The sequence below is a fragment of the Mustela lutreola genome, chromosome 16, assembly GCF_030435805.1.
Source record: "Mustela lutreola isolate mMusLut2 chromosome 16, mMusLut2.pri, whole genome shotgun sequence".
Classification (NCBI taxonomy): domain Eukaryota; kingdom Metazoa; phylum Chordata; class Mammalia; order Carnivora; family Mustelidae; genus Mustela; species Mustela lutreola.
The window spans coordinates 34,481,337-35,614,683 of NC_081305.1; the positions used below are offsets into that span (position 1 = coordinate 34,481,337).

Genomic DNA, 1,133,347 nt, shown 5'->3' on the forward strand with positions numbered 1-1,133,347 from the left:
TCTTGGTCACATACACCTCCCTATCCTTTTAACCATGTCTGGCAACATGAGCACTCAAGAATAAGTGGCATGAGTGTGTGAGATTAATAACAGATGCACAGGAAGGAGAGACAGAGAGAGCATTTGAACCCTAACCAGGCTGACCTTAGGAGCCCTGCTCCTAACCCCTCTGCAACGGCCACTCGTGTCTCTTCCCCTTGGCCTGTAGCAGGGACAGTGATGACTATAAGCACTGCATATTGGGAAGAGTGACTTCTGGAAGAATGGCTCTTGTTTTCATGTATAATGACACAGAACAGTCTTAGTGAGCCCCCTACCACCCACACCTTACTGTTGCTGAAAAGTCCCCAGGGAAAGACTATGCTGAATAATAGTAACCAACATTTATCCAGTAGTCCTCAAACCACAGGCTTAGTTATTGAATACTCACCATATTCCCAGGGAGAGGCACCAGTGTTATATTACAGATGAAGAAACTGAGGGTCAGAGAGCAATGTGACCCATGTCACACAGTTAGTGAAATCTTAACCCAGGCAGGCCAACTCTAAAATGTGTGTTTTTCAGTCCATTTAATACAGCTGGGAACCTGAGATTCTCCAGGTGAGAAGGAGCCCATTGTTAAGTGTTGTAAAGCCTACGTATTTGTCAGCTATGCTGTGGTAACAAACAGCCCCTGATCTCAGGGGTATATTCCGTATGTTTGTGACCTGTCCATCATGGGTCAGTTGTGCCTGTACTTTTTATCCTCTTCACTCTGTGGTGCAGGCTGGCAGAGCAACCTCTGCCTAGCACATCACTAATCTTGTGGCAGGGCAGACACACGTGAAGATCAGAAGTGACATGTGCCATGTTCCATGGGCAAAGCAAGTCCTTCGGCCACTCCTGAGCTCAACAGTAGGGAGGGGCACCACAAACACATAGTGGAATTTGTCCCTTCAGGGAGTTGTATAATCCACCTCTTGGAGGGGCAGCATGTATTCTGAATAACACTACAACCTACCACAGCTTGAATTTGGGTCTTGGTTTTGCCACTGAGTAGCTGTGTGATCTGGGGAAATTAGCTTGCCCTCTCTGAGCCTCCATTCCCTCATCTGTAAAATTTGGGGTTTGGACTGAGTGTTCTTTCCAGTCCTGACTTAACTATGAGAGGAGAAAAAAAGGAGGATTTGAAAGCACTTTCCAAAGAGTAAAATCTAGACTTTTAGGAGAATTACAATGAACCCTAACTGTAATAAAAAAAAAATTTTGGTAAAGATTATATTTTTAAAATAAGTTGAACAAAGTTTAACCAAGTTCTAAATCTTCATGCCTCCTTTGATGCTCTTTGCACGTAAGAACATCTTTGAAATTTTAGTCTCACTTTATTTTGGTGGCCCAGTTCTACTGTGCTCTGTTAATCTTCCTACCCATGGAGTGATCTTCTGTGAATTAGAACCTCTTGAATATCCTTTCTTGGGTGCAGAGAATAAACCACTTACAAAAACTACTATTATAAATTATTAACAAATTGCCTGTGATATGTTTCCCTATTAGTTGGGTCCTGAAGCTAATTGTGAAATGGCTGATCTGGAATAGGGTGGGCAAACCATAGCCTGTAGGTCAAAACCAGCCTGCCACCTGTCTTTATAAATAAAGTTTTATTGGAACATGGCCATTCTCATTTGTTAAAGCATTACTATGGCTGTTTTCACATTCCAATGGCAGAGCTCAGTTTTTGCAACCAAATGCATGTCTTCTAAGCCAACAATATTTATTAACCTGGCCCTTTATGGAAAATTCTGATCACCCCTGGTTTAGGCATTTGTACGTGATACAATTCAGGTTAATGAGATGTGAGGGGGAAGTCAACTGGGTTTTGGGGGGCAGGTTCTGGAAAGCATTCTCTCCCATTGCCTCGTGTGTTTATGGTGTCTGAAGCTGTGGCAGCTCTCTTATGACCACAGAGGGTGGAGAGATGAACAGAGCACAGGTCCTTGTTTACGACTTTGATCCGCTGGCTTACCAACTCTACCTTCATTTTACCTCTTATTGTGCCAGAAGATGCCTTTTCTTTATTATTCAATCCAGCTTGATTTGGCTTGTTGTTACTTGCAACCCACAACATCATAAACAATGCAGAGGACAGTGATGTTTTCCTTCCTGGGACATTGCTGATTCTGACTCAAGGGAAAGAGAATCTGGGTCCCTGTCTTGGGATTCATGCCTGTCTTCCTTTAGATGTGGCCCAAATGAGCATTAGGTCATATCTAAGCCAGGAGGAGTTTCCAATTCACATCTCCCCCTGAAAATTCATGCCATTTATGAATATTGCCCTCAACTTTCCTCCCTGCTGCTTAAGATCAGAAAGACTCAGGAAGAACTCACAGAGTTTGTTCTTGCTATTCGAGTGAACAGATCTGAAATTGGCCCAGAATTGCTGGTAAAAATGTGAAATATTCTCTGCTAAGAGTTGGAATCGCTTTGGCCAGAACAGCATGATTTAAAATGAATTGAAAAGCACAGGAGGTCAGTTTGGGGTCAAATGGACGATCAAAGAAATCACTTTTCTTTTGGCCCTGTGTAGAAGGTCACCTCTGGGTGAGGCTAAATCGGGCACTAAAGCCTTCAAATAAATGCTGATTTCCATAGAGAAGGTCTGCCTGACTTCACAATGTGCCTGTTCATAGCTCCTACTGAAAAGCTTTCTCTCTGGTAGGACCAGCATTAAAGGGCCAGGCTGAGTCTGTTTTTAGGGTTTCAGCACAAAGCATGGCAGCATGATCTGTACCCTCAACTCCGGGAGCCCCTGGAGCTCTGTGCCTCCATCACCTGGCAAAAAAATTACACCCAAAGGAAATTAATTTTGGTTTTACACTTCTTTAAAACATTGTTTTATTATGTTAAAATACATATAAAATATACTATTTTAACTATTTTCAAGTGTGGGACTCAGTGACATTTAAGTACACTCACATTGTTGTGCAAACATCCCCACCACCCATCTCCAAAACTTTCTCATCTCCCCAAACTGAGAATTTACCTATTGAACAATAACTTCCCATTCCACCCTCCCCCAACTCTCTGGTAGCCACCATTTTACTTACCATCTCTGTGAATTTGACTACTCTAGGTGCATCATAAAAGTGGAATCATACAATGTCTTCTTGTGACTGGAAGAATTCTTTTAGCATAATGTCCTCAAGGTACATGTCCGACACCATTCCTTTTTAAGACTATTCTAGTAAGTGTGAAGTGGTGTCTCTTTGTGGTTTTGATTTGTCCCTAATATTTAGTGATACAGAACATCTTTTCGTGTGCTTATTGGCCTTGCATTTCTTTAAAGGAAATTTACATGACATGTAAAAATCTTAACAGAAGAGACAGTGTTCTACCATTTTGCAAAGTTACTTTGATACAGAATGTTGTGTGGATGGTCTGAGTCATAATCTGGACAGGAATTTAGAGAATACAATTATTAACTATGAGCTAAGCACCTGATATACTTCATATCATTAAGTCTTTAAAACAGCACGGGGTAGAAATGATTCTTCCTCTTTGCTTGGGGAAATTATGCAATTTGCCCAAGGTTACCTAGATGGTAAGTAAGGGAAAGCCCAGAGCCTACTCTTTCAGCCCAATCCCTTCACCTCACAGATTAGAAAACTAAGGCAAACAAAGCCTAAAACTGGTCTAACTCATCTAGAGAGTCACGGGAGAGAATTAATATCCTGAACTTCAACTAGTGTTATACCCATGACTTCACATTGATTGATGCATAGACTGTTTTCCAAAAGGTCAGTGGTGGCCCAGTTCTGTAATTTGAGTCATAAAATAAGTAAAAGACAATAGTACTTTCTTCCAGGTAGCTTATAGTATTACTGGAGATATGACTTAAAAGTGCCAAAGAGAATACCATTACATGATGGAGGAGAGAGTGTAAGGTTAGATGTGAGCTCATTCATTCATCCTTTCACTCATTCATTCACTCATTCATTTATCTGATTCTTCACTCTTATGATCCATCCTTCCATTTAAAAGAGGGAGAGATGAACGAAGATTGGCACAGATGAAGATGATTCTGGAAACCACCAATGGCTCTTATAGGACAAGAAGGGTCCGTGAATATGATCCTGTTTGAGGAAATCATCTAGAGACCCAGAGTTAAGGATTAGCTTGGTTGAGGGAGACAGCAGGCAACTGTCTAACTAGGGCTGACAACTGTTTGGAAAATCGTCAGGTACTTCACTGTCTGCATTTCCAAACACAGTTGGAGACCACCAATGGCTTGGATACAATTGGTGATGGGAGAACAGTTTGTTGTAGAAACAATTAGGGCAGCACTGGGAAGAACCATTAGCAGTCATGGGAGTCTGGCCAAGGAAAAGCAGGGCTTCTGATAATCCCACTGCAGCAGAGCCAATAAGCTATGGGGGACAGAAACTGGTTGGTTCCAACGCATCACCCCCTTCCCCAGGGCAGGTTGGGCATCCTGAGGAGAAACTGCCAGTGTGGCACACAAGGGCCACATTTGCTGGTCCATAACATACACTCTGCCCCCACCAACAGGAAGCTCTGTCTCAGGCATGCAGTAGAAAGCCAAGTTCCTTCTGCTGCATCCATTTCAATTGTGTGCCTCTTTGCATCTTCAACTGGTAAATCAGAGATCATCTGCACAGCAGGATCATTTCGGAAATGATGAGGCCACTCTGCAGAGAGCACATTTGGCTTGGCAGCCAAAGGGGTTCTTTGGGAAGTGGTCATAATGGTGCTACCACACTAATCAAATTCCTCCATTTTCTCCGACAAGGGGATTTTAGAGCCAAGTCTCACTCTAAGCAAACACAACATGTTAATATCTGAATTGACCAACTGAGGACAGGGACATGTGGTATAGAGAAGCCTAAGCTTTAGGATTCTAGGAAGGGTAGTTAGTACTCTGCCCAGGTCCCTCTTGTTTGTTTCAGCGTGATTTGGTCAGTGCCTTTAACTCTTCTTCCCAGGATTGTCTTGGACTACTGGAGCCCTCATGAGGAAAACCAGAAAAGCCTAGAATCAAATCCATCATTTCAAGTCTCTAGCACCTGTTGGGAGACCACCACCCACTCTATTCTTAGTCCAGGATCTAGGCAGTTCAGGCTGACCCCAGCAATTGCTCTGGGGTTAGTCTGGGAACCCAGGCCAGGCTGATATGAGTCACATCTCCATGGTGCTCTGAGAGATTTGAGTTGGGCACATGACCCAAGTTGGGCCAGTCAAGGTCAAACCCCGAAACTAAAGGGTAAACAGGGAGTTCTCCTTCTTAGATGGTGAGGTCCATAGATCTCTTTAGCTTAAAGATTCCAAATGCCATTTTCAATATTGCAAGGACAGTGTCTTCCCGAGAGTGAAGCCAGTATAGAAGAAAGCAGAGCCCAGATAAGGAGAAAATGTTACTGTGGGCCCTGGGTATTACTTATCTGCTCTGAGGTAGCACAGTCCCTATTGGTGGACTGGCTGCTGATGGCCTACCTAGGTTGCTGACTTCTGCTATCCTCAGAGCTTCCTAACCCCCTAAAGACCTAAATGCCCCCACTGTGTCAGAGCTGTGCTGTTTCATGCCCTAAGTGGGAAGAAGGCCCTCACCAGATGGCCCCACTCCAGTCCATGGGGAAAGACTAGGAGCTAGTTGCTCTTCCAGATGCAGGCCTTCCTTGCATAGACCACCTCCTGCAATCAGTCTTTGAATCTGGGAGGTCCCTCTGCTACCCTGTCCTATAAGCATCTTGAAACATATAAATAATAAAACACTTATTTAATGCTTGCCATGTGCCAGACGCTGTTTCACAAGTTTTGCCTGACAACCTCATTTACTTCTCACAAGAGCTCGATGAGCACATGTGGTTGTTATCCACATTTTACTGAAGCATAGGCAGGCTGAGTTACTTGCCCAAGGATCTTGCATTTTTAAAGTATCTTTAAGTTCTTAAAATGATTTCACATCTTTAACCTACTTTATTATCACAATAGTCTCCAGAACTGGGATTTTTATCCCTCATTTAGATTTTTTTTTAAAAAAGCATAAAAAGTTGAGATAAATTGCCAATGGTCAAGCTACGACTCTTAAGTTAGCATTCATTCACAAAACCACAGAAGCTCATACTTGGGAGGGACTACTAAAGACACCCAATTCTGACTGTCCCATCTAATGGGAGGGGAAAGAAAGGCTCGAAGGACAGAGAGGTTTGCCTAAATGCAGGTTGGTGTCTGGAGTCTAATCTCCCAGTTCTCTCTCTCTTTTTTTTTTTTTTTTAAATATATTTATTTATTTATTTGACAGAGATCACAAGTAGGCAGAGAAGCAGGCAGAGAGAGAAGGGGAAGCAGACTCCCTGCTGAGCAGAGAGCCTGATGTGGGGCTTGATCCCAGGACCCTGAGATCATGACCTGAGCCGAAGGCAGAGGCTTTAACCCACTGAGCCACCCAGGTGCCCCTCTCCCAGTTCTTTTATTATACCATGCTCCTTGGAGAATGTGTGACTCTCTCTCTCTCTCTGCCTTTGTCTCTCTCTCTCTTTCTCTCTCTCTCTCTCACACACACACACACACACACATGCACTGACACACTGCCCCTACCCACCTTCTAAGAAACGACTCCTTTTTACCCTCACCGCATCTCCCTACCCAGAATGGCCACCCTCTACATTCAGAAGGAAGAGAGGGTCTGTGCTAGTCCCAGTCCCTCTGATGAGCTAGACCCAAATAGCTTTATTTCCCTCAGGAAGTGTCCTCAGTGTTCAAGGAACTTCCAAATTTCCCTCAATTTTTAGGGAAAGACAAGCTGAAGGGGGAAGCAAGTACATGATTAAGGGACCCCCACGGACTGAGAGAGCCAAGCAGGAGGAGGATGGGAGTGAATCAGCCAGACAAGCAGGCCAGTGAGCAGCCACAGCCAGCCAGCCCCGTATCACAGTGCAAAGAAGACATGAGGGAGACAGCCAGGGAGGGTTCATAGTCAAAAGGAAAAACCCAAACAAATGAGAACTATCAAGTGCCCTTGAGGGGTAATGAAGAAAGTGGATCAGTAGAGGCAAGGCAAACTCCCAGTGCTAGCCAAGCTCTTTCCTTTCCCTTCCAAAAAGCTAACATGTGTGGATTGATGGATATCTCCCGAGTCGGAGTCAGCAGCACAAGTAGAATTAATGAGGGCAATAGCATGGAAATGCATTGTATTAATAGACCCAAGCAGAAAACAGATTCAAATGACTTTCATAAATGAGTTCAGCTCACAACAGAAAGAAGATGCAGAGCACAATAAAAGGTGGGGGAAGGGCTACAGGAGAGGTGGGAAGACTTTGAAAATGATTACCAAAAGTTATTTACTTGAAGCCCTTGGTGACAGCAACTCAAGAGATGAGCTATCTGATTAAACGTCAATATGAGAACATGGCAGTACTCAAGGTTTGGCACCAGGGAGGAGATTGAGGATGAGCAGAGGAAAATTTGAAAATCAAGAAAGTGGAGAGCATGATTCTACAAAATTGCATTTGCAACTGTGTGCAAAGTGGGGTCTATGGGGGCAGAGTTTCACTGGACATTGACGGATGCAGTGACAGAGAAGCACTGCTCATTGGGCTTCTGGCAGCTGCATGAAGTTGGAGCTCTTCTGATGGGAATGGTGACTGTACTGGAGAAGGCCAGGGACCAGTCAGATCTGAGCAGTAGCTAGCATTTCCAAGGAAAGATGAATATAACATGAGTGTTTCAAAACAAAAACAAAAACAAAAATATCCTCCCCAAACATAAGTGTTTCCTAAGGCTTCAGTCTTCACAAGTTCTCTGTGAATTAATTGGAGCCAGGAATGGGAATTCAGACTACACCGTGTGGGTTGGTGACTTTCCCCCAGTGGCTCCTCACCTACTGAAAAAAAGGTGTCGGGGATTTTAGTTTCCACCTGTAGCAGAGTTAGTGGTCTCACCAAACATTCCATCTATGCCTCCCTAACCCTCCATTCCTGGTTCCCTTGGTATCAGGGAGAGATTTTTGCAATTCTTTCACAATTTTGGTTAATAGGCTTAAATGGAAGTACACATGTCAAAATAAACTGACCCATGGAAGAGCTAGGGAAAACCCTCTAGAAAGCTCTTCCATTGTTTTGGCCACATTCCAAGTGGTGAAGCCTCCACCATCCTGGGTCCCTGAGTAAGTAGATAAATAATTTCTCTTCATCTTTAGGGAGGACCCTTTCTTACCACAGGCAGACCTGAATAAATCAGGTGGTATAAGTGAGAATTAAATTTCTGCCATATTAAGTATAAGATAAACCTTTGTTGGGTAGAGATCTTACTACAGTTATCATGCCCTAGCATAATTGGCACCAACCACTATCCAAATGGATACGTGCAAAAGCTCTATGACATCAGTAAACTGTCTTAAGATTTGATTATTTCAATTCAACTAGCACTTATTGAGTATGTACTAGGTTCCAGATATTTTCCTAAGCCCTGTGGCTACTGAGATGAACAAGACCTATGGACTTTGCATTTGTCTGGGGAGATAGATTCATGGGTATATTATAATGATGTAGTAGGAGAAGTTTTATTGCATTGTATTCCAAAGTACCACAAGGAAATCAGAGTGCTGAGTACCAGAAGCTGAGGTAGGGTAAGGGGGTCAGGAAGACTGTACAGAGGTGATGTCTGAGCTGGGCTTTGGAAGAAGTATATGGATGTATCAGGTAAAGAAGGCTCAAAGAACATGCACATCAGAGAACTCAGGAAGATTAGAACACTTCCTTTTTGCTTCTTTATTGGGCTATCTTGCCTGCTATCTATCCTTTAAGATCTTCCCAGACATTGTTCCTTCCTGAAAGCCTTTCTCACCTCAACCCCTATCTCCCTCATCACCCACCACTGCATACAGAACCCCAACCCCAGGCCAGGTTGTGTGGCTCTTCTCTTTGCTTCTGCAACATGCCAGCCCCACCAAAATAGCATTTCATAATTCTCCACCATCTTGTTTGTCTTCCCAAGTGTGTTGGAACCTTGATGTCAGGGTCTGTCACTATATTCCAAGAGTCCAGCAGAGGGCTTACTCATCATACTAAAAAAATTTTTTTTGAAAAGCAAATAAAACTGGGAAAAATGAATAATCCAATCAGAAACAACTCAAGATTTCATAGCAGACCTAAGGAAATTTGGCCTCTGTCTGGCTCCAAGTTCTAGGTGTAATGCAAAGGAGGAGATCAGAGGGGAGGGATGACACAAGGAAGGTCTAGGGACCCAGAGAAGGGGCAGTCCAGCTGGGAAAAATCAGCTGAACCAGGAAAGGACCAATCTTTAAAAGTGAGATAAGGGGCAGTAATTTAGTGAGGTAAGGTCATGGAGATGTCACGAGCTATTAACTTTGTTCAGTCATTAATGCACTGACTGTTGACCAGAAAAGAGCATCTCTCTTTCCTACAATTTCTGATTTCCCCAGGAACCTCTCTGGCATTCTGGAATTTCTGTTAACACACGTAAACATCTCAATGGTAAATTCAAAGTGTCACAGCTGTTATTGGCATTTTCCCTGGGCTGAGATCTAAAGATCATCCTGCGTCTGGGAATCAACAGCTACTTGATAAGCCTTTGCTCTAGACAAGGTGCAGGGATAGGAGTGGGGAGGACACCATGATAGAGCAGACCTATCTGGGATCTTGAAGAGTAGTTACAGTAGATTACAATAGCTAATCTTTACAAGGTGCTGGGAAAACAGCCATGTTCTACACTATCTAATAATCCCTCAAGGCCAAAGTGGGGTATGGAGCAAACCCAGCTAATACCAGGTGTCATAGTGGCCCAGGGACTGGAGTCAGGCTGGGTTGGTGCTCACACTAGAGGCTTAGGATAAGACAGAGCCAGAAAGGCAAAAAAGCTGTTTCCTATGGACAGGAAGGATCAAAACCAGGGAAGTCAACTTCTGTGCCCAAGTTCAAAAAGGAAGGGCAGGGCTAAAATGGGAGAATTGTTGAAAGTCAGAAGTCAAGAAAAGACTAAACAGGAAAAGACTAGAGGGATCGGATGGGAGGAGAGAGAAGATTCAAGACACTTAAGTTGTAAACTAGGCTGGAGGTCCCAATATCTGTTTTTATTGGTTGTTAGCCGAAGCTTTTGTAGGTGGGTGGGTTTATTTATAGGCTCAGGGTTTGGGTATACATCTGTGTAGTTCTTTAAGACACGACTCACAAAATCCAGTGCCAGGATGGGTTAGAGGACCAGAGAAACACAATCAAGAGAAATTTCAAAGCTAGCACGCTTATCCCTGATTTAGATTTTTCAGATGTCAAGGAGGGCACGTGTTTGACCTCAGTCATTCTTAACACATTTTTGTTTTTTCTCTCATCTACTTTGCCCATGTGCTATAGCACTCCAGACTTATTATTTTCCAAGCCACCCTGAAAGTCTTCAGTCTCTCAGCCCTGACTCCCCAAGACCCCTTGTATTTTCCTCCCTCTCCCTTTTTCCAGATTCTGCACTACTGAGTCTCCAGAGCAGGCCTGCTGAGCAGTGCCCTTCTTAAAGGGTGGGGAGCAGGCTCAGCCAGAATGCTCATTAGTGGGTAAATGGTCAGGGAAGACTGGGAACTTTAATCTTTTAAATGTTATATTCCATCACATATGGGATGGATCACCAAATGCCCAATGAGAAGCCAATATTCGGTGGAGGTCTAAGGACTTGTGTGGGCTCAGACAGCACTCCTGAGTCATGGAGATTTCTTGGGAGAGTGGTGTAAAGTGTCCCAAAAAGAACATTCCAGTCCTTCTAGGCCAAAATTAAGGCTCCCACTTCAGGTCAAAATCTAGAAGATGACTCCCTGTGCCCCTGTGATGGTTCAGACTCCAGATGTAGGTTTGACCAAGTGTTTCATGGTTGATTTCCCCCTTCACTGCTTCCACATTCTCAAGCGGCATTATTAAATGCCTGTGCTTTGATGGTAGGGCACACCTTAGATTTCCCAACTATAAAATGATCCTATTTTATAGCACGGCAGGCACCGTATTGCTTGACTGCTTCTCAGTACTGGAATCAATCCTGCTCAAGCCAAGTTGTTGAAAAAAACTCCCCAGCCATTTTCCATTCATCTCAAATGTTGAATTTCCTGACATAATTGCCCAATCCTGGGGTGTCTCTGCCTCTTCGTCTCGCAGCTGGAGGAGATTGGTACCATTTCCTTACAGATAGAAGCAGAGCAGGAGGTTAGTTCCTTCACAGAAAGTGAAAATATAATTTTTTTTCACAAAGTGTGAATTTTCTAGGAATTACCCTAGTCCACACCCTGCACTTTAAGCATGAGAACAGTAATTCCAAACAGGTCTTATAACAACAGATGAACCTATTTAAGAACCACGTTGGCCACCTTTTGGCAGACTGGGCTCTGTCCCTGAGGAGTCCTAATCCCAGGCATTTTTAGGTGGCTGAACATTCCCTAGTCAGCATCATTCCTGTCCTATGCAACCATCCTCAACTTCTTTCCTCTCAACAACAGGTGACAGGTGTGTGCTACCTAGGAATTAGAACAAAGCTTCCCAAAGAAGATTGTTCTCTGGAACCCTGGTCCCTAAGGTGAACTGTGGGAAAAGAGTTCATCGATTAAACACATTTGGGAAAGGCCTCAGACTATGGAGATTTACAGCGCAAGTTGGCTGTGTTTTAACTTGGGCTCCCCAAGAGCATTTACTGCGATAGACTCCTGATTCCTGGAAGATGCAGAATGAGAGTGGGGAAGTGAGTCAGGAAAGAGAAAGCAGCCCATAAAGGATGAGTTAGAGGACCAGTTACCATTGTGAACTGAAGTTTAATCCCATTGCAGACCAGTAGACCACAGGCTTGTCATCCCATCTGAGGCTGGTGCAGGAGAGCTGGGGTAGCTCTACACCAACTCCATCTCTCTTTGTTTGAGGGCTCCTCCTCACGAGGGTTCATTCCTCAGCACCTCTTACTTTCTTTGGCTGAGCAAAGTGGGTTCCAAGGATCAAACAAGACCCTCAGGGATAGAAATGTGTGCATTGACCATGGAAGTAGGGCTGGTGTGCCCTGAAGGAGGGCGAGGGAGGGATATGGGTGGATGCTGACGGTATCTGCCAAAGATCATCAATTCATACACTGTGACAAATTTTGGATAAAACTGACTCAAACACTTAATAGGTAGACATAAAATCAGAGCTGAATATAGTGCTTCACAGGCTTTTCAGCCAGGAGAATAGAAGATACTGGGGAGGTGGGGGTAGGCCTTTGAGATGTTTCCAGGCAGGGAAGCCAAACGAGCCCTTCTTTTCTGGAACGCAGTGAGCAGATTTGGCTCAGTGAATGGAATAAGTGTAGTGGCTGGACCCACCACCAAAAGGATGGAGGAAAGTGACCTTCCCAGTGCTGGACAAATTCTAGCAGCATCAGGATTCTGTTTGTGTGGGGGATTGGGTTGGGGTAGTGGGGTTGGGAGAGGGAATATTTAGGGAGGGGATATTTGTTGGATGGCCAGACATTAGGGCTCTGAGTTTGTGGTTTTTAAGTTTTGTTTATTTTATTTTTAGAGAGAGAGGGAGGGGAGGGGCAGAGGGCAAAGGAGAGAGAGAATCTTAAGCAGGTTCCACATCCAGCAGGAGCCTGATGTAGGGCTCAATCTCACAAACCTAAGAATCATGACCTGAGCTGAAACGGAGAGTCAGTTGCTTACCTGACTGAGCCACCCAGGTGCCCTGAGTTTGTATTATTTTGAAGTCTTCATTTGCATTCTTCTTCTAGGATTGAAGGGCAGGAAGATTAAAAAAGCCAGGACATTTATATCTAGTTTCTCCATTTACTTAGCATCTCTAGCACTAGCTGTATCTCTCAGTACCCTCTGGACAGAGTCAGCCGTGATTTGTTTTTTGCTGGAAGGCTCTGGCTTCTGAACTTCAGACAAAAGATGGAAGACTCATTTCTCCTCCCCATTACAGATTTATCCATTCTCTTAGAACTAGGATGGGAGAAGGGCAAGGAAGTGTAATGGTCTGAGGTGCTAATGGCCAGAGGTCATTAGCTGCTGTGGCAAAGGCCATTCTCTCTCATCTCTTATCACCAAGTTAGCAGTCCCACAAGAAACTCAGGCTGTGCTGAGATCTTTAACCATGTCTCAAGCCTCCAGACTCCTGAGAAGGCGGGGAACTTCTTGCACTCTTAACTCAGAAAGTTGTGCTTTTCTGTTGATAAGAAATAATAGTTGCCTTTTGTCCAAAGAGTCAGAAAAATGGATTAGCCTCTTGGGAACCTACAGATTTGGTTTAAATTAATCTTCCAAAGACGTATGGAGAACATGAAAGAAAAATCTCAGATTAATAATAAAAAAGAACGGAGGTACTTGTCAGAAAAATAAATTAAAGAAAACAAGCAAATCTAATTCCCCAAACCCCAGCAGGGCTTGCCTTTCTGCTCTCTGTAGTATTCTGTATTCTAACAGAGCAGCCCTGGGTATGCAGTGTTTCCAGGACCCTTGTAATTCAGTTTGCCCGGTGCCTTCTGACACTTCCCAGGTGAGAGATGGCCTTTTGTATTTTCTTTTTTTTCTTTTTTTTTTTTTTTAATTTTAGACGGCCTTTTGTATTTTCACTCATCCAATGAGACAAAGTTCTGTGCTGGCTCCAGGGGAAACAAATCCAATGGGAAGTGTGGAAGGAGGCTATGCTCCTCAGTTGCCTGTTTGCTTCCAAAACCTTTCCCTACCTTCCCTATCTCATATGGTGTCATTGGAAACCACATTTCCCAGACTCTCTTGCTCTCTGGAGGATGAGAGAAGAAGAAAAGTCAAGGTATTTCTTCTCACCACCCTCTGCCTGTTGAGGTGTCTTTAGTAGTGTCTGTGTCTCCTCTGCTGTTTCAGCTTCCACCAGGCAATCCCTTTATCCATTGTCCCAGATACTTCCCAGAAGCTACTGCCATGGTTTTAGCTCCTACCAGGAGGCCTGGCTTCTGCACTCTGTAGACCCATCTCTTCCTATTGTCCTTCTAGCCCTCTGGTGATGGTGACCTGCCATTGTTGCTAATTGCTGGTTCTCTGCATTGTCCTCTGCATTTGTCTTGTTTTTTTGCATTATCTGTGTTGCAGTTTCCCCATATCAAATTGCTTCTGCTTGGACCTGGACTGACTTTTACTTTTCTGACTAGATCCTAATTACAATAGTGATCTGTTCGGGGGTTGAGGACAAAAGAGTCCCTATTACCCTCCACTGACTAATGAGATGAGAAGCTGATTCTTCTAACTCAGGAATGTGCTAAACAGAAGCCAGGCCACAGGGAACAAGGATTTGGGTCAATGTTATTATCACACAGTAGTCATAGAGGCCCCTCAGTGCCATAGTTCCCAAAATTATTTCCTTCTGTCCTGACCTAGAACATTCTAGGTTTGTTACTATTACTTACTATTTTTATCCTATTTTGCAAATATGGAAATTAAAATCTAACATGAAATCAGTTGCCAAAGGTCAGTGTGACTCCAGAGCTTGTACTCCTGACCCCTATACTATTCCAATCCCCTGACATGTTCTTCACATGGTCCCCAAAATAAGTATTGCCCAAGATCCTCTGTTTCTGATCTACTCAGACCAGTCCTGCTTTCTTCTGGCTTTTAATGGGAGTTGGGCTGCAGAAGAAATAAAAACATGTCCAATTTTTGCATCTTAGATCTCATTTGACTTGTACCAAGGTAAGTCCCTAATCAGCTCTGTCATAAAATGGCAGAAACAGCCCACAGGTCCTGATGCTTAGGCTGTAACTATGGGGTCTACTTCATAGATACACATATGTTTTCTAATCCAGCAGTAACCAGCCATCCTCCACGCTCTCTTACCATCTATAGGAACATCTGAGGGTATTTGCAAAATGCTGAGTGAGATCAGGGGTGGGCTCCACTCATGAAATGGACAAAGCTCATTACCTTATGAGGGGTTGGAGCCATGACATCAGCCTCATTAGCAAACGTCTCTAAACAACTGACAACAGCCATTGATGCAAACTCCTTTCCTTCCAAGAATGTTTTAGGCCATAGACTAAAAAGCTATGCCCATACCCATTCCCAGGGAGCCAGGCCTCATTAAGAAAATAACTTAGATGGGTCCAAAAGTTCCTCAGAATGACAAATTAACTAAGCTTTTTATAAACTGTAGCCTTGGGGATGAAGAGGAACTGGGTTATTCCCAGCGAGTCTGCCCCACTGATGCAGGAAGGCTGTTGTATTGCAAAGAGCCCTGAAAGGATTGAATGAGAAGGCAACAGGCACCTATTAGGGAAGAAAAGAACTTGCAGAGACTGAACTGGGGCTGACCTGATTTCTTGTTGGGGAACTGTTGCCTGGTGCTGCAAGTAGAACACAGAGGGAATTTGTTTCAGATTTGTATCATCATGACTATCATCATCGTCCTCATCAATGCCATTATCACCCTCAACCCCAAACAATATTTATAGGTTATTTATATTATAGGTTACTATGGCAGCCAAATAAATTGGGGGTAATTAACTATGAAATTTAGGTCCATATCTAGACTCGAGCCAATCAATCAAATATCCACCAACATTTTCTGAGTGTCTCTGACATGCTGGACCACTAGTTCCCCAGACTGGTTGTGTGTTAGAATCACCAGGACCTGAGCCTCACATCAGACCAATTCAATCTAAATCTCTGGTTGTGGGACATGGCATTTGTATTTTTTTTAAAAAAAAGTCCACTGGAGACTCTGGTGTGCAACTGAAATTGGGAAGAAATGTTCTAGGAACTGGGGAAAGGCAAACAAAACAAGTTAACAAAATCAAACACCTGACCTCTGGGTACTGCCTAGTTAGGGAAATGCATGTAGTTAGATAACAGCACATGTGTTAACTAAAGAAGTAAGACAACAACTTCAAGGGACAAAAAAGTTAGGAAGGTGTGAAGGGAAGAGTAGTTTGAAGACTTTGTGAGAGCTTTCTGGAAGAATTGGAAGCTGAGAAGGGACTTAAGGACAGTCAGATAGCAGTTGGATTATTCAAAGCTGGAGTTGCCAAACAGTGCTAGAAAAGGAGATTAATCTTGTTCTATTCTGGAAGCAGTGGCTAGACCAAGAATATATTTAGTGGGTCACTACAAGAGAAGATTAAAAAGGTCGATCATAGACTAGATTGAAGTCAGCCTTGACTATGTTGCCCAGCAAATTTCTAGAACTTCTTCATCATGTATAACTGACATTTTACACAAATTGAACATAGTGCCTAGTTAACAATACTGTATTGTGTACTTAAAAATGTGAAATTTGTTAAGTGGGTAGAGCTTATGTTATATACTTTTACCACATATACAGAAAAGACACAAGGGAACATTAAGAAGTAATGGGTAGGTCTGTTACCATAATTGTGATGGTTTCTTGTTTGTATGCATGAGTCCAAACTCCTCAGATTGTACACATTAAATATGTACATTTTTATATATTACACCTCAATAAAGCTGTTTTTAAAAAGGAAGAAAGGAGGGGCTCCTGGGTGGCTCAGTTGGGGAAATGCCTGACTCTTGATTTAGGCTCAGGTCATAATTTCAGGGTTGTAAGATTGAGCCCTACATCGGGCTCTATGCTAGGCATGAAACCTGCTTGAGATTTTCTCTCTCTCTCTCCCTTTTCCCCTCCCCCACCTCTAAAAAGAAAAAAGAAAAAGGATGAAAGGAGCCTTTACTGCAAAATAAGGTACTTGGGTGGTGGAGGAACTGTTCTGTTGATTTCTGAGAAGGGGAGTTCAGAATGCAGAGATTTTTTATTTTTGGACTGGAGTGGAATGGAAGGGCCTGGGGAAAGGAAGGCATTTGGAAAGTTATTGTATCATCTCAGGAATGAGAACTTCGACCAAGACAAAGGCTATATATAAAGAAGAAGCTAAAGAAGAAGAGTCACTGGGTCCTAGTGACCAGTGGGATATCGAAGTTACTGGCTTGGATGTTTGATTGGGTGCTGGTATTATTAACCAAATAGGATGGCTGCCAGACTGGCATAGTGGAAGATCAAGGTTTGGAACAGCTGGACTGAGTTCAGCTGCAGGTCCGCCACTCACCGAACAAATGAGATTAGACTCTGAGATCTAGTTTTCTTATCTGTGTAGAGGAGCTTACAATATCTGCCTTGCATGCTAGCTGGGAAGATTAAAAATAATGTATATGTAATGCTACTTCAGGGCCTTGCATAGTATAGTTACCCAGTTGGTGTTATTATTTTTAGTATTATTAAAAACCATAGGGGAAGATGTTAGGATGAATGGAGATTTCACTTAATTGAGCTGTAGATATGTTATACTTTCAGGATATCTCAACAGAAATGTCTAATCAGCAGTAGGTAGTATGGGCCCAGTACTGAAGTCAGGGCCCAAAATAAAGATAGGAGGATCAACTACTTAGAGGTGACAGCAGAAATTCATGGGGTGGATGAGATTTCCTAGGGAAAGTATACAGAGTAAGCAGAAAGGAGGTTCAAGAGTGGTTTTTGTATCCATCCAGACTCTGGTAACAAATGGTAGAACTCTAACTCAAGTGGCTTAAGAACAAAAATGCAGAAAGGAAGGACTTTTATTGACTCTAGTAACTGAAGTTACAGGGGAGGTTCACACGTGACTTCACACATGGTTGCATGTCAAAGATGTCATGGATGTCAGGAGGATTCTTCTTTCTGCTGTCCTTCTGGATGGCTTCATTCTCAAGCATGTTCTTCCCGTGTAGGGCAAAAATGGCCCTGAGGCTTTATTCTATAACTTATACATACCAACAGAAAAAGGTCATGTCTTTCATTGGAGTTCTAACAAAGGAAGCAAGACTGATTCCCATCAAGTCATTGCTCTCATGCCCGTCCCTGAGACAATACCCAGGACTTGGAGCCTGGATTATGTGACCACCCTTAGGCCTGAGGAGTGGGCTCAGGGCTACCAAATTAATATGAACTGGGGTAGAGAAGGTATGTCTGCACAAAGGAAAATTGGAGGTACTGTCAGTCCACTAAACTGGGGTCCACAGGCCAAATCCTCCTACCTACAATGCATTTTTATAAATATAGTTTATAGTTCCAAAGTTTATTTGGAACACAGCTAAAGCTACATGTTTATGTATTGTCTACAATAGATTTGAGCTACAGCAACAGAGCTGTGTCATTACTACAGAGACCACCTGGCCTGCAAAGTCTGTAATATATAATATCCTACTATTATGTCCTCTTACAAACTAACTGACATTTTCCTTCAATACCTAGAGCTTCTCTCTGTGGGTTTAACATCTTCTGGATCTCTGTAATAAGCCCTGGGGGAATTGTCCTGTATACATTGTTAAAATTTAAAGACTATATTGGTTCTTTACAGAAAAATTTGCCAACCCCTGCACTAGGACCTAAGCCCATAAGAACAGAACTTTGTCTGTTATATGTGCTGCTATATGCCCCATGCTGGCAGAAGTTCTGATAGATGGTAAGTACACAATAAGTATTTGTGGCATGAATAGGGAAGTGGATACTGGGTTTGTATAAAGATTGGATGAGAGAGCATCAGAGAGCATTAACATTGAACAGAGGTCAGCTTTAGGGTCAGGAGGGAAGACAGAGGAGGGAATGGCACCTGAGCAGGACCCATGTCTCCAGAGCTTCATGAGGAGAGCAGATCAGAGAAGCAGCAAAGGCAGGAAAGGGAGAGGAGGCTCATGGGTCTGGATGGTAAGAAGGCACTCAACATACTAATCTTCCCCAAAGCCAAGCCAGTGGATGCAGCCTGATGAAGAGTGGGTTGAAGAGGTAGAAACAGCTCAGGCTTAGGGACTTGGGAGGAACAAATACTGGGCAATGAAGTGTCATGTGGGAAGGGGACAATCTTTCACATTCAGGTTGATAGGAGGGGCAGGCCATAATGAGGAGGATGCCTGGGTCCCTTGGAGGTCTTCTCTCCTCGTCGTGGCTTGGAAGTGCACTCCTGAGAACCCAACCAGCCTGTTCTGACATCCATCCTCCAAACAGCTGGGAATCATGCAGCTCCGAGAGCATTATCACACATGGTCAAAATGATCTACTGTTTCCTTACTAACTCACATTTTCCTCCAACATCCAGAGCTCTTGGATTTTCCCTGTGGGTTTAACATCTTCTGAGTCTTTGTAATAAGCCCTGAGGGAATTTCCGTGTATACACTGTTAAAATTTAAAGCAGGAAGTATAAAGGCTGGTCTTTTCTTCTTTTTTTTTCTTGAACTTAATTCAAAGACCCCCTCTGCTAACTTTATTGGAGTATATTAATCAATGTAGAAATCACCCATCGCAGAGGTACAAACTTCCAGTTATAGAATAAATAAGTCATAAAGATAAAAAAAATACAGCAAGGGAATATTGTCAATAATATTAAAATAATGTTGCACGGTGACAGATGGTGACTACATTAATGTTGGTGAGCAATGAGTAATGTGTAGAATTGTTGAACTACGTTGCACATCTGAAACTAATATAACATTGCATGTCAACTATACTTTGATAATAAATTAAAAAAAAAAAAACACCAACTCACAGTCAGCTGAATTTAAATCAATTCAAATATATGTAGATCCCATTGAAGGCAGGATTCGTTCCTCCGAGTGTCAATTTCCTCCCAGAGGAACTCCTCACATTCTGGTTTCCTCCGTGTGAATCTTAAGTGAGCTATGGTTTTTTTTTTGTTTGTTTGTTTTTTATTAACATATAATGTATTATTTGTTTCAGGGGTACAGGTCTATGATTCATCAGTCTTACACAATTCACGGCACATACCCTCCCCAATGTCTATCCCTCAGCCACCCCTTCCTCCCTCCCTACCTCCCCTCCAGCAACCCTCAGTTTGTTTCCTGAGATTTAAGAGTCTCTCACGGTTTGTCTCCCTTTCTGGTTTTTGTCCTATTTAATTTTCCCTCCCTTGCCCTATGGTCCTTTGTCTTGTTTCTCAGATTCCTCATATCAGTGAGATCATATGATACTTGTCTTTTTCTGGTTGAATTATTTCGCTCAGCATAATACCCTCTAGGTCCATCCACGTCACTGCAAATGGTAAGATTTTGGGGATTTTGATGGCTGCATAATATTCCATTGTGTATATATACCACATCTTCTTTATCCATTCATCTGTTGATAGACATCTAGGCTCTTTCCATAGTTTGGCGATTGTGCACATTGCTGCTATAAACATTGGGGTGCCTGTACCCCTTCGGGTCACTACGTTTATGTCTTTGGCGTAAATACTCAGTAGTGTAATTGCTGGGCTGTAGGGTAGCTGAAGTGAGCTAAAGTTTAAAGAAAGAAGCCTCTAGCAGTGTCTCCGGACTCAGTAGGCACCCACAAATCCATTTCCCCTTTCTTTCCAGCCCTTCCAAAATGGACCTGGTCAGAAGCTGGTTCTTCCCACTGGCCTTCGATCCTAGGAAGGGGAATTTCAGAAGGCTTTGACTCTTTAGACTCCCTTCAGGGAAAGTGGCCTTTGCATCAACTCATTAACTGGGGTTAGGCATCCAAGGACACCCTTAGTATGCTGTTTCAGATAAGCTTTTGCATTTAGGTTTTCGTTAAGAAAAGGTGAGTAAGCTGTCATCCAGGGTAGAACTTTCAGGTTTTGTTAAGTCATTCCCTGGGAAGACAGAAGATACTCTGCTGCTAATACAAGCCCCTCTCTCAAGGGTGCCATTAGGCTTTTCTCACCCTGGCTGGTGGCAGCTGCTGGTGGGGATGTGAGGATAAAAGCAGAGATTAGGAGCCCTTGGGTGAGGCCGGGCCTGTCTACCCCCTCATTCTCTGACAGCTAATTCTCTGGACAAAAAATCAAGTCAGAGCTGGGCCCCAGATTCACAAGATACACTGGGCCAGTGAACATGGGACTTTGCTGAAACTCACTCCCTGTTCTCACCAATCTCCAGCTCGGTACTCCCACCCCAGGGGCCACTGACCCAGATGTTCCCCAAGGACCGCCCCCCCCCCACCCTAACAGTGTCAGTATGAGTCTAAAACTAACCTGGTCCCTAAGAAATAAAATTAGTGAAGGTGAGCAGGGAGTCGGGGGGAGGGGAGGATGTTTCAGGGTCCTACTAACATCTGGAGACGAATTTAGAACAACCTAAACTCTAAAGCCCTGTTATTTGGGATCCTTTTGCAGTCCTGTGTGTTGCAGTTTACTACCACTAGGGGCTGCTGTGGTCGGGGAGTAGAACCAAGAACCTAGAGCTGTTTACAAAATGAAAAAGAGAAAAAAGACAAAGCAATGATTATTTCAGTTCATGAATATTTTTGTGATTTGGGTAGTGTGCTTGCCCTCTGCCCCCATTTTGCAAGTATGTGACTCCTTTCTTACAGAGTGGCCCCTGCCAGGACGACCCCATTAGAAGGTCCCCTCCATTTGATCTGCAGACCTTGTGTTGACAGGTGCAGGCTGTTATGGCTGATACAGGCTGGGCTGGACTCCATGAGTCATCCAACCCAGTGCCTAGGGAGGAAAAGCACTTCTGAGGATACAGAGCGGAGTTGGATTTTCTCTTACAAGTCGGGTAATGAACATGGAAGAGAGCAAACTAGATTGGGGGACAAGGTGTGGTCAGTCCATCTCCCCAGATTCTGTAATTCTCTATAGGGCTAACACCAAGATTAGAAACTGTCAGTACTTCAGTTTAATCCCATGCAGCATTTACCAGGCACCTACTATGTGCAGGATACCTGATCTAGTTCAACAGTGTTTATACAAGACCTCTGAAGAGCCAAGTTAGAAATTTGTAAGGCAGGGTAGGGGAAGAGTTGAGAGGCTTTTGAAAACAGCTCACAGGAGCAAGGAAAGTAAGAAAAAACTGTAAATGCATTTATTTAATTTACCAGGAAGCAGAAACTGGAAGGGGAAAACAGTGAATTAAAGGATAGGGTTTATGCTTCCTTTATTTCTTATGACTAAAAAGCATGAAAGCTGGAAAAATGAATCCCTGCGGAAGAATGATTTTCTCCATATTGCTAAAAGGTCACGGTGGCATTGTTTTATTATTATTATTGTTGTTGCTGCTGCTGTTGTTGTCCTTATTGTGGACATTTTTTTTTTTTTTTTTTTTGCCAGTGTGAGCAATTGTCTGCAAAGGACATGCATTGTTACTTATCAATTTAGCCTCAAAACAAAACAAAAACCCATTCTTCCCCTACTGGAAATAGACCTGAAATTGGCAGCATTAATAATGGGATCGTCATGCTGCAGCATTACGGTCTGGGCTGGAGCACTGTTATGGTTTGGCACTTTAAGCCTCAGGAAAGATTTTTGTGAAGGTGAAATCTAGGCAGGACTTCCACCTTTGCTCTCTGCAGCCCTCCCCCAGGAGCAGACAATACTGGAGGGAAACAATGACAGCCTACAGTCAACCTTCACTAGATTCTCCTCAGGCAGCCACACGCAGCTGTGATCTGGGCACACTTTGGTGTTTGTCCTGACCCTCCAGACAAAGCGGGATATTTGGAAACACAGTCAAAGTCAGGACCTGTGTGTAGAGGCACAAAGGAGCAGTCTGGAAAGTGTGTGCTCACCCCCAAAGTTCATGCATATCTGGAAACTTCTTTACCCTCTATTGCCCTGTGACAATGTATAATGAGCAGAGGGTAAATGTGTGGAATGAGTCTGGTCCCTTGTCTGGCAGAGAGTAGGTGCTCAACATATGTGATTCCCTTCTCTTCTCCCTTCCTTGTTGACTTGTTCCCCTGTATCAACCAAAAGTTATCAATCTAGGGATTTTTGGTGAGGAAGAATGGGCCTTTTATCTGGTGTTTCGGGAATGGCCTGTGTGGTCAGTTCAAGAGGGGAGGGCAATTTACTCCTGCTCTTCGGGCCAAGTAGGGGAGGAGCATTGGGGTGGAAATCTGAATGGAAAACTGGTAACTCACAAACACACTTAATGGAGAGGCTCTTGGAGGGCGAGAGACCATTTTGCCGAGAGTAACAGCAAGGGGCTTTAAAGTGTCTACAGGTTCTGCATGAGTTATGTATTTTCTGCTTGTAAAGCATTTGACAGGTTTTTAAATGCATCAAACTGAGCAGATTTGTTGTGAAATGCAGCACACATATGCTGAGCGTTTTAGTAGAATCATAGCCACCAGGAATGCTTTTCTTCTGGTGTGAAAATACAAATACCCCCTCCTTCCTTTGATCACAGTTCCCAGCAGAGAGATCTCTGGATTTAAATAAATAGAAAGATTAATTTTTATGTCTGGAAATCACACCCTACCAGATTTCTCAACTTTGTCTTTTTCGTTGAAAGCTCAGCACTCAGGGACTCTTAGGAATGGAGGTGACATACAGTGTTACTGACACTAACCCGTCTGAGGAGTTTTATCTATATCCTCTCTGCCAAAGGGTGGTCTATGAGCAGCGAGCCCCAGCATCACCTGGAAACTCGCTGACAATGAAGAATCAGCTGCACCTCAGACCGAATGAACCAGAAGCTGCATTTTAACAAGACCTCCAGGTGATTCACGAACAACTGAAGTTTGAGAAGCGTTGTTCTCCTTCCGCTCTGACAGATGCCACCTTCTTCCCCTGAAGAGAGCGAGCTCTTCGAAACTTTTCTACTCATTAGCTATCATGAGCTTTCTGAAGCATGGGCTTTCTGAAGCAGCATGTAGTGTGTCAACCCTCCCCTCTCCAAGCAAAGCAATTAATTGACTCACCCAACAAATATTTATGCTCTGCTGACTCGGTGCTAAATGTTTGTGGGGGAGGACAGAAATGTATGTGAAGATAGCAGTTCTGCATCCCATCACCTTCCTTCTACGAACGCGCAGTGTATTCAGCTGGTTCTCAAATGACATGGCTTTCCAGCCCCGTTGTCACATTCTTTTAACATCAATTCACCCCCAAAATATTTATTGAATCCTCCTTAAAATCTGGCCCTTAGATAGGATCATGTAGTTCTTTTCTTCTTCTTTTTTTCACCAGATAATCCAGGATTCCCACTTCTGGGTATTTATCCAAAATAATTGAAATCAGGATCTTGAAACAATACCTGCACTTCCATGTTCATTGCAGCGTTAGTCACAATAGCCAAGATGTGGAAACAATCGGAATATCTATCAGCCGATGTGTGGATAAAGAAAATGTGGTGCATACATAAATGGAACCTTAGGGGCACTCGAGTGGCTCAGTTAGTTAACTGTCCGCCTTTGACTCAGGTCATGATCCTGGAGTCCTGGGATCAAATCCCACATAGGGCTCCCTGCTTGATGGGGAGCCTGCTTCTCCCTCTCCCTCTGCCTCTGCCCCTGCTTGTGTTCTCTCTCTCAAATAAATCAACAAAATTCTTTTAAAAAATAAATGAAACCTTAGAAAAGAGGGATGTTCTGCAATATTCAGTGACAGAGATGAACCGTGAGGACGTTATGCTGAGTGACATAAGACAGTCACGGAAGGACAGGCACTCCATGATTCCACTTACATGAAGTATCTCAAATAGTCAAATCTATAGATGCAAAAAGTGGCATGATGGTTCCCATGGTTGGGGGAAGAGGGAAATGGGAAATGACTAATCGACAGTTAGAAAGTTCCAGTTAAGAAAGATGAAGTTCTAGAGATCTGCTGTATCATGTTGTACCTGTCATTAACAATGCTGTATGTACCTTAAAGACTTGTTGAGTGTAGATCTCATGTTAAGTGTCCTTGCCACTATAAAATTAAATTTTAAAAATCTCATATTTCTTATATAACCTGAAAAATTAATAATTTACGGGGACTTCTTGTGGTCTGGACAGAATTGTCTGAAGTCTCTAGTGTGAGTCCCATAACTACCACTCATTAGCTGTGTGACTCAGGGGCAAATTCTTTCATTTCTCTGGATATCTTCAACCTAAAGTATGGCTATTGGAGTACATCACTGAGAAATGTTCACAAACTCTACATTTTATGAGAGATACTGTGAAAAAGAAGAAAAAGAGACACCCTCCCCCCCCCGCCCAGCCACATTGCACCACTTGGAGAACTCCACTTCCTTTCCACCATATTTCCTGAGCACACCCTTCCCTCAGTGCCAGGCACATTCCCACACTCTGGAGATGGGGCAGTGATTAGAGCAAACAGCCTCTGCCCTCATGGACCTTCCATTCTAGGAGAGAAAAACCAAAAACAGAGGACCCATAAATGAGCTTCTTGCCCAAGAGCTCTTGGCCTACATACTGCAGTTTGGGCGGAGTGTTGCTGGAAAGACAATGAGAGGAGAGGATTTGCTTCTTCTATTACTGTCACCCTCTCAGTTCTTCATCTCTGTTTTGCAAGCAGCGTTGAGACTGAGGGAATGAATAAAGTAAAATAAAACTCTTTGTTTCTTGCCAAACCAACTCTTTCCTTTAACACTGACTCCCACCAGGAGAACTATGTTGTCTTTCCTATTCAGCAAGAGGAGGGAAAGAGGAGAGAAGTAGAAACCTGCAGCATCAGAGAAACAGTCATCCTTCAGCCCTCAGGCAGCAGGAAAGAGCCCGTAAAGTGGGCTCCGAAGTATGATTTATGGAGGCCTGCTGGCTAGGCCACTCCACTGAGTGCTCTGGAAACAAAGCTCTGTCACAAAATGGAAAATGCGTGTTTACAGGTTGCCCCGGTACAGGTCCAGGGGTGCGTGCTTAAGAGCTGACTCACTGACATTTCCCAGGCAGGTTCTTTCAAGCATCTCTTCTGCAAACAGTGAGACTCAGAGGATGGCCTTTCTTCAGGATCCCTGCCATTCTGCTGCTGCAGGAAATCATTTGCAGGAGCAAACGCACCTTGAACAAGCTTGGTGATGGAGATGTATTGCTGCATTCCAGAAGAATGTCCCTGTACAAAGCCTGTGTCCCCTTCCACCAGACAACTCCAGCTTAAATGCAGACTTTAGTCCCAGAACCCCCCAGGAACTCCTCTGTTTGATCATGAATCCACCATTCTGGAGACTCCAGGTACCTCTCTCTGATTAGACAAGGTTTGCTGAACATGTGCCATACAGAATCTGTTCATCTATAGCTGCATGGTCCAAGAAAGACCTAGTCCTCTCTGCTACTTTCCCAATTCCTTGACTGGCCAAGTGGGGTGCTAGAGCTTTAACAAGATTTTAAGCCCCACCAACCCCTTTGTGTCAGTTAGGATTCTGGACTGCACCCAACAGAAGACACCTTTGGTCTCTTTATATAAATGGAGACTGCTGGGAAAGAAAAAACAAGTAGGAGTTGTTCTATCTCAAGTGTGGATGCCATGGCCACTACCACCTCCACCATTGTCGTGATGAATAGCCTCATCATGGGTCATTTACTTTTCAATGGTTTTCTTTTCAGCTGTCTTTCAAGATTCAATGTCTGGAGAGAGAGAATCTGCTCTAGTTATCCTGAAGTGACTCCCTTAGTTTTATAGTGAAAGATATTCATCTGGAATTATTTTTCACCAAGAGTATCCCCAATGGGGAGCACAGGAGGTAATTTCCCAATAGGAAAGTGGTGGGCATTTGATGTCTGTCCATGACATAGTTGGCCAACCTCCATCTTGCAAAGACGACCAAGAGAAAATCCAGGGGAAGGTATCTAAAGCTCTCCTGGTTTTATCCTCTTTGTCTTTTGACTGTATCAGAGACATCACACAGGAGCCCCTATTTGGATTAGAGTGTAGGGACCTAGTTCCAGCTCTGTCATATCCCAGCTTGGTGTCATCTGTAAAATGGGGCTAGCCAGTCCTGTCAACTTTTCAGTGTTGCTGTGAACTGAATGAGGAAATGAGTATAAACGTTTTTGAAGAGCAGAACTCATCAAGTAATTGAGAGATATTAAGCTTGCTCTGAATGGGCCAGCTGTGCCTGATCACCAGCTTTTCATTCCCTCCTGTCCTCACTGCCCCTGTTAATTTGCTTTTGCTTTGATTTATTTAGTTGGTTAGTTTTACTCCGCTTTATTCCTCAGAGGGTTTGGCTTTCAGGTGGCAGAATTTCCTCCTTCATTCCCTGGCAGGCTGGTTTTTGCTCACACCTCTGCTTCTGTGATTTCGTGAGGGCATTTTTCCTTCTTTGGGTTTCATGTGTAGATGATGGAAGAGTTGGAACAAGTGTGGGGCTCACCCTTTGATGGACAGCCTTTCCTGGGCACCCACAAAGGACCAGGGTACCTTTTTTTTCATCCAGGCTTCTGCAGAATTATTCCCACTCTCCTGTCCCAACACATTTCCCTTTTCTTCTTCTCCCCCACCCCCTCCTCCTCTGCTTCCTCCTCCTCCTCCTCTTCCTCTTCCTGCTGCTGCTGCTGCTGCTGCTTCCTTCTCCTTTTGTTTCTAAGTGTTACTGCATTGAGACCCCTGGGACCCAACAGGCTGAGTATAATACTCTCAGGATCTCTGCCCAGTGCTTTCAGGGTCTGGGTGTAACAGACCTTCCTAATCTAGTCTGCTCCAAAAAGGTGTCATTAGGCTGTAACAGTTGCAGACTGAGACTCACATTGGAAAGAACCACAGGAAAACAACACACTAGAGTCCTCTTGAAAAGGACATCCAATAACAACATATAGCCAACTAAGAGAGAAGTCAAAATAAAGAAGTAGGGGTGGAGAAGTCACGGAAAGGGGCAGTTCTGAACACTAGAGCCACTTAATTATGAACCAGAACTAAATAAGTTGGGAATTGTAATTATAGAATAGCTTGCAAATGTCATAAACCTTGAAAATTAAGAAAAAATAACCAATAAAAATGGGGGTAGGGCAGTGCTGATTTTCATATCTTCCATAGGATGGAGTAAGTAAATATTATTTGAAATTGGTATATATAAACAACACTTAGAAATTTATATGGATAGCTAAAATAACATTAGACACTTTCAAGTTTTAATTGTCATTATTACTTTAATCGCAGCTTTACTTTAAAATTACTTTAAACGCAGTTTACACGCATTACTAAAAAATTACTTTAAACGCAGCTTTTTAAGGAATTAATACCTTTGATGGTACAGTAACTTTTACTTGAAATTTATAAATTCTTTTAATTTAATGTTAATTTTTTCCTAATAGATTCAAGTAAAATAAATTTATTTTTAACGAAATAGCGTGTTTGGTATCTTCTACTTCACAGAAATGTATTTTACATGATTTATCTGTCCTCCCAACTATATACATGCAAAAGAAAAAGTGTTTGAAATGATATTCTGATAATTTTTTTAAAATTCACATTATTTTAATAATACCTATTTCTAGGGGTTAGATTGAGTACAAATCTTTTACTTCTTTGTAGATTTGGCACTGCTTGAATTCTTTAGAATAAACACAAAGCATTTTTTTTTTTTAAAGCCCAGTACATCATTACTCTCAAAAAAAGAATCTTAAAGTAAAGGACCTGGGTTCATTGAAAAATCTGATGTATCAATGAATAATTGAGTACAGATTCTTAGGATAACATACATGATTACTCATGTTGACGTGGACTATTTGAATTTATCTATAAATCCCCCGAATTTGTAACTCAGGTACGTATTTTTTGAGCTTAAAGTCTTCCAATTAGGAAATGTTTCTGTATGTTAATATATGGCTCTGCCACTGTTGAAGTGTGGTACACACGCTGTCTTAGTCCATGTTGGGGTGCACAGCCGGTGACAAAGTTGGGACAGAGGGTAAAGAACAAGCTCCTATTTTAAAGGCCAATGAATTTATTATGATCAGAACTACCAGAGCAAAGCAAAAAGGGAACATACAATGAATTAATGGTGTGAGGGAAGGGCCGAGAAGAAAGACTCCTGTCACAGTGACCGCAAGCTTAACATTGTGACTTACGGCCTCTCTTTTTATGCCTCCCTCTAGTTTGGGCTTGATGTAGAGACAGTCCCATGCTTTAAGACTCTCTCTTGTTCCAGTTATTTTTCCCTGGGTGGCAGTTTTTCTGCTCTCCATTCAGGGAGAGTGAGCTGAGAGCAGGTGAATTGGTGGGAGAAGCCTAGCCTGTAGAAATCAGGGTGGGGACAGGCTGTTTTTGCTAATCTCCAGCCCCTACTAAGGAAAAGCTCTTGGCGAGTCGATAATGTAGTGCCCTCTGTAAAAGTGGGTGGTTTTAAATTTAAATTCATCTGGGAAAATTGCATTTCAGCAAATTTATGCCAATATTCTGACCCAAGCTCTGACACTGATGTCACCCAAAGCACTGGTATTTAACCAGGGCCTTCAGAATTTTATCAAAAACAAGGAATAAATGACCCGAATACCTTCTTACTGAAACTGTGGGAAATATTTAGAATTGCTTGTTATAAAAAAATCAGCAAATACATTTTTACTTGACCAGAGTGATGTTTTTTCCTAAACGATCACCTCCTACTCACTTTCTACTTCCTGGCTCAAGGTCACTGCCCTCTCCCCCTACCCACAGGGTCTCTTTGTATTTTCGCAGATCTGGATGTGGAGAAAAACGAAGACCGAATGTGAAGCATAAAACCTTCATCCTGTCTTTCCATCACTAGCTGACTTCACCCCAGCCTATTGGGGAAAACAAAATCTTTTCTCCAAGCCCTAGAAGGCTTTTGGTGGGCATCTTGCCAGAGAACACCTCTTGGCTTACACAGCAAAGAATCTCTAGGGCCACAGCTTGAAAAGTGCAGTGTTATATGATGTCCTAGCCTCGTGGCTTTTCCAGGAGCCACTGGGCATCTTTACAAAGAGAATTCTAAGGCAGAGACTTTACCTAGAAATTAGTGACAGCAAGAAAAAATAGGTTTGGCTATTTCACACAACCACCTAAAGAGTGTAGACCAAGGCTTTGGGTGGAAAGAAGGAGAAAGAGAGAAAAAGTCCCCCTCCCTCCCCACTCCCACCTCACACAAAGGCTGGCAGTGATTGACTTTGGAAGTGCCATATATGCATCTCTGCTTAAAACACAGGCTGTCAAACTTGTTTTTCTGCTCCTTGAAAAATTCTGTCAAATGCCATAAGCCATTCTGTCAAGAAATCTCTTGTTTTTAACTGCCAGATTCTTTGCCTTGCCTCTTTTTTCTTCAAAGCATTAACCTTCTTCTTGGGCTGTTGGCCAAATATGATGCAGGAAATGAATGCTCTAGTTGGTTGTCCCGATGATGGAATGAGCTATTTGGCGATACGCTAAGCCACAGGCCTCAAACTCAAAGGCCTATAGGGGCCCAGCAGGTGACATAAATAAACAAAGCAGGCCTGATGGTGGCTTTGGAAAGTAGGCCATCCACAGCCCACCATAGAGGGGAACCTGGTCCTGAGCTCCAGCTAACTGTTGATCTGAAAATCTGGTGTTGCCAGATCTGCTTATCCATCTGTTTCAGGAACCATTATTTTACCCCTCCTATTTCTCTAATATTTATGTTTCTTTGGGGATGTTTTTTTGTGTTTCTTCCGGTGTTGTTCAGTTTATAGTAACTGCACCAGTGGCAAAGTTGGGTTACCTCCCTCCATTCCACCCTCATCTTTTAGGAAACTGTTTTGTTTTTCTCTTAGTCCGTGACTCTAAAATGTAACTTACCAGAAGCTACTTCTGGTAGCTGCACAATGACTGCACAATAACGACACAGTAACTTCTCCAAAACTTCTCCAAGAACAGGCACCTAGCCCAGGCTGAACTGATTCTAATGCCACACCTTCCTGGCCACAGTGATTAGTCCAGGGGCTGGTCTTGTGACCCAAGTTGCCCAATGAGCATCTTTTCCTCTTTTCTTTTCTCTTCTCTTTTCTTTTCTTTTCTTTTCTCTTTTCCTTTCCTTTTCTCTTTTCCTCTTTTTTTCTTTTTCTTTTTCTTTTCCTTTCCTTTCCTTTTTCTTTTCTTTCTTTTCCTTCCTTCCATCTGTCTTTCACTCTTTTTTTTTTTTTTTTCTTTTTTGAGTTGGAGCTTGGGGAAAAGAGCCTTCTTTTCCCTGTGAAGCTGGGAGGGTATCATCTAGGAAATAATTGGTGGCCCCTATTGCAGCTTTGTGGAAGAAGTTAGTCTGAGGGAAGTGTGCAAACACCAGAGATCAGAGATGGAGTCTCTGATGGCAGTCTCTGAGGGCAGCCATGTTTCCAGCCTCTGTTGCTTCTGAGAGCAGGGTTATTTTCAAGGATTAGTTTATGAAGAGATAAACTTTCCCTTTTTGCCTAGCCAGTTTGTGTTGAGCGTCTGTCACTTGTAACTCAAAGGACCCTGTCAATTATGTGGACTCAGCTGGACTGCGTGGGTTTGATCTACATGTGAGGCTTCTTAGCTCTGTGATCTTGAGAAAATTTATTGACTTCTTTGCCTCAGTTTCCACAGCTATAAAATGGTAACAAGAACAGAAACTATCTTGGTGTTACTGTGAGGATTAAAAGAGTTAATACATATAAAACACCCAGAACATAGGTGTCGTTATCCAAGTGTGATCAAGTGGCAAAAAAATTATTTGGAGAGACAGAAGGACTCTATCAGTCTGTCTGCAACTGGACCCAAACTGTTTGCACTTCCACTCAAAGAAAAATTTGAAATCTAAAAGTGCTTCCTCTTCTATTAGGTTCTTGCCCTTAGTCAAAGAAAATGCCTAAGAAAGATGTTTTCCTTCTTCTTTCCCAAAGAGAAGGAAAAAAGAAAGCTTTTATAAAATCACATTTATGTTATATCTAGAAATTAGAAGACGAAGTAGAGAGGAACTCTAGAACAAGGTGAAACTTATTAATATTCTGAGAGGGATGGAAAGTTGAAGAGAGAGTAGAGTCATTATAAGACATTTAAACACCCACTACAAAGAGAAGTTACTAATGGGTGAGTGTAGGTATAATTTAATGCTTGCATTTATGAGAAAATCCAGGAAATGACAGGCCTGTAATTTTGACTTCAGAGAAGAGGTAATGGAAATGCTGCTCAGGCTTAGAGCAGCAGAGTGCTGTGCAAGTTATTATTTAATTAGGAACTGTAAGCACAGATTCAAACAAGGGAAGAACTCATTTTGCATGCAAGTTCATTGGCATCCTGAAGAAACGAAGAGGCAGGAGAGAAGCAAGATACTAACATCTTTAAGAGCCTGTCTAAAATGTTGCCGAGGGTGATCATTTGGGGTCATGAGTCTCCAAGGGAACCTTCCTTGCAAGCTGCCTTTTCTCTCAAGGGCCCTTGGTGCCAGTCTCAACAGAAACAATGTCATCTTCAAGACAGGAAGGAGAAAAACGAAGTTGGGCAGTGATTTCTGTGCTTTAGGAATTGAACTGAGAAAGGAGGAGATTAAATGTCAAAAGAATTGCAGTTTTGATAGGAGAATCAACTTTGTGAAATCTAATGATGAAACTTTAGGTTGAGGCTATGGCATCCGGGTATGGCATCTCCCCTCTTGAAGATCTTTAGGAAGGGATGTGATAGTCATTCGAAGACAAGAAAAGTGAAGGAGACAGGTCCATTTAGGGTGATTTTATGGCTATTTTGCTCACTTCCACTGCCTGCCCAACACAACATATCACCATGAGTTATACTGACATTAACAGACTGTCATGGAAAGTTTCAGCACTAAATTGTTTTCAAAGACAAACAAAGCTTTCATGAAAATTTCATGTTACCTGGGAAGCCCTCACTGTTCAAATGGTGGGGCAAGGCAGGTTAGAGCACAAAGAAACTCACGGCTCTGTTTGACATCACTGTTTTTCCAAGGATGAACAGCAGCCTTCAAAAAAAACAATGGTTATTTCCACCGAAATGGCTATCGGTAGATAAAAAGATTTAAAAAAAGATGTGGTACATATACACTAGAATACTATTTAACGATATGAAAGAATATATCTTTCCATTTGTGACAACATGGATGACCCTTGAGCACCTTAAGTTAAGTGTGATAAGTCAAATAGAGAAAGGCAAGTACTGTATGATATCACTTATACATGGCATCTCAAAGTTATATTCATTTTAAAAAAACAGTAAAATTGTGGTTAGCGGGGGATGGAAAGGAGGATAAGAGTGATGTTGCTTAAGGGTACAAACTTGCAATGAATAGTAAAGAAGCCATAGAGATCCGATGCACAGTATAATGAATATAGATAATACTATATTATAAGTATGTAATGTGACTGATATTGCTACAATGGCAATCACATTACAATATATAAATGTATCAAAGAAATGCATAATGTTATTGTCAAAATTATCCAATAGTTTTATTCAATATGTCAAATTTTTCCAATAAAAAAAGGTGGTTATTTCTGGGTGAGACATTTCCTCTCGGAGGATCAGAAAAAGGATGGATCATCAGCCCCAACCTTTGTTTCATTCATTCTTATTTAAAAAGGTTGAAAAAAGAAAGTGAATCAGAGCCAATTTGGAAAATACATGGAAAATGCATTTTATGAGTCAGTCTAATTGGTCCCGCAACAACTTACCTGGTCACAAAGTCAAGGGCCCCATTACTAAAAGTATTTCTAAATTGTCTTAGGGGATAACAATCTTAATTCAGAAAACAGTTGGTGTGTTTAGGGTCTGAAGGCTCATACCATTGTATATCTGTCAGTTCAGTCTCTAGGTTATGCCCACAGGAGGTGGCCAGGGGCAAAGAAGTGAAGTTATTTGAACCAGCTGACACAGTTTCTTGTCTCAACTCTGGCTCTGATTCTGGTGACCTTAGGCAAGTAAGTTTTCCTGTCTAAGCAATTTTCCTTTATTATAAACTTGAAGAAATGAAGAGTCCTTGGCTTCTAATTTCCCTTTCAGCATTTAAGCTCTGTGAAATAAGTCTTTTCTAGAAGAAGAGGCTATAGTGTGAATTCTATAAAAGTGTGTTTTGGGGGAGGCAAATGTGATAGTGAATGAAATGTTGACTGAGAAGGCAAGACAGAGCAAAGACGGCACCAGGATTGCTGCAGACCAGGAAGCAGGAGTAGAATGTATTATGGGGTGCATGGTAGCACGGAAAGGGAGTGAAGAGCTTTCAAAGTCAAAGGCAGAAGGAATAAGGAAAACATGGAGCAGAGTCAATGCATACAGCACTGGGTTCTACCTCAAACTCTGCTCTGAGGTTCATTCCTCAATGTCAAGTTTTAGATTCACCTTCTTGAAGCCTTTCCAGACCAGTCCCACCTATAGTACTCCGGACAGGTCAGGCTTCTCTCAGAAACCATCTGTGGCTCCTCATGGCATGGAGAATAAAATCTCAAATCCATATCCTGTCTTCAAAATTTGTCTTCTACCTATTTTTCTCGACCTCTCTTTAACCTGCCCCTGGAAAAGGCTAAATACTTGATCCTTTCCAGACTATTCCTGAATGTCCCCCCACTGCTTCCTTTTTCTGGAAAGCCTTTCAGTTCCCTCACTACTGTGAGTGGAAATATACTCATCTTCAAAGATTTATGACACTGTTCCTGACTTTGGGAGTATTTTACCTATTAGCCCTACAGAGTTTTCAGGAGCCTATGACCATGAGGCCTGCAGAGAAGGTGAAAAAGAATAATGGGCCTCAAAATATGAAAAACAGAAATCAAAAAAAAAATTTTTAAGATTTTATTTATGTATTTGACAGATAGAGATCACATGTAGGCAGAGAGGCAGGCAAACAGAGAGAAGAGGAAGCAGGCTCCCCACTGAGTAGAGAGCCCAATGAGGGGCTCCATCCCAGGACCCTGAGATCATGACCTGAGCCGAAGGCAGAGGCTTTAACCCACTGAGCCACCCAGGTGCCCCGAAATCAAAATATTTTTAAGACACATTTTTGACAACAAAATATATTTAATCTGAGAACCGGATGCATTTTAATATGATGACCATGTTTTGGGGTGAAGCCTTAAAAGGAAAAAGTGCTTAGGGCTTACAGATGCCTCACAAGAGAAGACCCCTGCTGAAACCCACACCGAGAGGGCTCTCTCCCCATCTTTCCTACTTCTCTAGTACTTGGAGATGCATGCATCACACCACTAATTCACTCTGCCCTGTGTCAAAGTGACCTGTGTTCACTACTGCCCATGCTTCTTGAAGGCAGGAATCCTGTCTCCAAATGGGGATCCCAATTAGTAGTCCATAGGTCAGTAGACAAGTTTTTCAAATCAGGAGATTTCACCAAATGCCCTAGTTTTTGGATTCTTTTATTTATTTTATTAAGGGATAGGGACTGGCGAGGGAAGAGGGAAAGGGAGAGAGAGAATCCCAAGAAGACTCCATGCCCAGCATGGAACCTGAGGCAAGGCTCAATCTCACGACCCCAAGATCACAACCTAAGTTGGTCATACTTAAGTTGGATACTTGACCAACTAAACCACCCAGGTGTTTGGTTTTTGGCTTCTTTTAAAAACTTAGATGCTGTGGTCATACCAGTCTTACCTTTGTGCCAGGTAGTAGGTGACTGGGTGCTGAGTAGGCAGAGCATATAGTCTCTTGTTTGCCATGCTCTCCTATGCCCCCTTCAGCAACTTATGTCAGCAGCCTGGCAAATATAAGCACTGAATCTGGGACCCTTTGTCTTATTCATTTCTGTGTAACTCCTCTTAACTCCTCTTCATACCCAGAACATTGTCTTGTATAGTTCAGCGACTACATGTATTTGTTGAGCAAATAAGTGATTACAGGGTTTGGGGCTTGATGTCCCCAGATTTCACTGTCAGAATCAGAGTTGGAGTTGCACAAACTTTAGCCATTTACTAATAACATGAAACTATTTTCCCTTTTCCAGCTGGTCGAGGGAGGGAAACTAATAACAAGCTATGTGGAGTATAATTGGATCATTTTACTGAAAATGATCACAGCAGTGGCAAATTATATCTGTATGATGGATCTCCAGCATTACTGAATTTTTTTGTCAAATTTGCAGGCAAATTATTGTCTTAATTCCAAAATGATGTATTCAAAGATTTGTTAATGCAAGACTGTCAGATGCAATGGAAATTTGTAATGAAACATCAACTGAAAGCAAGATAAATGTGTACCATCTAGTGCTTCTATTTTCCTTTTATTAAACAAAATTACCCTTTTCTCTTAAATTGAAAAATATCCTTTATGAAATGAAAAATTCAGCTGAAAAGAACGCTAGAGAAGTTTAAATATTGCTGACCAGAGATTCAAAACGATCATTTCAGAAACCCAAAATTTTTTCAAAAATTTAAATTTGCTTCTTAAATCCAAGGTACAGATATTAGGTTTGAGAAACATGATTAAAAAAAAAAAATGCTAGTCCATAGCCTCAGTTGTGGAATTTAGGATGATTATTTTCAGTGATGGTTTGACCTAAATCAAACGTACACTGTAGTACTGACATGCCTGGTCTATGTCAACATAGGAGAGCATCTCCATTTTCCAACCAGATGCTATGCTCCTTCAGGGTAGGTACTGTGTCTCACCACTCAGTCTGTCTTCATTTCCCTGCTACAATGCCCTGTGTATAACTGGTGCCTAAATACTTATGATTATTTGGCTAATAATGGGCCCAACCCATTTGCAATTAAATATAAGAAACCTTCATTCAACTCTCTTAGAAAATGCCAAGTTCTAAAATGTGGGAGGGCTATGGAAAAGTGAGTAGAACTATAAAGGGATCCTTTGTATTAATAACTCATGCAGGGAGAAAACTGTAATTGGAGAGCAGAACACTGCCAAAGCTTTGGGTAAGTTTCTATAGTTTTGCAGTGGAAAGGTTACCACTTTGGTAATGGGGAATGGGACTTATATATTGACCAGTTGCATCAAATCAGATGTAGTTGTTCAGTTTCAGAGATAGAATGTGACCTGTGAAATACTCCAGTCAAGGAAGTAACGAACTCTTCAAGAAATAGAAATATATTGTAGCATTATTTCACAAATCAAGAATATACATAGTATTACCATTCAAACATGATGTGTGTTTCTATTCCTTGACCAAATAATCATTGAAACCAATAGTACTTGAGGCCCAGATAGACAAAAGTATATGCTAGATTACACTACTCTTAAAAAAATTTTTCTTCCACCAACCTCATTCAATCCCCATAGGAAGATGCATCTTGACATTGAGCTGGGCCACGTGACTTGCTTTGGTCAATGAGGTGTTTGTAGATGAGAGTACAAGCAGAGACTTGAGGTATGCTTGACTGATTGGTTTACCTGCTTTTGCTTCTGACACATGAGAAGACCATGCCTGTGTGGCTAATGGCCCTTCCATCAGTCTGGGCTCTGAGCTGAGATCTGTGAAGCAAAAACACCCCCACAGATCTTCATACCTGTGAGTGATCTGCTATTTGGGGGCACTCTGTGGTGCAGTAATAACTGATTGATATAGGTGTTTGAACTCTCCAAGGTCAAACAGCCAGTGAGTATACCAGGAAACTTGAAGATTCACAGCACCTTAGCTCTCCCTCTGACAGAGAGAGAGAGAGAAGGGAAGCAAGGAGCTGGCAATATCATCCTTGAGGACTCAGAAAGCCAGTGGTGGGACCGAGAGAGAGAGAGAGGCAGATGTGGGTGTTGATTGTAGAATCCTGGATCTGGACTTCTGTCACACGGCTGGGCTCTGACAGAGAATGCACCTATAATGCTTTGAAAAATTCTATCATTGAAGAGTTACATGAGAAAAACAATGGATTGCAGACCCAAAACTATCTCCCCACTCCACATCTTTTTCTCTCTCTCTCTCTTTCTTTTTCTCCCTCTCTCCCTCTTTGTCAACTTGAGGATGGAGCCAGCGTGGTACACTTGACAGTACACTGGATGAAGAAGCAAGAAAATTATGTTTTGGGGCTCTCTCTGTCACTATATCTGAGACTCTGGCTAAGTTACTTCACCTTTTGGGGCTTCATTTTCCTCAGAAGTAAAGCAGAATTGGTAATACTACCTGCCTCTCAGAGGCATGGAAGGGATTTATGAAATAAGAATTCTAAAGTGCTCATGATGGCCTCTGGCTCAAGTTCTGCCTCTGGGGAGAGGCAGATAGCCCCTCCTTTTACAACCTCTTGCCACAGAAAAGGTTACATATTTCCCCCCTCTGTCAGGTAAAAATGTGCAGAGCCAGCAGATGCTAGCATCTTCCTGTCAAGAAAATTGGCACAGAACAACCTCCCTGATTCAGTTAAACAGGTCACCAGGGTCCTGTGCTTCTTCTCTAAGAGTCTTGTGTTCTTCTAAAACCCTCAAGTGAGTTATTCTTCATAGACAGGTAATGCCACTCATTCTCCAATCTGGTCTTTTGACTTTAATTCCTGATTCAGACATCATGCGCCACCAGGTTTCATTTCTAGAGCCTCAGTTAGATTTGGACCTTCTTAATTACCTTTATTCAACAAACGTATGCCAGAGGCAACTCTCACTTGTGAAGCAGACAGAAAAATTCCCGCCTTGTTCTCCAGGAGCTCGTGATGCCTCTGGGGAAAAGACTTTAAGTAGGAAGTGTTCATTTATTTAACAGTTATTTATTGAGCACTTACTACATGCCAGGCTCTGTGCCAGGCTATGTGCCAGGCCCTGGGAATGTTGTGGCAAATAAGACAATGTTTCTGGAGATATTTAGTCTGGAACAGCTTTGTCTGACATAAATATAATGTGAACCATATATATAATTTTAGGTTTTCTAGTATCTATATTAAAAATGTAAAAACACACAGGTGAAGTTAATTTTAATAATATATTTTATTTAACCCAATACACCCAAAATGTTACCATCTCAACATGTAATCAAGAATTGTACTGTTAGAATGTCTGGGTGGCTCAGTCAGTTAAGTGTCTGCCTTCGGCTCAGGTTATGATCCTAGGGTGTTGGAATCAGCCTATATTGGGCTCCCTGCTCAGCAGGAAGTCTGCTTCTCCCTCTACCTGCCACTCCTCTGTTTGTGTTCTCTGTCTTTGTCTCTCCCTCTTTCTGACCAAAAACAAACAAACAAACAAACAAAACAAAAACCTGTACCTTCTTACTGGATTATATGGTAATTCTGTTTTTTTATTTCCCCCTGAGGAAACCCTATACTGTTTGCCACCCAAAGAAGATGGAAACACTAATTTGAAAAGATGTATGCACCCCTGTGTTTGTTGTAGCATTATTTACAATAGGCAAGATATGGAAGTAACCTGAATGTCCATCCCTAGATGAATGGATAAAGAAGTAGAGGTACACACACACACACACACACACACACACACAGTGGAATATTATTCAACCATAACAAGAATGAAATCTTGCCATTTGCATCTATATGGGTGGAGAGTATAAGGCTAAGTGAAATAGGTCAGTCAGAGAAAGACAAATACCATATCATTTCACACCTATATGGAATTTAAGAAATGAAACAAATGAACAAATGAAGAAGAAGAGACAAAACCACCCTTAAATATAGAGAACGAACTGGTGGTTACCAGAAGGGAGGTTGGAGGATGAATGAAATGATACCAGGGATCAAGTGTATACGTATCTTGATGAGCACTGAGTAATATGAAGAGATATTAAATCATTGTGTTGTATACTTGAAACTAAAATAACACCCTAGGTTTATGACCCTTCAATAAAAAAATTAAAAAGTTTCAAAAAGATGTGTGCCTTCTTTTATGCATACTCTTTGAAACCTGGTGGGTGCTTTATAACACATCTGGATTGGGCCTGCCACGCTTTACATACTGGGTGGTCGTATGTGGCTAGTGGCTACTGGCAGTAAGAGTGTAGAGAAACAGACAAACAATGGGAGGCTTTGCTGGTCTGCAAAGAAGAGTGAAGAGGGCAGGAAGGGCACAGACAGTAGATGGACTTCTGAGGAGGCAGGTAGAGCGGAGCCTCAGGGGTGGAGGTGGAAATAGGTGGCCAAAGCTAGAGTAGATGAGACATCCCTGCTGTGCCAGGAGTCCGCTCAGCCAAAATGAAGGGGGAATATGGGAGGGGAGAGTGAATCGGAAGCGCTGGAGTAACTCCAGCTCTGGAATGGCACCAATAATCCCAACCACAAGAAGCATCCTGAAGGGAGTACCAAGAACCTGAACATATGTTTGGTCTCTGAACATCAATTATGTTTTTCATTCATCACAAATATTTGTTGAATTCCTACTATGTGCCAAGGACTGTGAATATCGTGGTGAATAAGAGGGTCCCTTCCCACATAGAAATCATGTTTAATTGGAGATCGGTAGATAACAAACAAATGATAAGTAAATACCATAGTTTCAGATAATGGCAAATGCATGAAAGGGAGGGGAAGAAGCAGGAGAAGTGACACCCTAGTGACAGCGGTGGTGAGCTGGGTATTCTCCATTTGTCTCTGAAGACCGAATCTTCACCTTCACTCAATCTCTGCCCTGCCCTGTGTCCTAGGAGGCCAGGCTCTGTGGAGTGTAGCAGCAGACTTGTTCCCTGGCTCCCTGGCCAATGGGGAACACTGATAGGAAATTGAAGAAGGAGAGGGAAAGGCTAATGCCCTCCCAGGACCCACCCCTGTTGCAGCTGGCCCCAGGGTTTGGGGAGTGGTTGCATGACTTTACCTATGGCCCCAGTTCTTGCCAGAGATACTTACACCTTTTTCTCCTCTCAATCTAAGCTAGGGATTGGTAATAGCTCCTGTCTGGCCCATTCCTGTGTGCTTCACTCTTCCATCTTTATCTCTGTAACCCATCTTCTCCTCTGTAAAATGCACCTTAGTTAAACTCCCTTCAATCCCAACTCTGAGTGCTCCTGCCACTTCAGGCTTGATCAGGGAGGCTTCTCAGAGCTTTGGCTGGAAGGATGAAGGTCAGCCAAGGTGATATCTGTGCAACGGAGCTCCAGGCAGAGGGGATGCAGGAGCAAAGGGCTTGCAGAGAACAAACTAGGTGTGTCATAGGAACAAAAAGAAAGTCAGAGGGACTGCAGCTCAGCAAGAGGAGAGAGAGGTAGGTGTGGGGGTGGCGGGTAAGGTCAGACGTGACGAGGGGCTCTTGTGGGGGGCAGAAGTGTGGGGAAGAACTCTGGGGCTTACTCTAAGTATGGTGGAAATGTGTGGGAGGGTTTTGAGCTGTAGAAGAACATGATCCAATTGATGCTTTAAAAAGACATGGCGGGGTGGGGGGCACCTGGGTGGCTCAGGGGGTTAAGCCACTGCCTTCGGCTTGGGTCATGATCTCAGGGTCCTTGGATGGAGCCCCACATCAGGCTTTCTGCTCAGCGGGGAGTCTGCTTCCCCCTGCCTCTCTGCCTACTTGTGATCTCTCTCTCTCTCTCTCTCTATCAAATAAATAAATAAAATCTAAAAAAAGAAAAAAGAAAAAAGATATGGCTGAGGAGCATGGGCGGTGCAGCTGGTTGAGTGGTCCACTCTTGGTTTTGGCTCAGGTCATGATCTCAGGGTTGTGAGATCATGACCTGAGGTAGTGTGTTGGGCTCTGTGTCTCTCTTCCTCTCCGCTTCCCCTCTCCCCTTCTCTCTCAAATAAATAAATAAATAAATCTAAAAAAAAAAAGAGAGAAAAGAAAAGAAAAAGAAAAAGACACGGCCTGTGCCAAACACGAGAGACCAAACCAAATAAAAAACAATCCCCAAAAAGGTTGGGGACACTTAAAAAGTCACATAAGCCCAGAAACCACCCTGAAAGATCTCCCAAGGGTCAAACTAGAACAAAGTAAATAATAATTGTGTTGGATTATCACCCAAAGAGGAAAATACTTATTCATAAGTCCATACTGACGTAAATAAGTAATTGAATAAGTAAATTAAGTAAATAAATGGAGGAGAAAAGCTGACTCTTCCTTACAGAAGAATTCCAACTAATAAATGGGACTGAATGAGGGGAAATAGAAAATCACCGTTAAGGCACCCGAGTAATCATTGCTGCAGGCAATATCCACCAATGAGTCCTAAAATTAGTGAGGTAAAGTTTAAGGAGAAGCAGGATATTTGTACAGCCTCAATGTATCTCCCTTCAGATATACATTAATTACTGTGGTGCATTTAACATATACCTACACATTCTTTGACACTCCTTCCTCCAGGAGACAGAGTTTAACTCCGTTCCTCTTGAATGTGGCCCGATTCCCTGACTCATTTCTAATATATAGCATACAGAAAGGAAAACTAGTAACTTTGGAATGGATACCACTTTAATCTAGTGATGGAAGTTAGCATCACCAACAATAAGACATGTGGCTTTCCTCTATCCCCCTCTACGACAGGATGAGAAGGGCTCCCTGTCTCTGTGGTATACCTTCCTGAGTCTGTAACTTCAGTCTGATCATGAGAAATCTTTAGGCAAATTAAAATTTATGGATGGCTTGCAAATTACCTGACCAGCCCTTGTCAAATGTTCCAAGGTTATACAGGATGAGGAAAGATTGAGGAACTGTCACAGATTAGAGGAGATTAAGGAGACATAATGACTAAATTCCATGTGGAATCCAGATTCAATCTGGTTTGGATCTAGGAACAGAAAAAGGAAATCTGAATAAAGTCTGTAGTTCAGTCAATATTATTGCATCAATATTAATTTCTTAGTTTTGATCATTGTACTATGCTCATGGAAGATACTAACATTTGAGAGACGGTGGATAAAAGGTATGTGAAAACTCTGCTCTCCCTGCAACCTTTCTATAGAAAAGGTCTAAACTTATTTCAAAATGAAAAGTTAAAAAAAAAATACATGGCTGTATTAGTTGTGGTTCTCCAGAGAAACAGAACCCCAGGATCTATGGCTGTGTCATTTATAACTATATCTGTATCTTTTTCATCTCTATCATCCTTAGATCTGTCATCTATGTTTATATGTCATTTATTTCATCTACATCTATATCTATACAGACAGAGGTATTGTGAGACACTGGCTCACACAATAGTGGAGGCTAAGCAGTTCTATGATCTGCTGTTTGGAAGCTGCAGAGGAAGAGCCATTGGTATCATTCAGTCTGAGTCAGGAGGTCCCAGAACCAGGGCAGCTGATGGTGTAATTCCTAGACCAAGAGCGAAGACCACTGTCTCAGCTCAATCAGGCAGAGAAGGGACATACCCTCCTTCAGTTCCCCTTTTGTTCTGTTCAGGCCCTTAATAAATCAGAGGATGCCCACCCACCCCATGGAGGGCAATGTACTTTATTGAATCCACTGATTCAAATGCTAATCTCAGCTGGAAGAGCTCTCACAGACACGCCCAGAAATAACGGTTAGCCAAATATCTAGATACTCTGTAATCCACTCAAGTAAGCACTGCAAAATGAACTGTGACAATGATCCAAGATGAAAATACATGTATCAGCAAGGAATTTATACTTAGGCATATCCACAAGAGGATGACCAGGAAGTTTTAGTAGCATCATTTTTACCCTGCAGAGTATGGTGCTTAAAACCCAACTGTCCCAGCAAGACTGCCTAAATTAAGGGACCAAATTAGCACATCCCCAGAGCTCTTTTTTAAAAAATTATCATTTATTTATTTCACAGAGAGAGCGAGATCACAAGTAGGCAGAGAGGCAGCCAGAGAAAGAGGGGAAGTAGGCTCCCCACTGAGCAGAGAGCCTCATCCCAAGACCGATCCCAGGACCCTGAGACCATGACCTGAACTGAAGGCAGAGGCTCAACCCATTGAGCCACCCAGGCACTCCCCACCCCCAGAGCTCTTTAATGCAGGGTGAGAGGAACACCCATCCTCATGCACCTTCCTTACTCTCTAGAGCCTCACTGAATTGCAGGAGCTCAGGTTTTGCCTCTCTGGGCCTTGGTGGTTCCATCCATAAAATGGGACTTTGGTCTATAGGACCCCTAAGGCTTTTGGGTTTTAGATGTCCAACTCTGAGGGCAGATTTACTGGATGGGAATTACATCCCAAGCCACTGGAGCCAAGTAAAAAGAGCCAGAAAACACGTGCTACTTTTTGCATGGTAGGCTCCCCACAGTAGGAGGCAGTTCTAACAACAGCTCTAAAGGTAATTAAAACCTGGCAGAACTCTTCCTGTGTGCTGAGTGGTACTCTAAGCTCTTTACAAGTATCTACTTAATAAATCCTTGGCCCAGCTATCATCATCATCGTCGTCGTCGTCATCATCATCATCATCATCTTCACTTTATAAGTAAGAAAGCACAGGGAGGTGAAGGGTGTTGCATAGGTTACACTGCTGATGAGTTGCACAGCTAGACTTGAACTCTGCATTATAATATAAGGGCAGGACTTGCTCTGTGCTGCACAGAGCAGGGATGATGACGTCCTGGTGAGGGCAGGGACAGAGCCTGCCTCCTATCCCAGAAAGGGAACAGCACCTGCCAGTTGGTATTTGCTTCACTGCACTCAGGACCCTGAGGAGCCACATTCTAAGGCCTGGCCGTGGTCCTGGCACAGAAACACTCAAGGGAATGATCACTTTAGCAACTTGCTCTCTCCAGAAACAGCTTCTTTTCAGCTGTTTCCGCGGGCACGTGGGGAGTATCTGTCTCTCCCCTGGACTCCCCCTACCTCCTCCTTATCTCTTCCCAGCTTGGCTTTTTATGGATGGTGTGTGCTCATGCGTGCCCACAGTTCATTTATTTTGTTCCCTCTGTTGGTTTTATAAAAATTACAAAGTGATAAATACTCATTGTGAAATATTCAAATAGCACAGACATGCATAATGGAAGAAGTAAAAACACCCTCCTCCTTCCTCATGCTTCCGTGCCCATCCCTGAGTTCCCTACTCTGGGGGTAGCTGGGTAGTTGCTATGAGCAGACATTTTCTGAGGCACACTCCACCCCCCCCCCCCCAAAAAAAAATAGGATCCATGAAGCCAGGGCTATATCTGTCTTGTTCGCTGTTGCAGTCCCAGGAGAGAGCCTAGGTAGGTGGTCACCCATGTGTGTTGAACTCTGGATGAATTAATGTTGTTCATCAACTTACTTTCTTTTTTTTTCTCCTCCAAGAAACAGAGCTATTGACCTACGTCCCTTTTTAGGGACTTTCAAGCCCTCCATAATCTAGATGTACCTTAACGTATCCAATGTTTATCCTTGGATTTATACAACATTTATACCAATAAACACTTGGATATTTTCAGGTATTTTGGTACAATGGGCCTTCTTTTATAGGTTTCTTGTTTGCATGAACGGATGTTTCAGTGAGGGAGAATCGCCGTAATGCATCTGCTGGGTCAGAGGGGGTATAGAGTTCAAATTCTGCTCCAGAGATGGGGCAGTGGAATGGAGGGCCCAAGGTGGCTGCAGGGTCTCGTGAGGCCATGGCTGCTTCCTGACAAAGGGTTCAATCAACATCTCTGCTCAGGCATGGATTGCAGCTTGTAAGAGAGCATATTCCTCCTTCAGGGCCATTGTCGAGAAACTGGAGACCCGCAGGTGACTCTGGGGGCAGACAACAGTCTCTCTTCCTGGACATTTAGGATTCTTTCTTATAACTCACAAGCTTTTATAAATGCTTGTGATTTTCAAAATACCGTCACTTGATTAGCTTCCCTGGAACTTATAATCCCTGTGATGCAGACAGGAAAGCCCACATCATCTCGCTTTATAGGAGAGGTAAATGGCAGCCCAAGGTCACACCCAGGTCAACAAGAACAAAAGCAACTGTGTGAAAGGCCTAGTAGGACCTTTGGAATGTGTTCTTTTCCTAGAGCAACTTTTCAAAGGTAAAAACATCCTCAGGTTACTTGAGAGGCACCTTTAAAGAGGAGGAAAAGAGAATGAAGTCTGTCTGATATTAAATCCACAGAAATTTCTGCTAGCCCCCAAATAGGGTCTGCACACAGCTACTCTGAAGGGACCCCACCACTGGAGAAGGAACTTCACAAAATAGAAACAAGATTGCAGAGAGTGTCCTTTGTGTGTTCTCAGCTTGGGTCTTAGGGAAGTTAAAGTATTACCTCATAGGAAGAAACCACTGATGGTTTAAAAATTATTTATTTTGGGGAGGCTGGTTCTCCATTCAGTTAAGCCAGTTTATTTAATTTCCTCATCAGAGGGTTTCATAACAAGATCAGTAGCAACAACAATAAAATGGACACCATTTTTGACTGTAATCGCGGGGGCACCCTTCTTTGTTTTTCATCCAAGAGAACCCCCAGTGCCAACCCCAGGGCTTTTGCAGGAGTAATCCGTAAATAGGTCAGCACCTCCTACTCAAGGTCTCCAAACCGGTAGTTGGTAAGTCTGGAGCTGCTACGGCCCTCTATTCAGCATGTGGGGACAGGCTCCCTGAGAATGAATATGGTGTGACAGGGAGCAGGCTGAGAGAAGAGACATACGTAGCCCCTGAATCCAGCCATTCCTGAAGCCAAACTACTCCTGGACTTTCCAGATAAGAGAGTCAATAAATCCCCTTTTTGTTTTTTGTGTTTTTTTTTTTTAAATGTATTTGACAGACAGAGATCACAAGTAGGCAGAGAAGCAGGCAGAGAGAGAGGAGGAAGCAGGCTCCCCGTCGAGCAGAGAGCCTGATGTGGGGCTTGATCCCAGGACCCCGGGATCATGACCTGAGCCGAAGGCAGAGGCTTTAACCCACTAAGCCACCCAGGTGCCCTCCCCTTTTTGTTTAATCAAGTTTCATCTCCACCATTGAAGGACTCCTCATTAAGATTTACAAAATGTTAAGCAAAACTGTGATTTTTACTGGTAATTCTTTGATGAAGATATAACATACACCGTAAAACCCAGATCTCAAGTATTCAGTTCTATGAGTTTTGACAAGTGCACGCACACCCCTATCAAGACACCAGACAATTCCATCACCCTTGGAAAAATCCCTTATGACCCTTCTTTCTGTCCCCAGCTCCCACCTTAAGGGCAACTACTGCTCTTATTTCTTTTCACCAGAGATTAGTTTTGCCTTTCGTAGAACTTTATCTCAATTAAATCATACAGTACGTGCTAACTTGTGTCTGGCTTCTTGAACTCAACAAAATGATTCAAGGCTCATCTACACTCCTGCAAATAACCTCTAATGTTTTTGAACGCTTCTGGGCTGTCAGGTGCTCTGTTCTGCACTTTACATTCTTCCAATTTTTATAATAATCCCACAGAGTGTTATTTTCCCTGTTTTGCAGTTGAGGAAACCAGGCTTAGGGAGGTTAAATAACCTGCTCAGGCACATTGCTGGTCAGTGGACCAGTCAGAATTTGGCCTCCTGTGTCTGACTCCACAGCCTGGCACTCTGTCCCTTGCACTGGGCAGGGTACAAAGGCCCAGGCTCTGTCCCCTGCACTGGGCAGGTCAAAGGCCCAGGCTCTGTCCCCTGCACTGGGCAGGTCAAAGGCCCAAGCTCTGTCCCCTGCACTGGGCAGGTCAAGGGCCCAGGCTCTGTCTCCCACATTGGGCAGATCAAAGGAGGCCTGGGCCCCGACCTGTGCTGGGCAGGTCACAAAAGATCAATAACCATCTGACACATGCCCCTCTCGGCCTCGGGACTGCTGCTTCCACCCTCCTCTCAGTCTCCTTGCTCCTGGGCTGGAATCTTCTATTCTATTCTACTCCAGAGGGGTCACCTTCACCACCCCTCCACAGGAGCGAGCTTCCGGGAGAGAGAGCCCGGTGTGGTGTGTGAAGGTGGCACGGCTGTTCCGGTGAGTTACTGCTCCATCACCGTCCTCTGAGTGATGATTGCGTGCGAAGCCTGGCCCATAAATACGGTTACATTTCTGGGCCTGTCTATGGAAAGAAAGATTATCTACAGCTATAAAAAGGGTAAGGTGCAGTTAGAAAAAACAACTGCCACCCAGATAACCCAAATTAAACAAAAGCCTTTCCTGTCTAAGGTGACACCTGATCAAAATGGAATTTTGGGGGGGAGGGTGGGAAGCTATTAGTTATGACTCACAGACACATCCTAACATTAGTCCAGCAGACCCAGTGGGCACATCCCAGCCCAGTGGCCAGGAGATGTTTGGGTGACTGGATATTACTCAGCACGATGAGGAGGGGAAACAGCCAGCCTGTTTAGGAAGCTCTCTGTTCAGAAGAGCAAAGCCCCTGCTCCTGACCCTGCAGACTTCCTGCCCACCCCTTCTAGACTTTTCTGCCTCACCTCGTTCAGATCAAGGCCAGAAAAAGATCATTTGGGTCCTCTGGGAGGGGAGTGGGGTAGCATGGAAAGTAGACCACTGTGGGCACACGAAATTGGGAGGAAACTGGGCCCATTATATTGAGAAAATGAAACAGGATGGGCAACAACCCGTCTTCCAGGCCTTGAAGGACATAGAATATTTCTTGGCTGTGTGATCTTAAGCAAGTTGCTTAACCTCTCTGTGTCACTGTTTCCTTAGGTGTGGCAGGGGGTTAATAGTCGTACATATGTTATCAGGTTGTTGTGGGGCACAACTGAGTTAATACATGTAACATACTTAACATGGTTTCTGGTAGAATAAAAGCACTCAATTCATGTGCATAGTATTGCTATTACTTTCGTTGTTGGGCCTGTAGAAAGAGCATTCTGAACTAGGAGTCGGTCAAGGCAGATTCTCCTCGTGGCTCTGTTCATAACATGCTGGATGGTCTTGAGCAAGTCACTTCCCCTTTCTGGGTCTCAATTTCGCTATCTGCAAAGTTAAAGGCCCATTATATCTCACGTATTCTAGAGTCTACACTCCTTGGAAAGACAGGTTTCAAGCAAAGCCCTCAAGCTCTCCTCCCTGTCCCTCCCCATTGGTCCATAACACCCGAACCTATCTGAAGATGTCAGCAGCCTCCCTGTGTTTCAAGATGGAGAGCTGAGACAGTCTCAAGCTTAGTTTGGAAGACTACCTTTTCCCAGATGGAAACTGCATCTGTTGGCCGCTTCCCTGAGGGTGATGCTTTCCAAGTCTTTGCTTGGCCACTGACCAGCTGCTTGACATCCCTAAGTCCCAGATTCCTCTTCTGTAAAGTAGGGGTGATAGTAACAGCTGTCTCATATGGCTATCATAAATGCGCCTCCGCAGTGGAAGAGCTTAGCACCATGCCTATTGCAAAATAAGTGCTCAGCAAATATCAGTCATTTTTTTGAGCACTATGTTCATCACCATTTCCTCTGTTCCTGTCCTGGCCCTCAAGGGCAAGCAACAAACAATCTGGGAACATAACCTCCCCCTTCGCTGCTCTTGGGAGCCATGTGTTTTGCTCCCTCCGTGTGGATGTGTGCCCACGTGTGTTCACACATGCTCTCTCACCCACATCCATCCATTCACCACGTGGCTTTCAGAGCACCTGGACTGGCTGTCCTGTTGGGCAAGGGGAAAGACAAGGAGTGAGCATGCAGCTTCTGGCCCGAACACAATGATTTGCAGGCCAAACTGGGCTATTTCTGCAGGTTCCCCAGCAATTTCGGCTGCTCAATGAACACAGCCCGCAAGTCAGGAGTCGGGTGAATTGTGTGCTCCGACCCATATTTAAGATCATCCTTGGATAGCAGTTGGCAGTCAGAAAACAAAGTGTGTAATTTTCGATTAGTGGCACTGCAAGCTTCTAGGTTTGCCTAGACTACAGCAGTCTCGTCTGGAATACGGTTTGTCACTGGCTGTAGCCTAAAAGCAAATGAGCCCAGGACTCTTGCAAGGAAGGGAAAATATTTTGTATGGGAGGATTTCTGAGCACCCCTTCTCTGTGCTCCTGACGTCCATAGCCTTGTTATGGGAATGGTGTCCCCTTCCAATCCACACTGGGGGTTCCCCACCACGCCCCCTTGACTCAAGTGCCCCCTCTTCTTCTTGCTTCAGTAGGGCGCATACTCCTCTTCTTCTGGGCCTGGCTTCAATTACAATGCTGTTTGATCTTGCTTTGAACTCCCAAATGACCATCCTTTTGTGTACATACCAATTTCTACATTTTTAAAAAAACGACAATCACTACAACAGCAACAGTAATAATGATGATACTTCTTAGTTATGGCCACTGTCTATACAGCAAGCACTGTGCTAGATGCCTTATGAGCATTAATTCACTTAATTGCAAAGCAGTCCTTGGGGGCCAGGTGCTACTAATATTCCCACCTTGCTACTAAGGAAATGAGGATGAGAGAAATGAACTAAATTGGCTGAAATCTCCAGTCATCTTAAACTTGAACCATACAAGTCTGATGCCAGAATCCAGGTTCCTAACTTCATGTGTCACTGTCTTAAAGAGTAACATGTGGTCTTTGATGATAATCTTCAAACCTTGGCTTGTGACCCATTAAGTCATCTTAGTGAATCACACACCCTTTAAAACAGATTAAATTAGGCGGGGAGTATCAAAATGCATCACCCACGTTAAAGACAAGTACTATTTCATGACACTTTTTATCTTAGTTTGACGTGTACATGTGAGCTTGTACCTGTTTACAAGGTAAAGTGTCTATCCTAAGTTTAGTCTCAACCAAAACCGGTTTGAAAATTTCTGGTCTGTGGAGTCCTTCTGGGAAAATGCTGGATGTTTTGAGTTGAGGTTCTGCCCTCTCTCTTTGCTACCTTTCCTGATTATAATAATATTAACAGCAATGCTTTTTCATAGCTCTGATGAATGTGAAATTAAGCAAATCATAAAATCATAAGAAAGTTCCAGATTGATTCTTACTTTTGCTGAGTGGTTTTGTTCACAAATCTGGGAGTGGATGGAGAGGGATAGGTGTCCTGGACTATTGTCAAGGGCTCCAAGGAATCTCCCGTCTTACTGTCCTGTGGTTGCTGCAGCCTGATGGCCCTTGGGGTACCATTTTTTCCAATTAGTAGCTCAATGCCTAGAGGTTAGCCCCTTAGGTGATGGGGATGGAAACGCTCTTAGTCCTTTGGGGAGTGTTTTCAGGAGGAATTAGCCTTGTCAGCCTTTTCCCAGGTTATTAGAAGTCTGGCCAGGTCCTAAATTCACCCATCCCAGCAGCTGGCTATCAGCTTCCTGGTGAGAGCTGGGACAGAAGTCTGCTGACCCCCCTCTCCCCCACAATGTCTTTGCTGGTCATCCTTTCACAGGTCAAAGAAGAACTTTGGGACTTGATTCCTAAGCAATCTCGGACTTCGCCATCAATGCCGAGAATGACAATTCTATGGGTTTACACAGGGCCTTTCTTCTAACAAGTTCCAAGTACTTTCTTGAATTTTAACCTCATTTTTTCCAAGGTCACTGTGGAAGGTGTGGTTTTGTTGCCAGTTCTTGATACTGGTTTGATAAAAGGTCTTGATGACCAGCAGATGGCACAGGTTGAGTTGGATTTGCCCGTAGCTTAGCTTCCCAAATCTTGCCATCTGATTTCTGCTTTCTCAACCTTGTTTTTATTATCACCTCCCTGAAGAGCCTTTTTAGACAATTATCTCTACTTGCCTTCCACCCTCCCTGACACCCATGAAATGTTAATACCATAGATACACTGAGCATCTATTTATGTACTGTGTATCTCTGTGCCCCAGGGGGTGATTTTGCGCTGTCAGGAATGCATGCTCTAAAGATAGAGTGTTGGTAGGACCTAGCCTCTTGAGGTGAAGTGTTGGCTCCTTGTCTGTATACTAGTGCAAGGTAACAAGTGTACCTCCTCACGGCATTACCGTAACCATAGATGGTCCTTAAGAAAGTGCTTAGCCCTATGCTTGGTACACAGTCAGCTCTCATAAGTGCTATCTCATTATTAGTAGCAGTAATTATAACAGTTAATGTATTAGGGAATTATTGTAAGATGGAATTTAGAGCTTTTCATAAATCCAGTGACTTAGTTCTCATCGCAACCCAGTGAAGTAGGGACTATTATTGTCAAATAAGAAAACTGAGGTCCAGATAAGTTGACTTATCCAAGGTCTCAGAGCCAGTAAGTGACTGTATTTGATTCTAGGGAGTCTGGTTCCTAAATTTATACTCTTTGTATAAATTGTATAAATTTTATACAAAGCCTTTGAGGCTCTGTATGTGAGTCATGTAAACATAATGTTAGTAGAAACGTCTGGATTAATCCTTTAACTTTTCCAACAATGGCAAGTGGCCCTATTGGTAGTATGGCTTCAAGTAGGGTCTGGCTCATGTTATCATCTCAGGACTTTGAAATACATTTTTCTGATTCTTGCATACCAGGCAGAGCTGGCTGAGTTACTGATAAGAATCAGTTATTTGAGCTCCCACTTCCCAGCCTAGGAAAACCACCCAGGTTTCCTCTACAATGATAACTCTCTCTTTGGAATCAAGATGGCACTGAGTACGGGCTGCTGCTGTGGAGATGCGTGTTGCTATGGCAATAGCTCCTGCCTCCTTCCTACCCTCTCAGAGGTGCTCTGACACAGGCAGGAGTTTCTATGGAAACAAGCTGAATGGAGGGTCCATGAAGAAAGGACTGTGTGGGTTCTGACATGGGGGAAATTGAAAATGAATCCTGGGCATTTGGAGGGTTATCCTGTCCCACGTCAAAGGCAAACAACATCATCCCTGCAGGAATGGTCCCAACAAGTAGAGTATTAGAGAGAGAGAGAGCGCCGAATCCTAACCACTAGACCACCAGGGAGGGTAGAGTATTAGAAATATCAGGGTTTCTTAGTTTATTCTCCTTACAACTTCACCTTTTGCCTTTCTTTCTAAGGACACTTTCAGACTTCAGAAAATAAGATGAAGAGGAAGAAATGGTAGCTGAGAGTGAATGCTCAGGGGTGCATCATTAAATTACTATGCAGGCAACAGTCCCACAGATAAACTTTTAAACATGGTTCCAAACCCTTCAGAGAAGTTTTAGAGGAGGAAAGGATCACTGGTCTGTCTTAGTTGAAGCTGTTCAATGCCCCGCTGCAGAAAACGCTGCCCACGGATTGACAGTCTCCACTCTGCAGGCTGCGGGAGCCTCTTCAGAGCCTCCACATTTCCTGCTGCCAATAAGTCAGGGCTGCTCCACTCCCCTCCCTGGGGCCCTGGCTAGCTGCACCTTGAGATCAGGCCACATATCAACACTCACTTTGTCCTTTGCCTGCGTTCAAGGTAACAGGAGGTGCGGGAGGAAAGCCAAATTTGTGTCAGCCTAGTATTCTAAGAGTGCACTCAGCATGGAGAGACCATTTGGCAGTGGCAACTGTTTTGCATCTCTTCCTGGTGCAGCATATAAAATAAGTGATGGGATATGCCCCTAAATGCTTATTAAGAACTTACTTTGTGTTAAGCACCATTCTAAGCAATTGACATCTATTGACTCATTTAATTTTCCCAACAACCTGATGAGATACATAACATTATTATCCCCATTTTACAGATGATGAGATAAGCACAGAGAGTTTGAAGAACTTACTCAAGTTCTCACGCTTAGGAAATAGCAGAGCTAGGAAGCAAAGCACACATTAGTACCCTGAATTTAGGTGGTAGTCATGGGAAGAAGCCAAATTAGTATATTCACAGAAACCTGGGCAGAAAGTGAGCTTGCTGCCAGAAGATGTGGGAACCAGAGTTGGGCTCCTTCAGTAACAGAAGTCTACTCAGGTAGTCTTAAGGAACAAAAGGATTTCAGATGGTCACAGTAGAAAGATGCTTGGCTTGCACCAACTTCAAGCCCAGGAAATCCAGCAGGTGCTCAGTCTCTCAGCCCAGGCCAGGCTCCTCTCTATTGGTTCATTCTCAGACTCTCCCCAGGTGGTGGCCAGGAATGCTCTTGTCTTAGACTTTAGACATCCTGCCAGCTTAGGAGCTCCTGGATAAAAAGGGGACCTATCCCCCATTATTCTGACCAAATCTTGGAATTGACTAGGTTAGCATGATTGGTCACAATGCAATCCCCAAACCAATCATTTGGTTGATGCTATATTCACATTGGTCGAACCTGATTCGTATGCCCAATCCTGTCATGACATAAAGGTAGGAAGAAGTGACGTGTTCCTAAGGGGAGTTCCCAGTTGAAAGTCAGGTTGCTATGAGCGGCAGAAGGGTGGATGGGTGAAGACTAACAGCAGCTGTTGTTAACCCTCACTCTCTGGTACATATAGAGAGACATGGTGACCAGACACTCAGCAGCCTGCATCCACTACTTCTGCCCACTCTGACTCCCCAGCTTTGCAAGGCAGATATGAGCCAACCTGTTCTTTCCCCAGGATGAGTAGCCAACCAGGGGCAGCTGTGCCAAGCTTGTCTCTGCCCATCATTCCCCCTCTGCACTTGAAAGGACACCCAGCTCTCTGATACCTGCTCTCCTTCTCCTGCACTTGCACTGCCTCATTACCTTTGCTCTCTGGGTCTCTCATCACCTCACTCGGACTCTTTCATCAGCAATGTTTCAACTCTTTCCACTTCCCCTTTCTGCCCATCCTTCACCCGGCATTTTCCCCACTGTCCTTAAAGAAACCAAAGCCTCGGCATCTCCTCCCTCTTCTGAGATTCCCCGAGCCTGGCATATAAGAGCCCAGGAGTTTTTCTTGGGGGCTCTCTGAGCTTTTGAACATGAGCTCCCCCGGGAGTGAGATTCTGGGGACTCAAGCATCTCTTGCTGGGGTTTCTGATGCTGAGGAAGGACATTTGGGGAGATGGTATTTTGGGAGGTCATTAGGTTTAAATGAGGTCACAAGGGTGGTACTCTCATGATTGGATTAGTGTCTCATAAAAAGAGGAAGAGACACAAGAGCTCTTTGTCTTTGCATGAGCGTGCACTGAGGAAAGGCCATGTGAACACACAGAGAAAGTGACCATCTACAAACCGGAATCTTGAATTTCCCAACCTCCAGACTGGAAGAAATAAGTTTCTGTTGTTTAACCTATCCATTGTGTTGTATTTTGTTGCAGTAGTCTGAGCAGATGAAGACAGGAGTGTCAGCAGCAGAAGCTAGCCTTGCTCCTCTGTTCAGAGAGCTCAGATAGATTACAACCAAACTTCTTGGAGCTCAGTGACAAACTTTCTGATTTCATGTACCAGCTAAGAGAGAAAGACAAATTCATTACTTTTCCCACATAAGGTAGTCATTAGTACTGTTTAATAGACATTTCTTATTCTCCTGATAAAATGTAGGAATTGCACTGTGTCACCTCTTTGGAGTTAGGTGTGCACATGTGACATTCTTTGGTCAATAAAATGTGTAGTGCCTCTTTCAGGTGAATGTTGTAAGAGCCAGTGTGTGACTGATCATGTTTTCTCTTCCTCTCTTTCTCTCTACCACAAGACCCAACATTAATATCCAGGCTGCTCCATCAGCCTGGGTCTTGGGATGAGGAGCCATGAAGCCAGATTTCCCTCCCTCCAATCTGCTGTGGACATGTGCCATGAATACCACGTAAGCCTATGTCATTATGCATCATTGAGATTGGGAGTCACTTACTATGGTAACAGAATCCAGTCTAATCTGACTGATGGTCAAATCCTATTACAAGAGGGCTATATGTGGATCAAGGCCTAAAGGCACGGTTGCTTAAGGGATATTCCCCAACTCCATTAGCCTAAAGTATCCTCTTCTCTACCCACTAACTCTTCATATGGCTTAGTTTTATCTTTCAGGTCTTAGTTCATAGGTCACCTTTTCAGGACAGCTTCCTTGCCCAGAATGTGTTAAGAGGTTCCTCCCAGTAACTTCATACCTTCATCCTTCAAAGGACTTGACAAACTGACAGTCTTGTTTATTTGCTTCTCCACCAGAATAAAAGTTCCTTGAAGGAAAAGACCTTATCTTGTGTGCCATTGCATCCTCAGTCCTTAGAATCATGTCTGGCATGGAACCTCCATAAAGTTTGTTGAATGAATGAATAAGTGTATGGAAAATAAAGTGACCAAGAAAAACCTTTATTTGTTAAGATGCATCTTAATGAATGGGGGCTTGGCAAAGTTTGAAATTCTTCTTTCTCCTTCAACCTCACTGTTTGTACTATGTTTATATCAGACCTCAGTAGAATTGGAATACCCCATGAAAATGTTTCAGCAGCAGTTAATTGCCCCAACTCCTCCCCAATGAACTCATCCCTCCCATGTTATCCTCTCTGAAAGGCTGCCTTGGCCTCCAGTGGGCTCATTACCTGCTTCATTGGGCTACCACAAATCTCCACTGTTAAAGCTTAACACACCTTATTGTGGTACATTATGAGCATATGGCCCTTAGTCCATCAGCTCCTTGAGCACAGGGACTGAATATTTGTACCTGCACTTCTGCGGGCTCCCACAACACTAGTCCTATACAAGAGGGTGAGGAGATGGTCACTGAAGGAATGAATTATCTTCCTTTGCCTACAGTTATTCCCCACATGTTAGTTTAGTCATTCTAGTGGGACTGGAGTAAAGTTGCTGGAGGATAATAATTTATTTTCTCCTTAGGTCTACTTTATATCAAACATGTAGTAAATGTTCAGTAAATATTGTCTGATTTTTTTTTCCTTTGTCAAAGGCCCACTGTTTTTGTTTTTGTTTTTTTTTTAATTTTTCCCATTGCACACAGAAACAGGTATTCACAGAAGGAGCTGATATGCTTCCTGTAAACTCCATGTGTGGGATGTCTGGGTTTTTTAGAGGAAAGATTAAGTTGGGGAAGGGAGGCAGATATCACAGGTGGGCAATAGAGTGTTTTTTTCCCAAAATTTCTAAATTGCACATTATAACACTGGATAAAAACTTTTATGTTATGATTAGGTGCATAAAGTAATTTTGGAGCTAAAGTTTAGATGCCCAATAAATATTAACCAAATGAGTAAATGAACAAATGGCAAATACTAAGATGACAATGCAGAATTAAAACTTTCTGTCTCATACAAAAATAGCACCAAGAAACTATACCCAGAAAGGAATATCTTCATTTTCTAAAACTCTTCTGTAACTTCAAAATAGTCTTTAAAATCTGAAATGAACTGGTTCTCTCCTTTGTTTTGAGATATTCTGAAGTCCTTAGAAGTTCTTATAAGAAGCCAGGATAATCCTGGTCACTTCTGTCATGATATTATAGTCAAACACTCAGTGCACTCAAATGGAGCCCCACAGATGGGTGACTGGGTCAGTACCCACCCAGTGTTAGTGTTTTCATCACAGATGAGTACCTTCATCTGCACATTGTAGACTTGTGGCCATACGATCATCTCTTGTCTGATATAATGCCTCTTCTAACTGAGCCAGTGGGGGACAGAAACAGGTAAGTGAATACTGGTAACAAGAACATCAAGCTTGCTGTTCTCCTCCTATCAGAAGAGGCTATGAGGTTTAGTGTGCACCAATGAGGAAATGGCTAATTGTCTGCTTACAGTCAAAGAAAGCTTTGAAAGATGCTTAAGCTGAACCTTGAATAACCAATAGGAGAGGACATTCTAGCTTGTAAAGACATGATTATAAAAAACAGAGGTGTGTGGAACAGCTTGGTGCCTTGGAGCCTTTCTGGGAACAGCAGGTAGTTCAACATTGCTGAAGAACAAGGCATCTCCATTCCTTCAAATCTGCTTTTCATCAAGTTTTTATAGTCTTGCTAGCATATAGCATCAAATGCACACACTCACATATGTGCACATACACACAATCATGTGCACACAAACACACTTGATGGGACTGACCTAAAATACACTTAGTGGGCTTCTTGTGGCCCAGGGAGTCTGTTTCAAAGGCTTAAGACTCACATATTAAGTGTGTGCACACATTTTAGCCTGGCATGTGCCCCTCTCAAGTGCCTAAATTGGTATCTCCATTCATTCTGTCTGGGTAACCCAAAGCAAAAAAATAAGAATAGATCTGGATTGTGGTCCAGAGAAATATTGGGGTATTATCTCAACAAATAAAGCAGTTATGGAATCTCCTGAATAATCCTTTGGGTCTGTGTTGTTAAACTTAACACTGCTCTCCTCCACATCTTCTTGTTCAATCAAGTAATGCAGCAATGTCAGCTGCCAGTATCAGACCTTTCTCAGCTACTTGAAGGCCAGAAAAAAGCTAACTCTACCATCCTCTTGACGATTGCAAGAGCTATCATAGTACACATTTTACCTGACCTACGATCAGCGTCATTTTGAACAACAGCTTTATGGTTTTTTGTATACACTCATACCCTATAAAAAGATGGCAACTGTCAGGGTCAGTGATACAGATATGCATGTTGTGTCAGCATCCAAATAATGGGTTCTGAACTCCTTTTTCTCAGCTTTGTTGTGGTAGGCTACTTCCATGAAAGTCTAGAGATGGCAAATCGGAAGATGACAGTGAGACCCTACAAGCTGGAAGCCATCTCGGTTGATGGGCAGGGTGTCCCTATTATGGTACTACCGTTTTTGTTAGAGGTAATAGTACTTACGTTGTTTAAATACCAGGTACTTAATTTTTTTTTTTTTTTTTTTTTAAGTAAACCCATGAGCAAGAAGTGGGCCAATATGGTCTGGAGAGAAGGAAGTTAGTCAAATATCAAGATTTAAACCTTGTTCAGGCAAGGGACAAAAAGAGTGCCATGGCATGAACAGCCTCCTAATATCCCTATCTCACTGGACACCTGCTGTGTCTTAACTACCCTCCAATATGACCAGTTGGACTACAAGGACTTGTTAAAAATGTATGCTCTAACTAAATTCCAGATTTCTTCTCTTGAAAGTTCACTGAGTAGGGGTCATAATCTGGTGACTTAATCATATCAGCTCTTATTCTCTAGAAAAGACAAGGATCTGAGGAATAGAATACACATCTGGGAGAATGTCCAATGCTCAGAGGGTGCCAGAAAGCATACCAGGGTGGTCATTGGAAGGCAAGGCCAAAGGGAGTTATGGGCTCGTGACTGAGACATGCCTTGTCTATTTCATAACTTTGTGCAAGTCCATTTCTAAGGATTTTGTAAAAAAGTAGAATACGTATTTCTATCAATTTTTCCATGCCTTTAAAAAACTTTTCCCAGCACGATTTGCCCTCTTGAAAAAGTGAATCACATCTTCCCAGAAGTGGTTACAGATGAAACCCAGTGTATGTTTATGTCCCTTGATAAGAAAGAAAGAAAGAAAGAAAGAAAGAAAGAAAGAAAAAGGAAAGCAAGGCCAGGGTAAAAGTTTGTCCAGACCTGTATGGCCCTGAGAGGAGTGCCCAGCAAGGTTGACATCAGTGGGACAGTTCCTTCCAGCAGGGAGAGCTGGCGGCTTTATTACAACACCCAGTCAGAGCACTCTAATTGTTTTTCACGCCATACAGTCTCACGAATCTCGCCTTCCCTCAAAGTCCGGCAGCCAGCATCCGCACGATGATGATTTATTTCAATTCCGCTTTTATTAATAGCTTCTCATATTTGGTAAAATCAAATCATTTTGCTGCCGTCCAGAATGTTAATGCACTGCACAGCCCGCAGAGCTAGCTTGTCAGGACATTCTCACAGATACACACATGCACATATTTAAAACCAAAGGATTTTATAAAATTTCACTTTGCACTTAAAAACACCTCTGCATTTAGCTCAGAAAAATAAATGTGTTTCTGTAGGCAGTTCTATTACCTGCCCCCTCTCACTGCTTCTTTCATGTCTTTCAAAACTCAAAATCACCTTTTTCACGGTATCTTATAATTTTTTTTTCTCTTTTCACCTCTTTGGGGGGATTTTCATCTCTACAAGTCAATTCCCTTTAAAGGACTTTTGAAGATTTTTATATTTTAATACTATACTTTGAAAAGAAAGGGAATTCTCAGTTTGTGGATAAGAATATTGGACAAACAAATACAAAATATTGGGGGATCTGGAGGATAAAGCTATGCATTTGTGTTTGATAGTTTGATAGGCTTTTTTTTTTTTTTTTCCTACATGGCAAAGGGAAATCGGCTCTTGAATTTTCTTATTGAAATCCTGTCTTTGTTGATTACTCTGCCACTGCCTGAGCCCTTGATGAAAAGCTCCCCAAGGCAGGAAGATGCATACCTCTATCTCCATTATCCTCCTCCTTCAGCCCGGTTTGTTCAGGAGGCTGCGGGCAAGAGAGTATGTTGGATGGGCTAGGGGCCAGGTTGTGTCCATTAGAAGGCACTCCCCCCAGGTTCAGCCCCACAAAGGGATTTTAAGATCAAGCTGTGATAAAAGCCTTGTTCTCTGGCTCTTCAAGAGACCCACATCCAGACTGAAGACTTCCTTCCCACACTGTGCATCTCTTCAGGCAACTCTTAGTTATCTGTGCTGATGGAGAGTGGCAGCTCGGCTAAGGGTTCCACATCATTTCTACAGGGCTTTGGAAGTAATTGAATGAGCTTGGTTTTGAGGAAGCCAATGTATTTTCTGGATTACTTGGCCCAGTAGACTCCATGTTATTAAAATGAGGTCACACAAAGCAGGGGTGGACAGTGATGGGATCTGGAAGGGGCAAAGAAGAGTCAGTCTGGGGCTAAAAGAATTTCAAGCTCAGTTGCAAAGCTGATATCAAGAAAATCATTGGCAGTCTGCATCTACAGCAGGGCTGACTCCTGAGTGAGATTTTGGGGAGGTGTATTTTTGTTTTGTACTTCTCAAGACCATTTTAAAAATTTGAGTTAAGATATATATAACAAAATTTACCTTTCTAAATTGTTTTAAGTATAGAGTTCAGTAATGTTAAGTACATTCATAATGTTATGCAACCAATTTTCAGAATTCTTTTCATCTTGCAAACGTGAAACTCTGTGCACATTGAACAACGACCCATTCCACAACCTCCAGGCATGGGCAATCCCTTTTCTACTTTCTGTCTTCTTGGGGCCATTTTAAGTGCCTATGCTATTAGGGCTCTTTTAGCCATAAGTAACAGAAGCTACTGGAAACTGCTAAAGCAATAAAAGAAATTTATACGCTCCAGAGAATTCAAGGAAAGGTTGGGCAGTCAACCACAGAAAGGGAGGGATGGGCTTTAGGAGCACATAGAATGCAGACCTCCAATGCCACCAAACTCCTGCATCCCTGCTTCTGACTACCCATCAGTTCCATCACCGTCTCTCTGCAAAAGGGCTTTCTCTTTTTCTCTCACATGGCAAAGAACATGGCTCCATGTTAACTTCATCTACCAGAGACACACTGGATTGAAAAGTTTTGTGTTTCCAATATAAATTTGTAGGAAAGAGGCTTATTGAAGCAAATGGATCAGAGGCCCATTCCTGGACTAATCAGGCATGGCCAGGATGACTGGCCTAGCTTAGGTCAGGTGCCCACCTCTGACCAATCAGCTATGGCTAGGGGAGGGGCACATAAGTTCACAACAGAACCCATGGGTAAAAGGAGGCTCTGAAGGACTTCCCAACAGGAAGTGCCAGTGGTGCTGGGCAGATACACAGGTGTCCACTAGCATGCCCTTCACTTCCTCTTTCTCCATATATTTCAAAGCCACTTATGCACTGTTCTCTCCCACTTATTATGACAAGTCTTTCCTAGGACATACCCCCTTTCTTAGTAGCAATAAGAGATAAGATAATGAGATAGTCACCTACATAGTCCTTGGAACACATGCAGAAATATTCTGTCTCAGGGAGCCTGAGTGGTTCAGTCAGTTAAGTCATTGCCTTTGGCGTAGGTCATGATCCCAGGGTCCTGGGATTGGGCCCACACTGGGTTCCTTGCTCAGCAGGGGAGCCTGCTTCACCCTCACCTTCCCATTCATGCTCTCTCTATCTCTCTTTCTCTCTCTCAAATAAATAAATAAAATCTTTTTTTTTTTTTTAAAGAAATATTATGTCTCTCTCTAACAAGAAATTTCCTGTTAGGATCTTAAAATATGATTCTTCCCAATACTGTTCTCATACTTATAAAAAAAAAAAAAAAGAAGTAAGGACCAAAATCTTCTAATGGCCCACTGCTCCAAATTCAAACCTCATCGTGGAATCAAGGCATCTGGTCACCTAATCTCTTTTCCCTGAGCCTGCCCAGTAGTACTTCCTTGTTGGAACAGCCACGAAGCTGCTGGCAAGAAGACAGAGGGAGGTTTTCTCCTCATTCTTGTTATTACACTAATTCCCTTGTTTTGTGACATTTAAGCAGGCAGGCTCCATCTGTGTCTTTATATTGGTCAGATTATCCTTGCCTTTAAAGAGTTGTCTCAGTATTCGCATTGAGCGGACTTACAGACAGACAAACACTTCCTCTTCACAGCTTATTAGCTGAAAAGCAAAGCCCACTGTGTTCTGGTAGGCCTCCATCCCAGGCTGATCTGGGCCATAAATTGGCCACAGCAGTGTCCCCAAAGGGATCCTCAGAGAAGCTGTTCACTGGTTTTCAAGAGGATCTCAAGGGAGATCACAGACCCTACCTAGTGCCCACATGGAGGCCTATTTAAAGTAACACTACTAAGCCTGGTCAGTCCCTCATGTGTTTAAAAGACCATTAGCCTCATCTGAGAGTTTCCAGAGACACTTTTGAGGTCTGATGCTCAGTCTGAGGCTGTTGATCACGGTTCACAAGTTTGAACAAAATCAGAGAAAGGTTTTTAAGAATGTTTATGTTATATTTTTGGCCACAAGTATTGCCCCAGGCTTTTCTGCCTAAAAAAGATAGAATTATAGCATTGAGAATCTAGGAGTTTTCAATGTGAATCAGGCTTGATGATTGCCAGGATAAAGGAAAAATTATTTATTGAACACACACAATGTGCACACAGTGCCCAAGATTATGCTCAGAAAAGCATGAGCTGTGATTTCTACCCTCAGGAGGACTACAGCCCATTTCCCTTTATGCCACTCAAGGAAATCTGACTTCCTTTGAGGAAGCATCCCTACTCCACTCTCAGATTGTGTGACGTATTAGCACTCCCCTTCTCAAATGTCATAGTCACATGACTCAGTGCTAAACAATAAGGCTTTTTCATCTCTCTGATTGATGCATAATGGAGCATATGGCCCAAGGCTGGCCTATCAGACTCATTTCTGAGACTTTTACTGGAATTATTGGGAAAGAGCCTTGAACTTTTTGTTTGTTATTTAGCTGATGAGGTGGTGGTCCAGAGTGTCTGGTCTGGTAGTTGTATCCTTCTTTGTTTTATGGATGAGAGAACTAAAATAAAGAAAAAGCATATAATTTGTCTAAGTTTATAAAGTCAGCTTGAGAAAATGCTGGGATTCAAATCCAGATAGACTGTTCTAGAATCCATGCTCTGTTAGGGTGTCTCTCCTGGAATCCATATACCTCTCATTACCCGCCAACAGAGATCTCTTCACACTCCCCATAGCTCTTTCTTCCAGGAAGAGGCCCTCTCTTGCACATTCTCCCAGGTCTGTCAGAAGCAATGATCTCTGGCGTTGGGGCATATCATGGGTAAGTAGGACTGATCTCTGGGTGAAGAAATTAAGGAACACAAATGTAGGAGACAGAAGACAAATAGCCCATTAGAAAGCCTAGAATGAGGACTCTCAATCTGCTAGGAGTTCCTGACCCCTCTGAGAATTGCATTTCCCAAAAGAATTTGTATGCCCTTGAAAGTTTATATATGACAAGGTTCTTCTGATTGCAAGTGACAGAAACCCAACTTGAATCAGCTCCATTAATAAGGTTCACATGACTACGGTAAGAGAAAATCTGCAGCCAGGCTTAAGGAAAAACTAGAACCAGCTACAAGAATTGTGGTTTGTTTTTTTGTTTGCTTGTTTCCTCTGCTTCTTTCTATGTGTTCGTTTATTTGCTCTGACCCATGGTAAGCAACATGGTTGAAGTTGAATCTCATTTCACATTGCTGAGCCACATCTTTGGCCCAACTCTAGTTCAAAAATACTCCAACTGGTCATAGGTTATGGACCTAACCCTATGGCTGTAGAAGCAGAGAACTGGGGTCACCAGCAATTATCACTCAAGGAAAAAAGGTAATATCTTCAGAAGATGCAAGGTTGTGGGACAGACAAAAAAAAAAAAAAAAAAGATGACCCCAGGAAAGCACCCAGGGGAACTTTGGACCTAGAGTCTAAAACTGTGTCTAAAAAAATAAAGTGGAGAACTAAAGATATTATATGAATAATTCAGGAAAACATCTCAATTATCTGAATAGTTCAAGAGAAATGTTTTGGCCAAGATTATCCAAAATGCGGCCTCCAAATTTTCCTTTTTTGGCAAAGAATTTATAACACAGCCCATTTACTGTGCCCCATGAAAGGGAAAATTACTTTACAAAACAGAAAGAAAATATTGATTTCTTATTGGGAAATACAGTGCTCTGTGAGCTCATCTTAGCATAAAGTTTCTTTTGTTTTCATATTTGAAAAGAAGAAGAGACATTAAATCAGATTGGTCCTACCCAGGTTGTTAGTTGTGCAAAATAGATAGGAAATGCTCAAGTAGGCTCTTAAAAGTCATCCTCCACTTCAATTTAAACCCCTTTCAGTCTATCTTCTGCACAGATCTGGGGTTAATTTGCCTAAAACACTAGTTTGTCATAATTCTCCCTAAATTCCTGGTGCTCAAAACTACACACAACAGTGATCCACTCTCCTAAACCAATCTCATCTACAACTACTCTGTCTGGGGTTGCCTTGTCATCCTCCAAAGCTTCATGCTTATTTTCACCTCTGACATCCTCGTCTTCTTTCAACTTATCCCCAATCTCATCCATTATGTAAAGCCTGGTTTGATTCCCACATTTGCAGAGGACTACCGAGAGTCATTTACCTTTTGTCCTTCAATTTCATTGCCACCTTTTGCCTGTTCTGTTCTGTATGTAGGGAACTGATCCCTGCAAACTCTGTTTCCCATGGTCCCTTGAAACTGTGCTAACTGGTTTCCAGGTATATTCATCCAATAGGAGGTAAGTAGGCAGAGGATATTTTTGAGGAGTGGCATCTCTGGTAGTGACTAGTCTCCTCCATGACCAACTCTATCCTCTGATGTTGCTAATCCATGGGCTGTCTCACTAACCCTGTTTGTCTTCTCACTTTATATTTTTGTGATGAGTCCTCCATATAAAATTCACTTTATATAGATACCTGGTGTAGATTCATTTTTCCTGACTAGACTTTTTTTTTCTTTTAAACAGGATCACTTCATAATCACTTTCTTCTCTGTTTTCCCATAATAGATTTTGTAATATCACTTTTTCAATCATATTTCTTAACTCTTAAAAAGTAATATAGTTTGAACTATTTCAAATAGTACAAAATAATAAATAATAAAGAGTTTCTCATTCTAGATGCCAAGTTTTTTTTTTTTAAGTATACAAGAGTTAGAGCATGATGGCAGACTAAGAAACTCCTGTTTCTCTTTCCCCCACAGAAACAGTGAATTAACGATACATGGACTGTAATATATGGACAGTTGAGTTGAGAAGCCATGGAACACAAGCTCATGAAAAATCAAGAAAGAATTCCAGAAAAAGAGGTGGAAAAATGTATGAAATCTTGCAAAACCATAACCTCCCTCTACCCAGCATAGCAAATCACAACACTTCCCCCATTCCAATACCAGAGATCTTTCCTGGGATCTGAAACAAAAAGGTGGACTGTGCATCCAACTTTCTGGGCTGCCTGGGGATTGTTCTTTTGTTTTTGTTTTTGTTTTTTTCTGGGAATTGTTTGTCTTTGGGGTTGCTATCTGAAGGATTGGTTTCTGTATTACCTGACTCAGAGCACTTACAGGACTGGTGCCAGAGTTTGCAAGCTGCTGAAAACAAAGGCAAGCATTACAGAATATTACAGCCACAGTTCTTCAGGCATACATCAAAGGGTACAAGAGATCAGAAAATGTTTGAAGAGTCCTAGACCTTTTTAAAAAGATTTTATTTATTTATTTATTTATTTATTTATTTGATTGTTTGCTTATTTATGTATTTTATGTGGAAAGCATCTTTTTAAAATTTAAGTTCAATTAGCAAGCATATGGTACATTTATTTATTTGAGAGAGAGAGAGTTAGTGAGAAAGAGAGAGAGAACATGAGAGAGAGAGAGAGAGAGAGAAGAGCAGAGGGAGAGGAAGAAACAGACTCTGTTGAGCAGGAAGCCCAACATGGGGGCTCAATCTTGGGACTCCAGGATCATGACCTGAGCTGAAGACAGACACTTAACTGACAGAGCCACCTAGGTGCCCCAGTCCTAGAACTTCTACTCAGGTTAATTATGAAGTTCTTCTCCTGTGTGAAGCCAGTATTTAAAGCCTAGGAGAGGTGGCTGCTTATTCAAATGCACAAATCTCAAGAAAAAATATCACAAGGCATACAAAGAAACAGGGAAACATGGCCCAAAGTAACATAATAAAACTTTAGAACCAGACCTTAAATAAATGCGGATCTCTAAGCTGCCTGACAAAGAACTTAATTGTCATAAAGATGCTCATGAGCTAAAAGAGAACACCGATAGAAAACTAAATGAAATCAGGAAAACAATGCATGAGCAAAATGAGAATATCAACAAAAAGATAGAAACTATCAAGAAGATGAAAAGAAGGGAGCTGGGGGAAATTGGAGGGGCAGATGAACCATGAGAGACTATGGACTCTGAAAAACAATCTGAGGGTTTTGAAGGGGCACGGGGTGGGAGGTTGGGGGAGCCTAATGGTGGGTATTATGGAGGGCACGTATTGCATGGAGCACTGGATGTAGTGCATAAACAATGAATTCTGTTACACTGAAAAGAAATTAAATTAAAAAAAAGCAGTAAAAAAAATAAAAATAAAAAAAGAAGAACCAAACAAATTTTGGAGTAGAAAATTACAAGAATTACAAAAACTAAATGGAAAATTTCTAGAGAGCTTCAGTACAAACTTGATCAGGCAGAAGAAAGAACCAGTGTGTGAAGCTAGGTCACTGGGAATCAGTTACAGGAGCAAAAAGAAAAAAAGAATGAAGAGAAGTGAAGAGAGCCCAAGAGACTTATAGGATACTAGACAGTAGATCAGCAGATGCATTATCAGAATCTCAGAAGAAAAAGAGAGAAAAGGGCAGGGAAATTTTATTTAAAGAAAGAATGGTTGAAAACTCCCAAATGTTGGGAAAGAAATGGGCATATATATATTCAAGAAGTTAAAAAACTCCAACTATGATAAATCCAAATAGACCATTTAATGATTATTATAATTAGTCACACTATAATCAATTTGTCAGAAGTCAACAACAAAAAGAGAATCTTGAAAGAAACAAGACAAAATTGACTCATCATGTACAGGGGAGCCTCTGTAGGATTATCAGCAAACTTATCAGCAGAAAACCTACCAGCCAGAAGGCATAATATATTCAGAGCATTGAAAGAAAGGAAGAAAGAAAGAAAGAAAGAAAGAAAGAAAGAAAGAAAGAACCCAAAAACCCATCAACAAAGGATGCTGTATCTGAAAAAAACTGACTTTCAAAATGAAGGAGAAGTGAAGATTTTCCCATAAAACAAAAGCTGAGAGAGTTCACTACCACTTGACATGTTCTATAAAAAATGTTAAAGGGAGTAAATTGAATTGAAACAAAAATATGGCAGACAGCAACATGAAACTGTACAAAATATAAGGCTCTCCAATAAAGGTAAATACATAGACAAGTATAGCAAACTGTATTATTGTAATTTTGGTGCATAGAATTAGAGATGAAAACTTAGCAAAAAATATAAATCTATGGTAATAGGTATACAACAAATAAAGACATAATTTGTGACATTAATAACATGAAGTGCAGGAGGAAAGAGCTGTAGAGGATAGAGTCGTTGTTGGTGGTTTTTTTTTTTTTTTAAGATTTTATTTATTTATTTGAAAGACAGAGATCACAAGTAGGCAGAGAGGCAGGCAGAGAGCAGGGAAGCAGGCTCCCTGCTGAGCAGAGAGCCCGATGCAGCGCTCGATCCCAGAACCCTGGGATCATGACTTGAGCTGAAGGCAGAGGCTTTAAGACACTGAGCTACCCAGGTGTCCCGAGGATAGAGTTTTTGTATGTGATTGAAGTTACCAGTTTAAAACAGAATGTTACAGCTTTAAGGTATTTTATGTCATTGTAATGGTAACAATGAAAATATCTATGGAATATAAACAAAAGAGATGAGAGGGAAATCAAAGCATGTCCCTACCAAAAAGATCAATAAAACACAAAGGAAGGTAGTAAAACAGGAAAGGAAGGACAAACAAGTTAAAAGATACATAAAAAATAGGTTAACAAAAGGGCAATAGACTATCAATAGTTACTTTAAATATAAATGGATTAAACTCACCAATGAAAAGACATAGATTGGCTAACTGGATTTAAAAATAATACCCAACAATATGTTGCCTCCAGGAGATTCACTTTATTTACTTTTTAAAAAATTTTATTTATTTGTCAGAGAGAGAGAGAGAGAGAGCATACACAAGCAGGGAGAGCAGCCGGCAGAGGAAGAAACAGCATCCCCACTGGGCAAGGAGCTCAATGTGGGACTCCTCCCCAGGTCCCTGGTATCATGATCTGAGCCGAAGGCAGACACTTAACTGACTGAGCCACCCAGGCATCCCAGGAGATTCACTTTAGATCTAAGGACACATAGGATGAAAAATCAAAACCTGAAAAAAGGTATTCCACAAATAGTAACTGAAAGAGAGCTAGAGTGGCTATACTAATATCAGACAAAATACACTTTAAGTAAAAAATTGTTACATGAGACAAAGAGGGATATTAAATAATGGTAAAGGGGTCAATTCACTAAGAAGATATAGCAGTTATAAACATTTATGCACTAAACCTCAGAGCTCCTAGTAATACTTAGAATTGTAGGGAGAAATAGCAACACAATAAAAGTACGAGACTTCAATATCCCACTTTCAATAACAGATAGGAAACAAGACAGAAATATCAGTAAAGAAAAGAAGATGTATACAACACTATAGATCAATTGGACCCAACAGATAGATCATGAGATTAATAATGTATTAATAACATGTATATGTAATCTGTGTATGTATTACTAATACATGTCTAATACATTACTAATACAGACATGTATTAGTAATACATATTAGTAATACATATACAGAACCCAACAGACATATACAGAACACTCCACCAAACAATAGCAGAATATACATTCTTTCCAAATGCACATGGACTCTTGCCCAGGATAGATCACCTATTAGACTGCATAACCATTCAAGAAGTTTGAAACCATACAAAGTATCTTTTTTGATCACAATGGAATAAAATAAGAAATCAATGGTAGAAAGAAAACTTGAAAATCCACAAATATGTAGAAATTAAGGAACACACTCTCAAACAACCAACCAACCAAAAAGTCAAAAAAAGAGGTAACAAGAGAAATTAGAAAACTTTTGAGAAAAATGAAAATAACAACACAACATACTAAAATTTATGGGATAAAATGAAAACATAGATAAATTTCATATTATGTGTATCCTTTTTGTGTTTTGTTTAATTGATCTGTCAAATTCCGAAAGATACTGATCTGTCTCCCAATACTAATATAGTTCTATGAAATTCTTCATTACATTTCTATATATATCTATTATATATATATTATTATATTTTTGTTGTATAAATATTATAAATTTTTGTTGTATATTTTGTTGTATAAAGATACATATCTTTTATCTTCTTCTTGTGTAATATAATTTTTGCTAACAAAAATTATTTTGTCCATTTTAATGTTTTTGGCCCACTGCATTCTCTCTAATGACTATGTTTTCATAACATGGGCTACTATATTGCTTAACCAATATTCTATAGATAAACATTTTAATTGTTTCCAGTAGTTACTATCTTCAGTAATGCTCTTCATTCCAAATTTGTTTAAGCATATTACTTTCCTGTTTTTTAGTATGTTATGTTAGTCACCAGTATGTCATTAGCTTTTGATACAGTGTTCCAAGATTCATTGTTACGTATAGCACCCAGTGCTCCATGCAATACTTGCAATACTTTGAACTCTGTTCTGTTGAAGGAGATTAAGAAAACACATAAATCAATATGTTTAAAGACATTATGAGATGTTTTTATTAGCCAGGACCTAAGGTATATGTGCGATGCTTTTTAAAACCAAGCTTTCTCCCCTGTTGATCTACTTCTATAGTTCTTGACACTTGGGAATCAATTCTACTAACATATTATTAAAACTAGAGGCAGCAAAATAAATTATGTTGAACAACTTCCTTTAAGGTAGGTATTTAATACTAGTGATAAATGTACAGAATGATTCACCAGATAAATGAGGGAAAACTAAGAGTAATCAAAATAGAAGAAATCTTGCAGATGGTACAAAGACAACTTTGACATTTAATTCAATAGCAGAAAACTGAATGAGATCAGAGGGACTTTGAAATCACAGTTCCATATGGCCGCTGTTATAGAAAATCACCAGGGAATGTTACCAAGTTTGTTGAACACTACTATAATAAAAAATTATTATCATCTCAGGAAGGAAGAAAAATCATTGATTACAAAGGTAGACACTGCATTGCTATAATTCCAATGAAATCACTGGAGTATTTGTCACATTGCAAAGAACACCACCTCCAGCCTTTTCCCATCGAATTATTAATGGAGAATTGGAAATTATTTGATAAAAGGCTGAGAGGGAGTTACATTCAGCAAAACAAGTGCCAGTGACACTCAGAGAAGCAGGTGTTGATGAATAAAACATTGAGGTTGTGGAATACAATGAGGTGTGTAGATGATTTGGACATATAGCTTGTGTGGACTGATTTGAGTGAAACAGTGCATTCTGGGTGAAGGAAAGTAACACAATCATGGGCTTCACAAAGGACATTTCCTGCCAGGGAATCTATAAATTAATTTTTTAAACACGGTATTTCTTTTATAGCGATTCCTGCCTTTGACATGCAACTTGGGTCAATGAAGGATTTCAGATGAGAGTAGAAATGATCCTGGAGAAAGTGTCTTCCATTCTTGCATTCTGCAATAAAATTCAGTTAGATCTTTCTCTTGGATCAGAGATCTCCATGGGTCTCCGTACTGAGAGGCTCCCATGCCTGTAGCACTCTATCAGGTGCAAAGAACAGTCTCAACTATTAGAAAAACACACTAAAACTCTCCTGTCAACCGAATTAATCAATGTTCAGTGACTTTGGTCTCTGGTCTAGTGAAATTCATGTCATTTTCTTCATTGTGTTAGCAGTAGTTTATTTGTAAGACTGATGTGGTTGTGATATACCTTTAAATTGTGGACTATTATAGTGTAGGTACAAGCTCAATGCTAACGCAGTCCCACTATACCCCAAGACCAAAGTTTCCCAAATACAAAGAATGGATGAGCTGGATGGACATTAAGGGCTCTTGAGGCTTTTACAGTCAACAAAAATAAGAGGGTCCACCCTGTATAAACATCCAATTCCTACCAAACTGAACATATGTATAACAGGCTCTTTCTCCTGTGTTTATTATTAATGTTGAAAAATCCTGAGATGCTTTGGTCAAAGGCTTTAGATTTAGTACCAAATGCCCAGTTAACTAGTTCTTTTTGGCAATGCTAGCACTGCAACATTTCTGAGAAGAAATGAAAACAATCTGGATAGTAGTCAACCACTCACTTTCCTATGTACAGTATCTCATTTAATCCTTTCCAACTTTTGTTACCCCCACTTTTTGCATTGAAAACTTAAAAACATTTACTTATTTGTTTATTGTGATATAAGAACTTTTTTATTATGTTATGTTAGTCACCATATAGTGCATCATTAGTTTTTGATGTAGTGTTCCATGATTCATTGTTTGCATGTAACACCCAGTGCTCCATGCAATACATACCCTCCTTAATACGCATCACAGGGATAACCCACCCTCCCACCTCCTACCACTCTGAAACCCTCAATTTCCCAGACCATAGATATCTATCTCTTAAAGATATTTTTAAGGATGCAATACAATATTGCTATATATGGGTACAATGTTTTAGAGCAATGATTTAGAACTTATAATCTTATATAAATTGTGTAGCCATTGATTAGCAATTCTCCTTTTCCCCCTTGCCACAGCCCCTGGCAACTACCATTTTGATCTTTGCTTTCATGAGTTTACCCTCACTTTATATATGAAGAAAGGCAAGTTCTAAATAATTGTCCAGACCATATAACTAATAAGTGGAGAAGCCACATTGACTCCAAAAACCAATATTTCCATGACACTTCACTATTTATGAAGGGAGGCAGACTATTTCTGTGTCAGAAATTGTGCTAAGAGCTGTAATACAAAAACTTGTTGAGAAAGTACTGTCATTGACAGACATCATTTTACAGAGGAGGGAGCACACTTGGAGAGCTAGAAACTCAGAGCTGGGGATCAAATCAAGGCAAGTTGTTCAGTTGTGAAATCACTGAGCATTCTGCCTCTTTTCTAAGGTGAAGAGAAAGGAGAGCCAAAGCCCCTGGAGGCATAATGTTTACATCAAACTATCCCCCAGAGAAAAGTGGTCTTGTTTTGACAGCATCCTAAAGCAATGTTACTTTGGTACTGACTCTACGAACACAAGAATCCACTGAGGCTCAAATGCCCACCTTAGAGCACCATGCCTGTAGCTCTCCTTCTGAATATAGATAATATACCTCAAGGGGAAAAAAACACAACAAGACTTTGAAAATTTGTAGGGAACATTAGAAATGGAAACCCGAATGATCACAGCTTATTGAAGAAGCCTGGTGTGTAAGAGGGCTATTCAGTCAGGAAAAATAAAGACTGAGCTGGATGGTGGAGGTTGCCTTGGTAACCAAATCCTCCTACAAGATTTAGGGTGTCCCCCAAAGCCTCAGAAGAAAGTCTCATTGTACAGTCTCTTCACTCTGAGGCATGTGCCTTCCAGTAGCAACACTCTCCATGTCAGTTTGCCACTCCCTCTATTTCTCAGTCATTTCCAGCCTCATTCATTGACGACTCTCATTGTTGGCTCAAATCAGCTATCCGTTTCCCATAAGCCACCCTATTAGATCAAAGGTTCAAAAAGCTCTCTTTCAGCCTATGAAATTCTATCACTTAAATTCGTTCACTGAATAACCCCCAACCAGACCAATTCTCCAACCTCATGGAAACATCTAAACTGACTCTTAATTTTTTTTTCCCTCTCCATGTGTCTCCTCCCTATGCCAGTGAGTCCCCAAGGATCATAACTAGTGCCTACACTTCCCTTCCTTTCTGTCCTTTTAAAGCACCTACCTTGGCTCCATCCTCCAATGAATCTGATTACTGCTTTCTCCATGGCTGCATCTGTACTGCTGGGCACTTGGAAAGAAAATTACACAAGTGGGTCACTGGTACCAATAGAAACTCACGCTCACCAATCTCAACAGGCCAGGAAGCCTACTATGTTTTCCTGGTTAGTTCATACTCCTATTACTTTCAAACTTTTTCATCTTCTTAAATCTCAGACTCCTTTACCTCTCACTTACTGTTTATTCTCAAAACCAAATATGCAAATGTTCCTGCACTAGCACTGCAGCATCTGTCCTTGGGGCCGCATTGAGATCTCCTTAAGAGGTTGGCACACTCATTGCCCAGTTGGTGTGGAAGTTGGCAGCTAATGGTTTGTGCCTGTGCCCTTCTCTGGAAGATTATTCAGACTACAGAAGCTGCCTCATCCAGAGATATCTGGGGGATTATGCACCCCACCCCACTTCTAAGAGAGCAGCCATTGGCTACCTGACAGACTGATGCAACCCTCTGGCCTCAAAGAGAAACTCAGTGGAAATGGTTCACATGCCAAAATTCCTTGAAGAATCATGCAGAGCCTGAATTTCTGAAACCATATTACCTTGCTTTTGCCCTACAAAATCCTGCTTCCTATACTCTTTTACACTGTTTTGTTTTGTTTTGTTTTTTTTTTTTTTTTTTTTTGAGAAAACTCCCTCAGTAAATCACTTGCACAGAAACCTCAAATCAGGCTCAGCTTCTGAGGAAATTGACTGCAGATAGCCATCAACATTTTCTTCCCCTTTCCTCCTACTGGAACTGAGTGATCCCTGCTCCTATTCAAGAACAATGCTTCCTCCTGTGTTCTGGACCCCGTGCTGTTCTGTCTTCCCAGGAACTTTGCACAATCAATAATCCTTTTTCTCTTTCTTGGCTTTTCCCCCATTAGGACTGAATGAGCTCAAGCCTCTCCCATCTTAAAAAAATAGACCTTCCTTCAACCCCATCTCCTTTCCAGCTATGGCCTCCCTCTCTTTTGTCTTTCATAGCCAAACTTCAGCATTAAGTTGTTGGAGATTTTAAATTATATTTTCATAGCTACATTTCTCCCTCATGTGTAGAAGATAAAGGGTCTCCATTACAGAAAGATTAGAGATTTTGGAGGACTCAAGATATGGCCGGAAGAAAGCACTTTAAGGATGTGCCCACCACTGTAATTGTTATTTTGAGCTTTTCTGGCATATGAGCTGGTGAATTCTGTCCCATAGTGCTGTTTACATATATCTCCTTCATTCCCTCACCTCCTACTCTTTTGCAACCCACTCCAATCTGGTTTCTTCCCCCTACCACTTTCCCTTTGACCCCCCTGTTGCTAAATCTAATGGACACCTTTCAGTTTCCATCCTACTTGATTTCTCTCCCTCATTCTTTTTCTCTCTTTGTATTGCTCCTGCCTGTCCATCTGCTCCTAGTTTGATTTGGTTCCTTTGCTCCTGCTTTGGTTCCTTTTCCAGTTCCTCTTTCTTTCAACACCCATTAAATAATCGTATCTCTCAGAAATCTGACTGGAAATTTTTTTCTTTTCTCACTCTGCATGTGCCCTAAGTAATTTTGTGCAGTACCAAGAATTTAACCACCATCTCCACACAATGCATCTCCAAATATCCAGCCCAGCCTGTTCTTCTGAACTCCGAACTTACATCTGCAACAAACTTTGCCACATCTCCATGTGAACACTTTAAATGTGTCTTAAACAGAATATGTCCAGAATTAAAGGCACAGTTTTTCTACCCAGACTGCCCCATTGCAATCTTGATAACATTAAGAAGTGGTACCAGTACCCACATAATTTTTCAAGTCAATAATTTATGAGTCAGTTGTTAGTCCTCTCCAACGTCATTTCAATTAGTGAAGTAAGTCCTCGTAGTTCAGTCCTGTTCTACACATTCTCCCATGACAGTAGGCTACTTTAGCTATCATTTCTTGTCTGAAGTATTGCAATAATCTCTGTATCAATACCTATAATCTCTGTGCCAACTGGGGGTTAATTGTAGGAAGTAGAAATTCTTTAAGCTTTTAGGTATACAGGGATTTAATGTAGAAAACAAGAAGCTTACACAATTCTAGGTAGACTAGAAGACTCTGAGATAGGCTTCCAGAAATAACCTCCATAACAATACAACGGAATGAACCCATCAGGGGAACTGCCTCCTTACCACAATCAGGAAGGTAGTCAGCACTGGCACTGTTGACCTTAGATGTTACCCAGGGATCACAAAGCCAGTGGAGCTGCCTCTTGCCACTATTTTGCTGGTATCTGACCCTGGACTTCTGCTTCAGAAAAGCCAATGTCTACAACCAGTCTTGTCAGCTGGAAGTACCTTCTGAATCTCCAAGATGTATGTAATTGATGGAATCTTACCTGTTCCAGAACCTGAGCTATAATCTGGTCTTCTGTAGGCTCTGCAGTGCAGGAAAGCATATTTGAGGAAAACTGAATTGGACACTGAGTCAGCCAACTCCCCCACCAGCTGCCATAATCTTCCCACCCCCCCAATATCTCACCTTCCCCTCCAGCCCCTTTTCCTCTTTGCTGCCATAACAATGCTTTTAGAGGCACAAGACAGATCATGAAATCCTTTTTAAAAACTCATTGATGTCCATTGGTGTCCATTGCTTGCAAAATATAATCCAAATTCCTTGTTGTGGCCGACAAGGCCATACATGGTGTTTATCATGTGCCTATTATGCCAAGGTACTCTACTAAGTGAATTTTGTGAATTATCTCATTTAATCTTCAAAATAAGTCTATGGCTCAGATACATTATTCTAGTGTCACAGTCTTAGAGAGGTTAAGTTCAATTCTCAAGGCCACCCATTTGGGAGTCATGGCAGTCAGAGTTTCTGTCCGACTCTCATGCACTTAGTTCCGTGCCATATTGTCTCCATCAACACAAGGACTGGCAATGTCTATAGTTTTGTTTCTTGCCACTGCCTTTCTTACTCCCTATGCTCAGCCCATGCTGGTTATCCTCAGTCCTGGAAGATATTGCATCCTACAATTTTGAACGTATTAGCTCTTTTTTTTTTTTTAATAAAGATTTTTTTTTTAAATTTATTTATTGACAGAGAGAAATCACATGTAGATGGAGAGGCAGGCAGAGAGAGAGAGAAAGGGAAGCAGGCTCCCTGCTGAGCAGAGAGCCCGATGCGGGACTCGATCCCAGGACCCCGAGATCATGACCTGAGCCGAAGGCAGCGGCTTAACCCACTGAGCCACCCAGGCGCCCTGTATTAGCTCTTTTTTTCTGGAATGTTCTTCCTCCCCTTTCTCTCTAGCTCATGCTTGCTGGACAACTCAGCCAAATACCCCTTCCTCTGAGATGCTCCTCCTGACCACTTGGTGGATGCTGACTCTCCTCATTACTCCCTCTTGGGGTACCCACCCACATCTCCTCGACTACAGCACTTCACACACATGGAATTACCCACTAAATAGTCCAATATGCCTTTATTTCATGTTTGGTTAATACTGCATGATGAGGGATGCCTGGGTGGCTCAGTGGGTTAAAGCCGCTGCCTTCAGCTCAGGTCATGATCCCAGGGCCCTGGGATTGAGCCCCACATCAGGCTCTCTGCTCAACAGGGAGCCTGCTTCCTCCTCTCTTTCTGCCTGCCTCTCTGCCTACTTGTGACCTCTGTCTGTCAAATTAAAAAAAAAACAAAAACAAAAACTGCATGATGAGGCATAAGCCTCTTATACTCCTCACTCTCTCCCAGGCATCTAGAACCTTGTCTACTATAAAATGGGTACTCAATACATATTTATAAACTGATTGACTTATTAGTAAAGAAAAAGATTTAAAAATATTTTTCATCTTGTAGAACATTTATTATTTTTTTTAATTTTTTATTTTTTATATACATATATTTTTATTATTTATGTATTTAGTTGTTATTTTTTTGGCAGTTTCAAGTTTTTATTTAAATGCCAGTTAGTTAACACATAATGTAACATTAGTTTGGGGGGTAGAATTTAGTTACTGTTCACTTACATACAACACCCAGTGCATCACCAAAAGTGTCACCTTAATACCCTTCAGCCATTTAACCCATCCCCTTGCCTACCTCCCTCCAGCAACTCTCAGTTCGTTCACTATAGTTAAGAGTCTGTTCTACGGTTTACCTCTCTCTCTTTTATCTCCACCGTGTTCATTTGCTTTATCTCTTAAATTACACATATGAGTGAAATCATATGGTATTTGTCTTTCTCTGACTGACATATTTAGCTCAGGACAATACACTCTAGCTCCATCCTCATCATTGCAAGTGGCAAGATTTCATTATCTAATGGTTAAGTAATATTATATCAGATATCTCGCAACTTCTTTATCCATTCACCAGTCTATGCATATTTGGGCTGTTTCCATAATTTGGCTATTGCTGATAATGCTGCTATAAACATCAGGGTGTATGTATCCCTTTGAATCAGTATTTTTGTATTCTTTGGGTAAATACTGAGCAGTGCAATTGCTGGGTCATAGGGTAGTTCTATTTTTAACTTTTTGAGGAACTTCCATACTGTTTTCCAGAGTGGTTGCACCAGTTTGCATTCCAGAAATTTTTAAATCTTTACACCTAATTATCTGAAATAGGGTGACAAAAATAAAACCAGCTCAACAAAAAGCATGGACAAACTCCCCATTAGAAAGTAGAGGAATGACTAAAGGATATGAGATATATTTCCAGACACTGTTGATTTCCTGAGTCCATCCATGTAGGTACAGAATGTAGGTACAGGAGAGATAGAAATGGGGCTACATTGTGATTGGATCCCTATGTGCAGCCCCAATTCTCACTCCATGCCCACCTTTAAGTCAGGGTCAACTGTCACACGTTCCAGAATAAGATCTCCATGAAAGAATGTTATGTTACCAAGAGGTTAAGGTGAGGGAAAAGAAGGTTAGATGTCATACCATGTAGCCAAACTTCATAAATATTTCCTTTAAACATCTCTGATCTATTCCCACAGTCCTCTCCAGCTACTAGCCAACCAATCTACCCTTTCTTCTCTAGAACAACCCTTCCCTAGCTTCCCCAGCCATGCTAGACCCTTCTTACCAGACACTACCCATATTTTGTGTGTTCTTGTCTTCCCTTCTTTGGGCAGGACAGTGAGAGTCACTCTCTCAGCTTCTCCTGGGAGCATCCTTACACTCAGCCCTTGCTCAATAACAAAGCCTCCTCCCTGAAATCACTTCCCCTAGAAGGCAAGGTGGATTATTGTAAATATAGTGAAGATATTTGGTGGGGCATCAAAACATTATAACTTTTGTCCCTGATAATCCTTTGTCCCTAGTCATGATGGGCACAAACATCAAGAACAATGCCTAAAAGACTCAAATCATAGTTTCTTTCATGGTGTAGCAAGGAGGCTCCCTCTTCTGCTTTTAAGTCTCAGCCATGAGACTCAGTACCATGGGGGAACAGGGTAAGTTCTTTCCAAAGAGAAAGTATGATAAAAAAAAACACCACTTCCACCATAGTGAAATGTAGAAACAACTAGGAAGAAGATGCTAGACACATGCTCCACTATTTTCCTCATTGGGTGGAAGCTTTGCTGGAGTTATGGAAATAATGAGATAGATATGGGGAAGACAATATCCTTATGGGGCTGTGGCTGAAAGGTAACATATTTCAGTGGGCATTGCTTGGAGGAAAACAATGTGACACAGGAGAATGTAGCACCTCAGTTTGAGGGGTCAGATAGAATAGTCTTTCTCAAGCTTGTACTTGGGCTGCAGAGGACCCAGATGTTCCTACATACACTTGTGAAGGAGACAAAGGGTACAGAGAAGACTACTGCTGTAGCAAAGTCTTCAGTGAGGAAAAGGAAGTTGTCAAGTGTGGAACCTCAATGACCAGGGGCAATGACAGTGGTACCTAAGCAAATACCAGGTCAGCCATCAGACCACCTCAGTCATGCTAAAGCAAAAATTGGAGAAAGAAGACAATTTGTGAACCGGGTGCCACAAGCTTTTTCATGCCAGGAGGACTCAAGCTGTCTCCATACTCAGAAGGAAGGAGAGAGGAAGAAGAAATGGCTTTGAATGGATCAAATATTTACCGAGTAGAGACTGTTCTAAACTAAAAGAGACTTTTTTAGATAACTCAAATTAGAGAAACTACTTGGCATGTTTCAAGTTTGTTACCTATCTTCTACTCCCTCTGTACTCTCTAACCTACCCTCAACAAAGAAGTCTAGAGACCTATGTGGTCTTGTAGCACCCAGGGAAGCTGACAATACTTAGAGGGACCTCATCCTTCAGGACTGAGACATATAAGACTTGGGGAAAAAATCCCAGCATCCTCATGGTCTCCACAGGGATTCTGAGGGAAGCCACGACAGAGCACACCTGACTTTACCTGAGTCGTCTGGATATTAATGAGACAGCATGCTCAGATCTTGCAATGTCATTGCTGCCTATAGCTGGCAGGTTGTAAGCAAACAAACAAACAAACAAACAAACAAAAAAACCCAGTTACATTTTGAAAACCATTTAATTGTTTCTCGCAGTGAGCTCTTGTCCAAGGACAGGATGAGGGAAGGGGCCAGCTGCTATTTCACAGGGAGAGCACCGCCTGCCAAAGACACCCAGCAGAAAACGACCAGCATTTTGAAAGGCTGCAGCCTGTCCGCCCAGAAATTAGAACATGGCATTGAATGAAGACAAGTAAAACGAGAATGAAGAACCCAGGAATGGGCACAGTTTGAATGTTATTGCCATGGTTTTTTGTTGTGGTCTTTAAAACATGGTCAGTGCCGATGGGGAAGGGAGAGGGTATGGTTAGGAAGGGCTGAGCTGTTTGTTGAAAGGACAAAACTGCCAGGAGCGGCAGCTTTGGAAATGCCACTTCAGCTGTTTAAATGCTATGGTTGGTTGTACAGAATGATTGTTATCTTGAGGCCTGAATTCTGCTGATTCAATTGCTCTTATTTGGATTTTCGAATTATTCCTGACAAGATAATAAGTCTCTTTCAAAACATTAAATCGGATAAATCTCCCGGCTGGAGGTCTCTAGTTCGATTTAATTTTCTGCAGATATTCTAAGGACCTAATGAGAAATCAAAACGAAAGGGCTTAATTGGAATTCCTCTAATTCCCCAACATGAGGTCCCAAGATAAAGAACTTGGAAGCAGCGGCCGTGCGGCTGTGTGTTTCCTTGCTCTCGCTCTGGGTCTAGCTGAGTAAGTCCTACTCCTGACCTTTAGACCGTCTTGTTAAACTTCACAGTCTATGGATGGTTGAACATTAATTACAGAGCTTGATTTTTGCTTGTTTTTGTGGCCAATTTTAATACACTCCCAGTTTTCTCTAGATCTATTTAAGGCTGCATGTTATGTCTTCTGCTGAGCTGCATGGACATAACAATCAGATGTGAATTTTCAGAGCTGCTATTCTACAGAACTTGGAGATCTGAGAACTGAGCCTGTAAAGTCTCCTAGAAAATGGTTTGCCAAATTTATGTCTTTGATTCTACGGAGCTTCCCTGGATAAGTGCCTTTGATGTCGTTACCCTCTATACTAGGTAATAACCATTGCCCTTTATTGAGGACTTGCTATGTGCCGGGCACTTTGCTAAGACTTGTACATATGTATTTCATTTACTACATCTCCACACAACATCCCCATGAGGTAGATGCTACGATTATCTTCATTTTATACATGAGCAAGTAGACTTAAAGAGAAGTCATTTATCCAAAACCACACATTTAGTTGGGAGAGGGTGTTTGGGGGGTGGGACACAGATCTGAGTCTAGATCTGTGTGTGCCCCAAATTTATGCTCTTGTTACCCCCAAGAACAGACCATCTAAGCTATACAAAAATCACTCTGAATGAGGTTTCAGGAGAGCATGGTATGGCTTTAGATAACAGAGCACAATCCTTGTCATCCATCCATCCACAGAGAAAAATTATTCAATTGCTTATGGGGGTCCCTTTACAGAGAGGGACAATGAGGCAAGAGGAAGGAGAATGGGGTATAATTTCCTCACCAAAAAGTTGCTGTCATCCAGATGGGAGAGAGATTGACCTGATGGTGCCTATCTTCATGTTCCTAGGATTGTGAGAGAAGACAGAGGAGTCACATTAGCTGCTCTTGGCAAAGCTCCTGCTTCATTAAAGATGATACTGGCCAATTTAATAGTCCTGGGCCAAATATTAAGAGTGCCTCACTACAGAATCAAGTCAACAGACAAAAGAACACCTACCCAACAGGTTTTATTTTCTCCCCTGCTGCCACCTGGGCTGACAACTACCCCCCACCGCCCTGCGCCAGTTGACAGATACTTCTGTATACTGATATTAATGGCCATCTAAGATTAATAGAACCAGGAGGGTAAAGACCAGCCAGGAACTGCTTTGAGTGGTAATTTTAAATGGGGAGCTTGTTCTTGCCCTATCACTTCTCAACTTTTATCACCAGCCATGAGGATACTGCAAACAAAGATGCTCTGGCCTGGACACTTCCAGGCTGGGTTTGCTCACAAGACTTCACTATAAATACAAAATAAAGAAACCAGTCAGCAAATTTCATTTTAGGGGACACTGGCTTCCTCGTAAACAGGTGACTAAGACCTTGGAAGTCTCAGCACCTGTGTCTGGAGCTCTCCAAGCTCTCCCCCAGTACCTCTATATATTTATGTGCCGTTCCCCTCCACTCCCCACCTTACAACAACCTAGTTTTCACCCTTCACTTGCTTTGAAGGCATTTGAGAGGCAAGTAAGTTAAGGGAAATCATCTTTGAAAAGTTTGACTGCAGGGCTTAGAATTTAAGCTCTTTGGCAGAAGGAATTGCCTCCCTTAGTCTTCTGTATCTATCCAAGGAGCAATCAGAAAATGGAAATACTTCAAATAATAACATCACAGCAAGCGAGCAAACAAGGAGCTCTGAGTGAAGGCACTGTCATTTACGGGGATGCTATGATGCTGCGGGGTGGGGTTTGATATTGTTGGCATTCGAATCATGGCTGGGTCAATCTCCTCATGAGCCATTTATTATTTATAACCCTGACTACTTTCCAAAAAAGGTAAGGTAGCTTATAGCAAAAGGCACATACTGTAAAAACAAGACTCAAAAAACAAGACATTGATAACTATTGAAAGAGACATAACAAAAAAACTTTATTGTACAAGCCTAAATTATGAAACGTTTAAAATGAGCTTCCTGACATCCAAGGTGAAAAGGGAGCCATGTTAAGTTGCATACTTTTCAACATCTTATTTTAAAAGCACATCACGTTAGGGTATGGGGACTACATAGTTTTACTCTGTTCCACGGCTGCCCATCATACCCCAAGCAAAAGCCAGACAAAACAAGCAGTCTCTACTTTAAATGAAACTTAGAGTGGCTACAGTATTATTATTTTTTTAAAGTGCAACATCCTCTCGTCATTGCTTGGTAAACTCTCAGTAGGATTCTAGATGAGAATTAATTTCATTAAACTACTCCTTGTAGGACTGGAGAACAGTTGTCTGGTAGCAATAGCTGAAAAGCACCTCTGAGCTTTGCTGGAAGGAGCAAGGAGATCACTTACTATTTGCAAAGATCTGTTTACAATAGAGCATGACCGTATTCCAGGGAACACTGACATGGGAATCAGGATCCCTGAGTTCTTGTCCCAACTGGACAAGTAAGATGACCACGACACTGGACAAGCTCCTTCCTTTTGAATTTCACTTTCCATTCTATACTATGAGAAGGTTGAAGTTGGTCAGTGGTTCTCCACTCTGGCTGCATATTAGAATCACCTGGGTGAGCTTTTAAACATGCATATGGATGGCCCCCTCCACGTGTAAATTAATAATTTTTAATTTCCTAGGGGTAAATACTTGCCAGGCACTGGTGTTAAAAACACCTCAGGATATTCCCGCGTGTAGCCTGGACTGAGATCCCTGGGTGGGATGATCTCTAAAAGACCCCTTCAGAGCTGTGCTTCCATGGAGACATTCCTATTTTGAGGAATACCTCAATTAATGATTCCCCTGGGCATGGAGCTCTTTCTTGCAGTCAGCTAGGTTAAAAAGAACAAACCAGAAAGGTCCTTATAAATCATGCAAAATGAGCTGCCTACTTATGCAGCTGCACGACAAAAATACCTCAGTGTACAATGTCTATTTCTCCCTTCTTGTTGATGATAAACAGCACCCCTCTAATGCAGAGCACGAGCTGCATCATCTATGACCTCAGTCTACCTTTCTGGGTTCCTCCTCTCCCCACTGGTCCCTCTTACCTCACTTCACATTCCAGATCCTTCCCCCCATATATATGGAGAAAGAGCTGATAGCAGGCCTTAACCCATAGGGTTGGCTGACTGAACACCAATAAAACATTAAATTTTACTTCAACTTGATTTAATTCAGCAAGTATTTGGCAAAGGCTGGGTTAAGCATGTTCCCTACTTTATTTTAAATATTTTATTGCCTTTCAAAGATGCCAAAAAGTAAACATTTTACTGGCATTTGTACAAAACAGGAGATATCACTATTTAAAAGGCAAGCGTCAGCCCAGCGATAGGTTTGGGAGGAGCCTAGGTATGATACCACAGGGGGCCGCCTTGACTAGCCTTAAAGGATAGCCTCTTCCAAGGAGCCTGGGGGAGGAGGTTGGGGATGGAGTCTAACAGATTGTCCTCTCCAGGGTGTTTGGTAATCAATGGCTTCTCCCAGGACCTGGATCCCTAATTGTCATAGCTATGGTTGACCAGTAGGCCTGTGCCTCAGCCCTTTGCTGGCTTTCCTCAAATAATTTGGTGAATTTACATCCTAACCTCCTGTCCATTGGCCCATGAATTTGTTCATATTTTGCATCTCTTGGATCACTTGAAAATAACACAATTAGTATGTATATCCTGATGCTCCCATTCCAAACTGACTTCCAGTGAAACATGATAAATATTATAAAATATAAAATATTCTGGTAGGGATAAAATAAACATTAAGTGACTGAGGAGATTATGGTTCTAGTATAGAATGCAAACATAGTAAACTAAAACCTAGTAAACTAAAAATAATATAACCAATAAAAATAAAATTGTTGTGAAGGGACCAAGCAGACAAAAGTACAAGCAGGGTAATCAGTTCATCTACCACAGCAAAGACCAAAATTCACTTCTAACAAAAGAATTAACAACAGGGTTAACTCTTGAAGTTTTATAATATATTTTCATGGCCATAGAGAATCCTTTGGGAATAAATGGTGTTTGTAATAAAAAAACAAAACAAAACAAAACAAAACAAAAACAGAAACAAAACGTTTAATAGAAGTTGGGAAATTCCTTCAGTCTTGCATCAGTTTCTTTCTATTGTGTTAAATTCATACAAAATGACATGAAAATATTTTTATTTTCTAAAAACCATGTATCCTCACAGATTTCTCTCTCTTGCTCCATATGTATATTCATACAGAGATGTCTGGAAACATGTTCACCAAGTGTTAATATTAGTCATTTCTAGGCAGTGGGAGTTTAGTTAATTTGTTGCTTCAATATTTGTTCTTTTCGATCTTATTTGCATTTTTTTTTCTTTTTACCTTTTGACCCCATTCATCCATTTATCCCATCCCCTATGCTTTACCTCTGGCACCATCAATCTGTTCTTTTTATCTATGAGCTTTAGTGGGTTTCTTTATTTGGTTTGGTTAGATTTTTTAGATTCCACATACAAGAGAGATCATATGGTATTTGTCTTTCTCTGTCAGACTATTTCACTTAGCATAATGTTTGCATTTTTTAACATGATCATGTATTATGTTTTAAAAAAATCATGACTTAAAAAAGTCAATGACTATGATGGGTCCACGAGTTCAAGGTAAGTTTGAAATTATATGCAATATTTTCTGTATGATATGTATTTGCATTTTTTTTCTGGAAAGTGTGCCATATTTTCCTTTGGTTACCAGAAGTGTTTATGACTCCAGAATGTAATTCTGTGCTTTCTGCATTTCTTATACTTTCAGTTCTTAAGCTTCTGGCTAATAATATAGCTTTCAACTATCAACTAAATGCCAGGCACTAAACCAAGTACTTTATATGTGTTGTCTAATTTTATATGGTAGGTGTTAACAATTCCATGTTATGGAGGAGAAATGAGGATCAGGGATGCTCAGTTACTTGCCCAAGGTCACACAGCAGTTAGGCGTGGAATTTGTAATCTGAACTGAGTTCTGTCTCGGTATGAAGTCTACACTTGCTCTATAGTATCCATCTACCTCATCACATAAGTCATCAGAAGTCATTCATCTGCTATTATTTGAAAACCTGCAGAGCTGGCAATGTCCCAGGTGCTGGGGACACAGCCGTGAACATTGAACAAAAATCTCTGCTTTCCTGGAGCTGATATATTTTTTTTAATTTTTAATTAATTTTTTAAGGAGCTGATATTTTATAAATAGCTCAACACAGTTTTGTTTATATTACTTCATTTGATCATTGTAAGAATCCTCCAAAGCAGGCAAAGTATTTCCAGTTTTATAGACAAGCTAACAAAATCTGAGAGAAATTAAAGAGTTATCCAAGTTAGGTAGCTACTGGGTAATGGATTCAGAGTATCAAATCTGACAGGATGCTGAGTCTCTAAGTTTAAAATACGTATCTATTTTATAACTTGATCATATCCTAGTAGCAAATAGTTGTAGTGATTGAATATAAAAGTTAAAAGTAAAGTTTGCCCACATTAGTAGCCAGTCTCACATGATAAAGATCATTGGAATTATGCAACAGATTAGGATTTCCCTACCACACTCCCATTTCCCCTTTCAGGGTCCTCCTCTTCACTTCCATGTTTTTTTGTTTTTTTTTCTTTTAATTTTTTCAATTTATTTATCTTCAGAAAAACAGTATTCATTATTTTTTCACCACACCCAGTGCTCCATGCAATCCGTGCCCTCTATAATACCCACCACCTGGTACCCCAACCTCCCACACCCCTGCCACTTCAAACCCCTCATATTGTTTTTCAGAGTCCATAGTCTCTCATGATTCACCTCCCCTTCCAATTTCCCAACTCCCTTCTCCTCTCTAACACCCTTTGTCCTCCATGATATTTGTTATGCTCCACAAATAAGTGAAACCATATGATAATTGACTCTCTCTGCTTGACTTATTTCACTCAGCATAATCTCTTCCAGTCCCGTCCATTCATGCTCTTAATTTTCACTCACGGTCCTCAGTTTATTCTCAATTGTTTAAGCACAGCTCAACTCCAACCCTGAAGTCAGGGGTCAGATGACAATAATTGGCATGTCTTCTATATGCAGTCATTGGTCACCGAATACCGAGAGGATGCTGAGCATAGTGTGGGGAAGTATGCATGCAAAGATATGGCCCAAGTCCTCTCCCAACAGGGGTCTGTATTTGCATCTTTATTTTTTTAAAGGATTTTATTTATTTAACAGACAGAGATCACAAGTAGGCAGAGAGGCAGGCTGAGAGAGAGGGGGAAGCAGGCTTCCTGTGGAGCAGAGAGCCCGATGCGGGTCTTGATCTCAGGACCCTGGGATCATGATCTGAGCCGAAGGCAGAGGCTTAATGCACTGAGCCACCCAGGCTCACCTGTATTTGAATCTTAATTTGGGATTTCTTAAGCCTAAAGGATGTTAAGACCTAAAAACAGGTCTCAGAGGGTGAATATTTAGGTATATTTATTTAGTTATTTAAATAGTTAATTAAGGTATAATTGACAATATACCAGTAGTATCATGTGTATCTCATACTGATTTGATTCATTTACACATTGCAAAAGGATCCCCACAATCATCTAGCCATCATCTGTCACCATTTAATGTTATTACATTATTGTTGAATATATTCTCTATGCTGTACATTACACCCCATGACTTCTTTTTTTATAACTGCAAGCTCATACTGTTTTATACCCGTCACACATTTCATCTGCTCCCAAACCCTCTCTGATAATCAACAATTTGTTTCCTGTATCTATGAGTCATATTTCCATTTTGTTTTATTTGTTTAGATTCCACATATAAGGGAAATCATATAGTGTTTTTCTTTCTCTAGGATTTATTTTATTTAGCATAATACCTACTAGGTCCATCCACATTGTCACATCATTCTTTTTGATAGCTGAGTGATAGTCCATATATATATATGTGTGTGTGTGTATGTATCCCACATCTTCTTTATCCATTCATCTAACAGTGGACTGTTGGGCTGCTTCCTTATCTTGGCTAGTGTAAATAATGCTGCAGTAAACATGGGGGGGGGCATACATCTCTTTTAATTGCTGTTTTTGTTTTCTTCAGATAAATACCCAGAAGTGGAATTTCTGGATCATATGATAGTTCTATTTTTAATTTGTCAAGGAAATTTTATACTGTTTGCCACAGGAGCTGTATCAATTTACATCCTCACCAACAGTGCACAAAGCTTCACTTTTTCCACATCTTCGCCAACACTTTTTCGTTGTTGTGTTTTTGATAATAGCCAATCTGACCAAGTGAGATGACATCTCACTGTGATCTTGATTTGCATTTCCTTGATGGTGTGGGATGTTGGCCATCTGGATGTATTTCTTGAGAAAATGTTTGTTCAAGTCCTCTGCCCATTGTTTAACTGGTTGTTTGTTTCTTTTATGTTTAGGCATTGGTAAGTTCTTTATATATTTTAGCTGTTAACATCTTATCAGACGTCTGATTTGCAAATATCTCCTCCTATGTAGTAGGTTGCTGTTCCATTTCATTGATGGTTTTCTTCACTGTGCAGAAGCTTTCCAGTTTGAGGTAGTCCCGTTGGTTTGTTCTTGCTTTTGTTGCCCTTGCTGAGAAGACTAGTCCAAAAAAAGATACAGCTAAGACCAATGTAATAGAGCTTACTGCCTATGTTTTCTTATAGGAGTTTTGTCGTTTTAGGTCTTAATTCAAGTACTTAATCACTTTTAATTTATTTTTGTATTTGGTGTAAGACAGTGGTCCTGTTTCATTCTTTTGCATGTAGATATCCAGTTTTCCTAACATGAATTATTGAACAGACTATCTTTTTCTCATTGTATATTCTTATCTCTTTCATCATAGAGTAGTTGACCATAAGCGGTATGTTTATCTCTCTCTAATCCATTCCATTGATCTATGTGTCTGTTTCATGACAGTACCACACTGTTTTGATTACTACACCTTTGTAGTACAGTTTTAAATTGGGAATTGGGATGCCTCCAGCTTTGTTGTTCTGTCCCAAAGTCGCTTTGGCTATTCAGGGTCTTGTGGTTTAATACAAATATTATGATTCTTTGTCCTGGTTCTTTGAAAAAATGACATTAGTATTTTGACGAGGATTGCCTTGAATCTGCAGGTTGCTTTCGACAATAGGGAAAATTCGACAATATTAATTCTCTTAATCATTGAGCACTGTATATCTTTCCATTTATTTGTGTCATCTTCAGTTTCTTTCACCAGTGTCTTATAGTTTTCAGAGTATAGGTTGCTCACCTCTTTGACTCAGTTTTTTTCTTAGGTATTTTATTCTTTTTGATGCAGTTGTAAGTAGGATTGCTTTCTTAGTTTCTCTTTTTGAGAATTCGTTATTAGTGTGTAGAAATGCCACTGACTTCTCTATGTAAAATTTGTGTCCTATTTTCAGATATATTTTAAACATATATTCCATTGGAATCATTTCTAAATTATCTGAGAGCTTGCTATAAATTGTCTATTCCCAGGTTCCACTTTGAGAACTCTATAGTTCTGGGGTTGTGACCAGAAATCTACACGTTCAGAAAGCTTCTCAGGGTTCATGCAGCACATTTTTTTTGAAAATCATTGGTGTGTGGGAAGAGAATGCACTGAGAACCGACTCCAGAAATCTTTGCATCATAGCTGCACCCACTGGATGTCTGTCAAATCACCTATCACACTCTATTATGCTTGTCTGTCTGTGTCTGCCACCAGAGTAGAGCCCATTTCTATTCAGTTTTGCATCCTGAGTTCCTGGCTCACAGTATCCTACCTAGAGACATTCGGTAAATATTTACCAAAATGTGGAGATAGGCCCAACTTCTAGCCCTGCACTGCTACAGTAACTGAGATGAACACCTGTTTTTGCAATATCTAAAAAGGAAGGTTTCATAAAGCCATAGTTGACCTATCAGCTGAAGAAAAGCAACAAGGTACATGATAAGGAGAAAGTTAATCTCTTGATACATTCCCACACCCATCTAACAAATAAAGGCATGAAACTTACAATAAAGAAATAGTGATCTTAGTGAAGATCACACAACAAGTTGCTTAGATTCAGGATGAGAACCATAATTTTTTTCATTCCATATCAAGTCCTTACTGAGCTGATCAAACCTAAGAAATCCAAACATTTTTGATCTTTTACCACTATCAGTAAAAACATAATGATACATGAATAAAACCCGATTTTTCATCTTATAGATATAATGAACAGAACTGGAATGTCCTCTTCTGCATGACAATGGATTCTCTTGCACTTGCTCCAGAACATCTTGACCGGATCAATTCTTTTAGTTAAAATAGAAAAATCTAGTTTGGAGGCCAAAGGGGAAGGAAGTCCAAAATAATAGGCAGAAAGAAAGAGAAAAGATAAGAAAGAGAGAGAGGGATGGGGGAGGGAGAAAGCTGAAGTAAGGGAGGATGAGTGGAGGAAAGGAAAGAGGGATGTAAGAGGAGAAAAGAGGAAGGAGTGGAATAGGGCAGAAGGGAGAGGATTCTGAAGCCACACACAGATTTTTTTTCTTTTTTTCTTTTTTCTTTTTTTTTTTTTTGGAGGCCAACTGCATTATACATGGGATCATTTTATGATATTGTTATTCTAACTCGCAAGCAACAAGCTTGGATTAGTCAGAGGAATAGCAGGCTATTCCCCACACTTTCCTCATTCCAATTTGCAATTTACTTTGGTAAGATGTCAAGTAAGAGTGTCGCTCGTTCATGGCTTCCCTGATGCTTGTGAGAGCCCACGAATGTGTTTATGGTCAATATCTCTCTATTCCGGAAAGCAGTCTCGCAGCACTGTTTATTTGTTTTTCCCCATTCATTTTCCAGGCCTTTGACTGAGACTCCAGCACAATGCAGCCATGATAATAGAACAGATAAGGTACTTATTATGTCTAAACTGAGACAATCCACTTGTGAACATGCCAGAATTTGTTTTAATAGAACCAAATAAAGTCAATGCTATTGTGAGCCCAGAGAATCCCTACAAGGGCTGAAACTCTAAAATATTTTCCTCTGTATTTCATATATTTGGAAAAAACTTTGAAGGTCATCTAGTCCATTCTCCAAACTATGAGTTAAGTACTAAAAAAAGAAAGTCACTTTATCTTTGGGGGGGGGGGGTCTTTGGTTTCTTCATCTGCAAAATGAGAGGACTGGGTAAGTTAAAGTCCAAGAGTCATTCTGGTTCTAACCTCTTGTAAATCAACAAAACTATCTAGGAGCAGTAAGCAGTCACAGATATCTTCAAACCCTGAATATGACAGATGACCAAGCATCATCAAACATATTGAATAAGAAATCAGAAGTATGGCTCTCTTCTTTGCTTCCAGATATCAACTTACAAATCCTAACCTTAAAGTGTTTAAAGGAAAAAAAAATCTAGATATTGAATTTGTACCACAATAAAATTTATGTTTAAATGTTTCTTAGGCACCTGGCTGGCTCAGTTGGTAGAGCATGGGATTCTTAATCTTAGGGTCATGAGTTCAAACCCCACCTTGAGCACAGAGCTTACTTAAAAAAAATTCAAAGTATTTAAAAGAAATGTGTTCTAGTCTGGAATATACATCTAGATACCTCTAGAAGTATAAATATTTTCACTTCTTTTAGTATGGTAAAGGGTTAATTATAAGCATCTTTTATTTCCATGATTTCATATCACCCCTTACCAAATGAGCAACCTCAAAAGTAGTGTCAAAAGGGTAGTAAAGTTTCCAAAGCTAAAAAAAAAAAAAAAAAGAAAAAAGAAGAAAGAAAAAAAGAAAAAAAAAAAAGGGCATGTCTTCTCAGACTTCCACAAATGCTAATTACTCATAATGACAAGTCATTACCCAAATCCATTTCTGGAAAGTCACAAGGACTCGACAGGTCAAAGCAAAAATGTCATTTCAGGCTCCAGCAAAAGACTCTGCCAAATTAACCCTCAATATACTTATAAATGTGCTATCCTCTTTCTTCCTAGGAGGAAGAAACAAATATAAAGGGAGGTCAGTACCTTGGAGAGAGGAAACCAATTCAAAATCTTCTACTGGGAAAGCAAAGGCAGCTATTGAGCGCCATGAGAAAGGAGCTTATGTCAAGGGTGTCCTGTAGCCCAACTTTTACTACAGGCACAACTACAGGCTTCTATAGGGGACAGAACTCAACAGGCATAAATTCAGCCATCTGGAATTTGGAACTGGGGATATGAGAAGGTCCAAGATCTTTGGACACAGACAGGGAGAAGATAAGACCTATGGCTATCTTTAGCAACGGATCTTGTAAACAAATTTTGGTTCCACCCAGATCCCTATTAATAAATGTATTTGTTATTTCATTTATGTATTCAAGCATGTATTTGATCACCAGATATTTCCTGGGGATCTACTTTTTGTCAATCACTGTTCCAGGTTCCAGGGATAGAGCGGTTATAAAGGTGGATAGTGTCTGACCTCCTTGAATTTCCAAAAATAAGATCAACAGTAACTAAATAAACACACAAATAAGTAAATATAAATAAGTTTCACACTTTATTGAGTACAACAAAGGGAAGGAGAGAGGGTAGAATGAACGGTTTGAACAGTATTACTTAATCTAGTCAGCAGAGGGTTATGGATAAGAAGACAGGGTCATCCTAGCAGATAGGAGCTAACAAAATCAAGAATAAAGAATAGTAGCATTCCAGGGCGCCTGGGTGGCTCAGTGGGTTAAGCCGCTGCCTTCGGCTCAGGTCGTGATCTCAGGGTCCTGGGATCAAGTCCCGCATCGGGCTCTTTGCTCAGCAGGGAGTCTGCTTCCTCCTCTCTCTCTCTCTCTGCCTGCCTCTCTGCCTACTTGTGATCTCTGTCTGTCAAATAAACAAATAAAATCTTTAAAAAGAAAAAGAAAAAAAAAAGAATAGTAGCATTCCAGCAAAACCTCTAAGATGGGGATATAGGAACTTGAAAGAAATTACAGTGTGGTTAGAACCTAAGATAAGTCTGAGAGTTGGGGGAGCAGAGACTGGAGAGGTGAGAGGGAGCCTCCGAATTATAGGTCAGTTGGGAACAGGAAAAAAGGTAGGAGATAGCATGTCCCAAAATTCACAGGTAAAAATAGGCCAAAACTGGCACAGAGAAGCAGTTCCCTAGAATAAAAGAGGCTGCCTGAGGACTGCAAATACCTGAGGAAATTATAGAGAACCTTGTCGTGCAGGTAAGGAATTTGGGGTTTACTCTAAGTTTAATGGGAAGCCACTAAAGTATTTTAGTTAAAGAGCAATATGATTTGACAATGTTTTTAAAGATCACAGTAGGTATATAGTGGTAAAAACAAAAGAACAAAAACTATACAACAACATGGAACATTTTTAGGAAGACGATGAATTTTTAAAAGCAGCCCTGGAAGACTACATACTGTGAGATATCCTCTTTATCAAGCTCAAAACAAGCAAAACTAAGAATGTATTGTTTGAGGATTCAGATGGGATGAAAGAATAGCTTTTAAAGGGAAGTATAAACATGACATTCGGGATGATGGTGACCTCTGGGAAGAGGAAAGAGGGTGGTGTAGGAGACAGATAGGGAGTTACCAAGTTTGTGTTCTAATCCTTAAGTTGCATGGTTGGTTTTGTGTGTTCATTTTATTATGCTTTATCATATGTTTTATTTAAGAGGAAAATGGGTTATTCTGGCTATTGCATGGAGAATGGATTTAAGGGAAACAGGATTGGAAACTGAGAGACTAGTTAGTGCCCGTTTCAGTCCCCAGACCAGATACTTACTGTCTTCCATTGTGCAAGTGACAATGGGAGGACCCATAGCCCACCAGTAACACCTGCCCAGCACTTAGCATTACTTCGTGTACATAGTAGAGAGTCAGTAAAATGTTCCTTAGTAAAATCATGAACAAGTACAAAGAGTGCCTAGATATATTGAAAATCAAGAAGCACATACAATGTTTATTGAACTATCAACTCTATGGTAATTACATGTTTAAAAATCACTTTCACATTCATTGTCCTTTTTCACCCAACTATGGGAGATTCATACATTCCATAAGAAGTAGCTGAGCACAGTGTCATGCCTGTAGTCCCAGCCACTCAGAAGGCTGTGGCAGGAGGATCACTTGAGCCCAGGAGTTCTGGGAGGTAGTGCACTATGTTGATTGGGCACCTGCACTAATTTGGGCATCAATATGGTGGACTTCCATAAGTGGGAACCACTAGGTTGCTTAAGGAGTGGTGAACTGGCCCAAGTTGGAAACAAAGCAAGTCAAAACTCCCATGCTGATCACATGAGAGGTAAAGTGACTAGTCCAAGTTCATACAGCGAGATAAGGGTTGAGATGAAACCATATCTTTCTAAGTTGACATACTCTTTCCACCATGTTTTGATGTGTCTCAAACACCAAATGTAAATAATCACTTTTAATACCATCCCACCTCATTCCCAAATCATTCTATTTAAGCTCTGTTACATTTTGTCAAGTATCTTTCAAACCCTGTAGCTTTTAGAGTTTGTTACACACATACATATATATATATATATACTGTATACATATTCTCTATTTGCCCATCCCCAATAATTTCATCAGCTTATTGACCAGGATATGTAAGCTTTCCCTTTTTCTGCAACCCATAAGGTACTGGGGTTGTGAGTGTGTTGAGGAACTACAACCTGTGATTCCCTGGGTCACCAAAATTGATCGAGCTATTCCAGTGGCTTCTCAGGTGTGTCCCCTTTCTCTCCTCACTACTCTAGGCTGAATGTCCTCTTAATGAACAAGACTATCCTTTGTGAGGAGCTGCCTGCTTCTCAGACAAAGTCATTCAAGATAGCTGTACACTCTTGCCAGAAGTTTCTCAAAGTCTAAGCCCTGACACCAGACACACAGTAGTTGATTAATAAAGTTTCCTCTGTATTCCAGGGTAGCAATTCCCTATTCATCCAGATGCTAAGACATCTGATATCTTCTTATAGGGGCTCTAGATCCTTTTCATAATCCTGTTAAATATAATCCAGGATACAGTATACCATCAAGAATATCAAAAATTCATGGCTGTGCTCTGGAGAAACTAAAATTTAGGATTTAGTCCTGGGTCCAGGATCAGAACCATAGAAATCAAGATGCAGAAGGTTGAAGTGGATGGATGCAAGGGTTAAGCATGGTCATAAGCTTGGTGCATCAAGCTAAGTTACCAAATAAAGGTAGAAGTCTGGCAGAGAAGTTGTAGGAAGATCTGAGAAATACCATAATCCAAAGTTCACATGCTGAAACCAACTAAGACATACAGAAAGAAACCACTCCCTAATGGAGAAAAGTCTTTCTGACAATCCAAAACACCTAATGGGCTCTTTTTTGCAAGAATAAAAATGATCATCTCTGCTAAGCATCATGTGCCTGGTACCACTGCAAATTCTGCATTCATACTTTCATTTAATCCACACAAAAATAATTTACCATTGTTTTCCCCTTTTGCAGATGAGGAAACTGAGGTTTAAGAAGATGAAGTGATTGCCCCAGTGTCACACAGCTATCAAGAAAGAAAATAATTAGAAGAGATAAAGACAGAGAGGTTGAACTGGATCACCTCTAGTCGGTGTTGCTCAAGAAACACCATCTTAGCGAAAAATCAATACTACTTTCAGATGAATCCGTGTCTTCAATTCCCTCTCACATTTCCTGACCACATATATACATACATTTATAAAAATTAGAAGTTTATATTTATTTGGTTTTGAATTGGGTTGAGCATTTTGGATGACCTTTGAGATGACTTGAAAGAACTCAGGATTGAGAACCACAGCTTTGGGCTTCAAAAGACCCCACGGAAGGGGATGTCAGGAGGCTGCACCCTTGAGTTCCCTCTGGAGTATTCAGTGTCTCCTTTATAGCTCTGCATGGGGTCTCCAGCATGCTGTCATGCCTTGGAGTGATCAAGGGAGGAGACTAGGGGCAAATTAGAAGATACACAAGGACAGGTCTGAGTGTTATAATTCTGATAAAAAAAAATCAAGGCACCATAAAAATTCTATTTCTGAAGATTTATACTCCACTTAATTCTATGAAGACTTGAGGTGGCTAAAAAAAATCTATTTGGAAAGCAAATAGAATTATTGGATTGTGAAATTGAGAGCTATAAAATTTAAAACAATTTTATATGAAACTTCAATATTTTTTGTATTTCAAAGTAAAAGAGTCAGAGACTATCAAGTAAATTTGAATCTCTTAGTTTTGAGGACACAAGGAAGAAGAGGAGCACAAGGTTTCCTTTTGCTGGGTAACAGAAAGGCTGCCATCAGCGGGAGGTACTTTGGGTTAAAGGCCAGCTTTGGGCTAAAGCCTGTGCTTGACTCTGATTCTTGCTGTACAAGCTCTCTCCTGCTGTCTGCCTGATCCTTCCTTTCCCCTAAAGAAATTCTGTTATGAGTTTTGTACCTACTTCAGCTTCTTGGTGAACACAGCACCTGAATTTCACATTTAATCACACCATGTAAGATATTACCTTCTATTCTTCTTCTTCTTCTTTTTTTTTCCTTTTCTGTTAAGTTCTTTTTTTCCAGTTGAAGAGTAAGCTCTTTTGGTTCAAGAACATTCCCTGATGCTTCTCTTGTTTTCCCCAGTCTCAAGTGAGTGACAGCTTAGTTCAGTGATTAAGATTTGAGTTTAAATTCTGACTCTGTGTGATATTGAATAGGTTACTTACTCTTTTCTTCCTCTGTAAAATAGGGATTAAGTGGGCATAAATGCTCAACCCAGCACCTAGCACATATTCATTACCCAGTAAGCTTTATTTATGATCATTATTCTTTATTGATTAGGAGAAGCAGCTTCAGGTCCTAAAACACAGCCGAGGCCCTCTTAGGCACGATCCCTGAGTTCTTAGATATCATTCCTCCCTTTTCAAGATTAGGAACTGAGCCCTCCTTTCACCATATAAGGAACCCCCACCACCTCTGCCACTACAGCTCCTCTCCATCTGATTTGAGTGTCTATTATCATTTCATTGAGATGCCACTTAGACATAGCCTTAAACTGTGGAGCTGTGGAGGGGGTCTGGGTGTAGTCTAGGATAGAGTCCTGCTCCATTAACATTCAATCCACAATAGAGACCATTATCTTGGCAGCAAAATACCCCAGCAGTAGTGATGTGAGGAAATGGGGGTGGGTTACCAAAGCAACAGAGAGACTGGAGCTGCACTGTTTCTATGGCAACAGAGAGCAGGCATGAGCACTTTCCTAGTCGGAATGATGGTTAGTTAGACTCTCACCAACGGTATGGGTGACTTATCAGATGAATTGCATTGCAAAGGGTGGATTAGTAAAAGGTTTCTCCTCAAATTTTGACCAGAATGAAACCCAGAGTAGAAATCCTAACCCTTCAAGGGGAGCTCAGACGTCTCTCTCCAGTGTCAGTGTTCTTTCTTTGGCTACTGACCCATTAATTACCTCCCCAATATCATCAATTCTTATTTATAACCTGCAATCTCCATGAGTGGCTCTCTTGAATGAAATCCATTTATGGAAATCCGACTCATCAGGTACATAAATTAAATAGTAGGCAACTAAATGCCCAAGCAGTTTTTCCTTTTTTTCTCAATTTTCATTTATAAAAGAAATACACTTACATCATTAAAAAGTAATTAGTGCTTAAAAGCTTATGAGAAAAAAATAGCATTCCCACATGTATAATACCTCCTCCCTCACCCCAGTTTATAGAGGCAACTACTTTCAGCAATTTTAGCTGTAAACCCTTTATTTACCTTAATATTCCCAAATATATCTATATTGAACACAATTTCCTTTTAAAGTAAATAGAGCTCTCTTACACCCTACCTCTCTTCAATTCCAACCTCCAATATGATATAACACAACTTTTGAATAAATCCATATGGAGTGTTTTCAACATCAAGGACTGCTGAGTCAGGTAACAACATGAGACATGGGTAAGGGGCTGGAGGTCTCCTCATTTAAGGTGCAGACATGTAGCCAATCCCCTGGGTTTGGTCTGCCCCATCTGCCCTCCCCTGCACCCACTGTACCTGAAGCTGGAGGCTCTCTGTTCAATTTCTCTAGGGAATTACTTCCTTGTTGTTTTGGGGTGATTATAATAGAAGAGGGTAGAAGCACCTTTTTGCCATTAGAGATTTTGAAGTTTTGTCGAGGTGCTTGGCTGCCTGGGAGGTAGACTTCATTGAAGTGATTTGAGGATGGGGCTGGATTTTATGAAATACCTTCTAAATCTTACAATACCATTATTTTAAATGTATGACTCTCTAAACCCATCCAGAGAATGATTTCGTTTGAAAAAAATTTGGTTTGAAAAAATTTTTTTTCCTGTTCTGGTATATTGTAATCAAGGCTAGGCAATTTTACTTTTGACTGATTGAGGCTCTATCCTAAGAAAATAATTTGAGACAAGTACTAAATGAAATTGATTATTGCTGTCTTAACTATAATTGTGAAAGATGGAAATTACCTAAATGTCCAATGAGAAGACGCCTGGGATATGTGACTGCAATGGAATAATATGTACAACATGAAAAATATGCCATTGTATCAAGCAGCTGACTTCTTGTTCTGGTTACAAATGTGTAATCTAGCCATTATAATCTCTCTGTTTTCAAATTCCCCATCTGTACAATGGGATAGTAAAGTAGTTACCTCACAAGGCTTTCATGAGGATGGAAGGAAAGAATGCCCCCAAATCTGAGCTCATGCCTGAGACCCGGTAAGCATGTAATAAACGTTACCTATAGCTATTGCTTGTTCCACAATATGATGGTGTGCATGTACAGGTTGTGAGATTTTTTTTTTAAGATTTTATTTATTTATTTGACAGACAGAGATCACAAGTAGGCAGAGAGGCAGGCAGAGAGAGGAGGAAGCAGGCTCCCTGCTGAGCAGAGAGCCCGATGCGGGGCTCGATCCCAGGACACCGAGATCATGACCTGAGCCGAAGGCAGCGGCTTAACCACTGAGCCACCCAGGTGCCCCGAGGTTGTGAGATTTTTTGTGTTCCATTTCCATTTTTCCTTTTTCTAGTATTCCTCGCCAAATCAAAAATCAAGACACACATTAATTTCCTCCATAACAATACAGAAACACTTATATTATAATAAAATTGTTGTAAGCAGAGATCCTTTAGCTAAAGGAGTGTGGTTTTGGGACCAGCAACATCAGGGTCACCTATAAAGTTGTTAGAAATGCAAATTATCAGTCTCCACCCTACACCTTCTGGATGAGAAACTCTGGGGTGAGGCTCAGCAATCTGTGTTTTAACAAGCTCTAGAGGAGATTCTGATGCATGTTAAAGGGTTCTCAACATGGGCTGCACACTAGAATCATTTTAGAAGCTTTAAAAATGAATGCCTGGCCCCACCCAGATCAATTAAATCAGATGCTCCACGGATGGTGTTCAAGCATCGGTAATTTTTAAAAGCTACCAGGTGATTCTGATACACAACCAAGACTGTGAACCACAGTTTTAGAGAGATTACTATACAGGCAGGTCAAGTTAGATGGGAGGAGCAGGTAGCCATACTCAAAACGTTTTATAATTATTCCACCATCCTTTGTTTCCGCAAGACCCTACTGTGCCTATTCTTAATGGATTCTAAGTCCAGAGAGACTGGGGTGATTAAGAAGGCTCTTCCAGGTCTTCCAGACACATTGTTAGATTTTGGAGATGAAGGAGAAATAGAGATGAGGAAAGTTTGATGTGGTAATGTGAGACACAAAAGAACATGATTCTTTTTACTTTTGAGAAAACTATCTCTTTATAAATTAAGATCTGGGTACGCCAGTCTCAAGGAAAACCTGATATTTTCTTAGGTGCCAGATGAGAGGCAGCCTCACATAGCCTGAGTTTTCCACGCCTACTTCCCCTTTGAGAGTCAAGCTTGTGTCCCATCAGAGTCAAACACCCTCTAGGAATGAACCCTAATTCTGGGCTCATTTTCTGTTTCATCTCAGAGATTTACTGACAAATTTCTGTCAAGAAATTACAAGGAAATAAACATTGCTGGTTATATTTTATTTTCCCTTTACTCCAATTTTCTTACTCATTTGCTTTTATCCTGTTGAATCTTTCATATTTTTATAATTCTCACCAAATTCTTTTTTAGAATTTGGTGGAGTAAAATAAATAGAAGCTATAAAAGCCAATCAATCGTATTCTGCATTTGCTTTTTTACTGAATCCTTTATTTAACCAACCAGTAAGCATTTATTTCTATGCATTTTAAGAAATTTCTATTGAGTACCTCTAGGTGCACTATGAAAGCTGCCAAAGAAACACAAGTTTTAACACCCTTCTTTTCTTCGAGAAATTTGCTTACTATTGTTACTGGATGAACAGAGAAACACCTGAAATAAATAAAGAACAGTATGGACAAATTGCTGAGCTAAATACAATAAAATGTGAGAGAATAAACATGCATTGAGTGCTTAATACAAACCAGGCATTGGGTTAGGTGTTTTCCATGTTACAAGTGCAACCCTGTGAGCTGGTAATTTGGGTTGTCCAGCCTCATGGATCAGGGTGTGAGCTCCAGAGTCTGCCAAAGCAATTTACTTACCCATTCTGTGCCTCCCAGGCAGAATGGGGGTAGACAACCCTAACTCAACGGGTTGTCATGTGTTTCAAATTCAGGTAAAACACATAGAGCAGTGTTGGATGAATGTGTCTTAATTCCTCAACACATTTCCATACCTGGCACATAAAAGCTATGTATTGTGGTTAGGTGGCGATCTAACCACATGGTTAATTCCATTTTAAAGATGATAAAACTGAGGTAGAAAAAAAAAAAGAAAAAATAAAAACAAGGTAGAGAGAGCATGGCATTATGTTATCACCACATATCTGGGCACCAAAACCTGTGTGCTTTCTTGCTTGCTGGTAAAATCAAGTGCTGACATATTTGCCATAGAATCCAAGCAATCTACTATTCTGTTTACATTATAAAAATATTTAGCAAGGGCATCTGTGTGGCTCAGTGGGTTAAAACCTCTGCCTTCGGCTCAGGTCATGATCCCAGAGTCCTGGGATCGAGCCCCACATTGGGCTCTCTGCTCAGCTGGGAGCCTGCTTCCTCCTCTCTCTCTGCCTGCCTCTCTGCCTACTTGTGATCTCTGTCTGTCAAATAAAGAAACAAAATCTTTAAAAAAATATTTAGCAAAGCCAAAGTCAAACTCTACTTGGTCATTTTTATTCATTTATTGCTTGATTTTTAATAAAGAGGTATGCTATAAAAAACACTAAGTGCTTCTGCTGGTAACAGACCTACCCAGGCCCATCACAGCATGACATCTAAGCCACTGTAAGTATGTTCAACTCCCACCTAAGGCAAGCTCACCATCTGCCTCCTTCCTCTTCTTCCTTTTCCTTTTCTTCCCTGTTTTGCATGTCCCCATATTCCAAAGCCTTGCCAAGGCCCTTTCCTCTGCAACCCCATCTCACCCCTGTTCCTTCTGTCCCCCTTCTCAGAACCCATGCAGACATGGTCAATATTTGTAATGACTACTACAAGTCTTTCCTCACAGCACAGAGCACCCCACCCGTAATATCTCACTGAATCTTCAACACTGCCTTGATTTTGTGACCCTCACTCTACTGATGAAGAAAACTGAACTTCAGGGGGTTGAGGGGCATGTTGGAGTTCCCACATCTAAAAACTGGAAGAGGTAATGCTAAATCCCTCACTTTATCCTGCAATACTCACATTTCATGTTTATTTACCCTGACCTTCCCAGCAGACTGAGCTCTTTGAATTCAGTGAGCACAGGAATGGAACACAGCAGAACTAGCCATTAGTAACTAATAGAGAAGTCCTTCAGATGGAATACTGTGCTCTAAAGAACTTTTCTTCCCATCACACTCCCAGTGCGTATCACTGAAGACGCCCCAGTGGGCACAGACTGACACTGAGGACACTACAAAAACCTTCATGATAGAGCCCAGAGACCACAGCATCCCCCAGCCCCAAGCCAGGCTTTGTGTAAGCTATTCCTTTTCACCTCTATTTCTATCTGAACTCTAAGGTCCCATGGAGGTTTATCTGATTTAACTCTTAAATAATATGAGTTTCTTCTGGACTTCCATTAGTCATTTATTCATTTGAAAATATTTATTGAGCTGCTACTATGTGTATGTTCACTGTACTAGGTGCTGCTATATAATGAGCAAAAAGAAATACGGTCCTTGCCTTCAAGAAATAGAGCCAAGTAATCAAAGAATCCCACAAATCCATTTGGTAACTACTGTGACCAAGAGGCATGAGCTGCTCTGAAAACACTCACTAGAGGGACTTAACCTGTCTGGGAGATAAGGAAAAGTCTTTCTTGAGAAAGTGATAATTGAGCAGAAATCTGAACAAGAGTAAAAGTTAACTAAAAATAGGGAAGGGGTACAGAATGCAGGGCAAACATTATATACAAAAGACTGACATGATGACCACATACACAGGCAAAAGGAAGACAAGGAAGGAGGTGTGAGTGGAAAGGAGTCAGACCAGGAATGGCCTTATGGACATATTAACAATTTAAGCTTTTGTCTTAAAATCAGTTGGAAAACCCTGAAGTTTTTTAAGCAGAAGGCAACATTATTTAATGTATGTTTTGGAAAGTTTACAACATGAAAGTCACATTGGAACCATGCACACTGTAGACAGTAGGCCAGAAAGATGATGTAGGACAGGGTGATTCTGGTGAGGTGAAAACAAGTGCACCAGTGTGAGGTAGTCAAAGGATAGAACTGTGGTGATTAATGATAGGAAAGAGTGGCAAAAAGCCATGTCAAGGAAGACACTTTGGTTTTTAGTTTGAAGATTGGTAGAGGGGGCCACCATTCATGAAGACGGGAATCTTGGAAGAGGACAAAGTTCTAAGGGGAAATAATGAGCTCAGATTTCAACAGGCTAAGTTTGAGGAGCCCTTAACACATTCACATGGAGATATCAGGAAGGTAGTTAGGCATATGGGTCTGAGATTCACAGGATTGGCTTAAGTTCTTCAAAGTGGAGTTTGTGAGTCATTAGCCCATAGGAGATAATTAAAGTCATGGGCAAAGACAAAATTTATAAGAAGAGATTAAAAAATGAGGGAGCCTCTTCAATATTTAATGAGCCGAGATACTTGTAAAAAGACAGACATATGTTCACAGTGATAGGAATAAAATCAGGATAAGGAAGGGTGAGTTTTAAGGATGGTTTCACAATGTGGAGGTCATTAGGGCCTTATCCTCAGCTTTGCAGTGCAGTGATACCAAGAGCAGTCGAAGTGGAGTCTGTTGTCATGAGTGATTTTCATGGATGTGAATGCCAGAAACCCCGTGTTACAGTCCCTGCCAAACACTAATAACCTTGGTCTTGGTATTTGAGTCCAAGCCAAGCTGTTTGAAAGAAAGCTGGTTTCATCCAACTATTTCTAGCATTCCAATCCAGCAGAAGAGAAAAAGACAGAAGAATTTGAATTTGCTGATAATCTTTGAACTAAAGGTCAAGACAAGAAAGGGAGTAATTATCTGCAGCTGAAATCAAATCTCTCAACCAAAGGTGCTGAATTCCCAGGTGGATGCAATGTGCACACCTAATGAAGAGTCCATCTGTTATAAGATGAATTGTGGCAAAGCTCTGGGAGCATCACAGTATCCTATGACAAGACCACTTTGTCCCTTCAAGCATGTTATAAAGACTTGGGAAAAGCTTCATTTTGCACTTGACATTAAAGCACCATTAAAGGATTGTGAATACAATCTCAAAGCCAGGCAATTCTGAAGATGGCAGGAGTCATGAACTCATCCTATTACTTTTAGAGGGACAGGAAACATTAAAAAAAAAAAAAAAAAGAAGAAGAAGATGAAGAAGAAGAACAAAGCTCTGTTTAAAGAACAGAAAAGCCTAAGAATAAAAGAGGAAAAATGTAAGTGCATGTGGAATCACAGCTTAAAATAACACACAGTGTGTCTGGTGTCTTGTGAAGGAGCAACGACCACAGAAGCTTCTGTGCTCAAACATGCTGTCACATGGGTGTGAGGCTTGATCCCTCCTTCCAAAATTCTGGATGCTGGCAATTACCACTATTCTGGGGTGTGCAGGGGGCTCTCTGTCAGCCATGCTCCCTTCCTAGTGTGTTCTGAAACTCCATAGTTCACACCCAATTCACACAATGATTAGTCTTTTTTTTTTTTAAAGATTTTATTTATTCATTTGACAGAGAGATATCACAAGCAGATGGAGAGGCAGGCAGAGAGAGAGAGAGAGAGAGAGGGAAGCAGGCTCCCTGCTGAGCAGAGAGCCCGATATGGGACTTGATCCCAGGACCCTGAGATCACGACCTGAGCCGAAGGCAGCGGCTTAACCCACTGAGCCACCCAGGCGCCCACACAATGATTAGTCTTAAGAGTGTCTCTTCCCTTTAGATACCTGGTGAGTTCATCACCCATCATGGAGGAAGAACAGAGGTCCCATGGAGGAGGTGGGAGGGAGAAAAAGTTTGTTACTGCTCCATCATGAAGAATGACACAATGGCTGCCATTTACTATTTATTATGACTGTGGTCCAGAAACCATGAAAAACACTTTATGTAGGCTTTCTCTCCAATCCTCACATGAACCTTGAAAATTAGGAACTATTCACCTTCATGTTAAAAATAAGAAAGTTCAGTCCAGGAAAGAGAAAATGATTTTCCATGTCAGACTCCAAAGTCCATCCTCCTTGGACTTCACCCTTGATTCTTATATGGTTGTAGATACAGTGTGAAAAATCAGGAAGTATTAGAAAGTAAACCCAGTGGCAGAGATAGCCACTACTGTCTGTTAATCCACCATCCATGGTCCCTTTTGAGATATTGCCTCTCCCCTACTGGGATGGAAATCTAGACACCCTCCACCCTATAGAAGCTATAGGAGTCCCCAGAAGCTACTTCTGCCAATTTTTTTCTCTGCTCCCCATAGATAAGGTTTGGCTCATGACCTAAGCTTGGCCAGCCAGGGTCTTTTCCGTGGATATTGACTCCTAAACTGAGGAGCAAGGACAGAATCAATCATAGAGTTTATCAGTCCAGCAAAAGAACTCAAGAGAGACTGCTGAGTACTTCCTTCCTCTTCCAATCTGGATTTCTTAACCACTTCTTGTTCAATAAATTCTCTAACTCCTTGCAACCAGTTTCTGTTCCTCATAGTCAAAGGACCCTAACTGAAAAAACTTAGCATATAAAGGAGTTCTAGTATTTTATAAAACAAGAAGGAGAAAAAATTTGGTAAATAATTTCAAAGAACATATTAAAGGAGCATGGAGGCATATGAGCCTTGGGTGGGAAGTGCTATAACCAATCAAGTATGGCAGAAGCGATGTTATGTTAATTCTTGGCACTGCCCTTAAGTGGCCTGGAATTTTCCATTTTTGCTTGTTGGAACACATACTCACATGACACTCCCTCTTGGAATCAAGCCATGATGCTATGAAAAGCCAATTCACATGAAGAGGTCATGTGAAATAGTCCAGTCAGTCGTCCCCTTGGAGCTCTCAGCTGCCAAGCAGCACCAACTGCCAGCCACGAAGTGTACCATCTTGGATGTCTCACCCAGTTAAACTTTCAGATGACCACAGTCTCAGTCTCCATCTGATCATAACCATATGAGAGACCCTAAGTGAGATTCAGCTGGTCAACATGCAGAAGTGTGAGCAATAATAATAAATTGTTTTAAGCCACTAAATGTTGGGTTGGTTTGTTATGCAGCAATAGATAACCAGAACAGAATGCTCATAATTAAGATTGCTGGATAGAAGGAAATGTGCTTTTATGATTTTGATAGATACTGTCAGATGTCCTCCCTGAAGGCTGTACCACTTAACACATCCACCAGGGGTAGATGATAATAAAGATGGGATTCTGTATCCCAGCTCCTTATATTTTTCATAGCTATGAGAAATCAAGAGCACTCATGTTATCACCTACTAGCACTCATTATTTGAAAATTCTTGTCAAGAAAAATGAATGGAAGAAAGGATATTTGAAAAGAAGGGCAGGCTGTTCCAAATTCCTTTCAACACCTTGCAATATATTTTTGGTCCATCACTCAATTTACCTTGGGTCCTGACAGTAAATCACACTATCATGTGTGAGTAGGGTAACTAAACAGTGGCATTTAATTAAATTTTATTTGATATGACAAATGCTTACTGAAGCACTACTCTGTGAGAAGCACTGAGGAACCATAGAGATGGCTGAGATAGGAATGGAGCTGAGTCTACAGTGCCTCACATAAATAAATCAGACCTGCTTCCTCTTTTCTGCAAAATTACAAGCCCAACATTGAGTCTGCACCGTAATCCTAAAGCTGGGTTGCTCCTAAATGTGGGTTTCTTTATTTACCAGCCTTTGTCTATTCCAGGAGGCAGCCTTCATTCCTGTTAGCATCAGTTCCTACCACTTTATGACTGTAGGAAATAGGATTTTTCCTCTTCCTTCTTTACATCTCAATGCATGTCCAAGATGGTTCCATTATCATAGTGTTCGTGTGTGTGTGTGTGTGTGTGTGTGTGTGTGAGAGAGAGAGAGAGAGAGAGAGAGAGAGATTTCCAGATGCTCAGATTCCTGGATCTCTAAAAGGACACTGGAAACTGAAGTAGTTGAGTAGTTGAGGCAAAGAAGAGGGTGATGTCAGATGTCAGTGGTGGGAATGAAGAGAAGAGAGCTGGTCCCCATATCAGAGAGCAAACTGTTCTTCACCCCTGGCTACTGAAAGGGACAGTGAAGGAGAGAAGTCTGTCTTACACATAATTAAACAATGTTACAGGACCAGCATTATGACAAAGACTCTCTCCTTGACCAAATTTTAAACAGACTCCTCTGAGCCCTCTTTTCCATGGGAACTTTACTGTGGCTACTGTCGCATCTTTGGCCTGCTCAGACCTGTCTAAACAAAGAATCCTGCTCAGTCATCCCTGACCTTTGATATCCAATCAGTCTTTCATCCTCCACCTTTGATGCCTGCTTTTAGCAAGAATTCTCAGAGGTCAGGTTAGCAAGAACAGCCATCCCTTGATGTCTTCTCTTATTAATTTTCCATCCAATGACCTCCTCACCCTGCTCCTTGGCTATAAATTCCCACTTGTCCTTGCAGTATTTGGAGTTGAGCCTGATCTCTCACCCCTACTGCAATAGTCTTATTTCAATAGTCTTGCAAAAGTCTTCCTTACCATTTTAACAAGTGTCAGAATAATTTTTTCTTTAACTATGCATCACGAATGTGGAAGATCCTATGTCCTCTTGTGCACTTGGTAAAGTTTCATTTATCCTTAAGTTCAATGTCACATTGTTTTCCATTTTTCCCTGAGGACCTCATACCTCCCTCAAAAGGATGAAAAGTTTCCTGTGATTTTAGCATGTATTACATGGCATTATGTGTTTTGTTTTTACTATTTGTCTTCTCTTATATGAGCATGTAGAGAGAAAACTGTGTCTCTGTGTCTTTGTGCCCCCAGAGCCCAGCACAGCCCTGGCATGGAGAGGAAGCTCAAGACTCTTAACTGAATTACTTCACTATAAAGTCAAGCTCTTAAGCTTTGTTATGGGCTGAAAGTTTGCATCCTCATAAATTTATATATGGAAACCTAATCCACAGTGTGATGGCATTTGCAGGTGGAACCACTGAAAGACAATTAGATCATGAGGGTGGAGACCTCATGAATGAGATTTATGCCATCATAAAAAGAGACAAAAGAGAAATGACCTTTCTCTCTTGTGAGGACACAGCCAGAAGGCAACCATTTTGCAAACCAGAAAGAGAGTGTTCACCAGGAACCAAATTGGCTAGCACCCTGGTCATGGACTTCCCAGCCTTCAGAACTTCAAGGAATGAATTTCTGCTGTTTAAGCCATGTAGTGTAGGGTGTTTGTGTTATAGTAGTCTGATATAAGACAGGCTCAAAGCACAAGGAGAATTTTTTGGACTGGGAAAGACACAAGTAGGGTTCAAGGAGGATGGAAAATGCTCAGTTAAGAAGAAAGCAGTTAGGAGGACACCACTGAATCAGGATCAGCATAATCAAGTGGGGGACAATGAGATAGTTACCATGTAGGGGGAAATAGCATAATTTGGTATATAGAAACAGCAACCCACTCAATATTTGAGCAGTTCCCTGTATATAAATTATAGCTCAATTAGAAAGCTTATAAGCTTATTATAAGCTTATCTCCTGATATACAAGTTGAACAAACATGGCTGGTTGTTAAGATGAACAGTAGTAAGGACCTGGAATGCTGGAAAGATCACAGACAAAATATATCTTATCTCTCCATCCCTAACTTTCCTTGGATCAGCTTTATTTATTCCACCTTCACATGGTCCAGCCTGGTCATCCCCAACTCACCTGCACAGTCACCTCTCCAAGTCCATAAAACCTTCCAGTCTAGCTCTACAACTAACTAGAGCCTCTATGAGAGTCCCTTGACCCTCTTGAGGTCCAGTCAGGTGTGGTATGGGAAGGGAGACACCTAGGGTTGCAGGGATCTGGTCCCACAATGGTAGAAGGGTAGTTTTTGGAAAAGAAGTCCTAGGAAAGACAGAAACTTCACAAGTATGTCAACTACAGGGCACATTAAGGAGATCAGCTGGATCAGAATAGAGACTTTGTGTTGAAAAGAATTGGAGATGGGGTTGGATCACAGAAGTTGACCAACAAAATGCCCAGAGGGTTATGTACAGTATCTTTTAGACAAGGACAAGCATATGTTGTAGAAATACTTTAATATTGAGTTCCAGGTTCCAAGGGATGGGGGAGGGTATGTATCCTAGAATGCCTTCCCAAGGAAGAAGACCAGAGAGCCTAAGCAATCCAGAGCTCAGTTTCAGATCCCTATTCTATGCAAAGAAGAGCTGTTGGGAACAGTTTAATGACCTGCCTCCTCTCATTATAGAGGTTGCCCTTCTTCACCAGCTGGAGAAGCAGGGACAGCCACATCTCCTGACTACAATGACAGGTACACATTGAGATTTGGGGCCTCCAGATGGGGCTGTGCCATCTGGCCCTAATTACCATTTTGAGGAGCAGAACAGTTCTGTCTCGTCTTGAAGGGCCCACACGGGGAGGTGGAATGTGTGCCCTAGGTGTCTTTCTTGGTAGTGGACTATTAAAGCAACACCCAAGGGAGGGCATGAAGGTGGTGCAAAGAGCTGGCAAAATGTGGTTTAGCAGTCACATCAATCTCAGAATACCTTTGTACAGCTTACAACTCTTCTGGTTACAATTACTGATCCTCCCCAGAGCTGGCATTGGCCAAATGGAGAAATAACAAGAATACAGAAAGAAGTGTCTTAAAAGAATCCGCTGGGTTTTAGGGACAGCATGGACTCAGGACTGGAGCCGTGTAGAGAGCTCAGGGGGGCCCAGGTATACTTTTTTTTGCATGCCTCCTTCATTCTTTTTCACCCAACAGAATAGCTAACTCCTCTTCCTTGTCCACAAGGCCGAATAGCAGTCACCAGCAGCTCCTGAATTCACATGACTTATTTTCAACAACAATCAACTGAACCTGCCATGCCTCAGTTTCAGTCTGTGTTTATTGGGGGGGACCTGACTGTCAGCTAGCGCTGGCCACCATGGATGAACCACCAACTGTGGCTGGAGGTGTGTGTCCATGCTATATGTACATGACTTCTCTCACTGGAAAAAAAGAAGCTGAGGGTCACGGGGAGAGGAGACTGTTATAAAAGCAAGGGTAATTACACCACAAACTACAAGACACTGCAAGGCTGTCTGCTGTGGCCTCCCTGTGTAGGGACCTAAAAAAAAATCCCATTTTTTTTTTAGTGTCACACAATGATTGTTCTGTTGGCCAAGTTTCAGTCACTCACAAACCATCTTGACAATCCTTGTTATCTCTAGTACCACCTTTCCTGTTATCTACATCATTTTTTAACATCAACTCTCTTGTTTTATTTACTTAAGTAAATTTTGGGCTTGACCTAACCAACGATAGTCATAAAACTGGGTTTGGTGTGTTTTTAAAATATTTTTGTCTCACACACATTATAATAGGTGCCTACCATTAAAATTAAAATGGTTCATCCATAAAATCTTGAAGTGGTTTCACATACCCCTAGTGATAAGAGAACCACACTTTGGGACTGATGCCCCTCAAAATGTCCCAGAAAAGAAAATAATAGCAGAGGATCATGGTTCTTGGAGCCAGGCAGGTCTGAGTTCAAATTCTAGGCTTTCTAAGCTATTCAATCTTTTGCAAGTCACACGAACTCTGCCAGCCTCAGCTTTTTCTTCTTTTTATGTAAAATGATTTTATTTATTTATTAGAGAGAGAGGGGGCATACAGAAGGAGAAATGGAGGGAGAAGAAGACCCCCCCATTCTGCTGAATAGAGAGCCCAATGTGGGACTTGATTCCAGGACCCTGAGAGTATGACCTGAGCCAAAGGCAGATGCTTAACCAATTAAGCCACCCAGGCACTCCAAGATTTCTCAATTTCAGTACTTTAAAAAGTAGAATTGTTTTGTTTAAGTGACATTACATTGTATTGAAATGATAGCTGTAAACGGTTGTTATGGGAAAGATACTATTTTGAAAATTTTCTAGAATAATTTTTATAACTCCAAGGTCTTTAAAAAACAGTAAATATTTTATATAAAGCATTTTAATATATCAAATAGTTTCATATCCATTATTCCTTAAAATGCTCTAACATAAATATTGCTATACCCATATACAAGATAAAATGGATTCCACTAGTTTAGGTGATATAATCAAGATCATTTGGTTTATACAGGACAAAACTGAGACTTGAACCCAAATCTCCAGACTCACATTCTGTGCGCTATGCCACCCTGCGGCTCTGAATAGACACTTTACACTTAGAAAAGAATGTGGAATGGTGTGTTGGATTTCTAAAAATGTGTATACTGTTGACTTATTGATACTATAGATGAGAAGCATGGGAGGCGTTGTTAACTCAATCGAGTGAAGAAAAGCTTCAGCTTTTGCATTTAAGCATTTCTTTCAGTTGATCTATTATTGGCATATAACATTGTGTAAGTTCAAGGTGTACAACCTGTGGATTTGCTAGCTCCCACTTCTATCACATCACATGATTGTCATTTACATGGTGAAAAAATTTAAGTTCTAGGCTCTTAGCAACTTTGAAGTACAATGGATGAACGGATAAAGAAGATGCAGTATACATATACAATAGAATGTTATTCAGCTATGAATAATTTGCCATTTGTGACAACATAGATGGCCCCTGAGGGTCTTATTTTGAGATATGTCAGGTAGAAAAAGAGAAGTACTATGTATTACTTATATGTGGAGCCTTAAAAATGCCAAACTCAGGGCACCTGGGTAGTGCAGTTTGTTAAACCTTGGAAGGATGCCTGCTCTGTGTTCTTGGTTTTGGCCCAGGTCATGATCTCAGGGTCTAGAGATCCAGCCCGCATCAGGATCTATGCTCAGTGCAGAGTCTGCTTGAGATTCTCTCTCCCTCTCCCTTTGCCTCTCCTACTCATGCTTTCTCTCTCTCTCTCTCTCTGAAATAAATAAAGAAATCTTTAAAAAGTATATAAAAAGCTAAAGTCGTAGAATCAAAGAGAAGAATGGTGGTTTCTTTAGGGGTGAGGAGGTTGTTTAAGGATGCAAACTTGTTATAGAAGATGTGCACATTTTAGAGATCTAATGCACAATGTAGTGATTATAGATTTTTGCATTTGTAAAGTGGGCATAAGCCATACCTGTCTCAAAGGAGTGCTGGACACTCTTTGCATGCTGCAGGGGCTCAAACCCACTGAGGTTTTCAAAGTTATGAGGGGCTCCTGAAAGACGACCATGGCTAGCTCGTCTTGGTTCCATCTTGTGCACACACCTCGGAAACTCTCTCTCATTCCTCAAGGTGAACCAGGCTCCCAGATGAATCCCCCCCCAAAAGAATACAAGAATGGAAGCACAGTATAGTGCTTAAAGTGCTAGAAGTTAGCTGGGCTGGATTTAAATACCAGTTCTGCCATTGATTAGCTGGGCAACCTTGGAAAAGTGGCTTCCCTTCTCTAAGCTCCTGTTTCTTCATCTATAAAAATGATTATAATAATACCTACTCCCAAAAGGTTTTTGTGAAGATCAAAAGAGAGAGAGTAAGCCTTCAAACCTTTCCATCTGCCTTTATTCTATACCAGTGGTGTAACCACAGCAGTCACCTGCTATTAGCCACCGTGACTGTGACATTCCTATACATGCCTTGACAAGAGCCACTGTTTCCGGGATGGGACAAGCTGAGCTGTCTGCTGGAGAGGGACTCCGTGGGAAAACAGGCCTGACCATCAGCTTCATGAGTTCTGACAGTAATGTGTCTAGCAATGAAAACAGTCATCATTTTCCACAGCAAAAAAAGGGAGGAAAAAAAAGCATCTCTCAAACCTTTGTAAATGAGAAATAATTCATGCATGAAGAAAGTCATTCCAGGGAGATATTATTAAAATTCTACCCTTTCTTGCTATTAAAAGAACAAAATAGGCAGAAAGAACTAGGGGAAGGGGGGGGCTGGATTCTTCTCCCACATCTGCAACTTCAAAATAAATATAAAATGTCTTCTCTTTCAATTTTGAAATTATGTCCCTTCTCACTTGGGACCAGATAGGAAGGGAAAGAGTTGGGAAGCCTCTGATGTACTCATGGGGACCCTTTTGAAAAATTTACTCTTTTTCATAAAGCCACAGGGGAGGTGGGATTTTTTTTTTCCATTCAAATGCAAAGCTGACCTTCACGGGTTTGCTTTGGTAAGGGCATGAAGGTAAGAAAATGCAATAAGAAGGGGCCACTGAGGGAGGGCCTTTGAAGAATTTAGGTTTGGGATCCCAATTTATTTATTTGTTTGTTTGTTTGTTTGTTTATTTGTTTAATTTATTTTCAGTGTAACAGAATTCATTGTTTATGCACCACACACAGTGCTCCATGCAATATGTGCACTCCATAATACCCACCACTAGGCTCCCCCAACCTCCCACCCCCTGCCCCTTCAAAACCCTCAGATTGTTTTTCAGAGTCCATAGTCTCTCAAGGTTCATCTCCCCATCCAATTTCCCTCAACTCCCTTCTCCTCTCCATCTCCCCATGAGGGACCCCAATTTAAATCAGGACTGCAAACGTTAATGCCAACAGGGCATTAATTTAGGCAGGTAATTTAGATAAATGAGGGAAGAACATAACCAACTGGAGAGTCCATTCTCCATCTAAATGGGGACAGCTGCTGTTTAATGCAGCCAACTCCTTGTGCTGGAAAACGGGCTCCAAATTGCCAGATCTTCCAGTCCTTCTAGAACAGCCAAAAATCTGGATTTTTATTTTCAATTTCTTTTTAGTTCACACTATTTAAATATTTTTTTTTTAAATAGTAAATCGGAAACAGCCCACACCACCGCCCTCCCCCCCAAACTCACAATGTTTATAGGCCACATTTGATCCAGGGGAAACTGGTCTGTGACCTCTGATTTAAACATTTTTTCCTTGGCCTACCTTCTTGTTCACTGGGGTGTTTTTAGACTGTTTTGCTAGTAAAGAGTCACAGGGTGTCTTTGGTCGTAAGACACGCAGAGCTTTGAAGGATGTCTGCTCTGTGTCATTAACATAGGAAAATTTGCATCCACACCTGCCTACCAATCCTCTTCAGAACATGTATTTGTTCCTCAAACTACTCCATTTTTTAAGGAGGTATATTTTTCAATCTCAGATGTGTTTTCAGCCAGGACGTTCTATTTGACACCAGCATAATCTACTGTGACATCGCCTGCTTGCTTGACAAATGACAAGACAGGGGCTTGACAATCAGGACAGATTCCCAGCCACAGGCCAGGCCTATTGCTACCTGCAGGTCCTCCAGGGAGCCCGGGGGATGCTGGCCACCACCTCCTACATGGGTTGCCTGATACACAGCTCTGCCAAGATGAAGCCTCTAGGCATTTTGTCATAAATACAAGAGCTATATTTTTCTGTTTTAGTCGTTTAAACATGCAATCTTGAGATGGCTGCAGCCTCCCCAGAGGGTGATGTGTTTTGACATCCATATTTAGGGCTGACATTAGAAGACTCCTGGAGGAATAGCCCTGATGTGCTATCCCTTCTGAATGGAAGGTACATGATGTGCAAACTGCTTCCTGGCTTGGCTTTTTATGAGGGGTATTCCACTGAGTGTGAGATGCAAGCATCATACAGAAGATAAGCTATTTGAAGGTCACAAATGCCCCCATAACTGTAACAGTAAAAGCGAGTAAGAATACTTATTCTCAGGGCCCTTCTTAGTATTAACTGAGAAAGTCCATGTAATACAGTTTTACAAAAGAAGATCAAACATTAGCTCCATTCAGCTTCTTAACTAGAAAATTGTATCCCCAAATTGTTGGACAAGTGGGGAGGGAAGAATTATGTTGATAACACTTTAAATTCTAAATATTTTGAACTTATACACTTTATAATTTATGTAAATATCTTCTCATGAAATCAGAACACCTTGGACTTATCTAGTATCCTTCTCCATTAGGAAGCTTTCATGCTCTTGTTTCATTTGTTCTCCCATAGTAACACCAGGCATATCTCTTGGGTGTGTCACTTATCTTTGGGTTTCAGTTTGCTTATCTGTGAAATGGGGTAATTTAATGCTCCAGTGCCTGGGATCTGCCTAGAAAAGAAACTGTGGTAAACTATGTGAAAGCACTTTCTAAAATATGGAAAGTAACATACACAGTGAAGTCACTGGTTAGTTTGACCCCCACAGTCCATCTGAGAGCCCCTGCGGTACCTTGTCCTCTTACATGGCTAGTGGGATTCCAGCCCCACTCATCAGAAGTGGACCTTGGCTCCTTCCTGGTAACAACACAGATGGTGGGGCAGAGGGTGTGAGCCCTGCACCTCAGGGCCATGCAGGGTTTTGCAAGTGTGAGCACTTATATGCCCTTCCCTTTCCTAACCCCCTCATGGGTCCTGCCGGTCACATCTCCATTCAATATCTCAGTGAACCCTCTTGACTTCACTTTCCAAATGGATCCCACCACATGGCTGTCTCTCTTGTCTGAGCCACTGCCATCCTTTGCAACAGCCATCTCACTGGTCCCTGCTTCCACCTTTGCCCTTACAGTCTGCTCCCCATGCAACCAACAAACACATTTTTCACAATATAAGTCAGACCAGGGTCCCCTCTGTGTTCTAGTCACAACCCTCCATGTGTCCTTTTCTTCCCTGAGGACACAGCTGATCCTTCTTTGGGCTTCACAGACTGGCCTGAGCTGACCTCTTGCTCCCTCTCCACTTCTCTCATGCCCCCTCTCCACTTCTCTCATGCCAACTGCATAGACCACCCAGCACCTTCCATTTCACCTTCCCACTAGCTATACGAGGAGTGGACTCTGATATCCTTTTATGGAAGAGGGAACTGTGGATCAGAAAGGCAGTCACTTGCCTAAGGTCATGCTAATCACCTTTGATTGGATGGAAGTTTGGATTGGAATTTGAGCACCACTTTATGCTGGCTTTATTTATTTTTACCCTTTTGTATAAACCACTTTGATCCATTTTGGAATAAACGGAAGGAAGAAAGAAAGGAAGGAAGGAAGGGAGATTTTGAAGTCTAGGACCAGCCATGTCTCTAGAACAAGAGCCTTTGGAGGCCAGAAAAACTATTAACCTGGTAAAAATCATTCCAGAAGGCATATTTCAACCACCAGAGAAGTCCTGACTAACCAGTCTAGCATTTGAGTTAACGGCACAGAAAATGTAGTTGAGCCATCAGAAAATTGTTTTAATGTCTGGAGTTTCTGCTATTGTGCTGCCGTTAACATGATGCTAATGAAATGTAATAAAATGTGGCTTGAAAAGGAAACCCATTTGCTCTGAAACTTCAATTAATATGATTAAGATACAGCTTTTACACAATAAACTTGCATCTGATGCACATTCTGGGCTTTATGGATTATTACAGCAGCACTATTGCAGTCATATAAAGTTAAGTTGTGCCCAATTAACATTTGCAGCCAGCTCTATTGCCCAGGGCCTCCTGGTAGGGGAGAGGGAGTAGTAGTGCCTCAGACCTGACCACTTCCCTGAATGGCACATCACCTCTGCTCTCAGTTCCTCCAGACAGAGCCGCACCTGCTCTCCACTTTTTCCTGCTTTTCTCCCTTCCGTGGTATGTGACAACACGGATCAAGCAGGGAAAGTGTCCATGATGACAGTCTTGTTCTAGGACTGAGAGAGGAATGTCTACTCTGCTCTGACTAGAAGGGGCTGGAAGTTCCTTGGTAGGAACTCACCCCCTTTACTTTCTTCTTTCGATATTCTACCATCAAACTCAACAAGTTTTTCTGAGCATCTACTATGTGTAAGTCACTGGAAGAGAGAAGATATACAAAGAAATAAATGGCAGCCCTGTTCCTTAGAACACATGGAGAGGCTTCAGGAAAAAAAAAAAAATGGGCCACTGTGTTCAATGATATGGATGGAGCCAAAGAATATAATGCTAAGTGAAATAAGTCAGTCAGAGAAAGACAAATACTGTATAGCTTCACCCATATAGGGAGTCTAAGAAACAGACCAAGTGAACAAAGAAAAAAAGAGACAAAAAAATGGGCTTTGGGGGTATCTGGGTGACTCAGTGGGTTAAGCGGCTAAGCCTCTGCCTTTGGCTCAGGTCATGATCTTGAGGTCCTGAGATTGAGTCCACATCGGGCTCCCTGTTCAACAGTGAGTCTGCTTCTCCCTTCTCCTTGCTTCTCCTACCTGCTCGTGTTCTCTCTCTCTTTCTCTCTCTCTTTCTCTCTCTCTCAAATAAATAAATAAATAATCTTAAAAGAATAGACTCTTAAATATGGAGAACAAACTGATGGTTACCAGAAGGGGGTAAAGGGGTGGATTAAATAGGTGATGGGGATTAAGGAGAGTACTTGTTATGATGAGCATGAAGTGTTGTACAGAAGTGTTGAATCACTACATTGTATACCTGAAACTAATGTAACACTGTATATTAACTATACTAGAATTAAAATTTCAAAAGAAATCACTGAGGGAAGAAAGCCTCTTCATGAAGAAGAAAACCCCTCAGAGAGGAAAAAGAATAACACAACCATAAAACAAGGATAGGATGTCATTAATAAAAAAATTAATAAAAGGAGTACTCAAAGGGAGAAAATAAATCTCTTGGGGGTGGAAGGCATTGAAAGACACAAATGTACAACTGTAAAATAAAAAAATCATCATGATGTAACACACAGCATGGTGACTGTAGTTAATAATACTGTATTACATATTTGAAAGTTGCTAGGAGAGTAAATCTTAGAAGTTCTCATCACACACAAAAATCCTGTAATTATGTATGGTGATGCATGGTAACTAGACTTATTGTGATCTTTTTGCAATGTATACAAATATTGAATCATTATGTTGTATCCCCAAAACTAATATACCTCAATTTTAAAAACACAGGGGAAAAAAGGGCCTCTGTGAAAAATCGTATATGGGTCCTCTGTTCACCTTCCTTCCTCCAAACTCCAGCAGACTTCAGATATAGGGAGTAGAGAGAAAAGTCCAGTCTTCCTTTTCCTTCAGTGGCAGGAAGGTACTCACCCCAAAGATAGAAGGGGCATCTGTCCCAGGTGGAGTCCCCACAGTTTGGACAGGGGTAACCCTACCCTGTACCCTGTTTCCAGGCATGGCTGATCAGGGCAGTCCAGGCATGGCTGATCAGGGCAGTCCATGCATCTGACCACAGTGATTGGCTCAGGAGTCTGCACTTGATCAAATCAAACCAATAAGAATCAGGCCTAGGACATTCTATGGGAGGACTGGGGAAGAAGTGCTCTCCTCCAGGTGATTGCAAAGCTAGGGAAAGTGGGCCAGGAGCTGCTTGGGGGTTATGTTTGCCATCAAGGGGAGTAGAGGAGCAAGAAGCCAACAGAAGAAGGCAAAGCCAAGCTGTAGGGAAAGACAGCCTTGATAACACAACTTGGGCATCTACAATCAGTTGTAGGGACCAGTTGACTGTTGCAGCTGAAGAAGTTCTGGCTGGTATGAAGGCATATGCCACAAAAGTACTAGAATTTCTAGGGACATGGTGCTGCTGGAGGGGTTTCTTCAGACCCCAGAGATGTTGCAGAAACTGAGCTGGGATGTCTCAGAGATCAGCTGACTTCTGTGATTATTGGGGTCTGCAGAGGCTGCAGACTCACAAAGCCCACCCTCTCCTTTATTCCCTCCACCACCACTTCTTCTTCCACGGTTATCTCATGGAAATACCCCATCAGCCTTCAAAACTGTTGTAGGGAACTTGCTCCAGTTGATCCACAGTTCGTGAACCATTGTGACCAGTGCTCTCTCACCTGTGTTACATTTTCAAGAAACTCATAGCCTGTGAACCCAAAGCAACATTGCTCGGGGAGATATTTCAAAGTAGGAGCATGAGGAAAGCACTACTCAGCCTATCAGAGGTGTTACTCTCTGAGTTAGTAGAGTTGGTGCCTGTGGAACCTTACTCTGATGGCTCTGTCCTGGATTCATGGTCCCTACAACTACCTTGATTTTACTTCCAAGCACACATTGAGAGGCTTCAAAGCTGAGGTGGACAGGAGGAAATAGAAACAAGATAGGGGGAGAGTGGATAGGATTTCTAATATTGAATAGACCTGGAAACATAACCCAGTTCTGCATCTTATATGAGTAGCCTCAAAAAGTTACCTAACTTCCAGATGCCTCAGTTTCTACTTTGGCAAAATGGTAATGCCTTCATGGGGTTGTTGTGAGGATGCTTTGAGCTAAGATTGCATATTGCTTCTCTTGGGGCTTGAAAATACTAAGCTTTTTGTAAACTTAGTTTTTATATTCCAGGCACCAAGCTAGAAGTGTTGGCATACTTTTTCATTTAATCATCACCAAATCCTTGTTAGGTAGATATCATTTTTCTTGTTTTACATGCAGAAGCTGTGCCAGTCAGATGCACAAACAAAACAAAACAAAAAACAGAAACAGACTGGCTTTCTTGGATAAAAAGGGAATTTAATGAAAGGATATTGGGGATTGGGGATTCAAAGAATCACTGAGAGGTCACAGGACCAGGCTGGGTGGGGGGTGGTGGCTGGGAACTAAGGTCATGCAACAGAACTTGTCTGGGCCACAGTTCCTAACAGTATGGGCAAGGATAAGACTTCCAGATGGTCCCTCCAATTTTTACCAATCGGCAAGGTCATAGAAGAGAGCAGCTGGCTGAGCTTACGTCAGCTATGTCCATTGGCTGGGACGGAAGGTAGAAGGATGGTAGAGAAAGGACTGGGCACCTCTGCTTCCATGGCAGAAGGTGGGCAGAGGAATGGCCCTTCATCAAAAGTACACAGTGGGATATTTCCCAAATGAAGATTAGAGTAACAGATTAGAGTAACAGATTAGAGTATTTGATTCAGGACAACTTACAATTCCAGAGGATCACTGGAGACAATAGTTTTGAGACTGTTAGTGGCTTGGTCAAGTTCTGTCTGTCTGTCTGTCTCTCCCTTTCCTTCCAACCCTCCCCTCCCTATTCATTTAGTAACGAATAAGGATATAAACCCATACCTTTTGACTCATGGACTTCTTTTTCTGCCCTTCTACACCTTCTGCAAGGTGAAGGGAGAAATGATGGACAGAGGCACCAAAAAGGAAGTGGATTTTGAATATGGTGCTTAGGTAAGCCTCATGATTGTACAGAGGGAGACACAGGGTTGGAAAAACTGGCCTAGTTGTGGGGAGGTAGGGAGGCTATGTGAGATGGGCTAGGAGGGGATGCTATCTCCCCCAGAGAGAGCAGGAAAAAGGAGAAATGCTGGGGAGTGAAGTGGGCTAGGAGTGAAAAGCAGAGCACTCTTGGGGTTCCAAGTCTGGATAGTAATACCTGTCACGTGCTCTTCAGAAGAAGCTAGAATGCCAGGACAGGCTGCCCTTGAGATGCTGAGTCAGCACAGCCTGGCCAAGAGTCTCCTCCAAACACAGGAGCTCATAAATCACAGCTGACAAGGTGGGGGTTGTCTGCTGTGCACACCTTTTGTTTCAGGGACAGATGGTCACTGGAGCATGTGTGTGGATTTTTTTGTAGTTAGGGAACTCCATGTGCATCCTGGAGTACTTATTAGTCTAGATAGCTAAAATAAGGAGATTGTTTCTGCCTGCACCCACCATGGACCACAGAAGGGTTTCCCAATCTAAAAATATTAGAATATAAATTGTTCTATAATTATAAAATGTTATCATTTTATTTGGACTCATTTTTAAAGTCCAAATAAATATATTTTTAAAGTAACTTTTAGACTTTCAGTTTCTGGTCTAGCTAGAGAGCTTGAATGCTGTTACTATGCTCCAATAACAAGTAAAAAACTAAACAAACTGAAAAAGCAATAATTCTTCTTAGATCTGTCAGAGATGTGAGGTCACATGGAAAACTGAAGTCTCTACAATTGGAGGGACAGACAATGAATATAAGAATCATAGCTTACTGGAGCAGAAACATTCTGGGGAACCAGTACCCAGTTAGGAAAACCTAAACTGTAACTGACATATTGCTGGGGGCTCACTGTGGACAGGTCTTAGAACTCCTGGGAGACCCACTCATGGGGGCCTGCACACTTTTGCAAATTTTACCTCTAGGAGCTCAACCAAGTTCTTACAGTAAATATCAAAGAAAAATGTCCTTGTGCTTTCAGCAGGGAAGGTGAAAAAGAACCATTCTGAAATATGCCAGAGGACTCTGTTCTTTTTAACAAGATCTACCCTCAAAAAAACCTATTATACCAAAGCCTGAACTATTAGAGTTTTATCAGAACCTAATCAACAAGAGGAAAGGAAATACTCAACTCTAGGCCACTCTAGTCATCTTGTCCATTTAAGGAGGAATAAGGGGACTGAGAAGCATTTGTAAAGTTTTAAGCCCAGAGGCACAAGCTCATCAATAGATTGAAACCAGGCCAGAAGAGTATAGAACACTTACTTCCTCTTCTCCTGCAATACCAAAGGCCTATTTATAATTGCACCTTTTATCCAGCACATCGTGTCTGGCTATTGAGAAAAAATTACAAGGCATCCTAAAAGGTTAAAAGCACAGTTTGAATGGACAGAACAACCACCAAAACCAGACTCAGGTATGGCAGGGATGTTGAAAACAGATCAGCAATTTAAAACAAATATGACTATTATGCTAAGGGTTCTAATGGAAAAAGTAGACAACATGCAAGAATTGATGGACAATATAAACAGAGAAATGGAAATTCTAAGAAAGAATAAAAAAGAAATGCTAAAATAAAAACATTGTCAAGCAGAGAGAGTCAATCATCATATCATTTCACTTACTTGTGGAGCGTAAGGAATAACATGGAGGACATTGGAAGATGGAGAGAAGTGACTTGGGAGAAATCAGAGGAGGGGACAAACCATGAGAGACTGTGGACTCTGAGAAACAAACTGAAGGTTTTGGAGGGGAGGTTGGTGGGGGGTTGGGTCAGCCTGGTGGTGGGTACTAAGGAGGGCAAGTATTGCATGGAGCACTGGGTGTTGCGCATAAACAATGAATTCTGGAACACTGAAAAAAATAAATTAAATTTTAAAAAATTGTAAAGAAATAAAAATTGCTTTGATGAGGTTATTAGTAGACTGAACAAAGAAGAGAAAAAAAATGTCTGAGCTTGAGGATATGTCCATGGAAACTTCTAAAACTAAAAGCTAAGAGAAAAAAGAAAAACTGAAGAAAACAAAAAACAACATCCAAGACCTGTGGAAAAATTGCAAAAGGTGTTAATATATACACAATAGGAATACCAGAGTGGAAAAAAGAAACAGAAAAAACATTTGAAATGACTGAGAATTTCCCCCAAATTAATGTCACACACAAAACCACAGACCAGACCTAGGAAGTTCAGAAAACACCAAGTAGGCTAAACGACCAACCCCCCACCCAAACAAAGACCAAAACCCACTATGCCTAGGCATATCATATTCAAACTACAAGCAAACAAAGAAAAAACAACAAAGATAAAGAAAAAAAAATTCAAAGAAGTCAGAGAAAACTTTTCAAAATTTACCTGGAGAGGAGCAAAAATGAGAATTATTATTGACTTCTCTTCAGAAATCATACAAGCAAGAATGGAATGAAATATTTAAAATGTTGAGAGATAAATATTTACCATGTGAGAGAAAACAACCACCAATCTAGAATTTTGTACCATGTGAAAGTGTACCTAAAAAGTGAGGAAGAAATGATGACTTTATCAGACATAGAAATTGAGAGAATTTGTTCCCAGTATCTCTGCCTCATAAGAAATGTTATAAAAAGCTCTGTAGAAAAAACAAAACTTATCTAAATTAGAGATTCAGATATACATAAAGAAAGGAGGAACACTAGAGAAGGAATAGTGAAGGTAAAGTAAAACTTTTTTTCCTAATTGATTTAACAGATAATGAAGTAACAGTTTGCTCAAAATAATAGCAACAATGTGTGTGTGTGTGTGTGTGTGTGTGTATTTGTATAAGCACTTAAATGAAATGAATGACAGCAATTGCACAAGAGATGAGAGGGGGGAATAAGTATTATTTTGTTATTATAAGTACTTGCACTACTCCCACAAACTGGCATAGTCTTATTTGAAAGTGCATTTGGATTAGTTGAAAATAAACATTGCAAAATCTAGGGAAGCCAAGTTTAAAAAAACGGGGGGGGGGGGAGCAAAACTAATATAGAGAAAGAAGAGAAAAGTGAATCATAAAATTCTAAATTAAAACCACATGATATACTGTATGATGACTAATTAAAATAATAAAAAAAAGAAAGTTTCAATATAACCCAAGCCTAACAAAAATAAATAAATAAATTAATTAATTAATTAAAAAAACCACAAGAGGCAGAAACAGCCGAAGACAGAAATAGGGATTGGGAATAAGGGTAATAAAAAGAAAAGGGTAACAAATATGGTAGATATTAATTCAACTATGTCAATTACCACATTAAATGTCAACAGTTTAAATACATCAATCAAAAGACAGAGATTGTCAGAGTGAACCAAAAAAACGAGACCCAATTATATGTTATCTATAAGAAACCCACTTTAAACATAAAGACACATATAAATTAAAAGTAAATGGAAAAAGATGTGCTGTGTAATGCAAACCAAGGCTGGAATAATTACATTAATTTCAGACAAAACAGACCTCACAATAAAGAAAGTTATCAGGCATAATGAGGGGTATTGCACAATGATAAAGGAGTCAATTCTCCACATAGACATAACAATTCTTAATGTGTATGCATCTAACAACAGAGCATCAAAATGCATGAAGCAAAAACTGATTGAACTGCAAACAGAAATAGATGAATCCATTATTAGAGATGGAGACATGAATACTCCTCTATCAGAAATGGACAGATCCAGAGAGTTGATAATCAGTGAGGACATAGTAGAACACAACAGCATCATCAATCAAGCAGATATAATTGACATCTATAGAATACTTCATTCAACAAGAGTAGATTATATATTCTTCTCAAGTTCAAATGGAACATTTACCAAACCAGACTACACTTTGGCCATAAAAAACAGCTTAGCAAATCTAAAAGAATATAAATTATACCATGTCTGTTCTCAGAACTCGATAGAATTAAACTAGAAATCAATAACAAAAAGATCCAGAAAAACAAAATGCACTTGTGGGTTAAGCAACAAACTTCTAAATGACATGTGTGTCAAAGAAGAAGAAGAAGAAGAAAAAAAAAAATATATATATATAACTACATGAAAATACAACTTATCAAATTCATGGAATGTAGCAAAAGCAGTGTTTGGAGGGAAATTATAGCATTGAATACATATATAAGAAAATAAGAGTAAATACCCAATAGTGCAATTGCTGGGTCATAGGGCAGTTCTATTTTCAACATTTTGAGGAACCTCCATGCTGTTTTCCAGAGTGGCTGCACCAGCTTGCATTCCCACCAACAGTGTAGGAGGGTTCCCCTTTCTCCGCATCCTCGCCAGCATCTGTCATTTCCTGACTTGTTGATTTTAGCCATTCTGACTGGTGTGAGGTGATATCTCATTGTGGTTTTGATTTGTATTTCCCTGATGCCAAGTGATATGGAGCACTTTTTCATGTGTCTGTTGGCCATCTGGATGTCTTCTTTGCAGAAATGTCTACCCTAAAGATACAAATGTAGTGATCCAAAGGGACACATGCACCCGAATGTTTATAGCAGCAATGTCCACAATAGCCAAACTATGGAAAGAACCTAGATGTCCATCAACAGATGAATGGATCAAGAAGATGTGGTATATATACACAATGGAATACTATGCAGCCATCAAAAGAAATGAAATCTTGCCATTTGCAACAACATGGATGGAACTAGAGCGTATCATGCTTAGCGAAATAAGTCAAGCAGAGAAAGACAACTATCATATGATCTCCCTGATATGAGGAAGTGGTGATGCAACATGGAGGCTTAAGTGGGTAGAAGAATAAATGAAACAAGATGGGATTGGGAGGGAGACAAACCATAAGTGACTCTTAATCTCACAAAACAAACTGAGGGTTGCCGGGGGGAGGGGGTTGGGGAGAAGGGGGTGGGATTATGGACATTGGGGAGGGTATGTGATTTGGTGAGTGCTGTGAAGTGTGTAAACCTGGTGATTCACAGACCTGGGGATAAAAATATATGTTTATAAAAAATATATGTTTATAAAAAATAAAAAATAAAAAAAAAAAAAAGAAAAAAATTAAAAAATAATATAAAAAAAAATGCTTTATGTATCGATATAAAACATCTGAGCTATATTAATGAATAAAGCAAGATGCAGAACAGTATAAAAAAAAAAGAAAATAAGAAATACCAAAAATCAATAACCTAAGTTTCTTTTTTAGGAAATTAGAAAAAAGAAGAGCAAATTAAGTCCAAAGTAAGAAGAATAAAAGAAATGATTTTAAAAAATACTAGAGCAGAAATCAATGAAATTGAAAATAAGAAATCAATAGAGAAAATCAACAAAACTAAAGTTGATTTTTAAATAAATCAGCTTTAGTTTTTATTAGTAAAATCAATAAGACTTTATTTAGGTTAACTAAAAATAAGAAAAAGATACAAGTTATGTATATCAAAAATGAAAGACGAGACATCACTACAGATCCCCTGGACATTAAAAAGGTAATAAAGGGGTTGCCTGGGTGGCTTAGTTGGTTAAGCCGCTGCCTTCGATTCAGATTATGATCCCAGGGTCCTGGGATCAAGTCTCACATTGAGCTCCTTGCTCAGCGGGGAGCCTGCTTGTCTGTGTCTCTGCCTGCCTCTCTGTCTCTGCCTGCCACTCTGCCGGCTTGTGTTCTTTCTCTCTCTGACAAGTAAGTAAATAAACTAACAAAATCTGTTTTTTTTTAAAATGGTAATAAAGGAAAAATTCTATGCCCCAAAATTTGATAACTTAGATGAAATGGACCAATTCCTTGAAAGACACAATCTTCCAAAACTCATATAAGAATAAATCACAGGGTGCCTGGGTGTCTTAGTGGGTTAGAGCCTCTGCCTTCAGCTCAGGTTGTGATCCCAGTGTCCTGGGATCAAGCCCCACATCAGGCTCTTTGCTTGGCAGGGAACCTGCTTCCCTTCCTATCTCTCTGTCTGCCTGTAATTTCTGCCTGTGAAATAAATAAATAAAATCTTAAAAAAAAAGATAGACAATCTGAATAAGCCTATATTTCTTAAGGAAGTCAAATCAATAATTATTAACATTCTAACACAGAATGCACCAGGCTCAGATGAATTTATTGGTGAATTCTATGAAAAATTTAAGGAAGAAATTATACCAGTTTTCTACAATCTCTTCCAGAAGATAGAAACAGAGGAAATACTTCCTAATTTATCCTGTGGAGCCAATATCAGTCTAATACCAAAACCAGACAAAGACATTACAAGAAAAAAAAATTAGAGACTAATATTGCCCATGAAGATAGATGCAAAAATCCTAGATAAAATATTAGCAAGTTGATCCAATAATTTTAGAAAGAATTACACACCACAACCAAGTAGGATTTATCCTGGGTATGAAAACTGGTTCAACATTGGAAATCAATTAACGTAATTCATCATATCAACAGCCTAAAGAAGAATAGCCCATTATATTATATAATTCTACCAACATATGTATAGAAAGCATTTGACAAAATCCAATACCATTCATGATAAAACAAAACAAAAATCCAAAAAACCTCTTTGTAAATTAGGAATGGAAAGGCACTTCCTCAACTTGATAAAGGACATCTATAAAAACCTACTGCTAACATTTTATTTAATGGCAGGAAATAGAAGCTTTCCCACCAAAATCAAGAAAAAGGCAAGGATATCTCATCTCACCACTTGTTTCAACTTCATATTGGAAGCCCTAGCTAATGCAAAAAGACAAGAAAAAAGATAAAATGTATGATGATTGGGAAGAAAGAAATAAAATTCTTTGTTCACAGATGACATGATAATCTATGTAGAAAAATCCAAAATAACTGATAAAAAAGAAACTCTACCAGAACTAATAAGTGATTATAGCAAGGTTGCAAGATACAAAGTTAATATTGAAAAATTATTCAAATATTGAAAAATGTTGAAAGTCAATTAGTCTCCTATGTACTAGTAATGAACAAAACAAATTTGAAGTTAAAACACATTACAATTTATTTTAATACTTCCTCAACATATTTAAAGATAAATCTAACAAACTATGAGCAAGACCTATACAAAGAAACTACAAAGTCTGATAGAAATAAGAGCATTAAATGAATGGAGAGATATTCCATGTTCATGGATAAGATGATAATATCAAGGTGTCAGTTCTTCCCAACTTGATCTATAGAGTCAATACAAACCCAATAAAAACTCCACCAGGTTTTTTGGATATCAACAAGCTGATTCTAAAAATTGTATGGAAAGTCAAAAACAAAAACAAAACAAAACAGAATAGCCAACCCAAAATTGAAGGAGAAGGACAAAGTTAGAGAACTGACACTACCTGACTTCAAGACTTACTGTAAGTCTACATAATCAAGACATATAAATGTAGTTAACTAGTCTTTGACAAAGGAGCAAAGACATTGGAGGAAAAAATGGTCTTTTCAGCAAATGGTGCTGGAACCAATTGGACCTTCATGAGCAAAGAAATTAATCTAAACACAGACTTTACATCCTCCACAAAAATTAAATCAAAATGAATCATAAACCTAAATGTAAAATTCAAAACTGTAAAACTCCTAAAGGATAACATAGTCTTCTTTTAAACTAGATGACTTTGGGTTTGGTGATGACATTTTAGATGCAACACCAAGGCACAATCTGTGAAAGAAATAATAAGCTGTATTTCATTATAATTAAAAACTGCTGCTCTGCAGAAGACAGTATCAGAGAATGAGAAGACAAACCACAGACTAGAAGAAAATATTTGCAAAAGACCCATCTGGTAAACTGTTAACCAAAATATAAAGAAGTCTTCAAATTTCATTGATAAGAAAATGAACAACCCAATTGAGAAATGGGCAGCAGACCCAAAGAAATATCTCACCAAAGAAAATACACAGATGGCAGATAAGCATATGAAAAGATGTCCTACATCGTATATCATTAGAGAAATGCAAATTAAAACAAAGAAATTCTACTATACACCTATTAGAATAGTCAAATCTAGAACGATGACAACTGGTGAGGATGTGGAGCAACAGGAACTTTCATTCATTGCTGGTAGAAATGCAAAATGGGTACAGTCAGTTTGGAAGACATTTTGGAAGTTTCTTATACCACCAAGCATACTCTTTCCATAGGATCCATCTCTCAAGCTCTTTGGTACTTACCTGAATGACTTGAAAATGTATATTTACACAACAGCCAGTACATGGATGTTTATAGCAGCTTTATTCATGATTGCCTAAATTTGGAAGAAACCAAGATGTTCTTCAGTGGGTGAATGGATAAATAAACTGTGATACATTCAAAGCATTTGAATGTTATTCAGTGATAAAAAGAAATGATCTTATGAAGCCACAAAAAAGATACTGAGGAAGCTTCACTTAATATTACTAAGTGAAAGAATTTAACCTGAAAGGCTACATATTGTGTGACTTTAACTATATGGTATTCTGAAAAAGGCAAAACTATAGAGACATTAAAAAGATCAGTGGCTGGGCACCTGGGTGGCTCAGTGGGTTAAGCCGCTGCCTTCGGCTCACGTCATGATCTCAGGGTCCTGGGATTGAGTCCCACGTCGGGCTCTCTGCCTGCCTCTCTGCCTACTTGTGACCTCTCTCTGTCAAATAAATAAATAAAATCTTTAAAAAAAAAAAAAGAGTGGTTGTCAGGGTTAGTTAAGAGCGAGGAAGGGTTGAACAAGTGGAACACAAAGGCTTTTTAGAGCAGCTAATTGTTCTGGATGATACTATACCAGTGAATACATGTCATTTGGCAAAACCCATGAAATGTACAACACCAAGAATAAATCCTAGCATAAACTCTGAACTTTGGGCAATAATCTGTCAATGTAGGTTCATTGATTGTAACAATTATACCATTACATTGATGGATTTTGATATTAAGGGAGGTTACACATATGTAGGGGGCAGGGTATGTATGGGAAATGTGTACATTCCACTTAATTTTCCTGTAAGCCCAAAACTGTTCTTAAGAAAGTCTGTTTAAAAAGACATTTTATTGTATACATTCTGTAAATGCAAAATCAATATCAGGTATGAAAAGAAAAATAGCTCTAGCTTCCTTCCTTCCTTCCTTTCCTGAAAAAAATCCAGTTCAAAAGCCATCAGGTGGTTCCAAGCAAAGTAATTCTTTGTGCCAATGTTGAGGAGCAGCCCAGTGTGAGGTGTCACAAGTGTCACAAGAGGATAATATCCTTGCAACCTGGGGACAAATGTCAGAGTCTGTGTATGGAGGTGGAGGCAGTAGTGGTGATGACCCAGTGCAATGTGTTGAAGCCTGGGAAGAATGAAGAATGTATCCACACATTGGAAAGAGGTCAGTAATAACAGGAACTGTAGGGTGCTGGGTGGCAAATGGGATGAAGAAGTTAACTGCGCAACCCAGTGTGGAGTTTTAGAATTCTAGCTGGGTAAAGAAGGTAAGTATGGGGTAAAGTGTCAGGCCCAGGAAAGATGAGGAAGGAAACTGTGTGTTGAGGGGTGATGGCAACAGCAGCCAGTGTAGGGTGGAACCTGAACCTGATGAACCTGAACAGGATGAAAATCACGCTTGCAATGGAGATAGAAGAGGTATGAGTCAGTATGAGATGTCAAAACTCAAGTAGGGTGAAAGGGTATCTGTGCATGGGATAATCATGATGATTGGAGACTGGCTATATAAAGGAGAGTTGTTCCAGGAGATTAAATAGATTGATGCTAATGAGAGCCAGTTTTCTCACTGTTGGAGAAGAAAGTTAGGAGTATAAAGAGGAAGAAAGTGGAATGAAACCTGTGGTTTGGGGTTGGATTTAGTATGAACTTATGATTGTAGTGAGATAAAGAGCTAGCAGAGTTAAAAATAAACAAGCAAACAAATAAATAAACTGAGAGGGCTTGGGAACAATGACATCCCAATGACAATGAGCACACATAGCACCCAGACCTTGGTTTCTAAATACCATTCTCCACTAAAGTAACCAGAATTTCTTAGAGAAATGGCTGATTCTAGAGCTGTGGCTGAAGATCCTGGAGAATTTTGTGACGGAAAACAAGGAAGTGCTTGTAGAATAACTGGACATGTCAAAAGAAGAAAGGACAGACTGCAGAGGCTCTTATTAACCAAACTTGGGACAATTTGAGTATCAAGATAAATGATAGTAAGAGATTAGAGACAAAAGAATAAGATAGGAATTTGTGAGTATCTACAGACATAAATAAATATATGGGGGGGGAAAGAATGCTATTTCTCTCAGCTGAAAGAAAAATAATAGAATGAGAAATACAGTGTTTGGTAACCATCAGAGTAATGATTAATTCATTCAAGAAACATCAATTGATGCTAAAAGTAGTCTTTAAAATTTAACGAGGAACAGGATATTTACTTGGTATCAATGTATCTCCCTAGAAAAGGTTTATAAATTACAAAAGGGAAAAGAACAGCTTTTTTTTTTTTACAGTGGAGAAACCTGGCAGGCATCACCTTAATCAAGTAATCAAAGTTAACATTAGCAGTAATGGGACAAATCAACACATGTGCCCTCTGAGAGGATGCAGAGAGGAAAGATACATCATCTCGGTGATATTTTGCCAAAGATGCATAATCTAGATCTAATCATGAAGAAATGTCACACAAATGCAAATTGAAGGACACTCTACAAAATATCTCACCTGGGATCTTTAAAAGTGTTGAGATCATGAAAGTCAAGGAAGGACTGAGAAACTGTTCCAGATTGAAAAAAACTAAAGAGAAATGACAACTAACTACAGTGATCCTGGATTGGATTATTTTGCTAGAAAAGACATTCTTGGTGTCTTATGGCTTATATGGTAGTTACAGATCAGCATTAACTTCCCAATTTTGAGGGTTATATTAGTGGTTATTAAGAGAAAGTCCTTGCTTGTAGAGCTTACAAATATTCAGGGGTTATGAGCATCATGTCAACAATTCACCCTCCAATAGTCCAGAAAAAATATTATATAAATTTCTTAAATTTGTCTCTAAATTTGAGATTGTTCAAAGTAAAGATTATCTTCATCTTAAAAAGAAGGTGACTATGAAATTAATACAATGAAAACAAAATGTTGTGAAATAGCTACATTGGGTTGCTATGAAGGGCTGGGAGCCTGAAGTCTTCTCTTTGTTTGAAATGAAGATTAACAAGAGTTTGGTGTTCAGGGCATGCTTATAAACAGAGGTTTTCTTCTGTCATAGAAGAGTGAGAGAAATTAGACAGGAAAATAACTTTCTCAAGACAGGTTTGCATGTTATATAACACTCTGTTTGTGTTTTCCTAAAATCATTCCCTATACCACTAGAAGTGTTTGGTCTGCACTTCAGGAAACACTGGAATACAATGACCCAAATATATACTTAACAAATGCTTAAGCCTGAGAAGATAAATGAGGGTAACCTGCTTTTTTTTTTTTTTTTTTTTTTAAGAAGCACTATTGCTTCAAAATAGAGGAATTTGGGCAGAAAGAATATTGTTAATAGAAAGTCCCAAATTACTTCTAGACTTCACCTTATTTGTCTCATATTCTTTCACACCCAACTGTTACAATGTTTAGTCTCCTCTTAATACTCGTCTCTGAGCTCCAGAGTGTGCATTTAATGTTTTCTGAGCCCCAGGCTCAGTATTCAGCAGCTTATTGACATGTTCACGTATACAACCTACCCCTATCACAATGCTTAAATATTCAAAACTGAACATATCCTTTCCCTACCCCTCTCCCAAATCTCAGATCTCTTCCCCCTCCCCTCATCTCTGCCTTAGTGATTAACACCCTCATCCACCAGTTTTTCAAAACAGAACAGAGGCATTTTTTTTCACACCTCTGTCTCCCTGAATCTGTGAGTCTACCCGAGACTATATCATAAGTGCATCCATATTTCCACATATTCTCTGCCTCCATTCAAACCCAAGCTCCCAACCGGCCATTCCACTTGCACTCCTGCCCTCTCCAATTCATTCTCCAAACTGCAGCCAGAGTGAGTTTTTTTTTTATTTTTTAAATTTTTTATTTTATTTATCTTTTTAAAGATTTTACTTATTTACTTAAAAGAGAGCAAGAATCAGAGCCAGAGAGCACAGAGGGTGATGGAAAAGCAGACCCCCTGCTGAGGAGGAAGCCCAATATGGGACTCGATCCTAGGACCTCAAGATTATGACCTGCGTGAAAGGCAGATGCTTAAAAAGTGAGCCACCCAGGCACCTCCAGAGTGAGTTTTTGTAAAGATAAATTTGATCTTATAATTCTCTTCCATAAAGTCTTTCAAAGCTGCACTAATATAATAGCCACTAGCTACATGTGGTTGTTAACTTTAAATTAATTGAAAGTAAACATTCAATGCAGTAAACAATCTTTGTCATACCAACCACATTTTGAGGGCTCAATAGCCACATGTGGCTAGTGACAGCCATACTGAATAGCATAGATTATAGAATATAGGAACATTCAATTGGATATGGCTGCTTCAAAGGTTTCCCACTGTTTTTGAATAAAGTTCAAATTTTTGTGGAGGCCTATAAGGCCCCTCTTGAGTGGATTTCAGCACCTTTCCAACCTTTTCACATGCTTCTCTCCCCACCAACCATGATACTCAAGCCACATGGGCCTTCTTCTCATTTCCTCAAATGGACCAAGCCATCTGGTCCTCAGGGCTTTACTGATGGTGTACCCCTGTCGGGAACATTCTCTCATTCTCTGTCTCACTAACTTCTACTCAACCTTGAGATTTTCTTAACTTTCCAACCTAAATCAGTAACCCCTATTTTACACTCTTTTCTGCACCCTTCTTAAAAAAAAAAAAAAAAAAAAAACTACCTATTTTTTATTAGATTTTATATTACCACAGGGCCTGTGAAATTGTGGACCATAAAGAAACATTTTTTTAGAACAGCTTTAGGCTTACAGTAAAAGATTTCCCCTGTGCTCTTGCCCCCACACTTGCACAGCCTTCCCCCATTCCTCACATCACTTGGTACAATTGTACCAAGGATAAAACTACAGTAAGGCATCATCATCACCCAAAGTATAGAGATACCTTAGGGTTTGCTCTTGGTGATGTACATTCTATGTGCTTAAACAAACATAAAATGTATAATGATAAATATCCACCATTATAATATCGTATAGAATGTTTTCACTGCCCTAGATACCCCATGTACCCCATCTATTCATGTAACTCCCACCTTCCCCCAGCTCTGATCTTTTTACTGTCTGCATAGTTTTACCTTTTCCAGAATGTTATATAATTGGAATCAAACAGCATGGAGCCTCTTCAGATTGGCTTCTTTCACTTAGTCAGATGCATTAAAGATTCCTTCGTGTCTTTTTATGGCTTGATAGCTCATTTCTTTCCAGTGCTGAATAATAATCAATGTTTGGATGTACCACAGCTTATGTATCCATTCACCTACCAAAGGACATCTTGGTTGCTTCTAAGTTTTGTCAAATACAAATAAAACTGCTACAAAACCACCCATATGCACATTTTTGTGTGGACATAAGTTTCCAACTCCTTTGGATAAATACCAAGCAGCATAATTTTGGATTATATGGCAAGAGTATATTTACTTTTGCAAGAAACTGCTAAACAGTCTTCTAAGGTGACTGTATATACCCTGCTTTTCTTGTTTCATCTCATTTGTCATATTCACAATGGTGATATGTTTAACTCTGTGTTTATTTAATATCTACCTCCCTAACTCAAAGGAAAGAAGCCCTAATTTTTTGCTCACGACTCTACTTCCATTGCATAACAGTGCCTGGTGCATAAAATTCACTCAAATTATTTGATGAAGAAGAAAAGAGTGATTTTATAGCAATGTAACACTAAAATCTATACACCTCTTTGGGAGTTAGGCTAGGTATGGAGTCAGTGGCAGAAATCAGGAAAACAATTTTCCACACGTTGTCCTACCTTACTGCTTCTTAACCATGGGTTCTTGTCTTTAAGACTTGTCTTTTCTACTGAGGCTATCCAAGAAAAGACACTTTCTCTAATCTTTTGTCTTCATAGTTCAGCATTAGTTCCTCATCTGTGAAATGGGAATACAATTTCTCTGCCTGATATCTAGAGCCACACTAGCAGATCTCTTAAGAGACTTTTCTGCCCAGACTATAATGTATAATTCTCTGTCCAGAAGGCTGGTTTCCCCTATAGGCAAATTTGTAACTAAGTAGCTTACTACAGAGGTTAATTGCACAGAAAATGTGGTTCGCGGACCATCAACTTTTTTCCCCTCCCATGTTTTTGCTATTAGGCTGCAATAAATGCTTGGCTTAAAACAAAACAAAACAAAACAAAACCCACCACACCTAAAAATACCAAGAAGGAAAAGAAAACAAGGAGAAATCTAATACCTGAAACACCCATAATCTGGACCATTTGCTGTGTGAAAGAGAGAGTTGATATTGCCCTAGAGAGAAAGCATGCACTAATTGGAGCCATTGCTGCACAGTGTGATGAGAGAAACAAACTGTCTCCCTTATAGAAGTACCCAGCCCATGGCAGGAGAGGGATGGGAGATACATCTCCTGCTTAACATCACAGAACAGCAGAGCTGGAGGGAATTTAGCAGACCTCAAACCCAAGCACAAATTCACATTTGCAGAAGCAAGCCCAAGCTCTAGGGACTGGAACTCAGGTGTCCATACCTGCAATCCAGAGTCCCTTTAAGTCAGCTTTGCCACACACCAGATAATAGGGGTTAAATCTGATTGTGCATAACGTTTCTTCACTGCCTCCCACACTAAGGTTTCTGCACTAGGAGTGACAGGCAAGGTGTGTGTGGTCATGACGCTGCATCAGGATATCAGGGGGAAAGCTTCAATCCACACCCACCTTGAGGGCTTACATTTGAATTTTGCTTTGCTTCAACTCAGAGTCAGTGGTGCTGCCTTTTTAAACTACACTCCTACACCATGTCCTAAATCAGCAAGACCTTTCCCTCTTACTCCATTCCAAATGAGTAAGGGGCTAGGATCCCCCATTTGGTCACAAATTCCCTCCTTTACATTTTTAATGCAAGGGCCAGTTCCTTCCTTCTATACCCACAAGACCCTGGCTTGATGCAGGGCCCATAGCAGGAAAGTGACTCTTTCCTATCACCACATCCTTCTGACAGGACGTTTGCAATTTAACTGCTTTCCCACTTAGAAACAGAGGATAGCTAAAGAAAAGACCTTTCCTTCTTTTCCCTTCTCCCCTGGGATAATCAAGTTAGTCATTGGTGCTGGGAAAAGAAGGGGGTGGGGCACGAGAAAATAAATACTGAAGTAACTTTTTTACTGAGATCTTATTCAGTCTGCAAATCATTCCAATATAAAGTGGAAAATTATTACAATTTCAAAAGTACAGTTTGTGAATCATGGTCAAAAATTCCCTGATAAAAGGACCACAGGTGAAAAGTCACTAATTAAGCTCATTCTCTCTCTCTCTCTCTCTCTCTCTCTCTCACACACACACACACACACACACACATTCTCTCCCTGAGTTATTCTCACAATACATTACAATCTAGGAAATGGCTTCCTCGCTGAAGAAATCTAATAATTTTCCTCAAAAGAAACATACTAGGATGCATGGTCCATTCTGAAGGAAAAAAAGGTATCCTAAATTAAGCACAGTGTGGTCAACATGAATTTAATTCTACCTGCCAGGGTCACTGGCTATAAACAGACAACTAGTATTCTTTATTTTGCTACATAAACAGTGGCTTCTCATCGGATTTCCTGCTGCTAGTCCCTGAAAGCCATTGCCTGAATCACCAGTAGGGCTGCTAATTGAAGAGCTGAGCAGGTTTTTCCCTAAAAGTCAGGATGACATGCTGAAACTGGGCACATTGCCCCTGCTCCCCATGCATCCTTTTGGAAAGTATGATCTTCTAAACAGAAATAAAACTTGCAAAGCACAGCAGACAGAAGGCTGAAGGTCAAGTGATAAATTTCAAGTGCTAAGACATGCTTTACTAACTAAACTCCTATGTTCCACTACGTCTCTGTGTATATGAGAAAAAGCTGCAGGAGTAAAGAACAGAGATTCACAGGCTCAGGAAGAGCTGAAGAATTTGGGTCAGACTGGAGGAAGGATGCTCCTTGGCTGGAAACTACTTACTATTTGTTGAACACTTACAATATAACAAGTAAATAGATAGATGATAGACAGTGACAGAGATTTTTAATTTCACAAAGTAATGTATTTTTATATATACATATGTGTATATATGTATATGTGTGTACATATTATACATGTACATATATATATACTTATTTATGTTACGCATATTTGTAAGAAAATCAGAGCTCAGAAAAGCTGAGTAAGTATATTGGCTTGTCGCCACATCAGAACTTGAGGAAAAAATTTAAGAGTAGTTGCTTTATTTCAAGGTGATCCCAGTAAACAGGAGTGAGGGAGTGGGAAGTGTGATACAAAGAAGGAAGAAAGAGCCAACATGAAGTGTTATTGAGCTGGTTCCTGCTGTGGCAACTGCGGTCAATTCCACTGGAGACTCTTTGAGGAACTGTGTAGAATGTGCCTCAGAACTGTCCTTTCAAAGGATAAAAGGATGGCATTAATCCTTGCACTTCTGGGATGTTTCACATGTGAGCTGAGAGAGGGTCCCTAGCTTTGGGGGATACCCTTGAGGCAGGAAAGCTGATGGGCTGATTCAGTTGGCCTTTGAGAGAAATGCTATCTCTGTGTATGGACCTGTATGTATGCTGATAACTGCAGCTGAAATCAAAGGTAGGATGAGTGGAAATGATGTCAGGCACAGAAGCATGTTAGAGCGACCAAGCTGCCTGACTTTAAGACCCATGAGCTTTGTATTCTATTATGTTATTTTTCTAGAACTGGGCATCAGCAGTGTCAGGACAACCTGTCCTTCCTAGGTATTCGTCCTGTAGCCCATTCCTACAGGTCCTTACTCTTAGGTGGATGCTAAGCCTTAGTTGAAGACAATGCAACATTTCCCCAGATCAGAGTTCTTAAGTTTTGAAAGCGGACTCTGCAACAGCTCTTTTGAAGTACACTAAATACACAGGTAATGAACTTTCCAACTGTAAGATGTTCCATAAGCCCACAGTGAACGGCAGAAAGTCATAATATGAATGTCTACACCAGATGGTGAATTCGACTTGGATGTTTAATGAAATTTCAGAATTAAATTCCAATTCCAGGATTCTACCCCACTTTTTCATGGGTAGATTCATGTTTATCCTTGTATATGCATATACGAATGCTGAGTTATAAGGGAGCAAATTTCAGTGTCCACTTCTTTTCTTTTTTTTACATCCAACAATGTACTTTACAGATTATTTTAGCCAGTTTGGACTGCTATAACAAAATACCATGGATGTTTAAATAACAAATATTTATTTCTCATAATTCTGGAGGTTGGGAAGTCCAAGAGCAAAGTGTCAGCAGATTTAGTGTCTGGTGAGAGCCCACCTCCTGGTTTGAATATGGCTGTCTTCTCATTGCATCTTCTCATGGTAGAGTGCAGAGAGAGAAGAACCAAACTCTCTTGTGTCTTCTCTTATCAGGTCATTAATCCCATCACATGGGCTCCATCCTTACTTACCACCTAATTATGTCCAAAAGGCTCTACTTCCAAATAATATCATATTGGGATTAGGCTCAATATATGAATTTTAGGGGGGCACAAATATTCAGTCCATAAGACAGCTTAATCATTTTATATCAGCATGTTTCTCCCTAATATTTAGATACTGGTTCACTATATAAATAGTGCATGAGTTATTTAACCAGGTCCTTCTTATATTTACATGGTTTCAAGTGTTTTGCTTCAATAAGCATCTTTACACATGTTATTTATGAAATATATCTTTAGGTTAAATTCCTAGTAATTGCTGGGAAAGTTGGTATGTGCATTTAAATTGATAGATTTTGCCAAAATTATCATCCGAAGATGTCACACCAATTGATAATTACCACATAAATGTATGAGCATTTTATCACCAACTCACTAAAAATATATCTCATCAATCCTTTGATCGTTAGGGAGACTTCCTTTTGTTCTACTACTTTTTATTAAGTGAAAAATGTTAGGAATTGGCATGAAAGCATCATTAGTCTTTGCACTGAAAATCATATCATATGAATATGACCTTCCCTTAGTGCCTTAACTACTGTATCAGTTTGTCTCTATATCTACCATTGTATCAGCTGGTTTTTGCTGTGTAACAAACCACTCTTAATTTAGTGGCTGAAAACTATAACTATAATTAAAAGCATCTTTTAAAGATCCTTCAAGACAAACAAGGCAGGTATTGAAATACTCTTCAATGAGCCAATTTGGGTCTTTCAAAATAGAAAAGGGACACAAGGGATGGCAATTTTCAGTAAAGCTGTCATTTTTCATTAATATACCAAGAAGAATGTGGCAGTTCATTGCATGCAATTCATCTTTATTCTTCTGTATACATTTTGAAGAGCTTTCTTAAATTCCCTTGGTAAATATCAGATATTATGGGCTTTTTATTAAAACTTGGGAGAAACTAAGCATAAAATGAAATATGACTGGTTTCCAACAAGCCCAACATTACCATTGTTAGAAACGTTTCACCAACTCAGGTTGCACTTATAGATTTTGCTGAGTTTTATTTTTATACTTTACAGTTCTGATTTGAGATTTAAAAAAACAAGCTATTCACTAGACAGAGTACATAATTCATAACAAGTAACAACAAAGATCTTTTATATTAGCTATTCTGCAGAAACTACAGCCTTCAGCCACTTTTGCACCTAACCTTAGGGTTGAAAAGGCGTGCGTGAGCAGTTTGCTATACATGTTTTACCTATTTTTAATTTAAAATTTTACCTAACACCCAAATTCTCATGATAAAAATTAATACAGCATAGAAGTGAGAATAAATATTGAAAGTGACCTTCACCTCTACATTTCTACCCCTATGCACTTCAAATACCGCTTACCTCCTAAAAGGCAACCACTATTTGCTATTTAATATATAACTTTCTAGATATTTTTCTATGCTTTCATGTTTGTAACATAAACATTTCTTTCTGTTTTACAGAACAACATTCTTCTCTACATTTTTTTTACTTAAATTCACCTTTTTACATTTAATCATATGTCCTACAGATCTTTTCATGCTGTTATATTTAGATGCACATTCCTTTTTTACTTCTACATGGTATCCATAGCATGACAGTATCATAATTTGACCATCCCCCTGCTGAGAAGTGTATGCATAATTTGTGATTATTTTTTACTACCATAAGTAGTGATACAGTGGATATTCATGTGTGTGCAGACATGTGCTAATGCTTAAGTGTTTTTGAAATATAATGTCTTCAAATGGGATTGCTAGGTAAAGGCAGTAGGCATGTTCAATTCAATAGATTTTTGTCAAATTGCATTCCAAAAAGGCTGTATAAATTCTGTTCTGAGTCCAGTGCAGACAAGATGGACTCAGAAAGCCCTGAAATCAGATAGGTAGGGCTCATATCCAGCCCCCACCATATCTTAGGTAGTGACTTGAGCAGTTACTCAGGTTTTTTGTGCTTCCATTTACCCACACACATAGGACTTATGCACATCTTTAAGGGGTATTTGAGAGTTTTAAAATCATAATGGATTGAAATGGAAGTTCCTGGTCTATGATGGGTATTCAGCTTTCCAAAATGTAGTAATCTAATTTTGAATCAAAGTGGTCCAGAAAGTCATACTTCATTGTAAGACTACCAGGAGATTTTGGAGTAGTTATTCTTTGGACTACACTATAAAAATCACCTCATTACTAGGTAAGTCCCATTTCTACTGATGATCTCTCTCTGATGAAAGGAATCCTATTTAATATATTTAAGAAGACAATTTCCCTTCCTTCTTCCCAGCTGTCTGTCTCTATGCTTTCCAGTAAGAGAGAATGAATAAGTCAGAAAGAGGGATGGGCATATCTGTCTACATAATTTGTTAACCAGGCCTTGGAACCCCCATAGACTTTGAGATATTTTTGTTTTGAGACAGAGAAAAATTCATATAATAAGTTTATAATAATGATAATTGGTCTTAGAGATAAACAGCTCTACATTCAGCTGCTGAAAATGTCATATTTAATCAAACCCAAGATGCTAAGAAAGAAAAATGTTGTCATTTATAATTTTAAGTTTTTTTAATTATAAATAGCATCCCAATGTTAAAATATGAGAAAAATCTCTGTCTTAGAATTGATGAAATATAGAGATTTGCATAGAACATTTTACAGGCAAGGAGAAAAACACCAAGTTATGCTCAATGGTAAAAGATGACCACTGGGCACCTGGGTGGCTCAGATGGTTAGGCATCTGCCTTCAGCTTAGGTCATGATCCGAACATAGGATCAAGCCCCACATCAGGCTCCCTGCTTGGTGGGGAGCCTGCTTCTCCCTTTCCCACCACTGTTCCCCCTGCTTGTGCTCTCTCATTCTCTCTGTCAAAGAAATAAATAAAATTAAAAAAAAAAAAAAAAGATAACCACTAAACCATCTCCTGAATGTGAGAGCCCATTGGAAGCCATTTGGCTTGTTTAGCCCCCTCATAAGTCTGGGTATACACATTGGAAAGGAGGCAGAATTGCTATGCTTGATGGAAGATAGAGAAGTATAAAATTCTTGGAGGAATACCAGAGAAAGAAAGAGAGGTGAATATTCTGGGCACTGTATGGGGAAGAACAAGAAGTTTTACACACAGACACATGCATAAACACACATTCACACACACACACCAGCATACACATATTCACACGTAGACATACACAGTCCCTTGGGAACATTCCTTAGGTGTGAGAGATGTAATGAAACCCCATTCTCATTCCCCTTACCAGATCTTCAGTAAAGTCGACATTGCTCATTTATACTCTTCAGTAAGTGGGTTCTTTCACAATATATAGATTTTGTTTCCCTTTTGTCAGTAAGCAAAGACAAAAACGTAGCTGCTAGCTGGTTATCAGCATTAAGTTTTACTTAATTCACAGGTGAAGAAACCTCATTGGAAGAGCTAAGTGGCTTGTCTGACATCATTTAATGTATTTGAACCCCAGTTAGATTGTGGGACCCCTTGAACCCTCTCAGCTTCCAGGTATCAGGCTCCTTCCTCTTCTGTAGGATATAGTCCTACAGAAGAGGACTATATCCTACAGAAGATCCTTCTGTAGACTATATATCTACTGTTTAGTTTATTAAAAGTAACTATGCAGCAGAAATTTCTGGGCTCCAAGAGAACCAGGACCTTCAGTAGGTTATTCTGCTGCTTTTTATTTTTTCCTGCTCAAATAATATTACACAACTTTTAGTGAGTGGCAGTGACTGCAGTCCTCTGAGATTTCTCCTTTTTCCCATATGTCTACACAGCTATGTTACCTGACCCTGACTTCAAGGCATGGGTAGTGATGGAAACAGAGTTTTGCTCACAATTGAGTACCTTCTCTGAAGAAGGAGCAGCATTTTCAGCTCTTTTATGACCACCTCCTCCCCCCACTAGAGGACAAATAACTAGCCCTGGTAAGGGTCAAGTGTTGTCTAGTCGTGACTTCTCTGGAATGGACATAGCACAGTAACTTGGGCTGCAACTTCTGGTGCTCTGGGTGCCCTCGGCTTAAGACTCAAACTGTCTCAATAGAGACCTGATCCATTGATGCTCGTATTAAGTGTAGTTCTCAGCATTCATCCCAAAAGAGCCAAGCCATAAAATTAAAAAAAAAAAAAAAATCCTGTTCTGCCTTTGCAAATTAAATGGAACGCCTAATAGTTCACATGAGGAAAATACAAAACTTGTAAACAGCTCTTTCAGGTTTAACAAGCGAAGACTTAGCTGAACGTTTTCTGCAGCTTGACAATCAGAAGTGACATCCACACAATAGAGTGTCACTCTTCTTAGCAGATCCTTTGTTTCTCTGCTAATAAATGCAAGTGTCACATGGAACCCACTTCTTGTTTCGTTTTCTGCAGCATAGTGTAGGACTAAATCACCAGCACCCTGGCAAACTGCTAACATGTTCCCACAGGATGAATAGCATCTCAACAAAAGGATGAATGGAGACCATTTTCTCACTAGGAAGATAGTAGAAGGAATGAGAAGAGTCACTTATCGACAGTCATCACCAGTAGGTCTGTGCCGGTTTGTTTTGATCAGCATTATCGAGGTATAATGTACATTGAAAGGATCACATCCATTTTAATTGTTCAGGTCAATAACTGACAAATGTATACCACATAACTACACAATCAAAATATAGGACATTAGCATAACCCCGGAATATTCCACTCTACCTCTTTGTCGCTAACCCTTTCACAAGACAGCCCCAGAAAATCACTGATCTGTTTCTGTTGCTGTAAATTAGATTTCCCTTTTTTATAGCTTCATATAAATGAAACCATGTCACACATATTTTGTTGTATCTGTGTTTTTCACTCAGCATAATGTCTGTGAAGTTTGTTCCTTTTATTGCTAGTAGTATCCCTGCTTTGCGTGGATTTATCACAATTTGTTTATCTGTTCAGTAGGTGATGGACATTCGGATTATTTCCAGCTTGAATTATTATTATTAAAGCTGCTATGAGAATCTGTGTACAACTCTTTGTGAGAAAGTATATTTTCATTTCTCTGGGATAGTTATCTCTGAGGAATTGTTGGGTAGCACTGTGAGGGCATGTTTAACGTCACAAAATATTACCCAAATTATTTCCAACATGTTTGCACTACTTTGTGGTTCTATATCTCCACTAACCCTTGGGATTTTCATTCTTTTTTTTTTTTTATTTTTTTATTTTTTATAAACATATATTTTTATCCCCAGGGGTACAGGTCTGTGAATCACCAGGTTTACACACTTCACAGCACTCACCAAATCACATACCCTCCCCAATGTCCATAATCCCACCCCCTTCTCCCAAACCCCCTCCCCCCGGCAACCCTCAGTTTGTTTTGTGAGATTAAGAGTCACTTATGGTTTGTCTCCCTCCCAATCCCATCTTGTTTCATTTATTCTTCTTCTACCCACTTAAGCCTCCATGTTGTATCACCACTTCCTCATATCAGGGAGATCATATGATAGTTGTCTTTCTCTGCTTGACTTATTTCGCTAAGCATGATACGCTCTAGTTCCATCCATGTTGTTGCAAATGGCAAGATTTCATTTCTTTTGATGGCTGCATAGTATTCCATTGTGTATATATACCACATCTTCTTGATCCATTCATCTGTTGATGGACATCTAGGTTCTTTCCATAGTTTGGCTATTGTGGACATTGCTGCTATAAACATTCGGGTGCATGTGCCCCTTTGGATCACTACATTTGTATCTTTAGGGTAAATACCCAATAGTGCAATTGCTGGGTCATAGGGCAGTTCTATTTTCAACATTTTGAGGAACCTCCATGCTGTTTTCCAGAGTGGCTGCACCAGCTTGCATTCCCACCAACAGTGGAGGAGGGTTCCCCTTTCTCCGCATCCTCGCCAGCATCTGTCATTTCCTGACTTGTTGATTTTAGCCATTCTGACTGGTGTGAGGTGATATCTCATTGTGGTTTTGATTTGTATTTCCCTGATGCCGAGTGATATGGAGCACTTTTTCATGTGTCTGTTGGCCATCTGGATGTCTTCTTTGCAGAAATGTCTGTTCATGTCCTCTGCCCATTTCTTGATTGGATTATTTGTTCTTTGGGTGTTGAGTTTGCTAAGTTCTTTATAGATTCTGGACACTAGTCCTTTATCTGATATGTCGTTTGCAAATATCTTCTCCCATTCTGTCAGTTGTCTTTTGATTTTGTTAACTGTTTCCTTTGCTGTGCAAAAGCTTTTGATCTTGATGAAATCCCAGTAGTTCATTTTTGCCCTTGCTTCCCTTGCCTTTGGCGTTGTTCCTAGGAAGATGTTGCTGCGGCAGAGGTCGAAGAGGTTGCTGCCCGTGTTCTCCTCAAGGATTTTGATGGATTCCTTTCGTACATTGAGGTCCTTCATCCATTTTGAGTCTATTTTTGTGTGTGGTGTAAGGGAATGGTCCAATTTCATTTTTCTGCATGTGGCTGTCCAATTTTCCCAGCACCATTTATTGAAAAGGCTGTCTTTTTTCCATTGGACATTCTTTCCTGCTTTGTCGAAGATTAGTTGACCATAGATTTGAGGGTCTATTTCTGGGCTCTCTATTCTGTTCCAAGTGGGATTTATTCCAGGGCTGCAAGGTTGGTTCAACATCCGCAAATCAGTCAATGTGATACAACACATCAATAAAAGAAAGAACAAGAACCATATGATACTCTCAATAGATGCTGAAAAAGCATTTGACAAAGTACAACATCCCTTCCTGATCAAAACTCTTCAAAGTGTAGGGATAGAGGGCACATACCTCAATATCATCAAAGCCATCTATGAAAAACCCACTGCAAATATCATTCTCAATGGAGAAAAACTGAAAGCTTTTCCGCTAAGGTCAGGAACACGGCAGGGATGTCCATTATCACCACTGCTTTTCAACATCGTACTAGAGGTCCTAGCCTCAGCAATCAGACAACAAAATGAAATTAAAGGCATCCAAATCGGCAAAGAAGAAGTCAAATTATCACTCTTCGCAGATGATATGATACTATATGTGGAAAACCCAAAAGACTCCACTCCAAAACTGCTAGAACTTATACAGGAATTCAGTAAAGTGTCAGGATATAAAATCAATGCACAGAAATCAGTTGCATTTCTCTACACCAACAGCAAGACAGAAGAAAGAGATATTAAGGAGTCAATCCCATTTACAATTGCATCCAAAACCATAAGATACCTAGGAATAAACCTAACCAAAGAGACACAGAATCTATACTCAGAAAACTATAAAGTACTCAGGAAAGAAATTGAGGAAGACACCAAGAAATGGGAAAATGTTCCATGCTCCTGGATTGGAAGAATAAATATTGTGAAAATGTCTATGCTACCTAAAGCAATCTACACATTTAATGCAATTCCTATCAAAGTACCATCCATCTTTTTCAAAGAAATGGAACAAATAATGCTAAAATTTATATGGAACCAGAAAAGACCTCGAATAGCCAAAGGGATATTGAAAAAGAAAGCCAACGTTGGTGGCATCACAGTTCCGGACTTCAGGCTCTATTACAAAGCTGTCATCCTCAAGACAGCATGGTACTGGCACAAAAACAGACACATAGATCAAGGGATTTTCATTCTTTTTAACACCTTCTAGAAGGTGTGAAGAGGTATATCACTGTAGATTTAATTTGCATTTCCCTGGAGACTAATGATATTGGGCATATTTTCATGTGCTTTTTGGCCATTCTTATATAGTATTCATTCAAATATTTTGCCTTTTCTTTTTTTTTTTTTTTTAGTTGTGTCTCCTTATTATTGAGTTGTAAGAATTCCTTATATATTCTGGATGCAACCACTTTGCCAAATACATTTTACATATATTTTATCCCAATCTGTGACTTGCCTTTTTAAATTCCTAAGGCTTTTTTTTTTAAGCACAGATTTTTAATTTTGATGAAATCCAAAGTTTTTTTTAATTTTTTTGTGTAAAAGCATAACATGCCTAAGAAATCTTTATCTACCCTGAGGTTGTGAAAACTTTCTCCTATTTTTTTAATAGAATTTTCATAGTTGTAGCTCTTATGATCCATTTGGAATACATTTTGGTAGTTTCTTATAAATCCAAATGTATACTTTCCATGCAACCCAGCAATTCCACTCCTATTATTCAAGAATAATAAAAATATATGCCAAAAAAGACTTGGATACAAATATTCACTGAAGTTTTATTCATAAGAGCCAAAAGCTACCAACAAATCAAATGTCCGGCAGTAAATGAATTGATAAACTATCTGTTATATCCTCATGTATATATTCAGCAGTATAAAGGAACACATTACTTATAAATATAATACTGAAGAATCTCATAGTTAGATTGGGTGAAAGAATCCAGTCACCAAAGAGTAAATACTGTATTATTTCATTTATGTGAAATTTTGAGAAGCTAAAAATAACCTGGGATTATGGACATTGGGGAGGGTATGTGCTTTGTTGAGTGCTGTGAAGTGTGTACTCCTGGTAATTCACAGACCTGTTCCCCTGGGGATAAAAATATATGTTTATAAAAAATAAAAAATTAAAATAGCAAAAAAAAAAAAATAACCTGTAGTGATAGAAATCAGATCAGCGGTGGTAAATAGGCAGATGGAATTTGGGCAGAGAAAGATTAGGCAGAGGTATGAGGAAATTTGGGGAAAGATAGAAATGTTCTATATTTTAATTAGGATGGTAGTTTCATGAATGGTTACATTTGTCAAGTAATTGACTTGTATATTTAAAATATGTGAATTTTATTATGCAAAATTGTATCTCAGTAACAGTGACTTAAATTTGACACTTACCAAATTTTTTGACACTTATTATATTTTGTAATTGTATTAGACAGTGTTCTCCAGAGAAACAGAACCAATAAGGTATATATATATATCTATACACACACACACACACACACACACACACACACACACACACACACGTGTATAGGGTATAAGGTGTATAGGGCATAGGGTTCTCCAGAGAAACAGAACCAATAAGACACATACAGATATTTAATACAGGAATTGTCTCATATGGTTATGGAGAATAACCAGTTCCATTATCTGCCATCTGCAAGCTGGAGAATAGGGAAAGCCAGAATCTGAAATCTTGAGAACTAGGGAACAGTTGGTTATAAGTCCCAATCTGAGTCTGAAAGCCCAAGAAAGATGTGTGCTGAAGACCAAGGGCAGGAGAAGAAAGATGTCTCAGCTCAGGCCAAAAGAGTGGATTCACCCCCTTCCACCTTTTTGTTCTATTCAGTCCATCAGTAGATAGGATAAGGCCCACCCTCACTGGGGAAGGTCTTCTGCTTTACCAAATCCACCACTTCAAAGGCTAATCTCTTTGGAAACACCCTTTCAGATGCACCCAAAATAATGTTTCACCAGCTGTATGGGAAACTTAGACTAATCAAATTAACACATAAAATTAGCCACCACATCTATTTATTAGGAGGAGTACTATGTAATACATCTTCCCTTTTAACCCTCAAGAACCCTGTGTGTTTTGCTCACCATTGAAACCCCAATACCAACAAAGCACAGTAACTAGCAAATGGAAGGTATTCAACAAATATTTGTTAAAAGAAGGAAAGCGGAGTACCTTACAGTCTTATTCATGAGAAACAATACAAGGAATTAAATAACTGAATGCAGGGTTGAATTCAAGTAAAAAGGCACAGAAGTTCAGGTAGAAGAGAATAAATCTGTGTGTTCTAATGCAGTTGAAGAAGACACTTAGAAATAAATGGGTTTTAAAAGGTAGAGGGAGGGCGCCTGGGTGGCTCAGTGGGTTAAGCCGCTGCCTTCGGCTCAGGTCATGGTCCCAGGGTCCTGGGATCGAGTCCCATATCTGGCTCTCTGCTCAGCAGGGAGCCTGCTTCCCTCTCTCCCTCTCTGCCTGCCTCTCTGTCTACTTGTGATCTCTGTCTGTCAAATAAATAAATAAAATCTTTAAAAAAAAATTAAAAAAATAAAAGGTAGAGGGATTTAAGAATGGGTGTATAGAAGAGATGGAATTCCTGGTGGAGAAGATTTCATGAATAAAGAAATGGAAGTAAATGAGTGAGAAATGAGGAAGAAGCAGAGCTTCGTGAATTCTTATCATACTCCCAGAGTTTGCAGAAGAGACCCATCTTACTACCTTAGCCCCATGCCCCAAATCCAGACCCTTATCCTCTGCCAACCTGTGCCATGCAACCCCCCAGGTGGCTGTGTGCAGAGCATCCCACCCATGCTGAGAGTGGGATGACTTTGAATCTTTGCACTGATGCTACTTGAGGTCCTGGTGCTTAATGGAAGTCCCAGGCCTGGGGCATGCAGCAAATGGGCTTTGGAGAGAGCGTCTCGGGTCTTCTCAGTACTGCACACACCGGAGACAGCAAATTACAAGCCGAAAATTCATTACATTTGTGAAAAACCTGAATTTATTTAGACAAAAGCAGATGGAGAGGATGGATAATCTCGTTACATTTCAGAACACTACACTTTATTCAGAAGAAATGAAACATAACGCATTATGCGTTCTTTTCTTTCCATCTGCTTTCCCTTCCCTAAGTTCAGGTTTATTATTAATATAATGAATTCATCTTGCCTCCCTCTCAATTCCATTAACCCGTACTCCTAATTAAGTTTTGTTCACATTGTCCTTTTCAACAGCTCAGAAATTCTCTTTCAATGTAGCTATTTTCCCCAGACCTCAAATCATTTCTACAGATGAACTGCTGCTACCAGGCATATGAAATGTCTTAATCAAATTATAATTTCTCTCAAATGTTAAGAAATTAGCTAGGCCTTCTGTTTCCCAAAGCAAATCTGACTGACTTGAAGGACAGATTCTTCAAAGAATTGGGACCTACTCTTGACTTAGGTTATTTGACTTGACCTGGGGAAGAGGAAGTGAGCATCCTCTTCCTCGAATTTCCAGGGTCTTGACCTTGGTCACTTGACCATGAGCCAGAGCATTAATTTTCCCATTCTTCTCCAACCAGTGCATTTTTTCCCCTCCAAAGCAAATGTAATTTCCCAGAAATTCTCTCAGGGAAAGTTCAAGCTTCAGAGAATAAATGACAGAGGAAAAGATGGCAAACCAGTGCTTAGAGGGATGTAGTGACTCAGAGACAAATCCCAGCTCAGCCCCAACTACTAGGGTGAACCTGGTCAAGCTACTTTATGCCTCAGTTTCCTCACCTGTACAACAGGGCTAGTGATTCAAAGATGCTTGATAGAATTATTGTGAAGAGATGATATGGGGTGCCTGGGTCACTCAATTGGTTACGCATCTGACTCTTGGTTTAAGCTCAGGTCATGATCTCAGGGTCTTGGAATCAAGCCCCATATCTGGCTCTGTGCTCAGTAAGGAGTATGCTTGAGATTCTCTCTCTCCTCTTCTCTCTCCCCTCCCCCAACTCTCTCAGGCTCTCTCTCTCTCTTAAATAACACTAAATGAATAAATAAATAAATAATTTTTTTTAAGTATATGTAAGAAAGTATGACAAGTACTCAGCACAGTGTCTGATACATGAATCCTCAATAAATATTGGCAGTTACAACGATGGCAGCCATTATGACTCTGCTACTATCCAAGGAAACCATCAGGTTCTGGAATTTGACCCCAGCTGGGCCTGCACACTCACTTTTGCACCCAAAGACTTAGAAAATCAACCTATAACTAAAGTCACAGCAACTTACACCAAACATTAAAAAGACCAACTTTTCTCTGTTGGGTCAGTGCCACAGTCCACCCAACTGAGGAGGTGTCCCTCTGATAGGGTTACTGAGGGAGAGTCAAGTGTTATGACGATTCTCCTCTCAGAAACCAAATCCTAAAAGAGGTTACTTTCTACTGTGTTATATCAACCTTCCTCCAAAACCTTATGGTTCTGCTCAGAATCTCTATCTTCGGGCATTGCATTTCTCAGGCTGAGTCTGGTGAGGCTGGTAATCCTGTTCTTTCTGTATCAAAGCTTTAAGCATGGGTCCAGGAAGTCTGCTACTGGCATTCTAAAAGTCGGCAAATAAGATCTGTTCACCTCTCTTTATGAACCAAGGACCTGGATCACAGGGAAGCCGACCCTGCCTCTGGCCTTTCGTTCTAATAGACTCTGAGAAACCCCATCACTGACCCCTGAAGAACCAAGCTGCAACATCCCCAATGCTGCAACCCTGATTAATGAGTTTTCCTGGAACTCTTTAGTCACTACCTGCCTTGTGCCTCAAGCAAGACACCTCTTTGACCAGGTCCAGTTCTTCCACAAAGCAGGGGTAGAGCAAGCTGCCCACTGACCTCAGAGGCCAGTCACACCTGCAGTCAGGGAAGAGCAGAGTCATTCTCAACTTTATTACTCCATCGAAAGCTTCCAGAATGAACTCACATAACTGCTTGTTGGTCTGGCGAGTGAGTTTTTTATGACTCTGTTCCTGGGCTCTAAGGAGAGAGCACATTTTCCCAAAGTTAAATCTTCTAAATTGGAGTTGCCACCTTTCAAGGGTGAGCTGATCCAATGTCATTGCTGGTCAAGGAAACTTCTAAATACAGAGGAAAAATTAACACCTTCCTTTTCACTTACCAGATGAAAGAGGCCATGATGCATAGGTCGGAACATTGGCTCAAATCAAATTGTTGAAGTTGCTTTATTTTTAGAGATAGAAAAATTGCAAAATGTCAGTCCTTCTACCTCCTTCCTCTGCTGAGGTCTCTCACCCATCCATCAGGTGACTCTGTTTTGGCCTCTGAATCCTCCAGGATGAGCCTGCCCTCACCACCCCCATCCAGGCATTGTCTGGGTGCACTGACCCAGCAAAGCCAGAAGCCTGCAAAAATGTCAACTCCAGAAGGCAGGGAGCAGCAACTGACTAGGACAAGACAAAATGTCACAGCCACCTCCCACTAGCACCTGTATCTCTCTGCCCCACAGATTGTGCCCTCAGGCTGGCCAACCCCAACTCTTAGCAATAGCAGAAGGAGGCAGACAAAAGATAAGGCCTTTGACCTGGAAGAGCATGCTGTCAGTTAGGAATCCAGAGCACAGTCCTATGGAAATGACTTGAGGCTGCAGAAAAAAAATACAGTATGAGATCTAGGGCTCTGGAGCCAGGCTTCCTGGGTTTGGATCATATACATGCATGATAATTGTGTGACCTTACAAAGTTGCTTATCTTCCCCAGCTAAAACCTCATGGGGTTCTAAGGACCAAGAATGAGAACATGTGGAATATTGGGTACTACTTGACCAAAAACCTCTTTTTGAAGAGCTTCATCATCTCACATCCTCTCCGCACCAGCTTCCTACCACACAGGGAACAAGATCCAGTTACGCTTCCCAACCACAAGCCCTGTACAACCTCACTCTGCTATCTCTCTAGCCTCAGGGTCCCCCACACTCCCCATTGCTCGCTCAGCCCCAGGCACACTGGCCTTCTTGTCATTCAAATCCAGAGACTTCCTCCCACCTCAGGGCTCTTGCTTGGCTGTTCTTCATCTAGATTGCTCTCACTAATCCCTCCCCTTCGACCCCATTCTCTAGGCTTGTTCCTTAACTACATTCAGTGCCATCTATTCCCTGATCACTTTATCTAAAATAAAAATATACCATCCCTGATATCCCCCTTACCCTGTTTTTTTTTTTCATTTTTCATAGCATAACTCAACCTGAAATTATATTGTTTATTTATTTTGTACTCTTCACTGTAGTACTTAGAGTCTAGAAGAGTATCTGACAAAACAGACTCTTGATAAGTGTTTGTTAAGGAGTGAGTAAAGTACTTGATGAAGGCTAACTTCTTTTATTACTCCTGCAGCAGGAGTCTTGGCTGTCCTGCTACACGTTGCCACCATCTCTGGTTTCAGCCACAGCTGTTGGATGGTCTTATGGCAGCCTGGACTTGTCACTTGCCGGCTCTCACCTCAAGTATTCACAGATTTTCATTCTGCCCCAGCGTCTTCTCTGATGTTCTGGGATTTCACTAGATCAGAACACACGTGCTGCCCCTGGTGTGAGATTAGTGCCCACAGGACCAATACACAATTGATAGAGATGGGGACTTCATTGTCCCTGTCACCCCACACTGACAGGGACAGACATCCCTGGAAGGTGTTCTGCAGGCTACTTGGGAGGTCCTGCTGGAATCCAGCCTTAGCACACATGACAATGACCTCAATAATACATCTTCATACTGGCTTTTCCTCACCTCTTGTCTTGCTGTCTTCAGCCCCTCACATCTACTCTTTTTTATCACATCCCAAATGAAGCACCTGCTCCTAGTACCTGTCTCAGACTCTTATTTGAGGAAAATAGCTCACATTGAGTCTTAAAGTGCCTTGAAGCACACAGAGCATGATCCCACTGTGGTAGATAAGCAAAGAGGACTTCCTGGAGGAAATGACCTCTCAGTTTCATTTCAGAGAAGAGAAGTGTGGATTTGGCAACCCTTTCAGGCTATAGGGATTCAGGTCCCAAAGACTTAACAGGAAAGAGCAGAGAAGTGAGTCCACATGGACCACAAGGTTTTTTAGTCTGGAAAGATGGTAACCAGGGCTGCCAGGTTTCATGCTTTTCCATCTTAACCCTTCTTCATTGAGATAGCATTTATAAGAATGCTTTTGCCTTCCTAATGAAAATTTAGCCTTTCAAGTCTTATTAACCATAATGGGAAAAAAATACCTCAATCTCTTTTCTGGAGGTAAAAGCAATGATATTAAATGATCCAATTTACACATTCCTAATATCACTCTGGTCACTAATGAAGATGCATCTGCAGTGTAATGTGTGGTTCACACACAGGGCATCACTGCTCTGACAGAGAGCATGAAGACTGCTCTGTGGAATAAGGAAATGTTGGATGCAAATTAAATTTTTATGAATCAAATATTGCTCTCCTCTTGCTTCACATGATTGTTTAGGAATCCTACTTTCTAGCAGGCGGGGCCTGAGAGGAGGGTCTCCCCCATGTTCCACTTCTCCTCATTGCCATGTGACTGATAACCATAAGGAAAAAAATGCACAAGGGGACAGCACCTTTGACAAGGTTGATAGAGTAATTAAAACAGTATGGCATTGGCATAAAAAGAGACACAATGATCAGTGGAACAGAAGGGAGAGTCCATAAATAAACTTACACATATACGGTCAATTCATTTATGACAAAGGAGGCAAGAATGTACAATGGGAAAAGAACAGTCTCTTCAATAATTGATGTTGGGAGATCTGGACAGCTACATGCAAAAGAATGAAACTGGAACACTATCTTACACCACATACAAAAATTAACTCAAACGTAGCAAAGATTTGTATGTAAGACTTGAAGCCATAAAACTCCTACAAAAACAAAGCAAAACAAACAAACAAAAAAACCCAAAAACATAGGGGGTAACCTCCTCATTGGTCTTAGTAGTACTTCTGATTTTTGGTTTTTGGCTTTTGTTTTTGTATTTGTTTTTGTTTGGGATCTGACTTCATAGGTAAGGGAAACAGAAGCAAAAATCAATAAAAAAAGTGGGAGTACCTCAAACTAAAAAGCTTCTGCACAGTGAAGGAAATCATCAACAAAATGAAAAGGCAACCTACTAAATGGGAGAAGATATTGTCAAATTATATCTCTGATATTGTCAAATTATATCTTTGGTTAACATCCAAAATATATTTTAAAAACTCATACAATTCAGTAACAAAAAACTATGACAATTCCATTTAAAAATGGGCACTGGATCTGAATGTGACATTTCCCCCAAAAAGACAAACAAAGGGCTGAAGGGCACATGAAAAGACACTCAACATCACTAATTTTCAGGGAAACGTAAAATACGAACCACAATGAGATATCACTTTACACATCTAAGAATAGCTATTTATCAAAAAGAAAGAAATAACAAGGGCTGGCAGGCATATGGAGAAAAGGAACCCTAGTGCACTGTTGGTGGGAATGTAAACAGTGGAGTCACTGTGGAAAACAGTATGGTGGTTCCTCAAAAAAATTAAAATAGAACTACCCTATCATCCAGCAGTTCCCACTGGGTATCTATCCAAAGAAAATAAAGCACTAAATTGAAAAGATACGTGCAGCTATATGCACCTTTATGCTCATTGCAACATTATTAATAATAGCCAAGATATAGAAACAATCCATGTCCATCCTTGAGTGAATAAATATTTCTTGAATAATTATGCAATGCCAGGTACTGGTATATAACTGTCATCTTTTACTAGTATTCTTTAGGTGACTTAAAAAAAAAAGAAAAGAAAAGCTTTTATTTATGTATTTGAGAGACAGAGCGAGTGCACACAAGCAGGGGGAAGGGCAGAAGGAGAGGGAGAAACAAATTCCCCAGTGAGCAGCGAGCCCAGTGCAGGACTCTATCTCAGAACCCTGGGATCATGACCTGAGCCAAAGGCAGAAGCTTAACTGACTAAACCATCCAGGCTTCCCTTTAGGTGACTCTTAGTGTCTCGTGCCCTATCTCTTGTAAGTCTCACAATAATTCTGACTCTTATCCCCACTTTAGAGTTGAGGAAACAGATAGAAAGATGTTAAGTTCACATAGCTAGTAGCTGAGGAGCTGGGATTCAAACTCAGACACAGCAGACCCCGAGCCACCTTCTCCGCCTAAACTCTAAACTCCCTTCCAAGGGGAGGAACTAAAATTCAGACCTGAGCCTTATGATTCTGAAGCTATGTTTTTGCTACTATGTTACATTGTGACAAAATTCATAAATGGTATTATATACTTAGATCTGTTTCTACTAAATATAAAGTTGTGGCTGCATTCGCAAGTGCTTAGAGCATACTAAAATGATGGCCACCATTTTTTAAAAAGATTTATTTATTTGAGAGAGAATTAGTGGAAAGGGCAGAGGGAGAGAAAATCTCAAGCCAATTCCATGTGAGCTCAGGGTCTCATGCCAGGCTGGATCTCAGAGCCCTGAGATCAAGGCCTGAGACTAAACCAAGGGTTAGATGTCTAAACCACTGCCTGACTGAGCCAGCCAGGTGCCCCACAGCCATCATGTTCACAACTGAAGTCATCTGTCCGGTCCAAGGTCCATCACAAATAAGAATTCTGATGCCATGTTGTTTATGCCTTTTTGTTCCACTCACTCTGGAGGCATACTGGATAAAAATGAAGGCAGAATTCTGGGAGAAAAGCCCAATACACCTGAGCTGAGGATGCGTACCAAAACTTTAACCTACAGGGGACACTGGCTTGCCAGACAGAATCCAGTATCATTTAAGAGCAAGGCATGAGATACGGGGTTTCTCATGACTTCTCAGACTTAGGCTGTAGGCACTTGTCCTTGCCTCAGACAAATCTTGCTCCCACGAGGCATCTAGCTGCCTTTGTGGTTCTGGTTTTGGTGGAAGCTCTGCACATATTCCTCTCAAAATGAGCATCTTTGTAACAAATCCCCAAATGAGTATCATTTCAAATGCTAATATGTGAGGTGAACAAAATAAAAGAGATGAAAAAAACCGTCTGAATATATTTATTTGTGATGATACATGAAGTCTGGTGTTTCAGGGAAACCATTTTCTAAAGTGAAAGCTACCCATCATAATGTGAGTTGTCGGACAGCTAACTCAAAAGCAGAAGAGGCATGGGCTTTTTCTGCATATTAAATGCACAATCAAAGAGCCATCTGCCCCAGATGATAGTGATAGAAATTGACAGACAATTCCATTAAGTATAATCTTCAAATTGAGACTTTCAGGAACAGCATGCAAGAAAAGGGTATGTTAAAGATTTATTATGCTTATGAACTATATTTTTGCACAATTATTCAAAACAGACTGCCAGGGTAAATTATTTCATAAAATGTACTTGAAATGAGTGTGTACATTTAGGTATTTAAAGTGTATGTATTTATTAAAGAGCTCTTAACATCCTGCTATTTTATTTGGCATGTGATTTTTGTTTTTAAACATCTGTTAAGTATTTCTTTGTTTAGGGATATTTTTCAAGCATTTCAATAGGAAATGGAAAACATATTATGGCTGCTAATTTAGTAAAATTACATCTGGAGGAGCGTTGAACTCTGGGTGTGTGCCCTACCTATTTTATAAACGGCACTATAGCAAACAGTGGAGGAGGAGGAGGTTGGTATATTTTAAATATGATGGGAAATAAGTAAGACAGGCACTAATATCTTTATATATTATTTATAATGCCCTAATCTCATGCTTTCAGGAACTTCTAGCCACACTCCTGTGCCATAATTCAAACTAAACTTCATTCACTTTCATATCAGCTTCCCCAGTGATCTATCTCATTCCTTTGTGTCTCCAGGCAGATTCTGACACCTCCCATTACCTCCTCCATTCCATCACTTTGATCTTGTAGGACTTGAGGGTAAAGGAGCCTATTCCTCCTTCCTCTGAAGAGCCAGCTCTGAAATATTTGGATTTGATATATACAATTATACTCTCGAATCCAGTCCATTGTGTGCTGAGAGGAGGTCCCTTTTCTTGGGGGGTGGGGAGGGCAGGACCAGTGCCATGGAAAGAGAAGGGCTATATGCTGTCTCTGCTCTCATGGCCAAGCAATACTTGAGAGACTCTTGTAACTGTCCCCATCCCCAGCTCCTGCATTCTTGAGGAAAGGGGCCACAGTTCTCATGAATGTACCCTCTGGTAAACGCCTTGAAGGCTTACCACTAGCTGTAAAATAAATGCTCTTAGTATCAAGTATCAGCTTAACTAAGAGAGAATGAAGAGCAAAAGTGAATTAAGGGTTGTTGTACCACCAGAAACAGACATGAAGAATGAGCCAGATTATTAATATTTTTGTTTAATATTTAACAAACCACAGCTCTCCACTTGCCAAAACAACTCCCCGGGTATAAATCTGGCCCAGATGGAATGAGAGGTTTCTTTTCCCTACTGCAAAATCTGATTTTTATTGTTCTCTTTGCAGTCTTAGAAATTGTCATACTCTCGAAATTTACTCTCTTCATCCCAGTATACCAAAACTCAACCTGTCCTTCACTTTGTCCTTGAGTTAAATACATTCCCAGTCATTTAAATAGTTTGGAGCATTTCCCACAGAGCTAGCAAGTCTCCTGCAGTTTTTTCCTCCTCTGTCTCATGGTGACTTCAGACACAAGGAAAGAACAGGGGCTTGTGAACAAATCAGAAAGTTGGAGCTGGGAGAAGCTTTGTAGAAATCAGCGAGGGAAATTGAAGCCCAAAGGGGAAGAAATTGAGCCAGAGTCACATGGCCAGCATGACTTGGGACAGACATGCCATCATGGGTGGGGCTGCATTAACTCTGGGATCTGGCTACCAGAGTTCCAAGGCCTGGTTTTACCATTTGTTAGCTGAGTGTCTTTTTAGAGGCTCCGTTTCTCCATCCATCAATGAGGGATAGTAACTAGTATGTACCTGCTGTGAGAGTTTCGTGATGTAACATAGGAAGAAACCCATGAGTGTCAATGATTATTATTGAATATAGAATGACTACCCATTTCATTGAAAAAACAAAAAAGAAAAAACCTCTTTACCCAAATGTTACTTCTACAGAACTCAATTTTTCTTTTTACTACCATGGGCTTTAACAGATTCACTTACTATTCTGCTTATAAAATTTGAGAATAAGTGCTAGAGCAGCAATCTGCCATTCCTTTTGCCCCAGGTATTTCCAAAGACATTAAATTAATGTACTCTCTTGCCCTTGGTGACTTGACAAACATGAAAAAAATATGGGATAAGGTCAAAGAAGAAAAGGAAAGGGGAATGAACTTCATAGAAGTACAGAGCAGAAAGACAAAAAGGGTTCCACGGGAACAGACAGAATTCCTTTCTGACTAGAACTTAAGAAATCATCTAATCCAACTGCTTACATTACATTTGGGGAAACTGAGGCACAGAGAGAGGTTAGGTCTCCATGGGGCAGAGATAGAATAAGAACCTAAGATCTAGTTTTCCAAATGCCCTTCCCTCCGCCTAGAATGATTTTCATCCTGCACCACTCTCCCCATACCACCTTTTTGCCTTTTTAATGTCTATTCATTTAAAAATCCCAGCACAAACTCCCTTCTAGAAGTTTCTTCTAGAAACGAGAAGCATGTTTCTTCCCCATTTTTCCATTCTCTACCCACCCTGCAGAGCTGGTAATCTGCAGTCTGCAAACACACACGTCCATTAGGGAACAAGAAACGTAGAGCATGTGCTCCACGTAGGATGCTTTTCACTACAGCAAAGAAACATCTCCATAAAATTCATTCATAAGGCAACAGACAGAAATAGTTTCCATTGATGCATCTTTCAATAGCAAAGTGAACGTAGGATTCATTAAAAGAGACTGTTAATTGTGATGTTCCCTCCTGAGAGTCAATGTGGCTCTTTCTCTCTACCCAGTTCCTCCTTTCAAGGCAAGCAGTGCTAAAGAGAACAAGAACTAATAAGCAAATTCCATCAATTGTTCTAGTGCTTTATTTTTTTCCCGAACACTTGCTCTTATCACCCCAGACATACTTTATGTGGAACAAATTGATTAAAACATAAAACGAGGATTCACTTTCTGTTAGGCTCTGCTATGTGTAGTTATTGGGATGTAAAAAGATCCAAGTAGCTTAACTAAATCCAAAAAAAAAAAATCCATTTCCTACTCTCTTATCTTCAGCTGTAAAGTTTAAGCTCCTTGCTGAGAAGGGCAGAGGAAGAGAACTGACATTTATTGAGTACCTACTACATTCCAAGCACTAGGTGAGACAGTGTTCATCATGATTAACAAGCATGAATGATTATTCAACAAATATTTGAGTCTAGACACTGTCCTAGAAACTGGGAATTGAGCAATGAAAAAACCAAAGTCCCTTTCACTTCTGAGATTCCAGTCTGGTAAGAGGAGACAGACAGTAAGCAAAGGAAAAGACCACATGATGTCAGATAGGAATTATTTCTATGTAGAGAAATAAAGCAAATTGGAGACATAAGAGTAATGGGAGATATTTTTAGTTGAGTGGTGAGGAAAGTCTTTCTGAGGAGGAAGCCCTGAAAGAGAGAAATGAGTGATGTGTGTACCAAAGCTCATGACTACTGGGACAAAGAGCATTCTAGTTAGAGGAAGGAGCAAGCACAGTGGTCCTGAGGTGATAATATGTTTGAGTAGCTGGAGGAAGGGAAAGGTGAGCCAACATATGGGGAGTCCAAGAAACGAGGCAATAAGGATCAGGAGATGTGGACAGAGGCCAAATCATGTGGCCACACTAAGGACTTGGAACTCTATCACAAACGTCACAACATGTTGGAGGGTTCTGAGTGAGGGTACGCCATGATCTGATTTACTTTTTACATGATTGTGTGTCATTTAATCCTCAAAATAACCTTAAGAAAGAAGTAGCATTAACCTCAGTTTATAGAGGTAAGATTGGGGAATGAGGAGATTAAATATCTTGCCCAAGTTGGTGCTGCTTGTAAATGGTAGATTTGCAATTCCAACTCAGGGTTCCCAAGCTAAGGCTTTTCACACCTTCCCATGCCACCTGTGTCCTGTGTGATTTTGAAACATGGTCACAGCAGCCAGTATGCAGCCACCACCTGGTGGGTATTCCCTAAATGAATGCAGGAGACTCAAACTGCCAAATTCCTGGGACAGCTGGGTGTTTGGGTCACTGAAGAGGTGGATACGGAGAATGAAGGGATTTTTACGATCAAAAAAGAGAATGAAAAAAATTAAGATATTTTGATCTGTGCTCTATTTCAGGTCCTATTGGTCCATGGAAAGCCACGATTTTTTTTTTTTTCAGTGCTTCAGTGTTTTACTTCATTTGGTATTTAAAATTCTGTCTTCTACATACAGTGCTGTGCATGCACACAAACATCAACTGTAAAAAGGATGATCTCTTGCTGTTCTATCCAAGTGTCTATGGAAATGATATCCATTGCAGTCTGAGTTTGCTCCTAAAGGCTATCATGTCAAGATGAAAAAACCATGACTGGATGGTGTGCCCTTTCTCTTTTTTTACATCCATATAACCCACCATAGAGTGGTTCCTTTTCCATCTTTTAACCAGGGTACCTGAAAGAGAAAAGACAATTTTCAGGTGAGAACACTTTATGTACCCCACCTCTGACTCAAACCCACCTTGAACACCTGAAGGCTAATCCCTCCTAGTTGTTCATGCAATGAAGACTAATAAGGAAAGGGACACATAGGGTTAGGAGCTGTCCTTGGTGCTGGAGTGCTAGTGAGCTTGTCTAGGGCATAAGGCCAAATACATTCTCACACAAATATTAAATGGAAATGTGGAAAGGCACCGAAAGAAACAAACCAGAAATTCTAAGAGCTTTCAGAAGGGCCCTCAACTATTCTGGGGTGGAGGCACAGAGGGTTCTCTGATGAGTGACTCACAGAGGATGGGTAGGAAGATGAAGAGGAGAAAGGAGGAGCAGTCAAGGCTAGGAGATTTCTTGGTGCTCTGAAAAGGGCAGAATCAAGGGATTCTTGAGGACATGAAGGGGCTATTGTGACTGGGGCCCAGAGAGAGCAAAAGAAGACTTTAAGAAGGAGGCAGAGACTTACAGGGTCTGATCTCTGCATTGCTTTTGCCCTTAATACTCACCATACTGATTGTTGATGTAGCCTCCAAGTGAGACAGCACAATAAACAAGCAAAAACAGGCTCAGGAAATCCTCAAAGCTCCTGGGTGTCTAGACATAGTGGTTCTTTAATCCTGTAGGAGACAGAGGGTGGAGAGGAATTTGCAAAGAAAGCCATTAACATCACCTCCCCAGGGAGAGGAACTCCAGGTGAGGCTCTCTGGGAACCTGGCCGTAGTGAATAGTCGTTTACTTCCTGGGGCTTCTGTATGAAATGAGAAGCAGTCATTAGCACAGCAAGCAGCCCTCATCCTTCCTTCTCCATAATAACTCTGTCACCAGAGGACGGAAAATTACCCTGACGTCTCTATATCTCTAAATTGCACTTTGGAGACAGACTGCATAAGGCAAACAGACCCCGAGTGAAAACCTCTTGGCTAGACTTCCAAGCCAAGGACTAATAAATAACCCTGAAATATACAATCTGACTGCAGCTTTGCTCTGTAGCTCGTGGCTTCTGCCCTAGGGAGGACCATGAATCGCAGGGTCTGACAGAAGGGTCAGAGCAGTGGTGTCTGCCTGGTGGGTTGAGGACCCACAAATTAACCCCATGGTGGTGCTTTCAGAGCAAGTTGGCCTGCTTAGGCAAAGACTAACCTCAACTAGAGGAGCAGGCTTGGAGGCAAGGCCTCCTGGGCATGAAAGGATCAACTCCAGCCCACAAAGAACAGGGATGAGACATCCTACTTGAATGAGAGAGCTCTATGAATCACAGAATGGAAGATTTTTAGCAGTGATTGAAAATGCTCATTAGGGGAGAGCCTGTGTAGCATTAAGTGAGCCCAATTGAAAGGTGCAAAATTTTCATAGTCTGTGTTTTTCTTTCTCAGTCAAAAACACTCTCAATTTGCCAAAGCACTTTTGCAATCATTTGTAAATTGGTCTGCCAGGGTCTCCATGAGAATGTTAAATGACAAGAAAAGAATCAATATCTCATCGCTGACTCGGGGGTAGGCATCCGTGTGAAAAACAAGATTCAAAGCACCATAGAACGATGCAAAGATGTCAGTCTCCTGGGATGAAAAATAGTTAAGCAAAAGGTGCCAAATGCCAAGCTAGAGAGAATGATCTAAATAACGAATGCAAGTAAATCTAACATAAGGCATCTATAAATGTTGAAGCTTTTTTTTTTTTTTAATTTGATTTTGTCAGGGACTACTGAGAAGAATTACATCAAATAAGATTATCAAGAATAAATTGACTCGCACTGAAGCAATGGCTGCAAAAATTGTGATGTGAATTATATAGAAAATAAATGAACAACTTTGGAAATAGGGAATTTACAGAGAGTTTAGCACACAGTCTGCATCCTGGAAGAGGCACTGCTTTGGGGGTGGAGGACTGCTGTTTGGGAGTCAATAATCGTTAGCGTTTGTCAGGTGTTTACTGCATACATACAGGTACCACTGTGAGGATTTTGTTTTTGTTTTTGAACATTCACATGCCCTATGAAGGATACAGATCATTGTCCCTGTTTTGTAGTGAGGAAACTGTGGCACAGAGAGGTCAACTATCTTATCCAAGGTCGCACAGCAAATCAGAGCTGAGATTCCTAATCTCAGTCCCAAAGCTGTTACTATTTGAGTCTACTTTTCATAATTTCCTATCCATTTGTCTCAGAAGAAAGGGAATATTGCAAGGACTAGCTGATATTCCCACCAGAACTAGGAAGGAATAGTTAGATAGCTTTAACCAAATAAACTCTTTTCTAGGGGAGAAAATGAAATGCCATTGGAAAGAGAGAAGACAGGCATTGTTTTGGGCATGGCCATCACCAAGGCTATTATTTTTCCCCTCAATGCCATTGCAGAAGCTTCAGCTTCTGCCTGCAACTTCAAAGAGAATCCTGGGTTTTTCTCTAAATACAGTTATATTTAGCAACATAAATATAAATTGGAAAGCAAGAGACAGAAGTATTACTTAATACATGTTTTCCCAAGCTCCTATAGGAAAAGGAAATTCAGCAAAGTAATCATTTGAAATATTTTTAAGTAATGGCACAACAAGGCAAAAAGCCAAAACATCCTCTTCTTTTTCAAGATATTCTGACTCCTTTTGCATTCCTACTTCTTGGAATAACAAACCATTGTCTCTTTTTATTTCTTTTCTATTTTAGAAAAGCTGCACAAATGCCTTTCAAGTTCATGTCACCCTCTTCTCAGCAAATTATCAGTGTCTCCTGAAATATTTATTCAAACATTGCAAGGCTGGTAATCAGATCCTTCAAGAATAAACAGAACTTTTTTTTCTTTCTTTCTTTTTCACTTGTGGTTTTATACCACCAATGTCTTCTTTTTCCTCCAAACAAATATATGAATAAAATTCTCCTCCTGGTAACACATGACCATTTTCATGTTTCACTTTAAAGGGAAGTTCTGGAGTGATTGTTGACACAGTCCAGGCCAACAGTTTCCACCAGTAGATGCCAATGATCCTATTTTCTGTGTACTTAGTAGCCACAGTCCTTTTTTTTTTTTTATGGTTCTTTTGTTCTGCAGACCTGCTTGGAAGTGAAGGAGGGCATTAAGTCAATTAATTATGTTTGGATGCAGTGGGTCTTATATTCTGTGAGCCAGCAGAGGATTGCAAGTTGGCTGGGAGAAAAGGGTCTCAGAGAGGGGGGAAAGAAGATTAGGTGATTTTGGGGGGAAGTCACTGAAAGGGAGCCCACTGCCCAAGTAGCCTGGGTATGAATTGAATGATGACAGGAACAAGGCAGGCCTGCCAGAATGAGCAGCCCTGGCTCAGGGGGGTTTTACTTCCTGCCAGCAACTCAGTGCTTCCTTCGTGAGATACATGCTCTCCTCTGGGTCTTTCTTTCTCCTTCTGTTTCCTCGGTGATTCAGAAAATCTTTTCCTTCACTCCCTCCTCCCTTTCTTCTCCTCTTCATACCTCCTTAATCTCTGTCTTCTTCTCTTTTACCTTTCTTCTGTCATTAATGTTCTATTGGATACACTCCATGTGGTTGGCATTCCCTCCCAGGGAACTGATGTGCAATCTTTTGTTCTTCCAAGCTGTTTTTGTTTCCAAGAGACAAAATACCTACTTTGTGTCATGCTCTCTTGTGTGTGACTAATGATAACAGAACAGTTATGAGCTATATATTTGTATTCTTAGAGAGCTTCAATTAGTGCCATTTTTAATATAACAATTATATTAACATAAATTGTTTGCCTCTAAAACAAAACATTTGAAAGCCAGTTAAATGATTTAAATTATAGATGTCCATTGACTACTAAAGCATTCAAAAATAAATGCTAGTAATTCTCAAACCAAACTTTGTCACTGTTTCTGTTAACTACATGTTTATAAGATGACTTCCTATACTTTCTAAAAACAAAAGAATATCTAGAGGGGAAGAAACAGCTATCAAGGCAAATCATGTGCACCTGTTCTCATTTCTGATATTTACTTTCTGTGTTGGTTCTCTCTCTTGACATTTTTTTTTAAAGATTTTATTTATTTATTTGACAGAGAGAGATCATAGTAGGAGAGAGGAAGGGAAGAGATCACAGAGAGAGGAAGGGAAGCAGGCCCCCTGCCGAGCAGAGAGCCCGATGCGGGACTCGATCCCAGGACCCTGAGATCATGACCTGAGCCGAAGGCAGCGGCTTAACCCACTGAGCCACCTAGGCGCCCCTCTCTTAACATTTTTGATACGAGTCATAAGGCTTTTATAACTTAAGTTCTTGCCAGGATTGAGCTAATTTTTAATAAACATTACTGAGTGGGTGAATGAATGGATGGATGAAGTTTGGGTAGATGCATGACGGTTGGACAGATGGATGTATGTTGAGTAGATGGTTGGCCATCTAGAGAGTAGAGGGATGGTTGAGGATGGTTAGGTGGATGGATGGAGTGGATGGATGGAAAGATGGATGGATGGTGGATGGAAGCTGACTCTTCTCATCAAATCAGATCGTTTGAGGAATATTACCATTGTTCATTGTCAGTCAAATGAGTCCTTGCCTTATGCAAGACATAAGGTGGGTGGATGTGTTGAAAAAATATGTAGGAGATATGGTCTCAGCCCTCAAAAAAAGCTGCAATCTAAATCAGAAAGAAGACAATATATAAATTACAATGCACTTTTAATTAAATGCAAAATTATGTAGTACAAACTGTTCAGAGAAAACTCAAGTGGAAAAGCAAAAAAAGAATTCCAAGTAGAGAATGGAGTATTCAGGGAAAGCCTTACAGAAGTGACCTAATCTGAGCAAGGGTTTATAGGAAAGATTAGGTTTGGAGAAGTGGGGAAGAAGAGCCACTTCAAGGAAGTAACAAATGAAATTTGGTGACACCAAGTCATTTCTCTTTTACTGATTGTTTTCCTCTGTTCAAGGGCTTTCAGTAGGAGGCATGGTAACCTTGTTTTTTCTTTAATTATACACTCAGTCCCAAAGCATAGTATCTTGCACAGTTTAGGATCTCAACTGATATGCAGTAAGTGGATGTTGAATGAAATGAATGAAGAGCTATACCGAAAGCCCCTATCCAGGCTCTGATTTCTTCTTGGGATTCTTGGCATAAAATGAAGTCCAGCTACACTCTGGCTAGTATGGATTATATTTGATTAAACTCTCCCTGTATTAAAGAGCTCTGATAGCAAGTTTACAATATGGATTGATGATAGATTGATTAAATAAAATTTGTTCTTTGGCAATAATGGAAGCAAAACTTCTAATATTTTTCGAGAAGGAATTCTTTCATTTGTGAAATAAATAGAAAAAGGCCAAAGGGAAAAATAGAGCCATGCTTTGACACAATCTTAATTAAATAACATAACTCCCAGCTTTTTAGAAAAATCAAATCTAGTCGTATTTTGCCCATGGATTGTTCTTCAAGAGGATAATAACAAATCACTCCACTAGCTTTAGCCTTGCAACCAGCAACATGCAGTAATTTAATTACCTGATGTGCCGTATCAGCAATTTAGAGACTGCAATTGACTACTCAGAACTAGACAGAAAACTTAACTGAGAAGGGGTAATTGCTTTTAAAGGTCCCGGGCAGGAAGTAACACAGGGAGTTTGTTAAAGACTTTAAGTATTCTTTAAGAAGCTGAGCCCTAGATTCCCTAAAGTCCATCTGTTCTTGAAGTCCCTTTAGGAAACTTTAGCTCCAAGCCTGGAGAGAAAATAATGGAGAAAAAGGCAGGAATATTATAGCCTCCAAGAAGATCCTGCCTGCCTCAGGGCCTTTGCATTGACCATTTCTTCTGTTTAGAAGGTTCTGCTCACAGCAGCCCAGACTTCCCTGACTTCTGCACTTCCTTCAGGCCTCTGTTCAAATGTCAACAGAAAGACTTTTCCAGGTCATCCTGCCTATTTTGACATCCCCCTCTCCTTCCTTTTCCCTCCTGACCTCCTTTACTCTCCAGACCCCTAGACTGCCTTATTATTTTTCCATAGTGCTTATTCACATGATAGAAATATTTGTTTGCTTGTAGTGAGTTGCCTCACATGAGAATAGATAGGATAAAAGCCCTATCACGTGACAAGTCATATTCAATACTTAACCTACACTCAAGGCTAGAAGGTGCTCGCCACACAGAAGGCACTAATAACTGTTAAGGGAATGAATTTATTGTATTTTTGCCTTACATAGTTAATCCCTTTAAAGAGCTAAGAAAGGAGAGTTCTAATAGGAGTTGTATAACATTTCTTGAATACCTAGTGTATGTGAGGCCCTGGGTTAGTCCCCATATGTTCATGGGCCCATCCAATCGTCACCACAACTTTATAAGTAGATTCTATTATACCTCTATTACAGGGTAGTGAGCTAAGGTAGCCACTGCCTGCCACACAGAAGAATTATGTTTAGGATCATCCCCTTAATAACCCATGTGTATTGAAAATAAAGAAACTACTTGAATGAGTGATGATAAGCTGACACATAAAACACTCACTATGTGTGGGGCACTTTCCTGAGCATACTATATTACATTGCACCTGATTAATTCATTTAATCATCCCACACCCTTATGAAATGACGCCTGATATGATCTCCATCTTACAAATCAGGAAAACGAGCCAGAGAGAAGAATTTGTTCAAGGTCACACATTCAAGCTAAATGTCAGAGTCTGGTTCCAGGGTCCTGCAGAAATGACATTAAAACAACAACGAAAAATAGAGCCCCAAAGAAGAGAGGCGCTCGGGACTGGAATCTGAGTCAGCTCCACAGATCCACAAGGACTCAGCGGGTACTATCAGAGAGGAGTTACAAAGACCCAGACACTAGAGCATTGTTTTTTCCTGAATAAGCTTATGCAATATTTACAGAAACTGTTCATTGAAAAGAATATTAGAGGTGGAATCTCTTACCAAAGGGGATTTTTATACCTAATAATCACTAGATAAGTGAAAAAATTCATGCTCCGTGGAGCTAAAAACTCTTTCCCAAGGGAAATGGAAGAAACAGTCCCCAAAATAAATTTTTAAAAAAGACGTGTAGGATAATCATTATGCTAAATAATGTACATGACAAAACAACAACAACAAAAATCATCCAGTCCCTTGCATTTAGCTGGAGAATTTTTTTTATTTTTTTTTTTTTTTATTTTTTTTTTTTTTTTATTTTTTATAAACATATATTTTTTATATACATATATTTTTATCCCCAGGTCTGTGAATCACCAGGTTTACACACTTCACAGCACTCACCAAATCACATACCCTCCCCAATGTCCATAATCCCACCCCCTTCTCCCCAACCCCCTCCCCCCGGCAACCCTCAGTTTGTTTTGTGAGATTAAGAGTCACTTATGGTTTGTCTCCCTCCCAATCCCATCTTGTTTCATTTATTCTTCTACCCACTTAAGCCTCCATGTTGCATCACCACTTCCTCATATCAGGGAGATCATATGATAGTTGTCTTTCTCTGCTTGACTTATTTCGCTAAGCATGATACGCTCTAGTTCCATCCATGTTGTTGCAAATGGCAAGATTTCATTTCTTTTGATGGCTGCATAGTATTCCATTGTGTATATATACCACATCTTCTTGATCCATTCATCTGTTGATGGACATCTAGGTTCTTTCCATAGTTTGGCTATTGTGGACATTGCTGCTATAAACATTCGGGTGCATGTGTCCCTTTGGATCACTACATTTGTATCTTTAGGGTAAATACCCAATAGTGCAATTGCTGGGTCATAGGGCAGTTCTATTTTCAACATTTTGAGGAACCTCCATGCTGTTTTCCAGAGTGGCTGCAAGCTGGAGAATTTTTTTAATGAGGTTCTTTTACTTGCATCTAAGAGATTTTTTTTTTTTTTTTTCTGCTTGAACTACTGCAAAAAGAGTGAGTCAAAAAGAAAACTTATTGGGAATGGAATTCAATAATATTTAGGGAGAAGTGGAATTAAATATTATTTGATGTCTCAATTCCTGGTTGGCCTCATACAAGTTCTTGGCTGGGAGCTTACTTAGCTAAGCCTCAGGAAGCATGTTCAATGGGTTGTAATTCCACACACACATACATATGCACAGACCTATATACAGGACAAGGGTGGGGAGATAGAAGGGAAAAAAAGAAAAAAGTCTGAATTCTCTAGTGGCACCCAGCATGCAACTCAGAGACTGTAGTTCAGACTTTGTGTCTGTATTCATGTCACTTTTTTCAGCCAACTAGAATCTTAATAACTTGCATATTAATAATTATTTGTTGAGCATTTTCAATGAGCTCAGAACTATGCTAAATGCTTTCTGATTATTAAATCATTTACATTCTCACAATCCCATGAAAGAGATGAAGAAGTAAGGATCCAGAAAGGTGACCAAGATTAACTCCACCTCACAGCTGGCAGCAGGTACAGCTGAAAGGTGCTCTATGGCAGGCCCCACTCAAGATTCTGAGTTGTCAGAATCTTTTTCTTTTTCAAAGATTTTATTTATTTATTTGACAGACAGGGATCACAAGTGGGCAGAGAGGCAGGCAGAGAGAGAGAGAGAGGAGAAAGCAGGCTCCTTGCTGAGCAGGGAGCCCAATTCAGGACTCGATCTCAGGACCCCAGGATCATGACCTGAGCTGAAGGCAGAGTCCCTAACCCACTGAGCCACCCAGGCGCCCCTCTGAGTTGTCAGAATCTTGTCAGCCATGCCACAGTAGTGGTCAAGAAGCCTTTGGGGGTAGCTTTAGTTCACTTCTAATCCCATTCCCAGACCTCACAGAATGAGGTCAGATGAGAAATGGCTCCTCAAAATGAATTTCTGGGCTCTTGTACCAGAATAGGCAATGCGGGGAGAAGTGACAGACTCATTCCTGTAGCTGTCATTTACATCTGTCATGGATTTGTTTAGTAGGTGACAGGCCCTGAAATGACTGAAGAATAGCCAAAGGATACCATCCAGATGGGATGACCCCCTGATAGTCCAGGGATGGGGGATCCATCTTTAAGGCACTACAACCTTAAAGACAAGCCCCAGGCTGCTCAGTGATGCCCAAGGCCACTTCTGCACTGGGAGGAATGGTTTGTCACCTGACTTTTTGAGAATCGCCAAGGTTGTGAGCTCAGAGGACACTGGAATAAGGAACATCAGGCAGGTCAGGGTCAACTACAGGGTACTCTTCCCATTTATCCCTTTGGGATAAAGTCAAGCATCTTGTCTCAGGTGGGGATTCCCCAGAAACAAATCCTGAGGTGATTAGTTAAAGACAAGTTGCTTATTTGGGACGTGATCTCAAGAACACCAGGAGGAACAGGAAGAAAAGGGAGCCAGTGCAGAGTGTTTACAAGCAGGTCCCACTGCGGTTCAATCCTGCTGAGGGCCTGAGGGATCATTTAGATTGTGCCTCAGATTCAGAGTATTTATCTGCCAACTCCCATCCATCATTTCTGAAGAGCAGCTCCCAGGGGAAGCTCGCTGACATTTCTGGCCTACCCTGGATATACTGCAAATATTCAGGTGGCCAAAGAAAGCCCCAAAGGAAAGAAGGACAGGTCAGAGCAGTCCAAAACAGTCTGGCTGGGGTGTGTGGGGATGAAGGAAGTGGGCCGGATGTCAACAATGCCCGCCACATGGACAGACTACTAGTTCTCTACTGTGGGGAAGGCAACAGCCTGCATGTCAACAAGAAACTGTAGCAGCTACTTCGCTCCAAACAATTTTTAGCCATGCAAGATGTGGACACAGTGTTTCAGAGAAACCACAAATCTAAGGTTTACTTGAAATCTCTTGATTTTCCAATGTGTTGCTAATTAATTCAGAAATTTAAAAAACACTACACAGGCTAAACAAAGCTCATCTGCTGGTCCCTGCTTATAGCTTCTGATACATTAGATACCTGTCACCTCACAAGGTCTTTCTCACATTCCAGGGACAAGCCCAGCTTCAGAGAGGTTCCTGCATAGAGCGCATTACAGAGTTGTCTGATCGGTTGATAAAATGTTCTCCCAGCTTTGGCTGTCTCTTCCCCCAAGCCAACCGTTTTGTGACTCTCCCGCATCCTGCCAAAGAGCCCTCATCAGGGGTGGCAGTCTTAGATCAGGAACTTCTGATGGATTGAAGTTTTCCTGTTCACTTTTCACCTATCACACAAAGGTGGGAATTCTCAAGGCCAGTGGCACCATCCATTGGTACCTCATCTAGCTTGCACGCCAGGAAATCTGCTTTCATATCCTTTCCAAACCATTCTACAAAGGGCCCAACAGTCACCACAGACAGTCGTGATATTTCCCACACCACTATGTACCTCTTTAAACTTCCAGAGAGGCCATGGTCAGAGAATGAGAGCCAGACTTATTTACTCATTCAACAGATAATTGCCAATGCCCACTGCGTGCTAGCACTGTTCCAAGTACAAGGCTGAACAAGATGGACGAGCTCTCTTCTCTCCTGGCACTTACACCCTATTCAGGGAAACTTCACATTGGAGAAGTTGGGAAAGCATCCCCATTAACTACCTATAGGACCTCCTTGACCAGAAAAGGGTAATACCACCTGGCCTGCCCACCCTACCTACCTATGTCCAGGTCAGGTGAAGCCATGGGTGTGGAAGGAGTTGGGAAGCTGAGGACAGTGAAAATATGTTCAGCACTCACCTGGTCCATCCCCCTAGGCTCTGCCTGGTGGAGAAGAGCTATACCTTCCAGTCACACAGGAAGAAGTATTTACTAACACTTCTTTTGTTTAGGTAACATCTCTAGTGTTTACCCAGAAATTATACCTGGATTGGACAACTGCTGTATCAACGTTTAGAATTCACAAGAGAATAGACTCACATCCATAAAGAGTCACTATTTCACAGCAAATTAAGGTATTTTACCCTAAAAAATAGTTTGGGGGTATCTCTACACCAAGGTTGTAGCTTTGTGTTTGGATATTCCTTATAAAAGTAGGTTTAGTGAATAGAAATGGTATTCAAAGATAGGAGAGTCTGGAAGTATCATCTTGGCCACTCTCCATTTTATAGCTTGGAGAATTGCGGTCTGGAGGGAGGACCTAACTTGTCAGAGGCTGCCCAGCTGGTGAGAGCAGAGCAGAACAGGACCAGGACTTAGTCCAAAGCCTTCTCCACAACAAATCACAAAAATGGCCTTCCGTGTGAATCTGACTCATTCAGTACATTCTTACTGAGCACTTTTCAAAGCAGGGTCCTCGGGTAAGCACTTGGGACAAGAATTTTCTTAAAATAAGTGTCCCAGATGCTTTTGCAGGAATTCTGATTCAGGAACTCCAAAGAGGACACCTGTATTTATAACAAGTGCCCTCAAGTTATCCTGAGAGCCAGACAAGTTGCAATAGCAGCCTGATTGGCTTGGGGTATTAGTCTTATCCATCTTAGAGCACACATCCCTGCGATCTGCTCCAGCGACAATTCATAGTCATCTAATATTCTTTCAACAGCTTTCCTGGGTAAACCTGATGCACACCATGTGCCTGGTACTCCTGACATCATAGGTAAGACCACTGCTACAAATGCCGCATGCAAGGATTTAAATCCTAGCTCCCTAGTCACCCGCTGTGTCACCTGGGGTAAAAACACTTCTCTGCAGCAAACCACAAGGAGAATGGCAATGGAACCTATCTCTGAGTGCTCTTATGAAGATCAAATTAGATGGTTCATGTTGAGTCCTTAGCATAGTGTCCAGCACATGGGTACACAAGGAATGTTAGCTGTTGTTTAATTTTATGTAGTCTGGCAAACCTACACTTACCCGATAGCCTAAAACTCCATGGGAAGCTACAGCTCATGGCGTAATGAAGATAAGTGATGTTGGAAGAGAGCGTGTAACCAAACATTTTGTACTAAGAAAACAAATGCTAAGAGCTCTATACATACAGACTTTCAGTACTGAACAAAGAGAATGCATTCCACACTGGGAAAACTGTCCCTCCTTTCTCCACATCTAACCAACAGCCTTCTTGTGTCCCCTTAACTTAGCGATGTTACCTAGCATAAGCATTCCAGCTTGTCCTTGGTAAGGACAGCCTTCTTATGTATTCCCCCAATTTAAGGATGTTATCTAGCACAAGCATACCAGGAAAGGAAGCATTTGGAGTTACCTTTACACACATGTGGACATCTCAGAAAATCCTCGAATCTTTCAAGGTTAGCCAAGAGCACAGTTGAACTGACACAGATGCTCTGAATCAGGCCACTTTTTTAGCGACTTCCCTGATGAGGGGTTACTTAGAGCCATCCATTTTGGTGTTCTGCAAAGAGATTGTCCCATTCCAGGGAATAAGACTATTTCAAAGGAGCTAAGAAAATAAACACACTTTTCCTGTATTAAAGCCTCTGCCTTCTTTGAACTTCTCATTTTTAGAATATCTCCACTGATAAGGACAAATGCAATTTTCACCATCAGTGAATCTGAACAGACAATTACATTAAGGCAAATAAGACAGGGTGAGGCCAATGATGTAAATCACATTGTGTGCATCTAATGTGCAAACAAACCCTCAGATAAAAATGAACCCTCAAAAAGCAGTCAACAATTATTACTCTTTTTTTTTTTTTTTTTCCATCTAATCAGAATGTAACTTGCATAAACATTCCTCTGTCTACAACCTCCACAAAATCATTTGCTGGCTTTGGAGGCCTGGGGAGAAGGTAGAATTCAGCCAATTTGCAAAAGATTTTTCCTTAGGAAACCACTCAACAACCTGAGGAAGGGCTTATGGGGGGGCTAACAGAAAGAATGTTTTCCCTATTACAGCATTTCAGGCCCATGAGTTTCTCTCATACCCAGTTCCCATTCAGTCCTCCCCACAAACCAGTGAGACTGACAAGAGAAATCCTCTCTTATCTTTATAATGGAGATAAACCCAAGGTTAGGAGTGGTCTCACAGTAAGTGTCAGGACCAGAATTGGAGTCTTACTTTCCCTCGGACCAGGGTAGGGTTGTCTCTAAAGTCTTTGCCCAGGTGATGAGTACTAGCCCCTCCAGTAGATTCCCCCAGGCCTGATGCTGCTCTGATTCCTCAGTACAGAATTGGACACTGCTATAGAGCAAAGCAAGGAACTTGGAAAAGCGCAGCAAAAACTGCACACAGCATAGCTCAGATTTACATTTTTTTGCAAGTGGCGTTTGAGCCAGCTAAGCGGGGGAAGCAAAAGGTCAAGCTCACAGAATAAACCCGTGTTGAGCTTTTGTGTTGCTGGAGGAAGGGAAAGAAATGATATTCAGGAAAAGAGTGTCAGAGAAACCACAGGGAGGGTAAGATGGAGCAAGGCCTGAATGCAGAGGCAGAGAAAGGCAGCAGCCTGCTCTTTAAAACCTCCCCAGCGCTTGGCATCCGAGAACAGAGACCAGGGCTGATATGCTTCTGAAAGGAAGCTGGCAGCTCATGGGGTATTATCTGCAGGCCTCGAAGGCATGGCAGTCCATGTTTGATGAAGACCTGAGGTGCCAGCCAATGTTGGGGTGCCAAAAGAATGTAGGCTCCCCACAGCCCACCCCACTGCTTGGCCTTTGATGTGCTTTTGCATCCCCCTGGCTGCTGACAGGACTGGTGGAGGACAGTTTTACTGCTTCTCTGTGGAAGAGGCAAGCATGGGACAGGGGGAGGAAGGAATTGGGGAAGAGGATTCCAGTCTCTGGGGAGACTTGGCTTTCCCAGAAAAACAAAGGAGAATCCATGAAAGGGTTCAGCCAGAGCAACCTTGCTTTACTGCTTTAGGTATCACCTCCAGCTAAGAAAATGAAGGGTACGAGATGACAAAATGCTGGGGGGAAACAACAGCTTGCAAACCACTGCCTATATACTTACTAAGGCTCTTTCCAGATCTGAGGTTCCAGATTCTCCCCTTTCCAGCAAAAATGGATCTTCTTCGTTCTTTAACCCCATGTTTTTCTGAATTGGGAATTCATGCATTACCAGGGGTTTTGCCTGGTATTTGGAAAGCATTGTTTAACAACTATGCATTTATTTTAAAGTGGCATCTTGTGTTTATAGCAAATGACACTGGGTTTGTATTTATGAAAATGATACGAAATGTCTTTTTAGATTTTTTTTAAAGATTTTTTAAATTTATTTGACAGAGAGAGATCACAAGTAGATGGAGAGGTAGGCAGAGAGAGACAGAGAGGGAAGCAGGCTCTCTGCTGAGCAGAGAGCCTGATGTGGGACTCGATCCCAGGACCCTGAGATCATGACCTGAGCCGAAGGCAGTGGCTTAACCCACTGAGCCACCCAGGCGCCCCCGAAATGTCTTTTTAAAGTCAATTTATTTACACTTTTAAAAAGTGAGTCACTTTCATTGTTCAGTAACTGTTAAGTAAGAGCGTGTGTTTGTTGGACGTGGAGTTGGCAAAAAGCATGCCGTCTGATTCCCGGCAACTGGGGACTTGCTGTGCTGATCCTATTGGCGGAGTCAGCTCACCATGGGCATGGACGCTAGTGGAGTGTCCATCAGGCACACAAACCCACTGAGAGTCCTAGACCAAGTCAGTGTGAAGCAGTGGCCACCGTGTGAGAATTCACAGCTGGCCATTGCACGCCTCCCATAGCGGAGGCAAGGACAAGCTAAAGACTCAAGTCACACCATAAGATAGGAAAGTCAAAATTCCTGCCCACAAAGGGTGGAGTAGGGGTACACAGTAAGGGAAAAGGATGGACACTGACTTTTTGTGCACTTGTGTCCAATAAAACTCTTCCCTCTAGTCAGGCTCGTCTAGGACTACTCCATAACTGTGCTATTAACTTTCATCCCCTTTTTGTTCTCCTGCCAGAAATGATCTCTGTTTTCCTCTCTGTCTTTCAGAGCTTGTGTTCTACCTTTTCCCTGAAGCCTTCTTTGATCATTCCAGTTTTATAAATGTTCTGTTGCCTCCCTTTACCATTTTCTACGCACTTACCCCTGTTGCTTCAACCCAACCTGCTTTCCCCCTAGCGGGAAATGCACACAATTGATGAGGTATGGGATGATTTAAGGGTAAACTGACTCATTGTTAAAAATAACATTAAATCACAGAGTGAGGAAGTCACTTTTTCTTTGCTTATGATTAAGTCAAAAAGAAAGTCTCGGTTTGGTGCTAATATATCTTTAACAATATTTGCTAACCTCCCTGTTTAATAGAGAGGGAGTTCTAGATGAGAACCTTCATCATGCATTAATATCCACCTAGAATTTAATGACATTATTTTGTTTTTCTTATACCTGTTTTTAATTAAAGCAAAGTTATTCTGTTTGTTTGTTTGTTTGTTGTTTGTTTATTTTTTGGCTTGGCATTCTGATTTTTTGAATCGATATATTTAAACAAAAATCTAATCAATTTAAAGAATATATTATGTGGTAGCACATAACAATGCATTTATACATAAGTGTATAAATGCCCTCTGCCTTCTGACTATGTGCTGTGGGTACTCCCTCCCCCTCTGACTTTGGGCTTGGCCACATGGCTTGGTTTGGCCAATGGAATGTGAGCAGACATGAGGAGGTAGAGGCATTAAACATGCTCATACTTCTTGGCTTGGCTTCTTGCACTTCTGCTGCCTGCAGTGATAAAGAGCATGTCCTAGAATAAGAGACATGAGGAATAGACCTTGCCAACTGTAGCCTGTAGCAAAACTGCCTCAGGTAACACCTCTACTCATGACCAAGGAAATTAAATATTATTGGGAGCTACTGAGATTTGGCAGTTTGTCACACAACCCTGTAGCAGAAAACTGGCTCTCTGTGAAATCACTGACCGAGTGGGAACAGAGAAGGAGGGACCCAACCTTACTGTGGTTGATCAGGGAAGAAAGTGTTGATAACTAAGATGAGCAAGTAAGAGCTTGTCAAGGTAAAGTGGAGTGGGGGTCGGGGGAGGGATTCCTGGTGGAGGCAGCAAATGCAGGGGGAATGCAGCAGGCTTGAAACACACCATTGTTTGCTTTAGCTGGACCATGGATTATAGGATCTTTTCATCCACTTCTCTGGGCAATCTCAGTCCTGTGACTTCCTTTATCATTTTTGTGTTCACTCTTCCTAAATACATCTCCAACTCAGACTTCTCTCAAGGTTCAGGATCCCTTCTCCAACTGTCATCTTAATGGAGCTTTCATAGACAACGTGTCCTAAGCTTTCTTTCTCAGTCCCCTTAAACCTGCTCCTACTGTGCTTCTGATCTCAACAATAACCACCCCTGCCAGGGGCCTAAGTCAGAAGGCTTAACCTCATCTCAGATACTTACCTCTCATTCAACTCACACCCAAGAGAGGATGAAGTTCTGTTAAGCACACATATTTACCTCCCAAATTTGCTCCTGACTTTCCATACCTCTTTCCACTGCAAATCATCATAGCATTGTTGGGCATTTTTACCTTGTTTCTAATTGTTAGAGGTTTCTGATGGCTACATTTTCTCAAATTGAGTAATTTTCCTTCTATTCCTGGCTTACTATGAGGTTTTTTTTTTTTTTTTTAAACACATGGGTGTTGATTTTATAATTTTTTTCCTGAATTGATTTAAGTGATCAAATAGTGCTTATTCTTATTCTTTAATCAATTACTGAGGTAGATGTCCTGAGGCACTCATCAAACATACTTGGTCATGATGTAACGTTCCTTTAACTGAAAGCTTAATTTCATGCAGGGGTGGGTTCTATTACCATTCCCACATTGATTTCTCCCAGCCAACATGTCCAACTCAGACTTTTTGCATCCATGGTCATGATTGATATTGACATATGTCATTCATTCTTTGTAAGATTATATAATATTACATGAAATATTTTAATAATACTACAATAATATCTATCTCATTAATAGAAATTAATTTTTACCAATTTTATTTAGGCTTTTGGCTTTATTGGTTTATTTGTTATTTTTTCTAGCTTCCTATGTTAAAAATTATTTCATTAAATTTCAGTATGTCTCAGTTTCTAATGTATGTTCTCAGAACTATACATTTTCCTGTAAGTACCATACTGACCATCTCTCATTGGTATTGATTTGTAGTCATTTTATTGTCATTCATTAGAAATGGCTTGTAAACAATCTGGCTATCTTCTATGGCAAACCATTTCTCATTGGTTTTTGGCTACTTTTGGATATGCAATAAACAAGACATTTTAAGTTTCCTGTTGTAATTTTAATTAGGATTTTATAATCGAGAATTTTTAGTTTAATTAGGAAGAATTCATATTAGATTTTCTAAGAACATGGTATGTATCTCCATTTGTCTAGATCTTCTTTTATGCCCATCAGTGAACTTTAGCATTTCTCTTACAGAAGTCTTGGGCATCTTTGGTATGTGTGTGTTGGGCTATCTTTGTGTATCTTTGCTAGGGTGAAGGGGATCCTTTCCCCTTTACGGTTTCTAATTGGTTATTAATGATACAAGGATAACTAACAATGCCTGTATTTGACCATACTACTAAGCAGTTTTGAGAATTAGTAGTTATTTGGGTTATCCTCTTGCATTTTCTGCCAGAGAAAAGGCAAAGTACCTGCAAACTATTCCTCAATAAATATTTGTTGAATGAATATTTGTTGACTTTCTGAGCTTGTCTTCCAGGAAGTATGGTCAATCTTACACAGTTTGGATGTCCTTTAAGAACCTTGCCGTATAGGAATCTTCCAACTTTTCTAAATACACTCTGAATTGTCTTCACAAATTCTTCGTACCTCTGTGATTTATTTTACCACATCACATAAGCTATTCTCTGGTCTTAAATAATTTAGAAGAATCAGAATGTAAAGAATTCATAGAGCAGTCTCACAAATACTAAGGCCTCAGTGATGAATGCTCTCATATTTCTGAAAGACCTTCTACATCATATCCAAACTTCAAAAGTGGGAGTATCTCTATTCTTCCTCATTGAAAAACAATATTATGGGGAAATGTCCTATCTCCTCTCAGAAAGCTCAGACTGACCTTTTGTCTCTACATGTTCTTTCACACAGAGATTCTTTCCACAGAAAAGGAGCAGAAAAAAGAAATGCTGAAACCTGTCTTTGTGGCAACACCAATCCAGGAAGACTTGAAAGAATTGAGAAATACAAACTGTCCTCCAAGAAACAAATTTGCTTTTTCTATATTTGATTTAAGAAATCCAAACTTTAAAAAAAAAAAAAAATCAATGATGGCTAAGGAGGAGAGAGGAGTCAGGAAAATGAGCCCTTTGAAAATTTCTCTGGAGAACCAACTGAAGCCTATTAATATTAACACAAGGGACCTCTACCCTTGGATGCATTTGGAGATTCATGGGCTGGATCTTGGGAACCCTGCTGTGCATGGTTCTTTTTGAATGTTAGGAATAAAACCCATGCTTCTGAGTGAGGCAGAAAAATGTCCATTTTCCTTTGTGTATACACTTTCATAGGAAACTGCCTGAGGCATAGAAAAGAAGGAAAAGAATGAGAATTTTTAACCACAGGTTGTTTCTTGGCAAGGAAAATCCTTATTTAAGAATCTTACAAGGTGAAGAATGAATAGGAGACAATGAAATCATGCTCAAATTCATCTCAGGAAATTATTTCTTCCGGAGATGGACTCAATTACTGATCCTGCTTGGTGACTTACAACCATTTGTATCCAAAGCAGTGCAGTGAAAGCAGCATGGAACATTGGGCTATAGACAGAAAATGGCTGGAGGGAAGGAAGACTTAAAAATTTGGAAGAAAGAAAAGTGCTTCGGCCATTCCTTAGATACATATGGTTGCTTGGTGGGAATCCAGACTTGTCCTAGAACACAAACAGATTCTTACCACTAGGCATCCAGACACTTGCCCACACTAGTCTATCCTTTTCTCTGGACAAGCCCACTTGTTTGCCTGTTTCCCATTGCCTCATAACCTGCCAAGTCTTACCAGTCTTTGAGGTCAGCTGAGATGTCACTTGCTCCAAGAATTCATCCCTAATATTCCAGATCTCATGACTACTTCTATTGTAACACCTATTACACATGGTTATAATTACCCACTTAGTCATCTCTCTTTTCCCCACAGACTCTATGTCCATGCCATTGAATATTGCTCACCTGACACAGTGCCTGGTCCATGCTAAGAGCTCAATAAATATTTTCTGAATGAATGGAAAAGGTGTAGACCAGTACAGCATTTCTGGAAGCAATAAGTCACCCTCGCACCCTAGGGCTGCATTTCTGTTTGAAATGAAAGCATTTGCAAGGTTGGATATATTCCTGGAGTCACATTTAATTGGCCAGCATCCCAAACACTAAATCATTTAGTTCCAGGAGGAAGATTTTTTCTTTCTCCCTCAGCAAACATTTCCTAAAGAAAAGCAGATGAGGTGACTGTTGGAAGAAAATGAAACATTACCATGGAGTGTGCAAAGACGTCCAAACACTGCCAAAGATGTCCCACGAGTTTGCCCACTCAGGGAATATCTATAAATATTTTCCTCAGTTAGGCTATTAAAACAAAATCATCTTGAAAACATCTTCTAAATGTTAAGTCACAAATTTTTTCTAATAGTTCATTTCCCTACTTTCCTCTCCTTTCAGCATAATTGGGTGTCCTTCATTTCTGGACTACATGGGAAATCTTTGGCCTGCCTTAACATTTTTTTGTGAGAAAAGGCAAACTTAAACAGTCAAGCTTTAGAGTTTGGTCAAAATAATCTTGACCCCTTAAATGAGGAATATTATTTTGCTAGGGCTGCTGTAACAAAGGGCCACAGACTGGGTGGCTTAAACAGAATAAAATGTATTTCCTCACAATCGTGGATACTAAAACCCTGAGACCAAGGTGTCAGCAGGCTGGTTTCTTCTGAAGCCTCTCTCCTTAGCTTGCAGGTGGCCACTTTTCCCTGTGTCTTCACAGGGTCTTCCCCCTGTGCATGTCTGCATCCAAATTTTCTCTTCTTATAGGGACATCAGTTATACTAGAATAGAAACCACCCTATGACCTAAACTTAAATAACCTTTTAAAGACTTTGTGTTCAAATATAGTCACTTTCTGAGATATTGGGGGTTAGAGTTTCAACATATGAATAGGAGAGGATGGGGAGACACCATTCAGCCCATAACATCAGGCTAAAAGTAGAAAACATAGGAACATGGACTCATTTCTTCAAGAGTGAAAAGGGAAATAGAACCTGTCCTCTCAACATATGATCTCTAGTGGGAAGTCCCAAGTTGGGAAAAAGCAGTGATTTGATGTTTCCATGATTTAAATATCCCCCTCCCCATCAGACTAGGAATAAGATAACTCAGACTTTGTCGAAATTCTATTTTGGATTCCCCTTTCCCTTCCATTCCCAAAGTACAGGAGGCTGAGGACAAGGGGTAAAGATGTCAGGGATGGGTGAGGGGTGACTCCTTCCAGTCTGTTCCCCATGGTGGAGATCCTTGATATCAGTACACCACTTTTCTCCAGGATTCAGGGTGAGAGTGAGGGGTTGTTTCTCTCTACGGGAGAGAAAGCAGAATGAAAAGTGACTTTTGGAGGTTGCAAATCACATCTGCCCTGACTTTGATTAAACACACTGCTGACTGTTTTTAGGAGATAAACAGTGTTTAATAAGATAGCCTAAACATGCCATCACTCTTCACCCAGACATGGAGATTTTTCCGAGCAGATGGGAAAGCAGGCTGTCAAGAACATCACTTAGCCTCATTTGACAATAGCAGAAGACTTGGAAAGAAATGTCAGCAATGCCCAGAACATGGCCCTGCAGCGGAGGCCTCTGCGTGTTCCTTGTGCCCTGTCTCATGTCCACCTTACATGTTCAGAACACTCTGATTTTCCTTTGGGGGAAATCCCCAGTGTTCCTGCGCCTGAGAAACTGCCACAATTCTTGTCTTTTCCAAATCTTTTTTCATAATTACCTTAGATTCTGTGAGCTATTTACATCTGCCACCCAGACTTCTCTCTCAAACTCCGTTCATACATCCAACACCGGCACACAAATAGCAGGCACCCCAAACTTCAATCCAACTCCTGATCTTCTCCCTAAATTTGCTTTAGCCACAGCCTTCCTCATCTCATTGGATAGCAACTTCATTCTTCCAGTTACCCAGGCCAGCAACCTTGGAGCCATCTCGGACTCCTGTCTTTCTCTCACGTTTCGCATGCAATGTAAGAGGACACCTTGAAGTATATTCAATGTATATTCAGAATCCAGCTCCTCACCACCACTTGGCCACCATCATGTCTTGGAAAATTCAGTGCAACTGCCCCATGATTGACCTTCCTGCTTCTACAGTCTATTCCACCAACGTATACCTTCCAAAATGAAATTCGAAGTATGTCACTCCTTTCTGCAGATCCTCCAGGCCCACCATTTAACTCAAAGTAAAATCCAAAGTCCCTGCCATGGCCAATAAGAGCCCACATAATTTGAGGCCCCTTTTTATCTCTTTAACTTACTCTATTACCACTCTCCTCCAATGCGTTCTTCTAGCACATGGTCCTATTTGCAGCTCTTGGAACACACGAGGCGTGTGTCTGCCTTTGAGATCTCTGACTGCCATGGCTGACCCCTCACCAACTTCAAGCTTCCCCTTCTCAATGTGGCCCACCTTAATCGCCCTGTTAAAAGCGCCACCTCTGGCACTCTTGCCTTGCTCTACTTGTATCTGTTTGGATAACTTACTGCTTCTCATATATCCTGTAGCTTACTTATTCTTCTTCATTGTTTACTGTCTGTCTGCCCAGCAGCCCTTTCCCTTTCCCAACAAGAGACTAAGGTCTACAAGGTCAGGGATCTTTGTCTGTTTTCCTTCTCTGAAAAATCCCAACCCCTAGAATAATACCTGGCACATATTAGGTGCTTATAGTTTTTTAATGAATAATAATAAAGCATATATCCTTCCAATGAATCCCTGTAAATTCAATCTAGCCCAAGTCTGTTACTGTTGCTTGCAAGCAAAGTAACACAGCGGGAGAGAATGTCCTGCTCTGAGCGCCATGGTCCCAAACGAAAACCTGTTATATTTTTCTGTGTCTAAGAAAAAGGATCAAAACCAGAAAGAAACAGAAAAGATACATAGTCTTCTGCTTGTCTCTATATTGAATTCAACTCTGACCTGAACAATTGGTCCTTTCTGTCTTCCATGTTAGTAAAAATCAGTGGAAAAGTCACTGGACTTGGAGCCAGGAGAGTGCCTTGACTCTGCTGTTTATGAATGATGCAATCTTGGGCGTCATTCAACCTCCTTGGACCTGTTTTGTTTTTCCTATATGGCATAGCTAATAATCCCTATGCCTTGGGGTTGTTGCAAAGATTAAATTAGATAATGAATGAGACTCACTCAGCCCAGGTGCTGGGACTGGGAGGAGGGGATCCCCCACCCGCTCCTTACAGTCAGAGCATCTCAGCATTGTGAGTAAGAGCATGAGCTCTGGGCCAAAAAAAACAAAAACAAAAACAAACGAACAAACAAAACAGTTCAAATCCCACCTCTACCACTTACTACAATGAACCCTGGGCACATCACCTGGCCTCTCTGAGCCTCCATTGCCTCACCCTTAAAATGGGATGATAAAAGTAGCCTGCCTCAGAGGATAAGCACAGGAGTCACTGATTCACGCCCATCAAGTGTTGAGCACAGCCCCTGACACATGCAAAACACTCAATAAATATTTGTTGTTGTTATTGCTGGGGCTTGGTAAAGGTTCATTTTCCCTCCTGTGATGAGAGCTTCAGCACATGAGCCAGACCGTTTATTTCTTTTTTCTCCTTTGATGCCAATGATGATACAAAACTTGCCCTCAACAACCTGGCTCCTCTGGAATATTTTGATGGGATAACAAAAAAAAAAAAAATGTGTTTGTCATGCTTTCTACAGCTACAGACCTGACTTCCGGCCTGGAACTGTCAAAATAACCCTAAAACGCAGGCTTTGTGCCAAGTCCTCTTTGAGAGGGAGAGAGTTAGCATGCAATCCTTCCTTTCTCCCTGCACTGCCCCCACTTCCACCCAACCCAATTCTTCTGCTGCAACGCACTGTGTCAGTTGTGCTTGGGAGGGCTGGTAAAACTTGGGTTTATTTTAGCTCGGTTCGCAGAGCACAGGGTAGTGTGTGGAGAAGGCGCATGGATAGAGGCAGGTGACAATAGTTAAGAAATGCCTGTGAGATGTCATTTGGCTGCACCAGGGCTCTGGAGCTAAAGGTTATGGGTGCTGTGCCCTTGAGGCTGACTTGAAGTCACAGCTTATGAAACTCTGCACGTTAATGAGGGATCAGAGCAGCTAAGGACAGACAAGGATCCCTGTCCACCTTGGAGTAGGTCTTCCAGGGTGTTAAGAGCTGCCAGGGGCAGCACTCGCTGCCAAACCTTGTTGTCACATCATCATAGCTTCTTTGTCACTTCAGATTGTGACATGAATCTTATAAAACAGACACCCTCCTGCTACCTAAGGTCTCAGAGTCAAGAATCTATAAAACTGACTTCACCTCAAGCTCATGTGAACACACCATTTCCATGGCCTCTGACCACCCCTGTTTTGACCAGGAAAGCTAGACGATCATAGGTTCACCCTCCACATGAACAAATTGGGTCCCTCTAAAAATCCACTGTATTCGATCCATAAATTATCAGATACACCAATGCAGACCTGTGGTTGACAAAGAAATCACTCATTCAAATCTCCAACAAGCACGTATGTTTAGAAATAACTCATTGTTGGACGGTATGTGCTATGGTGAGCGTTGTGAATTGGGTAAGACTGATGAATCACAGACCTGTACCCCTGAAACAAATAATACATTATATCTTAATTTTTTAAAAAATTATTTTTTAAAAAGAGAAAGAATGCATTGTCTTCCTGAGGTCCCCTTTCTCACTTGCACAGGTTTATATTGGTCAGGATTCTTGGATGCCGATGACAGAAACCCGACTGAAGTTGGGTGCAGCAAGGAAGGGGACATAGTAGTCCCTGTAACTGAGAAGCTTAGTGGTATTCCAGTTGGATCAAAACGTCCCCAAACCACTCCCAGACATTGGTTTCTCTATTTTTTCCATGTTACAAGGATGGATCCCAGAAGCTCCCCCTCCCAGGTTTGCATCTTACTGGTAGAGCCTCCCCCAGAGAGATGTTTTCTTTGCTAATATTTCCAGCAAAAGTCCCAGCAAGGGATGGGTGACATAATATTCTCACACAAACTCCATTTTAATAGCTGCTATTAATTGTCTACTGTGTGCCAGGACTTGAACCACACTAGCTCTTTATCAGTCTACTTTCAGATGATGGAACATAATTAAGGAGTTAAATAACTTGCCCCAAATCACATTCTGAAAATGGAGAAAACAAAATTTGGCCCAGTTCTTCTGAACTTCTTAGAGCACCAATCTCTTTGCTGCTATGAACAAGTGAACTTGTTCCTTGCAATTATTAGGTACCTTGTGTGTGCCAGGCACAGAAGTAAGATACCAGTTATGACTAGAAGATCACAAGGGCATTTCAGTACTCCACATACTCCTTTAACCTTTCATGGCCCTTTTCTGGGAAGTCAACTGGTAGTTCTAGGAAGAGACAAGGCTTATCAGGCACTCCTGGGTAGTACAACTTCCCCAAAGAAGACTAAGTTGCACTTTGCAACTACTGCTCTGCCTGTTTGAGTTACCCTCAAGGAACTCACCATCTTAGGGAAGATAGAAGTGAAAAAAGGGTCACAAACTGTTTGGTCCCAGAGATATTTTTCTCAACCTACATGGTATTATTTCTAAATTGGTTTCTTGCCAATATTAAGACAGACATCCTACGTTCAATGCCACATTTCTAGCTTCTAAACATATTAGACGTGGCGATAATGTGCCCACACTGTCACATGGTGACATTCAGTAGGAACTGACCAGAGCACTGAGTAATGCTTTTGGGTGGGGCACGTGCTCCCAGTTTGCTTTAGTTCCCTTCATTCCCAGGCTGCTTTACTCATTTCCCTGTTAAGTGAGCAGAATGAGTACAAACCAGAGGCTATAGCCATGCAGAGAAAGAAGCTGTGGATTCCCCTGGGTGGAAAAGGAGAAATCAAAAAGAATTTCCAGGAGGAGTCAAGTTCCATCCAAGCTTAAAGGATGGTAGGATTTTAAATATAAAAAGGCTTCTTATACAGAGACAGGTTGTTATCATGAGAGTGGAATGATGTGGTGGTGTGGGAGAGGGGTTGGCAGAGGTGAGTGAAGGGCATGGGGAAAGGTACAAGCAGAATGCCCAACTGAGGTCTGGGGAAGCCCTGTCTGCACAAACAGTATTTTAGGAGGTCAAACTACAGAGTGCAAGTAGGGTGAAGACCAACTGGACTGAATTCTGCAGCATACCTACCCAGACTCTCAGGAGCATCAGTAGAGGTGTGGGAGGAGACCCCTGGGTGGCTCAGTCAGTTAAGCATCCAGCTCTTTCTTTTGGCTTAGGTCATGACCTCAAGGTTGTGAGATTGAGCCCCACATTAGGTTCTGTGCTGGACAGAATCTCTCTCTACCTCTGCCCCTCCTCCCATTTTGCCCTCCACTTCTCCACTTGCACACTCTATCTCCCTCCCTCTCTCTAAAAACAAAACAAAAAAAAAAAAAAAAGAAAAAGAAAAAAAATAGTTTCTCATGGGTTCAGAGATGCAACTGAGTCCAGCTGGATAACCCACCCTGTAAGCCAGAGTAGGGAGCCGTGCTCTAAACTCCGCATCATCCCACTGATGTCTATAAATGTGACTGTTTCTTCAGCAGGCCTGATGAGTGTTTTGACCTGCATCTTGGTAGGATCAGGACCTCTTGCTTCTTCTCCCAACTTCTTTTCTGGCTGTTCTGGCTGCTTCTGAACCCCTAAGGCTCAGACACCTCCCCTCCAGCACAGCCTCCTATCAGAAAAGAAAGAAGTACCCCAGCTGAATATGGGCCCCCAGGGTTCTGCGTTGTTGGGTGGGGGACCAGGAACCCATGAGGTGGGTGAAGGGAGGGCAAGGTAACAGATGACAAGGTGCCCAGCATAGCTGGGTGCTTTCTTCCTTTGGAGGGTTGGTAGGATTATCCTAAGTTTACAAAGGAGGAAACTGGAGCTTGGAATGGTTCGTGACCATGACCCTAGGCAAAGCCTTTCAACTTCCCATTTCATCCTCCAGATAATGAGGATAATTTGCAAATCTAGGTTTTGTATTGTTGTTGTTGTTGTTTGGTATGTGAAATTTAGAAATAGTATGTAAAGTGCTGGCCTGATGCATTCATTTATTTTCAAATAATTAGGAAATATCTTATACCCCAGGCATTGTGCTGGGCACAGAATTACATACTCAATAAGATAAATACAGTTCCTGCCTATAGGGAGTTATAGTCAGTATATGTGAGTGTGTGTGTGAATGTGTTGGGGTAGGGAGAATGAATGACAACCTCCAATACAGTGCATAAGTGACCACTGAGAGGAGTGTCCGGAGATCATAATTTTAGGGTGGGGAGTTCAGGGAGAATGTGCCATTTCAACATCAGGTTTACAAAACAGAGAAAATCTGTGTGACTAGAGCAAAAATGTGCCTGGGAGAGAGGGAAGACAAAAGAATGTGAGGAGCATGGACCAAGGGAAGGTCAGGTGAGGCAGGACCTTAGACGTTGTGTTCAGGGAGTCGAACTTTATTCTAGGGGTCCTAGGGTGTTGTTTTAAGTGTGATGAAGGAGGAATGAGGAGACATGAAGTTTCCATGCAACAACTTTCCCACTGCTCCTTTGACCCACTGAAGTTCATCTCAACTCCACAGGCAAAGCAATCCCATGAAAACGCCAGTCAGATCATATCATGACTCTGCTTGTTACCCTTCAGTGCCTCCCCATTTTCCTCTGCATAAAAGCCAAAGTCCTCACAAGGGCCCCCCATGACCTGGGCTTTTACGTCCTTTCTCGCTTCAGATGACCTTCCCTATAGGATTTTCTCTCTGACTTTTGCCTCCACCTGGGATGCCCTCTCTCTTCTCATCCCCTTCACCTCTCTCCACAAATTTCACCTTCCCAGTGAAGTTCACCATGACCACCTATTTAATACTGAAGTTTGCCTCTAGGATCCCTCTAATATAGCCCCTTGATACCTTGCTTTGTTTTCTCTATAGCACTTCCCTCTTGTCAGTACCTTCTGGCCAAAGACCAGGAGGTTGCTGTGGGACATGCTCAGTTTATTACTGTTGCAGTGACAGACATGATATACCAGGAGAACCATGGGGAATCTCCTTCAGAGCAAAGAGCAATAAATTGAATGTGCTCAACTACACATTGGTTCCCAGTGACCTTTGTCTGGAGGTTGTTGACAATACTATAGGAATCACTTGATTGTTATATATATATTTTTGTCTCCTCTTCTAGTTTCATGAAGGTAAGGGTGTTCTGACTGTTCTGCTAACAGATCTGCCCAAGAGTCTAGAACAGTGTGTCATGTACAGTTGAAGCCACATTCATATTTGTTGAAGGAATTAACTAAGTAATCCAAGCACTGACAGGACTTGGTGATTGGTGATTGGAATGGGGTGGGTAAAAGCGTCTTTCACCAAGATGGAGAAGACTGGAAGACAGGCAGGTTTGGTGGGTGGGTGTGGAGGCAGGAGGAACTGACAAGCTTGAGCTATTTTCAGGCACAGAATCATTAGCTCATCTTCCTGTGTCAGCCTCACCCACCTGCTGGCTGGGTTGCAATCACAGCCTCCACTCTCACCCTACGTTACTCCCAGGCGTGCCTCAGTCCTCATTGAACTTCCCCAGCAGCATGAATAATAACACCGTTATAACATATGCCAGGCACTGCTCTAAACACTGGACACAACAGATCCATTATTTCGCCTAGTCAACATCTTTATGGTGTTACAGATAAGCAAACCGAGGCACAGGGAGAGTAGGTAAATTGTGATAGGCTAAACTGAGATTTGAACAACGTTGCTGCAAATTGAGGCTAAAACACTGTGGGACATTCAGAAACCCTGAATTCAGATGCCAGGTAACAAGATAGGGTACCAAGGAAAAGTTGACTTTGGAGTGTAGCAAAGGAGCCCATTTTCTCTTCTGTTAGGAGGAGGCAGTTTGCAACAAACACTGCTCTGTGTCCCACAGGGAACCCCAAAGGCTGCCCAGCACCCTCCCAGCTGCCGGGTCTCATTCAGGCCTATCCCGCCCAACTGACTGCGTCAGCCCTGCTGGTTATGTAACAGGAAGGGACCGGTGCCTCTCACATGACGCACCAACAGGGAAATTCATAAAAATTTAAAAAGGGGCCAAGCTTGGTCCTTCTCTCCCCACCAGAGGAGAGCAGCTGAGATCTGAAAAACAGGGTTATTAACTCCACCAGGCACCCGAGTTGCCATGGAAACCACCAGCCCAGCATGAGGCTTCTGCCCCTTGGTCCTGAAACTGCTTTGTGCTTCAGCCTTGACTCATGCTGGCAGAAAGAGGATTTTTCTCCCCTCCTTCCCCAAAACTGATCCCAAAAGTGTAAGAGGGATTTGACGACTCAGAGCTGGAAGAGCTCATTCTACTCCATGTCATCTTTTTAACCACCGACTTCTTTCAGACTCTGACGTACTTGATGTTCATTGTAGTCACATTAATATGAACTTGTGTATGTGGCTACAACTGCGCTCTTAGAAAGTATGTACCTATGTATTTCTACGTCATTGAGGATTAAATATCTTGGAGGTCTGAAGAGAGGGAACAAAGAAGCAAATTAACACCTTCGAATGTCTGTGTTTGTGCCTATTACGAAGATGGCCATTGGTGAACCTGAGGCGAAATTAAAATTACAGATATGAACACAACACAGTAAAATGAAGCCTCAGTTCGTCCTGACGGTGAAGCCTCCAAGTCCCTCCAACACAGGGACAGTGATTGATCTTTGTGTCCCCAAGACCTCACACAAAACTATGCTGACATTCTCAATAAACTATCACTGACATTCTCAATAAACATTGATCAAATAAGCACATTTGACTAATTTTAACTTTCCCAAAATTCCTTATCTCAATGGAGCCTCACAACTACATGAAGTCAGCATGAAGTATTATTGTCCAACCCAGGCCAAAATCTATAATATAAATGATAATGATCTAAAATGCCAGAATAGAAGTTTACTTGAAATATGCCAGTCCTAAGTGGCTTGATGGATGGACTGAGGAATGACAGAAAGAGATGTGAACAAGCAAATACAGCAGAATATCAATGGTAAAATGCCTGGACTGGACAAAGCTCAAAGCTCCTTTTGTTTCCCCAATTCGGTTTTTGTATTGATTTCCTAAGCAGCCATCAGATACATAGTATAAAATGAAGATAAATTGATGTTTGCCCGATAAGATCCACTTAAGATTAAGCTTTCCAGCTACTCAGAATAGAGCCCGAGTGTATCAGTCAGGGGCTAGCCTTTGCAGTGTTAGAGAACGCCCCGAAATCTCAGGGCTTAAAACTACAAAGGTTTATCTCTTGCTCACGCTGTGTGTTCACAGGAGGCTAGCCAGGGGCTTTGCTCCAGCATCACCATCAACACTGTCATTCTTGTTGCTCTCACTCAGGACCCAGTGGACAGAGCAACTCTGTACTTGCCTGAGGGAAAGAATAAAGGCCAGCAAAGCACCGGTGCCTCTTAGGCTTCTTCACACGTCATCAGCTAAAGCAAGTCGCACAGAGGCACGTGACTGGGGAGGGGAGCTGGTCCGCCACACTGTCACATGGTCCTTTCCCTTTCGGCAGAGTAATACACATGCTTTTTGTCCCTCCTCTCCTTTTAGATTGTAAGCCCCTTGAAGTCAGTCTCCATTGGGTTTTTTTTTCCCCTAATTATGCAAACTATGTCTAAAAAATGTCCACCTCCCTGACATACCCAGTGCACATTTGCCATCATTTGAGACTGAATTTCTAATAGGTTTACCCTCTGAGAAAAAAAGCTCTTCTGTATGTGTGAGATCCTTCTTTTGCCAGCTCCAGGATGAAATCCTCTGGACAGTGATCAAGGTGGGTCTTAGAACCCGCGGAACAAAGGCCTTGTGTGGCTTTCTTTGCCTGGCTGAGATGAGAGCCTCAGCAGCGGGACTGCCTCTCTTTCTGGAAGCTCTCAACCTCACACTCTGCTATTGTGCCATTGCAGCAGGGAGCAGGGAAAGAGGGAATCATTTCAGGGACCCCAGGGGCTCGTGTGGAATTTCCACAAGACAGAAGTGATAATAAAAACTCAGTGGAGTGGGACCATCGCGAGGGAGAATACGATTAGCAGTCGGAGTGGGAGGGGGACAAGGGATTAAAAGGAACCCCGAGGTTTGTTTCCAAGGCAAAGATCTCATCTCCCCACGGGTGCGGCTCCCTTACCCCCGGTGCCCTTTCCGTCTACTGATGTCTTTGAGTCTACTCATTGCAGTGCTGTCCAAGGCCAGGCCCCTCCCCAGAGGCCATCAAGCCAGATGATTCATGCTGTACAACCCAGTACATTCGGACACAGGCTTCTGTGAAAGCCAGCTTGGCTCTAAAGCAGTAAAGTACAAAGCCCTTCACAGCAAAAGCCAAACAGGTACAAAAATGAATCAATACTCCAAGCGCTCAGCACATTCACACATATTTACTACAGAAACATGCTGGCCCAGACCCAGTACCTAGGCCCCTAACTGTGCTAGTCAATATCACTCGTCAATTAAAAACTAAAGGAGTTTCATTCCCCCCCCCCGACACCCCAGACTCCTGGCTCATAAAATGGATTTCAAGTCAGTGTAAATAGCTTGCTGGCCCAGCAGCTGTGTTCCTGAAAAGTTTCTTGTAAATCAAATCCTCTTTTAAAATGCATGAAACTTTCTGTTTAAAAGGAACCCTGTGATTAATCCTTTTGTAAGGCAAAAAAATCTTTCTGTAATATAAGAACACCACTACCACCTGCCCCCCCATCTCGCTCTTTCTCTCCCTGCCACTCTACCCCTCCTGTGGCCACCTGCCCCCACCCATTCCCTTCTGTAAGGTCAGCTTTAGGCATAAATAACATTTTTAAAAGAGGACTTATGTCTTTATGACTTGGAAGCAAACCAAAGACCCATCTTTTTAACACGTATCTTACAAGCATCCTGATAGAGAGGGCTACAGAATATATATCACTTGTTTGCAGATACCACAATGCACAATCACCAGAAATGCTGATGAGCTTGGCTATGAAAGGAACTAGCTGATGTTCTCTGCAAGAATGCCTCATCATTCCTCACTGGGGATGAAACTGAAGACGGCATTGAGGAAGACAGGTGGAGACACGGTGAAGACACCCTTATGTCCCCTCCCCAGGTCCCCCCATCCCTGCTATAAAGACTGAAAAATACAATGACTCATGCAACATGCCATGCTCTGAATGTTGTTGGGAGCATGAGTCTGTAATTTTGCCTAAGTGTGAGGCCAAAGACTAGCCTGTGGTTTCTCAATCCTTAGCTATTTAGCTAAAATACTAGATATTTTAGTTAAATGACTCACTTCTTTTTACTTGGCCCCGTGGAAAGCAATGAGATTCATGAACGCACAGGTTTAAGATGTAATTATATTTTTTGGACGCATTAAAACAAATGAATATCTATTTTTAAAAAGTGTCTATCCATCTGTCACCAAAATAGTGTGGATCACTATTGATATATATGCCATGCTTTGCCAAGACTGGACTGGGTGGCCTCACCAAGTCTAATTGAGTCATGATAGTCTCAATGCCCTTACCATGGTTCGCATACCTGTGCCCATATTTGTGCAATAGGCATTACAGAGTATCTACCATACATGGGCTCTGTGCTAGGAACAGGTGACAAGAGGAAGAGCCATGTGCCTTTGGAAGCTTATGATTAGTGGAGGGAGCAGGCTGAGAAAGGTCATAACGTAGTGTGTTGTACAAAGAACTGGCGGAGCACAAATAAAAGGAGAAATGAACTCTCCCTGAGGAGCAGGAGCCTTGAAGACAACATTTTGAGTAGGCTTGGAACAATGGATGAGACTCCCTCTGATGGGAGAAGTGAAGGAAAAATATTCTAGGAGAGAGAAGAGACGTGTGCAAAGGCATGTGACAGGATGGTATATGGTTAGGAGGGGTGAGTGTTCCAGGTGCAGGAGAGTAGCCAGGTTCTAAGATCAAATCATAGAGGTCTTCTGTGGAGGATAGTAAATGATAATGTCCTCAAGGCTCACCCATGTGGTAGCATGTGCCAGGATCTCCTTCCTTTTTAAGGTTGCATAAAATTTCCTTGTGGGTTGTTATGAATTGAATTGGGTCTCCCCCAAATTTTTATGTGGAAGCTCTAGCTACCATGTGAGTATATTTGGATATAGGGCTTTAAAAGTAGTTAATGTTAAATGAGATCATGAGGGTGGAGCTCTGATCCAAGGGGACTGATGTCCTTAAAATAGAAGAGACACTAGGGAGGCACCAGCACAGAGGAAAAGTGTTGTGAAGACACAGCAAGGCTGCAGACATCTGCAAGTCAGAGAACACTCGAGAGAAGCCAACCTTGCTGCCACCTTCATCTGCGATTCCAGCCCCCAGAAGTGTGTGTGTCTGTTGTTGACGCCACCCTGATTTGTGGTATTTTGTTACGGCAGCCCAAGCCAATTGAAACATATGTATGTACCACATTTTGCTTATTCATTCATTCATCAGTGAACATTTGGGATATTTCCACCTTTTGGCTATCGAAAATAATGCTACTATGAACAGTGCAGTACAAATATCTCTTCAAGAGCTTGCTTTCGGTTCTATCAGATATGACCCAAAAGTGGAATTATTGAAACATTATGGTGATTCTATTTTTAATTTTTTGAGAAAATGCCATACTGTTTTCTATTGTGGCTGCACCATTTTATATTCCCACCAATAGTGTGCAAGGTTTCCAATGTTCTCACCAATACTTGTTATTTTCTGTTTTGTTTTATAGCCATACTAATGAATGTGACGTGATCTCTCATTGTTTTATGCCCCATTTCTCTAATGATTACTGGTGTTAAAAATCATGTTTTCATGTTTATTGACAATTTGTACATCAACTTTGGAAAAATGTCTATTCAAATCCTTGGCTTATTTTTAATCAGGTTACTTGTTATTGTTGAATTATAGCAATTCTTTATATATTCTGGATATTAACCTCTTATCAGATATATGATTTGCAAATATTTTTCCCCATTCTATATGTTGCCATTTCTCTGTTGATTGTGTCCTTTGATACAGATAAGTTTTTAAGTTTGATGTAGTTCCATTTGACTACTTTTCATTTCTTTCACCTATGCTTTTGATGTCATATTAAAAAAAATCATTGCTATGTTATGAAGATTTTCCTCTATGTTTTCTTCTGGGAATGTTATAGTTTGGGGTCTATAGTTAGGTCTTTAATCCATAGGAATTAATTATTTTATATGGTGTAAGGTAAGAATCCAATTTCATTCCATTGTATGTGCGTATCAGGTTTTTCTAACATCATTGGTCCTTTCCTTATTGAGTAGTCTTGGCACTTTTGTCAAAAATCATTTGAACTGTATACATAAAGGTGTACTTATGGGCTCTCTATTCTATTTCATTGGTCTATATGTCTTTTTTGTTGTTGTTGTTGTTGACAGAGATCACAAGTAGGCAGAGAGGCAGAGAGAGAAGAGGAATCAGGCTCCCCACAGAGCAGAAAGCCCCATGTGGAGCTCAATCCCAGGACTCTGGGATCATGACCTGAGCCGAAGGCAGAGGCTTTAACTCACTGAGCCACCCAGGTGCCCCTATGTCTGTCTTTTTAAAAAGATTTTATTTATTTATTTGAGAGAGGATATGTGTGTATGAGAGAGAGAGCATGAGCAGGGGGAAGGGCAAAAGGAGAGAGAGAAACAAACTCCCCACTGAGCAGGGAGCCTGACAAAGGGCTCAATCCCAGGACCCTGGAATAATGACCTGAACTGAAGGCAGATGCTTAACTGACTGAACTACCCAAGTGCCCCTATATGTGTGTCTTCATCCTAGTACTACATTGTTTTGGTTCCTGTAGTTTTGTAGCATGCTTAGAAATCAAGAAACGTGAGGCTTCCAAATATATTCTTCTTTCTCAAGACTGTCCTGGCTATTTGGGATCCTTCAATATTCCATATGAATTTTAGCATAGATTTTTCTATTTCTGTAGAAAATGCCATTAAGATTGTATAGGCATTGCATTGAATCTGTAGGTTGCTTTGGGAAGTATTAATATCTTAAAAAATATGAAGTCTTCCAGTCCATAAACAAAAGAAATCTTTCCATTTATTTGTGTTTTTTTGCATTACTTTCAGCAATGTTTTGTCGTTTTTAGTGTATAAGTCTATTATCTCCTTTGTTAAGTTTGGGTGTTTCCTTCTTTTTCGTTCTTCGTTTTTATGCTATTGTAAACAGAATTCATTTCTTAATTTCCTTTTCTGATTGTTCACTGTTAATGTGTTGAAGCACAACTGATTTTTATGGGTTGATTTTGTATCCTCCAACTTTGTCCAATTTATTTATTAGTTCTAACAAATTTTTGTGTGAAATCTTGAGAGTTTTCTGCATATAATATCATGTCATCTTCAAACAGACAATTTTATTTCTTCTTTTCCATTTTGGAAACATTTTATTTATTTATTAAATTGTTTGTTTGTTTGTTTTCATCAATTGCTGTAGCTAACAATAACAAATTCTACTTATTTAACTTTGTTGAATAAAAGTGGTGAGAGTAGGCACCCTTGTCTTATTCCTGATCTTAGAGGAAAACCTTTTCATCTTTCACCATTGAGGCTCATATTAGCTAATAGCTTTTCATATGTAGCCTTTATTACACTGGAGTTGTTTTGCTTTATTCCTAATTTGTTGATTATTTTTATCATTAAAGGATGTCAAATTTTGCTATTTTTTTTTGCACCAATTGAAATGATCATATAGCTTTTTCCTCTTTATTCTGTTAATGAGGTATATTAAACAGATTGATATTTTTGTTGCTGAACCATCCTTGAATTCCAGGAATAAATCCCACTTGGTCATTTTAATATGGTGTTGATTTAAGCTTGCTAATATTTTGTTGAGGATTTTTACATCAATATTCATCAAAGATATTTTTTGTAAGCTTTTTGGGTGTTTAAGGAAGTTTTCTATTTGTTTTGTTTGCTTTTTCTGTTTGTTTGTTTTTTCTTATAGTATCGTTGTCAGGCTTTGGCAGGAGGTTAATGCTAACCCCACAGAATGAGTTTGGAAGCTGCCATTCTCTTCAATTTTTGTAAGAGCTTAAGGACAATTAGTGTTCGTTCTTTAAATATTTGATGGAATTCTCCAGTGAAGTCTTTTTTGGATTTCTTTTTTGGGAGGTCTTTGATTACTGCTTTAATCTCACCAATTATAGTTGTGCACTGATTTGCTATTTATTTCTGATTCAGTCTTGATAGGTTATATTTTTCCAGTAATTTATCCATTTCTCCTATATTACCCAATTGGTTGCATTTAATTTTTCATATTAGTCTCTTTTAATTATTTTTATTTTTGTGGTAACGTTTGTAATGTTCTCTCTTTTATTATTGATTTTATTTATTTGTGTCTTCTCTCTCTTGTATTAAACTACCTAAGGGTTTGTTGATTTGTTGATTGTTTCAAAAAAATTCTTAGCTTCCTTGATTTTTTTTATTGTTTTTCTAGTCTTTATTTATCCCTGTTCTAACCTTTAATAATTTCTCTCTTCCACTAGATTTGGATTTGGTTTGTTCTTCTTTTTTTAATTCTTTGAAGTATAAGGTTAAGTTATTGATTTGAGATCCATTCCTCTTTTTTAATGTAAGCATTTATAGCTACAAACTTCTCTTTCAAAATTGCTTTCACAGAATCCATATTTTGTTATATTGTGCTTTCATTTTCATTTGTCTTGAAATTTTCTAAACTCCCCGTCATTTCTTCTGTGACTCATTCGTTGTTTAAGAGTGTGTTATTTAGTTTCCACATATTTTTGAATTTTCCAGCTTGCTTTCTGCTACTGATTTCTAATTTCATTCATTCATTGTGATTGAAAAGACACTCTGCATGGTTTCAGTTGTTTTAAAGAATTTAAGATATTACAATACTAATTAAAATGTGACAAGTTGTAGGGCACCTGGGTGGCTCAGGTTAAGTGCCTGACTCTTGATTTCAGCTCAGGTCATGATCTTATGGTCATGAGATTGAGCCCCAGGTTGGGCTCCTCACTGGGTGTGGAGCCTGCTTGGGATTCTCTCTCTCCCTCTGTCCCTCTCTGCCACCCCACCACCTCCCTATTCCCTGCTCACATGTGTATGGAACACTCTTCCTCTAAAAAAATTTTTTTTTCAAATGTTATTTTATGGCCTACCAGATTCTTAATCTGGAGAATGTTCCATGCCCACTTGAGAAAAATGTGTATTCTGCTGATTTAGGGTAGTGTTCTGTCTATCTGTTAGGTCTAATTGGTCCATAATGTTGTTCAAGCCTTCTGTTTCTTAATTGATCTTCTGTCAGTTTGTTATATTATTGAAAGTTTCTTATTATTATTGTAGAAATGTCTATTTCTCATTTCAGTTGTGCCAAGTTTGCTTCATATCTTTAGGAGCTCTGATGTTTGGTGCATATAGATTTATAATTGTTGTATCTTCCTGGTAAATTGACCCTTTTGTATTATCATATAACACCTTACTTGTCTCTTGTAACAGTTTTTGACTTGAAGTTCGATATTGGGAGAGCTACTCCTGCTCTCTTTTGGTTAATATTTGCAGGGAATATTTTTCTAACCTTTCACCTTCTGCTTCTGTGTATCCTTAGATCTAAAGTGAGTATCTTATAGGTGGTGTGTAGTTGGAGCCTGTTTTTCTATCAATTCAGCCTATTTATGTCTTTTGATTAGGAAATTTAATCCACATATGCTTAAAGTAATCACTGATAAAGAAGGACTTCTATTGCCATTTTAATTGCTTTCTGTTTATCTTCTAGATTTCCTGTCCTTTCTTTCCTCTCTTACTACCTTCTTTTGTGTTTTATTTATTTCTTGTGGTGACATATTTTGATTCCCTTCTCAGTTCCTTTTGTGTATATTTTATATTGTGGTTATTATTGTAATTACATAAAACATCTTAAAATTATAATAATCTATTTTAAACTAATAACTTAACTTCAAGGACATACAAAAACTGCTCTTTTGCAGGTCTACTCTTACCTCATTACACAGTATTAATGTCACAAATTACACCTTTATATATTATGTGCCCATTTATATTTTTTATGCTTATTAATTATTTTTATGCTTTTTAAAAACTATATATGATAGGGTGCCTGGGTGGCTCAGTGGGTTAAGCCACTGCCTTTGGCTCAGGTCATTATCTCAGGGTCCTGGGATCGAGTCCCACATCGGGCTCTCTGCTCAGCAGGGAGCCTGCTTCCCTCTCTCCCTCTGCCTACCTCTCTGTCTACTTGTGATCTTTCTCTGTCAGATAAATAAATAAAATCTTTAAAAAAAACCTATATATGATAATTAAATTTAGACTTATGCACCCAATTAAAATGCTGCAGTTTCTCTATTTTTCTGTAGATTTACGTTTACTAGAGAACTTCACAGTCTTATATAGCTTCATGTTAATGTCTAGTATCTTTTTATTTCAGCTTGAAGGATTCTTTTTAGCATTTCTTGTGGGACAGGTCTAGTAGTAATGAACTTCCTCAACTTTTGCTTATCTGGAAAAGTCTCAATTTCTTTTTCATTTTTGAAGGACAGTTTCTGGATATAGTATTCATGGTCGACAGGTGTTTTTTGTTTTTTTGTTTTTTTCAGCACTCTGAATATATTATCCCACTGCCTTCTGGCTTACAAAATTTCTGCTGAGAAATCCACTGATAATTTTGTGGAGGCTCTCTTATATACGATAAATCACTTTTCTCTTGCTGATTTCAAGATTCTCTCTTTGTTGTTGAATTGGGCAGTTCAATTATAATGTGTCTTGGTGTAGGAAACTTTGGGTTTATCTTACTTAAAATTCTTTGAAAATCTTGAATTTTTATGTCCATTTATTTCCTCAAACTAGGGCAGTTTTCAGGCAGTATATCTTCAAATAGACTTTCTGCCTCTTTCTTTCTCTCTTCTTTTTCTGGGACTCCCATATTTACCTGCTTCATGGTGTTCAGTAAATCCATTAGGCTCTCTCCACTTTTCTTCATTCTTTTCTTCTTTTGCTGCTGACTTGATAATTTCAAGTGACCTGTCCTCAAGTTTATTGATTCTTACTTTTGCCTAATCAAGTTGACTGTTGAACCCCCTCTAGTAATTTTTAAATTCAATTATTGTATTTTTCAGGTCCAGAAATTTTGTTTGATTCTCTTTCATAGTTTCTTTTTGTTGATATTCTCACTCTGTTCCTGCATCTTTATCCTGATTCTCTTTAGTTCTCATTTATCTCATGCAGCATTTTCCAGACAGTTTTTTTTCAAATTTTTTTGTCAGTGATTCAGAGATCTGTATATTTTTAGGGCCAATTTCTGATTCTTTTTTTTTTTTTTCCCATTGGGAAGAGTATCCCTGTTCTTTGCATGCCTTGTGATCTTTTGTTAATATTTGAGCATTTGACTCAACAGCCACTTTCTTAGTCTTTATAGACTGACTTGTGCAAGAGAAGACCTTTATTAATCAGCCTTCCTAGAGGTTCTGGGACCTCTCATAGCCTTTCTTAACATTCATATTCTCTGGGCTTTTGTGTGTGCTTTTATTTCAGTATATATGTCTGCTTTTATCTATCTTAATTTCTCTAAGAGGCTCACCCCTTTTTCTTCTCAGGAGTTTTTGTTTCTGCTTCTATTGTATTCTTCTGCCTATAATTTCTTGCTCGCCTGATGCATGCCTTTGGAACTTCTGACTTCCTGCTGCTCTAACATTCTGCAGTGCTTGCCAGCTATTTTCAGCATGGTCTACAATCTGGTATTTAAACAATGCCACTGTTGTCATCAGTGTCCCAAGTCATACAACAGTCTCTTAGGCAGCCACCAAACTGAAGTCAGAATGTTGAACACAAATTCTACTCTTTCCTTTCTCTCGCAAGGGAGGATCCAGGACTTCAGAGGTTTCTTCCTAATTGGATGCACTGCATTGGGTGGGGAAAGGGCTAAAGTGTGCAAAACATTACAAAATTTCCCAATATTTTCTGTCATTTTTTTCTTGTCTACATGTTCTACTGGGTTCCTCAGCTACCCAACTGATTTCTGGAATATTCATAATAATATTTGGGCCAATACATTGCTTTAATTTGGCATATCTGGTTGGGGGGGCATGTGAAGAATGATGGCCAGAATCTTCTTATTCTACCATCTTGCTGATGTCATCCTCAACTACTGTTTTTTGCCAAAGGTAAAAAGACAGTTCAATTAGAGAAATAATAGTCTTTTTATCAAATGGCTTGGGTTAATTGGATATATATATGCGATGAAATGAATCTTAACCCATTCTTCACACTGCATACATAAATTTACAAATTGAATTGCGGGCAAAATTGTAAAACCTGTAACTATAAAATTTCTAGAAGAAAGGAGAAAATCTTTGTGACCTTGGGTTAGACAAAGGTTTTTTGATATGATGCAAAAATCATGATCCATAAAGAAAAATCTGATATATTGAACTTCATCAGAATTTAAAACTTCTGCTCTTCAAAAGATTCTGTTAAAAAGTAAAAACACTTCAGATGGTAGGTTTTATGTAAATTAGAATGAGTAAATGAAACTGGTGTGAACTTAAGGTTTTAAATATATAGAAATAATATAGAAATAAATATAGATGTAAATGTGTAAATATAAATTCCCTAACTCATCACTCTGAAGGCCTTGGAGCAGTGACACCCTACATCAAAAGTCACACTAGATCTGGGTTTTTAAATACCATTCTTCTATTCATTCATTCAGGGATCCTTGAAGAAATTATTTATTTTAGGGCTGGGGTAGGATAAGAACAATATAAGTCTAAGTGTTCAAATTGATGGGGACATGCCAAAGGGACACAGAAGTCATCTTAAGGGGGCTTCTGTTATTCAAATCTAAGATAATTTGTGCAACAAAATGAGTGATACTAACAGGCTATTGCTAATTTGCTAAATAAGGAATTGATTAATGCATATCAATGGACATAATAAATTGAAAGTTTGGAGAAATAAAATATCAACATAGTCTCAAAGCATCTCCCTCCCAAGAAAAACTTGTAAGTTACACAAGAAAGAAGAATAACTTTATAAATCCTAATAGATAGCACTTTAGTAAATGATCAAAGTTAACGTCACCAGTAATGAGTAATGAGACAAGTCATTGTGTGCCATCTAATAAAACACAAAAAGAAGCACATTTTATCACTTCTGTCATATTCCTGCCAAAGATGTTTAACCTGTATAATCATGAGGAAACATCAAACAAATCAAAATCAAGGGATGTTTTACAAAATAAGTGGTCTATAATCTTCAAAAATGTCAAAGTCACAAAAATCAGGGAAAGACAGTCACTTTTACAATGTAGGAAGACTTAAATAGACAAAACAACTAAATACATGTAATCCTGAACTGCAACCTTTTACTGAAAAGGACATTAGAACAATTTGGAAAACTTGGAAAGTCTGAATGACATTACAATATGTATCAATTTTAATTTTCCAAGTTTGACGGTTGTATTACGGTTTTCACAGTTACCAAAATATTCAAAGATAATGCAGCATCATATTAGCAATGTGTTCTTAGATGGTTTATATTGTTTTTACTTCCTGTAAGTTTGAATTTGTTTAAAAAATGAAGACTGATTGTAACAGTTGTTCAACTAAGCCTCAATGAAAAATGAGCATAGAGTGATCAGAGCCCTTACCAGAGAGAGGACAAGACGAGAAGGGTGAAACTGGCAAGACCCAAAGACAGACGAGATGAAGGGGCAGCAATAGCAGGTGGAGACTAAGATGACTGTCATTTTGTAGGCCTGGAAGATTGAGAAGATATTGGAGCCCCATTAAAAAAAGTAAAAATGTGTAAGTCAGGCAGAAGATTAGGGTTGAGTGAGGACAAGAATGAGTTTGCATTTTGGATATTTTGGACATGTTTGAGTTGAAAGAGTAGTTCACAGCATGCTCAGACTCCAGGTTCCTCTGAGGATATGGATAAGAGCAGATGCTAAACACAATATGTGTGTGTTGGAGCAGGGCAGATCAATGCTGGACTTGGCTTGTGCTGGGTCCACCTCCAATAACTGTCTGAACGTGCTGCATTCCTACATAAGTTATCCTCTTTCCCAGGACCCTGATTGTCCACACCTGTGAGGAATGAGCCTAAATATATAACTGATTATTCTTGGAAGTTTGCCAAGAGTAAAAGCTAAAGCCAGAAACTCTCCAAGCTGTCTCCAGAGCATAATGTATTTTCAGCTCACACAAATCCCCTGTTGCCAAATGATCTGTCAATGGCCTGGATTGTTAAAGGGATGGAATGCATTTCAGATGCACAAATGTGTCCTTTGATAACCTTGTTATTTAGTTCTCTATATAAAGGCAATTTGTGGCCCCCGTACTTTATCTTGGCATCTGAGACTCTCTCTAAATATAATTCTGTAGCCCCATTTCCTTTCCTTTCCTATGTAAGACCCATTGTCCTTTATATTGTCAAAGTTTGTCTTGCTTTTTCCCACTTTTGAGACTTTCCTCATCTTGTGGGTTGAAATTCAACTCATCATGTCTGTAGAAAGCATTGTGCTAGGCACTCTAGAGGCACTTATTTGATTAAACCATGACCTGTGTCCTCAAGGAATTTGCAGTCGCAATAGAAATATATAAGGGAGCAGGGGATCTTTATGAAGGCAGATGTGGGAAAGGAGTGGGCATGTAGACTCAAGACTGGACAGATTCTTACTTTTAAAATTATGATGTGAAGACATCAAACCAATCTGTCCCCCAAATCTCCCATTTACAACTGGCTGCTCCCAATACCTGAAGAGTACATATTATGTATACCATCTTCACTATCCCTCATTCTTCATGCCTCAAATAAAAATAAACACTTCCCTCAGAGTGGCTTTTCCTGATCCACCCCTGCCACTAACTACAGTACAATAAATGAGAAGATCTATATGCACGCTTTTCTTTTTTCCTCAGGGAAAATGGCCGGGGTATTATAAAGAATTGGAAGTAAAAGATCAAGAAGTCTCAGAATCTCAAAGCTGGAATGGAGTTTCGCCAGGCCGGGCCCTTGCATGGCAGATGAAGAAACTGAGGTCCAGACAGGGAAAATAGCTTACCAAATACCACACAGCAGTTCAGATGACTTTGACTCGAAGAAATACAAATCTCCATCCAAACTGGCTTACACAAAAAGAGAAGTTATTGGTGCATATAATTGAATATTCCAAAGGTGTATATCTAACTTTAGATAAGACTTGATCTGGGACCCCAATGATGAGACTGGGATTGGGATTAAGGTCTCTTTCTCTTTCCCTCCCTCCCTCCCTTTTCTCCTCTTCCTCTATCCCTCCCTCTATGGCTTCCTATTGTGGCACCAAAGCAGGCCCTAAGACACCCAGAACTACAATTACATATTTCTCCACTGGACACCATTTCCCCAATAATCCAACCAATGCTCCGGAAGTTGGTTTTGTTGGCCTTAGCTTGGCCCTCACATGGCTTGGTGTGCAGTATACCTCTGAACTCATTATTGTGGTCACTGCAATGGGATATACAGACTTGTTTGAAGCAAACAGAGCTAGCCTGAGAGCTAGCCTTAGAGCTGGGAGTCAGATCAGTTCACCCAAACCTCATGGCTGAGAAATGTTGGATGCTATTGTGAAGAGGAGAGAAAATGGATACTGGGGATACAATCCATTGTTGTCCACCACAGAAAGTTACTGGCAAAGTCAGAGCTACAGGCCAAGTCTCCCAGATCTGTTTAATGGTGTCATCACATTCTGGAAAAGCCAGCTAAGTTTCTGTGGCACCAAGACTTAGCCACATGGCTGGTGGCACTTTGCATTCAAACAATTCTGTATTGACTCTGAAGTGGCAAAGCTAAATTCACCATTCCTCAGGCAAAGAGAAAGTAACCCCAGGACCTGAGTCCAGACAGAGATGAGGTACAAGAAGAAGAGAGGTGATCAAAATAAGCTACATATCTAAATCAGGAATGAGAAGTAGAGGACCTGGTAATAACTGTCCCACGTGTGCTGCCAGTGGAATTGAATCAGCATAATTGATTTAATCTACATGAAGTGAGACAGGTCTTCTGGAAAACTGCCCATGAGTAGATCAGCAAGACCCATAATAGGCATATCAAACGAAAATAAAGTGAGACTAAAGGTGGAGTTCTTCCAAACTGAAATACCCAGGGCAAACAGAGACTGGCTGGTTGGAAGAGAGCAGGGAGAAGGATGGCAGGTGTGATTTATTCCAAGGGGGCCATAGCTCAGAGCTGGCTACATTAGGAATCTTTATTTGTGTATTATATTAAAAATGAAGTACAGACAGAATGCATTTTATTCACAGTAACATACAATTTAAAAAGTGTTTACTTCTTGGTTTAATCACAAAAATATTATATCTGCTAATCCCCAAGAGGGATTTCCGGTCCTATAATGATAACTCCTTTGGGCACATAATTCTATCACCAAATAAGTAGAAATGACTCAAGTCCTTTGATAATATTCCTCTCCATCATTCCTAAATGTTCTCTTGGAGAGAAGGGCTAAAGAGTTATGGGATGATTCTACCTTATAAAGACCCTTTTCTGGCATATACTCAGTAAAAAGAAAACCTCCAAGTCTTTCGCAAGGCTATCCCTAGTCCTTGCCCACCTTTCAAACTCAATCTCTTTCATCCCTATTGCAACAAGCCCGAAGCAGCTTTTCTATACAGTTTCTATGCTTAGCCAATGTGGTTTCATGCAGGCTATCTTTTACCTTTCCCACATCTATGAGCTAGATTCAGATGTCGGTGTCTCTAGTTTGTGATCTCTAGATTAAAGTTCCACCTTTTTGATGAAGTCTTCTTTGGTTCCCAACAAGAAGACATGACCCCTATCTCCTCTGGGCACCTCATCATTTTGCTTCTCTTTCTCTTAGATTACTTGTTACGTGTCTTGCTTTGCGTTGTTGTGATTCATGCAGCCATCTTATCTTTCATTTTGATCTCTTGATTTCCAAGGCAGAAGTGACACATGATTCATCCCTGGAGTCCCTTGATGCCTCGCCTGGATGGATTTCTTGAAGATATTTTACAGGGCAGAAACTGTGAGTATTTTATTAACCAAGGTACCCTGAACAAGTATAGTCGGATACCATAGGAAGGTAGATAAATGAGTAAATAAATGGAGACCGACCCTGGGTTCATTCTCTGATGGCATTCCCTAAAACCTTATTTTCATTGCCCCAGCTCTGAGCCTTTCACTGTGAAAGCTATTTGTCATCCTCAACCCAGAAGAACCTTCACTTATTAAATTACCATGACCCTGGACAGTTACTAATCTGTGAGGCAATTTCAGGCCAACATTCTTGGTGGCACTAATCATCTGGAAAAGTTATTGTGAAGTGACATCCAGCTGGTAACATGCCTTGGAGTAGGATGGTCCCAAGAAAGTTGTCTAGATTTAAAAAATAGACTCTGAAGTCACCAGTTACAGAAATAGATTCTGGTACAAGAGACCATTTGGTGGGGGTTGTTTTGTTTTCACCTGTGCTCCTGCTGCCAACTTACCCATGGACTCCAGTTACCCAAACTGCCCTACCCCTGTCCAAGGTGATAGCGAATCTCCCAGGAGCAAATGGCATACACGAAGATATGAAGACAAAAGACTTGGCTTCAGGGAAAACTAATCAACAACCCATATGTGTCATTAAAACCAAAGTGGAATTCAGTGTTACATTAACCACTAAAAATATGCATTCTAGAATTAAAGTTTAAGGTTTGGAACTAGCTCCCTTCATTGAGGGACCTTGAGAAATTTATCTGACCTGAGCCTCAGTGAACTTATCTGTAAACTGATGACAGCAATAGTATCTACCACATAGAATTGTTTTAAAAATTAAGTAAATCATGCAAGGAAAGTCATTAGCAGAGTACCTGGCACATAATGGCATCGAAAATGTTAGCTATTATTTACCTCCTTTATGATCATTATTATTAAAGTTTTTGTGCTAAAATTCCTGGTTGATAGTTAAGAAGAGCCATAGGACAGGTTCTTAACCATCATCTTTCCTGAAACTGAAATATTCATGGGCCATCAAGACCCTTCTACTACCTGCAAGAATGCCTATTTTCACACATCTTTGAAAGAATGTCTCTCATCTTTTTGTCGGGTCCCTTGGATCTTTCATTTATAGATTCCAAGGAACAGAGCTAGAAACATAAGTTGGAAAAATATGCTGGGACTAGTTTCATCTCAATATAATGGAAGAATTTTCTTACAAATAGGACTGTCTAAATATGAGATGGATGGCCTCTGGAGGTAGTAAATTCCCCATCAAAGGAACTATTCAGGCAAAAAAAGCTCGGTGAACTTACTGGAAATACTGTGAAATAATTCTGATATCATATACAGAATTGAACTAAAAGACCTATGAGAACTTGACTAATCCTAGGATTCAATTCTATCTTTTTTTTTTTTTTTCACTCTTAACACTTCCTTACAGAAAAATAATTCAGTAACATTGAAAAGCATCTGAAACACATTCCAGCTAGGGACCTGCTTTGTGAAACAGAACGTTTTGCAAAGCAAAGATTCCCAAACTGTTATCTTTGGCTAATAGAAAAGAATTTCTAGTAAACACACTACCAACACCTACAAAATTCAAACTTGAGAGTCAAAGAAAATTCTGTTTACTAACTCTTATTTTTAAAAAGCTTTCACTGAATTGCTTAGCTATATGAACCTTAAGTTGAATTAAATTCAGGAGCAAGATATATTATTTAAAAATGCTTTCCTTCTATCTTTTAATATAGCATGCTTTCTGCCTTTGGAACGTGTCTTTCATCTTCTGGGGAGGATAGAATTTCTCAACCTAATCAAAGAGTACTTATTAGATGCTGTGGTATAAAAAAGAATTTGTGTGCTCTGTGTCCCAGGTTCCTGGCAGGGAGCTTCCAAAACCCCTGGAATTTCTTAAGTGACAGAAGTGTCTTTGTAATGCAAATAAAGTGACTAATCGTGCTTAAATAACTTTAGGGTGGAACTTAGCCATGATAAAGACCAACCAGGTGATTAAAGGATAGTGACCCTTGGGTCAGACCAATCTCTGTGGAGAAGCTGGGGGCTAGATCTTGAATTCAATTACATGGCCAAGATGTAATCAATCATGCCTATATAATGGAACACAATAAAAACTTCGTTACCAAAGCTCAATGGAGCTTCCTGATTGGTGAATATATTGGTGTTCTAGGAGGGTGACATGGCCTAACTCCATAGGAAGAGGGCATGGAAAGTCTTAATTCAGGATGCTGCCAGATCTCACCCTATATGTATCCTTTATAATAAGTTGTAAATATAAGTAAAGCAATTCCCTGCACTCCTCGAGTCATTTTAGGGAATCATCAAAACTGAGAGGGTCAGGGAAGCCCCTAAACTTATAACCATTTGGCCCTTAAACCCTTAACCAGTTGGTTATAAGTATAGCCTGGGGACATTTGAAGGGTGGTTAGAACCTCAAGTTCTGCTTTCCAAATTTTGCAGTGTTATTCAGATGCATTTTGTATGTGCTCCTTAGGGGTAGCTGGGGACCTGGATGGTCGTTCATCACCAAAGTTCATTTCTCAAAGTAGTCTGTATGTTGTTTAAAACCAAATCCACACATGTGCAGCTTGGAGGCTGAGATCCAGAGTTCACCCACAACAACTTCATGGGATCCCTTTGTCAAGCTTCCTCTCCACACTTCAACACTCTCTCCCAGGACCCCTTTCTATCTGGCTAGAAATCCAGTGTTTTGGTCTCCCTAGAGGACTGTGCATTTCTCACCATTGAGTGTGCTGCCAGGGACAAATGGTGGAGGATAGAGAGAAAGAGAGAGAAGCAATGGGAACTTCCCCTACTCCTCAGAAAATAGGATTGAAAGAAGGCTCCATCTTCCTCAGAATTTTAGATGCCTGCCTAGCTACTGATGCCACAATGCTTTCTATCCACATTACATGAGCAATATATTCTAGGATTCCGGTGCCTTGAAACTAAAGGCAAAAAAATCACCAACACATCAGTCTTTTTTTTTTTTTAAGCTTTTATATATATATATATATTTTTTATTATATATATTTTATTATAAAATATATTATAAAATTTATTATAAAATTTATTATATATATATATTATAAAATATATATATTTTATATTATTTTATTTTTATTTTATATATATTTTTTATTATATATATTTTTTATTTATATAATATATATTTTTTATTGACATATAATGTATTAATTGTTTCAGGGTACAGGTCTGTGATTCATCAGTCTTACACAATTCACAGCACTCACCATAGCACATACCGCCCCCAGTGTCCATCGCCCAGCCACCCACTTCCTCCTACCCCCTCCCTTCAGCAACCCTCAGTTTCTTTCCTGAGATTAAGAGTCTCTTACAGTTTGTCTCCCTCTCTGGTTTCATCTTGTTTCATTTTTCACTCCCTTTGTCTATGATCCTCTGTCTTATTTCTCAAATTCCTCCTATCAGTGAGATCATATAATTGTCTTTCTCTGATTGACTTATTTCGCTTAGCATAATGCCCTCTAGGTTCTATCCACGTCATTGCAAATGGCAAGATTTTGTGGGGGGCTTTGATGGCTGCATAATATTCATACACACACACACACACACACACACACATACACATCACATCTTTTTTATCCATTCATCTATTGATGGACACCTAGTTTCTTTCCATAGTCTGCCTATTGTGGACATTGCTGCTATAAACTTTCGGGTGCACGTGCCCCTTTGGATAGCTACATTTGTATCTTTAGGGTGAGTGCCCAGTAACCAACACATCAATCTTACTTCACATTTTCTTCCTCAGTCAGCCTGATATCATTTACTCTTTGGAGTCCTCAGATAGTCATTCCATCCATTCTGTCCAGAGCTTTTAGTTATACTCAATGAGAGAAACAGGATGCAACATGATTATCCCATCTTAACTGGAAATATTTTGTATATTTCTAAATTTTTGTATAAATAATCTCAGACTGTATCATTCACTTAAATTAATATTTTTTTAGTTTTATATTACCATATTATCTTATAAACACATGTCTTATTGCTATATGTAGTTCCTTACTAATACATGTTTAGTTTGTTTCTAACTTTTTACGATTATAAACAATAGTATAATGAACATCCTTAAAACATGCTTTAGCAAGACAGGAAACAACAAGCATTAGAGAGGATGTGGAGAAAGGGGAACCCTCGTACACTGTTGGTGGGAATTCAAGTTGGTGCAGCCACTTTGGAGAACAGTGTGGAGATTCCTCAAGAAATTAAAAATAGAGCTTCCCTATGACCCTGCAATTGCACTCCTGGGTATTTACCCCAAAGATATAGATGTCGTGAAAAGAAGGGCCATCTGTACCCCAATGTTTATAGCAGCAATGGCCACGGTCGCCAAACTGTGGAAAGAACCAAGGTGCTTTTCAGTGGACAAATGGATAAGGAAGATATGCTCCATACACACTATGGAGTATTATGCCTCCATCAGAAAGGATGAATACCCAACTTTTGTAGCAACATGGACGGGACTGGAAGAGATTATGCTGAGTGAAATAAGTCAAGCAGAAAGAGTCAATTATCATATGGTTTCACTTATTTGTGGAGCATAACAAATAACACAGAGGACATGAGGAGATGGAGAGAAGAAGGGAATTGAGGGAAATTGGAAGGGGAGATGAACCATGAGAGACTATAGATTCTGAAAAACAACCTGAGGGTTTTGAAGGGGCGGGGGGGTGGGAAGTTGGGAGACCCAGGTGGTGGGTATTATGGAGGGCATGTATTGCAGAGAGCACTGGGTGTGGTGCATAAACAATGAATTCTGTTACACTGAAAAGAAATAAAATAAAATTAAATTAATTTAAAAACGTGTTTTCTTGTGTCTGTTGTAAAAGTTTTTCTAGAACATATGCCTAGAAGTGTCACTGCTGAGTAAAAAGATATATCCTGTGTATTATAAAATGCTCTCTAAAGTAGTTGTACCAATAAAAACTCCTGCTGGCAATGGATAGATATTCTCTACTCCTCCCCATACCCTTGCAAACAAATTGTGTTGTTATATTTTTAAAATATTTTCCAGCCTCATGGGTGCAAAATGGTATCTTGCGATTATTTTAGTTTGTAGCTTTCATTTGTAGCTCTCTTTTAAATCATTTTATGACTGCAAAAACGTATATGTACACTATAAAAGTAGTATAGCTAACAAAGAAATATAGAAAACTTGACAGAAAATAGAAAAGTATAAAGAACATTTTAAAAAAATCCAATAGACCAAATTAATACAAGTGATTATCTCACAGAGGGAGGACAGGTAGTTAAGACTGTGCACCATGGTCAAAGGGGATTTAGCTTTGTTTTTTTTTTTTTTTTAATAAAAATATATTCATGCATTTTTTATAATCAAAAATTAATTTACTATGTGTGGTGATAGACGTTAACTAGATTTTGTAGCAATCATTTAGTAATATATACAAATAACAAATCATTATGTTGTATACCCAAAACGAATATAGTATTATGTGTGAACTATATCTCAATTTTTAAAATTAATTTAAAAATAAATTGTGATAATTTTGTTTGGCTATCTTTCCATTTGATATGTTATTAAAGGTTTATATGTTATTACATAGATACAAATAAACTATATTTGCAACCCAAATTTGGGTTTTGGTACTCAAACCATAATAATTTATTTTTTAAAACTTTGTAAAATTTTTTTAAGATTTTATTTATTTATTTGACAGAGAGAAAGATCACAAGTAGGCAGAGAGGCAGGCAGAGAAAGAGGGGGAAGCAGGCTCCCTGCTGAGCAGAGAGCCTGATGTGAGGCTCGATCCCAGGACCCTGAGATCATGACCTGAGCTGAAGGCATCAGCTTAACCCACTGAGCCACCCAGGTGTCCTGTAAATGTTTTTAAAACTCTCTCCATAGAGGCTTTATTTTTATGTTGAGACATAGTTGACATATAATATGGTGTGAGTTTTAAGTATGCGATATATTGATTTGCTACATTTATATATTGCTGTATGACTGCTACCTTTGTTAGCTAAACTTCAATCACATCACATAATCATCATTTCTTTTTTGTGGTGAGAACATTTAAGTCTACTCTTAGCAGTTTTAAAGAGCACAATATACTGTGGTTAACTGTAGTCACAATGCTGTGCAGTAGATCTCCAGAATTTACTCATCTTCTAACCCTTCTAACATCTCCCCAATTCTTCACCTCCATTCTCTGTTTCTATGACTCCCATGTAAGTGAAATCATACAGAATTTGTCTTTCTCTGCCTGACTTACCTCACTCAGCATAATGCCCTCAAGATCCATCTATGTTGTCCCAAATGGCAGAATTTCCTCCTGCCTTTTTTTTTTTTAAGGACTTATTTATTTTTGAGAAAGAGAGAGAGCACAAGCGAGGGGCAGGGGTAGAGGGAGAAGAAGGTCCCCTGGCTGAGCAGGGAGTCCAATGCCGAACTCCATCCTAGGACCATCATGACCTGAGCCGAAGGCAGATCCTTAAGCGACTGAGCACCCAGACATCTGAATTTCCCTCTTTCTCATGGTTGACTGCTATTCCCTGTGTCTGTGTCTGTGAGACATCTTCTCTATCTGCTCATCCATTGACAGACACTTAGGTTGTTTCCATATCTTGTCAAATTTGAATAATGATACAATAAACAAGGGAGTTCAGATATCTCTTTGAGATACTGAATTCATTTCCTTTGGATACATATTCAGAAGCTCGATCATATGGCAGTTCTATTTTAAATTTTTTGAGGAACCTCCATACTGCTTTCCTTAATGGCTGTAGCAACTTACATTCCCACCAAAAATGCACAAACTTTCCTTACTCTCCCCATCTTCACCAACTTTTATCTCCTGCTTTTTTGGTGCTAAGTATCTTAACAAGTGTGAGGTGATATCTCATTGTGGTTTTGACTGACATTTTTCCCGATAATTAGTGATGTTTAACATTTTTCTCATGAATCTTTTCATATATCTGTATCTTCTTTGGAAATATGTCTATTCGTTTTCTCTGCTCATTTTTGAATTGGATTGTTTGGGGCTCTTTATTGTTGTTATTGCACTGTATGCATTTTTTATATATTTTGATCTTAGCCATTTGTCCAATATGATTTCCAAGTATTTACTACCATTCCATAGCTTGTTTTTTCATATTGTTGTTTCTTTTGCTGTGTAAAATCTTTTTAGTTTGATATAGTCCCAGTTATTTATTGTTGCTTCTTTTTTTTCTTGTGGTTTTGGACTCCTATCCAAAAATTTGTTGCCAAAACCTGATGTTTTCTTCTAGAAGTTTTATGGTTTCGGATCTTATGTTCAGATCTTTAGTCCATTTGGGGTTAGCTTTTGTGAGTGATATAAGATTGGGGTCCAGTTTCATTCTTCTGCGTGTTGTCATTCAGTTTTCCCAACATCATTCATTGAAGAGACTATCCTTTCCCTATTGAATATTCTTTGCTCCTTGTCAAATAATAGTTGACCAAATATAGAAGTGTTTAATTCTGGGCTCTCTATTCTGTTCTTTGGTCTATGTTTCTATTTTTTATGTTAACACCATACTGTTTTAATTATTAAAGTTTTGAAATATAGTTTGAAATCAGAAATTATGGTACTTCTGGCTTTGTTCTTCTTTCTCAGGATTGCTATGGCTCTTCAGTCTTTCATGGTTCCATACAAATTGTAGAATTTTATTTTCTGTTTCTGGAAAAATGTCATTGGGATTTTGATAAGGATTACAATGAATTTATACATGGCTTTGGACAGGATAAACATTTTAACATTATTAAATCTTCTGACTCATGAAAACAGGACAGTTTTCCATTTGTTTGTGTCTTCTTCAATTTCTTTCATCAGTCCTGTAGTTTTCATTGTGTAGGTCTTTCGCTTCCTTGGTTAAATTTATTCCTAAGTATTTTATTGTTTTTGTAAACATCTTTAATGGTTGCACAAAGGCCCATTTGTATATGTGCATTATAATTTACTAACCATTCACCCCTGAAGGATGTTGGAGTTAGTTTCAGTTTTTTCTCCTTGGAGGAAAAAATAACACTTCAAAGGACATCTTTGTCAACATTCTGGATAATTTCCTTAAGTTAAATTCCCAGGAGAGGAATTAATGTATTGAAGTGTATAAACATTGCTAAGGCTCTTAATATATCCTGCCTTATTATTTTCAGAAAGATTGGGTCACTTCAACCAGCAGTACATTAGAGCAGCTTGCCAGGATTCAGAAGTTTTACTTTTTAACAATTCTCTATTTTTTTTTTTTTAGTTTCTCATAAAAGAAATCCATAAAATAGCTCTTCAATTTATCTAAGACATAGCTTCATTATAGAAAGAAGAAGAGTGTGTATGTGAGAGAGAGAGAGAGTGAGGGAGTGAGAGAGAAAGAGAGAGACAGAGACAGAGAGAGGCAGAGACAGAGACAAGAGAAATAGCTCTTCTCCCAGCTAAAATAGAGTAAAGGCAGTGGGCAAACACCGACCAAATCAGCTCCCAGGAAGGGCAAACAGAACAAAATTAACTTTCTTCTTGGTAGAAAGCTTTGTTTTTCAACTACGTATTACTTCAACTGTCACGTTACTTCTCTTAATCTAAGACCGCCCTCTAAGCCCCAGCCACAGGAGGGTCAGACAACAAACATCATTGGTAATAGCATCTAAACAAAGTCCACTTGCTCAATCCCGCAGGAGAGTGGAAGAAACTGGAACTCCAGTCCGGTATGGAAGAACTAAACTTTACCCCAAATAACACAGAATGCTCATTTATTTTACAACAAGACATTTTAAACTTCTTAGAAGTGCTTTTATCAAGTGGTTGAATTCAAAACGTCATTCCATATTATATAAACAAAAAAACAGCTTTTTGCACCCAAGAAATACACTCACAGTTGGTTTTGTGGTTGTTGTTGTTGTTGTTTGCACCTTGTTTTTTTCATGTAATAACATAAGTTAGCGATTACTCTATAGCAGTACAAAGAGGGAGTTATTAGTGTCTTATTTAGAAACAATTTTTTACATTGAGGTAAAACATAACATAAAATTAACCATCTTAACCATTTTAAATGTATAGAGCAGTATTGTTAACTATATATACATGGTTATACAATCAATCTCTAGAATTTATTTATCCTGAAAAACTGTATGCACTGAACAACTTCCCCTCTCCCGTCCCCTAACCCCCCAGCAACCACCATTCTTTTTCCCCGTAGGTTCTTTTTGGAACATTTGAAATATATGAAAATCAAACTTACATAAAATGTGTCACATAAAGCAATTCATAATTCTAGAAGCTAATATAAAACACTGAACATAGACCCACTTTGCAAAGATGAAAATAATCTGTGAGTTCACTATTGAAAATCCTGTTCACAATAATACTTCCAATTTTTCACTATGCATATTTTTCAGTTATTGGTATAATAACATTTAGACAATTTTTATCTTTCTTTTTTACTTAACTTTTTAATGTACGCATTTTACCTACCATTCATCACTCACCATAGCACTGTTTTTTAATACCTGCACATAGATTATAATACACATTATAATATACATTATAATTTGCTATTTGCCTTTAGTTATCTAGAGAGTTCCTATCAGGCAGGTACCATGATCATCTCCATTTTACAGATAAGACTGCTGCACAGAGTTTGGTATCCTACATTAGGCATGAAAAAAAAAAATCTAAATAGTGATCCTTAACTGCTAACTGTGATTTCCATAGAAACTGAGAGCCCAAATAATCACTGTTTTAAAACCTCAGTTACCTTGTTTTAGTTGAGCTGGTGTCCATTTCCATGGAAACAGAAGTGATAGCAGGAGAGGAGTGAGAACTGGCTTTGGTGAGCATCAGAAACAATTGTTGCCTGAGAGCAGGACTCTCGGTTCCTAAATTGCACCTGCCCAGCCCCCGGCATAAGCCACGCAGCTGGAGATTGTGGATTATTGATTTTGGAAAATAAAAAGAAGAGTTCTGCCATATTTGACACCCAACTCCCCAGCTGAGCCTTGCAAGTCAGTCTAAATAATTTAGACAAAATTAGATTTGTTTTTAACCCAGTTTGCAGAGAGAATATGTAGTTAGCATCAACATTTTTGAGATAATAATATCCTACTTCATTCATAGGAAAAAAAAGCTTACTTTCATCAAAATGTGATTATGATTAAGTGACCCGTGTTCTGTGCATAGCAACAGAGGGTAAGAATTTTATAACTATGGTTTCACACCTTAAGAAATTATCATCTCTAACTTCAGGCACATATATTTTAATGTTTTACTATGGAAAATTTAAAATGTCCATTAAACTAGACAGAATAAACCATGGAAAAGCAAACTTTACCCTATAGGCCAAAGCTGGACTGCCTCCTGTTTTTGTAAAGTCTTACTGGAACACAACAGCATTCATTCATTGACACATCGTCCGTGATTGCCTCTGTGTTACAACCTCACCACTGGGTAGTTGCAACCAAGAGTACACGGCCTGAAAGCCTGAAATATTTACGATCTGACCCTTTAAGAAAAAAAAAAAAGTGTACAGGCCCCGATCTAATGAACCCCGTCTATCTATCACTCAGCTTCAGCAAGTCCCAGCACATGAGATGCATATGCAAGCAGATAAGCTCTATTGTTTTGTCTCCCTTTGTGCCACTTAAAAACATTCAATGATTTATACAACATAAATATCAAGAGTCAAAAATAGTTGCAACTCCAGACATGATAACTAAATCAGCAAATGTTTGGATAGCAACGTGGTCTTGCTGTCATTCCTCCTGCCTTTCTTGACTGGTGTCCCTGTGGACTTAGCCCTGAGGAAAAGAGTGCCGGGCAGGTGGCATGGAGATGACCCAGGGCTGAGATGTAAAGATGCTTCAGAAGGCTGGGGGGCAGCTTGAAAGGGAAGGAAGAACCAAAAGCTGACTAGGAAATCTTCAGAATCTTCTCCCCGTCACTGCAAGCCCTGCCCAACACACACTGTTTTCAAGATTTCCTTATATCCAACATTAGTGTAGGCATGAGACTAGGGGTATGTGGATAGAACACAGAGCCAGCGGAGGAGGCTTCTGCTCTGATGCTAGCATGCTGTGCCATGCTGGGTATGTCATTCATCAGTTCTGGGCAAATCAGTCCATGGGAGACTTGGTTTGCCTGAAACAAAAGGACATCATCCCCACTCTCAAAATTTGGAGGATCAGATGGGAAGGATATGCATAAGTGTGCTTTTTAGAGACCTGTCATTCGCCTACATGGTAGATATGAGGGATAACTTGTTGAGACCATCTAAAAGACACTCAAGAATTTGGAATGAAATAAACTAACAACAAGACAAAGGGGAAAAAAGCCCTTCCTTTGTTTTCCTCCATGTCTTTTGACTTTTTTCAATGTGCTTTTAGTTTTATCCATTTATTTTACCCTCAGAACCTGCCTTTAAGGCATGTAGGCAATTTATCTAAACCCACATTTTATAGAGGAGAAATATGAAGCACTGAGGAGTAAACGCCATTTCTCAAGGCCACTTGAAGACATGATCTTGTTCACAGCACAGACGGAGGGAGCTTGCCAATCAGACCCAGATTTCTGGCTCTAACACATGCCATCTCTGTTTCCTGGAACAAATTTCTTAACCCCTCATTTGCCACTTTTCTCTCCTTCAGGAAATGTTGCTAACAGGTACTTAACAAATATATATTTTTTTCCCCATAATGTGTATCCTGGAGACAAAACACTCAACATGATTTTTGTTTATGCGTTTGGGGCTTTTTCTAGGAGAGGTGTGTGGTTGTGCCTTGAAAACAGAGTCCAGTCCTAACTCTGCATGTATAGTAAACTTAGACCACCACTTTGAATGACAGAGAAATATTCAGACTTTTAGACAATGCTCTGTTCTGTTCTTTTCAAAACAGGAGCTCTAAATGATTAGACTACTTAACCTGAGCTACTAGCCTTGACTTTTAGAAACTTAATCTTCACCCAGAACTGGAGCCTGGTGACTTTTGGGTTGGCTGAGTAAGGTGACAACTCCATCCAAAAGATACTGAGACATTAGGAATTCAAAGATATTCACGCTAACAGGTGTAGAGAATTGCACCTTTCCAGACAAAACCCTCCTTTTTGGAAGCAGATATTCTACGGGTTCTATTACGAAGACACCCAATGCAAACAGAGGCCAAGGTAGACCCACAACTGCTATACCATAAAACTAACAAGACTGCAGGCTGACACATAAATGGCCAAGCACACACACCACCAAAACCTTCCTCATCAGTCTTCTGAGTCACATCTCTGTATTCTGTTTGCACTGGTGAGATTTTCTCCTCTTCAGCCTATTATCCTAGCATTCATCTGTCCTGTCAACACATCATAAATTGTTTATAATGCATCGCACCAGAACAGCCCTGAAGTAATGAGAATAAATAGATCCTGATAGACATATTGCTACCCACCAAAATTGAACCGTTAAACAGCTTATGAATATTTAGAAAGCGTTGACTTGCTTCTCACCTCATAAGGCATTTGGGAAATTTTGCCACAAATGGGAATCTGCTGTTCGAGAGCCACGGAGAAGCAATGAATAGAAAGAGTTGGGAACAGGGCATGTTCTAAGCTCTGTCACTGACTGGAGCAACTGGCTTTGAGTTTATTTAGCAAGTCCCTTAAACTCTGTATTTTAACTAGTCAGAAAAGTATCCCTAAGGTTTCTTCTAGGTTTGAAATTCTGATTCTTGGGAAATAAAGGACCTCTGGACCTCGTATTCCACAGTGCCTTGAGCCGCTTGTTGTTACCCTAGACAATCAACACTGTGATGACCAGCTCAGCTGGATTCAGCCTCAGCCTCGCATGGATGTAGCCACAGGCCCGCTAACAGCCTCTTGTCCTGGAACTTCCCCACTGGACACGGAGGTAAGAACACTCATGCCAAAAATCTGAGGTCATTCAAGCCCTGTTGGTCAAACATTGGACTGATGGGAGATGGGATCTGGCAAAAAATCTCCCTTACTCACTCAACCAGATGGATTATCTTAAGAAGGATTTTGTGTGTGTGTGTGTGTGTGTGTGTGTGTGTGTAATTTGACATTGTAGAAGATGGTTCCATGAGCTAGAACAATGAGTTACATTTAGCAAGTGGTAGCCAGTTTATTAAAATCCCCTCATACTGCCTTTCCCTCCTTCTCTGCCTCATCCCCTTTGTTCCTCATGTCTGCCTCCTGGGATTTTACTCTCTAATAAAGAGATAACCCATGAGTTTGCCTCAGGCTTTGCTCAGGGGAAACTGAGCTAAGATACTGGATTCATGGATCAAATTAGTCAATGTGACATTTATGGTCCAATAGAAACACTCAATGTTCTCTAATTGATTTGTGACTATTTTAGAAAGTAGAGTATCATTGGGCAATTTTTTTTTGTTTACTTACCCAGAAAAAGAGAAAAAGTTCCTTTCAGAAATTTTCTTTAAGTGAAGCAAGAAAAGGTAAGACGTGAACTTCACCATAACTGAGACTTCGATCTGAGTAGGGGAAAATAATCAATATTCTTTCTTTCACTGCTGCCTTGCTTGGCTTGAACCCAGTAAAACAGTAACTCCTACCTCTGGCTCCCTGAGGCTTTACCTGTTCTCACCATTCACTGCCATCATATCTAGAATTTTGTTGTTAGCTCTGTTCTGAAAATAATTCTGCCTGAGTTCTTATGCATACCTATGTGGCCTCACTAGGGTCCAGGTCTTAAGTACAAGGTCAATTAGAAAACTGAATTCTACGATTGTACACAAAAATGACTTCACTTCATTATATTTTGGGTTATTACCTTGGACCCTGAAGATGCTCTCCTACTTTGCACAAATGCATATTTGAGCACTTTGGTGCTATTGTTGCATCTCCCTACCATGCTTTTTTCCTGTCCCAGCCCGCACCTTCTGGTTAGAAGCCTTGCTTCCGACACAGGGTTGGGTGTATGACTCAGACTGGGCCAGTCTCAGTGCCTTAACCTACTCCTCAAGCCAGAAACTGGTCCAGGGAGAGATACTTGACCCAATCTAAGCCAACCAGAATACTTCACTCTTGTTTTTCCTTAACAGGAGTAATGTGAAAGATTCCTTTTTTCCTTGGATGAAAGTTTCAGAAATATGATCCCAGAGTTTCCAGTAGCATGACCACTGCCAAATAGAGAAAACGTTTCTGATATGCAAAAGAAGGAAGCTAAGACAGAGAGAAAAACAGAGAGATGGATAGAGGAAGACAAAGTTTTGCTACCAAGTCCTCAGTTTCAGTCTAAGCTTTATGTATTCCTGTAGTGTTTTATTCTCCAAGATGCTCCAGTATCACGTTACTAAATCCCTTCTTTGCGTAAGCTGGCTGTGATTGGGTTTCTGTCACTTGCAGTCAAAAGAATACTGGTTAATTATAGATGTGTACAAAAAGCAAAGCCCTTTCTCTAGTTTAATACGCCTTGCTATTCTTTTCTTCTCTGTGCAAAAAAAAAAAAAAAAAAAATGGATTTGATGTAGAGATAGCAGGACCTTTTCAGCTACCCTGTGTATTAGATAGTTAAGTTGGATTTAGGGATCATCTTTGGAATTTGATCTATCATTCCTTTTTTCAGTGCCATAGAGAAGTTTTATTTAGATGTCTACACAAACCAGTACAGGGGACCATAACTTAAGATGACAAAGAAAAGTCAACCAAGCTAGTTCATTCTGCTTACTAGTCCAAAATTTTGTCCATGAGTAAAGCAGATGGAGGAAAAGCCAAATGTTTATTTATTTATTTTTTTTTTTCTGATTCTGACACATTGTCAGGTAGATAGAAAATCCAATTTTATTCTTTGGATGGAGGCTTTTCACTCTGGAGTTTCATGATCATTTACTTTCATAATTTCAGAGACACAGAGAGCTGAGTAATTATGCAGCATGGAATATCTAATTGTATTCAATAATTACATGGGAAGCTACAGTGTGGAAAATAAAGAGTTACCAAAATAACACACTTTTCTGACAAAATGAAAGGAATGTATAGTTCTGACTCCAGCAGGAACAGCTGCCTGTCACAAGACTAGTGTACTTTCTGCTCATCTGGGCAGCTCTGCCACCCATGTGCACAGATGTGAAACCACCCAAGACACTCTAAGAGCTGACTCTTGTGGCTGGACATGTCTTTCTCTGAAACAAATTATGTGGGCTCCTTTCATACTTGAAAGTTTGTGTTTCAAAAAATTGATTCTCAGGCATCTGTCATTCTAACTTCTGAAATGTTTTCTTCAAAGATATAAGCACTTCAGTAAGGGGTCTCACAGCTACATATCCTGATGTCTTAGTTATCCAGTTCTGGCGGACCTACTAACCATGTACTTTGGATCCCTCTGTGAGCCCTTTTGCTCTGATAAACAGCAGAAAATCAAAATCCTTTGCATTTGCATAACATTGTCTTCTTCTCAAACTTCTTCCATTTTAAATGTAATTTCCCTTCTTTGGTTTATAAGGCAGGGGTTATCACCACCATTTGAGGGAGAAGAAACCTGTGGACCATGAAAAGTTCCAGGATGAATTAGGATGGATCTTAGCTCACATAGAAAGTATGACCACCCTGTTGCTATACACATATATGCGCACACACACACACACACACACCAGTGAGAAGTATCAATTAGTAGTAATTATCTGCTGCCTGATTGTTTTCCCCTGGAGATATCAGATCCTTCCCAGCCTTTCTTTATCTTGACCGTGGTTAATCCACCGCTGAATAAAAAATTTAACTGCATTAATCAAGTATGAATCTGTGGTCTCCTTTCTGTAATGACCAGCCAGTTTAAAGTTGACTATAAATTTTGTCAATCTTCACATCTTTCTAAGAAGAAAAAATTCATAATGCTATGCTCTATCAATCAGTCTACTGTAAGGATTTCTAGCATTTGTGTGTTAATTCCACAAAACCTAAAATACCAACAAAGATCTTTAGAAAATTTGTCTAAATATGGTATAGAGATAAGCAAAGAAAATATAGACAAGGCAGTAAGTAGATGGTCACTGAAAAAAACCCTCCTCTTCAATTATTAAAAGAATACCAGCAAACTATTACCAAAAATTTTACAAAAAATATTACTCAAATATATTGCAAAGCCCCCTTTCATAGATGTTTAAAGTCATTATGGTAAAGTCTACTAAGGAGAGAACAAAGGCAGAGATGGTAGTGCAAGGCCAAGATCCAAAGTGAGGGGAGGAATAGACTCCTGAGAGATCTCGATATACATTTGTGGTTTGTGCAATGTGAAATGTCATCACACAATAAAAGTACTAGAGAGGTTGTGTTCAGAGACATCCCCACCTGCTCTGATGAAGTATGGTGTCCACTAAGGGCCCATGGTGGGACTACTGCTTAATGTCAGTGGGCTAAGGAAGCTGTGACAAACTGAAACCTGAATTCCTCAGACAGTGGGTCAACAGAGAGGAGCTGTCCCTGCTGCCTAGTGTTCTATGACTTTCTACTTGACTGGTTATATTGTTCTTCTGAGTGCTTAGAGACCATTTCTGAGAGGCACTTCGTAGCTCACTAACTTCAAAAGAAATGGGTAAGAGGCTCTGAGTAATGTTGTTAAGAAAATGGAAAAACAGTTTCCTGCTCAAAGAGGACAGTTTTAAAATGAGGGAACAGGGAGGGAGGGAGTGGAAAAGAGAGAAAGAAGGAGATGGAGAGGAGAGAGAAGCAGTTTTTATTTTCTTTATGTTTTGGTTATTGTACTGTATATATTCATATTGTTATTGTTGGTGTTTCAAGTCAACCCATATTGAGACAGAAGAGCTGGGACCATGCATAGATGAAGTAGGTGGATCTACACAGTGTGACTTAAGGGGTGGGCAAGATCCAGACCTGAAATAGTTCTTCCCCAGGCTTGACAGGGCACATTGAGTAGTGATTGCTTTGGGTTCCTCTCTATTTAAATGCAAATAAGTCTGGAAAAGATAATATATATCATGATAGTCATTAAGCAATAGTGTGATTAGCTTATCAGATCACTTCTCCATTTGATTCCCAAGAGATCCTAGTTCAAGATTCATCTTGACTTACATATGAGTTTGTGATCTTAGATAAGTCTGCTAGCCTCAATGTGCCTTGGTTTCATCATGGTTCTAGACACCATTGTTTACCCCATCTGCCTCTCAGGACACTTGTCAGAATTGAATGAGATAAAGGCACCTGGGTGTCTCAGTCAGTTAAGCATCTGCCTTCGGCTCAGACTATGTTTCCAGGGCCCTGGGATTGAGCTCCACATCAGGCTCTCTGCTCAGTGGGGAGTCTGCTTCTCTCTCTGCCCCTCTCCTCTTCTCAGGCTCCCTCTCTCTTAAAAATAAATAAATAGACATTTTAACAATGTTTATGCTTCCGATCCAAGAGCATTGGAATGGTCTTCCATCTTTTTGTGTCTTCTTCAATTTCTTTCATGAGTGTTCTGTAGTTTCTCGAGTACAGATCTTTACCTCTTTGGTTAGGTTTATTCCCAGGTATCTTATGGTTCTTGGTGCTATAGTAAATGGAATCGATTCTCTAATTTCCCTTTCTGTATTTTCATTGTTAATGTATAAGAAAGCACAGATTTCTGTACATTGACTTTGTAACCTGCTATAATACTTGCTCAATGAGTTCTAGTAGTTTGGGGTAGAGAGGATGTGGAGAAAGGGGAACCCTCTTACATTGTTGGTGGGAATGCAATTTGGTGCAGCCACTTTGGAGAACAGTGTGGAGATTCCTCAAGAAATTAAAAATAGAGCTTCCCTATAACCCTGCAATTGCACTCCTGGGTATTTACCCCAAAGATACAAATGTAGTGAAAGGAAGGGCCATCTGTATCCCAATGTTTATAGCAGCAATGGCCACGGTCGCCAAACTGTGGAAAGAACCAAGATGCCCTTCAACAGACGAATGGATAAGGAAGATGTGGTCCATATACACTATGGGGCATTATGCCTCCATCAGAAAGGATGAATACCCAACTTTTGTAGCAACATGGACAGGACTGGAAGAGATTATGCTGAGTGAAATAAGTCAAGCAGAGAGAGTCAATTATCATATGGTTTCACTTATTTGTGGAGAATAACAAATAACATGGAGGACATGAGGAGATAGAGAGGAGAAGTAAGTTGGAAATTGGAAGAGGAGGTGAACCATGAGAGACTATGGACTCTGAAAAACAATCTGAGGGTTTTGAAGGGGCAGGGGGTGGGAGGTCGGGGTACCAGGTGGTGGGTATTATAGAGGGCACAGATTGCACAGAGCACTGGGTGTGGTGCAAAAACAATGAATACTGTTATGCTGAAAATAAATTTAAAAAAATAAAAAATAAAATATTTGTTTTAAGAGACATCTGTCAAATGGGAGAAATTCTAATAAAAGTAGAGCTCTTATTTTTTTTTTCTAAAGTAAAGCTTTTTAGATTTGAGCCAAGGATTCCCAGTCTATAAAATTTGGAAAGAGAGAACCACCTTCCTTACAAAGTTTACAAAACTCTTAGAAGGAAAACTAAGATATGTGTGAAAAGAGTTTCAAAACTCATAAATCTCTCTGTAGCATCAGAATGGAAGATGGCAGAAACATTATTTCTTCTCAGTTGCCTGCTATAAGAAAAATTGTTTCAGAACCATGAACAGTGAAACTACTCAGTTATGTTGAAAAACTAGCCATACCAAAGCAAGTAAAGGAAATTTTAAACCAGCTTTTAAGTGCAGTTGTGTGTCATTTAATGCAAGAACTTATTTCATTAAAGTGGTTGCAGAGTGATTAGATTCAATCACTAAAATAACCCCTCTCTCCGTAAGCATCTGCTACTCCTACCTTTAGTGTGAATAGGTAACAGCTGGCAAGAAATCCTATTATGCAGGGCCTCTTGGAGAGCCTCACAAAATGAGAGGACAGGACACTCACAAGCAATTTGTTTCCCCAACAGCAACAACAACTACACTTCCTGTTTTTTTGAACTTCACCTCTTTGACAAAATTTAGTTCATTGTTTCACATGAACACAATGGGTCTAGAGTAAAATGCTGTTGCTCGTGTTATACACCACCACCCATCAAGAAGCTCCCAAACACCTTCAGGGAACAGCCATTTATCAGCTCTCAGATTCCAGCCACAGCTCCAGGTGAGCAAGGGATCTAGCACCAGAGCTAAGAAAGGGTCTGCACTTCAATTGCTGAGAGAGAGAGGCTGCCTTCAGAGATGTCCTCTGATTTCCAAATTCCTCCTCCCCTTTCCTGTTTCTACAAAGATCTGGACTTCACTTTTGAATACATTCATTCATTCATTTTACAGATACATAGTGAGCACTTACTATGGCAGGCAGTGTGGTGGGCATGGGAATTACCAGCAGTAAATAGGGAAGATAAGGTCCTTGCAGAGAGTTTTATATCCTGGTGGTAGTGACAGGCAGCACACAAATCAACAAGATAATGGTAAGTGTCACAAATAAATGAAAAGACGATCAGGGAATAGAGAATGACTGGGAATGGGAAGCAGTTTTGGATTAGGTAGAAAGGAAGGCTTCTCAAAGGAGACCTAAAAAATAGGAAGGAGGCAGCCCTGGAAAATATTTGAGGGAAAAACCATTCCAGGCAGAGGGAATGGTGCGTGTGAGGCTCTGAGTTGTGCATAAGTCCAGTGTGTTCAGGAAACCAAAGGGTTCTGTAATCAAGAAGACAGTGAAATGAGATGGAGTCAGGGAGGCTGGCAGAGACCAGATCATGTCAACCCTTGTAGGCCATGGTGTAGAAGTAGAATTGTATTCCCTTTTCCCATTCCCACTGCAGTCCAGGAAAGGTGAAAACACTGGATGTCTGAGGTTCTGAATTCAGGGAGGAGTGTTTCAAAAGGCAAAAACACACATGCACCTGAGACCAAACAAAACAGATTCTCTAGCATGGTGAGAGAGGAAGACATGGTAAACTTGGGAATCAAACAGTATTAAATTCAAAATCTAGTTCCTCAGTCCCCCTAGCTACTAACCTGGGACAAATTCCATCCTTAGAAAGTTCACTACAGAAGCACATAGAATGAGCATCACTAGGTGCTATAAACTGAATGTTTGTGTGTTCCTTTCAAAATTTATATCTTGAAAATCCCACCCTCAATAAGATGGTGTAAGAAGTGGGGCCTTTGGGAAGTAATCAGGATTAGATGACATCATGGGGGTGAGGCCCTCATAATGGGATTGGTGCCCTTATAAGAGTCACCAGGGAGCTTGCTTCCCCTCTCTGTTGTCTATCCCATGAGGATACAGTGAGAAGTTAGCAGCCTGCAACCCAGAAGAGAGCACTCACCAGAACCTGCCTGGGCTGGCACCCTGAGCTGGGACTTTCAGCCTCCATAGTGATAAGAAATACATTTTTGGGGGCACCTGGGTGGCTCAGTGGGTTAAAGCCTCTGCCTTCTGCTCAGGTCATGATCCCAGGGACCTGGGATCAAGCCCCACATCGGGCTCTCTGCTCAGCAGGAAGCCTGCTTCCTCCTCTCTCTCTTCTGGCCTGTCTGCCTACATGTGATCTCTATCTGTCAAATAAATAAATAAAATCTTAAAAAAAAAAAAAAAAAGAAATACATTTTTGTTGTTTATAAGCCAACCAGTCTGTGGTATTCTGTTATAGCAGCCTAAATGGATGAACACTTGGAAATGTACTGGAATTTATCTTGGTTATCCCTGTGAGCACTAGGGGAGCATTCTATGATTTAATTCAATATCATAACAACTGAGTGTTTACAAAATGCCCAGAACTATGCTAGGTGATGGGGTTTCAAAAATGAATGAAATAGCAATAATAGCCACATGCTTCCATGCACACTATTTTTCTCAGAAAGCGATGAAATTTTGGAAGCAGGCTTTGGCAAAGAAATCTTCTTAAGCTAAAAATAGCAAGGTGGATATTCCAAGCATTTTTAAATGTCTGTGTTACTCTCTACCAGTATGAAAAGAGTACTGCTTTTGGGGATATCTTCTTGTTCTGAATTAATTAGCAAGGTGAGTTGGAATCCACATCTAATTCTTAGGGCATTTGGCAAAATGGCAGGAGTTCTGCAGTGTAAATTGTTTACAACTGATGCTAATGCCTGCTCATTTGATTTAATGCGTGGTGTGCTATTCAGTTGCTCGAGGGGAGGTGGGAAGGGGGAGGATGTCTCCTAATAGTCAATCTTGTTCATAATTGCAATGTCTGTCTGCCAAATGAATTCACAAATATTAAAAAAAACAATCCTATGAAACAATGAATAGAGGAATTTGAAGAAAATTTGCCACAACATGAACAGAAATGTAGATGAAGAGACAGAAGCTATATGAGAAAGGACCCTGCTGGAGTTGAGGGTCAAAAGTGAGAACCAGGTCCCAGGAAGGATTAGAGACATAGAAAGTCATGCCAATTCTAAAGAAAAAATGAAGGGAAGGAAGAAGGGAAGGGTCTGTCCTAAAAAGAACTCTCCCATATACTCTACCTGCCTTTCAATGCCCCCCACTCCCCACCCGCACCCCTTAGCCCTCCACAACCTCAAAGCAAGGGAAATGTATTGTTGGGATAGAACACTCAAGTGCAAGCACCACAATGGTTGGATGTCTGACTAACTCCTCATTTGCTATTTCATATAAACAGTTGGCATCCTGGTCCACGTATTAAAAATTTTAAACATTCCACGTATTAAACATTTCAAACATAGTTTGACCCCCTTTCCTAAACCACAGCCTTATCCTCAGTGACTTTCACTGATCTGGAGTAAACAGACTCTTATCCCTCTACTCATCTAACTAGAACAAAAATACAGCTGGCCATAACTAATGAGAGGCTCTTGCTGGCACCTTGCACCCCCTCTCCACATGCTCCCCTCGGTAATATGTGTAACATTCCTCAGGCACCCATGACCACCATAAACAAGAAACAAATATTTAACTTGCAGAGATCACAATCCTGCAAGACAGGAATCTCCCAACTATCTTGATGTTAATGGCTTGCTAAAAGACAACATTGACCAAGCCAGGAGACCTCCAGTATCCTGGCACCTTGTAGGCCCTCTTTAGCATATGAAAGCTCTGTTGAAACCTCCCTTTCCCTCACATTCCCCCAACCTCAGGGTTACATAGCCTGCCATCCCTCACAACCTGGGGCAGCAGCTCCTTCTGCCCATGGGTTCTGTCCCCGTGCTTTAATAAACCACCATTTTGCACCAAAGATGTCTCAAAAATTCTTTCTTGGTCATAGGCTCCGGACCTCAACCTACCGAACCTCACCTAAGTTCTAGAACTTCATCATATGGCACCCAACGTGGGGCTGTGAGTCTTTACATTTGGACTCTGAGCTTTGGTGCAAAATTGGTGAGTACTTTCTCCATCCTTTTCCTTTAGTCTCATTTCAGGGGCTTTTCAAGGAGTATGGTCTTATTGGGACACTTGCATGTCAATTGCTCAGGCTGTAATCCTCTAGCCCGTGGCTGCTCTACTGGGAGGAGAGCATCTGCCTTTTGGCTGTAAGTTAGTACCCTGGTGGTAATGGCAATAAGACCCAGAAATTTGATGGCCTCTCTTTATTCCTGTTCTTATATAAAGTTGTCTCTCTTGGGCCTGGGACAGCCACCTAAGTTACCAGGACGGTTGCCAATCTTTAAACTCCCATGTGAGGTTTCCTCCTAATTGATGTAATGTGATCCCCTCCACATTCCTGATCTAGCCACTTCTGGCCAAGAGACCTCCACTGGGAGCTGGCTGAAACCAGTACCCGATTGAATTAAAATGCAACCAGGGGCCGGTTCCCGGGGAAGTTGGCTGTAAGGATCACATGTGTTGGAATGTCACATAGACCATGATGGATTTCAGTCTTTACTGTTTCTTGTCAGTGTCTTCTGCTAACTACTTAAAGATACAAAGTTGGGTAATTTCCCCTTGTAAAAACCTTCCTAGTATTTCCATGGGTTAAAATGGCAAAACAGTATGCAGTCTTCAGGATAGACGATGGCATGGCATGGCACAGTATTTTGGTCCATTCACCAGGCACCCATCAGCAGCCTAGGATGTGATGGGGAAGGGGAGGGATGCTGTCACTCCTCCAGGGCCTTTTACAGCAGGAATGCCTTCCCAGGGAAGGAGGATGGTGATCAATAGCGATTTTTGTTGAGGGACACCTTCGATCACTTTTGACATATGGGAACCTCTGACATATCCTGCTGGGATGCCAACCAGGAGTTGGGGGGGGGGTGGTAATGGACCTTCTTTACTTTTCTGGGAGCATGACCTCAGTAGGCTTCTTCAGTTCCCAAGGACTCTACCTTGGGGTGCGCTTTAACCCACTGGAAATAATTTGGATTGCAAGACTTGGAAAAGGACTGAGCTCCTGTAACACTTCATGGCCTCAGTGAGAACTATCAGTTAGATCTTCTCTGCAGGAAACAGGGCAAATGGACCTAGGATACCTTCATTGCTCATACCTAGGTCTTCATTGCTCTACACCAGGACCCCAATCTAAGGGGCTTTTGCAGAATGTGTTTGCCCAAATGAGTCAGCTAGTAAACCTCCTCCTGACATACTGGATGATAATTATGTTAACAAGCCGCCGTTGCTGGGCCATCACTAGCAAAGGGGACTCTGACTTTATATCTCTCTGTTTCTCCTAATACATGTGAGGGCTTCTCCTTTACTCATTTCCTGTGTTAATGGCTATAACTGGAGCCAACGGGGGTTAGTCTAACTCGAGATAGAGACCGTAAAGAATATTCCCAAGCAGCTGCCAAAATTCCCTTTGTTTCAGGGAAATCCCCTGTCTTCTCTGGCCCGACTTGGACTGCTTAACCCCTCCTCCCTTGTTGGTGGGAAAGCATGGCATCTGCTCCTTTGTAGAGCTTATGAGCTCTAAAACTGGGAATCATTTCTCTGCCTCCTCACAGCACTTTGTTTCTTCTGTCTCCCCCTTATCGTGTTTCTGCACCAACGTGTGTGCAGCCTGCATGACTAGCCTCTAGATCATGCATCATGGCTCCTTCTCTCTTCACTGTCAAGAAGCAAGAAGAGCACCTGCTGGACCTAACACCCCCCACTCCAGGTCTTCCCACCCATGTCTCAGTTAAACATTCAAAGTGGAGTAAGCCCAGGTGGAACGTAAATCAGTATTTGAACTAAGTTAAGTTTGTTGGTTTAATTAAGATAGACATGTCTTTGAAGTTACAGCAGTAAATGTGAAACTTCAATCAAAGTTTACTGAAGGTCAAATAAGCTCGAGTTATTTGTTAAAATCTGTTAGCAAAGAAATTACTAAACTGATGGTTAGTTTTCTGTATCAAAGTTTTAATGGGTAATTGCTGAGATAACTTTCAAAGTCTTTGGTAACCTGAAAGTTTAAAGTTTTGCTTGGATGACAAATGGAATTAAATTATGGTCTTAATCAAACAAGATAAAATGCTAAGTCATTAATTACTGGATGTAGGTTTGTGCTTTTGACTTCTTACTGCAAAGAAGCTAAGAGTATTTAAATCTGTTGGTAAACATGTTTTGCACTTAACTGATTCAATAAATTTGCCATTTGAAGAATTCTGTTGTAACAGTTCACAACTGGTTAATACATAGTCTTTACTAGAGATTAAGGTGTTTCTAAGAGTACAAAATTTTGCTCAGTGTAACTAAGACTGATGGAAATAAGGGAAACAACTCTGGAAAAGTAGATGATATGTAAGAAAGATTTAAGGAATGGAAATGCATTTTATTAAAGATAAAAGGTAATTTTGTCCTAAATGTGATGGTTGTTTGGAAGGAAATGACTTAGGACAAAACCTGAATGCAAATTTGTAGAAGGTTTGTGAAGGGAAATCTTCAGAAAAGGAATTTTAGCTATGGTCAGGATGGACTAAGATTGAAATGAATGGGTTTTAAAGGTACATTGGTATAAGACTGAAATTGTCTCTGTTCAAAAGGACAAAGTTTTCTTAGATTAATTGATCTGCTATTAAGAAAATGTAAATGGTTTTCTCTTTGCCTGCCCAGAAAACCCAGTTTCTCTGTTTTGTTTTATCTGGTGTTTAACATCCCTAATTGTATTTAGGCATGTGCTTCAAAACTTTATAAGATTTTAGCAAATGTTGACAAGATTTAAGTTGTAAATTTCTTTAACTCCGGCTTTTCCTTGGTATGCTAAGTTACTCATGAAGTACTGCTAAACCAATGCTAAACCTTGGGTTACATTTGGGAAAATGCTATAACTATTCTAGAGATTCTATGCATTTCCTAAAGTTTTAATGTTTTGAGAGATCATCACTTGATATTGTAATTATGGAAATGTTATGTGTCACAGAAATAACCTGATTTCCTTGCCAGCTAAATGTCTCATGAGCTCTAACCATATCCATTCTGAGTTTTTGTCATTTATAATTGTTTTATTTCTCTTGTAAAATGAGTTTTATCTTCAAGGAGATTCATATAAAGGACTTCCAGGACAAATACAGATATTTGATATACCTGAAAACCCTAAAACTGAAATTGGTAAGAATTTCCAGAACTAACTAAAGCTGCATTTGGACTAAACCAGAATTAGTAACATGGGACTAACTGAACTAAAAGATTATAGTGTTATGTCTCTTGTTTTAGACATTGCTGGTCTCTAATGTTTGCTCTTCCAGACTAGGGATACTTTCTTAAGATGTAAATTATGTAAAATTATTTATTTGCAAACAAATCAAAGCATTCAACTTTTCTCTGGATCTGAACCCTCTGAAAATCAAAAGGTCTCAGTAAGTATTCCTTCTTCCATGGCAATCAGTCATTTGCATAAGTTCAGTAAGAATCCGTTCTCCTTGTAACAAGACACCATTGGAAACATGGGTTATTTTACCAGCGCTTTGACTGGAATGTCATATTTGAAAAGACTCAGATATGACCAGACAGCTTAAAGGAACTAAGGTTGACTTTATGAAACCTGGAGCAATGAAGCCCCTTGGGACTGTTGGCCTGATACCTTGCTTACAGAGTTCCCAGCAACCTCACCAGCTAAGTAAAGAATGTCACTTCCTGGCAGGATACTTTGGGAACCTCAAGAAGAAGAATTCACCCAAATTGACAGGTATTGCAGACATGTCTGATGGCGAGTATGTGACTTGGCTTCTGGCCCGGAGTGGCTACTAAAAGTTCAACCTAGAGATACCTTATAAGAAGTTTCAGCAAAGAATATTCTAAAAGATCTATATGATCACACTCACTGTTCTTGCTGAGCTTATATAAATAATTAGGTCAAGTTTGTTAAAACTGGACTTGTTTTTCAAATGAATTAGTCCTAGTTTGGCTATCTCTAGAAATGAGGATTATTTTAGAGAGAAAAATTATGTTCAGTAACACACCTTTATGGATGTTAAATTCTAGATCTGATCGTCTTTAAATGTTTGTTTACCTAAGCTAGACAATTTGAGGTAAACTTCAGAAAAGTTGCACAATAGCTCATTTAGACAATCTTCTTGCTTTTTTATTTCGTGGGGATAATAACAAGACCCCATGGCACGTGATTAAACAACTAGAAAATGGGATTGATTCCCCTACAATTGTATAACTTAACTATCGCCTTGTGTGTGACTGGAATAATGAAATTGCCTAAAAGCCAGCATACCACACTCCATAGGATTAACTATGGACTTGTGGAGATAATGGATGACCCCACTTTCTTTATGAGTGGATTGGATGATGCATGGGGGACTCCCCTTATCTCTTGACAAGTTTTCTCCCACTTGCCAGTGATCCTCTGTAAGCAGGATATTGTTAAGGCTGGACCACTCAAAGGGCTTCTTAATGGTTTCATCCTTTAGTCGTATTTATCCTAGAAGCCATCTCTGTTGAGGTACAAGTCCTCCTCATAAAAGAGCCTCAAAGCTCACTATGGGACAGTCCCTGACTGTAATGACTTCACATCAGGTCCAGATTTGTCTTAGAAGCCAAAGACCACCAATGGATGATGGAGGCTGACTTATTAAATACTGGGCTACACTTACAGATATGCCAGAAATAATACTTAAAACTTGTCAAACTTTAAACCTAGTTAACTGTATGCCTGAACCTGACCACTGTACTTCTTTCTCTATAGAGAAAACTGTTCAGAGGTTATTGATCTTGCTTACTCTAGTTGGTCAGATTTAAGATGCTCCTGCTAAAAATACAAATGACAGTTGGTTTACTGATGACAATACTTTTCATAGAAAGAATAAGAAAAACTAGGTATGCCATAGTGCTCACTAGCACTTTGCAATTGCCAAAGCCTAGCAATAAACATTAACACTGACTCCAAATATGCCTTCCTGGCACTACATGTCCATGGAGCTATTTGGAAGGAAAGGGGATTGTTGTAAGCCATAACTCCCCAATCAAATATGGGCCTAAGTTACAAAACCCTCCTTATTGCTATACTAAGGATGGCATATATCAAATCTGGGATACATATTTGTGACTCACACCCACTATTGGACAGCTCAGTCTAAAGGCAGTTTAATGCCAGGAACAAAGAAATCATACGTATGATACTTGGGCAAATAACACACAACATCTAGGATGACTATCATTAGAAATGTGTTCCCAAATAATAGTACTCCAAGCTACTGACCGGTTTTCTACTGATTGGATAAGGCGACCTGGCATTAGATGGTCAGCTCCAAACAGAACCCACTGGATATGTGGAACTAACCTGTGCCCCTGGCTTCCTCCAGGATGGATAGGTCACCGTACTTTAGGATTTGCCTGGATTCATGGGTGCATTATTAAATGCACCACTCCAGCTAATCTCCCTACTTAATACCGAAGTCTCACAGTTACGCAAGGCAGTCCTACAAAATAGGATGGCCTTAGATGTCCTGACAGCAGCACAGGGTGGCACATGCGCAATTATCAAAGCAGAATGTTGTGTGTACATCCCAGACTATCACAAAAATGTCACAGGACTAATAAAAGATATGAATGCCCAGATTAGGGCTCTACAAGATCCTTCTCTCTCTCTCAGTGATTGGTTAAATTCCTGATTTAAAGGAGAACTATGGCCAACAATTAAAAATCTCCTTTTCGGGCTTCTCATTCTTATCACCTTATTAATCTTAATATGTTGCTTTGTTCAGTGTTTCTCTACTTGATGCCGAGACTCCATTGCTGCAATGACTTCACAGCGACAGATGATCCTTACCACACGCAAAGACACTTCTTCACTGTCAGTGCTGGATTCAGCTGCTTCCGCCTTTCATAACTCCCCTATATGTTCCTCAATTGATCAATGTTGACCCGAGTAGGCAGGGACAGCTCTACACCCCTATTCAGCAGGAAGAAGTTACAGAAGATTACAGAAGTTACAGAAGAGACCTTCAACCTTCAACTACCTTAAAGATTTAACAGTCAAAATTGTTCAGGGGGGAATGATGAGGGAGCAGGAGCCTGGCTGAGGACTAATCAAAAGCTGGCACCTTGCACCCCTTCTCCACCCGCTCCCCTCGGTAGTATGTGTAACATTCCTCAGGCACCCATGACCACCATAAACAAGAAACAAATAGTTAACTTGCAGAGATCACAATCCTGCAAGACAGGAATCTCCCAACTATCTTGATGTTAATGGCTTGCTAAAAGACAACATTGATCAAGCCAGGAAACCTCCAGTATCCTGGCACCTTGTAGGCCCTCTTTAGCATATGAAAGCTCTGTTGAAACCTACCTTTTTCTCACCTTCCCCCAACTGCAGGGTTACATAGCCTGCCATCCCTCACAACCTGGGGCAGCAGCTCCTTCTGCCCATGGGTCCTGTCCCCATGCTTTAATAAACCACCATTTTGCACCAAAGATGTCTCAAAAATTCTTTCTTGGTCATCAGCTCCAGACTTCAGCCCACTGAACCTCACCTAGGTTCTAAAACTTTATCAATAACCGTCTTTCCTTTAAAGGAATAAAGACTTTAAGTTTTCCTTTAAAAGTAGAGACTAATAGAGACAAAAATGTTAATGTTCTCTGTCTGCTCCTAGGTTATCACTAAATCTATTTTAATTTCAGAATTTTATATGACAAAATAAAATATGACTCCAATACCAAAAAAAATCAGTCAGGTTTTAGATGAAGGAGTGTGACTATTTGGCAGTGGCCTTGGGCCACTAATGGAATTCCAAAAATGACAAAAGAAACTTCAAGAATCTGTGGAGTTGATCTTGGCAGCTGTGTCCAAGGAAGTATCTTGCAAACTAGTGAAAACTCTATGATGGAAATGTTAAGCTTGGGAAGATTTGTCTTAGATCATTTCCCTGGGAAACAGACTCTGAGATGGAGATTTTCATGCTGGAAATGTATTTATTAGAAGGTGACTTAGGAATTGATACCTGTTTGGGAGTGAAGGAAGTGGGAATGAGTAAGAGAAGAAGCTGAATTCTGTTGTGAGTACCAAAAAAGCCCTCAGCTGGCCCCATGTGGAGCTCTGGTGCAGGGAGGGCCCTTTAGCATTGTCCAGTCTCAAAGTAAGTGGGCTGGACATTTATACTCCTTCATTGAACAGTCATTGGATGAGGGGTGCCCTTTGAAAGGGGCATGAACTTGGAATATGGCTTTCTTTGGCTGGGAGCAATTCCCAGAGAACGACCCAATTGAAAGCCAATAGCTGTGATACTCCCAACATATGGGGGAATGAATATCTCAGTCCTAAAGTGCAAATATGGTCTGTAAGCCATGGTATTCATTATATTACTAAGGGCCAGTGGCATGTCTGGTTAGTCCAGACTATAAATCTGTCCTCACAGATTGCCTTCAAACATTTGATTTCCACACTGCCTTCTTTCCTTGGATGAGATTATCTTCCAACAGTAGTCTCTAATTACTGACTCTATGTGTTATCCAAACTGCATTTCTTACAAACACTTCTGTCCTCACTTTCTCAAGTTTCCTTTGTAGGAGGAAAGTCTCATGATCCAGTGCATGTTGGCTCTCTTATCCTCATTCTTCCATTTTAACAGCACTGGAAGGGGTCCTGATGTTCTTGGCACTGCACTCAGTCAGGGATTTACAAAGATGAAAATGGCACCAGCCTTCTCCCTGAGGAGCCTGTGTTAGAAGGCTGTGTTAGAAGGCTCTGTTCTTCTAACAGCCTTCTGTTAGAAGAAACAGTGAAAAAAAAAAAAAAAGATTTCAGAACAATGTGGTAAGAGCAGTGATAAATGTCATGAAGAAAATTTTTTGAGAAGGAATGACCAACTTCTACTGAGAAAACATTTAGAAGAAGGTTTCCTCTGGAACAGATATTGGATCTTGACTTTGAAAAGTGAGTTGATCTACCAGATGGGGAGATGGAGGTAGACAAGCAAGGCAGGGCATGTACAGAGGTATGAGTAGGTTCTAGAGTCATTTGGGTTAGGGTTTGGGGACCTATAAAGTTCAGCATGGCTTGGGCATAGGGTGTGGAGGGCCCATTGTGTCAAGCTAATAAATTCAGATTTTATTCTGTAAGCAATGGGAAATTAATGTAATGGAGGTTTTCAAGTAGAGAATGACAAAATTAGATTTTCTTATTTCTAAAATATTTAGTGGAATTGTGAAGGAAGGATATGAATGCAGGGGAACTTCCAGAAAAGAGATGAGACAAGAGACTTGAAAAAAGTTTATTATTAAATATTCAAGATACAGAGAAAAACAGAGAATGTAATGAACATCTTGTCCATATCAGAGTCAATAAAACTTAACATTTGGGGATACTTTTTTCGGGTCTTCTAAAAAATAAGAAAAAACTTAGACACACTGTTGGAGCCTCGCTCATATCTCTCTCCTCAATATGGCCCTTCCCTCTTACTCAACATCCCCCCAGGTGAATGGCCTGTGCTAAGAGACTGGTAACAATTCAGAGTGAAAATGTAAGGGGTGGTTTAAAGCAATGACAACTAGAAAGAAGTTGAGAGAAATGGATTCAAGCAGCTTCTATATTGTATACCTGAAACTAATAAACACTGTATGTTCACTATACTGGAATTAAAATAAAATAGAATAATGAAAAAAAAATACAAAGAAGCTTCCTGCTATATAATTGACAAAATTTGAGGTCAATAGCTTAAATGAAGGCGAGGAGAGTTGTGTTAGCCCTTTCAAGCTCCTGTAACAGAATACTGCAGACTAGTGGCTTATAGATAATAGAATTCCTTTCTTGCAGTTCCAGAGACTGGAAGCCCAGGATGGCTGTGTCACCAGATTTGGTGCTTGGTAAGGGCTTATTTTCTGGTTCATAAAAAAAGCCTTCTCACCATGTCCTAAAATAGTGGAGAGGGCTAGGGATCTCTGTGGGGTCTCTTTCATAAGGTCCTAATCCCATTAATGAGGCCTCCACCCTTATGGTTTAAAAACTTTCCAAAGGCCTTACCTCCCAATACCATCATCTGTGAGAGTTAGGATTTCAACGTATGAATTTGGGGACACGGGGGACACACATATTTAGACTGTGGCAAGGAGGAAAGGGTAATTTCCAAATTTTTAGCTTGGATTACAATTTAGCCTGCAATACCATTAATGAAAGATGAAAACAGATGTGACAAATCAGATTTGGAGAAAACAATGAAGAGTTCAACTTAGGGTAGTTCTGGAACCCCAAAAAGAAGTCTGGGCCAAAGCAATGTTTCTGGGGTCCACGTGGAAATGATGTTCTCAACTTTGGTCATCTGTACCCTCTGCCTTCTTGATTCCAATATTTTTCTTTATTTCAAACAATAAATAAATGCAGCTTCAGAGAGAATTGATTGCCAGAACTGGAATTACGGAATTAGAAGGTAAGGAAAAGGAGCATTTGGCATCCAGGATTTGAATGTACTTATGTGCAGGAATTCCTCTTATAGCTCACTCTTGCCAGAATCAGCTATTATCATTTTGACAAACATTTACTAATCTGATAGGCAAAGAACGGTTCTCTTACTGTTGTTTAAATTTGCATGTCTTTGATTATACTGGAAGTTGCACATTTTTCCATATGTTTGTTTACTGCTTTGCATTTCTTATTTTGTGAATCATCTGTTCATGTCCTTAGCCCATTTATCTAGTTCAGTTTAAGTGTTTTCATAATCAGTTTTAGGAGTTCTTTATGTAACAAAGCTATTAACCCAATGTCGTATGGCTTGCAAATATTTTTTCTCAGTGTGTTTGCCTTTTCATTTGAGTTGTGGGTTTCATTTTTGTTTTATATACATATATTCTTTCATACTTACTCTTTTGTTTAAGATCTTTCTGCACTCAACTTCTGAGCATGATATGTAAGACCCTTAGGCGTTGGCTCCTTCCACTTGTCCCTTGATAATTCATCCCACAAAAATGCAAAGGTAGATGTCCTCAATGACTTCTCTCTATGTAAATGCAAAAAAGCTCTCTCATATGTCTAGGAGTTAACATATATGACCAGAACACCCTTCTCATCCTTCAGAAATTAGCTCCAACATCACCTCTAAGGCAGTGTCATGAGGGGGTGGGTGCATGGACTCCGGAATGAGAAGTCCTGTGCTGGATTCCTAGCTCTACAACTTCCTTACCTGTTAAGTGAGAATAAAAGTAGTGGTTCCTCAAAGTATTAAACATGGAGTTACTGTATGACCCAGAAATTCCACTCCTAGGCATAAATCAAAGAGAATTAAAAACACACTTAAAAAAAAAAAAAACTTGTACATGAACATTCATAGCAGCATTATTCACTATAGCCAAAAAGTGGAAACAACACTGATGCCCATCAACCAAAAAATGGATAACCAAAATATGGTATATCAACAAAATGGAATATTATTCATGTATAAAAAGAACCAAAGCACAGATATATGCTACAACATGGATGATCCTTAAAAACATTATGCTAAGTGAAAGAAGTCAGATATTAAAAGCCACATATTATATGACTGCACTTATATGAAATGTCAGAATATGCAATTTCATAGAGAGAGGAAATAGACATTACTGTTTGCCAGGGGATGGTGGTAGATGGAATGGAGAGCAACAGAGTTTGTTTTGGGAGCATAAAAATGTTTAGAACTTGATAGTGGTGGTTGTTGTACAATAAGTTTGGAAACTTCCTTTATGTCTATCCCCCAAGACATATGTTGGCAGGCATCCCCCAAGCATATGTATCACTAATATTCATCTAAAGGGTCTCATGCCCAAGATTTTATTAGGCAGTAATAAATGACTTTTTCACAAAAATAGCTAGTCCCTCGAGGTCCTAGAAACCTTGCTTCCAAATTCCTTAGAGGCTTATGCTATCCCTAACCCTCCCCCAACTTGAAAACATATAATGAGCCACCCTTTATAATCAAAATGCAGCTCTTTCTGCCCATAGGTCCTGTCCTTGTGCTTTAATAAAAATCACCTAAAAAAAAAAAAAATCACCTCTTAGCACCAAAAAAATGCTTAAAATAGTGAATTTCAGATTATACAAAATTCACCTCCATAAAAAAAGAGTACGTATACCATAGTGAGAACTATGCATATCTGGAGCACTGGGTATGGTTGGTCTCTGTGCCAAGCTAACAAGGCACTGGCACAGGGAATGGCATGAAGTGAGGCTACCTCCATCTCACTAAGAAGGGACTGTTCTTCTTGAAAGGCACTTTACTCTCCTCTAACCCAACACTTATATGTATAGCAGCCCTTGCTTTACTTGTATGGGGTTCCTTATGAGAGTGGCTGGGTTATGGTCAACTACATGTCCCTGGTGCCCAAAATAAGGTCTGGAGTATACATCTAATATTGTGTAAGCTTAGAGTACAGCTGGGAGTGAAGCTGGATATAAACCCTAGGAATATATGTGTCTAGTGAGTATGAGTCCAAAGCGTCAGCTTAAATCCCAGAATTATCACTTTGTAATTTCATCTTTTATTACAGAAGAATCCAAGACCTGAAATGCTGTATAATATACTCATGCAGGCCACATGGGGAATGAAAAGAGAAGATGGATTCAAGCCACCTTTCTAAGGACTAACACCGCCCCCCCAAAACACACATACACACACACACACACACACAAACACTCAGCATCAATGGGACCATGACTACTACAACTCTGCAAAATTCATGTATTGAAGCCCTAACCCATAATGTGACTGTATTTGGAGAGAGGGCCTTTAAAGAGGTCATTAAGAGGTCACTAAATAAGGTCATAGATGGGCCTTAATCCAATATAATTCAGGTCTTTATAAGAAGAGGAAGAGACACTGAATGCTGCTCACAGAGAATAGGCCAAGTGAGGACACAGTGAGAAGATGGCCATCTGCAAGCCACGGAAGAGGCCTCAAGAGAAATACACCTGCTAACACCCTGATCTTGGACTTACAGCCTCCAGGATTGTGAGAAATAAAATGTGTGATGTTTAAGCCACCCAGTCTGTAGCATTTGTTATGGCAGTCCAAGCAGGCAAATATGGTCACCCAGAAGCTGTTGGATGACTGCTCAGAAGTATGAATCATTGAACACTGCATCAGAAACTAATGAAGTGATTGGAGAGGAGGGACAAGATGGCAGAGAAGTAGGAGACCCTGTTTCAACTGGTCCCCTAAAGTGAGATAATTATCTACCAGAACACTGAATCAGCCTGAGATGTACGATTATATACTTCTGGATCCTTACCCACTGGAGAGGTAAAGCAGGGTAGGAATGATTGGACTGATATCGGAGGATAAACAGAACAGGGAGGGAGCCACCAGAAGTGACCCATTGGAAAGTAATACCCCAATATGGAAGTGCCCTTTTGTTGGGGACGAGCATTAACTTAGAGTCTGGTTAAAAGCACTCAAAAAGACCAAAAGATCTTAAGGGGCAACCGGTGGAATCAGGCAGTCATGGGCACAGGCCTAAGCCCATGGTCCCAGGAAGGCCACAGAGGGTGACCACCTGTGGCAGAGAGAGTGCGGTGGAGCCCCCAGGGTTGCACAGCTTTCATCACAGCTTGGCTGGGCTAACTCCTGTCCCCACATGAGGGAGTCTGGTGACAGCACCAACCTGTGCTCCCTAGAACTTTTGTGCACTGCGCGACAGGAGTCTGACACACTCCCTGCCCATGCCTGAGCAAGCTCTGTCCTGACACTAGCCAGTGGTCCCTAGGACTGGCGGAGGATCTGGACTTTCCCAAACCAGGCCTGAAGGAATTCAGCGTGATCCCTGGTTACAATCCCACAGTGACAACCTGAGGTCTGGACCTTAGACAGCAGTCTCGGCAAAGGCGGCCACCAAAAATGGGCTCCCTGGACCAATATCACTTGCAGTTTTAGTGGCACCAGGGTGCAGAGACAAGTGGGAGCTTCAGGCATCCCCTGAGACAGTGGCTGGGGATGTGCTCTACCTGTGGGAGATTGCATGGCTCAGCAGAGTTTGCAGAGGGGGAGTCTGTGTGTTCTGGACCACCCAGAGGGGAGCAGACTGAGGCTTCTCTCTGAGATGGAGGTCTGGGTGCAGTTTGCTTTCCACTAAACCTCTTAAAAGCCACAAAAAGCCTCCAGAGTGGGGGAGGAACCTCCAGAAACAGAACCCTGAAAAAACAATTTTGACAGAGCCCAGCCGCTTAATAGGAGGCAGGAGGACTCAACCCAAGCAAGACTGCCTGAAAGAAAATGTAGCAGGACCCTCCCCCAGAAGGCAAGCCAAAAGAACAAGGGGACAATAACCGTAGGGTCCCCATAAAACCGTAAAATACCAACATCAGGGGAAAGCAATATATTAAGCTCCCGGTATTGCCCTAAAACCTATATATTTCATAGATAGAACCTTTTTTTAAAATTCGTTCTCTTGATTCTTATTCTTTTTATTTTTTTTAACCTACTTACCATTATAACTAGAGGTTTAGTACAACATATTCCAAAATAACTGTTTAACTTGAACTTTTTTCATACATATACCTGTGTTTTTTTTTCTTTTCTATTTTTTTAGTATACATATAGATATAAGCTTCAAGGTAATCCTCTTTCCCTAATCAACACTACCCCTATATATAAACTAGTTTTAATGTCCCTTTATCTCTGGAAAGTTGAGTCTGTTAAGAAAGATATCAAGATACACCCAGAAAGAATCAAACTAAACTTCCTGGGCCACATCGAAGATCCATAACCACCCTCCCACCTTTTTCTTCTGTCAGTGTTTCTGTGTATTTGTTTTTGTTCTGGTATTATATAAATCTTATCCTTGGGGTTCATTTTGGCAGGGTTCTCTTCTTTTTTTTCTCTTGTCATTTACTTTTGTTGGTATTTTTGTTTGTATATCTTATAAATCTTACTTTTGGGGCTCATTCTGACTGAGTCTTCTCTTTCTCTCTTTTCATCTTTTTTCTTTCTTTTTGATGGTGACTTCCGATTGCTCCAAAGCGTTCCAGGGTGCACCTTGTCTGGATCATGTTTGATATGTTCAGCTATACATCCCCTCAAACACCTCTCACCAAAATGACTAGGAGGAGGAACCCCCAACAGAGGAAAAGTACAGAGACTGTGCCCTCTACAACAGAGCTGTTGGATATGGACATAAACCGTATGTCAGAAACGGAATTCAGGGTAGCAATTATACAGGCAATGGCTAGGTTGGAGGAAACATTAGTGACAACATGAAATTGCTAAAAGCAGAAGTAAAAGCTGCCCAGGAAGAAGTTAAAAATGCTATCAATGAGATCCAATCTAATCTAAATACCCTAACAGCTAGGGTAACTGAGGCTTAGAAGATAGAATTAGTGATCTAGAGGACAAACTGATAGAAAAAAAGGACCAGGAGAAGGCATGGAAGAAACAGCTTAGAAACCATGAAAACAGAATTAGGGAAATAAATGATGCCATGAAACGTTCCAACGTCAAAATTATTGGAATCCCAGAGGGGGAGGAGAAAGAAAGAAGAGTAGAAGATATAGTTGAACAAATTCTCCATGAAAATTTTCACAGTCAGGGGAATGGAACCAAGGTTTGTGTCCTAGAGGTAGAAAGAACACCCCCCAAGATCAATGAGGCACTTGACTGTGAGACTGATGAATCATAATTTGAGACAAGTGTTTTTGAGGGCAACTAGGGGGAAGAGATTCCCTATGTATAGAGGAAGGTCCATCAGAATAACATCAGACCTGTCCACAGAAACCTGACAAGCCAGAAAAGGCTGGCAAGACATATTCATGGCACTAAATGAGAAGAACATGCAGACAATACTTTATCCAGCAAGGTTGACATTCAAAATGGATGGAGAGATAAAGAGCTTCTAAGACCAGCAAGGTTTAAAAGAATATGCGACCACCAAGACACTACAAGAAATATTAAGGGGGTTCTATAAAAGAAGAAAGAACCCAAGAGTGACTAGAACAGAAATTTACAGAGACAATCTGTTAAGACTCTGCCTTCAGCTCAGGTCATGATCCCTAAGTCCTGGGATTGAGCCCCGAATCAGGCTCTATGTTCAGCAGGGAACCTGCTTCCGCCCTCTTTCTCTGCCTGCCTCTCTGCCTACATGTGATCTCTCTCTCTCTCTCTTTCTCTCTCTGTCAAATAAATAAATAAATAAATGATCTTTTTTTGAAAAGAGGGGGGCTCCTGGGTGGCTCAGTGGGTTAAGAAATTTACAGAGACAATCTATAGAAACAAGGACTTTACAGGCAACATGATGTCAATAAAAATGCATCTTTCCATAATCATTCTCAATATGAATGGCTCAATTGCTCCCATAAAACGGCATAGGGTTGCAGATTGGATTAAAAAAAAAAAAAAAAAAACAGGACCTGTCCATATGTTGTCTGCAAGAGACCCATTTGGAACCTAAGGATACATCCAGACTGAAAGTGAAGGGATAGAGAAGCATCTTTCATGCCAATGGGCCTCAAAAGAAAGCTGGTGTAACGATTCTCATATGAGGTAAATTAGATTTTAAGCTAAAGACTGTAGTCAGAGATACAAAAGGACACTACATCATTCTTAAAGGGTTTATCCACCAAGATCTAACAATTGTAATTATTTATGCCCCCAATATGGGAGCAGCCAACTACATAAGCCAAGTGTTAATCAAGATAGAGAGTCATATTGATATGAATACATTAATAGGGGATCTTAATACACCACTCTCAGTAATAGATCATCCAAGCAGAAAATCAATAAAGAAACAAGAGCATTGAATGACATATTGGACCAGATGGACTTCATAGATATATACAGAACATCCACCCTAAAACAACAGAATATTCTTCTCGAGCACACATGGAACTTCCTCCCAAATATATCACATACTGGGTCACAAATCAGGGCTTAACCGATACCAAAAGATTGTGATTATTCCCTGCATATTCTCAGACCACAATGCTTTGAAACTGGAACTCAACCACAAGAAAAAGTTTGGAAGGAATTCAAGCCCTTGGAAGCTAAAGACTAGCCCGCTTAAGAATGTTTGGATCAACCAGGAAATCAAAGAATTTAAGCAATTCATGGAAACCAATTAGAATGAAGACACTTTGGTCCAAAACCAATGAGATAGGGCAAAGGCAGTCCTAAGGTGGGAAATACATAGCCATCCAAGCCTCCCTAAAAAAATTGAAAAACCCAGAATACACCAGCTCTCTTTACACCTTAAAGAACTGGAGAATCAACAACTAATTAAGCCAACTCCACACACAAGAAGGGAAATAATCAAGATTAGAGCAGAGATCAGTGAGATAGAAACTAGAGATACAGTAGAACAGATTAGTGAAACTAGAAGGTGGTTTTTTGAAAGAATCAATAAGATTGATAAACCACTGCCCAAACTAATCCAAAAGAAAAGAAAGAGGACCCAAATTAATAAAAGTATGAGCAAAAGGGAAGAGATCACAACTAACACCAAGGAAATAGAAACAATCATGAGAAATTATTATCAACAGTTATATGCCAATAAGTTAAGCAATCTAGAAGATATGGATGCGTTCCTCGAAACCTATAAACTTCCAAAACTGAATCAGGAAGAAACTGAAAAGATTAATATCTGGTAACAAGATTGAAGCAGTGATCAAAAACCTCCCAAAAAACAAGAGCCCAGGACCTGACAGATTCCCTGGGGAATTCTACCAAACCTTCAAAGAAGAAATAATACCTATTCTCCTGAAGCTGTTTCAAAAAACAGAAGCAGAAGGAAAACTTCCAGAATCTTTCAATGAAACTAGCATTACCCCGATCCCCAAACCAGGCAAAGACCCCACCAATAAGGAGAATTTCAGACCAATATCCTTGATGAATATGGATGCCAAGATTCTCAACAAGATCCTAGCTAATAGGATCCAACAGCACATTGAAAAGATTATCCACCATGACCAGGTGGGATTTATCCCTGGGATGCAAGGGTGGTTCAACATTCACAAATCAGTCAGTGTGATAGAACAAATCAATAAGAGAAGAGAGAAGAACCACATGGTCCTCTCTATTGATGCAGAAAAAGCATTTGACAAGATACAGCATCCATTCCTGATTAAAATGATTCAAAGTATAGGGATAGAGGGAACATTCCTCAACTTCATCAAATCTGCCTAAAACCTACCTATGAAAAACCCACAGTGAATTATCATTCTCAATGGGGAAAAGCTGACAGCCTTTCCTTTGAGATCAGGAACCCGCCAAGGATGCCCACTCTTCACCACTCTTGTTCAACATAGTATTAGAAGTTTTAGCAACAGCAATCGGATGACAAAGAGAAATAAAAAGTATTCAAATTGGCAAAGAAGAAGTCAAACTCTGTCTCTTTGCAGATAACATGATATTTTATATGGAAAACCCAAAAGACTCCACCCCCAAACTACTAGAACTCATACAGCAATTCAGTAATGTGGCAGGATACAAAATCAATGTACAGAAATCAGTTGCTTTCTTATACACTAACAATGAAAATACAGAAAGGGAAATTAGAAAATCGATTCCATTTACTATAGCACCAAGAACCATAAGATACCTGGGAATAAACTAACCAAAGAGGTAAAGGATCTGTACTTGAGGAACTACAGAACATTCATGAAAGAAATTGAAGAAGACACAAAAAGATGGAAGACCATTCCATGCTCATGGATCAGAAGAATAAACATTGTTAAAGTGTCTATACTGCCTAGAGCAATCTATACTTTCAACACCATCCTGATCAAAATTCCACTGACATTTTTCAAAGTGCTGGAACAAACAATCCTAAAATTTGTATGGAATCAGAAGAGACCCTGAACTGCTAAGGAAATGTTGAAAAAGAAAAACAAAACTGGGGGCATCACATTGCCTGATTTCAAGCTGAACTACAAAGCTGTGATCAGCAAGACAGCATGGTACTGGCACAAAAACAGACACATATACCAGTGGACCAAAGTAGAGAGCCTGGATATGGACCCACAACTGTATGGTCAAATAATCTTTGACAAAGCAGGAAAAAATATACAGTGGGGAAAAAAGACAGTCTCTTCAATAAATGGTGCTAGGAAAATTAGACAGCTATGTGTAGAAGAATGAAACTTGACCATTCTCTTATACCATACGCAAAGATAAACTCCAAAAGGCCTCAATGTGAGGCAGGAATCTATCAAAATCCTAGAGGATTTTGACAGTAACCTCTTCAACATTGGCCACAGTAACTTCTTTCAAGATACGTCTCCAAAGGCAAAGGAAACAAAAGCAAAGATGAACTTTTGGGGCTTCATCAAGATCAAAAGCTTTTGCACAACAAAGGAAACAGTCAACAAAATAAAGAGGCAACCCACATAATGGGAAAAGGTATTCACAAATGACAATACAGATAAAGGGCTGATATCCAGGATCTATAAAGAACTCCTCAAACTCAACATCCACAAAATAGATAATCATGTCAAAAAATGGGCAGAGGACATGAATAGACACTTCTCCAAAGAAGACATACAAATGGCTAACAGACACATGAAAAAATGTTCATCATCATTACCATGAGGGAGATTCAAGTCAAAACCACATGAGATAGCACCCTTACTCCAATTAGAATGGCCAAAATTAACAAGCCAGTAAACAACAAGTGTTGGAGAGGATGTGGAGAAAGCGGAACCCTCTTACACTGTTGGTGCGAATGTAAGCAGGTGCAGCCACTTTGGAAAACAGTGTGGAGATTCCTTAAGAAATTAAAAATAGAGCTTCCCTATGACCCTTCAATTGCACTACTGGATATTTACCCCAAAGATACAAATGTAATGAAAAGAAGGGCCATCAGTACCCCAATGTTCATAGCAGCAATGGCACAGTCGCCAAACTGTGGAAAGAACCAAGATGCCCTTCAATGGACGAATGGATAAGGAAGATATGGTCCATATATACAATGGAGGTATTATGCCTCCATCAGAAAGGATGAATACCCAATTTTTGTATCAACATGGATGGGACTGGAAGAGATTGTGCTGAGTGAAATAAGTCAAGTGGAGAGAGTTAATTGTCATATGGTTTCACTTACTTATAGAGCATAAGGAATAACATAGAGTACATTGGGATATGGAGAAGAGAAGTGAGTTGGGGGAAATCAGAGGGGGAGACAGACCATGAGAGACTGTGGACTCTGAGAAACAAACTGAGGAGTTTTTAGGGGAGAGGGATTGGGGCTTGGGTGAGCCTGGTGCTGGGTATTATGGAGGGCATGTATTGCATGGAGCACTGGGTGTGATGCATAAACAATGAACTTTGGAACACTGAAAAAAAATTAAATTATAAAACTAATGATGTCCTGTATGGTGGCTAATATAACATTAAAATTAAAAAAAAAAAAAAAAAGAAGAAGAAGGAAGTGTGCTACTCCAAGAAGGAAGAAGCCCCAAATGATGAATCAAGGTGAAGGTGAATACAAAGGAAGTGGAGTCTCCAGATGTTCCTGTTCTCTTCCTTTCCTCTCACCTCCTGTCTTTGCCCACATCTGTGGCCTCTCTGGCTGCAAGAACATTTCTCTAGCATTTCTTAACAAAAAGACAGCTGGCTCTGTGAAGGGCCAGGGAGGAGCAAGATGGGGCATATCTGAAGGCCACAACCAATGTTCTGGTTTGCAATTCAGAGCAGCATCCTCCTCCCATCCCTAGGGTGACCTTCTCCCTGTGAATGGTTAATTAATCCTATGAATGGTTTAAGATACAGAGCACTAAATTAAACAGATCATTTTCTATTGCGAATTCTCCTACTGTCTTAGTTACTTCTTATGCCTGAAATTAGTTTATTTTTAGTTAACACATTTTTTAAAAAAACAGAATTAAATGCAAATCCTTACAGAGCTTGTCCGACTCCTGTAATGCTTAACTACATAAAAATTTCAATGTATTATTTATATCCAGATATGCTGCAGCTGAATTTTACACGTAAATGTTCAGAATTCCAAGTTCCTTAACTGGAAAAAAAAAAAAAAAAAAAAAAGAACGTCTTCACTGCCACTTGCTTTCTCTCATCTTTTATTAAAGAGTCTGTTAACACTTTAAAATATGGCCCTTATACACACCAGAGACTCCAAACCAAGTTAACATCTTGCTTTAATTCACAAAAGAATGAAAATCTAACATCTGAAAAATGTTCAACCTGTATATAAACGCTCTAAGCGGAGAAAAATCAGCAAGAAATGTCCCGAGTCCTGAATTAGTATTCTCTTGCATTTAGGGAGACAAGAAAAGCTTGGCTTCCTTAATATTATCTATAAACTGTGAATTTGTACACTTTAAATCAATTATTTAAGTCCTGAGCTTGTGGTGAGACTGAAAGAGAAATCAAACAGATAGACTGAAGTTCAAAATCACGGGGCCAATTATTATCATGGAAGCAGTGATGCCAATGGGAGGCTAACCTGCCTCGTAAAGAAACACCAGGATGCTGGGAATGGTACACACCATGCTGCAAGGAGAGGGCAGAGTCAGGTTTTAGCAGCCAGTGAGCAGGACTTGGTTGTGGGAGAGGAAGTCAAGAAATATTTCCCTCCCAATCCCACACCCATAATCTCTTCTAGGTCCCCTCCATCATCCTGTTAATGATCCAATTGCATATTACATATCGAAGAGACTGACCCTTGCTCTCACACAAAGAAAGAGAGAGGATGAAAGCCACACTGGTTTTGGAGAATGGGGTTGCTTGGGGAGAGAATGACTCTTCTAGCAATGCTTCTGACCAAGAGAAGGAAGACCCAATTCTAGGTCTTCTTTTGGCTCCAGCCATGTGGCCTCATGATAGCCACATGATCTCAACTATAATATGAGTCTGTCTTTAGTGAAGTAGGTGATTCTTTGATGTTCCTTGAAATTCTGAGTTCTAGGAGTCTATGAATTTGCATTCGAATCCTATAGCACTGCAGTAGAAAGCTGCTCAGGAGCTTCCTCCCTTTCCTCCTGACAGGTGGAGTAGGCTGCATCTCCGGGGAGAATCATCACTGTGCTGTCAGCTACTCAGAGAACATTTCCTGGAGGAGGTGGGTTGTAGGAGCAAGTACCTAGAGAAATTTAAGAGTGAATGAAAAAAACCAAGAAGTCACAGAGAAGCCTCTAAAGCTCCCAGGGGCTAAAGGGGTGTGACTTTCTCCACAGAAGTAGAGAGTCTAAGAGAACAGCTGTAGAGGGCAGCCCCTGAAGGTCAGCATGCCCTACACTCAGTGGAGGGTACTCAGAGGCACATGGGTTCACATAGGGAGGGTATGCGTGTGTGTTCATTTTGGGTGCACAGAGATGACACTCAGTGCAAGGGTGGAAGATTATTTCCAAAGGACGGGCAAAGACTTGAATGTTTTACTACAAAAAGTGAAGGAAGAAGGACGAAAGGGTACTTCCTGAATCATCAAAGTTCATGAGTGTGGGGGAATGAAAAGACCCTATAACTACAAACACTAATCTAATAATAATAACAATCTGATAGTCGTTCGTATTGGAGCACTTATATATAAGAGAATATACTAAGCATCTTATATTTATTATCTCATTTGACAGCCACAAAATTCCTGAGATACAGGTATTATTATTGTGTATTTCCAATGGGAACATGGGGGCATGGATGATTTAGTAACTTGCCCACAGCAACACAGTTGGGAAATTCCCAGACAGGGGTTTGATCCCACAGGATCAAAGAGAACTTGAGTTTTAATCCTTATAAAGATTCCTTAAGCTTATTATCATTGTTACCACCTGCTGAGTTCCTCCTAATAATAAAAATGTGTGGGTGTCTGTCTTAAGAAACCATAAGGTGGGAGTTAGGGAAGTACTGCCTTCAGGCAGCCAGTTTTGGGGAAAAGGGGCAGGAGAAATGGCTGCACTGTCTAGAAGCTGTGTTCATAGCCTCTTTTCCTAAGAATAAGCCTTCAGTAAAATGGCAGTGAAACTGTTTACTACTTAGCTAATTTGGGAGTTGGGTCAGTCTTGGTCTTCTTTGAACTGAATGTTTATGCCTCCCCCAAATTCTTATGGGGAAACCCTAACTTACTCCATCGTATGATGGTATTAGGAGGTGTGGTCTTTGGAGATAATTAGGTTTAGATAAGATCATGAGAATGGAGACCCCAGGATGGGGTTAGCACCCTCATAAGAAGAGAAAGAGACAAGAGAGCTCTTTCTCTCCACATGCACATAAAGAAAAGATCATGTGAGCACACAAGTAGACAGCCATCTGCAAGCCAGGAGGAGAGCTCTCACCAAGAACTGAAGCTGCCAGTGCCTTGACCTTGGACTTCCCAGCCTCCAGAACTGTGAGAAATAAATGTCTGTTGTTTAAGCTACCCTGTCTGTGGTATTTTATTATGGCAGCCCAAGCTGACTAAGACAGGGTTCTTGGCTGTGAGCAACAAAAACAGGGAATCTGCTGAGGATTTCAGGACACTTGTAGAATCTGTGGAACAGTGGACTTAGGAAGGACAGGAAACAAGAGGGTTACACAATGCTAGGAGATGGGCATCAGGAAGCACAGAATTTTCTCACATCTGAACTACCTACGTGGGACACCAGTCATCCTTTCTGTGTGTCATCTGCTCTGAGTCTTAGGACTCCCAGAATGTCATGATCCATTGGCCAAGCCCAGCAAACCATAGTGGGGAGAGAAAGACTCTGTCATCTGGAACAGACCTCCCCCTAAGGCAACAAATGTTGGAGAGAAGAAACTCCTCAGAGGAATCTGGATGCTGCTGGGCAGAGAGACAAATTCTAGGCAGGCAGAAGTTAAGAACACATACCTAGATGTAAAATATGAATGAACCTGAGCTAAGAAAGTCTGCGGTGAAGGCGAGCACAATCCTCCCTTGTCCATCCCACCAGTACTGCCCTCCCACTTCCAGATCCCAGAGACTCTGAGCTCCACAGGAAATCCCACCATCTAGGGACACCATTGTCTGTCGAGGTGGCAGAAGTCTGGAGGGCATGGAAATGAGGGCTAGGAAGATGAGTCTAAAGGAAGCAACAAGTAGAAGAGAAGAAACACCAAGGAAATTTAACCAAGACGGAGTGAATAAACCTATTCCAGGGAAACAGGGAGGTAAAAAGAAATCACAAAATTATCCATTAAAGCAAGTCCTTTTAGCTGAATCAGGCATTGGGCCAGGAACCCAATGGCATCAATAAAGAGAAGCAAGCAGCCCTCACCCCTCCCTCCTGAAGAGCCTCAGGAAGAGAAAATCCCATCTTCCTCTCTTTGCGTACCACTTCACCCTGCCTGTGTACGCGACTGATGTTTTTCTAAAGCCCATTATATTTGTTTTCACTTCCACTTGACCTCCCTTTGCAGATTTTTTTTTTCTTTCTCTCCCCAAGGCTATTGAATTTAGAAGGCAGGGTGAGAAGTTTATACCCAGAGACCAAGGATAACTGATGCTGGATAGGGACAGAGGGCATGGATAGTGGGTATGATAAAGGAACTGCAGGTCTACAGACCTGGCCTCTCTTCCCAGCAATACCACTGACATATCTCCCCATCTTGGGCAATAGGCTGCATCTAGACTTACATTTCTTAAAAAAAAAAAAAAAAAAAAAAAAAACACAGAAAAAGGTGCCACTTCTCCCAGGTACCTGCAGTCCATGGACAGCTTGGCTCTCTGGCATAGGTTATATTTCAGCTCTTGTTACCCCTCTGCTAAGTTCCTTATACAGTGAAAAACCTGCACAATTGGATGTAGCAACCCTATTCATTCAAATCATGTAACTTCTGTGCCTCTGTTTCCCTACCTGCAAAAAGGGAAGGATACCAGCTGCCCTGCTTGAATTGTAGATATGTATTCTTTTACCTTTTTGTGTGTGTGAAATGTAACATACAAACTAAAAAGTGGATGAAATAAATATGCAATGCCCCAGGGTCATTTCAGGAGAAAATGAAATAATGCCAGGGAAGAGATCTGGAGAGTTAAAAGTGCTAATTTAACTGTTTATTGAGTCAGAGCCAAGGATTTTCACACCTTCAGAGGGGGAGTCTAGATTGAGTGTCTGCTTCCCATTCTTAATCAAGTGCCTTTTGAGCTCTCCTAAGGGACTCCTATGACTACTGAGTTAGGCCTCAGTGGGGGGTTCAGGACTGATGCGATCAAGAAGGGTTGTCAAAGGGGAAGATTGGTAGTGGTGAGGGGACTGCCCCTTCCTCCTCCAAGCCTCGGTTGCTGTTTTGTGGTGCTGGGTTTGTGAGGAGATGTTGCAGGCATTGGGCGGCATCATAGCCTCCTCTCCTCCTTTCTCCACAACCAAGTATGACTCACTGTGTGATGGGGAGCCTGAGTCACTCGCCCACTCACATACCCAGCAACTCTCAGCATCACAGATAAGAACTCAGAGGACAGGGGTGCCTGGGTGGCTCAGTTGGTTGAAGAATCTGCCTTCGGCTCAGGTCATGATTCCAGGGTCCTGAGATGGAGACCTGCATCATGCTCCCTACTCAGCCAGGAGCCTGCTTCTTCCTCCCCCTCTGCCTGCTGCTCCCCCTGCTTGTGCTTTCTCTCTCTGTCAAATAAATAAATAAATAAAATTTAAAAATGAAAAAAAAAAGAACTCACAGGACAGAATCAGACTGGCCTGACCCATCACCACTGAACTGTGTGGCCAAATCACCTTACCTTTCTGAGCTTCAGTGCCCATATGTATAAAGCAGGAATCATAAAACCTATCTCATAGGCTTATGACTATTTTGCATCAGATAAGCGCTCGACAGATGCCAGCCATCCTTGTGATTGTAGAGAGCTAGAACAAACTTGCTGCTCTTCTTGACTCCATGTTGCTCACTATCTACCCTCATTGGAAGGTGGGGGGTGTTCCAGTAAAAGCTAGCTCTTCACCTTGCCCCTGAGAGGGAGCTGTTAGGGTCCGTTATCAAAGGAGCGAGACTGATACAAAGCGAAGGTCAAGCAAAGCTTTATTTCGCGCCAAGCATGGAGAATCAAACTGACCAGTCAGGGCCGTCTCTTGCAAAGAGGCGACACCTCCCAGCCTCACAAACTAACTTTTATAGAGGTAGTTTAGCCGGGCTATACACAGGTGGCCAATGAGATTGCAATATACAGAGAAAACTACACAGTCATGTTAAGTCTGCCACACACAGAAAAAAACTGCTAGGTAACACACGGGTGGCCAATTGAATTTCAATTTACCCTAGTAGATATATGCCTGCCCCACTGATTGGATGTCTTCACCTGGCCTGACCTGCCCTTGTATCTAGGCTTTGCAAGTAAGTTCCTCTGGGAGGGGCAGGGTCAATCTAAGTTTACGGCATAGGGTCAATCTAAGTTTACTGCAACAAAATGGCTCCCTCTGATTTAGTAGGCCCTTACAGGAGCCACCAAAAGAACTTCTTCCTCTGGTCACACGGTGATCTTTAATGAAAATAATCAACAGCTTGTAGGGGTAAGCAGCCATATGCTGATTCTGGCCTCTTAGAGAACCCTCTTCCCATTCTGACACTGCATGTTATTGAAAAGAGGCTTGTCCCTTAGGAAGTGTCTTCTTTCTTTACAAGCACAGGAAACAGTTCAATAGCAATGCCTGTGTTCAGTGTTCATCCAGGATCTGGCAGAAGTCCAGCCTTTCCTGAGTCTCTGGGAAGAAGCACCAGGACCTTCAACCCAACTCCCTGGATGCTTGTTCTGCATGGCTGTGACATCACAATAACTACCTGGGTAGTTGTCTGAGGACAACTGTGACTGAGTGTGTTGCACCCCAGAGAAGCAGAGGATTGTCAAGAATCTCCCAACCCCAGGCCACTAAGGGGCCTCTGAGATCATTTAAATGAAGGGGCTCATCCATGGATGGATCCAAAATGTTTTCTAAGTACCATGAAATTATGTACAAAATTTTATCTATGTGAGGTATGTGAGTCATTTTAGGAAGAGAATAGTTTTCACTGATTCTCAAGAATGAATGGATGAATGAAATGAATGAATGAATGAATGAAATGGATGAATGAATGAATGAAAAGGATACAGTGAGCTCAAAAGTATATATAGTACATAAGTATAAGTGTGTGTATATATATATACATATATGTATATATACACACACATGTACACACTTATGTGCACATTTATACTTTTTTATGGTCCTTATGGACCATATGGACCATATACACACACACACATATATACATATATATACACATATACACACTTATGTGTACATTTTATGGTCCTTATGGGTATGTGCTACAGCTCACTGTATCCTTTTTATATCTCCTTTTCGTATCTCCTTTCATATATCCTTTTCATATCTTCATCTGACCTGCTTCATACATTTATACTGTCTTCATGGTCCTTATGGGTATGTGCTTTTGAACCTTGATTTTTTTGGTCATTCATTCTTGGTATTTGGGGGGCTGTGGATCCACTTTTTAGGACAAAAAGAATATCTTGAGCCAGATCTCCTCCATTGGTCCAGTGTGCAGTCCCCACCAATCAATAAGAGAAAGGATTTATCTAAAGTCCCAGAACCATCTGGGCTTACACCACACCTGGACCCACCCACACCCAGGAGGGGATCTTTCTACAACACTGCTTCCACAGCATCACTCTCATGTTCAAAGAAGAGGAACAACAAAAGACTGGGCTTTGATGCACGCTGTCACTAGAAAAGAGTAGGAATTAAGATACCCAAGGAAGCCTGTCATCAAAATTGAGGCTGCAGCTAGCTTTTGAAGGATGGGGAAAAACTATGTTTGGGCAAGAAAATACAACCAAAACAAAAACCAGCAAGGAATTTGGCTGAAAGAGCTAAGAGTAAAGGTAAAAATTTCCATCAAAAGCTTTCACTGAAACCTGTTGTTGCCTAATTAACACAGAATGTTTTTAAGGAGACAGAGGCTTTTCAGGACATTAGTGGTCTCAAGGGCATTAAATAGAAGGTTTTCGGGCACATTTGGTTTGGAAAATCATTCCACCCAGTGATGTCAATGCCTGACTCACACCCTGTGCCAGACAGCATCCCAGCCAGAGTGTTAGTCCCTATGGTCTGAGTCAGGAAAATAAAGGTAGATTTTTATCAATCTCACTAGCTGCTTATATCCCACAGAGAATGAGAGGTCAGTTATATCCTCTGTTAAACAGGAAAATATGACCTTTCTGTGCCCCTCCAGGTGACTGGACTGGCTTGGGACAGAGGGAGGGATGACCAAGAAGCAGGTAGTAGGTAGCAAAGGAATGTCATGGAAAAGATAATATTCTACTTAACCCAGCTATTATGCAAGGGCATGGATAGTGCACTGATTCATGACTACAAGGAGTAGATCACAGGCCACTTTAGGTTTAGGAAAGCTTCCACCGCTTTCCTGCAGAAGTGATGAGACAGGAGGATAACATGAAGCTGCTCTATCAAACTACCAAACGGGAGGAAGCGATTGTGGGATCCATGCCATCCATGACTATTCTTTCCACAGGGCCCACAAGTAATGTTCTCCTTTCCTCTCCTCAGTCTCTATGGCCCGGATATTCTTTGGCCCCTTAGGTCTCATCCCCACACTGTGCTCTATGCTAGAGGCTGATCTGTATACCCTGAGAACTGGATTTGCAATATTTGGGAGGAGTTAGTTGACTTTGAATGTTCTAAACCCCTAAGCCATACTGATACCCCTTTTGCAGCAGAAACAGACCTTCAGCTCCATTTGAAGGTTGTGATGTCTCAGTTGAAGAGCCCATAATGACCTCATCTGAGGTGGTTACATTACAAGGCGATCTTAATTCTCCTCAAATCCCACACCCAGCACTTCCCATTGTATTTAGGCTGAACCCCAGACCTATCAGATCGAACTCAAAGTCAAATCCAGGAGAAGGCCAAAACACTACAATTTATTGCAGGATTTGCAAATTTATCAGCAAAAACCTGAAGGAAATGTACTAAGTAGATTCTGAATGTGTTAAGCACAGAAGGCAGAACAAGTTTAGTTCAGGCTTACCAGATTCTGGATTCAGTGTGTTAGCTACAGCTAATTGTGGTTGTTAAGTGTTGCATACTTGTTGAGTAAAACTGCATTGAATGGTGGGGTTTTTTTTCTTTCTTTTAACACTAAATACCTCACCCCACTCTCCTCTTGCCTGCGCAGCTTCTGAAGAGAAGTTCAATGTAATTCTTATTCCTCTGTCTCTATAGGTTAAGTATTTTTGTCTCGTAGCCTCTTTCAAGACTTTATCTTTGCCTTCATTTTTCTGTAGTTTCTATATGATACACATGGATGTTTTTTTTTTTTTTTTTTTTTTGGTATTTATCCTGCCTGAGCTTCCCAGATCTGTGGTTTAACATCTGTCATTAATTTTGGAAAATTCTCAATTGGAAAATTCTTATTGTTTCAAATATTTCTTCTGTTCCTTCTTTCTGTTCCTTCTTTCTGTTCCTTCTAGTATTCACAATACATATATGTTATATCATTTGTAAATGTCCCACAGTTCTTGAATAGTCTGCTCCATTTTACTTCTTTTTTCTCTTTACATCTCAGTTTTTGGAATGTCTATTAACATCTCTTTATGGCTTTTTAAATTTTTATTTAAATTCAACTTAGGTAACATATACTGTATTATTAGTTTCAGGAGTAGAGTCTAGTGATTCATCAGTTGCATATAACACTCAGTACTCGTTACATCAAGTGCTTTCTTTAATGCCCATCACACAATTACCCCATGCCAGCCTCCACCTCTCCCCAGAAACTCTCAATTTGTTTCCTACAGTTAAGAGTCTCTTATGGTTTGTCTCCCTCTCTGTTTTCATCTTATTTTATTTTTCCTTCCCTTCTCCTAGGTTCATCTGTTTTGTTTCTTAAATTCCACATATGAGTGAAATCATATGGTATTTGCTATTGACATATTTTTAATTTGTCCTCCCTTCTACCTGATTTGGGTTTATTTTTCTATTTTCTTATCTAGGCTCTTAAAGTGGGAGCTTAGAGTTAGAGATTTTTCCTCTTTTATAATGTATATATACACTGCTATAAATTTCCACTTCTGCACCTTTTTAACTGTGCCATACAAATTTTGATATATTTTCATCTTCAGTTCAATGTATTTTTTGATCTGCTTAAGAACTTTCTTCTAACAATAACCATTTGATGGCTTGGCAAATTGATTGTTTAGACGTACATTGTTAGTTGCCAAATATGGAGATTTTCCTGTTTGGGTTTTTTTTTTTTTCTAATTTTATTCTTTTGTGGTTATACCCACACTTCAATTTTTAAAAATTTTGTTGGAGTTTGTTTTATGGCTCAGGTTTGATCTATCTTGGTATATATTCTACAAGTACTTTGAAAGAATGTGAATTCTGATGTTGTGGGTAGAACCTTCTATAAATACCTATTTGTTCCTGGTGGTTGATGATGCTGTTCAGTTCTATATGCTGACATATCATCAGTCTAGTTGAGTTGTTCTAACACTTCTTGAGGAAACTGTATTAAATCTCTGACTATAACTGTGGATTTCTCCTTTCAGATCTATTAGTTTTTGCTTCACATACTTTGAAACTCTGTTGTTTGGTTCATACATAGGATTGCTATATTCTCTCAGTAAATTGACCCTTGTTTCATTATATAATATCCCTCTTTGTCTCTGGTAATTTTCTTTGCCCTGAAATCTACTTTATCTGGCATTAATATACACTTCAGCTTTCTTTTGATTAATTTTTACTTTATATATCTTTCTTTCTTTTGAAAGATTTTATTTATTTTTTTGACAGACTGAGAAGCAGGCAGAAAGAGAGAGGGAAGCAGGCTCCCTGCTGAGCAGAGAGCCCGATGTGGGGCTCAATCCTCTGACCCTGAGATCATGACTGGAGCCGAAGGCAGAGGCTTAACCCACTGAGTCACCCAGGTGCCCCGCATTATATATCTTTCTTTAGCTTTTTTCCTTCAACCTATCTGTATCATTTTATTAGAAGTGAGTTTCTAAAGAGAACCCACAAACACTGTTGGTTAGAATGTAAATTGGTGCAGCCACTGTGAAAAACAGTATGGAAGTGCCTCAAAAAGTTCTACTAAAAATAAAACTCTCATATGATCCAGCAATTCCACTTCTAGTAAATATCTGAAGGAAACAAAAACACTAACCTGCAAAGTTATCTGCACCCCCATGTTCATTACAGCATCATTTACATTAACCAAAATATAGAAACACACTAAGTGGCCATCAATAGACAGATTTTTAAAATATGGCCTATACCCATAAATATGTATAATTCAACCACAAAAAAGAAGGGAATTCTGCCATTTGCAACAACATAGGTGGACCTTGAGGACCTTATGCTGAATGGATGAAGTCAAAGACAAATGTTACAGGATTTTACATATATGTGCCATCTTAAAGAACAAAAAACAAAAATAAACAAACAAAAAACCCTGAATCCATAGATACAGAGAAAAGATTAGTGGTTAACAGAAGGGTGAGGAGTAGAGGGAATAAATTGAGTGAAAGTGGTCAAAAGGTATAAACTTCCAGCTATGAAATAAATAAGTTCTGGGATGTAATGTACAGCGTAGTGACTATAGTTAACATTGGTATATGCTATATTTAAAAGTTGCTGGGAGAATAAAACCTAACAGTTATCACCACAAGGAAAAACATTTTTTGCAACTATATAAGGTCATGCATGTTAACTTATTGTGATGATCATTTTGCAGTGTACATACATGTCAAGTCACTATGCTGCACCCCTTAAAATTATACAGTGTTGAATGTCAATCGCATCTTAATAAAAATAGGGAAAAATGTTTTAAAATAAGTGAGTTTCTAATAAGCATCATATGCTTAGGTCATGTTGTTTTATCTAGTCTGCCAATCTCTTTTTATTGGATCATTCAGAATATTTATATTTAATGTAATCATGGATGTGTTACAATTTAAGTGTTTTTTTTGTTTGTTTTCTATTTGTTCTTTCCATTTTTTGCTTCTCTGATTTCTTTCTTTTTTTTAATTAAATTGATTTATTTTGAGAATTATTTATTTTGAGAAAAATAGTATTCATTATTTTTTTCACCACAACCAGTGCTCCATGCAATCCGTACCCTCTATATTACCCATCACCTGGTTTCTTTTTCTCTTTTGTCCCATAGGTTACTTCATTTTTTTAAGAAATCTGCTTTGATGGATCTATAGTGATTTAAGCTTATAAGTGTATTAAATTCTTAGTGTACCTTCTTTAGTGGTTGCTCTAGAAATTTCATTTTATATACATCATTTGTTGCAGTCTACTGCTGTTATCACTTTACCAGTTTGAATGACATATGGAAACCTTACCCCCTTTTACTTCCTTTAACCCTTCCTATTTGTCATATAATTGTCTTACATATTTGTCATATGTGCTTATACAGTCACACCACAGAGTGCTATAATTCTGCTTCAAAAGATAAATATTTTGAAAACTCAAGAGGATAGGAAATTCTGTTTTTTCCACCCATATTTTTTCTTTCTGAAGTTCCTAGATTCCTGCTTTTATCATTGCCTTTATATTTAAAGAATTTCTTTCAGTCATTCTTTTAGAGTAAGTCTGCAGGCAACAAATTCTCTGAGATAGTTTATCTGAGAATATATTGATTTCCCCTTCATTCTTGAAAAATATTTTTACGGACTATAGGATTCTGGATTCATATTTCTTTCAGTTCTTGGAAAATATTTTGCCACTTTTTTCTGACCTTCATTATTTCTTTTAGAAATCTGCTGTCATTCTAATTTTTTTTTTCATTATGGTTAAGGTGTCATATTTTTCTCTGACTTTCAAGACTTTGTCTTTGTCTTTAGTTTTCAGTTAATTCTGGTGTGTCTTGGCACAGATTTCTTTGAGATTATCCCATCTGGAATTTGTTCAGCTTGTTGAATCTGTAGATTTACATCTTTTGCTAAATTTGGGGAGTTCTAGTTGTTATTTCTTTGGGCACTTTTTCAGTCATGCTCTCTTTCTCCCTCTTTCAGAGACTCTGATGACACAAATGTTAGATCTTTTGTTACAGTCCCATAGATCCCTGAAGCTCTATTCAATTATTTTCATTCTATTTTTCCCCAAAATAGAGAGAGATATAAATCTGTTGTTTAGATTGTGTACTCTGTATTGTTCCATCTTCACTTATTCTTTCCTTTGTTCTCTTCATTCTGCTGTTGATCTTATCCACTGATATTTCTTTCAATTATTGCATTTTTCAGTTCTAAAATGTGCATTTAGTTTTTTTCTATTTTCCATTTCTTTTCTGGTGCCGAACATTACAAACATGTTCATAATTACTCATTGAAGCATTTTTATCATGGCTGCTTTCAAATCTTTGTCAATCAATTTTAATATTTCTGTCATTTTGGTGTTGACATGTACTAATGGATTCCATTTGAAATCGTTCTATTCTTCCTGGTATGATGAGTGATTTTTTTCATTGAAAATTTAACATTTTCATATTGTGTTATGAAACAGGATATCATTTTAGATGTTTTTTGGTGGGTTTTTTTTTTTTTTTTGACATTGCTCTGGCAGGTGAAACAGATGCATTGCCTTGCTACTACCAGATGGGAGTAGAAGTCTAAGTTTCCCACACAGGTTCCATGACACCTGTGCATTGAGGGCTCCTCAGTAGTACTAAATAGCAGTGGGAGGTCCAGTTTCCCAACTCCACTGACACTGTGGCAGGGACAGCATCATTTCCACTGCACTAGAGTGAAAGTCCTAACTTTCCAACTAGTCTTGCTTTGACAACAATGGGTACCTTATAGCTGCTGGGTGGAGTGGATATGCAGGAGGTCTACTGATACCACAGGGGTTAGGCACCATTAGCTGCCAGCAGGTATAAAGTCCCACATTCCTACTTGGTCTTCCCTGACACCAGCTCATTGGGGATGGTGGGGGGGGTGCCTCTTTATAGATTCATGAGAGTGGAAGTCTAAGCTCCCCACCAGGCTCTCATAGGATTTAATGGAATGGGTGGGGATAAGAGCCATAATTTTTGCTATGGTATTTGGCTGGAATAGAGCCATATGTTTTCTATCTTGCTAGACTGCCCATTTCCTAGACCTTTGTTGGGACATTTTTTAATTTGCATCCCTTATTATTTCCAATTTTCTAGCTTCTTCAGCTCCAAGTCTGAGAAACCTGAGGCCAAAAAAAAAATTCAGGGAACTTATCATCGTGTTTTTCATTGGGTAAAGAGGTCTGCTTTCCTCTCTCCATGTCTGAGTCTTCTGTTTGCTTTATGTATGACCATTGATTTAGTTGTACTTTGAAAGGAGAAAGAGAAAAGTACATCCACTCCATCTTCTCCGAAGTTTTTAAAAATTGGTTTTGCAGTTAACAAAACCAATAGACAACTGACAGAATGGGAGAAAATATTTGCAAATGACATATCAGGTAAAGGACTAGTATCCAAGATCTCTAAAGAGCTTAGCAAACTCAACACCCAAAGAACAAATAACCCAATCAAGAAATAGGCAGAGGACATGAACAGATATTTCTGCAAACAAGACATCCAGATGGCCAACAGACACATGAAAAAGTGCTCCACATCACTCAGCATCAGGGAAATACAAATCAAAACCACAATGAGATATCACCTCACACCAGTCAGAATGGCTAAAATTAACAAGTCAGGAAATGACAGATGCTGGCGAGGATGCGGAGAAAGGGGAACCTTCCTACACTGTTGGTGGGAATGCAAGCTGGAGCAACCGCTCTGGAAAACAGCATGGAGGTTCCTCAAAAAGTTGAAAATACAGCTACCTTATGATCCAGCAATTGCACTACTGGGTATTTACCCTAAAGATACAAACGTAGTGATCCGAAGGGGCACGTGCACCCGAATGTTTATAGCAGCAATATCTACAATAGCCAAACTATGGAAAGAACCTAGATGTCCATCAACAGATGAATGGATAAAGAAGAGGTGGTGTATATATATAATGGAATACTATGCAGCCATCAAAAGAAATGAAATCTTGCTATTTGTGATGACATGGATGGAACTAGAGGGTATTATGCTTAGCAAAATAAGTCAATTGGAGAAAGACAACTATCATATGATCTCCCTGATATGAGGAAGTGGAGATGCAATGTGGGGGACTTGGGGGGTAGGAAAAGAATAAATGAAACAAGATGGGATCAGGAGGGAAACAAACCATAAGTGACTCTTAATGTCACAAAACAAACTGAGGGTGGCCGGGGGGAGCGGGGTCGGGAGAGGGTGTTGGGGTTATGGACATTGGGGAGGGTATGTGCTATGGTGAGTGCTGTGAAGTAAACCTGGCGATTCACAGACCTGTACCTCTGGGGCTAATAATATATTATATGTTTATAAAAATAAATAAATATTTTAAAAAATTAAAATTGGTTTTGTCTTTTTATTGAATTTTAAGAGTTCTTTTCATATTTTTTAAAAATATTTTGTTTATTTATTTGACAGAACTCACAAGTAGGCAGAGAGGCAGGCAGAGAGAGAGAGAAAGGGAAGCTCCCTGCTGAGCAGAAAGCCCAATGCAGGGCTCGATCCCAGAACACTGAGATCATGACCTGAGCCGAAAGCAGAGGCTTAACCCACTGAGCCACCTACGTGCCCCTCTTTTCATTTTTCTTGAAATTTTTTTCCTTTCAGTCTGTGACTTACCTTCTAAAGAGTTTTCTTAACAGTATCTTTTGAAAACAATTTATGACTTAGAGTGCTTTTTGTGTCATATTTAAGAAATTTTCCCAAGTACAGAGTAACTAAGATTTTTTAACCTTTTCTTCAGGAACTTTTATCATCGTAGGTTTTATATTTAGGTCTAAACTCTATTTTTTGTTATTATCTATATTTGTGTATTTATATGTGATTTGAGGTAAAGGTCAAGTGTTTCCTCTGCCCTATGAGGTTATCTAATTCTTCCAGCACCATTCGTGAGAAGTTGAATGGTCATGTATATGTGAGTCTATTTATGGACTCAATTCTGTTCCACTATCCTATTTATCTCTCTTTAGGTCACTACCATACCATTTTGATTTCCGAAACTTTATTGTAAATCTGGAAATCAGGTAATAAAGTCCTTTCTTTTTGTTCTTTTTCTTCAAAATAATTTTGGTTATTTCAGGTTCTTTGCATTTTACTGTAAAATTTTAAATAAGCTTGTCCATTTCTATAGACAATGCCTGTAGATTTTGATTGTGATTGAACTGAATCTAGAAATCAGTTTAGGAAAACTGGTATCCTAATAAATTGAGTCTTCCGATGTGTGAGCATGGTATATCATTCTATTAATTTCTGTCTACAGTGTTTTGTAGTTTTTGGTGCACATCTTACATATATTTTGTCAATTTTTTCCCTAAGACAGTTCATATATTTTGCTATTGTAAATGGTATCATTTTTTAAGTGGTATCGTTTTTTTTAAATTTCTAATTTGATTTTTATTATAAATATATAGAAATACAATTGATTTTTCTATATTGATCTTGTATCCTGCAATTTAACTAAACTCACTTATTTGTTCTTTTAGATTCATGAGATTATTTGCATGGATGATCATGCAATTTATCAATAAAGACAGTTTACCTTTTCTTTTTCAATCCAGATGCCTTTTCTTTTTCTTGACTTCTTGTTTTGGCTAAGACCTCCAACAAAATATTCAATAAAATTGATGAAATTTTAACAAGAAAGTATTTTGTTTCTCACCATTAACTATGACATTTATTATATGGGGGTTTTTGTAGCTGCCTTCTATCAGGTTAAGAAAATACTTTTTTTTACAAGTTTGCTGAAAGACTTTTCTTTCTTTCTTTCCTTTTCATCGTAACTAGATGATAAATTTTGTCAAATACTTTTTTATACATCTATTAAAATGTTTTTGTTTATTTGTTTTTTAGTCTGTTAATAAGTCGTACATTGTTTACTTTCAAATGTTCAATGAGCTTTGCATTTCTGGCGCAGGAATATATTTACTTTTGAAAAGGATATAAAAGCTATCTTTTGCAGGCAGTAGACTAAGATGGGAAAGGCCACACTTCAAAAAAGACACTCTTTCCAGGAGAATGATGCTATCCAGAAGTGAGAGAACAGAGTCAGCAGCAGTTAAATGTTGTTGTTAGCTGAGCATGGTAACAGGCAGCAGAGCCCAAGTAGTGATTAGAAATATATGAAATAGTATTTGATGGAGGACAATTTACCACTGGAGTCTCTAGGACCAAAACAGATGAACAGCTCTATGGTCTTACTTGTCCAAGGCAAGCAAGACTTACTTGAGTCACTATGAAAAGAATTGCAGTCTATTATTTAATTCCAAGGCCCAAATCAATTTATAGATCTAAAGCACCTGGAATAAAGGGGAAACCAGGAAACACTGAGTAAAAATATTGATATAACACAGTTGTGTTCTGGAAACCTCTCTCCTTGCCATAGCCAATAAAACTAGAGATCAGGGTAACTGATCAATAAAGAAATGAAATCCTGGGATCTTTCAGAATTTGCAGGACTCCAGCTGTGGGCCAGTACTATTTCCTGACGACCCAGAAGGTATTATGATTCATTGGGCAGATTTATAACATTTTCTTCCCAGCTCTGTAACTTTGGACTCTGTTCAAGTTAGAGGTTTTCAAATTTAAGAGAAAAAGTCTTCTGCCTGGAGATTGCAATAATGCTTATATTAATCTGAAAGTTGAAAACTGCACATGATTATTTTGAACTACTCACAACACCAGAAAAACAATGAAAAAGCTGTTGTATTGGTTGGGGTCATTGATCCTAACTGTCAAGAGGTAATAGTAGTGCTCTACACAATGGGAACAAGAAGGAAAATTTCAAGAACCAAGGGATCCTTGAAGGAAAATCCTAAGCAATACTGAATCGGAACAGTCTTGGTGGGCATATAATCCAGGTACACAGAGAGGTTCCATGAACTTTCCTCTTGCTTCCCCAGTAGCTATCAATGGGTACACTGTACACATTGTCTAAGACTAACTTATTAAAAATTTCTATCTACTCATTTTTTAGTGAAAAGATACTTGAATGAAAGAAAGAAGTTCCTGGAGCTCAGTTATTCCAACTATGCATCCCTACAGAGGAAACCAGTAGCTGTCAATTGATACCTATGTGACCACCTCCCATAGTAATGGAGTTGAATATGGGATATAGCAATCCAGCTAGGAACCAAATTTCCCAGTTCCCATGGTGCCAAGTGACGAAGTTCTCATAAATAGAATGAGAAGAACAATTCCTGCCTTACATATTGAAAAAAGTCCCCAACCCTGAACTATTCTCTCTTCCCTCCTGAGACTGAAATGGTAGTAGGCAGAGGGACCTTACAAACCATATGTTGAAAACAGAAGCACTATAATAAACCTGAACATTGTATAGAGCACAGAACAAAGCTTCACCAACATTGTACCACACATCTTAGACTGTTAGGGGAAAAAGAAATTTACTTGTTTTTACAGCTACTGAATTACAGGGTCTCTGTTTTAATCCTAATATATCTCTAATAGTCAATTAATACGCCTTGCTCTCGGGTCTGATGTTCAGTCTTTTTGTCAATTCTGGGATCTCTGTAATAATCTAGTAATTACCATTTTAAATATCCTCAGGAAAACAAATACCATAATCAATCTCCAACCATTGCATTAGGGAAAAAGAAATTATTTGACAGCACCCTGAAAACAACCCTCTGTTGAAGGGAATGCAAAATCTGGCAGAAAACACTGGTAACTGCCAATATGTGTTCTCCTCTTTTCCCCTAATAGTTCACACCCTTTTAGCTGATCATATAGCTATAGAACTATAGATACAACTCTAGGACTAATCTAGTTGTATAGATACAACTCTAGGATTTGTCAATAAAATGAAAACAGAAGTGATACGTACAGCTTTCAGATTGTGCTCTTAAAATGTGAAGGATTTCTCTCTCCTTCCTCTATCTGAAATGCAGAGCTGGTGTGTAATATGTTATGCTAACAGATATAGGTCAACTAGTAGAGAGAGCAGAAAGAGGACATAGAAACAACCAGGGTCCCTGGCCCAATAGTCTCTGACACCTGGGACTGAGTCCCTAACACCCGCTTTGAGAAAGAGAAAAACTTCTCTCCTGTTTAAAACTTTTATGTGAGAGGGAATCTCATTAGAGTGGCCAAAGCAATGTTGTAATTGGTGTATAAATTATGTACTCAAAGAGAAACTGAGAGTGAAAGGGAAACTAAACTGTGTAGGTTGGAAATCAGGAGAAGGGCTCTAGCTTCAACAGGTCTGTTAACAAGCAAGTCAGTTCCCTTCTCTGAGCCTCAACTTCTCCATCTGAAAATGCAACCTCTGCCAAGATGAACAGCCAGTGAATAAGCTGAGAACATGTTGTGCTAAGCACAATAATGAAAAAGAAATAGGCAAAATTGAGTCCTGCCAGAGGTGAACAAATCCTTGGAAAACATCAAAAACAAAAAACAAGTCATGCATATTATAGGGGCAAATCCATGTCTACCCCCCCTTTTTTTTGCCTTGATGTTATTCTCTAAGACATTTGTGTTTTTAAATAAATCTTACAGATTCAGTGCCAAAATTCCATCTGCCTCCTCCTGCTGAGAAGTCATAATGCCATGTTTATGACACCAGGCTCTGTTTCCATGGGGATGATTGTGTCAGTGTAATTCTAGCATTATGACTTCTGGGTATGTTTGAGAAGATGGTTGAAGGCAATGAAAAATCTTCGAATATACACGTTTGTTGTTATTCTGATAACTCACAGCTACATGAATGATGATGCTGAAAATAGAGAGTAGGAACTAGTCAGATGCCCACTGAAGGCGGAGATCATTTTTCTGACTGCTGAAAAGGTCGCTTAACCCCTCACCCCTCCCTTCTTGACATTTTTGTTCTGCTAATTTTTAATATTTTTGTTAAGTTCTTAATACAACATAATTTGCATGAGGCAACTGTCAGGCTTTTATGTGCTCCATTTCATTGCCTGAATCTTTCAGCTGGGTGGGAACTGCATTAAGCTCAACCTGAATAATGGCTTCTATTATTTAAATCTATTATTTAAATTCAATTTTGCCAAGAAGCTATCACTCCTACTCTATCTGCAAATAAGGAAACTTAAATGTAGAGGTTCCTCCTGAAATTTTCCACAGGGAAAAAAAAGTCATCCTTCTAAGTGCGCGCTTTGAGCTCATTTTGCAAATTCTTTGAGCAAACAACTTTAAACAACCTGTTTCTTTTTCATATCAAATTGGTATTTTTAAAAATTAAAAATTTTGCTGATTATAAAAGTAATTGTGCTTACTCTAAAAAAATCAATGAGGAATCTAAAATAGCAGTGTCTACCTCAAAATTGCTACCCCCCAGAGAAACATTGTTTTGTCTTTATATTTTTTCTAGATATTTTTAAATATAAAGAAATACCCATATTTACATATATCGAATCATATGATACTATTACAGACTGTATTTTTTAAAGACAGCTACAACAATATCCCCTTCCTGTATGCTTTACTGAAAGTGTCCTTGCTGCTCTGTCATCAAGAAATGCTATTTCTCCACCCCCCTGGAATCTAAGCAGGCTTTTGGACTATTGCCATCAATTGAATAAGACTACCATATGATGCCAGTTCTGTACATAGCCCTCAACTGGACTAGCAAATGACACTTTCTACTCCTTGGAAGTTGGTGGCTGTGTAAGAGCTAAGACTATCCTGAGACCACCGCCCTGTAAGTCCAAGGTGGCCTGGAAGATGAGATTCCATGTTGAGAGGTCAAGAAACCAAAGTTCACTAAGGCACCAGACATGTAGGTTAAGAAGCTGCTTTGCGGGGCACCTGGGTGTCTCAGCTGGTTAAATGTCTGCCTTGGGCTCAGGTCATAATCCCTGGATCCTGGGATGGAGCCCTGCTTCAGGCTCTCTGCTCAGCAGGGAGTCTGCTTCTCCCTCTCCCTCTGCCCCTCCCACCCACTTGTGCTCTCTCTCTCTCAAATAAATTAATAAAATCTTTAAAAAGAAAGAAAGGAAGGAAGGAAGGGAGAAAAAGAGAAAGAGAAGAGAAAGGAGGAAAAAAGAGAAAGAAAGAAGGAAAGAAAGAAAGAGAGAGAGAGAATAAGAAAGAAGGAGAGAGAGAAATAAACTGTCTTTAAAAGTGGAAACTTCCAGATTCTGAAAAACAATCTGAGGGGTTTGAAGTGGCAGCGGGGTGGGAGGTTGGGGTATCAGGTGGTGGGTATTATAGAGGGCACGGATTGCATGGAGCACTGGGTGTGGTGAAAAAATAATGATACTGTTATGCTGAAAATAAATAAATGAAAAAAAAAAGTGTGCTGAACACAACTGTTGCTGTAAGATAGGACTTTGTTCCCTTAGCATCAACAGTTTAGAACAGCTTTAAAAAAAAAAAAAAAAAAAGTGGAAACTTCCACCCCAGAGGATACAGTTGAATACTTACAGCAAACCAGCCTGTTAAGCCCTTCTTGATTCCAGGTACAAAATCATAAACAGAGTAAAATCATTGTTTTAAACCTGAGGTTTCAGGTTTAAAATTAGATATTAGATAACCAATTAGAGAACCAAAGCATATTCACTGAATATTTTTATGTTAAAAAAATTAAATTCACCTTGTCTCTTTTAGTGGTTCTCATAGTATTTAATTATATGCATTTACCATATGTTAGCTCATCCCTAATACATGTACTTTTAGACTGTTTTCCCTTTAGTAATCATAAATAATGCTTCAGTGAACATTTCTTTACTGATGCACCCATCTGATTGTTTTCAAGGGTAAATTTTCACAAGTTATATTAAAGATAATTCAAAGATTACATTTTGATATCCAGCCTGATGATATTTCAGAAATGTATAAAATTATTTTCACACCAGGTACATATGAGAACCTTTTTTCCCACACTGTCATCATCACTGGGCCTTATCATTCTTTATAATCTTAACTGATCTGCTAAAATATGTGTAATTTCATTTTTATTGACGATTTTTTTAAAAGATTTTATTTATTTGACAGACAGAGATCACAAGTAGGCAGAGAGGCAGGCAGAGAGAGAGAGAGAAGAGAAGCAGGGTCCCTGCCAAGCAGAGAGCCCGATGCGGGGCTCGATCCCAGGACCCTGAGATCATGACCCGAGCCGAAGGCAGAGGCCCAACCCACTGAGCCAACCAGGCGCCCCGACCATCTTTTATATTTTTTAAATTGCTTGTTTATAAAGTTATTTCAAAGACATCTTAAAACTTAAGTTTCTTAATATATAAACGATAATTTCATAAATGTATATATAGTGGATATTTCTGCTCACTAATATGTCCAATTCTCCTCCCCTTCCAAAGGAGGACAGGAATAATCGATTTTCTTAGCTCCATGAATTCATGTATGGCTATGTGCCTTGGCTTGGGAAAAAAAGAAGGAGGGGGAGGAGGAGAAGAGAGGGGAAGGGAGAGGGGGAAACAACACTCATCAAATCCAGGCAAAAACCTTTAATTACCAGTGCACAATACTCCATGTTTTTTCTTTCCCAGCTGCAGCAATAACAAAAACACAGGTTGATAGGAAGATTCCATAAAATCTAAATGTCCTGGAGGTCTAAGCTAACCTGTTGAGAAAATTGCTCTGGAGAATCTCCCAGACCCTCAGACTTGGTGTGAGCAAGAATTAAATGTTTGTTTGTTTGTTTGTTTGTTTGTTTTTATATTAACGCACTGAACTGTTAGTCTGTTTACCACTGAAGAATAACCTAACCTATTCTGGCTAATACAATACACGTCCGGTTATATAAAATGTTTTCCAAATGCAGACTTTGTTTTTTGGCTTCCTTGCTTGTTGCTTGGCCCTACACTTACCTTCATATATATCAGCCCACACAGCATAGGTCACCTCAGTGGAAGGATTTAAGAATCTAGTATGTGTCCTTCCATTGTTTTCCTTCATGCTCACAATACTATACAAATACACAAATATGCAAACATGGGAATGTATGTATGTAAAGTGAGATTTTAGTCTTTGTTTTACAGAAAAAGAAAGTGGGGTCGCCTGGGTGGCTCAGGGGGTTAAAGCCTCTGTCTTCAGCCCCGCATTGGCCCCTCTGCTCAGCGAGGAGCCTGCTTCCCCCTCTCTCTCTGCCTGCCTCTCTGCTTGCTCATGATCTCTGTCAAATAAATAAATAAATAAATTCTTAAGAAAGAAAGAAAGAAAGAAAGAAAGAAAGAAAGAAAGAAAGAAATCTGTATCTTGTATTCCTTACTCAACAAAAAGTGGTGAAATAAAGTCACCTACTATAGCTCTAATTCACTCATTTTACTGATTGTTCAACAGAATGTAGAACACATGCAGAAGGATTTATTCAACCAGTCCCTTCTTGACCGGCATCCACTTTAATCTAGTATTGTGCCGTTAGAAACAAGGCTGCAATAAACACTTTAGTGCCCATGTCTCTTAATACATCTGCTTTTATTTCTATTGGCATTCTTGGGAGAAGCCTACTCAGGTTAAATGATATATGTGTTTTTATTTTTAATAAATGCTGCTACTTGCTTCTGCCAAAGGCTATAACACTGCACATTTCCACCAGGAATATGAGAGTATTATTTTCTTTCAATCGCCAGGAGTATTAAGTGTGTAGTTCTTTCTAACAAATGTAAACTGCTATCTCGTTGCTTTTTAAATTTGCGTTCTCCTGGTTACCAGGGAATTCAAGCATCTTTTCATATGTCTGTGACCATTCACATTTGCTCCTCTATGACTTTTCCTTAGTCAATTATTTAACAGTGCTGTATTTTTCTTCTCATTTTGGATAAACGCTTTGAATAATATGGACAGTTTATACCTTGTTTGCATTTACATTACACTATTTTTTCCTGATCTATTTATTCATTGAATTTAATTGCCTCTTTAGCCACAGAAGGTTATTATCATCCCTTTTACAGCATCCAAGTTTCTGCTCTTAGTTAAGATGTTCTCTCTGATCTTTACATTGCAAGATTTTCTTGTAAGAGTTCCTTTTTTTTTTTTTTTTTTTTTTTTTTGGCTTTTTACACTTAGACATTAAAATCATGAGGAACCTATTTTTCCTTTTTTGATTTTTAAAAGTTAAGGTCTAATTTATATAAGATAAAATGCATTTATTTTAAGTGTATAATTTGATGAATTGTGGTTAATTATATGAGATAAAGTAGTCACAATCAAGATAGAGGCAGTTTCATCACCATAAAAGGCTTTCTTAGACCTCTCTATTTCCCCCACCGCAGTCCCAGGCAATCACTGGTGTTTTCTGTTTTGCCTTCTTCTAAAATCATGTATAAATGGAATCATCCGGTATAGACTTCTTGTTTGACGTCTCTCACTTAACCATAATGTTTCTGAGATTCAATGATGATGTTGAATACATTTTGTTACTTTTTATTGCAGTGCAGAATTTCATAGTACAGATAAGTCACAATTTATCCACGCCCCAGTTTTTGTCTCATATAGATTGTCCTGTTATAAACGTTTGCATACATGTCTCTGTGTATGTAAAATTTTCTTTCTCTTGGGTAAATATCTAGAAGTAGAACATCTGGGTCATATGATAAGTGTATGTCATAAAGTTAAGGATACTACCAGACTGTTTTTCAAAGTGACTATGCCATTTAGTATTTCAACCAGCAATGAATGAGACTCACAATTTTTCCATATCTTCACCAACATTTGCTCTTGTCTGTATTTTTCAGTTCAGCCATTCTGGTATACATGTCACTGTGGTTTTTAATTGACATTTTTGTGATAACTAGTGATGTGGAGAATTTTTTCATATTCCTATGGCTATTCATATATCTTCACTTATAAAATCTCTGTTCACAAATTTGGTCCTTGTTTTAGAAGTACCTTTTTTTAAATTGGGATATTTGACTTCTTATGTTTGAGTTGTAAGAGTTCCTTCTGTATTCTAGATAGAAGTCCTTTTCTGATGCATGTTTTGCAAAAAGAATTTCCCAGTCTTTGGTTTGCACTTTTATTTCCTTAACTGTGTCTCTTAGAATCCGAAAGCTTTTCATCTGAATGAAGTCTACTTTATCAAATTTTCATTTGTATTTTATGCTTTTTGATACTGTTTAAGAAACCTTAGTGTAACCAAAGGTCACAAAGATTTCTCCTATGTTTTCTTCCAGAAGTTTTATAGATTTAAACTTATAATTAGGTCTATAATCCATTGAAAATTAATTTTTTGGTTTAATGTTAGGTAAGGGTTTAAGTTCATTTTTTCTGTACATGAATATACAATTATTCCAGTGTGTTTGCTAAAAAGACTATCCTATGTCTATTGATTTGCCTTGGTACTCAAATGACCATATAATCGTGTGTCTAGTTCTGGGCTTTGTTCTGTTTTGCTGGTCTATATGACTATCCCTATGACAATTTTGATTCCTATAGATTTACAGTAAGTTTTGAAATCAGGTAGAGGTTAAGTCTTACAAATTGATTCTGATTTTAAGTCCACTGTCTTTCCATATAAACTTTTGAAACTGCTTTCAATTTCTTTTTTTTTTTTTTTTTTTTTTAAAGATTTTATTTATTTATTTGACAGAGAGAAATCACAAGTAGGCAGAGAGGCAGGCTCTTTGGTTTTCATCTTCTCAGATACTGGAGCATCCCAGATGTAGAGTCCAGAACTGGGAGGACGTGACTACTAAGGGGGCCCACCATAGGTGGAGTAACAAGAAACTGATTTGCTTTTCTGCCTGAAACAACTAACAAATTGGACAAAATATATGAAAGACGTTTTCTCGAGACATTGAACATCAAGTAAAGAAGGACACTGATCCCTGAAAGATGAGAAACCAATGAAAGAGTTGCTACAATTGCTTTAGCTAGAGCTGGGGGAGAATTTTCAGGCAGCAACACAGGAAGGGACAACCCACATGGAGCACAACCGTCTTCCTAAGTTGAAAAGGAGTGGGGATCCAGAGATGCTAAAGCAGCTACAATTAGCAGGGCAGAGTCTTGAAGATGAGAAAGCTACAAAGAAAGAGAATTCTAGAGATCTATGAGAGTCCCAATATTCTTCACACATGCATGTGAGAAAAGTACCAAAAGGATTGGGTGTGGGGGAGAGAGGGGTCCTTGAGGATTACCAAGGCCAGAATAGTTCCTCTTCAGACCATCTGGAGGGGAAAATCCTTATATTTTAGGATTGGTAGGATGAATGCGGAGAGTTTTATCTCGGTGGTGAAAATTTTACCCTAGGCTACACATTGCTCTATTCCTTCTTAACAAAGTTTAAAGTCAGACCTAAAAGGATCAAACTGTTTCTAAGTAACTTAACTGCATCCCAAAATGAAGCTCAAGTATATTCATAGGAATATAATAATGTACAGCATCCAACAAGGAAAATATCACAGTCTGGCATACATTCAAAAATTATGAAGCATGCAAAGAAGTGGAAAAAATGTAACTCATGAGGAGAAATGTCAATCAATCAAACTGACTGGAAGTGACATAGATGATAGATTTAGGAGACAAGGACATTGAAATAGTCAATATAACTATATTCATTCTGTATGTTCAAAAAGCTAGAGGAGATTGAACATGGTAAGTAGAGACAAGAAAGATATTTCAAAATAACAACACATCAAACTGATTTTTCTTCTCAATCATCTTTCTGTTCTTCTCCTTGTATAATATTTATCACTTTGTCTTCAAAGTCATCATTTCCTTCTGTCATATCCATTTGAATTTTAAGTCCATCCAGTAAATTTTTAACTTCAGAAATCGCATTTTTCATTTCTAGAATTTCTATTTGCTCACTTTTTACTGTTTTTTTTTTTTAAGATTTTATTTATTTATTTATTTGACAGAGAGAGACACAGCGAGAGAGGGAACACAAGCAGAGGGAGTGGGAGAGGGAGAAACGGGCTCCCCGCTGTGGGGGCTCGATCCCAGGACCCTGAGATCATGACCTGAACCGAAGGTAGACCCTTAACGACTGAGCCACCCAGGCATCCCTTACAATTTCTTTTTCCTCTGCTGAGATTTCCTTTTCTGTGTTAAAATTTTCATTGATTGAAAATATGTTTTACCTTACTTTGTTAAGACAGTAATAATAGTCACTTAAATTACCTTGTCTGTTAGTTGCAACATCTTTTTCATCTTGAGTGTCATACTTGATTTTTTGCTCTTGAGAATATGTTACATTTTTTAATTTTATAATTTTATAAATTTGATAATTTGGGATTATATCCTAGACATAATGAATGTTAAATTGTAAAAACTCTGGATTTTGTTATTTTCTTCTTGTGTTTTTAGCAGACGATATTCTTGCTTAGTTCTTAAGCTTCAAACTCTGTCTCTTGAGAAGTAGCTGTATTCTTAGTTCAGATTTTTTGCCTTCAGCTGAGCTGCTTTGAGTCTTATGCATATATGTAGTTTGAGAGTCAGAGAGTGGGTAAATCACCACTCCCAACTCTCTTCAGTTTTCACATGATTCCAGCTTCAGTCTTCTGGTTGAAAGAAAGCAAGTTTTCCCACATGTACCCCCACAGTTGCTGTGTGCACCATTGTGTGAAGCCACAGAGAAGACCATAGGGAGCTTCACATTTTCCCCATTCCAAGTAAATACACACGTCCCACTAGAATCTGTCAGCTTCTCTTCATCCTCCCATACTTTCAAGTAGTTGCTTTTTGTATTAATTCCATATTTCATAATTGTTTTCTGGAATGGAGGGTGGGCAGGTTACCCAGTATGGCCTTAGTCCATGATAACTGGAACCCTGACAGAGTCTATGAAAAACTTATCTTTGGATATGGTATCAAGTAAGAGTCAGTTTAGCTGGATGGCTCTCCTCCTGTAGAAGTTACCATTTTTGTCATATGTTAAATTCTCAAGCACCAGTATTTATTTTTAAATCTCTTCTCTATTTCTCTGATAGATAGATTAGATTAGATTAGAAAGATCTAGATAGATAGATTCCCATACAAGTATCACATTGATTTAAATACAGTGACTTTGTGACATAATATTAAAAAGCAAATTCTCCTTCATGATTGTCCTTCAGGGCTTTCTAGGTTATTCCAAGGCATTTATTCTTTAGATACTAGAATTATCCATCCATATTTTAAAAATTTTATTTGTATTACTAATTGAAATTGCACAGGGTTTATATATTCAATTGAAATGAACCAACACTAACAATAAGTCTTTATATTCAAGAACAAGTTTCTTGGGGAGACCTTTCTATTATCAGTAAGATTTTATAATTATCTCCAAATAGGTTCAATGCCTTTCTTTTAAATGTGTTCTAAATACTGTAAAACCTGTCTTTTATAAACAATGTTTTCATATTTCTTTGTACTGATTCCAAAAATAATGTAATTCATTTTTCATTATTTATGTGGGGCATATATCCATCTATGTACCTATCCATATAATGAAATATTACTCAGCCATAAGAAAGAATGACATCTTGCCATTTGCAATTATGTGAATGGAACCATAGAATATAATGTTAATTGAAAGACAAATACTCTATGATTTCAAAAACTCAGGTGTAAATTTAAGAAATGACACATGGTTATAGGGAAGAAAAAGAGGCAAACCAAGAAATAGACTCTCAACTATAGAAAACAAACTGATGATAATCTGAGAGGATGTGGGTGGGGAGATGGGTTAAATAGGAGGTAGGGATTAAGAATTGCACTATATTGTACACCTGAAACTAATATTGCACTGTATGTTAACTAGCTGGAATTTAAATAAAAAACAAAAAGAAAACAAAAGACAAATTCTGATACCTTCTTAGAAAGCAAACAAACAAAAGAAACCCACAAAAACCAACCTTTTTATTTTCCAAGTTTATAGATACCATTCACAAAAGCACTGTTGTTCTTTCCACCACTCACCTCAGTTTTATTTCATGCTTTATTTTGCTACAGGTTTTGGGAACTAATCATAGCAAGTATCCCTTATTTACTGCTAGATCAAATGAAATCAGTTTATTTGCTATTAAATTCATGTTTGTTGTTGGTATTTTTGAACAATGTTTTGTAGTCATAATTCAAGCAGTTTTCTTTTATTGCTATTTTATTCACAATTTTAATAGCTACTGAATTTTATCAAATGTCTTTTCTATGTCTACTGCTATAATATAGCTTTCTCTTTACTGTATTATTATAATGGACAACATTGATAGATTAGAATATTGACTTTCCATTTCTGGAGTAAATCATGCTTAGAGTTATTGTTGTGACCCAAAAAAAAATTCTTTAAAAAAATAGCAAATAGGGACGCCTGGGTGGCTCAGTTGGTTAAGCAGCTGCCTTCGGCTCAGGTCATGATCCCAGCGTCCTGGGATCGAGTCCCGCATCGGGCTCCTTGCTCCGCAGGGAGCCTGCTTCTCCCTCTGACTCTGCCTTCCACTCTGTCTGCCTGTGCTTGCTCTCACTCTCTCTCTCTCTCTTACAAATAAATAAATAAAATCTTTAAAAAAAAAAAAAAAAAAAAAAAAAATAGCAAATAGAGTCTAGCCTTGGCTGTATATTCATAAGCAATATTGGTTGTCAATATATTTTACATGAGAATTATCACAATCAGGTGTTAAAATTATGCTATTTTCGTAAAGTAAATATATAAGAGGTTCTCATTTTCCCTTGGCCTGAAATATGTAAATAATATTGGAATAATCTATTCTCCAAAGGTAAAACTTATCTTGATTGGTGCCCTTACTAGTGATAGAATGTGAACAAAAAAAGTTTAGCTTTTCCTATGGTCATTATTATATTCAAGTTTTCCAATTTCTGAGGAAAGTTTAATGATATCTACCTTGCTAGGAATGATCTATTTTTTTAGGTCTTAAATTTGAATATCATAGAGTTGCAGGCAATATTCTTCTGTGACTTTTAAATGGTTATAGTCCCCTCTCTCATTCCAAAACTTGGCTATTTTTGCTCTCTGTCTCATCTTATTGATGTTTGCAAATGTTTGTTTTGTTTTGTTTTCCCAAAGGAAACATTTTCTGTATTTCTCTTTTCTTTTTTCTGTTCCATTTTTTTCAACCTTTATCCTGATAATTCCCTCTTCTTAGTTACTTTGTTTTTTTATAACTTTTATGATAAATATTTTGTTCCCTTAAAAATTTGTTTTTCTTTTTTTTTTTCCTAATTGAGACATTTAAAGCTCTAGAGAATTCTGTTGTAGTGGGTCATTTTATTTTACTAACAATCTTTACATTTTTTTCTCTAATTCAGATGTTTTCTAAAAATGTGTTTCTTAATTTGCAAGTAATTAAAATTTTTTAAAATCACTATTTTATTATTTATTTCCATATCTATTGTGTTACAATCAGAGAATATACAGAAAAATTTAAGGTTTTCTTCATGGTCAAGTCCATTTTTTAAACATATGCATGAATATAGAAAAACCCCATTTTGTATTTGAAGGATATAAAGTTCTATCTATAGTTATCGAATCAAGTTTGAGTGTAATCTAATTCCACCTTATGATTTCTTTAAAAAATATTTCTCAAAAAACAAAATCTTTCTCAAAGGGAGACTGGGGTCAACTGAAATTACCTACTAGCCAAAGCTAGAACAAATTTAAACAACAAAATACATCATGAGAAATTATAACCTACAGAATAAAATAAATTTTAATGATTCATACAGATATAAATAAGCGATTGAATATATAGCAATTGGGGAAAGAATAGACAAATCTTCCATGCAGAACTCCAAACATTTATGTAAAATTCTACTCTCAAGAACATGGAGAATAGCTCCCACTTCTTAAGTGTGGGCTATGCATGATGACTTTCTTCCACAGAGCACAATATGGAAAGTAACCTTACCTATAAAGAAACATTTATCCAGGTAACCAAAGTTGATATCTGCATGCTATTCACTTGGACAACATGTTCCCTGGACATGATCTAATAGAAAACAGCATTTGCCTCTGATATTTCTCCAAAAAATAATAACTCCAGTCTAGTCATGAGAAAAAATCAGGCAAATCCCACTTAAAAGACAGTCTACAAAATATCTGACTGGTACTCAAAACTGTCAAGATTGAGATATCAAAAAAAAAAAAAAGGCAGAATAAGGACCTACATAAAAGCAATAGGGGAAAATGGCAAAAATAGTCTAATCAACTTTCTTGAAACTCTGGAAACTAAGTGAGTACTTGGTGTAAATTCAAGAGCATTTAGCCAAAAAAAAAAAAAAAAGAAAAGAAAAGAAAGAAAGAAAGAAACACAATCTCAGCAAGAGTAGGAAGTTTGTGACATTTTAACTTCCCATTTCCCACTCTTCAGCACTGTTAAGGCCTTGAAATATAGTAACCTGTATTCTTAGTACTAGAAGGAGCAAAATGGGGCTTGAGCTCTTCCTCAAGCCTCATGACAAAGGACAAGTCATTATTTGACCAACCTAGTGGTTCCTTGAAAGACTTGCCTCTATTTGATATCACTGAAATTAGCTCAGTGTTAACAGCTTCTCCATGAAAGACATTTGTCAGACATCTTAAAATGTTGGCTTCCTGGGTCAATGAATAGTACATGGGGCAAACTATAGACTAACCAAAAGCCTGAAAGGAAAAGCTTAGGAATAAGATGTTCATAGGGGCAGAAAGGTCATTCACATGTGCAGGGCTTTATGCATGCTCAGGAAACACCAGAAACTTAAGGAAAGTCCTAAGTTCTCACCAAAGATTGGCTTTGAAAATATGGGTAAGCAGCAAAAGTGACAAAGTTGTAACTCACCTGGTTGAGTGTTGAAGATATTCCCAAAAAGGCACACAGAACCCCTTGGTAAATATCCATAGATTATAAGTTCTAGGCATTTAAGAAATCAGGAGAACAGTGTGTCATCAAATAGAAAATACCAATAAAAAGATAGAAATTATAGAAAGGAACCAGTTAGAAAACCTGGATCAAAGAATATTAACTGAACTTAAAAATTCACTAGATAAACTCAATATAAGATGTAATGCAAATATAAGCAGGAAAAAGAATCAGCAAACCTGAGCATAGATCAATTGAGTTTATTCAGTCTGAAAAAAATTTAAAAGAAGGAAAATAAACAGAATATCAAGGACCTCTAAGGGTCTTTGTTGGCACCATTAGACATACCATCACAAGAATAATGAAAATCCCAGAAAGAGAGAAGAGAGATTGAGAAAAAAGGGTGGAAATAATGTTAAAAGAAATAATGGGTGGAAACTTACCAAATATTGGTGAAAGAAATGAATCTACACATCTAAGAGACTCAATAAATTCCAAGTAAAATAAATTCAGAAATCCTCTTAATCTTAAACATCATAATCAATGGTCAAAAGCTAAAGACAAAAAGAATATGTGAAACAACAAGTCACTGTTCATAAAAATGATTCTCAATAAGACGATTAGTGGATTTATCATCAGAAATCCTGGAGGCCAGGGACACCTGGCTGGCTCAGTTGGTAGAACGTGCAACTTTTGATCTCAAAGTTGTAACTTTGAGCCCTATGTTGTGTGTAGCGATTACCTAAAAGTAAAATATTTTTTAAAAAAAGAAAAGAAGAGAAACCTTGAAGGCCAGAATGCAATAGCATAACCTATTAAAAGTAAAACAACAACAACAAAAACTATCAACCAAGAATTCAGCAAAATTATTCTTCAAAAAATGAAAGGGAATTTTAGATATTCCCAGATAAGCAAAAATGGTAAGTTTATCACTTGCAAAATTTCTCTACAAGAAATACTGAAAAGAGTGCCTCAGGTTAAAATGAACAGACACTAGAGAGTAAATTGAGTCCATTTGGAGAAATAAAGAGCACCAATAAAGTTAATTAAATAGTTAAATATAAATGGTGTTACAAGTGTATTTTTTGTTTGTAACTCCTTTTTTTTTCTTGTCTGATTTAAAAAAAAAAAAACCAACTACATAAAACAAGAATTATGAATCTAGGTTGTAGGCAAACAATGTGCAAAGACGTACTTTGTGACAATAACAGCATAAAGGAGTGAGTGGAGGAATAGAACTTATAGAGAAGCCATGATTTATATACTATTTAAATTAAGTTGATCTTGATCAAAGTTAGATCATTATAAATTAAGACTATAAATGGTAATTTTCAGGTAAAATACTAAGAAAATAACTCAAAAATATATAATGGGGTGCTTGAGTGGAGGAACTCGTTAAGCATCTGACTCTTGGTTTAAGCTCAGATCATGATTTCAGGTCATGAATCAAGGTCCAAGTTGGGCTTTATGCTGGACAGGGAGCTTTTTTGGATTCTCCCCACACCCACCCCCTGACCTCCCAATCTCTCTTTCTCTAAAAAAGTAAATAAATAAAACTTTTAAAAAATACATAAAGAAATAAGGAAAGTTAAATGATACACTAAAAATCTATTTAACACAAAAGAAGACAGTAATAAAAAAAAAAAAAACAAAAAACAAAGAACAGGGTCCCCTGGGAGGCTCAGTCAGTTAAGTGTCTCCCTCAGGCTCAGGTCACTATCCCAGGGTCCTGAAATTGAGTCCCACATCACACTCTCTGCTCAGCCTCTGCAGGGAGCCTGGTTCTCCCTATTCTCCCTGCTTGTACTCTCTCTCATTCTTTCTCTATTTTTCTCTCTCTCAAATAAATAAAATTGATTTAAAAAAAAAAAGAAGAAAACAAAACAAAGGACAAAATAGACATGACAAAGAGATTACAAAAAGCAAAACGCTAGACATACATTTAGTAATTACATTAAATGTAAGTGAATCAAACTCTCCAATTAAAGGTAGAAAATGGCAGAATGGAATTAAAAATATGATCGAACTTTATGCTGCTTAAGAGACTCACTTTAGAAGCAAACAGGTCAAGAGTAAAGCACAGCTAAAGAAACAAATAGGTCAAAAATAAATCATGGCAAAAAACAAACCCTGTAAACAATAACAAAGAGAGTGACTACACATATATGAGATAAAATAGACTTTAGGACAAAAATTTTTACTGGGGACAAATAAGGATATTTCATAATGATAAAAAGATCAATCCACTTAGAAGATATAACAATTATAAACATGTAGTCAGAAAAACAAAGATGGTAGAGGAGTAAGACCTTAGTTTTGTCTGTTCCCAAGAATTCAGCTAGATAGCTATCAAATCATTCTGAACACCTGTGAACTCAAACAGAGATCTAGAAAAGAATTGTTGCAATTCTACAAATAGAAAACTGACCATTTTCTGCAAGAATGACAAGAGAGAAAAACTCACCTCAAAAAAGAGAAAAAGAGGTAGCACTAACTGCCAGGACACTAAATTCATATCCTTCAATAGTTACTCTGAACATAAATGGGCTAAATGCCACAATCAAAAGACACAGGATATCAGATTGGATTAAAAAAAAACCCAGACCCATCAATATCCTGTCTATAAGATACTCATTTTAGACACAATGACACCTCTATATTTAAACTGAGGGTGTGGAAAACCACTTATAAGGCTAATGGAACTCAAAAGAAAGCTGAGGTAGCAATCCTTTTATCAGACAAATTAGATTTTAAAACAACGACTATAATAAGAGATGAGGAAGGACACTATATCATAATTAAAGGGCCTGTCCAACAAGAAGATCTAACAATTGTAAATATTTATGCCCCTAACATGAGAGCAGCTAATTATGTAAATCAATTAATAACAAAATTAAAGAAACACATTGATAATAATACAGTAATAGTAGGGGACTTTAACACCCCACTCACTACAATGGACAGATCATTTACACAGAAGATCAACAAGGAAACAAAGGCTTTGAATGATGCACTGGACCAGATGGACTTCACAGACATATTCAGAGCATTCCATCCTAATGCAACAGAATACACACTCTTCTCCAATGCACATAGAACATTCTCCAGAATAGATTGCATACTAGGTCACAAATCTGGTCTCAACCAAAGGATTGGGATCATTTCCTGCATATTTTCTAACCATAATGCTTTGAAACTTGAGCACAATCACAAGAAGAAATTTGGAAAGAACTCAGATACATGGAGGTTAAAAAGCTTCCTACAAAAGAATGAATGACCAACCAGAAAATTAAAGAAGAATTTTAAAAATTCATGGGCACTAATGAAAATGAAAATGCAACTTTTCAAAACCTTTGGGATGCAACAAAGTAGGCCTAAAAGGAAAGTATATAGCAATACAAGCTTTTCTCAAGAAACAAGATAGGTCTCAAGTACACAACCTAACACTTAAACGAGCTGGAGAAAGAACAACAAATAAAGCCTAAACCCAGCAGAAGAAGAGAAATAATAAAGATCAGAGCATAAATCAATGAAATAGAAACCAGTAGAAAAATAGAATAGTAAAACAGATCAACGAAACTAGGAGCTGGTTCTTTGAAAGAATTAATAAGATTGATAAACCCCTGGCTAGTCTTACCAAAAAGAAAAGAGAAAGGACCCAAATTAATAGAGTCATGAATGAAAGGGGAGAGATCACAACAAACACTGAAGAAATACAAACAATTATAAAAACATATTATGAGCAATTACATTCTAATAAATTAGGCAATCTGGAAGAAATAGATGCATTCTTAGAGACGTATAAATTACCAAACCTGAACCTGGAAGAAATATAAAACCTGAACAGACCCATAACCAGTAAGGAAATTGAAGTAGTAATCAAAAATCTTCCAATAAACAAGAGTCTAGAGCCTGATGGCTTCCCAGGGAATTCTACCAAACATTTATTTAATTTAATTTTTTTAAATTTTTTATTTTTTATAAACATATATTTTTATCCCCAGGGGTACAGGTCCGTGAATCACCAGGTTTACTAAAAAACAACTAATACCTATTCTTCTGAAGCTGTTTCAAGAAGTAGAAATAGAGGGAAAACTTCCAAACTCATCTTATGAGGCCAGCATTACCTTGATTGCAAAATCAGACAAAGACTCCACCAAAAAGGAGAATCACAGGCCAATATCCTTGATGAACATAGATGGCAGAATTCTCACCAAGATACTAGACAATAGGATCCAGCAGTACATTAAAAGGATTATTTCCCATGACCAAGTGGGATTTATTCCTGGGCTGCAAGATTGGTTAAACATCTACAAATCAATGTGATATACTAATTAATAAAAGAAAGGACAAGAACAATATGATACTATCAATAGATGCTGAAAAATCATTTGACAAAATACAGCATACTTTCTTGATCAAAACTCTTCACGGTGTAGGGATGGAGGGCACATACCTCAATATCATAACAGCCATCTATGAAAAACCCACAGCGAATATCATTCTCAATGGGGAAAAACTGAGAATTTCCCCCCTAAGGTCAGGGACATGGCAGGGGGCTCCACTCTCACCACTTTTGGTCGACATAGTACTAGGAGTCCTAATTCAGCAATCAAACAACAAAAAGAAATAAAAGTCATCAAAATCAGCAAAGAAGACGTCAAACTCTCACTCTGCAAATGATATGATATTTTAAACAGAAAACCCCAAAACTCTACTCCAAAACTGCTAAAACTCATACAGGAATTCAGCAGTTTCAGGATATAAAATCAATGCACAGAAATCAGTTGTATTTCTACAGAACAACAACAAGACAGAAGAAAAAGAAATGAAGAAGTCCATCCCATTTATAACTGCATCCCAAACCATAAGATACCTAGGAATAAATCTAACCAAAGAGGCAAAGAATCTGTACTAAGAAAACTAAAGAATACTCATTAAAGAAACTGAGGAAAACACAAAGAAATGGAAAAACGGGGTGCCTGGGCAGCTCAGATGGTTTAGTGCCTGCCTTCGGCTCAGGTCATGACCTGGGGATCCTGGTATCGAATCCTGCATTGGGCTTTCTGCTCAGTGGGGAGCCTGCTTCCCACTCTGTGTCTCTCTTTCTGTCCCTCATGAATAAATAAATAAAATCTTTAAAAAAAGAAAGAAAGAAATGGAGAAATATTCCATGGTCATGAATTAGAAGAACAAATATTGTGAAAATGTCTATGCTACCTAGAGCAATCTACACATTCAATGCAATCCCTATCAAAATATCACCAACTTTTTTCAAAGAAATGGAACAAATAATCCTAAAATTTGTATGGAACCAGAAAAGACACCAAATAGCCAGAGAAGTATTGATAAAGAAAGCCAAACCTGGCGGCATCACAATTCCAGACTTTAAGATTTGTTACAAAGTTGTAATCACCAAGACAGCATGGTACTGGCACAAAAATGGACACATGGATCAATTAAACAGAATAGAGAACCCCAAAATGGACCCTCAACTCTATGCCCACTTAATCTTCGACAAAGCAGGAAAGAATGTCCAATGGAAAAAAGACAGTCTCTTCAACAAATGGTGTTAGGAAAATTGGACAGCCACATGCAGAAGAATGAAACTGCACCATTTCCTTATACCACACACAAAAACAGACTCAAAAATGGATGAAAGAATAAATGTAAGACAGGAATCCGTTAAAACACTAGAGGGGAACACAGGCCGCAACCCCTTTGACCTCAGCTGTAGCAACTTCTTCCTAGAAAGATCACCAAAGGCAAAAAAAAAAAGCAAGGGCAAAAATGAACTATTGGGACTTTATCAAGATACAAAGCTCATGACTTGAGCAGAAGGCAGTTGCTTACCCAGGTGCCTAGGGGTGGTTTCTACTTTATGATGATTATGAATACTACTACTAATTTCCTTCAATTTCATATAGTTTCCTATGTACAAGTCTTACATATTTTTTGTTAACTTATTTCTAAGTATCTTATTCTTTTTTATGCTATTGTAAATAGGTTTTTTTCTTAATTTTATGCTCAGATTGTTCATTGAAAATACAGTTGACTTTTGAATATGGGAGTTAGGTATGCTAAGCTTGTTGCCCACCCAGAAATCTATGTATAAGTTGGACTCCCCCAAAACTTAGCTGCTGATAGCTTACTGTTGACAGGAAGTGCTACCAATGACATAGAGTCAATTAGCTCAGGGTCCTGGGATGGAGTCCCAGATTGGTCTCCCTGCTCAATGGAAAGTCTGCTTCTCCCTCTCCCTGTGCCCCTTCTCCCTGCATATGTGTGCTCTCGCTCTGTCTCTCAAATAAATAAACTAAAATCTTAAAAAAAAAAAAAGAAAGAAAGAAAGAAAGAAAGAAAGAAAGAAAGAAAGAAAGAAAGAAAGAAAGAAACTACCCCAATATCCATCAACTGATGACTGAATAAACACACAGTGGTATATACATGCAATGGATTGTTATTTGGCCATAAAAAGGAATGAAGTGCTGATAGATGCTACAACATAAATGAATCTTTTTTTTTTTCTTTCTTTCTTTCTCAAAGATTTTATTAAAGGTCTTTGCGGATTGAAATCCATTCTCCAGATCCAGCTGCCGGAGAGACCCTGTTAGGTTGTGGGTACTGGCTGTGGCATAGCAGGAGGCTCGGGCTTCCCACCTTTCTGTTCCGAGATGGGGGTGGTGGGCAGTATCTCATCTTTGGGTTCCACAATGCTCACATAATCTGACAGGGGCTTCTTAGGGCCAATCTTACCACTTGGGTCGCAAGGAAGCATGATCTTCACTTTGATGCCAGGCACACCCTGTCTGAGCAGCACAGGGCGCACAGCCATGTCAACGTAGTAGTTAACAGGGTCCCCACTGTGAATCATCAGGCCATCCACAAACTTCATGGATTTAGCCCTCTGTCCTCGGAGTTTCCCAGATACCACAACCTCACAGCCTTTGGCCCCACTCTCCATGATGAACCTCAGCACACCATAGCAGGCCCTCCGCACAGCAAGGCCTCCTAGGAGTTTGTAACGCAGAGACTCTGCCTAGGCAATAGCACACCGACCTCTTGTAGCCACCTTTTCAGCATAAAGCTCTACACTGCCCTCGGGGAAACCAAACCTCTTCTGAACCACAGCAGTTAATTCTCAGATCCGGCGGCCCTTCTCACCAAGAACATTCTGTGTCCTGGTAGCCAAAATAATGATTTCTGTCCTGGTTGGTGTAACTCGGACCTCAACCCCGGAGTAGCCATCTTCAGCCAGCTCCCGAGTGAGAAACTCGTTCCGTTCAGCTTTGAAGATGCCATCAGCGACAAACTTCCTCTTCTTGGAAATCTGCACTACCATCTTGCCGCCGCGCGCCCTGGATAAATGAATCTTGAAAACACTTTGCTAAGTAAAAATAACCAACAACAAAGGCCATATATTATATTCTACCTATGTGAACTGTTCAGATAAGGCAAATCCATAGAAACAGAATGTAGATTAATGGTTGCATGGGCTGAAGGGATAGGAAGTTTGAGGGGGTAAAAAAAAATAGGGTTTCTTTTTGGGGTGATAAATGTGATGACTGATTATAGCAGTGGTTACACAGCTCTTTGGACATATTAAAAAAATACTGAGTTGTACACTTCAAATGGTATATAAATTGTATGGTATATAAATTATATCTCAGTAAGGCTGTTACCAAAAAATAAAACAGGTAAATGAACAATGGTCTAAGTTATCAAAAACAAGGAAATTCTGAGGAATGATTACAGTTAAGAGGAGCCTGAAGATACATGATGACTAAATATAATAAGGTATTCTGGATGGGATCTAGGTGGTGTTATACTCATATTTGACTTTAAAGCAAAAACTGTAATAAAAGACAAGGAAGGCCATTACTTAATGATAAAGAGATCAATCCAGCAAGAAGACATAACATTTATAAATATATAAGCACCAACAGAAGAGCACCAAAATACGTAATGTAGATATTTAAAGACTTAAAGGGAGAAATTGACAGTGATACAATAATAGTAGGGGACTTTAATATCCACTCACATCAATGGATAGACCATCTAGACAGAAAGTCAATAAGAAATATCCACCTTAAACAACACATTAGGGGATTCCTGGGTGGCTATATCAGTTAAGCATCTGCCTTGGGCTTAGGTCATGATCCCAGGGTTCTGGGATCAAGCCCCACATCAAGCTCTCTGCTCAGCGGGGAGCCTGCTTCTCCCTCTCCCTCTGCCCTTCCCCCTACTTGTGCACTCTCTGTCAGGTAAATAAATAAAATCTTTTTAAAAAGACGGACATAATTGAACTATACTAAACATTCCAACCCAAAACAGTAGAATACACATTCTTCTCAAGTGCATATGCAACATTCTCCAAGAATAGATCACATGTTAGACTGTAATACAAGTCTCAATTAATTCAGGAAGATTGAAATTATATATATATATATATATATATATATATATATATATATAAAATTTTATATATATATGTATATATAAAATTTTACTACAATGATATGAAACCAGAGATCAATTATAAGAAACCTGGAAAAACATTTAAAAAGTGGAGATTAAGTGACGTATTTCATTTTATCATTATGTAATATCCCTTTTTTCATCGTGTTTAGGGCTTTCAGCCTAAATCTCACTCTAATTTTAATTGAGTCATTGCAGCAGCCTCATGGCATGCGTGGTTGCTACATGACCACGATAAGGTGGGATCTTTGCTTTTACTTCTCACCATCATCTATTTCATAGACATCATTGCTTTTAAGGCCTCTAGAACTTTTTACCTCACCTGTGTCTCTGTCTCCCAGCTCATAAATTTACTGAGCATTTATTAGAATACCCCGTCTACCATACCCCTACTGCTCCCTCTTACCACACATCATCAATCCTTTCATATCTATTTATATTCTGTTCACCTAATTTTTCTAGTTTTTCTCTATTCTTTTTATGTGATTAGTCATTTCCTTGTTCTTTTCTTTAGATGAAGGATAAAAAGAAATATTTTTAGATCCATTTTTGAAAGCTTTCACTACTTCAGAAGTCACAAGGATCCTGAGTTTATGGACAATTTAAGAAATCATTATTGAAGAGAGTGATTCAAACTGTCTCTCCATCCATTGATTTCTTCAGAAGGGTACAAAGACCTAGTTCCTGCCAGGGGAAGGTGGAAGTTTTCTCTTCCATGAAAGACTCTTGAAAATCACCATGTGTAAAGGCAGAAGCTGGAGATTGCTGGGATTTACCTACTTGAAATAGCCGGAAAGTATGTGGAGCAAATGTTAGTGTAATCAGCATAAATGAAAGGGCAGTTTGGCCTGTTGGAGAGGGAGTGTTTAAGCCAAATAGAGCAGAGTCCTACGCACTGGCTAAGGGAAGAGAGCCAGCAAAGTCAGCCTAGATAATAAGAGGTAGGTAGCTCTTTTCCTGCTCTCATTTTGGAGACCTTACCAAGCAGGATTTAGCTGTCTGAATACACTTCCTTGTAGAAAGAAGCCATGCCTCAATGAAAATAAATTCTTCTTCTGGTACCACTCAGGTTTATTTTAATGCACTGTTACAGGGCCTAATTCTAAGTAAAGGAAGGGAAGGAAGGGGAGAAGAAGAAGAAAAAAAAAAAAAAAAAAAACGGAGCCAGGAGAAGTTTCCAGGCCTTTGTAGGGATTAAACTTAAATAGAGATTATTTGGGGAAAGGTTACCACTTTTAACTTTCCAGAGAGAATGGCCACTACCTATAGATTCAATACAGCCAAACACAAACAGATAGGCTTGAGGACCCCTGACAAGCTTAACTGAAGATTTTACCCTGGGACAAAAGGGATTTCATTTTTTCCTCCCTACATATTGATGTGCATTTTCTCAGCCTCGTAAGGCAACAGGCTGGGACCACTGGTCTGGGCCCAATGACTCATTACAATTATTAGTACAATCACATTTTTTCAGATCCCAAGAAAGAGCCTTAGGGTATATTTTTACTTATATGGTAGACTCAGTACTTGGTCTTAGGTATTATGAAACATCTTGATCAAAGTCAGACAGCTGAGTCCTAGGGCCAGGTGGGAGTATTCAGATAGTCTTATATTAGGCACTTTATTCCTCTAATCCTCAAATCTGCTCTCACCTAGTATTTGAATATACAACATCTGTGCCGTTGTTCTTAATTGCACTCTCTGATGGGAAGCTGTACGACTTGATCTCTTACACATTATAGGTGTTTCATTAGAATTATCATTTGAAATAAGGAAAAATGGCACACTCCAGGGTGCCACATATTAAACATTTTATCTTTTCTCTTTAAAACAATCAGAGTTAAATGTTTTTACAGATAATCCCAGATCTCATTATAGGAGAGTAAACGCACCCTCTTATGAGCCACTTTTCAGGTTCCTCAATAACCTGGCTTATTAACATTTTTCTTTTCTCTTCCCTTTTCACATTTCACCTAGTTTCCTCTCCTGAAATTCAGCAGGAGCATCTCCACCTTGTGTACTTTGGACTGGGCTCCCCTGATTTCCTTTCTGGAGATGATTTCTGGGAGTTATTTACTTAATGTCACCCACACTGTCACACTCATAACAGAAGTTGGCCTGTAGTGGGCTAGAAAGAGTTGACAACTTTATGTCATTTTCTTGCTTTGCAGTATGTTCTAGGGAGGGGAGAAATCAGTGGAGCTAGCTAAGTGCTGCCCTTACTTCCCCCTTAAACATTATTGTTATCCTTATAGTTGAGTCTGCAATGGGGTTTCTTTTTTATAAAGGACAAAGATAGCTCTTGAGAGAAGGAGTCCATAGACCTTCATGTCTATCCTCATGCCTCTGTCCCCCAGGACAGGTTGGGGTCACACTAGATTTCCAGAGCATTAGTTTTCCCTCTCTGCGTTGGGAGGGTTCAACTTCCTATTCAAATGCAGTAAGTTTCCTTAGAGAAGCAGAAGACTCTCTAGTCATCCTCCAGGCTGAACCAGTCATAATCCCTTCTTTGGGAAGATGGGTTGCAACTCATAGCAAGACCCCCAGCATGTCAACCCAGTTATTGCTGGTGGCCATGTCTCAGACCAGATGAATTATAGAACTGATGGAATGAGAAAGTTGTGAAGAGGGGAGCCAAGATGAGGGCAAAGAGTTCTGCCTTGGTGACATCCATGTCTTTAGGTTTATTCCTTTTATATATATTTTTTAAAGATTTTATTTATTTATCTGACACAGAGAGAGAGATCACAAATAGGCAGGCAGAGAGAAAGGGGGAAGCAGACCCCCTGCTGAGAAGAGAGCCCAATATGAGGCTCAATCCCAGGACCCCGAGATCATGACATGAGAGGAAGGCAGAGGCTTAACCCACTGAGCCACCCAGGTGCCCCTATTTTTTTCTGAAACCCAGCTGCATCGTGTATCCATGAGCTGGTAATTTATATAATAAATTACCCCCTCACTTATTTCCCACTGTAAATAGCTCCAAGTTGGCTTTTGAGGCAACCAATAGTGTCCTTACTAACAAACATTTCGAAGTCTTAAGGAATTATTCCTTTTCTCCTCTCCTTTCACCTTTTCCCATTTAATTGCTTGGTTTTGCTTTCATGGAGCATACACATGTGCACTTGTGTGTTGTATATCGTTCTGCCAGTCCATATGGGAAAAGACACTTTTATCCTATTCATAAACAAGCACAGAGCAAAGCACTTCAAAGCCTCCCTTGGTGAATCCCTTGCAAAGGCAGCTGCTCTTCAGTATTAGTCTGTGGAAATGCAGAGCTTGTGTTGTAAGAGCTTACACTTTTTTCATGAGAAATCAGAAATAAGAATTTTTATGAGAAATCTCTCATTTGACTCAATTTGTGTCTAACTATGCAATAGATGAACCAAAAAAACAAAACAAAACAAAAACCCCACAAAACTATCTGTGGGCTACTTGTGATCTTGACTTTAGATCTTCTTTGTTATTCATAGTATGGTCTGAAGACCAATGGGCATTGGCATCACTCAGTAACTCACTAAAAATGCAGAATCTCAGTCCCACCCTAGATCTGATGAATCTGAATTTGAATCTGAATCTGAATTTCCAGGTCATTTGTCCACATATCAAAGACTGAGACATCCTGGATTAATTCATTTGTTCATAAAGAGGGTTACACATTGAAATTACCTGAGGAGCTTTAAAAAATACAGGTATCTGTTTCCTACTCTCAGAGATTCTATTTTAATGAGTCTGGAAGGTAGCCTGGACACTTTTTTTCAAAGCTCCCCTGGTGATTTTACCATGAGGTAAATGTCAGGAACTGCTGGTCTGCCATAGGATTCCCCCACTCCCTCTTGGCTCTGAGAGAACACACCCAGGATTTCAGTCAGACTGTATCTGCCTTGGTCTGTGAGTTGGCAACCCCCGGCCTGCAGTCTCAAGGCACGCGATGTGGATGGAGCTAGAGTATAATGCGGAGTGAAATAAGTCAGCCAGAGAAAGACAAATACCATATGACTTCACGCATATGTAAAATTTAAGAAAAAAACACAAAGGAGTGAAGGGAAAAAAAGACAGAGAGAGAGGCAAACTAAGAAACAGACTCTTCTTAGAGGGGAGGAGGGTATGGGGGAAATAGGTAATGGGGATTAAGAATGAGAACGGGGCGTTGTATGGAAGTGTTGAATGACTGTATCGTACACTGAAACTAATATTACACTGCATCTTTACTGGAATTTAAATTAAATTAAATCAAATCGAATCAAAAAGACTTTCATAGAAGTTGCATATTGAAGGTTCACAAATATTGCCAGATTTTTTTTTTTCACCCAGAACAATGTTTCAAAAACATATTTAATTTGTTGGTACTAAATAAGAAGACAGGACCTTGTTAAATGGTGTAAAGAAACATTGAGTATAAACATCTTAGAAAAATAAACTATTATAGCCAAAAGTAATCAATTATACAGTACAAAGATTCTAAATACATATTTAAGACCGGCATCTTCAATGATCTCAGGCATCAGGAAAAAACCTGGTCCTTTGAAAATGCAGTCAAATGAGAAGAGAGAGCAACAACAACAAAATAACCAAGGTCAAATCCTGAGGAAATGGACACCTAAAATTAGAGTACAGGAAAAACATCTTCTTAAATTCTGACACCTAATTTTGTACTCTGATCACTGCCCCTACATTTCAGTAGCTAAAATAAGATTTTTTGTTTGTATCTGTGTATGTATAAATTCTCCCAATGTGATAAACTGCAAATGAAAACCAAACTAACAATTCATTACCCTCCCTGTATCCATGCTCTTTGCAACGTGACTTGTGGCTCCTACCTTCCAGAGTTAGAGTCTAATACATCGCCCTTCGAATCTGAGCTGGCCTGGTAAATCCCTTTGCCCAAATGGACAAAGTGACGGGCAAAGGGATGGGCAGAAGTGACACTGTACCAGTCTGAACCTAAGCATCAAGAGGCCTTGTGCACAGCTTCTCTGTCTTTGGATCCCTGTTACTGCAGTGGGAGCAAGTTGGATTATCTGAACTGTCAGACGACCCAAAGCCTTCTTAAATTAGCTGGTAGCCTGCTGACTCCCAACATTTGCAAAGTCCCAGCCCGTATCTGCAGTCAACTCTCTGACCCATAGTTGACCAAAGGAGCCAAAGGTGCATGAGCAAGCCCAGACCAGACTAAAGGAACTAACCAACCAACCCACAGAATCATGAGTTACATAAAGGACTAATTTGTTTGGGAGTGATTTGTTGCAAAGCAATATCTACCTGACATATCTAGCCCAGGGAATTTCAACATCGATGTTAAATTTCTAAAGAAATTGAGTCTATAGGAATTAGAAAATGGTTAAGCTAAACTAGAACGACTTTGTTCCCCCATTGGGCCATATTGGTGATATTGAATTACTTAGCTAGGTCAAAAAGCTGAGCAGAAACAGAGCCAGCTCTTTGGAGGTGGTGCATTTTCGGAGGCTGTCCCTAGCGATTGGTATCTGATACTGATTTCTATCTACTTCCTAATTGTATCACCACCACTTCTCATTTTATATTTCCATCACCATGTTATTGAACATCTTAATTTGGAAACTAAATTTAAATGTGAACAATGGCTCATGTTCTGAATAACACTAATATACTGAATAAGACTTAGATAACTTCCGGGACACGTGGGTGGCTCAGTTGGTTAAGCATCTGCCTTTGGCTCGGGTCATGATTCCTGGGTCCTGGGATTGAGGCTGGCATAGGGCTTCCTGCTCAGCTGAGAGCCTGTTTATCCCTCTGCCTGTTGTGCTATCTCTCTGTCAAATAAATAAATAAATTCTTAAAAAAAAAAAAAAGATTTAGATAACTTCTATGAATTAGTAAGAATTACCATCTGAACCATACCCCTTGGCAGTGCTGATCTACACATCATTATTCTTAGGTATGTCCATCTTGTAAAATTAGTATGATTTCCCAAATAATAGTAGCATTACATACCTTAAGGTTTTCTGCAAGCTTCCTAAGAAAGCTGAACTGTTTTCTTTCTTTCAGGAAAAAAAAAAAAACTGAATTGTTTTCTTTCTTTCAGAGAAGAACTACTTTCAATATTCTTTCAATATTCTTGCTAGTTCTGAAAACCAGTTTAAAATTGAGCTCAAATGGCAAAATAACAGAAAGAGTCAGCATTTAAAAGATTAGAAAATAGCACATGCACAACAGACTTGGTCCTCCCCCTCCTCTAACAAATTATGAGTGGTGTTCAATCTTTTTTTTTTTTTTTTAATCTATTTATTTGATAGACAGAGAGAGATCACAAGTAGGCAGAAGGTAGTCAGAGAGAGAGAGGGGGAAGCAGGCTCCCCGCTGAGCAGAGAGCCTGATGTGGGGCTCGATCCCAGGACCCTGAGATCATGACCTGAGCCGAAGGCAGAGGCTTAAACCACTGAGCCACCCAGGTGCCCCTGGTGTTCAATCTTTAAGAGCAGACAGCTTTGTAGAAAAGAAAATTATTTGCATGTAGCTCCCTGTCATACAGGATGAAAACCAGATTTCTGCAAACTCCTCCTAGCCTTTAGAGCTAACTTGAATTTGTTAAGGAATAAAACCAGCCACATAATCCCAATTTAAGGCCATCATAGCTTTTAAGGAAGGTTGGGGGCTGCTTATAATAAGAAGCAGCCCAAATATGAGCAAGATTCATATGGAGAACCAGATCTACATCAGCCTTACTTAGTAAGGTAAATAGAAGAAAAGGAAGTTGCTTTCTTTTCCCTCCTAATAATGAGGCCGGCAAGCTAAATACATGACATCTGTATGAATCTTTGTCCTAGGTATTATGAGAGGTAGAGAAGCCATTTCCTATGTAGTTACTGCTGTCAAGGAGCTAAGAGGCTAGCTAGGGAGACAAGATGGACATACTTGAGAAGAGTAGTGTGTAAATCTGAGGCTGAGAAGGCGTGGTTCAGAAGGAAAATGGTAACAGTTATCAGAGTTAGGGCTCAGCAGAGCCATTGTGAACTGGGAAGGCAGGGAAGGCAGGAGAAATCAAGTAGACCTCAAAAGACCCTGTTTGTTTATAACAGCATGACTGAGATATAATTAATAATACTATCTATTTAAGTGTGTAACTTGATTTTTTTTTAAGATTTTATTTATTTATTTGACAGACAGAGATCACAAGTAGGCAGAGAGGCAGGCAGAGAGAGAGAGAGAGAGGAGGAAGCAGGCTCCCTGCTGAGCAGAGAGCCGATGCTGGGCTCGATCCCAGGACCCTGGGATCATGACCTGAGCCGAAGGCAGCAGCTTAATCCACTGAGCCACCCAGGGGCCCCTGTAACTTGATGTTTTGATATATCCTCTGAATCTTATGAAATGATCACCACAATCAAAATCAACATCTATTACCACATAGTTACCTTTTCTTTTTTGTGTGTGGGAAGAACACTTAAGTCTTCTCTCACAGCAGATTTCAAGTGTACAATGCATTATCGTTAACTATAGTCACCATGCAGTACATTAGATCTCCAGATCTTATTCATCTTGCACCACTGAAAATCTGTACCCTTTGGTCAGCCTCTCCCCATTTCTTCCTCCCCCCAGACTCCTGGCGACCACCATTCTAGTCTTAAGTTTCTGTGAGTCATTTTAGACTCCCAATTACAAGTGCGATCACGAGGATTCTGTCTTCTAGGTCTGGCTTATTTCACTTATTTCATGTTCTCCAGGTTCATCCATCCTATCATTCACTGACATGTGGAAAGTAAGAAAATAAATGAACAAAGAGAAAAAGAGACCCCAAAGAATCAAATTCTTAAATATAAAGAACAAACTTGTGGTTTCCAGAAGGGATGGATGAAATAAGTGAAAGGGAACTGAATAACATATAGAATCATTGAATCATTCTATTATACACCTGAAACTAATATAACACTGTATGTTAATCCTACTTCAATTTAAAAAAAGCAAACAAACAAAAAACAGACTCGAAGATTTATTTACATGAGAGAGAGTGAGGATGCACAAACGCACAAGCAGAGGGAGGGGCAAAGGGCAAGGAAGAAGCAGAGTCTCTGCTGAACGTGGAGCCCAATGCTCCACACTGGGTTCCATTCGGGGCTCCAGGCAGGGCTCAGTACCAGGACCCTGAGATCATGACCTGAGCCAAAGTCAGACACTTAACTAACTGAAACACCAAGTGGCCCCCCCAAAACAGACTCTTAACAGAAAACATCTGGTAATTGCCAGAGACGAGGGGATGATGGGTGGGAGCAGGATATACAAAATAACTTAAGGGGATTAAGAGGTATAAACTTGCTGTTATAAATAAATCACAGAAGGGCGCCTGGGTGGCTCACTTTGTTAAGTGTTTGCCTTTGGCTCAGGTCATGATCTCAGGATCAAGCCCCGCATCGGGCTCCTTGCTCAGTGGGGAGCCTGCTTCTCCTTCTCTCTGTGTGTGTGCTCTCTCTGTCAAAGAAATAAATAAAATCTTTTAAAAAATAAGTCACAGAAATGAAAAGTACAGCATAGGAAATACAGTCACTAATATTGTAATAACATTGTATGGTGACTATACTTATGGCGAGCATTGAGGTAATCTATAGAATTGTTGAATCATTGTGTTGGTAATTCTGGGCTGTTGTCGTTGTTGTTGTTTCCAGAACCTCCATATTGTTTTCCACTGGACTGTACCAATATATATTCCCACTGGCAGAGTACAAAGGCTCTCTTTTTCTCCACATCCTCACCAACACTTGCTACCTTTTGTCTTTTTGGTAAGAGACATCCAAACATGTGTAATATCTCATCATGTTGAACATCTTTTCATGTATCTGTTGGCCACTTGTATGCAGGACCTTGTTTATTAAATACAACTTTAGAGGTATTTTTTCAAAACCTGTCTCTCTGTTTCACACACACACACACACACACGCACACATACATACACACACAAGGACAATGCTATATTTCTCTCAAGGAATCATCCCTGTCTCCTGAGAGATAGCTTGTAGTAGGTCACTGTTGTCATTTCTTTACATTATTCTGAGCTGACACAATCTGGGACAGGTGAGCTCCCAGAGAAAGAAATAGTCCCAAGTGTTACCAACAAGACAAGAGCAACCCAGACAAGTGAATCAGGAACACACAACAAAAGCATCCTTGATAAGTTCTCGTGAATAGCAATTCTTAGAAAGCTTTCTGTGGGATGCCATCTGGATGCATAAGTATCACCGTGATAAAATAGCACTTGCTTCCAGTCTAGCCATGCACATATCTTATAATTATCTATACTCCCAAGTTTTCTGAGCCTTTATTTTTAAGATTAAGGAAAACTTTATCTTTGCACATTTGGTTTTCAATACAATTGTAGCACATTTTCCAAAATGCCAAGTAATCTGAAAGTAATTTACATCTGAGCTAGGAATATGTTGAATTTTAAGGATACTTTCCTTCTTAACATCCTGAATTTTGCTCTTACTAATCTAGTAGTAAAATTAGTTAAATATTCAACTAGGCACAAACTACATGATTAGAGAGGACAGCTATGAGGGCTGGAAGGAAACCAGACTGATTTAAAATTTATCAGGAGATCATTTAATTCCATGCAATGAGCATTTCCCAACTACCAGGGAACCCATCATCATTATTCATTAAGACACGACCCACATGGGGCTAGATTAAGGGGTGATCGTTCAGAGGTCTCACTACTTTTTACATACAAATGTAACCCCATAGTTTTAATAGCACAGACCAACCTACAGATGGCAATTTCACCTTGCGGGCTATTAAAATAAGCCTCTCCAAGCTTTATCTAGCAGACAACCACCTAGCCTTACTGCAATCAACCTGAAATGTGCCGCACATTGCATCTCGCTGCCTTAATTAAAGTACACCAATCATCCAATTACACTGCATGATTTCTCAAGCCTCTCTTGAAACAAGCCCCAGGAAAACCAGGAGGAAAAATAAACTGAAGAAGGAAGCCCGAGGACTTGAACAGGTTCTAACCACAAAGGGTTCAATTTGTCCTAGGTGTATGAGGGGTAAAAGTGAAACGAGACTCTTCTCCTGCAGGGTCTTCACAAGCAGAGGATGTGGCTCGGCCCAAGAAGGTAAATGTGAATATGTTCAGGAATGTCTCATTGTGAAGTTACACGTGGCCTCTCATTGTTTCTCACCCTCTAGGCTGACCAAGCTGGGTGGGCTTGTCTTGGCTACTAAAACATAAATCTTTGAGAGGAAACAGCTTACCTCTTTGGCCATATCATTCACCAGCAGGACCATTCTTACTTTTGATAAAGTGACTTTCAAAAGGCATCTTTCACAGTATGTGAAATAAATAAATCACAGTACATCCAAATGTCTCTTTATAAATAAAAATCAAGGATCCATGTAGATTCCTCTTAAGAATGTAACAAGCATTTTCTGAATCTCTGCTCTGTGGCTGACACAACGTTGAAAAGGTGTTCAGTGCATGTGATACCTTTACTCTTAACCATCCATATGGGGACCTGACCTTGGAGTTCAGAGTGGGTGAACATTTGCGTATAGACAGGCAAGAGAGAAGATGCAGAATAAGAAAATGTCATTGGACAATTTGAGAATACAAGTCTTGGGTTCTGCTCTTCCCAGAGAACGGAGACATGGTTAGGAGCATGGATTCTGGAAGCAAACCCACTTGGGTTTGAATCCTGATGTTATGACTTTATAGCTGTATGACCTTGACAAAGCTGTTGAACCCCACTGAGACTTGGTTTCTTCATCATTAAGATGGGGATACTCCCCTCTACCTGATAAAGTTCCAATGAGGAATAAATTAAGTAATAATTCATGCAAAATACTTAGCATATTACTTGACCCGCAGCATGTTCAGTCAGTGATGGCTATTATTACTAATTACATTATCTTCCTTGGTTTAATTTCCTCTCAGCCCTTTATTGGAGAAGCTAAAGACGGGAGCTTTAGCTAAACCAACTTCCAGCAAATGGATGTGAGAAGCAACTGGAGATCATTTGCCACCATGGTGATAAAGCAGTAATTAAATGGGAATTACCACCCAAACTCAACCAGGCAGGAGGGATTGGGTAGGAAATCTGGTCTGATGGTTTTTGCCTTTTGTTGTTGTTGTTGTTGTTGTTGTTGTTGTTGCTGTTTTCTCAGAGGCAGAGCTGTGCTCACAGTGAGGCTGGGGCTGGAGGCAGAGGAACGTGGAGCTGGAGGAAATGGAAGCCCTCATCACCTATGGCTTTCACTTTGATTAAGATTCCATTCTTTGCACCGTACCCTTGAACAAGATGAACCTTGAACACAGGGTGTGCTGCAAGAGACTCCATTTGGATCCACTGGCTCCCAGGGCCGGCCATCTGCCACATCCAATTGGAGAGCAGAGATGAAATTAAATTGCTGCGGCATTACTCCCCACTCCCCCAAGAAACCCACTGAAGGATGGTAGGCTGGCCGCTGAGGCCATTCATTGGGCAGAGCATTCTGTGTTAATCGAGCAAAAGAAGCAGGACAGCAAAACTGGGAGAGATGCATTTTCTGATTTTTCACAGAGAGACCTCGAGGAAAGACAATGCAAAGTGAGCAAAAGACATCAGAATCATCTTAGTACGGTGCCATCTCTATCAGTTTAAGTTTTCCCAGACCAGAGGAGCACGGAAAACTTTGAAAAGAGTTACAAGAATAGCTGGAAATAAGAAAAAGGACTTATGCGTGAGACCACCGCTCAAAAGTAAAAAGCACCACAGTTCACCCACAGTGCGGAGATGGAAGGGTCAGGATGGGACACAGTGTCCATCCGATAAAGCATATCTGGGCTAGGAGCAAAGGAGCCTTCATTCCAGTACTACTCAGAAGCGTGAGGGCTGACGTGCTCACCAAGTGGCCCTTTCTCAATGGCTTTTTTGTCCACATTCTGTGTTCACATAGATGAAAGACACGGGGCCTGTCTCGGTGTGAGAGCAAGACCACAAGACGCCCAGAGAAAACAATCCAAAGCACTTGCTGCAGCTCCTTCCCCCAGGCCACGGTGCCATGCCAGCTCCGGTGGCTGCTGCCTGCTTACAGCCCGGGCGCTCCGACTACCACCCAGCCACAGAGTTGAGAGACTCAACTTCAGCCACCGGCTGGGGGTGCTGCTGCTCCTTCTGCCCCGGCAATGTCATGAAGCAGATTCAGTGAGAGCTTTATCAAAAAGGCTGTTGTCAGTGTGCTGGTCCTCTCTCATGAGGCACAGACAAGGAGACGGAAAAAAACCCCAGGTTTAGGAAATGGAGATTGGGGAGCGTTTCAACCCCTTCCTGCATCATTTTGTAAGTGAGCCAACCATGGCGTGGGAAGGCTGATTTCTGGAAGTTTACACACCAAGGTCAGAGGTGGAACTAGGGCGAGGGTGACAGCGTGTTTGAAGAAGAAACTCCTTTTTGTTAGGAAGTTGAAACCGAAGAGTGTGTGGATGAGCGGGAATCTCTTTACTGAAGGCATGGAAAATGGGGCTGATTTTCTTAAGGTCTCAACAGCTCATGAGAATCAAGTTTCTTCCCATGCTCAAGAGTCCACAAGCACATTCCTGCTCAGTGGGGAGCCTGCTTCTCCTCTCACTCTGCCCCTTCCCGCCACTCATTCTCTCTTTGGGGCGCCTGCGTGGCTCAGTGGGTTAAGACTCTGCCTTCAGCTCAGGTCATGATCTCAGGGTCCTTGGGATCGCGTCCCACACTGGGGCTCTGTGCTTGGCAGGGAGCCTGCTTCCCCTTCTCTCTGCCTGCCTCTCTGCCTCCTTGTGATCTCTGACTGTCAAATAAATAAATAAAATCTTTAAAAAAAAAAAAAAAAAAAGAGTCCACAAGCACAGAAAAACAAAATGAAGAAACAATGAAGGACAGAGACAGCCAGGTGTGCAGAACAAGACGGACCCCAGGCAGCCGAGCCAGTATGGCTGTACGACTGGAGGGGAGCTGGGCATGTTGCCGGAGAAGACGGTCCGGGGTTGAAATTTGACTGCAATTTGACCTCACGCAGAGAGCTGAGAACTTCCAATATACAAGGCACCCTTCTAGGCACTGCTGAGCTTACACAGCTGTAAGAGGGGTTGGGGAGGGAAATAAAATGAAATGTTGGGACCAGATACGACAGGGTGTCACTTTCATGTTATGAGCCACTGAGCTAAGTTTTGTTTTGCTTATTTCACAGACCGGAGCCTCAAACAGTGGCAGAAAACAACTCAGCATACTGTGTTTGTGCATTCTCTCCCTACATCCCTTTAGAATTTAGCTGGAAATGGGTAAACACCAAAGAGAAGCCCAGATGTGTTCGTGAAATTGACATTTCAACAAATCTGAAGACTGTAACATGGAAAAAGGAGATGCACATTCTCTGGCATCCGCACCCATAGCCATAGGCACAGGGATGGATGTCGTCTTGACAACCCCGCTTCTGAATTAAATGGGATGCATGACTCTCCCCTTAGCAGAGAGGTAGCCGGTTGCAGAGTACAGCTTTGGGGTTTTCCCCAATACACAGTTTCAGAAGTCTGAACCCTACTCTGTAAACAGTGGGGACTCAAGAAATGTTTCTGAACAAGAGGGGAACTGGTTGGATATGATGCTTGTAGGCAAGCCGGGCCTAAAGGACAAAACTCGGACTTGCAAAGCTGGTGGGAAAAGGTACTTGGAGGAGTGGAGAGGAGAGGTTACAAAGAGGAAATGAGAATGAAAGAGCAAATGGGTGGAAATTATCTCTCGGCCCTGCTGCCAGGCACCTTGTGTGATGAATCCATGTCGGTGCAGGTAACTGATGTGCTCCCAAGAGCCTAGAGCATGCATTTAGCAAGAATCTCCTGGAGAGGATGGCTTTCTACCTAAAGGGCTACTCGAGGTGGAAAATGAACCCAAGGGGGCAGCTGGATGAGAAAGTCCCTCTGGATAGAGGCAGGGAAGGTTCTAAAGCCCTCCTGGAGCATCTCTTGCTTTCCTTAGCTGGCTGCCCCCAGCAAGCACCTTTTCTACCCTCATCAAGCAAAGACTCCTGGGATATGCAGAGAGAGATGTTTTCTGCTGTTCTACCATCTGACTCCTTGTCCTTTCTTCTTGTGTCCATCTTCCAATGCAGTGATAGAGTTTACCCACCCAACCCTCCTTGCTGGTTCCCTGAAAAATAGGCAGAATCATGTCTTGCTTCTGAGGGACTATTATGAAAACAATTTGACGATTAATTTTTTTTAATGTGCGGAATAGATTTTAAAATTGTCAGACCTCTTAGCAGGCCCTGTCCCTGGGCTTCACTCAAAGCTAACCACGTGCTTTCTTCTCTCCATCTATCACAGACATAAAAGCTGGTTAAAGATCCATTTCCTCCTCCTGCCCCCCCATTATTATTACCTTAGTTCTGTCAAGAGACCTTGCTAAAGCAAAGAATGCTATAATTCAGTATTAGCTTACTAGAAAACACTAGTGGGAGTTGAAATCACAAGTAGGCAGAGAATAAAGTGGGACCAAAATTCATCACAAAGTCATTTTCACCTCCCACACTCCACTCTGACCCAGACACTACCCTTATTTGCGAAGAACATAAAGATTTGTTCCTGCATATCATAGGAAAAACATCATGATGGTTGGTTGCTGCTATTTTTCAAGTGTCAAGATTTGTATTCCTCCTCTGGAAAAGAGCAATATATTTTTAAATGCTCCTATCTCTTATCTACAATCAGCAAAAAATTTATAATTTAGTTCACTTTGAGGAAATGATGTTTGAACTGGATTCCAAAAGCAGCCTATGTGGCTAATTGGCAATTCTCTGCCTCTAAGAACCGTGACAAATGTCACAGAAGGGCCTTGTCCTGCACTTCAACAAGAGGTCCCTCGAAGCCCTTAGGTGCCTGCCTGATAGGGAGGCACGAGGAAAGCCGCTTTCAGAGGTGGACGGCTGGCTTCAGGCATTCAGCAATTTGGTGGCAGCAGTTTCGAAGGTAGAATGTTAACTCTGTAAATGTGGCCCAGTCATCTTAATTAAGGCCAGACCCTCTTCATTAAAAAGAAATAGCACTTGAGTTCGGGAATCCAATATAAGTTGCCACAACAAATTGGAAAGGATGGAGGGCACTGATTAAATATACAGCTAAAGGCACATTTGATTTTTAGTTGCCTTGTCTTAAAGCTAGTCTCAACTTATAGGCCGAGTGGCTAACCAGGGCCAAGGGGTTGGAGGGTGGTCTGGTGAATGCTAGTGTCTCTGTCTCTTGGCTTAGGTGCTGCACAATATCAACTGAGCTTGGCCTTACCAGAGGCTATCCCTGTGTCTGATCCAGCAATGAGTCCCCCAGATTCTTCTTCCCTCCAATGCATTCATGTCACCACCAACACTCACTGCTTAAAACCCTCCAATGTCTTCCCACTGCACTTAGAAAACCGATCCCCTAGCCAAAGCCTGCAGGTTGTACAACATCCAGCTCCAGCCCTGCCTCAACCTCACATCTACCTATTCCCCTTTGTTCATTCCAGTCCAGTAATCCTGGACTTCTTTCTGTTCTATGCATGCAACTAACTCACTCTTGCCCCAGGACATTGGCATTCACTCTCTAATCTTTACCTGGCTGGGTCCTTCCCGTCATTTGGTTCAAATGCTACCTGCTCATAGAAGACTTCCTGATATTCCCTAAAATATCCTTGCTCCCTCCAGAACTCTCCAATCACTGTCCTGGTTTTGTTTCTTTTTATCATCAATCTCAGACATTGCTATATTTCTTGCTTATTTTTCTGTTTCTCCACACTAGAATATAAGCTCCTTGAGGACAGAGACCTCAATTGTCTTATTTGTCTCTAGACCCCTAGTGCCTATAATGTGCTCAACCAATAATTCTGGATGAATGAATGGATAAATTTGTTAGGAGACTCAAAGATCTCAGCACCCAGGCGAGTACATGTGGAAAAACACCAACATGGCAAAGCTTTAGAGAGAATTCTGCACACGTCTTGGTAAGAGTCACTGCTGTGGCTCCCGCCACTGCTGTGCTCCTGGCTGGCATCTGATAGAAGACAGAAGTAATTTGTAGGAAGTTGCTTTATAGTAAAAACCAGAGGGGCACCTGGGTGGCTCAGAGGGTTGGGCCTCTGCCTTCGGCTCAGGTCATGGTTTCAGGGTTCTGGGATCAAGCCCCGTGTCAGGCTCTCTGCTCGGCAAAGAGCCTGCCTCCCCCTCTCTCTCTGCCTGCCTCTGTGCCTACTTGTGATCTTTCTCTCTGTGTCAAATAAATAAATAAAATCTTAAAAAAAAAAAAAAAAACACAGAAGTTCTAGTTTTCAGGCCCCAGAGCCATTACATTCATTGGTGGGAATTTTTACCCAGAAATGCATCCTGCAGTCAGCCCCATTAATATCTAACATAAACAAGCCACAAAGGGCTTTAGTTGGAAAGACTTTAAAATAGCAGCTCAAGCAGTCTGTGCGCAGACAAATTTCAAAGTTGGAGTGATGCACTGCTTGGGAAAGAGCCTGTGATGAAAAGAAAAATTGCAGTTGGAATCTCCTTCTGAAGTACATTTACCTACTTACTCTTCTTACACATCTATTTGGATGTTGTCCCAAGCTGCCACACGCACACCCGGGAAAGCCAAAGAAGGCAGTTTTTTCAGTTATGGTGCAGACCGTGGGCATGCTCCCTGGAGCATTTTTTGCTTCATCTCGAGTGGGTGATCCAGAAAGGAAAGGAGAACCAAATGGGGTCCGACTCATTGATTGTGTTTGATTCCCTTTAGAGGAATTCAAAAATAAATAAAGATTAATACTTTGTAGGAAGCAGGGTATACAGTCGATCTGAATTCTCTCCCATGGTTCCCTTCATGACTAACTGATTTTTATAACTTGTAGCATTTCTTCAGCGGGGACGTGAACGTGTGTGGTACCTCCACGGAGCCATGCCAAACAACAAAGAAACTATTCAGGAGATGTAAAACCATAATGATAATGGCAGTAATAATTCAGCTGTATTTCCCTGGGAATCGTAGGTGAGAACACTGCAGAGGACTGAGACCCTTGCCATCACCCGGCTGTGACTGCCGGTGGGGAGCTGGCCTGGTGCTGCCAGAGGCAGGCTTTCAGAGGAGAAACACAGAAACTCCCGGTTCTGATGGGCTTCGAACTTATAAGCTCAGGGTCACTTCTTCTTCCCCTTGTGATGTGACAGAGGTCTGAGGGCATTTTCATAAAAAGGGATTAAAACAATCAGGCTGGAATAGACCAAAACCAACCTTTCTTTCCCAAATCCAAAGAAAGAACAAAACATTTAGCAGTCCAGCCTGACTCAGGAGAGCAGCCCTGTTATGTACTCACACTCTTCACCATTGTTCAGTCAATAATTGGGCACATACTATGTGTGTGCAAGGCACAATGATAAACAAGAGAGACAAGTTCCCTGCTCCCTCTAGAGCTTCCATTCTCATGTAAGGCTTTCCTTTTTTTAAATTAGACATATATTTATTGAGATATAATGCATATACTGTACAATTCTTCCATTTCAGGTGTACAACTTAATGGCTTTTCATATATTCATAGAGTTCTTCAACCATCACCATGATTGATTTTTTTTTTAAGATAGTGTAAGGTGTTAAGGAGCTAATCCCTTCATCAATTAGGGCGTTGCAATTGTGATCATTGTTTCTCCCTCTTTGAAAGAATGAATCATGAAACATCAGGAACTTTCTGGTCTTGGGGCTCCAAAAAGACTTTCCGCAAAGTGACAACTGAATTGCAGGATGATGGATGACTAGGAGAGAGCCTGGCTAAAGAAGAAAAGTGAGGAGGCAGCCGAGAAAACAGGAGAAAGGCTTTGTGGTGAATCTGAGAAATGGAGACAAGAGTTTTTAATTTTATCTTAGAACGATTTTTTTTTAATTTTTTGAAGAGTTCAAGTCTCTCTGCTCTCCTCCTCAACACCCAAGTCCCCTGTAAGATTTTCATTCCAAAAGTACTTTGCTCGGAGTGCTTAAGTGGCTCAGTCATTAAGCATCTGCCTTCAGCTCAGGTCATGATCCCGGATCCCTGGGATGGAGCCCCGTTTTGGGCTGCCTCCTCAGCGGGAAGCCCGTTTCTCCCTTTCACACCACTCCTGCTTGTGTTCCTTTCTCTCTCTGTCAAATATATAAATAAAATCTTTGAAAATAAAACAACAACAACAAAACCCCACAAAAGTACTTTTCCTACTGATGACTGGAGAATAGATTGGAGGTAAACACGACACAAAGCAAAAAGACTAGTTAGGAGTCTATCTCAGAAGTTCAGCTCTGAGATGATGGTGGCCTAACCCAATGGAAATGAGAGCCGTGAGTCAACTCAAGGTCTCTTAGGACTTGAATTGAAAGACCTTAGTAATTGACTCACTGTGGTAGTGATAAACCCCAAATGTGATGCCTCCACACCTGGGTATATGGATTATGGAAGGACAACTGGAAGTAAAGTGGGATTTTAGGAGTTGGGAGAGAGATCATTATAGGTTCAATATTGGATGTACTCACGATGAAGTGTCTGTCCATAGACTATGCTGTCAACTAGGTAGTTGAATATGGGTCTGATGTCAGAGGTTTAAAGATAGAAACACAGAAGTCCCTGTTGTTTAGTCAGCTGTTGATCAATGACATCCCTATCCAGGGAGAGATGGTGGACTAGAGAAGGGGGTCTTGGGTGAAGCCAAGGGGAAATGCCAACATTTTAGTGGTGGGTAGAAGAGCATACTCTGGGTAAAGCCCCTGAGAGCTTCCGGGGAGGAAGAGGTAAACCAGGAGATTATAGAGGCCTGGAAACCAAGGGAAGATGGTGACTTAAGGTGAGAGAGGTTGTTGAAACACTGCTAAAGAGATGAAGCCTAAAGAAAATGTCCTTTGGACTTGGTGACATGAAAATTATTGATGACCTTACTAAGAGTCATTTCTGAGACAGACAGGAAAGTGAAAAAAATAGAACATGTGCAGACTGTTTTGAGAAATTTGTCTGTGGATGGGCGAAGAAGAGGATAAAGTTGGTCTGGATGAAGGACCATGGGGAGTGAGGGAGGAAGGTTGTTTTAAGATGGGAGAGATGAAAGCATATGTTAATGCTAAAAAGAAGGACTCAGTGAAGAGAGGAGAGAGCTGATGGGTCAAGTGCCCCGAGAAGCCCAGAGAGGGTGAGATACCAGCACAGCTGCAGGGGTTGGTCCTAGTTGGAAGAGAAATCTGCTTCTGTCCTGAGGAGCCCGAGGCAAACCCTGGTTTCTGCCATGGCCAGGGATGGAGCCATGTCACATTGGCAGCAAGAACAATATTCTAAAAGAGCCTCATTGGGTATCTCTTCACCAGGCACTGGGCTTATCTCCTTGCCTTCCTGGGCAACACACACACACACACACACACACACATGTATGTACACTCATTAAACATGTGTTTTGGAAACAGAAACCTCATAGAAGCCCCTACCCCTACTGCCTGCCCAAAGCCTTTTTCCTTGCACTCCTGAGACCTCAGTATGTACTTCACACAACAAAACACCCTTTTACCATTCCTCCACCTCTCAGAGGCGTCCACCTTCCACCTTCTCAGGATGATAACAAAGGGCCAATTCCCACAGACAGACCCACTGAGACCTAATAAACAGCAAAAGGAAGGTCAGGAGCATAATATCACTCCAGAGAGGTGGTGGTGTTTGGGTCACTGCAAGACATCATGTTCCCAAAGGCAACAACATGAAATCACTAAACGGACGGGTAACAGCAGAGGAGAACAGCTGCTACCTGACTCTCTGCCCCCCAAGTCTATAAAATTCATGAAACCTCAGGAACTAGGAAAGAGACAGCTGTTCTCTTTCTCTAGTCACAGAGTTCAGGGGGACTGGCCTTTGGCACGGCTCCAGCCTGGTCGTGTCAGGGGGACGATGGGGCTGTATGTGCGCCATCGCTTGTAGAGGAGGAGAACCACCCCCAGAGGGGAGGTCCAGTGACTCTGAGGGTGAAAGGGGATAATGGCTGGGAAAGGGCCTTGCACAGGCGGCTGATATTGTCATGAATCATTAATGGTGGAAGGATTTGGTAAAGATTCACATGGATCCCTGGCCTGCAGGGGAGCTTTGGGCCAAAGGCCCGTGTGGTCACTATTCTAGTACCGAATGGGCACATTGAAGTCAGTCTCTCATATGCACCACAATACAATGCCTGTACATAGTTGAGGCTTCATTTTATAAATTATGCAACAGAATAACTACTAGGCAGACCTGTTGTTTTATACCAAGCAAACTTCAATAATGATGTGGTATATACTACAGTGTTACCTTTTTCGGGGCACTTTCTCATTTATCACCCCACCTTTTCTTCACGATGACCCTCTGAGGTTTCCCTCATCCATCTGATGAAGAGTGGGAGCCAAGAGAGACCCACGGATGAGCATGCGTTTTCTCCATTTAATGGTAAAGCAAGGTGACCCAAGGCAAGTGTCTTCTCCAGTTACTACTATGTATTGCTGTCTTGGGTCTCTTCTTAAAGAACCTAAGGAAAAACTCACTGGCATAATGTATTTTAACCAAACCATTGCCAACTAAACTCCTGTCAAGGATACGGGGCACTGGGCCAAAAGTAGAAGGAATTGTGTTGGGATCATCCTCCACTCCACAACAGAGAAAATTAATGGCACTGCCCTTGATGCATTTGAGAGAACCACTTAACTAACTGCTGACTCTGCTAGTTCTAGTTATTTACTTCCCTGCTCAATAGAAGTTGAAAAATCACTTGTATTATTAATTTGCGTAAAATCTTCCAGTTTCAGAATGTGACTCCAAAGCTATTTTTAAATAAAGCAAAGTTGGAATTCTCAGCTTTTTGCTTTCAGATGACTATAGTTATTCATCAGCAGTTCTCAGAAACATGGAGCTTACAATTTTTTTACCTTTCCTTTTCCAGATGAGATAAACATGTACAGGTTAACTGAATTTCTCTCTCACCGCCGCACAACCATATATAAAACTACAAAAATAGTCCTTAGTCTCTATTTTCAGACAAGAGGACAGTAACATTGCCCTTTGGAAAAAATCCCATCTATAATAAATTTTTATTATCCACTCTCTTTTTCTGTCAATCAACAAGCATTTACTCAGCCTCTGCTACATGTTTAGCCCTGAGGTTGGTAGTGGGTGGAGGCACCCAATTTATTTAGTCTTTATTGAGTGCCAGGCCGCAGAAGGCTTATATTTCACCTAAAGAAAACACTGGCCTCATGGAATACTAAGTGCACCAGTAGAGAGTCTATATTCTGTATCTGCGTGGAATCCGTGGCATCCTTGGGCATGCTGAGCTAGAGACGACTAGGAGGAGGACGGGTCACGAGGACGGAAGAAGTAAATCAGAGAGAAGGACAGGAATACATTTCAGACAAGGACACCACATTTGTGTTTGTTTTGAAGACCGTAAGTAGCCTGGACTGACTCACAAAGCCCGACAATAGGGAGTCACTGAAGGTTTATTTACAAGATGAACAAAATGTTTACATTCAGTTTTGGAATGGCTGGAAAGGAATGGTAATTAGACTGGAGACCTCAAACTGGGTAAGTGGAGGATATAGTCGATTTGGCAGTGGTGTAGTTCCAGGGAAAGAAAACTGGGTTAAATGAGACAAACCATGCAAAGAGGGCTTGATGAAAAAATGGTAGGACAGATAAGTGGAAATTTCCAGTGGGCAAATGGAGATTTTATTTATTTATTTATTTGTTTGTTTGTTTGTTTGTTTATACACACATGTGTGTGTATGTTTATGTATATATATGTATATGTGTACATATATGAGAAAGAGTTATGAGGCTTGAGGTGATATTTGAGGCAAGAGAATAGGGTGCTCTTCGAAAAGTAGCACCTAGCTTCCGTTTAAAGGAAAAGGGATGCACACAGTTACATAAATGGATGATGATTTGATAAAATGGTAGAGTTGAAGGGACTTTGCAAAAATCTTGCCCAACTCAGTCACTTTAAGGATAAAGAAACTGCGGTTCGGAGAGCATCAGTGATCAGCCAGTGGTCCACAGCGTTCAGAAAATGAAAGATCTGTGGCAGGAGACCAAGTTCTCAGATTCTCGGTTTTTGTCCTTTCTCACAGTTCTAAACTGGAGACCAGGAAATGGCTGTGTGCAAGGTGAATGCTAATTAATATTGACCACCAGGATGAAATTGGCAATCGTGAGCTTCTAAATTGGGGTAAAATAAACAAGAGTCAAGGAATTCTTTATCTTCTAACATAGGTCAATAAGAAACACCAACAAAAGCAGAACCAGGGGGAAAAAAAGCGTTAAATGAAACAATCCTTTAAATGAGGGCAGATTAATGATTTCAAAGGCTGGAAAATCACCCCCCCCACCCCCCTTTTTTTTTTTTTCAGTATAAGCAGGTAGTAGAAAAAATCAGATTCAAACATTCCATTTCTGGTGGATTCATCCTGCTCCTTCTCAGTGCAGACTGGCACGTGAAGTGGACCAGAAGAAAAATTTGATTGCGCCGCCAAACTCCTGGGTCGTGAGCTGTGCTTCCGTAATTTGCAATATCTCCATCAAAAAACAATTGAATCTGAAGAGCTAGAAACGCGTGCTGCATGAAAGACTTCTGATTACAGCACCCACTCCCAGGCTCAGAAAACAAACACTTCTCTAAATGATCCAAACCCCTTATGAACTTATCATCTCTACTGGTGCCTCGGCCGGTGTTCGAACTGAAATTGCCACTTAAACCTGCCCCCGTAGTTCAACGTACTGAGCGCACGAGATGGGAGAATTAATTACCCACTCGAGCCGTGTTTCTCTACCAAACATGGGAATATGGCGGGGTGGGCACTTGATGGTGAGTGTCTGATAGTATTGAGTTTCTTCGTTCTCATTGGATTCCTGGCTCAGAAAGGAAGTGAAATACATGCGGTATTGGGAACTTTTGTCCTTATTTAGAACCCTTCAGTGCTTTCAGCAAGATGGAACTGGGACCTGCCTTTTCTGTCAGATGGATATGCCTCTGATGATCTCTCTGTGAGGAAGGAGGGTTAAGCCAGATTCCAGAGTAAATGTGTTTCTCTCAAGAGCTGCAAGGCTTCCAGCAGTTCAGGGAAACTGCTTCCCTATGTCCCCACATCACAGAGGCACCGATGCTGTTGTAAGATGGGCAGGGGCTAAGGGACCAAAATAGATGAGCTCGGTTCTTAATAAAGCATCTTTGAACGAGTCATGTTACAAATTTGAGACTTTTCTAATGACTATGTATCCTTAAAATTTTTCAAATTCCTCTGCATTTGAGAAATAATTATCTCAGTTCTAATTTTGTGATTGGAATCTCACTGTTCAGTCACGTACTATTTGTGGGACCTTGGATAAGAGGAAGAGGCTTAAACTCTGTTCCTCAGTTTCTTCATATGTAAAATGAGGATACTAATAGCTTCTACTCCACACTGTACATATGGCACTATGTGCCATATATACATAGAGCACTTCAATATAAAGAACTAAGCCCAATGCCTAGTATATTAAATGCTCAGTAAATGCAACTGATTATTAGCCCCTGTTCTTACTTGATTAGGCTAACTGGTGGTATAGCGACCTAATGGTTTCTTTAAAAACCAACAAACAGGGGCACCTGGGTGGCTCAGTGGGTTAAAGTCTCTGCCTTCAGCTCCAGTCATGATCCCAGGGTCCAGGGATTGAGCCCCGAATCGGGCTCTCTGCTCAGCAGGGAGCCTGCTTCCTCTTCTCTCTCTCTGCCTGCCTCTCTACCTACTTGTGATCTCCATCTGTCAAATAAATAAGTAGAATCTTTAAAAAGAAATTAAAACAAACAAACAAAAAAAAACAGCTCTTAGGGGCGCCTGGGTGGCTCAGTGGGTTAAGCCGCTGCCTTCGGCTCAGGTCATGATCTCGGGGTGCTGGGATCGAGTCCCGCATCGGGCTCTCTGCTCAGCAGGGAGCCTGCTTCCTCCTCTCTCTCTGCATGCCTCTCTGCCTACTTGTAATCTCTTTCTGTCAAATGAATGAATAAAATCTTTAAAAAAAAAAAAAGCTCTTAGATTTATTTTTTGTTTTGTTTTTGAATTAGTTTCACCTGATTATTTTCTTTCTTGCAATGAGTTTAATTTCCATTTGATCTTGTTTGGTACTATGTTTAGAACTATAATTTTTGTCTGAATATGGTCATAGTCATCTTTTATGTAGTAATTTGATCACAGTTTAGGTATTCTGAAATTTCAGTTTCGGTTTCAATAAAGAATTTCAAAATTATGAGAGGTTGGCTTTTTTTCTTTTCTATTTTGGTTATTAAACTAAAGCCTTTTTTGTTCTTTAATTGGACATAAGAGAATGCAGTCTTCACTTTTATTGGGCATGGAGCCCAATGTGGGGTCTGAACTCACAACCCTGAGATCAGACTCTGAGCCAAGATCAAGAGTCAGACGCTAACCGACTGAGACACCCAGGCACCCCTCCATTACTTCTAATTTTGAAATGCATGGAGATTCTCCCTGGCACCCAAATTAAGGACAGCTTCAAAATGTTTCAGGGGAACTAGAAGATATAATCTCTGTAGTTTGGATATAGAATTAAATATTTATGCTTTAGTGATTATTCCCATGGGGTCATTATTTGTTTGCAGATTTTATTCATCACAGGCAAGTTAGTGATTATATTTTTGTTTCTCTTTGCATTTTCAGACACTTGCTTTATGTATCTTGCTGCTGGCTAGAGGGAATTGCTCACATACACTCACTTTCAGTTTCATATTTTATATCTGGTTAAATAATTCTTTACATTACATTCTTTTTGTCTAAATAACTGGTAGTTTCTGTATCCCGACAGAATCCTAGCTCAGTGGTTAATGGCAGGTGATGCAGCAAGCAGAGTTGGGGCAAAGAGGGGGTACAGACCGTCTGCCTCACCATTGGTCAGGGACTGACACTGGGGCAGTTTGGCCATTGTCCACAAATGGCTAACACATTCACCTTGCTCATTGTCATCTCAGCCCACAGGAGTAGGGGAAGTGCACAGGGCAGGCAAGCACAGATGGTCTACAGGTATCATTCACTACTTCTGCTCACATCCCATTGGAGAGCATTCCACTGAAGTCACAAACCCATACTCTGTGAGAGATAATAGAATGTGTGATACATCTGAGTAGCCATATATGCCCAGCTATAATTCTGTTACTATGGAAGTGGAGAATGGATTTTGATGGACGTCTAGCAATTTCTGCCATGATGATGCTTTGTATCATTTGTATTCTAGTTACAGATTTTTTTTTTTTTTTTTTTTTTTTTTACTTTTAATTAAAGGTTGTCTGACAGTAAGTGGAGAGCACACAGTTATAAGGGATCTTGGACTGTCATTTTGTTTTCTGTCTTATGCTTTATGGTCAATTTTCTGAACATCACCTCTCCTACCTGGCACCTTGTGGTAATTTAAAATTACCTGCATTTCAAATTGTAAACTTTAAAAAAAAGCCCTTAATTTATTGATTTATTAACTTTAAAAAATGAAGTGAATAATATTCCTTGCTGTGGAAAACAAGGAAATTAGCTCATTAGTACTTCCTTCTCAGCCACTACTGAGTTTTGTCAGCCAGCTCTAGGCTTTTTGTCCCAGCCCATAATTACATCATTTTAAATTGCTAAGTTTTTCTTTCAAGTCACCTTTACATTCTTTTCTGTGACTGTAAATTGTATTGTTGTTACTATTGATACTTTAATGGATTAATCATTTATGAGTAGTTCTTACATATTTATTATGTTTTCTCCATTACTGCACTATTCACATTGATTCTCTTGGTTGACTGGATTTAGTCAAGTATTATTTTCAAGAAAGATTCACGGTGTTATGATTTCTGAGTTACTGTGTATTGAAGAATTCTTTGCCTTTACAACTGGCCAGGAAAAAAAGTCTTAGATCACACTTACTGAGTTGAGCCCTAGAAGATTATGGGTTTTGGGGTCTTAACTTCTCCAAGATGTTTCAATGTTGCTCACTTTGTATCAAATTTTTCTGGAACATGAAGTGTTCTCTTTACCTGCAGATTTAGTTCTTTATTTAGGGAAAACTTTATATCATTGAGTTTTTTTCTTCTGTGTCAATGTAGCCTTCTGTACTGATGGATACCAGTTTTATTTATGTTGGATCAACCTTGTCCACCTCCATCTCTATCCTATTCCATCAGCATTTACTCTGATTATCTCTCTTATGAAATACCACATCAGAGACCTCTCCATAACCACAGGAAAACTAATGATGTTTGTCACTCGTTCCCTCCCCGTCCTGTCTCATTTTTCTTCACAGCATTCATTACTATGTGTCACCCATGTTCCCAACACCAACTAGACTATAAACTCCATGAGAGGAAATTTGTCTTTTTTCCCCCAATTACCATGCCAGAACAGTGTCCAGCGTAGAGTTGATATTCAGCACTTGACTGAATTATCTTGTTTTCCTTGTCAGTCAGCAATTCAGTTTTTAGCTATGTCTATTTTGTTCTTTGCTGTTTCTAATTTGTGAAACCTGTTGCCTCAACTCTATTTTTCTTTCTTATTGTATTGCCTTGTCTTTGCTTTCTTCTTTCGCCAATTCCTTTTCTCTTTATTTTTGAGTATAGGGCATTTGTTGTGGAGGGAGTCTATTCAGAATGAGTTCTATATCTATTCTTTTATCCTGTAGTATTTTTACATCTTTTACAAGCAGCTTCTTTCCATCTTTCTTGAGATTGGCACAGCAATTTTGCGGGTACCCAGATGCAGTGTCGGTGGTCTTCTGAACTTCTTCCCAATCTGAACGCTTTCCTTTTGTTCTCTTCTAGCTATTTCCAGCTGAGTCCCTCCTTCTCTGGCAATAATACGTAAGCTCCAAAGTTTGCCCTGTTTAAAGGAACAGTCTCATACTACAAGCCACTGTCCTTGGAAACAGGATACTCTTGATTAGGAAGAGTGAATTCAGGTCTCATAGTGTTAAAACAAGACTTCAGAGAAAAAAAAAAAGATAGTCGTCAAATCCAATCACCACTGCCCATAAGCCCCTTCTCAGGCAACAGGACAAGGTCTGCAGTACCTATTGACAGACCATCTATTGTTAGTAGATAATTGTTTCTAGGGGATTGTGGTCACCCTTGCTCCTTATCTACCCCATCCCACATGAAAAATAAAAACAGCCACTCTCAATAGTAATTTCCTTCCTTGGAGAGCACAATTGTGGCAGTGCTCAGGTAAGGTGCCCAGTTAAGAGGGCAACCGGGGGCTGAAATCCAGCTTATTCTTGGCTCTCTGAGCCATGTGTCCTGCTATAGGATTGTATCTGTTCAGTAAAAGGACATTTTTCTTAGCACAAAGGTGCCTGACTCTGTGCCCACAGGGCTGAGTGTGCCCAGAAAGGCTGCCTTTTTCTAACTCACACAGATGTCATGTGGGCTGGCAGTGGCCTTGCTGGAGAATAGTGCCAATGGTGGTATATGTGGAGGGGGAAGGAATTCTACGCTGGAAGGACACTGTCTTTTTCCCCTAGACGCTGACTCAACACTCATCTGGTTCCCTCAAAATGCATTAGGTTTTTCATAATTTATCTACTGCCTTGTCCTCGCCCTGTACAGCTTCTGGGAGGCCAGAATATGAACAGGAGCCAAATATGAATCCAATGAGCCTTTTGTCTTCCTGTGCTTTATAGAGTTTTTGGTAGGGGATTGTATTGCTTCATCTGAATACTGCTGGTTTTGTTTTGCTGATCCTTCCTCCCTCGTTTTTCATTCATGTTTTTAGTTTCTGAAATAGAGTAGTTTTATGATCTGGCTGCATACTACCATGCTACTTCCAGCCTCTCCTTGATTTAAACATGGTCTCTCTGTGCTGCTATAACTGGGTAGTCAAACTGTGTTGACTTCTCTGCTTTTATACGCCATCTATTTAATATGCATGCTCATGAAGGGCAACAAGCACGTCTGAACCTACTCTTTATAGAGTTGTGGCAAAAAGCTAAATTTATTCAGGTGTCCTATAAATGTTATTTCGTGTCCATAAGGTACCGTAAGTTTATCACATATTGAAGATGACATCAAGATGATCCCACACTCTGATTTTTTTAGATTGAAATATGACTTTTTCAGACTTAAATAAAATATAAGGAAATCTGGAAAACACCATGTTTCTTAAAATGATAGCTCTGGAAATGTAGTTGAATTTGATATTTAGTCAGGAGTTTCCAACAGACGTTGCTTGTACAATAAACTTACACAGTGAATCTGCCATTGTGATAGAGGAAGTTTTAAATCAGATTTAAATCTTGTCATGCCTGGATAAATGTGCTAATATTTTCAGTCAGTCCCTAGTACAGCTGTTAAAATATTTTAGCTCTGTAGGCCAAATGGGACTTTTAAAATTCATATGAGTTCTGTGTTCTAATTCTTATTATGTTCTGCTTTCCTAGTTGGAAAACAGACATTGGCTTCTGTAGAGGTGTACATCAAGGTTTACACATCTTTCAGTACAATAAATTTTGAATCTCATCAAAACACAAAGTTGGTATGTATGTCACAGATCCTGAATGCCTTAGCAGCATGGGAAAACCAGAATCCTGCATATATAGCATTTAAGCAGCAAACTAAAACTCAGGCAGGAAATATATTGGCATTTGATGTTTGATTTCAATAAAGGCAGTGACAGGTTTCTGGCAATTTTGCCTAGCTTATCAGACTTCTTAAAAATTCTTAAAAATACAACATAGTTTACTTTCCTCTAGATTTCAGCAAATACTAAATATTTCAAGGGCTTTTTTTTCCTTTCTATTTCCAGTTTCTCCAGCTATGAAGCATCAGTCTTCAATTCTCCATGGGCTTCAAGTTTAAGTTTTTTTAATGCTTGTTTTGGAAACTAGGTTCATTACCATGTTTTCATAAACTCTCTTAATTTATCAAGTAATTGTCTTCTTTGTCATATCCCTCTCCTTAAGATGTTCTATAAGGTCAGATTTTTTACCTCATTCTTCCCATGTTTGCCAACCAGTTTGTGTATGATTTCTTATGTAAGATCCAGGCAGTACACCTCAAAGTTATGAGAAATGTGCTTCACTCTGCAGATTTTTCCATGCGCTCACAGAACCATGTATTTTTTTTTTTAATTTTTTATTTTTTATAAACATATATTTTTTATATACATATATTTTTAAAACCTGGTGATTCACAGAACCATGTATTTGATATCAATTTGACTTGTTACTAAAGCCACTTGTCCTATGTTTCTTAGATCCTTTCAAGACTATGGAATGGGCTGCCTCCTTTATGTAACAAGTTTGACTTCTTAGGTGAAACTCCATAATAAGTGGATATCTTCATATTATGGTGATACTCTATAATAAGACTGGTCAGAAAAATGACTCTCCTTTGGTCCATGGCTCAAACTAATGGGCTGTACTGTAACACTCAGTAAGGATTCATAAAACCTAAACATTTAATCCATTTTCTATTTTTCTTAAAGTCTGCTTAAGTGAATTTCATAGCAAAATATGTGTAAGAGTAGATACCACAGATTTTCTTCCACTCTATCTACAGATCAATTAAGCTGAAAATATTCAGGAGTAATAGACTTAATATTGTGAACAGGAGAATAAAAAGTGTGTCCAGATATACTCATTAATTCAGGTAAAAAACGTAATGATTTTCAATTTTTTTTTTTATTAGTACAAACTAGGTTAATAGTCCATACTTCTGAACAATCTTACACGTGCCATATTTTTAGTAAGAGCTCAAAGAAAATGTTTGATCAGGTATAGATTACACTGTATTTTAGCCCAACCCCTAAGGTCAGCAAAAATACAAAGCCACAGTCATGTTTACAAGGTAAAAATTGTACAACAGCTCTGTATACTAAAATATTACCAACAACACAGTATCTGAAAATCAAAACATTAGCTGGCAGATTTGTTTTTATGATTTTAATATTTTTTCTAGTATGACAATGCCACTAAGTTAAGTTCACCATTCTTTCTCTATCTTCTCATTTCCTGTATGCACTTCTAACTGGCAAATTCATTTTAATAGCAGTAAGTTGGGAATTTATTCCAAAGAACAAAGATTCATTTCGATGAGTTATTTGATCATAAAACATGCAATGGTGAACTTTTAATTCATTAGCCATTTCTATTGTTCAGTAAAGATTATTATAGTTGGCATAATAATCATGAGAAATTTTTTCCACCTAGTTAAAGCATTTCTTACCATTAGATTGACTATGGCATGCAAGAGGTCCAGTAACTGCCAAGGGTATGCCAACCACCTCAGCAACAAAATCAATCCATACATAAATGGCAGCCTGAACTAAGCTTCAACACAAAACTTAACACACTGCTAGAAAATGTGTCTCAATTGAGCCTCTCACACCTTCCTCACTAACTAACCAGACATGGGTCATCGTTGCTTGGTTTGACTTCTCCTTCTAGCAGCAAATTCATCACAACCTTTGTCAAATAGCTGCATGTTCCTCTTTTTCCCAGTGGGGGAGTGTTATAAAAGGAAGTCATGTCGTCCTACAAAGGAAAACAGTAAGCGAGTTGTTTGATTTTTGTTTGTAAAGAGTTGACAGGTAAAATCAGTGTCAGCCTAGGGGGAAAAATAAATTCGCAGAAAGATTTCCTCATGGAAAATAGAACCTTCTTGAGGTTTTCTTTCATTTTCCTAAGGCATCTTCTCAGCATATAAAACAAAGACAGACATTTTTAGTATTCTCCTCTTTGCTGATAATTTTTATTTACTTAGGGAACCTTTTTAAGATGAGCATAAAATATTAAACAGAGAGCCTGGAAGGGACTATATTAGATAGTATACACAGCACCAATGTAGCCTGTTATGTATTCCCATCCTCCCCAGAATTTAATTTTATAGCCTTCTGGAATCTATGGCTCCTCTCTGGTAAAACACATTTTAACTGCTAACTATGTAAAGGAAATTGATATCTTCCCAAGTTTTCTTTTTAGTCAGAGCTTCATAGCTGAACTGACTAGTAATTAACTAAAAAGCACCACTAATTTCTCGAGTAAGTCAGACTTCTCCCTGCTCCTCAAGTACTCCATTTTGCACTCTATAAATCTGTTTTGTAAGTTAAACGGTAAGAGATTAGGGATATTTTGAAGAGTTGAGACAATTAAAAAAAAAAAAGCTTTTTTCTCTACTTACTTGTTTTTCAACTTCCTTTAGTCGACTCTCATCTTTTTGAAATTCATGAAATGCTTCTTTTACCAGTTTGTCTAGATCTACTTTGTCTTGAAATTCTAGCTCAGGGTTTCTTTCCAGTACAATGGATACAACCATTAGTAACTAGAAGAGACAGACGTTGAAAGCCAATTATATGAACCATAAAAGCAACACAGTCTGGACATGCTTTCATTCTTTACTCAGATTGATGGATGACCCTTGAATTCTAAAGTGTGTTCTATACAATGATTGACTATGATCATTGTGAATGGAATCTTTCTAATCTTGCAAATTAGTAGGACAAGTTCTGTTTGGAAACCACACATTTTTTTCATTGTGTATATCTTTGTAGCTGTGCAGAAATGTTTTAGGTCACTTAAATGAAATAAGAAAAATGGTTTCCCAGTCCTGTCAACAGTACACTGTGCTCTCTTTGCCCAAGGTGTCTGAACTTTCTGGCCTTTGGGCATTAATCCTTGTTGGCAAGACACCAAAACCAGTGTCCAGTGGAGCATAGCCTGCCCTACGAGAGGTGGTAGGCAACAAAGCTAAAGAAGGCAGGTGAGTTCAGTGGAGACTCCGGATCTAGGCTCATGATCAAATGACTTGGAACCCAGGACTCCAAAATGAGTATAATTCTGCGACATTATAGTGTTTCTCAGGTAATGGTTATGTTTTAAAAAATACACCTAGCCCTGATCTCTTTACGGTCTGAGTACTACTTGGTCTGCATATCTTAGTTTAATGCATCATCCTATTGTTTGGCTATCTCATACATTTGACCTAGGTAGTAACTTCTACTTTAGATGACAAACTGCTATACACAAAGATTGTGTCTGAGTATACAATGCTTGGTAAGACTTAACCGACGATAATTAGGACTCCTTCTTTGTACATGAAACAGGAAAAAAGACTTCATAATTCCCAGTCTGGAAATCTTCCTGACTGTACTCTCTCTAAATGCTTCCAAAACAGAACATGAAAAAAAAACAAAGGAAACACTTCCAGAAAAAATACAGGTGTCACAACGTGGGAGACGTTGGAGATGGCTTTAGCCAGGAGAATTGAAGTTTTGCTCTAGTTCTAAGAAAATTTCTTCTGCAAGGGGACCCTCACTTGGTCAACAAGAAGGACCTCCATGTTCATTGTAGGTCCTAAATGATGGGCACTAGACACTGAATGGCTAACAGCTAAGAAAGGCATTCACCCTTCCAATAATCCCATCTCTTCCTAACCCCAGGCTGCCTCATTCCCACATGCTATGTAACTGGCTGATATTGTCTCTAAATCCTGGCACAGCTAAGGTACGACTGAATCTCACTCAACTCTGACTGGATTTCAGGTGCCAGATCCAGCACTTACTGAGAGCTTCTGCCTCACCCAAACATATTACCCATCTACAAGAAGCACAGTCTGATGGAGTCATCCCCAAGGAAAGAGAAAAAGTGAAGATGTACTACATGTTAAATCCATTCATTATGGGGATTCTCTCCATATTTGGCATAATGTTTTAAAATGGCAAAAGAGCACGGGTATACACCATGCATGTATGTGTATATTTTAGCATTTAACTTTATATAAAATGATACAGCACAAAATTACATGTCTTCTCTAGAGGTTCAGAGAGGTGTTTGGAATGATGCCCCTCAAAATATCAACACTGATGATCTATTGCTAGTGGGTATGGAGAAATTTTTCAGCTTTCTTTTCTATAATTTTCTAAACTATTAAAATTTTCTACAATAGTCATGTGTTATTTCTATAAATAGAAAAAAATGAAATTAAAACAAACAGGAAAAAGCCACTTGCTCTGTTTTTTAAGTTAATGCATGTTAATGCACTTGCCACTGAGGGGTAACTGAAAAAGCTGGGCAGTCTTTCCACCCTGAAGGATTTAAGATGTTTGAATTATTTATGCACCTTGGCTTGGGTCAAGGATGGCTATATTGTCTAAGACTCAACTAGAGGAGATCCAGGTTGGGTAAAGAGTGGAATTCCTGGTCTCCCTTGAGAAATGTGCTTTGTGTTAGTGTTCAGAGAACAGACAGAAAGCACTTTTGAAACAATCTGCATTTCTAGATACAAACCTCCACAACAATCTGTCTGTACTTTGGCTGGTCAATATTTCCCAACATGTCTTCAACAAGGAGAGAGAAATTCATCTCATACATGGTCATATCTGACAGGGTTGGTTGCTGAAAAAAATAACCCAATATTAACATGCTGCATTGTTATACTGTGGTTCCCACTTAATAGAGGAATTTCATTTTCTAATCAATAACCTTTTTCAGGTTTTATAAAACCTTAGGGAGCATTTTCAGCAATATGACTGGATTTTATATATGTCAAACTACTGAAGCCAACCAGCTGACTATTGTGATATATTAAACCTCCTGTTTTTAGTAGTTATCTTCACTATACAAATGTTAAGGAAAAGAGACTATATTGGAAATCCACTTCAACACACAAAAGGAACAGCGAAAAATTGAGACAACAAATAGAGTACATATTGCTTTCAGAATTAACACAAGAAGTTATGCTTGCTGTCAGATTTTAGCATGTAAGTCACTTGATATTGAATTTACATCATTTCTGTGGCAGGTCCTTTCTGAGCTGGCAGCATAAAAAATGCAGACAAATAAGCAAAAAGCAACAAAAAAAATACTGCATGTAGAAATGGCAAGAAAACACAGGAAAAAAAGCAAAACTAAAATAATTTACTCTACCTTTTCTACTTCATTTAAGACAAGAGTACTGCATAGTCTTTTCACAAACATTTTCACAAACCAAATGAAAGCAGCTAATAAACTCAAATTCAAATGCAAATGCAAATCTGGACATGATGGCTAAGCCTCAAAGGATTGAAGACTCTAAATCTTAGGTTTGAATGGTGGAAAGCAGATGGAGTCACCAGACTTATTACCAGAGATGCAGAAATGTGAGTCATATTTATTTGCTTCCACCTCAATGATGACTTACAGTGAACTTAATCATAGCCTTAGAACAATGTGTATCTACTTACTATTCTTAATGGGACCCAGCAGGAATGTCCCCTTGAAATCAAAAGACAGCAAACTAGTTCAACCTCTATAATTTGATATGGTCCAGCTATTGTATTCTATATTCAGTTCAATCTAACATATTATTAATGTTTACAGGCAGTACCTAGTTTGGGGAAAGTGAGCCCAGTTGCTAAACACAGTAATTATAATTCTTTAGATGTCTAGCAATGGGATTAGTAGGGCTACAGAAAGAAAGAAAAACCCTGTCATGGTTTCATATCAATCTCCTTTTAAGAGATCTCATTTGAAAAGTCAACCTGGCTATTGTGCAACTATGATAAACCTAGAGAAGGGACATCAAGCTTGCTATACTTCCCACTCTATGGAAGATTGTGGGGTAGGCCATATAGCAGAGAAGTTAAGACAAAAGACAAGTCAAATTACCAGGGATTGGGTAGGGGATATGTGTCACACTCAGGGTCAATTACTTCCTAGATGTATGACCTTGGGAAAATCACTTAGCTATGCCTCAGTTTCCTCATCTGTCAAGTGGGAATAATAAAGTACCCACCTCAAAAGAACATTTTATGAGGATTAAAGGAGCACTTAGAAAAGTGCCTGGCATGTAAGAATACTTAACATGCATCTACTGTTATTTTTGTTAGCAAAGAGAGGATACAAAATGTAAGTGGCCTGGGCAATCACACAATTAAATGAAAATCTGGTAGCTATTAGCAGGGCCTGGGGAAGAAGCTAACAAAAGGTTGCCATAGTCCACTGTGTGCAGACATGAGGCTTAGCATACGCAGAGTAGGAATAATGGAGGCCTGTACTATGCTCACAGGAGATAGTGCTGCCTCATACGAGGGTCACAGAGCATGTGGGAGAGGAAAGGAGCCCCTATATTCATAGCCAAATACAAGCACTCAACAATTTGTGACCAGTATAAAGAATAATTTTAACAGTTCTTATTCATTTTTAAAAATAAATAATAGATTTATCTAGTTCAATTTTGAATGGCTAAAAAAGGTTTTCAGTGAAAAGCCCACCCTGTGCCCTCAAACCACAGGTCTCTTCCCCAAGGCAAAAAAAAGAATGCTACCAGTGTCTTATGGGTCCTTCCAGAAATACTGTGTACATATAAACAAAATAGGTATGGGTATGTGTATTTAAGAATACTATATTCGAATAAGTAACTTCATCAAAAGTAATTTGGTTGACATTTCAACACAAAAAACAAATACAGTATTCCATTTCCAAAAGGCCTGGTTATTCTTGTTTGTGTATAAGCAGAATGAGTTAGATGTCAGTATTAAATAAAATAACCAAATCAAAGAAGCAAGCCAGTTTATATAACTTGGGAAGCCCTCTGAAGGAGGGAGCCCTAATTCATTTGGATCAAAGCTCAGTTTATATCTTGAGTAAATTAAGTGATTTTCTATGATCTAAAAAGTCATTACAATTTTTACATTCACCAAAATTCAGTCATTTTCCTTTCCACAGCATTACTAAGCCACTTTGTTTTGTTGTTGTTGTTGTTGTTGTTTTTTGGTCTAATTCGGTTCTGTCTTTTGAATGTATGTTTTATTCTTTGTGAGGTTCTCCAGCACTGGCTCACTACCACTTGGTGGTAGAGGAACCCCAGCACTCATAGTTATGCCAACATAAGAAAGCCTAACTTTCACTAATAAATAAACAAAAGAAGGACAGCTGCTTGGCAAAAGGTTTAGACATATGGTTCTTTTAAACACAGAGCTTCCCTGAAACATATGAAATATAATAATACAAAAAATATTTTTAAAATTTTTATTATGTTAGTCACCATACAGTACATCATTAGTTTTTTTTTTTTAATTAAATACAACTTTTAAGCAAAGTATCCATTTGCTTAATGGAAATGGAAAAAGCAAGGCTTTTGTATAGAGGGGCACTAAAATTAAAAAATTAAAATAATTCGGACTGGGGGGAAAATTTCTAGCCCAATTGATTAGGTATCTTATTTTTTAGTAGTTCTTCCCTTCAGGTATCTTGATACCCTTCCTCTAAATACTCTTAGAAAATGGAATAAAGAGAAAGGTTATTGGCAATGGAGAGGGGGAAAGAATTTCCTACTGCCTTAAGTATCCTTAAATGACACAAATACAGTGGGGCTATACCTGTGGCAAATGCTTCCCAGCTACAATGATACCATTGGGCGTGCGCTCCAGGATCTGCCATACTCGGTCATAGAACCCAGCAGGAGTTCTATTCAAAGACCCATCAATCTGACGCCTGTTCAGCCAACATCTGTAGACCAAAAGAAAATGCCTCAGAGCTGAAGAGCAAGGTTGTTCTCATAGAGAGTAGAACTTTCAATACAGATAAATTGTTTCAATAGGGTGAGCAACAAAAACCAAAGTCCATCAATGATGCATACCTACCATGTGTTACAGGGGTTACTAAATATTTCATAGTGAAAACAGAGCTTGCAGGAAAGGAGAAAATCCCCAAGATTTTAAAAATTCAATAGGCAAAACAATATTCTCTAGTAAGTTATAAGGTTGCTCACTATGTGATCAAAGGACTTCCTAATATGCAAAGAAGCTCCATTTAAAAACACAGAAGCAAAATAAATAAATAAATAAATAAACAAAAATAAAAATAAAAAATAAAAAAAAAAACACAGAAGCAGCCAATTTCAAAATAATTTCATGTGGTCCTTACATACAATAAAATATAAACTTCATGAAAGCATGGATATTGTAAGGTTTGATTACTCCTATACACTCTTCCAGAAAGATGCTTATAAGTAATGAAGGTTCAAAAAAGTATTATGTACCTAATGAAATGACCTTGTTTTAAACCTTATACCTAAAACCTTCGATTTATTTTTCTATTCAAATATGGCCAAAGTACTAGTGCTGAAAAATCATCTATATGATCTTACATGTTATAATAATCATACCATAGTGAGAAGTCAAAATTCTAGATCTTTTATTTTCATGGATTAAGTATTACATACATCTTAAAGATATAATACTCCTTCACAAACTGCTAAAGATGCAGAATTTGCATAATTTGAAAAGAATACACAAACAAAATAGCAGTATATTCTTCCAAAAGCTATAGATAGGAACAAATATGTATTTTTTATACTGGATATTGCAACAAGTACTGAATGAAATATGCCATCAACCACAAGGTAAGCATGTGACCAACAGTATTTCTAGGTAGGAAAATAGCTATGCAGGAGACAGTATAATGAAAAAAGACATTTTTGTTCCAATAAAAGAGGACCAATTAAGTTTTAAAACTGCATAAATGAGTGAGGTATCCTTTTTGGATGCTGGGTTTTAATTTGTTTTGTTTTTTTGGTTGTTGTTTTTGGTTTTGTTTGTTTTGGTTTTGTCGTTGTTGTAATTGTTTTTGGTAGACCCAGTCTTGTGTGGCTGGGTTCAGTGCTACACCAAAGAGAAGAAGGCCGAAGGGGTAGGGGTATTCTCAGTGATGTTTTACTTTGGATAATGAGGGTGTAAAACTGAATACCCAGTACTCTGTTTTTGACTTTTTTCCTATTCCCTTTGCTTGGCAATAAGAAAAAAAATATGTTTTCAGAGTTCTATAAAGTCATGGTTAGTATTATAAAAGGGAAAAGTTTGCTTAGAACAACAAAGAAAGTAGAAATACATGAAAACTCACAATGGAGATGCATTATTTTTGAGGACCTCTCTTTATTTTTTGGCTTTTTATTTTAAAAGATAGAAGAAAAAAAATATATATATATAATGAGATATTACCACATACTTTCGGAATGGCTTCAATCAATAGCACAAGGAACAACAGGTATTGGGAGAATGTGGAAGAAGGGGAACCCTAGTGCACTGTTGGTGGAAAAGGTACCTGGAGCAGCTGCTCTGGAAAACAATACGGAGGTTCTTCAAGACCTTAAAAATAGAGCTACCCTAGGATCCAGCAATCACACTGCTGGGTATTTACCCAAGAATAAAAAACAATAACTCAAAAGGAAAAAAAAAAAACTTTTAGACTTAGAAGTCAAAACAATAATTCATGAAGCTCCCATATACTCAGCTTCTCCTACTTCTGTTATCTTACATAAAAATACTCGAAACCAGGAGATGAATGCTGACACAATATTATTAGTTATGGACCTTATTCACATTATGTCATTTTACCACTAATGTCCTTGTTTGGGTTGTGGGTGCAATCCAGGACCCCACACTGCATCTGGTTTCCAAGACTCCTTAGGTAGGCTCTTCCAATCTGTGACCGTTCCTCAATCTTCTTTCATCTCCCATGAATTTAACATTTTGGACATGTCAGTTATTTTGCAGAATGCACCTCAGTTTGGCTTTATCTGATGTTTTCTCATGATTAGACTTAGATTGTGCATTTTTGGCAAGAATACCCAGAAGTGATTGTGCCTTTTGGTATATCATATTAGAGAGTACATGATACTGATGTGTCTGTCTTATTCCTGGGATGCTAACCTTGATCATTTGATTAAGGTGGAGTCTACTGGGTTCCCTCATTATAAAGTTACTATTTTTCCTTTTGCAATGAAAAAGTATCTTGAGTGAAATACTTTTGAATTAAGCAAATTTTTCATATCTCCTCATATTTCCATCCACTAAATTTAGCATCCATGATGGTTCTTGCCTGCAACAATTATTACTACTGTATTTCTCTAATGGTGACTTTCCTTTTCAATCATTCCATCTACACTTGCTAAATTGGAATTAATATTGTCTGTTTCCCTACAGCCCCAGCAAATGTTTGTCATACTGTCTAACTTTTGCCAGTCTGTCTGATAGATGAGAAATGGTATTCCAACATGTTTTAATTTACATTTCTCTAATTATGAGTTAGTTTAAGAATCTTTTCAATCTAAGGTCTGTTTTTTTATGCTTTAAATAAATAGATTAGTCATAATTTTCTCTTGGGTTTTTGGTTCTTTGTCTCTGAGTTTTTAAGAATTCTTGGATAGTAGCCCTTTATAACCTATGTTTTGTTCCAGTTTCTCAGCTGTCTTCTGAGATTATCTATTTTCTGCCATGCAAAATGATGTTTTAAATTTTTATATAGTCTTATTAATCTTTTAATACCCCTAGAGTTGAGCCCTAGTTAGAAAGCTTTTGTCATACTGACAAAAAACCATACTGCTGGTGTGGTTTCATTTTTTACATTTAGATAGCTAATCTATTTGTGGGGTTTATTCTTATGTACAGTATAAAGTATGGATTTGACTTTATCTTTTCCTAAATGGCTATCCAGTTGTCCCACCACTATTTATAAATAATCTTCACCCTTAACCCAGTGACATGAGATGTCACCTCTATCACACATTAACTTTCCATATGGGTTGAAGGTCTATTTCTGGACTTTCCATTCTGTTCAGCTGGCCTATTTATGTGTTCATGTGCATCACACTTTTTATCACAGAGGCTCTATAGTACATTTCATTGTCGGTTAGGGCAAGTCCTTCTTTTATGCTGTTCCAGTTATTCTTGCATGTTTGCTTCTCCATATGAAGTTTAGTATTAACTTGTCTAACTCCATAAACAACTTGTTGGAATTTTTTTGCTACTGTATTACATTTATAACTGATATCATTTTTTAAATTAATATATAATGTATTATTTATTTCAGGGATATGGGTCTATGATTCATTGGTCTTACACAATTCATGGCTGGCACTCACCATAGTACATACTCTCCCCGATGTCCATCACCCAGCCACCCCAATCCTCCCTTCCCCTTCCCTCCAGTAGCCCTCAGTTTGTTTACTGAGATTAAGGGTCTTTTATGGTTTGTCTCATTCTCTGCTTTTGTCTTGTTTCATTTTCCCCTCCCTTCCCCTATGATACTCTGTCTTGCTTTTAAAATTCCTCATATCAGTGAGATCATATGATAATTGTCTTTCTCTCATGGACTTACTTCATTTAGTATGACACCCTCTAGTTCAATCCACATTGTTGCAAAGGGCAAGAATTCATTTTTGATGGCTACATATTATTCCAGTGTGTGTGTGTATGCATCATATATTCTTCATCCATTCATCTGTTGATGGACATCTAGGCTCTTTCCATAGCTTGGCTATTGTAGACATTATTGCTATAAACATTGGGGTACATGTGCCTCTTTGGATCACTGTATTTGTATTTTCAGGGTAAATACCCAGTAGTGCAATTGCTGACTCATAGGGTAGCACTATTTTTAACTTTTTGAGGAACCTCCATACAGCTTTCCAAAGGGGCTGTACCAGCTTGCATTCCCACTGTGTAAGAGTGTTCCCCTTTCTCCGCATCTCGCCAACATCTGTCATATCCTGACTTGTTAATTTTAGCCATTCTGACTGGTGTGAGGTGGTATCTCATTGTGGTTTTGATTTGTATTTCCCTGATGCCTAGGAATGTTGAGCACTTTTTCATGTGTCTGTTGGCCTTTTAGATGTCTTCTTTGCAGAACTGTCTGTTCATGTCTTCTGCCCATTTTGTGTCTGGATTATTTATTCTTTGGGTGTTAAACAAATTCTTTTTAGATTCTGGATACTAGCCCTTTATCTCATATGTCATTTGCAAATATATTTAGATATTTTTTGTTAGCTGCTCTCAGTTTTGTTGACTGTTTCCTTTGCTGTGCAAAAGCTTTTTCTTTTTTCTTTTTTTTTTTTTTTTTTTATCATGATGAAGTCCCAATAGTGCTTTTTTTTGCCTTTTCTTCCCTTGCTTTTGGTGATGTTTCTACGAAGAAGTTGTTGCAACTGAGGTCAAAGAGGTTGCTGCCTGTGTTCTCCTCAAGGATGTGGACGGATTCCTGTCTCATATTGAGGTCTTTCTTTGTAAGGAAGTGGTCCAGTTCATTCTTCTGCATGTGGCTGTTCATTTTTTTTTCTTAATTTTTTATTTTTTATAAACATATATTTTTATCCCCAGGGGTACAGGTCTGTGAATCACCAGGTTTACACACTTCACAGCACTCACCAAAGCACATACCCTCCCCAATGTCCATAATCCCACCCCCTTCTCCCAGTGGCTGTTCATTTTTCCCCAACACCATTTGTTGAAGAGACTATCTTTTTTCCATTGGACATTCTTTCCTGCCTTGTCGAAGATTAATTGACCATAGAGTTGAGGGTCTATTTCTGGTCTCTCTATTCTTTTCCATTGCTCTATGTGTCTGTTTTTGTGCCATATTTGATGATTACAGCTTTGTAATAGAGCTTGAAGTCTGAATTGTAATGCCACTAACTTCGGCTTTCTTTTTCAAGCTATTTTTTTTTTTCTAGCTATTTGGGGTCTTTTCTGGTTCCAAATAAATTTTAGGATTATTTGTTCCATTTCTTTGAAAAATATTCTTGGTATTTTGGTAGAGATTGCATTAAATGTGTAGATTGCTTTAGGTAGAATAGACATTTTCACAGTATTTGTTCTTCTAATCCATGAGCATAGAATATTTTTCCATTTCTTTGTATCTTCCTCAATTTCTTTCATGAGTACTTTATAGTTTTCTGAGTACAGATTCTTTGCCTCTTTGGTTAGGTTTATTCCTAGGTACCTTACGGTTTTGGGTGCAATTGTAAATGGGATTGACTCTTTAATTACTCTTTCTTCTGTCATGCTGTTGGTGTATAAAATGCAACTGATTTCTGTGCATTGATTTTATATCCTGACACTTTACTGAATTCCTGTATGAGTTCTAGCATTTTTGGAGTGGAGTCTTTTAGGTTTTCCACATAAAGTATCATATCATCTGCAAAGCGTAAGAGCTTGACTTCTTCTTTGCCAACTGTGATGCCTTTAATTTCTATCCTATGTTGAATAGGAGTGGTGATAGTGGACATCCCTGCTGTGTTCCTGACCTTAGGGGAAAAACTCTCTGCTTTTCCCCATTGAGAATGATATTTACTGTGGGTTTTTCATAGATAGCTTTGATGACATTGAGGTATGTACCCTTATCCCTACACTTTGAAGAGTTTTGATCAAGAAAGGATGCTGTACTTTGTCAAATGCTTTTTCAGCATCTATTGAGAGTATCATATGGTTCTTGTTCTCTCTTTTACTAATGTATTGTATCACATTGATTGATTTGCAGATGTTGAACCAATCTTGCAGCCCAGGAATAAATACCACTTTGTCATGGTGAATAATACTTTTAATGTATGGTTGGGTCCTATTGGCTAGTATTTTGACAAGAATTTTTTTTATCTGTGTTCATCAAGGATATTGTTCTGTAATTCTCCTTTTAATTGGTGTCTTTGGTTTTGGGATCAAAGTAATGCTGGCCTCATAAAATGAGTTTGGATGTTTTCCTTCCATTTCTATTTTTTGGAACAGTTTCAAGAGAATGGGTAGATATTAATTCTTCTTTAAATGCTTGGTAGAATTCCCCTGAGAAGCCATTGGGCCCTGAGCTCTGGTTTGTTGGGAGATTTCTGATGACTGCTTCAATTTCCTTACTGGTTATGGGTCTGTTTAGGTTTTCTATTTCTTCCTAGTTCTGTTTCAGTAGTTTATACCTCTCTGTAATGCATTCACTTCTTCCAGATTGTCTAATTTGCTGGCATATACTTGCTCATAATGTGTTCTTATAATTGTTTGCATTTCTTTGGTGTTGGTTGTGATCTCTCCTCTTTCATTCATGACTTTATTAATTTGGGTCATTTCTCTTTTGTTTTCAATAAGTCTTGTCAGGGGTTTATCAATCTTACTAATGCTTTCAAAGAACCAGCTCCTAGTTTTGTTGATCTGCTCTTCTAATCTTTTGGTTTCTATTTCATTGATTTCTGCTCTGATCTTTATTATTTCTCTTCTCCTAATGGGTTTAGAATTTATTTGCTGTTCTTTTTCCAGCTCCTTTAGGTGTAGGGTTTATAACTGATATCTTTATAATGTTGTGTTTTCCTCTATAAGAACAAAGGTATCTTCCCATTTGCTCAGATCTTCTTTTGTTGAAGACTTCTTTTCTAAGGATATAAATACCACCTTAGAAAATATCAGGCATACAAATAGTGCTAATAAATGCTTGCCTAAATAATTATATTAAATCTCTTTCTATAATAAAATATTCTTCAATTTGATGCATTTGACAAGTATTTGTTTTGCTCTTATTCTAAGCTTAGCACAACTTATGGCTATGAAATGGTTTAGCCCTGAATAAGTTTTTAGTTTACTTAGGGAGACAGTCACAGGTAACTTATTCAAATAACATTACCAAACTCATATTTTTATCCCAAAATGTTGGGAGGAGATGGTAAGTACTACAAAGATTCAGAAAGAAAATTGATCAACACAGTATGAAGTTTTACATTCTATACAAAATAATAAAAATTAAGAAACACTGATAAACTATACCTGAAAAGAGTAAAAAATTAAAATCAACACAAAATCATAAGTGAAGATAGACATTTTGGTTAGTATCTTTGTATACACTATCTACCTCATAAGGTGACCTTTGATACTCTGCTGCATTTTATTTATTACCACCTTATTAATCTCTTATATATATATCAAAGTATAATGTTACTATAAATCCAGCGTGTCCTAGAGGTAACAACAGGTCTTCATTACCCTCCATTCTGTTGGGGCTGGAGAATATCCAACAGAAGTTGTTTAACTTCACTAGGTGACAGCTGATACAAGTCTCTGGCTGGCTTGTCTCCACCACGGATCTGTAATTCATACTCCATAGCATGGATGATCCACCTAAAACAAAACAGGAAAAGCATGAATCAATAGCTCTTGAAATAAAACCACCTGGTGCTTCTTACAGCAATACCCTTAACAGCACTGACCCATTGAAAGGTGAATGAAGAAAAAGCCATCTGAATTTTCTGAACCGTTGATATAATTACTTCCATCAAGATTATATGACATGATCAGATTCTTTAAAAAGACCCTTGCTCTTGCATGTGCAGTTAGGTAGTAAATCTGAAAACATGTAAGGACTTAGGTTCTTCTTAAATGAGATTCTACCAATTTGGTATGAAAGTATACAGTATATAATAGCTGCTACACTATTATTTTCCTAATACTAGAAATATGCAAAAAACAAGCAGGATAGAAATAATTCATTGGAATTGGAAATGGGCTGAGATATGCTATTACATAAATGTTCCTTTCCCAGGAATGGTAAGCACTTAACACCTATTTCTTTTACTTTGTAGTCATTCCCTTGCAATTGGAGGGGACAGAGGAGTATCTTCTTTTGAGATACAAGAACACAGTTAGTTATAACTCAATCATATGAGTATATTAGAGAATGTACTTTAACCAATATATTTCAGAAGAATCTCCTTTACAGATATATTTTTTAAAAAAAGATTTTATTTATTTATGTATTTATTTGACAGAGAGAGAGAGAGAGAGTGAGCACAAGCAGAGGGAGCAGCAGGCAGAGGGAGAGGGTGAAGCAGACTCCCCGCTGAGCAGGGAGCCCAATGCAGGACTCCATCCCAGGACCCTGGGATTGTGATCTGAGCAGAAGGCACACCCTTAACAAATGAGCCACCTAGGCATCCCTCCTTTACAGATATTTAAATGCTGTTCATGTACCTATTCTTAAAGAATCTATTCTTTAATAGATAAATGCTGTTCATAAAATAATTACTTTTATTGCAGAAGAAGCTTTAATGTCATTACTTAGGCAACTGGAGTACTACTTGTGTGCCTTGTATTTTCCAAGGTAAAATATTTAATTATCTTATATGTAAATTATTTCACTTTTTGATTTAAGAAGTTTTCAATAAGTATTTTTATACTTTCATCTCATTTCTTTCATTTACTGCATTCTGAGGAAAGAACTGAGATAAACCAGTTATGCAAACCAAAGAAAACCATGGAAATAATACTGTGCCTTAGGGGACCAGAACTCTACACACCATTAGGAAAAGCTAGGGAATTAGTTTTACACAGCAGATTCCCAGGCTTTATCCTTAAATCCTTCGGTGAACACTGAATAACAAACAGAGATAGTTCGGCTCAGCAACTAGAAGAATGTGCTTTCATTCACCCATGCTACTTTGTCTCCCAAAGGGAAGCTGTGTAGTCAAACCACTGGAAGAAACGTCTAGTTACAGCAGTGAAGATTTAAAGTGCCTAAGTGACTGCACTCAAATATGTCATTATCTTTGTCCTGATACACTTCGAAAGACAGCCCACAAGGCTATTGCAGGTACAGAGGATGAAAAAGTTGGGTGGAAATAGTCAAAAGATTAAAGTCCTTTCTGCCAAGGCTGCTTTGCAAAACAATACTGATGCATCCTCACAGGATACCTTTAATGTCTCTCAGAGGAAAAGAATAAGAAAACTGTGAAGCATTCCCAGTAGAGCCCAGGTGATATCAGCCTGGCATATGTCCCAGCCTGCTGGGCCAGCCCACAGGCCACAAAGCAAATGCCCCTATACTTTGACTGCTCGAATCTCACACCATCTGCTGAGGCAACTCTCAGTTCTTTTTCCTATCCTCTCACGTATTCTTTGTTGTTGTCATTTCTGGAAGATAGGAATTTAATTGAGATGCATGAGACATTTCTAAGGACAGAACATAATAATTTAAAATATATATTCTTACTAATATTTCTGTTGATAGTGCATAATAAATATTTAATAGTAGCTCACTGGTAAGAACAATAAAGATGACACAGCATTTGCAAACAAAAAAATAAACAAAACAACAGAACATGTGACTGAATTAAGAGTTACCATTTTTATTTCTCTAATAGGTTGAAAAGAAAAGCTGGACTAAAACTATGTTATCTTCATCCTCATTATTATGAACTGTATTTAGTCAAAATGTTATATCAGCTTAAAAGCCACAAGAATATAGTTACTTTGGATGCTGTGATGTTAAAGTTGCTTATGAAATTACCTGTTAAAATGACATTCAGTTATAATAAACTGCTCCATGGATCTCTCTTTAAATAAAATACTTTTTAATTTTACAAGTTATAATAGTCTTCTATTATTTTCTTTCTTTAATATTTCACATTTACATTTGAGGCAACTTTGTAAAAGAAAGAACATCAAATTAAAAATATGAAGACCTGCCTTTTGATCTGAACAAGTCAATGGCATGAAAAGAAAAGTCTGGGTTAAGGGATCCTATTCTAGATTAAAAGTGATTGAAGAGACATAATAACAAATGCCATGTGTGGGCCTTGTTTGGGATCCCAATTTCTTTTTTTAAGTTATTTTGAGGACAACCACAAAAATGTGTATAAGAACTGGGTATTAGGTGATATTAAGGAATTATTGCTAATTTTGTTGGATGTGATAATGGTATTGTGATTACTGAGAAAACTTCCTTTTTAAGATATATATATATACACCTACTTAAATATTGAGGATTAAAACAAAAAATGTCTGGAATTTGCTTTATAATCTATAGCCAAAAAAAAAAAGAAGAAGAAGAAGAAGAAGCAAGGCAAATGTAAATTGCTAACAATTGCCAATTGCCTATAGCCATTTAAATTATGGACATGTGGGGATTTTACTAAACATTTAGTCTATTTATGATGACAAGCAAAAATATAAGACAGGCTTAAATATCAATCCTGTCACTCACCAACTGTGTTCCACTGGCAAATTATTTTTCAAATGGGAATATTACTCGTTCTGCTCATTTTATGGAATTATTTTGAGGACTAAATAAGACAATATATGTTTAAAAGCTTTTGAAATTATAGAGTCATGAAAAATGTTAGCAAACTCCTTTTATTTGACCTCTGATATTCAGGTTGGAGAAAGGTAATACAATTTTACACTGACGTCTTGGAGTTACTTAAGCAAGGGCCATATCCACTTAAGTTCAGGACGTTATTTAAATAACTTTAAAATTAAAAAAAAATTAACCTTCTAAAGTGCTCTAAAACTTGAATTATCAAAACTGACCATTATTTATCATAGTTACCTTTTCAAATCTTTAGTACCATAAATAAAGATAGTTGGAGATCTAAAAACTTCCCCTAGGGTTTTTTCCTTCTGTTCATAAGATCTCAGCAATTCTGTGAGCCAAATTATAGAAAACATTATACTCAACAGTCACCAAAGAAAGAAGGTGACTGTTTTTCATTCACTCTAGCACAAATTAATATAACTTATCAGCCAAATTATTAAAATACATTTATTCATTCAAAAATACTGGCCAAACTAAACTATTTAGCTTGAAATTCTTCAAAGGACTAAACAACAGCAAAAGTCTTAGACATAAACTACTATACAACAGTCAGAGACAGAGAATGTAAATTACCAAGTGAGAAACAAAGTTAAAAAATTCAAAGACATTTAATCCATTTTTAGACATTTAATCCATATAAAAGGGCATTAATTCCTTTGCATGAGAACATCTCATTTCTTACCCTCATTCCCGCTGACAAAGTCATCAAATCTGATTTGACATTACAATGTAGAAGCAGTTAATGCAAAATAGGGAAAGAAAAAGCAAGCAAGCAAATGTGGAAGGTCAAAAGAATGAAGGTTATCGTTGGACCACATCCGTATAGATTCAGTCTGTCTAAAGAACCAAGGACATGCTCTACTTGCCAATAAGCAAATGAGAGAGTGGCATATACACACAACTGACCAGAACAACCTTCATGTGTGCCAAGATTTGACTTGGGGACAATGAATTCTTCAGCACTATTGGAGAAGTATGATAAGGTAGATAGTATCCCTATATAGTCCTAGGGATAACATCATCCTTCTAAAAACTCTCTTGTTGTGAGGTTAGTAAACATATTGTGTATATATTGGTATTTTTCTTTCTAACATGCCCCAATCAAGGAGTGAAATATACTACAAAGTACATGGAAATCTGACATCACTGGTAAATGAGGACAGCTGACATTTTCTGAAAACATGCCTCTGATTCATAGCAAGACACATCTTTAAAAATAACCATTTTGAGCCAATCTGAAGATACTAAGAAGTGTCTGCCAAGTTTGCTGTTAAACAAGTGAATGTATAACTCTCTGCAAGCATTTATTAAGCCATATGAGAGGAGACGGGAAAATTGGACAGGAAGGCACTTGACTGATATTAATACAGAGAGGGTGATAATTTGATAAGGCAAACTGAGCTTCCTGTCTGGTAATTGGAGAACAATGACTCATTCGCTCTACCCCTGAAATCATCAGAGCAGAGGTAGGAGAGTTCCATCATCTCACTTCCTCACTTCATATAAATATAAAATGTCAAAAACAGAGACCTCTGAATGAGTATCAAGCCATGCTAATGAACTCAGACCTCTAATTACCTCCTCTTTCCTTTACTGCATAAGCAATGTTACAGTCTAGTAGCTATGACATCAATGGCCTTCGCTAAGCATCAGATGTGTGATCCACAGACCCAGTTGTGGGCATCAGAAGACAAGACATGTCTGAAGCATAATTGCTTACAGAGGATGTCCTGGCAGTATGAAAAGTGGAGATGAAAAAGGCTTGATAACATATATCCTCAGGGGTTATCTCCCACTAAAGCCTGACTGACAGACCTAGAGCAGAAAGCAGTTGATTGGAGGTCTTTACAGTAATGGGCCTGTCAGGAACTTGATCTATTTCAACATGAAAGCTGGAGCACAAATCAATAATGAGACAGCAAATCAAATCATTATCAGACTAGAATACCATTCCTGTGAGCAGGTTAATTTTGTTCACAGGAGTACCTGATAGCAGTAATGTTGAGAAACTGCACTGGCAGAATTAACCTTGGAAAAAAGAGAAAAGAAACATGGTAGTACTGATTTAAAGCAATGAGACAATGGGTGATGTAAATAAATGAATTTTAAAAACCCCAAAACCTCAGCGAGAAAGGTTAAAACAGAGAGATAAAAGTACATGTAGTGCAGAGGAATTCTGGATAAATGTACCATGACTAAAATAAATGTTCCTATTTCTTATGGGCATGCAACCTAGTGAATGTTGGCATTTCAGGCGGAAGACGGTGTTAGAAGCTGACTGAACTCTCAATCTCTTTATTCATAATCAACAAGAGAAACAATAGCAAAAAGTTAGATATGAACGAGTCTGAAATGCTTTAACCTTTAAGGAAGTAAAAAAAAATGTATTTTCCATAACATTCCCCTTTTTAAAATCATGCTGGAATCACTATAATACAGAAAGGGGAGACTTAGAGAAGCAACAAGTTTAACAGTTTATAAGAAATTTGACATTCAAGGACCCTATGAATGAATAATTTACTTATCATTAAACAAACTAAAACCTTCTAGGAACTAACTTAAGGTAAATTGTTGTAAAGAAACATATAAGTGTGTTTCTGCAGCGGCAGTAAACTAACATGCGAGGAAACCATTGACTTAGGGAGCTGAGGTTTGAGTAAAATTGATTTAAGGATAAAGTACAATAAAAACATATTGAAAAATACAAAAATATCTTTTTCCTTTTCAGAAAAACACTATCACAAGCCCCATAGACACAATAATAGTACTTCTCTAAAGTTGTCTGATATCCCTAGAATAGAAACAAGGTTCCAAAATTTTTCTGTTAATGTGGCTAAAGAGCACTATGGGCACAGGTATAGGGTCTACCAAGTATTTCATGAGGGATGATCAATTGATGGAGGCGTGAGACCAAGTCACATGGCAACAAAGTATATCCAAAAGAGATTCTGAGTTAAGGTTTTTGTATGAAATGCTTGGGGATCACTGCATTGGGTTCTCAAGGAGAAACAACCATGGCAGAAAGGGATACCTCTATGGTGAACATATCTTATGGGAGCAGAGAGTCTTTGCAAGCCTAGGACTGGAATAGAGAGAGAGAGAGAGAGGGAAAGAGCGGAGGAGAGAAAGGGAGAGAGAGAATGGATGTTGGATGGGAGAGGTTCCTCCTTCTTGGGATTTCTGGCACGTAAAAGATATCCCTAGATATACCTGTACTCCAAAAGCCACATGATAGAGAACCTCAAATTACTGAATGTCAGGGCAATATTATAGAAGTTTTACAAAACATCTTCACATTCCTTATCCAGAATCTGCACAATCCAATGAGGAAGCCCAAGCAAGGATAGCTTCCCTATTTTATAGACGAATGAGCTGGAATAGGGGCTGGGGAAACATGAACACTAGAGACATTCACTCTAGGTTCAAATCCTGGTTTGTGGTCTTATGACCTTGGGAGAGTTACTCTGTTAAACTTTTACAGTATTTTATACATTTCTTGCAGTGTACAAGGAGCTAATTTAGAATCAGTTCCACATCATCTCCATTGGTTTAGTCTCGTGATGAATAAAGGGGCAAAATCTCATTTCTTAGGTTAACTTCTAACTATTCAGGCTTCTTGGTGTGCCCTGCACTGTATGTTAAACAGTACTGATGCCAGATTAGAGGAATGATAAACAAAAGATGAAAACTATCTGGGGCCAATGTACATCACAGTTGCTACATAAATACTTGAATACAAAATGGACCATAAGTTGAAATCATGTAGAAGAGACCATAAAGTCATAAGTTTTTAGGAAAACAGCAATGTCTGTTTCCCTGAGAAAACAGTAACAGTTTATGTAAGTGAAAACATTAGTACTTAGGATCAAAGAACAAGAATTTTGTAGTTAGGCAGATCTGGGTATGAATCCCACTTTGACAAACTGGTTTGACTAAGGTCATCTAAAATTTCTGAACCTCAGTTTGTTGATTTTAAAATGGAGGTACTAGTGCCTACCTCAAAGTTGTTGAATCAATTAAATCAGATAATATATGTGAAGTATTTTAGTATATTGCATGGTATATAATAGGCAATCAATAAATAATATTTGTTATGTTGGAAGAAGAGGAGGAAATAGTTTATCATAGTGAACTTCTGAGTACAATAACCACTTTATTCATATGCATATGCCCTTAAATCCTTATTAGGAATGCTATTTAGCGAGGTACCATGATAAGGCAACTTGAACCATACTGATGTGATTAGCTATGCCATTCCATTAACAAAAGAAGTGAGGAAAGTGCTATATCCTTCTACCTTCTACATGTATAAGTGGATTTTCATATAAACAAGACCCTATTTAACTTGGTAATTTCCTGAAGTACATGGCTTGTACAAATTAAGTACATTTATCAAAAGTAAAGAGTTCTTAATCATAGGAAACAAATGGAGGGTTGCTATTGGGGGGTGGTGGTAGAATGCGGTAACCGGTTGATGGATATTAAGGAGGGCATGTGATATAATGAGCACTGGGTGTTATGTGCAACTGATGAAGCACTAAACTCTACCTCTGAAACTAATAACACACTATATGTTAGTTAGTTTAATTTAAATTTAAAAATAGGGAAAAAAACTTGAAGTAATTAAAAAAAAAAAAAGTAGAAGTCCTTTATTTCTTTATCTAATGACCACAGAAACATGCTATCTTTTGTGTTTCCTAGATTCCCCCCACTGGCTCAAGCAAGCTATCTGAACCTGCTTATAACCTATATATTAAATAATCTGTCAAATTTTATTGAGCATCTCTTGTGAGCTAGACCCTGACAGAGACAGGAAGTTAAGATGCAGTCCCTATCCTTAGCAGAAGTAAATTTCTCAAATAAATTATACCTTATGAAGAAAAAATAGACTTCTCTCCAACTGAAAATGTACCAGTATTTAGAGCTAAACCTGTGAGTCCCACGTGAGAGGGAAATACACATTAATGAATCGGGCAGGGACATTGTTAATACACACAGTGGAAATATAATGCCCTGATTAATTCCAGGATGAATTTCAGGACAATGAATAATTAAAGTTGCATGGCAAATCTTCATTAGGAGGTTTTCTGCTATCGTTAAATACTAAGTCACATGCTGCTGTCCTGACATTTTTATTATGGGTGGCACAGTTTAAGGAAAAAAGAGTATATTGTTTCTCATGGAAGGCACTGAACATACAGAGTAGCAGATACAAAAACAGAAAGAAAACTATTTTTAAAATAAATTAAACATATTTCATTTCTGTGAAGAGAAATTTCAGGTCAGATCTGAATTCAAAAAAGAAAATTCCAATGGGTTTTTAGAAGAATATAAATTAGCCTAAAATGCTAAATAAGCAGTAAAGGAAAAACTACTAACAGGCTGAAAAACATAGTATTGGAAGTAAAATCCTGGGAAACTGTTAACTTTTACTCTCGGGCTTTGCTTGAACCTCTGCAAGGATGACTATCACTTAAAGAGGCTCTCCTGTATAGAACATTTATTAGAAAGAATGTGCTTTGGAAGTTATAACCTTTGCTTCTCAGTCAGATTCAGAGAAATGCCTGAGCCTGGGACAATAGAGTACTTTTAATACCTGGTATGGATACAGAGAATCACATTTCCTTTCATTTAGGGACAACTTACACGAAAGACCCATATCTGTATCTTTATATGTAGTCAAGAGGTTGGAGTTAAAAATATTAGAGCAAATAGACTGAACAAATCAGGGTATGATTCCAAGTTCTTATAGCTGATTTGGAACACCTCTAAATCTTTGAAAGGAACAATTTCAAGGGATAAAAATTAAGGTCAAGTTCTATGCTGAGTGAATTCATTTCTTGATCAAAAGAAAGGTGAGATAAAGATTGGGAAATTCACCTGAAATAAACTATAATTGAAATCAGGCCAACAGTTTAAAAATAATAACCTCAAATGAAAAAACTTTAAATAAAACTGAAAAATATAACTTAAGAGAAAATAACAGACACCGATTTTATTTTTCAGAGATTTCCCCATATATGCATTATACACATAATGTATAGTATTATTATTGCTCTTTTATTAAAAAACAGAATAATACATTTGCAACTTAGCTATTTTTTCACTTAATTTATCTTGGACATTTATAAATGTCAGTAAAGACTTTTTCTTGTTACTTGTAATGGCTGAACAGCATTTTACTCTCTGACTATAATAATTTAAACTATTTCCTACTGATGGATATCTAGGCTGTTCCCAAGGTTTCACTATTTCAAAGACTACTGAAATGAAGACTGCTATAAAATATGTCTAAATTCCTAGAATGAGAATTGTTGAAACATAAGGTATGCAGATACTGCCAAATAAGCACCTAGTTTTGTTATATGTAATTTTTGAAAGAAAAACTGTGCAATCGTTTTTTATCAAGTGCTTCATACTCATGTGCAAAATTAAAACTAAGAAATGAAAGGGAAATCCAGCACAAAGAAATAAGGAAAAAATAAGAAGAAAGCGCAGTAAACAGAAAACAAAATAATAGGAATTAATAAGTCAAAATAGAAAAGAAATGGCACAAATATGAAATACATATTTCTATGAAAAGATGTCAGATTGAATTAAAAATAAATACAGCATAGATGCTGAACATAATAGATATATCTATACTAAATGAAAAAAGAACATTAAAGGTAAAGAGAAGACAGTATATTAAACTAATAATGACAGTAGAAGAAAGCAGCCATGGGAATAATATCAGACAGAAAATAATTTGTTATATTTTATGCATTGTAATGGTATCATGGTTATGTTTTTAAAAAGTCCTTATCTTTTAGAGATACACACTCAAGTATTTACAGATGAGATGAAATGATGGATTTGCTTTAAACTTGGATGGGGTTTGGGTGGGGTGATTAATTGGGAGGTATGAGTGAAATAAGATTGGCCATATGATGATATTGTTGAAGCTGAGTGAAAGTATGAGCACAGAGGCTTTCTTGTATTAGTCTCTAATTTTGTAGATATTTGAAATTAAAAAAAAAATTTTTGTAGATATTTGTAGATATCTACAAATTTTGTAGATATTTGAAATTTAAAAAAATTTTTTTAAAGAATTCAAGTAGAAAATAAATGGCACAAAGGAAGATATATTGTTAAAATTATAAAGTAATATGGACAAAAAAATTTTAAATATACAAAATAAAACTGAAAGAAAACATGCAAGGAGGAGATAAATCCATAATTAAAATGAGCAATTTTTAAGATTTTTACCAAAAATTGAGAATCAAGCAGAACAGAAATAGTAAAGATACTAATAATCTAATTATATTACCAGCAAGCTATACACTTATTCATACTCACACATTCACATATATTTGTGCCTGACAAATTCTATATTCTTTTTAAACCCTAGAGGAACACCCCCACCCTAAAACTGGCCATAGATTAGATTACTCTATATGCTTCAGTATTGTTTGATTCTGACAATTAGGAGATAATCATGTATGTGATAAAAAATTAAAGAAAAGAAATATTTATGCTTTATTTGGCTGTGGTGGGTTTTTAAAACATATTCTCTCATTCTATCTCACATAAAACAATAAGCCTGGTATGAAAGTGAGGCTGGAGAGGCTCAATCATTTATCCCAGGTCACTAAATTGGTAAGTGGCAACCAGGACTCAGACCAGAACCACTCAGTTCTGCTGAATGCCAGAGCTGGGTCAGCCTGCCTGACCACGCTGCCTCACGAAAATCTTGATTAGGAAGATTCAAGTTCACCAGACCCTTATTTTTAATTTCTCCTCCAAACAGAACACTTAAGATTTTAATGAATAAAAATCAGATTCTGGTAGAAAATGGATGCAGTAGAATATTCTGAAAAGGGACAAAAATTTTTACTCCAGTATGTCTTCCTGACACCCCGTTTTACTGAAAATCATTCTTCTCTTAAGGTTTAACCATTTTTCTTACAGGAATTTTTATCAGTGTTACACTTAGTGGTGGTTTTTTGTTTTTTTGTTTGTTTGTTTTTTAAGCATGTTGCAGTTGTTTAAATCCCTGGAGTCTGATTTTACCAGAGAATAGTGTTACTTCATTATGTTTAACCTGGAAATTTAAAGAAATAGGAATATTCTTTCAGGCCACAGATATTTATTTCTTCATACCACCAGATGTTGCATCTACTCTGGGGAAAGATGTGCTTTTCCTAGATACCGATCAGGCCTGGGGCAGGCCACGTCTGTGGGAAGACAACTTGAACAATTCTCTTTAGGCAAATGCAAAGCACTTTACTCACCCAATTCGAATTTTCAGCATGCCGCTGAATAACTCAGGGTTATTGGAGATGATCCAGCCAATATGGATGACCAGTTCTTGCTGAATGACCGCCTCCCTCTCATCATGGGTATTACACTTGTAATAGATGATGTTCTTAATCACTCTCGGAGACAAAGGATTAGAGATAACCTCTTCTTCATGCCCAAAGGCACCCAGAGTTACCTATAAGTGGCAGATTTTTATTGCAAAAATTTCCTAGCTACTAAAAGATAAAAGAAAAAAATTCAAGGCTCAGGATGACTGGCAGGCTGAAATTACTCTACGTGAACTAGGGAATTAGGTAGAATAACTGTTCCTGCTATTTATTAAAATGGCTTTCAAAGCATGACTCCCACTGGAGTTCATGATGGTTCACAGTCTGGTCTAAAATATAAGGGCAGGTAAGGGTCCCAGTTAGGGGAGTGAAGGTGAGTGGATAAAAGCAGGGAAGGAATATAAATAACTATTAAGAGAAAATTATTCTGAATGACTTTAGTACTAGAAACTCCCCAGAGAAACCAAAATACATTGGGTAGTTTTACTTTACTGCGCAGTCTACACAATTTTGTAGTTGAGAGTATATTTTTCATTTCTTTTATGGTTTCTCATGTGGAACTTTTGCTCTTTAACAACACTATCACCTTTTGAAAGGCAGATGCAAGGTCATATAGTTCTAGTGTAGCCCCAACTTATCTCAGCATTGTGTTAGGCACCTAGTGAGTATTAAAATACTTGTTGATCTATCTCTCACCTGTGGAGGGGAATAAACGAGGCTGCCCACAGGCCTAGGAAATGAGAAAGCACAGAGGGAAATGACAACAAAAACCCAAAGCAGAGAGGGCTGCTGGAGCTCACAAGAGGAATACTCTGTGTCTCCTCTCTCCTTGGCATCTTGCCCCCCAGAAGAGACTGCAGCCTCTCCTTCCTCCTGATTACCCCTCTCCCTCTCTCTTCCATGGACAGTGCACAATTATGAGAGGCAGGAAAATGAAAAGCATATCAAAGGGTGCTTGTGTTTTCTGAGATGAGATGAGAGAGCAGAACACGGGATCTTTTGCCCCAACTTTATGAGGAAGTGAAAACTGAGAACTGCTGGTTTATTATATCACAAGTGGTACTAACCAGTTAGTCCAAGTGTGATTACTTTTATTAAAATGTCAGTGTGTAAAGAAGAAAACAAAGAGAAGGCACACCACTGCCTCTGGAAGCAGTGATGACTAAACCACTGTTTCATTCCAGAGAGCTTGAGGTGATTGGGAAGCACTTTGTAGGAACAGTATTAACTTCAGTTCTCAGGGCAGTATTTCATAAATGAGGGAATGCAAACTTTGAATGCTCGATCCTCATTTCTTTTTTGTAATGTGGTAAGATGCAGTCAGTAAAGGGACTTCATGCACCTGAAATGGGGCTGTCAGGCTTCCAGGCTTACTCGGCTCTATAAATGTTTCCATGAGAGATGTGCTGGTCTGGCAGGCAGCGGTCCAGCCACAGCCTCACGACAAGCCCCCTAGGATATGGAGGGCAGAGTCTCAGGATCACAGGCTGCAAGTCTCCTCCATATAATGCACAGAATGGACATGACTAACCCTAACCCACCCCTCTCCAAGGGGTCAGATGCCATGACCTCAAAGATCTCCAAAATCTTCTCATATACTCATATGTAGTAGAATTAACTATATTTTCAGATATACTATGGAAACCTAAAATCCAAGGAAAAATAGCTTCCCAAAGCCCATTTACTTTCTCTCAGAGGTAACCCAGTCCAGGGCAGCAATATGAGACTGTGGCTGGACGTAAGGACTGTGGAGAGTTAGAGCAATGGATAAGGTACTTCCTGTATCTTGGTCTATGTAGCTGATGAATGAAGATGAAAATTCTATTAATTCTACTATTAATTTGAAGAAAACAAAGAAAATAACATGTGTGAGAAATGATTTAACTTTTTCTCAGGAGTTTTTAATTAGTACAATCACTTTTTCATTGTTAATAAATATTACAAGATAAAAGAATTTACTATTCTAACATTTTAAGCTGGATGTCAAGATGAAATAATTTCAGTTTTAATGAATTAAGAGCCCTGAAATATGAGCAATGGGCTGATTCTATTAAGGAGGGTTAAAGTATTTCATATTATTAAAGCTTATTATATCCCTAGGCCAACTGTCAGGAAAGCATGATAAAGCGCACATAGTCCCAGAGAAGAGAAAGAAAGCAAACAGGTTTTCACTCCAACCAGTTATGATTCAGCCAGGTAATTAGAGCTAATGGTAAACAAAACAAAAATGAGCAGCCACATCCCACTCTGCATTCCCACATGCACCGGCTCAATTCAAGCCACATTTATCAAGCCAGACCCCATGCTGGAACAGGTCCTGGAAAAGATCTGGGCCCTGACTTCCAGGTGTTCACAGCCTACCTTGGGACACTTGGAAATGAACTGGGATCCAGGACAGATTGTGAGAAGTGTCACAGGTCTGTCATGAGAAGCCAGTGGAGAAAGGAACCACTGGTAACTGGAGAAGGCTCTGTGAGGAGGAGCTAACGAGAGCTGGCCCTTGTGGGAGGGGAGGAGCTATAGGAAGAGGTGGCCTAAAGGATTAAAGATCTGGGGAGTCAAAGCATTTCTCAGAGTGAGAAGAGTCTCATGTGGAGTAGAAGGGAAAATGTGCCCTTTGCTATTCACCTGTCTTGGCCCTGCCTATCCAAAACTTGTGTGGAGTACTTTAGTTGGCATTATTGCATGTTCTGGGTCAGCAGCCTCACTGATCTCAACACAGGAGTCGGAAACCACATCTCTAAGATACAGCAGGAGAAAGGGGTGGTCTACTTAGTGAATGTGCATCTTTAAGATTAGGTTTTGCTTCTGTAGGAGCCTTCTGTAGAAATGCCTGAGCCATTGTTAATGTGGCTGAGAGGCCTAGGATATTGAGGCTTGCCAGATTTAAAAGCAAGAGTCTTATCCAGAAGCTTTTGGGATGTAATTGAGTGAGAGTCTGAAAATCAGATACTTACCTGTTTGCCCTGCACTAAAACATTAGTAATGGATGGGGCCAGGCTGTCCACTACTTTACTTAAAAGACTTGCTGCACAGCGCACAACCGACCTGGGGGCAAAGAACAGAGCACGCCAGAGGTTGACAAATCTAAAAGATGGTGAATGAATGGGGGCCCTGATGTGGAAGATTGAAAAATGTGCACAACTAAGTCCTTAAATAATAATTTGAAGGAAATACTGAGCCCAAGACACTGGACCTCATATCTGAAGTCTCCCCAACTGTAGGACCATCCAGAATTAGGAAGGGAACCCCTCATCTTTATCTCTGCTACCAGCATGATTCATGCCATTATCAATTTAAAAAGAAAGAAAAGGAGCCTAACCATCCCTTTGAAGGGGAGTCGAGTTAGGAGGAGTTATTAAGTGACTATTCTGATTTTGCATTAAAAAATTCATTATTGGGGCACCTGGGTGGCTCAGTGGGTTAAGCCTCTGCCTTCGGCTCAGGTCATGATCTCAGGGTCCTGGGATCAAGTCTCGCATTGGGCTCTCTGCTCAGCAGGGAGCCTGCTCCACCCCCTCTCTCTCTGCCTGCTGCTCTGCCTACTTGTGATTTCTCTTTGTCAAATAAATAAATAAAATCTTTAATTAAAAAATTCATTATTAAGTCTGTCACTATATATGTCTTCTATTCCTATAACCACTTTAAATCATGTTTCTTTTAGTGCCTAGATAACCAAATTCCTGGATTTGGGGACTCGCTAAGTAGTCAATTTCAGGAAGTGATACAATGAAATACCAGCATCTTTTTTTTCTTGATAGAGCCAGAATGTTGGAGGAAGGAAGACACATTGCTATTTTTACATTTCCGAAAAAGTCTCAGATTCTAGAGAGAACAGATTTTTTTTAAAGCATGGCACATGCAATACATAAGACATTTTTCCCTCAAAAGTAAAATTCATGTGGAACTTTTAGAGGAAGAAAATAAAATGAAAATGTAGGTTTCAAACAGTTTCCTATATTTCAGGATATCCATGGAAGCTGACTTATAAAAAGTATCTATATTCCTTAATTCCAACATATACGGACTAGTAGAAAATTAAGTAAATAACGGGTAAAGTTAGTGAAACAAATGCTTCTTACTTTTAGAGAAGCTTTCATCCACACATTTTAAGACCAAAAGACATACTTAACCCTCAGAATGCAAATAAGCCCACACGTTTCAAGCAGCTTCAGTTTTGCCACATTTTGTGTATGTTACCTGTTTTCCGTGTACCAGAAAAGTAGTAATGTGTGGGGCTATAGAGGAAGAAAATTTCTGGGTAAAGGCAGCCCCGTAGCGTACCGCCAACCTAAGTGTGTCAGTGGAAAGCCATAAAAGGAAAAATACAGTAAATAAACTTCCAGGAGTTTGTTCTTTTCAACATGAGAGTCAGCACTCTAGATATCTGCTAGTTAATGCTTTATCTAAAATCCAAGAATAATAACATAAAGTAAAAACAAGTTCACTTAGCAAAAAATTAGACTATAGACCACATTTGAAATATACTGGCTGAAAAGCAACATCTATTGGCTTGTATGTCTTACTGTGCTGAGAATTTATAATGCAAATTTGAGATTTAGCCAGAGGATTAATTTAGTATTTCTTTTGGGTTGGAATGGTATATTTTCTATAAATCACGGAGTTGATATACTTGATATACATCTCTTAGATGGTCTTGTTAAATCCTCTTATTTTAGAGATTAGAAACTTGAGGCTCGTTGAGGTTAAGACAATTTCTTATGACATAGCTTGAGATGTTTTTTTCAAAATGAGATAATAATGGGTCATTTAAAAAATACATGTATTCTTACTTTCAAAATATTAGATTCTGCTGGTAAAATGACTAGAATTGCTTCAAAATACAGAGGGCTATGCATTTAGGCATACCTACTCCATTGTGAACTGAAATAATTTTATCTCATCTTGCCCTATTTTTTTTTTCCATTCCCTGAGAGACTACTTCTGCAGAACATATTAGTTATTTTACATGAAGCAACTATAATCACTGGGATTCATTCAACTTAAGTAGTGAGAGAACTGCCTTCTATTATTTTTGCTTATGATTAAATGAACCATTGGTCTTTTTTCATGGCCTTCTATGAAATACAAAGTAGAACTTAAAGCACCTTGCTGGGACAGAGGATACACAATGTAGGAAAAGAGTCATTAGCCTATCATTCCAGTGAATACTCTCTCCAGGTTCTGTTCCTGTGGAGGTCCTTATTCCCAGACATTATTTTTAATAACTTGGGAGAGCCACAATACAATGGAATGTAAGCAGGCCCTTAGAAAGTAGACAGAATCACAGCCATAACCTTGGAGTTTAAAAGTAAAAATTAGGATAAATAACCATCTTTAAGATTGCCCATTATCTTTATGCTTTTAAATATGACAACACAAAAAATAAAACATAATGACAAAGACACTAATACGAACCAAAGCTTTTTGCTGCCAGCTCTTCTATATACTCTCTCAATGTGATCAGAAATGGTACCTAGACATTGGATAATAGAGTCTTTGTTGAAGAAAAAAATCCTTTTAATTAAATACATAACATTTATTCTCTTTCAAAAAAACACTCTTGTATTTCATTTTGTTCCACTAGAGTTAATCCACATCCAATAGTCTTCTGAACTACCTGACATATTTAAACATGTAAACCAATATATTACGTGAATGTCCCAGCCATAATTAATATTTAGTTTGAGTATATGATTTTGGTGAGTACTTTATTTCTTGAAATTTATTACTTTCTTAATTAATATGCAATCTAAGTTTTTAACAAATAAAGATGTTATTTTAAGTTGTGCAGAAAATAAACAGAACACAGAAAATTGAACAAGTACTGCAGATTCTGAATATAAATATACATTTATTTGTCCTATGAAAGTTTACAGAGACTCTCTAATGTGCATGATCATTCCAATAAACATTGCTGTTTAGAATCCTGATCAATCTTTAATCCTAAACAAATCAACATGCCCCTCTAACAAAGGACAGAGTCAAAAACTTTGAGTATCTTGAAATGTATTCTGTATTATTCTATGTAATAAAACGCTAGAAGCAGACCATGATGGAGAATTCAAGAATTCCTTAGAGTGCCTCAACATATAAGTGTGGATTTCAGGGGTAATTGGGTCACATCCTTAATGCAGAGAGGACATGATTAGAAATGATTTATTTTTGTTGGGGCGCCTGGGTGGTTCAGTGCATTAAGCCCCTGTCTTCAGCTTAGGTCATGATCTCAGGGTCCTGGGATTGAGCCCCACATTGGGCTTTCTGCTCAGCGGGGAGCCTGCTTTCCCCACCCCCCATGCCTGCCTCTCTACCTACTTGTGATCTCTCTCTATATATCAAATAAATAAATAAAATCTTAAAAAAGAGAGAGAAATGATCAATTTTTGTTATCAATGTTATCAATTATAACAATTAAATTTTGTTATCAATGTTTTGTTATCAATTTTGTTGTCAATGTTTGTTATCAATTCTATTAAATGCCATATTCCATTGGCTGCTGAAGACCATGAGGGAGCTAATTTTTATAGCTATAATGATTTAATATTGTTCTTAGAAACATTCAGGAAATAAAACTGGAAACAGAAACTGTCAATAAAGAACTATGAAAGAGTCATCAGAGGTTAACAGTTACAGGCAGAATCTGGCTTTACCACCATTCAGACAATCAGAGAAACAATCAAACATCACTGCATGAAAGCAAATTAGGAGTTCATACATCAGTCTATACCACTCTAGGGGGTATGAATAAACATTTTCCATTTAAAGGTTAAAAAATGGTTTAATGGAGAATAAAATAGGTCTCATTATTCAAAAATGTTCTCTTAGACCTGTATACTTACCTTCCCTGGTGATGAAGTTGGGGCCTTCTCTTTTGAGCAGTATACCCAGCAGGATGACTTGGCTAGCCAGACAACTGCAGTCCTAAAAATACAAATCACAGTGAGTAACTGGAATAAAATGGATACAAAAGTTACCATAGAGAGTAACTAATCAGGCAACCACGTGATGCAGAGAGGAAATCTGCTATTTTAAAATGCAAATACTCGTAGGAAAGGTAAAGTATTAGGTTGTTCACATAATATTCATAGAATATGGTCATAGGATTGCTTTCCTCAATGACTGGAGAGACTTACAGCAAGCATTAAAACCTAAACACAGGGATAAGAGAGAAGATCTAAGTTGCGAAAAGGATGGAAGAGTGCCAAATGAGAAGTCTGGAGATCCCAAAGGCAACTATTCCTGACATAACTTCTTCAATGGCTCATATAATACCTTCATACCCAAGGCAACTCAAATCATCCACACTCCTTAAGCATCTTTAAAACATCAGTGCTAATGTTAGACCATGAAAACAACCTCTCATTACTGCCTCTACCATAGAGAGGTCATCTACCTCCAGGCACTTGCATCTACCTTCTTCGAGAGGACAAAAGAAATACGGCTTGGACCTGAGAATTCCTGCTCTGCCAACCTCACTCAGAGCCAGGTGGGAATTACATCTTCCTTACATTGAGTTTTTGAAGAATTTCATGGGTGGGCTTGTTCTTCCATTCAGTAATGGCAATATCTGGTTGCTGTTCTAGTTCAGGAGCACTAGGGGTACTGCTTTGTCGTTTGACTTTTGAATGTTTGGGAAGTTCTAGTTCCTCAAAACTCTTAAATTCTGGAAGCCTAGAAATTAAAGAAACAAACAAAAAAAAAAGGTTCAGATTTCCTACATTTCCAATTCTAGTTTCCTGCTTTTCTAATAATAACCCAAAGGGACTTACTCTTCTGTGTCACTGATTTGTAGGAAGTCAAGTTGTTCCACTACGGCTCCAGATATTAGTGTCTGAAATGTGATTGAGAAAAAATTCACAACTCTTAAATTCATGAAGCCATACCCTTATGATCTGTACATATACAATTCTGTAAGAATATAATACTCAAAAAAAGTTTACTTTAAAAAGTACACACAATTCTTAATTTCTTAAATGAGCATTCTAAAATCAGAGAGGTTTTCATATACAACAAAACCCTCTTTAAAAGAACAAGTAAATCATGCTACAAGTTCATGTGTCATAGTAAATAGGAAAGTCAACATGAGTCTCTCTGTTCTGAGAATTATATGCATTTATTTTTAAGCTAGAGTTAAAATTCAGTATCTACTAACATGTTAAAAATAGTTTGAAATTAAAAAAAACAAGAAATACTAAAATTGCTTTGAGAAAAGATGATAGGAAATTGCACTTTGGATTCTGTTACCGTATATATTTCAGGGCTATCTAATGATAGGATACTGCCAAGTCTCCATTTTTCAGGATTAGGAAGTTGTTGATTATTGAGGCCAATCCTTCTCTACATTCTGGCAACCCATATTTGGTCATTTCATTTTTCATTAGTTCCTGATTATAGGTTAGCAAACTAAATAAGGCCAAACTCAAACACAGTTTTTGTTTGTCAGGGGTTCATGTGAAGAACATAAATGAATGAAAACCCACAATGGTTTTTTAGCAATATGTGTCACTTCTAATTACCTGATGAATTGTCAGATAAAATTGAGAAACGTTATGCATAAAAAACAAGCCATAAATTATTTTTAAAATAAGCCAATTCTTCAATCAAAACTGTCTTACATGTATTACTTTCTCAATTTTCTCACTGTTCTTTTCAAATAGGAAGAAACATGACACAGGAAATGTTGCACTTATTGGCTAACCACCCAGAGCTATACTGTCTTCTCCTCTAGAGGAAACTCATAAACAAAGTGGATCATCAACAAATAACCTACTATAAATGTCAGGACATATTACCAGCAATCATACTAAAGCCTTCTTTCAGACTTTGAGTGAGGAAGGCCAAACATGGAACCAATCTGCACATTTTCATGTGGCAGCGATAGTCAGGGTCTGAGAGCAGTCTGTGCCTAAGTAGAGAGCAGTGTTGAGCATAATAAAAGTCCGTTGAGTGATATTTCCTAAGATTCAGGCTCATATCTACACATATTTCTCTCTGGTTGACTAATTTATTAGACAAATATTTATTGAACATCTACCATATTCCAGGCACTCCGCTAGGTATTAAGGATAAAGCACAAATAAAATACACAAAATCCTTGCTCTTTTGAAATTGACCTTAGCTGTGTAGGAAGAAGACAACACAAACAAACAAAAATCTAAATATGCTATGTCAGATGATGTTAAGTACAAAGTAGAAATAAGAAAGGTAGGGGATGAGAAGTGTAGGGGTAGGGTAGTAGGAGGAGGCAGGTTTGCCATTTTACACGGGTGATCAGAAAAGACTTCCTCTCATAGAGTGACATGTATGTGGAATATACAATATAGATCTTAAGGAAGAGTGTGCAGGGCTGAGTTCCTGAAGTGCAAAGTTCTTGAAGCAGAAGCATGCCTGGTGTGTTTTAGAATCAATAAGGAGAAGAATGGATATGGAACATGGCAGACAGGACAGAGTGGTAGGAGATGAGGTCAGAAAAAAAGGTTCAGATCATGGATAGTACAAAGACCATTGGAAGGACTTTGGTTTGTTTTCACTTTGTATGAGAAAGAAAGTCAGTAAAGGCTTATGATATGTCATATAATCTAACTGCCTTATGAGCAGGTAGAGGATAACTGTCTTATGGCCAGTAGGAATTAAGACTACTGTAAAAATCTAGGCGATGCATGCTGGTAACCTGAGCTGTGATGTTAATATTAGAAGTGATGGAAAGTAGTTAGATTCGCGATATAATCTGAGGGTAAAGAAAACCAGAATTGATAATGGATTGTAATAATGTGGGATATGAATGAAGGAGAAGAGGCAAGAATTATTTGATGCTCAAATCTAATAGTTAATACTGAAAACATAAGAAAAATAATTTTGACTTAGTATTTTCTGTTACTAGCCTACCCATGCTATATACTGATTAAGCTCATAAGGTAAATGTTAATAGGCAAATGCTAAATTCCACTAATACTCTCTATAGAGCTTTTGATAAAAAAAAAAAATTCAGTTGGTTAACAAAGTCTCCTAAATTAGTTTCATAAAAAAGATTACACTTATAATCATTTACTAGGCATTAATACTTTACTTCTGATGGTAATCAAATGACTTAACATTGTTATATATATGTCAAATGAAATATAGTATTCAAAAAGGTATCCTGCTCTGTGATACTTAATTATATCCCACCAAGGTCCTTTCCAGCAGAACATCCTACCTAAGACTGAACTCCATCCTACCATCCTGCATTGCTCCCTTGCTTTGTTTCTGGTTTGGCTCCCCCACTAGAATAAGTCTCATGAGATCAGGGACCTTGTATATTTTTTTCAGTGCCTAGAGACGGAGCTCAATCAATATATGTTGAATCAATGAACCAATATTCGTGTCTTTCCTAAAAGAGAATAGTAGTGGGCAGAGCACTCTGGGAATACAGAGATGACTCGGGCTTGGCCTGAGAAAGTTTTCCATCTACAGAGAGAAGCAGACACAAGAAACTAGCTACACTTAAATTAAGAGCAATAGCAAAGATTCAAGCAAAATGCCATAGAAACACAGGAGTGTGAAATTAATTCCAACCTTGGAGACGTCACTACAGAGGAGACATTGTCCTAAATTATAAAATTAAAATATTTAGAAGGAAAAAAGGAAAAAGGCAAGGATAGAAGAGAATAACAACATGAGCAGGAAAAAAATCCAATTACATTCAGGGATTTTGAAAGTACCCAGTATATTTAGGAGTGGAAAACAGGGCTGGGAATGAGCTGCATGGAAAGATCCTGGGTGATGAGGCAGGGAGGGAGGTTGGGGGTCCAGTGATGAGAGAGACCGTGGAACATGGGCTAACGAGATCTAAAAGGGCTTGAAATAAAAAGAAAAGCATATAGGTGTCATTTTCATTTACTATATTAAAGAGAAGACAAAGGCTAGGGTGTGGGGGATGAGGGGTTGCTGTTTAATAAGTACAAAGTTTCAGTTTTGCAAGATGAAAAGAAAGTTTATTCTCTGGTGAAAGACTCTACTCAAGGGAGAGACAGGGCACAGCAGAGAGCAGGAAACAGCAGGACGCCCTGGCTCCTTCTACAACCCTGTACTCAGGATATGAAAGCAAAATGTATCTTCTTTAGGCATGAGGTTATATGTTTATTTTGGAAACTGAAGGACCTAGGAGAAAAAAAAACTCCAGATATTGGCACCTGGTATTTCTCCCCAAAAAGAGCCCTTGCTATCAGACTACCTGATAAATGACATCATTGTGACAAAAATCCTTGTTCCCAAATATAGAGCTTCCAATAAGTTTATTCTTTCACTCTTAAAAATGAATGGATAGCGAAAGATTACCACACATCTCACAAATGCCCCCAACATGAAAGACTGAGCACAAAAAAACAAGAATTTTTTTTTAAAAGAAAGAGATCAGGCAGAGAAGAAAATTTCAAAAGTTCTCTAGTAAATAATCTCAGAAAGATAAAATATAATACCCAGAAAATATGAACATGATTTTATGAAAAGGGAAAATTAAAAACATGATAGCCAGAATATAAAACTTAACAAAGAAGCAGCATGATAAATACAAAAAAAATTTTTACAGAAAGCATAACAGAAAGACAATAGCAACAGGAAGCGATAGAAAATAAGGGGGAAAAGATAAAAAAAAAATTTTCAGGTAAAAACCAATAAAGTAAACAAAACAAGCACTAGTGGAATGAGTATGTAAACATGCCACTTATAGGTCCCTCTGTAAATTTTCCTCTTTCTTACTCATTATTGAGAACCTACTACACGAAAGACCCTATGAGATAATCACATTTTTGTGTGTGTGTGTAGAAAATAAGGCACTTAAGTCCATGACAGACTACAACCTGACTAGTTCATGTTTAAGGTCATAGAAGGATCTCCAGAAGAGTACTGTTATGTTTGACCTAGGTGAGTTTGCAGAACCAGTCTTAAAGTTTGGTAAGATTTTAAAGTGCAGACATCTTGAAAGAATAAAAGATATTCCAGATAGAGGAAATGGCATAAGCAGAGGGGCAGAACCTCACAAGGTCAGAACAGAGTAATCAACTTGAATTGGCAGAAGCACAGAGTGCTTAGTAGAAGATAACTGTGGGCAGGGAGGCTAACAGGGAATCACAAGGGGCTTTTCTCATTTGGGAATTATGAAGATAATGCTGTGAGGTCCTGAATCAAACGAGGATCCTCTCCAGGCTGGATGTTACTGTGAAGCATGGAAAAGAATACTGGACCAGGGAGTTAGGTAACTTGGACTAGGGTGTTAGGCAGGTCACTTCACCACTCTGGACGCCAGCTTCCTCAACTGCAAAACAGATGTTGGAGAGGAGCTATTAAAGTCTAAAATTCTGGTTGGGAAACCACTGTAATTGTTCAAGCACAAGACTGGAGAGATAAAATAAACAGGATGGTTACAATAGGAATAGGAAGGTAGGCACAGAATAACCTTAAGACAAAAACCTTAAACAGAACATATTAAGAAAAATGGCTCTGTGTATTAATTGTCCTGAAACAGAAACACACTGAAATTTAGAAGATTACCTGTAGACGATCGACATGTACTTTGACTCCTCCAACTATTCCCTTTTTAAAGGCTGCCAACATATCTAATATGGGGTTGAATCGACTACCTCTAAAAAATATAAACAGACAAACAAAAAGTACATTACTAATAACAGAATAAGAAATAAAAAATCTAACACTAATTATCCTTCACATATGCAAGTCTCTCTGCTACATGCTGACAGAGACATAAAAACAGTAGGAGGGCCTTCTCCTAAAGGGTTTACAGTGTTAAAGCAGGTGAGATGGGTGCACCTCACTTCTTTCGTCAACCTACCGTATATTGTCTTCCCGGATGAGAACAAGGAAAATTGGACGTCCATGCATTTTCCAGTATTGCTTAATGAACTGTAGTGCATTCTATCAAAACACAAGAATGAGGTAGCATGTAATAGCATTATATCTGAGCTGATCAGGATGTTTAACCATTTGTGGAAAATAGCCAACCAAATTCAGATATATCTAGATAATTCACAGTCAATTCCTGGATAATATAAACTACTAGGGGTAGAAATGTTCTGATACAAACATGTATACAAGTATGAATATATACAAATTTAAGTCTGAAACTTCATTGAATTTAAACTTTGTTCTTAAAAGGAGTCAGATTACATATATTTTAAGACTACTTCCATTTTGGTGGCCTAATCGAATGGCTGGAGGGAAAAAAAAATAAAAGAGAGAGAGAGGGAAAGAGAAGTCAAGAAACACTAACTATAAAAAACAAACTGATGGTTACCAGAGGCGTGGTGGGAGGATGAAATGGGGGATGGACATTAAGGAAGGCACTTGTGGTGAAGAACACAGGGTGATGTATGGAACCACTGAATCACTATATTGTACAGGTGAAACTAATATAACACTGTATGTTAACTCTAACTGGAATTAAAATAAATACTTGAAGAAGAAGAACAAAAAGGAATGGTCCCAGGGAGGAAAAATCGATCCAGGGTTGTCATCCAGAAGATTAATCCTCATCCCACATTACTGTGCATTTATTACAGCAAATGGGAGAAACAAGACTGAATCATAAATATGGAGGGTCCTTTTTTGACTCGATTTCTACTGTTGTCATCATCATTGTCATCATCACATCAAAGACTTACATAACACTTCACCATATGTCAGGCACTATTCTGAGCACCTTATATACATTAACTCATTTAATTCTCAGAATATTCCTATTATTATTCAGTTATACAGATGAGAAAAGAGAGACACAGAGAAGTCAAGTAACTCGCCCAAGATCATACAGCTGGTAAATAAACAGTAGAGCCAAGATTCTAACAAATGTAATCTGGGTCCAGACTTCATGCTCTAAACCATGACTCTAAGCTTCTCTACTCTGCAAATGGAAAAGGGATTGGAGGAAATTTTAGCTGACGAGATGTTATGAGTTGGTTGAGGTTTTACTTGACATTCTTCATAATATAAATAAAATTACTTTCCTAACTCAACTTTTGTTCAAAAAGAGATAAATTACTGCTGTCATATGAACATGGTTTCCAAATGGTTTCCCCTTTGCTTTATAAACTGTATCTTTTCATTCCATTTATAGAATGGTCTATCAAGCAACGTCACACAACTTTATATAAGACATACTCCATCTATTATTCTAATGCTGCAAGCAATTTAACTCTTTCTCTAAAGCCACGCAGACATTGTTTTACTTTCATATTTTACAGCGTGTTAACCCAGTGTCACAGACACCCAGAAGCACTCAATTTAATAACATATGATAAAAATCAGTAGAAACACAGTCATCCAATTTCAATAAAAAGGGGTTTTGAAGCTACCTTTATGTCATCTATCAGCAGTAGAACATCTTGAGACATGTAGAAATCACTTAGGTCAAAGATGATAGGGTAACAAACCACAGTCTTTCCTAGAATGCGATAAATCTGTAAGAGATAATTTTAAAAAGTACAAACCAGGACCAAAGGCAAAAGTACAGTAGTGTAAGTCCTAATAAAAATTAAAAGTGATAAAGACATTTCTAAGTTTCTTGATTGGATCAGTAAGATACTAAAGTGTAGTCCACCTCTACTGTGATAGAAAAAGCCTCTGAATAAATACTGTCAAAATCAGGTAACTTACAATGTTCATAAATAATATAGCAGTGAGATGCTTATTCTTTCCTAGAAGACTTCTGTGATATCACACAAAACAAACAGTAAGATTTACTTATAGAAAATAATAATTCAGACAATCAGCCCAAGTATATAATGAAATATGAGAATGGATACATAGCAGGTCAAACATCATTTTGTTCTGTGGTATTATGATCTGAACACTGCTCCACAAGGAGATTTTATGAGCACCTTTGATGTACCAAGGCAGCCAATGGGCCTATCTGGCCTTCCGGAGAGTCCTAATTTTTCATTGATACCCAGGTGGAAATAAGCCTGTAAGACATAAATGTGTAAATCAGTCAGGCAAGAAGAATCAATGCTTTCCTTTTTGGCCCCTTTCTTCCCCCTGACTAAAACCCTCCTAATTTCTGATCTTTCCAGAGGAAACGTGGCCAGGGAAACCTTACTCAACAGACCCGCAGGAAAACAATGAAGCCAATGAATTGGCTAGAAAAACTAGCCAATGATGACTTAGATTTGGGGGCACTGAGAGATTTGAGAGTAAATCTTTGGAGATCTGCTTAGCAACACTATAAAATTTGACATTGTTCTTGCGTTGTCAAATGTAAACTTGCATGCTCTTTCCAATTCATAAAAGAATACATAGAGAAAAATGCTTGCTGTGTGATATAAAAAACAACAACAACAACAAACTGGCTAAAATCTTAAAATTCAGGGTCTTGCCATTTGCGACAACATGGATGGAACTAGAGCGTATCATGCTTAGCGAAATAAGTCAAGCAGAGAAAGACAACTATCATATGATCTCCCTGATATGAGGAAGTGGTGATGCAACATGGGGGCTTAAGTGAGTACGAGAAGAATCAATGAAACAAGATGGGATTGGAAGGGAGACAAACCATAAGTGACTCTTAATCTCACAAAACAAACTGAGGGTTGCTGGGGGGAGGGGGTTTGGGAGAAGGGGGTGGGATTATGGACATTGGGGAGGGTATGTGCTTTGGTGAGTGCTGTGAAGTGTGTAAACCTGGCGATTCACAGACCTGTACCCCTGGGGATAAAAATATATGTTTATAAAAAATAAAAATGTATGCACACATGTACATAAAAAAAAAATTCAGGGTCTCACATCTCCTACTAGATTCCCACCTTCAAGTATTTCTCATCAAAATGGAAATGTTGGGAACACATCAAAATAAAAAGCCTCTGCAAAGCAATGAATCAATCAACAAAACTAAAATGCAACCTACTGAATGGGAGGAAATATATGTAAATTATATATTCAAAAAAGGGTTAGTATCCGAAATACATAGAGTTTATTTAAGTGGACACCAAAACCTACAAATAATCCAATTAAAAAATGAGCAGAAACATGAACAGTCATTTATTCAAAGACATACAAATAGATTCCAACAGACATATCAAAGGTTGTTCAATATCACTAATCATCAGAGAAATGAAAATCAAAACCACAATGATATATCACATGACTTTTTTAAAGATTTATTTATTTATTTTAGAGAGACAGAGAGAGCATGAGCCAAGGGAGGGGGAAAAGGGAGATGGAGAGAGAAGAAACCACAAGCAGAAGGAGAGTGGAGCCCCATGAGAGGCTTAATCCCTGGACCTTGAGATCATGACCTGAGCCCAAACCAAGAGTCGGCTGCTTAACCGACTAAGCCACCCTGGTGCCCTAAAATTGACTCTTAACTATAGCAGGTTACTAGAAGGTGGTAGGTGGGGGATATGGTTCAAATATATGACAGGGATTAAGAATACACTTATCTTGATGACCACTGAGTAATATATGGAATTGTTGATTAATGATATTGTATACCTAAGACTAATACAACACTATGTTAACTATAATGGAATTAAAATTTAAAAATTTTTAAAAATGGAAATGTCTTTATTGATTTTTCTGATTACCTAAATTTTATGAAAAATTTAAACCATATGCTCCAAGAAAATGGTCCTATTTATTCTCATTATCCAACTCTTGCACTTTGGTATATATTGAAGGATGTGTAATTTATTGTGTAAGCCCTAAAAAAACACCTGAAGTATAGGGTTACAGATTTTTCAAAAGTATATACATAAATATATACCCATATTACATACATATATCAATATGTACATATATTTACATAAATAAGTTCATAAACTATATCTATATATCTATATATATATCTGTATCTATTTGGTGTCCCACTTGTTAAAACTTAGTACTATTGTGTTCCAGTTTCAAGATGGTAAACTGGGGGCACCTGGATGGCTCAGTGGTTTGGGCCGCTGCCTTCGGCTCAGGTCATGATCTCGGGGTCCTGGGATCGGGTCCCGCATCGGGCTCTCTGCTCAGCAGGGAGCCTGCTTCCCTCTCTCTCTCTCTGCCTGCCTCTCTATCTACTTGTGATTTCTCTCTGTCAAGTGAATAAATAAAATCTTTAAAAAAAAAAAAAAACAAGATGGTAAACTGAGTCTATGCATATACTCCACATTTCAGTGTTTAAATGACCGAAGAAATATAAAAACCCCTAAAAATATCTGTAGCACTATTGGAAAACATAAAAAGGTGCCACAGTGGAACAGAAACTTCTAGAATTTCTACAAAGTAAAAACAGATGGATTTGGAATGAATTAGAAGGTTACCACTGCCAAAGCTGACCACTTCACCCAATAAGGTGCCTTCTTACCCTATTTAATACCTATCCCTTGATGAAGGTAGTTCCCAACTTTTTTTTATTTCAAAATCAATTCAGTAAACATCTCTGGACAGTGTACAATTATTTCAACAGAATAATTTCCTAGACTTGCTGGATCAAAGAGAATATGTTTTCTTTGAAACATAAAGCCAGGTTAGTCACCCTGCAGAAATAGTGGACCAAATTACTACCATTAATAGTGCGTAGGCCTTTTTAGTTACTCCCTTGAGTCAGAAAGTTCATCTTAAACTACTGTTTTCAAATATTTTATGGTTGAACTTTCCCATATATTTCATGGCTACTTGTATGTTCTATAAATTTTCCCACTTTTTTCCTTTTCTATTGGGTATTTTTCATTCTTTTTGATTTGTAAGAGAACTTGGTATATTAAGAATATTACCCTTTGTATAAATATTTTACCCAGTTTGCTCATCTTCAATGTTACAAAATGTGAGAATGACTGCAGAGTAGGTCAAACATCATTGCAGTATGCGGTATTTCAATCTAAACATTTCCCTACTAGGAAATTTCACAAGCACCTCCGATGTGCCAGGTTGTTATCCCGTCTTCAGCCCTATTTAGTTAAATTTGTCAATCATTTCCTTAAAGACTTTTTTAGTGCTGGCATTATTCTAAGAAGGGACTCTCACTCCAGTTGTAAACTGTTCTATTTGTTCTTCTAAAGATTTTGTTTATATCATTTTAAAAAGTTTAAATCTTAAATCCGTCTGGAATTTATTTTTCTATTTGATGAGAGGAGGAAATTTAACCTGTTTTCCCCTGAACTGCTTCAAATATGAACCTCACTGTACCTAAAATTAATGTCATCACCAGAAGTCTCTGGTCATTATGCTATTGTGTACACTCCCATGTCAGAGTTAGCTCGGTGTCTCCTTCTCCTTCTGCATTGCTATGTTCCTAGAGAACAGCTTCCTTGCAGCTGGTTGGCACTGTGCCTGGCACATAGCTGGTGCTCAGGAAATACCTGATAGAGGAATGAGGGAGCAACTGAATGTCCTCCTGAGCCACCCGGGCTCTGAATACTGACTCTGGAATAATGGCTCTCATTTTAAATAAAATCAACTGGCCAGAAAAAGTACCCTATAAGCATTAGGCTATATAGCTGCCCTGAAACTACAGCATTCTATGCTAGATGGAGTCCGCTTTCTCTCAAATATTTTCCAAATTTTCAGAAATGAATGTATGTCTAAGCTATTTTAGATTTCTTCTTTTGGACAGGTGATTAATTAACTATGTACAAGTTAAAATGTACTGACCTAGATTTCCTTTAAATACTACTGTGTTACAGTGATAGGTTTTTCCTTAATTTTCTGAACCAAGGTATAGTAGGTCTCTGACAATTGTGTAGAAAGACCTAGAATGCTCCCCACATTCCAGGGTGTGGATAAAACTGTCCCCACATTGTACACATCCACACCATTTAATCCACTGAAATAGCATATTGTAATGGCTAAACAACAGAACTTCATTCTAGATCACACTATATTCATCTCCCCATGAAGTGAATCACACCACAGTCGCCACATCATGAAACATTAACTACACACAGTATAAGCCCTGCTCTCAGCTGTCTGCTCTATCTCTTGAGTGAGCTGAAGGAAGGTACAACTCCTTAGAACAGAAAGATGAGCCACTGGCATAAGAACATGTGCATTAACTGAGATTGAAGGGCACACTTTTACTTCTAAAAGGTGGGCTTAGGGTGCCTGGGTGGCTCAGTTGGTTAAGCAACTGCCTTTGGCTCAGGTCATGATCCTGGAGTCCTGAGATCAAGTCCCGCTTTGGGCTCTCAGCTCTTTGGGGAGTCTGCTTCTCCTTCTGACCTTCTCCCCTCTCATGCTCTCTCTCACTCTCCCTCTTTCTCTCTTCCTCTCTCAAATAAATAAGTAAAATCTTTAAAAAAAAATAATAAAAGGTGGGTTTATCACTGAGTAATATATGGGACTATTGTAGACCTGAAACTAATACAATATTGTATGTTAACTACACGAGAATTAACTTTTTTTTAAAGATAAGCTTATAAGAAGCAATATACTAGGCAGTATATCTTAGAGGATGAATCCCAAAGAGCAGCTAGCTTGGAACATAAAGGCTGTAGCCACAGAGAATTTTCTATCTTGACACATGACTAGGGAAGTTGGACTCTTGGCCCCAAGTCTCATTTTACCCAAACCACATACCCATTTGTTCACACCATCTTTAAAACAACAAAACATAAAATAAGTCAGGTCCTTTTAGAACTCTTCACCTTACTCTTTCAATTTATTTTTTTATTTTTTTATTTTTTTTTGAGAGAGAGCACATTCGTGCGCACTAGTTGAGGGAAGGGGCAGATAGAGAGGGAGAGAGACAGAGAGAGAGAGATATTCTTAAGCAGTGTCCATGCCCAGTGCAGAGCCTGACTCGGGGCTCAATCCATGACCCTGAGATCATGACCTGAGCTGAAACAAAGAGCTGGACACTTAACCGGCTGAGCCACCCAGGTGCCCCAAGTCTTCACCTTAGTCTAAATTGAATGCTTCCTAGCACCTCCACAGCACCTTGTTAAACATCTATTATAGCATGAATCTAGGTGGATTGTAATTAACTATTTTTCCTGTCATACCAATAGACTCAGAGTTTACTGAGAACAGGGACAGAGCACAGAGCCATTTTATCTGAGTGTCCCACACAAAATTCTGCACATAGCAGGTGTTCACTAATCAATGGATGCATAAAATGTCACATTTAAGTCATTTAAAGCCATGTTTATCTTTAAAATATTGACTGCATATTGTCTGGTGGAGTACAGATTCACCGAAGATTTAAAAAAAAATTGCAATATAAATTAGGCTTGAAAAAAATGGAGTCAAGTTTATTTGCTTTGAGCACATGTTTATCAAAGAGTAATAATCTTTGTTACTATTCTCTGGAGCTTTCAGTGAAGAACCATAAAAAGTATATCAGCAAATGTAGCCAGTAATAATATAGTGTTAGAGACTTAGATTTTCCCCACTTCATGCTGCCTCCTCTCCTTGCCTTGTGAATCCTCTGGTCCCTCTCCTCTTCTACCACAAAGCCCATTTATTTACATGTTGGCATGATTTCAAAGTGTTACCTACTCTAGGGATCCTTGAATTGTCAGCCTTATCTCTTTAATCAGAGGGGATAAGAGCTCTAAATTTGTTAGAAGAGGTTTAAGAGCCCTCAAAGAGCTAGTACTCAGGGTGATCTGACACCCAGGTTCTGGTTTTGTTGCCCTTGGACAAAGTCCTGTCCAATCAGCAGTGACGCTCTAAGGCCCTGCCTTCTCCCATGCAAAGTACACTTCTCTTCTCTAAGCTTGAATTCCTTGTTGTAGCATTAAGGCTTTGACCACAAATGGTTATATCAACCTAACTGAGCTAACCTTGATTATTTGAGAGACGAAATTCTAAACACTTACATCAAACACTTCAGAGTTTGTTCCTGTATTGTTTTTAACAATTACTATGTAGAAGTGATGGCTTATAAATAACTAGTGGAATTGGGTTCCCTGCTCAGTGGGGAGTCTGTTTCTCCCTCCTTCTCTACCCTTCCCCCCCTGCTCATGCACACACACACTTTCTCTCTAGCTCTCTCTCAAATAAATAAAATCTTTAAAAATAAATAAGTAAGTAAATAAATAAATAACTGATGGAAGTCAACAATTTCCTGTCACTAATGGGCAGGAATATTCCTAAACAGGCATTTCTGAATTCTTCTGCAGAGTATTACATGCAAAAGGCCCCCAAAATCACCCTTTACTCCAATCTAAATAGGTACATAACAACATTAAGAATGAACTCAGCTGTTACTTTGACACCGAGCAAACCAGAAAGGTGAGAATTACTTCAGACCCCAAATAAGTAAGGCAAAAGAAAAATGGAAGTAGTTATTACCAATAAATATTTCAATGAGAAATTTTGTTTAATAGTTAATGTAAGGGAAAATTACCAAGTCCAGTATAAATGTTAATTTTAAACACAAGGCACTAAAATTCAGGTTAATTTGTTATTTAAATGTTCAGTCTAGTTCAGTAATCGATTTTAGAAGTAAGAATCAATAGACCTATGAATATAATGTATACACACAATGCAAGGGTTTTTTAGTAACAATGTCTGATAAGGTAGGTTTCTCAACTGAATGAGAAAGACTTCTGGATTAATGACTCTATTTCAGAATCAGATTTTAACTATGCTACCTGACTGTAAACTAAGTCTAATCTTCATGCTCTAGTACCTCTACAAAATTGACAGTAAAGAAGTAGAATCACTTACTTTCACCAGCTCCTGCTGAGCCCAAATCTGAATAGGTTCTACCTGTTGAGGAGTTTGAGTCTGAATACCATATGTGTTGAGGAAAACTTGAAGGCTAAAAAACACAGGGAAAAAGGGAAGAGACATTTTTAGGCAATGCACGTAGAGTGTAGAGAACGGTGGAGGAGGAGGTGGGGAGGAAGGAGACTATGCTAGCTTGGAGAACATTTTAATTTATTAATGTGAGCAATATGCCATCTGTGCTGGGATCCAGAGGCCCCCTGGAGTTCCTTACTAGGCATCAGGTGGGAGCTCTGGGGGCTGGCAGAAAGAGCAAGCACTGATTTGGGGAACTCCCAGTATCTGTGGCACTAACTCCTCTGAACTACACCCCAGGCAACACTGGCACAGGTCACACAGTCTTTAATATTCACATCAACTAAAACAAAATTATTTTAAACATGAAAGCAATGTTGTTCTGGCACTTAAAGTGACATTAATGACTCCTTGAAACCCTGTCAAGGGGTCTGTGAAATTCATCTCTACCACATACTCAATATTGTAACATAAAGCAATAAGCCCCCTCTCCTTCCTCCCAAAGGAACACACCACCCATCCGGATTTCATACCGTTGGCTTTCTGCTATGAGTGCTACATGAACAACCAAATCATTTTCCAGTGGGCCCTGTAATATAGAATAAGGGAGGGGGGAGAAAAATTTTAAAAGATCTGGCCATCATCAGCTACAATGAGAATCAAGGACAGTATTAACTATCTCTAATCAGTTCATTAAAATGATGGACACCTACTGGCTCCATGCAGTCACCTCTCTTTCCTTGCTCTCCACTGCCTACTAATCAATTTGATGGTGTAGACAGAGTAATGGAACACCAAGGAACAGAAAGCTATAAATCTCACCCTTACCAGAGGGGCTAGCCTGTCAGGCCTATTTTGAATGATGCATAAGAGTACTTTTGGGACTGAGAGTCATTTTCCATCATTTAACTCTGAAGGGAAGAGAACGAACTAAAAATAAAAACCCAACTTATGCATTCTCTGTAAAATAATGACTGTGAGTTAAAATTGTTCATTTGACATCTTAACCACATATAAGGCTATTCTCTTTCTTGTTAGCTAATTTTCCTTTGGCACCATATATATCAAAATAGCTTTATTCTAATATATAGTTCCTATAGTAGAGAATGAACTACCCAGTTGACTATGTAATTAACACTGTTCATTAAATACAAGCTGTTGGGCTTAATAGTTCTAATCAAAGATACTGTTGGATATTTGTTACTCTTTTTGTGCATGTGTGGAAACAATTCACTATAGCATATATTACACATTGTTAAAATGAACCCAATTTTGAGCCTGTATTAATTAACAGAGAACATTAAGAAGCATCAATAAATTACAGTATTAAGAAGCTCTGAAAATACTGATCAAATGTAATTTCTTCATAGTAATGAATCCAACATTCCATTCCCAATAGTAAGCTGTAAAATGTCTGATTTACCATCAGTCAGTTCCCCTCCATGGTATTCAATATGTCACTAGAATTTATGTATGATGGAAAGCAAGAAACACCAGAATACATATATCAGCAGTAAATATCATACATTCAAAAGGATGGTTCCCAGAATCATCGTGAAAATGCCATTTTGGGAAGACTTCCATGTGATTTAAATGAATATATAAGAGAAAATATGATACAACAACCCAACAAAAATAAATACACATTAAAAATGCCATAAATTCTATTTTTATTTGATAAAGACCTTAAAAGTTAATGTTACTTAGGAGGATGAGAAAAAAAATTAATATTCACAGTCTCATCAAGATCTCTAACACCAAATGAATACATTAAGCCTACTTCTCTCTGATGAAATCTAGTATTTACTTCATCAAAAGAAGTAACCTTAGAGTGGGCAAATTACTCATAATCTTCAGGACAATTAGGGATTATTAAATAAAAAGCAAGTGAATACATATACAAGAATGCAGATAACATTTCAATAACAATAAATAAGGTAGTTTATAGATTAGGATTGGCAAATTGGTATCTTTTTTTTTTGAATCACAGACCTTTTAGGATAATGTTGTTTCCATTGGTATGACAGAGTACTCAGATCTAAAATGCCCACAACACTAAGTATTTAGTTAGGGGACTATTAGTGGCTGAAGAATTTTTTCATTGTAAAAACTCAGCATTTCAGAAAGTTACAACTCAAAAACTTTCTGTGATGATCTTAGGCCTTTGCCATAGCCCAAGTGGGACACTGCACCCCACTTCTACCCCAGAAAGAATTCAGCATGGGTATTCTCACCCATATAATAATAACCACTGCCCTTATCTCGGAGAATTGCTGAGGATTTAGGGAGGGAACAAAGTGCTAGGCACAGTATTGACACCTAACAAAAATAAAGACACTAATACTTACTGCAGTTGCATTTACTGTTTTTACATCTATTCTAGAACACCTGTTCCTCTCTTCCTTGTTGAGGTTTGCTTTAATACCTAAGTCACCCTAGGCTTCTACCATTCTAAGACATGAAGACCATCTATTACTCCATTTTTATATGGCTAGTTCTTCCCCCAAAGAATTCCAAACATCTTTTAAAAGAAATCCTCAGGTAAGTTACCACTTTTTAATTTTCTCTCCTTCTATTCTCAAACACAGACTATAGCTATCTTCTTACTTTTTACCTTTCTTGCCTCTATAATTCTGTATTCTGCCATCTAACCTACTTTGCCTTTAGAGACTGAAAACCTCATACTTAAGTCCTTGGTTTCTACTCATTGGATTTCTTTCTCTTTCTTTGTCTCTCTCTCACCAAACTCAATTACTCTGGGAGTTAAAATTATGACCTCTAAGCAGATCATTTCATATTTATATTTCTAGTCCTGAACTTTCTCTTGAGTTCTAGTGCCCATATTTTTAACTTTCTGGACATTTTCTCCTGGCTATTTCCAAAGTTAAAAGTTCCAGAACTCAACTCCTCACTGACCCTACCTCCACCCTAAACAGGCTCACTCTAGCTCAAAATCACCTTTCACTCCTGTTTTTTACCCTCCAAATCCAATTTGTCACCAAAATCCTGTTAATCTTTCCCTCAAAAAGTATGAACCTTCTTTTCTTGAATCTTTTTTCATTTCTGTAGCAGTATTCAGGATTGGAAAGTACTAACCACAGCAACAAACACTTCAACAAAACACTCAACAGTCTATGTGCAAGGCACTGTTCTAACAAACCATTATTTCCATTTTCCAGATTAAAAAAAACTGAGGCAAAGAAAGCTTAAGTAACTTATCCAAGGATATGGAGCTAGCTAACAGAAGAGCTAGAATTCAGACACAGGCAATTTGACAGCAGCATCTTTGCTCATATTCAGTTATTCTGCCTCTCAGAGATGGAAAAGGGGCAGATGTTAAAAAGAAAAGATCCACATACAAATCCAATCTTATCACTTGATCCTGTATGATCCAGGTCATCTAATGGATGCCTTCAATTTGCCATGAACAAGACTGAACCACTGAATTCCATCCCTAAAACCACTCATCATCAAAGTATTTATTTCTTTAAGGTCCCACACTATGTGCTCATTTGATCTGGCCAAAACCATGTAAATCATTCTTGATTCCTTTTTCCTTCAAACCATCCAGACAACAACAATATCAAAAGATAAGTTATTAAGCACCATGTAACCACCATCATAACACCCATACTAGGTAGGTAACTATTATTCTTATTTACTAATGAGACAACTGAGGCATGGAGTTGTTTAAAAAAAAACTTAGCTAACATCACACAGATAATAAGTGGCAAAGGGGGAATCCAAATCTGGGCAGTCTCCTCTATCTCTTAAACACTATAGTATCTGCCTCTCAAAGGTGCTACTAATTCATCAGTCATATTGGTTCTACCTCTAAAGCATGTCTCAAACACGCCACCTCTGTCCACCTTCACTGCTGCGACCACCCTACTCAAAGTTGCCATGATCTTTCACTTGATCAGTTAACAGTTGTAACTACCTCAGTCTTACCCCACCATTCACAGCAGTCCATTCTGCCAACAGCAATGAGAATTTTTTTCTCAAAAAGTGTAAATCATACCATCTCACCACCAGCTCATTCCATCCTACTCCCATGCAAACATATATACATACCCTGTTTATAACTCTCCAGTGGTTTCCTTTTGCCCACAGAATATGAACCAAACTGCTTCCTATGTCCTACCATGGCTTGCATGATCTAGCTCTGGCCTACCTCTTCTTTCTCATTCTCCCTCCTTTCCTTTACCACGTTTTAGCCCCAATGGATTCTGTCTGTCCCTTGAACAAGCCAGCTGTGTTCCTATCACAGGGCCTTTACACTTGCAGAACTTCTGTCTGGAATGTTTTTCCTTCCCAATTGTTTTGTGAATGCCCTCTTGTTATGCAGGTCTCAACCATTATCCCTTCCTCAGAAAGGTCTTCTCTCTCTACCACAGCCCGCCCCTCTCTATCATTTTATCTTATTTTGTCTACTTCTTAGTATTTATCAGCTCCAGAAATTATATTGCATTATTTATTTAAATGTTCAATGTTATTCATTCCCACTAGAAAGCAACTCCCTGAGGACAGGAACTTTGATCTATTGTCTCCATTGCTATGTCCTCATTGCCTAAAACAGTACCTGAGCATATAGCTGGTGCCTACTACTTGATGAATGACTGCTCAGGAAAGTTTCTCAATTATGTGTTTATCTGTAAAGTGGGAATAATGATATGTAAGCTGCCTAACACGGAGGGGGGAAATCAAACAAAAGAGGGCATGTAATACATTTACAAACTGATCTGCTAAACACATGATATCTATACTATTTATTCTGCCATTCTCTGCTAAGCTTCCCTTGCTAAGCCTCCCTTTCTTCACTGGTAAACTGGAATAATAAAAGTATCTACTTCATAGGATTATGAGGATAATACAGAGCACATAGAAGCATTTAACACACTGTCTGACATATCCTCCTAAGTGTTCAAAAAACTTTAGCCTTCTCATCAACCCCAGAAATACAACCATAATTCTGAGTGATTGTAATATGCTTCCTCAACTTTCTGCTTCATACTTGCATCTGCCCATCTTCTGTATTTTATAGTCAGGTTAATTTTCTCATGTCAGTGATTTACATAACAGAAGTGGTCAAAAAATACTTGTTGAATGAATGAAGACAAGAAACGAAAGATGGGTGAGTAAACATATATTTATGTAATGTTTAGGTTATCACTTCTTACTCTAAAACCAGTGTTTCCCAAATAAAGGTCCAACTTCCAAAAGACCTTTACAATATAACCACTACCTATGGCTCCCTATTTATCTCCCATCTGTTTGCCTAAGAGCGTGCCACTAAAAACAGTCACTCCTATCCATCTCAAGTTTCTATCTACTGTCCTTCTATACTTCAACATTTTAATTGCTCCTTTGTTCCTGTCTATCCAGATCCTGACCCACTCTTTCAACATAGTCTCCTCCATAAACTTGCCAAACATCAGGGTGTCCAGATATCTTCTGTTCCCCATCAGCAAATGCAGGTAATGTTTGTATGAGTTACTTGATGATACTCATATTGTCTCATTGAAAGGCTTTTTGCATGCTTATAAGCAGTCTGTACAGAATGAACTACAGAGTGAACCCCTTGAGGGGCCCCTCATGCTCACTTTTCTTACCTCGCTTGTATACAATACCTTATATTAAAATAAAGACTGTTGGTGCTCATTTGGTGGTCTGAAAGAAGAATCTCGTTTTTAAAGTACTGTTGTTTATATTTATTAACAATATATAAATCATCCCTTAAATATACAAAACAGATGTTTGCAAATACAAACAGTATATTTTTAACAAAGGAAAATAATCATAATTTGGTGTACATGTATTTATATAAACTATCAAAGGATGTACACAGGTCATCTTAATCACATGACTGAAGACCAACAACCTGTGGTTAGAAATATTCTGATTTAAACTTCTGTTTTTACGGGGCGCCTGGGTGGCTCAGTGGGTTAAAGCCTCTGCCTTCGGCTCAGGTTATAATCCCAGGGTCCTGGGATCAAGCCCCGCATCGCACCGGGCTCTCTGCTCAGCAGGGAGCTTGCTTCCTCCTCTCTCTCTCTGCCTGCCTCTCTGTCTACTTGTCATCTCTGTCTGTCAAATAAATAAATAAATAATCTTAAAAAAAAAAAAAAAAACTTCCGTTTTTACAAATGAATCAAGTCAGGTTTAAAATTTTTTTTTTTACTCTGAAAAAAAACCACATAACACAAAATTTAGCATCTTCACCATGTTTAAGTGTACCGTAGTAGAAGAGGAATTTTTACACTGTAACTCATCTTGCTAAAAATTTAAAACTACGGTAATTAAAACACTGCAGGTACATCTGTCTAGATTCTAGTTTTTAAATTACCCAAATCAGGTCAAAGCAGCAAAGCTAGGAGATCTGCAGCTGGGAACTATAAATAAAACAGTGTAATACAACTTTCAAAGGTTATACAGAGAAACTTTAATGTGAAAGTGCCTTGATGGTTTCCTTCCCCTTTTCTTCTTTCAATTTAATTTTTTCAATAGGTAATTAATTCATATGGTTCAAAATTTCAAAATTATTCAAGTTTTCAATGAAGTGTCTCTCCTTCCTACCTGTGGCCCCAGCATCCAGCCAGTTCCCCACTGTCTACCAACCAGGTAATTGCTAGGATTATTTAATGCCCCTTGCCAGAGTTTACATAGAAAAGCAAACATTTACATTCTTATTTTCTCATACTTTTCAGATGAAAAACAGCATATTATCAGCTACTTTCCCACTAAGTAATTACATATCATGATGTACTTTTTATATATTAGTATATAGAACACAACCTCATTTTTTTGTTATAGCTCCTTGGTATTCCCTTTTATCAATGTACCTTCTTATTAATGTCATCTTTACACATCTTTTATCATTTAAGGCTAGTCAACATTTGCAACAAATCTCTGGACAGGGTTATGGTGGATTTTATATATGGAATCATTAAATATCAGGTTTCAATTTTGCTTATAAAAGCAGAACGCACTTAACCTAAATCATTCATAGGCATTCCTATCACTGGATTATTTGGGTCACTAGAAGACAGCTATCAGAAAAAATCAGTAGGATTCAATTTTGGGAGGGAAACAGTAAAAAGAGTTTGAATATTTTCTAGGAGAAAGCACAGAAAGATGCACAGATGTCCTTTTATAGGCATATCTCATTTTATTGCAGTTCCCTTTGCTGCATTTTGCAGATGATTAAGTTTTTTACGAATTGAAGGTTTGTGGCAACCCTATATAGAGTGAGACTATTGGCATCATTTTTTCAACAGCATTTGCTTACTTCATGTCTCTGTGTCACATTTTGGTAATTCTCACAATATTTTAAACTTTTTCATTTTTATCATACTTGTTATGCTGATCTGTGATCAGTGATCTTTGATGTTATGATTAAAATTGTTTTAGGGTGTCACAAACCTACCCATAAAAGCCAGCTAATGTAACTGACAAATGTTGTGTGCGTTCTCATTTACACCGACTGGCCCATTCTCTCTCTCTCTCCTCAGGCTTCCCTATTTCCCAAGACACAACAACGTTGAAATCCAGCCAATATATAACCCTATAATGGCCTCTAAGTGTGGAAGTGAAAAGAAGTCTCATGTTTCTCATTTAAAATCAAAAGCTAGAAGTGATTAAGTTCTGTGAGGAAGGCATATCAAAAACCAGGACAGGCTAAGAGCTAGGCTTCAGTTAGTCAAGTTGTGGAGGCAAAGGAAAAGTTCTTGAGGGCAATAAAAAGTGCTATGCCAGTGAACACACACATGATCTGAAAGTGAAACACCCTTATTGGTGATATGGAGAAAGTTTCAGTGGTTTAGATAGATCGAACCAGTCATAGCATTCCCTACACCAAAACTTAATTCAGAGCAAGGCCCTAACTCTCATCAATTCTATGAAGGCAGAGAAAGGTGAGGAAGCTGCAGGAGACATTTGAAGCTAGCCGAGATTGGTTTATGAGGTTTAGGGAAAGAAACCATCTTTATTACATCAAAGTGTAAAGTGAACAGCAAGTGCTGATATAGAAGTTGCAGCGAGTTTTCTGGAGGATCTAGCTAAGATAATTAATAAAGATGGCTACAACAAACAACAGATTTTCAATGTAGATAAAACAGCCTTCTATTGGAGGAAAATGCCATCTAGAACTTTCAAACCTAGAGAGAAGCCATTGCCTGGCTTCAAAGCTCCAAATGACAGGCTGACTCTTTTGTTAGAAGCTAATGCAACTGATGACTTTAAACTGAAGCCAATGTTCATTTACCATTCTGAAAATCTTAGGGTCCTTAAGAATTATACTAAGTCTACTCTGCCTGTGCTCTATAAATGGAACAACAAAAGCTTGATGACAGCCCATCTGTTTACAACATTGTTTATTGAATATTTTAAGCTCATCGTTGATATCTACAGCACAGAAGAAAAGATTCCTTTCAAAATATAACTGCTCATTGACTGTGTACCTAGTCATCCAAGATCTCTGATGAAGATGTACAATGAGATTAATGTTTCCATGTCTGCTAACTCAACATTCATTCTACAGCCCATCAAAGAGTAATTTCGACCTTCAAGTTTTACTTAAATACATTTGTTAAGATTCTAATAGAGGCCACAAATAGGGATTCTCTGATGGGTCTGGGCAAAGTAGATTGAAAACCTTCTGGAAAAGATCCACCATACTAGATGCCAACAAGAAAATTGATGATTCATGGGAAGAGGTCAAAATATCAACATCAACAGGAGTTTGGAAGAAGCTCATTCCAATTTTCAAAGATAACTTGGAGGGGTTTAAGACCTCAGTGGAGGAAGTATCTGCAGATGTGGTGGAAAGAGCAAGAAAAGTAGAATTAGAAGTGGAGCCTGGAGGTGTGACTAAATTGCTGTAATCTCAAGACAAAACTTTAATGGATAAGGAGTTGCTTCTTATGGATAAAAAGAAAGTGGTTTGTTTTTTTTTTTTAAGGATTTTATTTATTTATTTGACAGACAGATTACAAGTAGGCAGAGAGGCAGGCAGAGAGAGAGGAGGAAGCAGGTTCCCCGCCGAGCAGAGAGCCAGATGTGGGGCTCGATCCCAGGACCCCGGGACTGTGACCTGAGCCGAAGGCAGAGGCCTCAACCCACTGAGCCACCCAGGCGCCCCGAAAGTGGTTTTTTGAAATGAAATCTACTCCTGGTGAAGATACTATGAAGACTATTCAAATGACAACAAAGAATTTAGAATGTTACATAAACTTAATTGATAAAGCATCAGCAGGGTTTGAGAGGACTGACCCCAATTCTGAAAGAAGTTCTCTTATGAGTAAAATGCTACCAAATACATTACACAGAAATCATTTATGAAAGAGACAATGTGGCAAACCCCATTATTGTCTCAGTTTAAGAAATAGCTATACTCACCCCAACCTTCAGCAACCACCAGTTTATTTTTTTTTTATTTTTAATTTTTCAGCGTAACAGTATTCATTATTTTTGCACCACACCCAGTGCTCCATGCAATCTGTGCCCTCTCCGATACCCACCACCTGGTTCCCCCAACCTCCCACCGCCCTGCCCCTTCAAAACCCTCAGATTGTTTTTCAGAGTCCATAGTCTCTCATGGTTCACCTCCCCTTCCAATTTTCCCCAAATCCCTTCTCCTCTCTAACTCCCCATGTCCTCCATGCTATTTGTTATGCTCCACAAATAAGTGAAACCATAGGATAATTGACTCTCTCTGCTTGACTTATTTCACTCAGCATAATCTCTTCCAGTCCCGTCCATGTTGCTACAAAAGTTGGGTATTCATCCTTTCTGATGGAGGCATAATACTCCATAGTGTATATGGACCACATCTTCCTTATCCATTAGTCCGTTGAAGGGCATCTTGGTTCTTTCCATAGTTTGGCAACTGTGGCCATTGCTGCTATAAACATTGGGGTACAGATGGCCCTTCTTTTCACGACATCTGTATCTTTGGGGTAAATACCCAGTAGTGCAATTGCAGGGTCATAGGGAAGCTCTATTTTTAATTTCTTGAGGAATCTTCACACTATTCTCCAAAGTGGCTGCACCAACTTGCATTCCCACCAACAGTATAAGAGGGTTCCCCTTTCTCCACATCCTCTCCAACACATAGCAACCACCACTTTAATTAGGAAGCAGCCATCAAGATCAAGGCAAGACCTTCTATCAGTAAGAAGATTATGACTCGCTAAAAAGTTCAAATGCTGGTCATGGTTTTTTTAGCAATAAAGTATTTTTTTTATACCACATCTTCTTGATCCATTCATCTGTTGATGGACATCTAGGTTCTTTCCATAGTTTGGCTATTGTGGACATTGCTGCTATAAACATTCGGGTGCACGTGCCCCTTTGGATCACTACGTTTGTATCTTTAGGGTAAATACCCAATAGTGCAATTGCTGGGTCATAGGGCAGTTCTATTTTCAACATTTTGAGGAACCTCCATGCTGTTTTCCAGAGTGGCTGCACCAGCTTGCATTCCCACCAACAGTGGAGGAGGGTTCCCCTTTCTCCGCATCCTCGCCAGCATCTGTCATTTCCTGAGTTATTTTAGCCATTCTGACTGGTGTGAGGTGATATCTCATTGTGGTTATGATTTGTATTTCCCTGATGCCAAGTGATATGGAGCACTTTTTCATGTTCATTGTTTTAGACATATTGCTATTATACTATTAACAGACTATAGTATAGTATAAACATAACTTTTATATGCACTGGCAAACCAAAACTTCATTTGACTTGCTTTATTGAGATATTTGGTTTATTGCAATAGTCTGAAGTCAAAACCACAGTATTTCCAAGGTACGACTGCATAACTAATTAATGGAAATAACACAAGAGTTTATTAGTAAGATTTATATTATCATGTTATTGATTATATTTATTTTTCAGTATAGCTTAGAATGTCAAAAAATTAAAATATCTTGATAGCCTGCTGTTAAAGATGTATTATTTAAGGTCTATGTTATATAGTGTCACAAGAATTCCCATATTGTAAGATCAGAAAACCAATAAGGAAATAGGTGAAATAATTTGTCAAAAGTCATATGTATAGCCAGTGATAGAGCTTAAACCTGACTGCAGGTATGTGTAAGTCCAAAGTCACAAAGTCAGCAAGGCACATGTCATAGCATGTATTTCATAGATTATATACTGACTGCTGTTGTGGTTTGTATTAGGATTCTCCAGAGAAGGAGAACTGATAGGGTGTATATGTGTGAATAAAGGGCAGAAAAAGATTTACTATAAAGAATTGATTCAGGCAATTACAGTGTCTGCTAAGTTCCCAGACCCACAGGTTGAATCAGCAGGTAGAAGACCAAGGAGAGTTGATGGTATAGTTCATCTGAAGGCCAGGAGGCTCAATACCCATTTCAAATCCAGAAGCAGGAAAAAAGCTGATCTCCCAGTTTAAGGCCATCAGGCAGGGAAAATCCTCTCTTGCTCAGGGAAGAGTCACTTCTCTGTTCTACTCAGGCATTCATAGATAAAGCCCACCCAGATGAGGGAAAGCAATCTGACTTGCTCAGTCTATTGATTTAAATGTTAGTCTTCTCCCCAAATACCCTTACTCTCATCTAGAACATTTGATCAAATATTTGGCACTGTGTGTCCCAATAAAGTTGACACAAAAAAATAAAATCATGGGGGCAAAGTGGCATGCAAAAACCTTGCAACCCACCAACAGTCCATTTTCATCCACTTTAGATCACGTTTTTAAGAAAACTCAACTCTAAGTTTGTCTACAAAACCTATGTTCTTATTGCTTTTTGATAAAATATAATTCTGAAGTTCTTGGCAATTAAGTTAAAAAATTATCTCTTCTAATAAATAACATATACAATAACATATACATATATACAAGTATATAGAATTCATAATTGTTCCTTTTGGAACATCATATTGAACCCTAGTGCAGTAGTTTTATTTTTAAAATGCCCTATGTTGCTTAAAATAATCTATTGTGGCTGACTTGAATACGTCTTTTACTGAAAGAAGGGCAAGGGAGAAGAGAAAGAAGAAAAGAAAAAAGCAGCCAACAAATAAATGGGTCCTACCTCATCCAAAGCTAGTCTTGCCTCAAGGGTAGTACATTTGAAACATTCTATGCCTCTGTTTTTGGGGCCTTACAGAAACTCATTTATGCTCATTAGCCTTCATCAGTAGGTCCTGCCAACAGCCAGCATTTTTTCATTACACTCATTTTTCAGCAAAACCTCATTAGCTGAAGAAACCAAGCAGATGCTTTATACATCTCAATTCCAACTGGAGACACTGCACCCGCAGTATTTTTCCTGTAGGAGCCAAGTAACAGGATACAGCAGTTTGAACACAGGCACATCCTGACTGGAACACACTGGCATCTTGTTCTGACATTTCCAACCAAGCCAAAGCAGCAACATGGAGAAAATTAATAGGGAAGCAGAAAAAGGTAAGTAGAAATACCAGAGGAATAACAACATCAAGCATAGTTAAAGAGCTAAACTCAGCTCAAGAGGAGAGCTGGCCAGGGAAGAAACGGCCCTGTAGGATCCTGTATTTATACGCCCCATTAATGATAATATAAGCTTTCTACTTAAGAGGAAAACAAATGAATTTTTAAAAAGTATTCCCAGATCTCAGACACATAGGTTCAAATGCCGGAATGAATAAATCAGGCCATGTCTTTTGACAGCAGGCCTTTCAATGACTGCAATTATCTTGGAAGAGAATACTGATCATCACTTTGTCACAATGAATTGATTTGTAAAACTGTATTCCCTCCTTTCTAAGCACTTGCTGTAACTGGATGTTTCTATATTTTTATCTTAAAGAAATGGCAGTGCCAAAGATCTTGCTACTTCTTGGAAACAATGCTAAAATGCTACATGGGCCCAGATGGAGAAAGCCTGACTCATGGTGTCCACACAGCTTTAATCACAACCAGAGGGAGGAACAAATTATGGAAAACTTATAGCAACACATCAGGAATAACTGATAAAATGAGATGAGACAGCGGAGGCAGAGGCAAAAGAGGGAAGCAGAGTTTCCAAAACTCTGGTCATTTCCCTCTCAGGGTTTTTGTCATTTCAAAGGGCTTCTGTTCCTGGATTACCACCAATGAAAGGCCTCTAAAAGGTAGATGAAAGGAAACCATATTTTTAGAGTAATGGGGGCGGGATGGGGGTGGAGGAAGCAAGCAGAGCAAGCCAACTTGCTTTGGTTTTTCCCTTTTAGGTGCTTGTGCTGAGAAGATCAGTACCCTGATGTCTGAGCTGAAATGGTCAGAGATGGAAGAGGCCGTTTTTATCACCTGGAACTTGGGGAAAAGGGTAATGAAAAAAATGTGAAAGTATCTATGGGAGAGACTGGGCGGCAAGACTCCACTTAAGCCAGAGCAGCATAACTTTGTTGTATTTGTTGTTGCTGCTCTGTTTTTTTATTTTAATTCCGGGATAGTTAACATAGAGCAGCACAAGTTTGAACTATTGTATATGCTAAGATTCTGCCCAATATTTTGTGTGAAAAATAAGTTTCCTTGATAAAAAGTCAGTAATCCACTTGATGGGTAAGAAGACTGAGGCCCAGCCAGAGGAAATGGTCCAAATCCAGGCCTCGGGACTGATTTGGTCCAGAGCTCTCTCTAATATGTCAGACTGCTTCATCTTACTGGTTATATATCAACGGGTCAGTACACTAGAGAAATGTTAAGTACGTGACTCTACTTAAAAGCTGAAACGGACAGGCCACATATGCAGTCATTCCAATGTGACAGCCACCTAAGAAGGGTGGTCTTAAAGGAAGAGGAGTACAAAAACCTGTGCTGCTGTCTCTTTCAGTATTTTATGCACATCCCAAGGACAAGAAGCTTGGACTAGTAAGACAGTGCAAGGGAAAAACTGTGGCAAGATTTATGGCTGCTGGCTTAGAGATCAAACAGCTACAGAGGTATCCAGGAAGCTCTAGAATCCAGCAAGCCTTTAACCATATATTGCTATCTTCACTGGTTGAGGCCAAACTGTTTCTAGTGTGGATTCTCAGAAAGGACCTGACTGCAGAGGAGACACCAGACCATCACACTTAGCAGAGTAAACCTAAATGTCTTCCAGACCCTTGAGAGCACAATTCAACAATGTTGTGTACTAGAAATGTTCCCACCTTAGAGGGTTTGCTCATTCATTCATTAGTCCAGAAATCATGGCAGTTACTAGGAATGGCAGAAAGACAGATGAAACATTACCCCTATTATTCATGAACTCCCCATTTAACAGAGAAGACAAACTATTCTTGTAGTTCAGTAGGATACTAAATACAATGCTCTTAATGGTTGCTCTGAAGACAAAAGAGGAAGCATCTAATTTAAACTCAGAAAATTACGGAGAACTTTATAGAAAAGGTATCTTAGCTGTTGGTTCTTAAAGGATAAAAACTTGCCATTCGTAAATTTATTTAGTAAATATTTCTCTTCAGTTATGTGACAGACAAATAAGACAAAATCCTTCTCTCGTGAAACTTATATTTCAGTCTGGGAGAGATAGACAATTAATAAACAAAATGTACAGGTAACTAAATAATGAAAAACAATAATAAACTGGATACATGTAAAGGGTAATATAATAGAATGACTGAAGATATAGGAGCTAATTTAGATTGATGGCCAGAAAATAATTCTTTTTGGGGTGTCATTAAATTTGAGACTGAATTCAAAAACAAATGAGCACTTCATGCAGAAGGAATACCATGTGCAAAGGCCCAGAGATTGAAACCCTTGAAGGATTTGAGGAACTAAGAGGAGAGTGTCTGGAACATAACAGGCAAGCAAAAGAATGATAAGAGATGGGGGTGGAATTAAGGCCTAGCAGTGCTTACTAAGGCAACGAGGCATTTGGTTTTCAACCAAGTGAAATGAAAAGCTACTGAAAGGGTTTCAGGGGCACCTGGGTGGATCAATGGGTTAAAGCCTCTGCCTTCGGCTCAGGTCATGATCCCAGGATCCTGAGAGCGAGCCCTGCATCGGGCTCTCTGCTCAGAGCAGAGCCTGCTTCCCCTCTCTCTCTGCCTGTCTCTCTGCCTACTTGTTATCTCTGTCTGTCAAAAAAAAAAAAAAAAGTTTCAAAGAACAAATAATCCAATCAAGAAATAGGCAGAGGACATGAACAGACATTTCTGCAAAGAAGACATCCAGATGGCCAACCGACACATGAAAAAGTGCTCCATATCACTCGGCATCAGGGAAATACAAATCAAAACCACAATGAGATATCACCTCACACCAGTCAGAATGGCTAAAATCAACAAGTCAGGAAATGACAGATGCTGGCGAGGATGCGGAGAAAGGGGAACCCTCCTACACTGTTGGTGGGAATGCAAGCTGGTGCAACCACTCTAGAAAACAGCATGGAGGTTCCTCAAAATGTTGAAAATAGAACTGCCCTATGACCCAGCAATTGCACTACTGAGTATTTACCCTAAAGATACAAACGTGGTGCTCCGAAGGGGCACGTGCACCCGAATGTTTATAGCAGCAATGTCCACAATAGCCAAACTATGGAAAGAACCTAGATGTCCATCAACAGATGAATGGATCAAGAAGATGTGGTATATATACACAATGGAATACTATGCAGCCATCAAAAGAAATGAAATCTTGCCATTTGCGACAACATGGATGGAACTAGAGCATATCATGCTTAGTGAAATAAGTGAAGCAGAGAAAGACAACTGTCATATGATCTCCCTGATATGAGGAAGTGCTGATGCAACATGGGGGCTTAAGTGGGTAGGAGAAGAATAAATGAAACAAGATGGGATTGGAAGGGAGACAAACCATAAGTGACTCTTAATCTCACAAAACAAACTGAGGGTTGCTGGGGGGAGGAGGGTTGGGAGAAGAGGGGTGGGGTTATGGACATTGGGGAGGGTATGTGCTTTGGTGAGTGCTGTGAAGTGTGTAAACCTGGCGATTCACAGACCTGTACCCCTGGGAATAAAAATATATGTTTATAAAAAATAAAAAATTTTTTAAAAAGTAAATAAATAAGTGAATGAGTGAATAAAAGATAAAAAAAAAAGTTTCAAACACGAAAAAGACAATGTAAATTACATTTCTTAGAATAATAGTAATAAATATATATATTGAACATACTATATAGGCCAGGCCCCACCCAAGAATTATATTATGATGGCTACTATATAGACATGGGTTGCAGAGGGCAGAGTGGACACAAGGTGACGTGGGTTATAGCAGGGAGAATGAAGGAACAAGTGGAAAGATTTCATATTATTTAGGAAATAGAATTAGCAGGACTGGATTTGGAAGGGGAAAAGTAGTGACAGAAGAAGAGAGAAAAGAAAGATTACTTTTATATTTTAACAGAGATTAAAAGGAAGAGGGAATTTTCAATGGTGTTGAATATCTGGGAGGCCAAACAGACTTGAATCTGAAAAGAGATCACCGGATATATCAATTAGAAAATCATTAGAGGGGCACCTGGGTGGCTCAGTGGGTTAAGCCTCTGCCTTCAGCTCAGATCATGATCTCAGGGTCCTGGGATCGAGCCCCACATTGGGCTTTCTGCTCAGCGGGGAGCCTGTGTCCCTCCCTCTCTCTGCCTGCCTCTCTGCCTACTTGCGATCTCTCTCTCTCTGTGTCAAATAAATAAATAAAATCTTTAAAAAAAAAAAAAAAGAAAAGAAAAGAAAATCGTTAGAAACACTTTGCAAGTCGCTTTGGTGGAGTGATGACGGAAGCAGCTAAACTGTGTACAGTAAGCAGTGACTGGAAGTTGAGGAAATGGGAGATAGTGGCAAGTACTTTTCTACAATGTCTGAAAGAGAAGGAGACAATGGAAATTAAGATAAGTCCTTAAGAGAGACACAGTCAAGGAAATAGTTTTTTCAGTTTTTTTGGTCAGGAGACAAACGTGTTTATAGATTCAGGAGAAAAAATAAGTAGAGAGAAAAAGGCTGAAATATAGAAGAAAGAATGGGTATCAATATAGAACATGCAAAAGATTAAGGGGAAAAGTTGAGTAGGTTACTGCCTACCATTGGGGGCTTTCCTTGGACTTCTGGGATTCAGAAGAAAAAACAAGGATGACGCAAGGATGTCAGTATGTACTCGAATCCATTAATTTAGCTTTAATCTTTATGTTTCTGGACCCTTCTGAGAACTTAAAACTCTATCTTCCAGTTTTAACAATTTTGTCCTTGTACAACATGAAAGGCTCACGCTCTGCTACAGAGGATTATCCATTGTTCATTACCACATTGAACTCATATATTCTTGGGCTGATTTTACTAGTTTCTTCAGTCTGTAAATAATATTATTAGAAGAGTCATAATCAATGTCCACTTATCTGACCATGACACAGTGTCCCTTAAAATTCATCTTCATCACCCAGGAGCTCCTGGGTGGCCCAGTTGGCTAAGCATCTGCCTTTGGCTCGGATCATGATCCTGGAGTTCCAGGATCAAGTCCCGCATCAGGCTCCCTGATCAGTGGGAAGTCTGCTTCTCCCTCTGCCCCTTCTCATTCTCTCTCTCTCTCATTCTCTATTTCTCAAATAAATAAAATTGTTATTAAAAATAAATAATATGAAAACTATATGCATTAATGGAATATGGTCTTCTCCTAGCTTCTGAAAGTAATTTTTGAAAGATATATTTCTTAGACCTTATAGTCTGACATTTCTAATTCAATATTATTCTTAAGAAGTATGGTATACAACAGGATAATGCAATCTGACAAAAGGCAATGGACAATAAAGTTGTAACTATTCCAAATCAAAGTTCAATATATGGCCAATTTTCAAAATGGAACTATATTCCAAATTTTAAAAAAAGAAACTGTCTAAATTAAAACACTGGTTTGCATGTATATAGGGACAGGCTTAATCAGAGACATACACAGAGATAAAAGGAATTTAACACATCAAATATTCAAATTAATTTTTTCTAAGCTGAATATAATTTTAAAAATACATTTAAATGGCTCCTTAATGAGGCCAATGCTTCCTTTACATCCTTCCCAATTCTTCACAAATTCAAAATCTTATCTTCTACAAAGTAGCCCAACTATAATGCCTAATCAATAGAGACTATAGAAGTTTATACAAGAAGTATTTTATATATGATGGTCATCAACAAAGTCAAACTCTTTGACTACTTAAAAAGGAAAAATAAATGAAAAATGTTCCAACTTAGTAGAAAGCAAAGTCATGGCAGAAGCTACATAGTGGTTTCACATTCCTACTGGTAGGTAATTGGCTGATAAATGAATATTTATTTGTTGGCCTAGCTATATGCTAATTGTTGGTGCAGGAGAGATGCAATAATGTAAGTCGTGCTGCTTTCAACTAATCTAAGTCATAATTAAGGAATGATGAGAATATAAAAAATGGCATTAGTAATAAAAGCCCTATTAACAATGATTCTTTGCTTAACCAAACTTTAGGCAGGCTCCTGAAACTTCTCTTAGGCTCAGCTGTATGCTTTGTAAAATTCAGTTTTAGCAAGAATGCTGCTAATGATATCTGATTATCCTTGATTTCTCATCAGGCTCCTCATCTTCCACCATCCCTCAGCTGAGGATACATGATAACACTGGCCTATCTTCAACAAAGAACCCTGTTAGGTTGGTTTAGCCAGAATCCTCCTTCCCTGTGACATTTCCTCTTGGTAATTTTCCATCTACTGACTCCTACCCTGATCCTTAGCTATAAATTCCTACTTGCCCAAGCTGTATTTAGAATGATCCAAGTCTCTCTTCTCTTACTGTAAAATCCCATTGCAATGGTCCCTATACCTCCTATGATGGTCCTGAATAAAGTCTGCCTTATCATCTTTAACAAGTGTTACTGAAGTAGTTTTAGTCTTTAATCTCATGCAGTAAGTGTACATTTTTCACCACACTGTACCCACCATGTATACCACTATATAACTATGTACACCATCATGTAACTATGGTATACATGGCTCACCTGGCCACACTTCAGTACCCCTGGGTTCCAGCTTCAGATCTGTACCTGTGCGACCTTAGACATGCCACTCCTCTTTGAAACATTTCCTGCTCTACAAAATGAGGGAGTTAAAGAAAACACTCTTGACAATCTTAATATTCTCTTAATACTTCTCTCTTAATATTCTATCATGTATGTAAGGTATAGGCAATAAATATAAGTATACATATAATACATAAAACCATAAATTTTGAACTTTATCAGAAAAATAAGAAGAAATCAACTCCTCTCTGTTACAGTTGTGGATAGTTTCATGGCTTATACAGACACATTCAATTAATAAGAAAAAGACTCCTAAATCTGGGCAAAGGTCTAAAACAGTATGTTTAGATCAAGTACGTTTTAGGGAAGGAAAAATTGGGGGACGTGATTTTCATTTTTATTATTTTTATTTAAGTGTAAACTTAAATTGTTTTATCTTATAATCCCTTGCTTTATTTTCATTAGCTAATGAACACTATGGAATATAAAATATTTCATGTAGTAACAGAAAAGCATTAAGTAGAGACCTTTTAATGAAATAGCAATTTAGCCATACTAGTAGTCTTAAAAATGTTATAATGATGTATTAAACATCAAATCCCTTTTTTAAAAGATTTAGTTAATTTATTTATTTGAGAGAAAAAAAGCAAGCACAAGCGGGGTGAGGGGGTGTGCGGGAAGGCGGTAGACAGAGGGAAAAGGAGAAGCAGGCTCCCTGCTGAGCAAGGAACCAGAGGTGGGGCTCTATGCCAGGACCCTGAGATCATGACCTAAGTCAAAGGCAGACATTAAACCAACTGAGCCACCCAGGTGTCCCTAATCTTCAAATTTAATCATCTCTTATTAGGATAAACTTCTAGAATATAAATGATTAGGTGTTTGGTAAAGGAAAGCTTGATAGAGCCAAATGAAAAAAAACAATATATGAATATTTAAGATAATATTTTATAGAAATAGCGTGAAAAATAACTGATAGTATAAATAAGTGTTAGTAACTGCAGAACTGAATATCCAACAAGGCTGCAAACACACAATAAGGGAGCCTATGCATAGTAATAAGCCAAAGTGTTGAAAATATAATGTTTTTCTCCAGACTTCATAGAATTTTTTTCATTCTCTTTAAAGATAAAGTATACTACTTATAAAATAAACTATTTGGGATAAAAAGTATTTTTCTTTTATTGCTATTTTTCAATAATATTTATTTAGCTCTTATGTGTCAGACATTTTTAGAGCTTTACATATGTTATCATTTTATCATATATGACCACTGTGAGTTAGAAATGATTATCACTATTTAATAGATAAGGAAAGTAAGGCTTAGAAAGATCAATTAAATTGTCCAAGGTCACACAGTTAATCAGCAGGTGAGACTGGTTTAATAGCTGGTCCTGTATCATATAAAGCCACTATACTATGTCACCTTCATAAAAATAAAAATATATCACATATAAATGTGGTATTCTTTAATCTTCTGGAAAATAATTTGTGCAAAAATTTTATACACCTGTATTTTCAGAAAACAAAATATGAGCCCTTTTCTTCATTAATTTGAAAAATGAGAGGCCAACAAGTGTACATGTTTGTAACTGAGATCTGTATAAATATGTACATGATTTAGTAAGTACTGACTTTCATCCTAAATTTAGAACTTCTGTAGCTTAGAAAATAAGCTCTTATTATGACTAAAAAGCATTCCTTTCATATTGGCCTTTTCTCCAAAGACTGTCAAAGTAGATCAATCCATTTTAATTGGCATATTAAATGTGCTAGTCTACTTCTCAGATTCAAAGCTTGGGTGTCACGGAAAATGATAAAAGTGAAGCTGAATTTTCTCAAGGGTGCTTCAACACACATGATCTGGTCTATCATGATAATTATGACATAAATGTAAAATATTGCTTCAAGTAGCTGATCGAAAATACTCATATTTTATTCACCAGTACAATGGCAAAAATACCTGGAACTCTCTAAGGACCTCAAGAGAACATCACTCCTTGGGGAGGTAGGGGCTCCTAAACCCCAGTCCTCTGATTTAGAAGAGGGCATCTCCTTGTAAAATGGCTCATTAAATAAGAGCGGGCTAGAATAGGACTAAATGGTAAGGTTTTCTTCAAAGATCAACAGACATTTAAAAACTGTGAGTGGAGGGGTGCCTGGGTGGCTCAGTTGTTACGTGTCTGCCTTCGGCCAGGTCCTGAGATCAAGCCGCACATCAGGCTCTTTGCTTGGCAGGAAGCCTGCTTCTCCCTCTACCACTCCCTCTGCTTGTGTTCCCTCTCTTGCTGTGTCTCTGTCAAATAAATAAAATCTTTAAAAAAAAAAATAAAAAAGTAAAAACTGTGAGGTTCAAAGTTAGGAAAAAAGGGGGAAATAGGCAAGTCACAGCTAAGTTCATAAATCTATTTATATTTTTGAGAAAATATGATTTTTTTTTCCTCAGAGCAAAATGCCAGGAATATAAGTAGGCCCTTGGGTTGGACCAGAGCAGAAGCATAAACTGAGACCTGCAGTAGGTTCATTAAAATAACATTGGATCATAATATTCCTATACACCTTTGCTTTGGACTAAAAGCCTTGCTTTTTTACTCGGATCTATTTTTCTTCTTTTATATTTCAGACATAGCTAAAAGAAGTCTTCTTCTTGTTGATGAAATATTTCATATCTCATGCCTATTATTAGAACTTTTAATTTTAATAAGTTCAGTGGGTTAATTAGAATGATAATATTACATATGTTTAAGTTCAGTTTTTTATTTCCAATTTAACATTTTTCACAGTTCTGGATATTTTTGATTAAGGCATTAAATTTTCATTGCCCATGGTATAAATACTAGTTGATAGGAAACTCTTATTTCCCTTAAAGACTACAAACAGTATTACCTGAATAGAACCTCTGTGTAGCTATAGCATATGCAGGCTAGGCTTTCAGAAGCATTTTTGATGCCTTGACTATTTTATTCTGTTTTATTATGATAATCACTAGAACTTCTGTTGAGTACTCAAAAATTTATTCCCATGCTTGTAGATAAATTTGGCTTTTTAGTCCCACACAAACACTTTCTTTCCTTGCCAAGCTAATGAAGTGGAGCTTTTTTAATCCTTTAAGTAGAAATTATGTCTTAAACTGACTAAACTATTTGGGAGCATTAGAATGAACTGAACCAAATAAAACTGAGCCTCATGCAAAATTTCCTTAAATCACTGAAGATTAATAAACCTTTAAAAACTGTGAACAGATTTGAAACAAGAATAGAAAAGGGAAGCAGGTATAAGTCCATATTGTAGGAGTACTATATAATGAATCTACTAAATTAGGAGAAGCTTATAACCTTTCTTGGATTGGAGCAAACTCAGTTCCTGAACAGATGGTCTTCTACCATTTAATCACTCTTTAACTCCCTACAATCTGGCTTCTGGGCACACTATTCACTAAAATCACTCAAAGATTACCAATAACCTAGGATCATGGAAGCCAGCAACAGAAGTGCTAGAAGGAATTTTATGAATCATACCCAGACAAATAATTTTATAGATTAGAGAACTGTAACTGTATTAGAGACACACTAGGAGACCTTCCCCAGATTACCCCACAGGTGAACCATGCAAGGTCTGAAGACTCATACCTGGAATTCTGCCAGTGCTGTGCTATTCCGCCAAGTCAACTAGGTAGTTTGCCTTCTTGAACCATTGTCTAAGTCAAAATCCTCCATACTTTTTCACTCAGTGATGCTGTTTTACCTTCTTGCTAAATGCCTTTGTTCTGCCCTTCTTTTGCACATCCCTTTGTTTTCAACATCTGCACTCACCATACACTGGCAAAGAACTAAGCCTCAGGCCTGGCCTTCCAAAAATTGTCTGCTCTCATAGTTTCAGTTTCCACCATGAACCATGTTAATAACAACACAACCTTGTACCTTTTCTTTTGATTAAATACTGGGCACCTTGATTAACTACTATGTCTGAAGTGGAACTGTCAACATGCAAATAAAAATAACTAACATTTGGGGTACCTGGGTGGCTCAGTCATTAAGTGTCTGCCTTTGGCGCAGGTCATGATTCTAGGGTCCTGAGATTGAGCCCCTCATTGGGTTCCCTGCTCAGTGGAAAGCCTGCTTCTCCCTTTCCCAATCGCCCGCATGTATTCCCTTTCTTGCTATCTCTGTCAAATAAATAAATAAATAAAATCTTTTTTAAAAAAGAGCTAACATTTGTTGAGTACTTAACTATAAACCAGGAACTATTCTAAGCTCTTAAACTGTATTAACTCTTTGAGATAATATTCTGATTTTTGCATATAAGGAACCTAAGTTACACAGAGGTTAGTCAACTTGCCCAAGCTTGGACTCAAACCCATGGACTGTGTTTCCAGAAGCTGTGCTCTTAATTGTTTTGCTAGGCAGCAATAAAAATCTCCTCTTTGTACCCTTGAATATTAAAATAACATTTTAATATCAGAGTACTTTTTGTCTATGACTCTTTGTTTGATATTGGAATGGCTTATTTAAAAATTATGTTGCATTCTCCATTCCAGATTAAAATGCTTCAAAGTATAGGGATAGAGGGAACATTCCTCAACTTCATCAAATCTATCTATGAAAGACCCACAGCAAATATCATCCTCAATGGGAAAAAGCCTGCAGCCTTCCTGTTGAGATCAGGAATACGATAAGGATGCCCACTCTCACCACTCTTGTTCAACATAGTATTAGAAGTCCTAGCAACAGCAATCAGACAACAAAGAGAAATAAAGGTATCCAAATTGGCAATGAAGAAGTCATACTCTCTTTCTTCGCAGATGACATGATTCTTTATATGGAAAACCCAAAAGACTCCACCCCTAAACTACTAGAACTCATACAACAATTCAGCAATGTGGCAGGATACAAAGTCAATGTACAGAAATCAGTGGCTTTCTTATAGACTAACAATGAAAATACAGAAAGGGAAATTAGAGAATCGATTCCATTTACTATAGCACCAAGAACCATAAGATACCTGGGAATAAACCTAACCAAAGAGGTAAAGGATCTGTACTTGAGGAACTACAGAACACTCATGAAAGAAATTGAAGAAGACACAAAAAGATTGAAGACCATTCCATGCTCTTGGATCAGAAGAATAAACATTGTTAAGATGTCTATACTGCCTAGAGCAATCTATACTTTTAATGCCATTCCCATCAAAATTCCACCAGTATTCTTTAAAGAGCTGGAACAAATAATCCAAAAATTTGTATGGAATCAGAAGAGACCCTGAATCGCTAAGAAAATGTTGAAAAACAAAAATAAAACTGGGGGCATCACATTACCCGATTTCAAGCTTTACTACAAATCTGTGATCGCCAAGACAGCATGGTACTGGCATAAAAACAGACACATAGACCAGTGGAACAGAGTAGAGAGCCCAGTAGAGAATGTTCCCTCTACGGTCAAATAACCTTCAACAAAACAGGGAAAAATATACAGTGGAAAAAAGACAGTCTCTTCAATAAATGGTGCTGGGAAAACTGGACAACTATACGTAGAAGAATGAAACTCGACCATTCTCTTACACTGTACACAAAGATAAACTCAAAATGGATAAAAGACCTCAATGTGAGACAGGAATCCATCAGAATCCTAGAGGAGAATATAGGCAGTAACCTCTTCGATATCAGCCCCAGCAACTTCTTTCAAGATATGTCTCCAAAGGCAAAGGAAACAAAAGCGAAAATGAACTTTTGTGACTTCATCAAAATCAAAAGCTTCTGCACATCAAAGGAAACAGTCAACAAAACAAAGAGGCAACCCACGGAATGGAAGAAGATATTTGTAAATGACAGTACAGACAAAAGGTTGATATCCAGGATCTATAAAGAACTTCTCAAACTCAACACACACAAAACAGATAATCATATCCAAAAATGGGCAGAGGATATGAACAGACACTTCTCCAATGAAGACATACAAATGGCTATCAGACACATGATAAAATGTTCATCATCACTAGCCATCAGGGAGATTCAAATTAAAACCACATTGAGATACCACCTTACATGACTTAGAATGGCCAAAATTAGCAAGACAGGAAACAACATGTGTTGGAGGGGATGTGGAGAAAGGGGAATCCTCTTACACTGTTGGTGGGAATGCAAGTTGGTGCAGCCTCTTTGGAGAACAGTGTGGAGATTCCTTAAGAAATTAAAAATAGAGCTTCCCTATGACCCTGCAATTGCACTCCTGGGTATTTACCCCAAAGATACAGATGTCATGAAAAGAAGGGCCATCTGTACCCCAATGTTTATAGCAGCAATGGCCATGATCCCCAAACTGTGGAAAGAACCAAGATGCCCTTCAACGGACTAATGGATAAGGAAGATGTGGTCCATATACACTATGGAGTATTATGCCTCCATCAGAAAGGATGAATACCCAACTTTTGTAGCAACATGGACGGGATTGGAAGAGATTATGCTGAATGAAATAAGTCAAGCAGAGAGAGTCAATTATCCTATGGTTTCACTTATTTGTGGAGCATAACAAATAGCATGGAGGACAAGGGGAGATGGAGAGGAGAAGGGAGTTGCGGGAAATTGGAAGGGGAGGTGAACCATGAGAGACTATGGACTCTGGAAAACAATCTGAGGGTTTTGAAGGGGCGGGGGGTGAGAGGTTGGGGGAACCAGGTGGTGAGTATTGGAGAGGACACGGATTGCATGGAGCACTGGGTGTGGTGCAAAAACAATGAATACTGTTACTCTGAAAATAAATTAAAAAAAAATTCTGTTGCATTCAACATCTATGTCATGAAACAAGCTCAATTATTCTCAAATCAACTTAAAAATAAAGAAAAAAAAAAACAATTCCTGGCTGGTTATATGCTATAACCTGTTAAATATGTTAGTTTCAGACAGAATCCTGCAAATCCCGCCATAAAGAATTAAGTGTGTTTTCCTATTTACCAGAAATCCTCTGTGTTCTGATTAGTATGACACATATTTTAAAATAGTCAGTTTGCTACACAACCCCAGAAACCCACCACCTAGTTGCTATAAACGGATGTCTTCTACAGAGTTACCTTATTCCCAGTGGACAACTGTAGTGCAGAATACAATGAATCAGTGAAATATACACAGCCAGCTGCTTAGTTCCCACGGTAATTAGACTGCTTCCAAATATGAAGGAGCAGTAAAGGCTGGAAACAAACACCACCTTCAAGCAACCATTATCTCATATTAAAATAGCAGAGGTGCTATAGTGTGAACAATGAAAATTTCATTCACAGATAATCAGTAGGTTGCCAGCACCAGAATTACCTGCAACAGAAAATGATGGACCCCCAGTAGGAAACAAGCTAGGGAGAAAGGAGAGGGGACTAACCACTCAGAAAAGAAGCTTGCTAACCTCTTGAAAGTACTTTCCTTTGGATAAGGAAAAGGGAAATCCCTAGTTAAATTACTAATGGTTAGGCTTGTGTACTTGGTCTCATCCTAATGCTAATAAGGAAGAAGAAATTAACAATTAGACCCCCTTACTATGACCAGCCTACATTTTGTACTAATGTAACATCTTTGCACTTGGTTTTCAGATCATTTCCACAGGCCTCTCAGTGTTCTACAGGCACAGATGCATCTATTTTTCTGTGATGTGATACTAAGGCAGGCTGCTGAGGAAACAAGCTACTTCCTCTGTTAACTCCTTCACACCATTATGAAAATCACTGCTTCCAAATGTTTGACATCTTTTCCTTCTTTCCTTCTTCAGTTAACACCTTAATATTGGTTCTGTTACTTGAAAAAAGTGTGACCTTGGAAAAATACTAAACTTCTCTGAGAGGTTTATCTGTAAAATTAGTATAATAATATTTATTTCAGAAGATTGTTGAAATCACACACAATACTATAAAATACTTTGAACAGTGCCTATAAACAGGAGCACAATGAATACTGGTTATTTTGATCTCTCTCACTTCCCTTTTCTTATCCTAGAAGACAAGAATATGATGTATTCTCTGTGCTGAAGACCACTGTCCCAGAGGCAGGCTTATTAACTAACAGCTGCAGTAGTGTGGCAAGTGCTATAACATAGAGTATGAAGAAGACTATAGGAAGGCAGGCTTAACAGTGTAGTTTCCAAACCCACAAGACTTGCTTTCGGGGAGTAATCTATGGGATGACTGGATAATATGGTCTTTTGTATAATTTATCTTTTCCAAATCAAATGTGACATAAGAAAGCAGGGAAAGTGAAGCAGACACTATTACCCTACTTATAAGAACAAATGAAAGACTAACAGTTTGGGGTAAATTATTCTCTTTTAAATGTTTCTATACCAGGCAATTTGAATAATTTTCACACTTAATTTACTTGTTTTGCATCTACTTGTGGCCATCACAACTGCTTAATGAACACCTACTCTGCTCAAATCCCAGTGTTAAGGTCATCAACCAAGATCTGAAGCAGCACAGAATGTTGATGGAGAGAAGATACTTAACAACAATGAGATAAGACTCAAGCATAGGCGGTGAGGCGTAGGCTTTTGGTTCTAGACAGCAGAGTGCATATACTCAATTCTTATCTCTCTTTAGCCTTACAGAAATGACCACAAAGATATTTAGAATAAACACAGAAGACTAAAGTCATAGCAATGAATAGAAAGAGGGCCATCAAAGAAGTACATCAGTACATTTCCAGTACAAAAGATGGTAAATGGAAGTGCATTAATGAATAAAGCACAGTACCAGAAGGTTATAAAACCCAAACTATACCAACATACCAGAGTGTCACCAAAATGCTGCCACAGGTGTAGGAGGTGACCCACCAAAAAGAGGGGCTCCACAGAGGCACTTAGTTTGCAGTTAGTTACAATGGAGGGCAGATAGGAGAATTGGGGCAGAACGTAGAACTGATTAAAGGCCATAGGAGCCAGCTCCATGCCCCACATAGGGAACTACAGTCATCAATAAAACAGGGTTCTCTCTTAATATATTGAACAAATTGGCTGTGGTAAGTTAATGTTTCTAGTGTAGGCAATAGCTTCCTCAAAGTAAAGCCCTTCACATTTTGGCATTTGGTAAAGGCGGTGAGGGTCTAGTTTGCTTCCCACCAGATCCCTGAGAGACAAAGCTTCCAATCATATCCTCCTCATCTCTTGTTGAGGTGGAGGGTGGAGGAGACTACTTAATATATTGAGAATAACCAGACTGTCTATCACAGTAATGCATAATTGGGTAAATGAGGAATTAACCAGATATATGACAAAATAACCAGAAGGGTGAAAGAGAACCACCACATTAATGAAACATAAAAATTATCTTGGACTTTATGCTTCGTGAAATAAGCAAAAACATAAAGGCAAATATTCCATGACTTCACTTATTTGAGGTACCAAGAATAAGTAAATTCATAGAGACAGAAAGTAGAATAGAGGTTACGAGGGGCTAGAGGGAGAGGAGAAGGGGAACTCATTGTTTGATGGGTAAAGAGTTTTGTTGGGGATAATGAAAAGTTTTGAGTACAGATAGCAGTGATGGTTATGCAACACTGTAAATATATTTAATGCCAGCAAACTGTAGACTTATGAATGGTAAAATGAGAAATATTAGGTAATGTATGTTGTACCACAGTAATGAAAAAAGACAAAAATTAATTTGGAAACTCAACAAATGGTGCTGTGACAACTGAATAGTCACATGCAAAGAATGAAACTGAATGCCTACCTCACACCATATACAAAATTAATTCAAAACGGATCAGAGACCTAAATGTAAGAACTAAACCTCTAAAATTCTTAGAAGAAAACAGGCATAAATCTTCATGACCCTTGATTAGGCAACGGTTTCTTAGATATGATACCAAAAACACAAGAAATCAAAGAAAAAACAAATTAGACTTCATCAAAATGAAAAACTTCTATGCTTCAAATAATACAATCAAGAAATTAGACTGGTAGTCCACTGAATAGGAGAAGGTATTTGCAAATCATATAAGGGACTGATATCTAGGACATATATATAAAGAACACTTACAACACAATAATAAGAAGACAAGTGACCCAATTTAAAAATGACCATGGTACCTTAATAGGCATCTTTCCAAAGAACATATATATACAAATTGCCAATAAACACATGAAAAGATCCTCAACAACATTAGTAAGTAGGGAAATGCAAATCAAAACCACAATAATATACTACTTCTCATCCATTAAAATGACTATAATCAAAAAGATAATAACAAATGTTGACAAGAATATAGAGAAATTGGAAACGTCATACATTGCTGGTAGGAGTGCAAAATAGTGCAGTCATCACTTTGGAAAACAGCCCAGGCAGTTCCTCCAAATGTTAAACACAGAGTTAGCATATGACTTAGCAATTCCACGATATCCAAGAAAAATAAAAACATGCCACATGAAAACTTGTGCAAATTTCACAGCACCGTTACTCAGAATAGCCAAAAAGTGGAAGCAATCCAAATGTCCACCACCAGAAGAATGGATAAATAAGATGTGGTATATATATACATTGGAATGTTATTCAACCATAACAAGGAATGGCATACAAACACATGCTACTACATTGAAGGAGTTTGAAAACATTATGTGTAGTGAAAAAAGCCAGTCACAAAATAGCACATATTATATGAAACCTCTTATGTGATATCTCCAGAATAGAGAAAATCCATACAGAGAGAAAGGAGATTAGTAGTTGTCTAAGGCTGAGGTAAGGAGAAAGAGAAAAGTAGAGGAAAGTGGAGAGTGACTGTTAAAAGCCACAGAGTTTCTCTTGGGGGTGATGAAAATGTTCTAAAATTAATTGTGATGAATATTCTAAGAACTGCTGACTTATGCACTTTAAATTAGTGAACTGGGTAGGATTAATTATATCTCAATAAAGCTTTAATTAAGGAGAAAAAGATGATTCAAGAAACAGAAGAAATCTTAACTCTAATTTCTACTCACAGAAAGACATATGAAGATAAACTATCTAAAGAAAGGGAGGTGGAAATATGATGGCGTAAACTCAGTTTTCCCTACTGCTCTTAATACAATTGTTCACCCTGAAAATAATTCAATGGATAATAATGACTCTGGGATCTGCAAAGAAGTCAGCCTGGACTGGCTAAGCATGTCAGGACTTGATGCAATGTGGTCAGATTTCTGAGATAAACATATGGGCAGAACACCAGAGAAGCCTGTGGCCTAACACAATCAACAAGCATAAACTGAAAAAGAAAAACAATTAAAGTCTGTTCTCTCTGGCTAAAGGACTAGAAAACAGGAAGCACAACAGAGACTGAGTTGGGGGATCCAACCCTAGTGCCTCCGCTGAGCTCCCAACCAATTAGTTGTCCAATGTGCCTTCAGCAGAAATTTCAAAGCTGGAGTGGGCCCACCAACCTCTGCTTCACAAAGGCCACTGGTGGGTCAAAAGGACCATAGCATCAGCTAAGAAGCCCCAGTGAACTATCCTGATGTCTGCTCTGTAAATTGGGCTTCAGCGGGCAGTCCAATTCACATACAATAGCAGCAGCAAAGCTCTGAGAGCCATCTCAATCCCCATTCCACAACCAGTGCACCAGCAATCAGGCTGATCTGCCTTCAGCAGAGCTTCACAGCAGTGACAAATCTACCCAACCCCTGTTCTACACCTGGGGAACCAGTGAGTGGGCTGATCCACCCACGTCAGCTTAGCTTGGTGCCTCCTAGCCTTCTACTCAGAGGAGATGCTGGTCAGACAGAAATGGCATATTACCTATAAAACACAAATTTGAACTGACAAAGGGTTTATCATCTGAAACTAGGAGGCCAGAAAAAGTAGCATAATATCTCTCAGTGCTAAAAGAAAACAACTGTCAATCAAAAAATTCTGTGACTGGGACGCCTGGGTGGCTCAGTTGGTTAAGCAGCTGCCTTCGGCTCAGGTCATGATCCCAGCGTCCTGGGATCGAGTCCCACATCGGGCTCCTTGCTCCGCGGGGAGCCTGCTTCTCCCTCTGCCTCTGCCTGCCATTCTGTCTGCCTGTGCTCACTCTCTCCCCTTCTCTCTCTCTCTGATAAATAAATAAAAAAAAAAAAAATTTAAAAAAAAAAAAATTCTGTGACTAACAAAAGTACCTTTTGGAATGAAAGGGAAATAAGGACATTATCAGACAGAGGAAAACTAAGAATTATGTTCAGCTCTTAAAAAAGAGCATTAAACAGAAATAAAATGATAACAGAAAAAGGCTGGGATATTCAGAAAGAAAAGAACAAGGGGATGGTAAAAGTTGAGATAAGCACAATAGACTTTTATCGATTGAATGCCTCCAATAAAATTTTATGGTTGAAGCAAAACTTTTCACACAATCATATGCTACTCAATAAATGCAGAGGAAATACTTTTAAAAATATATTTAAAAAGTAAAAAAGGAACAAAAACTAAATGGAAGTAAGGTTTCTACACTTCACTCAAAGAAAAATACTGACACCAGGGGGACTTTAGATAACAATGTATGTGGTAATTCCTGGAGAAATCACTAAGAAAAATTTAAAAATCAATATACTAAATAACATTTTAAGTAAATCAAAATTGAATTCTAAAAAAATTTTAAGTAATCCACAAGATGTCCTTCAACAGATGAAAGGTTAAACAATGGTATGGTCATACTATGAAAAACTACTCGGCAATACAGGAGAACAAACTTGTTATATGCAGTAACTTGGATCTATCTCTTTGGAATTAGGCTGAGGGAAGAAAGCCAATTCAAAAGGTTATATACCATATAGTTCCATTTATATAACATTTGTGAAATGACAAAATTATAAAATGGAAAACAGATTAGTGGTTACCTAGGGTTGAGGAGAGCAGTGAAGGAGCAGTGGCTATAAAAGGGTAACACAAGGAAGTCTTAGGATAATATGGTGATGGTACATTGTAGTATATTGACTGTGGTGGTAGTTACACAAAGTTACACATGTAATCAAAATGGACAGAGCTATACACACACAAACACGAATGAGTATATGTATAACTGATAAAATGTGAATAAGCTCTATGAATTGTATCAACATCAGTTTTCTGTTTTTCAGGTTGTACTATAGTCACATAAGATGTTAACGTTGTGGAATGCTAGTGCAGAATTCAAAAGCTCTCTCTGGGTATTTCTTTGCAATTTCTTGTGGACCTATAATTATTCAAAATTAAAAGTTAAAAAACTTGGGGGGCACCTAGGTTGTTCAGTCATTTAAGCGGTCTGCCTTAGGCTCAGGTCATGATCCCAGGGCCCTGGGATCAAGCCCCACATCTGGGTCCTTGCTCTGCAGGGAACCTGCTTATCTTTCTCCGTCTGCCACTCCCCCTGCTTGTGTTCTCTCTCCCTCCCTCTTTCTCTCTCTCTGTCAAATAAATAAATAAAATCCTTTTATTTTAAGTTAAAAATTTTTTAATTCATTTTTTTACTATGTTCTCTTAGTCACCATACATTATTAGTTGTTGATATAGTGTTCCATGATTCATTGTTGGCATATAACATCCAGCGCTCCATGCAATATATACCCTCCTGAATACCCAACACTGGGCTAACCCATCCCCCCACCCGTCTCCCCTCTAAAACCCTCATTTTGTTTCCTGGAGTCCACAGTCTCCCGGGGTTTGTCTCCCCCTCTGATTTCCCCCACTTCATCTTCCCTTCCTTCTCCTAATGTCCTCCATGCTATTCCTTATGTTCCACAAATAAGTGAAACCATGTGATAATTGACTTTCTCTACTTGAATTATTTCACTTAGCCAAATCTCCACCTCCTTTTGTCCATGTTGATGCAAAAGTTGGGTATTCATCCTTTTTGATGGCTGAGTAATATTCTATTATAAATATATACCATATCGTCTATCCACTCATCCGTTGAAAGGCATCTTGGCTCTTTCCACAGTTTGGCTGTTGTGCACCTTGCTGCTATGAGTGTTGGGGTGCATGTGGCCCTTCTTTTTACTACATCTGTATCTTTGGGGTAAATACCTAATAGTGCAATTGCTGGTCATAGGGCAGCTCTTTTTTTTAACTTTTTGAGGAACCTCCACAGTTTTCCAAAGTGGCTGCACTGATTTGCATTCCCACCAACAGTGTAAGAGGGTTTCCCTTTCTCTACAACCTCTCCAACATTTGCGGTTTTTTGCTTTGTCGATTTTTGCCATTCTAACTGGTGTAAGGTGGTATCTCAATGTGGTTTTGATTTGAATTTCCCCAATGGCTAATGATGATGAACATTTTTTCATGTGTCTGTTAGCCATTGGTATGTCTTCTTTGAAGAAGTGCCTGTTCATGTCTTCTGACTATTTCTTGACTGGACTATTTGTTCTTTGGGTGTTGAGTTTGGATATCAGTCCTTTGTCTGTAGTGTCATTTGCGAACATCTTTTCCCATTCCATGGGTTGCCTCTTTGTTTTGTTGACTGTTTCTTTTGCTGTACAGAAGATTTTTATCTTGTTGAAGTTCCAAAAGTTCATTTTTGCTTTTGTTTCCCTTGCCTTTGGAGATGTGTCTTGAAAGAAGTTGCTGTGGCTGATGTCAAAGAGGTTACTGCCTATGTTCTCCTCTAGGACTTGATGGATTCCTGTCTCACATTGAGGCCTTTCATCCTTTTAGAGTTTATCTTTGTATGTGATTTACGTGAATGGTCAAGTTTCATTCTTCTTATATAGTTGTCCAATTTTCCCAGCACCATTTATTGAAGAGATTATCTTTTTCCCATTGGATATTTTTTCCTGCTTTATCGAAGATTAGTTGACCATAAAGTTCAGGGTTCATACCTGGGCTCCTTATTCTGTTCCATTGATCTATGTGTGTTTTTGTGCCAATACCATGCTGTCTTGGTGATCACACCTTGAAATCAGACAACGTGACAACCCCAGCTTTTTCTTTTTCAACATTTCCTTGACGATTCAGGGTCTTTCTGGTTCCATACAAATTTTAGGATTGTTTTTTCCAGCATTTTGAAAAATGCCATTGTTATTTTGATCGGGATGGCACTGAAAGTATAGGTTGCTCTGGGCAGCATAGACATTTAACAATGTTTATTCTTCCAACGCATGAGCATGAAATGTTTTTCCACCTTTTTTTGTCTTCCTTCATTTTTTTTTCGTAAGTATTCTGTAGTTTCTAGAGTATAGATCCTTCATGTCTTTGGTTGGGTTTATTCCAAGGTATCATATGGTATTGGGTGCTATTAAAAATGGAATCAATTTCCTAATTTCTTTTCTACAGTTACATTGTTAGTGATTAGGAGAGCAATTAATCTGTATCCTGCCACATTACTGAATCGCTGTACGAGTTCTAGTAATTTAGGGGTGGAGTCTTTTGGGTTTTCTATGTAAAGTATCATGTCATTTGCGAAGAGAGAGAATTTGACTTCTTCTTTGCCGATCTGAATACCTACCTTTTTCTTTCTTTTTGTTATCTGATTGCTGTTGCTAGGACTTGTAGTACTGTGCTGAACAACCATAGTGAGATTAAAATTTTTATTAAATTGACACCTCAAGATTTTTTGATTGTGTAATTTTGTCAACAATTGTGATAATAATTTTAAATAAAAAACCAGAAAGCTACAAAAGGAATAATTAGAGAACAAAGATGAACTATTAGAAATTAAAAATATGACTTTGAAAAAATTTCAGCAGAAGAGCTGGAACAAAAAGTTAAGGAAGAGTCTCTGAATATAGGAAAAAAAAAATCCAAAAAGCAAACCAACCAACCAACCAAACAAAAGAAACAGAAACCATCTAAAAAAAGAAAAAGGGAAGAGATTCAGGGGATCCTTCCTGGAGGACTAGGATCTGACTAATAAAGGAATCCTAACAGAAAGAATAGAAAAAGAAAGTAATAATTTAAGAAAATTTTCCATCACTGAAGAAAGTCACAAACTGAAAGGGCCCAAGTGCCAAGCAGAGAAAATGAAAACAAGATCCACACAAAAATAGAAATTTTAGGACACCAAAAATAAAGACAAGATCACATCACAAGGATGTGATCCCAAAAATATAGTTTCATTAAAATATATAGTTAGCAAAAGTGATAAATAAAAGAATTAAAAATTACTACTCCATATTAGGAGATTAAGATGGATGGGCGGTTGAGGTATACCCCTTACAAACAAACAACAGAAACTCTACAAAAGTAAAATATCAAGCAAAAAGAGTTACATCTACATTATTCAGAAATTTGGGAGAACACTCAGGGAGAGGGAGAGAGAATCTGAAGGAAAGTGCACACGTAGTCCATAGCCTGACATGGGGCTGTATCTCACAACCCTGAGATCATGACCTACGCCGAAACCAAGAGTCGGATGCTTGCCTGACTACACCACCCAGGTGCCCCACCATGGAAGCTTTTAAGCAGGAAATTCCACTAATGGACCCAACTTTATAAGATCATGTATTCTCAAGCACAGAGAAAAAACAGAGAGGCTGGAGTCAGAGAGAGAATATTAAAACCATGCCACTGAGTTGTAATGAAGTCGAAGTGGTACGTGGCAATGGGGCTAAATATGGAGAGACAAATATGAATGCTACTGTGAAGGCAGAGCCAATATGAGACCCATCTGAACAGAAGAGCTACTGGCATGAGAAGGGACCACTGAAAGCAATGTCCTTATCCAAAGACAAGCAATATGGGAAGAAGGGCAGATGTGAAGAGAGAAGATAACACATTTGGTATTAGAAATTTGTTTTTGCTCATCAGGGACATGCACATCAAAACTACAATGAGATATCACCTCACACCTGTCAGAATGGATAAAATAAAAAACACAATAAACAACAGGTGTTAGTGAAGATGTGGTGGGAAAGAAACACTCATGCACTGTTGGTGGGAATGCAAACTGGTGTAGCCACTCTGGAAAACAGTGTGGAGTGTCCTTAAAAAGTTAAAAACAGAACTACCTTATGATTCAGCAATTTCACTATTAGGTATTTACCCAAGGAATACAAAAACACTAATTCAAAGGGATACATGTCCCCCTATGTAATAGCACCATTATTTACAGCAGCCAAATTATGGAAGTAGTCCATGTGTCCATTGACTGATGAATGGAAAAATAGGATGTGGTGTATATACACAATTGAATACTATTCAGCCATAAAAAAGAATGAAATCTTGCCATTTGCACTGACATGGGTGGAGCTGGACAATAAAATGCTACATGAAATAAGTCAGAGAAAGACAAATACCATATGATTTCACCGATATGTAGAATTTAAGAAACAAAACACACAAGCAAAGGAAAAAAAATGAGAGCAAAAAAGAGAGTCAAAGCAAGAAACAGACTTTTAATTATAGAAAACAATCTGATGGTTACCAGAGTGGAGAGTGGGGGATGGGTTAAATTGGTGACAAAAATTAAGGAGGGCACCTGCTGTGATGAGCACTAGGTGATCTACAGAAATGCTGAATTACCATATTGCACACCTGAAACTAATATAACACCATATATTAACTAATTAGAGTTAAAATAAAATTTTTTAAAAATTTTGGAATTCATTTAAAAGAATATGTTTTAAAAAAAAGATATGGTTTATTTTTCAACAACTTTATGAGATATGATCGACATGCAAAACCTGTACATATTTAATGTCTACAACTAGATGAGCTGGAGATAAGTATATACTCAGAAATGTTGGATTTTAAATACTAGATCTGTGGAGACATGATCACCAAGTAGTTGGAAATTCAAGCTTAAATATTAGGAAAGATGTTAGGATGTAAATTTAGAGACATTTGCATGAGAAGTCCACTATTTCCCATGACATTCCTTCCTCCCACACATACCTTCAAGTATACTCAAACATTCAAGTTAAACACTGACTACCTTCTATATAATAGGTGTTATGATACTATCACAGGTACTAAAGCTACAAAAATAAATGAAACATGTTCTCTGGTCCCTAGGAACTTACATTTGAAGATCTCCAAAAGGTAGGTTTTGGAGGTTTTTCTGGGGGTAGGGTCAAAATCTCACAATACTATAAAGTATATCTGCTGTTGTTTACAATACTTTTCTTTCTACTCCTCTAAACTGACTTATAAAAGGGGATTTGTTTTATTCTCTAAGTAACATCAAAAGAAAACAGCAATTTCTGACTAGTGACAGAGTAGTGAGGAAGGTCATCCCAAGACAATACCACATTTTGCAAATAGCCTTATGTATACTTGAAGGAGTGGACAATTATACAGTTATGGCACTCTCCTTGCTTTCTAGAGTCTAGAAACTTCCTTCTGCCATACCTTTCTGTAGAGGAATACATTGATTCAGCACACCTGGGCTGTTCAAACTCTGAACAATCCCAAGAAAGGGATATTTGCAGGATGGAGCCTTGGCTGGCTTCTTGGAAGGATCTGTCAGGTATGTGTTTTTGCATGCTTAATTAAGGCCATGGACCATACGGTACCAGTTTGTCCAGGTTTATCACTAACAATGTGATTTATGGTGAACATCTGTGTGTGGTTTTTTTTTTTTTTTTTTTTTTTTTTATAGTTGTTGTTGTTGTTTTGTTTTGTTTTTACCTCTAAGGAGCTAGAGCTTGAATAACCAGGGTCAATCATGCAGGTGCTACATGCCTACATGACTGATTGTCAATAAAAACCTTGGACACTCAAGCTTGAGCAAGTATTGGTTGGCAACACTTTGCATGTGTTTTCACACATCGTTGCTGGTAATTGTATCTCACATGATTCCACTGGGAATGGACATTAGGAAGCTTATGCCTGGTTTCCTCAAGACTTGCCCTGAGTGCCTTTGCTGATTTTATCTTGCATCCTTTCCCTGTAATAAACCATAACTGTTAAGTATCAGGGCTTCTAAATCCTTTGAGTTCATGTACTCAATCACTGAGGCAAAGGATAAACGGGGACCTCTGACATATCTTCCTTTAAAGTCAGGGACTTTTCTCACTTCCAGAAATTATCTGAACTTTACTACTCTTCTCTATTTTTCCCACTGTTTAGTAGGGTTTAAAGCACCTGGTGAATCCCCACAGTAAGTTAATTGCAAAGTCTGACCTGGTCAATATAACCAAGAGAGAGGTTCCTGGGTGGCTCAGTTCGTTAAGTGTCTGCCTTTGGTTCAGGTCAGGATCCCAGGGTTCTGGGATCAAGCCCCATGCTGGGTTCCCTGCTCACTGGGGATCATGCTTCTTCCTCTCCCCTGCTCTCTCTCTCTCTCAAATAAATAAAGTCTTACATAATAATAATAATAATAATAATAATGACCAAGAGGTCTCTAACATCAATATTTTAAGGAGAGGTCTACGTCTGACTTCTGTATTTTATCAATCAATGCTACCCAGTCCCAGCAACAGACAAAGTCATATCTGGTCCTGGCTACTGCTTAAATGGCCAAGAAAGTGGCAAAGGCACCTCACTACTTTATATATCACTACAACCAAGCTGCAACAGGGTGGGGCATGATGGCTCCTAGCAATTTTCTGCTGCCAATCCTCCTATTATCTCTTTCTCAGAAACTGTACACAACTCTGCACAGATTTAATCCTCATGAAACTGAAAGAGAGAAGCCCTTGTCCTTAACCTATAGTAAGTCTCTGACGTAGGATGTGGCTCCACCTGGGGAGCAGGGCATAGATAATTTAGTAGCAGCATCAGAAAATGATTTCAAATAAAAAATAAACCTATAAAATTAACTCTCACTCACTTGTACTCTAATAAGCTTTCTTGAATGGGAGAGAAAGAGTTGGAAGCACTCTGCCTGTCAAATATTACACAGAGCCACAGCCTTCCTTATATAACTGTTTAAATTGTTGATTTTGTTAGTTATGTGCTTTGATGCTCTCTGGTTCCTATCCCCACAACTCAAATCTGTAATCTATTACTTTATTTTCTAGAAAAGTATTTGTGATTTCATTACCCTACAGAAGTGGGTAGCACATGTGAAATGCTATGTAAATGATACACACACTAGTCTAAAAATGGCTCAAGAGTCACAGCACTGGGTAATAGGAAGTTAAATGTATTCCTTATTTTACCGTTTCTTCAAGTAAAATTCATATCTCAGATTTGTACAGAATGTATCCTTGTACTGCACTGACACTAGTAGTAACTAAGATAAAGGCCAAATCCTCACCTTATACAGGAGTCAACAGGCCAGTGAAAAATTTCTAATACATATTAACATAGGGATTTCATGTTCTTGAGAAAATCTTAACTTTTATTTATAAGTCTCCCAAATAACTTCTCAATAACTTCTCGTCTATAAACCATTCAGAGTAATTACATGTTTTGTTGAAGACCAGCAAAATAAACAGAGAAATAGTGTCACAGAATCCAAAGGACCTAGTTGGCTCTCCTTTACTTTCATCAAAACAAGGATTTATTTGTGTATGTTTATGTGTGTGTGTGTATTATATATATGTATGTATGTATGTATGTGTGTGAGTGTGTGTGTGTGTATATATATATATATATTTTTTTTTTAATAAGAGGAGCATTTGGGGTTTTGTTTTATTTTGTTTTTTAAGTAGGTATGTTTTTGTTAAGACCAGCATGGAGCCCACTGCAGGGCTCAAACTCACAACCATGGTAAAGACTGAGCTGAGATCAAGAACTGGAAACTTAACCAACTGAGCCACCCAGCACCCCAAAAGAAGCATTTTGATTTTATAAGCATATCTTCTGGAAGTGCTGTGATTCTTATTAAATCAATGTAAACTGCTTGGAATCCCAGGCACACACTCAGGTTCATTCCCTTTCTCCTCAGGCAGTTTCCTGAATCCACAACATTCTCATTTTAACAGTCCTCATTACTGGTATCATTTAATACTTGAGGGTTTGCTCAAATCAACATCAATCTTGCTGATCCTGCAAACACTTATTTTGTTGACACAACACAGTCTGGATCCATAGCTACTAAGTGTAAAAAATTTTAAATTATTCCTTCACTCAACATGTCACCAAATACTAAGAAAACTCGGTCAGTCACTCAGTCCTGTCACAGAGACATAGAAATGGACAGACATTAAGCAAGGGCCTTTCATGGGAACCTACTTCCCCCACATATATCCTCTTGCCCACACATACATATTGTATCCTCCTGAAGGCATTTAACACCTTAAACTCAACCACTGTGAAGATGAAAATGCCTGCCTGGAAGACATCCTGTTGACATATCTGACTCATACTTCTTCATTAACAAGTAATCTTTTACCACAAGTAAATCTTAATTAACCAGAAAAGAGAAAAGCCTTGCCCTCAGAAAAAGAAACAAAAACCCATTAAGAATAAAATTTCTTTTAAAATTAATCTTTAAATGTCTCTAGATGAGTCTAAATTAAGAAAAAAAAATCTCTTTACTTGATTGGAAAACCTCATGCTCACGTTACGCTGATTCTGTAGTGGGACATAGCGCTGGACAGGATCAATGTCTTTAGGGCTGATTAATTCATCAGCTGAAAAAAAAAGAAGAGAAAGGACATTGTCAAAAATTCATCTTTACACTATAAACCAACTTGACCTAATAGCAACAGAATACTTCATCCAACAAGAGCACAATATATATCCTCCTCAATGTACACAGAGTATCTTCCATATGCTAGGCCATAGAACAATACTCAATAAATTTAAAGAGTTAAAGAGTTAAAATTATACAAAGTATGATTCTGACCACAATAGAATAAAATTAGAAATCAGTCAATAGGAAGAAATTTTAGAAATTCACAAATACATGGAAATTAACACACTTCTAAATAACCAATGGGTCAAAGAAGAAAACAAATGGGAAATTAGAAAATAGTTTCTAATACATGTTCTGATGAGATGATTGAAAATGAAGATACAATATACCAAAACTTGTGGATGTAGCTAAATCAATGCTCAGAGGAAAATCTGGAGCTATAAATGCCTATATTAAACAGAAGAAAAACTTCAAATCAGTAACTTATCTTTACATCTTAATTTTTAAAAAGTGGACAAAACTTTAGCTAGACTGAACAATAAAAAAAGAAGACTCAAATTATTAAATCAGGAATGGAAGTTACAAACATTATCACTGACCTTTAGGAGTATATGATAATACCATGAACAAATGTATGCCAATAATTTAGATAACCTAATATAAATTATATTTATTTATTTATTTTTAAAGATTTTAATTATGTATTTGAGAGAGAGCACACAGAGGGAGAGTGAGAATGAGAGGGAGAAGCAGACTCCCCACTAAGCAGAGAAACACAGGGCTCAATTCCAGGACCCTGAGATCATGACTTGAGCCAAAGGCAGATGTTTAACCAACCGAGCTACCCAGGCACCCCGATAAACAGATTTATAACAAGTGACTGAGACCCTGGAAAAACAAACAAAAAAACAAAAGCCCAGAACATGATGGCTTCATTAGGGAATTCTACCAAACAGTTAAAGAAGAAGTAAAATCAATCTTTCACACACTTTTCCAAAACAGTAGGGAAAATACTTTCAAACTCATTCAAGAAGGCCAAAACTACAAAATGAAAACATAAGTAACAAAGAAGAGATGAGATAAATTGAACTTTGTCAAATTATAACCTTGTGGACCTCAAAGGACACAATGAAAAGAGTAAAATAACAGCCCACAGAATGGGAGAAAATATCTACAAATCATGTACCTTGTAAAGGACTTCTGTCTTGAATATATATAAAAAATCTTGTGACTCAATAAAAAAGAGAATGCAATTTAAAAATGGCCACAGTACCCAAACTGACACTTCCCCCCAAAATACACAAATTACCAGTAAGCTCAGGAAAAGATGCTCAATAACATTAAGTCATTTGAGAAATGCTTATCAAAATCACAATGAGATACCACTTCATATTCATTAGGATGCTTATTATCAAAAAGCAGACAAGAACAATGGTTGGAGAGGATGCAGAGAAACTGGAATCCTCATACATTGTTAGATAGAATGCATTACGGTACAGTTACTTTAGAAAACACTCTGGAATTACTCAAAATGTTAAACACAGAGTTACCAAATGACTCAGCAATTCTACCCCTAGGTATATACCCAGGAGAAATTAAAACAAATGTCAAGCAATAACTTGTACATGAAAGTTCAAAGCAGCATTATTCATAAAAGCAAAGTAATAGAAACAATCCCAATGTCCATCACCAGATAAATGGAAAAATCAAATGTGGTATATACATACAATGCACTGTTTTTTGACCATAAAAAGAATTATGATACATCAGTGAACCTTGAAAACAGGGTGCAAAGGGCAGGTATTATATGATTCAAGGTATATGAAATGTCCAGAATAGGCAAATCTACAGGGATAGAAAGTAGATTAACAAGTATCCAGTGTTGTGGGAAAGGCTGAAGTGATTTGGGAGTAACTGGGCATGAGGTTTTTGAAGGGTGATGAAAATATTCTAAAATTGATTGTGGTGATGGTTATCCAAATCTGTGAATAAATTAGAAACCACTGCATTTAAACTTTGAATATGTTAAGATATAGCATGTAAATTATGTTCAATAAAGCTGGTCTCAAAATAATGTATTTACATTCTCTCAAGAAAGGCAACCAATTCATGAAGGGGAGACAAAGTGTTAAGTATCAAAGTGCTGATACTAAATTCTGATAGATTTCTGAGACAGAGCATTTTTCATGGGGTGCTAAGCAACATGAAAGCAATGGCTTCAACTGCTGTTATACTGTTGTACTGGAATCCCCTTCCACCTGGTAGCTCCTTGTGGCAACTATGGATAAAATCCAAGGGCGACAAAATCAGGACTTTTAAAAGTATGCTCCACAGAGGAACATCGCTCCAGAGGCTAAACCGCGGTGGGGGGGGGGGGGAGCCCACACGGGGTCAGCATAACATCAGGTCCCGCGGGGTCATAGAAGGATGGGGGTGTCTGAGTGTCACAGAGCTCGCAGGTGTTAGAGCAGGGAAGCCGGCTACAGCGACAAAGCTGGGGGTGAGCTCTCAGCTCGGGGTTACCTTGAACCGGTCACAGGCTGGGTGAGTGTGGAACATGGCCAGAGGCCATGCAGACGGAAGCAACCAGGCGCTTTTCTCCAAGTGCGACCGATTGAGCGATTTCCTCCAAGCGCGACAGGAGGCCAGGGAGACAGGGGCAGTTGGGCGCTTTTCTCTGAGGGTGCACTGAGGAGCGGGACACCGAGCTCTCGGCTCCTCCGGGCCAGAGACTGGGAGGCCACCATCTTCATTCCCGTCCTCCAGAACTCTACGGAAAGTGCTCAGGAAACAAAAGCTCCCGTAAGCAAACCCCAGCGGATTACGTAGCCTGGCTCCTGCTAAGGGTGGTGCAATTCTACCTGGGGCAAAGACACTTGAGAATCAACAACACGCCCCTCTCCAAGAAGATCAACAAGAAACCCAGCCAAGACCACCAAGGAAAACAGCAGAATTCCAGAGGAGGAGAAAGCAAATCTTATCTGGGCAAAATGATGACACGGAAAAACTCACCACAAAAAAAAAGAATTAAGAGTCAGTACCAAAGGCTGGGGACCTAATCAATACAGACATTGGTAATATGACAGACCTAGAGTTCAGAATGACAATTCTCAAGGTTCTAGCCAGGCTCAAAAAAGGCATAGAAGATATTAGAGAAACCCTCTCCAGAGAGATAAAAACCCTTTCTGGAGAAATAAAAGAACTAAAATCTAACCAATTTGAAATTTAAAAAGCTATTAATGAGGTGCAATCAAAAATGGAAGCTATTACTGCTAAGATAAATAAGGCAGAAGAAAGAATTAGTGACATAGAAGACCAAATGACAGAGAATAAAGAAGCTGAGCAAAAGAGAGACAAACAAATACTGGACCACAAGGACAGAATTCAAGAGATAAGTGATACCATAAGATGACACAACATTAGAATAATTGGGATTCCAGAAGAAGACGAAAGAGAGAGGGGAGAAGAAGGTATATTTGAGATAATTATTGTAGAGAATTTCCCTAATATGGCAAAGGGAACAAACCTTAAAATCCAGGAGATGCTAAGAACGCCCCTCAAAATCAATAAAAATAGGTCCACACCTCATCACCTGATAGTAAAATTTATAAGTCTTAGTGACAAAGAGAAAATCCAGAAAGCAGCCCAGGAAAAGAAGTCTGTAACATACAAGGGTAAAAACATTAGATTGGCAGCAGACCTACCCACAGAGATCTGGCAGGCCAGAAAGAACTGGCATGATATATTCAGAGCACTAAACGAGAAAAACATGCAGCCAAGAATACTATATCCAGCTAGGCTATCATTGAATATAGAAGGAGAGATAAAAAGCTTCCAGGACAAACAAAAACTGAAAGAATTTGAAAACACCAAACCAGCTCTATAAGAAATATTGAAAGGGGTCCTCTAGCAAAGAGAGACCCTAAAAGTAGTAGATCAGAAAGAAACAGAGACAATATACAGTAACAGTCACCTTACAGGAAATACAATGTCACTAAATTCATATCTCTCAATAGTTACCCTTAAAGTTAATGGGCTAACTGACCCAATCAAAAGACACAGGGTATCAGAATGGATTAAAAAACAAAACCCATCTATATGCTGCCTACAAGAGACTCATTTTAGACCTGAAGACACCTCCAAAATTAAAGTGAGGGGGTGGAAAACAATGTACCATGCTAATGGACATCAGAAGAAAGCTGGGGTAGCAATCCTTATATCAGATCAATTAGATTTTAAGCGAAAGACTATAATAAGAGATGAGGAAGGACACTATATCATACTCAAAGGTTCTGTCCAACAATAAGACCTAATAATTTTAAATACCTATGCCCCTAACATGGGAGCAGCCAACTATATAAACCAATTAATAACAAAATCAAAGAAATACATCGACAATAATACAATACTAGTAGGGGACTTTAACACTCCCCTCACTGAAATGAACAGATTATCTAAGCAAAAGATCAACAAGGAAATAAAGGCCTTAAATGACACACTGGGCCAGATGGACATCACAGATATATTCAGAACATTCCATCCCAAAGCAACAGAATATACATTCTTCTCTAGTGCACATGGAACATTCTCCAGAATAGATCACATCCTGGGTCATAAATCAGGTCTCAACCGGTATCAAAAGACTGGGATCATTCCCTGCATATTTTCAGACCACAATGCTCTGAAGCTAGAATTCAATCACAAGAGGAAATTTGGAAAGAACCCAAATACATGGAGACTAAACAGCATCCTTCTAAAGAATGAATGGGTCAACCAGGAAATTAAAGAGGAACTGAAAAAATTCATGGAAACAAATAATAATGAAAACACAACAGTTCAAAATCTGTGGGACACAACAAAGGCAGTCCTGAGAGGAAAATATATAGCAATACAAGCCTTTCTCAAGAAACAAGAAAGTTCTCCAATACACAACCTAACCCTACACCTAAAGGAGCTGGAGAAAGAACAACAAAGAAAGCCTAAACCCAGCAGGAGAAGAGAAATCCTAAAGATCAGAGCAGAAATCAATGAAATAGAAACTAAAAAAACAATAGAACAAATCAACAAAACTAGGAGCTGGTTCTTTAAAAGAATTAATAAGATTGATAAACCCTGGCCAGACTTATCAAAAAGAGAAAGGACCCAAATAAATAAAATCATGAATGAAAGAGGAGAGATCACACAAACACCAAAGAAATACAAACAATTATAAGAACATACTATGAGCAACTCTACGCCAACAAATTTGACAATCTGAAAGAAATGGATACATTTCTAGAGACATATAAACTACCACAACTGAACCAGGAAGAAATAGAAAACCTGAACAGACCCATAACCAGTAAGGAGATTGAAACAGTCATCAAAAATCTCCAAACAAACAAAAGCCCAGGGCCAGACGGCTTCCCAGGGGAATTCTACCAAACATTTAAAGAAGAACTAATTCCTATTCTCCTGAAACTGTTCCAAAAAATAGAAAAGGAAGGAAAACTTCCAAAATCATTTTATGAGGCCAGCATCACCTTGATCCCCAAACCAGACAAGGATCCCATCAAAAAAAAGAATTATAGATCAATATCCTTGGAACACAGATGCGAAAATTATCACCAAAATACTGGCCAATAGGATCCAACAGTACATTAAAAGAATTATTCACCACGACCAAGTGGGATTTATTCCAGGGCTGTAAGTTTGGTTCAACATCTGCAAATCAATCAATGTGATACTATACATTAATAAAAGGAAGAATAAGAACCATATGATACTCTCAATAGATGCTGAAAAAGCATTTGAAAAAGTGCATCATCCCTTCCTGATCAAAACTCTTCAAAGTATAGGGATAGAGGTCACATACCTCAATATTATCAAAGCCATCTATGAAAAACCCACTGCAAATATCATTCTCAATGGAGAAAAACTGAAAGCTTCTCCGCTAAGGTCAGGAACACGGCAAAGATGTCCGTTATCACCACTGAGGTTCAACATAGTACTAGAAGTCCTAGCCTCAGCAATCAGACAACAAAAAGAAATTAAAAGCATCCAAATTGGCAAAGAAGAAATCAAACTATCACTCTTCGCAGATGATATGATACTATATGTGGAAAACCCAAAAGACTCCACTCCAAAACTGCTAGAACTTGTACAGGAATTCAGTAAAGTGTCAGAATATAAAGTCAATGCCTAGAAATTAAATGGATTTCTTTACATTAACAACAAGACAGAAGAAAGAGAAATTAAGGAGTCAGTCCACCTTACAATTGCTCCCCAAACCATAAGATACCTAGGAATAAAACTAATCAAAGAGGCAAAGAATCTATACTCAGAAAGCTATAAAGTACTCATGAAAGAAATTGAGGAAGACACACAGAAATAAAATAATGTTCTATGCTCATGGATTGGAAGAACAAATATTGTGAAAATGTCTATTCTACCTAAAGCAATCACATTTAATGCAAAACACATTTAATGCAACCCCTATCAAAATCCCATCCATTTTTTTTTTCAAAGAAATAGAACAAACAATCCTAAAATTTATATGGAACCAGAAAAGACCTCGAATAGCCAAAGGGATATTGAAAAAGAAAGCCAACGTTGGTGGCATCACAATTCCACTCTTCAAGCTCTATTACAAAGCTATCATCATCAAGACAGTATGGTACTGGCACAAAAACAGACACATAGATCAATGGAACAGAATAGAGAGCCCAGAAATAGACACTCAACTCTATGGTCAACTAATCTTCGACAAAGCAGGAAAGAATGTCCAATGGAAAAAAGACAGCCTCTTCAACAAATGGTTCTGGGAAAAATGGACAGCCACATGCAGAAAAATGAAATTGGACCATTTCCTTACACCACACACAAAAATAGACTCAAAATGGATGAGGGACCTCAATGTGAGAAAGGAATCCATCAAAATCCTTGAGAAGAACACAGGCAGCAACCTCTTTGACCTCAACCACAGCAACCTCTTCCTAGGAACTTCGCCAAAGACAACCGAAGCAAGGGCAAAAATAAACTATTGGGATTTCATCAAGATCAAAAGCTTTTGCACAGCAAAGAAAACAGTGAAAAAAACCAAAAGACAACTGACAGAATGGGAGAAGATATTTGCAAACAACATATCAGATAAAGGGCTAGTATCCAAAATCTATAAAGAGCTTAGCAAACTCAACAGCCAAAGAACAAATAACCCAATCAAGAAATGGGCAGAGGACATGAACAGACACTTCTGCAAAGAAGACATCCAGATGGCCAACAGACACATGAAAAAATCATCCACATAACTTGGCATCAGGGAAATACAAATCAAAACCACAATGAGATACCACCTCACACCAGTCAGAATGGCTAAAATTAACAAGTCAAGAAATGACAGAAGCTGGCAAGGATGCGGAGAGAGGGGAACTCTCTTACAATGTTGGTGGGAATGCAAGCTGGTGCAACCACTCTGGAAAACAGTGTGGAGGTTTCTCAAAAAACTGAAAATAGAGCTACCCTATTACCCAGCAATTGCACTACTGGGTATATATGCTAAAGATACAAACGTGGTGCTCCAAAGGGGCACGTGCACCCGAATGTTTATAGCAGCAATGTCCACAATAGCCAAACCATGGAAAGAACCTAGATGTCCATCAATAGATGAATGGATAAAGAAGATGTGGTATATATACACAATGGAATACTATGCAGCCATCAAAAGAAATGAAATCTTGCCATTTGCAATGACATGGATGGAACTAGATGGTATTATGCTTAGTGAAATAAGTCAATCAGAGAAAGACAACTATCATACGATCTCCCTGATACGAGGAAGTGGAAATGCAATGTGGGGGGGTTGCGGGGTAGGAAAAGAAAAAATGAAAGAAGGTGGGATTGGGAGGGAGACAAACCATAAAAGACTCAATTTCAAAAAACAGACTGAGGGTTGCTGGGGGGGAGGGGGGATGGGAGAGGGTGGTGAGGATGGACATTGGGGAGTGCATGTGCTATGATGAGTGCTGTGAAATGTGTAAACCTGGCGATTCACAGACCTGTACCCCTGGGGATAAAAATACATTATATGTTTATTAAAAAAATTTTTTTTAAGTTAAAAAAGAATAAAAAAAAATCCAAGGCCATAATAATGAAGGTAATTTAGAGTTTGGAAGGAGAGGGTGAGGAGAAGGTATTAAGTCAGTGGTTCTCTGCTGTCTTCTATTGTAACACCTCTCAGAGAGAGTCAGAACCTAAGGCTTAACAGGAATTCTCTTTGGACATGGAGAGGACTATGCTAGCAAGGGGTGGTGAAAAGAAAACTTCAAAGTGTAATTCTGCATGACCTTGTTGGAGTGCAAGTTGGCAGTATCTATGCAAATTTACCACAGGCATACACTGTCCCAGCAACTGCACATGTATAATGTTATCTTAGTTATACTGAGACATGTAAAGGTAATCGAACAACATTTAAAAAAAAAAAAAGAATCTAACTTCTTCCAAAGTGAATCAGCACAATTTTTGCTACACTTATGCTATGAAAAGTCTTCATTTCATATTTGATCTTCAGTTCTTTACTGATTACATAAAAATGACACCATGCTGAATGTCATATAAATTTACCTGTGTATAATATTTAGTAAAAATCCAACCAACCAACCAAACAAACAAACAAAAACCAACAACCTAATTTTCCATAGTTTTTTAGGTACTTCTTTAAGTCAGTGAATAATTTGAAAAACGGAGCAGAAAGTCAACCACAGAAACAATTGTAAATTTCCTTGCAGCTAGGGTAATGTTTCTCATTATACAGGTATTTCTATTCTAGGGTTAACTTCAGGGCACGTATGCAATGTTATCCAAAAGACAGAATCACAGAAGGTGTTTTTAGTAACTCTTGAAAGATGTTTTTAGTAATAATAAAAGTGATATTAATGATAGCATGACAAGAGAAAGGAGGAACAGTGCAGGCACTGTTGCCTCTGTCACAGGAACCACAGAAACACCAGGTGCTCACTCTGTTCCTAGCCTCATTTGAGCAGTTCATTTATACTAATTCATTAATCCTCACCACAATCTTGTCATTTTATGGATGACAAAATGGAGGCACGGAGGGGCTCAGCAACTTGCACACAGAAAGTAAATGACAGAGCTTAGATTCAAACACAGTCTCTCTCTCGAGTTTGCACTCATAGCCTAGACTAATTTTACCCTTTAAGAACACTGACACTGTATACCACACAGATGGAAAATATACCAATAGGAGAAAACATTCCACAAATAACTTAGACCTTGATATGTTATATTTTTCCTATTCAAATCACAGAATATGCTTCTACCTCTGAAAAAAAATACACTTTTGTAAAATTTAAACCAAATCAATGTAGGCTTAATTATGGCTAATACCGCCATATAATTTCTATTTATTAATATCAGTTGAGCTCATGATGCAGGGTTGATTAGTACAATGATATTCTAAATAGCACCAAATTATTTCCCTATCTCATTTGTCTGATCATTGGATGTGAAAAAATTTCCACTATCAACAAGCATTTTACATAATTAATGTTTCACTGTCTTTCTACAGAAATAAAATTCTATCTTTATTATTATGTTATTTATAAATGACAGAAAAATTAGTAAATCTTAAATCCCTGGAAAGCATAAATGCTAATCTGTAAAATTGATATGGATCAGTTAACCAAGTCTCTTGAAAAAGCTTATTTCTTTGTATTTCCTTCTCATTTCTCTATTTGTGCTACATCTATATATCCAGCTTGACATCCGAACTTCCACCATGTGCTCATCTATAACCCACAGGCTGTATGCTTCTCATTCATGGCTAGTCCCCACTTTCTAGCACATCATCTTCCATATAGTAGGTGCTCAAGAGACTTATTAAACAAAATAATAAACTACTGGGTTAACAAATTTGGAAACATCAATTGCTGTAATCATTGCTTTACTTTTCATAATGGTAAAAGTGACTAATACCTCAAAAAGATCATATTATAAACGTATTTTTTTGAACTGCATTGATTTTGGACATTCAGGAGGCAAAACAGAATTCCTCACTGTGCCAGTTCCATGGTACTGGCTTTCTGGTGAAGAGTGAAAGCCTGAAGGAATGTGTGCCCAACCAACTACAGAATATTTAAAATGAAAATAACGGAACAAGGATATAAGACCAATGGCTTTCTACATTTCATAGTATGGTAACAAACTTCACAGATAAGCATTTCTATAAATAGGGACAGCTGTCTTTAAATCTTTAGACAACAGATTAGGTTCATTAATATTTTTATTTTTTGTGTGTAGATATTTTATGAAAAATACACCAGGTTTACTTCAATCATTATTGAGGGTAAAGAGAAAATATCAAGAAGAATTTTTGTTTCTTTAATAAAATGACAATTCAAAGGAAATTTAACAAAGCAAGTAATTTTTTATCATGACACCAAAATTATATAGGACACACTAAAATAGGCTCAGCAGATAATTTACAGGGTAAAATTATGTGCTTCTAAGCCTAACTGATTCTCAGCTGTAGTGCCACCTATTAGTAACACATGTATTAAGAAATAAGCGACAGAGAAAAAGAAAATGTAGATCCTCAACCTCAGATACCATACCAAAAAAATTCAAATTTATAAATGCTTTTAACTCAATTGACTAACAGGGATGGATTTCTTAGAATTAAATGTTAAATTCCGTGGCCAGAATTAAATTGAAAAATAATGATAGATCTAATTATATAATGACTTTAAATTTCATTCATCAAAAAGCAATGCAAAAAAAAAAAAATTCATAGGCAAACAAACTAGGAAAATACCAAAGAGGTCAATACACCTAATACATAAAACATTCATGCAGACTGATAAGAAAACCCATCAAAATCAAAGTTAAATGGGCAAAGAAAACTAGACAATTCATAGAGGACAAAAAATCACTAAGAAATCGTTTTTAAAAAATAAGCATGTAAATGAAAATAGGATACAAATTAATATCTTTTATTATAAGCAAGGTTTTTATTTTTAATGAGCGTATTTAGAAAGGTTAGAGGTGATACAATCACCCTGCAGATTCCAGAATAAATCAGTAAATCAGTCACGGGCTATGTAACCTTGGATGAGTTGCTAAACTCTTCTGAGCTTCAGTTATGACTCATATGAAGCTAGGAGGATTACCTAGGTTAAAACTTACAAAGGACAGAGCACAGAATCGGATACATTTTAAAGCAGGTATTATTAGTATTTCTGGGAAACAGTCTGATGTATGCAGTCTTCTCAGACTCTAGGCATTACTGCTTTTATATTCAATTTTACTAATATATTTAAGGGTGGGATCATAAATTTTTATACAAGTTTCCTAGCCTTAGTAGCAATTTAACTAAAAATTTTAGTTTTAAGAAAGCCAGAAGTTTATATAATAAGCTAAAGGAAGAAAATCTTCTTAGGTGAAGCTTTTAGAGTCATACTGTATTACATGTGCTTGCAAGATGTTTATAATGCCTACTGCCCAGAAATCTCACTTCAGGGCACTAGCAATCACACAGATACCATGAAAAAGATAACAAAAGTGCTTAGAAATCGATGTCTTTCCGCTTGAAGTTTCCTGAAGTGTAACAGCTGGGAAATCTCTTAGCAACCACAATGTAGAAATGTATCTGTATACTCTTTATCTGTTCGTTTTATCTTTAACTGATCAGTACCAAAACCTTGTCCTATACTGAGTAAGGAGTCAACTGCTTTTGAAGTCAAGAGACCAATGAAAATCAAGACCCGGGTGCCAAGGGTGGCTCACTCGTTAAGCAGCTGCCTTTTGCTCAGGTCATGATCCCAGGATCCTTGGATGGAGCCCCACATTGGGCTCCCTGCTAAGCTGGAAGCCTGCTTATCCCTCTCCCACTCCCCCTGCTTGTGTTCCCTACCTTGCTGTATCTCTCTTTGTCAAATAAATAAATAAAAATTAAAAAAAAAAAAAAGAAAGAAAGAAAATCAAGACCAATTTCTTTTGTCCTCGTGCACACTAGGGGGCACTTTATCACTAAATTTAACTTTTAAAAGCATTTAGGTTTCCAGGCTTAATCACTAGTTTTTATATCTGACGTCAATTGGGCAAAAAATACCATGAATGAAATCAAATGCAAATGAATTTACCTTAGCTACAAACATTAGAATTAGGAAGTAGTATATATTTCCTAGGTTGTCATTTTCTTGCTGTAGGGCTACTGGATATCAGTGACTAGCATACAGTAGGCCTCTGCATATAGCAGCTAAATCACAGAGAAGACAAAAGATTAAGTAGCAATTAGGGAAGCATTTTATTCTTGTGATGTTTTGTGACTATGGGGGTACATACAAGGAGGGCCCATGAGCATCCTAGATTGTCTGGTTAATAAGAACTATGAAATACATTTTAACAAATACTATCTCTTAAATAGTGGCTGAGAGAGGGAAGGCAGAAGGAAGTACAGGAAATAGAGCCATTTAAGTATGTATCTGTGCCACAGTAAATGTTTTATGTATATTTCTTCATCAGTTAATCCATCCATCAGTTTAAAAAAAAAAAAAAACTGATGATACAGAAGTTAAGAAAATTCTTCAAGTCATGTAAGTGATAAGTAGCAGAAACTTCACTGAAATCCTGAACTGTCCAGTTTCTTAAGTTCATGACTCTGAAACTCCTAATCTTTGCATCACAGTCCAAGAAAAACATGAAAAGAAAAATAGGAAGAGAAACAGGCAGAGAAGGAGGTGAAGGAAAAAGATGATTATATAAGAGAAATAATCTATATCAAATGGTTGGTTACAAGTGTGCTGGGTGTCAATAATCATTTAAAACACAGTTTCTACTGGAAAATAAATTGGATTCCAAAAAATGACTTACCAAAGAACATTAGAACCCAAAAAGTTAAGTTGGGAACTTTATAAGTATATAACATTTAGCATAATTTAATATACCCCTATATCTATCTTATCACTTTAGACATCTCTTATTAACACTCCTAGGAAATTCAATAACACCTCCCTCAAAAAGGAAAATAATCCTTTGTAAAATTCAAGAGAATTTTCATTCACCTGAATATTCTGGGAGTTTGTGTGTGTTGGAAAGAAAGTTGTAGTTAATTAAAATTGCTCAATATTTTAGGGCATATGGTTGGCACAGGTGGTCTAGCTTCTAACTCTTGGTTTAGGCTTGGGTCATGATTTCATGGATCATGAGATCAAGCCCCACATTGGGCTCTGTGCTTAGTGGGGAGTCTGCTTGAAGATACTCTCCCTCTCCCCCTCCCTCCACTCATGCATTTTTTGTCTCTAAAACAAATTAAATCTTTTAAAAAATTGCTCAATATTTTCAAATTTAATCAGAGAACATGCCTCATTTTAACTCTTGATATTTATTATTTTCAAAGTATCCATCCTAAAAACATTCTTCTATCTACCTATCTTAAGTTACACAGTATATAATGTTCTAATCTTTAATGATTTGGCATCTTATAATGGTGCCTAAATGAAGGTCATGTTCTTAATATCTGATGTACAGGATATAAGGGAAGTTAACTAAAAATATATTGAAAAGAAAAGCTAAAGTCTAGAAGTCAGATTTTTTTTAAGCTAAACTCAATATGCTATTTCCAGACCTAAGACCAGGGAACATGGTCTCTTAGTTTCTCTTTTTAAAAACACTGAATAAGAAATATATTAAAGTTAAGTAATGACTTTGGGGAAGTTTTAGAGTTAGTTATCATTAACCTTATGTTACATTTCTCTTGTATTCTTAACTTCAAAAAAAAATCCAATTCAAAGATCATGGTTTTTCAAGTGACTTTTATGTGATAAATACTTTTGAAGTTATTTTTGCAAAACACTTAAAAAGGTACACCCCAAAGATACAAATGTAGTGATCTGAAAGGGCATTTGCACCCCAATGTTTATAGTAGCAATGTCTAAAATAGCCAAACTATGGAAAGAGCCCAAATCTCCATCAACAGATGAATGGATAAACAAGATGTGGCATGTGTGTGTGTGTGTGTATATATATGGAATATTATATATGGAATATTATGGAATATTATATATATATGGAATATTATGGAATATTATGCAGCCACCAAAATAAATGAAATCTTGCCACTTGCAGTGACGTGGATGGAACTAGAGGGTATTACGCAAAGCGAAATAAGTCAATCACAGAAAAACAATTATCATATGATCTCACTGATATGTGGAATTTAAGAAACAAAACAAAAGATCACAGGGGAAGAGAGGAAAAAATAGAACAAGACTAAACCAGAGAGGGAGACAAACTAAAAGAGACTCTTAATCACAGGAAACAAACTGAGGGTTGGAGGAAGGATATTAAGGTGATGGACATTAAGGAGGACATGTAATATAATGAACAGTGGGTATTATATAAGACTGATGAATCATAGGCCTGTACCTCTGAAACCAATAATATATGTTAATTAATTAAATTTAAATTTAAAAATACGGGAAAAAAAGATACACTGTATTCTAGAGACTGATCATCTCTTCTATGGCAGGTTTCTAAACTTCCAAATTTAAATAATGATTAAAGGTATAGCTAATGATCATTTTATTCTAAGACAAGTCAAATATTATATTTTTTTTAAGATTTTTTTATTTATTTGACAGAGAGATCACAAGTAGGCAGAGAGGCGTTTTCATTTTGCACGGAGCCCCGCAAATTATTATTCTAGCAGCCACTTCTGCTGCTAGAATAAATGGCTGTCCAACCTCCATTGTTCTTTTTTTTTTTTTTTTTTAAGATTTTATTTATTTGACACAGAGAGAGATCACAAGTAGGCAGAGAGTCGGGCAGACAGAGAAGGTAAAGCAGGCTCCCTCCTGAGCAGAGAGCCCAATGCGGGGCTTGATCCCAAGACCCTGAGATCATGACCTGAGCCAAAGGCAGAGGCTTTAACCCACTGAGCCACCCAGGTGCCCCTCAAATGTTATATCTTAAAATATGTCTTATCTGGTTTAAATAAGCATGTTTATCATGGAACACTACATCAAAAACTAACATGTAATAAAAAAAAGTTATATAAAAAAAAAAGAACAAGGGATAGACAGCAAATACTAACAATCATCATGTTTTGCCTGAAGATCAGATGTAAACTTGATTTTATTTTTAATTATCTCTAATATTTTCTATAATATAATACTGTAAGAAAACATTAGAATATAGTATTCCAGTAATAGCAATTCTATGTCAGATATATATAAATAAATAAATAAATAAAATTAATATTTGTAACTTTTGACTTATTTTATAGCAACTACTGATTTTCTTAAAATCTGAATTTTCTAAAGAAAGAAGTACTGTAATAATTATTTTCTAAGAATACACTAGGTATTTCAGGTCTTAGGCCAGGAAAAGCATATTGAGTCTTTTTGCTCTAACAATGGGATGAAAGTCACATAGTTTTGTTGCATAATTATTCATTAGGGTGTGTGTGTATATATATATATATATATGTGTGTGTGTGTATATATATATGTATGTGTGTGTGTGTGTGTGTATATATATGTGTGTGTGTGTGTATATATATATATATATATATATATATATATATATATACGCAAAATATTCTTACTAGATTTCACTGGATGCAAACTGGCCTGAATTAGTAAACCATATATCATAGAATAATTTCAAAAATTTACTATTCTATTATTTTCAGTTAATTCCAATTAAATGGACCCACAAAATGCTGTTAAGCAAATATCCAACCATGCCCCTTTAATGAATAAATAAGAATTTGTTAGTAAATGTGGCACCTGGAATCTCAATAACATCCATAGAAGTTTAATGTTCTTAGGGGCAAGTATATAAGAGTTAAGAGTAACTAAATGATTCAGTCTTCTGAGATCTTATTCATCTTAACCAGTGAGTTTGTTAACCAGATGACACACAGCTAGGTTAGAGTGCTAATGAATATGTAGCATCTCTTTTTTCAGCAGCAGAGAAAGTTTGTGGTTTCATAGTTTGCAACACACCTTCTGTATGTTCTCAACTGCCTTTTTAGGATCTCAGCAGGGAAAAGAGAAATAGACTCTTTCTTTGAAGTTTTTCTTCTTTTTGGTCATGAAACAGAAATGAGAAGGTCTGGCCTGGACTATTTCTGTTCACACTCATCTTAACATAAGGAAATGCTATCTACAATCAAAATCTGTCTACATTCAATACATTTATTTTAGAGTAAGGAAGGTACAATGCTTTTCTCTGACTGATACTATTTTCAATTTCTTCCTTTTTAAAAACCCAAGTTGCTTATGTATAGTACAGTCAATTCTGCATTCCCAATTCATTAGCCTCCTCAATTTTATCCATAGACTTTGCTCAAATAGCACTCTTCCTAGCACTTAATCACAGTCCAGATACAGAGCAAAAAGCAGGATGATAAAGGTTTAGATCTCAAACTCAATATCCCAAGTTCTAGTTTTCAACCTCAGAATCAGAAAAATTTCATTAAGCTCAATTATAATTTCCAAGCTCCAATATATAGAAATTTATGATTCAGATGTTAAAATTTTTATCCTTAGATCAGTTAACTACTCCTTTACTACAACATGTTTTATTTAACTGTATCACCAGAAGACTCCTTTGTATTCATGCTAGTGAGATGGAAAATAACATTCTAGCCAGAGATAACCTTGCCAACTTGGCTTGATTCTAAGAAAACTACTTCAGGTGTATATATATTTTTTTCTTTTGGAAAATCTAAAAGCAATACCTGTATAAATAATATCAACTCCTTATCAAAAAGCTGTCCCCTTAAAGGAAGAAAATTTTTCTACAGGTTCTTAAATTAGCATTAAGTATATATGGAAATATATGCAGTTAGGAAACAAGCAAATTGAAAACAGCATTAACTTAATTTTCTCTTTTTTGGTTAGCTTCTGTGTGCTTTTATATGTCATTTGTGTAAAGCTTGAATTGGAAATCTGAAATATTCTTCCCTAATGGAATGTAAAAAAAAAGAAAGAAAGAAACCCAAGATGATTATTCTTACAACACAAACAAATTTAGCATTTATGCAGTAATACTGGGAACAGCAAAGACAATAACATACTTCACACGGTAAGCAGTTCTTTTAGTGCAGGTACATACAGTATCTACAATCAGCCTGTTTCATAATTTGTTTGCCATTAAGAAATTCTGACTCTAATTTGATAGCCTTTTTTTTTTTTGATAGCCTTTTTGATGGGAATGCTAATAATATTTGAAATTTAAGCAAGCAATGATGCAGAAAGATGCATAATAATGCTTTTGTGTGTGCGTTCCTTAAATTAGCCTTCATCTCAATATGTCCAAAGAGTGCTCATATTCGGCAGAAGTTTTGGGAGAAGTTGAAAAATCCTCAAAAAATTATGAATAATGGTCCCATTAAGCCTCTAAGGTAACTGAGTAAATTACCAATGCATATTTATGGGAAAGAAGAGAACTTTGAGTTAACCAATTCCTTTTGACAAGTGGTTTACTAAAGCTATGAGCAAGCATAAAATCAGAATTTTTGTTATGTTATATAAAAGTAACTCAAAGTTTCCACAGCCTCCTGCTAGAAACCTATCCACCAAGCTGAATGAAGCCCCTAAATGCTCATAATGGTACTCACACCTATTTGACATTCTTCCCAGAAACTGTCCATCATTACTAAGTGAAACAGACATATTAATATAGCTTTACATACTAAGAAACTTCCCCAAGACCTCTTAATAGTAGGAAACACCACCCAAATCCAAGAAAGATGAGAGCAAAGATATACTTATTTCTAACAGCGTGGTATCAAGGGAAAAAAATGTTCCCAAACTTCTCTACTTACCCAGGAGTTTTGCAATGATATAAAGGGCTTGTCCCCAAAGAAAGAGTTTTCCATCACGGCCACAGTTGCTAGGAAATCGCTTTTGACTACCAGGGTTTCTTTTCTCGTATTCTACAAAATCAGCTGGCACGTAATAGTACTTTGGTATGACAGGATAGCCTATGGAGTTTAAAAATACATATTTAAAATACAAAGACCAGTGTCCTCCCAAATTTTCCCCTCAAGAAACTGAAATGTTAGAAAACAGAGAGAGACGGGTTCTAAAGAAAGTAAGAGATTTGATCAGCTACAGGAAATTGGATATAATGGCCTCAGAAACTGCCAGTGAAAAACATGGAAAAAGCTCCTCGATTTTAACACTAATTTGACAGAATATGCTATGCTTTAGCCAATAATACGTACATAATCTCCTTTAACGACATTTAATTTTAACACCTTTAAATGAATCAACAAAAATACAGTATGCAAACATTTAGAGCCATACAAGTTTTCTTTAATAGGATTAGTCTGTAGAAGCATTACAAATGAGATACCGTGTAATCTCAAATGAAGAATTATAACCCTGAGCCATTGCTTAAAGCAAAGAAATCCTCATTTTAAACATCAAATCCAATATCTACCATTTAATATCATTGAAGAGGAAAAAAAAAAATCCATCCTCCTCTGTGAGCAACTTGTTTAAAACATTCCTTGAAGGGCATGTGTTGTAATGAGCATAGGGCATTATATGCAAGTAATAAATTACTAAATCTTTCTCCTGAAATCAATAATACTCTATATGTTAACTGAATTGAATTTAAATAAAATCCTGGAAATAAATAAATACATTCCTTGATAGAAACTAAAATTTCTCATTTAAAACCTAAAATCTTTGTGGGTAACATAAAGAAAAAAAACAACACTCTTGTAGAATGCTAAAGAAGACTTTTTGTACTATCAACCCTGGGTAAATTTATTTTTCCTAATAAAATGGCATAGATTTCCCCCCAATTTTTTTCCTTCATACATCTATCAATTGAGATATTTGGTTTGTTTTGTTTCCTTTTTTATTTATTTTAAATTCAATTATTCAACATATAGTACAAAACATTAGTTTCTGATATAATGTTCAGGGATTCATTCACTAGTTGTATACACCACCCAGTGCTCATCACATCATGTGCCCTCCTTAATGCCCATCACCCATTTACCCCATCCAACCTCCCACCTCCTCTTCTGCAACCCTCAGTTGGTTTCCCAGAGTCAAGAGTTTTATATGGTTTGTCTCTGTCTCTATCTCTTCCCATTCCGTTGCCCTCCCTTCCCCTATTGTCTCTGCACTATTCCTTATGTTCGACATAATGAGTGAAACCATATGATAATTGTCTTTCTCCAATTGACTTATTTCACTTAGCATAATCCCCTTCAGTTTCATCCATGTCAATGTAAATGTATTCCTCCTTTTGATGGTTGAGCAATATTCCATTGTATATATGAACCACATCTTTATCCATTCATCTGCTGAAGGATGTCTGGACTCCTTCCATAGTTTGGTTACTATGGACACTGATGCTATGAACACTGGGGTGCATGTGCCTCTTTCTTTCACTACACCTGTATCTTTGTGGTATATACCTAGTAGTGTAATTGCTGAGTTGTAGGATAGCTATATTTTTAGTGTCTTGAGGAACCTCCCTATTGTTTTCCAGAGTGGCTGTACTAGCTTGCACTCCCACCAACAGTGTAAGAGGGTTCCCTTGACTCCACATCTTCATCAACATTTGTTGTTTCGAGTCTTATTAATTTTTGCTGACCTAACTGGTGTAAGGTGGTATCTCATTGTGGTTTTGATTTGTATTTCCCTGCTGGCAAGTGCCATGGAGCATTTTTTTCATGTGTCTGTTAGCCATTGGTATGTCTTCCTTGGAGAAGTGTCTGTTCATGTCTTCCGCCCTTTTCTTGATGGGATTATTTGCTTTTCTGGGAGTTCAGCTGGAGTTCTTTATAGATCCTGGATACCCGCCCTTTATCTATAATAACATGTGCAAATATCTTCTTCCATTCCATACATTTCCTTTAGTTTTATTGGTTGTTTCCTTTGCTGGGAAGAAGCTTTCTATCTTGATTAAGTCCCAATAGTTCATTTTGGCTTTTGTTTCCCTTTTGAGACATGTTTTGAAAGAATTTGCTATGTCCAAGGTAGAAGAGGTTGCTGTCTATGTTCTCCTCAAAGATTTTGATGGATTCCTGTCTCACAGTGAGGTCTTTCATCATTTTGAGTTTATCTTTGTGTATGGTGTAAGAAAATGGTCCACTTTCATTCTTCTGCATGTGGCTGTCTAATTTTCCCAATACCATTTATTGAAGAGACTGTCTTTTTTCCATTAGATATTTTTTCCTGCTTTCTCAAAGATTAGTTAACCATTAGTTGAGGGTCCATTTCTGGACTCTCTAGTCTATTCCACTGATCTTTTTTTGTGTGCAGTACCATGCTGTCTTGATGAGCACAGCTTTGTAACATAGATTGAAGTCAGGCATTGTGATGCCCCCAGCTTTGGCTTTCTTTTTCAACATTCCCCTGGCGATTCAGGATCTTTTCTGGTTCCATTAAAATTTTAGGATTGTTTGTTCCAGCTCTGTGAAAAATGTCAATGGTCTTTTGACAGGGATTCCATTGAAAGTGTAGATGGTTCTGGGTAGCATAGACATTTCCACAATGTTTATCCTTCCAATCCATGAGCACGGAATGTTTTTCCATCTCTTTGTGTCTTCCTCAGTATCTTTTGTAAGTGTTCAGTGGTTTCTAGAGTGTAGATCCTTTAACTCTTTGGTTAGTTTTATTCCTAGGTATCTTGGTTTTTGGTGCAGTTGTAAGGAATTTATTCCTTAATTTCTCCTTCTTCAGTCACATTGTTAGTGTATAGAAAAGCGACTGATTTCTGTGCATTGATTTTGTATTCTGCCACATTGCTGATTTGCTTTATGAGTTCTAGTGATTTGGAGGTGGAGTCTTTTGGGTTTTCCACATAAAGTATTATGTCATCTATGAAGAGCGAGGGTTTGACTTCCTTGCCAAGTTGAATGCCTTTTCTTTTTGTTGTCTGATTGCTGAGGCTAGGACTTCTACTACTATGTTGAACAGTCGTGACAGTGAGCATTCCTGTCCTGTTCCTGACATTAAGGGAAAAGCTCCCAATTTTTCCCCAGTGAGAATGATATTTGCTGTGTGCTTTTCACAGATGGCTTTTATGAAATTGAGGTATGTTCCCTCTAACCCTCCACTGTGAAGAGTTTTAATCAAGAAAGGATGCTCTATTTTGTTAAGTGCATTTTCTGCATCAATTGAGAGGATCATATGGTTCTTGTCTCCTCTTTTGTTGATGTGATCTATCACGTTGATTGATCTGCGAATGTTAAACTGCCCTTGCATGCCAGAATAAATCTGACCTGGTGGTAGTGAATAATCCCTTTAATGTACTGTTGGATCCTATTGACTAGGATCTTGATGAGTATTTTGGCATCCATCCATATTCATCAGGGGTTTTTGTTGGCAATTCTCCTTTTTGTTGGGGTCTTTGCCTGGTTTGGGGATCAGGGTAATGCTGGCCTCATGGAAAGAGTTTGGAAGTTTTCTTCCATTTTTATTTTTTGAAACACCTTCAGTAGAATAGGTATTATCTCTTCTTTAAATGTTTGGTAGAATTACTCTGGGAAGTCACCTGGCCTTGGACTTTTGTTTTTGGGGAGGTTTTTGATAACTGTTTCAATTTCCTTGCTGGTTATTGGTCTGTTCCGATTGTCTATTTTTTCCTGTTTCAGTCATGATATATTATAAGTTTCCAGGAATATCCATTTCTTCCAAATTACCTAGTTTGTTGGCATATAACTGTTGGCATATAATAAGTGCTGGTCCCATGTTGGAGGCATAGATATTCAAAATTGTTAGATCTTCTTGTTCAATACACCCTTTAAGTATGATATAGTGTCCTCTATAACTCATGATTCTTTGTTTAAAATCAAGTTTGGCTGATATGAGGATTGCTACCCCAGCTTTTTTTTGTGGTCTTCTGGAGTGGTAAATTTTTCTCCATCCCCTCACTTTCAATATGGAGGTGTCTTTAGGTTCAAAATGAGTCTCCTGTAAAATGACAGATGCTGGCGAGGATGCGGAGAAAGGGGAACCCTCCTACACTGTTGGTGGGAATGCAAGCTGGTGCAGCCACTCTGGAAAACAGCATGGAGGTTCCTCAAAATGTTGAAAATAGAACTGCCCTATGACCCAGCAATTGCACTATTGGGTATTTACCCTAAAGATACAAATGTAGTGATCCAAAGGGACACATGCACCCGAATGTTTATAGCAGCAATGTCCACAATAGCCAAACTATGGAAAGAACCTAGATGTCCATCAACAGATGAATGGATCAAGAAGATGTGGTATATATACACAATGGAATACTATGCAGCCATCAAAAGAAATGAAATCTTGCCATTTGCAACAACATGGATGGAACTAGAGCGTATCATGCTTAGCGAAATAAGTCAAGCAGAGAAAGACAACTATCATATGATCTCCCTGATATGAGGAAGTGGTGATGCAACATGGAGGCTTAAGTGGGTAGAAGAAGAATAAATGAAACAAGATGGGATTGGGAGGGAGACAAACCATAAGTGACTCTTAATCTCACGAAACAAACTGAGGGTTGCCGGGGGGAGGGGGTTTGGGAGAAGGGGATGGGATTATGGACATTGGGGAGGGTATGTGATTTGGTGAGTGCTGTGAAGTGTGTAAACCTGGTGATTCACAGACCTGTACCCCTGGGGATAAAAATATATGTTTATAAAAAATAAAAAATTAAAAAAAAAAAAAAAGATCAGTTAAACAGGGAGTTGACCAAGATATTATTTTACATAACTGTTTTAAATACAATTGCACTATTGGGTATTTACCCTAAAGATACAAAAGTAGTGATCCAAAGGGGCACATGCACCCGAATGTTTATAGCAGCAATGTCCACAATAGCCAAACTATGGAAAGAACCTAGATGTCCATCAACAGATGAATGGATCAAGAAGATGTGGTGTATATACACAATGGAATACTATGCAGCCATCAAAAGAAATGAAATCTTGCCATTTGCGACAACATGGATGGAACTAGAGCGTATCATGCTTAGTGAAATAAGTCAAGCAGAGAAAAAGACAACTATCATATGATCTCCCTGCTATGAGGAAGTGGTGATGCAACATGGGGGCTTAAGTGGGTAGGAGAAGAATCAATGAAACAAGATGGGATTGAGAGGGAGACAAACCATAAATGACTCTTAATCTCACAAAACAAACTGAGGGTTGCTGTGGGGAGGGTGTTTGGGAGAAGGGGGTGGGAATATGGACATTGGGGAGGGTATGTGCTTTGGTGAGTGCTGTGAAGTGTGTAAACCTGGTGATTCACAGACCTGTACCCCTGGAGATAAAAATATATGTTTATAAAAAATAAAAAATTTATTAAAAAAAAAAATGAGTCTCCTGTAGACAGCATATGGATCGGTCCTGCTTTTTTATCTAATCTGAAACTCTGTGTCTTTTGATGGGACCATCAGCCCACTTACATTGAGTAAATATTGAAATATATGAACTTAGTGCCATTATATTGCCTGTGAAGTCCCTGTTCCTGTAGACTCTCTCTGTTATTTTTTGGTCTACATTACTCTTGGGGTCTCCTTTCAATTACAGAATCCCCCTTAATATTTCTTGGTGGTCACATATTCTTTCCATCTGTCCTGGGAACACTTTCTCTCTCCTTCCATTCTCAATGACAGCCTTGCTGGATAAAGTGTTCTTGGCTGCATGTTCTTCTCATTTAATATCCTGAATGTATCTTGCTGGCTTTTCATGCCCACCAGGATTCTGTGGATAGATTTCATGTTGTTCCGATGTTTCTCCTCCAAAATATGGAGTCTACTTTCCCTAGCTGCTCTCAGGATAGCTTCTTTGGCTCAAAGATTTGCAAGCTTTACTATTACACGTCAGGGTGTTGATCTATTTTTATTGATTTTGTGAGGAGTCCTCTCTGCCTCTTAGACATGAATGTTTGTTTCATTCCCCACATTAGGGAAGTTCTCAGCCATGATTTGCTCAAATATACTTTCTAGCCTTCTCTCTTTCCACTCTTTGGATCCCAATGATTCTGACATTGGTTCTTTTCAAGGCATCATTAAATTCTCTATGCCTTTCTTCATGGGCTATAATTTGTTTCTCTGTCTTTTCTTCAGCTTCCTTCCTTTCCATCAGCCTGTCCTCTGGATCACTTAATTTCTCTTCTGATTCACTGTCCCTAGCTTTAGAGCATCCAATTTAGACTGCATCCTATCAATAGCATTTTTAAGTTTTGTGTGGTTAGATCTCATTTCCACCCTCAGAGATTTTGTATTGTCATTTATGCTTTTTTCAAACCGAGCTATTAACTTTATAACTGCTCTCCTGAATTCTATCTCTGACATCTTGCTTATATCCATATAGATTAGCTCTGTGGCAGAGAACATTGCCTCTGGTTCCTTCCTTTGTTGTGAGTTCTAGTCATTCTGCCCAAGAAGGATGGATCAGCAAATGAATAGAGTCCAAAATATCAACCATGACCCAAGCAAAATGCACCACAGGAAAAAATCTAAAATTATCTGCAGCCACCACAGAAATGCGAACAAAGCCAAAATGAACAAAACAATAAAAATGGGGGGGTACAATGGGTTGGTGGAGAAAGACTATAATCTCTCAGGGTGGACAAGCAGGGTGATCTACTTATTCCTAACTGAATTTAGGTTTGTGTGTTAGAAGACACTACATCCCAAATATGCAAAGAAAACAAAGTTCATATATATATAAAATAAAATTTAGGGCACCTGGGTGGCTCAGTTGTTAAATGTCTGCCTTCGGCTCAGGTCATGATCCCAGGGTCCTGGGACTGAGTCCCGCATAGGGCTCCCTACTCTGCGGGAAGCCCACTTTTCCCTCTCCTTCTGCCCCTGCTTGTGTTCCCTCTCTTGCTATATCTCTCTCTGTCAAATAAATAAATTAAATAAAGTCTTTTTAAAATATATTTTTTAAATAAATAAAATAAAATTTAATAGCATGAAAAAAGGACTAGAATGAGGCATAAATCTATAAAATGTTGATGTGGAAAAAAAGGTTAAAAAGCCACTTAAAAACATAAATTGGTAAAATAAGGATCTAGTTATAATGGGAAAAATGTAAAAAAAAAAAAAAGTAAAACTGGAAAACTGTAAAAAATATCACAAACTTTCACTGAATGAAAAACAAGTTGTGAGGAAACACCTGGAGCTCAATATATTATTTTCCTATAGTGCTGGACTTTTACAGACCCTTGAGATCTATTAGCCTGTCATTCACCTATTCTTCCAGTCTGTCTTCTAGGGGAGGTACCTCCTGTTCTGCTTCTCGGGTTTCTTTGCCTGGGTGGAATTGCACCATCCCTTGTCAGGAGGATGGCCTCAAGGTGAGCTGGTCCTCTGTGTGGTTTTCGTTCCTTGCTGACTTTTCATGACTCTTCAGAGGGTCAGAGCAAAAATGGCCTTGACTGGATCCTTGGCCCAGAGCCACATGATCACAGACCCTTTCTTTAGTAAACTTTCTAAGTGCAACTGTCTTCACTTCTGTGTGCACCAAGCTCTACAGAAACCCCTGGGTGACAGAGACTGCAATTATCCTGGGAGCATTCCTAGAGACCCACAAGCATTTCTGCACTTTGTATCTTTGGGACTGGAAGTATCTGTGGGCTTACACAGATACACCCTCCTCCACTACTCCCACATGCCAGCTGGGTTCTGCTTTATTGTCCTTTCCAGAACTGCTGCCACCCTGAGAGCTGTTGCCTCTTTGGTGCAGCTCTTTGGACCCTCCCAGGGGTTGGTAACATGGCCCACATGTCCCAGTCTTTTTCTGGTGTGCAGGCAAAGAGTGCTCTCGCTACTGGCCTGGCTCATAGTTTATGGTGACCTTATCTGAGAGTGCCTCTTGGCACTCACGGACTATAACCATTTTCCCCAGTCCACTGCTTGGGCAACCTATTGGTTCAGGCACCCTGGTTGCTTCTGTGGGATCCTGAAACCACAGTGACTGACCTAGAATTCTGCCTTTTCCATTCCTTTAGCTCCTTTCAGAAAGGCAATCAATAGTGATATTTGTATCTAAACCAGTTAAAAGATCTTTGATACACAAAGAAGAGTTTGAACATCACTTTCTGAACATAACAAAGACTAAACTGTTGTACACTAAACTACCCCCTCAATGCATCAATGATCTACCACTGAATACTAACAGATATGATTCAAGGGATTGGATTTCAAACATTATATTCATTACAGCATGCATTACATTATTTTTCACATTGGATAAATTATTATTTGGAGCATAAAGATATTAATAACTGGTTTCAAAAATTAATATTTATTTGGAATTCAAGGTTTATTCACAAATACTTTGCTACTTCAACATTACAAGTATTTTAAAGGCTGAGCACACATTGTGAAGTTTTTATTTGAAAATACTTGTGGAAAACTGTAAAAAATATCACAAACTTCTCCTGAGGGAGGAATGAGGCCCAGTGCTGTAATTCCAAGTTTGTGGAAAGGGTCCATAGGACCACCCATTTTTTAGCCATACATCATGATTTTTCACTTTCAGATAAAGGTTTTCAAAGCTGTTTACTTAAGAGAATATGTTCTTATTTTACTAACACTAATCTCCAAAGAATCTGGAGCTCTAAAGAATCTAGAGAATCTAGAGTTTCTTTTTTGGAACTATTAGTTTTCTAGTCATACTGAAAATCAGTTATATTCTTTTATGGGCTCTGCTGGTATTTAACTAAAACCAATATACTATTTGTAAGAGTCTTTTAGCCACTTCTAAAGTATTAAACCCATCCTCAAAGGATGAATCATTAGCACTAGGCTGACATTCAAAATAATATGCTAAAGGTCCAAGAAGTAACTCCAAATATGAGGCCAATCTGTTTCTGGCAGTAGTAGTGCCTTTAGGCTATGGCAGAACCTCTTAAGGTAGCCCTCTGGACGGGGCAGCATTCACCTGAACATAGCATCTCTGATGATCGGGAGAGAAAACAGCTACCCTATATTATTGTCATACTTCACAGAGTGAAGGAGTTTCATAGTTTCATAGTTGCCCACCTGGAAAAGTATTTTGTAATTACTACAACCATAATCACCTAAATTTATTCTTCAACCTTGTCTTGCCCAATGAACTCCTTTTATAAAAACACACTTCTAATAACAAAATAATAGATTATTCCTTACAATTCATTCAAGGCTCCATTTTTTATAATTTAATATAAGTTGTTATATTTAAAAAGGAGTAATTTAGGGCGCCTGGGTGGCTCAGTGGGTTAAGCCGCTGCCTTCGGCTCAGGTCATGATCTCAGGGTCCTGGGATCGAGGCCCGCATCGGGCTCTCTGCTCAGCAGGGAGCCTGCTTCCATCTCTCTCTCTCTGCCTGCCTCTCTGTCTACTTGTGATCTCTCTCTGTCAAATAAATAAATAAAATTAAAAAAAAAAACTTTAAAAAAAGATAAAAAGGAGTAATTTATAGATTTCAAAGTAACATTTAGGAAATATTAGGAAGAATTTCTTGACAAACAATCCAACTATACCTTCTGTGGTCTGATGAAGTAATGGAGTCAGAAGATCCTGATACTCCTTTACTTGTTTGGGATTGCCTCTAAAAACTCCTAAAATTTAAAATATAAAAACCAATAGCATATGAGCTCAATAAGTACCACAGAAATTTTGCTTTAGAAAACTCGACTAGTCCATGGGGCACCTGGATAGATAAGTTGGTTAAGCGTTCGACTCTTGATTTAGGTTCAGGTCATGATCTCAGGGTTGTGAGATCGAGCCCCATGTTGGGCACCATGCTGGGCATGGAGCCTAGTTAAGATCTCCCTTCTCCCTGTGCCCCTCCCTCTCCACTCCCTCTCTCTCAAAAAAAAAAAAAAAAAAGAAAGAAAGGAAAAAATCTATTAGCCCAGTTAATAATTATTTTGTTAATTTTGTATGTAAATGATAAAAATAAAATTGGAAAAAAGTAATGCAAATATGTATATTATTCCATGAAATTGTTTTTAGGTCATGTTAACATTTAGAACTGATTATTGAATTTTAATGGAAATTTCTCTACTCTTAAGTGTAAATGTTATAGATATTCACAATGTCAAAGATTACAATATCTATTATTACTATCCATAAAAATTTCTCTTTGCAAATATGAAAATATATTTGTATAATTTCTTAAATACTTCAAAGTATTTTTGAACTCTTTAAATGATTTAATATACACCCAGAAAGTGGAAGAGTAGCATATAAAAATGCAGAGCAGTTAACATCACTGAAGTATAGCCTATTTTGCTAGCTGAAAGGGTCATATTTCATCTGCTTTTCTTTAAACCACTTATATCCCGTAGTTTAAATTTTAGAAAATCTCACTTACCATCAATCATCATGTAAAGGAAAAATATGGGAAATTCACATTCAATGCCATCAAATAGCTAAAACATAAAATAAAATATTAAAAATTTCACTGAAGTTAATTATATTAGTTAGAACAATTATATTAATTATATATGGAATAACTGTTAGAACAAAGATATATAGAATATATAGATTATACTGTATAGTATAATGAATTATAGCATATAGGATATACATAGAAGTATATAGTAATAACAAAATTAGACTGATATAAGTAGTTTAACTGCTTCTAAAAAAATTCTTGGAACTCTTGTTACTCAAAATCTCATTCATGTAATCCATCACACAGTAATCATTCATTCAACAAATATTTACTAAGTACTTAGTAATGCCTGGCACCAATTAGACAGAGGGCTATGAAGACAAATAAATAGAGAACCTGCCCTCAAGTGCTCCTAGCCTAGTGCGGAGTCAGTCAGGCATGTAAAGAAACTACGAAAGTATTATATGAAATGTTTATACATGGTACATCAGAAATACACAAAAGGAAACACCTGAGTCTGCCCAAGGGTTAGGAAGGGATAATAGTAACCGACGTAGTTCAATTAAGACTTGATGGATTTCTTTGGGGAAAGGAGCTAAGGGAACTCTGTGCAGAGAAAGCAAGAGTATAAACTACAGATGCATGGAAGGACAAAGTCTGCTAAAGAAATAACCAGCAATTCAGTATTTTTGGAACAAGCAATCAAGAAATTGAGAAAATTAATGCCCAAGAGGTGGCCTGGCCCAGGCCAGCCAGATCAGGAAAAACCTGGGAATCATGCTAAAAGACTGAGACTTGGATCTGGAAGTGACAGGGAAGCACTGATGAATACTGAGCAGAATCAGATTTACTCATCAGATTTACTTACTAGTTGGAAAGCTGGCAGTACTGAACAGAGTTTTGGGGCAAGAAAAAGGAAACCAGGTGGAAGGCTACTTGGAAGCAATCCAGAGAAAATATGATAGCCTAAACTGAGATTTCTCAATTTTAGCACTACTGACATTTTGGGCCAAATAATTCTTTGTTGTACAGGCTGTTCTATGCAGCGCAGAATCTTTATTAGCATCTCTGGCCTCTACCTTCCAGATGCCAGTAGCACCCACTAAGTTGTGACAATGAAAAACGTCTACTGATATTGTCAAATGTCTCCTGGGGCACAAAATCCTTTGCTTAAGAATCACTAGCCAAGGAGTTAATAGAGAGGAAGGGACAGACATTAAGATTTACAGGAAGTTAAATCTGCTAGGCCTGGGGAGTGATAAAGAGAGCTAAATGAGACAGAAAAGCCTAGAATGACTCTCAGGTTTGGGGCTTGGGCCAAAGAGTGGGACTTGTCCAAAAGGCAGCTGGATACACATAGTACACCCAAGGGGAGAAGGAGATCTGGGGTTAAGAGTGATAGCTGAAGCTATGATTGCATGGGTAGCATGAAAGAAGAATAGGACTAAGGATGAAACTTGGGAGAAGAGCAATGTTTAGGAGGTGGAAGAAAAAGAACCTGAAAGGACAAGGACAGAAGAGGATTAGGAAGAATGCGATCACAGAAAATGGAGAATATTCCAAGAAAGAAGACTCAATTAAAACATACAAATGCCAAGGAGATATTCAGTGAAAGAAGGTCATAAAATCCTCCACTACCCAGTGACCTAAACTGACTGAAGCCAACAGGGCTACTGGAAAGTGCTAAAGACAAAGAGGAGTAGAACATGAGGCAGTGAGTAGGAGGCAAACAAGGAGACACACCAAGAACAGACTATGCTTTTCAGAAGTGTGGCTAGAAGGAGAGAGAGAGAGAGGACTAAAGGAAGAGAGGAGTAAAGGTTTTGGTTTTGGTTTTAAATGAACACCACTGTGCTTATGCTGAGGGAAAAAAGCTGACTGGAGTTGGGGGAGAGCAAGACAGAAGGAAGGGAGAAGTGAGGAAGATGAGGAGGAAAAAAAGAAAGAGATAGAGACAGACATCCTTCCATCAGAGAAGAAAACAAATGAAAGAGTAAGAAACCCAAGAAGTAAAAGAGAAGAGGATGGGGTGTACATATGGAGGGTTAGCTCAAGGATGAAGAACAGACAGCACCTTCAGTGAGACAGAGATGGAGGCAGGACTGGATGACGGAGAGGTGCAGTGGAGGAGGGCAAACAGAAATGAAAGGCTACCCAGTAAGAATTAAAGTCTGGGAACTTGAATACAAATAGGGAAAAAGCTGGAAAAGCTTGTAAGGGAGTTCCTGGCAGAGTCACACAGCAGTACTGACAAGTGGTGAAATCAGCCGTGAGGACTGAACCAAGATGGGTGCTCTGAATCTGGGGCAGCATCTGACTATAGCTGTGGTTCTCCACGCTGGTGCTCACCAGCAGGTACACAGACACAGAACCTCTACTGGACTGATCCAAAGATGAAAATTTGCAGGGTGGTAGTTACAGCAGGTCCAATTCAAATGTAAGTGCTACAAATTAGCTCAGGAAATGTATTAAGTAGAGAAGAAATATCTGAAGATATTTGAGAAATAAATGGATCTTTTGACTCAACCTAATAGACTGATGTAAAGTTTCAAATATGTACACAGTAACATGGCTCCTAATGCTTCCAGATGATAGTCAGTTGTTAAACTAAATAAGATGATAAATAGTTTCTCTAATTATCCAGCAAATTTAAGTGTATACTAAATATTAAAAGAGTGGTATTTAACTGCCTAATGAATTATAAGGTACAATCTTGCCTAAACATTTTATATAGAGAGATTCATAAGTCCCTACATATCTTTAAAGTTATGACCATGCTAACAAAAATAATTGTCAATCTATACCATTAAAGGAAAACCTTCAGCAATGTGGATGGATGCTTACCCTTTTTTTGAATGTTACAGTTTTCTGGACAGCTTAAAAATTCCTAGAATAAACCTAGATAAAATGGTATGTATGTGCATTTGAAATAAATATTTTAAAACTGAAAATTTAGAGGACTATATTTCAAAGAGAAATGTCTACGTGAAATAGAAAAAAAGAGCATTTACTTAAGAGATTAAAAGTTGAATCACAAATTGATATATTCTATTATATAAGGCATACAGTATGCATACACTTAGCAGATAGGCTAAGTACTGAAAGTTCAGTCAAAAAATTACTCATCCAATGAATCACCACAACCCAATATGAGCAAATGGGCCTCACTGCCAGTAAGGCTAATGCTTATCACTTACTCTGCGTCAAGAACCATTTGAAGCACTTTTAGACATGTGTTAACTCATTGAATCCTCATAAGAACTTCAGTAACAGGACAAATAATAGTAGCTGTTATTATTTTACCAATGGAAAATATTAAACACACAGAGGTTTATTAACTTGCCCAAGGCCAAATAGCTAGTAACTGGCAGAGCCAGAGTTCAAACCCAAGAAGTCTGTTTCCCAAATCGGTGTTTTTGACTACTCTGTTATGATATGAAATATTTTTTGATACCTTAATTTCAGCTGGTTTGTAGTAGCGTCTGTTGGGATCTTCCAATGATGTTCTATATCCATCTCTCAAGAAACGCTTAAATCCATATTTACCTTTTAATTTTCTAACCACTTTATCAAGTGTCTGGCTAAATAAAGCTTCATCATCCAGGGCAAATGCAGGATAACTGATGCAGGGTAGTAGGGCAGCATCTGTGTTCTGGAGGCAATAAGAAAAAGAAGGGAATGTAAATACCCACAGTGATATGATCAACATAGCCAAAGGAGAATCAGGGAGATGAAAAGTCAATAAGGTTATCTAACTGACAGTGAGATTGCTGTGTTCCAAGGGACAGACAGACATTTATATGACATGGTTTGGTGAATCAATAAAACTTTATCCATTAATAAGTATTTTCAAGATTCAACACTGGATGCAAAGATATTAATTAAGGCAGTGTGTAAAAATTTAACACCGATAATTACTAATTATAACTTGGTCTGTCATAACAGTAGTTTATAATGGTAAAAAGCAGAAAATAATCTTGAATGTCCAGTTCAGAACTTCATGTCCAAAACTGAATGTTCTTCCACTTTTATAAAATAAGAATAATATTACATGTACATAAAAATGTACATAAAAATGTGTGGAAACATATAAACTCAAATGCTATCATCCTAAAACTGTAATTGAGTGGTGAAATAATGAGTGGATATTATATTATTACTGGCTTATTTTTGAGTTCTGTTTTATCATAATCTCATTGTACAATCTCAAGTACAATCAAAATTGTACTTCTTATTTTTTAACTTTTAAAAAATTTTTAAAGATTTTATTTATTTATTTGACAGAGATCGCAGGTAGGCAGAGAGGCAGGCAGAGAGAGAATGGGGGAAGCAGGCTCCCTGCCAAGCAGAAAGCTCAATGCGGGGCTTGATCCCAGGACCCTGAGATCATGACCTGTGCTGAAGGCAGAGGCTTAACCCACTGAGCCCCCAAATTGTACTTTTTAAATAATTATTTTATTTGGGGTGTTTTTTAAGAATAGAGCCACAAATAGCCCCTAGAAAAATCTGTAATCAGGTATTACAGGCATATAAAAGTTTGAAGATGAATCACATCAGAGAAAAGAAACAAAGCAGGTAATTTTGATATTCAAAAGAAATATAAATCATGAAAAACATTTTTCTAATACTTTATGACCAAAAAATTCATTTCGGTATAAGGTTGCTACTCCCTACACCCTGCCTCAAAAAATAGTTCCAGTTTTCTATAGTTCTACAGAAGAGCCAAGGACAAAGTAGGTTTGCCCACAGCTTTCCCCACTTCCTGAATGAGACCTCCACAAGACAGTGGACTGAAGGGCAACATTTCTCTCTCCTCATCTTTTCTAGCAACCTCTAACATTTTAAGCACTTTTTGAGGAAGCAATCATAAATAGTAGTTCATATTCGTTTATTATAAAAATATCTCACATGAGATCTTGATTCTCTGGGTAACAGTGAACACAAAGTTTGCCTATTACGATTGTGAGCATCGAGATCCACAAATATAACCGACCAAGAGCAGCCCTGGAACGAGAGAAAACAAAACAAAACAAAACATTTTCTCAATCAAGAAAAAGGAACATGTAGAATGCTAGACATTTTGGCTGTAAGAAATTTCACAAACATATTAACATTGGTTGCATTTGAGAGTGTCATTACAGAAGATTTTAACTTTATTTTTTATATTTTCAGTATTCCTCAAATTTCTTGCAATAAACATTAATGTTATAATCATAAAATACAAATGTTATTCTTACTTTTTCCCTATTTCTTCTTAGTCTTTTATAATTCAAAATGTAGTGATTACAAGACAACTAATCAATTAAGAATATTTGTTTTAATAAAGATAAAAATAGGTTAATTAGCATTTTTAGCAAGGAATAAAGCAAGAATTAATCAGGATGCACGAAATCTGAATTACACAGTCTTAAAAAGAACACTGATTGTATGATCAATCTATACAAACTTAGATACAATCTGGAATTAAAGCTGTAAAAACCATTTGATTGAAATATGAAGATAGGAACATCTCTAATAATAATAATTCATATAATGCTAGCTAATATTCATGATAAGCACTGTTCTTTATGCTTCACATGGATTATCTCACTTAATCCCCTATATGTAGATATTATTATCCCCATTTTAATGAAGAAGATGCTAACTCCTAGCTTAACAGAGCAGGGGTTCAAAAATCAGGTTTTGACAGAGTAGCTCATATCTTAACCACTGAGTTATACAATTCCCACATTAAAAAATATTTTTCATGTAAGAACCAAAAACTTAAACAAAAAAGATAGGTGTAACAAAAAAGTGGCAATTGGTCTGATAACTAAGTTTTTAAAAGTTTACTATTTAGCCATTAGTACTTTCCATATTCAAGGGCATAGTTATAAGTAAACATGGTTTTGTTCTTTTATTGGGGAGTTAAATATTTTGAAAACACAGGAAGTGAAATTGGAATACATAGACTAATTTTACTATAAGAGAATACTCAGAAAAATACATGGAGAAAGGAAGAAGAGAACTCATAACTTTCATGTAAATCTCGACCAAATTTACACCAACGTCAAAGATGTATTCACCCTGAAACTAAAATACCTCAAATCAATCACCTAGACTGACACCCCAAATCTAGGACTACTGGGCCCTACATCCAAATAGTAGATTCAATATATGTATATTTTTCCTGTTAACCTGTTCATACATGAATATTAGCTCATAAAATAGAATAATTTTTCATTCATAGTATTTCTTAAATCTCTCTTAATTCTGATAATTAATAAATGAACAATGAATGAGTGAAACTGATTCTCAACAATGAGATTAATGCTAAACTGTTCCTTTCTACAATTTGAAAGTCTTAACTACTCATCTCTACCCACAAAATTGAGCCCAACAAAAGCTTGATGCAGTAGCTACCATTGTCAGAGTCAAGTGCTCTCTCCTTCAAGAAAAACAAGAAAGATAGGACTTGATCTCTTCTCTCAAGGAACTGACCCTGGTGATACACAGTCCCTAAACAATACAAATAACAAGCAAAACAAAAAGATAGCATATGGCAATACACAACTTGTACCAAATCACTGGCTTAGATGAAAGACTACTAATGATAATAAACTTCTTAAATTAATAGGAGAAAAACAAAAGGGAACTTGAGAGACTTCCTGGAGAAGGTAACTAGAATGATGAATTTGGGGGGAAAGAGGAGCAAGGAGGGTAGTTAGAAAAAAGGAGCAGAGAAATAAATGGGTATGAGATGTTGGGAATCTGTGAGTATAGAAAATCAGATTTATGGTTTATCTTTAGGCTGATAATAAAGTTAATTGCATGCCAAATCAGTCTGCCTTGAATTGAATTTTCAAAAGATACAATCTAAGTAGGGAAACTTATAAATAACGAAGTGAAATGGCAAGTTTGGCAATTCCTGACATTATCTGATTAATACAAACTGCCAACTTCTATTTTCTGGCCAAAATCAATGGCTTATTAACCTAAATTCAAAGTATTTGTTTCAGGTCTCTTTCTCTGCCAGCTTCTAAGAAATATGCACAAAAGGAAAAAAATCTCATAATTTTACCATATTTTAACACTGAAATCAAGGTTAGTTAACTGTATTGTTTGGCTAACCTCTTAAAAAATACACCATGCTGTAGGTATATAACTCAGATTTACAGGAAAAAATTCATCCAAGGCCTTGGGTCACTATTCCTAATCAGAAGCAACTTTTTCTAAAACCCATCAAGGAAAACCTACATATGGAATTAATTATCACCTTCCTTAAATTATCAGACACATTAATTTTAGGACTGTAAACTTGAAAGGAAGCTACATATGTCTCCATTGCTTTGAACACTTTTCATAATATGAGCAATCTCTCCAGTCATCACCTTTTAGATTCTGGCCTCAGCTCATCTGTTAGTATCTTAATTTTGCCAGTTAAAGACACATTATATGAAAGGACGTTTTATATGTATATTTCACTGCAAAATACCTGATTAGCTTTGGATATTTTATTTTCATCTTCCATTTCCTGAAATCATCACAATTCTGCCATAATATCTTAATTCCAGCAAAAGAACATATTTTAAGACTGGTAGTTCAAACTTTAATCCCCAAATTGAGTTTCTGCAATTGTGTCCTAGTAAATACACTAGAATTTGTTTCAACCTGACTACCATCATGGGGACTTGAGTTACAGTGGTGGGTAAGAGCTGCACTGAACCATCTACCCCAGGCTTCACAACCACAACAAACATTTCTGAGGTGGTGCCAGGGGTGACATCTATGACTATAAGACACTACTGATCTCTTTAGTTTCAATTCAAAGTGAAATTTTTTGAAGGACTGTCTGGGTCTTTCTTTTCCTCATTAATCACTTCTTTGAACCTGAGCTAATGGGCTTGCTAGCTTCATCCAGCATCAAAGAGCCAAACAATGAAACTGGTTAGTATATCTACTATACATGAAATCATTTCTATTCTTCTGAAAACAAAACCAACAACACTCTGATGACCTCACAGTCTTCCCCAGTTCAGTATCAGGCTCTCTCTTAGCTTTGTGATAGATCCTGGAAATCTGTTTTCTTACAGAAACAATATTTGCTGATGGGCCTTACCCCTCTGTACCATGGCTATGGGTGGCCATGGGTGTATAAATAGCCAGCTTTTACATACTGACCAAACAGTAGCCTCTAATAGCCCTTCCCACAAGGCATGCTTCTTTTCTCTACAAAAGATCCTATTCACATTTTCAAAATACAGAAAGAGATGAACCTGAGAGTTAATTCTCAGGGTTTTAGAAGAGCAGAGCTGAGACTCAGACCCAGGAATCACGAAACTGTTGCTAACAATGCCAATGACATTTGCTGAGTATAAATTATGATTTATTTAAGTATTACATCTAATAATATTTCTGTATATTGTCATCATATTTATACAGGATATATTTTGAAATCATCATGAAATATGTAATTCTCACATTGAGGATTATATGAGTTTTATTTCTAAATGCTAGAAACTAGCCTTTATTATAAACTTTTCAGTAAAAAAATTAAGCCATTTTATTGTACATTTTTCTTAGGTATTCTCTCACAAAAGAAAATAAGTTTTGAAAATAGTTTCAGAGTAAACATTTTATTTTATTTTTTTTTAAGATTTTATTTATTTATTTGTCAGAAAGAGAGAGAGAGCACAAGAAGGGAGAGCAGTGAGCAGAGGGAGAAGCATACTCCCTGCTTAGCAGGGAGTCCAACGTAGGACTTGACTGCAGCACCTTGGGACCATGACCTGAGTCGAAGGCAGACGCTTAACCAATTGAACTACCCAGATGTCCCCCTTTCTCTCTTTCTTTTTTTTTTTTAAGATTTTATTCCTCGAGTAAATATTTAAATAATGGGTTTTTCCTTGAATAATAAAGCAAGTTTAATATTTAAAAAAATAAAGGAAGTAGAAACACAAGATAGTCATAATGAAAATGAAAAGCTTTTCCACCCAGTAATTCCCCTAAAAATAAAAATTAACATTCATCTTATACACTGAAGTACACAAAGGACAAAAGGCAAGCCTTTCACATTGTTCAATATATGAATTCCTCCTTCAAAAGTTCAATAATTAAGAAGACAATAGAGCGGTCAAAGGTACAAACTCTCAGTTATAAAATAAATCTTGGGGATGTAATGTACAGCATGGTGATTATAGTTAGTAATATTGTATTTGTATATTTGAGTGTTGCTAAGTAAATAGATCTTAAAATCTCCTATCACAAGAAAAAAAATTCTACCTATGTATGTTGGTGGATGATGTGGTGATCATTTTGCAGCATGTACAAATATCTAGTCATTGTCACAGACCTGAAATTAATGTTATATATCAATTCTATCTTAGTAAAAATCTTAATTAATTTAATTCAAAAAAAGAAAGAAAAGCCTTAAGAATTTTCCAAGAATTAGCATAGCTGACACCTCTAAAGGTGAAAAGCATTCAAGATCCATGATTTCCTGTACTAACAGCTGATTTTCCAGATTCATTAGCAAATGGCTTTGGTTTCATTCCTGGGTTTGCCTCTGTTTCATGACCTGCAAAAAGCCATCTCAACTCTCCGACCATTCATTTTGAGAGAAGGACTCTTCCAGCTCCAAAGATCTATGACTTGAAGAGGTTTCTTCGTTTGAGCAAAAACATTTCTTTGTTATATTAGTTCTTTTTCTAGCTACTGATTTTAGAGACCACAGCTCTTTTAAGCACATGAAGCAATATTATAAGATAATAAAACACTAAAAAGATCACTTAATTTTTAAATGTGGTACTGTTTAGCAGGTACCTTTTTAATTTCATTGCTATAGTGATAGGAATTTGCAAAACTAGCTCTGATTATCCAAAAAAAAAAAAAAAGGAAGACGAAGAGGGGTTCTACTTGCAATAGGTAACTTCTGTGTGGCTACAGGAATAAAGCATTATTTATCTAAATTTCTATCAGAAATAATCAAAGAATAGTCCAGTCAGTGAACATTTGGTGTATAACTCTGCCAGAAATACAAGCTAAACTAGGTCAAGAATGAATTCTGCTTTGGGACGCCTGGGTTGCTCAGTCAATTAAGTGTCTGCCTTCAGCTCAGGTCCTGATCCCAGGATTCTGGGATCAAGTCCCACATCGGGCTCCTTGCTCTGTGAGGAGCCTGCTTCTCCCTCTGCCTGCCACTCCCCCTGCTTGTGCACTCACGCTCTCTCTCTCTCGCTCTCGTTCTGGCAAATAAATAAATAAAATTTAAAAAAAAAAAAAAAGAATGAACTTGCTTAGAGCAGTTGTTCTCATCCTTGGCTGTGCATTAGAATTTCTGGGCAGTACAGGAAAACTTCAATACCCAGGCCTCCTCCAGACCAATTCAAATCTCTACAGCTAAAGCCCACACATCAGTATTGGTTAAGTTCCTCAGATAACTCCAATGCACAGTCAAGATTGAGAAATTATGGCTGGGTAACGATACCGGCAATATACTTAAAACTCAAAATCAGAATGCATAAAAAAGCAGGTCAGTGCTTTTAAAGTTATGGCTAAGAGATTTCTGAGAGCTTTCTGGGAAAAGCAGGCTGAAGGCAGAGCCCTGAGAGATAGGGAGTTGGGAAAGGTGCAATTATGTGTATGGGTATCTGGATAGGTGGAGGGGGTATATACAAGATACATAAGCTACATATGCTAAGATTCCAGTATACCAAAGGAGATGGCACAGCTGCAAAAAAAGAGCTGACCACTACTTCATAACATCGAACCATACAACTCTACTCAGCCACTATTTGGTAGGCTATGGAGAACAGAAAAGCAAGACCTGCATCTTTTCAGACTGTTGCTGTAACACTACTGGCTTAGTCCATGCGTCTTCTCCATCTCTTTGAGACACCCTCTAGAGGTTTTTCAGTCCAATCTCCTCATGTCCTTTCTTTAGAATTACCATTAATCCATTAATAGTAATGAGAGATAACACTTACTGAGGGTTTAATCTTTGTCAAGCACTAAACTAATTGTTTTTTTTTAATATAATTTTTTATTTTTTATAAACATATATTTTTATCCCCAGGGGTACAGGTCTGTGAATCACCAGGTTTACACACTTCACAGCACTCACCAAAACACATACCCTCCCCAATGTCCATAATACCACCCCCTTCTCCCAAACCCCCTCCCCCCCAGCAACCCTCAGTTTGTTTTGTGAGATTAAGAGTCACTTATGGTTTGTCTCCCTCCCAATCCCATCTTGTAATTAGAATAAATAAACTAATTGTTTTTTAATTGTATGAAAACCTTCTATGTTAGATCCTAGTATCAAAGTTATAGAGCTCACTGGTAGGGGTACAGAGCAGACAATGATCCTATTTCCTGACTCGAAAAACAATGTCACTCCTTTTTGCCATATGCCAACTTGAACCTTTATTAAATTCAAGACCTGTAATTAAATTACAACTGCCATAACAGAAACCATGTGACATTTTGCAGATCTGAGTAAGTTCCTAAAATGTATCTCCACTGACTTAGCATTTTAATAGCTTAGGGTTAATCATAGTATCAGCTGGAAACTTCCTTTACCCTCCCATCTTAAAAATCCAGAGATTGCTAAAGAAAATTAGCCTACTCCTTGATTGAGAAAAGTAACCTGTATTCCTACATATTATTGCCTTCCATTGACAAATCAGTCCATGGTCACTTGATTAGGTGTAGAAATTGGTTAAACATCTTATGAAAATTTAAGGCAACCCTCGGGATTTCCTTTTTATCCCAAAGAAAAAGAGAATTAAACATAAAATTACAGCTAGCTGAGGATTAAGCTAGGATTAAGTTTCCAATTCTTTGGCTGCACAAATTACGCAAATTCCCCTCTGAGTGAGATATACATTGATATATATCATACTGAAATCAACATGGGAACTGACACAGAAAATATATGATTTGTAATATCAAGAATATTTAAAAACGTGAAAACGAGGTGCTCGGCTGGCTCAGTCGGTAGAGCGTACAACACTTGATCTTGGGGTTCTGAGTTTGAGCCCCATGATGGACATAGAGCTTACTTAAAAGAGAGAGAGAGAGAGAGAGAGAAATAAAAAAATAAAAATGTGAAAGTGCAATAAGAGATTTGGGGGAAAAGTTACTGAACAAAGAAAATGAGAATTCTTTTTCAAAAGGTATTTTTAAATTAAGCAATGTTTTTTAGTTAGAAAAATATGATTTAACTGGAAAATCATATTCAAAGGAAAGGCTGATCAACCATGAGCTGCTACATAAATTTCAGACATTCTTTGATCATAAGGAATGACCTGATAAATGACCAAATTAATTAATCATGCAATTCAACAAAATAATCAATTTGTTGTTGATATTCCTGTTTTGTTTTGTTTTATTTTACCTGATTGCCAAAGAGGTTGAATCCATTAACTGCTTCTAGAGCTGCTTTTGCTAAGCCAACAGAGCTAAAAGAGAAAAGAGAATCCTTTAGAATTCTGATATCTGGCTACAAAATAAGAACGATTATCTAATGAATATTCACAAGTAAGTTTCTTTATTAACACTTATAATAACTTCCATGAGAAAAATAATGTCTAAGAGACTCTAATCTGACATTTCACTATTTCAATTTTTCTTTTTTATGGTTAGTGATCTTCTGGGGAAAATATTTCTAAGTTCACCTTGATCTAGACAAATAGTCATACTATTGATGGGAGTAGTTTTAATCCCAGTATCATTTATATTCACTAACACAAGGGAAAAAAAAAAGATGAACTTTAAAGGAAGGTGTATTATGATGACATGTACTCAATAATAACCAGGTTGGGCATCATTAGTTCAGATCAATTTAACAGAGCTTTCCTGCCATCAACACCGAGCCTTAAAAAAGATATTATATGTCATACACTTACCAGAGTTTAGTAAGAGCTTAATATACCCACTCAAACACTCTTAGCTTAGGGTACAATAAAATGGGCATTATTTTATACTCAAAGAACAACTTGATCACCACACCTCTCATTTTTTGCCATATTCTTCTCTTTGCATAAAATGTGTACTCCTTTGGCCTCTCAAATGCCATATACAATAGTGCTGAAAAATGGAAAAATCCCAATTATATTAAAAATGTGACACTGTTGGGATTCTGGATGTCTCAGTCAGTTAAGCATCTGCCTTTGGCTCAGGTTATGACCTCACAGTCCTGGGATGGAGTCCCACATTTGGCTCTTTGCTCAGTGGGGAGTCTGCTTCTCCCTCTGCCTGCTGCTCTCCCTGCTTGTAAGCTCTCTCTCTCTCTCTCTGACAAATAAATAAAGTCTTTAAAATAAAAGCAAAAAAAAGAAAAATTGAAGAAAAGGTGACAATGCCATCTCATAAATGTTAACCTTTAAATATTTTAGATCAAATATCTAGTTTATTGCACTTACTGTAATTTTGTTGTTTTTACTTAAAGCAATAACATATGCCATTAATATCTTTTGAAAATAATGGTCTATCATCATCTAAGCATTTCTTTAAAGCAGTTATTTCAAAAGTATGGTCCCCAAAGCAGTAGCATTCTCTGGGAACTTATTAGAAATGTCAGTTCTCACTCCTCTCTGGGAGTGGAATCCAACAATTAGTGTTTAAAAGCCCTCTAGGCGGGCGCCTGGGTGGCTCAGTGGGTTGGGCTGCTGCCTTCGGCTCGGGTCATGATCTCAGGGTCCTGGGATCGAGCCCCGCATCAGGCTCTCTGCTCCGCAGGGAGCCTGCTTCCCTCTCTCTCTCTGCCTGCCTCTCTGCCTACTTGTGATCTTTGTCAAATAAATAAATAAAATCTTAAAAAAAAAAAAAAGAAAAGTAAAGTAAAAAACATTAAAAAATAAAATTTTAAAAGCCCTCTAGGTGTGGGGCGCTTGGGTGGGTCAGTGGGTTAAGCCTCTGCCTTAGGCTCAGGTCATGATCCCATGGTCCTGGGATTGAGGCCTGCATTGGGGTCTCTGCTCAGTGGGAAGCCTGCTTCCCCCTCTCTCTGCCTGCCTCTCTGCCTGCTTGTGATCTCTCTCTCTGTCAAATAAATCAATAAAATCCTTTTAAAAAATAAAAATAAAAGACCTCTAGGTGCTTGGATGTGTTTGAAATTGAGAACCACTGTTCTAAGCTATTTATGTCACAATTATCCCCATTTTCTATGAGTTGTTTACATGAAATGTCCTCAAGTAAGCACTACTTTAATTACAGGATAGGGAAACTTATTTTGAAAGAATGGAAAAAAGGTGGAAAACTTATTTTGAAATATGTGGATGGAAAGGTGGAGTAGACATAACTTTCCCTAATTCCTCTCACTAAACACAACTAAAAACCTTGGAAACTTTTCAAGCAAACATAAAAAGGCTCAGAAAATGGAAATAAGGCAGAGGGCTAAGAACCTCAAGATTCTAGGAACAATACTTTTTTGTCTCATATATAATGGACTTAAAGAAGCCAACAACTAGGAATGCCATTAGGTGCATATACAAAAAGCCCCAACAAAAGCCTGTTCTCTTTAGCCAAAGAACCAGGAAAAGAGAAGCCTAGCAAAAACTTTTAGACAATAACCATTCAGAAAAAAATTGTAGACTTAGCCCCACCCAGTTCTATAAAGATTGAGTAGAAAACCTAGACTTTTACATTCTAAGTCTATAATGAAGAACCATACCCATTCACCAACCCTCCCAGCTCTGATGGTGTCACATAAGTCCAAGGAGGAAGCCAAGACTTTTCATTCCCAACAGGTAGTAAGAAGGCTCCCCCCCTCATACTGTGAAGATTATATAGAGAGTCTAGATTTCTACTCCTACCCATCAGTAATGAAATGAACCTCCTTGTCTTGCTTGGACGGCATCAGAGGAGGTCCACTGGAGAGTCACGACTTTCACTAATGTCCAGCTATAAGGAGACTACACCCTTTCGTATCCTTTCCAGCTAGACAGGTTATCAGTGGAAGCCTATCGGAGAACTATACATCCCATCCATACCCAGAAGTAACAAAGAATCTCCATCTTGGGTGTCAACAAAAAACCTGGCAATACATTCTCACCTGGCAATAATACAGTGATGTTCCTGTCCCCTGCCATTACCAGAGTGGTATCAATAAAATACAGTTAAAATAAAAAGTTAAAAAAACAAGATTCAGGGCCTTATAATACCCAAATGTATATGTCTCAATAAAAAAATTACTCATCATATCTAAAAACAGAAAGATCTCAAACTGAATAAAAAAGACAATCAATAAATCCTAACACTGAGATGAAAAAGATGTTAGAATTATGGGACAAAATTTTAAAGCAACCATGATAAAAAACGCTTCATTGAGCAATCATAAATATGAGTGAAACATATGAAAAGACAGAAAGCCCCAGCTAAGAAACAGATAGTCTCAGCAATTTCAATTCAATATTAGAATTGAAAAATAAAATAATCAAAGCAAAAAGCTCAATAGACAGGATTGATGGCAGGAAGGAAAAAAAAAGAAGAAAAAATAACTAAATTAAAAGATAAAACAAAGCAAAAGAGAGAAAACAGACTGTTAAAAAATAAAAAAAGAAAAAGAAAAATGAAGAGAGCCTCAGGGACCTGTGGGACATCTAACATTCATATCATTGAACTCCCCGAAGGAGAGAGGAAAAAGGACAGGGCTAAAAAAAGTACCTGAAATAATGGCCGAAAACTTCCCAATTAGCAAAAGACTAAAGCTACAGATTCAAGCAGCTAACTCAAACAGAATAAAATAAAAATGTCCATGCTAGGAAACACCATAAGTCTTGAAAACTAATACAAATTAAAAATATTAAAAAGGGGTGCCTGGTTGGCTCAGTGGGTGGAGTGAACAACTCTTGATCTCAGGGTTCTGAGTTCAAGTCCCAGGCTGGTTGTGGAGATTACTTAAAAATTAAAAATCTTATTAAAAAAAAAATCTTGAAAGTAGCCAGAGAAAAACACCTGACCTATAGGAGGAAAAACAACTGAGTAACAGTGACTCATTAGAAACCATGAAGGCTAAAAGGATGTGCCATGAAAGTTTTTAAACATTGAAAGAAATGAACTGTCAACTCGGGATCTTATATGGGTAAATACATTCGTTTACCTATCAATTTATCTATCTGAGCAAGACATTCTCAGAAAGAAGAAAAATAAGAGATATGTCACTAGCAGATCTACTCTAAAAGTGTGACTAAAATAAGTTATCAAAATAGAAAGGAAATGATAGAAAGAGGGAAAGAAAACAACAGCCTTGGAACAACCCAAAAGGAAGAAAGAATGTGGTAAGCAAAATATGGGTAAATATAACAGGCTTTTCTTATCCTCTTACATTTTATAAATTATGTGTAATAATTACAGCAAAAGTTGTGAAACTGTGGTTGTAAACATATTGGAGAGGAAATACTTAAGATATTACAGATGGGCAAAAGTAATTCTCTATTTCCCTCCAACTGGTACAATGATGATATCAGTAAGCTTGACCTGTTGTGTATAAATAATGTAATACCTACAGCAACCACTAAAAAGCTACACAAAAAGATACATTCAAATCCAATATACATAAATCAAAATGGAATTCTAAAAAATGTTCAAGAACTTACAGGAAGGTAGAAGAAAAACAGAAATGAAAAACAGAGAGAATAAACACAAAACAGAAATAAAATGGCAGATTTAACCCCAAACACATCAGTAAGATCTAACTATACCAATTAAAAGAAAGATTGGTAGAGTTGATTTAAAAATATGATCTGGGAGGCACCTCGGTGGCTCAGTGGGTTAAAGTCTCTGCCTTTAGCTCAGGTCATGATCCCCCCAAAAAAAACAATCAAAAATCTCAGAGTCCTGGGATCAAGGCCCACATCAGGCTCTCTGCTCAGCAGGGTGCCTACTTCCTCCTCTCTCTCTGCCTGCCTCTCTGCCTACTTGTGATCTCTATCTGTCAAATAAATAGATAAATAAAATCTTTTTAAAAAATATATGATCCGGGGTGCCTGGGTGGCTCAGTTGGTGAAGCATCTGCATTTAGTTCAGACCCCTGGGACTGAATCCCACTTTGGGCTCCCTGCTGAGCAGGAGGTCTGCTTCTCCCTCTTCTCCTGTCCCTCCCCCACCTCCACTTGTGCTTGCTTTTGCTCTCTCTCAAATAAATAAATAATATCTTTTAAAAAACAACAAAAAAATAAAAATAACCATGACCCAATGATATATCATCCATAAAAAACTCAACTGAATTCTAACAATATAGGCAGACTGAAAGTAAAAGGATTAAAAAGAGAAATATCACGCAAACAATAATTTAAAAAAAGCAAGAGTGACCAAAAGGAAAAAAAAAAGCAAGAGTGACTATTTAACATCAGATAAAGTTGACAGCAGAGCAAAGAAAATTACTGGAGACAGAGAGGGATATTATATAATAATTAAATGGTCAATTCAACAGGAGACATAGCAATCTTAAATGTGCATGCATCAAATAAATGAGCTGCACCATACATGAAGCAAAACTGACAGAACTAAAAGGACATATAGACAAACCCACATATATAGTTGGGGACTCAACACTCCTCTCTCAACAATTAGTAGAATGACTAGACATAAAATCAGCAAAGATAGAGAAGAACCTTTAGCCAGCAGAATCTAATCAATATTTTTCTAACCTTATTGCTATGGACCAAATTATGTCCCCCCAAAACACATACATTAAGGCCCCAATGTTCACTTTTATATATTTGAAGATGAGGCCTTTAGAAAATAATCTGGTTTAGATGAGGTCATGAGGATGTGGCCTTCATGATGGCATTAGTATCCCTATAAGAAGAGATACCAGAGATTTTCCTTTCTCTCTCTTTCTCTGCCATGAGAAAAATATAAAAGAACTGAAATCATAACATGTTCTCTGACTACAATGGCATCACACTAGGATCAACAATAGAAAGACAACAGGAAAATCTATCAACACTTGTAACAAAACAATATATGCCCATCTACACAATTCACATAGGTCAAAGAGGAAGTCTCAGGTAAAATTTTAAAAATTTTTCCGTGAAAAGGAAAATAGAACACCAAAGGTTGTGTGGCAAAGGTAAAGCAATGTTGAGAGAGAAATTTATAACACTAAATGCATATCCTAGAAAAAAGGGAAAAAAAGCCTCAAATTAATTATCTAAGCTCTAACATAAAAAACCTGGAAAAGAGCAAAATAAACCCAAAGCAAACCAAAAAATATAGAGAAATGAGAGCAGAAATCAATGACATTAAAAATAGAAAATAATAAAATTTATGAAACAACTGATTCTTTAAAAAGCTAATGAAAAGCTGATAAATCACTAGCAGGGCTGTCAGAGAAATAAAACAATAGAAATGACGAATATTAGGAATAAAAAAGGAAATATCATTACAGACATAGCAGAACATCAAAAGGGTAATAAGAAAACACTATAAATAATTCTACATACATAAAATTGACAGCTTACCAAAAAAAATCAATCAATTCCCAGAAAAGCATTAACTACTATTACTTCCCAATATGAAATAAATCATTTGAATATCCTCATAACTTTTAAGGATATTTAATCCATAATTTCAAAATGGCCAAAAAAATAATAAATGTCCAAGCCTAGCTGATTTGATTAGAGAATTTTATCAAACATTTAAAAAAAAAAGTTAAAACCAATTCTATACACTCTCTTCCAGAAAACAGGAAAGAAAGTACTTTGGGTTTTATTTTACGAAGCTAGCATTACTGTAATACTAAAACCAGACAAAGGCAATACACAAAAAAACAATTATACACCATCATCCCTCATATGTGTGTGTGTGGGGAGGTGTGTGTGTGTGTGTGTGTGTGTGTGTGTGTGTGTTACAAAAAAGAATTTAGCAACATATAAAATGAATTACCCTGACCATAACTAACCAAGTGGAGTTGATCCCAGGGACACAAGGCAGGTTCAACAATCAAAAATCAATCAATGTAATTCACCATAAAATTAACAGGCTAAAGAAGAAAAATCACAAGATCACATCAAGTCTTTGTAGTATTGGTGGCAGGATAAACACATAGAACCCAGGAAGAGACTGACACATATGCCCACTTTATTTTTAATAGGAGCACAAAGGCATTTCAATGGAGGAATGATGGTCTTTTTAAAAAAATTATTTTATTTTTTAAGATTTATTTATTTATTTATTTGACAGAGAGAGAGAGAGAAAGAGATCACAAGTAGGCAGAGAGGCAGGCAGAGAGAGAGGGGGAAGCAGTCTCTCTGCTGAGCTGAGGACCTGATGTGGGGCTCAATCCCAGGACCCTAAGATCACGACCTGGGCCGAAGGCAGGGGCTTAACCTACTAATCCACACAGGCATCCCGGAATGATAATCTTTTTAACAAAGGCAAATGATGCTGAACAATTGGACATTCTTAGGTAAAAAAGGAAAAAAGGATTAAGAACTTCAACCTTAGTCTCATCAAACAAGATTAACTCAAAATGGATCATAAACTTAAATATAAGACATAAAATTATACAACTTTTGGAAAACAAGTTGTTGAAGAAAATCTTAAGGATCTAGAGTCAGGCAAAAAGTTTTCTGACTTTATACAAAAGGTACAACCCAAAAAAGGAAAAATTGATAAATTCAATCTCATCAAAATTTGAAGTTTTTGCTCTGTTTAGACTCTGTTAAGAGGATACAAAGACAAGCTATAGTAGGGAGAATATATTTGCAAAATATATGTATCTGACAAAGGACTGCTATCTAGAATTAAAAACATCAAGAAATAACAATAAAGAAAAAACCCAAGTAAAAATGAGCAAAAAGCAAGAAGAGACATTTCACTGAAGAGGATTTACAGATAGCAACTTAAGCACATGAAGAGATTAAACATCATTCATTATCCACTAGGAAATGCAAATTAAAATCACAATGAAATACCAGTATAAACCAATCAGAGTGCCTAAAATAATAAAAAAAAATAATGGTAACACCAAATGCTGGCAAAGATGGAGACAAAATTGTATTACTCATACATTGCTGGTGGGAAAGTACAATGATACAGGGATCTGGCAAACAGTCTTGTAGTTTCTTTGAAATCTAAAAGGCAACTTCCTACGAACTGTACTACTTACTGGGCATTCATCCCAGATAAATGAAAACTTGTGTTCACACAAAAACCTGTAGAGAGTACATTTTGTTGTTGTTGGTTGCATGTGCTTTAGGTGTTACATCTAAAGTGTACTCTTGTCTAATCCAAGGTCACAATGATTTACAACTCTATTTTCTTCTAGGAGTTTTACAGTTTCAGCTCTTACATACAGGTCTTTGATCCATTTCCAATTAGTTTTTTTTATTAAAATATAACGTATTATTTGATTCAGGGGTACAGGTCTGTGAAATTAGTTTTTGTATATGGTGTGAAGTAGGGTTCCAAATTCATTCTTTCACATGTAGTTGTCCCAGCACCATTTGCTGAAAAAAAAAAAATTATCCTTTCTCCACTGAATTGTCTTTGCACCTTCACCAAAATCAACTACCATAAAGGTATGGACTTATTTCTGAATTGTCAATTCTATTCTATTAATTTCTGTATCTGTTCTTAAGCCAGTATCACAGTATTTAATTATTGTGGCAATTACTCTACATATAATAAGCATAGTACTGTAGTAAATTTTGAAATGGAAAGTGTGAACCAAACTTTGTTCTTTCTCAAAGCTGTTTTAGCTAGGCTGAATCCCTTGCATTTCCATATGAATTTTAGGATCAGCTTGTCAATTTCTGCAAAAAAACACTTGGATTTTTTATTAGATTACATTGATCACAGGATATCTTCACATTTTTGTATGTCTTCACTAAAATCGATGCTGACCATTTTACCTTAGTTTTCAAGAACAATTGAGCTAACAATCTGGGTTTAAGATATTGTCCACCTGACTCAAATCTACAGTCTAGCATTTCAACACCAGTAAAGGAAGTACTTGTTGCTTCCACCAGTTAAACAAATTCCATAATATTTCACATGGTATTGCTGGTATACTCAAGACAAGGGCAGTGGTCTCTTTTCATATCCAAAGACATTTTAGAGAAATGACAAAGCCTGGAACCTAAAGAAATTCTGTCCAAGTATATGTGGAATATGTGGTGGTTTAATGCACAAGCACTTACATGCATCTAACCTTGGTAATACCAGAAACTCCTCCTTACAGTGAGGTATATGTGTTATTAAGATTGTTTGCAGTATTTTGAGAAGTGAGAGAAAATAACTTATTCAAAAGGGTAATAAAAAGGAAACTCTGTACTAAAGGAAATGCATAATGTAGCCAGCCCAAGGTTCTGTCTTTAACAATTGTACATAAAAGCAGCTAAGAGATGAATTTGGAAATTATCTTAATAAATCATTACAAAAGAAAAAGACATTGTGCCTGGAATACAGTAAATGTTGACTTTTGTCCATTTTAACCTGCTTTCCTGATGCAATTGGTTAAATAATTCGACTTAATTGAAATTAACAAATACATTAATGTATCAACCACTGGTTATTTGAATCTCTGGCAAAAGCAAGTTATTTAGAAACACAAACATATTCCTAATGTGATTTACATTTTATTGGAAAATAGAATACATTATGTTGTAAGAATTAAAAATATTTTACTGGCACAAGATACTCTTTGAAAATTATTCTATGGTTAGCTAATGAATATATTAATATTAGGGGACTATTGCCAATAGAACATACATCAGTTTGTTCTTACAAGGTGTTACCTCAACATTCATTCAAAAGGGCTAAAAGCAACATTTCTTGGGATATTGTGATGCGATTTGTTATAGTAATGTGATTTGTTACATAAATCAAGTTTTACTAGAAAAAAGGATAGGTTTGGACTAAGTGATTTACAACCAACCATGGAATCCAAAAACTGAGGCTGTACTGGATGTTCATGAATTGTTTTGTACAGTAAAAATTCATAAAATGAAGCACAATGGATGGACAGTTGCTTCTTTCATAACTCAGTGACTGGAAAACCAAAAATGACTGAAAAAGGCTAACTTCGAATAACAAGAACTAAAAATGGACACTAAATGCATCTTAAACTAAGTGGTGTTACGATAATTACTTACCTGATATTTTAATGATCGCTTTCTTTATTGGAGAAGCCAAGAGATTAGAACTTAAAACCATTAAAAAAAAAAAAAACACCCTTGAAAAAAATGATTTAAATTTTTGCTTCTATGGTCTCCTTTATATCGCAAATACAAGATTTAACAAAATGAAAAAAAGGAAATTATGCTGTTAAATGTAAAGTTCTCTTTAGGAGTCAATGTTCAGAAACTTATCTTTCCATTAGGGTATATCTACATTACTAATTCATTAAATGCTTGCGTATTCCTTTGTGCTTCCCAATAACCAAAACAATTCAAGGTTAGGTTTGAGATTCAACCATATCTTACAGAGGACTCCTCTCATCTCCAAAACAGAGTTTTGGTTTAAAGAGTTTAAAGGTAGCCTGAGGAGTTGGAGTGTCCTTATATAAAGAGGGGAAATATTAAGAGGGGAAGATATTAAGAGGGGAAAGTATTAAGGGGGAAGAGGGGAAAATATTAAGATAAAAATACATAAATTAAACTTAAAAAGGTTGAGAAGACTACTTGGATATTTAACTTTGGGGGTTAAGAATTAGTGCTACAATAAATATGTACCAAAATTATATATGGAGGAAAATATAATTAAATCAAAGAAGAGGATTTTTAAATGTATAGGAACTTGCTCAAAGACTGAGACTGAACAGGAGAAAAGAGAATTATCTGGTATGGTTCCAGACACCTTAGCAGAAACTGAAAGGAACATATTGCTTGAGGAAAATAGGGTCAATAGAAAGACCAGAAAACTGGGAATGGTTACTTAGGAAATGTTTTAAAAAAGATTCATTGTAAGCTTAGAGCAATAGACCCTTTTATTAAAGCCCTCGAAAAAGGTGAGGTTGCTGCAAGAATGGGGTTCAGATAAATGTAATGAGATCACTTTTTACAAAATACTTTGGGGTTTATCTAAGAAATACTAAATAATTAAAGAATTTGAACTAAAATAGATACCAGCAAACCTGGAGCTGAAAAGGGCAGATCGGCAAGGGACTAACCAAAGCATTAAGCTGAATCAAACTTTAATGATTACTTAAAGATATCCTTAAAACTTTCCAAAATTTCACCAAGATTGCACACCCTGCTGTTACTTCAAACTTTAGGAAACTTTTTAAGACTTTAAATTACAACAAGATGTAGTTGAAACAACTTTCCATTTGGAGGCCAAACACCTGGAATCTAGTTCTAGCTCTACTGTGATTTGTATTATTTAAGGTGTGTGTAGGGGGAGAAGCACAAAACCTTCTAACCTTTAACTTTCTTCTGTATAAAAGGCAGTAATATGCTCCTGATGTGGCCTAAATAAAAAATATTCTGTAACTGTACAGTACCAGAGATTTCAATTATTGAGTAACAGCTGAGCTTGGATGCTGAAGAGGGAGCCTCTGACCTCAGAATACTACAGCATGCATATTGTGGGCCCAGAGGCAGAAATCTTCTTTGATCAAGGTGCAGCTTAGAAGGGATGTGTGCAATGAGGCAAGGAAAGAAGAAACACTTAATCAAGCCAGTCACTCTGGCCAAGACTTTAGTAAGCACCAAGGAACTAGTCAGATTGTGCTCTTTTACTGACTCCTGCTGAAAGACTGTATAGCACAGAGATGAAGAGAGGAAAAGTAAGTTAGAAGATAAAGGACAGTATGAATACTTACTTATGGGAGCAATTATCATATACTATTTAAGGGGTACAGAATTTCAGGATGTCTGAAACATCCTGAGAACAGCTTTGGATATAACAAAGATATTGTATTAAGCAGTAAAGGTCACATCCAACTAGAACAGATAGTTCTGGGATAGATGAAGTGTCCCTGTCTAGTAGCAGCTCTACATTCTACTACCCATGTGTAAGTGCAGGCTACCAGCCTCCTACCACCATTGCCATTACTGAGCCCATAAATGCCATGAGGCTCAGATCTCCTGCAGTTTCAAAACACCCTTTTGGCACCAGACATGACACATCCAAAACATGCTTGTAGAGATCGGAGTTCAGAAATGTTTGGGGGAAAAAATGCTTAAAGTTCTTTTGGGGAATTGTAAAGTAATACACCATAGAAAATTGGGAAATCAATGTTAAATGTGTAAAACCCACTATCCAAATCTAAAAGGCAAACTTCAATTTCCCATCCATTTGAGTAAAACTGACCTGCCACAAATTAAGACTGACTTTGCATGCATAGCAAAGAACATCACATAATAATCTTCTGAGTCTTGAAATAAAATCCTTAATGATTCAATTTAAAAGTCTGGCACCTCTGTTACATGCAAACTTGTTGGAGCCTCTCTGTTTTTTCACGGGGGACATTCCAATACCCTCATTTTTTGGGTTAATGGTAACCTTTACCCAAGGTTCGTCCTGAGTTTACTACAGTAAACAGAAAACAATAAACAGAAAAACCCTTACTCCAAATATTATATACTGAGAATGTCAGTGGGTTCACAATGGAATATACTAAATGGTTATTAAATAGCAGGGAAGGGCACTGACAAATCAGAAATACTGAAAAGAAAATAGATTTTTAAAAATCACCTTTTCTAATTAGATCTACTTTCTTGCAATTTGACTGATAATCTGGAATGTTAAGAACTTAATTTGAATGATAGCTGAAACAGAACTTTCTATTTATTTTCCTATTTTTAGTATTTTCCAGAATTTGCTTAATGCCTGAAATGAACTTCCCATAAATCATTTTTCTACTCCACTGACTTCTTTCCTGATTGCTACTATCCTGCTCTATATTTCAAAATGCCTCATATAAATCATTAACTTATAGAAAAATGTGTATAAAGTAGTTTCCTAAAGTTAATAGAAAAATCTTCTTTGTTTCAATATTTGTTATTAACATACTCTGAAATGTGTAAGTACTCTTGCATTCTAATGCTTACTTCTGCTTAGGTATTCAAATGATTTGTATATGTTAACTCGATCATTACAACAACTTTATAAAGTAGAAACTGTTGTTGGTTCATTTTGTAGATGAGGAAACTGAGGCATGAGGATATACAGCTAGTGATCTGGAGCCAATTTTTAGTTTACTAAGTATCTTAGATCAGCTTAATTTTTTTGTGTATGATTAGTCGTTCTATTCAAAAAAGTATATCTTCTTAACTAATGATTCCTAATCTGTTTCTACAGTTCATTTAAGTCCCAATGATCTAAACTATAGTTGATAACCTTTAAATCTTAAATCTTTTAGTGTGAAATTGAGAAGCCTAATTAATTGTATGATACTTTTTTTTTAAATTCAAGTATAATTAACGTATAGTGTTATTTTAGTTTCAGGTGTACAACACAATGACTCAACAATTCTATACATTACTAAATGCTCAAGACATGTATATTCTTGGGGCACCTGGGTGGCTCAGTCAGTTAAGTGTCTTGACTTTTGATTTCCACTTAAGTAGTGACCTCAGAGTTGTGAGATCCAACACTGCACTAAGCTCCATGCTGGGCATGAAGTCTGCTTAATAGTCTCTCCCTCTACTTCCTCACCTCCCACTCTCCCTCTTAAAAAAGAAAGAAAGAAACAAAGAAACAAACAAACATATACTCTTGGGACACCTAGCTGGCTCAGTCAGTAGAGCATGAGGCTCCTAAACTCAGGGGCATAAATTCAAGCCCCATATTGGATGTAGAGCCTACTTTAAAAAAAAAAAAAAATTAGAAGATATGTGAATTCTTAATCCCCTTTATTTGACCCATCCCCCAACCTTTCCTCTGGCAACCCCAAGTTCGTTCTCTGGTTTTTTTGGTCTCTTTTTGTCAATGTTTTGTTTTATAAATTACACATATGAGGGATATCATATTTGTCTTTGGTATCTGTCTTTCTCTGACTGACTTATTTCACTTAGAATTATACTTTCTAGGTCCATCCATACTGTTACAGATAGCAAGATCTCATTCTATTTTATGGCTGAGTAATATTCCATTATACAGATATAATGGAATATATATAGATATCACATCCTATGTGATATAATCTTTTTTATTCATACATCTATTTATGGGACACTTGGGTTGCTTCCATATCTTGGCTGTAGTACACACTGCGGCAGTAAACATAGGAGTGTACGTATCTTTTCAAATTAGTGTTTTTGCTTTCTTTGGGTAAATACCCAATAGCAGAATTACTAGATCATATAGTAATTCTATTTTTAATTTTTTGAGGAACCTCTATACTATAATTGTTGCATTCCCACCAACAGCACAGAAAGGTTCCTTTTTCTCTACATCCTCATTGACACTTATTTCTTGTGTTTATGATGTAGCCATTCTGACAGATGTGGGATTATATCTCATTGTGCTTTTAATTTGTATTTCCCTGATGACCACCTTTTCATGTTTCTGTTTGTCTCTGTGGGTTTTTTTTTTTTTTTTTGAGAAAATGTCTATTCTGGTACTCGGCCCATTTTTAAAATCACATTCTTTGTTTATTTGAAGTGGAACTGTATAAATTATTTATATATCTTGGATATTAACCCCTCAACAGATATGCCATTTGCAATACCTTCTCCCATTCAGTAGGTTGCCTTTTTTGTTGATGATTTTCTTCACTGTAAAAAGCTTTTTATTTTGGTGTAGTCCCAATAATTTGATTTTGGTTTTGGTTCCCTTACCTGAGGAGAAAAATATTTCTGTGACTAATGTCAAAATAATTCCTGTCTAGGTTTTCTTCTAGAGATGTCATGGTTTTAGGACTCACATTCAGGGCTTTAATCCAGTTTGAGTCTACTTTTGTGTAGAGTATAAGAAACTGGTCCAGTTTCATTCTTTCACATGTAGCTATTCAGTTTTCCCAATACTATTTGTTGAAGAGGCTATCTTTTCCCCATTGTATAATTTTGCCTCCTTTGTTGCAGGTTAACTAAACATATAAGTACGGGTTACTTCTGGGCCCTCTATTCTGTTCCATTGATCTATGTCTATTTTTGTGCCAGTTCTATACTGTTTTGATTACATAGCTTTGTAGTATATCTTGAAATATGCAATTGTGATATCACTAGCTTTGATCATATTTCTCAAGATTGCTTTGGCTATTGGGGGTCTTTTGTGGTTCCATACAGATTTTAGGATTAATGTTCTAGTTCTGTGAAAAGTTTCATTAGAATTTTGATAGGGATTGCATTAAATCTGTAGATTGCTTTGGATAGTATGAGCCGTATAATAATACTGGTTCTTTCAATCCACGAGCATAGAATATCTTTCCATTTGTTTGGGTCATTTTCACTTTCTTTCATCAATGTTTTATAGTTTTTGGAGTACAGCTCTTTAACTTCCTGGGTTAACTTTATTCCTAGATATTTTATTTTTGGTGCAGTAGAGCTAAACTTTTCAGTAAAAGGTGCAGTCAGTCACTAAAGCTATTTCCCTAACCTTAAAGAGTAAAGGAAATTCATACACCACTAACATCAGTCATAAGCTATTGTTGTTTATGAACCCCACTAAACCAGAATGCAAGATGTTGATCACATCTCCTACAGAAAACAGTAAACGTTAAGTTTTGTATGAAGGATGTGGGTATCTGGTTAGGCCAGCTCTACAATATGGAAGGAAATTTCATGTGCAATGAATATACATTTGGTATTTGGCAATTTTAATGTATTTGATCTTTCAAATGGTATCATTTCAAGAAGAAAAAAAGAAAAATAATTGGTTGAGCAGGAAGGCCAAGCCTTGGACTGGAGGCCAATATGCATGTACCGAAACAACGGGAAGTTGGGAAAGATATCCTGCTTTTTTTCTTCCATCTGTTTCTGGGCCCTGAGAGTAGTCTCTTGCTTTAATTTTAAGTGAATTTCATCTGCATCATATATAGGAAAAAAAGAGATGAAAGTTAACATAGAAACGATAGTTGCAATCTAATACTTTGATTTTTATTCAAATTCCACACATTTAAATTTTTTTAAAAAACGCAAGAATCACCAAGTTACCTTGAATGTAGCTCTGTGCTGCCATTGTTATATTTGCTTCCTCTTTCCCAGACACCAAAGTCAGGTACACGGTAAACTCTTTCTACACAAAATACAAGGTTTTGAATAAAAGAGACCTAAAAAATAAAAAATGAAACATAAGGACACATATAGTAGCAGGAACTTTAGATACTGATAAGAGCAATTAGATTATCATTTGAAATCCAATTATAACTTGTTACCAATACTTTCTTAGTATGTTTAAATTACTGTTTTTTATATTACTATGAGTACCCTGTTATACCTGGTTTTTCTAATATGAAGCCTCAACTGAGAACTTAATATACAGTACAGAAATGAAATTTAAACCCGGTCAATGCTCCAACTTATAATTTTTCAGCAATGTATCTATTACTATTCATAGACACTGGGTATCTTGAGAATTAAGAAAAATATAAAGCATCATTTTATAATAAATATTTGTTATCTAAAATGTTCATATAAAATGTTAAATAAATCTAAAACTTTAGAGATAAAAAGGTATTTCTCAGTTCTGAAATGAGTCAATCCATTAACTGACTCGTTAAGATTAACCTGGAGTCTTGAGTCTATTAATCCTGGAATCTAATATTCTTTTGGTCTTTTCTACAACTGTTGATACCCATTCTTAAGAAATCAAAGCTAATGGATAGAAATGAGCACCAACCAACAAGCCAAGAGTCACAGTTCCCTTGTAAAGATTTCAGACAAATAATGAAAGTTAAACTCTCAAAAGTAACTCTAGAAAGCAGAGATTACAGCCAGTTCTTATTTTAAAGAACTGTTCATTTTAGGGAAGACAGTATCTTAACTGAACAACTGGCCTTAATTACAATGCTTTAAATTTAGTTACCATGTTTGGTTCAATATCGCAAATTGAGTATGTGCACTTACCTAACTATCTCCATCTCGAGATCCCTTCTGAAGTGGCAATATGTATCTCCCACCTCTCCCCATACACATAATTAATATAATGTATGTACTTTTAAGAATGACACAGTGATGGATGGGAGAGATACACTAAATGGGTTATGGGCATTAAAGAGGGCACTTGTCAGGATGAGCACTGGTGTTATTTAAGTAATGAATCACTAAATTCTACTCTAGAAACCAATACCACACTATACGTTAGCTAATTTGAATCTAAGTAAAAAAAAAAAAAAAAAAAAAAAAAACCTCAACGCCATTGTAATTATTGTATTTTTAAAAATTATAGTTAATAAAGTATACACAAAATTTTTGAAATGACACATTAATTAAAAAGCCAAGGCAAGATTTCACCAGTATACCAGAAACTGTGCCAAATTATAGTAGAAGAAAGCAAAGAAAAGAGTTATTTGAGAAATCAGAGCAGAGAAAACCACAGCCTCTTAAAATGATTCTTCTTTGTTCTTTAGGATCTCTACAAAGTATTTAAGCCCAGAGTCAACAAAGGCATTGCCCAAGAGTTGATCACAAAGCAGTCTACCCAGATGCTTTCACAAAACATGAATGCTTCATCTTGTGTTTCATGTCAGAATTCCTGACATTTCCACCCTGTATCCCAACAGAGATGTTTGCCCTTAGGGTCAAAAACAGTTGACAAATTTCAGTGAAGAAAAAAGCAATAAGGGCGTTGGAGTCTCAAAGAAACAGAAGAGCATAAGATAATTCTATATTTCCACAAAACACACACCTGTCCCATAACTTCCCTACGCAAGAGTGAAGCATTACATACCTACAAAAAACTTTAGTTTAAATGTTATTATTTTTTTTAGTTTAAATATTATTGAGGGTCTCCCCAGCTTTCCCAGTTTCTTGCAATACACCGTAGGGAAACCTGCCTGTAGAAGAATCCTGGTCCATTGTCACAAAACCTGGTAACTTTAGCTCTTCTATGGTCTTTAGAATTATTTAGATTATATAATGCATGCAGAAAATACTTCAAGTTTAAAGATTTGAAAACATCTAAGTCCTCTTTCCTTTCATAAAAAACTTCTCAAGTATATAATCTATATTCCTGTTCCTTCCTTCTCTTAGGAGGGCTTTAGGACAGGACTAGGCCCAAGTAAGCAGTTTGCTCAGAATGCCTACATGGTATAAATGGCTGGAAAGGCATTTTTGGCTAACAAGCCCCGTGAGGAAAACTAAAATACCATTTACATTCTAGTTCCACAAGTAAAGAGACTGGGAATTGCCATTCCACTCTCTCCTAACAAGTAAAAAGCTGTGCAAACTGAAAAATTGACAACCCTCCTTATATCCATAAAGTGTGGGGGCGGGGTATGGAGACAGAACATACTGCTGCCCTAAGACAGAGGAAACCTACAAGTGAATATAGGCAGCCATGGCTTCCTGGGGTAGAGACTCATGAGCAGAAGTCACCTTGGGAACCAGAGCCAAGGTGGTAAAACCTGAACTGTAATTGCGCTGGTAGAGGCACAGTTAAAAATTGAGAGTTAAAGCTCTGAGAGTATACAGCTCCAGGAGGAAGTCATAAGTAGTTCCCCACTATATACTGAGATTTACCTGCAAAAACTCCACCAGGTTCCCTTAGAAAATGTCTGAGGAAAATCTATTTCTTCCAGAAGGGGGAGGGGAAAAGAAACCATTCTGAAATACAACTATCTGTGCTTTCTAAATGTTCTTAAGCTAGTTCACTTTTACAAAAGACCTACATTACTACCTGTTTTCACTAATTGAAAGAAATCCAATGAGGGTTTTCAATTTTACAAAAACAAACAAACAAACAAAAAACAGCCATTACTATACTAATGCAAGTCTTTTGTGAAAGCAAAGTGGTGTAATACAAACTTTGAGAAAGTGGGGGATAATCTTCACTTTACAGATTAAGGCTTACAAAAGGTTCCATAGGAACACTCTACTTCCAGACTGTGGGGGAAATCTCTACATTGGAACATTTTGTTTTTCATAACAAGGCCTCAAATTAGTTAACCAGACCTTGACTAACCAGACCTTGCCTATTAGGCCCTAACTGACCTGGGGAAAGGGAAATACCAACTCCAGTCAGCTCTACCCTTCCACATGAAGAAAAGAAATACTCAACTAGTGCCTACTATAGCCATCTTATTCTGCCCAAGGTGAGAGGGGAAAAAAAAATATGAGATATACTTGTGAAGTTCATAGTCCAGAGCCACAGGCTAACTAAAAGACTAGACCTGATTAGGATTACAGAATACTTTGCATCCTTTCCCCTCATATCTCACAACCACATTACTAAAGGCCTATTTACAATAGTTCTTTTTATAGTACATCATGTCCAGCTATCAAGAAAAAGTTATAGGGCATATCAAAAGGAAAAAAAAAGCTCACATAATCTGAAGAGACAAAGTAAACATCAGAACTATATATGACAGGAATATTGGAACTATCAGACAAAATTTAAAATAACTGACTAATTATGATATGGAATCTGTCGAATGAAGTAGTAGTAAACAAGAACACATGGGCAATGTAATCAGAGATGGACATTCGAAGAACAAACTCCTCAACAATGCTAGATATAAAAAAATGCTATAATAGAAATTAAAATGCCTTTGATGAACTTATCAGATATCAGCACAACTGAAGAAAGAATCTCAGCCAGAGGCTATATAAACAGAATTCTTGAAAACTGAAAAGCGAAGAGAACAAAGACTGAAAAACACAAAACAGAATATTCAAGGGCTGTGAGACAACTAAAAAAGGTGTAATATACATGTAATTGGCATAACAGGATGAGAATAAAGAAAAAAATAGAAGAAATATTTTAAATAATAACAACTAAGAATACCCCCATATTAAAAGTCAAATACCAAACCACATATAAAGGAAGTTCAGAGAAGATTAAGTATGAAAAATGTCCCCCAAAATGACACCTCAGCACATTATTTTCAAATAACAAAAAACTCAAAGTTAAATAAAAAAAAACCAGAAAAAAATAAAAGGAAACAATAATGTTACCTATAGTAGAAGAAGGCTAAGAATTACATTCGACTTTTTATCAGAACCATTCAAGCAAAATTGGAATGAAATACTAGAAGTGCTGGGGGGGGGGGGAACCCATCAACCTAGAATCCTATACCCTGTGAAATTATCCTTCAAGAGTGAAGGAGAAATAAAAACTTTTTCAGGTAAACATAAATTGAGGAAATTTATTGCCAGTAGGCCTGTCTTGCAAGAAATGTTAAAAGTTCTTTAGAGAGACAGAAAATAATAAACAGAAATTCAAATGTAAATAAGTGAAGGTGAGGGACACTTGGGTGGCTCAGTCATTGTCTGTCTTTGGCTCAGGTCATGATCCCAGGGTTCTGGGATGGAGCTCCACATTGGGCTCCCTGCTCAAAGGAAGCCTGCTTCTCCCTCTTCCATTTTCCCCTGCTTGTGTTCCCTCTCTCTCACTTGTCTTTCTCTGCCAAATAATTAAATAAAATCTTTTTAAAAATAAAATAAATAAATAAGTGAAGGTGAAATAAAATTCTTTATTTTTATTATTCTTAATGGATTTGACAGATAACAGTTCATTCAAAATAATAAATAGCAACAATGTAATTGATTATGTATTTTTATATCTAAATGTACCCTTATATATAAATAAAGTTAATGACAGCAAAGATACAAGGAAGGAATTAGGGTTATTTTGTTATTAAGAAATACCACACATGAAATGGTACAGTGTTAGTTGAAAGTGGACTTGGATTAGTTGTAAATGTATATTACAAACTCAAGGGTAACAAGTTAAAAAAGTAAAAAGAGGTATAATTGATATGCTAAGAGCGTAAGTATGTATCTGGAAGCTGAATTGCTTAATTATAGACTAAGTGCACTTTCGACTTTACTAGATGTTGTCAAAATGCCCTGCATGGTTTAAAAAAGAAAACTGGTGACCAATGAGGTCACAGCAGGTAAGGCTTCTAGGAACTGTTTTTAAATCCCCTTCTTCTTTCCCAATTCTTACTAGTGTAGACATGATAACTAGATGAACAGCACCTTTATTAACGATTATTTGGATAAATGTCCCATGTTAAAAACGGCAGAATAGGAGAAAAGCCAGTCTATTTCTTTGATGACACTGATCAGCTAATGTTAAAGCTCAGGACTTCCAACCACCAAAAATATTGGTACATGAAATAAAGCTTACATCTGTTGAAAGCACTCTTTGTTGGGTTTTCTATTACTTGTTGCCAAATGTAACTTAAATTATATATTATCCATGACTCATTTCACATTTTCATTTCTTCACCTTTCCTCTTTCTCTGCTTTTCCCTTGCCAGCTGGAGTTGGTCTGCAATTAAGGATCTGAAAACTTCCCTGCCCACTTAATCAAAAGTAGTATATTTAGGGGCGCCTGGGTGGCTCAGTGGGTTAAGCCACTGCCTTCGGCTCAGGTCATGATCTCAGGGTCCTGGGATCGAGTCCCGCATCGGGCTCTCTGCTCAGCGGGGAGCCTGCTTCCCTGTCTCTCTCTCTCTCTGCCTGCCTCTCCATCTACTTGTGATTTCTCTCTGTCAAATAAATAAATAAATCTTTAAAAAAAAAAAAAAGTAGTATATTTGTCATTCTCTATCAGGCCATGCTATTTGAATTTGCTACATTGAATCTTATCTTTCATTCTATTTTAGTAAGCTTCTGCCAATTTTCCCAACTAAAATGTAATTTCTACAAGGCAGGGAGGTGCCTTGTCTGTCTTCATCATTCTGTATCCCTAGTGCCTAGAATAGTAATTTCTACATGACAGCAACTCAATTTGTTGAAGAAATGGTTAATGACCTAAAACCATTTTAAAAAGAATTTGATTTTTCACATACTACCTCCGTCAACTTTTATAAAATTATAGCAACCTCATAAAACTTAATGGGAAGCTTCCCCTGTTTTATCAGAAATTACCCCTTCCTTTAAACTTTGGTGGGTTTCCCTACAGAACTAGCTGGAAGAGTTGTTTTTCTGGAGAGTTTGAGAGGGAAGGGGAAAGATTTCTTACCAATAATTTACTTTTCTCAAAGGCTGTAGATCATGCATTCCTCAGAGGGTAAAAATTGGTTTTCAGAAGCAAAAGGAAAAAATCTTACTTGTTAGAAGAGGGCGTGGCCCTGGAATACTCAACTCTACCTTGACAAAATCTTATTCCCTAATTTCTCACATTACAGAAAACTTACATAGTTTTCCCCACTCTGGAGGGCAACAACAACAAAAATGTTAAGAAATATCATAATATAATTCTATTTTATTTTTCTACTTCTTAAGTTAGTATTAGTAACTATATTAGTTACCATAGCAACATACTGAGAGAGGTATTTATTTTCTCATAGTTGTGGAGGCCATATACCAGGATCGAGATGCCAGCAGATTTGGTTTCTTCTAAGGCCTTTTTGACTTACAGGTAGGCCACACTCTTGCTACTTTGTCCTCACATGATTATTCCTCTAATCACATAGGTCCCTGGTTTCTCTTGTGTGTTCCAACTCCTTCCTCTTATTAGGACACCAGTCAGACTGTATTAAGTCTCACCCTGTGGGCCTGATTTAAACTTTCCTCTTTAAAGGCCTTATCTCCAAATACATTTGGAACAGCCATATTTTCAAACAAGACCCACATTTTGAGGTATGGGGCCTTTGGGTTTTAATATATAAATTTGTAGAAGCTGGAGGGGGGGAGGCACAAATCAACTTATAACAGTAACTTAGGGTTTTCCTAGAATACATTCCATTTGGAATCATTTTGATATTTATTGCCAAATAATTTCTTATGGTATAGTCTCTCTCTTTAAATGTCTACTTATTTGTAGTTATATTCTCCTTTCATTCCTAATATTATTCATATGTCCAAAAGTATTTCTTTTCTCCTGGGCAAATTTTGTTAAGAGGTTGGTTTAAATTATTAACCTTTAAAAAATCCAATTCTTGGCTTTGTTGGCAATCTCTATTCTAACTTCATATTTTATATAATCATTCCTATTTTTATCTTTATTACTTTCTTCCTTGTACTTGCTTCATGTTTATAGTATTCTTTTTATGAATTTAAAAATAGGATACTTAACTTGCTAGTTTTTCATTGTAACTCTTTTCTAATATGTGCATTCAAAGTTTAAAAATTGCCTACTAATAACTTCACAGCTACATTCCACAAGTTTTGGTGCATAGTGTTTCACTGTCATTCCACATTATTTCTCAATTTCCATTTTCATTACTTCTTCAAAATCATAAAACAGAAGTGTATATTTTGTTTCCAAAAACAGGATATTTAGTGGATATCTTTTACCTATTGACTTCTAAATTTAATGTGGTCAGAGAAAATATCCATTTGTTCTTTGTTACTCATTTATTCTTTGTCGAATTTTGTAGAGACCAATTGTGCTAGTCAAATAATATATATTATAACTTTGATTTTTCTTGTCTTCTCAGTTTATCATTTTCTAAGGGAAATGTGTTAAAAATCTCCCACCTGTTCCATTAAATTTTTGTTTTATGTACTTTGAGGATATACTGTTAGGTTTATACAACACTATTTCATCTTCACAGAGAAATGTTTCTTTAATCATTAAGCAATGTCCCTTTTTACACCTTTACCTTAAACATATGGGGTAAAAAAAAAAAAAAAAAAAAAAAAAAGACTGCTGTAAAAAGAAAACCCCCAAATACAATGTCATTTTAAGCTATAATTGATTTCTTATACCATACAGTTTGTCTATGTGTAATATAGTCTTGTTTACTTATTTGTTTTAAGCAGTCCTTTTCTCAGTTTTGAAGACCTGGATGAAGGAGGCTCTTCCTGTGTTAAGATAGAGGATTAAGTACTGATTATGTTCATATCTCAGCCACTTCCCTAACTGGGTTCTTACACTCCATGCATTTTGCACTCACCCTAATTACTTCAGGACTTAGATACCATAAAAATAGAGACAGACCCTGGGGCCCACAGGAGTACTAAATTAGCCAGTACAACAGAGACTACAAAACCTAGTTAACTCCACCCTCCTTGCTATACATAAGTTGTCTCCTATAGTTGCATCTTGTTACCCTGTCCTCAGTTACAAACCCCAATGTGGCCCTACATAGGGGCTTTCTCATTTAGAGCTATAAACAAAGAGTTGCACATTTCATCCATCTGAGTATCACTAAGTTGTTTTAAGCAATCAAAATAATTTTCTTAACTGAAAAAAACCATAAACCTTCTACAACACAGACTGGCATGGCAGCTTAGTTCCACAACATCATTTAGAGACCCAGGCTTCCTCTATTACTTGTTCTATAATTTACTAGGGGTTTTCTAGGTGGGGCAAGGAGGGCAGTGGGAGGGGAGATGCATTTTTATCTATTCTAAGACTCAAGCTTTCATCAATTCAGATATCAATCACCACTTTTTCAAATATTCTTCAAATATTGCCTTTCCCCAATTCTCTTTACTGGTTATTCTTATGATTCATAAGAATAACCTTCTTATGTGGTATATATATACAATGGAATACTATGCAGCCATCAAAAGAAATGAAATCTTGCCATTTGCAATGACGTGGATAGAACTAGACGGTATTATGCTTACCTAAATAAGTCAATCGGAGAAAGACAACTATCATATGATCTCCATGCAGCATGGGAGGTTTGGGGGGTAGGGAAAGAATAAATGAAACAAGATGGGATCAGGAGGAGACAAACCATAAGAGACTCTTAATGTCACAAAACAAACTAAGGGTGGCCAGGGAGAGGGGGGTGGGAAGAGGGTGGTGGAGTTTTGGACATTGGGGAGGGTATATGCTATGGTGAGTGCTGTGAAGTGTGTAAACCTAGCAATTCACAGATCTGTACCCCTGGAGCTAATAATACATTATATGTTTATAAACAAATAAAAACAAATAAAAATTAAAAATAAAATAAAAAAGCATTTATTTAAAAAAAGAATTACCTTCTTATTCTATCCTCAATTATCTTAAATCTGTTTTCATATTTTCTTTTTACCTCTCTGTTCTCCCAAAACCATCTTCCAGTTCATAAATTCCTTCTTCAACAATGTCCAATCTACTCTTTATTACTAACTTTTTAGTTGTTCTTTAATCTTTATTTCTAATAATCACTTTTGGTTTTTTTTCATATATTCTTTATTTTATCTAATATTAATATTTAACAATTTAAACATTTTTATTTTAGAGTCTCTTAAAAACAGTTCTGTTACCTAAAATTCTTGGCATGCAAGCTTTCCTATCTGCTGTATGTGGTTGTTTTGAATAATTTCCTCATGTAATTTGTAATCATTTGTAATTATTATTTGTATTATTTAACTTCTTTCAGTAAAGGTTTTAATTTGTGGATATGTACCTAAGAAGCAATTTTACCTTTGTATCAGACCACATATCCACATATGGCACAGGCTTAAAAGTTTCAATTTAGGGTCCTAGACAATAGTAGCTTCCTATTCTCTAGGCCAGTGACCTGAGGTTTTTTTTAAATTCTCCTTCTAGAGGACAGTTCTTTTTAAGTTCATACACAGAATTCACACGCAACATCTTGTCTTGAATGAGCCCAGGCAACAACTCTTGTTTCAATGTGACCTTTTAAAAACTCAAACTCTTGGCCCATAAGCTCTATGACACAGGGATTGCACAACTAAACATCCTTCTCTTCATCTAGACCCTTGAAATATGATTTAATAGTTCTTTCGAACAAGAGGTCAGACACATGATTTACTTCAGCCACCAGAATGTGACACAAGTGAGGGTGTGCCAAATTTGAGCCTCTGCTTCGAAAGGCCTTGCATGCATCTGCTCTCTCAGATCCTTAACTTTCCCTTAAGAATAATTCTAGCTCCTTTCTGGAGGTTGTTAGACCACACAGAGCAGAGATGGTTTATATCAGTTAATGTCATCTTTAATCAGCTGTCAGTCTATTAACTAGTCATAACATGCATCAGTGAGCTCAGGTGGCCAAGCAGAATTGGCAAATCAGCAGAACTGATCAGCTCTTCTATAGACCAGTAGGGAACAAAACTTGTAAATAAGACACTAAATTTGGCTGTACTTTGTTAAGAAACTGGAATAGCTAAGTGATACAATATATCTGAATCTATTAGGTTCCTGAGCTTACCCAAATCACCAAATCAAATACAAATCTGCTAATTTCCTTATCATTTCTGCATCTAGGAATTTCCTTCTCTTTCATTTATGCTTGGTCACATAGTTTTTTTTTTTAATAAATTTTGTTATAGTTTACCTAATAGTACATATTTTTGGAGTTAAATCTGCTTATTCAGTTGTATTATCACATTTACAGAAACATGACAAAAATTTCTCATGACAAGTACTCAACTACCTCTCTTGGGTTGTTCCCAAACACTTGGAAGTGAACCTTCTTCCAGTTCCTAGAATCATCTATGTTCTTTCCCAAGTTTGGTGATTTCTACATAGTATTTCTCCCTAATAGATTCTTTTCCTACTGCTTCGCCCACTTATAATTCCTACACTGCCTTCAGATATCAACCTGGATGAGGAAATTCCCTAAAAGAAAAACCTTCACTGATTTCTTAAGTTTGGATGAGCTGTCTTATTCACCATTATATCACATTACCTTCTTATACATGAAAGGTCCACAAGAAATATTTGTTGGAAAAAAAAAATCATATATTTACACCTCAGTAAACACCAACAGAAAAACCAATTATCCTTTCCATACTTCGGCATTGTTGAAGAAAAAGCCCTCCCTCCCCTAAAACAGGGATCATTTGTATGCATAAATTCCAGGAATATTAAAATTTAAAAATTAGTCTTTCCCAACAGAACTATACCCTGCACTCTTCTCCATATATTAAAATAGTTTGTCATTGATGAGGACTTACTCTTCTAACTCTGTTATACTGTTACTGGTGACAAGTGTAGGGGCATTCAATTCTAAAGAATCTTCATCCAGGGATTTCAGAAAACAAAATTTTTGTCATCCTAATAATAATTCTACTGAAGAAAACCCACATATCCTTTGCCAGATTCAGGACACTGCAACCAAATAATAACTGTAAAATAGCAAATAATATAATTTGACCTAAAATTCCCATAAAAAGCCTTTACAAATTTTTAAGTGAGATAAGCAGAATTTTGAAATTCTAAAAAGAAAAATACTGAAGTCTCGAGACTTACCAGTCAGGCATCATGGGATATCAAATAACAATAAAGGAATTTCATAGCTGGAAAACAATATCCTAAAGAGTATTATTCACAGATCAAATATTTAAATTCTAACTTTAGCACCTCATCTTACCATCAGTGACTTCATTACCAGGGCAGTGGAGAACCTGCAACTAATAGCAACAAAATCAAAATGCACTAACGTTGCAAAGGAAGAGTTAAGAAACAAATAAAAATAGGTAAGTCACTAAAAAGGTTTTTCCTGCCATACTACAGGATATTAATGACTTTTAATTCTTGACAAAAATTATAGGAAGATTATATATCCTAAATGCTACTTGATTACATGGAAAGAGAATTGTTCAAAATTTCAGTAACTTGCAGAAGATCTTGCCTTCCTCTCAGAGTAATTTGGAATAATTCTGAAAGTTCAATTTTATGCTGTAATTCAAGAATGGTTATTCAAAATTGCTTTGTAGGTAAACATGATATATTTTAGTTTGACCAATGCAAATGAATTCTAGTCATAAAAAGTCATTTCATTGTCAAGTAGAAATATTTGTCACAAATGATATTTAACCAGGGAACATATTTCTTCATACTATGTAACAGATTAAAAATTTTTAGACAAGTAATTCAGCCATTCACTAAACTAAAATATTAGCATTTCCTGAAGAAATAGAAATAAAGACTCTGACTATTTGTACATTTAACTTGTATATAATCTAAAGGTTATAACTCTTTGTTTATTAAACATAAACATTAGAAAAATAAATGCATTACTACTAACAATTACTAGTATTATATTATTTTCCTAAAATAGGTAATATAGAAAAGTGAATCCATATTAAACAATGACCATTTTATATAGTTAAGATAATTTGTATATACTTCTGCAGTAAGAGAAGTGGCTATTCCAGCTTACTGTGGCTCATGAAATTATTGGTATTTTTTAATCTATCAGTTTTATTTCAGTAATAACTAACATTTGAGAATACATCTTTTGGTGACACTATTCTTTTTAAAAATTTTTTATTAACATATAATGTATTATTAACACCAGGGGTACAGGTCTATCAATCGCTGGGTTTACACACTTCACAGCACTCACCATAGCACATACCTTCCCCAATGTCCATAACCCAACCACTCTTTCCCTACCACCTCTCCCCAGCAACCCTCTATTTCTTTTGTGAGATTTAGAGTCTCTTATGGTTTGTCTCCCTCTCAATCCCATCTTGTTTCATTTATTGTTTTTTCTTTTAAGATTTTATTTATTTATCTGACAGAGAAAGATCACAAGCAGGCAGAGAGGCAGGCAGAGAGAGAGGAGGAAGCAGGCTCCCTGCTGAGCAGAGAGCCTGATGCGGGGCTTGATCCCAGGACCCTGAGATCATGACCCGAGCCGAAGGCAGTGGCTTAACCCACTGAGCCACCCAGGCGCCCCTCATTTATTGTTTAATTAGGTAAAGAAATGTATGCCAACATACTGTAGGCCTAATTTTTTTTGAATTCCCCAAGTTATAATATTATCCTGAAATGGGAAGCTATTGTAACAATTAAAAATTCATTTCAATCCTATTGGAACATTATTTAAATTTCCCCATCTCTCTTAACTCCTAACAACACTACACAGACAATGAAACAAATGAACAAAATTCAATTCATAAATTTCTAAGCTTATATAGGGAACTAGGAACACATTTTTATATTTGGGAAATATTTTTATTTTGTTGGCAAAAATAGAATAAAACTGTTATTTTTAAATATTTGGAGACTGGATTGGAAAAGAGCTCAGGAAATCATCATACCAACCATATCTTTCTAGGTGTGTATGGTTCTAGCATCTATTCTAAAATATTTACAATGATGCAAGCATTACAAGGCCCTATCTTTCTAACAGTAACAAACCTGAACCTCCTCCAATGTCTGTAAATTCCCCATAGATTATAGCACCCCAACCTAGATGCAATATTGGAAAAATGATTTGTGTGATGGATGATGATAATTTGTGTTTAATTCTTTCTATAACACATCATAACCAAGATACCTCTTAAATAACGCTGTAATGCAGCATGAATATGTGTAAAGTATCATCACAAGGGAAGGGCAAATTGCCATTTAAGGTATGCAGAAAGGTTTCAGGAACATGAACATTTCAAGAGACAGAACATGGGACAGAGTAGGTATGGGGACACAGAGTGTTAGCAGTGGTTACACAATGACTCGGATGACTGGACTAGGGCTCGAAAGAACAAACTTTTTGCAACAAGTTGGCTTATGAGACACTAAATTTCTCAGGAGACCCCACAAGCAAAATACAAAAATGAGGTAAAGTAAGCTTTCTTTCATCAGGAAAAGCTGGGTTTTGAAATGAGGGAAAGGAGATGGGAGAATACCTAAAGGAAAATAAGTTCCTGATTCTTACACAAAATCATTTTATAACATTGTGAAAATTCAACATACTGTAAATGATAGGCAAAGATAGGAAACAACCATGTACAGTAACTAAGGTAGCCATTAGCCAGTGCTTATTGAGTATTTACTATGTACCTAGTCCAATTTAACTTTCAGTGCAAAATACATACCAATTTTGAAGACTTAGATAAAAATGTAAAATATCAACATAATAATTTCTATTTATTACATGTTGAAATAAAGATACTATCAGTATATTGCATTAAATAAATACATTATAAAAAGAAATTTCATCTGTTTTTAATGTAGCCACTGTAAATTTTAAACTATGTAAGTGGCTCACATTACATTTCTATTGAACAAACCAACTGTAGAGGCAGGAAAAAAAAAAAAAAAAAAAAAAAAGAACTTACTTTCCCAGCCTGCCTCCTTTGCTGGAAGTAAGGCATATATAAGGCATAAGCAGGAATTTGCAGAGGACTTTTGGGAAAGATTTTGAGATTTCTGATTTTTTTTTAAAGGCTATTTCTGAGAAAAACTAGCTAACGCACCACTTTTATCAACCTTCCCCCTTCTTTTTTGCCATGATGCTAGTAGAGCAGCCATTTGAGATAAAGAGAAACAGACCAAGCAGTCAAATATCTACAGGCATCATATTATATGAGAAAAAATAAGCAACTTTTCATTTAAGCTACTTTAGTAAATTCCAAAAGATACAGGATAAATTAGCCTATCCTTTCATAAAGAACTTTCAGAAAGCCAAGGATGAAAGATAAATTTCAAATATTCATAAAATAAGCTTTATTAAATACAAAAACCCTAAATTTATTCAGTAACAGTCATATATCCAACACAAATATAAAAAGCGGGTTTTTTTTATGTTCAATTAGCCAATACACAGCACATCATTAGTTTTTGATGTAGTGTTCACTGATTCATTAGTTGCATCTAATACCCAGTGCGCATAACAACATGTGCCCTCCCTTAATACCCATCACGTGGTTACCCTATCCATCCATCCCATCCCTCTTATAACCCCTCAGTTTGCCAGACGATGTCCAGAGTCTCTCATGGCATGACTCCCCCGGATTTCTTCACATTCAGTTTTCCCTCTCTTCCCCTATGGTCCTCCCAGCTATTCCTCCATCCCAGATGAGTGAAACCATACGAAAAGTCTTTCTCTGCTTCACTTATTTCACTTAGCTTAACTCCCTCCAGATCCACTCATGTTTATGAAAATGTTAGGTATTCATCCTTTCTGATGGCAAAAATATTCCATGGTATAAATGAACCACATCTTCTTTATCCATTTATCTATTGAAGGACATCATAGCTCCTTCCACAGTTTGGATATTGTGGACATTGCTCCTATGAACATTGGGGTGCATGTGGCCCTTCTTTTCACTACATCTGTATCTGTGAGGTAAATACCCAGCAGTACAATTGCTGGGTCAGAGAGAAGCTCTTTTTTTCCCATTTTTGAGGAATGCCAATACTGTTTTCCCAAAGTGACTGTTAACATCTTGCTTTCCCACCAAAAGTGTAAGAGGGTTTCCCATTCTCCACATCCTTGCCAACATTTGCTATTTCCTGATTTGTTAATATTTGCATTCTAACTGCAATATTGTATGGTGGTATCTCATTGTGGATTTGATTCGAATTTTCAAATGTTGAAAATTTTTTCATGTCTGTTAGCCTTTGGTATGTCTTCTTTGGAAAAGTGTCTATTCGTGTCTTCTGCCCATTTTTTGATGGTATTATTGGGTTTTGGGGTGTTGAGTTAGAAAAGGTCTTTATAGATCTTGGATACCAGCCCCGTTATCTGTAATGTCATTTGCAAATAACTTCTCCATTCCATGGGTTGCCTCTTAGTTTTATTGACTGTTTCCTTTGCTGTACAGAAGCTTTTTATCTTGATGGAAGTCCTAAAAGTTCATTTTTGTTTGTTTCTCTGGCCTTTGAAGATGTTCTTGAAAGAAGTTATGCGGCCAATGTCAAAGAGGTTACCACCTATGTTCTCCTCTAGGATTTTGATGGATTCCTGTCTAACACTGAGGTCTTTCATCCTTTTGAGTTTATATCTGTGGACGGTGTAACATAATGATCCAGTTTTATTCTTCTGTATGTAGCTGTCCAATTTTCTGAGGACCATTTATTGAAGAGATTGTCTTTTTTCCATTGGATATTCTTTCCTTGCCATTACTTAAGGGTTCGTTTCTGGGCTCTCTAGTCCATTCCACTGATCTATGTGGCTGTTTTTGTGCAGTACCTTGCTTTCTTGATGAGCACAGCTTTGTAGCATAGATTGAAGTCAAGCATTGTGATGCCCCCAGCTTTGGCTTTCTTTTTCAACATTCCCCTAGCAATTTGGGGTCTTTTCTGGCTCCATTCAAATTTTAGGATTGTTTGTTCCAGCTCTGTGAAAAATGTCAATGGTCTTTTGACAGGGATTCCATTGAAAGTGTAGATGGTTCTGGGCAGCATAGACATTTCCAAAATGTTTATTCTTTCAATCCATGGGCATGGAATGTTTTTCCATCTTTGTGTCTTCCTCAATTTCTTTCATAAGTGTTCAGTGGTTTCTAGAGTATAGATCTTTAAACTCTTTGGTTAGTTTTATTCCTAGGTATATTGGTTTTTGGTGCAGTTTTAAGTGGGATTTATTCCTTAATTTCTCTTTCTTCAGTCACATTGTTAGTGTATAGAAAAGTGACTGATTTCTGTGTACTAGTTTTGTATCCTGTCATATTGCTGATTTGCTTTACAAGTTCTAGTGATTTGGAGGTGGAGTCTTTTGAGTTTTCCACATCCAAGTTTCACGTCATCTATGAAGAGCAAGAGTTCAACACCCTTGCCAATTTGAACGCCTTTTATTTCTTTTTGTTGTCTGATTGTTGAGGCTAGAACTTCTACTACTACATTGAAAAACAGTGGTGAGACTGGGCATACCTGTCCTATTCCTGACATAAAGGGAAAAGCTCCCAGGTTTTCCCCAGTGAGAATGCTATTTGTTGTGTGCTCTTCATAGATGGCTTTTATGAGATTGAGGTATGTTCCCACTAACCCCCCGCTATGAAGAGTTTGAATCAAGAAAGGATGCTGTATTTTCTCAAATGCTTTTTCTGCATTGAGAGGATCATGTTTCTTGTCTCCTCTTTTGTTGATGTGATCTATCACATTGATTCATCTGCAAATGTTGAATCTCCCTTGCATGCCAGGAATAAATCCCACCTGGTGGTAGTGAATAATCCTTTTAATGTACTGTTCGATTGTATCGACTAGGAACTTGGAGAGTATTTTGGCATCTATCCATGTTGACCAGGGATTTTGGTCTGCAATTCTCCTTTTTGTTGGGGGTCTTTGCCTGGTTTGGGGATCAGAGTAATGCTGGCCTCACAGAAACAGTTTGGACTTTTTTCTTCCATTTCTATTTTTTGAAACACCTGCAGTAGAATAGGCATTATCTCTTTAAATGTTTGGTAGAGGGCTCCTGGGTGGCTCAGTGGGTTGAGCCGCTGCCTTTGGCTCAGGTCATGATCTCAGGGTCCTGGGATCGAGTCCCGCTTCGGGCTCTCTGCTCAGCAGGGAGCCTGCTTCCTCCTCTCACTCTCTGCCTACTTGTAATCTCTCTCTGTCAAATAAATAAATAAAATCTTTAAAAAAAAAATAAATGTTTGGTAGAATTGCCCTGGGAAGCCACCTGGCCCCAGACTCTTGTTTTTAGGGAGGCTTTTGATAACTGTTTTAATTTCCTTGCTGGTTATTGGTCTGTTCTGATTGTCTATTTTTTCCTGTTTCAGTCCTGATAGATTATAAGTTTCCAGGAATGCATCTATTTCTTCCAAATTACTTAGCTTGTTGGCATATAACTGCTAATAATAAGTGCTAATAACTGTCTCTGTTTTCTTGGTATTGGTCGTGATTTCTCCCCTTTTGTTCCTGATTTTATTGATTTGGGTCCTTTCCCTTTTCTTTTGATAAGTCTGGCCAGAGGTTTATGGACCTTATTAATTCTTTCAAAGAACTAGCTTCTAGTTTTATTGATCTGTTCTACTGTTTTTCTGGTTTCTATTTCATTGATCTCTGCTCTAATCTTTATTATTTCTCTTTTCCTGCTTGCTTTAGGTTTTATTTGATGCTCTTTGTACAGCTCCTTTAGGTCTAAGGTTAGCTTGTGCATTTGGGACTTTTCTACTTTTTTGAGAGAGGCTTGGATGGCTATGTATTTCCCCCTTAGGACTGCCTTTGCAGTATTCCGTGAGTTTTGGACCGATTTGTTTTCATTCTCATTAGTTTCCATGAATTGTTTAAGTTCTTCTTTAACTTCCTGCTTGACCTGTTCATTCTATAGCAGGAAGCTCTTTAACTTCCAGGTGTTTGAATTCCTTCCAAATTATTTCTTGTGATTGAGTTCCAGTTTCAAAACATTTTGGTCTGAAAATATGCAGGGAATAATCTCAGCCTTTTGGTATCAGTTGAGACCTAATTGTGACCCAGCATGGGGTCTACTCTGGAGAAAGTTCCATGTGCACTTGAGAAGAATACTTGAGTATTCTGCTGTGTCAGGGTGGAATGTTCTGTATATATCTAGGAAGTCCTCCTAGTCCAATGTGTCATTTAGAGCTCTTGTTTCTTTGTTAATCTTTGGTTTAGACCATCTGGCCATTGCTGAGAGTGGAGTGTTGAGATCTCCTACTAGTATTATCAATATGACTATTTGGGTGAAGAGTTGGTTTATGTAGTTGGCTGCTCCCATGTTGGGGGCATAGGTATTTACAACTGTTAGATTTTCCTGTTGGATAGGCCCTTTAAGTATGACATAGTGTCCTCTACATCTCTTACAACAGTCTTTGGTTTAAAATCCAATTTGTCTGATATGAGAATTGCACCCCAGCTTTCTTTTGACAGCCATTGGCATATAAATGGTTCTCCATCCCCTCACTTTCAATCTGGAGATGTCTTTAGTTTCAAAATGAGTCTCTTGTAGACAGCATGTGAGTGGGTTCTGTCTTTGTACCAGTGTGCAACCCTGTGCTGTTTCATGGAAGCATTGAGGCCCTTCACGTTGAGAGTAACTATTGAAAGGTATGAAATTAGTGCCATTGTACTGCCTGTAAAGTCCCTATTTCTATAGATCGTCTCTGTAGATTTCTAGTCTATAATACTCTTGGGGTCTTTCTTCTTTTATCGAATCCCCCTTAATATTTCTTTCATGGCTGGCTTGGTGGTCACATATTCTTTCAGTTTCTGCCAGTCCTGGAAGCTCTTTGTCTTGCCATCTGTTCTAAGTGACAGCCTTGCTGGATAAAGTATTCTTGGCTGCATTTTCTTCTCACTTAGCACCCTTAATATGTCTTGCCAGACCTTTCTCGCTTGCCAAGTTTCTGTGGATAAGGTCTGATGTTTTTCTGATATTCCTACCTCCATATGTAAGGAATCTTGTCTCTGTAGCTACTCTCAGGATAGTTTCTTCAGCTGTTTTATTTGCAAGCTTTACTATTACACGTCAGTGTATTGATCTATTTTTTACTGATTTTAGAAGGGGCCCAGTCTGCCTCTTGGACACAAATGCTTGTTTCCTTCCCCAGATTAGGGAAGTTCTCAGCTATGATTTGCTCAAATATACTCGCATACGCTCAAATATACTCTCTAGATGTCTCTCTTCCCTCATCCTCTCAGAGATCCCAATAGTCCTGACACTGAAATGTTTCAAGGCATCATTAATCTCTCTAAGCCTTTTCTTATGGGCTACTGCCTGCCTATCTCTCTTTTCCTCAACTTCCTTCCTTTCCATCAGCTTATCTTCTAGATCACTTATTCTCTCTTCTGCCTCATTTACCCTGGCTGTTAGAGTAGTCAGCTTAGACTGTATCTCATTCATAGCATTTTTAAGTTTGGCCTGATTAGATATTATTTAGATTAGAGATTCTATATTTTCACTGGTGCTTTTTTCAAGCCGAGCTATTGACTTTATGATTGCTATCCTGAAGTCTATCTCTGACATCTTTCTTATATCCGTATCAATTAGTTGGGGGACATGGTCTCTGATTCTTTTCTTTGTTGGGTGTTCCTCTTCCTAGTCATTCTGTTGAGGGATAGTTGAGTGAATGAATAGAGTCCAAAATATCAGCTACAACTCAAGCAAAATGCACCCTAAAAAAATCCAAAATGGTCAGAGACTACTACAGATATACAAACAAAGCCAAGAGGATGCAAAACAACCTTAAAAAAAAATGGGGGGGAGGGGAAATACTATAATCTCTCTGGGTGGACAAAGCAGGGTGATCTACTTTTTTTCTTCGTCAGTGTAGCTAAAAGATTTATTCTTTCTTTTCTAGTTTTCTTAAACACTGTTCCCTATTCAAAGGGACTCGTATTTCTCAACTTATGTTCTTAAGTTGCTTTTTAATTTCTATTTTTTCCACATCTACATTTTATAGATTTATGCCTCATACTAGTCCATTTTAACTCTACTCAATTTTATCTTGAATATATATATACAAACATATATATATATATATATATATATATATAGCATCAATAAAGAAACAAAAATTATTAAAAGGAACCAAAATGAAAAAAAAGACAAAAATGAGAGTAATGGTATTCAATAATTTTACTACAATCACTCCAAATTGTTCTGCAATTATGGAATAAAATTATAAACAAGTAACAGAGGGAAAAGGAAAATTGTTACATTCACAAATATGTGAAAATCAAATATTACACTACTAAATAATCAATGAACCAAAGAAGAAATCACAAGGGAAGTTAGAAAATACACAAAGATGAACAAATACAAACCAACAACATATCACAAATAATGAGATGCAGAAGAGCAGGCTGTAAAGGGAGATTTATACCTAAAAATGCCTATATTTGAAAAGGAAAACAATCTCAAATCAATAATCTAAACTTATAGAAGAGTAAGACCAAGTGAGCCCATACAAAACCAACAGAAGTAAATAATTAAAACTAGAGGAGAAATAAAAAGAGAATAGAAAAACAGTAGAGAAAAATCAATGAAACTAAAAAATGATTCTTTGAAAATACCAATAAAACCGATAATCTTTTAGCTACACTGATGAAGAAAAAGGAGATAGGATTCAAAATACTAAAATAAAGAATGAAAGAGGGAATATACCAAAATCAACTAAAGAAAAAACAAAATCTAAATAGACATATAATAAGTAGAGAGATTGAAATCATAATAAAAATAATCTTCCCATAAAGAAAAGCCCAGACTTACCTAGCTTCGTGGTGAATTCTGCCAAATGTTTAAAGAAGAATTAATATCTACCTTTCATAAACTCTTCAAAAAACAAAAGAAGAAATACTTAACCTATTCTATGAGGCCATTAGTTTACTAATACCAAACCCAGACAGAGATGTCACAAGAAAAGAGCAAATACAAAACAAACCATCACCACCAACAAAGGACACACCAATATTCATGAAGAGCATGGATGTAAAAAATACTCAATAAAAATACTAGAAAATGGAATACAACAACATATAGAAATGATTAGACACCATGAATAAGTAGTTTTTAATCCCAATTTTTGGTTTGAAATGAAATAATCAATCCCTACAATATACCACATCAATAGAATAAAACACACCATATGATCATCTTGACAGATGCACAAATGGCATTCAAAAAAATCCAACACCTTTTCATGAAGCACCCAGGAAACTAGGAAGACAAAAATTCCTCAACCTGATAAAGGGGATGTATTAAAAAAAAATCCACAGGTAACACCAGATGTAATGTTGAACAACTGAAAGTTTTCCCCCTAAAATCAAAAATAAAACAAGGATGTACACTCTTGCCACTTATATTCAACATTGTATTTGAGGGTCTAGCCAGAGAAATTAGGTAAGTTAAAGACTGAAGAGACATTTGTACTGAAAATTAAGAAGTAAACAATCACTATTTGCAAATGACATGGTATTCTATACAGAAAATCCTCAGGGATTCAATATACATTATTTTCAAGCATACATGAAACATTCTCCAGACTACATCACATATTAAATGACAAAACAGGCCTGAACAAATACAAAAAGACTGAAATCATAGCATCCACCTTTTCTGGTTTCTAGAAACCAACCACAAGAAAAAAATCAGGAAAGACCACAAATACATGGAGGTTAAGCAACATGTTACTAATCCACAAACGGGTCAACCAAGAAATCAAAGAAAAAATTTAAAAATACATGGAAAAAAATGAAAAAAGAACATGGAAAACTACATGGACATAACAGTCCAAAGTTTTGGGGATACAGCAAAAGCAATTCTAAGTGGGAAGTATATTGCAATACAGGTCTATCTCAAGGAGCAAGAAAAATCTCAAAGAACGTAACCTTACACTGAAAGGAGACAGAAAAACAACAACAAATGAAGCCTAGAGGCAGCAGAAGGAAAGAAATAATACAGATTAGAACAGAAAAAAATGATATAGAAACTAAAAGAACAGATCAATGAAACAAGGAGCTGGTTCTTTGAAAAAATTAGTACTATGATAAACCTCTTAGTCAGAATTATAAAACTATAAAACCAACACAAGCTCAGCAAGGTTGCAGGATAAAAGGTTAATATACAAAAATCAACTGTTTCTATAAAGACTAGGAATAAACACTATGAAAATGAAATTAAGAAATTCCATTTACAATAGCATACAAAATAAAATATTCCGGAAAAAATTTTAAAAAGAATGAAAACCACATATTGAAAACTACAAAACCTCATTGGGAGAAATTAAGAAAAATTAAGAAAGACTTATGAAACCTAAAGCACAAACAAGAAGAGGAAAACTAGATGAACTGAAGATGAACTGAACTTCATCAAAATTTTTAAAAACTTTATGTTTCAAAGGACATTATAAAGAAAATGAAAAGATAGCTCACAGAATAGAAGAAATGTTTATAAATTATATATCTGATAAGGATCTAGTATCCAGAATATATTTTTAAAATTCTTATAAGTCAACAATTAAGCAACTCAACTAAAAATGGGTAAATGATACAAATATGAACATCAGTAGTAATAAAGGAAATGCTGATCAAAACCACAATGAGATACTTCACACCCAATAGAGTGGCTATAATAAAAACAAAAACCAGGAAGAACAAACATGGACCCTATTACATTCCTGAAGGGAATGTAAAATGATGCAATCACTTTGGAAAGCAGTTTTGCAATTCCTCATAAAATTAAAACATTAGGTTCTATGATCTAGCAATTCTATTTCTGGGTATATACCTGAGAGTACACAAACACTGGCACATGAATGAATATTCACAGCAGCACTATTAGTAACAGTCAAAAAGTAGAAATCACCCAAATCTTTAGCAACTAATAAATGGATAAACAAAATGTGGAATATACAAACAATGCAACATATTTAGTTATTAAAATGAACAAAGTACTGATACATGCTATAACAAGGATATATCTTCAAAATATGCTAGATGAAAAAGCCATCCATACACAAAAATTTAGATGCTATATGATTACCTTAATTTCAAATGTGCAAATGAACAAATCCATAGAGAGAAAAGGATCAGTGGTTGTCAGGGGGAAGGGGGAGAGAGAAATGGGGAATGACTCGTAACCTGTCATTTTTCTTTTAAGGATGATGATGATGTTCTAAAAGTGAGAGTTTCACAACTCCATGAATAGTAAAACAAGAAATTTTAAAACAAACAAACAATTACAAGCCATAACAGACATGCAAGAAAAAAGACAAAATTACAAAACTGATGTAAGAAAATAGATCATAATAACAAAACCACAGGTAATCCATACAGTGCAGTTATCAAACATGGAAGTTAATACAACAATAATAATTAAGTTCAAAAGAGAAATTTTATTAAAAATGAGAATTTCAGAAGATACCAGTCTAAAAAAATCAAATGCAAATTCTGAATTAAAAAGTATAATACCTAAAATTTAAAGATAAACCAGCAAAAAAAAAAAAAAATTCCAAGTCAAAGTAGAAATAGTAAAAAGCATAGAGAGAAGGATAGAAAAAAAGAGGTGAAAAGATATGGGACAAGATGAAAAGATATGGAAGAAGGTGTAACACCTATGTATTTGGTGCTTCAAAAAAGGAAAATAGAAAAAAGGAATGTAACACAAACAATTATCTGAGTATAAACCAGCTGAAAATTTTCCAAATCTTATGAGAGACATTAAGTTCAGATATGAAAACTTCTACAAATACCAAGGATTATAAATACAAAGAACAGCACAGCTAGCACAACTTAGTAAAACTAATAAAAATGAAAGACAAGGAAAAACAGTTTAAGTTGCCCAACAAGAAAATGTTTTCCTAAAAGCAACAACAGAATTACACTGGATTCACACAACAAAAAAACAATGGAAGCCAGAAGATAATGTAATGATATATTTGAAGTATTCGAAAAAAATAACTCAACCTAAAATACACTTTAAAAATTAAATAAAAGTAAGACATTTTTAGAAAAATAGTAAGTCAGGAAGAGCCAATAATCCCACAGAACAACCTAGAAAAGAAAGATAATCATCATCATGGTACATGCGAAGGTTATATGTATATGAATGGATACACAGTTCTATATTGTTGAATACAGCAATAGTATTGTTTTGTGCAATTTAAAATACATGTAGATTTGGGGCACCTGGATAGCTCAGTCAGTTAAGTGTCTGACTTTTGATTTTGGCTCAGGTCGTGATCTCAGGATCATGAGATTGAGCCCCCCCATCAAGCTGTATGCTGGGTGTGGAGTCTGCTTAAGATTCTCTCTCTCTTTCTCTCTCCCTCTGCCCCTCCCTGCCCACTCACTCTCTCTTAAGAAAACAATTCTTAAAAACTTATGTAGAATTAAAATAAATGTCAATAATAGTATTTAAAGCTAAAATGTGCTAAGGGGTTTCAAAGGTCTGAAAAACAGTCAAAATATAAATATTGAGTAGATCCTAGTAAGTTGAGGATACTATGATTTCTACAATTACCACTAAAAGAATAATAAAATAAAGCTTAATGAACTTATGGAAGGAGGGATGCTACTGTAACAAATACTTACTGAATCCAAAATGATATAAGAAAGGAGAAAAAAAATACAAAGAACCGATGAAACCAACAACAAATAGAAATATGAAAGACTAAAACCAAGACAAAACTTTACATTAAATTGTAAATGAACTGAGTCCTCCAGTTAAAAAGAAAAGACTGCAGACTAGATTTTAAAAACAGCATTAACTGTATGATACAAAGGATACACTATAGAAATACTAATCAAAAGAAATTACTCTAGTTAAAAAAAGGTGATTTTAAGAAAGAAATTTTATGAGTTGAAATGGGACATTGTCAACTCAACAAAAAAGTATAACAACTTTTATGCTGAATGAAATAAGTCAAATAGAGCCAATTATCATATGGTTTCACTTACTTGTGGAGCATAAGGAATAACAAGGAAGACATTGGGAGATGGAGAGGAGAAGTGAGTGGTGGGAAATCAGAGGGAGAGACAAACCATGAGAGACTGTGGACTCTGAGAAACAAACTGAGGGTTTTGAAGGGGAGGCAGGAGGGAGTTGGGTGAGCCTGGAGGTCAGTATTATGGAGGGCATGTATTGCATGGAGCACTGGGTGTGGTGCATAAATAATGAATTTTGAAACACTGAAAAAAATTAAATTAAATTTTTTAAAAAGAGGCTATGGGTGTGTGAGGGCAAGAGTATATCAGAACTTTTTGTACTTTTTTCTCATTTTTGCTGTGAACCTAAAACTTCTCTAAAACACAGTCTGTTAATTGGGGAAAAAAGTATATTCATGTTCTCTGCTCCTTTTATTGTCTTCTTTAAATTCTTTTTAGATGCAAACAATTTCATTTCTTCAAAAAAAAAAGTATAACAACTTTAAATCATATGCATGTAGTTTTACGTATATACTTATGTGTGTATACATACACACATATATAATCAGAAAGTTACAGAAATGGAGAAAAAAATTCAATCATAGCTGGATACTGAATGAACATAACAGACAGAAAACTGCACAACACATAAAAAATATGAAGAGCCTGATTAACACAGTGTACTTAATTAAAATAAAGAACACTGAGCCCACTAGCATTTTTGTATTTCTATGAAATACTAACTAATAATGACCATATGCTGAGTCATAAGCAAATCTCAACAAATTTTTATGGATCAGAACTGTATAGAATATGTTCTCTGACTACTTAAGATTTAAACTATAAGTCATATCAAAGATAGAAAATAGCCAAATATTTAGAAATTAAGAAATATATTTTTAAATAACTCATTGGTAAAAGAAAATATCATAATGGTGATTGGAAAATATTTTTATTGAATGAAAATAAAATTAAAGCATAAACTTTTAGAATGAAGCTAAGCAGGGAATATTTAAAGCCCTAAGTATATACATAAGGCAGAAAAAAAAAGCAACAAAATCAATAATCTAATCTTCCATATAATGAAAAACCCTGAAAAGGGATAAATTAAAAAGAAAGTAGAAGAAAAGAAATAAAGATATCAGTAGAAATGAATGAAACAAAAAACATATAGTAGAGAAACTCAAAAAGGTAGAAAACTGGTTTTTTAAAAAGTCTAATAAAACTGAAAAACTTTAAGCAAGTCCAAGCAGAAAAGAGAGATGTCACAAATTATCAAATTGAGGAACTGAAAAATAGGACAACATTACAGAACCAACAGTTGTTAAAATAATAAAAGGATTATTATGAAAAAATATATGCCAATATATTTGAGGGTTTAAATTGAAAGAAAAATTAAAATACAATTCACTGCAACAAAGAAACCAAAGAGTACTTAACTATACTAGGATCTTTTTATTCCTTCAAACTGTTGTATGAATTAAGAACTATGATTTAATATTTATGTTTTCTTAAAACATATGCTTAATAAAGGTCAAAGAAACAAAGTAAAAAAAAGTTATACTTGATGATTTTAATAATGGGTTTTTAAATATTTTAAATTTCAATTCAATTAATTAACATACAGTATATTATTAGTTTGAGAGGTAGAATTTCAGTGATTCATCAGTTGCCTATAATACCCAGTGTTCATGACATCAGGTGCCTTCCTTAATGCCCATCACCCTACTACCCTTCCCCCATCCTCCTCTCCTCCAGTAATTCTGTTTGTTTCCTATGGTTAAAAGTCTTTTGGTTTATCTCCCTCTCTGATTATGTCTTTTTTTACTTTTCCCTTCCTTCCTCTATGCTTTCTGTGTTGTTTCTTAAATTTCACATATGAGTTAAATCATATAATAACTGTTATTCTCTGATTGATTTATGTGTAGTTAAGTAAACTGGCATCATTAAATTTTGGTTAATAACACCTATGAAGATCATTAAGATGCCAAGACACCTCAGAAAAAGAGTACCTAAGAAGAAATAAAAGAACCTGGAACGCTATGCTGCATCATAGAAAAGATGACATAGTTATATTTTCTCATTTGACATTCACAACTAAAGAATTCTGGAGTACTCACAAAGGTCTAACATTTCTCATACATAAGGGGCTATCAGGCTCAATTTTCACATATAATTTTCCTATCTGGGTTGAGATAAACAAAAAATGATAATATATACTCTGATTCGTTAGGAACAACTATGCTTGTTCATTTGTCTAATACAAAGAGCTCTAAATATTCTAACATTTAAATAGTTTTTATCATTTATATATAAGCTATAAATTCCTGTAATTAAGATGAATAATATATGATGAAGTATTCTTTTGTAGATAGGCATGATGAAGGAATAATTTATTAAGCCACAGTTGTGGTTTACTGTGCCTGAACTGTTAGTGCAAACAGTATTTTTGCCTAAACACATGCTGTGCTGAACACCTGCTTTCCTGAGAGTTAGAAATTTAGTAACTTTAGGAAGAGGGTGTATACGTGACCATACCCCAATAAACACCCTGGGCATTAACTCCCTAATGAGCTTGCATGGTAGAGACAACATTTTACACATGTCACAACTGAATGCTGGAGGAATTAAGCATGTTCTGTATGACTATATCAGGAAAGGACTAGGCAATTTGCACCTGGTTTATATACATAGCTATAAACTTGTTTTAAAATACATAACTTTAGGGGCGCCTGGGTGGCTCAGTGGGTTAAGCCGCTGCCTTCGGCTCAGGTCATGATCTCAGGGTCCTGGGATCGAGTCCCGCATCGGGCTCTCTGCTCAGCAGGGAGCCTGCTTCCTCCTCTCTCTCTGCCTGCCTCTCTGCCTACTTGTGATCTCTCTCTGTCAAATAAATAAATTAAAAAAAAAAAAATACATAACTTTAATATACATTATGGGTTTCTCTCCAGATGAAGAAGAGAATGCAAGTAAGAGTGCCAGGGAAGAACTGTGGAAGTATGCCTCTCCCACAGTTTTCATTTTTAATAAAAATCCAATATTCCAAATATGGACAGAATACTTCCATAGACACCAATTGAAACTAGATAACCACAGAACATGACATATATGTGGGCAATGAAAGACGCTAGAAAATGAGCATACCCTACTGTTCCCTGCCTTCAGCAAATATGTTCCCCAGCAAGGCTCACAAGCTCAAACACTGGCACTCAATATTTTCACAGCATGTTAGGAGGGGTACCCTTAAGCCTTCTCCCCTTTAAGCCTTTGTCTGTACAAAGTTTATAGAAACAAGAGAATTGGTAAAGATATGATGATAAGCTGTTAAGGAAAATGATTTATTAAAAAATAAACCAAAGTGTTGACAATATAATATGTATATTACATATATGTGTGTCATGTGTGCATGAGCTCTGTATTCTTCAATCCTAAAAAGATAAGGACTCAGGCAAATTAAAAATTTGACAGTAAAGAAAGAAATGAGTAGCATTCCCACTTCCTTCCCAGGTTCTTGGGTTGCCCTGAGATGTTATATGGTTGGGAATAATGAAAAGAGACAGGACTATGAACTTGCCAGTTAGGGTATAAGGCACGATTTGAAAAAACAAAATGGTCCCAAGTCATACCACCTTTCAAAAAATTTATTTCTCTGAAATACCTTGATAAAAGGAATTTCATTCCCTGAAAGATTCTATGCAGGCCCAATTACTGCTTCTCCATATAATTCTCGACATAGTATATTAAAAAATCAAAGAAAAAGATGGTGAGCCCCAAGAACACATTCTATTATTCTAGGATTTGAAGTGTACAAGTCAAAGGTCTATTGAAATTAGCTACATAAAAATTTTTTATCTGCCAAATAAAAAATGTAAGGGTAAGAAAAAAAATCAACAAGGAAAAAAAAATAGAAAATACAGTTTTTAAGAAGAGGATATCAAGGGGCACCTGGGTGGCTCAGTGGGTTAAAGCATCTGGATTCGGCTCGGGTCATGATCTCAGAGTCCTGGGATAGAGTCCCACATCGGGCTCTATGCTCGGCAGGGAGCCTGCTTCCTCCCTGTCTCTCTACCTGCCTCTCTGCCTACTTGTGATCTCTGTCTGTCAAATAAATAAATAAAAGCTTAAAAAAAAGAAGAAGAAGATATCAAACTTGCTTAAATATATTCAAATCATACAAAGAAAGAATAGAAAGGTTAAAGCAGAATCACATTTTTGAAAACTGTCAGTTGACATCTGAAGATTTAAAATGAACCATGGTATGGGGTGCCTGGGTGGCTTAGTCAGTTAAGCGTCTGTCTTCAGCTGGGGTCATGATCTCACGATCCTTGGATTGAGCCTCACACTAGGCTCCCTGTTCAGTGGGGAGTCTGCTTCTCCCTCTCCCTCTGCCTCTCTGTGCAGATTGTACTCATTCTCTCAAATAAATAAATAAAAATCTTTAAAAAATAAAACAAATAATAAAATGAACTAAGGTAGATACTGAGAAAGCAAGAAATAAAATGTTAAAAATTAAAAATGAAAATAAAATACCAAACAAAACAATGCTACCACTAACCAAGGCAATTTCACCACTTCCATCAGTAACATTAATGGGAAATTACTTGCAACTGTCAATGTTAGCTACTGCTTAATATAATGGTTATCAAACTATGTTGTGCTGGATACTTCTCCCAGTGCTTTGGAGTTTCTAAGAAAAGCTAAGGGGCTGGTTCTGGGAGCCTCCCTTTCCTTAGTCAGAGTTAAGTACTTGCATTTGTTTTGCGCTTTAGAATGCTGCTTAAATTGGTCTGAGATAGGCGTCTTCCATACCTCCCTTAACCAAAATCTTTGAATATTACTATTTCACAATATTATAAAAAAAAGAGGTATCTGGATGAAATAAAAACATGTAATTCTTTGATAAATCAAACAAAGGAAACCATAAGTGGGTATTCTTAGTTTCTTCTTTACTGTTTATTTGTACATCTAAATAGACTTTACATAGGTGCCTGAATGGCTCAATTGGTTAAGCATCTGCCTTCCGCTCAGGTTATGATCCCAGGGTCCTGGCATTAAGCCTCACATTGGGCTCCCTGTTCAGCAGGGAGTCTGCTTCTCCCTCTTGCTCTGCTCTTCCCCCTGCTTGTGCTCTCTCTAATAAATAAATAAAATCTTAAAATAAATGAATAGACTTTACTTACTATCAAAAAAGCACAACCAGAAGGATGTCAAAGACTATGAATACTAAAGGACAGGACTAAATTACAGCACCCTAATTGCAGTCCAATGATGATTTGGATGTAAATTACATGATGCATTTGTTCTCCCTACATGGATCACAGGAAAGAAATAATAACAAGCATATATAGCATACCTACTCTTTGATGGCTTCTCATTATATGTAACATTTCAATAATAGTAACTTTTTGCTCTCACTGTGGTATATTTGGAAACATGTCAGCATGTGTATATGTTCAAGCATTAGTGCTAAGAAAGGAATGCTTCTCATTTTGGGGATATAAATTCTTTTCAAATTTCCTAATAACATTGTATTTATGTTTTAAAAACATCAAGAACCTTACTGTGGTCTCATATAATAAAAATATATGAGGTCCATATAATAAAAATAACATGATAAAAGTATCTTTTTACTTGTAAAATGGGTTACAAAAATCAACAATATGCAAAAACAACATAATAACGCTAAGAAAATCTGCAAATGCTATTTCACTTTGTTACTAAAATTTTCTGAAAGTTACAAGTTTTTATTGCATTTGTATCACCTGAAGCAGAGCTTTCATAGGTGTAAAGTTTTACAACTGGTCATATATTTCATTCATTTTTAAAGTGCTTTGCTTTTTAATATAAAGATTCTTGATCCAACATCTAAAATCCAGTATCTGATTATACGAATAAGCCATTTTCATAAAACAAAAACTAAGTTTTAAAAAGTAAAAGAGGGCGCCTGGGTGGCTCAGTGGGTTAAAGCCTCTGCCTTCAGCTCAGGTCATGATCCCAGGGTCCTGGGATCGAGGCCCACATTGGGCTCTCTGCTCAGCAGGGAGCCTATTTCCTCCTCTCTCTCTGACTGCCTCTCTGCCTACTTGTGATCGCTCTCTCTGTCAAATAAATAAATAAATTTAAAAAATATATTAAAAAATAAAAAAATAAATAAAAAGTAAAAGAAAAAAATATTCTCAGAGATGAAATTTAGTACTAGAAAATTTGGGCAATTCATACCTCATCAGTGTTATAGATAATCTGGAGTCCTGAAGAAATCATTTCCACAAGGTAAAGGAGATAGAGTGACACCGTATTTATCTGAAAACAAACATTAAAAGGTTAAAGGAAAAAACAAAAAGACTATGTTATGAAATTATATGTAAGAGCTAAAATTACAAGTCATTTTCTCTAATAGTGGCAAATAAAAATATTGCCTTTCCTATTGTGAAATAAAGGAGCTGACTATTTAGCTCATCATAAAATCCCAGCTTTGAATATAAAACTCTAAAATCCTCAAATTTACTGTGGCGGTTAATACCTGATTAGAAAAATGGCTCCTAATAGAACTGTTTCTGTAACATTTGTTTTCAAAGATTTATTTTCAAATTCTGGGTCTAAAGCAGTCTACTTTGAAGTAGTTTTGCCTCACAGGCAGCTAAGTAATGTCAATTCATTTCAAATGTATGTAAATGAAAAACTTATTTGGCAAGTAAGACATTAGGACTTTGCCAGTACACCATAAACAATAGGCAGTGATCCAGAAAACAGTATTTTTCTCAGAGAATGCAGAATTTATGTAAGCAACTGCAGGGACATATTAATTTTAATCAATGATATAGCATATAAAATACATTTAAGAACAAATGAGTTTTATAAGCAAATGAGTCATTTTTCCTTTTAGTTCATCTATTAAAGATAGACATTATATGATATAAACGAAAAAAATGAAGATAATAATGTCTACTTTAACAAAAAAGATTCTCACAGAAGTCTGAATGGGATGCCAAGTAAATAAGTAGTCAAAGATAAATACTGTAACACAGACAAAACTTGAATATGCTAAATGAAAAAAGACAGTCACAAAAGACCATATATTATATGATTCCATGTCTATGAAATTTACAGAATAGGAATACGCATAAAGATAGGAAGTAGACTGGTGATCGCCGAGGGCAGGAGGCTTTCGAGAAGGTGGGGAATGACAGCTAATGAGCCCAAATTTCTTTATGGGGTAATGAAAATGTTCTCAAATTAACTGTGATAGTGGTTGCACAACTCTCTAACTGTAATAAAAACCCCTGAATTGTATACTTTAAATAGGTGAATTGTAAATTTTGTGAATTGTATCTCAATAAAGTTGCTATATAATAAATAAATACACAGGAAGCAGTAAAAAAGTTTTCATTTACCTAGGAAAATGATAACTTGAGTTAAAATCAACTAGAAAGCACAATGTAATTTTGTCCTGATATGATTCTAATCCAGAAGATCATTAATCTCTAACAGCCTTGGTCGCTCATGTCTTCCCTGACTCTCTTCCAATCCTTTCTAAGTAACTGACAGAAACTGGGGGCAGAAGATTATTTGTGTCCGAGAGGCCCGGGACAAAGCGGCCCTGTGCTACCAGGTGTGTTGGGTATTTTGCCTAATCATCTTTGCCTTAGACATCTTTGCCGCAAGCACTTAACCACAAATATTTTCAGTGGGTACATTTTTTCCACATCACCAATTGGCCATAAGGCAATTTTGCTGTAAAAGAAAAAAACAAAAACCTGGTAGACAGCCTGATTTGACAGTTTGGTTTCATTTCTGCATTTCTCCCACTTTTATATTATATAAATCTTGTATTTTTATAAGTATCTTTTTGTAATTCGTACTTTCTATATTAAATCTTAGTCCTCATAATGGTCTATACAATGATGCAGATAATTGAAACCACATTTACCGCAGAACTATGGAGTGTCTATGAAGAGAGATGTGACAGTATGGCAAGAACAAACAAACAAACAACAGTGTAGATGGCATTCAAAGGCAGTGCAAAGCTCAGTTACAATTATGCATCCTAGTATTTGGAAAGTAATACCCCTCTTAATGAAGGAAGAAATTTTGGTGAAAAAAAAAAAGCGTAACACAAATGAGGAGACAAAACAACAAGCAAAAAACAAAAAATTATTACTCTGAACCAAAGACTTTGAAAACAAATGCTTAGGTAAAATCCAAAAAATAAAATCAGTTATTTGCACAATACTGTCATGAATTTACACACATTTTAAATGAATTTAGTGTTTTGCATTTCACAATAAAGTCTTTACTTTTGTCATTCATTTTTCATGCTATATAATATCCCTTTTAATGTCCTTTTATTTTTTGTGATTTTATATTTCAAAGTAAAATTGCCTTAGAGCCAATTAGTTATGCAGTGAAAATACATGCAGTGAAAATTTTTGCAGCAAAAATGTATACTATAAAACTACATAACACCGCCACCAGGACCTGGCAGTGCTGATGCCTCTCTCAGGAAGCAGAGCTGTCTTGGACGCCTCCTGACTTTTCAGCAAAGTCCAGGGGGTGTCATGGTGCTGTCAAGGTCCAAGTGAGTCAGACCCAAAGATATAAATTCTTATTTTAGGGTTTTTTAGACTGACATACTTTTTTTTTAGACTGACATACTACTTTCGAGTGACCCTTCTCAGAACATGGTAGAGAAGAGCTTCAAACCTCTGCCAGGCTCACCCAAATATTTTCTTACAGCACTGACGTTGGGCTGTCAGAAATGATTTCAAAGAAATGTCACTGCTATGGTCGGGCATTTATAGCTACACCTCCAAAAGCCCTCTGCTTTGACTTGCAGGATGCTTCCATGAGAAAGTACAGTAAGTGGCAAATAGTACAGAAACAGCCAAAAAACAGGTTGACCAGCATTTATTTAAAATCTACTATGAGGCAGGCACTAAGCTTAAGTTCTAGGAAACAAAAATAAATGAGCCACTATCTTCTGAAAACCCTATTTCAGACAGTAAACATAAACCTAATTATGTCACAATTATAAGGAGAAGGTTGAGCAACTACATATTCATATAATACTAATTCTCCAAGGAACTGGTTACAAATAAGTGTAAGAGTTTCCGTTGCATAGAAATGGGGACACTGTACTTTCTATGACTGGAGGAGTCATACTAAAGTAAAACATTTCAGATCTCTAGAGAGAAAGGGACTATAAAAAAGACATACCCTTATTTTAGTAAAGAATATATGAATAATAAGCATTCTGTCCTAAAGACAGCAGAATCAAATGATGAGCAGGAAAAAAACTCATTATAGAGCATTTATAATATTTATATTCTAAAAATAAGGCAATAGGATGTGCAGCTAAAAGTAATACACAGATGTAAGAGAAAAAGAAGTGAAAACAAAACATAAAATCCTACAATGCATTCTTAGCCTTGGTATAAAATTTAATATAATATGTGAGACAAAATTTATAGACTCCAGAAATGCCTTTTGGAATATATTTTAATGATAGGCTGATAGCTTTGTTGAAGGTTGATATACCAAACCTGAGCTGTCACATAACAAAAATTTCTGACTTGTTGCTATATCACTGCCAACTGTCTTTTATTCCATAGTTCCTAAATGGTGAAATTCTTCTAAATTTGAGAGTAAGTACAAGCTTCATTGAGATAGGAATAATATTATAAGTTATCCAGTTGCTCTTTACTCCTTGCAGACCAAGACCTCAGTCTGAGTTGATGCTCAATCACAATTACTAACTCAGCCCTGGAACCTACCATTTCACTTCCTCATTTTGGAGTTGGTTTTCTACTTCTGTTGTGAAAAATTTATGAAATCTGCTTTCTAAAACTTGCAAATATCCCCAAACCTTCTATGATATAGACTATGAACAGAGAAGAAAACTTATAGACTTCTCCTTTTACCTGAAGATGACCATATTCCTCATAGGAGAAGACCTCATCTCCTGTGTGCACATTGAAAATAGAGTGAAGACAGGTTGCTGGGCGTGGGTCCTGCTTAAACTGCTGGACCTAGAAATCAAATACAAAATTCAAATAGTGCTACTAACTCACAATATCATCCAACTTTAGAGATTATAAATTATTTTTCACAAAACATTTTAAAAGAGAAAACCATAGCCTAAAGGCAGAATACAGAGTAAAGCAGATATATTACTTTTTCTAAAGAAACAACACACCAACAAAACTCACATAACTACTAACTAAACAGTTAACATGATTATTGAATAGCTGATATTTCAAAAATAGCAAGTCAAGTGTAATATGGAGCTTGTGAGTATGGTACCAACAGCTTTTACAATTGTTTTATATTCATTTTATTTTAGGGTCAAATAATAGTTTACTCTGTGGGACAGGATTTCAGGGATTACACCTCACTGTACTGTCACTTGGAAATGCTTCCATGGATTTAGACCTCATTCTAATTCTAATTCTAAGTAAGTGTTCAAAACTTCAAATGCTGTTTCTTTCTCTAAAGATGACAAATTTTAACCTATGTTCCTATCAACAGGTTTTCATTTCCTTTGCCACATATACTCTCCTTACTAAGTCATCAATTCCAAGAGAACATAACACACTTGGATTTATTAACTGCATATAAAGTTTAACCATTTTAGAATACTAAGTAAATACTAAGTGATCTAACAAACTCCAAGGACAAAAAAAGAAATCCATCTACTTTTTAAGGGCCTGTTCAATTCAATTTGGTGACTATATACTGATACCAATCATATGTCAAGTACTATTCTAGCTCCTAGAAGTATAAGGTGAATAAAAACAGACAATGAATAGAATAACACCTAGCTATATGTAAATGAAATATTTTTTTCTTCCTTTTAAAATATGTAAGTGATAATAATATCTACAATGTTATGACTTTGCATTGTTTCACTTGGCTAAGGAAGTACATAGAACGAAGTTCTTTTCTTCACCTTCAAATTTTCTCTCATCCTTAAAATTCTACCTCCAAAAAAAATCTTATTTTATAAAGTCCCTTCTGAAATGTTCCTTAAATTCCTTCCTCTGGACTCCACACAGGGTACTTATCCTTCAGTAACTTCTTCTCTCTTCTTTTTATTAGTTGTCTGTATCTCTATCTAATAGGTCTCTAGAAGTTATACTACCCAATATGGCAGCCACTAGCAATAAACAACTAACTAAATTACAACTAAACAAAGTTCAAAAATTCAGTACCTCAGTCACACTGACTGTATCAAACACTCAGTAACCATATGTGACTAGTAGCTTCTGCATTGTCCAACACATTAATGCAGAACATTTCTGTCATCACACAAAGTTTACTGGACAGTGCCATGCTAGAGGGTTAATACATCTTTGCATCCCCTCCCCACCCCCAAGAGCCTGTAAATACTCCACAGATAAATACACAGCCCTCCCTATCATTCAAGTCAACAAAATGAAAGCTAGGCCCTACCAGTAGATACTCAGGAATGAAAGGGTAAGGACAAAGGTAGGGATGTGTATCTTCTATGTGTACTATGTACAGTGACCAAGCCATTGAGTATTAACTCAGAGAAGGTGAGAAGGCTATTCCTTCTCAGTATCTGAAACTGCAGCCACAGTATTAGACTACACAAATAGAAATCAAATGTGGTCGTTTCACACTTGTATCTCAAGGTATTGAACATTATTAGTCTGGGCTCTTAGACAAAAATATGGTTAAGTTAAAATACATTCTGCCTACTCGGGGCACCTGGGTGGCTCATTGGGTTAAGCCACTGCCTTCGGCTCAGGTCATGATCTCAGAGTCCTGGGATCGAGTCCCACATCGGGCTCTCTGCTCAGCGGGGAGCCTGCTTCCTCCTCTCTCTCTCTGCCTGCCTCTCTGCCTACTTGTGATCTCTCTCTGTCAAATAAATAAATACATTCTTTAAAAAAAAAAAAATACATTCTGCCTACTTGATAGAGACCCAAAAGGATAAGGTCTTAACTGTTTAATAAAGTTATTGCTACAGTTGACAATGCAGTGTCTGTCATTTGTCTTCAAGACACACAAGTGCCCAGCATGAGAATTTATATTCAATCACTGTGTCAGGGGAAAAGCAACTATTAAATGATTAAATATACTCAAACGGAAAATTATGTAACCATGTTTTGAGTCTTGCAGCTGTTATAAGACAAACAACTTAAAATTTCAGAAAAAAATAAGACCCAAATTATACAAGCTTTGAAAATTAATGGGACATAGTGTTTGTGAATTATAGACAATAATTATCCTTGAAATCAGTCAATAATAAGGTGACATTAATCATTATTTTATATGTCTGGCATTTGGCAAGTAAAAATAAAGAATGATTAAAGCAAAATTTTCTAGGCCAAAAAATAACTAGAATAATGTTTTCGCTGTTTGTATTTTACTTAGATTTTTCCTGAAAACTTAAATCATTGTGAATAAAAGTTTATCATTTAGGAAAAGGTGGGTATTTTGTTATCCATTCTTAATTTATAAAATAACATAGCATTTAAGTGAGAAAAATCATCTCATAAGGGAATGCTGGAATGATAAATTTTATAAAATTTAATGATTTTTCATTAAAAATCATTAAATCTGAACTAGACACTACTCAATAACATTTTAGACAAATCTTTTATGTAGACAGCTAGGGACAGCAACATTCATAGTCCATTATAAATTATAGGAAATATGTGCCTTCCAAAATACTAAATGCAAATTGAATTTATTTTGAAAAATTCTGAATGCTTCTCCTTAGGGAGTATTAGAAAATAGAATAAATGAGAGAATAAGTATATGAACATCTAGAAGTTAAAAAAAGAAAAACACCTAAGATGAATAAGTAGGCATTTTAAGACAAGTAGCACGATAGTAATAGAAATCAGATCGCTCTACACTCTGCAAAACAAGGACAACTCTATTCATTCAAGTGCATAATGAAATAAAATATTTCTTTTACATAGTATTTTTAGAAAATATGTCAAGAAGTATATCATGATTTTACTTCAGAGGACAAAGAAGATGAATCTTAGTATCAAATAGCAAATGATTACTACAAATATGCTTCACATTAGTTTTCAGAAAGAGGCAAAAGATATGCATTTCACAACTTTAAAATTTGGTAACCTTCCCTACTACTACATAATCATGAAAGAAACTGTAAACATCAACAAGGTGAAGGTTTGGTAGGAAGCAGTGAGCTGGCTGTGTGTGGTTAAATCTAATCTCAGAGTCATTCCCTCAGAGTCATATGTGAATCATGATAATATCCTCCATTCTAACTATAAAAAGTTATGGGATCATGAAAGATTACAGGGGTGCCTGGGTGGTTAAGTGTCCGATGTTGATTTCAGCTCACATCATGATCTCAGGCTTGTGAAGTCGAGCTCTGTGTCAGGCTCCAAGCTAGGCAGTCTGCTTAAGACTCTCTCTCCCTCTCCTTCCCTCTCCACCATTCTCCACACACACATGTGCATGAGCTCTCTCTTAAAAAAAAAAAAAAAAAAAAATCATAACTATAAAAACTTCTTTAAAATCTGTAAAACCTTATATTTGGTGGTAAGTATAAATACCTAATCCTAATGTGCCCCATACCTTCTCTTAAAACTCACACTTACTTTTTAAGATTTTATTTATTTGTCAGAAAGAAAGAGAGCACAAACAGGGAGAGCAGCAGAGGCAGAGGGAGAAGCAGGCTTCCTGCTAAGCAGGGAGCCTGATGTAGGGCTCAATCCCAGGACCCTCAGATCATGACCTGAGCTGAAGGCAGACACTTAACTGCACCATACAGGCTCCCCCATACTTATTTTAATTGTCTAGCATCATAACTAAATAAAGGAAAGAAACGCTAATCCTTTATAATTTATGAAATTCAAGACATCTTAAGTCCGATTTAAGCTATATTCAAAAGAAAACGTAATTGTGAAGATTGGTCAGAGAAAGACAAATTTGATCTCAATCTTATGTGGAATTGAAGAAAAAAACAGATGAGCGTTATGGGAAGGGGAAAAAGAAAAAAGAGAGAGAGGGAAACAAGCTATAAGTGATAAAGAATAAACTGACGATTGATGGGGGAGGCTGGTGGGGGATCGGCTAGTTGGGTGACGGGTATTAAGGATGGCATGTGTTGCGATGAGCACTGCATATTACATGTAAGTGATGAATCACTCCAGAAACCAATACTGCACTATATGTTAACGAACAAAATTTAAATTAAAAAAAAAAAAAATTGTAGGGGCGCCTGGGTGGATCAATGGGTTGGGCCCTCTGCCTTTGGCTCAGGTCATGATCCCGGGTCCCTAGCATTGAGCCTCGCATCAGGCTCTCTGCTCGGCAGGGACCCTGCTTCCCTTCCTCTCTCTCTGCCTGCCTTTCTGCCTACTTGTGGTGTCTGTCTGTCAAATAAATAAAATAAAAATCTTAAAAAAAAATTGTGAAGACTGGTTAGTAAGCTTGAATGATATTTAGAAAGAGATATTAACAACTGGTTAAATAAGCCACTTAAGGAACTCTTTATTTCCTCCCTTTTGATAAACCATACTAATTTTAAGTCTGTCAGTTTGTTTAGTAAATATGAAATTCATGGCTTTCACAATGTTTCCTTAAGAGAAAAGTTAATTCACAGACATTAGCCATTCATGAAATAATAAATGTGAAATAAACAGTAAACTTCTCACAGTAATTTTCCCAGAAGAAAAAAAAATCTTTAATCACAGTTACTTCAAAATATATAACACACTAGTTTAATTCAAGTACACCAATAGGATATTATTTCATCAAATGAAAGATCTTTATAATAATGATTTATAAAATCAAATCTCAGCAGACAACTACAGGTTTATTACATATCATTATTATCAGCTGGTGAAAAAAATCGACTTTTTCTGCCAAATAACCTTTTCTTGTTGTCATATTCTGAGGGCAAAATATAATTTTTTGTCAGCTTTAACTTCAGATACGGATCTTAGGAAGAAAATGTGCGAACACAAAAAATCTAATAATCACAAGATAAAAATATACAAAATATTAAGTGATCAAAATTGCCTGTGTAATTACTGATGTGCATCTTTGCTCATGAACCATCGAACCTGGTAGTCTTGGGGGCCCAAGATATACTCACTGATATATGGACACGTAATATATTAGGACCTGGGGACAAAGGGATGTAGGTGAGTAGGAGAAATATTATATTATATTTACATAGTACCTTGCAGTTCTTATTATGTATATTACTTTAATAATAACAATAATAATTACCAATTATGTATTCCACAATAACCTGTAAAATTGGCTATTTTCTAAGCCAATCATTTCTGTCCTCTCTACATGTAAATTATTAAGTATTTTTAAGCTGAAGTTCGGGGATGCCTGGGAGGCTCAGCTGGTTAAGTATCTACCTGCCTTTGGCTCAGGTCATGATCCCAGGGCCCTGGGCCCAAGGCCCACATCAGGCTCCCTGCTCAGAGGGGACACTGCGTCTCCCTCTGCCTGTCACTCCCCGGTTTGTGCGCATGCATTCTCTCTGTCTCTGACAAATAAATAAATAGAATCTAAAAAACAAAAATAAACTGAAGTTCATTTAAGTCAGGGCAATCACATGTGCAAAAGGAATTTTGATAAGGATTTTCTTAAGCAATATAATATTCGTTAGACTTATGGATATTGTAAGGTTCCTGAGAAACTGAGTCTTTATCAAGCAAACACCAGATGTGAAATACAAACAAATTCAATCCTAAATAACAATTCTCCATCAACTCTCACTTAATCTGTTTCTTCAATTTCAGTATTTCAAACCCTGGGCTGGGAATGCAGAGGCTGTTTTAACCTATCTAGACAGCCCTAGGATGTGGCTTTACCTTTTGAAAGTACATTCTTCTTCAGAAGATGCTATTGCTATACTGGTTAAATTAATCCTTCAGAATGATGTGAGAATTCCAGTCCACACTACAGTGTTTTACCTTATCGGCCTGACGCATATAGCAGTAGAGAATTCCTCTCATACATTTTATAGCGGAGTGCTCCAGCTCATGGGTCCTTCCCTTGTCATCATCAATGCGCCTGGGTGAGAGAGATAACTCATGAAACAAATTGGAAATGCATTTGAAAAGGAAGCAGAGCTTTCGGTAATTAAGTATTTAACTATCTGACTAATCCTATGTTCTGGCGACATCTACTAATTCTGTAACAGTGAAACTCCATTTTCCCAGCAGATGTAGAAATGCTGCAAAAAAAAAAAAAAAAAAAAAAAAAAATCCCAAGATGAAACTTGTGTTGATTTCTCCTTTTTTTAAGGAAGTAAGCCAATTGCTTCAGAAATAGCATACAATATTTCTACATTGACTTGGCTGAAACTTTAAAGGATATGATATATTGGAAAAATCTACCAAGAGATTTTTTGAATTTGCTGTTATAGAGTAGAGGCAATTTTTAGTATCAATCCCTTTAGGTTATGCAATGGCCACTTAGATTCAAGGCAACGCAGATTAAGGTGGACACATGCCTTCTTTGCTCTACCATGTGTTTAATAATGTCAGGGTGGGCAGTTTAGTCAAGGATGTCTTCAAATAAACACATATCCAGTATGAAACATGATGTGTTTGGGCAGTTTTATACTCTTGGCTCATAGTTTAAAATCAATCAACCAATGTTTATATTGTTGGCTTTCAAAAAGAAAAAAAAAAACAGCTAAAATCTAACCATAAAGCAAGGTTAAGATGTCCTTCTGTCCTTAAGTTCCTTTTTCACCATGAATCAAAAAGTAATGAGAGTTACCCACTACTGTAAATGAAAGTAACTTATTCCTTGGTTCGCTAATTCTTAATGGAAATATCTGGCAATCATCCACACTTGATAAAAAGTGTCACTTGTCTCCTTAAAAAGTATACTACAATACCTCCGTTTCCAACTGCACACCTCATATACCAGTACTAGAAGGAATAATGATCATTTTAACATAGCATTGTCAATGTCAGGCAAAAGCAAGCTGTTATTAGAACATCATTCCTCCCTTCAGATGCAAGCACCATGATTTTGCTCTATGCTTTATTTTTCTGTCTAATGTGCTACACAAGTGTTTTAATAGAGACAAATTATGGCACAGGTAACAGTGGACCAGGTATTGATAGCTGAAGTTAACAGCACACTTTGGATAGATTAAGCTCAATGAAATTTGTTTCCAATTCCTACTTCATCTAAAAACAAAAACAAATCGAGTTTTTCCAAATTTGTCTTTTAAAGTAATTCTCTGCCCCTAATTTCAACAACCATTTAACCAAAACGAAAATATTCCGAATAAATCACCCATTATAGAGTTCTTATATTTCAATGAACTTCTATTTCTCTGTTCTTCTGCAAATAAAACAGAAACCAGAAGAATATTTTTCTTCTGACTGAGAAAGTAAATGAATAGTTTTATGTGAGTAAAAACATTTAGGCAACAAGTCTACATATATTACCTTTTCAAAGATTTAAAGTGAATCTGATGATCCAAAATAATTTCTCTATTTTCTGCCAGGATCTGGCAATATTCTACTCTCTTTAACAAGCCCTGTGGAGGGGATGAGATAGGGGATGGAGTAAGCCTGGTGGTGGGTATTATGGAGGGCACGTATTGCATGGAGCACTGGGTGTGGTGCATAAAGACCCTGAGATCATGATCCAAGCCAAAACCAAGAGTCAGATGTTTAATTATCTGTACCATCCAGGCGTTCCTATAAATGACATTTTACAAAGTCAAACATGCTAGTCAATTTTTCTTTCCTCAACAAAATTATAATGTGGACCTGTAATATTATATTACATTCAAAATATTATACTATATTCAAAAAATTAAAGTGTATTTTTACAAAGAAATCATCTTGTTGTCTCTAAAAACAAAATAATGACCATATCTGATTAATTAAATAACACCAATTATATTCTTACATGCATGTAAAATATAAATGTGCATAAAATCTTTTTAAGCACTCACTACACACACACACAAACACACACACAGAAACAAATCCAAACAGATACGAGGTTTCAAGAGATTGTTAATAAGACTGAAAACCAATGCAATGAGAAAAATCAAATTACTCACAATTTTAAAAAATTAATAATTTTATATTATGCATTCATTAATAAAAAAAGGTAAATAAAAGTTTCTGAAAAAAAATATTGACAGCTTAATTTTTTAAGAATTCTCCCTAATGTAATCTGTATGACTTCACTACCATTAACAAGGAGAATTAGAAACATCTAATAATTAAAAAAAAAAGTCTATTAATTTAACATGGAAATTCTCTAAACAAATCCTTTCATGATTTAATGTTGCAAAAGTAAAAAGGACTTAAATAATTCTGTGATAAGTACTCTTGCATTTCTCCAAAAGGGAAACAATTCCCTTGCTAGTAATTAAAAAAAAAAAAAAATGTAATGCTTTACATATATAAGAAGATAATTATCCAGGGAGTTAGTACATAGAGTATGCCCACAAAGAAAGGACTTGAAATTCTCTATCAAATATTTGAAGATTTCTGGGAAAAGGCCTATATATTATATTTTTTCAAGCAAAATTCCCCAAAAATTTTATTCAGAAATATTTCAGGTCCATAGAAAAATGAAAAGAATGTTATAATGAATAAACATTTTAATCTTCACCTGGATTCCCCAATTACTAAAATTAGCTTGCATTCTCTATAGTTTTTCTACTTTTTGAAACTACAAAAATCACCACCCTCAGACACTTCAAAAATTTGTCTTCAAAGACATTCACCTTTAGAACAATATTATCATTATATCCAAGGAATTAAATATTGCTAGTAAATTATCTAATATATATACTATAACAAATCTATCCAATTATACTCAAAATATACCTTCTAGGATTTATACTTTTGGTTGTTTTGTTTTTTAAGATTTTATTTATTTATTTGACAGACAGAGATCACAAATAGGCAGAGAGGTAGGCAGAGAGGGGCAGGAAGCAGTCTCTCCACTGAGCAGAAAGCCTGATGCAGGGCTCGATCCCAGGACCCTGGGATCATGACCTGAGCCGAAGGCAGAGGCTTTAACCCACTGAGCCACCCAGGCTCCCCTAGGATTTATTTCTAATGCATGATCCAATCAAGGATTGGATTTGAATTTCATGTTTATTTTTTGTTGACTAATATAACATTTTTTTCCTTTTTTTTCATTTTTTAAATGAAGTATAATTAACATATAGTGTTACATTAGTTTCAGGAATACAATATAATGATTTAACAACAAATGTTACCCAGTGCTCATCAAGATAAGTGTACTCTTGATCTCCTTTATCTATTCTACCCATCTGGCAACCACCAATTCGCTATCTGCATTTTAAAGTGTGGTTTTTGTTTTGTTTTGTTGTGGGTCTTTTTTGGCTTGCCTCTTTTCTTCTTTGTCCATTTGTTTTGTTTCTTAATTCCACATAAGTAAATCATATGGAACTTATCTTCCTCCAATTTATTTTACTTTGCATTATACCCTTTATATCCCTCCATGTTGTTGTAAATAGCAAAATTTCATTCTTTTTTGGGACTGGGTAATATTCCAGTGTGAGTTTCTGTGTGTGTGTATGTGTGTGTGTGTGTGTGTCACACACATAATATATCTTCTTTATCCATTCATCAATGAATGGACACTTGGGATGTTTCTAGGCATGGAAACAATGATATTGTTTGTATCTACGACATTGCAAATGTTACAATAAACATTGGGGTACATATCTTGTTGAACCAGTGTTGTCAATTTCTTTGGATAAATACCAAGTAGAGGAACTGCTGAATGATATGGTAATTCTAGTTAACATTTTTGAGGAACTTCCATGTTTTCCACAGAGGTTAAACCAATTTGCATTCATACCAACAGCACACAAGGGATTTTTTTTTTATGCACATCCTCCAATGCTTATAATTTCTTGTTTTTTATATTAGATTTTGAGAGGTGTAAAGTAATATCTCATTGTGGTTTTAATTTGCATTGCCCTAATGATTAGTGATGACGCCCTTCTTTTCATATACCTGTTAGCCAGTATGTCACTGGACATACTGATCCTCTGCCCACTTTTTAATTGAACTATTTGGGGTTTTTTGTGTTGAGTGTTTTAAGTTCTTTATATATTTTGGATATTAACTCCTTCTCAAATATATCACTTGCAAAGATGTTGTCCCAATCACTAGGTTGCCTTTTTGCATTGCTGCTGGTTTCCTTTGCTGTGCACATTCTTTTTATTTTGGTATAGTCCCAATAGTTTAATTTCGTTTTGGTTCTCCTGAGGAGATATAACTAGAAAAATGTTGCTATGGTCATTTTTAAAAAACTTGTTGCCTACGTTTTCTTCTAGAAATTTTATGGTTTCAGGTCTCACACTTAGGTCTTTAATCCATTTCTTGTGTGTGTGTGTGTGTGTGTATGGTGTAAGAAACTGGTACAGTTTTCATTCTTTTGCATGTAGCTGTCCAGTTTTCCCAGCACCATTTACTGAAAAGACTGTCTTTTCCCGACTGTACACTATTATCTCCTTTGTTGCAGAATTAATTGACCATACAAATGTGGGTTTATTTCTGGTCTTTCAATTCTGTTCCACTGATCTATGTGACTACTGTTGTGATAGTACCATACTGTTTTGATTATTCTGCTTTGTTCTCTATCTGGAACTCTGCTATAGTGATACTCTCAACTTGTTCTTCCTTCCCAAGATCGCTTGACTATTTGGGGTCTTTTGTGACTCCATACAAATTTCAGGATTATTTGTTCTAGTTCTGTGATAAATGTGGTTGGTACTCTAATAGTAATTGCATCAAATCTGTAGATGCTCTGGGTAGTATGAACATTTTAACAATATCAGTTCGCCTAATCCATGAGCATGGAATATTTTTTTATTCGTATCATCTTCACTTATGTTCAGAAGTTATAGTGTTTGGAGTATAGGTCATTCATCTCCTTGGTTATGTTTACTACTAGTAATTTTATTCTTCCCTGTGCAAATGTAATTGGGACAGGTCCTTAATTTCTCATGTGGTACTTCATTATTAGAGTATAGCAGCCAAAAGGTTTTTGTATATTAATTGTGTATTCTCAGACTTTACTGAATTCATTTATCAGTTCTAGGGGTTACTTGGTAAAGCTTTAATAGTTTCTGTTTCCTATATATAGCCTCTCATCTACAAATAGTTAAAGTATTACTTCTTTTTTTTCCAATTGGATACCTTTCATTCTTTTTCTTTCTTTTTTTTTTTTTAATTAATTTATTTATTTGACAGAGAGAGATCACAAGTAGGCAGAGAGGCAGGCAGAGAGAGAGGAGGAAGCAGGCTCCCTGCTGAGCAGAGAGCCCGATGCGGGACTCGATCCCAGGACCCTGGGATCATGACCTGAGCCGAAGGCAGTGGCTTAACCCACTGAGCCACTCAGGCGCCCATCATTCTTTTTCTTGACTAATTGCTGTGGCTAGGACTTCCAGTACTATATTGATTAAAGTAGTGAGAGTGGACATACATGTCTTGTTCATGATCTGAGAGAAAAAGCTCTGTTTTTCACCACTGAGTATAATATTAACTGCAGATTTTTCATATATGGCCTTTATTATACTGAAGTATGTTCCCTCTAAAACTACTTTGTTGAGAGCTTTTATCATGAATAGATAATGTACTTCATCAAATGCTTTTTCCACATCTATTGAGATGATCATGTTTTTATCCATTCTCTTGTTGATTATATCACATTCATTGATTTGCAAATATTGAACCACCCTTGTATCCCTGAAAAAAATCCCACTTGATCGTTAATTTATTTTAATATATAGTTGGATTCAGTTTACTAGTATTTTCTTAAGAATCCCTGCATCTGTGCTCATTAGAGATAGTGACCTGTAATTTTATTCCAGTGTCTTATATGGCTTGATATTAGGGTACTGCTGACCTCATAGAATGAATTTGGAAGCTTTCCTTCATTTTCTACTTTTTTGAATAGTTGAGAAGAATAAGTATTAACTCTTCTTTAAATATCTGGTAGAATTCATCCTTGGAAGTGCTCTGGTCCTGGACTTTTACTGTTGGGAGTTTTTTTTTTTTATTATTACTGAGTCCATTTCATTGCTAGTAATTGGTCTGTTCAAATTTTCTAATTCTTCCTGCTTCAGTTTTGTTAGGTTTTATGTTTTTAAGAATTTTCCACTTCTTCCAGGTTGTTCAATTTGTTGGCATATGGTTTTTCATAATATTCTTTTATAATCCACTGTATTTCTGTATTATTATTACTTCTACTTCATTTTTTATTTTGAGTCCTCTCCTTATTTATTTATTTATTTATTTATTGAAGTCTGGCTAAAGGCTTACCTACTTCATTGAGATTTATAAAGAACCACCTTTTGGTTTCATTAATATACTGTTTTTTAGTCTCTATTTCATTTATTTCTACTCTAATCTTTACTAACTTTGTTCTTCATTTTCTAGCTCCTTTAGCTGTTAAGATTAGGTTGTTTATTGGAAATTTTTCTTGAGGTTTTGCCCCTGTTAGAACAGATTTTGCTGTATCCCCCGAATTTTGGACTATTGTGTTTTCATTTTTTTTTTTTAAAGATTTATTTATTTGAGAGAGAGACATCATGAACAGGAGGGCAGAGGAAGGAGAGAGAATCAAATTCCACACAGAGTACAGAGGACTTGACCTCACAACCCTGAGATCACGACCTAAGTCAAAACCAAGAGTCAGATGCTTAACTGACTGACCCACCCAGACAACCTGTGTTTTCATTTTCATTTGCTTACATGTAGTTTTTTATTTCATTTGATGGATGAGCCATTCATTGTTTAGTACAATGTTATTTTGTCTTCATGTATTTGTGTCACCTCATGTTTTCATTTTCATTTGTTGCATGTAGTTTTTGATTTTGTCAGATGACCCATTCATTGTTTAGTAGACTGTTAGTTTATCTTCATGTATTTGTGTCCCTTACAGATTTTGTTTTTGTTATTACTTCCTGGTTTCATACTGTTTTGGTCATAAAAGATGCATAACATTATTTTAGTCTTTTTGAATTTATTGAGATTTCTTTGGTGATCTAACATCTGATATCACCTGGAGACTATGCCAGGCGCATTGGAAAAGAATGTGTATCCCACTTAATTTGGATGGAATGTTCTGAATATGTTAAGCCCATCTGATCCAATGTGTAATCCGAGGACACTCTTTCCTTGCTGATTTTCTGTCCAAATGATCTACATTGATGTAGCTAGTGTATTAATGTCACCCACTATTATTGTATTCCCATCAGTTTATCCATTTGTCTATATTATAGTTTATGTATTTAGGTGCTCCCATGTTGGGTATATAAATAGTTACAATTGTTATACCCTCTTGTTGGATTGTTCGCTTCATCATTATGATCTCTTTGTCTCTTATTATAGTCTTTGTTTTAAAGTCTATTTTGTCTGATACAAGTATTGCTAAACTAGCTTTCTTTTTGCTTGCATTTGCATGATAAATGTTTTTCTCTATCTACAAAATCAATTTACATGTGTCTTTAGGTCTGATGTGGGTCTCTTAGAGGTAGCATACAGATAATGGTCCTGCTTTTTTTATCCATTCAGTTGCACTATGTATTTTGATGGAAGCATTTAGTCCATTTACATTTAAAGTACTTTATGGACAGGTATATATTTATTGCCATTTTGTTACTTATATTATGCTTGTTTTTGTAGCTCTTCTCTTTTCCTTTCTTCTTCTCTTCCTCTTGAGTTTTATGCTTGGATTTCTTCCTCTTTATTTTCTGTGTATCTATTATAAGTTTTTGATTTGTGGTTACCATTAGGTTCACATATAACATCTAATGCATACAACAGTCTATATTAAGTTGATGGTCACTTACTTTTAAATCCATTCGAAAAGCACTGACTTTTAACTCCCTCCTCCCCATGTTTCATGTATATGATGTCATACATAACATCCTTTTATTTTGTGAATCTCTTGACTGATTTTTATAGATACAATTGACTTTATTGCTCTCTAACTTTAGCCTCTGTACTGGTTTAATAAGTGATTAATCTAGTTTCCTCATGTTTGCATTTGCCTGTGAATTTTTTTCCTTTCATAATTTTCTTACCTTTGAGTATGGCCTTTTCTTTCGACTCAAAGAATTCCTTTTAATGACTTCTAGAAGGCTGGTTTAGTGGGGATAAACTCCTTTAACTTTTTTTCTAGAAAACTCACTCTCCTCCAATACTGAATTATAACTTTATTAGGGAGCATATTCTTGCTTGCAGGTTTTTCCTTCCATGCCACTCTCCTCTGGCCTACAAAATTTCTGTTGAAAAAATCAGCTGATAGCCTTATGAGGTTTCCTTATTTATAACTGTTTTATTTTCTCTTACTGCCTTTTCTCTACTGACCAAATTCTTGGTCATTACTTTTTACCATTTTTATTATGTGGCTTGGTATGGACCTCCTTAGGTTAATTTCATTGTATTAGAAAAGCCAGCTACATCACCTGCTCTTGAAAGTAGTGGCCTTATGAAGACAAGGTCCTGTAGTGCCCTATAACACAATGCTCTCTATTCACCAAAACCAGACACATCATTTAGTGGTGTCTCCCATGTGAGTTGTATGCAACCTACTATTATGGCTGAGCTGTATTTGCCTTCAGTCCTATGAGTTGCAATGGCCTATTTTGCCTGTTGTTAATACACCAAGTAGGGTTTTGCCTCCGTATTGTTAAGGGGCCAGTTTGCAGTTGCATTTGGGGTTGTATTGCAATAGTGTCATCTATCAAACCAGATGGTTGCCCTCAGCCAACCTGCTGGGGCTGGTCACACTGACCTGTGTGAGGTCACACTGACCTACTTTTCTTGTCCCGACAGGTTTTTGTTAGTAGTTAGTGCTGACTGTAAAACCAGAATACCTGGCCCCAATCTGTTTGCCAAGACTGCAGTAACACTGATTGGCAAGGCACTATCTCTGAGCTGCTAGCTATAAAGTTCAGCTGCTGGAACTATGGACTTACTAGGGTATGTGATTATCTTTTCCCACTCCCCAGGGCAGGAGTCACTGTAAAATGGTAGGAGTCTCTCCCAGAAGTACTTGTAGAGTATTTTGTGGCAGGAGGTACTCTGGAGATATTCCTGACAAATGGACCTGGTTGGATGGAACAGATGTCCAGGAGAACACAAGGTCAGGGCACTTGGAGCTAGCAAGATAAGTGGAGAGTATTTTTGCTGGTTCTACAAGTGTCCCACGTTCTAAGCTGTGTAGGGGGGAAGAAATGGCACTTGCCACCTCTTTTGATCTTGGAGAAGTCTCCTAAAGATCCTGCACCTCTAGCACTTATTCTGATATTAATAAATAAATCTCCTTTATGGACATGCCAAAACTTTTTACAACTGTTCCTTCTTTGCTGTATCTCAACCATGTTACTTTTGCTGGCTCTTTCTTTTCTTTTTTTTTTTTTTTTTAAGATTTTGTTTATTTATTTGACAGACAGAGATCACAAGTAGGCAGAGAGGCAGGCAGAGAGAGAGGAGGAAGCAGGCTCGCTGCTGAGCAGAGAGCTCAATGAGGAGCTCAGTCCCAGGACCCTGGGATCATGACCTGAGCCGAAGGCAGAGGCTTTAACCCACTGAGCCACCCAGGCGCCCCTTATGTTGACTCTTTAAAGGCAGGAGCTCAGTTTCCTATCACATACCAGTTATCCTACAGCAAAATGTACTATTTTTTAATGTAAGAACGGAACCCTGCTAATTGTAAAAACTCCTGAAGTTAAGCCCCATACATTTATCTAAGCCCAGTGTTATAGGGACTCATCTTGCCAGTGAGGGTCCCCTGTGCCTGGAGTACCTGGTATGGAGTCTGATCCTCTCACTTCTCTATGGTTATGGTATCCCTCTCCTTTGTGGTTAGTCTCAAAGGGGGTTTGACTCCCACCCATGTCACTGCCCTTCCCACTCTTTTTGATGTGGCCTCCTCTCTACAATTATCTGTGTAAACTCTTCTGTCAGTCAGAGAACGAAAGCACAAAGACCCGTTTCCACTGAGCCCATCCCTCTGACAGGGAGCAGGGTACCTCTGCCCAAGCAGGGTTGTGTGAGAAACAGTGTGGCAGGCTTCTCCCCAAGAAGAAAGTCTGGAAGAGTAAGAGGACGACAGCCCTAGAATCCCAATAAAAATGTAAAATCCCTACACCAGGAGAAACTACTATATAGAGCTCCAAGCGTTGTCTCACAGCTTGTTATTTTTCAGAACCAAATCTCTTTTTCTTTTTATTCCTTCTTTTATGCTTCTTCTTAATTTTTTTGACCTTATTCTCATTATAACTAGATGTTTAATATATCAACTTATATTTCATAATAGCTTTTTAACTTGTACTTTTTCACACCTATGTATTTTTTTTATCACTATATGCTTCATTGCAGTCCTTTTTCCCTAATCAGTATTACCTTTATATATATACAAGTTTTACTTTCCCAGTAATTTTGGTAAGCAGTGTCCTCTAACAAACAGACCAAAATACACCCAGGAACACTGGAACAACCTACACTATCCACACTGAGAGATTACAGCCCCCTTTACTTTATCTCACCCCTGCCTTTTTTTTTTTTCCCACCCCTGCCTTTTAAAAATTTTTTGTTTTAAATTTTTTATTTTAAAATTTTTACTCTTGTGTTTCACCTTGGCTTTGCTTCTTTCGGTGGTGGCTTCCAACCATTCTAGATTTTCCGAGGGTGCATCTTGCTTGGTTCACATTTGATATTTTGGACTCTGACATTCCCTCAACCATCCCTCAACAGGAATGGAATCCCAACAAAAATAAGAACCAGAGACGATGTCCTCTGCCACAGTTCTAATGGACATGGATATAAGAGGTAGAATTCAGGATAGCAATTATAAAGTCAATAGCTAGGCTTTAGAAAAGCATTAGTGACAATACAGAATCTCTAAGGGCAGAAATGAGATCTAATCAGGCTGAACTTAAAAATGCTATAAATGAGATACAGTCAAAATTGGATGCTCTAACAGCCAGGGTAAATGAAACAAAAGAATGTATTACTGATCTACAAGATAAGCTGAAAGAAGGGAAGATAGAAACCCATGAGAACAGACTTAGAGAGATCAGCGACACAATGCAAGGTTCCAATGTCAGAATTATTGGGATCTTGGAGGGGTAGGAGAGAGAGGGAGGACTAAGAGGTATATTTGAGGAAATCATAGCTTAGAACATCCTAATCTAAGGAAGGAAACAAGTATTCCTGACAGAGAGGCAGAGAGGACACCTCCCAATATAAATAAAAACAGACCAACATCCCGGCATATAATAATGAAGCTTGCAAATCTTAGAGCCAAGGAAGCTATCCTGAGAGTAGCAAGGGGGAAGAGAATTCTTAAATACAAAGGGAAGAACATCAGAATAATGTCAGACCTGTCCAGAGACCTGGTAAGCCAGAAAGGTCTGACAAGGTATATTAAGAGTACTAAATGAGAAGAAAATGCAGGCAAGAATACTTTATCCAGCAAGGCTGTCACACAGAACAGATGGCAAGACAAAGAGCTTCCAGGACTGGCAGAAACTGAAAGAATATGTGACCACCAAGCCAGCCATGAAAGAAATATTAAGGGGGATTCGATAAAAGAAGAAAGACCCCAAGAGTATTTTAGACCAGAAATCTACAGAGATGATCTATAGAAATAGGGACTTTACAGGCAATACAATGGCACTAAATTCATGCCCTTCAATAGTTATTCTCAACGTGAAGGGCCTCAATGCTTCCATGAAACAGCACAGGGTTGCACACTGGTACAAAGACAGAACCCACTCACATGCTGTCTACAAGAGACTCATTTTGAAACTAAAGACACCTCCAGATTGAAAGTGAGGGGATGGAGAACGATTTATCATGCCAACGGACATCAAAAGGAAGCTGGGGTGCAATTCTTGTATCAGACAAATTGGATTTTAAACCAAAGACTGTTGTAAGAGATGTCGAGGGACACTATATCATACTTAAAGGGCCTATCCAACAAGAAAATCCAACAGTTGTAAATACCTATGCCCCCAACATGGAAGCAACCAACTACATAAACCAACTCTTCACCCAAATAGTCATATTGATAATACTATACTAATAGGAGATCTCAACACTCCACTCTCAGCAATGGCCAGATAGTCTAAACCAAAGATCAACAAAGAAACAAGAGCTCTAAATGACACATTGGACTAGGTGGACTTTGTAGATATATACAGAACATTTCCCCCTGAAACAACAGAATACTCATTTTTCTCAAGACTGAGGTTATTCCCTACATATTTTCAGACCAAAATGTTTTGAAACTGGAACTCAATCACGAGAAATAATTTGGAAGGAATTCAAACACTTGGAAGTTAAAGAGCATCCCGCTATAGAATGAACAAGTCAAGCAGGAAGTTTAAAAAGAACTTAAACAATTCATGGAAACTAATGAGAATGAAAACACATTGGTCCAAAACCGATGGAATACTGCAAAGGCAGTCCTAAAGGGGAAATACATAGCCATCCAAGCCTCTCTCAAAAAAGTAGAAAAGTCCTAAATGCACAGCTAACCTTAGACCTAAAGGAGCTGTACAAAGAGCAGCAAATAAAACCTAAAGCAAGCAGGAGAAGAGAAATAATAAAGATTAGAGCAGAGATCAATGAAATAGAAACCAGAAAAACAGTAGAACAGATCAACAAAACTAGAAGCTAGTTCTTTGAAAGAATTAATAAGGTCCATAAACCTCTGGCCAGACTTAACCAAAACAAAAGGGAAAGGACCCAAATCAATAAAATCAGGAACAAAAGGGGAGAAATCACGACCAATACCAAGAAAACAGAGACAGTTATTAGCACTTATTATTAGCAGTTATATGCCAACAAGCTAAGTAATTTGGAAGAAATGGATGCATTCCTGGAAACTTATAATCTATCAGGACTGAAACAGGAAAAAATAGACAATCAGAACAGACCAATAACCAGCAAGGAAATTGAAACAGTTATCAAAAGACTCCCCAAAAACAAGAGTCCGGGGCCAGGTGGCTTCCCTGGGGAATTCTACCAAACATTTAAAGAGATAATACCTATTCTACTGCAGGTGTTTCAAAAAATAGAAATGGAAGAAAAATGTCCAAACTGTTTCTGTGAAGCCAGCATTACCCTGGTCCCCAAACCAGGCAAAGACCCCCAAAGAAAAGGAGAATTGCAGAGCAAAATCCCCGATGAACATGGATGGATGCCAAAATACTCACCAAGTTCCTAGTCAAAAGGATCCAACAGTACATTAAAAAAATTATTCATGGGTGCCTGGGTGGCTCAGTGGGTCAAGCCTCTGCCCTCGGCTCAGGTCATGATCTCAGGGTCCTGGGATCGAGCCCCACATCAGGCTCTCTGCTCAGCTCTCTTTCTGCCTGCCTCTCTGCCTACTTGTGATCTCTCTGTCAAATAAATAAATAAAATCTTTAAAGAAAAGAAAAGAAAAAAGGATTATTCACTACCACAGGGTGGGATTTATTCCTGGCATGCAAGGGAGATTCAACAATCGCAGATCACATCAACAAAAGAGGAAACAAGGACCATATGATCCTCTCAATTGAGGTAGAAAAAGCATTTGACAAAATACAGCATCCTTTCTTGATTAAAAACTCTTCACAATGGAGGGTTAGAGGGAACATACCTCAATCTCATAAAAGCCATCTATGAAAAGCACACAACAAATAGCATTCTCACTGGGGAAAAACTGGGAGCTTTTCCCTTAATGTCAGGAATAGGGCAGGGATACCCAATCTCACCACTATTGTTCAACATAGTAGTAGAAGTCCTAGCCTCAGCAATCAGATAACAAAAAGAAATAAAAGGCATACAAATTAGCAAGGAAGTCAAACTCTCACTCTTCATAGATGACATAATACTTTATGTGGAAAACCCAAAAGACTCCACCTCCAAATCACTAGAACTCATAAAGCAAATCAACAACGTAGCAGAATACAAAATCAATGCACAGAAATCTGTCACTTTCCTATACACTAACAATGCGACCAGGAATAAATTCGGCTTACAACTGCACCAAAGACCAAGATACCTAAGAATAAAACTAACCAAAGAGTTAAAAGATCTACATTCTAGAAACCACTGAACACTTACGAAAGAAACTGAGGAAGACACAAAGAGATGGAAAAACATTCCGTGCTCATGGATTGGAAGAATAAACATTGTGGAAATGTTTATGCTGTCCAGAACCATCTACACTTTCAATGGAATCCCTGTCAAAAGACCATTGACATTTTTCACAGAGCTGGAAAAAACAATCCTAAAATTTGAATGGAGCCAGAAAAGACCCCAAAGTGCCAGGGAAATGTCGAATAAGAAAGCCAAAGCTGAGGGCATCACAGTGCCTGACTTTAAGCTATGTTACAAAGCTGTGCTCATCAAGACAGCACGGGACTGCACAAAAACAGACACACAGATCAATGGAATGGACTAGAGAGCTCAGAAATGGACCCTTAACTAACGGTCAGGAAAGAGTATCCAATGGAAAAAGACAGTCTCTTCAATAAATGGTGCTCAGAAAATTGGAGGGCTCCATAGAGAAGAATGAAACTGGACCACTCTCATATACGATCCACGAGATAAACTCAAAATGGATGAAAGACCTCAGTGTGAGATAGGAATCCATCAAAATCCCAGAGAACATAGGTGGTAACCTCTTTGACAATGGCCAAGGAAATTCTTTCAAGAACATCTTCAAAGGCAAGGGCAACAAAAGTAATAATGAACTTTTGGGACTTCATCAAGATTAAAAGCTTCTGTACATGAAACAATTAACAAAACTAAGGCAGTCCACGGAATGGGAGAAGATATTTGCAGATGACATTACAGAGAACGGGCTGGTATCCAAGATGTATAAAGAACTTCTCGGGGCGCCTGGGTGGTTCAGTGGTTTAAGACTCTGCCTTTAGCTCAGATCATGATGTCTGGGTCCTGGAATTAAGTCCTGCATCAGGCTCTCTGCTTGGCAGGGAGCCTGCTTCCGCCTCTCTGCCTGCCTTTCTGCCTACTTGTGATCTCTATTGCTGTCAAATAAATAAATATATAAATCTTTAAAAAAAAAAAAAAAAGAATTTCTCAAACTCAACACCAAAATTATCAAATAATCCCATCAAGAAATGGGCAGAAGACATGAACAAATACTTCTCCAAAGAAGAAATAGCAATGGCTATCAGACACATGAAAAAATTTTCAACATCAGGAAATCCAAATCAAAACCACAATGAGATACCACCATACAATAGTTAGAATGCAAAAATTAACAAGGCAGGAAACAACAAATGTTGGCAAGGATGTGGAGAAAGGGGAACCCTCTTACACTATTGGTGGGAATGCAAGATGTTAAACCACTTTGGAAAACAGTATGGAGGTTCCTTAAAAAGGGAAAAACGAGCTACCCACTGACCTAGCAATTGCACTACTAGGTATTTACCCCACAGATGTTGTGAAAATAAGGGGCAAATGCACCCCAATGTTCATAGTGTCCACAGTAGCCAAATTGTGGAAGGAGCTGACATGCTCTTCAACAGATGAATGGATAAAGAAGATATGGTTCAGGGAGTCTGGGTGGCTCAATTGTTAAGCATCAGGCCCAGGATACTGGGATTGAGCCCCGCACCAGGCTCCCTGAGCAGTGGAAGGCCTGCTTCTCTCTTTCCCACTCCCCTAGCTTGTGTTCCTTCACTCACTGTGTCTCTGTCAAATAAACAAAATCTTTAAAAAATAAAAAAACTTAAAAAAATAAAAAGAATATACAGTTCATATAATACAATGGACTATTACTCAGCCATCAGAAAGGATGAATATGTATCATTTGCAACAACATGGAAATGACTAGAGGGTATTATGCTAAGTGAAATAAGTCAATCAGAGAAAGACAATTATATTATTTCACTCATATGTGGAACATAAGGAATAGCACAGAGGGCCATAAAAGAAAGAAGGGGAAACTGAATGGGAGAAATCAGAGAGGGAGGCTAACCATGAGAGACTATGGACTCTGGGAAATAAACTGAGGGTTTTGGAAGGGACTAGGGTGGGAGGATGGGTAATTAAGGAGGGGTCATGATGTAATGAGCACTGGGTGCTGTATGCAACTAATATACTACTGAACACTAAATCAGAAACTAATGATGTAGTATATGGTGGCTAACTAAACATAATTTAAAAAGTATATGCATATGTCTCACCTCCAGATAATTAATATTCAGAAACCTAATCTTAATAACAGTTAAAATGTATTACTATAGACTATGAATCAGGACACACATTGGATGTTTTCCATATATAACAAAATAAAGTAAGAATATATTTTATATTGTGAAGGGATTTTTTTTTTAAAAGATTTTATTCATTTATTTGACACAGAGAGAGAGATCACAAGTAGGCAGAGAGAGAGACGAAGGAAAGCAGGCTCCCTGCTGAGCAGAAAGCCAGATGCGGGGCTCAATCCCAGGACACTGAGATCATGACCTGAGCCGAAGGCAGCGGCTTAATCCACTGAGCCACTCAGGTGCCCCGGGGATTTTTTTTTTTTACTTTATAAAATAATTATTTGACTTATAGCCTTATTTAACAAATTATACCTCAGTGAAATTGTAGGGGATAAAATTCTAAACTGGGGTGGGGTGCAATGGGCCTCAGCCCTGCTCTATCATTAACTAGTTGTGTAACTTTGGATAAATCTGTTAACTACCTGGGCCCTAGTTTTATCATCTGCAAAATTCGATCAGCCATCATGTCCCCCTGATTGAAAGCAACCAAGTCAAGGAGAATGGGGAGATCATTCTGCCAAAAACAATGATGACTTAAATATCTAGAGATGAAAAAAATTTTGGTGACAAAATCATAAAATGTCAGAATTAGTCTTGCATAAACTCTTAAGAAAACTTAAATATTTAGAGGCCTAGATAGATATGAGCACTCACAGATTACACAGTAAATCAGCAGCAAAGCCCAACAATTGCCCAATTTGTCTTAGGCCAACAAAAATCTATTATCCAGACTTAAAGTTACTAGAAGCGCACACACCAGCTTACCTGTATGCAAGAGCCAAAGCCCAGATCCCAGCAGCGCAATACAGACTGTCATGGATTTTTGCCTTCTGATCATCACCGCATGTTTTAGTGGGAAAGAGACCTGTGGTTGGACTTTGATACAGTAGCAATGTTGACTTGACTGGAATGGAACACAAGAAAAAGAATGAATTGTACAGCCATCCATTTTCCTTGGGCTGAAGATCTTAATCTTTAGTTTCCTCATTCTACTTTTGACATTTCTGTTGTTCCTGAATTTACCTATAATATGCAATTTTTTAGCATGCAGAAACTGCTTCATGTAGATCACTCCAACTTAAGTGGGAATCCACCCTGAAGGAAGGGTATTTCTACTTTTGAGGAAAGAACTCAGCTAATTAGCAATTAAAAATCTTTTAGCATAGCCTACCTAATGTCAATAAGTGTAGTAAGGCAACATCAGGTACAGAAAAGAAAAAAAGACCAATAAAAAAGAAGGATATTTTCAACAACAAGTTCAATAGGGAAACAAAGCAAATGTACAACAAAGAGTGGCATTAATCGCTAAATCCAAATCTTATTTTCCACTGATGACTAACTTGTATCCTGTCTTCAGAGGAATGTATTCATTTTATTTTAATATTATATATATATGTATATATTTATAATATAATATAACATATTATATTATACAGGCTGGAGATACAGTAACATGTCAAAATCAAATCTTATCCTTATATGACATGAAAATAAGTAAATAAATATTTGGAGAACATTTTACTTAAAAAACTGAAATTAATGCTTTATTACCTTTTATAAAAGAGCCTTGAAATATAAATATACACCCACCAAAACTACATTTCCTAAAAGTTATTTTTTCCTAACTATAAATTTGTTTTTCCATAAAATACATTTAATTAATCTAGATTGGCATATGCCACCTTTTTTTAGAGCAATTTTTTAAGGACCTAAAGCACTCTTCTCCTTCAAAGACTTAAAGAATTTCTTTTTCTTTTTCTCAGACAAAACTGATGTTATCATTACCATTTTTTTTCAGAATACCAGTATATTTATCATTTTTCCCCGAGCAAAGAATTAGTCCTTATAGTCTGAAGTAAACAACTGGCATTTCTTTAGAAAGGTATTTAAATTTCTTTATCTAGTCATGGCTACAATGATAATAGAAGGGCCACATAAGAATACATTCCAAAATTGTGACCAAAATAACATGAATTAAGGTTTTACGTGAGCTAAACACAAACAACAAAAAACCCTTATCTTAGGGGAAATAAATTAATTTAATTTAATATTATTTTCCATACAAGTAGCACAAGAAGAAAACTGGCAAAAATTAATAAGCTTTTCTAACTTAGAGTCTGATGAACAAAGAGGAATCCCGTGCATACATATCTCCAAGTCAATTACTCACATTCAAAAGCAGAATCTGCCAGGCTGCCTTTGGCAAAACAATAACAAATAAAATAGGGAACCATTTTTTTTTTTTTTTTTAGTAATACTAACCTGAGGTTATCTTGTGTCTCTCAGTGAATTAGAAATAGATACAAAAGCCTTAGGACTACTTGGGAACCAAGTATAGGTAAATGAGGAAGGAACACTTCTACAAAATCATTATGTAAAGTAGTAATCAAGAAGCAGCCTCTAGTTCTCAAATCTGGTAATGTTTAGGAGGGCTAAAAGGACACAGAGGACATTGGTGATGGTTTTAAAAATTATTCAAGGGACAGATGACTTGCTGGAATTCTTTCATAGTCCCAGTATCAATATGCAATTGGAATATATAGCTGCCTCAGCAATGACACTATCCCAACATCCCAATGAAAGAATATCATCATGCATATAATATATGCAATAGAAGGCAGGGTAAATACTAATGTTAACTACCTAAGGACACATTTTCCTCAAATTTTGCTTACCAATTCTGTAATAATGATCCAGTTTATCCCAAAGAGTCTCATTATCAGGTCTCGGAAGATTAATGCTTTTAAGAGGTTCATAAACTGAGCCTAAAAGAAAAATGAAAACCCACAAATGCAATCATTTTCACTGAGATAAACAAAGAAAACTTCTAAATAAATGAAAAAGCACTACTTAATCTAATTTTCATTTTTATATGTGAACTACTACATTGTATTACTGGTCAAATTTTTGGTAGGGGAAGAAGAGAGAAGAAATCGCCCTTGCAACAAGTATAGAAGAGTTTTAAATGTTACGGAAACCCCACCCTCACCCCTGGAAGTTAATCTAACTGACATATATATATATATATACATATACTGATCCCAACAATTCAAATACCAGTAATACTTATGTGCTAGTCGTGAGTTCAATAATTTCAGTTCCTGTTGAGAAATATCTACTTAGAATGCTCTGAAATCCAAAACTTATTCTTTATGCTCATGATCAGGCAGCTTTCTGTCAAATGATCATATCCCAAAACCCTCAAGGAAAAAGAGAATGCTAACATGTTCTAAAGTCATACACTCCATGAATATTCAGATAGTTTTCATACTGAAATTCTGAAGCCTCTACTTTCTCCTAGGTAGATAAAACTCATGCCTTATTATCTGGACTAAAGCAGAAACCATTTCTACTTCTCAGCCATGAAAACTACTCCAACGTATTAGCAGAGCATACTGCTCAAAAGCTACAGAATACATAATAATTATGATAATTTGCCACAAAATGGATACAGAAAATTGTTCACTTGACTAGTGCGCATTCTCAACTACTGACTGAAAGGAAGACACCTGAACCTCCAGCCATCAGACTAAGTACTGTCTCTCATTCTTGTTCAAAGCACTCAGAAATTATAAACATCTCAAGGTCACAACTAATCCACCACTGGATTCAGGTAATATACATAATATGGCCTATCAACATAGCACAAGAGTGCCTCTTAAATTTACCTAGGGTTAGAAGGGGACTGTGTTGGCATGCATGAAGAATGTTTTTCTAAAAAAAAATTAAAGCATTTCTGTTCATAAAAGTGCTATGCCCACTAAGCTAGTATAAAACTTAGGTATTTGGAATCCCTTTATGTTTAGGGAGAAGATAAACACTATGAAGGAAGAAAGGAAAGATCTATATATTAAGGCAATAATCTCATTATCCTCTGGTGGAAAGAGAGGTGATTTATGCAACAAAACAGGAATATGAAATGACTTGAAGAGATTGTCTAAAAAAGATAATGACATCAACCAGAATGGTCCCCCAGAGAAGAATGGGGAGGCCTATCAACCTAGACAGGAAAGCATCAGGAACTCCTGCACAAGAGGCAAGGATCTGGCCATGGCTTCTACCTCCCTGCATTCAATAGCTCTGGGTAGGTATAAATATATGCGCAGCCTGGCAGATTGGAAAAAGGAATATGGCCACTGCTTACAAGGTAGGTGCTAAGCTCTGGGAGTCTACAACCTCTCTGTGAAGCTCATTCAATAATTAATAAAATAGAATCAGATATATATCATCAGAAGTTTTAAATTGTGAATACACATATACAAAGATTAAAGGAGACACCTTTGCTGGGTGGAAGGACTGGGAATGCATGTTATTTCTATTTTTACTTATTAGAAATGTTAATATTTTGCTAAGAAAAAAAACCATCAGAAATTGCATATAATTTCATTACATATAGGTAAAACAATATATGTGCATATGGATAAAAATTGAAGTAGAATATAAAAAACTAAAATCCAACTTTGTATCTACCATAATAATTGTAGGTGAATTTATTTTCAAATACTGTTTTAATGTCATTGTATCATGGTTTTAGGGTAAAAAATATTTATTTTTAAAAGTGCTATTACATCTAAGGTGCCCCTCAACTCCCAAAAAAGATTAAAATGATTCTGATATCTAATGTTCCGCAATGAAATCACCAATGGAGTTTCATTAAAGCTATGATAAACAAAAGGAAAACCAGATTTTACAGAAAAATAAATACCTCTGTAGTAAGAGCTAAAAGAGATGTTCAAAGCATGCAGAAAAGTATAAAAGTAACATCACCTAACTCACTAAGAACCAATATTTTCTTATACTTTCTTCCATCTTCAAAGCAAACCCATGGTGAATTAAGAACAGCTTGCCTAGATAAATGTTAGTATTTTAGTGATCACCATTGTATTGTTTCTGAAGTAACTGAAAATTAAACAAGGATGTTCCTTATAATTTATGGCAAAAAGTACCACAAATCTGAGTCAAAGGAAAAGTAATCAATGGTAACATTTTAAACAAAAATTAGACATCTAGGGGCACCTGTGTGGTTCAGTAGATTAAAGCCTCTGTCTTCCGCTCAGGTCATAATCCCAGGGTCCTGGGATCAAGTCCCACATCAGGCTCTCTGATCAGCAGGGAGCCTGTTTCCTCTCTCTCTCTGCCTGCCTCTCTGTCTACTTGTGATCTCTGTCAAATAAATAAATAAAATCTTAAAAAAAATTAGACACCTGAAAAGCTTCAATACAAATAAAAATGTGGAGGAGAAAGCAATCAATAGAACATGAATTCCCAAAGACAATGAAAAAGATTCAAAATTACAGAAAACATTAATAAATGTTTAGAGTTCAAAATGAAATATAAGTATCTAAATGTGAATTTTTCCTTTTATGTTTTATCCCAGTTGAATTATGCCTATATTCAAACATCACAAAGTAAAATAAAATTATCTTTTTCCAATTTGTAAAAATGAATTTAAACATGTTCATTCTGATTTTTCCCTGTCAGTTTTCTTGGTATTAGGAAAATACAATCAATCTACTCTTCATTTCAGAACACATTATTGCCAAAGACATTCACTGACAAAGAACAATACAAGGAGAGGCAGAAGTTGTTTCTTGAAGATTAATATTTAGCTTTATCATGAAAGAGGAAAGGCTTATTATTTAGGAGATTAAACAAGGAGTTTCCTAAAAAAAATTTCCATGAGACGAAAACAATACTAAGAACACAATAAAGGTACAAATTTTACGAATTTGGCTCCATGAAACACCAAGAAGCTTTCTGAGTGTTATGGGGAGGCTCTTAAGCAATCATAAAACAGCACTCGTAATTCAAATAGCAACCACTAAAAGAATAAAAATAAGGACTCAAAAGGGAAGTCAAGATGGAAAACAGATCAGCAAACCGAAACAGTATCAACTGTCTATTATTTGGGCATACAATTTTTCAGTATATGATTGAAAGTCCTTTAATAGGGTCTACACAAAAATGTTATTAATCAAGGCTTTCATGAACCCTTAAGTACCTTTATCATTTTTCCACATATGGTGATAGACCAAGATAAATACCATTATTTATTCATTCAGTTAATACATGCAGTGTATGCAAAAAACTCTGAATTCCACATCTAGAAGGCTACCAGGATTCATAGGTTAGTCGTAAGATAAGGTTTTGAATAAGAGTAACACAAATTAGAGTAGTGAGTTTCTTAAAAGAAAAAGGATAGGAAAATTCAGTCCCCCTCTGGGGCTAAGAGAACAGGAAACTCCTGCATTGCAATCTCTGAAAATAATAGCAATTGCAAATAATGAACTACCATCTAAATATGAAGATAACAACTGAAATCTAGGAGAACACGAAGTCATAAACATATATACAAACCTACAGACATATTATCATAGCTCCAAAGCTTATACACGTGTCTTACGGAACAAGATACTACATACCAAGGTTTTTTTTTGAAGTGATACACAGGAAAAGGTTTAGGGGAAGAAAGGATATAGCTAACAGGGTACATTTATTGAACACAGATCCAAATATGCCCTTTTACGAAATAGGAAATTTTATTATAAACCTAAATCCTTAGAAAGGCCTATAGGATTCTGATCTTCTCCCTCAATTAAAATAAGTTCTTTTCAGATTAAAAAAATACAACATTCCACCAGCCTAAAATAGGCATCGTTAACATTTTGGTGCATTCCTTTCAAGCATTTCTTTAAGCAATATTTGTAAACATGAATAAAATTTACCACATGTGGAGTCATAGCATATAGGCTGTTTTTATCATTCTTTTTTCCTTTATCTCACTTCTTGCCCTCTTCTGTCCTCATTCCCAGGTAACCATACTTTTTCCTTATCTATGTAACGAAACACATATGCATAAATGAGGGAAGAGTCTTTCAAAGCTTGTTTTATAAAAATGGAGTCATGAAATAGACCCTTCCTTGCCTCTTGCTCCTCTCATTTGACATCACACATGGAAATCAAAAAAGGCAATGATTCTTTCTTTGACTGATTCCAGGGTTTTAATACAGTACAGCTTATTCAATTATTCCTCTTTCAGTGAGTATATATTTGTTTTCTATTTTTGCCATCAAAAACAATCCTGCAAAATATCCTTATACATAGATACAACCAGTAGTTTGCTAGAACCAACTAATACTCGCTGGAGAGAGTCAAGTATTAAATTTTCAGGAATTTTGGGAGCTGGTTACAAAACAAATACATGAAAATAAAATTACAAAAACTTACAATGATAATTATTAAAAACAAAGGCAATAAATACTCAAAACTCATCACTTCCAATTTTACTACATTTTACTGTTATATGGGCTCTTGAATTGATTTATACCTATAGATCTGTATGTTGGAAATACTATGTAACAGCATGTTACAACATATCTCTTTCCAACTCTGCATTCAGTGATGTCATGTAGATTTGAGCAGTTGTTACAAAAACCAAATGGTCTGCAAAAGCCTAAAATTTTTTACCATCTGGCCCTTTTTAGAAGTTTGCCTGCCTTTAATCTAAATTCCCAGTAGTATTAAATTCATGAATAAATGTACTATTTTAAAAATAATGGCAAACTGCATTTTTTCTAAAGGCTAAAACAATTCCTATTCCTACTAGATATAAGTGCTTCATTCTTATAGAAGTTTTTCCAGGGGCACCTGGGTGCCTCAGCTGGTTGAGTGTTGGACTTTTGATTTTGGCTCAGGCCATAGTCTCAGAGTCATGAGATTGAGCCCTGCATTGGGCTCTGCAATGAGCATGGAGCCTGCTGGGGATTCTCTCTCTCCCTCTTCCTCTGCAACTCTCCTTGTGCTCTCTCTCGAAAAATAAAAAAAAAAGTTTTTCAAATCTGATAGTGTCTTACTTTTGTTCATCATGTCTCATAGAATTCATGAGCTCCTGAAAATCTTTGCAAACTAGCCATTTGGATTTGCTCTTCTGCGAATTGCCTACATCCTAATGCCATTTGCTATTGCTTTGTTAGTGTTTTTGCCATCAATTTCTGAAAGCTCTTTGTGTATTTTGTTTGCTGCTTAATATTTCATTTCAAATATTTTCCCCTGAGCTTTCATTAGTATACTAACACTACAATATAAAAACTTCCAAGAGTCAAATATATCTCTTTCCAAACTTAGTTTTAGTTTTCCTTTCTTTTTAAAAGGTTTTTGACAAAATGAGCAAAGGGGGAAAAATTAAGAGAGAGGAGCAAACCAAAAAACAGACTCTTCTATTTTTTTTTTAATATTTCATCTATTTATTTGACAGAGAAAGAAAGATCACAAGTAGGCAGAGAGGCAGGTAGAGAGAGAGGAGAAAGAAGACTCCCCACTGAGGGACGCCTGGGTGGCTCAGCTGGTTAAGCGGCTGCCTCCGGCTCAGGTCATGATCCCAGCGTCCTGGGATTGAGTCCCGCATTGGGCTCCTTGCTCAGCCGGGAGCCTGCTTCTCCCTCCCTCTGCCTACCACTCTGTCTGCTTGTGCTCACTCTCGCTCCTCTCTCTCTCTCTGACAAATAAATAAAATCTTAAAAAAAAAAAAAAAGACTCCCCACTGAGCAGAGAGCCCGATGTGGGGCTCGATCCCAGGAAGGACCAGAGATCATGACCTGAGCCGAAGGTAGAGGGTTAACCCACTAAGCCAACCAGGCGCCCTTAGACTCTTAACTATAAAGAACAAACTGATGGTTGCCAGAGGGGAGGTGAGTGGGGCATGGGTGAAATAGACAATGGAGATTAAGAAGTGCTCTTGTGATGAGCACCAGGTATTGCACGGAAGTGTTGAATCACTATATTGTACACCTGAAATTAATATTATACTGTATGTTAACTAACTAGAATTTAAATAAAAACTTAAATATTAAATAAAAAGGGTTTTTGACAACTCCTAGATTATATACAGAGTCATCCCTCAATTTTCTGCTAAGCTTTTTATTATGTAAAAAACTTTTCCCAATACAATGTATTTTCAAGCAACTTTAAAATTTAAGTTACATCTTTAAATTCAGAAGATAATTTCTTCATCTTAAAATTCTCTTTTACTCCTCACTGATAAAAGCAAGAAATATACTACTATAGAAGAGGCAATTTATTCCAACACATTCTTACTCTATATCCCTGAGGCTGGTACTAAGAGGTTCTCAGTAAATATTTATTGAACTGAACTTGATGAATCACATGATCAGAGAGAGGCCTTCTTGAATTCCCACAGTTAATTTGGCCATCTTCTGCGTTCTTATAACACTTTATAAATACTTTAATTATAGCTTTTCCTTGTCACAAAACATGTTATTTTCACTCTTCGATTAATGTGTTATACTACATTAGAAGCTGATAGACAATAGGGGCCACACCTAGTAAGTGGTAGATGGCAGTAATATTTGGTAGGAAGGAAGGAAAAAGAACAAAAGCTAACAAAAACATGTGTCAGAAAACTTGTGATGAACACTTTTACAATATTCTTCTCACAAGCTACCCTATCTCCTGTTACTGCCCCAACCACATCATCTGAATTAATGATTAAGTAACACTTCTTCAGACTTCCATAATTAGACAAAGTGGAAAACTTCTCTAACTTGAGCATGTATACATATTAACTTTTAGAGTTAAAAGATATGAATATACTATACATGACTCCACAGTTTAAGCACCTTCAAAATCACCAATAGCCCCTTGCAAAACAAACGAACAAAAATACCCCAAAACTTAAACCCTGATTTTCTTTACTGTTCACTTCCACCATGCACAAAAATTCAAAATATTAAGGAATAAACATACCCCCAGCAGGGGAATGAATAAATTGTGACACTTCCATTCAATGATACCTTGAAACAGTTTAAAGGAATGAGGTAGATCTCTTATATCATGAAAAACCTAAAAATTAGTGTGAAAAAGTAACTTCATAGAATAAGATTCACGGTATGATACCACCTGTTGCAAAACTATACATATGTTATGTTTACAAATGTGCATACAATACAGATAACTAAGAACTTTAAAATGCTGGAAAAAAATACACACCAAACTGTTAAAAATGTTACTACTCAAGAGGGGATGGTGATTTTTACTCTCTATATTTCTGATTATCTAAATATTACATAAGACGGTATTCATTTACAGGTGCCTGGTTGGCTAAGTTGGTTAAAACTGTCTGACTCTTAATTTTACCTTAGGTTCTGGTCTCAGGGTCATGGAATCAAGCCCTGCATTAGGCTCTGCATTGTGTGTGGAGCCTGCTTAAGATTCCCTCTCTCCCTCTGTGGCCTGCAGCTGCTCACACTCTTAAAAAAAAAAAAAAATTGTATTCATTTACTAGCTATATAATTTTTTAATGATAAATGGAAATTTTGAATCCCTAATACTATGTGTTGTAGAAGATACTTTATACATAATATCCCATTTCCTCATCTAACAAAGCTCTGAGGTTGGCATAGAGGCACAAAGAAGTCATTATATAACAGGCTGAATTTGAACACAGGACTCTTTGAAGACAAACTCTATGCATGGTCTTTTCCCTACTATAAAACCTCAAAATTATGAGGTTGCTTCAAAATAATAAATACATATATATGCAATAATGTATATATATTTTAAATATTTTATTTATTTATTTGACAGAGAGAGATCACAGTAGGAGAGAGGAAGGGAAGAGATCACAGAGAGAGAGGAAGGGAAGCAGGCCCCCTGCTGAGCAGAGAGCCCGATGTGGGACTCGATCCCAGGACCCTGAGATCATGACCTGAGCCGAAGGCAGCGGCTTAACCCACTGAGCCACCCAGGCGCCCCAAGAATGTATATTTTTAATGCAAATTTAATTTCACAGTTCATCTGAACCCTCAACTTTTTAAGTCTTCATGTTTCTTATGGCAAGGTAGGTAAGAAATATACTTTAAATGTAAAATATGAAATGGCAAATATGAAATAACACAGCTTTTTAAAAATGAAGTAAAATTTGCCTGTTCAACTTATCCAAATAAGATGCGAAAAGGCCACTCCACTATTCCCATTTTATTTTTAATAAAAAGGTATTAAGTTCTTCCAGTGACCTTTATAAAAGGAGCATAGCCTATAAAATCTATTTAAGGATATTAAATCCAGTTGATGTTTCATGTGTTGACCTTATGAATTCCAATCACTCAATTAGCTATTTCATTTTCCGTTCTTATTTATAGTCTAGTAGCATACCTTGTTATAATGTACCATGAATTCGTATGATTTCTCTGAGATAAGAGCTATACTCCAAAAACTCTAATCTTTAAAAAAGTGTTTGGAACTCCTCTCTATGGAAAAAAAAAGAAATGCATTCAGAAGTGGCACAAGTTGTTAAATTTTCTTGAAGTGGTTGTTTCATTTACTGTTATAACCAGTGCCAACAGTGCTTGGTAAACAGTAAGCACTCAAAAGTATTTATTGAACAAATGAAATTAATATTTCTGATATCTAAAATTTTCCAAAATTTACTCATAATCAGCTGCAATGAATAAAATTGTTCATTAGGGCAGATGAAGTAAAGTAAGATCCATTAATCAATAACCTAAGTTGTCACCATAAAGTAATTCAACTTGTTCTACTCTTCTCTTATATTCTGTTCTGTTCTTCTGTTGCTCATAAAGGAGGAGCTAAATGAAATCATAAAAAATATGATTAAAAATTATTTGATCACTAGAAAGAATGTATATAGACTTACAAGTGGGTCACTATATAAAAGATAATGCTAATCTGGACATGTGAGATTTCTCCAGAGAAACCCAGCATCATTATTTCATACTTACAGTACAAGTAAAAATTTTAAATTGCAAACTTCCAAGACTTAAATGATAGAGTTTTAGTTCAATAATAACTGAAGTACACCAAGGGGGAAGAAAGAACTTCACTATATACCATGCCCAGTCTTTACAAGAAATATTTAACTTTATTATATCTTCTGTTACTACAGTGATAAAAACATGTGATACTAGGCATTATGCTATGTCACAAGTTATTCTATACAAGTATGAAAGAAGTACTTTCAAGCCATTCAGCACTTTGAAAAATGGAACTGACCCATTTCCCTTGATCATTTACATTTTGATGAAGCCTGGCCTGTATTTCTAGTCTTGGTAAAGTTCAGAAATGCATTTAATATGAATGTCATTACTATTAATTAAAAATTTGCCTTACAACACTTTATATAATAGGCATGAATAGAGGAGGTCTTAAATTTTAATTAAAAAAAAAACTGTAAACTGTGAATTAGCAAAGTAAGTTACAAAAACACTCAAAACCAGAATAAAACTGGAAATACTACTAAAAAACAGTTTGTAAATTTGTAAACAGTTCATAAAATAAAGTTTGTAGATAATGAAAGCTGTTCATTTTCTCACCAAAATGCAGTGATATTTAGATCACTAAGTAAAACAGGGCAGAGATGGCACTGCCATTTCCAACACTATACCCTCACACCTTGGTGATTTGTTCCAAGGCTATCCTAAGGGTCTGCATTAATGAACTGCCTTCTGTTAAGACGCACCTGCAATAAAATAATAAACTGACCAAACTTTCTTGTATGGAATCCAAGCCACATATGTTAAAGCCAACTTTCACTCTTTAGAGAATAAAGTTAAACTTCAAAGTTCAAGCAAGGAAAAGAAAGGTCTCTCTGCTCTCTACGGACCCTCCTCCTCATCTCCAAAGTGTAAGGAAACTCCTGAATGGAGAATATCTTGTTATCTAAGAGGCTGTGAGAAGAACATGGGTTTTGAAAACAGACAGACCTTGGCTACAATCACAGCTGTTATACTTTGCACCTTTCAGGACTGGGACTCTCTCTCTGAGATAGGTCTTCTCATCTGTGAAGTGGTAAGAATTACAAAACCTCCCAAAGTTGTTGTGAGACTTAAAGGAAATATTTTGAGTAAAGCAACTAGCACAGTGTATATTAAATACCAATTGTCTTCCCTTTCCCATCCTTAAATCTTTAAATCTCCACCAGCACTTAGCTTAGGGTTAGTCACAAAAGAAGAAATCAAGGAATGCTTGATTAACTAGCTTTGTCAGGTTAACATCTTAATTCATGCAAGAATAGATGCTCCACACAGTGATTTTAAATCAGCAATTTACATTATCAATAACTTTTAAGAAACAGCAACAAGATAACTGAGTGGAATGTGAACTGTATATCTTATATTAAAATACCCTTGGTTTGCTATACATAGTTTAGTGCCAAGTGCAAGTGCTATAGGAAACCAAGATTATCGACTTCTCTACCCAGAAGAGAAAGCATGACTTAGAGTAGAAAGGGGAGAAATGCACCACTGAAATGTGACCCTCTGCTACATAACAGTGATGCTAACAGGTCTTCAATAAAATTTTATAACCAAAATGAATATTTCTGAAGAATGACTATTCAGAGCTAATCTTAATTTCACTAATAAATCACCACCAACCTCCAGGTCTAATCAGAGCCAATTGTCAAACACACCAGAAAAACATGCTGTCTGTGGGGAGACAAAGCAAACTTAAGACCCTTGGGAGAAAAATCAAGTCTCATTAAGAAGTGTAGGATGAGTGGGGTATCTGGGTGGCTCAGTAGGTTAAGGCCATGAGATGTAGCCCCAAACTGGGCCTGGAACTCACAGAGTCTGCTTGAGAATTTCTCTCCCTCTCTTTCATCCCTCCCACTACTTGTGCTCGCTCTCTCTCTCTCAAATAAATCTTTAAAAAAAAAAAATTATACGATGAGTATTAGGCTGCCACACACATGTAATAATGAAGATATTAAAATGTAAATTAATCTACTTTCTAATACATATGTTTAACATTAAAGAACTGAATACCAGAATAGGCATTCTTTAAGTTCTAAGTGTATTCATTAAGCAATACACTTTTCAAGCCTTCTACTTTGGCTTAAAATTTTTCACATCTATTCTAAGTATAGCTTAACTTTACCATATGTTTTATGGACTGTTAGTTTTTTATGTAATACAAAACTGAAAGAATGTAACTCTGGGTGAACACTAAGACTATTAAAATTTTGTTGTACTTTAATTTGCATTATAATTTAGTTATAAGGATTTTATTGTAGCAAAAAATTGCAATGAAAACAGGAGTCATGACAATGGATATTTAAGGTATTCAGCTTATACTATTGCAAATGAAACTAAACCACTACTGTAACATGAAGCCATAATGGAAATCAGCCTTGAACTTGATGGTTTTTGTAGTTAATTTGAAGACTGTGCTATTTCCTCTTCTCTTCAAACAAAATTATAGTGTATTATTTGAAGCACCTACCTTCATTTTTATGTTCATTCTATAAGACTGTTGAGTATTATCTTGAAAGGATGACTAGAAAAAAAATCTAAAGTCAGTGTTAACTGACATCATTCTGCTTTAAATGATAAGCTGCATGAGTTATGAAAAAGGCCAGATCCTCCCCACTCCCCACCCTGCCAGCAAAATGACCATTACCATCAGAAGCCTCTGCAAAGATCTTAAAACAATCAGCACATTAGTTTCTCAAAGAAATACTTAGGGAAAATAAACTGGACTCTGGGGGAAAACAAATGAGCTTAACTTCCAGTGCTGACCAATTATGCCTCTCATTTCCATTCATTTGGCTACAAAACTCTAAAAATGAGGGAGTCTTGCATCCTGAACAGAGCTGCCTATTGAAACGGAGACTACTACATGGTTCTTAGGACATGAAAGGGATCATGAAATATAACTATTAAAATCATGTATGGTAAAGAGACTAGAAGGAAAAGTGAATAATACCCAGTCATTTTTAATGACATCTGCTGGAAAATTTAACTTGTGTTATTAATGTACAGCAATAGCCTCAAAATGGGAGCCCTGAACTGGCAATTCAAATGCCCCAGCTCAGCTAAGTAAAAAGGCTTGGTCCAGGTAAATTGAGGCAAAAGTCCAAGCCTGGAGCAGATTACAAAACTGATAGAGGCAGAGAGCCATACTAGTGAAAGGAAGTTGCAGAAGCAAGCCACGGTCACACACAGGAACTATGGAGTTGTCCCTAATGAGAATCAGTGATGCTGATCATGACATATTTATCCAAAAAGTAAGTTCAAGATTGGGAACATAACGATGCTTAATTCAGAGCCCAAAATCTAGAGTCTCGATATAAGGCAGATAAGAGATGAAGATGATATAAAAAACTGCTCAACAAGAATGGTACTTAGTAGACTTTTGCTAACCCAATGGTAATCCAACCACCAGCAGCAGGACCTCACCTGGGATCTTGCTAGAATTACAAACTTTCAGGCCTCATCTCAGACCTGCTGAATGAAGTCTCCATTTTTAAGGAGATCCAAGACTCTACAGAGGTAGTAACTCCATCTTGCAAAAAACAAAATAGAGGAGAAAAAGACAGGGAAGAAGAGGGGATTAAAATCAACTAGGGGCTTTGTTGTCTTAGGAAAATCCAATTCTACAACTCCTAGAAGGTAAGACTATGAGCCAATTAAAACAGCTTAATATCAAGATTAACATCTTGCTCACTGAGGTTTGCCTCCCGACCTTCAATCACTGTAATAACTGATCCAAAGTTATCATGTCATCAACTCTGCCCAATCCAACCAGATCCCCCTCTCATAAGATCTGCCTTAAAATCACCCAGCCTAGGTTCTGAAACCCTGTAAATATTCTCCCCTGACTACCCTGAAGTCAATGGGCAAGAGACATAATATTTTGAAGCAGAAAGGAATGGAAACAAGCATATGGTCTAAGTCCCTTATTTTATGAAAGAAATTCACAATTTGTTCAAGAATGAAGAGAAGAACTAACACCAGAAACAAGATCTTCTGACTCCCTCTTCAGGGGTCTCATTTTTGTCTAATTTACATTAATTACTCTTGCCTCTATGTCCCGGACAAGGACATTGCTTAATGTTAATATAATTTACCAGGATACCCAAACTCAACAGACAATATACCAGACTGAATATAAACACATAAATCCACTTTCAACACAAAGAGATCAAAAAGGTAAGGAATAATATAATCTCATTATTACCAGCATCATAACAAAAACAGTTAACATTATTAGGGCATTTGTCATGTGCAATGTACTATGTTAAAAGCTTTATAAATATGGTTTCATTCAATCCTTGCAAACCTATTATGGAGGTAGCATTATTATTTCCATTTCATAGATGCAAAGTTACTGAGGTTAAGTGACTTTTCAAAAGTCACACTGCTAGCAAGTGGAAGAGCCAGAGCTTAAACACTGAAGTATGCTTTGATTTTCTTGTTTGCCTGTTTGTTTGAGATAAAACAAAACAGAGATGAGTATATACTTATTATTTAAGGTCTTCTCTTGAGAATTTCATTTCTTTTTTTTTTTTTTAATTTTTTATAAACATATATTTTTATCCCCAGGGGTACAGGTCTGTGAATTACCAGGTTTACACACTTCACAGCACTCACCAAAGCACATACCCTCCCCAATGTCCATAATCCCACCCCATTCTCCCAAACCCCCTCCCCCCAGCAACCCTCAGTTTGTTTTGTGAGATTAAGAGTCACTTATGGTTTGTCTCCCTCCCAATCCCATCTTGTTTCATTGATTCTTCTCGTACCCACTTAAGCCCCCATGTTGCATCACCACTTCCTCATATCAGGGAGATCATATGATAGTTGTCTTTCTCTGCTTGACTTATTTCGCTAAGCATGATACGCTCTAGTTCCATCCATGTTGTCGCAAATGGCAAGATTTCATTTCTTTTGATGGCTGCATAGTATTCCATTGTGTATATATACCACATCTTCTTGATCCATTCATCTGTTGATGGACATCTAGGTTCTTTCCATAGTTTGGCTATTGTGGACATTGCTGATATAAACATTCGGGTGCACGTGCCCCTTTGGATCACCACGTTTGTATCTTTAGGGTAAATACCCAATAGTGCAATTGCTGGGTCATAGGGCAGTTCTATTTTCAACATTTTGAGGAACCTCCATGCTGTTTTCCAGAGTGGCTGCACCAGCTTGCATTCCCACCAACAGTGTAGGAGGGTTCCCCTTTCTCCGCATCCTCGCCAGCATCTGTCATTTCCTGACTTGTTGATTTTAGCCATTCTGACTGGTGTGAGGTGATATCTCATTGCGGTTTTGATTTGTATTTCCCTGATGCCGAGTGATATGGAGCACTTTTTCATGTGTCTGTTCGCCATCTGGATGTCTTCTTTGCAGAAATGTCTGTTCATGTCCTCTGCCCATTTCTTGATTGGATTATTTGTTCTTTGGGTGTTGAGTTTGCTAAGTTCTTTATAGATTCTGGACACTAGTCCTTTATCTGATATGTCGTTTGCAAATATCTTCTCCCATTCTGTCAGTTGTATTTGATTTTGTTAACTGTTTCCTTTGCTGTGCAAAAGCTTTTGATCTTGATGAAATCCCAATAGTTCATTTTTTCCCTTGCTTCCCTTGCCTTTTGCGTTGTTCCTAGGAAGATGTTGCTGCGGCAGAGGTCGAAGAGGTTGCTGCCAGTGTTCTCCTCAAGGATTTTGATGGATTCCTTTCGCACATTGAGGTCCTTCATCCATTTGGAGTCTATTTTTGTGTGTGGTGTAAGGAAATGGTCCAATTTCATTTTTCTGCATGTGGCTGTCCAATTTTCCCAGCACCATTTATTGAAGAGGCTGTCTTTTTTCCATTGGACATTCTTTCCTGCTTTGTCGAAGATTAGTTGACCATAGATTTGAGGGTCTATTTCTGGGCTCTCTATTCTGTTCCATTGATCTATGTGTCTGTTTTTGTGCCAGTACCATGCTGTCTTGATGATGACAGCTTTGTAATAGAGCTTGAAGTCCGGAATTGTGATGCCACCAACGTTGGCTTTCTTTTTCAATATCCCTTTGGCTATTCGAGGTCTTTTCTGGTTCCATATAAATTTTAGAATTATTTGTTCCATTTCTTTGAAAAAGATGGATGGTACTTTGATAGGAATTGCATTAAATGTGTAGATTGCTTTAGGTAGCATAGACATTTTCACAATATTTATTCTTCCAATCCAGGAGCATGGAACATTTTTCCATTTCTTTGTGTCTTCCTCAATTTCTTTCATGAGTACTTTATAGTTTTCTGAGTATAGATTCTGTGCCTCTTTGGTTAGGTTTATTCCTAGGTATCTTATGGTTTTGAGTGCAATTGTAAGTGGGATTGACTCCTTAATTTCTCTTTCTTCTGACTTGCTGTTGGTGTAGAGAAATGCAACTGATTTCTGTGCATTGATTTTATATCCTGACACTTTACTGAATTCCTGTATAAGTTCTAGCAGTTTTGGAGTGGAGTCTTTTGGGTTTTCCACATATAGTATCATATCATCTGCGAAGAGTGATAATTTGACTTCTTCTTTGCCGATTTGGATGCCTTTAATTTCATTTTGTTGTCTGATTGCTGAGGCTAGGACCTCTAGTACTAAGTTGAATAGCAGTGGTGATAATAGACATCCCTGCCGTGTTCCTGACCTTAGCGGAAAAGCTTTCAGTTTTTCTCCATTGAGAATGATATTTGCGTTGGGTTTTTCATAGATGGCTTTGATGATATTGAGGTATGTGCCCTCTATCCCTACACTTTGAAGAGTTTTGATCAGGAAGGGATGTTGTACGTTGTCAAATGCTTTTTCAGCATCTATTGAGAGTATCATATGGTTCTTGTTCTTTCTTTTATTGATGTGTTGTATCACATTGACTGATTTGCGGATGTTGAACCAACCTTGCAGCCCTGGAATAAATCCCACTTGGTCGTGGTGAATAATCTTTTTAATGTACTGTTGAATCCTATTGGCTAGTATTTTGTTGAGTATTTTCGCATCTGTGTTCATCAAGGATATTGGTCTATAGCTCTCTTTTTTGGTGGGATCCTTGTCTGGTTTTGGGATCAAGGTGATGCTGGCCTCATAAAATGAGTTTGGAAGTTTTCCTTCCATTTCTATTTTTTGGAACAGTTTCAGGAGAATAGGAATTAGTTCTTCTTTAAATGTTTGGTAGAATTCCCCCGGAAAGCCGTCTGGCCCTGGGCTTTTGTTTGGAGATTTTTAATGACTGTTTCAATCTCCTTACTGGTTATGGGTCTGTTCAGGCTTTCTATTTCTTCCTGGTTCAGTTGTGGTAGTTTATATGTTTCTAGGAATGCATCCATTTCTTCCAGATTGTCAAATTTATTGCCGTAGAGTTGCTCATAGTATGTTCTTATAATAGTTTGTATTTCTTTGGTGTTAGTTGTGATCTCTCCTCTTTCATTCATGATTTTATTTATTTGGGTCCTTTCTTTTTTCTTTTTGATAAGTCGGGCCAGGGGTTTATCAATTTTATTAATTTTTTCAAAGAACCAGCTCCTAGTTTCGTTGATTTGTTCTATTGTTTTTTTGGTTTCTATTTCATTGATTTCTGCTCTGATCTTTATGATTTCTCTTCTCCTGCTGGGCTTAGGGTTTCTTTCTTGTTCTTTCTCCAGCTCCTTTAGGTGTAGGGTTAGGTTGTGTACCTGAGACCTTTCTTGTTTCTTGAGAAAGGCTTGTACCGCTATATATTTTCCTCTCAGGACTGCCTTTGTTGTGTCCCACAGATTTTGAACCGTTGTATTTTCATCATCATTTGTTTCCATGATTTTTTTCAATTCTTCTTTAATTTCCTGGTTGACCCATTCATTCTTTAGAAGGATGCTGTTTAGTCTCCATGTATTTGGGTTCTTTCCAAACTTCCTTTTGTGGTTGAGTTCTAGCTTTAGAGCATTGTGGTCTGAAAATATGCAGGGAATGATCCCAATCTTTTGATACCGGTTGAGTCCTGATTTAGGACCGAGGATGTGATCTATTCTGGAGAATGTTCCATGTGCACTAGAGAAGAATGTGTATTCTGTTGCTTTGGGATGAAATGTTCTGAATATATCTGTGATGTCCATCTGGTCCAGTGTGTCGTTTAAGGCCTTTATTTCCTTGCTGATCTTTTGCTTGGATGACCTGTCCTTTTCAGTGAGGGGAGTGTTAAAGTCCCCTACTATTATTGTAGTATTGTTGATGTGTTTCTTTGATTTTGTTATTAATTGGTTTATATAGTTGGCTGCTCCCACGTTGGGGGCATAGATATTTAAAATTGTTAGATCTTCTTGTTGGACAGACCCTTTGAGTATGATATAGTGTCCTTCCTCATCTCTTATTATCATCTTTGGCTTAAAATCTAATTGATCTGATATAAGGATTGCCACTCCTGCTTTCTTCTGATGTCCATTAGCATGGTAAATTCTTTTCCACCCCTCACTTTAAATCTGGAGGTGTCTTCGGGCTTAAAATGAGTTTCTTGGAGGCAACATATAGATGGGTATTTTTTTTATCCATTCTGATACCCTGTGTCTTTTGACAGGGGCATTTAGCCCATTCACATTCAGGGTAACTATTGAGAGATATGAATTTAGTGCCATTGTATTGCCTGTAAGGTGACTGTTACTGTATATGGTCTCTGTTCCTTTCTGATCTACCACTTGTAGGCTCTCTCTTTGCTTAGAGGACCCCTTTCAATATTTCCTGTAGAGCTGGTTTGGTACTTGCAAATTCTTTCAGTTTTTGTTTGTCCTGGAAGCTTTTAATCTCTCCTTCTATTTTCAATGATAGCCTAGCTGGATATAGTATTCTTGGCTGCATGTTTGTCTCGTTTAGTGCTCTGAAAATATCATGCCAGCTCTTTCTGGCCTGCCAGGTCTCTGTGGATAAGTCAGCTGCCAATCTAATATTTTTACCATTGTATGTTACAGATTTCTTTTCCCGGGCTGCTTTCAGGATTTTCTCTTTGTCACTGAGACTTGTAAATTTTACTATTAGGTGACGGGGTGTCGGCCTATTCTTATTGATTTTGAGGGGCGTTCTCTGAACCTCCTGAATTTTGATGCTCATTCCCTTTGCCATATTGGGGAAATTCTCCCCAATAATTCTTTCCAGTATACCTTCTGCTCCCCTCTCTCTTTCTTCTTCTTCTGGAATCCCAATTATTCTAATGTTGTTTCGTCTTATGGTGTCACTTATCTCTCGAATTCTCCCCTCGTGGTCCAGTATCTGTTTGTCCCTCTTTTGCTCAGCTTCTTTATTTTCTGTCATTTGGTCTTCTATATCACTAATTCTTTCTTCTGCCTCATTTATCCTAGCAGTGAGAGCCTCCATTTTTGATTGCACCTCATTAATAGCTTTTTTGATTTCAACCTGGTTAGATTTTAGTTCTTTTATTTCTCCAGAAAGGGCTTTTATATCTCTCGAGAGGGTTTCTCTAATATCTTCCATGCCTTTTTCGAGCCCGGCTAGAACCTTGAGAATTGTCATTCTGAACTCTAGATCTGACATATTACCAATGTCTGTACTGATTAGGTCCCTAGCCTTCGGTACTGCCTTTTGTTCTTTTTTTTGTGTTGAATTTTTACGTCTTGTCATTTTGTCCAGATAAGAGTAAATGAAGGGGCAAGTAAAATACTAAAAGGGTGGCAACAACCCCAGGAAAATATGCTTTAGCCAAATTAGAAGAGATCCAAAATCGTGAGTGGGGAGAAAGGGGATAAAAAGAGGTTCAAAAAGGAAGAAAGAAAAAAAAAAGAAAAAAGAAAAAAAAAAAGAAAAGAATTTTTAAAAAAAGAAAACACCTAAGAAAAATGTAAAAAAGAAAAAATATATATATTAGATAAACTAGTAAAAAATCGTTAAAAAAGAAAAAGGTAACAGTTAAAAAAAAATTAAAAAAAATAATTTAACCCGAAGGCGAGAATAAAAAAGAAAAAAAAAATGAAAAAGAAAAAATTAAGTTAACTGCAAGACTAAAAAAAAAATCACAGGAAAAAAGCCATGAGTTCCGTGCTTGGCTTTCGCCTCCTCTGGAATTCTGCTGCTCTCCTTGGTATTGAAACCGCACTCCTTGGTAGGTGAACTTGGTCTCGGCTGGATTTCTTGTTGATCTTCTGGGGGAGGGGCCTGTTGTAGTGATTCTCAAGCGTCTTTGCCCCAGGCGGAATTACACCGCCCTTACCCGGGGCCGGGGTGAGTAATCTGCTCGGGTTTGCTTTCAGTAGCTTTTGTTCCCTGAGCGCTTTCCGTAGAGTTCCGGAGGACGGGAATACAAATGGCGGCCTCCTGGTCTCCGGCCTGGAGGAGCCGAGAGCCCAGGGCCCCACTCCTCAGTGCGCCCTCAGAGAACAGCGCCCAGTTACTCTCGTCTGCCTGACCTCCAGCCGCGCTCCGAGCTCACAGAGCCTGCGACCGGTTCAAGGTAACACCGAGCTGTGAGCTTACTGTCGGCTCTGTCTCTGTAGCCGGCTTTCCCGTTCCAATAGCCGCAAGCTCTGCCACACTCAGACACCCCCGATCCTTCTGTGACCCTGCGGGACCTGAGGCCACGCTGACCCCGCGTGGGCTTCGCCCCGGTTTAGCCTCTGGAGCGATGTCCCTCAGCAGAACAGACTTTTAAAAGTCCTAATTTTGTGCGCGGTTGCTCCGCCGCTTGCCGGGAGCCAGCCCCTCCCCCCGGGGTCTATCTTCCCGTCGCTTTGGATTCACTTCTCCGCCGGTCCTACCTTTCAGAAAGTGGTTGTTTTTCTGTTTCCAGAATTGCTGTTCTTCTTCTCTTCGATCTGCCGATGGATTTTCAGGTGTTTGCAATCTTTAGATAAGCTATCTAGCTGATCTCCGGCTAGCTGAAGCAGTCTCAGCTTGTACTTCTCCGCCATCTTGACTCCTCCCCTGAGAATTTCATTTCTAATTACAAAAATAACATAAATTCACAGCAATATTATATAACCTGCTTCCAAGTAAAATTTAAATCAGAAATATTGCTTTAACTTTTTTTTTTTTTTTACCAAAGCACTAAGTTGTTTTCCAAGCAGTTCTAGTGTTTATCACTGCACTTTGTCCATATTAGCTGTGTAAATTATCTGTTTCAGACATTATACCTGACACAACTGTCCTTTACCAAGATTTCATTTCCCTTTACTTCTGTTAGTTCAAGACATCTGCAGTGCACAGGAATAAAAAGGGCTCTCTTCTACAAGTTACATATATAATAACTGAGAGACTTGATTTGAAGAGGTCCACCATGAAAAGAGAGATTTTTCTCTAGTGTATTATTAGAAATATATTTTATACCATCTTTATTCTGAAAAATTTTATACTTACTCTAGATGGCATGTTTAGGAAGCTAATTTCTTCCCACTTCATTTAAAAGGGTACATAAAAAAAATAAAAGGGTATCATTTCACTGTCTTTCATTTCCATATTCTTGAAACTTAAATGCCAAGTTCAAGTTTTTTGGTATCTTAGATAAAGTCTATACTGTGATAGACAAGGCCAATTAAATAGGGTTGTCCTTCTCTATATGTGAAAAAATAAACATGCTACTGATGACTGACATCTTTTTTTTTTTTTATAAAAGATTTTATTTATTTATTTATTTGACAGACAGAGATCACAAGTAGGCAAGGAGGCGGGCAGAGAGAGAGGAGGAAGCAAGCTCTCTGCCGAGCAGAGAGCCCGATGTGGGGCTCGATCCCAGGACTCCGGGATCATGACCTGAGCCGAAGGCAGAGGCTTTAACCCACTGAGCCACCCAGGCGCCCCGATGACTGACATCTTGATAACAACATGGATGAACAATCTATATGATTTCTTATATCTTCACTTCAGGGAAAGCAAAATTCAGTACACAAAAATTGCTCAAGGTTCTTAAGCAAAGAGACAAAGGCAGCTAGAGCCAGGCAGGACTGGCTCTGCAGATGTTGTCCACAAGTATAGAGAACAATCAGAGTGCCCAACTCATGAAATTACTATCCTCTAAGATCACTATTTCGCATCACTTACTGATTTCTTTTTTTGAATTTGAACTTTGAACCTTTTTTGATTTCTCCAATAAGGAAAATATATTTAGTATGAAACAGCTAGAAAATCAATTCACCAAAATTTATTTATCAAACATAAAGGAGAAATGATTAGACAATATAGAGTGCTGACAAGTTTATTCTATATCAAAACAGAACTAATTCTTTCTAGAATGATTCATTCAACCTTAAGACCCCAACACCAAGCCTACATGAGGGGCTACTGATATAAAACTATAATCAATTCAGTCTAACCTAAAGAATTCATGACCTATAGAGGAGATAGATATATAATTATGGCAATTCAGGAACATCAGAGCTAAAAGAAGCATGTGTGAGGTGCCAAAGAACAAGGAGAACAATTCAATGAAAACTGGGATGCAGAGGAAAGGGGTAGTCAGAAAATATGTAAAGATAAGAGATCATTGGAACCAAATAAAAGATTACAGGAGTACACAAAATTTTCAGAGAAAGGCTATCTAAAACAGAAGGAACCTCACTATAAAGTTGCAGAAGCAAGAAAGAAAATGCCCCATCTGAGAGATTAGTAGCACTACAGAAGAAAATGCAAGAGGGAGGGGTGATTGGAAAGGTATCTAGAAATCTAATAGTGGAGGATGCTAAACAACAGGTTCTAGGTTTGCATTTTTATCTTTTCGATAACAGAGAACTGTTGGGGAAGCTTAGGCAAGAGCATCATATGATCAAACCTTTAAAAAGATATAGCATGGAGGACATTAGGAGAAGGAAGGGAAAAATGAATGGGGGAGAATCAGAGGAGGAAACGAACCATGACAGACTGGACTCTGGGCAATAAACTAAGGGTTTCAGAGAGGAGGGGGTTGGGGGGATGGGTTAGCCTGGTGATGGGTATTAAGGAGGGCATATGTGGCGTGGAGCACTGGGTGTTATACACAAACAGGGAATCATGGAACACTATATCAAAAATTAAAGATGTCCTGTATGGTGACTAACATAACAAACTCTGTTGGCACCGTGAAGGACTGCATAAGTGGTGAGCCCTTGGCACAAGAGTCCATTCGTTAAAAGTCCATTTTAACCAATGTTTTGGTTAAAACATTCATCCAAGACCCTTGAATTATGGTAGTAACAGCAGGGAGGCAAAGGGGAGGAAAAATTCAAGAAGTATTTAATAAATAGAATAAGACTGTGGAAAGGCTTAAATTTGATACAGGTGTTAAGTAAAATATTAATACTGTATAGTGTAATACACAGCAGAAAGAATCCAGTGATAATACCTAATCCCTAAATGGTTTTTATTCCTTCAAATTATGATAATTAACTTTACATTCTGCTATGATTTTTTTATCCTTGTAGTTATTACGCAAATGATTATTATCAAAGCTACAAGTCTATTGAGAATTGGGATTAAGTGGGTATAACAAATTAATTGAGCTTAATTATGTATTTCCATGAAAACAAGATAACATAACCAAACACAAGGATCTCTGAACTGACAAAAACAATGATAAAAACTGATAGAAAAATTCCATGTGCAGGGAGGTTAGGGGGGACACTAAAATATGGCAGCATAGAAGATCCCTCCAACCATGGACACACCAAATCTACAACTGCTCCTCAAAAACAAAGGATAAAAGGTACACATTGAAGTAGGTAGGTGAGACAGAGACATAGTCTCACCAAAAACCTTATCCCCAATGCAGTGACCCAGTTTTTGAAGGGATCTCAAAAACACAGAGCTTCACTAAGTAGTGAAGCATTTGTGTTCCACATCAGGACCTCAATCCTTAGGACCTGCATCACAGACATAAGCTCTCCAAATGTTTGGCTTTGAAAAACCAACAGAGTTTATGTCTAGGAGACGCACAGGGGTACATGGAAATGAGATTCCAGTCATACAGGGTTCCCTCAGACACATTCTTCCTATGACTCAGCATGAAACCAAGTCTGAAAATCGCCTACACTATGTATGGAGATTCATTTGCTAATCTTAGTGTCTGACAAAGGACTAGGGCCTGTTGGGACTCTTTTTGGGGACACAGGCGATGGTGGGAGCCCTCTCAGCACTCCCACTTTACCTTGCTAGTGCCAGCACTACCCCATTCTTAAGTTCTCCCACTATCTTGCTAGAGCTGGAGAACGTGCACAGTAACAGCACTCTCCCACTGTCCCAATTAAGTTGGCAGGCATGCTCCTTGCCCCGAAGTCTACAACTCTTTTTCTAAAGTAAGCAGGTGTACCATGGCCCTGTGTTCTCACAGTGCCTCGCTACGGCAGGTATGCGCTGGCCCTACATCTCCAGCTCCCTTGCTACAACTCACATCAACACCCTGGCCCTGCACTCTCCTGCTGTCTCACTACAGTTGGAGAGTGCTTTGTAGCCCTGGACTATTCTGCTACCTCGCCAAAGCCAACAAGCAACACAGTCCACATAGGGGATACCCCTAGATCACTTGGCTCTGGAGGCCAGGGAGGCTTGTGTTTCTGGGCCCCATGGGACTAAAACAATTGGAAAGATACTTTTTATCAGCCTACCACCCAAAGGGCACTGCACAGACAGGTTACTGAAACACATCCCAAGCATTTCTATGGAAAGGGCCTATTTACTGGTCTTAAGAGCTTAAACATGAGGGACAAGTGTCAGGTTTCCTACACAAACAGAGACTATGGAGGTGATTGTGGGAAGTGTAGACTGGGGAAAACAATCTTTGCTTACTTCCTTAGCTTCACTACAGCTCAATGACACCTAACAGTAAGGAGCTCACACATGTGTCTGGGACCCCAATTTTTGCAACTGTTGCCCATGGACACCTCCAGAAGCCCAGAACACAATGCTAAAAGGGTTAATAACTATAGTCCTATAAGACTGTATATATTTTCATACTTTAAAGGTTGCTGTCTGAAGGTATGGCACCCATTCAGCCTGAACCTAGATACTGACTGAGGTCCTTCTCTTTGGAATACTGACAGGTCTTGACACATCCTCAACAACTGGCACCTATCAAGAATAAACCAGACTGTTTAGACAATCACAAAGTTTGACAGACAACTAAGAGCTACGGCAAAGTTGATCCATAAGGTTTATCTCCTATGTGAGGCAACTGGTCCATGACTGGAAGAGGTAGTTACTTCACCTAATACATAGAAACAAACACAGAGAGTCAGTAAAATCAGAAAATAAAGGAATAACTTCCAAACAGAACAAGATGAAACCTCAGAAAAAAACCTTAATGAAACAAAGATAAGCAATTTATCTGATAGAGTGCAAAGTAATGACCATAAAGCTGAACTCGAAAGAAGAATGGATATATAGAGAACTTCAACAGATAGGAAATATAAAAAAGTATCAAACAAAATAAAAGAAAGAGAAAAAAAAGAAAGAAAGAAACCAAAAGGAAGTCAAAAGCTGAAGAATAAAATAAATGAATTTTAAAATACACTAGAGCAGGGCTCCTGGGTGGCTCAGTGTGTTGGGCCTCTGCCTTCAGCTCAGGTCATGATCTCAGGGTCCTGGAATCGAGCCCCACATCAGGCTCTCTGCTCGGTGGGGAGCCTGCTTTCCCTTCTCTCTCTGCCTGCTTCTCTGCCTACTTGTGATCTCTCTCTCTATTTCTGTCAAATAAATAATAAAAATAAAATCTTAAAAAAAAAAAATACACTAGAGGGATTCAAACCAGTCTAGACAAAGTACAAGAAAGGATCAGTGAGCTAGAAGATAGGCAGTGGAATGCATCCAAACAAATCAGGAAAAAAAATATTTTAAGAAGTACAAATAATTTAAGGGACCTATGGGACAAAATAAAGTAGAATAATACCTTTGGCTCAGGTCATGGTCTCAGGGTCCCAGGATTAAGCCCCACATCAGGCTCTCTGCTTGGCAGGGAGCCTGCTTCCTCCCTTTCTCTGCCTGCCTCTCTGTTTACTTGTGATCTCACTCTCTTTCAAATAAATAAATAAAATCTTTTTTAAAAATCACAGAAAACTACAATGAACCATCAAAAAGCACTTACTAATTTTTTAAGATCAAGTTACAATTTTGTTGTTTTCTACTTAGGGATTTGAAAATACATCCCCTTCAAAATCATAAAAGACACATTCTAACTGTGTGTTTACCAGTAAAAATAAAATACTTATATCTGCCATGAATCTAACATCTATTAACAGGTAAATCAAATCTCCATATGCATCTTCCAGCTTGATCCAAAAAAAGATACAGCAGAACTTTGCACAATTTTGCAGATTATTCTTCAGAAATAGAACGGCCAATCTGTCATTTTAAAATATGGACAAAGATTATAATGACATAAAATAAGATATATATTTATAAGAATTTACTATATATACACACACAGGAAATCTGTTGAATTGGACCTCCTTCTAAAAAGTCAGTCTGTTGAGTCAAAAATTATGTAATAAATGGCCAATGGATTCTAATACATAATCAAGGTGATCACATTTTCTGAATCTAGACTGATGAAAGAGTCAACTTCATAGACATTCATCACTCAACGAGGACCCATGCTTGGCATCATGCCCTGTGTTAAGCATCAGAGACAGACGTATAAAATACGGCTTCTGTCATCAGCCACCCCCTACCTTCTACCACTCTCCAATCTGTTTTACACTTAGTAGCCAGAAGATCTTCACAAAACATTACTCAGTCTTATCGCTGTATATTACTTCAAATTTTAAATGTCTTTCCTTCTCACTTATGATAAAATCCAAGTATCTTCAAGGTTTCCAATGCCCTGCCCATCCCAGCTGTCTTCTCTCTCCTATTTCTGTCATTCACAATCCTTTGGCCTTTGGCCTTCTCAGTGCTCCTTAAATGTCCAGCTCTATCTATCCCCTAGAACCTAGACTAGAATCTTCATATTAACTTCTCATTTGATTTCCACTTCCTCCTTCAGCTCAAATGTCACTTCCAAAGAAGAATTCACTGAAGTCCCACACTAATGCTGCAGGAGATGGAGAGCAAATGAGTAGTGTTAAGCAAGGGAGGAACAGATCAGTTCTTTATTTTAGAAAAATAATCCAGACAGTAACTTGTAGAACAGACTTGCCAGAGGTGGTATAATGGCAGATGATGGCCATAGGCAGCAAAGTTAAGTAGGAAACAACTAGAAGAGTCCAAGAGAGACAGAGATTGTATATCTATAAGAGTACTAAAGTCATCTGTAGCTCTGCATAAAGTTCCATTGGGCCATGAGCTCTCTAAAGCCAGTATTGTATACTATAAACTTCCTATGACATTAGAGAGACCCCATAAACATTAGTTAATCTGAAATGAGAGAAAAGTGATGAACATAATCAAGATACAAATAATAACCACTGCCATCCATTTATGCAACACTTAAGCACTATGCATAATGAAGAAGGCAAAGGCAGCAGTGGTTAGGAGCAGTGGTTCTGCCAAAGTCTATATTCTAGCTGCATGACTTTATGTGTTTAATTCTGTGTGTGTGTGTGTTTAGGAGAAAAGTAATAGTACCTATAGCAAAAGATTGTTGTGAGATTTAAATGAAAAGCACCGAAAGGACACTGCTTGTCACATGTTAAATACTCAATAAATATTAGCTACTAAAATAGTCACTGCTAACACCATCAACATTAGTCTTTATTGTTAACATTAGTACCACTACTACAACCACCAAGTACGTCACAGCATTATTTCATCTTCACAAAAGGACTTACGAAGGATAACTATTATCTCTATTATCCAATGAGGAAAAGTAGATTAAAAAACAATTCACACAGTTTATAAATATCATACTGGGATCTGAGCCTAGTAGCATGAGCCTAAAGTCTATATAATAAGCACACAATGACACTGTCTCTCAAAAGGGGCAGGAGGGATTCAGGTGTGATAAGTAATAAAATTTTCTAAGCAATATGATTTACTGATCATTTATTATGCTCCAAGACCTCCTCTAGGCTCTAGGGATGCAGGAGGACAAGACAGATGAAATCTCTTCTCTCATATGAGACAGGCAAGGGAAGAGAAAAATATCAAACAGTGAGAAGTACACTAAAGAGAATTAGAATTAAGAGTGATGTGTCTATCGTGGATGGAACTAAAGGGTATTATGCTTAGCGAAATAAGTCAATCGGAGAAAGACAACTATCATATGATCTCCCTGATATAAGGAAGTGGAGATGCAACATGGGGGGTTAAGGGGGTAGGAGAAGAATAAATGAAACAAGATGGGATTGGGAGGGAGACAAACCATAAGTGACTCTTAATCTCACAAACAGACTGAGGGTTGCTGGGGGGAGGGGGGTTCGGAGAAGGGGGGTGGGGTTATGGACACTGGGGAGGGTATGTGCTATGGTGAGTGCAGTGAAGTGTGTAAACCTGGCGATTCACAGAACTGTACCCCTGGGGATAAAAATATATGTTTATAAAAAATAAAAAATTTAAAAAAAAAAGAGTGATGTGTCTGGGGGCCACTTAGATTGGATAGGCAGAAAAGGCCTTTCTAAGGAGACTTAAGCTTAAGATGAGAACCTAACAGACAACTGAAAGGGACAAGCACAAGCTACCAAACAGCAGGAGAGAGGGCTTTCCAGGCAGAGGAAATAGCTATTACAGAGAACCTAACTGAAACAAAATTGTCCCTTAAGCAACCAAACCAAGCCAGTATGCCTGAAAAGCAATAGGTGAGGAATACAGTATTCCATGAGTAGATTACAGAGATGCAACATCAGGTGCCTTGAGTCACCCAAGGGAAGGGACTGTGGATTTTATGCTTAAACGTAATAAATTATCACAGGAAAGTGACATGATCTGACTTACATGTTTAAAAGAATCTTCTTACTGCAAGGTAGAGAACAGATTGTAGTAAGGGAAAAATATGAATTCTTTCCAGGCTATCTCAGTAATTTAGGGAAAAATATGTATTCTTTCCAGGCTATCTCAGTAATTTAGACCAGAGATGAACGTGGCTTAAACTAGGGAGGCAGGAGTACAGCTGGAGAAAAATAGACAGATTTTAGTATACATTTTTGGCGATGGAGTAGAAAGGATTTACAAATGAACTGAAAAAAATGATGAAGAAGAAGGAATAACCTCTGTATTTTTAGCCTGAAGAGCCAGCAAAATAGTAGCTTACTGAGATGAAGAAGATTAAGGGAGGCCCATGTTTGGGGTAGGAACAGAAATTAGAGGTAAGAGTTTGATTTTGGCCAGGTTTCATTTGAGATGCCTATCATATATTCATTTGGAAATGTTCAAGTAGGTGCCTGGATCAGAATCAGGAACTCTGGAAGTTCCTCTTATCATTTCTCTCACCTCCCAGAAGACTGATGATAAAGAAAACATCATGAGGAAAATAGATTTTAGGTGGCATACTGTGAGTATTCTGTAACAATGTGAAACAGCAAGACAAGACACAGTGCTCCTCATGAAACTATTTCACTTATAGAATCTAAAGCATCATCTCTGCTAAGGATAATGATACAGAGAGAAAGTAAACTTTAAGGTCAATGAGATTCATGCCAGGAGAGTTAAGCCACATCGTACGTCCTCTATTTCTTAAATCTTATAAGATTACAGGGCAAGACCTACTAAGAAGCGATCAGAGCTCCCAGCAGGATCCAATTTACAAGTGTTTTAGAAAATTCCATCCTACTTGAAGGGAACCTGTTTTATATCCAATATAAGACAAAAATAAAGTCTGACTATACATAAAATAATGACTGCTCTCCCTGCTGTCTGACAGGAATTTCCAAGGAAAATGTCATAAAAAATTTCTTTAGTCTTGTGTTATTGACAAAAATGAAATGGACTTGGACTCAAATGAGAACCAGATTCTGGGTAATCTGATTCAAGCTAATTGAATTTTAGCATGACAAGTTTTCTTAATCAAATGGCTACCTAGAGGCTAGATATCAAAATGAGAGAGATAAGCAAACTCATCTGTTTTTGTAGAAGTCCTACTTTTAAATACTTATCAGTAATATTATAAAAGACCATGTTAGGAAAGATAAAAACTAAAATCTATTGGGCAGCTACTAAATAGCAAGTGTTTTGCATATAACATCTTACTTAATCCTCACAATAATTCTTCCAAGTAGGTTTTATTACCCTTATTTTTATAGAGAAAGCAGCCAGTTCTCAAGGATTTAAGTAACTTGCTCAAGATCAAACAACATTAAACAACAAAGGCAGGATGAGATCCAGGTTTAGCTCAACACAAAATGTGTACTCTTTCCTTAGGCTTTTCAAAGGGGTTATAACCCACAGTGGTCCGGGAACCCAGGTATATGGTATCTCTAAGCCACAAGAAACTTTTTGATTAATTGTCTGTTACATTAGGCTGAAATCAAGGCTATCATATAATGCCTTTAAAAAGAAAAAGAAAAAAAGAGAGAGTCAAAAATGTAAAATAGAGTTGAGTTATGCCCAGAATATATAATAAAACTTTACCAGGTACTGATATGCTCATCAAATCAAATTGATAAAAGAAAATTAATCAAAGAACCTAAAAAGAAATCAGGAAAAAATTCAAGTCTTATGCTGATAAACTCACTTAGATGCTGGTAAACTTAGGGAGCCAAGATAGAGACAGGCTACTTCATTTTAAGAAGGAGTAACTTTCAAAATTATTATCTAAGAATAAAAGTAAAAACACTTCTTAGCTCACTACAAAATGCTCTTAACAATTACTACTAATAATTCAACCACAATACCAATGTGACTGCTATTGCTGACTAGCTCTGTTAACCTAACATATTGTATAACTATAGCAGTCACATGAAAGATGGAGGCAATCTGAGGAATGGATGCTACACTCCTTTCCTAATTTGATAATTTATTTTGCTGGTGGAATTTTCCTATAAATTCAAGGTCTTGTATATTTTACTCCAAGGTTCTTTAAAGAAAAACCTGTACCTCCAGATACCTCTTTGGATTTAAGTAGTCGAAACAAAAGAGATGATATTTAACCATAGCACTTATCAGAGCATAACTAAGCATGCACACACAATAAATTGAGTAAAGAGTGGGAATGAAGACAAAATAATAGAAATAAATTCAGGAGAAATAAAGAGGGTTACAATACATAAAACAATCTAGGTACACTAGAAGTTAATTTTCCAAAATCAAGGTACTAGCTTTCATTTTTGGTAACATCCGATAGTATCTAGACAAAAACACCAGGGAAAAGCTCAGCTGTCAGCCAAGGACATGCTTCAGAATAACTGTTAAATAAAATTATTCCTTTTTTTTTTTTAGATTTATTTACTTATTTATTTGACAGAGAGACAGAAAGCTACAACATGAGCAAAGGAAGAGAGAGAAAGAATCCTCAAGCAGACTCCCTGCTGAGTGCAGAGCCTGACACAGGGCTTGATCCCAGAACCCAAAGATCACGACCTGAAATTAAATCGAGCCAGTCGCTCAACCAACTGAGCCACCCCGGCGCCCCTGAAATTATTCCTTAAAACACTCTTCTACAGTGATAATGTCCAAGAAATCACAATAGGGAAAATAAATCATTTCCAAAGCAGTATTTCTCAATTAGTAAATAAATTATAAATGCAAACCACTCAGAGTGTTTAGCAGATAAAAGATTTAAGGAGATTTTGGAGTCATTATTAAGTTTTGGTTAAAGGAATCCCCCAAAAAGTGTAAATGTTGAAAGTAATTCACAAGGAATCAGGTCTTTAACATAGCTTAAAACTGTGAAGTTTGGTATATTTCTATTTTGTCTCTTAGTGCATTCTATTTCAATTTAATGATATGGTACTGGAAATGCTTTTTGTATATGAAGCATCTGTATATCAAATACCCTATAATGGTAAAGCACAGTTCTTGTGTTTTGAAATTTTCAGTACTATTGATGCATAAAAGCATATCTTTAGTATTCTCTTTCCCTATAACTGCTGAATGACTTTGCTAATGCTGGAAACCCACCAAGCCCTTACTAGGAAAGCCAAAATGGAAAACAGAGCCTGGTGCTTAAAATACAGAAAACACAGTCCAAAGATATATGTCTTCTTGGTCTCTTAGTTCAAAGATTAAACCAGAAATCAACTGTCGATGTTATATATTATATACTATTTTGTTATTTAGCAGATGATAGCTGAAGACAAGGATCATTTTCATTCCTTAATATGAGCATTCTTTTCTGTGATTTTTCCTTAAGCTCCTTCCTATTTCAAGATTTTCCACCTCAATCTTGCCAAAACAGGAATTAAAATCTAAAAGGAAATAAAAATCTGGGCTTTATTGTCAGGGTTTGGGCTGCCTCATCTCACATTTACCTGTTAATGAGTCCCAAGGCTGAATATTCTGCTTAAGGGATATTTGAGACGAAAAGCATCCTCTTGCCAAAGGGCTTCTCCAAGAGTGTTCACACAATGAACAGATTTTAAATGGCCAAGATGGGTCACTACATATAGAAAAAAGCCCTAAAGAAGGCCTTTCCTTCTTTTGTAAAGGAAGACTAGATACAGCCAAAGACCTGAATTCCTAATGAGAATACAAATGTGGTCTCCATTGGATGCATGAACTTTCTTGCATATGTTTTCCAAATCCTAGGGACTCATGAGGGGAGCAATCAGCTTTCATCCAGCTTGCAAAGGGTCTCACCAACATGTCTAAGAGCCACTGTGCCAATATCTCCTCCAGCCCTTATACCAACATGCCAAGGGGTAGAAGGCAAAGCAGATAGCCTTGAAACATAATAGTCTGGGATCTGGAGCAAGTTGTTTTACCTTTGTGAGCTTCCATTTCCTGTCTATGAAATCCTATTTACAAAAATACCTTCTTCAAAGGGGCACCTCAGTGGCTCAGTCAATTAAGCATCAGACTCTTGATTTCAGCTGAGGTCCTGATCTCAGGGTCATGAGATGGAGCCCCACATTGGGCTCTGTGCTGGGCATGGAGGCTTTTTAAGATTCTCTCTTTCCCTCTCCCTCTGCTCCTCCATCCACCTCTCTCTTTAAAAAAGAAGAAGAAGAAGAAGAAGAAGAAGAAGAAGAAACCCTACTTCACAGGTAGTAGATGAGGAAATAATTGTAACACTAACCAAAAATTTCTAATTTAAGAAAGTTACTTCCATTATCCAAGAAGATGATACTCACTTAAGAAACTTTTTAGGTACCCATTTTACAACTGAGGATCCCTGGCACTGAGGTTCCCAGACCCTGGACACATATTGCTAGAGTAAAGACAGGGGCTCCTCTCTACACTTCTCACGCCCTACACAGTATGACTATAGGCCACATTCAACATATAGTACAAACTTGAGTCTAACAAAAACAGAAATGATGCCAGGCTTGGGCCCACCAAAGAGGAAATAAAGCCAAGATGGTATCATATGGTTGACACCAACCTTCAGAAACAAAGGTATTTAAAATTACCAAGTGACCCTTTTGGGGTCTGCACACTTACCAGACCTTAAGAAAGCTGGAGGAGAAGAGACGATGGCATCAGGTGAGCTGGCCATTTCAAATTGTTGACTCTAATCATAAGCGTCGCAGGCTAAACTACAGCAATTTTCAAAACTGTTTAGTGAAGGTTAGAAGCAATCAGCATTAGATTAATTGAAAGCAGTGTGAGCAGTTATTAACATGATGCAGTGTGCAACAAAGGCAATAATCGAGGCTTATTATAATTTTATTTTCTTTTTAATGACTTGAAAATTTGATTTTCTTTGCTTTGATAAATTACATTTGCTTATAGGGATGAGGCAGGAAATATATAATATCCACTTATTAAACATTACACAAGTGTAGCATCCTCTATTGAGCAGTGAAGTGATTCGCTACTATGTAACAATGCTCAGAACTTTGCAGTGGCATCTATCTCAGAGTCAGGTTATATCTTTCAAACTAAGCTCAGTTTATATATTCTTCTAAAAGTAACAAACAGAATCAGGTTGATTGTTTTTAATAACATAGGAAGTCAATAATTCATGCAAAAACTTTATAGTCAACACCTTACAGAGTTAGAACCTGAAACCTCAACTAATTTGGAGGATTGACTTTGAATACTATCTTTTACTACCATGATATAAACACACAGTAACATCCAACATTTATACTATGCACTTAACCCCTTTGCACATGAAACTGACTGCATTCAACAAAAGTTAAATCCGATTTTTTTTTCTCACTTAAGAAAGGGAAGGTAGGTTTTCAAAGCTTACTGTTATGATATGCAATTCAGAGAAAATAGAGCCTGGAGAAGAAAATAAACCCTATATGCTTATTAAAAGAAAAGAGAAATGCTGTAAAATAGACGTTGGGGGCAGAGCTCAGATCCCTGGAAGAAAACTCAGGTTACTCTCTTTAACCAGATGTGTTCAATACAATTAACACTTTTTATAGCCCAGGTAGACACATTGTTAGCGGTCAATCAATATTTCCGTATGATACAAAAATTTTAAAAACTGTTTAACAACAATACATGTGACTAATTCAAATAACTGTAATGACTCTGAAATGTACTAAGGACTACTTGCTAAAAAAATTCTCTCATACTTCCCTGGTAGTTTTGCTATAACCTAAATAAGTAGTGCAAAACTTTTTAAGTAAAGTTTAAAAACAATGAAATTGGCAAGGAAGAGTCAATGACTTTCTCCTGTATGATTTATGAAATTAGACACATTAAAAAAAAAAAGGCAAACCACATAAGAGACAACCAAAAAATACATAAATTGAAAAAACCCCAAACATAATGGGGCATATTAGCTGAAGAAAAAAAAAAACTCTCAATATTAATGCAAATGCAGACTGGTTTTCTGAGGGCCATGCCTTTCTTTGCTTAACATTAGCATCTCTCAACACTGACATATAATAACGTCAATCCTTTAAAAAGGAAGATTCTTAATTAAACACTTGTCATTCCACACATCTTTTCTGTTTATAGGCACACATTTAGCTCAAGATGATATCCAGCCAGCCAGAAAAAAGGGAAGTTTCAATTCTATCTAGAGGAGTGATCAGCCACAAGTGCTAACTTCAAAGTCGTGACTTTGCAATTTGAACAAGTCAGTTCAGGACACTTCCAACTGTTGTAACTGCCTGCGCAGCGTCTTCTGACCTCGGCGGCTTTGGATTTGGGAGGCACCACTGGGAACTGTGAGTCTTGGGGCCACTTGTCCAGGGAAGGGGCCCGCTTCTTTCTGAGCCCTAAGCATGCTCAAACGTGACCCCCTTCACAGCGTAAGGCCTTGTCCCCCCTCGATTCGTGCAACATAGAAAACTCGCAGAACTAGTGAAGAATGTAAAAGGGAGATATGAAATAAGGCAACACATTTCTGCTGCCAGTTTTCTAGGACCAGATCATAGTCACATCTAAGAACGAAGCTGATTTTTGAGGGAGGACGCACTTCCCCCAGGAAACTGGCAGCCACCTGATTTCTAAAGACTCGGGGCTTAGTCGACACCACCACCTACTTTCCGGGGTGGGGGGGGGCACATACGAAATAGCATTGGGGAAAAACACATGTGGTAAAGTTGGGGCCACTACCAACTGGTGCGGATGGGGGTAGACAGGAGTAAGGAGGCCATGGACCGCCCTCTGCTTTCTAAGGGGACACACGCGGGCACAGGTTTAGCCCCAGGACCCCCACCACCCTCCCGTCCAAGTCGCTTGAGGGGGAGCACCACCCGGGTGCTGGGGAAGGGGGTGGCGCTCCAGCCAGCCAAACCTGAGCGCTTGGCCCGGGCTCTTCGCTCCAACACCTTCCAGCTCACTTCAGCCATGAGCCCCGCCAACCCCAACACGGCTCTCGGGCAGCCGCCTTGGCCACCGCCCCCGGGGCCGCCTGTCAGCTCCTCCCGGCCGGCCCCGCCCCCCCCCGCGCGACACTGTCGAGAGGCGCGCCGGCCGGAAGTGAGCGCAAGGGCGATTTTCAACCTAGTTCCGCGGCCTCCCAAGCGCCAGAGGTTTAGCTCTTGGGGAGAGTGAGCGGGGAACCGGCGGCGGCTCGTTCGAGCGTCTGGGCAGTGCGATTTCTTTCTCGGCCGGCGGCACGGTGCTTTCCGGCTGCCGTCAAGCGCGGCAGTGGGCCGGCGGGCGGGAGCCGAGGGGCTGCCATGGCGGCGGCGGGCCGGCTGCCGAGCTCCTGGGTGCTGCTGGCGCCGCTGCTTGGGGGGCTCGCGCTGCTGGGAGTCGGGCCGGTCCCGGCGCGGGCGCTGCACAACGTCACGGCCGAGCTCTTTGGGGCCGAGGCCTGGGGCACCCTGGCGGCCTTCGGAGACCTCAACTCCGACAAGCAGACGGACCTCTTCGTGCTGCGGGAAAGTCAGTGCTTGCCCGGCCCTCCCTCTGTCCGCTGTCCCTGTGCCCCTCCCGGTGTTCCCACACCCCTAGCCCGGATGGCCAGTCCTCCTGCATTTCCCAGCCCTTCTCTCCCAACCCTCTTTCTCTCTTAATTTCCAGCATCCTTTGTAGCTTGCCCGTTTTCTCCATCTTTTCCAGCCCTGGATGCTGGCCTGGCCACCCCACAGTTTGATCTACCTACGAGAGCCCTAGAAACACCCCAGGGTTTTGTGTTGTTCCTGAGAAGCCTGAGGCCTTCACCCGAGTACCTTCTGCGCCCCCATGCAATCACCTGCTTTCCCAAGTCCTTCCTGATTCCCAAGAGTCTTTTTAGCTTCCCTCTGCCTTCCCTCCCCAAATCCCTTCATTCCTCTGCTTTACTTCCTTCGATATTCCTTCTCCTTTAATGAACTGGGAAAGATGCAACTTGACAGTTTCTTCTGATCCCTACCTCCTCATTTGCTTTATTCACCCGCCCCTCACTTTTTCAGGGTCCCAGCTTTAAAGCTACTGTATTCACTCTCCGCCCCCTGTCCCCCCGCCCCCTGTGCCCTAAACACTTCACAGCTCACACAACCATTTTGAAGGGACCATTGAGAAACCCAGCGTTTATCAATGTTAAACTGCGGATTCTTCTCCCTCCTGAGCTGTGTAGTCTTATGAGCACCTGACCTTTTCCTCACTTCGGTCACCACCCTAATCTTCCAAATCTCTGCTTTCCTTGTCAACTTGAGGTTCTTAGGAGTTCTTTGCTTTAATCATCACTAAACAAACTTTATTGTAAATCTTGATGCTGACAATGGATATTAAAGGGTCTTAACATTTCGAGTACCCACAGAACTGGGTAGATCAAGGCCATTAAGGGAGGAGGTGAAACAGGTTTATACAGAGCTTACCTAACAGGATCTTGGTCCAAGTTTTTTGTGGCTCTTATAAATATACCAAAGCCTCTTGTGGACTGTGGATACTTTTCCTATCTTTGTATGACTATGTATTTATTGCAAGAAGGGTGCATACTGCCAAACCTGTATCTATTCCATCCAAACTGAATTCAGAAAGTTGGCTTGGGCTTAATTAAACAGTTTCAAAAGTGTGTTCCAGTGAGTTCTCATGAATGCATCCATTGAGTTCCAGTGCATCAACTTGGGTGATGGTTCCGTAGAAGCCACAAGAGGAGGACCTTAGGAGATTCAACTTTTTCTTAAATATGTAATCATGTCCTTGTTACTAGTTAGATACCTACAGTAGGAGTTCCTGTTTCTTGGGGCAATGCATCTGTGTGATAAACTCAACAGCCTTATAAGAGGTCATGTTGGTAGGTTTGGGAGATAAGGCTTGACGTATACTATAGGTAAAAGGCGTGTTCTTTATATATTCTTTTAAGTCACCTGATCTGATTCCTGGCAGAAGCCATTGGCCTCAGTTTGTTTTGATCAGCCTCATTTTCTGTGTTCATCCTTCCTGTTTCTGTGCCACTTCAACACTGAATTTGTGATATACTGTTAGGTATCCCCATTCCATCAGACAAGTAGGACTCACCTTGAGAGGGCAGAGGAACTGGAGTAAAATAAAAGGTTTTTTGTTAAGAACAGCACCCAGAAAGCTTTTTGTAACCACTGATTAGAGGTATTACCTGGAAATATTTCTCTAATAATGTATATTCACTTCTTTTAGGAAATGATTTAATCGTCTTTTTGGCAGACCAGAATGCACCCTATTTTAAACCCAAAGTAAAAGTGTCTTTGAAGTAAGTACAAATGTATATTTTCCTGTAAAAACAATCATTGTTGTAATGATTGATATGCAATAGCTAGTTGAATTGTCTTTGAATCAATTTTACTCAACTGTGTTGACACAAAACCATGAGGTATAGGTAGCAAGTGATTTGTTAGGAAAAATATTGAGTATACCAAAGTTTAAAAAATTACTTACTTTTTAAAAAAATCAATATGTTTGAGTAAATTAGGTTTGTTCCTGCATAAACACCCTTCATTCTCTTGCAATCTAATACCCCTTCGTGAATGTGTTGGAGATTGTCCCTCATCCTGAGTGTGCACATGGCACCAGCTCATTCACAGGTTCATCAGGTCAACTGTGTGTTGAGGGTAGGAGGGGGCCTTTATTTGCACTGGGAAAAGGTCAGTGATCTTTGTGCTCATTTCTTTTTGCTTGGTAAGTGGTGGGTTTTTTAAGGTTTATTTTGAAAGAATTTAAATCAAGCTGAATTTTAGATTTGTTCAAATAATAGTTCTTATTTTTATTTTATGTCACTGACATGGCCTGAAACTCAGTGATCATCATCAGTAATGAACCAGCACAGTTTTGAAACATCAAGAAGCAATCACTGATTGATGACTGGTTCAAGGAAGACTTGTACAGACTAAAGTGGAAACTTCTAGGAAGTTACAGGATTTCAGTGACCCTCAGTATAATTTAGGTGCAGGCTTTTAAGTTTGGGGACACAGCATTAACAAGAGATAGCAGTAAGCGTGTTGTGAAATGGAGATGGAAAGATTTACTTAGCTGAAATGGATGGTATACTTTGGAGAGTTATGGACCAAGAAGATGAGATCAGGGAGGACTAGGAACCTGTGATAATGTTATCACAACGCCTTTGAACTGAATCCCATGAAAGGTAGGGAATCATTACAGGTTCTTGTTTAAAGGAAAGATGAAGGGGCGTCTGGGTGGCTCAGTTGTTTAGCTTCTGCTTTGGCTCAGGTCATGATCCCAGAGTCCTGGGATCAAGCCCCAGGTCAGGCACTCTGCTCAGTTGGAAGCCTGCTTCTCCCTCTCCCACTCCTGCTTGTGTTCCCTATCTTGCTGTGTCTCTCTCTGTCAAATAATAAATAAAATCTTAAAAAAAAAAAAAAAAGGAAAGATGAAAAAAATGGTATTTTAAGTTGATTTACTTGTTAACCATTTACAGGGTGAATTGGTTTGTAGAAAGGTAAGAAATTACTTAGGAAACAGTTTAAAAAATATTTAATTCCCTTTGTGGGCTAATAATGATTGCTCAGACTCTACAATATTTAAACTCAGACATTTGTTTAAAAAAAAAAAAAAAAACCTTGGGGTGCCTGGGTGGCTCAGTGGGTTAAACCCTCTCAGGGTCCTGGGATCAAGCCCCACATCAGTCTCTCTGCTCAGCAGGGAGCCTAATTTCTGCCCCCGCCTCCTCCCACCAACCTCTCCGCCTACTTATAATCTCTGTCAAACAAATAAATTTTAAAAAATCTTAAAAAAAAAAAAGGACCTTGAATTTGAACATTGAGAGAAAGTTTTAAATGAACAAACAGGAACTGTCCTTCTTGAGAAATTTTCCTAGTAATAAATGTCAGCATGCTTGGCGTGGGCAGGTAACAGGAGGTAAATATTATATACAAGAAATGAACTGCTTGGAAGTGATTTTTCTTGGAAAGAAATGTTTGAACTACAAAGGACTAGACTTTTACCGACTTTAAAAAAAATGGCAGTTTGTTTCATTTTCTTTGATTACTGCAGTGTTGTCTTATATTATTAAGATTTAGAAACTTGTTTTTATTTTGTTTAGAATATTTTTCAAAGGAAAAATAACTCTCCTTTCTCTTCCCTTTCCTCTTTGCTCTTTCCTACTCCCATGTTCTTCTCTCAGATGCAACCACTTACAAAACCTTCAGATATTTTTTCTGAGGTTTATTTCCATATTAAAATAAGCATTTGCACTGTAATTTCTTCACTAATTATCATCTCTTGGATTTTTGTTAGCATAGATGAGGATTTGCCCTTAATTATCCCCATCATCTTAGTTTCATTATATCATATTTTTAGTTAAATTAGTAAATTTCGTTTACATTTTGACCATGTAGTTTCTGTGCACGTCAGTATCCACCATTTTTTATTTCATTTCTGCAGAGTTTTTCCTCCTAAAGTAAATGGTTGATTTTTGAAAATTCAGTTGCATAGTTTTCTGTGTACTTTAATTTCATGGTACATGTTCCATCGTATTGGCTGAATACCAGTTGTACATTTTTGTTTTCCCCTTTGAGTCATCTACACTTCTACCCCCTCTGGATTCATTCTTTAAGCCTCCTGCAAGGTTAGTATTTGGGGATTTTCCCTTTGTCATTCTTTGTTGGATCCCTCTTTTTTGGATCCTGTGCCCTTTTATTCTTAACGTCTTCATTTACTTCACTAGAGTGCATCCTTTAAGAAATTTCTAAGCAACAGTATATGTTTTTCCTTCCAAGTCCCCAATTTTTTATTACTTTTAATACTTTGATTGGCCTGTAGTCTTCTAGTTTCATGGGGTGCTATTTTAAAATACAGTGCTTTTTTCCCCCCTAATCCTTCTAAGGTGACTTGTTTTATTTTTACTGTTGGAAGCTTTTAGGGTCTCTTTATCCCTTTTGCTCTGATATTTCATGATGCTGTGTCTTGATTTATTTTTCATTTGTTATACTGGGTATTAGGTGGGCCCCTTCAAAATGGAGGTTTCTAACCTTGGGTGCTTTCTGAAATGTTCTTATTTCTTTAGTAATTTTTTAAATTCTCTTTCAGGAATTCTTATCAGTTGGTTATTGGACTACCCTTACACCTTCATTTTATCTGTGTTTTTGTCATTTCATTTTGTTTGCTTTCCAGGAGGTTTTCTCAGTTTTACTTGAATCTTTCTATTGAATTTTTTGTTAGCTGTCTTTTTTTTTAATCTCCAAAAAGTTTTCTTTGTTCTCTTACTATTCTTTTCTCTTAGCATGCTGTTCCTTTTTTGTTTTATGGACATACTTCCTTATGTCTTCAAGTATAGTTTTGAAGATTCGTTATTCCCCTTATTATTTCTCTTTTCTTCCATTTCCTTAGTGCTATTTGTTTTGGCTCTCTTTAATATTCATAGTTTTCTTCAAAAAGCAGAGATATCATACTTAATAGTATGGGACTAACAAGCTGATTGGAAACTTTGCTTGGTGCCCCTTATCTCCTGTCTTGCCCTGTGGGTATGTTCCTGGATGCCTGGCATCCAAGGAATAAGATAGAGCTGGGGGCAAGGGTCAAATTGTTCCTTCTGTAAACTTAACATTCTGTTTTTAGCTGAGTCCCAAACCTTACCCTTTTCTGTAACTTAAATCTGTAATCCCTGGTTAATAAACTGCTTGGTTCTTGTCTTGTTGAAAGAGAGGGACAAGGGACCATCACTCACAATACACACTTTCAGATAAAGCTGTTTTCAGCCTCTTGCATCACTCTTGTCTTTCATAATTTCTGATGACTGCAAATTCTGAGCTTCTCAGTTCTTCTGGGCAAAAACTTTCATTCTTAAGCCTTTTCCTTAAAACGTTTTAGCTTATAGTTTTCTTGTGCTCCTAAGTCAGTTAGCATTCCTTCCACTCCCTATCTCCCTTTATGATCTCTTTGTTTTTGAGGGATATATATTTTTTAAAAACTTTTATTCAGTATCATTTTAGTCGGTTCTTCGAAAGAAGAAAAGGAAAATGCATATGTCGGGGCGCCTGGGTGGCTCAGTTGGTTGGGCGACTGCCTACAGCTCAGGTCATGATCCTGGAGTCCCGGGATCGAGTGCCACATTGGGCTCCCAGCTCCACAGGGAGTCTGCTTCTCCCTCTGACCTTCTCCCCTCTCATGTTCTCTCTCACTTTCTCTCTCTCAAATAAATAAATAAAATCTTCAAAAAAAAAAAAAAAAGAAAGAAAGAAAACGAAAAACACATATGTCAATCTCATATCTTTAAACGTTCTACTTCTTATTTTTACAGCCATAAAGAAGCTATGTATTTGTGGCCATATAACCTGATTAGGTTAAATTCCCAACTAATCCTTTGTAATACATTCCTGTCTATTCTAGAGTACTTTTTGCCCTCAAATCATGAATATATTTAGACAGATATTAATACCAGTTATGTTCAGTATGTGTTACTGAATATGCTTCTGTATGCACATGCAGATGAAGAGACCTCCACAATTAGATATAGTTTCCTACATTGTAGCATGGGTGATTGCTATAGCATCATTTTTAAAAACCAGGTATTTTCATGGATAAAACTTAAAGTATTGTTGGAATTATTTGAGAAAACTAGCATTACCAAAACGATTTTATCAGGATGAAGTTTAGTTTTAGAGGCTGACACAATTTGAATTTCAGCTATTCAGTTTAATTATCAGCTAGTTAGCTAGTTAGTATTAGCTTTTAGCTTTAGCTTTTTAATTGCTCCAGACCTCAGTTTTTGAGTCAGTTCAATGAGAATGATAATTCAGGTGATAAAAATTATCAGTTAATAGCTATTAAGCATTGATGTAATGTATGGGACATAATAGGTAGATGCATTATGATACTATTGTTTCTCTTCACTCCTCTTAACCTTGCTTAACCTTTTCAGTATTTTTCTCATTTTCACCCTAAATAAAATCTGTTATATATATTTTTAGATTCTTGATGCCATTTACAAAGTAATTATCTCTAGTCTATTGGAAAACTTGCTATCTTGCTATTTGCTCTAAGTGGAATTAAATAAAGATTGAATTTAAGGCATGTTTTTTGGTTAGGTCATTCAAATGTTACAAGAAGACATGTTTTAAGTTTTCAAGGTTAATATAAATAATTTCAAAATTATTTCATTATTAAAATATAAAATCAGATATGTATGTTTTGATAGCATATTGCCAGGTTTGATAAAAAGAACTTATTTACCATTGTGAATCTTGAATATTTTTCAAAAATAAAATGATTAATCTTCATATATGCATTAAAATCAAAAATTAAATATTTTACAAATAATATACTTTTAACTAAAACAACAGTGATACCCCTTATTGTCCTAACAATTGATTATGAGCCTCCATTTCTTATAAACCAGCCAAATTCATTGGTGTCCTTGACAAAAGAACAAAGTAAAAGGACTATATTAGCTAGTATAAGAACATAAAACTGTGCTTTCTTTTGAAATATTTCAGATTTGTCTCTGCAGTCATCCTGAATTATTTTGTAGATCAAAGAGGCCTAAATACATGAAGGATGATAAGAAATTAAAAAGAATGAAATGAGAATCAGTTCTGTGATTTTAAAGTTTACATTGAAAATATTTGTGTGTAATACAAATATAAAGGTGTCCTTTTCCATTATAGCTTGACTCGATGCCTTAAAATGTTTATTTCTTTTAGGAATCACAGTGCACTGATAACGAGTGTAGTACCTGGGGATTATGATGGAGATTCACAAATGGATGTCCTTCTGACATATCTTCCCAAAAATCATGCCAACAGTGAATTGGGAGCTGTTATCTTCTGGGGACAAAATCAAACATTAGGTGAATTTGTTTTTTAAGAGTTTTTAATGTTTATCACTGGATATTAAAGGAAGAATATACCCATTATTCCTAGGTAAATACAACAAAATATTGTTCTGAAATCAGTTCAGTAATGAATTTCTTAAGAGTCAGTAATTGTTTGTAAAAACATTTTTAAAAGTCAAATTTTTGATTTTTCTTTTTCAGTCGGGCTAATCTGAAATCAGTTCTAAAGAATAGATTCCACTCTTGCTATCTTAGGAAGAGAGTGATTTATTAAAGGGTTTAAGGCCTATAGAATCATTGGGATAGCTAAAGAACAGACCCTGGGTTGAACTTTCAGGAACAGTCCCAGAGCCATCAAGGAAGGCTTTTTACTATAAGAATACTGCCAGTTGCACAGCAGCTGCTAGAATGACACTGTCTGCTGTGACCCTCACCAGCCAGATGGATGCTCTGCACCCTGCCTCTTGATACTACAAATTCAGTGATCAGAGACTGAAGTGGAACTACTGCCTTCCAAAATTCAGTATATCTGATTGGCAAGGCTCACATTTTATTCAGAATCTCAGCTACAGAGATATGTGAGAAATGCTATTTTGGGTTTCTGGTCTCCCCATTACAGGAAAACACAAAAAGGTTGGAGTGGAGCTTGAGAGTCTCCCCCAAAACCTTCAAGACTTACCTGAAAAGCCAATTAGTTATACCTAAATAGATAACTTTGTTCGTGGAGCCAGATTTCTCAAGGCAGTGTAGAAGGGATATAGTTATGTTTTCTGTAATATTTGAGAAGATTAGTAGTCTCAAAACTTCAAATTCATTGTCAGTAAATATCTAAAGAAACAGCACCATTGAAGAAGCATTTCATGTATGTAAGCATGGACATTTTAGAGTCAAGTAGTTTTGTGCATTTTGACAATTGTTCCGGTGCAATTGTATTTAAAGAAGACTCACCTAAGAGGTTTTGATGGAAGCCTCTAAAGAAAGTTATTGTAATGATGGTCTTAACTATAGAATGAACCCCAGTATTTTGTCTTTACAAACTTGGTGTCCATTTAAGTTAGATTTGTAGTGTCTTCTTATTGGTAATAGTTGAAATTAATTGTAGATGAATTTTGAAAAGAATAGATATTTTACCCCAAGTGTAGATATCAAATATAATATAAAGTACCTGCTAATTTATATATTTTCTTTCTATGCAGATCCTAATAATATGACTGTACTCAATAGGACTTTTCAAGATGAACCACTAATTATGGAGTAAGTATGTGCTTGCTTCCTTTTGAATGATTTTAAACTTAAAAACATAAAATTTCTCACATAAGAGACCACTTTGCAAAGTAGCATTGACACTGAATTTACTCCCCCTTTGAAACTGATAGAGTCTTACACTCTTGACTATATGATATTTACTTACCATGATGGAGAAAAGAAAAAAATGAAATTCAGGGGACGCTTGGGTGGCTCAGTGGGTTAAAGCTTCTGCCTTCAGCTCAGGTCATGATCCCAGAGTCCTGGAATCAAGCCCCAGGTTGGGTTCTCTGCTCAGCAGGGAGCCGGCTTCCCCCCCACACTCTCTTTCTCTGCCTGCCTCTCTGCTTACTTGTGATCTCTGTCAAATAAATAAATGAAATCTTTTTTTTTTTTTTAATGAAATTCAGTATTTTAGAAAGAGGAAGAAATTTGTCTTTTGTTTCAGTAGCTTTCAATGCGTGCATTATGGATGTATGTTGACTGTCTGTAGCCATGTCATTACTCAGAGAATTAAGGTAACTATTTCAGGGTAATACTATTAGCACTTGATTGACAAATATGAATGGTATGAGCTTTTCTCCAGAGATTTAGAAAAACGTCTATATTAAGGAGACACTTACCTTTTTTTAAAGCTCTTCTTTAGTGCTATCATTTATTTCTCAAATACACACATATACTAGATAAAGTGTAATCCAAATTCCCGTCAGGGCTTTTGGTAATGATACAGAGATCATTTGGGGAGCTAAAGCAGTATACAGCCACTTTCTTGTTTCCATTGCTGCCTTTCATTCAGTTATTAAAATAGTAATCATATATCAGTAGGTCAGTGGCCATTTGAAGTCTGAACTGTAAATCCATGGATTGATCATCTTAAAGGCCCTCAGCTTGATTGCTTTCATAGTTGTGTTTTTTTTTCATTCTTGTTGCAGTACTTAATGAAAGTATGAATGTTTAAACTAACAGGGGATTACTTTTGTGGGCTTTTTCTCCTAAGCCCATCTAACTACATTGGTTGGGTCTGAAATACCTGTTGTCTTCTTACCACTCAGGGATAGGCGAAGTTATGCAGAAACTACAGACAGCCCTAAAATTTCACAACAGAAGTTCATTTCTTTCTTACACTGCCTGTCCAGTGTGGGTCTGTGGTAGGCTCAACTCTGTGTCATCAGTCAGGTGCCAGAGGCCCTATCATCTGTGGGGCCGGACCACATGAAACACATAGTCTTCTCATTGCCACTGCAAGCTGAAAGCATGCTGGATGGTCCAGTAATAAATAATAAACCCTTTTGCCTAGAAATAACACATGTCTTACACGTCTGCTAACATTTTATTCACTACAGTAGAAACTGGTGAGCATTGTGATATCGACCACACCTCCCAAAGGTTATTTTCCTTTTAAAGCTAGAACATGAAAATTTTATGAAATAGCTGCTTAATGTTTTTAATGTTTTCTTTTCAGCTTCAATGGTGATTTAATTCCTGATGTATTTGGTATTACAAATGAATCCAGCCAGCCACAGATACTATTGGGAGGGTGAGTAAATATGATTATAACCATGTGATTAATTGTACTTATTGCTGCTACAGGATCTGTGTGCCTATGTGAACTGATTGCATTAACCATTAGGAGAAAATTCACCTCATTGGAAATCCTTGCTTCTAAAGACTTTTAAAAGGGCATTTGGTCATCAAATAGGCTTTCTCAAACAGTTTGGGATTTGATCTGCAACTGCTCTCTAGGTAGAACTGGCTTAATCATTTATCTTCTTAGAAATTAAAGGTATAAACTTACGTTTCCCCATTTGAATATTGGTTCATTAGATGGTTTTTAAGAAAAATTTAATTAAAAAGATGCCTGCAGTCTTGATTGAATTCTCTACCTTAGTCATGTTTGCTCCAAGACTTTTACTGATAAGCCTGTTCCTTCTCTATTTTATTTGTTCAATGAGCAATCAATATTTGCCTGAGAATGTAAACACTCCTTCTCTGCACTCTGGAAACTTTGTGTTCTTTATCTTTGACAAATATGTGTTCTAGGAGTCTCTTACTACCCATGCATGCCACTCTTTCAAAAAACTTTGGAATCTTGGAATTCAAAGATATAATTCCTCTAGACTTAAATAGAACTGGCCTCCTAACTTTTATAGCAAGTTACTTTTCATGAGATGCCTTTAGCTTGGTTAATTTTTTCTTTGTCTGGTAAGACAGAAATTTAGTTCAGAAATACGGAACATGGGGCACCTGGGTGGTTCAGTCAATTAAGTGTCTGACTCTTGATTTCAGCTTAGGTCATGATCTCATGAGTAGTGGGATAGAGAGCTACATCAGGCTCCACCATCAGTGGTGAGTCTGCTGGAGAGTCTCCCTCTGCTCCTCCCCCCATTTGCACACACGTGTGCATCCATGCAAGCTCTCTCTCTCTCTTGCTCTCTCTCAAATAATACATCTTTGGAAAATAAAAAGTACAGAACGCATTTACTTGTTTGACTTTCCAGCAAGTGCAATGAACTACCTTTATTAATAATTTGTCTTCCCCAGGTGTTGGGAAATCTAATGAATTTCTTTCCTGTGTTTTGGAAAAGTCATATATTTTTATATTTACCTTTTGAAATGTGATTCACAGCCCGTAGATGAGTAAATTGTCAAAATTTAAGGTATTATGAGAAGAAACTGTCACATTTCCTGTCACTTTTTCTGAGGGTTTTCAATAAGGAATATGGGTATTTTAATGCTGGTGATAGTGATCCTTAAGGGACTTACTGTGAATCTTGAATGACAAACATAGTTTTTCTTCCCAGTATTTGAAAAATATCTGAAAGAGAGACCTGCATTCGAGACCAATTGGTTGGAGATCTTGCTTTGCCTAGTAGCCCTGTCTAGGCAGATACTGAGTGTAGATGGGGTTGGAGGAAGGCACAGGTCACTCCTGCCACTGCCAGTCCTACTTGTTTGCTTTGAGCTGGTACTATTCAGGAAACTGTCTTTTTGTTTCCTCTATTTAATGGCATAAAAGGCGGGGGTTGAGGGGGTGCTGGCTGTCTCCTTTGGAAGAGCATGCAACTCTTGATCTTGTGATCATTAGTTCAAGCCCCCAGGTTAGGTGTAGAGATTACTTAAATTAATAAAAACTCGGGGCACCTGGTCCCTCAGTTGGCTGAGCCTCTGAATCTTGGTTTTGGCTCAGGTCAGATCTCAGGGTCATGAGGTATGGCTCTGTCCTCACCAAGAATTTGGCTTGAGAGTCTCTCTCTGCCTCTCCCTCTGGCCTTCCCCTGCCACGCTCATCTGTGCACACTCTCTTTCTTAAATAAATATATAAATCTTTAAAAATAAAAACTTAAAAATAAATAAATAAAGGCATACCTGTGATTGAGAACGTGATGGTGAATTCAGGCCTGCTTTATTTTATAAAGTGGAATAATCTCCACTTTAGTCAAAGAAATACTTGGAATACTTTTAATATGTAATTTGACCTTTAGAAATTAAAACTATTGAAACAGCTATCATTAATTCAGAGAGTAAAATTTCTAATATCTTTATGGGTTTTCTACTTAATCTGCAAGAAAACTATTGAGAGTATCATGTGATAGTATCATAGCTTATTGTTCTGAATTTTGCATTAGATTTTTTTCTCTGATGTTTACTGAAAAACAATAGCTTTAAGAACTTCTGCCTAGAGACATATTCACTTTTATTTTTTAGACACTATATTCTGGTATATCTCAGTATACTAGAGTAATATTCTCATTTATACTTTCATTTACAGATTAAACAATAATAGCTAATTGTGTTGTAGTAACAAGTTTGTAAACAAGATTTATTCTGATGCCAGTTTAAAGAATGAAATTATATAAACTGACAGAAAAGAAGTCCTGTCCATAGCATTGCTGGGATAAATATAGCCTAGCAATATCATGATTCCAGACAACAGAAAGCTTAATATATCCCTATGGGAGCAAGCATTAATGTGTGACTAAAATAAGAAAAATGTGTCTAGGCCATATCACTTTTACAAGTTATAGACATATGTACTGGTACATAAGTAAAAAAGCCATCCGCATTGACATTTTGGACTATTCCTGAGACCTTGACTGGCACCCTAGTCTTATTTATCAAGAAACCTAACCTACATTTTGCAACTTAAATGTTGTGCTTTATGGACATGACAGACCCAAGATTATCTTAAATTTAATTAAATTTTACAGAACCTTAATTTTATGGGAAATTTGCAATGGTCTTTAAATAGAGTACTAAATGCTCCCATAGAATTGTGCTGAAAAGCCCACAGCCATAACCCGGTCCAGTGCCAGCATGGAAATAGGAGATTGCCCACAAATAAAACTAGCATGACTGGTTTGGCTGGAGTAAATGTACACATGGTCCGTCTAAGCAGGCAGTGGTAATAGGCAGAAGGATCCTTTTTAATTGGTACAGTGGGGTCTATCTAACAGGGAAAGTAGGGTACTAAATCTACTTGGGTGCCAGAGATATTTGAAGTATGTTAAATGGTCAAAGGTGATGCTTCAGTTTGTGTCTCAACCTCACTTTATAATGACTTGAAATAATGTAACCGTGTGCCCCATTACTTAGAAATAACACCTAGCCATTCAGTGTTAGAGGAGCTTTTGCAGTGATGTAAGATTATCATTAATGAGCATTTTCTATAAAAGGGAATTTGAAACTGATGTTGCATAAGCATTCAGAATATTTAGTATTGAAGTGAAAGCATTTGTACCGGTAATTTTAATCAAAGCCAAATATAATATTGGTCTGTTCAAATTTCTGTGACTCATACTGAGTTCAGACTTATTTCTGGTTCAGACCCAAGTTGTATACTTGGAAATATTAATGTAGGTATGTAATAGATAACTACTTTGACATATACTCCATTTACTCCACAAGTGATTGAGTAAAAATTTTGAATGAATATTAATGGCACTGAAAGCATCCATTTTTAACTGTTAGTTATATGGATGGATATTATTCTCCACTGCCGAAAAAATTATTTATCTACTATTTATTTATTTATTTTTATTTCTGCTATTGACTATAGCTATCATTAAAATGGAACAGAAAATTATATTATTTCAAAATATAGAACCAAAAGTTTTTTTTTAACTTTTTTTTATGTTTAATTAACCAGTGTATGGTACATCATTAGTGTTTGATAATTTTGATAGAGTGTTCAACGATTCAGTAGTTGCATATGACACCCAGTGCTCATCACCACACATGTCCTCAATACTCATTACCCATTTACCCAGTGACCCCAGCTACCTACCCTGCTCCCTTCTGTAACCATCAGTTTGGTTCCCGGAGTCCAGAGTCTCTCATGATTTGTCTCCTTCTCTGATTTCTTCCCATTCGGTTTTTCCTCCCTTCCCCTGTGGTCCTCCGCTATTCCATATGTTCCACATATGAGTGAAACCATATGATAATTGTCTTTCTCTTCTTGACTTATTTCAGTTAGTATCTTTTATTTAAATGTAGTTAGCTACTCGCAATCCAAGAGGCATAAATCCCTATTTTTCCAGGTAAACTTTTCTTTTCTCACTTCATACCCATAACTGATTTATTTAATCATCCTTCATATATACTGCTGATTTTGTTGGTTTGCTGATGCAATACAGAAAATGTTGCAAATATGTTTCTTTTTTTTTTTTTTTTCTTCTTTAAATGCCTTTATTGTGGGTCCTCTTTTTTTTTTTTTTTTTTTTTAATTTTTTATTTTTTATAAACATATATTTTTTATATACATATATTTTTATCCCCAGGTCTGTGAATCACCAGGTTTACACACTTCACAGCACTCACCAAATCACATACCCTCCCCAATGTCCATAATCCCACCCCCTTCTCCCAAGCCCCCTCCCCCCGGCAACCCTCAGTTTGTTTTGTGAGATTAAGAGTCACTTATGGTTTGTCTCCCTCCCAATCCCATCTTGTTTCATTTATTCTTCTTCTACCCACTTAAGCCTCCATGTTGCATCACCACTTCCTCATATCAGGGAGATCATATGATAGTTGTCTTTCTCTGCTTGACTTATTTCGCTAAGCATGATACGCTCTAGTTCCATCCATGTTGTTGCAAATGGCAAGATTTCATTTCTTTTGATGGCTGCATAGTATTCCATTGTGTATATATACCACATCTTCTTGATCCATTCATCTGTTGATGGACATCTAGGTTCTTTCCATAGTTTGGCTATTGTGGACATTGCTGCTATAAACATTCGGGTGCATGTGTCCCTTTGGATCACTACAATTGTATCTTTAGGGTAAATACCCAATAGTGCAATTGCTGGGTCATAGGGCAGTTCTATTTTCAACATTTTGAGGAACCTCCATGCTGTTTTCCAGAGTGGCTGCACCAGCTTGCATTCCCACCAACAGTGTAGGAGGGTTCCCCTTTCTCCGCATCCTCGCCAGCATCTGTCATTTCCTGACTTGTTGATTTTAGCCATTCTGACTGGTGTGAGGTGATATCTCATTGTGGTTTTGATTTGTATTTCCCTGATGCCGAGTGATATGGAGCACTTTTTCATGTGTCTGTTCGCCATCTGGATGTCTTCTTTGCAGAAATGTCTGTTCATGTCTTCTGCCCATTTCTTGATTGGATTATTTGTTCTTTGGGTGTTGAGTTTGCTAAGTTCTTTATAGATTCTGGACACTAGTCCTTTATCTGATATGTCGTTTGCAAATATCTTCTCCCATTCTGTCAGTTGTCTTTTGATTTTGTTAACTGTTTCCTTTGCTGTGCAAAAGCTTTTGATCTTGATGAAATCCCAGTAGTTCATTTTTTCCCTTGCTTCCCTTGCCTTTTGCGTTGTTCCTAGGAAGATGTTGCTGCGGCTGAGGTCAAAGAGGTTGCTGCCTGTGTTCTCCTCAAGGATTTTGATGGATTCCTTTCGTACATTGAGGTCCTTCATCCATTTTGAGTCTATTTTTGTGTGTGGTGTAAGGAAATGGTCCAATTTCATTTTTCTGCATGTGGCTGTCCAATTTTCCCAGCACCATTTATTGAAAAGGCTGTCTTTTTTCCATTGGACATTCTTTCCTGCTTTGTCGAAGATTAGTTGACCATAGAGTTGAGGGTCTATTTCTGGGCTCTCTATTCTGTTCCATTGATCTATGTGTCTGTTTTTGTGCCAGTACCATGCTGTCTTGATGATGACAGCTTTGTAATAGAGCTTGAAGTCCGGAATTGTGATGCCACCAACGTTGGCTTTCTTTTTCAATATCCCTTTGGCTATTCGAGGTCTTTTCTGGTTCCATATAAATTTTAGAATTATTTGTTCCATTTCTTTGAAAAAGATGGATGGAACTTTGATAGGAATTGCATTAAATGTGTAGATTGCTTTAGGTAGCATAGACATTTTCACAATATTTATTCTTCCAATCCAGGAGCATGGAACATTTTTCCATTTCTTTGTGTCTTCCTCAATTTCTTTCATGAGTACTTTATAGTTTTCTGAGTATAGATTCTGTGTCTCTTTGGTTAGGTTTATTCCTAGGTATCTTATGGTTTTGGATGCAATTGTAAATGGGATTGACTCCTTAATATCTCTTTCTTCTGTCTTGCTGTTGGTGTAGAGAAATGCAACTGATTTCTGTGCATTGATTTTATATCCTGACACTTTACTGAATTCCTGTATAAGTTCTAGCAGTTTTGGAGTGGAGTCTTTTGGGTTTTCCACATATAGTATCATATCATCTGCGAAGAGTGATAATTTGACTTCTTCTTTGCCGATTTGGATGCCTTTAATTTCCTTTTGTTGTCTGATTGCTGAGGCTAGGACCTCTAGTACGATGTTGAATAGCAGTGGTGATAATGGACATCCCTGCCGTGTTCCTGACCTTAGCGGAAAAGCTTTCAGTTTTTCTCCATTGAGAATGATATTTGCGGTGGGTTTTTCATAGATGGCTTTGATGATATTGAGGTATGTGCCCTCTATCCCTACACTTTGAAGAGTTTTGATCAGGAAGGGATGTTGTACTTTGTCAAATGCTTTTTCAGCATCTATTGAGAGTATCATATGGTTCTTGTTCTTTCTTTTATTGATGTGTTGTATCACATTGACTGATTTGCGGATGTTGAACCAACCTTGCAGCCCTGGAATAAATCCCACTTGGTCGTGGTGAATAATCTTTTTAATGTACTGTTGAATCCTATTGGCTAGTATTTTGTGGAGTATTTTCGCATCTGTGTTCATCAAGGATATTGGTCTATAGCTCTCTTTTTTGGTGGGATCCTTGTCTGGTTTTGGGATCAAGGTGATGCTGGCCTCATAAAATGAGTTTGGAAGTTTTCCTTCCATTTCTATTTTTTGGAACAGTTTCAGGAGAATAGGAATTAGTTCTTCTTTAAATGTTTGGTAGAATTCCCCCGGGAAGCCGTCTGGCCCTGGGCTTTTGTTTGTTTGGAGATTTTTAATGACTGTTTCAATCTCCTTACTGGTTATGGGTCTGTTCAGGCTTTCTATTTCTTCATGGTTCAGTTGTGGTAGTTTATATGTTTCTAGGAATGCATCCATTTCTTCCAGATTGTCAAATTTATTGCCGTAGAGTTGCTCATAGTATGTTCTTATAATAGTTTGTATTTCCTTGGTGTTAGTTGTGATCTCTCCTCTTTCATTCATGATTTTATTTATTTGGGTCTTTTCTCTTTTCTTTTTGATAAGTCGGGCCAGGGGTTTATCAATTTTATTAATTCTTTCAAAGAACCAGCTCCTAGTTTCGTTGATTTGTTCTATTGTTTTTTTGGTTTCTATTTCATTGATTTCTGCTCTGATCTTTATGATTTCTCTTCTCCTGCTGGGCTTAGGGTTTCTTTCTTGTTCTTTCTCCAGCTCCTTTAGGTGTAGGGTTAGGTTGTGTACCTGAGACCTTTCTTGTTTCTTGAGAAAGGCTTGTACCGCTATATATTTTCCTCTCAGGACTGCCTTTGTTGTGTCCCACAGATTTTGAACCGTTGTATTTTCATTATCATTTGTTTCCATGATTTTTTTCAATTCTTCTTTAATTTCCCGGTTGACCCATTCATTCTTTAGAAGAATACTGTTTAGTCTCCATGTATTTGGGTTCTTTCCAAACTTCCTTTTGTGGTTGAGTTCTAGCTTTAGAGCATTGTGGTCTGAAAATATGCAGGGAATGATCCCAATCTTTTGATACCGGTTGAGTCCTGATTTAGGACCGAGGATGTGATCTATTCTGGAGAATGTTCCATGTGCACTAGAGAAGAATGTGTATTCTGTTGCTTTGGGATGAAATATTCTGAATATATCTGTGATGTCCATCTGGTCCAGTGTGTCATTTAAGGCCTTTATTTCCTTGCTGATCTTTTGCTTGGATGACCTGTCCATTTCAGTGAGGGGAATGTTAAAGTCCCCTACTATTATTGTATTGTTGTTTATGTGTTTCTTTGATTTTGTTATTAATTGGTTTATATAGTTGGCTGCTCCCACGTTGGGGGCATAGATATTTAAAATTGTTAAATCTTCTTGTTGGACAGACCCTTTGAGTATGATATAGTGTCCTTCCTCATCTCTTATTACAGTCTTTGGCTTAAAATATAATTGATCTGATATAAGGATTGCCACTCCTGCTTTCTTCTGATGTCCATTAGCATGGTAAATTCTTTTCCACCCCCTCACTTTAAATCTGGAGGTGTCTTCGGGCTTAAAATGTGTTTCTTGGAGGCAACATATAGATGGGTTTTGTTTTTTTATCCATTCTGATACCCTGTGTCTTTTGACAGGGGCATTTAGCCCATTCACATTCAGGGTAACTATTGAGAGATATGAATTTAGTGCCATTGTATTGCCTGTAAGGTAACTGTTACTGTATATGGTCTCTGTTCCTTTCTGATCTACCACTTGTAGGCTCTCTCTTTGCTTAGAGGACCCCTTTCAATATTTCCTGTAGAGCTGGTTTGGTATTTGCAAATTCTTTCAGTTGTTGTTTGTCCTGGAAGCTTTTAATCTCTCCTTCTATTTTCAATGATAGCCTAGCTGGATATAGTATTCTTGGCTGCATGTTTTTCTCGTTTAGTGCTCTGAAAATATCTTGCCAGCTCTTTCTGGCCTGCCAGGTCTCTGTGGATAAGTCAGCTGCCAATCTAATATTTTTACCATTGTATGTTACAGACTTCTTTTCCCGGGCTGCTTTCAGGATTTTCTCTTTGTCATTGAGACTTGTAAATTTTACTATTATGTGACGGGGTGTGGGCCTATTCTTATTGATTTTGAGGGGCATTCTCTGAACCTCCTGAATTTTGATGCTTGTTCCCTTTGCCATATTGGGGAAATTCTCCCCAATAATTCTCTCCAGTATACCTTCTGCTCCCCTCTCACTTTCTTCTTCTTCTGGAATCCCAATTATTCTAATGTTGTTTCGTCTTATGGTGTCACTTATTTCTCGAATTCTCCCCTCGTGGTCCAGTATCTGTTTGTCCCTCTTTTGATCAGCTTCTTTATTCTCTGTCATTTGGTCTTCTATATCACTAATTCTTTCTTCTGCCTCATTTATCCTAGCAGTGAGAGCCTCCATTTTTGATTGCACCTCATTAATAGCTTTTTTGATTTCAACTTGGTTAGATTTTAGTTCTTTTATTTCTCCAGAAAGGGCTTTTATATCTCTCGAGAGGGTTTCTCTAATATCTTCCATGCCTTTTTCGAGCCCGGCTAGAACCTTGAGAATTGTCATTCTGAACTCTAGATCTGACATATTACCGATGTCTGTATTGATTAGGTCCCTAGCCTTCGGTACTGCCTCTTGTTCTTTTTTTTGTGGTGAATTTTTACGTCTTGTCATTTTGTCCAGATAAGAGTAAATGAAGGGGCAAGTAAAATACTAAAAGGGTGGCAACAACCCCAGGAAAATATGCTTTAGCCAAATTAGAAGAGATCCAAAATCGTGAGTGGGGAGAAAGGGGATAAAAAGAGGTTCAAAAAGGAAGAAAGAAAAAAGAAAAAAAAAGAAAAAAGAAAAGAAAAGAAAAGAATTTTTTTTTTTTTAAAAAAGAAAACACCTAAGAAAAATGTAAAAAAATATATATATATATTAGATAAACTAGTAAAAAATCGTTAAAAAAGAAAAAGGTAACAGTTAAAAAAAAAAAAATTTTACCCGAAGGCGAGAAAAAAAAAAAAATGAAAAAGAAAAAATTAAATTAACTGCAAGACTAAAAAAAAATCACAGGAAAAAAGCCATGAGTTCCGTGCTTGGCTTTCTCCTCCTCTGGAATTCTGCTGCTCTCCTTGGTATTGAAACCGCACTCCTTGTTAGGTGAACTTGGTCTCGGCTGGATTTCTTGTTGATCTTCTGGGGGAGGGGCCTGTTGTAGTGATTCTCAAGTGTCTTTGCCCCAGGCGGAATTACACCGCCCTTACCCGGGGCCGGGGTGAGTAATCCGCTCGGGTTTGCTTTCAGGAGCTTTTGTTCCCTGAGCGCTTTCCGTAGAGTTCCAGAGGACGGGAATACAAATGGCGGCCTCCTGGTCTCCGGCCCGGAGGAGCCGAGAGCCCAGGGCCCCACTCCTCAGTGCGCCCTCAGAGAACAGCGCCCAGTTACTCCCGTCTGCCTGACCTCCGGCCGCGCTCCGAGCTCACCGAGCCTGCGACCGGTTCAAGGTAACACGGAGCTGCGAGCTTACTGTCGGCTCTGTCTCTGTAGCCGGCTTTCCCGTTCCAATACCCGCAAGCTCTGCGACACTCAGACACCCCCGATCCTTCTGTGACCCTGCGGGACCTGAGGCCACGCTGACCCCGCGTGGGCTTCGCCCCGGTTTAGCCTCTGGAGCGATGTCCCTCAGCGGAACAGACTTTTAAAAGTCCTGATTTTGTGCGCGGTTGCTCCGCCGCTTGCCGGGAGCCGGCCCCTCCCCCCGGGGTCTATCTTCCCGTCGCTTTGGATTCACTTCTCCGCCGGTCCTACCTTTCAGAAAGTGGTTGTTTTTCTGTTTCCAGAATTGCTGTTCTTCTTCTCTTCGATCTGCCGATGGATTTTCAGGTGTTTGCAATCTTTAGATAAGCTATCTAGCTGATCTCCGGCTAGCTGAAGCAGTCTCAGCTTGCTACTTCTCCGCCATCTTCGCAAATATGTTTCTTAATGGAATAATGATATGATATTGTGGAACTTAAATCTATTGTTTAGAAAAATATGAAAATTATAGATTTATAACACCAAAGGGACGAAATACTCATCAAAGTAGTTGTTAACTTTGTAATCAGCATTAGTATTCATAATCTTAACAAAAAAGATGGCTTGAGATGATTCATATTTTCTGATATGAAAATACTAGAATTCCTCTATTAGCCTTTTCCCCTCTCACCTTATATACCATTTATATTTGGAACATTGTTATTTAAAGGAATCTATTAGAACTTGAGAAATTAGTTTTTTACTATTATTTCCATAGAAACAACACAACAGTTTTCTAACTTTTCTATATTCCTAAAGAAATTTTCCTATTGTAGATAAATTATTTTATTTTCCCATTGTTTCTCATCTAAACGTTTTTCTTTTCAGAATTAAGCCATAGAAATAGTGAAAAGCTTTAGCAAATGACTGAATTGAATATGATGTAATTATTTCGAATGGCATGTCACTTAAGGATCCCTACTTTTATTTAATTTTTTTAAGTTTTATTTATTTATTTGACAGAGAGAAAGAGAGAGTGAGAGAGGGAACACAAGCAGGGGGAGTGGGGGAGGGAGAAGTAGACTTCCCACTGAGCAGGGAGCCCATTGTGGGGCTGGGATCATGACCTGAGCTAAAGGCAGATGTTTAATGACTGAGCCACCCAGGTGCCCCGAGGATCTCTAATTTTATTTCCTGGAGTTCCACTAGGACGTTTGAGGGGTTAAATGACCTGCAATTCCCTGGTGATAGATTATACTACTTTTTTATAGGTATTGGTTAGCAGTATTGTATGTAAGTGAATTTTTATTTATTTGTAAGTGAATGAAGGAGCTTCCTAAGAGGTGTAGGTAGAAGCTATAGCTCTCTTCCAGATCCAATTCTAGAAATTAAACAGCATCACTTGACTTCTGCTGTATTCTATTGGTCAGAACAGATCAAAGAACTAGCAAATATTCAAGGGAAATCTTGGAGGATTATAGAGTCTCCCTATGGATGTGGGCATGGCGGAATTAAAATGCAAAAGAGCATATAGGATGGGAAATAATGTGGCCATCTTTGGAAACACATCACAGTAGTCTATTCATGTACTTTACCATGAATGAAGACCTACCAAGGAATATGCAAACAGATCATTTAGTAAATCACATTTTATAGTACTCCTACCTAAAATTGATGTGCCTGTATGTCCAGTATTTCTGTTTCCTGATACCTGTGTCTCTTAAGATGAAGGTTGGCTGCAAAAGGGAGCATTCTGATCCACAGTGAGATATTCTGATTTCAGATGTGGTAGACTAAGGTTGTGGGAGTAATGACAGCTTTTGTTTTAATGACTTTGCCTCTTCTATTCCATAACAGTTGTAAAAAATTTGTTACTGTTCAGAGAAAGCCCTGTGACAGCAGACCAAAAAACATCCGTAATAAACACCGAATTCCTATAGCAGAACTTTAAGCTTTTCATAGTACTTTAGCACTAGAACACAAAATTAACTGGAAAGAAGGTACCTTTCATCCCATTGTAGTTCTGGGTGATGACAATGATTATTATATACGTGACTAGAATGTTCACTAGGACTACGATACCTATGGATGAAACTTTTACATAATTTCCTTCATATTTGATAAGCATTTTTCTGTCATATAGCTGAAAACTTTTATAAAATCATACCCAAAAAGTTCCATTTAAAGTAAAGGATCTTATTATGTCTTATGGAGTGTTTATTCTCTTTCTCTTATTAATAAAAAATAGGGGCATCTGGGTGGCTCAGTCGGTTAAGTGTCTGCCTTCGACTCAGGTCATGATCTTGGAGTTCCAGAATCAAACTCCACATCAGGCTCCCTGCTTAGCAGGGAGTAAATAAATAAGTAATAAGTAAATAAAGTAATAAGTAAATGAATTAGTAATAAGTAATAAGTAAATAAAATCTTTTTTTAATAAAAATAATAAATAAATAATAAATTTACCTGCTGTTCCTTAGCCAGATATTTTTTTATAGTCTATACCTTTCTCACTTACTATACTCACAGGAAAATTTTCTTTTGTGTAAAGAAGTAAAAAAAAGTTCTCATTTTTATACCCTTTTAAAAAAACATTTTGTACTCGGTTTTTATTGAATTACTTCAAAAGCCAGATATCTGAGATCAATATTCATTTAATGAAGAATTATTGTCTTTTATCATACTTCTTGTATTATAAGTTATTTTAGCTGTATTGCATTACTGTAAGTTAACTAACAAACAGCATGTTCCTTTACTACCTTCTTTTTTACAAAAATAGATAAATTTTATAAAAACTGTTATTTTAACCTTGACTGCTTTTAGTAATCTACCCCACAATACATATTCTGTACCCTGAGATCATGACCTGAGCCGAAGGCAGAAGCTTAACCCTCTGAGCCACCCAGGCGCCCCGAAACCTTGTTCATATTAATTTAAATTAAATTTTTTTTTAAAGATTTTATTTATTTATTTGACAGGGAGAAATCACAAGTAGATGGAGAGGCAGGCAGAGAGCGAGAGAGGGAAGCAGGCTCCCTGCCGAGCAGAGAGCCCGATGTGGGACTCGATCCCAGGACCTTGAGATCATGACCTGAGCTGAAGGCATCAGCTTAACCCACTGAGCCACCCAGGCGCCCCCTTTTTTTTTTTTCTTTTTTTTTTTTTTTATAAGTAGGGGGAGAGGCAGGGAAAAGAGAGGAGGAAGCAGGGTCCCTGTGGAGCAGAGAGCCCTATGTGGGGCTCGATCCCAAGACCCTGGGATCATGAATGGAGCCATTTTTATGCAATTTTTATGATAATCCTTGAAAGACACATTAACACATATATTTAAATTGAGAAACTGAAGTCAAACTCTGAGAGAAAATGAAATTCATTTGGAGATTGGTTTGACCGTGAGAACTGGCTTTGCTAACTGGATTATAAGGCAGACATTTTTCATACATACAATGAGTTAAATCAGCAGCTCTAATATTATTTTACTTTTATTACAAAAAATTTTAAAGATATGCAAAGGTATAAAGAATGGGATAATTAATTTCCGTATGATGTACCTATCAGCCATCTATACTTAACTTACCAACTCTTCCCAGTCTTGTTTCTTTCATATCTTTCCCCTCATTTTTCTCCTCTGACCCACACTCAATATGTTTTTAGTCTATAAATATTTCAATATGTATCTCTAAAATATCTCTAATAAAGATTTTAAAAATACATAATCAATATAGTTATCATACCTTAACATCCAGGGAGACTTTAATTTAAATTAATATGAACAAGGTTTCGGGGCACCTGGGTGGCTCAGAGGGTTAAGCCTCTGCCTTCGGCTCAGGTCATGATCTCAGGGTCCTGGGATCGAGTTCCACATCGGGCTCTCTCCTCAGCAGGGAGCCTGCTTCCTCCTCTCTCTCTCTCTCTGCCTGCCCTCTACCTGCTTGTGATCTCTGTCAAATAAATAAATAAAATCTTTAAAAAAAAAATATGAACAAGGTTTCTTAGCATTTATATCTATAAATGATGAAGGCTACATATAAAAATATCCTGAATCCTATCTCATTCTGGCAATGTCATGTTATTATAAAAAATAATATATTTTAAAAGTCTGATCATTTCTTCAAAAAAATGAATTTCTAGGGGTGCCTGGTGGCTCAAAGGGTTGAGCCTCTGCCTTCGGCTCAGGTCATAATCCCAGAGTCCTTGGATCAAGCCCTGCATTGGGTGCTCTGCTTGACAGGGAGCCTGCTTCCCCCTCTCTCTCTGCCTGCCTCTCTGCCTACTTGTGATCTTTCTCTCTCTGTCAAATAAATAAATACGATTTTTTAAAAAAATGCATTTCTAATAAAATTTTACATTTCAGTAAATTATCAAATTATTTTCATCAATTGTACACTAAGAGTTAAAATAATTCAACTTCAAAGAGATTTTTTTAAAGATGTTATTTATTTATTTCAGAGAGAGATTGGGAGGGAGAGCACAGAGAGAGAAGCAGACTTTCCACTGAGCAGAAAGCCTGATGCTGGGTTCCATCCCAGGACCCTGACTGAGATCATAACCTGAGCCAAAGGCAGATGCTCAACCAACTGAGCCACCCAGGTGCCTGAAAAGAGATTTCTCTTAATACTTGAATATATATGGTAGTCTGGATGATCCCAGGGTCCTGGGATCAAGCCCTGCATTAGGCCTCCTGCTCAGTGGGGAGCCTGCTTCTCCATCTCTTTCCTGCTCATGCTGTCTCTCACTATCTCTGTCCCTATTTCTGTCCCTCTCAAATTTGAATATGTAAACAAAACCAACTTAAATACCAATATTAATTTATATATTAATTTGTAGACATGCATTTCTTTGGAAACATATGATAAAGTAACCACTACAACCAGCAAACAAATTTCAGATGTAAGAATATTGTATATCATGATAAAGTTCTGTAAGAAAAATGTAATATAAGTACAAGGTCATGAAAAAGAGAGAGATATATAAGTAAAAAAGACCTCATTCACGCATATCTTTCTTAAAGTCTACTATAGTTAACATCCAGTGTTTTATTAATTTTAAGTGTACAGTATAATCATTTGACAACTCTTTTTTTTTTTCTTTTTCTTAATTAACATATAATGTATTATTAGTTTCAGGGTTATGGGTCATCAGTCTTGCACAATTCACATCATTCAGCATAGCACACACCCTCCCCAATGTCCATCACCCAGCCACCCTGTCTCTCCCACCCCCAACCCCTCCAGCAATCCTCAGTTTTTTCCTGAGATTGAGAGTCTCTTATGGTTTGTCTCCCTCTCTGGTTTCCTCTAGTTTCATTTTTCCCTCCCTTCCCCTATGATCCTCTGTCTTGTTTCTCAAATTCCTCATATCAGTGAGGTCAAATGATACTTGTCTTTCTCTGATTGACTTATTTCACTTAGCATAATACCCTCTGGTTCTATCCATGTCCTTGCAAATGGCAAGATTTCTTTTTCTTGATGGCTGCATAGTATTCCATTGTATATATAATGCATCTTCTTTATCCATCCATCTGTTGATGGACATCTAGGCTCTTTCCATAGTTTGCCTATTGTGGACATTGCTGCTATAAACATTTGGGTGCCCATGCCCCTTCAGATCATTACATTTGTATCTTTAAGGAAAATACCCAGTAGTGCAATTGCTGGGTTGTAGGGTAGCTCTATTTTCAACTTTTTGAGGCACCTCCAACTGTTTTCCAGAGTGGCTGCACCAGCTTGAATTCCCACCAATAATATAGGAGGGTTCCCCTTTCTCCACATACTCGCCAAAAGCTGTTGTTTCCTGACTGGTTAATTTTAGCCATTCTGACTGGTGTGAGGTGGTATCTCACTGTGGTTTTGATTCGTACTTCCTGTTGCCCAGTGATGTTGAGCACTTTTTCATGGTCTCTTGGCCATCTGGATGTCTTCTTTGAAATGTCTATTCATGTCTTCTGCCTATTTCTTGATTGGATTATTTGTTCTTTGGGTGTTTTTAGATTTTGGATATCAGCCCTTTATCTGATATGTCAGTTGCAAATATCTTTTTCCATTCATTTGGTTGTCTTTTGGTTTTGTTGAATGTTTCCTTTGCTGCACAAAAGCTTTGGATCTTGATGAAGCCCCAGTAGTTCATTTTTTTCCTTGCTTCCTTGCCTTTGATGATGTTTCTAGGAAGAAGTTGCTGTGGCTGAGGTCGAAGAGGTTGCTACCTGTGTTCTTCTCAAGGATTTTGATGGATTCCTGTCTCACATTGAGGTCTTTCATCCATTTTGAGTCTGGTTTTGTGTGTGGTGTAAAGAAATGGTCCAGTTTCATTCTTCTCCATGAGGCTGTCCAGTTTTCCCAGTGCCATTTGTTGAAGAGACTGTCTTTTTTCTATTGGACATTCTTTCCTGCTTTGTCAAAGATTAGTTGACCGTAGAGTTGAGGTCCATTTCTGGGCTCTCTAGGCCATTCCATTGATTTATGTGTCTGTTTTTGTGCAATACCATGCTGTCTGGATGAGCACAGCTTTGTAACATAGCTTGAAGTCAGGCATTGTGATGCCTCTAGCTTTGGTTTTCTTTATCAACATCCTCCTGGTGATTAGGGATCTTTCCTATTTCCATACAAATTTTAGGATTGTTTGTTCCATTTCTTTGAAAAAGGTTGGTGGTATTTTGATAGGGATGCACAGTTCCTTTAGGTAGCATAGACATTTTTAACAAAATTTTTCTTCCAACCCATGAGCATGGAATGTTTTTCCATTTCTTTGTGTCTTCCTCAATTTCTTTCCTGACTACTTTGTAGTTTCCTGAGTACAGATTCTTTGCCTCCTTGTTTAGATGTATTTCTAGCGATCTTGTGATTTTCGGTACAACTGTAAATTGGATTGACTCCTTAATTTCTCTTTCTTCTGTCTTGTTGTTGGTGTATAGAAATGCAACTGATTTCTGTGCATAGATTTTATATCCTGACACTTTACTGAATTCTTCTATGGGTTCTGGCAGTTTTGGAGTGGGGTCTCTTGGGTTTTCCATATAAAGTATCCTGTCATCTACAAAGAGTGAAAGTGGTGGTGGGTATTATTCAGAATAGGTATTAATTCTTCTTTAAATGTTTGGTAGATCTGGCATATTACCAACATCAGTATTGATTAGGTCCCTAGCCTTCGGTACTGCCTCTGGTTCTTTTTTTTTTTGTGGTGACTTTTTCCACCTTGTCATTTTATCCAGATAAGAATATATGAATGAGAGAATAAAATACTGAAAGGGTGGCAGAGACCCCAGAAAAATGTGCATTAACCAAATCAGAAGAGACCCCAAATCGCGTGGAGAAAAAAGGGGATAAAGAAGTTCAAAAAAATTAAAAAAAAAAAAAAGATATATATTAGACTGATGAACAGAACAGAGCCACCCACTTGATTTTGGGAGTATTTTGGTCTCTTAGAAGAAACTTCTAAGTTTCTAACTCCTAAGAAACTTCTATCTAATTGTAGCTTTGATCTGTATTTCCCTGATGATCACTGATGTGGAGTAACTTTTCATGCGTCTGTTGGTCATCTGTATATCTTTGGAAATATGTGTGTTCATGTCTTCTGCTCATTTTTAATTGGATTCTTAATTTTGGTGGTGTTGGGTTATATAAGTTCTTTATATAGCTTGCATATTAACCCTTTATGAGCATTGTCACTTGCAAATATCTTCTCCCTTTTAGTAGGTTGTCTTTCAATTTTGTTGATTGTTTCCTTTGCTGGTCAGAAGATTTTTATTTTGATGTAGTCCCAAAAGTTTATTATTGCTTCTGTTTCCCTTGCCTTAAGAGACATATCAAGAAAAATGTTGCTCCAGCCAATGTCAGAGAAATGACTTCCTGTGCTCTTTCTAGGATTTTTATGGTTCTGGGTTTCATATGTAGATCCTTAATCCAGTTTTAGTTTACTTTTATGTATGATGTAATTAAGTGTTCTTGTTTCATTCATTTGCATGTTGTCCAGTTTTTCCAACATCATTCGTTGAGACTGTTTTTTCCTCATTGTATATTGTTTCCTATTTTGTCAAAGATTAACCGACCATATGATTTTGCATTCATTTCTGTGTTTTCTATTTGTTTTATTGATCTATGTGTCTGTTTTTGTGCCAGTACCTTACTGTTCTGATCACTGTAGCTTTGTCCCTCCCCCTACCCCTCCAAAACCCTTAGATTGTTTTTCAGAGTCCACAGTCTCTCATGGTTCATCTCCCCCTCCAATTTTGTAATACAAGTTGAAGTCCAGGATTGTGATGCCTCCAGCCTTGCTTTCCTTTTTCTAGGTTGCTTTGGCTAATTCATGGTCTTCTGTGGTTCCATACAAATTTTAGGATTGTTTGTTCTAACTCTGTGAAAATGTTACTGGTATTTTGATAAGGATTGCATTAAATATGCAGATTGCTTTGGGTAGTATAGACATTTTAACAGTATTTGTGTTTCTGATTCACAAGACTACAGTGTCTTTCCATTTCTCTGTGTTACCCTCAATTTCTTTCATGAATGTTTTATAGTTTTCAGAGTACAGGTCTTTCCCCTCTTTGGTATATTAATTTTGTATGCTGGAACTTTACAGAATTTGTTTATCAGTTCGAGCCATTTTTCAGGTTTTATATACATATATAGTATCATGTCATCTACAAACAGTGAAAGTTTTACTTCTTCCTTGCTGATTTGATTGCCTTTTATTTCTTTTTGTTTGAGTGCTGAGGCTAGGATTTCCAGTACTATGTTGAATAAAAGCAGTGAGAGTGGACATCCCTGTCTTGTTCCTGACTATAGAGGAAAAGCTCTCAGTTTTTCCCTTTTTAAGACAGTATTAGCTTTGGTTTATTATTTATTATGTTGAGGTATGTTCCCTCTAAACCTACATTGTCCAGAGTTGTCTCGAATGGATGTTGTACTTTGTCAAATACTCTTTCTATATCTATTGAAATGATTATATGATTCTTATCTTTTCTTTTGTTAATGTCATATATCACATTGATTGATTTGTGGATATTGAACCACACTTGCAACCCGGGAATAAATCCCACTTGATCATGATGAATGATTTTTTTTTAATGTCTTGTTGGACTCTGTTTTCTTGTATTTATTATTGAGAATTTTGGCATTTATGTTGATCAAGAATATTGGCCGATAGTTATCTTTATTAGTGGCATTGTTATGGGGTTTCGGTATCAGGGTAATGCTGGCCTCATAGAATGAATTTTGAAATTTTCTTTCCTATTTTTTTTTAATACTTTGAGAAGAGTAGATATTACCTCTTCTCTAAGTTTTTGGTAGACTTCATCTGTGAAGCCGTCTGGTCCTAGACTTTTGTTTGTTACAGTTTTTTGAGTGGTGATTCAATTTCATTGCTTGTAATCTGTTCAAACTTTTTATTTCTTCCTCATTTAGTTTTAGGGGGTTGTAGACTTCTAGAAATGTATCCATTTCTTCTAGAATGTGTAGTTTGTTGGTATATAATTATTTGTAGTATTCTCTTACAATAGGTTGTATTTCTTTGGTATCAGTTAGTATTTCTTCTCTTTTATTTCTGATTTTGTTTGAGTCCTCTCTCTCTCTCTCTTTTCCTCTCTCTCCCCCCCACCTTTTTTCTTGATGAGTCTGCCTAAGGCTTTGTCAATTTTATTGATCTTTAGAACCAGCTCCTGATTTCATTGATATGTTCTGTTGGCTTTTTTAGTTTCTATTTTATTTCTGATCTAATCTTTATTATATTCTTTCTTCTGCTTTTGGGTTTTGTTTGTACTTTTTTAACTCCTTTGGGTATAAGATTAGGTTGTATATTTGAGTTTTTGGTTTTTGTTTGTTTTTTCCTCTTGAGGTAGGGCCATATTGCTGTAAACTTTACTCTTAGAAAATCTTTGCTGTGTCCTGAAGATTTGGGAGCATTGTGTTTTCATTTTCATTTGTCTTCATGTATTTTTTTAGTAAGGAGGAGCAGAGGGGGTGGGGAGAAAGAATCTTAAGCAGGTGGAGCCTGACACGGCTCAATCTCATAACCCTCAAATCATGACCTGAGCTGAAACCAAAAGTTGGACATTTAACTGACTGAGCCACCCAGGCACTCTGTCTCCGTGTATTTGCTTTTCTCTTTTATTTTTTGGTTGACCCCTTCATTGTTAGTAGCATGTTATTTAAACTTCATGTATTCGTGCTCTTCCTATATTTTTTCTTGTGGTTGATTTCTAATTTCATAGAGTAGTGGTCAGAAAAGATGCATGACTTTTTTTTTCAATTTTTTGAAACTTGTTTCAGTTTGTTGAAACTTGTTTTGTGACCTACCGTGTGATACATTCTGGGGAATGGTCCATGTGCACTTGAAAATAATATGTATTCTGCTGTTTTAGGATGGAATATTTGAATACATCTAGTAAATTCATGTGGTCCAATGTGCAATTAAAAGCCACTGTTTCCTTGTTGATTTTCTCTTTAGATGATCTGTTCATTGATGTAAGTGGGGTGTTAAAGTCCTGTCCTATTATTATATTACTATCAATTAGTCCCTTTATGTTTGTTATTAACTTTTCTATGTACTTGGGTGCCCCCAGGTTGGATGCATAGATATTTACAATTATAATACCTTGTTAGATTGTTTTCTTTATAATTGTATGGTGTCCTTCTTTGTTTCTTGTTACAGTCTTTGTTTTAAAGTCTATTTTGTAATTCCTCAAGTACAGATCCTTTACCTCTTTTGTTAGGTTTATTCCCAGGTATGTTATGGTTCTTGGTGCTATAGTAAATGGAATCGATTCTCTAATTTCCCTTTCTGTATTTTCATTGTTAGTGTAGAAGAAAGCCACTGATTTCTGTAGATTGATTTTGTATCCTGCCACGTTGCTGAATTGCTGTATGAGTTCTAGTAGTTTGGGGGTGGAGTCTTTTGGGTTTTCCATATAAAGAATCACGTCATCTGCGAATAGAGAGAATTTGACTTCTTCATTGCCAATTTGGATACCTTTTATTTCTCTTTGTTGTCTGATTGCTGTTGTTAGGACTTCTAATACCATGTTGAACAAGAGTGGTAAAAGTGGGCATCCTTGTCTTGTTCCTGATCTCAACGGGAAGGCTGCAAGCTTTTTCCCATTGAGGATGATATTTGCTGTGGGTCTTACATAGATAGATTTGATGAAGTTGAGGAATGTTCCCTTTATCCCTGTACTTTGAAGCGTTTTAATCAGGAATGGATGCTGGATTTTGTCAAATGCTTTTTCTGCATCAATTGAGAGGACCATGTGGTTCTTCTCTCTTCTCATATTAATTTGTTGTATCACATTGATTGATTTGCGAGTGTTGAACCATTCTTGTAGCCCAGGGATGAATTCCACCTGGTCATGGTGGATAATCTTTTTAATGTGCTGTTGGATCCTGTTGGCTAGGATCTTGTTGAGAATCTTAGCATCCATATTCATTAGTGATATTGGTCTGAAATTCTCCTTTTTGGTAGGGTCTTTGCCTGGTTTGGGGATCAGGGTAATGCTGGCTTCATAGAAAGAGTCAGGAAGTTTTCCTTCTGCTTCAATTTTTTGAAACAGCTTCAGGAGAATAGGTGTTATTTCTTCTTTGAAAGTTTGGTAGAATTCCCCAGGGAATCCGTCAGGTCCTGGGCTCTTGAAAGAAATTGAAGAAGACACAAAAAGATGGAAGACCTTTCCATGCTCTTGGATCCGAAGAATAAACATTGTTAAAATGTCTATACTGCCTAGAGCAATCTATACTTTTAATGCCATTCCAATCAAAATTCCACCGGTATTCTTCAAAGAGTGGAGCAAATAATCCAAAAATTTGTATGGAATCAGAAGAGACCTCGAATCACTAAGGAAATGTTGAAAAACAAAAATAAAACTGGGGGCATCACGTTACCTGATTTCAAGCTTTATTACAAAGCTGTGATCACCAAGACAGCATGGTACTGGCATAAAAACAGACACATAGACCAGTGGAACAGAGTAGAGAGTCCAGATATGGACCCTCAACTCTATGGTCAATTAATCTTCGAGAAAACAGGAAAAAATATGCAGTGGAGAAAAGACAGTCTCTTCAATAAATGGTGCTGGGAAAACTTGACAGCTATATGTAGAAGAATGAAACTTGACCATTCTCTTACACCATACACAAAGATAAACTCAAAATGGATAAAAGACCTCAACGTGAGACAGGAATCCATCAGACTCCTAGAGGAGAACATAGGCAGTAATGTCTTCGATATCAGCCACAGCAACTTCTTTCAAGATATATCTCCAAAGGCAAAGGAAACAAAAGCGAAAATGAACTTTTGGGACTTATCAAAATCAAAAGCTTCTGCACATCAAAGGAAACAGTCAACAAAACAAAGAGGCAACCCACGGAATGGAAGAAGATATTTGCAAATGACAGTACAGACAAAAGGTTGATATCCAGGGTCTATAATCAACTCCTCAAACTCAACACACACGAAACAGGCAAACATCAAAAAATGGGCAGAAGATATAAACAGACACTTCTCCAATCAAGACATACAAATGGCTATCAGACACATGAAAAAATGTTCATCATCACTAGCCCTCAGGAAGATTCAAATTAAAACCACATTGAGATATCACCTTACACCAGTTAGAATGGCCAAAATTAACAAAAAAGGAAACAACATGTGTTGGAGAGGATGTGGAGAAAGGGGAACCCTCTTCCACTGTTGGTAGGAATGCAAGTTGGTGCAGACTCTTTGGAGAACAGTGTGGAGATTCCTCAAGAAATTAAAAATAGAGCTTACCTATGACCCTGCAATTGCACTCCTGGGTATTTACCCCAAAGATACAGATGTCGTGAAAAGAAGGGCCATCTGTACCCCAATGTTTATAGCAGCAATGGCCACGGTCGCCAAACTATGGAAAGAACCAACATGCCCTTCAGTGGACGAATGGATAAGGAAGATGTGGTCCATATATACTATGGAGTATTATGCCTCCATCAGAAAGGATGAATACCCAACTTTTGTAGCCACATGGACGGGACTGGAAGAGATTATGCTGAGTGAAATAAGTCAAGTAGAGAGAGTCAATTATCATAGGGTTTCACTTATTTGTGGAGCATAGCAAATAGCATGGAGGACAAGGGGTGTTAGAGAGGAGAAGGGAGTTGGGGTAAATTGGAAGGGGAGGTGAATTATGAGAGACTATGGACTCTGAAAAACAATCTGAGGGGCTTGAAGTGGCGGGGGGGGGGGGGTGGGAGTTTGGGGTACCAGGTGGTGGGTATTATAGAGGGCACGGATTGCATGGAGCACTGAGTGTGGTGAAAAAATAATGAATACTGTTTTTCTGAAAATAAATAAATTGAAAAAATCTAAATAAATAAATAAAATATTTAAAGAAAAAGAAGTAAAGTCTATTTTGTTCACTATAAGGGTTGCTCCCCTGGCTTTTTTACTTCCATGTGCATCATTAATGCTTCTCCATCCTTTCACTTTCAGTCTGCAGGTCTTAAATGAGTCTCTTGTAGGCACCATAATGGTGGGTCTTATATTATATCTATTCTGTCACCCTGTGTCTTTTGAGTGGAGCATTTAGTCCACTTATATCCAAAGTAATTATTGATAGTTATGTCCTTATTTTATTACTTATTTTGTAACCCTGAGACAGTGAATGAAAGGATTACTCCCAAAAGCTTAGTAGGAGAAAGGAGAGGCCTGGCGGCCAGATGCTCTAGTGGTGAAAGGCCTTGAGCCAAGTTCTGTCTCTGCTTTTATTGTGAGTTAATTAATACACCACGTGCAAGGCAAGGAGTTAGTGAGGTACAGGACCACTACAGATGCCTGCACTTAAGCATTTACTCCCTGGATGAAACCTTTGAGCCATAGTAAGAATCTGGCCACATTCAGCCAAGAAACTTGAGAGGAGGCCCAGTGTTCTTTTGCTTTTCAATGGGCCTCATCCAGGGGGGCATATACAAGTCAGGTTTTATCTGTTCTGGCACTGTGAATCCCCACATTGTTTTATGGTTGTTTGTTGTTCTAATTCTTTTGTTGTTCTCTTTCATGGTTAGTTGGCATTCTATAGTGGTAAACTTACATTCCTTTCCCTTTATTTTTTATATATCCATTACTGGTTTTTGATTTGTGGCTACCAACTGGTTTGTCTGTAACATCTTGTGCATATAGTTACCTGTTTTAAGTTGATGATCGCTTAAGTTTGAACCATTCTTTGCTCCTGTCCCCCACCTCCCCACATTTTATGTATATAGTATCATAATTTACAAGCTTCTATTTTGTGAGTCCCTTGATTGGTTTTTACAGTATACTTTTTTTTCTGCTCTTGTGTTTCCTACTTTTATTATTTATTATTTATGTTCTGTCCTTTTCTCATATAGAGTCCCCTTTAAGATTTCTTGTGGGACTGGTCTAATGGTCATGAATTCCTTTGATTTTAATTTGTCTGAGAAACTATTGATCACTCCTTCTATTCTGAATGATAGTCTTTCTACATAGAGTATTTTTTTTTAAGATTTTATTTATTTATTTGACACAGAGAGAGAGAGATCACAAGTAGGCAGAGAGACAGGCAGAGAGAGAGGGGGAAGCAGGCTCCCTACTGAGCAGAGAGCCTGATGCAGGGCTCTATCCCAGGACCCTGAGATCATGACCTGAGCCGAAGGCAGAGGCTTAACCCACTGAGCCACCCAGACGCCCCAAGAAATCTGTAACTGGTTGTGATCAATTAATGTAAACACAACTGCACTTGGACCAGCCGCTACATAGAGTATTCTTGCCTGAAGATTTTTCCATTTAGCACTTTTAATATATTATGCCCCTCCCTCTGGCCTCCAAAGTTTCTGTTGAAAATGAGCTGATACCATTATGGGGTTTCTTTTGCTTATAACTATTTTCTCTTTCTGCTTTAAAAATTCTCCCTCTATCATTACTTTTTGGCATTTTACTATTATGTATTTTGGTGTGGACCTCCTTGGGTTGGTTTTGTTGGGAAATCTCTGCACCTCCTGAGTCTGGGTGTATTTCCTTCCTCACATTCGGGAAATTTACAGTTATTATTTATTCAAATAAAATTGCCCCCTTCTCTCTCTCTTCTTCTGGGATTGCTATAATGGGAACGTTAGTACATTTGATGGTGTTGGCTGAGTTTCCTAAATCTATTCTCATTTTGTGTTATTTTTTCTCTCTCTCTCCTATTCAGCTTGATTCCTTTCCATTTCTTTTTTTTTTTTTTTTTTTTTTTTTTTTAAGATTTATTCATTTGACAGAGAGAAATCACAAGTAGAGAGGCAGCCAGAGAGAGAGAGAGGGAAGCAGGCTCCCCGCCGAGCAGAGAGCCCGATGTGGGACTTGATCCCAGGACCCTGAGATCATGACCTGAGCCGGAGGCAGCGGCTTAATCCACTGAGCCACCCAGGCGCCCTCCTTTCCATTTCTTGGTCCTCCGAGTTGCTGATCCATTCTTCTGCTTCATTTAGTCTACTATTGATTCCTTCTAATGTATATTTCATTTCAGTTACTGGTTCTTCATCTCTGATTGGTTCTTGTTTATATTTTCTGTCTCATTGTTAAAGTCCTCAACTCTTTTCTCAAACCCAGTGAGTATCTTTATGATCATTAATTTAAATTCACTATCAGACATATTACTTATCTCTGTTTTGTTTTTATCTCTTGCTGTGATTTGTCCTGTTCTTTCCTTCAGGACATATTCCTCTGTCTCCTTTTTGTCTAACTCTGTGGTCTGTTTCTCTGTGCTAACAGTGTTAGCTACATCTCCTGCTCTTGAAAGTTATGGCCTTATGAAGAAAAGATCATTTCGTGCCCTGCATTGCTGTGTCCCCTGTTCACCAGAACCTGACACTTCAGGAGTATCTCCTATGTGTGTTGCCTATACCCTCCTTTTCTGGCTGAGCTGGCTTTTGCCTTCAGTCCAGTCATCTGCATTGGCTCTCTTTGCCTGTGCTGGGCAGTATTTGGTCCCTGTGTTGCTAATGGGCCAGTCTGACGCTGCCTTGGGCTTGAGTTGAGTCAGACCAGCCATTTGTCAAAGATGCAGTAGCATCAAACTGCAGAGTACCTTCCCTGTGTTGTCCCCTGAGAAGCTTCAATTGGTGAGTGGGATCTGCAGTCAGACCAGCTGTCTGCCCCAGCCCATGGCTGGGTCCATAGTCTGACTAACATGTGTGGTTATCTTTCCCTCTTTCTGTGGCAAGAGTTACTTTGGAGTTGTTCTGGGCTTTGTTGAGGCTGCTTGTATACTGCCAGGCTCTTGGCATTGTTCTGAATGTGCTCTACCCACAGCATATTTGAAGGTGTGGATTCACATAGTTTGTCAGATCAGACCTGCAGTTTTTGAAAGGTTTGCGAACAGGTCTTTTGCAGGAGGGAAGCTGCAACTGCCAGTACTAAGGCCAGCTGGTTTGGAGGGGGTGGATCCACAAAGTATGTGGAGGTGAGTGCACAGTGTTAGCAAGGTTTGCTCAGGTCCTCTGGTGGAAGGGTTCTGCCAGGGCAGGACTTGCAGTATAAGCAAGTTAGGTTGGAGTGTTAGCACTGCACTGGTTCCCACAGATGTACATGTATTTATGCTGGGAGGCAGGGGAGGGAAATAACACCTGCCAATCTCTTTGTTCCTAGAAAATTCTTCCATGGAAGCCTGTCCCTCTAGCACACACTCTGAGATTAGTATAGACCAGTTCCCCTCCAGTATGACCATAGCACTTTTCAAACTACTGCTTCTCTGCTATATCTCCTCAAACTGTTTATTGTGCTCTTTAAAGGCAGTAACTCCATTTTCTCTCACTTTATGGCTCCCCGAGAGTGGAACCCAGTGATTTCGAAAGTTTCAAGTTTTAAGTCCTGCTGGTTGTAAGAACTCATGAAATTTGGCCCTTCTAGTTTTCAAAGCCAAATGGTGAGGGAGATTTGTCTTCCCTGTGAGGTCTACCTACTGTGAGAGTCTCTCTCTCTCTACAGTATCCCTCCCTCCTGTGAACAGTCCTGTGGGTCTGTTTAGCTCCCAACCTTTTGGCTCCCTACTTTGTCTCTGCCTTTCCTACCCTCTTAGATGTGGCCTCCTTATATTTAGTTTTGTAGTTCTACCAATCTTTGGGTCATTTGCTGGGTTATTTATACTGATGTGAGTGTTATCTAGTTGTATAAGTAAGATGAAGTGAACTTAGGGTCCTCCTACTCCCCCATCTTGTCTAGCAGTCTTGTTCATGCAGTTTTTGTGTGTGGATAATGGTGGGTAAAAACTCAGTATGGTAGTTATAGTCCACTGGGTACACTTTTTTAAGAACAATTATTTTACAATCTTAATAATTCTAAGAGATTTGAAAATTACATATTTGATAACAGTTTAAACTGATGAAAATATTTAGATTACTTTTTTAGAAGGGATCTTAAATGTGGAAAGGGATACATAGTTTTTAAAAATTCCTTTAGGGCCTATCTGAGTGAAAATGTTTGAAGACCAGTGGACTAAAGAATTAGAGAGCTTAGAAAAGCATACTAGATCCATCTCCTCCTGGTAATTGCTTTTATCTGGATATCTAAAATAATGATAATTCATTATAGACTGATCGTTGAAAAGTGGGTGGATTATCAGTCATTTCAAAGAGCAGTTACCATAGGCAACCAAAAGCTATAGTTGACATTAATTACATTTAAATTCATCCTTTGATAAATGCTATTCTTTGAGATTAAGGGTAATGGTGCTCACAAATTAGAACACCTTGACATAATTATGTTTCCTGTGGGGCGGGGTGGTGGGTAGCTAATAATTGGAATTTTCTATAGAGGTCACGAAATGTCAACAAATAGACTCAACATGGCTCAGAACTGCCCATTTTTTCATCTCTGCTCTTTCTTCCTTTGTAATGAGAACAGTTTGTGACCTTGGCCTTCAAATGGATTTGAGCATGTATATGAGAAGGTTATAGTTTATTTGAATACAGTTGCTTATAAAGATGGTTTCTGTTGCTTCTTATTGAAAAACTGTTGTGTACAAAGAACAACAGTAAAGGTAGAGGAAAATGAATTTTTTTTTCAACTTTAAATTTTTAAAAAATAAAATTTTGATATACAACTGTATATACATTTAATTTTCAACTATCTCAAAATACATCACAAAAAGAAATAATAGCTCTTCCCTTCTATCCCCTTCTACCACTAGAAAGTATAAGGATCAGTTAAGAGACATAACTGTAATTTAAAAGAGTATAGGCAACAAGTATAAAAGTTAAAGTACTGTGAAGACCTTGAATATTGATTGGAAGAGTTCCAGAAAGGAAGATTATAATTAATATTTTGTTAGGAGTTGCAAACTCAAATGTGTAAAGGGACCCTGAAGGAAACCAAAGTGAGTGAAGCAGTTTGGAAATGTGGGGACTTTGGCTGCCCACAGGAACTATAGCTGTGTCTGAAAAGGGCCAGTTGGTTACCAGAACTAGTATTTCAAGAGAAGCTGGAAAGATTTTTTTGTGAAATCTGATTTTTTATTTTTTACCAATGAATGCAAAATATTTAAAACAATATATGAGCCAAATAAAACACATTGTTATGCTGAATTTGGCCGCTAGTCTGCCACTTTATCACTTTTGGTTTATTGCTCTTCTAAATTCTTTATTTGAAATGTACATTTTTGTCAAGTAGTTTCTAAGAGTTAGTTTAAGTTTTCTAGAATTCTAACTAAAACTTATTTCAAAGCAAACTTATAAAAAGATTTTTAAGGAATGAAATCAATAATTTCTCAGGTAGTAACTAAAGGCAACCACATGATTAACCTCATTGAGCTCAATTCTGTAGCAGCTTATATTTTTTAGTTCACTTTTGGCCTATAATTACAAATTTCTTGGGAACATTAGGAAACTCTTCTGAAATAACTTTGGGTTAAACTTCTTGTAGAATCTCTCTAGCCTGCCTCTGATTATTTTGTTAGTAATTAAAAATACTTTAATGCTCAGAATTTAAAGAACCTGTGAACAAATGGTCTCTCTTAAAAAGAATGAACTGGCCTTACTAAATTGGACTTGATTGAAATTATTTTAGGCATTTCTAACCTTGTGAAGTATGAAAGAAAAACACGACATGAATGCTTGGCATTGAATTACCTTACACTGAATGCTGAATACAGTGTCTCACTTTCGTATTTTATGGTCATAACCTTATACTTTGGGATTTTCGTTAAAATAATAAAATTGGGTTATACAAACATTGCTTAATTTTGTTTTTACTGTCTTGTGAGGCAACAGATGAGGCCTACTGTATGTTAAAAAGTGTGTATGAGGATATTGGGAAGAAGTTACTGTTTGTAGAACATGGACTCTTTGTGTAGGGAAAATTTTCTCCTGATGAATGCTTCTTCTTTTTCCCAGACTCCACCTGCCAAGAGAAAATTAGTCAATTGTTTCTCTCTGCTTTCCCAACACATTAAAACCAAATCCAAATAAATCTTGTTTGCTATCCAATCACTTAGATGATATATTGATAATTAAGTTTGACTTCTTAATTAGCCTTAAATTTCTCTTTGGACATGACATATATTTCACTGGAACATCGTATTGTGGAAAAAAAAAATAGCATGCTCTAACTAGAGGTAGAGAAGAATAAGAAATGCTACTTGATACTATGATGCAGTCTAGCAAGTATTTGCTAATTAGACCATATTTCATTTCAGCCACTATATGGGAGCCATATCCTGGTTAGACTATGTAGATAGAAATATCTATGAATCAGGATATCCAGGGGAGCATACATCTTTTTTTTTTTTTTAAGAGAGAGTGCGTGTGCCTGAACATGTGGGGAGACACATGGAAAAGGGGAAAAGAGAATCCCATGACCCTGAAATCGTGACCAGAGCCAAAATCAACAGTCAGGTGCTTAACCTATTGAGCCTCTGTCGGGTCCCTCAGAGGAGCTTACATCTTAAAAAGTTGCTCTTAGTTGAGAAGAGGGTACTTGGATACCAGTTAAGAAAAGCAAAGTAGGGCCTTGATAAATGACAATGACTTTGACAATGGAGTGTGTTCTACTGATGATGAATTGAGAAATTATTTTATTTAAATTTGCTCACTCTTCTGTAGTTCATAATAATTTGCCAGTGTGACCTCCCTGGTTTTGATAATTGTACTATGGTTATATTAGATGTTGACATTAAAGGAAACTGAATGAAGGATATATGAAAACTTTTTATGATTGTTTTTTATAATTAAACAAAATTTACATAATGTATAATTAGCCATATGAAGTGTACAATTTAATGATATTTAGTATATTCACAATGTTTTGTGACTATTACCTACTTCCAGCAGCTTTTCATCATTTCTGCAGGGAACTCTGTATCCATTAAACGATCACTTTCCCTTTCCCCCTACCCCCAGCCCTTGGCAACCGCTAAATCTGCTTTCTCTCTCTATGGATTTGCCTATCATTGGTATTTCATCTAAATGAAATCATACAGGATGTGACCTTTTATGTCTGGCTTCTTTCACAAAGCATAATGTTTTAAGGTTCATCCATGTTGTGCCATGTATCAGTACTTAGGGTATTTTCATTTTGGGCTATAAAATATTTTTATTGTATGAATAGCATCTTGTTTATCCATTCATCCATTGGTGGACATTTGGGTTATTTCCAGGTTTTGGCTATTGTGAATAGTGCTGCTAAGAGTATTCATGTACAGTATTTGTTTGAGTACTTGTTTTCAACTGTTTTGGATACATACCTAAGTATACAAATGCAGGGTCATGTGGTAATTCTATGTTTAACTTTTTGAATAACTGCCAGACTTTTCCACAGCGGTGCATCATTTTATATTCCCAGCAGTAGTGTACAAAATTTCCTGTTTATTCACTTCCTCCCCAACACTTATTCTTTTTTGGTTTTGATTATTGCCATTCTATGGTTGTGAAGTAGTTTTTCATTAAGGTCTTCTTTCATAATTCCTTAATGACTCACAATGTTGAGCGTCCTTTGATGTGTTTAGTAGCCATTTGTGTATGTTCTTAGATATAGTCCTTTGCCCACTTTTTAATTAGGTTTTTTTAATTGTTGAATTGTAAAGGCTTTATGGATAGATACTAGACCTTTGTCAGACATAAGATATTTGCAAGTACTTTTTCCCATTCTATGAAATTCTCATTTCACTTCCTTGATAGTATCTTGTGATGTAAAAAAGTTCTTAGTTTTGATGAATCTAATTCATCTATTTTTTCTCTTGTTGAATTCTTTTGGTATTATATCTAAAATTCCATTTCCAACTCCAAGGTCATGAAGATTTTCCTGTATTTTTTCATACAAGAGTTTTATAGTTTTAGCCCCTTGGTCCATTTTGAGTTAATTTTTGATATATGGTTTAAGATTCTAAATTTATTCTTTGGCTCAAAATGTTGGAATTAATATTCATAAGAGATAATCATCATTCTTCATTGTCTTAGAAAAAACATTTATGATAATATTAAATCATTTTTTCTTATTCTTAAAAAAGAACTGAAGAATATTAGAGCTAAAACTATAAAATTCTCAGGAGAAAGCATATGGATAAATCTGTATGAACTTGGATTTTAAAATGGATTCCTAGATATGACAGATAAGAAGAGGTAAGAACAATCAACAACAACAACAAAAAAAGAATAGGATTCATGAAAAAACTTCTGTACATCATAGGATGCTCTCAAGAAAGTGAAAAACCAATGTGCAGAATGTGAGAACTTTTACCTAAAAATAAAACATTATATATAAAAATCTAACTTAAAAATAAGCCAAGGATTTGAGTGGACATTTCTCCAAAGATGTACAAGTGGCCAATATACACTTAAAACATTTAACATCATTAGCCATCAGGAAAATACAAGTCAAAACCATGAGATACACACCATCTAGGATAACTATAATAAAACAAAGGGACAATAAATAAAAAGTGTTGACAAAGAAACAGAGATGTTGGAACCCTCTGACATTGCTAGTTAAGAACATAATATGGTGAAGCCACTTTAAAATATAGTTTGACAGTTCCTCAGAAAGCTAAATATATAGTTACCATGTGACCCAGCAATTCTTAGATATATACCCAAAAGAATTGAAAACATATGTCCACATAAAAACTTGTACATAAATATTCATAGCACCATTATTTATAATAGCCAAGAGTGGAAACAAGCCAAATGTCCATCAAATAATAAATGGATAGGGGTGCCTGGGTGGCTCAGTGGGTTAAGCCTCGGCCTTCGGCTCAGGTTGTGACCTCAGGGTCCTGGGATCGAGCTCCATGTCGGGCTCTCTGCTCAAAAAGGAGCCTGCTTCCCCCTCTCTCTCTCTCCTTCTCTCTCTCTGCCAACTGTGAATCTCTGTCTGTCAAATAAATAAATAAAATCTTTTTTTAAAAAGACAAATGAATCAACAAAAAGCATAACCATATAGTGAAATATTATTCAGCCATTAAAAGGATCGAAGTACTGACACATGCTACAACATACATGAACCTGAAATTATATTCTAAGTGAAAAAAACCTGACATAGAAGTCCACATATGATTCCATTTATATCTAATTTCCAGAGTAGGGAAATTATAATGATACAAAGCAAATTAGTACTTGCCAAGGGCAAGAGGGAGAAGAGAATGGGTAGTAAATAGTGGATACAGGGTTTGTTTTTGAGGTAAAGAAATTTTTCTGTTGATAGTGGTGAAGTTTGCAAACTGTGACTATACTAAAAAGCATGAAACTGTATACTCAAAGAGAATGAATTTTATGGTATGAGAAATATCTCAACAAAAATCAATACATTTTAAAAATACCTTGCAACAAAGGATTTTCTATTTTAAAACAATGCTTATTTGATATTTGCCTTAAGAAAATTCTTTTTTTTTTTTTTAGGAATTTATCCTGGCATCCCGCATTGACCACTAAAAGTAAAATGCGAATTCCACATTCTCATGCATTTATTGATCTGACTGCAGATTTTACAGCAGGTAAGTTACACATAAATGTAAAATATTTCTTTTGAACTGCCAAAGAATTACAAGATTTTATTTATTCTTTTCATAGTAATCATATCCTACTGAATTGAATGGTAAAACCAAAATGTTAAAGGGTTATAAGGAAGTCAGTGATATTAGATACACTTTAAAAGTACTGGATGTAGAGGTGCCTGGGTGGCCTAGTTGGATAAGGGTCTGCCTTAGGCTCAGATCATGATCCCAGGGTCCTGGGATCGAGCCCACATTGCGCTCCCTGCTCAGTGGGAAGCCTGCTTCTCCCGCTGCCCTTCCTTCCTGTTCTCTCTCTCTGAAATAAATAAAATCTTTAAAAAAAAAAAAAAAAAAGCACCGGATATAATAAATAACCTTTAGTTGCTTTTGTTGTTTGTTAACCACATCAAAATTTGGATTCTCCACTTAAAAATTCATGATAATTTAGATACCTGTTGCCTGATGTTTCTTTCCTTCTCCATTTAAAAATTATTGACTAATAAATGCTCTAAATTTAACTGTAAGAAAAGTATTTAGCTTATAATTTAAAAATTTCAGAGGTTTTTTACAAATTTTTTTAATATGAACAATTCTAAACATAGAAAAGTAGAATAATATGATACACTATTCTTTTTTTTTCTTTTCTTTTCTTTTTTTTATTTTCAGCATAACAGTATTCATTATTTTTGTACCACACCCATTGCTCCATGCAGTACATGCCCTCTATAATACCCACCACCTGGTACCCCAACCTCCCACCCCCCCGCCACTTCAAACCCCTCAGATTGTTTTTCAGAGTCCACAGTCTCTCATGGTTCACCTCCCCTTCCAATTTCCCCCAACTCCCTTCTCCTCTCCATCTCCCCTTGTCCTCCATGCTATTTGCTATGCTCCACAAATAAGTGAAACCCTATGATAATTGACTCTCTCTGCTTGACTTATTTCACTCAGCATAATCTCTTCCAGTCCCATCCATGTTGCTACAAAAGTTGGGTATTCGTCCTTTCTGATGGAGGCATAATACTCCATAGTGTATATGGACCACATCTTCCTTATCCATTCGTCCACTGAAGGGCATCTTGGTTCTTTCCACAGTTTGGCAACCGTGGCCATTGCTGCTGTAAACATTGGGGTACAGATGGCCTTCTTTTCACGACATCTGTATCTTTGGGGGGTAAATACCTTATAACTTAGCTTCAACAATTATCAACATACGGCCCATCTTATTTCATTGGTACAACCATCAAGCCCCTCCTGCCCCAGACAATTTGAAATTCCAAACATTGTATCATTTCACTTATGAATATTTTAATCTGTATCTCTAAATGATAAGGACTTTTTTATTTTTAACATCCAAAAGATCATTTTCATATCTAAAAAAATTTAACAATAGTTTCTTAATATCATCAAATATTTATTCACTATTGAAAATGTCCCAGTTATCTCCTAAATGTTTTCATCAAATCAAAAGCTAAACAAGGTACGTAGGTATATTAAAAAAAAAAATTATCTGTCAGTACCTGGGTGGCTTAGTCAGTTAAGCTTTCACCTTCTCAGGTCATGATCTCGGGGTCCCAGGATCAAACCCACATCTCGCATCTGGCTCCCTGCTCAGCAGAGAGCCTGCTTCTCCCTCTCCCTCTGCCCTTTCCCTGCCTCTTCTCCACCACCCCCCCACCCTGCTCTCATGCACATGCTTGCTCACTCTTTATCTCAAATAAGTAAAAATCTTTGAAAAAAATGAAAATCAAAAAACATTTTTGTGTTACAGAATGTCTCAAACTCTGGATTTTCCATTTCTATCCTCATGGTGTTAGCATGTGACTCTGTTCTCTGTATTTCTTTTAAACCAGTAGTTAAATTTGAAACCTTGATCAGAATGAGACTTCTTTTTTTTTGGTCAAGAATACTTCCTAGATATTGCTGTTTGTTTCAGCTCATTAGGAGACATGTGATTTAAATTCTGTCTCTTCGGTGTTGTTAAGATTGATCAGTAGTTTCAGATTTCCTCAGCATGGACCATTCATTGTGATGCTGTCTTAATGGTTTTAGGTGCTATTGATATTTATGAGCAAGTCCAATATTTCAATAGGAGTTCCAAAATTGTGGCACCTTAAATCTGTCATTCATCTGTATGTATTATTATCTGGAATTTTCTATCTAGTAAAAAAGACAAATTCCATCATTATCTCTTTAGTTACCTCAAGTACAGCTCAGACAGGCAGGTTAAGTGCTGGATTTTTGTTCCTCCTCCCTAATTTTTTTCCAATTATTTTTAATGAGGTCAAATACTTCTAAAATTTGCCATCTTAAATCTTGCCATTTGCGATGACGTGGATGGAACAGGGGGTATTATGCTAAACGAAATAAGTCAATCAGGGAAAGATAAATATATGATCTCACTGATATGAGGAATTTGAGAAACAAGACAGAGGAACATAGGGGAAGGGAAGGGGAAATGAAATAAGAGGAAAACAGAGAGGGAGACAAACTATAAAAGACTCTTAATCTTAGGGAAAAACTGAGGGCTGCTGGAGAGGAGTGGGGTGAGAGGGATGGGGAGACTGGGTTGTGGACATTGGGGAGAATATATGCTATGATGAGTGCTGTGAATTATGTAAGACTGATGAGTCACAGACCTATACCCCTGAAACAAATAATATATTATATGTTAATTTAAAAAGAAGTGAAGAATAAATATAAAATACATGTATATATGTATATCAAATAAGTCACCAAGTTATTATATTCAGAGTTTGAACTTAGACTCGTTAACTATGAAATAATCTATTTTGATTTTCAAATGAAGAAAGCCAACGTAAATTAAAAAAACACTTGTCATCTTAACCATTTTTAAGTGTTTCATTTGGTAGTTTTAAATATACTCATATTGACCTACCATGTAACTCATTTCATTTTGTAAAATTAACACTGTATACCAATTACTAACTCCGCATTCCCTTTTCCCACCCTCTAGCAACCCCTATTCTATGTTCTGGCTCTGATTTTGACTACTCTGAGTACTTCAAATAAGTGAAATCATGACAGTATTTGTTATTTTGTGACTGACTTATTCACTTAGCGTAATGTCCTCAGGATTCATCCATGTTATAACATATGTCAAGTTTCTTTCCTCTGTATCCCACATTTTGCTTATCCATTCATCTATTCAAGGACACTTAGGGTTATTTCCAGGTTTTAGCTGTTGTGAGTAATACTGCTGTGGACATGGATGCACAAACATCTCTTAGAAATCCTGCTTTCAGGGGTGCCTGGGTGGCTCAGTGGGTTAAGCCTCTGCCTTCGGCTCAGGTCATGATCTCAGGGTCCTAGGATCGAGTCCCGCATCGGGCTCTCTGCTCAGCAGAGCCTGCTTTGCCCTTCTCTCTGCCTGCCTCTCCACCTACTTGTGATCTCTCTCTGTCTATCAAATAAATAAATTTAAAAAAAAGAAAAGAAATCCTGCTTACAGTTTTTTGGAAATGGAATTTCAGGCCGATATGGTAATTCTTTTTATATATATATATATATATGTTGAGGAACTGCCATTCTAGCAGCTACACCATTTTGCATTCCCACCAGCAGTGCATAAGTGTTCTCCATGTACTTGCCATTTGTTATATTCTGTTTGTTTGGGGTTTTTTTAATAGTAACCCTACCCTCCTAAGGGGTATAAGGTGGTATCTCTTATATTTTTGATTTGCATTTCCCTAATGATAAATAATGTTGAACATCGTGGAACGCCTGGATGGCTCAGGCAGTTAAGGGTCTGATTCTTGGTTTTGCCTCAGGTTATGGTCTTAAGGTTTTGGGATTAAACCCTGCGTCACGATTCACACTCTGTGGGGAGTCTGCTCAAGGATTCTCTTTCTCTCTTCCTTACCCTTTCTCTCAAATAAATCTTAAAAAAAAAAAAAAAAAAGTTGACCATCTTTTTGTGTGTTTATTGGCTATGTGCATATCTCCTTGGTAAGAATGTTTATTCAAGTCCTTTGTCCATTTTTTAATTGGATTTTTTTTTTTGGTGGTGTTGAGTTTGAGTTATTCTCTATTCAGAGTATTCCTCATCAGTGATAAGATTTACAAATATTCTCTATCATTTTAAGGATGCTTTTTTACTCTGTTGATAGTGTTTCTGGATGCAGCAGTTTTTAAAAAAAATTTTTTTTTAAGATTTTATTTTTTTATTTGACAGAGCTAGAGAGCACAAGCAGTCAGAGCAGTAGAGGGAGAGGGAGAAGCAGACTTCCCACTGAGCAGGGAGCCCAATGTGGGGCACGATCCCAGGACCCTGGGATCATGACCTGAGCTGAAGGCGGTCGCTTAACCAATTGAACCACCCAGGCACCCCAGTTTTTAAAAATTTTTAAGCCCATTTTTTTGTCTTGTTTTTTTTGTTGCCTGTGCCTTTGGTGTCTACCCAAGAAATTATTGCCAAGTCCAGTGTCATGAAGCTTTTGCCCTATTTTTTCTCAGAAGAGTTTCATACTTACATACTTTTGTCTCTTTAGGGCTTTGATCTGTTTTGTGTTAACTTTTGTATACTGTGATAGATAGGAGTCTAACCTCATTCTTTTGCATGGATACCTGGTTTTTTCCAGCACCATTCATTGAAAAAACTTGTCATTTCCCCCACGAAATGGTCTTGGCACCCTTGTCAAAAGTCATTTGAAAATACATAGGAGGATTTATTTTTGGGCTCTGTATCCTATACATTTGACTTTAAGCCAATACCACACTGTTTTGATTATCATAACTGTTCAGTAAATTTTGAAATCAAACTGAATTTTTCACCTTCGTTCTTTTTCAAAATTGTTTTGGCTATTTGGGGTCCTTTGAGATTCCTTATGAATTTTAGGGTGGATTTTTCCGTTCCTGCAAAAAATGCCCTTGGGATTTTGTTAAGGATTGTTCTGAATCTGTGGATCACTTTGGGTAATATTGACATCTTAATAATATTGTCTTCCAGTCAATGAACATGGAATATATTTCCATTGTTTTATGTCTTTAATGATTTCTTTTGGCAATGTTTTTTAGTTTTCACTTTACACGTCTTTCACCTCCTTGGTTAATTCCATCCTATTGTTAATAAAGTTGTTTCTTAATTTCCTTTTTAGATTTTTCATTGTCAGTGTGTAGAAATGCAGTCACTTTGTGTGTTAATTTTGCGTCCTGCTATTTTGCTAAATTCATTTATTCTGACACCTTTTTGTGGAATTTTTAGGGTTTTCTACAGATAAACTCATATTGTCTCTATGCAGAGATCATTTTGCTTCCTCCTAATTGTTTACCTTATATTTCTTTCTGTTCTTCATCCTATTTTTACCAGTAAAGAAAATCTCTTTGAGTAATCTTTCTGAAGTTAGCTTAAAATACATGGGGAAATATTAAAAACTGTTATTATTAGTACTGTGTTTTTCAAAACATTATTTCTGCTGCTAAAATCATTTCAGCAAAGTTATTGAATACCTGCTCCATGCAAAGCCCTCTGCTCTTTGTTATGTGAAATACAATGATGAGAAGAAATGCTTGCAGTCCTCAAAGAGCATTTAGCTTTCTGGGAGAGTCTACCAGTCTAGCCATGTTATGTGGCAGAATAAATAATTACATATTACTTTATATATATAAATGTTTAAGTATATAAATATATTTAAAGTAATTATATATTAATTACAAACTGCTGTATAATAACAAGAGAGATAGTAGGAAGAGACAGACAGCCCCACTGTTCTTGGACTAGAGTCCTACACAGTTGAGCTAAGAATTTGGCCACCGAGAAAATGCGTTATATGCTTCTCATTATCCATCATATGCTCTATACTCATTCTTTAGAAAATATAAAGCTTTGCTAAACAATTAGTTCTAGAAGAAATTCTTGTTATAAGTGGAACTTCCTATGGGAGACAAGATATAATGTAGTAATTGAGTTTCCCATGACAAATATTTTTTAAATGTTTTTATTAGATATTTTTATAATTACCTAAACATGGCTTTTAATGACTTTTATCCATTGTATGGTTGTAACATAGCTTTTTTAATCCTTTTTTTGAACAGTAGTTTCTTGTTTTTATTTCATTTTTTATTCTAAATAGAGACTTATTTTGTGTACATCTCTGAAAAGTTCCTTAAGGGGAGGGCCTGGAAGTAAAATAACCTGGTTAAACAAGTGTGAAGATTTTTAAGGTAAAACATAGCCACATTGCCCTTCAGAAACCTAAGAGAGTGCTTCTTTCTCCCACCTTTCCCAAAACTTGCGTATTACTTTTTGTTTATTACTATTTTGATAAGTGAAAAAATATTTGATTATACCTTTAACATCCATTTCTCAAATTAGTATGAAATCGAATTTTTTTCATATGAGAGTTTCATATGTGTTTTGCCTTTTGTATTGCTGACAGTTGCCTGTTATTTAAAGCTATATTGAAAAGTGAAAACTAAAAAGACATGAAACTAAATGAAAATTAAAAGTAAGCATGAAGGGACACCTGGGTGGCTCAGTCAGTTAGGTGTCTGCCATTGGCTCAGGTCATGATCTTGGAGCCCTGAAAAAGAGCCCCGCATCAGGCTTCCTGCTTAAGGAAGAGTCGGCGTCTCCCTCTGCCTCTGGCCCTTTCCCTGCTCGTGCTCTCTCTCTATCTCTCTCAAATAAATAAATTAAATCTTAAAAAAAAAAAAAACTGAAATTAAATATGAAATCTTGAGGCATCTGGGTGGCCCAGTCAGTTAAGCATCTGACTTTTGATTTCTGCTCAGGTCATGATCTCAGGGTCATGAGATCAAACCCCACATCAGGCTCTACACTTGGCATGGATCCTACTTAAGACTGTCTCTCTCCCTTTCCCCTACCCCTACTCATACTCTCTCTCTCTAAAAGAAAAAACAAAACTAAACTAAACATGAAAACTAAAAACATACCATTAAAACCTAATTTAGTGAAAGCAGTTCTGTAGGGAAGCAAGTCAGTAGAACCCACAATCTGGCCCAGAGCAAGGACAGGTCCTTGGAATGTTAAGAGAATGGTCCACATGTCCATATGTCCCAAATCATTCACCTGTAAATATCTTCTTTCTCAACTGAATTTTGATGCAGGTTCTAATTTATAGCAAGAACCTGGATTTTGGTATTTCTTTTCATTTTTGAAGGCAGGTATATTTTCCTCAGTCACCTAAATGGGGACGAGATGAGTTTTCTTCTGTAGAAATAAAAGAATGTAATAGAGTCTACTCCAAGTGATGTGTAGTCATTTCTGCTATATATGGGGGGTTGGACCAAGATTCTAAGATTATTTTCTTCAGGTGGATTATTGAAGAAAATGAGATGATCAGAATAATGTATTAAGAAATACAGAATATTTGGGGGTAGTAAAGAACTGAAAATCTTGAAGACTATTTAGAAAATACGTACATGAGTCAGTTTCCACTGATTGTAGAAGTCCTTTGATTGATAGAATAACAAAGTTTTACGGCAAAGTAGAGAATTTAGGAAGATTTGATATGGGTGAATTTGAGTTTAGACAAAATGTATTTGAGACTGCAGTGGGTGGCGGGACATACATGCAAGCAATCATTGTCAATTTTACCCTAGAACTTGAGAATACAGTTCAAGGTCAGAACCTTAATTTGGGTCTTTTGCTTTGTTGAGACTATGGAAATGGCTGAGCTCTTTGATTGATAAGAACAGAGGGCTATGAATCCAGTATTCTTTTTGTTTGATCAGTTATTTATGTGTGTATTTATATATTTTTAAAATTATTTAAAAGTAATGTGATTATGGTAAGAAACTCAAACAGTTCAAAGAAAGGCAACCGCTTTTTCAGTTTCTTCTGCCCTTCCTGAAATGTTCTGCACAGATACACATTTCCCATTTTTACCCAAAAGGAAGTAAATTTTGTGTATAATTGTGAATCTATCTTAATTCAGATATATTAACATATAAGCAACTTTTAGATCTACCTGGGTTTTTTTTAAATGACTTATGGGGTCTTCCATTATATAGAGATACTATAATTTGACTAAATATCTGTCTCTTGATGGACATTTGTATGCTTCTCCTTTTTTTTTGCAACAGTACTCCATTAAACATTCTTGTTCATACATCTCTGTATTTGCATGCAAACATGGGAATATCACATATTCCCAGAACTTTAATTAAGGTTGTACATGTGCTTTTCTTTCCCTTAACTGTCTTTTATCAGAGAATATTTTAAATATGTGGAAGAGAATAAAGGATAAGCTAGAATGAACATAGAAAACTTTTATTATTAATTCTCATAAATATTGCAGTTTCCCTTCGGACGCTGTATTGCAATCCGATGAAAAGTATATGAAAGTGCTCATTCTAGCCAACATTGGATATTTTCTATCTTTTATTTTCTGAAGTGTATATGTATTAATTATGGATTATTTCAGGCATACAGAAAAAGTGGGCATGACATTTGTTGTTTTATATGTTCACATTTTTTGCTAGTCTAATAGATAAAAATCATACCTTGTTTTGATTTGCATTTCTTAAAATGTTATTAATGTTAAACAGCTTTTCATATAGTTATTAGCCATTTGTGATTCTTTCTCTTGGAATTGTCTTTTTATATACTTTGTCCCTTTTTTTGTTGGAGTTTTTTATTTTAAAATTTATAAAAGTTCTTTTTTCTGGTATCTTTTTTAATTATTTAAATTCAGTTTAGTTAATATATACTGTATTATTATTTGTTGAGGTAGAATTTAGTGGTTCATCAGTTGCATATAACACCCAGTGCTCATTTTATCAAATGCCCTCCTTAATGCCCAGCACTCAGTTACCTCAGTCCCCTCCAGCAACCCTCAGTTTTCCAGAGTTCAGCATCTCTTATGGTTTACCTCCCTCTCTATTTTCATCTTATTTTATTTTTCCTTCCCTTTCCCCATATTCATCTGTTTTATTTCTTAAGTTCCACATATGAATGAAATCATATGGCATTTGTGTTTCTCTGACTGACTTATTTTGCTTAGCATAATACCCTGTAGTTCCATCCACATAAAGATCTTTTACCTTAAGGAAACTATTTTTACTTTGTGATATATGTTATACATATCTCCACCTTGTGTTTGTATAACTTTTTACTTTGTACTTAGCATTTTTTGGACGTATATAATTGTTAAATGTTTACTAATCACATTTTTCTTTCATGGTTTTTAAGTTTTCTGTCATGCTTGGAAAATGCCATTTGTGTGTAAGATTTTTTAAAACAAGTTTTTAAAATATTTTTGGTGCTTTTTAATCTTTCAATTGCATTTTCTTGTTGATATTTTTATTATGTCTTTAGTTTTAGTTGATAGTTTTGTTATATCTTTATTAATGGCCCCTGAGGATTCCTTCTTCAGCAGCACAGGCTTCCTTCTATTTCTTGCCAGTAATTCCAGTACTTAACTGTTTATCTGTGTCCTCCCTTATACAGCATGTGGGTCATCTTTTCCTTCCTATAGGTTTGCAAATAAAGAAACAGTCCCAATCATTGGTCATTTAAACAGAGAATTTATTATACTTGAATAAAAGATGACTCACTTTAAAAAGAGTATCATAAATAGTGCCATTGAAATTGTAACAGATTACAACATAGGTATACACGGGAAACAACCAATTTGTTTTCTAAAATCAAAGCTCTAAAATCTATTGCCTTGGACACATATTGGAGAAAGGAAATTTAAACTTCTCAATTAAAATTATCTTGGGCTCTTTAGGGTTTTAATTTTTCAGTTAAATTTTCAGTTTTTCTAGGACTTACCCTATTTCTCCTTCTAGCCTGAGTGGCAGCTGGGTAAGCCTGAGGATAGGTTCATAAGTCCTCAAAGAATTGGAAGGAGAGATCTTTGTGTCTGCTCTGAAGTCCTTATACCACCACACTGATGACCCTTATACACTAGGTACCCTGCTGGCATTTGCTGCTGAAGTAGGCAGCTGGGGAACTCCTTCCTGATCTTTTCTGAAACGGTCAGAGCCTCACGGTCTGCCCGCCTAACTTAATTCTGCCTTGAATCTCACTGTTTGAATGGATTCCTCTGAAGCTCCACCCCTTCCATTGAGCCCTCTGGCTTGGATTGTCCATCAAGTGTCCTGTGTCTTGGGATTCACTTGACTTAAACCATACTAGCCCAAGCAAGGACCAGTGACCCTCGACTTGGCTACCTTTTATGATCTTAAGTCTCTTCTCTACAAATGAAAGTCAAGGGGAGTGTTGAGAATTCTAGGTGAGGCTTCTACACTGCCTTTTATGTCATTAAGAATAACCCCTGTACATAGTTGTCATTTCACAAGCCAGGCTCCTCCTTGAGTTCTAGTAGGAAGTAGCGTGCAGGCCTGTATTCATCTTTCCCTTCAGCTTCATCACTTTCTCTGTTCTTAGTGTTTTCCTTCTCCAGGTTGAACCTTGACTGAGGCCAAGAAAGGTGATCAAGGAAACTGGCCTTGAATCTCCTCTTTTTCCAATCTCTGACTCCTCCTCTTTGCCGCCAGCCTTCTTATTACCTCCCTAGTAGCTCACATTCAAGCTTGAGTTCTTTCTACCTATGATTTAAGTAAAATTTGTTCAGATCCCCAGGTTTGGCTTTTAATGTGTAAATAGAATTCTGGGGATTTAGGACTCTTTTTCATTCTCAACAGAGCCTGACTTTCAGTACTTTTTTCTGGCTGGAGACTCAGATACTGCTATTCTGGAGGTCAAAAGCTGAATAGTTGGCTCTTTTTTGTGGTTCTGCTGTGGTAACCCTAACCAATAGTTTTCAAAGTGTGGTCTGGGTATCCCTGAGGATGCCAAAGACCCTTTTTTTGATGGGAGGAGGGGGTTGCTGCCCAGAAGGACCAAGTAATTTTTATAAAAACTGTAAGACATTATTTGCCTTTTTACCCTCATTCTCTTACATTCTTTTCACTGTTGTTCTCTTTGCTCTCATTCTCTCATGACACAGTGGAGTTTCTCAGAAACTTTGAAACATGTACTGTGTTCATTACTTTGACATCTTGTGTGTGTGTGCTTATATATTCGTATGTTTTTAAAATGTCTGCTTTAATGGTGTGTGACCAAATGCCAAAGTTCAATAAATGCTTGTTGAATAAATCTCCAACGTAAATTTCGCAGAGTCTGCCCTGGACTCTTGACCATGTAAAATATGTTCTTCACATAACATTAGTAACTTTAGTAATCATTTTTAAATGCTAATTATTTTAATGAAGACATTCCTATTCTAAAAAAGTATCTACTTTAATTTTTAATTTGGTAGGTTATATCTATATTATATCTATTATATGATAGACACAAATCATGTACAAAAGCTCACTGGGGTCCTCAGTAAGAGTAGAAAGAGATCCTGAGACCAAAAAACCTGCCCTAGGCAAATGGGTATCTCTGGCTGACTGGGGTCATTATACAAAGTAATGAAAAAGACTCATGTAATAATCTTGATACATACTTACATTTTTCAATCAAAGATAAGATCTTGGCTGTGTAAAGTCAAATAGATTATAACCATCTCTCTAAGCAACCCCCACCACCACCACTTTATTCGTGCCAAATAATTGCCATGGTTCTGGCATCTAGCCCTGAAAGGCAATCAAATGAAAGGAATAGGAGGCTGGTCTATTGGTGAGTTGATATAAAATATATAACCTTTGGTCCCAGGGACTCTACCATTTTCTTTATTAGGTCATTTGTCTGTTTATTATAAAACTGGAAAGACATCCATTTACGTGGGCATTAGCCAGGTATTTACTTTTAGAACTTGAAAGTTCACCCTTAGAATGCCTTCCTTGTCATTTTCCTCAGCAAGGGAATGGATGGGGCCTGCTAGCATTTAAGAGGCAAATGTTGTCACTGGGAAGGCAAGGGAAACATGACCTGAAAATTTCTTTTTTTCCCCCCTATTTTATTGAGATCTATTGATGTATAACACCATATCAGTTTAGGGTGTCGAGTATAATAATTTGACTAACATTTATAGTGAAATGATTACCACACTAAGTTTAGTTAATAGCCATCATCTAATATAGATATAAGAAACAAGCAAGTAAAAAAAAGCACATGCAAAATACTTTTTTCCTTGTGTTGAGCTCTTAGCTCTCACAGATTTCCTATGTATCATTCAGCAGTGTTAGCTATAGTCATCATGTTGTACAATACATCCTAGTATTAATTTATAATTGGAAGTTTGTACCTTTTGATAATCTTACTCTAATCTACCCCCATAACAGCCCTCGTCTGATAACCACAAATCTGATTTCTGAGTTTAGTTTACTTCCTTGTTGTTGTTGTTTTAAATCCTGCATTATAAATGAGATTTATCTTACTCTTTCTGACCTGTTTCACTTGGCATTATCCCCTAAACGTCCACCCATATTGTTGCAAATAGCAGGATTTCTTCATTTTTTATGGCTAAATAATATTCCATGTGTGTGTGCTTGTGTATGTATATACCCCCCCTTCCTTATCATTTCATCCATCGGACACTTTCATCCAATGATGGATGCTTTCCATTTATTGCTGTTGTAAATAATGCTGCAGTGAGCATGGAGATACAGCTGTCTCTTTAGCACAGTGTTTTCATTTCCTTCAAATGTATTCCCAGAAGTGGACTGGGTGGATCATATAGTAGCACTAGTTTTAATTTTTTGAAGACTTTCCATATACCATTTTCCATAGTGGCTGTACCAATTTACAGTACCACCAACAGTATACAAGGATTCTAATAGGCATGAGGTAATAACTCATGGTGTTGATTTGCATTTCAACATGACCTGAAAATTTCTTTGCTATCACAAATACTTTTTCCCTCATTCATCAGTTTCAGTAATCACTGATTTTCTTCTCTGTGAGGCATTATGCTAGAAACCAAGGGTTTAAAGATGAAAAACAAGATCACTAGACTCAAATGCTATAATAGCATGAACCTCAAGGATATTATTATAGCAAGATATCCCTTTATTCATGTTGGATTCGGAAGTTTAAATTTGATTTTTAAATACACTGATTTACATCTTAAATGTTTTAAAATGCAGCAGAATTTCAGACCCAGGTGCATGCCATTGCTGAAGAGAAGTTGTTTGTTGTGCATCTGGTGGAACTACACGGGATTCTTTGCGTCTTTCTTTCTTTGCACAACCTTGGTGATCTCATGGTTTTAAGCATCATCTACATGCTAATGACTCCCAAGTTTCTAAGTCACATATCCAGCTGCCTGCCAGCCATCTCCAAAGCTATATATCTGTCTGGTAACACATTTCAGTCAGTGTTTCCCAAACTGTATCCCTCATCTTTCCCTTCAGCCCTCCTCAGCCCCAAGTCTTCCATCTTACTTAATGGTAGCCCCATCCTTCCAGTTATTCTGTTAAAATGTTAGGAGTCATCCTTGTCACCTCTTTCTGTCACATCCCACAACAGATCCTTAGGAAATACTGTTCATTCTGCTTTCAGAATATATCCCCAACTTGACCTCTTCTCATCACCTTCACTGTAGCGATCCTGGTTCAAGACAACATCATTTCTCATCTGAATTACTCCAGTTACTCCTCCCCTGCTTCTGCTTCTGGCTTTGTCCCCCTATCGTCTCTTTTTAACACATGGGTTGTTGTGATCCTTTAAAAATATAGCTCAGAGGGGCGCCTGGGTGGCTCAGTGGATTAAGCCGCTGCCTTCAGCTCAGGTCATGATCTCAGGGTCCTGGGATCGAGCCCAGCATCAGGCTCTCTGCTCAGCAGGGAGCCTGCTTCCCCCTCTGTCTCTGCCTGCCTCTCTGCCTACTTGTGATCTCGCTCTCTGTCAAATAAAATAAATAAAATCTTTAAAAAATATATATATATATAGCTCAGGTCATGTCACTCTTCTCAAAGTCTCCCAGTTGCTTCTTCATTAGATTTAAAGGTCCAGCCGATGTCTGTAAATTGGCCAGCTGGGCCCACATAATTTACTCAAGGTTGTTTTCTTTTCCCTTTGATGCCTTACACCAGACACACTAACTTCCATTGATTTCCTTAAACACTACAAAGCAAGGTCCAGTTGCAGAGCTTGGGTTAAGTGGCTATTTTCTCTGCCTGGAATATTACTCTCCCAGATACCTCTGTCACCTCTTTTGGGTTATTTCTTCTAATGTACTTCATTTCCATCACATCTTCATGCAGATGTCATCTTATTTGTCATCGAGTCCTCCTGTGTTCAGAACTGCAACTCACAAGCACCCCCCACCTTTGCCTTTGTTCTCTAGTTTTTCTCTAAATCCTTTTCCCTTGCTAAAATATTATATACTTATTTTTTATTATGTCTTTTCATACTACAACATAAACTCCGTGAGGGTGGGGACTATTGTTTATTATTATTGTTCTATTCACTTTCATTTCTCCGGTACCTAGAACAGTACCTACCTAACACCAAATAGGGACTTAAGGACATCTGTTGAATAAATAGTCACAAGTTTGGCAGCAAAACAGAATCTGAAGACAGCTAGCATATTTTTAAGTGCTCAAACTGTCCCTAATTGGTAGGGCTCTTTCAGCTCTTGATGAAAATAGTATTTGTTTCTAGAAGTTCAAATATGTATTATTAAATGGGTTCTCTTTTAAAACTCCACAAGGGTTTTCTCAGAACTATATACAAAGCTTAGGAGTTTTGGCTGTGAAAATTTTATCTAAGCAGGTGTAGAAAATAATGGAGACATTTTTCAAGAATTCTGTCCATTTTTTAAAAAATACAAATTAAACCATTTCAACCCTTAAGATATCATAAGGTTATCTTAAAAGTCCCTTCTAAATGCATTCAGTTTGAACTGATTCAAATTCGATTCTAAATAATAGTTGATCTTTATCAGCAAAGATGAAGAGACCTGTTTACTAAAAACTGCGTTGTTTCTGATGTTATCACTATGGTCTCTGATAAGGATAGGGCACCAGGGAGACAAAGTAATAGGAAAAAATCTTTTTTTGTAAGCATCCTGTAACTTCTCTGTTACTTACACAGTTCATTCTTAAACACTTCTGAGAGAGACTTTACAGAGATATTAGTCTGTTGTAGCACTATTACTTGTTTATTTTATAATATTAGTATCTATTATTGGTCGGTGGGCTTAATCTAGGGATATCTATCCCTTCCTCAGTCCTTCCCCCCAAAAAAGTCCATTAAGGTATTGATTCTATCATATATTTTTTTAGCTTTTATCTGAAATAAAGTCAGGAATTAATAAGAAGAAGAATCACTACCATTTATTGAGCACTTAGGTGAGCCTGGCCCATATTGTAAGCAGTTTAAGTACTCTATTTATTTAGTAAGTAGTCACTTATTTGATCTTCACAACAACCTAATGGAGCAGATTCTATTATTAAATTCATTACATGGGGCGCCTGGGTGGCTCAGTGGGTTAAGCCTCTGCCTTCAGCTCAGGTCATGATCTTTGGGTCCTGGAATCGAGCCCTGCGTCGGGCTCTCTGCTCATCGGGGAGCCTGCTTCCTCCTCTCTCTCTGCCTGCCTCTCTGCCTACTTGTGATCTCTCTCTGTCAAATAAATCTTTAAAAATAAATAAATAAATTCATCCTTATATTGTGAAACCAACACAGAGAGGTACCTTCCCTGGGAGTCACACCATGGAACCTGAGAAAGAGACTCTCTGCCTCTAAACTTTCAGTTTATTGTATACCTTTATATAACTGTGTAGAGCTGTATTCTTAACATTATTGTGGTCCTAAATCCCTTTGAGAATCTAGGGAAAGTTACAGAACCTCTCTGAAGAAAAATACCCATAAAAATAAAATGTTTTGTTCACAAACACCCCGAAACCTATCTATAAACTCCCTAGAAGGTCTCCTGGTTAAGAATGAAATTAATACAGCGCATTTTGAATCCTCAAACATTACAGACATATGATGCAAAAAAAATAAAAGTCCCACATTACCTGAAACCGTGGATATTAACATTGTTACTGCTTTAGTCTCTGTTGACCAGATTGTTTTTCTAAGCATATTCTCTGCACAAAAGAAACCATAGGTGATTTGCTTTGTTTTGTTTTTTTAATGATGGTAAGAACTATATTGAAACATAAAACCTCTGTTCATCAGAAATTATCATTAAAATAAAATAGAAAGACAAGCCAGCCACAGATGGGGAGAAGATATTTGCAACATATGTAACCAAGCATGAATTGAGTTCCAAACTGAAGAACTCCTATAAATCAAGGAAATGGGCAGCCTACTAGAAAAATAGGGAAAAAATATGGACAGGCATATCACAAAAGATCAAACAGAAAAGACCAATTAACATACATGTTCAGCATCTGGGGAAATCAGAGAAGTTAAGTGAAAACCAGAAAATAAGAGTTTACACTCATCTGTTCTACAAAAAATTATTGAGACTTCTCTGATTACGCAGTGAAAAATTATTATACATGTTAACGTGAAAGAGTCTCGGAAACAATGATGAGCAAAAAAAAAAAAAAAAGTCTCAGAAGAGATTTTAGGTAGAGTTCAAAACTAGGCAAAACTGAATAATACACATTGCATATGTATGGGTGTATATAATAAAACTATAAAGAAGAGTGGGGAAATAATCAGAAAGTAACCTTGTGGATAAGGAGGAGGAAGAAAAGATACAGCAGAAATGCACTGGATTTGAGTGGCAAAAGAGTGATCTGTTTGTTAAGGGAGCAGAGTATACTTGAATGTTTTTGTTTTTTTTTTTTTTTTTAAAGATTTTATTTATTTATTTGACAGACAGAGATCACAAGTAGGCAGAGAGGCAGACAGAGAGAGAGGAGGAAGCAGGCTCCCTGCTGAGCAGAGAGCCCGACGCGGGGCTCAATCCCAGGACCCTGGGATCATGACCTGAGCCGAAGGCAGAGGCTTCAACCCACTGAGCCACTCAGGCGCCCCAAAGATTTATTTATTTATTTATTTGACAGAGAGAAATCACAAGTAGATGGAGAGGCAGGCAGAGAGAGAGAGGGAAGCAGGCTCCCTGCCGAGCAGAGAGCCCGATGCGGGACTCGATCCCAGGACCCTGAGATCATGACCTGAGCCGAAGGCAGCGGCTTAACCCACTGAGCCACCCAGGCGCCCTACTTGAATGTTTATCACTCTTTATATCTTTGATAAATTTTATGAGTTATTTCACAATTTTAAAAATGATTGCCAAAAATGAGGCAATATACCATTTTGACATTTCCTTTTTCACTTCATTTCTTAGAAACCTTTCAATCTCAGTATTTTAGATCTACTTCATTTACATCATAGCTGAATAATTTTTATGTAAATATGTATCTCTTTTAACATAGTAAGTCTTGCCACCAAACACAGATTGGGAAGTACCCCAGTAATAAATGCCACTTACCACATATTGGTTTGTGAAGAGATTCTCTGTGTTCAGTGGATTTTGCATTTTGTCTGTAAGATACCACTATCATCAGTGGATTTAAGATTTTTACTTTGTTGATTTAAAACTTAAATTGTGTGGTTTAAAGTTTATTTAAACTTTAAGTAAACACATGCTGTAATGCCAGTGTACTGTGGTATGTAGCACTAAATCTGCTTTTGGCTCACTTAACACCAGTACATTTAGCACTGACTTCTTGTTTTTCTTTTCCCAGCTTTTTATTCTGAAAGTTTTCAAGCATTCACACAATTTAAAAGACTATTAGAGTTAGAATACACTTAACCTACATTGAACAGTTTTTAACATTTTATTCTATTTTCATTTATATACAGTATACATGCATATGTATTTGAAGAATTTTCCTGAACTATTTGAAAGTGAGTTGATTTTCTCCTATACAACCATGATACCATTATTACATCTAAGAAAATTAGTAGTTGTTCCACAGTATTATTTAATAATCCATTCATATTCACGTTTTACAGTCGTTCCAAAAATCTATTTCCTAACTACCTTTTTTTTTTCTATTTAGGTCCCAATCAAAACTCACCTATAGCTATTTCTAATCTCTTCTCATCTAGCTGTCACCTTGCCTTTTTTGTTTAAATAATATTAACTTTTTAAAGAGTCCAAGCCACTTGTATTATAGAATGCCCCACATTCTGTATTTATCTGGTTGTTTCAGTTGTTTCCATATGGTGTTTAACTTTCAAAGATTTTATTTATTTATTTGACAGGCAGAGATCACAAGTGGGCAGAGAGGCAGGCAGAGAGAGAGAGAGGAGGAAGCAGGCTCCCTGCTGAGCAGAGAGTCCGATGTGGGGCTCGATCCCAGGACCCTGGGATCATGACCCGAGCTGAAGGCAGAGGCTTTAACCCACTGAGCCACCCAGGCACCCCGGTGTTTAACTTTCAGACACCAACTTCTTATAGTGCAGTAACAGAAGGTACTCCAGTAAACTCAGTGTTGTTGTTGACTCAGTGTGTTCTGACAAAGATGAACTTTTATTTTTTCTTTTCATTATGAAGCAGAAAAAGGACCAAATGCCATAAATAGTACAAATGTGATCTTTTCCAAAAAGGAAGAAGAAGGATCAAGTATAATGAGGGCTTATTACATTAGTTGCATTTCCTCAGAGACACCAGTGTGTTGGCCATAAGCAATTTATAAAGTCTCTTCCTGATTTAAAATTTATATGTATACATATTTTTAAGTTACTTTTTTTTATTATATTAGTGCAATATGTTATTTATTGTATAGAAATAGTGATGTGGAATCTCTTCCTTTGATTCAAATGGTTTTTGGTATTTATTGCATGAAGTGTGATTCTTTTTCCACCTACATTAAAAACACAACTATATTTCAGTGTGTGAGATATGTTGTACCTCTGTTCTTTGATTCTTTGCAAACGCATTTGATACTCATGTTTTATGATTCTAAAATTGAAAACATAACCTCCTTATATACATGATCAATTTGGTCATTTAAATCACTAGCCAGTAAATTTAGCCTATAAAAACTGTTAAGATTAGACAACATAGTTGAAGTCAGTTGGCCATTTGGTACCAAATGGAAATATACTCCAGATATTTATAGTCAAAGAAGGTTAAGTGAACACTGTTTAACACTGGCTCTGGGTGGTCAGAGTCAAGATTCTGTAGAGAACCATGGCTGTGGCACCCAAAAAGGTTGGTCTTTCAGTTCTTCCCCCTCAGTTTGGAGTTTGATCAAGACGTTTGGTTTTTTGAGACTGTCTCCTTATTTGTAAAAATAGGGATGGTATCACATAGCTTGATACAGTGTCTTTAGAGTGTTTCTGACTGAGAGCTGTAGTAAGAAAATATTTTACATCATAACCTGTACATACATAGTTATACCATGTATGTTTATAGGTCTATACCTATACATGTATAAACATTTCTATATAACATGGCTTACTCATATTGTGTATGGTACACTTATTTTAAAATGTTGATGAAATTGATTTCATGACCCAATAATAGGTTATGGCCCTTGGTTGAAAACACTATATAAAGATTCAGTTAGTTTCTGATTCTACTACTTCTACTACTCTGGTCATTCAATTAGCAAATGTTTATTGAGCAGCTATCATGTACCTATGTGAACAGAACTGGCAGTCCCTAGCCTTTTGTTGTTTGTAGCCCCTTGGGAAAGAGAGAAAATACATAAGAAAATGTGTCTTTGTGAACTATCAACTAAACCACAAAGAAATACATGGGCAAGTGAAAGAATAGCAGAAAGAACCTGCTTTATAGTGGGCGTGGAAAGCTGCAGCATGACCATATGGCTCAAACTGGGGGCCAGGAAAAAGGAAACCGGAGCAAGGATAAGGGAAAGCTGCAGTGGGGCTTTTGAATCAAGTCTTGACTAGACAAGTTTGAAAATTGTGCTTTCAATCATTTCTCCTGAGGTCACTGATTCTTTTAATAAATGATCCCGTTGTAACTAACCACATAAATAATGTATTGCACAAAAGACTTTCCCAAATGATTTTAATCTTTAACTGTTTTAATAATCATCCCCTGTACCAACACCCCCACCTCATTCTAGGCACCAGTCCCTTTGACATACCTAGTACTTATCTCCCAGAACTCCCACCATAATTCCCTGTCTTTGGGGTTCTGATTTAACCTCCAGGCAGCATCTGACACAATTTTTCTGTCCTCATAACACTTGCTTTATTTTTTTCTCTTTTGAACCCTCCATGGATCTCTTTATCTCTCTGACTGATAGATATGAGTAAAGCTCAGGATTTCGTCCTCTAACCTCTTCCCTTTTTTACAATAAACACTCTTCCTGGGCACTGTATTGAGTTGGTGGTTCATTTCTGTGACCCAAATCAGCTACATTACATGTGCCACCAACTTCCAAATTTATGTCTCCTATCTAGATCTCTCTTACAGATTTTACCACTCCTGCAAACCATAGGCATTTCAAACTCCATATGCCCCAAACAGAATGTTATCTTACCCTCCAAACCTCATCTCATGCTTTGTTTTCTGTCTTGGTGGCAACATCACCAAGCTGCCAAGCCATTTACAAGAGTCATTCTTATTCCCTTTCTTTCTCAGTCCTCACATCTAACCAGTTACCAAATCTTCGTGATTTTTGCCTCCTAACAATCTTTGGGAAACCACTATTTCAACTACCCAGCTTTAGACCATATCGTATCTTACTTACTGTACCTTAGCAGTCCCCTGACTGGTCTCTTAAACACCAATGTCCTTTTCTTCAAGTCCAGTATCCAGACGACATCCTAGAGTCTAAAGTAGAGATTTGATCTTATCACACCCTTATTAAAATCTCTTAATGGCACCTCATAACCAATAGGAAGAATTTCATGCTCCTTATCACAGCATCCAGGGCCCTTGCTAGTCTATTCCCTGCCCTGTCGAATCCCCTTGTTAGCTTTCTCTAAACCCCATCTCTTTGTACTCCACATGGAACTTATTTTCTATTTCTTCTGCCCAAGATACTTGGAACTCTCCTACCTCCTTTCAACTGGCTGACTTTTACAGATTCTTTAGCTCTCAAATGAGAATTCTCTTTTTTTTTTCTGGGAAACTTTCTCTGAACCCAGTGTAACTGCTACAATTGTAATTGCTCGTTTACTTGTCTTTTTCCACTAGGAGATTGTCAGCTCTTAAGGAGAGTTGTCTGTCTGCTCTGTTCATCACTCTAGCCCCAGCTCCTGACACAGTGCTGGTACCTAGCAATACCTATTTGAAAGATGAAGGAAAGAATGGAAGTAAGAAAAAGCCAGTTGCAAAGGAGGACAGTGTACCATTGTGCTGAAGAACATAAGCTCGAAAGTCCAGTGGGTCTGGTTTTTAATCCTACCTCTACCACTGACCAGCTGGACAAATTATTTCACCTACGCTTCATACTCCCCATCTGTAAAAATTTGGGTGTTAATAGTTCCTACATTGCAGGGTAAGGGGTAAAATTAGAGAATATAAGTGGAGTATCTAGCACAGTGCCTGTAGTTTACAAACAAGTATACAATAAGGTTAGTTTTTCTTTCATTGCATTCTAATACATGAACAGATTGAACTAAAAAGCTATCTGATTATCACTGTAATATTTTTATCAATAAAAGCACACATACCTAGAGGACAACATGACCCCACTGACAGAGATTGCTTAATCAATATCAAGAGACATGAGACATACTGTTACATGTGGTCTTCAAGTCCTGAAAATATTATAAAAAGCTAACTGATTTCCCAATTGCATAAAAATACAATTATGAGGGACGCCTGGGTGGCTCAGTTGGTTAAGCAGCTGCCTTCGACTCAGGTCATGATCCCAGCGTCCTGGGATCGAGTCCCACATCGGGCTCCTTGCTCCGCAGGGAGCCTGCTTCTCCCTCTGACTCTGCCTTCCACTCTGTCTGCCTGTGCTCACTCTCGCTCTCTCTCTGTCTCTGACAAATAAATAAATAAAATCTTAAAAAAAAAATACAATTATGAGGTAAAACAAAATCTTTACTTGTTATAGGGAAATGTGAGCATAATTACAGCTTATTAAAAATGTCCTTTATAATAGTATACTGCATGAAAAAGAAGGGAAACTTTATCATATCTGATAAGAAATGGAAAGAATGTGAGGTTTCTGAATTTTTTGATGGTAACTACTCTCTACTAGGTATATCTCTTAAAGTGTTTTTTGTTTAAAAAAGAAAAGTACATTGTAGCTCTCTAAAATCCACTTACTAGTATTATTCCATTTACCTTTTATTTCATGTTCACTGAATTTATTATCTATTATTTGATGATACAAATTAATTTAGTTGTACCTTGGCAACATCTTTCACTCTCTGCCATCTGTCAGAGTAGCTCTAGCCTTCAAAATGTGATCTGCACAGAAAGGGAAACACTTATCTGAACTGATTAAAAGTGCAGGGAGAGCAAGCAGCTCTCTTCTTCCTGATATGGAAAGTTCTTTCCATTGTGGATGTTATCTAGTCTGATCCATACATGTGGTTTGAAGAATTACACTTCTTTTGTCTGGTGAACAAGCTGTCCCTAAGTATGGAATGAGCATATTGTAATTGTAATCATATTAGCTTTTTAATGTCACTAAGGCTCCATTCGGTACCCTAGAGAAGGAATAAGTGACATTTTAGCATTATGGTTATCATTCTAGAAGGAATGCCTGCCTGTGGATTAAATTCTTTATCTGTCAGGAAGGATCTGATTTATTTGGGGGCATTACTGCCTTGGTGACCTTGTTTGGTATCTAGCTTATTTTCAGAGAAAGAAATAGAGAGGGCAACCTGAATCAAGGTAATATTTTCTTTTTGGAAACAGATTGCCTTGGTTATATTCAGCCTTTTATAAATTACCATCATTATCAAAAGTAACTACTAACTGAAGTGAGCAAAACAAATTTGCAGAACAGATAAAAAATGGTACAAATTTGGAAGCTTGAGTTAAAGATTTTTTTCTTGAAGAGGAGTTAAAATGAAGAAGTCTAGTGACCCATGTTTTAGCTTTCATGAATATTTCCAGAATTAAGCAGTACACTTTGCAGTTGGTTTTTTTAAAGAAGTATTTACATACTTTTTTTTTTTTAAGATTTTCCTTATTTATTTGACAGAGAGAGAAAAAGCACCAGCAGATAGAGCAGCAGGGAGAGGGAGAGGGAAGGCAGGCTCCCCACTGAGCGAAGAGCCCAGCATGGGACTTGATCACAAGACCCTAGGATCATGACCTGAGCCAAAGGCAAACGCCCAACCCACTGAGCCACCCAGACAGCCCAAGAAGTATTTACATACTAATTCAGACCTTTTTTTTTCTTTTTCTGCATCATGTTTCTTACCATTTCTTTGTTCCTCAGTACCTCTAAATAAACACTGAAAATAAGAAAGAAAATAAAGGTTTTTCATGTTTTCTCTGTTTTTAGTAATTGAAGAAGGAGCAGTGTTGTTAAAAGTAATGTAGCTTAGGGGTGCCTGGGTGGCTTGGTTATTAAGGATCTGCCTTTGACTCAGGTTATGATGCCAACGTGTGGGGATTGAGCCCCACCCACGTCCATTTCCCTGCTCAGCAGGAAGCCTGCTTCTCCCTCTCCCTCTGCTTGTGTTCCCTCTCTCTCTGTCTCTCTGTCAAATAAATAAAGATCTTAGAAAAGAAAAGAAAACTGACTCTGAAAAAAAAAGTAGTGTAATTAGTTTAAAGTCTGAACTTTAGGCTAACCTAATCTGTGTGCCTGGTCAACTGTGGGACACAACGTTTCTTCTCCAAGGCCTACTGTTGTGTGAAGAAGAGACTTCAGTCAAGTGTTAAAGAGTGATTAAAGGCATGCTTAAAAGGGCTTATAAAAAACAAGGGCTCAGCAGATTAAGCATCTGATTCTTGATCTCAGCTCAGGTCTTGATCTCAAGGTCCTGAGTTCAAGACCCATGTTGGGGGTCTAATATGATTACAATTACAATATGCTCATTCCATACTTAGGGACATGTAATAGTGCATGTAAACTAAAAAGAGAGATGACTGATAAGGCTCCTGTCATATGTAACCTCCACCCCATATCAGTCATGTTGTATAACTTTTTTTTTCTCTCAGAGACCTACAGTAACTCCTCTTTATCCTCTAAATTAGACACTGGTTCCTTAGCCTGCATATTTGTGGCCCTAGCCTCCTTTCCCAGCTTTAATTCCGGAATTCCCCTGCTGTTATCCTATAATTCAGCTGCACAAAACTAAGCATGCATTAGTTTTCCTCATTGCTATGCCTTTGTTTATGCTCTTTCCTCTACCTCATAGTTCCTCAGCTGTGGCATTATTGACATATTGAGCTGAATAATTCTTTATGGTGAGGAACTGTCATGTGCATTGTAGGAGGTTTAGGAGTATTCCTGGCCTCTATCCTCTAAATACCTCTAAGTAACCAAATATGTCTCCAGACGAGAAGCAAATTACACTTACAGATTATTTCTGCCCTAAGTTTCTGCACATCTACTCATTTGAGGCTTCTGCCACCTAGCTATACCAGCCATTTTCCATTTGTTATTACTAACACCTAACTAACAACATTACACCTAAGTAACAACATTACTAACAACTAACACCAGTTGGTCAGTTTCCTGGAGATATAATGCCTCCCAGATAGTTATCTAACTGCTGCTGTCATTTTAGATGACTTCATTGTCCACAGAGATAACCCCAACCCAGCATCATAACCTTCCCACCTCAGCGACTTCAGTTACTCCCTGTACCTTGTAGGTACCAGAAAATATACCATCCCCCAAATCACTAATCAGATGTCCCACTCTCCTGCTACTATCTCCTGTCCCTCTAGGTTGCCTGCCTTAAGTGCCTTCCCTGCAACATTTATTGGACTTTACTGAGACCTCCAGTCCACTGACTGACCCTACTGCTTTCTGTCCACCTATCCACCTTCCCACTTTCACTCCCTCCCTGGCCATGGTGCATCATTAAAAACAATCTCTTCCAAATACCCTTAGCTTCTCTCATTCTCCAACTGTCTGACACTCTATTCCTAGCTAAATCCAGCTCTTTCAACAAGAAAAAAAATAAAATCATTGAGGTCGGAGTCTGTTCCTAATTTCAGTCTTTTGTTCTGAAGTCAAGGCCTCATTTTCTTCTCTCATATTTCCTGAACTTTTTCTTCACTTTGTTACAATTTGAAAGTGAAGTCTTTTCTCATTCTGTTATATGTCAGGTGGTCTCCTGTTCCAATCCCCTTCCTCATCCTCCCCTCCAGTTACCCTTGGAGAAGAAAGCCATGTACACATTTCAACAACCACTAACAGCTCTACCTTCATCTTGGCATTTAGCAGTGTATTTGCTCTGGGTGCTTCAGAGACAAATGTAGACCTCTCCCTCACCCATATTCTTAAGAAAATAAAAAGGGATAGTTGAAAGTTTTCTGACATTCTGAAGCAGATTAAAGTAACAAAATATCCTTTGAACTGAGTAGATGTAAGTTGGGTCATCAGATACCTAAAACATTAGGCAGTCTTTTACCAGGAGACTGATATGACATTTAGTAGTAGATTATGTTGCATGGTTTGATATTTCTTCACACCTGCTTTCTGAATATAGATGTGTTCTTAATTTGATATCCAGGATCACATACTGCTGACGATAGACACAGGGCAATAATACTGTATTTTCTACAAAAATGGAAGGAAGTTTTTGAAACTCAGCTTTTTTGACAACATTAGGAAATCGGGTATTTTTATATTAATAGAACTTTGGAAATTTTACTTTAAAGTAGTATTTGGTACTCTTAGTACTCAGCTCTTACTGACTACACAATAAAGAAAATAAAATTGCATGATTTGCTTCTATTATATGTTTTCCATATATTTAAGTACCCTAAACAGTGATTCTTAATCACCTGAAGATTTCTTTCAGTCTTTGTCACTAATTAACAGAATCATGCTGACATTTTAAATCTAACTAGTTAACTTTTCATAGGTTTATACTGTAATACAGACTTTCAAAACAAGTTTCTTTACTTGAGCACTTCAACAGAATTAGAATGTGAAGGTGCTATGTCTTTTAATCTGAATGACAGTTTATGGCATCTCCAAACCTCACATGTTGTGCCGAAAAATTTAAATGATTGTGGTAGCTCATCATATTTTTAATAACCTATGTAGTAAATGTATATTAAGTAGCTCAAATTGTTTGAATTATTATCTAGTCATATTCAACATGAACTAAGTCAGTTTATATCCATTATAGCTGGTTTACTATGAACTTAAAGACTATTGACATTAAATGTCCTGGATGAGTGGGTGAGTGCTGTGAAGTGTGTAAACCTGGTGATTCAGAGACCTGTACACCTGGGGCTAATATTACATTATATGTTTATTTAAAAATATAAATAAATAAATAAAATTTTTAAATGTCCTGGGCCTTAAAACTGTTAAATTGGCACAATTAAGAAGATTATAAAATTTCCCAAAAAAAGGATTATAAAATTAACATTCACATTAAGTCACATAAAAATGTTTTGACCAAGATGTATACATTTATCTTGGTAGAAGTGATCTATAATCATAACAGACTCTTCATACTGTATATTGGCATCCAAAACACAAAAGCCTAAAAATAAATATTTAGATACACCCTGCCTACCTTCCTTCCAAAACCAAGAGAGTTTTCCATTGATGTTTTTTGGAAGGCTAGCTGAAATTACGGAGTAATAAGAAACTAATTTTTACTGACTAAAGAATCCATTGCACTCTTTTTAGCACCAAGGATCTCAGTATCAGTCATGCCTATGGCATGCTTTGAGAATATTTGAGAATGCTTCCAGTATCCATGTTTAGAAATACAAAGTAACTAAAATGTGTTTTAAATGAGCTAAAAGTGTATATAGGACGACTTTGTACAAATTAAGAGGCCTTTTTTTTTTTTTTTTTTTGGAAAGAACTTTCATTACAGAGCTTCTGGCAAATAATAGAACCTTAGCCCTTCCATCCTAAGAAAACACATAGTGCCTAGGACACGGCATCCTGTCAGCATTCTTAAAGTGTTATATGTGGTTTCCCCCCTCCCCAACATGGCCTTTACCTAAGGTGAAATAGAATTTTTATTTCTGAAATAAACATTAGAATTAGTCTATGTCAGTAAGTCATGACAGATTTAAAACAAAGCTTTCAGGAATGCAGAGCAAGCTGAGATAGAGGTACTTTTGGCTCCTCAGAATTGTAAGCTATCAGCTGACTTAAAAGTGTATACTATTTCTAATCAGTTTAAAAATGATGATCAGTATGTGGCTCAGTCGGTTAAGTGGTCACCTCTTAATTTGGCTCAGGTCATGAACTTAGGGTCCTGGGATTGAGAACCCCACTGGGCTCCATGCTCAGTGGAGAATCAGCTTGAGGATTCTCTCCCACTCTCTCTGCCTTTCCTGCAGTTTGCATGCACATTACACTTGCTCTTTCTAAAATAAATAAATCTTTAAAAAAAAAAAAAAGATGAGTATGCCAAACATACTTTTTTCCCTTAAAAATATATCTGTGAAACAGCTCAGTTAGATCTAACTTTTAAATGTTTCCATCCTCTTAAACCAAAGTTAATTTTCATAATCATTAAAAATAAAATGCAGATGAAAGGGATAATGGGTTCTTGTACAAAAAGCTTGCTACTAGCGAGTAAATTCTTTCCTATTGCTCACAGAACCATTTCTAGTATGAGTACTAGAATAAATGATACTTCCAACATATATACCAAAGTATATAAAATGTTTTAATATCCCAAAGGATGAATCCTAATCCACTGTGGTAATTGAGAATTCTGTTACCTAAAGAGATTTAAATTAAAAGCTATATATATTAAATGACACTGAACTGTTAACGTGTTATGGTTGCCCGTAGTTTTATTAATCCCCAAAACATAAAAGAGCCAGATGTTTGTTGAAGCTTGTTATAATTCCATGGTCTTGTATTTAATAAAAAACCTTTTATTTATTGTGATATGAAGTCACTCTTTTTCTTTTACAAGAATAGTTAGATGTTTGCATTTTATTTATACATGTAAAATTTACCACCTATTTTTTAATTATACTTTTTGATAATAAAAGTTATCAATTGATAATTTATTGATAATAACATTGATAATAAATCCATTCGTAATCCGGAACTACCATCACTACAGTCCTCCCATAACTCTTATCATCTTGTAAAACAAACTCTAACCACTAACTTACTCTACTCTGCCCCAGCCCCTGGCAACTACATGAGGTATTCTCCTTATGTGTCTGTGATTTTGACTACTCTAAGTCCCTCATATAACTGGAGTCATGAAGTATTTGACTTTTTTGTGACTGGCTCATTTTATTTACCATTATATTCCCAAGATTCATCCATGTTATTGCATATGTCAAAAATCCCATTCTTTTTTAGGCTGCATAATATTCCATTGTGTGTGTATACCACATTTATCTGCTGATTGATGATGCTTAGGTTGCTTCCATGTTTCAGCTACAATGAAAAATACTATTATGAACATGGGTGTAGAAACATCTCTTGGAGGCCTTGTTTTTAATTCTTTTAGGCATATACCTGGAATTGCTGGATTCTGTGGTAATTCTATTTTTAATTTTTTGAGGAACTGCTCTCTTTGCAACTTTACCATTTTACATTCCCCGCAAAGGTGTAAGAGGGTTCCAGTTTCGCCACTTGCTTGCTGACATGTGTTATTTTGTTTTTCTCCACAGTAGCCATCCTAGCGAGTGTAAAGATACTTTGTTGTAATTGTTTCCCTAATGTTTACTGATGTTAAGCATCTTTTTACATACTTATTGGTCATGTGCATATTTTCTTTGGAGAACTCTCTATTCTAATCTTTTGCCCTTGTTTAATTGGGTTGTTTTCTTGTTGCCATTATTAAGTTTTTTGAGTTTTTTACATGTTTGAGCTGTTGCTCCCTCATCGATACATGATTTGCCAACATTTTCACCAATTCTGTGGGATGCCTTATACTGTATTCTTACTATTTGATGCAAAAATGTTTTTTAAATTTTTGCAAAGTTCATTATGCTTGTTGTTTTGTTGTTGTTATAACATTATTTTCTTCCAGTTCTGGAATGTGACATGTGTTTCCATTTGTTTGTCTTCTTAATGATTTCTTTCAGAATTGTTTTATAGTTTTCATTGTACAGGTCTTTTACCTCCTTGGTTAACTCCTGAGTATTATATTTTTTTGATTCAAATATAAATGAGAATGTTTTCTTAATTGTGTTTTGGGATTGTTCATTGTTAGTGTATGGTAATGCAACCAACCTCTGCATGTTAATTTTGTATCCTGCTACTTTGCTAAATTCATTTATTAGTTTTATAATTTTTGTGGAATATTTAGGATTTTCTATAAATAAGATCATATAATCTGTGAACAGAGATAATTTTACTTCTTCCTTTCCAATTTGGATGCCTTTTATTTCTTTTTCTTGCCTAGTTGTTTTGTCTAGAACTTCTAGTACTTTGTTTAACAGAAGTGGTGATAGTGATCATTCTTCTTTCTTCATCTTAGAGAAAAAGCTTTCAGTCTTTCACCATTGCATATGATGTTAACTGTGGGTTTTTCACACTAGGTTTTATTTATGTTGAAGTAGTTTCCTTCTATTTCTAGTTTAAGTGTTTTTATCATGAAATGGTTTTGATTTTTGCCAAATGTTTTTTCTGTATCAGTTGAGAAGACCAGGTGTCTTTTATCTTTATTCTGTTTTAAGTGATACAATATACTGATCAGTATTCATATGTGGTATCATCCTTGTGTTCTGGGAAAAAAAAATCCCACTTGATCAAGGTATATAATCTCTTTCAAATACTGCTGAATTTAATTTTCTGAATTTTATTGAGGACTTTTCCATTAGTTTTTATAAAGGATATTGGCTTGCAGTTTTGGGGTATTTTTCCTTGCAATGTCTTTGTCCAGCTTTGGTATCAGGGTAATACTGATCTCATAGAATTAATTAGTAAATGTTCCCTCCTCTAAAGTTTTTGGAAATATTTGAGAATTGGTATTAGTCCATCTTTAAATATTTAATAGAATTCACTAGTGGATCCATCACATTTACGGGTTTTCTTTGTTGGGAGAGTTTTGATTACTGATTTTATTATTATTATTTACAGGTCTGTTCAGATTTTTCTACTTCTTCACGGTTTAGGTTCATACTGCTCTCTTATAATCCTTTACTTTCATAGGCATGGTAGTAATGTTCTCGTGATCGTTTCTGATTTTAGAATTTGTGCCTTCTCTCTTTTTTTTCAAGTCCATCTAGATAAAGATTTGCCAATTTTCTCAATCTTTTCCATGAACCAACTTTTGGATTCATTGATTTTTTTCTATTATTTTTGTTCCTTATTTTGTGTATCTCTACTCTGATCTATATTATTTCCTTTCTTTTTTTTTTTTTTTTTTTATTATTTCCATTCTTCTGCTAGCTTTGGATTTAGTTTGTTTTTCTAGTGCTGTAAGTTGTAAAGTTATGTTGTTGACTTAGTGTTTCTGCTTTTTAACATAAGTGTTTTACACTGTGTCCTATAAGTTTTATAATGGTTTTGTTTTCATTTCTTCTTCACAAATTTTACTTGTGATTTTTTGATCCACTGCTTTTTTTAGAGTGTGTTGTTTAATTTCTACAAATGTTTGAATTTTCTAATTTTAATTTTACTGTTGATTTCTAATTTCATGCCCTTGTATTCAGAGAAGATAGCTCTTTTTAAAACTTAAAAGGAGTTAATTTTCAGTATAATTATCAATAATTATAGTCTACTAAAAATGTCCCTGTTGTACATAAGAAGAATATGTTGTTGTTGTTTTTGGTAGCTTGGTCTGTACATGTCTGTTAGATCTAGTTGGTTTATTTTGCTTTTCAAGTCCTTTATTTCTTTATCTTATCTGGTTGTCCTGTCCATTATTGATAATGAGATAATAAAGTCTCCCAACTATCATAGTAAAACTGGCTATTTCTCCCTTCATTTCTGTCAAGTGTTACTTCTTACTTTGAAATATGAAATACTTCATATTTTATTTCATATTTTGCTGATCCATTATGAAGTGTGTAAATGTTACTGCTATAGCTTCTTGCTGTATTGCACATTTTAAAAATAGATAATGTCTATGTTTATCATTTGAAACCTTTTTTTGGTGTAAAATGTATTTTATCTAATGTTAGTAGAACTACTCCTCTTCAGTTTTGGTTATTATTTGCATTGAATATGTTTTTCTGTCCTTTTATTCTCAATTCTTTTGTGACTTTGGATCTAACATGGGTCTCTTGTACAGCATACCATTGTGTCATGTTTTTATTCATTCTATGAATTTCTGTCTTTTGATTGGAAAATTAATCTGTTGACATTTAAAGTAATTACGGATAAAAAGGGACTTAGTTCCACCATTTTACAATTGTTTTCTGTACGAGTTACGGGTTTTGTTTACCACTTATTTCCTGTATTACTCTTTTGCATCTAGTTGATATTCTGTTGTGGAATATTTAAATTCATTTCTTTTTGTATACCATTTGTATCTGTCCTGTTGTGGTCACTGTGGTGATTACATTTAACATCCTAAAATTATACTCCTCTAATTTGAAATTATATCAGTTTAACTTCAAAAACATAGAAAAACTCTGCTCCTTTACTGCTCTTCTCTTACCCCTTTGGGTTGATGAGCTCACAAAATTGCATCTTTATTTATTATGTGACCAAAAATGTAAATTAATAATTCTTGTAAATGCATTAGTCTCTTAAATTATATAGAAAACAAAATAATGCTGTTATAAACCAAAGTTACAATGATACTAGCTCTTGGAAAGATGACTTTTTTAACAATGTAGTATTCATAAAATGTAGCATACATTTTAACAATGTAGTATTATTTAGGCACCCCTAAATAAAACCTTTAAAAAAGATTTTTAAAAAAGAAAAAAAAAGTGGATTAAGTCAAGCAGAGAGAGTCAATTATCATATGGTTTCATTTATTTGTGGAGTATAACAAATAACATGGAGGACAAGGGAGATGGAGAGGAGAAGGGAGTTGAGGGAAATTGGAAGGGGAGGTGAACCATGAGAAACTATGGACTCTGAAAAACAACCTGAGGATTTTGAAGGGGCGGGGGGTGAGAGGTTGGGGGAACCAGGTGGTGGGTATTAGGGAGGGCACGGATTGAATGGAGGACTGGGTGTGGTGCAAAAACAATGAATACTGTTACGCTGAAAAGAAATAAAAAAATTTTTTTCTTTTATTTATTTACTTATTTATTTTATAAACATTATATATTTTTATCCCCAGGGGTACAGGTCTGTGAATCACCAGGTTTACACACTTCATAGCACTCACCATAGCACATACCCTCCCCAATGTCCATAACCCCACCCCCCTTCTCCCAACCCCCCTCCCCCCAGCAACCCTCAGTTTGTTTTGTGAGATTAAGAGTCACTTATGGTTTGTCTCCCTCCCAATCCCATCTTGTTTCATTGATTCTTCTCATACCCACTTAACACCCCATGTTGCATCTTCACTTCCTCATATCAGGGAGATCATATGATAGTTGTCTTTCTCCAATTGACTTATTTCGCTAAGCATGATACCCTCTAATTCCATCCAAAAGTGGAGTTACAAACCATTGTTTGAAACACTAGCTTATAAAAGGGCTCCTGGGTGGCTCAGTCATTAACCATTTGGCTTCGGCTCAGGTCATGATCCCAGGGTCCTGGGACTGAGCCCTGCATCACTTCATGCTCACTGCTCATCAGAAGCCAGCTTTTCCCTCTCCCACTCCTCCTGCTTATGTTCCCTGTCTTGCTGTATCTGTCAAATAAATAAATAAAATCTTAGGGAGAAAAAAAAACTAGCTTATAAAAAATAATTTAAAAATATTAAAAAACTAAGCACTAGTTGTTTTTATTTTTACTAATATTTTTATTTCAGTATATGGTTTCAGGTCATTGTCTAATGCTATTTCACTACCCCCTGAAAGACTCCCTGGAGAGGCTTTTTCAGGGTAGGTCTAATGGTCATGAATTTCCTTACCTTTTATTCACCTGCATGTCTTAGTTCCTCCCTCACTGTTGTACAGTTTTTCTGGATATAGGATTCTTGGTTGACAGTTGTTTTCTTCTAGCAGTTTGAATTTACTGGTGCACTGCCCTTTTGACCTCCAGTGTTTCTATTTAAAATATTTTAATCTTATTGAGGATCCTCATTATGTGATTAATTGCTAACTTTGTCGTAAAAGTTTTGATTACATTGTCTTGGTGTGGCTCTTCTTGAATTCATCTTTGTGGGAGTTCATTGAGCTTCTTCGATATTTATATTCATGTATTTCATCAAATTAAGGAAACTTTCAGTCATTAGTTCTTCATTTTCTCTATACCCCTTTCTTCTCCTTGTGAGACTCCCACAGTGTCCCACAGGCCCCTTAGGGACTGTGCCTTTTTCTTTAGTTTTTTTATCTCTCTGTTCTAGATTCAGTAATTTCCAGTGTCCTTTCAAGTTTACTGCTTTATTTTTTCCTCTGCCTGCTAAAATCTGTCTTTAATTTCCTCTGGTAGATGTTTCATTCATTTACTATACTTTTCCACTCTAATATTTAATCATGGTTTCTTTTTAGGTTTTCTAGATCTTTATTGATATTTCTGTTTTGCTTAAACTTTGTTTTATTGACTTTCTGCACATCTTCCTGTTGTTCTTTGATCATCTTTAAGGTGATTGTTTGAAAGTCTTTGTCTACCAGATCTTTTTTAGGGACAGTTTCTGGATTTTATTTTCCTTTGAATGGGCTGTACTTTACTTTTTCTTTGTATGCACTGTGATTTCTTATTGAACACTGGACTTTTGAATCTAATAATGTTTTAAATCTTGAAATTAGATTCCCTTCCTTCTCCAGAACTTACTGGTTGATGCTTATTGTAGGCTCTCTCAGGGCCAAGAGACACCCTGAGTTATAAACTTAAGGTCTTCTCAGGTCTTTTCTGGACCTGTGCCTTTTCCTTAGCATGTGTGGTCACTTTCTAATTTTTCCCATATATTCAATTGCTCTTTAATGTCCTGGTTTTTAATGTCTGGTTCCTAAATTGGGAAAAAGAGAAAAATGGAGCTCAGGGGACCAGCCCTTTAAATCCCTTGGAAGTTATATTTGCTGGTAGTGCCGGGTGCAACAATGAGAGACGTACAACAACAGTTGCTGCTGTCCTGTTTGCCTGTACCTCAGAATTAGCAGTCAGTGATTAGAGAATAGATCCTCAGTATTTGGAGGACAAAGCTCTCTGTGCCCACACCAGCTTGTGTACACTGCCTTCTGTGGAACTGGGGATGAGGGGTGGGTTGCTGATACTAGGAGCTAGGAGCTAAAAGCTGAAGTAGACCAAACTTAAGTGTAGTGTACCATCAGTGTCTTCCTGGATAGACTACAGAATTCTAAAATAATTACATGAGGCAGATTCTGCCAGTGCAGTTATTGGCCTTGGTGGGGAGAAAGACTCTTGGTGCTTCCTACTCCACCATCTTCACAGAATGCTCTCTTCTTTAGTCACTCTTACCTGTGAATAAACTTCGAAAGATAATCCTGAAAGCTTGCCCATTTCCTCTTTGCCTCTCATTCTTGCAGGATCTCTCCAGTCTTCTAAGTACCTTCTCTTGAACTCTCAGAACATTTCAACATCTCAGAACATTTCAATATCAGCACAGCCCTTTGGATAGTGTATTGTGTGTACTGCATATTATTACACTACTGATCATCTAATTATGCTGGAGGAATAAAGGCTTAGGCAACCTGAAGTGTATGATGTAGTCAGAAAAGGAGCAGATACAGTAGGTAGATGTGTCCGTGGCTGTTGTTAGAGATCCAGGAAACTCTGGGGACCAGGTGAACTCCCATATTACTTCCTGAGCATCTAAGCTCCAGTTGTCCTAAAATGATAGTGCCACTACTTTTATAGCTCTGCTTCTCTCTATGTATTGTTTTGTTTCTTTTCCCTCTTCTGGTCAGCTGATATTCCTCAGAGGCTACAGCTTTGGATGTGTGCACAGTCACCCTGGATTATAGTAGTTTTAGTGGGACTCTTTTTTTTTCTCTTTCCCTGATCACACTCAACTGTTAGTTAACTACCAGCTCATCGCTCTATTATTTTCAGCAATACCTTGAGCATGAATTGCTCCATAATCTGATATAATTAAGTTTGGACTCCTTTGCACATTAATTTTTTAGGTCAGTGTTTTAGGTTACTTAGACCTCAGCCAGGTTCTTATTTCTTCTTTCCTTAGTTCTCTCAGCTAAGTTCTCATTCCTTAGTTCTTTCTAGTCTGTCATTTAGGATTTTGAGGCTGACAGCCTCCTCTAATTGTTTTTCTTTCATTAGTTTTGAGTTTGCCCTTAGTCTTGAACTTCCCAACTTTCTGTTTCAAATAGAGTCAGTTCCTTAGACAAGAACTTGGGAACTCTCTGTGTACAGCCTGCCTCTCCTCCTGGGTAAAATCCTTGATCCATGACTCCAAACCTGGGAGCCAGGACAGTGAGGTACTTCTTTGCATGACACACCTGCTCTAGGAGAGCACAGGTTGAGGGTGGTATCTTCTGATCTTCTTGGCTTACTCACTGGCATGGAACCAACAACCTACAAATAAGCTAGGATGCTGATGATCACCACTATTTTAAAATGCGCTGTGGGGGCACCTGGGTGGCTCAGTGGCTCTGCCTTCAGCTCAGGTCATGATCCCAGGGCCCTGGGATGGAGCCCTGCATCAGGCTTTCTGCTCAGCAGGGAGCCTGCTTTCCCCTCTCTCTCTGCCTGTTTCTCTGCCTAATTGTGATCTCTGCCAAGTAAATAAATAAAATCTTTAAAAAAAAATAAAATAAAATAAAATGCGCTGTGCCTAAGGAAGATCCTCCATCCTATAAGTGGGGGCTGAGTTGAAGAAGAGAGTCCCTGATATCTCAGCTCGACTCACTTGAAGTTTAGCCTCTGCAAACACATTGCTGGGAGGTGGGGCTGAAAACTGCAGGCACCTGCCTCTCTGAAGTATGTGCCATAACTCTTAGTTACTCTAGAAGAAAAGATTCACATAGAGGAATAATTTGATTGGTAGCTGGGGAGAAAGGAACTCTCTGTTTTGGCTATACCTGCCTAAAGCAGAGTTTCAATCACACTGAGCTAGGAGAGACAGGAAGAGAGCTGGTTGTGGTTCTTACACCACAGATTCTCACTATTCTTACTGAGTTTGGATATATATATATATATATTTTCTTTTTCTTTTTTTGAAGAGCTATTTCTTCATCTGCTATAGGCTTACAACAATGTTCAGAGACTTAAAATGAGTTTTTTTAGATTATTTTTCCCAGTAGTGCTTGTTTTGCTGGGGAGCAGGTCTGTGGCACTACCTCCTCATGCTGCCATATAGAGATAGAACTTTCACATTTAGTAGGCATTTGCCAACCTAAAAGGAGTCCATCCTAGTGCCAAATTGTGATTTTTGTTTAAGCCTATGGGCTTGAATTTAGTTGTTTGCCTTTTCTGATAGAACGTTTTCAAGATGAAGTTTCATGATGCTGTATGGGATTATTTTGGAAATGTTAGAGATTATTCTATAAGTAAATATGACAGATTTACAAAGCATCACTAGAACTTCCCTATCTGACTTAACAAGCCTTTTCTTTTCTTATTTTTGGCACAGTATTTTAATTAGGTTTTCAGTTTTAAATGATGAAGTTCTGATTCTCATGTAAGACCCTTTGACATTAAAAAAGAAAGGTTAAATCTCTTCTTATTGATGTGAACACTCTTAACATAACCTATAAATAACATTCTCCTATTCTAACAGCAGAGAAGACAGATTTAAAAGAAGGTTAATTAGAGGTTTAATAGACACTATGAGGTTTACTATTTGCATTACAAGCTGTCCACTTTCCATATCATTAAAGATATACTTTTGGAGTTAACATCAAGTTTTTAAAATTATTTCATGTAGCCATTTGAAAGGAAGCTTTAATACATTTAATATCCATTTAATTTTTATGCTTAATCATACTGTACTTGTTTCTGCTTCATGAGAAATACATTTATAATGTCGCATGTGAGGTTTGGGGACTACTTTAATCAGTTCCTTATTCTTGACAAAATTATTTCCTTCTACAGAATTATCATTAACTTCAGATTTTGTATAGCTAAAATGGGAATATGAGCCATTTTTATAATTGTCAAGTGTTCTTGGGGTGTACATTACACCAGTAAGATAAGCTTTACCTAATACTTGTTTCTGAATGAGGGAGAGGCCATGAGTGTGTCTCATTATTTTAATCAGTTGCTATAACTTAAAGTTTCTTAATGATTTGATTGGTTTTAACTTACTCTGTGTGTGTGGAGTTTTATATGCTATAAAATATGTGTTGATAGTATTATCAAGTCACTGATAAGAGTATTAAAACTTCTGAAAGTGATTACCTGTTAAGTTTCTGACCACACAGACATCACCTTCTTGTGAATACATCTAAGCAGTATCTCCATCAGCTCATTTCCCATCACACACGATCGTAATTCTAGCAGAGCAATTGCCACATGATATTTGTCTGTTTCCACATCTGTCGCCCTCATAAAGTTACTCAAAGGAAAGGAGCATACCTCATTTGTGTTTCTCTAATATCTGAGTGCCAAGCACATAGGAGATGCTAAAAAGATGTTGAACGAGTGGGTGGATATGATATGAAAGAAATCTTAAAGATCATTTAGTTTAACCACATCATTTTATAGGCAAGGAAATGAAACCCAGAGGTTAATGCTTTGCTTTACTTTCTCCAACTTACTGGAATTTATTATACTTGAAGCATTTTATTACTACATTGCTCTAGATACAGCAAAAATATTCCCTTCCAGGATGTTACACTAATGTGAAGCATAGAAACCATGTAGACAGATTCTCTCATTAAGGCCACTGTTATCCTAATGAGTAGAAAGTCCCTCTCTGGTGCTTAGAAGGAGACTGACACCAGGTATGAAGAAAACAGCACACAAACCAAGACTTCAGAAACAGGATGGGGCATAGCTACCTACTGTTAGAAGTTTCCTTTTGAGTGATTATGAGTTTAAATCATTGTATTTTTTTTTCAGTGTTCCAAGATTCATTGTTTATGCACCACATCCAGTGATCCATGCAATATATGCCCTCGTTAATACCCACCACCAGGCTCAGCCAACCCCCCACCCACCTCCCCTCGAAAACCCTCCATTTGTTTCTCAGTGTTCACAATCTCTCATGGTTTCTCCCTCCGACTTCCCCCAACTCACTCTCCTCTCCTTCTCCCAATGTCCTCCATGTTATTCCTTATGCTTCACAAGTAAGTGAAAACATATGATAATTGACTCTCTGTGCTTGACTTATTTCATTCAGCATAATCTCCTCCAGTCCCATCCATGTTGATACAAAAGTTGGGTATTCATCCTTCTGATGGAGGCATAGATAATACGCCATTGTATATATGGACCATATCATCTTTATCCTTTTGTCTGTTAAAGGGCATCTTGGCTCTTTCCACAGTTTGGCAACTGTGGCCATTGCTGTTATGAACATTAGGGTACAGATGGTCCGTCTGTTCACTACATCTGTATCTTTGGGGTAAATACCCAGTAGTGCAATTACAGGGTCATAGGGAAGCTCTATTTTTAATTTCTTAAGGAATCTCCACACTATTTTCCCAAAGCGGCTGCACCAACTTGCATTCCCACCAACAGCGTAAGAGGGTTCCCCTTTCTTCACATCCTCTCTAACACTTGTTGTTTCCTGTCTTGTTGATTTTGGCCATTCTAACTGCTGTAACATGGTATCTCAATGTGGTTTTGATTTGAATCTCCCTGATGCCTAATGATGATGACCATTTTTTCATGTGTCTGTTAGCCATTTGTATGTCTCCTTTGGAAAGGTGTCTGTTTCTGTCTTCTTCCCATTTTTTAGATGAGATTACTCGTTTTGTGGCTGTTGAGTTTGAGGAGTTCTTTATAGATCTTGATATCAGCCCTTGGTCTATGGTGTCATTTGCAAATATATTTTCCCATTCCATGGCCTGCCTTTTTGTTTTGTTGACTGTTTCCTTTGCTGTGCAGAAGCTTTTGATCTTGAGGAAGTCCCAAAAGTTCATTTTCTCTTTTGTGTCCTTTGCCTTTGGAGATGTGTCCTTTCTTTTGAAGATTTTTTTTTATTTGACAGAGAGAGACACAGCTAGACAGAGAACACAGCAGAGGGAGTGGGAAAGGGAGAAGCAGACCCCCGTGGAGCAGAAACCCCGATGCAGAGCTAGATCCCAGGACCCTGGGATCATGACCTGAGCTGCAGGCAGATGCTTAACAACTGAGCCACTCAGGCACCCCTGGAGACATGTCTTTTTTTTCTTTTCTTTCTTTCTTTTTTTTTTTTTTTTTTTTAAGATTTTATTTATTTATTTATTTGACAGAGAGAGAGATCACAAGTAAGCAGAGAGACAGGCAGAGAGAGAGAGAGGAGGAAGCAGGCTCCCCGCTGAGCAGAGAGCCCCACGCGGGGCTCTATCCCAGGACCCCGGGATTATGACCTGAGCCGAAGGCAGAGGCTTTAACCCACTGAGCCACCCAGGCGACCCTGGAGACATGTCTTTTTTTTCTTTTCTTTCTTTTTCTTTTTTTTTAAGATTTTATTTATTTATTTATTTGACAGAGAGAGAGAGATCACAAGTAAGCAGAGAGACAGGCAGAGAGAGAGAGAGGAGGAAGCAGGCTCCCCGCTGAGCAGAGAGCCCCACGCGGGGCTCTATCCCAGGACCCCGGGATCATGACCTGAGCCGAAGGCAGAGGCTTTAACCCACTGAGCCACCCAGGCGCCCCTGGAGACATGTCTTGAAAGAAGTTGCTGTGGCCAATTTCGAAGAGGTTACGTCCTATGTTCTCCTGTAGGATTTTGATACATTCCTGCCTCACATTGAGACCTTTTATCCATTTCAAATTTATCATTGTATATGGTAAAAGAGAATGATCGAATTTCATTCTTCTGTACATAGACGTCCAGTTTCACAGCATCACTTATTGAAGAGACTGTCTTTTTTCCACCGTATATTTTTTCCTACTTTGTTGAAGATTAGTTGACCATAGAGTTGCAGGTCCATATCTGGGCTCTCTACTCTGTTCCACTGGTCTGTGTTTTTATACCAGTACCATGCTGTGTTGGTGATCAAAGCTTTGTAGTAAAGCTTGAAATCAGGCAACATGATGCCCCCAGTTTTTGTTTTTCTTTTTCAGCATTTCCTTAGCAATTTGGGGTCTCTGCTGGTTCCATACAAATTTTAGGTTTGTTTCTTCCAGCTCTTTGAAAAATGCCAGTGGAATTTTGATCAGGATGGCATTGAAAGTATACATGGCTCTAGGCAGCATAGACATTTTAACAAGATTTATTCTTCCGATACATGAGCCTGGAATGCTTTTGCATCTTTTTGTGTCTTCTTTGGTATCTTTCATGAGTGTTCTGTAGTTCCTCAAGTACAGATCCTTTACCTCTTTGGTTAGGGTTATTCCAAGGTATCATATGGTTCTTATTGCTATAGTAAATGGAATCAATTCTCTAATTTCCCTTTCTGTATTTTCATTGTTAGTGTATAAGAAAGCAGATGAGGGGCGCCTGGGTGGCTCAGTGGGTTAAAGCCTCTGCCTTCGGCTCAGGTCATGATCCCAGGGTCCTGGGATCAAGTCCCGCATCGGGCTCTCTGCTCAGTGGGGAGCCTGCTTCCCTCTCTCTCCCTCTGCCTGCCTCTCTGCCTACTTGCGATCTCTGTCTTTCAAATAAATAAATAAAATCTTTAAAAAAAAAAAAAAAAGAAAGCAGATGATTTCTGTGTATTGATTTTTTTATCCTGCCACATAACTGAATTGCTGTATGAATTCTAGGAGTTTGAGGGTGGAGTCTTTTGGGTTTTCCATATCATGTCATCTGCAAAGAGAAAGAGTTTGACTTCTTCTTTGCCAGCTTGAATACCTTTTATTTCTTTTTATTGTCTGATTGCTGTTACTAGGACTTCTAGTACTATGTTGAACAACTGTGGTTAGAGTGGGCATCCTTATCGTGTTCCTGATCTCAAAGGGAAGGCTCTCAGCTTTTCCCCATTGAGAATAATATTCGCTGGGGGTTTTTCATAGATAGATTTTATTAAGTTGATGAATGTTCCCTCTATCCCTGTACGTTGAAGTGTTTTAATCAGGAGTGGATGCTGTATCTTGTCAAATGCTTTTTCTGCCCCAATTGAGAGGACCGTGTGATTCTTCTCTCTTCTCTTTTTGATTTGTTCTGTCACATTGATAGACTTGCAAATGTTGAACTACCCTTGCATCCCAGGGATAAATCCCACCTGGTCATGGTGGATAATCTTTTTCATGTACTGTTGGATCCTAATAGCTAGGATATTATTGAGAATCTTGGGTATTGGTCTGAAGTTCTCCTTTTATTCTTTTTTTTAAAATTTCTTTTCAGTGTAACAGTATTCATTGTTTTTGCACAACACCCAGTGCTCCATGTAATCCATGCCGTTCCTAATACCCACCACCTGGTTCCCCCAACCTCTCACCCCCCGCCCCTTCAAACCCTCAGATTGTTTTTCAGAGTCCATAGTCTCTCATGGTTCACCTCCCCTTCCAATTTCCCTCAACTCCCTTCTCCTCTCCATCTCCCCTTGTCCTCCATGTTATTTGTTATGCTCCACAAATAAGTGAAGTTCTCCTTTTTCATGGGATCTTTACCTGGTTTTGGGATCCGGGTAATGCTGGCTTCATAGAAAGAGTCTGGAAGCTTTCCTTCTGTCTCTACTTTTTTAAAGAGCTTCAGGAGAATAGGTATTTTTTCTTCCTTGGATGTTTGATAGAATTCCCCAGGGAATCCATCAGGTCCTGGGGTCTTGTTTATTGGGAGGTTTTTGATTACTGCTTCAGTCTCATTTCTAGATATTGGTCTATTCAGGTTGTCAGTTTCTTCCAGATTCAGTCTTAGAAGTTTATAGGTTTCTAGGAATGCATCCATTTCTTCTAGGTTGCTTAACTTATTGGCATATAATTGTTGATAATACTTCCTGGTGGTTATTTCTATTTCCTTGGTGTTAGTCATGATCTCTCCCCTTTCATTCATAATTTTATTAATTTGGGTCCTCTCTCTTTTCTTTTGGATTAGTTTGGCCAGTGGTGTATCGATCTTATTGATTCTTTCAAAGAACCAGCTTCTAGTTTCGTTGATATGTTCTACTACATCTCTAGTTTCTATCTCATTGATATCCGCTCTAATCTTGATTATTTCCTTCCTTTTGCATGGGGTTGGCGTAATTTATTGTTGATTTTCCAGTTCTTTAAGGTGTAAAGAGAGCTGGTGTATTTTGGATTTTTCAGTTTTTTTGAGTGAAGCTTGCATGGCTATGTATTTCCCCCTTAGGACCACCTTTACCGTATCCCATAGGTTTTTGGACTGATGTTTCTTCATTCTCATCGGTTTCCATGAATTGTTTAAGTTCTGCTTTGATTTCCTGGCTGATTCAAACATTCTTAAGCAGGGTGGTCTTTGGCTTCCAAGTGTTTGAATTCCTCCTAGACTTTTTCTTGTGGTTGGGCTCCAGTTTCAAAGCATTGTGGTTTGAGAATACGCAGGGAGTAATCTCATTCTTTTGGTATCAGTTGAGCCCTGATTTGTGACCCAGTAAGTGGTCTGTTCAGGAGAAGGTTCCATGTGCCCTCAAGAAGAATAGATAGTCTGTTGTTTCAGGGTGGAATGTTCTGTAAATATCTATGAAGTCCACATGCTCCAATGTGTCATTCAGTGCTCTTGTTTCTTTGTTGATTTTCTGCTTAGATGATCTGCTGTTGCTGAGAGTGGTGTTAAGATCCCCTACCAATACTGTGTTCATGTCAGTATGACTCTTTATTTTGATTAACATGTGACTGCTCCCATATTGGGGGCATAAATATTTACAATTGTAAGATCTTCCTGGTGGATAGACCCTTTAAGAATGATGTAGTGTCCTTCCGTATCTCTGACTACAGTTTTTAGTTTAAAATCTAATTTATCTAATATGAGAATTGCTACCCCAGCTTTCTTCTGAGGCCCATTGGCATGAACAATGCTTCTCCATTCCTTCACTTTCAGTCTGGATGTATCTTTAGGTTCCAAGTGTGTCTCTTGTAGAGAGCATATGGATGGGTCCTGTTGTTTTATCCAGTTTTGCAATACTCTGCCATTTTATGGCAGCATTTAGGCTGTTCACATTTAGAGTGATTATTGAAAGATACGTTTTTATTGACATCATGTTGTCTGAGAAGTCCTTGTTTCTATAGATTGCCTCTGTAAATTTCTGTTCTCTGTCACTCTTTGGTTCTTTCTTCTTTTATAGAAACCACCCCTCCCCTTAACATTTCTTGTAGTGCCGGCTTGGTAGTCACATACTCTTCCAAACCCTGCCAGTCTTGGAAGCTCTTTATCTCTCCAACCATTTTGAATGTCAGCCTTGCTGGATAAAGTATTCTTGACTGCATGTTCTTCTCATTTAGTGCCCTGAATATGTCTTGCCAGCCCTTTCTGGCTTGCCAGGTTTCTGCAAACAGGTCTGACCTTTCTCTGTATATAAGGAATCTCTTTCCCCTCACTGCCCTCAGAAGCTCTTGTCTCAAATTATGATTTGTCAGTCTCACAATCAAGTGTCTCAAGGTGTTTCTGGATTCGTTGATCTTGGAGGGGTACCTTTCTGCCTCTAGGACACAAATGATGCTGCTCCATTCCCCAAACTGGGGAAATTTTCATCCAGAATTTGTTCAACTATATCTTCTAGTCTTCTCTCTCTCTCCACCCCACTCAGAGATCCCAATAATTCTGACTTTGGAATGTTTCATGGCATCATTTATTTCCCTAATTCCATTTTCATTTTCATAGTTTCTAAGCTGTTTGTTCCAGGCTTCCTCCTGATCCTTCTTTTCTATCAGTTTGTTTCTAGATCACTAATTCAATCTTCTGCTTTGGTTACCCTAGCTGTTAGAGTATTTAGATATGATTGGATCTCACTGATAGCACTTTCAACTTCTGCCAGGTCAGCTCTCATTCCTGTCCTTAGAGATTCGATGTTGTCACTAATGGTTTTCTTCAACCTAGTCATTGCCTGGATAATTGTTACCCTGAATTCCCTTTCCAACACACTGTTTATGTCCATATCCAATAGTTCTGATGGAAAGGGCACAGTCTCTGAATTTTCCCTCTGTTGGATGTTCCTCCTAGTCATTTTAGTGAGAGGTAGTTGAAGGGATGTATAGGTGAGTATATCAACTATGGTTCAGGCAAAGTGCACCCTGGAACACTTCAGAGCAATTAGAAGTAACTACCCAAAAGAAAGAAAAAAGATGAAGAGAGAGAGAAAAGAGAAGACCCAGTCAGAAGGAGCCCCAAACATAAGATCTATAAGGTATACAAACAAAAATGGACAAACAAAAAGACAGACCAAAGTAAATGGCAAGAGAAAAAAAGAAAGAACCCAGCCAAAATGAACCCCAAGGATAAGATTTACATAATACTAGAACAAAAACCAATACACAGAAACACTGACAGAAGAAAAAGATGGGAGGGTGGTTATCAACCCTCCTTGTGGGTGAGGAAGTTTATTTTGATTTTTCTTGGGTATATCATGGTATCTCTGTTAAAGGCCTCAACTTCCAGAGAGAAAGGAGAATAAACTGTTTAATATATAGGGGTAGTATTGATTAGGGAAAGAGGATTACCTTGAAGCTTATATCTATATGTATATAAAAAAAAATAGAAAAGAAAAATAGAGGTATATGTATGAAGAAAGTTCAAGTTAAAAGGTTTTTATGAAATATATTGTATTAAACCTATAGTTGTAATGGTAAGTAAGTTTAAAAAATTTTTAAATGAATAAGAATAGAATGAATTAAAAATAAAAATTGTATCTATGAAATATACAGGTTTTAAGGCAATACCGGGAGATTAATATATTGTTTTCCCCTGATGTTGGGGTTTTACAGTTTTATGGGAACCCTGTAGTGGTTGTTTTTCATGCATTCTTCTTGGGTTGAGTCCTCCTTCCCCATATCAAGGGGCTGGGCTCTGTGGAAACACGTTTTTCAGGCTTTTGCTTTCTGGAGGTTTTTGTTCTTTGGCAGCTTTTTGCTGCTTCTTGGAGGTATAATGGAAAGCAGAGTGCACCCAGACCTCTGTCTCAGAGAGAAGCCTCAGTCAGTTACCCTCAGGGTGGTCCAGAAGACACAGACTCCCCTTCTGCAAAACTCCACTGAACCGTGCAACCTCCCACAGGCAGTACACGGAACCAGCCACTGTCTCAGTGGTCGCCCAAAGCACCTACTTGTTTCTGCAACCTTGCGCCACTAAAACCGGGAGTGATATTGGTCCATAGAGCCTGTTTCTGGTGGCTGCCTTTGCCGGGGCTGCTGTCTGAGGTCCAGAACTCATGGTTTCTCAGGTTGCCGCCCCTGAGGGATCCCGGCTAGAAAATGTGCTAAGTTCCTTCAGGCACCAGCTGTGAGCGTCCAGACCTTCTGCCAGTCATAGAGACCGCCAGCTGGCGCCCACACGGAGCTCTCTCTGGTGCATGTGGAGGTATAGTTCAGACCCGGTAATGAAGTACAGGCAGAGCGCAAAAGGATGTGGTTCTAGAAAGCGACCACCAGACTCTGTCATGAGGGGGCAGGAGTGCGCTCAGCCACGTGGTGTTGCAAGCCCCACAACCCTAGAAGCTGAGGGACCAGGAACTCAAGGTTCTGCCACAGTCTCTCTGGCATGCATGGTTGCTGGGTGGTGGCCATCCTCAGTCTGTGGGCTAAGGTCTGTGCCTGGGACCGCCCAATTCCATCAGTTGCCCCTTAAGATCTTTTGCTCTTTTTGAGTGCTTTTAACCAGTCTGCAAGTTAATGCTGGTCCCCAGTCACAGGGCACTTTTGTATTGGGGTATTACTTTCCAGTGGGTCGCTTCTGGTGGCTCCCTCCCCCTTTGTTTATCCTCCCGTATCAGTCCAAGTTTCACTCTGCTTTACCTCTCCACTGGTGTCTTCTGCCCCGTAGAGATCCAGAAGTTTATAATCCTACATCTCAGGCTGCTTTCATGGGTGTTCAGAGTATTCTGGTAGATATTTAGATCACTTTAGGGGACCAATTGAAACAGGGTCTCCTACTTCTCTGCCATCTTTCCCCTCCTTTGAGTTTAAATCATTTTAAATAACTCATTTTGTGGGACGCCTGGGTGGCTCAGTTGGTTGAGCAGCTGCCTTCGGCTCAGGTCATGGTCCCAGCATCCTGGGATCGAGTCCTACATCGGGCTCCTTGCCCCGCAGGGGGCCTGCCTCTCCCTCTGACTCTGCCTGCCACTCTGCCTGTGCTCGCTCACTCTCTCTCTCTCTCTCTCTGACAAATAAATAAATAAAATCTTTAAAAAAAAAAAAAAAAAAAGGATAACTCATTTTGTATGCTAAACTGTCCTGCCTGTGGATTTACAAAAGGAATAATCTACTAAGCTTTTCTGACCATATGTATTGCATTTGCAGTTTGCTCTGATGTAGCCATGGTCAGAGATACCAACAGGTGCTACTCATAAATTTTAGAGCATTCATTACCTTGATTGAGTCATGCCACTTGAGAAATAAATTACTGTCAAGTTGAATTTGGTTTTAAATGTCTAGCCACTATTTTTGTGAGCAAAACTAAGGTTCCTTCTCTAACCCAAATCCCCTGAGTATGAGCCCATCATGTTGGAAAATTAAGAATTCTCTTAAAAATGAAACAACTCAGGAGACAGAAATGCATAAAAGATACAGTTAAAGCCCTTTAACAGTCCTTTAACATCAGTGGAGACTGACTTTTTTTATTTCTGCTATTTTTTTTTAAATTTCTGCTTTACTCATAAGTCTATACATAAGGGTTGCTCTTTTTTTTGTTGTTTTTAAGTTTTTATTTAAATTCCACTAAGTTAATGGGATGCCTGGTGGCTCAGTTGGTTAAGTGTCTGCCTTTGGCTCAGTTCATGATCCCAGGGTCCTGGGATTGAATCCACATCAGGCTCCTTGCTCAGCAGGGAGCCTGTTTCTGCCCCTGCCTGCCATTTCTCCTGCTTGTTCTCTCTCTCTCTCTCTGACAAATAAATAGATAAAATATTTAATATAAACAAATAAATGAAGAAATAGGTATTTCACTTAATTAACATAAAATATAATACTGGTTTCAGGAGTAGAATTTAATGATTGATCACTTACATACAACACCCATTGCTGTCTCAACAAGTACCTTCCTTAATACCCACCACCCATTTAACCCATGACCCACTCACTTCCTTCCAGTAACCCTCAGTTTGTTGTCTTTGGTTTACCTCTCTTTTCCCCCATATGGTTCATCTGTTTTGTTTCTTGAATTAAACATGAGTGAAACCATATAATATTTTTCTGACTTATTTTGCTTAGTGCAATATACTATAGTTCTATCAATATCATTGCAAATGACAAGATTTCATTCTTTTTTAATGACTGAGTAATATTCCATTGCATATATATGATGTGTGTGTGTGTTCAGATATAGATGCATAGATAGATAGATAGATAGATATCACAACTTCATTATCCATTCCTTAGTCTATGGACATCTAGGCTCTCTCCGTAGTTTGGCTATTGTTGATAATGTTCTATAAACATCAGGGTGCATGTGCCCCTTCAAATCAGTATGTTTGTATCCTTTGAGCAAATATCTAGTAGCGCAGTTGCTGGATTGTAGAATAGTTCTGTTTTTAACTTTTGAGGAACCTCCATACTGTTTTCCAGAGAGACTACACCAATTTGCGTTTCCACCAACAGTGTAAGAGGGTTCCCATTTCTCTGCAATCTTGCCAACATCTGTTGTTTTCCTGGACATGCAATCTTTTTATTCAAAGGAAATAAGTACTCAAAAATCCAACATGCCATGTTAGTGCTATGTAGGTAGCTTTTGAACAAATGGCAAGTATAATATCTTTATAAATTTATAAGTAAGACATAAGGGGACATGGTAATAAAGGATCAGAATTTTGGAATGAAAGCATCTAATGGAAATAGGTGACCTTATTGTAAAAACCAAATGGATGTGACCTTATTGTATAAACCAAATCGAGGCAGACTGACTTGACTGCCCTGAGAAAAAAACATCAGGGCAAATGCAGTTCTAAAATTTGTGTTATAAAATCTTCATTCAAGTAAATTTACTTACTGAGAGCTGATAGAAAATATGAAAATCTTAGTAGTGATTAATGCCAAGTTCCTGTTCTCCTGTTCTTTCCATCATTAAATATTATCATCTCTAATGAATTCTTTACCTTCTGGAACATAGAAGACTCTTATAGAAAATGAAGTGTCTTCTCATATTGGAATTTTTTTTTTTTTTTTTTTAAAGATTTTATTTATTTACTTGAGAGAGAAACAGTGAGAGAGAGCATGAACGAGGAGAAGGTCAGAGAGAGAAGCAGACTCCCCATGGAGCTGGGAGTCCGATGCGGGACTCGATCCCAGGACTCCAGGATCATGACCTGAGCCGAAGGCAGTCGTCCAACCAACTGAGCCACCCAGGCGTCCCTCTCATATTGGAATTTTGAATCATAATGCCTGTTCACCCATCAAAACATTACAAGGTTAAAAACATTAAAACTGCAAATTCCCCAAGGTTCTCTAAGACTCTAACCTCTTAGGAATAGAGGAAATATGTGACTTAAATTGAAAGATAAATATAAAACAGTAGAATTCAAAATACTGCTAAGACTTTGAAGATCATTAATTTATTTTGATGATTGATTACATTTCTCTAAAAGTTCATATAAGTTCTGAAAATAAATTTCCTATAGTAAAAATGTAAGTAAAATATATCCATTCTTTATTTGTTAATAATCCTCATCAAATGGAAATTATAATTCCCTTAAACATTCAATTTTAGGGTCATACTAGGCCCCCCTCATCATTTGCTGCCAGCAGCCTATTATTTAGAGTTTATTGTTTTCACCTGAGATTCTCATATTCCTACACAATCTGAGATAAATCCAGTCTTTTTTCCCCTTACAACAAAAGAACTTCTGATAATGGTTTGACTGATGAGAGAAGGTGTGTGTTGAAGTTGTTTCTTGTTTACCCAGGATTGAGGGCTTTCAGTCTTAAAATGTGTGCCTGTGGACCAGAGTATGATGTCTTAAGTCTCTCTGTACCTTGTGTACAGTCTCTTATGTTTGAGGTAGTCAGAGCTCTCTGCTAAGTATAGTGAATCTTCAGCTGGAGCCCAGTGCTTCGTGATAGGAAAAAGAAAGGAAGGGGAAGTCTAGATAGAAGGGTATAACTTAAAACCTGAAATCTAGGGGCACCTGGGTGGCTCAGTCTGTTGAGCGTCCAACTCTTGATTTCAGCTCAGGTCATGATCTCAGGATCATGGAATCGAGCCCTGCATTGGGCTCCATACTCAGCACAGAGTCTTCTTGTCCCTCTCCCTTTGTTCCTCCCCCTGCTTATGTTCTCACTCTCTATCTCTAAAATAAATAATTAAAAGTCTTTAAAAAATGAAATTGAAAAATGATTCCTAGAAATTTATACTTCTTCCTTAAACTTTGCTTTGTGAATGGAGATCCATTTAAACAGATTCCTCATATGTTATTAAATTTAATTCATTTGTACAGAATATGATTTGGGACTATTATTTGAAATAGGAATATAAGAAATAGGGTTGGTTCTCTGCCCACAGATATGTAAGCAAAGCAGTAGTATATCAGATGTTTCAATCTAGTACCTGTGGCTAAAACTGGAGCCTCTGCAGAAATGTTTTTGGTTTTTTGCCCTTCCTGCTTAACATATTTTGAATTAGATTTCAGTATTTTTAAAATATAATTTTTCATATTTAAAAACCATATTTCCATAATAGTAATTGCCTGAGGCTAATTAGTTGATGTCTTCATTAGTCAGTGATCAGATCTTGTGGCTTCATCTAGCTCTACTACCTACCATCTCATCCATCCTGAGATTCGTGGTCAGTTTTTGTGCTCTGTAACTTTTTATTGTTTGATCATCTTCATTGTACCAGGACCCATTAACTTATTTAAGTTGGAGCCTCATGCCTTACAGTCTGTGTGTTGATGACCTCTGAACCAGAGTGCAGTTAAACTGCCACTGAGAAGGGGAAGAGCTCATTTGTCTTCACAATTTCAGCTGCCATGTTGACTTCAATGTGCTTTTTTATGAACAAATGGAAGCAGGGGGAAGATATTTTTATTCTACATACTTATGCTCATCTTCACTAATATAACCAGACCTAAGAAAGACTGGACAGTACTAAAGAACAGATATAGAGTAGGTGTTCTATAGTACAGATGTAAACATGAGCTTGGCATGTCCTCTGTTCTCAAGATTAAAGCAGCACAAACTGTGATACTGCTTTGAACCATTTTTTGTGGAAATACCTGAAGCTTCCATAAAATACTGAAAAAGTCTTATGAACTCTGTTTTTCCAAATGGACCATAATATTTACTCCCTTGGAAGTACAGTAACTTTCATCATTCAAGGAGAATTTCTTCATGCAGGAACTCCAAATGACATGATGAATACTTTTTAAAAACTTCCATCAAAATATTTTTTCAAACAGCAAGATGTCACACTGAAAGAATGCAGTGCTGGAAATTATAGTTTTTAACCTCTTCCTTCCTACATAGTATATCAAAAGGATGTTAAGTGCCCATTACTATCTAACTTTAAACTTTGATCACAATCATAAAGCCTTGTTTGCATTTTTCCTAATGTGGTATAGTTAGCTTCCAATTTTAGTTTTTAAGACTCCTAAGTGGGCTTCCTTTTGATGCCAACTTTAACCAGAAGATTTTTCGCTTGAAGGGAAGGCTGTGCAGCGCTTGGCAGTATTTAAAAATGCAGTAGCTTAATCCTTTCAAACTATGAATGGAAATAATTGAAGCAATACCATTTAATGTTTTTGTGTACACTTACTCAACACTTACTCTTATATTTTCTGGGGAAGAAACTGCATGTGCATTGAATAGTTTCACTTTTTTACTTGTTATAAGATTTTAATGAAAAGGAATTTCATTGGGTTTGGGGCTTATATCCTGAATTTTTCACTAACTCATGATCTTTTGTTAAGGATTATTTCTTCAAGTAAATACCAGTGATCTCAGCCATCATCATACTGTATTTCTGTTAGCATTTTAAAAAATTAGTTGTTAAGACAGGAAGAATAAACCCATATCCAGTGTGTGGTCTGCTCCTGTAAAGTGAATTGCTACCTCTTCTAGCATGTAAGGTATCCAGTGTAAAAACCTTGACCCCAACCCCAGGTATTTTTTCTACCCCACCCTACACCTCATTCTCCCTGCCTCCATCTTGTTCAAGCAATCTCAGAATATAGTCTCATGCATATTCTCCTGGCCCCCGCCACTACATGTTAGCTAGGTCCTGGACTTAATTCAGGCTATAGTTCCTTTTTCCCTTATGTGTACATCACATCCCTGGCTAGATTATTTTGTAACTTAACCCCACTTTGTGGTCTAGTAGCCAGGAGAGAATATGAGACAAACTATAGGAACTTGGAAGCATGTTTTCCAATGGGAGCAGAATCCTCTCCCTCATCTTTAAACAAGAGAGCACTAGCCTTTAGGGAAAACATCATGTTCAAACAGGAGTGAATACCAGCCTATAACAGTGAAAACTGGGCCACTTATGCAAGCTTTGAGGACTCAAGTGAATCTGAGGGCTAAAGACTTCAGGTTCATCACCCAGATGTTCCTAATTCATGAGTCAGGTATCATTCTTTCCAAACTAGGGCCCTGACGTTAGCATACCAGACCAGCTTAGGTTGAGAATTCAACCTTCTTTGGAGATCTTCTATTCCTTTTTTTTTTTTTTTTTTAAGTATTCCAAGATTCATTGTTTATGCACCACACCCAGTGCTCCACACAATACGTGCCCTCCTTAATGCCCACCACCAGGCTCATACATCCCCCATCCCCTCCCTAGTGTTTCTAGATCACTAATTCGATCTTCTGCCTTGGTTACCCTAGCTGTTAGAGTATTTAGATTGGACTGGATCTCACTGATATCATTTTTAACTTCTGCCAGGTCAGCTCTCACTTCTGTCCTTAGAAATTCTATGTTGTCACTAATGGTTTTCTCCAACCTATCCATTGCCTGGATAATTGTTACCCTAAATTCCCTTTCCAACATACTATTGATGTCCATATCCAATAGTTCTGATGGAGAGGGCACAGTCTGAATTTTTCCTCTGTTGGGTGTTCCTCCTTCTAGTAATTTTGGTGAGAAGTGGTTGAGGGGATGTATAGCTGAACATATCAACCACGACCTAGGCAATATCCACCTGGAAAGTTTCAGAGCAATCGGAAGTCACAACCAAAAGGAAAGAAAAGGGAGAGAGAAAAATAGGAAAAAAATAAAATAAAAAACCAGAAAACCCAGCTAGAATGAGCCCTGAAAGTAAGATCTGTACGGTATGTAAACGAAAACGAACAAACAGAAAGACCAACAAAAGTAAAATACAAGAAAAAAAAAAGCCAAAATGAATCCCAAGAATAAGATTTATATAGTACAAAAAAAAAAAAAAAAAAAGCACAGAAACACTAACAGAAGAATAAGATGAGAAGATGGTTATAAACCCTCCATGTGGGCAGGCATGGAAGGTTAATTCAGTTCTTCTTGGGTGAGTCTTTTTATCTTTGTTAAAGGACTCTACTTTCCAGAGATACAGGGAAATTAAAACTGGTTTATAGATAGGGATAGTATTGAAGAGGGAAAAGGACTACCTTGAAGCTTATATCTATATGTATTAAAGAAAAAAAGAAAAGAAAAAGAAACAGGGATATATATGAAAAAAGTTCAAGTTAAAATGTTATTATGGAATACATTGTATTAAACCTCATTTGTAATGGTAAGCAGGTTAAAAAAATTAAAAGAACAAGAATCGTGAGAATGAATTTAAAAAAAAAAAGAAAAGAAAGAAAACTTGTATTTGTGAAAAATACAGGTTTGGGGGCAATACCAGGAGCTTAATATATTGTTTTCCCCTGGTGTTGGGGTTTTACAATTTTATGGGGACACTGTGGTGGTTGTCCTCTCATTCTTTTGGCTTTCCCCCTGTTGTTTTTCGGTCACTCTTGCTTGGGCTGCTTTGCCCTGCCCCTTATCAAGGGGCTTGGCTCTTTGGAAACCTGTTTTTCAGGCTTTTGTTCTTTGGTGACTTTTTGTGGCTTTTCTGGGATTTAATGGAAAGCTGACTCCACTGAGACCTCCACCTCATAGAGAAACCTCAGTCTGCTCTCTTTTGGGTGGTCCAGAATACACAGACTCTCCCTCTGCAAACTCCACTGAACACCACAGGCTCCCACAGGCATTGCGCACCCCTTGGCCACCTTCTCAGTGGTCAGTGGTTGCCCAAGACCCCCGGTTGTCTCTGCATTCCTGTGCCATGAGAACTGAGTGATATTGGTCTAGGCGAGTCTGAGCCCAGGTGGATACCATTGCCAGACTGCTGTCTGGAATCCATGCCCATGCCCAGTGTGCTACACCCCATGGAGGCACAGGTTGGGGAAGGCTGCAGGCCGACATATCCCAACCTGAGACTGCACCGAGTTCTCTCAGGCATGAGCTGGGTATGCTCAGACCCCAGGATCGCATAGGTCTTGGAAGGCTGCGGGCCAGAGACCACAGGCTGGCATTCACACCGGGCTCTCTCAGGCTCCAGCCAACAGCAGTGCACCCAGCCCAGCAGTGATGCAAGTGCAGAATGCTGTGGGCTCAGAGACCACAGAGGCCTCACCCGGCTCTCTCTGGCATAGATATGATCACCGGTCGTGACTGTCGTGGGACCCTGGATTTAGGTCTGTGCCCATGGCCACCCAATTCTACCAGTTGCCCTTTAAGATCTATTGTGCTTTTTGAGTGCTTTTAACAAGTCTCCAAGTTAATACTGGTCCCCAACCACAGGGCACTTTAATATTGGGGTATTACTTTACAATGGGTCACTTCTGGTGGCTCCCTCCCCTTCAGTTTATCCTCTGATATCAGTCTCAGTATTCCCTCTCCATGTTACCTCTCCACTGATGTCTTCCGCCCTGTAGAGATCCAGAAGTGTATAATCTTAGATCTCAGGCTGATTTCATGGGTGTTCAGAGTGTTCTGGTAGATATTTAGCTTACTTTAGGGGATCAGTTGAAACAAATCCTGGTCTTAGTCTTCAGCTCATTTTTGCCCTCCTACTACAGGAGATGAGAACCTCTTTAGATGCTACTCAAGAGGCCCTCTTGGTTTCACACATGGCTTTTACTTTCTCGTCAGTCATGCTTAGTATTTGTGTCTCTCCTCTGTTTCTTCAGGTAAGCTTAACAATAGCCATCCAATTTCACTGTCTTTATAGTCAGTGTTTATCTCATATTTCTCAAAAAGCCTGAAATACCACACCCACTAGTGTATTCCCTTCCACCAAAATACCATCCCAATAATACTAGTAAAAGATAGTATGGCCATCTGTTCACTCTTTAACCCCAGTGAAAAAATCCTTATTAGCAGTCTCTTTTGAGGTGATTCAACTTCAAAATCTTAGTATTTGCTTTCTTAGGTCACTTCTGGTATCAACAGTTGTAGATTGCATTTTCTGAGAAGTAGACTTTGAAATAGAAACTAGTGTGCAAGAAGTTTTAGGGAGTGCTCTTATAGTCAGTACTACTGGAGGAAATGGGAAGGAAGCAGAATTGGGCTATGATTTAGTGTCAAATAAAAACCTCACCAGACCTTGGTCTTCTGAATGCCTTGTGGTGTGGCCCTGCAGAGTTTTCCTGAGTGATGGTGGTGGGGGTCTAGACTTTATTTCTCTGAACTGACCAGTTATTGAATGCAGCCTAGTGTAGAAAGGGATGCAACCTTTGGCAAAGCAATTCTTTTCACCTAGAGCTGTTCCAGAAAGGGCAACTGCGTAGGGCTGTCTGCCAGCCGCATTTCCAGTAAGCAAAAGAATAAGTCTTTTATGCAGAAGGGATCTGGGTGGCATGTCACAGCATCTGTTACAGTTTCATTGGGTACATTTCCTTCCATTATATTATGTGAATGAATTACTCTTACCCATGTAGGAGGTGAGAAGTTGGTTGCTTTATTGACTTTTTTTCCTAGCTTATTTAATTTCATTTCTTTATTTCATTCTCATTTCATTCAAAGTCAGAGGCATGATTTCATCTTGAATTGTTGATTATTAATTGTCTCTATTTCTCTACAAAATGAATCATTTATTTTTCCTATAACCTTTTTTTGCATAATTGAATAGTGAAATGAATTTTTTTAATCTATTTTACAAGATACTTCCAATCCCTCATCAAAATTTACTGTATTTCAAAATCTTAATATAATAGCTCATGAAGCTATGAAAATGGAATCAGCAAACGTGGTTATAGTTGTTAAATTTTCAAACTGTGAATGGAAGAGCAGAAAGCTCATGATTTATCACCTTTTATGCAAATGTATTGAGACTAGTGCAGTGCCATCAGAAAAAAACACTTTGTGTTGTTTTTCTATGAAGGGTAATAGATTGCTGGTAACCACCCACCCCTCCCTTCTAACTGTCTCTGCTTGGTCATTTGTGGTAACAAAAGAGCTCTTCCAATCCTACAAAGCTAACTGGCTTATCAGGCAATGAGCCTGTGAGCCCTTGTCAGAAAGATGCCCCCTCCTGTCTTCTCAAATGCGTTCAGAATTTCAACACTGTAAATGTTTTCAGTTTGAACAAATTCACCTGTATTGTGTAATAATAGTGTAATTATCCGCTTTACTTCTGTCAAATAGCTCAGAGCTTGCACTGACATGGTTGTACGTGATTCTTAGAAATCTCTATGGCTCTTAATACCTAATCACTTTCTTATGCTGATTACTCACATTTTCCTTTTTTTTTTAATTTTTTTTTAAATTGTGTTATGTTAGTCACCATACAGTACATCATTAGTCTTTTTTTTTAAAGACTTTTTTTAATCAATTTTTTTTATTTGTATAAACATATAATGTATTTTTATCCCCAGGGGTACAAGTATGTGAATCGCCAGGTTTACACACTTCACAGCACTCACCATAGCACATAGCCTCCCCAATGTCCATAACCCCACCCGCCTTTCCCAGCGCCCCTCCTCCCAGCAATCCTCAGTTTGTTTGTGAGATTAGGAGTCACTTATGGTTTGTCTCCCTCCAAATCCCATCTTGTTTCATTTATTCTTTTCCTACACCCCAAAGCCCCCACATTGCATCTCCACTTCCTCATATCAGGGAGATAATATGATAGTTGTCTTTCTCTGCTTGACTTATTTCACTAAGCACAATACCCTCTAGTTCCATCCATGTCATCACAAATGGCAAGATTTCATTTCTTTTGATGGCTGCATAGTATTCCGTTGTGTATATGTACCACATCTTCTTGATCCATTCATCTTTTGATGGACATCTAGGTTCTTTCCATAGTTTGGCTATTGTGGACCTTGCTGCTATAAACATTCGGGTGCACGTGCCCCTTCAGATCACTACATTTGTATCTTTAGGGTAAATACCCAGTAGTGCAATTGCTGGGTCATGGGGTAGCTCTATTTTCAACTTTCTGAGGAACCTCCATGCTGTTTTCCAGAGCAGTTGCACCAGCTTGCATTCCCACCAACAGTGTAGGAGGGTTCCCCTTTCTCCGCATCCTCGCCAGCATCTGTCATTTCCTGACTTGTTAATTTTAGCCATTGTGATTGGTGTGAGGTGGTATCTCATTGTGGTTTTGATTTGTATTTCCCTGATGCCAAGCATCATTAGTTTTTGATACAGTGTTCCATGATTCATTGTTTGCATGTAACCCCCAGTACTCCATGCAATCCCTGCCCTCCATAATACCCATTACCAGGCTCATATTTTCAGATAAAAATTAACAGTTTTTAAAACATTCCTAAGACAGGAGTCACTATAATCAGTCATACATATTTTGAATGAAATGCTCTAACATAAAACCCTTCTTTTCCCAAGATACCTTTTAAGGATGCAATAGAGTAACTATTTATAGATAGTTCAAGCAAATTTTCAGGAACCACTGTATATTTTATATAACTAAATACAATATATATATACATATATATACCCATAAACACACTTGCATATGTCCGTAGACATGTATATGTGTATATATGTGGGGCGTGTGTGTGTGTGTGTGTATGGTATCATTTAGTTGTAAAACAGTTATTCAAACACATTTCCAAGTACATAGAAACCACAGAGATATAAAAACCAATTAGGCATGACTCTTCCCCTCAAGAAGCTCAGGAAAGACAGATATGAAACTGGAATATCATAGGATCTTGTAATCATGCCAATTGAGATACCATAGTGGAATAACAATGAAGGGAAAGCTATGCCTAGGGAGAGGAAGGGCCTCAGGGACAGTGGGGACATCAGATAGCTGTGACATAAAAGGGTATTATAGAGAGTCAGTTTCTTGTGATAGAGTAGCAGGAAATGAGCATGGAAACTTAGATAAGTAGGCTTCCTCATATGGGAAGAAGAGATACTGGAAGAGAAGGAATGAGATCAGATTTGCACTTTTATTTTTTCATCATGCTAATAGCAATGTGGAGGGTATATGGGAAAAGGAGAGGATGTTGGCTATAGGTGCATCATCTCACAAATCTCAGGTATTGTTTGGGAATTTTCCTAGATGAGCATGGAAGTACAGAGTAAAGAAATTATCTTCAGGGGCTCCTGGGTGGCTCAGTGGATTAAAGCCTCTACCTTGGGCTCAGGTCATGATCTCAGGGTCCTGGGTTCGAGCCCCGCATTGGGCTCTCTGCTCAGCAGGGAGCCTACTTCCTCCTCTCTCCTCTCTCTGCCTGCCTCTCTGCCTACTTGTGATCTCTGTCTGTCAAATAAATAAATAAAATCTTAAAAAAAAAAGAAAGAAATTATCTTCATAAAAGACTTCAAAAAGACAGGGAAAGCATCCTTAGTGTGGTAAAAATAAATCAAGAGATTTCTGATATATTGAAAGAAAGAATAGTTTCACTTACTTGGAATCAGGAGTTTAACTACAACTAATTGTAACAGAGAAGAAATTACTTAGCTTTCTGGGGATTCTATGAAAATTCTTATTATTATAATTATTTCATAAATGAGCTTCATTAAACTCATATGAAATCTCTACAGAAAACACATTAAAATGTGAAGGATAGTTTTCTTAAACAAATTTAATAGGACAGAAAAAATCTTTTCTTTAAAATAGTTATGGTCTGCATATCACTCTGAATAATTCCCACTTTTTAAAGCATGAAAGAGTAATGTTATTTTAATATTCTTATGAGTCAGCTCATCATTCTGAAACTATGTATTTGCTAAGTAAAATTGCCACTATGCAAATATAATAAATACTACTACTAGAATAGATTTGCATTTCACCTGGCCTTTGGATTAATAGGGTGTTAGATTTGACTGTCAACCTATTATTTTTCAACAAATTTTATTAAATATCTTACACTTTCCAATAAAATAAATTTTTTTAGTTGGACTACATGAAGACAATTCTTCCATTCAGAATTTGAAATACAATTTATTGTTCACTTAACATAAGTACTAAAGATTTTGGATGCTATGATACTGTGACTTAAAATAACACTTAAGCCATATATATATATATATATACACATATATATATGTATATATGTATATATATATATGAGATACATAAGGAAGCATAGCTCTTAGGTGAGAAAGCACAATGTGATTCTAATTTGAATATTTTGTTTAAAATATAGTGTGCTTTAAAATAAAAATGTATAAGATAAAAAAGGTTAATACACATAACTGCTCTTAAAAATAAAGAATGCTTTTGAAGGAATAATACCAAATGCTGCCTTTAAATACATTTTCCTTAGTTGTACTAGTACAGGATAATATGCTTTCTTTTCTTTGACAGGATCAAGCTCCTTAAAAATAATTTAAAATATGTTTAAGTACAACTCTATTAATAACTGTTTTTCTTCCTGTTTTAAATGTATACATCAGTAACAAAACTTACCATTCTATTATTTTCCTTCTAGATTTATTCCTCACGACATTGTCTGCCTCTAGTACCTTCCAGTTTGAGATATGGGAAAATGTGGTAAGAAATCTTTTCTTTGAAACATTTTTAAATGATGGCTTTCAGTAAAAAGCACACAATTTTAGAAAATAAAATGAAAGTAATCACTTGGTCGGTTGGTTTCAACAATAAATAGAACAACTTTAAGAGCCTTTGGTTGCATTGCTGCATTCAAACTGCTGAATATTGCTAAAGGAAATGATTCATTCAGCATCAATTCCTCTGCAGGTTTTTAGGCATGACTGCCAATTAAACCAATCAGTCTGCCCTAATGTGAATGTTAACAGGGCCCCTGCTAGGCTGTCAGCTGTTGAGAGAGGTTACTGTCATTTAATTTGTCAGCATGATGGTTTATTGAAGAAAACCCTTTTTAAAAGACTAATTTTTCCTTCTTGCCTTCAGGCTTATATAAAGAAAATAAGAACAACATGCACTAAACTTACTGCCAACTTGACCAGAATTAAGGAGTCTTTCCCAGTATGTGTATATTTTAATGGCAAACTGAAGATCTCCAAACTGATGTGATTTTATTTTATTTTACTTTTAGCTTGGCATAGACTGTATTAAATATTAATTAGTGAAGAATAGAACACTCCAAATCTTAAAATTGAATTTCAGGCTGCATTGTAGAGGACAGGAGTTGAGGACAGGCCAAATTGGCCAACTGACTGACACTGATCAAATAAAGGTCAAGTTTTAAACCTCATGTTCCTCCTGTGCAAAATGGGAATAAGAGTGCTTCGTATGTTTATGAAAATTAAATGAAATAATGTGTGCAAAGTGCCAAGCACACAGTAGACACTTAACAAATTTTAATTTTAGATCTCTTGATATCCCGTCTATTTAATACAGATGAAAAATAAGCAGATCTCAAAAATTTATCATGCAGTTTGTGGAAGGAAATTCATTATCAGGCATCTCTTAAAGTATAGTCAGTGATGTTGGTCATGACTCAAATTTTTTTCACAGAAAGAAACTCAGTTGAGTGGAAAAGCTATGTATAGACAAGATTAGGGCTTTTAAGTATGACTTCTACAGCAAACAATTTTATCCTTTTTTTTTTTTTTTTTTTAATATGAGAAATGGGAGATAGACAAACCAGAAAGATTTATTTTTGTCTACTTTTTTAAAAGTGTAATTATATTAGTTTTACTGATAATAGAAATATGATTGTCATATACTTAATAATTATTGTAAATTAAATCTCCCCTTGCTGGGGGACCTTTGTTTTTAGGTGACCTTGGAAACAGTACCAAGAAAAATCAACCATTTTGACTAATCTCTATCCACCTGGAGGATAAAAAAATCTCATTACATATAAATATAAGGTGTATATAAAATTATTAAGTACTTTTAAGTGTATGATGTCCTCTCAGCCTAGGCTGATTTTCTTTTTCCCTAGCTTAGATTATTATTTTTTTATTTAAATATAATTAACATGCAGTGTTATTTTAGTTTCAGGTATACAGTATCATGAATTCATGAATCAGCAGCTCTATACAATACTAAGTACTCATCAGGATAACTGTGCTTTTTTTTTTTTTTTTTTTTTTTTTTAGGATAACGGTACTCTTAATTACCTTTATCTGTTTCACTCATCCCTACACCCACCTCCCCTCTGGCAAATACTATTTTCTTCTCTGTATTTAAGAGGCTGTTTTATTTGTCTCTGTTTCTTTGTGTGTATTTGTTCATTTTGTTCTTAAATCCACATATGAGTAAAATCATTTGAAATTTGGCTTTCTGATTTATTTCACTTAACCTTATACCCCCTAGAGTCATCCATGTATTGCAAATGGCAAGATCTCATTCATTTTTATGGCTGATTAATAGTCCATTGTGTATATATACCACATCTTCTTTATCTATCTATGAATGGATCCTTGGTTGCTTCCATATCTTGGCTATTGTAAATAACACTGCAATAAACATAGGGGTGTTTCTATCTTTTCAAATTAGTGTTTTTGTTTTCTTTGGGTTGATACAAAGTAATGGAATCTTTGGATCATATGGTAATTCAGTTTTTAATATTTTGAGGAACTTACATGCTGTTTTCCACAGAGGCCCCACCAATTTGCATTTCAGTCAATACACAGAGGGTTCCTTTTTTCCACATCCTTGCCAACACTTGTTACACTTATTTCTTATGTTTTTGATTTAAGCCATTCTAACAGATATGAAGTGGTATCTAATAGCAGTTTTCATTTCTGTGATGATTAGTTATGTTCAACATCTTTCCAAGTATCTGTTGGCCATCTATGTCTTTGGAAAAATGTCTTTACAGGCCCTTTGCCCATTTTTTAATCAAATTATCTGGGTTTTTGGTGTTGAGTTATGTAAGTTATTTATATATTTTGGATATTAACCCCTTATTGAATATCATTTGCAAAGACCTTCTCCTGTTCAGAAGGTTGCCTTTTGTTTTGGTGATGGTTTCCTTTACTGTGCAAAGATTTTTCTTTTGGTATAGTCTCAGTAGTTTAATGTTGCTTTTGTCTCTTGTTTCTCTAGACATACCTAGAAAACTGTTGGTGCAGTCAGTGTCAAGGCAATTACTGCCTGTTTTCTTTTCGGGAGTCTTATGGTTTCAGGTCTCACATTTAAGTCCTTAATCTATTTTGGGTTTATTTTTCTATATGGTGTAAGAAGGTGGTTCAGTTTCACTCTTTTTGCATGTAGCTGCACAGTTTATGTAGTACCATTTGTTGAGGAGACTTTTTCCCATTGTGTATTCTTTCCTCCTTTTTCATAGATTCACCATATACATGTGAGTCTATTTCTGGGCTGTATTCTGTCCCATTGATCAATGTGCCTATTTTTCTGCCAGTGTCATACTGTTTTGATTACTATAGCTTTGTACTATATTTTGAAATCTGCAGTTGTGATACCTCCAGGTTTCCTCTTCTTTCTCAAAATTGCTTTTGCTATTTGGAGTCTTTTGTGGTTCCATACAAATTTTAAGATAGTTTGTTCTAGTTCTGTGTAAAATGTTTTTTGTATTTTGATAGATTTCTTTGGGTAGTATAGACATTATGACAATATTCTTTCTTCCAATCCATGAACATGGAGTATCTTTCCATTTGTTTATGTCATCATCAGTTTCTTTCCCCAGCATTTTATAGTTTTCAGAGTATGGGTTACTTACCCTCTTGGTTAAGTATATTCCTGGTATTTATTGCTTTTTGTGCAGTTGTAAATGGGATTGTTTTCTTAACTTCTGCTGCTATTTCATTATTAGAGTATAGAAATGCAAGATTTCTGTATATTAATTTTGTATCCTGTAACTTTACTGTTTTCATTTATCAGTTCTAGTAGTTTTATGGTACACTTTGTGTGTGTGTGTGTGTGTGTGTATGTGTGTGTGTTTGTGTATATATATATACGTATATGTATATATATATAAAATCATGGCATCTGCAAATAGTGAAAGTTTTACTTCTTCCTTACCAGTGGATGCCTTTTATTTCTTTTTCTTGTCTTACTGCTGTGGCTAAGATTTCCAGTACTATGTTGAATAAAAGTAATTACTGGACATATTTTATTATTCCTGATCTTAGAGAAAAAGCTCAGTGTTTCACCATTGTGTGTGATAATAGCCAGGGTTTTTCATATATATGGCCTTTATTATGTTGAGGTATGTTTCCTCTAAAACTACTGTGTTAGAGTTTTTATCATGAATAGATATTGTAAATTCTCAAATGCTCTTTCTGCATTTGATGATATGACCACATGGTTTTTATCCTTTCTCTTGTTAATTTGATATATCATATTGATTGATTTGCATATATTGAACCACCTCTGCATCCCTGGAATAAATCCCCTTAATCAAGGTGAACGATTTTTTATGTTGTGTTGGATTCATTTTGCTAATATTTTGTAGAGGATTTTTTTGCATCTTTGTTCATCAGAGTTATTGTCCTATAATTTTTATCTTTTGTACTTTCTTTGGTTTTATTATGGGTAATGCTGGCTTCATAGAATGAATTGAGTGGCTTTCCTTCATCTTCTTTTTTTTTTTTTTTAAATTTTGAGCTATTGAATAGGTAGTAGTAACTCTTCTTTTAACGTTTGGTAGAATTCACCTATGAAGCCATTTGGTCCTGGACTTTTGTTTATTGGGAGTTTTTTGAAAACTTCTTAAATTTCACTACTGGTAATCAGTTTGGTCAGTATTTCTATTTCTGATTCAAATTTGGGATGTTACAGTTTTCTAGGAATTTATCTATTTCTTCTAGGTTCAATTTGTTGGCATATAATTCTTCATAATATTTCCCTATAATCCTTTGTATTTCTGTGCTATTCATTGTTATTTCTCCTCTTTCATTTCTGATTTTGTTTATTTGAGTTCTCTATTTTTCAGGAGTGGGTTGCTTTTTGGATGAGTCTGGCTAAGGGTTTATCAGTTTTGGTTGATCTTTTCAATAAACCAGCTTTGAGTCATTGATCTTTCTGTTCTTGTTTTTGCTTTTTCTGTATTTCACTTATTTCTGTTCTAGTCTTTGTTATTTCTTTACTTCTACTGGTTTTGGACATTAGTTGTTCCTTTTTCCAGCTCCTGAGGTGTAAACTTATGTTGTTTATTTGAGATTTTTCTTGTTTCTTGAGACTTCTGTTGTTATAAACGTCCCTCTTAGGACCACTTTTGCAGTATCCCAAAGATTTTGTATCATTCTATTTTCGTGTTCATTTGTCTGCGTGTATTTTTTTATTTTCTCTTTGATTTCTTCCTTGACCCATTCATTGTTTAGTATCATGTTATGTAGTTTCCATGTATTTGTCTTCTTTCCAAATTCTTTCTTGTGACTTATTTCTAGTTTAATATTGTTGAGGTCAGAAAATATACATGATATGATTTCAGTCTTTTTGAATTTATTGAGACTTGTTTAATGACCCAATGTGTGATCCAATCTGGAGAGTGTTCCATGTGCCCTTGAAAAGAAAGAGTATTCCTCGTCCTTTTGGGTGAAATGTTCTGAATATATATCTGTTCAGTCCATTTGGTCCATTATATCATTCAAAGCTATTGTTTCTTTGTTGATTTTCTGTCTGGGTGATCTATCCATTGATGTAAGTGGGATATTAAAGTTCCCCATTATTATATTCCTGTTGATTTTTCCTTTATGTCTGTCAATAGTTGTTTTATATATTTAGCTTCTACCATGTTGGGTGCATAAATATTTACGATTGTTAGATCCTCTTGTTGGATTGTTTCCTTTGTCATTATGTAGTGTCCTTCTTTGTTTCTTAAATGGTCTTTGCCTTTAATGTCTCTTTTATTAGATATAAGTATTGATTGCAACCCCAGCTTTCTTTTCACTTGCATTTACATGGTAAATGTTTTTCTGTCCCTTCTCTTTCTGTCTGAATGTGTTTTTAGGTCTGAAATGATTATCCTACAGGCAACATATAGATGCATCTTGCCTTTCTTTCTTTCTTTTTTTTTTTTTTAATATTTAATTTTTTTTATAAACATATATTTTTATCCCCAGGGGTACAGGTCTGTGAATCACCAGGTTTACACACTTCACAGCACTCACCAAAGCACATACCTTCCCCAATGTCCATAATCCCACCCCCTTCTCCCAAACCCCCTCCCGCCCAGCAACCCTCAGTTTGTTTTGTGAGATCAAGAGTCACTTATGGTTTGTCTCCCTCCAAATCCCATCTTGTTTCATTTATTCTTCTCCTACCCACTTAAAACCCCATGTTGCATCATCACTTCCTCATATCAGGGAGATCATATGATAGTTGTCTTTCTCTGCTTGACTTATTTCGCTAAGCATGATATGCTCTAGTTCCATCCATGTTGTCGCAAATGGCAAGATTTCATTTCTTTTGATGGCTGCATAGTATTCCATTGTGTATATATACCACATCTTCTTGATCCATTCATCTGTTCATAGGTTCTTTCCATAGTTTGGCTATTGTGGACATTGCTGTATAAAATTCGGGTGCATTTGCCCCTTTGGATCACTACGTTTGTATCTTTAGGGTAAATACCCAATAGTGCAATTGCTGGGTCATAGGGCAGTTCTATTTTCAACATTTTGAGGAACCTCCATGCTGTTTTCCAGAGTGGCTGCACCAGCTTGCATTCCCACCAACAGTGTAGGAGGGTTCCCCTTTCTCCACATCCTCGCCAGCATCTGTCATTTCCTGACTTGTTGATTTTAGCCATTCTGACTGGTGTGAGGTGATATCGCATTGTGGTTTTGATTTGTATTTCCCTGATGCCGAGTGATATGGAGCACTTTTTCATGTGTCTGTTGGCCATCTGGATGTCTTCTTTGCAGAAATGTCTGTTCATGTCCTCTGCCCATTTCTTGATTGGATTATTTGTTCTTTGGGTGTTGAGTTTGCTAAGTTCTTTATAGATTCTGGACACTAGTCCTTTATCTGATATGTCCTTTGCAAATACCTTCTCCCATTCTGTCAGTTGTCTTTTGATTTTGTTAACTGTTTCCTTTGCTGTGCAAAAGCTTTTGATCTTGATGAAATCCCAATAATTCATTTTTGCCCTTGCTTCCCTTGCCTTTGGCGTTGTTCCTAGGAAGATGTTGCTGCGGCTGAGGTCGAAGAGGTTGCTGCCTGTGTTCTCCTCAAGGATTTTGATGAATTCCTTTCGCACATTGAGGTCCTTCATCCATTTGGAGTCTATTTTTGTGTGTGGTGTAAGGAAATGGTCCAATTTCATTTTTCTGCATGTGGCTGTCCAATTTTCCCAGCACCATTTATTGAAGAGGCTGTCTTTTTTCCATTAGACATTCTTTCCTGCTTTGTCGAAGATGAGTTGACCGTAGAGTTGAGGGTCTATTTCTGGGCTCTCTATTCTGTTCCATTGATCTATGTGTCTGTTTTTGTGCCAGTACCATGCTGTCTTGATGATGACAGCTTTGTAGTAGAGCTTGAAGTCTGGAATTCTGATGCCACCAACGTTGGCTTTCTTTTTCAATATCCCTTTGGCTATTCGAGGTCTTTTCTGGTTCCATATAAATTTTAGCATTATTTGTTCCATTTCTTTGAAAAAGATGGATGGTACTTTGATAGGAATTGCATTAAATGTGTAGATTGCTTTAGGTAGCATAGACATTTTCACAATATTTATTCTTCCAATCCAGGAGCATGGAACATTTTTCCATTTCTTTGTGTCTTCCTCAATTTCTTTCATGAGTACTTTATAGTTTTCTGAGTATAGATTCTGTGTCTCTTTGGTTAGGTTTATTCCTAGGTATCTTATGGTTTTGGATGCAATTGTAAATGGGATTGACTCCTTAATATCTCTTTCTTCTGTCTTGCTGTTGGTGTAGAGAAATGCAACTGATTTCTGTGCATTGATTTTATATCCTGACACTTTACTGAATTCCTGTATAAGTTCTAGCAGTTTTGGAGTGGAGTCTTTTGGGTTTTCCACATATAGTATCATATCATCTGCGAAGAGTGATAATTTGACTTCTTCTTTGCCGATTTGGATGCCTTTAATTTCCTTTTGTTGTCTGATTGCTGAGGCTAGGACCTCTAGTACTATGTTGAATAGCAGTGGTGATAATGGACATCCCTGCCGTGTTCCTGACCTTAGCGGAAAAGCTTTCAGTTTTTCTCCATTGAAAATGATATTTGCGGTGGGTTTTTCATAGATGGCTTTGATGATATTGAGGTATGCGCCCTCTATCCCTACACTTTGAAGAGTTTTGATCAGGAAGGGATGTTGTACTTTGTCAAATGCTTTTTCAGCATCTATTGAGAGTATCATATGGTTCTTGTTCTTTCTTTTATTGATGTGTTGTATCACATTGACTGATTTGCGGATGTTGAACCAACCTTGCAGCCCTGGAATAAATCCCACTTGGTCGTGGTGAATAATCCCTTTAATGTACTGTTGAATCCTATTGGCTAGTATTTTGTTGAGTATTTTCGCATCTGTGTTCATCAAGGATATCGGTCTATAGCTCTCTTTTTTGGTGGGATCCTTGTCTGGTTTTGGGATCAAGGTGATGCTGGCCTCATAAAAGGAGTTTGGAAGTTTTCCTTCCATTTCTATTTTTTGGAACAGTTTCAGGAGAATAGGAATTAGTTCTTCTTTAAATGTTTGGTAGAATTCCCCCGGGAAGCCGTCTGGCCCTGGGCTTTTGTTTGTTTGGAGATTTTTAATAACTGTTTCAATCTCCTTACTGGTTATGGGTCTGTTCAGGCTTTCTATTTCTTCCTGGCTCAGTTGTGGTAGTTTATATGTTTCTAGGAATGCATCCATTTCTTCCAGATTGTCAAATTTATTGCTGTAGAGTTGCTCATAGTATGTTCTTATAATAGTTTGTATTTCTTTGGTGTTAGTTGTGATCTCTCCTCTTTCATTCATGATTTTATTTATTTGGGTCCTTTCTCTTTTCTTTTGATAAGTCGGGCCAGGGGTTTATCAATTTTATTAATTCTTTCAAAGAACCAGCTCCTAGTTTCGTTGATCTGTTCTATTGTTTTTTTGGTTTCTATTTCATTGATTTCTGCTCTGATCTTTATGATTTCTCTTCTCCTGCTGGGCTTAGGGTTTCTTTCTTGTTCTTTCTCCAGCTCCTTTAGGTGTAGGGTTAGGTTGTGTACCTGAGACCTTTCTTGTTTCTTGAGAAAGGCTTGTACCGCTATATATTTTCCTCTCAGGACTGCCTTTGTTGTGTCCCATAGATTTTGAACCGTTGTATTTTCATTATCATTTGTTTCCATGATTTTTTTCAATTCTTCTTTAATTTCCCGCTTGACCCATTCATTCTTTAGAAGGATGCTGTTTAGTCTCCATGTATTTGGGTTCTTTTCAAACTTCCTTTTGTGGTTGAGTTTTAGCTTCAGAGCATTGTGGTCTGAAAATATGTAGGGAATGATCCCAATCTTTTGATACCGGTTGAGTCCTGATTTAGGACCGAGGATGTGATCTATTCTGGAGAATGTTCCATGTGCACTAGAGAAGAATGTGTATTCTGTTGCTTTGGGATGAAATGTTCTGAATATATCTGTGATGTCCATCTGGTCCAGTGTGTCGTTTAAGGCCTTTATTTCCTTGCTGATCTTTTGCTTGGATGATCTGTCCATTTCAGTGAGGGGAGTGTTAAAGTCCCCTACGATTATTGTAGTATTGTTTATGTGTTTCTTTGATTTTGTTATTAATTGGTTTATATAGTTGGCTGCTCCCACGTTGTTGGCATAGATACTTAAAATTGTTAAATCTTCTTGTTGGACAGACCCTTTGAGTATGATATAGTGTCCTTCCTCATCTCTTATTATAGTCTTTGGCTTAAAATCTAATTGATCGGATATAAGGATTGCAACTCCTGCTTTCTTCTGATGTCCATTGGCATGGTAAATTCTTTACCACCCCCTCACTTTAAATCTGGAGGTTTCTTCGGGCTTAAAATGAGTTTCTTGGAGGCAACATATAGATGGGTTTTGTTTTTTTATCCAATCTGATACCCTGTGTCTTTTGACAGGGGCATTTAGCCCATTCACATTCAGGGTAACTATTGAGAGATATGAATTTAGTGCCATTGTATTGCCTGTAAGGTGACTGTTACTGTATATGGTCTCTGTTCCTTTCTGATCTACCACTTGTAGGCTCTCTCTTTGCTTAGAGGACCCCTTTCAATATTTCCTGTAGAGCTGGTTTGGTGTTTGCAAATTCTTTCAGTTTTTGTTTGTCCTGGAAGCTTTTAATCTCTCCTTCTATTTTCAATGATAGCCTAGCTGGATATAGTATTCTTGGCTGCATGTTTTTCTCGTTTAGTGCTCTGAAAATATCATGCCAGCTCTTTCTGGCCTGCCAGGTCTCTGTGGATAAGTCAGCTGCCAATCTAATATTTTTACCATTGTATGTTACAGACTTCTTTTCCCGGGCTGCTTTCAGGATTTTCTCTTTGTCACTGAGACTTGTAAATTTTACTATTAGGTGACGGGGTGTCGGCCTATTCTTATTGATTTTGAGGGGCGTTCTCTGAATCTCCTGAATTTTGATGCTCGTTCCCTTTGCCATATTGGGGAAATTCTCCCCAATAATTCTCTCCAGTATACCTTCTGCTCCCCTCTCTCTTCTATTTCTGGAATCCCAATTATTCTAATGTTGTTTCGTCTTATGGTGTCACTTATCTCTCGAATTCTCCCCTCGTGGTCCAGTAGCTGTTTGTCCCTCTTTTGCTCAGCTTCTTTATTCTCTGTCATTTGGTCTTCTATATCACTAATTCTTTCTTCTGCCTCATTTATCCTAGCAGTGAGAGCCTCCATTTTTTATTGCACCTCATTAATAACTTTTTTTTTTTATTTCACCTTGGTTAGATTTTAGTTCTTTTATTTCTCCAGAAAGGGCTTTTATATCTCTCGACAGGGTTTCTCTAATATCTTCCATGCCTTTTTCGAGCCCGGCTAGAACCTTGAGAATTGTCATTCTGAACTCTAGATCTGACATATTACCGATGTCTGTATTGATTAGGTCCCTAGCCTTCGGTACTGCCTCTTGTTCTTTTTTTTGTGTTGAATTTTTCCGTCTTGTCATTTTGTCCAGATAAGAGTATATGAAGGAGCAAGTAAAATACTAAAAGGGTGGCAACAACCCCAGGAAAATATGCTTTAGCCAAATTAGAAGAGATCCCACATCGTGAGGGGAGAGAAAGGGGATAAAAAGAGGTTCAAAAAGGAAGAAAGAAAAAAAAAAGAAAAGAATTTAAAAAAAGAAAACAAATAAGAAAAATATAAAAAAGAAAATATATATATATTAGATAAACTAGTTTAAAAACGTTAAAAAAGAAAAAGGTAAAAGTTAAAAAAAAAATTTACCAGAAGGCGAGAAAAAAAAACAAAAAATGAAAATGAAAAAAATTAAATTAACTGCAAGACTAAAAAAAAAATCACAGGGAAAAAGCCATGTGTTCCGTGCTTTGCTTTCTCCTCCTCTGCAATTCTGCTGCTCTCCTTGGTATTCAAACCGCACTCCTTAGTAGGTGAACTTGGTCTCAGCTGGATTTCTTGTTGATCTTCTGGGGGAGGGGCCTGGTGTAGTGATTCTCAAGTGTCTTTGCCCCAGGCGGAATTGCACCGCCCTTACTGGGGCCGGGGTGAGTAATCCACTCAGGTTTGCTTTCAGGAGCTTTTGTTCCCTGAGCGCTTTCCGTAGAGTTCCGGAGGACGGGAATACAAATGGCAGCCTCCTGGTCTCCGGCCCGGAGGAGCCGAGAGCCCAGGGCCACACTCCTCAGTGCGCCCTCAGAGAACAGCGCCCAGTTACTCCCGTCTGCCTGACCTCCGGCCGCGCTCCGAGCTCACCGAGCCTACGACCATTTCAAGGTAACCCCGAGCTGCGAGCTTACTGTCGGCTCTGTCTCTGTAGCCGGCTTTCCCGTTCCAATACCCGCAAGCTCTGCCACACTCAGACACCCCTGATCCTTCTGTGACCCTGCGGGACCTGAGGCCACGCTGACCCCGCGTGGGCTTCCCCCGCTTTAGCCTCTGGAGCGATGTCCCTCAGCGGAACAGACTTTAAAAGTCCTGATTTTGTGTGCCGTTGCTCCGTGCTTGCCAGGAGCCAGCCCCTACCCCCGGAGTCGATCTTCCCGTTGCTTTGGCTTCACTTCTCCGCCGGTCCTACCTTTCAGAAAGTGGTTGTTTTTCTGTTTCCAGAATTGCTGTTCTTCTTCTCTTCGATCTGCCGATGGATTTGCAGGTGTTTGCAATCTTTAGATAAGCTATCTAGCTGATCTCCGGCTAGCTGAAGTAGTCTCGGCCTGCTACTTCTCCGCCATCTTGACTCCTCCCCCGCATCTTGCCTTTGTATCCATTCTGTCACCCTTTGTCTTTTATTTGAAATATTCAGTCAGATCATTTACATTCAGTATAATTATTGATAGGCACATACTTACTGCCATTTTTTTACATGTTTTTTGGTTGTTGTTGTTTTTCTTCTCTCTTCTTTTCTTGTCATCCTTTGTGATTTGATGGGTTTTTTAGTGATATGCTTAGATTACTTCCTCTTTATTTTTTGTATCTCAATTACAAATTTTTGGTTATATGATTATCATTAGGTTCATATATAACATCTTATGCATACAATAACCTGTATTAAGTTGATGGTCACTTAAGTTTGAACCCATTCTAAAAACATTACATTTTTACTCTGAAACCCACCCCATGTTTTCTGTGTATGATATCATATATTACATCCTTTTATTTTATGAATCCTTTGACTGGTCTTTATAAATATAATAGATTTTGCTGCTTTTTTCCTTTAACCTTTGTACTGCTGTTTTAAGTTATTAATCTAGTGCTTTTATTATATTTGTATTTACTTGTGAAATCTTTATTCTCATAATTTTTTTACTTCTAATTATGGCCTTTTCTCTCCACTCATAGAATTCCCTTTTAGCATTTCTTGGAAGGCTGGGTTAGTGGTGATGAACTACTTTAACTTTTGTTTGTCTAGGAAACTTTTTATCTCTTTTGTCTTCTGAATGATAACCTTGTTGGGTAGAATATTCTTGGTTGCATGTTTTTCCTTTCAGTACTTTGAATATATCATTCCACCCCCTTCTGACCTATAAAATTTCTGCTGAAAAATCAGCTGATAGCCTTATGTGGTTTCCCTTGAATGTAACTGGTTTAGATTTTTCATTTTTTGTTTGTTTGTTTGTTTTTTCTCTTGCTGCTTTTAAAATTCTCTCCTTATCAGTACTTCTTGCCATTTTAATTATGTGCCATGGTGTGGACTTCTTTTCATTGATTTTGTTTGGGCGTCTCTGTGTGTCCTGAATCTGGATGTCTGTTTTCTTCCCTGAATTAAAGATGTTGTCAGCTGTTACTTCTTCAAACAAATTTTCTGCCCCTTTGTTTCTTCTCCTTCTGGGATCCCTATAATGCAAATGTTATTACAGTTGATTATATCACTGAGTTCCCTAAGTCTACTTCCATTTTTATTATTCTTTTTTTTCTTTGCTTTCCATTGGTTGCATTCCATTACTCTGTCTTCCAGGTTGCTAACCCATTCTCCTCCCTTTTCTAATCTTCTACTGATTCCCTCTAGTACATTTTTAATTTGTTATTGAGTTCATTCTCTTTAAATGGTTTCATTGTATATTTTCAATCTCTTGTCTCACTGAAATTCTACACTCTTTTCTCAAGTCCACTAAATAGCTTTGTGATCATTACTTTGAATTCTTTATGTGTACTGCTTATCTTAATTCATTTAGCTTTTTTGCTGTGGTTTTGTTTTGGTCTTTCATTCGAAAAATATTCCCCTGTTTTCCTGATTGTCTAACTCTCTGTTGTTACATATTAAGGAAGTTGGGTTTGTCTCATCTTGAAAGTAGTGGCAGCCTGCTGAATAAAACATAGTAAAGCAATGTAGTAGGAGAAAAATCATCAAGAAGAGACCAGATTTAGATCTGATCCTTTTTATTATTGTTGACTTTAAAGAAAGTTAATAAATTGGCTATTGGACAATAGAGACTAAGGGTTGTTCTTGCTGCAAAACAGCTGGATCAGTAAGATACCCATGTTAACAATTAAAAAAAACACTGGTACAAATTAAGAGAAATGTAAACTCAATTACTTCAGATAAAGTATAGGTTTTATAAAATGGAGGATTATTTCAGTTAGAGATTGGGGAAAGAATTTGTAGTATTCACTATTAGCCAAAAAAAACCCTTGAAATCCTATTAGGTACTAGAACTAGAGCATCAGCAAATCTTGTTAGAATGCAGTTGTCCACACAGTCCCATGAATGTACTCTAGGAGGCAGAAAAGTTAAGAGAGTTTATATGCCAAAAGGGCTAAGATGTGAGTGTGGGGAACTCCGACTGGTTTGATGAGACATACAAACCTCATGCTACAAGTAGCTCAAAGACAGAGCAATTGCTTCCATTTGGTCTACTTAGGATCATCAGGGAGGACTTCAAGAATGATGTGGTATTTGAAGTGGCCAGTATAAATGAGCAGGATATTAATGGTTGGAAGTGACAAAAAGTGGCAAGTGACAAAAGTGGGCAAGGAAGTACAGGGGAAACTCAGAACATATTCAGAGAATAGAATGTGGCTGGTTTGGGCCAGAGCATGAAAAGATACTGAAAAGTTAGATTAGAAGAATTGGTTTAGGTAAGATCAGCAGAAGTCTTGACTTCTAAACTAAGTCATTTGACCTTTTAAGTATTTACTGAGAAACTTTTAAATGTTTTAGGACTGAAGGTGAGATGAAAAGAGCTTTCATTATTACAGTTATCTTGCTATTCCATATCAGATAAGTTTGCATGGAAAATCTAGAGGCAGAGAGATAATTTAAGTAGAATTTACTATAACCTAGAAAAAAGATGAATGATTAAAGGACTAAAGTATCAAAAGTGGCCTACAAAGGATAAATGTTAGAGAGAAAGACCATTAATGAATGGTTAACTTGTGTTTTCTATTAGTGACTAGTAACAAATAAGATGAATGAAATACCTGATTTGAGGCAGGGAAAACATTATTTCAGATAAGAGACATATCAAGGAGGTGGTAAGAATTGTTAACTAGAACTCAAAGAAGAGACTAAATAAGTGTCACAAAGGGGAGTAGCTAGGACAAGAATGGCAAAGTCATTGGGCTTTACCCATCACCCTTTATGCCAGAATTCCATCTTGGCATTATTACCATTTGAGACCAGATAATTCTTCATTGTAGAGTTCTGTCCTATGCACTGTAGGTTGTTTGTCAGTATCTCTGACTTAGGTGCTAATAGCTAGCTCCAGTTATGACAGTCATATAGATCTCCAGACATTGTCCAGTGTCCCCCAGAGAACAGAATCACCCCCGGTTGAAAATCATTGCTGTATATGAATAAAACTGTAGATACAAAATAGTCATCAGATATTGCTTCTTGGTCATTTTTTCCAAACACTGTACATATAAGAGTTTTAACGCTAAATATTAAAACACATGGGCTGGGGAGACATGCGTGGCTCAGTTAAGCATACAACTCTTGATTTCAGCTCAGGTCAGAATCTCAGGTAATGAGATTGAGCCCTGCAACAGTCTCCACATTGGAGCCTGCCTAATATTCTCTCTCCCTCTGCCCCTTCCTCCCTATCTCCCTTTCTTTCTCTCTCTAAAAACAAACAAACAAACAACAACAACAAAACACGTGCAGGCCAAAGCATAGGTAGTCATCTACAAAAAGATACTTGTTACAGCATTGCACTTGTGGCTGGCATTAAAACAGAAAATGGCAGGTAGTTTCCTCTGTCAATGCCAGTGGGTTACCTGCTTCAATAGTAGGGGGTAGTTTTGGTAGCAGAAATAGTGGTATTACTACTAGTGTTCCTACTTGTGATAATAGTGAATATATGCATATATTCTACTAAGCACTTTATATGGATTATCACTAATCCTCACAAAAGCTTTGTAAAAATACATTTTCAAGATAAGTAAACAGATGCTTAGATTAGAACTAACTTACTCAGATCTGAATGCTAACAAACAGTGGACCTAGAAGTTGAACTAGGAAATCTGTTTCTAAAATTTCTACGCTTAAATCTTTGTACAGTCATTTCATATGGTTATAGGCAAAAGGAAAGGCAAAAGACATAACTGCAGCAGAACCCCTAGTGAATTAAGACAAATTTTGGATTGTAGGGACACACTGAAGGCCAGTAAGAACAGCATGGTAAAGAATGGGATAGAACATAGTGTATTAGTGTCAAAAAGAAGCCCATGATCGGGACGCCTGGATGGCTCAGTTGGTTAAGCAACTGCCTTCGGCTCAGGTCATGATCCCAGCGTCCTGGGATCGAGTCCCACATCGGGCTCCTTGCTCACCAGGGAGCCTGCTTCTCCATCTGCCTCTGCCTGCCATTCTGTCTGCCTGTGCTCGCTACCTCCCCTTCTCTCTCTCTGATAAATAAAATCTTAAAGGAAAAAAAAAAACAAGAAGCCCATGATAAAAGCACTTGCAGCTCATCAAAGCACAGGACTGCCATTATGAAAATACCATGTAAGAGCTTGATAAGTTCACATTTTGCAGAATACTTCTAATCTATCATTGTACTGATCCTCTCTAGAATGCTCAAGTAGATAGTACATTAATCATCCCCTACTAAACTGTTAAGAAACAGACCCAGAGCAGTAATGGCTGTCCCAAAGTGATATGACTTGCCAATGAAAGCAGGATTAGAACCCCTGTTATCTAACTCCATGTCTAGTGACCTTTCTACTAGACTATACCAAGAATATATTCTCTTTCTCCAGCAGTTGGAAGGAAGTATTACTTTCCTTCTATTGAGGTTCAGGGTTCATGTGGCATCTTAGACATGGAAGGACATCACCTGGGAAGTACTTAGTGTTTCTTGATGGAGATACATTGTAAAGTTATATCCAGAAATATTTCTAGGTATATTTACTAAGTTTAACATATTTTCACTGGAGTAGTTTGTTCACTTGAATCAGTATAATGAGGTGATATTCTACTTTATGACACATGAAGCTGAAGTATTTTAAAAGAGATTTTTCCATTCGTTCTATAATGAATCTCTAGAACCATTATGTCCACTCTGTACCCAGTGCTATGGTCTTTCTAAAATGTAAAAACACCTGACACTTCAATCAGAACTTGGGCACCTTTGATATATCTGTAATGTAATTTCAGGTATCAGTAAGACTGGAGGGGATTCATAAGGTATAAGACACTGTGTAAATAAGATTTCTATAGAAAGATCATTCAAAAAGTTTATCAGATATATTAGTAATTGTAGGGAAAACATATTTCTGCATGCAGATAATAGAGTGTTAAAATGTTTAGAAAATTGTCTGCCACAAGACAAATCTTACCCAATTATTCATGTTCCTCAAGCATTTGGTCTTCATGTTTTTAATGCAGCAATGCTTTTCTTTGTAAATATCAGAAGGGATTTCTTAAGAAACTAACTTACAGGGTGCTGGGTGGCTCAGTGGGTTAAAGCCTCTGCCTTCAGCTCGGGTCATGATCTCAGGGTTCTGGAATCAAGCCCCGCATCGGGCTCTCTGCTCGGCGGCGAACCTGCTTCCTCCTCTCCCTCTCTGCCTACCTCTCTGCCTGCTTGTGATCTCTGTCTGTCAGTATGTCAAATAGTAAATAAATATGTCAGTGATAAAAAGAGTGCTTCAGATCCCAAATTCAGTGTTTGGCTGATTTTTCTGGTATTGTCACCTAAAATTATAGAAAAGAAAGAATAATTTAAAGAAATGCATATTTTTATAAGTAAGCTGTGTAACTCTCCATTTCAGAAAGAGTAACTGAAACAAATGATCTCTAATGGGTTTTCTTTTTTTATTTAGCTTAGCCACCCCTAGCACCTGCCGGTCTTAATCCTTGACTCCCTTTTCTCAATGATACATAAATTGGAATTGTTAAGTAATTAGCTCTGTAAGGATCAGTGGAATTCTCATTTCATTTGAATCTAAATTTTTTTCTTAATTATGCCCAATAGAAATTTTTGAAATCTGTGAAATATAGTGTCTTTGCTACTTGTACCATTTATATATATTACCTTCAGAAGTTCTATTTCCCTGACATATCTTATCTCCCAACTGGACTGTAAGCTCCCTCAAGGTAGGAATTTTTTTCATACTTCTTTATTTTACCAAATATAAAGAATATACCAAATATTCTACTGTTTCCATAGTACTTGAAAGTAGAAGACAGTCATTACATCTGAAATTATAAAGAAGATTTAGTAAAGGATATACAACTGAAAGGGACAGCAGAAAAGCACTCCAGGCAATCTTTATCAACTCACAGCAGTTTTTTTTTTTTTTTTAATGATAAAGGTATTATAGGAAAGTAGAATAATTTTTGGACAGTACAACAAAAACCTTAAATTATTTATTTTCCTGCTTCAGTTTAAATGCTTTCTTTCACACTTGACAAATGAATAAATTATGATAGTCTAACCCAAAATTTTCTGCCATTAACAGGATGGAAATTTCTCTCTCAGTACTATATTTGAAAAACCTCAAAATATGATGGTGGTCGGACAGTCCGCATTTGCAGACTTTGGTAAGATTCTTTTCAACTTCCAAATTCCACCCCTCTCTCTAACCTAGTCATATTAATTTCCTATACCTGAATATCATTTTGTTCTCTTCAGGAGTATTAAAGATTTTAAAGATGCCTTTTCTAGTATTATGCATAGTAGGTGGTCAATTCTTTAATACAAGGAGCAATTTATGACATTTACATTTAAAGTGTAATTTGAACTTCAAAGACTCCTTTTTGCCAGAGTAACATGCAAAACAAGGAAGTCTATTGAGGCTTTTCTAAGAATACCAAATAGTAATTATTGTGAAGTCTTCATATATATCTGGACTATGGAACCAAAAAACAAACAGAGTTAACCTGGTCTCTTGAAACTTTTTATTTACGTCACCATAAAACCATTTTTATTTACATCTTAATTCCAAAGAAGAATAACATCTATTAGGAATTTGCTGCATGAGAACACATGCATCTCTGTTTTCCGTAAGATTCTATCCCGTAAATCGAGTTTACTTCAGTTAGGAACATCTAAAACACATATGGCTTTCACCATTTGCCATTTATTAAAAAGAATTTTGGTATTCAGTGGGAAAGTAGTATAGCTGACCACCAACTAAGAGTTTGAAGCTCACTCCCCTCCTGTTTTTCCTTCATTCTGCCAATAAACACCTCAGCCTATTCCTCAGAATCCAGGTGACATGTCATCATGTCCAGAGGCCTCGGTTTCCTCATTCATAAAATGACAGTGACATTCATATCCAGTTCACAAGACTACAGTGAATAACACAATGTGAGTAAAGCATAGTGTCCAGCACACAGTAAGATCACAAGAAATTACTGTATGAGTCTTTTCATCAGGCTTACCTGGTTTTATTGTTTATTGTTTATTGTTACTGCTTTATGCTCATAAATCAACTCATCATTCAGTGTCCTCGAGATAAATCCTAAGGCACCTAAAGCAAGTTTAATAGTGTTATTTGATGGAAACATGAACATACATCTCTATGTTGTGCTGTATTTTAGTTTCATTATGTTGAATATTGCTTTGATTTTGAGCAGATTTCTGGTATTTGATTTATAGTATTTAATAAGCTAATAGTCAAGTTACAGAATACATGAAATAATTTTTTTATATTTGCTGACTGACTTGATTAGCTGGATTAATGACAAATACTTATACAAGTCTCTTTATAGAATAAAAAGTATATATGTGTTATGTTATTATCAAAGGGCACATATACCTCCCTTTAACCTCTGCCTAAGAATCCCCAAATTGGGAGGAAATAAAGTCCGAATTGAAGTTACTTGTTTTGTAATTGTGTGTTTTGTATGATAAAGTGACTTGTTTTGGGGTTGTTGTTTTTTTTTTAATTTCTTTTCAGCGTAACAGTATTCATTGTTTTTGTACCACACACAGTGCTCCATGCAATCTGTGCCCTCTCTAATACACCACCTGGTTCCCCCAACCTCCCACCCCTGCCCCTTCAAAACCCTCAGATTGTTTTTCAGAGCCTTGTTTTTAACAAAATTGTTAGTAGCTTTCTTAATTTTTTTTAATTTTTCTAACCATAAACATAGACATTTATATATTAGTATTTTTTAAATGTACAGAATATAGGATGCAGTCCATTAAGAAACATAGCTATATATCCCCCCTATTTTGAATGAATTTAGGTAACATATCAGTAAACACTTTTTGTTTGTTTGTTTGTTTATAAGTTTTATTTATAATTGCAAAAACTTGGAAGCTAGCAAGATGTTAGCTTATCAATTCATGTTAAGGCATGGGGGATCTTCATATGCAAATACTTTTTTTTTTAATTATTTCTTTTCAACGTAACTGTATTCATTGTTTTTGTACCACACCCAGTGCTCCATGCAATCCATGCCCTCCTTAATACCCACCCAACCTCCCACCCCCCGCCCCTTCAAAACCTTCAGGTTGTTTTTCAGAGTCCATAATCTCTCATGATTCACCTCCCCTTCCAATTTCCCTCAACTCCCTTCTCCTCTCCATCTCCCCATGTCCTCCATGTTATTTGTTATGCTCCACAAATAAGTGAAACCATATGATAATTGACTCTCTCTGCTTGACTTATTTCACTCAGCATAATCTCTTCCAGTCCCGTCCATGTTGCTACAAAAGTTGGGTATTCATCCTTTCTGATGGAGACATAATGCTCCATAGTGTATATGGACCACATCTTCCTTATCCATTCGTCCGTTGAAGGGCATCTTGGTTCTTTCCACAGTTTGGCGACCGTGGCCATTGCTGCTAGAAACATTGGGGTACAGATGGCCCTTCTTTTCACGACATCTGTATCTTTGGGGTAAATACCCAGTAGTGCAATGGCAGGGTCATAGGGAAGCTCTATTTTTAATTTCTTGAGGAATCTCCATACTGTTCTCCAAAGTGGCTGCATCAACTTGCATTCCCACCAACAACAGTGTAAGAGGGTTCCCCTTTCTCCACATCCTCTCCAACACACATTGTTTCCTGTCTTGCTAATTTTGGCCATTGTAACTGGTGTAAGGTGGTTTCTCAATGTGGTTAGAACCATTTGAATCTCCCTAATGTCAGTTAACACTTCAAATATATCGGTAAGCTTTAAGTGAATATCCCACAATGTTTTTTTTAAAATCCTTATATTTTTAGTTGGTATTATTAAAAAACAAGACTGCTAATGAGTCCAAAAAAGCAGATGACATTGAATAAGGTTATAAATATTAATATATACAAAATATACATTTTCTATACATTTGAATACATCTGTGAATTGCATCCTGCTCTCCATCCTTAACTCCCCTGTGCAAGGCACATGCATGTGCATGTGCATACTCTCTCACTCTCTCACTCTATCTCTCTCTCTCAGAACCAAGCCAAGAGATGAGGTTGACGGCCAGGAAATCAGCATGATTTCAGAAATTCACTATTTACCAAATGGGTAACAATGCATTAAAAAAAAATTTTTTTTAATTAAAAAAGCACATGCTTGAATAATAGGTTCACAGGAAGAATCCTGTACAAGAAAGGAGGGTTTAATGGCTTCCAGCTCACTTACGTTGTCTAGAAACAGAAGTTGTCTTACAGTTATGTTGAAATTTTTAGTTATTAACATAAAATGTTTTGTTAAAGATTTAAAAATATATACTTTATATTTAGGCTATTCTGGTCTAGCCAAAGGGAGGTAGGTAGAGTGATTTGAAATCACACAAAGCAGGAGCTTTTGCCAAAAAAACCCAGGATAATTATTCAAGCTAAATATAATGGTATTTATTTCCTTAATAAGACAAAGACAGGGAGACAGGGGCACCTGGGTGGCTCATTCGTTAAGTGTCTGCCTTCGGCTCAGGTCATGATCCCAGAGTCCTGGGATCAAGCCTCGCATCAGGTACCCGGCTTGGCAGGAAGTCTGCTTCTCCTTCTCCCACTCCCCCTGCTTGTGTTCCCTCTCCCACTGTGTCTTTCTCTGTCAAATAAATAAATAAAATCTTTAAAAAAAAAAAAAAAGACAAAGACATACTATTCCAGAAATCAGCTAAATAAAACTGCATAGAATATTATACAGCCGATAAAAATGATGGTTATGAAGATTCTGTTAGAAGAAAAAACACATTTAAGTGTTCAGTCATATTAACTTAAAAAAAAAGAAATTAGGCCGGCGGCGCGAAGGGCAGCTACTCGTGTGCGGGTTTCTCAGAGGGTCGGGGCAACCCCTTACCGGGCGCTATGTCCCGGAACCTGCGCACCGTGCTCATCTTCGGCGGCTTCATCTCCCTGATCGGCGCCGCCTTCTACCCTATCTACTTCCGGCCCCTCATGCGGCTGGAGGAGTACCAGAAGGAGCAAGCCATAAATCGAGCCGGTATTATTCAAGAAAATGTGCAGCCGCCAGGGTTAAAAGTGTGGTCTGATCCATTTGGCAGGAAATGAGAAGGCTATCACCACCTCGATTATGAAAGACATCTTCATGCTTTCCATTCTGCCGCAAGTACAATAAATTGCCTCACTGCAGAAGGATGGCTGGAGAAGAAACTCTGTGAAGCTGGAAATAAGAGTACTGTGCACAAGGATTAATATTTCCCTTCTTAAGTATCAAAAGAACCCTGGAGCAAATCACACCATTAGGGAGGTTTTCATGATTCGATTTACTTTCTAAAAATGAAGCTCTCTCACCCAGCTGTGGTTGGAGGAAATCTACTTACTATTCAGTCTCTACTGCTTTCCCAGCCAAGCTGTGATGTGAATGCAAGCAGCCAGTAGACCTGGGAAGATCCTAGTCTGTCTTGCCATCCTTCAAATAGGAAATTTCAGTGAAAAGCCAGCGTGCTGAGCAGCCTCATGGGGCTCTTTGGAAACATTAAAGTTGATAAAACTCTGAGGACAAGGTACATTGTACCCTTTAAGAATAACAGTTCAGCTTAGCCATCTTGTTGCCGCATGTTGGAAAATAAATAAATATGAAACAAGTTCAACCCAGTGACTGTGCATGCATAGTAGAAATCAGTGTTGAGTTAACGGAAGTGAAAATATGTATATTAAAAGGATCTATTTTTAATTCACAGTGGTGTTTTTTTAAAAATCCTATATAAACTCATTAAATCGCACTAAGAAGCACTGTTTGACTAGATTCTATTTGATAAGATATTCGACTGTGTGGTGTTTCTCAGTTTGTGTTCAAGTAAACATTTTAAAGGTAAATAGCAAATTTGTTGAGACAGATACTGGTTGCCGTGCTCTACCAGCTTTCTCACCAGCCGCTGCAGAAATGAGCGTGAGAATTCTTTCTTGCTCTCTATCTCTTTCTCTCTGGTGCTTTGTCTGGCCCCTTACTAGATTATATGCTTTTGAAGAGACACCTCTTTCGTTTTTAGATTTCCCAGAGTGCCTTGCACATTACTGTGGGTTCTCTTTAAATGAGCTGCCTGATGACATAATTTTATTATTGTGAACTGGGAGTTTGCTTAATGGACAACTGACACAGTTATGTGATTACTGTCAAAAAGAACTCAAACTGATGGTTCTGAAACCAAAGGCATCATTTTTTTGGTAGACATTCCCTAACATTTAATTGACTTACGGCTAATAACCCAATAAAAGAAGTTGACTCATTCAGGGTATATTTGGCCACTATTTTCCTTGGAGGAGGCACCAGGAAGTTGTGTAACTTAAAGTCTGGCATTCTGTGGGCGCTTAATTGAGATTTCTTTATGACGGAGGCAAGCACATGGACCATCTGCTCTGGAAGATGTCGTCGAGAACTCTGGGACCTCGCCTGCCTGTTTGGCAGATGGAACAGACTCCGTTTTTCCTCTTCAGTGGGATCTTTGTCCTGGCTCTGACCCTGCCCTTGGTACACCTCTTTGTAGAGATAAAAGGAACTCTCTGTCCTGCTCAGCTGCCTTGATGTTTATAAAAGGATCAGTCTTCATGTTGTCAGAGGTGTCACATCAGACTCTGCTACCCAGGCTTGACAAAAGCTGGGCTGTAAGAGATGCTTCTCTTGGGGACTGCCTGACGGCCTTGGAGTTAATCCTGAGGTGCCCCGGTGTGCCTCCAGGACAATAATGGAAGCTCTTGGAAGAGAGATCTTGGTCGGATACCATTAGGAAACACAGAGTTAAAGCAAACTTGGCCTGTTGGCTTCTAATTTGATGATTTCCAAGAGAGGCTTACCATTTCTTAAATGTATTTGATCACAAAATATTTTTCGTGGATTATCTCCTAGGATTACATCCTTTTTGGGAAATCTTTCTCTAGATCAGTGGTTCCCCAACTTTTGATCTCAGGACCTTTAAACCATAAGTGACTCTTAATCTCACAAAACTCTTAAAATTTTTTGAGGACCCCAAAGTGGATTATGCCTGTAGGTACTATATTAGAAATTAAAACAAAATTTTAAAATGTTTACTAATTTACTTAAGAATATTAATAACAAACCCATATAGAGTGATAAGACATATTTTTGTGTGAAAAAGTTGTTTTCCAAGATAAAAAATAATTTTGCAAATTAATGTCTGACATAATAGATTCTCTTAACAGCTAGATTCTACTATTTGCTTCTGCATTTGATTTGTTGCTCTATCACAAGTCCTATGGCCTCTCAAAAACTCCACTGTACATACTCATAAGAAGATAAGAGGAAACAAGGCAAGATAGCTGAGGTGCCTGGGTGATGCAGTCATTTAAGCAACCAGCTCTTGGTTTCAGCTCAGGTTATGATCTCAGGATGTTGGGATGGAGCCCTGGTATCTGGCTTCACACTCAGCAGGGAGTCTGGTTGGGGATTCTCTCTCTCTCTCTGCCCCTCCCCGCCCCTCTCAAATGTATAAATAAATGTTAAAAAAAAAAAAAAAAAAAAAAAAAAAAAAAAAAAAAAAAAAAAAAAAATAAAAAAAAGAAATTAGAACAATATGTTACACAATGCAATCATCTTTAAAAAATTTTTAAAAATATGTCAAACTGGTAGTAATGGTTGTGTGAAAGCAGTTTAATAGGTTATCTTATTACATTTTTCAGATTTTCTGTTGTGTGGTTAGATTAATATATTAATTTAATAATGAAAAAGTAAATTATGGGAGAGTAATAGTCAGCAATGGCAAGAAAGAAGCCAAAGTATGTACCTAAAGTGTCTTATTTTTTTGGTGTAGTACTTCTAAGTTCATACGCAATTGATCCTATCCTCTGAGTTGGATGAACTTCTTTAGAGAGCATCATGTATTTTAATAGATCTTTAGTTTTAACAAGATCTTTAACACCTACAAACAAAATGCAAAAGTTAGACCTTTCTTATGTTTCATATACTGTACTGAATGCCACGTAAGAAAGTATAGATTTTAATGTAAGATCCTTGCCTTTAAGAAATGTATAGTCTAGTTGGAAAAACAAAAGACAAATTTGTAAAAAGCACAGGAATAAAGAAGATGTGATTCACACACGCGCGCGCATGCACACACAAACAAACACACACACACACACACACACACACACACACACAATGGAATACTATGCAGCCATCAAAAGAAACGAAGTCTTGCCATTGGCAATGACATGGATGGAACCTAGAGGGCATCATGCTAAGCAAAATAAGTCAATCAGAGAAGGACAAGTATCATATGATCTCTCTGATATGAGGAATTTGAGAGACAGGGCAGGGGGCAAGGGGTCAGGGCAGGTTGAGAGGGGAAAAAATGAAATAAGATGAGACCGGGAAAAGAGACAAACCATAAGAGACTCTTAATCTCAGTAACAAACTGAGGGTTGCTGGGGTGGGGGAAGGGAGGGATAGGGTGGCTGGGTTACGGACAGTGGGGAGGGTATGTGCTATGGTGAGTGCTATGAAATGTGTAAGCCTGATAATTCACAGACCTGTACCCCTCGGGCAAATAATACATTATATGTTTTAAAAAAAGAAAAAAGCACAAGACTAGAGCAACAACTGCCACAACATAAGTGAAACCAGACTATATTTCCCTGTTAAATACAGAATTAATGCCACAGACAAGATGCAAAGTGTTATAGCAAATCAAATCACTTTAGGCTGAGAAAGGGTAGGAAGACACAAAAAAGGTGAGATTTTGGCCTGGACTTTGAAACAACTCTGAGGTTTGGCTAAAAATATATAGAGGTATAAAAACAGGGTATGGTTAGTGACTGGTAAATAAACCACTTAGGCTTGAAGATATTTTCTGTAAAAATATAAAAACTTTAAAAATGGACTGAGAACACATTGAATTACCATATGATAGCAGATGAACAAATGTTAATTTTATTCTGTGAAAGCAATGGAAAGTAGTAGAATAATTTTGAACATCTTTTTATTATTACCTTTTTTTAAAGATTTTCTATTTCTTTATTTGACAGAGAGAGACATCACAAGTAGGCAGAGAGGTAGGCAGAGAGAGGGCGAAAGCAAGCTCCCCGCTGAGCAGAGATCCCAGTGCAAGGCTTGATCCCAGGACCCTGGGATCATGACCTGAGCCAAAGGCAGAGGCTTAACCCACTGAGCCACCCAGGTGCTCCTTATTATTACCTTTTTATATTAACTTCAGAAAATGAAAATCTTCTGATCTGATGGAATATGCAGAAGGTAATGCTTCTTGGACATAGAATAGGAATTCAGGGAAAATTTATGAAAATCTCTGATATGCCTAAGATTTTTGTATAAAAAGAGAGGCAAATTTAAAATCTTAAAATAGTGCGTTTTCTGGGGATAGAAACTGGTCAGGAGACAGGCCAGGTCTGAAGTGGTAAAAGTATGCACTACTTTTGTCAATAAGTTGGAAGGACAAGTGTGAGAAACATTGCAAAGAAACAATCAGTAAATTTAGTGATTGGTTTGACGCTGGAGAGTTAAAAACAAAAACAAAAGCCTCTGAATGACTAAAGGAATTATTTTGTCTAATTTATTTTAATTATTAAAGGAATTATTTTCCTTCATAGACAAAGGTAATTAGAAGAGAAAGCTGGTTTGAATACTTTAGAGATACCTTAAAGTCAATATGTTAATTACACTAATAAAAGAACAAAGCTGGAACATTTGGAAACCTAGGTTCAGGAATAAAGCAAAGTTAAGTTTAATAATCCTCCAAGAGTTAAGAAGTCAAGACCCAAATGAGCCCTCCAGAAAAGAGAATATAAATAGCTTGACAGAGGAATAAGAGAAAAAGAACTAAAACGTGGTCCAAAACCACTGATGTTATTATGACAAGAAAAGGCCTTTGCAGGTTACAAGGGTTCTAGTGACCTAAAAGGTATTGTTTGTAAAACTCTTTGGCAGTCTCTGAGCCTTAGAATGAGCTCATAAATAGTGCTGCTACTGGTTAGTGTCAAGTAAGGTACTTGGGAGATCTGCAACCCATAGATGCCTCTAATAATTAAGCAGTCAACTTCTAGAAAGCTTATTTTGTGTTTTCTCATACTGTTAAGGCTTTTAAACTATATGTTAGAGTTGTGTCAGAATATCATATTCTAGAATTTCTACAAATACGGTGGTATCTCTTTATTAAATTACATAGGACCAAAAGGTAAAGAAAAATAAGGTATATTTTTTTTCTATCAAATAGAATTATAACCAGACTTAGAGAAAACATTAATTTTGCATGCCAGTTGTAGTAGAAATCAATAAAATCTATAAAAGTAGCTACAAAACTAAAGGGAGAATTGAAAGCTTAATAGAATGTTAGCATTTTCTATAAATTGAATCATTTTAAATCTCATAATACATAAATTTGTGTATCTAAATCTGAGGCTAACTCATGTGTATCCGATCGTCATAAGATCACACTTTATTCTTCAAGTGAAGGGAAAATACCTAGAATGTTGGTGAAGCCTGGGAATTGTCAATCGGGTCATCTAAATAATTTTATAAGAAATAAAGGGGCTGGGACGCCTGGGTGGCTCATTTGGTTAAGCAGCTGCCTTCGGCTCAGGTCATGATCCCAGCGTCCTGGGATCGAGTCCCACATCGGGCTCCTTGCTCCGCGGGGAGCCTGCTTCTCCCTCTGACTTTGCCTTCCACTCTGTCTGCCTGTGCTCGTTCTCGCTCTCTCTCATAAATAAATAAAATCTTTAAAAAAAAAAAAAAAAAGAAAGAAAGGGGCTGATGAAAATATAAAACCTGGTCACCCTTGGACATTATTAACGTAGATGGTATCACTGATGATTGAGACCCAATCTTACCGAGTATCCCCATTGCCTGGCCCAAAAAATAATCAATGATGGTTATTAAAGTGAAGGAGAAAAAGAGGGAAACCCCAAAATCAAATTATTTCATGAAGTCTATGTGCTGCTTGCTAAAAATTCAAATTTTAATTCCAGATTAACCATGATAGAGCTGAAATGCTTAGTTCAAAATAACATGGCATTAATACTTTCTCTTGTTTTAGAATTAGGTATATTCAATAACAATCTGTCAAATGAAAATTGTTTCTTGTTAGTACTTGATCTGTTAATAAAAGTAAGTCATATGAGCCATGTACAGAATTTTAAATTTCATATTTAGTCTGAATGTGAATAGAGAATTGAATGTTTATATTCTCTTTTACAAAAGAATTTTAAAAATCAAATGCTTTCAAATAGATGACAATTCTATTATAAAGGAGATTATATAGGGGAAAGTTGTAGGTGTTATGTTTTCTGGGCGTGGTCTCATTATAAGTCATTTAAGACTGCCTTTTATTCCAGAGACTTAATAGTGGAGTTTGTTTGTTTGTTTCTTATACTTGGAAATTGGCTGCTCTTTTGTTAAGTAGCTTTATTTGTTTTTTCATCAAAAAGTAACACTTTTTAACACTGAATTACCTGAAATGTTTGTAGTTTCAGATACTCTCTCTTGAATGTACTACCATAGCACCTTCGTCACCAGTCAAAATGTATTAAGTAGATACAAATACAGAATACTTTAATATATGAAATACGGACAAATTAGATGTAATTCCTGGATTCAAGGAATTTGAAATATAATACTTGTATTCTCCTTTGAATTTTGTGATACAGACATATCAGTTCAATTAAATAGTGTATTTTTAAAATTGTATAGTGATCAGTTGTTTTTCCATCCAGTTTTCTTCCTGTTTTATACTCAAAGATGTACAAGATGTTAATCTATTCAAAAATATTTTCTGAGTGCCTACTATTTGGACTGCTGTATTCTACCTGCTTGGCATATACCACAAGTGAAGCATATAAGAACCCTGCTCTTATAAATTAAAATTCAACTGAGAAGGGAAAGACAAGAAGAATTAAATTAGTTAGGTATTTTTAGAAAGTGAAAATAAAGTTCTATATTAGGAAGTAAGAAGGGCTGTTTTCCAAGGCTGATTGGAGGTCGTATTTGACCCAAGAATTCAATGAAGTCACAGGAAGTCTTGGGAGAGTATTCCATGTAGAGATAACACCTAAGTCAATGCTGAAGGAACAAGAAGAAGGCTGGCACTTGGCCAGGTCTTCAGGGCCTTGTGGACCTAGGTAAAGAGTTTAGGTTAATGTAGATGTAATTGAAAGCTTCAAGGAGACTTAGCAAAAGGATATGATGACTTGGACCAGGGCAACCATTAAGAGATAAGAGAAGCTGTCATATTTAGGTGCTGGAGACAAAGTTGACAGAACTTGCTGATAGACTGGATGTTGGAGGGAAGAGAAGAAAGGATGACTTCTAGGTGTTGGGCTTAAATAACTGTCTGGATGGCGACACCTAGGCACATTCACTAAGGTAGAAGAGGAGTAGGAAGAATAAATTTGGATTTCTGTTAATTAATAGTTCTGTTTCAGGCATGTTAAGTTCGAGATATCTGTCAGACACTGAAACAAGATACAAATGGGAGGTACAAACTCTAGAGAGACACAGAGTTGGGTATCAGTTTATCTTTGTTTAAATGCCTTTTAGAAGATGGATGATGGATAAATGAAGGAGTAACTGCAAAGTACCCCACCTTTCTTCCTAATAGTGTAAATATAACCATATTCCAGCCACACTGGCCTCTTTGTATTCTACAAACAGGCCAGACAGTTTTCTCTGAGAGCTTCTGCCTTTGCTAATTCTCTGTAGAATGCTCTTCCTCCTGATATTTCTCATGGGCCACTTCCTGATAACCTTCTAGTCTTGCTGAAATATCGCCCTATTCAGGAGACCTTCCCTGATCACTGTATGTAAATTCTGCCCCTCCCCCCAGCACACCTATCTCCTTTCCTTCTTTATTTTTCTTCATGGCATTTATCACTATCTGACATACTGTGCATTTTACTCATGTACTGTCACTAGAATATACTCCATATATGGTATGTTTTATTTACTGCTCATTTCAGGCCTGGAGCAGTGCCAGTCACATTGTAAATACTCAATGAACAATTTTGAATGAATAATTCAATTAAATGAAAATACATTCTAGTTTATTTACTAATTGGTTTGTAAGAATTGAGCCCAAATTTAGGATATGTCTTAAGTATCTTTAACCATAATCCTACTAAACCAGAATGTCTAGGTGTCATTTTTATCTAACATTACTTTTGCTCATTTTGATTAAAGTTAAGTCCTTCAACTAAAAAGTGTTCTGAATCTCTAAAATAGATGGGTACTGATTTCAGGAGACCTCCTGGGTCCTTATAAATTTTTGTTCTTAGTCCTCATATTTATGTTTTTCTAATTCCTGAATTCTGACAATGTGTATTATCTATAGTATATATTATTTAACATTGAAACAAACTGAAGTATTTGCATAGCTTCTCAATATATTTTGGGTCCTTCTAATGCCATTTTATTCTGACATGATCAAAGCAAAAGCAACCAATTTAAACAGTTTTCTCTCTAACCTGCTGAACCTTTGTTTCCCTCCTCTTGACCTGCCCCTATCCCACCAAAGACAATACTATTATAAATTTTTTGTAAAACCAAAATCATTTGTATATTTACACATTGCCATGTGGAACATAAGGTGATTAGAGGCTCCTAGAATATTCTAAGTCCAGTTTGTTCCATTCCATGTCACTGTGGCAATTGCACTGCAGTGGTTGCCATAGCAAAAGTGATTACTCTCCGAGTTTCTACTTTCTAGCAAAGACTGAGGCATCTATCTTGGTGAGTCACGGATGCCAGATGTGATTCAGATAAAATATTTTGAATGCTTTTTGATTGGAAATGGCAATTTATATACAAATTATAAAATTGCTGCTTCAGAGTCCTGATTTTATACATACTCAGCATTTAAAGCAGCATTAAAGCTGTATTCATTTAAGATACACAGCATGAGAAAAAACTAGGACCTGAAATCCCTAAAGCCTTTATGTATAGGTTTGTACATATATTAAATTCTTGCCTTTCTAGGTAGAGGGTTTTTTTTAGTAAAGCTGTACCTCTGATGACATTCTGTATTCTCAAAACTACACTGTTCTTTTATTTTTTTTTTAATGATGCAAGGTATTAGAATGTATAATTGACCCTTTGGATACTGAATTTAAAGTACTTAAGAATTCTTTAAAATAATTATTTTTACATTATTACATTGCTACTTTGTAATTTAATGTGTGGTATTTTTACTACATTAATATAACCCACAACTTAATTGGGGCACTTGTTTTTCTAAGCCTGCCCAGTTAGTAGAATGAATCTGTGATAATGGAGCAACCCACATAACTACCCTATGATGTTCACCAGGCATTTCTCTCTTCCTTACTTGATTGCCACAGTACCAGGAAAGTGATTGTTGAAGGATCTTGCCTGTTCCTAGGCCTTCTAGATAGATCAGCCTAGGAAAAAGGAAAGACAGTGAAATTCATTCCTCTTTGGTGTATTACACTAGAGGAGAATTCCCTGCTATCAGTCAGAGCAATAAAGAAGCATTGAATAAATTTTGAAGGTCCCAGTGCCACCCCTTTTTTAAATGTCCTATTCCATTTTTAAACAACTTGGACTCTCATTTCAACCCCATTTTCTTCCATCTGCAATACTGCCTTTTCATTCTGTATAAATTCCCATCCATTAATATCAAAAGCAAAGATGTACTACTTAGATGTAGATAGGTACACAGACAGCTCTTCTGTGATTGATTAACCCTCACGGAATAAAGAGTTGACTTACGGATTGGACAGGTGGATTGGTAGTTAGGTAGATGGTGGATGGGTAGTGGATGGGTGGATGAAAGTGCCGTTTGCTACTTATCCTTTGTCCAGAGCAATCCATGCCCATAGCAGCTCACAAGACAATACCATTTTCCTATTCTGTTCCACAATAGTAAGTCAGTTCTTTTCATTCCCTATTACACACAGAGATGAATGGACATTATCTGTACTTAACCTTTCCGTACCTATCATCATATTACCTCACAAAAATAATGTATTCTTTTTTTTTTTTTTTTTTTTTTTTTTGCTGCAAAAAGCTTTATTGTTTCCATTTGGTCCAGGGCTTGGGAGAGGGCTCCAGGGTGGTTACAAAGCTGCCTCTGGCTGCAGGGAGAGGGTGAGGCACGGATGTCAGCGAGGCCCCCTCAAAGGATGCTGCTGGTCTCCGGAGCTCCTAGTCATGCTTGAGGGTGAGCCTCTCGAAGAGATACTCGCCCAGCCCAGCCTGGGGGCCGGCCAGCCTGCGGAGGTTCGTCAGGTGGTCGCCCATCTGCTTGATGAGCTTCACCTCCTCGTCCAGGAAGTGGTTCTCCAGGAAGTCACAGAGATGGGGGTCTGTGCGGGCAGAACCCAGGGCGTGCAGATCCAGAAGAGCCTGGTTCAGGCTCTTCTCCAGAACCAGGGCAACTTCCATGGCGTCCAGGGTTTTCCCCCACTCATCTTGGGACGGCTTCTGGACGTCCTGGAAGAGGGCGCGGCCGCCGCGCTGGTTTTGCATCTTCAAGAGACGCTCGGCACCCTCGCGCTTCTCCTCAGCCAACTCGCGGAAGAAGTCAAAAATAATGTATTCTTAATTTACTCATAAGAAAGTTTCATGTTTCTTTACTCGGCAACATTTAAGGATGTAAGAATTTAGTATTTTCCAAATGTTTGTTTACTTCTTTTTTCTTAATACTCAACAGTACTTATTATTTAGCAGGAACTCCTTTACATTTATCTCAGTCCTCCCAAATCTCCCTGAGGTGAGCAGTATTATTTATCCTCATGAGACAGATGTAGTAACAGGGGTTCAGAGAAGTTAAGAAACTTATCCAAGGGCACAGAGATAGTAAGTGGCAGAGCTGGGACATGATCCTTGGCTCTGTCTCATAAGTTGTGTTCTTTTTTTGAGAGAGAGCAGGAGTGAGGGGTGTGGAAAGGGCAAAGGGAGAAGGAGACAGAGAAAATCTTAAGTAGACTTCATGCCCAACACAGAGCCCAACACAGGGCTTGGCCTAGGGTTCCATCTCATGACCCTGAGATCATGACCTGAGCCAAAATCAGGTTAAGCCAAAATCAGGTTAAGCCAACACTTAACCAATTGACCCACTTGGGCACCCCTCACAAGCTGTGTTCTTAAACACTATGCGCCACTTCTCTTGAATTACTTATTAAAAATATGTGTCCATACTTGTTGACGGCCATCAACTATGACCTCCTAGTATGTATGCACTGTTTCAGTTTTATAAAATTGTGCAGTATGTTAATGGTGAACTTTTCTTTATCTGACCACTTTCCCAAGTAATTATCCATCTCAAAAATACGATTATGTATATCAGTAATTATATAACATATAATCCTTATGAATTTCAGAAAAAAACACAAGGATTAGTGATTTTGATTTTAAAACTCAATATGTTAATATCTCAACACAGCTTTTCAGATATCTCTATCAAGTATGATAAATTTCTACTTATTATTAGTGTAAAGCCATTTCACCATTAATTTTCTGAGTACTAGTGGGAGGTCTTTTTTTTTTTATAGTTGTATTTTTTTTAATTTATTTTTTATTTTCAGCCTAACAGTATTCATTATTTTTGCACCACACCCAGTGCTCCATGCAATCTGTACCCTCTATAATACCCACCACCTGATACCCCGACCTCCTACCCCCCGCCCCTTCATTTCCTAGAAATAAGCTCCTTGCTCTCCCTTTGATTTTGATTGTTCCCCTTACTACAGTTGTTTTTGGTTTTCAGCCACATATCCATATTATTTAGTCAGTGTTTGAAATTGTGACTCACTTCTAAATTGTGACTCATCCTTTGAGAACAAGATTTCTCTAAACTTATTCAAACGCATTCTTATATAAATTCTTTATGTTCTCTCCTAGTTCATATTTTTTAAGTCAAGAATTTTTTACTTCATGTTATACAAATGATTTCTTTTCTCCTCTCCTTTAATTTAGTAGTCTCTATTTGAAACGTTTGCTTATACCTGTCGTGTATTAAGAATGCCCATTAAGTTTACATCTCATAAATTCTTTTCAAAATAAGCTGCCATTTTAAAAATTTAATTCATTATTTATTTATTTATTTATTTATTTATTTTAATTAATTATTTTCATAGTTGCAGATCCCCATTAGAGAGAGTATGCTGCTTTTGTTTTTATTGAAGTATAATTAACATACCTTGTTATATTAGGTTCAGGTATACAACATAGATTCAAAAATTGTATACATTATTGAAAGCTCACCATAAGTGTAGTTACCATCTGTCATTGTACATTATTATAATATTATTGAATATATTCCCTGTGCTGTACTTTTCATCTCTGATTTATTTACATTAGAACTGGGAATTTGTACCTCTTAATCCCCTTTATCCTTTTCACTGTCCTCCCACCCACCTCCCCTCTGGCAACCAATTTATTCTCCCCCCACCATACTCTGTACACACACACACACACACACACACACACACACATACATACATATTTGGGGTTTTTTAAGAGTCTACAGACCACCCAGGTCCTCCTCTTCTCTATATTAAAAAGTTCGGGTTTTTCTTTTGGTTTGTTCATTTAAATTCCACATATAACTGAAGTCCTACAGTATTTGTCTTTCTCTGTCTGACATACTTGACTTAGCATAATACCTTCTAGGTCCATCTATACACAAATGGCAAGATCTCATTCTTTTTTATAGATGAATAACATTGCTTTGTGTGTGTAGGTATACCAGATCTCTTCATCTGTACATCTATCATGTACACCTGAGTTGCTTTTATATCTGCTATTGTAATAATACTGTAATAAACACAAGGGTGTATTTATCTTTTTGAATTAGTGTTTTTGTTTTCTTTGGGTAGATAACCAGTAGTGGAATTAATGGATCATATAGTATTTCTATTTTTAATTTTTTGAGGAACCCCCATACTGTTTTCCACATGGTTACACCAATTTATATTACCACTAGTAGTACAGAGGTTCCTTTTTCTCCACATCCTTGCCAATACTTGCTATTTCTTGTTTTTTTAATACTAGCCTTTCTGACTGGTGTAAGGTGATGCCTCTTTGTTGTTTTGATTTACCTGATAGTGATATTGAGTATTTTTTCATGTATCTATTGGCCATCTGGGTATCTTCTTTGGGAAAATGTCCATTCAGATCCTCGCCCATTTTTAATTAGATGATTTATTTATTTGGTGTTGAGTTGTGTAAGTTATTTCTATATTTTGGATATTAATCTCCTACTGGATTTATCATTTGCAAATATCTTCTCCCATTCAGTTGGTTACTCTTTGTTTTATTGATGGTTTCTGTTGTTGTGCAAAGCTTTTTATTTTGGTATAGTCCCAATAGTTTATGTTTGCCTTTGTTTACTTACCTGTGGAGACATATCCATAAATATGTAGCTAAGGCCAATGTCCAAGGGATTACTGCTTGTGTTTTCTTTTAGGAGATTTATAGTTTGAAGTTTCACATTTAGGTCTTTAATCCAGTTTGAGTTTATTCTTTTTGTATGTATATGTTGCAAAGAGGTGGTCCAGTTTCACTTAGTTTTATGTAGCTATCAGATATTTCCAATACCATTTATTGAAAAGACTGTCTTTTTTCCATTATATACTCTTGCCTCCTTTGTCATAGATTAATTGGCCATGTAGCTATGGGTTCATTTCTGGATTCTCTATCCTGTTCCATTGATTTCTGTCTATTTATGTACCATTACCGTACTATTTTGATTTCTATAGCTTTCTAGTGTGTCCTGAAATCTGAGATTTCCAATTTTGTTGTTCTTCAGCTTTGTTATTCTTTCTCAAGATTGCTTTGGCTATTGGGGGGTCTTTAGTGGTTCCATACATATTTTAGGATTGTTTGTTCTCATTCTGTGAAAAATGTTGTTTGTATTTTGATAGGAATAGCATTGAATTTTAAGTTGCTTTAGGTAGTATTGTCATTTTAATGATACTAATTTTTCCAGTCCATGAGTATGGAATATCTTTCCATTTGTTTCTGTCATCTTCAGTTTCTTTCATCAGTGTCTTACACTTTTCACAGTATAGGTCGTTCCCTTCCTTGGTTAACTTTGTTACTAGATACTTTATTCTTTTGGTGCGTTTGTAAATGGGATTGATTTCTTAATTATTTTTGCTACTTCATTACTAGTGTATAAAATGTAACATAGTTCTGTATTTTAATTCTTATTCCACAACTTTGCTGACTTGATTTATCAGTTCTGATAGTTTTTTGGTGGAATCTTTAGGGTTTTTCATATGTAATATAATGTCATTTGCAAATAGTGACATTTTTCTTCTTCCTTACCAATTTGGATGCCTTTTATATCTTGTCTGATTGTTTTAGCTAGGACTTCCAGTACTGTGTTGACTTACAGTACTGAGAGTGCACATCCCTATCTTCCTAATCTTAGAGAAAAAGTTTTCCATTTTTTTACCATTGAGTAATGATGTTAGCTGTGGGGTTTTCATGTATGGCCTTTACGTTGTTGAGAGTGTTTACCATGAATGAATTTTATATTTTGTCACATGCATTTTATGCATCTATTGAGTTAATCATATGGTTTTTATTTTTGCTCTTGTTAATGTAATATATCACATTGAATTATTTGCAAATATTGAACTACTCTTGCATCCCTGGAATAAATCCCACTTGATTGTGGTGAATGATTTTCTTTTAATGTATTGCTGAATTCAGTTGCTAATATTTTCATTAGGATTTTTGTATCTATGTTCATCAGAGATACTGGCCTATACTTTTCTTCCTTTCTAGCGTCTTTGTCTGGTTTTGGTAATAGGGTAATGTTGGATTCATAATTTTCCTTCCTTTACTATTTTTTGGAATAGTTTGAGAAAAAGAGGTATAATTTTCTTTAAATGTATGGTAAATTCACCTGGACTTTTGTTTGATGGTAGTTTTGTGTTAGTGATTCAATTTCATTACTAGTAATTCGTCTGTTACATTTTCTATTTCTTCTTAGTTGTCCAAATTATTGGCATATAATTTTTCATAATATTCTTTTATAATTATTTGTATTTCTATAGTGTTGGGGGTTTTTTCCTTCTCCTTCATTTCTTGTTTTATTTCTTCGAGTCCTCTCTTTTTTTTCTTGATGAGACTGATTAAAGGTTTATCAACTTTTTCTCTTCAAAGAGCCATCTCTTGGTTTCCTTGATCTTTTCTATTGCTTTCTTAGTCTCTATTTCATTTATTTCTGCTCTATTCTTTATTATTTCTTTCCTTCTACTAGCTTTGTCTTCATTTGTTCTTTTTCTAGCTCCTTAGATATAAGGTTAGATAGTTTATTTGAGATTTTTCTTGTCTCTTGAGGTAATCCTATATTGGCCTATATTGGCTATAAACATCCCTCTTACAACAACTTTTTCTGAGTCCAAAAGACTTTGGACCATTGTATTTTTAATTTCATTTGTCTCTAGGTACTTTTTTATTTCCTCTTTGATTTTATCTTTGACCCGTTCACTGTTTAATGTTATTTAACCTCCATGTGTTTGTGTTTTTTCTACATTTTTTCTTATGATTGATTTCTAGTTCAATACTGTCGTGGTCAGAAAAGATGCATCATATTACTTCATTCTTAAATTTACTGAAACTTGTTTTGTGGTCTAATATGATCTATCCTGGAGAATGTTCCATGTGCACTTTAAAAAATGAGTATTGTGATGGTTTGTGATGGTTTTGGATGGAGTGTTCTATTTATATACCTGTTAGATCCATCTAGCCTAATGTGTCATTCAAAGCCACTGTTTCCTTGTTGATTTTCTGTCTGTCTGGATGATCTATCCATTGATGTATATGGAGTGTTAGAATTCCCTATTATTATTGCATTGCTGTCATTTTCTCCCTTTAGCTCAATTAGTTTTTGCTTTATGTCTTTAGGTGCTCCGGTTTTGGGTACATAAGCCTTATAATGTTCTGTCTTCTTGTTGGATTGTTCCCTTTATCATTACGTAATGCCCTTTGTCTCTTGCTACTGTCTTTGTTTTAAAGTCTGTTTTGTCTGATATAATGTTGTTGCCCTGGCTCTTTTTATTTTTTTTTTTCTTAATTCCATTTGTGTGGAATATCTTTTTCTGTCCCTTTTCTCAGTTTCTATGTATCTTTAGGATTGAAGTGGGTCTACTGTAGGCAATACAAGCTGCAAGTTTAAAACAATGGTATATTTTATGATAAAATGGCAGCAGCGGAGGACAGGAATATAGTACATTGTAAGTAAGACACTTTGAAATTAAGCACAAACCTATTAAAAGTGATCGAAGACTTATAAAATAAAATTTGTATTTTATCTTAAATCTATTACAGATAACTTATAGCAGTATTATTTTGCAATTAAAGATTTGTCTTGGGCTTTAGATTTACACAGATCTAGATTCAAATTTTAGTTCTTGGTAAGTTATTCAAACTCTATAACCAACTATTTACTCATTATAATATGGAATTAAAACTAAATTTGTAAGAATCATAAAATAAAATGATATTTTAGTTGCTTTAATGCCTTGCACATGATTCATACTGACTAAATGTGAGCTGCAATAATAATGATATTTTAGACTATTTACTTACAGTTTAATATCCTTTTTATTCAATATGTTCTCCAGAAGATTCAAGAGAGGAATTCTTAGTACAAAATCATTCTTTAAAGCCTTTCTCTTTTCTCCCCTGCTGCTCCTAGAATATCTACCTAAGGTTTTACTTACTATTCACTGCCCCATGTTTCTCAGACCACCAAAAGGACATAGATCTTACTTCCTTCATATTTCTTTAAACTATCCTTTTAAGCAGATACATTTTTTTAAACTCATCTCTCTCCTAGCTTACTGAAAGATAGTAATCTTTCATAGAGAAGATAGAGATCTTCCAACTCTTTTCTTGTTGCTCTCCGAACCATTCTCCATCCTGTAGTGCTACTTCTACAAAAAATAAATCTGAAATCGTTATATAAATAAAATAATTTTTATTTATTTGTTTGTTTATGAGAGAAAGAGAGAAAATGCACAAACAGGGAGTGAGGGGTTAGAGGAAGAGGGAGAAAGAGAATCTCAAACAAGTTCCACACTGGGCCTGGAGCCGGACATAGGGCTTGATATCACAACCCTGAGACCATGACTTGAGCCAAAAATCAAGAGTCAGATGTTTAACTGGTTGATCCTCCCAGGTGTTCCAAAATGAATAAATTTTATAAAATAGAATAAATAAAAGTAAAGTCCTTAAACAGCTCCATGTGCCCTTAGAGTAAGGTCCAGTCTTCATTGTAGCACACCAGGCTCTTTTAGGTCTAATTTCTCTTTCCTTAACTACAGGAAGACTTTACTGACACACTGATCTATTTACAGTTCCCCACCTATATCATACTCCTTTTCCTATTTCATTTCCAAGCCTTTGTATGTGGGCTTTCCTTTGCCTGGAATCCCCTTCCTCCTCTTTTACCTTCCTAATCCCTACTCCCTTTTCAGGTCCTAATAATTATTCTCAACAAACCAGTTACCATACCTGACACATAATAGCCTCTCTAAAAGTGTTTGTTGGATTGATAAGGTGATGATATCAGATGGAGTTTCAAGTTAGAGTGACTTCCCCAGGAATATTTTTGGAGACAGAAAATAACTTTCATATTTATATTTCAGTGTCTAAATAGTGGTTGCCACACAGTAAGCACGTAGTAAATGTTTAATGAATATTTCCTTTGAGAGGAGTCTGCTTAAATTATTTTAAATTCTTTTTTTTTTTTTTTTTTTTTTTTTTAATTTGTCAGAGAGAGAGGGAGAGAGAGCGAGCACAGGCGGACAGAATGGCAGACAGAGGCAGAGGGAGAAGCAGGCTCCCTGCCAAGCAAGGAGCCCGATGTGGGACTCGATCCCAGGACGCTGGGATCATGACCTGAGCCGAAGGCAGTGGCTTAACCCACTGAGCCACCCAGGCGTCCCAATTATTTTAAATTCTTAACAATTTGTGGTTTAACCTGCATCCATGAAAGTCTTCCATTTTAATTATAAGTGTAGAGTTTAGGGAGTTTTAGTAAAGCGTGATACAGTTGTGCATGACCACAATCCCAGTTTTAGAACTTACATTGACCCACAAGGTTTCCTCATGCCCATAGGTAGTCTGCACTGATACCCCCTACCCCAGACAACCGCTAATCTACTTTTATTTTAATTGGTGGTTAAATATGACTTACAGGGGTGCCTGGGTGCTCAGTGGGTTAAGACTCTGCCTTCTGCTCAGGTCATGATCCCGGGGTGCTGAGATTGAGCCCCACATTGTGCTCTCTGCTCAATGGGGTGCATGCTTCCTCCTCTCTCTCTACCTGCCTCTCTGCCTATTTATGATCTCTGTCTGTCAAATAAATAAATTAAATCTTTAAAAAAATATATGACTTACAATTTTTTTTTATTCTGTCTGCTGCATTTTCATTTTGGTGATGGATTCCTTTGCTATACAGAAGCTTCTTAATTTGATGTAGTCCCACTTGCTTATTTCTGCTTTTGTTGCCTATTATTGTTGTTATTATTATTTATTGTTGGTGTATAGAAAAACAGCCAGTTTTTCTGAGTTGATCTTGTGCCCTCAGCTTCCTTAAATTCATTCATTGTCATATACGGTAGTTTTCTTGTGGATCCTTTTGGGTTTTCTCCATATAGTTTCATATCTGGAAATAGAGATAGTTGTATTTCCTCCTTTTGAATTTGAATACCATTAATTTCTTTCCTTATCTAATTGCTCTGGCTAGAAGTTCCAGTACAATGTTGAATGCCAGTGGTGAAAGTAGGCATTTTTGTCTTATTCCTGAACTTCGGGGAAAAGTTTTTACCATTGAATATGTTGTTAGCTCTGGGTTTTCTTAAATGCCCTTTATCAAGTTAAGAAAGTTCCCTTATATTCAGATTTTTTAGAAAGTTTATCAAGAGTGTTGGATTTTGTAAGACGACTTTCCTGTGTCACATGAGATGATCATGTGTGTCTTCATTCTTTGTTTTATCACTATGATGTGTTGCCTTAACTGATTTTCTTATGTTGTGTTACCCTTCATTCCTAGCATAAATCCCACTTACTCATGGTGTGTAATCATCTTAATATGCTTTTGGATTTGGTTATTGGTATTTTGTTGAGGAATTCTGCAACACTAATCGTAAGGAATAATGATCTGTAACATTCTTTTGATGTCTTTATCTGACTTTGATACCAGAGTACTTCTGGCCTCATACAGTGAACTTGAAAGTGTTCCCTCTCCTTTTATTGTTATGAAGAGTTTCGAGAATTTGGTGTTAATTCTGTAAATATTAGTAAAATTCACCAAAGAAGCTAGCTGCTTTGATTTTTTTTTTTACTTGAAAAGTTTTTCATTAATAATTCAGTCTTTGCTTATTATAGGTTTGATGAGATTTTCTCTCTGCTCTTGAGTCAGTTTAGGTAATTTGTGCATTTCTCAGAATTTGTTCATCTAGATTATCAGATTTTGTTCAAACTGTTCTCTTATATTGCTTTTTCTCTGAAGACAGAGCAGTGTACTCACTTTCATATCTGATTTTATTTTAAAAAAAAGGGATTAATAATTAGGAAAATATGTGACTTAAACACCAGTGTTATGAGGGCTCTTTATACCTCTTATTAAGTAGATTATTTTACTTTTAATAATGCCAAGGACATAATTAGATTACTATAGAATTCATTGTTTAGTTCACTTTGCTTATGAACCTAGCAACTCTATAAGTTTGATTTCCTATTTCTCCTTTGAAAAGGATGGATAATAAAGATTTTAATCTCGAAAATTAGTATCTTGTGAGGGTAGGTATTACCACTGTTACCAGTGTTTATTTCATCTTTGCTCATCCTTCTGAAAAGAGGCTCACAGTCAGCCAATGAAACAAAACTCAGTCAGAACCAGAACAAGCCAGCACTGTTTGAGACATTCCATGTAGAAGAATCTTTTATTAATATGATAAGGTGGGAAAATGAACTTCTTAAAGATAGGGAGCCAAGATGTGAGAGCTTGATGTTCTAATAACTTCTTCAGTATTTATAAAGATGCATATTTGGTTTAAAGCTGTCATAAATAAAATATGGTGCTCAATGGAAATTATAACTACTCCATAGTTGTGAAGGGAATTAAAGATGTTTATCTTCTGAGAAAAGTGCTAATTAGCTCATTGATTATACAACCAAATGACTAAAATCCTCTAAAATACGTTTTCCATGAAAATTTTAACCTGACTAAAGTATATTTTCCAAAAGAATATTTTATATTAGTCCATATATTTCTGAAATTTATTCTTTATTAATACTTCTAAACTACCCATGTCTAATTAAAATATTGCCAGTTATAAAAGGATCTCAAATATGAATTTCCCAAAGATACATTTTTCAGTGAAAGATGTGCCTAGGCAGAAGTTGCAAGTGGTTATTATCAGTGTTCATTTTAACCGGAGCCATCTTCAACCTTTTTTGGAGGTAAGACCCTCATTCATTCTCTCCAGAAGAAACAAAATAACCATAGTCCTTCCTTATTTTGGGGGGAGAGATGACTCTTGTTTTATGTAAAAGCAATAGTCTTTGACATTTTAGTATCAGCATGTTACCCCTTTGAGTGTTCATCATATGAACAATATCTACCATTTATTAAGCTTCTGTGTGCCAAGCATTTTGCAAAGGGCAGTGTCTAAGAATAGGGGCTTCAGAGTCAGTCTGCCTGGGTTTTATGTATTCAGGTTCTGCCTCTTACTAACTCACTCTTTATGGGCAAGTTACTTACTTAATCTTGACAACTTTTTTTCTTCTTCTGTTAAATGGAGGTAACAATATAGGAAAACCATGCAATAAGATTTGTTAGGAATATTAAAGGAAATAATATATGTGTAAAATTTATAACTCTTGAATATAGTAAACACTCAGTGAATGCTTACTAACATCATGATTATCATCATTTAATATTTACAAGGAACTGTTCAGGTAATGTGCACTTTATAGATAAAAAAAGGCAAAGAAATGGTAAGTAACTTGCCCGAAGTTGCACTGCTACCAAGTGATACCTAAGCTTTGAACCCAGGTCCCTGTGATACCTGAGCCTATGCTATGAAACTATACTGTGGCCTTTGTGAAAGTGGACTGTGGATGGCATTAGTTTTAAAGATTCTATCTATTTATTTATTTATTTATTTGGAAGAGAGCAAGAGCACAAGCAGGGAGAGCAGCATGCAGAAGAAGAGGGCAAAGCAGGCTTCCCACTGAGCAAGGAGCCCTAGGCAGGGTTTGAGCCCAAGACCCTAGGATCATGACCTGAGCCAAAGATAGACGCTTAAATGACTGAGCTATCCAGGCATCCCTGTCCATGGCATTTTATTTCAACATTTTTTTTCTGTAAAACCATACTGTGTAGAAAGCATCTTTTTTTTTCTAGATGTATTTAAATTCATTTTAGTTAATATATAGTGTATTACTACTTTCAGCAGTAGAATTTAGTGATTCATTAGTTGTGTATAACATCCAGTGCTCATTAGGTCAAGTGTCCTCCTTAATGCCCATCACCCAATTACCCCATCCCCTAACTAACCTCCCTCCATGAACCCTCAGTTTGTTCCCTGTATTTGGGAGTCTCTTATGGCTTGCCTCCCTCTCTGCCTTTATCTTATTTTATTTTTACCCCCTTCCCCTATGATCCTCTGTTTTTGTTTCTTAAATTCCACATATGAGTGAAATCATATAGAATTTGTCTTTCTCTGACTGATTTTAGTTAGCATAATGCACTCTAGTTTCATCCACATCCTTGTAAATAGCAAATTTCATTCTTTTTGATGTCTAAGTAATATTCCATTATATATAGCTACCACACCTTCTTTTTTTTTTTTTATACTTTTTTTATTTTTTATAAACATATATTTTTATCCCCAGGGGTACAGGTCTGTGAATCACCAGGTTTACACACTTCACAGCACTCACCAAATCACATGCCCTCCCCAATGTCCATAATCCCAACCCCTTCTCCCAATCCCCCTCCCCTCGGCAACCCTCAGTTTGTTTTGTGAGATTAAGAGTCACTTATGGTTTGTCTCCCTCCCAATCCCATCTTGTTTCATTTATTCTTCTTCTACCCACTTAAGCCTCCATGTTGCATCACCACTTCCTCATATCAGGGAGATCATATGATAGTTGTCTTTCTCTGCTTGACTTATTTCGCTAAGCATGATACGCTCTAGTTCCATCCATGTTGTTGCAAATGGCAAGATTTCATTTCTTTTGATGGCTGCATAGTATTCCATTGTGTATATATACCACATCTTCTTGATCCATTCATCTGTTGATGGACATCTAGGTTCTTTCCATAGTTTGGCTATTGTGGACATTGCTGCTATAAACATTCGGGTGCATGTGCTCCTTTGGATCACTAAATTTATATCTTTAGGGTAAATACCCAATAGTGCAATTGCTGGGTCATAGGGCAGTTCTATTTTCAACATTTTGAGGAACCTCCATGCTGTTTTCCAGAGTGGCTGCACCAGCTTGCATTCCCACCAACAGTGTAGGAGGGTTCCCCTTTCTCCGCATCCTCACCAGCATCTGTCATTTCCTGACTTGTTGATTTTAGCCATTCTGACTGGTGTGAGGTGATATCTCATTGTGGTTTTGATTTGTATTTCCCTGATGCCGAGTGATATGGAGCACTTTTTCATGTGTCTGTTCGCCATCTGGATGTCTTCTTTGCAGAAATGTCTGTTCATGTCCTCTGCCCATTTCTTGATTGGATTATTTGTTCTTTGGGTGTTGGGTTTGCTAAGTTCTTTATAGATTCTGGACACTAGTCCTTTATCTGATATGTCGTTTGCAAATATCTTCTCCCATTCTGTCAGTTGTCTTTTGATTTTGTTAACTGTTTCCTTTGCTGTGCAAAAGCTTTTGATCTTGATGAAATCCCAGTAGTTCATTTTTTCCCTTGCTTCCCTTGCCTTTTGCGTTGTTCCTAGGAAGATGTTGCTGCAGCAGAGGTCGAAGAGGTTGCTGCCCGTGTTCTCCTCAAGGATTTTGATGGATTCCTTTCGTACATTGAGGTCCTTCATCCATTTTGAGTCTATTTTTGTGTGTGGTGTAAGGAAATGGTCCAATTTCATTTTTCTGCATGTGGCTGTCCAATTTTCCCAGCACCATTTATTGAAGAGGCTGTCTTTTTTCCATTGGACATTCTTTCCTGCTTTGTCGAAGATTAGTTGACCATAGATTTGAGGGTCTATTTCTGGGCTCTCTATTCTGTTCCATTGATCTATGTGTCTGTTTTTGTGCCAGTACCATGCTGTCTTGATGATGACAGCTTTGTAATAGAGCCTGAAGTCCGGAATTGTGATGCCACCAACGTTGGCTTTCTTTTTCAATATCCCTTTGGCTATTCGAGGTCTTTTCTGGTTCCATATAAATTTTAGCATTATTTGTTCCATTTCTTTGAAAAAGATGGATGGTACTTTGATAGGAATTGCATTAAATGTGTAAATTGCTTTAGGTAGCATAGACATTTTCACAATATTTATTCTTCCAATCCAGGAGCATGGCACATTTTTCCATTTCTTTGTGTCTTCCTCAATTTCTTTCATGAGTACTTTATAGTTTTCTGAGTATAGATTCTGTGTCTCTTTGGTTAGGTTTATTCCTAGGTATCTTATGGTTTTGATGCAATTGTAAATGGGATTGACTCCTTAATATCTCTTTCTTCTGTCTTGCTGTTGGTATAGAGAAATGCAACTGATTTCTGTGCATTGATTTTATATCCTGACACTTTACTGAATTCCTCTATAAGTTCTAGCAGTTTTGGAGTGGAGTCTTTTGGGTTTTCCACATATAGTATCATATCATCTGCGAAGAGTGATAATTTGACTTCTTCTTTGCCGATTTGGATGCCTTTAATTTCCTTTTGTTGTCTGATTGCTGAGGCTAGGACCTCTAGTACGATGTTGAATAGCAGTGGTGATAATGGACATCCCTGCCGTGTTCCTGACCTTAGCGGAAAAGCTTTCAATTTTTCTCCATTGAGAATGATATTTGCGGTGGGTTTTTCATAGATGGCTTTGATGATATTGAGGTATGCGCCCTCTATCCCTACACTTTGAAGAGTTTTGATCAGGAAGGGATGTTGTACTTTGTCAAATGCTTTTTCAGCATCTATTGAGAGTATCATATGGTTCTTGTTCTTTCTTTTATTGATGTGTTGTATCACATTGACTGATTTGCGGATGTTGAACCAACCTTGCAGCCCTGGAATAAATCCCACTTGGTCGTGGTGAATAATCTTTTTAATGTACTGTTGAATCCTATTGGCTAGTATTTTGTTGAGTATTTTCGCATCTGTGTTCATCAAGGATATTGGTCTATAGCTCTCTTTTTTGGTGGGATCGTTGTCTGGTTTTGGGATCAAGGTGATGCTGGCCTCATAAAATGAGTTTGGAAGTTTTCCTTCCATTTCTATTTTTTGGAACAGTTTCAGGAGAATAGGAATTAGTTCTTCTTTAAATGTTTGGTAGAATTCCCCCGGAAAGCCGTCTGGCCCTGGGCTTTTGTTTGGAGATTTTTAATGACTGTTTCAATCTCCTTACTGGTTATGGGTCTGTTCAGGCTTTCTATTTCTTCCTGGTTCAGTTGTGGTAGTTTATATGTTTCTAGGAATGCATCCATTTCTTCCAGATTGTCAAATTTATTGCCGTAGAGTTGCTCATAGTATGTTCTTATAATAGTTTGTATTTCTTTGGTGTTAGTTGTGATCTCTCCTCTTTCATTCATGATTTTATTTATTTGGGTCCTTTCTTTTTTCTTTTTGATAAGTCGGGCCAGGGGTTTATCAATTTTATTAATTTTTTCAAAGAACCAGCTCCTAGTTTCGTTGATTTGTTCTATTGTTTTTTTGGTTTCTATTTCATTGATTTCTGCTCTGATCTTTATGATTTCTCTTCTCCTGCTGGGCTTAGGGTTTCTTTCTTGTTCTTTCTCCAGCTCCTTTAGGTGTAGGGTTAGGTTGTGTACCTGAGACCTTTCTTGTTTCTTGAGAAAGGCTTGTACCGCTATATATTTTCCTCTCAGGACTGCCTTTGTTGTGTCCCACAGATTTTGAACCATTGTATTTTCATTATCATTTGTTTCCATGATTTTTTTCAATTCTTCTTTAATTTCCTGGTTGACCCATTCATTCTTTAGAAGGATGCTGTTTAGTCTCCATGTATTTGGGTTCTTTCCAAACTTCCTTTTGTGGTTGAGTTCTAGCTTTAGAGCATTGTGGTCTGAAAATATGCAGGGAATGATCCCAATCTTTTGATACCGGTTGAGTCCTGATTTAGGACCGAGGATGTGATCTATTCTGGAGAATGTTCCATGTGCACTAGAGAAGAATGTGTATTCTGTTGCTTTGGGATGAAATATTCTGAATATATCTGTGATGTCCATCTGGTCCAGTGTGTCGTTTAAGGCCTTTATTTCCTTGCTGATCTTTTGCTTGGATGACCTGTCCTTTTCAGTGAGGGGAGTGTTAAAGTCCCCTACTATTATTGTAGTATTGTTTATGTGTTTCTTTGATTTTGTTATTAATTGGTTTATATAGTTGGCTGCTCCCACGTTGGGGGCATAGATATTTAAAATTGTTAGATCTTCTTGTTGGACAGACCCTTTGAGTATGATATAGTGTCCTTCCTCATCTCTTATTATCATCTTTGGCTTAAAATCTAATTGATCTGATATAAGGATTGCCACTCCTGCTTTCTTCTGATGTCCATTAGCATGGTAAATTCTTTTCCACCCCTCACTTTAAATCTGGAGGTGTCTTCGGGCTTAAAATGAGTTTCTTGGAGGCAACATATAGATGGGTATTTTTTTTATCCATTCTGATACCCTGTGTCTTTTGACAGGGGCATTTAGCCCATTCACAATAGGGTAACTATTGAGAGATATGAATTTAGTGCCATTGTATTGCCTGTAAGGTGACTGTTACTGTATATGGTCTCTGTTCCTTTCTGATCTACCACTTGTAGGCTCTCTCTTTGCTTAGAGGACCCCTTTCAATATTTCCTGTAGAGCTGGTTTGGTGTTTGCAAATTCTTTCAGTTTTTGTTTGTCCTGGAAGCTTTTAATCTCTCCTTCTATTTTCAATGATAGCCTAGCTGGATATAGTATTCTTGGCTGCATGTTTTTCTCGTTTAGTGCTCTGAAAATATCATGCCAGCTCTTTCTGGCCTGCCAGGTCTCTGTGGATAAGTCAGCTGCCAATCTAATATTTTTACCATTGTATGTTACAGACTTCTTTTCCCGGGCTGCTTTCAGGATTTTCTCTTTGTCACTGAGACTTGTAAATTTTACTATTAGGTGACGGGGTGTCGGCCTATTCTTATTGATTTTGAGGGGCGTTCTCTGAACCTCCTGAATTTTGATGCTCATTCCCTTTGCCATATTGGGGAAATTCTCCAATAATTCTTTCCAGTATACCTTCTGCTCCCCTCTCTCTTTCTTCTTCTTCTGGAATCCCAATTATTCTAATGTTGTTTCGTCTTATGGTGTCACTTATCTCTCGAATTCTCCCCTCGTGGTCCAGTAGCTGTTTGTCCCTCTTTTGCTCAGCTTCTTTATTTTCTGTCATTTGGTCTTCTATATCACTAATTCTTTCTTCTGCCTCATTTATCCTAGCAGTGAGAGCCTCCATTTTTGATTGCACCTCATTAATAGCTTTTTTGATTTCAACCTGGTTAGATTTTAGTTCTTTTATTTCTCCAGAAAGGGCTTTTATATCTCTCGAGAGGGTTTCTCTAATATCTTCCATGCCTTTTTCGAGCCCGGCTAGAACCTTGAGAATTGTCATTCTGAACTCTAGATCTGACATATTACCAATGTCTGTATTGATTAGGTCCCTAGCCTTCGGTACTGCCTTTTGTTCTTTTTTTTGTGTTGAATTTTTACGTCTTGTCATTTTGTCCAGATAAGAGTAAATGAAGGGGCAAGTAAAATACTAAAAGGGTGGCAACAACCCCAGGAAAATATGCTTTAGCCAAATTAGAAGAGATCCAAAATCGTGAGTGGGGAGAAAGGGGATAAAAAGAGGTTCAAAAAGGAAGAAAGAAAAAAAAAAGAAAAAAGAAAAGAATTTTTAAAAAAAGAAAACACCTAAGAAAAATGTAAAAAAGAAAAAATATATATATTAGATAAACTAGTAAAAAATCGTTAAAAAAGAAAAAGGTAACAGTTAAAAAAAATTAAAAAAAAAATAATTTAACCCGAAGGCGAGAATAAAAAAGAAAAAAAAAAATGAAAAAGAAAAAATTAAGTTAACTGCAAGACTAAAAAAAAAATCACAGGAAAAAAGCCATGAGTTCCGTGCTTGGCTTTCGCCTCCTCTGGAATTCTGCTGCTCTCCTTGGTATTGAAACCGCACTCCTTGGTAGGTGAACTTGGTCTCGGCTGGATTTCTTGTTGATCTTCTGGGGGAGGGGCCTGGTGTAGTGATTCTCAAGTGTCTTTGCCCCAGGCGGAATTACGCCGCCCTTACCCGGGGCCGGGGTGAGTAATCCGCTCGGGTTTGCTTTCAGGAGCTTTTGTTCCCTGAGCGCTTTCCGTAGAGTTCCGGAGGACGGGAATACAAATGGCGGCCTCCTGGTCTCCGGCCCGGAGCAGCCGAGAGCCCAGGGCCCCACTCCTCAGTGCGCCCTCAGAGAACAGCGCCCAGTTACTCCCGTCTGCCTGACCTCCGGCCGCGCTCCGAGCTCACCGAGCCTGCGACCGGTTCAAGGTAACACCGAGCTGCGAACTTACTGTCGGCTCTGTCTCTGTAGCCAGCTTTCCCGTTCCAATACCCGCAAGCTCTGCGACACTCAGACACCCCCGATCCTTCTGTGACCCTGCGGGACCTGAGGCCACGCTGACCCCGCGTGGGTTTCGCCCCGGTTTAGCCTCTGGAGCGATGTCCCTCAGCGGAACAGACTTTTAAAAGTCCTGATTTTGTGCACGGTTGCTCCGCTGCTTGCCGGGAGCCGGCCCCTCCCGCCGGGGTCTATCTTCCCGTCGCTTTGGATTCACTTCTCCGCCGGTCCTACCTTTCAGAAAGTGGTTGTTTTTCTGTTTCCAGAATTGCTGTTCTTCTTCTCTTCGATCTGCCGATGGATTTGCAGGTGTTTGCAATCTTTAGATAAGCTATCTAGCTGATCTCCAGCTAGCTGAAGCAGTCTCAGCTTGCTACTTCTCCGCCATCTGGACTCCTCCCCCGCTACCACACCTTCTATATTCATTTATCAGACCATGGATGTCTGAGCTCTTTCCATATTTTGGCCCTTGTGAACAATAGAATAGGTATTGGTTCTTCTTTAGGTATTTGGTAGAATTCCCCTGACAGGCCATCTTGCCCTGGACTCTTGTTTATCTGGAGACTTTTGATTACTTATTCACTTTCTTTGCTGGTTATGGGTCTGTTCAGGTTTTCTATTTCTTCCTGTTTCCTTTTCCGCAGTTTATATGTTTCTAGGAATTTATCCATTTCCTCCAGATTGCCCAATTTGTTGTCATATAATTGCTCATAATATTCTCTTATGATTGTATTTCTGTGGTGTTGGTTGTGATTTCACCTGTTTTATTAGTGATTGGTAAGTCTGGCTAAAGGTTTATCATTCTTTTAAATTCTTTCAATATACCAGCTTCTAGTTTCATTGGTCTATTCTCCTGGGGTTTCTGTTTTGTTTTGTTTTATTTTGTTTTTCTATACCATTGATTTCTGCTCTAGTCTTTATTATTTCCCTTCTTCTACTGGTTTTAGGCTTTCTTGGCTGTTCTTTTTCCAGGTCCTCTAGGTGTAAATTTGGAATATATATTTGCGACTTGTCTTGCTTCTTGAGGAAGGCCTGTATTGCTATATATTTCCTTCTTAGGACTGCCTTTGTTGCTTCTCAAAGATTTTGAATTGTTGTGTTTTCATTTTCACTTGCTTCCATATATTTTTAAAATTCTTTTAATTTCCTGGTTGACCCATTCAATCTTTGGTAGGATGGTGTTTAAGCTCTGTGTATTTGTGGTCTTTCTAAATTTTTTCTTGTGGTTGTCTTGAAGGTTCATAACATTTTGGTCTGAAAATATGCATGGTATGATCTTGATCTTTTTGTACAGGTTGAGTCCTGGTTTGTGCCCCAGTATGCAATTTATTCTGGTGAATGTTCCATGTGCATTCGAAAAAAAGTGTATTCTGCTGTTTTAGGATGGAATGCTCTGAATATATCTGTTAAATCCACCTTCTACTTATATGATCTGTCCTTTGCTGTGAGTGGGGTGTTAATGTCCCCTATTATTGTGTTGTATTATTATATTGTCATCAATGAGTTGCTTTAAGTTAGTTATTGATTGATGTATATGTTTGGCTACTCCCAAGTTAGAGGCATAAGAATTTACAAGTGTTGGATCTTTTTATGGGTAGACCCCTTTATCATGATATAGTATCCTCCTTCATCGCTTTTTGTAGTCTTTGGTTTAAAATCTGGTTTGTCTGATAAAAAATGTGGCTACTCCACATTTCTTTCTATGTCCATTAGCATGATAAGTGGTTCTCCATCCCCTGCCTTTCAATCTGGAGATGTCTTTGGGTATAAAATGAGTCTCTCATAAGGAGCATATAGATAAGTCTTGGTTTTTTATCCATTCTGATACCCTATGTCTTTTGATTGAAGCATTGAGTCCATTTACATTCAGAGTAATATTTTTTGCAGAGCTGGTTTAGTGGTCATGAACTCCTTTAGTTTTTGCTTGTCTGGAAACTCTTTATTTCTCCTGTTCTGAATGACAGCCTGATAGAGTATTCATGGCTGCATATTTTTCCCATATAGTATGTTGACTATATCATGACACTTTCTTCTAGCCTGCTGAGTTTCTGTGGACAGGTCTGCTGCTATGTGTCCACCCCTTGTAGGTTAAGGACCTTTTTGTCCCTAGCTCCTTTCAGAAGTCTCTCTTTATATTTGTATATTGCAAGTTTCATTATGATATGCCATAGTGTTGACCTGTTTTTGTTGATTTTTAGGGGAGTTCTCTCTGCCTCTTGGATTTTTATGTTCGTATCCTTCCCCAGATTTGGGAAGCTGCCAGCTGTAATTTGTTCAGATAAACTTTCTGCCCCTTTTTCTTGCTCTTCTCCTTCTGAAACTCCTATGATCTGAATATTATTTCACTTTATCAAATTGCTGAGTTCCCTGAGTCTATATTCATGATCTAATGGTTTTTCACTCCCTCTCTCTTCTTTTCATTATTTTCCAAAATTGTATCTTCTGTATCACCTGTTCTCTCCTCCAGTACTTCAGTCCTCCTTGTGATTATATCCAGTTTTGCATCTCAGTTATATCATTTTTATTTTAGCCTGTCTGGTTTTTAGGTCTTTTATATTTGCAGCAAGAGTCTCTCTGGTGTCTTCTATGCTTTTTTCAAGTCCAGCTAGTATTCTTAAAACCGTTGTTCTCAATCCTTGTTGAGGTATATGCTTATACCTGTTTTGTGCAAGTCCCTGGCTTTGATATCCTCTGAGCTTTCTTCTGGGGAGAATTCCTCTATAATTGTTATTTGGGCTAAATTTCTGTATCTTGTGTGTTATGGAAGCTTGTTATGTTTCCTGCACCTCAAAGTACTGCTATATTTAAAAGAAGATTTACATTGTCCAGGGCCTGGACATTCAGGAAATGTTTCTGATGCTATGCTCTGTGTACTCTGCTGTTGTGTTTTGGGTGCTCTTTCCCATAGGTCAGTCCTCTGCAGAGTTCCTCCTTGCTTGTAGTGAGGATTATTTGGACCTTTATGTAGGTGTTCTTTGATCTGTTTGTTAGAATAAACCTGGGTGGGGGGAGCCTGATCCAAAATAGAGAGTAAGGAAAAAGGAATAAAAAAACTAAAAAATCAAAAAACTGTAAGCCTGATTCCAAAGGTGGCGGGTGATAGGGGGTGGGAGAAAAGAAAAACAGAAGCCTGATAAAAAAAAAAAAGAGAGAGAGAGAGAGAGAGAGAAAAGTAAACAAAAAAGCATACTAACAAAATCCTATAAAGCCTAGTTCCATAGGAAAAAGAAAAAAGTATAAGGAAAAAAATTAAAACATAGCCTGGTCTTATTTTCACCGAACTGAAGAGATGTTTTGAAGCACTGATCAGTAAACTCTGTGCATGCAGCACGCTGCCTTTGCTGGTCTTCTGGGGCAGAGGCCTGCTGCAGGGAGAGTCTGCAGGGAGAGTCACTCCTGCCCCAGTAAAAATGCACTTGCCAAGCACACAAGGTATGGTGTTTGACTTAAGAGGTTCCCACCTCCACTGAGACTGCTATGCTGCTCTCTGATGTCCCACTTTGTTGGTGATAAGGTAAAATGGCACCCCACTCTCTCAACCCAGACAAGGACTCTCATCCCTGCCCCCCCCCCCAACCTGCCGCTGCTATTCAGGAAGTCCTCACAGAAAAGCAGGGCTGTCTAACACCACAAGTCTCCTGGGTTTTATCTTTGTCACAGCTGGGATTTAAAATTCCAAATCTTAAAGGAGCCAACACAGCACTGACCCACTTGCTCCTCAGGAATAAAGTTTTGCTGCACTGTGACTAGTGACCTTTGTCCCAAAAAACCCACCCCACGCCTGCTCAGTGCATGGAATCTATGGTGTGGTACCTGGAAAAGCAGTGTCCTGGTTATCCACCTGCTCTTTCGCACTTTGTGCCCTGCTGATGAAATGCCACATGTTGGCGCCCACAGGGTCTTTTGTACTTGAAGAAGCAATGTACTCTTTTCCTGTTGTATCCCAGGAAGGGGAACGATCTTGTCCAGTGCAACCCAAGAGATCCCTGCACAAGTTTTTGTGCACTCTTGGCCCAGAGCCCCCCTCCTCCCCAGGAGTGTGAACCAAACCTCTGGTGAAAGTCTCATACTTCCAAAACCTCAGAGACTGAACTCCACACACTCTTTGCAAAAATATACTGTAACACTCAGTTCTGCTGGCTCTCCAGTCTGTGGTCTGGAGAGGTTTTCTTCCTGTGTGAACCCAGTGCCACTCTCTCTCAATCTTTTTCTCTTTCTCTACCTTTCCTCTTCCCACTAAAAGAGTTCCCTCCCCTCTGCCACATCCAGTTTTTCTCTCCCCCATTTCACTTCCATGTACCTCCCACCTGGCAACATATCTCCCTCCAACTGTGGAGATCCTTCTTCCAATCCTGAGATCAATTTGCTGGGTGTTCCAAGTGATCTGACCTCAATGCAGCTGTGTTCAAGGGACAAGGAAAGCCTGGGGGTCCTCTTAATTCTCCACCATCTTACCTTCTATGGATTGCATTTTAGAATGTCAGGGAACCTAACCTTTTCATTTTACAGTTGAAAAAACTGAGTTGGCCAAGTACCTTAGTAACTAAACAATCTTAAAAGCAAAATCTTTCCCATTCTTAATCCACTGTCTTTTCTACTACACCCAAACATGTGTACGTATCCCAAGAATTCTCTGGGACAACTTTTGTCATATGCATTTTGATTCTGCTCTCTGACCAAATATAAAATACTTAATTATTAGCATTTATTTAAAGCTTTTTGAGTATAAATATCTTACTAAATAAACTAATTTACTTTTACTATCATTGTTTTCTTCCTTATTCTTTTTTTTTTTTTAAAGATTTTATTTATTTATCAGAGAGAGAGAGGGGGAGAGAGCGAGCACAGGCAGACAGAATGACAGGCAGAGGCAGAGGGAGAAGCAGGCTCCCCGCCGAGCAAGGAGCCTGATGTGGGACTCGATCCCAGCACGCTGGGATCATGACCTGAGCCGAACGCAGCTGCTTAACCAACTGAGTCACCCAGGCGTCCCTGCTTCCTTATTCTTATCAAAACAAGAGTTTGAATCATTTGCTGCCCTTTTTGCAAGTGTGGATTTTCATATTTAAATGTATTTTGTTCTTTTGAAGTAAAGGCCTTATTTTGGATGCAGAATTGTATTGACAGGAAAAGACTAGCAGCCACCTTTCCTTCCCCTATGCCACAAACATTAATAAATTTATAAAGCAAAAAATAGGATCTTGTTTCAGCTTCTTGTTTATTTTAGAATTCAGATTACAGGTTGACTTGGCTGATGATTTGTCTTGATAGGTTACTTTATTACTAGGATTAAAGACATGAAAGAAAATTTTAATCACTTTCATTTAAATTGAACTAACCTTAAAATGATCCCCCCCACACACAATTTCATATTATGTTGGGAGCACTCTGAAATAAATAGAGAAAATAATACTCTTTAAATATTATTCAACACAGTGGAAAATAAGGAGAATGTCAAAGTAAGCTAATCAGTTATATAACAAATAAAATAGACTTTTTCCTATGTTGCCAACATGGTTTTAAATAATATATGGTTTGATATTTAAAGATATATTCAAAATGCTTAATGCACTATTAATAGGAATATTCCTCATTTTAAATGATACATGAACATTATGTAAAAATTTTACTATATCCGTACACAAATAAATGTATAGTGTTCGTTTTTGGTAACAAAACATAAAAGAATTATAATTTCACAACATAGGTGATAATACAAAATAATAAGTACAGAATTGTAGATTTAATCATAAGAATCTTAAAAATAATATTGAACCTTCCTCCCCATACCCTCCTCCTAGTTTCAAATGTAAAATAAACAAGATCATTACCATGCAGAATGTTTAGGAGACATTTCCACTATTGTGTTTCTAGTGGTGACTGGGCAGGAATTAAGCTTCTTTACCCTATTATATCCTTCTCACCAAAACAGTTGGTTTTTACCTCTGTTCCTATAATAGAGCAAGGAAAACTCAGAAGAGAAAGTGGAATATGCTATGACTTTTATAAAATCTTTAGTAAGGAAAAAAAACTACTAAGACATAGTTGTCAAAGAACCAGTATATTCAGCAAAACAGAAAGCATCAGAAGATGAGTATCTTGAAGACTTTAAAGCCTAATAGATACTTAGGTATTGAAATGACAAAAAATATTATATCATCAATAAAAACAAGTAAGAGAATTGACAGGAGAAATCTGTCATGAAAGTCCTATTTCATGACCATCTACTCACAAAGCCTAAACATATTAAAGCAGATTTGATTCACTTTGTGTATTTTTGGTCCTACCTCATGCTTTCCAGCATTACCATGTCTGATAGTAACCAGCAGCATCTAAAAGAAATATAATTTTTCTGTTTTGATCATATTTATACCCTTTGACAATATATGTTTCTTATTTGTAAAATTGTTAAGGCCCTGGCACTTTGGAGGCTCATCTTTAACCACATCACTATATTAATACTGTGTTTATATGAACACAATTAAAAATCAACCTGTATGTTATTCAACATCTGAAACAAAATTAAGTTAACTGATGTATGTATTCATAATTCTGTCATTCTGTCCTTTAAAAATAAATATTTTAAAGAAATTAACTATACATTTCACATGTTAATGTGATATGTTATTCATTTTTTCCTCATTTTTAAAAATAATATAGCAGTGGTCTCCCATTGTCATACTTTGGTTTATGAACTTCTTTTAAAAAGCTGAAGAAATTAAATATTTTCATTCATGCCCTCTTTTTTTATATATATATCACCATTTATTTTTAAAGCCTGAGTTTTATTTTCTTGGAAAGCCTAATCTGGCTATTGTATTGGGTTTTGTTTAAGATTCAAATTATTTCTGTGTCAATAATTTCAGTATGTTAATGATGTGTTCTGAAAAATATAGAGTGATATATTTCATATATTACAATGGAAATAAGGAAATGCTTTTTCAGTAAATGGTTTTTTATTTTAGCAAGTGTATTTCCAGTTTTATATGAATCACAAAAAATGTAGTTTAATATGTGAATACATTATCTGTCATATGTCTCACATGCCTGTTGACAAATGTGATGGGGAAGATGTTACTTCTACTTAAATTCTGGGTCTTTTAGCAAAAAATTCAGTTTTAAAGGCCCTGTACAGAAATCTTTCAGCCTTGTGTTGCCAATGTTAAAAGTTAAATCCTTGAATTCTATTTAGAACTTTCTAACATTAATTAGTGGTATGACTTGTGATATTTATATCTTGCTCATGCTATAGCCATCCATGAGTAAATTTTCCAGATGGTGGAAGGAGTCATTTGACTTATTCCCCATTTGAGCTGTCATGACTTTTTCTACTCTGTAAATTCAGAAATTACTGATTTGTTTTTGTTATTGAACTCAAGAGTTCCAGGTTATAGAATTAAATACTCTACCATTCTACTTATATTTTTTTCTCCATCTATGGAGTAACATTCATCAAATCCTAAATTGTTACTTTAATTTTCCGTGACCATATGTTTCGGTGTTTCCTGCTATAAGCATTAAGTGTGTCCTGGAAGTGAGATCTCTAAAGAAAAATCAGTGTGTCCCTCCAGAAGTTACTCGTCTTTTTTTACTCTGTTGCCTCTTTCAAAGCACAGTATACCACTGTCCTAAGTACACACAACATACCGTAGTGATAAAGGATGTATAGAGAGATAATGTACTCCATTATGGTTATTTACTGTTTTACAGTATTTTCCATATTCTTTCCCCCACATTTAATCCTCTCAATGACCCTTTGCTGTAGCTAAATTATGTTCCTTTTGATCATTTTACAGATAAAGAAAAATAATACAGAGATAATGAGTTTCGTGAAAACTAGATCGTTCAGTAGGTGGTATGGAGTAACTGGATAAAAAAGTTCAGTAGAATCATAACTCATAGCTAAAGCCAGAATAAATTCTAGGTGAATCAAAGACCTAAACGCAAAAATAGACTGTCCCCAAGTCTATGAATTTCAGAGTTCTTTTAACTTATAAGGAAAACCTAGATGCTATAAAGAAAAACATCAATAAATCACAGACAAAAGAATAGTTTTCTTAATATAGAATGACTCCTGCAAATTGGCAGGGAAAAGACCAACAACATTCTAATAAGGAAACTAAAAATTAAAACCACTATGAAATATAATTTTCACTTATCAGAGTGGCAAAAATCAGAGTATTTGATAATTCATTTATTGGTACAACCTCTGTGGTGAAAAATGCTCAAATTATAGTCCAAAGTATACACCTAGGGTTGGGAACTTCTGCAGTTCTTTCACGGTATCCATAAGTTCAAAACTATCTGCGTGGTCATATTTAGATCCAGTTGGCCTTTTTAACATTCTTGATATCAGCTCTGATAATCTAAATGCAATAATGAGTAAAGCTGCATGCCATTTAGCACAAACTAAAGCAGTAGCACCACATTTTATTAGCATGCATTGTATTCTTCACCATTACACACTCATAGTGTGTCTGTCATGACTTGTCATGTCATGACTTGTTCTACTCAACTAGTATACATTTAAGCAAACTCTCTAAGAAATAATGTGACTATGAAGAAGTCATGCTGATGGAAGGATCAGTCTCTGAACTTGGACACATTCCTTAAAGAAGACCCAGGAATTAATAACTTTGTACTTAAAATTTCCTTTGGGTGTGAAGTTGGACTCTCAGGCAGCTTTTCTATTACTTCCTCTAGATACCAAAAAATAACACTGACAGCACAAGGAAGACATTCTCTGATAAAGTTCTCCGTGTCATGACCATATCTAAAATATTGTTGATAATTTATACTAAAAGGTATGATTAGGAATTATCACGAGTTTGTTGTATGTTTATTAGATGGCTATTTGCCATCATTAAATGTCAGCCACCTCATAGTTGAAATACTTGTAGGAAATAGGAAGCTACTCAGAAGAAAGGAAGTAGGAAAAAATAAAAGTGTAAATCAGAATCTAACCTGAGTATTTTGCCATGGGGTAAAAATGAAGGGCAGAGACTTAGTAATGGTCTTCTAATTTGTCCCCCTATTAATTGGCAGTAAAATGGCTTGGCTTTTAATGAAGTCTTCCTATATCCTGCTTATAAATCATATTTTGTATTTAATTCATTCTTACTTGGCTACCTGTTTTTTTTAATTTATCTTTAACTATGATAGTAGTGATAAAGGATGTATAGAGAGATAATGTACTCCATTATGGTTATTTACTGTTTTTCTATTACTTCCCTTGATAAGACTTTTCCTTTCCAAGTATTCCTGCCTAGAGTTTCATCTCTCTCTCTCAACTTCTTTCTCAATAGTCCGAATCTATATACTGTCAAATTGCAGATGTTCTCCATACGTCCATTATTAATTCAACTATTTTTACTTAATGTTTTACTCCTCTGTGTAGGGTTCATTATCACTAATGATATTAATTGTAAGGGTCATAAGTAACTAAACCATGAAATTAAAATTTTTTTTTAATTTTTTTATTTTTTATAAACATATATTTTTAAAATTTTAAAGTTTATTTTTCACTATGCTGCACCTTTTAATTTTCCTTGCTGTGCTAAACTTCCATTGACTAGATTTTCAGCCCACTCATCCTAAAATTATTTTTTCCCTTTTGAATGTATTACTGAAGATAGGATAGGCTTGTTAAAATTTTATATTTCCTTAATATATAAGCCTACACGTGAAAGAGTATTTCTCTATAGCTAATCTTTACTCTCTCCTTCAAACTGAGGGCACTTGTCTCAGACATACATTATATGTTAATATAGCAAATGAGTGAATGAAACAATACAAAATTTAAAATCTAAATGACTATTCAACTATGCATGTCACTATAGCAATTTAACTCTAGGACATCAAAATCTTAAACCTTATCAGGTAAGGGGCAGTAGATAGGAGAAACCATTAGAGGAATTGATTCCAGGTTCTTCAGTAACCTCTTTTCTGAAGGTCTTTGCAAAACATTGTGCAGTTTTGTGAGTTGTTTTTTGGGGTTGTTTTTTTTTTTTTTTAGATTTTATTTATTTATTTGAGAGAAGGAGAGAGAACAGGAGTGGGGGTAGGGAGCTCAGTGGGACAAAATCCAAGACCCTGGGACTCCTGGGTGGCTTAGTTGGTTAGGCTGCTGCCTTTGGCTCAGGTCATGAACCCGGGGTTCTGGGATTGAGTCCTACATGGGGCTTCTTGCTCGGCGGGGAGCCTGCTTCTCTCTCTGCCTCTGCCTGCTGCTCTGCCTGCTTGTGTTCTCCCTCTCTCTCTCTCTCTCTTTGTCTGACAAATAAATAAATTAATTAAATCTTTAACCAAAAATAAAAGAATCCAAAACCCTGAGATCATGACCTAAACCAAAATCAGACACTTGACCAACTGAGCAACCCAAGCACCCCCATTGTGCAGCTTTTCAAAATCCAGTCAGCTGGAAATGACATCTGTATTCTCTTCGTTTGCCTTTTTATTGGTAAAAATTTATTGATGCCTTTTAAAAGCCAAGGTGCTGAGAGCTTTAGAACTTTTGAAGTTCATACTATGTAAAAGATATTTAAGAGAATGTGTGAAGATAAATTATATGTAAAGACACATTTTAAATAAGCCATATAATAATGAGTTACTATTGACATGCTTGTTTTTCTCCTGCAGCAGCAATGATAATTATGTAAATAAGTCAAAAGCCACATTGTTTAAAAATTGATGATTTTAACATTAAAGCCTGAACTGGGTTTTTTTTCCCAACATTGGATAAATATTTAACTACAGAAAAGTGAGCAATTTAAAACAAGACACAATCCAGGTAATAGATGGCAAGGGCCAGAGTAATTGTTTTAATTGAATCACATTTATAACAAAGTCGTACGTCAATTTCTTTCATTTATTCAGATTGATGCAGACTTTGAACAAATAGGAAATGTAATCTGCCATACAAGAACACTTTATTTTGTAGCTGTTAATGGACTCTTGAAATTTTCTTTTGGCAGATGGAGATGGACACATGGATCACTTACTGCCAGGCTGTGAAGATAAAAACTGCCAGAAAAGCATCATTTACTTAGCAAGATCTGGAACGAAACAGGTATATCAGCTTGTTTTTTAATGTCAATACAGTTACCTTCTTAAAATCTTCAGAGATTAGAAAAAGTATCTGAATAATCAGAATACAGTGAAACCCTATACAAATTATTGACTTCCTCATTTTAATTTAATGAAATAAATTTGAATATTTTTGTGTTTATTTATTGAGAGGGAAAGCACTGTTATAATCATTTCTGGTGAAGAAGACCAGTTTTGGTCCTGTAATTAAATGACCCATTCGCATTTTACAGGCAAGGAATATTGTAAAATGCACTGTAACTATAACAAAAGGTTATGGAGAAGAACATCACATCTGTTGTCAAGGCTAATCTTGTCTTTATTTGTGCTAAATAGATCCGTTTCATTCTCTCAAGCTAACATTTTACCTATTGCTTATGGATAAAGAGTTTAGAATCCACAGATTACTGTGGCAGTGATAGGTTGTAACACTGAAAATTTTTCCTTATTGTTAGTACTACCAGAAAAAAACAGTATTATTATAGTACTGGAATTACTCAGTTTTGTTTTCTATCTTAGGGTAAGAAATTATTGCCCTTACAGGAAACCACATTTTATGGTAAAACACTAAAGAAAAATCTTCATACAATCAATAGTCTAAAAACATTTAGATTCTGTACCTATAAATGTTATTATCTTAAGCTTTTTTAAGTTTTTAATCACTGAAAACATGAGGTCAAGTAACACCTAATCATGTTTCATAGGTATAAGTAAACATAGTAATTATAGCCTGGCTTCAAGCAACAGACTACTGTAAGAATATTTTCAAATTATACAGTCATCTCTCTCTAGGAAGATAAATGTCATAGTTCTTTGGTGACTATTAAGGATGTCATATTAATAAAAAATCTTTTTACTTTTTAGACCTTAATACATTTACCTTAATAAGAACACTTTATCCTCACTAATAAACTGTCAACCTTTTCAGAAGTTTGTGATAACAGCATTTTGTGAAATTTCCCATCTTCTTCCAAAACAAAACCAACTATTTTTTCAAAGTCAAATGAATCATTAAAACATTTTGATGATAAATATTTTTTTTGCTCTTAGGAAAGATTGAAAAATTAATCTAAGATGTAAATGAGTTTTTTTAAACAGTTATTTCCTATAAATATGTATTTATTGTTAGCTTTATTTTCTCTTTTTCTTTGGCAAGTTATGCTTTCTTTGGAAAACCTAGATTATGTTTGGGGTGCCCAATGTACAAATCCCTGTTCAAGAAGCCATTTTTAATATCATTTGACTTGAAGCCATATAGAGTCACCTGCTTAAAAGAAACCTGTGTAGCCTGCTGTCATTTCAAGCCAGCTGCGCTGGTTTGAACATCTCTAGGGTGTGTGTCAGTATTCATACTTTTAACTAATTTTAGGCGTATCTATAATTTTAATGGTATGATTTCTTCTCTTAAGATTTTTACTTTGCATTAGCTTGAGTGGATTAGGGTACTCAAAAGAGAAATGGATTTCCAAAAGCTCTTTTTGAAATCAACTTTATTCTCTCTGGTCTCTTCATTATAATCAATATAAAAATAAAGAACTTACTAAGCTGTTTTGGTGACAAAGCTCATCCCCCTGGACAGGCAGAGCTTCTTCAATGCTGGTGTTGTCAGGGAACCTCAGAACTCTTGGCTCTGAAGATATTGACTGAAGTCATCATCATGTATAAAAGGCAAAACAGGGGAACAAGGGAGATTCTATCATCTTCCTTCTTCCTAAGCTGATCCTTCTGAAAGGACATCAGTACTAGATAATATTACAGTTTGCTCTCATTTAAAAAAATATTCATTTGCTGGGGCCTAAGTGGCTCCGTGGGTTCAGCGTCCAACTCTCAGTATCCACTAAGGTCATGACCTCAGGATCTTGAGATTGAGCCCCCTGCTGGGCTTCATTCTCAGTGGGAGTCTCATTGAAATTCTCTCTCTCCTTTTCCCTCTGTCCTTCCCCCTTATTCTCTCTCTTTCTCTCTCTCTCTAAAATAGGTATCTATTTAAATTTAATAGGTATCTATCTAAAACAGGTACCTATCTCTCTAAAATAGGTAAATAAATCATTAAAAAATATTCTTGAAATTACATTTCCACTCAACACAGTTTTAAAATGGAGAGATTGAACTATAGGAATCAGCATCAATTCAAACCTAAGATTCTGTGATTTTGTAAAAATTTTTCAAAGGCTCTATTGTACCAGTTCAAGGAAAAATGATTACGATGAAATTTAAATGGGACTTTATTTTTTCTAGAGTATCAATTATCTGTTCATCAAAGTAAATTATAATATCCTTAGATTGTAGAGATAAAGACGTTTAAGTAAGATAATGCTTATGAAGACTTTTAATAGATTGTTTTGCGAATGGTGAATTTTTTTTTTTTCTAAAGTAACTGTAAAATCTAATCTTTTTCCTCTTATTCCATAGTGGGTTCCAGTCCTACAGGAGTTCAGCAACAAGGGCACACTCTGGGGTTTTGTGCCATTTGTGCATGAACAACGACCAACTGAAATACCACTTCCAATTACCCTTCATATTGGAGACTATAACATGGATGGCTATCCAGATGCACTTGCCATACTTAAGAATACATCTGGAAGGTATGGAAATTAAGTCAAGTGAGAAATATTTGTGGAAATTCTTTGATTTGATACTTTGTTAACTGAATAGCTCCTAAATATGGTAGAGTACCTTAAATAAGGAACATGATAAGTTTGATTTCTAATTGCTTATGTCATAACTAAACTTCCAGTGGCTTAGAATACCTGTTCTTTTCCACAAATTTATTTTCTGTAGAACAGAAACAAAAATTTGAAAAATGTTTTTCATTCAAAAATAGTTTATTTTTAGAAGGCCAAAATTTTTTTCTTTAAAAAGAGTACAATTTAATATTCAATTCAATAAATATTAGCTGAGCCTTTTTTATGTGTAATTACACACGATCCCTACAGTCAAGAAGCTTCCATTCTGGAGATAAGAGACAAGCTGGAAAGCAAATACTGAAATATCTGTATTACATTCAATAATAGAGGCACATATAGAGGACAGAGTGATTGTACTCTTGGTTTTTTGTGTGATTTTTTTTCCTGGAAATAGTTGAAATTTTATTTCCTTGTTGGTTTAATTTCTGTATGTGAATATAGTTGATACACAATGTTACATTAATTTCAAGTGTACAACCTAATGATTGGACAAGTCTATACATTATGCTGTGCTCACCACAAGTGAGCATAATTGTGCCACACAAGCACAGCATAAGTGTGCAGCTACCATCTGTCACCACACAACACTATTACAATACCATTAACCAATATTCCTTATACAGTCCTTTTTTTATTCCTGTGACTTACTCTTTTTATAAAGGAGGCCTTATCTCTTACTCCCTTTCACCTGTAAGGCCAAAATTTTTAAAACCAAATAACCCTGTTACATTTTCAGACTGAAAACCATCATGCTTAAGAGCTGAACCTCGGCTTCAGTCTGAGTCCAGCCACTTATCACCCATCTGACCTTAGGCACATTACATGAACTCATCTGTAAGACAAGAGTAATAATTGTATCTGTCTCTTGGCAGTTGTAGTGAAGATTAAACGAAGTAAAAATAAGTGAAGTAATTAGTGAGTACCCAGCACGCACAGACTTTTAGTGAATATTGCCTTAGTGTTGTTTGTTTATAACTGCACAAAAATTCAAACATGATTATTGATATTATTCATATACATAAAATGTATATTTACTGCATTATCAGTGATTTTGAGTGCTGCAACTCCTTTTTCTCCTTAAGTACAGGTACCAGTAAATAAACCAACATGGTTAAATTTATAATTAGACTGACTCTTTGCAGATTCTGTTCATAAGATTCTTCCTAAATTTTAATACCTTATTGTTTTCTTCCTATGATTAATTATACTTTTTGGCCCTTATTCGTTACTATCTCCTGCATCATTATCTATACAGTTTTTCCTCTGTGCATTAATTCACTCTGGAATTAATGATGATTCAGCGTCACATTTCCTACCAGGCACATGATGCAAAACAACTTCCCTGCGGGGGGGGGGGGGGGGGGGACAGATATATTGTTGCTTTTAACACCAAACAATGTCATCTAGAAATCTGATTTTTAGAGGAACATATATTATTAGTGACTGTCCCTAAATATTGTAGAAAATTATGGAGAGTCTGTACTTAAATTTTCTAAGGATTTGATTTGAAATTATAATTGCTCTAAGTTATATATGTGGGACATGATCATCATGCTTCATAACTATGTGTCTGAAAGCAATTTTTTAATTTAATTTTACTTTTTCAGTGTTCCAAGATTCATTGTTTATGCAAACACCCAGTGCTTCATGCAATATGTGCCCTCTTTAATACCCAGCACCAGGCTCTCCCAACCCCTAACTCCCTCCCCTCCAATACCTTCCCTTTGTTTCTCAGAGTCCACAATCTCTGAGAATCAGAGTCCACGAATCTCTGGTTCGTCTTCCCCTCCAGTTTCCCCCAAATCACATCTCCTCTCCACCCAGTGTTCTCCATGTTATTCCTTGTGTTCCACAAGTAAGTGAAACCATGTGATAATTGACTCTCTCTGCTTGACTTATTTCACTCAACATAGTCTCCTCCTCTTCCATTCTTTTGTTGTTACAAAAGTTGGGTATTCATTCTTTCTGATGGAGGTGTAATATTCCATTGTATATATGGACCATATCTTCTTTAGCTTTTCATCTGTTAAAGGGCATTTTGGCTCTTTCCACAGTTAAGCGACTGTGGCCATTGCTGCTATGAACACTGGGGTACAGATAGCCCTTCTGTTCACAATATCTGTATCTTTGGGGTAAATACCCAGTAGTGCAATTACAAGGTAATAGGGTAGCTCTATTTTTAATTTCTTAAGGAATCTCCACACTATTTTCCCAAAGCAGCTGCACCAACTTGCATTCCCACCAACAATGTAAGAGGGCTCCCCTTTCTCCACATCCTCTCCAACATTTGTTGTTTCCTGTCTTGTTGATTTTGGCCATTCTAACTTCTGTAACATGGTATCTCAATGTGGTTTTGATTTGAATCTCCCTGATGCCTAATGATGATGACCATTTTTTCATGTGTCTGTTAGCCATTTCTATGTCTTCTTTGGAGAATTGTCTATTGATGTCTTCTACCATCTTTTGACATAATTATCTGTTTTGTGGTTGTTGAGTTTGAGGAGTTCTCTATAGATCTTGATATCAGCCCTTTGTCTATAGTGTCATTTGCGAATATCTTTTCCCATTCCATGGCCTGCCTCTTTGTTTTGTTGACTGTTTCCTTTACTGTGCAGAAGCTTTTGATCTTGAGGATGTCCCAAAAGTTCATTTTCACTTTTGTTTCCTTTGCCTTTGGAAACATGTCTTGAAAGAAGTTGCTATGGCCAATGTTGAAGAGGTTACTGCCTATGTTCTCGTCTAGGATTTTGATAGATTTCCTGCCTCACATTGAGATCTTTTATCCATTTCGACTTTATCTTTGTGTATGGTGAAAGAGAATGGTCAAGTTTCATTCTTCTATACATAGCTATCCAAATCTCCCAGCACCATGTACTGAAGAGACTGTCTTTTTTCCACTGTATATTTTTTCCAGCTTTGTTGAAGATTAGTTGACCATAGAATTGCAGGTCCATATCTGGGCTCTCTACTCTGTTCCACTTGTCTATGTGTCTGTTTTTGTGCCAGTACCGTGCTGTTTTGGTAATCAAAGCTTTGTAGTAAAGCTTGAAATCAGGCAATATGATGCCCCCAGTTTTGTTTTTCTTTTTCAACATTTCCTTAGCAATTTGGGGTTTCTTCTGGTTCCATACAAATTTTAGTATTGTTTGTTCCAGCGCTTTGAAAAATGCTGGTAGAATTTTAATCAGGATGGCATTGAAAGTATGGAGTGCTCTAGACACTATAGACATTATGACAATGTTTATTCTTCCATGAGCATGGAATGCTTTTGCATCTTTTTATGTCTTCTTCAATTTCTTCTGTGAATGTTCTATAGTTCCTTGAGTACAAATCCTTTATCTCTTTGGTTAGGCTTATTCCCAGGTATCTTACGGTTCTTGGTGCTATAGTAAATGGAATTAGTTCTCTAATTTCCTTTTCTATATTTTCATTGTTAGTGTATAAGAAAGCAACTGATTTCTGTGTATTGATTTTGTATCCTGCCACATTACTGAACTGTTGTATTAGTTCTGGGAGTTTGGGGGTGGAGTCTTTTGGATTTTCCAAATAAAGTATCATGTCATCTGCAAAGAGAGAGAGTTTGACTTCTTCTTTGCCAATTTGAATACCTTTTATTTCTTTTTGTTGTCTGATTGCTGTTACTAGGACTTCTAGTACTGTGTTGAACAACAGTAGCGAGAATGGACATCCTCGTCGTGTTCCTGATCTCAAAGGGAAGTCTCTCAGCTTTTCCCCATTTAGAATGATATGCACTGTGGGTTTTTCATAAGTAGATTTTATGAAGTTGAGGAATGTTCCCTCTATCCCTATACTTTGAATCGTTTTAATTAGGAACGTTACTGTATCTTGTCAAATGCTTTCTCTACATCAAATGAGAGGACCATGTAGTTCTGCTTTCTTCTCTTACTGATTTGTTTTATCACATTGATTGATTTGCGAATGTTGAACCACCTGCAACCCAGGGATAAATCCCAGCTGGTCATGGTGGATAATCTTTTTCATGTACTGTTGGATCCTTTTAGCTAGGATCTTGTTGAGAACCTTGGCATCCATATTCATCAGGAGTATTGGTCTGAAATTTTCCTTTTTGATGGGATCTTTGCCTGGTTTGGGGATCAGGGTAATGCTGGCTTCACAGAAAGAGTCCAGAAGTTTTCCTTCTGTTTCTATTTTTTGAAACAGCTTCAGGAGAATAGGTATTATTTTTTCCTTGCATGTTTGGTATAATTTCCCCAGGAAATCTGTCAAGTCCTGGGCTCTTGTTTTTTGGGAGGTTTTTGATCCCTGCTTCAATCTTGTTAGTAGATATTGGTCTATTCAGGTAGTCAATTTTTTCCAGATTCAGTCTTGGAAGTTTGTAGATTTCTAGGAATGCATCCATTTCTTCTAGGTTGCTTAATTTATTGGCATATAACTATTGATAATAGTTTCTGGTGGCTATTTCTATTTCCTTGGTCTTAGTCGTGATCTCTCCCCTTTCTTTCATAATTTTATTAATTTGAGTCCTCTTTCTTTTCTTCCAAACTTTTTCTTGTGGTTGTATTCCAGGTTCAAAGCATTGTGGTCTAAGAATATGTAGGGAATAATCTCAATCATTTGATAGTAGTTGAGCCTTGATTTGTGGGCCAGTATGCGGTCTATTCTGGAGAAAGTTGCATGTGCGCTCAAGAAGAACAAATATTCTGTTGTTTTAGGGTGGAATATTCTCTATATATCTATGAAGTCCACATGCCCCAATGTGTCATTCAGTGTTCTTGTTTCTTTGTTGATTTTCTGCTTCAGTGATCTGTCTGTTGCTGAGAATGGCATGTAAGATCCCCTACTATTAATGTATTCATTTCAATAAGAGTCCTTATCTTGATTAACACTTGGCTTATGTAGTTGGCTGCTCCCATATTGGGGGCATAAATATTTACAATTGTAAGATCTTCTTGGTGGGTAAACCCTTTAAGAATGATGTAGTGTCCTTCTGTATCTCTGACTGCAGTCTTTAGTTTAAAATCTAACTAACCTAATATGAGAATCACTACCCCAGCTTTCTTTTGAGGCCCATTGGCATGAATGATACTTCTCCATTCCTTTACTTTCAGTCCCAATGTATCTTTAGGTTCCAAATGTGTCTCTTGTAGATAGCATATGGACAGGTCCTGTCATTTTATCCAATCTGCAACCCTGTGCCATTTTATGGCAGCATTTAGGCCGTTCACGTTCATGTTGAGAGTGATTATTGAAAGATACGTTTTTATTAACATCATGTTGCCTGTGAAGTCCGTGTTTCTATAGATTATCTCCATAAATTTCTATTCTGTGACTCTCTTGGGTCTTTCTTCTGTTATAGAACCCCCCCCCCCTTAATATTTCTTTTGGTGCTGGCTTTGTGGTCACATACTCTTTTTTTTTTTTAATTTAATTTAATTAATTTATTTTCAGCATAACAGTATTCATGCAATCCGTGCCCTCTGTAATACCCACCACCTGGTATCCCAACCTCCCACCCACCCCCGCCACTTCAAACCCCTCAGATTGTTTTTCAGAGTCCATAGTCTCTCGTGATTCACCTCCCCTTCCAATTTACCCCAACTCCCTTCTCCTCTCTAACTCCCCATGTCCTCCATGCTATTTGTTATGCTCCACAAATAAGTGAAACCATATGATAATTGACTCTCTCTGCTTGACTGATTTCACTCAGCATAATCTCTTCCAGTCCCGTCCATGTTGCTACAAAAGTTCCGTAATCATCCTTTCTGATGGAGGCATAATACTCCATAGTGTATATGGACCACATCTTCCTTATCCATTCGTCCGTTGAAGGGCATCTTGGTTCTTTCCACAGTTTGGCGACCGTGGCCATTGCTACTATAAACATTGGGGTACAGATGGCCCTTCTTTTCATGACATCTGTATCTTTGGGGTAAATACCCAGGAGTGCAATGGCAGGGTCATAGGGAAGTTCTATTTTTAATTTCTTGAGGAATCTCCACACTGTTCTCCAAAGAGGCTGCACCAACCTGCATTCCCACCAACAGTGTAAGAGGGTTCCCCTTTCTCCACATCCCCTCCAACACATGTTGTTTCCTGTCTTGTTAATTTTGGCCATTCTAACTGGTGTAAGGTGATATCTCAATGTGGTTTTAATTTGAATCTCCCTGAGGGCTAGTGATGATGAACATTTTTTCATGTGTCTGATAGCCATTTCACATACTCTTTTAAACCTTCTGGTCTTGGAAGCTCTTTATCTCTCCATCCATTTTGAATGTCAGCCTTGCTGGATAACGTATTCTCAGCTGCATGTTCTTCTATTTAGTGCCCTGAATATGTCTTGCCAGTCTTTCTGGATTGCCAGGTTTCTGTGGACAGGTCTGACGTTATTCTGATGGACCTTCCTCTGTACATAAGGAATCTCTTCCCCTAGCTGCCCTCAGAAGCTCTTCTCTAAAATTATGATTCATCAGTCTCACAATTAAGTGTCTCAAGGTCTTTCTAGATTTGTTGATCTTATGGGGTATTCTTTCTGCCTCTAGGACATGAACACTGGTTCCATTCCCCAGATTGGGAAAGTTTTCATCCAGAATTTGTTCACCTGTATCTTTTAGTCTTCTGTCTTTTTCCACCCCTCAGGGATCCCAGTAATTCTGACGTTGGAATGTTTCATGGCATCATTTATTTCCCTAAATCTGTTTTCTTGGCTTCTAAGCTGTTTGTACCAGGCCTCCTCCTGATCCTTTTTCTCTTATCATTTTGTCCTCTAGGTCACTGATTCTATCTTCTGCCTCAGTTACCCTAGCTTTTAGAGTATTTCGATTAAAATGGATCTGCCTATCTGCCAGATAGGCTCTCACTTCTGCCCTTTGAGATTCTATGTTGTCACTAATGGTTTTCTCCAACCTAGCCATTGCCTGGGTAGTGTACCCTTTCCAACATGCTGTTTATGTCCATATCCAATAGTTCTGATGGAGAGGGCACAGTCTCTGAATTTTTCCTCTGTTGGGTGTTCCTCCTCCTAGTCATTTTGATGAGAACTGGTTGAGGGGATGGATAACTGAATATATCAACCACAATCCAGGCAAGGTGCACCCTGGAATGTTTCAGAGCAATTAGAAGTCACCACCAAAAAGAAAGAAAAAGGATAAAAAAGAGACAGAGAGAAAAGAGAAAACCTAGCCAGAATGAGCCCCAAAAGTAAGATTTATAAGGTATATAAATAAAAACAGACAGACAAAAAGACCAACAAAAGTAAATGGTAAAGAAAAAAAGGAAGAACTCAGCTAAAATGAACCACAAGGATAAGTTTCATATAATACCAGAACAAAAACCCATATACAGAAACACTGACAGAAGAAGAAGAAGATGGGAGGGTGATTCTAAATCCTTGATGTGGGTGAGGAAAGTTATTTTATTTAGTTCTTCCTAGGTGTATTTTGATATCTTTGGTAAAGGACTCAACTTTCCAGAGATAAAAGGTGATTAAAATTGCTTTATATATAGGGGTAGTATTGATTATGGAAAAAGGATTATCTTGAAGCTTGTATCTGTGAGTATATTAAAAAAAATAGAAAAGAAAAAAAACACAGCTATATGTATGAAAAAAGTTCAAGTTAATATGTTGTATTAAACTTCTAGTTTTAATAGTAAGTTAAAAAAATTAAAAAGAACTAGAATCGTGAGAATAAATTAAAAGTTGTATCTATGAAATATACAGGTTTTAGGGCAATACTGGGAGTTTCATATATTATTTTCCCCTGATGTTGGGGTTTTACAGTTTTATGGGGACCATGTGGTGGTTGTCCTATCATTCTTTTGGCTTGCCTTCTGCGAGGGGGGCCTGCCACATTGTTTTTTGGTCATTCTTGCTTGGATTGCATACTGCTGCCCCAGGGCTCTGTGGAGACTGGTTTTTCAGGCTTTTGTTCTCTGGAGGCTTTTGTTCTTTGGTGGCTTTTTTTTTTTTAAAGATTTTAATTATTTATTTGTCGAAGAGAAAGAGAGAGCAGGAGCACACACAGGCAGGCAGAGTGGCAGGCAGAGGTGTAGAGAGAAGCAGGCTCCCTGCGGAGCAAGGAGCCTGATGCAGGACTCCATCCCAGGACCCTGAGCCATCTCTGGTGGCTTTTTGCAGCTTTTTGGAGGTGTAATGGAAAGCATACTGCACCCAGACCCCTGCCTCAGAGAGAAGCCTCAGTCTGCTCCCTTCTGGGTGGTCCAGAACACACAGACTCCGCCTCTGCAAACTTTCTGAACAGCATAACCTCCCACAGGTGTTGTGCACCTCAGTGGTTGCCTCCGCCAAGGAATCCCCACCACAAGTAATGCTGGGTTCTCCCAGGCAAGGGCTGAGAGCATCCAGACCCTTGGCTGGTGGCAGGAGACCAGGGTCCTAAAGAGCGCCAGCTGACACCCACACCAAGCTGTCTCAGGTGCAGGCTGGAGTATGCTCACTGTCCACGGTTCCTCAGGGTGTGCAGATTGCAGGAGACTGTATCCCTAGAGAGCACCAGCTGGCACCCACTCCAGAAGCTCTCACATGTGGGCAGGACTGAGCCCAGCTGAGCAGTGGTGCAAGCAGTGGACTGGAGGCTGTGCTGCTCTCTGTCTGGCACAGTTGGTCACTGGCGGTAACCATCCTGGGTCTGTGGGCTTAGGCCCATGACCGCCCAGTTCCACCAGTAACCCCTTCAGATCTTTTGCTGTTTTTGAATGCCTTCAACCAGACGCCACACTAATGCTGGTCTCCAACCACAGGGCACTTTCATATTGGGGTATTACTTTCCAATGGATCACTTCGGGTGGCTCCCTCCCTCTTCTGCTTATACTCCGATATCCCTCTGAGCATTCCCTGAGTGTTCTGGTAGATATTTAGCTCACTTTAGGAGGCAGTTGAAACAAGGTCTCCTATTTCATCATCTTGCCCCTCCCACTGTGTGAAGCAATTTTAATGTAAAATGAAACCTCTGAACTGAATGTATTATTCCTTTTAAAGGTGTAGTGGCACATGAAAACAAGGAAACTTAAGATTATTTTATTCTGGACATTAATTCTATTCAATAGAACAAGGAATTGCATCTGAAATTCATTTTAAGTCTATGATTAGTCATCCTTAGAAGAATATCCAAACAATTAATGTTTTGGTCATAAGGATCTTTTTTTTAAACCTAGTGAGTTATTTTGTTGTTGTTATTACATTTTAAGTCCCAATATAGTTGACATACTGTGTTCTCTTAGTTTTAGGTGTGTGGTATAGTGATTCCGTAACTCCATTCATCAGCTGGTGCTCATCACAAGTGCCCTCCTTAATCCACATTACCTGTTTCTCCCTACTTCCCTCCCCTTCCCTCTGGTAACCATCGGTTTGTTCTCCATAATTAAGAGTTTGTTTCCTGGCTTCTCTTCTCTCTGTCTTTCATTTTCTTTGCTCATTTCTTTTGTTTCTTAAATGCCACATCTGAGTAAAATCATATGGTATTTGTCTTTCTCTGACTGACTTACATTACTTACCATTCTACACTCTAGCTCCATCCATGCCATTGCAGGTGGCAAGATTTCATTCTACTGAGTAACAGTCCTTTGAGTATATATTGTCATAAAGTTTTTATCAATATTTTCTTTTTTTTAAGATTTTATTTATTTATTTGACATGGAGAGAGATCACTAGTAGCAGACAGAGAGGGGGTAAGCAGGCTCCCTGCTGAGCAGAGAACCCGATGCCAGGCTCGATCCCAGGACCCCAAGACCATGACCCAAGCCAAAGGCAGAGGCTTAACCCACTGAGCCACCCAGGTGCCCCAGGAGGACCATTTTTTTATAAGCATTTTATATGTAGAGGGCAGCACACTTCATTAATTACAGAGAGTAGTGAATGATATATGAATGTGTATGCTTGTCTTTCCAGACAGACCATATGATAAATTTCATTACTTACATAGTTTTGCTACCAAGATAAATTTCAATAAGCCTTTCCTATATAATCAATGCCAATTTTTGCATTAAACTATGCATTATAGAGTAAAGTAAGCTTTCTAGTTATTGAATCATTAACATATATAGTTAACTTTTATAAATGGTGGAGGAGTACTGGGAATAATATAAGTATATTACATTTATAAAAATCCATTTTATTTCATTTAAATTAGCTTCCTTACTAGAATAGTAGCCGCAGTTTCATGATCTCTAAAGAACAATAACAGTGCTCCTTCATAAAGCAGAAACGTGAAAGATTTTGAACTTCTATTTTTGTAATTCTTATCAGCTATATGAATTAGACTAATGGTGGTAGACTGGCACTATGGAATCCATTTCACAGGATGACAGAATGTAAAATGACTCTCCTATTTGTCCATGAACAAGGCAGGACTTAGATTCAGACCTCTCTTAGGTATGTACTTGTGTTCAGATGTATTAATGAAAGAAGAAATAAAATATACACTTCTTTCACTACATTATATATCCCATAAGTTTAAAAGAAAAGCTTATTTCTAAATGCAGCTTAGAAGAGAAAGACAAAACCATGGACTTTGGATTCCAGTTTAAATACTAGTGTGCCACTTAGGAGTTCTTTCCTTCAACAAGGTATGTATCCTATCTATGTATCTCCAAATCTATAAGATAAGAATAGTTATGCCTTCCCTACAGATTTCTTTTGAGGTTTTCATGAAATACCATTCCTTCCCCACTTCCCTCTCAAGCTAACCTTATTAAGAAACCTGTATTTAAACTAGCCTGTCAAGAATATGAATGTTGACTTTAGTTCCAAAAGACCTGTTAGCAGCTAGGTAGCTTCTGACGATGTTATTGTCAGGGATAGAACTGATGGCTAACTTTGAACCACAACTCCTAAGCCCAGCATGTTTATGTATTAGAAATTTAAAATATATAAGTTAAAACCTATCAATCTAAGCATATAATGTAAATATTTTTTTCAAATCTAAATGGTTTAGTCAGATTGGAATCTTTCTCAAAAGACAACATATTTACTAAGAAAACAATAGTCTCAAAATTCTCTCTGACACTTTGAATACTCCACCTAAAGGGAGAATGGTTTGCCAGTTTCCAAAGGAAAATAAGGGAGAGTTAAAAAGTATTAGCAAAAAATTTTCTTCTATTGACTTCAAGGAGTAACTTGAAATTTTTCCGAGTCTTTGCAGATCCTCTATATGCAACCTTTTTTTCTTAAGGCTGATAGATTAAATGCTACAATGGGTCACTATTTTCAGTGTTGTTACACGTGAATTAAAGAAACAGCAAGGTCTGTGGAAGCAAGATCTATCACCTTTTCTCACTTTCTTCATTTAGCAAAGGGAAAAGTATAGTCATAAAGAATAGATAATGAAAATATATATATTAGCATTGTTACCCATTGTCTTTGTATCTTTGTCATTAAATTAAATCTCAATAGAATTTTTAAGAGCTAGTGGTGTTTTGTTTTGTGGTTGGTTTTTTAGTTTGTTTTGTTTTGTTTTGTTTTGTTTTTTACAGAGGAGAGGCTTGATTCAGACCAAGTGTATTCTTCATCCCCAATATCCACAGTATGCAAACATATCAAATGTAGACCAGACAGCAAAGGAGCAGGGCACATGGGATGAGAATTAGATTTGATGAAAAAGATTTATTTTAGAATCCTGACTTTGGGTCATCCTTTCCTCATCTATGAAATGAAGCAAATACTTAAGCTATGTTACAGAGAAGTTGTCAAAGCAAGATAATATATATGTAAGAGGAAACTACAAAATGTTTTATTAAGCTAAGCCTTTATTTTAATCTTTATTTGTTGGTAACATTTTTTATCACTGAAAGCAAATATTTGCAGTGTTTAAATTTATAACATTTAGAAATTGCAATATTGAGATTTGGGGTAGAGTATAATCTTTCATTATACATTATATTAGACATTAACATTGTTAAAAATAATAATAATAATATCAAAAAATATAGATCATAACTAAAGATGAGGTCTATTCCTTGGTAATACTTCTGTTAACCGAAATATTTGGAAAACATGGTATGACTTTTTAAAGGACAAAATTCAGATTTCTCTACTCTTATAAATTTCACTAAAGCATTTATAGGTTTGCCTTTACTGTGATATATTAATATTTTAATCAGTTGTCTTTCAGTGAAAAATCTATACTGAGAATCACCTTTGACTATTATTGATATAGGGAGGAGGATTGTCTAAGGAGCATTGTTTTCTTTTGTTGTGAGGTTTGTTCCCATTGTCTTTTAAGAATTCTCTCTATTCATGAGTTTTATTTACCTTCATAAAGGCATATAAAGTACTGTTTTCCTATAGTTATTAAAAATTTAGACTCATGGCCTTTTAGGGTTGAAAGGAAATTTAAAATCATGTCATCCATTTCCCTCATTTATGAATTGATTAGAGCTCAGAGCAGTTATGTGACTTAGCTAAAATCACTCAGTTAGTAGTGGAAATGAATAGATTAATTAATTCTGGATTCAGTGTACTTAACTTTCCATTTGATTGTGCTGAGTATCAACAATTTTCCTACACTTGGAAGGGAGCACTTACGCTAGAATCTGATGATACAGAACTTTGTAGGACATATACATATCCTTATGGTGTTTCAATCTGACTAACTGCATAAATCTTTTAAAAAGTTAAATGCTGTGATTGAATAGTGCAAGAAATTATGAAAATGTACAGCAAGACTATTTCTTCTATTCTAGAGGGATTCAAATGAGAAGACTTTCCTAAGGAAGTGATGTCAATAGTTGAAAGTGTTATATGTGTATCATACTGTATAAGACAGAAAAGAAGTTAAGTTGAGACATTAACTGTATCCATGAGTTCTAATAGAAGTTACTGTTTACTTTTCATCTTAACAACAAGCTGTGAATCTTATACAAAAGACCAAAAACACTTTAAAAGATGCCCAACAAATTTGTCATTAGTGAAATACAAATCAAGCCATAATGAAATACCACTTCATCCCCACTAACACAGTTAAAATCCAAACTCAAGTAACAAATGTGGCAAGGATGTAGATAAATTGGGACTCTCATACACCACTGTCAGAAATGTAAAATAATACAGCTGGTTTGGAAAACACTAGCAATTCCTCAAAAATTCAACATAAAATTACCATGGAATCCTGCAATACTATTCCTGGATATATATGCAACAGAGTTGAAAACATGTATAAGCAAAATGTACATATGGAAGCATTATTCATAAGAACTAAAAGTAGAAACAACCCAAATGTCCATCATCTGATGAATTGATAAATATACAGTGAAATATTACTTATTTAAAAACAGGAAAGAAATACTGAATCATGTGGATGAATCTTGAAAACATCATACTAATTTAATGAAGCCAAAGACAAAGGCCGCATATATGTTTCAGTTTATTTAAAATTTCCAGAATAGACAGATCTGTGATACAGAAAAAAGATTAGTGGTTATCAGCAGATGAGGGCAGAGAGGAATTGGGGCTGACTGCTAATAGGTATGGGGTTTCTTTCTGGGATGATGGATATTCTAGAATTAGATGGTGGTGATGATTACACACCAGAGTGAATATACTTAAAACCACTTAATTAGACACTTTAAAATGGTGAATTTTATAATATGTGAGTTATATCCGGGGATGACGCCATGTACATGAATTTTTTTCAAAGATGTGTATCAGAAAATGTACATTTATTTCTCTTGTGGTTCTCTAAGGAACAGAGAATAATTGTAATTAGAGTGGCCATGGGGAAAGTGGGCATAGTTTATCTGCCTCCTTTTGAAATGATCTGACAGGTGGTTGAAGAATATAATGAAATAGGTATCCAGATTTTATTTGTTTGAAGAAAAAGTTATTATGAAAACATTTATCATCTGTTTAGATAATGGTGACATTGCACCTGAAAAAGATATCAAAGAAATTAAAATTTAGTTTCTTCTGTCAGCATTGAAACATTTGTATGAGGAAAGAATACTGTCTCCTAAAGCTGCTTTGTAATGGTCACAGTGTCTGCTTAAGTGAGTTGCATACATCTGTGACTAGAGAGATGTAGTATACCTTATATAGGTACTCTGTTTTTTGCTAGGATTTGAGGATACTTCTATACTGCTTCATCATTTTTTTGAAGATTTTATTTATTTGACACAAAGAGACAGAGCAAGAGAGGGAACACAGCGGGGGGAGAGGGAGAAGGAGAATGAGGCTTCCCATTGAGCAGAGAGCCCAATGTGGGGCTCCGACCCAGGACCCTGGGATCCTGACCTGAGCCAAAGGCAGATGCTTAAAGACTGAGCCACCAGGCACCCCTTCATCCTTTTTTTTTTTTTTTTTTTTTTTTTACAAATGTATAATTGTTTCCTACCATTACTAATACACATTACCATAGGGTGCCTGGGTGGCTCAGTGGATTAAAGCCTCTGCCTTCTGCTCAGGTCATGATCTCAGGGTCCTGGGATCGAGCCCCGCATCAGGCTATCTGCTCAGCAAGGAGCCTGCTTCCCCCTCTCTCTCTGCCTGCCTCTCTGCCTACTTGTGATCTCTGTCTGTCAAATAAATAAATAAAATCTTTCAAAAAAAAAAACACATACCATAAAATTCACCTTTTAAAGTATTCAGTTTAATGACTTTTGATAAACATAGGATTGTGTATCCATCACCACAGTCAACTTTAGAATGTTTTTATTTCCCCACAGAGAAACCTCAATACCTCTAAGCCATTACCACTCTCCACCCCAACCCAAGGGAACAACAGACAACCACTAAACTACTTTCTGTCTCTATAGATTTACCTATTCTGGGCATTTAACATAAATGAATTCATACAATATTTGGGTTTTTTTGGCATATTTCACTTACTATAGTGTTTCTTTTTATTGCCAAATAATCTTCCACAGTGTAGAGATAGACCATGTTTTATTTATCCAAGCTTCAGGTGGTGGCTGACACAATATTGTAGAAGGATACCAAGATGACATTGTATTGTGTATTAGTGTATCATCACAAACATAGTATCTTATCAAAAACACATTTATTCTGTTAAAATTCTGGAGGTCAGAAATCTACAGGTCAGAAATCCAAAATCAGTTTCACTGGACTAACATCAGAGTGTTCTCAGTGCTGTTTCTCTCTGCAGGGTATAAGGAAGAAACTGTTCCTTGCCTTCTCCAGATTCTCAAGGTTGTAACATTCCTTGGTTCATGGCCTATTCCTCCATTGTTAGAGCCAACAGAGTATCTTTGTGTTAGGGTTCTCCAGACAAATGGAACCAATGAGATATGTATAGATAAATAGATGGTGAGAAGGAGATTAATTATAAGTAATTGGCTCATGTGATAATAGAAGCTAACAAGTACTATGATTGGCAGTTGGCAAGCTCAAAACCCAGAGAGCCTTATGTCATTTCAGGCCTAGTTTGAAGGCCTGAGTACTAGGGAAGTCAGTGTAAGTTCCAGTTCTGGCATGCTCGACTTGATCTCAGGGCTGCAAGTTCAAGCCCCACATTGGGTATAGGGATTACTTAAAAATAAAATATAAAAAAAAAAAAATTCTGCATGCTCAGGACTCAAGAAGAGCCAATGGTTTAATCCAAATCCAAAGGCCAGAAAAAAACCAACGTTTTACTTCAGGAGGGGTTCCCACTTACTCAGCCATTTTTATTCAGGTCTTTATTTGATGGGATGAGGCCCATGTACAGTAGAGAGGGCAATTTACTTTATGTATTTTACCGATGTGAATGTTAATCCACACTGGGTGCAGAGCCTAACGTGGGGCTCATTCCCATGACGTGAGATCATGACCTGAGCTGAAGTCAAGAATGGGACACTTAACAGACCTGAGCCACCCAGGCACCCCACCATCAGTCTTTAACATCCATATTTTTATCAACAACTCTCTGTTCAAGGTAATGGAGGCTTTTTAAAAATCATGTCCCAGCCTCTACCAGTTACCCAATTTTAAAGCCACTTTCACATTTTTAGATATTTGTTACAGCACCACCCTACCTCTGGTATCAAAATATGTATTAGTTTCTTACTAATAAAATTAGCTTCTGATTCCCTGACAAATTCCCAAACTTAGTAGCCTAAAGCAACACAAATTTATCCTGCAACAATTCTGAAGGTCAGAATTTCTATATGAGTCCTTGAAAGCTAAAACCAAGTGTTACAAAGTCTGCTTTTCTTCTGGAGTCTCAAGTCAAGAATCTATTCTTTGACACACTTCACCTTCTAGAAACTATTCTCATTCTACCAAGGCCCACATCAGCAGTTCTGATGATACCACATCACATCACCTTCTTCCTCTCTGCTTCTGACCTCACATGTCCTTCTAGCTCTAACTCTGATCTCCTTCTTCTCTCTCATGAGAACCCTTGTAATTACATTGGGCCCACGTAGATAACACAGGATAGTCTCCACATGTCAAGATCCTTAACTTGATCACTTCTGGAAGTTCTTTTTGCCTTACAAGCTAAGGTATTCAGAAGTCCTGGGGATTACAGTGTGGGCATTTTTGGGTGACCTATATTCTTTCTGTCACAAGTTGTATATTGGTACATTTTTCTCATGATAATTGTCCATTTTACTGAACACTGAGGATGTGTCCTAAGTGCTTTGATAAGATATTTAAATATATTTCATTTAATCCTCGCTACTCTCCCAGTGAGCTAATTGTTGTTACTCCACATTATAGATGAGCAAACTGAGGTTGCCATAAAATGAACTAAATACAGATGACAGCATATATGAAATGGTGGATGGTATTTAAGATACTAAATTTTGGGGGCATCTTGGTGGTGCAGTCAGTTGGCTATCAGACTCTTGGTTTTGGCTCAGGTCATGATCTCAGGGTCATGAGATTGAGGTCTTGCCTTGGACTCCACACTCAGTGCACAGTTTTCTTAAGATTCCCTCTGCCCCTCCCCCACCATGCTCTCACTCACTCTTTAAAATAAAATAAATCTTTTAAAAATAAAATAAAATACTAAATTTTCAAAATCAAGTGGGATAGCCAAAATGATCTTGAAAAATAAGAACAAAGTTGTAGGTCTCAGACTTCCTGATTTCAAAACTTACAAACCGTAGTAATCAGAACAGTATGTTACTGGCATAATGACAGACAACAGGATAGAATAGAAAGTCTAGAAGTAAACCTTCACATATATGGTCAAACCATTTTTAACAAAGATGATAAGACCATTCAAAGGAAAGGACAGTTAAATAGTGTTGGGGAAACAATATCCACATGTGAAAGAGAGAGAGACAGAGAGAGAAAGAGAGAGAGAGAGAGAAGGAAAGGAAGGAAGGAGAAAAAAAGAAGTTGGCCCCCTACCTTATACTGTATTCAAAAATTAACTCAAAATTAATCAAAACCTAAAGGTAAGAGCTAAAACTATAAAGCACTATGCAAACATAAGTCAATTTGGCAATAACTTCTTGGATATGACACCAAAAGCAGAAACAGACTAATGAACTGCATCAGAATTACAAATTTTTGTGTGTTAAAGGACATTTATCAACAGAGTGAAAAGGCTACCTATAGAATGTGAGAAAATATTTATAACTCATAAATAAGAGGTTAGTATTTATAATATATAAGAACTCACAACAAATCATCAACACAACAATAAAAACATAAGACAGACAGGACTTGGAGAAACATTTCTCCAAAGAAAATATACAGATGGCCAATAAGCACATGAAAAGATGCCTGACATCATGAAACACTAGGGAAATGTGAATCAAAACCATAATAAGATATCACTTTACACAAGTTAGGATGACTGTTATTTTATAAGAAAAGAACAAATTTTGGTGAGGAAGTGGAGAAATCGGAACACTTGTACATTTCTGGTGAGAATGTAAATTGCTGCAGCTGCTATGGAAAACAGTATGGTGGTTCCTCAGAAAATCAAAAATAGAATTACCACATGATCTAGCAATTCTTCTGGGTATGTATCCAAAAGAATTGAACTCCAGTAAATATTTGTATGCCATGTTCACAGCAGCACTATGCACAATAGCCACAGGGAAAGAAACCCATGTGACCATCAACAAATGAATGGATAACAAAATGTGCTGGATAATGGAATATTAAAAAGGAAGGAATTTTTTTTTTAATATTTTATTTATTTATTTGACAGAAAGAGAGACCACAAGTAGACAGAGGCAGGCAGAGAGAGAGGAGGAAGCAGGCTCCCTGCTGAGCAGAGAGCCCGATGTGGGGCTCGATCCCAGAATCCTGGGATCATGACCCGAGCTACAGGCAGAGGCTTTAACCCACTGAGCCACCCAGGTGCCCAAAAAGGAAGGAATTTCTGACACATGCTACAATATGTATGAACTCTGAAGACATGCTAAGTGAAATACCAGTCACAAAAGGACAAATATTGGGATGCCTGGGTGGCTCAGTTGGTTAAGCAGCTGCCTTCGGCTCAGGTCATGATCCCGGCGTCCTGGGATCGAGTCCCGCATCGGGCTCCTTGCTCGGCGGAGGCCTGCTTCTCCCTCTGCCTCTGCCTGCCATTCTGTTTGCCTGTGCTCGCTCTCTCCCCTTCTCTCTCTCTGATAAATAAATAAAATCTTTAAAAAAAAAAAAAAAAGGACAAATATTAGAGTAGTCAGTTCATAGAGACAGCACAATGGTCATTACAAGGAGCTGAAGGGAAAAGGGAGTGAGGAAACAGTGTTTAATGCATATAGAGTTTCAGTTTTTGAAGATGAGAAAGGTTCTGGAGATGGATAGTAGGGATGATTATACAACAGTATGTATGTGCGTAATACAACTGAGCTGTATACCTTAAAATTGTTAAAATGGTAAATTATGTTTTCCTCAACATATAGGAGAATATTAAGAGAGTTTATCTGCATCTGCAAAAATGGAGGCATTATAGTATATGTTACCTAGGAGAAGGGAAAAAAAAACTCAGTCTTTCCTTAACATAGTAACCTCAAAAATACCTAAAATATTATTTTAGTCAATTGAACTGATATATATGTTTTCTTTTTCTTCTATTTAAATCTTTGTATTATATTAGTTTATGAAGGTACCTTTTCTCTTATGCAGATTATACTTATACATGTTTTCATTCACCTAGAACATAAATAGTGCTGGGCATTTTTTTTTCAGGTGTTAGAGCAGGAAGAAGAAAAGACAAAGCCCTTGTTTCCCATTGAGTTTTACATTCTAGTGGTTGTGGCTGAGGCCAAGATGTCTACTTTAACTCGTATTTGTCAAATAAGGAATTGCCAAAATAATAACATTTGAGATTAAGCTAAAATTATAAGGAGATAATCATATGACAACTACTGCATCATAAAACTTGATCAATAATTTACACATTACACAAATTTTATTGAGGGTGTACCATGTTCCTGGCCTTATTCTATACTTGGAAAATAACAGCATGAAATGAACAGAGTCCCTAATTTCCTACAGTTGGCATTATAATGGAAAGAACAGATTGCAAACAAATATATGTAAATATAAAATGTAAAAAATGCCAAGGATAACAAAATTAAGCAAGGTAATATGTGACAGAATGGAAGTAGACAATGAGGAGATGGTTGATAATTTGGGACATAGAAATCAGGTGAGGTCTTTTTGGAACAGTGACTTTTGAGCAGAAACCTGAATTCAGTGAGCAAGAAGCCATGGGACTATCTACTTAAAGAACGGGAAGGGAAGCCAGAGGGAAAAGGCCTTGAAATATCATGTTAGAAATTCCAGGAAAATGAGTATGACTGGAGTGAATGGTCCATAAATTAGTGGAAATGAGGTTAAAGAAGTAGCAAGGAGCCAGATGATTTACAGCTTTATGGACTACAGTCAGACTTTGGATTTTACTTGAAGTATCGTAGAAACACTTAAGAGATTTGAATAGATGCAGGATTTAAATTTTAAAAGAATCATTTCTAATTATTCTTGCTGCTGTTTGGAGGATGGGTTTGGGGTGAGACTGAGCAAGATTTGAATAAGGGAGGTCAATTAGGAAGCTGCTGCACAACTGTAGGCAAGAGACAATGGTGACTTTAGTTGATAGCAGTGAAGGTGTGGGGAAGTGATAAGTTTTGCTAATATATTTGGAGATAGAACTAACACTTTTCTTATGAATTAGATGTAATGTCTAAGAGAATGAGAAGAGTCAAAGATGACTCCATGGTTTTTGCCCTGGCTAGCTGCATGGATGGGGGTGCCATATTCTGAGATGGGGAACACTAAAGGAGAAAAAGTTTGGGCACTGGAGAAAGGATTATGTAGATCTGTTTTAGATACATTTTGGTTGGGATGTTCAGTAGCCTCCCCAGAAGAGTTGTTGTATAGATAGCTAGATATGTAAACATGAAGCACAGGAGAGATAAAATAAGGCTGAAGTAAAGAAAAAGGGGAGGGGGGAATCAGCCTACATATAATATTAAAACTTTAAGATTGAATGAGATAATTTAGATAATTGATATACGCAGAGAAGCAGTCTCATAACAACTATAGGACCCTCTAACATTTACAAGTTAGGAATGAGAAGAACTAGCAAATGAAAATGAGGAGGTGTGGCCAGTGAGGAAAACCATCATAATATGGCTTCCAGAAGAGTTTCAAGGAGTAAGAAGTAATTAGCTATGTTAAATGTTGCTGAGTCTGGATAAACTGAAAGTCTGAGAATTCACCATTAGATTTAGCAATGAAAAGCTCTTGGTAACTTGGATGAGATTGTTTTCAAAGGACTGAAGTCTAGTTGGAGTAGATTCAAAAGTAAATGGGAGCTTCCAATTTCAGAGAAGATAGAATAATCAAAATGTACTTTATCCCTTCTGATTATAATTAAAAATACATAAAACAATTATAATAAGACTCTCAAAGGTGGAGAAAAGAAAGTGGACTGGCTAGGAACCTCAGAACTTGGAGGGACAACCCTGTTATGAGTCTCCTAATTTTTGTTTTTTGTTGTTTGTTTTTTTTTTTGTCCTAGTTAGTTGGGGGTTTTGTTTGTTGCTTCTCATATATCCTGACCGAGTTGATAAAATAGCTTGCAGCTCAGAAATGCCAGTGGGCAAAGACAAAACAAAAAGCCCTAAGACTCTCAAGCCAAAGGAGTGGGAAAATGGAGAACTACTTTACAATGGAGAAGGAGATTATTAAATCTGTTTGAAGTCCTGGATATGAGCCTCAGTGGCCTATGCCACTTGTGGACTTCAAACTGAAGTCCACAAAAGTGAGTTGGTAATTGTAATCTACTGTTACTTTTCACAGTTTTGGAGACTAGAAGTCCAAAACAAGTGTGCCATCAAAGTTGACTTCTCTTCATTTCTATAGACTGTCCTCTTCTGACTATGTTCTCACATGGCCTTTCCTCTATCTCTGGTATCTCTTCCTCCTCGTATAAGGAAACCAATATCCTATTAGATTAGGGCCCCACTCTTGACCTGATTTAACCCTAATTATCCTAAAGGCTCTGTCCTTAAATACTGTCACACTGAAAGTTAGGAGTTCAGCCTGTTAACTCTGGGGAGACATGATTAAGTCCATGGCACCTACTGTACTTCAAATGAATACCAGATAGTCTCTACTACCTCTTCATGGGGTGCCAAGAAAACTGAGGAGTAGAGCTTTGTGGACTGTGCCACTATACATTAACAAACAAAAGGGAGATTCTTCCCCTTCTCACCTAGTGTAAAGACTGAAGCAAAGCCCTATTGACCATTGACCATACTAAAGTGGTATCCCATGTGGTTTATAAACTATGGGAGAATGAAATGATGTTTACTGTCCCCACCTACGTAATGAAATGTTATCAAAGACCCATTCCCTGCCACCTACTAACAAGACTGTGCAGAGAAAATTAAGGAGAGAAGGGAGCTGGAGAAGGAGATTATTAAATCTGTTTGAAGTCCTGGATATGAGCCTCAGTGGCCTATGCCACTTGTGGACTTCAAACTGAAGTCCACAAAAGTGAGTTGGTAATTGTATTCTCTAATTTCATATTATTACAGTAATAAAAGATCTAACATTTGTGTCATTGGAGACTCCACAAAATAAAAGAATGCAGGCCTGAAAAACATTTGAAGAAATAATGGGAGAAAATATTCCAAATTAGTATAAGACATAAACCTACAGATTGAAGAATGTGCAAACCTCAAACAGATTCAGAAGAAATCCAGGGGTGCCTAGGTGGCTAAGTCAGTTAAGCATCCAGCTAAATTTCAGCTCAGGTCATGATCTCAGGATTGTAAGAGTGAGCCCCACGTCCAGTGCAGAACCTGCTTAAGATTCTCTCTCTTCCTCTCCTGCTGCCCCTGCCCTCCCCTCTAAAAAAGGACAAGGACAAGGACAAGGAGAAGAAGAAGAAATGCACATCATAAGCAAATTTATGAAAACAAAGATGAAGAAAAAATCATAAAAGTGATCAAAGGAAAAAGGAAACATTGCCTTTAAGAGAACAGTAATCCAAGTGACTACATATTTCTATCAGGGACCATGGAGACAAGGGGAATTGACATATTTTTCAAGGGCTGAAAGAGAAGAATTATAAGCCCTGAATTCTATGCCTTGCAAAAATATTTAGCAGGGATGAAAGTTAAATAAATATATCCTCAATAGAAGATATATTCTCAATGGAAGAAAGCCTGAAAATTTGTAGTCAGCAAACCTGCTGTAAAATTATTATTAAAAGGAATTCTTCACAGAAAGAAAATAATATAAGAAATAATATAAGAAGGAAACTTGGAATATCAATAATGAGGAAAGAAAGGCTAAATATCTGAGTAAACAAAACAGATTACAGATTATTCTTTTCCTCTTGAATTATTTAGACTATCTTTGATGGTTGAAGGCAAATTATTGTAACATTTTCTGAAAGGGCTCTCCTTATATAAAGAGATAACATTCAAGAAAATCTTGTCATGAAGGGTAAATACACTAACCGGAAAGTTTTCCGGATTTCAGTTGAAATGATAAAATGATGCTAGTACATGGTGATGGATGTTGTATATTAATGTAATCACTACACCAACCAGTAAAGAAAGAAAAAAAGAAACTAGGTACAGATACTCAAAAACAGTAAATAAAATGTAATATTTTTTTAAATATTCAAATTATCAACTGGGAGGCAAAAAAGAGAATAAAAATGAAAAACAGTGGTGACAACAGAGGGATTAGCCAAGTTAAGACATAGCAAAGTTAAAACCATTACTTACGTTACTTACTTACTTAATGTTACTTACATTAAATTTAAGTGGTTAAAACATACTAATTAAAAGACAGAAACTGACAGGATGGATAAAAAAAATCATGACCAAATGATATGCTATCTAAAAGAAATACATTTCAAATATAAGGATATAAGTAGGGCAAAATGAATAGGAAAAGACTGCCATGCCAACAATAATTAAATGAAAACTAGAGTAACTATTTTAGTATCAGTAAAGTAGACTTCAGACCAAAAAAATTACCAGGGACAGAGAATGATATTACAAAAATATAGGAGTATTAATTCAAGGAGAAACTGAAATCTTAAATGTGTATACTTCAAGCAACAGAGCTGCAGATACATGAATCAAAAACTAGTAAGATTAAGAAGAGAAGTAAATCCACAGATATAGTGGGGGGCATCAGTACTGCTCTCTTAATCAATAGAACCATTGAACACAAAGTCAGCAAGATATGAAAGAACTGAATAATGCTATTAACTAAGCTCTAACTCCCACTTACCAAACAAGGACTCCGTGCAAAATCGGAAAAAGGCAAATTCTTTTCATGCAAACACATGGACCATTTGCCAAGATAGAACAAACCTAAACAAATATACCTATACTTGTATGACCATGATGGAATTAAACTAAAAGTCAATTAAAGATAACAGGAAAGCTTGTAAACACTTGGAAATTAAACAGCACACTTATAAATAGTATGTTGGTCACAGAGGAAGTCTGAAGGAAATTTTTTAAATATATTGAGCTAAATGAAAATGAAAGTACAAAATATGAAAATCTGTGGGATACAAATGAAGCAGTTCTTATGTGAAAATTTATAGCACTAAATCACATTAGAAAAGAATAGCTGTATTAAGTCAATAATCTAGAAAAAGAAACAAAAATGATCCCAAAGCAGTCAGAAAGAAGGAAATAATACAGATAAAAGAAGAATTCAAGAAAATTTAAAACAGGAAAACAGTAGACATAGCCAAATCAAAAGCTGGTTCTTTCAAAACATAAGTAACCACAAGCAAAACTGATTTTAAAAAAAAGAGGATGTACCAATAACAAATAAATATGAGGCTATCGCTACAGACCTCACAGACTTTAAAGGATAATGAGGGACTACTGTGAACAACTCTACATGCACAAATTGACCTTGAGCATAATGGCATAATGGATCAGTTCTTTGAGAACTGCAGACTACTAAAACTTACCCACAGTGAAACAGATGTTATAAGCCACTGTGTAACTATTTTTAAAATTCTTTTTTTTGGTAGAAGCCTTCTGAAAAGGAAATTTCCAGATCCAAGTGGTTTCACTGACAGAGTCAACTCATTTTAAGAGACCTACATTACCTTGATACCAAATCACAGAATCCAAAAATAAAAAACTACAGACTAATATCTTTCATGAATAGAAATACAAAATTGCCAAGCAGTGTGTTAGCAAATTAAATCTCTTTGATTCTCCAATACCAATCAAGTGTCCCCAAAAATTCAATCCTATTCTGATACTAACTGCCAGGGGTTAGTGTCAGACTCCACAGGCTGAAGGGTTCAGTCTCACAGGAATGCCCTAATTTCAGATGCCAATTTGTAAGTCCCAGTCTCTAAGCATTTATGTCTGACTTGGCTACAAATCTGGGGATTCCTACAACACCCATGACTTTCAGGATTAATAATTTGTTAGAGCAGTCACAGAACTCATGAAAATGTTAAACTTATTGTTAGTTTATTACACATATAAACAAATAGCCAGATGAAGAGGTATGTAAATCAAAGTTGAAAAGAGGCTTAAGCACAGGAAACTGTCCCCATGGAGTTGAGGTGAGTTACCCTAATGATACATGGTTGTGTTAACCAACTTGGAAATCCCCTGAACCCTCCTGTTTAGGGGTTTTATGGAGGTTTCCTTGTTTAGGCATAATTGATTAAATCACTGGCCATTGGCAATTGATTCTAGTTTCTATCCCTCCCATCCCAGGAGGTTCCAAGTTTTGTACTTTCTGGCATCCAGCTCCCATCCTGAAGCTATTGAAAAGCCCACCAAGGGTCACTTCAACTCCTATGGTTGAACGGGGTTTGTTTTGAATATCAAAAGATGTTCCTATCACACAGGAAATTCCAAGGGTTTTAGGAGCTATGTGCCAAGGACAAGACAAAGACCAAATATATTTTTTCTGTTACACCACACAATTCCAGCAGTATATCAAAAGAATAACATCACAACCAAGTGGAGTTTATTCTATGAAAGCAAAGTTAGTTTCCTGTTAAAAAATTGTTATATTCTCCCATTTAATATTCTAAAATTAGGGGAAAAAATCACATCAATTAACAGAAAAGTCATTTGACAAAACTCAGCAACCACTCATGATATAATCCCACAGAACTGTGGGAACATAGGGAATTTTGTCAACATGATGAAGAACTACAAAAAAATTCTACAGCTAACCCTATTCTTTTTTTTTTTAATACAAACAGTTGCTCTTTATTAATACCTTCAACAAAGATAAAAAAAATATGTCGTATTTTCTCCAAAAATTTTTTTTTAGTTTTTTATTTTTTATAAACATATATTTTTATCCCCAGGGGTACAGGTCTGTGAATCGCCAGGTTTACACACTTCACAGCACTCACCAAAGCACATACCCTCCCCAATGTCCATAATCCCACCCCCTTCTCCCAAACCCCCTCCCCCCAGCAACCCTCAGTTTGTTTTGTGAGATTAAGAGTCACTTACCGTTTGTCAGCTAACTCTATTCTTAATGGTGAAAGGCAGACTAATGCTTTCTCCTTAAATTGGAAGCAAGGCAAGTATGTATACTCTCAACAGTCAGTGTCATTAAACATAGTGCTGGAAGTCTTACACTGTGTGGTAAGACAAGAAAAGGAGATACAAGGAAATAAAGGAAGAAATTGTTATTCCTCTATTGTAGTTGACATGATTGTGTAGAAGATTTCAAAGAATGTAGGAAAAAAACCTCATGGAAGGTTGCAGGATATGGGATTGATGTATTAAAAAAATACATAAGCTGGCAGCTAACAGTTGGAAATAGCAATGAACAACACAATGCAATTTAAAGTACAGAAATGAGATACTTAAGTGTGAAAAGTTTTAAAGTCCATATGCCAGTAACTCCAAAATACTCATGAAAGAAATCAAAGAAGACTGAATTAAGAGACATGACACTGTTGAATTTGGAAAACAATACAGCAAAGATACTGTGGTTCCCCATCTCCCTGTAGATTTAATGTCATTCCTATCAAAATCCAATAGGATTTTTAGACAAACTGATTCTATAATTTATGAGGAAAGACAAAAAACTAGAAAAGCTAAATTGGCTTTGAAAAAGAATAAAATTATTGGAATCACACTACTTGAGTAGAAGATTTTACTATATAGTAACAGTAGTATTAGCAAAGCAGTAGATAGATCATAGATCAACAACACAGATAATGAAGTCAGACAAGTACAACTAACTGATTTTTGACAAAAAGTGCAGTAGCATTTCAGGAGTGAAATGATAGTCTTCTCAACAAATGGTATTAGAACAATTGAACATTCCTTGGGAAAAATTAAAAGTCTTCTTGACCTAAAATTTCACATATTACATAAAAATTAAAGAGACCTAAATTTAAGTGTAAAATGTAAAAGGACAAAACTTTTAGGAGAAAATTCTTGTGACTGAGGGTTAAATGAAGAGCTCTTAGACATGAAATAATAAATAATAAAAGAACAAAACTGATAAGTTGATCTTTTTCAAAATTCAAAACTTCTGCTTCTACAAAAGATCTTGTTAAGGAAAACTTTTTTAAGGCACAGACCAGGAGAAAATGTTTGTGTAGCATACTCAAAAAGGACTTCTGTCCGTAATATATAAAGAACTCTAACTCAACAGTAGGAAAACAGCAAGATTCAGAATGTATGTAACCTGGTTCCTAAGATTTTGCGAAGGGTTAACCTTGAATAAAATTTCAGAACTTTCATAGGTACTCACCATTTCTTAAGTTATCCTCTTATCATGGACTACGTGGCTGTGCTGTCAGTATTTCGTGTGATGTTGGTTTCTGTTAGCTGATAATCACTTTCTACTCTAGTTGTTTTCCCCTCACTTACTGTAACTGTCCCTTTCTCCCCATTGCGACTGCTGGTTTTTTCCCTGCAGTAGCAGCATCGGGGATTCTAAAATACCAAGTTTTACGATTGTTTTCTATACAGACATTCTTTTTATCTAAGCCTGAGTGTAACGAGTCTGTAACAAAATAGCAGTCAAATTTCTGTTCAGGCAGGGATGGAAAGAAGTCTGCTTGCCTCTTTTCCCTTCTCTTAGTCTCTCATCCATTCCACCTGGGCTCTGGGTGCTTGTGTATAATACTCTTCCATTTGAAATATCAGATGAGGCAGCACTACTTACCTGGTCTGTCTGTGAATCGGATTGACTAAATCAGTCCTTATGTCTGGTAAGAAACATTTGTAAATGACTCCTTCCATCTTGCAAATCTCTGATACTCTAGCAAATCCTAACTTTTTGTCACATTTGCTTCACATCATTCAAATACACTTGAGACCTCTGTGAATCCTGTATTATGCACTGACACTTTTATATACAGAATCTCCATTTCTAATCTCTCTAAATATTGTTTGCTTTAAACAAATCTAGAAACAATACTCAGGACCCAGAAATAAATAGATACAAACTTCAGCTCTCTTTAGGCAGTAGGGGTATCAGGAAGTAAGAGGAAGTTATTTGAATAAAATGTGGGGGCACCTGGGTGGCTCAGTCATTAATAGTCTGCCTTTGGCTCAGGTCATGATCCCAGGGTACTGGAATCAAGCCCTGCATTGGGCTCCTTCCTCTGCGGGAAGCCTGCATCTCCCTCTCGCTCTTCCCCTGCTTGTGTTCCCTCTTTCACTGTCTCTCTTTCTCTCTGTCAGATAAATAAATAAAATCTTTAAAAAAAAAAAAAAAAAGAAAGAAAGAAAGAAAAGAAAAGAATAAATATGTGATAATAAAGTTGAAACAGATTTCTTCTGCCTTAGTTATTATATATGATTTTGTGATCAACTTTAAAGGTGACCCTTTTGCCTAAGATACTCTTATTGATTATAGGTAATTCTAAGCTCCCTCCCATATCTAAGAGCTAAAATTCACACACGGTCATCTCCTTACAGAATGAGAAATGTAAATAACATACTCTTTAAAACACAGCTTTGTTATTTTAGTGTTTGTTTTATGAGTGTGTACTAATTCTTCCAAATCCAATGTGTATTTTACATTATAGAATTAGTCTGGGGTGCCTGGGTAGCTCAGTCAGTTAGGCATCTGCCTTTGGCTGGGGTCATTGTCCCAGGGTCCTGGGATCAAGCTTGGCATCAGGCTCTCCACTCAGCGGGGAGCCCATGTCTCCTCCCTCTCCCTCTCCATCCCACTCATGCTGTCTCTCTTGCTGACTCTCTCTGTCTCAAATAAATAAATAAAATCTTAAAAAAAAATTTTTTAGTCTACCCACAATTCAGTTGCTCAGTAGCCATTTGTAGCCTACAGGCTGTCATATGAGATAGCAGTTTTGTACTAAGTCATCGAATTCTTAACAGCCTGAAAATTCAAATTTGTAGTTACAACTCCCAATTTCATTTGTTATTACCATTTAAAATTGCATCTTAAAATGGCCATATCTAATTTCCTTTTTAAGTTTCCAGGTATTGTGCTCATTGTAAATATATTCATATGTGAGAAGGCTGTTGATTTTGGCATATGGATTTTATTATTCACCAATCTTTCTTTATTCCTTTATTCTAATAGTTTATATGTTCTTTTGGGTTTCCCATGCATATAGACATTTCATTTGAAAATAAGGGTAGTTAGTGGTCTTGCTACAGAATTGTTATAACTCTTACTTCTTTCTGTTCTTACTGCATTGGCCAGGAATTTCATTACAGTGTTAAGTAGTCATGGTATTTTCTGGCATCGTTTATTTGTTCATGACCATACATTAGGTTTTAATTAAAAAGAGTAGTTTATTTTTTAATATGTAACAAACTGGTATGATTTCTGTTACATATTAAAAAATAAATGTAAATGCAGCATAGCATTTTTTATTTTGTATGTTCTTCAAATTATAGAAATGTAGTAAGTGCAAATAAAAAAAGATCATCCATAATCACATTGTCCACAGATGATCACTATTTTCATTTTGGTATATGGCAAAATCATAATTTAGGCATTGAAATCAATCTAAAAGTGGCAAAAGTACTCTTAAAAATCCATTAAGTCACCTATAAATATTTATGTATTTGTGTATTTATATATGGATTTGTGTAATCCTCCCTACATCTATATTGTAAAATGAGATAGAAAATACATATGAAAATACACTTTTCTAGCCTTTTTACTATATTTCTGAAACTGTTGAACAACAGATTATATTTTATTCCCTCACTCTGTCAAGCATTATAAATACAGTAGAATTCAGGACATTAAATGTATATGGATCAGTTCTAATATGTACATGATTTTCACTTTAGTGATTTGAGCACCTATACTTATCGTAAGTTATGACTCTAGCATATAAAATTTACCATATTTTATAAATACCTATTATAGTATATTTACTTGCTAGCATTTTGGTTTAGGCTCATGATTGGCATTTCAAAAATGGTGACCTTTGTAATACAAAAACGCTAATAAGTTGAAGAAATTTTCCCCCCTTTCAATGTCACATAAAAAGGCCATGCTATATAATTATTCCAACCATAGGTTAAAGAAAACAGCCATTAGCCCCTTTGTTAAAATAGCAAAGGAGAGGCCTGGGATTCTCACGTTCCAAAAAAATACACTTTTCAGTCTTCATTCTTCCAGGAAGTGGACAACTATTGTCAACTAAAAAGAGAATAACGTGCTGATATATGCACATATACGTGTGGGAAATTTATCAAAAGATTTTAGGAACATGAATCCAAGTAACAGAAACTGCTAAAATAATAGAAATCTGGTATATAAAATCCTTGTTAACCAAGCTTTTAAAATGTTCAGAGGTTAGAGCACCTGGGTGGCTCAGTTGTCAAGCATCTGCCTTCGGCTTGGGTCATGATGCTGGGGTCCTGGGATTGAGCCCCATATCGGTCTCCCTGCTTGGCAGGAAGCCTGCTTCTCCTTCTCCCACTCCCCCTGCTTGTGTTCCCTCTCTTGCTGTGTCTCTCTCTGTCAAATAAATAAATAAAATCTTTAAAAATAATAATAATAATAATAAATGTTCAGAGGTCTTAGAAACTCCTTCCCTCCCTTCTGATGAGTGAACATCAGAAACCAAGTAGATCACCAAAATGAGAATGGTAGATATTGTCATTTTTCATATCCTGTAGAGTTTGAAACAGAGTTCTAAAGAGCAAAGGAGAAGTCATGGGATGATAGGATGTGTTAGCACTCCTAACATGGCAGGCATAGTTTATTTAGTGATATTTTCTATAAATTTTCATTAACATAGGTATGCCATTACTTGGCAGTTTTAAAGCCATCATTATCCCAAGAACAGAGAATTTTATCTTACCTTTGAGTAATGGTAAAAAGTAATTTAGGATGATGAGCTTAAAACTTGTCACTTAGGGTCATTCAAGGCCAAGAAAGACCTGACTAGGAAAAAGTTTTCAGTTTTATAGAAGCATTAATTGTGTTACATTTCCTTTTTCTTTCAAAGTTTTAGTTAATTATCTAAATGTTTTGTCCTCTGCTTAATAAAGGGTTTAATAGGTGATTATGTATACATTCCTGGTTTAATCTTATTTTAATGCATTCTCATTGATGGTACAAAGCTCTTTTTTAAAGATACATAATTATCTTAACTCAGCATGTTATCAAGCTTTCCCAAGAAGATAAAATTAAACTTAAATGTGGTTAGTTCTTTGGCTCACAGGTAATCAAGTACATTGTATTTCTTACTTTTCATGAATTAATGGTATTTCATAGAAGTTGGTTTTATAACATGGTGTAAAATGAAAATATGGCTGGAGATAGAACAGTTTGTTTTCCTTGATTGAATTTAATTGGTATCCTCAAATATAAATGTATATGACTGGTATTTATGTAAAAAAAAAATAGAACCAGATGAATCAGTTGTCCAGATAAGTCACCTTGGTAGAATAGACATTTCTTTAATAATGTTTAAAACATTTCAGAAATTCATCTGTAAGAATTGTCTATATGGGGAATGACAGCTAATGCATATGGGATTTCATATGAGAATGATAAAAATAATCTGGAATTTGATAGTGGCAATGGTTGTGTAACTTTGTGAACATACCAAAAACTGCTAAATTGAACACTTTAAAATGGTGAACTTATGGTGTATGAATTATAGTTCAATAAAAGTAAGTCCATTAAAGAGTCAGGTTTACATAAGTCTCACTGCTTCATATGTACTTTGATTTTGTACACATATTATACTAACCAACCTATTTACTGACCTTAACTATAATGCTTAAGTTCACATTTACTGCTCACATTGAAGATTTACCATCACTGAGGATGACAGAAGACTCAGTAATTTCTGAAAGCATCCACAAAGAGGAATCACAAAAGCACTGTAAGCAATGACACTGAAATAAGTGTAAAGCATCACAAGGAGCTTACCTGAAATAAGTATAAAGCATCACAAGGAGCTTACCTGGAGGATACAACATTTGTGTGTGTTCTGAGATTATTCTTTTATAAAAAGGAGTCCTGTCAACTTGTCACATGGTCTTTTCTCGTGTAACAGTCCAGGCTACTCTAGGCCTTGTGAGGTATCTCACTAGGCAGCCCAGAGAAGTGTTTGTCCTCAGATTCAGAGTGTTACTGGGGGTAAAGTCCTTATCAAGCAGACTATATCTCCACCATTTTCCTTTGCTTCTAACTTATTTGGTCACTTCTAAAATAGAGGAACTTAGGAGAAACAGCATTTAACAGTAAGTTAGTCTTTTAGTATTTATTTTTATTACAAAAGTATTACTTACTAACATTTACTTAAATATTTATTGAGTGCCTATTGTATTGAAGCAATCTTTGAATGCTAACAATATAGTGTGAATAAGAGAGAGAAATTTAGGAAAGATAGGCAATAAGCAAATCAAAAATAGGAAAAACATAGTTCTGAGACTATGCAATGAGTTAAAACAGGTGATATGAGAAAGTGAGTGGTTACTATAGGAAAGCACTGTTTTCTGCTTACTACAGAAATATAGATTCTTATCAAAAGAAATAAAGTAAAACATACCTAAAACCCTGCCTACCCAGAGACAAGTTCCATTATCCTTGCCTATACATCCTTCCAAACCTGCTCTAAGCTTCTGTGTGCTCATGAGTATATGTAAGAGTATGTACATGACATTTTGTTTATATTACAAAACAAGATCATATCATTAATACTGTCTTGTGACATGCTTTTCTACTTTACATATTACAAACAATTTATGTCAAGAATTCTTTTCTTATTTTAATAATTGTAAAACATTCCATTAGGTTAATTTAACCAACCTTCAGTTATTGAATGCTTGCACTGTCTTGTACCATAACTCAAAAAAAAAGTCACATGAGATATCATATGTAGCTTAAGTTCACATATTCAAAAAAATCATTTCTGATATTGAATGACAAGTTTCTCTCCATCACTGAGCTGTTGGTTTGGTTTTTTGTCTTGATCTTTTTATCTGCCCCCGAGGACATTCCACAAGGTAGAATCTTCAACTGTTGATACTAACTACCTTTCTCTCCTGGGCTATTTCATTCAGATTTATAGGACAAGTCATCTTAACTTTTAGGTGAATAACACTCTGATCAGTATCTCACACCTTGTCTTCTCTGTCATATAAATATCCAAACATAATCATACCTCCCCTTCTCTTTACATCCAACCCTTTCTCCTAATTTTCTTTTTACTGCAAAGATATTACCATGGCCCCAATCATTTTAGGCTAAAACAGTTAAATTATCTTTGTCCTTCACCAAGCAGGTACAGTCCTCTTACACAATGTGATTGCACGCTTCCTTACTTTTCATCATCACTGCCACCTCCCTAGGTCGTCATTTTCTCCTTACCCTGAATTACTTTAGCAGTTTCCTCATTGATTTCTAGGTCCCTGTGTGATAGCCTCTCCATTTCAATTCTACCTGTATCCTCTGGTGCACAAGTATCCCCTCTCCTTTGCCTTCAAAATCTTCTTATTCCACTCTCTTTTCACCCCTTTCTTTATTTAAATAGGTATAAGTCTCTCCAAACTCAGAAAAAAAAAAAACAACATTTCACCCTTAACCGTCATTCTAGCCCACTCCACTCCTCTAAACCTTTCGTTTAGCCCCAGTGACTTCTATCTAATTGACAGATCCATTGGACACTTCACAGTCTTTATGTTAGTAGATTCCTGCCTACATTTGGTTGTTGATGATTGAGAAGTCTCTTCCACAAGTTCTCTCCTGAGATTTTGGTGTTTCTTAGGGTTCCGTTCTCAGCCCTTCGTTCTCTTCTGCAAGTTCATTGTCTACTTTGACTATTTCAATTTGCCACTTATAAGCTTAGGACTTTTAAATCCCTTTATCTCAACCTTAAAGTTGTGTGTATTTGTGCCTGATGGATCTTCCACTTCTAGGCAACAAGGAGTAATATACCAGCCATGGGCTTGGGTGTTTTAGGCCGCCTGAGTTCCACAGCAATTCTGACTTTAGCCTTCTTACACATGTGCAATTTGAGGCTGAGAGAGATTTAATAATTTATGCAATATCACATGGCAGAAGGGGCAGGGGTAATTTTTGAAACAGGCTCCTGGCTTTAGAGCTGGCTGTTGCAAGCCCAGCTTAACACAGGTTTCTTTCTTCTGAGCATCCAGTTAATGGTTGCCTAGCAGTGTTAACATTGAAATTGAATCCTCACACACCAGAGAGGGTGGGGAAATCATTAAGTTTTGGGATGGGGAAAATGATTTCCAGGAAGCAGAGCAACTTGCCCACAATCATAGCCCCTGTGTGGGGCAGAATTGGGATCAGAGCCTTGACCGCTAATTCACAGTGTGGGGCTCTTTGTAGACACGTGGTGGTGCACAGTTCGAATGTTCTTTTCTTTTTTGATGGTGGGGGATTGGTAAGGATGGGCATTGCAGGGTGGGGGGGGGGGGAAGGCTTTCCTCAAATGAAACCTTTCTCCGAAGTCCAAAATCTACAATATAATTAGACAAATATATGTTTAGGAATAGCAATAAAGATTTACTACCTGAATGCTCTACCTTTGGCATCCAAACCTGAAATTTTCTTCTCCCCGCTAAACCTATTCTTAGTGTACTGTTTATCTCAGATGGTGGCTCACTTGATTACTCAAATCAGAAATGTGGAGGTCATCCTTCATTTTCCTATCTCTTTCCTCGTTTTCCCTCTCCCTTTCCCGTTATCCAACTCATCTGCCTCCTGAAGTATTAACAAACAACTAAACCAGAACCGGTATAATTTCCCAACCAATTTTTGTTCCTTTGGCATGTGTACATTATAAGTTGTGGTATGTCCATGAATTTCTCACTCTTGAAGTCCAAATATCTAACAAATAAAATGACCATTTCTTTCTTTTCATAATAAAAAACACAAATATCATAATACCTAGAAAGGAGATGTAGTGGCTACCGAATTGGCCAATATATAAGACATCTTTGAATAAAATTTGAATTAAAACATGACAAAATCCTTTCTAACCATTTACTTAACAGGAACTTTTAACAGTCAGTCTTAATCCTATTAAGTTTTGCCTTTCACTCAGCCTAGCTCTACAAAACATGCTTGCTTCCTCCTTGGATTCAAAAAACATTTACTATTTACCCACTGAAACATGTATCCTAGATGCTGTTGGCTAATAAATGTACTGCTTTTACCCAGAATTCAAGTGAACTTTATTCTAGATTTCAAATTTATCACCTCTTTTAAACATCTCCAGTTGTCAGTCTATATTACAGAAATCTCAGTAATTTTTAGTATTTCAAAGTGAAAGTTTTATGTTGTTATATTGACTTAGCTGAGGATTCTGCATTTACCAATAGCTGGCAGCATGGTTTCAGAGGAGCAATTTTAAAATTAAAAAAAATTGTTTTATTTTTAGAGGATTTCTAATAGACGTATTTGGTTTTCTTAACTTTTTCTTCTGTGTGTAGAGCTGTCTTTCTTAAGGTTTATGCAGAAAGATATACATATCCTCAAATTGAAGCTCTTTTCATTCCATATGAGCCCAGGCTGATAATGAAATTGAGGAATTAAGAGAAAGAAAGTTAAGGACAATCTAGAAAAGCAGAACTCACTGGAGATAGAAATGACTAAACTGGACACACAAGCTCTAAGATCAGCCAGGGAGAAAATCAAACTTCAGGTTAAATGATCCATCAGCTACCTTTCTTAATGAGAAATAAGACAGACAAACACAGCATATTAACAACCTAGAATAAACTTTGCTTTCTCAAGTGGTAATGTGCCAAAAAACAACACCAGTTTTATAGACTTGAAAGAGAAATTAAAACCAACCTCAATAGGCTGCATGCTAGATGTGTAAATACCAGTCTATTCAGAGAAGAGACATTTGACATGTGAATTTTACATGTTGTGTCTTAAACAATTCCCATGGGGCTTTTTAATTAAAATTTTCTGTTATTCTTTTTATTTGTCAATGGCTTTATTGAGATAGAATTCACACACCATACAATTCACCCATTCATTGTCTACTCATTGGCTTTTAGTATATTCACAGAGTTGTGCATCCTTCACCACAATCAATGTTAGAACATTTTTCATTATCCTGAAAAGAAATCCCACTTACCTTAGTCATCAGTCGCCAATCTCACCAGCCCTAGGAAACCACTAGTCTGTTTCTCTAGTTTTGCCTATTCTGGACATTTCTTGTAAATGCAATCAAACAATATATAATATTCTATGATTGGCTTGTTCGACTTAGCATAATGTTATCAGGGTTCATCCATTTGATAGCATGTGCCTGTACCTCATTTCTTTCTGTCTTTGAATAAATTCCATTGTATGGATATACCACATTTTATTCATTCATAATATGAATGAACATGATATGTGCATTGTTTCTACCTTGGGACTATTATGAATAATACTACTATGAACATTATATGCAAGTTTTTGTGGAGATGTGTTTTTATTTCTCTGAGGCATACCTAGGAGTTGAACATACTTAGGAATGGAGTGCTATGTGTAATTCTCTGAGGAACTACTTGTTTTCCAAAGTACCGTTTTACTTTCCCACCAGCTGTGTATGAGTGTTCCAATCTTCCCACATCCTTACCAGCATTTGTCCTTTTTATTGTAGCCATCCTAATGAATATGAAATTGTGTTTTGCAGTTTGAGCTTCTTTTCATGTGCTTATTGGCCATTGTGTGTATCTTCAATAACTGTTCATTTAGATCCTTTGCCCACATTTAAAATTGAGTTATTTGCTTTTGTATTATTGAGGTACAAGAATTATTTATATATTCTACAGACAAGTCCCTTGTCAGATAAATGATTTGCAAGTTTTCTGTCTTGCCGAGTCATCTTTTTACTTTCTTGATGGTGTCATTTGAAGCACAAATGTTTTTCATTTTGATGATATCGTTTAGTTTTTCTTTTGTTGCTTGTGTTTTGGTTTTTCTCATGAAGGAGTACCATCTATTTTAAAAAGCTTTATTGAGGTTTAATTGACACAAAGTAAAGTGCACATCTTTGAAGTGTATACATTGATATGTTTTAACATATACCACCTATGCAAATAATACTAAGATCAAGATAAAGAGCATATACAGAACTCAAAAAAGTTTCTTTTTAATCCTTGGCAATCTACCCTTCCATTCCTTCCACCCTTCTACCGTTTCCTCATCCCACAGGCAACCACCAGTTTTCCTTTTGTCACTGTAGATTAGATTGCATTTTCTACTATTTTATGTCAATGACATCATAGGTTGTATGCTCTTTATGTCTGGGCTCCTTCACGCAGCATTTAGTATTGAGGTTCATCCATACTGTTACATGTTTATTGATGCTCATGGCTGAGCAGTATTCACTGTACAGATATATCATAATTTGCTTGTTATATCCATTTCCATGTTGCTAGACATTAGGTTTTTGTCAGTTCTGGTTATTACAGATAATCTGGTATGATCATTCTTGTAAAAGGCATTGTGTAGACAGGAGCTTTTATTTGTCTTGGGCAAATACCAAGAAATGGAATATCTGGTCTTTGGGAAGGTGTGTGTTTAACTTGTTAAGAAAACGCCAAGCAGTTCCAGTTGGTTTGCGTTTTCAACATTGGCATGGTCAGTCTTCTTAATTTCAGTTATTTTATTTGTAGTGTAGCCCTTTGTAGTGTTAATTTCAATTCCTCTAATAGCTGATGATTTTGTGACACCTTTTCATGTAATTATTTGCTTTTCATAGATCTTTAATGAAATGTCTGTTCAAATCTTTTGCCCATATTTTATTTGGGATATTTGTTTTCTTAATTGAGTTTTGAAAATTCTTTATATACAAATCCTTTACCATTATTATTTGCAAATATTGTTTTCATCTCTGGCTTATCTCTCTATACTCCAGGCAGTGTGCTTAATTTTTTAAAAGTCTGTCAGTTTTTCTCTTATGGATTATGATTTTTAGTGTCATATCTAACAAATCTTTACCTAACTACAGCCACAATGAGTTATGCCCTCCCTTAGAAATTTTCTTAGAAGTCCTATATTTTACATTTAGGTTTATGATCCATTTTGAGTTAATATTTCTATATAGTACAAGATACAGATCCAAGTTTATGTTTTTGTAAATTGTTCCAGAACCATTTGTGGAAAAGAATTCCTTAAAAAAAAAAAAAAAAAAAAAAGAAGAAGAAGAAGAAGAAAAGGAAGGAATTAATTCATTTTCTACTCAATTGCTATTAAACTTGATTGATGAAAATCAATTGGCCATATGTGTGTCAGTGGGTATATTTCTTCACTCTATTCTGTTCCAATAATCTGTTGTTCATCTTTGCATCAATACTAGAATGGTTTGACTGTTGTTTATTTATAATGAGTAGTAAATTTAGATAGTGTAAGTCCTCCAACTTTATTCTTTTTCAAAGTTATTTTGGGTATTTTAGATCTTTAGTATTTTCTATGAATTTTAAACTATTTTCAAATCTTCCACCCAAAAAATTTTGTTTAAAGTCTGCAGAGATTTGGATTGATATGGCAGTATTCCTCCCCTTTATCCATGGGGACTGTGTGCCAAGACCCCTGATGGATATCTGAAATTGCTGATGGTATTGAACCATATGTACTGTTTTCCCTGTACATGCATAACTATGATGTTTAATTTCTAAATTAATCACAGTAGATTAACAGTAACAATTAATAATAAAATATAATTATAATAAAGTATAATAAAGCTTATGTGAATATGGTCTCTGCCTCTCAAAATATTTTATTGTGCTATACTCACCCTTCTTGTGATAATGTAAGATGACAAAATCCCTATGTGGTAAGTTGAAGTGAAATGAATAATGTAGACATTGTGATGTATTGTTAGGCTACAGTTGAGCTTTTAATATATGTGAGAAGTAGGTTCATCTCCTCCTGGACCACAGTTGACTAGGAGTAACCAAACCACTAAAAGTGAAACTGTGGATAAGGGACAACTTCTGTACACTGACTTTGTAAATCTATACAGGGATAGTTCACATCGTAACAATATTGAGTCTTTGGACCCATAAACTCTCTGTCTGTGTGTTTGTGTATATGTGTTTCTATTTATTTTTTCACCAGTGGTAAGATCATTCCTACTTTTTAGTTTCAATTGCAGATTATTGTTTGCTAATATATAAAAATACAGTTGACTTTTGTATATTAAACTTGAGTTCTGCTACCTAGCTCAACTTACTAATTCTGTAGTAGGTTTTTTTCTAGATATAATAGGGTTTTCTAAATAGGAGGTCATATAATTTATGAATAAAGATAATTTCAGTTCTCTCTAATTTGGATGCTTTTTATTGTTTTTCTTGTCATTCACAATGGCTAGAACCTACAGTACAATGTTGAATGGAAATGGTAAAAGCAGACATCCTTGCCTTGTAGGGGCCTGGGATCGAGTCCCGCATGGGGCTCTCTGCTCAGCAGGGAGCCTGCTTCTCCTCATCTCTCTCTCTGTCTGTCTCTCTGCCTATTTGTGATCACTCTCTCTGTCAAATAAATAAATAAAATCTTTTAAAAAAAGAAAAGAAACAAGTATCTTAGAAGAACAACATCCAGTCTTTCATCATTAGTATGATATTGTAGGTTTTCTGTAGATGTCCTATATCATGTTGAGAAGGTTCCTTCTGTTCCTAGTTTGCTGAGAGTTTAGATCTGAAATGGGTAGGGGATTTTGCCAAATAATTTTTCCATCTTATATTGAGATGATTGTATGGTTTTCCTATTTTTATTAATCTGCTGAATCACACTGATTTATTTTATTAAAGCAACTTTGCATTCCTGCAATAAACCCTAGTTGCTCATAATTTTATCTTTTTTATGTACCCATACAGTCTTCTCTTTGCAGGGTACTTTGGTCTCTGAAACATATCAGAACCATGTCCTCTCTTTGCATGGTTGTCTGGCAAATCATGAAGCAGAGACATGGTTCCAAAATGCACAAGTTTCAGTGGACACTGTACCATGCAAAGCAAAATCCAAATGTACTATTAGATTCTATTTACTCAAATTTTGTTAAAATACTTCTGTCTGTGTTCATGAGGAATATTAGTCTGTACTTTTCTTGTGATGTCTAATATTCCTGTTTAATGCAGTATCAGAGAATGAGTTGGGAAGCATGTATCCCTCATATATTTTCTGAGAAGTTTGTGTAGAATTGGTATTATTTCTTCTCTAAATATTCAGCAGAATTCATAAGTGAAGTCATCTGGGCCTGGATTTTTTTTTTTTTTCAGATTTTATTTAGAAGATACAAAACTACAATTTCAATTTCTTTTTTTATCCCATTTCATCTTCAATGTGCTTTGGTAACTTGAGAGCTCCAAGAAATTTGTTCATTTTGTCTAACTTGTCAGTTATATTGGTACAAAGTTTTTTTTTTTTTACATTCCTTTATTATCTTTAATACCAGTAAACTCTGTAGTGGTGTTACCACTCTCTTCACCATAGCTGTACTTAGTGTCTTCTCCCATTTCAATTGAAGATTTTTGGGTTTTAAAATTTTCTTCACAAAGAACTATCTTCTGGTTTCATTCCTTTTTCTCTGTTGTTTTTGTTTTCTACTTCATTTCTTTCCTCTGTGTTATTATTTCCTTTCTTCTGCTTATTTCACATTTCATTTGCTCCTCTATTTCCAGTTTCTTAGGCAAGACTCTGAGGTCATTGTTTTGAGGCTTTTCTTTTTTTCTAATAAAGTACTTCGTGCTATAAATTTGCCTCAGAAATCTATTTTAGTGACCTACTGCAAATGCTTGATATGTTGTATCTTCATTTTCATCAAGTTCAAAGTACTTTGTAATTTCCATTTTGATTCCTACTTCTACTTACTAATAGATATTTAGTAGTAGTATTTCATTTAATATTCAATTTGGAGATTTTTAAGTTATTAATTTCTTTTTTCAGCTTTATGAGATGTAACTTACATATAACATTGTGTAAATTTAAGGTGTATAGTGTGACAATGAACATATCATCATGCATGTATATTGCAAAAAGTTTACTGCATTAAGGTTAGTTAACATCATCTGACATAATTACCATTTTCTTCTTTATGTCGTTATAGTGAGAACATTAAAGCTTTATTCTCATAACAACAACTTGCAGTATGCAGTATAGTATGGTTAACTGTAGTTAACCATGCTGTACATTGGATCCCCTGAATTTAATCATCTTATAACTGAAAATGCCATCCCTGGTAACCCCCATGTTACTCTCTAGGTTCAGTGTTTTAATATTCTACCTATAAGATCGTATAGTGTTTGTCTTTTTATATCTGCCTTATTTCACTTATCATATTGTCCTCCAGGTTCCTCCATGTTGTTTCAAATGTGTCTTTTTTGAAGCTGAATAATATTCCAGTGTACAGACACACATATACACATATGCACACCACATTGTCTCTACCCATTCATCAATTGATGGACATTTAAACTATTCTTTATTTTGGCTGTTGTAGATATTACTGCAGTGAACATGGAATTTCAAATATGTCTTTGAGATTATGATTTTAGTACCTTTTAATGTACACCCAAAAAGTGGGTTTGCTGTATCATATGATAATTCTGCATTTAATTCTTCTGAAGAACCCTCATACTGCTTGCAACAGGGGCTGTACCAATTTATACTACCACCAGCAGTGTTGTGTTTCCCCCTTTATGCCTTTATTTGAATTAGGTGAGCATTTTTTAAGATTATACTTTGTCTTTTTGTTAAATTATTAACTATAAATCTTGCCATTTTACTGGTTGAGTCTTTAACTCATCCCAGTCCATCTTCAAACAATATTGTGCCATTCACTTACAGTTGAAGAACCATATAACAGCACATTTTCATTTCTCCTCTCCCAGCCTTGGTGCTGCCATGTTTAATTATCAGTTTTCTTTAAAGAGATTTCAATAATAAAAACTATATGTTTTTTACTTTTCCACATATTTAACATTTTCACTGCTCTTCATTCCTTTGTGTAAATGTAGTATTCATCTGGTTTCATTTCCCATCTGATGATGGACTTACTTTAACATTTCATACAGTGCCATGAAGAAAAATATTGACATAAATGACTATGTCGTATTATAAATTTGTCAGTGAAGAACACCATAAATTCTTAAAATAAAAAGCCGGGACAAAATGTTTGCAATCTATGAGTAATAACATCACATATAATAAAATATCAACAAGAGCAGATACTGAATGTATGCTGTGCTATGTTTGGGGCACTTTATGTAACTCTTTATCATGTACTTTCTCATTTAATCCTTACAACAGCCATTTAAATTAATACACTATTTTTGTCCTTATGTTGCAAATAATGATATAAGAATAATAGGTAAAATGTTAATACCACTAACACTCAGAGATGTCCTAAAAATCAGTAATTGAAAAAATATACTCAAGTGCCAATTCCCAGAAGAAATACAAATAGCTGATAAATATAAAAATAATACTCTGGGGGACGCCTGGGTGGCTCAGTTGGTTGAGCAGCTGCCTTCGGCTTGGGTCATGATCCCGGCGTCCTGGGATCGAGTCCCACATCAGGCTCCTTGCTCGGCGGGGAGTCTGCTTCTCCCTCTGCCTCTGCCTGCCATTCTGTCTGCCTGTGTTCACACTCTCTCTCTCTCTCTGACAAAAAAAATAATAATAATAATAATACTCAGGGACGCCTGGGTGGCTCAGTCAGTTAAGCATCTCTCTCTTGGTTTCCACTCAGGTCGTAATCTCCTGGTCCTGAGATCAAAGTCCACGTCACAGCTCTGCGCTCAGCTTGGGAGTCTGATTGGGATTCTTTCCCTCCTCCTCTTTTCACCCCACTCCCATGCCTCCACCCACTCACACACCCACTCTTTCTTTCTCTCTAATAAATAAATAAATAAAATTTTAAAAAATATATTTTTTTAAATTTTATTTATTTATTTGAGAGAGAGAGCATGAGAGGGGAGAAGGTCAGCGTGAGAAGCAGACTCCCCATGGAGCTGCAGCCTGATGTGGGACTCAATCCCAGGACTCCAGGATCATGACCGAAGCAAAGGCAGTTGTCCAACCAACTGAGCCATAATCAGAAGAATGAGATTTTTTAAGCTACCCAGATGACAAATATAAGAAGCAATGATATTAATATTGGCAATATATGGAGGATATATTCATACATTACCAGAAGTACAAATTGGTACATTTTTTTAAAGGACCATTTAGCTTTACCTATGGACTTTTAAAATATGCATATTCTTTGACCAATGACTATCATTTGGAAACCTTTGTACAAATTCCCAAGGGCAAATAGTATATGTGTGTGAATGTGTGGTACACTGTAATGGATAATGATTGAACACTGTCTATCAAAAGCAGGGTGTTAAAACTAGTGATGGCTTAACCATATTGTGTAGTATCCATTGAAAAGAACTCACATGTGGAGAACCAGGTAATTTGATGGGCTGCTGCTGGGATTTATAAACTAGTACCACTTCTCTGAGGGGACTTTTCAAAATGAATATCAGAAATTCTCATTCAGATGATACCCCTTTGCCCTGTTATGCTGTATTATTGAATGTAAAGAAATAAGTTGCAGAAAAATCTGTGTTGTAGAACCCAAACGGGTTTCTTTAAGGCTATATATACTTACATATTTATGTATTCCCAGAAGAAGGTTGAGAAAGATATATACCGAATAATAATGATTATCCCTGGAAATGATGAATTTTATTTTTTAAATGTCTCCCATTACTTGAATTTCACAATAACTTTGTAAGTTTTGAAAAAGAAAAAACAGTTTTTAAAAAGATAAACTGCTTGTAATTGCCAATAACACATCAAGAGACAGACTCAAAAGAAGCAAGATCATTTCTCCTCATGGGTTTCCAACCCAATGGATCAAGATTCTTCCTTCCTGTGGTTAAGTGGAATTTTATTTATAAAAGGGAGATATTGGGCTCTGCATGTAGGGTTCAAAAACACTTAGCTGAAATTTTACAGACTCCAAGTTCCATAGTGCAAAACCAAGATAGTGAGCAATGAGACAAGAACCATGGTGCATGGCATTTATAATCTTTACAAACTCAGATCAGAAATTAAAATGACATTTTAAATTGTACAACTACAATTAGTTTCAGTTGTCAGTTGTATTCTGTATTTAAACTTGCAGCCATAGTTCTAATAATGAAATCCATGCACTTTGAAAAGGGAAGTTAGTGGGGCACAGTGACTCAAAAGGTTGGCCAGTATAATACATTAGTTACAGAAGATTGTAGAAAAGCTGCCTTTATCACATGTTCTCATGTTTTAATATAATCTCCTAATAACTGAATAGAAGATTCTTCATTTCTGTGAAATATCTTGTAAAATTCTTCAGCTAAAAAAGTAAGATGGTTAAATTACCTGGAAATTATATTAGGCCTTGAGCAAAGTCCCTTCAACATTTTTCAGGTAATTATTATAATCTGGGAGTTCTTTTTTCTCCTTCGTTAATGATTTGTTCTTAGGACTTGTTGAGTTGGAATTTTTATCTAGAAAAGTAATTTAAAGTCAATCATATATTTGGTACATTATGCAGATTTCAAGTTTTATACATAGGTTCCCTTACTGTATTATAAACACTAGGAAATTTTCTTTATAATAGAGCTTTTTTCTTTTATAAATTGTCCAGACCTAAAGTAATATTTATATATAAAATATGAAAACATCCCAAATGAAGTTTCTTTTTAGTTTTATTTAAAATAATTATTAGAGGGGCACCCAGGTGGCTCAGTCACTTAAGCGTCTGACTCTTAATTTCAGGTCATGATCTCATGATCCTGAGATCGAGCTCCACATCAGGCTCTGTGGTGGATGCGGAGCCTCTTTAAGCCTCTTAAGAGTCTCTCTCTAACTCTGCCCCTCCCCTTCCCCACTCACCCTCTCTCAAAAATAATAATTGTTATTAGATAAAATTGAGCAGTAGTAAAATTTAACACTTAATCTATTATTTTTTGTATAAGTAGAGGGAAGTAAAGGACTGTGTACACTGGGAAATGCCTATTATAGGAACCATTACATAAAATCACACTGCAGAAATTACTCCCTATTTCTAGAGGAAATATTTTTGCATGGCATGGTATTACACTATAGAAATAAGAATGATGATAATACAAACACTTTTACTGAGATAACTGGATGATAGGAATTATTCTAAGTACTTCACATTCAGTATTTTTTTTTTCAGTATTTCATTTTTTACAACAATCCTGTAAGTACTCTTATTACTCAGTTTAGAAATAAGGAGATGAGTCTCCAGGAAATTAATTTACTCAAGGTCATATAGCTGCTAAAGGACTGTCGGGATTTGAATCCAGGTACTCCGCCTCCAGAATCTAAGCTTATAACCACTTTTCCTACAGAGTAGCATCTAAGAGGGAGGACTACATAACTATGAAAATTACAATGCTTTTGTCTGAGAGAAGCTCAGCAATATCCACCCTACTGCCTGTCTGGAAGTTGAAATTGTATTATTATGGATTTGCTACTTGGGGTTTCCAAGACTTAGGGATATCAGGTGGTTCCATGTAAAATGCATATACTCACCTGAAGAGCTATACACATTGGAAGGTATAATGACAGTGTCCAGGAACTCAATAATGAAACCACAGGGCCAATGACTGAATTAGCAAGAGAGGAAGAAAGGATAGACCTGAAACCTCCATGTAAAAGGAGAGAGGCCAGCAACTAGGTAACCTTAGAGAATTTTTGCCAAAGGCTCACATAGGATAGCCAACAATTTAATTTTTGCATGATACAGTACAATTATCAGTAAAATGTAAGGGTTTTTTTTTTCATATCATTTCCACTATATGCTATTTATCATCTCTGATTCTAGGAAATACATCACAGCTGATACTAGACAGAACTGATGTGTTCTATTAACTAAATGCCTTTCCTTTATCTTACAGCAATCAGCAGGCCTTTTTACTAGAGAATGTTCCTTGCAACAATGCAAGCTGTGAGGGGGCACATCGTATGTTTAAAGTCTACTGGGAGCTGATGGACCTAAATCAAATCAGAGATGCCATGGTTGCCACCTTCTTTGACATTTATGAAGATGTGAGTTCAGAGCTCTCTTCTGTGTTTGGAGTGTAATTGCCATCCACTTCATCTCACTTTCACTTCACCCTATTTGACCAGAAAATGTAGATGAGATAATGAAAGCAAATGAGTTAATTAAAGAACGCCCCTTTTAATGTTAAATGGCACAGGGAACAAATTTATTGACACTACTAGCTGATCAGTACAGTGAAATATGAAAATGCCTTTATCTCATTTTGTGCTATTTAGATTAACCACTAGAGAATCATGCTCTGAGGCTGGCAAATGTGCATGTGCACCAGTAGACAAAAGCATAGCCAACAGTGAACCTATACAAGATCATAGAAGAGTGAATGCAGTACCCCCTTTTAACTTTGTGAACTAGAAGTAGCATCTATTTCCACAGATGCCTGTGACTCCATCTTCAGTTGCCAAGTGATAATGAAAGGCCCTCAGGGCCCTGGTTTCCTCCATTCTAATGTGAAAAGCCAGTTTACCACTCAGAAAAATAACAAATTCTGATAAAAATATGTTGAATTCTAGGGTTAATATATCACAGTACATCCTTATAAAATAATTATTTTTAAAAATTCACTGTCCGTGAGGACATTTATATCTCCTCCTAACATAATTTTTGGTTTTGGTTTGGTTTGGTTGTAACATTTTCAGTTTTGTCTTGTTGTGTTGCAGCAGACTGATTCTCAATTATATGAATTGTCCATGTTCCTGTTTTCCTCTTTCTGCTACCAAATCTCATGTTATTTCACTTTTTATTAACAGTTGACAAACATGAAAGTAATTGACAAAAATACCATAAGGGAAAAAAGCAAGAAATTTGACTACAAATAATTTTGTGGGGGGAGGGGGAGAGCAAAGGGAGAGGAAAGAATCCTAAGCAGGGCTCCATGCCCAGCACAGAGCCCAGGACAGGTCTTGATCTCACAACCCAGATATCATGAACCTGAGCCCAAATCAAGAGTCAGACACTTACCTGCCTGAGTCACCCAAGCACCCCTACAAAGAGGCTTTTAATTACTTTTAATTACTGTACATAAAAAAAATTAAATGAAATTTTACTGTTTTTAAATCTGGGAAATAAATTTACTATGAAAGAGTCAAATAGTATCTTTAATATAAAAAGTGTTTATACAAACTGATGCAAGTCCCCAAAAAACTCCCACTGAAGAAACAGAACATGGTCAATTTACAGAAAAAACATGTGTGGGTAATACACAAAAGAAAATGATAAATGATCAATATCAGTAAGAATCAGTATAATGGGGGTGCCTGGGTGGCTCAGTGGGTTAAAGCCTCTGCCTTCGGCTCTTGTCATGATCCCAGGGTTCTGGGATGGAGCCCCACATGGGGCTCTCTGCTCAGCAGGGAGCCTGCTTCCCCCTCTCTTTCTGCCTACCTCTCTGCCTACTTGTGATCTCTGTCAAGTAAATAAATAAAATCTTTAAAAAAAAATAAAAAAAAGAATCAGTGTAATGGACTGCATTTGTGGTGAACATAGCATAAGGTATACAGTTGAGTCATTATGTTGTACCCCTGAAACTAATGTAATACTGTATGTCAAATATACACAAAACAATTTTAATATGTAAATAAATCATCAGTAAAGTAGAAATTTAAATTTAAATATGAGCATAGCTTTTCCCTCCCCAATAAAATGAGCAAAATGTCCTTCTTTTTTAGGGAGAAATAATGTTAATATGTCATGGTCACCAGGGCAAATTTAAAAAGTGCTCTCTTCCTCTGATGGTTGAAAACAATTTAGCAGTCAATTTCATAGTTCTTTAAAAATTCATGAAGGAGGGCGCCTGGGTGGCTCAGTGGGTTAAGCCGCTGCCTTCGGCTCAGGTCATGATCTCAGGGTCCTGGGATCGAGTCCCGCATCAGGCTCCCTGCTCAGAGAGCCTGCTTCCTCCTCTCTCTCTCTCTCTGCCTGCCTCTCTGCCTACTTGTGATCTCTCTCTGTCGAATGAATAAATAAAATCTTTAAAAAAAAAAAAAAAATTCATGAAGGAGTGCCTGGGTGGCTCAGTCAGTTAAGCATTCAACTCTTGAATTCCGCTCAGGTCATGCATCTCAGATCATGCATGGCAATCCACGCTCAGCAGGGAGTCTGCTTGAGTTTCTTCCTTTCCCTCTGCCCCTCCCCCTGCTTGCACACTCTCTCTTTTTCTCTAAAATAAATAAGTAAATCTTTTTTAAAAAAATAAAAATACATGCAACTATTACCAGAAGGAAATATACAAAAATGATAATACTTATCTCCAGAGATTAAAATTACAGATTTTTTTTTCATTCTGTTTATAGTTTACTATTTTAAGGTTTGGGGTTGTTTGGCGTGGTTTTTGTTTGTTTTGGTTTTTGGTTTTTTTTTTTTATTTGACAGAGAGAGATCACAAGCAGACAGAGAGGCAGGCAGAAGGAGAGGGGGAAGCAGGCTCTCTGCCAAGCAGAGAGCCCAAAGCGGGCTTGATCCCAGGGCCCTGAGATCATGACCCGAGCCGAAGGTAGAGGGTTAACCCACTGAGCTACCCAGGCGCCCCGGGTTTTTCTTTTTTTAAGTTTATATGTGAATTCCAGTTAACATTTAGTGTAGTAATAAATTCAGGTATACAATATAGTAATTCAGTAATTCCTTACAACATGCAGTACTCGTGACAAGTGCACTCCTTAATCCCCATATCCCCATCACCTATTTCCCCCACCCCCACCCACATCCTCTCTGGTAACCATCAGTTTTGTTCTCTAGAGAGAAGAGTCTGTTTCTTGGTTTGCCTCTCTCTCTTTCTTAAGGTTTTATATTTTTTAATAGTATTTTTATTTTAAACATCAAGTTGAATAAGGTTTATATTACATGATGACCATGCATGTATTTTCATTATTTTTTCAGTTGCTGGTTTGTTCTTACAACTTTTGTGTATTTGTTTTCCAGGGAATCTTGGACATTGTAGTACTAAGTAAAGGATATACAAAGAATGATTTTGCCATCCATACACTAAAAAATAACTTTGAAGCAGATGCTTATTTTGTTAAAGTGATTGGTGAGTATTTGTTTTATATGTTTTATTATTAATTTATTAACACTTAATTTTGTATTCTCTCTGTCAATGCAAATTCTCCAAAGAATAAGAACAGACTCCTACATAACCTATATACAACTCTCTGAATCAGGAAATCAACTTTGTTATACTACCATCATATATACAGACCCTGTTCAAATTCTTCAAATGTCCCAACAATGATATTTTTCTGTTCCAGGATTTTATCCAGCAATTCCTATTGCATTTCATTGTAACATCTTTGCAGACTTCTTCAGTCTGCAACAATTGCATTTCAGGTCCTTACCAATTTTAAAGAATACAGGTTTCATTCTGTAGCATAACCCTGTTTTCTCTTTCTCTACTCAGGTCATACATTCTTTGCAGAAATTCCCTTGCATGGAATTGCTGTGTACTTCTCGTGCATTTTATCAGGAAGCATGTGTTGTTGGCCTGTTACACCATCATAATGTTAATCTTGATCTTTTGGTCATCTTATTGACCACCAGGTCTTTCCACCTTAAGTTCACTATTTCCGTCTTTGTGTTTGCTTTCTCTGAGATAGTTATCAAACAGTGATTCTCTATTTCCAACATTCCTTCTACATTTTAGTTGGCATTGTACTATATCTTTCTCTTCCATGTATTTATGTATTCATTTATCATATATATGTGTTTCATTATTATATTTATTATATGTATTTATTCATATTATATTCAGTACATAAAATCATTTAATGTTCAAAGTGTTCCCAATAGAAGCAGTAGAAGCTCCTTCACACTGGCTCCTGTATCTTTTTGACATGTTTTCTGGGATAGAAAGATACTCGAGATTCATCTTATACCTCCCTTTCCCTAAGTCTAGAATCTGACGTCTCTCCAAGGAGCCCTGTTACCTTTTATAGTGGATGGTATTTAAAAACCAAATTCTAGATTCTCAGTGTGCTGATTCTACTGAGTGTCATTTCTTCTAGCTTTTCCCAATGGACAGAGCTAGGAAAAACAGATACGGCTTCACATACACAACACAGAAATATACCCATCTATAACTGTATGTATGTATATATGTATACGTACATTTACTTACAATAAAACCATGAATTTATGCCCTTACTTCCATTTCTAATCTAACATAGCATTTCAAGGGTTCTTTCTAGTCATTTCTGTCTATAGGTATCTTCTCTAGCAGTGAGAAACTCAGCTTCCACTTTCCTCAGTATATTTACTTCAATTTTCTCATTATTTCCTATTTCCAACTGGCATCCATGTTACCATAGAGATCCTGTACATTTTCTGTTAAGTGTATGTTTAAATTTTTTATTTTCTTTGAAGTGATTACAAGTACTGTGTTTTTAAGTTTGGTTTCCGCATGTTTGTTTTTAATAAATAGAAATAGTTGATTTTTGTGTGTTCCTCTTGTATACTGTAACCTTGCTCATTTATTGATTCTAGGAGGCTTTTTTAAGATTCGATAGGATTTTCTACTTAGACAATTACATGGAAACCTCTGATTTCTTCTTCCCAATCTATGCCCTTTTTTTCTTCTGGCTAAAATTTCCATTACTGTGTTAAATAAGATTGGTGCCAGTGGACATCCTTGCCTTGTTTCTGATCTTGGGGGAAAGCATTCCATCTTTCACCATTAAGTATGATATTATCAGTAGGTTTTTGTATTTCTGCATTATGTTAAGTAAGTTTACCCTGTTTCTGCTTTGCTGAGAGTTTTATCATGAATTGCTGTTGGAAGGTAACTGTGTTTGTGTTACTATTATTATAGTTGACACTAAGACAGCCATCAAGACAGTCATTTGTTAATTGTTAATGAAGTGACACATGTATTTATAAATAACAGAAAATGTAATTTTCCTTTCTAACCAGCATATTCATCCTACTTTGAGTGAACTAAGAGTCACTCCCATCTTCATTACTATCACAATCTCAGAATATTGATATTCTACCCATTTCTACACTTTTTATCTATATGATTGCAGGCACTCCTTTGCCATTCTGAAGGAGGTATTACTTGGCTATTTTAGAGCTAAAAAAAGATTAAACTTTGCTGAATATTTGGCTTGCTATTAATGTATCTACTTTCAAGTGTATTTTTTTTCCTCAGCAGTTTTCCTTCACCTTTAATCCTCTTCTCATCTGAAAGATAAGGAATCCTTAAAATTTTTGCTAACCCTAAATGTATGTGTAATTAGAATAATCTGATTCAATTCACTGAATTGAAACAAGCACTGTTGAAATAAGTACAGTTTGGAATTTGATCTTCTTCAGATAAATAACTAAGTCTAGTATAGTCATTGACTAATGCAAACTCTAGTTGCCTTGGGAAGATTCAGCTGAAGCATACATCTCAATGTATCTATTCTATGCCCTTGGATCATTAGGATCAGCCTTCATAAATGACAGCACACTCCTAGTTCCCATTTACTTTAATATAACACGTAATCTCTTCTCTACCCCCAATTCCATTCATTCCAGGATATTTGAGAAGCACTCTGAAATCCAGACTTATTTACTATGGTCACCTGCTTAACATCTTTCTCTCAGAGGGTATTAATAGTATTCTAAACAACTTGAGATTAGTGTCCATGTCTTATTTGTCTTTGATTACGGAATGCCAAACACAGAGCCTGGCATATAGGAGGCCTTAGGAAATTCATGTTAAATGTATGGCCAGGTACTTTTCAAGGCATGGATTGGCTATCTTATCTTAATTTAAAAGTATTACCTCTAGTACCGAGGCAACATTTGATGCCTCAGACCCCATGTTCTGTCTCTAGGAAACATTCTACCAAAATATGAAACTCGAATTCAAGGACATATTCCCACCTTTACCTGTTTTGTGATGCTAGAGCTATAGGTAGTCAGTAGTTCATTTCCAGGAAAGAGAAGATTGAGCCTTAGTGAGTGAGTTACCTACCCTTGCTTAAGTTCTCAGGTCTACCTATATTCAGGATTCTCTGTGACTAGAAAATAACTTACTTACTTGGATGGCTCAGTAAGTTAAGTGTCTACCTTCAGCTCAGGTCAGGATTGCTGAGTCCTAGGATCAAGCCACATATCAGGCTCAGGGAACCTGCTTCTCCCTCTGCCCCTCCCTGCCCGCTTGTGTGTGCGCTCTCTCTCTCTCTCTCTTTCTTTCTCTCTCTCATTCAAATAAAAAAGCAAAATCTTGGGGGAAAAAAAAAACACTTAATCTAAGAAACAAACTGAGGGTTTTGGAGGGGAGAGGGATGGGGAATTGGGTGAGCCTGGTGGTGGGTATTAAGGAGGGCATGTATTGTGTGGAGCACTGGGTGTGGTGCATAAACAATGCATCTTGAAATACTGAAAAAAATTTAAATTAAATTTAAAGGAATCCAAAATTTATCCATGATAAAATAAGTAAATAAATAAATAATAAAAATTTTAAGAAATTAAAAAAAATAACTTACTTAATTTCCCAGGCTTATAAACCAAAAATGTACAGAAAAAATATTATGCATTAAGAGAGGGGCTCTCATGACCTTTATGAGATCCTATGAAAATAACCTTTTTGTTCCAACCTAGAATAAATGTTGTTTCAAAAAATTTATATTAAAACTCAATAATTCTCTTTCAAAGTATTTTTTTTCTGTTTAATGAGAAAGCTATAGGATTTGTGTCCTTGATTTGAGTTTTGCCAATGTACTTCAAAGAAACTGTTGTATCACATTTAAAGATTTCAAAAAAAAAAATCTATTGCTTAGTTCATCTAAATGTGAAATATTTATGTGTGTGGCTGTACAGATTGAAGAGTAATGCTTCCTAGAATAGACGTTACTTATTGAGTAATAAGGAATTCTAGTGAAATAGATACTAATTTGTATATGGTTAGGACAAATCAAGTTCACCCTGCACTCAATAGGTTCTTTTATTCCAGCCTTAAAACTGCTTTCATATTTAAAATTATTTGTTTTGTAAAGCTTGAAAAAATATGCTTGAATTTTTATACTATACTCACAAATTTGTTAGTTAACATAAGGGCATATGATGCTGTTACTTTCCTTGTATGCACCTTTAGACTCTCCTAGAGCAGAGGTCATCAGTCATGTGAAATAGAAGTAAATTGGAGCATAAAAGATTTTCCTACAGTGGAATTCAGATCCCCAGTTGTAATCATAATCATAATAATGCTAAAGAGAGAAAGCAGTTTCTCAGTATGAAGTAGAATCTGGTCTCACACTTTGTTTATATTGATCCCCTGGAAATTGTCCATGTGAAAAATGCATACATATAATTTAGGATATACAGTCCTTCCTTGATATTTATTCATTTATATATATTTTTTTTTAATTTTTTTTTCAGCTGCAAAGAGTATTTTTTTTTTAAATTTTTTTTGAGCTTTTTTTTTTTAATTAATTTTTTATTTTTTATAAACATATATTTTTATCCCAAGGGGTACAGGTCTGTGAATCAACAGGTTTACACACTTCACAGCACTCACCAAAGCACATACCCTCCCCAATGTCCAAAATCCCACCCCCTTCTCCCAAACCCCCTCCCCCCAGCAACCCTCAGTTTGTTTTGTGAGATTAAAAGTCACTTATGGTTTGTCTCCCTCCCAATCCCATCTTGTTTCATTTATTCTTCTCCTACCCACTTAAGCCCCCATGTTGCATCACCACTTCCTCATATCAGGGAGATCATATGATAGTTGTCTTTCTCTGCTTGACTTATTTCGCTAAGCATGATACGCTCTAGTTCCATCCATGTTGTCGCAAATGGCAAGATTTCATTTCTTTTGATGGCTGCATAGTATTCCATTGTGTATATATACCACATCTTCTTGATCCATTCATCTGTTGATGGACATCTAGGTTCTTTCCATAGTTTGGCTATTGTGGACATTGCTGCTATAAACATTCGGGTGCATGTGCCCCTTTGGATCACTACAATTGTATCTTTAGGGTAAATACCCAATAGTGCAATTGCTGGGTCATAGGGCAGTTCTATTTTCAACATTTTGAGGAACCTCCATGCTGTTTTCCAGAGTGGCTGCACCAGCTTGCATTCCCACCAACAGTGTAGGAGGGTTCCCCTTTCTCCGCATCCTCGCCAGCATCTGTCATTTCCTGACTTGTTGATTTTAGCCATTCTGACTGGTGTGAGGTGATATCGCATTGCGGTTTTGATTTGTATTTCCCTGATGCCGAGTGATATGGAGCACTTTTTCATGTGTCTGTTGGCCATCTGGATGTCTTCTTTGCAGAAATGTCTGTTCATGTCCTCTGCCCATTTCTTGATTGGATTATTTGTTCTTTGGGTGTTGAGTTTGCTAAGTTCTTTATAGATTCTGGACACTAGTCCTTTATCTGATATGTCGTTTGCAAATATCTTCTCCCATTCTGTCAGTTGTCTTTTGATTTTGTTAACTGTTTCCTTTGCTGTGCAAAAGCTTTTGATCTTGATGAAATCCCAGTAGTTCATTTTTTCCCTTGCTTCCCTTGCCTTTTGCGTTGTTCCTAGGAAGATGTTGCTGCGGCAGAGGTCGAAGAGGTTGCTGCCTGTGTTCTCCTCAAGGATTTTGATGAATTCCTTTCGCACATTGAGATCCTTCATCCATTTGGAGTCTATTTTTGTGTGTGGTGTAAGGAAATGGTCCAATTTCATTTTTCTGCATGTGGCTGTCCAATTTTCCCAGCACCATTTATTGAAGAGGCTGTCTTTTTTCCATTAGACATTCTTTCCTGCTTTGTCGAAGATGAGTTGACCGTAGAGTTGAGGGTCTATTTCTGGGCTCTCTATTCTGTTCCATTGATCTATGTGTCTGTTTTTGTGCCAGTACCATGCTGTCTTGATGATGACAGCTTTGTAATAGAGCTTGAAGTCCGGAATTGTGATGCCACCAACGTTGGCTTTCTTTTTCAATATCCCTTTGGCTATTCGAGGTCTTTTCTGGTTCCATATAAATTTTAGAATTATTTGTTCCATTTCTTTGAAAAAGATGGATGGTACTTTGATAGGAATTGCATTAAATGTGTAGATTGCCTTAGGTAGCATAGACATTTTCACAATATTTTTTTTATTTATTTATCAGAGAGAGAGAGGGAGAGAGCGAGCACAGGCAGACAGAATGGCAGACAGAGGCAGAGGGAGAAGCAGGCTCCCTGCTGAGCAAGGAGCCCGATGTGGGACTCGATCCCAGGACGCCAGGTTCATGACCTGAGCTGAAGGCAGCTGCTTAACCAACTGAGCCACCCAGGCGTCCCTATTCATTTATATTTTTAAAAATTAAAGAAAGATCAGGGAATCCTAGAGATGGGAAAGGCCCCAGAAAACCTTGCCCAAGTGCACCCTCATGCAACATCTCACTCAGCTTCTGCTTGAATGCCTAGCAGCAAAACTCACCTCCTCATAAAACAACACACACTTTTATAAGTCAGTTTAGTTGTTAGAATATTTATTTTTGTATGAAGCCAAAATATGCATATTCAGTTACTTCTATCCATTGATACTAATATCTGGTGTATAGCGGACCCTTGATAAATATCTGTTGAATAATAGAACAATTAGTCCTACTAAAGTTATTGCAGTTTTTCTCCTTACAGTAGACCATAAATTATAACTATAGTAACAGAATAAATAAATACATAATGGCCCTGCTCAGGAAAAAAGTACACTTATTTAAAGAATTAAATAATCAGACAAGAGACTACATGAAAATGAAATGACATGTTTGAGGTGTCTCTTTAAAGTAACCCAGGGAACCTCAACTCTATGGTCAACTAATCTTCGACAAAGCAGGAAAGAATGTACAGTGGAAAAAAAGACTGTCTCTTCAAACAAATAGTTTTGGGAAGATTGGACAATCACAAGCAGAAGAATGAAACTGGACCATTTCCTTATACCACACACAAAAACAGATTCAAAATGGATGGAAGACTCCCTCAGTGTGAGACAGAAATCCATCAAAGTTATAGAGCAGAACACAGGCAGCCACTTCTTCGACCTCAGCCACAGTAACTTCTTCCTAGAAACATTGCCAAAGGCAAGGAAAGCAAGGGCAAAAATGAACTATTGGGACTTCATTAAGATCAAAAGCTTTTGCACAGCAAAGGAAACAGTCAACGAAACCAAAAGACAACTGACAGAATGGGAGAAGATCTTTGCAACTGACATATCAGATACAGGGCTAGTATCCAAAATCTAAAAAGAACTTATTAAACTCAACACCCAAAGAACAAATAATCCAATCAAGAAATGGGCAGAGGACGTGAACAGACATTTCTACAAACAAGACATCCAGATGGCCAACAGACACATGAAAAAGTGCTCCACATCACTCAGCATCAGGAAATACAAATCAAAACCTCAATGAGATACCACCTCACCCCATACCAGCCAGAATGGCTAAAATTAACAAGTCAGGAAACAATAGATGTTGGCAAGGATGCAGAGGAAGGGGAACACTACACTGTTGGTGGGAATGCAAGCTGGTGCAGCCACTCTGGAAAACAGTGTGAAGGTGCCTCAAAAAGTTGAAAATAGAGCTACCCTATGACCCAGCATCACACTACTAGGTATTTACCCTAAAGATACAAATGTAGTGATCCAAAGGGGCACATGCACCCCAATGTTTACAGCAGCAATGTCCACAGTAGCCAAACTGCGGAAAGAGCCTAGATGTCTATCAACAGATGAATGGATAAAGAAGATGTGGTACATATATCCAATGGAAATTATGCAGCCATCAAAAAGTGAATTCTTGCCATTTGCAACGACGTGGATGCAACTAGAGGGTATTGTGCTAAGCAATATATGTCAGTCAGAGAAAGACAATTATCATATGATCTCACTAATATGAGGAATTTGAGAAACAATTCAGAGGATCATAGGGGAAGGGAGGGAAAAATTAAACAAGATGAAACCAGAGAGGGGGACAAACCATAAGGGACTCTTAATCTCAGGAAACAAACTAAGGATTGCTGAAAGGGAGGGTGGAGGGAGGGATGGGGTATCTAGGGGATGGACATTGGGGAGGGTTTGGGCTATGGTGAGTGCTGTGAATTGTGTTAAGACTGATGAATCACAGACCTATATCCCTGAAACAAATAGTATATTATATGTTAATTTAAAAATTTTTCAAATTAAAAAAATAAATAAAAATAGAGTAACCCAAGGAAGTAGGAAGTGGAATGTAGATGTAACAAGATTGGCCATGTTTTGTTGACAGCTGAAACTGTGTGAAGTGTGAGTGGGGTTCTTTCTATATTTCTAATATTGTGTAATTTGAAAAATTCCATGTAGAAAGTTTAAAAACCAATGGATCTGGGGCGCCTGGGTGGCTCAGTGGGTTAAGCCTCTGCCTTCAGCTCAGGTCATGATCTCAGGGTCCTGGGATCGAGCCCCGCATCGGGCTCTTTGCTTGGTGAGGAGCCTGCTTCCCCCTGTCTCTCTGCCTGCCTCTCTGCCTACTTGTGACTTCTCTCTTTCTCTCTGTAAATAAATAAATAATAAATAAATAAATAAATAAATAAACGATAGATCTCTTGAGAATCTGTAGCCTGTGACTTCCTAGTCTAAGTCAGAATGGGGACCACTGGGTAGCACTAGCATCTAATTAACAGTATCCAGGAGAAGGTTTTTTCCACACATCTGCAAGTTCAGACCCAGACATAACCAATTTGGTGCAGGAGGTTTTAGTTTTAGGAAACAGGATAATTTTGCACTAAGGATATTAACATAAATATTAAGAACATGCTTTATAAAAAGGTCATGGGAAATTAGATACCAATTTGAAACAATCATATGGGAAAGATAACCTAGTTGTTTTGAAGTGGTCTTCCTCTTTTTCCCTTGATTATTAGTTGTTTACCTTAAGTCAGACAGCTACTAGGATGTAATTCTTCTTTCAAAACCATCTACAATGTCCAGAGTTAATTTTGCCTTAAAATTATTCCATTATTCTAATGCTCAAACCAGCCTGTGTTTAATTAATGTCACTGTTTTTCAGTTAAGAAAATTGAGGAAGTTGGTGACAGAAAACTATCCTTCAGCCTATTCCCAGTGGTACCCTATGACACTGCAGATCCACAGAATGCATTCCAAGCACTTCTGTAAAGATGGGGGGCCCTGTGCATTACAGAATTGTGGGGTTCCCTAGCTCTCTTGAATCAGAACCGACTCCTAGCTCTTTTTTTTTACCTTATTATTCCTATCAGCTGCACTGGAAGGTTCTGCATTCTAATTCAGTTCTATCAGAACTTAACTCCAGTTTCTAACAAATATATGAACCTGAATTTCCCTAACACTTTTTTTTTAAAGATTTTATTTATTTGACAGACAGAGATCACAAGTAGGCAGAGAAGCAGGCAGAGACAGAGAGCGGGGAAGCAGGCTCCCTGCTGAGCAGAGAGCCTGATGCAGGGCTCCGTCCTAGGACCCCAGGATCATGACCTGAGCCAAAGGCAGAGGCTTTAACCCACTGAGCCCCCCAGGCGCCCCTCCCTAACACTTTTTAAATTGTAACAGTGTTTTCTCCATTTACTTCCCAAATAGGATGAGATATTTAGAAATATTTTATTTCCATGCTTGTTTCAAGATTCTGTTGAAATAGTGTGGAAGTTTATTTATGGATGATTAGTTTTGTTTTACCTTTTCTGCCTTCTGTTTTACAAATTCTTTCTTAATCTTTCAAAACCAAATTATCAATGATTATTTAAACTTAACAAGTTTTGGGTGCCTGAGTGGCTTAGTCATTTAAGCATCTGCCTTTGGCTCAGGTCATGATCTCAGGGTCCTGGGATGGAGCCATGCATAGAATTGAGCTCCGTGCTGAGCAGGAAGTCTGCTTCTCCCTCCCTCTCCCTCTTCTCCTCACTCCTATTCTCCTGCATGCACACGATCCTCTCTCAAATAAATGAATAAAATCTTAAAAAAAAATAAACTTAACAAGTTTTGCCAGCTTTATTGCCATCAGTTTACCTATATCCCACTTCTTTCCCTTTCTTTTTTCTAATTCCTATCTCTTTTGGTAAAATACTTCCTCATGTGATTTTCAGAGGGTTTACATAGGTTAATATATTTTCTGAGTACTAGTGTGTCTTAAAATGTTTTTAAGCATAATACTGCTCTTCCATATCAACATTAATTTTTTTTGTATAGAGTTTTATAAATATTGCTCTGTTTACTTCTTGCAAACAGTATGGTAATCTTTAAAATTCTTCTCCTTTATGTTCTCTTGTTTAGGTGAAGACCATTTGTATGATTGCTCACTTTGGTTTTCTTTCTCTTAAGCTGTTGTTTTTCTTCATGCATCTGAGAATTTTTCTATACTTATAGTTTTAAAAAGAATTAGTGTTGGTAGGTAATATGGGTGTGAAAAGCACATGCATCATATACAATTCTGCCTCACAGACAATTGCCACAACTCCCTTTCTCCCCTCCCTGTGCAGGAGCTCCTTGGGGCTCAAAAGTGGGAGCTAACCAGAGGTTAGCTATTTAACAAGATGGTGACTTCAGAGTTCTCAGAGAACAGCACACAAGTGATGCCTGGGTGGTGAACTGCACCCCCACTTCTATGAGAATTACTAGCAAGGGATATTACCAGAGTCTCTAACTTATTCCTCTGTTCCTCAACCTGGGGGGATCATCAAACACGAACAGAGTTGTGCTTTCCAATGAGAAGATTAGGAGATTTACAGGGAGGCACAGTTTATTAAACAGTCCCACTGCTTTGCTGAACCTTTTTGTGTTATTTCACCATGTGGATTCAGAGGATTGGTTTTTTGGCAGTAATCTAAAATTATTTAGAACACTATTTAGGAATACCAGCAAATCCCCCAATTTACTTAGCTAGCAGGAACCTCCCAGTGACAAATACATCTTTTCCCTATGTGATCCTTGGCTCAGTTCTAGGACTCCTTCATCTCCTCCCTGCTCCCCTGGCCCCATCATGGCTTGCCCTTGTTATTAACCCTCACCCTGAGATTCAAAGTTTCTCAGTGGTGTGCTAGGGAGTCCATCCACTATTGACCCACTGACTCTGTGACATGGTTAGCATTAATTGGCTATTTTCTCAATATTATTTACTTACTTAATATCCTTAAGAAATTCCTCAAAATAGCTGCCATTGATCACACCTTTTATTTTCAGACTTTTTTAATCATTGTAGTGATATTTAGGGATTAAGGAAGGTAAATATATGTATTCCATTTTTAATTAACTAAAAGTTTTTCAGACATGTTTACCTAGAATCAAATATGGTTTTAAGCTAAGACCTCCTGAATTTAGAATAAATTTGAACAACTTTATATGTGTGTAAAACATATGCCTGCCACATTTAATATTGATTTGCACAAGTGGTGAACAGGATCAAAATTAGTTGAAAGATGATTCACTTTTTACTTTATAAGTTTCTGTATCTAAGTTCTTTTTAATGAGCATATGATTTTTTAACTAAAATAATGAAAGATAGGTAATCAACAGACAAAAAGGTGTCCACAGTTGTCTAAATTAATGTCTGAATGACAGAAATAGCTGGGACAGTCGCTTTTATTTCCCATATGGTATTTGATTATGACATTTGCCTTATACTCACATGTCTTAAACAAAAACAAAAAAAAATTTCAGAGAATGAATATGAGGAGTCACATATAATCCAGGCAAGGATTTTTCATTTTACTTTTTCTTCTTCCAAGATTTTATTTAAATTCAAGTTAGTTACCATATAATGTACTATTAGTTTCAGGAGTAGAATTTAGTGATTCATCATTTACGTACAACACCCTTGTCTCATCACAACTATACTCCTTAATGCCCATCACCCAGTTTAACCCATCCCTCACCCACTTCCCTCCATTGACCCTCAGTTTCTTCTGTAGAGTTGAGTCTCTTATGCCTTCTCTGTTTCTTATTTTTTTCTTCCCTTCCCCATGTTCATCTGTTTGTTTCTTAAATTCCACATATGAATAAAATCATATGGTATTTATCTTTCTCTGATTTAGTTTGCTTAGCTTAATATAATCTAGCTCCATCCACATCCTTGCAAAGGCAAAGATTTCATTCTTTTTGATGACTGAGTAATATCCCATGTACCACATCTTTTTTATCCATTCATCAGTCAATGCACATTTGGGCTCTTTTCATAATTTGGCTATTGTTGGTAGTGCTACTATGAACATTGGGTTGCATTCACCCCTTCAAATAACTATGTTTGTATCCTTTGGATAAGTTGCACCTAGTAGTGCAACTGCTGGGTCATAGGGTAGCTCTATTTTGAACTTTTTGAGGAACCTCCATACTGTTTCATAGTGGCTGCACCAATTTGCATTCCTACCAACGGGTAAGATGGTTCCCCTTTCTCCACATTCTCGCCAACATATTTGTTCCTGAATTGTTAATTTTGCCATTCTGACAGGTATGAGATGATATCTCATTGTCGTTTTCATTTGTATTTCCCTGATAGTGATGTTGAGCACTTTTTCATGTGTCTATTACCCATATGTATCTCTTCATTCAAGAAATGTCTGTTCATGTCTTCTGCTCATTTCTTAACTGATTATTATTTTTTGGATGTTGAGTTTAATAAATTCTTTATAGATTTTGGATACTAGCCCTTTATCTGGTATGTCATCTGCATTTATCTTCTCCCATTCCATACATTGCCTTTCAGTTTTGTTGATTCTATCCTTTGTTGTGCAGAAGCTTTTTATCTTGATGAAAGTCCCAGTAGTTCACTGTTGTTTTTGTTTCTCTTTACCCCGGAGACATGTCTAGTAAGAAGTTGCTGTGGCTGAGATCAAAGACTTTGCTGCCTGTGTTCTCCTCTAGCATTTTGATGGATTCCTGTCTAACATTTAGGTCACTCATCCATTTTGAATTTATTTTTGTGTATGGTGTAAGAAAATGGTCCATTTTCATTCTTCTGCATAATATTGTCCAATTTTCCCAACATTCGTTGTTGAAGAAACAGTCTTTTTTCCATTGGGTATTCTTTCCTGTTTTGTCAAAGAGTAGTTGACCATAGAGTTGGAGGTCCATTTCTGGGGTCTCTATTAATTTCCACTGATCTATGTGTCTGTTTTTATCCTAGTACCATACAGTCTTGGTGATTACAGCTTTGTAATTCAGCTTGAAACCTGGAATTGTGATACCATACATTTTAGATTTGTTTGTTCTATCTCTGTAAAAAAAATGCTGCTATTATCTTGATGGGGTTTGCATTGAATGTGTTGATTGCTTTGGGTAGCTTAGACATTTTAACAATATTTGCTCTTCCAATCCATGAGCATGGAATGGTTTTCCATTTTTTTTGGTCTTCATTTCTTTTATAAGTGTTCTGTAGTTTTCAGATCTTCTACCTGTTTGGTTAGGTTTATTCCTAGCTATCTTAAAGTTCTTAGTGCAATTGTAAATAGGATTGATTCCTTGATTTCTCTTTCTGCTGCTTTATTATTGGTGTATAGAAATGCAACAGACTTATGTATGTTGATTTTATATCCTAAGACTTTGCTGAATTCATGTATCAGTTCTAGAAATCATTTGGTGGTGTCTTCAGGTTTTATATATTGAGTATCATGTCACCCGCAACGAATGAAAGTTTGACTTCTTCCTTGCCAATTTTGAGGTCTTTTACTTCTTTATGTTGTCTGATTGCTAAGGCTGGGACTTCCAGCATCATTTTGAACTATAGCGTTGTGAGTGAACATAGCTGTCATGTTCCTGACCTTAGGGGCAAAGCTCTCAGTTTTTCCCCATTGAGGATGTTATTACCTGTGGGTCTTTCATTCATAGCCTTTATGATATTTTCATATGTTGCCTCTATCTGTATACTGAAGAGGGTTTTTATCAAGAAAGGATGCTGTATTTTGCCAGATGCTTTTTCTCCATCTATTGAGATGATTGTATGATTCTTATCCTTTCTCTTATTAATGTGGTGTATCACATGATTGATTTATGGATATTGAACCACCCCTGCAGCCCAGGAATAAATCTCACTTGGCAGTAGTGAATAGCCTTTTAATATACCATTGGACTGATTAGCTTGTATCTTTGTTGAGAATTTTTGCATCATGTTCATCAGGGATATTGGTCTATAATTCTTTTTGATGGGGTCTTTTGTTTGCGGATCAAGGTAATGCTGGCCTCATAGAATGAGTTTGGCGGTTTTCCTTCCATTTCTATTTTTTAGGAACCATTTCGGAATAATAGGTATTAATTCTTCCTTAAATGTTTGGAAGAATTCCCCTGAGAAGCCATCTTGCCCTAGACTCTTCTCTGTTAGGAGATTTTTGATTACTGATTACAGCAATGTCTTTGCTGGTTATGGGTCTGTTCAGGTTTTCTATTTCTTCCTGTTTCTGTTTTGATAGTTTTTATGTTTCTAGGAATTTATTATCCATTTCCTCCAGATTGCCCAATTTTTGGCATATAATTGCACATAATATTCTCTTATAATTGTATTTCTGTGGTATTGTTTGTGATCTCACCAGTTTCATTAGTGATTGATAAATCTGGCTAGAGGTTTATCAGTCTTTTTAATTTTCTCAATATACCAGCTCCTAGTTTCATTGATCTCTTCTCCTGTGCTTTGTTTTGTTTTTTTCCTATGCCATCAATTTCTGCTCTAATCTTTATTTTTTCCCTTCTTATACTGGTTTTAGGCTTTCTTGGCTGTTCTTTTTCCTGCTCCTTTAGGTATAAGGTTAGGTTGTATATTTGAGACTTGTCTTATTTCTTGAGGAAGACCTGTATTGTGATATACTTGCCTCTTGGGACCACCTTTGCAGCATCCCAAAGGTTTTTTGGACTTTTTGTGTTTTCACTTTCATTTGCTTTTATGTATTTTTTCATTTCTTAATTTTCTGGTTGACACATTCAATCTTAATAGGATGTTATTTGATTTCCATGTATTTGTGGTCTTTCAAAATTTTTTTCTTGTGGCTGACTTCAAGTTTCACAGCATTGTGGCCTGAAAATATGCATGGTATGATCTTAATCTTTTTGTACTGATTGAGCCCTAATTTGTGACCTAGTATGTGATCTGTTCATAAAGTGTTCTATGTGCGCTCAAAAAGAGTATGTATTCTGCTGCTTTATGATGAAATGCCCTGAATAGATTTATTAAGTCCATCTAGTCCAGTGTGTCATTCAAAGACATGGTTTTCTTATGATTTTCTGCTTACATGATATGTCCATTGCTTTGAGTGGGCTAATGAAGTCCCTTACTATTATTGTGTTGTTTTCAATGAATTTCTTTAAGTTTGTTATTAATTGATTTGTATATTTGGCTGCTCCCAAGTTGGGAACATAAATATTTACAATTCTTAGATATTCTTGTTGGATACACCTCTTTATTATGATATAGTGCCTTTCTTATCTCTTACTACAGTCGTTGTTTAAAATCTAGTTTGTCTGATATAAAGATATCTACTCGAGATTTCTTTTGATATCCATTAGCATGGTTCTCCACCTCTCACTTTCAATCTGAAGATGTCTTTTGGTCTAAAATGAGTATCTTGTAAGCATTGTATCAATGAGTCCTGTTGTTGTTGTTGTTGTTGTTTTAATCTACTTTGATACCCTATGTATTTTTTTTTTAAAGATTTTATTAATTTATTTGACAGAGAGAAAGATCACAAGTAGGCGGAGAGTCAGGCAGAGAGAGAGGAGGAAGCAGGCTCCCGCTGAGCAAAGAGCCCGATGCGGGGCTCGATCCCAGGACACTGAGATCATGACCTGAGCCGAAGGCAGCGGCTTAATCCACTGAGCCACCCAGGCGCCCCGATACCCTATGTATTTTGATTGGACCATTGAGTCCATTTACATTCAGAGTGATTATTGATAGATATGAATTTTGTGCCATTATATTACCTGTAGAGTCTCTGTTCCTGTAAATTGTCTCTTTTTCTTTCTTATCTTTTTTGCTTTGGTCTCTCTTTCCCATTCAAAGTGTCCACTTTAATATTTCTTGCAGAGCTGCTTTAGTGTTCATGAACTCCTTTAGTTTTTGTTTGTCTTGGAAACACTTTATTTCTCTTTCTATTCTCAGTGGCAGCCTTGACTGCATATTTGTTCCATTTAACACATTGAATATAGCATGCCACTTTCTTCTGGCCTGTCAAATTTCTATGGGTAATTCTGCTAAACTTATGTATCTACCCTTATTGGTTAAAGACCTTTTGTCCCTAGCTGCTTTCAGAATTCTCTCTTTTCTTAGTATTTTGCAGGTTTCCCTGTGATGTGTCTTGGTATAGACCTGCTTTTATTCATTTAGAGGGGAATTCTCTGTGCCTCTTGGATTTGAATGCCCATTTTCTTCCCCAAATTAGGGAAGTACTCAGCTACAATTGGTTCATATAACCGTTCTGCCCCTTTTTCTTGCTCTTCTTCTTGTGGGATCCTATGATACAGATATTACCGTACTTTATGAAATCACTGAGTTCCCTAAGTCTGTATTCATGATCTAATAATTTTCCTTCCCTCCTCTTTTCTGGCTCACTATTTACCATAATTTCATCTTCATATCACCTATTCTTTCCTCTGCTTCTTCCCTCCTGTTGTGATTGTATCCTGTTGGTTTTGCATCTCACTTACAGCATTTTTTTTATTTCAGCCTGACTAGTTTCTAGGTCTCTGATCTCTGAAGCAAGGGTTTCTCTGGTGTCCTGCGCTGTTTCCAAAGCCACTAGTAATCTTGTGACTGTTGTTCTAAATTCTTACTCAAATAAATTGCTTATATCTGTTTTGAGCAAGTCTGTGTCTCTGATTTCTTCTTGATCTTTCTTTTGGGGAAAATTCCTCTATCTTGTCATTTTGTCTAAGTTTCCATCTTTTGAGTATTATGAAAGCTTGTTATGTTTCCTGCTTCTGAGTGTAATGCTAAAAAAGCTTCTGAGCGTAATGCTAAAAAAGCCTGTATGTTTCCTGCTTCTGAGCATAATGCTAAAAAAGGTCATACACTGTCCAAGGCCTGGCCCTTCAAGAAGTGTTTCTGCTGCTATGCTCTGTGCACTCTGCTGTTGTGTTTTGGCTGCTCTTTCCCATAAGTCAGTCTTCAGGATTCCTCCTTGCTTGCAGTGGGGAGTGTCTGGGCATTTAACTAGGTGTGCTTTGATTTGTTTGTTAAGATAAGCCTGATTACAAAACAAACAAACCTGACCCAAGAAAAAGAGAAAAAGAATAGGAACGAAAAAGGCAAACAGAATATAAGCTTGATTTCAAAGAAATGAAAAGAAGGCTGATCTAAAATATTAGAAACTATAATCATGATTCTAAAGAAAAAAGAAAGGAAAAAAATTTCAGGGGAGGTGGGTATGGCAGAGCCTGGTCCTGTTTCCACCAAAACTGAAGCCAACTCTTAGGAGTACTCTGTGGTCAGTGGACTTGGTACATGTAGAGGGCCTGTGTTGGTCCTCTGGGGGAGAGGCCCACTGCACTGGCTCACAGTTGGACTTGCCCTAATAATGATGCTCCTGTAGGGCACAGGGGGCTGGGTTTGGTGTGAGTGGCTCCAGCTACTGGGGCAAATAATACATTATATGTTAATAAAAATAATTAATAAAAAATTTTTTAAATACATGAGCTATGACATATATTGTGTTTTAACATGAAATTTTAAGGGGTGCCCGGGTGGCTCAGTTGGTTAAGTATCTGTGTTCAGCTCAGGTCATGATCCCAGGGTCCTGGGATCAAGGCCCTCACTGAGCTCCTTGCTCCATGAGGAGCCTGCTTCTGCCACTCCTACTCTCCCTGCTTGTGTACTCTTTTTCTCTCTCTTTCACTCTCTCTGTTAAATAAAATCTTTTTTTTTTAAATGGAATCTTAAGATCCTAAGTGTTGTCAGGGTGCCTGGCTAGCCTAGTCCATAGAGCATGCAACTCTCAGTCTCAGGGCTGTGAGTTCAAGCCCCACCTTGGGTACAGAGATTACTTAAAGATAAAAATAAAAATCTCAGGGCACCTGGGTGGCTCAGTCAGTTAAACAACTGCCTTCAGCTCAAGTCATGATCCCGGGGTCCTGGGATCAAGCCCCATATCGGGCTCCCCCTACTCTGTGGGAAGCTTGCTTCTTCTTCTCCCTCTGCCTTCCACTCCCCCTGCTTGTGCTCTCTCGCTGTCAAATAAATAAAATCTTTAAAAATAAAAAATAAAATAAAATAAAATAAAATAATAAAAATAAAAATCTTAAAAAATCCTATATATTGTCACTTTAAAATTTAAAATTTAGGAATTATACATTCCATTAGTCATCAGTTTTAAGCCAATTTAATCCACTAGTAACCAGTACTTCAAATAGCTCATTAAGTATTTTATTTACAGATTTTCATTTAATACTGTGAATGGACTATCTTCTAAATTCCAATAATCTTTTTTATAACAACTATAGTTTTTAAAGTCTAAGGGTCTTAGAAATTACTCTTTAAAACAGTCTATTTAAAAGGGTAATATAGGGGCACCTGGGTGGCTCAATGGGCTAATAAGGCTCTGCCTTCGGCTCAGGTCATGATCTCAGAGTCCTGGGATCGAGCCCCACATCGGGCTCTCTGCTGAGCAGGGAGCCTGTTTCCCCCTCTTTCTCTGCCTTCCTCTCTGCCTATTTGTGATCTCTGTCAAATAAATAAATAAAATCTTTAATAAATAAAGAAGTAAAGGAGTATTATAAAAAGTAAAAAATAAAAGTGTATTATAAAATGTTATAACAAAACTGTATATAGGATTTTGTAATATGTCACAAATACATACTCATAATTTACAAAAGTTTATGGAATGGATAAAATTCTTATCTTTCTAAAAATTAGACTGTGTTTCAGCCAAGATCAGCTGGTTAGTAGGAAGCCATTCATTGACACTTGAAATGAGAAAGAGAGATACTTTAAGAAGCTCACCGTGGTGAAAAACACAAATAGTGGAATGCTGGAATTATATACCAGTATCTACCCTGTGAAATTCCATTTTCCATTTGGGCTCTTTATATTAGCCCACCTTCCCAGTTGTTGTTGCAGTTGCTTAAGAAAATTGTTTTACTTAAAACCATGTAGATTTAGGGGTGCCTGGGTGACTCAGTGGGTTAAAGCCTCTGCCTTCTACTCAGGTCATGATCCCAGGGTCCTAGGATCGAGCCCCAAATTGGACTCTCTGCTCAGTGGGGAGCCTGCTTCCTCCTCTCTCTCTCTTTCTCTTTCTGCCTGCCCCTCTGCCTACTTGTGATCTGTCTGTCTGTCAAATAAATAAATAAAATCTTTAAAAACAAACAAACAAACAGCAATCGCCAATATATGCTTTTTATCACATGCCAGGCCCTCTGCCAAGTGTTTTATATGGATTGTCTCATATAATAGTACCTATATATGATCACTTTTAGTGAAATACATTAGAATCTATAACTTTTTAAAATAGTAGGATCTTGCATATCAGGGAAAGAGAAAACAGAATATTATCTTACAAACTAAGTTATACTCCTGGTTCTTCTATGCATTTCTGACATATGTGAGCAAACATAAACCAAGCACTCTAAAACCAAACCACTTCCATCTGTGCTGGGATAGAATGTTAGTTAAGCTCCTGAAACTATCTTCTAGCAAGATAGATACCAGTTTGGAATCTTAGGATACGGGAATTTTTATAACCCTTGAAAACTATTTTATCCAATCATAGTATTATAAAGATTTTTCTAAAACTGTAAAACAGAGAAGTGAAGTGATTCGCCCATGCCCACACTTTGCACTGGCTTACACACTTGATGAAATTTCCTGTACTATATGAATAGGATGCCTGAAAGGAGCAGATCTTATGGATTTTAGCCAGTGTTGGTGTTAAATAATCATTTGGAGATTTATTCTTTTTTCTTTTAAGATTTTATTTATTTATTTATTTGTCATAGAGGGAGAGAGAGTATAGGCAGGCAGAGCGGCAGGCAGAGGCAGAGGGAGAAGCAGGCTCCCTGCCGAGCAAGCAGCCTGATGTGGGACCTGATCCCAAGATGCTGGGATCATGACCTGAACCCAAGGGAGCTGCCCAACCAACTGAGCCATCCAGGTGTCCCTTGAGATTTATTCTTGATGAACGTTCATGACCTGTAAACTTGGTATAATTTGACATGAACAGAAACTAACAAAAAAACCCCTTATTAATAACAAGATGAACTACAACTACAAATATTAAATGTATGCTCAGTTATGTTTCTTAGCATTTAATTTAGTTCTTCCTTTCTTTTTGAGGTTGTATGTAATTTTAGTAAGTTAAGATTTAAACTGTAGTGATGAGCCTGTCACATTAATATACAGAATAATATAGTAGGGAAATAAAAATAAAAATTTTCTGATATAGCCTGTACATTTGAAGAAACCTAATGTTTTTTAGACTTTTTTTTTATTAACTCAAGAATGGAAGAAGATAGAAATGTGTATGTGAGTAGGTGTGTCTTTTTTTGAGATTGGAAGCTTAAAGGGAAAACAGAGGGATTTGTGATAAAGCCAAAGCTTAAAGTGAAATTCCATTCTTCTATAGTATTCTTTGAGAAAACAATATAATTACTGAAAGTAGCTAAAGACATTTTTTCTGCCTCATGTCAAAGATACAGAGCTAGTAGAGCCCAGAAACCATACAGTCTAAGTCTGCCCTACCTGCTGCAGTTACTAAGTAGATGTCACTGAAAAAAAGTCGGGTTGTTCTGTAGATGAAATAATAATTTCAGGCTAAGAACAGATTAACCTTCATAACAGTATTTAGGAATTCTGAATTCCTAATTAAACAATATTATCAACCATAATATTAAATAGACTCAAGGGTTATTACGATTCCTTCTTGCAACTATGCTTACAGAAAACAAGGAGATGCGTATTCTATTTGTATTATGTAGGTATCTCCTCTTATAAGACATATGTATGTATAATATATATAACATGTGTATGATATGTATATAGGTATGATACATTTAAATCTTATCTTGATCCTATTGCTATAATATGAAAATTCAAATTTGACAAAGGAAATCTTATAAAAAACAAAAATAGATACAAGAACCAAATTTTTAGCTTGCTATATACAAAATGAAACAGACTATTATATAATTTTGAGTAAATACTCTCAAATTATGCTAAACAAGACACAGACAATTTATCTTGTACAGAAAATAAAATAATCCACTGCTTCATCGATTTTTCCATCTCCCATAAAAGTAGGATAATGTGCTTTTTAAATGAGTTAGTGTCTAGTGGCCACGTGTTCTTTCATAAGAGCTCCATGTGTTTTGTGACCTTGAGTGATGTACTGGCCCAAGCTTCTGTAAAAAAGAAGCTTCTGTCCTTTTCTGTTAAAAAAAAAAAAAAAAAAAAAAAAAAAAAAGGAAGAAGAAGAAGATGATTGTGGGGGTCAACTAAACTTATCTCCCAATCTTTCTGTGAGGATTAAGGAAGAGCATATATGAAAGCAAATTCCTGTTCAGAGTTTGGCACTTACCAGCTCAATGAATGTCTACTAAAAAGACACCTGATAACCTTTCTGAAGGAGAATTTCAGTATATACACCAAAAGCTTTAAGATTACACCCAGAAACAATTCTAATTCTTTGGTTAGCCCAAGAAAATTATCAGGGATGTGCCAAAGATTTGTGTATAATATACTATATCTGTAAAGATGATCTCCCCAGTGGTGTTTTTAAAAGAAGACAAAGTTAGATTACAGAGTGGAGGAGAACTTAAATGTCCTAATAAGAATGGGTGTATATCTTATGTATCTATTTATTTATGATCTCATGCATACACTTGCAAAAGAGAAGAAGAGAGGTAGAGGGGCAGAGAGAGAAACACTTCCCACTGAGCAGGGAGCTCAGTCCCAGCATTCATGACCTGAGCCAAAGGCAGATGCTTAACTGACTGAGCCACCCAGGCACCCCATGTAGTTATGTGATAGAAGCATATTTAATAATGTAGGAAAAGATTGGATTATGACAACCAAAAAGATTACAAAATTATGAGTAGCATGTCTTCATATATGTAAATTTTTTAAGTGTGTGTATTAGTCTACTCAGGCTGCCATAACAAAGTTCCATATAGGGGCTGGGCAGCTTAAACAAGAGAAATTTGGTTCTCATAGTCTAGAGATTGGGAATTCCAAGATTGAGGTGCCAGCAAAGTCGGTTTCATTCTGAGACCTCTTCTCTTGGTTTATAGGTGGCCTCCATCTCTTTGGGTGCTCACATAACCTCCACTTTGTGTGTGCAGTGAGTGAGAGAGAGAGAGCAAGAGAGCAACTCTCTCATGTCTCATCCTTTTTTTTTTTTTTTAAGATTTTATTTATTTATTTATTTGACAGGTAGAGATCACAAGTAGGCAGAGAGGCAGGTAGAGAGAGAGAGGGGGAAGTAGGCTCCCCGCTGAGCAGAGAACCCAATGCGGGACTTGATCCCAGGACTCTGAGATCATGACTTGAGCCGAAGGCAGCGGCTTAACCCACTGAGCCACCCAGGTACCCCAGAGTAGATGATTATAGCGGTTGCTTTAGGCTGAGGGTGGGAATAGGAGGACTAGGGCCTAATAGCTAAAGGGTACAGGGTTTCTTTTTAGAAGTGATGAAAAGTGATTATGGTTATGATTGCACAACTCTGGAAGTACACTAAAAACCACTGAATAGGACACTGTAAATGGGTGAATGCTATCTCAAGATGTGAATTATATCTGAAAGCTGTTACAAAATGTGTGTGCACATGTGTGTGTGTACATGCACGTGTGTATGTGTGTGAAGGTGGTTTTGGAAACCACTATTTACATAACAAGCATTTATTGCTAAAAGGAATCTGTCTACTTGAAAGAGGAAGATGTTTGCATGTGATATAGCTAAAGAAGAGTGAAAAGTGCTTTGTACTTGAATTATATGTGCTAGAAGATTATTAAGATCATAGAAGGCTTCTGTGAAAATGGTAAGTGAGAACCTAGTTCCAGAAAGATGGAACGACCAAAACGTCTAGTGGCACAACATTACAGGTGCGGGCCATGATCACAGAGTACAGAGTGAGCAGATAGTAAAGAGAAATTAATTCTGCTTTAGGAAAAATGCTGATGGTATCCACTGATGAATGGGCATCTCTGGCAGAGGGATGATTGTCAGCGATCTAATAATTGCAGAAACTTACTGTATTAGCGTTCTCCAGAGAAACCGAACCAGTTTTATATATATATATCACACACACACACACACACACACACACACACACACACATACATACAGAGGTAGGGGGGAGGGAGGGAGACAGTTTGTCAGGCAAGAAAACCTGATGTTTTAGTGTATAGGCCATCTAGCCAGCGAATTCTTAACTTGGGAGACTTTTGCAGGCCTTCAGCTGATTGGATGGCACCCATTATGAAGAGCAATCTCTTTTACTCATTTTACCAATTAAATATTAATCTCATCCAAAACTGCTCACACAGAAATACTTAGAAAAATTTTTGGCCAATTATCTGGGCACCCCATGGTCTAGTCAAGTTGACACATAAAACGATCACACTCCTTACATTTTTCATCAGATTGATCGTTTGTTCACATAACTGTGTGAATGAAGAAGATAAATTTTATAGCAGTGTTCAGAGGGAAGAAAATGGATGCACATAATGAAAAGGTCAGATCCAGGGTGACCACCTTGACATGTAGGTGTGAGGTGAGAAAAACAGTTATAGTGATGGGCGTACAGAGGAAGAGAGTGTGGTGAAATTTTACACAGGTGAAATTCACAGCCTGGTAAAATTTTATATAGATATACCCCCTTCTAGCCACACCTAGATCAAGATGAAATATTTGCAATACCCCAGAAGGTCCCCCAACCCAGTCAACACTCCCTGCAAAAGTATATCCATTGTTATGATCTCAGTCACCACATATTCATTTTCCCTATTTTGAATGTCATATAAAAGCAAGCCTACAGTGTTACACCCTCTGCGTCTGCATTCTTTATCTCAGCATTATGTCTGTGGGATTCATCCAATACATATATTTTAAATAGAATCTTACTAAACATTTTTGCCTGCATCTTGTTTTTTTATCTCACCAAGAGAGCATAAACACTCTTTCAAATCATTACTTACAGGTCTCTTTCATTAGGGGAGTGAAGGAGGAACTTATTTTATTTAGTTCCAGAGGTAGAATTTAATGATTCATCAGTTGCATGTAACACCCAGTGCTCATTACATCAAGGGCCCTCCTTAATGCCCATCACCCAGTTACCCCATCCCACCACCCCTCCAGCCCTTTGTTTCCTAGAGAAGTTTCTGCTTGTCTCCCTCTCTTACTTTGTCTTTTTTTATTTTTCCTTCCCTTCCCCTATGTTCATGTTTTGTTTCGTAAAATCCACATATGAGTGAAATCCTATGGTATTTGTCTTTCTCTGACTAAATTATTTCCCATAGCATAATAACCTCTAGTTCCACCCATGTCATTGCAAATGGCAAGATCTCATTTTTTTATTATCCAAGGGATACAGACGTAGTGATTTGAAGGAGCACGTGCACACTGATCTTCAGAGCAGCAATGTCTACAATAGTCAGAGTATAGAAAGAGCCCAGATGTCCTTCATTCTTTCAGTAGCTCCATGTCATTCCATAATACTGTACATGTTCTACAGTTATCTAGTATTTTCTCTAGAAGATATGTAGATATGTAGCTGGTTTCCAATATTTCATGGACATGAAATTAAGTGAGTTGAGGGGCTGGGTTTTTAATATTAATAATAACAAATTACCACTCCCAAAAGCTCTAAGTATTTACATTCCCACCAGCATATGACACTGTCTAGTTTAGTACCTACTAATCTGAGAGCTCTAAATTTTTATTTCATTAATAAATTTGGTTTTTAAGTAATACATGCAAATGATGAAAAATATACAAGAGTAAGTGGTGAAAAGTCAGTCTCTCTTTCCCCATCTCCTTGGTCTAATTCCTTTTCCCAAGACAACTTCTTTGTGTCTCTCCAAGATACTTTATGTATGTACAAACATATATGTATATGCTTTTATTTTACATAAATGGTGGTTCTAGGCTCTGCTTTCTTCACTTAACAGCATATCTTGGAGAGTATACCACAGCAATATAATCTAGAGCTGCCTCATTATTTTAACTATGGTTACAACATAATGAGTTCTTTTAAATAGATATCAAGGCTATTTCAATCCCTCGTTATTGTCATTGTAAATAATGCCACAGAGAATATCCTGTTGGATAAATTTCTAAAAATAAAAATTACTGAGTATACTTATAGAAAAGCTACCTAAGTATACAGGCCTAATTTCACAAAATACAATGTACCTGTGTAATTATTGCCAGATCAAGAAACACATATAACCAGCAACCAGAAGCTTCCTCATGCTCCCCTGTTAGTTACTAATCCACATCACCTAAAAATAACCAGTTTTCATTTCCAACACCACAGATTAATTCTGCCTAGTTTTAAACTTTATAGTATATTTTTTATTTTAACAGATGTCCCTTCATAGAAATTGTATCAATTTATACTTTCATCTATAGTATATAAAAATGTATATTTCCTAACACCTTCACCAACCAGTGGGTTGTTAAACTTTTTGATTTTTGCCAATCACATAAGTGAAAGGTATTGTCTCTCTTATTTTGCATTTTTCTTATACCATGTAAAGTTCAGCATCCTTTCATATGTCTGAGAGTCATTTGTATATTTTTTTTAAAGATTTTATTTATTTATTTGACAGAGAGAGATCACAAGCAGGCAGAGAGGCAGGCAGAGAGGAGGAAGCAGGCTCCCTGCTGAGCAGAGAGCCCGATGTGGGACTCGATCCCAGGACTCCAAGATCATGACCTGAGCCGAAGGCAGCGGCTTAACCCACTGAGCCACCCAGGCGCCCCGAGAGTCATTTGTATTTTTATTGCTACAAACAGTCCTTATCTTTTTTCACTGTCTTATTTATAAATGTATTGTAATATATATTAAGGAAGTTAATCTTTTGTTATATGTGTTGCAAATATTCTTCCTAGTTTGTCATTTATCTTTGATTTTATTGTTTTTTTCCTACAGACATTTTTCTTGGCCTTTTATTTCTTGCCTGTTAGGTATAAAATTGATTTTTTTTTTCCCTGACAGGTGAGGTTGAGTGTTTCTGTTTATGGTTTTGATTATTTGCATTTTCTTTTCTGGGATATTGCTTCTTGATATCCTTCACTTTCTACTGGATTATCATCTTTGAATACATACCTAGAAGCTCTTTGTATGTGAGCAATAGTATGGTTTTGTAATGTATGTTTAAAAGGAAGTTTACACCCGTCATTAGTTTTCAAATGTTTGTCTTTTTTGTAGTGTAACAGCTTTGAGATGTAATTCATATACCATACTATTCACCCACTTCAGTGGCTTTGAGTGTATTCACAGAATTTTGCAACCAACACCACGATCCATTTTAGAAGTGCTTATTACCACAGAAGAAACCCCATGCCCTTTAGTAATCACCTTCAATCCCCTATTGCTGCTCCAACCCGCCCCAGCCCTAGGCCTACTATTCTCTTTGTCCATAGATTTGCCTATCCCAGACATTTCATAAAAATGGAATCCTATAAAGTATGGTCTTTTGTGACTGTCTTCTTTCACATACCATAATGTTTTCAAGATCATCCATGTAACATTATCAATACTTTATTCCTTTTAATTATCAAATAATATTCCATTATATGAATATACCACATCGTTTTTATCCATTTATCAGTTGATGAATTTTGGCTATTACAAATAATACTGTTGTGAACATTAATGTACAAGCTTTCATGTGGACATATATTTTAATTTTTCTATTTTTTTTTAAGATTTTATTTATTCACTCGACAAAGATGACAAGTAGGCAGAGAGGCAGAGAGAAGCAGGCTCGCCACTGAGCAGAGAGCCCAGTGCAGGGCTCAATCCCAGTACCCTGATCATGACCGAAGGCAGAGGCCTAACCCACTGAGCCACCCAGGCGCCCCTAATTTTTCTATTTTAATATCTCTTTGAGATATATCTAGGAATGGAATTGCTGGATTAAATGAGGACTCTAATTTATCCTTTAAGGAATTGCCTGATTGTTTTCCAAAGCAGCTGGAACATTTTACATCCCCACCAGAATTGTTTGAGAGATCCCATTTCTCCACCTCCTCACCAACATTGGTTATTATCTGACTTTTTTATTATACCCATCCTAATAGGTGTGAAATGGTATTTTGAGAGTTTATTTCATTTGGGGTTTTTTTGTTTTGTTTTGTTTACCAACTTAACCATTTTTTTATTGTGGTTAAAAAAAAAAACACATAACATAAAACTTATCATCTTAATCATTTTTAAATGTTCAGTCAGTAATGTTAAGTATATTCACATTGTTGTGAGACAGATCTCCAAAACTTTTTCATCTTTCAAATCTGAAACAGTATACCCGTTTAACAACCGTCCCTCTTTTCCTCACCCTTAACCCGTGGGAACCACTATGCTACTTTTGTTTCTATGAATGTGACTTTAGTAACCTTATATAAATGGAACCATATAGTATTTGTCTTTTTGTGACTGGCTTGTTTCACTTAGCATAATGTCCTCAAGTTTCATCCATGTTGTAACATGTGACAGGAGTTCCTTTTAAAGCCACATAATGTTCATACATATATATATATATATACATACATATATATGTATGAACATACTTGAGCATATATATGTATATATACACATATACATATATGTGTATATATACATATATATGTATAATCATATTTTATGTATTTCTACTCATCCTTCAGACATTTATTCAGTTTACTTCCCCATCTTGGATATTCCAAATGTGCATTGCACTGTGGTTTTCGTTTGCATTTCTCTGATTGCTAATGATGCTGAACATCTTTTCATGACTTTGTATATCTCTATATCTTCTTTGGAGAAATGCCTTTTCAGATCCTTTGCCCATTTTTTAATTAGGTTATCTTTCTGTTGAGTTCTTTATATTATTTGTGTCCTTGCCAAATGTAATATTTCTTTTGAGTTGAAGTCTAACTTTATTTTCCTCCAAGTAGCCAATTATCCAGGACCATTTATTGAATAATCCATCTTTTCCCTCCTTCAACAAGTACTTATTGAGCAAATACATTGGATTAGGCCCTAAGAAAATAAGGATAAAATGATGCAGAGCTTACATACTAGTACAAAGACAGACTTGTGAGAAAAAGAGTTACTGTTCATCAAGATACTGCTTTAGGGGTAGTTGGGTGGCTCAGTGGGTGACTGGTAGCTGGTGGCTCAGTGGGTGACCTGCCTTCGGCTCAGGTCATGATCTCAGGGTCTTGAGATCAAGCCCTGCATCGGGCTCTCCGCTCAGCGGGGGGCCTGCTTTCCCCTCTCTGCCTGCCTCTCTGCCTACTTGTGATCTCTCTTATCAAATAAATAAATAAATCTTCTTTTAAAAAAAAAGATACTGGTTTAAATGAAGTTTATGAAAATCATTTTGTGACAAGAAAAAAAAAAGTACCAATATCTACCTGGAATTTAGGGAAGAGAAACAAAGGAGGAGGAGAAATTAGGTCATAGAAAGTTGGGAGAATAAAAGAGTGAGAACCAGATAGTGTTCTGGGATAAGAAACTTAAACACTGAAAACTGTTCTGCAAATGTAAAACATTTATTTCAGTGTGTACTCAGATTGTAGTTCATGTACATGTTCTATAGCAAATGAACAGCTATCTTTTTTTGTGATGAAGTATGTCATGCTCATTTTTTGTATCTTTGTATATACTTTATATATACTTTATAAACTTTGTCTATACTTTATATGCCCAGCCTAAGTATTTCTGTTATTATTGTCATTTCACATTCATAGAATATAAATTAATGTAAGGTGCCTTTTTCTTATGAATATGTTTGAGTTAACAAATATTTATAATTATTATTGAGATAATTCATGCTTACTGAGCACAAATGTCAGTCATCTCTTTAATGCATAACATATAGAATACTTAATAGTATATAATATCAACTTCCTTCAAAGGTGGTACATCACATGAAGGGATGGTAAAAAGACTGTGTTTCAAAACTCATGTTACTTATACAAATAATATTTAGACATTCTAACCTTTCCTTTTTTTCCCCCCCTTTGGTGATTATAGAATAAACATGTCACTAAATTACTTTTGTGTATTTATCATAAACCTATCAATTCTTTCATAGTTGTGTTCTCCATAAAGTTAATTAGCAAGGGTACCCAAAATCTTTGACCCAGAAACTTTGACTAGATAAGTGGGAAAAGTCTAATTTGAGATATAAAATGCTAAATGTGTTTTTCTCAGTATACATTTTAATTGGTTTGCATTTGGCACTTCTCTGTCAGAATCTAAGTCATCCTTAGAATTTAGCTAACCACTTGGAAAATACAACCAAGTGTAGGTATGGCATGATATAACTATAATTAATTATCTCACCTATATATTTCCCAAAACAGCAGCATCTTAACTGCTTAATAATGACTTTTAAAATATCATTGTAAAGTGAACAACAGAAACTTGATTTACCCAGATCTAAAGGAATTGAATTGGTTTTTGCCTGTGATTATGATTCAGTAGAGCACGTTAATAGATAATGGGGGAGGGGGGAATTAGAGTTCACTTTAAATATAAGCTTAGGTTGTAACAGTAATAATCGCCTTTTCTTATTTTTCCACAGTTCTCAGTGGTCTCTGTTCTAATGACTGTCCTCGTAAGATAACAGTAAGTAAACTTAATTCTCAATTGTAAAATTTTGTAAAAAATCTCTGTATAATAGGTATACACAAAATAGTTGTTATAGGTTACACTCAAATTATTATTATTTAGAAGTGATTAAAATGTTCTTCAATGCTCAAAAAAACTTCGCTGAGAATAAAATACCTTGCCTAAAATATTCTCACCTCAAAGTTCACCTCCCTGATGAAGCCTTTTCTGATAGCTTGGAAAAATAAGCACCCCTCCCATTGTTTATGGGTACACGATTGCCATTCTGGCATATATAATGTACTTGAACTCACTTCTGTTTATATTAAATGCCTCTCTACACTAGACTGGAATCCCTTGACGTCAAGAAAGCTCTCATCTTTGTATGCGTGGTTTGTAGCACAGAGTCAAGCATACAATAGACAATTAATGAATTTTTTTGGTATAGTCTTAATACTGACTATCTAATGGAACGTTTTGGTGAAATAAAGTGTAAAAATAAATTAGGCTTAGTTTTTGAAATTGCCAGTTCATTTAAATAGTAATAAGACCTGTGAATCACCAGGTTTACACACTTCACAGCACTCACCAAAGCACATACCCTCCCCAATGTCCACCTGTACCCCTGGGGATAAAAATATATGTTTATAAACAGAAAAAAAAAAAAGAATATTACATTATATTTTGAGTGTGTGTGTATGTGCATATGCATATGTTGATATATCTTCTTGGGTCCTCATAGTAACCCTTGTTTCATAAGGAATTACCCCCCATGTAAAGATGAGGAAACTGAGGATCAGAGAAATTAAATTGCCCAAAGGCATAGAGCTATTAAGTAGTGGAACTAGAACACATAGCTAGATGTTCTCATACTTTTACTAGTAGTAAAATAGTCTCATACTTTTACTACCCCAGTTAAGCACTACATAACCAATATTGTGCGTATGGTTGGGAAATTACGTATTTAAGATATATGGAAACAGATCCTGACCCAGAGATTTGTATGCAGAGGTTTAATTTAGACTCAACTCAGGAGCAACAACTGTGAAGTAGTAAGGAAAGAACTGGCAGGAGAAGTTGGTCTGTGATGCGTGTGGTGCTGTGAAGGTAGGATGGCCCTTCAGAGATGGCCCAAATAGAGGCAGAGGAGTCAGGCTTTTGTATTCCATATCAATCAGACACTGCATGCATGTAGTTCTCAGGAAAGGCTTATAATAAGTAGGAATCAGCTCCCTTTGGATGAAAAGAGTTTCTAGGTAGGAACCCAGCTGTAAGTGAGAGTAACTCAGGGAATAAGTACCTCAGTACTGAAGAGAACATCTAGACAATGCATCACCACATCCATTATGAAAGAATATGAGTGCCTGGTCAAATCCATCTGCTTTCATATTATAAAAATGTAGTTGTATAGTGGGGGAGGCTTTGGGTAGGGGAGCTTGCCAGTTAATTTTGTTGTGACTCTAAAACTGCTCTAAAAAATATGTCTGTTTTTTAAAAATTTTTAAAGTGTAGACGTAATTAACCAGAGGCTTAAATTAATTCAGTTATTCAGGTATTGTCTATCCATTCCATGAAATGTTCAGACCCTTTGTTCCTCTTCCAGGTCAGGGTCTGTTTCCTCTTCCTTCTTTCTCTCATTGACCATATTCACTACATGGTCAAGCATAGAACTTTAAAACATTGAAAAGGAACCCACTCATTTTATCAACAAGTTCTGGGAGAAAAGGTAATAGGAAAGGCGGCATGATTAAGGCAGGTTATACTTCTAAGATCAATAATGCTCCCATTCTCTTTATCTTAAAATAAAAGCAATTTTAATTACAGGGAGAACATAGTCATTTAGAAGGCCATGTACCTAAAATTCAGCATGCAGAACTATTCTTACAATGATTATGCTAACAGTCCAGCACCTTTGGGCTTTTTTGCAGGTAACACATCTGCCTTCCATTCATCCATTTATTACTTTCTTTTGAAGTTCAGATCCTGTTGAACTGCCTTCACATAGATCATTTTCCTTCCCCACGGATATCATAGATCAAAATTTTATGACAACCTAAAAGAAACAAATGCATACTATACTTCCACCGTTTTCCATATATCAAATGTGTGCCCACTTGTAAAATTATTTATTATTTCATGAAAAAGTGGGTCTTCTTCATATTGCTTTAACATTAGATCCACTTGATCATAGCAGAAAGTGTTATATTAAGTATGACCCTGTGTGAGACTAAGAGGGAAAACATACCTAATGTGATATTCTTTACCACTTGAGTTATTTATGAGTTGAAGAGCTCTTCTGCTGCCAGTATGCTCCCCCCTGATATAGGCAGTCTATTTGATTCCTGGAGAGAGGAAAGAATTATTCAAGTCAGAAACCAAACCCACCCAACTTCCTTCCATCTCTATTCTGAAAACCCCAGGCCATACTCTGGACCTTATCTACTAGAACTATTACAGTTTTGAAATTATAATGCCATCCATTCAGCAATCTGACCACAACCTGTTTTCCCAGCCCTCTCCCCTTACTGTACCTGTTCATCTTTAAGACTATGAGTCTCTTGACTTCTTGCCTTTATCTTCCTCTTTTAGGTGCCATACAGAGCCTCACTCCTGCCATTGCTTTTAACTCTTAACTTTTAACTCTTAACTCCAGGCATGCACTCTTCTTTCATTGTGCATGCCTGGCAGAATTACAGCCCTGGGTTAGTCCAACTATCTACCTTGTTCAGTACTAGACCTAGGCTTCTGGGCATTTCTGGTTCATAGTCTTCAGCCTGAAATAAGCATTCTTTTTTTTTTTTTTTTTTAAGATTTTATTTATTTACTTGAGAGAGAGACAGTGAAAGAGCATGAACGAGGAGAAGGTCAGAGAGAGAAGCAGACTCCCCATGGAGCTGGGAGTCCGATGCGGGACTCGATCCCGGGACTCCAGGATCATGACCTGAGCCGAAGGCAGTCGTCCAACCAACTGAGCCACGCAGGCGTCCCTGAAATAAGCATTCTTAATTGTATTGGTCTTTATGTGGATTCCTAGTCATCTTTTCTCCCATTCTTTTTTTTTTTTTTTTAGATTATTTATTTATTTATTTGACAGAGAGAGGGCACACAAGCAGGGGGAGTGGGAGAGGGAGAAACAGGCTTCCCGCCAAGCAGGGAGCCTGATACAAGCCTCTATCTCAGGACCCTGGGATCATGACCCAAGCCAAAGGGAGAGGCTTAACGACTGAGCCACCCAGGCGCTCTCCCATTCGTTTTCTCTGATTACTTTCAGGATTTTCCCTTTGTCTTCGGTTTTCTGCTGATTGAATATGATATGCATAGATATAGATTTTTAGGTATTTTTCTTGTTTTCATTACCTTTTCCCTGTGTGTTTCAGTTTTTGGAAGTTTCTGTTGATCTTCACATTCATTGATTCTTTGTTCAGCTGTGTCCAGGCATTCTTCACTTCTATTAAAGTATTTTATTTCTGTCATTTCTGTTTGATTCTCAAGAGTTTCCATCTCTCTGCTTTTTTCATCTGTTTTTGCATGTTGTCTACTTTTTCCAGGAGAGCTCTTAACATATTTATCATAGTTATAGTTACTTTAAATTTTTGGTCTGATCATTCCAACATTGCTGCCATATCTGAGTCTGGTAACTGACAAATTACTGGAAGCTCAAGATGAAGCAGTTTGAGAATCCAAAACTCTGGGGGAAGAAGGGAAGCAGTCTCAGAGGGGGCCTGAATAAGTTTTACCTCCAGTAACCAATTCTTGCTTACTCTATTCAAACTTTTTCTTCTGCCTTTTAGCATGCCTTGAAATATTTTGTTGAAAGCCAGAAATGAGGCAGATAGGCCTTTGATATGAGGTTTTATGTCTATTTAGCTAGGATAACTTTAATAACTGTATTTTCTGTTTGTGGTAGCTGTGTTCTCAGAGGCAGCATTTTTCTAAATTATCTTTTTTGTCTCCATGTAGTGTTTGTGTTTCCCTACAGACTTATCCTTAAACAGGATCTGAGGCTTGCAGTGCTTTTAGCTGTAATCCTGTTATTAGACAGGATCCCATTGATGTGGTAATAAGGAACTATAGTCCTGTGATTAGGTCTGGACTTTTACAGTTTTGAAATTATAATGCCATCCATTCAGCAATCTGACCACAACCTGTTTTCCCAGCCCTCTGTCCCTGGGATGTAAAGAGTCCAAGTGCTTCTTAGCTTCCACTCCCCCTTAGGCAAGTCAGGAAGGTGAGAGGGCACTAAATAAAGTTAAGCTCTTCCTTTCCCCCAGGATAGAAAGGTTTTGGTAGAACCCAAGTAACTTAAGCTCTGGTAAAATAGTCTTCCCTTGAGGGCAAGGTGTGAAGAACAAAGAGATCTGGGAATATTTCAGAATGGTTACTTCCCCTCCCTGTGCTAGAAGCCCGAAAGTTCTTTGTGCTTTCTAGTCTTCACCCAGTAGTCCGGTGGGATTCTGGAGGCCCCCTCTGAGACTGCTTCCCTTCCTCCCCCAGAGTTTTGGATTCTCAAACTGCTTCATATTGAGCTTCCAGTAATTTGTCAGTTACATTTTAAGTGTCCTACCACACTGGCTCTGGTTCCAGTCTCCTGCTTCTAGGCCTCTGCTCCCAGTAAACTGTAGATTCTCTGTATCCATCCCATCTCTCCAGTTTTCAGGGTAGTGGTTTGCCCTGTGACAGTTCTCTGAATCTAAGGAGAGTTGCTTTTTACTTTCTTCAGCTTTTTTTTGTTGCTTTTGTGAGGACAAGAGTCACAACTTAAAGATCATTACATGTCAGACCAGAAACTCTCCTTGCATTTTTATCAGTATCACTTTATTTTTATTTCTTACAGCTTTATTGCAGTATAATTAACATGCAATAAACTATGCATAATAAATATATTCAGTTTGATGTTATTATGTATATATATTATGTATATGTATACATATATACACTATGTATATTTAAATGAATATATATAAAAATGCCAATATAATATATATCATATTAAAAATGTGATATATATGATGTATAAAAATTATTAAAAAAATTTTTGTGCCCATTGGCTATCCATCGTTCTCACCTTCCCTGACCCTTCTTCCCTATCCCACTTTTTCTGAGTCCTCACTAATCGGTTCTCTGTTGCTTTATTTTAAAAGTTATTTCTGTCCATGATACTTCATGGCTTTTATCAACATATCTCCCTCTGTGTCATTTATTGCTTGTAACCTTGACATCTTTTTGCCTTTTTAAAATTTTAAATATCTATAAAAGTATAGATTAATATAATAAAACTCCTTGTGCCCATATTACCACCCAGTTTCAACGCCATCATATGTCCCCACCTAATAATTCCATTCACAGCCTGCCCCCTTAGGTTATTTTAAGGCAAATCCATCGTATCCTATATTCTGTAAATACTTCCATGTGTATCTCTAAGATAAGTACTTTACATATTACACCAGAAACTCCCATTTTTTCTAAAAACTATTTCATATCCTTTCCAGTCTCCTCTTACATCTATCCCCAACTTCCAGTTCTCAATAATTGACCTTGCTTCCTACTTCAAAGGGAAAATAAGAATATAAAATCAGAATCTCTTCAACTATCTTAAGTAACTTTGGGAAAGTTATTTAACTCTTGTTAAGCCTCATTCTCCACATCTATGTAATGGGGAAACCAATTATACCCATTTATGTTAGCTTCCTATTGCTGCTGTAACAAATTATCATAAACTTAGCGGATTAAAACAGCACAAATATATTCTTTTACAGTTCTGGAGGTCAGAAGCCCAAATACACTTCCCTGAGCAGGACTCCTTTTGGAAGCTTTAAGGGGAATCCATTCCCTTGCCTTTCACTTCTCAAGACCACCTACATTCCTTGTCTCATGGTCTTTCTATCCATCTCCAAATCCAGCCATATAGTATCTTCAGATCACTGACCCTAACCCATCCTGCTTTCCTTATTCACTTATAAGGACCCTAAGTGATTACATTGGGCCCACCTGGATAATCAAAGATAATCTCTCCATCTCAAGATCCTTGATCACGTGTGCTAACTTCAGCAGCATACTAAAGTTAGAATGATACAGGGAAAATTAACACGACTCCAGAGCAAGGGTGACATGCAAATTCGTGAAGCCTTCCTCATTCTTTTTGTTTGTTTGTTTGTTTGTTTAAGATTTTATTTATTTATTTATTAGCAAGAGAGGGAACACAAGCAGAGGGAGTGGAATAGAGAAAAAAGGCTTCCCGCTGAGCGGAGAACGCAGTGGTGGGCTCCATCCTAGGACCCTGGGATCATGACCCAAGCCAAAGGCAGCCGCTTAATGACTCAGCCACCCAGGCACCGCGGATATTCTTAAGAGAAAAAAAAAAAAAAAATCCTTAATCACATCTGCACATTCCCTTTTGCAACATAAGGTTATCAGCAGGTTTTGGGAATTAGGATGTGAACATCTTCAGAGGACCATTATTTTTCCTGCCACACTCCCTCCTAACCGTTTTGGTTCTGTTTGTTTGTTTGTTTTTAAGATCGATTGATTGTTTTGACAGAAAGAGAGCAAGAGAGGAAACAAAAGCAGGGGGAGTAGTAGATGGAGAAACAGGATTTCCGCTGAGCAGGGAGCCCTATGTGGGGCTCCATCCCAGGACCCTGAGATCATGACCTGAACCAAACGCAGATGCTTAATGACAGAGCTGCCCAGGTGCCCTGCACTGATTTTTATTAAGAGATTTTATGTAGGCAAATCATAATAGAGACCTAATATACAATAAGTACTCAAAATTTGTATCTGCTATTATTTGTCAATGGTAGATGGTTATTTCTCTGCCTGTATAATGTGCCTGTATTAGTAAGGATAGTGAGTTCCAAATATTTGAGAGATACTGGTATTCTGTTTGCCTTCAAGACTAGTGGCCCACTTCACTTTTTGACTTTCTCTTATCATGTAAGTATATATGTCACAAGTTTATGAAATATGGGTGTGAAAGATATCAATATTTTTAGTGAAATCTACCATAAGCATCTACAAATCTATTTCCTAATTTATGTCTTTAAATACCAAAGTAACTTTTTGAGTCGTTTATCCTCAGTATAACATATAGTCTGTTAGTGGAGATTATAAAGCTTCTTTCTCTTGTCAACCTGCTAACTTTTTTACCCAAAGCCTGGTGGTAACTATTCCACTTTAAAGATTATGAGTCTATAGGCATATGAATACATATGAATACTCTCCCATTGAACAAAAGATTTGGAAATATTCCTTTAATCCTCTCTATATAAAAATAATCTATGCATATTCCTTTTCAGTAGCTCCATGAGGGCAGTGGGAGGATCTGTTTTGCCTGCCACTGTGTCCTAGAACATTAGCACAGGGCCTTGTACTTAACAATGTCAGTTGTCTCCTATAGCGCTAAATGTAATCCCTTTATCCACACCCTTCCCTTTTGCTGTTTCTTTTTGCTTAAATGTACCATTTATGCTGTGGGTCCCACATCCTTCTCAGGGACCTCATTCCATTGTTTATTCTACCTGGCCTGTGTACTCAAACCTCTGCCTCTCTGTTGTTGCCTTCCCTTCAGCACTTAAGGAGTGCCCAAATCTCTTTTATCCATAACAGCATATATGGATACCTTCTAAAACCCATATCCTCTCCAGCTACCACCCAACCTGTTTTTCTCTTCCCAGCCAAACTTAAGGCATCCACCACTGGATCTCTCCAGTTACTTATTTCCATATCTTTCACCCACTGTTGTAATCTAGCATTTGACCTGCATTTGATTCTCCTGACACTCCACTTTTCTTGGCTTCCTTTACATTCATCCTTCCTAGCTCCCCTTCACCTCTCTCGCCATTCTCCGGGTTCCTTTATGGACATTTCCTCTGCCCACCCTTTTTTTTTCCTTCTGTCTCATTTAATACCCTGACAATCATAACATTTCCCAATGTTATACATGAAGTAACCAAGGCACAGGGATAATACATATATTGTCCAAGATCACACAGTTCTGACAGTTGTCATGGCTAAACCCACCACATCTGCATTCAAGCAAGTAAGAAGGAAGAAGGAAACAAAGGTATGATTTTCAGGAAATTTCTTAAATTTTATACATGAAATTCTACCTTTTATCTCATTGTCCGCCCACCTTTTAAATATTGATGCTTCTCGGGCTTCCATCCTAAGTTCTCTTCTCACTCTACATTTTACTCTTTAAGTTTTCTCAACCTCTCCCCTGTTTGGTGTTTTTTGTTCTGATTTGGCGGGTTTTGTTGTTGTTGTTGTTGTTGTTGTTGTTGTTTTGCCATTTGGATACTGATTACTTCTAGCCATCTGTCCTGAGCTTCAGACCTTTATGTATAAGTGTCTTACAGAAACGCAGTCCACTTTCCATGTTCCCTGTTTTTGTTACTGTTTCCTTTCCCTTACCCTCCAGATCTACTAGATTATTATTCTCCCTTCTGTCTATCTCACCATCATTTATTCCAGGCCACCATCCTTTCTTGCCTGACAGTTGGAGTTATCTGAGCCATCCTTCAAAAAGATACCACAGTGGTCTTTTTAAAAAAATAAAAACCTTCAGTAGCTTCTCTTTGTCCTTGAGAAATGGTCCATACCTAGTTTGTTGAGACAGAGCTTTTGTTTATCTCTTCAGGCTTACCCCATGCCATTCCTTCTCACACCCACTCCCAACTCTGTCAGCCACACAGAACTACTGTGTTCTGCCATGCTGTCTCATCTCCAGCCTCTTGCATGTTATTTCTCTACCCCGAATCCTCCTCTTCTCCACCTTCTCCTAGATTCCTTCCTATGACCTTCAGGTCAGCTTTCAGCCAGTATTTCCTCTGATTCCCCAGCTCCCCAGTGATACAGGATTGGACACATCTGTTGTTTCTTAGTATAGTCCTGCTACTTACCACTTCTACTCTGTAAGTTGGTGAATTATCTGAGTTTAGTTCTTGAAGAAGGGAGACTGGGTCTTGTTTATATTCTGTCCTTACTCCCCAGCACATTGGCCTGACCCATAGTAGCACAATAAAATATTTATGTATGAATAAATGAGCTTTTCCTAAATTTTGGTTTCCGTTTTTTAATAAGCCTTCATTGATAAATTTACTATACCACCTCTTAACCACAATCACATATTCATTGTTAAGTTTGAACATTTGGAGAATAAATTACAAGCTATTCACAAGAGAAATACGTTCTGTAAAGGCCTGATATAAAGGGAAAACGTCCCTTATTTATGTGCTCAGAGATACCTCATTATGAGACACAGATGTTCCAATTGATACTACAAACAGATTGATAATATATGTAGCAGAACAAGATGTTTTTAACTTTTTTTCATCTTTTCAGTCAAAAATATTCTCAGGTTTTTATTTGTTCTATGCAGGACTAGTCTGAGAAAGTATAAGCCAAGTATGTTTCTCTTTTGCCTTTATTTTGACTAAGTGAGTTATCTGAATTGGTACTGTTTCACCTCCTCACCTTTAAAAGACACCAGCCTTTGCTATAACAAATATTTAGTGATCCCAACAGATTTATTTGATATATTTTGTAAAATATCATTCTACCTTTAATTCTGAGTATTTGCCTTTTTCTTATTACACCTGACAGTGCTGATATCATGTTTCCTATACCAAGGATTTTTTAAAAATGACAAACATTTTCTGCATTTGATGTCTTTTCATAGTTCATAGTCCTTTACAAAGGAAAATACCTTGCAGTTTTAACAGGAAAATAAGCAAATTTTAAGGAAATAATTTTTGAGCTTTGCACAGTGGCAGTATCATAGCCAATGAGGTTTATCTGAGCCGCAATTAATTTATAGAATTTAATGTCTTGAAGAAATGAGTAAGAAACAATACAAAAAATTCAATATTGAACTACATTGGGCAATACAGTTAGTCCTAATGAAGATATCCATGTTTATTAAAAACACAAGGTAAACAAAAAATTGCCTTTGGAAAAAAGATCATAGTCAGCTATTTTTCTAATATTTTAAAATCATAAATTTTAGTGCATAATTAAGCCTAATAATGATTTTATCTAACATAATATGTCTTAAAAGTTCTTCCAGTTTTACCATCCAGAGTCAATGATGTAGAATATAGTTGGTCTCTACTGTAGGAACCAAGAACTTGACACAGATCCTTAGATAATTGGTTACTTGAAACTGACATAAAAACCTAAGATTTGTTTAGGCTACTGAAAAAGATAATCTATGAAGAAAAAAGATATATTCCAACCCTGATTTTATATAAGTCAACAGGCATACCGAGGACACTTAGTTTAAAAGAATCTATATAATACAACACCCAAAGTGCATTGCATCAATATGACACATTCTAGAACAAGAAAAATGAGTATAACTGTCCTCCATTATTCATGCTTCCTATACAAGTTTCCAGAGCCTTCACTGGAAGGGGCTACTACGAGTTAAGTACTCAGAAGCCATGGTTTGTGGTCAGAACTACGTGTACCACACCCTGAGGTGAAACTTCCAGGTCACATTAAAACAGCCAGATTTTTCATTCATTCATTCATTCATTCATTCATTTATTTATTTTGAGAGGAAGTGGGGAGAAGGGCAGAAGAAAATGAAAAGAGAAAATCTTAAGCAGGCTCCTCACCTAGCACGGAGCCTGATGCAGGGCTCAGTCTCAAAACCTGAGATCATGAGATCATGACCTGAGCAAAATCAAAAGTCAGATGCTTAACTGACTGAGCCACCCAGACACCCCAATTTTCAGAAATTACTATGGAGAGTTGATCTGCCTATGTGTGTATGTGGCATAATGCCTTCAATCTTATAATTACAGGCTCTCTAAAACCCTCCCATTCCAATATAAAAAGAAGTTTCAGAATCACTGGGAACTGGGTCATAATCATGAGGTACTTACAAACATCATTCCACACAAAAAAGTTGCCAAGCTGGGAGGAAGGACAAGGTATAAGACATAGAGGACAAATTTTCTTTATGACTGAGGAAGTCATTCATGTATTCAATAAATATTTATTCACTTTTTGCTATGTTCTAGGTGCTAGATGAGACAAAAATCAGGGTCCTCATGGAGATCACAGTCTATATCCAGCAAACCATACTAGTAGAAGGAAACATTTGAGCTGGGGGCGTGGGAGGCTTCACACTGCACAATTCCAGAGGCTACCATTCACATCACAGTCTATGTCAATGGCAACACCTGAAGTGGTAAAATGGGCAACCTGTAGAATCTTCCATGGTGACCATGACTTGAGTCTTAAAGGACTAGGATTTTAGTAGGTATAGAAGCAGAAGGAGAGCAGTCCAGGTAGAGAAAAATAATATGAGCAAGGGTATCAACCATCATTTATTTAGTGCCTACTGTTGACATGAACTCTAGGTCCTGGGGCTACTACGAGTTAAGTTCTTGTGACCTTACCTATAATGTGACATAAAACCACATCACTCCTACATGATCCAGGTTCTGCTATAAAACATGGGCATGTAGCAGTGAACAAATCAAAAATTGTGCCCAAGTTCATGGAATTCACAATCCCAAGACATATGAAGAATTACAAGAATGATGAGCACTTGAAAAGTACCCAGTGTTAGGAGCCCTTATGACTAGGAAAACATACCTAGTTTAGGTAATTAAAAACTGGGGGAATGGGAGAGGAGTGGATGTGGTGAAAGTATGAGAGAGGGGAATGGATTTGGATTATTTAGGAAATCAAATGTCCATAGCAAAAACAAATCGGGAGTGTCTTTGAAGAAAATAGGCACCTAGGAAAAAAAGACATTTAATACATTGTATTCTTGCTAATCCTGCATATTAAGTTTGCATGGGAATGTGTCATAGGGAATGTTGACCTCAGTATGCATTCTGTAGGGGAAAAAAATTGAAAGAGAAAACAGTTCATTTTATAGAAACTCTAATATGCATTCGTTTCATTAAGCAAGAACTCTCTGCACTTAACTAAGATTATTATGCCACTTACCACAGGTTACATTCTCAAAAGTGTATCTGGAAAATTCATTTGAAAATAAAGACCTGCAAAGCATCACCAGATCCACTCCTAGACCTTAACTCAGCCTGTTTCCACCACTTAGAAACCGGGGGGTCGGGGGGATACTAAAACCTACGCCTTTTTCTGTTCAACTCAGGAACTTAGATGTCTCACTGTAAAAAGGAAGAAACTCTCATGAAATGGTAGAGAAGTCCATAATTATTCACTTAATATAGGAAGTTAAAAGAGATTGCTCACTTTATATATTATTAAAAGTATTCCCATGTATAGTAAGTACCTTTTCCTTTCCATGTTTCTGGAAAACAGTCAAAACATTGGAATTTAACAAAAGTTATGTTCAACATAATTGAAAAATTTGCAGACTCCTGGGCTAGAATAATAACAAAAGAAAGTAAAAGATACTTCCATCTTTATCTGATTAGCTAAGTGTTCAGACCAGTTCACCTATACTTTTTAAGCTAGCCCCCTAAATATCCATTTAATCAAATATTTGCCTTTCTGGAGATGTCCCCTCCAAATTTTAAAGAAGTCTTTTGTAACACAGCATAAACTACAGGTTTCTTTCATCTGAAATACTCTGTATTTTTTGCTAAAAGTAAAAGTGCTCCCCTCTTCATGATTATTCTCTTTCTCTGAATTTAAATCACTTGGAAAATAAAATTTGCTTGAAAATTTAATAAAGGTTATTTAATGCTGAAATAATTCATATTTGCTGATATATTCTACTTGCTTCCTTGTCAGGGGAATTCTACTCCCACACATATTCCAACATGATACTACACTTCACTTACATACCTATCTGATAAACAGCCTTAAGTTTGCCCTTAAGTGGAAAAGGTCATACTATTTTATTTTGTAGTTACAGATGAAAAATGAGTATGCTATTGTTATAATAGTGTAAGCCATGTGTAAGCACTTACACAATAAATACTTCCAGATCATACTTTTTGGAGCTAAATAATTTAAAATAAATCTAAGCATTGCAGATTATATCACACAATTCAGAAACCTTAATGATTCCCAACTTGAGTCTCCAACTGCCTTTCAAGTCTGTGAAATTTCAGTTCTCTGAATCCTCATTTTACTAATTTGCAAAGTTTGTATTGGTTAAGAAAGGTGCAGTGCTACTAAAAAATGAAATAAAATAAAATAATAAAGTAATAAAATTCTGCACCACATTCTGAAAGGAATAAGTGTTTCTAACATTAGTTTTTTATGCATCCAACTCAATCAATGGTTTTATTCTCTTGTAGTCAATCAAATACAATCATAAAATAAAAGTTTAGATTACCCTAAATACTCTCACAAGCTGCCAATTTTTATAAGGTATAAAAAGTATAGTCCCAGCAGATCAGGGGTTCTTAATGAGGGGTCACCAAACTCCTGGCATCAGTATATCTGGGAATTTTAAGAAATGCACATTCCCAGGCCTCACCCAGACATATGAAATAAGAACATCTGGGGTGCAGCCAGTGAATCTGTATTTTAACAGTCCCTGCAGGTGATTCCAGTGCTTTCTAAAGCTTAAAAACCACAGCACTGGACTTTTAGAAAAGGGATTTCCTGTAGGCCAACTTTGTCTTACACAGTAATTTGTACACTCAGAAGTAGAATTTCATTTCAAACATACCTTCTTACAAATAAATTATTCATGTAGTTTTAGAATCTTATAATACAGTAAAGAAAACTAGAAGGCAAACTTGATAAATATTTTTTGTTTTAAACAAAATAATTTTGCTCACCAGTCTGGTCAGGTTCTGATGAAATCTCTCTTCCTGGCTTGCCTTGGTCTCATATGGCCTTTCCTAGGTTCAAGCACATGGAGACAGTGTGAGATCAAGCTCTTTGGTGTCTTGAGGGTTCCACTTTCATGAACTGTCTAACCCTAAGTACCTTCCAAATATTATCACTTTAGGAGTTAAGGCTTCAACATACAAATTTTGGGTGGAGACAAACATCCAGTCCATAGCATAATAACAATCTATTTCAGAGGAAGTGTGAGAAAGAAATTAATATGAAACTCACAGATGTGTTAGCATCATTGCTGATTAATATTCCCATAGTTTGGACTCCTTGCAGATTAGCTTTTCAGGTTTTTCATGAAAATTTTAAGATGTATGCATAAATTCTTTTGTGAACTAGAGGGATTATTTCAGAAATTCTTAATCCTTTCAATTGAACATGAACATTTTTAGTACATTTTTTACTAAACATTCATACAAATGCTACATGGCAGTATCTTGGGAAAAAGAAAAAAACTCTGAAACATGTATAACACTATGACATGGAGTAAGACACCAAAAAGACTTATACACAGAGATATTAGTCCTATCATTTCAATTGAGGAAGGCAAAGTCTGGTTTAAATTATTCATTATTCACATAGTAGAAAGCAGTGGTTCTCAAACTTCTTGGTCTGAGATTTTCAGAGTTCTTCTTTGAGTTATGTCTATCAATATTACTCTATTTGAAATTAAAACAAAAACTTAATAGTTCTAATTAATTCATTTTTTAAAAAGATTTTATTTATTTATTTGACAGAGAGAAATCACAAGTAGGCAGAGAGACAGGCAGAGAGAGAGGGGGGAAGCAGACTTCCTGCTGAGCAGAGGCTCGATCCCAGAACCCTGGGATCATGACCTGAGCTGAAGGCAAAGGCTTTATTTAACCCACTGAGCCACCTAGACGCCCCTAATTAATTTATTTTAAAATAAAAATAAACCCATTATAAGTTAACATAACTTGTATTGTATGAAAAAATAACTATTTTCCAAAATAAAAAATTAGTTAAGAGTGGTATTGCTTTAAGATTTTTTCAGATCTCTAATATCTGGCATAATAGTGAGACAGAAGATTCTTTTGTCTCTCTTTGCATTCAGTTTTTTATTGTTTTGGTTGAAATACATGGAAAAAATTTAACCTCTCACAGATGTGTAGTAAAAAACAGGACTATTTCATTTCCTATTCAGATAATTAATACTATACCAAAACTGAACATGTGGCAGTTACTTAAAGGTTACTTGTAATTTGGAATTTGAAACCATTATCAGTGAATTTTCCCTACTGTTCCATTACCCACTGGTTATTTAGTAGTCTGTTATTTAACTTCCACACATTTGTGAACTTATATTTACTGAGGCATGTTTTATGGTCTACTATATGGATCCCCCCTGGAGAACATTCTTTGTGTGCTTGATAAGAATACGCATTTCTGCTGGAGGTGCGTGCAGTGTTCTATATAAGATTAAGTCATCTGTTTCCTTGTTGATCTTCTGCCTCATTGTTCTATACATTAATGAAACTGGTATACTAATAATTATAATCATATCCAACCATTATTGTTGAATTATTTCTTTGTCCCATAAATTCTTTATGTATTTTGGAATTTTATTTTTAGGTGCATTTGTAATTCTTTTTGTGTTTTTGCTTTTGTTTTTTTTTAAGATTTTATTTATTTGACAGAGAGAGAGGGAGAGACCACAAGCAAGCAGAAAGGCAGGCGGCGGGGGGATACAGGCTCCTTGCTGAGCAGAGAGCCCCATGCGGGGCTCGATTTCAGGACTCTAAGACCATGACCTGAGCCAAAGGCAGAGGCTTAACCCACTGAGCCACCCAGGCGCCCCAGCATTTGTAATTCTTACATATTCTTGATTGATTGACCCTTTTATCATTACAGAATGTCCTTTTTGTCTCTAGTAACAATTTTTATCTTAAAGTGTATGTAACAATTTTTGTCTGATATTAGTATGGCCATTCCAGCTCTCATTTGGTTACTATTTTAATGGTATATCGTTTCCATGCTTTTACTTTCAACCTATTTGTTGTCTTTGAATTTAAAGCATATCTTTTATAGAAAGCATATAGTTAAATCATATTGTTCTGTCCATTCTGCTGATTTCTGCCTTGTGACAGCACTGTTTTAATCCATTTACATTTAGTATAATTATTGATAAGGGAGGTTTCTGTCTGCCTTTTTTTTTTTAAGATTTATTTATTTATTTATTCTGTCTGCTATTTTTTTTTCTCTATGTCTTGTGTCTTTTTTTTTTTTTTTTTTTTTTTAGTTTTTTTTTTACTATTTTATTTTATTTTTTTTTTTTTTTATTTTTTATTTTTTATAAACATATATTTTTTATATACATATATTTTTATCCCCAGGTCTGTGAATCACCAGGTTTACACACTTCACAGCACTCACCAAATCACATACCCTCCCCAATGTCCATAATCCCACCCCCTTCTCCCCAACCCCCTCCCCCCGGCAACCCTCAGTTTGTTTTGTGAGATTAAGAGTCACTTATGGTTTGTCTCCCTCCCAATCCCATCTTGTTTCATTTATTCTTCTACCCACTTAAGCCTCCATGTTGCATCACCACTTCCTCATATCAGGGAGATCATATGATAGTTGTCTTTCTCTGCTTGACTTATTTCGCTAAGCATGATACGCTCTAGTTCCATCCACGTTGTTGCAAATGGCAAGATTTCATTTCTTTTGATGGCTGCATAGTATTCCATTGTGTATATATACCACATCTTCTTGATCCATTCATCTGTTGATGGACATCTAGGTTCTTTCCATAGTTTGGCTATTGTGGACATTGCTGCTATAAACATTCGGGTGCATGTGTCCCTTTGGATCACTACATTTGTATCTTTAGGGTAAATACCCAATAGTGCAATTGCTGGGTCATAGGGCAGTTCTATTTTCAACATTTTGAGGAACCTCCATGCTGTTTTCCAGAGTGGCTGCACCAGCTTGCATTCCCACCAACAGTGTAGGAGGGTTCCCCTTTCTCCGCATCCTCGCCAGCATCTGTCATTTCCTGACTTGTTGATTTTAGCCATTCTGACTGGTGTGAGGTGATATCTCATTGTGGTTTTGATTTGTATTTCCCTGATGCCAAGTGATATGGAGCACTTTTTCATGTGTCTGTTGGCCATCTGGATGTCTTCTTTGCAGAAATGTCTGTTCATGTCCTCTGCCCATTTCTTGATTGGATTATTTGTTCTTTGGGTGTTGAGTTTGCTAAGTTCTTTATAGATTCTGGACACTAGTCCTTTATCTGATATGTCGTTTGCAAATATCTTCTCCCATTCTGTCAGTTGTCTTTTGATTTTGTTAACTGTTTCCTTTGCTGTGCAAAAGCTTTTGATCTTGATGAAATCCCAGTAGTTCATTTTTTCCCTTGCTTCCCTTGCCTTTTGCGTTGTTCCTAGGAAGATGTTGCTGCGGCAGAGGTCGAAGAGGTTGCTGCCCGTGTTCTCCTCAAGGATTTTGATGGATTCCTTTCGTACATTGAGGTCCTTCATCCATTTTGAGTCTATTTTTGTGTGTGGTGTAAGGAAATGGTCCAATTTCATTTTTCTGCATGTGGCTGTCCAATTTTCCCAGCACCATTTATTGAAAAGGCTGTCTTTTTTCCATTGGACATTCTTTCCTGCTTTGTCGAAGATTAGTTGACCATAGAGTTGAGGGTCTATTTCTGGGCTCTCTATTCTGTTCCATTGATCTATGTGTCTGTTTTTGTGCCAGTACCATGCTGTCTTGATGATGACAGCTTTGTAATAGAGCTTGAAGTCCGGAATTGTGATGCCACCAACGTTGGCTTTCTTTTTCAATATCCCTTTGGCTATTCGAGGTCTTTTCTGGTTCCATATAAATTTTAGAATTATTTGTTCCATTTCTTTGAAAAAGATGGATGGTACTTTGATAGGAATTGCATTAAATGTGTAGATTGCTTTAGGTAGCATAGACATTTTCACAATATTTATTCTTCCAATCCAGGAGCATGGAACATTTTTCCATTTCTTTGTGTCTTCCTCAATTTCTTTCATGAGTACTTTATAGTTTTCTGAGTATAGATTCTGTGTCTCTTTGGTTAGGTTTATTCCTAGGTATCTTATGGTTTTGGATGCAATTGTAAATGGGATTGACTCCTTAATATCTCTTTCTTCTGTCTTGCTGTTGGTGTAGAGAAATGCAACTGATTTCTGTGCATTGATTTTATATCCTGACACTTTACTGAATTCCTGTATAAGTTCTAGCAGTTTTGGAGTGGAGTCTTTTGGGTTTTCCACATATAGTATCATATCATCTGCGAAGAGTGATAATTTGACTTCTTCTTTGCCGATTTGGATGCCTTTAATTTCCTTTTGTTGTCTGATTGCTGAGGCTAGGACCTCTAGTACGATGTTGAATAGCAGTGGTGATAATGGACATCCCTGCCGTGTTCCTGACCTTAGCGGAAAAGCTTTCAGTTTTTCTCCATTGAGAATGATATTTGCGGTGGGTTTTTCATAGATGGCTTTGATGATATTGAGGTATGTGCCCTCTATCCCTACACTTTGAAGAGTTTTGATCAGGAAGGGATGTTGTACTTTGTCAAATGCTTTTTCAGCATCTATTGAGAGTATCATATGGTTCTTGTTCTTACTTTTATTGATGTGTTGTATCACATTGACTGATTTGCGGATGTTGAACCAACCTTGCAGCCCTGGAATAAATCCCACTTGGTCGTGGTGAATAATCTTTTTAATGTACTGTTGAATCCGATTGGCTAGTATTTTGTTGAGTATTTTCGCATCTGTGTTCATCAAGGATATCGGTCTATAGCTCTCTTTTTTGGTGGGATCCTTGTCTGGTTTTGGGATCAAGGTGATGCTGGCCTCATAAAATGAGTTTGGAAGTTTTCCTTCCATTTCTATTTTTTGGAACAGTTTCAGGAGAATAGGAATTAGTTCTTCTTTAAATGTTTGGTAGAATTCCCCCGGGAAGCCGTCTGGCCCTGGGCTTTTGTTTGTTTGGAGATTTTTAATGACTGTTTCAATCTCCTTACTGGTTATGGGTCTGTTCAGGCTTTCTATTTCTTCATGGTTCAGTTGTGGTAGTTTATATGTTTCTAGGAATGCATCCATTTCTTCCAGATTGTCAAATTTATTGCCGTAGAGTTGCTCATAGTATGTTCTTATAATAGTTTGTATTTCCTTGGTGTTAGTTGTGATCTCTCCTCTTTCATTCATGATTTTATTTATTTGGGTCCTTTCTCTTTTCTTTTTGATAAGTCGGGCCAGGGGTTTATCAATTTTATTAATTCTTTCAAAGAACCAGCTCCTAGTTTCGTTGATTTGTTCTATTGTTTTTTTGGTTTCTATTTCATTGATTTCTGCTCTGATCTTTATGATTTCTCTTCTCCTGCTGGGCTTAGGGTTTCTTTCTTGTTCCTTCTCCAGCTCCTTTAGGTGTAGGGTTAGGTTGTGTACCTGAGACCTTTCTTGTTTCTTGAGAAAGGCTTGTACCGCTATATATTTTCCTCTCAGGACTGCCTTTGTTGTGTCCCACAGATTTTGAACCGTTGTATTTTCATTATCATTTGTTTCCATGATTTTTTTCAATTCTTCTTTAATTTCCCGGTTGACCCATTCATTCTTTAGAAGGATACTGTTTAGTCTCCATGTATTTGGGTTCTTTCCAAACTTCCTTTTGTGGTTGAGTTCTAGCTTTAGAGCATTGTGGTCTGAAAATATGCAGGGAATGATCCCAATCTTTTGATACCGGTTGAGTCCTGATTTAGGACCGAGGATGTGATCTATTCTGGAGAATGTACCATGTGCACTAGAGAAGAATGTGTATTCTGTTGCTTTGGGATGAAATATTCTGAATATATCTGTGATGTCCATCTGGTCCAGTGTGTCATTTAAGGCCTTTATTTCCTTGCTGATCTTTTGCTTGGATGACCTGTCCATTTCAGTGAGGGGAATATTAAAGTCCCCTACTATTATTGTATTGTTGTTGATGTGTTTCTTTGATTTTGTTATTAATTGGTTTATATAGTTGGCTGCTCCCACGTTGGGGGCATAGATATTTAAAATTGTTAAATCTTCTTGTTGGACAGACCCTTTGAGTATGATATAGTGTCCTTCCTCATCTCTTATTACAGTCTTTGGCTTAAAATCTAATTGATCTGATATAAGGATTGCCACTCCTGCTTTCTTCTGATGTCCATTAGCATGGTAAATTCTTTTCCACCCCCTCACTTTAAATCTGGAGGTGTCTTCGGGCTTAAAATGTGTTTCTTGGAGGCAACATATAGATGGGTTTTGTTTTTTTATCCATTCTGATACCCTGTGTCTTTTGACAGGGGCATTTAGCCCATTCACATTCAGGGTAACTATTGAGAGATATGAATTTAGTGCCATTGTATTGCCTGTAAGGTGACTGTTACTGTATATGGTCTCTGTTCCTTTCTGATCTACCACTTGTAGGCTCTCTCTTTGCTTAGAGGACCCCTTTCAATATTTCCTGTAGAGCTGGTTTGGTATTTGCAAATTCTTTCAGTTGTTGTTTGTCCTGGAAGCTTTTAATCTCTCCTTCTATTTTCAATGATAGCCTAGCTGGATATAGTATTCTTGGCTGCATGTTTTTCTCGTTTAGTGCTCTGAAAATATCATGCCAGCTCTTTCTGGCCTGCCAGGTCTCTGTGGATAAGTCAGCTGCCAATCTAATATTTTTACCATTGTATGTTACAGACTTCTTTTCCCGGGCTGCTTTCAGGATTTTCTCTTTGTCATTGAGACTTGTAAATTTTACTATTATGTGACGGGGTGTGGGCCTATTCTTATTTATTTTGAGGGGCATTCTCTGAACCTCCTGAATTTTGATGCTTGTTCCCTTTGCCATATTGGGGAAATTCTCCCCAATAATTCTCTCCAGTATACCTTCTGCTCCCCTCTCACTTTCTTCTTCTTCTGGAATCCCAATTATTCTAATGTTGTTTCGTCTTATGGTGTCACTTATTTCTCGAATTCTCCCCTCGTGGTCCAGTAGCTGTTTGTCCCTCTTTTGATCAGCTTCTTTATTCTCTGTCATTTGGTCTTCTATATCACTAATTCTTTCTTCTGCCTCATTTATCCTAGCAGTGAGAGCCTCCATTTTTGATTGCACCTCATTAATAGCTTTTTTGATTTCAACTTGGTTAGATTTTAGTTCTTTTATTTCTCCAGAAAGGGCTTTTATATCTCTCGAGAGGGTTTCTCTAATATCTTCCATGCCTTTTTCGAGCCCGGCTAGAACCTTGAGAATTGTCATTCTGAACTCTAGATCTGACATATTACCGATGTCTGTATTGATTAGGTCCCTAGCCTTCGGTACTGCCTCTTGTTCTTTTTTTTGTGGTGAATTTTTACGTCTTGTCATTTTGTCCAGATAAGAGTAAATGAAGGGGCAAGTAAAATACTAAAAGGGTGGCAACAACCCCAGGAAAATATGCTTTAGCCAAATTAGAAGAGATCCAAAATCGTGAGTGGGGAGAAAGGGGATAAAAAGAGGTTCAAAAAGGAAGAAAGAAAAAAGAAAAAAAAAAAAAAAAAAAAAAAAAAAAAAGAAAAGAATTTTTTTTTAAAAAAGAAAACACCTAAGAAAAATGTAAAAAAATATATATATATATTAGATAAACTAGTAAAAAATCGTTAAAAAAGAAAAAGGTAACAGTTAAAAAAAAAAAAAAAATTTTACCCGAAGGCGAGAAAAAAAAAAAAAATGAAAAAGAAAAAATTAAATTAACTGCAAGACTAAAAAAAATCACAGGAAAAAAGCCATGAGTTCCGTGCTTGGCTTTCTCCTCCTCTGGAATTCTGCTGCTCTCCTTGGTATTGAAACCGCACTCCTTGGTAGGTGAGCTTGGTCTCGGCTGGATTTCTTGTTGATCTTCTGGGGGAGGGGCCTGTTGTAGTGATTTTCAAGTGTCTTTGCCCCAGGCGGAATTACACCGCCCTTACCCGGGGCCGGGGTGAGTAATCCGCTCGGGTTTGCTTTCAGGAGCTTTTGTTCCCTGAGCGCTTTCCGTAGAGTTCCAGAGGACGGGAATACAAATGGCGGCCTCCTGGTCTCCGGCCCGGAGGAGCCGAGAGCCCAGGGCCCCACTCCTCAGTGCGCCCTCAGAGAACAGCGCCCAGTTACTCCCGTCTGCCTGACCTCCGGCCGCGCTCCGAGCTCACCGAGCCTGCGACCGGTTCAAGGTAACACGGAGCTGCGAGCTTACTGTCGGCTCTGTCTCTGTAGCCGGCTTTCCCGTTCCAATACCCGCAAGCTCTGCGACACTCAGACACCCCCGATCCTTCTGTGACCCTGCGGGACCTGAGGCCACGCTGACCCCGCGTGGGCTTCGCTCCGGTTTAGCCTCTGGAGCGATGTCCCTCCGCGGAACAGACTTTTAAAAGTCCTGATTTTGTGCGCGGTTGCTCCGCCGCTTGCCGGGAGCCGGCCCCTCCCCCCGGGGTCTATCTTCCCGTCGCTTTGGATTCACTTCTCCGCCGGTCCTACCTTTCAGAAAGTGGTTGTTTTTCTGTTTCCAGAATTGCTGTTCTTCTTCTCTTCGATCTGCCGATGGATTTTCAGGTGTTTGCAATCTTTAGATAAGCTATCTAGCTGATCTCCGGCTAGCTGAAGCAGTCTCAGCTTGCTACTTCTCCGCCATCTTGACTCCTCCCCTATGTCTTGTGTCTTTTTTATTTCCTCTGTTCCACCATTATTGCTTTCTTTTGTGTTACATGTTTTCTAGGATATGATCTTAATTCCCTACTTTCTTATACTCTATTTTTTAAAAGTTACTTTCTTAGTGGTTTCTTGGAGAATTGGTTTCTATCTTAGAAACAGTCTAGTTCATATTAACAGCAACTTAATGTCAGTAGCATAAAGTAACTTACTCTAGTATACCTCAGTTTACACCCCCCTCTTTTGCACTTCTGTTGTCATATAAATTATATCCTCATGTATTAAGTTCCTGATAACATTTTTTTTTAATTTTTGTTTTATGCATGTTTTAGATTAGAAAGGGGGGAAAGCTACCAAAAAAATATTTATGCCATCAGGTGTATTTACTTATACTTACCTTTCTAGTACTTTTTTTGTGTGTGGATTTGAGTTACTGTCTAGTGGACTTTTCAGTTCAGCCAGAAGAACTCCCTTTAGTATTTCCTGCTAGGTGTGTTAATAACCAATTCTTTCAGTTTTTACTTCACAGGTTGTTGATTTCCCTTTCATTCTTGAAGGATATTTTTTGCTGATTTTAGACTTCTCGGCTGACAGTGTTTTTCTTTCACATTTTAAATATATATCATCCTACACCCTCTGGCCTCCTTGGTTTCTGATGAGAAATCAACTGTTATCTTATCAAGAATCCCTTGTACATAATGGGCTATCTCTTGCTGCATTTAAAATCCTTTGACTTTCAACTGTTTGACTATGCTGTGTTCAGTGAGGTTTGACTGTGATGTATTCTGTCTCTCTGTCTACTTGTGATCTCTGCCTGTCAAATAAATACATAAAATCTTAAAAAAAAAATTTGTTTATTTATTTATTTGACAGAGATCATGAGTAGGCAAAGAAGCAGAGAGAGGAGGAAGCAGGCTCCCTGCTGAGCAGAAAACCCAGTGCGGTGCTCGATCCCAGGACCCTGGGATCATGACCTGTCCCAACCTGAGCTAAAGGCAGAGGCTTTAAACTACTGAGCCACCCGGGCACCCCATCTTGGGGACAATTTCTATTGACACCTTTTTTTCCCTATGTATGAACCAAACTTTCCTGTCTGTGTCATAATTTTTTGTTAAAAACCAGATATTTTATAATAATAATGTATTAATCCTAGAAATCTCTCCCCTGGATTTGTTTTTGTTGCTGCTGTTTGTTGTTGCTGCTATTTTTCCAGTGATTTTCCTGGACTAATACTTTAAAATCTCTGTTCTCTACTGTGTGTAGCCACTGAAGTCCCTACTCAAGTTAGCCTAATGGTCAGATGAGACTGGACAGATGTTTCCTTAATGAGACATGAGATGAGAAGTTAGGGCCTTTTCAGGTCTTTTGTCTGGAAACAGTGTTGTACAAGTATGTGGCCTTCCAGATCTCCAGGAATATGGCAGTGTTTCAAAGCCCTTTGAACATCTCATTCACACTTTTCCTTTTAAGATTTGTTCAACCTCTCATTAGCCCAAACTAATATCAAATAAACAATTGCTAGTGATTGTTTTTAACAAATGTACTAGCTTGATAAGGCTGTCCACACAGAACAAGCTCTCAGTCTTGCCAAATAAAGGTAAATACTAAGAACAGAGTTTGTCAGAAAGCAGCCAGACACATCAAATAGTGACAATGCTCTGGGGATGGGGCTTTGATGAGCTCCTAACCTGTTCTGCCAAACCATCCATTAGCTGCTAGGCTTTTCATTTTCACAGCTAATGTAGTTGCAGAGCTATTGGCTTTCAAGGCTACTTTGGAGCTAAGGAAAAGGTTATAGGAATAGGGCAAATTAAAATGCAGCAAAGTACTATTTTTACTGATATACAGCTCTCTTCTTGAAGAGATACTCCTCATATTCTTGAAAACCTTCTGGTAATTTCCAGAGTTCTGAAAAAAAAGTTTGATAGGTTTTTCTTTGCCAATGTTCTCATTACTTTTGTGAAGAAGATTTTTTGAAGTCCTTACTGTACCATTCCAGAAAAGATTCTCCCCTACTCTATTACATTAAAAGCCATTGGTCTGTCTTGATTTCTGAATGTTCTTTTACCTGTGCATGGTTTAGTAACATCATGCTTTGAATTACTTGGGAAATATTGGTTTACTGAGTTATGCAGATCTTCCCAATATTAACATGTTTCATTATATACTTTTTTTAAATCACACTTGTTAATATCACTGCTGATCTCATCAGAAAAGTTTTTAATATGTCAGGCTCACAGTGTGGAACACAGGTTTTCTAAAATTCCAATTTTCATTTAGAATAAGCTCAAATTTTATCATACCCACAAATACTATCAGTAATTTTCCTAAAAGTAACAGACTCACTTTGTTATTTTCAAGAAAATGTTGGGTAAATTGAAATACCCAAATCTGAATAACAGTAGTTTAGTGCCACTGCTGATTATCTGCACTTTCCACAGTGGGGTTTTGAGACTTCCAGGGTCCTTGCACCACACACTGAGAACTACTATGTGGAGGAATTGAATCTGGATTTCTAGATCTTGTCTTTAAATATCAAAGTGGCCGGCCCATGGTGAGAAATGAACTGCAGCTTTAAGACTTATGATAGAGACATGCTGATAACTGATTTTTTAAATGAATATAAGACAAGAGAGAAAACTCGCCTAAGTAAATCTGTAAAATAAGATACTGTGGATAATACTATGAAATTCTTCAAGTGTGAAATACAAAAAATAGTCAAGAATACATTTGGGAAAGTTCACTGAAAATACTGCTTATAGATCAAGATTCCAATCTTCCAGTACATAGACTAGACTATGGGTAATAAAGTAAATTTGAGGTTGTAACACAGTGATAAATATGGCTTCATAAATATTATTTCAAGCCTCACTAGAATGAGACAAGTTTAAAGAAACAAACGTAGGGGAGATTAAATAATTTCTGTTAAGAAGTGTGTACCCCATTAGCAATGTTTTTTGCTAAGCATGCGAAGCAACATTCATTTGGTAGATATAAACTGGTATTATCACTTTAGATTTTAAAAAAATGGTACTACTTGTGATGAGCACCTGGTGTTGTATGGAAATGTTGAATCACTACATTGTACAACTGAAACTAATATTATATACTGTATGTTAGCAAACTGGAATTTAAGTTAAAATTTTAAAAAATAATAATGAAATAGCTACCTACCAACATGGAGGATAAAAAGAAAACAAAAAACAGAATGAACAATTGAATATCTTTTTAAAGAGTATTAGAGTCTCTAATTCCCTCCTTGCCTCAGCTCAGTGAATGACTTCCATGCCTTTTCTCACCCCAGCAGAAGTCTGGGGTTTCATTCCCTGGGAAGGTTGCTGAACTGCAGAATGCCAGAGACAACCTAACCCAAATCTTTTTTTTTTTTTTTTTAAGATTTTATTTATTTATTTGATAGATCACAAGTAGGCAGAGAGGCAGTCAGAGAGAGAGAGGGAAGCAGGCTCCCCGCCGAGCAGAGAGCCCGATGTGGGACTCGATCCCAGGGCCTTGAGATCATTACCCGAGCCGAAGGCAGAGCCTTAACCCACTGAGCCACCCGGGGCCCCCAACCTAACCCAAATCTTAACCCTACCTCTAACCCTAACCCTTAGCCCCTAACCCCTAAACCTAACCCTGTGTGAATGTCTCTGAACTGCAAGATATCAGGCACATGCCCTAACTCTGGCTCTAATTCTAACCCAATTGGCTGGGGGGTGGCGAGGGAACATGGTGTGTGAGTGTGCACGCACATGCATGCAATGAAATATTACTCAGCATTAAAAATGAAATTGCCATTTGCAATGACATGGAGCTAAAGAGTATTACGGTAAGCAAATAAGTCAGTCAGAAAAAGACAAATACCATATGATTTCACTCGTATGTGGAATTTAAGAAACAAAGCAAAGGAGCAAAGTATGGGGAAAGGGAATGGAAAAGGCAAACCAAGAATCCACACTCTTAACTGCAGAGAACAAGCTGATGGTTGCCAAAGCGGAGGTAGGTGGGGGAATGGATGAAACAGGTTTGGGGGATTAAGGAGTATACTTCTCATGATGAACACTGGGTGATGTATGGAAGTGTTCAGTCACTATATTGTATGCCAAAAACTAATATTACATGGTTAACTCACTGGAATTTGAATAGAAACTTTAAAAAATTGACACTACCTAGTACACTTGAACATACATATTTATATATCCTTTGACTTTACAATTCTACTTCTGGCTACATAACTCCTGACAAACATCAGCACTTGTGCATCAGGTGACATACATGAGAATGCCATGTTTATCATGGCAAAAGAAAAATGGAAACAAGTGTCAATCAATAATAGAATGAAAAATATTTATGCTATAACCATACAATGGCATACTCTGTGTCAATGAAAATGAACTATACAGCTACATGCGTACTCATGGATGTGTCTCAAAAAATCTATTTTAAAAAACAAGTCACAGAAAGATACATACAGTATGGTTCCATTTACATAAAAATTAAAATAGGCATAAGCAAATATATTTTAACATTTTGCATAAATGATAAAACTGTACAGGAAAAAGAATAATTGTATGAAGAAGATAGTTTAACTTCTATGCAACTATCTGTAGTTGCCTTAAAACTGTTCGTATCTAGGGGCGCCTGGGTGGCTCAGTGGGTTAAAGCCTCTGCCTTCTCCTCAGGTCATGATCCCAGCATCCTGGGATCAAGCCCTGCATGGGGCTCTCTGCTAAGCAGGGAGCCTGCTTCCACCTCTCTCTCTATCTGCCTGCCTCTCTTCCTGCTTGTGATCTCTGCCTGTCAAATAAATAAATAAAATCTTAAAAAAATTTTTTTTAATATTCACATTTATGTGATGAAGAAGAGATAATAGTGGATCTTAGAAATATATAATAAAATTAATGAACTTTGTAAATGCAATTAACAAATCATTTAAAGCTAATTGTATACATTTAAAGTGTTTCTACTAACAGAGCTTTTCTTTTTATTAACAGGTTGTCTATTTATGGAAATGTTCTCTAAGTACTACCAATTATTAATAATTATATATACAAGAGTGTTTTACTTTATTTGTAATAGATTTTCCTAAAACTTCAAATGATTTGCTTACTTTCCTAGACTTTACTATTCCTTTTTTATTGCAGCCCTTTGGAGTAAATCAGCCTGGACCTTATATCATGTATACAACTGTAGATGCAAATGGATATCTGAAAAATGGTTCAGGTAAGACAAGATACAATACACAAAAACACCTTTAATCAGTATATTGGCAAGGTAAGCTGAATGACAAAAATCATCATCATGTTTCACATGCTTTATAAAATCACTTTTTCTATTATACTCCCTGCATATCAGTAGATTACAAAAAGGTCCTCATGACAAATATATTAACATTCCTTCCTCATATATCCTTATTGTGATAGAGTCAAATCATTATCCTTATTTTTCAGTTGAAGTTAACAGAGAGATTTGGAGAAATTACCAAGTTATCTTGTGCAAAGTATGAAGTGGTAAATTAGTTAACAAAGCTATTTTTAGAAGTAAAAATTAGGAATCCAGTCTACGACTTAGACTAATTTTAGCTTTTTCATATGTGGAATAGAAACTAGAATGTTACATAGAGGCTTTTTAATAAGTGACTATAAAGAGAAACTTCTAGTCATATACCTGAATAAATAATAAAGGGAAATGCAATCAAAACAAATAATAAGACTAAACAAAGGATATCTGCTTTTGACAGATAGCCAGCTGACTGAGATGAGGTCCAAATCACAGTAGATAGAACTGTTCTAATTTCAACTAAGTAAGAAAAGGAACCCTAACATATCAGTAGGCTTCTTTGAGATTCCTAGAGTCCTAATCATGAAGAAATATAAACAGAGTTACTGTTACTCCTCCACTTTTATGCACTAAGAAAACAAAAAAAAGAAAGAATTTATTATATGGCTGTTCTCATTTTATATAATGGCCTAACATAAATATACCAGAGTAAATTTCCTTTTTGTCTAACTGTACATATTTAAGACTCTCAATCATACTACTACTTCAGCACAGAAACACTCCATAAAACAAAAGCTGTTTAATTAAATTCAAGAAGAAATTGACAGGCACGACTAAAATCAAACACTTTAATATACCATTGTTAATCAAGGAAACTTAAATAAGGATAAGAGAATTTGAACAAGTTACTTATTTTTTTTCTTTTTTTACTTATGTATGTTTTAATTCAGGTACATATCAAACTACAAAAAAGTTTATGGGACTGGCTGTTTTTATCTTTTATCGGTTAATTTTTTTTTAAGATTTTATTTATTTATTTGACAGACAGAGATCACAACTAAGCAGAGAGGCTGGAAGAGGGCAGGGGAGCAGGCTCCCTGCTGAGCAGAGAGCCTGATGTGGGGCTCAATTCTAGGACCCTGGGATCATGACCTGAGCCGAAGGCCACTGAGCCACCCAGGCGCCCCTATTGGTTAATTATTTTTGAGTTTTGGCGGTAGATAATTTCACTGCCAAGTAAGGTGTTCCAGAACACAGGAAAAAAATATGAAGCTACTTATTTAACGAAATAAGCACAACTTTGGCAAGGCCAGCATACTGAAAACCAAAAATTCACTGGTCAATTATTAATGAAAAATGCTAACTAAAATACTAACAGTTTTAATTCATCTATTTTTTGAAAGAATTGCTTATTTAACATCATCAAGTAGGTAGTTAACCCCGAATGCACTAAATGGTTTAAAATGGGGAAAAACTGGGGCGCCTGGGTGGCTCAGTGGGTTAAGCCGCTGCCTTCGGCTCAGGTCATGATCTCAGGGTCCAGGGATCGAGTCCCGCGTCGGGCTCTCTGCTCAGCAGGGAGCCTGCTTCCCTTCCTCTCTCTCTCTGTCTGCCTCTCTGCCTACTTGTGATCTCTTTCTCTCTGTCGAATAAATAAATAAATAAATCTTTAAAATGGGGAAAAACTCTTCATTATCCTAATAGTAGATCAAAAAAAATTTAAAGACCCATCTTCCTCTTTTTTTTTTCATGCAATGATATATAAATTTTTCCATGTATGTTTATATAGGCAATTTATTTGGGGATCATTTTGTATATTGATACAGTAACTACTCTGGACATGCCACTGTTATTTTTCTTTTCTTCAATATAATATTATAATATAACAGTAAAATCTTTGCACATATATTTTTGTGCAATTAAATAAATAATTCTCACTCCGTAGAAAAAAAGCTAGAAGGATATTCATCAAATTGTTAACATTTATCTTGGGGATGCAAGATATTAAGAGATTCACTACCTACTAGATACATTAATTACTTACTACTTTTAATCCTTTTAAATATAATTTTTTAAAAAATAAATTTTACAACAAATAAAATTATTTTAAAATATTATTCTTAAGTTAGATGTGGAGAATGTTTTTTAACTCTGTGAATGTTGATTCATTCAAAAATATATATTTAATGAATCTCTACTACAAACAGGCACTGATACCTGGTAGAATATCTTACTATGTGCTAAAAAGTCATTCAGGAGGGCACCTGGGTGGCTCAGTTAGTTAAGCAACTGCCTTTGGCTCAGGTCATGATCCCAGAGTACTGGGATCGAGTCCCTCATCAGGCTCCCAGCTCCTTGGGGAATCTACTTCACCCTCTAACCTTTTCCTCTCTCATGCTCTCTCTCACTGTCTCTCTCTCAAATGAATAAATAAAATCTTTACAAAATAAATAAGTAAATAAAATAAAAACTTATTCATTAATATTCAGTACCCATTGCTGTTTTTAAGTGAATATACATTTCCTTAGCATGATTTCTTTTAGTCTATCCCAAAATAGTAATGGAACATTGGGTCTGTTCTTACTAAATTAAATATTTAAGAGTAATTAATTTTTTCCTTGAATTGGGGAAGGAATTTATGAGCATAAAAGAAAGAAGAAAATATCTACAGAAAAGATGAATGCAGTTGAATGCATAAATCAAATGAGTGCATAAACTTTCATGGCAAAAAATCATAAAACTAAAAGGCATTAGCAATCTTGGAAACTCTAAATGTCCAGTAGAGAAATAATTAATAAATTATGCCATTTTATAATAATAATTTCCAGCCTATGACATATTTTAAAATAATTTTTGATTCAACAAACAGATATTTATGATATAATATTTGGCAGGGAGGCACATCTACATGTATAATCCAAATTACATGTGTCTTTTTATAAGTGTGCCTATGTGTAGGAAAAATAGAAAAACAAAAATGACACACAAATGTTACCATGATTATCTCTTGGTTGTGGGATTTTCCTCTCTGTATTACTACACCGATCATATATTGCCTTTAAGAAATTAAGTAATAGGGGCACCTAGGTGGCTCAGTGGGTTAAGCCTCTGCCTTCAGCTCAGGTCATGATCTCAGGGTACTGGGTTCGAGCCCCACATCGGGCTCTCTGCTCAGCAGGGAGCCTGCCTCCTCTCTCTCTGTCTGCCTCTCTGCCTACTTGTGATCTCTCTCTGTGTGTCAAATAAATAAAATCTTTTAAAGAAAGAAATTAAGTAATAAATAATATTAAATATTTTAAATATTTCAAGCATGTGCTACATTTCATGCATAAATATATGTTCTAAATAGGGAAGTAGTGCTTAATTCAATTGATTCAGGAAGTACTCTTACGAAACCCCCCTCCAAATCTCAAAGGGTGAAAATTCATTGTTTAAATGCTAAGCATGTTGAAGTCTACAGAAATATTGCTTGTTTAAACTATACATACCTTCCAACCCACCTAGTCCCACTAGAGAACTTTCTGCTGTAGAAAGAGAATGACCACATATATGTACTTGAGAAGCTGCAACTCTGGTTTTCTTATAAAGTAACTAAGGTCAGTACTTATTAGTGGGATAAAACTAATTTGGTGTGGCTTATGACAAGGACTTTTTATTTAATAGAATGAAAGAGAACAATAGAAAATACCAGAGTATTTTCTCTGACCACATAGTAATGTTAAGTATTTATTGTCGGTGTAAAAAGTATGAAAGCCACAGCCAGAGACAATAATGTGCCTTAGTATTATTCAAAAAAAAAAAAAAAAAAAAAGACCTGCCTTAATCATACTTTTGCTTCCAGGGATCTTAGCATGGTTAATCAAATACTCTGTGATCTTTCTCCACTACCTAGCTCTGTCTGAATAGCCAAATCTTGTTAAAGAGTTACATTACAGAGTACTCATTAATTTTTTAAATAACAATAGCTTCTGTAAGAGATTACAAAAATTAAACTACATTTATCATGACAATTTTAAGAGCTAAACAACTCTGGTTTGGAATCTAGGATTTTGTTTACTGGTCTTGTAAATTAGCCAGAGATCTGCAATGCTCAAATTCCTTCAACAATATTTAATGAAAACTTAGTAGATTAGAGCATGGTAGCAAAATTGTATAAACTAATAAGTTGTTGGTCATTTGTGAATAATAGCATTATTAGACCTAAGAATTTTTTTTTTTTACTCCTTAAGTTACTTATTTAGTCCTGCTCTTTAAATCTAAAAGGAAATAACTTTCCCTTTAGTCCTCTGTGTTTACTATTTATTAACATGTCTGAGAAAAACATAATAACGCTTACCTTCTATGCACACTCATCATGTGCCTCAAATATAAGAGCAGTTAAAATGTATGTTATACTGACAACACAGCATCTCAGAGGGCAAAGAAGCATTTGTAATATCAAAATTCACATTGATGAATTCATAGTCACATTAGATTATTATTCATATTCACATTATGTTATTGATGAAGATGATTTATTATAACACATAAGCACATTGTCTTTCTATAATGTTAATTTATCACCCTTCAGATTTCTCCATTTGAACCAATAATTGTCACATCTTCCAATGTCAAAAACATTTTATCCTTCATGTTCATTCCTTACATATATATTTTCTGAAATTATCTTCAAAGTATAGTCATGTTCCATTTATCCACATGTAATTATCCATAAAAGAATATTTTTAATCCCAAATCACTTTATTTTAACCACTAATCACATTTTAAATTGTCAAACTCATAGCTCAGCCAAAAATTTTAGTTTAAGCAATACTTAACTAAACAGTTACATTTTGTGTCAAAAATCATAATTCATAACAGAAAATGGAAAGAGTTGTTATGGCTTCCTGGAAATTCACAACATTCTTCTCTGAAAGAATGAATTTTTGTAAGAAGAGTCATTCCCTTTCCTTAATCTCCCATTAACTAAAGATCTGATAGGAATAGCCAAGCTGACAGAGATAAGGAGGGGGACTTGGCTAGTGATGATGCTTTTCTTTCACCAGAATGAGAAAAAAGAAAGAGGTGTGGGAAGATATGGAATATCTATAAGCAATAACTGAAATACCCACTTGATATAATTATAAAAATTGAGTGACTGAATAATGAAATACATAGAGTCTGTGAAACTGTAAGAAAGTTTGCAAACTATTCAACTGTTCAGCTATTAGAAATCCCATCTTTGAAAATGCAGATGAGTCAAAGTCATACTCTAGAAGAAACAAAAAAAAAAAGAAAGAAAGAAAGAAACCCATAAATTGTAGTGTCAACAAAAACAAAAGTTTTGCCTCCTGAAATTCTGTCTACAGGCTGATTTCTAGTACAGTATTATAGTCAATACAGATCCTAATACCAAAGGAAAAACCACCTAACAGCTTTGGAAACAGAAAGTGGGAGAAAGAATATACTTTGTCTATTCTATGGTCTTTGCTAGCAGATGTTTTGCAATCCCACAGTTGTTATAAGTAATCCAACAAACTACGTCTACTGTGCACATAGATTTGGTACAAAAGAATTTGATTAAATTTTCATTCATTACTCAGTAATACCACTGATGTATTCCTTCTCACTGCTTTAGTCTTACTTAAAGACTTAACTATTTTCAATTTTCATGTTATCCTCCAGCCTCAGTTGTACACAATACAAACCATGGAAAGCTACTATGTGCTGCAATAAAGGTTGAAATTCACAAATATATCATGTATACAATGCTGTAATATAGGAAATAATACACGTTGAACTCGGGAATGAAATAAAGTTCTTGAGATGATTTTCTTACACGTGCTTAAATAAAACATTGCCAGTGCAACGAATTATTTACTGTAAGTTGAGTCTAAAATTGAAACAGAAAACTGCTTGAAAACACTAGATTCTGCTTCTTCTTAATTTTTCACCAGTCCTTACCTTAAACTCAGTATGAGTTAAAATCAACTAAGTAAATTTAAAGAAGAGATGAGCTGATTTAATTATAAATATAACAATTTACTCAAGTATTTCCTTCTTTAGGCTAGCTCTACCTGACACAAATTCTAAATTGTTATTCTCTCATGTGCTTTTTCTGTTACTAGTCTGGACTTTCCAGACCATGAATACAACAGGAGAATTAAAGGCCACAAAAAACAAATATATGATATAGACCAGTAATGAGCTTGTACCCACTCAACATAACACCTCATCGCTCCTCATACTACTCCCACAAAGACCTAAGTCACGGATCAATATTTTCTCATCTTTCCATAATCTCTGACATTGCTCATTCCAAATTTAGATAACACTTATCTGAACAGTTTGTTCTCAGTAACATCAGAGATTAGCTTCTATAGACTGTTGAAATCTCTTAGAAATCTTGTAGAAATTCATCTTTCTAAAGCACAAGTCTAGGGTACCTGGGTGGCTCAGTCATTAAGCATCTGCCTTCAGCTCAAATCATGATCCCAGCGTCCTGGGATCAAGCCTCACATTGGGCTCCCTGCTTGGCGGGAGGCCTGCTTCTCCCTCTCCCACCTCCCCTACTTGTGTTCCCACTCTCACTGTGTCTCTCTCTATCAAATAAATAAAATCTTTTAAAAAATAGTAATAGGGGCACCTTGGCAGCTCAGTGGGTTAAGCCTCTGCCTTCAGCTCAGGTCATGATCTCAGGGTCCTGGGATCGAGCCCCGCATTGGGCTCTCTGCTCAGCGGGGAGCCTGTTTCCCTCCCTCTCTCTGCCTGTCTCTCTACCTACTTGTGATCTCTGTCTGTCAAATAAATAAAGTCTTTTTTTAAAAAAAATAGTAATAAATAAATAAAGCGCAAGTCTTTTTATATCCCTAAATAACTTCCTACTGCCTGAATTGCTCATCCTGCTTTCTTTTGTAATTGAGTGACAGGAAAAGAGTCTGCTGTCCCAGTGATTCTAACACACTGCTTAATGTTTGCTCCTGAGGGACATCATCATTATTTTTTATGTCCTTAGAATTTGAGGATACTCCTAAGTAATAATATTAGCCAACAGTTATTAGTACTTACTCTGACCAGGCACAGTGCAGAGTATTGTACATGGATGGCCTCATTTATAACATTAGGTGTAAAATTTCCTGTCAGCTATATATATTTCATCAAGTTTTTGAAACTTAAATACATGAGAATTTAAAAAGCACTCTAGTATCATAATAGTACATATATTGATACATAAGGAAGAATAGAAAATTTCTCAATTAAAACAAGGAAAACTTATGACCCTGGCATTCTGCTCTTGCATTTCTTTCTTCCTTGATTTAATGAACATAGATTTCTATTTTCCTAGTACAGTCTGAAGAAGATAATAGATAAACCTTGAAACTGTTAGACTTTCTAACATTCTTCATTTAAGATCAAAGAAATTACATTTTCAACAATTAAGACTACATTTAAATTCAGACATTTTAATTAAAGAATTAAAATGATTAAATGAAAATGTATGAACAGATTATTTTATTAAATGTATCATTTTGACTATATTGCTCTTGGTATCCTTAAAGCTCGTCCATGTAAGCAGAAATACTTTTTAAAGTATTTCAGTAATACATAGTATGGCCAGTTTTACTGTAAAAAACAGAAATAACAGTTTAGTTATATTCAAAGTTTAGAAACAAAATACTCACTCATTGGCTGAACACTGAGAACCAAATAGTATGCCCTGCCAAATGTTTTCATGTGGTTATTGTTATTCTTTTATGTTAAAGTAGGCAATAGGAAGTACTTATTCTTTAATCAATAAATATTTTAGAATTTCTGTTAGTGGTATCTGAATAATTTAATAGATTAGATAGAATGGTTATTCATTATTAAAAGCTAAATTATCTTTTTCACCTAAGAAGATATCACTTACTACACTCAAGTACTTTATGGAAGGAGATATTAGTGGTCTGAAGGACTTCTTTGAATTGAAAACAGAAAGAAAACAATTCCATAACATTGGTAGACTTGGGCTTACTTCTCAGAGTCAATAACTAAATATTAAGAACAAAAAAGATACAGATTCAAACCTTGCAATGATTTTTTTTAATATGTCTGCTATTGCTTCACAAGCTAATTGATATTCCTTAATGTTCTTCTAGCACTAATTCTTCTCATGCTCTACCCTGTGAATGAGTAGTTATTTCAAAGGCTGCTATGCAGTTGTAACTATTAAATGAAATATAATAGAAAGCACTTAGATACAGGTATTGCCTCGGGCAGAAATCTTAAATCATGTGGCAGTGCTCAACAACAGAAACAAAAATAGTTCAAAATGGACTAAAACTTGGATAGATAATTCTCTAAAAATATATATATACCAGTAATTAATAATACATGGAAAGGGGGGCACCTGGCCTGCTCAGTCAGGCAGGAAGGGCATTGATGTAGTTGGGAGCTGAAAGAATGTGGAGGACTGTGGAAGGGACATAGCCGATTCAAAGAAGGGAAAGAAACAGATCCTCACACCAAGCACTCCAGGCATGGGGAACCCACATGAAGAATACTAATCCCCATAACATATGGCTTTGAAAACCAGGGGAGCATAATTTCATAAATTCTTGTAGTGAGCAGGGCTTAACATCTAGAAATTTAAAAATCAGCCCGTTCAGCTCTGGCAGAGCCAGAAGGGCAATGGGAAATTGAGTCTCCCTTGAAGAGAGAACACAAACAATCCAAGGAGATATAGCATAGAAGCAAGTTTGAAAAAATGCCAGAAGTATAAAGGAGGAAGATTTGTTTACTAATCTCAGAGCTTGAGCTAGAGGGGCAGGTCATGATCTCAGGATCATGGGATCAAGCCCCACGTGGGGCTCTGTGCTCAGAACAAAGTTAGCTTGATATACTTCCCCTCTGCCCCCCCACCCGGCCCATGGATACACTCACTCTCTGTCTCTCTGTCTCTCTCTCTCTCAAATAAATAAACAAATCTTAAGGTGACCCCTACCTCTGGGAGGAAAGATACCACACATACCATTCCAACTGCAGCCCAAGCAGTGGCTGGAGCAGACAGGCTTTGACTACAGGCCCTGCCTACCACCCAAAGCTTCTCAGAGTACAACACATGGAAAGTTCTGGGCAGTTTTCTGCTACTGAATCTCTGGCAAACACCTGCTGTGACTCAACTCAAGCCCAAGGAAACCCCAAACTGACCCACTAAAAACACAGGGATCAAAACCTGTTCAGGGGCAAAAACAAACAAACACTAAAGACGACTGGACTGAAAGCAAATGTATCTCAGCTACAACAGTAGGGGGTACACAACACACACAGTAGTACACACCTCTGAAGTGCCAGGTTCTGGTGAACAAGGGACATTGCAATGCAGGGCATTACAGGATTTCTTCTACATAAGGCCACTGCTTTCAAGAGCAGGAGATGTAGCTGACTTTGCTAACACATAAACACAGAGAATTGAACCAAATAAGGAGACATAAAAATATATCCCAGATGAAAAAACAGGACAAAAATCATAGCAAGAGACCTGAACAAAATGGAGGTAAGTTATATGCCTGATAGATAATTTAAAGTAATGTCTTAAAGATAACTCTCTGAACTTGAGAAAAGAGTGGAGGGCCTCAGTGAGACCCTTAACAGAGAGATTTTTTTTAAAAAATGAAAAAGAACCAATCAAAGATGAAGAACTCAAGAACTGAAATGAACAATACACTACACGGAATAAAAGAGAAGAATGGATCAGTGATCTAGAGGACAGAGTAGTGGAAAGCAAGCAAGCTGAACAGGAGAGAGAAAAAATAATAATAAATTAAAATAGACTTAGGGAACTCCGAGACATCACAGAGTAATAACATTCACAAAAGGAGAAGAGAAAGGAAAGGGGACAGAAAATGTATTTGAAGAAATAATAGCTGAAAACTTCCTGAATCTGGGGAAAGAAGCAAATGCATATCCATAAGACAGAGTGCCCCCAACAAAATCAACCCAAGAACATCCCCACTAAGACATACAGTAGTTAAAATGGTAAAGAGTGGCTAAAAAGAGAGAATTTTAAAAGCACAAAGGGGAAAGAAAACAGTTACAAGGCAAACCACATAAGTCTATCAGCTGATTTTACAACAGAAATTTTGCAGGGCAAAGGGAGTAGCATGATATATTAAAAGTGCTGAGAGAAAAATCCAGCAAGGGATTTCCAGACAAACAAAAGTTAAAGGAATTTTAACAACTAAACCAGCTCTACAAAAAAATGTTAAAGGGTACTCTTTAAGTGGGAAGGAAAGTAGGAGTAAGAAAAGTAAAGGAAGCACAAAAGCAGTAAAATCAACTATATAAAAATCAGCCAAAGATTTTACAGAATAAAAAAATCTAGAGTATGCCACCATATACCTAAAACTTAGGGGGAGAGGAGTAGAAAATGGATTCGAATGTAAGTGACCACTAACTTAATATAGTATGATACATACGAAAGGTGTTATAGACAAACCTAATGGTAACCACAAATCAAAACCAGGGATATGCAAAAAAAATACAGAGAAAGGAATCCAAGTATATCACTAAAGAAAACCAACAAACCATGAGAGAAGAGGGCAAGAGAAAAAAAGAACACAGAAGAACTGCAAGAACAACCATTAAACAGATAACAAAATAGCAATAAGTACGTACTTATCAATAATTGGTTTAATGTAAATGGACTAAACGCTCCAAAAGACATAGGGTGACAGAGAGTATAAAAAAGCAAGACCCAAAAAAAAAAAAAGGCAAGACCCATCTATGTACTGCCTACAAGATACTTAATACAGACCTAAAGACATGTGAAGATTGAAAGTGAAGGGATGGAAGAGCATTTATCATGCAAATGAAAGTGAAAATAAAGCCAGGGCAGCAATACTTAGACAAAGCAGATTCAAAAAGATTGAAGTCATACCATACATCTTTTCTAACCACAGCACTATGAAACTGGAAATTGACCACAAGAAAAAAATCTAAAAGAACACAAATGCATGGAGGTTAAATAACATGCTAATAAACAATGAATGGGTCAACCAAGAAATAAAAGAGGAAATCAAAAATACATGGAGAGAAATGAAATTAAAACACAGTAGTCCAATCTTTGGATGCAGCGAAAGCTCTTCTAAGAGGGAAGTTTATAGCAATACAGACCTACCTCTAGAAACAAGAAAAATCTTAAATAAACAACCCAACATTAACATAGGAGCTAGAAAAAAAAGATAAAACCCAAAATTAGTAGAAGGAAAGAAATAATAAATATTAGAGCAGAATAAGAATAAGCAAAATAAAAACTAAAAATAAAATAGAATATCAATGAAAACCAGGAACTGGTACTTCAAAAAGATCAACAAAATGATAAGCATTTAGCCATAATCATCAAAAATATAGAAGAGGGGGGACTCAAATAAAATCAGAAATTTAAAATTAGAAATAACAACAAATACCACAGAAATACAAAGGATTATAATAGAATATTATGAAAAGTTATGTAACAAACTGGACAACCTAGAAGAAATAGATAAATTCCTAGAAACCTATAACCTCCCAAATCTGAAAAAGGAAGATACAGAAAATTTGAACAGACCGATTACCAGCAATGAAATTGAATCAGTATTCAAAACTCCCAACAAACAGAAGTCCATGAACAGAAGCTTCACAGGTAAATTATACCAAACATTTAAAGAAGAGTTAATCCTTGTTCTCAATCTATTCCCAAAAAAGAAGGGGTAGGGAAGCTTCCAAAATCATTCTCTGAGGACAGGATTACTCTGACACCAAAACCAGATAAAGGCACTACAAAAAAAAAGATCTACAGTCCAATATCTTTAATGAACATAGATGCAAAAATCCTCAACAAAAGGAGTGCCTCAGTGGTTCAGTCAGTTAAGCATCTGCCTTTGACTCAAGTCATGATCCAGGGCTCCTTTGATCAAGCCCCACATTAGGCTCCCTATTCCATGGGAGGCCTGCTTTTCTCTCTCTCTCTCTCTCTCTCTGTCAAATAAATAAATTTTTTACTAAATTTTAAATCCTCCACAAAATATTAGTGAACTGAATCTAACAAGACATTAAAAAATCATAAACCACAATGAAGTGGGATCTATTCCTGTGGTCCAAGGATGGTTTAATATTCAAACTCAATCAGTGTGACCTGTCACATCATCAAGAAAAAGAATAAAAACCATGTGATCATTTCAGTAGATACAGAAAAAGGATTTGACAAAGTACAACATCCATTCATGATAAAGGCCCTCAACAAAGTGTAGGGTTAGAGGGAATATACCTCAACATAATAAAGGCCATATATGAACACCCTACAATAAACATCATACTCAGTGGGGGAAAAACAGAACATTTTCCCCTAAGATTAGGAACAAGAAAAGGATGTGCACTCTCCCCACTTTTATTCAACATAGTACTGGAAATTCTAGGCACACCAATAAGATAAGAAAAAGAAAAGCCATCCAAATTAGTAAGGAAGAAGTGAAATTTTCACTATTTGCAGATGACTTGATACTATATATAGAAAACCCTCAAGACTCCACCAAAAAACTACTAAAGTTGATAAATCAATTCACTAAGGTCACACAGTGCAGAATCAGTGTACAGAAATCTGTTGCATTTCCATTCACTAATGATGAAGTCAAAGAGAAATTAAGAATACAACCCCGTTGGGGTGCCTGGGTGGCCTGGTGGGTTGAGTCCCTGCCTTCGGTTCAGGTCGTGATCCCAAGGTCCTGGGATCGAGCCCTGCATTGGGCTCTCTGCTCAGTAGGGAGCCTGCTTCCCCCTCTCTCTTTGCCTGCCTCTCTGCCTACTTGTGATCTCTCTCTCTGTCAAACAAATGAATAAAATCTTGAAAAAAATATAATTCCATTTATAATTTCACCAAAAATAATAAAATTGCTAGGAATAAACTTAAGGAGATAAAAGACCTGTACTCTGGAAACTATAAAACACTAGTGAAAGAAATTGGATATGACACAAACAAGTGGAAAGATAATCCATGCTCATGGATTGGAAGAACTAATATTGTTAAAATGTCCATACTATCCAATGCATTCCACAGATGTAATGCAACCCCTATCAAAATACCAACAGCATTTTTCACAGAACTACAACAAAGAATCCTAAAATTTGGAATCACAAAAGACCCCAAATAGCCAAAGCAATCTTCAAAAAGAAGAATAAAATTGGAGGTATCATAATTCCAGATTTCAAGATACACTACTTACTACAAACCTGTAGTGTTCTAAATAGTATGGTACTAGCACAAAAATAGACATATAAGCCAATGAAAGAAAATACAGAGCCCAGAAATAAACTCACAATTATATGGTCAATTAATCTTCTACAAAGGCGGCAAGAATATGTAATGGGGAAGACAGTCTCTTCAACAAATGCTGTTGAGAAAACTGGACAGCAACATGCAAAAGAATGAAACTGGACCACTTACTTTCACTGTAAACAAAAATAAACTCAAATTGGATTAAGGACCTAAATTTGAGGCCTAAAACCAAAAAAATCCTAGAAGAGAGCATAGGCAGTAATTTCTGATGTTGGCCATAGCAACATTTTTCTTGAGATGTCTCTTGAGGCAAGGAAAACAAAAACAAAAATAAACTATTGGGACTCTGTCAAAATAAAAACTGGACAGCAAAGGAAACAGTCTTCTGTGATGTGCATTTTACCACAAATAAAAATAAACATTAAAAGCCCTAAGAAAATATTTGAGGATCTTTCTGAGAAAACTCTGTTGTCACATTTAAAAATGTAATTGTTTAACACATAAATCATTAGCCTTTTCATTCCCAGTAAAATGTTATCATGACTTTTGACAGCTAAAGCCTGTCAAGTGCACCTATACCAACCCTACCAAAGATTCACCCATACCAACCAGCTGCCATCACAAAAATTTCACAACTACTAATTTATGGTCTCGCGGACTGAAAGTCTGGCAGCCATTAGTTCCCTTAGCCATTCCAGCAGGCACTTTAAAACTATGTTACTTTACAAATTCAGTCTTTTCTAAGGTATATATCATCATCTTTGTCCCCCCAAACCACTACAACTAAGAGTCAACAAATTCAATAATATAGCAAATTGTACTTTGATAGCTTCTAGTTTGTTCACATCTGTTTATACTTCTATTACAGCTTTTTTATTTCTTTACTTTTTTGACTGTTCTTAAAGGAGGTATGCACGCACTCATTGCTTATGCCAAGTAGTGTAAAAGTACAGTAAAGTTTAATGATAACTGACAGGGAGAGAAACAACAGAATGCCTGGCCCCTGGTCCTCTCACTGTCTTGCAGTAAGACAAACCTGAATCAACTGTAATGGGATGCACCATGGAGAATGCTCCAAGAGAAGATAAAATATCCAAGAAATGTATTTTATACAAATGTTAGAAGAAAATGAGTAATGTCTAGATGAAAAGAGAATTTCCTGGTTAAGGATAATGACCTTGTTTGAAAGGAAGAGCTAAGAGCTGGAGCTGGAACTAATCTTCAATTATTAGCTTGTCCTTTTATTTATCAAACTCAGACCTGCTGAGCCAGCTCCTTGCAGTCAAAAGTCAAAAGGTAGGAGAAAATGAACCCAGGACCATCCAGATTTGCCTCTCCTCTATCTTCCCCTTAAATTATAAGCTCTTCAATTTTCAAATCTTTTCCTGATTCATCTTTCTGTTTGCAGTGCCAAAAGTGTCTGGCAAATAACATTATTATTTAGATAAGCAGATAGAAAGAGGGAATCCTAACTAAATATTCATGAGTTTTATAATATTTGTGAATTTTATAGACTACGTCAGAATTTCTCAAATTACCACTATTAACACTGTGGGCCACATAATTTTTTGTTGTGAGTGTTGTTCTGTTTATTATAGGATGCTTAGCAGCCTCTCTGGCCTCTGTCCATTAAGTGCCACTATCACCCTCCAATCATAACAATCAAAAATGTCTCCAAAGAACAACAAAGTAAGAAGAATAACACTTTTCAATTTAAAGCTGTATTATAAAGTTATACTATACCATAAAAACCAATATTATAAAGCTATAATATACCATAATGTAATACATATATTATATATATAATATACCATAAAACCTATATTATGAAGTTATGATATACCATAAAGATGTAGTATATTATAGTATAATATACCATAAAAAAACATAAAACTAGAAGGAAACAGGAAGAAAGCTTTGTCATGGGTCTTGGAAATGATTTTTTGAGTATGACACTTAAAGTACAAGCAACAAGATTAAAATTAAACAAAATAAAAGTAGGACTGCATCAAACTAAAAAGCTTCTGCACATCAAAAGAAGTGATCAACAAAATGAAAAGAATGGGAATGGGAAAAAAATATTTGCAAGCCATGTATCTGTTAAGATATCAGAATGGGAAAAAAATAATTGCAAACCATTTATCTGCTAAGGGGTTATTATCCAAATTATAAAAAGAATTCATACAACTCAATAACAAAATAACAAGTAGCCCAATTTAAATATGGACAATGAACCTGAACAGACATTTTTCAAAAAAAACTATACTAATGGCCAACAGGTACATGACTAATCACCAGGAAATGCAAATCAAAACCACAGTGAGCTATCACCTCATGCCTGTTAAAATGGCCATCATCAAAATGATAAGAGATAACAAATGTTGGTAAGGGACACCTTTTGCTTTGTTGGTAGCACTGTAAATTGGTATAACCACTATGAAAAACAGTGTAGAGCCTCCTCGAAAAAATTAAAAGTAGAACTACTATATGATCCAGCAGTTCCACTTCTGGAAATGCCTGAAGGAAATTAAAACACTATGTCAAAGAGATATTTGCTCCCTATGTTTATAGCAGCATTATTTACAGTAGCCAAGACGTGGGAACAACCTAAGTGTCCATCAACAGGTAATGGATAAAGAAGTTGTGGTATGTGTGTATATATACATACATACACACACTCACACATAATTAAATATTATTCAGCCATAAAAAAGAAGGAAATACATCATTTGTGACAACACAGATGGACCTTGATGGCGTTATGCTAAGTGAAGTAAGTCAGACAGAAAGACAAACAACAACAAAAAATAAAACCTCCTGGGAAAAGAGGTTAGATTTATAGTTACCAGGCTTGGGGGAGGGAGAAGTGAAGGAATGTGGTCAAAATGTGTACAAACTTCCTGTCATAATTAAGTGCTAGGGATGTAATTTACAACATGATGACTATAACACTGCTGTAGGGTATATTTGAAAGTTGTTAAGAGATTAGATCCTAAGAGTTCACATCACAACAAAAACCTTTTTCTTATCTTTTTCTTTTTGTGTCTATTTGAGATGATAGATGTTAACTGAACTTACTGTGGTAATCATTTCACAATTTATGTAAGTCAGATTATTATGCTATATACCTTATACGTATCCTGTATCAATTATATCTTAATAAAACTGAGGGAATGGGAGGAAATGTCTCCAGACATGATCTCTCTACCTAGTGCCCAGCGTTTTTAGTTATATTTAGCAGGAAGAATTGGGAAGTATAGAGCTACTGTAGTATCTTCCCAGAAGGGAAAGATCAGCCTGAGTGATTTTGATCCAGAAGGAATGGGAGAAATTTACTGGCCTGTAAGTTTTGCACTTGTAAGTTTGACTGTACCAGTTCCTGTTGCCACCATTGAGGTTTAGTTTCTCAATTAAGGAATGGCATGAGAGATACAGGAGGTGGGATCAGGGTAGGGGATGTACAATAGCCTCAAACTTGTATGTCTTAATCTTACTTTGATAACACAACAGACTTGTTTTCTACAGTATCTTTCACTTTTTAAGCTTCTGGAATAAAAGTAAATACAGTCATCTGTCAAGTAAAACTTAATTTATGTAATGCTACCAAGCAATTTGTTTATTGGTTCTTTTGTCTCATTCATGTATTTGAGAGGCAGAACCTGGTAATATATAAGAGTAATGTATCATGGAGCCAAAAATGAAGGAATTTCTGATTAATGAGCTATAATACTCAGATGTTACAGTGTTTGATTAGTTTCATCTGAAATCCACCAATTGTGTAAAGGACTGTTTGGGATTACAATTAATTAGTTTTGTTTTATTATGCACAGTACTGAAAAATGCATCTGGTTTATTTTCTAGGATGTACTTTCAAAGCAGAATGTTTTAACATCATCATCCTTACATAATTATATTAACTCAGTAAGGTAGAAAAGATTAAATGAGCATAGTACAATTTCTAGGTACTTACCTCGGATGAAAACCAAATATCTTTATGTGTGTGTGTGTGTGTGTGTGTGTGTACCTCTATCCATTGATACTTATGACAATATAGTGTATTATTAACAACAGAAATTATTTTAGCAGTTAAAATGGAAAAATGCGATGTCTTTGTGGAAAATACCTAGGAAAAGATATATACTATTTTATTGTTAAGCATGTGTCAGACATAAAAGTATTTTCTTACTCTATTCACATTAACCAGAGTTTACTCATTAATTACATTGTTTTAAGTTGAAATAAAATGGCTTTGACTATAAGGCAGGTTACCAATATGTAAATTGCACCTCTGTTTCTATTGGTTTTTAGGGTAGTGATTGCAACTCCACTGTAGTTTACACAGTAAATCAGAATTATACCATAAAATCCATTAATCTTATTTGTAACAGAAAAAATACAACATTCGTAAAATCCAGCAATGCCCAATAAGAAAAGTGTCAGCACCAACAAGCGGTACACATTAAAAGGATCATTTTAAGAAATCTGAAATAGGGGCGCATGGGTGGCTTATCTGCCTACTTGTGATCTCTGCCTGTCAAATAAATGAATAAAATCTTAAAAAAAGAAAGAAATCTGAAATAATTTTACTTCATCCTCTGTATTTTTTGATTCACTGAATCTATACTTAGATATGATTACATTGCCACAAGACTAAAAAATTTAAAAAGCAGCCTCATGACATGAATACATAACACATGTATGTGACCTTATTAGAAAAGAAATGAGGCAAAATAGATTTTGAATTCATCTAGAAAAGATTTTAAGCATACCTTTTATGAAATACATACGTTAATTGATTTGTTAATAAAATGTCCATCTTTAAGACAAGGCAATGAAAGAAAGTATTCAGTTCAGAATTAGAAAAGGAAATTTTTCTTTTGGCAAACTGAAACCAGTGATTCTCTCTAGTAGGATAGTATATGTACCTCATTGTAATCGTAAACCAAAAACTAGTTTCTTAAATGCTAAAAGTCAATTAGAATGTTCTTTGAATTCTATGAAATGTTGGGGGCATAAATATTTATAATTGTTATATCTTTTTGTTGGATTGTCACCTTAGGATTATATAGTGCCCTTCTCTGTCTCTTTTTAACTCTTTTGAATTAAAGTCTAGTTTGTCTAATATAGGTATTGCTACTCTGGCTTTCTTCTGACATCCATTTGCATGACAAATGTTTCTCCATCCCCTCACTTTCAAGCTTCAGGGGTCTTTAGATAAAAAATGAGTCTCTTAGAGATAGCACATATAGCTGGGTCTTGTTTTTTTATCCATTCTGACACCCTTTGTCTTTTGACTAGAGCATTTAGTCTATTTACATTTGAAGTAATTATTGATAGATTCATATTTATTGCCATTTTATTATTTGTTTTGTTATTTCTGGAGATTTTCTCTGATCATTTTTATATGTCACTTTTGGTCCCTCCTTTGCATTAAAAGAATATAGGTCATGAACTCCTTTAGTTTTTATCTATGAAACTATCATTCTATTCTGAATGATAGCCTTGCTGGAGAGGATTATTCTTGGCTGAAGATTTTTCCCATTCTGGCTTGCCAGATTTCTGTTGAGTAATCTCCAGCTTACTTATGGTTTTTCCTTGGAAGTTAAGAATTTCTTTTGTCTTGCTGCTTTTAAGATTTTTTTCTTTATCACTGTATTTTGAAAATTGAATTACAACATGTCTTGGCATTGACCTGCTTTTGTTGATTTTGATAGGTGTTCGCTGTGCCTCCTGGATCTGGATATCTGTTTCTTTCCCCAAATTAGGAAAGTTTTCTGCTATTATTTCTTGAAATGAATTATCTTCCCCCTTTTCTCTTCTTCTGGGATGCCTATAAAATTGATATTATTATGTTTGATGGAGTCAGTGAGTTTCCTAAATCTATTCTCATGTTGCATAGTTCTTTTCTCTTTTGTTCAGCATAATTATTTTCCATTCTTTAGTCTTTTAGGTCACTTATTCATTCCTCTGCTTCTTCCAGCCTGCTGTTTATTGCCTCAAGCCTGTTTCCAATCTCATTTATTGCATTCTTCAGCTCTGATTCTTTTTTAACTCTTAGCACTGTGGTAAGGTTCTCACTGATTTCTACTTTTCTCAAACCCAGTGAGTATCCTTATGATTGTTGCTTTTAATTCTCCATTGAAGATGTTACTTATATCTGTTTCACTTAGATCTCTGGCTATGAGCTTATGTTTTTCTTTCACTTGGGATGAATTCCTGTCTTGGCGTTTTGTCAAAGTCTCTGCATTCTCTGTGTTAGAAAAGCCAGTTATGTCTCCTACTCCTGAAGGTAATGGCTTTATGAAGAAGAGGTCATTCAGTGTCCAGAGCCTTACACTTGAAGGAGTATCTCTGGTTTGTGCTTCATGAGCTCTGCTGTTGTGTTTTGGTCACTGTGTCCTTCAGGCGAGTTGTCTTCAGAGGCTTTCCTTGCCTGCTCTGGGCTGTGTTTGGTCCCTGGCCTGAATGTGGCAAGTGTTAACTAGATGTGCTCTAGTTTGCTTGTGAAATGAGAACTGACACCAACTCCACCAGAACTGGGCTCTACAGAACTCTCTGATTAGGAGGTGTGGTGTCTACAGGGGTTTGTGCTGGTCTTCTGGGGAAAGGGGCCCACTGCACTGGGACTAAGGCAAGTTTGACTGAGAAGGGCAGTCTTGCCAGAGCACAGGTGGGACTTGGTCTAAGCAAGTTAGTCAGCCACTGTCAGTGCAAGTGGCTCTGTATATATGCTGACAGTGGGGTAGGGAAATGGTAGCAGCCAGGTCCCTTGTTCCTGGAGCTTCCTCTCAGGGACACACTCAGAAGAGCAGGAAGTCTCCCCTGTGTGTACCAGGCATTCCCCCATCACCATTTACATGCTTTGTGGCCCCAGCTATTTGCCTGCCCTCTCTCCAGGAGCAGCACACTGCCCTCTGGCCTCTATCCCAGCCAAGCCCACTACATTTTTTAAACCTCCAAACATTAAGCCCCATTGATTGCAAGAACTTGTTAAATTCAGCCCCTTTCATTTTCCATGCCAATGGTTTTGGGAGAAGGCTCTCCCTGTGCATTCCCCTGTGTTCTCCTCTCTTCTTGCCCTTCTCCAGGATCACAACTCCCTCCCCTCCACAGCACCCATGATCCATTCCTCCCTTAAACCATGTCTCCATACTTTTTACCTTCCTTGATGTAGCCTCTTTTATTCCTTTAGTTGTGGAGTTTCTTCTGTCACTCTTCAGGTAGTTTTCTCAGTTCTGTATATATTTTTAATTACTAACATTGCAGTCAAAGCGTTGTGTCAAACCCCTTGATGAGGATACAAATATAAACAACAGAAGGATTAGTGACCATTATCAGAAGAGATAATAACATGATTGGTTTTAAGACAAATTAAAAATATTGAGCACCCCTAGGACACCTGACTGGCTCAGTTGGTGGAGCATGCAACTATTGATCTTGGGATTGTGGATTTGAGCCCCACTTTGGGTATAGACATTACTTAAAAATAAAAAATATATTGAGCACCCCAGTGAAACAAATTTAGAGGGTTTTTTTTTTTCTGTCTTATAGCTTCACTGATAAATATTTCACTGGTCCTCAACTTATTCCACCATGCTAGGTTTGGCTCTGGATTCATGTTGTCTTACCATCAATAAACTGTGAGACTAAGGACCTGATACTAAGATAAATTCAGTAAGAATATTCCTAGCTTTAAGTAGTATGCAAAATGGAAATTTAGTCCCAAATGTAAATTATTTTCCTTCTCATAAAATTTTATTAATTTTTTAAAAATTAATATTTTTATTTTAATAATTTAAAAAACTATTTTTAAAATAATTCTTTGGGTCCCACTATCCAGTATCTTGTACAGATGTCATTAAAAATAGAAAGAATAATCTCCCTATTGCAGTGGTTCCCAAACTTCTTTTCTTTTAAAAATCTCAGTATCTGGGCACCTGGGTAGCTAAGTTGTTAAATGTCTGCCTTCCACTCAGGTCATGACCCCTGGGTCCTGGGATCGAGTCCCACATTGGGCTTTCTACTCTGTGGGAAGCCTGCTTCTCCCTCTCCCATTCCCCCTGCTTGTGTTCCCTCTCTTGCAATCTCTCTGTCAAATAAATAAAATCTTAAAAAAAAAAAAAAAAAAACTCAGTGTCCATCACTACTATCTCATAGGGCTTTTAAAAGTAGTATATGGATCAAAAGCTTTTGCACAGCAAAGGAAACAGTTAACAAAATCAAAAGACAACTGACAGAATGGGAGAAGATATTTGCAAACGACATATCAGATAAAGGACTAGTGTCCAGAATCTATAAAGAACTTAGCAAACTCAACACCCAAAGAACAAATAATCCAATCAAGAAATGGGCAGAGGACATGAACAGACATTTCTGCAAAGAAGACATCCAGATGGCCAACAGACACATGAAAAAGTGCTCCATATCACTCGGCATCAGGGAAATACAAATCAAAACCGCAATGCGATATCACCTCACACCAGTCAGAATGGCTAAAATCAACAAGTCAGGAAATGACAGATGCTGGCGAGGATGCGGAGAAAGGGGAACCCTCCTACACTGTTGGTGGGAATGCAAGCTGGTGCAGCCACTCTGGAAAACAGCATGGAGGTTCCTCAAAATGTTGAAAATAGAACTGCCCTATGACCCAGCAATTGCACTATTGGGTATTTACCCTAAAGATACAAATGTAGTGATCCAAAGGGGCACATGCACCCGAATGTTTATAGCAGCAATGTCCACAATAGCCAAACTATGGAAAGAACCTAGATGTCCATCAACAGATGAATGGATCAAGAAGATGTGGTATATATACACAATGGAATACTATGCAGCCATCAAAAGAAATGAAATCTTGCCATTTGCGACAACATGGATGGAACTAGAGCGTATCATGCTTAGCGAAATAAGTCAAGCAGAGAAAGACAACTATCATATGATCTCCCTAATATGAGGAAGTGGTGATGCAACATGGAGGCTTAAGTGGGTAGAAGAATAAATGAAACAAGATGGGATTGGGAGGGAGACAAACCATAAGTGACTCTTAATCTCACAAAACAAACTGAGGGTTGCCGGGGGGAGGGGGTTTGGGAGAAGGGGGTGGGATTATGGACATTGGGGAGGGTATGTGATTTGGTGAGTGCTGTGAAGTGTGTAAACCTGGTGATTCACAGACCTGTACCCCTGGGGATAAAAATATATGTTTATAAAAAATTTAAAAAAAAAAGTAGTATATGGGAAATAGAGCAAGGAATTTAATAAACTAGTGACAAATTCAATAGATCTGTTTTATTTTTAATCTATATATTGCATTTTTCTAACATGTATTTGGTTTTGATTAGAGCAATGGCTCTCAAACTGTACCATACATCAAATTACCTAGAAAAATAATTAAGGGGTGCCTGGATGGCTCAGCATGTTAAGCATCCAACTCTTGATCATGATCTCATGGTCCTGAAATTAAGCCCCACATCAGGCTCCACATAGTGGGCATGGAGCCTGCTTAAGATTCTCTCTCTCCTCCCTCTGCCCCACCCCCTCCACTCATGCACAGGTGCATGTTCTCTAAAAAATAAATAAGCAAATGAAGAAGTGAATCACAAATTGCTGAGCTCCACCACCACTGAGTTTCAATTCAGTATATCTAATATAGGACCAGAGAATTTATATGTCTAACAGGTTACTAAGAGGTGATCCACTATCCAAGGACTGCATCTTGAGAATGATCAATAAGATATTTTATAACTAAGAATATACCCAAAGATTTATGTGTAGGTATTGTATTTTCTCTTTTTCTCTGGTATGATGTTTAATAGGTATTTAGGAACCTAAATGACCTATAACACTTCATTCAGCTTCTTCATATCCCCCCAAATGGAAATTTTTATATCAAGTGTAATGACATTTAAGAAGACAACATAGGAAATAAATTTATGTTGTTGTTACTAACAGTTGTTATCAACACTCTTGTATCTATTCAAGGCATTATTTTCCTAGAGATAAACCATCCTAGATTACTTGTTTCTAATTTGTAATCTCTATTGTATAGAAATATACAAGTGAATAATTAGCATGGTCCCTCTGAGATTGATATACCACTTAAATTTTTTGTGTAGAAAATGTGAAACTTTTGGGCGCCTGGGTGGCTCAGTGGGTTAAGCCGCTGCCTTCGGCTCAGGTCATGATCTCAGGGTCCTGGGATCGAGTCCCGCATCGGGCTCTCTGCTCGGCAGGGAGCCTGCTTCCCTCTCTCTCTCTGCCTGCCTCTCCATCTACTTGTGATTTCTCTCTGTCAAATAAATAAATAAATAAATCTTTAAAAAAAAAAAAAAAAAAAAAAAGAAAATGTGAAACTTTTAAGTAATTCAATGTGGCATTCTAATACACTGATAAATTTGAAAACTAATATTTTAGTTCAGAGTTACTCATTCTATAACTATTTCAAGTAAATGGATAGAGAACATGAGACAGTTTCATAGTTAATGGTTGAATTATTTTGCTATTTTCTTTATAAGACTTGATTCATGTTACAGAATCAATATTTTGTTTTCTTAAAGTTAAATCAGTAACAACAGTCTGATTCTATTACCTACCAAAATGTAATCTCAGAGCCTTCCAAGGAAAAAATTATACAACAGAGCTTATCACCTCTACCTCTACCTCAAAACAGAAAATCAGTGGAGCAAATACACTGCAATAAAACCAGAGAAAATAATTTTGTCAAGTATTTATTAAAACTGGTCCCACAACTTCATGGGTTTCCAGGAATTCCAATAGATTCTCATGATGAAGAGCCAAAAATAACCCCTTATGCCAAGAGCATTCTCCATAACAAAAGCCTACTCTCCAAGAAAAAAGACTTCATGAAGGAATGGCATTTACCTGACACCCTCCAACCTTCCTGTATCACACTAAAGACCTCAAGTTCTTTTCTTTTTTCTTTTCTTTTTTTTTTTTTTTTTACAATTTTATTTATTTATTTGACACAGAGAGATAAATCACAAGTAGTCAGAGAGGCAGGCGGGGGGAGGGGGGGAGCAGGTGCGCCACTGAGCAGAGAGACCAATGCGGGACTCCAGCCCAGGATCCTGAGTTCATGACCTGAGCTGAAAGCAAAGGCTTAACCACTGAGCCACCCAGGCACCCCTAAAAACCTCAGGTTCTGTAACATCCCTTATCATATATATCATATCTAGCACCTACTGAAAAATTACCTGGCAAGAAAATTCAGTCTGGAGGCGCCTGGGTGGCTCAGTCAGCTAAGCATCTGACTTCAGCTCAGGTCATGATCTCAGGGTCCTGGGATCAAGCCGCACATTTGGGCTCCCTGAGGAGCCTGCTTCTCTCTCCCTCTCTACCCTCCCCCCGCTGCTCATCTTGCTCACTCTCTCTCTCATGGTCTCTCTCAAATCTATAAAATCCTTCAAGATAAAAAAGAAGAGAAAATACAGTCTGAGTAAACAAAAACATCAGAAACAGGCCCAGATATGTCACAGATTTTAATGGGCTTATCAGAGTGGACATGGAAAAGGAAAGACTCAGGGAGCCTAAAGACAAGTCAGCAGTAATTCCCCAAACTGAAATGCAAATACAAAAATAATAATAATAATAATAATAATAATAATAATAATAAAGGAGAAAGTGTGAAATATATGTACAATTGGAAAGTCAGAAGAACCGAACAGAAGAGATATTATAATGGCCAAGAATTTTCCAAAATTAATGACATACACCAAACCACATATTCAGAAAGCTCAGAGAACACATGAAAGATAAATACCAAATCTGTGCATAGGCATACCATAATCAAACTGCAGAAATCCAAAGACAAAGAAGATCTTGAAATAAGGCCAAGGAAAAAATACCTTACCTTCCCTATAGCAGAAAAAGGATAAGAATTGTAGCCAACAGCGTTACTTACAATAGCCAAGATATGGAAGCAACCTAAATGTCCACTGATAGGTAAATGGGTAAAGAAAATGTGGTATATGGGCACCTGGGTGGCTCAGTTGTTAAGCGTCTGCCTTCAGCTCGGGTCCTGATCCCAAGGTCCTGGGATTGAATCCCGCATTGGGCTCCTTGCTCAGCAGGAAGCCTGCTTCACCCTCTACCTTTCCTCCTTGTGTGATCTCTCTCTCTCTCTCTCTCTCTCTCTCTCAAATAGATAAAAATAAAATCTTTAAAAAAAAAAAAAAAGGATTGTAGCCAACTATTTTCAGAAAGCAACGCAAGCAATAAGAGAGTAAAATATTTAAAGTGTTGAAAGAAAAAACTACCAACCTAGAATTCTATATCCAGCAAAACTATCTTTTAAACATGAAGGAGAAATAAACACTTTATCAGACAAACAAAACCTGAGGGAATTCATCACCAACAGATCTGTCCCACAAGATATGTTAAAAAATAATTTTTCAAGAAGAAGGAATATGATAGGTCATAAACTCAGATCTACATGAGAAAAGAATAACATCAGAGATGGAATAAATGAAGACCTGGGTGAGTCAGTCAGTCAAGCATCTGCCTTCAGCTAAGGTCAGGATCCCAGAGTCCCAGGATTGACCCCCACATCAGGCTTCCTGCTCAGCAGGGAGTCTTGTTTCTCCCTCTGCCCCTCACCCTGCCTCATGCTCTTTCTCTTTCTGTCTCACTTCTCTTTCTCAAATAAATAAATAAAATCTTAAAAAATAATAAGCTAATAATATTAACAGTGTACTGGGTGATTATAAATAACTAATATCAGTGACAACAATGCCCTAAGAGATGGGTGGGGGGAATTGAGAGTGTTCTGTTATTTAAATTGGCCCTTTCCTGGAAATGAAAATCAGGAGCCCATCCTTATCACTGACTTCGTATGATAACCTCTTTCAGGGAAACAACAGTAGGCTATAAAATTTATACTGTATCTTTAAAGATCAGTGACTTTGTAACACCCTCCCCCAAATTTATAGTGTTCAAGAAGACATGATGTAAACAAAAAAAAAGGATAAGGAACAGTAAGAATAAATCAGAAAGACATTTGGAAACATAAAACTATGAAATAAATATGAGCAAGGGGAAAAAAAACAAGAGAATAGAAATTAAGAGAATGACTGAAAACTGACAAGTGGCAAGTTCAAGAACTAGCAGTGATTTCTAATGAGTGTTGTCTCAGGGTTGGGACTCTGCATGTAAACAGTTAACTCCACAGTGAAGGTGGTTTGCTCTGTGAAGATTTATTTTATTATTACACCAAAAAATGTTTATTGAACATCTAAGTACTAGCTATAACCCTAGGCACTTTTAGAAGTATGAAATAGGGGCACCTGGCTGGCTCAGTCAGTAGAGCACGTGACTCTTGATCTCAGGGTTGTAGTTGAAGCCCTACATTGGATGTAGAGATTACCTTAAAAAAACAAAAAATAATTTGAAATAAAGTATGAAATATATTCATTATCCTCAAAAAATCTACAGTTTATTTGGAGAGATAACAAGAAAAATAACGTGATTTTTTTTTTTTAGTTTTTAGTTGAATTCCACTTAGTTAACATACAGTATAATATTAGTTTCAGGTATACAGTTTAGTGATTCATCACTTAAATACAATATCCACTGCTCATCACAAGTGCTGTACTTAATCCCCATCACCCATTCAACCCATCCTCCATCTACTGTTCCTCTCCTGAGCATCAGTTTGTTCTCTATTGTTAAGAGTCTGTTTCTTGGTTTGCCTCTGTTTCCCCTATGATCATTTGTTCTGTTTCTTAAATTTCACCTATGAGTGAAATCATATGGTGTTTCACTTTCTCTGACTTACGTATTTTGCTTAGCATAATATTCCCTTAGCTCCATCCCTGCCATTGCAAATGGCAAGAGATTTATGGTTCAGCAACATACCACATCTTTATCCATTCATCAGTCAGTGGACATCCATAATTTGGCTATTGTTGATAATGCTGCTCTAACATGATAAGCCGCTAATAAAGGATTTATCAGAAGAAGAATAACTTTCTGGAAGATGATGATATCACTATCCACTGGCCCCTTCTTTTATAAGATTTAGGTATCTAGAGTGGAGTCCTAAGAAAGACTAGGATTCCATATCATCACTTGTAAGACTTTGACGCCCTTACCTCGATAATTGAACAGGACAGTTAGCCAAATGCTATGAATGTGCAAAAATATTAAGATGCAGATACTGCCATGAGGAACTTTATATAAAATATAAAGGTAAACATTTATATTTTTAAATATCTTCATAAACAGTAATTGCAAAGCAGTAAGTGTCAAATTTGTGGCAACAGTAAGTTCTATAGGAGTTCAAAGAAAAAAGAGACTCTTGTGGACAGATTGACAGGTAATATCTTGTGAAGGTAGTCTTCATTTGAAGGATTAGCACAATATGTATCCCCAAAAATTGAACAAGAAGAAAGGTAGAGGTTGCATTATCAAAATCAAAACATGAGAAATGTGACTTAATTAGGAGTAGCACAAAAAGGAAATAATATGACAATAAAATCTTGTTCTGGTTTTTGAAATCTATACTATACACAAAAGCTATAATATCTTTGAATATTTTCTTTTTACTTTCCTAAGTGCTTTTAGGAAAGTATCTAGTATCCCAGACAGATGTTCCAATTGATTTCATTTAGTTGCTCTACTACCTCTGCACACTTGGTAAATGGCCTAGAATTTAGGATACTTATTGTTCTTTACACAAAATATTTGTTATTTCTAAGTTTAATTTAGAGAGTTTACTAACCATTATAACACATTACTTAATTATGCAGTCACAATAAGTAGCAGTTGAGAATATGAATTATACTTATTTCAGTTTTTTGTAATTTTTAAAATCAACAAACAATCTTAAAATAGACCTGATTTCCCAGTTCTTGAAGTAAATTTTAAAATACAATGGAGAAGGAGAGAATGAAAGAATGATGAACAAATGAATGAAAAATCTCTTTAACAAGTTCAGTTTCCAGTTCAACAGGTAAAGGACTTGTAATTCATACTCATATCTTCACCCCGTAAAAAAGATGAACAAAAAGAAAATCAGTAACTCCTTTTGACCCATCAAAGAATTGAGGATACAAAACAAACCACTGCAAAGGAGGGAAATATATAGAAACACAGCTTAACAGAAGTCACAGAGGGGCTGGCAAGAACATTTTAAGTGTAATTGTCTAATTGCTGGAGACTGAGCTTGAGACTAGTTTAAGAGATTTAAAAACCCCCAGAGGCCCAGGCTTAAGGGACCCCACACTTTCACGAGTTTCTCATCTAGGAGCCACACCAGGTCCTCAAAGTCAAGATCTGAAAAAAAATCCTCTTGTGCTTCTGTTTGAGGAGGGGAAAATTAAACATTTTTGAAGACTCCCAGAGCTACTATTCACCTTAACAAAAACCTGACCTCAAGGGAAATTATTTTACAAAAGCCTAACTAACTTGGGTTTTTTAGAACTTAACTGATTAGAGGGAAGTAAACTACCCAACTCTGGCCCCATCTAGTCTTCCTGTCTCACCATCAGGAATGGATGAAGATGAGGAAAAGGAACCTGAAAAGCACCTGTTAAGGTCCCAGTCCAGGGCCATAGCCAAAGTGAGACCTAACTGTAGAACTATAGAACACTTATCCTTTCTCTGAACCTCTTACCACTACATTAATCAGTCTCCTGTATAACAACAGAAGATTACAGGTGAGCAAGGACTCCCTTTTAAAAAGGAGTCTCTAAGGAGATAGATAAAAGACAAAAACAAGGACACTAGAGGAACTTTCAGCTTCTGATCCACAGCTACAGCAACCAATAAATTCAGCCTAACTCATAGCCAGATAAACCTAAAGCCTCATACTATACATGAGCAGCTTTCAACAAAAAATTACAAGGCATGCTCAAAGACCCAAAAAAAAAAAAGGTGGGGGCGGGGAGGGAGGCTCTTTGAATAAAAAAAGGAATTTTAAATAACCATTATTAATATCCTAAAAGCTCAAACAGAAAGGAAAGGAAATTCTAGAAACCAAAAGCACCATACTAGAAATGAAGAATGCCTTTGAGGAGCTCAGCAGTAGCTTGGACATAGCTGAGGAAAAGAATCAGTAAGCTTGAAGGTGTCAATAGAAAATTCCCAAGCTAAACATCAAAGAGAAAAAGAAAAAATATAGTTTAGCTTAATGACCATTAAGATGTAAACTGCCACACCAGTGACCCCCCAATAACTGATAATGTAGTTCCTTCCAGTGTTGACTCTGCTTAAGCAAGAGGACATCAGCAAACACGACACAAGTAGAATCTTAATAGATCTTATACTTGATACTTGCTCTCCTGGGATGCTCTCCTGAGACTGCATGTAAAGAAACCCAGTGCAGTCTCCTTCAGAATGAAAGTCTAAAAGGAGAGAGGTCTACTCAGCCATCCCGGCTGACCTTCCAGCTGAAGGTAGCCACAAGAGTGTCAAAACCAACAGAAATTGCCCAGCCAACATACACAATCCATGAGGGATAAAATAGTTACAGCTGTAAGCAACTAAACTTTCAGTTAGTTCATTAAAGAACAATAAATAATTGCTAAAAGAAGTGTATTCTGCTTTGCTTGACAGCCAAATGTGAAAGAGTTTACAGAGATGGACCTTTAAGAAAAAGGTGTGTTTGGGAAGTGCAGACTTAGTAGACAGGAAAGGGAAAGCAATACACTGAAGCAGAAGGTGAAAGATTTAAGAGTAGAAGAGAATATGCTTCCTGACAGTCACAACTTTAATTATGTTCTCCAGGAAGAAGGTGCATGGGAAAAGAAATGACTTTGGTAAAGGAAATATTATAAGGTATTTTTGTGTTTTATATGTATTATAGCCAAGTAACTGTCTCCAAGTCTCTACAGTCAACTAACATGTGATAACTACTTAGTCTAATGAACATTTTTAAATCACATATTTTAGTGAAAAACCTAACTTGCAATTTGGGACTAAAAAATAACCTCGCATCTTTGGTTTAAGTAGCTATGTATCTTTTATCCCTATTTTAGAACTAAGCAGTTTTACTCCCATGTGCTTTTTATCACTATAAAACACAGTTTTGACTAAAATGCTATGGCTAAGTGTTTTGCCTCTGAGAGAGAGAGAGGTCTCCAACATGAAAAATAAAGTGCACTAAAGCATAAACCAAGCTTTCCTATTTAGCTCATTTATATCACATTGTCCACTTCAGAAACCAGAGTTTATCTTTCTAATCCAGAGAATGACGGCTGAAACATAATTGTACACAACCTCAGAAAAGTTTACCTCCTTAATGTAAAGGAGCACTGACCATTAAATTAGACATTCACAGTCAGTAACGCCCAGGGCAATTTGGTTTTATGAGAGTTATGGATTTGTTGTTTCCCTTCAGATTATTTTTTACATGCACTGGCAGTGTTTTTTATCATACGTTCATTAGATGCTTTGACCATTAAGCTGTAGAAAAACAGTTACCAAAGTGCACCTGGGTAGCTCAGTCAGTTAAGCATCTGACTCTTGATTTCAGCTCAGATTATGATTTCATAGTCGTGAGATCAAGCTCCCTGTCAGTCTCCACACTCAGCATGGAGTCTGCTTGAGATTCTCTCTCTCCCTCTCCCTCTACCCCTCCCACCACTCATGCTTGCTCACTTTCCCTCTCAAAATAAATAAAATCTTTTTGTTTTGTTTTGTTTTTTGTTTTAAGAAAAGCAGTTTTCAGGGGCGCCTGGGTGGCTCTGGGTTAAAGCCCCTGCCTTCAGCTCAGGTCATGATCCTCAGGGTCCTGGGATCAAGCCCTGTGTCAGGCGCTTTGCTCAACAGGGAGCCTGCTTCTCTTCCTCTCTTTCTGCCTGCCTCTCTGCCTACTTGTGATCTCTGTCAAATGAATAAATAAAATCTTAAAAAAAAAAAAGAAAGAAAAGAAAAGCCGTTATCAAACTCAAACTACTCAGTTCCAAAAATAGTTAAACATAGAGTTACCATATGAATCATTAATTCCACTCCTAGGGATAATATTCCCAAGAGAATTGAAAATATGTGTCACATGGCGCCTGGGTGGCTCAGTGGGTTAAAGCCTCTGCCTTCAGCTCGGGCCATGGTCCCAGGGTCCTGGGATCAAGCCCCACCTCGGGCTCTCTGCTCAGCAGGGACCCTGCTTCCTCCTCTCTCTCTGCCTACTTGTGATCTCTGTCTGTCAAATAAATAAATAAAATATTTTAAAAAAAAAAGAAAATATGTGTCACATAAAAGCTATTATATGAATATTCATAGCAGAGTTATTCACAATAGCTAAGAAATATAAATGAACCAAATGCCCATTAACTAATAAATGAGTAAACAATGTGGTATATCAATATAATGGAACATTATCTAGCCACAAAAACACAAAACATTGTGGAACATGGATGAACCTTATAAAATATTTTAAGTGAAAGACATCAATCACAAAAGACTGCATATTATACAATTCCATTTATATAAAATGTCTAGAATAGACAAATCCATAGAGATAGAAGGGGACTGAGGCTTACCACAGACTGGGGGAAGGAAGAAATGGGAAATGACAGCTAATAGTTACAGGGTTCCTTTTGGGGGCTGATGAAAGTGTTCTGGAATTAGTGGTGACACTTAGGCAACTTGTGACTATATTGAAAACCACCAAATTGTACACTTTAAAGTGGTAGACATTGTGGTGTGTGAGTTATATATTGATTTAATAAAAAAAGACATTTAACCTGTACCCCTGGGGATAAAAATATATGTTTATAAAAAATTAAAAATTAAAAAAAGACATTTAAAACTATATTCTAAATTTATAACTGGGAAGCAGGTTGACAGATGGAGTTTGAACCAGAGTTCCAAAACTTCTTGATTTACTACAAAAGAGAAATTAGAAAAACTTCCATGAAAAATTGGTGTTACACTATTTTTCAGGAATGTGAAGTTAAAGTTCAATCTAAGGGGGAAAAAACAGAAAATATGAGGAATGGTTATATAATAATCAAAATAACAACTAACATTTGTATAGTGCCTTGCAGTTTTCAAAGCACTTTCATTAACTATTAAAAATTAAGTACCGGTGTTGTAATTGCCTCACCAAATCCATGCAATAAGTGATACTGTAATTCTGTTTTTAAGGATGAGGAAACACTCAAGTTCTATTTTTCTGTTATATCTTTAAGCATTTCCAGGTCAAGCTTTGTATCTTTTTCATCTCTGTGTAAAAGGCATACATAGTATGCATTCAGTATATGTTTAGGTGAATAAATTAAAGTTTAGGAAAGTCAAGGGACTTTAGAAACCAAACAAAGCAGTGTTAAAATACTGTCTTTGGCATTCAAATCTTGTTCGCTTTCCATAATACCACATCACAAGTCTCCTGTGTCGGAATTTTTTTTGTTCAAGTTCTAGTCTAAGTTGATGTCAGATTATTATTAAAATGGATGCCTTCAACAGTAATTGTGGATATGGCATATAAGACCTCAGGAAATATTAAAGTTAAATGATTATACAAATTAGACTTAGTTATTTACTACCAAATCTTCTGGTTAGTACAGTGAATATTTACTAAGTGCCCATTAGGTGTCAGCCACAATACTATATCCTAGAAATAGGGCATAGAAAGGAATATATCACTAGACTGGAAGCAGCTCTGTACCTCTTTCCATGGTGCTATTTTCAGTCTAGTAGGTGGTTCTCCCACATATTTCATCACTTTATCCTTGTCAATTTTCTAGAAGCTGAGTTCACACATGATTCCAAATACTCCAAAGAAATAAGTCAAATGTTAGTGGATTCCTTCACTCTGCATTATAAGTCACCCATCAACTACCAGGAAAAGAGGCCAATAATTGTTTTAAGAAGCTTTCCATAGGGGCACCTGAGTGACTCAGTTGTTAGACATATGTCTTCGACTCAGGTCATGATCTCAGGGTCCTGGGATCGAGCCCCACATGATCCCTGCTGAGCAGGGAGCCTGCTTCCCCCCCACTCTCTCCCTGCCTCTCTGCCTGCTTGTGATCTTTGTCAAATAAATAAATAAAATATTTTTTAAAAGAATACACCATAAACAGCAGTTTAGCTTCTAGATTTTCTGTCTAGGCTATCTGATTTGGCAAATATTTACAATGAAACTTATTATGTGAGATAACACAAATTATTACCTCCGGTTGGCATTTAGGTAAAAGAGACTGTGATAATTGGTCTAGGAAGATTTTATTAGCTATATCAGAAACTTACTCTGTTAGCAATTAAAACACACCAGCAGAAAGGGAAAGCAAGTGCCAATGTATTTTTAAATTTTTAATTTTATCATGTATCAATACCTTTTTAATCCATTGGTTTTTATAGAATCCTAACATTCTTGACAACTTTGTTATGAGAAAAAAAATACACCAGTACCTGGAACAGTCTTTCTCCATGCCTTTGCCCTGCCAGGAAGAGGAATGGTATACCAGTCACCTAATGAAAAGAGAACACATTGATTAAAGGAACATCTCTCACTTACAATGGAGAGACTAAAGGCAGGCATGACATTATACCAGAAGCATGATTTTCTTAGGCAGCTAGAAAATTGAAAACAGGACATTGAAGAATACAGGCCAATGAGTAAGAAGAAACATTGCTGGCCAAATCGTTTAAATCAGAGTCCCTATGTAATGAAATACAGTTAATATCAAATCTATTTAGGAACATATTTTTCTTTCAAAATCTTAACTTCATTTTTCTTAACCTCTAGCATTCATGTTATTATCCAGCTTGCCATTCTGAAAATCACAAGTTTTCCCCACCAAGAAACACAGTTCCCTCCCTACCTGATGGTCTCATAATGTTTCCTTGTAGTAAAATAGAATTTAACATGCACACCACATGAAAAAAAAATGATGATGTTTCTTTTAGCATCCCCCTACAGGCAGTGAAAATAGTCCTCTAAAAATTTCACTCCATCTTTTTAACTACCTTGAATGAGCCAGAGAACCTGAGCTTATTCTAGTATAGACCAAGGGCTAGTCCATATCCATAGTACAATCTTTTTCATGATCGAATCCTGTGTGGATACGATTGGATTAAACTCTTCCTCAGTAAGTTGATGCCTATTGTAGAAGATCAGCAAAATACACCAGCCCCATCTTCCAGAACTGCTTAAATAGCCCAGGCTTTAGTTATAGAAGGAAACATCACAAAGCCCAATGCCACAGCCTAGATTTACAAAAGTTAAGAAAGGCCATGTTAACTGGAAGAACTACATATAAAATGTTATGGATTCCCAGATCATATCCTAGGACACCACAAATACAAATCCAAGTAGTAAAAATCATGGGGTGCCTAAGTGGCTTAGTCAATTAAGCATCTGCTGAGAAAGGGTCCTGGGATCCAGCCCTGCGCTGGGCTCCCTGCTCAGAAGGGAGCCTGCTTCTCCCTCTCCCTCAGCCCCTCCCCCTGCTCAGGCTTGCTTTTTCTCTCCCTCTATCTCACCTACTCTCTCAAATAATTTTTTTTTAGACCATAAAAGATCAAATGTCGTTGGATGGGGTTATTCAATGTCCTTAGAAGTCCTTTTTATAGAACAGTAAGACAAACATCACACTTCTTTTTCAACTGAAAATAAGATCACGGGTGATGATGAGAGGTGTGGGCTTTGGAATTAGGCTGCCAAAATTAAAACCCAAGCTCTACCATTTAGTAACTATATGTTTTTAGTCAAATCATTTAACCTCTTGATTTCCCCATAATCAAGTGGAGATAATAGTACCTACCTACATGCAATTATTGTTAACAACTGCAATAAGATGCAAAAAACACTTGCCGTAGTTTTTGGCATATCATCTGCATTTAATAGCTGTTAATTCTTATTGCTTTAAGAGGGTATTTTCTTCAGTTTTTATACTTTGTCCTCTCTCAGTGTTCTTCATCTCCATTTTAATTGATGTCAATGTACTCTTGATTCAGAGCTGTTCATTTTAGAATAATGAATACTTCTCAGAACAATTTTCTCTCTCAAGAAGAGACATGTTTTTCTCTAAAGTTACATAAAATATTGGTTGTTTGAATGTGTGCTTTTATCTCATTCTTATAGAGATGGTATTTTTCCTCAAGCCAGGGCAGTGCCAGAAGAGTTACAGACGTTACTGTTAGATGCAAATTCCCAGTGGCTTAATCCCTTGCAGGGAGATAGAAATTAGTGTCCTTTTGACTCAATCACACACATACTCACACACCAAGAAGATGAAATTTTTAGTTTTATTCCCCCTTCGGCTAGTTATTTTTCCCTTTGCTTCTCTGCCTCTTACATCAGCATATATATAGTATTTAAGTTTTATTTTTTGACAAATTGACATCAGAGCCACAGTTATGATAAAGTTCATATCTGGTATTTTTTTTAAGATTATTTATTTGTTTATTTAACAGACAGAGATCACAAGTAGGCAGAGAGGCAGGCAGAGAGAGAGGAGGAAGCAGGCTCCCTGCTGAGCAGAGGGGCTCAATCCCAGGACCCTGGGATCATGACCTGAGCTAAAGCCAGAGGCTTTAACTCACTGAGCCACCCAAGTGCCCCCATATCTGGTATTCTTTTTTAAAGATTTTTTCTTTTTAATTTAACAGAGAGAGAGATTACAAGTAGGCGGAGAGGCAGGCAGAGAGAGGGGGGAAGCAGGCTCCCTGCTGAGCAGAGAGCCCTATGCGGGGCTCAATCCCAGGACCCTGAGATCATGACCTGAGCCAAAGGCAGAGGCTTAACCCACTGAGCCACCCAGGCGCCCCCCCATATCTGGTATTCTTGAACAATGAAGTTGGCTTCAGTATCTTACCTCAAAACAGACTGCATGGAAATTATTAAAGTGGGATTTCTCTCCTGTCCTGCCTTCTTTATTACTTTAGACTCTTAAATTACAGCATAATCTATTTTACAATAGCATTAGGCAGTCAGGATTATGTCAGTGTAACATTCTCCTGGAGAATAAGAATGAATCAATTTTTAAAACTTGATTTTTTTATATAAATGTGTATTTTTTTTAATTACATAAATGTGTATTTGAACTGTTTTGGAAAGTCAGATTATAGCATTGGTGGTTCAGTGGAAAGTCAGATTATTATGTAGTCATAAAAGAACATATAGGCATTTGAATCTGGTGCTTAGTATATCACAAATGCCTTTTATGTATTTATCGTTAGGTAGACAGTCTTTCTGTACTGGGATCTATGTGGTATAAACTGATACAGTATTTTTAAGTTGAGAATATGTTATAAGACTCAGGTTTGGTGTATTTGGTGGGTAAAATTCTTTATTCATTCTTTGGTGAAAAAATATGCACTGAGTGCCTAATATATGCCAGGACTGTTCTAGAATCTTATGATATAGAAGTAAACAAAAGAGACCTAAATCTTAGCCCTCATAGAGATTATATTCTAATAGGGGGAAAGAGGCAGTATATTATGTAATACTATTTAACACTTATCAGGAAGTGATAAGAACTGTGGGGCAGGGGAGGATAAAGCCAGGTAAAAAGGATAGTCATCAATTTTCTCTAGAGTGTTCATAGCAGGCCTCTCTGAGAAAGTACTATTTGAACAAAGATTTGAAGGTGGTAAGAGAGTTGGACATACCGTTATCTTTTGAAGAATATTCTTGGCAAAGGAGAAAACCAGTGTCAAAGCTGGAAGGTATAAGCATCTGTGCAATTGTCAAGGAGCAGTGAAGAACCCATATTTTAGAGCAGAAGGAAGAGAGATTAAGGAGTAAAAGATGAAACTGAGAGCAGATTAGAGGTGACCAGGGAATCGGGAGTTATTGCTTAATGGGTATGGTATATTTATGGGGTGATGAAGTGTTTGGAAACTAGAGAATGCTGGTGGTTGCACAACATTCTGAATACACTAAAGGCCACCTAATTTTTATACTTAAAATAATGGATAATTGTACATTATGTGAATTTCACCCCTAAAAAACAATAAAGAAATGAAATGTAATAGGTGCTTTCATTGAGAAGTAGAAGAAATATACAGTACACCTCTTTTTAAAAAATATGTTTTCTTTTCTATATCATTCTGCAGGTGTCTTAGCATAATTTGTTGAAGAGACTATTCTCTTTTGTTTTCTTTATATTTAAATTCAATTAATTAACATATAATATATTATTGGTTTCAGAGGTAGAAGTCAGTGATTCATCAGTCTTATATAATACTCAGCGCTCATTACATCACTGCCCTCCTTAAATTAATGCCCATCATCCAGTGATCCTTTCTCCCAACCCTCCTCAAACTGCAACCCTGTTTGTTTACTGTGATTAAGAGCCTCTTACGGTTTGGAAGAGACTATTCTTTTATCCAATGAATGTCCTACTTTATGACCCAGTATTCCATATCTAGGAATGCAAAAAACTAATCCTGATGCAGACAAATATTGATGTGCAGGGATGTTCACTAAAACATTATTTATAATGGTGAAAGATTAATCACTTCTTGGCCTTTTGGCTAAGATCAAGTTTAGTATCTGCTCTTACCAATTTGATAATAGTTTGACAATAGTGATATCAGTTTGATAATAGCGAAAAATAAGGAGAAATTCATCATCTCCGTTATCTCCAACAATAGATTTTTTTCAATGATGATATAAGAGGATTAATGTAGGCAAGAAAATTGGTTTTGGTAGTGTCTAGATTTTAGAAAAATAATTTTTAAGGACATATATAATAATAAGTGTCTTTTAACTTTTCGTTTGGTTTTCTCAGTGGGATTTCAGTGTTGGAATAATCTTTCTCTCTGCTTACCCATTTTTATTTACTTTTTTTTTAAAGATTTTTTTTTATTTATTTACTTGACAGACGGAGATTATAAGTAGTCAGAGAAGTAGGCAGAGAGGAGGAAGCAGGCTATCTGCTAAGCAGAGAGCCCAATGCGGGGCTTGATCCCAGGGTCCTGTGATCATGACCTGAGCTGAAGGCAGAGGCTTTAACCCACTGAGCCACCTAGGTGTCCCTGCTTACCCATTTTTTAAGAATTTTAATAATATGAGAAGATACTCATAAAATAATACTGAGTGAAAAGCAATGAAACTAAACTATGCTAATGTGTTTGTGCATGCACATGCCGAGGGAAAAAAATTACATGAGTAAAAGATTGCTAAAATGGGGCACCTTGGTGGCTCAGTTGTTAAGCGTCTGCCTTCAGCTCAGGTCATGATCCCAGGGTCCTGGGATTGAGTCCCACATGGGGCTACCTGATCTGCGGGGAGCCTGCTTCTCCCTCTCCGAAACCCCCTGCTTGTGTTCCCTCTCTCACTGTCTCTCTCTCTATCAAATAAATAAATAAAATCTTAAAAAAAAAAGTATGTTAAAATATAATTATCTCTTCATTTTGAGATTTTGAATACTTTTGTTTTCATTATTCTTTTAATAGTTTTTCAGTTTTCTTATTAAATATACTTTTTAGTTTCAAATTTATGTTCTTTGGTCTTCTTAATAGAGTATTAATAATAAATGTTCTTGTCTTGGTTCTTTACAGTCAGGTAATTATAGGAAAATAATTTATATGTCTAGTTTTGTCTCTTAAGCCAGTCTTCTGATAGTGTAATGAAATCAGTATATATTTGATTTTTACTTCGACTATATAATAATAAATTTTATGATAACATATAGCTAATATGTATTATTTATTGTGCAGGACAAGATACTCGAGGTTAATCATTATCATTCAATTCTACTAATTTGCAATTTATTGCTTTACAATTTTATATACTTATTTAACTTTTTTTAAATGCCTTTCCCTAAGTTCAATGTCTCTTTACATTATACATATCCATTTCTGTCATAAGAACTATATTTTAAAAATCATGTATACTTTCAAATGATTTCATATTTCTGGGTAATGTGTAGTGATGTTAGCAGAGTCCCACTGAATATTAAAATACTTAGGTATTAATTAGTCTTATCCTTTAAATGTTCAGTTTAATTATGTAGGAAATACCTAGCAAATATATGCGCACATAGGGAGAGACTGACTTTTGGGATGCCAGTGTGAGGAATACATGACCCGGTTCTCCCCAAAAAGGAAAAAAAGGTACTGACCACACCGCTAATATCAACCATTTCATAACTCTAGAAACTAACCAAAGCCACAGAATGGAGTATGTTGTCTATCCAAGAGGAACTACTAATCCTCAATAAAACTGCAGGGCCTGTCACACTTTAATTTGGGCTATTCCCACCCAAGCTCCCTTCTCTACTGAGTGGTATGGAAATGCATCTGCCATGAAAAGCCAGTAGTTCACAGTCAGTAAATAGGACTGACTGAATTAAAATTCCCAGCCCCAAAACAGTATTTTATCTAAACTAGCAACTCCCTGGAAAATCCCCATTCTTAGGATGTTGGGGCTATTTTATTTGACTTGGAGTTCAGCCCAGCAGTAAAACATAAAATTTAAAAAAAAAAAAAAAAAAAAAACTATTCCCCAGGACATTACAAAAAACAAAAAACAACAATCATCTCTGCTGGCAAAATCTAAGCCACCTAAGCCTAAGACTTCAGGTGTAGTGAAACAAGAGCCTGGCCAACTAAAAAAGGATGTCCTCAGTGACCAGGTAACCATAGGCAACTTTCCAAAACTCCAGTATATTCATGGGGATCTAGAAGGCTATCAACATGTCCAGAAAGGAAACTACTTCATTCAGATATTTAGCCTGCATATACTACCTTGAGGCCCTGCTCAAGCAAGAAATGAAAGCTAAAGCTATTCCATAAACTCCTTGAAGTTTGAGGACATGCTTCCACACACAAATCCTCCAGACAAAATGTGGAAGACATACAGAAAACATTTCGGAGGAAAACTTGTGTACCAGCCGTTGGTTATACTGATGCAAGTATGCCCCCTAGGAAGTCAGAGTGAAGACAAAAACTTTAAAAATAAGAAAAGAAAAGAACTTTGTGGCAGGGAATGCAAAACCTATAGAATTCATCCAGGAAAGTCACTAAACAAATGAACACCAACTACAACAACAAAGAAAACCAACAAATCCTTAAAGGGAGGTGGCTGATACTATAGTTGTTATAAGAAGTCCACTTTCAACACAAGTTATAAGATATGCAAAGAAACAGAAAAGTATGCCACAAACACATTTAAAAAAATAAGTAAATAAAAACAAACCACAGAAAATGTGTCCAAAGATACTGGACTTCATTGACAAGAACTATAAATCAGCTATTATAAATATGTTCAAAGAACTAAAGGAAACCAAGATTGAAGAATTAGGGGCAAGAATGATAACTATGTCTCACTAAATAGAAAATGCAAATAAGGAGATAAAGATCATTTTCAAAAATCAAATAGAAGGGGCACCTGGGTGGCTCAGTGGGTTAAGCCTCTGCCTTTGGCTCGGGTTGTGAACTCAGGGTCCTGGGATCGAGCCCTGCATCAGGCTCAGCATGGAGCCTGCTTCCCCCACTCTCTCTCTGCCTGCCTACTTGTGATCTCTCTCTCTGTCAAATAAATAAATAAAATGTTTTTAAAAATCAAGTGGAAATTCTGGAGGTGGAAAAAATAGTAACTGAAGTGAAAAATTCAGTAGAAGGCTTAATAACAGATTTGAGTTGACAAAAGAATAAGCACACTTGAATATAGACCAAATCTCAGCATACAATGTATACAGCCTAGGTTTCAGGAAAAAACTTCAGAGGGGTGCCTGGGTGGCTCAGTTGATTGAGTGTCTGACTCTTGGTGTCAGCTCAGGTCATGATCTCAGGGTTGTAAGATTGAGCCCTGCATTGGGCTCTGTACCCAGCAGGGAGTGTTCTTGAGATTCTCTTTTTCCTTCTCCCTCTGCCCTACCCTCACCCCTCTCTGTCTCTTTCAAATAATAAATAAATCTTTTCTAGTAATCAGAATTCTTTTTTCTATTTATTTATTTATTTATTTTTATTAACATATAAAGTGATATTAGCCCCATAAACTCAGAGACCTGTAGACCCTCCATCAAGCATACCAACATATGTATAGGGAATTTTTAGAAGGAAAAGAGAAAAGGAGGCGAAATAAATATCTGAAGCAATAATGAAAATATCTTAAGCAATAATGACTGAAGCCACCCAAATTTGATGAAAAATATTTATCTGTTCATCTAAGAAGCACAGCCAGTTTCAGGGAGAATAAAGAGATCCACACATAGTCAAACTGTTACAAAAAAAAAAAAAAAAAAAAAGACTATTGATAGCAGCAAGTGAGATGCTACTTTCCACACTCAACAGAGCCTCAATAAGTTTAATAGCTGACTTCTCACCAAAAAACCATAAAAGCCGGGGCGGGGAGGTGACATATTCAAAGTGCTAAAAGAGGAGGCGGAATCTGTCAGTCAGGAATTCTATATGTGGTAAACCTATCCTTCAAAAATGAAGATATTTAGACATTCCTAAATAAACAAAACAGTTCATCTCTAGTAGACCAAACCTAGAAGAAATGCTGAACTGCAAGGACAACAGACAGTAATTCAGATCCACACAATTAAGTAAAAAACACTAGCAAGATTATAGATAAACTTAAAATATGGTAGTGTCTCATTTCCTATATGATTTAAAAGACAACTGTATAAAGTGATCATTATGAACCTGTGTTGATGGGTAGACAATGTATAAAAATATGATTTATATAGTTAGAGCACAAAGGAAAGGGGACACCAATAGCTATATTGGAGTTGTTATTTGCACTAGGAATTAAGTTTTTTATTTTAGTTAATATGCTAACTATAATCCCCATGGCAACCATGAAGATAATAATTCCAAAAATAGGAAAAAAAAATAACTGGGGAGGGGTACCTGGGTGGCTCAGTGGATTAAAGCCTCTGCCTTTGGCTCGGGTCATGATCCCAGGGTCCTGGGATCAAGCCCCGCATCCGGCTCTCTGCTCAGCGGGAAACCTGCTTCCCCCCCTCCCCTCCTGCCTCTCTGCCTACTTGTGATCTCCGTCTGTCAAATAAATAAATAAATAAAAATGTTTTTAAAAATTACTAGGGAATTAAAATGGTACACTAGAAAACATTTAACAAAGCAGCAATTGAGGAATAGAATTAAAAGACCTAAGACGGGGTGCCTGGCTGGCTCAGTGGGTTAAAGCCTCTGCCTTCGGCTCAGGTTATGACCTCAGGGTCCTGGGATCGAGCCCCACTTCGGGCTGTCTGCTCAGCAGGGAGCCTGCTTCCCCTCTCTCTCTCTGCCTGCCTCTCTGCCTACTTGTGATTTCTGTCTATCAAATAAATAAATAAAATCTTAAAAAAAAAAAAGACCTAAGACCTGTACAAAATCAGTAGTAAATGGGAGACATAACTCCTACCTTATCAGTAATTACATTAAATGTAATTGGAACAAACACTCCTATCAAAAGGCAGAGATTGGTAGAATGGATAATCGTATATGAAACAATTATGTGCCATCTACAAGAGACACTTTAAGTACAAAGAAAGTACAGAAAAGTTGAAGGGCACCTCAACTGACCTTTAACTAGACTAAAAGACTCAAATTACTAAAATCCAAAGTGAGAGAGAGGATACTACTTACCCTTCACAGAAATAAAAAGGTTAAAAAAAAAAAGAAGAAGAAATAAAAAGGTAGCTGCATATATATATAGCCAGTAGCAACTCAACGTGATTAGTCATTAGGGAATAGCAACTCAACGTGATTAGTCATTAGGGAAATGCAAAAAAAAGCCACAATGTGGTATCACCTCACAACCACTGGAATGGCTGTGATCAAAAAGACAGATAAAGTGTTAGCAAGGATGTGGAAAACTTGGAACTTTCATACAATTGATGGGAATATAGAATGTGCAAATATTTTGGATAACATAAGTTGACACACTAGTGTGAACACGCACAGCAGCATTATTCATAAAAAGATCACACATGTATGACTGTATCCATATGGATCTCCAGAAGAGGCAAATCTAGAGAAAGTAGATTAGTGGTTACCCATAGCTGAAAGAGTAAGGGTTAGAAATAGGATTAACTGCTAATGGGAATGGGGTTTCTTTGTTGGGTGATGAAAATATTCACAATTTGTGGTTATGGCTCAACAACTTTTTTAATATACTCAAAACCACCACTTATACATTTTAAATGGGTGATGTTTATGGTGTGTGAATTATATCTCAAAAAGCTGCTTTCTTTGAAAAGTGAACCATTAATGGTAATGAACCAGACATTCCATTTCACATTTTTATCCTTAAAGAATTTATCCTTAAAGAATTAAGTTTTGGCACCTAAATTGTTTACATTTTATCATTTAACATTTGATGAGAGCAATGTTTACAAAGATCCCTTTTTTTTTTTTTTTTAATAAATTTAGCTGGACAACTCAGCCAGTCCGCACATTTAGCCCTCCAACTACCATACAATGTACTTGGTTTAGGTCGAAGTGCAAACTTTCTTGATCATCTATATGTTGGCATTCCCCGTCCATCTGGAGAGAAGGTGAGTAAAAATTTATTGTCTTTACAATTAATCTGTCTTAATAAATAATATTCACATATCTAAATTCAACTATTTGAATTCAGTTGAATTTGAATCCAAATAATTAAATCTTTTTTAATCTCTTTAAGGAGAATATAGAAAAAGAGAAATGAGTAGTGACCTATCTAAGCTTATCTTACATAGAACACAGCATAATTTAAAGATACAGTTTTCCACCACCTTTAAAATAAACCTCATGACCTCCTGTCCCTCTTTCCTGCTTTTTCTCTTCATCTTCACTATGTAACATAAAATACATTTTATTGTATTTCTTGTCATACCTCACCTCCACTTGAATTTTGCTTCAAGTAGCACTTGTACATTAGCACTGTGAACAGTGCCTGCTACACTTTCAATAAATATTTACTAAATTAATGAATCTATGAGACAAATATAATCCTTCCCTGAAAAGGTAAAAAAAAAATTTGCCAGCAGGGCCCAGGAGCCCTGTTTGGGGCTTAATATATATATAAATTTAGCTTAATCCATACCTAGGATTTCAATTAATTAAGGAGCACTTAGCTTTTTTTCTTATTTATTTAGAATAATAATTCTGTTTTTAAAATATACTAGATGTTAATTGCTCTTAAATTCTTTTTTCAGTCTATACGAAAACAAGAGTGGACTGCAATCATTCCAAATTCCCAGCTAATTGTCATTCCATATCCTCACAATGTTCCTCGAAGGTAATGTCCTTGCTTGAACTGATCTTGATAAAAATACTGTCAACTGAGAATCACTGGTACAGTTACATGTTTTTAAAACTCTCTCTGCTCCTGCTGTGTTCCCATGAGTCCCATCACTTTAAATGACTAAACATTCCCACATAAAAGGTCCCTGATTTTTTTTATGAAGAACAAATTAAACCTTACTAGGAAAACAGCAAGTTAATTAATTAGGGATTTATACATATTCTGCTTCAATGAACTGCTCTTTAGTTTACTAGCTATAAATTCTAAAATTTCAGAATGCTGAATTTTTTAATAAGCATTGATCTTTCAAATAAATGCTTGGGAAGTGTGTATGTCCCACAGTGGTTAGGCATAAGTTTTAGAGTCAGACCTTGGCTAGAAACTAAGATCTACTGCTGAGGGTCAGTCTCTGCACCTGTAAAGTGGGAGATAGGTAGGTAGGTGCCTTAAAAGGAGGTAGATGAAATACACTTAAGACAGTTAAGTGAAAAGTGAAAACTGGTTTTTTTCCTTATTAGCAAAATATATTCCTTTTATAGGAATAGCATTTAAATCTAACTCCTTATCTTTGTTCAGTTTTCTTTAATTACTAGAGTGATTCCACTATTTTTAAAAAGTAGGTGATAAAGGTATTGAGTAACACTCAAATTTCACTGGGAAGACTATAAGTTGTTCTTGAGGCTAGTCTGATATCAATATGAAAAAATAACCAAAGGGAAAGGGTGTAATGTATCTATGAATATGTGACCAGTGTGGTCCTACTTTGTTACATTTCTTCTCAAAATGAAGGCTGTACTGTTACTTACTAAATTTTTAGATGGAATTGAATACAGTGATTTGCTAGAACCAGTTCATGCCAGCTCATGAGCTGATTGTATACATCTAAAATTTTATACACTAAAATCAGCTATGATGGGAGTATTTACAACATGAAAATTGGCAACTGCCAATCAAGTCTTTTTCCCCACCCCAGAGAGCCAGTTTACCAGCATACTACAGGATGTCTCTTATGGTGGATTTAAGGGCTTTAGAACCAAACTACTTAAGAAAACAATTTATTACAACATTTGCTTAAAATAAGATAACATCAGTAGAGGGGCACCTGGGTGGCTCAGTCAATGGAACACATGACTCTTGATTTTGGGGTTGTGGGTTCTCGTCCCATGTGGGGTATAGAGATTATTTAAAAATAAAATATTTTTTAAAAAAAGACAATATCACTAGAAACAATAATAGTCTGAGTTCAGATATTTTTTAATGAATCTGTATTATGTGTTTGTTATTTCTCTATACATGAAATTTATAACAAAACTAGAAAATGTGTATCATGAGTAGGCAAATGTATGAATTATGGTACTTCTGGACGTTGTAATATCATGACATAGAACAATCTCTTTAAATAGAGTGATAAACAAAAGACAATAAAAGGAAAATGCATTTTAGAGTATGTATAGTAAGAAACCATTTGTGATTTGAAAAAGATATATGTGCGGGGCTCCTGCGTGGCTCAGTGGGTTAAAGCCTCTGCCTTCTGCTCAGGTCATGATCCCAGGGACCTGGGATAGAGCCCCGCATTGGGCTCTCTGCTCAGCAGGGAGCCTGCTTACTCCTCTCTCTCTGCCTGCTTTTCTGCCTACTTGTGATCTCTGTCTGTCAAATAAATAAATAAAATCTTTAAAAAAAGAAAGAAAAGAAAAAGATATGTGCATATATATTTATATACGTATAAAACATCTCTCGGCGGATATGTAAGAAATTGATAAGAATGACTGCTTCTGAGTAAGAAATTAAGGACTGGCCTTTCATCCAATTTTTTTTCTTACCAAGATAACTATTTTCATGGTTTTTTAAAGTCTATTTAAGAAGAACTACCAAAAAATCTCAGGAAAGAATTTTTTTTTTAAGTATGAGGTAAGGTACTGAGAATAGTTAACCTCAACTAACAGTATTTGTTTCCCTAGTTTTCTTACTTTTGAATTTCTAGAAAATTCTAGTATAGTTTTCTTTTATAATCTCAACATTTTTCATGTTTCTCTTGCTCTTTCTGAAGAAATGTTCTTTTCAAATTTATGTACATAATAAAAACTGAATTGATTTTAGTTTGAGGTATATTTTGAGATTTATTGACTAGAGGCTAACTTACGGATCAATAAATTTTAATTACCCCAAAATAAGTCAATCGCTACTTGCTATTCATCAGAATGATCTTACTTTTATTAAACTTTTGAAATGAAAATAGGCTGAATGGATTAAAAAACAACACCCATCTATATTCTGCCTACAAGAGACTCACCTCTTGTGATGTAAAGACATGCAGAGACTGAAAGTGAAAAGAAGGGGAAAATGTTTCATGCAAATGGAAACCAAAAGAAGCTGGGTAATTGTACTTACATCAGACTAAAATAGAATTTAAAGCAAAGACTATGATAAAAGATAAAGAAGGGCATTACATAATAATACAGGAGTCAATCCAACAAGAGGATATAATAATTGTAAATATTTTTGCACCCAACACAGGAGCACCTTAATATATAAAGCAACCATTAACAGAAATTGACAGTAATGCAATAATAATAGGTGACCTTAAAATGAAAATATATCTATTACCTATTTTCAGAGAGAACAGAATTCTTTGTATATAACCTCCTACAGTGTTGATGATATTAGACCCCAATTTTAAGCTTTTCAAGATATCCAAGTGCTGTATTATATGGATTGTTTTAAAAGAAAGAGCTAGTTCTATTTATACTAAAGTCTGTCTATTGCCATTAACACTGAGGTACTAAAAGTGATTTTTTTTTTTAAGATTTTAACTTATTTGACAGATAGAGATCACAAGTAGGCAGAGAGCAGGCAGGGGTGGGGGGTGGGGGACAGGATCCCTGCTGAGCAGAGAGCCTGATGTGGGGCTTGATCCCAGGATCCTGAGATCAGGATGTGAGCCAAAGGCAGAGGCTTAACCCATTGAGCCACCCAGGTGCCCCTAAAAGTGATTTTGTAAGAAGTCTCAACATCATTGTAGTAATGTAAACCCTCCAGCATGACACAGAAATGATACAAGTGTTTTTACACAAGCCGTCTCACTACACCCACTGAGATATATGGCTGTTTTAGTTGGCCATAGTACCTATGTAAACAGGGGTCAAAAAATAAGATGATAGGAGATCTTGTCAAAATCATGTAACTGTGTAGCCTTAGAGTCAGGGTTTCAAATTCAGCAAGTAAATTAAGATGTAAAAACAATGTCTAAGATTGTCCTAAGTGTCCTTAATAAGTTTACTTAAGAATAATTCTCATGGGATCAAAGAAAAATAATGAAGCATCTCATCAAAAATTCTATCCAGTTCTCTGAGTAAAATCTGAACTCTGCAGGATCATCAATATTCTTAGCCCTATCTAAATTTAATTGCTGTTGTTTATTTATAGTGAATGGAGAGATGGGAAAATGAATTAATGGATGAATCAACTGATTCATTAATTAATAGCTATTTGCTTTTCAGTTAGTAGAATTTTATTATTTTTCAGTTAAAATGTATAATTTTATGATTCTTTTTTATCTGCAGCTGGAGTGCCAAACTGTATCTTACACCAAGTAACATTGTTCTACTTACTGCTATAGCTCTCATCGGTGTCTGTGTTTTCATCTTGGCAATAATTGGCATTTTACATTGGCAGGAAAAGGTTTGTTCATTTAAATGAAACATTAACTTTTATTAATTTGTATTAGTAATACATTGCTCTTTAAAAACACTATATTTTAAACTTTCTTCAAATGACTAAGACTTTGTGATTTTTCACATTCTACACATAATGTCCTCTTATTGATTATAATTTCTTTCATCTCTTTAAGTTATTAATGTCTCTCAGCAATTCATACACATCACAAGAAACTAATTTAAAATTTCAATGCTGTATAATAGTAATAAAATGATCACCCAGAAATTACCGGGTATATTGAAAAATTTAGAAATAATTTCATGAAGGCCTGAAAAATGATAATTTTTTTTTTAACAAGCCTGTGTTTATTATCTACTGATAAAGCCATGAACACATTTTTCCAGGTATAACATCTATGGCTATATAAAGAATTTGAGCACAGAGAGGTTAAATGATTTTCTCAAGGTTTGAGTGGAAGGTAACAACTAAAGTAATAAACATCTTTTCCATCTGTAAAGTATGCTTTGTACTAAATTAAACATTTTTTTCTTTAGTATCAACCCTAAATAATAATTAAAAACAACAGTCCAAGTGTAGGTTTTTTTATACAGTATTTATGAGGCGGAAAAAAGAGGCTATCACATAAATTTACTAGCAGTTTAGATATAAATTGAAAAAGCTAATTTCTATGAAAATGTCAATATGAATTAAGTACATGAATTAATATGAATATATATTAGGGCATATAACATATAGCAGTTTCCAGCATTGTTCCCAAAAAAGGGCTTCTTTGTCCCATAAAAGTGTTGTCTTTTGGATTGTCTTTGGATTGTCATGTCCATCATAATAATTTTTTGGTAACTAAATTTACTGTGAATTTTAACTGTTTTAACTTAGGAAAAAGAGATCTTAATTGTGATAAATGTCCATAGGTTTGTCTCTTCCTAAAAAATTACTCCTTTATATATCAAAAATGACAACAGAAATTTATAAAGTCAGTTAATTTTAAGATTGCGACTTAAGACATAAAATAAAGGATGATCCTACATACTTTTGTCCAGAAGTGTCAGAATATAGTCTGAAGTACTGCATAGCTCTAGACCTGTAAAGGAAAGGAAATTAATTTCATTAATTTCTCAGATCATCTGATTATAGTGTAAACATTGTAAACTTAAAATAATAATGATGCAGTGGCTAAAAATTGAAGTTTAAATATAGATACAGATTTGACCATGTATACTCTCCTGTGATACATACTATGGTTCATCTCCTACCTCTTTGACCACTCTCTTTCACCTAGCTGGGTGCTCCTTTCTACCATTTCCTAACCACAGTGTCTGCCCTAAGCTGTCTTCTTTCTACACTTTTTCTGCCAGTTTTATCCAAAACCACAGTTTCAAGCTATTACCTCAAATATCCCTAACACTCGTCTGTCCCTAAAGTTCTCTTAGCCCATTTCCAGCTGTCTCCATGACATCTCTACCTAGATCACTTACAAGCACCTTAAAACAAATATTTTAAAGTTTTGTGTCTCTGCTTTCCTACTTACCTATAAAATTTGATCAGTTGCCCTCTGATTCTGCTTCCATGACGATCCATGCAGCTGACTCCATTTCTGCATTTCTACTCCCAGGGCTTTAGGTTCAGCTCCTTGTCCTGTCCAGTCCTGCCTTACCTCCCTGAATCCATTCTCTCTCTTTTTTCTTCTATTGATCACATTGCTGCCCTCTAACTCATCATCAGATTTAGCCTTAGTCATGTCACTCCTCTGCTCAAAAATCCCTGCCTAAAATGTGTCAACTCCTTAGCCTAACCTTGATAGAACTTCCATGTGACTCCACCATATATCTTTCCAACCTCGCTTCTTACCAGCTGCTTTCACATATTCCCTCCTCCTGCCCAACTTCCATGATTGCACCTGTTCTACCCCAGCTTGGAAGGAGTGCCTCTCCCCCTCCATTTCCATAAACACCATCTTTTTTCAAAGCTTTCCCTTTCCTCACTCCAACCTAGAAGTAATGTCTCTCCAAGAATATTAGTGACAGTTTTCACTTTTTTCCCTGAAATACAGTTATTCAATATGTTTTGGTGTTTTTTTTTAAGTTTTTGAGAACACGATACAAAACTGAGGATTTTTTTAATCCCTCAAAATACAAAGCACAGTACTTTGCTGGGAGTGGAGGGTCAGTGAATATATGCTAAATCAATAGGTTAAGGCCAAAATAACTAATGTACCTTACCTAGATTCATTTATTAATATTAGTGCTTATAATGGGAAAAATATAGTTCCATCTTTGTAGAATCTAATGTTTACTACTACTTTCAAATAAATAATAAATGATAACAAACTAAGTATTTAAGGAACATTTCTTATTGGTTTTTAAAATTAATTAGTGGGTTATTAATTATAAAATAGCTACTGTAAACTAAAAATTTCATGATTATTATGTAATAAAATCACATCTTTTATCTACTATTTGCTTAGAGATTTGTTTTTTTAATTACTTTATATTTCAGAAATGAGTGTTTTCTTGACATTTTCCTGTTATTTATAAACTAATCTAAAATTCTTTTTCAGAAAGCAGATGATAGAGAAAAACGACAAGAAGCACATCGGTTTCATTTTGATGCTATGTGACTTGCCTTTAATATTACATAATGGAACGGCTATTCACTTAATTAATTGAAACACTAAATTTGGCTAATAGAAGAAAATAAGAGATTTTGAGTATTATTTATAAATGATGTCTCCTTTGGTAATTATTGAAAAGTATTCAAATAAATATGGTCTGAATGTGTCACAAGGTCTTTTTTTAAAGCACTTTGTATACAGTAATTTGGATTATTTAAATGTGCTGTACATTTTTGTTACTTTGTGGAATGTGTTGCATGTACTCAGGTGTTTCTGTATTTATAATCTTACTAGAATAATGATGATGGGAAAAGACATGTATAAATAAAAATAAATGAGCAGGGATTTTTGTGTTCCACTTGAATTGGTCTTGCTTCTTATTCTAACATTACAAATTACGCCTTTGTGAATGTATCACAGATAACGTTATTTCACCTTAGTCACAGCAGGTGATGACACACGGGCGAGAGCTTAGATACTCTGGCTTTGGAATTGCAGTCCAGCAGGCTTGCCTTAAATTCTGGGTTCCACCACTTCCAAGCTGTTTGAATTTGGTTGTTAACCTCTATGAGCCTAAGTTTTCTTGTTTACAAATGGGGCTAGTAATACTACTTAGCTTGGGTTTGTAAACATCAGATGGGATGATGGATGTGGAGTGCTTAGCTTGGTGTCTAGCACAGAGTTAGTTAACTGCTCAATAAGTGGTACTTGTCATGATTACTATTATTAGTTTGTTGTTTGCTTTTTTTTACAAACTTCTAAAACTAATTATCAAAATATATAGACTCAATAGAATGTAATTTTCAAGCATGAGGATATCATATTCTTTGGGAAAAGTAAATTCTTAGTGGTTGGCATCTTATATGACAATTTTATTACTTGCTCATATTAACTAAAAATTATAGTACCCTCCAAGAATTAATATGCACTAAAATTTTTCATTTCAATACTGATGGTTATCATGTGATAATGAAGAACATTTGATTTCTTGAAAGGAAACTGCTATAGATAGCATCTAAGAATGCAAATCTTCAACCACATTTTTATGCTCAAAAGCATAGAGTCTCTAATTTACATTCAGACTTCAGTGCAAATTTTTGTGAACTTCACCTCACCAAAAAGTTACTTTAAGATTTAAATCTAAGACTGGGAAAAGTTTATATATCAATGTTAATTTTCTAATATGCAATGGACATGTGATGGCTATAAAACACAAAAACTTACCTAATTTTGTTCTTCGTGTTCTTTTTTTCTTTACAGTTCATTGAGAATGGCATGTGTATAAGTGGTTTACTTTGTGTATCTGAGCATGTTAATATGTCTCCTTAATAAATACTGTGTATTGAAACAAAGTATTTTGGTGAGTTTGTAAATATTTTTTAAGTATTAAGTCTAGGGGCGCCTGGGTGGCTCAGTGGGTTAAAGTCTCGCCTTCGGCTCGGGTCATGATCCCAGGGTCCTGGGATTGAGCCCTGCACGAGCCCCGCATCGGGTCCTCTGCTCAGCAGGGAGCCTGCTTCTCCGTCTCTCTCTGCCTGCCTCTGCCTACTTGTGATCTCTGTCAAATAAATAAATAAAAATCCTTTAAAAAAAAGTATAAAGTCTAAATCACTTATCTGCACCATGAGACAAAGGTAAAGTGACTCACCTATTGCCTCCTTGTGAGTTCACGCAAGATAGGAATCCCCTGACTACAGTACTCCCTTACTTTATGAAACAGTTATCAACAGCAACACTGCCAGGCACACACTGACCTAAAGACTGTTAGGCTGAGTATCTCTCAAATAATACAGCATGAGTTTTAAAACTCACTTGGAGTCAGGGTCTATGAGGAGTATATTATAAGCCAATAAAATGTTAAAGAGAAAAAAAAAAAAAAAGAAAAATGAATACTTCACAACTCCTTTAATAAGGTTAATATTTCCCTAATACTACTACCCAGTACATTACAAGAAAACTACAAACTAATATTCCTCATAACATAGCTGCAAAAATCCTCAACAAAACATTAGCAAATTGTATCCAGAAATATAAAAACAGATATGTAATGACCAAGTGGGTTTCGCCAGAATGCAAAACTAATTTTACTATTTGAAGGGGGAAAAGCAGTATTACCATATTAGTAAATCAGAAAAACCACCTTTTAATCTTCTCAATAGACACAGAAAGAAAACTTAAGAAATGTAACATCCATTCCTGATTAAAAAAAAAAAAATCTAGACAAACTATGACCAGAATTTCACTAACTATAAAAGGCATTTTCTTTAAGAATCTGCAGCTAAGGGGTGCCTGGGTGGCTCAGTGGGTTAAGTCTCTGCCTTCGGCTGGCGTCATGATCTCAGGGTCCTGGGATCGAGCCCCACATCGGGCTCTCTGCTCAGCAGGGAGCCTGCCTCCTCTCTCTCTGCCTACCTCTGTCCCTACTTGTGATCTCTTTCTCTCTTTGTCAAATAAATAAAATCTTAAAAAAAAAAAAAATCTGCAGCTAACAACATACTTAATGGTGAAAGACTGAATGCTTTCTCCCAATGATTAGGTACAAGACAAGGATGTCCTCTCCCATGGTTACTTTTCCACATAGTACTAGAAATCCTAACTAAAGTAATAATCCAAGAAAAAAAAAAAATAAAAGGCATACAGATTGGAAAAGAAAAAATAAAACTATCCCTATTAGTAGATGACAGGAGTGTCTAGAAAATTCCCAGGAATCTACACACACACACACACACACACACAAAATACATTCTAGAACTAAGTGAATTTAGCAAGTTTAGCAGGACACAAGGTCAACACAATCATTTAATATATAAACATAATGAGCAATTGGAAATAGAAACTTTTTAAATACTATTTAAAAGGGATACGATAATGAATTTTTTTAAAGATTTATTTATTTGTTTAAGAAAGGGAAAGAGAGAAAGAGAAAGAGCACGCAAGCACAGGGAGGTGCAGAGGAAGAGGGAGCCCAATGCCAGGTTTGATCCCAGGACCCTGAGATCATGACCTGAGCCAAAAATCAAGAGTTGGCCGCTTAACTGACTGAGCCTCCCAGGCGTCCCTGAAATTCTTATGTAGAACTATAATGAAGCATGCATGGAATTTGTATGCAGAAAATTACAACATGCCAATGAAAAATCAAGGAAGACTTGAATGTAAAGACACTGTGTTCATGGATTGGAAGATTCAACTTAGTAAAAATGTCAACGTTCCACAAAGGGATCTAAAGATTTAATACCATCCCTATCAAAATCCCAGCAGTATTTTTTGTAGCTATAGACAAGATGATTGTAAAAATTTATATAAAAGAGTGAAGGAAGTAGAACAGCTTAAAATTATTTTGAAAAAGAAGGCAAAGCTTGAGGAATCAAACTGATTTTAAAACTTCCAGTGAGTCTTTATAATAAAGTTATAGTAACCAAGATAGTATGGTATTGACAAAAAGATAAACACATAGAGCAATGACAATAGAACAGAACAGAGGATCGAGAAAAAAACCTACACAAATAAAGCTATTTGATCTTACATACTTTTGTAAAAGTGATTCAGTGGAAGGCAGTCTTTTCAACAGATAGAGTTAGTTAGAACAATTGGCCAAATATAGGCAAAGAAAAAGAAGAGCTCGATCGAAATCTCACACCGTCTATGACAAATTAACAAAAATGGATCATAAACTGGGACACCTGGGTGGCTCATTTGGTTAAGCATGCAACTCTTGGTTTCAGCTTAGGTCAAAATCTCAGAGTCGTGAAAGCGCAGAGCCTGTGTAAGATTCTCTCCCTCTCCCTCTGCCCCTTTCCCCCATGCTCGCTCGCTCGCTCTCAATAAGTAAATCTTTTTTAAAAATAGATCATAAACGTAAATGTAACACATAAAACTATAAGACTTTTAAAGAAAACATAGAAGAATATCTTCATGAACTTCATGAATATTGTCATGAGTTAGGCAAAAAGTTCTTAGAAATAACACCAAAAGTATGATCCATAAAAGAAAATATTGATAAATTTGACTTCTAAATTAAAGACATTTTCTTTGCCAAAGCCACTTTCAAGACTATGAATAGACAAGCTGCAAATGGGAAGAAAATATTTGCAAATCACATCTCCATCAATGGGCTTATATCCAGAATGTATAAAGAATTCTTAAAAGTCAGCATTACAGTGGCATCTGAGTGGCTCAGTGGGTTAAGCCTCTGCCTTCGGCTCAGGTCACGATTCCAGGGTCCTGGGTTCGAGCCCCTCATTGGGTTCTCTGCTCGGCAGGGAGCCTGCTTCCTCCTCTTTTTCTTTCTCTGCCTGCCTCACTCCCTACTTGTGATCTCTGTCTGTAAATAATAATAAATATAAATAGATAAATCTTAAAAAACAAAAAGCAGTACATAACAACCCAGTTTAAAGGTGTGCAAACACTAGGACATATCACTAAAAAGGATATACAAACGGCAACTGCTGAAGAGATACCCCACACCATTAGCTGTTAGGTGAGTCAATATTAAAATCATGAAGAAATACAATTACACACCTCCTATAACAGGTAAAACAAAAAATACCGACAATTCTAAGTGTTGATGGATGAGGAATGGAAGCAACTGGACTTCTCATCCTTCTGATAGGAAGGCAGAAGTGGTAAGACCACTCTGGAGAACAAATTGGTGGTATCTAAAGTCAACTTCATTTTTATATATGAACAAATTGGATACGAAATGGATTTTAAAACAGGTAATATTTATAAACTCATCAAAGTGAGCTACCCGTGAACAACACAAGATGTATCACATCTCTGCAGGGTCAATTATAAAACTTTCTTCAGAAAATTAAGAAGTCTTCAACAAATGTACATTTATACCATGTTTTTGGACGCGAGGACAAAGTATTGTAAAGATGTCAAATCATCCCCAACTCTACTCAATATCCCAACAGAGTTTTGTTGTAGTAGCTGCTAAACTTGATAAGCTGTTTCTAAAATGTATACAGAAAAACAAAAGGCCAAGAATAGCCAAGACTATCTTAAGAAAGAACAAGACCTTGCTCTGTCAGCTATCAAAACTTTAAGTTGTAATGATTAATACAGTATAGTATTAGTGAAGAGACAAATGGATTCCAAACCTAAATGTGCAATGCAAATTCATAAGCTTTTAGTATTTAATATACATAAATAACTTCATGATCCTGGAGTAAGGATGGGTGTCTTATTCAGGTCACTAAAAACACTAAAGGGAAAATTCTTTCTATACAGGAGCATATTAAAATTAATAACTTCTTCTGTTCATCACAGACACTATTGAAAGGATGAAAACATGTCATAAAATGAAAGAAAATATTTCAACACACATAACTGATTAGTTATACAAAATGGAGAAATTCTATAAAATTATTTTAAAAGACAGCCCAGCAAAAAATGGGCGAAAGTTTTGAATAGGTCATTCACTAAAAAAGGAAATCCAAGTAGCCAATAAACATATAAAAAGATGTTCATATTTGGGAAATGCAAATTAAGCAAAAAAAAATAATCAGAAATAGATTCACAAATACAGAGAACAAATTAGTGGTTACCAGATGGGACAGGCAAATAGGTATAGGGGATTAAGAGATTAAAAAATATTCCAGTTTCACAATAAATATGTCACAAGATGAAAAGTACAGCAGAGGGGATATAATAAGATGGTAATAACTTCATGTGTTAACAGATGATAACTACATTTATTGTGCTAAACATTTTGTAATGTTTAGTCTTGGATTTGGGTTCAGGCAGGTCATAATTTCAGAAAGTACCTGGATGATCAATTATCAACCCACTACGCTGTACACCATAAACTAATATAATAATGTATGTAAACTATACTTCATTTTTAAAAAAGAGAAAAGGGGGAACCTGGGTGGCTCAGTGGTTTAAGCCTCTGCCTTCAGCTCAGGTCATTGTCTTAGGGTCCTGGGATCGAGCCCCGCATTGGGCTCTCTGCTCAGCATGGAACCTGCTTCCCCCTCTCTCTCTGCCTGCCTCTCTGCCTACTTGTGATCTCTCTCTCTATCAAATAAATAAAGTCTTTAAAAAAAGAAAAGAAGTTATGTTCTATGAGGGAAAAAAAGAAAACAAAAGGAAGGAAATTATAAAAGAATAGTGATAAACTCTAGAGAATTGGGAGAAGATTATAATCATACACAAGCACATGAGAAGCTTAAGGGTATTTGTCAAATTTTATTTCTTGATCTGGGTGATGTTTACATGGAACTTAGTTTTATAATTAACTGTACATACATGTTTGTTTTTAGACACTTTTGTGAGTATTATATTTCACAATTTTTTAAAAAATCTTACAGGGGCACCTGGGTGGCTCAGAGGGTTAGGCCTCTGCCTTCAGCTCAGATCATGGTCTCAGGGTCCTGGGATCAAGCCCCACATGGGGCTCTCTGCTTAGTGGGGAGCCTGCTTCCCCCTTTCTCTCTGCCTGCCTCTCTGCCTACTTGTAATCTCTCTGTGTCAAATAAATGAATAAAATCTTAAAAAAAAAAAATCCTACAAAAGTTTTCCAAAATCCTTTCGTAAATCTCATACCTAGAAATATGTTTCATTACAAATCTTATATCTTTTACAGCATAAAAAATAGTTTGCGATTTTTTACTAATAATTGAAATAATTTAGACACAACTTCCTTTCAAAAATGAAAATTGAATAACACCAATATATAGTTGAATATATATACATTCTAGTCACACTAGCATTAAGAGCATAGGATATCAAGCAGCACAAATATTCAGTCCATCAAGCCCTTAAGTTGAAATTTTTTTTTTTTTTTTAAGATTTTATTTGTCAGAGAGAGAGAGAGAGAGAGCACGAGCACAGGCAGACAGAATGGCAGGCAGAGGCAGAGGGAGAAGCAGGCTCCCTGCCAAGCAAGGAGCCTGATGTGGGACTCCATCCCAGGACACTGGGATCATGACCTGAGCCAAAGGCAGCTGCTTAACAACTGAGCCACCCAGGTGTCCCTTAAGTTGAACATTTAAGAAAGTTCTTTTATCTAGCATACAGTACCAAATAACTATATGAAGAATGTTAGAGTTTAGTATTATGGTTTCATGTTGTAGGAATAAAAACATTCGTTTCAGCTTGCAGTCCACAGGCTTAAGCATCAAGTAAATAGATATTTCAAAATGGGGTTTTGGCTTTTAAGAAAATGATACCAGGGATGCCTGGGTGGCTCAGTCCGTTAAGTGCTGAGTCTTGGACTTGGGTTCAGGCAGGTCATGATTTCAGAGTCCGAAATTTCAGGCAGATCAAGCTCTGAATGGAGAGTGATTAAGACTTTCTTCCTCTCCCTCTACCTCTCTTCCCCTCAAAGAAAGAAAGAAAGGAAGGAAGAAAGAGAAAGAGAGGAAGGGAGGGACGAACAAAGCGAGGTGGAAGGGAGAATGGGACCATGTTTGCTAGCAGTGTTATTCCAAGAAGTATCATTAGGACCTTATTTTTTCACGATCAAACGAACGTACCTGGATGATCAGAAATTCTCCTGATAAAGTTGAAATACTTTAGTATTTTATACTAAAGTACATACATAATACTTTGAGGACTGGTCGTAGGCAGTATTTCTTAAAAACCTTCTTGCTTTCATATGATCTCCCTGATAGGAGGAAGTGGTGATGCAACATGGGGGCTTAAGTGGGTAGGAGAAGAATCAATGAAACAAGCCGGGATTGGGAGGGAGACAAACCATAAGTGACTCTTAATCTCACAAAACAAACTGAGGGTTGCTGGGGGGAGGGGGGTAGGGAGAAGGGGGTGGGATTATGGACATTGGGGAAGGTATGTGCTATGGTGAGTGCTGTGAAGTGTGTAAACCTGGTGATTCACAGACCTGTACCCCTGGGGATAAAAATATATGTTTATAAAAAAATAAAAATTTTAAAAATTTTAAAAATTTTTAAAAAAAAAAAAAACCTTCTTGCTTTGGAATTCCACTAAGCAGAAAAATGGAAGCAAGAATCGGTGACCGTGTTACTGAAAGAACTGGTTTCAACTCACTGGAAGCAGATCTTCTTCAAAATCATTAACAATGATTTTTTTAAATGAGTAATTTTAATTCAGGAGTGTGTGTGTATAGGGACTGAATTGTGTCCGCTGCCCCTAAACTCATATACTGAAGCACTAACCCTCAACGTGAGGGTATGTGGAGACTGGGCTTTTGAGGATGTAATGAAGGATAAATAGGTCATAAGGGTGGGATCTTAATGCAATCTGAACAGTGTCCTTCTAAGAGGAACAGACATGAAGTTTGCAGGGCACAGAGGAAGGACAGGGGAAGACATAACAAGAAGTCTGCAGTCTACAGGACAGGAAGAGAAGTCTCACCAGAAACCTATGTGCACCTTGATCTTGGACTTCCAGACTCCAAAACTATGAGAAAATAAATTTCTATTGTTTAAGACCCCCCCCCCCCATCTGTGGTATTTTGTTACGGTAGCCCAAGAAGACGAATAGGAGCTAAATTTATTTATTTATTTATTTATTTATTTTAGTTTCCTCTTTTCTTTCCCTAAAAAACACTACAGTTGCATAATAACAAATCTATACGATATCGCTTTTCATTAAATGTTGCCATCATTGTTGCCATAGCCACACACTGTAAGAAAAGCAACGTGAGACCCCTATGTTACTTCAGTACAAAATAGATTTTCTGTACATCTGTAAATTCCTCTGTCTTCCTTAATCATAGCTCTGTATGGGTCTACTCTGGCTTCCATAACAAAATGCCATAGACTGGGGGACTTAAGCAGCATATATTTTCTCACAGCTCTGGAGACTGGAAGTCCCATATCAAGGCTCCAGCCAAGCTGGTTTCTGGTGAGAACTCTTCTGGGCTTGCTAAACACTACCTTCTCACACTGGCCACAGAGGGCATTTCCTCTGTGCCGGAGTGTCAAGGAGAGGGGGGCACTCTGTCTGGTCTCTCTTCTTATAAAGACACTAATCCCATCAGATAAGAACCCCACCCTCATTTAACCTGAGAGGTGCTATCTCCAAATACAGTCCTGGAGGTTAGGACTTCAACATAAGAATTCTAAGCGAAACAAACATTCCGTCCATAAAAACCTCTAAACATAACACCCTGCTTTCCTAGGCTATCATGTAATCAAATGTCAGAGCTCGCTACCTCTAGTGGAAAAGAGAGACAACAAAAAGCTGTTCAGTATATAAACACTGAGATAAAATGCTGTATTTTTTTTAAAGATTTTATTTATTTATTTGATAGAGAGAGATCACAAGTAGATGGAGAGGCAGGCAGAGAGAGAGAGAGAGAGAGATGGAAGCAGGCTCCCTGCTGAGCAGAGAGCCCGACGTGGGACTCGATCCCAGGACACTGAGATCATGACCTGAGCCGAAGGCAGCGGCTTAACCTACTGAGCCACCCAGGCGCCCTAAAATGCTGTATTTTTAAAATGATTCATTTTCATAGTATGTCAATGGTACATACCATTCAAGTGCTACAGGGGATTTGGTCATAGAAAAGCAAATTTTGTTATTTTTTTTAAGATTTTTACTTATTTATTTGACAGAGATCACAAGTAGGCAGAGAAGCACGCAGAGAGAGAGAGGAGGAAGCAGGCTCGCTGCCAAGCAGAGAGCCCGATATGGGGCTCGATCCCAGGACCCTGAGATCATGACCTGAGCCGAAGGCAGAGGCTTAACCCACTGAGCCACCCAGGCGCCCCAAGAAAAGCAAATTTAAACTATAGGAATGATTCTCTGAAGACCTGGGAGAGGCTAAAACTATGCCTTGAAAGATCAGGTGGGATGCAGTGAAAACAAAGCCCCCAGTTACCTGGGAACTGGCAGGTAACCTGGGAACAGACTTGACTGTTACTGGGTGGTCTTGCAGGGAAATAATCTGCAAATACAAAACTTTCCAACAGAGAGATATTCTAAGGGCTTTCCTTTTGATTTAGTTAACATATGGCCACACAGTAGTCCCAGCTATGATCTGTGCTTTATCACATTCCTTGAAAAATCTACTATAGACAATTACATTAACACAGCCAAAAGATAGGTGTCTTAAAAGAGAGCCAAAATTGAGCATTCCCAATCTATTCCCTGGGAATCTATATCCCAGCCAGTATCCTAGAGGATTAAAAACCTTTTTAGGTTTCATCAAAATGGTTCTACCAGGAAGGGCTACTCAAAGAACAGTCCTGTGTATATACTTTTTATTTTTTTTTTAAGATTTTATTTATTTATTTGACAGACAGAGATCACAAGTAGGCAGAGAGGCAGGCAGAGAGAGAGAGAGAGAGAGAGAGAGGGAAGCAGGCTTCCTGCGGAGCAGGGAGCCCGATGCGGGGCTCAATCCCAGGACCCTGAGATCATGACCCAAGCCGAAGGCAGCAGCCCAAACCACTGAGCCACCCAGGCGCCCCTGTGTATATACTTTTTAAATTACTACAGTTGCTCTAGTCCCCTCCCTCCTTTCACTATATCCTCAACTGAACAGACAGATTCGTTTTTCCAGAGCGCCATAACTCCACTATTAAAAAGTATGCCTCTGGCCACCTGAATCAAACACAAACCCCTCTGCCTATCATTTAAGTAAGAATCTCCATAAATCAAAGCCCACCATATTCTATTCTAGCTTTACTGCCGGACTCAAAACTTGCCCCAAATGCAATGCAAGCCCTTGCTCCTCGCCTGACTTCAAAGCTCTTCTGCCTTCTCCTCCATTTGCCATCCATAGCCTTTCCATTCTTTGTGGGTCACCTCCTCCATGAAGCACTCTCTGATGACATGACAGACACCAATTCTTCCTTCAGTCAACAACTATGCATTAAGAACCTATTCTTTTCCGGGACGCCTGGGTGACTCAGTTGGTTAAGCAGCTGCCTTTGGCTCAGGTCATGATCCCAGTGTCCTGGGATCGAGTCCCACATCGGGCTCCTTCTCAGCAGGGAGTCTGCTTCTCCCTCTGCCTCTGCCTGCCATTCTGTCTGCCTGCGCTTGGTCTCTGCCCCCCCTCTGATAAATAAATAAAATCTTAGAAAAAAAAAAGAACCTATTCTGTTCCAGAAGTTGAGAGGGCTCTTTCTTCCTAATTCTTTTTGTCCACATTGTCTGTGACTTACATTTAAAACTCTTACTACTGTCCAAGTCTTCCAGTATGTCACTTTATATTTGTGGAAAAGGATCTCAAATGTTTTATTTACTAGTTGGCTCTTCTGTGCAATCTCACAAGTTACTTGGATTTGTAGGTGATTTGTCTTGGGAACCAACACATACACATCTTTTATACTGTCCATAGCACATGATAAAGGGCTAAATATCTCACTATTAACTGGCGTTAAATATGTTTTCACTTGCAAACCTTGTGAATACTTACTTTTGTTCCTTTCTTTGACAGACAGAAGGAAAGAGAGAAGAGGTTGGTTGACATTCCTGGAAGAGTTTTTTTTCAGTTACCTATCATTGTCCTTAACTGTAATTTGTTAACAAGTATTTCTAGAGTTCCTACTATGTGTCAGATACAGGCACAAATATTCTATTATGGTAGAGCCTTAATCACAGCCTTAATTCGCTAGGTACTGATTAGTGTTCTCTGCACATAGTTAACACTCAACAAGTAGGTGTTGAGTGACTATATGAACATAGCCTCCTGCTCTCAAGCAGCTCCTATTTTAGCAGTGTAGGGGTAAATAGGCTATAGGTGATGAATAAATAAGTAGATGAGCTAGGTGATTTCAGAGCGTGATAATTACTATGGAGAAAATAAAAAAGCATAATATTATGCAGTTTGCCAATTTGGCTTTTTGTTGTTTTCTGTTTTGTTTTTAAAGATTTTATTTATTTATTTGACAGAGATCACAAGTAGGCAGAGAGGCAGGCAGAGAGAGAGGAAGAGAAGCAGGCTCCCTGCCAAGCAGAGAGCCAGATGTGCGGCTTGATCCCAGGACCCTGGGACCTGACCTGAGCCGAAGGCAGAGGCTTTAACCCACTGAACCACCCAGCCCCCCACCCCCTTGTTTTGTTGTTTTAATCAGCCAAGTCAAGCTACCATCAGCACGACTTAGTGGACAATATTGCGATCTCGGCGGCAGAATTCCTGGGTTCACAACCCTGCCTTCTTCCCCCGCTGTGTGGCTCTGGACAAATTACTTAAGTTTTCTGGCCTCGTTATCCCCATCCTCTAACAGTACCTACGGCATAAGATGGGTTGAGGATTTTTTTAAAAAAGTGATAAGCAAAGTATTTGGTACTGTGCCTGGCAACCTAGGAAGCCTTTTAGAAATGTCAGTGATCACCACGGCCGCCTGTCAGGTTAACTCACCTGACGCCAAGCGGAGGTGAGAACCTCAGGCGCCCTTTGTCGCTGAGCCCCCGCCCAGATCCTCGCCTCCTGCCCCTGGGGCTAGTGGGGCAGAGTTTTGACCTTGAACTGAGGTCCTAAGAGGCCGAGGGGTCGGTCCCAGTCCATCTGCGAAGACGGACAGAGATGGACAAGGTTCTGCTGGGCTCGGGGTGGGCGGCGGGCTCCCCAGCTCCTCCCTCGGGCCGGAGGCCTCGAGGGCTCACACCAGCTCACCCCGGACGCCCAGAAGCGGCGGGGGATGGGCTGGGCTCTCCCCCAGCGCCCGCATCTCGGAGCCGCGGTTCGCTGCCGAAGGGGTCGGGACCGCGGGGCCCAGCTCCTCGTCGCCCCGCCCCCAGCCCAACGGTAGCGGGCGCGCTGCCCTCCCGGGGTGCGAGGCCGCGGGCGGGCCTGGCGATTGGCCGGGAGAGTGCGAGGGGCACGCGGGCGGGGGCGGGGGGCGGGCACAAGCGCGCAGGCGGCGCGGCCGGCACGCGGCGCTCGCGCTCCCTGCTTAAATGAGCCTGTGCTCCCCGCGCCCGCCACTTCGGAGGGGCTCGCGCCGCGGCCGCGGGAGGAGCGGCCCGTGCGGGTGTCGTCCCTCGCGCCAGCGCGCCTCGGCTGCGGGGCGGTCGATGGGACAGAGCGCCGCGGAGCAAGAGGCGGCGCCCGTCGGGGGGCTCGGGCAGCGCGGGAGCCCGCCGGGGGACTCGAGCATGGCACGCTGCAGGACCTGAGCCCTGCCCCGCGGGGAGAGGCAGCCTGGTGGCGGGCGATGGGGGCCGAGCGGGACTGCCGCCGCGCCGGGCCGTGAGCGCCGCGCCGCCGCCGCCTCCTCGCCACCGCCTCGGCCCCTCGCGAAGCGCCGGACCGCTCGGGAACATGGCCCTGGAGCAGCTCTGCGCGGTCCTCAAAGGTAAGCGCCGGGGGCCGCGGACGGCGCCCCCTGCGGGCGGAGGCCGGCGTCTTCGCGTCCCTCCCGGGCGCCCGACGCGCCTCTTTGTCTGGTCCGCGCGGACCTCGGAGCTCCCGCGCCCCGCCGGATCGACTTGCTCGCGCAGCGCCTCTGCCCCAGCCCGCTGCGTGCGGGCAGGCTCCGCGGGGCGCTGGTGGGAACGCGCGGTAGGACGGGAAGCGGCGGCCCGGCGGGGCCCTCCGAGCCGTGTCCTCGCGCCTCTTCATTTCAGTTCCGCGCATCGCTTCGCAAAGTTGTGGGGTCCGTGTAACTGGGGCCAAGGCCGGTCTTTTTCAGCATTCAGTGACAAAGTCATTCCACGCAAACAATAAACGCCCCGGCCGAGGCGTCGCTGAGCCGCTCTCGACAAGCCCCGCGCTGGCGGGTGGCGGGTGGCTGGTGGCGGAACGGCCTGCGAGCCGGGCCGGGTCCCACCTGCTGCGGCCGCGGAGGCTGCGGCACCACTGCGGGCGCCGAGACCGGCTCGGCCCGGCCCAGAGCCCGCCGCTCGCGGCCGCGCCCCGGCGCTTCCCGGGACCTCGGAATACCGTGCCGCTGGTGTCTGGTTCTTTTTGATTTGTGGCACTGGGAATTAAAACCGTGGGCTTGCCAAGCGTACAAAGCTCCCAAACACTCTAGAGCTGCTTTGCATTTTCCTGGAGGTGTTAATTTACCTTGAAATTTTTATGCATGGATTATTAAGGTTGTGATACAAAGTTGCTTCCGAAACTCGGACTGAATAATTCCTTTTTTCAGTCGTCAGAGGAACAGCATCACCACCAAAAAACGGCTTCCCTTTTCCCCCACTGATTTAAATTGAAAACTGAATAGCTGTATGTTGATAATGCTATGAAATTATCTTCTTTTTTGTATTGGGTAAGGAGTTACGGTATTGTATTAGCAGTGTCACATAGAGATTATTGTATCCTGATATTTGTACAGTGACAAATGTTGGGTGGTTTTTTTTCCCATTCCAAATTAATACTTTTTTCAAATTTGTTTATTAGAAAGTTCAGTATAATTTTGCTTTTAATTTTAACTGGACAGTTGCCTGCTTTCCAGATTTTCCTAATGCATAACTGAGACTTCAGCAGTTTAATTTCAAATATTTCCCCAACTGTATACTTACAGACTTATACCAGGACTTTCTACCTAGTGAATATTTCATATCACTCCATGAATTCTTAGTGATTCCTTCACTAAATTAAAATTTAGAATTCTGGGGGCGACTGGGGGGCTCAGTCGTTAAGCGTCTGCCCTCTGCTTAGGTCATGCATGATCCCAGGGCCCTGGAATTGAGCCCGGAGCCCCACATCGGGCTCCTTGCTCGGTGGGGAGCGTGCTTCTCCCTCTCCCACTCCCCCGCTTGTGTTCCCTCATTCGCTATGTCGCTCTCTGTCAAATAAATAAAATCTTTTAAAAAAATTTAAAACTCTGATAATTTAGTATAGTTTTCCTGTCTGTAAATCCTAATTTGTGTAGCCATTCCTTGGAAATTAGATTGTTTTATTATTCCAAAATAAATTCTATATGCACAATAGGTTTTCGGTTAGTGTTCATTATCCAGATTTGTTTCGTTGTCTTGATTGCTTTATGGTTATCGACATCATGACACTCCATCTGGGCAGCCCCCTAAGGAGAAATAAGTTAGCCCTGTTACACAGCTCTACCTGCGGAACTTTATGGGAACTGAGCGGGATAGGACAGAATTGTTGGTCCTCCTGAATCCTGAAGGTATTTGCAGCTTTTCTGCTTATGCTTTTGTCATTGGTACATACTGCCCTCTCTGGTCACTGTGGTGAAGCATTTAGTTGTTGCGCCTTTCAGGAAAGAATGCTGTGGTGATGGCAGAGCTGACAGTGAAAACAATGTAGTATTTGGCTTTGCTTTTTAATGTACACTAAAACCTACAATTGTTTTACATGCTGGAGCATTTTTAAAGCTCAAACTAAGTTGCTGTAGGCTTGCTAGAGATGAAACAAGCTATTTTTAAGTCTTCTAAAGTTTGTGTGTGTGTGCTTGTAAATATGGGGAATTGGTCTAGAAAGATTCAAGAAATAAATGAAAGTTGATTGTGAGAAGCAAATCTGGGAGATAGAGACCAGAGTGAAGGGAAGACTTCTATTTCACTGCACCCCCATTTGTAACCCTTGATTTTTTTTTTTTTACCAAATGCTGTGTGTTATCTATATAAAAATTGTTATTTTTAATTTTTTAAAATTATCTTTTTAGAAAAATACTAGATTTTCCTAGTGCTCCCATTCATTGTGTGCATTAAGGCATGAAAAAGCAGCCCTTAAGTATTCTGTGAGGTGAATTGCTTCAGTGCTGAAGAGGTTCTTATCACAAGCAGTTATTTAATATTTGCATAATTATAGCTGTTACCTATCCAAAGCCTTGTTTGCAGTATTGTGGTCAGTTTTAACTAAAACAAATCATCCATAATGAATGTGTGAGATCTTAAGTAGAAGGTAATGTTCTTTAAGATGCCATTGATTCTTTTTGTTTTACTCTCAGTGGTAAGAACAAAAGGATAACTCTACTAGGCTTTTCAAACAGTTCATATGTTGTTAAAACTGAATAATTCACTTTTAACTGTTTATGATCCCTCCGGGTCTTATAAAATTTGATTTAACTTTCTGTCAAAGTTAAGTAAGCATCATAGTCACATGAAAATATTGCATTAGTATTATAAGCCCATTTTTTACTATTTTATTCACTCTTCACACTTTAGAAGAATCCTATTAGATTCAGCTATATTTAAACTATATAAACTACTATAAAATTTATCGTGTAACAGCATTAATATCCCTCGGCACTATATTTTTAAAAATCTTACCTGAGACTGACAAAAATTAATTCCTGTCGATTTTTCACATGCCTCATCCAAAAACTAGTAAACTATCCAAAAATAAGTGCAGTACTGGAAAGCTGTCCTTTTAATCGTGAAGCTTTAAACACCGTCTTATTAAAAATTAACTTGTTGGCTTTTCTCCCCTGGAAGAAGGGAAATATTTTAAGGCTGAAAATTGAAGTCTGACTAAACACTTATTTTATTATAGTAAATCCTCAAACTAGAATCCATTTTATCTATGTTTTGAAACCAGATTCACCCGTGAGAAAAAAAACAAGCAGCCCTGTAATACACATGTGCATTACAAAACAAGTTCATATCCAAAGTTTTAAAATAATCTCACATTATGTTTTTGGTTATTACCCATTCAGCAGTCTCCTATAGTTTTGTGGTTTTTTTTTTTTTTCAGTCTCATTTTTTTCATTTTATGCTCCTTGCAGAGTAATTCTTGATTAAAAAATGTGTCCCTCAATCACTACACAATCCCAGTTATTATGGTCTTTGATTTGAAAAGGAAACCCTAAAATGTTATTGGGTCCATTAGCTTCCAGACTTTCCGTAGAGGAGAACTTCCTCAAAAGGAACCCTTCTGAGGGTGTACTTAAAAACAAACTATACAGGGGCGCCTGGGTGGCTCAGTGGGTTAAGTCCCTGCCTTGGCTCAGGTCATGGCCTCAGTGTCCTGGGATTGAGCCCCACATTGGGCTCTCTGCTCAGCAGGAAGCCTGCTTCCCCCCCTCTCTCTGCCTGCCTCTTTGCCTACTTGTGATCTCTCTCTCTGTCAAATAAATAAATAAAGTCTTCTTAAAAAAAAACAAACTATGCAAAGATAATAGATAAGAGCCAGGTTGCTGTAATTGGTGAAGGACCTCACCCTCTCAAAGGATCATTGGAATGGCCTCCCAGAACTAATACTTTTTAACATGTTTATTATTATCCCTCAAAATTGCAGTGTACTAATCTGAAACGTCAGTTCTTCCTGAGCAAAATGATATTAAAACATGTTGGTTTAAACATGTTTAAACATGCCTGGGCTAGTATGTTGGAAATTACAGCACTAGTGGGTAAGAAGATCCCACTCTTTTTAAAAATGTGACCTGATCAACTTAAAATTTGTTGCTGTGAATGTCTAAAGAAAACTCCTATAAAAAGAGAACATATAAAACTGCCCTCTTAGGAACACTTGGCCAGCAAGGAGGTTGCCACATTCTGCAGGAAAGAAAGCATTTCTGCTATAGTTAGTCTTTCTTAAAGTGGTTGGCAGTTGATTAGCATATGTAGGTTGGAGATCCCAAAGTTCGCCAAGTCCATCCTCTTTCTTAACTAAGTAAAATTGAGTTTGATTAAATTTGGGTACTCTGTTTTGTGGAACATAGCTTTATCAAAAACAAGTTACTACTAACTCAAGTATTATGTGGACTCTCATTGAACTCCATTCTGCTTTCATAATAGAAAATAGTAAAGAGCTGGGGTGCCTGGGTGACTCAATCAGTTAGGCATCTGCCTTTGGCTCAGGTCATGATCCTGGGGTCCTGGTATCGAGTCCTGCATTGGGCTCCATGCTTGGCGGGAAGCCTGCTTCTCCCTCTCCTGCTTCCCCTGCTTGTGTTCCCTCTCTCTCTCTGCGTCAAATAAATAAACTAATTTAATTAAATTTAAAAAATAGTAAAGAGCAAGGAGACCTTATGGCCATTGTAACATCTGGCATCTCGTGATAGACTCTACAGATCTTACATTTTCCACTTTGGTGCTTAAAACAGGAAGGCTTATTGGAAAGAGACACATTTAAATACTAACAGAGGTAAATTGAGCCAGCCTGAGAAAAGTAAGCTTAGTGGCTGGATATCTGAGAAGAAAAAAAGTCAGTTTTTTTTCTGTCCCTTGACTTATGCTTAAAAAAAGAAGCTGGGTCAACGTGAAAACCGTTAACCAAGATGTGTGCTTTTAATTTATTAATGCAGGACTCCGTACTGCATGTTGTAGTTACAAAAAGGATGTAATCAGGACCATGCTTAGTCATTTCAGGTATTCATCTAATTTTTATTGAATGCTGTTGTGCGCCAAGCAGTCTTCTAGTCACTAGAGATGGATCAGTGAATCAGACAAGGCTCCTCTTTCTAGTAGGAATTGACAAATAATAAGCAAAATATCAAGTGATATAAATAATAATTAAAATATTTATATAATAAAACAGAATGAAGGAGAAAGTAAAGAGCTTCTTCAGAAGTCAGAATGTCCTTACAAGACCTGAATGACAGGAAGGATCCAGCCATGCAGAGAGGTTCTAGGTGAAAGGAATAAGCTAGTCCCTAAGGCAAGAAATTAGCTTGGTATATTGAAGTAGTGGGAAGAAGGCCTCTGTAGCAATCAGGAGGTCAGAGAAGTGGTTAGATGCTAAATCACATAGGACATCTGGAGTTAGTGTAGGGGGTATGAATTTACTCTAAATGTAATGGGACTGTATTAGAAGATTTTATGAAAGTTTTGTCTGGTTTATGTCTTAAAGGGGTCACTGGCTGCTGAGTACAGAATAGACTGTAGGGGACATGGCAGAAATAACCAGTTGTCTCCCAATATCCATCTTACACTTCAGTAATTCTCTGAATTTTAATTAAGCCTGTGACCACCCAATGGAAACACTAGATTTTCCAGTTTTCCTTAGGGTTAGGTGTGGCCATATGACTCAGTGAGTGGTCAACTAGATGTGTGTGCAACTTGAAGAAAGCGGTGATTTTTTTTGTTCAGTTAAAATTTTTATTTTGAGATCATTGTAGATTCTAGGCAAATATGTTTAAAGGAAGGAGGAATGTCCTGTGTTATTTTTTTGCTCTTTCTGGCTCTTAACACAGGCATGGAAGCTGTAATGAAGATATAATGGCTGGCACTTCGGCATCCATGTGGGACCATAAGATGAACTTGGAAGGGAAAGTCATAGACAACTGAACAATAAAATTGAAGGAGCTTAGGTCCCTAGTACTAATAGCCTTCACTCTAGCCCTTAAGTACTTACCACAAAAGTTTGTATACTTGCAAGAAATATATTCTGTCTTGTGTAAACTTGTGTAAAAGTAAAAGAAACAGAACCAGACAGATAGAAAACTGCTAATAGGCATAGAAGTGAAAAATCCGAATGCTATCAAATGAAATTAATTTTGAAATTTCCTAGAAGAAGCAGGTTTTAGACCCTGTAAAGGTAATTTGGTGGAAGCAAAGGGCGATCCATGGCAAGTGCAGAGGTTTAGAAATAAGAAATATTTGTAGCAACATAATGAGTATAGGTACCAAGCATTCAACAACATTTCCAAAACGAGCTCATTGACTCCTTTTTGCCTGCCCTCTACCCTGCTTCATCCCTCTTGACCCAGCCTTGCCCCTGCCATCTCCACATCAGTGGAGAAAACGGGCATTCTCTTTCCGTCTCTTGCAGTATACTATCATTCTCTTATTGCGGTGGCTGAGCTGCAGAGCATGGTCCCAGGGCCAGCAGCTATAACATTGCTAAGGAATTTGTTAAAATGTAAGTTCTCAAGCCCAACCCCAGACCTACTAGGTCGGAACTCTGGAAGTAAAACCTGCCCCCCAAAATCTGTGTCTTAATAAGTTCTCCAGGTGATCGTGGTGCACACTACTGTCCCAGTGATTGATTCCATTCTCCCCCCTAGAAGTAGACTTGCTGGGTGGGATTTGTGCATGTTTAAACCCTGATATATATTACCAGGTTAACCTCCAAAAAGTTATGCCAGTTTGCAGTCCAGTGACAGTGTATGTCAGTTTCCTATATCCTGACCAACAGTAGACTAAATTTTTGTACTGTTTTGGTTTTTGACACGTTTTTCTAGTGACAATCTTTTTTTCTCAGTTATTTGTAGTTTTTATTTGTCTTTAGTAAGTGAAGGTGTTCTCCACTCAAAGGATACTTACATAATTCACCTTTTTGTTTTTTCAATCTGGTATTTATTTTTCTATTTAGCATGAAGGCAGGGATCTGCTTTTTTTTCCCAAATAATTATCAAGTTACCCCAGAATCATTTATTAAACCTATCCTTTCACTGAGAGTTTCAAATACCATACATAAATTCTGGAATATATATATGTATTTCTTGAGCTTTTTCTTTTCTTCCATCTTCTTATCTTTAAGTTCCTTGAGAATAAGGACCAAGACTACTTGGTTCATTGCTGTAGTAGCCTCAAGGATTGACCCTGTAGTACAGTGGGGGCTGGATATGTTTCTTGACAGATCATCTATTTCTTTTTATACCATTGCTACATTTTTAATTACTGTAGCTTTACAATAAGTATTTTTTATGTATTTTATGTCTTTTTATTTTTTAACTTTCCTTAGCTAATATAAAAAAGTCTTCAAGATGAGCATCAGCAATATTTTTAGTCCCCCAGAAAACTAAGATTTTGATTAAAATATAATTAAATATATGACTTATTGGGAAGAATTGTTACCTTTATGTTGTTTAATTATCCAAAACATATTGTTTCTCCATTGTATTAAATTTATTTACTTACTTGTTTATTTATTTTAGTCTTAACTCTCTTCTCTCAATAGGTGTAATAATTTTCCAGGTAATTATCTTTCTAGGTTTTAAGTAACGTTATCTATAAATAATAATTTTATCTCCTTTCCAGTATTTATTGCATTTGCCAGGGTTTCCACTATTAACAGTAAAAAGAATCAAGTTGATACTGATTTTTACAGTGGAAGGTAAGGCCTTAAACTAGAAGGTCTGGGCAGAAGACTCTTAGAGCTATTAGGACAGTGATTCTAGGCAAAAGGAGTATCCTTGATCCTTGAACAACATCTGTCTTTATCATGTAAATCTCCATTTAAAAAAAAAATTTTTTTTTTTTTTAAGAGAGGGGAAGGGGGTATAGGGAGGGACAGAGGGAGTGGGAGAGAGAGACACTCTAGCGTGGAGCCCACTGCAGGGCTCTAGACAGGGCTCCTGTCCTGGCTCAATCTCATGGGGCTCGTGGCCAGGCTCAGTCATGACCTGAGGCCATGACCTGAGCCTAAATCAAGAGTCAGTGCTTAACCAACTGAGCCACCCAGCTGCACACACATCATTACAGGGCCTCAACTAAACTCCAGAACCAGATACATGGGGATAAATGGTGGGCACTCCTGTTTTAAGCATCACATCACAAGCAGTTCTCTATATAATTAAACAGTATGGTTAAGCAGTTTAGAATTTTTGTTTTGTTTTTAAAGAATTAGTGCCTTCTTGGGCACATGATCTTTGAAATCAAAATGTGTGGTATTTCTGAATTTAAGACATTACTGATCCTTTCGGTAAGAGGAAGAAGGGAACAGTGGTACGTGGTTGGAACGGAAGACAGAACAAAGCACCACAGCCCTGCTTCCTGTACTAAATAAGTCCTGTGTTTGCCATTAATGGAGTTTGTTTGAATATCCAAGCCTGGTTATAACAAGCAATTTGCAAAGATCCTATTATACAACTAGCAGGAAACTGTTTATTACGATATAGAATTTAGAATGATTAACAGTCACAACTGTATCACTAAATGCTTCTGTCCCTGATTGTTGTGCAGATTCACCCTGTTCTTTGTATAAGATTTTTTTATTCAGTAGCACAGCTCATTTGGTTGATTGAGTTGTGGATAGTTTTTTAAATATTTGGGGGAAAAGAAAATTGTGAGCAACCCTTTAAATAAAGTAGAAAAGAATAATAGGTTTATTTGGGCTTATAATTTTATTTTTTAAAATGATCTACCATAGTTGCACAATCCATAAATTTCATGTCAGATATTTTACGTAGACACATTTTATTGATCATTATATAATTTTACTGGCACTGTTCATCCTTTTACCATAGTTTTACTGTTGCTTTCCTGGTTTCAGTTTGGTTACTTGTTACTTGCGCTGTCTGAATGGCTTTGTGTTACTTACATACTGTGAGTTATAAATGCGAAAACTAGTAAGTTGTTATGCGTATGATTCAGGAGGAAAGGTATACTGTGTATCATCTGAGTGATAGGCCTTGGGACATAGTGTTCTCTAACAAGACAAATTGATAGAAATGGATGTGTTATTTGCTGAATTGTCAGATACCTCATATTACTCTAGGTTTTTCTTTTTGATCATAAATATTCTGTTTAGGAAAAAAGCAAAACATGTTTCAATTCTCCATTCCTCAAACGTGATCCAGTGCAGTTGAGAAGAGTTCGAAGGGAGAATTTTTCCTATATAACATGTGGGCTTCAACACTGCTGGCACTCAAAGAAAGGGAAGGGGAAGCGAAAGTTGTTGAGAGAAGACAGAGGAGACGAAGGTCAGCAAGGACACAGGAAGCTAACGATGAAGATGTTGGTGATTAGATTACAAAATGTGAACTACTGAATGGCAAGAATTATCTTTTTTCATTGGCAACTTGGGTAGTGGATGCTCAGTCCATGCTACTGCATGAACGATGATATGAGCATCTACCAGTCACTTAACTAGCAACTTCACTTCAATGCCCGCATTTCTTCCACCACTTTCGTCCTGTAAGTCACCATTTGTGGTTAACTCTACATCTGAATCATGTTATAGATCTCTCCTCCTTTCCATTTCCAGTACCACTGCTCTGCTTCAAGACCTTATCATTTTTGCTTCCCGAATGGCTTTCTCTCTTCTCTTTGGAAGTTTAGACTACATGAAACCATCAGGATTATTGGTCTAGAACACAGATGGGATAATATCATTCTCTAGTTTAAAAACCCAAAATGAGGGGTTCCTGGAGGGTTCAGTTAGTTAGGCATCCGACTCTTGCTATCAGCTCAGGCTATGATCTCAAGGTTGTGAAAGTATGGAGCCTGCTTAAGAGTCTCTATCTCCCTCTGCCCCTCCCCACCCCACCTTAAAATAATAATTAATTAATTTTTTAAAAAGATTGTATTTATTTATCTGTCAGAGAGATCAAAAGCAGGCAGAGAGAGAGAGAGGGGGAAGAAGGCTCCCCACTGAGCAGAGAGCCCGACGCGGGACTCGATCTCAAGACCCCGAGATCATGACCCGAGCCGAAGACAGAGGCTCAATCCATTGAGCCAACCAGGCACCCCTAATTAATTAATTTTAAAAAATAATAATAAAAACCCCAAATGACTTCTCATTATAGTCAAAAGTCCAAACTCTTTAGCATGACAGTCAGGCCTTTGTACCGTCAGACCTCATCCTGTTTCTTACCTGGTGCACCACCATCCCCTTCTTATGCTGTGCAACTCTGATACTCAAGAGTTCACCAACCTCCATAGATCGTGCTCCTCCATGCTTTTGTCTAAGCTGTTTCTTTCTCTGTATCCTAGATTGTAGTCCTGTAACATCCAAATAGAATATACCTTCTATTTCTGGAACTTTCCTCACTCTGTTGGTCTTAACACCCAGCAGAATGAGTGGTTCCTGTCTCTGCTTCCGTTAAGCTTTCTGTATAACTCCTATTAAACTTCTGTTTACCTTGTAAATTCTTTTTTGACAGTAGATTGACTCCTTAAGACTCTTAGTTTCTTATCATTTATTTAGCAGAATGCCTAGCATATAACAAGTAGTACTATGTGTGTCATCATCTCATTTAATCTTCTCAAACAGCCTTATGAGGTTTGGTGCTACTGGAGAAATAGCCTCATTTTACCATTAAGTAAGCTGAGCTAAAAAGGCCTCACAACAGGTACACAGTAAACTGGAATCCCAGCCTGGATCCACCTAACTAGTAAAGTGCATACTCTTAACTATTTGGCTGTATTTTGCCCCGCAACATCTGTGTGTCCTTGGTGCCTGCTACCCATTGGTACAGTAGGTGCTCTGTCAGTGCTCATTGATTGAATGAATTATAAAAACTCCAGTTCACACAGGACTTGGAGGCACTGTGATTTCCATTGAAAGGGAGAGTGAAAGATATCAGTGCACCATTCATAAAAATAAAATGTTTAAAAGAATTTTAATGTATTTGAACCAAAATACATACATATACAAAACAACTCAATGTGTTATTGACTGGGTCTCCGAAATGTTCAACTTGGGGAAAAGGCTTCATTTTCTAAATATACTGGCTTTTGTAATGCAGGACACCACATAGTACTACACAGTTATAAAATGTCTTGAATTGATTTCTGGGAGACTGCTGCCCCCTTACTTCTGTCTTTGTAATAAATTTCTCACAGGTCAGGTAATCTAATTGAACTTTTACTGGCATAATACATTGTAGAGCTAGCCATATAATGCATGTAAACTCTTTTTGAGATGAAGTACAGTAAATGTAGTATAATTGGGGTCAACAGAGTTTTTTGCAAAAAACTATGTTTTAAATCTATCATAAACTGAAAAATGCTTTACATGCCATATACTGGTAGTGCTTGTGTAAATGACTACATTATCAATTGTGGGTTTTCTTGGGTTGTCTTAAGTGTCAAATAGTAAATCAAAACATAACATTTGACCCTTAAAAATCTTGAGATTGACTGTCAGTAAGAGTAGGAGACTTAATTAACCTTTCTTTACCATCTGATTTTCCTTATAGATTTAGTAAAATGTGATCTAGATTCAGTGTTTTAACTTTTCTTTTCTATTATTTCTCTAGTGTTGTTAATAACAATACTTGTAGTCGAAGGGATTGCTGTGGCCCAAAAGACCCAAGGTAAAGTACTTTCAGTGATGACTTACACATATTCAGGACAGTGAGTGGGATGGCTTATTGGAAAGGACTGCAACTTTTGAATACTATTTCCATAATCCCTCTGGGGTGTTCCAATGACCTAAGGCTTTCTGTCAACCTAGCAGCTTCAATTTTATTGGGTTCAGCTACAGTTAACTAGAGTAAATTGTCAACATAAAGACTTGCTGATAAATTTTTTTAATGGGCATCACTAGCAGCTCCTAGCATACTATGGATTATATCCAAAAATTAAATGAGATTCATGCATTATCACTCAGCAAAAATAAAAATCCTTTTTTCAATGTAGACAAATGAAATATTCCCATCAGTATCTTGTTAAAAGCCCTGTGGACCTGTTCTCATTATCCTTGTTTATGAAAGAAGATAAGCTAGTGTGCTTTTCCAACCAGATTTTCATGTCAGAGTTTAGAACATTTACTGGTTTACTTTTTACTTTCATCTAACTTGTACATACACGTGACAAAAATCAAAGTATTCTGAATAGCTAATTATGAAATAATAGTTTTCTGTCCTCTGCTACTCTACTTCCTTCTCCATGGAGATAACCAGAATTTTAGCTGAATCTTGGTATTTCCTTGCATATTTCTAAATAATATGTTATACTATTACTCCTTAATTACTTCAGTTTTACATATTTAGACAATATTTTCCCACCACAGAAGATGAAAATTTAGCTCTTTCATGCACCTACTTATTCTACCCCTGACTATATACCAGTGTTCTATTACTTTCCTTCTGAACCACCTGTTTTGGTGTAGTCTGTCATAATTCTGGTCACACCTATATTGAGAATTTAAGTCACTCATGGAGCTTTTTCCATATGAAAATTTTGTTTTTCAGTTTAGGTTTTTATTTCTTTTCTCCTTGTTTAAGTTTTTTAATTTCTTTTTTTCTTTCTTTTGTTGTTGTTGTTGTTTTATTCTTAAGAAATTTTTGTTTGGTTATGGAGTATTCTTGGGATTGTTTTTCTATTTTCCATCTGTCTTTCTACTCTTGTTTTCTTCTCAGTCTGTATTGAGACTTCCCCAGCTTTACCCTGTAAACCAGAAATTGGTAAACTTTTTCTGTAAAGGGCCAGACAGTAAATATTTAAGATTTTACAGGCCTTACAGTCTCAGGAGCAACTACTCACTTTTGCTGTTGTAGCATGAAAACAACTATGCACCGTATAGGCACATGAATGGACATCGATGTGTTCCTTTGTAAACTTGCCTTATGGTAACGGGCCACAGGTTGCATTTGGCCCAGAGCTACACTTTGCGGTCCTCTGCTTTAAAATTTCTACTAATTTTTCCTTTTTTTTTTCCCTTTTCTTATTTTATTTTTAGAAAATGTTTGTTTTCTGAATATTTTTAAAGTATCCTTATTCTTGTTTTATAAATATCCTCTTTAATCCAGGGGGATTAAATGACAGTTTTGTTTAGTTTTTAGTTTGTTTTTTTATATAATCTTTGTTTCCTCAGATTTGCTTTCTTCTTGTTTTTTATTCATTGTTTGTGTTAGAGGCTTTCCTCAAATATCTGGTGATTATTTATGAGAGGTGCACTAAAATCTGATTGACAGGCCGTCTGTAGGTGTAGAAGGACTTGTTTGCCGTGGCCCTCACTGGTCAGTGACCCAGCACTGGGGAATTCCGAGTCCATATTGCTGGCACTTTTCCTTTGGACTCTTGAGAATCCCCAGATAGGAAGCTTTCCATTTCCAGCTCAGACAGACGTTCTGCATCTCACCTAGAGGCTTTGAAGGAGTTGAGTGGGGGAAGAGACCAGGAATGCCATTGGCCGTGTTAACATTCCTAGTCTTGTTTGCAGGCTAGTGTGGTCACCCCCAGCTGTGCCGGGTGTCTCCTGGTCCTGTAACGTTGCTTTATCCTCTGCAAAGGAATCATCTCATTTTCTGATGTGGTGACAGAGCAGCAGCTTCCTAGATTTGTAGAGTAGGGGAGGGTGTTAGAAATCAGACTGATTCTGAAAAGACTTTTAGCCAGGCCTCCTGTTTTTAGAAAGAACAGTTTCACCACCACCTGTCATGCCCTCTTCTGCTCACCAATACTGCCAGTTGTTGTGTTTGCACCTCTTTGTCCCTTTTCAGGGGGTTATTTTTGCCCTTAAAAAATCCAGTACTGTCAGTGGAGTTTAAGGAGAGAAAACTAAATGCATGTGTTCAATCTGCAATCTTTAACTAAAATCCCTTTGTAATCTTTGGATCCTTTTTGGCTTTTGTGCTAAACTAAATATAGAGGTACCATACCAGAGATAAACCCCTGGGATCCTTTTATTTTTGTTAGAACTGAATTTTGTAGAGTTGCACTGATTTATCAGATTCTCCCACACAGCTTTGCCCTTGTAAAATCTAAGCATTTTATTTCCCTGCCCTCCTACAGGGCAAACTTGTCCTCTAGCAACAAGTTCTTCCCACCAGCACAGCATACAATTTTACCTTTCTCACACTTCCGCTGTATTCAGTTTGTTGCGCTAAACTTGGCAGTGGTTCTTGCAAAATTATATACACTATCTGTGTAACATAGAGTGGGCAATTGTGTGGTTGAATTGTGGGGGAAAGAGAAGAATGCTGTTTTCTTTTGCTGTAATTCATATTTTAAATGCCATTTTTCCCTAAGATGGACAAAATATTGGAATCAAGCATATTCCCGCAACCCAGTGTGGCATTTGGGTTCGAACCAGCAATGGAGGTCACTTTGCTTCACCAAATTATCCTGACTCTTATCCACCAAACAAGGAGTGTATCTACATTTTGGAAGGTATTAACCAATTTCTGTCTTTTAACAGATGAATTTTTACTTTATTGTAAAACTGAGTACATTGGTAAGATGCCCAGTTTAAGCCAGTTTGAACAAAATTTATACATGTATTTTAATTAAACTCTAGTAATTATAAATATGTCTGGATAAATTATTATCCAGATTATGTCTGGATATATTATGTCTGGATAAATATGTCTGGAACAAATAACAAAATAATAGTTGAAATCTTATAGGAATTTTGAATCTCCTAAGATATAATTCAACCAGATGCATCAGTGTAAGTGAGAAACTTCTCTAATAAGGAAGGAAGGGAGGGAGGGAGGGACTCAAACTCACCGGCATCTCTGACGCCTTAATGCAAATTTACATCCATAGTTACATTAAGTCTTGTCATTTCTTCTGTTTTTCTATTCATTGTATCTCATGAACTAAGCAGTAGCTTTTGTAGTCTAATTTTAATCAATTAAGTACACTTAACTAATTTAATAAACAGCATATTCCACAGGGAAACATCAGTGTAGTTCTGCAGAGCAGCGTTGTTACTATTGATATAAAGTGTAACATGAATTACGAATTTCGTATATAACAGTCCTCATGATTTTTATCTGTGGAACTGTAACAGAGCAGTTGCTTTGCTTTTTCCACTTGTGTCAGGACATTTATACTTTGTGTTGCCCTGATTTGCTTGCTTCTTGTTTTCTAGCTGCTCCACGTCAAAGAATAGAGTTGACCTTTGATGAACATTATTATATAGAACCATCATTTGAATGTCGGTTTGACCACTTGGAAGTTCGAGATGGGCCATTTGGTTTCTCTCCACTTATAGATCGTTACTGTGGTGTGAAGAGCCCTCCACTAATTAGATCAACAGGGAGATTCATGTGGATTAAGTTTAGTTCTGATGAAGAACTTGAAGGACTGGGATTTCGAGCAAAATATTCATTTATTCCAGGTAATGAAGTTGTCTTTTTTTTTAGTGGGTTTACTCTGGTTTTAGAATCTTATGTCTGGAAAAGAGAGAATTTAGTCAAGTTAATCAAATCAAAGTTTTAAAGAAATTAGCAAGGCCAAAGGGAAATCACTTCATGAATGAATAAAACCAAAAATTGGAAATAGAATTGTATCACTTGAATTTTGAAGCATTTCATAGACGGTATCACAGTTTTCTTAGATTTCTTTATGTTTTATAATAAATATCAAGGCTAAAAACATCAAGATAAATGTATTTTAAAAGATAATTCAGCAAATTGTCTTATTTTCATAATCCTTACCAAAAATTATTTTGGCAGGTTTTTTCCATTGGAATGCTTGAATTAACCACTCATTTGAAAAATCTCTAGAAAATATTGAGCAATACAAACTGCTCTGCACTTGGAAGCAAAAGACCCGTGTTTGAATCCGTTCTCTGTTACCTGACAGCTGTAAGACTATTCAGCACAGTTGCACCTGAGGGTTGCTATTGGTAAAATGGGAATACCTGATCTATTACTTTCCTGAGACTGCCTTACCCAACTATAAATTTAGCAGCTGAAAATAATAGAAATTTATTCTCTCAGAATTCTGGAGGGCAGAAAACCCAGCAGCTCCACATTTCTTCTGGGAACTCTAGGGGAGAATCCATTGCTCACCTATTCTAGCTCCTGGGGGCTTCCCCAGCATTCCTGGATTTGTGGCCACATCACTCCAGTCCCTGCCTCCGTCACATTGCCCTCTCAGAAGCCTTAACTTAATCCCATCTTCTGTTTTGTAATGTAATATTCACTTTTTTTTTTTTTTTTTAAACCACATAAAGTACAGGTTCTGAGAATTTGGATTAAGTTCTCCCCGTTCAACCCACTCTGCCTATCTTACTCTGCCCTGTAGTATGTGCAAACACTTTGAGACCTGCAAAGCCTCTCTGGTGTAAGACTGTGCATATCCCTAATGCAGAAACACAAAGATCTACAAGTTAGTGCTCCTGTCTTCAAACAACTTATAGACTAACAAGATGAAAAAGTAACAATGTACCAAGTATATCATCTCTTTGCTTTTGTTTTCATGTAAGAAATTTGTTAATTAAAAAAAATATATATCCAAATGAAAAATCTATAATCTTACCATCCTATATATAAAAAAACCACTTTAACAATTTGGTGGGTATCCCTTCAGATGTTTTTCTGTATCTCTTTATTTTGTTTTACATAAGTGACAACAATTAAATTACCTGCTTTTTTGCCTGAACAACATAATCAGCTTTTTTTCTTGTCAGTAAATATGGGAATTTTTAAGTGTTGTTTCAGTGTTTATGTTCTCAATGCTGAAAAGATAACATATTTTACTATAATAAAAATAAATTTTTAAAAATTACAGTTACCAAAAAAACTTAATTTGAAAGTTTAAATAGGAATTATATACACCAAATTGCCAGAACGAAAAAGTTGCTCGATTAAAATATCTCAGGATCTTTAAATAGCCTGCAAAACCTATTTCAATGTACAGTTTATTGTATTTAACTGGATGCTCAATTCTTGTTAAAGTTGTCCTTAATTCCAGATACTTTCTTCATAGTTATCATATTTTAAAAAGTAGGGGGAAATTTTTTAGCTTAATTGAGAATACATCTCAGAGACTTTCCTCTTTAACTTAATAAACTAAACCCAGCCTTGCCGAAAGGGGACAACAACAGTTTCAGCTCTTCTGTAGAGAAAAGTCAAAGACAAATTTAATTAAACTGCAGTGGAGTAAAAAGTGATAGGACCTACCTGCCAAATGAATCAGAATTTCTTCATGTGCAGACAATTATTCTAGGATGTTGTCATTATTGCATTAAAATTTCCAGAATTATCCCAGTTATTTCTAGGTATTAATGATTCATTAAGAGTTCTCTATCCTCAGTAGATAACACCAGTAACTGTTATTTCAGGTATTAATAATTCATTAAGAGTTCTCTATCCTCAGTGGATAACACCAGTAACCAATAGATAACCAGTAATCAGTAACCAGAGAATTTCATTTAAAATATACTGATTTCTTGGGGTGTTGGGTGGCCCAGTCAGTCAGGTGTCATGATCTCAACCGTGAGATCAAGCCCCACATCGGGGGTCCACGCACAGCATGGAGTCTGCTTGAGATTCTGTGTTTCCCCTGCCTCTTGGGTGCACTCTCTCTTTGTCTCTCTAAAACAAACAAATATATGAAATCTTTACAATATACCAACTTTTCATTATTAGTAGTCGTAGTCTTCTAGATTTACTGATCCCTAAACAAAATTTATTTTATAAGTATGACTTGAAATAACTAGACACAGCCATAATTAGACAGTTATGCGTTACCCATTCATTTTGATTTGGGGGAGGGGGTTAAGATTTATTTATTTATTTGACAGAGAGAGACACAGAAAGTGAATACAAGCAGTGGGAGTGGGAGAAGGGAGAAAAAAAAGCAGGCTTCCTGCTGAGCCGGGAGCCTGATGCAGGGCTCGACCCCTGGACCCCGGGATCATGACCTGAACTGAAGGCAGATGCTTAATGACTGAATCACCCAGGTGCCCCTACCTATTTATTTTGATATTTTTTCTTGTAATGGTTAAACTGTGGACTCGTCACCCACATTATAGAGGCAGTATGATAGGGTAAGAAAAATTGTCTGGAGAATTGTAAGCTAGTCCTGGCTTTGCCATTATAAATATGGTCTAAGAAAATCATAATCTCTCTCATTCAGTTTCCTCATTTTCAAGGTAAAATATTACATAGTTTTCCTGAGCATGATACTAAGCATAATGAAGGTAGAAACTCTGTAGTAATATAAAATGCAAATGTTAGCTAATATAGTCTAGAAATCCATAGTGTTTTATTATAATTTGTCTGTATTTTAATCATAATCCATATGAAGTTGCTTTTCTGATACATAAACTCATAGTAAAAGAGCTACTTTTCTTCAAGTAAGAATCATTATGTATTAAAAAGCCTGATTTTTAATATTTAAAAACAGTATACGATTAAGAGCATTGCTTTTGATATCTGCTTTTTTCTTTCAGGTAGTCTAAACTAGTTAACAAAGATCTGATTCATATATAAGATTTTTTAACATCTTTTTGACACTTAAAGTCTCATTATTTCAGTTAATTGATTTGGTTCATAAAAATGAAATACCTGACCAATTTGCTGAAATCCGTTATTTTGATATGAACTATTGGTTTTTGGTCTTCTATGAACTACTTCACTGGACAAAATATCTTGTATACCACGTACTCATTTTTTCCCTGCCACTTTGAAAACACTGCTCACTAGCTCCTACTGCGTGTGTGTGTTGAATTAAAAGTAACATAAAATTCACCATTTTAATCCTTTTTAAGTGTATGAGTACATTTACAATGCTGTGTAATCATCACCACCATCCATTTCCAGAACTTTTTTGTTAACACAAGCTGAAACCTTGTCCATTAAGTATGTACTGCCCATTCTCCCTTTCCTCCAGCTTCTGGTACTTACTGTCTATATGAATTTGACTAATGTAGGGATCTCAATAAATGGAATCATTTATTTCCATATTATTATTAATATTTGTCTTTTAGTGTCTGTCTGATTTCACTTAGTGTAACATTTCAGGGTTTATCCGTGTTACAGCATATATCAGAATCTTATTTCTCTGTTAGGCTGAAAAAATATTCCATTGTGTATACTGTATTATGTTGATTCATGCATCCATTAATGGTCTAGCTATTGTTCTTGACAGAGGGTTGCAAGTTTTCAGGTGGCATAAATAAGTTATTCATGATGGAATCAAAAGTATAAACATTACCATTTTAAAAAAAACTTTTCCTATAAATAAGCACCTAAACATGCCCAGGTTTAAAACAGTGCTCTGTATTCTACACCTATGAAAGCTTTCTCTTGCTTTGTTTTTAAATGAAGGATTAGACATAAGACATGAAGCCTTAATGTAACTCTACACTATCTCAATGCCAATCACTTTCTTCTTTTTTCTATTACAGATCCAGACTTTACTTACCTAGGAGGTATTTTAAATCCTATCCCAGGTTTAGTATATCACCTCTTTTTCCTCATGGCATTTTAATCAGTCATATTTTCCTTTGAGCATCGTTCCTCTATTCTTTCTAGATTGCCAGTTTGAGCTCTCGGGAGCTGATGGAATAGTGCGTTCTAGTCAGGTAGAACAAGAAGAAAAAACAAAACCTGGTCAAGCTGTTGATTGCATATGGACAATTAAAGCTACTCCAAAAGCCAAGGTATTATTATGCATTGGGTCATTTTAGAGAAGAACATAGTAAGACATTGATTAGCATCATGTATTGTTTTGATTCATGGAGATACTTGCTATTATAGAAACTGATAATGCAACTTTTATTTCAATCAGATTGGCCACCTAAGTTCTAAGTACACTGCAGTATAGTTTCAGGAAGATGACACAAACATTGAGAGTCTTAAAATCTTTGTACTCCTAGATCAGGGGTGCAAGTTTTGATCCATATGATTACCGATTCATAAAGAACTTTATGAGGAGGAAAAACAGACCACAAGAGGATGAAGCATCTTGTCAGAGTTCATAGAGTTGGTCATGGCAGAGTCTAAACCAAAACACAAATGTAGCAAGTCTTGCTTCTGGGTTCTTTCCATGCTGTCCTCTGCTAACAATGTGGAGCTGTTATTGGAAAGTACTGCAGTAATGGATGTTTTTAAATAACTCTGACAGATTGGGATTGGTTGCTGACTACTTTTGCTTTTTGCTCTTAATTTATACTTCTAGGAATATTCACAGTGAAAATTATATTTAATGTGGATATATGTGAAAAGAGAAAGTGAGGATAAGAGAACAAACCATTAAAGAATTACAAAAATAAGGGCAACTGGGTGGCTCAGTGGGTTGAGGCTCTGCCTTCGGCTCAGGTAATGGTCTCAGGGTCCTAGCATTGAGCCCCACATCAGGCTCAGCAGAGGCTCAGCAGGGAGCCTGCTTCCTCTCTCTCTCTCTCTCTCTCTGCCTGCCTCTCTGCCTACTTGTGATATCTCTCTCTCTCTCTGTCAAATAAACAAAATAAAATATTTTTTAAAAAAGAATTGCAAAAATCGGGACGCCTGGGTGGCTCAGTTGGTTGGACGACTGCCTTCGGCTCAGGTCATGATCCTGGAGTCCCGGGATCGAGTCCCGCATCGGACTCCCAGCTCCATGGGGAGTCTGCTTCTCTCTCTGACCTTCTCCTCGTTCATGCTCTCTCTCACTGTCTCTCTCTCAAGTAAATAAATAAAATCTTTAAAAAAAAAAAAAAAAAAGAATTGCAAAAATCAAATTTAAAGTTATGGTAATAGCGCAGATTAGATAACGTGAAATCCTGACCGTTATAAAACATATGGATTCATTGAGTAAAATATAACAGACACCCTTTTAAAAAAGCATAGGTAAGATTTCCCCACCCAAAAAAGGGTAATTCTTATGGACTAGAAATGAAGAGAGAGAAATAGAAACCAGACCAATAAATTGAAAACTGAAACTGATGGTACAAATATCTCTTGCTGATTTTAGTATCCTCCAGCTACTCACCAGTAGACCTGCCGGGAGCTTGGTGTTACTAACCACAGTGAGAAAAGGCCTGAAGTTTGTGTGACGTTTATGAGGTCCCTCACATAAAACTGGAACCCTTAAAAGGATGTATAATTGCTGTGAAGTGGTAGATTAGAAACCTCTTCCACTAATAAGTTAACAGTGAAGAAGCTTACCTTTCTAGGCTCAGTCCCAGGATAAGGCTGGGGTTTCCCCTAAAGCTTTTACCTAGAAACATGTTCTTACTAGAATTTGGGACATATGTGATTTACATTCCAGGCCCAATCCAGGAACCACTTAGTCTACAAATTAACAAAACGGTCCTGGCCTCAAAAATCTTTTTAGACACCTGGCAAAAATAAATACAGAATAACCACAGAGGGACACCTGGGTAGTCCAGTTAGTTAAGTGCCTTCGGCTCAGGTCATGATCCTAGGGTCCTGGGATCAGGCCCCCTGCTCAGTGGGGAGTCTGCTTCTCCCTCTGTTGCTTCCTCTGCTTGTGCTCTCTCTCATACACAGACACAATATATCTTCAAAATAACCACAGAGGCTGTAGGATTGCCATCAGTAAAATACTGCTGAAGGTAAGCTCACAACCCAAAATTAGAAAACGTAAAGAAACAACCCATCATGAGTGAATTAGCAGACCTAACAGCAACAAGTTTCTTTGATGCCTAAGAAGTTAGGTGTTTTAAGTATCTTACAAGAAGGAATAAAAAAAACGAGAAAGAAAAATGACTAGGTATACTTTACAAATCACCAAGTAGAGCTTCCTCAAGTAAAAGGTATAGTTATTAAATGATAGATCTGAGAAAATTACCCAGAATGTACCTCAGGGGGTTGGGGAGGCATAGTGGGATTTTAGCAAGAAAATGATCAGGCTGACAAAAAGCACTGACCCAAGTGACTCCCAAAGCAAGAAAAAAGTTTATATTGACACCTCACTACATTGGCCACAACAGACAATGAGAAAATCTTTAAAACAACTAGAGAAAAAAGAGAGCTGTGAGAATCATTAATAGCAAAATAGGAGCCAGAAGACAATAGAGTAATGTCTTGAAAGTGCTGAGAAAAAAAAAAAGTAACTGCCAATCTAAAATTCAGTATTCAACTATCATTTTAGAATGTGAACAAATCGGGTCATGATCCCAGGGTCCTGGGATTGAGTCCCGCATTGGGCTCCTTGCTCAGGGGGGAGCCTGCTTCTCTCTCTGCCTCTGCCTGCCGCTTTACCTGCTTGTGCTCTCTCTCTGTCTGACAAATAAATAAAATCTAAAAAAAAAAAAAGAATATGAGCAAATTAAGATATTTCTGGGCAAAAATAATAAATGGACCAAATGCTACAATTAAAATCCAGGTATATTCTGCTTTAGGAGAACTATGGGAAATTTTGAAAATAAGGAAAAAGGAAAGAAATAATAGACAAATACCAAAAGAGATCTGATATAGCTATTAAAATAGAAATCAAGAAGGCCACCAATTTACAAGGAAGATACAATTTTTTTTTTTAAGATTTCATTTATTTATTTGACAGATCACAAGTAGGCAGAGAGGCAGGCAGAGAGAGGGGAAGGGAAGCAGGCTCCCTGCCGAGCAGAGAGCCCGATGTGGGTCTTGATCCCAGGACCCTGGGATCATGACCTGAGCCAAAGGCAGAGGCTCTAACCCACCAAGCCACCCAGACACCCTGGAAGATACAATTTACAATTTTATGTATTAATATGGCCTCAAAATTTACAGAATTGAATTGGCATTTGCTGAGGAAAATTGACAGAGCCACAATTATAGTGGGTAACTAATTTCACCTCTCAGTAATTAATCAAGCATACAGAAAAAGTGGTAAGGCTCAGATTTAAACAACACAGTATGCTTGATGAGACATGTCCTACTCCCAACATCCAGCAGATAGGCATTCTCTGCGAGCAGGCATGAAACATTTATAAACTCTCATCCATACGCTAGACTACAAACAAAAGTCTGAAATACCAGTGCTTTGTATTATGCAGAGCACCCTCTGACAATAATACAATTAAATCAAGAACCAGCAACCAAAAGATAACTTTAAAATCCATATGTTTGGCAATTTAATAATATACCAGTTAGTAATTAATAGGTCACAGATTAAATCAGGGTGGAAATTTAAACACACTTAAAACAATAAAATTGAGAATATCAAAATGTGTGGGATATAGCTAAAAGTGCTATAAGGGAGTTTTCATAAATATTTCTTTTAGACGAAGAAAAAGTTTAATGAGCAAGTTTCAACTCAAGTTAAAAGAATGTCCAAAGAAATCCAAAGAAAAGGTAATTAATGAGAGCAGAAACAAATGGTATTTTAAAAAGAATCAACAAAACCAAAAGCTGGCCCTTTGTAAAAAATAACTAGAGGTACACCTCTGCCAAGATTGATTTAGTCAGAAAGACCTAAATAATAATTTAGAAATGGAAAAGGTCATAGAGGTGCCTGGGTGGCTCAGTCAGTTAAGCGACTGCCTTTTGCTCAGATCATGATCTCAGGGTCATAGGGTCCTGGGATTGAGCCCCACACATGGTCCTGGTCCAACTCCCTGCTCAGCAGAGAGTTTGTTTCTGCCTCTCCCCTTGCTTGTGCTCCCTTTTTCTGTCTCTCCCTCAAATAAATAAGTAAAATCTTAAAAAAAAAAAAAAAAAAGGAAAATGAATCTACCATAGCAGAGATTTAAAAATTCTTAATATGACAAACTATGAAGAAAACCTGCTGAACAAAAGAGAAAAAACCCCTATAGTTTCTTCAATAAATAAATGGCAAAGGGGGGGGGGGGAAAGCAGTGAATATAGATTAAAAGAAATGTAAAGTCAGATGAACTTGTGGATTCAAAGTATAAAAATAGGAAACACTACAAGACGGATGTCTGAACAGTGGTGTCTGATATGAAGAAATTGTTTATTTGGTTTGATAATAGAACTGATCATATTTTAAGTGGTCTTTAGCAATACACATAGAACCGTTGACATGTGAATTCTCTCTGGGATTTTTTTCTGGATGTGAGAGGCAGATGTGGGAGGGTCATAGTTCAAGCAAGATTGACTTGAGTTAATGACTGGTAAAGCTAGGGGATGAGAACAAGGTTAGGATACTATTTTGTCTGCTTTTGCACATTTGAAATTTTCCATAATCACACTGTTTTAGACTATAAGAATATAAGTAATTTTATGTGCTGATAAGTTTGTAAGTAGTCTAAATGGACAATTTCCTGAAATATATAATGTGTATGTGTATATATATATACTTATATATATACACACACATATTTACATACACTTTATAAAATTTACAGAAATAGAAAACCTGAAAAATCTTACCAAATTAACAAAATTGATTTTGTACTTAAAATATATAAACAAAAAAATTGGTCAAATTGGATTTTATCAGGTACTCAAGGAACATGTTATATAAATGGTTTCAGAAAATTGAAGAAAAAAAGAACATTCCCCAGCCTTTTCTATTAAAACTAAACAACATGGAGAGTTATAAACCAGGATTATTTGTCAAGTGGAGGGGGGGAGACTCTAAAAACTAAGCAATAGCAAACTAAACCTAGTAAAGTTTTTTTTAGAAATCATGACCTAGAATTCTTAGACAGTTTAATATTAGAAAATTGAATGATGTAGTTTCCCATACTAACAGATTAAAGGAGAAAATCCAGATAGATCAGTAGATGGCAGAAAAAATACTCCATGAAACTTAAAACCTATTGATGAAAATCTCACAGTAATTGCAACATAGGAGAATGCATTTTAATCATTATAAAGAATATCTACAAAACCCCTAATTCAAACGCTGTAATTAATGGTAAAACCTCCAAAGCACTTACCGTAAGCACAGAACAAGTCAAGGATGCCTGTTGTCAAGGTTTTGTTTGGTGTTCTGAAATCCTAGTCAGTGCAACAAAATGAGAGAAAGGAAAAAAGTTCATCGGTTGTAGAGATCAGTTGCTTTTCTTTATACTACAGCCAAAAGCAGTTAGAAAATAAAAATTTGTAAAGCACAATTTACAATAAGAACAAATCAGTAGGTATCAGGAAGCAAATTTTAAAATTATGTTGAAATGCATAAAAGAAGGCCTACAGAAATAGAGATCATTTTCATGGATGGGAAGATTCAATGTCATAAAAATGTTCACTGTTCTCTAATTTATCAATTTAAAGTAATTCCAGGGACGCCTGGGTGGCTCAGTTGGTTGGACGACTGCCTTCGGTTCAGGTCATGATCCTGGAGTCCTGGGATCGAGTCCCGCATCGGGCTTCCAGCTCCATGGGGAGTCTGCTTCTCTCTCTGACCTTCTCCTCATTCATGCTCTCTCTCACTGTCTCTCTCTGAAGTAAATAAATAAAATCTTTAAAAAAAAAAAAATAAAGTAATTCCAGTCCAAATCCCAGGAGGGCTTTCTAGGGAAGATGGCAAACTAATTCCAGAATTCACATAGAAGAGAAAATGTTCACAAGAACCGTAACAGTTTTGAGTAAAAACATGTGGGGCTGCTTACCCTTCAAGATAAAGTTGTGGTACTTGGATGGAATGGAACTGTCTAATAAAATTGGATAAAATTAGAAGGTAGAAATTTACATGTATGGTGGTCGCTGGGGGGAGGTGGGTAAGGGAATAGGTGAAGTAGATAAAGGGAATTCAATGGTATGGACTTCGAGTTATAAATAAGGCACAGACACGAAAAGGACAGCATACAGAGTATAGTCAATAATACTGGGATAATGTTGTTTGGTGATTACACTTACCGTGGGGGAGCACTGAGGAATGTATGGAATTGTTGAATCTCTGTGGTACTCCTGAAACTAATAGAATGCTGTATGTGAACTGTATCTCAGGGTTTGTTTTTGTTTTTTGTTTTTTAAGTAAAAAAAAACTACACATGTATGGAAAGTTGGTATATAAAAAATGTGCAGGTGCACCTTGGAAATAGTACCAGACCACAGTAAAGCGAATATTGTAATAAAGTGACTCAAAGAATTTTTTGGTTTCCCAGTACATACAGAAATTATGTTTACACTGTATTGTAGTCTGTTAAGTGTGCAATAGTATTGTGTCTAAAACGACATACATCCCTTAATTCAAAAACGCTTTATTGCTCAAAATTGCTAACCAGCATCTAAGCTTTCAGCAAGTCTATATCTTTTTGCTGCCTCCATGTGGACGGCTGCTGATTGATCAGGGTGGTGGCTGCTGAAGGCTGGGGTCACTGTGACAGTTTCTTAAAATAAGTAATCAAGTTTGCTGCGTTCATCGACTCTTCTTTCACAGACAACTTCTCTGCAGCATGCGATGCTGTGTGGTAGCGTTTTACCCAGAGAACTTCTTTTAAAATGGAGTCAGTCCTCTTAAACCTGCTGCTGCTTGATCAACTAAGTCCATGTAATTTCTGAACCCTCTGTTGTCATTTCACAGTCCTCACAGCGTCTTCACCAGGAGTAGATTCCATCTGAAGAAACCACTTTCTTTGCTCATCCATGAGAAACTCCTCACCCGTTAACGCTTTATCATGAGATTGTTGCGATTCACATATAATAATTTCTAAGTTTGAAACACTGTGGGAATTAGCAAATGTGACCTAGAGACACAAAATGAGTAAATTCTTTTGGAAAAATGGCACTGATAGGCTTGCTTGACACAGGGTTGCCACAGACTTTCAATATGTAAAAAATGCAGTGTCTGAGAAGCACAGTATGCCTGTAGTTTTATGGAAAGGCCGCTGAGAACAATGGACTTGAACATCAGTGACTTCTTTTGTATATTTACAAGTGGATTTTTCTGAAACATCGCCCATTAACTAGTTTATCCCATTTTTGAGTATTCGGCTCTCAAGGTAGTCTTTAACATTTTTTCCTTTAAATTTCTAAGGTTTATTTACCTATCTAGTTTAACAATGGTTTTAAAAATTTGATCCAATTCCCATGTCAACTATGTATAGTATTTTGAACTTTTTCAGTTTTAAAAATTTAGTTATTAAAAGTGACAATCTCGGGACGCCTGGGTGGCTCAGTTGGTTAAGCAGCTGCCTTCGGCTCAGGTCATGATCCCAGCGTCCTGGGATCGAGTCCCACATCGGGCTCCTTGCTCCGCAGGGAGCCTGCTTCTCCCTCTCCCTCTGACTCTGCCTTCCACTCTGTCTGCCTGTGCTCGCTCTCGCTCTCTCTCTGACAAGTAAATAAATAAAATCTTTAAAAAAAAAAAAAAAAAGTGACAATCTCGGGGCACCTGCGTAGTTCAGTCGGCTAAGCATCTGCCTTCGGCTCGAGACAGGATCCCAGGGTCCTGGGATCGAACCCTGTGTTGGGCCCCTGCTCAGTGGGGAGTCTGTCTTAACTTCTCCCTCTGCAGCTCCCCCTGCTTTTGCATGTGCTTGCTCTCTTCTCTCTCTGCCAAATAAAATCTTTAAAAAAAGAAGTTACATTCTCCAATATTCAGTGTTTGAAATAACATAATATTACCCACCTCCGCTTGGTAAAGAGAGCAAGATCTCTTGCCCATCTCATTCTCCACTTCCACTCACCCCGGCCCCGGCAAAGAAAAATCAAGATGTGAGAAATATTATTTAATTTCTTAAACACTTAGAAAATCAAATACTATCAAATGAGAAAGTAAAAGCTATATAATATTACAGGTATAGAGGAAATCTATGTTCCCATTATCTTTCTCACATACCCTATTGTGAGTTTGAGTTTTATAATTCCTATATGCAGTTCCATACCTTCATATTTATGTACTATGAAAATATACATTATTCTTATACTTGAAAATTTTGTATCAGTTGTAGAAATCACTATCCATTCTCTTTTTAGACATTCAGTTTTACTTTTTTAAGATTTGCTTATGGGGGTCGGTGCAGAGGGAGATAACTTCAAGCAGACTCCCCACTGAGTCCACAACCCTGAGAGCATGATCTGAGCCAAAATCAAGAGTTGGTTACTCAACCAACCGACTGAGCCACCCAGGCACCCCTACTTTCACACTTTAATAATATATTAAATAATGGTGTAGCAATTTTTGTATTTTCATTATGCCCATCTAGGATGATTTTGTATGGTTATATATCCAGAAGTGCAGTTCTTGTGGAGTGTGACCATTTTCAGCTTTACCAGAGCATGTCAAAAGGTTTTCCAAAGTGTTTTTGGCAGTTTATCCTTTTAAAGCAAGTTAAGAGCATTTCCTTTACTCAGTCCTTGCTGACACTTGGTTGTGTCAGGATACTCAGTCATGTCAACCTACAGGAAGATTTTTTGACAGCCACCAGAATCAAGAACAGTTCCATCACCCCAGGGAAATTATCTCATGCTCTTCCTTTGCAGTCAAAACCTACCTTCAATCTTTACTTATTTCTTTAGAATTTTATTTTTTTGTCAGCGAGAGGGAGAGAACATACAAGCAGAGGGAGAAGCAGTATCCCCACTGTGCAAGGAGCCTGATGTGGGACTCAATCCCAGGACCTGGGCATCATGATCTGAGCCAAAGGTAGAGGTTTACCTGACTGAGCCACCCAGGCGTTCTCTTCAGTCTTGATCCCTGGCAACTAATGATCTTTTGTTCTTTTGTTTTACCATTTCTAAAACTAAGAGAATCACACAGTTTGTGTGAGTCTGAATTCTTTAATATGGTGCATTTGAGATTCCTGTTACTGCATGGACCAATTAGCTTATCCCTCTTGTTGAGCAGATTTTATTATATGGATATATTGTAGCTTACTGTTACCATCTGAACATTTGGACTGTTTCCAGTTTTTGGTTATTATTGATAAAACTGCTATAAACATTTCCATACGGGTTTTGTGTAAACATGTTGTTGTTGTTGTTATTGTTTTCATTTTTCTGGATATCCATCCCTGAACCTGCTGATTCACATGGTAGCTTTGTAAGAAACCACCAAGCTGTTCTCCCAAGTGGTTATTTTGTTTTGCATTTCCACAAGAAGCGTTATCAGATTTTCAATTACTCTACATAGTTCTCAACACTTGATTATCATCAGGTTTTAACTTGAAGTTTTTGTAATGTCTAAATCTTTGGTAAAGTGTCTCCTATGCCCATTTTAAGATTGGGTGGTTTTCTTACTGTTCTTACTGTACTCTTACTTTTGAGTTCTGGATTAAAGAAGTGTTCTGGCAAGTGATTTGCAAACATTTTCTACCAGTCGGTGGCTTTTCTTTTTACTCAACAGTATCTCTCACAGAGAAAAAGGTTAATTTTAATGAAGTCAAATTGTAAATTTTTTTAGTGAATTTTCCTTTGATGAATCCCAAGAGCTCTCTGCCTGACCCAAAGTCATAAGGATGTGTTCCCTATATTTCCTTCTGAAGCTTCTACAATTTTATATTTATGACCCATCTTGAGTTGATTTTTGTCTAAGGTACTAGGTATAGCTCAAGGTTCCGCTGTTCCTTCCTTCCTTCCTTCCTTCCTAGTAGGGATGACTGATTTTTCCAACACCATTTGTTGAAGACTATCCTTTCCATTGAATTGCCTTTGTATCTCTGTTAATACTGATAGCTTTATTTGTAAGAATCTCTTTCTGGGCTGTATTCTGTTTCTTGTATGTATGGGTCTCCTTCTGTCAGTACCACACTGTCTTGATTACTGGAGCTTTAAAGTCTACACTTCTGCGCTCTGTAGCTTCCAGTATGGTGCTGATTAGGACTTACCTTGTTACGGAGTTTGAGGGGGAAAGGATTCAGATTTTCACCATGAGGTATGGTGTCAGCTCTGGCTTTTTTTTTTTTTTTTTTAAATATTTTATTTATTTGAGAGAGAGACAGTGAGAGAGAGCATGAGCGAGGAGAAGGTCAGAGAGAGAAACAGACTCCCCATGGAGCTGGGAGCCCGATGCGGGACTCGATCCCGGGAATCCAGGATCATGACCTGAGCCGAAGGCAGTCGTCCAACCAACTGAGCCACCCAGGCGTCCCACAGCTCTGGGTTTTTGTAGCTGCCCTTTACCAGGTTACAGAAGTTCTCTGTTTTTCTGAGGTTTTGATCATATAACCTTTCTTTTTTAGTCTATTTATAATGGTGACTTATATTGATTATTCAAAATTTAAACCAGCCTTGTATTCCTAGATTAAACTATATTTGGTTATGATTATATGAAAGTATTATACTTTTTATATGTTGCTGCTTTTCTGGCTGATGATTCTTTTTTTTTTTTTTAAAGATTTCATTTATTTATTTGACAGAGAGAGATCACAAGTAATCAGAGAGGAAGGCAGAGAGAGAGAGAGGAGGAAGCAGACTCCCCACTGAGCAGAGAGCCTGATGCGGGACTCGATCCCAGGACCCTGAGATCATGACCTGAGCCGAAGGCAGTGGCTTAACCCACTTAGCCACCCAGGCGCCCCTGGCTGATGATTCTGATACCACTTCCAACTTGTGGGGTTTTCCCCCACACCACCAAGTAGTTCCCAGACACCAGCTGGGTGTCCTACAATTCAGCTCAGGTCTGACACTGTCAACCTGGAGATGGCACCAGATTCTAAGAATTGGGGGCTCCGTCCCACAAGTCTGGCCTCTACTTCAGATGCCAGTTTCATGTCAAAGTTGTCATTGTCACCTGTGCTTCTGACCAACTGGCTGGAAATCAGGTTTCTAGGAGCTCCTCCTTGCATTTGATTAATTTGCTAGAGAGACTTAGAGAACTCAGGGAAACAGTGTTCTTACTTAAATTACCAGTTAATTACAGAGCATATTAAAGGGTAAGATTCAACAGCCATATCAAAAGACACAGTGAGGTCTTGAACAAAGGAGCTTCTCCCCATGGAGTGGGGGGCCTGGCACGATGACATATGGAAACATTCTGATTCACCAACTTGGAAACTTTTTCAAACCTTATCCTTCTGAGTTTTTATGGAGGCTACTACATAACCATGGTTGATTAAATCACTGACATTGGTGCTTGATCTAACCTCCATCCCCGCCCCTCTCCCCTCCAGGGAAATCGCCATAGAACTGAAAGTTTAAGCCCTCAACTCATGGTTATTTCCCCTAGTAACTAGTCCCCATCCTTAAGGGATTTCCAGAAGATAACCTCATTAATAGGAAGTCAGTTGTCATTGAAAGGGACTTGTTACGATTAGTTTCAACTCAACGGCTGGAATATTTTCAGAAACTGAGGACAAGAGACCAAATAGAACATGTTCCCGCTGCTCTTATTGCTCAGGAAATTCCAAGGGTTTGGGGAGGTCTGAGCCAGAAACAGAGACAAAGTTCAAATATATATATTGTTTATTATAAATCACAGGAATGTTGATGAGTAGTTTCCTTCTGTCTTTGGTGGTGTCACAGTAATACTGGTCTTGTGAGTTTAGAAGTGCACCATCTTCCTGGAGGAGGTTGTGAAGAATTAGCATAATTTTTTCCTTACATGTTTGTTATAATTTGTTTATGAATTCATCTAGGCCTGGAGACTTTTTTGTAAGGTCTTAAATTATGAATTCGTTATTTTTTTATAAATATATGGCCATTCAGGTTACATATTTCTTGTCAGAAGTGTCTGGGCCGTTTGTTCCTTTTAAGGAATTTGTTCATTTTCATTTGAGTTATCTGATTTGGCATCATAGAGCTGTTCACTGGTTTGTTTATTTTATTTTTGTTTACACCCTACATGGGGCTCGAACTTACAACCGCGAGATCAAGAGTTGTACGTGTCTTTGAGCCAGCCCAGCGCCCTTTTTTTTTCCTTAATGTTGGTGAGGTCTATAGTGATAGCCTCTTTTTTTATCCTTGATGGTTTATATTCATCCAGATATTTACCATTTATGTTTCCTTTCATTCATGAAGTTCCAAGATTCATTATAGTATCCTTTCTCTTTTATCTAAAGAACTTTCTTTGGCATTCCTTTTATTGCAGGTCTGTGTACCACAAATTTTCTAAGTCTCTTAAGTCTTCACCAGGGTGTGTAGTTCTTTTGCTCTCATTCCTGAAAGAATATGTTTGCTGGGTACAAAATTCTGATGTTCACAAGTTCTTTTTTTTCAGCACTTAAAAATTTTGTTGCACTGTCCTTCGCTTTGATGATTTCTGAAGAGCAATCCACAGTCACTCAAACCGTTTGCTTCTACAAAATACATCATTTTTCTGTCAGATCTCAAGACTTTAAATCTCTGATTTTAAGTAGTTTGATTTTGATGTCTGTAGGCCATGTTTTTTTGTTTGCTTTTATCCTGTTTGGTGTTTGCTGAGCTTTTTGAATCTGTAAATTTTTGCCTTTCACCAGACTTGGGGCACTTTTAGCAGTTATTTCTTCAAATATTTTTTTCTGTAGCAACCTCTCCTCCCTCTGAGACTTAAGTGACACTTTTGAAATAGTTCTACAGGTCCTTGAGACTGTATTCATTTGCCCTCAATCCTTTTTTCTCAGTATCTCATATTAGGTAGTTTCTCCTGAGTCATTTTCCAGTTTACTGACTTACCTCTGTCATCCCATTCTTGTCTTCGGCCCTTAGAGTGAATTTTTTAAAAATTTCAGATATTTTTCATTTTCAAAATTTTCATGTGGTTCTTTTTCATAATTTCTATTTTTCCACTGTGGTCTTTCTACTCCCTTAGTGTTTGCCTTTACCTCATGGACCATATTTATATAATTGCTTTAAAGTGTTTGGCAATTCTGAGATGCCTCAGTGACTCAGTCAGTTAAGCATCCTGCTCTTGATTTCAGCTAAGGTCATGATCTCAGGGTCATTAGAGTGAGCCCATCTGGCTCTGCACTGGGCACAAGTCTCTCTTTTAAGTCTCTCTTTAAGAAGTCTCTCTCTCTTAGGAAAAAAAAAAATTCTTCCAGTCTTTGGTAGTTTTCAATATCTGAGTCCTCTTAGGGCTGGGATCTCTTGACTCTTCTTTCATTTCAGAACTAACCACATTTCCTTATTCTTCATATGTGAGTTATTTTTTTTAATTATGTCCTGGACAGTTTGAATATAACACTGTGAGACTCTGGGTCCTGCTAAAAATACCTGAAAAATGTTGATTTTTTAAATTCATTTTATTTTTGTCAGACCAACTACCCAGTTAGATTCAGATTGCACATACCTTGTCACTTTATGTGGGTGGTGGTTCCAGTGTTTGTCATCTTCATGGTCTTTGCTGTGCTGTGCTGGGTCGACCTGCCCAGGCCATGCCCCCCACTCAGGGACTTGGACAGTGGCTTGTACTAGAATCTCATTCTCAACACCTTTGTCATGTTTCTTTAGTTCTGTTTCATGAATACACAGCTTAGGGGTAAGCCAGAACTAGTGCATTTTCTTTAACTCCCTCTTCTCCAAGAGTTCTTCACATTCTCCGGATAGCATGGTTTTTCTTTCTCATTTCCACTGGTGGCCAGAAAGATAAGTTTCCTTCAGTTTCTGCCTCCTAACTGTTGTGAGTGTTGAGTGACTAAGAGAAGAGGAAAAAAATAATGGTGAGTCCCTCCATAATCTCCCAACATCCTGTCCTTTCTCAGCTCTGCTAATTAAAGAGATGGGACTTCTCTTGGGGTTTAGTTGCTCCTATAGCTGCTGCATGTGGACCCATGACTGGTGCTGACCTTGAGCAGAGCCGGTAGAGTGGGAAAAACAAGCCAGAAATCTCTGCCTCACCCCACTCTTCAGCTGGGAAGGGTCCCTTTCTCAGTCTTATGGCTGCAGTGCTTTCTCTGAGTTCCCTGAATTCCATGATTATCAGCCCAGGAGACCAGGAAAAAACGGAGTGTCCCCCTCTTTATGGGTCCTTCAAGTTTGACTTCCCATCGACACCCACCTTTTACTTTCCAGAATCCTCATGGAGTTGCTTTTCATATTTTATCCTCAGTTTTTAGTTGCAATAAGAGAAATAAGCAATACTGTGCTTCATCTTGGCTGGTTCTCAAAGTCAAATCTATTTTATATAATAAAATTGATAATCTTTATGGTTTATACTCTGTGTCTTCTGTGTTTGCTTTAAATAAACTTTCCTAACCAAAGGTCATAGAACTACACTTCTATAATTTTCATCTGTGTGTGTTAGTTTTTACATTTAAGAATTGATTTTATGTCCACCATAAGACAGGGATCTAATGTCAGGGAGTCCGTTGCATTGCCAATTATCTGGTGTCTCCTTTTGATCTGGAATGCTATGCAGGCATACCTCCTTTTATTGTGCTTCACAAATACTGCGTGCTTTACAAATTAAAGATTCAAGACCTCAGTGGAGAAGTATCTGCAGATGTGGCAACAGCCCGAGAGCTAGATTTTGAAGTGGAGCCTGAACATATGCCTGAATTGTTGCAATCTCATGATCAAACTTGAGCTAATGAGGAGTTGATCTTTTATTTTTAATTTGGATTTAAGATGAATTTATTTTTTTAATTTAAATTCAATTAATTAACAGGGGCGCCTGGATGGCTCAGTGGGTTAAAGCCTCTGCCTTTAGCTCAGGTCGTGATCCCAGCATCCTGGGATCAAGCCCCTCATCGGGCTCTCTGCTCAGCCGGTAGCCTGCTTCCCTTCCTCTCTCTCTCTCTGCCTGCCTCTCTGCCAGTTGTGATCTCTGTCAAATAAATAAATAAAATCTTTTAAAAAGATAAATTCAATTAATTAACAAATAATGTATTAGTAGTTTCAGAGTTAGAGGTCAGTGATTCATCAGTCTTCTTTAATGCCCACTGCTCATTATATCATGTGAGAGTTGCTGCTTTTGACGAGCAAAGAAAGTGGTTTCTTCAGATGGAATCTATTCCTGGTGAAGATGCTGTGAAGACTGTTGAAATGACAACAGAGGATTCAGAATATTATATAAACATCTTTGATAAAGGAGCAGCAGCAGGTTTAAGAAGATTGACTCCATTTTAAAAGGAGTTCTACTGTGATATATGTACGTACACATGCACACACATACGAATATTATGCAGCCATCAAAAATGAAACCTTGCCATTTCCAGCAACATGTTTGGAACTAGACAGTATTATGCTAAGGGAAATAAGTCAGAGAAAGAGAATTCTCATAGGGGAAGGGAGGGAAAAATGAAACAAGACAAAACCAGAGAGGGAGACAAACCATAAGAGACTTTTAATCTCAGGTTGGAGGGGTGATGGACATCGTTGACGGTATGTGTTGTAATGAGCACTGGGTATTACTATATAAGACTGATGAGTCACAGACCTGTACCCCTGAAACAAATAACATGTTAATTAATTGAATTTAAAGACAAAAGAAGTTCTATGGGCAAAATGCTACCAATAGCATCACGTGCTGCAGAAAAAATATTTGTGAAAGAAGATTCCACTGATGCAACAAACTTCATTGTTAACTTATTTGAAGAAATTGTAACAGTGACCCCAGCGTTTGGCAGCCACCACCCTGGTCAGCAGCCATCCACATCGAGACAAGACCCTCCCAAGACTTTCCTTTGGATTAAAGCATTTACTTTTCTTTTCTTTTTTTTTTTTTTTTTTTTAAGACAATGCTATTGCATGCCTAACTGGCTACAGTAGAAGCTAACTTATATGCACTGGGAAACCAAAAGATTCGTTTGACACACTTGATTGCAGTGTTCACTTTATTATCGTCCAGAACCAAATATGTAGTAACCCCAAGGTTATGTCTATAGTCGCTCTCTGAGGATCTCATTGCACTGGGCAGGGGCAGGTGGAGGGGTGTTCCAATAGACAGCATCTATTTCCCCTCCACATGGGAGAATATGGAGATTCCAAATAGCTCCTTTATTACAAGAGGGCTGGAGGAACCAGCTTGATGAGAGTTTTATCAGACTTGCTAATTCCCTAGCCACCACCTATTCGACTTCCCACCTAAGTCTAACCTGGGCCAGACCAGCCCAAGGAAAGTTTACATAGGCATAGAAAACCCACTTATTGAGGTAACTGCTACCTACTCTCCAGTCCAGGGAAAGAGGGAAGGAAAAAGATATCAGAATCCCTCCCCACCATTAAGGTAACTCACTCCACCTCCCTGAGGAGGCTGTAGGAGTGATAAGAGACCAGGAGCCTTTAGCAGATCTGTGGTCTTGCAGTTTGGCGGAGAGAAGAGTAGTCTGTGTCTCCTCCCTGTTTCAATTTGTCAGTTTTGTTTGTTAGAAAAGATTTTTTAAGATTATTTATTTGGGAGAGAGCACAAGCAGGGGGAAGGCAGAAGGCAGGTGAGAAGCAGACTCCGCGCTGAGCAGGGAGCTGGACTTGGAGATGCAGGGCCGGATTCCAGGACCCTGAGATCATGACCTGAGCCAAAGTCAGATGCTTAACCAACTGAGCCACCCAGGTGCCCCTTGTTAGAAATAATTTCTGAAAATTAGTTGAACTGAACTGTTTCAGTATTGAGCTGCATTCACAATAGAAAAGAATGTCATTGTCTTATGACTTAAATCTCTTGAGTTCAATACCTTTAAAGAGCATTTACTATGGCCTTGGATAGAACCATGTATCTTTGGATTTAAAAAAACAGAGAAGATACACTTCAGACTTCCTGTTTTTCTTATATTTAGATCTACCAAGTTCATAGTTTTATAAGCCTAGTCATATATTCATTCTTCCTAGGAGCAAGAATGACACTAGATAGAATTAGAACATGATTCTCTCCTTAGAAGGCCTCACAGTGTAATAGAGAAGACAGTCACACAGTATTGGTGATACTTGCCCATTACCACAAAACCATGGGCAGAATGTTAAAATTATATAAGAAATAGAGAAATTAATGAGTACTAATGATACATGTAAGGAAAGTTCTTGTTTCTATGTAATACATGCATGAAGATTTTGTGTGAAGTTTTGAATTGGTAATCCTATTTAATTACCTATTTTCTACAATTCTCCTGGAAGTAAGTAACAAGATGATCATTTCCAATAAGCCAAAGTTACTTGGTCAAAAGTTATCCATTTGAGGTATATTTTTTAGTTGTTTGCTCTTAGTTTTATGCCATCAAGGTATTTTAGTGGGAAGAGATACTAGATACTACATTTTTATTATATGAAGTCTTTTATTTTTAAATTTTTTAAAGATTTTAAAAATCTTTAAAAAGCAGGGGGAGTGGAGAGGAAGAAGCAGCCTTCCCGCTTAGCAGGGAGCCCAATCCAGGGTTCCATCCCAGCACCCTGGGATCATGACCTGAGCCGGAAGGCAGACACTTACTGATAGCCACCGAGGCACCCCATGAAGTCTTTTAAGTTAAAAGGCAGGGGCTGGGGTGCCTCGCTGGCTCTGTCAGTAGAACCATGTGACTCTTGATATTGGGGTTGTGAATTCAAGCCCATGTTGGGTATAAAGATTACTTAAAATCTTTTTTTTTTTTTTTAAGATTTTATGTATTTATTTGACAGATCACAAGTAGGCGGAGAGGCAGGCAGAGAGGGAGGCAGGCTCCCCGCAGAGCAGAGAGCCCAATGTGGGGCTCGATCCCAGGACCCTGGGATCATGACCTGAGCCAAAGGCAGAGGCTTTAACCCACCGAGCCACCCAGGCGCCCCAAAAATAAAATCTTTAAAATGAGAGTTGGAGGTGGCATCACATTGCTACCTCAGAAATAGAAACTAGAATGAATACTCATGTCTTTAACGACAAAGGAAATTTTTATTCTCTATTCACTAAGATTTCAATTGTAGAGTCACAGAGGAGCAACTAGAGCAAAAAGGGAACTGTCTGTGCATGCGTGCAGAAAAGGCACCCCAGAGGGTGGAAAGAACACGAATGTTAGAGTCGGGCCAACCCAGGTCAAATCCTCACCCTGAGTAACCTTGGGCAAATTCTTAACAAACTGAGCCTTCATTTTCTCCCTGCCTGTAAGGAATAATAGCCATTTCATCATTTCATTCAGTTCTCCTAGAGATATGTACAATGTGTTTCTAAGTCCACAATCTGAGCAGTAATGCTCACAGTATTTTTTTTTTAAGATTTTATTTATTTATTTGACAGAGAGAACACAAGTAGGCAGAGAGGGGAGAGAGCAGCCTTCCCACTGGGCATAGAGCCCACGGGACTCATTCCCGGGACCCTGAGATCATGACCTGAGCCAAAGGCAGAGGCTTAACCCATTGAGCCACCCAGGCGCCCCGCTCACAGTATTTCTAAGCCTACAGTCTAAAGGAAATCTTCAAACAAAAGTGGGCCAACCATATTTTAAGAACTTAGTACCAGGTAGCAAGCTGCCTATAAAATTTTCAAGAAAGAGGATGCTAAATAAAATAGATACTAATAGTGCTTATTTTGATACTGCAGTTGATATCTTCCTGACTGATAACATAGAAATTGTTATTTATGGGTTGAAGTCTTAAAATCACTTAAATGTCCAGTATAGAATAAGAGATAAACAAACAACAAGATATCATGGAAACGTTTGTGGTATTGAGGAGTATAGTAAGATAAAAATGGTTTCAATGTGTTCCAGGGTGTATATATCTTAAAATTAAACTTAGGTTTTTAAAATGTGAAGAAAAACTGAAAAAAAAAATCGCAACAATTGCAAGAGTGATTCTTTTATTTTCCCAATTTGTCAGTACCAGGAGGTTGCTTTCATAATAAGAAAACTATTTTGCCTTGTGGAGCAAAAAGTTTCTTTATAGACAAAACACAAACTTAGGTTCCTTAATGCTTGGTCCCATTAAGAAGGAAACCATCAGTATTGGTTCTTTTGACTCTTGGGCACCAGCCTTTAGCTCTTGTGCCCCTGTCAGCTGTCGTAGTTCTGTATTTCTACCATGTCGACTGGATAGTCAGAAATACAACACTCAATTTTAATCTTTTCAAAAGCAGTGTTTTTCTCTGTTTTAATGTTACAGATTTATTTGAGGTTCCTAGATTATCAAATGGAGCACTCAAATGAATGCAAGAGAAACTTCGTTGCAGTTTATGATGGAAGCAGTTCTATTGAAAATCTGAAGGCTAAGTTTTGCAGCACTGTGGCCAATGATGTGATGCTGAAAACAGGAGTTGGAGTGATCCGAATGTGGGCAGATGAAGGTAGTCGGCTAAGCAGATTCAGAATGCTCTTTACTTCCTTTGTGGAGCGTAAGTAAATCCTATAGCATTGAGATCTTTTACATAATTTTCATTCATTCAGAATTTAATTATTGAGCATTTCCTATTGACAAAGACTGCCAAGTCAAAGAGAATGTAGAAATAAATAAGTCGGAGTCCCTTTTCTCAAGGAATTAAGTGTCCTGGGTGAAAAACCATGTTAAAGCATAAATTGCAACACTGCCTTATTATAGAGGTGTAAGCATAATAGGGAACACAGAAAGTGGAAACTCCTTTCAAGATTTTCAAAATTAAAAATAATTACCAGTGGTTTAATTCAGTTTGGTATATAATTATGAATCTACCAAACCATGCTCTTCAAAATTCAGAAAGGCTATGTTTTCTTTGTTTCTAACTTTTTATTTTTAAATAATTTTAAGCTTATTTAAAGTTATAAAAATAGTACAGAGGGGTTTTATTTTTAAGTTTTTTTTTTAAATTAACATATAATGTATTATTTGCTTCAGGGGTACAGGTCTGTGATTCATCAGTCTTACACAGTTCACAGCATTGTGAATAGCACATACCCTCCCCAGTGTCCATCACCCCATCCTTCCTTCACCCTCCCCTCCAGCAACCCTCAGTTCATTCCCTGAGATAAAGTCTCTTTCCCTCTCTGGTTTTATTTTGTTTCATTTTTCTCTCCCTTCCCTTATGATCCTCTGTCTTCTCATATCAGTGAGATCATATGATAATTGTCTTCCTCTGATTGACTTATTTTGCTCAGCATGATACCCTCTAATTCCGTCCACGTCATTTCAAATGGCAAGACTTCGGAGTTTTTTGATGGCTGCATAGTAGTCCATTGTGTAAATCTATCACATCTTCTTTAACCATTCATCTGTTGGTGGACATCTAGGTTCTTTCCATAGTTTGGCTATTGTGGACATTGCTGCTATAAACATTCAGGTTCACTTGCCCCTTCGGATCACTTCATTGGTATCTTTAAGGTAAATACCCAGTAGTGCAATTGCTGGGTCATAGAGTATCTCTATTTTCAACTTTCTGAAGAACCTCTCCATACTGTTTTCCAGAGTGGCTACATCAGCTTGCATTCCCACCAACAATGTAGGAAGGTTCCCATTTCTCCACATCCTCGCCAATACCTGTTTTTCCCTGACTGGTTAATTTTAGTGATTCTGACTTGTGTAAGGTGGTATCCCATTGAGGTTTTGATTTGTATTTCCTGATGCTGAGTGATGTGGAGCACTTTTTCATGTGTCTGTTGGCCATCTCGATGTCATCTTTGCAGAAATATCTGTTCATGTCCTCTGCCCATTTCTTGATTGGATTATTTGTTCTTTGGGTATTGAGTTTGATAAGTTCTTTTTAGATTTTGGATACTAGCCCTGTATCTGATATGTCAGTTGCAAATATCTTCTCCCATTCTGTCGGTTGTCTTTTGGTTTTGTTGACTGTTCCTTTGCTGTGTAAAAGCATTTGATCTTGATGAAGTCTAATAGTTCATTTTGCCCTTGCTTCCTTTGTCTTTGGCAATGTTTCTAGGAAGAAGTAGCTGTGGCTGAGGTCGAAGAGGAGGCTCCCTGTGTTCTGCTCTAGAATTTTGATGGATTCCTTTCTCACACTGAGGTCTTTCATCCATTTTGAATCTGTTTTTGTGTGTGGTATAAGGAAATGGTCCAGTTTCATTCTTCTGCATGTGGCTGTCCAATTTTCCCAGCACTTTTTGTTGAAGAGACTGTCTTTTCTTCATTGGACATTCTTTCCTGCTTTGTCGAAGATTAGAGGACCATAGAGTTGAGGGTCTATTTCTGGGGTCTTTATTCTGTTCCATTGATCTATGTGTCTGTTTTTCTGCCAGTACCATACAATCTTGATGATTACAGCTTTGTAATAAGCTTGAAGTCTGGAATTGTGATGCCAACAACTTTGGTTTTCTTTTTCAACATTTCTTTGAAAAACTTCATGGTATTTTGATAGGCATTTCATTAACTGTGTAGATTGCTCTAGGTAGTATAGACATTTTCACATTATTTGTTCTTCCGATCCATGAGCATGGGATGTTTTTTCATTTCTTTGTGTCTTCCTCAGTTTCTTTCTTGAGTACTCTGTAAGTTTTCTGAGTACAGATTCTTTGCCTCTTTGGTTAGATTTATTCCCAGGTATCTTATGCTTATGAGTAGAATTGGAAATGGTATCAACTCCTTAATTTCTCTTTTTTCTATCTTGTTATTGATATATAGAAATACAACTGATCTCTGAAATACAACTGAAAATCAATATTTCTATATTGATTTTTATATCCTGACACTTTACTGAATTCCTATATGAGTTCTACTCGTTAGAATGGAGTCTTTTGGGTTTTCCATATATAGTATCATATCATCTGCAAAGAGTGAGAGTTTGACTTCTTTGCCGATTCGGATGCCTTTTATTTCTTTTTGTTGTCTGATCACTGAGGCTAGGACTTCTAGACTATGTTGAATAGCAGTGGTGATGGTGGACAGCCCTGCTGTGTTCATGACCTAAGGGGAAAAGCTCTCAGTCTTTCCACATTCATAATGAGATTTGCTGTGGGTTTTTTATAGATGGCTTTTATGATATTGAGGTATGAACCCTCTCTCCCTCCACTGTGACGTTTTGATTAGAAAGAGTGCTGTACTTTCTCAAATGCTTTTTTGGCATCTACTGAGCTGGTTCTTGTTCTTTCTTTTATTAATGTATTGTATCACACTGATTGATTTGCAGTTGTTGAACCAATCTTGCAGTCCAGGAATAAATCCCACTTGGTTGTGGTGAATAATCCTTTTAATGTACTGTCGGATCCTGTTGGCTAGTATTTTGGTGAGAATTTTTGCATCCATGTTCATCAGGGATATTGGCCTATAATTCTCCTTTTTTTTTTTTTTTAAGATTTTTATGTATTTATTTGACAGAGATCATAAATAGAGAGGCAGACAGAAACAGAAGGAGGGAAGCGGGCTCCCTGCTGAGCAGAGAGCCCAAGGCAGGGCTCGATCCCAGGACCCTGAGATCATGACTGAGCTGAATGCAGCGGCTTAACCCACTGAGCCACTCAGGTGCCCTAATTCTCCTTTTTGATGGGGTCTTTGCCCAGTTTTGGGATCAAGGTAATGCTGGTCTCATAAAATGAGTTTGAAAGTTTCCCTTCCATTTCTATTTTTAGCAACAGTTGCAGGAGAATAGCTATTAATTCTTCTTTAAATGTTTGGTAGAATTCCCCTGGAAAGCCATCTGGTCCTGGGCTCTTGTTTGTTTTGTTGGGAGATTTTTTGATGACTGCTTCAATCTCCTTATTGGTTATGGGTCTGTTCAGGTTTTCTGTTTCTTTCTAGTTCAGTTGTGGGAATTTATACATCTCTAAGAATGCACCAATTTCTTCCAGATTGTCAAATTTGCTGGCATATAGTTACTCATAATATGTTCTTAACTATAATTATAATTATGTTCATAATTGTTTGTATTTCTTTGGTGTTGGTTGTAATCTCTCCTCTTTTATTCGTGATTTTATTAATTTGGGTCCTTTCTCTTTTCTTTTTGATAAGTCTGACCAAGGGTTTTATCAGTCTTATTAACTCTTTCAAAGAACAAGCTCCTAGTTCCATTGATCTGTTCTACTGTTCTTTTGTTTCATTGATTTCTGCTCTAATATTTATTATTTCTCTTCTGCTGGGTTTAGGCTTTCTTTGCTGTTCTTTCTTCAGCTCCTTTAGGTATAGGGTTGGATTGTGTATTTGAGACTTTTCTTGTTTCTTGAGAAAGGCTTGTATTGCTATATACTTTGCTCTCAGGACTCTCTTTGCTGCATCCCAAGAACAGTTGTGTTTTCATTTTCATTTGTTTCCATGAATTTTTTAAATTCTTCTTTAATTTCCTGGTTGACCCATTCCTTCTTTAGTAGGATGCTCTTTACCTTCCATGTATTTGAGTTCTTTCTAACTTTCCTCTTCTGGTTGAGTTCTAGTTTCAAAGCATTGTGGTCTGAAAACATGCTCTTATTTACAAGTGCATTTCATTGGGAATGATTTCAATCTTTTGCTATCGGTTGAGACCTGATTTGTGATCCAGGATGTGATCTATTCTGGAGAATGTTCCATGTGCACTACAGAAGAATGTATATTTAGTTGCTTTGGGATGGAATGTTCTGAATATATCTGTGATGTCTATCTGGTCCAGTGTGTCATTTAAAGCCTTTATTGTTGATCTTTTGGTTAGATGATCTGTGCATTTCAGTGAGGGGGATGTTAAAGTCCCCTACTATTATTGTATCATTGTTGATGTGTTTCTTTGATTTTCTTATTAATTGGTTTATATAATTGGCTGCTCCCATGTTCAGGGCATAGAAATTTAAAATTATTAGATCTTCTTGTTGGACAGACCTTTTAAGTATGATATAGTGTCCTCCCTCATATCTTACTATAGTCTGTGACTTAAAATCTAATTTATCTGATATAAGGATTGCCACTCTGGCTTTCTTTTGATGACCATTAGCATGGTAAATTGTTTTCCACCCTCTCACTTTAAATCTGGAGGTATCTTTGGGTCTAAAATGAGTTTCTTGTAGACAGCATATTGATGGGTTTTGGTTTTTTATCCATTCTGATGCTTTGTGTCTTTTAATTGGGGTATTTAGCCCATTTATATTCAGGGTAACTATTGAAAGATATAAATTTAGTGACATTGTATTTCCTGTAAGGTGACTGTTACTGTATATCGTCTGTGTTCCTTTCTGGTCTGTTACTTTTAGGCTCCCTCTTCGCTTAGAGGACCGCTTTCAGTATTTCCTGTGGGACTGGTTTGGTGTTTGGAAATTCTTTTAGTTTTTGTTTGTCCTGGAAGCTTTTTATTTCTCCTTCTATTTTCAGTGATATCCTAGCTGGGTATAGTATTCTTGGCTTCATATTTTTCTCGTGTAGTGCTCTGAATATATCATGCCAGTCCTTTCAGGCTGGCCAGGTCTCTGTGAATAGGTCTGCTGCCAATCTAATTTATCTACTATTGTAGGTTACAGACCGCTTGCCCCGAGTTGCTTTCAGGATTTTCTCTTTGTCTCTGAGACTTGTAAGTTTTACCATTAGATAACGGGGTATTGACCTATTTTTATTGATTTTCAGGGGGGGGTCTCTGTGCCTCCTGGATTTTGATGCTTGTTTCCTTCCCTAAATTAGGAACGTTCTCTGCTATAATTTGCTCCAATATACCTTCTGCCTCTCTCTCTCTCCTTCTTCTGGGATCCCAGTTGTTCTAATATTGTTTGTTTTATGGTATCACTTATCTCTCAAATTCTCCCCTCATGATCCAGTAGTTGTTTATCTCTCTTTTTTTAATCTCAGCTTCTTTATTCTCCATCATTTAGTCTTATATATCACTAATATAGTGATAATCTTCTGCCTCATTTATCCTAGCATTAAGAGCCTCCATTTTTTATTATACCTCATTAATAGCTTTTTTTATTTCAACTTGGTTAGATTTTAGTTCTTTTATTTCTCCAGAAAGGGACTTTATTTCTCCAGTGATTCTCTACTATCTTTTGTGCTTTTTTTCAAGCCCAGTTAGCATCTTTTTAATAGTCACTCTGAACTCTAGTTCTGAGATCTTACTAATGTCCATATTGATTAGGTCCCTAGCTGTCGTTACTGCCTCTTCTTTTTTTCTGAGGTGAGTTTTTTTGCCTTGTCATTTTGTCCAGAGAAGAATAGATGAATGACAGAACAAAGTGCTGGAAGGCTAACAACAACCCCAGGAAAATACACACTAACTTTTTTTCGATCTATTCAAATATATATCAAAAATATTTGATCTATTCAAATTTTCTTTTCTATTCATAGAATTGAACAATCTGTTAAGTTTATAGGTATTCAGAATGGTTTGATAACTATCTAGATGAATTCCTGGGACCAGATGAAATTTAGGTCTCCTACTCCTATGCCATCTTGCTCCTCCCTCTCTACTATAGAGTTTTCATATATTCTTCACTCAGATTCCCCTAATAATGTGGTAAAACTGAAAATTAACACTGATTTAGTATTATCGACCAATATATATATAGACCTTATCCACATGTCACTAGTTTTTTCATTAATGTCTTTTCTGATGCAATATCCCACACTGCATTTACTTAATATCTATCCTTGAGTCTCCTCAATCTGTGACAGTTTCTCAGTCTTTAATGACCTTAATATATTTGAAGAGCACTGGCCATTTTTTTAGTAGAATGTCAGTTTGGGTTTGTCTGATGTTTTCTCGATTCTTTTGAGGTTACATATTTCTGTCAATATCACAGAAATGATACTACACCTTTCTTAGCTCATCACACCAGTGAGGTAGGGGGGTACATGTGGATTTGTCTCATGCTAACTTTGGTCACTTCCTTAAGGTGCTGTCTGTCAGGCTTTTCCACCATAAAGTTACTGATATTTTCATTTCTAGGTAATAATTTTTTTTGAGACTATGCAAATATCCCTTTGCTCACTAATTTTAGCATCTGTTAATGATTTCTGCCTGTGATAGGAATTATTGTAATGTTTACCTAATGGTAGTTTTCTGCTTCCATTATTATTCTGTTTATTAGTTGTAATTCTACTGTGAGGAAGAGTTATTTTTCCCATTTATCTCTTCAGTGATTTTTATCAGTATGAGTTTATTGGTATTTATTTTATGCCATTATTGTATATATAATTATAAATAACATGTAATTATTATAATATTAATAATAATTTATTACTCAAAGTCCCAGCTTCAGCCCTTGGGAGCTCCTTCAAGTTGTCCCTTTCAACTTTTGATGTGCCCTTACTTTTTTTTTTAATTAAATTATTTTCTTACTTCCTGTCACCACAAGATGACCCAGGCTCAACTGTGTTTTCCTTAGCCCAGCCCCGAGACCGAAAGGGTTAGAAGCCCTTTCCTTCTCTTACAGAAGGCACTGCTAAAAACACCTTTGGGGTTTTTTTTAATAAAAATCATAATGAATCTGTGGATTGCTTTTGAGTAGTTTAGTAGTGTCATCTTAATAAATGTTAAGTTTTCCAGCCCATGAACCCAGGATGTCTTTCCATTTATTTGTTGTCTTTAATTTTTTTCAGGAGTGTTTAGTACTGCTTAGTATGCAAGTCTACAAGTCTGCATTGTGAGTGTGTAGAAAATCACCTGATTGTTCTGTGTTGTGTTTGTATCCTGCAACTTGCTGAGTTAGTTTATTAGCTGGGTGTGTGTGTAATTGTGTGTTTGTGCGCGCGCGCGCATGCGCACACGTGCACATAATCTTGTTAAAGTTTTCTTCATATAAGATGATATTGTCTGCAAACAGGTAATTTTCCAATTTGGGGTACTATTTTATTTCCTTTTCTTGCCAGGACTTCTAGAACTATATTGAATAGAAGCTAAAGGAGACACCTTTGTCTTCTTTCTGATCTTAAGAGCAAAGCTTTTAGCCTTTTACCATTAAGTAGGTTTTAGCCGTGGGGTTTTTATATATAACCTTTATCATGTTGAGGAAGTTTTCTTCTGGTCCTAGTTTATTGAGTGTTTTCATCATGCAAGGATGTTGAATTTTCTCAAAAGCTTTTCTGATTCAGTTGAGATGGTTATGTCATTTTTTTTTCTCTTTATTCTGTTAATGTGTTGTATTATATTGATTGATTTTGTATATAAATCCATTTTTATGTTCCAGAAATAAGTCCCACTTGGTCATGGTGTATGATCCTTTTAAAATGTTGCTGAATTCACTGCTGATATTTTGTTAAGGATTTTTGCATCAATATGCATAAGGGATATTGGTCTGTACTTTTATTTTCTTGTAGTATCTTTGTCTGTCTTTGCTATCAGGGTCATGCTGGTCCATAGAATCAAAAAGAAGTAACCCTTTCTCTCCAGCTTTTTGGAAGAGTTTGAGAATTGATGTTCTGTAAACATTTGGTAGAATTTCCCAGTGAAGCCATCCAGCCCAGGGCTTTTCATTATTGGGAGATAGTTTGATTACTGTTTCAAACTCCTAGTTAGAGAGCTATTCAAATTTTCTGTTTAGTTTCATTCAGTTTGGGTAGAATGTATGTTTCTAGGAGTTTGTCTGTTGGTGCAGAATTGTTTTTAAGATTCTCTTTTAATCCTTTTCATAGTGTAACATCTACAATATTGTCTCCACTTGAGTTTCTGATTTTAGTAATTTGAATCTTCATCTGTTTCTCTTTTTACTTTAGTCATTGTAACTAAAGTTTTGCCAGTTTTGTTCTCTTCAAAGAACCTTTTTTTTCTTTTCTCTAATTTTTCCATTTTCTATTTCTCTTCTCTATAATTTTAGCATTTCTGACAAAGGCACAGAACTCCAAGCTTACTTTTTCCTTTTTTCCTCATCCTTTAAGGTTAAGTTACTGATTTGAGATCTTTCTTCTTTTTTAATGTAGCATTTATAGGTATAAATCTCCTTCTTGCGCTGTTTTCACTGCATCTCATAAAGTTTTGCTGTGTTGTGTCTTCATTTTCATTTATCTCAAGGTATTCTTTAATTTCCCTTCTGATTTCTTCTTTGACCAGTTAGTGGGTTAAGAGTGTATAATTTAATTTCCACATCTTTATGAATTTTCCAGTTTTCATTCTGTTATTGATTTCTAGTTTTATTTTAGTGTGATTGGAAAAGATACTTTGTATGATGTCAGTCTTTTAAGATTTTTGTGTGTATGTGGTGTAACATATGGTCCATCCTGGAGAAAGTTTCATATATGCTTGAAAAAAATGTGTATTTTGCTGTTGCTGGATGGAACTTTCTGTATATATCTATTAGGTCTATTTGGTTTATAGTGTTATTCTTTATTTGCTTATTAATCTGTGTAATTGTTCTACTCATTATTGAAAGTGGGATAGTGAACTCTCCAACCATTATTGTAGAATATTTAATTGTGCCTTGAATTCTGATAGTGTTTGCTTCTTATATTTTAAGAGTCTGACTTTTGGTTTATATTTTTTTATAATTGTTGTATCTTCTTAATGACCCCTTTTACCAATATAGTGTCCCTCTTTGTCACTTGCAACAGTTTTGATTTGAAGTCTATTTTTTGTTAATATTTGTATGGCCAGTCCAGCTATCTTTTGGTAACTATTTGCATGGAATATCTTTCTCCATTTTTTCACTTTCAGTCAATTTATATTTTTAGATCTAAAGTGAGCCTTTGTAGAACAGTGTATAGTGGGATCCTCTGGGGGTTTTTAAAATTATCTATTCTGCCAATCTCTGCTTTTTGAATGGAGGGTTTGACTCATTGACCTTTATAGTGATTACTGAGATGGAAGGACTTCTTCCCTTTTGCTGTTAGTTTTCTAAATGTCTTAAAGCTTTTTGTCCCTCGTTTTCTTCATCACAACCTTCTTTTGTGGTTAGATTTTTTTGTGGCAACATATTGGAATTTCCTTTTGTGTATATTCTTTAGATTTTGTGTGTGTGTGTGTGTGTGTGGTTACGTGTTTGTCTTTCTATGAGTTGGTTACGTCTTTAAAAGTCATTTTTACTATTTTGTGAGCATGTGAGAACCTTTTTATATTGAAGAATGGGGTAACTCATGTATAGACACTGACCCAGCTTAAAAGTGGAAAATGTCCGAGGACAGATTTTAGGATTCTTTTCTTTAACTCCTGATAATTCACGTGAACAAATCCCAGGAAAAATTGGTTCTATTGCCTTTCTTTCTATCTCCTATAAAAATCCAAGTGACTTGTCTATACTTCCTAGTAATTATTTTGTTGATTTTGCTTATTATAAATACAAATCATGTTAATTAGCTTTGATATTTTTTGAAAAACTGCTTTCAAAAATACCATCATGTGTTTGGCTAGGTTTTGACTGGCTTGGTTTAACTTTAATCTATATTTGGATAGTGCTGATTAAGCCCTCTGACTAGTCCCTTTCCTCACGGTCACCTCTGTATGAAAAAAATTACCATTTAAAGACTTATCCACACTGCCCCAGTATAGGTGACTGTGTATGTTCATGCCACGTATATTTTAAAAATAAGTGTGTATCTTCTGTATTGTTCTCATAAGAGAAAGAGATATAATTTTAAGATATTATTATTATTATTCCATGGATTCTTTGTTAAGATTATGATTGTATGTGACCTACATAAGCTTTATCATAACTGAACTCTTCCATCTATAATTTAAAAGACTTGATGAATTGCCGGATGGCTAGTTGGGTTATGAAGCCAATTTAGCCAATCAGCCTTCCTACTTGCCTTCCATTCATTTATTTAACATTTATCGTATGAGATACTGTGTTTGCTATGAAGATACGAAAATGAATGAAACAGTCCCTGCTCTAAAGGATGGTCTTTCAAGTGAGGTAACATACATGCAAATGGGGCAGTTGCAGGAATAACAATAACAAACACTGTTTGAGACAGAAAATGAAGTGCTTCCTGATTAAATATCTAGGTTACTTCTAGTAGACAGCATCAATTATGGAGCAAGTAGTCCTTGAAAGGAGGGCCTTTGAGTTTATTTATCCTTGAGGGCAGGTAGATTTTAGAAGGTAGAAATGTTGAATAACTGAGGTTGTTATTCCAAACAGGCTATGGAATGAACAAAACACATACAGCCCAGGCTTATTTGATCAGAAGAAGTGGTAGAAGAGAGAAGAGAGGAAAAATATGTCAAGAGAGGTAGACAAAAACCAAAGTTAGATGGCCTTTAAATTAAAGGCTAAAATTAGAGTTCCTATCACAGGCATTGGGGAATTTTGACATAATCAGAACCTTGTTTCAACTGGAGTGTGGAGGCTATGGAGAAGGGAGGCTAACTTCCATAGTCAGGGGCCTAGACGAAGATGGTCTGAACTAGAGCAGAGACGGAGAGTTGTGGAAATAGAAGCAACAAGGATTTGGTGACTGACCAGACTGAAAAGTAACAGAATGAGTCAAAGATACCTACAGTTTCGGTCTGACTGACTTGGAAATAAAAATTGGAGAGATAAGTGGAATAAGTATTGAGTTATTTTGGACTTAGTGAGTTTCTCAAGTAGCTGGAAATGTCAAGAGCGCAGCAGTGATATTTACCAGGAGCAAACTGTGTTGCTGCCTCTTGTTGCCCTATGGATGCATATAAGCTATTTCCAAAAAAATTTTTATCAACTTTTCACACTTGAAAAAAACTGCTATGTAAAGGCTGCTTCACTTCTTCAAATAACTACAAAGCAGTGCTTGATACAAAGATATAGTTTCAGTTAGCAAGAAAGCCTTTCAGCCGTTTCCCTTTCTCCTCAGTTTATTTATTCCCAGCATCGTGTACCTGCGCTTTCCAGTCGTGTCCAGCAGCCCCATGTGGCTGTTGAACACTCATAATGTGGCCCATCTAAATTGAAATGTGCTATATTTATAAAGATAAGTCTTGGATTTCAGTGACTTGGCAGGAAATAATGTAAAATACCTCATGAATATTTTATATGTGTTAAATGAGAGTGTTTTGGGGATTGTTTCAGGGCTCCCCAACACCACCCACATGTTAGGTGATTTGCTAGAAAGACTCACAGGACTCTGCATGTATTTGAATAGTTACAGCTGAGATTTCTGACAGTAAAGGATATGTGACCAACAAATGGGAGTTACTGTCCGAGTCCTGTCAGAGAAGTCCTCTCAGCGTTCCTCAATGCTCGCTCCCTCATATGAAGGACACACTGAGCATGTGTTTCTCCAGCAACAAAAAATGCAGTAACATAGACAGTGTCTATGAGACAATGTCCAGAGAAGCCCATTCGAGCTCAGCACCCAAGGTTTTTACTAGGAACTGGTCTCACAGACACTTCCTGCGTTGCCTGTACCAAAATTGTGGACTCACAGAAGGAAAGAAGGTATTCGGCATAAATGACATTGTTCACACAAACTCTAGGCACCATGAACCTTATCAGTCAGAACTAAGGGCCAACCTTGCACACAGACCCTTCTGAAGGTAGTGGCCTCAGTCCCGCTGTAGTAACTCTTTTCTGCACAGATATATTGGGTTAAATAAGCTATTAGTAAAATTCATTCCACCTGTTTCTTTTTAAAGATCTTTATAATGTGGCTACTTGGTCACATTTTGGCTCGCATTGTATTTATTTTGGGCATCACTGATACAAATCTTAAAAGCAAAATTCTTCTCTAATGTGTTTTAGTTAAGGTATTTCTCTATAGACACTAATGATTTCTCCATCAGCACAGATCTGATAAGTAAATACGTGGAAAGTCTCCCTCAAGTTATATCTTCACAATAATCACTAAATATAAGACTTAGCTCCATATCCTAAATTTAGCTTTATTATCCATGAAGAACAGGAAAACTATCCCTCCAAAAATCAAAAAGTCTTGTATATGATCAAATAAAGGACTTTGTAAGTTTTTATAAAACAAAAGTCCCAGTTTGGAAATCTCCTTTTAATAAGCACCTTAGAGAGCTCCAAATAGTACATTTTTATGTGCTCATCATTGATTCAAAGTGTTAAACTCTTTTGTTTTTCTCTAAGCTATTAATGATGTGTAATTGTTATGAATCTATTCATGAAAACAATATTTTAGAAAAGGTTTATATGGATGGACTAATTCTACCCATTATAGATTATAGATATGACTAAAATAATATAACTTGGCTAAAACGAATGATACAGAACAGTACTTGCCAAGCACTGAATACTAATATATATCTCACCCTTCAAGACAGGATATGGTTTTAGGAAAATAATTTCTAGGACTACAACTGTGAAAGCAGCAGAAGTTATTTTTGTTAGAATAAATCCATAATGGGATTCTCAGTGACATACTGCCTGTGGCGGTCCTGCAGGCCTCGTTGAGGGACAGACCATCTCTCAGCACCATTGCCACATCTCATGAGAAAGGGAGGGGGACTGAAAGCCTAACCCTTCTTCTTTCTCACGCCATGACCCAGTAGAAAGTCCTCAGGCTATAAGTAGAAAAGAGTTTATAACTGGCACTATTTTTGCAAGTCTCTTTGTCCCTTACTTAAAATTCCAGTAATTCAACCATTTTTTATAGTTCTTAGTTGAAGTATGTCATTAGCATCCCATGTCAGTAACTGATACTTCAATTCTCTTTTTAAACAGCTCTGCTTGTCCACTGAAAATCCATAGAGCTTAACACATCTATAATTATGAGTATAATACATTTCTACAAAACCGTATCTGACGATGTCAGCGCTGCTTTCTAATTGCTTTAAATAATGTGAGAAGCAGTTGTAAAGAACTCTTTAATAAAAACTGAGGGTGTTTTCAACTCACTGTTCAATCAATGAGAAACACTGACCAGAAAACCTTTGTTCCCCCCTTTTGAGGATTATAAAGAGACTTCAAAATATTCTGTGTCACACAATGTTCTATGGATAAACTTTAAGACCTAATGATAGTTTGATTCAAAATCAGAATACCTAGAAGCCACAATGCTGCTTATAACCTCACTCAGCCCATCTTGAAAATAGCTTTTGTTCCATATCTCTTCGTTTGTGAACTGGATAAGACTAGTAAAATTAGGTCAGTAGGTAATATGATATAGTATGAAAAAGAGTTGTGGTATGACATATAAACAAAACAGAAAACCCCAGTTTTTAGAAGTATCCAAAACTATTGTGTGTTCTCTAGGCCACTGGTTATGTTAAAGTGCACACCTGAGTGTAATATAATTTTATGATCTATGGGACAGAGCTGAGGTAGGTACACTAGCTGATTGTGTACTGAAATAAAATACCAACATACCTTGTCCTTGGCTTTTCTGTCCTCAACCTAATGGCTTATTTACATAACTGGTATCTTTTGTCCTTAACGATAAGCTTTGAAACCATCAAGCATTTCTTTTCTTTCCTTTTCTTTTCTTTTTAAGATTTTATTTATTTATTTGACAGATAGAGATCATAAGTAGGCAGAGAGGCAGGCAGAGAGAGAGGAGGAAACAGGCTCCCTGCTGAGAAGAGAGCCCGATGCAGGGCTCTATCCCAGGACCCTGAGATCATGACCTGAGCCAAAGTGAGAGGCCTCAACTCACTGAACCACCCAGGTGCCCCTGAGCATTTCTTAAAGAATCATGAAATACTTAATGGTTAAATAATACCATTTGGTGGATTCAGTCTCTGAGTAAATTACTGGTTATATACATGATTCTTCTGAGAATAGAAGTATCAACATGATTGAGACCACTAATTTCTGTCTCATCGATTTTATTTTTGTTTTTAAGATTTTATTATTTGATAACCTCAAAAAATCAAACTGAGGGTTGCCGGGGGGAGGGAGGTAGGAAGAGTGTGGTGGGGTTATGGACATTGGGAAAGGTATGTGCTACGAAGTGTGTAAACCTGGCAATTCACAGACCTGTACCGTGGGGCTAATAAAACATTATATGTTAATAAAAAAATAAAAATTAAAAATTAAATGAATAAAAAAATCAAATAAATATGTATTATTAACAACAACAAAAAAAGATTTTATTATTTGAGGGGCACCTGAGTGGCTCAGTGGGTTAGGCCTCTACTTTCAGCTCAGGTCACAATCTCGGGGCCCGGGATCAAGCCCAACATCAGGCTCTCTGCTCAGTGGGGAGCCTGCTTCCCCCTCTCTCTCTGCCTGCTGCTCTGCCTACTTGTGATCTCTCTCTGTCAAATGAGTAAATAAAATCTTTTTTTTTTTAAGTCTTTTTTTTTTTTTTTTAAGATTTTCTTATTTGAGAGACAGAGAACACGAATGGTGGGGAGGGGCAAAGGGAGAGGGTGAAGTAGACTGCCCACTGAGCAGGGACCTTCCCCCGCAACACGGGACTTGATCAAGACCTGAGCTGAAGGCAGACACTTAACTGACTGAGCCACCCACGTGCCCCAGTCTCATTGATTTGAGAACCAGAAGTCTGAAATACCCGGTAGTCCAGCCCACTCATTTAAAAAGAGGAAGCAGAGACCCAGGGAGTCAGTTAAAATTTTAAGTTAGACAGGTTAACTAATAACAGAAAGAATTTTTATTAATTACTAGTCCATCATTATCTCTTCTCTCTGTTTCATAGCACTATTTCCCAAACTCACAGTTCTTAGCTATTTTATTTTAAATTCTTGAGTCATTAGAGCCACCTAGGGGTTATTATACTTGAACAGGAGTGGGTAAGTACCCAGCAAATAAGAAAGTCTAAAAGTTTTTTTACAAAGAGTATTTAATTGTATATGGATAAAACTCGTGCTGAAGCTCAATGTAGTTTATAATGGGGAAGGAGAAGGGTTTCACCAATCCTGGCCCATAGTAGTTAATCATCGATGATTAGCCTGCTGAACTAGAACTTGGGTGACTTTTACCTTTTGGGGATTCTGCCTTAGAGAGAGATTATATATTTGCCCTCTAATCTCAAAGCAATTTTGGGTGTTCTTTTTTGTTTTACTTGAAGAATAACTGACATTCATCCAATATGGTATTAGTTTCAGTGATTTGATATTTACATACATTATGAAATGATCACCACAATAAGTCTAGGTTTCATCTGTCACTATACAAAGTTGTTACAATATTATCGACTATATTCCCTGTGCTGTACATCACATCCCTGTGACTTACGTATATTATAACTGAAAGACTGTGCCTCTTAGGCCCCTTGCCCTACTTTGTCCTGTCTCCCCATCCCCTTCCCTCTGGCAACCATTAGTTCTCTAGATCTATGTGTCTTTCTGTTTTGTTGGTGAATTTGTTTGTTTTAGAATCCACATATAAGTGAAATCATATGTATTTGTCTTTCTCTAACTAATTTCACTTAGCATACCCTTTCAGTCTATCCATGTTGTCACAAATGGCAAGATCTCACTCTTTTATGGCTCAGTAATACTCCAGTTTTTGTTTTGTAGAAACATTTTCATTTTTATTAACATAACGTTTTAGTTGTCTCAGTGGTACAGGTCTGTGATTCATCAGTCTTACACAATTCACAGCATTTGTCATAGCACATACCCTCCCCAATGTCCATCACCCAGCCACCCCATTCCCCCAGCCCCCTCCACTTTAGTAACACTGTTTCCTGAGATTAAGAGTCTCTTATAGTTTGTCTCTCTCTGGTTTTGTCTTGTTTCATTTTTCCCTCCTTTCCCCTGTGATCCTCTGTCTCGTTTCTCAAATTCCTCATATCACTAAGATCATACGAAAATTGTCTTTGATTGACTCATTTCGCTTAGCATAATACCCTCTAGTTCCATCCATTACTCCAATTTATATATGTATTGCATCTTTTTTTTTTTTTTTAAGATTTTATTTATTTATTTATTTGGCAGAGAGGCAGGCAAAGAAAGAGGAGGAAGCAGGCTCCCTGATGAGCAGAGAGCCTGATGCAGGGCTCGATCCCAGGACCCTGGGATCATGACCTGAGCCAAAGGCAGAGGCTTTAACCTACTGAGCCACCCAGGCACCCCTATGTAGTACATCTTTATTCATTCATCCATTTATGGACACTGAGGTTTCTGCCGTATCTTGACTATTGTTAATGATGTTGCGGTGAACATAGGGGTGTCTATATCTTTTTGAATTAGGGTTTTCATTTTCTTTGGATAAATATCCAAGAATGGAATGGCTGGATTATATAGTAATTCTATTTTTAATTTTTAACTTTTTGAGGAACCTCAAAACCTCCATACTGTTTCCCACAGTAGCTGCACCATTTTGCATTCCCACCAACAGTGCACAAGGGGTCCCATTTTTGCACATCTCCACTGACACTTATTTCTTGTCCTTTTGATAATATTCCTGTGGTCTCAATAAATACCTATTTTTCCAGCCCATCTTCAGAGCCAAATTGAGAAATACCAGATTTCTGGTAAAATCTGGTAAAATCAAGCAGGTGGATACCAAACAGTCTTGTTTGTTTGTTTGTTTATGTTTGCCAAACTGTCGGTTTTATTACTGGTGATGCAATTGGACAATGTGTATTGTGTTGTATTCCAAAACTTCCTGTGTTTGTAACCTAAAGAGAAAGCCTTCTCTTTAGAGGGGAAAGAAATACTAAATTCACTGTTTTGATAAGGTTCATTGTACATTTGTTTTTTAAAAAGATAATATTTAGGGGAGGAAATCCAGTTATTATTAGTCCTATAAAATTTTATGTATTTCTTTTCATCTTGAAAATAAGCTTTTAAAAAAAATATAAAAATATTTGAGGTCTATCAGTATAATAGAGAGTGGTGTTCAGTTTTCTTCCTTTGATGAGATACCTATCATAAATGTAGAATTTTTTAGACAAGAAATGCATTTTGCTTTATTATATTTCTGGAAGTCACAATGATTAGTTGATTTTTACGGGCTTCTGTGAATGTGAGAGAAAAGCCATCATGCCTCCTGGCTTTCAGATTCTTGTGTATATGTCTTTATACTGAAAAACACACTATTACTATGTTGGTACTTTTGTCTCCAGTCCAGGACTTTATTTCTTAATAGAAGTAAACACACCGAGTCATAATGTAGTGTAACAAATGTTTACATATACAGGAGAAGTGTTAAATAGAAGCACATCTTAGAGTATGACAGGAACACAGGAGTCACACTAGGTACCTAGGAGAATTGAGGGAATCTTCACAGAGAGGGCTGCATTTTCAGTGTTCTTGAAAGATGAGCAGGTAGTCACCAGGAAGGAAGGAGGAGACATTTCAGGCTGAAGAACAGAACAGTTTACATAAAACACGAAGTTACATGGTATATAGTCCATATATCTTTATCATTTTAAAAAATTTAACTTACAAATTCCAAGGAGTGATTTTTTTTTTTCTGGTAAAATCTACGTAACATAAAATTTGCTGTTGTAACCATTTACATAAAATTTGCCGTTGTAACCATTTTTAAGTGCGTAGTTGAGTGGCACTAGGTACATTCATATCTTTGTGCACCCATCAGCACTGTCCATTTCCGGAAATTTTTGAGCATCCCCGGCTGAAACTGTCCCATCCAACGCCCCATTCCCCTCTCCTGGGGCCTGGTAGCTGATGTTCTCTCTTCCTTTCAATGAACTAACATGCTGGGTACCTCCTATACCTGGACTCATACATAATTTGTTCTTTTGTGTCTGGCTTCTTTCAAGCATGTTGTCTCCAAGATTCATCCATGTTGTAGCATTTGTCAGAATTTTCTTCTGAATTTTAACCCTGAATAATAGTCCATTACTTATGTGTGTACCTCACTGTGGTTACCCATTCACCCATCAACAGACATTTATTTAGGTTGCTTCCACCTTTTGGTGGAATAATGCTGCTGTAGGCTTTGTGACTAATGCTGCTGTGATCACTGGTGTACTCTGTGTTCGAGCCCCTGCTTTCCAGTGTTTGGGGTATGCACCTGGGCGTGGAATTGCTGGAGCAGACAGTAATGGGTGGGAATTTGGGGGAAACCCCATCCTGTTCACCACAACAGCTGTACTGTTTCACATTTCCCCCAGCAGTGCACCAAGGATTCCAGAGTCTCCACATCCTCACCAACATTTTCTTTTAACATTTTGAAAAAATTTTCCAGGCTGTATGCTAGTTCCGTAAGCACCATGGCAAATGTATTCATACTCTCATTACGCTAAAAATGACGTTTGGTACCCAGCTGGAGTAAAAAGTGTTTACCTCAGACCATCTCAGAGAGTACTGGCCCTTGTCTTACTGCGTCTCTAGTACAGAGGGTACTCATGGAAGGAGGAAGGGTCAGTAAACCAGGATGAGTTCTTAGCAACAAACTTCTTCTTTCCTGCAGCTCCCTGCACAGGTAGCACTTTCTTCTGCCACAGCAACATGTGCATCAATAATTCTTTAGTCTGTAACGGTGTTCAGAACTGTGCATACCCTTGGGATGAAAATCACTGTAAAGGTGAGTGCGCTGGCAAAGGCCAACCTTTTTGAGAGAAAAGTGGCCATTGCCCTTCATTAAGAAACACTTAAAATGTTCTCTATAACTGTGCTTAGCATAGCTGCTTTGGCCCAAATGGAAACATAGAATATAACTGTTCCTTTAAATAGATCATGCATCTCTGGTATGTGGTAAAAGCAAAGAAAAAATATTTATTCTCAATGAAAGTATTCTTTTTTTTATGTACTATGTTTTTTATCTGAAGTTGTTCAAAAATCTGTCACGATATTTCATGCGTTATTTTAGTCATTCGTATTGTAAAGATACCTTATTCTCAGAATAATTTAGAAAGTGACCTAATATTTTTAAAATTATACAGTAATACTATTTAAAAATACTGATGGATTCAGTCTTAAAAAGCAGTAAAAGCAGGCTAGTAAGAACTGCTTTTTCATTTTATAAAATTTTCTATGCTATATTTCTAGTGTATATCTAAGGTGACTTGTGGTAATAACTGAATATCTACAGGCATTGTCAAATCACTATCTCAGTCTTAAAGTTTACCTGCCTTCTATCCTCCAAGAGTTCAGTGAATATCTTACTATGAGAATTTAGTGTGATCTGATATGGCTTCTTAAGTACTTGACTTGAAGTATTTTCAGATAATCATTCAAAGGTTGGATCTTGATGATATACCTCAATGGGTTAGCTTGGTCACTTTAGTCCTGTCTTGCTGATGGCCATCAGTAGAAATACTGTGGGGGAAAAAAAAGAAAGGAATACTGTGGATATACTTCAATGTGGCAGTTGGCCAGACACCACAGAGCAGAAAGCTAACCTGACCTGATAGAATAAGAGTATTTCTTTGGGCATTTCCTCTATATTCATGTTTTTATTTTTCTATTTTATTTTTTTAAGATTTTATTTATGTATTTGAGAGAGCACAAGTGAGGGGAGAGACAGAGGGAGAGGGAGAAACAGACTCCCTACTGAGCAGGGAACGCGATTCGGGGCTCGATCCCAGGACCTGGAGATCATGACCTGAGCTGAAGTCAGACGCTTGACCAGCTGAGCCACCCAGGAGCCCCTAGATTCATGTTTTTAATTTGATTTGCAAATTGTATGCCTTTTTCTTTTATGTAATCTATCCGACTATATTGTTGGTTCGTTTAACCAGAAATCTTAATGGGATTGTTTTATTTGTTTATAAACCTAATTTTAAATGGCATCATCTGTAGTATATTTGACCCACGTGTTCTGCTTTACCTAAAAATATTTTACCAACTTGTGACAGAACCCAATGAATTTTGAAAGGCTTATTGTTTCTCTTTCTACAGAAAAGAAAAAAGCAGGACTGTTTGAACAAGTCACTAAAACCCATGGAACAATTATTGGCATCACATCAGGGATTGTCTTGGTCCTTCTCATTATTTCTATTTTAGTACAAGTGAAACAGCCTCGAAAAAAGGTCATGGCTTGCAAAACTGCATTTAATAAAACTGGATTTCAGGAAGTGTTTGATCCTCCTCATTATGAACTGTTCTCCCTAAGGGACAAAGAGATTTCTGCAGACTTGGCCGACCTGTCAGAAGAACTGGACAACTACCAGAAGATGCGGCGCTCCTCCACCGCCTCCCGCTGCATCCATGACCATCACTGTGGGTCACAGGCATCCAGTGTCAAACAGAGCAGGACCAACCTGAGTTCCATGGAACTGCCTTTCCGAAATGATTTTGCACAACCACAGCCAATGAAAACATTTAACAGCACCTTCAAAAAGAGTAGCTACACTTTCAAACAGGCACATGAGTGCCCTGAACAGGCCCTAGAAGACAGAGTAATGGAGGAGATTCCTTGTGAGATTTATGTCAGGGGGCGAGAAGACTCTGCACAAGCATCCATATCCATTGATTTTTAATCTTCTACTAAGGGGACATTAGTTATTAAGTGTGTACGTACGCAGTCTACTGAGCACCCGTACTCCAGCCGCCAACCCTTTTCTCCTATCAGAACTAGAAGACCTTCGTTCCCACTAACCTACTGTAATGGTGAAGCTTTTATTGTCTCAGGCAGCCTATGTGTTAAACCAATCAAGGGACCTGCTCCAGTCCATGAACAAAGTAACAGTCACTATTGCTTGGTGTCACACACACAAGGTACGAGCAAAACCGTATCTGAAGAGGGGAATGGTGGTGCTGAGCCTGGCTCAGGCTGCCTGTTAGGCTCAGCAACAAGAAACTGCTCTGGTTGATACAGCTTGTCAACATTTTGATCCCACAATAAGTTTAAAAATAAGATTCATCTCTACATTCCTTTTGTTTTTCTTTTCTTTAAATTTAATTTGTTTTTTAAGTCCATGATTTGACCATTTTGGTTTCTTAAATATGGTTACTGTACCACACATATTTCAATACAGGCATTTGTTCTAGAATTTGTCAAAATATAACTTGTTACTGTGCTAAGTGCCAATGAAGACCCAGAGTTCTGTTGCACCCATCTGTTTCTTCTTGACTAATTTCTATACTGCTGCCTTTTAATTACTGGATCCTTAGTCCTTATCTTTTGTGAATAGTAGATGATAAGATTTATCACCTTTAAGTCATATTTTTGTCTTACAGTAGAAGATTTCATAATCCTGGGATATATGCACCCTTGCCCATCATGACTAAAAACTTGAAAAAGATTAAAACTTCTAGAAATTCTTTGAATTTTCCCAAATTTGGTCACATGCAGTGGTGGCCTATTCATTCCTGTGCGCAATGTCGTTTCTTTCATTTTGGGGGAGGCCTGTAATTATGTTTCTTTACAGCATTTCTCATCACCAGATTTGTGTTTCCTGATATTTTTATAAGAAGATGATTTTGCTCCCTTTGTACTGGTATATGTTATGGCATATAGTAGCCAAGGTTGTATGATAGTTCAAGGAAAATTCCTGAGAAACTCTAAGAGCCTTCAGATTGCTTCTTACTTGGGACAATACATTTTTCTAGTTCTTACCAAGAATAACAACTTCCACTTTTTTTTAAACTGCACTTTTGACCTTATGTTTTTTTATGGTATATAAACAATAATTTATAAACATGATATAAAAACTCATTGTGTTTTTTTAGACTTTTGATATTATTTGATACTGTGCAAACTTTATTAAATCAAGATTAAAGACCTACACGAGAGATTTCTTCCAGTGTTCACATTAGTGGCTTTGTATACAAATATGCTGTGACGGAACTACATGTATTAACTTATTGTAAAGACCTTGGTAATGTGTACATAAGCTTTTGTTTCCTTTTGCTATTCCATTTAGTTTCTGATAAATTTTTCACTGTGTGTTATTTATTCTAAATCACTACACAAATCTTATATTAAAATATACATTGTTACATGATTCTTCAATCATGTTATTGCACTGAGATTTTGAATCTTAAGATAAATATGGAAAGAAATCTGTTTATCAAATTATAACTAATACAGACATGCCATTTAAAAGAGGTCAATTCTCATTTTGATATTTTTTGTAGTAAATTCTCAATGAAATGAGAGATTGAGGTTTCACTGAATTTCATTGATTTTTTTAAGATAGCACATCTATGGGTTTTCTCAGATTAGTGAAAACTGGGACCTTTACATATGATACATATAAAATACCCCTTCAAGATGTTTCTTATATCACATTTTTCGTTTTTTAAAGTACATAATATCCAGGAGATAAGAAAACCTATAAATACTATATATTCATGATTTAACATTTTTTAAAGTCAGCATAATTTCCTGTTTTAAAAATACAATTTTGGAAGGTAGAAAGACTAAATGAATGTAGTATTCATTGATCTAATGAGCCAGAGCCAGATAAGATAGAAATTCTTTCAGTAGCTATGTTGAATAGGCATTCTAGTAGTAGTTAGTAGCCAGCCAACATTTGAACAGCATAGTAAATATTTAATATAACTGTGATCTCATTCTTCATGCTCATGAAGGAAAACTAGCATATTTTCTATGTAAAATTATATCCATTACAAAAACAGCTGTTAAGTCCATCTTTAACACATACATTGTAATAGAAACTAATACAGTATGCTTAACTACATTAACTATAGTCACTTGTAACTATATTTTTTGAAATGTGTATCCTATTTTCTTTTAAAAGGGCATGAAGAGGCCTACAAAATAGAGCCTTTAAAGAAGACATTCAACATTAAAACAGCATAGAACTACGTAGCTTCAGGCAACTCCACTTAGCAAGTAAAGCTTGGACAACAATTTTGGTTCTAAAGTTTCTGGCTGCTAAAAGAAATGAAATAGTTTTTGTTTTTCACAGTAGAGGACCCAAACTTATCTGCAGAGACTAGCTTTCTCTTCAACTAAAGAAAGAGGATCTTTATATAGAACAACATTTCCTCAGAATTTAAAAAAAGATGCAAAATGCAGAGAGATGTCAGAACGGTAAATCTTTATCTAGTGAAGGCACATTTTAATACAGTCTAAAATCATCGGGTTTGGATCATTGTGTCTTACGGGGGTTAGAACTGAAGAGGCAGATGATCAGTATCCGCTGAGCCAGCCTTAAACTGCCACATATTGTAGGCCTTCATCGAAGTATAGATGGGTATGAGGCCTTGTTTAAACATTTTTTAGCCAAACATTTACTTGGCGGTACACTACAGGAAGAGAAGAGAATGAAACTTTTCTTAGGCATTATTACCAGCACAATGCTAATCGCTGTAATATATAGTCTCTCATCTTTGAAGTCGGTAAGAAAACTTTACAAATTGTTTATTAAAGTAAAAGCCATAAATTTTAGTAATGGAAGATGAACTTTAGCCATCTTGTTGAAGTTATTACACCCTTCACAGAAAATATAGAAGCCAGTTGTTAACCATACAGTGGAAAAAATGGAAACCTGGAGGGGAGAATATCTTCAGTTCCTAAGTGGCCCTAAGAACATCTCCAGTGCTGGGTTTCCTTTCACCTACGATCCTGAGTTTAGCACAAGATCTCAACACTCAAGTGCCCACAAATTGCAGGAAACTCTGAGCCCAACATCTGAAGTGTGTACAAATGCACCTTTTGTGCAGGGAAGTCTTCAACGTAAAGGGTTAACAAAAAGCAGAAGATTTTCCACCTTTCACAACACGAAAGAGATTAAGAAGGCTCCTTTCACTTTGACTTGTTAACAGCTTTTGTGTCTGTCTTTGTCATGTTGCATGTAATTATTAGGCATTAAAAGAACCTCCTACATGTCTGCTTCTGAACATTTTTATAGTTCTGCTGTTGTCTGATGAACAGGATAAATTAGGTTTCAGGAGTGTGTGGAGTGATGAAACAGGAGAGGAGAAAAGCCTAGTTGTGATTCCAGGAGTGATTCTCAAAGGGGATTATGCCCTCGTACAAAATGGTGTCTGCTGTGCTGTTCATGATGAGAAAGGGACCTTGAGTTTGGGGGCTTTTAAGATCTAAGAAAGGTGATCTGTTCCAACTTCACGAAGGAGAATTCTGAGGCCCAGAGAAGAGGAGTGAGTACCCACATCTCAGAACCAGTCCTATGCTCTTGCCTTGCCTTTGCTGTTTTTCCCCTGCTTTAGCTGGCTGCCAAGTTTTAAAGGTCAAGCAGCTCTAAACAGCAGCCCAGATGTCCCATGTAAGCTTGTCGGTCATTCTGATTTAAAATGTAATTTATTCTATAGTAATTTTTTTCAAAGCATTTTACTTTTTTTATTTTAAATCTATGTAACACTATTCTATAATTTTGTTGCCATGACTTCTTGGCATCTGCAAACTGCAAGACAATTACTGTGAATTCTTAATAAGCAATGTTAACAATTTATAGGTTTGGCACTAGATTTTTAAAATAGCTTCAGTGTTTTGCTTTTGTCATCTTTATTAAATCTAAAGGAAACAATGTATACTCTAGAAATTAAAGATTTGTGTGCTGTATCTCTTGAGTTTGGCGAATGATTTGAGTTCTGAGCCACGGTGACAAGTTGACCTCAGATGGTCCCTTCAAAATCAATTTCCCATGTTTTATATACCTCAACAAATTAAAAATTCTGAATTTTCTTTTTTTAGTCACTTTTTATATACTTATGTGATTTGTTTAATGACTATAAAAACCCAAGAAGCTAATGGCTGGGGTGCATGTTTAGTATATACTGTCTTGAGTAAATTCTTTTTGAGATTCTGTTTATTTCAGAGAGAGAGAGGAGGGGCGTAGTGAGGGACAGGGAGAATCTCAAGCAAACTCTGTGCTGAGTGTGGGGCCCGACACAGGACTTGATCTCACAACCCTGAGCCAAAGCCTGGAGTTGGACGCTTAACTGACTGAGCACCCAGGTGTCCCTTGAGTATATGTTTTTTTAAAGCAGTGTATTTTGGGTGCCTGGGTGGCTTGGACGGTTAAGCATCTGCCTTTCGCTAGGGTCATGATCCCAGGGTCCTGGGATCGAGTCCCGAATTGAGCTCCCTGCTCAGTGGGGAGCCTGCTTCTGCATCTGCCTCTCTCTCTCTCGCTCTGTCTCCCATGAATAAATAAAAAATAAATAAAGCAGTGAATTTATAGAGATGAATATCCAGACCATGTAAGAACTCTTCTATGTAATCCTGGATTGGATGCTTCACAGTAAAGAATATGACCCTTGAACTGGAAATAGACCTTATTTTTTTATTTCCTTGCTTGTCTCATTTTCCAGAGTCTCTAGAATTGGCAAAGAATCCTTTTTCCTTGTAGGGAGAAGTTGGCATTTCCTACCCAACAGCTTCCAAAGTAAAATAATCTTAGTTACAATAAAAAGTAAAAGCATCCTCAGGCTCTTAGACCATTTAAATCTTCAAATTAATCTTCCAGTGAAGTTAAAAAAATTTTTTTAAGGTGAATTTAGTGTTAGGTTGCCTACCAACGCAGTGTGTTACACCCAGTCACCGACGTGGCAGTGAGGACTTTCTGAGCTGGTTGTTAGAACACAGTGTCCTATTGAGGTGCAGAGTGCATCAATCATGGCCACAGCTTCGAAAAGATGGATGAGTAGATTTCACAAAAGGTGTATACTGAGGAGAAAGCAAAGAAAGGCAAAAACTCCAAGCTTTGCAATCATACAGACACAGATCAAGGAGCAAAGAAAGACGAAAGAAAAAAGTAGTTACCACTGGCCTGTCTCTGCAAATAGCTACAGAGCAATTTTACTTTCTGTGTTATTTAGGATCAAGAAACAGCTTTTATCTGAAAGTGCTTTCACCTGCCCAGCTTTGTCATACTCTGTAACATCTGGTGCCAGCAGGCCACTGAGCCGGTACATACTTTATTGAAACATTATGAGTAACTGCTGATTGCTAGAAGGAATTTTTATCAGAAATCTAGGTATTGAACCATGCTTTTCAAATGTTCTATTCTTCAACTGATGACTTTGTCCTATTATATTAAGCAGTGTTTCAGAGAAGTATTCACAAGTTTTGAACCGAAAAATAGTCACATGAATTGTAGGGAAGTTCTTTCCAGACTCTTAGAAGACAGTTAAGCTCTGAAAATGTTCACAGCTAACAATAGTGAACTTGCTGCAGCGTCCTCTGGTTTTTACATTCCTAGTCTAAAGGCAGTCTTATTTCTTCTGTCATGTATTTTTAATATAAAAAAATGAGTAAAGCTTGTGGAAGGTTTCTAGAATGGCTCCCATGATCCCTGCCTCCTGGTGTTCACAAGATTGTATCATTCCCTGACCTTGAGTGTGAGCTGGATCTGGGAACTGCTTCCAGTGAATGTGCCGAAAGTGCCATGTCACTTCTGAAACCAGGTGACAGGCTGGCTTCTGTCTTGCTCACCCATTAGTAGTTTTGTGATTTCCTACTCAGAATGAAGCCAATTGCCATGTGCTGAGCTGCTCAATGGAGAGGCCCATGGGATAAGAGATGGGGATTTCAAGCCAACAGTTAACATGGCACAGAGGCCCTCAATCCACCCACCTTCAAAGAAACTAATCTTGCCAGCAACATGCCTGGAAGAAAATCCTCCGTACATGGGAGCCTTGAGATGACCACAGACAACACCTTGATTGTATCTTGTAAAAGACCTTGAATACCAAGAGAGATCACTGATCAGAAATCCAAGATGTGTACTATTTCAAGCTGCTGAACCTTGGGAAATTTGTTACACAGCCATCAATAACTAATACAAAGCTAGAAAAGGACAATGGCTATCCCAAATCGACCCCAGGGGAAAAGTAGTTGATGAAATTTAACATGATGTTTTAAGTTGAGGGAAAAAAAAAAAAAAAAGTCCTCAAAGCAATGGGCATATCATCCTGAATCTGGCAACTTGGAATAAGGAGAGTTGGTCTTCCTCCAACATGAACCTGTCAGCAACCTTGCCTCCCTAGCCATAGATAAAAACTCTTACCTAGATCTGTTCTCTCCGAAATATGGCAAAATACAGGAATTTGATTCTATATTTGAATTGTAAATTATGTTAAATTCTAACTCTTGAATAGTGCCCCTTTTAAGTGACTCATCAAGTCTCCTTTGAGTAAAATGAAATTATCTAAAAATGAGTAAAGGATAAAATTCTATTCAGATTCTATATGGTATTCCTATAATCCTGTCAACATCTTGCTCATTCCTAATCACATTAACAGTTTATAGACTGCAGGGCTGGTTATAACTCTATCATTACATGAAAAGGTGATTTTTTAAAAAAGATTTTATTTATTTATTTGACAGATCACAAGTAGGCAGAGAGGCAGGTAGAGAGAGGGAGAAGCAGGCTTCCCGCTGTGCAGAGAGCCCATGGGGCTCGATCCCAGGACCCTGGGATCATGACCTGAGCCAAAGGCAGAAGCTTTAACCCACTGAGCCACCCAGGCGCCCCAAAAAGGTGATTCTTAGGACAACTAATTTAGAAGGCAATGGAAAACCCCCTGCAAAAAAAAAAAAAAAAAAAGGTGGAGGGGACTGTCACTAGCCTTTCATGTCCAGATCCTCCCTACCCCCAAATGAGAAATGTGGCCAAAACATTTCCATACAGAGATCTTCCTGATGTGATAGAAAAGAGATTTCTTGGAAAAAATGATTTTTTTTTTTTTTTTTTGCTTTGTTTTGCTTTGCTTTGACTTTCTTTGCTTTTATTTTGGCCAAAGTGATTGAAAGACCAACCCTGGAGAGTTTTTCTTTCTGAAATTGTTCTCAATAGCTGGCTGACAGCCACAGCTACCTGCTATAAAGATAAAATTGTATCTTTAATTGTATCTGAGTGTAAATTTTTTCTTTGAATTTGAAGCCAGCTATTACTGACATTGTTCTGCCCTGTGGGTATAATTGTGCCCTAAATCTTTTTCTAATATGAATCCATGAAACCTTAGCCTCTAGAAATAGGATGTACCTGTTCCTTGTACTCTGATCTCTGCAAAAGAGGCATCAAATGAATCTTGGTATTCCCCGTCCTGCCATTCTTAATGCTAGATTGTAGTCAGAGACTATACTATGCTGCTTGAAGCTTTTCATTTTCTGTGGGATTAGAAGTTGCCTGCTTTTCTACTAGGGGCCTCATGGCTTTTGTTTTGTTGCCCACAAATACTCACAGATTTTTTAAGAAACCGTTTCTTTAAAGAAACTCCCAAGGGGCACCTGGGTGGCTCAGTGGGTTAAAGCCTCTGCCTTCGGCTCAGGTCATGATCCTGGGGCTCTGGGATCGAGCCCTGCATCGGGCTCTCTGCTCAACGGGGAACCTGCTTCCTCCTCTCTCTCTGCCTGCTTCTCTGCCTACTTGTGATCTCTGTCTGTCAAATATATAAATAAAATCTTTAAAAAAAAAAAAAAAGAAAGAAAGAAAGAAAGAAAAGAAACTTCCAAGTCTGTCAGCGAAAAGGAAGGAACTTCCCTGAACAGTATGGGTAGTAGTAGACTAAGATGTATACAGAGAAACTGCCTTTATCAAAAGCCATGTCTTCAAGGATGTGTTAGAGAATGCTTCTATTTCAAGCTGGCATTCTCACCTCTTCACCCTGGAAAACAACTTGCTCCTCTTCCCCTCATCAGGTAGGCAAAGAAGTGATTGCACACTGTTTTTAATTGCAGGTTTACATAAAGCCACAATCGAAAAGCATTGATTTGTTGGACTATAATCTACACTATAACACACTGAGCTGCATTTCGGCAGCGTGCCAGATGTGTCAACTCAGAATTTAATGACGACATTTCAGTAGCAGCCCCAGAATTTAGTACAGTACCACTGTCGAATACTAATGTGCCACTAACAAGAAAACAAAAGAACAAAACGACCTCTTTCTCGGTTACCTTTTTTGTCCCTTACTTGACGGAGAAAATGAAAGCAATGAATTATTTCATAGAAACCTCATCTCATAATTTCCAGTAGAAAGCAACCTATAGAAGTTGGTGGTTTGCTCATGGCACTTTATCAATCAACCAAAGGTAAATTAATTTTTAACACTGCTTATTTACAAAGTTCGTGTTTTTCCTGAAGACTTTATCCAACACTTTTACTTTCTGAAAATAATTATGTACATGAAATTATTGTGAATGAAGTCACCATCTGATATCATTTCTGCTTCTCATGATTTTCAAAATGGAGTTTCATTTCCTTTGAAATGGAAAGGAGACTGGTGCCTGGGTGACTCAATTGCTTTAGCATCTGCCTTCAGGTCAGGTCATGATCCCGGGGTCCTGGGATCAAGCCCTGGGTCAGGGTCCTTGCTCAGCAGGAGGCCTGTTTCTCCCTCTCCCACTCCTTCTGCTTGTGTTCCCTTTCTTGCTGTCTATCTCTCTCTGTCAAATGAATAAAATCTTTAAAAAATAAAATATAAAATAGGAGGGGGAGGAAAAAATTTCTTATCCTAAAAGAGTGGTATTTCTCAAACTTGGTACCATTACATTTGGGGCCAAATTGTTCTCTGTTATGCGGGGGGGAATGTTCTATGAACTGTGGGATGTCAACCAGCAGTCTTGGCCTCTACCCACTAGGTCCCTGTAGCACTGCCCCCCACTTAACAAAAATATCTCCAGATATGTCCACAGGTACCATGGGGCAGAGAGGTCAAATCAACCTTGGTTGAGAACCACTGCTGTAGAGAGATTAAAGGGTTTAACAAATAATAACCAGAAGCTGTTGGATTCTTTTATTTATTTATTTATTTGACAGAGAGAGAAAGAGAGATCACAAGTAGGCAGAGAGGCAGGCGGGTGGGGGGGGCGGGGAAGCAGGCTCCCTGCTGAGCAGAGAGCCCGATGTGGGCCTCAATACCAGGACCCAATATCATGACCTGAGCTGAAAGCAGAGGCTTAACCCACCGAGCCACTCAGGTATCCCAAGCTGTTGAATTTAAATTTAAGGAAATACTTCAGACTTATGGAAAGTTACAAAGAATAGTGAGTATTCTCACTATTGGCTCAGACTCCTAGTTAACATCGCCCAGTTTCATCTCCCTCCTTCTGGCCCCATCCCTCAGAGGGCCCAAATTTGGTTTTTATTATTCCCATGTCTACATTGGTTAGAAGTTATAGGGTTGCCTGTGTGGCTCAGTCAGTGAAGCATATGCCTTCAATTCACGTCATGATGCCAGGGGCCTGGCCTCAAGCCCCACATTGGGCTCTGCTCAGCGGGAGTCTGCTTCTCCCTCTCCCTGCTCTTCCCCTGCTTATACTCTCTCTGTGGGTCAAATGAATGAGTAAAATCTTTTTTTTTAAAGATTTTATTTATTTATTTGAGAGACAGATCACAAGCAGGCAGAGAGTCAGGCAGAGAGAGAGGAGGAAGCAGGCTCCCTGCTGAGCAGAGAGCCTGATGCGGGGCTCGATCCCAGGACCCTGGGGTCATGACCTGAGCTGAAGGCAGAGGCTTTAACCCACTGAGCCACCCAGGCGCCCCAAATGAATAAAATCTTAAAAAAAGAAGAAGAAAGAGGAGGAGAAAGAAGAAAGAGGAGGAGGAGGGAAGAAAGGGAAGGAAGAGGGAGAGGAGGAGGAGAAGAAGAAGAAGAAGGGGGAGGAGGAGAAGTAGTCGTTATATATCTACCTTTTACTTTGGTGACTGACCTTCATGTTTTCTCATGTATGCATCAAGTCTAAAATTAATCTACCTACTTTCTCCCTGATAGAACAAGAATCATATAATATCTTCAGTTACCCCTTCCATCTTACATGTTATTTTAGTTCTAACTTGTTTATAAATCCACCAAATGGTCAATATTTTTGTTTCTATAGTGAATATATAGACCTTTCTCTATGTTTTTTCAGTTCATTTGCTCTTCATATGTTCTTGCATCCCAGACTTCACATCTGGCTCGCTTTCCTTCTGTCTTCTTTGGAATTTATTTATGGACACTCTACCTAGTGATCTGTCCAATTCTTGCTTTTCTGAAACTTTATTTCTTCCTCATTGTTGCATGATAGGTTATCTGGGTATAAAAGTCACATTGCCAGTTATTTTCCCCCAGTGTTTATCACAGGATGATCTGGCTTCTTTTATAGATCTAAATTTCTTTATTTATAACCTCTTTTCCTTTTTAATGATTATACAATATTCTTTACTATTGTGCCTTTTCTTTTCTTTTTTTAATATTTTACTTACTTATTTGAGTGAGAGAGTGAGAGAGAGCATAAGAGGTGAGAAGGTCAAAGGGAGAAGCAGATTCCCCACTGAGCAGAGAGCCCGATGCAGGACTTGATCCCAGGACTCTGGGATCATGACCTGAGCCGAAGGCAGTGGCTTAACCAATTGAGCCACCCAGGTGCCACTGCCTTTTCTTTTTTTTCTTTTCTTTTCTTTCTTTCTTTTTTTTTTTTTTTTTTTGCCCCTGCCTTTTCAATATAATATGTCTACATATGGATTTATTTTATATTATTCTTGTGGTTCCAAATGCTTCTGTTGTAAAAAATTCTATCTTTCTTGTCTCTTAATCTCTCAGTAGTATTTCTATCTCTTTATATTTTCCATTTGCTACATATTCTCTTTAGCTCATGGTATCTAACTTCTAACTTCTATTTGACTCATGGTAGTTGATTTTCTTGGATCCCAATGAATACTTATCTTGAATGATTATATTGGCTATTTCAAGAAATTTAGTTCTTTTCCAAATCTATCTGCTCTTCTTTCTATGGTACCTTTTTCTTTTCTTGTGTTTTTATTCTCTTTTCTCTTTTAAACAACTTTAGACATATTTTATATTCTGTATTCCATAATTTCATTACCAAAATTCCTTGAAAGTTGTAGTTACTTATTTTTTCTGTTGACTTACACACATGGTAGTTGTTTTTTGTGGGTGACTTATCTGCTAATTTTCTTTTTATTGTGAATGCATCTGTGAAAAAGTTTTATATCTCTGGGAATCCCCCAAGGGATTTGTATTTGATTCTGTGAGATGCCTCCAGGGTACTTTCAACCCAGGATAACTTTAGACTAATTCTCATATTGGGATTTTCAAAAACCACAGATATTATTAAATTCTTTATTGTCTCTGTTGAAGTATAATTGACATTTAATAAAATGCATGTAATTTAAGTTGTATGAGTTTTGATAATTGTATGCACCTATCTAGACACCATATTAATCAAGATATAAAGCCTTTTTATCACCCCCAAAAGATTCCCTTGAGCACCTAAACTCTTAACCCCTAGCACCACTGATTTGCTTTCTGTCATCATAGTACAGATTCATATTATATAAGTGGAATTGTTTCTTATGTACTCTTTTGTGTCTGGCTTTCTCATTGAAGATAGTGTTCCCATTAATCTATATTATTGTGTGTATCAAGAGTACATAACTTTTGATTGCTGAGTAGTATTCCATAGTTGAATATACCCCAAGTTATTCATTATTTTCCTGAACATATGGATTGTTTTCAATTTTTGGTTATTATGAAGAATGTTTCTGTGTACATTCACCTACAATTCTTACTGTGGACATATATATGTATATACTTCACATCAATATCAAAGTGTAGGATTAATAGATCATGCATAAGTACATGTTGAACATTTTAAGAAATTCCCAAATTGTTTTCCCAAAGTTGTTGTGCCATTTTACAACCTCACTAGAAATGTATGAGAATTCCAACTGCTCTATGGCACATGGACATTTGGTATGATCAGTCTTTTTAATTTTAACCATGCTAATGAGTATGACACCATATTGTTTTCATTTGTATTTCCCCAATGACTAGTGATGTTGTGCTTCTTTACCTCCCTTGGTCAGGCTTTTATACAAATACTTTGCCAATATATTTTCTTTAGATTGGATTGTCTTCTTTTTAAGTGCAATAATACTTATATATATACTGAATACAAGTCCTATATCAGATATATGCATGTGAAATTTTCCTGAGTTTTATTCTCTTTTTTTCCTTTAAACCTTTAAATGTAATCATATTCTGTGTTCAATGATTCATTATCTAAATTTCCAATTGCTTGTTGCTGATAAATAGAAATGAAGTTGATTTTTATATACTGCCTTTATATACACGCTTGCTAAACTCACTTATTCTAGTAGTATTTTATAGATTCCTTTAGATTTTCTACATATGCAAACATAATATCTGAGTAAAAGCAGTTTTACATTATGCATGCATTTTCTCTCTCTCTCTCTCTCTCTTTTTTTTTTTTTTTTTTTGCCTTTTACATTAGCTAGGACTTTCAGTAAGATTTTGAATAGAAATAGTGGAAGCGGATATCCTTTTATTGTTCTTGATCTGGGAGGAAGGACATTCAGTCTTTCACCATTTAGTATTATTTAGATATACATTTTTCATGATGCTTTTCATCAGGTTGAGGGAGGTCCTTTCTATTCCTAGTTTATTAAGAGATTTTATTACACAGAGGTGTGGAATTCTATCCAGTGCTCTCTTGGCTTCTATAGAGATGATCATATGGTTTTCCTGTCTCTTATATGAAAATTACACTGATTGATTTTTCAAATGTTAAACCAAACTTGCATTCTTGGGATTAATTCACTTTTCATAGTGTATTATACTTCGCATACATTGCTAGATTTAATTTCTAATATCTTAGTAAGGGTTTTTTTTTAATCTATGTTGATGAATATTGAATTCTAATATTTCTTGTGATGTCTTTGATTTTGGTGTAAGGGCAATACTAGCCTCATGAAATGAGTTGGGAAATAACTTACTTCTTCCTGCATTTTCTGATTTTGCATAGAATTGGTATTATTTCATCCTTAAGTGTTTGATAAAATTCACCAGTGAAGCCATGACTAAACCTGTTTAAAGACTTTTAATAGAAAATTCATTTTAGAAATTGATACAGGGCCATTTCGTTTTTCTGTTTCTTCTTGGGTTTGTTCTGGAATTCAAAGAATGTGAACATTTCACTTAAATCAGTCATAATCTCTTTTTTTTATCCTTTAGATTTCGGTAGATCTCTTGTGATGTCTCCTTTTGTTCTTAGTGTAATGTGCTGCCAAAGCAAGCACTCCTCTTTTATTCTTTTTTTTTTTTTTTTTTTTTTTTTTAGTATCAGTATGATTAACATATAGTGTTATATGTTTCAGGTGTACGATATAGTGATTCAACAATTCTACATATCACCCAGCGCTCATGACAAGGGCTCTTCTTAATCTCCATCCCCTATTTCACCCATCCCCCCCACCCATCTCCCCTCTGGTAACCACCAGTTTGTTCTCTAGAGTTAAGAGTCTGTTTCTTGGGGTGCCTGGATGGCTCAGTGGGTTAAAGCCTCTGCCCTCTGCTCGGGTCATGATCCCAGGGTCCTGGGATCGAGCCCCACATCGGGCTCTCTGCTCAGCAGGGAGTCTTCTTCTCCCTCTCTCTCTCTCTCTGCCTGTTGCTCTGCCTATTTGTGATCTCTTTCAAATAAATAAATAAAATCTTTTAAAAAAAAAGATTCTGTTTCTTGGTTTGTCTCTCTATATTTTCCTTTGTTCATTTGTTTTGTTTCTCAAATGCCATATATGACTCAAATCAAATAGTGCTTTGCATGACACTCTTTTGCTCCATTCATGTCCTTGCAAATGGTAGGATTTCATTCTTTTTAATGGCTGAATAATATTCTGTTGTGTATATATACCACATCTTCTTTAGCCATTCATCTATCAATGAGCACTGGGCTGCTTCCATAACTTGGCTATTGTAAATGTTGCTGCTATAAATATAGAGGTGCATGTATCCCTTTGAATTAGTGTTTTTGTATTTTAAGGTAGGTACACACTAGTGCAATTATTGGATCATAGAGTAGTTCTGTTCTTAATTTTTTTAGGAAACTCCATACTGTTTTCCATAGTGGCTGCACCAGTTTCTATTCCCACCATAGTGTAAGAGGGTTCCTTTTTCTCCACATCCTCGTCAACACCTGTTGTTTCTTCTGTTTTTTATTTTAGCCATTTAACTTGGAGAGGTATGAGGTGATATCTCATCATAGTTTTGATTTGCATTTCCCTGAGGATGAGTGATATTGAGCATCTTTTCATGTGTCTGTTGACTATGTCTTCCTTGGAGAAATTTCTGTTCATGCCTTCTGCCCACTTCTTGATTGGATTATTTGTTTTTTGAGTGTTGAGTTGTATCAGTTCTTTATATATTTTGGATACTAACCTTTTATCAGGCATGTCATTTGCAAATATCTTCTATTCAGCATGTTGCCTTTTAATTTTGTTGATTCCTCCTTTGTTCTTGATATTAACAATTTATATCTTCTCTCCTTTTTTCTTTATCAGTCCAGCTAGATTGCAATTTTATTGATTTTTACCAAGGTCCAGCCTTTGATTTAATTGATTTTCTCTATTGTTTGTCTATTTTCTACTTATTGATTTCTACTCCTATAGTTTTGCTTTCTTCATTCTTCTTGATTTCAGTTTAATTTGTTATTGTTCTAGTTTCTTAAGATGGAAGCTTTGACCATTGGCTTTAGACTTTTGTTATTAGCAGTTTCCATTACTGATTTCTATTTTAATTCTTGTGTGGTTAAAAAGCACACCTTGTATGATCTCTGTTATTTTAACTTGTTAAAATTTATTTTACAGCCCAGCATATGGTCTCTCTTGGTAAACATTTCATTTGAAATTTAAAAGAATGCATGCTGGGCGCCTGGGTGGCTCAGTGGGTTTAAGCTGCTGCCTTCGGCTCAGGTCATGATCTCAGGGTCCTGGGATCGAGTCCCACGTCGGGCTCTTTGCTCAGCATGGAGCCTGCTTCCCCCTCTCTCTCTCTCTGCCTGCCTCTCTGCCTACTTGTGATCTCTGTCTGTCAAATAAATAAATAAAATCTTTAAAAAAAAAAAGAATGCATGCTGTATGTTATTGGGTGTAGTGATCTGTAAATATCATTTGGTTCAGTTGATCAATAGTCTTCATTCCATTATTTAAGACTTCTATATATCTACTGATTTTTAAAAAAGATTTATTTATCAGAAAGAGAGAGAGAGATAATGGAGGGTGGGGCAGAGGAAGAGAGAGAGAATCTGGAGCAAACTCTCTGCTAAGCATGGACCCCAGTCCTGGGCTTGATCTCATGATCCTGAGATCATGAGCTGAACGGAAATCAAGAAGAGTCAGTTGCTTAACTGACTGTGCCATCCAGGTGCCTCTATATCTGTTGCTTTTTAATCAATTATTAAGGGAAGTGTTTTGAAATCTTAAACTATATTTGTTCATTTGCCTTGTTTTTTCTTTCACTTCTGTCAGTTTCTATTTCATGTGTTTTGAAGTTCTGTTATATGCATAACTCATATAAGATTATCTTCTTGTTGACTCGATCCCTTTATTGTTATGAAATTATCCAGCTTATCCTTGACAATATAATGATTATAGACCTACACATTGCAACCCAGACAATGCAGACCATTTACGTTTAATATAATTATTGATAATAGTTAGGTTTTAATGTACCATCATGCTATGCGTTTTCTGTGTGTCCTATCTGTCCCATCTGCTCTTTATTTTTTTTCTGTTTCCTGCCTTCTTTTGTATTAGACTGTTTTTTTTTCATTTTTCCATTTTATTTTCACTAAAGGCTTATTAGCTGTTACAGTTTTGCTTCTTTTTTAAGTGGTTGCTCTACGGTTTTCAATACATATCTTTAACTTATACAGTCTACCTTCAAATAATTTTATTTCCCTTTATGTGTAATATATGAACCTTATACCAGTAGCATTCTTTTTCTCCCTTCCATCCTTTCCATTATTATACATATTATACATATTACTTCTATTTATGCTAACAACCCACAATAAATTGTTACTACTTTTAAGTAGTCAACTATTTTTTTATATGTTATTGAAAGGAGATCACTTACATTTACCCACATATTTACTATTTCCTGCACTCTTTCTTTTTGAAAATTCAAGTATCTATTTGGGATCATTTTCTTTTTGCCTGAAGAACTTCCATACAATTTGTAGTATAGGTCTCATGGGGTTTGTCTGAAAAAGTATTTTTGGAAATATGGTTGCTGGTTATATAATTCTAAGGTGACAGATTTTTCTTGTCTTTCAGCATTTTAAAGATGGATTATTATTGTCTTCTGGCTTGCATCATTTCTGGCAGGAAGTCTGTGGCCATTTGTTGTTTCTATATATAATGAGCCTCTTTCTGACTGCTTTTAAGATTTTCTCTTTATCACTTTATCACTGGTGGGGTCCACAACTTCTGCTGACCCCTTAGGGCTCTAGAGAGACCCACTAGGACATTGGTTGGAAGTCTTGATCCTTTTTTGTTCGGATATCACTGGTTGACTGGTTTGCAATGAAGTTATCGTAGTAGCATTTATATTTGCAAATGCCAACAAATCAAGCCAAAAAGTCACTTGCACATTTATATGTATCTTTGTGAATATTCAAAAAATTCCTCTTTCCAATGTTAAGGAAAAACAAAGCCTGCCAAAACAAATTTTACTCATGAACTGTTGCAAACAAAGAAAAGAGACTTGGGTATTGAACTGGGTTCAACTCCAGATACAACATGGACAAGTGAATATTTATCGCCGAGGAGCAGGGTGGGGTCAGTGGATAGAAAATTATAAGGAGAGATTCTAGTAAACAGACTTGAACAGGAAGGCAGGCCGAAGTGACCAGACGTCACCTGGGAGTAATGTAGGGGGATAAGGAAGTTGATCAGAGATTGAGGGTGATCAGATGTCAAGTGTGGGGGGATTCTCTCTAAGCTATTCACAAGATTATTGCTACAACTGGGTGAGGCAGTCCCAAAGAAGACAATCACTAAGGTTAAGGACAATCACCACCTTAGAGGAACCCAACTACAGGGGTAGTTGAGGAGGGGGACTTAATCACGAAGAGCAGCGGAACATACCTCTTCTCAAGTACAATGAAGCATTCCCCAGGATAGGCCACATGTTAGCCATAAAGAAATTCTTAACAAATTTAAGAAGACTGAAATCATACAATCTTTTTCAACTACAATAGACTGAAACTAAAACGAACGGCAGCAGGAAACCTGGAAAATCCACAGAAATGTGGAAATTAACACACAAACAACTATGGGTCAAAGAACTCATAAAGGAAATTACAAAGTAACTTGAGACAAATGAAAATGAAAACACAACCCACCAAAACTTACGGAATGCAGTGAAAGCAGGGCAAAGAGAGACGTTTATAGCCATAAACGCTTACACTAAGAAAGAAGATCTCAGATCAAGTACCTAACTTCACATCTCAAGGAACTAGAAGAAGAACAAACCAAACCCAAAGTTAGCAGAAGAAAGGAAATAATAAAGATTAGAGCAGAGATAAATGAAATAAAGAGTAGGAAAAACATCCTTTTTATTTCTTCTTATGAATTTTAATGAAACTGAAAACCCTGAATTGGTCACAGCTCTCTCAGCATTTCTTTTTTTTTTTTTAATTTTTTATTTTTTATAAACATATATTTTTATCCCCAGTGGTACAGGTCTGTGAATCGCCAGGTTTACACACTTCACAGCATGGGAGCTTAAGTGGGTAGGAGAAGAATCAATGAAACAAGATGGGATTGGGAGGGAGACAAACCACAAGTGACTCTTAATCTCTCTCAGCATTTCTATCCTAGAAAGTACAACACCACAAAGCATATTCCTTCCAGTCCTTCCACCTCCATGATGGAATCTAGACATACCCTAGAACCCATTAAACTAGTCTTGAGCCCTATCCCTGGCTTTTTCTATGATGTTCTTAAAGGAAATCTAAGGATACACTATTCTTGTCCCCCACGTAATATATCGGTGGCTCAAAGAAATTAAAAAAGTACATGTAAGAAAAAACAAATGCTGGATTTATTGGCGCTGAAAGGAATCAAGCCAGAAGGCTTTCAGAAGTATTCTGAGCAGTTTCCTAAAGGAGAGAGGGACAACCTGACGAGAAGGTGGGTGGAACTCCCAGACAATGGGAAGACCGTCTCAGACTGCAGAGGAATCCTCACACTGGCAGTAAGGTGGGAGCCTGTTGTGTCCCTGACTACATGCGACCAACCTTGTTCCTGCACCGCCACCAGACAGAGAGGACTACAAAAGCCTCCCCGGGATGTCCCATTCAACCAGGCATGCTTAAAAAAAATAAAATAAAATAAAATACAAAAGACTGTGATGATAAAGCAAGTAGGATATGGATGCCACATTATTCATTTTGATTGCTCAGAATATGCCAATATACTTTCATACACATCCAAACTCCAGGATCTCACACGATTACACCTTTTCTTAGTGCTGAGCCTGAGATGAAAGGGAATAGAATAAGCTCCGAGGAAACTGGAAGAGATGAAAGGATCACAGTTTCTTCAAATAACTCCAAAGACGTGAGAGACTCAAATTCTGCTTGATGACGTGAATGCTGCAGAGAGCATATCAGCAATCAATAAGACAGAGTGCAACTCCAGAGAGCCTTGAATAAGTAATCAACAACCTCTAGTCCCAGAAGACTGGGGTTCTCTTGATCTTGGTCAGTGTGCTGGGAGTGCTACCCACCTGGGGAGAATGCTCCTTCTCATCAGAGACAGAGTGGACAAAATTACAAATGATTACACACTGCATTCCCACCTTCACAAACAAAACATTTGTATGAATCAGGTCGCTTTGACTTAGAAATGACAACAGCCTAATACAATTCGGTTAAGGGGGGAGGGAGGAGAAAAAAGAAACCTACATGGCTCACCTGGCTGGGAAGAATCCTGATTCACATAATTCAGAAGTTCTGCAAGAACCAAGGATTCAGGGACTGGAACCCAGGACTTGACCCTTGCAGGTTCATCTGTGTGTGTGTCTACTCTTTTTTTTTTTTTTTTTTAAGATTTTATTTATTTGACAGAGAGAGATCACAAGCAGGCAGAGAGAGAGGAGGAAGCAGGCTCCCCGCTGAGCAGAGAGCCCAATTTGGGGCTCGATCCCAGGACTCTGAGATCATGACCTGAGCCGAAGGCAGTGGCTTAACCCACTGAGCCACCCAGGCGCCCCTGTGTCTACTCTCTTGATACCAAGCTCATTCTCTCTCCCTGCAAGCAGGTTTCCTCTGCATGGCAAGTACATGTTGACATCCTTCCAGTACCTTGATTCCAAAGACAAAGTTGGAGGAAGAATCTAATGGGCTCAGCTGAGATCACTTGCCCATTACTGAACCACGTTCTGAGGCAGCGGGTTGGAATATTCTCTTTGACTAGACCTGGACTGATCACCTACTCTGTGGATTAGGAGAAGCAGGCCCAGGAGATGTGTCCCTGCCCTCTTCAAAGCACTGAGTGTGGGATGAGACTTTTCCGAAGGAAAAGCGGGTAAGAAGGGGAGAGCAGTCATCTCTGCGCTGCTGTGGGCCAGCGCGATGCTTCCACGCACTCCGCCTCTATCCTCCACACTTGTGCCCAGATCGTTCCGTACCATCTCCTGGATGTTAGATTTGCTTTTAAGGCATGGAGTGACTTTAAAAAAAAAAAAATTACTCCCCAAGACACAGGATGGTACCCCAAGGCCAGGATTGAGGTGAGAAGTTGTCTAAGGAATTCAGGGAAATAATTGGGCCAGACAGCATGGCAGCGTGGACAGGGCATCAGATGTTAATAAAATTAAAGTTTTGTTGATCATTTACCAAGATTTATTAAGTACTTACTGTATCACAAATGTCAATCTGCCTTTTCTCCAGAATAGGTGACGGTTAGGGAGGCTAATCAACCTTGAAAGGTCACATAGCTCCCACCTGGCTATGTGACCTACCACCTCCCGAGCCCATTCTCTCCACAAGTTTGCTGCGTGGCCTCCCCAGCTAAACTAGGTGTCAAAAGACTTGGATCTAAAATATAAATGGGTGGGTGTATTGGGGTGGGTACTTTTCACTTTCACATACTTTTTAGATTTTCTTTCATGAACATATGTTACTTCTATAATTAAAAAAAACAAAAATGTATTGTCCAGGAAACGGAGAAGCCTAAGGCTATTCCTGTGAATCTACGGTTCAGTCACTCACCAACACTGACAACCTGTCTTTCCCCCGCTGGGCTTCTGACTTCCAGGTCACATTTACGGTTGCTGACATCTCAGATTTCCTGGGAATTTGTCTGACCAAGGAGGGGATCCGTTTCTGGAACTAAAGGTTGGAAGGCTAGACCCATGAGTGCTAATGTAAAATAAGGGGGAATCAGGTCAGGGTAGCTCAGGAAGCCAAAAAGTTTCAGGTATATAGTCCAACACCTGGGGAGAGGACAGCAACCCAATGGGAAGGACGAGTTGACAATAGATCAAGCAAGACAACCCAGTCAGTGCCGGGAAAGACTCCCATCGAGTCAGCACAGAAGATGAGAGTGTGAACAGCTACACCCCTTTCATTTGGGGACCACCCCCCCCCTTCCCACTGCAGGCAGACTGTCAAGGAGGCTGTCTCTCCTGGGCCTCGTGTTAGAAGGACTAAGGACAGAGGAAGCAAATTCTTCCTTATCAGGACACCTCATTGTTTCTGATACCACATTCCCAGCGCTGTGCTCTTCCCATCCGTCCCAAAGAGCGCTCTTCCACTTCTCCAGTTGTTTGTAATGTAGCCAAAGTCAGCTTCTCTTGTGTGTAACCAGAGAACCCTAATAGATACAGCTGTCTCTCTTTATGTGGATAATATAACTTTGCTCTGTCCATTTTAGGTCAATAATTATTTCCTGAGTCCCGCTAAATGCCAAGATCTGTGCTGAGCACTGCCACACATACCAAGAGAGAAAATCCATAGGTGCAGAATAAGCCCCCTGGGACCCAGTGTTTAGTAACACCTGAGTATCCAGTGGGGTGGCTGACAATGGGGGGCTGATACCGGATCCAGCTGGAGTCCCTGACAAGCTGGCCAGCTCACCACGAGGTTTATCGCCACTATGGTCAGATCCTAGCATCCAGCCTGGGCCACAGTGTATGGCCGAAACCATAGGCTTTTGGCCCCACCTCCCATCCCATACCTGACTGTGGCTCCCTCTCCCTCATGTTCTCTCCGGCTTCCATCTCATACCTGTGCTTGAGGCTGCCGCTCTCCCTGGACGGGCTTCCGACTTCCCTCTCCTACTGTGATTTGAATTTTCATTCTGCCGTTCATTCAACAAAAATTAAGTTACCAACTGCCAGGCATAAAGGACCCCATTGTGAATTAGACAGACGTGGTCCCTGTCCTCATGAACATAGAAGCTCTTAGAGAAGGCTTGTGTTAAACAAGCAGTTTTTTTTAAAGTGATGAGTGATGCAGAAGAATCAGAAGGACCAGCAGGAGCACAGGGCAAGGTCCTAAAGTCTAGAGCTTGGGAAAGGCCTCCACGAACAGAAATGAGTTTGAACACATGATGACCTCAAAGCAGAACATTCTGGGTCCACAGGTCCTAGGAGACCCCGGGTGGCTGTCGTGCACTTTGGGTTGTGTAGACTTCTCCCACCCAGACTCAACACCGTGCTTAGGATCCCAGCAACACAGACCTGAGGGCCCCGTCCTCAGTCAGTTCACCTTGAACGTGAAACAGACACAAACAAGTTTGTCATCCAGGACATCAGGCCAGCCGAAGAGACGAGAGTGGCCTCGGCAGAACACAAGAAAGTTTATCAAAGGTCAATAATGGCCTGCTATCCTTGGTGGTGCCTCACGGGGCACAGTGTCAGAGAAAGGTCAGCTTGGTTGTCCAAGAAGGCTTCATCCAGCACCTTACAGCTAAGAAATGAGTCGTAGATATTTGTTGATTGTTTGGTGATTGTTCCAAGGGCTGGGCCACAAAACCAGGCAGTGTCTTAACTGAGGCAGGCGTGACACAGAGCACTGGGCCACAGAACGGGGTGAGAGGCCCGGAGCGCAGGCGGAAATGGAGGGGAAACCCTGGCGTGGGAAATCTGCTTGACCGTTCACCCGCCTCCGTCTCTTCCCCCGCCTGGTTTCTCTTATGCAGCCAACCTGCTCCTTGTTCTCTCCACCCCTCCTCCCTCGGGGCACAGCCTTTTCTCCTCTTCTGACAATGCTGACCCCTGTCTTCTTGTCTGCCCTCTCCTCTGTTCACAGCTCACTGTCCCCCTCTAGCTGTTTAATAGAAGGGAACGTGTCCAGGGCGCCTGGGTGGTGGCTCAGGCGGTTACGCGTCTGGCTCAGGCCGTTTCGCGTCTGACTCTTGATTTTGGCTCAGGTCATGATCTCAGGGTGGTGAGACCGAGTCCCACCGATGTTGGGCTCCATGGTGGGTGTGGAGCCTGCTTAAGATTCTTCCTTTCCCTCTCCTTCTGGCCCCCCCCTCCAAAAAAAGAAAGGAATGTATCTATTCAAACCCAGCAGGGGCATCAGACGTGGGAAAGAAGGGGGTAGGATAGTGAGGAAAGGCGCTGGATGCAGATCTGTGCTCTTATCCTGACTCCGTCCTTGATTTTCTGTAAGACTTTAGGTAAGCCCCTTGACCTCTCCTCTCCTACTGAAAACACAAATACAATGTTCCCTGCCCTGCCTAGACTGGTGGCAGAGACAGGTTCTCATGGAGTGTAGACACTGGGACACATAAGGTGGGAGGGACTCTTCATTCCAGGAGGGCAGGACAGGGACCAGATAATCCCCAGGAGCTGATCCCTGGAGCTGGGTCAGTCACCAGTCATAGGGCATCACTGACCGGCCGCAGCCAGGACAGACGGAATATAAGCCACACACACACCCTGGTACCTGACCTTCATGATTCTCACTGTCCGAAGCAGACTGACATATAGGAAGCCAAGTCTCAGACAAGGTCCTAAATCAGCCTGGTCTGCCACACCTGCCCAGCTCAACTGCCCTTCAGGAAGAGGTGTGAGCCCAGAGGGCAGAATAAAGAAGTTTCAGATCCCCAAGGACTGAGCTCCTGAAACCGAACTGTAACTGCAGTTAGAGTGGCAGAGTGGCCTGGATTTGCAGTCAGGCCGGGCTATCTAAGGATAGAAACCACCCCCCCACCCCCGCCCGAGGGTTGGCTACACGTGCTCAGGCTCCCACACAGTCTGGAAGCAACTACCACCCAGCTGCTCTGCCCCCGGCAAGGAGGCCCAGAAAGCAGCCCAGCCAGAGCCCAGGAGGACAGTGGCTCTTTACAGCCTGGATCTAAAATGCAGCTCAGGCCTTGGGGCCTGGGGGAAGTTCATTCTCCCTCTACCCAGAGTTTTAGGGGATGGAAAAGCTTGAAATGGGGAGTTGCTTGTGTCTCATAACCAGGCCTTCTGGTGGTTAAATACTGTGATTATTATTCCTGCCTGGAATAGCCCTTTGAGAGACTGTAAACGAGCAGCCCCCTGATTTGTTTGTTTGTTTAATATTTTTTTCTTATTCACCCCACTCCCCTTCACTCCTCTTTGCCCATTCCCTCTGGGGGCCGTCTGTTTGTTCTCTGCATTTATGGGTCTGTTTCTGCTCTTCTTTGTTTGTGTTGTCAAACCTGTTTCATTTGGCCAGTGGACGACCGCTGCTTTCCTGTGAACTCGAGTGCCCTTGGGCTTTCTCCAGGGCCGTCAGCCCACCACCTGCATAGAGCTGCCTGTGCTCAGCTTCACTACCTGCCCCGGCCCCCGAGGACCTGAGATTGCAACCCCAGAGGCAGGCGCTGTCCATTTGCACTCTTACCCACCCAGGCCAGCAGGAGCGATGGCGCGAGTGTGAGAAGTGAGACCCTGGTGCCCACCAGCAGGCTCAGCCCGAGCGCCTTCCCACAGTCCTGTTGTCACCTGGGATCCCCCTGCCGGAGATTCGCCCTTGAGGGCAGATGCAAGCTCCCTCAGGGAAGGAGGAGGTAGGTATATTCTTCACTAACAGCCTGGTACAAATTGATTAATCAAATATCAAAAGAGAGAAAGGAAGGAAATTGGCATCTACACAGAGTTCACCCCATGCTAAGCACTGGATAGACCATCCCAGCTGGCTTTCCCAACAACCCCGTAAGGTAGAGATTATCCCCACTCTGCAGACTAGAAAATCAAAATAAATTAATGTCCCCTGAACTGGAGAGAAAATGAAGCACAAGCTGGTTTTTAAACCCAGATCTGCATGCAGAGCTGCATACTTTCCTGTACCCACACCCTGAGTGCTCACTCTGTTTTGAGCAGATGACTTGACCCAGCCTCTGTCCTCACCCAGCTCCCAGGTGAGCAAAAAGGTATTTTAGCAGATGCAAGCGGCGTGAACTCTTGCCTCTCTTCCCTCGCCTGGAACTCAGGCAGGGATTTTTCAAAGAGTGGCAGCTACCATGGGCAGGACAGGGGATGATTTTAGGTGAAATGCAACATGAACTATTTTGTTGCAATAGTTATATATTTAATATAAAAATCCAGCCAGTTCATCAAATGCGTGGTTTCACAGATATTGTTTCAGATGAGACCACAATAGCTGGCTATGTGAGGGCTGAGGAAAAGCCAGGAGACTAGAGAGGAAATTGCTCTACAGAACCCAGGGGCACCCCTGTGGCCTTTTCAGGCATGAACCCAGAGATAGAGCGTCACACTCAGTCTTCTCTGGGCACCTGCTGAAAACAAGGCCTCTTGTTCAAGTCCACCTCTGGCTTATTCCTGGCCACACCAGGTGACGCAGGCCTATTTCCCAGCCCATGTCTTAGGTCTGCTGATGCATCTCAAGGAGAGTGGCCACGTCTCTCAGGCACCACATCAGATACAACACAGAGCAAGAGGGACCGAGACGGGGCAGGAAGGACCCATTTCTACTCTGTACACTGCCCAAAGGTGTCCACAGAGGCTCCCCACTCCTGGTTCCAGAACCCCCTCCAGAACACACATGCACACACACCCAGCCCATCATTACCTCCTTGGTGACCTCAACACAATTAGGGCAGCATTCCAGGAATTAGATACTCATTGGAAAGGAAAATAGCCATAAAAGATTAAGAGTAATTTTCTTGACGAGAGTGCATCAGGAGGCAAAGGTCATAGTTAATTAAAAGAAGAAAGTGGGGCCTTCTCTGGGCTGGGGCTTCACCACCCAAATCAACTCCAGTGACCCATAAGCTGAGTCTCCCAAGCCCTCTGTGGGTTCCTCCCTTCTGGAGTGCCACACTTCCTTAAGGAGGAGGACTAAGGAGCTAGAGGACAGCCAGAGGGACAGAGAAGCAAAGAGGATGCCCCTTACCCAGTCAACTCAGAGGCCACACCCTCAGAACAAGATGAGCTGGTGTTTCTTGAGTCCTTGCCTCACAAGGCCACAGACCGACTTCTCAGCCATTATGCGGATCTCCTTACTTAACTCCCACAAGACCCTGTGGGGTAGGTTCTGGTGTTTCCATTCCCCTTTACAGACAAAGGAACCAAGGCTCAGATGGGATAAATGGTCTGCCCCAGGTCCCACCAGTGAGAGAAGTTCTACGTCCTGTTGAGATTTTGGAAGCTCTAAGAAGGCCTAAGCGTGAAATTGCACTATTAGGAACTCAATTCCTTCATTTGGAGACCAAACTCATAAAAAACAGTCTCCTAAAATGCACGCAGTAGCCCCATTTCCCATCCCTAAGACCTCCAGGCTCAGCATAGATGGAGTTAGGGCACAAAAGCAACTGGGGACTGCGTTATCCAGATACCACATGACCCTAGGACTTCACATCACCTGGGGAGGGCAGCCTGAGAGCGGAGATACCAGGGAAGTTGTGGAAGGTGAGCCAAAGACCCTGCACGCTGGATGCCAGAATGGTGGCCCCACTAATCTCCCAGGATTTGCAGGAGTCTTCCCCAACCAGGGCCAGTCATGACTTTCACTGGCCACCTGCCTCCTTGCAAACAGACAATATGCCTTCAGTGCATAGGGAGTTGGGGTAAGGGCTGGGGTGTGTGTGAGTGAGTGAGTGAGTGTGTGTGTGTGTGTGTGTGTGTGTGTGTGTGTATTCACTGCAGCGGGTTCTGGAACCGGGAGTGGGGAGCCTCTGTGGACGCCCTCTGGGCAGTGTACAGGGTAGAAGTGAGTCTTTCCTGCCCCCTTTGGCCCCCTTGGCCTCTGTACCAGGAAGAGACTCCCAGAAATGTAGTTCATTAGTCATAAGCACGGCCTGTGTTCTCTCCAACTGTAAGGAAGGCAGGGACCGTGTGCTATTCATCTCTATATTCCTCATGCCCAATGGGGATGTGATTTGGGTGAAGTAGGGTGCACCCAAAGACTTGAAAACAAAGAGGAAGTTCACTCTCTGAGAGTTAAACTATGAAATTTTCTCAGAGCAAAGCAGAATCAATGCATTGTCTGCCCATCAAGAGATGGACCCTCAGTCAGGAAGACCCATCAGAAACTGATGACAAGTGCTAATAACATGTCTAAAGACAGGATGTCTCTGTCACAGGGGGTTGGCTGGCTCCGAAAGCAACCAAGACAGACCATGCCCTCCTGAGCAGTGTCCAGTGGAATCGGGGCCCAATTTCAGTTAATTAAAGGAAGAAATGCCTGACCTGAGGTGTTCTGGAGGATGTCAGGGCCACACCGGGAATGGGGGCTGCCTCAGCCAACCATCTCCCAATGCACAAGTCATTGGCATTGCCGTGTGTCCACAAACCCTTCTGAAAACCAGACCTGCCACATCACACCAGCCAGCAGGGAAAAAAGGCGCTGGCCAAGCCACACAGACCTCTGCCTGCCGGTTAGACTTCTCACTGATGTCTAATCAATGAATGTAGGATTCTACCACAGTGTTCTAGGACTCTAGGGTTGGGTTAGCTTCCCTGAGTCCTGTGTCCTCAGAAGGGCTAACCACGTACAGACTTTCAGCCCAGGGAACCAGGGTTGGACTAGGAACTAGTGAATCTACCAAGGGAAGAACCACCCCTCAGTGCACGCAGTGCACTAGAAACTTCTTCCTGAAACAGAGACTTTGGCCCATCCGAGGAGGCGCTCCCCCAAGCTCTCTGTGGCCACACCCGACCTCCAGGCATGCCAGAGCCAAGGCCAGCTCCTCTCCCGGGACCTGGCAGGGCCTCTGGAACCCTTCCATCCTTTTATTTCTCCTTCGACCTCTTCTCGGATTATTGTTAAATTTATTTTTATCAATTGATTTTTTTTTTAACAATGGTAAAAAGAATCAAAATAACTGGTTAAAAAAAATTCAAGCAGCTTTCTGAGGTAGAAGACAAAAAGGAGAGGTCTCGGGATGCCTGGGTGGCTCAGTTGGTTAAGCAGCTGCCTTCGGCTCAGGTCATGATCCCAGCGTCCTGGGATCGAGTCCCACATCGGGCTCCTTGCTCAGCGGGGAGCCTGCTTCTCCCTCTGACTCTGCCTGCCATTCTGTCTGCCTGTGCTCGCTCTCTCCCCCTCTCTCTCTCTGATAAATAAATAAAAATCTTTAAAAAAAAAAAAAAGTAACAAAAAGGAGAGGTCTCCCTTCCCCAAGCCGCTCAGCCTCACCCTCCCGCAAGTCAGCTCCGGGCTTGGCTGCCCGACCCTGTCCCGCTCACAGACATCAGCTTGCACAAATGCCACTGAGTGCACACGGCAACCCCCTCAGCACAGGACAATGGACCCGATCGGTCCCCCACCAGAGGGGCATCTAGGGCCTTTACCTGTGTCTTTCCACCTGGAGATGGAGATAGGGCCTCCTGGCTGCTGTGTCTCCGAGGGAGGGAGCTGACTGGGGTGGCTTGATGGCTTTTTCTAAATGTCAGTAAATCACAAATTTCTGCCTGATTCACCGGGATAGATTCAGTCACCTCATGAGCTCCAGTCCGAAGAAACGTAGCCCCGACCCAGCGTCATGCTCTTCCCACGGCAGTTGCCAAGTGTAAAACCCCAGTGGGAGGCATCTGAGGAGGGGGGCAGGAGGGGTGGGGGTGAGGACAGTATTCTCTGGAGCTTTCTAGGAGCTAACTCACTGGTGGTGGGGGCTGGCTTCTGGTCCCAGTCCTGTTCTGACCGTGACCTGAGTGTGACCTTGGAGGAATCACTTTCCCTCTTTTTACCTCAGTTTCCCCATCTTTGCTAACAACATTGGCTGAACTCACTGGGGTTAGTGCTTGACTTGTAATAGGACTTTGAGTCCTAACACTCATTCTGTAAGGTAGATACTTACTGTTAATTGTCCCTTTTTTCCTTATGGATTTAGAAACCAGAAGCATGGAGGGGTTAAAGAATGTCCCTACAGATCACACGAGGAGCCATGGCAGAGCCACGGTCTGAGCCTTGGCAGCCTAACGGCAGCCCCTGTGTGCCAACTCCCTGCGGTACATGCTTCAGGCTGTCCCCTCAGGAGGCCAGACTGGAGGCACTCTGTGGTCCAGTAGGAGCCTGGGGCCAACTTTTTACAAAGGACTTAGGATATGGGGAGGAGAGAGATCCCGGAGAGCACCTGCTAGATTCCTGACATTTAGGGAGGCCCGGGAGTAGGGGAAGAAGGCAAGGAGTCTCTTCATGCTGATTTACGGAGTGGGAGCCCCCAGAGTCATGGTCACAGGTTGGGATCCAGAGCCAAGGCCAGGCTCTTCCCTCCAATCCCAAGATGACCATGGCCTCCTCTTTCTCAAAAATTCAAAGTCCCAAATAACCAGTTCTGCCAGTCCTGCCCAGCACACAGGGGCAGCATGATTGAGCCCCGTGCAACACTAGTGTTTTTGCTTGGGTGTCAGCTAAAGACTCAGCTTCCACTTATTTTCCCTTCCCTATGGTTCCCCTGCAGGGCGTGGGACCTACAGACCCCCCACTGCCAGCGGACCGTCAAAACTAGAGGTCTGCCCTGCTATCTCCCATCCTCCCAGACATGGCTAGAAAGGGAAGCCCCAGGAAACCCTGGATGCCATGGTGAGGAAGGGACAAGCCTGCAGTCTCTCTCACACCACATACTTCCCCGGGCAACCCCAGGCAAGGTCCTAGCTTAGGCCTTGTGGTTTCAAAAGACAGAAACCCAAATCTAGCCAGCTCAAAGAAAAAGAGTTCTACTGCAAGGAGTTTCTTACCAGCCATGTGCCTCAGGGACCGTTAGAAGGAAGGACTCAAATACCACAGGGGGGCGCCTGGGTGGCTCAGTGGTTAAGCCGCTGCCTTCGGCTCAGGTCATGATCTCGGGGTCCTGGGATCGAGTCCCGCATCGGGCTCTCTGCTCAGCAGGGAGCCTGCTTCCTCCTCTCTCTCTCTCTGCCTGCCTCTCTGCCTACTTGTGATTTCTCTCTGTCGAATAAATAAATAAAATCTTTAAAAAAAAAAAATACCACAGGGTCCTGCCCACCCCTCCTCGCCCCATCACTGCATCTGCCTTCCTGACTTCTTCCACGTGGGAATAACGGTGCTGCCCTGGTGCCAGCCATCACCAGAGGGGGACTTTTCCCCTGCCTTCGTTCTGACATGACAAATCCCAGAGAGGGGCTTTGATTGGCCAAGCTCAGGCCAGCTGCCCATTCCTGGCCCAATCATGTCTGCCAAGGGCCACGTGACAAAGGCAGAGCCACGGGCCCCGTGTGTCCGATCATTCCCAGAGAAAGAGATTCACTAGGGACCAGGAAGCCACTCCAGCTGGTGTCTGTTGCACCTCTCAGACAATTTCCTCACCAGTGGATGAGGCTGATGTCACTGCCTAGTGGGTGGCTGTGAGTTATTGTTGAGATAGTATGTATGTAAAGTGTTGGTGCCTGGAAGAAACTCAACAAATGTTAACTTTAGGATTGTTGCTGTTGCTGTTAATAGGATTTGTTCTGGCCTGGGGAGAACTGAGGTTCCCGCTGAGAAAGTCCTGCCTGAGGCTGGTTCTCCTGAGACCATGCCCTGGTCACGACTTCCTGCACACAGCCACCCCTGAGGCAGGCAGAGATGCCCTCCCCAGCTGCACACAACTCCCAGACCTCAGCTTCACCGTCCATCAAATAGGACAATAATCCGGACTTGCCTTCCTCTGCTACAGTTGGTGAGGAACAAGCAGGGTGACATGAGTAGAAGGGAAAATTGCGAAGTCTTATTAGCAGTTTATTATTGCTGTTATTAATTATCATCTCCAGAAAACTGCTGGGATTATGAGCCTGTGTTTTCTTCACCATTACAACGGGGAAAGCCAAGCAGACTTAATTTGCTAATGCCAACTACTAAATTATGCAAAACCAGATCTGCTAATGAATTTTCCCCCTCTGGCTGCGGATGCTGATTAGTTTTTTTCTGGTGCCTTGTTGGAAGGAGAAAGGGGGAAGGAGCCCCGGTGTTCATTGTTGCTTCTCCACATCCGTCAGCCATCTGCCTGCACATGCCCCTTCACAAGGGCCTCATAAGATGTGACTCCCCATCCTAAGAGGCATCCAGGGGAAATAGACATTTTGGTGACATAAGGTAGTTCTTGTCTTTTTCAGTTTGGAGAGAACCAAATAGTTCGTCTCATCAGGAACAGAAAGGCCACTCTGAATTAATGAAAGCCTGCAAATGACTTCTCTCTCTGCTCTATTTCTGATGACTATTTATAGATCCAAGTTCCCTCGTTGCAAATGAGGGACACTTTCCTCCTCCCCCGTGCTCCACTGCTCCTGCCCCAGCTCCTGGAGGATGACGGTCATTGGGGAAGCTTGGAGGAGGCTTTGGGTGTTAGAACTCACATACCCACACCCTCTCATCAGCTCCCTCCTGAGGAGAGCAGCTTCCTCCCCTCCTGTGCCTGTGAGCTCTTCCAGGGCCCGGCTGGGTCTTCAGGCCCAGGACAGGCCTCATAGCCGTATGTTAGTTGTAGTATTTCATGGCAAGTTAAGAAACACTTTTGCATTTCTCAGGCCAAAGAACGTAAATTACCTGAAGATCCAAGGAGCTTACTGATGAGAAGAAAGGGCTAAAGCAATTTTTCCAGCTTTGTAACAGCCTGGGGACCCAGGTGAGAGAAACTGTATTTTTAGGGCACAAATCTTCCCCATGGGTTTTTTTAGGCCACGTAGTTCAAATTCCGTGGCACTCACTGTGTGACCTTGCACAAGTTTCCTAATCTCTCTGGGTTAATTTATTCTGCGAAATGTATCTCACGGAAGCTTCCTATAACCCAGATGCCAGTTGAAGCCATTCTGTTCTTTGAAATTTAAATTAAGTTTGTGGGGGTCTCAGATCTCTTGTCCATGAGAAATCTGATATTTGCCCCCACAAATGACTCCTGGGGGATGGTGGCCCTCAGGGTCTACTCCTGCCACTTCTGGCATCTGAAGTTTCAGTGAGACTCCTGCCTCACTCCCCAGCCTGTTCTTGTGTCTCTGCTGAGAGCTGACCCCAACATGCAACTCAGCCCCTCCCTAAACACTCCCACCCATGATCTTTACTGAAGCGGAGGTAGGGGGAAAAGAGGTGTCCACTGTCCATCACAAATAACCATTTATGGATTAAGTGATTTTGTAAGGTATGTGTGTGTGCACAGTGGAAGTATTTAGGACGGTGACCAGTACAGAGTAAGCGTGTGTACAAGTGACTGATTATTACTAAGAGCTCAGCTTCCTGCTATTGTGTCCCATAGCGCCCACTGCACACTGTTGGGCTGGCGGAAAGGGCTGCTTAAGATGGCGAAAGTTCCCGCCACAAGACCTGAACTCAGACGGGAGAACAAAGACCCAAGCAGGAATCTGAAAACCCTCCCGCCCTGGGCTCCCATGGACCAATGGGACCCTGACAAGCAGGACCTGAGACCCCCGGCCCGGGCTCCTGTGGACCAATGGGATCCTGATGAAAGCGGGAGGGGGGGGGATATCAGAATAAGGGAAACTTGCCAAAAGACCCCTGAGCTTTCCCCAAGACCCCTTAAAAGCCCCCTCATCCCTGCCTGGGGCACGACTTCAGCCACTCTGCTTTCCAGAGTCGCGGAACCTCGCCCGAGGGTGCCCACCTTCTCCCGGGGCAACTTTCCCGGCTCCCCTTCTCCTGAGCCCTGAAACTTTGCCGGAGAGTGTTTTTAATAAATCTTGCCTTGCACCCACTTTGCCTGGTGTTGTGTTTATCTCGCCGGAAAAACTTGACACACTACTCTTCTTTCCTCCACTCTGTACCATCTACCCCCACCCCAATCCTCTGCCGTTTCTTTCTTTCTTTTTTTTTTTTTTTAAGATTTTATTTATTTATTCGACAGAAGAGATCACAAGTAGGCAGAGAGAGTGAGAGGAGGAAGCAGGCTCTTTGCTGAGCACAGAGCCCAATGCGGGACTCGATCCCAGAACCCTGAGATCGTGACCCCAGCTGAAGGCAGTGGCTTAACCCACTGAGCCACCCAGGTGCCCCTCCTCTGCCGTTTCTTACACAGAGCAATGGATGATTTCTTTGTTTCGTTGTCACCTTCCAAAACAGGATATTAACTTTCACTTCCAAGTTGTTTTATAAAAAAAAAAATCTTTTATTTTAAAAAAATCTTCTTTTATTCAACACATAGTCTGTCCCTTGATTTCTTAGGGGGACGAGAGAGAGAGTTACAATGACCCCGACAACAGCTCATTTTTGTACACTCTTCACAGTTTACAAAGCACTGGACCATGATCACACCTGTTTTTTTTCACTTGACCAGTGAAATTCAAACTGAGCTGGGCCGTCCGTCATGTGTTTCTTTGTACAGTCTAATGCCCAGCTTCCGGGAGACCTCTTTTGGCCCAAGCCCTGCACTCAGACCCTCCCCGAGATCCCTTCTCTGGTCTACCCGAAATTCGTTCATCTCATTCTTTAGAAATGGTCCGAGCACCCACCCTGAAGAAAGCCCCATGCCAGACAGTTTGGGGGTGAGATGAGCCGGCGGGGTCAGCCCTGGAGAACCTCCTGTCCGGTGGGAGAGGAGGAGAGAGGAGAACCTCCTGTCCGTTTGCAACACCGTAACAAGGTGGGAAGTACATCCATTATACAGATGCGGACACGGAGGCTTAAGGAAAGAGATGCGGACACGGAGGCTTAAGGAAAGTTACGCAGTCTCTCCAAAGTCACACAGCACCGTTCTCCTATCACGTCCGCCATCCCTCTTTCTTCCTTCTTTTCCCCTCCCCCTTCCCTTCCCCCGGTTTCACTGCTGACCAAACCTCAATACCCTGAATGTATGAATGGAAACTGACACTAGGTGCTTCCCTTCCTAGGGGCCACTCATTCTCTTTTTCTTTCTTTTTTTTTTTTAAAGATTTTATTTATTTATCAGAGGGGGGGGGAGAGCGAGCACAGGCAGACAGAGAGGCAGGCAGAGGGAGAAGCAGGCTCCCTGCTGAGCAAGGAGCCCGATGTGGGACTCGATCACAGGAGGCTGGGATCATGACCTGAGCCGAAGGCAGCTGCTTAACCCACTGAGCCACCCAGGCGCCCCTCATTCTCTTTTTCAAACAGTATTTCATCAAGAGTCTTTTGTGTGTCAAGCCCTGGGCTAGATACACTTGCATCACCTGCAGGTGTGCCGCTGCCCCAGCATGGAAGTCTTCCCCCTCCCCCCTCCCTCCTCCTTCCCTCTCCCCTCCCCCCTCCCTCATCTATTCCTCATCTTCCTTTCCTTTCTTCCTCCCTTCTTTGTTGTCTTCCTCCCTCCTTCCTCTTCCCTTTCTTGTCACATTTCCTGAGCACCCCTGGGGAGTCGGGCCTTGCACTAGGGGCTGGGGATTCTCCTCTGACCCGAGAAGGCGCCGCCCTTGCTCCTGGGGGGCTTTCAGGAAGACCTTCTCCCGTCGAGGAGGAGGGCATGTGCCCTTGCTTTTCCCTCCTCTTTAACATGGTTTCCGAGCAAAGACAACGGAAAACGGCCCCTGAAGCTCAGTCGGTTTTCTTCCCCCTGGGTGGAGGAAAGTCATTTCACAAGCCAGCCCGCCCTCTGGTGGCCGGCGTTGGGGACCAGCTGTGTTTATTTCTACTCCACAAGAGCTTCCAGGGAGAGACTCGCCCTGGCACGTGCCCTGGAGGACCCAGCCCTCATTCTCCCCCACCTCCAGGTGGAGCCCCTCCCCCAACGTCCCCTCCAAGACGACGTCGGTCCAGAAACGTCCACTCAGCCTAGTACTTCCCACCTGGTCACGATGTTGCAAATGCACGTGTCCCCTCTCTCTCACCGAACAGGAGGTTCTCCAGGGCTGAGCCTGCCGGCTCACCTCACCCCCCAGACTGTCTGGCATGGGGCTCTCTTCAGGGTGGGTGCTCGGGCCACTTCTGAAGAACTCATGAAGGAATTTCAGGTAGACCAGAGACTAGGGCACTGGGAGGGTCTGGGTTCAAGGCCTGGGCCGCCCGCCTGAGGGTGCTGAGGGTGACCTCCCAGAGGCTGGATATTGGGTTTCTAGATGAAAACACTGGATAGTCCACTTCAACCTGAATGTCAGATAAACAACAAATGAAAATTTCCTTTAAGTATGTCCCAAGTAATACATGGGACCTAATAAAAACTGAAAATTTATTTGCTGTTTACCTGAAATTTGAATGTAACTGATTCCTGTATTTTTATTTGCTAAGTCTGACGACCCTCCTGACCCTCTAGCAAAGGCCCTAAGGAACCCATGTGGGCAAGGCAGAGAAGCTGGGACAGGCAGAGGGGCTGGTTAAGATCCAGTTTGCGGCCAGAGAGACTAGTGATGCAAACTTCACAATTTTACCTGGAATTTCCATTCACATCATGGGGATATGAGGGGTTGAAAACAAGGAGAATCTTTTTTTTTTTTTTAAAGATTTTATTTATTTATTTGACAGAGAGAGATCACAAGCAGGCAGAGAGAGAGGAAGGGAAGTAGGCTCCCTGCTGAGCGGAGAGCCCGATGCGGGACTTGATCCCAGCACCCTGAGATCATGACCTGAGCCGAAGGCAGCGGTAAACCCACTGAGCCACCCAGGAGCCCGAAAACAAGGAGAATCTTACCAGTTCTCAAGGCTCTGGTCAAATAGCCCCAATCCCCAGTCTTCCCTGGGGCGCCTCCCTCCCTCCATTGTCTTCAAACCTGTGTCTGCCGGACACAGTGGCAGACTCTTAGGGGCTCAAGTTGGATCTCCTTCTGTGTTTCCCCCGCAAGGAACCTAGGAGGTGTCAACAACCATGTGAAATGGATTAAAGAAAGTTGTGACCCAGTGGTGCCTACTGATGCCTTGTACTTCCTCACTGGTAAAAACAGGAATAAAAACCATGCCTACCTTATAAAGTAGTTATCTGATGTAAAGTCCCTAGAATGAAACCTGTCAACAAAGCCAGTGCTCGAGAAGCGGTAGCTCTTAGCTTGATGGTTACTGCTGCAACACTGCCTACTGAGAGCTTACCACCCCTGACTTTTCTCCTGGAATGGTACTGCATTCCAGTTCTTTCCACATTCGATGGCACCTGTAACCACCACAAAACATTCTGTAGAGATTTCCTTCACTTCCTGAGCAAGGGCGCAGACTGGTCCCAAGAACACAGTATGATGTCACGTTCCCTCAGCGAAACAGTCTCTTGGCCCCATTGCCCCGTGACCATGGCTGTGCATCTATGTTTCTAGCAATATTAGATCCCATTTATAATGATTTATGGTAATTAGACTGGACAAGAGTTTGATGGCTATTAGGCCTCTCTATTTGGCTGAAAAACCTTTGAAGCGTGACGCCGCAGGAGACGATCAGCGCCAGCGCCATTACTCAACATCCTTGTATTTGGAACCAATTTAGAGTGTCATTTCCGATATCACAGATTATCCATCTTCGGATTCCAAGTCCTTGGTATCTGTGTTCTCCTGCTCTGGTATCAGGAGGACAGAGAGAGGCAGGGCAGACAGACACCAGCCCCCAGGAATTGAGTTTCCAGAGGATGCCATGGTAACCTAATGCTCTCCCCTAGCGTCACGTCACCTGTGGTTTACAGCAAGATACCAGGACAAATGCAAATGATGCCTAAAGCCCTGCCTCGATGTCCCCTCTTCCTCCCTTCACTTCCAGAGTGAACAGGACAGCGGCATGGCTATCGGGCTAACACACAGCAGCACCATTCCTGGCTATTTGGGGCTGGCCTTCATGCCGCACCTGAGGCTCAAGATTTGACTATCACTCCTGAGTAACACGGGCATGAAATGATAATAAATGATAATACATAAATTCTCTTGGGCTGTGTTTTTAAGCCAAAATAGCTAGAGTAAAAAGTAAAAAAAGTAATGAGCAGGTTAGATGTTTAATTTTCCACAATAACAAATAGAATATGTTCATCTGCGTTTTTGCCACTTTCCGTCTAATTGTTCTAACATAGAGGTGCACTCTGGCTCTTTTTCAGATCACTTCTGCTGGCCCACACTAAACCCTGAGAGGTGGTTTTGATGAAGTCCCAGAACCTAAGTCAGGTTCGGTGGGGTGAGGAGGTTCGGAACCTCCGCCTCCTTCCGTTTTTATGGAGGGGAGGATGACATTAGGCTTGAGAAACTGAGTTCTGTGTCTTTGGAATTTGGGCTATTGATAAGGTAACTTCTTTGTTTGTAAATCTCAAGGATATTTGCAAACCAGGGGAGACTCCTGTCTTGTAGGATTGTGATCTCAGCAAGTTAACTATTTATCATTTTATGGCAGTCAGGGGTGCCTGAGGAATGCTACACCTATGGAGGGGAGCGGATGAAGGGGGGGGGGGTGCAAGGCGCCAGCTCTTGCTTTGTCCTCAGCCAGCCTCCTGCTCCCTCATCAGTTTCACGTGTGCACAGTCTTTGAGGCATGAGAAGAGTAAAAAGACTCTGCCCAGGAAGAGCAGAGGAGCAGGCAAAATGGAGGCCCCGGCCTCTTCCCAAACTCACTCCCCACCCACAGTTGAGGGGAGTGGTGCAGTCCTGGGGACCTCAACACTCCCCGGGTCCCCTGGGGAAATTTCTTTTCCTAGAAGCGAGAACACTGTATGCCATGTGATTTGACCTTTGTTTTAATGAGAAAGAACAATAAGGAAGCAATTCCTGGGCCCGGGAGCCCAGGGCTGCCTGGACCTGGCAGGTCCAACTCATTTATCCTCCTCTGTTTTTTAGAAACTCAGATTGACTTTAATGGTGAGAAATAAAGTGGCTTCCAGGAGCCTCTCTTGACACAAATGAAGCCTGGGCACCCTTTCTTTAAATAGACATTGAAATATGCAAGAATACCTATGTCATCGGGACACCCACGCACTAAGTTTTGAATACATTAACTGCTCCTGGTAATTAGATTTGGTGAGACTCCAGCCATTGCAATGTCACCATCCGGGGAGAAAACTTCATTGTTCTAATATCCATGGGTAAACTTAGGGTTTTATTTGCACAGAGAGAACCCAGGAAACAGATACTGGAGATAAGGATAGAGAATGACTTCAGGGTTTGTACCGATGATTTTAGAACTTCCTTCTCCCCCCTCAGGGAGCCCCTGGCCTGGCTTGGGGAGTGTGCACAGGGGAGTGGCAAGAGGTCAGCCTGACATTGATGTTTTTAACGGATCTGCTCTCTGCTTCTACCATGGCTGGAACAAGAAGCCACTTACAGGAGCCTGGGGAGGGCGATGGCCCCAGCTGCCCCCTGGAGAGGTGGCACGGGAACAGGGACTGAGGGAGCAGATTTTGGTTTTAGTGGCCCCAGTGCTGGCCTGTGGCCTGACCTCAGCCTGTGGACTGCAGACACCAGGCATCTCCATAACCCCCTGCACACCCTCCCCAGGCACTTTTGTCCACGCCCAGAGCCGGCAGAGCCCCTGAGCCTAACAGCCAAAACTCCCAACTGCCTTCTCAACAGCTCCATGTGAAGGAGGCAAGCTCACCACATTCACACCATATTCAATTGTTTCCCTGACCTGCTCCCGCCTGCTCCTCTTTCAGTGCTCCCTGTCTCAGTGAAGGACCCTCTGATCTTCCAATGGGTAAGCTGGAAATCTAGAAGTCGTTTCATGTCTCTTTGGACACACACCCCCCCACCTCAGCCCCCACAGCAGATGCCGCGGGCATCCAGCTGGTGTCCATCAGGACTGATCACCTCTGGTCAGTGACAATGACACTCATCTTCTAACTGCCAGGATCTACCGGAAGAAGCCAGGGAAGGCCATCTTTCCTAGGCAAGGCAGGCTGGAAGTGCCAGGAGGTTAGACTCTCCAGAAGCAGCCTTCAAGCAATGACCTTTCCCGCCCCATCTCTCTGAGGTGTATGTTTTATATCATTTCACCAGTTTCCTGCAGGATTAAACCCAAAGGCAGGAGGGGTTTCATGACCATGCAACATGTATGGCTGCCTAGGGCACGGTGCTAAAAGGCCCTGTGCTTGGTTGAATACCCCACTGCCATTGTTTTTAAATTCTTAATAATTTATGAGCAATAGGTTTTACATATTCGTGTTGCTCTGGGTCCTGCATTCCTCATCTCTCTTCCCCACTTCTCCGTCAGTATTCCCTGAACCCCAAGTCTTCTACTTGAACTCAAATCCTTGAATCAGAGTTTGCTTCTGGGGAAAGCCCACCCATGAGCCCCTCATTGCCATTTCTCCTTATCTGTCTGCTGCCCTGTGTTCACCCTCACCTGGCCACAACACTCCCCGTGGCATGGACCACCACATTGGCCCCCCAACCATCCTCTCCATGCACACTCTGCTCCCTCCAATTCCTTCTGGTTGGTTGGTTGGTTGGTTGGTTGGCTGGCTGGTTGGTTGGTTGGTTGGTTTGAACATAAAGCTAGCGAATCATGTCACTTTCCTGCTTGAAACATATAAATGGCTAATTGTTGAAGCTCGGCGATGCACTAGGGGCTTCTTATTTTCTTCTGCTTCTGTGTATATATATTTTTTAATTTCCATAATAAAAGTTAATTTTTTAATTTAAAATTAAATTAAAATTTAATTTTAATTAAAATAAAATTAATGTAATTTGGTACATAAACAATGAATTTTGAAACACTGGAAAAAAATAAAATTTAATAAAAAAATTTTTTCTAAGTTAAAAACAAAATCTCAGCTCCTTCCTGCTGCTTTTGAAACAGACAAAATCACTGTTATCCATGAGGACCTGTGTAATCTGGAGACTCTTGTTTCTTGTTCTCAGGATATCAGCTATTCTGGCCTTTCTTTTCCTCAGATGCACTGTTTCTTTTTGCCCCAGGGCCTTTGCACAAGCTGTGCCCTCAGCTAGGAATGGCCTTTCTTTTCATATTCCTCACTCCCCTTCAATACTTCTTTGTCTGGGGACACCTGGGTGGCTCAGTCGGTTAAGCATCTGCCTTCAGCTCAGATCCTGATCCCAGGATCTTGGGATCAAGCCCCACTGAAGGCTCCTTGCTCAGCAAGGAACGTTTTTCTTCCTCTGCCTGCCACTCCCCATACTTGTTTAACAAATAAATAAAACCTTTAAAAAAAAAAAAAACTTGTTTGTCTGGTTATTTAACCTGTTTCTCAGTTTTTCCTCATTTTTTTTTTTTAAGATTTTACTTATTTATTTGAGAGAGAGAGCACAAGCAGGGGAAAACAGCAGAGGGAGAGGAAGAAGCAAGCCTCGGCTGAGCATGGGGCCTGATGCAGGACTCAATCCCAGAACCCTGGGATCATGACCTGAGCTGAGGGCAGAGGCTTAACTTACTGAGCCACCAAGGCACCCCTTTCCTCATCTTTAAAACAAGAATGATGGGGCGCCTGGGTGGCTCAGTGGGTTAAAGCCTCTGCCTTCAGCTCAGGTCATGATCTCAGGGTCCTGGGATCAAGCCCCACATTGGGCTCTCTGCTCAGCGGGGAGCCTGCTTTCCTTCCTCTCTCTGCCTGCCTCTCTGCCTACTTGTGATCTCTCTGTCAAATTGATTAATTAATTAATTAATTAATTAATTAAAAAAACAAGAATTATAACAGTATGTACCTTACAGGGTTTCCTCATAAGATTGTTATGGCACAAAGTAAACACTCAATAAATACCAGCTGTTATTCGTGTAAAAATAGTGCTGCTTCTCTAGGATTTAATAATAATCCAGGAAACCATGTTTATTCTGTGGCTCTACATACCCCTGACTTCCCTCAGTTTCTGCACTCTGAGGCCAGCAAGGTGATGTCCAGGGGTTGGTAGCTGCAGGCCACCCACCACCCAGTTATGGTGAGAATCAAGTGAACCTTGAAAATACTGAGGGCCTATAAGCATGAAGCGTGATTTTCAGATGCTTGGGGGATCCACGGCAACAGCTGTCCCTCAGTGAATCAGAAGCCTCAAGGCTTATGTCAGCTTGCTTGGCTGGTTGGGCAGCCACATTTTTAAGCAGGTTCACCCTGAGCTTATCATAACTCACCAGGATGTCACACACTTCCTCTTTGTGATTCAGACAGCTTCTTGACCTGCTATATTGTCATCTAATTATGCTTTGAATATCATCAAGTCCACGGACATCCCAAAGGCCATCATGTGTTGAAGTTAAGAAGGGGAGGGCAGCCCACAGTTACTGCTGTGGACTAAATGATGGTGTTCCCACAAATTTCATATGCTGAGATCCTAAGACCCAAAGTGATGGTAGTAGGAAGTGGGGCCTTTGGGAGGTGATTAGGTCATGAGGGTGGAGCCCTCATGAATGGGATTCTTGCCCTCATGAAAGAAGCCACAGAGAGCTTCCTCGCCCCTTTGGCCAATGTGAGGTTGCAGCAAGAAGACTGCCATCTATGATCCAGGAAGGGGGCTGCCGTCAGAAACCGAATTTCTCAGCCCGGTGACCTTGGACTTCCCAGTCCCTGGAACTGTGAGAAGCAAATGTTTGTTGTTTAAGTCTATGGTATTTTTGTTACAGCAGCCCAAATGGACTAAGACAGTTACCAAATACCCAATGAAGTCCAGCCTCTGTGCCAACCCTCTGAGATCATTGGGGTCTCATTGATTTACCCCGAAGTTGTTCTTAGAGCTTCTGAGGCTTTAGAAGACTCAAAATGTGCTCAAGGTCACACAGGCAAGATTCAAAATCAGATCTGCCCAGTCCTAAGCTTGAACATTTTCTCCAAGTTCCCGTGTGTCCCAAACTCAAAATTCCGGTGTCCCACCCGAACCACACTTAATTCAGTACATCAAGGGACAGGCCTAAGAATTTGTATTTTAAAAGTTTCCTGGGTGACTGACGATCAGCTAGGTTTAAGAACCATTTACAAAGAGCCTCTGTATTCTCCCAAATCCAAACCAAATGGCCCCCTAAAGCCTCAGTTTGTGACCTTGGTCCAATTTCACCACTTGCTTTTAAATAAACTGAGTTAACTAACCAGTTTATTTTAGATCATGCCTGTCTTATTTCAAATCAAGCCTTTTACCATCCCAATAGAGAAAGTCCTTTGTTTATTGACTAATCTCTGCCCCAAGAGAGCATTTATTCTGTGACTACGTGTACTGTAGACCCCCTGCCCTGTTCCCCCTCTCATACCATAACCTCCTGGAAGCAGAAATCGAGTATCTATCATCTCATCTGCACAGAGAGACACTGGACACATGCCCCAGCCCAGCACATGGGGCTCGAGAGGAAAAGACTGCCTTGTCCTCCTGCAGTTTTACAGCAACAATTGGGGCTCCTGGAGATGTGTGGGCTCCTTTCTGGCAGGAAGATTAGACCAAGAGCTGCATTAAAGATACAGTTCTGTGCTCTCCAAGGCATTAATAGACTGGAGTCATGTTGGCATTTTCTAGAGCAGAACCGTCCCTGCACTAAGAGCTGTGAGTCTAAACCAATTCAGGAGAGAAGTTGCTGCTCATGAAAAGGAGAGTCACTGAGCTTATAAATGGATTTTTCATGAATTTCTTGCCCTGCTTTTGATTTCAGTACTGGAGCATGCCAGATTGTGCTTCTAACAAATGCGTTTCCCAATTCAAAACTTGGGTTATGATAAGAACCACTTTTAATAAGTCCAGAAATCTATTTAAGCAGTGATTTATTTCATACAGGCTGTATTTATCTCTATTCAAAGAGTATATACCTCTTGTGTTCCACCAACATCCACAGAAAGCCTTTAAGAACAATAACTTAACAGCTAAAATAAATGCTTAAATCTTTTGTTAAAAATAATAATAATATAGCCGTACATAAACATTAAAAATAGATTGCTGGCTCTCCTGATTTGTCTCTTTTCTTCAGAACTGGCCAGAAAATATATTTTTAAAAGTCCTGCAAAACCAATTTTTTTTTAAAAAACTGCTGGGAAGGGGCACCTGGGTGGCTCAGTGGGTTAGGGCCTCTGCCTTCGGCTCAGGTCATGATCCCAGCGTCCTGGGATCGAGCCCCACGTCGGGCTCTCTGCTCAGCGGGGAGCCTGCTTCCTCCTCTCTCTCTGCCTTCCTCTGCCTACTTGTGATCTGTCTGTCAAATAAATAAATAAAATCTTTAAAAAAACTGCTGGGAAAGGTAGATAAAATGATTAAAGCCATGTAAATGATGCCCAAACATGTTAATGAAGAACAGAACTTACAATTAACTCTTGCTATACCATGTTAAGACACTTGTTGAATTGTGACTTTTTTTCTTTTTTTTAAGAGCTTTTTTTTTTTTTTTTTTTTTTTTGGACAGAAAGATAGAGCATAAGCAGGGGAGTGGCAAGCAGAGGGAAAGAGAGAAGTAGGCTTCCTGTTCAGGTCAGTGTAGGGCTTGATCCCAGGACTGAGCCGAAGGCAGTTGCTTTACTGACTGAGCCACCCAGGTGCCCTGGAACTATGGTTTTTCTTTTCCTTTTTTTTTTTTAAAGATTATTTATTTATTTGACAGAGAGAGAGACACAACGAAAGAGGGAACACAAGCAGGGAGAGTGGGAGAGGGAGAAGCAGGCTTCCCGCAGAGCAGGGAGCCCGATGCAGGGCTAGATCCCATGACTCTGGGATCATGACCTGAGCCGAAGACAGACACTTAACCAACTGAGCCACCCAGGCGCCCCTGTGGTTTTTCTTTTTTTTTTTTTTTTTAAAGATTTTATTTATTTGTGAGAGAGAGAGAGTGAGAGCGAGCACAGGCAGACAGAGTGGAAGGCAGAGTCAGAGGGAGAAGCAGGCTCCCCGCGGAGCAAGGAGCCCGATGTGGGACTCGATCCCAGGACGCTGGGATCATGACCTGAGCCGAAGGCAGCTGCTTAACCAACTGAGCCACCCAGGCGTCCCCCCTGTGGTTTTTCTTAATGAACGGATTCAATTTGCCTGACTGACATCAACTGTATGTGTATCAACTTCTATTAGTGCAACTGACTTAACCCCTGCCTGTATGGCACCAAATGAATAACTTGTGGAGTGTGGGAGCCTCATTTGTCTGGAGATCCCATCATTTGGCCCCATGGTCCGAAGTCATGCCAGGGCACTGGGCCTTTTTGTTAGGGTTACTAGACAGACACTCTATGGACATGAACCAAAGGCACATTGAGGAAGGGGCACAACCGAACCTGGGATGGGAGCAGGGAGAGAGGTTTCTCCAAGAGGGGACTTTGCAGCTATGTCTTGGAAGGATGAGTAAGAAAACAAGTGGCAGGGATGCCTGGGTGGCTCAGTTGGTTAAGCAGCTGCCTTCGGCTCAGGTCATGATCCCAGTGTCCTGGGATGGAGTCCCACATCAGGCTCCTTGCTCAGCAGGGAGCCTGCTTCTCCCTCTGCCTCTGCCTGCCATTCTGTCTGCCTGTGCTCGCTCTCTCCCCACCCCTCTCTCTGATAAATAAATAAAATCTTAAAAAAAAAAAAAAAGAAAACAAGTGGCAGATCATATTGTCTCAGGGACAAAATTAACCAGCTAATTGAGGCACAGTCACATTATATACAGCAAAGACCGTTTAGTGCTGTGTCTTCTCTTTTACAAACACCCTCTCCTCTTGAGGAAAGTGTTGCAGGCAAATATCCTCAACCTCCTGTCCTCAGTTTCTGAGACTGCCCTTTGCTAACCTCGTGGATGGCTCCATGTAGCGCAGGACATGAGCGGGCAGCTCTCTGGTCAGCTCAGCTATGTCACTGCACCCAGTACTCATTTTTAGTTCTTTTCATCTTTCCTCCTGTGTCAACCCATAACCACTTAATCCAGTGTCCTGTGCAGACGTTCAGCTGTCTGCCAAGCCCTGAGGGACAGAGTGTTATGGAGGATTCTTTAAGGTAATAGGGGCTTCTATGGTCTGAATCTTTCTTTGTTTAGGCATCTAGAAAGGGGAGGCTTCTTTTGTCAGGGCTGCCCAAAGGCATTCCTCACCTTCCAGATGGCACTCTGTGTCTGGCGGGCTCTACTTTAAGAACACTCAATTTAGGGGCACCTGGGTGGCTCAGTGGGTTAAAGCTGTGCCTTGGGCTCAGGTCATGATCTTAGGATCCTGGGGTCAAGCCCCGCATCGGGCTCTCTGCTCAGCATTGAGCCTGCTTCCTCCTCTCTCTGCCTGCCTTTCTGCCTACTTGTGATCTCTGTCTGTCAAATAAATAAAATCTTTAAAAAAAAAAAAAAAAAAAAAAAGAACACTCAGTTTATGAGAACTTAGCTGATAAAGCCAATACCTCAAGGGTGCGTCACATTTGTTCATCCTGCTTGGCATCCAGGTCCTGCTTCAACGTGAAGGCTTACGTATATGGTCAAGTCTTTATTTTTCTTCAGGGTCATTCCTCACATTCCTTAATTATCTCAAGTTCTCAAGGGCACTCATTCTTTTGCTGCTGTGTCTGCTGATATTCTCCAAAGGTGTATCAATTCCCCATGTGAGCTCATCTCCGTGTGTGTGTGTTTGTGAGTGTACATGTGTGTGTGCAAATAGACATATGTCCTGTGAGCTCAGACATATGAAAATGACCCCCCTCCAGAGAAGGTCTGAGTGTGCGTCTGTAAACACTAAAACCTTTCAACTCTCTGTGATTAGTTTTCATGTCACTATATCACTCTGTTTTACTACACCAAACAGGAGGAATAAAATTGGGTTGCATGTGTTGAAATTTGGGAGTTGAACTTCTCAAGTTGGTCTTTTTTCTTTCACTGAGAGCCCTGAGAAGATAAGCTCCAATGCCTGGGTAGGTGGGCAATGTTTCTGGTCCCCTAATCACAAGGTGCAGCTATTCCAGACCCCAGGTTCACCTAGGGATCAGGTTCAACACCCCCCACCACTTATGACCGGGGGCCTTGTCTCCTATCCCACTGTGGCCAATAAAATGTTTGTGCTGATATCCAGATCCAGGTCTCCTGGGCCATCATGGCCCTGACTTGCCTAAGCACCGCTCTGATGTGAGTTTTCCTTCATTTCTGGCACTCGGGGAAATTCTCTATTTTGAGGGTGGCCTTGGATTTGAACTTAAAAAAAAAAAATTTAATCTACTGTTTACAGTAAGAGGGAGGCCCACATTCACTCATTATGTCATATTCTGAGATACAAGTTAAAGTTAATTTTTTTTTTAAGATTTTATTTATTTGACAGACAGAGATCAAGTAGGCAGAGAGGCAGGCAGAGAGAGAGAGGAGGAAGCAGGCTCCCCGCTGAGCAGAGAGCCCGATGTGGGGCTCGATCCCAGGATCCTGGGATCATGACCTGAGCTGAAGGCAGAGGCTTTCAACCCACTGAGCCACCCAGCTGCCCCAAAGTTAATTTTTTTATTTATTTTTTTATTTTTTAAAGATTTTATTTATTTATTTGACAGAGAGAGATCACAAATAGGCAGAGAGGCAGGCAGAGAGAGAGAAGAGGAAGCAGGCTCTCTGCTTAGCAGGACTCGATGCGGGACTCGATCCCAGGACCCTGAGATCATGACCTGAGCCAAAGGCAGCGGCTTAACCCACTGAGCCACCCAGGCGCCCCAAAGTTAATATTTTTAAAAGTGGGTTAAATTATGACCAAGAAAATGTTTGAGTTGGCCATAAGGACCTGTGCAATTGCTATGATGAGCTTTCTAACAGGCAAAAGGAAATGGGAGATATATAAGGTTCTTATCAAAAAAAATAAGGAAATGTATTAAGTATAAGAAAAACTTGCCTTTTACCTTATTAAAATTAAACCCTGATCTTCCAGTATTAGACATGGATGGAGACTCTCCAGTAAAGCGGCACAGCCTGCTACTGTTATTTTAAATATGTGTATGATGCTTACACCTTTTACTTAAAATAAAATCACTAAATATTCATTGTAGAAAGTGTGGCAACTCAAGATAACCACAAAGAAACAAAAACTCTTGGCTATTTGGCATTCAGTCCATCATAACCCTGTTTGTGGCATATCCATGCATCTGCAGAACACTTAGGACTGAGAAACAGAATCATGACTCTGCACTGTCTCCTGAACCTCAAAAAAGGACCAAAGCTTGCTAAGGAGGCATAGCATAGCAGACTCTGATGGCTGCTCGGCCACTTACCATGTAGCAAGTGGCAAATTCACCACTCTGCACTTCAGTTTCTTCATCTGCAGAACCGGGATAGTAACAGTAACTACTTGAAGAGTTGTGAAGACAAAATGAGTAATAAATGTAAAGTGCCAAGCACACAGTAAGTGCAATATGAAAATTTGTTATTATCTTAGAAATCATTTTAATGTTTTAGCCCAATTTTGGAAGATCAAAAATACATGCAAGCCTCATTGGTTAACTCTCACTTATCTTGGAGAGTTGATTAACCAGGGCACTGTCTCCCTTGACCCTGTCAGATAACAGAAAATTTATTGTACTTGGTGTTGTAGAGGCATGCATTAGAAAGGACAGTTAGCATCAATACGAACTCATGGGGGGCTTAATATAGTCACAGATGGGTAGGCAGAGATATAGTTACAGGTTTGTGTACATGCCTGGGTTAGTACACATCTATAGTTTTCCTAGCTCTGCCCACTCAAAGAGCCTCAGTAGCAGTGAGCACAGCCTATGTTGAGATCTTGTTTTCTACACACCATTCTCCAATAAAAGAAACCAGGGCTCTTTGGAAAACTGGCTGATTCTAGGTCTGGAGCTGGGAAACCACAAGAGAAGTCTGGAACATCTTATAATATCAGAACATACTCAAAAAAAAAGAGAGTGGGAACTTGTCGAAGGGACACAGGCACCAACCCAGAAGAGCTCCTAATGGCCAATGCTAGAATAATTTGAACAACAAAAAAGAATAATATTGAATTTTAACCCAAAATATACAATAAATATTTATGAATCCATAATGATACAAACAATTGAAAAAAAAAATAAGTAGAAGAGAAGAGACAAATTTTCCCTGAATTTAGGGGTGCCTGGGTGGCTCAGTGGGTTAAGCCTCTGCCTTTGGCTCAGGTCATGATCCCAGGGTCCTGGGATTGAGTCCCACATCGGGCTCTCTGCTCAGTGGGGAGCCTGCTTCCCTCTCTCTCTACCTCTCTGCCTACTTGTGATCTCTCTCTCTGTCTTGCAAAAAAAAAAAAAAATTTTTTTCCCCTGAATTTATATTGATAACCATCACTCTTAGGAAGTGGAGGGTAACATCCACCCCACCCCCAGAATGTGCTGCATTTAGTGATTTTCTTCCAAAGAAGAGAGTATGGGGGCACAGAAGAGTTATTTTCCATTGAAGAAACCTGATCCACATAATTAAGTTTAACATCATCAATGATAAGTCATGTATCCTGATAGAATGTGATGAAAAGGGTAGTTCACCTCTGTGATGATCTTCCTAAAAACACATAATTCTATATTTAAGGAAAACATCAGACAAATCCAAATTAAGGGACAGTCTATAAAACACATAATCAGTAATTCTCAAAACTGTCAGTCAGGAAAAACAAGAAAGATCGAGAAACTCTCATAGACCAGAGAAGAGTATGGAAACAGAACAACTAAATGTAGTCTGATATTCTGGGTGTTACTTTGGAGCAGAAAGAGGACATTAGTAGAAAAAACAAGTGAAATCAGAATAAAATCTGGAGCTTAGTCAATAGTAATGTAACAAGTTGGTTTCTTAACCATGACAGATGTACCATGGCAACGTAAGATCTTAGGGGAAACTGGGGGAGGGGTTTATGGGAACCCTCTGTGCTATCTTTGCAACTTTTCTCTAAATCTAAAACTATTCTAGAACAAACTGTTTCTTAACCCCGTCCTCCCTCCAAAAAAGGTGGCCAAATATTTATTTCCTTCAGGGTCTCTGCTCAGTTAGAGATTCAGCACGGTCTGTTCCTTATTCGAGCATTTGGTTTTTTTTTATTTATTTTTTTTTTATTTTTTAAAGATTTTATTTATTTATTTGACAGAGAGAGATCACAAGTAGGCAGAGAGGCAGGCAGAGAGGGGGGGGGGGGCGGAAGCAGGCTCCCTGCTGAGCAGAGAGCTGGATGTGGGACTCGATCCCAGGACCCTGAGATCATGACCTGAGCCAAAGGCAGTGGCTTAACCCACCGAGCCACCCAGGCGCCCAAGCATTTGGGTTTTTAATAAACACTATGGGAGGGGTGATGAGTACTGAGTTCTCCCATCACTTGCCATTTATCAGTGTCCTTCCATTTATGCCCTTTGAGCCACTTTTCAATGTGAACACTTTTATCCAAGTTTTATTAAAATAATTCATAAAATAACTTTGAAATATCTATCATGTGCTTAGGTACAAAATACCTTTTTCCTTCATAAATATATTTTATAATTGTAACAGAAAGACCTGTATCATTGTTCTTACGTGGTCTGAGGCCATATAATCCTAATATTTGTTATTCATGATCCCATTGTCTTCTAGACTTTGACACTTGATTTATTATTTAATTTGAAAAAAATAGAAAGTGGAATCCATAATCCCTCATGTATCAGTTCTTGAAGACTGACAGAAACGCAACGCAACCATAAGTTTGAAGTCTGACGGAAAGACTAATAATAAATCAATACTACATTTGCTAATTTGCCAAGATTTGGAGTGGATTTTTTTAGTTAAATGGGAATTATAAAAACAATTTTTAAATCCCATTAGTATCCTCAAATGCATTTCCTCTGTACTTTGTAGCTAGAATGCATTCAGGTTTTCCAAGGGTACCCTAAGTAGCTTTTATCATGTCCTTTTCTAAAAGATGTGCACATTTTTTCAGTGAAAATTTTCTTCTATTCTTATTCTCTGAAGAAAGGTGTGAATATTGCCACCATTTGGAAGTTTTGTGTTTTTGTTTTTTTTAACATTACTTGTTTGAGAGAGAGAACACAAACAGGGAAGGGAGAGGCAGAGGGAGAAGCAGACTCCCCACTGAGCTGAGCAGGGAGCCAAGGGGCTCACTCCCAGGACCCTGAGATCAGGACCTGAACTGAAGGCAGACATTTAACCGACTGAGCCACTTAGGTACCCTTGAAGGAGTTTTAATTTCCCACTCTCTTTCCTGGATTAAAAATAATTCCTCTGTTTGTATTGATTTAATACATGCTACTGAAGCTTGCTCATAGAGTCTCATGGTTTTGTTTCTTTTTTTGTTGTTGTTCTTGTTTTTTAAAGATTTTATTTATCTGACAGAGACATAGAGAGAGAGGGAATACAAGCAGGGGGAGTGAGAGAGGGAAAAGCAGGCTTCCCGCAGAGCAAGGAGCCAGACAGGAGGCTTGATCCCAGGACACTGGGATCATGACCTGAGCCAAAGGCAGATGCCTAATGACTGAGCCACCCAGGTGCTCCTCCTGGTTTTGTTTTTTATAACAAAAGGAATATAAACCAGAGAGTCTAAAATAGAAGTTGCAGTCTGGTGACCCATAGGCCAAATATTTGGTACGTCCCATATAACTTTTTTTTTTCACATAAAAATCTAGACTTCCATATTCTTCTAAAAGAGCAGTCTGGCAACATGGGACTCACATTTCCATCTGGCTACAATTATCTGGACCTGAAAAGGGGCTTCCTCATCCAGTTGACATGTAGGTCCTCCAGAATGCCACACTCCAAATGGTAAGACACTCAGTTTACCCCATTCATGTCTCTCTGCAGCTAATTGAATTTCCAGGTCCTGATATAGAGTATCAATTACTCTCTTGGTCTAAATTATTTTCTCTGAAGTATCATAAAGAGAAAGAGAAACTAAAATAACCATGAAGCAAAATGAACCAGCTTAAAGTCATCACTCTACACATGTTTGGAATAAGTAATAAAGAAATTAACACCCTTTCATTAAAAGTGTGCTACCTTTGGAATAATACTCTTGAAGCTGCCAGCCAAAATCTGGGTCTTGGTACTCATGGCAATAAGTAAAGCCACTTCCTAACCAGCACCCACCTTTGCCGTTGCAATGGGATGCTATGTGGTCCTAGTGACTTCAGACTACATGCTTAGACTTCCTAAATTGGAAGGGTCATTGTGACTGGACAACATCTGTTCTCAGATGGTGTAGTGGGATCAAAGGCATTGGAGGAGGAAAAGAGAGGAGTGCCTTTTCTGCATCCTTTACTGCAGTGACAGCACAGTTAGAAATGTGAGACTTTGCTGCTATGAAGACAGAGCCCACCCGGGGCAGAACACTCGTACAGCAGAGATGCATATTTTCATCCTGACTTCTTAGACTTATGTTGGACATTGACTTTTTTTCTTTTTCAGAGAGGGAGGAAGGGGGGGGGGTAGGAGCAGAGGGATAAAGATCTCACAACCCTGAGATCATGACCTGAACCAGAATTAAGAGTTGGACACTTAACCAACCGAGCCACCCAGGCACCCCTGGATATTGACTTTTTAATGTCTACGCCATGGTGAACAAAACTGTACATAGTTTCACATTTTCCTGAAAGCTTAATCTATGGTAGGTCTAGACAATTGATTATTTTTGGCCTAATAGGATGTATATCCTGCTTTTTCTCTATTTATTATAATAAAATTCATTTTCTCCGAAGTATTTCTAAAATTATCTGCCATATCTTAGAGCCCTGAATCAAGATGATGTTTTATATCCCTCTGTCTAAAGTCAACAGGAGTAGGTGAAGATATATCTGGGAAGTTGCTTTAAAGGCAGGAAATCACAGAGGCCAATTGTCCAGAAAGTAAAGAGGACCAGTATGACCTGGGGAGACATAGGTGGACACCACCCATACCCCCCCTACACCATCCCAGCCCCAAATTGTTCATTTCCTGGTATCAAAGACTTGATCCAGGACACTTTCTGGGCCTGGCAGCTCAGCCTCCTGCCTGGGCCTTCTCAACTGTTCTTCTTAGAGTTTCTGTCCTCCTTTGAGTAGACAAAGAACAGATTCTACTGCCCTCTGGTTCAGGCCTACACAGTGCCCTGCCCCACCCTTTTTAAAAGATTTTATTTATTTGACAAAGAGAGAGAAAGAGAGAGCACAAGTAGGAGAGAGGCAGAGGGAGAAAGAGAAGCAGGCTGCCTGCGGAGCAGGCGAAGCCCGATATGGGACTCCATCCCAGGACTCCGGGATCATGACCTGAGCCGAAGGCAGTGGCTTAACCAACTGAGCCATCCAGGTGCCCAGTGCCCTGCACCTTTTAACCCTCTGAAGTGATATAGAAAAAAGAATGCCAAACTTTATTAAGTCAAGCCCTCTGGAGAATAATGCAGACCAAGTGGAGCATTTCTTTCTTTCTTTTTTTTTTTTTTTAAGATTTTTATTTATTTTTTGACAGAAATCACAAGTAGGCAGAGAGGCAGGCAGGCAGAGAGAGAGGAGGAAGCAGGTTCTCCGCTAAGCAGAGAGCCCGATGCAGGCCTCGATCCCAGGACCTTGGGATCATGACCCGACCCGAGCCGAAGGCAGAGGCTTTAACCCACTAAGCCACCGAGGTGCCCTTTTTAAAAATATTTTTTAAAGATTTTATTTACAAGTGGAGCATTTTTAATGGATTTTTCTTTACATGCTGTAACAGGAGAGGGCTAATGTGCTGTGGTCAGCGGGGGTCAGATGTAGGTGGAAAGGAAGGCCAGCTGGGCAGGGACAGAAACTTAAAAGCAATGCTAACAGAGCAGTAACTGCAGCAAACTAATGACTTTGCTCTTCACCCCCTCCCTGTCTCCATCTATCTGGACTGAAACACTGAGGCTGGTAGACTGGGTGAGGCATGGAGGTAACAGAGATATAGGAAAGGTGATGAAGGTTTAGACATGAGTGGAATCTGGATAGAGGGATCCCATGCTGTTCAGCAGAAAGTGCAAAAAGAAACACACTAAATCCCAAGAATCTAAGAGCAGATAGGCTTGTGACCCACTTTGTGGGAAAGTTGCAAAACTGAAGAAAGGAAATGGCCGCATAGGAGTCTGATAGGATGCGGCTGTGGAGAGACAGTTACTTCTCAAACCCAGGCATACAATGGAAACAGGCAGAATGGCCCTGATAGTGTGGACCACACTATGCCACCAAATGACCAGGCAGATTGGGGGAAAGACGGCTCATGGACACTGGTGGACAACCCATTTCAATTCCTGGTATGACAAAAGCCCCTAAGAACGTAGACACAACCACAGGAAAGGGAGGAGCTGCATATTTCCATAATTTCTGTCAAATAGGGGTCTTGGAGGAAATTAAAATATAGAATAACAGAAAAGTTTGTTTTAAGATTTATTTATTCATTTGAGAAGAAGAGAGAGTACACAAACAGTAGGAGGGACAGAGGGCAAGAATCTCAAACAGACTCCCCACTGAGCACGAAGCCAGACTTGGGGCTTAATCTCACAACCCTAAGATCAAGACCTGAGCTGAAACCAAGAGTGCGATGCTTAACCAACTGAGCCACACAGGCACCCTGAAAAAGTTATTTTTCTTGCACACCTCAGTTGTATGCCCAGTATAAAATGTAAAATAGATCTGGTTTTTGCCAAAGCTTATATGTGAAGCTGAAAATAAAACATTCCTGGCCACACACAGCTGTGGTCAAGTTGTCTGAAATGAATAATGCGTGGTGTTGCGTTGCTTATTGAAAATGAGTGACTTATTTTGTGACCTAAAATTTAAACCCTTCAATATGTGATCTTGGGGGTTGTTGGTCACTGGATTTGGAAATGTAAGAAGCAAAAGTGAAGAATGAGTAAGAATACAGAAAAAATAGAAACTGTTTCACTGAATTTTTTCTAACATGAACTTTGCTTTAGCCAAGCAAGGTAAATTAGTAAACCAATCTGTTTCTGGGTACAATTTTTATTAAAATTTGGTGAAAATGGGAAACTGTATTCTATGCCCTTATTTCTATATAAAATGGGGACATATGTGCTTATCTGTACATAGGAAATGTCTGCGATGAGCATAAGAGACGGTTATTAACAGAAATTGCCTCCTGGGTGAGAAGGCTAAGGGTCTGGAGAAAGAAAGAATTCCTTCCTCATGACTGTATTACTTTAATTTTTTAAGATTTTAATTATTTTAGGGGCGCCTGGGTGGCTCAGTGGGTTAAGCCGCTGCCTTTGGCTCGGGTCATGATCTCGGGGTCCTGGGATCGAGTTCCGCATTGGGCTCTCTGCTCAGCAGGGAGCCTGCTTCCCTTCCTCCTCTCTCTCTGCCTGCCTCTCTACCTACTTGTGATCTCTCTCTGTCAAATAAATAAATAAAATCTTTAAAAAAAAATTTTTTTAAATTATTTTATATAGTGAGAGCATGCACAAGTGGGGAGAGGGGCAGAGGGAGAGGGGAGAGGGAATCTCAAGCAGACTCCACGCTGAACAGTCTAATGTGGGACTTGATCTCACAACCTAAGATCGTGACCCAAGCTAAAATCAAGAGTCACATGGCCAACCGACTGGACCACCCAGGTGCCCCAAATGTATTCCTTTACTTTTAAAAGCACTATTAGCAATTAGCCAAAACAAAAAGCCAAAGTTATTGGTAAGTCACAGCTATTTATTAGTGAATAGGTAAAGGAAGATAAAGTAAAGCAAGGAGAGTCGGGCAGAGCAGGACACCAGAATTGGGGGCACACAGCTCCCATAGCTGTATAGCACCTGATCCCAGGTTCCTGGTGGTGGCTCCTGGTCTGGGATGCCAGGGGTCAAAACTTATAAGTCCTTATAATAAAACCTTGAGAAATCTCAAGGGGATCTTCGCCACCCAAAGAGTTCTTTGCCACCCAAAGACCCCTAACTGAAATCACCAATCCCTTGGGAAGAAAGGCTGATTTGAAAACAAAATATCTAAATCATGTACTCCCATCTCATCTACTTTCCACTAACAATGGGAAAGAGTCTAACTCACGTTTTTTACCCTGTGTGTTTCACCCTTTATGGCTAGGCAACAGAGTTGCCTCTTGACTGCTCTATTTTGGTCATGGTTCTAACAGATGGACTGAATTCTATATCAGAGGCTAATAGGCTCTATTCTATCTTTATAGCTATTAATATGATGATGTATTTTATTTACTAATGTATTTCCATTGAAAATGGACTCTATGATCTTGGTGATCCATTTAAACCTTTCTAAAGTTAAAAGAAAGTAGAATGTATATGGTAACTAAATGGGAATGACCTGCTGAAATAGCAACTATTTTCTTTCAGTGTGATTGTCAGAAGAGGCTGCTTTCTTGAAGAAAAAACCAAAACAAACAAAAAACAACTAAGTAATCAACCAAGGTCAGTAATACATTCTAGCATTCAGGGCCTTTGCACCTGCTGTTCCCTTTACCTTGAAGAGTCTTCCCTCAAACAGCAGCATGGTGAGTTCCCTCACCTTCCTCCTGGTCTCTGCTCCGTTGTCTTCTTTATAGCAAGGTCTTCCCTGATTACCCCGTTTAAGAGAGCTTCTCCTGCTCCCAGTCCCATGCCTTCCCGGCCCTCTTTAGTCCCACTCTCTATTTTTAACCTTAGTTTTTAATTTATTTTACTTATTTATCTGTGAGACAGAGAGCACAAGCATGGTGGAGGAGCAGAGGGATCCCCGGGATAAGCAGACTCCTCACTGAACAGGGAGCCCAATGTTCATGGGCTGGGATCATGACCTGAGCCGAAGGCAGAAGCTTAACCAGCTGAGCCACCCAGCCACCCCTTTTCCTTAGCTTTTGACACTATTAGATATTCTTTGGTTTTTTTTTTTTTTTGTATTTTTCCCTAGCCCCCAACTGAAATTCAAGTTCTGAGAGCAAGGAATTTGCCATTTTACTCATGAAAGCACAAAACGTATCTCTAGTCTCCAGTAGTATCTAACACAGACTAAGTACTCAACAAAAATTTGTGGAAAGACTGAATGAAATCACAATGACTGGATATTGAAAAGAGGACACACAAATGGGTTGTACAAAATTGCTAGAAAATCTCCATATATGCTCCCTGCCATGCATGAGATAAATCCTTGTGCTGTATAGATGATACAAAGGAAAATCAAGTGGCTGTACATTAGGAGAGATAATATGCTCCGTAGGCGTTGATTTTATTCTTATATACACCATGTCTATAGGTCTCACTGAGATGTTAATTCCCCAAGAACTCTGGTCTTAGACCAAATCTGAATCTTCTACATGTTGACTGGGGGCACATGTTTAATTTAGCCTTTTTTTTTTTTTAAGATTTTATTTATTTATTTGACAGAGACCACAAGCAGGCAGAGAGGCAAGCAGAGAGACAGGTGAAGCAGGCTCCCCACCGAGCAGAGAGCCTGATGCGAGGCTTGATCCCAGGACCCTGAGATCATGACCTGAGCCAAAGGCAGAGACCTTAACCCACTGAGCCACCCAGGCGCCCTAATTTAGCCTTTTGAAATAAAGGTAATTGATATTCACCATAGCATGGCTGATATTCTAAAGATTAATATAAAATTTTATATGTCTTCTCAGAGTGATCTGTTTTTTAAATACTCCACAAACTTCCTGAGGTGACAAATAGTTCAAAAGATTTAGTAATATTTAGGAAGAACAAGGTCTGCTAGGCAGGGTTCAGTACTTTTCATAGGAGAATCTGAATAGTAATTGCTGGGACAGACAGTGAGGGAAAGCTTTCCACTGCCTTTCAATGATCAGCTATTGTAGGGGAGGTGGGAAATGAAAAAGATCCAGAAAAAAAATAATTTTATTTTCCTTCAAAATTGTTATCTCTGATAACAGTCACCTAGTTAGATTTGGCAAGTAGGTTAGAAGCCACTTCGTTTGGCTGGTTTTAAGAGTTAGGCACTGAATAAAATGAGTGGATGGAAATGGAAAATTGAGGGTTCAGGGTGAAACTCGAGTTTGTGATGGGAGCAACCGGAAGGTTGAGGCATTCTAGGTATAAGAGCTGAGGCAATGGGGAGGTGGAGATCTGAGGGTGTTCGGGGCCATTTTTGTGCTTTATAAACTTAGAACATGAAAGCTCTTAGTCAAGAGAAATCACACTGATTACAAAGTAAATCCTCAAACGCACAACTTATGACTGATACGGAACATATTAATAATAAAAGGTCAATAGGAATCTAAAGAAATTTTTATTGAATTATAACATACACAGAAAAAGCACAAGAGCAGATGCTTCTGAGCAGAACCCCATTCTCATTTGTAATGTGTCTATTTCTTTAATACAAAAAACTTATTGTGTTGGGGGCGCCTGGGTGGGTCAGTGGTTGAGCATCTGCCTTTGGCTCAGGTCACGGTCCTGGAGTCCTGGGATCGAGCCTCAGGTTGGGCTCCTCACTCAGTGGGAAGCCTGCTTCTCCCTCTCCCACTCCCCATGCTTGTGTTCCCTCTCTTGATGCCTCTGTCAAATAAATGAAAATCTTATTAAAAAAAAACACACACACACACAAAAACTTTGTGTTTACATTATAATAAAAAATATTTTATTTTTTTTTAAGATTTTATTTATTTATTTGACAGAGAGAGATATCACAAGTAGGCCGAGAGGTAGGCAGAGAGAGAGAGGAGGAAGCAGGCTCCCTGCCGAGCAGAGAGCCCGATGCGGGGCTGGATTCCAGGACCCCAGGATCATGACCTGAGCCGAAGGCAGAGGCTTTAACCCACTGAGCCACCCAGGTGCCCCCTCAAAAAGATTTTTAAATACTTTTATGGGGGCACCTGGGTGGCTCAGTCGGTTAAACGTCCAACTCCTGGTTTCAGCTCAGGTCAAGATCTCAGGGTCGCGAGACCACTCCCCTCCTCCCCCTCTTGTGTGTGTGCTTGCACACTTTCTCTCAAAAGAAAGCAAAGCAAAATAAAACAAAACCTCTTATGGAAAAGGCTGGGAACATAATACATCTGAAAAAATACATTCACTCTGTAAACATGTATTCAGTGTCTAGACCAGGTGTTCTGTTAGGAAACAGAAAGACAAAAGCCACAAACTCTACTCATTAAGAGCCTAAGGCTTACTGGTTAGACATTCAAGTTGCACAGAATCAGTGTGGTAAATGCTAGCATGCACATACTCTAAAGCTAAGAAATTGATTGGCGCATGCATTACCTTTCTTCAGGGGGTTTTATATTTTTGCTTTATACACGTGAACAATATTTTAGTGCAAACTCCATTGCCCCTGAGCTCTTTTTCAATGAGGCCTGACTTTTTTACTTCTGTCATCTCTGCTTTGTCCAATTTAAACAAGAATCTTGGGGCGCCTGGGTGGCTCAGTGGATTAAGCCGCTGCCTTTGGCTCAGGTCATGATCTCAGTGTCCTGGGATCGAGCCCCACATCGGGCTCTTTGCTCAACGGGAGCCTGCTTCCTCCAATTTCTCTGCCTGACTCTCCGCCTACTTGTGATCTTTCTCTCTGTCAAATAAATTAATAAAATCTTAAAAAAAAAAATAAAAAAAAAATAAACAAGAATCTTGATAAATCAGTTAATCAGAATCCCCCATCCTCCAGATCTCATCACCCTCAGTATGTAATCAGGATCCTCATCCTCCACTATACCCCAGATGATGTCTGACCATTATGGCCTGCCTTCTGCAAGAATCCTGTTAGGTAGTTCGGTCAGAAGCTTCCCTCAGCTCAGATGGGTCCTCTTAGTGATTTTCATTCTACTAACCCCAACCTGCTCCTTGGCTATAAATTCCCACTTACCCATGCTGTATTCAGAGTTGAGCCCAATCTCTCTCTCACACTATAAAATTCTATCCCAGTGGTCCCCATACCTATCACACACGATATAGTCCCCCATCCCTACCTTGATTAAAGTCTTCCTTACTATGCTTTGACAAATGAGAGAGAAAGTTCTTGCTCCCATGAAACTTACAGAAAAATGGGAAGGAAACTTTAAATTACTTTCACACTCAGAATAATGAAGGATAGTTGGAAGAAAGGCAGACAGGGACAACAGGCCCTGCCCTAAGAGGAAATCACTCTTTTTTGTTTTTAAGATTTTATTTATTTTATTTGACAGAGAGAGAGAGAGAATACAAGCAAGGGAAATGGAAGAGGGAGACGCAGGCTTCCAGCTGAGCGGGGAGCCCAATGTGGGGCTTGACCACAGGATGTTAGGATCATGACCCCTGAGCCAAAGGCAGAAGCTTAAAGACTGAGTTACTCAGGCGCCCCAAGAGGAAATCATTCTTAAAAAAGGAGTCCTCCACCCTTTCCCACCTGATAGGTAGATGCAAAAAACCTGAATGGATGATAGGCTCATGCAAGGCTAATCAGATTAGAACAGCCACCAACAAACCCATAAAAACCCCTACACTCAGAAACTGGTGGCAACCCTCCCAGATTCCCTCCCTCTTCAGGAGTTTTGTACTATTGTTCAATAAACTTTGCTTTGCTGCCCACCCCACCACTCTTTGTCTTGTCTGTTCATTCTTCGAAGTGCCATGACCAAGAACCACAGGCACTAAGGGAAAAGAAATCTTTTACAAGAACAGTTATTGCACAACCATGGTCTTTGGTCTGCACATATCTACAGATGGCATTTCCCTTATCCTTACAGAGCATCCTGGAGCCCAACAATTATTCCTTATCTCCCATCTTCAAAGAGCAATGGAATCCTTCATATCAATGGTAAACCACATTCACTTCTCAATGTCCTTCCAATTCAGGAATCCAACTTGTGGAAAACAGGCAGTGTGGAAGTTTCACGGGACATGACCTTAGAGAAAAGAGGTCATGCCCATTCGATAGTACCTAGCAAGAATGAGTATTCAATAAATGTTAATTGTTGTTACTGATGACCACCTCAGCCAAAGAGAGCAGCCATAACTTGCAGGGATTCCCAGAGCAACTTTTAGGGGCGTTGTCACAGCTAACATTTAGACCTTCATTAATCCTGCTAAGAAAAGAGAAAAAAGAACTCTTAAATTTCTTGCAGGAGTTAGGTTGTGGCACTTCACTCCAGGCCACCATTGAAATGATGGCTTTCTAGATAAGGCTGGTTATTCATTCATGGCCCTTCTTAGTCTGCTAGTCCATTAAGCAGGTAAGGCAGGTAAGAAGCATTTAAATGGCTTCTCTTTGGTTTGCTGAAATCACATTTCAGAATGCATTCTTCTTTCTAAAGAGACACAGTATTTTAGCATGGTTTTTTTTTTTTTTTAGAGGAAAAGAGGACTTCCATTCCTGAGACCAAAATTCCTCTTGGACTGCTGTGTATTTTGCTAGTTTGACCTGAGCTTGTTTCTTTAGTAGGGAAAGTCCACTAGCCAAGTCCACAGCTAAACCACAGTTCAAGTAGTCTCCATTACTTTGACCTAGAAACTGTAATTCAAAGCTAGTGTTCTTTCAATTTCAAGGTATCTTTCCCTGAATCATAGGAGAAAACTAATGACTTTGAGCTCAAATGGCAAATGCTGATGCTGATGGCTTTATATAGTCCCCTGGGAACTATATAATTCTGCAATATTTGAAATTAATGCCTTCTGTCCTAAAGAAAATTTGAAAATTTCTTTTGATTAAAGCACTTCCTTTAAAAATTAAACTACCAAAAATAAATTCAAAACTTGATTCAGCCTTATAGAATGCCCCTGATGAATTGGATCTTATTTTTTAAAGGATGGGAAATAAAGAAGAACTTCTAAGGCCCTTTCATCTCTGGCACATACACATATCTTAATTACCAGATAACAAGTCAAGTATCTGTTAATAAATAATTAAATGAATCATGATACAGCCTTCACAACGTATGTTCCCATTAAAAAATGAGAAAAAAATTGAATAAATCTCTATGTACTGATGTAGAAGAATTTTCAGGATTCATTAGGTGATCAAAGCCAATGTAGAGCAGTGCATGTGGTATTCTACTTTTCATTTGAACAAAAAGTAAAAATAGAATACAAATATGTATTTGTTTGACTTATATCAAGAGAAACAGGAAGGATAAGTTAAGAATTATAGGCAATGCAGGGTGAGGGAAATGGGATTGAAAGGACAGGAGTGGAACCAAGAGCTCTCTTTGTATAATTTTTATATAGTTTAGACTTTGAAATTACATAAATGTATTAATAAGAAAATTTTTAAATCTTAATTTTCTTGTTAGCAAGACATCTATATTCATGGACTTGTAAGTCTAAGAAACATTCAAATATATATGGATTAAACTGAAAAAATAGTTGATTCTGAAAGTCAGTTAATGAAATTTTTCTATGGTAGATTAAATCAAGTTCTTTTTTCCCTTTTTCATTTAAGAAACTGGTTAAGGGGCGCCTGGGTGGCTCAGTGGGTTAAGCCTCTGCCTTCGGCTCAGGTTGTGATTTCGGGGTCCTGGGATCGAGCCCCACATGGGGCTCTCTGCTCAGCAGGGAGCCTGCTTCCCCCCTCTCTCTCTGCCTGCCTCTCTGCCTACTTGTGATATCTCTCTCTGTGTCAAAAAAAAAAAAAAAATTAAAAAAAAAAAAAAAGAAACTGGTTAATCCCTCAGATCCAGAAATTTATTTATTTATTAGATCCAGAAATTTAGAAAGAAAGTATTAGGACTCTTGATCAGGCTAGAACTGGAAACTTTTAATATAATTAAAGTTCTGTAATAAATCATCCTAGGGTTTATGAAGTGTATCACAGCAGATCTGAAATGGTTTCAAAGCAATATTGGCTGGTACTTTAAGCTTAAATTCCTGTGGAATGGGTCCAAAATTACCATAAAATTGAAATTCTTCTGGAATTCACTGTCCATCAAAATTCCCATATGTTCATCCCCTTCTCTGAATTTACTTTTGCCTTCCTATTCAAATAAAAACCTACAGGCCACTCAAACCGTGGCTATTTCTCCTCCTTCCTCCTGTGTCTCCTTACCCCCTAGTCCCTAGACCTTGAATGCCATCAGAGGGTAACTGCGGCAAAAGTATCTCAGCTCTGACCTCTTCCCTGAGTTCCAAGTAATTCAGTCTGATTCTTTAGCCTATATCTCTAGTTAAATATTAGAATTTCAAATTTAACTCTCCCAAAATAGAATACTTGATTCACATAACTACCAAATCTGCTTCTCCCTTTAGTCTTTTTCGCCTCTGTAAATGACTCTACCACCAGTTTAGTGTCAAGTCAAAAATGTAGAGTCACCTTGTCATTTCTTTTCTTTTCAATAGCCACATCAAAACCATCAGCAAGTTTTATAGGATCAGGATCAATAATCCATTCACTGGGGCACCTGGGTGGCTCGGTGGGTTAAAGCCTCTGCCTTCAGCTCGGGTCATGATCCCAGGGCCCTTGGATCGAGCCCCGCATCGGGCTCTCTACTCAGCAAGGAGCCTGCTTCCTCCTCTCCCTCTGCCTGCCTCTATGCCTACTTGTGATCTCTGTCGGTCAAGTAAATAAATCTTAAAAAAAAAAAAATCCATTCATTGATAGATCCTTGTTCAAATCTCACTGTCAAAATTTATCATCACTCCTCTGCATACTCTCATACTCTCAAAGTCCTTGTTCCTTTTTCACTAATGGTCTCCACTTTGCTAAATCCAATGCTGGTGTGGCTGAAAGATTGTTGGAGTCAGAGTATTAGAAGGAATGGAAAGATAGTGAATGAGATTAAGGATAGTTTGGCAATGACAAAGTTATAAAACTACAGAAATGAGTAGTTCCAAGGGAATGGAGGACAAGATCATTGGATGGGAGTTCAATTAACTGAGAGGCTAGGGTGTTGGAAGGATTATTTGCAGGTATATTTCAAGTCAAGAATTAAGACAGTAGTGGAGTTGGGAGAGAGTGAGCCCAGAGCTAAAATTTTTGAGAGATAAGGGGTCAATAAATTGACAATGCAATATGGGGTAATAGGGGATACGGTCTAATGACTAGATAGTGAAAGCTATATGTTTTTAAGAATTCTAAGAATTCAGGACAGAGAAGTATCTGGAAACAGCTATGAGGATCACCCATCTTACCTCCAGGATCGATCAATCCATCAATCGATCTGTATCAGTATTCCTCCCCATTTTTATTATTACCATCCTACCCTATATTGTCTACGTTGTCTTTCTTTCTCTCTCTCTTGGGTCCCTGCAATTAAGTTTCCTAATTGGTTTCCTTAATCCTTATTTACCAACATTTTATTTTCTGTATCTTTGATATTGTGATTTTTTACCTTGATGAAATTCACTAAGAAAGAAGGTGCCTGATAAGGAAAACTGAATCCAAGATTGTGAATTCCTTGATGACTAAATCAAAATTGAATGAGCTTTCTGTATTCTACTCATTTTTTGCTTTTTTTAAATTATGATTTTTTTTTTCTGATTAAGCAATGTTGAAATCTCTTAGCACTATGTCTAGGAGAAAGATTTGGCACTTAAATGTCACTACAGATTTTGGATATTTTTCCTAATCTGTATTATCAATTGTTTAATAACAATTGTTCTAGGGGCGCCTGGGTGGCTCAGTGGGTTAAGCCTCTGCCTTCAGCTCAGGTCATGATCCCAGCGTCCTGGGATCGAGCTCCTCATCGGGCTCTCTGCTCTGCGGAGAGCCTGCTTCCTCCTCTCTCTGCCTGCCTCCCTGCCTGCTTGTGATCTCTCTCTCTGTCAAATAAATAAATAAAATCTTTAAAAAAAAAAATTGTTCTAATGTTTAAGGCATGGAAATTTTATTAAGCAAATTCATAGCTTTGGAGTATTTTAAGAACTGTGCTCCAGAACAAAATTACATGTTCTTCATGTGTGAAACTGACAAAATAATATTCTAGAAATATGTCCCACTGGAGCGACTAAAAGTATACACAAAAATTAGACTTATTAAGGCTATTCCTGGAAACTCTGTTTATAGTTTTTTTAAAAAAGTGTAAACAGTGTTCAAAAACAGAATCATCTTGGACTGTTTTAAAAAAATACAGTGCCCTTGGGGCAGCTGGATGGCGCAGTTGGTTAAGCTTCCGACTCTTGATTTTGGCTCAAGATTTCCCTGACTCTTGACTTGGGCTTGGGTCATGATCACAGGGTGGTGAGATCAAGCCCTGCTTTGGGCTCATGCTGGACATACAGCCTACTGAAGATTCTCTCTCTCCCTTTACTTCTACACCCTCCACTCTCTGGGGAAAAAAAAAAAAAAGTTCAATGCCCTGCCCTACTTCTTGATCAATTCAGTCAGGTCTTTTGGGAGGAGAGGCTCAGACACTGCCATTTTACAAAGCTCCTCCAGGGGTTCTAACATGCAATTATCAAGAGAACTACTCAAGGTGAATTTACCCAGTTTTCTCTCTATATACACCATCAATGTGTTGAAAGGGTTCCAAATACATCTTTAGCCTGGATCACCGCCCTTTCTAACTCCATTCCTATCAACCTAACTGCTCGTTTAACACTGCTCCTTGAATGTCTAACAAGCATCTGTAATTTAAGGTAAACTTTTCTTTTTACCACACTTCCATTCAACCCAACATTTAATTCTATCATCTCCAAGTTCAAAATATTTCCAGAATCCAACCAATACTACCCCGCCTCTTCTCCCAAGTCATCTCTCAGCCTGGGTTTTACTGCACTGGCTTTTCAACACAGCTATCTAAGCGATCCATTTTAAATGCAACTTAGTTTAGGTCTTTCTTCTGCTCACAATCTTTTAATGGCTCTTCATTACATAATAAAAGCCAAAGTCTTTATAATGGACCTGGTTGGGTCTCCCATAACTTCTGTGATTTCATCACCTCTTCTTCCACTGTCTGTGTAAATTGCTGGACCCAGCCATTACTGGTCTTCCTCCTCTAATAAGCCAGGCCTGTTCTGCCTTAGCGACTTTGCAGGACCACTGCCTGGAAAGTTTTCTCAAATATTCTCCCTTCTCATGGATTGAAATTCAAATGTCAGGATGCCTGGGTGGCTCAGTCAGTTAAGCATCTGACTTCGGGTCAGGACAGGATCACAGGGTGCTGGGATGAAGTCTCACATCGGGCTCCTTGCTCAGCAGGGAGCCTGCTTCTCCCTCTCCCTCTGCCTACTATTCTCCCTCTTATACTGTCTGATAAATAAGTCTTAAAATTTTTTTTAATTAAAAAAAAAGAAATTCAGGGACGCCTGGGTGGCTCAGTTGGTTAAGCAGCTGCCTTCGGCTCAGGTCATGATCCCAGCGTCCTGGGATTGAGTCCCACATTGGGCTCCTTGCTCCGCAGGGAGCCTGCTTCTCCCTTTGACTCTGCCTGCCTGTGCTCGCTCTCGCTTGCTCTCTCTCTCTGACAAATAAATAAATAAATAAATTCAAATGTCATCTTATCAATTAAGTTTTCCCCAAATACCCTAAATAAAAATAGTATCTAACCTGGGGAGCCTGGGTGGCTCAGTAGGTTAGGCCTCTGCCTTCGGCCAGGGTCATGATCTCAGGGTCCTGGGATTGAGTCCTGCATCGGGCTCTCTGCTCCACGGGGGGCCTGCTCCTCCCGGGCCTTCTCTCTCTCTGCCTGCCTCTCTGCCTACTTGTGATCTCTGTCAAATAAATAAAATCTTAAAAAAATAATATCTAATCCAATATTCTTTATCCCTTTTCCTTTTCTCCAGAATATATGTTACTATCTGAAATACTATATACTTGTTCATTGTTATTATCCATCTTCCCCACTAGATATAAGTTCAGTGAGAGCAGGAATTTTGTTTTATTTAAGACTGTATCCCTAACCCTGAATAGTGTCTGATACATACTCGGTCTATATGTATCAGACACTTGATGGTGAACAGTGGGAAGGAGCAGAGGGGAGTAGGAGAGAGGAATCTGTTTTTTTTTTAAAGATTTTATTTATTTGACAGACGGAGATCACAAGTAGGCAGAGAAGCAGACAGAGGGAGAGGAGAAAGCAGGCTTCCCACTGAGCTGAGAGCCCGATATGGGGCTCGATCCCAGGACTCTGGGATCATGACCTGAGCCGAAGGCAGAGGCTTTAACCCACCGAGCCACCCAGGCACCCCTGAAGAAAGGAATCTTAAACAGGCACCACACCCAGTGTGGAGTGGGGCTCGATCTCCCAACCCTGAGATCATGACCAAAATCAAGAGTCACTTAACTGACTGAGCCACCCAGATGCCCCTCAACATCCATTTTTAAAGATTTATTTATTTGACAGAGACAGAGATAACAAGTAGCAGAGAGGCAGGCAGAGAGAGAGAAGGAAACAGGCAGAAAGCAGAGAGCCGGATGTGGGGCTTGATCCCAGGACCCCGGGATCACAACCTGAGCTGAAAGCAGAGGCTTTAAACCACTGAGCCACCCAGGCGCCCCATAAACATCCATTTTGAACTCACAAGCAAATTGGACCTTTACAGTGTGCTAATTGACATCAAAAGGTCTGACATGACACTGATAGGTTAGCAGTGGGGGTATTCACCATATACAATTATATACACGTGTGTGTGTGTGTGTACACACACACACACACACATGTATACACCATATACAACCAGTTGCCCCATCACTGAACAATCTCGTTTAGGAAGCACAAAGAATTTAGTGATCTAAACCTCACAACTTTTTCTGCCCAGAGTAGTACCATCAGTCCTGTAGTCCTAACATCATCTTGACAAGAGCCATGAGCACCTTCTTTCACATCGCCTGAAAAATATTTTAACTGGCATCACCTGCCCTATACATTCAAAACTAATTAGATAAAAGGCTGAAAGGGGCACCTGGGTGGCTCAGTCAATTAAGCATCCAACTCTTGGATTCAACTCAGGTCATGATCTCAGGGTCCTGACATCTAGCCCTGCCACCGGCTTCCTGATCAGCACACGCTTGAAATTCTTTCCCTCTCCTCCCCTTCGGCTCCCTGCCCCACCAAATGCATGTGTGCACGCACATACGCATGCTCCCACCCTCCCTCTCTCTCTCAAATGAATAAATTTTCTTTAAAAAAAAAAAAAAAGACTAAAACCAAAACTGACCTGACTTAATCATACATACAAGGGCTGTCTGTAATGGATTGATTACATGGTTTGTATTGTGTTAGTTGTGAACAATATAAAGGGCCTTAAAGCTATTACAATTCATATACTTCCTCCCTAGTCCTTAAATACCTCCTCCCCACCTCAACCCCTCACAATTACATAAATACACCAAATTTTTAAAATTTCTAAAAAGGAATTGAACAGGGGCACCTGAGTGGCTCAGTGCGTTAAAGCTCCTGGGATCAGGCCCCCACATGGGGCTCTCTGCTCAGCGGGGAGCCTGCTTCCCTTCCTCTCTCTGCCTGCCTCTCTGCCTACTTGTGATCTCTGTCTGTCAAATAAATTAAAAAAAAAAAAAAAAAGGAATTGAACAACAATATGAGCCTGGCAGAAATCTGAAATCACTCCAGCTTCAAACTTTAAATCATTTGCCCAGAGAGAACAGCCCTCAGATGACTATGACTCAGCATTTCATGGTGCCTGAGACATGAAGTGAGATAAAGGTCTTGTTCTCTTCATGGCATTAGCTAAATATGGAGCTAAAATGAAAGAGCTACCTTAAAAACACAAAGTCAGTAGCTGAAATGTTAGTGCTCACAGGTGATGACAGGGAGAGTATAAACCAGTTGAAACACACAGAACTGTTCTGAAATAACAGGTTGACTTATAAAATTAGAAATAACAATTCTGATCACAATTAACACTCAGAAATGAAGTAACTATTATAAATAAATGAAAACAAAATTAAAATGTGAATTATGTTGCTGGCTTAGAGACAGGTAAAAAATAACTTAGAGCTAAGGAAAGAATTTACCTAGCTATTCACTAAAATATCTAAAATTGAACCAAGTGAGGACTTTTTTCCACTTGTTAAAAAAATTTAAAAAAAGAAAGAAAAAGTTGAGTAAAACTGAAACAAACAGAAAAGTCCAGTTCTTTTTGACTCTTTATGAGCAGAAATAAAGAAAATAAGGTAAACTACATAAAGGTTGCAATAAAGACAGTTTTCAGTTCATATTCTCATGTGCAGCAAGAACTGATGAATGAAGAAAGTATGGTAACTGGCAAGCAGGGAGGTCTGGAGAGGTGAGATCATGAAAAAGGACTGAGGGGCATTCCACATAAGCAATGGAGGAAGCTGGGGAATTCCGCTCAGGAAACGCAGGTATTTAAATGAAAAACAATGAACAGACATATGGAAACAGCCTACAGACAAATGGGCAAAAACCAATTGCTAAAATTTGGCTTTAACTCCTGTTCCAATTATGTTATTAACTCTTTTAATTCTCAAAACAAGCCAATGACATAAATAGTATTAAACCTAGCTTTACATGTGAGGAAATAGACTCCGAAAAATTAAATAACTTGCTCAAGATCACATTGTTAATAAGTGGCAGATCCAGGCTACCAACCCACATGCTCTAACTCCACAACTTTATACTGCTTTTTATGAATGTCTTAAAATGTGAAATTACTGAGGCCTACTGCATTCAAAACCAGACCTTGTGGGGTACAGAAGAATGAATTTCCCCTAAGTAATCTACAGCCTATTAATGGAGTTCAGACTCACACAAAAATACTGTTCAAATTTCACATCCGACACGACTAGGAAAGGCACAACAAGGGTAGTGGAAACTCGTACGAGAAAAGTGGTGTTCACCCCGCTGTGGAATCAAGTAAAAGTTCACTGAAAGAAGAGCATTTTCGATAGGATTTAAAGAAAAGGGAAGAGTTGGGTGGAAGGAGTACCAGGTCTTCCCACCAATGACTCCCCAGAATTTTCAGGATAAATTGCAGTCCTTGGCAGGATACTCAAGGCCCTCCACAACTATGGCTGGAGGAATGCCAAGGAAGAGAGATTATTCTGAGATGGTTATGCTGAAGTCTTTACGACGAGTTTGCGTTCCAAAGGAGAAGAACATCTTATTTTTATGTCTCCATAAACCGTTAGGGAGTTGAAGGCCGGCACTGCGGCTTCTCCTCTTGTAACCCTCCCCTCCCCCAGTCCAGGTGACTGTCCATCACAGCACGTGGTGGGTGCACTGCAAACATTTTCTGAAATGAAGTAAATCGATGGGCATCAATCACCGGGTAACTGTCCAGCCAGGCTGCCTTATACCCTTTAGAGCTCTGGCGTTGGCTCATTTTAATGCTATAAAGTTAGAGACTTGAACATGTGATCCAGAGGCAACGGGTCAGCCCTAATTTGGACCCGGATACCACAAATCAACTGTGAAAGGTCGTTAAGGCAACTCTGAAAATCCAAACATGGACAAGGAATTAGATGAAAGACTTTTAATTTCATTAAATGTGGCTAGGCCTTCAAAAGTCATGTCGGGTACATACACTTATGAATAAAATGGTTTCCCTTAAAACACTGGAGACTAGGGAGTACCGGCGGGAGGAGACAAATGAAACAAAATCGGTAAAATGTAGCTATAACTGTTGTACTCTGCGATGCAACATACTACTTGCAGGGATGGTTAAAAATTCCTTAATACAAAACATACACGACAGACAGAGACACAAAGACACACACACACACACACTCAGGTGCTGTTTTTCATCTTAAACCCCGAGGGAACCAGACGCAGAGGGTCCACCTGCGGCATCTCGGAATCGGCGGACGACCTCTGCGGGGCCTCCCGCGGGGGCCCGGCCTGGCTTTCTTGCCCGCGATGCTGACCGAGGCGGGTAGCCTCTTCCTCCCCCTCAGCACTCTCCATAAACGCCTTTCGCACGGAGCTGAAATTCTTGGAAAGCGCGGATTACAGTTCTCTCAGTTTCTACGCTGGACCCCGCCCGCGTGACCAGACCCCGACGAAAAGCCAGCCTACCGCGGAGTCCTCCTGCACGACCCCCAATGCCCAGGGCCCAGGGCTTGGGGGCGGACTCCGCGCAGCGACGTCACGGCGCACCGTGCGTCGGGTCAAAGTTCAGCCCCGCCCCTCTTTCCCTCGCTGTCTTCCTCGGCCTGCGCTGCCGCCGACGCCGCTGTGGGCCTGGCTGCGCTCCGTCTGCTCCGTCGCTTACTTCCCTAAGCGCTGCCCGGCCGGCCGCCATGGCAAACGTGGCCGACACCAAGCTGTACGACATCCTGGGCGTCCCGCCCGGTGCCAGCGAGAACGAGCTAAAGAAGGTAGTGGGGAGCGGGACGGCCGGGCAAGGTGTGAGGGGCGCGGGCCTGCTCGGCTGAGGCGGCCAGGCCGCGCTACGGGGCTGCCCACGAGCCGGCGCCGGACGCTGCGGGTTCGGGCCGGGGGGCGGCAGCGGCAGCGAGACCGGCCTCGGCTGACCTTGGGCCGTCGGCCCCGCCCGCCCGCAAATGCAGCAAATAAAACCCACCCCTGCGCAAACACGACGGGAGCGCTTCCTTCCTCCCTCCCCCGGCAGGCGCCGGAGGCCGGGCGCTCCCGGGAGGCTGCAGCCTGCGCGGCCCTCCCCGCGCGGAGGTCATCACCCTGGAAAAACAGGTTGGACAGAGGCGCACAGCGCATCTCGGCCTCGGGGGAGACGTCTACGCCGCGGTCGTCGGCTTCGGAGCCGAGTCCGGCCCGGGTCTAGGGCCTGGCGGGCGGGTTGAGGCCGCCCCCGCCGGTGCCTCCGGACAGTTGGGGATGTTTCCTGGGTGCCGCAGCCGCAGGAGCGCCTCCCTCTCTTCCTCCTTCGCCCACCGACCCCGTGCGTCTGTGTATTGTTCTGTGGGCAGGTAGCCTGGCTGTGTGTACCCGCTTCAGGAGTAGCCCGTGGGTCCCAGCCAAACACCTGAGTGTACACTAAAAATAAATAGAAGGCCTTACTGCGCTCTGTGGTGCTGCGAATCTTTGATCTCGAGATTTCAAAGCACTTGCGGCATGTGACTGAGCCCTACACAGTCTTCACCGAGCTTCAAGTATCCAGATTTGTAAGCTGAGAAAAAAGGAGACTGCTCCTTAGGCCTTGGGACGGGTAGAGTTGAGAGTAAAATGGACTTCCTGTTACCTTACCGGAAATGCTAGTCTGTATTATATAATTCATGTGTCTGTGAATAAAGACTTAAGTGCTGTGTCTCCTAGCCACCTAAATGTATGCAACTTCACGAAAACTGAAGTCACTCCAATTAACTAATACCCTAATTAATCCTTCACATGAAAAAATAAAAGGAGCTTCTCTTGGCTGATGTTTCAGCTACAGCGAAGGTAGGAGCCATCCTGAGCAGAGGCTCTACCCTTAGCTTAATTGTTAAAATGTTTCGCAGTTTTAACAAACTTAACGATCTTTTCTTTAGCGTTCACTGGAGTCCTCTTGGTATGGCTACTGGCCATCAGAGACATTTGACAATAATGAAAATACCGATTTCTCATATTTTGTTTTTGGTTACTGAGTGAACAGTATTGAGGCGAATAAATTAGTAAATAATATTGAGATTTTCTCGGCTTATGAATCCAGATTGTCAAACAATCTCAATGAATAAAAGATGTTTTTGGAAGGTTGTGGTTTTAACCCATTGCTTCTCAGAAAAATTAATATTTAGTATTCATAAATCGTTAAATCAGATTTTGTATGTAACCTTTTTTAAATTTTTCTTTTGTATTGAAGGCATACAGAAAGTTAGCCAAGGAATACCATCCTGATAAGAATCCAAATGCTGGTGACAAAGTAAGTTACTTGAGACTTTTCCTTAGAGGTTTCAGTTTTAAATTGCCCTGCTTGAAAAAAGGAATCTTGTAAAGAAAAGTCCCATGTGTTCCCATTAAGCCAAACTTTTACATGAAGAGTATTTTGGTTTTGTATTGGGAATGCTAACATTCCAGGCAGTCGTAGGTGGGAGATAAGACCAGAATCAAACCAAAGGTAATTTATAGCTTTTGTTAGAATAATTGGGTTCCAGGTTTCAGTAGCCTTTCCCCCACTCCTCTACTTGAAAATCTAATTGTTTTCCTTGTTGCCTTTTTTTTTTATATAATAGTTCAAAGAAATCAGTTTTGCATATGAAGTACTGTCAAATCCTGAGAAGCGTGAATTATATGACAGATATGGAGAACAAGGTCTTCGGGAAGGTAGCGGTGGAGGTGGTGGCATGGATGATATTTTCTCTCACATTTTTGGTGGGGGATTGTTCGGCTTCATGGGCAATCAGAGTAGAAGTCGAAATGGCAGAAGAAGAGGAGAAGACATGATGCATCCACTTAAGTGAATATCTTTTTTTTTCTTTTTAAAAAAATATTGAGTACTATTTTTTCAAGTAGTAATGCTTAGTAAAGCTAAAGGTATCAAAAATGTTCTGTCTTTTGTCAGAAAAAAAATCTATTTCCTCACTGTCCTCATTGGATGACTAAATTGAATTTGATAACCTGGGTGTCTGTATTTTGCTACACATCTTAAAGGATGGTTGATGTTTCTACTGAGGAGGGGGATGGTTTTGTTATATTGGTCTGAAGCCACTTGTTACTATATAATTTAAAATTACAATAATGAAGATTATTTTCTTTTAAGTATTTAAATTTTCCAAGTTACTTTTTATTTAAAAACTTACAAAGTATGGGACTGTGACTAGTTTGTTTACATGTTACAGTCACTCATTACTTGATCCTCAGTGTGAACTCTCCCAAATTGGTTTCCATGGAGCTTGCTGGCTTCTAGCCTGACATTAACCTGCCAACATGTGAATGGTGTCTGACCTTGGTCTTAGACTGTGAACCCATGAGCCCTCTACAGTATGAAAATAGCTATTTTACTTCGCAAAGTTTGTGAGGTCTTTTATCGCCTTTTCGTGAACCAGTAATGGTTTTACTAGCAAATATCAGAGACTTTCAAGTGTTTATTTAAAATATTTCATTATTATCTGATTTATATATTTGAGTAGATAAGAGGAAGTGTAAACTTCTACATTATTTGAATCTCATTCTTAAATTTGTTTGTATTTTTAAAGAATTTATCCTTAGAAATAAATTATCAGTTGGATATTCTTCCAAGTATGGTGGGTTAGTTGATACAGAAATGATTTAAGAAGTAAATAAGATCAGGAGAGTACTTGCTGTGCCTTAATAAATTCTTAATACTTTAAAATTTTTTCAATGTATACAGTAGATGCTGTTTTCTTTTAACAGTATTAAAATTTACCTGTTGTTACAGGATTTCATTTTGGGAGGCTTTATAATATTTCATTCCATGATTTATTTAAGCATTCACCTTTTCTAGAGGATGTTGCGAATTTTTTTCTGTAATAAATAGCTGCTTTGACTATCTTTATATACAGCATTGTCTTTTCTTGGCGGAGATATCCAGGCAGGCTTCAGTGTTTTGAGGCTGATAACTACAACTAAATTGCCTTATAAAGGATTGTGCCAGTTTAGCATCATTGGTGGAGAGTGTCAGCTTGGCCAGACCATTACCCATACTTTTCCTTCATAAGCCATGTTTGTTGAAGTGTCTGTATTTTTCTGGCCTCTTATGTAGTGGTTTTGGTTTTGTATACTAGTGTAATTTGATATGTAAGGAGGAAATGAGCTACCTATTTGTTTTCTGTAGATGATTTGGTTAAAGATTGTTATGGGTATAAAAGATGCAGCCAGTTGCTTTTGTCTGATTAAGTTGTAGCTATCTCATTGGGAAGTGTTGGTAGTGTTTTATTCTTACACTGCCTAGAACATACAAATTTTAGCTTGAAGTAATGATTTTGGGAAAGTTTGAATACCACAAAATAAATAGTATAGGTGCTTTCTTTACTGCTAAAGGAGATTTTAAAACACAATGAGAAGAGTAAAACCACATTAAAAGCATTGCTCTCAGATCCTAAAGAATAATATTTTTGAGACTTGATATACATAGATTGTTTTGAGGTTAGTTTGGAAATGAACAGTCCTGTAATTCAAATATGCTATATAAAGATGAATTGGATTTTATCAGGTTTTTTTTTTTTTTTTTTTTTAAGATTTTATTTTCTTATTTGAGAGAGAGACAATGAGAGAGAGCAGGAGAGAGGAGGTCAGGGAGAAGCAGACTCCCTATGGAGCTGGGAGCCCAATGTGGGACTCGATCTGGGTACTCCAGGATCATGACGTGAGCTGAAGGAAGCCACCCAACCAACTGACCCATCCGGGCGCCCTCAGTTTTGTATTTTTAATAGGCTTTTAAACTGTTCTTTTTTAAAAAAATCATAGACCCCTTTGGAAATTTGTTAAAAGTTGTTCAAAGTTATAATTTTGGTTATAAGTCAGTGGGTCCTTCTTAAACTTCTTAAACTTAAAGACTTAAACTTAAAAACTTAAACTTAAAGACCTCTTAAACTTCTAGGCTCTTTTGAAAACCTGTTCTTTTCCTCCTCTTTATCCCACTGTTGATAAGGTCTCTTTTGTTTTTTGTTTTGTTTTGTTTTGTTCTTGAGACATACGCAAGCTAAGTTGCATACGACTCCTATAAATTGTAATATAACTTTGTCACCTTTCTAAAAATTGTTTTTGGGGGGAGCAGAGTCTTTAGTAGAGCATGGACTCTGGAGCTTTGCTGCCTGTGTGACCAAGTAAGGCAAGTTAACCTCTGTTCAGTTTTGTCTTGTAAAAGGAGGATAATAATTGTATCTCATTCAGAGGGTTGTATTAGATGGAGGCTCCTGCCTAAGGCCAGAAGAAGGTTGTGGTGCTTGGGTTTGTTCGGTTATCAGCTCTATCAGAAAACACAGTATAGCGAATTGTTGGCCTGATCCTATAGGCTGTGGCTTTGAGCATCATATATACTCTCCATAATCATAAAATTCTTCTGCTAATTTGAGTCACAAAACAAAAGTTCCATCAGTTGACTTAATGTAAGATGATTTTGAATTCTTTAAAAGGTTATAGTAAAATTTGCTGTGCGAGCTGTCATTTATATCTTATATTTAGAAGCGTTTGGCAAAATTTGATTGGACCTAATTCTTTTCTTCCCAGAGTGTCTTTAGAAGATCTGTATAATGGCAAGACAACCAAACTACAACTTAGCAAGAATGTACTCTGTAGTGCATGCAGTGGGTAAGTGTGTGTTCAGGTTTATGAAATAAATTAATTTCTGTTCTTTCAGTGGCACATTTAGTCTATACCAGGTAAAAATTGTTCATGATTTAAACTACCCAAATGGAACATTTTCTGATACATTTGAAAGTTTAAATACTAGTCATTGAAGGTTGAAGATGAAGGTGTGAAAAGCACATTTCCTGTTTGTCATGGCCAATGGTATGGTCTGTGGGCAAAAATCTAACTTACATCTTTCCTTCCTTTAGCCAAGGCGGAAAGTCTGGAGCTGTTCAGAAGTGTAGTGCTTGTCGAGGTCGAGGTGTACGCATCATGATCAGACAGCTGGCTCCAGGAATGGTACAACAGATGCAGTCTGTGTGTTCTGATTGTAATGGAGAAGGTATGCATGCCAATACTTCTCTGCTTTTATGTTGAAATGGATTGGAAATGCAGGAATTGGAGAGGCTTATAATTTTTCTTTTTTAACATGTGTTTGTGTTCATCTTCTTAAAGATACAGAGTTCTAAAAGACGAATATGAAAGTAATTATTCTATTACGCATAGGCTGTATGAACACAACAGTAGATTTGTTTAGTGAAATGTTAGTCTTCTTTAGTTTCGAAAGAATGGGCAAAGTTTTTTTGTCCCTTTATATTTTTAAAGGTTATATTTGATAAAGAGGGAGACAGCACATTGTTCAGTTATCATTTTGATAAGTGGAGGGTTTTACTGTAAGCTTTAGCTTGCTAGCTTTTAAGCAAAATGGGAATTGAAGCTCTTCTCACAGAAGTAAATACTTCAGGGTTTTTGTGTTTTGGGTTTTGTTTTTTTACTACTTCATGTTTTGAATGGCTTTGAAATACTTGGGCTCAGAGTGATTTCTTTCTTTCTTTCTTTTTTTTTTTTAAAGACTTTATTTATTTGAGAGAGAGCATGAGAGGGGAGAAGGTCAGAGGGAGAAGCAGACTCCCCCCAGAGCAGGGAGCCCAATGTGGGACTCGATCCCAGGACTCCGGGATTATAACCCAAACTGAACACAGTGGCACCCAGGCGCCCCCTCAGAGTGATTTCTGAAACTACTACTCACCTCTGTCCTTGTAGTGGTTTTATAGTTATAGACAATATATAACCAAATGGACATGACCAACTTCCAGCTAAACATTCCTTAGAAAAACGGGCATATCCAATTTGGCCTGTGGGTTTTAGTTTGCCAGACCCTGTTCTAGAGCAGTGCCATCTAATAAATTTTTTCTAGAGTGATGTACAATGATATACAAAAATGCTACAAAATTTTTCTAATAAAATATTTACACATTTTTCTGTGTATGCAATGTCAAGTATGGTCACCACTAGCCACCTGAGACTGTTCAGTATGTGAAATGTAGCTAGTGTGACTGAGCAACTGAATTTTAAATTTTAATTAAATAACCACAGATGGCTGATGGCTACCATTGGGCAGCACAGTTCTAGAGCATTTTTTTCCAGATTGGTCTAGGAAGTGGTGAAATAATGGAGAAACTGTATATTAAATTCCCCTCCTGGAAAGTCTCAGTGCACTTTACCTTATTAAAAGCTCTAACAGTTCTATGTACTGTTACGAGGAATTGATGTTTTACAGAACATAATTTTTGAGAGTAGTGTTCTAGAAATAGTCCCTGAAGTCATTAATTATATATGCTACCTAAGCATTAAAATGTGCCAGTAATCAGCCAGTAGAAATCAATGCTATTTTTTCACAATGTACTGTGTAGAGCTTCAGTTTTACTTTATTATACCACCAATTAAATGTTTCAGAAGAATGCTTAGAAAAGAAACTGTGTTGTCCTAAACTTGGTTTGAGGATACTCAATGTCAGCTAAAATTTAGCCATCTCTTTATTGGTTTTGGAAATATCTCAATGATAGTGTACCTAAATAAAAGGAAGATCTGTAATAGGATGTCTGGGCAGGGGTTAGTCTAGGAAATAAATAAAATCACATACCCAGTATACAAAATTACAATGAACCATAAAAGATTTTTTTAAGTTTTTATTTGGGCTGTCTCTGTAGAGTTAAACTTCCATGAAACTAAGAATGAGGACAAAAAATGAAGTAGCACTTTTAGAAGCTTCAGCATCTGACTACCCATTTTGTTTCCTTGATCCTTAGGCTTTGTTTGAACTTTAGGAAGTGTAGTCAGGAGTCAGGAAAGTATTGTTTAAGATATATTACATTTCTCATAACATTTCTTCTTGAAATGGAACCAGGTAGCTGGGTTCTTAAGGTAACTTGTAATAAGATGTAAGTTTCTGTTATTAAGAATGATAATTAAAAAAAAATTTTTAAAAAAAAGAATGATAATTTAAACAAAACTTTTTACATAGAGGTTAAATCCAAAACATGTATTTAATTAATAAAAATATTACAATAGTACAATATTACAATAGTACAATAGTACAATGTAATACTCTTGCTGGGAGTTTGAATGTTCTCTCTTTTTAGGAGAGGTAATTAATGAAAAGGACCGCTGTAAAAAATGTGAAGGGAAGAAGGTGATTAAAGAAGTCAAGATTCTTGAAGTCCACGTAGACAAAGGCATGAAACATGGACAGAGAATTACATTCACTGGGGAAGCAGATCAGGCCCCAGGAGTGGAACCAGGAGACATTGTACTTTTGCTACAAGAGAAGGAACATGAGGTAATTTCCTTTTTGTTTGTTTGTTTAATTTTTGTTTTATTCAGAAATGGCTCTCGTGGTTAAGATACAGGTTAGATCTTTTTGGGTTCTGTGGAACAACACTGAACATAGAAGTTAAGTGGTTGGGCTAAGTTTATAAGAACTGACTGTTTAGTAGACCAACAGAGCAGGTGCAGTCAGAGCACTGAAAAGGAGTCAGTTTTAGTCCCAGCTCAGCCATTGGTTAGCACTATAATCTTAAGTAATCCTGTTGTCTCTATACCCCAGTTTCCTTGTTTATGGAAAATAAGGGCATTGGACCAGATGATCTAAGGCAGCTCATTTTTCATTGTGAAACTCCTTTGATGGGTGGTGGATAGTGAGTGGTGGATAGGACTTCAGTTTTCAGTGCTGCTCTCTTGATTTGTTTTACATTCTGGGTTTACCATGTGACCTTTTCTTAAAAGGTTCTGCAATTTTAAAAAAATTTATTTTGGGGGTGCCTGGGTGGTTTAGTTGGTTAAGCATCTGCCTTTGGCCCACCTCATGATCGTGGGGTCCTGGGATCAAGCCCACATTAGGCTTCCTGCTCAGATGGGAGGGAGTCTGCTTCTCCCTGTGCCCCTCCCCCACTACTCCTGCTTGTGCTCTCACATTCGTGCTCTCTCTCAAATAAATAAAATGCTAAAAAAGTAAAAATAATTATTTTGGAAAAAAAAATAATTATTTTGGATACATATCGTATGTTATATACAAGGCATAATTAAGTGGTCCAACGATGTGATCTAGTATGTATTGTTTTGTTTACACCATTACACTTTTTTTTTTTTTTTTTAAGATTTTATCTATCTATTTGACAGAACTTGAGAGCACAAGCAAGGGGAACAGCAAAGGGATAGGGGAGGCGCAGATTCCCCACCAAGCAGGGAGTCCAGTGCATATACTGAGGGCCTTTATTCTTGAAGACGGTATTCGGAGCTATTCGGGGAACCTCTTTAGTAATAACCCATATTCTTGACTATAGAAGCTTTTCACAAGGTTCTGGCATCATACTTGATCACATTGACTTGAGTTTCTCTAAAGGTTCTTATATCACAAGTCAACCACATTTCTAGCTTTTTGTTGTTGTTGTTGTTGTTTTAAAGATTTTATTTATTTATTTTTTATTTATATTTATTTATTTATTTGACAAAGATCACAAGTAGGCAGAAAGACAGGCAGAGCGAGGGAAGCAGGCTCTCAGCCGAGCAGAGAGCCCTATGTGGGGCTCGATCTCAGGACCCTGAGATCATGAACTGAGCTAAAGGCAGAGGCTTTAAGCCACTGAGCCACCTAGGCATCTCCCCCCGCCCCTGCCTTTTTTTTTTTTTTTTTTTTTTTTTTAAGATTTTATTTATTTGACAGATCACAAGTAGGCAGAGAGAGGGCACCATTTTAGTTTGTACTAAAAATTTTTCCTCATTTGATGGTGATTTCTACAAATAAAGTAAATTTTGAAAATCATTTAAAGAATTTAATAGAGAGTAAAGCTATATTGAAATGTAGATTCTGGGAATTTGATTGGTTGGATTAATTCCCTAACTAGATTGTAGCTTGCTCTCTCCTATGTTAGCCTTTCTCAGGATAAATTTTTTACCTCAGCAAATCTATAAATTACTATATATATTTAGACCCTTTGTGGATATTGCCAAACTTACAGATAGCAAGTGCTTCTTGCTTAGTAAAAAACAGTAATTCCTAGAATTCTGCCTTAGGATCTTATAGGTTGAAATATTTGTAACTCCTTTCCTCCCAGGTACCCCACCCCAAGACTTATTTATTTATTTATTTGAGAAGGACAGAGAGGTCGGGGAGGAGCAGAGGGAGAGAGAGAATCTCGGGGAAACTCCATGGTCAGTGCAGAGTCCAATATGGGGCTCAGTCTCACAGCCCTGAGATTAGGACCTGAGCCTAAAGAAAGCAAGAGTGGGGTGCCTGGGTAGCTCAGTGGGTCAAAGCCTCTGCCTTTGGCTCGAGTCATGGTACCAGGGTCCTGGGATCAGGCCTCACATCGGTCTCTGCTTGGCAGAGAGCCTGCTTCCTCCTCTCTCTTTGGCTGCCTCTTCCTATTTGTGATCTTTGTCTGTCAAATAAATAAATAAAATCTTTTAAAAAAAGAAAAAGCAAGAGTCTGATGGTCAACTGACTGAGCCATCTAGGTAACCTGAAAATGTTAACCTTCTAAGAAAATTTGGCTCAAGTAGTTAATGAAAAAGCTTATAGTTACTTTGGGGCTCCCCCCCCCCCCCTTTCAGCAGTTGTGCTAAAGGAGTTGGTCAGGCCATGGGATTAGGGTGAGTGCTATAGCCAAAACATACAAATCTTCCAGTCAGAAAACATTTCAATTTTGAGACTGCTTTATATCATGTGTATTCGTCTTTTAGTACAGGTGTATGTATGTTTTGGTGATAATGGCTACAGTTGTGCATTTGCACAAGGAACCACAGTATCTGGTGATGTTAGTCCCTTCTTAATACTTTGTTTTCCAGAAATTATCATCGCTTTAAGTCTTTAACTGTCTGGTTCTTCGTAATTCTTCCTCATTAACCTGGTTTTTCAAAAATTCCCCAAATTCCTATTTGTTCTCTGTTCAGATTTTAGCATCAAATTTTCTAGCCTACTCACCCCTCCACCAGAGTTCCCTGCCCACCGAAACAACCCTGATACCATCTTCAGTTGGAATCATTTTAAGTTGAGCTCCCTTCTAAGAACATGGTGCCTCTTGTTCCCTACTTCTGATGTAGCTTTAACCGAAGGGTATTTGGTTATAGATGGTTCTTGGAATAATAATGTGTGTGTGTTTTTTTTTTAAGATTTTATTTATTTATTTGACAGAGATCACAAGTAAGCAGAGGCAGGCAGAGAGAGAGGGGGAAGCAGGCTCTCTGCTGAGCAGAGAGCCTGATGCAGGAGTCCATCCCAGGACCCTGAGATCATGACCTGAGCTGAAGGCAGAGGCTTAACCCACTGAGCCACCCAGGCACCCTTGGAACAATAATGTTACAAGATGTTCAGAAACACTGGCATTTTGCAGTTATAAAAAACATTAAAACATCCTGTTTGAGGCGCTTGGGTAGCTCAGTTAAGCATCTGCTTTTGGCTCATCAGGGTCCTGGGATTGAGCCCCACATTGGGCTCCCTGCTCGGCAGAGAGTCTGCTTCTCCCCCTCCCTCTCCCGCTACTTGAGTTCTCCGTTCTTTCTCTGTCAAACAAATAAAATCTTTTTTAAAAATGTATTTAATTTGAATTTAGTTAGCATATACTATATTATTAGTTTCAAGGGTAGAATTCAGTGATTCATCAGTTGCATATAACGTGAAGTGCCCTCCTTAATGCCCATCACCCAATTATTCCATCTCCTGTCCAGGAATCCTCAGTTTGTTTCTGTTGCTGAGTCTCTTGTGGTTTGCCTCCCTCTCTATTTTTGTCTTATTTTTCCTTCCCTTTCCCTGTGTTCATCTGCTTTATTCTTTGGAGGAGAGACTATTTCATATAGAAAAAAATCTAGGTGAGACTTTCCATTGCAATTTTGCTTCATCTTAAATTTCAAGAGCTAAGTACAGATAGTGGTAAATTCTAATAAGCAAAAGTTATGTTAGGTATTTGTGCAATTGGATGTATTTTTGCTACACATTGAAAGCTCAGAAACATACTTGATGTTTATTAAATTATCTTTGCATTACTTAGGCCATAGGCTAATAGTGTAATTAGTCAGTGTTAGCACTGCTGTTTGATTTACGTTCATCTAAGCAAATTTTTCACATTTACAGAGTTTAAATGTAAAACTTAAACATGTGTAAAGCATGATATTGAGTCCATTTAGTGGCCAAGCATTACTGGTTAGGCTTTTTATGTTGAACATAGGCTCTCACCTTCCCCTGTTACGATCATGTCTGGTGAATCTGTTCTACAGAATCCCCCTGGACTGTCTACACCTTTTGCTCAGAGGCAGGGCCAGAAAATAAGCCACAATTGCAGAATATCCCTGGTTGTGGTTTTTGGAGCCTCAGCTATGCTTTTATCAGCCAGTTTTCCCAATTCCAGTGCTTTTCTTTTCTTTTCTTTCTTTCTTTCTTTCTTTTTTTTTTTTTTTTTTTAAGATTTTTATTTATTTACTTGAGAGAGAAGGCAGAAGCCCAGTGGAGGGTGAGGGAAGGTATGGGCAGAGGAGGAGAAACGGGCTCTTCGCCAAGCAGGGAGCCCAACTTGGGGTTTGATCCCAGAACCCTGGGATCAGGACTCAAGCCAAAGGCAGATGCTTAACCAACTGAGCCACCCAGGTGTCACTCCAGTGCTTTTCTGATAGGTGTTCCTAGCATATTACATGAGAATAGCTCGGTTTCCTTATATAAATTTATGAAATTAGGGAGGATGACAGTTTGGCTTTTACAGTGAATGGTAGAATGAAGGTTTTGAAATCGTTTCAAGGAATACAGCACAACAGGGTGTGGCTCCAATTTTTTTTTTTTTAATGTGTTTTGTTTGCTTTATTTATAGGTGTTCCAGAGAGATGGGAATGATTTGCACATGACATATAAAATAGGACTTGTTGAAGCTCTGTGTGGATTTCAGTTCACATTTAAGCACCTTGATGGACGTCAGATTGTGGTAAAATACCCCCCTGGAAAAGTAATTGAACCAGGTAAGTCTTGATTTTTGTCTGATCCAGGATTCCATGTGGAGGGGTTTTTTTGTTTTGTTTTGTTTTGTTTTTGCAGTTAGTAAATTTTTATAGTAGGTGACTTTCAAAAAAATATCGAGCAGCTTTCTTCTTGGGTAAAATTCTAATAGTTTTCTTTTTACTTACTCAAATAATAGGTTGTGTCCGTGTAGTTCGAGGAGAAGGAATGCCACAGTATCGTAATCCCTTTGAAAAAGGTGATCTTTACATAAAGTTTGATGTGCAGTTTCCTGAAAACAACTGGATCAACCCAGACAAGCTTTCTGTAAGTATTCTCTCTATATATAAGCGAGAAATTACTTAAAAGTTTAATAATGAGGTGGTCCTTGGTCACCTTTGATTTGTTTTTGGTGCTAAGATTAGAACATGTAATTTGTAAAATTTTGCTATTTAAACATTGATCGTTGGGCTGACCTGGTGATTATTAAAGGCAAGGCTTGGGGCACCTGTGTGGCTTAGTTAAGCATCCAGCTCTGTTTCAGCCCAGGTCATGGTCTCTGGATTGTGAGATTAAGCCCCATGTCAGGATTCTTGCTGGATATGGAACCTGCTTAAGATTCTCTCTCTCCCTCTACCCCTACTCTCTCTTTCTCTCAAAAAAAAAAGGATTGCTGGTATAAACGTTGATGGTGCCAAGCAGGGAATAGTAAAGAATTAAAGCAGACTGGATATAAGTTTGTGGGAGGATTGAGACAACCCAAACACCAGATCCCTTACCTGAAGGGGCAGCCTCCCAGGCTAGCATTAGTTATTCCGTGCAGGAAGGTGTCTTAGGCAAAATTTTCCAGTGTTTAATTGTTGGCAACTAATTCTGTTTTTTTGTGTCCTAAGCAATATTGGGATGTACAAAAGATGTCTGCAGGTTTGACCTGTGGGTCATCAGTTCGTCATCTCTGGCTTTAAAGTACACTAGATTTAACTCTCAAAGAAGCATATATTTTGGATTGTATCCAGAGAGAAGGCCAAGAGATAGCTCACAAACTTAACATTTTTATTTCGTTTTGATTTTCGTGAAGGAACTAGAAGATCTTCTACCATCTAGACCAGAAGTTCCAAACATAATTGGAGACACAGAGGAAGTAGAGCTTCAAGAATTTGATAGCACTCGGGGCTCGGGAGGTGGTCAGAGGCGTGAAGCCTATAATGATAGCTCTGATGAAGAAAGCAGCAGCCATCATGGACCAGGAGTGCAATGTGCCCATCAGTAAACTCTGCAAACAAATTGCACAGGTGGATTTTCTTTCCACATTTGCCCGGTTTGCTTTCAGCGATCCAGCTGGAGTGTCTGGTCAGTCCAGATGAACTGATGGACATCTGTTGGTCTATGTGTAACTTTTAAAATTGGTATAGTATCTACAGAGTGTATAATTTAAACTAACCACAAAGCTTTACATCTTCATTTTGACTGTTCTGTAGCAGAATAAAGCACTTGAAAGGAAATAAGACTCCCTTTCACACATGGGTTATAAGTTTCAGTCCTGGTATCCGTGCTTGATTTTTTTATCAGTTTTGTGTAGATTTTATGTTTCATATTTTAAATCCAAATCCCACATTGTAAAGTTTGTGTACAATTTGTCCTGAAGCTTTGTGTTTGGCTGCACCTGCGTAAGCTGCTACAAATAGAATAAAGAATTTCATAGCCTGTATCTATCATTTAGATGCATGGAAAAATGGGCTTTGCACACAATGGGTTTGGAGCTGACTGGGAACAATGGAAAAAAATAACATTAGCTGTGGTTGTAAAGTCCCCTCCACTTTTTTTTTTTTTTTTACCATCTTGTGAAAGGTTTCTGAAACTCGATAATAAAAAGCAGTTGGTATAAATTATTCTTTGTGTCACATTTTTAGAAGGAAGAACATACTTTGAACTGTAAAATGTATCCTTAAACTGGAGAATGTATCCTTCATTCTGGTTCTTAAGCAGCCCTTAAAAACCCATTGGCCTGAAGCTTATGCCTCAGGTATGTGCCCATTTTATAGTATTAAAAGGCAAAAAGAAAGTTTGGTATGTTGGTAGAAACAGGCTTTATTGGCTTCAATTGATGCTTTGTACAGTCAAGGACATCTGAGTTATGTAACTCATAAGTTACGATCCTGAGCATCCGGGCCAGGTTAACCTAGCCTCTGTATCTCCCCACCACCACCCCTTTTAAAAATAAGGTAACAGCAAATCAATATTAGAACCATGTCTGCATAGAACCTGTTAAAATGCTGTTTTCATTAAATGTTAAGTTAAAGATTCTCTGTCTCCATTAAGTTGAATATTTGAGATTGGGGGAAGCATTGATTACTAATGTTTTATAGAAAAGTAAGACTCTTAGGCTGGTATGAGAAAAATCAGGTAAAACTGCTATGAAGAGGATGTTGTGTTGCTCTTTCCATCTTCTATTACCTTCTTTTCATTCCCAGAGTAGATATTTTTAGAACACACTTTAATTTTAGGGAGAAGAAACATTAGTTGTACATTTTACATTTGTAAAAGAACAAAGAGGGAAAAGTGAAAACTAAAATTTAAAAATGTATTATGCCATCCCTGAGCCTCAACACAGTACTTGTAGTTTATTTCTAGGTCTACCATAACCTGAATGGGGGGCATGTGGTGGGGGTGGGAAGGGTCCTGGCATTAATCAAGGCCTGTGAGGTTTAAATTATTGCCCTATCCTCTCTACCTCCATTGTACAAAAAATATTTTACAACCAGCCTGGGCAAGATTCAACAGCATAGTAGTTTTGTATCCAAGGTTACTTCCCCACAACCACTTTAAGGGTAAGAAATGCAGTGGCAATATAAAGTTTGTAGCCTTTCCAATAAAGGTTTATAAAACATTAGAGTTGTTCAGTGTAGTCTTTTTTAATTCTTCTACCCAGGTTTTTTTGGCCATAGTGAAAACCATATGGAAGGAGAATCCAACCTTGTTAAAATCTGTTATGCACTCGGCCATGCTCTGCTTTGTCGAGCACCTGTACACAGAATAAGCATCTATGATATTGACATTACAAAGAGTCTTTTTAACAACTTCATTGAAATAACTCCCGTGCTGTTAAATCTTTTTTTAAAAATGGTGTACAACTCAGTGGTTTCCGGTATATTTACAGAGTTTGCAACCATCACCACTAATTCCTGAACATTTTCATCAACCCCAGAAGAAAAAACCCAAATCCATTAGCATTTACTCATTTTGTTCCCCAGCTCCTAGTACAATCACTAAGCTAGTTTCGTTTTGTATAAAATGGGCTCCTAACAACATGTGGCCTTTTGTAAGCTATTTATTTAGTATGTTTCCAAGGTTTATCCCTGTCATAGTATGGATCAGTACTTTGTAGTAATCTGTTGTGTAGCTAGCAATACCATGCGTTTGTTGACCCATCCATCAGTTGATGGACATTTGGGGCTTTTTCCATTGGAATAATGCTACTATGAACATTCATGTATAAATTTTTGTATGGACGTATTTATAATTCTTTAAGATCTGTTCCAGGTGTGGAATTGCTGGGTCACATGGTAAGTGTTTAATCCTTTGAAAAACTGCCAAACTTTTTCAGAAAGTCTGTACCATTTTAAGTCCTACCGGCAATGTATGAGATTTCAATTTTTCCACTTTAACTGCCAACATTTGTTAGTACCTGTCATCCTAGTGGGTAATGAAGCAGTTTTTTATTTTCATTTGCCCAATGTCTCATGATGTTAGCCATCTTTTCATGTGCTTACTGACTATTTGTGTATCTTAGGAGAAATGTATTCAAATCCTTCGCCACCCCATATTTTATTCAGATTTTCCTAGTTTTTATCTTTTTCTGTTCCAGGATATCCCATTATATTTAGTCATATCTGCAAAGGCTCTTCTGCTGTGACAGTCCTCAGACTCGCTTTGTTTTTGAAGACCTACAGGGTTTTGAGAAATACTGGTCAGCTATTTTGCAAAATGTCCCTTGATTATATGTGTAAAATTTCTCACAGCACTAGTTGCAGGAATGAATCAGTATAATGTTGAAAAACCTGTTTCCTCTGCTCATAATGCTTCTGACACTACCTGGAGTTAGGGCAGACCCCGCAGGTTAAGAACTCAGTCCCACTAGACTACCCGACTTAAGGTGTCAGTCACAAGTCCCAGGTTGTTGCCTACACTTCTAACCAACTGCTCATCAGTGGTACCCACAACCCCGTCTTTGGGTTGCTAGAATGGCTTATAGAACTCAGGAAAACACTACTTATGAGATTGCCAGTTTATCATAAAGGATACAACAGGAACACCCAAAGGGAGGAGATGCCGTGCCTCTGAGCACATCCTGTTCCCAGCACCTTGATGGGTTCGCCAATCTGAAGCTCTCTGGCCCCTGTCCTTCAAGGTTTCTGTGGAGGTTTCATTCATAGGCACAGCTGGTTAAATTCATCAGCCATTTATGGGATTTTGGGGTTTTTTTGTTCCTATTAACCTTTTGTTTTAATGTAGAGTCTCAAAATTCAGTGACAGATTTTGGCCAAGTTATTTCCATTAAAAAGTACTGCTTTTAAAAAACTAATAACCTAAAACTGCCATACATGTGCACACACAAAAAATGGTTCACAAAACATTGTCCTGGTTTTACAATGCATCATTAACCAGTCTTACCATTAAATGGTGTCATCAAAGCAGTGGACAAGAAGGCAGCTGGAGCTGGCAAAGTCACCAACTATGCCCAGAAAGCTCAGAAGGCTAAATGAATATTATCCCCAATACCTGCCACTCCAGTCTTTTTTTTTTTTTTTTTTTTTTGACAGATCACAAGTAGGCAGAGAGGCAGGCAGAGAGAGAGGAAGGGAAGCAGGCTCCCCACTGAGCAAAGAGCCCAATGCGGGGCTCTATTCCAGGACTCCGAGATCATAACCTGAGCCGAAGGCAGAGGCTTTAACCCACTGAACCACCCAGGCGCCCCCTGCCACTCCAGTCTTAACCAGTGGTGGAAGAATGGTCTTAGAACTGTTTGTGTTCTTGACTGTTTGTGATTGAACTTCACCTCAGCCTTTCTCACCTGCTGGAGGTCTGGAGGGTGAGGCTGAAAGTTCCAACCTTCTAATCACACAGTTGGTTCCTCTGGTGACCAGCTTCCATCCTTCAAGACTCATCCCATTAGCATAAAGTCAGGTATGGGTGAAAAGATCTTGTTCTGTATAAAAAAGACACTCTTCCTCCCCCCCCCCTCCCCAATCAGGAAATTGAAGGGTTTTAAGAGCTCTGTACTGGGAACCAGGAATAAAGACCAAATGTGTATTTCTTACTCTATCACAATTTCACAGTGTTATCTCAGTGAAACACTGCAGAACATTAAAACTCTCAAGGCACATGCATAGAACTTGTTTCTAACTGGCCGTCTGGTGTTATTTTAGTGAAACATTGAGAAAGCTTGCTCCCACCCTTTACCTACTACCATTTGCTTAGTTGTTGAATTCCACGATGACACGTGGATGGTGATAGCAGAATTGTAAACCCGTGCCCACCTGGGAAACAAGTTATGAACTAGTGTACAGTGCTAAGAATAGTTTCTTTCAATTTTACAGATTGCATTTCCAACGTGACTTAGGTTAGTAACCTCACCCCCTTCAGGGAGATTGTTAATATGTTGTAATATAGTTAGATTGTGTTGCATATTCTGCATTTCATCCTAGGAACCACCCCCTACCACCTCTATATGATGTTTTCAAATCTGCATACATTGAGGGTCACTGCTATAAAGTTCACTGTTTTGACAGATGCATAGTGTCATGTATCTACTAATACAGTGTCCTATGGAATAGTTTCACCACCCCAAAAAAGCCCTGTGCGTCACCAGTTCAACCCCCCCTCACCTCCTGAACCCATGGTGACCTCTTCTGTTTCTCACTCTTCCAGAATTTCATATAATTAGAGTGATATAGTTAGCATGTAGCCTTTTCAGACTGGCTTTCACTTAACAATATGCATTTAAGATTCATCTATATCTTTTTGTGGCTTGATAACTCATTTCTTGTCATTGGCTGAGTAAGATTCTATTTTTCGGGTATACCACAGTTTATCTTTTTAATTTTTTTTTAAGATCTTATTTATTTATTCGAGAGAGAAAACAAGCGAAGGGGAGTGGTAGAATGAGAGGGAGAAGGCGGCTTCCCGTTGAGCAGGGAATCCAACACGGGGCTCAGTCCCTGAAATGACCTGAGCCAAAGGCAGGCGCTTAACCAACTCAGCCACCCAGGCACCCCTACAGTTTATCTTTTATCAAGATTTTTGATTTGCAAATTTTTTTTGCCATTTTGTGGATTGTCCTCACTTTTTAATTTTTTGAAGATTTTATTTATTTCACAGAAAGAGGTCAAAATAGGTAGAGCAGCAGGCAGAGAGAGGGGGAAGCAGGCTCCCCAATGAGCAAAGAGCCTGATGCAGGACTTTTCCTAAGACCCTGAGATCATGACCTGAGCTGAAGGCAGAGGCTTAACCCACTGAGCCACCCAGGTGCCCCTTGTCTTCACTTTCTTGATAGTATCCTTTGAAGCACAAAGATTCTTTTTTTTTTTTTTTTAAGATTTTATTTATTTATTTGACAGAGAGAGATCACAGTAGACAGAGAGGCAGGCAGAGAGAGAGAGGGGGGAAGCAGGCTCCCTGCTGAGCAGAGAGCCCGATGTGGGACTCGATCCCAGGACCCTGAGATTATGACCTGAGCCGAAGGCAGCAGCTTAACCCACTGAGCCACCCAGGTGCCCCGAAGCACAAAGATTCTTAATTTTAAGTCCAATTTATCTATTTTTTTCTTTTGTTACTTGTGCTTTTGGAATTTTAACTAAAATGTATAACACTGGGGATGGAACCTTCAGTGTTTATTTTGGTACAGTAGCTGGTTTTTTGCATACAATAATCATCTGGTTCTGGGGAGTAGGAGGACATTGTGGATCCTACCTGGTAACTGATACTTTACTTGGGAAGCCCACACGAAGTTACTGTTAACAATTCTATCAATTAGGTCTCATGTATTTTGCTGGAAGTACTAATTATACTGACTCACTTTCTTGTCTCTCCTTGCCAACCCATTTACTTAATGCCACACAGAGTAAGTTAGATCCATAAACCCAAACTTCCTTTTTTGGCTTGCTACTTTGCAAGTCTTACGTTCTTTCGGTTTCAAGTAAACACATTTTATATTAGTATCAATAGCTAGAGTTTGATTACAAAGAAATACATGTAATCTAATAATTACTCCAAAAGTCTTGTGATTAATTCTTCCCCAGTTGAAAGAGATTTGATAGAACTCTGAAGCCCACATAGTCTGGTGCAGACTTCTAGAGAATGTTAGTATAATTGCCATTTGTTTTTAATTTCTGAAAGTTCAGTTAAATCTCTGGTCAAAGTGAACCAATTGCCAGTACCACTATAAGTCAGGCTAAAGAAAAGAACCTGAAGAAGCTCTTTAACAGTGGTAAGTTGAGGACTTTCATTAGTGATGTATTTTACCCATCTGTGTGTAAACATCTAATCCCCTCTTGTGATCTACAAATTATTTTCTGTTAGGCAGCACATGATCATTAAAATATGAGATTTGAGGGGCACCTGGGTGGCTCAGAGGGTTAAACCTCTGCCTTTCGGCTCCGGTCATGGTCTCATGGTCCTGGGCTCTCTGCTTGGCAGGGAGCCTGCCTCCCTCTCTCTATCTACTTGTGATCTCTCTCTCTGTGTCAAATAATAAAATAAAAATCTTTTTAAAAAATGAGATTTGAAAAATGACTCATCCCCTTCTCAAATCCCATACTGAGGAGACTATTCATGCAAACAGATTGGTCTTCATTCTCTAAGATTTGTTTAATGCATATAGAAGCAAACCTCCCACCTTTAGTCCTCTTCCTAGATGTACTTTTACCATTTTCTCATGACTGTGTATGTGAAAATGGGATACAATTTATTTAACAACTTTTCTTAGGTCTTTTTATTCCTTTGCCATATTTGCATACTGACACACAATGATCTATGTCATCTTTTCAATGACCTCACAGTCCCGATGTTTGGATGGGCCATAATCTAATCTTCTATTGGTAATGATGACCTTAAAAATCAAATAGCCAGCTATTTTATCAACAAATCAAGTTCATTTGGGAAATAGCAGAAGACTTAACAATTAGTGACATAGAAACAATGGCAAACCATAGGCAAGTCTGGACAATAAAGGAGAGAAATATTACTTTATAGAGAAAAATGAAGATGCTAAGAGGGGTTGCTTTCAAAGAAAGTCTGTTGGAGGAGGGGCGCCTGGGTGGCTCAGTGGGCTATAGCCTCTGCCTTCAGCTCGGGTCATGATCTCAGTTCCTGGGATCGAGCCCTGCCTGCATCGGGGCTCTCTGCTTGGTGGGGAGCCTGCTTCCTCCTCTCTTTCTGTCTGCCTCTCTGCCTGCTTGTGATCTCTCTCTCTCTCTCTCTGTCAAATAAATGAATAAAATTAAAAAAAAAAAAAAAAGAAAGTCTATTGGAGGAAAGCAAGAGTTCAGGGTGGTGATGATTTCTCATTGGCTGAATTGTGACAGTTTCTCACTAGCTGGGGTGTTGGTGGGCAAGGAGATAATTTTCCACCCTCTTGCTGAGGAAGTAAGATGAACTTCTTGCTCAGGAATGTAAAGTAAACTGTAACAGAAGTTGGTGAGAGCTCCCCCTTCAAGTTTTCCCAACTCCATTCTTTTTTTTTTTTTTAAGTCTATCATCTATCTATTTATCTATCTATCTATCTATTTAGTAAAGATTCTATTTATTTATTTGACAGAGAGAGACACAGTGAGAGAGAGAACAGAAGCAGGGGGAGTGGGAGAAGGAGAAGCAGGCTTCCCACCGAGCAGGCAGCCCGATGTGGGGTTCGGTCCCTGGACCCTGGGTTCATGACCTGAGCCAAGGCAGACGCTTAACAACTGAACCACCCAGGCACCCCAAGTTTATTTATTTTTAAGTAATCTCCATACCCAATGCAGGGCTTGAGCTCATAACTGCGAGATCAAGGGTTGCTCGCTCTCTCGACTGGGCCAGCTAGGCATCCTTCCCAGACTCCATCCTAAATGAGGTTTTCCCTTCATTAATTTTCACAATAGATACTTAGGCTGTCTCCAGTTATTTCTTATTACAAACAATCATATGGATAATAACTTCGTAAATGTCTTTGTGCATTTGTACAGAAAGCACAGATTACAAAGTTAAGCTTCTAATGCATAAAACACTGGCACATAGTAGAACCTAAATAAATATTTATTGAATGAAAGGAGTGCCTCTTGACCTTTGAACCTAATCTAAAATCTGGAAGATATGAAATAATGACCTAAATCTGAAAAAGGACTCTAAAAAAATAATAGATCCCTGTTAGAATTGGAGGATAGAGCCAAAATGAGTTTCTCAGCTTCTTCAGTACCAAAGATCTCATGCTGAAATATTTTCCTCGCCAAATAAGTTATGATTACTTACCTTTTTACTTTATTAAGGCATAATTTTCAGTCCTGAAATCTATGATGTAGTTCCCTGTAGAACCAAAATCCATAAAACAGGGATCTATATTTAAAGTGGGGATCTATATTTAACATATATTTAACTTTAGGAGACACAAGAGTCAGTCAGAAGAATGCCTGGGAATGCCACTTCCTGAGACAGTATAGGTACTGTTCCAGGGAAACACCTGCCCATCAAGCCTTATGTACTAATCCTGATACTAGTGGGAATTGGGCTTCCCTCATGGACAACTGATTAAAGCTAGACTCAAGGGGTGCCTGGGTGGCTCAGTGGGTTAAGCCTCTGCCTTTGGCTCAGGTCATGATCTCAGGGTCCTGGGATCGAGCCCCGCATCGGGCTCTCTGCTCCGCAGGAAGCCTGCTTCCCTCTTTCTCTCTCTCTCTCTCTGCCTGCCTCTCTGCCTACTTGTGATCTCTGTCTGTCAAATAAATAAATAAAATCTTTAAAAAAAAGAAAGAAAGAAATTAGAACTGGCACAAAAGAAATCAGCTTATTGGGGTGCCTAGGTGGCTCAGTGGGTTAAAGCCTCTGCCTCCGGCTCAGGTCATGATCCCAGAGTCCTGGGATCAAGCCCCGCATCGGGCTCTCTGCTCAGCATTGAGCCTGCTTCCTCCTCTCTCTGCCTGCCTCTCTGCCTACTTGTGATCTCTGTCTGTCAAATAAATAAAATCTTAAAAAGGAAGAAAGAAATCAGCTTATTAAGAAGTAAAACCTCAGCACATAGGCTCCCCAGTTTGCAGTCTACCCTTCTTTCGGGTCCTGAGTTTGAACTCCTGGTATAGTAGACTCAAGAGAGAAAGAATCTCTCTTTGTTCTTTCCATGTAGACTAATCCCTAGCCCAGCTAGTCAACATCGTTTTCCTGTGTTAGCTTGAAGAGGACAGAAAATGAAGGCTATGTCAGGAGCATTAAAGGCTTATAATGGGCATTTTCTATATTTTTGGCTACTTTTTTTCTATCTCTTCTGGGTACTTATACTCTGGTTTTCCCCTAAAACCGGCGGTCAGCAAACTACAGCCGATGGGTCATATCTAACCTACCACCTGTTTTTTTTTTTTTTTTTTTTTAAAGATTTTATTTATTTATTTGACAGAGAGAGATTACAAGTAGTCAGAGAGGCATGCAGAGAGAGAGAGGAGGAAGCAGGCTCCCTGCCGAGCAGAGAGCCCGATGCGGGACTCGATCCCAGGACCCTGAGATCATGACCTGAGCCGAAGGCAGCGGCTTAACCCACTGAGCCACCCAGGCGCCCCCTACCACCTGTTTTTGTAAATAAATAAAGTTTTACTGGAATGTAGCCATACTCATTCTTCTACATATTTTATGTGGTGATTTTCTGCTACAATAGCAGGGTTGAGCAGTCACAACAGAGACCATATAGTCTATAAAGCCTAAAATATTTACTATCTGACCCTATGCGGGAAAAGTTAGCCTACTTCTGGTCCAATAAACCACTACCTTCCTCATTCTCAGTTCTTGTGATTAGAGCCGATTTGGGTTGGGTTTTCTGTCACCTTGCAACCAGTTGAGTCCTACCTGATGTAAAGGTGGCCCAGCTCAAATCTATCTCCTGACGGGGCCTAAAACACAGGATCAGAGCAGCAATGATCCTTTTGTATCGTAGATGGATGGGAACCATGCTCCTGTGGCCAGAAGCTACCTCTTGCTTTCCAACAACAGGATCCAATATTTGAAACTGGTTTCCCCTAAAATCCCAGGTGTATTGTCACCATATGGTGATGCCTCATCTACATATCTGTATGTTGATGTACGTATATGTGTGTGTGTGTGTGTGTGTACACACAATATAAAAGGATACACATAAACACATATATATTTGGTGAGACAGCAATAGTGCTGTGGAGGAACAGGTTTAACCGGATGGAAGCTTGCTGCCTCCACATCCCAGGGTGTGGATGGTGTCGTAACAGCCAGCCAACATCATGGAATGATTGGTCCATGCCAGTGTTTTCATAGGTTATGTCATACGAACCCCACACCAACCTTGGAAGGTAGAAATTATTGTTGCCCCAGTTTATAGATAAGGAAACCGAATCTCAACGATATTAAGGAATTTCATAAAGATTACATAGCCAATAAGTGATGAAGATGGGATTCTCATTCAAGTCCAACCTCCAAGGACTTGGCCTTCAACCTGATGCTATACAACCAAGTCAGCAACCCCATCAAAGCAGCAGCTCTTTCTCCACACTGCCGGCAAAAGTCCCTTGTGGGGCACTTATTGTCCTATGTGGGTCATACGCTATCCTTGAGCCCATCTCTGGGGGCAGGATGCTGGGCCTGGGTTCCATGCCCAACGATGAGCCCGAGATGGGGCCATGCTCACCTAAATTACATGACCCAGATAATGCCAGTGCCAGCATTTCCATATAGAAAGGAATGGAAGGTGACAGCATTTTATTTTAGGGGTTTGAGAAACATCAATTGTCCACATTTGTTGGGGGTGGATAGGGAGTCGGTGTTGTCTCTGCTCTTGGCCTTAGTGCTTTTGTCCTTTTCCACTATCATCTTTGACCAGATGAGATGTTAAGACGTCATCCTTAGAGCACCTTTTCTGACAGAGAACTGCGTATCTATCAGGGATGGGACTTGTAGGCAGCACCTGGGCCTAGGCATTCTGAATTAGGATCTCAACAATCTCTGAGCAAAGTCAGTTGTTAAACATCTATTCCCCGCCCCCTTTTTAAAAAGATTTTATTTTTAAACAATCTCTACATCCCATGAGGGACTCAAACCCACAAGCCCAAAATCAAGAGTTGCATGCTCCAGCAACTAAGCCAGCAAGGCGTCTCTCAGTCTCCTTCTGATTGAGTCTGATCTAGTCCTCAAAACCAGTAAAAATAGCAAAATAACCACAAGGCTTATGAGAATGTACAGGAATGTACCGGAAAGAATCATCTATAGGCTAAAATCAATTAAGTAATAAGGAAGGAAACAAGTTCAAGTTCAAGTTCACCTCTCACTAGATTCTGGTATTCATGTCCACCCCACCCACCGCCCATCTCACCCCCTCAATACACAGGATCTCCGTTAAGAGTTACTGGGTACCAGGCATTGTTCAAATGCCTTGGCACTTTTTTTTTTTTTTTTTAATGATTTTATTTGTTTGACAGAGACAGAGAGAGAGAACACAAGCAGGGGGAGCTGCAGGCAGAGGGAGAGGGAGAAGCAGACTCCCTATTGAGTGGAGAGCCCACCGTTTGCATGGATCCCAGGACTATGGGATCGTGACCTGAGCTGAATGCTTAGCTTGATCGGCTGAGCCACCCAGGCACCGCTTTATATATATATATTTTTAATATTTTATTTATTTATATGACAGAGACAGCAAGAGAGGGAACACAAGCAGGGGGAGCGGGAGAGAGAGAAGCGGGGAGCTGAGCAGGGAGCCCAATGCGGGTCTTGATCCCGACCCTGGGATCATGACCTGGGCCAAAGGCAGATGCTTAACGACTGAGCCACCCAGGCAAAGCCTGCACCCATCTTCACACTTTCTTCACACAAAGCTGAAATAGGAAGTTGCAGATGGGCTCAGCTGCTTAGTTTGAGGGTGAGGGTTTGCTTTAAAAAAACAAAAACAGAGTTGCCTGGTTGGCTCAGTGGGTTAAGCATCAGCCTTTGGCTCAGGCCATGGTTCCAAGGTCCTGGGATCAAGCCCCACATCGGGCTCTCTGCTTAGCGGGGAGCCTGCTTCCTCCTCTCTCTCCTCTCTGCCTGCCTCTCTGCCTACTTGTGATCTCTGTCTGTCAAATAAATAAATAAAAATCTTTAAAAAACAAACAAACAAAACAAACAAGAAAAAAAAAAAAAAACTGGCTGTGGGGATCCTGTAGGAGACCAGCTCCCCCTGGTGCTAAACATTTTCTCCAGCTGGAAATCTCTGTTGAGACCTCTATCTTAGGAAAATGATGGCTGTGCAACAAGATTCAGTACAAGAATGTTCCCTGAAAGATCATTCATGATTGTGAGAAACTGGAAATTACCCGAAAATGCCCCATTAAATTTTGTTACATCCATTCAGTGCATCATAGGTAGTTGTTAAAACACAATGTTTTAAAGAATGTTTTATGACATGATGTTAATTATGTAATAGAAAATGCCTTCAGTATGGTACTGTTTTAAAAATACATGCCTGCGTAAGTGTACAGATAGAAGGTACACAAAGTTGAAAATGATGGGTTTCTTTGTGTTTCACATTTATGTATGTTTAAAAATGTTTTTATTACAAAAAGTATACCCAAATAGAATTATATAATGAACTGCTCTGCATCCATTGTCCCAGGTCATTCATTATCAACATTTGGCTGACCTTGCTTCAACTATTCTTTTTTTAAAAACTGACCTCTCTCCTGAAGTATTTTTTTTTAAGATTTTATTTATTTATTTGACAGAGAGAGATCACAGGTAGGCAGAGAGGCAGGCAGAGAGAGAGGGGGAAGCAGGCTCCCTGCTGAGCAGAGAGCTGGAGGTGGGACTTGATCCCAGGACTCTGAGATCATGACCTGAGCCAAAGGCAGAGGCTTAACCCACTGAGCCACCCAGGCACCCCTCTCCTAAAGTATTTTAAAGCAAGTATCAGATATCTTTGGATTTTATCCCTCCATACTTCAAATGCATCTTTAAAAAGGACATTTTGGGGCGCCTGGGTAGCTCAGTTGGTTAAGCATCTGACTTTGGCTCAGGTCATGATCCTGACTTTGGCTCAGGTCCTACAATTGAGCCCCAACTTGAACCTGCATCAGGCTCCCTATTCAGCCCAAAGTCTGCTTATCCCTCTCCCTATGCCTCTCCCCCAACTCTCTTTCAAATAAATAAAATCCTTAAAAAAATAAAATAAATTTAAAAATATAAAAAGGACATTTCTTAAGCATTTACAATACCATTATCGTGCCTATCAAAATGAACACCAAACTCTTTGCATTCTGAACTACCCAGATTATATTCATATTTTCATGAGTGATTTTCTCTTCTTTTTTCTAATCTATGTCTTCTAATTTTTATGATAAACATAACATCTATTATTTAAAAGCAGCAATTTTAAAAATTGAAAAATTCTTTGATTTATACATTCCTTTCCCCCTGCCCAGGAACACACTGATTACATTAAGCAATTAAATACTAAGTCTGACAGATACACAATACCCTGATGACAAATAAGAGCTTGCAACTTTTTACCAATTTAACAATTCTTCAGAATTCCTCAGAATTCTTCTCAAGGATTTGCCGCCCAAGTATTCAGGACAGAACAACATTATGGGGGGAAATCCCTGGTCTTTAAGAGAGACGCAGAGACTGGGTGCCTGGGTGGCTCAGTTGGTTAGGCCACTGCCTTTGGTTTGGGTTTTGATGGAGGAGTTGGAGGATCGAGTCCCGCATCAAGCTCCCAGCCCTGCTGGGAGTCTGCTTCTCCCTCCGACCTTCTCCCTTCTCATCTCTCTCTCTCTCTCAAATAAATAAATAAATAAATAAAATCTTTTTTAAAAGAGAGAGAGACTGAGAGACAGAGACCGAGAGAAAAAGTGAGAGAGACTGATTTCTGTAACAGTCACGGTGGAGGCACAGTGCTATCTCAAGCAGTCCTTAACCCCTGATCCTATGTTGATTTGCCCTACGGATGTTGGGTGCTTTTCATAGATTGAGCCAACAATGTTAGCTTGATTGTGGGATGTTTCTGGATGTAGCAGCCTGTTTAGATGACTCCCAAACCTGAGAGCTGTCCCTGAAAGGCAGGCTGTGACTGCTTCTGGACCTCAAAAACTGCTCACCTGAAGACTGCATAAAGACTGGGAAGTAAAGAACACGTATGCAATGGATGCAACAGAAACACTGTGCTGGCCAGAAGTGGCTGTGATTGACCAACTGGCAATACGGGTTAATAAATAAAAACAGCGGTGTTCAATATAGTGATTGCCAACCTGTGTCCAGGAATGTCAGGACAGTTATAAAATAAGTAACTCACAAGGATGGAAAGTACAACACTGGGAATATAGTCAATAATATTGTAATAACTTTATGTGTTACAGATGGTAAATGGTAAGTACACTGATTGGGGTGAGCATTGAGTAATGAACAGAATTGTCGACTCACTGGTGTACACCTGAAACTGATACAATGTGGCACATTAGCGATACTTCAATAATAGTAATTTTAAAATTCCACATGATCTACCTTTAAATAGCTGAAGCCCCGGCTTCAGTTCCTGCTCTGACAAAACTGGCTACAGCTGTGGACAGCTGTGGCCATACCCTCTCCTCCTGCCGGTTCTCTTTGCTAAAAAACAAGCTGAGTAGTTTAAGCGTCTACAATCCAGATCTAGGTAACTCCTTTCTCCCCTGTGTATATACGAAGATGTGGTTTGCCTGCAAGCAATAAAAACTGAACTCCAGGCTAACGTGGACAAATGGGAGGATTTACTGGCCCTCAAAATACAAGAAATCAAGAGTGCAGAGTTAGAGATGAGTCTTTGGGCCATGGACTCTCATCTCGGATTCTCTGTGAACGTCGGTTCTGATGAGACCACTCTTCCTCCATGAAACAAGATTCATGTTGTCTTTGGGGCTCAAGTTCCATGGTTTTGTTTTAATAGTTACAGTTTTTGGAGAATTAGACTCTGTTTCATGTTACAGAACGGACCTCCTGACCCATCCAAGATCAGAGGTTTACAGACTTAAAGAGTAAGGCAGCTCCCTTACTTGGGGGAGGGAAGAGTATTCCCAGGGAAGAGTATAGACAAGGTGAGTCTGATCAGATAATACTGTCCATCACCATACTATGTAAGGCGATTGCAACTGGTACTTCCAGTTAATAGTGTTTCCTGAATGACTTCTCATGTCAGTAGATGTAGATATACTCATCTGGATGAATAGTTACATGGTATTCCTATATTCCTTTATTCCTATATTCCTTTGAAGAGACACACCAATTTCTTATTAATGGGTACTTGGGTCTTCCCACCCCCTTTTCTATGGCCAACAATGCTTCATAGAACATCCCTATACATATATCTTTCACTTGTGAGAAAATGCTCTAGAATAAATTCCTGAAGGTAGCATTTTTAGATCAAGGGGCATACATATTCCCCCTACCCCCATTAAGTCTATTGAGTTATAATTTACCTACAGTGAAATACACACAAGTCGGAAGTGGACAGTTCAGTATGTTTTAGACACATGAGTATACCAGTGTAACCCATGGCCCTATGAAGACATGAAATAGAACTTTGTTCCAGGCCATGATGGAGTAACAGAGTGGATTTACCCAACTACCTTAAACAATCTAAAGAGCTGGGGAAAAAACCCCACATCAAATAATAGTTTGCAGACATTAAACAATAGGTAGCACAAGATAGTGTTTCCTGAGAGATGGGAAACACATGAAGTGGGCTATAGGGTGCCCCAGCTTTCTGCCTAGCAAGAGGTTTTAGGTCACAGTGCAGGGAGGGGAATCCCAAACAAAGCCTTCTTACACAAGGCTTTCATGGACAAGTGCTTTCGTTTCTCTCAGGTAACTTCCTAGCTAGGAGTGGAATTGCTGGGTCATAGAGTAGATGCGTTTAACTCTGGAGGAAGCTACTGGTTTTCCAACGTGATGGGAATATTTTTCATTCCCATGATCAAGATTGTGGTTGTTCCTCTTCCTCAACATTTGGTAGTGTCAATAATCTTAGTCACTCGAATGGTATTTTAGTAGGTTTTTTTTTTTTTTAAGATATATATTTATTTATTTATTTATTTGACAGACAGAGAGCACAAGCAGGCAGAGAGGCAGGCAGAGAGAGAGGAAGGGAAGCAGGCTCCCTGCTGAGCAGAGAGCTGGACGCGGGGCTCGATCTCAGGGCCCAGAGATCACGACCGGAGCCGAAGGCAGAGGCTTAACCCACTGAGCCACCCAGGCGCCCCTATTTTGGTAGTTTCCATTTGCATTCCTTCCAAGTACCAGTGATGTTGAGCATTTCTCATGTGCTCATTGGCCATTTGTGCATCTCCTTTTGTGAAGCGTCTGTTCAAGTCTTTCCTCTGTTTTTTAATTGGGTTGTTTGTCTTGTTGCTGACATTTTGAAGTTCTTTGTATATTCTTGATACAAGTCCTTTATGAGATTTATGTTCTGAGAATGTCTTCTCCCTGTGGCTTGTCTTTTCATTTCTTAAAGATTTTTTTATTTATTTATTTGACAGAGAGAGATCACAAGTAGGCAGAGAGGCAGGCAGAGAGAGAGAGGAGGAAGCAGGCTCCCTGCTGAGCAGAGAGCCCGACGTGGGACTCGATCCCAGGACCCTGAGATCATGACCTGAGCTAAAGGCAGCGGCTTAACCCACTGAGCCACCCAGGCGCCCCTTGTCTTTTCATTTCTTAATGGCGTTCTTTTAAAAGCAGAAGTTCTTAATCTTGACGTGGTTCAATGGATCAATTTTTTCTTTTTATGATCTGTGCCTTTTTGTGCTAAGAAATATTTACTTACCTCAAAGTGGCATAAGATATTCTTATATTTTCTTCTAGAAGATTTATAGTTTTAGCTCCCATCTTGATCCATCTCAAATTTTGCTGTGACACCATCTGTTGAAGAGGCTTTTCTTTCCACTTGATACTTGGGACTGAGAAGGATGTTGTCCATACAAGTGTATCAAAGATATATATGTATGTGTGTGTGTGTGTGTGTGTGTGTGTGTGTGTGTGTGTGGCCTTTTTTAAGCTACAGTGATAAATGTACGAGTCTATTTCTGGATTTCATCTGTCCTTTCAGTAATGCCATACTGTCTTGGTTCCTGTAATTTTGAAGTCGGCATGTACATAGTTAATGTTGACAGTGTCAAATTGTCCTTCCAAAAGGTTGCACAAACCTTTTGGGGTTGTACATACCCCTCTCTTACCAGCCTGGGTCCTTGTTAACCTTATAAATCATGGGTCTATGTCTTATTCACTACTGTGTCTCCATGACTGAGCAATGTACCCAGCATGAATGATGAGAAGCTTCAAGCTATCTATGAATGTTGCCAACACTTATTAAGCTTACCTAGTAGGTAACATTATGATGAGACAATCAAGCCATCTAGGCAAACGTTTCTGAAAGCCCAAAAGATTGTGTCCTTAGATTAGGGGGGAGTAAAACAATAGCAACAATGAAAGCTAAATCTCACACAGTGTATATTACACACAGACATGTTGTCCTTGTTGTCATGGCTTAGATGCCCCCCCCCCCCCCCCCCGTTACAGCTACATTCCAAGTAGCTACAGGAGAGGACAAGGAAGTAAAGGGACAAAAGTGAGGTAGCCTTCTGCAAGGGAGGTTACCAGCAGCCACCACCTGACAGTATGTTCTATTAAATTTATGGACACTTTTTATGGCATTTATGCCCACATACAGGAGTGAGGGAGGCTGAGAAATGCAGGTTTGATTTACCCCATTCTTAACTTCTTCTCCTGTCATGTAGAGCCCAAAGAGTCCTAACTTACATACTCTATCTCCTTGAGTGGGGTTTTGGTACCCAATGTGTATGCCATGGTGCTGACCAAAAAGACTGAGGGTATCCTGTTTTAAAGTTTAAAGTCAGCAATGGCAAATAGCAGCTTAGCTTAACCATAAAGAAATAAAGGCCCACAGAAGTCTTGTGGAAAGGGCATAGTCCCATCTAAATACTGAGGAGTCCAGTAACCCCAGTTCCTAATTGGTGTCAGCCAGTCAAGATGGACCCACACTGAAAACAAGTTACTCTAGAGTTGTCAAAACGTGATTTTTAAATTGGACCTATCTCATAAAGATTCTAGTGTAACTGCGTGGCTCAGTGGGTTAAAGCCTCTGTCTTCGGCTCGCGTCATGATCCCAGCGTCCTGGGATCGAGCCCCACATCAGGCTCTCGGCTCAGCGGGGAGCCTGCTTCCTCCTCTCTTTGTCTCTCTGCCTACTTGTGATCTCTGTATGTCAAATAAATAAATAAAATCTTAAAAAAAAAAAAAGATTCTAGTGTAACTGGGCTCGAGGTATTTCTATTTCAGAAACTGTGACCAAAACAAACAAACAAACCACAAAACGGAAAAACGAAAACTTACCACTGACAAAAAAAAATAACTAACCAGTGTACTCTGCCTAGCAGAATGTTTCGAAGTTTTGGCAAATGGTCCTCACTTCTTCTAAATGTCATTTTCATATTGCATCTGGCATATCAAGGGCGTATTTTCCCATTCCATTTCAACATTATCAAACATATATTCTATCAGCACTGCTCTAAAATGGAGATAATCATGGGAAGCGCTGCTTGCCAAGAACTATTCTAAATCACTCTCACACACTCTGTCTCACACACAATTTTTTCCCCATATAATGCTCATAATTTATCCTATTGCTCCATAAGTGGATTTTATTCCCCCCATTTTATAGATGGTAACAGGGGCTCAGTGATCCCGTAACCAGCAAGGTATACTTCAGGGTCTCTCACATTCTGGGCTCTGCCTGGGGGTGAGGCCCTTGAAACTTATGGCAAACACCCAGTCCTAAGAATGTTCCCCAATAAGCCTAAATACAAGGATAAGGGAGGTGTGATACCATCTTAAGAGAAGGATGCTGATTATGCAGCATTATTTTTTTTAAAGATTTATTTATTTATTTATTTGACAGACAGAGATCACAAGAAGACAGAGCAGCAGGCAGAGAGAGAGGGGGATGCAGGCTCCCCATTGAGCAGAGAGCCCTGAAGGGCTCCGTCCCAGGACCCTGGGATCATCACCTGAGCTGAAGGCAGAGGCTTTAACCCACTGAGCCACCCAGGCACCCCTATGCATCATTATTTTTAAAAACCAAGAATTATGTGCCATCTAAATGCTTATGAGTGCAGCTAACTAAATGATGGCAGATGAGGTCGCCATGGAAACTGCACATTAGGCAATTTTATTAACATGTTTTGATGCTGAAGGGGGACAAAGTTAGGATCCAAACCACACTCACATACACATCTCAACCACGTTAAAAATATTCTCAGGAAAAGGGCAGTAAGGAAATCTCCCAGAATGCTAGGCTTGATGAACTCTGCTTAGGGGGTTTCAAATTTTCTGAACTTTTCTTCATTTTCTAGCTTTTCCACATGAACGTTTACTTTGATAGAGTATTTTTGAGTTTTACACTTCTGTGTAATGGATACTTTTGTGGTCTGAACTTGTCAGTTACCATTAGGATTCTAGATGCTTAAGAATCTTCAAAATCTTTTAAGATCTTCAAAATTTAGTATCTTTAAAAGGACTTCCAAGGGATGGCTGCAGTATTTGCATTCAGAGCAAAGGCAGATGAAATTGGGGAGGAGACAAAAAAATGCTAAGTTCTTTTGTGCTTGTTTGTTTGTTTGAAGTGAGAGAAAGGAATCTCAATAGGAAACTCCAGCTGACCTGAGCCTCTTTAGAGAGTTGGGTGGGTACCTGGCTGGAAGTTCCATCTTCATTTTTCTTGGGGAGAAGGGTATCTCCTGGCTTGGGGGCAGGATGAAGGCCAAAGATATCTGGCATTCCTCAAAGGCACTGAGAGGTGGGCAAAGGCATGTTCCTTAAATCAGTAGAGAACAGGGCACCTGGGTGGCTCAGTGGGGTAAGCCGCTGCCTTCAGCTCAGGTCATGATCTCAGGGTCCTGGGATCGAGTCCCACATCGGGCTCTCTGCTCAGCAGGGAGCCTGCTCCCCTCTCTCTCTGCCTGCCTCTCCATCTACTTGTGATCTCTGTCAAATAAATAAATAAAATCTTTAAAAAAAAAAATCAGTAGAGAACAGCATCACCCCCTTCTCCTGTGCCTGACCCACATATTGCTTTCAAGCCCAGCACACTGGGTGGATAGAGTTTGAGTCCAGAACTGTCTGGGGGCCATTCTATCTATGGCTTTTCAAGGACAGTGACCACATCCTACTAAATTTTTTTTTTTTAAAGATTTTTATTTATTTATTTGACAGAGAGAGATCACAGGAGACAGAGAGGCAGGCAGAGAGAGAGAGAGAGGAGGAAGCAGGTTCCCTGCCGAGCAGAGAGCCGGATGCGGGACTCGATCCCAGGACCCTGAGATCATGACCTGAGCCGAAGGCAGCGGCTTAACCCACTGAGCCACCCAGGAGCCCCACATCCTACTAACTTTTGACTCCCCATTCCCTAGGGGTCTGTAGCTCATGGGTACTTATCAAACATTTGCTGAAGGCTTTCTGGGTGTGTTACAGCAAATCAATACCAAAAATAATACAGAATAGTCTAATCCCTTCCTATTTAATAAACTATGTAATAAGCCTCACCAAGTTTAGTCTCCAGACAAGATGTGTACGTTCCCAAAATGTATGAATGATGAGGGAAGATAGTCCCCTTGGTTATCAACCAGTAATGGCCCTTAACCAACCCACCCAACGCATACCATTCCCTCCCCTAGTCCCTCTCTAAAGAGCCACCTGTAGTAAATGAGGCACCCTGTCCTACAGAGAGCAGCTTCTCTTCCAATGGCTTTGATGGCGCTGGCAATTCCAAGCCCCTTTTCTACCTCCATGAGCAAGCACAGGGCCAGCCGAAGCCCCCAGGGCCACAGAGACTGGTTCAGGGAAGGGCAGATGGACCAAGGCTGCCAAGGTCCTTTCCTGGAATTTTTCAAAACGCAGCTAGACAAGACAGTCTTTGCATTTAACAGAGTAAACAGGAGAACCTAAGCCAGCTTCCCTCCATGACTTGAATACAATTCCTCTTTCCTACTTCAGGGTTCCATTTTTTTCTTTCTTTCTTTTTTTTTTTTTTTAAGATTTTATTTATTTGACAGAGAGAGGGAGATTACAAGTAGGCAGAGAGGCAGGCAGAGAGGGGAAAGCAGGCTCCCTGCTGAGCAGAGAGCTGGATACGGGGCTCAATCCCAGGACCCTGAGATCATGACCCGAGCCAAAGGCAGAGACTTAACCCACTGGGCCACCCAGGCGCCCCACGGGTTCCATTTCTTCCAGCTGAAAGAATCCTACTTTTTTCCTTCTCCATCTCCCAATCTTTCTTTAATAAAGACATACAAATTTTAGTTTAGTTTAGTTTAAAGTTCAAGTTTTGAATTTCAAAACCACACATCAAAACTTAGGTGGATCTGGGAGAGGCTGAGGAAAAGGAATGAAATCCCCCGTATAGACGACTCCTCCTTTCCCCACTGGCCTCACAGCTCATCACTCTTTCATGGACCGCCAAGGCTGCATTCATTTTAACACCATGGCATTTAAAGAATCCACATTTCCCCACCTCAAACAAGAGAAAGCCCTAAGCAGGCAGGGCGGGGTGGGGGTGTGGGGTTGACATCTAGAAGGAAATGGAGATTGAGAAGTGACTGGGGGCGCCTGGGTGGCTCAGTGGGTTAAGCCGCTGCCTTCGGCTCAGGTCATGATCTCAGGGTCCTGGGATCGAGTCCCGCATCAGGCTCTCTGCTCAGCGGGGAGCCTGCCTGCTTCCCTCTCTCTCTCTCTGCCTGCCTCTCTGTCTCCTGTGATCTCTCTCTGTCAAATAAATAAATAAAATCTTTAAAAAAAAAAAAAAAAAAAAGAGAAGTCGTGACTGAAGTCTGTAGAACTGGGGGAAAATGTTCATTCGAGTGCTAGAAACATAAATTACAGAGTGAAGATGTACAATTCGTGACATCTGCTTGTGTTTAGATTGGGATCTGCTAGGTAGACGTGAACTACAAGGAAAAATGAACACAGTCACCATTTTGGACATGTATTTTATTGTATAGAAATTTCCAGCAGAGCTAGCATTAAGTACCTTTGTCAGGAGATGCCTGTGGGAATCTAAGTCAGAGAACAGGGACAGGCAAGCCTGTCAGCTCTTCCTGCAAAACCACACAACACTGGGACAACCACCAGCTGGGCCTCAAGGTACAAGGTGACGGGCCACCCAAGGTACAGTCCCGCATCCCCCATGTGTGGATCTAGGTGAACAAAGAAATTCTGCAGGTATAGATTTAAAGCGCGACCCCAAATGACAAATGACTTTCTTTGGCGGTACCCAATATATCACGATCAGCGTTCCTCCCCTGGATGAAGTTAACCTCCTAAGCCAGCTGACCTTCTTACGTTTTTATTTATTTATTTATTTTAAAAGCAAACCAAGTGCATACAGCGTCTTTTAAAAAGTCTTGTAAACGTTGCAAAGTTTTTAGGTGTTATTTATAATCTGAAGAGATTCATAAAAAAACTACTGGACTTGTTAAGACTACAAATACTAGCCCCCTGGTCCCCCCATGAAAAAAGCAGTTGTTACAAAAATATAAAAAATAGACTAGCTTCTACTATGTAACCTCTCCACCAGAAACCTCACGACTCGGGGCATATCCTGCTTTTACGTACCATCCAACACACACAAGTGCAATTTTCTCAATTTTTAAGGAAGGAAAAGTTCCAAAACATGCCCTTTGTTACTTGGGACTGTGGCTCCTTTCTTCACAGGGACTATAATGCTAGCAAGTAGGGACAGTTTGCAGTTTCCTACTGCCTTCCCCTGCATGGGCCCAGCACAGAGATTTCAGCGTAGGAGGCTGCCTTCAAAGCTCACGCCTCTTCATATTCGTGTCTCTGGTGCCTTTGATTCCAGTTTGGGACTTTGTGGGTCCCCAGGCTCCTGAGCTGGCTTTGGCTTCCCTCGCTGCCTACTGGGGAAGGCCACTGGTAGGAGGGGGCCCTCAGGGAAGGGGCTCTCAGAGAAGCCTGCTGTTCCCAGAGCCCCAACATCTGGGGAGTGCGGCTCAGGGCCCCACCCAGCTCTGCTAATGCCACGGAAGTGGCAGGCCTGGTGCAGAAAGGCCTAGGATGCCCCAGGAGGGTATGCAGAGTCTGCGAGGGGAGCCAGCAGCAGACGTGGAGGCAAAATCCTTGGCATTAAGTTAAAATAATTTGATAAACTTCCAATCCAATGACATGTACTTGTCCACAGCAGCCAAGCTACCAGGCACTTTGGCCAACTGTGAGCTAGGAAATGGGCTGAATTCGTTTTGAAACAGCAGACACTACAGGAGGGGACTGGTGGCGAGGGCTTGGCTGTGGTCAAATCCTTGAGGATGCCCCTCCCTCATCGGGACAGTCTTAGTGTTTCCTTGTCCCCGCTGTCACCAACAGGGGGCGATGTGTGTAAAGGCTCAAGGGAGCCCTTGGTAGAGACCGGCTTCGGGCTAACAGCAGGATGCAGCCACACAACAGCAGACAGATCTGTCACACAACGACAGGGATATTGCTGGGCCGTACCCTGCATCCCCGAAGTCCAGGGAGAACAGTCAGACGGGGGTCCCAGCCTAAGCCTGCTTCACCCCCAAAGCCCTCACTACCTGCTGCTCTCTGTGCAGAGTCCTCACTACCTGCTGTGTGCTCCCAAGGGGAGACCTGGCTCAGCTGGGAGCCTGGCTCACACCCACTCCTCCCCTGCAGGACCTGTCAACCTTGGCCATAGCCCCCAGTACCTGTCACGACCTAGCCTGGCACCCAGTATAACCAGCCTGCTGCTACTTTCACCATTCTTGTCTGAGAGAAAGGCCACCTGCCTGCAGGCCAGAATGGTGGGCCCTTTCTGAGCCTCCAGTGGACTTCCAGCCTCTCCTGTTTGAAGAACTAGATTTTCACACCACTAAGGGTTTTATTTCACAGATCACGGTGGTGAGTTTAGGATTTCCAGTCCTCGCCATGATTGTCATACATTCCCCACACCTTGTTTCTTCAGATCCGAAACATCTCTCGCCCAACATACCCTGGTTGTTTTAAACTCCAATGACCTTCCCAAAAGAACAACGGATTCAGAGAACGCCGACCACATGTGCTGAGCAAGTCCCCTCTACTTTGGTTGCTTCAAAAAAACAGGACTTGTGAGATATCCCCAGTCACACTGCTCAGAAGAGAAGTGCTCCCAACATCAAGGCACAAAGAAAGAAGTCTCTTGGGGCAGAATGACAACGAAAGCGACCAGTGACCTTTGTGAGGCCTGAGGCAGAGTCGCCAGGGAAGGCAAGTTCAGTCTGGCGTGGGTGGGCATCAGGGGGAAGGCCTGACTAGCGGGTCTCCCTTTGGGCCCAAGCAGTCCTCATGCATACTTCTCTAGGAACTTTATGTGGAAGTCCTTCACCTTCTGTAGAACCGTCTTCAGCTTCTCCACCGGAGGGAGGATGGTCATTCTGTCAGGAAACAGGGCAGCAGTTAGCCTGGACACGAGTTGCTCTGGAAAAGGGGAGAGGAAAGAACCCAGCAGCTCTTTCCGTCACCTGAGTTGTAGAGAGGAGGAGGAGTAGGCAGCAGTGGGAGGGGGATGCTGGTCTTCGCTGCGAAAGCACCAGCCCCAGGACAGAACGTGGAACTTGTTGAACCACCCCCAACCCCAAATCATACATGTTCTTTCTACCCAAGTAACACACAGGACCAAAAGCAGGAAGATGGCAGCAGAGGCTCCCTGACACGTCCACCTGTGATGGCAGGCCAGGACGACGTTCTGACCGGTCCATACAATCTCTAGAGAATGACTTCATTTCCCTACAGATACAGAATGAGCTGTTCCTCCTGCTAGGCAGGCCCTTTTAAAATCTTAGAGGGAGAACGAACCTCTGTCACAAGTCTCCCTCCAAAGGAACTCCCAAGTTGCCATGGTAACTAACTCCTTCCTCTAATACTGCCATTATGCCCCCCATCCCCAAAAGGCAGCCCTCTCCAGTTAACTGTTTCTTGAATGAGTCACAGCTTGCCAAGGTGAACCTAACTAGCGGGGAGAGGCCAACCACGCATGTCTGTCCATCCGGGGCACACAGCCCACGACCTGAGTCAGGTCTTGGCTCCAAGGTGCTAACTAAGCTCATGACATTTCTTTTTTTAGCATCTTCTGCAGGAGACATCTGAGAGCACTGTGAGTGGAGAAGGTGCTGTTCTGAACAGAACAGGCCTTGGTGGGGAAATCCCCTGCTCCCCAGGCCGCCATCCCAGCAGGGTCGGCACACACGGTGCAGTACGTCTCAGTAAGCAAAACTCATCCCAATGTTTCAGATGCAATATCTCTGCAGACTTCTGGATGAGCTCCTGGGCACCTGGACACTGTATGCTACTGCGTGCACTTGAGAAAGGACAGGGAGATAAAACAAAACAGCCTACCAGGAATATTTCAGATGGTACAATACAGATGGAGACGGGGCGGGGTGGGGTGGAGGAAGACAAGAGTGGTCAAGCAGATGACCTTGGGATCTACCCACAGTGTTCCTAAATCCCTAGACCCAGTTCTCAGCATGGCTCTGCAGCAAGGCAGAATGGGGGTGGGCGGGGGGGTCTGCAGCAGGGGTGTGAACCGCACATACTGCCATCTCTGGAACCAGCCTGTGCTTTCGGCCTGAACATGCTGCACACACAGATGCCCAAGTTTTCCAAGACCAACCTCGGACCAGCCCCACGGTGCAAGACAGAGGTACCTGAAGTGATAGGTGCCTTCCCTCTGCCCGAAGCCGCTGCCAGGTACAACACAGATGCCGGTCTCCTCCAGGAGCTTCATACAGTAGAACATGTCGGGGGCCATTTTATGGGCCTGTGGGAACAGGGCAGAACTCAGGGTTCGTGTATGGCTTTGTAAAACACACCACTGAACACCTGAAGGCCAGTAACCTCTGCAGCGGCAGGCTCTCTCCCACAGCGGGGCCCTTCTCCCCTCCCCGCAAGGATCGAGGCAGGACAGTGGACGTGGCCGGAAGCAGGTGCAAGGAACAAGGAAGCTGAAGTCTACTTCAGGATGGCCACAGGTTATGGTACTTCTGTTCCTCGCCCAGGATTGACAGTTTCTTTCCTTTGGGCCCCACACCCCAGCAGCAGGCTTTGGCGGCGGCTCCTATATGCCGAGCACGTAAGCCTCTGATGACGAGGCCCCGAGTGCTGCGCCCAGGGTGGCTTTCAGAGATCATCTCCACAGGGGCTTTGTTCACAGAGCTTCTCCCCTCTGGTCTGGACAACCCACGGTACCTTCTGAATGGGTTCCTGGGCTCCAGCACCCGGGATTCTGACTCAGTAGGGCTGAGTAGGGGAGGGCCCAGATTCTGAATGTTTAGTGGGTACTGAGGAGGTTTGGGGGGCATGAGGATACTTTCAGAAATACTGCAATACTCTGCAAACCGTGGGAAACGTGGAATCTGAGAAACAAACTGAGGGTTTTGGAGGGGAACTGGGGTGGGTAGGATGAGCCTGGTGGTGGGCATTAAGGAGGGCACGTACTGCGTGGAGCACTGGGTGTGGTGCACAAACAACGAATCTTGGAACACCGAAAAAGTAAAATAAAGTTAAAAATATATATATTGCTCTGTCCCTTGATCCTCAAAGTACGGTCTGTGGCATGGCCTGAAAATGCCGCACATACAGAATCCCGGGCCCTCCGCAGACTTCCTGCGCCAGCACGGGCACTGTAACAAGCCCCCCAGGTCATTTCATGTTCACATTCCAGTTTGGACAGGTGCTGCCCTAGGGTAGTCGCTGCACAGAGCAGATGCTGTCATGGCTTCTTCATTGTTAAATGCATCATGTCACACGTGGGGCACTTGCCTTCTTAACACTGGAGTTCACAGAGCCCAGATCCACTGGGTCTGCCTACCTAGGGCTGACCTCACCTCTGCCCCTCACCACAGCATGCTGCAGGGCTGGGCTTCCGAGAGCCTGCCATCTTTATGCTGAATGCACCAGCTGGCAGAACAGTCTGCAATATTCCAAGTCCCCAGAGCCAGTACTTTTGCTCCCTGAGACAAGAACAGCCCCCAATCCAGCAATCCCAAGCAAGCTCAAGTGTGCCCCAGCCCAGCACCCCAGACCTGAGCTGCCTCCACGGCTTTGCTGGGGATGAAGATCCGAGGAAAGGCGTACATAGCTCCCTGCAAGGGGTTGCAATGAATTCCCGGGACTTGGTTAAACAGGTCTTCCGTCAGCTTAGCCTTTTTGGCCAGATTACCCAGGACAGACTCTTTCTCCTGAGGAGACACAGAAAGCACGGGAGTCAGCGTATCTCTGGGCATCATGGAATGGCTCCAGCCACTAGGAATGGTCCCTTCAATGCGGGGGGCAACGGAGCAGCAGGGTGAAAAGTGCACGAACACAGCAAACCAGGTAGGTGGGCGAAACACATCCCTCTCCAGGAACTTTTTCCCTGGGTGCTCAGCCCCGAAGGCTGCCCACAGCCCCAGGGCACACAAGGCACACAAGTATAGAGGGTTCTGGGCAATAGGTAGGTCCTACATAGGTTGTGTCATGGCTTCTGTTCTTGTATAGGCGGTCCTTCCTGAAAACGAGAAAACCCCATCCCAGCCCAGAAGTATGAATGGACTTGGCCCTGGATGGAATGCTCTAGAACATGCTTCCAAGAGATGGCCCACACTCTTTACTTTGGGCACCATTCTCAATCTGTGTGGTGTGCATAGGGCATGTGACCCAGGCAAAGCAAATCAGTGACTGGCTCAGAGGTGAACCATTTCCAGGACCGCTGCTGCACTGGGGCATGAAGCTGTGGCCTGCAGGTGAATAAAACATGGTCCACGCATACAAGGGAGTATCATTCAGCCTTTAAAGGGAAGCAAATTCTCACATGCTATGACACAGATGTACCTTGAGGGCATTATGCTGAGTGACATAAACCAGTCACAAAAAGACAAATATTGTATGGGTCCACTGAGACGAAGTACCTAGAAGAGTCCCAGTCATAGAGACAGAAAGCAGAACTGAGGTTAGCAGGGGCGGGAGGGACAGGGAAATGGGGAGTTGGTGTTTAATGGAGACAAAGTTTCAGTTTGGGATGAGAAAAAGGTTCTGGAGATCAACAGTGGTGACCGCTGTACAGCAGTGTAAATGGATTTTATGTACTAAACTGTTCAGCTAAAAATGGTTAAAATGGTAAATTTTACATTCTGTGTATTTTACCACATTTTAAAATAATGCGAGCCTGGAACAGCTGGGAACGGACTTTTGGTTACATGACCCACACATTTTGTTTAAACTAGCTGGCTGGGTTTTTTTCCCTTGCAGCTTAAAAGGGTCTGAGTGGATCACTTTGAGCTGCAAAGACAGCAGTTAGGCCAAAGGCAGGCCTATGGCCTGGAAGCAATGCCAGGCCCATCATTTCTTCTTTTCGGTTTAGTAACAGAAGCCCCCGCCCAGGTTTCTCAGGACGCAAGGCCTTTCCCTGGGGGTGTCCGCCCGCCCACCCGGGTCCACATGTTCACAGGTGACAAAGAAGTGGTCCTCTACTTCAGAGCATCTTCACACGTTTTAATTAACCTCATGTGGTGGTTCAGGTACAAGAGGAGTCATGAGCGCCCCTGGGAGGCCATCTGGAGAGAGGCTGGCCATGGTGACCCAGAGTCCAACGTGAGTGCTCAGGACCCTGGCTGTGGCAGTGACACAGAGGGGCCACAGGACACGGCAACTCACCCTGTGGAACTGCTCGAAGGATTCCTCTCCAGGCACTGGGGGGTTCACGACGATGTCCATGGCAGCCTGGCCGGACACTGGCGGGCAGAGCCGCACGGAGAGCAGCTTTACCAGCTGGCCTTTGATCTCAGGATGCAGGTTGATCACCTCCATGTAGCCTCCTCTGTAGCCACACCTGCAGGGTTGAAGAAGGAAGGACCCACCACTCAGAAAGGCCTCAACTACGGGCAGTCGGTCAACCAGAAGGTTCTGTAAGCATCCCCATGCCTAACAGAGTGGCCAGGTGTGGCTGAGTTCTTCGCAACATAAGGTGAATGGCAGTGACATGGGCAAAGTCCACATCACTTCCTTATAAGGAAAAAGCATGCTCTCCCCTCTTTTTTCTTGCTTTTTCCCACTTCCAGAGACATGGAGATGCTGGAGGAGCAGCCTCAGTGTAGAGATGCCGCATGTTGACTAGGCAGAGGCCTCCTCCGTGAATGACCCCAAGGTCAGACTGTCCTGACCTCCCCTGCCTTTGGGCTATTACGTGACAGTCAGATACACTTTCACCTTGTTTTAGCCCCTGTACTTAGGGGCCTCTTTGTTAAAGCAGCTTCGTCTGAGGCCTAGCTAATACAACGGCCCAGGATTCAGGCCCACACAGGCTCCAGGGGTGGGTCCAGATTCAAAGGAGCCATGAGCAGAGCCTGAGGACTTCTGCTGGAACCTCCTGCTGCCTGAAAACAAAGTCAACCCAAAGGACAGCAGAACTGAGAAAGACAACGAGACCAAGGGATCAGAGACCAGGCCCATTGGCATCTTCAAGACTCATGGCTTCTCGCCAATATTATTTAAAAAAAAAAGAAAAAGCCTCTTTGGTACAGGTCAGTTTGAGTGGACTTTCTATTAGTTGTCACCACAAGGATCCTGACTGATACAGAGTCAAGTCACATGAATGGGAGCGGAGATATGCATTGAGTTAAAAAAAAAAAAATCAAAAATCCTTTCAGAACCAACTCGGCCCAAGCAGTCCCACTTTCCAGAAACATGCCCCCTTTTCTGGACTGTGATAGGTAAGTTCAGACGAATGACCACAGAAACGCAGACTCCCTGAGGCAGGAATCTAGTCTCACCCTCCTCTGTATACCCCACACCTTCAACCTCAGAGCCCCTGACCCAACGAGACACTCCATAAAATGCCACTGGAATCAGCCTGCAGAACTGACCCGGCAAAGGCAAGTTCCCCTCAGCCATCAGCTGCGTCTTCCGAAGCAAGAAGATAAATTCTGGGATCTCAGAGGCTGAAAGAAAGAACTTCCTGCCTAATCCTCGGCTGATGAGCAGAAAATCCACTTGAGGGGCGCCTGGGTGGCTCAGTGGGTTAAAGCCTCTGCCTTTGGCTTGGGTCATGATCTCAGCATCCTGGGATCGAGCCCAACATCGGGCTCTCTGCTCAGCAGGGAGCCTGCTTCCTCTCCTTTCCCTCTGCCTGCCTCTCTGCCTACTTGTGATCTCTGTCTGTCAAATAAATAAATAAAATCCTTAAAAAAAAGTAAAAAAAAAAAAAAAAAAAAAAATCCACTTGAGAACAACAGTCTCATCTCAGGTGAGCACATCTGAGGACTGCAGGGCCTAACTCAGGATGCCTACGTCCAGGAGACTGTTAAAAGGGTAATCAATAACACAGACGGACAGATGGCTACTTATGTGATAAAAACACTGGAGAGTGAAAAATGAGTTCACAGAGAACAGACTCATTTAGGAAAAGAGCTACACAGCACATGAGTCTAGCAAAGATAAAGCACCGCTAGGACGGGGACCAGAAGACCAGCATGAATTAACCCCTGCCCACATCAAATAAAGCCAGCTGGGCGGTCATCCCAAAGGTAGAGCTCCCGCCATCTGGCCAAAATATTTCTCCCAGCTTCACAGTTCCACTGGCTTCCAGCTTAACAAGGGAGACCCCTCCCCTGTCCTTACCCCGGGTGCATGAAAGGACCCTCCCCCAGCAGTGCCTGGGGGCACGAATGCCCTAGTCTTCCCTTCTCAGCGCTTTTGCAGTTTCCCCTTTTCTCCCCCACCTTCTGAGCAGTGAGGGCCTAGACCAGTCCCTAGACCTCCTGGCTGTCTCCGCTCCCTCCCTGTGGGACGTCAAGGCTCTGAGATCTAACAACGCACTCACCGCACTCACCGCATCTCCCAAACTTCAGTTAGCAGGCTATCGCCCCGAGCTGGGGACTCACACATCCATCTCTATCTGGACAGCCAATGGGCATTTGAAAATTTAACACATCAAAAAACCAACTCCCCATCTTTCCCCCAAATCTGCTTCAGCCACAGCCTTCCTCATGCTCTGATGGCATCTCCTTCTTCCCTGCTGTTTGAATAATAAACAACTTGGAAATGAAACTTGCCTCCTTGCTCACAATCATCTTTTCCATCAAGTCCACTCCACCTTCAAACACATCAGGACCCAGGGTCTCCCCTGCCTCTCTGTCCTGGCCCACAGCACCTCACCTGGCTGCACGTCTCTGTTCCCGCCCCTACGACACAGCAAACGGACAGCGTTTAGTAAAACGACAGCGTTTAGTAAAACTAGTAAAACGTTCAGTCAGGGGAGTTCACACCCTGCTCTCATCTTCCAACGGCTTCTATCCTGCCCAGTGATCTGGACTCCCAGGACTTCTTTGGTCTCAACAGCTGCCCCTTCCCCCCTCATGCACGGCTTTTCAGCCCCATTTCCCTGAACATTCCAGGCACGTCTCAGGGTTAAAACATATGCTGTTCCCTCTCTTAGAACGCTCCTCCCTCAGATACCTGCACAGCTCCCTCCTTCCTCCTCAGCGACCCTGCCCCTACCTACCATGGCACTCCCATTTCTTCTGTTTTTATCCACCTGAGACACGATTTTACTTGTCTACTGCCTCTCTCTCTTCACTAGGCCCTAGGTGTTTGGGGCAAGGACTGCCATGGTTTGCTGGCTGCTGTCCCCTCAGGGCCGAGATCAGCACAGGACTCACAGCAGGTCATCCGTAAGCATTGGCTGGATGAACCACGACAGGAGTGAAGCAGACTCTGCCCCCAGTACTAGGGTGGGGGGCACAGACAGCTTGCTCCCCTAGCCTCATGGCGTTCACGCACTTAACCTGCCTTCCCAGGCCACTCAAGATTTCAATGCTGGAGCCGCAGCCACAGGGCTGGCAGAAAACACTACGCTGTTGGGGCCCTGCTTTCATCTGTATCATTTACTGGGCTCAAGTTTCTTTCAAGCAGGACCTTATTTTTTAAGAACCTCTCTGCACAAGGGCTGTCCTCACACCACAGGGCTCTCCGGGGGTGGGGGGAGATGTGGTCTGACTCCTTCCGGCTTCTTGGATCAGCAGAGGCTGTAGTAAGGGTGTACACTGGCTGTGGGGCAAGGCAGAGCAGCTGCTGGTACGGGGCAGGCCCAGAGGCAGCGGGAGGGAGGTGGAAGCCGACATACTCGCCCATGTAGCCCTTGGAGGTAGAGTGGAAGGATGCAAGCTCCACGTTGCTGGAGTACTCGGGCCCCATCTCGTAAAGCACCTTCTTAAAGGAGTGGAATCTGCAGTCTGGAGAGTACACGTTGTCCTGGTACACCTGGGGGGAGAGGACAGGACAAGGGCAGTCACCCAATTTCCCCCAAGAGGCCTGAGCCCATGCAGGCTGCCAACCAGGGAGGGCACAGGTGCCCAGGCTCAGCCTAGTATGCTATGAAGCCCAACCTCTGATGCTATTTCCAAAACAAGCCATACCAAAAGAACCTTCCAGAACATGTCAGGAGGAAAGGCTTTGGGTTTTATGTCCATTTGATTTCTCCCATTCACCCACACTCAACTCCACCCAACCTCCAGACCTTTCTCCCTCATCTGACCTATGATGGCGTCAGGGACTCCTATCGGCCCAAGCAAGTTCTTTCCCTCAATGTCTACCTCTTTCCATAAGACTAATAATGAAAGCAGTTCATGTAGCTGTCCTCTGACCGTGTCCCCACTTGAAGAGCCGAATGTGTTACTCTCTTGCCCATTATGCCTCCATCCTCATTGGAACCATTCTGTTTTTTTCTGTTCGTCTCACTGTCAGCCTTCAAGACTCTCCACATGAGAGACGTCCACATATACTTCCTTCCTGTCCATGTAGTCAACCTGGCAAGCACCCTGCTCTGCCCTTGGAGATGAGCTTCCCACACTCATGTTGGAGCTCAGGGAACTGAGGCTTTTGGGGACCCTGTGGGCCCATGGGGCGTCAGCCCAGCTCCACCTTCAACAAGCTAGGCACAGCCCTCCTCCTACCCCTTCCCACACCAGAAGGGGAGGAGGTCTGCGCACCACACCACACTCTGCTGCCCCTTCTCTCCTTCAGAAAGGAAGATTTTTAACACCTGATACTAATATAACCCCGTATGTTAACTATACTGGAATTAAAAAAACAAAACAAAACTTTAGACCCATCTGCTAATCAGGGCAACCATTCAGGGGATGAGCTGTGAGTGTGTGAGTACAAGTGTAGGTATGCATGTGGGGGCTGGAGAGCGTTGGGGGTTGGAGAGTGTTCCTCTAGTGAGGAAAGAAAGGAAACCAATGTGGTAGAAGCTACCACTGACCAGAAATCATGCATAAGTGAAGAAACGAAAGTTGAATTTGACAAGCCGGAGTTTCTTCCTCACAAAGCAGGAAAAGAATGGGCAGCCTCAGCTCCACATCTGGGGTTTCGAGGAGCAGCAATCATGAAATTAAGATCCCCCCCGCCAAAGGCTGCTATAAATGGGATGGTAAAACACAGAAGCACACGCAGGCACAGGAATGCAGCAGTATGCCTACCCAGCATCCACTCTCCCCTCCAGAGAGTCCCTCCACTTGCCCTCAGGAAAGACCCCTCAGGAAACACCCTGCTCTCAGAGGCAGAGACCTCACCCCTTGCCTGGGGCCTGGTCAGTTTGCATATTGCAACCACTGGCCAAAGTGACTCATTCAGCGAGGGGTGTGTGACCTAAGCTGCACCAATGAGGTTTGATTCTGAGACTTTTGTGGGAATCACCAGGAGGAAATGCTCTTTCTAGGCTGGGAAAAAAGCAGGGCTATGGGTGAAGCCAACGAGGAAGGCGAGAGAATCTGAGATAGGGTTTGAGCCCCGAGACTTAACCCACACCTGTTATTTCTACCATCCTTTTTTTTTTTTTTTTTTTTTTTTTTTTAAAGATTTATTTATTTATTTATTTGACAGAGAGAAATCACAAGTAGATGGAGAGGCAGGCAGAGAGAGAGAGGGAAGCAGGCTCCCTGCCGAGCAGAGAGCCCGATGCGGGACTCGATCCCAGGACCCTGAGATCATGACCTGAGCCGAAGGCAGCGGCTTAACCCACTGAGCCACCCAGGCGCCCTCTACCATCCTTTTTAAGTTTCAAGTGGTTTGGCTTAACTTTCTGAAGTTTATAACCAAAGACCCAAACCAATATAGAGATGATTTAGGTCACAGTCTCATAGGCTGGCACATCCTCACCCTTGGTGAGAGTCACTCCTCCAACACCTAGAAAGTTCTCTCTGGCTACACAAGAGTCAAGTCTGGCTCCCTCCCCTTAGAAGAGAAAGCTCAGCCTCACTCCCCACAGAGGAGAATGAAGAGCAACTCTTACCTCGTCAGCCAGGAGAAAAAGCTTCTCTTCCCAGGCAAAGTGAATCACATCTTCTATGCACTTTCTGCTTTGTACCTGACCTAAAAAAAAAATCCCTTATTAAAACCAGAACGCAGCTTGTAACACTGTTTAAATTGTCCCTTGGAATGAACCCCACCAAGAATCACTCAGGTGAACGTTCTGTGTTCCCACATGACCCTTTGGGATCGCCCTCCCTAGTTACTGCTCCTGACAGGGTGTAGTCAACCTCTAGGGACCCCCCGAGTGTTGGCCCCACCTGTCTGACTCACTTAAGCCAGGCAGATGGAGGGAGACGTGTTTCACACTCAACTCGGGAGGGGTATGTGTGTGTGTATGCGGGGGAACGTTTGTCTGGGCTAGAGCCCAGAACAGGAGAACAAACCCGAAGGGTTCAGTGAATCAGCTCTGTGGCCCCCAGACCTTACCACACAGCAACAGCAGCCAGTGGAGAGATCACACTGGCTGATGGAGAGTTCCCACAACGTCTCAAAGAGGCACACACAAGCTCCGTGAGTCAGGACAAGGTCTGTGCGGCTCATCGGCTTCCTTAAAGCCAATACTCAGCAGGTGCCCAGGAAGTATTTGAGGAGTGTGTGCTGAATGAACAAGCCTGACACCAGCTCTGGGGTCTCCTGTCAGGGGCCAGGTGGGAGCTATGCATTGCTGAGGACGGGGAGCGCGTGGCAGTCCTCCCTTTCGAGGACTTGACTCAACATGAACAGTGGAAACTAACTGCGCCCCCCACCCCCGCCATGTTACAGAAATGAGTACAAAAAGCAAAACGGTCCTCTCCCAGTTCACAGGAAATGCCCCGGGTTGAGGTGGGGAAGGAACAAATTCTGCAAGGTGGAAATGGTTTGAAACTTTCTCCTGTTTCCTGACACCTACTATTGGTGTGGCACTGGAGGTGTGGCACTGGGAGGGTGAGAGTTGCTCCCATACCCTGCAAGGAACAACACTACAGTCAAGCTTGCTGACTACTTACCAAAGAAGGCTGCTTCCTTACTATGCATGTATGTGAGTCTATGGATATTACTCGTAACTATGTGCACATGTATGTGTGTGTCTAATGTGCACATTATTTATATACATGTACCTACCTTGATGCAGAGCAATCCGTAGATTATGTTACATTTTTGTTAAAAATAAAAACACTGGGGTGCCTGGGTGGCTCAGTGGGTTACGCCTCTGCCTTCAGCTCGGGTCATGATCTCAGGGTGCTGGGATGGAGCCCTGATCGGGCTCCCTGCTCAGCAGGGAACCCACTTCCACCCCTCCCCCGCCTGCTTCTATGCCTACTTGTGATCTCTTTCAAATAAATAAATAAAATCTTTAAAAAATAAAAATAAAAAATACCTCCATTCTTCCCTGTATGAGAATATTAAGAACATGTCTGGAAAAAAGTTGTATCTTACAAGAGTACAGTATGATTCAACCAGATCTCAGCTCTGAACTATCGAAAACAATGAATCAACTCCTTTACCAAAGGTTAACTCTCCTCTTGCCAAGCAAATGCCAAACTGGGCTTCCTATGAAGCTCAGCATCGGCCCTGGATTGTACAAGGAATCAGCCACTGTTCCCACAGACTGACAGGTGGTGGCTACCTGGGGGGGCTGGGCCTGCCTGCAAACCCTGTGAGGCTTACCTCTGATCCCACAGACTATCCTGTTAGAAAGCAAGCGAACATCTGAGCAGCAAGAATATCAAAACCAGGGGCACCTGGGTGGCTCAGTGGGTTAAGCTGCTGCCTTTGGCTCAGGTCATGGTCCCAGGGTCCTGGGATTGAGCCCAACATCGGGCTCTCTGCTCGGCAGGGAGCCTGCTTCCCTCTCTCTCTCTCTGCCTGTCTCTCTGCCTACCTGTGATCTCTGTCTGTCAAATAAATAAAATTAAAAAAAAAAAAAAAAAAAAAAAGAATATCAAAACCACAGGCACATAGTGCTAAGGAGCATGCAAAGAGGAACTAAGTAAGGACCGGGGCCTCAGAAAGCCTGCTGCTCAGTAGAAGGGAAGTAATTTCACTAAGGTGTGCAGTGCAGACCTGAGGACAAGGACAGAGCTTGTTTCTCTCCAGTGCCTGGGAGTCACTCAGAACATGCCCCAGAGCCAGTGGCTGGTTAGACACATGTGGTGGTGTCTAAGGGACCAGGACACAGCTGTGCCCAGCAGGGGGAGACATGAGGCCACCTTACAGAGGGATGGCTTGGACACAGGCTGGAGAGGGGTCTTCCAGGTGCCTCTCACTAGAGGCTGAGCCAAACCAAAGCCAATTTCCCAAACCTCATGAGAAAATCTGTTGTTTGAGCCTGCCCAGGGGCCTTCTCTTCTTTGAGTAACAGAGCTCAGCTGTCCTGCAGGGAACTGCCTCTCTCTGCACTCCAGCAGGGCCATGGGACACATACATGGCCAGAATCTATCCTCAGGGATAGGCAGGTGACCCTACTTGGGCCAAAGAGAACCTGGCCTGGAATTTTTGCTTTAAAACTTTGGGCAAGGCTCTCCGGGGAGGTCGCTCAGCAGGCAGACCAGGGCTAGAGCGGCTGAAGGTCACTCCAAGGACAGAGACTTCCTGGGAAGGACTCCAACCCAGACCTGGGGAAGGAATCGAGGTTCCTAGGGCAAGGATGCTGGTTCAGGTGGACTGCTTTACCCCTGGTCTTTACAGTTTTAGGACCCAAACCCTTCAGCCTTGAGCTACATTTCTGTCTTAAAACTCCGAGTCCTGGCTTATTATCCCACTCCATCTGGACACCTTTCAGCCCAAGTGGTCACAGCGTGTGGTCCAGACAAGATACCTGGCTATCTCAGGTAGGTTTCTATTTTCCATCGCCCATCTTCTAAGAGCTGACTGGTATTTCACACACTGAGAACCCAGAGAGCCAAACCAGCCTCTGCCCATTCATGAAGTTACTCTTTAAAAATTACTTATACTGGGACGCCTGGGTGGCTCAGTTGGTTAAGCAGCTGCCTTCGGCTCAGGTCATGATCCCAGCATCCTGGAATGGAGTCCCACATGGGGCTCCCTGCTCAGCAGAGAGCCTGCTTCTCCCTCTGCCTCTGCCTGCCTCTCTGTCTGCCTGTGCTCGCTCTCTTCCCCCCTCTCTCTCTGATAAATAAATAAACTTTAAAAAATAAATAATAAATAAATAAATAAAAATTACTCATATTAATATACATTCACATGATCCCTTTACCTAAAATAATAAAGTCTTTGATGCAAATATTTCTTCCTGGACAGCCAGCTGATACAGTAAATGCCTGGCTACAAAGTTACCAACCCTCTAATAGAAACTAGGCATACAGAGTATTTCCCAAAATATAGGACTTACTAACCCAAGTTTGGACCGGTACCATCAGCATCACCTGGGAGCTCGTTAGAAAAACAAATTCTCGGGGCGCCTGGGTGGCTCAGTGGTTTGGGCTGCTGCCTTCAGCTCGGGTCATGATTTCAGGGTCCTGGGATGGAGCCCCGCATCGGGCTCTCTGCTCCGCAGGAAGCCTGCTTCCCTCTCTCTCTCTCTTCCTGCCTCCCTGCCTACTTGTGATCTCTGTCTGTCAAATAAATAAATAAAATCTTTAAAAAAAAAAAAAAATTCTCAAGCCGCAGCCCTGCCTGAAAACATCAGAGTACCTTGGAGCGGAGTCCAGCAGTTTGTTTTTTAACAAGTTACAGTCTGAGAACCACTGTCCCAGTGTAGTGGTTCTCATGCAAGGCACAGGGAATACTGACTGATGGAGGGGTGCGGCGGAGGGTGGCGGGGAGGTGCACATACCCAGAGACTCAGGCAGGCAGCCCTGCCTTTGGCATTTTTTAAAAGCTCCCTTTGTGATTCTAATGTGCAACCTCAATAGAGAGCCCAGCTGTAGTCATTTTCCTTCCTCCCGCATTCGGGTTCCACTGCGCCCCTACCCCCAGGGTGCTGCTGTACACAAATGAGTGTCCCAGCCAGCCGCACCCATTTTCTGCACTCTGGAATTCAAGTGCTGCTTTCAGCTGATTGAAGCATCATTTGATGTTCCAGAGAAGCAGACTCCACAATCAACTCCAACGCGATTTGGCCCTGACCCAATTTATCTCCACAAAGGAGGAGAGAGGAGCCCTTGTTCTCAGCATCCAAATAGCAGTGGGGGCAAATGAAGCCAGTGGCCCAGAAAGATCAAAACAGGGAGGGGGCTGGGCGTTTGGTAGGGGTTTTCGTTTTTTGTTTTTGTTTTTAAATATGTAAAAATAGGAGTGCTTTTCGACTTCTGGAAGCAGGGTGTTTCAGTTTGTTTGCTGTTGTTTTTAACAAGGCATTTCCTCCTCAAGTCTCAAAGTACACAAGTAACGCTGTGTCAAAGAAAAACAAAAACGCACACACCAGCATTCTGACGACTGGTTCAGCAAAACAACTAGGAGTAAAGGTAAAGTGAGGCCTGTGATTAATGGGGACAGGCTGTGCATAATTAACCTCAAGGAGAGTCTTGGCAAATGCAAGAAAGCTGGGAGCAGCGAGAACATCACATTAACTCTTTAGTGACCAGATGTGTGTAGGACACCAGCTGCCCTGCCCCTACCGCCCAAGAAACTGGCAATGAAGTGGGGCACAGACCTGTGGGGTTCCCGGGGTTGATGATACACAGCACCTTGGGGTCACAGTGGTCTTTGGCCTCCTGCACAGCCCGCCGGAGCTCGTTCACGTTTAGGGCCCAGCAGTTCTCCTCATCCAGGTAATAGTTCACCTGGATGGCATCGAGCTCCGAGATGACAGCCGAGTAGAGGGGGTACTGTGGGATGGGGATCATCACACCGGTCCGAGACTTGCCACCCCCGGACACCAGGATCTTCAGGATTGTCTGCAACAGAGAAGTCACGGCTTTCAGGAATACTGCCCATCTCCACCCTTTGGGGACTGCCAGGAAGACTCCCCCAGAGGCCCCAACCCTAGCCTTTTACCAGCCACCCCACTGCCTGCCTTCAGTGCAGCCCCATATGAGCTGCTTGACGTCCCCCCCATCTTTAAAACGAGGTCTGCTGTGAGAAGTAAGCAAAATGAAATGCTTTCAAGTTCTTAACAAGCTAGTTAAAACACTCAATGCCTATGTTTTTTGAAGAGGCCTTTTGAAACAGTCGTTCACAAACCGGCCCTGTCTTTGCCCTTAAGTTCATTCCGTATGTCCTGGAGGGGAGGAGGGACAGGAATCTGTCTTTAGTAATTACCTGTGCCCACCGCTGGGCAGACCCTGAACAAAGAAGAGATTGTTGATTCAGGATAAAATACCTATGTACTACCACCAGGTGGCGCTTCAACCTGGTTGTTTCCCGGGCCGTGTGGCTCCAGGTTTGCAGGACTCCTGAGAAACCAGGCCAACAGAACCCCATGGCGGGGGATATGGGTGGAGGTGGCAATAACTGACTGCAAACCCTGTTCTGGAAGAGTTCCCACCTTACACACAGGCCAGTTCCTCGCTTCAAGAATGCCACTGGACTCAGAAGCTCAACAACTTGATTCTTTTCACAAAATCCTGAGGACACCTCCTTCGGTTGCTCTAGGACCTCTGCGTGTATGTGGGCTTCTCTGGGAATTGAGAGGCCCTGACAACACAACACAGTGGAAGATGTGACGGCTGGAGACCTGAGCCCCAACCCTGGAATCCCAACGGTCACAAGAGGCTGACTTAAAGACAGCAGAGCATTTAATGTTGCTGGGGCCCGTTTCCTGGGCTCCCGTAAGAGCTCCGTGCATCTGAAAGGATTAAAGCACTGAAAAAACAGGAGAAACAAGAGCCTTGGAGGTCCAAAGACCAAGATGACCCCATCAAAGGAAGGGTCCACACACACTCCCTGAGGAGAAAAAATAAAGGAACTGAAGGCACCGGCACTGATGAGGCTTAGGTAGGAGCATGCTCCAGAGGATCGCAAGACCACAGCTCCCTCAGACCCAGGACTTCAGAGCCCTTCTGCTAAGCACACTTTGACAACAGCCCCTCTTCACCCCGCCCACAGCTAACCCCCAGCCCAAGCCACCTCCTCCCTCATCTAAACACTCCCCTCACATCCATCATCCCCTTTCCCAGCCGAGTTAAAACTTAACATAAATCTAATTATCCCCTATCCATCTGTCTCTCCCCAACCTTCAAATGCTTCAATGGACATTGTTCTTAGGACAATGACCTACATCCTCAGCATGGCCACTAAGGCCCTGTAGGACTCAGGCCCCAGCTGCCTCTCTAGCCCACGTCTGGAAACTCTGGCCCTTGCTACATGTGCTCATTCACTCTGACTCTTTCCAGCTCACAGCCTCTGCACACGTTGACCTTCTGTTCAGAACGCACTCTGTCCCCCGCCTCCCCGTTCATGCCTACATATCCCCCAGATCTCTGCTCAGTCATCCTTTGAGAAGAAACCTTTCTGCTCCCCACAACCACCCCCACCCCCTGCTGCTCCTCCTGGGGCACTCTGTCCTCTTCACCCAGAAGAGAAATTGAAAGCTTGTGATATAGCATTTATCTATGGGTTATCAATGCTGGTCTGATAGGGCACTAGGGTGTAAGCAGAGGCCAAGTGTGTTCAGTTCCCACGGTCTTCCGAGCACCTGGTACAGCACCTTGCAGAGGAGGAACACCAGTAGGAACTAAGCGAGAGAAAGGCTAATGCCACCAGAAAGACAGGCACCCTCGAGTGCCCATGGCTCCTCTCCAGCTGGACCTGCAGAGCGCCAACCCCTCCTCCCAGGCCTATTTCTCCCTACTGGCACAGGCTCACATCCTTGTCCCTAACTAGGAAGGCTGTTCTTCATGGGGGTAAACACTGGAGAGCGAGCCCCCCTCACACGTACAGAAATGCCATCACTGGCTCCTGTGGTCAGGTAAATGTTGTCCGGGTCTGCAGGCACACCACCGTCTCTCCTGGTGATGTAGGCAGCCACGTCTTCACGGATGCAGTTGACGCCCTGGCTAGCACTGTAAGACCCTGTAAGACAGCAAGCAAGACAGTCACTAGAGGCAGGATGACTGGCTCTATGGAGTTGGGGACATCCATGTAATTACCTACATGGGGACAGGGGGGTGGGAGGGGTTTTAGGACCCAACTCCCACTATTCTAGGCTGTGGAATCATGGCAGGCTGCTTAACCACCTACCCACCCACCCATCCACTCATCTGCTATCTAGGCATTCGTCTACCTGCCCATCCACCTGTCTACCCACCTACCCAACCACACACTCGGTATTCACAGAGGAGCTGTTAGACGTCAAGTGTTACTCCAGGTCCTGGCTTCCCATCAGTCAAATGTGCCTATACCTGTTTTATCCACCCTCCTGGGGTTTACAAACGGCAAGAGCCTTCTGGAGCACACTGCACACGTTCTCTGTCATGATCTGGTGAGGGTTACACAGGTGTATACATGTGCAAAAAATTATCTGAGCTGTATACTAATATTGGTTCATTTTATTATAGATTTGTTAATATCTCCATAAAGAGTTTTTTTGTTTTGTTTTGTTTTTTTAATGTCAGGCCACTATTTTTAGGAAGAATTTGAATATATATACTTGTGTAGGCACATCTGGCAGGAGTCCCAAAGTGGTGAGGATGAGCTCTGTGGGGAAGTGAAGGGGAGGCCAGGGGTCAGAGGTGGGAGGCAGACTTCACTCTATATCCTTTGACACTGTTTGAATTTTATGCCACATTTAAAGAGAACCAGCCTATTCCTTCTAAGACTACTACAAACCCACCACCAGGAGGCTTAGGGCTTCCGTGAGTCTCAGTCCAGGCCCTGGACTGTGCCTCACTGGGCTCAGCCTTGCCTTCTGACCAGCTGCTAAGATGGAGAGGGAAGGCAGGGGAGCCTAGGCCGATTCTCTAAGGTCCCACGGGCAAACATGAACATGAATCAAGTCTGGGTGGTGGGTTCAAGGTCTTTTGTTACATTATTTGGAGTATTCTTTTTTTTTTTTTAAAGATTTTATTTATTTGACAGACAGAGATCACAAGTAGGCAGACAGAGAGAGAGAGAGGGAAGCAGGCTCCCTGCTGAGCAGAGAGCCCGATGCGGGACTCGATCCCAGGACCCTGAGATCATGACCTGAGCCGAAGGCAGCGGCTTAACCCACTGAGCCACCCAGGCACCCTATTTGGAGTATTCTAATGCATCTGAAATATTCTGCAAATTAAAATAGTGGAGAGGTACAAATGCTGGTATTAGAGAATCCCTCCTCTACGGAGTGACTGACTTATTATTTCTGAGCTCCCATATTCAGAAACCTTTCCCTCTGCCTTTTCTCAATGCCCTCGCTTCTAGTCCATGGGGCCTGTCCATTCCCACACCAGCCAAGCCTCCCCCTTTTCCTGCCTCTAACTCACCCTCCTCGAGTTCCCAGGCCTTCACCCTTGGCAAGCTCCCTGCCCCTGCAGGCCACGGACCTTCGACCCTTTCCTTCAGCCTTTCTGTGATACTCCAAACCACACTGGTCCATCAAAGCTCAAATCTAGTCTCTCTCTCGGGGCCTGTCATAAAAATACCGACCCGTACTAAGCCTCTCTCCTGACCTGCATTTTCTCCAGTTATTTACTGTAGACACATGAAGCCTGCCTCCCCCTGCTGACTGTACGTTCCTTGAGGGCAGGGGCCATTACCCATTTCTTCTGTGCATCTCTGCTAGAACACCGACCCCCCTGCCTGGTCCACCCCACTACACTCCTGCTTAGGACCCACTGCCCTTAGACACATGGCAACCTGCCTCCCATGGCCTACAAACCGCCATCATCACCACTGCCACACTTCCCAGCCCCATCACACCGCCCCATCCAGACCTCTTCACTTGATCACACTCAGTTCTCAAACCTCAGGGCCTTGGCACACATCATTTCTTCTGTCTGGCATGCATTCGCAGGTTCTCTATTACTCACCATTCCCCATGAATTTGAATCGTATTTGCTGCTTAAACCCTCCCTCTACATTAGAATCCCTGGTTACAGACCCATAGCACAGCTCTTCTGCTTTTTCTCCAAGAACTCATGAAAACCAGAGATTAGTTTTTGTGTGAATTCTTTTTAATGTTTGTTTCTTCCAAATCCGATCATGAACTTTTGTGAGCACAGAAATTCCATCCACCTGGTTCACCAGTGTCCCTCAGTGCCTAAAGGGGTGCTCTGGGAGGGCTAGATAAGAACCTGCACCTCCCTGGATGTCTAGATTCCACCTTAATCCTTTTAAGATCCAAGATACAACCTGAGAACTGAGTTACTCCTCAAACAGAAAATGAGGAACTCTACAAAGAATTTTAGGGGCGGCTGGGTGGGTCAGCTGGTTGAGCATCTGACTCCTGATTTTGGCTCAGGTCATAATCTCAGGGTTTTAAGACTAAGGTCCAAGTCCAGCTCTGCGCACAACAAATACCCAGTCTGCATGAGAGTCTCTCTCCATCTTCCTTTGCCCCTCCCCCTACTTGTGCATGCTCTTTCTCATATAAATATATCAATCTTAAATTTTTAAAAAGTCATTTTATTTTTTTAAGGATTTTATTTGTTTATTTGACAGAGAGAGAAATCACAAGTAGGCAGAGAGGCAGAGAGAGAGGGGAAAGCAGGCCCCCTGCTGAGCAGAGAGTCCCATGTGGGGCTCGATCCCAGGACCCTGAGATCAGGACCTGAGCCGAAGGAAGAGGCTTAACTTAAAAGGCTTAACCTTAACCTGAAGGAAGAGCCACCCAGGCGCCCAAAAAAAGTCATTTTAAAGGGCACGATTAAAACACATCCAGATGAGCTCTAAGACCTTGTGTATGTTTTTAATAATCCCGACCTGGGTCAGGGCTGTCCTGGGCACACTGACATTTTCCATTTCCCTTACTTCTGTGGGCTGGTAGGCTTAGTTGACAGAACACCTCCCCCAGGATGACACTGCCCTATCTCTTGCAATGGGCAGGGACTGGTGGTGACCCCCAAGGACAGGGCCTCTCCACACCTGACAAAGGGCTTTAGCACATACATCAACCTCCTTCAAAAGCCCAGGAGCTGAGTAGAGGACTTCCTAGCTCAAGGAGAAGAGGGGCTCAGGGAATACCCACCTCACCTATCCTCACAGGGTCCTCAGAACTCAGTGCAAGTCCCCAAAACCCCACACGCAGGCCAACTTTCCTCTTGCTGTAACACCCCAAGTGGGGGCTCACATGAATGTGGCCTCCCCAACTCCTTTCCAAAGCCCTGGCTGACAAAGTTGCAAAAACTCAAAGCTTCCTGCAGGGAACAGAGAACCCCCTCCCCGCTGCGTCAGACGGATTCCCATCAGGCATGCAGACAACAAACACTCCCTCCCCTGCCTCTCCTCGAAGCTTCCAGGAATCTTAGGCCCATGGCCACAGGGTCTTGGCACCTTTGTCCTGTGGACTGGGCAGAGGGCACAGGAGGAGAGGAGGCTGCAGGCTGAGCGTTCCGGCTGCTGGGTTGTTCTCTGACAGCTTGTGGTTTCGGCCTTGTCATACAAGGAGCTAACCCACACCCTCCCCAGTCTGGCAGGCAGGAAAGCAAGGGGAGTTGGTCCCTTCCTGAGAGGGACACCCTGAAGTCAGTGACCAGACTCGGACAGAGCATGGTGGGGTAACCACAGCAAGGAAGGTAAGCACAGGGCTCTCATTAAAGGGAAAGAACAAGCTTTGCGCAGTGGCAGTATAGTGGCCAATGAGGTTTATCCGAGGCGCGATTATTGCTAATTGAAAGGGAAAGAACAGAAAAAGGGAGGGGAGGGATAGGGGAGTGTCAGAGAAGCGGAAGGTAGCTGACCCTCTGCTGAGCAAGCTACAAGAATCCCTCTCCCACGTTCCAGAACATTCAGGCACGTGTCCTAAAAAAAACTCTCAGAACAACTATTTTTCCTGGGGTGAGGAAAGTTGGATCCCCTCTGTAGGCAAGGCGCAAAGGAATGGGGCAAAAGCAAACAGAACAAAGAACAGGAGATGAGAACAAAGAGCCAGAGGCCCAGAGCCTGGAAATCCATCTCAACAGCAAAGACAGGGAGAGTATCATTTTCACATCTGCAGGGGCCAGATTCCAGGGTCTCCCTCCATGGAGGGCTCCCTCCTTAAGGAGGCAGATGGCTGGGCGCGGGCTTCCAGCAAAGGGGACCAAAGGCCAGGGAGGTGGGAACAGAAGGAATAGGAGGGTGGAAGGAAGCCATCACACAGGATTCAAAGGCATCTCACAGCACTCCCCTTCCCCAATAACTGACCACCTCTTGCCACAGCGGTGACAGACACGAAGACCGGACAAAGCCACGCACCGCACCTCACCCAGCCCGTCACTGAGGCCCATCACTGGGTTAAACCCTCTGCTCTGAGGGGTAGGTCTGGGTGACTCAGGTTACCCTGATTCTTGACTTTGGCCAAGAACATGACCTCGGGGTCCCGGGGAGTCAGCTTGAAGATTCTCTCCCCTTGCCCCGGCTCATGCTCTCTAAAAAAACAAAAAACAAAAAACAAAAAAACTTTAAAACAAACACACCAACATTCTGCGGACAGAAGGGTCAATTACTCAAGCTGGCTTCCAGGTGTGAAACCAAACTCCAGGTCAGGGGAGGCTCCTGCAGCTCAAGTGCCCTGATCCTCCAAAAGATGGCATTTACCTCACTGCTCAGCTAACGGGAGGTTAACAGAGCAGACACGAAGAGGAAGACTGTTTTTCATTTACTCTGCGTGTTACCATCCCGTACACATGCACACACTCACATGGGTAACTCTCCATTCGGGGCCAGGGCCCAAGCCCGCACTCAGAACGCATGTTCACCTCATGCCCTCCGGGACCCGACTATGGGGGGCGGGGGAGGGTGCTCACCCAGACTGTTCCCGCCACAAGCCTGTAGGATCCGCCGGGCACGCTTCTTAGCATCTTCTGGGAAGCTGGGGCTGTCCAACAGGTTTGGGTAGGTGCAGAGTGCCATCACCTGGGGGAAGAGAGGCGCGGGCTGGGCTCCTAGCACCCCCAAGCCCAGAGCCTCAGGAGGGCCGTGAGGACCCTGAGCATGGACAATGTGACGACCACAACTCTGGGACATGCCTCTCCACGAGGGCTCCAGCCTCGGGGGAGCTTGCGGTGGCTGGGGAGGAGCATGCTGGGCTCTTTGCAGCAGGAGATGTTGAAAGGTGGGGTACATCATGACCTGGGCTTGGGACCCAAAGGGAGAGCTGCCAGAAGAGGAGCCGGGGAACAGGAGGAGCCTGCCCCTCAGTCCCTGGCCCTAACTCTTCCAAAGAGGACGGCAGTGCACACACCCAAGGCCACAAGATCCAGGGGGCTCCTGAGCAGGGGCCAGGGCTGAGCAGGCAGGTGAACCCCAACTGAAAGGAGCACAGACCCCTTCCTAACTCACAGACTGAGTGTCCTCCCCCACACTCTCAACCTCTGCCCCCTTTCTCACCGTCATCCCCTTTCCTGGCCAGAACTGAAGGCCGGGTCAGTTTCCCCATCTCTGTAACAGAGAAAATCACCCTAACCTCACAAATTAAGAGGATTAAGCAAGGAAATGTTTGCAAAAGTGCCGGTAAACCCCAGCTCACCGGTAAACCCCAGCTCACCGGGCAAGTCTAAGCTGGCAATGCAAAAGCTGTGCCAAGAGCCCTGAGGGGACGCGAGGGCTCGTGGCTCTGACACCAGCTGGGTGACTTCAGGTGGGAGCTGGCTTCCTGGTCCCTCACTTCTTCATGCATACAATGGTCAATGACCCGGCTCCCACCGGCACTTGTGAAGAGGAGACACACGTGAAGGCTGCAGTACGCCAGCACCAGGCAGGAGAGGCTGGGTTTGCCACAGCCAGAGCCGGATTTGGGAACAAGTCAGCCAGCCAGAGGACACTGAGTCAACAGGAGCCTCTTCACGCCCAGAGCCCCAGGCACGTGTGGGGAACGGCTTCTACTCTTTCCTCCAGAGCTGTGTGACTTCAGGACACTCAAGGCCCTCCAGCCTTCTCCTGCCTCGGCTTCCTCGGCAGAGCTGTTTGGTCTGATCCATTTCCCCAGCTTCCAGCCCAGTTTGGGGCCTCATCTGTTCACAAGCTGCTGGTATGCTCCTGAGCTCACCAGCAGTGGCCACGGGAGGGGAGCCCCAGTGACGTTCCTCGGCTCAATGCCAGCCTCGGTTCTCTTCCCCAGACCCTGCGTGAACTCCCCAAGCTAAGTCAGGTCCCTGCACCCCTCCACCAGAGAGTAGGGCAGGGTCACCCCCGCCATGCCAGCCCCTGCAGCAGGCGAAAAGGGCGGGGGCCTCCGGGGCTCAGCTGCCCTGCTTGCCCAAGCCTGCGAATCTTAACCACGTAAGGACCATATTTTGCTCCATAGGAAGCAGCTTTTGCCACCACTGGTCTCTCCCTCTGTTCAGGAGGCCCTTGGCATTTTTTTCTCCCGCCAGCCCACCAATCCCACAATTTAAGCCCATGCAGCATCCTTGCAATTGGTGCCCAAACGGAAACACTAAACCCCACCTCCTGGAGACCTCAGGAGCAAGATGGGTCACATCAGCAAGGCAAGCAGGAGAGCAGCAGCTGACAGTGGTCACCAACCCCATACTCTGTGGGCCAGGGATCAGCACTTCATACTCAGTGTCACACTGAGGCCCCCAGCTGTCCTCCAAGGCAATGCTCTGGTGACTTGCCCTTACTCAAAGCCACCCAGCTGGTAAGTGGCAGAGTCAGCGCTCAAACTCGGGGTGTCTCACTTGGGATGAAAGTATCTGGACCCCCACATATCACCTCCCAGCCCACTGGGCCTCTACTTCTCCAAGCTGCTTCTCTGACACACTTATGAACCATGCTCTGGGATCTCAGTATGAGAGACCACAGATTATGGAAGGGTATCCCTGGGAGCCTCATATGCAAGAGTAGCCCCAAAGTGAGTCTAGACATTCTAGACAACTTTGGAAGGGGAGGAGACTGAGGGAGAGACCCAGGGCACATCAGACACTGGAGGGGGGCTGCTACTTCCATGGTACCTCCCTGTGGGATTCTGGTGCCTATGTGTCCCAAGGGGGCCGGACAGGGGAGGAAGCAGGAATGAGAAGAGCTGGCTGGCCCGCCCAGGCTCCAGTTCCCTGCTCTCCCAGCAGCCTCTGCTCCTGAGCACCAGCTTACCTGTCGGAGGAAGGTTATTGGCTGCTGGCCCATGGCCTGGGCGTCCCCGATGTTGGCACGGATGACTTCAGTGAATGGTTTTTTGATACCCTGAGCAGAGAGAAGGCAACAGGTGGTTACTTGGAGACTCAGAGATCCTGGATTCGCCAAGCAATGCCCCCACAGGATATTAATAAACACTCCTATTTTGAGCCTCACCAGGTGTCAGGCATAGTGCCAAGCCCTTGACGTGGCTCGCCCCATTTAACCTTAACCACCACCCCATGAAGAACTAGTATTAATCTCATTTTACAAATGAGGAGAACGAGGCTTCAAAAGGCTAAGCAACTTGTCCGAGATCACATAATTGATAAACACAAGTAGTGGGATTTGAAGCCAGACTCCAAGATCACTCTTCTCAACCATTATGCTCACCACCACCCACTTTCTAAGAAGGCTACAGGAGTTCTCCTGGGCTGCACCCCGAGGCAGCTGCAGGTCCAAGGCCTGCCAGTCAACTTGGCCTGGGAAGGATGCCTAAAAAGAGGACCTTGGGGCAAAAGTGGTGGGAGGCAGGGGTCAGCAGCAGAGGCCCCCAAACATCAGGGAAAGGCCCCCACAACTTGCCCCCAAGCACGGCTCCATCTCAACAGCCTAAATAAATGGCCGGAGCACCAGAGCCGCCCTCCCCTCCAGAAGACCCCCAATCAGCAGGGACCTCTAGGCTTGTCCCCTTGCAACCTGGTTTTGCAGAAAAAAGAATGTGGGCTGATTTTCGCTTAAAAAAAAAAAAAGGCACCAAAGATGCAAAAGAATGGCTGAAGAACTAACTCTCAGTCACTGCCCAAGCAACGTGTTCAACACAGGAAGGAGGTCCCAGAGAGGAGGGACTCAGAGACCTGCCAACCTCAAGGTCATGGGGGGCAGGGTTGGGGTGACTAAAGGACTCCCGGCTGCTGAGAATGAGAAAATGCACTCCGGACAGAGGTTTTGGGGATCTGGACATAAGGGGATTCCACAGAGCTCCCAAGTCCAGAATTTGCCACTAGAAGCGTTAAGAATCAGCAGCCAAGTTCAATGACAACCCCCCAGGGTGGCTGAAGGGTTATCTGAGACAAACAGTACGAAAGCACTTGGCAGAGAACAAACATCATCAGGTTACAAAGCCTGACCAAGGACAGGGTTGGGAGGGTCGTGGCAGAGAAATGCAGCTGTGAGGCAAGGAGGGGACAGGACCAAGGGGTGGCCTGGATGGAAAGCCTGGCCACCTTCCCATCTCCAGCTGCCCTTTCCTCAAGGACATGTTAAATTCAAATTTTAAAAATATAAATTCTATGTATTTTTATTTAAATTCCATTTTGCTGGGGCACCTGGGTGGCTCAGTAGGTTGAGCCTCTGCCTTCGGCTCAAGTCATGATCTCAGGGTCTTGGGAGTCCAGCATCAGGCTCTCTGCTCAGCAGGGAGCCTGCTTTCCCCTCTCTCTCTCTGCCTGCCTCTCTGCCTACTGGTGATCTATCAAATAAATAAAATCTTTAAAAAAAATAAATTCAGGGGACGCCTGGGTGGCTCAGTTGGTTGGATGACTGCCTTAGGCTCGGGTCATGATCCCAGAGTCCCGGGATCGAGTCCCGCATCGGGCTCCCAGCTCCATGGGGAGTCTGCTTCTCCCTCTGACCTCCTCGCTCATGCTCTCTCTCACTGTCTCTTTCAAATAAATAAATAAAATCTTAAAAATAAATAAATAAATAAATAAATAAATAAATAAATTCAGGGTGCCGGGGCGGCTCAGTGGGTTAAAGCCTTTGCCTTCGGCTCAGGTCATGATCCTGGGGTCCTGGGATGGAGCCCCACATCGGGCTCTCTGCTCGATGGGGAGCCTGCTTTCTCCTCTCTCTCTCTCTGTCTGCCTCTCCACCTACCTGTGACCTCTGTCTGTCAAATAAGTAAATAAAATCTTAAAAACAAATAAATAAAATAAAAAGTCCAATTTTGCTAACATATAGTGTATTATAGTTTCAGGGGTAGGATTTAGCGATTCATCAGTTGCATATAACACCCAGTGCTCATTCCATCAAGTTCCCTCCTTCATGCCAGTTCTCTCAGTTACCTTATCCCCCTGAAGCAACCCTCAGTTTGTTTCCTAGAGTTAAGTGTCTCTTAGGGTTGGCCTCCCTGTTTTCGAAGGTTTGGACCCTTGTCTCTTCTCCAACTCCCACAATGTGTGAATTAAATCACCTTTAGAAAACTTTGCCTTTTCAAAATCAATAATATATACCTTGAGTAAAAAACAGTGATCTTAAGGGACAAAAGTAGCTGCCAAACAAGTTTTCCTGACCCTCCTCTGCCACCCCTAAGACTCTTCCATTTATCTGGCTGTTCTGGAGCAAGAAGGCATGGGGTGGGGACAGAGCCGGCTGGGGAGTGTCTCAGAACTGGCCATGGACCTTCATAAACAGGGCTTGGTAAGTGTCTAAAAGCCTATGGGGGGTAAGAGGCCTTTTAAATCCCTGTCCCTTCTGCACAGCTCTTCAGGGCTGGTCTGTATGAGAAAAGGTCCCAGCTTAAGTGTCCTGAGGGCCAAGGCCCGTGGGTGGCACCACCCTCTGCTGGGTGAGAGCAGGACCCTGGAGACGGACTGAGAGGCATGTGGCCTCAGGGCTCACCCCACAGGCAGGAGGCTGGGGGCTGAGGGGTGGAGGAGGGGCCAGGCCACGGTGTACAAAGGGGTAGGACTGACTCACCCCCATTGGCACCGGCCTGAGCTCCTGGCACAGGTCCTTCTGTCAGCCTGTGAATTGCCACAGCCCCCTAGGCCTGGCCAGCTGAACACAGGTAATTTCTATGGCATGGGCACAGTTCATTCTTTGGTAGGGATAAAATCCATCACAGTCGAGGGCCAGGAACCAACACACAGCTGTGGGCCCTCAGCCAGCCCAATGCAGGGAGAGAATATGCCTGGAACAGAGCCCTGGATGTTCCTTTCCCATGCCCGCCCCCTGCACTGCTCAACCAATTCAGGGCCTGCTGACAAGAAGCCTGGGAACACTGCGCATCTCTTTTCTTGGGTCTAGGTGCCCAGAGACCCCAGACATTTTGCTGTGATGGATGAGCTGGGGGTGGGGATGAGCTGGCTCCCTTGAATGGGCAGCAGATCAGCCTGTCCAGCCAAAGGCCCCCATATAAAGGAGGCTGTTCTGGAGCAGATTCTTACCAAAAAGCACTGAAGGTCCACAAGGGATGGGAAATAACAAGTAGCCAGGGACTGACTCCTGCCCACACTGACTCATCCAGGTCTGATTGGCACACCCAATAGTGACCTTGCCTCAGCCCAGCCCCCAGGAGCCCATCAGGTCAGCAGATAGCATTCCCGTTTCCTCTCACAGTATCCAGGAGCACATCTAGATAACCCACCTGCTTACATCCCACTCAACGCTGCCTCCCTGGGCTTGGGGTGGGGCAGGCAGGCAGCTGAGATAATGTACCTAGAGAAAGGCCTTCCCCTCCGTTCAGCTTAAGTACGGATCTGGGAATAGGCCCAGGCTCAAGGCATGACCTATTTCACAGGGTGTTAGCAAGAAGGAAAAAGACTATTAATGGCCTTCCCAGGTCACAGGCCCAACATCATTATGAAGGTTGATGGGACGAAAGCTGATTCCAACACTGCACAAGGCAGTTTTCTTAAGCAAGGGATGGCTCCTGTCATTTCATGTGACATGTAGGGGGAAAGGCTGGGTAGGACAGTTATTCCCTGGAACAGAGTCCTTGATGTTCCTTTCCCATGCCTGCCCCTGGCACTGCTCAACCAATTCAGGGCCCACTGACAAGAAGTCTGAGAACATTGAGCATTTATTTTCTTGGGTCTGTGTACTCAAGGTCCACAGGGGATGGGAAACCCTGAACTCCGGGGGTCTGTTGGGAGGGTCACCAAAAGAAACAGAGACTCACAGGGAAGAAAGCAGGAATGAGAGCTGATGAGCTCCAAATAGAATAATTCATGATAGCAAGGCTAAGGACCAGGAAAGACAGAGCACACACTGCAGAATGCACTCCCAGACCCAGAGAGGCTCAGCATGAAGGCAAGGAAAGGGCATTCCTTGGTGCTTCTCTTCAAGCAACTCTCATTAGTTTGAGAAGAAGGCTCTTAAGAGGTTTTTTGTTTTGGGTTTTTTTTTTTCAAATACTTTATTTATTTATTTGACAGACAGAGATCACAAGTAGGCAGAGAGGCAGGCAGAGAGAGAGGAGGATGCAGGCTCCCTGCTGAGCAGAGAGCCCGATGCAGGGATCGATCCCAGGACCCTGAGCCAAAGCAGAGGCTTTAACCCACTGAGCCACCCAGGCACCCCAGCTCTTAAGAGTTCTAACTGACTTCCAGCTATTCTCATTCTCATCTCAAACTAGTCTTTAGAGGAAATAAATTGGCCCATTTTGCAGAGGCAGAAACTGAGCCCAAGGTGCTCTGAAAGACCTGAGGCCCACAGCATGTAAAGCCAAGCCCAGGATGTAGGTCCATGGAGACCTGGACAGGGTGGGTGGGGGAGGGTTTGTTCTATTAGAAGCCAGCACTACCAATTTGTTTTAAATTGAACGTTGAAGAAAATGACCGTGAGATTTCACCACCTGTGCTTGGCACAACCAGGGTTTCTTAGTTCTCAGCTAACTATAACCATGTGTTATATAGCACCTTCCATTTTTACCAGTGTGGATGCAGCACACACTGATTTTAACAGTCACAATCAGTTTTTCCCTCTATTTATGAATGTTTCGCCCCAACTGTGTGTACTTTACAAACAGAAGTAGAGCCATTCCTGTCTCTACTCGTGCCAACTTCCTCCCCTCCTGCAATAAAGGAAAAAAGTAGTAGGTTGAGAAAGAACTGACAGATCTTTTCAAAACTCCTACTAATTGCAGCTTATTTTTAAGGGCTGCTCCCAGTGAACACCAGGATCTGAAAAGCTAATAGTTTCTCCCCATTTGGAGCTTGGAGCTGCTGTCAGGGAGAAACAGGGCCTCTCTGAGAGCACACAGACAGGACTGGAGTTGAATGGCCCCTTTCACACCCACTTAACCAACTTCCCTTCCCTCCGTCAGGCTTTCCTGAGCACTCTCCGCTCCTGTCACAGACGGAAGGAGAATGGAACTTGCCCGGCCAGCCACCTCAAAGTCAAACACCAGAACCACGTGTCCAGCCAAACAGTGAGTACTGTCTGCAGAGCACCTGGTGAAATAATTCCAAAAGGCAGGGCGCCTGGGTGGCTCAGTGGGTTAAGCTGCTGCCTTCAGCTCAGGTCATGATCTCAGGGTCCTGGGATCGAGTCCCGCATCGGGCTCTCTGCTCAGTGGGGAGCCTGCTTCCTCCTCTCTCTGCCTGCCTCTCTGCCTACTTGTGATCTCTCTCTGTCAAATAAATAAATGAAATCTTTAAAAAAAAAAATAATAATTCCAAAAGGCAGCATAAAGGCCAGGACCCCTTCGGATGGACAAGAGATACAAAAGTCAGGGCAGGGAATTGGGGGGTGGGGGCGGAGATCTCTGGGCCCACCAAGCCACCTCTCTCCTTTTATAGACTAGGGAAACCAAAGCCCAGAGATGATAGGAGATTCACCCCAAGTCACCCTACAAATCCTTACCTGTCCCATCTCTACCCAGTCAAACTCTTTATAACACCAGTCCCATTTTGATCACTGCAGTTCAAAACAGAGGTAGAAAAAAAAAAAAATGAAGCTGTGCAGAGCCAAGCCAAAAAAACGAAAAAAAAAAAAAAAACAACTACTGGGAAAAATACTGCTCTCTCAGAAGGGGCACTGTGTAAGCTAGCAAAGTAGATACAGGGGGTCTCCCAAAATGAAAGGTTTAAGGGAGGCTATGCTGGCTTGGCTGAGCTATGTCTCTAGCAGCTAGACTGGGACAAAGTGAGAATAAAACGAGAAGGTGTTAAGTTTGAATGAAAGCACCAGAAAGGAGGTGTACACAAAACTCAACTTACTTAGGCTATGGGAATGTGCATCATCGTCCCTCCCAGAAATCATACGGTGCCTCCAGCTTAAATGATCAAGAAATTTGTTCACCTCAATCATGGAACTGTGCCCTACTGGAACCCCTTCATGGTTCCCCACTTCACACCAAAACCCCCACTTTGCCCCCGAAAGTCCTGAGCCCAGCCCCCAAACTCCAGCCCGCCTTGTCTGTCTCATTCATCTCCTGTAACGTCCTGCCATGGTGCCGCTCTTCAAACAGCACCAACCCCTGACCCAAATGCCAGAACTTCCTAACCTTCCATCTTTGCTCACAGCTCCCACCTGGAATGCTCTCACATTTTTCTCTGCCTGATAAAAAATCCCACCAGTTCTTAAAAAAAAGTGGTGGGGGAGAGGCTCAGGTCCACAGAACAGGTGGGCAGTCAGCCTCCTGAAGACAAAGACAGGACACCTTTCTGTTCTAATCATCCTCGTACCTCATGGAGCCCACACCCAAGCTGCTATTTAGCAAAAGGTGGAGAGAACCCCTGGAGCCTTTACCAGCTCTGAAACCAGAGGAATTCGCTCAAGTGATAAGCCCGGAACAATTTAATCTCAGTGTTGCTTTAACAGGGAAAACTGTTGTCTCAAGGACAGGCAACTCCAGTCGGCCAGTCACAAGAGCAGAGTGGCAAAACTCGTGTTTTCTGTCTCTGGCCCACCTCACACCTCGGGCCAGGAAAGCACAGAAGCCGAGCCAGCATTCTGTGAGCCAAACCTTAAACTTAGCCGTGAAAGGAGTCAGAGGGAGACACTGGACTCTAACTAGTTCAGCTCACTATTTTCAGTCAGGAGACCTGGGATCCCACCACTGCTTCCTCCCATACATGCATGGGACACTAAGTGATCAACTCACCCCAGAGTCACCCAGTTCTAGAGCCTCTGAGAGCACCAGATCAAGGAACCCTCCCCCACCCACATTCTGGGTTAGAACTATCTTAAGCAAGCAGCTGTTTCATCAGATCTTAGAAATCCTTAGCAGTGCTCGCTTTTTTTTTTTTTTAAACACTGCCTCTCTTGACTTGGCCTCCTGAATTCCACTCAGATTAGAACTGGTATCTTACAGAGGTATCTCTTACACACACCCAGTCACCCTGGTTGTAGGAAGAGAAATCACTCCTGGGGATGCGGTCACTTTTACATGCAACTACAAACGAAAGCCAAGATCGCAGTCAGCCAGCCACCCAAGACAAAGAAAGTCCAGGGCCATCCTACCAAGGCTCCAAAGGCTCAAGACTTTGACTACCCACTGGGGAGGAGGGTATCCCCAGAGATCAAAATGTTTCAATGAGGCAGGAATCCTTGAGGACCCTCCTCCACACCTCCACTCTTGTCATGGAATCCTTACTGGCAGAACGACCAAAAAGGTCTCAGCAAGAAAAAAAGCTTTAGGAACAAACCTAAGTCTTAGAGCCTTCCTCCCTCTCCTCCTACCTAACATGCCAGCCTTCCCAACACTCCCATCCAGCAAACCCTTACACCATTCCTCCATTTTATTTTCTCCAAAGCACTTATTCACTATCTGAAATTCTCTGGTCTCTTTCTTTACTGGTTGTTGTTAACCTCCCCCCCACGGACCTTGGTTCCGCCGCGGGTAGGACAGCCACATAAGTGCAGTGCCTGGCACTCCCGGTCGCTCAATTATAATTGATGAATTCAATTCAACAAGTGAACCGTATCTGAGGGCCTTACTTTGTGCCAGGTGCCGGGCGGGCACCAGTGGGTGAAGGGATAGGAGAGGGCATTCTTGTTTTAGCCAACCTTGGCTGAACGAAGGAGCTGGACACCGGCGTGAGAGGAAGCCCCAGCGGGTGGACCCCAGCCTCGAACAACTACTGTTCTCCCTCCCAGCAATCCCTGACAGTTTCGGCGACCCTAGCCTCCCTGGGCCCTCCCGCCCCGCGGCCCCAGGCGCCCGCGCTCACCCGCTGCAGCTCGAGCTCGATCTCGCCGGCCTTGAGCACGATGGGTCCCCGCACCGCATACTCCACAGCCTTCACCTGCGGGTTCATGGACTCAAGCGTAAGGATGCGCTCGCGCCGGCTCCGCTCGGGCCGCACCTTGAGCACTGCCGAGGCCTCGGCGGCCGCGCTGCTCTGACTACGGCTCCATGGGCCCGGGGTCCGGGGGCAGCAGCCCCGCCGGACTAGTGCCGCTGCCCGCTGCATCGCGCGCCCGTCCAGGAAAACCTTGACACTAAAAGAAAGAACAAACATGTCGCGCACAGTCCAAGACGGGCACCAGTGCCCCAACCCCCAAGCCCAGTCAAAGGGCCCTTTCAGCGAGCGGAGCCACCTTGGCTCCGGGGCCGGGTGCCCATCCCCCGGCGACTCGAACCCTTCACCGCGCTACCGCAAAGCCAAAGCAGTTTTGCAAACGCTGCGCCCAATGCACGAATGCAACGTGCCTGCTGCCGCCGCCTGGCCACCCCTAGCTTCGTCCAGCTACCGCGCGCGCCTGAAACTGGCCCGGGGCTTGGGCGCCAGCAGCCGCATTTCAGCACCCAGAGCTCGCACCGCCCGGCCCCCTGCGCTCGCACACCCACAGCCGGCGGGTCCGCCCCGGGCCTGCCCACTGGCTCCTGGGCCTTGTAGTTCCCCAGTCCGCTTCCAGAGCCGATGTGGAAAGTGGTCGAACTACAAGTCCCATAGTGCTCCGCGTTGGCCAGATAGGGGGCCGGGCCAGAGGCGGGAACGGTCTTCAGACTCTGCGGGGGGCTGGGCGGGCTCTTTGTCCCCCGCTCTGGGGCTGGGGAGCTGGGCGGGGTCTGGGCCAGGGGCTCTTTCAGCCTCCTACGAATTTGAGCTTTTTGCAGTGTGTCTGGAAGCGCATCCCTCCCTCCACGACCCCTCCCCCCTCTCCACCCACTACCGAGCACCTGCGAGGAGACGGCTGAGAGATGGTGCAGTCCTCGCCCGGGTTTCATCATCCAGGGCCCGAAGGTGGCCGCGGCCGCTCGACGGGAGCTGGTAGGAAGTGGAGCTTAGGAGTTTGAGACCTGACTGCCACTCTTTACCCCTCTGAACGTCAGCTTCCTTGTCAGCAAAGCGGAGATCTGACCCTAGCATCTAAAGGTGGTTGTGAGAATTAAAGGATCAGCACCAGGCAGGTACCAGGTGATCGGGTTTCCTGACTCCCATCTGTAGCTCTTCCCTACTTTTATTACCTCTTTATTTCTTGCAAGCATCTGAAATTATCTTATTTAGATACCTCTTACGGGCTTATGTCCACCTCCTGCATTCACCACATTAGCTCCAGAAGGGTAGTGTTTCCTCTTCATCCTATTCATAGCACCTTTAAGGGTTCCTGGCAGTTAGGTAGGCACTAGTAAATATTTGTCGAATTTTTTTGGCAAAGGTATTACCAGTCAAAGGCACCTTGGCTCCCCCAGAGTGAGTGCAGGGCAAGAGTCGGAATGGAAAACACCAGTCAGACACCAAAATCCAGGGAGCCAGCGGGAGAAATCACTTTCCCTCTCTGGGCCTCAGATGTCTATCTGCAAAGTAAATTGGGTTAAATGCCCCCCAGGTTCCCTTCCCCTCTTGGAAATTCTGTGTCTAGGTGTTTTCCTGCAGAAAAGCAGCCCAAAGCTCCCTCACCCCAACAAACACACACATTCAGTATTAGATGTGTGAAAGTAGGGGGCAGGAGGCACTTTAAAAACAGCAGTGGGAGTGCCTGGGTGGCTCAGTGGGTTAAGCCTCTGCCTTAGGCTCAGGTCATGATCCCAGGGTCCTGGAATAGAGCCCCACATGGCATCATCGGGCTGTCTGCGCAGCAGGGAGCCTGCTCCTCCCTCTGTCTGTGCCTGCCTCCCTGCCTACTGTGATCTCTCTCTCTCTCTCTGTCAAATACATAAATTAAAAAATCTTTTTTTTTAAATTTATTTATCTAACAGATAGAGATCACAAGGGAGAGAGGCAGAGAGGCAGGCAGAGAGAGGGGGAAGCAGGCTCCCTGCCCAGGAGAGAGCCCAACACAAGGCTCGATCCCAGGACCCTGGGATCATGACCCAAGCTGAAGGCAGAGGCTCAACCCACGGAGCCACCCAGGCGCCCCTAAATAAAAAATCTTAAACACACACACACAGCAGTGTAGGGGGAAAGTTACTAAAAAATCTGGGTTTGAATGTAGATACATATAATCATTTACCTCTTGGCTGACTTTGAACACGTTACTTAGCATTTGTAAGCCCAGTTTCCCCATCTGTAAAATGGGGTAACACACTTAACCTCTTGGGACTGTGAGGATAGTTCAGTGAGGTAACTCTGAAAAAGCCAAGAGTTTGGAACCTAGTGCTATGAGTCTCTCTTACTCATCCTCGTCAAGAGATTGCCATATACTTGGATTAGATAAATTGGTTAGCAATAAAGGGGAAAAGCAGATTGAGGGAGCAGCAGATACGAATATCTCTGAATATTCCTATGTTAATAAATTGTCTTGCCCACCAAAGACAGTTATTTGGGCTTCTTATCAATGGTTCCACCCCCAGCACTTCTGTTGATACTGTCTCCTTCCCCGCCTCTGTCCCAGTGGCTAGGTATCCAGTCTCCAGGCAAAGATACCCTTCGGGAGCTTGACTTCTCTAAGGACACCACTGCCTTCAACATCATGTTCTCACCTGCTCTGCCCAGTTGTGGAGAAACACACCCACACCCCTCTATCTCTAAAACACATTTAACCTTGACCCACATAAAATGTAAACACGGTCCCTCACTGTTCACCCACGGGTTGGTGCACTTCCTATAGTCTCCACCCCAGATCAGAAGGGGCAGGGGAGCTGGCAGGGTGGGTGGGTGTAGAGAGGTGAGGACAAATCCATTTGCAAAACTGGGGAAAACAGTGCGTAGCACACAGTCCATCTACGTGGGCTCACACGTCATCGTTGTAGAAAACAGGTTAATGTCCCAATTATGTCCTTAGCCAACCTGTGATGACTGCATGAGAAGAGAGCTCCCTTTCTTTCCTGTGAACCACACTACTACAGTTTACAAAGCACATTCATACTTATCACTGCATTTGAACCTGATAGACATCAATGAAGTGAAAAAGGCAGGCATTATCCCCATCTTGCAGATGAAGCTCAGAGAGATTAAGTGACTTATTCAGGTGGCTCAGTCAAGTGCAGAGCCTGAACTGTGATTTCTAACCCAGCGCTTCAGTCCATACATGCAGGGACCAGGCTTGTGTAGCTCTGTGGGTTTGGAAATTGGCACTGCCACTGTAATGCCCTGAGCCCTAGAAAAGCTTTTGGGTGGTAGTTGTGATGATGATGGTGGTAATAGAGTGAACTATGGCTTAATTTTGCCCTCTACGGGCATGCCTGGTGGCCCTGTCAGTTAAGCAGCTGCCTTCAACTTGGGTCATGATCCTAGAGTCCTGGGATTGAGCCCCACATCAGGCTCCCTGCTGGTTGGGAAGCCTGCTTCCCCCTCTCTCACTCCCTCTGCTTGTGTTCCCTCTCTCGCTGTGTTTCTGTCAAATAAATACAATCTTTAAAAAAAAAAAAAAATTGCCCTCTACACCAGATTGGCATGGAGCAGAAGCAGCTTCTAAATATAAAAGAGAAAACCTCATTGAGATAGTCATGAAAGTTCTCTCTGTGAGCGGGACGAGAGCTCCAAATACACAGCAAATCCCTGATGACCCACAGTTGGAAGAGTCGTTTGTTTGCAAGACATGGTACAGCTTGCCATCCCTTAAGTTTTTACTGAGCACCTCCCATGTGCCAGGTGCTGACCTGAGCTCTGGGACTATAGTGAGTCACACAGATGGTCCTTGCCTACACAGACATACAATTTCTTAGGAAAGGTGGACATCCATTAGATAAGCACACACACAAGCATGTGATTGCAAACTATGATAACGGGTCGGGAGAGAAAGGACAGTTTTATGAATACTTATAGTTCGCAAGTCTGAGTGAAGGTTTCCCAAAGTAGCCTACAACCTGCCCAGAGAAGCCTGGCAGGATGATAAGGGGTAGCAGTACTGATGGGTGTGGTGGACACAGAGATGTGCCCTCACCCATCAAGGGAAAACTTGCCTGGAAATAAATCGGAGAAATAAATAAAATAAACCACACCCCTTCAACTAAGGGGTGTGGTCCGTAGCCTGCCTCCACCTGCCAGTGCCATTAGGGTCTGCCTCACTTGCACAGAACTGGCCTGAGGTTGCTGTCGCACCCTGACAGGAGAAGCCTAGGTTCAGTGACTGAGTGAGACTTAGCAAGTGCTGGGGCGGTATTTGCTGCAAGGCTTCCCAGGAGGTTGGCTAAGGCTTTGGCAGGCCTGCTTCATGGTTTTTCTTTCTCTGCCCAAGCCTGCTGCCTCCCACTTCCTCTTACAGAAGCAGATTCCTCATATCCATCTTGCACCTCACACTCCATCTCAGTGTCAGTGATGAGGCACCAATGTCCCAGGCCAGGGACTGCTGAGAAGCTCCGAGAAGGCTACGGTGACTGCAGGGAGAGGAACAGGGCTGGAAGAAAAGGGTCAGAGGTGAGCGGTTTGGGACAGGCAGCCTAAGGTCCTAAATGTAAGCATTTCAGTTTTCATCCCAAGAATCATTAGAAGCCTTTGGAAGGCTTAAAGTAAGGGAGTCACATGATCATATTCCTGTTTTAATTCTGCTGCATGAAGATGGATTGGAGAGGGGCAGTCGAGGGTGCAGAAGGATGGACTATGGCACCAACAATGTCCACTGTTGGCCTGGACTGGGGAATGGTGAGAAACAGACAGACTCTCTGGCATCCCCAGAATCTAGTATATTACCTGTCACACAAAAGTTCCCAGTAAATTTTTGCTGAATGAATGAATGAATGAGTGAATGAAATAGACTCTGTAGGGTCTGTGCTCTCAAGGTGGCTGCAGTCTGGGAGAAGGGTGGTGCATCGTAAGTGTGATAAGGGCAGCCCCCAGGAGTGCAGAGCAGCCAGTCCTCTGAGTCAGCGAGGGCTATTCCACTCAGTGGAACAAAAAGTGAGAGGGTCTTCCCAGAAGAACAGATGGGCATTATGGGGCTACAAGGAGGGACGGATGACCTTCCAGAATGTCAAATCATGCTCAGGCTGGATACTTGGGGGACTTAAAGGTAGTTCTTAATCTCTTGGTCCCAAGAACACTTGGGGAGCTCTGTGGAAGTTAGTGGAAGTTATCAATAAACAAATGTCTTGGCCCACGACAATGATTCTATTGTCCCAGGAGCCCCTGAGTGTTTGCCTAAAATGCAGATTCCAGACTTTTTGGTTTTGAAACTCTAGGGGTGGGTGTGCCCAGGAATTTTCCTATATTGGGATTTTTAATTTTAAAAATTATTATTATTTTTTTTTTCTGGAGAGAGAGAGAGCATGAGCAGGGGGAGAGGTAGAGGGAGAGAGAGAATCTTAGTCAGGCTCCACACAGCCCAGAGCCAGTCATGGGGTTCTATCTCATGATCCTGAGATGGTGACCTGAGCCAAAATCAAGAGTCCAGCATTTAACTGACTAAGCCAGCCAGGCACCCTTCCTATAATCAGGATTTTGATGCACCAAAGTTTGAGAACCACAGGTACAATGCAAGGGGGAAAAGCATAGATCAGAGTTCTGAATTCTGGTTCCAAAGCTGTCACTAATCTATTGTGTGAGCCAATGCCGTCTTCTTCTCTGGCCTTAGCCTCCTCATCTGCAGAACCACCTGCATTTCTACCTGATTTCTGGGTTACTGGCTCTAGCTTGAAAACATTCCAGCCTCCCGTTCCAGCCCAACTGATTCCCTCAGTCACAGATGCAAACCTCTGCTCACTGAGCCTCAGTTTCCTCACCTGTCAGTGAAGTGATGACAGTGTTTCCTCAGAGGGTTGCTGAGAGAATTACAATTATATATTTAAATATATATACTTACATATTTTAGTTACAAATATGCATTTATATATTTAACAGTTTTAAAACAAACTCTGGCCTGTTTTATTAAAGAAAAATTTTGCATGATTTACTTTTTATCTGTTCCGACAAGCTTCTAACGATATTAGAATCACCTGAGGGTGTCCGGGTGGCTCAGTGGGTTACACCTTTGCCTCCGGCTTGGGTCATGGTCTCAGGGTCCTGGGATCAAGCCCCGCATGGGGCTCTCTGCTCAGCAGGGAGCCTGCTTCCCTCCCCACCCCCCCCCCCCCGCCTGCTTCCCTACCTATTTGTGCTCTCTATGTCAGATAAATAAATAAATAAATAAATCTTTTAAAAAAAAGAAGAATTACCTGGATCCATGATAGGCAGAGCGCATACTCTGTGGTATTTCCCACATGCTGTGCCCAATTCACTATTCCACTGTAGTGATGGACACCAGTTTTGGCCAACATGGTACAGTACGCTATTTCAGTTCCTCAAGACCAGAGAGTTGTTGGCGAGGATGACCAGTTTTGCTTTACCATGTCTGATCATCACAGTCTGCTTATACCCCAGCATGTACTTTTCCCTTTTCTTAATGAGTTGGAGCCTCTAGCAACTCTTTCATCTTTGGGCCCACCACCTTCTTGCCATAGGTGTTGGATGGCCCCAACGGAGAGCAGTCTAAGATGACCCGAGGCTGGAAGGATCCCCCTTTCTTCCTTCTTCCCTCCCCTCTTCTCCCCCTCACTTCTACCCCTCTATCTCCTTCCTTCCTTCCTCCCTTCCTTCTTTCCTTCTTCTCTTCTTTCTTTCTGTCTTTCTTTCTTTTTTTTTTTTAAAGATTTTATTTATTTGACAGAGAGAGATCACAAGTAGGCAGAGAGGCAGGCAGAGAGAGAGATAGAGGGAAGCAGGCTCCTTGCTGAGCAGAGAGCCCCATGCGGGACTCGATCCCAGGACCCTGAGATCATGACCTGAGCCGAAGGCAGCGGCTTAACCCACTGAGCCACCCAGGCACCCTCTTTTTGTCTTTCTATCTTTCTTTCTTCTCTATCCCCAACATGGGACTTGAATTCACAACCCCAAGATCAAGAATTGCATGCTCTGGGCGCCTGGGTGGCTCAGTGGGTTAGGCCGCTGCCTTCGGCTCGGGTCATGATCTCAGGGTCCTGGGATCGAGGCCCGCATCGGGCTCTCTGCTCAGCAGGGAGCCTGCTTCCCTCTCTCTCTCTCTGCCTGCCTCTCCATCTGCTTGTGATTTCTCTCTGTCAAATGGATAAATAAAATCTTTAAAAAAAAAAAAAAAAAAAAAAAGAATTGCATGCTCTACGGACTGAGCCAACCAGGTGCCCCTAAAATGATATTTTTAAAGTTTCTTTTCCTTTTGAATATTGGGGTAGATTAGAAAGTCTGGGAAAGGGGCGCCTGGGTGGCTCAGTGGGTTAAGCTGCTGCCTTCGGCTCGGGTCATGATCTCGGGGTCCTGGGATCGAGTCCCGCATCGGGCTCTCTGCTCAGCAGGGAGCCTGCTTCCCTCTCTCTCTCTCTCTCTGCCTGCCTCTCTGCCTACTTGTGATCTCTGTCTGTCAAATAAATAAATAAAATCTTAAAAAAAAAAAAGTCTGGGAAAATAAGCACTCTATTGTTAATGGGCTTATTGTTGACTCATTTTGCCTTATGCTTAATGTATTATCAATGTTTAAAAAAAATAATGATAAAAAAGAAAAATAAGTTTAAAAGAAAAACAAACATAGAATTACCACATTCTGGGTAAACTGTAAACACGAAGGACTTGAAGGCAGGGACTTGAACAGATAGTCTACGCCTGTGTTCATAGAAGCATTATTCACAATTGCCAAAAGGTGGAAACAACCCAACTGTCCCTTGACAGATGAACGGGTAAACAAAATGTAATGGAATGTTATTCAATCTTTAAAAGGAATGTAATTCTGGGGTGCCTGGGTGGCTCAGTGGGTTAAGCCTCTGCCTTCAGCTGAAGTCGTGATCTCAGGGTCCTGGGATTGAGCCCCGCATCAGGCTCTCTGCTTGGCAGGGAGCTTGCTTTCTCTACCCACCCCTGCCTCTCTGCCTGCTTGTGGTCTCTGTCTGTCAAATAAATAAATAAAGTCTTTTAAAAATAGGGGCGCCTGGGTGGTTCAGTCATTAAGCATCTGCCTTCGGCTCAGGTCACAATCCCAGGGTCCTGGGATGGAGCCCCGCATCCGCTACCTACTCAGTAGAGGAGTCTGCTTCTCCCTCTTCCACTCTCTCTGCTTGTGTTCCCTCTCTCTGTCAAATAAATAAATAAAATCTTTAAAAAAAAATCTTTAAAAAATAAAAATAAAAGGAAGGAAATTCTGACACATGCTGCAACGTAAATGAAACCTAAAGACATTATGCTAAGTAGAAAGGACAAAGGCACATTATGCAGGACAATATTGTGATTCCGCTTCTATAAAGGGTACCCAGAATAGGCAAATTTACAGAAACAGAAATTAAATTACTAAAGACTAGGGGAAAGGTGGAATGGGAAGTTGTTGTTTAATGGGTATAGAGTTTTAGTTTGAGATGGTGAAAATGTTCTGGAAATGGACAGTGGTGATGGCTACAGAAAAATGTAAATATACTCAATGCCTCCGAACTATGCACTTAAAAATGCTCAAAATAGCAATTGTATATAATGTATATTTTACCACAATAAAAAACAATCACAAGGATTTCCTTTATGTTGCAACAAAATTTAAAAAGGGAAACAATGGAAATCCTAGCCTGCTTATGGCCTTGTTTCAGAGATGGGTAGTGAGCGTTTCTGGGAGGCATTTGCTCAGGCTTCTCCATCTCTCTGCCACATACCAGACAGCACCCTTCCTTGCCCTCCATGATCCCCTTTCTAAATGAAGTCCTCAAAAAAAAAAAAAAAAAAAGGCTTGAGATTTTAGGATAAAATTAGAGGGGATTTGGTTGAGATCCCATCTGCTCTGAGTCAGTTTGAGGCAAATTATTGCCTCCATAACATGCAAATATTAGTTGAGATGAATGAATAGAACTCAGAAAAGCTTTCAAAATGACCTGCAAAGCAGGTTAAAGATAAACTCGTAAAGATACAAAGCCAAGCTCGATAAGGCAACTAGCGTGTTCCAAGTAAGTGTCATTTACAGAGCTCAGGAGAGAATAAAGACACTTCACAAAAGCAGTCCTTATAGAGCTCAGCATTGCATTGATACCATTTCAAAGCAGAGGCAGCATGTTCCGGTCTTAGCAACCGACTCAGAGAAATCCAGGAGGTATGGGAGCTTGAGGAGAGGAAAGGGTAGGGGACGGAAGGAGAAGGAGCCATTGTGTAAGCTTCAGGAGCAAACCCAGCCTCCTTCCTTCGCAGTGTTTGTTGTTCCACATTCCTTGATTGCTTGCTTCCTGATCCTGCCGGGATGTGATCTCTTGGACTTGCCTTCTTCAGTCATGGGGAAAGATTTCAGAAACAGCCCAAGAGACCAACATAAAGAATTCTTAGCAGCAAATTCAGTGACTTTTTAGCCATTCAGGGCCTTAAAGCACAGACAAAATATGAAGCAATGGCTCAAATCAACGTTTCCAGCTGGTTCCCTCTCCAGCTTTTCCCAGATATTTGTCATGAAGCCACAGGATCTTTCACCTAGAGAGGCTTGCAAAATAGTCTCAGGACCTAGGAAATTAAGAGAAAAAATAATTTATGCAAGGCCTTATGATGAGGGAACAGAAGGCATTCTGAGGACAAAGCAGAAGCTGACATCCCCCCCCACCCTACCCCCCCTTGGAATATAGGTGACATTCCTCAGGCATTCCTGGCTGCCCTAAAGGAAAAACAAATAATTAACTTGTAGAGATCACAATCCTGCAAGACCTGAGTCTGACTCAGTTTACAAACGTCCTAGTGAGGGCATCTGGGTAGCTCAGTGGGTTAAAGCCTCTGCCTTCAGCTCGGGTCATGATAGCAGCAGGGTCCTGGGATGGAGCCCCACATCTGGCTCTCTGCTCAGCAGGGAACCTGCTCCCTTCACACCGGCCCGGCCTGTCTGCCTATTTGTGATCTCTGTCAAACAAAACAAAACAAAGTCCCAGTGATTTACGTGGAAAAAGCTTTCTTACCAATAGCCTAACTTCTAGAGACCCATAACTTGGTTCCTGAAGCCCTAACATCATCCTCCCTTTCATAGAATTGAGGGTGGCTGAGGCAGAAGGAAATGTAAATAAAGTTGAATTTCTTCTAGATTTAAAGCTCATTGTGGGGCGCCTGGGTGGCTCAGTGGGTTAAAGCCTCTGCCTTCGGCTCAGGTCATGATCCCAGGGTCCCGGAATCAAGCCCCGCATCAGGCTCTCTGCTCAGCAGGGAGCCTGCTTCCCCCCCACCCTCGCTGCCTGCCTCTCTGCCTACTTGTGATCTCTGTCCGTCAAATAAATAAATAAGATCTTTAAAAAATTTTTTAAAATAAAGCTCATTGACAAGGATGTGTGATAGCAGGATTGTAATATTCCTCCAGGAAGCAACCAACTATCTTACTGTTAATGCCTTACTAAAAGGAAACACCACCTTAACTTGATAATTTGCAAAGTTTCCGGGATCCTGTATGTCTTTTTTTTTTTTTAAAGATTTTATTTTCAGCAGGGAGCCCCATGTGGGACTTGATCCCAGGACCCTGAGACCATGACCTGAGTCGAAGGCAGCAGCTTTAACCCACTGAGCCACCCAGGCGCCCTTTACTAAGCATTTTTAAAGTGGGCTAAGCACTTTACTGTATCATCTCGTAGGGATGACATACTTGTCACTGTGCTCATCACATGGATAGGAATACTGATGTTCAGAGAGATTGGGCTACTTGTGAAGATCACACAGCTAATAAGTGGCAGAGCTGAATTTGAACTTAGGACCTAAAAGGTTAAAAGTGCAGTCCCACAAAAGTGCCCCCACTTTGACACTAGTCGCAGACAGAGTCCCCAAGCTACCTGCACTCCTGCGGAAACAACTACAAACTCAAGGGTCCCACGACACTTCGCTCAGGCTCAGTAATTCTCTAGAATGACCCACAGAACTCAGGAAAGCACTATTCTTATGATTACAATTTCATTATAAAGAATACAACTCAGGGGCGCCTGGGGGACTCAGTCCTTTAAGCGTCTGCCTTTGGCTCAGATCCTAGGGTCCTATATCAGGCTCCCTGCTCAGCAGAGAGTTTGCTTATGTTCCCTCTCCATCAAATAAGATCCCAAAGAGAGAGAGAGAGAGAGAGAGAGAGAAAGAGAATACAACTCAGGAGCAGCTAAATGGATAAATATAAGAGATGCATAAGGCACACTGTGGGGGATGGGAGGCAATGGCACAAAGTTTCCACGCCTTCTCTGGGCGAGCCACCCTCCCAGCAAATCGGTATTGCCCCCCACCCATAAGATCTCCAAGCCTACTTGTTTTTATCAAGGCTTCTTTGCATGGGCTTGCCGCTTAATATCATTGACCATTGACCTCAATCTCTATACTCCTTCAGTTCCCTGGAGTTTGCCAGGTGGGGCTGAAAGTTCCAACCCTCTAGGCAACTCCCTTGAAACCAGCAAGGGCTCACTTTGAGCCACCTTGTTAGCATGAACTCAGATAAGGTTAAAAGGGTTTCACTATGAATAACTGAAGACGCTCCTAACATTCGGGATGTTCCCAAGGTTTTGAAGCTCTGTGCAGGGAACTTTGAGAGCAAAGACCAAATACATTTCATTTTATTCTTTCATTTTACTTTGTTTCATCATGGTAAGTGTGCCTTTAAACCTCATAACCTATTTCACCCACACCCCCTCCCCTGTGGTAACCATTTGTTTGTTCTCTATAGTTGTTTCTTGGTTTGTCTCGTTTTTTTTTTTTTTTTTTCCTTTGCTCATTTGTTTTGTTTCTAAATTCCACACATAAGTGAAATCATGTGGTATTTGTCTTTCTCTGACTGGCATTTAGCATTATACTTTCTAGCTCCATCCATGTCATTGCAAATGACAAGACTCCATTTTTATGGCTGAATAATATTCCATTAGATAGATACACCGAATCCTTTTTATCCATTCATTTATCAGTGGACACTTGGGCTGCTTCCATAGTTTGGCTATTATAAATAATGTTGCAATAAACATAGGGGTGAATGCATCCCTTTGAATTAGTATTTTTGTATTTGGGGGGTAAATATCTGGAAGTTCTTTTGTTGGGAGTATAAGGTAGTTGGTTTTTGTTTTGTTTTGTTTTTAAAGATTTTATTTATTTATTTGCCAGAGAGAGAGAGAGTGAGTGAGCGAGCACAGGCAGGCAGAGCAGCAGGCAGAGGCAGAGGGAGAAGCAGGCTCCCTGCCAAGCAAGGAGCCCGATGTGGGACTCAATCCCAGGACGCCGGGATCATGACCCAAGCTGAAGGCAGATGCTTAACTGACTAAGCCACCCAGGCATCCTGAGCATCTTTTCATGTGTCTATTCCCTATCTATATGTCTTATTGGGAGAAATGTCTGTTTATGTCTTCTGCCCATTTTATTTATTTATTTATGTATTTATTTATTTATTTTAAAGATTTTATTTATTTATTTGACAGACAGAGATCACAAGTAGGCAGAGAAGCAGGCAGAGAGAGATGAGGAAGCAGGCTACCCGCTGAGCAGAGAGCCCGATGCGGGGCTCGATCCCAGGACCCTGGGATCATAACCTGAGCCAAAGGCAGAGGCTTTAACCCACTGAGCCACCCAGGCGCCCCTATTTATTTATTTAAAAAGATTTATTTATTGAGGCACCTGGGTGGCTCAGTGGGTTAAGCCGCTGCCTTCGGCTCAGGTCATGATCTCAGGGTCCTGGGATCGAGTCCTGCATGGGACTCTCTCTCTCTGCCTGCCTCTCAGTGTACTTGTGATTTCTCTCTGTCAAATAAATAAATAAAAATCTTTAAAAAAAAAAAAAAAAGATTTATTTATTTATTTATTTGAGAGAGAGACAGTGAGAGAGAGCATGAACGAGGAGAAGGTCAGAGGGAGAAGCAGACTCCCCGTGGAGCTAGGAGCCCGATGCAGGACTCGATCCCGGGACTCCGGGATCATGACCTGAGCCGGAAGCAGTCGTCCAACCAACTGAGCCACCCAGGCGTCCCTTCTGCCCATTTTTAAATTGGATTTTTTTGGAGGGGATATTGAGTTGTATCAGTTCTTTATAAAATCTGGATGTAACCCTTTATCAGGTATATTATTTGCAAATATTTTCTCCCATTTTGTATGTTGCCTTTTGATTTTGTTGATTGCTTCCTTTGCTGTGCAGAAACTTTTTATTTTGATGCAGTCCCACTGGTTTATTTTTGCTTTTATTTCCCTTGCCTCAGGAGACATATCTAGAAAAATGTTGCTATGGCTGATGTCAGAAAAATCACTGCCTGTACTCTCTCCTAGGATTTTTATGGTTTTAGGTCTCAAATTTAGGCCTTTAATGTATTTTGAGTTTATTTTTGTGTATGGTGAGAAAAAGTGGTCCCATTTCATTCTTTTGCATATGGCTGTCCAGTTTTCTCAACACCTGGGTTTTCTGTTCTGTTCCATTGACCTATGTGTCTATTTTTATGCCAGTACCATACTGTTTTAATTTCTACCAGTTTGTAACATAACTTGAAATCTGGAATTATAATACCTGCAGTTTTGTTTTTCTTTTTCAAGACTGCTTTGGCTATTTGACCTCTTTTGTGGCTCTATACATATTTTAGGAGTGTTTATTCTAGTTCCGTGAAAAATGTTATTGGTATTTTGATAGGGATTGCATCAAATGTGTAGGTTGGTTTGGGTAGTATAGACATTTTAACAATATTTGTTCTTTCAACCCATAAGCATGGAATATCTTTCCATTTCTTGACATCACCTTGAATTTCTTTCATCAGTGTTTCATAATTTTCAGAGTACAGGTCTTTCACTCTTTGGTTAAGTTTATTCCTAAGTACTTTATTGGTTTTGGTGCAATTGTAAGTGGGATTGCTTTCTTAATTTCACTTTCTGCTGCTTCATTAGAAGTGTATAAGAATGCAACAGATTTCTATACATTAATTTTTGTAGCCTTCAGCTCTACTGAATTCATTTATTAGTGCTAGCAGTTTTTTGGTGGAGTCTTTTGGATTTTCTATATAGAGTAGCATGTCATCTGTAAATAGTGAGGGTTCTACTTATTCCTCACCAGTTTGGATGTCTTTTTTTTCTTTGTGTTTCCTAATTGCTGTGGTTAGGAGTTCTAGTATTATATTTGAATAAAAGTGGTGAGCGTGGACATCTTTGTCTTGTTTCTTTTCTTTTTTTTTTTTTTTTTAAGATTTTATTTATTTATTTGACAGAGAGAGATGACAAGCTGGCAGAGAGGCAGGCAGAGAGAGAGGAGGAAGCAGGCTCCCTGCTGAGCAGAGAGCCGGATGCCGGGCTCCATCCCAGGACCCTGGGACCATGACCTGAGCCGAAGGCAGCGCTTAACCCACTGAGCCACCCAGGCACCCCCTTTGTCTTGTTTCTGACCTGAGGGGAAAAGCTCTCAAGTTTTTCACCACTGAGTAGAATGCTGGCTGTGGGTTTTTTCAGATAAGGTCTTTATTGTGTTGAGGTATGTTCCCTCTAGACCTATTTTGTAAAGGGCTTTTGTCATGAATGGATGTTGCGCCAAATATGTTAATTACATCAAAACAGGATAGAGTTGAATCCTGTTTTTTTAAAAAGTCATTCTGCCAATCTCTGTTTTTTTAATTCAAGTATAACTAACATACAGTGTTATATTAGTTTCACATCAATCTATGACTTTTGATTAAGAATTTAGTCCATTTACAACAATAGTAGTTACTGATAAGAAAGAACTTACTATTGGCATTTTGTTATTTCTTTTCTGTTTGTCTTTTAGATTGTATTTGTCCCTCACTTTCACTATTACTGCCTTCCCTTGTGTTAAAATTAGTTTTTCTAGTGACATGGTTTGATTGCCTCCTTATTTAATTTTATGCATGTTCTAGAGATAGTTTCTTTGTGGTCTCATGGGGATTACATATAACAACCTGATATTACATATAACATTTAACCATGTTAAAACAGTCTATTTTAAATAATCTCTACACCCACTGTGGGGCTTGAACTCCCAACCTCGAGATCAAGACTCAGACATTAATGACTGAGCCACCCAGGCACTGCCTAACAGTCTACTTTAAATCAATACCAATTAAACTTCAATCACGTACAAAAACTCTACTTCTTTATAGCTCCATTTCCCCACACTTTGTTTTTTAATGTCAAAGTTACATCCTTATATATTCTGTACCCATTAACATAAATTTATAATTATTCACATGGAAGAAGTGGAAGTAAGTGTATACTTAGAGAACTAGCATCTTGGACTTCAGCTGCAAGGTGCTGGTTCTGGGCCCCAGATTTTCTTTCTTGCCTTACACTCAGGCACTCAGCTTGCTGGATTTGATACTTGATTAGACACTTTGATCACAAGTGCAAAGTTCCTCATTCTCACTGCGTCAGGACATGGGGAAGGAGAAGGAGCTCTTAGTTTTTGAAAAGTTTGGGGAAATAGAGTATAGAAAAATAATATATCTGAGAACAAGACAACTCCTATAAAGAGTTGATGATCTTGTACTAGTCTAGAGGACCCTGGTCCCTACTATGGTCAGGGTTTCACAGAGGTCAAGAAAGGCTCCTACCAATTCCATTATTTAATGGTCACTTGAATTAAGGAGAAGAAAAGACCAAAGCAGGGTGCAACAATTGTGGCATCCTTTTATTTATTTATGTATTTAGTAAAATTATATATATATATATATATATATATATATTGCAAAGATTTTTACTTATTTATTTGACATACAGAGATTACAAGCAGGCAGAGAGGCAGACAGAGAGAGAAGGGGAAGCAGGCTCCCTGCTGAGCTGAAAGCCTGATGCAGGGCTCAATCCCAGGACCCTGGGATCATGGCTTGAGCCGAAGGCAGAGGCTTTAACCCACTGAGCTACCCAGGCACTCCAAATTTTTTATATTTTTATATAAAAATGTTCAAACTCATAGAAAAGTAAGACACCCATATACCTACCAACTAAACTCAATAACTATTAAATTTTTGCCATATTTACTTCATTTATATAAGTACTTCATCAAATCAAAGATGCCATTGATTATAAGACACTCCATTTTATTTAACAATAAAAAAGAGAAACACTGTCTTAATTGTTTAAACACCAATTTCTTTCTTTCTTTTTTTTTTCAAGATTTTATTTATTTTACTTGAGAGAGAGAGAGCGCACAAGCAGGGGGAGCATGAGAGGGAGAGGGAGAAGCAGGCTCACCACTGAGCAGGAAGCCCAATGCGGAGCTTGAACCCAGGACCCCAGGATCATGACCTGAGCTAAAGTCAGTTGCTTAACTGACTGAGCCACCCAGTCATCCCGAACACCACCAACATCTAACATGCTTTCCAATTTCAGGGATATTAAGATTTTTAAAAGTGTGTCTTAAGATTATATGTTACATAACTCCATTATGTTAAGTAAAATTAATCTGTGATGAAGAGATCATCAGAACAGTGATTCCCTCAGTGAGGGACCAGAGAGGAGATTGATTTTCTGGGGTAATTATTCTGTATTTTGATAGAATAGTGGCATTTGCCAAAACGTATTTCACCATAAGACTTAACATCTGGGGGCACCTGGGTGGCTCAGTGGGTTAAAGCCTCTGCCTTTGGCTCAGGTCATGATCCCAGGATTCTGGGATTGAGCCCCGCATCGGGCTCTGCTCGGCAGGGAGCCTGCTTCCTCTTCTCTCTCTGCCTGCCTCTCTGCCTACTTGTGATCTCTGTCAAATAAATAAAATCTTTAAAAAGAAAAAAAGACTTAACATCTGTATATAATACATAATATTGTACACATTATACATCAGTTAGAAATTAATGGGGCACCTGGGTGGTTCAGTCAGTTAAGCACCTGACTCTTGATTTCACTCAGGTCATGATCTCAGGATCGTAAGATCAAGCCCTGTGTTGGGCTCTGATCTGAGCATGGAGCCTGCTTAAGATTCTCTCCCCTGTTCTCCCTCTGCCCCTCCCCACCCCACCTTCTAAACAAACAAACAAACAAAAGAATTAAAATAACAAAATATGATTGAAATTTGCTTTTTTTGATAGAAAAAAATTTTTAAAGATTTTATTTGTTTATTTGACAGACAGAGACCCAAGTAGGCAGAGAGGCAGGCAGAGGGAGAGGGAGAAGCAGGCTCTATGCTGATCAGGGAGCCCAATGTAGGGCTCGATCCCAGGAGCCTGGGGTCATGACCTAAGCCAAAGGCAGCCACTTAACTGACTGAGGCCCCCAGGCCCCCCAATATATATCAATTTCTTTCAAATTATTTTTCTTTCTTTATTCTGAATTTAAAAGCCTTTCTTTTTTCACAAAAGGCAATATCTGTAATATGTATTCATTCCTGTTTTTTTTCTAGTTTAGCTTTATTTCTGAAATAAATTATTTATTCTTAATTTTCCCCAAGTTTTGTCACTTAATTGCAATATTTTTCCAGTTCTAATTCATGTTAATCTTTTATATCTTGTACCTTTGGAGATATCTTTTAGCTAGTTTTAAAATACTAGTTTATACTTGTCATCAGTTTTGCGGAAGGCAACTTGGTCACTTAGCTTCATGAATCCACATTGCTCTAACCGCTCCAGTCTCTTCAGATCTTATCAGAGACCCCTTGTGCTTATCTAGGATTGGAGCAGGCAAACCAGTTGTCTATCACTGCTTTGCTCCAATCAGTCCACTCTGCCTTCCATGAGTACAATTTTGCTTGTTCATCAGTTGCCTTGTTTCTTCCCTCTGGTTTCTCCTGTATAAATGTGAATATAATGCAGATCTCATAGTGGTGGTGCTGGTTGTGCTCACTCTCTTGTATTTTTGAATTTTGTGGAGACACCATATCATCTGACCTTGTTGTTGACGTTGTCTCTAGCTGTTTTTGGTTTTACCATCTAGTTATTCTGTCTGCTTTTTTTTTTTTTTTTTTTAAAGATTTTATTTATTTATCAGAGGGAGAGAGGGGGAGAGAGCAAGCACAGGCAGTCAGAATGGCAGGCAGAGGCAGAGGGAGGAGCAGGCTCCCCGCCGGGCAAGGAGCGGGATGTGGGACTCCATCCCAGGACCCCGGGATCATGACCTGAGCTGAAGGCAGCTGCTTAACCAACTGAGCCACCCAGGCATCCCGCTTTTTTTTTTTTTTTTTAAGATGGGGAGAAGATTCAGGGAGATTAAAAAAACTATGCCACTGCTGTCTCTTTCCAGAATTGTCATGGGGGAAAAAAAAGAGCCAGGAGAGCTCTGGAATCAATTTATTATATTTTCATCAAGACCATGTGTCTGAACCAAAGTTGAGCGTGAATAGGCGAAGGTGGTTCCCAGGAAGCAAGCTATCATGTTTTTGAATTCTATACCAAAGAAGGGAAACACAACAGATGTTCACTACAGTGTTTTATAAAACATTCCATTTGAGGGGCTCCACTACTTAAAAAAAAAAAAAAAATGATAGCTCTTTCTTGGTACTGCCTGCGGAGGTGGTAGCCGTCTCCTACTTGGCATCAATGGCCATCCTCAGACCTCTGGTGAAGCCCAAGATCATTCAAAAGAGGACCAAGAAATTCATCCAGCACCAGCCAAACCCATATGTCAAAGTTAAGCATAACCGGCAGAAACCCAGAGCATTGACAATATGGGGCACAGAAGACTCAAGGGCCAGGTCCTGATGCCTGAAACTGATTACGAGAGCAACAAGAAAACAAAGCACATGCCACCCAGTGGCTTCTGGAAATTCCCAGTACACATCAAGGAGATTGAAGTGCAACAAATCTCCCTGTGCAGAGATTGCTCACAATGTCTCCTCCAAGAACAGCAAAGTCACTACGGAAAGAGCAGCCCACCTGGCCATAAGAGTCACCAAGACCAATGCCAACATGCACAGTGAGGAAAGTGAATGCACAGAGAGCATATGTGTGCGTCATATCTTGTATTTGTTTGTATTTGTATATATATATTTTTTAAAGATTTTATTTATTTACTTGAGAGAGAGACAGTGAGAGAGAGCATGAACGAGGAGAAGGTCAGAGAGAGAAGCAGACTCCCCATGGAGCTGGGAGTCCGATGCGGGACTCGATCCCGGGACTCCAGGATCATGACCTGAGCCGAAGGCAGTCGTCCAACCAACTGAGCCACCCAGGCGTCCCTGTATTTGTATTTGTATTTGTTTTTTGTTTATTTGTATTTATATTTGTATTTGTTTATTTGTATTAATAAAACTGTAACACTACCCCAAAAAAGTATGATAATGCAGTTACATGACTTGTCCTTTAACCCTATTTTGAAGTTAACTTTTAATTATATGAATGATTTACAAATGCATTCCTTTATAAGAGATGAACACATACATAAGGCTAAAGTCCTTTTTGACCACCTCACCAACCCAGATCCCCTGGTTATTTTTTGATGCCTGGCTGACTTTGCCCTATCTTCAGTAGAGGTCTGGTCCACAACTTTCTGCTTTGCTGGGAGCATTTATAGTCATTTTAACGTTAACTAAAGTTAAATGTAATTATGAAAGTGAATCTATTAGTGGCCAGTTGGGAAGGATTATCTGTGCTGTTGTCCATTTGTACAAAAATGTAAATCGGAGGATGGTTGAGGATTTAAGAAATTTGGCTCTTTCTCTCTTCTTTAGCATGGTGAGGGCCTTGAGTCATGGTTCCATCTTTATCAGTAATCTTATTGTTCCACCACAGTAACTAGTGGGCTTCTTGGCTTTGCTATCACGTACTTTTGTTTTTGTTTTTGTTTTGTTTCTTATAAGGTTTGTTGAAATAATTTTGATTATAGTGCATTATGATTCAAGTTGCCAAAAAACCCTACACATATTGGCTGCTACAAAGGGATACACTGGGGGGCACCTGGGTGGCTCAGTCATTAATCATCTGTTTTTTGGCTCAGGTCATGATCCCAGGGTCCTGGGTTCGAGCTCCGCATCAGGCTCCCTGCTCTGCAGGAAGCCTGTTCCTCTCTCTCCCACTTCCCTTGCTTGTATTCCCTCTCTTGCTGTCTCTGTCAGATAAATAAATACAATCTTTAAGAAAAAAAAAAAAGTATTTCTTTAAAAATAAAAAAGCATATACTGGTTCATGGAACCAAACGGTGTGGAGGTATTTGGAACTTCAAGAGTTGCTGGCTTCAGGGCTCCAATTAGGTCATGGCAATATGCCTTCCCTAACTTCAGGGGCCCTCATTATATTGCATGGCCTGAGCCCAACACTATGTACTCTTGGCAATGCCCTGGTAGTCTTGTGCTGCAGGGTTCTTCTCTTTGTTCTGTATTCTATGGTTGTTGACTCCCTCTCGGGGGCCTCCTTTCATAGCAGTGAAAGTGCTGTAGTAGCTCTTCTCCCCACATCCTCCCCTCACCAGTACCTGGAGAGAACAGAGGACTACCTTCTCCCAGAAGCCCCAGGAAAAGTCCCATCATGATTCACTGGCTCTGACTGAGTCACAGGCCCAGCTCTGAGCCAGTAACTAAGATCAGGGAACACTGATGTCTGATTGGCTCATGCCTGGTCAAGGTTGGCAGGTTCTTCAGAACTTTGTGAGTGGGGGTGGGGGTGGGGGGTACCTGGGACCAGTCATGGTTAACAGAGTGGGGCTGTGACAAGGGTCAGCTCTGTCTAGCTTAGATAGCACCCTCTGTTTCATGACAGCATAGCATAGTAGATCAAAGTGTCAACTATGGAGCCTAATGACCTTGGTTTCAATATTGGCACAACCATTTAAAGGCCAGGTAACTTTAGGCAAGTTACCAAACCTCTGTGAGCCAAAGCTTCCCCATCTGAAAGGTGGGGGATGATAGCAAGATTCCCCCCAAGACTGTTGTGACATAAATTTGATGATATGTGCATAAAACACTTAGAACAGAGATGGGCATGGAATAAGATCTAAAGTCTTTGCCATTATTGAGAGAGATTTAATGATCCTGAGGACAAAGTAGAGGAAATGTTCCACACAGCAAGTACTGAGTAAAGGAGAGGGTTCCTTTGACCAAAGGCTATGAGATAAAGTGATGGGAAGTGACCCCTTTCATTAGCTCATCCATCGTAATATGGAAAGAAGAGCTTCCAGGTTCCATGCATGTGCGTGATGGGGTGTGGTTGGCTCGGAAGAGATCTGGGATGAGGGCATAGCTATAGAATGCCATTAAGGACAACCCATTGTGAGATTTGATTCACAAACATTGTTCTAGAACTTTAGACTCTGATTCATGATTTTGCTGCCAGCCTTGGGAGCAGCAACTGCTTTGGTTTGTGATGCAACACGCTGATTTATAAACCATTTATAGCTCTCCTCCACGCTTCACGCGGCCATTCCACAAATGACTCAGGTTGCAACCAGAGGGGAAACTGGGGACTGTGACTGAGCTGTTTCTATAATGGAATGTAAATTGTCCTTTTGATTAGTGCTTTTTTCTTAAATCTCAGGTCTCAAACATGGTAATTAAGAGAAGCCAGAAAAACAAAAGAGGCTTGTGTTCCAGGCCCTCTTTTCAAACCCCCAATGTTGAATTTTCTGTGGCTGTGTCTTGGCCTGGTATCTGATTCCCCCCAACAGCCTCCTCCGAACCTTTTCTTAGTAACAATCTCAGATCCTGGCAGCAAATGGCATGTGAAGCTGGGCACATTTTTATTCTACACACACAGCATTATATAAATCTTCCTGCTTTAAAGTAATTTCTTTTGCCCTTTAGCTCTTTTGTGTGCCTTTAGGAGTCTGCTAGGATTCTTAATGGGCTATATCCTTGGCTGGCTTTGCTCTTGCTTTTAAGTAAAACATACTGATTCCAGTGACTTTCATCCAGTCATTCACACTTTTATTGAGGGCCTACTATGTGGCAGTTGCCTTGCCAGTTGCTGATGTAATCGGAGAGCTTCTTCCTATCCTTTTTTTTTTTTTTTTTTTAAAGATTTTATTTATTTATTTGACAGAGAGAAATCACAAGTAGATGGAGAGGCAGGCAGAGAGAGAGAGAGGGAAGCAGGCTCCCTGCTGAGCAGAGAGCCCGATGCGGGACTCGATCCCAGGACCCTGAGATCATGACCTGAGCCGAAGGCAGCGGCTCAACCCACTGAGCCACCCAGGCGCCCCCTTTTTTTTTTTTTTTTTTAAGATTTTATTTATTTATTTGACAGAGATCACAGATAGGCAGAGAGGCAGGCAGAGAGAGAGGAGGAAGCAGGCCTCCTGCTGAGCAGAGAGCCCGATGCGGGGCTCCATCCTAGGACCATGGGATCACCACCTGAGCCGAAGGCAGAGGCTTCAACCCACTGAGCCACCCAGGCGCCCCTCTTCCTATCCTTTTAAGCTAGTTTTTTTTAAATCCAAAAAATGTAACTTTATTTTGTTTCTTAAAAAATTCTACTTTAGACACTGCCCCCTTTACTTTTCTTTTACTTATTTATTTGAGAGAAAGAATGAGAGCGAGCGAGGATGAGAGGGGGAAAGTTAGAGGCAGAAACAGACCCCCTGCCAAGTTCAGAGCCCAACGGGGGACTCAAACCCAGACTCCAGGATCGTGACCTGAGCTGAAGGCAGTCACTCAAGCAATTGAACTACCCAGGTGCCCTCCCTTTACTTTTCTTTCATTCACTTTTTTTTTGTCCTTAAAGGCATAGTTTTAGCTAAAGGTCTAATTCTTATCTAGTTATCCCTAGTGTAGACAGTTAATGAAATGAGACTGACGCCATCAATTCTCCCAGACAATTTTTAGGCTAGGTTACATTTCCGTGTTTCCTAACATGATTCTGAGGTTCTCCTCCTCCTCTCATTCATCTTGCTTATTTTTCTGTTTTCTAAAGTTAGGTCAACATCATGACTCTTCAGGAAAACTTTCCTGGATCCTTCTGATTTATATGTTCCTCCCCTTGGCTCCTTGGAGTCCGCCATTCTTGGAGAAAGTGTTGCAGTTGGACAGTGAGCACCGATTTACTCTTCTGCCTCCCTCACTAGGGTAGAAACCAGGCAGAGACCATGTCTGTTGGGACTTACTATCCCCAGTGTCTTACAGGTAAGTATCAAGTGAATGAATGAACACATACTTACTGAGTACTGCTGCACCAGTCCCTGTACTGTACTAGGCTTTTGGGACACCAAAATCTTGTTTCTTTAAAGAGCATAATGTAGTGGAAAGATACACACTAGGTTAATAATTGCATGTCACTATACAATCTTGAACTGATCAGTGCTTTGAAGGAAAACAACAGGATGTTAGGAGACTATGTGGTAGGAGGACACAGAGGTTGGATAAACAGGACTTTTGCCTGGGTAAGAGTGTAGAGGGAAAGGTGGAAGGACTTTCTGGCAGGAGACTTTGAGGTGTACTGAATGAGTCAGTAGATACGTAAGTGATTGTGGGAGAGGGAAAAGGGAACTAGCCTGCCTGATCATCATGGGCATCTGCTGATGTGGCTTGTCCTGTGTCCTTCTCCAGGTAATAGCATCCTGAGTTTTCTTCATGGGAATCCAAACCTTCCTCATTTCCATCCTGACCTATGCCTTCTTCTAGTAATGGGCATTTGACTAGTGATCTTGTGATTAGTCTAGGGATGAGTTTGGACCTAAGTCAAGTCTGGGAGTTTCAGCAAAACTATGGAGAAAGACAAGCATTGGGGCGCCTGGGTGGCTCAGTGGGTTAAGCCTCTGCCTTCAGCTCAGGTCATGATCCTAGGGTCCTGGGATCGAGCCCCACATTGGGCTCTCTGCTCAGTGGGGGCCTGCTCTCCTCCTCTCTCTCTGCCTGCCTCTCTGCCTATTTGTAATTTCTGTCTGTCAAATAAATAAATAAAATCTTAAAAAAAAAAAAAAAAGAAATACAAGCATTTCTTTCACCACTTAGTAGTTTGTGTTCAAAAGAAAAGGGAAAAGATATATGGAGACAAATAGATTCCTGATGACCTTTTTTCAGCACCTAGATCGAACCATGCCTAAAATCCATGTGGGTATAGTTGTGTCTAAATTCATATATGTATAGGGGTACCTGGATGGCTCAGTCAGTTGAGTGCCTGACTCTTGATTTCAGCTCAGGTCATGATTTCAGGGTCATGAGATCAAGCCTTGTGTTAAGCAGGCATTCTGCTTGAGATTCCCTCTCCCTCTGCCTCTCCCCTCTCATGCTCTCTCTCTCACTCAAACAAATAAATCTTATGAATTCACACATGTATGGCTCTCAAAGTTACTGGCTAAACAATTCTCCCATTTTTTAAATAAAAAGGCTTATAGCTAAATGGGATTAAGCTCATTTTCACAGGGCTTTGGTTACTTGTAACTTAAAGTACAAATGATTTTTTTATTAGTACAATGATTATATTATATAAATGATTATATAAATGATTTTCTTAGTACAATGATGTTTTTATTAGTACAATGATTTTAACTGATATCACTTATTTGCTAAAGCCAAAGGAGGGGGGAACCTGGGTGGCTCAGTTGGTTGAGCATCTGACCCTCAGTTTCAGCTCAGGTCATGATCTCAGGGTTGTTGGATGGAGCTCTGCATCAGGCTCTGTGCTCAGTGTGGAGTCTGGTTGAGATTCTCTTCCTCTCCCTCTACCCCTTAACCCCCAGAATGTGTTCTTACACTCTCTTGCTTTAAAATAAATAAACATGGGAATGCAAGTTGGTGCAGCCACTTTGGAGAACAGTGTGGAGATTCTTTAAGAAATTAAAAATAGCGGGATGCCTGGGTGGCTCAGTTGGTTAAGCAGCTGCCTTCTGCTCAGGTCATGATCCCAGCATCCTGGGATCGAGTCCCACATCAGGCTCCTTGCTCAGCGGGGAGCCTGCTTCTCCCTGTGCCTCTGCCTGCCATTCTGTCTGCCTGTGCTTGCTCTCTCTCCCTCTCTCTCTCTCTGATAAATAAATAAAATCTTAAAAAAAAAAAAAGAAATTAAAAATAGAGCTTCCCTATGACCCTGCAATTGCACTACTGGGTATTTACCCCAAAGATACAGATGTCGTGAAAAGAAGGGCCATCTGTACCCCAATGTTCATAGCAGCAATGGCCACAGTTGCCAAACTATGGAAAGAACCAAGATGCCCTTCATGGACGAATGGATAAGGAAGATGTGGTCCATATACACTATGGAGTATTATGCCTCCATCAGAAAGGATGAATACCCAACTTTTGTATCAACATGGATGGGACTGGAAGAGATTATGCTGAGTGAAATATGTCAAGTAGAGAGAGTCAATTATCATATAGTTTCACTTATTTGTGGAGAATAAGAAATAAAACGGAGGACATGGGGAGGTGGAAAGGAGAAGGGAGTTGAGGGAAATTGGAGGGGAAGATGAACCATGAGAGACTATGGACTCTGGAAAACAATCTGAGGGTTTTGAAGGGGTGGGGAGTGGGAAGTTGGGCCAGCCTGGTGGTGGGTACTGTGGAGGGCACGGATTGCATGGAACACTGGGTGTGGTGCATAAACAATGAATTCTAGTACACTGAAAAGTAATTAAAAAAAATAAAAAATTTATTTAAAAAAAGAAAATAAACAATTTTTTAAAAAAGATTTTATTTATTTATTTGACAGAGAGATCACAAGTAGGCAGAGAGGCAGGCAGAGAGAGAAGGGGAAGCAGGCTTCCCAATGGGCAGAGAGCCTGATGTGGGGCTTGATCCCAGGACCCTGAGATCATGACCTGAGCTGAAGGCAGTGTCTTAACCCACTGAGCCAACCTGGTGCCCCAATAAGTAAACAAATCTTAAAATAATAATAAAGCCAAAGTGGGTGGGAAAGGTCAGCCGAAGCATTTGTGGAGGTCAATTAGCCAGGAGAGGCAGCTAAACACACTCATATTTCCTGTACTGAGAGAGATTTCCCCAAGCCTTTATCTTCCTCCGAGATCCAGACCCTTGGCTCTTCATTGGGGTTTGAGTGTCTAATAACAGACGCCCTGAGGGAGGGCTGGTATACGGAGATCCAAACAGAAACCTTGCCCAGGTACCCGAGGTGCCTGAAAATCACAGACTGCCTCTGTGTTGGAGGAATAACAACCCTGACTGAAGAGTGGAGTTCCAGCAGGCAAACTGCTGAACCTGCAGAGCCGGACGTGTTAGGCCGGTGCACGGCCTCAGTGAGCAACAGCACTGGTGGGTCACGGCTGCCATCTAGTGCTCAAGGTTACCTTTTGCAAGTTGTTTACTGCTTATTTCCGGCGGGAAGGCTTTTGAGGGCCAATTGGAAGGAGGAGGTCATTACCTCTGTCTTCACGTCAGGAAGAACTTCAAAATAAGATTTTCGATATTATCTGTAATTTGGCTTATTAGAGATACAGTCCCCGAGCCTAAGTGTTTGGCTAGGGGGAAAGGGCAATCATTCCACAATGTTAAACTTCTGTCTCATTTCAAACCTCTAGGGTACTATGAATTTTATAGATAAATAGATAATTAAAAAAATAAATCTTGTAATCGTCATATTTATGATTCAGTGTTCTGTCAAGAAACAGGTAGCACACTCCAAAGCAGTAACTGGGGAGAGTTTAATGCAAGGGCAACTTACAAAGGGCTGGGAAGGAACCCAGGCAAACAATCAAAGCCTGGGGAAGCATGCTAAAGTTAGTGGCAGTAGGAAGCAGCTACAACCCCTAGGCCTGATGGAGCAAAAATAGGAAGAGGACCCAGTAGGAGCTGTTCTGTGACAGGAAGAGGCCACGTGACAGGTGCTGTGGTCCCAGCTGCCGATTCTTGGTTGGATTCTTGAGAAGCCTGCTAAAGGAGGATTCATATGTGGGTAATTTATTAAGGAAGTACTCTCAGGGCAGATGGGAAGTGAAGCGGGAGAGAAGCAGGGTAGTGTAGGTAAGAAAGTCAGGCAAAGTGTGATCCCAGACAAGGTCCTATATAGGGTAGTAGCTTCGACCTGAGGCTGCAGAGGAGCCCTAGACGGTGGGTTATGTTTCAGGAGGTCTGCCCAGGCTGCCTGGGTGGCTCAGTCTGTGAGGCGTCTGCCTTCAGCCCAGATCACCATCCCGGAGTCTCACATTGCGTTCCCCACTCAGCCGGGAGTCTGCGTATCCCTCTGAGCCTCCCCTCTCTCATGCTCTCACTCTCTCTCTCTCAAATAAATAAATAAATCTTCAAAAGAAAAAAGAAAAAAAGAAGGTCTGCCTAGAAGCAGAGAGTGTTAGCTTTGAAACTCTCAATCTGCCAGTTATCAGTCAGGAGAGGAAGCATGGGAGGAACCTAGGCCCTGGACCTTCTGAATGTTCAGGTAGGGTAAAGGGCTAACTGAGGCTCTGAGAACACTGCCTGAGCACAGCTGTAGGTGATGGGTGTTAGAGGAGCCCATTGAAAGTTCAAAGGGATCCAAGGGGATCTTGGTGAACCCAGGACATCGGCCTCATGTGGGGTTGGGAGCCAGAGAGATGAGAGATGTTAGTTGACTCCAGAGGGAGGAAGGTGCTGAGGTGGTTTTGAAGTACGACAGCTTTGGGGCGCCTGGGTGGCTCAGTGGGTTAAGCCTCTGCCTTCGGCTCCGATTACGGTCCCAGGGTCCTGGGATCGAGCCCCACATCGGGCTCTCTGTTCGGCGGGGAGCCTGCTTCCTCCGCTCTCTCTGCCTGCCTCTCTGCCTACTTGTGTTCTGTCTGTCAAATAAATAAAGGATTTTTCCTTAAAAAAAAAAAAAAGTTTATGAAGTACGACAGCTTTGTTTATGGCAGAAGATAAGGCATGTGAAAGATAAAGAGGGAGCCTTCAGGCACAATCAGACCTGACATTCTCAGCCAATCCAAAGGGAGCTTTGGAGCAAACATTGACCAAGAGAGGAGTCGAGTCCTGTGCCGGGCAGAAGTGACCAGGTGCTAGGACTTCATGCCATGCCCAGCCATTGGCTAGTAGTTGACAAGGAAGGGCATGGATCCTGAAGGTGGTCCAACTGGAGGCTCCTTACAGCTGGATGGCAACTTCTTTTAGAAGGACAATCCAAATAGAGCACCTCCATAGCTGCCACACTTAATGAAATGTAGCACATTTGGTTGCCTGAGCCATCTCTAGAACACCAGGAAGGAAGAGCCTGCTTGCAAAGAGTACAGGAACAAGGGTCAGGGAGAGAAATGTGGCCCCGGTGATTCACAGGAGCACATAGACCCAGGCTTGCCTGACGCCCATCATATGCTTCACTTTTTTTGGTTACATGAACTAATAAATAAATACTCTTTGCTTAAGCCATTTTGAGTTTGAACTTTCTGTTTCAGCAAAAGAAAGATTCCTGATTAATATACCCCCTGAGCTTCACTTTACTTAACAGTGAAATGAGGTTCATGATACCACCTTGCAGGGTTTGAGAAAGAAGAGGGACAGTTAATGTAAAGCAGAGACACAGAGTAGGTGCCCGATAAATAGAATCTAATATTCTGAGAGGAAAAAGCAAAGGAGGCAGAGCGAGGGATGGATATCTCTAGAGGCCCCTTTGTGTCCAGGGCAGGCCAGTGGGCTGAGTTCAGTGCTCAGCAAAGATTGGTGCATGGCTTGGACTGTCCAGAGGTATCCGCCTGTAAGGGAGGGCGGGCTTCTTGAGTCACTGTGAGCCTGAGGCTTTTTCTGCAATGAGTGTTCCCCGACCCAGAGCATTATTGTCTATGTAGGAGGGGAAAAAAAAGTCTTATTTCTGGCCAAAGATGAGGACTTTCATCCTCTTTTTCTTTGCCTGGACAGTTCTTTGAATTTATATTTGTTATTATTGTTTGCAAATTATTCCTTTGTAGAAGTATGCAAAGCTTATAACAAAATAAAAAGCATAAACACGACCACATTGGCAGCCTTGTGATAATTCCAAGGCTTTTTTTGGGGGAAAAAAAAAAGACAAAGCAAAACAGGAAAGAACAAAGACTTCTAATTTATAACTCAAGAGCTATTTTCAGTTTTCTGAGAGAAATAGGAAATTTTGTATTTTAAAAATCTGCTGAGCTTCCCACTGCTCTTCTTCTGTTCTCCCACCAAAAATGTAAAAGCTGTAAAAGACAGGTTGGTAGAGACTCTGTGTTCTGAATGTTAAAGCAATGACAGGAATAAAGGTGGTGCTGCTGCATCTCAATTCTCCGTATCTCTCTGAGGAAGCTCACGTCCTAATTATTCCAGAGAACAAAAAGTGGCTTTGAATAGCCATTTTGGTTCATCGGGTACTTAATAGCTGTTATTAAAGAAGCTCCTGCCTGGTCTAATTGCTTCTTGTGAGACTAGAGCACATACAGCCACTTTAGTAGCATGCATAAAAGATCTTGAGCAAAACTGGTGATAGAATCAAAAGCCAGTGGAAAGTGGACTCCTCTAACACCTGTCTTTCTGTCTTTAAGTCAGGGACAGACTAGATGATCTCCCCTGATTTCTCCTATTTTTCTTAGGGGTAGTGGGACCCAAAAAGCCCATCTTTATGTCACTTCCCTTGTGACATAAAGAGAAAGACCTGGCAGAATCAATTATTGCTTACTCTCCATGCCCTGGCAGAATTAATTATTGCTTTTTTGGGTACCTGTGGTGGCCAGCATCCAGGATGGCCTCCAATAATCCTTGCTTCCTGGGATACGCGACCTTATTTAGTACCATCCTACACTGAAAAAGGTTGACTTGTGTAACCAATAGGATATTGCAGAAATGACAGAGTATAACTTCTGAAATTAGGCCATAAAAGACAGTGGATTCCTTCATGTTCTCTCTTGGATAACCTGCTCTGTGGAAGTCCAGCTGCCCTGTCAAAAGGACACTCAAGCAGTCCTACTTAGAGGCCCCCATGGTGAGGAATGGGGTCCCCTGCCATCAGCCAGTGTGATAGTTTTATCTTTCTGTTTTTCTCTAAAGATTTCATTTATTTATTTGACAGAGATCACAAGTAGGCAGAGAGGCAGGCAGAGAGAGAGGGGAAGCAGGCTCCCTGCTGAGCAGAGAGCCCGATGCAGGGCCCGACCCCAGGACCCCGAGAGCACGACCCGAGCTGAAGGCAGAGGCCCAACCCACTGAGCCACCCAGGAGCCCCAGCCAGTATGATAGTTTTAAAAGAAGTTCATAGATTCTTTGATACACCTCCCTTCAAGAAATGGAGCTTAATTCCTTTCTCTTTGAGTGAGGACTGGACTTGTTGACTTGCTTCTTCTTCTTCTCCCCCCACCCCTTTAAAAAAAAGATTGTTTATTTATTTACGTGTCACTGAGAGAGAGAGCGAGAGAGCGAGCACAAGCAGAGGGAGCGGCAGGCAGAGGGAGAAGCAGGCTTCCCACTGAGCAAGGAGCCTGGGACTCCATCCTAGGACCCTGGGATCATGACCTGAGCCGAAGGCAGACACTTAAGTGACTGAGCCACCCAGGCGTCCCTATTGAATCACTTCTAATGAATAGAATACAGCACACATGATTGTTTGTGATTTCTGAGACTTAGTTACAAAAGGAAACAAAACTTTACCCTTGTTGTCTCTCTTAGATCACTTGACCTGGAGGGAATCCCCTGACATGTTATGAGGACACTGTAGATAGATCCATGCGGCAGGGGACTAGGACTTCCTGTCCACAGCTATGACTATGAGTCATCCTGGAAGCCTATCCTTTAGCTCTAGTCAAGGCTTCAGATGGCTGAGCTCTAGCTCATAGCTTGATTGCAACCTCCTCATGAGAATTTCTGTGCCAGAACTACCCAGTTAAGCTGATCCTAATTTGGTAATTATTTAAGTTTTTAATTAAGTTTTAAATAATATATGCTGTTTAATATCATGGGCTAAGTTAGAAAAGGAAAATTTATTATTTTTCACCCTAATACGACAAAAGAAACTTTACTATTTTTGGTTTTGTTTTGTCAAGAAAAGCCAAAATTACCAATCAATAGCTAGGACTGTAGTGTATTATTTGTGGAGGTAAACTAACTAATGAAACCATAAAACTGTTAAAACATAAATGACATTTACATACAGAACACAAAGAAGGGGCACCTGGCTGGCTCAGTCAGTAGAGCAAGTGACTCTTGATCTTGGGGTCGTGAATTCTAGCCCCACACAGGGGGTAAAGATTATAAATTAAAGAAAGAAACAAACAAACATTAAAACAACCCACAGAAAAATAAATTCAAAATCAAAATAATCTTTTAAAAAATCAACAAGTTATAATTAACATATAACATTGTATTAGTTTCAGGTTTAGTGTACAACATGGTTTGCATATGTATATATTGCTAAATGATCACCACAATAAGTCTACTTAACATCTGTCACCATATAGTTGTAAATTTTTTTTCTTTTCAAAACAATATTTTTAAAGAAAGACTGTTAGATTAAAGAGACAATAGAAAAATAGTTCAACCACTTTGAAAAGCAGTTTGACAATTCCTTAAAATGTTAAACAGAAGGAGAAATTTTAAGACAATAGCTAGCAAGATCTTGACCTAAATTCCTCCCATGGGTACAACAAATCCACACCTGCATTCTGAATAACTGTCTCTAAGGAGAACCTAGAACCTGGATGAACAGAATGAAGAGGTTGGCACTGAGATGGAGAGAAGAGACAGAGATGTGGTGATGCTAAGGAAAAAACTACATTCCAGGTGCAGTGCTCCACTGTCAGAAGGGAACTCAATTGCATAGAATTTTTCCCTGAGGAGTGAGAGATTCAAGCTCCAAATCAGGCACCCCAAACAAATCCTACACAGTAGAGATGAGCTGGCAAAAACCTGTCTTTGAAAATTAACAGGGAATACTTCAAGGAAAACTATAGAACTTAGGGAAATCTACTTTTTTTTTTTTAATTTTAAAAAGATTCTATTTATTTACTTGAAAGAGAGAGTGAGTAAGAAAGAGCATAAGAGGGGTGAAGGTCAGAGGAGCAAGCAGACTCCTTGTGGAGCTGGGAGCCCAATGTGGGACTTGATCCTGGGACTTCAGGATCATGACCTGAGCCAAAGGCAGTTGCTTAACCAACTGAGCCATCCAGGTACCCAGGAAATCCCCTCTTGAAGGGCTTGTGATCTAGAAGCTAGCACAAAAACATCAGATGGGAAAGTACATAGATCATAGGTGAAGGAGACCCATTTATGAATCAGAGAAACTGCTGGAAAGGCAGGAGGCAGCTGGGTCTCTCTCCAGGGACTGAAACTGGCAGCACCCTTTGTTGCAGCTCATTCTGCTGTGCTGATCCCAGCAGTGGTGGGTGCCATTTTGGAATTTCCCTCTGGATTGCTACTGCCAAGGGGCATGACCTGCTGAAAGCCTCACAGTACCCTGCTGGGGTTGGCTGGCCCTCACAGCTGACAGAATGATAACTCTGCCTACCAGTGGACCTGCAGCAGTCAAAGTTGGTCTTCATAGCCAGCTGAGACAGGCGCCACCCCCCCCCCCCCACTAGTGTGGCCACAACAACTGTGGCTCTGCCATATGAGGAGGGTACATGCAGCCCACAAAGGAAACATAGTTGGAGCCCCTGGCTTTTGTGGCCAGGGATGGCACTTCTGAATGCTCAGAAGTGATGGCTCCTGATGGCTCCACAGAACATATCTAATATAAGACCGGTCCCTCAAGACTGGGATACATATCTCTACTACCTAATACACAGAAACAAACACACAAAGTTAGGCAAATGAGGAAAGAGAGAAAAATGTTCTAAATGAGAGACCAAGACAAAATCTCAAAAACAAAACAAAACAAAAAAAACCTAAATGAAACGAAGATAAGCAATCTACCTGAGTTTAAAGTAATGGTCATAAAAATGTTTACCAAACTCAGAAGAAGAATGAACACAGCGAAAACTTCAATAAAGATAGAAAATATTAAAAAGTACCAATCAGAGCTGAAGACTATAACAACAGAAATGAAAATTACACTAGAGGGATGACAGCAGATTAAATGAGGCAAAAGAAGGGTGCCTGGGTAGCTCAGTTGTTAAGAGGCTGCCTTTGGCACAGGTCATGGTCCCAGAGTCCTGGGATTGAGCCCGCATCAGGTTCCCTGCTCAGCAGGAAGCCAGCTTCTCCCTCTCTTGCTCCCCCTGCTTGTGTTCCCTCTCTCTCTCTGTCTTTCTCTGTCAAATAAATAAATAAAATATTTTAAAAATGATGCAGAAGAATAAATCAGTGATCTGGAAGACAAGCTAGTATAATTCTCCCAAACTGAACAGCAGAAAGAAAAAAGAATTTTAAAAAATGGGGATAGTTTGGGTTGCCTGGGTGGCTCTGTCAGTTAAGTGTCTGCCTTTGGCTCAGGTCATGACCTCAGGGTCCTAAGATTGAGCTCTGCATCAGGCTCCCTGCTTGGCGAGGACTCTGCTTCTCCCTCTCCCTCTGCTTGTGCTTTCTTTCTCTCTCTCTCTGTGAAATAAATTTTAAAAAACCCCCAAAGTCTGTAATAAGAGAGAAGGAATGGCATTATATAATGATAAAGGGATCAAACCAATAAGAAGAGATAACACCTATAAATATTTATGCACTCAAAATAGGAGCACCTAAATATATAAAGCATATATAAATTAACAGACATAGAGAAATTGACAGTAATACAGTAACAGTAGGGAATTTTAAAACCCCACTTATGTCAATGGATGGATCATCTAGAAAGAAGATTAAGGAAGAAACACTAACCTTGAACAACACATTAGAACAGATAGACTTAATATCTATATATCTATATCTACCTGTTTATATATAGAGAAATAGAGACAGAGAGAGAAAGAGACAGAGAGAGAATATTCCATCTAGGAACAGTATAATACACATTCTTCTCAAGTGCACATGGGACATTCTCCAAGATAAATTGCATATTAGGTTACAAAACAAGTGTCAATAAATTTAAGAAGATTAAAGTCATATCAAGCATCCTTTTCAACCACAATGTGTAAAGCTAGAAATCAACTACAAAAAGAAAAGTGGAGGGACGCCTGGGTGGCTCAGTTGGTTAAGCTGCTGCCTTCGGCTCAGGTCATGATCCCGGTGTCCTGGGATCGAGTCCCACATCGGGCTCCTTGCTCAGCAGGAGCCTGCTTCTCCATCTGCCTCTGCCTGCCACTCTGTCTGCCTGTGCTCACTCTGACAAATAAATAAATAAAATCTTAAAAAAAAAGAAGAAGAAGAAAAGTGGAAAAACACAAATGTGGAGACTAAAAAACATGCTTTCAGACAACCAATGAGTCAATGAAGAAATCAACGAGGAAATAAAAAATACTTTGAGGTAAATGAGAATGAGAAAACAACACTCTAAAATCTATGGGATACAGCAAAAACAGTTGCAAGAAAGAATTATGTAGCAATAAAGGCCCTACCTCAAGAAATAAGAAAAATCTCAAAGAAACAATCTAATCTTACATCTAAAGATGGAAAAAGAAGAAAAAAATAAAGCCCAAAGTTAGTAGAGGGAAGGAAATAAATACCAGTACAGAAATAAATGAAATGGGATCCTCAAAAAATAATAGAAAAGGTTATGAAACTAAGAGCTGATTCTTTGAAAAGATAAAGTTGATACACCTTTCACAAGACTCATCAAAAAGAAAAGAGAAGGGGGTGCCTAGGAGGCTTAGTTGGTTGAGCATCTGACTTTTTTTTTAAAGATTTTATTTATCCATTTGACAGACAGAGATCACAAGTAGGCAGAGAGGCAGGCAGAAAGAGAGGAAGGGAAGCAAGCTCTCTGCTAAGCAGAGAGTCTGATGTGTGGCTCAATCCCAGCACCCTGGGATCATGACCTGGGCTGAAGGCAGAGGCTTTAACCCACTGAGCCACGCAGACACCCCGAGCATCTGACTCTTGATCTCATTTCAGGTCATGATCTCAGGGTCCTGGGATTGAACCTTGTGTTAGGCTCTGCACTCAGTTTGGATTCTGTTTGAGGATTCTTTCCCTCCCTCTCCCTCTCCCCCTCTCCCCACTCACCCCCCCCTCTCTAAAATAAATAAATCTTTCCCTCCTCCCTCTAAAATATATAAATCTTTAAAAAGTAAGAGAAAGAGCCCAAATAAATAAAATTAGAATGAAAGAGAAGAAGTTACAACCAATACCAAAAAATACAAAGGATCATAAAAGACCACTATAAACAATTATATGCCAACAAGTTGGACAACCTAGAAGAAATGGATATATTCCTAAAAACATACAACTTACCAAGACTGAATCGGGAAGATAGAAAATTCAGGGATACCTGGGTGGCTAAGTCAGTTGGGCATCTGCCTTTGGCTCAGGTCATGATCCCAGGGTCTTGGGAATGAGTCCTGTATCAGGATCCTTGCTCAGTGGGGAGCCTGCTTCTTCCTCTGCTTGCAGCTCCCCCTGCTTGTGCTCTCTCTCTGACAAACAAATACATAAAATGTTTTTTAAAAGAAAATTCAGACATAATGATTCTAATAATGAAAATGGATCAGTAATCAAAAAACTCCCCCAAACAAGCATCCAGGACCAGACTGCTTCACAAGGGAATTTTAGCAAACATTTAAAGAATAATTTATACCTTTCTTCTCAAATTATTCCAAAAAATTGAAGAGGAAGGAATGCTTCCCATCTCATTCTATGAGGCCAGCATTACCCTGACACCTAAACCAGACAAAGACACCAATCAATCAATAAATAAAATTACAGGCCAAAATTCCTGATGAACATAGATGCAAAAATTCTCAACAAAATACTAGCAAACAAAATGTAACAATACATTAAAAGGATCACATACCACGATCAAGTAGGTTTTGTTGTAGGAATGCAAGGATGGTTCAACATCCAACAGTCAATCCAGGAGATACACGACAAAACGAAGGATAAAGTCATATGATCATCTCAACAGATGCAGTAAAAGCATTTGGCAAAATTCAACATCTATTTATGATAAAAACTCTCAACAAAGTGAGTATAGAAGAAATGTACCTCAACACAATAAAGTCCCTGTGTGACAAATCCACAGCTGACATCATACTCAAAAGTGAAAAGTTGAAAACTTCCTCTGTAATCAGGAACAAGATTAGGATGCTCGTTCTTGCCACTTTTATTCAATGTAGTATTGGAAGTCCTAGCTATAACACTTAGATAAGAAAAAGAATAAAAGGCATCTGGAAGACCAGCATGAAACCCTGCTTGCATGCAGTATGACGCCTGACCAGAGAGTTCTTCAGAGCCTCATTTCTAGTGGAAGTAGTATGCAGTCTCATTTAACAGACCAGAGCACACCTAGTTAAAACTTGCCCCATTCTAGCCAAGGGCAAAATGCTGCCCACTGCAGGCAAGGAGAGCCTCTGCAGACAACTGGCCTGAAGGACAGAGCAGCCAAAGTACAACAGCAGAATACATGTAGCACACACCAGAGACACTCCCTGAAGCACCAGACCCTGGACCTGCAGGACCTCTTCTTCACAAAGCCATTACTTTCAGAAGCAGGTAATACAACAGGCTTTCTAACATAGAGAAGAAGGCAAAGATTTAGACAAAATGCCAAGACAGAGGAATTTACCTCAAATGGAAGAACAAGATAAGGCCATGGCCTGATATCTAAATGAAACAGATGTAAGTAACATGCTTGATGGAGAATTTAAAACAACAATCATAAAGATACTCACTGGGCTTAAAAAAAGAATGGAAGACATAATGGAGACCCTTATCATAGAGATAAAAGAGTTAAAAAAGAATCAGTCAGAAATGAAGAAGGCAATAACTGAGATTGGAAACAGGCTTGATGCAATGAACAAAAGGCTGGAAGAAGTAGAGGAATAAATAAGTGATATAGATGACAAAATAATGGGAAGCAGTAAAGCTGAACAAATGAGAAAAAGAATTATGGAACCCAAAAATAGACTTAGGGAACTCAGTGACTCCATCAAATGTTATAACATTCATGATACAGAAGAAGAGAGAGAAAAGGCAGCAGAAAATTTATTTGAACTAATAGCTGAAAACTTCCCCAATTTGGGAAAGGAAACAGACACCCAGAACAAGGAAGAACAGAGAACTTCCATCAAAGTCAATAAAAGCAAACCAACACCAAGACATATTATAATTAAATTTGCAAAATACAGTGATAAAGAAGAAAATCTCAAAAGCAGCAAGACAAGAGAAGCCCTTACCTTACAAGAGAAAACTGATAAGGCTAGCTGGAAATTTCTCAACAGAAACTTGGCAAGCCAGAAGGGAGTGGCATGATATGAATGAGAAAACTCTGTAGCCAAGAATACTCTAACCAGCAAGGCTATCATTCAGAATAGAAGGAGAGATAAAGACTTCCTCAGACAAACACTAATGGAGTTTGTGACCACTAAATCAGGCCCCACAAGAAGTACTAAAGGGGACTCTTTGAGGGGAAAGGAGAGACCCAAAGTGATAAAAACAAGAAAGGATTAGAGAAAATCTCCAGAAACAATGACAAAACACGTAATAAAATGGCACTAAATACATATTTATCAGTAGTTACTTTGAAGGTAAATGGACTAAACTATCCATTCAAAAGACTTATGATATTCAGAATAGATTAAAAAAAAAAACAAAAGCCATTTCTATAAGGTCTAAAAGAGACTCATTTTAGATCCAAAGACACCTGCAGATTGAAAGTGAGGGAATGGAGAAACGTTAATCATGCAAATTGATGTCAAAAGAGAGCCAGAGTAGAAATACTTTTATTGGAAAAATTAGACTTTAAAATAAAGATTGTAACAAGAGATGATAATAAAGGGGACAATACAACAAGAAGATCTGACTGTAAATATTCATGCACCCAACATGGGAGCATGCAAATATATAAAACAATTATAATAAACATAAAGGAACTGATTGATAATAATTCAATAATAGTATGGGACTTAAACACCACAGTTATATCAATGGGCAGATCATCAAAACAGAAAACTAACAAGAAAACAGTGGCTTTGAATGACACACTGAACCAGATGGACTTAACAGATACATTCAGAACATTTCATTCTAAAGGAGAAAAATATACATTCTTTTCAAGTGCTTATGGAACATTCTCCAGAATCAGTTACATATTAGGTCACAAATCAGGCCTCAACAAATATGAAAAGAATGAAATCATACCATGCCTCTTTTCTGACCACAACACTATGAAACTTGAAGTCAGCTGCAAGAAAAAATTTAGAAAGAGTGGTGCCTGGGTGGCTCAGTGGGTTAAAGCCTCTGCTTTTGGCTCAGGTCATGATCCCAGGGTCCTGGGATGGAGCCCCACATCATGCTCTCTGCTCAGTGGGGAGCCTGCTTCCCCCCCCCGCCCCGCCTGCCTCTCTGCCTACTTGTGATCTCTGTCTGTCAAATAAATAAATAAAATCTTATAAACAAAAACAAAAACAAAAAAAAAGAAAAAATTTAGAAAGACCAGAGACATGGGGTTAAACAACATGCTACTAGACAATGAATGGGTCAACCACGAAATCAAGGGATAAATGAAAAACAACAACAACAAACAAACAGGGAAACAAATGAAAATGAAAACACAATGGTCCAAACCTCTGGGATGCAACAAGAGCAATATATAGCAATACAGGCAAGAAAAATCTCAAATAAACAACCTAACCTTACACCTACAGAAGCTAGAAAAAGAACAACAAATGAAGCCTAAAGCCACATCATATGTTATTAGGGAAATGCAATGAAAACAAACAATGAAATTCCACTGTTAGAATAGCTAACTTTCGTAACACTGACAACACCTAATGTTGATGAGAATATAGAGCAACAGGAATTCTTATTCATTGTTGGTGGGAATGCAAAATGGTACAACCACTTTGGAAAGCAATTTGGCAGCTTCTTTTCTGTTTTTTTCTTTTTCTTTTCTTTTCTTTCTTTCTTTCTTTTTCTTTTTTTTTTTTTTAAAGATTTTATTTATTAATTTGACAGAGATCACAAGTAGGCAGAGAGGCAGGCAGAGAGAAAGAGGAGGAAGCAGTTTCCCTGCTGAGCAGAGAGCCAGATGCGGGGCTTTATCCCAGGATCCTGAGATCATGACTTGAGCTGAAGGCAGAGGCTTTAACCCACTGAGCCACCCAGGTGCCCCTCTTTTTTTTTTTTTTTTCAAGATTTTATTTATTTATTTGACAAACAGAGATCATAAGTAGGCAGGGAGACAGGCAGAGAGGGTCGGGGGAAGCAGGCTCCCTGCTGAGCAGAAAGCCTGATGCGGGGCTTGATCCCTGGACCCTGGGATCATGACCCGAGATGTAGGCAGAGGCTTTAACCCACTGAGCTACCCAGGTGCCCCTCTTTTTCTTTTCTTTCAAATAGACTTTATTGATTTATTTGGGAAAGAGGGAGAGAGAGCGAGCAAGCACAAAAGCGGGGAGTGGGGCAGAAAGAGAAGCAGACTCCTCATTGAGCAGTGAGCCTGACCCATGATCTGAGCCAAAGGTAGGTGTTTATCTGACTGAGCCACCCAGGTGACCCAGTTTGGCAGTTTTTTACAAAGTTAAACACATTCAGGGTAATATTCCATCATCTCGATGCTCCACCATTTATTCACCTTCATCCATTGAAGGACATCTTACCTGCTTCCAAGTTTTGATAATTATGAATTAAGCTGATATAGACATCCGTGTGCAGGTTTTTGTATAGACATAAGTTTTTAAGTCACTTGGATAAATGCTAATAACATGATAGCACATAATAGCATTAAAAAGAAATGAGCTATCAGGGTGCCTGGGTGGCTCAGTGGGTTAAAGCCTCTGCCTTTGTGTCGGGTCATGATCCTAGGGTCCTGGGATTGAGCCCCACATTAGACTCTCTGCTCAGCAGGGAGCCTGATTCCACCTCTCTCTCTGCCTACTTCTCTGCCTACTTGTGATCTCAGTCTGTCAAATAAATAAATAAATAAAATCTTAAAAAAAAAAAAAAAAAGAAATGAGCTATCAAGCCCTGAGAAGACATGAAGAAAACTTTAATGCACATTACTCAATGAAAGAAGCTGATCTTAGAAATCTGATTCCAATGACATGGCCTTCTGGAAAACGCAAAACTAGGAGACTGTAAAAACATCAGTGGGTGCTGAGGATTAAGGAGGAGGAGGGAAAAACAGAACATGAATGATTTTTAGGGCAGTGTAACTATTCTGTGTGATATTGTAATGGTGGATATAAATCATCACATGTTATTCAAATCCATAGAATGTACAATACCAAGAAGGAACAATAACATAAGCTAGGAACTTTGGGTGACAATGATGTGGCAATGTGGTTTCATTGATTATAATAAATATATTATTCTGTTGCCAGATTTTGACAGTGGGGAAGGATCTGTGTATGTGGGGGCAGAGTATGTGGGAAATCTGTGTACCTTCTGCTTAATTTTACTGTGAACTCAAAATTGCTCTAAAATTGCTCAATTTCAAAACAGAAACTGTACTCTATATATTCTGTAACTAAAAAATCATGTTAGCTATAACAGAAAATAACTCTTTCTTTCCATTCTTTTTACCTTCCCTTCTTCCTTCTATCCATCAATTCTTTCTGCCTTCCCTTTGTCCTTTCTTCCTTTCTTTCTTCCTGAACAGTTCAGTCCAAAACCATTAGGTGAGTCCACGTGAGTTAAGTCCATGTGGGTTGAGAAACAGCCTGGTCAGAGGTTGCACAAGAAAGGGTAGGAAGAAATCTTTGCAGCATGGGTTGGAATGTCGGAGTCTGCAAATGGGGGTGGGAACAGTTGTGCTGAAGGCCCAGGGCAAGATGTGGGTTCTAAGAATAAAGAATGTATCCACACATGGGGTTGGAGCAATCATAGGAAGGTCCGTGTGCTATTGGGTGTCAAGTGGGATGAAGAGGGCAACTATGGTCACCCGATGTGGAGTGTTGGAGATCCAGCTGGGTAAAGAAGGCGTCCATAAAGTGCAGGGGCAACAGTCAGCACAGGGTTCAGGTTTAAGAAGAGTGAGGAGAGCAACTGTGTGTGTTGGGGCGATAGCAGCAGCCGCAGCTGGTATGGAGTGTTAGAGCCTGAGCTGTGTGAGAAGCACACACGCAATGGAGATGGAGGTAGTATGAGTCAGGGTGAAATGTCAAAGCCCACACAGGGGGAGAGAGTCATAGGGAGAGGGTCATACAGGAAAACATACTGTATGATCTTATCTATATGTGCCATCTTAAACAAAAAACCAAATAAACAAACTTATAAAAACAGAGAATTAACTGGTGATTACCAATGGTGGGGGGTAGGGGAGGAGAGACATGAGTGAAGGGGATTGAAAGATAACAAACTTGAAGTTGTAAGATAAAAAAGTTCCGGAGATGTGATGTACAGCATGTTGACTATGGTTAATAACATTGTGTCATATATTTGCAAGTTGCTAAGAGTAGATTTTAAAAGTTTTCATCACAAGGAAAAAAATGTAAGTATGTGGGGTGATATTAATTAAACTTATTCTGGTAATCATTTCACGATGTATATACATGGCAAATCATTATGTTATACACCTTAAACTTATACAGTGTTATATGTCAAGTACATTTCAATAAGACTGGGAAAGATCCACAAAAAATTTCCCCTCTTCCCTCCTCTGAGACACTGGTAACTACTTTTTTGCTTTCTGTGTCTATAAATTTGACTAATTTAGGTATCTCATATAAATGGAATTATACAATATTTGTTCTTTTTTTGTCTGTCTTGCTTCACTAAGCATGTGTTAAAGATCTATCCTGCTGTAGCATATATCAAAATTTCATTCCTTTTTATGGCTGAATAAAATTCCATTATATGTATATATCACATTTTGCTTATCTACTCACAAATGTACATTTGGATTGTTTCTACCTTTTGACTATTGTGCTGAATGGTGCTCTGAAAATTGGTATAAAAATATCTGTTTGACAGCATGGAGGTCCCTCAAAATGTTGAAAATAGAACTGCCCTATGACCCAGCAATTGCACTATTGGGTATTTACCCTAAAGATACAAACGTAGTGATCCAAAGGGGCACGTGTACTCGAATGTTTATAGCAGCAATGTCCACAATAGCCAAACTATGGAAAGAACCTAGATGTCCATCAACAGATGAATGGATCAAGAAGATGTGGTATATATACACAATGGAATACTATGCAGCCATCAAAAGAAATGAAATCTTGCCATTTGCGACAACATGGATGGAACTAGAGTGTATCATGCTTAGCGAAATAAGTCAAGCAGAGAAAGACAACTATCATATGATCTCCCTGATATGAGGAAGTGGTGATGCAACATGGGGGCTTAAGTGGGTAGGAGAAGAATAAATGAAACAAGATGGGATTGGGAGGGAGACAAACCATAAATGACTCTTAATCTCACAAAACAAACTGAGGGTTGCTGGGGGGAGGGGGTTTGGGAGAAGGGGGTGGTATTATGGACATTGGGGAGGGTATGTGTTTTGGTGAGTGCTGTGAAGTGTATAAACCTGGTGATTCACAGACCTGTACCCCTGGGGATAAAAATATATGTTTATAAAAAATAAAAAATTATATTAAAAAAAAAAGCAGAGGAAACAAAAGGTCAAGATTGTTGTAATAAAGAAAATTGTAAGTTTGTTCCAAAAAAAAAATATATATCTGTTTGACAGTATGGAATTTCCTCAAAAAGTAAAAAGTAGAATTACCCTATGATCCAGCAATTACACTACTAGGTATTTACCCAAAGGATAAAAATATACAGATTTAAAGGGGTACATGCAGCCCGATGTTCATAGCAGCATTATCAACAATACCAAAGTATGGAAAGAGCCAAGATTTCTGTGAAATGGATAAAGAAGATGTGGTGTATATACACAATGGAATATTATTCAGCCATCAAAAAGAATGAAGTCTTGCCATTTACAATGATGTACATAGAGCTTGAGTATATTATGCTAAGCAAAATAAGTCAGTCAGAGAAAGACAAATATCATATGATTTCACTCATATGTGGAATTTAAGAAACAATACAGATGAACATATGGGAAGGGGGAAAAAGAGAGAGGGGGAAAACAAATCATAAAAGACTCTTAAAGATAGAGAACAAACTGAGGGTTGATGGAGGGAAATGGTTGGGGGGTTGGCTAGATGGGTGATGGGCATTAAGGAAGGCACTTGTCATGTGAGGCACTGGGCGTTTTTTGCAAGTGATGAATCACTAAATTCTACTCCCAAGACAAATATTGCAAGGTATGTTAACCGACCAGAATTTAAATAAAAATTTGAAGAAAAAAAATGAAGTCACTGGGACGCCTGGGTGGCTCAGTTGGTTAAGCAGCTGCCTTTGGCTCAGGTCGTGATCCCAGCGTTCTGGGATCGAGTCCCACATCGGGCTCCTTGCTCAGCAGGGAGCCTGCTTCTCCCTCTGCCTCTGCCTGCCATTCTGTCTGCCTGTGCTCGCTCTCTCTCCCTCTCTCTCTCTGATAATTAAATAAAATCTTTAAAAAAAAATGAAGTCACTTACTATGAAAGGTTGGAAGAATAAAAATCTCCGTATTAAAAAAAAAATCTGTTTGAGTGTGTTCTTCAAATTCCTTTGCATCCAAACCCACATATGAAACTGCTGCATCGGATGGTAATGTTATGTTGAAGTTTTTAAGGAAGCTCCATACTGCTTCCCACAGGAGCTGCACCATTTTACCTTTCCAGAGGCAATGCACAAGAGTTCCAATTTCTCCCATCCACAGCCACACTTGTTGTTTTCTGTTGAGTGTTTTTATCATGAAAGGGTGTTGATTTTTGTCAACATGCTTTTTCTGCCTCAGTCAAAATGGTCATGTGGTTTCCCCCTTCTTTCTACTAATCTGGTATGTTCCATTTCCCCAGCTTTATTAAGATATAATTGACAACTCAAATTGTATATATTTACCATATGTAATGTGGTGCTTTGATATACATATACTTTGTGAAATGCTTACCACCCAGATTAATTTACACATCCATCATGTTGCATATTTATGTTACCTTTTGTTTTAGAGATGAGAATGCTTAAGGCTTCTCTCTTAACAAATTTCAAGTATACAAGACAGTATTATTAACTATAATCATCGTGACGTATGTACATCAGATCCACAAAACTTATTCATCCTTCAGTGGCAAGCTTGTACCCTTTGACCAGCATCTTTCCACTTTCCCCATTCCCCAGACCCTCATAACTGCCATTTTACTGTTTCTATGAGGTAGACCTTTTTATGGTTCTGTTTTGTTTTTCAGGTTCCACATATAAGTGAGATCATACAGTATTTGTGTTTACCTGTCTGGCTTATTCCACCAAGCATTACATTTTCTAGGCTCCTGCATATCATCGCACATAGCAGGATTTCCTTTTTTCTCACAACTGAATAATATTCACATGAGGTTTACATAAACATAACAGCGTATTCTAACTCCAATTGCATACAGAAACTACCCTTTTTCTCCCTCTGTTTTGTTTTTGATGTCACAACATCTGTCATTTTATATTGTGTATCCGTTGACAAACTATTGAAGCAATAATTATCTAATGCTTCGTTCTTAAACCTTTGCATTAAACTTAAGTGATTTTTTTTTAAAGGTTTTATTTATTCATTTGACAGAGAGAGAGGCAGGCAGAGAGGGAGGGAGAAGCAGGCTCTGTGCTGAATGGAGAGCCCGATGCGGGGCTCAATCCCAGGACCCTGAGATCATGACCTGAGCCGAGGGCAGAGGCCTAACCCACTGCGCCACCCAGGCGTCCCTAAAGTTAAGTGATTTCTAAAACATCAAATTATAGGATGAGTATTCTGTAATTTACTGTATCCTTGCCTTTACCAATATGGTTTTTTTTTTTTCCATGTTTTCATGTCAGTAGTTAATATTCTTTCATTTCAGTTTGAGGAACTCCTTTACGGCAGATCTAGTGATGATTAATGATTAACTCCCTCAGCCTTAACTAGCTAGGGAAATTCTTTATCTCTCCTTCACTTCTGAATGACAGCTTTGCCGGGTAGAATATTCTTGGTTTTCTTCTTGACCTGAGCTGAAGGCAGAGGCTCAACCCACTCAGCCACCCAGGCACCCCTCAGTCATTATTTCTTTAAATACGTTTTCTGCCCCTTTCTCCCTCTCTTTCCTTCTGGTATTCCCAAAATTTAGAAATTGTTTCAGTTGATGGTATTTCATAATCCATGTAGTGTTTCTTCACTCCTTTTTATTCTTTCAGTTGTTGTTGATCTCTGAATAGATAATTTTAAGTGACTTGTTTTCAAGTTGAGATTCTTTCTTTTTATCAAGTCAGTTGTTGATGTTGCAATTTTCAGTTCATCCATAGTGTTCTTTAGCTCCAGAATTTGTTTAGTTCTTTTTTTTTTTTTGCGATTTCTGTCTCTCTTTTAAACTCCTCATTTTGTTCCCGTGTTGTTTTTCTGATTTTATTGAATTGTTTTTGTTTCTTTGTAAGTTACTGAGATTCTTTTTTTTTTTTAAAGTTACTGAGATTCTTAAAGCAACTATTTTAATTTAATCTTATTCAAATCATAGATCTCCATTTCTTTTGGGTTGGTTACTGAAAATTTATTGTTTTCCTTTGGTAGTTTCATATTTCCTTCATTTTTCATGTTCCTTGAAGTGTTGGATTACTGTCTTGGCATTTGAAAAAGTGATTACCTCCTCCAGTCTTTACTGTCTGGCTTTGGGAGAGAAATAATTTCTGTTGGCCTGCCTAGGGATTCTGGGATTTCCTCAAACCTTTTCTATGTGTATGCCTGCTCTACACTTCTTGTTCCCTTTCTCTCTCTCTCTCCCTCTCTCTCTCTCTTTGTGTGTGTGTGTGTGGCATTCTTAAGATTATATGCCTTCTTTTTGCAAAGCTGGACCTACTGCTGAGAGCTTTAGCTTTACTTTCCCTAAGATAATGGTGAATGTTTTAATTTGTTTGCTTTTTCACAGTCTTGCAGAGTTGGGACAGTTTTCCGTGTTCATGAGCCCTCTGCCAATGCTTTCACTTGCCACTCTCACGGGCACACACAGGGAACTGACCATAAGGTACGTGTGTTTGGGGGTGCTGGTTATGTGGGTGAGGTGTGGAGAGCATTAGGGATGCCTGTGGGCCAGTAGGGGAATCTGCAGGCAAGACCTCACTAGTGGTTTGTGGTGGCCCT

The 1,133,347-nt window shown here is 38.8% G+C and overlaps 7 protein-coding genes, 1 long non-coding RNA gene, 1 other non-coding gene and 3 pseudogenes across 12 annotated transcripts; 8 read left to right on the forward strand and 4 right to left on the reverse strand.

Moving 5' to 3' along the window:
* Positions 1–281,728: 281,728 nt before the first annotated feature.
* Positions 281,729–282,565, reverse strand: LOC131818557 (small ribosomal subunit protein uS3-like; annotated as a pseudogene).
* Positions 282,566–313,314: 30,749 nt separating this feature from the next.
* Positions 313,315–552,182, reverse strand: PHKB (phosphorylase kinase regulatory subunit beta). Its single transcript, XM_059152026.1, has 32 exons — positions 552,048–552,182; positions 549,785–549,897; positions 517,258–517,347; positions 515,348–515,486; positions 498,222–498,321; positions 492,195–492,302; positions 488,497–488,577; positions 457,356–457,471; positions 441,704–441,767; positions 434,236–434,331; positions 432,782–432,979; positions 429,304–429,361; positions 428,468–428,545; positions 418,810–418,968; positions 400,883–400,977; positions 361,118–361,173; positions 360,510–360,603; positions 353,738–353,821; positions 353,213–353,317; positions 351,694–351,776; positions 351,396–351,486; positions 346,637–346,698; positions 346,376–346,538; positions 345,707–345,788; positions 344,286–344,343; positions 341,825–341,915; positions 338,793–338,995; positions 327,414–327,548; positions 320,004–320,133; positions 316,933–317,040; positions 314,828–314,968; positions 313,315–314,181 (listed from the first exon to the last, which is right to left on the reverse strand). Exons 2-32 carry the CDS (start codon positions 549,837–549,839, stop codon positions 314,044–314,046), a joined length of 3,261 nt encoding a protein of 1,086 aa, XP_059008009.1. The 5' UTR covers positions 549,840–549,897; positions 552,048–552,182; the 3' UTR covers positions 313,315–314,043.
* Positions 362,972–368,175, forward strand: LOC131818016 (uncharacterized). The gene is made up of 3 exons (XR_009348660.1): positions 362,972–363,125; positions 365,970–366,061; positions 368,096–368,175. It is a non-coding gene; the product is annotated as an uncharacterized LOC131818016 (long non-coding RNA).
* Positions 552,183–552,238: 56 nt separating the features above from the next.
* Positions 552,239–876,669, forward strand: ITFG1 (integrin alpha FG-GAP repeat containing 1). The gene is made up of 18 exons (XM_059152027.1): positions 552,239–552,643; positions 554,336–554,408; positions 559,813–559,958; positions 561,140–561,197; positions 562,651–562,725; positions 595,673–595,767; positions 654,751–654,812; positions 672,732–672,813; positions 715,417–715,511; positions 717,941–718,113; positions 763,990–764,140; positions 767,070–767,178; positions 796,821–796,864; positions 824,476–824,554; positions 868,173–868,297; positions 868,940–869,022; positions 872,592–872,709; positions 875,264–876,669. The coding sequence occupies exons 1-18, from the start codon at positions 552,436–552,438 to the stop codon at positions 875,321–875,323; spliced, it is 1,836 nt and encodes a 611-aa protein (XP_059008010.1). The 5' UTR covers positions 552,239–552,435; the 3' UTR covers positions 875,324–876,669.
* Positions 676,456–677,410, forward strand: LOC131818015 (small integral membrane protein 20). Its single transcript, XM_059152028.1, has one exon. The coding sequence runs from the start codon at positions 676,523–676,525 to the stop codon at positions 676,724–676,726; it is 204 nt and encodes a 67-aa protein (XP_059008011.1). The 5' UTR covers positions 676,456–676,522; the 3' UTR covers positions 676,727–677,410.
* Positions 686,631–708,326, reverse strand: LOC131818678 (ferritin light chain). The gene is made up of 2 exons (XM_059153316.1): positions 708,257–708,326; positions 686,631–687,196 (listed from the first exon to the last, which is right to left on the reverse strand). The coding sequence occupies exons 1-2, from the start codon at positions 708,324–708,326 to the stop codon at positions 686,802–686,804; spliced, it is 465 nt and encodes a 154-aa protein (XP_059009299.1). The 3' UTR covers positions 686,631–686,801.
* Positions 802,883–802,984, forward strand: LOC131819004 (U6 spliceosomal RNA). The gene has a single exon (XR_009349011.1). It is a non-coding gene; the product is annotated as a U6 spliceosomal RNA (small nuclear RNA).
* LOC131819037 (U2 spliceosomal RNA) lies at positions 862,300–862,415 on the forward strand (annotated as a pseudogene).
* An 11,796-nt stretch (positions 876,670–888,465) lies between the features above and the next one.
* On the forward strand, positions 888,466–980,161 carry NETO2 (neuropilin and tolloid like 2). Of its 4 annotated transcripts, XR_009348806.1 has the most exons (12): positions 888,466–888,555; positions 900,031–900,087; positions 902,747–902,887; positions 903,594–903,842; positions 907,863–907,907; positions 907,990–908,117; positions 927,205–927,433; positions 946,125–946,238; positions 947,555–948,373; positions 972,060–972,393; positions 979,310–979,407; positions 980,032–980,161. XR_009348806.1 is itself a non-coding variant. In XM_059152838.1 (9 exons), exons 1-9 carry the CDS (start codon positions 888,522–888,524, stop codon positions 948,133–948,135), a joined length of 1,557 nt encoding a protein of 518 aa, XP_059008821.1. In that variant the 5' UTR covers positions 888,466–888,521; the 3' UTR covers positions 948,136–950,355. The 4 variants fall into 4 exon arrangements, 2 of the variants coding, with proteins under 2 accessions (XP_059008821.1, XP_059008822.1); XR_009348805.1 differs by lacking the exons at positions 972,060–972,393; positions 979,310–979,407; positions 980,032–980,161 and adding an exon at positions 950,362–952,148; XM_059152838.1 differs by lacking the exons at positions 972,060–972,393; positions 979,310–979,407; positions 980,032–980,161 and having other exon boundaries at positions 907,863–907,886; positions 947,555–950,355.
* Positions 980,162–1,017,266: 37,105 nt separating this feature from the next.
* On the forward strand, positions 1,017,267–1,032,598 carry DNAJA2 (DnaJ heat shock protein family (Hsp40) member A2). Its single transcript, XM_059152481.1, has 9 exons — positions 1,017,267–1,017,565; positions 1,019,005–1,019,064; positions 1,019,375–1,019,598; positions 1,022,331–1,022,411; positions 1,022,660–1,022,793; positions 1,024,874–1,025,070; positions 1,029,587–1,029,731; positions 1,029,908–1,030,035; positions 1,030,787–1,032,598. Exons 1-9 carry the CDS (start codon positions 1,017,290–1,017,292, stop codon positions 1,030,976–1,030,978), a joined length of 1,437 nt encoding a protein of 478 aa, XP_059008464.1. The 5' UTR covers positions 1,017,267–1,017,289; the 3' UTR covers positions 1,030,979–1,032,598.
* Positions 1,032,599–1,052,949: 20,351 nt separating this feature from the next.
* GPT2 (glutamic--pyruvic transaminase 2) lies at positions 1,052,950–1,087,924 on the reverse strand. The gene is made up of 12 exons (XM_059152025.1): positions 1,087,696–1,087,924; positions 1,087,326–1,087,596; positions 1,079,404–1,079,493; positions 1,077,117–1,077,225; positions 1,072,133–1,072,266; positions 1,069,907–1,070,150; positions 1,065,293–1,065,372; positions 1,063,124–1,063,260; positions 1,059,658–1,059,832; positions 1,058,049–1,058,204; positions 1,056,672–1,056,784; positions 1,052,950–1,055,399 (listed from the first exon to the last, which is right to left on the reverse strand). The coding sequence occupies exons 2-12, from the start codon at positions 1,087,566–1,087,568 to the stop codon at positions 1,055,309–1,055,311; spliced, it is 1,572 nt and encodes a 523-aa protein (XP_059008008.1). The 5' UTR covers positions 1,087,569–1,087,596; positions 1,087,696–1,087,924; the 3' UTR covers positions 1,052,950–1,055,308.
* Positions 1,075,939–1,076,006, forward strand: LOC131819057 (U4 spliceosomal RNA; annotated as a pseudogene).
* Positions 1,087,925–1,133,347: the final 45,423 nt, after the last annotated feature.

Excerpts from the sequence above, each read along its gene's own strand:
- DNAJA2 (XM_059152481.1), top strand. The coding sequence starts at position 1,017,290 with ATGCCCAGGGCCCAGGGCTTGGGGGCGGACTCCGCGCAGCGACGTCAC. Across the intron at positions 1,019,065-1,019,374 it reads ATCCAAATGCTGGTGACAAA|TTCAAAGAAATCAGTTTTGC; the intron begins GTAAGTTACTTG and ends TTTATATAATAG. Across the intron at positions 1,029,732-1,029,907 it reads TGGAAAAGTAATTGAACCAG|GTTGTGTCCGTGTAGTTCGA; the intron begins GTAAGTCTTGAT and ends CTCAAATAATAG.
- LOC131818678 (XM_059153316.1), bottom strand. The coding sequence starts at position 708,326 with ATGTGGCATTTCATCAGCAGGGCACAAAGTGCGAAAGAGCAGGTGGAT. Across the intron at positions 687,197-708,256 it reads CCAGGACACTGCTTTTCCAG|AATACATTATTTTTGACTTC; the intron begins GTACCACACCAT and ends GAGTAAATTAAG.
- GPT2 (XM_059152025.1), bottom strand. The coding sequence starts at position 1,087,568 with ATGCAGCGGGCAGCGGCACTAGTCCGGCGGGGCTGCTGCCCCCGGACC. Across the intron at positions 1,079,494-1,087,325 it reads TCGAGCTCGAGCTGCAGCGG|GGTATCAAAAAACCATTCAC; the intron begins GTGAGCGCGGGC and ends CTCTCTGCTCAG. Across the intron at positions 1,063,261-1,065,292 it reads TTTTTCTCCTGGCTGACGAG|GTGTACCAGGACAACGTGTA; the intron begins GTAAGAGTTGCT and ends CTCTCCCCCCAG.
- PHKB (XM_059152026.1), bottom strand. The coding sequence starts at position 549,839 with ATGGCCAGCTCACCTGATGCCATCGTCTCTTCTCCTCCAGCTTTCTTA. Across the intron at positions 327,549-338,792 it reads ATGCTGAAAATTCGAATTGG|GTGGATCATCCATGCTATGG; the intron begins GTGAGTAAAGTG and ends GTTTTGTTTTAG. Across the intron at positions 314,969-316,932 it reads ACAGACAGATTGTTGTGGAG|TTACTAATGGTTGTATCCAT; the intron begins GTTTGTATCTAG and ends TGTCTCTTCTAG.
- ITFG1 (XM_059152027.1), top strand. The coding sequence starts at position 552,436 with ATGGCGGCGGCGGGCCGGCTGCCGAGCTCCTGGGTGCTGCTGGCGCCG. Across the intron at positions 552,644-554,335 it reads CCTCTTCGTGCTGCGGGAAA|GAAATGATTTAATCGTCTTT; the intron begins GTCAGTGCTTGC and ends CACTTCTTTTAG. Across the intron at positions 718,114-763,989 it reads CTTAAGAATACATCTGGAAG|CAATCAGCAGGCCTTTTTAC; the intron begins GTATGGAAATTA and ends TTTATCTTACAG.
- NETO2 (XM_059152838.1), top strand. The coding sequence starts at position 888,522 with ATGGCCCTGGAGCAGCTCTGCGCGGTCCTCAAAG. Across the intron at positions 902,888-903,593 it reads GTGTATCTACATTTTGGAAG|CTGCTCCACGTCAAAGAATA; the intron begins GTATTAACCAAT and ends CTTGTTTTCTAG. Across the intron at positions 903,843-907,862 it reads AAAATATTCATTTATTCCAG|ATCCAGACTTTACTTACCTA; the intron begins GTAATGAAGTTG and ends TTTCTATTACAG.
- LOC131818015 (XM_059152028.1), top strand. The coding sequence starts at position 676,523 with ATGTCCCGGAACCTGCGCACCGTGCTCATCTTCGGCGGCTTCATCTCC.